Genomic DNA, 1153433 nt, shown 5'->3' with positions numbered 1-1153433 from the left:
TTGTCTTGGGAAGTCACCAGGCTTAGGACGGGGGAGTCAGCGCTCTGTGGGCTTGCTCAACTGCGAAGAAGGGGGATAGATCTGGGCCGCCCAATAGGTCCTTGAGCAGATATTCAGTTGCCAGTTCGAGCCGGCCCTTGAGCGTGTTCTCTGGGACCCCAATGATGCGTATATTGTTCCTTCGAGATTGTGATTAAAGTCATCACACTTGGCTTTGACTAGCTTCATGTCACAGGCTAAGGTGGTTACGGTGTCTTGCAGTGTCGCAATGCTGTCCTCATTAGCGCCGATCCTGGTTTCCGCCTCAGTGATCCTGGAGCCGTGTTGGTCTAGCTTGGATCTGAGCGACGCCACATTGCCATTGATGTCATCCAATTTTTCTTGAAAGGAGGTGAAGGTCTTGGCCATGGTTTCCATCATAGTTGCAAGGTCGGGGCCTGGGGGATCTCTCTGGACATCTGTGTCGCCCTGGTCGGTAGCAGACAGTCCTTGTTCAGGCCTGATGGTATCTTTCGCAAATTTGTCCATGACTCTGGTTTATTTGTGCAGCAGGATCTATTGGACACCTTGAATTTGGATGATTACCACAAGAAAGTGGGCAGGAACTGAACTCTCCCTGTGAACAATACAAATGTGGAGACCTAGGGTGTTGTGGCCTAGAGGGCGTTTTCTCCAGGCGCAGCAGCTCAGATCCGGTGTGGGGAAAGTTCTATATCTGAACCAGGGATGGAGCTAGATACGTGGTATGAAGAGCCAGCGTGATGTGAAGAGACTGGACGCTGTGCGCGCGTAGGCGGGAGCTGGTAGTCGCTGGGCAGTTATTTGACGCGCCCCCCCTATGGTCGCTGCAGAGCACCGTCCCATGTGAAGCTGCAGCAGGTTAAGCACAGACAGATGGTGCACGGCTAGGTAGCTGGATATGCAGTTGGTGGGCTAGGGACCCTCTAGTGGCGCCCCGGCCCAGCCCACCGTCATCCAGGCAAAGCTGGCAAGGGTGGGCATGCTGAAGGGGATGAGATAATGGCAGACTAGCCACAGAAGAACCCCCAACAGGGCTGTCCACTGAGTAAGCAGCGCACAGGGAACATAAGGCAAACTGGTACTGATGAGGAAGGGCAGTGCCTATGGGCTTCAGTGAAGATCCCCGGGGCCTGGCTAGTTCGGCGAATGTAGGACCATATGAATTTGTTGGGGCCAGGCAGGTTTAGGGATCACTCTAGTTCTAACCAGTGGGGAGCCAGAGGAAGGATGTATAGAACAAAATGAGGGGGCTCCAACCACATGTCAAATGCTTACACTCTAACCTTAATTGGAGTGTTTTACTGTGCTGTATCAGTTTATCATTTTCAATTAGTGCTTCAAAAGCAAGCTGAGTATCCAAGTAATAGGGTTATTTTACTCTGGATTTAGGTTTCATACACATATCCTGAGGCATTACTTTCGTGCTCAAAAAAGGCTGCTTTTATTCAGCAGGTCCAGTCCTCTGACTGGATTTACATCTAACATATTAATATTTCAACAAATGAACAGAGTATGGATAATGTAGTGTTTTACGCAGTGCTAGACCACATCACACCGTATAAATCAAGGGTGTGTTAGTACTGCTTTGTGAGGTAAGTATTACATCATATTGACATTTTTTTAAAAGAAATAACCAAAGGACAAAGTAACAGTATTTACACATATAAAGGCAGTGTTCTGCACAGCATTTGCAGTATTGTTATACACATATTCCCTTGTATTAATAGGTGGGGATGTGCTCATGCACATGCACTTTGTCTTCAGAAAAAGAAAAAGAAATGAGTAGGGGATGCAACCTAGTCTAATAGTTCTAGGTTAGCTGTAGAGCTGGAGCTAGTTAAAGTAGCCAGCTCTGAAGTGGGTTAAAAATATTTCCACGGAGTACCAAACCGCTGGTCTACGCCAGGGGGAGGAGTCCCCTATGGAGTTTGTGTGGGATGTTTTAGCAAAGTCTTATGCTTGAACCACAGGCGTTCGGCTCCTTGTTGAGAAAGCCTTCATCTGGGCCTCTGGGTTTGTTTCTCTGGAGGAAAACAAAGTAGGGAGGGGAGAAGGGGAGAGAAACATGAGACTTGGAGTTAGTCTCTTGCTGTTGTAATGTGTATTTGTAAAAAAACATATTTCTGCATTGCTGCGAGGCTATACAGTATTGAGGGTACTCTAAGAAACTTTTTTTCTTCTTGCCAGACCGTACACAATCTGGTTTTAAATGCTGGAAATAGTCAGGGACTGACCTGTTGATGATCTTCGGGTAAGAGTTGTGATAGTGGTTGCCCTTCTGCTTGTGGAAATAGTGTTAGGAGGCAGAACATTTGCAAGTTGGGGTGGTAAATAGTCGTCCTCTAATATTGGAGGCCCCTTGGGTGAGTTGTCGCGCTGGGTGGAAGAGGAAAAATTGGGTTTTACTCATTTCATTTTACTCTAGATTGCCCCAGAATAATATGGTGTTAAAAAAGGCTACATACCTATTGGGGGCTGAAATGGCAGCTGCCGTAGGTGTTGGTTGTGGGCAGAGAAAGGTAGCGTCCTCTACAAGGTTTAGGGAGAGCTGAGGCTATGCAGAGCTCCTGGTAGCAGATCTTGCTGATCTGTTTAAAAGAAAAGAGAGAAATAGAGAGAGCAGTTGGAGAGGGTTAAAGAAAAGAGTTATGTTTGGCATAGGTCAAAATGCCTATCATAGTCCATTGGACTGCCGGCATACACGTTTCTCTGCAGCTAGTGGCAGCTTACCTCAGGGTTGTCTGCTTTATTTCATGCTGATGGCCAGCATTGAAAAGGAAGCGCTGCTCCTTCTCTGGCATTCGTGTCCATATGAAGTGTGCTGTGTACTGGGACTCAGTGGGCATGCATGCAGAAGCAGTGTTGCTCCCGCCGGGCATGCGCACTGAGTATGTTCAGTAAGCGTGGTGGTTGCCATGGAGAGCCGACGCCACAGAGGACGCGTCAGTGTAGGCGCGGCATATACTGCAGGTCCCTCAGTGCTCCTGGGTGTCTGAGCACTAATGGGCATTGCCAAATGGGCACAGCCCGGCATCGTGTAATCAGGTGGGGTCAGGGGACCCCCACACATAGTAAAAACACCCGGGGCCACCATCAAGCCCAGATTTGCGGTGTGGAGGTAGGTGTGGGGGTGGGTCCTGGCATGGCTCTATAAATATGAGCCTGTGTGTTCGCACCGCCCTAGGTCCATGGGCATTGTTCTGTGAAGCCAGAAAACAAGCTGGTGTTCGGGGTAAAGAAGGGGGTGGAGACAGCTAACGTAGGAAGTGTATAATTTGTAGTAAAGAGACATGTTGCAGGTGCGGTCAAAGTGTGTCATGAGTTAGCCCTGCAAGGGTTGGTACTTGTGAAAAAGCCATATGATACAGACAGGGATATTGAGTAAACAATGAACCGCATATATACAGTATTCAGAGCTGGTTTGTATGTGGTTACTCCCTGGGAACATTTGCCTCATTAAGTCCTTGCGTGATGGTCTGGAGTTTGAAAACCCACCACGCTTCTTTGTGTTTTAATGCATTTTTTGTGTTGGTGTTACCATCCACTTTATCGATGACCCACCAGGTGAAGTCATCAGGTCCATGGTGGTATTCCAAGAAGTGGGACACTAGGGGTGTGGAAACAGAAAAATTGATATGAGGCCGGGAAGCCCAAAAGGAAACACACCAACACAGGTTACAAAGGACATACAAAGCGCTTTATTCAAAGGTACAACAATTACCAAGAGTCAATTGACATACGGATAGCTATTCGGCCCTCAGAGTAACAGAACGAACTATCAACGGTAGTTCGCTGTGTTAGTGTGAGAGACGGTACATTGGGATACTCGGGTTTTTATACTTTTTATCCAGCTCTGGCCAACCCCCTCGCGGGTTAACCATTCTTGGAACCAGGCCTAGGGTTCGTTGCCAGGTCAATCATACAATGTATGCATTTTGATCAGTTCCGCTGATACAGTTGTTCATTTACACATAGGTCAGGGATAGGACAAGGTCTCAGTTCGCGACCCCAACAAGTGGCCTGCGGGCATATTACTTATTCATGTGTGCGGAGGTCACAACGGCCAGAATCCCACTCGAAATGTCATTCGGCCTCCATTTTGTTGTTCAGGGTGACTTCCACACTACAAGAGAACCTAAAATGGTGGCTAAATCCAAGATGGCGATTTGCACAGTACATTAAGGTCAAGACCTTGCCGCGGAATCTATTTACACAATGTTTTAGACAACTTGGCATAGGCCAACATACATTCAAACAATGCGATAGGAGGTATAACATTATTTTGATTTCCACAGACCCTCCTTTTGGCCTATGCCAAGTGCTAAAGATCATTCCTAATACTTCTGAAAATAACTCCATGTATTAACATCCATAGATTCTGCATCATTGTCTGTAATGTCTATAGCCATGAGGTCGTTCATAAAAACCTCCTGTAACATGAATTCTTTAGATGATGTACCTGGGGTATATATTTTATGCCCTATTGCGCTCACTGCTTGAGCACAACAGCCCCCTATCATTCCACATATACTTGGGAGGCATTGAAAACAACAACAAAGAAATAACAGAATCCCTAAAATAACCAGAATAACAGAAAGCACCTTCCAACCCCAAGATCGCAAAGAATCCCAAAACCAAGTACTAAGGTTCCAGTCTCCTACAGGGATATGGACTTCAGAACTGAGAGTATGCAAGTTCTGAATTGCTTTAAAAATTGTTGGCGAGGAGTCTGGTATGAAAACACAACAAGCGGACCCCACTAATTTGCATACTCCACCTCGTTCTGCCAAGATGACATCTAATGCCATCCGATTTTGAAGTGCTACCAATCTTATTGCCTTTTGCTCTAAGGTCATATTGTAGAGTATGTCCGTGGTCCGGTTGATCGTTCTCTTCAGTACCCTTGCTGATCCCCTAATGTTCTCTGAGTTTGCTATTTGTCCCCAAAAGGGCACAACCGATTTAGCTATGTCCCCCAATACTTGCCCAGGGGTATCTCCGTTGTTGTCTCGCCGTGGGCGAGCCTTCGATATTCCTAAATAACAGGTTCCCTGCCAATCCTTGGGCAACCAGGGAAATGCTAAACTACCACAAACAAAATAAACAGGCCCCCCTACATACAGAGGCCTGTTTTCCCCAGTCAAATTTACAATGTTTTTACAAGCTTCAAAATCTCCCATTGGCCTAGTGCCATTTCTCTGTACACAGAAGGGAACTGAGTCAGGACTATGATTTACAGAATAAGAAGGAGGTACAGCATCCTTATTGCCTATCGGAGCCATTTTAAAGGAGATCAGAGTTTGAAAAGGAAGAGATAGTTTGTCAGACGGCCTAATAGAAGCGACGTTAGGTTTACTTCTATTTGCGAAAAGCGAGCACCCCAGGGGAGTCAATTCACGTTTCTCAAACTCATTTAAATTAGTTCCATCAAAGTTCCTTGAGATGCTATCATTCCATCGGCCAAAGAATAGTGCTCTAAGAGAGGCATAGCAAGAAGTCATTAAAGGTAGAGGATGTATATACCATCCTAGTCCCTTGTTCCCATGTTGCGGAAAATGAGTACAAATCCAACAATTACTCTTATTAAAAATGGCATGAGTAGCATTCATTACTATCATTAGAGTGTTATTATGATACTTCTGTCTATGTTGGGAGTCTCTAGGGGACAGAGTGTGAAGGTGTACAGAGGGAGTCAAAACAGTTGGTACGATCTAGGTCGGTAATAAAGGCTTCAAATGTTAGATTTCTTCGAAATACCAAAGTCCTACAGCAGCAGTTGCAAAAATAACAATAGTCATTATCAACACACAACAGTACGTTTTCGGGGCCCAGGCACATTGTTCATTGTTCGATTTGGTCACCCCCTTATCTAAAAGTCTGGTACGGGGAGCAGCGGTGAAGGTGGCAGGCATCGTAGTTTCTCGATCGACGGCCCCAATGTTCGTTGCTGGTCGCGTGATTTCTTAGTCCTTCCCAACCCTAGCCAGCAGAATCCCTTTTTTGCTAAAAAAAAAACTTTCTCATAACAAGACAATTTTCTAATCACTTCCTTTTCCAGATGCACGAAACTCGTGCCGTAGTTCTATTTCCTTGGTCGAAGGTTGTACCTGATGGTACCCAAATTTGTGTGGTCCGGAAGCAAGGTATCGTCACTTCCTGAGGGAAGCGACGTGTCGGTGGTGACGGAAGTCGCAGAGCTCGAAACAGTGTTTTCCGGAAGTGATTTTTCAAAAGAGTGCGGAGACGAAATGGACTGTTCCCCAAGCTCCTCAGGCTCAGAGAACTTCTCCGACGCACTCACAGCGCTGTTTGCTACTCCAAGATCAGAGACTGTAGCATCAGCGAGGGGTTCTGCTTCTTCTGTAACGTGTGGCGTCGGGTGAGGAAGTTTCTTGACGTGCGTCGTGTGAATCCAGTTCTTCTTTCCAGCCACCCGCACTGCTGTCCTGGTGACCAATAATACCTGATGGGGTCCCCGCCAGCGAGGCGCGAGACAGGAAGACCTCTCGTAGGCCTTCACGAGGACCCAACTTCCAGGCTGTATATAGTGTCCTGGGCCCGTGAACCGTACAGGTAAAGCAGCATGCACCTGGTGGTAGATGAAATACAGGTTTTTAGTTAACTGGTTACAGTAGTCTACAAGCCATACATTTTCCACCTCCCTCAGGGCTTTAGGTTTTGGGAGACCCCAAATGTTAGCCGGTCTCCCCATTACTACTTCAAATGGAGAAAGCCCGGTTCTAGTCTGAGGTGTGGTACGCATAGCTAATAACACAATAAGCAAAGCATCTGGCCATTTTAGTTTGGTATCAGCACATGTTTTTGCAAGCTTATTCTTTAAAATACCATTGTGTCTTTCTACCAACCCAGCACTTTGAGGATGCCTAGCTGAATGAAATCGTTTCTCAATACATAGGGCTGCACATTTTTGCAAAATTACTGCTGCGATAAAGTGAGGACCATTGTCCGACCAGATTATCCTCGGTAGCCCAAATCGAGGAAAGAATTCTTTTACCATAATCTTTGCAGTGGTCATGGCGGTAGCATCTTTGACGGGGAAAGCCTCCACCCATTTACTGAAGGCACAAATAATTACAAGAACATATTTTAGATTATTACATCGCTCCATTTCAATAAAATCAAAGTGTATAACCTCAAAGGGGACAGAAGGGGGCCCAAAACTTCCCCTTGGAGTCACTGTCCCCTTACCCACATTGTGCTGCAGGCAGATCATACAGTTCTGGACATGCCTCTTTGCAGTGTCCAGAATCTTGTCATTCACCCAGACCTGTTCTAACATTCTCGTGATCTGCTGGGCACAAACATGCGTAGGACCGTGTGCCATCGTAACCATTGCCAATACATAAGAATCAGGAAGCAACCATTTCCCTTCGGATGTATCCACCCAACACCCTTCGTCATCCAGTTTCCCCATTCCTTCAGCCCACTTTCTAGATTCTTCCATCGTGGCATCAGTCTGAATATCTCGCACAGACCCAATACCTTCATCCATTATGCAAACATCTCTCATTTCCCTCGAGGCATACATGTCCGTGCTAAGGTCTGTGGCCGTTTGTCTGGCTATCAAATCCGCAAAAGCGTTCCCTTTGCCCACATCATCTATGACCTTGCGATGTGCTGCACATTTCATGATCGCTAACCTTTTAGGGAGTGAGAGTGCCGAAAGTAATTGCACTATCAAGGGGCCATGCTGAATCTTGGTCCCATGTGAGGTCAGGAACCCTCTTTCCGACCAAAGTTTTCCAAAGTTGTGAGCCACCCCAAATGCGTACTGGCTATCAGTATATATATTTACTCTTCGCCCTTGGGAAAGTCCACAAGCTCGGGTCAACGCTATAATCTCTGCGGCCTGCGCGGAGTTATGCGAAATTCTCTTAGTTTCGACAACTTTGCTCAATGTAGTAACTGCGTAAGCAGCTGTAGATGTACCATTCGAAAGTTTGAAGCAGGAGCCATCACAAAACAGCTCCCTTCTGCATTGTCCAAAGGAGTATCTATGAGATCTATCCTGCCCTTCGTTTCTTGTTCGGTGGTATACAAGCAGTCATGTAATTCTTCGTCACCGCAAACAGTGTTTTGCGGGAAAGGTAAGAGTTCAGCCGGATTAAGAACACAACACCTCTTAATTTGAATATGAGGGGCAAACAGAATTAATTCATACCTTGTTAACCGGGATGAGGTTAGGTGTTGCGTTTGAGTTTTGTTCAATAGAATATCAACAGAGTGAGGTACCATCAAAATCAAATCATGGCCTAGGACCATTCCCTCACTCTGTTTTACAGACGCGGCAGCAGCAGCGACAGCGCGCAAACATCTTGGCAAAGCGCATGCGACAGGATCAAGGGCGGAGGAGTAGTAGCCGCACGGCCTATTCTTCCCTCCGTGTTCCTGTGTTAACACAGCCAAAGCACATCCATCACATTCATGCACAAACAACACAAAGGCCTTGTCATAATTTGGAGTACCCAGAACCGGTGCCGAACAAAGCGCGGTTTTGAGAAGCTCAAATGATCGTTGATGTTCCGATTCCCATGGCAGTGGCAGAGAAATGCCCTTCTTCGTCAAAGCCAACATCGGTTTTACCACTAGTGCGAAATTCGGGATCCACAACCTACAGTAGGAAGCCATACCTATCAGGGCTCTGACTTCTTTCTGTGTATTTGGAACAGACATGCCAGAAATGTGTTTTATTCTTTCAGGTGTCAATCTTCTCCCCTCCTTTGACAGGAGGTAGCCTAAGTAGGCAACCTCCTGACAACAATATTGACATTTTTTAAGCGAAGCTTTGTGACCATTTTTAGCTAGATGAACAAGCAACAGTATAGTGCCTTCTTTACAGGCATTCTCAGAATCTGCAGCCAAAAGCAAATCGTCAACATATTGAAGCAGCGTGCAAGTAGGTGGCAATTCAAGGGTGTCGAGCTGCTCTTTCAAGGCTCTACTATAAATACTGGGACTTTCAGTATACCCTTGAGGTGCCCTTGTAAATGTAAATGAGCGTCCCCCCAAGGTGAACGCAAACAGATATCTGCTTTCTTTATGTATAGGGATACTAAAGAAGGCGTTTTTCAGATCCACAACGCTGAAGTGCGTAGCCGTAGCAGGGATCATTGTTAATATCGTCGTCACATCAGGCACAATGGGAAATTGTGGGGCGACCACTCGGTTAATAGCACGAAGATCAATTATAAACCGGTACGGAATTGCATTGTCGCCTTTCTTATATATGGGTAAGATCGGACTGTTACACAAACTTCCAGTAATCTCCTCGATCACCCCACGATGTACAAAATCGGAGACAATGCATTTCAAAGCACGTTCGCCTTCGACTGATATTTTATACTGCGGGATGCGTGGCAGTTTCACCCCATGTTTCAGGACTATTTTAACGGGCTCAATCTGTAACACTCCGACATCATTGTCGTCCACCGCCCACAAACATTCCGGGACAATGCTGAACTCGGGAGGTAAAGGTCGAATCAAGAACTGAGAATTAGGAAGTTGCTGTGGTGAAACCGTTAGCCGTACTCCATCCGAAGAACAATGAATTACTGCATTCAATTTCTTTAACAAATTCAACCCCAGCAAATTCTCTCCACAGTTCGAAGTGAGAAGAAAGGGATAATGGTCCGTAAAGTGACCCAAAGAAACGGATACCGGTGCAGAAACCTGACAGACAGTTGGTACACCAGAAAACCCTACGGAAACATTTGTTTGCCCTGACAGTGGGATGTTTGGAACCCGAGAATGATCAATAGAGCACTTCTGTGCTCCAGTGTCAATCAAAAACTGGTGTTTCCTATTCCCTACTAATAATTCTACATAGGGGCCTTTCTGATTAACGGGAATAGGTGAAGGTTCCAAACCCTGCTTCGGGCAATCCTAATGAAATAGAGCCTCATCAGAAGGAAGCTCTTCGGAAAGGTAGGCTGCAGAAGGGTGATCAAATATGTTTCTTCAGTCCATACTCGAGACCTGATTTTCCCGTGAAAAAGGTTGCTGAGAATCTTGTAAAAGCTGACCTCTGTCAGGGCCCCCTGTTCCAGGGCGGCCCCTAGGTCGTCTACCCATACCCCCAAACGCACTGCTTGACCTCTGGCGAAGGACAGGGCACTGTGCTCGCCAATGACCTACTACACTACTGATCTCAAAAAGCAGGAATAACAAAGACTGTCTAACATGCGTCACAACATTCGGACCCGACACAACCAGAATACAGCAAACAATCAAAAAATTCAGGCTGCTCACACAACTGAGCCTTCCAGATGAACCTACTCCAAGGATGGTGCTGAAACGAGCCAAAAACTTAAAAGAACACCTGACCCATTCACGCCTCAAGAAGACGACGTGGTCCACCCTGTGGAACCTGAGGGACCTAACTGGCCACCATCCATGTGGGACCTGTGTGGCATGCAAGTTTACATTAAAAACTAAATCCTTCAAAATTGGCAACAAAGACTGGGTACTCAAGCATTTTTCTAACTGCAAAACGTGCAATGCCATTTATCTTATACAGTGCCCCTGTGGACTTAGATATATTGGCCAAACGCAAAGACCAGTTAACAAACGTATTAGCGAGCATCGCTCAAGGATTCAGTGCAAAGTACACAATACACCCCTGTGGAAATCAAAATAATTTTATACCTCCTATCTCATTGTTTGAATGTATGTTGGCCTACGCCAAGTTGTCTAAAACATTGTTAAGACAATGGTAATAAGCACATTGATTAATATTTACAGGACTCAGAGGAGCATTTCCTTTTGGAACATACTGACCTCTAGTTTGTGTCATACCTCCTCTGGGGTTTCTAATAATTTGCTGTAATAATACTTTGGTTTTCAAATCTCCCTTTCTCTTTTCAATTTTTTCCTTCTCATTATTAACACGGTTCTCATAATACTGATCCATGTGCAAAACCTCAGATTGAGTTTTTGCCTGCCAAGCGCTCTCAGAGGACATCATTTGTGACTGGATGTCAGGTAACAATCCACGTACAAATTTATCCACGAACAACCTCTTCCCCGACTCTGTACCTAAATCCTGTCCACTGAAGTCAGAAAATACCTGCTCGAATCTATTAAAAAATTCAGTGGCGCCTTCAGTTTTCCCTTGCATACAGGCCGTAAGCTTGTCCCAAATAATCCTTTTTTCTGGAATTATAGTTTTTAGTTTAGCGACAATCCTATCAGGTAAAGTAAGTATTACCTATGGTGGTTTCTCACCAGCTGGTCTTTCTCCATCAATTCTAATCATATTTGCCCACGTATCTCCCAGCCCCGGCACATCGTCTATTGTCCGAACCTGTTTCCATACATCTACGGGTAGGAGTACAGGGAATAACAAGTCAATGTCACTCAAGGTGAACACAGAGGACTGTAAAACGGACTCTATTTCTTTGTAAAACCCCGTCTGGTTTTTCCTAATATCGGGAACTGATTGTCTAATTGTGTTGTGTTCACTTCCTGTCGTGAAAACGGGACGTGAACGAATTGTGATACATAATGTGCAGGGATATCCACAGCGGGGGCACCAGTCGCCGCGTTGGCGGGGATCTCAACTTTTGGGACAAAGGTCGGAGGAACCTCTCTCATAGGCAACTGAGATATAGGTACCTCCGGCCTCTTACTAAGCAATAGAGCCAGGTCGAGCGCTAAGGCAGCTGTAGAAGTGTCGGGCGAAAAAACCCTTTTACAAATCCCCAATAATTCTATGGGGCAACTAACCCTCTTCCTTACACATTCCTCCTGCAGGTGCTGTGCCATCACCTGAATTACCTTTCTTTGAATTTCTGCTGTATATTGACTATACGTGTCATACACTTCGTCTGGCGGTATCGATGAATCCGAGATCCATCGAACTGCATCTTTAGTACAAATTCGTACTTCTTCAGGTGCCGATCTACGGCACGGAAGGAACCGTGTCTGTACATATATTCTATCGTCCTCATCATCCTCATCTCGTGATTTTTCAAAGTCTTTCCTAAACTCAAACAATCTCTCAACATGTCAATATACTTTCTGCTCTATGTCCCTCGAAAGTGCCAAAGCATTCAGATCTCTCACCCCTTGTGGAAGATCCGAATTTTGTAATCTACCCCACATCACACACAAATGAGTCCCCAAACCTTCGATAAAAACATTTTTCTCGGGAAAACTATTCAAATTAGATAATGTAGAAAAAACATTAGCTTGATCACCTTTCTCCATGCAATGCTTAGCCCATGCAAACATTTCCTGTTTCCTATCTGCAGAAACAGTACTACGAGTCACAATCTTTGACCCTGCACCTGGATCGACTTCAATCAATACGGGGCCACTCGGGAACTGTGGTATAGGTAAATTTAACAAAGGTGCAACTATCGGTGCAGGGGGAAGAGGGGGTGCGATAGGCGGAGGAACAACAACCAAAGGACTAGGAACAATAGGCTGTACAGGGGGAACAGGAATAACAACAGGAACAACAGCAGGAATGGGCAGAGCGCCCAAAACAGGAGCATACGGAGGTGGCGCTGAGGCATCGGGCCTGCGTTCATTTAATAATTTCTCAATAAATTCCTCAGAAACATGGAAATCTTTAGATGGATACATTTTCTGGACTCCGAGTGAAAAGGCTCTATCCATATTTTTAACTAATTCTGACTGCTTTTCTTTATCATATAATAATGCTTTTTCAGCGTTTGTTTTATGACGACGTGCATGTTTATCCCTACTTTTAAGCTGCTGTAATGCTTCTTTCTTCCAATTCTGTAACACATCAAAGGCTGCTGGTCTAGCCTTTTTCTTTAACAAAATCGATTCTAAGTATTCAATACGGGGGATCTCAAAACTACCGTTGATTGGCCACTGAAATTCGGAGGCATGTCTGGTCTGTCTGTGCCAAATATCATTAAATACTATACTTCCAATGCCATACTTACAGTACATAGTACACGCCGGCGACCCCTCCTGTGGTGCCAGGCGGCTAAATTCCAAGGATTGTCGATCGCTGCGGAACAGAGCCCTAAAGCAGCTAGACAATTTCCCAGGCATTTCACAAAAAATTGGTGTTACCTGGTTCAATAATTGTGTCTGCAGATACAATAAGCCAAATTTAAATTGTCAGGGTTAAATTAAGAGCCGGGTCACGACTGCACCTGACCAACCCTAAGGAGGACCGTACGGTTTACCAAAGAACTTACCTAACGAATTTTACCTTGTGTTTGGTGGTTTCGGCAAATCTGCCCTCCTCAAAATTGGACCCTCGTCAAGATGCCGTGTCAGACCACACGTCTATCGTCCAAGGATCGCATCGTGCAGCGCTGCCGAGGTATCGCGTCTCGATCGGTCGGGCCCGCAGAATCACACCGTCCGATCCCGGTTCGATAGTCTGCGTCAACCTTCAATGATCTGGCATCAATCTTGAGGGTCCCCATTCGGGCGCCAACTGTGGAAACAGAAAAATTGATATAAGGCCGGGAAGCCCAAAAGGAAACACACCAACACAGGTTACAAAGGACATACAAAGCGCTTTATTCAAGGGTACAACAATTACCAAAAGTCAATTGACATACGGATAGCTATTCGGCCCTCAGAGTAACAGAACAAACTATCAACGGTAGTTCGCCGTGTTAGTGTGAGAGACCGTACATTGGGATACTCAGGTTTTTATACTTTTTATCCAGCTCTGGCCAACTCCCTCGCAGGTTAACCATTCTTGGAACCAGGCCTAGGGTTCGTTGCCAGGTCAATCCCATAATGTATGAATTTTGATCAGTTCCGCTGATACAGTTGTTCATTTACACATAGGTCAGGGATAGCACAAGGTCTCAGTTCGTGACCCCAACAAGTGGCCTGCGGGCATATTACTTATTCATGTGTGCGGAGGTCACAACGGCCAGAATCCCACTCGAAATGTCATTCAGCCTCCATTTTGTTGTTCAGGGTGACTTCTACACTACAAGAGAACCTAAAATGGCGGCTAAATCCAAGATGGCGATTTGCACAATACATTAAGGTCAAGACCTTGCCGCGGAATCTATTTACACAATGTTTTAGACAACTTGGCGTAGGCCAACATACATTCAAACAATGAGATAGGAGGTATAAAATTATTTTGATTTCCACAGGGGTGTATTGTGTACTTTGCACTGAATCCTTGAGCGATGCTCGCTAATACGTTTGTTAACTGGTCTTTGCGTTTGGCCAATATATCTAAGTCCACAGGGGCACTGTATAAGATAAATGGCATTGCACGTTTTGCAGTTAGAAAAATGCTTGAGTACCCAGTCTTTGTTGCCAATTTTGAAGGATTTAGTTTTTAATGTAAACTTGCATGCCACACAGGTCCCACATGGATGGTGGCCAGTTAGGTCCCTCAGGTTCCACAGGGTGGACCACGTCGTCTTCTTGAGGCGTGAATGGGTCAGGTGTTCTTTTAAGTTTTTGGCTCGTTTCAGCACCATCCTTGGAGTAGGTTCATCTGGAAGGCTCAGTTGTGTGAGCAGCCTGAATTTTTTGATTGTTTGCTGTATTCTGGTTGTGTCGGGTCCGAATGTTGTGACGCATGTTAGACAGTCTTTGTTATTCCTGCTTTTTGAGATCAGTAGTGTCTCTCTTGTAGTATATAGTGCTCTTTTGTTGGTGTTCCTAATTAATTTTTTTGGGTACCCCTGGCTCGTAGTCTCACCTCTAGGTCAGCTGCATGTGATGTGTACTGATTGGTGTTCGTACAGTTTCTCCGTAACCTGAGAAATTGGCTATAGGGGAGGTTGTTTCTTATGTTTCTGTGATGGTTACTGATGTAGTGGAGAAGGGTATTCCGGTCCGTATCCTTCCTAAACAGGGTGCAGGATAGTTTGTCTCCCAGAGTTAGTATTTGTAGGTCTAAGAAGTTGATGTTATCACAGCTGTAGCTCATGCTAAATGTTATTTCCATTGTTATTTGATTGATCCATTCGTAAAATTCTTGGAGGAGTTCAGATTTGCCATGCCATATAAAGATGATGTCATCTATGTAGCGATACCAACTGCTGATGCAGTTCCTGAATGGGTTTTGAGTATAGAGTATGTATTTTTCTTCAAATTCAGACATGAAGAGTCCGGCCAGGCTGGGCGCAAAGGCAGCCCCCATGGCGGTACCGCAGGTTTGCATGAAGAAGTTGTCATCAAAAGAAAAATAGTTTTTTGTAAGTGCCAATTCCAGGAGTTTAACTATAAAGTTAACTGGGACGCGCTCCTGTGTCAGATGGTGGGTCAAATGGTTGCGGATACTTTCCAGAGCTGCCTCTTGGGGTATGTTGGTATATAGAGATGTTATGTCTAGGGTTACCAACAGATCCTTAGATTTGTCAAATGTTTGATTCTCAAAAAGCGTAATGGTGGACATGGTATCTTTTAGGTAAGTGCTAGTTGCTTGACTCAATGGTTTAAGAAAAAGTCAATAAATTGGCATAGCGGTTACAGGATGGATCCGCACTCTGATACAATTGGTCTACCCAGGGGGATAGTGGAGTTTTTATGGATCTTGGGGAGGGCGTAAAAGGCTGGAATCCGGCCCTTGGAGGTGTTTAGGAATGTCTCTTCCTTCTCAGAAATCCAACCCTGTTCGAGGGCATATCTCGTTATTTCTTGGATCTGGTTCTTGATTTCACTTGTAGGGTCTTTCTTAAGTTTTCTGTAGTTAGTTGTGTCATTGAGTAGGATTCCCACCATCTGTTTGTATTGTTGGGTGCTCTGAATCACAATCCCCCCACCTTTGTCAGCATTCTTGATGACAATATTGTTGTTGTTTTCCAAGTTCTTGAGGGCTTCACGCTCGCCATTGGATAGATTGTGGTGTAAGGTTTTAGAGTAATTCTGCAGTTTCCTGACCTCTTGGCGGATGCATTTTTCAAATGAGATCACCGTAGATGGTATGTTATTATCACTGGGGCTGAATGACGACTTCAAGTGTAGACCTGTGTCTTCTGTTTGATGCTCATAGTCTGAATCTTGAAAATGTATTTTGAGACGTATTAGTCTAAAGAAACTTTGTAGTTCTTTGTCCAGTTTGAACCAATCTGTGGATTGGTGGGGACATATGAATGTCCTTTAGACAAGATGGCTAGTTCCATTTTGGTAAGTGTAGTATCAGATTAAGTTGAAACCTGGTATTTCTTGATTTTGTCTAGTTGGTTCTACCTGCGGTTGCATCACCTCCCTCTGGTTGGTCTCCACATGGGGTACTGAAACATGGGCATTGGTGTGGGACCCCAGGGGTGGCCTCTGGGTCCCCCTTGCCCTAAAAAAGGTTGCGGTGGTATAGGGGGGGATATAGAACATTTCTGTTGTACATCTGTTGGCCATATATGTTGTTAGAAATATCGGTCCCAGAGCTCGCACCAGAGCTAGACGTATCGGAGAATGTGACCCATTTCCTTCTTTGTTTTTGTGTCGCAGCTTGGTTCTGCATTCTCTCTTTTTCTTTGATTTCCTTGTAGTCTGGGTTTAGGTAGGGGAATACTGTTTGCAGTTTAAAGTTCTTAATGTCTTTTGCCAGTTTCTTATGTTTTTTCTCAAGTGTTTCAGCAGTGAACTGGTCCATTGTATTATTGATTTCTTTCAATTGTTCCCTTGCATTGTCCACACTATCATTGGGCAGGAACTTTTTTACTTCTTTTTTTAGCTTTTCCTGAATCTTAGTGTGGATTCTTCTGGCAGTTGTTATTGTGAGGGCTATAAGATCGCTGCTACATTTTGTCGCAATTTCGCTAAACCCCAGTATGTATTCGGGGTCATCCAGGAAGAGAGCAGGTTAATTCTTTACTTGCAGACCCATTGGAACTAGCTTAACTCGCAAATATTCACAGAGAAAATGTACGTGTACTTCCGTACTGAAGCACTTATTTTTGAGTTTGAGTAGTTCATCCCTTGATGTAGTTGCTGCAATAAGTTGGTTGGCTCCTTGCATGTTAAACAAGGTGGGCCCAAGGATGATATCATTTATCTGATCTTCCGTAAAGCTTAATGGGTGTTCCATTTTGGATGTATAACAGCTGACCAGAGCCTGCAGCAGAGCTCTGGGACTGCTGACCGGAGTGATCCAGGTCTTACCGTGGAAATGCATATGGTGGCCGCTCCTCACACAGGCTCCGACAGCGCATCTGCAGTAATCCAACAAGTGGGCTCCCCCACCAGAGCCAGCGGATCCTGAGATGCCCAGCCGTGGGGCCAGCCCCCCCACACCCGGGGGAAGCAAGGGCGGGCGGTGGGCTCCCAGGCGCAGACCGGGGTGGGAGCCGCAGAAGGGGCCCACCACCGGCCCAGCAGGAGCTGGGCCTCCGGGGAGCACACAACACAGGCTGAAAGGAGCTTGGGGGCAGCCCGGAATGCGAAACCGGAGGAGGGGGATCCGGGCCCACGCTGCAATCCCTGTTCACATGTGGAGATGGGGGCTCAAAGATTGGGCCGTGCCCGGTGCAGGACCCCGGTGGGGGGCGGCCACCGATCCAAGCCACGGGTCGATTTGTTGAGTAGGCATGCTCCGGGCCAGTCCAGCGTAAGCGGGCCTACCCCGGCAGCCCGTCGGCGAGAAGTTCGTAAAGTCTGAGCCGGCCCCGGAGCAGATGGCAGGCCGCACCCAGCAACCCAGATGGAGATTGGGGGGGGACAGGCCGCCAAGCACAACAGCGCAGGTCCACCAGGGGGTGGGCCGACAATCGGACCGCAGCTGCAGATCAGAGGGTGGGTGACCCAGAGGAAGAGCATCGCCCCTGGCCGCAGGCAAGTAGCTTAGCTATCCCAGTACCACACAGTATCCTGGATGTCTCCAGTCCTTGAGGGCCTCCAGTGGCACAAGCGTACTGAAGCGTTAAGGCTGCCTGGTTCTGCCCAAATTTCAGTCGGCAGGTGACCAGTGTTGTTGCCTTCACGTATATCGGGTCTCAGGGCTGTAGAGTCTCAGGAGCCGCATCTACATACGGATCTTCGCTGGCTATGCACAGAGCTGTGAAGCTAAGCAGCCCTCTTGGGCTGCTCAACAGCGCCACCTCGTGGCACTTAATATCTCTATGCAGGAAATGTCTTTTTAGCTAAAAAATCAGACATACTCTTAAGTGTCCTTGCACAACACATAATTCGATCGGACGATAAGTTCGCAGAAAATTGGCATAAAGTTGCTATAAATGCCCTAGCCTATGCTGCTGTCTCACTGGAAACTTTCATTCAAAACCTAACTGAAGTTAAAACGAAGCTTTTCCAGTGGGATTCGTCTAGAAATCGATCCACATGTTTGCTATATAAAGATTTTGATGGTACAGTATTTGCACAAAGGAAATATAGTACTGCCGAACCATACTTGATAAAATGACCATCTCCGCAACATAGGACTGAATTCATGAGGCAGAAATTCAACTTATGGTCAAGTCAGGAAGCACTGTTGAGACGAAAAATTATTTCAGCACATGAAAATTTCTGTTGGCTCTGCAAGATTGTAACACAAACAGAGACGCTATGCTACCTATTAGTGCAAGGTACTGCCTTGTGTAATGAACGAATCAAGTTCTTGAAACCAGCTGTAAAGGATTATGTATATCTAATGCCTGGGAATCTATGGAGAATGATTATTAGTGGGTTGTCTATTCGCTTGAGAATGGGCGAACTATGTTTTTTTAAAGAATTTGAAAGAACTGGTGACTCAGGATATGCTAGCATCAGAATAACAAAGATGATACATTTTTCAGGATAATAGTTATGAAACTGAGCTTTGTTTGAATTCTTTCTTTTAATTTTTTTTCTAAGTTACTGTTTGACCTACCTTATTGCCTTGGCTTTTGCCTAGGTATTTTTATGTTGTAAATAGAAATGAAATGTACTAATTGTAATGAATTTTATGTTAAGTTTTGTATTCTTATGATAAATGATTGTAAAGTTGATTTATTTCAACTAATAACAATAAAAACAAAACAAGAAAAAAGAAATTGCCTTATTTTTAAGGCTTTCATTTTGAAAACTCCAGTGAATTTAGCAAAGAAGCTCTGCTTATTGTGAGATAAAGGTTCTACTGGGAGTCAGGTACCATATGTGCGGTTTTGTTCAATTTCTGCTCACATGAGGGTGTGCTGAGTCTTGCACATGTATGCAAATCAGGTGACGTTTGTGCGCACTGGGTTTTTCTGAATGTGTTAACTCAGAAAATCCAGCCTTAGATTTTGCATAGCTGCCATACATTGAAATGCTATTTTGAAGGGTGAAGACCAACACGACACCCCATAATTCAATCTTGCATCCCTGTTCTTGCTAGTCATGAGAAAAACCCTTAAACAACTCAGGTGCTCAACTCACTCACTTTCAGTTTTATGGAAAAGGAGTCACAAGGTGCCCGGAACATGATGTAACTAAATGTATAAGAGAAAGAAACCGAAGGGCACTCTCAGCTTAAGGCAGTGCTCTACCCTGTCTTTAGACAAAAGGAGTTGTGAGGGGCGTGGTATTTACAACAAAGGGTTCCCCCAGAGCCAATTCTTAGGGATGAAGGAGATGAAATTCCAACAACTTTCATTCCATGACATCTTTTTGAGGTAATTATCTTTTTGAGGTAATTACTTATTTAGTACTTAACATAATTTATATTATATTTCAATGGTTTTGTTTTTATCTCTGATGCATGCAGTGCCCTCTTCGGTATCCAGTGATTTTACCGAATATTTTTTATTCAAAGTATTTTTTGCTGAAACATTTTTACTGAACAAATACTGATTTGTTTTTAAATATATATGTGGGGGGTAAGGGGCTAAACAGGTGGGGAGGGAATTGGAGGGGGTTAAAAACACGGGGAAACAGGAGGCTTATGAGGGTGAGCCCCCAAACAAAAAACAAAAAAATCTGTATTTGTTTGGTAAAAAATGTTTTGGGAAAAAATACGGCAAATAAAAAAAAAGTTTTTGGTAAAATCACAGTGAACCGCCCCTTTCATGTTTTATGAAAATTATAATTACATCTTGCACGACATTAGTTGCAAGTGTTGTGATGTATTTCAACACCCAAAATAAATGAATTATCTGACATCATTTTACAGTAATAAGGTACCTCTCAAAACTTAACTATGTTTGTAAATGTTTTACATCTGTAATTGTCCTACCGCATCAACTAGAATCCTTTCACAAGTGTATTGTTATTTGTCTAAATTACTTTTGCAGTGCTACCTGTGGTTAGCGCACATCAGATGGCCACTGTCCCCAAAGCTCTGTGCCTTATTTCTGTTTTCTTATGAACAAAATGTAACAAAAATGACATTTGTAAGATTTAAAAAGAAAAAGATTTAGAAATGTAACTTTAGTAACTAATGAGTTAGGGAAAACAGTTACAAAAAAGTTGTTTAAAATGGGGAGCCTTATTTTTTAAAATAGATGAGCCTAAGGAATATGGAGACAATCTCCTGGGACCCTCCTGGAAGCCCACCCACCCCCATCGCCCAACGATGCCCTGTGACAACCTATTCTCATAGAACCTTTCTCAGTACTGCATTATTTTCAAAATGTGTTATTACATTTCAAACTATTCAACATATTCAGCAAAACAGAAACAGTGCTGGTGCTTCCGTGTTCCCCTTCCCGTTGAGTCCTTTTGGACTCCATGGGAATGGGGACATAGAGTTTCCGCCGCCTGACATCCTGGGCTGCCGGGACTTGTAATATCCCGGTGCCACCGGAATATCAGGTGACAGAAACAGTGTTACGAGGTCGGCGGCAACCCACCAGTAGCACTGGCAGGTTGACGCCAACCTCGTAATGAGGCCCATTGTCTTGCTAACAAGCAAATGTCCTCTGTAAAACCAAATGTAAATTTTACCTCTTTTTACTGTTGGTCACAATGGGCTAGATTTTCACAAACATGGTCATCTCAATGAGATGTGCACAGAAGTGTAGAGGAGGTCCCAAATATGGCCTGCACTCCAGCCACCCATGTCGAAATGCCAGAAGCATACTCGCCAAGATATGTGACATATAAGGAGCAAATGAACCAACAGAGAGCCACAGTGGGGCTCAGTCCAGTACCCATCAGGGGGACATGTATACCTATTGAAGCGTCAATAACCAGACAGCCGTGAGCTGCAAGCTACCCACTGAGACAACCATACCAGCAGCTGATACGAAATGAGGATTACTTTCAAACAGTCCCTGAAGAGACCAAGAGTGCCTTAATGGAGGGCAGATGGTGACAACAAATGAACACAAACAACAAACAAAAAACAGACACACAAGGACTAAAAACAAAGAGTAATGATGTAATGGACGTGTAAGAAGAAGTTATGTTGATACATAGAGACGTAAGGAAACGTAGCTGTGAAACAAGATGGAAGTCTTCAACCAGCTAACGCTTGTAAATAGGCTTAAAACGCAAGAAGCTAAGAAAAGTGAACTGCTTGCAATGCTTAGTAGAAGAATAGAGCGGCATGCGCCAACTATATATCTACCTCAATTAAAAAGCACACTATACTAGTGTGACTCCATTTTGTAAAAGCAGAATCAAGCCCAGGCGGCAAAGGGCTAGCAAGGCCAAGATTCATATTCCAGCCAAAGCCGAAGGGTAGAGCGGAATCGAAACACAGTAAGAAGCAGCTCAATGCCTAGGAATTTGAGGTTAACCTAAGGAAGGGAGGAGAGCTGCAGCCTCAGAGAATCGAAACTTCAGAGCATAACAGTCAGCCAGTCAAGGTCGAGATAAAGAGGTAGGTAAAGGTAAAGAGGCAGGTGGCGATGCTATGGAAGAATCAAATATGTGAATAACAGGAAAATGAAGTAGATTCACAGTGAACAGACACGCGACCAGCCCGGGGCAAGAGGTACCAACGTTTGATGTCACCCAGAACCCAGGAAGCCATAACTTTTCCTGATAAGAAGCTACAGTTTTGAGGCCATCCTCAGCCAACTAATTGACACATAGCCTAAAGGTTCTTATTGATGGAAGGGAGGCAGGGTGAATCGTGGGGCACTCCGCATCCGGGTGTCCATTCTGCATGCTGCTAATTAAAGTGAAGATTTATGTCTAGGGGTGTAACCCACCCAATCACAATGGACCAAATAATCTAGGGTCTTATAGCTGGTAGAACCAATAAGACGTCGTAGTTGTAGTGACGTCTATCATGAGTGATGTAGCGGGATGGGCATAGACGCCCACCCGATAAGATATATCCAATCCGCATGCTCTGTTACCATATACAGATATAGCACCTATACTTAAGTTACCTTTCCGATCAATAGAATTGCATGACAAACTTATGAGTTTTTCACGTAAACTCATGACGAATTTTGCCCATAAAAGTTGCTGTCTGAATGAAGAATTTGGGAGTTGAAGCGAGACAGGCGATCGCATCATTGATGATTACCATTTGTTTCCCTGTTTTTTGTACTCGTTATTAAACTGACTTCCCTTTGCCAAACTATTGAGTTGTCCTTTTTGAAGTGTGTGTTGGAGTAAGTGAATCCTGCACCCCCATTCCTCACATGGTACAGCTATCTTGTCTTACAGGTACTAGAGGGTGAGTTCTGACCTATGGGCCCATCAGAGGATGCTCCGCCCTCCAATACATTTGGTAGCGTGAGGATGGTTCGACCATCAACTATTGATTAGTTAATACTAAGACACCCATAGACCGATGGCACAAAGTAACTCTAGGCCTTCTGCAATATCGCAAGTCCTTCGCCATTCGACTGAGCAGACTGAGAAGCTTCCCGTGGACAATGATAGAAGTAAGTCCATCAAATCTGCAGTAGGTCTGAAGGAACCTGCCTTTCCAAGCATAACCCTTCTCATTCCCATGTGCAGCGGATCGGACGAAAAGACTGCAAGAGGCGGGAAAAGGAGGGGCAGTGATCCCAAAGTTCCAGAGAGGAAAAGATGCGAGCGGTGAGTGAAATAATAAACTCATTACTTTGGCAAATGTCTTGTAGGCATTAGAACAAGTAAGGGAAAGGTAACGGAGGGTGGTGGAGAAAAAAATAATAGTCAGAAGTAGAGAAGACTGTATATATATAAGGGGTTAATGACTCAAGTATAATAGATAAAAAGTTGGTTACCGGGAGGACACCCGAGATAAAAAGTTGGTTACTGGGGGGATACCCGAGATAAAAAGTAGGTTACCGGGAGGACACCCGAGAGGAAAAAGTAGAGGATACCGGGAGGGCACCCGAGAGAAAAAGTAAGAGGATTCGCCTTGTTCCTGTGCTTTAACACAGCGGTCAGAAGAAACGTGAACTCAGAGCCCACATAATAGGGGATGATTAGGCTACGGTGACAATTAAAGACGGCACTAATGGGGTTCGTTTAAACCCCATGTCGGCGTATTGATTAGAAGGCAGGTATATGTGTGTCCAGCTGGTGTCCGTCTAGTCTGTTAAATATCTGTCATATGTGTCTTGTTATATGTCAAATGTAAAAAACTGTATCATTGATTGTTTGAAATTAAGTTTGGGCTTTACGTGATTCCGTATCTAAGAGGGAATCGCCAATGAATTGATATTCTTGAATAAAGTGATGATATAGAACTTTGGCGGGAAAGGATGGATTGGAGCTTGCTTATTTGGTGCTCGCTCATACTGTTGAATGTGTGAAAAATTGCATAAAATAGTGTTGGTAACGAAAGTTTAGGATGGAAGAGGTTACCCCACTTGCCCATTTGTGCAAGCAGTTACCCAAGCACGCACTCAATCTTAAGAAGTACAGTGTGGTGTGGGTTAAGGGTACCGCCCACAAAATGTTTATGCCATGGCCACAGAACAGGTCTTTATCTAAAGTCGTCTTACAGCATATGACGCCTTATTTGCATGCCACATATACAGGCAAGAAACTAGAGAGACGTCTTGCTGTTCTAGAACTGTGGAAAATGTTTGAACAGCCAAAGGGGGAAGAGCCTCCTCCAGATTGGATACTAAACGTATGCACGGAGGGGGTGAGACACCTACCGCACCACCAGCCCCGTCTGAGCCAGAGATCGAGGGGAGTAAGTCAGAGGGACTCTACCCATTAAGAGAGCTTAAGGCAGCTATGGGGTATAGCAACCCCGTGTATGAGTCACCTACGTACAGTAGTGACAAAATCAAGGAGAAGGAGCAGGCAATTAATCTTACCTCCACAGTCCCGAGGGACAAGGAGAGATGCGACGAGGAGAGGAAAGACGAGGCACAGAGTTGTGAACCGCTCGTTAAAGAAAGAGCGAGAAAGAAATGAAAGGGAAGCGAAAGCAGAACTGATGAGATAGCATTTGCAAAAGACGAATGGATGGGAGGACAGATATTGCTGAAACTTGATGGTAAAGGAAGTGATGATATAAGGCTGAGAGAGAAGTCTGACGAGGCACAGAGAAGGGAAAATGAGAAGGAAAAGGAAATGAGGGATGAGAGAATAAAAAAGAAAGATAGGCTGAGGCGAGAACAGCTATATCGCAAAGAGCAAGGAAAACCGCTCAGTCGCAAACGATGTGTGGCCCATGCACAGTACAGACAGAACATGAAAAAGGTTGGAAGAAGAGCAAAGAGTATGTGAAAAGAGAATAAGGAGACGGGAAGATGAGGAAGTTAGAAGGGCAAATGAACATAGAAATGAGAGAAGAAAAGAAGAAGATAAGACTAGAGAAGAAGCGAGGAAGCGCAAGGAAGTCGATGGTGATATAGAACGCAAACGTAGACAGAGGGCACGGGATCTTGAATATTTGGAGCGGGAAGTTAAAAACCCAATCCTGTTGTAGAATGGGAAGACATCGAAGAGTCAAATGAGTCAATATCAGGCACGAATGGGGCAAACATTGAAGATGACTTCGACACCAGACGCATCGGGGAAACGATTGATAAAATATACGATGAAATGGGGCTGGAACAAATTTCCCAAGGGAGAAGGGAAGATGAGCGCTTGGAAAGCACTCAGCTTTATGACAATGAGGATGTCACCCGAAGTAGTGGGAGCAGGGGACTGTGCCTGGATAGGCTAGAAATCAGTAAGAATGAAGAAGATGCAAGGAGTTGCGTGAACTGGGAACAATTAGCGTCGGACTCCGGTGGGGAAACGGAGGACGGGACACACAAAGAAGGGAGACGACGCGAGAAGCGGCTCCCAAGGGACCAAGGGGTACGATGGTCAGAGACTAGCGAGTCCGCACCTAGGGCATTGGAGTTCACCGCGCAGCCTGGCCGACATGAGGGAATACCCCACGGTCAGAGAGGAGAGCCATCACCTGCCTATGTAGACAGATTGAGGACATTGCCAGGTAGACGGCAATGCGGGACTGCTACCCCAGCGATAGACAGCAGAGCTATGGGGAAAGAGAATGAAGAATGCTCATTTCAATTCCCGCTGCTAGAAAAGGGGGGTGCAAGACCACAATATACCCCATGGCCACACATGGATCGAGAGAACTTGAAAAACAAGCTTCCAATGCTGACTTCGGGAGCCGGGAAATGGATACATGAGTTAGAAAAAATGACAGGCGGTGTCACGTTGACTATAGGGTACATTAAAGGTCTCCTGATCGCCATACTGGGTGAGAGAGCAGCCATAATTAACACTACCCATGACGGAGCACCATTTAATAATTGTAGAGCAGCAGTGTGGAAAGCGCTACAAGTGCTGTACCCAGACACTTCCGATATGGGAGCTATAATGACTCAAAAAATGAAAGAATCAGAGGATCCTTTGATTTATATCCAGAATTTTCAAGACGTGTGGGTGTTCGAAACGCATGAATCTTGGACAAAATGTATCCCTGTATTCTACCATATATTGTGCTAAGGGTTGCCAGAACAGGTGCAGAAACAGCTCAAGAAATTGTTAGGAGTAGAAGCTAAACCGTGGGCTGAAATACAGTTGACAATTGCACACTACTGCAGATTGTTGCAAGAAAAGAACTGAAAAAAGGAGGCAACTCGTAAAGGTGAGGAAGCGAAGCTGGTGCAAAAGAAACTCTCAAAGTATCCTCTCGAGGGAGCCATGCTAACAAACCCAGCTGAGCCAAGTGCGCAACAAGTGACCAACCCATTGCAGAATAACCAGGGTAGCACAGGATTTTACCCGCGGGGTAGGGGTTTTAGAGGAAGATGATGGCAGAGTAATCAGGGAAGTTTTCAGAATAATCAAGGTGGCTTTCAGAACGTGCAGATGGGCAGTCCAGCTACGCCAGATGGACAGATGGCCCGACCACCGCCAGTGTGTTGGCTGTGTGGAATGACAGGACATGTGGCGCGCGTGTGCAGAAGCCAAGGCATGTGGCAAAATGGCCAAGGGATGGGAACAGGCATGGTGAATCAGCCTGCTGTCCCACAACAAGGCGGTGCACAGAATCATGCAGTGCAGCAGCAGGCGCCAGGCTTGCAGCAAGGTACGCCACAAGGGGTTCAACCCTCGAACATAGGGAATTTGCCACAGGGGCAATCCCAACAGGCACTGCCGCAAATGTCGCAGGGCACTAACTCCGGAGGGGGAGTTAACCCTGGGAATGGGGGAAATCCACAAGTATACAGTGGACCAAACCTATATATACAATAGGACAGCTCATGGGAAACGCTGATGTGTTCACAGAGGAGGGCATAGTATGCTCCACTCTGTGGTATGCTCCACTCCGGGAAATGCATTATTCCAATGTGTGCGAAATGATCAGAGCGTACTCCGGACGCACAGCCATGAGAGCTATACCATTAAAACCAAAGTCTTCGCATATGGCATGCATGTGCTTATGGCGGGATTGCCAGGCCTCGCAGATAGAACTATGAGAACCTCTGATGAGACCAAGAATACCTATGCATGAAGAAGGGGGACAAGTATTTCCCTTATCGATACATATTGCAGCAGTACGAGGGAAGGTAGTAATGGTCGAAGGGTACGACGATGAAGGCAGACAATGGTGTGCAGTTATCGCCATTGAAGAAGGGTACCGAGTGACTGATGTCACCGATGATGATCTGTTCGAAGAACACCCTGACTCAGCAGAGACTAGGGTGGAGGTGAGTCTCATATTTTGGGTCAAAATGATCAAACGAGAAGTGCTACTGAGAATGATGCTGACACTAATCCGCCCCACATACTTTGATGACGATATGGCCCAGGTACCGGTCTCGGTATGGACTACAGGACCCTATGACGTAGGCCTCCTGAAAGGAGCATGAGAAGTGAAAATGAAATTGAAACCAGGAGCAATTTTACCAAGGGCACGACAATATCCCATGTCCAGAGAAGCGGATGAAGCGATTGCGAAGACAATTTCTGCCATGATGGAGCAGGGCATCCTTGTGACCTCAGAATCACCCTGCAATACAGTGATTTACCCCGTCAAGAAATCAAAGGAAGGGTCGTGGCGTTTAATGGAAGATTTAAGAGCATTAAACAATTTTCTTGAAGCCGAATTCCCTATAGTCCCTAATCCATCTACGATCTTGTGTAACATACCGAATGAGGCGAAATACTTCACAGTGATTGATTTGAAAAATGCTTTTTTCTCAATCCCGCTGTACCGTGACTCACAAGATCTGATGTCCTTCATGTTCAGACAAATGTGCCAAAAAAGTATGAGATTGCTGCAGGGGTACTGTGAGTCCCCATCATTTTCAATAGAGTCTTGCAAATGGACCTAGGCAACATTACAGTAGACAGTGTTGTTTTGCAGTATGTAGATGACATTCTGATCTGCAGCACCACTGAAGAACAATGCAGGCGTGATTCTATCCAGCTTCTGACTATATTAGCTATATTAGAGAACGGACATAAGGTTGACAAAGAAAAGTTACAATATTGTCAACAAGAGGTGCTGTACATAGGCCAGCTAATCTCGCATGAGGGGAAAAAGGTCACCCCAGAAAGGGCTGAAGCTATCATGAACACGGCTAAACCGCTCACGATAAAACAAATGCAGAGCTTCCTAGACCTGTGCAACTATATTTAGGGCATGGGTCTTCGACTAAAGCTCATATACTAAGCCCTTGCTCCAGGCCCTGAAGAAGGGCCGAGCGACAAAAGAAAAAATTGAATGGACTGAAGCGATGGAAGAGGGGTTCACAGAGCTAAAGAGAGCAATTTGCGCAGCTCCAGTTCTCGAGATTCCTAATTATGCAGAGGAATTCTACCTGTTCTCGCAGACGAATGGCAATGTAATGACGGCAGTACTCGCTCAAAAAACCTTGTTGGGGTACAAGCCCCTGGAGTATTACAGTGGGAATCTGGACCCAGTAATGAGAGGCCAGTTCCCATGTGAACAAAGCTTAGCTGCCGTAGCGTTCGCCATAGAGATGGTGACAACCATTGTAATGGGATGCTCCATGACGTTATATGTTGAACACTCATTATTTGCCATATTAGAGAAACCAAAAGGTACATTGACATCTCAAAGGGCCTCTGCCTATGAGGTGATCATATCAAATCCATCAATCAAAATAGTTCGATGTAAAACAGTGAATCCAGCCACGTTCATAGCAGAGCCAGTCACTGAAGGAGAGCCGATACATGACTCTGCAAATTATGAGGAATTCTATGATGAAATCCCCAGGGTAAAGGAAAATGCCCTGTCAGGTGGTGAAATTGTGTTCATTGACGGTTCTTCAAGAATCAACCAAGAAGACGGACAAAGATATACGGGCGTTGCCGTAGTAAATCACATAGCAAACAGAGAATTTCAAGTACTCGTTAGTGCACGAATACCATCTCATTATTCAGCACAGGCTGCAGAATTATTGGCGTTGATACTCGCCATTGAGAATCATGCAGACCAGGAAATAACAGTGTACAGTGACTCTGCCTATGTGACGTCCACAGTGCACGCAGGAATAGTGCGTTGGAAGAGGAGGGGCTACCTCTGAGCGGACGGCACACCAGTGCAACACGCAGCCTTATTGGACAGGCTGATCAAGGCACTTCAGCTCCCAGTGGGCATAGTTGTCGAGAAATGCGCCGCCCATACTCACGGGACAGATTTTGTGTCACGTGGAAATCACGCAGCAGACACGGAAGCCAAGCGTATGGCATCAAAAAATGAGACAATCATGGTAGTAGAAGTGGCACGCACCCATGAGCGTATGATGATAGCTCGAGCCACACCAGAGGCTTATAGTAATATGGGGCAAACGCAATTGATGGAGCTACAAGGGGAGGCACCAGAGGACGAAAAGAACCTGTGGAAATCGCGAAGGTGTTCTTTGAACCCCTCGGACGGATTGTGGAGGCAAGACAGCACTGGTAAACCAGTGATGCCTGTAGCCCTACTAAAGATATCAATAGAACAATTACATTACCCGTTCCATATGACAAAAGAAAACCTAGCCGCAACTCTCGCAGAAGACTGGTTCATACCGAATTTAGCAGAGCAGGTTGCATTTTTTATAGTGAACTGCATAATCTGCCAGCAGTTCACAGCTGGGCACACATTAAAAGTAGTGAGAGGAGTCATCCCCCGGCCAAATGGTCCTTTTCAGCACTTGCATGTCGATTATGTGGACATGATTCAAGTATGTAACGGGTACAGGTAGTTAATTGTAGTGGTGTGTCCATTCTCCAGATGGATAGAAGCAGGTCCCTGTACACACCCAGACTCAACCTGTGCTGCCAAATTCCTGGTGAGGGAAGTATTCCCTAGATGGGGGGTGTGTGAGGTGATGAGATCAGATAATGGGGCTCATTTTGTAAATACAGTTTTTGAACAGATTAGTTTGTTGCTTGGTATAAAACAAGTTCTCGTCGGCGTATCATCCAGAGGGAAATGGTATATGCGAGAGGCTCAATGGCTTGTTAAAGGAAAGGATAGCCAAGTTGAAGCTTACTCTAAAAAAGGGATGGCTGCACTGTCTACCACTGGCATTGTATGCATTTCAGAACCAACCAGGCTCCGACCATCATCTCACGCCGCACGAGAAAGTCACGGGAAAGAGAATGAGGAACCCCCTTACCTCTCGAGAGCTAGATGTGATGCACAGTCTACCCGAGAGGTCCTGGGAACCGAGTTGTCGGAATATCTGAACTGCATGACATCGAGTCTCGCTGTCATTTCAGATCAACTGCAGCGACGATGAAAAGGGTGCAGTACAACACCAGACCCAGAGCGAGATGCTGAAACAGACACCGCTCAAGGGCTACGTGCACCAATCATCTTCCCTGGTGACACAGTACTGGTGAGAAATCACACAAAGAAAAGGTGGGACGAGCCGAGATTCAATGGCCCGTTCATCGTAGAAGACTGCACTCCCTCAGCCTTGAAACTGCAAGGCAGAAGAGCTTGGATTTTCCTAAATTACATTAAACCTTATATCGGTGAGATCCCTTTAGCTGCACCCCACCGTGAAGAACCTACAGACAACGGGGAAGAACCTCAGCACGTGCAGACGAGAGCTATGATGAGGAAGTAGGATGCATGAGCAGGAAAACCAAGACAAAGAACCCGGATACAAGTTGTGGCTTAAAACTGGACAGTTCCTCCACGCAAAGGCGGATAAGGACATAGGGAACACTCTGTGCATTCTAGTTGCAGGGTGAAGAAGAGAATCGCACATCTAAGCCACAACACACTAATGATACAAACTTTTCAATCACGCCATATCCAAGCATTATTAGTAAACGAGACGTTGATGAACTAAGAGCAAAAGTTAAGAACATCACACAGTCACCTGAATCAACCAACACCCAGACTTTGTTTTGCAGAACGTATGACATCCCCCATCAGGAATATCACCAGAGATGTGCTGTCCTGTTTTCAGTTAATACTAGAGACACATCCATTGCTTGTAGGGAGAGTTACCAGCATCACAGACTTTGTCCAAAATCCTGCCAACAAGAAGGTGATCTAGCAACTATTGACTGTTATCGCAGAAGCCTTCATTGTACTGCCTGAGTACCATAATATAGGCACAGATGCTTCTTCCACAGGTGATAATAGATTAACTCACTCATATGCTTTTCTTTCGCATCATAGAGGAGTTCCCAGGGCTCATCGGGAGAACCACGGATACCCTAACATTCATCAAAGATCCGAGAAACAATGAATACCTGAACCAAGTGTGGATCAAGCTAAATTACGTGATTGCAATCCACTCAGCAGGAAAGTGCAGAGACTGTTCTCGTCAAAAGAAAGGCCTGTGATTGGCAGATGCCTGTCACTGCTGGGTGGGTGAGTGGGTGGGGGGACATGAGTCGGGGCCTGCTGGCAGGTGCCTGTCACTGCTCGGTGGGTGAGTGGGTGGGGGACATGAGTCGGGGCCTGCTGGCAGGTGCATGTCACTGCTGGGTGGGTGAGTGGGTGGGGGGACATGATTCGGGGCCTGCTGGCAGGTACCCGTCACTGCTGGGTGGGTGAGTGTGTGGGGGGACATGAGTCGGGGCCTGCTGGCAGGTGCCTGTCACTGCGGGGTGGGTGGAGGTGCAGGGGGACATGTGTCGGTGCTCACTTGTGCATGGTGACATGTGGGCTGGCTGGGGGGCATGGCCAGGGTAGATAGGCTGCCTGTGGGGCATGGCCAGGGGTGCAGGGTAGTCCCCTGTGTTGTGGGCACCTGCAGGGCCTGGGGGGGAGAGGGCACATCTGGGAGGACACACACTGCCAATTCGCATTGGGGCACCCAAGGAATACACGTACCCCTCCCGCGGCAGCGAAAACGCATGTAAAACTCCCTGCACACCCCTCTGAATACACGTACCCCGCTCAGCCAAGGCCTATCGCATGTAAAACATCCCGCGCACCCCTGAAATACATGTACCCTGCTTGGCCAAGGCCTATCGTGTGTAAAACGTCCCGCGCACCCCCAGAATACACGTACCCCTCCCACGGCAGCGAAAACACGTGTAAAACTCCCCGCGCACCCCTCAGAATACATGTACCCCGCTCGTTCAAGGCCTATCGCATGTAAAATGTCCCGTGCACCCCCAGAATACACGTACCCCTCCTGCGGCAGCAAAAATGCATCTAAAACTCCCTTTGCAACCCTCAGAATACACATACTCCGCTCGGCCAAGGCCTATCGCGTGTAAAACATCCCGCGCACCCCCATAATACATGTACCCCTCCACGGGGAGTTTTACACGTGTTTTCGCTGCCGCGGGAGGGGTACATGTATTCTGGGGCGTGCGCAGGAAGTTTTAGACGCGTTTTCGTGGTTGGGGGGCTCTAGGCTGGTCCACTGGCCTTTACGCCATGTACTGGATTTGTGCGCTAGTCATGGCGCACGGGGCGTAACTGGCGCTGCTGCAGGGTCGCTGCACCACTCTGCACCACGGCTGCTTGTGGATGTTGAAATCCATGAATACGCTTTGCGCTGAAATGGGTTTTGGCGCACGCGGCTGGCGCAGACTGCCGCACGCGCACACTGTGCGCCAGCCACGTGTGCCACTTGTGTGCCTAATTCTATGAATTACCCCCTTAGTGTCTTTCTGTAGTTTGCTATGACTATATCTTTAAATATGTCTCTGCTGCATTTCCATGCTAGGGGTCTCTCAATCATGCTTGTCGGAGGGGCAGGCTTCATTTCCTGTATCGCTGTGGTGGAAGAAAGTTTTGTGTTTCTCTTCCTCTCCCCTTGTTTTCTCTCATAGAGCTCCTTTAACCACCACATGTGTACTGTCTGTCCAACGTGAGGCCACATCGTGGGCCTGGTGCTTGTAGGAACTGATGTGCTTGCTGCGATAGTCAATGTGGTTCTATTTTTCGGTTCCTCATGCAGTTTCTTCGCTCTAGCATCATGGGCCTCATTACAGGGTAGGCGGTAAACCATGGCGCTATTAGCGCCATGGTTCATGCCGGTAATTTACCGGTACCGCCTTGGAGGAAAGGGGAATTACCGCCCTATTCCAAGGTTGGGAAGGCGGTAATTCCTCCTTCCTCCATTGCCCTTCCCCATTCCCATTTTTGCCCCATAGGGCATAATGGGAATGGGGAAGGCGCTATTTACGGTACCGCAAATTGCAGTACCGTAATTAGCTCCGTGGTCCCTTTGCGGGTTGGATTTTTAACGCCTGCAAAATGCAGGCGTTAAATTCCCCAACCCGCAAAGGGACCTCGTAGTAAGGCGGTAAGGATTTACCGGTACCGGTAAAATACCGGTACCGGTAAACCCTTACCGCCTACCGTGTAATGTGGCCCATGGTCTATCAGCATTTGTGTCTTTGGAGTGAATTCTTATGTAGCTGTCTCTGTCTTCTTGAGTGCTTTGTTTATATCTTCTTTAGTTGGCCTTTTGCTTGCTTCCTCTTGGTCACATCCACTATTTTCTGGAACTGGTTGTTCGGTAGGCAGTCTCTTACTTTCTGTTGCCATCGTTCGAGGTTCTGTAGCCATTGACACTTGCCCTTGTTCGTGTACATTCAGTGTGTGTGTGTATGTGTAGTGGTCAGTGCTACATTTTCATTCATTCCGCGCTGACCCTGTCTCCAGCTTTTCTCTTCATTTGTTACCTCAAACGTGTATGAATCACTGTTAATTACATTTAATTTTAGCTTGTTTGCTCTACCATCAGCTTTTCTTGGAATTGGAATAACTATATAGGGTCTGGGTGCTTTCGTGGGATTCGGACGTACATTATCTGGTGGGTGCACTGAAATTGGAACGCTTCGTGCACCAATAAAGAATGCAGTTCTGATTGTTAATGACAGAAAAACAATAATAATAACTATACATATGCACATTATCGTTCGGTAAGACAATTTGCAGCATTTTCTTCCAGGGAAGTGGGGGCGGCCTTCCGCTTGTGGGAGGACTAGGCTACTGTCTGGGCCCCCATTTCAATCATATCAAAAGTTAAAGTTCTATAAAGATCTTTTCATTTATTCCATTATGGTCTTTCAGGAGGTCTAGGACGTAAAGTGTCTTGTGCTTCGTAAGAGTCCTCCCTCTCGAGGGTGACAATTGTCTCTGGTTGCGGGATGTAGTTCCCTTGCTAGACTATGGAAAAAGATTAGACTAGCCTCTTTCATTGAGCATATTCAAAATAAGTCAATTCCCAGTCCACCCCCGAATTTGCTTTAGTCCGGAAGAAATGCTGGAATCTTGTTTTAATGCGAAAAAAGGTGGGAAAATTGGTACCATTCAAAATCAAATCAAAATGGGGGTTAAATAACAATAAAAATCAATAAAATAAATAAAAAATAAAAACAAGTGATGTAGTTCTCTTCCCCGCTCTTCTCGATCTGTCCCGTGGCTGTAGGACGAAGAACTGTGCCTCTGTTCCCTCGATCTGTCCCACGGCGGAAAGTTTCACTGGAACTCTCGCTGAACGTTGGACAGCTCTACCTGGAGCATGATATTGTGGTGGAGTGTGCCCATATGTGCGACATTAGCTGGGTCTCTGAGGAAGGTGATGACATCAACATCTGCAGGCCTCCCCACCATTTCTGGATAGTCAGTGACTAGACGAAACAGGACATTATGTGCCAGGCAGCTGTCCTCGGGTGACAGGGACATTGTCTTGCTTTGCTATGGTCAGGGCGGAGTTCTCCGTGCGCAGGGCGTTGAGGCAGGCTGAGTTCCTCGAGGCAACTCTCAGGGAGTTCAAACAGGCCATGACTTGGGGCCAGGGGAGAGGCATCCCTGCTGGTGCATGGTGGTGCAGTCACAGGGTCAGGGACAGTGACATGCACATGCCCCTCCGCGGCGACCTGTGCTGCCTCCTGCCCCTGGTCTTGGACTGCACCACTTGCACCAGTTGTACCACCCTCACCAGGCCCCATGTGCAGCTCAGTAGCGGCCTCCTCCTCCTCTGTGTAGACCACCAACCTGGATGGCTCTGCACCATCTTCCGCCATCGTAAGCCCCTGTGGGGGCTCACCCAGCCCTTCCGCTGCAGCCGTAGTGGCAGATGCGGCACCAGTCCCCTCGCTCCCGGATGATGGTAATTCCTGGGAGGATGGCTGGGCCTTGCGTCGCCGGCCGGTGGAGGCATCCCCGTCGCTTTGCTCCACAGCACCGTCCCCGCCCTCTTCTTCACTCGACGCTGTGTAGAGGGAGACATAGAACACAAGCATCAGGGTACTGTACAATAGTCCCCTAGACAGCAAGCAATAGCACATGAGTGGCACTGTCATACGTCACTTCCATCCTGTCCCTCCACAAAACATGGGTCAATGCAGGCAACACACATGCAGAAACAGGCATGGCGCATGCAATCAACATTAGCATCCATGTAGAAGGGCCTCTATTGACATAAATGTTGTCTTCCAACTCATATGCATCATGGGTCATACTGATCCCATGCACACACATCACCGCAGGCTCATGCATATGGCCTCGTACACCACAGACACAGTGGATACAAGGATGACTAGAATGCATCAGTGAATCAACACATTGTCACGGACATGTGTCATGCATCCATGGCGTTTCAAAGTCACACACACGCTACTCAGACACACAGAGATGTATACCATACATGTCCATGACAGCAGCACCCATCTCTCACACCCCATCCATGTCCAAGAACAGAGACAGGCATGCATTCATGTGTGCATTCCGCATGCTGCTCCCCATGTTGCATTGTAACACATGCCCCATCCATGTGGTTCACGCATGACTGGTCTCACATGCAGCACCATGATGTCCCTGCACACACACATCCATACATGGCCTAGGTCACACATACAGGCAAGTAGCTGACTACCAGCACACTGCAACATGCCCTGATTCATGCAGCAATGCATGGCCACTTACTGCTCAACTCCAGACGGGTTTGCCTCTGAACGATCTGGACTTGGAGCGCTGGGCTTATGTGTTCCAGGACCCTCGTCTGGATGTTGATCAGGCACCCCTCTGCATCCTCTGCCTTCAAGAGGCAGCGGGCCTTGCTGAGGGTCCTGGCCCTGAAGTCCTCTCAGCGCTTCCGGACGTGTTTGATGTCATGGGTTGCCACCCCCTCCGCATTGATGGCAACCACTACGTCCTCCCAGATCCTCTCCCGTCCTTCCTTCGCACAATGGTGTGAAAAGGGCATCATAATGCCCCAGAACTTGCTCCACCAGGATACCAACTTCCTTATCGCTGAAGCTGGTAGCACTCTGCCTCTCTGGCTGTGGGTCACCAGTGGTCTCAGATGGTGTTTGCCCCAGACAAGCAACCCCCGAGGCAGGTGTGGGTGGGAAACTGGGTCCTGGGGCTGGGCTGTGGAGCGATGGTATACCAGTCGGGAGTCTTCTGTTCCAGCAGGGGTGGACACAGCAGCTGGACCCCTGCAGATGGCTGACGTGCAGGCACCAAATAGCAGGGCATGTCAGCGGCAGGCAGCAGCAGATGGCAAGTGGGAGCGTGCTCGGGGCTCTGGGGGGGCAGGAAAATGGCCTTCTGGGCAGGAGCGTGTTCTTCCGTGTGTTGTTGCGTGGCCAGCTTGATACGGAATGATTTGGCACGTGAAAAAACTGCACGTCACTGTGTAAACAAAGGAAAGGCCCTTAGCGCATAAGCATGTCTGTGACGTTACAGGCACAGGCGATTCCCTCGTGACGGGTGCATAGTGATTCAGCATGTGAAAAAACAGCATGTCCGCGTGTTAATGCGTGTAATCCGAGGAAAGGGCCTAAGCGCGTAAGTGACGTGATGCACGTGGGCGTTTCCCTCAGCATGGGTTAAAGGTGAGTGGGGCCAGCTGTTCGCTGTACGTGCCTTTTGTGGATACCAATGTGTGTGTTGCTACTTCGTGTTGTTTTGTGCGCCATCACAACTTCACAGCTATCAAGGACGCATCTCTTCTTTTGGCGGGGGTATTGGCCACGCATGTTTTACATTATCACGCTAGTCTGACGGTGAGACGCGCACGCTATTTTTCCCACTACGGGTGCCCCTGTGTATCGCATACCCATTTTTGAGGTCATAGTAGCCTGCGTGTCCCACGCATACGTGTTTTTTGTGTCCCTGGGTGCCACCGCGTACTGCGGGAGGTTAATTCCACACACGTGGGTTACCGGGGGTTGCGTGCATGGTTTTATTGCAGTTTTGGGGTGCCTGAGCGTTGCGTGATTGTCACTTTATCACAGGGGTCACATACAGCCTTGCAGGTGCAGGGGTGCTGTTAACATCTTATATCCCACCCCCTTCACCCCAATTGCCCAGGACAATTGTTGTGTACACCTCCCATTCGCACTACTCCATCTGTGCCGGCACTACTCCATCTGTGCCATGGCTGGGAGGCCACTAAAGGTGAGGGGCGCCTCAGTTGGGCGTACTCCACATGGCGGGCGTGGTCAGGGACATAGCCGGGGTGACCAGAGAGTAGGGGGACTCCAGGGTGTCCAGGGTGGCTGCAGAGGGGGAAGAGGCAGGGGTGCAGCAGCTCGGCACGATGTAGTGCCACGTGTTGGTGCAGTCATGCCACCACCCCTGCGGCTCCAGGAGATGCCGTTCTCGCATCTGACACTGGCGTCCATGTAACCCGGCAGTTTGTTTCATCGACTGCCACGGGCCCAAGGGTAGTGATAGCACCACCCAGGCTCAGGGTCTGCCAGCGCAAGCTGCGTTGGCACTTGAAGAGTCCATGGCAGAATCCCAGGTGGTCAGGAGGCATACCGTACGTGCATGCAGGGATGCCCTCACCGAGGCACGTGTCCCTGGGGCAGCAATGTCATCTGCTGCCCCGACCAGCTGGGTGTTGGCAAGTGCAGGGGCAGATGCAGCCGACCGCACCCCGGTTGTGAGTCTACCAACCAGGATAGCCACGGTCAATGACCCTGGCACAGCGGATGTTGCTGCGCAGGGCACCCAGCAGCCACTGACGCAAATCAGGGCCTCACTCCATGTTCCACCTGCCACTCCCTCGGCTCATTCCACAAGCGCCACTGCCCATACTGATCAGGTCGGCATTTGCCAGGCAGGGTCCGGACCAGCGTTCAAGAGGAGGAAGATTGCACCTGCAGTACAGGCTGGGACCCCAGACACAGCTACGGCCTCCGGCACGTCGAGGAAGAAGCCTTTCCGGAAGAAGAAACTAGACTTCCTCATGGACTACATGCAGGACCACAACCGTGACATGCTAGTGGGGCCGAATTTTGAAACTATGGCTGCCCATCGTGATACCCACTGGAAGCAAGTTGCGGAACGTGTGAGTGCATTCGGCCATGAGGTGCGCACGATGCAAGAGTGCAAAAAGCATTGGAATGACCTCAAACGCAGCGCTAAGGCGAAGCGTGCCTCAAATTACAACATGACTCTGGTGACTGTGGGCCGGCACCTGAGGAGGAAGACCTCACTACGCACGAGTCACTCGTTGCGGAGTTCATACCACCAGAATTGGTCGAAGGAGTGGGAGATGCAGGAATTTGATGCCCAGACCAGTGAGTGTTGTTGCATGTTTGTCGAGGCCATGTGTGTTTTACTTGTGTGATGTGTTATGCATGACTGGCACCACATGTCATGTGTACATGGTTCTCATGTGCAAGTCATGCAATGCTTCACTGATGCATGCCTGCTGTGCAGGATGGTGGGCATGTAGAGCAGACGGGGACTGTCCTCATCACCACACTTGCACCCTACTCACATGCTAGTCACCCGGATGCCCATCCGGTCCATGTTCCAGCTCACTGGCCCTTCTGCATGTAGCCTGGGGTGTCCTTCCTCTCAGCACTGGGACTATGCCATTGCATGATTGACGTGCATGTGTCCTCTGCCTGCATGTGGGTACTCCACGTAGGCATGCTCCCTTGCCCCTCCAACCCCCTGCACCCCAATTTCACCATTGCACTGTTGTACATCATTTTGCCGTGATGCAATGCCCTGTTCAACCCTCCTGTGTACATGCAAACTTCCACAAGCCAACCGGCCAGACACATGCAGCGGGGTACATCCTCTGTCCTTCATGCAGGCTGTCTCACTTGGACTGTGCAGATGGCAGATGCTCCGCAGGGACATCTGTGCCCATTCATCCTCCATGTGCATTCCATGCATGCCCATATGTGTCCTTGACTGGATGATCATTGTAGTATGTGTCCAGGGTGACCTACATTTCATGGCATTTCATCAGCCTTCCCATGCCCACTCTGGCTGAGACCTGCATCCCACACATGTTTAGGGTGTGACAGTCTGTGTGGGGCACAGGCCTCACCCTGTTTCAGGCCCACTGACTCTGTCCAACTGGTGTAGTGTCTTCTGCACACATGGCGGTACTACTGAGGGTTCATCATGTGTCCTGCTTACTGTCCCATCATCTGCTGTGTTGTCAGTTGACTCAGATGATGCAATTGATGCTAGTCAACACTGTCTGCCAATACACAGGTCTCTGGTCATCCTTTTGATACCATGCAAGCCATCCCTGCATTTCCACTTAGGGGGAGGGGTAGTTTGCTTGTAGCCATGCAACCCATTGCATGCACATTGCACATGATGCCTGAACTTGTCCTTGCACTGCCTTCACATATGTTGATGCACATCATGATGCACTTGTTCATGTAGATAGTGGGTAACGTACACATGTACTGCACTGCATCAACCCACTTCTGAGCCGTGTTACACCATTCTACATGCCTACTCACTGATGCCATGTCAAAGTGACCTTGCATGCATGGCAGGTTGTCAGTTGTGTCTGACATGTCTGCTTGACATGTTGGCTGTCTGTGATGTCTATGTGTGTGTGTGTTATGTGCTTCTGACATGTGTACTGATGTTATTTTTCGCCACTTTTCAGATGATGACGCAATGGAGCCAGAGGATGGTGTTGTCATGCCAGGCACAGGGTTGTTATCACAACAGCAACCCGGCACAAGTGGGGGTCTTGGGGTGGTAGACCATGAGAACCCACATGTGTTACAGACCATCTTGTCTATGGCTGGCAATGAGTCCAGCCCAGATGACCACTCTGACGTCCATGTCGAGTTGGATGTGCATCAGGTCCATTTGTCAGGGGTGAGTGATTCTGATGTGGATGCTCCTCTGTCCGCGACACCTGCACTGAGGGGCCAGACTGTGGTGGGACCTCCGCCTGTGGTGGATCGGGACACAGGGTGACCCTCCACATCAGTCACTCATGTGGCTGGGTCATCACATCGATGAGGGAATGTAGTCCTGCAGCCGTGGGCGGTGCCGAGCCAACAAGGACGGCCGGTCCTTGGGACCCGCAGGTGTCAAGCCCAGCGACGCGGTGGCCGTGCGCCACCGAGGTATAATGAGTGGGAGCAAGACATGACTGCCAATTCAGAATGCCAGGGGGCAGCAATGGAAAACATTGCTGTGAGCATTGCCCAATCCATGCTCCCCACTGCTAGGCAGGTGCTTCTCCAGCAGCGGGCAGCACAGTTCACGGCCCGCTCGCTCAGGCTGGCCATGGCGGCCTCGGACAGGGCACGCCAGGCTGAAATGTTGTCTTTGCATCAAGCAATTGCTGCTCACGCAGAGGCACACATGGAGGCCCTGAGGGCTGAGTATGAGTCCCTCAGATCCACTCTGGGTGTCCTTTTGATGTCCCAGAGGGTGCGGTCAGAGGAGAGGTTTGAGCAGCTTGAGCGTACCATCTCGGTTAAGCTATGTGCTTGCCGAGAGGTGCATCAGTTGTCCAGCCAGGCCACACAGGAAGAACTCCGTTTCACATGTGTTACCTTGCAAGAGGAAGCACATGTATCATGGGAGGTTCTGCATGCTAACCTATGTGTAATCGCCACACAGAACCAGGCTCACCCGTCCGGCAGACTTGCTGCCAACGAGGGGCAAGCTGCGCCTAGGCGTGGCTGGGCTCCTGGCCACTTCAACCTTTTCAGGAAGAGGCTGACTTGGACAACTAGATATCTCCCACACAGGTCGGGCTGTGCAGGCGTTGAGCCCATGGAGGTTTTTGTTTTGTCTCAACATCATTGCATGTGGGTGTTGAGGTGCACCCTGTACCTCTCCCCTCCTGGGTGTCCCTCTCCCCCGGGTCGTATGTGGCCATTTTTGATTTTTGATTTTAGTTTAGTTAGTTAATATTGACTATTTGATAGTTATTTTAATTAGGTTATGTAGGTTGTTCATTGTTAGTTTAATTAGTTAATATAGTTTAATATTGTTTGTCTATTGTGCATTCATGTGACAGTGTGGTGCTTCGTGGCTTTTGAAAGCATCCACTGTCTGTTCCAGCTAGGCCCTTGAAGCTTGTCTTGTGTATGTGTTTGCAGCTTGGGGTCCTGACTCACAAAGGCGACTCCTGCTTCCCTTATCCATGGGCTTGCTAGGATGGTTCGGTGTAACATACATTTACACAAGGGCTTTGGACTTTCGTCATAACTGTGGCCTGTCTGCTGCTGTGCTACTTGTGTTAACACCCCTAGTGGGGATTTGTAGCGTTTTATCCACCCCATGTCTGTTATCAATTTGGGTGAGTACGTGATTGATGTCTCTATTAATTGATGTGGATTGTGATGTATGTTATTTTCTTGCCTGTATATGTGCTTGATGGCCTTCATGCTGTAGACAGTAGCCTGCACCCTTGGCCTATCAAAGTCACACTGATGGTGGGAGGAGTTTGGATGTAGGTCTGTAACCTGACCCAGTGACAACCAGCATGAAGACACACACACACACAGGGAACTTTCAAGCCTTATTAATATCTTTTATTCCCTTTCTGCAGGAAAATGAGCCTCCACACTACCTTTGGCAGCAGACACAGGGGCGAGTAATCCTGATGACTGGCCACATTGGGTGCTGCCGACGTGTGCATGTGTGCGCAAGCAGAAGCATAGGGCTTGTGCTCAGACATCCGACAGAAGCAGACGTGTTTCCAGGAGCTCCAGGCAAGGTGAGCAGCACAAGGGCTCCCACCGCAGCCAACCTTCCACCAGGCCACTTGCACATGCATGCTAAGTATCACCAGTGCTGGGGAGTTTTGCCAGGCATTGTTGGAGAAGCGCACAGTACAGCTGACATGCGTTGAGGGCCAAATGCAAAGTGGCTTTACAAGTTGTCAGGGGCACACGAAGGGGCCATCGAACATATCCTCAAGTACCCCCTGCTCCAATGAAGCAGATTTATTAGGGCAGTAGCGTTCCTAGTCAGAAACTGATACAGCACACAGGGACACCCTGCGAGGCACAGACTTCTGTGCAGTGCATATCATTTGCATGTGCAAATTGCCACCTGCACTACCTATTGAAATCCGCGGCTACCAGAACACAACTTGTACTGAAGTTGCACCTCGCTATACGCGTGTAGCAGCTCACCCAGGTACCATTGTATCATGTGTGATTCTTGACGCATTGGTCTTCCATTTCCTACGCGCCCACATGCGCCTGCCTTACTGCATTGACAGTGTATGAACCATGGGCCAAGCTAACGTGTGGGTACAAAGCAGCAGACAGGAGTGATTGTTTGTGGAGGAGCCACTTACTTTGGGGCATGGATGGTGTTGTGTGTGTGTGTTGTTAACACACATTCAGATTAGTAACTCACGCTCTCTTTGCAGCATTGAACTGCTCCTGTTACCAGATCTGAGAGTGCTCAGGCAGGAGGCCAGCACTCACCCCAGAGATAAGTCTCTATTTGGCTTGCATTCGACTCATTTGTTACAATGTGCATGTCTCAGATTGAGTATGTGTTATTGTGAATCCGACTCCCTCTCCTGCCCCTCTTTCCGGTTGTCCTGCATACTAATGCCTGTCCAAACAACATATCCCTGACCCTCCTTCCCCGCCGGGGTCTCAGAGGCCTGTGTAAGTCTGACCTTGCAGTCACCCAGACCACAGAGGGGGTGGTTGGTTCGTGCCACTCCTTCGCCTGGACACCGGAGCTGTGACACTACCCATCCGTTGTTGCATCCTCATTGTATGTTATGTACCGTAAATGGTACCCTTCCTGTAGGACCATTGTTCAACTGTGTAACCTTGGTTGTTCTATCATTTATTTATTTATTTATTTTTAACATTTATAAAGCGCTCACACAGCCCGCAGGCATCGAGACGCTGTTACAAGAATTGTTTGTTTTTATTAGTTGCTAATTATGTTTTATTTTTTGTCTTAGTTACGTATTTATAACACGCTTCAACACCCAGAGGTTTCTAAGCGCGGACCCGGGGATCGAACCTGTGTTGCTTCGTGTCGTCTTGCTTCCAAGACACGCACGCTGCCGCTGAGCTATCCTCCCGGGACGATTTGTGCTTATACATGTGCTTTGACATTTCCTGCTACTTCAAGTCATCTACTGGAGACTCTTCTGGGTTTTTTGGTGCCTACAGGCTTTTTCCCTGGTTTGTGGTTTGGCTCCTTGGAGTTCTCTGCGATTTGGTATTTTTACCAGTCAAGGTGGCCTCTGAGGGGGCTGGACCCTATTTACACGCAAGCTGGAACATAGAGACCAAGGGTAGGGGGATCCCGTAGCCAAGTAGACTTGAAGGAAGAAGGCTACATACCCCAGACACAGTTGTTCCGAAGGTCACGGTGATATGTAAATGAGGGAGGGCCTTTTGCTGTTCGACAGTTGGCTTGGGCTACAGTGTTTTGGGCACTCTGACATTGTAATTGTGGGGTACTATGTACATGTTGTATTGGGCTGGTCAATGCCTGTTCCTGTGTGTTCTTTACTTTTCAGGTGTCAGGGGATTGGTGTGGTTTGACATGCTTGGGTGTTCACTTGGGCAATGTTCACATGTGATGTGTACAAGACACTGAGGGTCACTTTATTTCACATGCATATATTGAGTGCATGTCCCTAATGACACACACAGTTGCACAATGATCCACCACATGTACAACCACCCTTTGATGGCCACAGGTGCACACAGATTGCATTCTCGGGCCCGCTGTGTCCCTGCAGCACATGATCTATTACCATTTGTGTATCCTGTACATGCGTCATTTGGTTATTGATTTGATTTGTCATTTTCATGTGATGCTCAATGTGTATCTGCAACACAATGGCTGCTCAATGTGCTGTGTGCTGAGCAGTGTGTTGCAGGAGTAGGGATTTTGCCATGCCCAATGTGCATGTGAACAGGCATTCAGTGTTGTGTTCATGCTACGACTGGTGGAAAGCATTTGTGTCTGACTTTGTATGTGTCGGAGGTTGTTGGTCAGTCATTTCATCTGATTCCATGTCAGGCATCATTGTCTCATGCCAGTTTTCATTTATGACATGTCACTTCGTATCTTATTGGTCATGTGTTGGCCTTTTGCTATTGCATGCCATGTCATGGTGTGGCAGCAAGGGTGATGTGGGTTGGGAGGGTTTGGGTGACATACCAGGGATTGTGATGGCCTGTTTTGCGGGGGGTGTGATACACACCTTCCATGTGTTCCTTTTGGTCACACAGGATTGGTTATGTTTAAGTAGCTAGGGATGCACACACTGTAGCACTTCCGTGGCAACATTCTCAGGGTGGTAAGGTTGTGACAGTTGACTGTCTCTTTGTCATCATCGATTGTCACCTGGTATGTGCCAGGCCTGTGTGCACTCCGCAGGGGTGGGAGTTTAGGTGAAAAATGTGGCCACAAGCTGGGTCCGGGCTGCCTCGCCACGTGCCCTTTCCCCTCTCATGGGCAGCGCCTGTGCCTGTGGTTGGGGATGTGGGGGCACCACCATGTCCACCGGTATGTCCCGCCATGTTGCAAAATTGTGCAGGAAACATGCTGCCACAAAGATCCTGCACACTACTGGGGGTGCATATAGTAGCTGGCTGCCAGAGCGTTCAAGGGAGCGGAAGCGTGACTTGAGCACTCCGAATGTGCGCTCCGCTATGCCCCTGGTTGCAATATGGGCACCGTTGTATCTTACCTGGGGTGGTGTGGTGGGGTTCCGGATTGGCGTCATCATGTGGTTGCTCAGAGGGTAGGCACTGTCTCCTAGGGAGGTGATAATGTTTGTGATTATTGGGGTTTGTGTATTTGTCTGTGTGTGACATGCATGCATGTGCACAGGCATTTGTACTCACCTAGGAGCCATGTGTCGCTATGCTGCCCAGCTTCCAGGGCTCGGCTCAGGGCGGACATTCTGTATATGAAACTGTTATGGGTAGAGCCAGGGTAGTTTGCATAGACAGAGGTGATGATTCTCTTCTCATCGCATACGACCTGCACGTTGATGGAATGCCAGTGCTTGCGGTTTTGATAGATGTGCTCAGTGGCCCTAGGTGGACATAGGGCCACATGGGTGCAATCTATGGCACCAAGCACTTTGGGGAAATGTGCCACCCTGTAAAAGTCCAGGACCACAGCCTGCCTTTCTGCCGGTGTTCTAGGCATGTATATGTGCCTGCGGACTGAGGGGCGCGCAGTGATGATTGCCAACACCTGGTGTAGGCAGCGTGACTGCGTGGCCTGTGAGACCCCCCCACTATGGCAGTTGTCCGCTGAAATGACCCAGTGGCCAAAAAATGCAGGACATTGAGCACCTTCTCCAAGGGGCTCAATGCTTGGGAGCACAGGGTGGGTGATATAAGGTCATCTTCCCACTCCCTGACCAGGTCTAGGATGATACGGGGTGGAAACCTATACCTGCCATAGACCTGGTCATCAGGCATCCCAAAAAGGCTAGTCCGGGGAAAGAAAATGCGGGCCCTGGCTATTCTCCTCCTCCTGCAGTGTCCCACGATCAGTGCTGTGACAAATGGGGCATTCATCGTAGCTGGATATACGTGTTTGTTGTTTGTGCGCACTTTTATACTGTGTGCAGGGACACTTCCACCTGCCTTCGTGTGGAGGACCTGTTGACACCTATGCGCGTCTTTTTGCGTGTGCGGGTTTCCCATATTCAATTCCATGAATACGTGTTGTTCGCGTGCGTGTGGGCCTTCCGTGTATTTCCCTGCAGTACTTCCCCAGTTATACCTTCTTTTTCACGCGTTGTTCCCCATTCCACGTGTTACGCCCCGTGTCCCGCCCCCTTTTTGGTGTGTGCGCCGACGTTGTGCGTTTTCACTGTGCGAGTCGCGCACAGCGTTCGGGATGTTGCAATGACTTGTGCGCCCATGTGCGCCACACATGGATTTGGCGCACATCCTGGAGAAAACACGCGCAGGCCCTTCCTTGAATCGCAGGCATGCGTTTGCTTTTTCACGCTTGCGCCAACTTGCGCTAGATTTTCGGCGCACAGTTGTTCCATGAATCGGCCCCTAAGGATCAAGAGAAACCCACATGAAGACAAAAATGAACTAAACGATTACCTAGACAACACAGCACATCTAGGAAATAACATTTGATACCAACACATGAAGGAGGTCGGAAGAAGAAAAGCTGAAGGTGAATGCTTCGTCTGTGCACTTCTACCATACAGCATGGGAAAATCCAAGATCTTTGTGGCTGTAAAAATCGATGTCCCCACAGCACACTGTATGTCTCACATAGCAATGTGCAACACCAGAGGACAGTTCACGGGAAGAGATGCCTCACTGATATGGGCAACAGAAACAGCATACCCTGATGAAGATGACTATATCCAAGACATCAAGACAAGAAACAGAGCTCACACCAGGAATCACATGATCAGGTACGAAAAGCCTGAAGTGAAAGGATCAGGAACAAGTTGGGAAATAAACCCGAGACTGAACGTCCAAGGAAAGACTGCAGAAGAGGCCAACATTTGGAAAAACAGAGGCCAAATGCAGATCTGGGCAACAGTGGTTTCCCCAAACGGATGGGAAGAAGGAGTTGTAATCTGCCGAGCGTGGATGGTCCTTGGAGCCTGCAAGGAAGCAATAGAGAATTCACAGAGTTTATGCAAACCACTGTGGCCAGAATTGGTAAAGCTGCTGACATGGGTCAAAGACAGAAGAGGAGCCTTGCAAATAGTACCATTGGAAAACCCAAAACTGTGCTTCAGAAACAATGGCACAAGGAAGATGGGAGAGAATCAGAACTGCGGATGAATCTTCAAAGCCCCAGGAATGATGCAAGGAACCGCAGTAATTACGGACCATTACTGGGCTTGTGGATCCAAAGCATGCATAAGACTGCCGAAAAACTGGGGAGCATATGCACAATAGTGACGTCCACGTTCCTGAATTATTGATCCCAAAAAGTGACCTGAACATTGACAGTTTCCCGAAAGCAGATGCTCACCTAAGGAAGAGGAGGGCTGTGGAACTGGTATCCCGGATGAAAAGAGAGAATTACTTTTCTGCCAAATCAGAAGAAGCATTCCATGCAATCCCATACGAGCACAGGCTGTTTAGCCACACCTCAACAGTATTCACAACAATGCTCTTGCCGCACATCCAAATAGGAGTGAATGTTAAATGGTTGCAAATAACCAGATGGGAGTTATTGCAGACAATCAACACTACCATAAAAGGATTCAATACAATCAAAGAAGAGCTGAGGGTAATCTGATTGATGACCGCCCAGAACAGATATGTACTTGACATGATCACGGCATTGGATGGAAGTGTTTGCACAAAAATCGGAGAATCATGTTGCACGTTTATACCTTCACATGATGAAGAAAATGGAACCTTAACAGAAGCCATAAGTATGCTGGCAGATCTGCAGAATCAGATGATCAAGGAAACTGACGAAGTCGATGATGACAGCTGGTTTGGAACACTGTTTCTATGGGTCCCACAATGAATGGCAGACATATTCAAAATTCTGGGAGCCCTGCTAGTAATGATACTACTAGGATTTTGTGTCATCAAGATAATCGTAACACAATGCCAGAAAACTGCGAAGAAAGCCATTGGGATGAAAATTATGGTCAATGTCGAACCAGGATGGAAGCCCAGAGACCTAACAGATGAGGAAATAATAAACTTTGTGAAGGCCAGCGAATTTGCGCCAGAAGGAACAATGTTTGCATACCCCAGAAAACGAAGAAGGTATGAAGGGAAATGGATTTACTGTAGCCCAAATGGGCAATGCCAGCTAATGACTTGGAACAAAGACGAACACGTAAAAACAACAGGAAGTTTGAAAGGAGTGATAAAAATATGGACTCCAAAGATGCACACGTTCACAGCATCATGTACAAACCCAGATGATGAAGAATTAGATATGAAAGAACCAAGTAAGAATAATCTAATGGAAGAAGGAAAAGTGGTTGATGAACTGACCAGAGGGGTGTGTGTAGAGGAGGTCCCAAATATGGCCTGCACTCCAGCCACCCATGTCGAAATGCCAGAAGCATACTCGCCAAGATATGTGACATGTAAGGAGCAAATGAACCAACAGAGAGCCTCAGTCCAGTACCCATCAGGGGGACATGTATACCTATTAAAGCGTCAATAACCAGACAACCATGGGCTGCAAGGTACCCACTGAGACAACCATACCAGCAGCTGTTACGAAATGAGGATTACTTACAAACAGTCCCTGAAGAGAGCCAGAGAGCCTTAATGGAGGGCAGATGGTGACAACAAATGAACACAAACAACGAACGAAAAACTGACACACAAGGACTAAAAACAAAGAGTAACGATGAAATGGACGTGTAAGAAGAAACAATGTTGATACATAGAGACATAAGGAAATGTAGCTGTGAAACAAGATGGAAGTCTTCAACCCGCTAACGCTTGTAAATAGGCTTGAAACGCACAAAGCTAAGAAAACGGAACTGCTTGCAATGCTTAGTAGAAGAATACAGCTGCATGTGCCAACTATATATCTACCTCAATTAAAAAGCACACTATACAAGTGCGACTCAATTTTGTAAAAGCAGAATTAAGCCCAGGCGGCAAAGGGACAGCAAGGCCAAGATTCATATTCCAGCCAAAGCCAAAGGGTAGAGCGGAATCGAAACTCAGTAAGAAGCAGCTCAATGCCTAGGAATTCGAGGCCAACCTAAGGAAGGGAGGAGAGCTGCAGCCTCAGAGAATCGAAACTTCAGTGCATACCAGCCAGCCAGTGAAGGTCGAGATAAAGAAGCCCCGGGCAGGTGGCGATGCTATGGAAGAATCAAATATGCAAATAACAGGAAAATGAAGCAGATTCACAGTGAACAGACATGTGACCAGCCCAGGGCAAGCGGTACCAACGTCTGATTTCACCCAGAACCCAGGATGCCATAACTTTTCCTGATAAGAAGCTACAGTTTCGAGGCCATCCTCAGCTAACTAATTGACACATAGCCTAAAGGTACTGATTGATGGAAGGGAGGCAGGGTGAATCGTGGGGCACTCCGCATCTGGGTATCCATTCTGCATGCTGCTAATTAAAGTGGAGGTTTATGTCTAGGGGTGTAACCCACCCAATCACAATGGACCAAATAATCTAGGGTCTTATAGCTGGTAGAACCAATAAGACGTCGTAATTGTAGTGACGTCTATCACAAGTGATGTAGTGGGATGGGCATAGACGCCCACCCGATAAGAGCTATTCAATCCGCATGCTCTGTTACCATATATAGATATAGCACCTATACTTAAGTTACCTTTCCGACCAATAGAATTGTTTGACAAACTTATGAGTTTTGCACGTCAACTGATGACGAATTTTGCCCATAAAAGTTGCTGTCTGAATGAAGAATTTGGGAGTTGAAGCGAGACAGGCAATCGCATCATTGATGATTACCATTTGTTTCTCCGTTTTTTGTACTTGTCATTAAACTGACTTCCCTTTGCCAAACTATTGAGTTGTCCTTATTGAAGTGTGTGTTGGAGTAAGTGAATCCTGCACCCCCATTCCTCACATGGTGCAGCTATCTTGTCTTACAGGTACTAGAGGGTGAGTTCTGACCTATGGGCCCATCAAAAGAAGGTTCAGTGCACTGTGTCAAAAAAATGTGCATGACATCAGGTGCATTCTAAAAATGTACAACTAACCTTAAAAAACAGAGACACCGGGAAGCAGACTCCTGACTGCAACCACCATCAGAGAAGCATTATGAAGGCCTACACACACATCCAGTAGTATCTAGAGCACGCAGATGGTATCCAATAAAAATGAGGGTGGGGAAGAGAATGAGAAAGACTGCTGTGCCCAGAACAACATCCAGGATGGACTGGATGTGATGGTGGGAATCAGATTGAATTGCCAGTATTCAAACTGGGTGGTTCTATCGATTTGTTTCCTAGTATCCCATTTTGATGTAGACTGGAATTAAATGGAGGACCATAAACAGATTTTCTCAGTCTCTCAGTGCCTTTCCATACCATAAACACATCATCGATGTATTGATGCCGGCTCTGTAGGGACTTTTTACACTGTAGTTGGTTTGTAGTTCTAAATGATCCATGTACAGATTGGCAATATCTGGGGGTGAAGGTCGCCCCCATAATGGTTCTGTGTTTTTGATTATAATATTTCCCTTCACACAGGAAATCATTTTCTGCCAGTGCAATCCTAATGCACTCGAGTATGAATGTGGGGACATGATTAGGTGTTAGGATACGTTGGTCCTGGTATTCTTTCATTATATTCACACTGGCCATTTGTGGAATGCTTGTGTATAAGGCTGCTACATCCAGAGACACTAACTAGTCATCTCGACCAATATTGATTGTTGCCAGAATATTGATAATTTCTGATGATGTGTTTATGGTATGGAAAGGCACTGAGACTCAACTCCTGTCGTTCCTGTCCTGGCTGAACATTTAGGGGCCGATTCATGGAACAAACGTGCGCCGAAAAATTTTGCGCAAGCAGGCGCAAGCGCAAAAAAACAGGTGCACGCATGCAAATCATGGAAGTCCCTGCGCGTGTTTTCCTCGGGATGTGCGCCAAACCCGTGCATGGCGCACACGTCACTGCAACATCCCGAAAGGCGTGCGTGACGCGCACAGTGAAAGCGCACAACCTCGGCGCATACACCAGAAAGGGGGCGGAACACGGGGCGTAACGCGCGGAATGGGGAACAACGCGCGAAAATAAGGGCGTAACTGGGGATGTACTGCAGGGAAGCAGACAGAACGCCCACACGCACTCGAACCACACGTATTCATGGAATCGAATAGGGCAAAGCCACGCACAGCCAAAGACACGCACAAGCCGAAACACGTCCGCCACACGAAGGCAGGCGGTAGCGTCCCTGCGCATTACAAAAGTGGCAATATACAGCAATTGGGCCTGTGCGAGCGGGGCACGTGTATTTCGGGGGTGCGTGGGAAATTACACACGTGATTGAGCGGGGTACGTGTTTTTCGGGGTTGCGTGGGAAGTTACACACGCGATTGAGCGGGGTACGTGTATTTCGAGGTTGCGCGGGAAGTTACACATGCGATTGAGCGGGGTACGTGTATTTCGGGGTTGCGCGGGAAGTTACACACACGATTGAGCGGGGTACGTGTATTTCGGGGTTGCGCGGGAAGTTACACACGCGATTGAGCGGGGTACGTGTATTTCGGGGGTGTGCGGGAAGTTACACACGCGATTGAGTGGGGTAGGTGTATTTCAGGGGTGCGCGGGAAGTTACACACGCGATTGAGCGGGGTACGTGTATTTCGGGGGTGCGCGGGAAGTTACACACGCGATTGAGCGGGGTACTTGTATTTCGGGGGTGTGCGGGAAGTTACACACGCGATTGAGCGGGGTACGTGTATTTCAGTGGTGCGCGGGAAGTTTCACACGCGATACGCCTTGGGCCAGTGGGGTACCACTCACCGTCTGTGTGTAGAAGAACGCGTAGCCAACACCCACCCACTGTGAAGTAATAGCGTGTGAACCCCAACGCCTGGAAAACACCGCCCCCTCGGAAAGCACATACAGAGCAATGGAAATCCACGTGGGATCTCCAAGCCCTGCCAGGGCAACGCCCGTGCGCGATACGTCACAGACGCGCTTACGCGCTAAGGGCCTTTGGTCCAATGAAATCGCGTATGCGTGCAGACGCGCTTACGCGCTAAGGGCCTTTCCTCGAATTACACGCTGACGTGCAGAATTTTCACATGCCAGATCACTCCGTATCAAGCTGGCCACGCGTAAGCACATGGACGACCACGCTCCTGCCCAGAAGGCCGAATTACTGCCCCCCAGAACCCCGAGCACGCTCCCACCTGCCATCTGCTGCTGCCTGACTGCCTGCTGCCCACGTGCCCTGCCATTTGCTGCCTGCACATCAGCCAGGGGTGCTGTTGCTGTGACCACCCCTGCTGGAACCGAAGACTCCCGACTGGGATTCCATCGCTCCACAGCCCAGCCCCAGGACCCAGTTGCCCACCCACTCCTGCCTCTGGGGTTGTCATGTCGGGCACTGCAACATCTGGCACCACTGACTACCCCCGGCCAGAGAGGCAGAGGGGCACCAGCTTCAGTGCCAGGGAAGTTGGTGTCCTGGTGGAGCAAGTCCTGGGGCAGTATGATGCCCTCTTTGGAAGTTCCCACGCCAACAAGGAAGGACGGTCTCGGATCTGGACGGACATCGTGACTGCCATCAACGCGGAGGGGGTGGCAGTCCGCGGCTTCCAACATGTCAAGAAGCACTGGGAGGACTTCAGGTCCAGGACCCTGAACAAGGCCGGCGCCTCTTGAAGGCAGCGGATGCTAAGGGACGCCGCGGCCACTTGTCGGAAGATCAGATGAGGGTCCTGGAACGCATATCCCCAGCGCTCCACGTCCAGGTCCTTGAGAGGCAGACCCGTCTGGAGTCGAGCGGTAAGTGTACATGCATCGTGATTGTGAGCTGTGCGTGTGGTGATGTTTCAGTAGTGTGCAGGTTGCACATCTGTTTGTATGGGGTCGAGTATGGGTGGGGTAGTACAGGGCCGTGAGGCTAACACATGCGAGGGCTGTAATGTGTGAGACATGGATGGTGCTTGTGTGTGTAGGCTTGCATGCCAAATGCAGTTGTGTGGGCACACATGTTTGGATGAATGTGTATGTGAGTAGACATGTTCGTGATGTCACACATGTATGTTGTTTTCAGCTGCATGTATCAGCACTGTGTACATGTGCATTTGTGTGTATTTGACAAGGGTGCAACAGTGATGCAACATGGATGCATGTGACAGCGGGATGTGGAAGCCTGATTGGCAGATGTGACATGGATGCCCATCTGAACACTGCGACACTTGGCAGAGGTGTACACATGCATGCAAGTGTGGTGGTGTGTGTACATGTGTAGTGCACTTCCTGTGTTGCATGTGATGTCTGGCTCAGCTTTGCCTGCTCATGCTGTTGTATGTGTATGGATGGTGCTGGCAGTTGCGATATGGCTGTGGTATGGCTCATGTGTGCGAGTTGAAATGACATGTGTGTTGGGGATTGTGATGGCATGTCTGAGGTTTGCCAATGCCACTCATGTACAACTGTCATGTATGTATGTGTCCATTGTACAGTGCCCTAATGCCTGTGTTTTATTTCTCCCTGTCTGCAGCGTCAACTGATGAAGAGGGCGGAGAAGGTGCTGTGGAGCACAGCGGCGGAGATTCCACCGCCAGCCGGAGACGCAAGGCCCGGCTCCTCTCCCAGGTTGTGATCTCGTCGGTGAGTGAGGAGTCCGGTGCCGCGTCCCAGGCCGCAGCTGCCGGGGGGAGGTCCAAGAGGCGGAGGTTGGAGTTGGACTCCTCGGCAGCAGAAGGGGCAGCTGGGACCCCACAGGGCCCAACGGGGGAAGATGGCACGGAGTCATCCAGGTTGGTGGGGGGTTTGGTGGAGGAGGAGGCCGTGCAAGCAACAGAGACGGGGTCTGGAGGTGGGGATTCCACTGGTGCTAGTGGTGCAGTGCAGGACCAGGGACAGGAGGCAGCACAGGCCGCCGCAGAGGTGCCTGTGTGCAATCCTGTCCCTGATCCTGTCCCTGCATCATCTTGCACCAGCAGGGATGCCTACGTCCAGACCCGTTTTCAGGCAGGGGATGAGCTCACGACAACTGGCCTTCCTCTGCCTGCGGACGTGGCTATCTGGGTCCGGGTTGAGCCTGTCCTGACTGGTGTGGCGTTGCGTCAACGGGCCATGCGAGGTGACCTGCAGTCTTTTCATGAAGAGACTGCACGTCATCTCAAATGGCTCGTTGACCGTGTCGGCCTACTGGGACAGGTCACCCAGGCCGGATTCCTCCGTTTGATGGGGCTTGCTGCTACCCCCTCCTGAACTTAACCCCCTATGCGCCAGTCGTCCTCCGTGCCATCTTCCCACCCATCAGTCACCTGGGTGCCCTGTGGAGCTGCCTCTGACGGTGCGGCCAGGCTGGTGGAGGAGGCATCCCTGCCACAGTCGGGAGTCGGACGTCCAGCAGGGGTGGCCACATCAACGACTGCACCCCAGCCAGCGGAGGATGTGCAGGCAGCAGGAGGCAGTGCACGGGCAGAGGCACAGCAGCAGCAACGTGGTGGGAGCCATGAAGGCTCGGGGCCTTCGACATCGGAGGGGCAGGCATCGGCTGGAGGGCAGGAGGACCCAGGACAGAATGTGTCTTCCATGTGGCAGTGGTTGGGCCACGCCATAGATGAGGAGCGGCAGCGGGCGGAAGAGGCACGGCTCACGATGGTCAGGGCGGAGAACTCCATGCGGAGGGCCCTGAGGCGGGCCGAGTGCCTCGAGGCAATCTGCAGGGGGTTGGAGGTGGACACTTCGATGGCCCTGCAGACCCTCTGGGCCATGGAGGAGGACCACCTCCGTGACATTGAGCAGGAGTTCGATGATGCCCTGGCCCGGGACATCCCAAAGTGAGCCGTTAGACTAGCCCGCTGCCCTTGTACATAGTTCTGTAGTTAGTGTTAGGTTTCCTTTGGTTTTTCATTTTTTTTTGGACCTTTTGGACAATAGGCCATATTTTTGTATAGAGTTTTTTTTTATTAGGTAGTGTTGTTAGATAGGTTTCATTTCTTTTGTTGGGATCATGGACCCTGGCTTGTTCATCTGTACATAGTTCACTGTTGGATTTTCTTTTTATTTTACAATTTACCCATGGAGCAATGGCTTTCAATTATAATTTTCCATTGGATTTTCTTTTGTGGACTGTGACTTTGGACACCATTCCTTTGGATTATGATTTTTGGTTTTGCATTTTTTCACGGACATGCTTCTTTTTAATTTTTTACATTCCCATTTCTGTTTGTTTATTTTTGATTCAATTTATGTTTCCTTTAATACATATTTTGTGATCAAACTTCAATATGTAGTATCATCTCATTGGTTTCATGCATATCATGATATGGGTTTTGAGATTCACTGACACCCATTGGGTGTATGTGAGGGACATGTGTTCGTTTCCAAACTTGCAATTGGTGTTCTATCATGTTATTGCCATTTCTAAGTGGGTGGATGCAATACTCGGGTGGGTGTTTTGCATTTGGAGGCTGACCATAGGGACCAGGGATCTAGATTGTGATGACATGTTGGCTGGGGAACATGAGTTGGGGCCTGGTGGAGGGTGCACCACAGTGCCGGGGGGGGGGGTCCAGGGGAACATGAGTTGGGGACTGGTGGAGGGTGCACCACAGTGCTGGGGAGTGGGGATGATGGGAGACATGAGTTGGACATGAGTGGGGGCCTGCTGGCAGGTGCCCCACAGTGCTGGGGGTTGGGGGTGCAGGGGAACATGAGTTGGACATGAGTGGGGGCCTGCTGGCAGGTGCCCCACAGTGCTGGGGGGTGGGGGTGCATGGGAACATGAGTTGGGGCCTGGTGGAGGGTGCACCACAGTGCTGGGGGGTGGGGGTGCAGGGGAACATGAGTTGGGGCCTGGTGGAGGGTGCACCACAGTGCTGGGGGGTGGGGGTGATGGGAGACATGAGTGGGAGCCTGGTGGAGGGTGCACCACAGTGCTGGGGGTGGGGGTGCAGGGGAACATGAGTTGGGGGCTGGTGGAGGGTGCCCCACAGTGCTGGGGTGTGGGGGTGCAGGGGAACATGAGTTGGGGCCTGGTGGAGGGTGCACCACAGTGCTGGGGGGTGGGGGTGCAGGGGAACATGAGTTGGGGCCTGGTGGAGGGTGCACCACAGTGCTGGGGGGTGGGGGTGATGGGAGACAGGAGTTGGACATGAGTGGGGGCCTGCTGGCAGGTGCCCCACAGTGCTGGGGGGTGGGGGTGCAGGGGGACGAGTGGGGGTGCAGGCTAGTCCCCCGTGGTGTGGGCTGCCTGCAGGGGCCGTGGAGGTTGTGGAGCGAACACCTGGGAGGACTCACATGGCCAATTCACGTGTAGTACTCCACGGAACCCCTGAAATACACGTACCCTGCTGATGTCGCGTGTGAAACTTCCCGCGCACCCCAAGATACACGTAGCCAGGACATTCGCGTGTGGAACTTCCAGCGCACCCCTGGAATACACGTACCCTGCTGATATCGCGTATGACACTTCCCGCGCACGCCGAAATACACCTACCCAGGACATTCGCATGTGGAACTTCCAGTGCACCCCTGATATACACGTACCCTGCTGATATCGCGTGTGAAACTTCCCGCGCACCCCGAAATACACCTACCCAGGACATTCGCATGTGGAACTTCCCGCGCACCCCTGATATACACGTACCCTGCTGATATCGCGTGTGAAACTTCCCGCGCACCCCAAGAAACACGTAGCCAGGACATTTGCTTGTGGAACTTCCAGCGCACCCCAGTAATACACGTACCCTGCTGATATCGCGTGTGAAAGTTCCCGCGCACCCCAAGATACACGTAGCCAGGACATTCGCGTGTGGAACTTCCAGCGCACCCCTGGAATACACGTACCCTGCTGATTTCGCGTGTGAAATTTCCCGCGCACCCCAAGATACACTTAGCCAGGACATTCGCGTGTGGAACTTCCAGCACACCCCTGGAATACACGTACCCTGCTGATTTCGCATGTGAAACTTCCCGCGCACCCCGAAATACACATACCCAGGACATTCGCGTGTGGAACTTCCAGCGCACCCCTGGAATACACGTACCCTGCTGATATCGCGTGTGAAACTTCCCGCGCACCCCTGATGTACACGTACCCTGATGGAATCGCGTGTGGAACTTCCAGCGCACCCCTGAAATACACGTACCCAGCTGAAATGACGTGAGGTACTTCCCGCACACCCCAGTGATACACGTAGCCTGCTTGCCGTGCTGGTACAGGGTTAGCGCAGCCCTTTGCGCTGGATTGGGGATTTTGATGGCTTTTCCCTGCGCGAGAGGCGTTCTTGGGGGTGTAACTGGCGCTGCTGCAGGGTCGCTGCGCCACTGTGCGCCACGGCTGGTTTTGGTAGATGGAATCCATGAATACGCTGTGCGCAGAAATGGATTTTAGCGCACGCGGCTGGCGCAGGGATTCGCACGCGCACACTGTGCGCCAGCCGCGTGCGCCACTTGTGCGCTAAATTCTATGAATTATCCCCATAAGGTCAATATATCAAATTTACCATGGCATATGATCTGAATAACATGGCCTTTTTGGATCTCATGATTCAAGAATCAGCAGAACATACCCTAGGTAGCACATTGTTTAGTAAACCTACAAACAAAAATACTCTGCTTAATTATGATAGCTTTCACCCTTTAAGCTTAAGGAATAATCTACCTGTGAGTCAGTTCCTTTGAGTCTGGAGAAACTGTACCCGTACCTCTGAATTTAAAAGACACAGTAAAGACCTGAGCACACGCTCAAAACAACAATGGGTACTCTTCTAAAATAGTACATATGACACAGAAGCGGGTGCGCCACACTCTGAGAAACACGTGTTTAGTTCCAGATAAAAAACTAGTTTAGAAAAAATGACGTGTGTGACGCCTTTTAGGCCTATAAGTAACACTCTAAGAAGGACAATCCTGAAACATTGGAATATGGTACAAACAGCAGACTTCTGCCACACGAAGCCAAGATTTGGCTTTAAAAGACAGAAGAATTTAAAAGATGTACTGGTACAAACATATGAGAACTCGGAAAAGATAAGCACCACACAAACAACTCTATGAGAACTTCTTCCAGTAGTGGGCCATTTTAGATGTGGCAACTGTTCAGTATGCGGTCTGACAAAGAACATCAAATAATTAGATCTATACGGTCTCAAATGCTGCCTAAATGGTTTCAAAAACTGTAAGTCACAATGGCTTATTTATGGAATCAAATGCCCGGGCAGTCTTATCTATATCGGGAAAACAAAACGAGAAGTAAAACAATGAATATGTGAAAATTGATCATGTCCAAAAAACAGAGAGGATGAAAACCCCAGGGTGGCAAAATTTGGCCAATTTAAACACAACTATACGGAGATGTTTTGGTTTGTAATCTAAATCCACAAGGCACGCCCGCGAGGAGGGGACTGCGACATTATACTAAGAAAAACAGAACAAAAATGGATATTCAAATTAGACACGGTAAACCATGGCCAGCAGTATTGAGTGGGTTTTATTTATGAATTAGAAAGAGGCATCAGAAAAATGCACTGGAAATATATACATGAAACCATGCTGTACAAAGACATCTCCTATTGTGCACCATCTTCGGGGGTGTACCAGGACACAAGTGCTTTTTAGCTACACAAAATCACCCTATCACTAGTCGTTAGTCTGTCGGTTTTCTGTTTCCGTGATCCCTTTCTGCTCAATTGTGATCCAGTCAATTCTATGAGAGTGAAAAATATGTGATCACATTTAGGGAAATGATTAGAGTAGAATCAGAATACTGAACAACTTTTTCACCCCACAAAAAGCATATGTATTTTGTGTAACCTCGGGATGGGTGCCTATCGCCATGTTTTCACATAGGAACCACATTAGGTTGCATGTTTTGTTATGTCTGTTCAAAAAATGACTGCCATATGGGGACATATGTCAGACACAAGAAAGAGGACTTTGCGCAAAACGATACTCACATATTTAATGAGCGGCCATCACCCGGCGCAAGCACAGGATTGAAATGAAGACGAATATCGGAGGGCTTGAGCACCAGTAAACATAACGCCCATGGTCAGCGATTGAAAGTAATTACCAACTTTTGGGCTAACGAATACGCAGATAATAAATACAAATTTTGCACTACATGATTTCTCTAACGCGGATAGCAACCTATCGGTATTAAGAAAATGAGCTACAGGGCTGTATGTTCAACGCGCTAAAACACAGCACACTTTTGGTACTATTAACGCTCAAAGCTTGGTGAATCATTACCACTCGTTTTTGTTTCCTCTCTTCCACTAGTGTGACAATCAAGTAAGAAGTGGCACACACACTGGGGAATAACGTACAAGTACTTATCCAGCAGAGGCTCTCCCTCCTCAAGCTGTGTTCGAAGCACACAGGTCAGTGGCACACTGGCCAACAATGTTATTGCATGTACATAGTACTGTGCAGGAGAGTAGAGAACTTACTTTGCTCGTGGTATATTTGTCTACATGGAAAGAAAAATATGATGACTACGTATAAGTGTAAATAATTCCATAGTTCAGTCATATAACAAGTTGTTGAACAGTAATATAAGCCAAGTGGTTAGGCCATGTACTGAGTATGGCCTGTATCATTCTCAGAGAAGTTAACAAAACCTCAATTTCCTGTGCAATAGAAAGAAGATTCCAATGAAAATCCCAAACACACCTGGCACTAACATTAATGTTAGTAGAACCTGCACCTGTAATATACAATATATTTCTGTAGTCATAACATCATAGTTATAAAAAAAAAAAGCTTTAAAAAAAAGTAATGTAATGTTATATGTCTGTTGTATTTGGAGCAGCCATGAATAGTTGGGGTACCCAAGATTGAGTCCAACATCGAGCATGCTTACCGTCCTGATGAAGGCCCAACAAATAGCTGTCTGAGATCACCAGGAAAAAGCTTATCCTAGTAGAGGGGCCGAAACACATGTCAACAGATGACTAGAGAATGTACCTCTACCTAGCCACTACCCCCCCCTTTTCTACAGAGGACACTACAACATCAATGTCCTCATACCACTGAAATTGTATGTCTGTACAAAGTCACCCTAGGCCAACTATCTGACTAGGTCATCTTGTGTTATTTAACCTCCCGTGGTGGAGGGACAGACTATATATGTGGGAAATGTTTTTTTTCTTAATACAGATGACAAAAAAACCTATTTAGACCTGCTTGTAGAAAACAGTGTACCAGATATGTTTGAATTCACTGTGTACTAGCCCTTATGCACAAAAAGTTTTTTAGAATTTTTTTTGCTAATTACTGATGAGTTTGATGATATAATTATCGTGTATATTTTATGAGAGATACAAACAAAAATTAGTTTAGTAAAATAAAAAATAATTAAAGAATAAATACAAATTGTTGATGCAAATGATACTCTGGTGCCTAATGCTGTTTATTGACTAAGGGCCTCATTACCCGGTAGGCGGTGAATACCGGCACCGCCTTTGCGGAAAGGGGATTTACCGCCCCATTCCAAGGATGGAGGGGCGGTAAATCCCCCTTCCACCATTGCCCTTCCCCATTCCCATTTCTGCCCCATAGGGCTCTATGGGAATGGGGAAGGCGCTAATTACGGCACCGCAATTTTGCGGTGCTGTAATTAGCTCCGAGGTCCCTTAGCGGGTTGGATTTTAACGCCTGCAAAAAGCAGGCGTTAAATCCCCCAACCCGCAAAGGGACCTCGTAGTAAGGCGGTAAGGATTTACCGGTACCGGTATTTTACCTGTACCGGTAAATCCTTACCGCCATCCGTGTAATGAGGCCGTAAGCATTGAGATGAGCAGGGGTACAATCACAATTGATTTGACAGTGTAAGGGAGAAATAACCGATTTCCTTGCCTTATACAGTGTATTCCGGGTCTTCCCGGCTCGAGACCAGTCCGCTGTAAACAAAAAATTAGGGAAGTACCCATATTCTATATAGATGAATTTATTAAGTGGCACTACATTTTCTTGTAAAATCAAATATGGACCACATTATGTATTTGGCATTCATTTGGCAGTATTTCCACAGATTTATTGGTAGAATCGTTTACCATTACCGCCACTCAGCCCGGCAGTATTACTGGCAGATTACGAATGGTAGTAAGGCACTGTTAATCTGACTCCATTTGGATTGTTTCAGATTTATTGCAGATGATAATTCTGCTGTGGTAAATCTGCTGATTGTTGGCCTCAAAGTGGAGAATTTTCTTCTTGAAGCTTGCTGTAGATACATCTGTCACTTCATGGTCAAAACTTTGTATTCAATGGTGGAGTAAAACTGGAGTTAATTGTGTTACTGCCATATAATGTATAGGTGGGGTATCCAAGGTAGCCAAGGAATTCATGGTTAGTGGTGAGGCAGAGCTGAACCATGGTGCCTAACATTTCTCTAAGAGCCAAATGTGAATCGAGCTGACATGCATACCTCACCACCTGCCTCCCCATCGTCAAACACAAAACCTATACTGGTCCTTCTTTCTCCTCAACATTTGCAACAAAAACCCAATACCAGCCATCCACGTACCTGATTCCTACATCAACAACACATACTTGATGTTCTGCTTTCCTGTACTCATTTCAGGAACGCTATACATGGAATTCCAATAGTGAAATGAAATGATTTGTCCATGTTCACCCACTTTCTCTAAAATGAGATTTGATCTCAGTCTGCACTTTAGACACTTAACACTTCTCATCTGTAGCTGATATTAATGTATGCCAATATACATTTTTTTAACATTTTTAAAGAGCTAGAATAATGATCTGTTTCATAAAGATGAAGTGAAAGTGCACAAATCACAGTACAAACCAAAGTGAAAAATATATAAAACCTTTTATTAAGCAAAATTAGTGTTTCCATCTTTATTTTCAACACCCTGAATGGAAATCTGCATATACCAGAATGCAAAGTAATGTTGGCCTAAACAATCAATCTCCTGTGTTCTGCAACTGTTCATTCAAGTCTTGGACACACCAAAACAAACTGTATGGAAAGGTCAGCTATCTGTAGTAATTGTTTCACACAGATTTCGAGCTTGTTAATGGATACCTGCCGATATAGAGTGCATATTTTAAATGATCAATATTTGTATTAACTTTGAAGCATATGTTGTAGTTTAGTAAACTATATATAAGTGCAGCTTTTTGTGTAGTGCGCAATTAACATAACCACTTGTAAGTGATCCCAACTCCGGCAGCTAAAGGAAATATGACCCCTTTAAATAGAGTGATTTTCCAAGGATTTCATAGATTGGTGAAGTACGGAAGCCAGGTTAGTAGTATGGTGTAATACCATTCATCAAACGTTTCAGCTGACAGGTGGCCTGTCTCCTTTCCACGCCTCCAAACACCTATACATTTGATTGAACCCCAAAAAATGTAACTGACCCCAAAACATTTGTATATATATGTCATTAAAATTTGATAGAACCCCAATAATTTGTTTATATACATTTAAGAAGACTCCCCAAACATTTTAATATAAATTGTATATAAAATTGTCAAGAACCCCAAACATGTTGATATACATTTGATAAGAACCACAATAATATTTTCTATACATGTAAGAATAAAATTAAATATGTTGATATACTTTTTATATAAATGTTATATGAATTGGATAAGACTATCAATGGATTGGACATAAATAGGTAAATGCCTACGTGTGGTTCTAAGGCTATGACGCTATTAGGGGTGGATCTTACAACACGGATATAAAGCTCTTACTGTAGGCCTTGAAAACAAGTGCACTCTTCAGACTTTACGGGGCTAGCCAGCGTGGGGTCAAGGAAACTGTAATTACGAACAGCTACAGTTATGACGAGGCGAAAACAGCTCCTGGCTGCTCCGATGAGTCCAATGATAGTTATTCACCTTACTATCTTATGGGAGTATGCAAAAGCATTGATGCAATGGAGGACTCTGAGGACTTGATGGTACGCCGTGACCCCAGTGCTCAGTGAGAACATGTTTGCACTTTCTGTCGGCAGTGAGCTACCACTAATTGCCACTGTTACAGGTTGGTCTGTTGGAGATTTTATTAAAAATATTCAGGAGGAGTACGCCCCTAGCCAAGGCTAATTTGGGAATGGCTATCTTGGGTGATGACGTAGTTCTTACACATCCCCTACAATCACGTTCAAACCAAATGGAGCCTGAAGACAGTGGATATGAGTCTACAGGCACCTAGAATGATGCAGTTATGGTGAAAAAGAGTGACCCGAATTCACTGGGCCTTTCGGGAAAAACAAGCGGTCAGTGAGCCTGGATATCGGTCAGTGTGTCAACCAGTGGGTACATTTTTAAAGGAAGCGTTTGTATTTTGGAGGGGGGTGAGAACTAGCCGTAGTTAAAACCATGCGTTTCTGTTTGTTTTTGTCTGCAGCCAATAACTGATAAAAAGGACAGCAATTAGGAGAGCCAAGCTGTAGTAGACACTGTCAATATTTATTGTATTTGCTGTTGAAAGCAAATGAATACCCAGGGAATTGCGATAATAGCCTATGTAAGGAACGTATTTCGCTAATTAAGACTGATAGCGTTAAAGATGATGCAGATACATCAGTTGTGACCTGGGTTGATATCCTAGCTTTCAGTGCTTAACAGCTATAGTGGTGAAAACGTGTTTAAAACAACATGGTGTACCAGGCATAAAATTGACAATCCATAGCCGGATGCTCATGAATATTTGGAAATATCCATATCCTATACAGATAAACCATTACGTCAAATCTGCTACATGTTGAGCCCTAAAAGTCTTATAAAAAAGAGGCACCTAATGCAGCTGTTAACCCAGCTAAGGTTTGGGAAAGTAGCAGAACAAAATGTGTCTAAAACATTGTGGGCTATACAAGTGGCGAATAACCCTCTCTTGAAAATGAAGCAGTTTAGACGGGTGTGTCCATTGTGTGTTTTGAAGCATATTAAAGAAAACAGTTTGCAAGTGAGGGATGTGCTATATCTAAGCCAGTACAGCAGATACATGTGCATTGTGCCCTGTAACCTGATCTATGAAGATTGAGAATGTCGATAATGTACATGTATTTACATTTATTTGCAGGAAATAAAAAATGAACACCTGTTACAAAGTTGTCAAGTTAATGTGAAACCCGCCAGTGGATGTGTACAACAATTATTGTTGGCTTTACTTAAAGAGCATCTAAGCAGTATATCTCCAATGATGTTGAGTCATCTGGAAACACCACTGCAGCTGTACAGACATGAATGTAACAATGTTCTATGGATCACAAACATATGGTTCACCAGATGCCACCCTACAATTAACCCCTACTGGGAAAATCGATACAAAGGGAGTTTTGACGATTTATGGCCACCTGTGGGACCTATATTGAGACTGAAGGTGTACGACATGCAACATCATTTCCTAAGCACTAAAGGATGAGGATGAGGAGCTTTATGAATCTCTATCAGACACTGCTATATTGTGCATGTTTGCTTATCGATGCAGTGAAAGGAAGTGTGTAATGAAGTAACTGAGCATACTGTAGAACTTATAGCCCAACTGGTAACTGAAAAACAGCTGATAACCCTGCTATTTAATTTGAATAGAGATCTGATGGTGTAAATGTTAATAAAAATGTGTTGTCTATAAAACGTTGTTTTGTCTTAATGCCCAAAGGTTATGGGGTGAACATGTCCTGCGTAAATCAGTCCAAAATATATTACAATGAAGGGGGTTTTAGTAGTTATGGAGGTGTTGAAGGGTTGTATCATAGAGTAAGAACTGATGGTGAGAATGTGTCAAGGAGCTCTGCCAAGATGTGGCTTTCAGATGTGAAGTCCTATGTACCACACAAGTTGGTTCGAAAACATTTTAAACAGTGAATGATAGTGGTATCTTATATCCATCAACATTTGCGGGTGGATCTTATGGATATAAGCCAATTCCAGGGGAACAATGATGGTGTCTGCTATATTCTAGCCGAAACTGACGCCCTATCAAAATAAGCCTATGTTGATGCTTTAAAAGACAAGAAAGCTCTCACTGTAGCGGCAGCTTTAAAATGCATATTTGAAAGTGGGCAAGTACCAGTTAAACTACAGACAGAGGCCAACAAGGTGTTTCTAAATAAACCGCCACAGACCCTGCTAAAACAACACAAGGTGCACCATTTCATAAATTAAAGCTGCAAGTGTAGAATGTTTTATTCAAACTTTTAAAACATGGATCTGGTGTTTCTTCACAGCTCAAAACACACGTAGATATGTGGAAGTGTTACCCGCATTTATAAATGTGTTTATCACCCCATAAGTCCTTGGAGGTCTGGAAAACACTATATGCCAAAATACTTACTGAAAAGGAGACACAAACTCCACTTTAGAAATTCACCAGAAATCAATAACATGTGATATACTATAAATTCAACAAAGGTAGCAGGCCCCCCTCTCTCGGAAGAACAAGGCATGATAACCTGTTCAGTGGTTGTTAGCCACATTGAGAGTTCGCAGCCATCTGCTTTTCGCTCACTGTACCTTTCACAGATGGGAAATATCCATTTGCATATCAGTCTTTGTCCTGCCCACATGGGCAGTCCAGCTTCACCTCAAAGACTGAACAGGTTATCATGCCTTGTTCTTCTGAGAGAGGGGCGCCTGCTACCTTTGTTGAATTTGTTGAAGGAACTTGGGGTTGGTCACCCTATGTTACCTGGGGGCAACCAGGCGTGGACTCCCTGCTCACTTTGCTTAGAGAGGCTCAGCTTCACCTCACTGATGATGCCCAACAAGGCTGAAACACGTGTATGAGGTTACTGGTGGTACTCTTGTTCAGAGAGGAACTGCCATAGCATTTCGGTGCTGGACTGCCCATGTGGGCAGGACAAAGACTGATATGCAAATGCATATTTCCCATCTGTGAAAGGTACAGTGAGCAAAAAGCAGATGGCTGTGAACTCTCAATGCGGTTAACAACCACTGAACAGGTTATCATGCCTTGTTCTTCCAAGAGAGGGGCGCCTGCTACCTTTGTTGAAGGAACTCGGGGTTGGTCACCCTAGTTACCTGGGGGCAACCAGACGTGGACTCCCTGCTCCTGTGCTGAGAGAGGCTCAGCTTCACCTCACTGATGATGCCCAACAAGGCTGAAACACGTGTATGGGGTTGCTGGTGGTACTCTTGTTCAGAGAGGAATTGCCATAGCATTTCGGTGCTGGACTGCCCATGTGGGCAGGGCAAAGACTCATATGCAAATGGATATTTCCCATCTGTGAAAGGTACAGTGAGCAAAAAGGAGAATGGCTGCGAACTCTCAATGTGGTTAACAACCACTGAACAGGTTATCATGCCTTGTTCTTCCGAGAGAGGGGCGCCTGCTACCTTTGTTGAATTTGTTGAAGGAACTTGGGGTTGGTCACCCTAGGTTACCTGGGGGCAACCAGACGTGGACTCCCTGCTCACTGTGCTTAGAGAGGCTCAGTTTCACCTCACTGATGATGCCCAACAAGGCTGAAACACGTGTATGGGGTTGCTGGTGGTACTCTTGTTCAGAGAGGAATTGCCATAGCATTTCGGTGCTGGACTGCCCATGTGGGCGGGACAAAGACTGATATGCAAATGGATATTTCCCATCTGTGAAAGGTACAGTGAGCAAAAAGCAGATGGCTGCAAACTCTCAATGTGGTTAACAACCACTGAACAGGTTATCATGCCTTGTTCTTCCGAGAGAGGGGCGCCTGCTACCTTTGTTGAACGAACTTGGAGTTGGTCACCCTAGGTTACCTGGGGGCAACCAGACGTGGACTCCCTGCTCACTGTGCTTAGAGAGGCTCAGCTTCACCTCACTGGTGATGCCCAACAAGGCGGAAACATGTGTATGGGGTTGCTGGTGGTACTCTTGTTCAGAGAGGAACTGCCATAGCATTTCGGTGCTGGACTGCCCATGTGGGCAGGACAAAGACTGATATGCAAATGAATATTTCCCATCTGTGAAAGGTACAGTGAGCAAAAAGCAGATGGCTGCGAACTCTCAATGTGGTTACCAACCACTAAACAGGTTATCATGCCTTGTTCCTCCGAGAGAGGGGCGCCTGCTACCTTTGTTGAATGTGATATACTATAATATCTTAAATCACAATGTATTGATCTGTTACTAATTCATCCCCCTGTGCCATGGACAGCTCATTCTTTTATGTAGCATGTGAATGTGCAAAGCATGCTCTGCAGCAAAGTCCACTAGATAGCTTACGCTGTCCTCCAATTCTTTTACTGTCTGTCCAATTCTGACTGTTGTCCAGACTCTGCCAAAGTTGCACTAACCAGATAATCTGTCTTGTGTGCTTTCTTGTTGGTATTAACTATCTCAGGGGTTACTTTAATTAGTTCGGATTTATCAAATTCTTGAATTTTATTGAATTCCTAATGGAAGTTCTTTGTAAGGCAGAAAATATATGTAATGACAAGTTGCATATTTTTCTGGTTACTAAATAATGTACCTCTTAAGGGGCCATTATGAGTTTGATGGTAGTGGTAAAACATGCAGTGTTTGGAAATACAGCATGTTTTACCAATCTGCCATATTCTGAATTTCATGCTGAAACTCTCTTTTTCCGGTTGCTTTCGTGTTGAGGAAAAGTATTGAGGAAAATTCCTAACATAAAAGCATTAACCGATTCGATATCACCAAAATGGCAATAACACATACATAATACCTCATCTCCCCAATGGAGTCTTATGGACTCCAATGTGGGGAATAACAAAAGGGTTCATGTGGCTGGAAATTATGCGGACCCTTCTTGTTACCACCTGCTTACTTCATTCAGCCAATGTAATTCCATGTGGCCTTATTAAAGACAGTACTTCTGACAAACTCATAATTGCCCCCATATCAACTTGAGCTGTTATCATGGATTCAACTTCTATGATGAGCCAACTTAGAGACTCTTGAAAACTCTGGATCATACCATCATTTAAAAGCTCGGATTGACCTAAAATCACTGGGGTGTGGAATTTTCATTCTTATTTGCCCTTCTACTTGATCCACCTCCGTCCTTAGTGAGTCAATCCCAGAAACTCAATTTCAGATTTTGAGGCAAGCACTGATGTCAACTGAAGCCCCTCCTTGCTTTATTCTGCGCTATCATCTGTGGAGTTTCCCACCCGCCACTGTTTAGTCATAGTTTGTACCAGAGAGATTTGCCAAAGTCGGTGTCTACTATTGGTGAAATTGGTTCAGGTACACTCTTTAATGTTGCATATGTATTATTCCTCTGTACATGATTTCCCTTGTGATTCGGTTGAGAGAATTGACTCTGCCCATCCACCTGATAGATGCACCTTTCTATTGTTTTTCTGTCCCCTATGTCTACTACGGAAGGTTAGAAGCTTTCCTCAGGCTCCATAAAAATTACGCCAACAAGCCCACTATTAAAAGGCTTTTCTAATATTCTACAAGCAGATGACTGCCTCTGACCTGAGTGTGTATCTACTTTTGTAGCCTATTATTATTATTTTTTTTTGTTTAAGTGTTAAGGGTTTGTTTTAACCATAACACTTAAATAAATAAAAATAAAAAAAGACTACAAAAGTAGAGAAACGCTCAGGCAAGGGGTAGTCATCTGCTTGTAGAAGAGTTTAACATGTAAAGACATTTACGTAAGTAGAGTTAAACATTAGGGGCAAGGATTATATTTGTGGAAGAATTAACATTACAAATCCTTAACCTTTATTAAATTATTCAAGGCAAATCTACAATGCCTATGTAAACTTCCAAAGCATCTTGAGGTATGTCATTGACATTTAATACATACATTGCCTTTATTATTTTATTTTCATCATCCTCCTTTACATCCAAGGCTTCATTTTGTAATTTTGTATTTTTTGACCCAATGCATACTGTCTTCTGATTGGGCCAACAACACCATGGAGGGATCAGTAACGATGGGGGGAATGCTTTTATGTACACACGCCAGATTGCCTAAAACAAGGCATTTTCTCCACGGGTTCTAGCACCGACCTGGCTAATCCCAGTAGAAGCCTTTCATAAAGACTTGGCCAATTTATAGACATAAAAAGGCTGTAGGCCAGCTGATTCACAGTCACTAATGGTGCACCTAGCTCTTTTAACTAAATAAAGTCCACGGCCATGGCTTGAGCTTGGACTAAACCTGATTACGAGTATAGCAGTGTCATAAAACATATAGTATTTGTTAATACTGCGTGTTTTACCTCTCTGCAAAATTATAAGAGGTCTTTCTGCAACTCTTCCATTCCGTCTGCATTTCTGTGGCATTAATTACTACCACAGAAAAGCATGAACAGATTTGATATGACTGCATATGGATGTGATATGACCCTCCAAGTTATTGCATGCTTACTGGTTCTATTCCATACTGCCGGCTGCTGCACGATGCATAACGTGTGCACCACTCCTTTAATGCTGATCTCAACGCCCCGCCTGTACATTGACATCCACCTGCTTCACTCTGGTCTCCAACTGACTCACTTCATACTCATCGCCAGCATGCCACGTTTCATTTTCAGAGGGATTACTCCAAAATCCCACAGGCCACTGCGTTTCACTTTCATGGGGACTGCTGAACCACCCAACCCACTGTGTTTCCTTCTGCAATGTGCCACTAATCCCTAATACCATGCCCCCCACCCTCCATCACTCACCCCAACCCACAGAACACGTTTTCCCTTTGCCAACCTCATTACCCGTATCTCCTTGCCACACTATCACTGTCCGACATGTTGCCCTCTCCTCTTCTCTGCTGGCCTCATGCTGTGTGGACTGGGTGACTGCTGTGTATACTCACCTGCTCAGTGTGGGGCCTTACTTTACACTGTTTCTTGTGTAGTCTCGTTTGGGGTGTGTAAGGGATCAAGAGGAAGACTCGGACACAGCAACAGCTTCTGTGATGGTTAAAGACTTTTATTCTCAAGACAAAAGAGAGGTTTGGGGAAATCCTACATATCCCTATCTCTAGGAGGGTTTTCCCTGCCTCAACAAAACTAAGGATGGTCTGTGTCTAGATGTCTACTCACACACTAAACTTAATATAACGTGAAAAAGGGATGTCTTTCTTTCAAAGTTCCAAAACATAAAGTTGAAAAGGTGAAGAAAGAAATCCAGTAAAGTTCCACCAGGAAAGGGGGTCTCCCTTCCCCTAAATTTCTCCTGGTCTTTTAAACTGTCACTTATAACTTGCTTGTAAAGAAGCAACAACGTTCCACACTCTCAAGGGGGATGACTCTTCAACTGGGTTTTCTTCAGGTTTTAATATACTCCCAAGGGGGATAGCTATTCCCTTGAGTTTCTTCAGATATTCTTTTCTGATCTCTGATGCCCTTTTGTAAAGGGTATGTTCCTTCTCTTTCTGATTTGTACCACTTTACGCTTCCAAGAGGGATTTTCTGTCTCAATCTTTTACTTCATATACAGGGGGATTCTCTCCTCCCCTCCCCCACCTGGTTTACTTTCCTACCAGGGTTTTGAGTTCTTGCTACCTTGTTACTTCAACCAGTTTCTAATTCCCAAGTGGAACAGCTCTTCCCCTGAGTTTCTTCCAATCATGTAGTACTTTTAGTTTCTTGAATTTTAGACAGACATGTTCTCCCTTTTTTGACTTCAAATGTCCTTTTGTTAAAAGGGGTATGGTTCTTCCCTTTCAGACTTTTACTGTTCAAACGTTCGCAATTGGGGAACTCTCCCCTCATTTATTGTGCCTGTTATATACTCTCCTGCCAGGGTTTTGACTTTTTTCACACTTGGGTGCGGTTCGCAGACTCGCAGTATGTCTGGTTTACTCTCCTGCCAAGGCTTTTGTTTTCCTCACATGGGTGCGAGTCCCAGACTGCTTGCCTGGTTTACATTCCTGCCAGAGGTTTATCCATTCAAAATTCACTTGGTTTCATATCCCTGAAATTACATTCTTAATGTATTGAGTCCTCTATGCTCTTGGAACAGTATTACTTTCAGCACATGTGCCAGCTCCCTTCTATGGGCCAACTCGCCTGGGTAAGGATATATAGCATTCGCCTTAAAGCGTTCCAATGTCACTATCTCTATCTTTGGGCTTACCGGTATTCGTTGGCAGCTTCGATGTCCCTCACATTTCACTGTTTCCTTTGCCGCTTGCCTGGGGACTGGCAGCACGGCTTGTCCGCTCCATGCTTTCTGCTTTGCCTTCTCCTTTGTTCTGTAGCTCCTACTGTCTGTGTCAACAGTGCAGAGAATCCCTCTCTGCAAAACTTTCCTGCACTGTGTTTTCGTCAGCCTCCTTACTCCAGTCTGCAGCCTGCTCTCCTCTGGTATCCCAACTAGCATTAGGAGATGTGAATCTCTCCCCCTGCCCAGGTGTGCCATTTTTAAATGTCCCGGCACTTGTTAACAACCTCCAATGACTAGAATGCAGCATTGGTTTACCGCTTCTAGTAATCCTTCTTATTCTGTCCCTCTTCCTCATCTCTGTAGTATGAAAAGGGGATGGGGGGTCTAAGCAAGATTGGTGTTCAGAGCAACATGGAGATTTAACCACACTACAATATGCCATACATGTTTGGGGTTTGACCTAGTGTATTCACAATGCTTCCCCAAGAGTTGTTCTCCTCCATGTGGTCCTCCCACAGATAGCCACCCCCGGGGTCAGAGTCAGGTCTCTTCTACCTTTCCCTAGCTACATGAGGGGAGATTTCCCCCTGGAGAAGCAGTGACTACTTTGCTAGATTCGTCACATACCCTTCCCCTTAAAAAGGTAATTCCCCCCTGGGAAGTTGGACGTGAACTCTTGCTAATATCCCAGTCTCAAATGTCCTCGCTATATGTGAATTTTCCATCTTCCTATGAGTTTATAGGGGAATACTTAGTCAGGGAGTTAATCTGTCTCTTCTATCAGATTTCAAAAGTTTGGAAAATCTGTACCTATGATGGTGTCCTCCCGTAAACCAGGGTTGACTGCAGAGTTTATTTTCGCGGTCTGGCCCTGGATTTGAATAACCACAGGAGTCTTAAAATATACCCCCTGATCACCATGGACGCAAGTGACTCTTGCAGGATTCTTTGATCTTAGTTCATCCTTTTGCATTGCATTTGGCTTCAAGCCGGCCGACCCACTAAGGGCGTACAACAAGGGCACCACCTGTCTGTGCCTGTCCTAGACTCTATCTGTTCACAAGCATCAAGTAAGGAATAATTCCAGCTACCTCGCCCACACACTCTCTGTGTAGCTGAACTATGTTCATAAGCATAAGCACCTCTACGCCACCAGGAAATGTCTCAACAAACTGGCCCGTGCCACTTTGTTAACTACTACCCTGCAAACCGCCTATCATCCACAACTCTACTCACACCCAATCCACCTAGATACTCCCCGATACGCACTTGGTCGCTAATCAGCCGTACTCTTGGCCAGCACCTACAAACATTTATTATTAATGCCTATGTTCTTCAGGACCTTCAGTCACTGCTAATCACTGTCCCAGTGGCCTATGACCAAACGGTACATTTACTCATGTGCACGCACCCGCTCGCACTAGCAAATGTAAGCCTTACTCTCTTGTGCACGGCCCGTGTATTTCCATTTAGCTCTGTAAATGCGGGACTAGCCCATTTCACTTGATTTTAGCCCTGTAAATGCAGGACTAGCCAATTTCACTTGATTGTAGCCCTGTAGATGCAGGACTAGCCTGCCCATTTGATTTTAGCACTGTAAATGCAGGACTAGCCTACCCATTTGATTTTAGTCCTGTAAATGTGGGACTAGCCTACCCATTTGATTTTAGCCCTGTAAATGCAGCACTAGCCCATTTCATTCGATTTTAGCCCAGTAAATGCGGGACTAGCCCATTTCACTTGATTTGAATCATGCTAACGTGGGAGTAGCCTAGCCTTAACCCACAACCACACTATTGTTGAGGACTTAACTACACCAGCCACTATATCAATTTCCGTCTCTCCCCGTTGAATACTAAAATATCACAGCAATCAGAACTATGCTCACTAGCAAGTCCCGGTTGACCAATTCACGACTGCCACTATTCTGTACCCTTACAATAATGGACTGCCTCATTCTCATGCCTTGCACCTTGCATGATAGAAACTACAGGCTATGAGCAAGACTACCTCGGCTTCACAAGCCTAAAACGAATAGAATCAGGCTACATAACCTTCACCTTAATTATAACAACACCGCCTCAGATCAAGAACTTCTCTTACCAGATCTAGAAGCACTGCAAAAAATGCTAAACTGCACCACCACCTCCCAGTACACCTACACGAGAACCAAACACCCTAAACTTAGACCATCCCATCCCCAAGGGCAGAACAAGTTGACAACCATCTCAGGAGTGCTTATCAACGCTAGATCGCTTATAGCACACACTTCTGAAATTGCAGACATACTATCCACAAATGATCTAGACATTATGGCAGTTACTGAATCCTGGCTTCATGATGCATCAAGCCCTGCCCTCATGCTCGCTATTCCAGATAACTACCAGATACTGAGAGTAGACAGACCCAATGCCAGAGGAGGCGGCCCAGCTATCATAGCTAGAACAAATCTGGCAGTAAGACTAACCACGCGTCCCCAAATCAAATCCTGTGAAATACTGTTAGCCAAACTGCCTATCTCCAACGCTAACTATTCTTTTGATATATAGACCTCCAGGACCTATAGGCACCTTTGAGGAGAACTTATCAAGTCTCATTATCAACAACACTAAGGACACTACACAGCTTCTATTCCTAGGAGACTTCAACCTGCGCTTCAATGACCCTGAGGACAAACACGCCCAATCAGTTGAAGCCATCCTAATTGAACACGGCCTTACACAAAAAATTCTTGCTCCTACCCACACCAAAGGGAGAACACTAGATTGGGCTGCCCATTTAAACTGCACCATTACCATCACTGCAATAATACCACAACTATAGACCGACCACTACCTAATTAGCTTGCCTCCTCAATAGAGCCCCAAAAGCAGAAAAACAAAGACATGTCTCCCCCTCCCGACCAGAAGTAAAAAAGATATTTCAGCTGAAAAATGACTTCCTCACCTCCTCCCTGCCCTCATACCTCTCACTCATAACACTGAACCTAACGTGCTACTAGAGACTTTCAACAAAACTATGACTAAGGCTCTTGACACTATTGCACCAGTCAAACTACGCAAAAGTAAACAGATGGCCCGCCTCAACACCTGGTTGATCCCCCAGCTGAAAGAACTACAACTTAAAAAAAGAAAGCTCCAAGCTATATGGCAACACTCCCCCACAGACGAGAACAAAGCCCAACTAACTACCTTCTCCAATATGTACAAAAAAAAAATAATCCTCACTAAAAGGAACACCTTCAATGACAGAATCTCTAAGGCTAACTCCAACAACAAGGAGCTATTTACCATCCTCTGTGAAATGGAAACCCCCATTACACCTACAGGCAATGTCCCTAAAGACAAACAATGGTGTACGAGCATTCAAAATGCTTTATCTAACAAAATAGCCACTCTTCAAACTAAAATAGCCAACATAAAAACATCCCTGCTTTCCACCAAGACACAACCTACCCCACCTCCAGTAACACCTAGCATTGACACTTCCTTCAAATTCACTAGAATCTCTATACTAGAAACAGAAAAAGTCATATTATCTCTCAAGCCCTCTGTTGTCCAGCTAAAATAATTAAGGACACAGCTAAAGACTTAGCACCGCTTATCTCTAAATTAATTAATGCCTCCTTCAAGACAAGCACTGTACCAAACAATCTTAAATAATTCTGGGTTCTACCTCTACTGAAGAAACAAACACTAGATCCATCCATCCCCACTAACTATAGACCGATTACCACAGTCCCTTTCCTCCTGAAAATAATTGACAGAGTAGCCTATCTCCAAATTCAGAACCACCTTGAAGCTAACCACTTACTAGGCTCCTGCCAGTCCGGATTCAGACCACAACACGGTACGGATATGGCACTAATTGACCTAAAGACTCAAAGGATAAAGGTAAAACAGCTTTGCTGCTCCTCCTCGACCTATCGGCAGCCTTTGACTTGGTGGATCATGCAGTGTTATGCAAACACCTGGCGTCAGCTGCTCATTTCTTGAGTGATGTCATAGCCTGGGTTCAATACTTCCTAGCCAATCGCACGAAGATAGTGTTCCCCCCTTCAACATCTGCAGACCCAATCCAAATCACCTGTGGCGTTCCACAGGGATCATGTGTCTCACCTACAATATATAACATCTTTACTAAGCCACTCTTTGACAAATTGGACAGACTGGGTGTCAACTACACTAATTATGCAGATGATACCCAGATCCTCATACCCCTTTCAGGCAACTTTGGCAAAGACACAGCTCTGGTAAACAAGATAAACCTCCTCATTCAGGCATGGTTGGCATCTCATGGCTTCTGCCTGAATGACGACAAAACCGAGATCCTGATTCTGGGTTCTGACACTAATCTAAAAATACTTAGCCCCAGTTACTCTGCCTTCAACATTGAGGGCATTATAATTAAAGCACTAACCAAGGTAAAAACATTAGGATTTTACCTAGACTCTACCCTATCACTAAAAAAAAAGTCAGGGCTATGGCTTCATCAACTGCTTATACCTGCAAACTGATTAGGGCTTTCACCCTTCCTTTCCAAAGCCAGTTTAATCACACTCGCCAACACATTAATAATGTCCAAATTAGACTACTGTAACGCCTTATACACAGGAGTAAACAAATACATCTTAGATAAAAAGCAAATACTACAAAATAATGCCTTGAGAGCAGCTTTGTGCATACCCAGTAGAGAGCACATCCCTAACATTAGAGGAAACCAGCGCTGGTTAAAAATCAGCGACAGAATCCTTCTGAAAACTGTATTTCTTACTTTCAAGTGTCTAAACCATGCTACAACCCCATACCTCTCAGACAGAATGATCAGAAGAACTTCAACTCGTCCTACCAGATCATCTAATTCCCATTGCTTAGAAATTCCCAGATTAAAATTTTCCAAATCTAGAGGAGCTAGTTTGCCAGTAAAAGCAGCCCTATCCTGGAATGCACTCCCCCTAGACTTCAGAACTGAACAACCATACCTTAGATTCAGATGTAATCTGATAAACTGGCTTCGAAACAATGACAATTAAGACCGCCTGTTGTGTTCTACCCCTATGCACATTTGATGATTCCACTATGTTCATCTACTGTTCTAGACTATTGTACTATCCTGTTGACTACTGCACTTGCTTTGTATGTTATTCTCGACCCATTGCCAATACAGGTCTTCCGTTCACTGTGGTGGACTCATGGGATTTGAATGGACCTACATCACTAAAGAAACTATTTACAGTCTCTACTGGTTCCCCCTCTGAGACATTCCACTCTCCCCATTCTTCTTGAACTTGACTCTAAAATCTGTTCTTTCTTTGGGAGCGGAATATTTTTCTTCTCTACCTTCCTTTATTCCCTGTTCCTTTGTCCTTGATTTAAACCCTCCCTGGACTTTTACACTTTCTCTTTCTCCCAAATGAGAAGATAAGTGGGTGTCAACAAGAAGTACAGGCAGGGGTCTGGTTTGACCTAGTGTATTCACTATGCTTACCGGAGAGTTGTTCTCCCCATGTGGTCCTCCCGCATATACCCAACCCAGAGTTAAAGTCAGGTAGCTTCTGCCTTCTCCTGGCCACCTGAAAAGAGATTCCCCATCAGAGAAGTGTGATGACTTTGCTAGATTTGTCACAGGTGGTACATCGAATGTGATTTGAAGACCCTGCATGCTCTTACCACATGCAGTAACAGTAGGACCATTGACAGAATTTCCAGTGAAAATACCACAAACTCATAGTCACACCTTAAGACCCGGATTCATGGAATAATGTGCGTGTATAATCAGCAACTTGCATGTGAAACTGCGTGCCAAACACTGCTGTGCCAAACACTGCTTGTCGATTAATGGAACCGACTGTGCAGGGTTTCTCTGTGACTTTTGTGGAGTTTGACCAGGCTTAGCACGGCTCTGTGAGTGGCCGAGTGCCTTGTGCGAAACTCCACACAGGGGGTGGGCATGGCCTGCGTAGGGGCTGGAATATGGACAGAACACGCAAAATGGGGAAGAATAAGCCAGAAAGTGGGCGTTACGAGGGACGGACCACAGGCAGTCCATAGTACGCCCACAAATGCACATGACAAAGCATGTTCATGGATATGACTGCACAACCTCTCTCCTGTGAAAATCCCACACAGTACCCTCGAAATCTCTGCCACCCGGAAGCAGGTTTATGGACTTGCGCGAAGGAATCGCAACTTTGGAGGTGAGTTTGCCTAGTTAGATTTAGGGGTGCGTGCATGCAGACGGGGTTCTGATCGTACGTAGGGGTGAGCGTATGCAGCGTAGCAGGGTGAAGGGATTTTTTACGGGGGTTTGCACGCAGTTTGAGCAGGTATATACATGATTTTTTTGGTGAAACTGTACGCATGTCCTTGGGGTGCTGGTTAACGTTATAGGGGACCCCGCGCAGAGTATCCGAGATGCAGGCCCACTTGCGGGGGACCCCACGCACTGTTTGATGGGTGCGAGTATTTGCACTTGGGGTGCACGCAAAGCTGGATGTTTTTGCTTTGTGTGGGGGCGTCTTGGGGGCGTTCCGGGCGCGACTTGCGTATACGGTTACTTTACGCAGACAATTCCTTTAATACACAAGGGGCGCATTTTTTATTCTGCATGCAGGCTTGCACAGTTTTGTTCTCAGTGTGTGGCAATTGTGGGAGGAATGCACACTTTTCCGTGAAACGGACCCTAAGCGTCACTGTGTCTTCCTCATTCTATGTTTCATTCTCTATTCTCTCCTAATGGAACAATATTTTTTACATTTTATTCCTAACTCTATGCTAGAATAACATATTTATCGGGATACAATAGATCATTTTGAGTTTGGCATTAATGGTCATTCCAGGAGTACTTCCAAAATACAACTTGAATACTAACGATGCAGTCTAAATTTGCAGGATTGATGTGGAAAGGAAGATTGCCAAAAATTATAGTTTCTGGTCTTGAGGTGTTTAGGCACAGATAGTTGGCAGACATTCAGTTTTTGATTACATCAGAGCAGAGTGGAATATTTTGGGGATTTCGGTTATGAATCATCCACTGAATTTTAAGTTGGTTGTCATCAGAGCAGATATCAAAAGGGGTATTGAACTGATCGAAAAGTGTGCCAGAGGGTGTATGAAGGCATTGAAAAGCCAAGGGGACTGTGAAGATCCATGTGGAACGCCCCAGAGCTGAGGATTGGACAGACCCAGAGGGCCCTAATTTAATAGACTTCGCTTTGTAAGAGAAAACATATGATATCCAATTGAAGTAAATATCTTTTCTTGCCATATTAGTATTAGTATCATTATTATTATTATGGTATTTATTGAGTGCGTACCTAACTTTGGGAAGCAACAGTGCTCTTTATAAGTAGTAGGGGGAAGTACATGTTGAGGGAAACTTAATTCACACCCAGGAAAGACAGATTGAGGAATCCTAATCTGCCTTTCTGGGCTCCTTCATTGCCCACATGCAGAGGAAAAAAAAACCTGGAAAAAATGGCAGCCATCATAGAAATAGAAAAGTAACTACATCCCTTTTTGGATGATGGTGGCCATTATGAATGTGTTTTCTATGGCCACCGTCATCAGAAAAGGGACCTTTTCCCTTTTCCATGTTAATGACTGTGGCCATTCTTTAACATGAGCTAATCTCCCGTTAGACAAAAAAAAAACGATCCCCACCCCGTAAATTCCAGGGTGTGACTAGCTTTTTTTTTTGAGGATAAGGAGTACAGCTGGTTTTCTTGTGTCTATTTTCTCAAGTTGTGTTTCTTTGTCATATAGTAAGGTGGTCTCCATGCTTCTAGCTAGTCTAACATCCAATTGTTTGACGTGCATAATGGGAATTAGTTTGACTGGTTACTAATCTAAGGGGTGGTTAGCGATTGGCTGACAGCTTGCTGGAATGCATTTATCCAAGTTATTTTTAAGTAGTGGGATGATCAGTGTTAATGAACGATTTTGCACAAGGATGAATTACATTTTAAGTGAATATGAAATTGTGAGGATGTATGTTGGATAGTGAATAGGGGTAGATGGAAATATGAAAGAAAACACATCATGTGGCATTATTCCACCCATTTGTATATGCCTGGCAAGTTCACATTAATATGTTTGAATAACAGGAAAAATAACTTACTGTAAAAATAGGTAAACCGAGCATAGTCTGAAAAGGAAGGGATAAGGTTTATGATAATTTGGGTGCATGTTGAGCAAGACCAAATACATTTTGGATCCAGATTGCAGAAGAATTTAGAGCTTACATACAAGGGTGTCTTTGCTCAGAGTTTTTTTGTTGTCAGCGAATGTATTTAATTTTTTTGACCAACTCTAGCACAATAATAGTCTGGTATTATATTGTATGAAATGTCATAGTGGGTACCAATGGCTTCATTGTCACCTTCATTTGAGTAGCCTTGCATCGTGTAATGGTCTTGCTTTAAAGAACTAACAACACCTAATTGAAATAGGAAAAAGATGGAGTGCGTTAAGTCAAGAATTAGGGTCAACCATCTCCATAGTTATTTATTTATTGGAAATGTGTATGCCGCCTATACACAGGTGTTTTCATGCGCCATAAGACAAGATGGGCGGGGGGCATGGGAATCAAAAAAGTAGAACAAGAAAACGGTTATATTGGCCTTGTGGCAATCCCACCATTCAAGTGCATGAGAAGGTGGTAAGTGCAAGGGGGAGGGGATGGAGGGAGAAGTGCAGGATTGAGTTACCCCCAAGGGTGGCGGGTGGCAAGTGCTGTGTCGGACGAGGTGACATGTACCAGGGGATGGGGGGAAGGGAGGAAGAGTGTGGTGGACAGGGAGGACCAAGTTGGGCTAGTCTGGGAAAGGGGGCTTGAGGGCAAGTGCTGAGAAAGGATGCTGTGGGGACTGGTAGGGGGTGGTCTGGCCCTGTATGACTTTAAACGGACCCGGCCTCAGTTGCAGCGGCAGATAGAGAGTTAGCACAGGAGGTTGTGAGGGAAGGAAGAGTAAAGGAAAGTCTTGAGAGGTTTCCGGAACTTAAGAAGATCCAGCTCAAGTCTCAAGAGGGTAAGAGCGCCATTCCATAGAGACGAGCCAGCCGAGGAAAGGGGTCTACCTCCCACTCTCTGCTTGGAGAAAATTGGATCTGCAGAGAGTTGGAGCCAGAAGACTGAAGGACTCTGGCCAGGAGATATTTAGGGAGGGAAAGTTTGATTTAAAGAGGTCCCAGGTCCCAGGCAGCCTTGTGGATGATGCAAAGGTTCTTGAATTCGATCCTTGCGTTCCCCAGGAGCTATTGGAGAGTTTTTAGTGCTGGAGATATGCAGTCCTTGGGCCTGAGGCCAAGGATAAGTCTTGTAGTCCTATTCTGGATTAGTTGAAGAAGCAAAGGGAGCAAAGAGGCAGGTTGAGGAAGAGGCTGTTGCAGTAGTCTAGCCTAGAGAGAACCACAGCTCTGGAGATGTTGAGCTTCTGGGGCAAGGTAAGGAAAGGTAGAATGCCCCTGAGGAGATGCAACTGGAAATTGGACTACTTAGCAAGGTCCATGATGTGAGAAGAGAGAGAGAAGTCAAAGATGATACCAAGGTTTTTTGCCTCACAAGTGGGTGAGGGGAGAGGAACCAGGGAGACTAGCCAGCGAGAGGGGGGAAACAGGGAGCAGAATCCTAGAAAAGACTATGCCCAAGTTGGATTGAGAAAATTGTTGTAACTATAAGGAAAGAAGAATAACCTTTGAAATTGTAATTGCCGGAACATATTCTGTTTTCTTACAATATTTCACAATATAGCACATTCTAAAGGGCCTAACAAGGCATTAAAAATCACTAAATAGCAAAACAAAGTGTAGATGTCATAGCAAAGCAATAAAAGGGCATAACAAGGCAAAACAACATAGTCTAATTTCCACACTCGGACCACTGACCTCTGCAGACAGCACTAGTTTCACTTTCTCACTTTGCCACTATCAAGCCGGCTCAGGAGTACGCGAACATGGGTGATTACAACAGCATTGGGGAATACATGTAGCGCCTTAAACATATACGAAAATGGAAGCTGCAAAAGTCCTTAAAACATGAGCATGCAGCATGGGAGCAAGCAGCCATGCTTGCATACAACCGAAGGAAATCCTCTTATGAAGGCCTAACAAAACACAAGCAGCTATGCCTTAGTGAACCATAGCATATTCACCCTATAGTTCAATATAGCCCCATGCCATATTAATCACAGCTGCCTTTAGTATTATATAGGTAAGTATAGCATGTTGCAACCATAATAATAATGAATGCCAATAGCCTCTTAAATTGAACTGGGCACACAACACATGCAGGCCTCAACATCCAGTTAGGCAGTTTGCGAGGATGAAAATCCTCAACCCCCACAGCAGCAAACATTAACCAAACCTTTCCAAGGAAGCACGCACTCATCCCAACTGTTACTCTCCAGAGTACACAGTAAGATGCTACACAGTGATGGGCTAAAACTAAGAAGGCAAAGCAGTTCCCAGGCTTGACATGCGGTAGTGAGATCATAAGAAGAGCAACAAAAGAAATATGAGACCCCAGTGCAAGAAATGAAAGCCTGTCAAAATGTATTACAACACAGTTCATAAGCCCATATGAGCTGAGAAATAACTGATGGAAGTCAGAGTGACTAAGGAACAACACTGCCCTCTGTAGGATAAAGTGCCCCATTAAGGTTCCATCTGGTAAGGAAGAAGTTGTGCATAATACTGTTACACATGAAGTAAGATTGATGAGGAATCATGGATTAGGTTTCCAGAAACTGACACATAACCCTCACTGTATGTACATAATGGAAATAAAGTTACTTTCTTGAAGTCAGAAATTATACAATTGCACGCAACTATAAGAGTATACATATATAGACATATCCTTGTCATTGTAAGAGAATGAAACTCGCAAACAGCTAAGTTCCAACGTGAAAGGCCAGACACAGGCTAGATGAACTCATGAGAAACAGAGGTTTGGCAGCACTGATTCCAACGACAACTTGCAAAGTGTACAAGAGATAAATGGTTCATAAATGATGAGAACGGTAAAATGGTGCCAAACTGCTTAGGTCAATAGGATGGGGGTGCCAAGTTACAATTGAAAGGTCACACTGTTGCATTGGTTGAAATATACGTAATCATTCACTCCAATCATACTTTTTCTGAAGCAACTAATTTCAAGCTGCATGTAGCTGATACATGTTTCAAAATGAGCTAGCCAATTACAGTGCTTGAGAAAGGAGATGAGCTCAATGCTAATGAGTGAACTTTTTTTGATAATCAAAGTTAGTCATGTGGTTAGATTAATCCAATAGAATTATGAAAAGTATGGAAATGCTTATAGTGAAAACGATGCAGGTGAATCAGAAGCCTGGAAAATGCAAGTGACTCGTAACATTTGTTGTCTTTTCCTTTCTGTAAAATACTATAAAACCAGACTTTTTTTTAGAATGTAAACAAATTTCTGTTTAGATCCTTCCCTGCCTAGGCAGTTTAATCAATTTGTCTTCTTCTCATATCCCATGCATGAATTTTTTCTGTGGCTCTTGTGGATTGGTTTTTGTACTTGGATCGGGACTTACCAACAACCCCTTTCTTTCTTTCTCTCTCTCTCTTTGGGCCTCATTACGAGGTAGGCAGTAAGGGGTTAACAGCGCCACTAAAGCTGCCGGAGCCGTTAACCCCATACCGCCATATTACGAGGTCCCCTTGCGGTACCTGCTCTGGACGTCTGGTTTTACCAGACATTATTTGTGGGTCCCGTGAGGGGGTCAGCATGATAACAACGGGCCTGTCATTAACGGCCCATTATTAGCATGCTCCCCATTCCCATTGAGCCCTATTGGGTCTCAATGGGAATGGGGATGGTCCGGGTTCACTGAATGGGGAAATACCAGGCCCTCCAGGGTCGAAATGGCCCGGTATTTCCCCATTCAGGGAACCCAGACCCGGACCTCAGTTTGGAGGCAGCCATGCCCTTATTAAGGGCATTTTTATCCTGCCCTTGTGTGGCGCCCAGGCTCCGTAGGTTCCTCCCCGCTTTCCAGCACTTTCCAGGCACTTGTCCCTTCTTCCTTTTGTTCCTGTCTATTCTCTCCCTTTTTTCCATAATCCTTCCTGCCCGCCGGCTCCATGCTGTTTTTCGATTCCAGCGTGGTCCAGAGGACCCTGCAGTCTATTGTTTGTTTTCCTTTGCTCCGTTCTTTCTTTTCTTTTGTCTCTGTCGGCTGCAAGCCTCTCCGGCGAGGAATACTCTGGGCTGCCCTCTTCTGACATCCAGCTGCCAGAGACTCTCATTCCTTCTCCAAGCTTCTTTTCTTTCTTGTTTTCATTTTTGTTTCTGTGCATTTTCCTTGGAGTTCCTTTCGCCTCCTATTTCATTGCACACTTTTTCTATTTGGATTTCCTGCGTGGCTCCTCTTCAAGCTGCTCCTGTTATCAAGTTTGTTCTACTTTTGGAATCCTTCTGTGATAACACTACATCCTGGTCCAGTGACTTTGTTTGAACTCTGCAGCACCCATCTGACCAGACTCGAGTGCCATCTCACATCACGGGGGTTTTCTGCCACTGGCTTTTTCCCCATTCCAGGGCTGCACAGGGGGGATGCCATTCTTGTTGTGATCGTGCAATAATCTTCACTTTTCAACCTACTACTTATACCTCTGACTGCACCAGACTGGGATTCCTTATATCCAACACGGTGGGGAATGCCCTAGCCTGGGCTACTGCCCTAGTTACTTCGCAAACCCAGTCCTCCAAGATTACAATGCCTTTGTGGCTCTTCTCTGTCAAATATTCGGAAGACAAGAGATCTGTTTCTCAGTCGGTGAGTCACTTTTGAACTTCAAACAGGGTTCCATGGACCTAATGACTTATATATCATCCTTCAAATGTTTTGCCAATTAAATAGGCTGGCCAGAATCAGTTCAGTTCACTGTTTTCAGATGAAGATTAAACGAAGAACTGAAGGATGAGTTGGCCTGCATATCTCGTCCTTCATCTCTGGATTACCTGTTTGCCCTGGTGCTGCAAAATGACTATAGGCTGACTGAAAGAAGATCTGAAAGTTGAAAAGGCTGTAGTCCCTTTCTTCCGACACTAGGACACTGGTTGCTTTCCTCGGCCACCCAGAGTCGTTCTTCAGAAGAACCCATGCAAGTAGGAACCGCTAGAGGACCCTTGACCCCTACCGAATGACAGAGATGCAGAGACAAAAGCCTCCTCTTGTACTGGACCTCAGATATTCATTTACTATGAGACGGCCTGGGACTACCGCCTCGGAGACAGTGAATCGACATACCCCGGTCATAGGAGGAACCACTAACTAGGGTTCTTGAGAAGGTTCCAACGATGCTATCAATGAAGATTCATGCTTCATGGTGGTTCGCACAGTACTAAGATGAAACAACCAGCCTGGCAGAGAAGTATTGGCTTTGGTTGACAGCGGGGCAGCCGGTAACTTCCTCAACACTAATTGGGCTAAACAAGAAGGGGTGAAACTTATTTGCAAAAAAGAGGAACAGGACGTTGAAGGAGTGGACGGTCACCCTTTATGCTCAGGACCCATCAGTCAAATTACCAATTTGATCCAGGTTTCTATCAACAATCATCATGAGACCATAGCCTTTGATGTGATAAGAGCAGCTCATTTCCCCTTCATCCTAGGCATTCCTTGGCTGTGCAAGCACAACCCCTGCATCCATGGTTGCTCAACACCCTACAGTTTCAATCAGAATTTTGTATGAGGCAAAGCACAGTGTATTCTTTGTCAGAGTGTGTGGCTGTTTCATATTCTTCTCTCTCTACTGGAGTCAATTGTTCATCATCATTGTTCCAAGACTACGCCGATGTGTTTGAGGACAGAATCCCCAACGATTTACCACTCCACCATCCGGAGGATTGCTCCATTGACATCTTACCCAATGCCATTGTTCCGTTCGGGCGTATGTATTCTCTGACTATTCCAGAAAGAAGAACCCTAAATGATTACCTAGATCACTACCTAAAAAATTGACTCATCCGTCTGTTTAAATCACCTGCTGGAGCCTCACTGTTCTTTATCCTGCATTGATTTTCGAGGTCTTAACAAGTTGACAACAAGGGACGGGTACCCTATGCCGTTTATTAAGGACATTCTCGAAGCAGTCAAGGGGGCTGTTATCTTTAGCAAGCTTGATTTAAGGGGTGCGTATCATTTACTAAGGATAAAGGAGGGAGACGAATGGAAAACGGCATTCAGGGCTTCCTTCGGTCTATTTCAATACTTCTAATGCCCTTCGGTCTAGTTAACGCACCAGCCATTTTTCAACGGTTCATGAACCAGCAGTTTGGTGACCTGAAGTATTTATCGGTCATCGTCTATCTAGGCGATATCCTGGTGTTTTCCAACCACATCAGTCTTCATCAAGGGCACCTTACGGAGGCCTTGGACTGCCTGAGACGACACCAACTGCTAGCCAAGCCAGGTTCCAGAGAAGGGATACTTTCAAGATATCCATCAAGAATCCCTCTCCAGAAGTATTCGAGGTAAAGAAGATCGTTGACTCACGCTATTATAAGGGGAAACTACAATACCTGGTCAGATGGAAGGGCTATTCCCCCGCAGAAGATTCTTGGGAACCTGTCTCAAACACCCACGCTGCCAGATGTCTGTAGATTTTTCAACCACCTTCATCCGAGGAAGCTGGGGGTGTTCGCACCTGGAAGAGGGCATGCTGTCATAGGTGGTCATGTTTGTAAACCATGAATCCGGTGGAAGAGCCACCATTAGTTTCCCCATCACACTTCTCCGAGTGTGGTCTAATCTTTTGGCTCCCTTTTCCTCATATTCCATCTGGCCTCGTCCCCCTGCGCATTGCAACTGTAGTACTCTTTGCAGTATGCTCTCTTTCGCTCGTGTTGTTTCCTTAGCTGTTCTTCCATCTCCTACTACTGTAGTTGTTCCCCATTGCTCTTCCCTTCTACCTTCCTTGGCACCTGCTGGTGACTTTTCTCTTTGTCCATTCATTCCCTAGTTTCCTCTTTGATTTTGGCATTCACAGCTGCCGTTACTTTCTTTGCTTCTGTCAATTTTCAGACTACATTTTCCCATTTCTATCCTTCCCTTGCGAGGCGCTCAGGCATGGTAGGTTCCTCCCCCTTTTCCAGCACTGCCCCTTTGCTCTGCTCTTTCTTTTCTTTTGTCTCTGTTGGTTGCGAGCCTCACCAGCGAGGAATACTATGGGCTGCCCTCTTCTGACATCCAGCTGTCAGAGACTGTCATTCCTTCTCCAAGCTTCTTCTCTTTCTTGTTTGCATTTTCGTTTTGTGCATTTTCCTTGGAGTTCCTTTCGCCTCCTATTTCATTGCGCCCTTTTTCTATTTGGATTTCCCGCATGGCTCCTCTTCAAGCTGCTCTTGTTATTAAGTGTGTTCTACTTTTATAATCCTTCTGTGCCAACACTGCATCCTGCTCTAGTGACTTTGTTTGGACTCTGCAGCACACATCTGACCAGACCCGAGTGCCATCTCTCATCAGGGTTTTTTTCTGCTACTTTTTCCCCATTTCAGGGCTGCACTTGGGAGACACCGTTCGTGTTGGAATTGTGCAATAATCCCATGATGGTGGGGAATCCTTGGAATAGACCCTACCTCTTCAAAAAGAAGGGAGCCGTTGAGGAAACTACCAAAGAACTCTCTGTGTCAGAAGCCTCAACTAGTGGGAGTGACACAGAATCACAGGTGAGATCTGACACAAGTGACAGATTGCAACACCTGAAATGACCACAGCAGAGCAAGTAAACGAACTTCTGTCTGCAGTCTTAGGCTTATACATGGAATTTCAGGGGCTGAAGGCCGTGAACGCAGTCCTGCATCAGTTAGCTGCTACCAGAGAAGCACATCAAGCAGACCTTCAGCCGTTAGCCGTAGCTGCTGGAAAATTCGATGTTTCAGGTTAACCCAAGAGAGTGAAAGAATTCATAGACGCCTGCCTGTTCTACTTCACTTTTCGACCTACTACTTATGCCTCTGACCGCACCATAGTGGGATTCCTTATATCCAACATGGAGGGTTACTCCCCTAGTTACTTCTGCATCCAGTCCTCCAAGATTACAATGCCATGGTGGCGCTTCTTCGTCAAACATTCGGAAGACAAGAAATTGTTTTCTCAGCCTTCTTCAAATGTTTGGCCAACGAGTTAGGTTGGCTAGAATTGTTTCAGTTCACTGTTTCCAGACCTGGTTTACATGAAAAACTGAAGGATGAGTTGGCCCGCATATCTCCTCCGTCATCTCTGGATGACCTGTTTTCCCTGGTGCTGTAAATTGACTATAGGCTGACTGAAAGAAGATCTGAAAGAAGAAAAGGCTGTAGTCCCTCTCTTCTGACACCAGGACACCGGATGCCTTCCTCGGCCACCCAGGATTGTTCCTCAGAAGAACCCATGCAAGTGGGAACCACTAGAGGACCCTTGACTCCTACTAAATGACAGAGACGCAGACACAAAGGCTTCTGCCTGTTGTTCTGTCTTGATGGTCGTGCAGATATAAAATACCTTCGTCCCCAAGTACCACACGAGTAGAAGAAAAAACCACTACTCATGCAATCTTTGAGGCCACAGATGTAGAGTGTCATAGGCCTGGAACCAGGAACGGCGGAAGAACCCTCAACCACTGTAAGGAAGGAATGATGATTAAGCAATGACAATGGCGTTCTATGAGTAATAAAAGGACAGTACCAGGGACTTACCTAGTGGGAAAGGAGGAAGGTAATGAATAACAGGGTAGCAGGATAACCGGCAGCAGCAGCAGGCTGATGATGTCTTGTGGATACTCTGAAAAAACACCTGAGCAGGAGCAAAGCAAGAACGTGATATTTAACCAGTCCATAAAGCAGTCCGAGGTCGAGAATAAAGAGCGGCAGCCAAAGTCCAGGGAAAATCTAAATGCAGAATCAGTAAGCAATCCAAGGTCGGTTACCAGAACAACAGATGAGCAGTGTATCAAAATCCAAGGGCAATCCAAAAACAAATCCAAAAATGTTCCGTGGTCATGAAAGGAGCAAAAACAAGAGCAAACCAAGACGCTAAACAGTCCTCCAAGGAAGTAGCTGTGAAGCGAGGCTTCCGTGTTACCTTGATCCATTTGAATGTGAGGGTTATCACGTGAAGCGGGTCACGTGACCGCAAGCAGAGTGTTACGTGTCTCGTGTAGAGTGCAGTGATTGGTGTTGCTTTGCGTGCGTCCGTTGTTTCCGGGTCATGTGAGACCACTTCCTGATCACATGACATGACCGTCCCCGAATGCTCGCACGGCACCGCTGAGCATGGGGCGTTTCGCTGGCAGTTGCCATGGAAGCGCACTCACGGCTGGCCACGCCCGCGGAGACTCCCACAGCAACCCCGAACATCCGGAGTCTCGTGACCACGTGATCACGTCACGCCTCGCACGTCCGTGGGACACATCACGTGACTGCCTAACGAGTTTAAAAGCATCCTGACAACACGGGTGCAGCGCTTCACAGCTGATCTCTTGAGGATTGTTTAGCGCTTCTGATTTACCTTTTGATCACGGACTTTGCGACCTCGGACTGTTCAACGGACTTGTCTTGCCTGCTCCTTGGATTTCTGCCTCTTGGAGCCCCGCCTTGTTTCCCCGGCTCCTCGACCTTGGAACTCTCTCTTGAACTGCCTTTTGATTAACCCCTTTGAACCTTGAATCTTGGAAATTGTTTACGACTTCCTTTGCCTTGCTGGTCCATCACATCAGACCCAGGTGTGACTCACCCACGAACCGTGCAGAACGTCTCTTCTACCACCATCAGCAGACTGTTGCCCACGCCACGCTTAGGGTCCTACCTACAGCACACTTGGGTAAGCCTTGTTACTACTGATTGTTACCTGTACCATTCTCACTGCTCCTATTTAACCCTCACCCATTGCCTTACAGTGGTCAGGTGGTCCTTTCGACGTTCCTGCTACCTGATTGACGGCTCAACACACCTGTGGCCTCAAAGATTGCACAGGCAGTGTATCATTTCTGTCTGTGCGGTACTTGGGGACGGAGGTACAATAATCTGCACGACCATCAAGATCAGAACAGACTGTGAAGCCTTCCTGGTCGTCCAGATTATGGATACCTCCCCCGGGGACCCTGTGGCCGCTCTAATGCAAGCGGTTGTGGCCCTTAGGACCGACATGGCCGCAGCCACAACAGCCATCCACCATAGACTCGACGCCCTGCAGAGTACACGTGCCCCTTTACCCGCAGATGCCGAGTTCGGTGAGCTCAACCCCCCAGCTCCGCCTCCACCTCGCCCACAGCACCCACAGTCCCCACTCCAGTGGTCCTTCCAACCTCCTTTCCTCTTGCTGCCCCCGAGCGCTACCAGGGGGATCCCAGGAAGTATCGCACCTTCCTCAACCAGTGCAACCTTCACTTCTTGTGTAGACCCCAGCTCTTTCCCGACTCTGTTACCAAGGCAGCTTTCCTTCTTTCTCACCTATCGGGTGTAGCGGCCATTTGGGTGAACCCATTATTAGAGAGCGATCACCCTGCCCTGTACAATTTTGACCTACTAGTGACAGAGATGGCAAAGGTTTTTGACACCAGGTACAAGGTGCAATCTCGAGACCTGGAACTGCTTGAACTTACACAGGGAAAGCAAACACTGATTGATTACATCACCCGTTTCAACCAACTGGCTGCAGAGACCTCGTGGCCTGAAGAAAAGAAAGCCATAGTGTTCTACCGCGGTCTCTGTAGTCACATGAAAGATGCTCTTTCTGTGGTTCCAGCTCTTTCCTCCGTCTTCTCTGAACTAGTGGACCTGGCTCTACAGGTGGACGCTCGCAAATCCGAGCGTAGGGCGGAGACGGCTTTCTCCAACCGGGCACTCCCAGTCCCGCCCGTCTCTGCTCCGGAACCCATGCAAATCGGCGGGATCCGGAGTTCCATCACCCAGGCCGAGCTGGAGCATCGGAGAACCGATAACGCCTGTTTTTACTGTGGTACACTAGGGCACTACGTTAAGGAATGTCCCCGCTGCCCGAAGAATAAAGCATCGGGTTTTCAGAAGACTCGCCCCTAAGAATGGGAGTACGGGCGAGTCTTTCTCTGACCCCCACTGAACCCGTATTTGGTCCCATCAGACCGATTGCGGTCCAGGCCCAGCTGAAACCAACCAGCGATCTGGCACACTCAGTACAGATTGTGATTGACTCCAGGGCCACTGGCTGCTTCATTGATATCTCACTGGCTCACAGCCTCAACCTACCCTTGATCAAGAAGAAGTATCCGGAGCTGGTACAAGCAGTCGATGGCACCTCACTTGCCTCTGGTCCCATTGAGTCTCAAACCGCTCCCATGTTAGTGGTGATTCAGGGCACTCACCAAGAGACGCTAACGTTCGATCTCATCACCACTCTGCAGTTTGGTATCATTCTGGGCATCCCGTGGCTGAAACAGCACGACCCCTTGATTAACTTGGGCACTGGGCAGGTCACATTTGAATCCAAGGTCTGCCAGCACTTCTGTTTGATTGAGTCCACTACGGTTACATCCCCGGCCACCGTCCTTGGGGCCATGGCCTCCGCCAGCCTTGATGAGACAGACCCATCTGCGAACGTCCCACACACTGTGGGGGCCGTTATAGCAGGGATCCCCGCTATCTATCATGGATTCCTAGAGGTGTTTGACAAAGTCACGGCAGAGGGCCTACCACCACATCGACCCTATGATTTCCCCATTGATTTGGTTCCTGAGGCAACAATACCGAAGGGCAGGATATACTCCTTACCTCCATCGGAGGAGCTGGTACTCAAGGAATACATCCAACAGGCCCTACGCTTGGGTCACATACGACCCTCTTGCTCCCCGGGTGCCAGTCCGATCTTCTTCGTGCCTAAGAAGGAGGGTGACTTACGTCCCTGTATTGATTACAGACGGTTGAACGCCGTTACCGTTAAGAATCGGTATCCCTTACCCCTCATCCCCACGCTTCTAGACAGATTAACGAGGGCATCCATCTTCACTAAATTGGACCTTTGGGGGGCATACAACCTGGTTCGTATGCGTAGCGGAGACGAGTGGAAGACGGCGTTTTGTACTCGACAAGGGCTGTTCGAGTATACTGTAATGCGTTTCGGTCTCTGCAATGCCCCTGCTACGTTTCAACGCTTTGTCAACAAAGTGTTCTGCAACGTCTTAGACGTTTTCGTCGTGGCCTACCTAGACGACATATTGATATTCTCGTCCTCACTGGAGGAACACATAGGCCATGTCACAGAAGTACTAACTCGACTAAAAAAAGACTCCTTGTACGCCAAACCCGAGAAATGTGTGTTTCATACTAGAGAAGTGGAATTCCTAGGCTTTCTTATTACACCCGGAGGCCTATCCATGAACATGTCAAAAGTCCGTGCCATCACAGAATGGCCCGCCCCAACCAGCCTCAAACAGCTCCAATCGTTTCTTGGTTTTGCCAACTTTTATCGGCGATTTATTGCCGGTTTCTTGTCCATTGTCTCTCCACTGACTGCTATGACCAGTCCTTGGGTCCAGTTCTGCTGGACCTCTGAACACCAGCGTTCTTTTGAGACACTCAAAGCCAGATTCACCACAGCCCCTGTACTACAGCATCCCGACCCCGAACTCCTGTTTGTTTTGGAAGCCGATGCCTCTTCCTTTGCATTAGGTGCAGTGCTCTCCCAACCTTGTCCCTCCACGGGTCAGCTGCACCCCGTAGCATTTCACTCAAGAAAGTTCACACCTCCCGAGTCTCACTACACAGTCACCGAGAAGGAGTTACTGGCCATTAAGGATGTACATGCAAATTAACAAGGGAGGTCCTGGGAGTCCCTCTGCCAGACATTAGTCCTGGTTGCGAGAGACTTACCCAGAGTCTTTAGCTCACTATCTTTCACAGAGAAGAAATATCCTAAACATATCAGTCTTTGTCCTGCCCTGGGGCAGTCCAGCACCGAAATGCTAGGCAATTCTCCTCTGAACAAGAGTACCAGCAGCATCCCCAGACACGTGTTTCGGTCTTGTTGGACCTCATCAATAGGGAGGAGCTGTGCCTCTCTAAGAATGACTGGCAGAGGGACTCCCAGGACCCCCTTTGTTAATCTGCATATTTAAGTAACTTTGGGGACTCACCCTAAGTTACTAGGGGAATCCAGACGTGGACCCCTTGCTCACTATTCTTAGAGAGGCACAGATCCACCCTACTGATGAGGTCCAACCAGACCGAAACACGTGTCTGGGGTTTCTGTTGGTACTCTTGTTCAGAGGAGAATTGCCTAGCATTTCGGTGCTGGACTGCCCCAGGGCAGGACAAAGATTGATATGTTTGGGATATTTCTTCTTTGTGAAAGATAGTGAGCTAAAGACTCTGGGTAAGTCTCTCGTAACCAGGACTAATGTCTGGCAGAGGGACTCCCAGGACCCCCCTTGTTGATCTGCATATTTAAGTAAATTTAGGTCTCACTCTAAGTTACTAGGGGAATCCAGACGTGGACCCCTTGCTCACTATTCTTAGAGAGGCACAGATCCACCCTACTGATGAGGTCCAACCAGACCGAAACACGTGTCTGGGGTTTCTGTTGGTACTCTTGTTCAGAGGAGAATTGCTTAGCATTTCGGTGCTGGACTGCCCCAGGGCAGGACAAAGACTGATATGTTTGGGATATTTCTTCTTTGTGAAAGATAGTGAGCTAAAGACTCTGGGTAAGTCTCTCGTAACCAGTACTAATGTCTGGCAGAGGGACTCCCAGGACCCCCCTTGTTAATCTGCATTAAGGATGCACTACAGACCTGGAGACACCATCTCATTGGGGCCAAACACCAAACTGCGGTTTACACAGACCACAAAAACCTGCAAGACCTGGCCTCCCTTAAGTGCTTGAACAGCAGACAAGTGCGTTGGCACCTGTTTTTTGCCGCTTATGATTTCGTGGTAAAACACAGACCAGGGCTTTCACATGGTAAAGCCGATGCCCTATCCCGTTCGCCCCGGGGGGAATCTTTGCCCCTATACCCGGACACGCTTCTAAATGAAGGTCATGTCATATGCATGTGTACTCCTCCTCCCTCCATGCTAGCTCTCACCCGACAGTTTGTTTCACACCATCCACACGCACTAATGGAATGGGATTTGGTACTCCAGGAAGGATTGCCATTCATACAAGATAGGCTGTTCCTCCCCACTAGCGACGTACGTAACCAGGCACTTGCTTGGTCCCACGACGCGGCCATCAATGGGCACCCCGGACAGCATTGCACCTTGGAGTTACTGAAGCGATGGTGTTGGTGGCCATCGATGGGGCGCGACGTTCAACATTATGTAAACACCTGCTCCATCTGTTCACAGTGCAAAACACGCAGGGGTCGCCCCGTGGGTCTCCTTCAGCCCCTACCTATTCCTCCCAGACCATGGCATACGGTTTCTATGGACCTCATTACAGACTTGCCTGGTAGACAAGGGTACGACTCCATCTGGGTGTTCGTCGATTCCTACACGAAGAAGGCCCGTTTCGTTCCATGTCACGGGATACCATCAGCCCCTGCTCTGGCCCAGCTATTCTTAAAGTCGATCTTCTGTCTCTTTGGTCTTCCGCAGGTCATTGTATCCGACCACGGCTCGCAGTTTACATCTCGTTTTTGGCAGGCCCTTACCAAAATCCTTGCCATTGATGCCCGCTTCTCCTCAGCCTACCACCCGGAGAGCGATGGCCAAACTGAGAGGGTGAACCAGGCCCTCGAACAGTACCTGTGCTGCCTGACCCTTCAGTATCAGGATACATGGTTGAACCTGCTCCATTTGGCCAAATTCGCGTACAACAATGCCTGGCATTCATCCACTGGTTTCTCCCCTTTCTATTCACTCTATGGGCAACACCCTCGTTCTCTCCCTCTCCCCGATTTTGCTTCCTCATCCACTCCCGCCGCCAGTCTCTGTGCTCGCGATCTGCACTCGATCCATGCCCAGACACTGATCCATTTGCGGGAAGCCTAGACCTCTATGAAAACCAAGGCCGACAGGAAACGGGTAGCGGCCCCTGACTATCGGGTAGGTGACCGTGTTTGGCTATCGACTCGCCATTTGTGGATCCCTGGTTGCTGGAAGCTGCTGCCCCGATTTGTCGGTCCCTACAGGATTACCCATGTTCTGAACCCGGTAGCCCTATGGCTCTCTGTTCCCTCTACCTGGCATATTCACCCGGTGTTCCACACCTCCCTGCTCAAGCCATGTCTTGCTCCCACCCGGATGGTCCAGTCTCCTGCCCCTGTTTCTGTGTCCTCCCCGGATACGTTTGAGGTCAGTGCTATTCTGGGTTCTCGTCTCTGCAGGGGTCGCCTCCAGTATCTGGTTGACTGGTTGGGGTATGGCCCTGAAGAGCGCTCTTGGGTTCCCTCCCGGGACGTCCATGCCCCGTGTCTGGTTGCTCGCTTTCATCGGGATGGCCCGTCCAGCCCACAGGGTCGTGGGCCTTTGAGGGGGGGCTCTGTCACGTCTCCCGTGGCTCGCCCTACCAGGAATCACACGATCACACGCCCCGCACCACACCTACCCGTAAGAGCAGTCCCTGCACACAGCGGGAATCAGCAGTTCGCCCGGCGTGGGAGGACACCAGCCTGTAGCCCCGGCGTCTACCGTCCTTCGTTTCGCTGGCAGCTGCCATGGAAGCGCACTCACGGCTGGCCACGCCCACGGAGACTCCCACATCAACCCCGAACATCCGGCGTCTCATGACCACGTGATCACGTCACGCCTCGCGCGTCCGTGGGACGCATCACGTGACTGCCTAACGAGTTTAAAAGCATCCTGACAACACGGGTGCAGCGCTTCACAGCTGATCTCTTGAGGGTTGTTTAGCGCTTCTGGTTTACCTTTTGATCACGAACTTTGCGACCTCGGACTGTTCAACAGACTTGTCTTGCCTGCTCCTTGGATTTCTGCCTCTTGGATCCCCGCCTTGTTTCCCCGGCTCCTCGACCTTGGAACTGTCTCTTGGACTGCCTTTTGATTAACCCCTTTGAACCTTGAATCTTGGAACTTGTTTATGACTTCCTTTGCCTTGCTGGTCCATCACATCAGACCCAGGTGTGACTCACCCACGAACCGTGCAGAACGTCTCTTCTACCACCATCAGCAGACTGTTGCCCACGCCACGCTTAGGGTCCTACCTACAGCACACTTGGGTAAGCCTTGTTACTACTGATTGTTACCTGTACCATTCACACTGCTCCTATTTAACCCTCACCCATTGCCTTACAGTGGTCAGGGGGTCCTTCTGGCGTTCCTGCTACCTGATTGATGGCTCAACACACCTGTGGCCTCAAAGATTGCACAGGCAGTGTATCATTTCTGTCTGTGCGGTACTTGGGGACGAAGGTACAATAATCTGCACGACCATCAAGATCAGAACACTGTGTTCCAATAATACGCCAATGTGTTTGAGGACAGAATCCCCAACGATTTACCACACCACGATCCGGAGGATTGCTCCATTTACATATTACTCAATGCCATCGTTCTGTTCAGGTGTATGTATTCTCTGACTATTCCAGAAAGAAAAGCCCTATGTGATTACCTAGATCACAATCTACAAAATGGACACCTCTGTCCGTCTAAATCACCTGCTGGAGCCTCACTGTTCTTTATCCTAAAGAAAGACTCTCCAGAACTTAGGAACTGCATCAATTTTGGAGGTCTTAACAAGATAACAACAAGGGACCGGTACCCCATGCCGCTTATTAAGGACATTCTCAAAGCAGACCAGGAGGCTGTTATCTTTAGCAAGCTTGATCTAAGGGGTGCCTATCATTTACTAAGGATAAAGGAGGGAGACACATGGAAAACGGCATTCAGGACTTCTTTCAGTCTATTTGAATACTGTGCAATGCCCTTTGGTCTAGTTAATGCACCAGCCATTTTTTAACGGTTCATGGACCGGCAGTTTGCTGACCTGAAGTATTTATCGGTCATTGTCTATTTAGACGATATCCTGGTGTTTTCCAACTGCATAAAGACTTCATCAAGGGCACTTTACGGAGGTCTTGGACCGCCTGAACGGCACCAACTGCTAGCCAAGCCCGAGAAATGTCTCATTGCAGTTCCTTCAGTCCCTTATCTAGGGTTCATATTATCCGCCAAGGGAGTAGCGATGGATCCCAGGAATGTGACTTTGATTCTCGACTGGCCAGTACCATCCTCTGTAAAGGAAGTACAAGCGTTCCTGGGTCTATCAAACTTTTACCAGAGATTTATTGACCACTTCTCTGACCAAGTTCTCCCGATTAAAGCCTTGCTGAAAAAGAATGTTCCTTTTTTATAGGACTCCAAGGCAGATGAGACCTTCCAAGGGTTGAAATCGGTGTTCTGTTCTGCTCCCATACTAAAACAACCAGATCAGCAGTTACATTTTCTGCTGGAAACCGATGCCTCTGCACGATCCATAGGTGCGGTCCTCAAGCAAGAACATGAGGGACAGGAACACCCTGTCGCCTATTATTCTCGAACTCTGACTTCAAGAGAGGTCCATTACTCCCTCATTGAGAAGGAGTTGGTGGCCGTGAAACAAGCCTGGGCTGAATTGCTCCTACTACTGTAGTTTTCCCCCCCTGCCCTCCCCTTCTGCCTTCCTTGGCCCCTGCCGGTGACTTTTCTCTTTCGTCCATTCATTCCCTTGTTTCCTCTTTGATTTCGGCATTCGCCGCTGCCTTTGCTTTCTTTACTTCTGTCCACTTTCAGACCTCCTTTTCCTATTTCTATCCTTCCCTTGCGAGGCACCCATGATTGGTAGGTTCCTCCCCCTTTCCAGCTCCGCCGGGCACTTGCCCCTTCTTCCTTTTGTTCCTGCATATATTTGCTCTTTTTACCACAATCCTTCTTGCCCGCTTGCTCTGTGCTGCTTTCGATCCCAGTGTGGTCCAGAGGCTCCTGCAGTCTATCATTTGTTTCCCGTTGCTCCGCTCTGTCTTTTCTTTTGTCTCTGTTGACTGCAAGCCTCTCCGGCAAGCAATACTCTGGGCTGCCCTCTTCTGACATCCAGCTGCCAGAGACTCACGTTGCTTCTCCAAGCTTCTTCTCTTTCTTGTTTGCATTTTCGTTTCTGTTCATTTCCCTTGAGTTCCTTTCGCCTCCTATTTCATTGTGCCCTTTTTCTATTTGGATTTCCTGCGTGGCTCCACTTCAAGCTGCTCCTGTTATCCAGTGTGTTCTACTTCTGGAAACCTTCTGTGACAACACTACATCCTGCTCCAGTGTCTTTGTTTGGACTCTGCAGCACCCATCTGACCAGACTCGAGTGCCAACTCTCATCAGGTTTTTTTTCTGCCACTGGCTTTTTCCCCATTCCAGGGCTGCACTGGGGGGACGCTATTCTTTTGTGATTGTGCAATAATCCCACGACAGCGGTGAATCGTTGGAATAGACGCTACGTCTCCAAAACAAAGGGAGCCTTCAAGGAATCTACTGCAGAACTCTCTGCGTCAGACCGTCGACTAGGGGGAGCGACACGGAACTACAGGTGAGATCTGACACAAGGGACAGGAAGAGGCATCTGAGGAAGACCAGAAGAGGAGGCATCAAGGTGGCATGAAAGGAGTGACTCAGTTGATTAGATGGGAGCCAACAGTCAGGGCTCTGTCCCACAGATATGAGGAGACATGAGAGTGAAGAGAAGGAAGATCGGTGTGGGCAGTGCTCACATAGTGCCATGTCTTACGAGCTGGTCAGAGAACAGAGTCCAGCACCTCAGATCCAGACCAAGAACGGTCAAGATATGCCTGCCCAATCTGGCAGGACCAAGTGGCGACATCCCTCTTGGTGAGCATTTGGCCAGCAGGATGATGTTGGCTCAAGGCCTCAGTGAAATACTTGTACTGACTTGGACTGCTAAGGTACTGCGGAAAAAGTGGACACCAGCCTTGCCGGGGACACTTTAAACCTCTAAACCCAGAAAACAATGGCCAGAAGATGTGTTTCCTTGCTGACAGACTGTGAATGACACCAGAGAGAGACCTTGCAAGACTTTGAAAGATATTTTTTCTCTAATTTTGTAAGAGACTTTCATTCTGAACATTGCTTTGGAACATGCTTGAATTAGTTTGGGAAAAATAAAAGGAACAAGGCTGAACAACTAAGAAGGCTCTTGTAGGAGTTAGAACAGATGTAACCTTTACGGAGAGAATAATTCATATTTTGTTCAATTATCTTCCTTTGCATTATTGATCCCCTTAGCTGCTTGAATCCAGTTGTAGTAAGAATCCTTCAATAAATGCACATTCTTGAATTAAGTAATAATGCTGTAGTTCTGCGCGCTAGCCCAGCTGGTAACGGCCCGGGCCCAAGTTACAAGCCAGAGTGAAGCGAGGTCTGTAATGCCGGACCCTGTTATCGGATAGGTGTAGTTTGCAGAACGTGGAATTATTGCTATGAGCACCCCGAGGCAAACCCTTGAGGTGCTAATAGCAATAGAAAATACAAAAACAACTGTGCTGTTTCTTTCCCAGCAACGACCGGTGAGAGTCAGGCAGGGTTGCCATGGAAATAGAAGGCGGGGCTCAGCTCAGAGCCCTTTTCCATTTCCATGAATTTCAGCAGGAAACGAAGATGACGTTCAGCCCGGACAGAGGAAAGGAAAGAGGTGTGGGGGTGTTCAGTGGCTTCATTTGGGGGAAGAAGCCAGGGGAGGGGGGAAACCAGCAGCACCGGGTGGAGGGCGCTGCCGAGAGCACTTGGGTTGCTCAAAACCTGGGCTTGCATAGATAGATACAGCCCAGGTTTGGAGCAACCTGATTGACTCCCACCCACACCCGCTGAGGATACTAATAGAATGTCCATTGTTTGGTGTTGTTTTCCCATCTATCTTTGCTAAAAGTTTGAATGTATATATGTGCTTGTTTATGTGCCTTTTTTGAGTCTATGGGCCTCATTACACGGTAGGCGGTAAACCATGGTGCTATCATGGAGAAAAGGGGAATTATCACCCCATTCCAAGGTTGGCGGGTCGGTAATTCCCCCTTTCTCCATGGCCCTTCCCCATTCCCATTTTTGCCCCATAGGGCATAATGGGAATGGGGAAGGAGCTAATTACGGTACCGCAAATTGCGGTACCGTAATTAGCACCAAGGTCCCTTTGTGGGTCCCAACTTTAATGGCTGGTCTACACCAGCCGTTAAGGTTGGGTCCCGCAAAGGGACCTTGTAGTAAGGCGGTAAGGGTTAAGGGTCACCGGTACCCTTACCGGTGACCGTTAACCCCTACCGCCTTCCGTGTAATGAGGCCCTATGTGTTTGTGGAACAGAGAGGAGTTGGCACATGGAGGAGTCCTTGGGTTCAGGATGGCATAGGTCTTGAACACGTAGAAAGGGTGCCAGAGATGGACAGTCAATTAAATTTCAATTATGCATCAGGCATATTTTGTAAACTGGCTGCAGGGAAACTTGTTTCTGCATGGAACTGTCTTTTTAGAGTGGCAGTATTGGTATTATGGACAAAGCCAACCTGAGTGACTTCTTACATGATAATATTTTTATATTTTTGCAAAGCCAGCGTAGACATGTCTTTTTACAGTAGCATTACTGGCATTACTTGCCAAGCCAACATGAGTATGATTTGTGGCAATTATATCATTTATTGGCACAGCCAAAATGACTATGTCTTCCTAAAGTGGTACTATTGGCATTATGGGCAAATCTAAAATGAGTACCTTCTTACGTGGCAATACTGGCACAGCCAGCATGGACATATCTTCTTACAGTGGCAGTCATGTATGGTCAAACCATACATTAATGTGTTTTTGCATGGAACATCTGTCATATGTTAGCACAGACAGTGTGGGCATACATTTTTATAGTGACATTTCTGGCCAGTGTGTTCTTATGTGGCAATATTGTTTTATATTGACACAGCTAGTGTCTTCTTACAGTGGCATTGCTAGCATTATGGAAAAAGCAATTGTGACGAAATGACAACTGTTTTGCAAGAGTATAGGGATGACCAGTGACTTAACTGCCTTACAATTTAACAAATCAACAGTGTTTTCAATCGTAAAGGTAAAACAGGCACAGCCAAGAGATATACCTCCTGCACCTTTTGTTGTAATGTGGACTTAGGGAAGCACAACTCTTGGTAGGGGTGTAAATGTGAAACAGTCGTAACCCGAACAGTAATTCTTCCAAAATAACAGAATGTCCAATCAAGGTATACAAATTAATATACTTTCATAAAACAAATCAATCATGTCACTAACTATTAAAAACACTATCAAACCCACTCATGTAAACAAAGATTAAAAAAAATGCTGAATGCATATGTGTAGGTACTGGATACTTCAGCAGGGCGGAAAAAGGCAACAATTGCAATAATGACAGAAAAAGATGAAACAAGGGCTTTAACCAGTCACTAAGGCTCGATAAATTGACCAATGCGAACAGGGACTTTCCATACTACCCAATTCCAGTTCTTAGGCGGTTTCATGGGGTCGAACCAGGTTTTCAAATTAGATGCTTGCAGGTCAAAGGGGGCAAGTCACATTGATCCCAGGTAGCGAGCCAGAGGTGAGTCGGTTTCAAGGTGTGTTTCATGTGGTTCGAGTGTGGCGTCACGCAATGCAGGCAGATGGGTTATCAGGAGTGGTACAATGGGCCTCATTAGGACCCTGGCGCTAAGTGTTTAACGGCGTCGTAGAAGGCTGCAGCGCCGTTAAACACTTAGCGCCTTATTACGAGGTCCCTTTGCGGGACCCGACCTGAACGGCTGGTCTAGACCAGCCGTTAAAATAGGGACCCGCAAAGGGACCTTGGTGCTAAGTACGGTACCGCAATTTGCGGTACCGTACTTAGCGCCTTCCCCAGTCCCATTGAGCCCTATGGGGCAAAAATGGGAATGGGGAAGGGCCAATGTTCAATGGGGAATTACCGCCCCACCAACCTTGGAATGGGGTGGTAATTCCCCATTGAACATTGGCGGACCCGTTACGATACCGGCACTAACCATGATGCTAATAGCGCCATGGTTTAGCGCCAGTATCGTAATGAGGGTCAATGAGTATTATTGGTTTGGGTTCGATCAGAGACGCAATACTCCAGCGGTTCCAGTCAAGGATCAGTGCTTGTTACAAAGAGATGGCATTTCAAAATTGTCTGCACGTTGCAATGATGCTCAAGCTGGACATGTGATTAAAATGTATTTCAATTGGATTGAGCAAAGAAAACAGGGAACCTGGTTGCTTTGACTTCTCTGGATGCTTTGAGAGCCACTACAGTGGGCTCCAGGATAAGGTGATTAATTTTCATTCTCTGCTCTCCCAGCCGAGGGAGATTTTCTAGCAGAGTGGTAGGCCTTGGTTCTTGCCAAAGTCACCCCCAATATACCCTGGGGATGGGTAGGGAGCAGACCTCTGCACAGAGCACCTCTCTTCTCCTGTGGCAGAGGGCTTTGGAAAGGACTAATTTCCCAACAGGATCCAGGTGGATTCTTCCTGATGTCCTTGAAGGTCTAGCTGTGAATCAAATAAGGGATGGAAGATACACAGTTTTAAAGGTAGAAGGTCACATAGGATTTAATGATAGCAAGCCCGCTTTAAAAGGTGTGATCCCTGCCCCCATATTTCATACTGAGAGTGCCTTGTTCCACGGGAGGTGGAGGGGACAGGGAGGAAAGAAAAGCCTCTACCAAAGCAAGATGGTCAAACCCTTCCTCAAGCCCACTTGTGCTCCCTGCCTGCCCTAATTCTGCCCCTCATTCAACCTGCAGCTCCAAGGTCTCTCTGAAGTGCCACCCCTAGCGTGAGGCAGGTTTTGTCTGATTCAATAGAATGCATAGAGTCAGGCTGCCTGGAACCCACATAGCCTCTCATAGATAGTTGGAGCTCACAGGGTTGTCACTGCTATGAATCCAACTTGACGTTACTTTAATAATTATGTGAACTATCTTCCAGCATACCGAAACCTAGGTATGTCTTACATTTCAAGATTACCCGGCCATCAGGCGATAGTTTTTCATAATTATTATTGTATTTTGAATCAGAGGTGCTGACGTTAGTGCAGTCTCTGCTTGTATGAGCCTTATGCTGCAACAGCTGTCAAAAGGGCACATGTGTGCCACCAGAAAGGAGGTGATGCAGCACTGTCAGGAGACCAGTGCAGCGGGACACATGTGTACACTTTGCTTTTGTCATGAGGTTAAATGAAAGATTAAACTGATAAGCAGACCCCCCTTTCGGATATAGATTACCCACTTGATCATATGGTTAATGAAATTCACAACAGCAAGGGCTTTTAAAATATTTCTATTTGACAAGCCTTCACAACCAGTATGCATGTGTTCTTGTGTGGCACTATTGGCATGTATTGACAAAGCAAGCATAAAAATGTCTTCTCACAGTGACATTACATGCATTATTGCAAAGCAAACACGAGTTTGCTCTGAAGTGGCAACATGCCATATAATGGTACAATCAGCATGGTCTTTTCTTCTGAAAGTGGTATGATATGATATGGCATTTATAATGCGCCTATGCACAAGTGTTTCAAGGCGCGATAAACCAAGGTAGGGGCAACAGAGGGAAAACAGAGACAGCGATCTTACTTGGCCAGGTGACATTGAGATCGCGCAAGTGCAGGGGATGGTGGGAAGTGAAAAGTGCAGGGGGAAAGGGGAAGGGGGCAATGCAGTACATAGGATAACAGTAAAATTAATAAAGACAATAAATAAAAAGTGCAGCCAGCTGGTGGCAAGTGAAAGGGTAAGTGCAAACATCAGGTATCAAGTGCTGGTAGGGGGCTGTAGCGGTACTACATAAACAGTCCCCGAGTGCAAGGGTTGCCAGGGGGCAGTGCAGGTGTGCAGCTGGTGGGGAGAAGACATGGCCAGAGATCAGAGGGTAGCCAGGTAACCAGTGCAGTTTCAGTTTCAGCCAGGAGATCAGCTGGGGAGAGGAGGAGAGAAAGCAGAAGCAAAGAGGAAGGTCTTGAGGTTCTTCCGGCACCAGAGATGGTTCTCCTCAAGTTTCACAGAGGCAGGGAGGCTGTTCCAGAGGGAGGTCCCAGCAGAAGGAAGAAATCCACCATCAACTTGTTGCTTGGAGAAGCGACTGACCCTGAGGGAGTTGGAGGCGGATGTGCGAAGAGTTCGAGAAGGAAGATATTTAGCAAGAGAGAGTTGAAGGTATTGAGAGGAAGAGGGCCAAGAGAGGCCGGTCAGAGAGTGACAGGAAAGGAGGGAACAGGTGTGCCAATGAGGAGAATCTCAGTCTTACTGGCATTAAGGCAGAGATCATTGGTGGCACACCACTCCTGGATAGCAGACAGACAGGCAGAGATGAGAGAAGGAGAAGAGGTGGCAGAAGGGAGCCTGAAAATTAGTTGAGTGTCATCCGCATAGCACTGAAAGTTGGGTCAGAGAGTGGAAATGCAGTGGGCAAGAAGTGCCAGGTATTGGTTGAACAGCTAGGGAGAGAGGTTAGTCCCCTGGGGAACACCATAGGTAGAGATAGCGATAGAGAGAGGAACGAGGTCTGCCAAGCCAGGGCCTGATCAGTGATACTCAGGTTATCACGGAGACGGTTGAGCAGGAACATTAATGTCAGGCTGCATTAGGGGGACAGTTCAGGGTTTTCCAGCTTACACTATTAAGTGATTTACCTGTTTATTCAGTTAATGTGAAAACAAGTTGTGTGGCAATACAGCCGTTGCTCCTTCATAATGAACTGGCCATTTTAAACATATAGCAGCCAATTTGCAAACAAAAGGTAGTATGATAATGTGAGGTGAAAAATGCCCCTTATATGTGAATCTTGGATCTTCAACATGCAAATCCCTGGTTTCATTTTGGGTGCATGATAAAAACAAAACTGTATAGTGTTGAGTTAGTTGTATGGGGGTGGGTCTCAGCCAATCATGTGTCCACTTGATTGTTTTTTCAATTCTTGTATAGGATCTTCGATACATATTTACCTGTTTTTCAGATACTTTCCCTCATTATTGTCTCCTTTCAGTATTTCATAGAACTGTGATACAAAAGGTCTAATATTTAGCTGTCTGTACATCACTTTGTCTATAGAATCTTCTCTTATTGTATCATCACATTTTCCAAAACACGATCTTGGATGTAAGCATTGAAAAATTGTCAGTTCGAAATGTCTTTTCAATTTTTACACAACTTATCATCTGCCCACCTTTAAATATTTTGGCAATTTCATTCATCGATACTTTCAATTACTTCCATGCTTTGTCGTGTTTAAAAGCCCGAGGGAATAGTGGGATATTCCAAATAGGTGTATGCACACACTGAAACGTCTCTCATTATTGTAAATAAGCATGTTCTCTGATATATGGCTTGAAATCTTTAGGGTCTTGAATGTAACTTTACAAAAATATTTTGAGCTTCCGAATGTACTAACTTTCTCTTATGTGTGTTCTTGATCAAGTAAAGAGGTCCATGATTGACCTGCAGAGGGTGAATGGGCCAATGTACATGTATATCTCGTTTTATAAACCAGTTGTATTGACATTGTATATGGTATCAGCTCAGACAACATCAATGCAAAAGCAAAACGGGGGTACACGGAACCAATAGGGTCTCGAAACTAACCCTGCCCAACTCCCTCAGAACTCCTTACTCCCCACCCAGCAAACCCCACCCACTTCCCCTGCAGACACCAGATCCGACCCACCCTGTAACCTGGTACGTCCTCTACCCCTTTACACAATGTCACTGGAAAACAACAGGATTATTTCCCACATCTCATTTTCCCCATACTTTGCTATGTTGTTGCAGGCAATCCCTGCTCTTGTAGACAAGCCTTTCCATCTCCATGCACTCATGTACATCCCATTTTAAGGGCAACAATCTAATTAAACTCTTTTGGACAGTTTGGGTTGAATTTTTAGACTACTCAAAGTGGTGTCCCTGGGACTCAGAAATTCACTAGTCTTTGGGCATCATTGCAAGTGAGCCGGTCCGGTAACAATGCTGGAAAGAATGCTGGTATGATCGGCTCTGGAATTGTTACCGGACTGGCTCACTCCGAATCTGACGGCAGGAGCAGTGGACTACCAGCAGGCCTGACCAAGCCCTACCAGCATAGAAATCACTGAAGCACCGGCACTGTTAGCAACATTGCTGGTGCTTCAGTCTTCCCATTCCATGGCCATGGAATGTGAACTTACTGCCGTTGCTGGTGCCCATAATATCCCGGTAACATTGGGATATCGGGCACCGGTAGCGGTTAGGTCAGTCTGCCGGTAACCCGCCGGTAGCACCGGTGGGTTACTGGCAGACTCGTAATAAGGCCACCCAATTTATCTAATAATAATATAATATGTGATTATGGGTTGCTTTTTAGTTTTTTGATTATGGTATTTGTAATACTTTGAATGTACTGCTGTGATCTTGATGTATTGATTTTCACTTTGGCAATACATAAGAAGCATATCCGATCCCTAGACATTTCATTGTTTTTATCACCGAATCTTTGAAGGATTTAACATTTATTACAATGATCTCTGTATTTCTTTGATTATTTGTATAACTAGAAATCCTGGTGATCAGTGAAAATGGTACTAAAAGTGACAGTAAAGTTTTACAGCCATTTTTACATATCTGCAGGATTTTCCACAATTTGTCACGCAGAGTTGGGGAGCAAGATGGACTTTACATGTCAGCATTACTGTGAGCATATATTTTCAAGCTAGAGGTAATGCAATAGACTCCTGTGGAATCCACCTCACCTGGAATTATCATGTGGTAAAAGCAGGTGGATTCCGTAGGAATCCATTGAAAACGAGGAGGCATTTACCCTTTTACACAAACAATATGGCAAATTAAAGTAGAAAGGCGATTTCATCATCGGTTTATTATTTAAAATTGTATGGTGGGAAACTTTTGCACTTAAGTGCAAAGGGACATGTTTCCCTCTATGCAATTTAGGTTTTAAATGATAATGACTCCCATATAGTGTCCTCATTTTACAAAATAAGCACCTCTCGCAGAATACAAACACAGCCACAGGCCTAAGGATCTTCTCTTCTTCCCTCTTTTCTTGATCCCTCAACCCACCTGTTATTGAGGTATCTCCTTGATCTTCAAACTTCATTGAAGTTTCTCATTTTCTGTGAGATACCATAACTAGATACTAGGCCTTTTCAGTACTATACCATACTGAAATTCCAAGCAGCTGATACTCAAAGACATCATATTGAAGGCAGAGCAACCTCTCGTAGTAAACCTGTGTTGGATGAATTTTCTATAATTCTTCTGAACGACAATACCTTTTCACAGGTTAGGTTTCGATACATCTCTCAAAGACGTCACTTTTGTATGTGTAAACATTGAATGACAGTAGGATACCTGAAAGGGTTACGTGGTCTCTGGGACACTGTTATTGAACCGGGGTGCAGTAGACAAGAGGTTGTCCTATAGGAAGGTAGTTTTAGCAAACTGGTGTTCGTGGAATGTGATCTCACATTTTGGAGTTTACTGGCATGTAGAGTTTGTGCATGTATGCCACTGAGCCTCCCTCAGCCTGAAGCCCTTAATGTAGATACTAACTGCGTGAGGTTGATAGGGGAGCCAACATCTTTCTGTCCAAGGTCAATCAGTCCTGAAGAGGTGGGTTCAGGTCTGGTAGCTTTGTTGTACCTAATGCACTATTTTGGGTGGTGGAAATCAGCACAATTTTCACCTTCGTGAAGGTTAACCAAAAACAGATGACATGCCTGAAAAGGCCGATTGGGAGTCTTAATGCCCAGGTTGACTTCCTGGAGACATTCTTGTGGGAGGCTCCTTTTTGTGGAAGAGAAAATCCAGAAAAGCTCAACGGGGTGTGTAGAGGACATTCTTGTGCCCTGACCCATAGCAGCACCCAATTACCCGATGGACATCTTGACAAAGCATCCTTGGCACTGCTGTGAGAGAGGTGTTCTTTAGGCGAGGATATGGGTCATTTTGGGATATATCTACACCTGCAAAAGACTTCTACACTCCTTTCCATAACAGCTCAAATCCTTCCAGAGAAACTGTTTTATTTGCTGCTATGTGATGCGTGTTTGTCAGGTAGATCTCAGGATGTTCTGTTGCCCTCAGTAGCTTGTTTGAGGAATTGCTCATACGTTCGTGCAGTGTTTGTCTGACTCTGCATGAGTATTGCTAATAAAGAACTCATATATAACAACTTGGGCGAAGTCATATCCACCCATACATCAAATTATTATAAATCACTAAAATCGTGCTATATGGTACGTGGTACGATAAGAATGGAGGAAAATGAAAAAAATCATAAAGATGCCTTAGGTCAAATTAAACTGATTCCCGCGAAACTATACAAATGATGCATGCCAAATATAAGAAACTAATTAAATCAAAAGAAGAAGGTGAGATAAATAACATGTGGGGGACTCTTATTGAGACTTATGTATGTAATGACAGTAAACAGTTTTGGAAAACAATCTCAAGGGGCCTCAACCACTCTGACGGTTTGTCATTCATTCCGATTATACAACCGAGGAACTGCATAGAGGATTTCTCAATGATATATGTGTCCGAAAGCTCTACATGGGACCATGGCTAACTCTGGCACCTAACTCCCTCCCGCACCTAATCATCACAGGAAAAGAGGTAAAAAAAGCTTTGTTATCTCAGTCCAGAGGAAGGCTTCTGTACCGGACAAGCTCTTGGCTGATATTGTCATCTTGGAGCAACAATCTGGTCCCCTATTTTGACTTCATTCTTTAACGCCATGAATATTAAAAAAGAGAATGCATAAAGCTGGTGAAGCACAGAAATTATACCAATATTTGAAAAAGGGGACAATGCATCACCTGGCAATTGTTAGCCAACTTCATTGATAGATTCATTGGCCAAAATCTATGGTAAAGTCATTCTCGAGAGATTTGAGTATTGGGCTACTGATAACGAGGTGATATCAGTGTTGCAGGGATTTTTCTGCAGCTACCGTGGTACAACCAAGCAATTTTGTATTTTGTCCGCGTTACTCCAAAAGTTTGTGTTTACCAAAAAGTCTCTTGTATTTTGTATTTATTGATTTTAAAACTGCCAGTGTGGATAGATCTATCTTATAGGAAGTAATACATACATTAGGAAGTCCCCAGGATTTGATCAGTGTGGTTGTTACCCTGTATAGTAAGAACGTGGCATGGGTCTGGTATGGGCAGAGTGGGGAGTGTTCAGATAGCTTTGAAGTAAAGGGTGGAGTACAGCAAGGCTGTGTCCTTGCACCATTACTCCTTTCCCTCTACATCAATAGATTGCCTGAGCTTATTGAGAACTTGGACTGAGATGCGCCACTTATTGGGGGCAAGAGGTTCCCATTGCTTCTTTATGCCAATGATGTAGTACTTATAGTGAAGTCCCCAAACAACATGAAGAAGTCCCCAAACAACATGAAGAAGTCCCCAAACAACATGAAGAAGCAATTAGGAAAGATCTGGCAATTTTGTACAAAGTCCTCCCTCAGGGTAAATACTGCAAAAACGGTATCGATGGTCTGCAATTGTTCCAAAATTTTAAAATGTCATTTTTATCTCAATATTGACAAAATCCATCAAGTACCTTTTTTATTACATGCGAATCAGAATACATCAGAATTGTTCCTGGCACCAGCATATGGAGCGATAAAAACTACCAGTTATACAAAGAATAGGTGCATTGACTGCATTTTCAACAAGATTTGAAAATGGAGCGGTTTCTCTTTCACCTGTGCTAGATACCTACAGGGCTCGGGCAGGAGCCACAGTCCAGTATGGATCCGAGCTCTGGGGGCATCATGGATATGAGCCTCTGGCTATTTTATCAAGAAACCTTCCGAAAAATTTGTTATGCACCGACGGCCCCAATTTATAAGGAAATAGGGCTTTTTCCATTACATTATGAAACACAGCTGAGACCAATTATGTTCAGGCTGCACATTCATAGTGTGAACGAATTGACAGTGTTTGGGGACATCATTTGGGCTATGACATTAATCATGAAGAACGTATGTGGGATTGGCTGCACCACATATAAAGGCAACAAACACCTTTGGCATAGTGATGTTCAGCCATTCTGTTATGACATTTCTAACATTCAAAACACATATATAACGTATGGTCAGTGGGCCAGTGTATGTCAAAGGCACCTTTTACCCATGTCAGGGTAGATTATATTTACTTGAAGGATCATAGTACAATGGAATATCATCTAAACTGGATCAGTCATCCGTTTATAAGTGCTCCCTGCTTTTTAAATTCAAACTTAACGTATTACCCTTAGCTTTACGTACAGGCAAATGGCATTTAGGCCATAGCACTGGCTGCCTGTTATGTTTGACCGCAGCTGAATCTGAAGCACATTTTATATTATTCTGTCCAGCTTATGTCCGAGCCCGTTTGAAGAGGATCCTTCCGCCCATAAGAATTGTGGGTACAAGAACCACCTTCGGGGCTCTCCCCTTTTAAAATAACTCAGATACCCTATCTAGGGTGCAAGCTGCTGCTGGCTTCTTAGTTTCAGCTTGGTTCTGCAGGCATAAATATGTGACAGAGCTAACTCTGTAATGAATGGATTTCATTTATGAGTTGCCTTGGTTTTATTCTTATAATGAGCTTTTAGATTGTGTTAACATTTTAGAATTAATCTAAATGTTTTAGAATTTTTGTGTGGTTTTGATATATTATGTACAATGTGTTATGACAGTTTTTGCCGTATAAAGTTAACTGAACTGCATCTCTAATTGGTTGGAAATAGAGAGTAGATGTCTGTAGAAATGCCACGTCCAACTCTACATAAGTTCCTCAACCCTGGTTTTAGTTGCTGTCTGGAAGGTTGGGCTCTTCAGGGTCCAATCGGATGGTTATTGATGACACATCGCTCAACTGTCTTGTGTCACTGAAACATCCAGCGATTCTGATTGTATGGGAAATATGGAGGCAGGCATGTTCATAGCCCATGTAAGCACTCATCACTGCTGATGGCTCAGAAGGATATTGGATCTGAAGGACTCAGCCGTACATGCCTTTCTACATCCCTTCCCCCTTTGTGGCGTATCCCACGGATATCCTGCAGTATTTCGAATTGAAGTCCTCCCCCCATGCACTTTAAGTGTCAGATCAGACTGAACCCCTGTAATTTATCCAGGGAACCATGGGTATGGGCATGCTTCTGCTCGTGCAGGCACCTAAAGTGAAGGCACCTAATTACCTCCTATCCACTATCATTGAAGGTGAACATTGGAAGAGAGTACATGCTTATCAGCTCCCCAGCACAGATCTCAACCTTTTTTAGTCACAATGGTGGATGAAAACAGGTGATTTTGTTTTGGGCGTGTGACAGCCCATTGAAGTATTTGGACGGGTAAGGGGCTTGGGGAGTGAGTGAACCAATTCCATGGCGGGTGACACACACTCAGCAAAGGCATGTGAGGTGAGAGGTACGCAGAAGGTTCTAGCAGGCATGCACTACTCCTCAGACGAGGGTTTGTAAGACGAACAGACCAAGATATTGCAAGCGATGGGATGGTAATGAGGTTCAAAATTGATTTAATTTATGGCTAAATCAATAGGCTTCATTTTTTAAGCTAACCTCAACGAAGCTCAATACACTTGGTGCTGTCTCTTTTCATGGAGTTTCGCAGAAGCGAATTGTGTCTTCATGACATGTCCCCTGTTTTCCTCAGAAGACAACGTTTTGTGCTGTTTAAATGTTTGAAATCAGATGGAAAAGAAAGAACTGCTGCCAGCACTGCCTTTGCCCTTTAGCTGCACAATGTGTCTCCAAATGAATTTGCTGATTTCTTCGGCATCTCTACGCGGCTGGCCCATGTGGGTCATGCAGCTGGATGATATTGGTAGTTCTATTTTCAGAGCTAATGCCTTCAGGAGAGTTAGTGCCACTGATTCTTTTCCAGCTGCGGGAAGGTCGAAGGAAATGCTAAAAACAACTGACTGACCAAAGAAATCGACTTTTAAACATTTTATGTCAAGCCAATATAAAAAGCAGTTATTAGTATGGAGAATAATGTTTAAAGGTGCTTGATACAACCCGCCCACAGGTCAAGTGATGGAAGCTGCCAATGTTTTTAAAGATACGGGTGTGTGGATATGTGATATGCTTCCTGTTTTTATACCTAAAATATTCATGCCGTTGTTAGGATGCCTCGAGTGGTGGAGGTGGTCTCTTTGCAGTGAATCTTGGTAGCTTAGGGTCCCTGCAATTGTGTGTCAGCCTCCCCTCTGTCTGGGAGCCCAATGACAAGGATCCATCTTGTCCGTGACTCCCTGGAGTGGGGCTCATAGAAAGCTTCTCTGCCAGCCAGAGCAGTATGCAGGATCTCACCATGTTGAAGGACCCTTGCAGTTGTGTGCCAGCCTCACTCGTGTTTAGGAGCATGAGAAAAGGACTCATGTTTTCCCTAAGCCCCCGGATTGGGGCTCACAGCACCCTGAGAGCCAAGACAGCTGGGATCCTAGTGTTTTTAGCCATTGAACAGTTTGGAGCATGTTTCAAGAACTGTTCAGTGCATCTGAACCTGCAGGACCCTCTGTTGCTAAATTTTGCTCTGTCCTGATCTTCACACAGCACCAAGAAATCTAGTTTGGTGCTGTTGACCCACCAAGAACTGCAAAGAAGGTACTATTGACTGCTAACAGCCCTTAATCCATGGTTGAAACCAAGAAACCGGTTAGGTCACTTTGAACCCTTTTTGCTCACAAGTGCACATCCTTTTTCAGGAACCTTGTTGCTTTCGATTGCCTTTCACCCCAGATTCATTACCCAGAGTGCTGTATCTACTAACTTTGCTTATTTTGTGTCCTTTCCTGAGGGGTGGGTTTTGTGTAGTGTTGTTGTTGTTAGTTATTGTACATGGTATGTTTATTAAAGTGTATTTATTTTATAGAACCTTGTTTGGACATTACTTTATTTTGGACTGTTATACTTTGCTGTGTGGGTCGCTACTGAACCACAGTCACACCCATTTTAAGAGTATAGCCTTCCCTGAGCCCACATTGCCACAAAAGGAGATACATCTCTTCACTGTGCCTGTTTTACCTTTAAAAACGTGTTGGCTCTTGAATTGCATAAGTGTGAGGGCTAGCTGGCCGTTTTAGCCTCTAGTCATGCTTGTACTCCTTCAGGGTAGAAGTCAATTCATCACTGTCAGGCACACTACAGTGAAACTGCACCGGTCTGGCTGATGACCTTAATACAGTCACTTAGTGAACAAGCTCAGTGTCAGTCTGTGGGACATGCTTGAATTATCCGAAGATAGCTCAAAGTTGTAGAAAGGATGGCATTTACCTAATCTTTGCGTTCTAAATTATAATAAGAACATAATTTCTTTTAAAATAGCTCTTCATGCCAAATTCCTCTAGCTTCCAAATTCGGTAATACTATTACATAGTTTTTTGGTACACAATATATTGACCTTAGAAGAATGAAGGGCTGAGGGATCCAGGCTAGGATTTGACATAGTGAAGTGTGGGTTGGCCCCATGTCTGAGGGGAGTGCTAGCCTGTGAGCTGTCCACCTGCCATTCCAAGGCAGTGTAGCTGGTTAGTAGCTAGCACTTTATGATGGACAGTTATTTGCTTCATCTCTAGTGGTGGAAATGCTAAAACCTCATACAAATCGTGGTCTTCATTGTCTCAGTAATCCAATCATTTTAATGATGCTGGGCCTCTCCTGCCTGCTCCAGACTCACCTTTCTATATCTATCCCTTCTTTCCTCTTCTTTATCCTATCTCACACTCAAACTCTCACGCTAACGGTCTGACTGAAAAATAAACACACCAGGTTTGTGTCTAGTGCTCAATGCCACATTCCTACTGCTTGCAAGTGCTCTAAAATAGCTGTTGTTTCTGCCCAATTTAATAGTGCTCAATTTATAAACCTTGGAAGGAAGTAGGTATGAGGGATAACCAAGGATATCTAGCCCCAAATTTGACCTTAAATCTTTACCTGAGAAAATCAGTTGTACGATCTACTGTGTCGAAGTCTGAATCATTGTTTGTAACCTTAGGGCTTCTGCACGACTGAAACAACTACAGAGCTAATGATAGAAAAACGGCTTGGCATAGGAGAAAAGGGGCAGGGCAGGTCATTTCACGTTATTGGGACTGACGCCGAAAGTCTATTACACTGTAGATCAACCGTTTGCAACTTTTGTCACTCTGGGTGTTTTGGAATGCAACTCCCATCAGCAAAGTCAATGATGAGGGATCATTGAGTTTAGTCCAAATCATCTGTCAAGCCACAGTTTGGAAACTCCTGCTGTAGACCATGCTAAACTCCCCAGGGGCATAGAGCGAGAAATGTAGATGATGATTGAGAGTTGGCCTGGATTCCATACTTCTTTGCTGGTATTTGCCCGAGAGTCCAGCCTGGAAATGTCATCTGAACCACTTTCTCCCTTGTGGCATTCTATAGAGATCACTCCATTTATTTAACCTCTAGATGTTTCCTGTGGCCTCGTAGAGACATGTTTGATTTGTGGTGTTAATTATAAGCCAACGATACGCAGGTCAGTGTGCCCTTATCTGGGGACTCGGGAGACTGTAATGTAGTGGCAGAGTGTCTTGTGGTAGTGTTGCTCTGGATGCAGAACAGCTGGCTACATCTTAACTCTAATGTAACCAAAATCTTTCTGGGGTGAGCAGGCCAGAGCAATATTCTCTTTCAGTGGCCATCTTATTTTGACACATACCACTTTCTGATCTGATATCTTGCCTGTCAAACAGATACTCCCATGGGCTCGACCATTCCAACCACATTCTCCAAAAAACACCTGGCTGTTGCTGGGGGTATAGAATTACAAACTGCTCTGATCAGGCCATAGCCACTAAGGCACTATGAACCTCTTTCTTGTAGGCTATTTTCACTCTGGCTCATCAAGACTCTTACGCACAATACACACTAGTGTAACTCTCAAAGTGGGGTTACAAATGCACAGCAGGTGGGCAAAACCTTAAAGAGTTTCCTCCTGGTGAATGATAATGGGTTAAATGTATGCCTCTCACATGGGGCCTGTCTGAAATATTTCCTGTTCAAGACCTGGTGAAGTGAACTCAAACCCACATCCTTTACAATGTAGATAGATTGAATACTATTAAAATGGGTAATATTAACAGTTATTATAAGGGACTGCAGCCTTTTGGCGCTCCAGATGTTCTAGACTACAACTCCTATAAGCTATGTCAGCATAGTCCACAGTAGGAGAATATGGGGGTAAAAGTCCAAAATATCTGGAAATCTACAAGTTGCATTGGCTGTGAATCTAGAGGAAACCAGCATGAAGCACTATTTAAAAAAATGAAACATCAATTATTATTATCCCTCTGTGCAGTTACTTCTACTTCACGTTAAGGTGCAGACAAAGATGCAGAAAATGAATGATGTATTTCATAAGTAGCTAAAGCATCGAACTAACAAATCAGCGATATCGGAAATTAAACACAAGTACTATTTGAAGCAACATACTCAAATACCCAGATGGTGCAAACCTGCTAGATCAGTGATGCATGATTCCACTATTCTTTATTGTAGCATTGGAGGGATTAACAAATAATGCTATACATGTATGCACGGGATATACAAAAAGTGAAAACTGAACTGGTAATCAATGTAATGCTGTATGTTAAATGGCAAAATAGCAGTGGCCAATATAATTCCATTAGAGGTTTACAGATTTGGGGAGGATCATTTCAGGGATTGATTGTACTACTCAACCATGTACAAGAAAAGACAAGAAATATACTGTTAAAAATGATGTGATTGAATGTAATGTTTCTCATTAAAAAATATGGCTTTGTAGTGAAATATTCTATACATTAATGCAAAACGTTACAAGACTAAGAGGGTAATTCATAGAATTACGCAGAAAAGTGTCGCAAGCGGCTGGCGCAGAGTGTCCGCGTGCGATTGACTGCGCCAGGCACGTGCGATAAAACCGATTTCCGCGCACAGCGTATTCATGGATTTCATGCTCCCAAACCAGCCGTGGCGCAGAGTATCGCAGCGACCCTGCAGCAGCGCCAGTAACGCCCCCAAGAACGCCCTCGCGCAAGGAAAAGCCAGCAAAATCGCTAAATCATCGCAAAGGGCTGCGCTAACTCTGGACCAGTTTACAGGGCAGCCAAACAAGGAACGCAAAGCGGGTAACATGCATATCAGGGGTACACGTGAAGTCATACACGCGATTAGCCAGGGTACGTGTATTACAGGGGTACGCGGGAAGTTTAACACGCGATTGGCCAGGGCACGTGTATTACAGGGGTACGCGGGAAGTTTAACACGCGATTAGCCAGGGTAAGTGTATTATAGGGGTACACGTGAAGTCATACACGCGATTAGCCAGGGTACGTGTATTACATGGGTACGCGGGAAGTTTAACACGCGATTGGCCAGGGTACGTGTATTACAGGGGTACGCGGGAAGTTTAACACGCGATTAGCCAGGGTAAGTGTATTACAGGGGTACGCGGGAAGTTCAACACGCAATTAGCCAGGGTACGTGTATTACAGGGGTACGCGGGAAGTTTAACACGCGATTAGCCAGGGTAAGTGTATTACAGGGGTACGCGGGAAGTTCAACACGCAATTAGCCAGGGTACGTGTATTACAGGGGTACGCGGGAAGTTTAACACGCGATTGGCCAGGGTACGTGTATTACAGGGGTACGCGGGAAGTTTAACACGCGATTGGCCAGGGTACGTGTATTACAGGGGTACGCGGGAAGTTATACACGCGATTAGCCAGGGTACGTGTATTACAGGGGTACGCGGGAAGTTTAACACGCGATTGGCCAGGGTACGTGTATTACAGGGGTACGCGGGAAGTTATACACGCGATTAGCCAGGGTACGTGTATTACAGGGGTACGCGGGAAGTTTAACACGCGATTAGCCAGGGTAAGTGTATTACAGGGGTACGCGGGAAGTTCAACACGCAATTAGCCAGGGTACGTGTATTACAGGGGTACGCGGGAAGTTTAACACGCGATTGGCCAGGGTACGTGTATTACAGGGGTACGCGGGAAGTTTAACACGCGATTGGCCAGGGTACGTGTATTACAGGGGTACGCGGGAAGTTATACACGCGATTAGCCAGGGTACGTGTATTACAGGGGTACGCGGGAAGTTTAACACGCGATTGGCCAGGGTACGTGTATTACAGGGGTACGCGGGAAGTTATACACGCGATTAGCCAGGGTACGTGTATTACAGGGGTACGCGGGAAGTTTAACACGCGATTGGCCAGGGTACGTGTATTACAGGGGTACGCGGGAAGTTATACACGCGATTAGCCAGGGTACGTGTATTACAGGGGTACGCGGGAAGTTTAACACGCGATTAGGCTGGGTGGGTCCTCACAGGTGTTCCCTGTACACCCTCCACGGCCCCTGCAGGCAGCCTACAAAACAGGGGACTACCCTGCACACCTGCTCATGTCCCCCTGCACCCCCACCCCCCCAGCAGTGCAGGGGCAGCCTCCACCAGGCCCCCACTCATGTCTCCCACCACCCCCACCCTCCCGCCACCAGGGGCAGCCTCCACCAGGCCCCCACCCATGTCTCCCACCACCCCCCGCCACCAGGGGCACTCTCCACCAAGCCCCCACCCATGTCTCCCACCACCCCCACCAGTGCAGGGGCACCCTCCACCAGGCCCCCACCCATGTCTCCCAACACCCCCACCCACCAGCACTGTGGGGCACGTGGCCAGCAGGCAGTCAGGCAGCAGCAGATGGCAGGTGGGAGCGTGCTCAGGGCTCTGGGGGGGCAGTAATTTCGCCTCCTGGCCAGGAGCGTGGTCTCTCGTGTGTGAACGCGTGGACAGCCTGATAGGTAGTGAAATCCCACACGTCAGCAAAGGCCCTTAGCGCGTAAACCCGTCAACAGCATATGCGCGCCTATAGTCACCTGCACGTGCAGGAAATTGTTGCGTGACACGTCCCAGTGTCAAAGCGTGTGATTGGTGAAAATGGATGTACACGTAGAAGTGACAAAGCGTGTGATTGGTGAAAATGGATCTACACGCAGGAGTGACAAAGCGTGTGATTGGTGAACGTACACGCCGCGTAAGTGACGCTGTACGTGTGGGCCTGTATATAAGGTACATGTAGAACACCATTTCCTTGTACGTGCTTTTCGTGGAGAGCGAGTGGGTGAAATCTGTACTTCTTGTCGTTTCACACGCGATTTACTTCACGGCGTTTCCAGTTCGTATTCCCTGTTACCTCTGACAGCTTTTTCTCTTTTTTCTCTTTTACTGGTTTACCTGGGCCTGTTCCCTCAAACAGTGTCCCCTTCTACTGTTGTCCTGTCTTCTCAGACAGCGTACACATCTTCTTTTGGCGGGGGTTTAGCCAGCCAAACGCGCTCATTCTTCACGCTCTTTTACCTGGCAGACGGTGAGTCACGCACGTATCCAACTTCTGTGCTTGCCCCGTGTGTTGCCTACCCCTTCAGAGGTCATTCTAGGCTGCGTGTGACACGCATACGTTCATTCTTGTGTTACTGGGTGCCACAGCGTAGTGCAGGTTTTTCTTTCTGCACACGTGGTCTAGGAGGGGTTGCGTGCACGTCATCTCCCTTTTTTGGGCCTCCTGTGCGTTGCGTGACCCGTCATCTTTCCCCAGGGGTTACAATCAGGCGTGCTAGAGCACTAGGGTACAATTACCATCTGGTACCCAACCCCTTTGACCCCCAATTGCCCAGGACAATTGTCTACAGCCACTCCCATACGCACATTAATATCAGTGCCATGGCTGGGAGGCGAGGATTCCGTAAGGGTGGCAAAGGTGGAAGAGCCACAAGTGGTGGCCGTGGTGGATCCGGTAGGGGACGTGGTCGTAACTTGCAGGGTGAGCCTGTCCCCCCATGTGTGGAGGACCAGTCAAGGGCACCCATCATCCCCCCCCTCCCCCCCCCCCCTCCCGTTGAGGCTGAAGTGGCTGACACCATCCATGCTCAGCCCTTGTTGGACCAGCCCATTGTGGCACCAGACCTGGCTGACTCCATGGCTGACTTCCAGGTCAGCAGGGCTACGACACGTGCGCTGGTGCACGTTGATGCCATCATGCCACGTGGATCTGGGGCAGCAAGGTCATCTGCTGCACCAAGGAGGCAGGGCGGAGTGGCTGCAGGGGCAGCTGCGGCTCCATCCACCCCAGCCCTCACACACCCAGCCAGGACAGTGTCGGTCCTAGTCCATGCTGCTGACATTCCCCCTGACACCATCACACTCGAGCCAATGCCTGCACCAACTCCCATGCTGAGTGTGCAATCCCACACTCCTGATACAGAGTCCACCAGGGCTCCTGCCCCTAGTGTCCAGAGCGGCGCAGGACACTCAGGATCACCACCACCTTCCAAGCGGAAGAGGAAGAGTGCTCGTCCGGCACAGGCTGATGCCCCAGACACGGCTACACAGTCCGGCCCGTCCAGGAAGCCCAGCTTCACGGATGACGAACTGAATGCACTTGTCGAGTATGTGTCCGGACATGACAACGAGATGGTCATTGTTGCAGGATCCAAGACCACACCTGCACAACGCCAGGCACACTGGCAGACCGTTGCGGACATCGTAAGTGCCCTTGGAATCGTGAGGCGCACAGCCAATGATTGCTATAAGCGCTGGAATGACCTAAAGCGCAGGGCAAAGAGTAAGCTGGCCTCAAGTCATGCCGCAACTCTAGTGACTGGAGGTGGGTCTCCAGTAGTAGACATGGAACTCACTCCACATGAGTCAGTCGCTGGGACCTACGTCACGGAGGAACAGATCCAAGGCGTGGGAGATCTGGCTGATTACGAGGCATTGTCCGGTGAGTGCACATGCATGTGTGTGTCATACATGTGCATGGTGTGTGTGTGAGGGCTTCTGTTTGGGTGGCAGGAGAGAGTGTGTGCGCCTCAGTCGTATGGGTCAGCCATGTGCTTCATGCAATACTTCCTGCGCAGCTGCATTTGGCCATAGCAGTATCCCTTCTGCCAACAGTAGACATCTAGCACAACTGCACGCCAGTTGCCCTTGAAGTGTCACCTTGACACAACAGATTTGCTTATTTTTCACTGTTCATTCAGTCAGTTTGTTTGCATTCCACCACTTTCACTAGGCATGTCGCTGTCCACTAGTCACATGTCTGACATGGGTATGGTAAAGGGGAGTGACTTTGTTACCTGGATATCATTTGTACACACATGTCCCTGTGCAATTTGACCATTACAGACTGGCAGCTCCAGGTGAAAAATCTGACCTGTTAGAATCAGAAAAGCTATTACATGCGGGAACTGGACTGAATGAATAGGTGCTGCCCTCCTCTCCATCTTCACTCAATAGCAATGGTACATGCCATCTGTGTGATGGCATGTGTGTTTCACCTGCCAATCACAGGCCAATGTGTGATGCCACTGCCAGGCAGCATGCAGAAAATTTGTTCATCTTCCATCTTGGTGTCATCAATGTGTGCCGTTTGCCTGCACTTCATACGCAGTGTGGGTGCATGCATGGGAGGGTTTTAGTCATGTGGGACATGTCAATCAAGTACTGGTTCTCTTGCTTCTCAGCCCTCAATGTGTGCCATGGTGCTAATGCCTGTTTCCATTACTTTGTTTTCATGTCTTTGCAGGGGAAGACGCACCTGATACTGCTGGGGTTGTGGAGATGGTGCAGACCCAGGAGGTGTCCCAGGGCCGACCAACCACCAGTGAGGGACGTGGTGTGGTGGTGGGGGAGAACCCACAAGTGCTGCAGGTCGTGCTCTCAAGGGGTGTCTCTGGCTGCACCTCCCCCGAGCTGTACTCAGGTGTTGATTCGGATGAGACCTACGTGCCGTCGCTGGTGAGTGTTCCAGGGAGGGATTCTGTTCTGTCTCACCCACCTGCACCAGGGTCAGTACCCTCCATGGGGATGTCAGTGTTGGCAGCTACGCCTTCGGTGGTTACGGATGCAGGGTCACACTCCGCGACATCTGATCCTGTTCCTGGGCCAGCAGATCAGAGGGGGAATGCAGTCCTGCAGCCTCAGGCAGTGCCGGCACAGCAAGGCGCAGTTCGCCTTGCCCCAGACAGGTGTGGTGCCCGCCGACGTGGTGGCCGTACGCCACCTGGCAATACCGCATGGGAGCAATCCATTTACGGTATGGCTACCCAACAGGCTGCATCATCCGAGATGATGGCTCAGGCCATGGATAGGGTGGCCACTTCCATCGTCCCCCCAGAAAGGCTGATGGAGCGACTAGAGCAGGCAACTGACTCCATCTGCCAGTCACACAGGGAGGACATGTTGGGGTCCAACAGGGACAGGCGGGCGGCACTGGCGACTCTGCAGGAGGCCATCTCCATTGAGTCCCAGGGCCACAGGGAAGCCCTGAGGCAGGAGCTCCTACACCTCAGGACGACTCTTGTTGAGCTTGAGGCTTCAACACACCAAAGGACAGAACAGCAGCTGGAGCGTCTCACCCGTACGCTCTCAGCTGAGATGCAGGCAACGAGGGCGGAGGTCCGGGCATCCCGTGAGTTGTTGCATGGGGACCTCCGCACACTCATCCTCCAGAACCAGACCTACCACACCCGCATGCTTGCAGCCATGGAGGAGCAGACTAGGGCCTTACGTGGGCTGCCTCCCATAGTGCAACCACCTCCGGATGCAGCTGCACAGGGTGATAATAGCGACAGCAGTGACACTCCCACAATAGGGTAGCCGTGTGGGCCATGAGCCCATGGAGGTGTTTTATTTTCCCAGGATCCACGCAGGTGGGTTCTGGTGTGCATCCTGTCCTCGGACCTCCTGGGTGGCCTCCCCAACCCCCCCGGGCCCATCAATGGCCATTTTTGATTGTTTCTTATTTTTATTTTTATTTTGATTTCTTTTATTCCCAATTTTTTTGGGAGGATCTGTTGGATCCGATCTGTTGGCTCCGATCTGTTGGCTCCGATCTGTTGGCTCCGATCTGTTGGCTCCGATCTGTTGGCTCCGATCTGTTGGCTCCGATCTGTTGGCTTCCGTGGTTCCTGTGGGCATACGCTGCATTGTGGCTGGGCACATGCAGGCTTGTAATGTATTTGGTTCAGATGCTTGGGTTTGAGTCACACACACCCCTCCTGCTTCCCGTTTCCATGGGCTTGCAAAGGGTGTGCCCAAGTGACAGTGAATTACACAGTGACGTTGGACTCCCATGAGCTGTGTGGCCAGTCTGTAGTCAATACTGTGTATACATTCCTAGTGCATATTGCTGTTGTGTTGTACACTGCATGTTGCATTGATGTGTAACTCTTCTTCTGTGTCTACCTCCCAATTTGCAGGTCCCTTCCTCAAGTCCACACAAGGACCTCTAGTCTGGCGATGGGGACCATGTTGGCAGCAGTGCACCTACAACTCTACATGGCGCCAACACTGCACAGTTGGTAGTGGTGGGAGTGCAGGCATTTCCAGGTGGTGAGACTACTAATATGTTACATTTTTGATGTCATGTTAATGGTACTACGTGCTCAAGTATGTTGTTGGTCCGGCATTGCTGTGAGCATTTCAGGTGTTGCAGGTTTCTAATAGTGCCACTGTACATAGTGAGAGTGATGTCATGTTGTGGGGATTACTTTGTTTACCTGCAATTAGCATGACATGGCACGGTGTGTCGTGTGGCAGTGCTGGGGTTGGGTTGGCTGACATGGCACTGTCCTCTTGTTGCATTTTGCAAGTGGGTATTCATTTTAGCTGCTTCAATGTGTAACTTCACAAAACTGCATTGGTGGTGTCTGTGTGGGTAGGGATGCACACATTGTGACACTTCCAGGTGAACAATCTCAGGCTGACATGGAATTCCCGGTTCATTCTCCACACATTCAGGATCAGTGTCAGGTTGCGTCATCATTGATTGTCAGATGGAATGTGCCAGGGCAGTGTGCACTCCACAGGGGTGTGATTTCTATGTGAAGTAATTAGCCACTAGCTGTGTACGGGCTGCCTCCCCCCGTGCCCTTTCCCCTCCCATGCGCAGCGGCTGTGCATGTGGTTGGGGATGTGGGGCCACCACCATGTCCACGGCCAGGCCCCGGCGTGTTGCAACGTTGTGCAGGACACATGCTGCCACTATGATCCTGCACACTACTGGGGGAGCGTATAACAGCTGCCCGCCAGAACGGTCAAGGGAGCGAAAGCGTGACTTCAGCACTCCGAATGTGCGCTCCACTATGCCCCTGGTTGTAATGTGGGCTGTGTTACATCTTACCTGGGGTGGCGTGGTGGGGTTCCGAATTGGCGTCATCATGTGGGGGCTGAGAGGGTAGGCACTGTCCCCTGTGGAGGTGGGGATTGGTATCATTGGTGAGGTTGTGACCTTGCTCAGTATCCAACATGCATGCATGTGCAGTGGCATACATACTCACCAAGCAGCCATGTATCGCCATGCCGCCCAGCTTCTAGGTCCCGGCTTAGGGTGGACATTCGGTAAATGAAGCTGTCGTGGGTGGAGCCGGGATAGTTGGCATATACTGAGGTGATGATTCCCTTGGCATTACATGCTACCTGCACGTTGATGGAATGCCAGTGCTTGCGGTTCCTATAGATGTGCTCAGATGCCCTGGGGGGACGTAGAGCCACATGGGTGCAGTCGATGGCACCTAGCACTTTGGGGAATCGTGCCACTGCGTAAAAATCCAGGGCGGCAGCATGCCTTTCTGCAGGTGTTCTGGGCAGGTATATGTGCCTGCGGACTGATGGGCGTGCAGTCATGATGTTCAAGACCTGGTGTAGGCAGCGTGACTGGGTGGCCTGTGACACCCCACCCACTATGGCACTTGTCCGCTGAAATGATCCAGTGGCTAAGAAGTGCAGTACATTGAGGACCTTCTCCAGGGGGCTGAGTGCTTGGGAGCACAGGGTGGGTGATGTGAGGTCATCCTCCCACTCAGTCACCAGGTCCAGTATGATGTGTGGTGGAAACCTGTACCTCCCATACACCTGGTCATCAGGCATCCCGAAAAGGCTGGTTCTGGGTGTGAATATTCTGGCCCTGACTATCCTCCTCCTCCTCCTTTGGTAGCCCACTGCCACTGCTGCTAGGAACGGTATGTTCATCCTGGCGTCTGAGCTTGTTATTGTTAAAGTCCGCAATTTATGCTTAGCGCGTGTTCTAGGCGAGCGTGTGACCCGCGCAGCCCTGGAATCCTGTTCCCAGTCCAATAGCGTGTGGAAATTCACACGCACCACGGGATACAGCGTGTGACCCGAACAGCCCTGGAATCCTGTTCCCAGTCCAATAGCGTGTGGAAATTCACACGCACCACGGGATACAGCGTGTGACCCGCGCAGCCCTGGAATCCTGTTCCCAGTCCAATAGCGTGTGGAAATTCACACGCACCACGGGATACAGCGTGTGACCCGCGCAGCCCTGGAATCCTGTTCCCAGTCCAATAGCGTGTGGAAATTCACACGCACCACGGGATACAGCGTGTGACCCGCGCAGCCCTGGAATCCTGTTCCCAGTCCAATAGCGTGTGGAAATTCACACGCACCACGGGATACAGGTTCGCTGACGTACTTGCGTGTGTAAGTGGCCGCGCACCCATTAAATACACGTACATAGGCCAATCGCGTGTACGCGCACTTTTGTCCAATTACACGCGATGACACTCTGACGTGCAGTATCTCCACGTGTGCCCCGTCATCACGTCCTGAGTGGGGAACACCCGTGCGGGTCACGTCACAGACGCGCTTACGCGCTGAGGGACTCTGGTCCAATAGAATCGCGTATGCGTGCTGACGCGCTTACGCGCTAAGGGCCTTTCCTCGGATTTCACGCTGACGTGCAGGATTTTCACGTGCCAAATCACTCCGTATCAAGCTGGCCACGCGAAAACACACGGAAGCCCACGCTCCTGCCCAGAAGGCCGAGTTACTGCCCCCCAGTGCCCCGAGCAGCCTCCCACGTGCCATCTGCTGCTGCCTGCCTGCCTGCCTGCTGCCACCGTGCCCTGCCATTTGGTGCCTGCACATCAGCCATCTGCAGGGGTCCAGTTGCTGTGTCCACCCCTGCTGGAACTGAAGACTCCCGACTGGTATTACATCGCTCCACAGCCCAGCCCCAGGACCCAGTTGCCCACCCACACCTGCCTCTGGGGTTGCCATGTCGGGCACTTCCACATCTGGCACCAGTGGCAACCCCAGGCCAGAGGGGCAGAGGGGCACCAGCTTCACTGTCACCGAAGTTGGTGTCCTGGTGGAGCATGTCCTGGGGCAGTATGATGCCCTCTTTGGATCGTCCCGCGCCAGCAAGGAAGGACGGCAGAGGATCTGGGCCGACTGTGTGGTTGCCATCAACGCGGAGGGGGTGGCAACCCGCGACGTCCTGAAGATCAAGAAGCGCTGGGAGGACTTGAGGTCCAGGACCCTTGTGAAGGCCCGGCGCCTCGTGGAGGGGGGCCGGGGCCGCATGAGTACCATCCAGATGAGGGTCCTGGAACGCGTACGCCCAGCGCTCCACGCCCAGATCCTTGAGAGGGAGGCCCGTCTGGAGTTGAGCGGTAAGTGTCCATGCATTACTGTGTGAGACAGGGCATGTTGCGGTGTGCTGGTTCTATGATACTTGCCTGTATGTGTGCCATAGCCCATGTATGCATGTATGTGTGCAGGGACATCATGGTAATGCATGTGCGACCAGTGATGTGTGATGCACATGGTTGTTGCATGTGTTGATATGCCGCATGGGGAGCCCTAATCAGATTATGAACATGAGAGCATGCCAGTCTCTGTACCTGAACATGGGTGGGGGTGAGGGATGGGTGCTGATGCCAGGTACATATATGGTAGCCATGTCTGTGTGCCTGACCTGCGTGTCTGTGACTTGTGCATGCCATGGATGCATGACACATGTGTGTGACAATGCAGAGATTCAGTAAAGCAGCAAAATTACCCTTGTATCCGCTGTGTTTGGTGTGTTTGGGGCCAGATGGATGTGACTGAGGTGATGTGTGTGCATGTGATGGGCATGAGGCATGATGCATGTGAGTTACATTTCATTGAATGTTTCAAGAGTCCATTGGACATGCATGGAAATGTCCATGGCATGCACCATGCCTGTTACTGTGTGTGTTTTGCCTGGACTGGCCCATGTGTTGTGGAGGGACATGATGGAAGTGTACTTTGACAGTGGTGCTCATCTGCTATTGCTTCCTGTCTAGGGGACCATTGTACAGTGCCCTGATGCTTGTGTTCTTTGTCTCCCTCTACGCAGCGGCTAGTGAAGAAGAGGGCGGAGACGGCGCTGTGGAGCAAGGCGGCGGGGATGCCCCCACGGCTGCAGCGGAAGGGGTGGGTGAGCCCCCACAGGGGCCTGCTACGGTGGGAGACGGTGAGGAGCCATCCAGGTTGGTGGTTTGCACAGAGGAGGAGGAGGCCGCCACTGGGGCACACATGGGGCCTGGTGGGGGCATCCCTGCTGGTGCAAGTGGTGCAGTCCAGGGCCAGGGGCAGGAGGCAGCACAGGTCACCGTGGAGGGGCCTGTGCATGTCGCTGTCCCTGACCCTGTGAGTGCACCACCATGCACCAGCAGGGATGCCCCGTCCCAGGCCTGTCCGCAGGTAGAGGGGATGTCCATGTCACCTGACTCCCCTCCACCTGCGGACGTGGGAACCCCTGGCCGTGCGGAGAAGGTCCTGATTGGGGTCGCGTTGCGCACGGCTGCGATTCGTGATGCCGTGCGTGCTTCCCGGGAGGAGCACGCACGTCATCACGAAGTGCACCGTGCCGACGTGGCCCAATTGGGATCGGCCATGTTCGGGGGTTTCCTGCATGTGTTGGCCAATGTGGCGGCCCTCTCCTCCTCTGTGCAGGCTATCCACCAGTCGTTCTCCTTGCCGTCTTCCAGCCCAGATGCCACCAGGGCCCCCTGTGGACCTGCCCCGACCAATGCAGCCAGCTCGGTGGGGATCCCATCCCTGCCACAGTCGGGAGTCAGAGATCCAGCAGGGGTGGACACCAGAGCAACTGGACCCCAGCAGATGGAGGATGTGACGGCATCATCGGGCAGGGCACGTGCACGACGGCGTCGGTGGTTTCCATCAGCCTGGATGCCGTCGTGCTGGCACAGGCAGTTGCGTCGGAGGCAGCAGCAGGCTCAACGTGGGAGGCATCATGGCTCGGGGCCATCAACATCAGGGGTGCAGGCATCGGCCGGAGGGCAGGAGAACCCTGGAATGGGAGTGGCTTCCGTGTGGGAGAGGTTGTGCCAGCGGATAGGTGCGGAGCGGCAGCGGGCAGAGGAGGAACGGCTCACGATGGTCAGGGCGGAGGACTCCATGCGGAGGGCGCTGAGGCGGGCTGAGTGCCTCGAGGGTCTTCGCAGGGAGTTTGAGCTTGACACTGCGTTATCCCTGCGGGACCTCGGGGCCAGGGAACATGCCCGCCTCCAAGCCATTGACCAGGAGTTCGAGGATGCCCTGGCCCATGACGACAACCAGTGAGCCGTCCGAATAGCCCGCTGCCTTTGTATATAGTTGTATAGTTAGGGTTAGGTTTCCTTTGTTTTTTTGAATTTTTTTTTGGGTTGCGATTGGACAATGCACCACTTTTTTGTATATAGTTCCCTTTTTAGTTAGTAGTCAGTTAGGTTTAATTTGGTAGGGCTCATGGACCCAGGATTATCTTCTTGATTGGCTTATTTTAATTTTTCATAATTTTTTCTTGGACGTTCATCTTGTTTTGTTTGATTTGCTTTGTGTTTTTTCTTATTTGCTGTTCAATACATATTATTTTTTTAATCTTCAATGTGTCGTATCATCTCATTGCTTTCAGGCATGTCATGTTGGGTGTTTTGTCATTCACTTGCAGCCATTGTGTGTGACAGACATGTGTTAAATTGCATTATTTACATTGGGGGTGTAACATGTAATTGGCTTTGATATGTGGGTGGGTGAGATAGTTGGTTGGGCCTTTTGGCAGGGGAGGATGGGCATTACGGACATGATTGGGGAATGTTGGGACCCAGGTGCAGGGGGGCATGGATTGGACATGGGTAGGGGCCTGCTGGCAGGTGCCCCACAGTGCTGGGGGGTGGGGGTGGTGAGAGACATGAGTTGGACATGGGTGGGGGCCTGCTGGCAGGTGCCCCACAGTGCTGGGGGGTGGGGGTGGTGGGAGACATGAGTGGGGCCCTGGTGGAGGGTGACCCTGGTGGCTGGGGTTTGGGGGTGGTGGGAGACATGAGTTGGACATGGGTGGGGGCCTGCTGGCAGGTGCCCCACAGTGCTGGGGCGTGGGGGTGGTGGGAGACATGAGTGGGGCCCTGGTGGAGGGTGACCCTGGTGGCTGGGGTTTGGGGGTGGTGGGAGACATGAGTTGGACATGGGTGGGGGCCTGCTGGCAGGTGCCCCACAGTGCTGGGGGGTGGGGGTGGTGGGAGACATGAGTGGGGCCCTGGTGGAGGGTGACCCTGGTGGCTGGGGTTTGGGGGTGGTGGGAGACATGAGTTGGACATGGGTGGGGGCCTGCTGGCAGGTGCCCCACAGTGCTGGGGGGTGGGGGTGGTGGGAGACATGAGTGGGGCCCTGGTGGAGGGTGACCCTGGTGGCTGGGGTTTGGGGGTGGTGGGAGACATGAGTTGGACATGGGTGGGGGCCTGCTGGCAGGTGCCCCACAGTGCTGGGGGGTGGGGGTGGTGGGAGACATGAGTGGGGCCCTGGTGGAGGGTGACCCTGGTGGCTGGGGTTTGGGGGTGGTGGGAGACATGAGTTGGACATGGGTGGGGGCCTGCTGGCAGGTGCCCCACAGTGCTGGGGGGTGGGGGTGGTGGGAGACATGAGTGGGGCCCTGGTGGAGGGTGACCCTGGTGGCTGGGGTTTGGGGGTGGTGGGAGACATGAGTTGGACATGGGTGGGGGCCTGCTGGCAGGTGCCCCACAGTGCTGGGGGGTGGGGGTGGTGGGAGACATGAGTGGGGCCCTGGTGGAGGGTGACCCTGGTGGCTGGGGTTTGGGGGTGGTGGGAGACATGAGTTGGACATGGGTGGGGGCCTGCTGGCAGGTGCCCCACAGTGCTGGGGGGTGGGGGTGGTGGGAGACATGAGTGGGGCCCTGGTGGAGGGTGACCCTGGTGGCTGGGGTTTGGGGGTGGTGGGAGACATGAGTTGGACATGGGTGGGGGCCTGCTGGCAGGTGCCCCACAGTGCTGGGGGGTGGGGGTGGTGGGAGACATGAGTGGGGCCCTGGTGGAGGGTGACCCTGGTGGCTGGGGTTTGGGGGTGGTGGGAGACATGAGTTGGACATGGGTGGGGGCCTGCTGGCAGGTGCCCCACAGTGCTGGGGGGTGGGGGTGGTGGGAGACATGAGTGGGGCCCTGGTGGAGGGTGACCCTGGTGGCTGGGGTTTGGGGGTGGTGGGAGACATGAGTTGGACATGGGTGGGGGCCTGCTGGCAGGTGCCCCACAGTGCTGGGGGGTGGGGGTGCAAGGGGACATGTGTTGGTGTTCATTAGTTCAAGGAGACATGTGCCTTTGCTGGGGGGCATGCCCATGTTGGGTGGGCTGCCTGCGGGACATGACCAGGGATGCAGGGTAGTCCCCTGTGGTGTGGGCTGCCTGCAGGGGCCGTGGAGGGTGTACAGGGTACACCTGGGAGGAGCCACACTGTCAAATCACATGTGGAACTTCCCGCGCACCCCTGAAATACACGCGCCCAGGCTATTCGCGTGTGGAACTTCCCGCGCACCCCTGAAATACACGCGCCCAGGCTATTCGCGTGTGGAACTTCCCGCGCACCCCTCAAATTCACGCGCCCAGGCTATTCGCGTGTGGAACTTCCCGCGCACCCCTGAAATACACGCGCCTAGGCTATTCGCTTGTGGAACTTCCCGCGAACCCCTGAAATACACGCGCCCAGGCTATTCGCGTGTGGAACTTCCCGCGCACCCCTGAAATACACGCGCCCAGGCTATTCGCGCGTGGAACTTCCCGCGCGCCCCTCAAATTCACGCGCCCAGGCTATTCGCGTGTGGAACTTCCCGCGCACCCCTGAAATACACGCGCCCAGGCTATTCGCGTGTGGAACTTCCCGCGCACCCCTGAAATACACGCGCCCAGGCTATTCGCGTGTGGAACTTCCCGCGCACCCCTGAAATACACGCGGCCAGGCTATTCGCGTGTGGAACTTCCCGCGAACCCCTGAAATACACGCGGCCAGGCTATTCGCGTGTGGAACTTCCCGCGAACCCCTGAAATACACGCGCCCAGGCTATTCGCGTGTGGAACTTCCCGCGCACCCCTCAAATTCACGCGCCCAGGCTATTCGCGTGTGGAACTTCCCGCGCACCCCTGAAATACACGCGCCCAGGCTATTCGCGTGTGGAACTTCCCGCGCACCCCTGAAATACACGCGCCCAGGCTATTCGCGTGTGGAACTTCCCGCGAACCCCTGAAATACACGCGGCCAGGCTATTCGCGTGTGGAACTTCCCGCGAACCCCTGAAATACACGCGCCCAGGCTATTCGCGTGTGGAACTTCCCGCGCACCCCTCAAATTCACGCGCCCAGGCTGTTCGCGTGTGGAACTTCCCGCGCACCCCTGAAATACACGCGCCCAGGCCCGATCGCGTGTGGAACTTCACGCGAACCCCTGTAATACACGAAGCCCGCTCCCCCAGGCCCGATCGCGTGAGGAACTTCACGCGAACCCCTGTAATACACGTAGCCCGCTCCCCCAGGCCCGATCGCGTGAGGAACTTCACGCGAACCCCTGTTATACACGTAGCCCGCTCCCCCAGGCCCGATCGCGTGAGGAACTTCACGCGAACCCCTGTAATACACGAAGCCCGCTCCCCCAGGCCCGATCGCGTGTGGAACTTCACGCGAACCCCTGTAATACACGTAGCCCGCTCCCCCAGGCCCGATCGCGTGAATAACTTCACGCGAACCCCTGTGATGCACGTACCCTGCAAATCGCGTGTGACACTTCCCGCGCACCCCGGTATACATGCACACGTATTTTTTGTCAGCGGGTGTCCGTGTTTGTGGGTACCCCTTTGCACGTCATTTTTCCTGGAGGGCCACAGTATGGGACATTCATCATGGCAGTATATAGGTGCTATTTGTTGGCGCACCTTTTGGCGCACATTTCTTACAGCCGCAGAGACGCTACCGCCTCCTTTCTTGTGGCGGTCGTGTTTGTGCCTGTGCGCTGGTTTGAGCGTGCGCTTTTTTCCCCTATTCTATTCCATGAATACGTGTTGTAGGCGAGCGTGTGGGCGTTCCGCGCACTTGTGCCCTGTACTTCCCCCGTGACGCCCACGTTTTGGCAAGTTGTTCCCCATTCCGAGTGTTACGCCCGTGTTCCGCCTACTTTTATTGCGTGCGCCGCGCTATGTGCGATTTTCGCTGTGGCCTGTGCGATTTTCGCTGTGACCTGGCGCACGCTGTTAGATGGCCTGTGCGCTAACGTGCGCCGTGCACTTTTTATCGCACATCCGCTGGTTTTCTCGCGCACGGCCTTCCATGAATCGACGTGCGCTGCTTTTCGTGCGATTTTCGCACGTTCACTGCGATTTTCGCTATTCCACTGCGATTCGCACGTTTATGCCCACTTGCGCCGCGCTAATTATTCCATGAATCGGCCTGTAAGTGTTTAATAAAGAAATGGAATTAGCTAATGCCAACGAGTTTGGTATATTAATTAACAGAATGATGTATTATTTATGTGTTATGGTAAATAAAGATAATGCAAATAGCTTATTTTGTTACATGGGAGAGAATACCGCATGACAGTGTTTGTATTATTACCCTCGAGCTTTGAACTCTTGTTCACCTAAATTGTATGTATATGCCGGGTACAGCCTTCTAGAGAGCAGGAATGCAAAGACCCATCACATTCACTTTGATCTGATTTAATATCAGGCTTGTGTGGGAAATACAGAAAATAAACAACAATTAATTTCAAATCCAGGTTTTTCATGGTCCTTTTTTTAAGCTTACCAGAAGGTCTACTAGTTCAGTGTCTGGTGGATCGGTAAGTGCATTCTTAATAGCAGATCTCTCAAACAGGGCATTTACTACAACTCTGGCAGAGCAATTTGTTCCATTAAAGCAGCTTATTAAAATGATCACTTTATTTTACAGAATATCTGTCTCCGCAAATGGATTCAGTTGATAAAAATGGGTCAAGAGAAACACATAAGCACATGAAAGTCAAGCTATATTTTACACTAAAATGTTCCCCTCAAAAAATACATTTGAAAGGGATAAGTAGGAAATATATTATTGGCTTTATTTCTAGAACCATTTGTCCTATTTGAAAAATAAAAAAAAAAATAAATTCAGGGGAAATGGTCATCCAAGTGCATATAAAAAGGATACATTAAATGTATGAATTATTGATAAACGTGCTTGTGTCAATAACTCTGTTATGCAAACAGCCACACAAACATAAAGGATACCTCTGGATTCAGTATATCCTTGCAAATCTGAATATACAATTCTTATTAATTGCATTGGTCCATACAAGGAATTGTATGGGGAACACATATTTCAGTTCAATTTTGACTTCACATTCCTAAGAAGAGAGCTACCTAATAGCTAACACATCATCTAATGACAAGAATAATTAAATGGTTCAATTGAAGCAAAGAGGACAATGTGTGAATGCATCCTATCACAGCCTCAGTCCTATCGGAAAATGCTGATCTTGCATCAAATAATGCTGCATGGGTGAAGTTTCCTGCCTATTCAAACTCAAATGCATATGAAGAGAGGCGAGTTTTTGGGAAAGAATCAAAGGAGAAGAGCCTGCCCACAGGATAAAAGCAGATTTTGCTTCCAACTCAAAGTAGCTGATGGAAATTCTCTTTAAGAAGGCTTTTCTACAGGGAAATGAATGCAGTGGCCTTTTCCAAGACAGAACCACATTGCCTGAGAGGGATTTTGGGAGCAGGTAGACAGATTGAAAGGAAGTCCCTATCGGCCCTGGACTTTGGAAAGTAAAACCAGAAGAGAGTGCAACAATCACAGAGCATTTATGCAAATGTCCCAAGAATTAGTTACATATCATGTAGCAATTAAAACTATTTCGGAAGTACTCTGTTAAAAAGATATGTCACTGAAAGGGGGAATATAGTAAATGGCACATGTTCTTTATGACTGATTAACACAATTGAAACCCTGTGAAGTTTCACTTTCATAAGGCTTTTCCCCAGAAATTTCGGACAACTGGAGGCATTAGAAATCCTAAGTTGAAGTATGAAATGATAAGCTGTTTTGACTGACTCTAATCAGTAGGGTCATTGACATTTTTTCCCTAATTAACATATTTAATGGGGGTGTTGGGAAGGTGGGCCTGATTCCCAGAGAACAATGAGGGAATTCACATTACTAGCATTCCAAAAAGAAATAGAATTTTTCAAACCAAGCCTTTAGAATAATTCTAACCAAGTCAATCCGGCATGCTGAAACCAATAGAGTACCACAGTGAGTGTTCAACATTTTAGAGTTCAATTAGTTCTAGAATGAGAAAGTAATATGCTAAAACGGTAATGTTATCTGATTCCAACACTTGTCGACGGTTTCAGAGAAAACAAAGTGAATTGTTTGTTTCAAACCTTGTTCTAAGAATTATTTTTAGGCAAACAGCCAATGTCAATTTGTATATCTATATTGGAGTGGATTGTATTCTTTTGTCTAAAATAGTCATTCAGATATGCCTTTGTTCATATGACTGTTTTTGCATATTGTGAATGTAAACATAAGTGAGATAACAGCAAGAAGGTTGTGTTTTCTTTTCTATAGACAAGCTGCCTGCAATTATTTTGAATCTTGTGGGTGACTGTAAAAGTTAGGGGATCACCTTTCATTTCTTGATTTATTTGAAATAAAACAGAATATTCAGAATTAATACTTTCCATAGATAGAAGTGAATACAATATGGTATCCCAGTAGGAAATTATCTTGCAATCTTTCCACAAACATACACAAATTTGCAGTTTTTATAATATTGAACAATCTCTTTGATGAAAATGTATTTGCCAAAATACTAGTGAATCATATTGCTCTCTTAATTTCTATTTTGGTAGGCCAAGAAAACTGAATCTTTTTTGCAGGATAAGAAACCACACAACTTACATGATATATGGCCAGGCTTGTCGATGTGGCAGTTCTGAGACAAACCCAGCTTTGTTTGTGTACTTCCTCGATGCCAAAAAAGTAGCTGATTGGGTCAGCTAGGAATTTCGGCGAGGCACTTCACTGGATAAATAATTTCTCTAATACAGATACTTTGCACACAGTCAAAAGCTACAGTGATGGCTGGGCATTGTTTGACAAAACAGTTGGTGATGAGCAGGAAGCACTGTTTTTTGTGCTAAACATTGAGCAATTGATAACTTTAACCGTATCTCTAGGAGGTCATTCTCTATGATCAGTGGAATTGCACATGATAATGGATGGGCCGATGTTTGGATGTAGGATAAATGTCAATAAGACAACCTCAAACACTTGGAACCTAGAGGATTGCAAAGATAAAATTATACCACTGGAATTTTGACTCATTTATGTGGCAAAATCCCTTGTAAATATTTAATACTTACTGAGGTCAACTTTAAGAGAATTATATACAATTGTCAGAAGTAGAGACATAGCTCCCTACAAAGCTGAATCAATTTTGAAATAAATTATGATATTGGCAAAATCTGACATATATTAAGGGTACTCCCCATACACTTGATGAGAAAGGATTTGGATAAATCCAGAAACGCTGTAGTCTATCAGATCTTGGGCTAGTTCCTATGATAACATATCCCAGGTGTCTCTGCCAAACTAAAAAAAAAAAAAGCAGATTAGCATGGGTACTTCAAACCTGTACCCATCACTACCACAGGTTTTGCATCTGCCTTTACTACGGTCCAACTAATGAACCCCCAGCCCTATTCTTTCTTACAGAGCCAAGCACAGCGAGGCCACCTAATGCCAGACAGGCTCCATACAAGACCACTTACATTACACAATATTAGATCAATATAATTCTCTAATGACACCTTGCCTAATAGAGCGAGGACGAGATGCTTGGCCCTACGGAACCTTTGCATTTTGTAGTTGGGCAATTGTTAGTGGATCATTTTTAGATACCCACCTGCCCAAACAGCCAGACCATGTATCACAAAACACATATACAATTCAAAGTGCTGCTGCTAGTAACAGAATCTCTTAGTTGGAAAGGAATGGCAAAACACTTGGACTTTTTTTTAGCCACATAGGTTTACTGCAGTTCATGACAATCGGGCAACACTATACTGTAATGTAGACAGAGCTAGTAGCAAAGTAGCATGGCATGGGAGTTTACATATGGGCCCGCTATTGCAGAAGGGAATATTGCTTATGTTTATCGAATGTATGACTAGCTAGCAATTGTTCAAACAATCTTTTTATAATACATTTACATGTATAGGTGTACTCAAGCCATGTTGTGAGCAGCCAGACCCTTTTGAGTGTCTGAATTATTACAAAATAACTTGGTGTTAGAGAAGGTTTCCCTTACTTCTTACTAGAATAATAATAATAATTTAGAATTTATATAGTGCTACGAACCCTCAGGTATCTGAGCGCTGCTTATAATTACCCACAGTGTGTGGTGCTCATTTATCGACATCAGAAGGATGAATGGCTGAGTTTGGCCTTGCCGGAATTCAAACCTGCATCAGCTGGCTCTGCACAGATGTCAAAGCGGGCACTCTACTTGCTGTGCTATCAGACGCCTAATGAATAGAAAGTATTTTTAGAACAGATGAACAGTCAAACAGGCCAATAAGTGCTGCGGTGGCTACAGTAATTTACTTGTATGCCCTCCTAAGGGGTATTGAGATGTAGTTTATAGATATCTAAGCAAAATGTGTTGTACCCTTTTTTGAAAATACAGCCCTAAAGGATTCTGACAAGGCCATACTTGCCCCCTAAGCTACTTCGTCGGTTGTACTCAAATAATACATGGTATTACAGAATGATGGTATGCACTCTGTGAGCAGTCTGCAACTAAGGACCTTCTAGAGTGTGGACAAACTCAGAGGTCAAAGGCGAGGAAGTCTGCCTCACTGCTGAAGAAATCATACTAATAGGACTTAAAGACAAAAGATACTCTAACAAATTGCAGATACATTGTTATGGCTATTTTACATTCCACATCTTTTGATAGCTCGGAATGATGTGTTTGTTGTATCTATGTCGTGTTTCAAATCGTATCAGCCTGGTATTTATAAATTAATGTTGGAATAAAATGCATCACAGCAAAGGGGGTCATCCTAACAATTTAAGAGTTAGGGGAATTTAATTTGTTCCTACGAATGTCGTGAATTGAAGGCCTATTATTTTTAAGATATCATTTTAATTGATGTGTTCTGCTTTCGATTTGATTGTCTCATTTTTACAGCGACTATGGGAATACAATAATTTGGCAATCAATGAAAAAGGTGAAAAATAACATTTCTTTATTGAAGCATGGAAAATACAAAAAAAGAATGTGTGTCCAGCTGATTGAGCTTGGCCCTTTTCCACTTGGTGCAGCAGTGGCATTTCCATGTTCCAGTTCTCGGGTTGGTTGGAGAATCAAAACCAGGATGGGGGCATCACTGAGGATGGTCAGTCATGAGATTGATACAGGTGATAAAATCACAGGCGGTGTCTAAAAAATGTGGAAAGCCGTAATATTCAGTAGGGAGGAGTGGGAGATGCTGGAGGAGAGATGTAGTCAGGGTACGTGGGGTAAATCAGGGAGGTTGCCCCTCTGTAATATGGCTATCCCTCCTGCTTTTTTTAGAGCAGTTTTTTGTTTTACCCCAGAGGCAAATGCTTTCTTGTTGATTGGCGCAAAGTTGAAAGCAAGCAACGTTTAACTGATGAAGAATAAGTCTGGGCAGCGGTCAAATAGAAAGCTTTGGATGCAGTGGCAGGTTTTGGAGTGTGCACTGATTGTATTTATTTATTTATTTATTTATTTATTCATCTATTTATAATGCACCTTAGGCCCATAGCCAAATGGAGACGAGTACAAATACAAACAAACATAAAAACAAATCTCAGTAGGACCAATCTGCAACAAGATCAATTCAGGTGAAATAAAGTCTTCAAGGCTTTCTTAAAAGATAAAATAGAGTAATCCAGTTTTATGCATAAAGACAATCCATTCCAGAGGGACGGGGCAATTAAATCAAATGAGCATTTGCCAGCCCTTTCCAATTTAATCCGGGGCACTGACAACACATTTTCTGATTTTACCTAACAGTGGAGGGTGGGGGTGGTGGAGACATGAGTTGGACATGGGTGGGGGCCTGGTGGAGGCTGCCCCTGCACTGCTGGGGTGTGGGGGTGGTGGGGAACATGAGTTGGACATGGGTGGGGGCCTGGTGAAGGCTGCCCCTGCACTGCTGGGGGGTGTGGGTGATGGGTGGGGGCCTGGTGAAGGCTGCCCCTGCACTGCTGGGGGGTGTGGGTGATGGGAGACATGGGTGGGGGCCTGGTGGAGGCTGCCCCTACACTGCTGGGGGGTGGGGGTGTTGGGAGACATGGGTGGGGGCCTGGTGCAGGGTGCCCCTGGTGGCTGGGGGGTGGGGGTGGTGGGAGACATGAGTGGGGGCCTGGTGGAGGGTGCCCCTGCACTGCTGGGGGGTGGGGGTGGTGGGAGACATGAGTGGGGGCCTGGTGGAGGCTGCCCCTGCACTGCTGGGGTGTGGGGGTGGTGGGGAACATGAGTTGGACATGGGTGGGGGCCTGGTGAAGGCTGCCCCTGCACTGCTGGGGGGTGTGGGTGATGGGAGACATGGGTGGGGGCCTGGTGGAGGCTGCCCCTGCACTGCTGGGGGTGGGGGTGTTGGGAGACATGGGTGGGGGCCTGGTGGAGGGTGCCCCTGCACTGCTGGGGGGTGGGGGTGGTGGGGAACATGAGTTGGACATGGGTGGGGGCCTGGTGGAGGCTGCCCCTGCACTGCTGGGGGGTGAGGGTGGTGGGAGACATGGGTGGGGGCCTGGTGGAGGGTGCCCCTGCACTGCTGGGGGGTGGGGGTGGTGGGGAACATGAGTTGGACATGGGTGGGGGCCTGGTGAAGGCTGCCCCTGCACTGCTGGGGGGTGGGGGTGGTGGGAGACATGAGTGGGGGCCTGGTGGAGGGTGCCCCTGGTGGCTGGGGGGTGGGGGTGATAGGGGACATGAGTGGGGGCCTGGTGGAGGGTGCCCCTGCACTGCTGGGGGGTGGGGGTGGTGTGAGACATGAGTGGGGGCCTGGTGGAGGCTGCCCCTGCACTGCTGGGGGGTGGGGGTGTTGGGAGACATGGGTGGGGGCCTGGTGGAGGGTGCCCCTGCACTGCTGGGGGGTGGGGGTGGTGGGGAACATGAGTTGGACATGGGTGGGGGCCTGGTGGAGGCTGCCCCTGCACTGCTGGGGGGTGAGGGTGGTGGGAGACATGGGTGGGGGCCTGGTGGAGGGTGCCCCTGCACTGCTGGGGGGTGGGGGTGGTGGGGAACATGAGTTGGACATGGGTGGGGGCCTGCTGGCAGGTGCCCCACAGTGCTGGGGGGTGGGGGTGGTGGGGACATGAGTTGGACATGGGTGGGGGCCTGGTGGAGGGTGCCCCTGCACTGCTGGGGGGTGGGGGTGGTGGGAGACATGGGTGGGGGCCTGGTGGAGGGTGCCCCTGCACTGCTGGGGGGTGGGGGTGGTGGGAGACATGGGTGGGGGCCTGGTGGAGGGTGCCCCTGCACTGCTGGGGGTGGGGGTGGTGGGGAACATGAGTTGGACATGGGTGGGGGCCTGCTGGCAGGTGCCCCACAGTGCTGGGGGGTGGGGGTGGTGGGGAACATGAGTTGGACATGGGTGGGGGCCTGCTGGCAGGTGCCCCACAGTGCTGGAGGGTGGGGGTGGTGGGGACATGAGTTGGACATGGGTGGGGGCCTGGTGGAGGCTGCCCCTGCACTGCTGGGGGGTGGGGGTGTTGGGAGACATGGGTGGGGGCCTGGTGGAGGCTGCCCCTGCACTGCTGGGGGTGGGGGTGGTGGGGAACATGTGTTGGACATGGGTGGGGGCCTGGTGGAGGCTGCCCCAGCACTGCTGCAGGGTGGGGGTGATGGGAGACATGGGTGGGGGCCTGGTGGAGGCTGTCCCTGCACTGCTGAGGGGTGGGGTGGTGGGAGACATGGGTGGGGGCATGGTGGAGGGTGCCCCTGCACTGCTGGGGGGTGAGGGTGGTGGGGAACATGAGGTGGACATGGGTGGGGGCCTGGTGGAGGCTGCCCCTGCACTGCTGGGGTGTGGGGGTGGTGGGAGACATGGGTGGGGGCCTTGTGGAGGGTGCCCTTGCACTGCTGGGGGGTGGGGCTGGTGGGGAACATGAGTTGGACATGGGTGGGGGCCTGGTGGAGGGTGCCCCTGCACTGCTGGGGGGTGAGGGTGGTGGGAGACATGGGTGGGGGCCTGGTGGAGGGTGCCCCTGCACTGCTGGGGGGTGGGGGTGGTGGGGAACATGAGTTGGACATGGGTGTGGGGCCTGCTGGCAGGTGCCCCACAGTGCTGGGGGGTGGGGTTGGTGGGGACATGAATTGGACATGGGTGGGGGCCTGGTGTAGGGTGCCCCTGCACTGCTGGGGGGTGGGTGTGGGGGGAGATATGGGTGGGGGCCTGGTGGAGGGTGCCCCTGCACTGCTGGGGGGTGGGGGTGGTGGGAGACATGGGTGGGGGCCTGGTGGAGGGTGCCCCTGCACTGCTGGGGGGTGGGGGTGGTGGGGAACATGAGTTGGACATGGGTGGGGGCCTGCTGGCAGGTGCCCCACAGTGCTGGGGGGTGGGGGGGTGGGGGGGTGGGGAACATGAGTTGGACATGGATGGGGGTCTGCTGGCAGGTGCCCCTGCACTGCTGGGGGGTGGGGGTGGTGGGGAACATGAGTTGGACATGGCTGGGGGCCTGATGGAGGTTGCCCCTGCACTGCTGGGGGGTGGGGGTGATGGGAGACATGGGTGGGGGCCTGGTGGAGGCTGCCCCTGCACTGCTGGGGGGTGGGGGTGGTGGGAGACATGGGTGGGGGCCTGGTGGAGGGTGCCCCTGCACTGCTGGGGGGTGGGGGTGGTGGGGACATGAGTTGGACATGGGTTGGGGCCTGGTGGAGGGTGCCCCTGCACTGCTGGGGGGTCGGGGGGTGGAAGACATGGGTCGGGGCCTGGTGGAGGGTGCCCCTGCACTGCTGGGGGGTGGGGGTGGTGGGGAACATGAGTTGGACATGAGTGGGGGCCTGCTGCCAGGTGCCCCACAGTGCTGGGGGGTGGGGGTGGTGGGGACATGAGTTGGACATGGGTGGGGGCCTGGTGGAGGGTGCCCCTGCACTGCTGGGGGGTGGGGTGGTGGGAGACATGGGTGGGGGTCCGGTGGAGGGTGCCCCTGCACTGCTGGGGGTGGGGGTGGGGCTGGTGGGAGACATGGGTGGGGGCCTGGTGGAGGGTGCCCCTGCACTGCTGGGGGGTGGGGGTGGTGGGAGACATGGGTGGGGGCATGGTGGAGGGTGCCTCTGCACTGCTGGGGGGTGGGGGTTTTGGGGAACATGAGTTGGACATGGGTGGGGGCCTGCTGGCAGGTGCCCCACAGTGCTGGGGGTTGGGGGTGGTGGGGAACATGAGTTGGACATGGGTGGGGGCCTGCTGGCAGGTGGCCCACAGTGCTGGGGGGTGGGGGTGGTGGGGAACATGAGTTGGACATGGGTGGGGGCCTGCTGGCAGGTGCCCCACAGTGCTGGGGGTGGGGGTGGTGGGGACATGAGTTGGACATGGGTGGGGGCCTGGTGGAGGCTGCCCCTGCACTGCTGGGGGGTGGGGGTGGTGGGGAACATGAGTTGGACATGGATGGGGGCCTGGTGGGGGTTTCCCCTGCACTGCTGGGGGGTGGGGGTGATGGGAGACATGGGTGGGGGCCTGGTGGAGGCAGCCCCTGCACTGCTGGGGGGTGGGGGTGGTGGGAGACATGGGTGGGGGCCTGGTGGAGGGTGCCCCTGCACTGCTGGGGTGGGGGTGGTGGGGACATGAGTTGGACATGGGTTGGGGCCTGGTGGAGGGTGCCCCTGCACTGCTGAGGGGTGGTGGTGGTGGAAGACAAGGGTGGGGGCCTGGTGGAGGGTGCCCCTGCACTGCTGGGGGGTGGGGGTGGTGGGGAACATGAGTTGGACATGGGTGGGGGCCTGCTGGCAGGTGCCCCACAGTGCTGGGGTGTGGGGGTGGTGGGGACATGAGTTGGACATGGGTGGGGGCCTGGTGGAGGGTGCCCCTGCACTGCTGTTGGGTGGGGGTGGTGGGAGACATGGGTGGGGGCCGGTGGAGGGTGCCCCTGCACTGCTGGGGGTTGGGGGTGGTGGGAGACATGGGTGGGGGCCTGGTGGAGGCTGCTCCTGCACTGCTGGGGGTGGGGGTGGTGGGAGACATGGGTGGGGGCCTGGTGGAGGGTGCCCCTGCACTACTGGGGGGTGGGGGTGGTGGGAGACATGGGTGGGGGCCTGGTGGAGGGTGCCCCTGCACTGCTGGAGGGTGGGGGTGGTGGGGAACATGAGTTGGACATGGGTGGGGGCCTGCTGGCAGGTGCCCCACAGTGCTGGGGTGTGGGGGTGGTGGGGACATGAGTTGGACATGGGTGGGGGCCTGGTGGAGGGTGCCCCTGCACTGCTGTTGGGTGGGGGTGGTGGGAGACATGGGTGGGGGCCGGTGGAGGGTGCCCCTGCACTGCTGGGGGTTGGGGGTGGTGGGAGACATGGGTGGGGGCCTGGTGGAGGCTGCTCCTGCACTGCTGGGGGTGGGGGTGGTGGGAGACATGGGTGGGGGCCTGGTGGAGGGTGCCCCTGCACTGCTGGGGGGTGGGGGTGGTGGGAGACATGGGTGGGGGCCTGGTGGAGGGTGCCCCTGCACTGCTGGAGGGTGGGGGTGGTGGGGAACATGAGTTGGACATGGGTGGGGGCCTGCTGGCAGGTGCCCCACAGTGCTGGGGGTTGGGGGTGGTGGGGAACATGAGTTGGACATGGGTGGGGGCCTGCTGGCAGGTGCCCCACAGTGCTGGGGGGGGTGGGGGTGGTGGGGAACATGAGTTGGACATGGGTGGGGGCCTGCTGGCAGGTGCCCCACAGTGCTGGGGGGTGGGGGTGGTGGTGGGGAACATGAATTGGACATGGGTGGGGGCCTGCTGGCAGGTGCCCCACAGTGCCGGGGGGTGGGGTTGGTTGGGACATGAGTTGGACATGAATGGGGGCCTGGTGGAGGCTGCCCCTGCACTGCTGAGGGGTGGGGTGATGGGAGACATGGGTGGGGCCTGGTGGAGGCTGCTCCTGCACTGCTGGGGGGTGGGGGTGGTGGGAGACATGGGTGGGGGCCTGGTGGAGGCTGCCCCTGGTGGCTGGGGGTGCAGGGGGACATGCGTTGGTGGGCAGTAGTGCAAGTTGACATGTGGGTTGGCTGGAGGGCATGGCCACGGTGGATGGGGTGCCTGCAGGACATGTGCAGGGTAGGCCCCTGTGGTGTGAGCCACCTGCAGGGGCCGTGGAGGGTGTAGAGGGAACACCTGGGAGGACCCACACATGCAATTCACGTGGGGTGCTCCCCGCGCACCCCTGTAATACACGTACCCTGATGGAATCGCGTGTGATACTTTCCGCGCACCCCTGATATACACGTACCCTGCTGATATCGCGTGTGAAACTTCCCGCGCACCCCGAAATACATGTAGCCAGGAGATTCGCGTGTGTAACTTCCCGCGCACCCCTGATATACATGTACCCTGCTGACTTTGCGTGTGAAACTTACCACGCACCCCAAGATACACGTAGCCAGGAGATTCGCGTGTGTAATTTCCCGCGCACCCCTAAATACACGTTGCCAGGAGATTCGCGTGTGGAACTTCCCGCGCACCCCAAAATACACTTAGCCAGGACATTCGCGTGTGGAACTTCCCGCGCACCCCTGGAATACACGTACCCTGCTGACTTCGCGTGTGAAACTTCCCACGCACCCCAAGATACATGTAGCCAGGAGATTCACATGTGTAACTTCCCGCGCAACCCGAAATACACGTAGCCAGGAGATTCGCGTGTGGAACTTCCCGCGCACCCTGAAATACACGTAGCCAGGACATTCGAGTGTGGAACTTCCCGCGCACCCCCGGAATACACGTACCCTGCTGATATTGCATGTGAAACTTCCCGCGCACCCCGAAATACACGTAGCCTGGACATTTGCATGTGGAACTTCCCGCGCACCCCTGATATACACGTACCCTGCTGGATTCACGTGTGAAAATTCCAGCGCACCCCTGATGTACACGTACCTTGATGGAATCGCGTGTGGAACTTCAAGCGCACCCCTGTAATACACGTACCCTGCTGAAATCGCATGTGGAACTTCCCGCGCACCCCTGAAATACACGTACCCTGATGGAATCGCATGTGAAACTTCCCGCGCACCCCTGAAATGCACTTACCCAGCTGAAATGACGTGAGGTACTTCCCGCGCACCCCAGTGATACACGTAGCCCGCTTGCCGTGCTGGTACAGGGTTAGCGCAGCCCTTTGCGCTGGATTGGGGATTTTGATGGCTTTTCCCTGCCTGAGAGGCGTTCTTGGGGGCGTAACTGGCGCTGCTGCAGGATCGCTGCGCCACTGTGCGCCACGGCTGGTTTTGCTAGCTGGAATCCATGAATACGCTGTGCGCGGAAATGGGTTTTGGCGCACACGGCTGGCGCAGGGATTCGCACGCGCACACTGTGCGCCAGCCGCGTGCGCCACTTGTGCGCTGAATTCTATGAATTACCCCCTCAATGGTGAAGGAACGACAGAAATGACAGTGGGTGCTAAGGAAAATGCACGAATCAAGTGGCGGTAAGGAGCGGGGATATTGGGCGCAGCATGGGGTGGGAGTGAAGGTCAGGGGATAATGAGAGACCCCATCACTTGGCGGGTAGGTGCCATTACTTTATAGAAAAGGAAGTGAGCAGTGGTGTTGGCAAAGAGGGCGAGTCGCACTTTCCAAGCAGGAATGGGCTATAAAAAGGGAGAGTTTCACTAAAATGCCAAGGAAATAAGTCTTTGCAATGATATTTCCTTTTAAGGAGGCTACATGTATCATCAAAACAAGGGTTTAAGGGCGAATGTTAGGATTTTCTTTATACACTGAATGAAGTGGATTTTATCCAAACAGTGAAAAAGAAGCCAACAATTTGATAAGATAACATTATAGTAACAAAACACAGGGGTCTCTGTCCACTCGTTTAACATGTACTCTAATTACTCACTGACAAGATTTATTCCATTAGCATGGACATACCACCCACTCTGCTGTGATTCTGGTAATTGTGAGGGTTTCCCATTTATGACTGTTAGAGGTGCCTTAATGGTGCCTAATCCAATGACACAGAGAGAAGCTTCTTTGATGCCTGACATCTGGGAGCACTACCACCAGCTGTTCGGTGTTTGCCTATTGGCACATGGATATGCCAACCAAAGTACTCGTTGCAATCTTTTGTGTGTCTTTATGCTGTCCGATGACACACACACGCTCCCAGAAGGATAGTCATAATCCCTTTCCCATGTGTCTATCCATCGTCGTTCTTAGATTGGTCGTATGGACATAAGAATTGGGTTTTATTTTCCATTGGCCTAAACCTTTTCCGACTACATGTAAACAGGGACCTGGGCCTCTCTGCTCAGCACGCTGGTGTGATTCTGGCTTTGTTATGTCAGTGCTGCCCCTGAAGCACTATTCCCAGGAATCCACCGGGGGGATGTTTCTATGCCATGGGCAAAGATGTGACCATTCCTATTGGAGAAAGAATGAGGCAGCATCCTGGCTATTTTTCCACTTGGCAGTCATGGAGACAATGAGCATACACACCAATGCACATCAGTCCTGTCATTTTTAAGCCCTGCCAACAGAACCTACACTGGCCTGATACAATTTTGATGTGGCTGTCTAATGGCGTGGTCTTTACAGTCACCATGTCACAAACAAGCGTGGCTAATACTTAAAGGTTTACGAGCCACCAGAGTGTCTATGTCATACAATTATCAGACTTTAGATCAGAGGTGCAGACAGTTAAAATACCACCTCTGCCTGCCTGCAGGAACTTTGTGTCCCAAAGCTATGAAGGATGCACAAGTGACCTTTAATTCTGCTCTGCGACACAGCAGGGTTGGCACTGTAGATGTCAGAAGAAGAGTAAAATAAAGGCACATGTATGCAGTATAATTGTGACAAGGGATATTTTGAAAGGGGGTTCTGATAAGCAGAGCACCGTTTCAGTAACAAAGTTATCTGCACCATTTTATTTAATACAAATAAAAAAAAGCTTGGGATATCCTCCCCTTGCATAAGGCAATCAGTCATATTGATACCATTTAGGAAAGCGATATTAACAGGAGAGATTATAATGCACCTATACACAAGTGTTTCAAGGTGTGATGAGGCAAGGGAGGGGGAACAGAGGGAAGACAGACAACGATCATACTAGGCCAGGCATGGGAAGGGGGAAATTGGAAAGTGCGGGAGGCAGGGGGGGGGCAGTGCAGTACATGGGATAATAGAATAAATAAGCAATAAGTAAAAATACGGCCAGCAGGTGGCAAGTGCAAGGGTAAGTGCAGACATCGGGTGTCAAGAGCTGGTAGTATGACTGTAGGAATACAGAAACAGTCCCCAAGTGCGGGGGTTGCCATGAAGGCCGCGAAGGTGTGCGACTGACAGGGGAGGGGACCTGGGCCCAAGATCAGAAGGTGGCCAGGTTACCAGTGCAGTTTCAGCCAGGAAGTCAGCAGGGGAGAGGAGGAGACAATGCAGAAGCAAAGAGAAAGGTTTTGAGGTGGTTCCATAACCAGAGATGATTCTCCTCAAGTTTCAAGGACGCAGGGAGGCTGTTCCAGAGGGAGGCATCTGTATGCAGCCTTCTTTACGTTGGCCTGTAAGGAGCACGGCCTACAGACCACAAGCAATTAAATGAGGCTGTCTCGTAAACCTCTGGCATTTCTGAATTACCAGCAGAGCTAGGATAGAGTCAGGCACATGTCAAGTGTTACTTTGTGTGTAGTGCAGCATGCACCACTGCTGCCTGCGCTGAAGCCATTCTATGTGGGAGGGAGATTGGATTCTAGCTTTTCATGCTGTAACTTTCTGTGTGCCTGTGTTAGGTTTCTGCTTCCGCTGCCTGTGCTGTAACATGTCTCTGTGGAAGGGTGCTTCAGCTTTTAGTACTGCTGCCCGTGCAGTACGTGTTCTGAGGTAGTAAAGAAATCTTGGAGTGCTGCTGCTCATGTGGTCATATTGTTGGAATTGAAATAATATTATGCCTCCTGTCGCAGTAATTGAATGTGTATTGGCCTACGCCAAGTTGTCTAAAATATCATGTAAATAGACTCCGCGGCAAGGTCTTGACCTTAACGAAAAGTAATGTAAGTCGCCATCTTGGATTTAGCCGCCATTTTAGGTCCTCTTGTAAATGTGGAAGTCACCCTGAACATCAAAATGGAGGTTGAATGACATTCTGAGTGAGATTCTGGCCGTTGTGACCTCCGCACACACGAATAATTAATATGCCTGCAGGCCACTTGTCGGGGTCGCGAACTGAGACCTTGTCCTATTGCTGACCTATGTGTAAATGAACAACTATATCAGCGAAACTGATCAAAATGCATACATTATAGGATTGACCTGGCAAGGAACCCTAGGCCTGATCCCAAGAATGGTTAACCCGCGAGAGGGTTGGCCAAGGGCTGGACAAACCATATAAAAGACCCAAATATTCCAATGTACGGTCTCTCTACTAATGCATCGAACCTTCGTTGAAGTTCGTTACGTTACTCTGAGAGCCGAATAGCTATTTGTTTGTCAATTGACTTTGGTAACTGTTGTCGCTTTTAAATAAAGCACTTGTATGTCCTTTGTAACCTGTGTTGGTGTGTTTCCTTTGGGCTTCCGAGCCTCATATCTATTTTTATGTTTTCACAGTTGGCGCCCGAATAGGGACCCTCAAGATTGATGCCGGATCATTGAAGGTTGACGCAGACTATCAAACTGGGATCGGACGGTGTGATACTGCGGGCCCGACCGAACGAGACGCGATACCTCGGCAGCGCTGCACAATCCGATCCTTGGACAATAGTCGTGTGGTCTGACACGGCATCTTGACGAGGGTCCATCTTTTTGAGGCGGGCAGATTTGTCGAAACCACCAAACACAAGGTAAAATTCATTAGGTAAGTTCTTTGGTAAACCGTACGGTCCTCCTTAGGTTTGGTCAGGTGCAGTCGTGACCCGGCTCTTAATTTAACCCTGACAATTTGAATTTGGCGTATTGTATCTGCAGACAGAATTATTGACCAGATAACACCAATTTTTTGTGAAATGCCTTGGAAATTGTCTAGCTGCTTTAGGGCTCTGTTCCGCAGCGATCGACAATCTTTGGAATTTAGCCGTCCGGCACCACAGGAGGGGTCGCCGGCATGTACTATGTACTGTAAGTATGGCATTGGTAGTATAGTATTTAATGATATTTGGCACAGACAGACCAGACATGCCTCCGAATTTCAGTGGCCAATCAATGGCAGTTTTGAGATCCCCCGTATTGAATACCTAGAATCGGTCTTGCTAAAAAAGAAGGCTAGACCTGCAGCCTTTGATGTTTTACAGAATTGGAAAAAAGAAGCATTGCAGCAGCTTAAAAGTAGGGATAAACATGCACGCCGTCATAAAACAAATGCCGAAAAAGCGTTGTTATATGATAAAGAAAAGCATTCAGAATCAGTTAAAAATATGGATAGGGCTTTTTCACTCGGAATCCAGAAAATTTACCCCTCTAAAGATTTCCATGTTTCTGAAGAATTTATTGAAAAATTGTTAAACGAACGAATTTGTACCAAAGATGCGATTTGATGGATCTCGGATTCATCGATTCAGCCAGATGAAGTATATGACACGTATAGTCAGTATACAGTGGAAATGCAAAAAAAGGTAATTCAGGTAATGGTACAGTACCTGCAAGAAGAATGTGTGAGAAAGAAGGTTAGTTGCCCCATAGAGTTGTTGGGGATTTGTAAAAGGGCTTTTTTGCCCGACACTTCTTCGGCTGCCTTAGCGCTCGACCTGGCTCTGTTGCTTAGTAAGCGGCCGGAGGTACCTATATCTCAGTTGCCTATGAGAGAGGTTCCTCCGACCTTTGTCCCAAAGGTTGAGATTCCCGCTAACGCTGGAACTGGTGCACCCGCTGTGGATATCCCTGCGCATTATGTATCACAATTTGTTCACGTCCCGTTCTCACGACAGGAAGTGAACACTATTAGACAATCAGTTCCCGATATTAGGAAAAACCCGACAGGGTTTTACAAAGAGATAGAGTCCGTCTTGCAGTCCTCTGTGTTCACCTTAAGTGATATTGACTTGCTATTCCCTGTACTCCTACCCGTAGATGTATGGAAGCAGGTTCGGACAATAGACGATGTGCCAGGGAGATACATGGGCTAATATGATTAGGGTTGATGGGGAAAGACCAGCAGGTGAGAAACCTCCTCAGGTAATACTTACTTTGCCTGATAGAATTGTCGCAAAATTAAAAACTATAATTCCAGAGAAAAGAATTATTTGGGACAAGCTTACGGCCTGTGTTCAAGGGAAAACTGAAGGCGCCACCGAATTCTTTAACAGATTCGAGCAAGTATTTTCTGACTTCAGTGGGCAGGACTTGGGTACAGAGTCTGGGAAAAGGTTGTTTGTGGACAAATTTGTACGTGGATTATTGCCCGACATCCAATCACAGATTATGTCCTCTGAGAGCGCTTGGCAGGCAAAATCTCAATCTGAAGTTTTGCACATGGCTCAGTATTATGAGAAGAGTGTTAATAATGAGAAGGAGAAAATAGATAAGAGGAAAGGAGATTTGAAAACCAAAGTATTATTACAACAAATTGTTAGAAACCCCAGAGGAGGCACGACACAGACCAGAGGTCAGTATCTCCCAAAAGGAAATGCTCCTTTGGGATCTGTGAATATTAATCAATGTGCTTATTGCCGCCAGGGAGGTCATTGGCGAGCACAGTGCCCCGTCCTTCAACAAAGGACAAACAGTGCGTTTGGGAGTATGGGTAGACGACCTAGGGGCCGCCCTGGAGCAGGGGGCCCTGATAGAGGACAGTTTTTGCAAGATCCTCAGCAACCTTTTTCACGGGAAAATCAGACCTCGAGTGTGGACTCGAGGAACATATTTGATCACCCTTCTGCTGCCTACCTTTCTGAAGAGCTTCCTTCCGACGATACTCTATTTCATTAGGACTGCCCGAAGCATGGTTTGGAACCTTCACCTCTTCCCGTTAATCAGAGAGGCCCCTACGTTGAATTATTAGTGGGGAATAGGAAACACCAATTTTTGATAGACACTGGAGCACAGAAGTGCTCCATTGATCATTCTCGTGTTCCAAACATTCCACTGTCAGGGCAAACAAATGTTTCCGTAGGGTTTTCTGGTATACTAATTGTCTGTCCGGTTTCTTCACCGGTGTCTGTTTCTTTGGGTCCCTTTACGGACCATTGCCCTTTTCTTTTGACTTCGAACTGTGGAGAGAATTTGCTGGGGTTAAATTTGTTAAAGAAATTGAATGCAGTAATTCATTGTTCCTCTGATGGAGAACGGCTGACGGTTTCACCACAGCAACTTCCTAGTTCTCAGTTTCTGATTCGACCTTTGCCTCCTGAGCTTAGCATTGTCCCGGAATGTTTATGGGCAGTTGACAACAATGATGTCGGGGTACTACAGATTGAGCCCGTTAAAATAGTTTTGAAACATGGAGTTAAACTACCACGCATTCCACAGTATAAAATATCAGTTGAGGGCAAGCGTGCTTTGAAATGCATTGTCTCCGATTTTGTGCATCGTGGGTTGATTGAGGAGATTACAGGTAGTTTGTGTAACAGTCCGATTTTGCCTGTATATTAGAAAGGCGACAATGCAATCCCATACCGGTTCATAATTGATCTTCGTGCTATTAACAGAGTTGTCGCCCCACAATTTCCAATCGTGCCTGATTTAACGACGATATTGACAATGATCCCTGCTACGGCTACGCACTTCAGCGTTGTGGATTTAAAAAATGCTTTCTTTAGCATTCCTATACTTAAAGAAAGTAGATATTTGTTTGCTTTCACCTTGGGGGCACGTTCATTTACATTTACTAGGGCACCTCAAGGGTATACTGAAAGTCCAAGCATTTATAGTAGAGCTTTGAAAAAGCAGCTCGACACCCTTGAATTGCCACCTACTTGTACACTGCTTCAATATGTCAATGATTTGATTTTGACTGCAGACTCTGAAAGTGCTTGTAAATAAGGCACTGTACTGTTGCTTGTTCATCTAGCTAAAAATGGTCATAAAGCTTCGCTCAAAAAATTTCAATATTGTTGTCAGGAGGTCGCCTATTTAGGCTACCTCCTGTCAGAGGAGGGGAGAAGATTGACACCTGAAAGAATAAAACACATTTCTGGCATGTCTGTTCCAAATACACAGAAGGAAGTCAGAGCCTTAATAGGTATGGCTTCTCACTGTAGGTTGTGGATCCCAAACTTTTCACTAGTGATAAAACCGATGTTGGCTTTGACGAAGAAGGGCATTTCTCTGCCACTGCCATGGAAATCGGAACATCAACGATCATTTGAGCTTATCAAAACCGCGTTATGCTCTGCACCGGTTCTGGGTACTCCAAATTATGACAAGGCCTTTGTGTTGTTTGTGCATGAATGTGATGGATATGCTTTGGCTGTGTTAACACAGGAACACGGAGGGAAGAATAGGCCGTGCGGCTACTACTCCTCCGCCCTTGATCCTGTCGCATGCGCTTTGCCAAGATGTTTACGAGCTGTCGCTGCTGCTGCCGCGTCTGTAAAACAGAGTGAGGGAATGGTCCTAGGCCATGATTTGATTTTGATGGTACCTCACTCTGCAGATATCCTATTGAACAAAACCCAAACGCAACACCTCACCTCTGCACGGCTAACAAGGTATGAATTAATTCTGTTTGCCCCTCACATTCAAATTAAGAGTTGTTGTGTTCTTAATCCGGCTGAACTCTTACCTTTCCCGCAAAACACTGTTTGTGGTGACGAAGAATTACATGATTGCCTGTATACCACTGAACAAGAAACGAAGGGCAGGATAGATCTTATAGATACTCCTTTGGACAATGCAGAAGGGGAGCTGTTTTGTGATGGCTCCTGCTTCAAACTTTCAGATGGTACATCTACAGCTGCTTGCGCAGTTACTACGTTGAGTAAAGTTGTTGAAACTAAGAGAATTTCGTATAACTCCACGCAGGCCGCAGAGATTATAGCATTGACCCGAGCTTGTGAACTCTCCAAAGGGCGTATAGTAAATATATATACTGATAGCCAGTACGCCTTTGGGGTGGCTCACAACTTTGGGAGGCTCTGGTCGGAAAGAGGGTTCCTGCCCTCACATGGGAGCAAGATTCAGCATGGCCCCTTGATAGTTTTCACAATATGTGCTATCTCTGTCGAAGTCCAGGGCACAACAATATAGTATTGTGAAGCCAGCCTCCTAATAACTCTGTAGGCCTTCCAGAATGATCAAGGAGTTGCTGGACACTTCCAAGGCAAATGCCTACGGGTACCTGCACAGGACATCCACAAACACACACCCACACCGTGCGTGCGTGCAGAATCTATCTATCCCCCTCTCTCTTTCTCTCTCTCTCCCTCTCTCTCTCTGTTTCTCTCTCTATCTTTCCCTCTCTCTCTCTCTGTCTCTTTCTCTCTTTCCCGCTCTCTCTCTGTCTCTCTCCATCTATGCACTGTCAGGGAGCTACATTTGCAGCACTGTCTCCTCGCTCTGTTTCTCTCTCTATCTTTCCCTCTCTCTCTCTCTGTCTCTCTCTCTCTTTCCCACTCTCTCTCTGTCTCTCTCCATCTATGCACTGTCAGGGAGCTACATTTGCAGCGCTGTCTCCCCAGGACCACCTCCTACACCGGAAGGTTTGTGGATTTATAAAGATTCCCCCTGAACCATCTGCTCACCTCTTTGTGTCCATCTTTGCTCTGTGTATCCATGAGTATCCGCGTTGAAGTTCCATTTCGCTTCTCTCCTTTGCACATTCTCCTTTCTCCCTCCTCTTCTTTCACATCTTTCCTCTCTCGTTCTCCCTCCCTCTCACCTTCACACATCTTTTACTTTGGCTCTCCGTTTCCTTCCCTTCCCTGTTCTCTCTCACCCCTATACGTGTTGCTCTTTTTCTCTTCACTCCTTTCCTTCGTCCCCTTCTGCCTTTATATTTTCTCTCCTCCCCTTTCATTGTGCATGTTCCCTTAATCCTTCTGTAAACTGGGGTGCATGTCCCTCTACCTGTGCTGGTGGAGTGACATGCATCATTGCATCACGGTACTTCAGTGTATGTTGTGGAGTGGAAGAGCATACCAAGTATTTTACTACACCATATTTAAGCATGTTTGACTCTTTATTTCCCTCAGAAATATGGTGCTCCTTTGCGCTTTTACATCATTTTGGAGTGGGTGTTTCACAACCGACTGCTGCCAGCTAGATGCCTTTTACCACCATAGCAAATGACCACAACTAGGGAAAATATTGTCCTGGTGCAAAAATGCGTTGAGAAATATGTTTCCTTAAGTAGAGCAATGTTTACCCCAATGTTAATTGCACTTGCACCACTGCAAAGTTTCTGTAATACCGCTCCTACTATCCTTATTACAATTTCTTTCCTCTGCCCAGGCCGCATTTATCCCTTTGCTCTAGCAATCTGTCTTTTTAGTCAGTTATTCTCTCTTTCTCTGTGTTTTCGTCACATGTATGGTGTGACTGTTTTATCCTTCTGAGCATTGTACCTGCCAGCAGTGGTAGAAGTGTACGAAAAGAAGTAGTGGAGCTATGTTCCCTACTGGTCTGCCCCGCTCCCCACAAACCCCATCCCTGCGCCCCCTTCCACACACAATCCAAACCCCCAAACAAACACATCTACTATTTATGGGAATCACGAATGTGCAGTGCAGTGCACTGAAGTGCAAGCTCCAACTTCTTCCTACACTTTTCTTTTAAAACCGAACCATTCCAGGCGTTTTTTTTTTAAATATAAAAGTATAGGAACGGTGAAACTTAAAAATAAAAAGTATGGGAGCACCGCTCCCGACCGCTCTCGCCCACTTCGACCTCTGCCTGCCAGATGCCACACCTAGAGATCAGAGGGACTGGGAGCAAGGTATTTACACATGTGCCGGTCATGTAGTAAGAACATTGATGCACTTGTTGAGAGCCTGTGGTGGGACCCGGCTGAGATGTCTTCTTTTTTACACAGCTTGGAAATTCTAATATGATAGATGATGCTGCTGGAATGATGGACACTTGTCTGAAGTGGACCACCGATGCTGTCTGAGCAGCAGTGCTGGCGGCCCTTTTGCAGTAGATTGGGACCCGGCTGACCGGAAGGCAGAGATAGGACAGCACAGGGAGAGAGGCTTGAGGCCACTCCTGGGCTTCTCACACTATGGGGATACAGTAGGTCAGTGTGATGTACATCAGGGGCTGGTGCAATACAATAAGGCTTTCAATTTTGAGATGAGGAACGAATCGGGGATTAGTAGAGCACTAAAGTCCTTCATGTTTTTAATAAATGTGAAGTTTAAACCACTCAAATGCTGAGGACGTGGATGCCATATCATGATTGCTGCAGAAATTCCAGCCATAGCTAAATGTTTACAGTTTGGCAGTAAACATAAAATACTTCGAAATAAAACAAAGAAAACATTGAGGTGGTTAATATTAAACAGAGTCTCAGGTGTTGTGCATTCCGTTCTTGGTGCGGCTAAAAAATATGACTTCATGACTTTGATCTTGGGAGAAGTCACTGGTTTGGGTGACTTGTCATATTCGCAGGTGACCTGGTTCTATAGGGCCTCTATGATGGTAAATAAATGATCCTGCAGAATTGGAAATCTAGTGTATTCCCAATGTGGCTCCAGGAGATGTACACACAGAAAAGCAGACTGTTCGACCATATATAGAGCAGATTCCTTGAAGAGGATTTGGAGCGATTTATGACTAGCGTGTATCCAGAGAAGCACCAGAGAATACAATTAAGGTTTTTTTCCCTTTTCTTTTCCCTTTTACTAATCTCTCACCTCTTTTCTGTCTTTCTTCCACTTTCTTTCTTAGCTTTGTTGCGGTCAGACAGCACAGCGAGTTGCGCGCTCCTTCTGACATCTGTGCGCAGCCTGCTGGTGCAGGTTCAAATCGCAGAAGGGCCAGCTCAGCCTTTCACCCTTCCGTGGTCGATAAACCGAGTATCACGCAGTGGGATAATAATATCAACTGTTATTTCAGCACTTCAATACCTGTGGGTTTGTAGCGCTATCACAAACTAGATATATTTGAATGATGTCATTGTGTTCAAACCAAATATTCCAAATTCAAATAATTACAAAAGAAAACTATTAAACAGAGACATGCTATGCTGAAAGAGAAGGAAGGCTCTGTCAGTCACATGTAAGGTGTGCTTGCCTTCATCCTTCTGAAAGTGATAAATTAAATACCTTTCAGCTGGATGATATTAACAATCACCAACAGAAATGTTTGTTGTGGTCTGTACTACATAAATTACTTCTGGATCAGGCTCCCCTTTTCCGTTATGACTTTCCCCTGCAAAAATACCTTTGTGGGTTAATATGTTATAGCTCCTGCTGCAAAGATATGTGTTTAACCTACACATTACCTATTTGAATATAGAAATGGGGATTTTGCTTTCCATCCTTCTAACTGTGATACAAATGAATACCCTTTGTTTAAAACTGAGCAATAAAAGCACCAAGAGCTAATTCTGTTGGCCTGACCTCATCTGAACCTATCACCCTTAGGTTATGCTTAACTCTCTGCAGTAGACACATAACCCACTGAGTTATTTTGAAGGACTTAGTGCCTTTAACAACTAAAAATAGATCTACTTTCTAGCAATGTCCTCAAGGCAAGTCTGCCTTCGACACCAGGCACATAAAGAGCTGTTTATGTTTGGCATGAAGAGGTGCTGTATTTTTGGATGACCAGTGGGACACAACCTCGTGCTCAACATACATAGGTATTAGATTCAAACGAAACGAAAACCCTATTGGCTCTGGCAATGACTGCTTTGCATTTCTCTCTGCTGCTAAATTACTGATGGTGATGAGGTTTGTGTCCTGGATCGGCTGAGTTCTGTTCAGTGAACGCTTATAAGGCAATCCATGGAATTCCTCATGGATACCAGAAATAGCTCAGTGGTATACTGTAATGTCTTCCATTGCAATCAATGAGAAGAGAACTTAAGTTAAAGGGGAAAAACATGCCTTCCTTTGGGGACCATGTATGGCCAACCTAAAGATGTACAACACACGTTTTACCTTGAGGACACTAGGTCTTCCCTCCTAGAATATTGACACATTTTTTTTGTAATGAGTATATGTATGTATTACATTCAATTAAAAGGATCTCTTGTTATAACATATTATTCAAAATGCACTCTTTACTTCATATGTAGTGATGGACTAGGGCGGGTGGGTCGACCTTAGTTGGTCTTGACTACAGAAGGGTATTAGGTATTAATACAAATATAGTATTGTTGTATTCTATGTCGCTTGAAACGCTTAACACTTTAACCTTGAACAATGCCAATATATATACAATAGAAAATGTGGTGGGGGGTCGAAATGGGGTTCATTCCATTTTTTGTTTGATTGTCACTCTTTATTCTCGAAATTACTTGGACAAATGCTTACTATTTCAGTGTATAATATTCTCATGTTTCTTTGTTATTCATTGTTTAATAATGGTTACTGAAAAAAATCTTTTTAAAAAAGCATTGATCGCGCTGTCCGGTTTTCTGTCTTATATGACAACGCTTTATGAAACACCACAAAAAAAGAAAAAAGAAAAATCTTCCTGTCAGAAACAGACACATGACTCCCGCCTGATCACAAAACGCTTCCAACTTGTCTGATTTTGAAATGTGAATGTTTTTATGTTCCAGGTGTTGTCCTGTGTTTCAGTAACCCAGTACAGTTCACTCCCTTGTGAAACTAACGTGGAATGAAGCACCTTCAGCAGAGCCAGTGGTATTCAACTTCAGCACTAGCAGGTGCGGTGAATTGGGCGATGGCGACACACAAGCATGGTTTTGTGGCCAGTGGTGAAAGCCGCCCGAGCTGCATCTAAGACTCTGGGTGTTCAAACCTGAAAAAACATCATAATATTCGGAATTAATGATACATATATTCTGGAAGATAATTGGAGAAACAATTGCCCCATCCGAAAAGAGATGTGATATCCTAGTGGGTTTTTTCTTGGACTCAATTCACCCCATATTAATCCTCATCTGTTAGCAATCATTTCTTAATCAGGTATCCTTACACCTGGCTGTTTGGTTCACCATCATTCTCCATTTGGCTTTTTCTCTCATTTGTCTTTCTTGTCCAGCTTCTCTCATCTCTTGACCGTTTACCTCTCCCCATGTAGATATTTTCTCTCCATATCCCTTTCCTAGCACAGTGTATAACCATTCACCTGTAGATTAATTATATTTACCATTGATCAAAATCTTTCTAAACTTGCTTTCGGAGAACACCTTATATAAATACATATGACAAAAAAGTACATCAAGAACCACAAAAAAAGTAACATTAAAAATAAAAAATTAATCACCCAGATAAATGAAGCAACAAAACAAGCATACAACAGAATAGTGCATTCAAAGGTATAATCGCAACACATTTGCTGTGCTCAATTTTCCCTGACTTTGAAGCCGAAGCCACCTATTATTATAGTCTGCTGTTCAGAGCGCATAGGAAAGTGCAAGCAGTTGTGCCCTTTTCAGTCAGTAAGTATACTTTATTTCAGTGATTCCGCCATAAAGGTACAAGCACAAAAACGGAAATAAACAAATACAGCAATAATATATAAACAACAAGAAAATAAAATTGTACTACTGTGGAAAAAAACAAGGATACAATTCCAAGACTCAAATTAATATAAAACAGTTTGATCACAGCAGGATATTTAAGACTTGTTCTCTTGGTAAATTCTATCCTGACATGTGCATTAAAGGCCATGTGGAGGCGTTGAGTAGATACCATGAAGCCAGCCAACATTGCCTAATACCCAAGCTCCAAAGCAGAGGTAATACACATTTTTTGCTTCCAGTCACATAAAAAAGGACAGAAAAAAGGAAATGCAACAAATATTCAGGTAACTTAAAACAAAACATAAGCATGCTCCGATGTTATCTTCTTTCCATGTGGAAGTAGCCACGTTTAAATCCAGGCAATGAACTTGCGTTTGGTGAGTAGTGTATGTTGGTTGGCATAGGGGGACCAACGCAAACAAGGTTGGAACCACAAACGATATATAATAGCATCATGCACATTATTCATTGGATACAAGCACAGTAGATCAGACCTAATTATTGTAATAATAGATTGATTGATATATATATATTCAGGATGCATTTTAGAGAACATGATCAAGAATTAATTTAATAGTTCAGTCTTGAGATGTCTGATACACATAACAGATAAAGCCCGGTCACTAGGCCAAGGATCTTTGATTTGAAGTTGGGAAAGTTTGGGATTAGCTATTACGTCTAAAAGGAAAACAACGGGTGCCTCCCAAAATTGATCAGATACCTAAAAAAGACAGAGTTCTGTATGACTAAGAAAGTTTGGTGTATGCATGGGCAAAACCAATAGCATTTTGAAAATGACATTTGACTGCATCATTCCATTATTATTAGGAGCACCAAACTCCAGCTCCCTACAGCACCACTGTGTGGGCTTTGGCCTCATAGACCTTAAGTATTATGTAATAGGCTGAATATTTAAGCTGCAAAATTGATGTTCCATTTGACAAGATTGTTTACCAATATGCTTTTCCTTGGACAGTGGAGTCAGGAAGGTTGTGCAATAGACCAATCTCAGGGAATGTCTATGTGGTTACCTGTATTGTACTAATATTACCAATATGCTTAACATTTGACATGGATGCAGAATACCTCATTCCTAAATTCGCCTACTATAGGTATCCTTGCAACAGTTGTAAAGAAAGATTGAGTGAGATTTTTTTAGTTGAAAAGATCATAATTGCAGATTTGCTAGCATTCATAAATTGTCTTCTCTCAGTCATGTAGTTGCTGTACGTTATGCACTTTTCCTCAATTTGACAGTTAAAAATACTTGGAGACCCCACACAACTGCAGGGTCGGGAATTAGCTGTAGTCACAAAAAAGCACATTGGAATTGTGTAAATCCCTTGTGATTTATAAGAATCACCAGAGAAGAACAACATTTGTTTGTGTCCTTAGGGCACCGTAAAATAAGTTCATATCTGCGTCCTTGACATCTGAACAAAATGGACATTGGGCCTCATTCCGAGATTGGAGGTAGTCATGGCGCTATTTGTGCCATGACTGCCTCCAATAACGGGTCTGGCACCGGTCTTGTTCAGTGGGGACTTACCGGTGCAGTCCGACCCTGGTGGTACCGGTAAATCCCCATTGAACAAACCATTCCCATTCCCATTTGAGCCCCTATGGACTCAAATGGGAATGGGGAGGGCGCTAATAACGGGCTCGAGACTAGCAAGCCCGTTATTAGCGCCCTGGTCTCTTAGTGGGACCCGTAAGGGACGTGTGGTCTGACCACACATTCCTTACGGTTTCCTCCAAGGGACCTCGGAATCGGGCGGTAAGGGATTACCACACCGGTCTCCTTACCGGTGCCGGTATCCCTTACCGCCCGACTCGTAATGACCCCCATAGACATGGAATATCATTTTGGCCTTAGAATGGAGCCAAAACTTCCCCAATTGGTAAAAGCTCAAATTCCAGATGGGTTAGACATCTCCTGGCTTAAGACCTGGAAATCACTTCAGGTAATTCTCAGCGGAAATCGACAAATTGACGATAATGTGTTCTAAACGCATCGTTTTCATAGTTCAACTTCCACATTTATCGTACAAAATGCTGCCTTAGTAGTATTCCTATCTTTTTTCTGTCTACCTCCTGTCCTGTGGTGAGGAGAGCAAGGCTAATAATTGAATAGGGACAAACATTCTGTGTGTGTGGAGTCCCCTGGGAATCTTGGTGAAGAAGTGCCTGCTTGGGATGGCTACAAGGATAGCTCTGCAAGAGTCACTTTAGGATAACTCTGCACCGAAACCCCCAAAAGTATTGGTCTTAGCCTGGCTTCAGGGGAGGAGCCAGCCGCAGAATTTTGGGAGGGCTGTATGAAAGTTTTGAAAGCTAGCTGTGAGTTGGGACATGAACCCATTGTGCTGTAAACCTCCCTCCTCGCCATCAATTCCTCTGAGCTCAAGAGGCTGAATTACTATTACACCTTGCTTTGCCCCTTAATTGCATCTTTCATCCCAATTCAGAGGATATTTAGTTTCACAAATAGGAGCAAGTCATTGGAGGTGTGGACCATCTAAAAGCTTAGCCCAGCTGTTACGCCTTTGGCTTCATCATAGAGGGTACATTGATGTTGTTGTGGCACGCTTTTTCCCTTTGCCACTGTATGTTTGCTGGTGCTGCCAAGTAAATGATTGTTTAATCATAAATACTCTGCTCTCACCAGGTCAGAAATTTGACAGGCTCTTGCTGTAGTGCTCCGTTACGATCAGTGGCCCAGCCTGAGAGTCACAGCAGAGTTCGGCCTTCTGTCTGAAAACCTCTCAATGTTGGGGCGGGGGTCTAAGCCCTCAAAGCCAGGGGCTGGCACCACCCCTGCCTGGCTTCCTCACTGATATGAGCTTGTTGCAACGTATTGTGTGATGCCACGTTTGGTGAAGATTTTGATAACTCGAGGATTAGCTTAAGAAATTAGTTCTATACTTTCTGAATAATATCATAGGGCTTGTACCCCCACAGCTCTATCTGCAGAGACCAGTAACATGTGGCTTTGCAAAATAAATGCACAACATTGCCTCAATTGATTGACGACCTAAATAGTTGGAAGAGAGCAATATTACTCCATCCACCTCAATCATGGAGACAACCTTGATCCATGCATAGGCCACACCTCTCAGGTTCTCACTGAACTTAACATTTAGATATGCACATGCCTTCACAAGACCCAATATAACCCCCTTTAAAGTGAAGTTGCATGAAGAGTTTCTTTGGTCTTCAACTATTAAGACTTTGGTATTTGTTGTGTTTATGGTGTATTCTCCCTCACACATACATGTTATATTCTTGTTAATAAGACCTTGGAGGTCTTCAGGGACCCTGGCTAGTAAAACAAACCACCTCCACCCCACACAGAAGGATTATCCAACTGTTCCTCAATTAACTCCATCCCCAGCCAGATGTGTAGAAATGAAACATATGAATTCCAGAACACACCTCTGAGCTATGCCCATAAGAACATGAAAATAATGGGTGCATTTGTTGCCAATGCCAAAGTGGACACAAGCTTTGGTATCATATGCAGGAGCTTTTAAATGCTCAAAATGTGCAATGGGATCCATATAACATACAATATCTCCCGTAACCTCGGACCGTTGACCATGTCAAAAACTGATGAGAGATACATGAATGCCATGTAGACTGGGGTCATATAGAGGTAACATAACTTTTCAATTAGGAAATACAAATCAGTTATCTGTTCAATTGTCCCGAATCCCTCCGTAAAACTACTGTGTGAGTCGGTTAAGACGTTTTCCTCAAGGGATCTTGCACATTCTGTGTGAACCAAAACATTTGACATTTCATTGAGATGGGAAATAGAACAGCAAGGGTTAGGATAGTTCCTATCCCCCTTCTTGTAGAGTGGGATGATTAATGTACTGTGTCAACTAAGAGGAACCTCTTCTGTATACCAGATACAATTAAAGATTCTTGTGAGTATTGGAGCCCAGCAGTCTCGATTGACTTTTAAAAGGTCCACAAGTGCAGCATAATGGGGGCAAGCACTCTGGTGTGAGGCTAGATTGTAGAACTTTCCTAACATCTATTTATACAAATACAGTCCTAGACTTGCCATCATATGGGGGAGGGCTGGGGCCAAATTCTAAACTTAAGGAGGACTTGGGGCATGATCAGAGAGAATCCTGGGAGCAATAGACATCTTATCAATGAATGGCATGAGTTGGGGAGAAACCAAGATAAGGTCCATACGTGACGAAGAGCGGTGAACCTGGGAGAAGAAAGTAAAGTCAGGCTCCCCTGGATGCAACACTCTCCAAGTGTCCACTACCCCCAGGGACATGAAAAAATGGAGGCTACTCAAGGCAATCTTAAATTCCTTAGTGGAGGTGTCATGTGTTTTGTCTTTGATGGTGTCCAGGACTCTGTTAAAGTCACCCCCAAGAATAATCTGGCCCTCCAAAAAGGGGAGAGATGTAGCCTCCAGTTCTTTGAAGAATAGGATCTGTCCTTCGTTGGGTGCATAAATCGAGATTAGGGAGTACAACTGCCCAAACAACATACCTTTTATTGCAATGTATCAGCTTCCCGGCCCTCGTATAATATCCAGTTCCTCAAAGTGGATGTCTTTCGCCAGCAAGATCGCTGTTCCCCACGATTTAGTGCCACTAGAGGCCAGAAATGTATTAGGGAAGTCTCTAATCCGCAAGCGAATATAATCCACAGGAAGAAGAGGAGTCTCTTGCAGAAAGATTACTGACCCTTCTAGGTTCTTCAGCCTACACAAGACAGCCTTTCATTTCTCTGGGAAGTTCAATCAAGCCTTTCACGTTCAGTGACACAAAGCCCAAGTTCTGATGAGGTGATGAAGAGTCACTTGTAATATCTTCACCCATAGCGGGAGAGGGGGTGTGGGTTAGAAGAGATTCAATCGCCATCCTGAACCAAAGCTTCTCCGCCACCATGTTCCAACCGGGGTTTTAACTGAACCAATCAACTGAAACAAAAATTGAGCCAGAACAAAAAAACTGAAAACTGAAGGGCATACCGCCCCAACGATTCTCAGGTGACCTGTCACTTGAGGCTGGGGAAGTACTGCATGTTGCCCGTTGCCAATGCAAAATTACGTGGTGCTTCTTCGATGTTAGGGACAGGAACGGCTCTCATGCTGGGAAGCGTCCTTAGAGTGGAGGCCCTTGTTCAAGTCGGCAGCAGGAGCTTTCCTGTGTTGTGATCTTTTCGACCAAGCGGACCACTGCATTTTTGGCTTGCTGCTCTCACCATCTTCCGTGGTTTCAGGCAAGGAGCACTCCTCTCTATCAGGAGAAGAGGAACTCAGGATCCCTTCGACATCTTCCAAGCAAAAGATAGTACAAAGAGAGACCCTTTAAACCTAAACTGTGACGCAGTAGGAAACAACCAATTTTATTTTATGTTCCAATCCCGTAAAAATAGATTTAGTGGCTGTAGTGTTCTTCGTCTTTGGATTGTAGCAGAAGCAAGATCTTGAAAAATCGGTAGAGAGGAGCCTTGGAATGTAAGCCCATCTCGGGTGCGGCCCACTGCCATAATTTCTTCCTTGATCATGTTGTTAAACGGTATTTGTATAATACCGACTTGTTATGAATATTGGCCTAAGCCAATTCGCGTTGTACAGAAAACCGCGTTTGAAATGCGATTTCTGATCAACTTTGCCACCATTTTAACAACGATCCACCATTTTTATTTTAACTCTTGCCTTGTGTCCTAAAATGGTGGACTGTGTTTTCAACTACAGACAAGCTGAACGACCTTTGAGTTACGTCAACATTTAGGCTGACCGAGAGCAGACTGTTTGTTCTGTGCAAAGAAACCTTGTGACTCGTATGAACTGTAATCCAAGTGTTGTATGCGCTCACAAGCCTCATCCTCATCTAAACAACGGAACAATGTAGTTCAAACTCAAACCATGTGTTTTGGTTGTAATATATTGTGTTCTTTCTTGAAACTAGGTTTACTATGAGCCGGAGACCCAACACTGCCATTGTATCTTCATGGACAAGCAAACTTGTTAAATATGTTAAACAATATTGTTATATTTGTCATATGAACAGGGCACGAACCCTAGCATGTACATTTTTAGTTTGGAGAGGGGCTGGACAATGATTGGAAAAATGTATAAAAGAACCTGCATTAAGATGTCCAGCACTCTCACCCCTCACTGTGTCTGCTGGTGTTGGGAGACAGATAGCTATCTGTTTTGCTTTGAATCTGTACAGAAATAAAGATACTTGTATCTTTCGACCCGTGATTGGCGTATTTCATTTTATGGTACTATGCCTCGATATTTCTTTGGTCTTTCAGATAGTGCCCGAATAAGGACCCTCAAGATTGATTTCAGCTCGCTGGAAAGAAGGCGCGGCTGTCGGACCAGGATCGGAGAGTGAAAAAAGGGGGCCCCTTTGTATGAGACGCAACACCCGACAGTACTGCACAATCTGATTCCTGGATGGTGAGCAAGCGATTTGAGTCGGCTTCTTGACGAGGGTCCCCATAACAAGGCGGGCTCTTTGTCGAAATCGCCAACCACGAGGATCCTTTGTAATCCGATCGGACCTTCTTAGACTTTGACATCAGGTGAGTCGTGCCCCGATTCCTAAGAATCCTGATATTGGTTGAAGCTTTGCACTCGCGAGTACAAACGACGCCAGGTAACAGCAGTAATCTGACATGCCTGGGAAATTGTCTGCCTGTTTCAGGGGTTTATTCTGGAGAGACAGACAATCTTTGGGACGTGGCCAACCGGCGCCATTGTTGGCTCACTGGCTTGTTTAATGTACTGAAAGTACAGCCTCCATAGTATTGTATTTAACGATATTTGGCACAGACAATCTAGACATGCTTCCGAATTTCAGTGGCCAGTTCATGGTAGTTTTGAAATTGCCCGTATAGAGTACTTAGAGTCTATATTGTTGAAGAAAAAGGCTAGGCCTTCAGCATTTGATGTAATTAAGGATTGGAGAAAGGAAGCTATACAACAATTTAAGAGTAAAGAGAAACACGCACGTCGACATATGTCTAATACTAAAAAAGCATTATTGTATGATCAACAGAAACAGTCAGAATCCATTAGAAGTATGAATAGGGCTTTTCAACTTGGAGTACAGAAAATATATCCGTCTCAGGATTTTCATACTTCAGACGAGGTAATCGATAATCTATTGAATGAGCATAGGACTGTTGCCACTGCACCACCTCCTTATGTGACTCTCCCTGTTGTTTTACCTCTTCCCGCTGTAGTACCTCCTCCCGTTGTTGTTCCTTTTCCTCCCGTTGTTGCTCCTCCTCCAGTTGTAGCTCCTCTTCCTGTTGTTTCCCCTTCTGCATCCTCGCCCTTACCGACAGTTGCTGTTCCCTTAATTCTGTCTTTTCCGTCAGCGGTAGTGTCTCCACTGCCTATTGTAGAAGATTTGTCTGAACTTTCTTTTCCAAGTGGTTCTGCTCCACTAGTAACGATTGAAGGGGCGAGTGCTGATTCAAGAATAGTGACTCGTACTACAGTATCTAAAGCTAGAAAAAGAGAATTGTATGCATGGGCTGAGAAATATATAGAAGAAGATGAAAAATCTGCTGTCTTAACTCCGATTTCTGACCAAGAAAGTATTCCCGAACAGAATATTTTCATAGAGGGGATGGGAATGCATTTGGCTCATGTTTGGAGTGATTTGACAGACATGAATGTCCCACAGGGGTTGAGGGATTTGAATGTCCTAGCTCGCTCAAAGGACACTGCAGAGAAAGTACATGAGCATGTTGAGAGGATATTTGGGTTTAACGGAGTTAGATCGGTTACAGAATGATGAAATAGTTGGTAATAGATTGGAAGCCTCATATGTGCAGAAACAATTTCTTCCTTCATGTAAACCAATGAGTGAAGAGACGCGTATTTGCACAAGAGAGGCGCTTAGATGAATTTCAGATGTTTCAATTTCCCCCATTGAAGTATATGGCATGTTTAGTCAGTATGCTCCGGCAATGCAAAGGAAAGTGTTACAAGTAATGGTAGAGTACCCAAAGGATGAGTTTATGAAGAAAAAGGTTTGTGCTTTATAAGAGAGCATTTTCGCCTGATACTGCTTTGACTACTTTGTCACTCGATTTAGCCTTGTTGCTTAATGAACGTTGAGGATTGCCTACTTCTCAATTTCCAATGAGGGAGGTTCCTCTGACATTTGTTCCCAAAGTAGAAATTCCAGCTAATGCCGCAACAGGCGCATCAGCCACTACTATTGAAGCTCATTATGTCTCACAGTTTGCTCATGTCCCATTTTCTAGACAGAAAGTGAATACCATCAGACAGACGATTACAGATATTAGGAAAAATCCAACAGGATTTTATAAAGAAATTGAATCTGTCTTGCATTTGTCAGTTTTCATGCTGGGTGATATAGATTTGATGTTCCCTGTGGGACCTACCTGCTGATTTATGGAAACAGGTCAGAACTATAGATGGTCAGGCAGGACTGGGTGACACATGGGTTAACTTGGTACGGATAGATGAAGAAAGGAATGCTGGTGAGAAACCGCCACAGGTGATATTGTGTCACGCCGCCCAACCCGGGCTTGTTCCAGCCTACTTACCTGATGCGGCGTGCCACACCTTGGAGGGTTTACCCCCGCTTTCGCCTGGGGGGTACGGGGCGGTCCTGGGTACCGGTTGCTCCTGGATCTTCGGGACGCTTGGTCTCGCACGTACGCGGTCGGCCGCTCCGGTTCCCGCGCTCTTCCGGGTTCCCGGGGCGTGCCGTTCCGCGCATGCGCGGCCGACCCCTTCCCGCTTTCCGGGCTTGCGCGGTACACGATGCTCTCGGCTCCCGGCCGGTTTGCGGCCCAAGTCTCGCTTTGGGCCTCCCAGCACCTGGGAAACAGCACGGCTTGCGTTCCAAGCCTCCCGGGTGTGGGAGGCCCTACTTAAGGAGCCCGGCGGTTTGATCAAACCGCGTCTCAACGTGGTCTGACCGGATCGTTGTTTTGCTCCTGCCTTGACCTGAGTTCCGCTCTGTCCTGCCTGGTCTTTCCAGTCCCTTCTGTATAGACCTGCCCTTCCTTGCCCGGGTAGGGGGTCTCCCTGGTTCCCTTCTCCTTGCTCCCTTCCTGCTGGGGTGGTTCCCCCCTTCTCAGTTGTTCTCTGTTCTTCCTCTGGGTTCTTGGTCCTCCTTGGTTCCCTTGCCTTCCCGCCTTCCCTTGCATTCTGCTGCCTCCTGGATTCCTGCTCCTGGATTCGACTCGCAACTCTTCTTGCTCCAGTTGTCTGCAGAGAACTTCTAGCCAAAGACTATCAGGCTCCCCCTGTCAGTGCTTGCACTGTCCTGATGCCACATTTATCAGGGGTGAGCTAACCTGTGGCATCGGGAGCTGGTTCACCTCCAGTCCAGTATCCATTTGGACGGGAGTTGGGCTGGTTCCTTGTGTCACTCTCACATCACCACAGAACTTCTGGCATTCTGGCATCGTCTACTAAGCCAACTTCCGGACGAACAGGTACGCTGCGCCCTAGTGACGCCATCTTTAACATATTGAGACGCCAGGCTTCAGGCTCTTCGGAATCGAAGATGGATGAGGACACCAGTCTTCGTGATGAGATGCAGGCCTTACGTGCTGAGATGATTGCACTCCGCCAGGAGAACCAAACCCTACGCCAGATGGTAACCCAGAGCTCAAATGTTGTTCCTCCACCTGAGAGCGCTATGGCACACACCACTCCCATCAAGTTCGATGGAGACCCCAGACGTGTGGGGGAATTCTGCAACCATTGCCGGATACATTTCCTGTATCGTTCAGCCCACTTCAATAACGATAAAGCCAAGATTGGATATATTTTGGGCAATTTGTCTGGCAACGCTCTTGCTTGGGTGACACCGCTTGTGGTTTCTAGCAGTCCCATTCTCGGCGATTTTGTGGCCTTTGAAAAGGCATTTCTGAAAGTTTTTCAGTCCCCCAATCTGGCTTCAGCAGCACAGAACCAGTTAATGGATTTAAAACAAGCCAACACAGACATAATCTCTTATATAGGCCGTTTTCGCCAACTAGCAACTGATTCCCAATGGCCTGAGATAACACAGAAGACCTTGTTTCGCCGTGGGTTAAGAGAAGAGTACAAGGACGAGCTGTTACACATTCCTGAACACGAAGATCTACAGAAGCTCATTGAACAGGTGCTAAAGATTGATCAGAGATTTGCTGAGAGAAGAGGCGAAAGGCGCCGTTTTGAGAAATCGGACCTCAGACCTCCAATTCCGCCTGCTGGGACACCAGTGTCCTCGAACACCACTCAGGAACCTATGCAGCTAGGCGCCGTAAGGGACCCTTTGTCTGAGGAAGAAAAGAAGCGGAGGAGAAGCCAACGCCTATGTTTGTACTGCAGAGCCGCAGGTCATTTTCTGGGTACTTGTCCTCTACGACCAATCAAGAAAGGGGGAAACTAGGTGACCTGTCGTGCTCCGGAAAGGCCCCGACAGGTCTGATTAAACCACCAGTCCTTTCCTGCCCTGAATCTGTGTTTCCACCCATGTTGCCTGCAGTCCTAATGATTCTGAAGGTCAGTCTCAAGTGGCTGAATAAGACAGTCGAGATCCATGGGTTGTTGGATTGTGGGGCCTCTGGGAACTACATCGATGAGCGCTTTGCCATCAACAACGGCATACCATTGCTTACCAAAGAAGAAGCGATTCCAGTAGAAGTCATTGATGGAACCCCATTGGCTTCTGGCCCCATACGACTACATACTGTGGGTATGTTGTTACGCATCAAAGGACATGAAGAGAGAATCGCGCTGGATGTTATAAGGACACCTTCATATCAAGTGGTCTTGGGGCTACCTTGGCTTCAGCGACACAACCCCACAATAAACTGGGAGACATGTACTCTGGAGTTCACCTCCTCTTTTTGCCTTCAAGAATGCTCTAGCCCTAACACGTCCTCAGAGACGTCCGTCTCGACAGCCTTAGTCCCAGGTAGAGAATCATCTGGTTTGTGTTCCTTGTCTATGATACCGTCTGAATATGCTGACTTGATGTCAGTATTCTCCGAACCAAGGGACATCGCACTGCCGCCTCACAGGCCTTTTGACTGCTCCATAGACTTGATTTCCGGAGCCGTGATGCCACATGGAAAGGTGTATGCCCTCACCCAGTCTTAAAAACAGGTCCTCCGGGATTATCTCGATGATTGCATCAAGAAAGGATACATCGTTCCTTCCAAGTCACCTGCAGGTTTCCCATTGTTTTTTGTGAAGAAAAAGGAAGGCTCTTTACGGCCTTGTATTGACTACCGCCAACTGAACGACATCACCCTTAAAGACAGGTACCCGTTACCATTGATTCGGAATATCATGGAGTGCTTACGTTCAGCCAGGGTCTTTACTAAATTAGACCTCCGCGGAGGCTATCATCTCGTCAGAATCAAGGAGGGAGATGAATGGAAGACGGCTTTCAAGACACCTTTTGGGCACTATGAATACAGGGTAATGCCCTTCGGGCTGTGTAACGCCCCGGCTGTCTTCCAACGGTTTATGGACTATGTTTTCAGCGACTTAATTGGCATCTCTGTTTGGGTGTATTTAGATGACATCTTGATCTACTCCGACAACCAAGAGGAACACATCTCCCACGTTCGTGTAGTTCTCTAATGATTGTTTCAACATCATCTGTTTGCCAAGGCTGAGAAATGTTCCTTTCATCGGGATGAGATGGAATTCCTGGGATATGTAATCACTGGTACAGGAATTAGCATGGATTCCGGTAAGGTCCGTGCTATTCAGAACTGGAAACAACCACAGGACGTGAGTTCACTTCAGCGATTTCTGGGATTCGCAAAACTTTTATCGGCGTTTCATTCCGCAATTTTCACGTCTCACAGCTCCATTGACGCGTCTGACCAGTGTGAAGATACCCTACCTCTGGGATACTGAGGCATCAGTGGCGTTCGATGCCTTGAATTCTGCCTTCTGTACTGCACCTGTACTTTGTCACCCCAATGATGAGATGCCTTACATCGTCGAAGCAGATGCTTCCAGCTTTGCTGTTGGCGCAGTCCTGTTGCAGAAACATCCCTCTACGGGTGACGAACATCCTGTGGCCTATTACTCACGCAAACTCTCTCCTTGCGAACAGAACTACTCAGTCATAGAAAGAGAGCTATTGGCAATCAAGACAGCGTTTGAGGAATGGAGGCATCATTTGCTTGGTGGTCGCTTTTCAGTAGAAGTCCGCACCGACCACCGCAACCTGCAGTACTTGCGATCTTTGCAGTGTCATACCGCCCGTCAAGCTCGATGGGCCTTTTTTTTCTCCCACTACGATTTCAACATCACGTGCATTCCTAGTGCCCGGAACTTAAAAGCTGATGCTTTATCCCGCTCCTTGGAAAGAGAGGTGGAGGAGGTCAACCAACCCATTCCATTGATTTCCCCCAAGCACTTTCTTCTCACGATCTCTCCCCATTTGCAGAAGATCTTCCAAGAGACTCAGACAGACCCAGACCGCACCAATCTACTGAAACGTCCACAAATCACGGAACGTGAAGGTTTTCTTTTCTTCCTACACCGGTTGTACATAGCATCGAGATCTCTTCGCTTGGACATTCTCCATGGGTTCCATGATTCGCAAGTAAGAGGTCATCGTGGCATCAAGGCGACCCAGGAGATGATTGCCAGGCAGTTCTGGTGGCCGGGTTGGGCTAAGGAAACCAAACTATATGTGGAGAGCTGCCCAGTTTGCGCCCAGACCAAGACGCCCAGGAGAAGACCTTTGGGGTTGCTCAGACCCACTGAACTACCACCCTATCCCTGGCATATCATAGCCACTGATTTCATCGTCGAGCTTCCACCATCAGAGGGACACACCTGCATCATGGTAGTGGTGGATTGTTTCACTAAGTCTGCGCATTTCATTCCCTTTTCCAGGATTCCTACTTCCTCTCAAATGGCTTTGGCTTTTCTGCATCACATCTACCGTTTACATGGGTTACCAGAGAAGATCATTTCGGATCGTGGGTCTCAGTTCCTCTCCTCCTTTTGGCGTCAGTTGTGCAGCCACCTTGGAATACGCAGAGCTCTGAGTTCGGGTTATCACCCGCAAACTAATGGGCAGACTGAAAGAACGAATCAGACCTTGGAGCAATACTTACGTTGCTACACTAACGCCACCCAATCCAACTGGATGAAGTACCTGGATTTGGTGAAAGTTTCCTACAACAATGCAACCCATGCGGCCACTGGTGTCAGTCCTTATATTTGCTCTACCGGACAGCATCCTAAGCTGTTTCCCTTTTGTCCTGTGCCACCCAGTGCCGTCCCATCGGCTGACCAGATGATCCGCGTTATCCAGAAGCAGCATGATTTGGCTCGGAGTGCCCTGGCAGATGCTCAACAGTGCATGAGGGAGCAGGCTAACCGGGGAAGGACCATTGAACCCAGATTTCAGGTGGGAGATCAGGTTTGGTTGTCGTCCAAGAACTTACCTGTACGTAATCTACCCACTAAACTGGCACCTCGGATTTTTGGGCCTTTCAAGATTTCCAAGTGCATATCTGCAGTAGCTTTTCGATTGGTATTGCCCCAATCTTGACGGGTACACCCAGTCTTTCACGTTTCCCTGTTAAAACCCTTTGTGAAAGACACGTTTGGACGTTCCAGCCCATGTCCAGCCTCAATCCAGGTTCAGGGGGTTCCGGAATTCGAAGTGCAGGAGATATGTGACTCCCGGATTCGTCGAGGTGTGCTCCAGTTTCTGGTAGATTGGAAGGGTTATCCTGCTTGTGACCGTACCTGGGAACCGCACGGTTTCGTGCATGCACCTCGCCTTGTCCGTGACTTTTTTCTCCGGTTTCCTTGGAAGCCTGGGGCCCCGGGCCTTTCTGGGAGGGGGCATGGTGTCACGCCGCCCAACCCGGGCTTGTTCCAGCCCACTTACCTGATGCAGCGTGCCACGCCTTGGAGGGTTTACCCCCGCTTTCGCCTGGGGGATACGGGGCAGTCCTGGGTACCGGTTGCTCCTGGATCTTCGGGACGCTTGGTCTCGCACGTACGCGGTCGGCCGCTCCGGTTCCCGCGCTCTTCCGGGTTCCCGGGGAGTGCCGTTCCGTGCATGCGCGGCCGACCCCTTCCCGCTTTCCGCGCATGCGCGGTACACGATGCTCTCGGCTCCCGGCCGGTTTGCGGCCCAAGCCTCGCTTTGGGCCTCCCAGCACCTGGGAAACAGCACAGCTTGCGTTCCAAGCCTCCCGGGTGTGGGAGGCCCTACTTAAGGAGCCCGGCGGTTTGATCAAACCGCGTCTCAACGTGGTCTGACCGGATCGTTGTTTTGCTCCTGCCTTGACCTGAGTTCCGCTCTGTCCTGCCTGGTCTTTCCAGTCCCTTCTGTATAGACCTGCCCTTCCTTGCCCGGGTAGGGGGTCTCCCTGGTTCCCTTCTCCTTGCTCCCTTCCTGCTGGGGTGGTTCCCCCCTTCTCAGTTGTTCTCTGTTCTTCCTCTGGGTTCTTGGTCCTCCTTGGTTCCCTTGCCTTCCCGCCTTCCCTTGCATTCTGCTGCCTCCTGGATTCCTGCTCCTGGATTCGACTCGCAACTCTTCTTGCTCCAGTTGTCTGCAGAGAACTTCTAGCCAAAGACTATCAGGCTCCCCCTGTCAGTGCTTGCACTGTCCTGATGCCACATTTATCAGGGGTGAGCTAACCTGTGGCATCGGGAGCTGGTTCACCTCCAGTCCAGTATCCATTTGGACGGGAGTTGGGCTGGTTCCTTGTGTCACTCTCACATCACCACAGAACTTCTGGCATTCTGGCATCGTCTACTAAGCCAACTTCCGGACGAACAGGTACGCTGCGCCCTAGTGACGCCATCTTTAACAGATTGAGACGCCAGGCTTCAGGCTCTTCGGAATCGAAGATGGATGAGGACACCAGTCTTCGTGATGAGATGCAGGCCTTACGTGCTGAGATGATTGCACTCCGCCAGGAGAACCAAACCCTACGCCAGATGGTAACCCAGAGCTCAAATGTTGTTCCTCCACCTGAGAGCGCTATGGCACACACCACTCCCATCAAGTTCGATGGAGACCCCAGACGTGTGGGGGAATTCTGCAACCATTGCCGGATACATTTCCTGTATCGTTCAGCCCACTTCAATAACGATAAAGCCAAGATTGGATATATTTTGGGCAATTTGTCTGGCAACGCTCTTGCTTGGGTGACACCGCTTGTGGTTTCTAGCAGTCCCATTCTCGGCGATTTTGTGGCCTTTGAAAAGGCATTTCTGAAAGTTTTTCAGTCCCCCAATCTGGCTTCAGCAGCACAGAACCAGTTAATGGATTTAAAACAAGCCAACACAGACATAATCTCTTATATAGGCCGTTTTCGCCAACTAGCAACTGATTCCCAATGGCCTGAGATAACACAGAAGACCTTGTTTCGCCGTGGGTTAAGAGAAGAGTACAAGGACGAGCTGTTACACATTCCTGAACACGAAGATCTACAGAAGCTCATTGAACAGGTGCTAAAGATTGATCAGAGATTTGCTGAGAGAAGAGGCGAAAGGCGCCGTTTTGAGAAATCGGACCTCAGACCTCCAATTCCGCCTGCTGGGACACCAGTGTCCTCGAACACCACTCAGGAACCTATGCAGCTAGGCGCCGTAAGGGACCCTTTGTCTGAGGAAGAAAAGAAGCGGAGGAGAAGCCAACGCCTATGTTTGTACTGCAGAGCCGCAGGTCATTTTCTGGGTACTTGTCCTCTACGACCAATCAAGAAAGGGGGAAACTAGGTGACCTGTCGTGCTCCGGAAAGGCCCCGACAGGTCTGATTAAACCACCAGTCCTTTCCTGCCCTGAATCTGTGTTTCCACCCATGTTGCCTGCAGTCCTAATGATTCTGAAGGTCAGTCTCAAGTGGCTGAATAAGACAGTCGAGATCCATGGGTTGTTGGATTGTGGGGCCTCTGGGAACTACATCGATGAGCGCTTTGCCATCAACAACGGCATACCATTGCTTACCAAAGAAGAAGCGATTCCAGTAGAAGTCATTGATGGAACCCCATTGGCTTCTGGCCCCATACGACTACATACTGTGGGTATGTTGTTACGCATCAAAGGACATGAAGAGAGAATCGCGCTGGATGTTATAAGGACACCTTCATATCAAGTGGTCTTGGGGCTACCTTGGCTTCAGCGACACAACCCCACAATAAACTGGGAGACATGTACTCTGGAGTTCACCTCCTCTTTTTGCCTTCAAGAATGCTCTAGCCCTAACACGTCCTCAGAGACGTCCGTCTCGACAGCCTTAGTCCCAGGTAGAGAATCATCTGGTTTGTGTTCCTTGTCTATGATACCGTCTGAATATGCTGACTTGATGTCAGTATTCTCCGAACCAAGGGACATCGCACTGCCGCCTCACAGGCCTTTTGACTGCTCCATAGACTTGATTTCCGGAGCCGTGATGCCACATGGAAAGGTGTATGCCCTCACCCAGTCTTAAAAACAGGTCCTCCGGGATTATCTCGATGATTGCATCAAGAAAGGATACATCGTTCCTTCCAAGTCACCTGCAGGTTTCCCATTGTTTTTTGTGAAGAAAAAGGAAGGCTCTTTACGGCCTTGTATTGACTACCGCCAACTGAACGACATCACCCTTAAAGACAGGTACCCGTTACCATTGATTCGGAATATCATGGAGTGCTTACGTTCAGCCAGGGTCTTTACTAAATTAGACCTCCGCGGAGGCTATCATCTCGTCAGAATCAAGGAGGGAGATGAATGGAAGACGGCTTTCAAGACACCTTTTGGGCACTATGAATACAGGGTAATGCCCTTCGGGCTGTGTAACGCCCCGGCTGTCTTCCAACGGTTTATGGACTATGTTTTCAGCGACTTAATTGGCATCTCTGTTTGGGTGTATTTAGATGACATCTTGATCTACTCCGACAACCAAGAGGAACACATCTCCCACGTTCGTGTAGTTCTCTAATGATTGTTTCAACATCATCTGTTTGCCAAGGCTGAGAAATGTTCCTTTCATCGGGATGAGATGGAATTCCTGGGATATGTAATCACTGGTACAGGAATTAGCATGGATTCCGGTAAGGTCCGTGCTATTCAGAACTGGAAACAACCACAGGATGTGAGTTCACTTCAGCGATTTCTGGGATTCGCAAAACTTTTATCGGCGTTTCATTCCGCAATTTTCACGTCTCACAGCTCCATTGACGCGTCTGACCAGTGTGAAGATACCCTACCTCTGGGATACTGAGGCATCAGTGGCGTTCGATGCCTTGAATTCTGCCTTCTGTACTGCACCTGTACTTTGTCACCCCAATGATGAGATGCCTTACATCGTCGAAGCAGATGCTTCCAGCTTTGCTGTTGGCGCAGTCCTGTTGCAGAAACATCCCTCTACGGGTGACGAACATCCTGTGGCCTATTACTCACGCAAACTCTCTCCTTGCGAACAGAACTACTCAGTCATAGAAAGAGAGCTATTTGGCAATCAAGACAGCGTTTGAGGAATGGAGGCATCATTTGCTTGGTGGTCGCTTTTCAGTAGAAGTCCGCACCGACCACCGCAACCTGCAGTACTTGCGATCTTTGCAGTGTCATACCGCCCGTCAAGCTCGATGGGCCTTTTTTTTCTCCCACTACGATTTCAACATCACGTGCATTCCTAGTGCCCGGAACTTAAAAGCTGATGCTTTATCCCGCTCCTTGGAAAGAGAGGTGGAGGAGGTCAACCAACCCATTCCATTGATTTCCCCCAAGCACTTTCTTCTCACGATCTCTCCCCATTTGCAGAAGATCTTCCAAGAGACTCAGACAGACCCAGACCGCACCAATCTACTGAAACGTCCACAAATCACGGAACGTGAAGGTTTTCTTTTCTTCCTACACCGGTTGTACATAGCATCGAGATCTCTTCGCTTGGACATTCTCCATGGGTTCCATGATTCGCAAGTAAGAGGTCATCGTGGCATCAAGGCGACCCAGGAGATGATTGCCAGGCAGTTCTGGTGGCCGGGTTGGGCTAAGGAAACCAAACTATATGTGGAGAGCTGCCCAGTTTGCGCCCAGACCAAGACGCCCAGGAGAAGACCTTTGGGGTTGCTCAGACCCACTGAACTACCACCCTATCCCTGGCATATCATAGCCACTGATTTCATCGTCGAGCTTCCACCATCAGAGGGACACACCTGCATCATGGTAGTGGTGGATTGTTTCACTAAGTCTGCGCATTTCATTCCCTTTTCCAGGATTCCTACTTCCTCTCAAATGGCTTTGGCTTTTCTGCATCACATCTACCGTTTACATGGGTTACCAGAGAAGATCATTTCGGATCGTGGGTCTCAGTTCCTCTCCTCCTTTTGGCGTCAGTTGTGCAGCCACCTTGGAATACGCAGAGCTCTGAGTTCGGGTTATCACCCGCAAACTAATGGGCAGACTGAAAGAACGAATCAGACCTTGGAGCAATACTTACGTTGCTACACTAACGCCACCCAATCCAACTGGATGAAGTACCTGGATTTGGTGAAAGTTTCCTACAACAATGCAACCCATGCGGCCACTGGTGTCAGTCCTTATATTTGCTCTACCGGACAGCATCCTAAGCTGTTTCCCTTTTGTCCTGTGCCACCCAGTGCCGTCCCATCGGCTGACCAGATGATCCGCGTTATCCAGAAGCAGCATGATTTGGCTCGGAGTGCCCTGGCAGATGCTCAACAGTGCATGAGGGAGCAGGCTAACCGGGGAAGGACCATTGAACCCAGATTTCAGGTGGGAGATCAGGTTTGGTTGTCGTCCAAGAACTTACCTGTACGTAATCTACCCACTAAACTGGCACCTCGGATTTTTGGGCCTTTCAAGATTTCCAAGTGCATATCTGCAGTAGCTTTTCGATTGGTATTGCCCCAATCTTGACGGGTACACCCAGTCTTTCACGTTTCCCTGTTAAAACCCTTTGTGAAAGACACGTTTGGACGTTCCAGCCCATGTCCAGCCTCAATCCAGGTTCAGGGGGTTCCGGAATTCGAAGTGCAGGAGATATGTGACTCCCGGATTCGTCGAGGTGTGCTCCAGTTTCTGGTAGATTGGAAGGGTTATCCTGCTTGTGACCGTACCTGGGAACCGCACGGTTTCGTGCATGCACCTCGCCTTGTCCGTGACTTTTTTCTCCGGTTTCCTTGGAAGCCTGGGGCCCCGGGCCTTTCTGGGAGGGGGCATGGTGTCACGCCGCCCAACCCGGGCTTGTTCCAGCCCACTTACCTGATGCAGCGTGCCACGCCTTGGAGGGTTTACCCCCGCTTTCGCCTGGGGGATACGGGGCAGTCCTGGGTACCGGTTGCTCCTGGATCTTCGGGACGCTTGGTCTCGCACGTACGCGGTCGGCCGCTCCGGTTCCCGCGCTCTTCCGGGTTCCCGGGGAGTGCCGTTCCGTGCATGCGCGGCCGACCCCTTCCCGCTTTCCGCGCATGCGCGGTACACGATGCTCTCGGCTCCCGGCCGGTTTGCGGCCCAAGCCTCGCTTTGGGCCTCCCAGCACCTGGGAAACAGCACAGCTTGCGTTCCAAGCCTCCCGGGTGTGGGAGGCCCTACTTAAGGAGCCCGGCGGTTTGATCAAACCGCGTCTCAACGTGGTCTGACCGGATCGTTGTTTTGCTCCTGCCTTGACCTGAGTTCCGCTCTGTCCTGCCTGGTCTTTCCAGTCCCTTCTGTATAGACCTGCCCTTCCTTGCCCGGGTAGGGGGTCTCCCTGGTTCCCTTCTCCTTGCTCCCTTCCTGCTGGGGTGGTTCCCCCCTTTTCAGTTGTTCTCTGTTCTTCCTCTGGGTTCTTTGTCCTCCTTGGTTCCCTTGCCTTCCCGCCTTCCCTTGCATTCTGCTGCCTCCTGGATTCCTGCTCCTGGATTCGACTCGCAACTCTTCTTGCTCCAGTTGTCTGCAGAGAACTTCTAGCCAAAGACTATCAGGCTCCCCCTGTCAGTGCTTGCACTGTCCTGATGCCACATTTATCAGGGGTGAGCTAACCTGTGGCATCGGGAGCTGGTTCACCTCCAGTCCAGTATACATTTGGACGGGAGTTGGGCTGGTTCCTTGTGTCACTCTCACATCACCACAGAACTTCTGGCATCGTCTACTAAGCCAACTTCCGGACGAACAGGTACGCTGCGCCCTAGTGACGCCATCTTTAACATATTGACACTGCCAGACAGAATGGTAACTAAATTGAAACCTTTGGTTCCAGAGAGAAGAATAGTTTGGGACAAGCTTTCAGCTTGCATCAAGGGGAAATCTGAGGGCACTACCAAATTTTTTAATTGGTTCGAACAGATGTTTTCAGATTTCAGCGGTCAGGACTTAAGTACCGAGTCAGGAAAAAGGCTGTTTGTAGACACATTTGTGCGTGGATTGTTTCCTGATATACAATCACAAATTATGACTTCTTAAAGTCACAGTCTGAAGTATTGCATATGGCTCAGTATTCTGAGAATAGGGTTAATACTGAACAAGAGAAGATAGAAAAGAAGAAGGGAGACTTAAAGACAAAAGTTTTGTTGCAGCAAATAGTAAGAGGAACCAGAGGTGGGAATACACAGTTTAGAGGCTAATTTATACCACAGAGTAATGTGCAAATGGGTCCTGTACACATGAACCAATGTGCCTATTGCAGATAGGAAGGTCATTGGCGAGCACAATGCCCGATCCTTCAGCAGCGATCGAATAACACGTATGGTACCATGGGTAGACGATCCAGAGGCCGTCCTGGGATAGGGAGTCCTGGTAGGAGTCAGTTCGCTCAGAATCAACAGTCATTTTCACAGCATAGTCAGCAGCATAGTGTTAATAATGGGAACATTTTTGATAATCCTTCAACTGTTTATTTTTCTGTGGATCTTGCATGTGATGGTGTACTGTTCCGTTAGGACAGCCCAAAGCAGAGTCTGGAACCAGTACCTATTCCCCTTGATCAGAAAGGGCCCTATGTTGAGATGAAAGTGGGGAATAGGAAGCATCTATTTTTGATAGATACAGGAGCACAGAAGTGTTCCATTGATCAATCGCGGGTTCCAGATATTCCACTGTCAGGGCAGAACAACATTTCTGTAGGTTTCTCTGGTATGGCAGTGGTTAGTCCGGTTTCTTGGCTGGTACCGATTTCACTGGGACCATTCACCGATTCATGTCCATTTCTTTTGACGACGAATTGTGGCGAAAATTTGTTGGGGTTGAATCTGTTGAAAGAATTGAATGCTGTAATTTACTGTTCTCCGGATGGAGTGCATTTGACGATTTCACCTCAACAAACTTCTGTTTCACAATTCTTGACTAGGCCTTTACTGACTGAATTGGATAAGGTTCTGGCATGTTAATGGGCGGTTGATGATAATGACGTTGGGATTTTGCACATTGAGCCTGTTAAAACTGTGTTGAAACAAGGTGTTAAACTACCACGTATTCCACAGTATAAGATTTCAGTTGACGATGGACAAGCTTTAAAGAGTATATTTTCTGATTTTGTACATCAAGGAGTGATTGAGGAAATTGCAGGAAGTGTGTGTAATAGTGTGATTCTACCGGTGTATAAGAAAGGGGATAATGCAATTCCTGTCCGTTTGACTATTGATTTGCGCGCTATCAATAAAATTGTTACTCCACAGTTTCCGATTGTGCCAGATGTGACTACTATATTGACAATGATTCTGGCTTCAGCTACTCATTTTAGTGTTGTGGATCTAAAGAATGCTTTCTTTAGTATTCCTGTACATGTTGACAGTAGATATTTGTTTGTGTTCACCCTAGGGTGACGCTCGTTTACATTTACTCATGTGCCACAGGGGTACACTGAGAGTCCAAGCATTTATAGTAGAGCTTTGAAGGAACAGCTTGATACACTTGAGTTGCCTTACACCTGTACGTTGTTGCAGTATGTTGACGATCTTCTTTTAGCTGCAGATTCAGAAGTTGCCTGCAAGGAGGGCACCGTGTTGCTGCTTATACATCTAGCAGAAGATGGGCATAAGGCTTCATTCAAAAATGTTTCAATATTGTCGACAGGAGGTCACCTATTTAGGCGATTTCCTGTCAAAGGAGGGGAGAAGACTGATACCTGAACAGATACAAAGCATCTATATCATGTCTGTCCCAAATAGACAGAAAGAGGTCAGAGCCTTGATAGGCATGGCTTCATACTGTAGACAGTGGATCTCTAACTTCTCATTAATTATGAAACCAATATTGGCATTGACAAAGAAGGGCATTTCTTTGCCTTTACCGTGGAACATGGATTGCCAGAAAGCTTTTGATCTGCTCAAGGCTGCGTTGTGTTCAGCACTGGTTTTGGGCACACCAAATTACGACAAGGCCTTTATTTTGTATGTGCATGAATGTGATGGATGCACTTTGGCTGTGTTAACGCAGGAGCATGGGGGAAGGAATAGACCGTGCATTTATTTTTCCTCCACGCTTGACCCTGCTGCATGCGCTTTGCCGAGATGTTGAGAGCTGTTGCTGCTGCTGCTGCATCTGTAAAACAAAGTGAGGGTATGGTTCTGGGTCACTTCTTAACCGTGATGGTACCTCACTCTTTAGACGTTCTATTAAACAGAACTCAGATACAACATCTCACATCAGCACGACTAACAAGGTACGAGCTGATTCTATTTGCCCTGCATATCAAAATTAACTGATGTTGCTCATTAAATCCGGCAAAACTATTGCCTCTTGCGCATGAAATTGATTGCAGTGACAAAATATCTCATGACTGCCTCTATACCACAGAACAGGAGACTAAGGGCAGAATTGATCTAAGTGATACACTGTTAAAAGATCCACAAGGGGAGCTGTTTTTGATGGCTCCTGCTTCAAACTTCCGGATGGTACATCCACTGCTGCTTACGCAACCACTACATTAAGCACTATTGTGGAAACCAAAAGAATTACGCATAACTCCCCGCAGGCTGCAGAGATTATTGCATTGACTCGAGCTTGTGTACTTTCTGAAGGGCTTAGTGTGAATATATTTACAGACAGTCAGTATGCCTTTGGGGTGTTTCACAACTTCAGTCGATTATGGGCAGACAGGGGTTTCTTGACTTTGCATGGAACTAAGATACAACATGGTACTCTGATAGTTCGGCTACTTTCAGCACTTGCGATTCCTATTCATTTATCAATAATGAAGTGCACAGCACACTAGAAAGTAACAGAAGATGTGGGGAAAGGAAATGCTTTTGCTGACAGAATAGCCAAACAGACTGCCACCGATTTGTATTTCTAAATGTATATAACGAAAGAGGTCACTAACACTTGTGTGATAGATGTAGGAATTGGCTGCATCAAATAAATTCAGGCTGATGCCACGCCAGATGAACTTAAACAGTGGGCTGAGGGTTCAGCAAGTGTAGACGATGAAGGTTGACTCGAAATGGGGCATTGGCAGAATTATAAGTATGTGCTAGTAGTTATTTGCGCTTTCAGTAAATGGGTCTACGCTTTTCCTTTAAAAGATGCCACAGCAATGACGATGGCAAAAACCATGCTGAACGAATATTTTCCTAGGTTTGATTTGCTGAGAGTCATTTGGTCGGACAACGGGCCACATTTTATCGCTGCTGTTATCCTGCATATATGCGCGGGATTACAGATTGATAAACGGTTCCATTCACCCAGACATGCTCAGAGTGCTGGACTTGTAGAACGCCACAACGGTATATTAAAGAATAAGATCGCCAAAGTCTGTGCAAATAGCAATTTGAAATAGCCAAATGCCTTACCAATAGCTCTATTGTCCATGCAGATGACCGCAAAATCAAAGACAGGGCTTTCTCCTTATGAGATAATCATGGGCAGACCAGCCAATATTTGGAATGTACCTAAACCCAAGCTGCTAAAAGATGTAGAGCATTTGCTCCTTTCTGAGTACTGTGACCAGTTAACTCCAAACTTGTATTTGATTTATCAACAGGTGCGGGAAGCCCTCCCAGTAAAGTACGAGGGTCCAGGTCATCGACACCGACCTGGTGACTGGGTGCTCATAAAATCATTTGAAAGAGCCTCCTGTCTAGTACCTCACTGGAGAGGACCACACCAAGTCCTCTTGGCCACCCAGACCACTGTACGAGTGGAAGGGAAACAACACTGCATCCACGCAATGCACATCAAGAAGATTCCTTTTCCTCTGCCCCACGAAAAAGGGGAAGAGAAGGAGATTGTTCACTTTGATGCTCAGCACAAGCCTGTTTTGTCTACGGAAATCCTTCCTGAGCCTGTCGGGCATGGGGAGACTGCTGCTTTGCCTTTAAGTTCTTCTTTGGATCTTTCTTCACTGTTGAGCAATCTTGCTTCCACTTCATCACTTCCTTCAGGAAGCGACGACACTCTGTTCGCAGATCACACCGTACGTAGAGTCTTGAGGTACGATCTACATCCGAGACACCGGACTTAAAGCACAGCGGTGGCTGTGCACACAAGGAATCATCGTTGAGCCAGTCCCTTGTCACTCTTCTGCAGAAAAATAAATAAGAGGCCGGGACTGGCAAAGTTACCTCCAAGCCAGATAGGCCATGTGGTCAGGAGCCACCGACAGAGGAGTGCCTAATTGAGAGGCTTCTAAACGGACTCTGAGAAACAATGTCCTTTCCTAAAACCACTAGTGCGGAGCAAGCTATTGGTCTCATGGCTGATAAAGAATCTGTTCATCGAAGATCATGGTCCTTGAGGACCCGTTGTTTTTTAATCATAGTACTGGTCTGTTTAATAGTTATATTTATGCTTCGGTTCTGGTACATAGAAAAGATGCATCCACTTGATAAACTGTTACGCACTGAAATAATCTCCACTGTGCCTACACCTTTCGTGCATCTGCACACTCTTCCTCATCGAGACTCCCAACATAGACAGGGTTATCATAATAACACTCTCCTAATGATCATGAATGCGACCCATGCGATTCTGAATAGAACAAATTGCTGGGTGTGTTCACACTTGCCACAAAATGGGGAAAGCGGACTGTGCTGGTATATTCATCCTCCTCCTTTAACTACTGCATGCTATGTGTCGCTCAGGACATTATTCTTTGGTTGTTGGAATGATAGTATTTCTGGGAACTTCGATGGGACCAATCTAAATGAATTTGAAAAGCGAGTCTTAACACCTTTGGGATGTTCTCTCTTTGCAAATAGAAGCAAACTCAATGTTGCTTCTATTAGGACTTCTGATAGACTCTCTAGAGCTTTTCAGTCATTGATTTCCTTCAAGGTGGCTCCCGTTGACAACCGGGATGCCATGCCTCCTTCCTATACTATTAATCATAGCCCCAACCCTGTTTCTTTCTGTATACAAAGGGATGGTTCTCAGTCAATGGGTACATTTGAGGGTTGTATTAACATTGTGAATCTAACCAGTGAGGACAGACCTTTGTATGTAGGAGACCCCGTTTACTTTGTTTGTGGCAATGAGGCTTATCCTTGGTTACTAAGAGATTGGCAGGGTACTTGCTACTTGGGTATCTTGTTACCACGGGTATACGTGGCTACCACCATTGAAGTTTCTAGAGCTTGCCTAAGGCGAGATGAGAATAGTGACAAACCTTCACAAGTCATGCGTGATGTAGCTAAATCCTTTGTGCCATTTTGAGGACAGATAATTAATTCTGAGGAGATTAGAAGACTAGCAAGTGTACTGAAACAGACCATCAATAGGACCACTGATAGTACAACATGATGCTGGAGTAAAAGGCAATTAGATTAGTGGCCCTCCAAAATAGCATGGTGTTAGACGTCATCCTAGCTAAGCATGGTGGGGTATGTAAATTTGTGGGACCCACGTGTTGTGTTTTTGTACCTTACTCCTCCCCTACCATATTCAAGGCAATACAAAATCTACATAACTTGAGTACTGAAGTACATGTCCCTGAGGGAAACTGGAATCTTAGTGCTTGGTTCTGGGACTTAGTACGATCATGGGGTTTGAAACTCTTTGCAGTCCTAATGATAGTTCCTGGTGTTCTATTGTTTTGTTGTTGTTGTTGTGTACAATGTCTCCCTGCCATATGTTCGATGTTAGAGGGATGTTGTGCACAAACGATAGGTACACTAGGACCAAAGGTATATACACCCAAAGAAACTGCTAATGTTTTAGTAATGAAGGATATTACTATCAAGGAACTCATGGTGATTGATATTTCTGAAGAATGTGATTCAGGATGTACGGACATTGAGGCGTGGATTTTTGAATAAAGCTAATGTTTGAGTAATGCTCTTGGCTTAGGCCAAAAGGAGGGTTTGTTAAACTCTATTCGTGTAATACGTCTTGTTATGAATATATGACTAAGCCCATTCACATTGCACAGAAAACTGCATTTGAAAAGCTCCGATTTCTGATCAACTTCGCCGCCATTTTAAGAACCATCCGCCATTTTCATTGTAACTCTTGCTTTGTGTCCTAAAATGGTGGACTGTGTTTTCAACTACAGCCGAGCCGAACGACCTTTGAGTTACATCAACATTTAGGCTGATCGAGAGCAGACTGTTTGTTCTGTTCCAAGAAACCTTGTGACTCGTATGAACTGCAATCCAAGTGTTGTCTGTGCTCACAAGCCTCATCCTCATCTAAACAACAGAACAATGTAGAGCAAACTCAAACCGTGTGTTTTGGTTGTAATATATTGTGTTCTTTCTTGAAACTAGGCTTAATATGAGCCTGAGACCCAACACTGCCATTGTATCTTCATGGACAAGCAAACTTGTTAAATATGTTAAACAATATTGTTATATTTGTCATATGAACTGGGCACCAACCCTAGCGTGTAAATTATTAGTTTGGAAAGGGGCTGGGCAATGATTGGAAAAATTTATAAAAGAACCTGCATTAAGATATCCAACACTCTCACCCCTCACTGTGTCTGCTGTTACACACTGCGAGGTGTTGGGAGCCAGATAACTATCGGTTTTTCTTTGAATCTGTACAGATATAAAGATACTTGTATCTTTCAACCCGTGATTGGTGTATTTCATTTTGTGGTACTAAGCCTTGATATTTCTTTGGTCTTTCAATGTAGAAATTGACCCTTGTGATGATATCAGGGAAGGCGTCTGAAGTTGCACCTCTACGATGGCGCACTCTATCAATGCGATCAAGCAGGAGCATAGATTTGTTGAGATGCAGCAATAGGGTCTGAAAAAATCACTCACACATTCCCCCAAAACGTGGTCCGAGACCGATAAAGGCACGAATGTGCAGGTTGTTCCTACAGGTCCGGTTTTCCATATCCTCCGGCTTATGTTCTAACATGTCACTTCTCCTTTCTAAGCTCTGGATCTTTTGCTGCATGTCCGTCAATGTGGTTGAATGCTCCAGGACCTGGTCCTCCGTCTCCCCCACTCTTTGCTCCACTTCCACAACTCTCTGATCTAACCTCTCCAGTTTGGTGGACATCTTGGACATACAATTCCGGAACTCGGACTTGATATCCAGCATAAAGGCTTCAATATCTTCTTTGGTAGCAAGCTGGTCAGCAAGAAGCTCGGGGGTCTGAGATGGAGATTTCCCCGGATCTGCTTTCTTTCCTTTATCTGAAGGTGCCAGCATCGTTGAGATGTCTGCGTTCCTTTGCATTTTTGAGTGCTTGGACATTGTAGCTCCTACCAAAAAATCGGGGGGTCCTCCGCCTGGTCGATATCAAATCCAGATGTTCCTGTGCAGGCCACAGTAGATTACCACCAGCCAGGTATCACCCAGGAGAGTTCTCAGGAACCGCAGGCTGTAGGGTCTATCGCTATAATGGCAGAGGCCAACAGCAAATCCTCAGAAAACAAATAGTGCCAGCAGAGGAATTTGTGTTTGTCAGCCACCCCCCTCCCCATCGTCCCCCAGTATGAAGGCTGCAGAGTCCACTGTTAGTGGGACGGGAGAAGGAGTGGGGAAGAACGGAGACGTCCTTACTTCAGCTCCACAACTTTAGCCCAAGGAACACTTTCAGCAACAGCAAGCTTCATGGCACTCAGGTTTCTCCCAACTCTGGCCCAAGGTAGTGAGTGAGTATTGTTATGTCAGCTAGGCAGTCGGGCCGAGGAGGAGCCAGCACATGGTGCGGGGCATCTACCTTACCCAATACAGAACACAGCTCTTGGTAATGCCGCTGCGGGGGGGAGGGAAGCCGAGGCAGAGAAAAGGGGGGTGGGCTCTCTGCTCACCAAGGTCCACGTCCCCACAGCTGTAGATCGGGGGCCCCAATGTTGTATTATGCAGCTCCTTGCAGCCATGGGACGCCGTGGCTAGCCGGGTTGCATGAGCACCATTTTAGAATTCTGTGCTGCTCCGGTGCTCAGCCTTCACCCACTGCGACCACAACATCCATTTCGCTCCAGGCATCCCTCAGGCTCTCTCCCGCATGATTCCAGCCACGGAAGTGAAATCGGGGGAGAGAAGCGCCATAGAATCTCTGTTAATACGGGCAAGATGCGCAGGCCATCAGCAGAGCGTCCACATCGACGGTGCCGCTGGCCACACCCCGAGCTTGTATTTTTCTTTCAATGTTTTTTTTAGGGATAGCAAGGGAGACCACAGGGATAACAAGGGAGACCTAAGGGGTTGCAACTGTGACCCCTGGTGACTCCCAAATGACATCCCTGGGGCTCTCTCTTCATTGGGCTTGAAGGAACTCCCTATGTTGAGCTGGGTCTACCAATATATTGTTACAATTATAAGAAGTAGTCAAAAATGTATATTATTAGGTTTATTTAGAAATTAGAGAAAGTTTCCATGTTGTACTTTTTAAGTGCAAAAATATTAGCAGCCCAATCCCTATCAAGAGCCAATAAGCTAGCATCTCATAATGTTGTTATTTTTGTGGGACTTTTGAAAGATTTATAAGGAGATGCACAGTGATAAGTGGGAGAACGGCCTGATTTAATCTGAGTGGGACTAATGCAAAATTGCTGGAAAAATAATATTGCCCAGGAGACAAGAATTGAAGTTAACTAGGAATGTAGACAGAAGCTCGGATTTAGACAAGGAGAAGCAAATAAAGGGATTAATGCTGGAGGCCATTCCTGACTTAACCAGGAGAGGACTCTAACCAAGTCCTGATGTTTCCCCTGAGTATCCAGAAGCCTTGCTGACTTTCCTGAATGCAGAAACCCAGTATTGTCTTACATGTGGCTTATCAATTGCCTGCACAACGCATGTTGTATTGTTGTAAAACCATTTTACTTTTGTAACGTAAGTACCGCAACAAAGACAGACCATGGATAGGCCACCCATACTATTTGTAACACAAGTATCACTACAGTGACAGGCGATTGACAAGCCACCCAGAAACATGTAAACAATGATTATGATATCACGTTAGGACGCCTGAGAGGACGTCCTGCACTTGAATACTTTAGCAGCCATTTTGACACACACTCTCTCACGGATTTGATGCATAGCGTGGTGTGCTTCATGAATAGAGGTAAGACAATACTGATGCTATGAACCATAAATTAGATCTAGAACTGTAAATGGAATACTGATATCAGACCCATTGAAGTATTATAGATCTTATTGAACTGGATGAGAACACTACGTATCAGTTCACAGTTCCATTCACTATCCTTTTAACGGCCATAATTGGTAATACTGAAAGGATGAGGAAAACCTTATAATTTCAATATGGCTAAGTGACATTTTTGTCCAAAATACATGCATCCACTAGAAGATTTATCTGACTATTTTGGCCCTATGTCAAGCATCTATCGACCCTGAATATAGAAGCATTTTCATTTATATAAATCATGGTTTACAAGCAGATGATCTTTGAGGTTAAACCATTTTAAATCTGGTTCCTCCTAAATCTGGTATACTATATAGTAAAACTAACTAGATACATGTACACACAATGTCTACATAATGTAGTTGGCAGATCTTTGCATGACAAAGAATAGATTGCCAATTATCTCTAGAAGAGCGATCTGCCCATTTGAAGATCATAACATTACAGAATAATTACTCAGGTGATTTTACCCATATTAAAAGACACACGACTTATAGTGTAGACATATATGAGAACGGACATTTATTAGTGTCTTATTTACGTTGTAGATTCCATAAGAAAGTGGAAGTTAGAAGATTGATACTTACTTCTGAAATTGATGAAATGTGTTCCTGGTGAAGGGAATTGATTTCCCAAAACGTGTTGAGCCCCTCCAGTTTTTTCCCTTTGTTTTATTTGTGATTTGTCTATATATTGTTCCATTTATAATTTTAGAAAATATTGAGAATAAATATGATAGTCATTATTTTACAAGAAATTCCACATATGGTCAAATGCTTTCATTTGTGAAGATTGTTGTACCCAAATTGAGTATATTACAACTGTAAAACATTGAAATCATTGATTGACATTATTGTTAGTATACAAGGTGTGCAGGAAATGGGAGTGTCCACCAATTACGGACACTCTATTATCTGATATTACATATTAGCGACTTCCAGTGCCAAAGTTGCATTTTTCTACCTTGCACCTGTGAGTTGTTATGAAGAATCTTTAGTGATAAACATACATTTGCAATACATAATCAGTTATTGAGGTGTGGGTCCTCAGCATACCACTTTGATTTAATATCTTCCCATTATTGATTGGGTGTGCCGACAAAGTAGACCCCTAGCATTTTCTTACCAAATAATAATGTAATTAATTCCCTTCCAGTCAACTAACACTGGGGGACATTTTTGAAATTTGAAATCAACAATATGACTTTCAGTCTTAATTTTAAAAAGTAGTCTGTTGAAGTAATTGGGGATTCCTATTTCTCATTGCAAACCCCAAAATTCCCTAAAGCGAAGGGGCCATAATGATCAACTGAATGCCTGGGATTTGTGTCCTGGGACAGAACAGTGTCTTCCCAAAGCTAAACAGAGTGGAGTCACTCATTAAAAAGCCCACCTTCAATTGAAAGTGAGAAAGTGGCTCCTGGGAGAAGGGAGATTGTTCATCGCATAGTGGAAAAGGAAAAAAGGCTTCAAAATTTAAATGAAAATTATTTGATCTGAAAGTTGTGTTGTGCTATTGACTGCGAGCTTTGCTAAGAGTGCAGCGCCAGTCAATATTATTTTTACATGTGATTAAGTTAAACAAGACTGCTAGCATTTACAACTACACAGGGAGTTCAAAAAGACAGCACTGCATGCGTGAATTTGCTTGTGCAGATAGGAACGTATTGCATGTTATTTAAATTAAACTTCATGTGAAGTGCATTGTTGTATGATCCGGTTATGTTTCAAGGTGCTATATGTTATTAAAAGTAACCTCCTGCAAAGGTATTTGGACTGTACATTTTGTGGGGTTAAAGAGTCTGTGATCTGTGTTATCCTGAACCAATTCGTTTTTTCAATTTGTGTGAAAAGGGAAGTTTTAGGAAAGAAAAGCATTAGGGCTACAGAGTGAGGTGGCGTGATCTATGATTTTGTACCAATATTAATGTTCCTATTCATTAATAAATACACACACGTTCTTTCTACACTCTGGCCTGGCTCTTGGCTTATCTAGTGCTAAAGGGCGAGGGACCTACGTGGGCCTATATGAACCACAGACACGGCTTGATTGAACTACATCACAGGTATATTGGTGTGGTGCTTTTGATTGAGGGGGGAACTGAACTCCCTGAATGTATTGTGGTCCAAATATCTATCTATGCTTCCTGTGTTCCGGGCAGCTCCAGAAATGCCAGTCATCCTACGCCAGGTCTCGCGTGTGCCAATAACATGGGGCGATTAAAGGCGCCAACCAGTCAGGGGAGCATCTTCTTTGATCTCTCTTTGTTCCTGGTGTTCCCAACCCTCCCATTTACATCTTACTGCTTATTTCCACACCCTTGCATACACCAATAGCTGCCTAGTGCAAAGGATTGTAGTGTTTAAACACTTTTTTTCAGATTTTAGACTTCAGGGATTGTGTGCGGTGGTGTAGTCATTAATAATGTAGCTTTGTGACCTTTTTGGAGAATTCTGGCAAAGGTCCTGAAGCCCGAAGGAAGAAAATGTATCATTAGGAATGCTCTTCCCGTTTCACTGCAGCTCAGTGCTGGCAGGAAAGTTGCCATATGGGTGCTGACCTGCAAATGAAGGTACAGATGGGTGGACTGGGAGAAGCTATGGGCCCTATCGGCTTTCAGGCTTCACCCTGTTACCCAAGTCTGCTCTCTGTGGTGCTGGATGGCCAGAGGCTGCATTCCTGCAAAATGTTGGATGTGTTACTTAGAGTTCCAGGTGTTAGGGTTTGCTTTTGTTAGGTGCTCTGACACAGTTCATCCAAAACTTTGATTTCACTGCTTCACTGTTTCAGCAAGTAATGTTTGATCGTTGCAGTCTGGGTGAATGCAGTCAAATTGCCTCCCAAAGACACTTCACAGATGTCTCTGCCTTGTGTTTGCTTGTGCATGGCTGACCCAATATGTTTGAAGTAACTAGCTGGGTCTGTGGCTCAGTGGACCAATGCATCCGCTACAGGGGCCTGTTTTTGATCTCATGGTCACAGGTTCGAATCCCAGCAGGTTGACTTGGCCCTTCATCCTTATGATGTCTATAAAATGAGTACCATTACGTTTTGGTATCTGTTATCTGTCAATAGCACCAAGATGCCCCTCTGGGGGTGAACGTGGTCTCTGCAAATAGACCTGTTATGGTATTCGACTGCTATAGTTCTCTTCCTTAAAGTGTCACTTTTCACACTTCTCTATTTTTTTTTAAAGTCTTTTCCTCCAGTGAATGCTTGCGCCATCTCTTGTTCCCCCATCCGGTCCCAGCGTTCCCTCGTGAGTGAATGACTGAGTTAGTGGCTATGTGTGAGTAAATAAGCGAATTACTGGTCGGTGGGTAAGTAAATGAGTGCGTATTGTGTACATTGGTGGGGGGCACATCTTTCTCAATCTCGCAATCTTATATTATTGCTTCTGCATCTTCACCTCACCACTAATCACCCTTCTAAGTTTCGCGATTTCCTCGTCACGTGTCCACCCACGGCAACCTCATCTCGAATCCCTTGTATCCCTCTGTCTCACCCCTTCTCATGTTGCCTGCCTGTGGTTTCCGGTGGTATACGCTCTCGTTATCTCAGGTCTAGTTTACCACTATCCCATCCCTCTGTATGCGACGCACTCTCGCTCTTCCACCCGTCCCTGTCCAGTCTCGCCTTGGGTATCGTGCCATTTCTATGTTCATTACTGAATTCTGTTCTTCACTCTCGGCCATTGGGTTTCTCCCAAATGTCGCGAACCCTCGTTCTGTCCATTCCCGTTTGGTTTCCTCGCCTCCCTCGACTATCTCCCCCGTGCGTCGCACCTGCACTCTCCGTTCACGCACCCCTTCTTATCCTCCCGTTCACTCAGTCTCCCACTGACTCCCCCTCCACCCCCGAGACCTCGGCGCGCTCTGACGTCACGTGCGCTCCTCGCTGTTACCATAGCGACCCCATTCCCCAAGCCCTTCTCTCCTCTCTGCCGCCGAGTGGTCCAGCAGGCAGCATCCCCCAGCGCCAGGCTTTCCCAGCAGCCAGGGTGAATCAGCAGCCGTTTCCTGCCTCTGCCCCCTGCTTCTGTTGTTCTGTCCCAGCCCCCTCCTCTTGCCTAAGCTGGGTACCTGGACGCCCTCCGCCCATCACAGCTCCCTCTTCCGTCTTCGTTTGGGATGCGGTTGTCAGGTGCCACCTAGATCCGAGGCTGCTTCGGAGATTCTGCTGCTACTCCTGGCGGGCACGGAATGGTAGGTGTGGGCCTGCGGGCCGCCAGTGCCGCTCTCTGCCTTGAAACTGCATCTCCCCCAGGTCGGCTGATGGTTGCTGACCGGCAATACCGGGCTACGTTCAGGTGTCGGCCTCCACACCCTTCTCGTGTGTCTGTTTGTATGCGCACACCTGCCCATGTGGATGCGATCCCTTTGAGGTGTGCTTCGGCGTTTGGGTATTTGTGGATCTGTGGATCCGTCAGTGTGCTTTTATGTGTGTGATTGTTTATGTGTGCATATGCATCAATTTGTTGTATGAGCGTTGGGGGAGGGGAGGTCGGCTGCCGGTGCATCAGCCTCCCAGAATCCAGTAGTGCCACAGCTGGAAGGCTGCCTGTGCACGCACTGGCGCTGCAGAGAGGCTGCTGCTTGTTTTCCGGCTCACCGACGAGGAAGGCTGACCCTGCATTTTCAAGAAGGCAGCCGTGGTGCTTCCCCCCAGCACCAATTTGACTTTCCAGGTATTGGTTGGAAACGCAGCCCACGAAGATCACATAAAAACACACACACAAAGGTCTTAACGCACGACTAATGCCTACCCAGTAAAACATATACAACACACACAATGCCCCAGAACGTACAATAAGCCATCACACACGCATCTCAAATAGGCACACAGAGAAACGTGTACGAGTGCACATACACATGTAGAGCAACTGCAAATTAAAAAAAGAGCGATGGTCGGTGTTCCCCGTGCCACTGAATTGGGGGAGGGGAGCGGACTCCAGGGAACAGTGCGTGTTGCACGTAACGATAGCGCTGCAGACCACAACAAGATAGTCCTTTTGTGATGATGTCCCCAGTGAAAGGGACCTTTTCCTAACACTGACATAATTCACATTTATTTTTTAAAGGAAACAAAATAACGTATACGAGATTAGCATGTGCACCCTAGACATAAACAATGCACATTTCGCAACAACGCAAGTGCTGATTCCAATGTCATGTCGTGGTGCATGTGGTGCGGCATTGTCCCTTGCCACCATTCCACGTCCCTCCACACGTTTATTTTTTTCTCTTTTAAGAGAAAGCAGAAGAGGGGCCGGCTTTAGGGCCAGTTTCAATGGTCGCCTGTGCAAGAGTGAACCGTCTGTTTACAGTCACTACAGAGAGCACCCCGGCAGCAGCACGGCAGAGGTGAACCCGGGTCAGTTGCCACACTGCAGTGAGAAGTGCGACCCGGGGCGCGCGCCTCACCTACGGTAACATCTTGTCATAAAATGGAGGACCCACTCGGGCAGGTTTGCGTTTTACGTGTTTTTTGCAGGAGTCACTAAAGAAAAAAAGCGAGCGCCAAGCGTCGTAGCCTCCCCCAGCCCTGGATAGGAGCCCGGGACCCGCAGTGTGCTGTCTCAGGCTCGGTGCTGCTGGGGGCTGCGTTTGCTGCATAGGCTCTGGGGCTCGGCGTCTCCTGCTGCAGTGCTCTCTCGGATGCTCGCTCTGGCTCGCAGCACACAAAAGGCCCCGGAGTCAGCCGAGGCGCAGGGAGCGAAGGACGGTGACCCCCCCACGTCCCCATTCCACCTAAAGGCTGAGACCTGAATGGAGTCACTCAGCAGGTGAGTCATGCTGAGATGACAGGACTGCACACCTGCCGCGGTGACCATGTTTTCCCCTGCTAATCGGTTTATTGTGACACTCGTGTTTTCCTGCGTGTGCTCTTATGATTCTCGCGGAAGCTCTGCGGGAGAGCTCGAAAAATATGCATCATGATTGACGGTTGTTTGTTCATAAATGGTACTGGCGCGGTTCCACTTTGATTAGGCTTGCCAGCCCTTCTGCGCCATGAAATGTAGCCATGGCCACGTATGTGTTTCCGGGTAACACACCGAGTACCTCCCGGAGTGGCACACGGTGGATGCCTGGGAAGCTGTAGTCTAAAATTGCAGTAAACCCCGCCACCCTTTTCCGACCCCCCACCCAATCCACCCACTTGCTTCTCTATCTTAAGAGACCGTCTTGGTGTTTACCGAGCTCATCATGTAGTTAAGACACTTTGATATATTTGTGTAGTCCAGTTTTGGAAATGGAAAAAATAAGGATTACAAAGTGCAAATGCACACAAACATAAAAAAAAAAAAAAAAATAGCGTTTTCACGGGGGTGCGAGAAAGTCCCGGTCTGGTAGAGCTGCAGGTTGTCTGCTGTGAAAGCATCGTTTCAGGGTTTCTGTGCGAGTCCAGGCCATTAACTGCCAAACGTAAATACGACACAGCAGTGCCCCAAACCGCATTGTGTCTGGCACACAGGATGGGTTGATGGCAATTTCTGAGTACATCTAATGTTCTTCATGATATCAACATATCTGGCATATGGGTATTTGTTCCCCGCTTTGAAGGAAGGGTAACGGTTGGCCGCCTGACTGCCAATGTTTACCGTTGACGTATGCGCATTAATGCACACCTTGTTTTCCGTTCGGGTGCAACGTAGAGGCTCTCTTCGACTGATTGCTGATTCCAAACGGAGTTGGTGTTGTGCTGTTTTGAGTGGGTAAGCTTTGTCTCAAGCCCTCTCCATTAGACCGCCGACCCCAAAAAACAGACACACAACGCATTTTGATTCCATTGAACAATTATTTTGCTCCCCCACGGCAAAGGGCCCCCACGGGAATTCTAAGGTTGAAAAATTCTACAATGACCGTAGTGAGACTGCAGGCTGCCACTTTGGTTCGCTGCTGCATCAAGAAACGATCGCAGAGAGGTGAAGCAGGCCTCTTCCTGTGCACAGGGGCGGACTGGGCCACACGATTTTCTCGGGCACCAATGAAGTGGCCCACCGTTGCAAATGGCTATTGATTGATTCCTTTTGTGACACTGTTTGAATAGTAACCAAGGGGGAGTTTTTTGATAGTGTGATGCAAATTGTCCATTTTAAAGAACATTGAGCACAGTGTGTTTTTGTGCTGTTGCTGCTGTAGCTGGAGGTTCCTTTTTTCGTCGTGCTGGAAGGAGCTGAGTCTCTCTACGCTTTCTCCTAACAACGTGACTGTGATGTGGGGAATATCGACTTCCGGTATGCAGCGGGAGGTCGGGGAACCATTCATACGCCTGCCTGGTCCGTTCACACACGGAGCGAAATCATACGCGTGACTCACTAAGTAAATGCTCACGCCAGAATGCTGTCTTCCGCGCTAACTGTTATTCACGCCCACCTCACGTGACTCAGGTCTCCCCTTGCCCACATGACAGGGCCCACCGAAGTTACACCACATTCTTCCCAAACTTAGAATGCAGAATAATCATAACATTATTTACAAGTGTCTCTTACGGGTCTTCAGCTGTATTTGCATGTCAGTGGTAAACCCCTTGGAGTACATACTCGCAGAGTCGGGATGATGGGCGTGGTTTTTCTCAAAGCTGGCACTGTAAGTGTGTTCTCACGGGCGGTACAGATTCGGGGATGTTGGCGGTCCCCGGGTCTTGTTCCTGAGCTGTGTTAGGGTCAAAGTCATCATGCAGGGATGTGCCATCTTCCGCTCCCGTTGGCGCCTCAGGGGTCGCCGGGGGATCTTCACCGCCTGTCTCTGTTCCTGGTTGTTCCTTCCACAGTATTGCTGGAACGTTCCAGAAGTGAGACACGTTTCGTGTCACCACTTCGGTTCCTCGGGCGGCTGTCACCATTCTGTGGTTTGGTGCCCTCTACCATCCAGGGGCGGGACTCATATGTCAGTGTCATTTTCTTCTGAGGTACTCGGTTTTTCACTAAGACAGTGTCTCCGGGCTGTAGTTCCCTGTGTTGTGCGTGTCGTGCTTGGCTTTCCTTTTTGTTCCATATGGCTCGTCTCTCCTCGATGAGGGGTATGCCCGGGTCTGGGTTCGCCCAGCTTGGGTGCATGGGTAGTTCAGTTTGTATCAGCATTCTGAACATTAGTGCTGCTGGGCTCACACCGGTTGACGTATGCAGGGTTTGCCAATGCGCTTGCAGAAACCTGTACACTGCCGTCAAACATGGTTTGTGGTCTTTCGCGATTCGTATTGTCTTGCTCAGAGACCCCATGAAACGTTCTGCATCCCTGTTGGCTTGCAGCCAGCAAGGGGTGATCTTCATGTGCTTGATGCTTAGGTTGGTGAGAAATTGTTTAAGTTCTTGGCTGGTAAACAGTGGGCCGTTGTCACTCTTCTGTTTCTTGGGTATCCTGTGTATCGCGAATATCTTCTCGAGGGACATGATGTTTGTGTTTGTGGACTTGACATGCTCTACTTCGGGGTATGTACTGAACTCGTCGACTAGGACGAGGAGGTACCCCTCTCCGGCGATGGTATAAAAATCCATGCTCATGGACTCCCACCTTGTGTGACTCCTGGGTGCGCTGATGATGGGTTCAGGTGTCGTTAGTCGCCTCAAAGACTGGCATGCTGTGCAGGTTTCCACCAATTCTGTCACGCGTTGTTGCATGCGCAGCATCCACATTCTCGATTTTAAGTATGCTTGGGCCTATACTATGACCCGGTGCCCTCCGTGTGCTAGTTTCAGGGCTCATGCTTCCAAAGATTCTGGTAAAACGATTCTGTGTCCCTTCGGTATGATCCCTTCTTCTGACATCATGAGTTCATGGCGGTTGCCAAACAGTGCTTGAAGCTTTTCTTGGGCTGTTGTGGCACTTGGTGCGACAGCGGTTAGATAGTTCTTCCACTCACCAGAGTGAATGGCCTGGATGGTGCGTTGTAGGCAGATGTCTGTCTTTGTTTCATCCGCTATTTCTTGGAGTGTGAGGGCTCTTGGGCCTGCGCAGGTGACCACGTGGCAAACATGCTCCTCTGTCTGAACTGCATGTTGTTCTTTGCTTCTGGTAATGGGTCACGGGTGACAGGATAAATAATCTGCCGGATTGTCCACTCCGGCTCTGTATGCAACGTCAATGTTGAACGGTTGCAGTTGGAGCATCCACTTTTCTAGCCATGCTGGGGGGTGCGGTGCTCATCCCCTGAAGATAGGTATCAGAGGTTTGTGATCTATGAACACTTTTGCCGGTTGCCCTAGTAGGTGTACTCTGAAGAGGCAGCAGCCCCATAGGATTGCCAACACTTCCTTCTCAATATGTGCATAGTTCCGTTTCTGTCTTTGTTAATGCTCGGCTGGCGAATGCAATTGGGTAGATGCTGCCGTCTCTGTCTACTTGCATGAGGACTGCCCCGAGTCCTACTGGGCTGGCGTCTACCAGGAGTTCTGTGGTTTGGTCTGCGTTGAAACTATATTGCAAGTCTTTTATACGTTGGAACGCTTGCTAGTGCTGTTCTGTCCATTCCCTTGTTCTTTTTTTGTAAGCTCTCTCAGTGGCGCTGCCAGTGTGGCCAGATCAGGTATAAATCTCGCACAGTAAGTGGCCATACCCATGAAGCTTCTTACTACAGATCCTGACATGGGGGCTGTGGCCCATTTTATGTCACTTACTTTGACTGGGTCTGGTGATCCTCCGTCGGAGTTGAATACATAGCCAAAGAAATTTAATTAACTTCTGTTGAATTTGCATTTTTCTGCATGTAAGGTGAGGCCGGCTTCCTCTAGTCGTTGGAGGACAGCTGCTATTCGCTCGTGGTACTCGCATGTGGAGGTGCCGTACACCAGGATGTCATCACTGATGTTGGTGGTTCCGGCAAGCCCATGGAGTACTCGCCTGATTTCGTTCTGGAAGACTGCGCTGCGGATGATATGCCAAAATGTTGTCGTTAGTATCTCCCGAGGCCCAAGTGGGATGAAAACATTGTTATACATCTTGACTCTTTGGCAAGGGGTAGCTGGTGTTAGCCTGGCAGATCCAGCTTGCTGAAGACTTTGGCTCCCGTCAGGTCTACAATCAGTTTGTCGATGGTGGGCGTGACATGGAGTTCTCTTCCAATGTTCACATTAGGTAGCCTCATGTCAATGCATATTCTTACCGCATTGGGTTGTCGTGGTATTTGTGCGACTACCATCAGCGATACCCATGGGTAGGGCCAGATGTTTTCTTAATTATCCCCTGTCTTTCCAGCTTTTCCAGTTCCTGTTCCACTGCTTCTCTTATGTGGAAGGGGACTCGGCGGTGTCGCACGGCCTTGGGCTCTATCGTCGGATCTATGTGTAGTTTGATTGTTCTTCCGCTAGGCACCCTATTCATTGGAATACTTTGTGGTGTTTGGCCAGCAGGTCGTCTATTTCTGTCGAGTTGACACTGAACGCAAAGTGTATTAGGCGTAGCTTCTCTGCGGTGCGACAACCTAGCAGCGTTTCCAGTCCTGCATCTACTACGTAGATCCTTGCTCTGCATGTGGCTCCATTATGAGCCATGTCTGACCGGAACAATGGTAGGGGCTTTTTGCACCCATATGCAAACAGCTTCAACCGCTTGTTTTGGAGTGTCGGCTTCGATTCCAGATTGTTGTACGTGCATGACTTTCACCGTCACACCTGTGTCCATGACCAGTTTGGTGGGGCTTCCGTTTGACAGGTTGGTTCGTGATGGCCGCTTATGCTGCTTCAACTTTCGGCTGGTCTTTGTTCTGTTTAGCTTTACGGTAGAGATCATGTGCATTCGATGTTCCTTGCCTATTGTTTTCTTCCGCCTTTCTTTCCCCCGTTTCTCAGGAGACGCGCTTTCTTTGGAGTACTCTTCTGTCTCGCTGCTGCTGGGCATTCTCTGGTTATAAGCGATTGCTCTGGCTTTTCCTCTCCCTCTCTGTTGCCGGTCAGAGGTATGTTGTTGGCTGGAGTCGTTTGGGATGGTGGGGTTTAGACATACAGCTGTGAATTGGTCCATGCCTTTGCATTTTCGACATTTTACTCCCCATGCCGGGCACGGTTTGCCTCTGTGCCAGGGGTCACCACACCATTTCCAGGTGTCGTTCCGCCCTTGCGGGCATTCAAGTCTCATATTGTTAGGCCACTTTTCCTCCTTTCGCTGCATGTCTTGTCGGGCTCATATTGCTGATATTTCTTCCTCTTTATGTGGGCTGTCTAGGGGCAGGCGTTGTATGGAGGCTTCCATGACTGCTACTTGGTCATCTGTTCATTCGCAGAGTCTCCCAATTGCCAGTATGCGATCTAGCGGGATGCTCCTTTCTGACAGTATAGCTTGTCGTATGTTTCTCAGAAGACAGCCCATTTATGATTTGCAGACGGATCGCAAATTCCTCGTTGGGGAACTCACACTCGAACACTAGTTCTCTTAGCCGGGCGTGGAAGTCATCAATTGTCTCTTTCTCCCTCTGGCGGGTCATGCAGAAGTGAAACCTCACATAGCCTGGGTTCAGTTTGGGTTTGAATTTATTGGTGAGCGCAGGCTTGGCTATGTTGTATTCATCTGCTGTCCCTCTGTTAGGGATGTGTTGAACAAGACTAGCGCTGCGGTGCCAATTTTCCGTAGTAGGAGCGCATGTTTCTTCCTCTCTTCCATAATGTCTTTGGCTTCCAGGTGTAGCTCAAACTGCTGAAGCCATATGCCCCGTTTGAGGGCTACACCAGTGGTGTAGGGGTCAAATGGCTACATCAGGGTGGTCTGTGCAGTTTTCTGGCTCTCCGGCCTGAATACACTGTCCCTCCTTGCAGTGCTGCTGCTGATTCCTCTGGACGGACTGGCACGTAGGCTTGACATGGTGGCTTCTCACAACCCAGTGTTTGGCGTGGGCCTAATGCCTTGTTTTGTCTGTAGTTGTACGTGTGCCCACGTGGTATCTGGGGGGGGGCTCCCTTGTAGCCACCTGGGAGTTGTGGTGGAGGTGTTTCTTGGGCCTCCCCTGGGCTTTCTAGTGCTTTATGAGGGAATGCTGGCAAGGACTGTGGCAGCGCGGGGTGTTGAAAGGCAGTTGAAGGCCTCACTGGCATGTGCGTTGTTGATAGTGGGGCGCAGCTGGGCGGCGTGTTAGCCGTGTGAAAAAAGAATGTTACCGACAGGCATCAGAGCGGTGTGCAACTGGTGAGTGCGTTTTGCTGTTAGACGGGTCGGCAAGGTGTGCTGCATTGTGTCGGGTAGGCGGCAGAATGCAGGCAGTAGAACGGCACACAATGCATTTGTTGCGTTCTATTTTCATTCGCCTTTTCATAGTTCTTTTTCCTTTTTTTTGGGGGCACACGCGTGGTGTCGATCCTATCCTCGTCGCCTACGTGATGTGGGGTATATCAACCTGTGGTATGCAGAGGAAGGTCGGGGAACCATTCATATTCCCGCCCGGGCCTTTCACACACAGAGCAAAATCATACGTGTGACTCACTAGGTAAATGCTCGCACGAGAATGCTGTCTTCTGCGCTAACCTTTATTCATGCCCACCTCACGTGACTCAGGTCTACCCTTGCCCATGTGACTGGGCCCACCGTGGTTACACCATAGTGACCTGCTGCTTAAAACACCTGCACAGCGCGGAGCACACAGTGTGCGCCGTGTGTTATTGTTTTACTGTGGGCTGCGGGCAGCTGAATCCGGGTGTCGATCTCAAGAACAGTGAGTATACTGAGGCGGGTGCATTATCACGTTTCATGTTCTGATCGGTCTCCCGATTGTTCTATAAATCCCTCTTCTATCAACCTAGCTATTATAGTGGTGTTTGCTAAATAGGGGTGACTTTCGGCCAGTGAGCCTTTGAACCCCTTCAGAGTGCTTGTTTACTTTTCCAAACCAGATTGAATTGGGCCCCATTTGTGCACTGTCTCCGCCGCCCCTGCTTGTTTTTCTTGGATCTGAGGAGCAGCGTGAAAACTCTTCTGACTCCGTAATAAGTGGAGTTGGACGCTTCGGCAGCACTCCAGTACTCAATAAATTTACTGCTCCTTACCTCACCCGTCAAAGAGCTTTCATCTCTTGCTGTTGACAAACACGTGACTATGACTAATAATTCAGTGGAGAGGGGGATGGGCAGGAAAAGAAAGGATAACCTCAAGGCAACTGAGCTGATAAGCTCGTACTCTTTAAAGCACACAAAATGGAATTCGCTTGATTCCCATGACCCTTCCACCTCAGGGTTAATGAAAGAGTCCTTACCTCCATCACGATCTGCACTCCACAATTAGTGCCAATATTTGGCATCAATTTGATGTCCTCAGTTGAGATGAAAGTTACAAATCTGGGCCAAGAGAAAGACTTTTTCCAAAATATCCCACCTATTATTTCTGAACCACAAGACTCGGATTCAGACCCTGATCCGGATTCCTCTGTTACTTCCTACAAGTTCACGGTTGCACAGCAATGGAGGCTGTCACAGGCAATTAAGACTCTCGACCCCCCCCCCTTTGCAGGGTCTCCGATCTAATGATAACTGAGCTAAATCATGTCCTGAGCATGCTACTCTCTCTCTTCAAAAAGTTGCAGAGGGATCCACATGTACAGGCCAAAAAATGTGACCTAGTTTGGGGGACAGTTCAAAATCTTCCAGACTTGACCATGTTACAGATGCATCCAACGGGCGACCATGAGCCTCCTGATAAACCCCAGGTTGGTTGTACTACGGGAGATCCAATTAAAGAACAATCTACGTCGACTGGACAAGCCTTACATCAGGCCGAAGCTTTCAAGGCCAAAGACCCGGGTCAATGTGCAACACTCAGCAAAGCACAGAGCGCTGTTGTGTCAAAAGCAAAATGTTAGAGGAACATTTAATTAAAAAAAAAACAAGAACATGGAACCCACGAAAATTTCAAACTCCATCGCTAAAGCTTTTTTGAAGTCGTCTCTCCCTGTGGGGAGACCCTGATAATTAAACAGCCTTCTAACTCTGTGAACACTGCGACCCCAGTGGACCCTCTGTGTTTGGACTTGGCTGATTCTACTAGTGGAGCCTTGTGTGGAAATACTCCACTGGTAGCCATCGAGTCACACATGCCTGCTAAAGCGGGATTGCCCGTGCCCGGCTTAATAGACAATCAAAGTGCAACCTACCCCTGCCTTCTCCAGATGTCCTTCAGAGGGGACGTCAGTGAGTGTCACAAGACCACAAGTTGCTATTCGGCCATCCCGGCTTACTCCCAAACTCAGGTGGCCACTCTTACCCACCCACGGGCAGTGAGGTGTGGGGGATGGGCTCAGGGAAATCAGTTCAGTTCATTACTCAGGAAGGGGAAGGTTGAATAACTGCTCTATGCAGATCAAGTGGCTCAAACAGTTCTCTCCGCTGATTGAGAGTGGAGGGGAGGCAGCATGCAAGGAGCCTGCCCCCACTTGGATAGGTGGTGGCAAGCAAGGGTGGTGGAGACCAAAATTACACAGGTCGGCCCGACCTTATTGCCACCCTATTCTTCCCATCCTATACAAGGCAATGGGACAAAAGTATTCCATGCAGATAAGGGTCTCAATAAGCCAACTTACCTAAAATTGAGGATCTCTTGTGCAGCGTATGAAAAGAGATTATTTATTTTGAATCATAGTGGAATTCTAAAGTTACTCTCCCTGGTCCAAAGTCTGAGGGCTAGTTCATCAAGAGACATAGAGAGAATTGTATTCCCCAATAAAGGAAGAACAGATTTAGTTGTGCTAACATTAGTTCACAAATGGTATATGATTTGGTATTCAGTGAAATTGAACCGTCGTTACTTGGCTAGGATTTGAATGTTCTATTGATGTTAGTGGAAGGAGGGCAGTCCATCCTGAACACCGACTGGTATAACGGGGGGCAATCACCCGCGTTTCTCTGGCATGCTTATGGACAAATGGGCCTAGCATCAACCAGGCAGAAAGCAGGAGGGGAAGTGTTCAATCTAGATCCTAGGTATCGAAATTGGCATTCCAAAGCAGTACATGACTCAAATAACTCATGGTACAGTTGCGGGTACTGATACATTTAATGTTCTATCCTGGAACAGTTGTTGGCATACTCACTTATTTACAAACACAGAATTGGTAAAATTCCTTCATGTACATACTATCATTTATATCCAAGAAATTTGGTTAACAGAAACACCTGTAGTTGACAGATATGTTCCTTTTGCTTCCTCTGCCAATTGAAAGTGAGCGTCCCCCAACAAAGCATTTAAAACTCCCCAGTGAGAGTCAATAATGGACACACCCCAGATGGGAATGAGACCAAGACCAAGTGCGGGTGAAGTTAAAAGGTAAAAGTTTATCCAAACCAATATATGGCAAGCAGAGAAGTCTGCAAACCCTGAGAGTGCTCTGCCAAACATCAGCAAACCTTCACATTTTGTTACAAAACCACGTCACCTATGACGTGTGAGCTAAGGGATACATGAATCGATGAGATTGGGCAGTGGGGTTGGGGCACATATACATCCATAGGGGTGAAGCTCCGGGATTGGCTAGGCTTCTTGAGGTGTCATCGTGATGCTTGCAGGTCAGCTGAACTCGTCAGGGTGGAGCTCTGGTCAGAGGATAGTTGATTGATACATCTTGGACTATGCTAGCATTTGCCCTAGTGGCCACACATACTCATTCAGCATTCATTATAATTTATAATGCCCTGTAAATCCTACAAGTTGTTAATCTAACATCACAAGAGAAATAGCACACAACTTTGGGTGCTCTTATCTCATCATCATAAAAACACTATGCATTAAAGGGGCTGCTTCAGGAGTTCAGGTACTCTATCAGGGGCACATGTCTGGGATACCTCCATCATTCTGCTTTGTTAGATCTAGTGGGGGACATATTTATAGTATGTTAGTACAAGTGTAAATATACTGCCACCATGCTCAGTCGAGGTTGGGGTGAGCTTGGATACTATTTGGTCAGAGGGCATATAGCTGGTATATCAAAAAGGCAGTGGCATGGGAAGGCTTGTTACCTATATTTCTTTTAACCAAGGCCTCAGAGTGTGAAACATGTTTTATGGTGTTATTGTGGGTCTGGGAGCTTAGGGGAGGGTTGATACTTGGTGCAGGCTTAGCGGAGGGGTGAGAGGTTGCAGTTACAGCTTCACATTATTAATGGAATAAGGGCCTTTAGTTGTCAGCTCGACCTGAGGCAGGGAGGAAAGTGGGGGCTGAGCGTGCGGTGCTGCAGGAGAAGGGAGAGAGGGCCTTGTTGCTTCTAGCTCGTCTACGTTATAGGGTTACTTGCACATAATTTAACATGTGAGGTAGGATTAAGCCAGTGTAGTTACACGTACATCAAGCATTATGCAAGCTTATGAACATTGTATATATTATACGTTTACGTTTATCATGAGTACCATGTTACAAAATAACTTCTATCAACAACAGTCTTGTTAGCATCACATCATTCACAGGGCTATGGTTTCACATCCGGGCCCAGCCAGAGGGGGAAGATAAGTGGGGGCTGCTGTGTGCGCAGTGGTACCTGAGAAGGGTGAGAGGAGGAATGGCCCAGTAGCATGTTGGGCTGTATATTCTCTACGTTGTGAGGGACACACACAAAAAGCTTGCCTTCAAAATGAGGTGGAAACAGGTCAGTGTGTGCATTGGTACGTTCTGCTTATAATATGACTTGCGTAACACAATGCTCAGAGGGTAAACAAATGCTACAAAGGACACTCTATTGTACAGTCAGCACTCATTACATTAAAAACCATACATATTGCAACACTTAATTGTCTATTTGTAAACTTGTACATTTTTAGGAAATCATAGAGTATATATGGATATCATACATTGCTTTATGTATTGCGCAGCAACAGTAATCCTTGATTAGTAATGAAAGGCTCGAACATATATTTCATAACTTTGTGTGTGATATGGGATGGGTGAGGGCCATCTTATTTCAATATGTACAATCAATCTCATGGACGTGAAGCAAATTTATCGTCCCTTCAGATGGCTTAGCTGCATGGGTGAAACAGGGTGGCACACGGGCTTAGCATACATGTCTGGCACTTCAAACGCGGAACAGGGTTGGGGGTTATCCAGAGCATATATCATAAATGTGGGGGTCTGCGAGAGGACAGGACAAGTTTTATGGAAGCAGCTTGTTTTTCTCAGACCCCAGCTTCAGCCTGGTCATCTGCAGGTCAATGATGGACTGTGGAAGGGGCAAGATACAGTGTTTGTAATGTAGCTTGTTCGTGCCTATTCTCCTGTGAGAACAGGCCTGCAGCAGAGCCGCCAAGGGGAGGAGGGCGAGGGAAGCGCTGGGCTCGCTGTGCGCGGTCAGGAGGGGAGAGGGGCAGCCCTTCAGGCTGCTTGCGTTAATGAGGCCTAATTTTTTTTTTTTTTAAATGGAGTCTAAGTGTGTCACAAAATGGAGTTGGTACTATGCTACAGGATGAGCCGTGCAGCCCCATGTGTCGACCCGCAGCCATCCCGCATCCCGGGCCCCAGGTGCATAAATGGCTGTTGGGCGAGTCATAGGCTGCACGTTGGTGAGGAATGGAGGGGAGGGGGGATCCTAAAGACCCTTTCTTATAGGCCTTAGGGAAAGGCAATCCGGCGGGTTATATTGCAGGGTTGAGTATAGATAATATGGTCCTCGTGAATAAATGTTTACTAGGAATACAAATTAACATGTTGTAGGTTGGAAAAAAACACAAGTTGCTATTGTTGAACATTTACTGGCATTATAAATTGACTACCATCCAAGCTATCATTAAGGAGGTTGTTGACCGCACTTCAAATTGGCATGATAGTCCAGGGAGGGCTGTATTTTCTTGGTATGTGATTAAATTCTTTTTGTTTTTCTGAGTCAAACTCTTGTCCCGGGCCAGCCTGGCATCCCGCCCCCAGAAAAATTAAGCACGGAGAACGATAGCTCAAGTCCCAGAAATCATTTGGTCTTTTCTGTTTAAACAGCTCGGTGCAGGGAGACTTACAGTGCCAGATCACGTGGGCAAAGGGGTCGAAACAAGCGATTCTAGATTACCTTTATGTGGATGATCATCTGTTCAATAAGTGTCAAAGTCTTAGGGTCAAACACACTGAGCTCAGCGATCACAAAATGATCATCGCAGAGTTCCATTGGCCACTCAAAAGGGAAAAGGGGCCCTACCTCGCCCCTGTTTCTGTTAATCAAGGGTCCAATCGAATTTCATGGAAATCACACAAGGCCTCATTGGTGAATGGAAGAGCAGAGAGGCAATTGGCGTCCAGTACAATGGATTGGAAAATGCACACCTTTAACGTAAACTACTTCTATTACTTTTTGTCAAACCTTTTGGGTAACATTGATGAGAGAAGTAAGGTCACCTCTAGAAAACATCTCCATCAATTCTACCAGGGTGTGTGCGTGCATAATAGGGAGAGGAGGGCTAAAATAAGGGCAATCAAGAGTAATCCCCTTGCTGATTTACATTCACAGTTCGGGGAGATCAAAAAAGAAAAACAACACTATCGCCAATGGTGTAGACAGCATCAACGTATGCTTTTTCAGAATGAGCAGAATGCATGATGGACACCTTATGTCATACATCCTCCTCCTCTTTTTGGCATATTATAAATCATTTAGGCAGAACACAGAGTGATCTGCAGTTAAATTCCATTGACAAACAGCATTGGGTCTCATATTATCAATCTAAATTTGGGTCCATTCAGACTCTTGATTCCTCTTTCCCTCTTCCTTTGTACCTTAGAACTGATGAGTGGAAACGTACAATAAAATTTTATGAAATAGCTGAAATCATAAAGGGCAATAGCAATTCCAGGGCCCGTGGGCCTAACAAGCTTTTTGAAATTCGCTCTTTAAGAATGATCCAGCTACTTAGTCCACCATCCTGACTCTCTACTTCCGACAGATATTAAAAGATCAAATCTTGCCAATGAGCTGGCAAACTACCTATTTAATTCCGCTCTACAAGCGCAGCGATCGGAACAACCCATGTAATTACTGACGCATCTCAGTGCTGGATGCTGTTAGTAAAATCTTAACCTCAATGCTGCTTAAACATCTATTAGCTTGGTCCATTGAATCAGGCCGGATAAAAAAATGGCAGCTGGGCTTCTGCACAAGACATATTACGAACCTTAACAGCCTATTACTAAAATATGTCAAAGGCCTAGCTTTGAAGGGGTATGCCAGGGCCTCCTATGTCGTTAGTTTCAATCTCAGCTCAGAAGTTTGACTCAGTGAACAGGGGCCTCTTATGGAAGAAGTTGGCAGGGTGGAACATACCCATGGGCTTTCTTAGACCAATTATTGCTCTCCACAATCAGTCCAAAATTAGGATCAGACTAAACAGGAGGGGGGACATATCCTCACTTATTAATACCATTTCTGGAGACAGACAGGGGTGCATGTTGGCGCCTTGCTTATTTAATTTATACACTTCCGATGCGGCGGATAGCCTTGAGAAGGCTGCTTTTGTATCCCCTAGTTTGAATAACCAGTGGTTGACCTGGGTGTCATGCAGGGAGGATTTCCTCTTGTTCAACCTTACCACGCACGGTTACCCTGCGCGGTCTGCAGAAATTGATTGATGCTTTTGCCAATTACACCAAGGTAAATGATTTAACGATCAATTGCGCCAAGACTAAGGTTTTGACATTTTCAAAAAAAATGAAGCACTCTGGGCATGAATTGGAAGTAGAAGGTTATTTACCTGGGGTTCCGTTTTGAGTCTAAACCCACTAAGCAACTGTTCTTGGAAAATCTTGCCAATAAGACCATGGCCCTCGGCTCTCAATTGAAATAAATTGATGAGAAGTATGGAATGTTTTCAGTGCTTCCGGCACTCAAATTCTATCTTGGGATAATAGTGCCTAAACTTCTCTATGGAATCGAAATACAGGATATTGCTGTGTTGGATGGTCTCCGTAAGCTTGAGGCTTCCTTATGGAGGAAACTATTTCAAACCTCAAACTCTCTACCAGGGGTTATACTAAGATATGACCTGGGAATCCAGTCAATGATGGGAATCCAGTCAATTAGATCAAAGGGAACATGGAGTTTTATTAATCTTAAGATTCTTACTGCAGATGTTTCCTCACTCTCTGGAGATGTTTGGGCCTGTTTGTCTCGACGCCCTATAATAGCTCCATTTATGTTTCAAAAAGAATGCAAAGATTATCTATCATTGATGGGCTCCTCTCGTGAAGAATTAATAAATAGACCACAGCATACTGGCTGAAACCTTGGGATTCGGCCCAAACTGTTGATTTGGTACATTCACTTTCCTCTCTCGCCCATTTGAATGACGATTATAAGAGACCTGGTGTTGTGGTACCATTTCTATCTGTTTATGCATCAAGGTCGGCGAGGAATGAATTCTGCAGATTTAGATGGATCCTTTTGCATACCAGGGAGCTCTGTTGAGATATAAAATGATCAAAGCAGGGGATTCAAAATGCAGGTTTTGTGATGACGTTTTGATTGAAACATCAAGGCATTTATTAATGGAATGTCCTTTACTCAACACTGTTCGACACAAGTATTTCAGTACACAATTCATCAATGGTGTTAGCGCTGATGAACTGGAGGGGTGGAATAGATATTTGAGTGTTCATGTAACTTCTGATATAATTGTGGTGGTTGTTTTTTTTCGAGCCATTTATTTGGGTTAAATGTGGAATATTATTTGCTTTTAGAATTTGTATCAATTTTCTTTTTCTTTTCTTTTTCTCTTTCCCAAGAACAGTGAATTGTTTTTATATTTGGGCATTTTTATCAATTGTATTAATTGTATTGTATATGTGATTCTTCTTGTGAGTGGTTTGTATTTTTATTCTTCTTGAATGTGCCTTTTTTGTTAAAAGCTGCAAGTCAGTTAAATAACAATAAAAAAAAAATGTATATAGCAACACTGGTCAAAACCTCTTGCCGCAGGGTGAATTAACTCAACAAACTGGCCCAAATTGGTCAAAAAAGTGGCCCACTTTGACCAAAAAAACTGGCCCATGCCATCATTTTGAGTTTTTGATTTGGCCATGGGCCTATTGCCCTAAAGGCTAGTCCAAGCCTGTGCGCACAACAAAAACGCTCACACACGTTCACTCTAACTTATGCAAAATCAACCAAGCGCACACATCCCAACAAATATATCTAAACACACAATCAAAAAGCAAATGTAAACACACATTAACATAAGCTCACACAGACACACAAGCACACATTAGTTTTCACACACCCACACACACATCAGGTCTGGCTAATCTTGTTTGGGTGCCCATTTCAACATGATGGTTGGCGGTCCCCCTCGCTTAGAGCGGAAAACAGTCTGAGGCACCACACAGGTGCATATATTATAATGAAGCTGAAGAAATACAGTCAGGGTTAATAGCCGCCGATTATCACGAAATGGCGAGCCGGCATGGAGCTGAAATACTAAATGCCCACAGAATAGCTGTACATCCTTCTTTGTCAGCAAGGGACTGATGTGGAGGAACCAGTGTTAAAAGGTATACCCCAAGGGAAGTGACAGCTGGAAGGGCTCCAGTAAATACAGCTTTTAATGTTAGTCTGCAAAGCCCACAATTAAAGCGCCAGAACAAAAACAATACAGAAAGGAATACACTGCTGTTTTAAAAGACTAGTGATGACAACATGAGGGTGGGGGCACCCCTGAGGCTCAAGGCACCTTTCAACTGAACAGCTTGAAAGGCCCTCACGCTGTCCCTGTGTGCGCGCATACACACACACAGAGGAAACATGCAGACATTCAGGCATAGACAGCCAGGGACCTGCACACTATACAGACATAGAAACATGTCAAAAGCACACAGACACACACACGTAAACCCACATATTGATACATAAACAAACAAATGCACACACACTCTCTGATATAAAATGTCACAAACACACTTACATATTCCAAAAATACGCGCAGAGACAATCCATTAAGCACACATAAACCCACACATTCTAGAACACACACCGAAACTAGCCCCAACAACCAATACATAGGCTCACCCACACTCGTTAACGCGTGAATACAGCCACTATCTCTTACATACACACACGCGCACACATAGGAGTGTTTTGCACTGCCTCGCTGCAGTGCGCTAGCTGAGAATGTGATGGGTGGGCCAGTGTGAGAGACACACTAGAATCTTGTCAGTGAGCTCCCACCTCCCGCTCGCCACGCCCCCATCCACCTACTTCCTCCATCCCCTGCATTTACCAGCTTAGATATTGCTGCCATTGTATTCCATTTTGCTAGCAATTGGCAGACATTGCCTGTCCTTCCTTTCCGTGATAACTGGTCGGCCAGTTCGGGGTAGCGGGAGATAGCACAGGAATGGCTCCATGGCGGGGAAGATGACAACCCAGCACCTCTTTCTCGTGTTTTTGTACAGTCGCCGCTGACCGGCAGGCCCGGTCTTGCCCAATTAGCATGACAACCTTCGCAAGCAGCAGGGCCCTGTGTGCGACACCCCATGCATTAGACAGAGCAGGCGCGCCATTGAGTCACGGTGAATTGCTATCCCCCTTTCTTTGTCTATTTGTTTGGATGACAAGCACTTAATGTTGAGGGATACCCCATTAAACCTGTCCTTTTAGCTTTTTTTCCCCATGCGTGTGCTGTTTTTCTATGATACCAGCATGTGGCTGTTGGCATGGGAATTTTTAACCCTTTGTTCAAACATAACAGCACTGGTCTATGTGATCAGCCCTCCACATTCCACCCCTTCACCCCCCAAACCCACAACCCCTCTCGCTCCCAAGGAAGTGCAGTCTCCAACCCAGCTTGGCCCACGCAGGCGCAAGGCCTTCAAAATAGTGGATGCTGCACGAGGACCAAACCCCCAACGAGTTTGAACCCTTTGTGCACCAGTGCGTTGTTAAACCGTTTCAGTGCAAAGTTCACAGAACTGACGTTGATTGTCTTGTAGTTATGCTGCTTTTATGAATAATACGACACGTGTTTAATTCAGGTGACCATTGCATTTTCAACCAGCCTAGATGTATGTTTTCATTGTTATTTACCTACTTGAGGTGGCATCTTGTACAAATGTGCTGCAGTCTTACTGCAAAAAGCACTAGATTTTTAAAAAAAAGTTTTTTTTAATAACACTTTTTATTGACAATCAGCACCATGTGCCAACAAACAAACGTACCCTTCGCCACCTCCCACCCCCCGGTAGTACCCACTTTTAACATTGTGCAATGTCTATCGCACTGCGAATCGAGTGAGCAGTATTCAATGGGTCCGACATATTCACATTCTTAAGCTACGAGCATTGTCCGCGTTATTGTGGCAATATACCTACTTTACATCTGTGTCTTGGATACTCTTATCATTTCACGACATTGGTGCTGATACTGTCGGGGACTCTCCCCCAACGCGAGGCTGTCGAATCAGAAATTGCGTGTATGCATCCCACATGTTCCTGTCGTTGCACCGACCCCGGGTTAGTGACCCCCACCCGCTCTCCATATCGTTGCAGTACAAGATGTCAGCTCTCCATTGGGAGATATTGGGACTCCTCTTCCCCCCTTCCCCATAGCATTGCAACTCGTCTCTTAGCCAATATGAGGAGCAGCCCCACGAGTTTTCTCGTGTGCCTGGGGCTAAAAAGCACTAGTTACACGGGCCTAGCTCTTCCCATGCTGAATAAGGTGGCAAGGGAGGTAATCGCTGATGCAGACCCCTGGTGTCAGCAGCACAGTTAGGACTGTCAGGTTATGTGAAACTCACAGGGATATAGCTTCTACGGGAGGAAAGTTCTGGATCCACCAACACATTCATCAAAAATGTGTCTGCTTGTCCCTCTCTGACTTGTATCCAATGCCTGTAAACCTCTGTACCCCCTCTCTCCATGATGTGTACCCTTAAAAGTGTACCCTTCCAAATGCAACATGTTATTGTGCCCTTTTATTGTATCTCCTTGTTGTACAGTGGTCTGTTGCTTCACAGGTAGTGTTGTGCTCTATAAAACTCAGTATGGACACACCACACACATGCCTATCGGTCAATGCAACCTCGCCCCAATCCAACTGCTTCGGTTCTCCATCCCAGATCCACATAACCATTGCCATCACACCTGCAAACAAACAAAATGGCTGCTTACCCTGACTGTAATCACTGACTCCACTATACCAAGGCCCTGTTCACCACTGTATTGACATTCAGCTGGTTATAGCACTGCAACGCCTGCATTCAGCTCCTGCAGTTTCTTTTGTGTTATTTGTGATTCAGACTGTGAAGCACACTTACACTGTTCATCTAAAACATGGTGCTGACAACGACAACTGCACGAAACAAAGATACACATACATTTGTATATTGCCTGGTTAGAGAACCTAGAATGTGGCAGGTGGTGCAAAGAGTGAGACGTAGCAGGAGCTACAGGGGAGGTTCTGTGAACCGTTACCACATTTTTTTCACCGAATGCCTTTTCGACAAATTTTCCTTATTTTAACCACAAACAGTGGGGAGGGAGGAGACCTCCCACACTCACTTTCCACCCCACTTCCCTCCTTACTGTATCCCTTTCCCATACTTACTATCTGCAATTTCTTTCGAGGGGGAATAGGTGAAAATGCATCCGGCATAAGTGAGCCAGACCAAGCAGAATGCGTGGAGTGCCCATGAAATTCATAAGGATGTTCTCAGTCTGTGCAGCATCCTGGGCCAGGGCAGTTGGAGGGGCGGGGAGTTCTCAAGTTGGACCACATGGTTTTGTTTGCCTTTTTGAATTGAGCCAGGCAGTGGGCATATCTCAGGATAATAGCACTGATGGCATGCTAAACAGGGAAAGAACCGCAATTGCAAGCAAGTCCAAGGGAGTAGTCATTGGTACACAGGGGACCAGCTGTCCCAAGTGCAGAGGAAGCAGGAATGGTTATTTCCAAAAGGGTGGAAAGAGCACCAAGGAGGACAGGTGGTCGCCCCATTTAGTAATGACTGCTGTCTTCCTCAGGGTGTGTGTAGATTAGGCAGCAAAGTGGCATCGATTTAGACACTGCTAGCTGGTGGTGGCCGGCTGACTTGGTGCTCAAAGTAATACAAGGAAAGTTACAGTTCAGTGTTAAAATGAACACAGACGTAGGGAGAGGAGAAGGGAGAATAAAGTCAGGTAAAACAGATAGGGCACAAAAGAGGTTCGGTGCACTAAAAGAGGGTCAGTAGAGGACATGTGTGTTGGATTGATTCGCTCTTTACTACACTTTTGCCATCTCCAATGGCAGTGCAGTACATATTTTGGTTATGGTTCACTTGCTTTGTTTGATTAGAGAAATAATAATGATATTGATTCTTTATGTTAAATGTTCAATGTTAAAGGTATTTGTACCGCGCACCGTCACCAACGGAGTTGGTCTCCAGGTGCTCTGGTGGATCTGCAAACGAGAAGGTGGGGTTGGTTAGTAAGGTGAAGAGGGAGTAGGATAGTGAGAGGAGTGGTGTTCTTTATAGATAACACAACCATATTTTGTTTACGGTATTCCATGTTCCAGACTTGGATGTTGTATATTTAACACATTGTATAACGCCAACTTTCCGACCCTCAGAAATACAGCAATAGTGCTACAATTTATTTGGATTGTTATCTTTAAACATTCACCTTTTCCTTCACTGTATTTTGGTTGGTCCTCACTGGAAGGATAGCTCAGGGGCAACGCGTGTGTATTGGAAGCAAGACAACGCGGTGCAACACAGGTTTGCATCCTGATCCCACGCTTAGAAACCACTCGCTGGTGTTAAGCGCGTTATAAATGAACAATATAATAAATATGGCTGTAGGCACCTCACGTTTTTAAGCAGGTTCGGTACTTAAGGTCTTCCATTTCCTTCCCATTATTTTTCATTGGACTGTGAGGCAGATACAAGGGAACCGTAGAAGCAAATCTTGTTTCCTTTTGGGCCATGTTGTTTGCAGGGTCTGAGAACAATTGCGCTATGAGGGTGTCTTGCGTATTAGCATCATGTCTCCCAAGTCAGAGTATGGGAAGAACCCCCAAGGCAGGGTGCACACTATCTATGTGAGTGAGACGAGCTATTCCAGAGTGATGAAGAGGTTTAAGTCAGGATCCCCAGCCACCCAAAAACTATTCTAAGGGAGAGATGACGAAGGACTGAAATACTTCCAGGTTCACCACAGTGCCAGGGGCATTCGCCGTCAGCAGTATGAAACATATGTACGTGGTCATCAGAAAGGTGTGTGCCAAAAATAAACATTGGATGTGAAAGACAAACATGTTAATGCCACAGGTGTAATAGTACCTATCTGTTCAATCATGCTCCCAGGCTACACGTGGTGAACAGAACACCCCATATCTCTGCTGCAGCTGGGAATACCGATTCGGGATGGGGACTGTTTGAAAGAGGGGAAACTCAGAGGTGCATAGTCAGGCTTAATAATCACTCAGGAGAACAGAGCATTTTAAATGCGACTTATGGAGACCTCTAAATGGTGTGTGCATTGCCTGGAAAGAATAATAACAAAAAGTGGGCGTTGTCAACGTTGACTAGCAAAAGGACAGGTGTTAGGATTTATATCATGTTCCAATGTCAATGGAAGTTTGATTGTTTTGATAGTTAGTTGGTTTCTCTGATGTCCTTATGTGAGCTCCACACCTGGTGTTCAACCTAGAAACACACAGTGTCAGGCCGGTTAGGCTAGTCCATGAAGCATCCTGGTATGATAGCAAATGTGAAGCCCATTCAGCTGCATGGACCACCCATTCTAAATAATCCGATCGTAGCCGTGAGCAAGTGCTGCTCATGGCCAGGTTATGATATGACACGTTCTGCTTCGGAGACCAACACATTTTAATGCAAGTGTTCAAAAGAAGGGTGTTGATTGAAAAGACAATAAGAACTTCTGGAATTTGGTAGCCTGAGCTTCTCTGGTTCATCTGTTTAGCCATTATTGTATCATTTATAATTGTACTTGTTTTTTTATAACACGCTTAATACCGAAGCGGGTTCTAAGTGCAGACCCAGGATTTGAACCTGTGTTGCTCTGTGTCATCTTACATCCAAGACGAGCACGTATACTACCTGTAACCATCACCATCATGAGTGGAATTTCCTGGTTGTCCACTTTTCCAATGGTGAACAATGATCAACATACGATCATACACCGACCTGTGAATACAGCTTTGTATCACAACCTGGAATGTCTTCATGTTCCTTCAGGAAACCAAATAATTGCACACTTCTTACCTATTCATTGTTTTACGGTAACTCTTCTGCGACACTCCTGCAATCACCACCTTATCAACAACTAATGACCACTAGCCACTACTCTTATTGCACACCACCCAACTGTTACAAACTACGGTCTGCAAGAATCCCAGAAACGTGCGTCTTTCATTAGTAGACAGCCACCAGTGCTAAATATCCGTATCAGCGGCAGATATGTGCTCTACAAATATCAATAACTTTCTTCTGCCCAGTCAGAGTCAATGACTGACTCTAGTGCTCCGACGTGGGTGCTTAAGTGCCCAAGCCTTTTCTCTTAAATTAAATTGCATCAACAGTTGAGTAAAACAACACACATAATGTACAGGGTCCTGAGGTGGTACATGTTGATTTGCACGTGGAAGATCTTAAGATAGAGACACTGCCTCCAACTAACAGCACAGAATCTATCTTGGAATCAGTGGTGTCACCATGATTATGGTCAGGTGCCGTATTCGATCCACAAGAATGGTTACATGAACATTCCTGGTAATAATCAATAGATCTTCTCACCAGATTCAATGGGAAGGTATTCGGCAGACCCTTGTTATGCCGGTCTGATTGTGGAAGGGGAATTGATTGGGCCTTTGTGGAGTTGGCAGGCCTATCTGCTAAGCCCATCTATAGAATAAAATCGGTGATCTTAAAAATGAGAGCACTGGTCATGATTTGCTTGACTGAAAGGTTGCTTTAAAATTAAATGGTGCATTCCTTACTGTGCACGGATATTTTAAGTGTAGGAATGAGTTCACCCATGATTTCAATGTTGGCAGCCTTCCATGAAAATAAAATCACCCATGTGCATCTTTCTTTAAATTGTAACAGTTAATTGAGAGAGCACCCTCAACACGGGGAGTTCCTCCCCTCCCCACTCAAGGTGTCATGCAACAAACCATTTAACAGATTCTTTTCTTCAGCCCTACTTCAGACACATATAATGCCCCGTGGATCCCTCTCCCCAGAGCTAACTATGAGCCAAGAACCAGGCCGGATAATGGGAAATATATTGGTATTTTATTTAAATTAAAAGTAATAGAAATTAGCGCGAAAATGTCAAACACCACTTTATCCATACCACAACACAATCAACTTGTCTCAGCATAAATAAATCAAAAAAGGTAGTTGAAAAGAACACAATCACTATCTTAACTTTCTGCAAATTTCAGTTCAAGAAATAATTACACTGATCAGTAACGAAAGAAATTGTCATGTAGTGTTTCGCGATTTAGATTTTTTCTGCATGCTTAAAAGGCTAGAGTAGGATTTCAAGATTGGTACAAATACATATGGCAATTATGATTTCTCCCACACTTTTGGTTTAAAATAAAAACAGGGTGATTTAGCAGTTTGTTTTTCAGAGGCCCCCCTACTTGGATCTTTGTTGGGAAAGCCGGACAGAAATATTTGAATGATTTGGGGTATTTTGGATTTCAGACCCCCCCTCCACTGAAAGGCCTGTGTTGGGGAAGCTGGATAGAAAGGTTGGACTGATTTAAGAGCAAATACACCCCTCATCCTTAAAGAAGTTGGGGTCAGCAGGACAACACAGATTACCCAATTCATTTATAGATTATAGTTTTTAGCATACACTGGGAAGTGAACTTCGTTAATTTCGAATTTTGACAAAATTCACCCCTTAGTTTTCTGTCAAATGGGGAATTAATTAAATTAATATTATTAGTTAAAATAGGCTAAGTATCTACACAGTTTTCCCTCCCCCGTCCACTATAAAGAGAAAGGATTCAAGGCAAACAGACTCACCCACCTTTTGGTTTCCCAGGGCTCAGTTCTACTTACATAGAAAGCCTCTGTTTAAAGTTGAGGAGAGCCAGCTGCATCTCAGGACACTATGCAAAGATAGGGCAGGGGTCTGGTCACTCCACTCTCAAAGGTGGCCTCCCGCTCTCCACCATAGGACTCATTCAGCTTTGATGCCTTCCTAGAAATTGACAGCTCCACCTTGATACACTCTCAGCAACCTCCTCTGGTGTTTCCTTGCAGCTGTCAAAACTATGTAAGAAGAGAGTATCAACACTCTCCCCTGAATCACAGAAGCCAAATGGATTCGACCCTCCCACCATGGTTGGCACGGGTGCCTGATTTCACAAATCACAGGGAACCACGTGGCAGCCAATGGGGGGAAGAGGGATTAGGGAGCTGTTGCGGATAGGGAAGGGGAAGTTAGGAAAACCAGAAAGAGGTATAGGGGAAAATGTGATTGGATAGGTATGGGGAAGTAGCAGGAAAAAAACACATGTAACAAACCTTGCATTAGACCCATCCTGACCTGACTTGCCTTCTAAACCCTGTTCCACCCTGTACTCATTCAATCCCCATTCTCTAAACATGACAACGAAACACTGGATTTATGGCATGAACACATGGTGATACACGGAAGACACTGATGAAAACACTGACAAAGTAGTATGAAAACATATAAAGTGGTGTCTCCCCGATGAAAGTACTAACGCATGGCCCGTTGGGCAAAGCAAGCAGTGCATAACATATAACATAAACAACTCTGTAACTGGTAGCCTAGTTGGCTCTTGATTGTGCTCTGTGGGAGTGCTGCATGTCCTTTCATGCACCTCTACACAGCCTTAACCTGTGCAAGCCACTCCGTTCCCTGCTGCAGGACCCTTCCAACCCAACTCTGCTTGTTCATTTATCGAGTCCTAAAAGCCACCAGAAGTGCTTCCCTCTGGCAGACAGTTATAACCAAAACTCTGTTGTCCAAGGAATCACTGCTATTTTCCCCAACATATTGCTTGCATGACCCTTATTTCCTTTCAAACATGCATGCCACTTCGCTTAAGGTCCGGGAGCCCCAAGGGACTGCCCGGACCAGAAGATGAACAGCAATTCACTGGAGAAGTGTCATGTCACAGCTCCGGCTCGGAATGCTTCCTTCGGCGCCTGCACAACTCCAACCTTCTACTCCCCCTACACTGCCGCATCCTCCTGTGCAAACGCTCAATAAGCCGCACCTGAGCACAGGCGGCCAGCGTCAAAATAGTCCAAGGCTAATTATGCACAGCTGAAGAAACACGTGCATAATGACTACAGCACCGTCCCAATGCTGCAGGGAAATGTAGTTTCCTTTACTCCTGCTTCAGTCATCGGCATCTTCCATGCCCAACGCCTCCCCTTCTCCCTCAACCCCTAATCCTGACAGTACCTCCTCTCCCAAGGCCCTTGCCAGAACCTGGATTCTCAGGGTGAGGCATATGAAATTGTCACACCAATTCTGGGGCATGAACGGCTCCTGCCTGTTCCATGAACAGTTTTCTGGACCATAACTGGACCATTGAATTAAATACCACAAATCGCGTTGCTTTCCACAATCCGCTTCACCCCGTATTCCACTTGGCCTTCTTTCATAATAGCAGGTGGTCATTGCGTGATCATTCCTGATCTGCAGGGTTAAGCAAAGACACATGGACCACTGGATGTATCTTTAAAGTTTTGGGCAACCGTAATTTCATAGCCACAGGTGACACACTATGCAATCTCATAGGGCCCAATAAATCGAGGAGCAAACCTGTGTGGGCCTACCAGTGAAAGATTTCGAGTAGAAAACCATACCCTGTCCCCCACCTTATATTTTGGAGCCTCCTGTCGTCTCTTGTCGTCTCTTTTCGGCCTGTGTCTTATATGCCTCCTTAGCCTGTTCCAACTTCAACCATGTCTTCTGCCTGATGTCCAGAAGCAACTGCTTCCTCTCCTCTAGAACAGGAATCTGTTCAACCTCGGGCAAAATATTGGGTATCATGTTCTGTTTGTGACCATACAAACATTCATTTGGGGCCATACCAAGGCACGCATGTTCCATGTTATTGTATGTAAACTCTGCTAGCCACAAGGCTCTCACCCATGATTCCATACCATTCCCAAATAACATTGCAGATATTGTTCCAATGTCTAATTGACCCTTTCTGTCTGACCATCAGTTTGGAGGTGACAGCTCATAGACAGAGTATAATTGATTCCCAACATCCGGCAGTAGGCATGCCAAAATCTAGAGGTGAATTGTGGCCCTCGGTCCGAAACAATACTTTGAGGGAGCCCATACAACCAGACAATATGCTTTAAAAATAACTCTGCCAACTGACCAGCCCCCGGAATTCCTATGCAAGGAACAAAATGGGCTTGTTTAGAAAGGTAATTGACTATAACCCAAATTATGTCATACTGGTTGTCTGGTGGGAGATCGGTAATTAAATCCATGGGAATATGTGTCCAGAACCTCTCAGGTGTAGGTAAGGGCTGTAAACATACCCATCATTCTGGCATGATCCACCTCAATTTTCAAATTTCTGAATATAAGTGACAGTATATTTCCTCTAATCAGGCCACCAAAAGTACTTTCCAACATGCTCTGAATCTTTTTCTTACCCGAATGGCCTGCTAAATGGGACTTATGGCACCAATACAATGCCTTATCCTGCAATTCACAGGTGGGCAAAAATGATCGTCCTGCAAAATAAGGAAGACCATCCCGCACTGTCCTTAACGGGTGACTCCCTCCCCACCTTTGAACTCCTTTTGACTCATTCCATTACTCACCTGTCCTATGTATCACAACTTCATAATTATACTAGTGACTGTCCTAATATACATATTTTGTGATTCCGCTAATCGTGGGGAATTGGATAAGCCGGCCACCAGGTCCCTCATGTAGCATGGCCATGTGGCACTTTTCTGCCATTTCCACAAACAGCATAACAGTTATGAATGTGTAAGTTATTATCCATATCCCTAATTTTATTCTCCACCTGCTCACCAACTCTTACATTTGGTTCATGTTCAGAACAGCCAGAAACACATCTTAGATAGCCATTACAGTTCCTTGAGTCGCAGGTGGATGAATTGTATATCTCCAAAATTGCCTGAAAATTACATTGCAAATGGTGTAGGAATGAAATCAGTACAGCTTATGGTTGCTGAGAAAAAGGCCTACATTTTTAATTGTCCCTTTACATTAATTGTGAATCTTCACGTGGGACAAATGACCATTCTCCTGCCTTCCGGATATTTGTTTTCACTGAGTCAGCCTATACCCAGAGTTTTCTTTATCAGTCTCTTTGTTTTGCAAACTTGCTCTATGAAGTTGTTGCCCCCATTTTCACACATATTAGTCATGCTGCAGCCAAGGGGAACTTCTCCTGCAGTCAATGCCTTCAGAGTCAGCAGGTCTGTAGAACACTGAATTTCGACAGCTTTAGCAGGTAACTTTATTGTAGTTGGTAATTAGATGGGGATGTAAAATCCAAATTGGCAGAGGGGGAAGTGTCCCAAAGCCAGCAAAAGGGGTTTGTCTTGGGCTGACATGTTTCCATGAAAACAAAGAGGCTTTTCAAATGTCACTGGTGTTTTGTATAAGAAACAATATACATTTATTTTTGCCAACCCGCACATCATGTTTTTTCCCTGACATTTTTCTGTGAGCAGTGATACATTTCACATTTAAACTGCTTTTATTTGCTTACACCTATGCAAGCTGTTTTTTGTCACTGTTTAAAAATCTTGTTTTCCATGTGAAAGGGATCGTTGATAACTCCTTATTTTGTGAATTAAAAAGCTGCTTTTTCTTTGGTAATGACAGTTAGACCCCTTTCCCACATGGCTCTTTAGTTTTACATGAAGAAAAAACAAAGGCCAGGCCGTTTTTGTTTCGGTGTATAAAATCCTGCTGTTCATGTGAATGGGACTTCTGTTTGGGGCTTTTGAATGCACCCCACAAAATGGCATAATCTAGTAATCATCATTTCCTTTACTGCTTGACCATCAAGTTGATCTTTGCAATAGCTCCCATCTAGTGATCTAGAGCCATTTGGTGTTGGTTCTGGCCTGCATTCTGGTGAACCTGTAGGCCCTTTTAAGTGAAATAGCGCTTTATTGGATGGATGGGGGATGCAGAATGTACTCGTGCACCAATAATAAGCCCGACTCAGGAAGTTGGCAAAACTTTTACTATTTTAAAATCAATTCTCTAAAACAGGGAGTACAACGGACATCAAAGGACATCTCACAGCATAATCTTTCGATGCATTTCATAAAAAAAATCACACTTATACAGTAATAACTCATCATCTTCTTCGATGTCATACTACGTGGCAAACTAAGAAAACCTAAGTAGGATTGTGTTAGTACAACGTCGACCATCTAGGTATATTTTCCATGGGGGATAGGATCATGATTGTGCCCCTATAGTCAGGTGGGCAGCTATGCACCCCCCTAGTGCAAGTCATCTTCATTGTCATAAAATACATGATGTTTCATTGGGTCTCTAACTATAGGGCACTTTGCTACGTGGCCCTCTACAATTGGCTGGCACGCTTGTACCCTTTTGGAATATTCCACTCGCTTGCAGCACGCAAGCTGGTACCCCAGGTGCTGGTGGGTTGGACTTGACAATGACTCCCCACCAAATTAGCCCATCATCCATCATCACTCAAGCCGCCCGCCATTTGAATTGTCTTCGAACTTGGCCTTGCAAAGTATCACTGCTCCTGCGAATAGAAGGGAGTGTGAGCATGCCCTTATCTTCAAGTCTCGGCACTGAGACCGTGTTTGTGCTCCTTCTTTGCATTTAATACTGTTAAAATGAATAAAACTTGGCACGCATTGTCTTTCCATCGCACCTTAACAGGAGCTTGTCTCGCCGCTCATGTTCATTGTATCTTTCCATGATAGATAACCAGTTTATTTGCTGCCCCAACCCTTGACACTGGGCCAGAGAAGCCTTCTCAAATCTTCCTCCGTCATCAGCTGTTTTTATTCTACTGCGCCACACTTTCAGTCCTTCTGTTCATGGGGTCCTAGTTTGCTAAAACACAACATGGAACAACCAGATTTTATATAATGGCGGCATTGCCTGCAGTCTATTCACTACATATAGCCAGCCTTCATGAGTACTTAGTCTACTTGTGTTACAGCATCTGTACAATTATAAAACGGTTTGCATTTTATTCAGTGCTTTTTGCACATGTAATCTTCGTTCCGCACGTAAAGGAATACTTGATACTCTACTTCATCATCAGATTCTATACGGTCAATTTGCCTTCCTTTCTCGGCATCTCTTCTTGGTGCGCCATCTTTGCTTCATGAGATGTCACCGGGCTTCTCTTTCATTCATCTTCACACATCTTCAGGGATCTCTCTCAAGAGACTGCCAGCTCTTCGTGGATACATGAAGAACTGTTTTCTCAATGGATATCTTGTTTGAAAGCTTTTTGGGTTATGGCCATAATTATAGGTGTTGTGCTTGTTCCTGTTGTTTCCGGTTTCCAACATATAGGCAAAATACAGAAGGGACTTCCGGTAGACGCATTTGGCTCCTCCTGTACACTGGGGTCACCAATGCAAAGAACATCTCGGTTCTACTAAACAGTCTGTGCTCCGCTGGTATCGAGTCAATTGCGTCTTCAAATTGGGCGAGATGTAGTTACTTCTCTTCACTCTTGTCAGTTCTACTGACCTTTTCTTTCTCTGGTGTGCTTCCATTTTAGGGAACCCATCCATTTGTATGTCTTTCTGAGGCACTACTAATGTTGGTGTATTCTTTTGCAGCAGTGAGCATATTCCTCCCCAGTTTAGTGGTAGTTGCATGCACACTTTGGATCCACAGACCCAGTAGTGGTCCATTAGTACTGCTGTGCCAATTTTGCATGCCTGATATCTTCAATATTTGTTTGCATCCTTTGTTCTCTCCAACCTTCACTGGACCTTCATTCTGGAGGCATAAGGAAGCATTTTTTAGTGGTATAATTGGCATGGGACCTGCTTCATTCTTCACCCAGCTGGGCAGTTTTGCGCTTGCTACCCATTCTTTGAGAGAACTGTTGTTTTCCTTCTGCACTATTTCAACTGGAACTGCCATGAGGGCATGTGCTTTGCTTCCTACTATTCCCTCTTTCCATTCTTCTTCTGTGAATATTTTCCCATATATTAGCAACTTAGGTCTTTCCCAGCATCCTGGCATCCTTCCTATCTCCCTTGGTCCTGTCTTTGGGCATTGTAACTCCTTTTGTCTGACTATTCTGGTTTCCCTTTTGTTTGGTGCATCAGGGATGTACTCTGTTGTCTTGTCAGTGCTCCAATAGTCGCCTATCATTTATTGAGTCTTGATGTAGCTGTCTTCATATGGGATTGTCTTCTGAGACATCCATATTAGTGTAGCCGATTTCCCTTGAAATCGACCACTTGTGGTGCAGAGTGACAGATGCATAAGGCATTGTGCTCTGGCCGTTGGATTTTCTGTTGCTATGAATGTTCTAGAAGTGCTCATGGCATAGGGGATGAGCGAGGATACATAGAAAGCTCACCTTTGTTGTCTCTCTCCCCACCTTCATCATGTGCTTGTACCACACAATGTTAGATACATGGTCTGAATCAGTAAGGGAAGCATTTACATGTTCAAAATCTATATCTGCGCTTTGCCTGAGTCTTTTTACCTTTCTGGCAGCGCTACGCATTTGACCAGATATGGTTCCTGTGATGGCAGATATAGGGGTGGTGTTGGCAGGTACCAAAGCATATGCATCAGAAAAGACAATCTTTTGTAATGCAGTGAGGGTAGAGAGGTAGAGACAGCAGAAGGCAAACAATATCATCACAATGAATTTTGTGGCAGCTTCCGTGTTTTGTATTGCTGGATTTCTTTTATATTATCCAAAGAGTCCATTAAACCATTTGAAAAAGTATTTGGCATACATTATTATTGCTGTATTATGTTAGTCCAGCTCTGTGGTGGTAGTATTGTGCAAGTGCCGAAAGAAACAATCGTTCCCAAATGAACCTACTTTTCATACTATTAAGTAGTGCAATGACTGATGGACTACCTCGCGTTAACGCTGGATAAGTGTGTCCAACGTAAGGAAGCAAAGCATAAAAGAACACTTTAGACGAGATCATTTGCTCAGAGGTTGTGATGAACTTAGGAAAGTGCATCTTCAGAGCTGTGCAGGTATAAACATGATTTACCACAAATCAGTTCAACCTTCACGATGAATACCTAGTGTAAGGAAATACCAGTGTGCCAATTCTAGCTGTTCATTTTGCTCTTGCCTAGCTCTAGTCTGCGATATCATCTACATGAGTTGTAGTGTCTCTTCTCCTTATGGTTTTTCTTCTTGCATTCGATTGTCTACAAGCTGGGCAGAGGAGCTCTCACCTCTGCAGGACTTGAAGTTTCCAATATAGTTCCAGGCCTTTTTGCTAGCAAGCTTCACAGCATTGTCAATTGATTGATTCACTACAAAGGGGCTTATAGCACATGTGTGTACAATTCTGTAAGAGAACCTGGTCCTTTGGATATAGCAGAGGCTGTTGTAGCATTTCAGAGTCTGTTACTTGGGCATCATCTTCCTTATCCTTCTTCAACATCCCCTGCTGGGACAACTGGAGCTGTTGAGAGATAAAAGAAGCACTAGTCACCATTGAAGCAACATAGTCATGCATTTCATCACCTAGGACAGTAGAGGTGTTCTGGGCATCTGTCAGCGCTCGAGTAGGAGGAGCAATTGGGGGTACGTACAGCATCCTGTCACCACCTCATGAGAGGTTAAATGGTGGTCGGATCCAGGATGATTCGACTATTCAAACAAGGCTAAAGGCAGGTAATGGAGCCAACCCTTCTTCAGTGTTGCTTTTATTTTGGACATTTTTTCCTTGAGCCAGCCATTGAGACATTCACAAACCCTGTTTGCTTGTGGGTGATAAGCACAGGAAAATGTATGCCTAATGCCCAATAGGGTTGTGATGTGCTCAAATGTCTCATTTACAAAGTGGGGTCCATTGTCTGAATGCAGGACCTTGCACACCAACCATCGTGGGAACACCTCTCTGATGAGGAATTTCACTGCACTCTGGGCATTGAGTTGTGAACATGGACCAGCTTTGATCCATCGGAAAAATGGGCATACGACCAATATCATATAGCAGTATTGTTGGCATACTTGGATCTTTTCCACATAATCTACATGGAGTTGTTGGAAAGGCCCAGTAGGGTGCAGTATTGTTCCTCATGCTACGTATTGTATTTCTGACAAATCACACAAGAACTCAATGTGTGCAGCAAGAACATCCTTACTAAGGAGGGTGGGATAGTGCAGCTGCTTGAGCGCAATCTTCAGCAATGCTGTAGGGATCACTGGCTTTCCTGTGCTCTCCTGTCTCCACAGTGCATCCATAGGAGATATCGAGCACCCTCTCGTTATCCACAAATCTTGCTTCTCTGTTGGTGCTTGCTCTTGGAACTCTAACGGGCAAGGAATGATATCCTTCCTTCAATATCAAATTGCGCACATTCATTTGCGTGTTATATGGGGTATCAAACTACATTATTTATGTAAAATATGCTGTGCACTTTGCTGCTGTGTCTGCGGCATTGTTGCTGTGGGAGATTGCATCCCCCCCATTGTGTATGCCTGACACTTCACGACTGCTATTGGCAGATGGGAGGTGTTTTGCGTTTATGAGTCTAGGCAATAGGGGCATGTGCTGCACTGGTGACCTGTCAGCACGTCAATAGCCCCTCCTCTTCAAACGTGACAGTCCTGAATGTACTGTTGATGTCATATAGGTGGAGAAAGAGTACAAAGTGATCTCCTCCTCCTTGTGCACTTCTAATCCCATGATGAGAGGAACTAACTTTGCCCCTTTCGCTTAAAAATGTGAAGGCAATCTCATGCTTGCTACTATTTTGAATGTCCTATCAGATTTTATTTTTACCACTGCCATCCCAGTATGTCTTTGTCCTGTCATCTGGTCTATGCTTGAAGACCTGCCAATAAAGAGTACTTCTCCCACATTCTCTCCTACCCCAGGGATGTTGTCATAAGATGCCATATATGTTGCACAGTTTTGTACAAAGTCTCCCTCCTCTACTGGTTCCGCTATAAATGTTGCTGGATTTACAATCCTGCACCTTACTACCTTTATCACTGGATTAGAGAAAATCACCTCATATCCTGATGCTCTTTGTTTGGTCAGTGTGCTCTTGGGCTTTTCAAGAATGGTGAAAAGGGCATGCTCCACATATAATGTGGTACTGCAACCCATTGTCACACTTGCTGATTTCTCTACTGCAAATACAGCAGCAGCCAGTGCTTGTACTCAAGGATAGTGTTCTTCATCACTAGGTCTAATTGCCCGCTGTAATAAGCTATTGGCTTGTGCCCTAAGGTCGTTTTCTGTGTGAGCAACGCAGTCATCACCGCTCCATTGGAGTGAAACAATGAATAGAACTCTTCGCAATAATGGGGAGTCCCTAACACTGGGGCAGTACATATTGCCCCTTTAAGTTCCTCAAATGCTTCAGTCATCGCTTGTGTTTATGTCAGATTACCCTCCCCCTCTGGGCATCCCACAGCCTAATTAAAAAGGGTCTCGTGTATGTGCTGTAGTTAAACAACCAAGCTCTGCAGTAGTTACAGAGGCATAAGAATCCCTCACAGTCTGCACTGGTTGTGTTCTGAAGATCACTTCTGCTCTTTCTGGGGTTACCCTTCTGCCTTTCTGGGATATCACCTGTCTGATGTACAAGATTCGCTCTGACAATATTGCAGTTTTGCCTTGACTACCTTGTAACCACTTTCTGCTAACACAGTCAACTATCGAACAGAGTCCTCCCTGCACTGCTCTTCCTTTTTGCTACAAATCAAGATGTCATCTACGTACTGGACAATCGTGCCATCCATTTGTATGTTCCCTATGTCCTTCTGAAGCACCATATTGAATATGAAGGGTGACTCACAGTACCCTTGAGGAAGTCTTGTGTGCTTCCACTTAGTGTTTCTATATAGAAACAATGTCAAGTATTGTGACTCTTCATGAAGTGGGATATAAAAGAAATCATTCTCCAAATCTATCACTGTGAAGTGAGTTGCTTCTGGAGGAATGCTACATAATATTGTCACTGGGTTGGGAACTCATGGAAATTCTGCCTCGACAATGCTGTTCAAAGGATGCAGTTCTTGAATAAAATGCCATGATTCCCCTGTCACCTTTTTCACTGGGTTCACTGCTGTGTTACACTGTGATTCTGATGGTACCAACATACCCTGCTTTACTAATGCATAGTTTGTGTTAAAAAGGCCAGTGTCTGCCTTCCTGGACAAAGGATATTGGTTTGCTCTCTGTAAGATTGCTCCTGGATTGAGTTTGACCTTAACAGCTCCTACTATCTTCAACAAGCCCACATCATACGGGCCGGGCCATTGGTCCATAGGATGCTCTACACTTGTGCTAAATCTTCTTCAAGAAATAGTCATCTCGGAATAACTCTTCATCAGTCAAGTCAGTCAGTCTGTGTCCTTCTCTTACCACGATTACTGTTCTCCATGACCGTCCTGTGTAATACTACCCTTTCATCCCTTACTATAGCTACCTCCAACCCGTGTGTGGGAGCACCTGTCCTTCCGTCTCGTCAGAGGGGATCTCTGGCCTGAATTAAAACTTGTTAGGTAACTGGTGGCCAAAGAACGCCTGCGCAACTTGGGCTTCAGGCCCACTCTGAGATGCGTAGGAGATTGTACAAATCCGGAGATAAGGCTGGCAAGATCTTAGCCTGGCTGGAACGTAGAGATGCTGGCCAGCGGTATGTCAGAGAACTCAAGTCAGCGCAATCAGAAATTTTATACTCTGATCGCAATATTGCAGGAGGATTTGCTAACTAATATGCTGAATTATACAAAACCCCAAACTCACCCATCGACACGGCTGTGCTTAACAATGTCACGCTCCTGTGTATAAGTCCAACACAACAAACGCGTCTACATGCTGACATCACAGAAGATGAAGTGGTAGCAGCAATATCACAATTGCAGTCCGGGAAAACACTGGGACCCAAGGGGTTCCCAATTGATGTATGGAAGAGATTAGTAGGGTCCAAAATGGTCCTGCACCTGCTTAGTATGTTCTGAAATTACAAAGAGCTGGGGACTTTGTCCCTTGACTTACGCAAAGCCAACATAATTGTCATTCCGAAAACAGGTGAACCCCAGAGCTATGAAGTTCATATAGACCAATCTCTCTAATTAATAATGAAACAAAAATACTAGTAAAATCCTGGCAAACAGGCTACAGAAAGTAATATCCTCACTGGTCCACCCCGACCAGTGTGGATTTATGCCACAAAGGTCCACACATATGAACATCCGCAGACTATATCTCATACTTGAAAAGGCCACTACTCTGCAGGAATTCCTGGTGCTGTTGGCCATTGATTTTGAGAAGGCCTTTGACTCTGTCTTCTGGGAGGCCCTCTGGGTGATCATGTCGTGGATGGGATTTGGGGAGTCCTTTATGGCATGGGTTCGACTCCTGTATGAGTCCCCACCCACGGAGGTCAAGGTAAATGGATGGGCTTCGTGGGTCTTTCAGTTGGGGAGGGGAACACAACAGGGGTGCCCCCTATCTGCGCTACTCTTTGGCGTCATTATTGAACCCCTAGCCATAGTATTATGTCAAATGGACTCATGGAGGGACTTTGCTGGTCTGGGGGCATGGAGGACAAGGTCTCCCTGTACGCAGATGACCTCCTGGTATATCTAGGGGATCTGGCCCGCTCCTGTCCTGAAGTCACAAAGATGCTTGAACAATACGGGTCCTTTAGCGGACTGAGAGTGAATTGGAATAAATCCATCCTTTCTCTGATCAAAGGGGCAGCACAAGCAATCCCTGCACACTGCCCATATCGCATTGAACAAGAACAATTACGTTACCTGGGGATCTGCATTATGGCAAATCTCTCGGAATACGTAACCAAGAACCTACACCCAATCATAGAAAAGTTTACTGCGGATGCCCGCCATTGGGTACTGCTCCCACTGATGTTGCTAGGGAGAGCCGCTCTCTTTAAAATGCTTGCTTACCACACTTTTTATATATTCTCCAAAATGCCCCTCTGCGAATACCAGACCTTGAATTCAACAAGATAGACAGTACCCTCAGACAACTGCTTTGGGGCGGTGGAGACGCATGTATCGCACTACAGACATTACAATGCTCCATCTGGGAGGGTGGAATTGGTCAGCCGCACCTACATCCTATTACTGGGCTAGGTAGATGGCAGTGGTCAATGACATCCTGCACAGGGATGCAGAACTACCTCACATCCGAGCAAAAATCACTGCGATGCAAGGCATATCCCCGCTTATGTGTCTATACCAGAAACTTAAACCCCCCCTGTACTATGACAGCTCCTATTGTATTAATATGGAAAGACACCCATAAACATATTGACTGGGACAAAAAGGTTACTCTGGTCCAAACATTATGGAGTAACAGTAACCTGCCAGAATTGAACAAACTGCCAGCATGGTTGAGGTGGACAGTGACAGGGATAACTAAAATTGGTGATGTAATAAAAGAAGGTAAATTGATCTCCTTCAATGACCTGACTGAATGATACGGTCTCCTCAACACCGAACGTTATGTCTACTTCCAACTAACACATGCAATACACACACACACCTCCCCGCACTATCAAACATGTCAGAATGTACACCGATAGAAAGGAAAATAGTGGTAGAACGTATAGACAGCAAAGTCACCTCTGTTATGTACAATGTTATATCATCCTTTGCCACCCCTGAACTGATTAACTTAAAGCTTAAATGAGAGAGGGACGTTGGACAGATACAATCTGAAGACTGGCTAACTGCTCTAATGTACCCGAGAGAGAGTGCAATATCGGCTAAAATCCGACTGATACAACTCAAGATCCTGCACAGAGTGTATTACCCAAGAGTCACATTTTTCTGATGGAATCGTGCCACTGACCCAAATTGCCTACATTGCCTACATGAGGAGGGTACATGCCTTCACATCCTGTGGGCCTGCCCCCAAATTCAAGTCTATTGGCAGCAATGTTGTGACAAATTGACCGAGGTTTTGGGAGACACTGTCTCAAGAGACTCCAAATTGATGCTACTTGGCATCGAGGAAGAAAGGAACACAACACACTTCAAAAAATGATTCCTTTCCACAACCACAGGGCTAATAAAATGCAACAAAGCGAAGCTGTGGGGGTCCAGTACAACCCCGCTCTACTCACAATAGGTGGTGGACGTAAATATCTGCATGTTGATGGAGCAGCGCATATACACTGCCAGAGGATGCCCCGGGAAGGCAACAACGATTTGGCAGAGATGGGAGGATACAAGCTGAAACAAATTTGGAACATTGCCTTTGGGCCCAGCACACTATACAAATAAAGAAATAGAAATACAAGTGCACTGCACGAAGCAGCTGCACAGATTGAGGATATGAGGTGCTGACACATGCTACTGAAAGAAATGATTCAATGTTTATTTGTTTTACTATGTTGTGTTGAATGTGTAAGTTATATGATTCATGTCTTAAAACCAATAAAATGTTTTATCCCCAAAAACTTGTTAGGTATGCAGAGTAATTTACCTTGGATACCTGGAAGCCATGCTAGTAGTACTTCACTCCATATTGAAATAACTCTAATTTCACTGGTACCCCCCTCTGCACTGTCTGCCAACAAAAGGCTTGAATACATTCTTGTGCATTCATGTAGTGAATTCCTGGAGTCAAGCACACTAACTGCTGTTCTGTAAAGGAAATGGTCATGTTGAGTCGGCTCATCATGTCTCTCCCCATTATGTTAACTAGTGTCTGTCGGGAGTATTACAGTCGCATGGTAAGGTCATGTTCTCCGATAGAAATCGGCAGTTCATCATAAAGGAACCAAGTCTGTAGCCCCAGAGAATACCTGTGCATTTATGGCAATGCCTGACATTGGGTATGTTTCCTCCCTGACACAGGATCGTGTCACCCACATATCCACAAGAAAGGAGAATATCTTGTCACCTATGGTCACACCTACACGTGGTTCCTCGTCACGATGTAAGTCGTGACATAATTGGCTCCATGTGACTGCAGTCAGTAAACTTGCCCCATGGAATGCAGACTCGTCTCTTCTGTGATGTCATCAGGATATGGTCTAAATGGCTGTCTGAGTGAGTAGCGTCTCTCACACCTGCGATACATCATCAATGAAGGGGTTGAGGGGTCACAGGCGATGGACATCAGTCATTTCTCTGTTGACGGGCTTGGAGCCGGATAGGTGCAACGAGGGCAATGTTTAGGACCCCACTGTAATATAAATGTGACTTTTTTGACGCAGTAGTTTTGATGTTTGGACATCCTTTTCAAGATTCTAGGCAGTACAGATAGCTTTTTATGACCTATTGATAATTATGATCTCCGAGGCCGGTACAACCTGTGTAATTTAGATGTTTTAGATATACATCTAGCCAAAAAGGCTTTGTATAACACATAGACAATAACATTTACATAAAAAAAGATCATCAGTGCAGAAGTATAAAATACATATACACCACTAAAACACATAATTCAATACATTAAAATATCCACAATCTTTAGATAAAATACAACTATACAATAGATAAGATTAATATCATTACCTCTCATAAAAATCATCCATAAATCAATTGTTTTTGTCATATCAATTGCATTATTATAGGATTTAAAATATTTAGTTCTTAAGTCAAATAAACTTTCACAGGTCATTATCAAATGGTGTAGTGACTCAGAGACATCATTGCCACATAAACAACATTTTCTCGGTGCTCGTGCTATTCCTAATCTATCACCTTTCGTCTCAAGTGCCTCTGTCATATTGAATTTCATCAATAGATATGTGCGGAACGTACTGATAATCTGGTATGCTTTTATATACATCGGGGCATATTTTGGGTTAGAAACTCTATGTAATTTAGAAGGTATGTCAGCTGTCTCAAGCAGTTACATCGTTGTGACCTGGCCAGTAGCACTGCTGCCTGAATATGTAAAATCTGTTTTATCTGAGTCATATAGCATCGTCTAAATTCGAGCTAATGCTAAGTTGTGATATATGATTGTGACTGCATGTTATTGGCAGGGAAATACATTGACAATCTTAGCAATACCCTATCTGAATTTGTGAACATGAAAAATCGGACTGCTTAAAGGCACTTTGATACAAAGATTTTTTCCAGATGGTAGTTTATGTCGCTTGAACGCAACTGTATTGCAATCGATTTATGCTCAATTTTTCATCGTTAAAGAACACGCGTTTCAATCTTGGTGATTGCAAATGATCATCATTGCAAATGCAGTGCAATGTAGCATGTATTGAAAATACATATCTATATAAACATTTAAATTCACCAAAAACATAAGTGAAACTGGGTAAAAAATCATCGAAAACTATAAGAGACAAACAAGAAATCAAATGGTCAAATACAAACTTGTCAATTCTAAATCAAGACGTTTCTAAAACAAATAACAATCTAGTAGGTAAATCTCTACCTGTATGATGTAACATGAGCATGTAACGTACTTGAATTGCCAGGGTTGGTGGCCTAAGCGTCTGGCACCCTTCTAAAGTCGCTAGTTGGTAGGAATAATTAACCCCCTTGCTTGAATGCTGTGAAAAGGAATGTGTTGAGTGTCTTGTCAATAGTGGTTATAAACTGCCATTTTGGTGTTTTGCTGTTACGTAGCAACACGTCCAATTCTATGCATTTTCTGTTTATGGCTGTTTTCAATCTGCATTGTCTACTTACCATGTAACATTTCAGCGTATGTCTATGCATAACGATCATAAAGTCATACATTTTTTGCAGCACATTCAAATTGTTGATAGTCTAATGATAGTTATGCGCTACATATTTAAGCTTAATCTGTCAATGGTGTTTGTATTTCTGTACAGCAGAAGGTTACTGTCTGTCTGCTATCCATGGGTTACTATGTACAAACATGTATATTTGTCGCATTTTTGAGAACATTGGATAGAGGCACGCAGAGTTGTTGCTAGGTCTGGAAAAGATCCGGGGGTATGTTAATTCCGAGGACTGTCAGGACTCGGGGCTATCCTTTTGGTTGTAGCCCCTGTGCTTCTATCCGGGGCTACAACCAAATGACCCGGGACTATAGCTTCCCCCACCCCCCTATAGCCATGCCTCTGGAGGCACGTATCAACTGGTATTTTAAACCACAATAAGGTTTTGGGATTTTAATCGCTGTCTTCAGAATTTATCATAAAGTAACTAATTTTACAGTCTGGAAGAAAGCAACCGATCTGCTGGATCCAGATAGACATGATCACAAAGGATTTGCAGTGTAATAGACTTATATCACTTTCTGCTAACCACCAACTACTCATTCTGCATATTATTCTGGACTCTATCTAATACTGCTTCGTATCTTCACACTTTTCGAAATTACACGGTTGGGGCAGGAGAGTGGTGCTTTATTCTTCAATTCACCAATACATATTGGTATTTCTGTTTCAGTACATTGGTAGTCGATTTTAATCTGCTGATAGATATCGCTTCCTCTGGTCTCAGAATAAGTGTCTTATTGCCCCGTCTGGTTGTTAGATCCACTTGTTTTATTCCCCAAAAAATCTATGTGAGCTATAAACGCTTCTTGGCGAAATTCTTGCCAACTGTCTCCAAGGGAAAGCTGTGACCGCCGTTTTTGTTTCCTCTTACATGTTCTTGTCTCAAAACGTTTACATGTCTGATAGTTCTGCACAAATCGAACTTGGAGCAAATACATTGCATTATATAGGTTGTATAATTGGTTATTTATCACATGATAAGTGCGGACCCGGGGATCGAACCTGTGTTGCTCTGTATCGTCTTGCTTCCAAAGTGAGCAGATTGCCCCTGAGCTATCCTCCCAAGAGGATGCTGCTGTGCTTGTCGTTAAACAATTTAAGATTTGTCTGATGAAAAATGTTTTAGAATGCCCATACTGAAATGATATGCTTTGATTGTTAGCTAAATTACATACATTGCAAGCGCTGCATTTATAAAAAGCCATTTGTTAATGTTAATTCATTAGTTTGCGGAAAATAATACATATCCAGAAACACCACATCATTTTCATTTTTTCCCAGACGCAGAAGCCAAACCAGGGCACTCCCATCGCCCAATGTTCTTACACAGCATGTGCAGGAACGCCAATTACTGTAGCATGCGATGGGCTTGATTTGCAACAATGTTTGCAATGAATATTCTGCAGGGCTCTGCCATGATGGAGGAGTTTCTCACGCCGAAATGCATTGGCTTTAGAGCTCTCCCTTCGATGAGGCAACAGCTGCCCCCCCACACCCCCACTGTTGGATATTAAATCTTTACATTTTGCACTAAATACATTTTAGGACTCGTTAATTTGACACTTGATCTTCAATTTCAGCACATATTTTGAAGAGCTATAGAGAAAGGATATTTGTTTGCTTTCCTCTTCTACTATCCATTGGTAACCCTGCAAGGGGCACAGTCTGAGAGTGACTGGCTTTCCATCCAGTTACTCAGTTTTTCACTTTTTCATGTTAAAACATTTTTATAAATCATGCCCTATGTCTCCAAAGCCTGGGTCTGTAACCTGTGGCTCTCTAGGTATGTTGGACTACAGCTCCCATGATCCCTCCCAATTGACTATGCTGGGTAGGGCTGATGGGAGTTATAGTTCAAAACACATGGGGAGCGAAAGGTTGAAGACCCTTCTAGTTGGAGCACCATCCCTCCGACAGGTTTGATTGAAAAATGCTAGAGTTGTCTCTGCATGTAACATAGCCCTTCAGAGGTAGCTGCCCTCCAACCCATTTTAGTTTGGGCTGTTTGGTGGAGGTGTAAGCACTGTCTAAAAGCAAAAACAGTTGGCAGAGGAAGCGAAGATAGGAGAGAGATGGAATGTGAGGAGGGACAGAAAACCTATGGGTTTTGTGTGCATTTTTGCAAACACATTGACTTCCCATTGCCATGTTAGTCCCTATGTCCGTTGTCATCCGCATCTTGCTCCTTCTTGACCAAAACAATTGTCTCTCTGGATCTTTTTGAGTAATGCGTTTGCTTTTAAGGGGATGCCTATGTTATTTCTCAGCAATCTCCTGAAAGGAATGGTTCAGTTGCAGCTCTAAACAAGCTCTTTGTGTAAAAGAAATGTCTTACCCAAGTGTGCCTTCCACCATTTGATGTATAAGCAATACCTGTGTCATTGCATCTGTTCCTTGAACTGAATTCTGTAAAAGCAATCAATGGAAAAGCCAACAGTTCTTGCTCTTCTATAGGTAACAGATGGGCATTTGCCAGGCATGGCCATAATATGACCAGGTACTGACACTATTTGCAAACCTTTGCCATCTTATGGCCTGGTAGTACCATTATGGCTATGCTTAGCAAATGGCTGCTGCTTGCCTAAACAAAAGGCACAATTTTTTTATTTGCCATTGCCCATTTTGTAAGAGGGTGTTCCTTAACCAGGCAAGAGTTCCCTATGTGTAATTGACTTGCGGGTGGTACATTTGTGCCCATTCCCAAGGTAATCATTTTTTGAGAGGCACACTGTGGCACTTTGTGCCTGTGACCGTACACATGCTCCATGCACATGGTGCACATGGCGATTTATTTAATTACTTTATATTGTTATACACCCAGACCCAGCGGTATCACGGCGTAGGTTACAGTAGGCTTACTTTTCTGGTTACATTGTAGGGTCATACTATGAATGTTTACTTTTCTGGTTACAGGACACATGGATTGAAGGATGTTAGCTTTCCGGTTACAAGCTATGAATATTACAGTTCTGATTACAATGTGAGGTAATTAAAAACATTACAGTACATTTACTTTTCACAGGTATAGACATTACAGAGATTATGATCATGTTTGAGTATGTGTTATTGTAATTGTAAGACATGGCGGGAGGTGTGAGTCTAGTGTTCCTTAGGGGAGTAGTTAATTCGGTTCATTCGTACAAATTAAAAAGCCACGTTTTTAACATTTTCTTGAATTTCTGGTGGGACGGTTCAGTTCTAAGGTTGGTAGGGAGGGTGTTCCATAGTTTCGGGCCCAGAAGCGTAAAACTATGTCCTCCTGCCTGAGATCTCTGGTAACACGGAACTAGAAGTACTGGGGTGTTGCTGGATCTAGGGGCTCCGATGTTTATTTTGTGGATGATAGCATTCTTGAGGTAGGTGGGGGCTGTATTATTAAGGCACTAATGGGTGATGCAACGTTTTTTTGAAGGGAATTCTATCTTTGACGGGGAGCCAATGGGCCTCCCTTCTAATCTTAGAGGTATTGTCTGATTTTTTTATGCCTAGTGCAGCTCTCAGTGCTTTGTTTTGGAAGAGTTGGAGTTTAGCCACGTTGCTTTCAGAAGTACCTAGCATTAATATGTTGCAATAATCCAACTTGGACAAAATGAGAGCTCTGATACAGTTTTGGAGGGTCAAAAACCTTTGACTCAGTGCAATAAGCTTCAAAGTGTAGGGGGTTGCTGATGAAAGGGCGTTGATATGTTTGCTCAGTGTAAGGTTAGTGTCAAGGTGAACCCCAAACGTTTTGTCATGGTGGACAATGGGGATAGGTGTGCCATCGATGGTGATGAATTCATAGTCTTGCTGTAAATCTTTGATTTTATCCGGAGACCCCACTATGAGAATCTCTGTCTTTTCATCATTTAGACAGAGACTGTTATTTGCCACCCAATTTTGGATAATAGCATACGTTTTGTTGACTGTAATTGTGTCTTGCTCATGGTTGCTCATGATTGGTATTAGGATCTGCGTATCATCAGCAACATTCGTGTAGATGACACCCATGGCGTCAAGTGCTGCAAAAAGTAGCTTAGTGTAGGCATTATAGAAGGTGGGTGAGAGACAGGAGACTTGTGGCACTCCTATCAGGACTCGGATGGGGTCAGCTGCTTCCTTTCCGATGCTGACTCTGGAGGTGCGGTCAGATAAGAATGACTTGACCCAGAGTGTGGCTTCACAAAGAATCACATTGACCCTCTTGCATTTTGTGCTTACCTGAAATGGTTTGTGCAGGTGCATCCTGATTCACAAGAAAAGTCAAATCCTCGGCCAAGGAATTTGCATATGAGAAAGCAAATTGTTTTTTTTACTGAAAGTGGTCTCACTGAGTGGGGAAGTGAAAAACATTCATGGGAAAATGTTTTTCAATAAGTTGCATTTGTCAGCACAGCTTTGGGCAGTTCCCAAGTCTGACTAATGTCAAGGGGACACAGTGGCACGAGGTGGGCAAGGACCAAGGGGGCATGCATACATCCTGGATGGCGGACAACTGGCTATGCCTCAATAGTGAAAAAACTGAACTCCTGCTTATCCGTTCACCCACCACCTTGGGTAACCTTGGTCAGGATTACACCTCCTTCACTATTGATACCACACCCATCAAGGTATCCAGCAACGTCAAAACACTTGGTGTCTAAGACTCTGATCTCACCATGGACAGACAAGTGAATGCCATTGCCACCGCATCAGCCTACTACTCTAAAATCATCAACGCAGCCAGACCCTTCCTATCATGTCAGAACTGCCTTACCATTGCTAGGGCTATAATTGGATCCAGACTTGACTATTGCAATGCCCTCCTAACAGGGACCTCATGCAAAAACCTGGCCAAACTCCAATTGGCTCAAAACAACGCCCTTAGGGCGGCTACTGGAACTTCAAGGAAAGAGCACATCTCTGAAATAAGAAGGCAGGCTCAATGGCTCCCTGTCAAAGAGAGAATCATCTTCAAAACCCTCTCCCTCGCACATAAATGCCTTCATGATGTTGCTCCCCCATACCTTGTCCAAAGAAGTGTTAAGCATACCGCCACAAGACCTCTCAGGAAGGGGTATTCCAACATGATTCTCATGCCAAAGACCAAAAGAATCCGCGCAGGGGGATCTAGCTTCCCCACGATGGCTGCCTCCCACTGGAATGCCCCCCCACCTAAGAATGATTGAGTCTCACCAAGCTTTCCGCAAAGCAATCAAAACCAAACTCTTTATATGAATACATTCGAATGCTCTCTGCTGTAATTTTTGTACGTATACTGATGTACCTGTAACCAAGAGACCTCACAGTGGCATGTAAACCAACTTAACCTAAAACTCTGCTAAATATTCATGTAACAGCGCCTTGATGCCTCTGGGCTGCAAGTGCGCTATACAAATGCAAATAAACAAATACATGCCTAACCTCTGGAATTTTTCCGGGGACTCTGGAATTTTAGCTGTTTCTCAGGGTCTCCGGAAAAGACCCTGCAATCTCAGGAATTTTGTCAGTCTTTCCGGGTCCCGTCATATTCTCCACCTGATTGGCTGCCACCGGTAGCCAATTGGGTGGAGAAGTGGGTGGGACCCGGAAACGGCGCGAAATGTTCATGCCCATTCACTGCCTGTACCACTATATGAGGCCGCTGCTGGTGGACAGCAGTCAATCACTTTTTCTTTTTCAATGCGACCGCCGTAATAATGCTGCTTTCAATCCATGTCATTGGATTGAAAGCAGCATTATTTCGGCTGCGACACCGCCTTCATTTTGCTTACTAGCATTGAATGAATGCATGATTTTCATTGCTATTGTAAGCAAAATGAAGGCGGCACCGCCGCCAAAATAATGCTGCTTTCAATCCATGTCATTGGATTGAAAGCAGCATTATTTCTGCGGCGGCTTGCAAATATCGTGTGCTCGATTTGGAGCATCTGGTGGAGTTGAAATCCTGATCCCTGGGGCAAAAGAAATCTCCCGGCAATCTCTCACCTGCTCTCGGTCTGTCTGTTCTAGTTCCACTTTGGTTGCGGTCTCCCTGGGACTAGGCTCTCTTCACTGCTCCAAGCTCTGATGAGAGAAGAAGCACTAATCATTGGATTGAAAGCAACAACCGAGTTTACCTTTTTGATAGGTGGGCGGGGTGTGTGGGCAGAACCATGTGCAAATGGGTGGAGTCTCGTGTGGCTGTGGGCGGGGGATAGATCTCAGGAATTATGATTTTCGAATGTAGGCAGGTTATGGGGGCATGTGATGTGATCTATTTGTAAATCAAGATGCTCCACTGCGTTTGTAGGTGTGTCCTTCATTTGCATAGGGCATCCGTGGTCATTCCCCCATTCCATATGCAAATTGGGTGTTTGAGGAGGTGCAGCCCCCTAATGTCCATTCCGTTTTCTCCGCGCATGCAAAGAGGGCGTATACATGTTCCTTCTGTTAATCGGTCCAAGTTCATGCATCCAGAAGCCAAGTTACTTTGGGAGTGTGCATGCATTTACCCTCTCATAAAACGTGAACCGCCCCTCTCGTGTGCTAGACCTGCCTCCAAAACCCACTCCCGGTTGACCTCATTTGTGTGCAACTGCACGCATTTCCTATAGGTTTACATTCCATTACCCTGTGGCTTTGAGGGTACACATTTCTGCATAAGGGCAATGTGTGCATTTGCTCGAATTGCAGCCGCACCAGCGCACGTGGGATTTGTGATTGCACTACGGTTTTCTTTCTCTAACTGACATATGTTCATCATAACGCTCCCTCCATTAAATGCTCCCACCATAACATGCTTGCTGCCAATAACTGCTTTTTTTTCGAGCACCGCTGCTTTACCAGCAGGTCTGTCTGCAGCCCTACTGGGATTTATAGCCAGGCGCCATTTAAGCAGATTGCCTGCTTATTTATGCCTCGCCTGATCTTTCTGCAGGATAGGCCGGCTGAAAGGGGCGGTATTGATGTTGTCTGAGCACCAGCCTGATGTAAATGGCGGTGCGCGTGCACCCCGGTAAGCCGGTTAGTTGTGGACTGCGCACATCAAGGATTGCAGGGAGATACACATCTGCCTGTCTCCTACCGCTAACGGCCCTCTGCCTTCCCTTTACTTCGAAATCTACTCGAAAATCAAATGCAGTCCTATTTGTGCGGCATGTAAGGATGACATTTTATTTTAATTTTTAATTTTATTGAGCATTTGTTAGGCGATTATACAACAACATTGTGTTTCAAAGTGCCACAGTGGAAGTAGCAGTGCCTCAATTCTACGTTTTGTAACAATAATCCGTACAAGGTTTCATACGATTCCATTATAAAGTGCGCAACAGTCAGATGAGAGGGTGCCCTGGATTGTTTCACAGATTATAGGCTGAGTAGTGTGGGCTCGCTTTGCTCCTCTTACCAGATCCCTACCTAAGTAATAAATCACAGACAAATTATGTGTATGGAAAAGTTGTAGGCCCTAGGCATTTTATTTTCTTACAGAAAATACAACACAACAAAATAATTACACTGCCATATGCTTTTGGGCACCTTGTGTCCAGTCCCGAAATTGCCCCAGGCTCCTCCTGAGTCCTTGTTATCCCTGGGCCTTCGTTCCGGGGCACACGCCGCCTACGACATGTCTTGGAGCGTGTACCGAAAGAGTACTCGGCGTTCCTTCTTCTGTCTGCTCCTTCTTTTCTTGGACCGTGTACCGAAAGAGTACTCGGCGTTCTCACTTCTGCCTGCTCCTTCTTTTTTGGACCGTGTACCGAAAGAGTACTCGGCGTACCAGCTCCTGGCTGCACCCCTCTTCTTCCGTTATTATTGTAGGGTGGGTTGGGTGGCAAACGTTTTTCCTTCCCCTTATCCAGGCACCAAGAGCCTACCCGAGAGAGGTGAGCTCTTACCTGGTTTGTGCCGCCTCTCCTTTTCCTGGCTTACTTATACACCCCCGGCCTTTTGTTCCTTCTTGGGGGTAGCCGGGTTACCCCCCTGACCTCTTGCTGTTATATTTCACACCTTCCCAGGTGCTGTTTCCTGCCCTTTCCTGGGCTTTTGTTTCTTGTGGAGCCGTTCGGACGCCCCTCCCTACGCTTTCGCGCCGTTTTACCCCACCCCGCGCCTAAACTCCCAGACCCTCTATCGTCCCGCATTTCATGCGGCCCGGGGCCTGGGTCATAGGCTGAGTAGTGTGGGCTCGCTTTGCTCCTCTTACCAGATCCCTACCTAAGTAATAAATCACAGACAACTTATGTGTATGGAAAAGTTGTAGGCTGTAGGCATTTTATTTTCTTACAGAAAATTCAACACAAAAAAATAATTACTCTGCCATATGCTTTTGGGCACCTTGCGTCCAGTCCCGAAGTTGCCCAAGGCTCCTCCTGAATCCTTGTTATCCCTGGGCCTTCGTTCCTGGGCACATGCCGCCACACCTGAGCGGGTGTTCCTTACGCCCGCTCAGGTCTCCCCCAAAAGCACCTTAACTACAACCCCATTCTTGGAGTGCCCTAAAAATGTTGTTGAATAAAACCCCCATCCTTTTCCTTGATAGGTGCACCCCATCCTGGTGAAACTTGTCCGGATTGTTCCGGTGTAAGCCATGTCTTATGAAATGCAGCCCTGTGCTCTTGCAGTACTTTTCTACTGATTTATTTAGTTTCTTTCTGGCTATTTCGATTGCGTGCCTCTTCTGTGCCCCATACCAGACCCTTCTTGGTATTATTTATGACATAAAGATCTCGGTTTTTCACCAGCTGTGGGCTATGCTATGCAGCGACTCGCAAATGTTCCTTTGTAATTTACCCCTATTTGTGCTCACCAGGTCGTTCCCTCCGAGATGTATAACTAGGTACTCAGGGGGGGTCCCTGAAACCTATCAGGTCCGACAGCCTGTCGTGAATGTCCTTCCAGTGCATCCCCGGGAGGCCCCACCAGGATGTAATTGTGTTTCTGAAATGTAGTCCTTGCTTCTCTTCTTCCAACCACCTGCCTGCCCGGGTCACGAAAGAGTGCCCCACTATCCATGCCGATTTGTAGGGTCCGGCCTCTATGGAAACGGGGAAGATAAGTGTTATATCAGTTCCTCCCTTATGTATTTTTTAAAACATTGCGACTTCCATGCCCCAATTCTTCTCACACCCTTCGCTCCCAGGCCCCCCGCCCATGCAGAGGTCGCTGCTCCTATCCTGAAAGAGTGTGTCCCAAATTCAGCTGGATCCCATCCTGCTTTTGCCACCGCCTGTTTCAATACCGCCTGTAATAATAGCTGCCCGTCGACCTCTGGTCGAAGATCTAGGAAATCTTGGGTGATGCATTTGGGACAGTGTTCCTTCTCTCTGATGCAATTGAGGTCTATTGCTCTCCCCTTCCCCGTTTGGTCTGTTTTAGATTTCTTTAGCATTATAGACATCCCCTTGTTTCCCATACTAATGTCTTTCCTTGCCAGGCCGTCTCCTGCCACCGTATTACTGGCCACCAGTTCCCCTACCCTGAAAGCCCCATAGTATGCTAGCGCAAATGCTGCCCTGAACAGCGCGGTTTCGTACGTGCTGCTGAATGTGTCTCGCAGTACTTTTAACAGAATTATCAACTTCCCAAAATTTATCTGGTTTCTTCCCCTCTAATTTCGCCCATCCTCTCATAGCGTTGTCGGTTGGGTCCGGTATGCCCGCCACTTTTGTGGTATATGCCACCGCCGCTAGGTGCGCTGCTGCCCAGCTTTTCTTTTTCCCTTTGGCAAATGCCCCGTCGAGAAATTCAGAAATGTTTTCTGTTGAAATTTTTTCCACCTCTTTTACACCTGTTTCCACCAACACATCTTTTACATGCTTTTCGTACTGCTTGCCCGTTTTGTACGCTAGGGCGTTCCTGGTCAGCTTGTCAATGACCCTTTCCTTTCTCCGTTTTTCTCCCACTTCTTTTGAGTCGACCTTGTGGCCAACCGTGCTTTCCTTTCCAGTGCCTCCAACGGGACCCATGCCTTCCGCGGCGTGGGCGTTTTTTCCTTGTCGGCGTCCGGTCTCAGCTCCCTGAATTTTTCCCACTGAAAGCGAGAGATTACATCAGCCACCACATTTGCTTCTCCAGCGATATGCCTCGCCTTTATGCATGTATTCATTTTTAGGCTTTCCAGCGTGTTTGCCCTCATTAATTCCAACACTATTATGCATGACGCACTTCCTTTGTTTAACACGTGCACCACCGCCATGTTATCTGACCATACTGCCAACTCCTTGTTTCCTAGCTCTTCCCCCCCATGCGCATAACGCGACCCATATCAGGAAGAGCTCCAGCAGCGTTATGTTTTTTGTCCATTCCGCCACCTGCCATGTTTTTGGCCACTTGCCTGCACACCATTGTTTCCCCAGTATTGCGCCAGAACCAAGGCCACCTGCTGCATCGGTGAACAACACCCTTTTACCTTCCTCGTTCACCGGTGAGCGCCATATCACCGACCCATTGAAGTATTTCAGAAATTCTGCCCACACTTCCAGATCTCTCTTGATTCTTCCCCCTAGCCTGACTCTGTGGTGCCCCTTTGTAGTACCTCTCGTTTTCAGCTCAATACTTCTCTGGAACACCCTCCCCTGTGGTATGGCTCTTCCTGCAAAGTTTAGCTTTCCTGCTAGCGCTTGCAATTCTCTCACTGTCGCTTTGTTTCTTCCTTGTAATTCCTTTATTGTCTTCAGCAGATCCGTCACCTTGTCCTCCGGGATCCAACACCTTCCTTTGTTTGAGTCAATGTCTATTCCTAGGAATTGGATAATCTGCGTTGGGCCCATCGTTTTCTCCTGTGCCAGAGGAAAACCCCACTCGCTTGTTATTTCCTCTAATTTATCCAGGGTTGCCCTGCATAGCTTTGAGCCTTTGGGCCCAACGAATAAAAAATCGTCCAGGTAATGTACCATCATGGACTCCCTCATCTCTTCTGCCACCACCCATTGCAAAAATGAACTTACCCTCTCAAAATATGCGCATGAGATGGCGCACCCCATCGGGAGACATTTGTCGACGAAGTATTCTCCCTCCCAATGCATACATAACCATCTTTGCGATCTGCTGTTGACTGGCAACAGGCGGAATGCCGATTTAATGCCTGCTTTCGCCATCCATGCCCCTTTTCCCGCTTTCCTGGCCAATTCTACTGCCTCCTCGAAGTCTGAATATGATACTGTTGCATCGCTCTGGGCGATGCCGTCGTTCACCGTGGCCCCCGGGGGGTAGGATAGGTGGTGTATCAGCCTGTATTCCCCTTTGTCTTTTTTCGGCACCAGCCCCAGTGGAGAGCATATACATTCTTCGAATGGTAATGTCGTAAAGGGGCCCTCCACCCTCCCCAGTTCTACCTCTTTCCTGATCTTACTGGTCACTATATCTCTGTTCTCGGTTGCCGACTTTAGATTCCTAGGAATGTCTTGCGCTCCCTGCCCGGTAAATGGGATGTTAAAACCTTCTCTAAAGCCTTGTCTGATCTGGTCTGCCGTTTCTTGGTCTGGGTATTTCTGGAGCCACCTTTCCATCCTCTCGATTTTTACCGGCGTGGCCCCCTTCCCGCCCCAGTTCTTATTTCCGCGTCTCATCGCTTCTGCCGCTTGGAGCTGCGGCCCTTGTGCACTTGGCGCTGCTGTGGTCACCCTTACATCTCTCGCACTTGTGGCTGAACTTGCACTTCCATCCCCAGCTACAGGGTAACTCCTTTTCAAAACTCCTACATTGTCCTGGTTCTGCTCGTGTTGTCCCCGTGCTCCTGCTGCCCCCCCTGTGTTGTCGGGGGCAGGCTGCTCTGCCACCCTCTCTGTGACCCATAATTTCTGCTCCGAAAACTCTGGTCTCTATTTCTGTCATAGCTGGATTCGTACTTTCTGCTATTGTATCTATAATCCGCTTTGTAATCATTCTGCCAATACTGCCTTCTCTGCTGTCCCCCTGTGTTCTGCTCCTTGGAATCCCATTTCTCCTTTAGCACATTAAATATGTAGAGATTAAAGTTTTCTTCATCCCAACCCATATCCGGAAAGCAGTCCATCTCTTTTCTGAACTCGGGATCATACTCCAGCCATGCGTCACCTCCAAACGCTGCGTGTACCTTCAGCACCCTCTGTTGATACGCAACCAATACTACCCCATCTTCTGGGAATTTTTGTAATATAATTGTAGACATTATGGTGAAGGCCGACATCCAGTTGTCAAAATTCCTTTTTTAGTGAACTTTTCTCGTCCTCCTTCTTGTCCTCTAGGGCCACATTCATCCCCCTCTTTTGGCAATCTAACAATGTAAAGATATCGATCAATTCCTTCCTCCATATTTTTTCCTTTACTTTGTCATTTATGTACCAAGCCATCGCTTTCATTGACCTGCCCTGTGCATCTTTACCCATGGTTGGCCTGCCATATTTCGTCATGAGTGGGCCCCCATTTTCTGCCACTGCCACCGTCGGTGCTGCCCCCGGTGGTGTGTCCCCTGCCACTGTGTTTGGCCCTGCCGGTTCACCTTGTGGTGCCGGGATTATCGGTGCCTCTTGCGGCACCGGGACTACTGGTGCCCCTTGTGGTGCCGGGACCGGGGTTTCCCTGGGTTCAGCCCCTGCCCCCCCTGCCCCTCTCTGTTTTTCCCTGCTCACCACTCCTCTCCATTTTACCCAAGCCCTTAGATGATCCCTTTCTTCGTCATCACTGCTTGCTTCAGATGAGGAACTCCCCTGCTGCTCTTCCCTGGATCCCTTCCCCCTTCTGCTCTTCTTGCCATTAGTTCTGGGTGACTTACCTTAAACCGTGACACAATTTTATGATTTTATTTCCCACATTATTATTCACAGTACCTTTGTTTTTATCTTTTTTGTTTCTCTTGGTCGGTGCCTCTGTCTGTTCCTCTCATCTCTTTGACTCCGCTCTTCCCCTCTTCTGTCCTTGCGGTACCTCGTCTTCTCCTTCGATGCTGCTGGGATCTATGAACAGCAGAGGTGACGTTGCCTTCGCCCTTTCTTCTTTCTGCATTATCTCCAGCACCCATTGTGCCCCATATTCCTTCTCTGCCTTTCTCGCCCATTCTGAGAATTCTTGGGCCCTTTTTGCTCTTCCTTCTGTCATCCTTCTCGTCTGAATTCTGTCAGCCACGCATCTTGTTTGACCACGGCGAAGGTGCTTTGTTAGATCGCAGCTGGTACTTCTGGATCGCTCCTGCTCCGGCACCGCTGGGCGACTCGTAGCCACTGAGTTTAGAATGAAATCAAAGAGGTAGAAAAATGCGTGAGCCCGCAAGAGCAAACGTTTTTCCTTCCCCTTATCCAGGCACCAAGAGCCTACCCGAGAGAGGTGAGCTCTTACCTGGTTTGTGCCGCCTCTCCTTATCCTGGCTTACTTATACACCCCCGGCCTTTTATTCCTTCTTGGGGGCGACCGGGTTACCCCACTGACCCCTTGCTGTTATATTTCGCACCTTCCCAGGTGCTGTTTCCTGCCCTTTCCTGGGCTTTTGTTTCTTGTGGCGCCGTTCGGATGCCCTCCCTACGCTTTCGCGCCGTTTTCCCCCACCCCGTGCCTAAACTCTCAGACCCTCTATCGTCCCGCATTTCATGCGGCCCGGGGCCTGGATCATTCAGCCCAAGACTGCTGGGATACCTTTGCATTAGCGGGGGCCTCCAACCTTTGGCTCGCCACTCCCATGAACACTCCCCATTGGCTAGCCTGGCAGAAAGGCTGATGAGAGTAGTCCCAAACAGCTAGAGAGCCAACGGTTTCAGAACTCTGACTGAAAAAAGCAAGTGTAGAAAAAAGCAATAAAAACAAATAGAGCACAAAATGGGACAGGGGAATACAAAACGGTGATGAAATGGGGGCATTCGGGGTGTCACATTCTGAAAAAGAAAACATTAATGCGGAAATGAGACATCTGCAGCTTTGCAAAAAAGGTTGACAGGCTGAATGCTGACTGACACTTGTTGGCGCTCTACAAATCGTCCACATGAAATGAAGTAAAACAAACCATTCAGGGAAGATTTGTGTCAAGAAAATGGGACTGTACAGGGCAGCCTGCATCGGAATGTTGGAGAAAACGGTAGGAGGTAGCCTAATGGTGCACATGACGGGTAAACCGACCGGTAAAAAGAACAGAATGCTACCGTTTCAGGCGTACGTTTATTTAGGGAAAATCTTCCAATGATCAACATGTGTGGTCGTTTGAATTGCTGGGATTTTATTTGTGCCATCCGAATGTTAATACCTTTGGGGCAAGTGGACAATAATACAAAAACGCTACGAAAAGATTGGACATCTTCCAATTTAATGTCCATTAAGGAGACTAAATGCGGGGCTTGTTGGAAGACTTATACTGGCCTGGGTGAAAAGACATTTTGGAGACCCACCTCTCTTGCAGTGGCTTAAAAAAGGTAATACGAGCCACAGCAAGCCATCAGTATATCTAAAAAGGAAAAGTAACATAGTCTCCTTCCTGCTCTCCTACCACTGTCTAGTTCCAATTTCATCTGATTTGCTTCTCTCATCCCCCCACCCTCTCTCTCTTCCTCCTCCTCCTCAAATAGAGAAATAAATACAGCAAGGTAATAAGGGTTTTGCGAGTCATGATCTTTTTTATAATTGGTTATTTATTACGTGCTTAATACCCAGAGGTCTCTAAGCGTGGACCTGTGGATCGTACCTGTGTTGCTCCGCATCGTCTTGCTTCCAAGGCGAGCATGTTGCCCCTGAGCTATACTCCTAAGACCCTCTACTCACTGAGATCTGCCTGAAGTCATCGGAGAGCTCTTCTCAAAAGCTTAATGCACCATGGCACAAGCGTCTCAGATGGAAGGTTCCATTAAAAAGTACAGAGATGTGCTTCTTCATGGGCAAGGAATGCGAAGACACCCACATGAGGTGCAGGGAGTACTTAGGGTACCCTAGGTCTCAAAAGAAACGGATATACGAGGTCAAAGTACAACTTTGCCCATTTAATTCCACTTAAGGACATTTTAGAGAAATGTTGAGCAATAACCACCGAATTCATTCATATAAAACTTTGGGTTTGTCTACATTGTCCAAGGAATGTAATATGGTCACACCACAGGCACGTTGCCCACTAGACACTGCAGCAGCCTTGATAAAGCTAGCATTATGCGTGTTTTTACGGTGGCTTGGGTATGACCAAAGGCCATGCCACTGAACAGTGTTCACTGTACTTTGGATGTGCGTAGGGTGCCAGAGAACATGCCTCGTGCTCACTGCAGGTCTATTTGATCTCTCTGGGGCATCAGGTAGTTTCTCTTCTGGGAAGGCACTTAGGCTCAGAAGCACTGTGAGTGTGTTTAAAGTGCCTGGGCAACGGCAGCAGGCTATGCCATTGGGCACTGCTGGTGTGTTTGGGAGATGGTATAAGGTCATGCCCCAGGCACAGCGTCCTTTGGTGATGACCATGTCAGATAAGCACAAAGGTTGTGTTTATGGTGCCCGGATCATGGCAACCAGCATTACCCAGTGGGCATTGTGGGTGTGTTTGGTGTACCCAGAGGGTAATGTGGGTGGTTTCCAGGGACAGTCTCCAATCCCATTGAGCGCAGTGGTTAGGTTTGCTGTACCTGTGCCTTGGGCATGGTGTTCACTCTGCAAGATGTCCCAGGAGGATAGCTCAGCGGCAACGTGCTCGCCTTGGAAACAAGACGACGCCGAAGAAGCACAGGTTCATTCCCCGGGTCCGTGCTTAAAAACCTCCGGGTATTAAGCATGTTATAAGTACGCAACTAAGAGACATATTCCTGTAACAGCGCCTCGATGCCCCCAGGCTGTGTGAGCGCTTTCAAAAAATGCAAAAAAAGGTGGTGGCATTCTTGGTGTATTTGCGTAAAGCATTACAAAGACTAAATAATTCATTGTGAAACGACTTTGTTGCATACAGTTAACATTCACAAATAAAAAACGTTAAAAATTAATTGAAAAAGATTAGTTAAAATGGGTTCCACAGAAAAACCTATAATGCATAGAAAATCTCCAGATATGTGTAGCAAAGCAACTACAAACCACCCCAAATCATGCACTGTTCAAGATTTTGGACACAACCAGACAAATTACACCGTTCTCAAAGCGCATGAGAAAATAACACTAACAGTATTATCCCTGAATGCTTATCTTCAGTTTTGGTTTTGAGGGCCAACCCATAACACAACCCAAACAGACCATAAACAATAGTTTTAAAAACCTATTATCCTCTTGAATTGTCTCAATCTATGACGTGGTGGGTAGTGCATGGTGTGTTGGGTAAAATATAGCCCCTGAATGTCAGAAATAAACAGGCCAGGCCAGTATTTAAGAATGAAGCGGGCTGGTGCTATTCATTGGAAAATGCAGGCCATTCGAAAACACTTCTTTTTCCGACTTAAGACCTAGTGACATGGAAAGAAATGTGCCTATTTGAAATCTTCTAAAATGGACAAGTGCGCAAGTGGAGAAAGATACTTACTTTTCACAAATGAACTGACATTTAAATGCAAAGGCCCACTTGGAGTATTAAAGGGGACATCGGTTTCCCATGGTAAACAATGGCCTATATATGCGTGAACAATACTGAAGGGATACTCATGTCTTTTCAACTGTAATATTAAAGAAATACATTACACATGGACAGATTTAAAAATTGCAGCAGTGCACATGGGATGAAAAGAAATAGTTGCACATTTGGAAGTTAAAAAGGAGAAATAATGCCTTTTCAATTCAGAATAAAGTTGAAGGACAGATTGCAGTCATCAGGAAGAACGAGACTTAATGTCATCATATAAAATGACTGCATGGAAAAAGAAGGGCCTATTTCGTTTGGTGTAGATTTGAATATTGCTTCCTTATGTAACTATGGCCTGTCTGTGTGGATAGAGTGAACCTATTTCTGTTTATATAGTATGTAAAGAAAGATTGTATTTATGAACAATAGGCCCTAAATGTAATCCGAAATGCAACATGTTAAACATACATTGCCAATGGAAAGTGTTATTCCTTTAGGACACTGTAGGCAATTGGCTGATGTTGTTTTTCTCCACTGAGCTGCTGGGTATCTGGAATTTTGACCCCGACTTTGTGGGCTGGGTTCACCAAGGCAACAAGCCTGTAAGTTCTGTAAAAATATAAAGAAATACAAAGCCAGAGATCTAAACTCTGGGTGATGAAGATAAAGCCAACCAGCAGAAGCGACCTTAAGGTTAAATATTCACAAAAAAAGTGCATTAGCTCTGAACAAAGATCCTTTGAAAAGACCTTTGGCTAAAGACCCCAGGAGAAGAAGGTCTGTTTGTCAAGTTAAATGCTAAGATATAAAAAGAAGTACATTGAAATTATGGGAGTTGCTGATAACATGTTTTGCAGAAGTGACCTTTAAGGTCAGGCTCCAAATAAAAAGTGCATTAAGCTCCGAGCAAAGTCCCTTTGAAGCCAAGGAGAACAAGTTAACATAAACATGGCTAAACCAGAAGGCTGGTCACATATTTTGAGGGAAGTGGAAACTGTTTGGTTCTGATTTGAATGTGAAACTTAGGGTAATGTTATGCCCTGCCATTGATTAAACATTGAACACATGATCCACTAAGCTCAATGCAGGCTTACATTAAACAGAACAAAGAGCCCATTGGGACCCTGTAAAAATGAAATGTGTGTGATGTACACAAACTCAGTTATGGAAAGAATTATGATTCTGCCATTTTCATACACCTGAGAAATGGAAAGTTGGAAAAGGGATAGATCATGAGAGTAAGGTTTAAATTGGAAATGGTTCCCTTTTTAGCTATTTCAGTGCAGCAGCAAACCGCGAAAAATTATAGCTCCGCCCAGGAAGGGGGTGCTGAAATAAAATGAGTGTTGTCTGATTTCTAGAAAGTAAAAAGTAGAGGTAAAAAATACTTATATTTATGTGATTATCTGAAAGGCCAAGGGAGTTGTCGCCCTATGAGATTTTTCAGAACACAAAATGTAAAAATCCCTGTCATTTTGAAATAATGTATCTTTTCTCCTACCTCAGCCTACATCATACACCCCTCTTAATTCCTGGTCCTATCAGCAGCTGGGGTGTGGTGGGGGGAGTTGAAGGGAGCGAGCTATCCAATCCTGACCGTTGGAATTATGACAAGGTTGCAGTGTCTTCCGTGGTATAAGAGGGCAGGTTTGCATCAGAACAGGGCTGGTTTACTTTATTCCAAGAGATAGCCTGCTGCTGGACTGTAGCAAGTAACAACCAGCAGAGAGGAGAGAAGAGATACCAAGACCATCAGTGTAAACATTGTCTGGGAACCTGGGAAACCTATCTGAGAGAGGCCCGCCTGGAGTGACCTTGCTGTGGGAGAGGTCTGCTGTGAGCTGCCTACCAAAAGAGGGTCCTTAAAAGCTGGCAGGGGTCCTGAGCAAAGAGCAGAGAGCTCTCATGTAAGTAGATATCCCAAAGCCATCAATTGCATGAGGGTTATCTGCCTTTATCCCTTTCAATTAGTGGGTAAAGGGGGGGGGGTGAAACTGGGTAGGCCTTTCGTACAATGTATTAAATCTCATTAAGATTATTTCCCCATAGAAAACCACCACCTCTGTTGAAAGTGAATTGTGTTGGGAACAGCCAACTTCAGCCTTTTCATTAAATTGTGGGAAGGGGGAGACACTGTGTAGACTCTTAGCACGCTTGAGTAAAGTAAATCAATGAATTCCCATATAGAATATCACAGGATGAGTTTGAAACTAACAAAGTTCATGCCTAGTGTGTTAGAGCCGGTGTAGCCTATCAAGACCTAGTTGACGGTTTTCTGAAACCCCTGAATAATGAGCCCACTCACCCCAGTCAGATCCTTCTCTACAGAAGGGGAAGGGGGGGTCGTGAATCCCAACATAAGTAATCCAAAAAACACAGCCTTTCAAGTCAGTGTGGGTGGTGCAAAACAAAATGTCCCCATTCATCTAAAATCAGAATTACAAAGCATTGCATCCCATCTGTACGTGTGTTGAAAACAAAATGTCCCCTTTGTTCTCATTTTCTCTGTCCAGAATTTTCAGACATTGCTTCTCATTTGAATGTGTGTTGAAAAACAATTTCCCCTTAGAGTTCCTTTTCCTAACTGTGCTTTTCACCGTAAAGCCTAACAACATATTTTCCCATTGATGCCCTTGCCTCCAAAACCAGAAGCCCCAAAGCATTGCCTTTTCCTGTGAATGTGTTTTGGAAACTATTATTCCATTCTGTTGTGAATGTTTTTTATTGATTAAATTGAAAATAAATTTGTCGTAAATTGTGACTGCATGTTTGAAAATTGTACCTGTGTTGTTTTATTGTTGTGATGTTGGGCGTTGCCACAGTATTGGTGGCTGATATTGGCTGCTAGTCTTTGTTGTTAAACCTTAATTAAATAAATAAATATATATTCTTACTATGCACCGGCCTGGTTTCTAGTCCATTGGTTACACAGGGTATTTGTTGGGGTTTGTACGAAATGGGCTGGAGGACTCACCAAAGAGAATCTGAAAGAAATAGCACTTTATTGTGCACCACCCTGCTTGGGTGGGGGGGAAGGAACTCCCCGAGTTGAGTATGACCGCCTAATAATCTGCGACAGGTGGCTTGGTAAGTCATTGTTGCTTTGCTGACACTGGTACAGAAATTCAAAAAGGGAAAGCCAGGCGTTATACTACATTTTACATTGGGGATAGAAACTTGAATTCTTCTTAGGATCCACTAAGCCTGAAATTCATTTCTATACAAATATAGCAAAACACACCTCTGAGACAGAGAAAAAATCAAGACAGCAAGAAAGCCACTGGCTATGCTGTCTCGGCTGAGCACAAAATTACCTGTAGTTTTCAGCACATTTACACCAAGCTTCATTATGTTGTTTAAGCCATTGTAAAATACAGTACTACTAATACATTTTCTCATACTGAATTGCTGGCCCCATCACCATATTATTCACTAATGACATATATAGTTAGAACATATTAGTTATGTTATCTGGTATTTGTAATGCACCTACTGCCATTGGTATGTCCTCAAAGCGCTGTGGGGGTGATCGCCCTTCGGAAGAGCGTAGTCCGAGATGTGAGATGTGAAGAAAGGATTCTAAAATGCGTGTGTGCATTTTTAGCCTGCATGAATGTAGGTAGAGAGTAGCTAGGTCCCTAATAGCAGCCCATAGGTATCAGATAAGAGGGTGGGTGCCATGACAGAATGTCAGGGGAGTGGGAGAGTCATGGAGACTGATTATATGCATAGCTGGACCAATTTATTTTTGTGGGACTCAGCTGTATTTTGTTGGAAGTGGTGATGTGTGTTTGGGTGGGTGAAGTTGAGCAGTGTTTATTCCAGATGTTTGGGGGTGGGTGGCTATGCCCTGAGAGAGATACAGCTATGTTCTGTTGTGATGGAGTGTTAGACATTCCAGTGAAGCAAGGCTGACATCTAGTTAGATGAGGTCCTGCAAGTTTTATCATAAGGCCTGACTGAAATGCATTCCATGGGGGGCTAGAACCCACCTTGTCGTCTCATCAGGTGCCCTCTTACCCCTTTCGGAGTGGGTAATAGTTCACCCAGGAGACAGACTAAGTCTGTGACGATGCTGAAGGGAAAAGCCAGGTTTTGAGAGCCCTCCTGAAGGTGAGGTGATCCTCTATGTGGTGGATGGTAAATGGGATCGAGTTCCAGATGGAAGGTGCATGGACGTATAAAGAGGAGCCCCCTATAATGGTTGATTTTGCACATGGAACGACAAGGAGGATTGCTGTGCCTAATCTGAGTTTTTTTTTGTGGGCCTGTACATGTACATTTATGTTGCAGATATTCTGGTCCTGTGTTGTGGAGAGATCGGTGGGTGATGCACATTTCCTTGAAAGTGGATCATTGCCCAATCGGCAGCCAGTAAAGGACATGGAGGGTGGGTGTGATGTGTCCTCGAGGAGCTTTGCAGCAGTGTTTTGTACCTGTTAGGGCTTTCTTAGTTGTTGATGCGTGGGCCTCCAGGTATAGGGCGTTAGCATAGTCTAAGCGTGAGAGAACAATAGCAACGATCACTGAGACTCTGTGTGAGAAGGTTAGGTAGGGAAAAATGCAGCAGAGAATGTGCAAGTGTAGGTAGCAGCGTTTTGGCACAGAATTGATTTGATGTGATAGGGTGAGGTCTGCATCCATAATGAATCTGAGGTTTTTACTTTGGTGGGCCTAGAAAGAGCTGCCAGCCTCAGGGTGGGTTTGAGGAAGAGGGCAGTCTTTCCGCAGAGCACTCAGTTTTTCCTGGGTTGAGCAGAAGGTGGTTGGCAGTCATCAAGTGTTCAATTTTCAGAGAGGCAGGATGCGAGATCGCTGAGGTGGAGGATTTTAAAGACAATTTGGGTGTTGTCTATGTAGTTATAGCAAGATAGGCCCTAGGATTTTATGAGTGCGGGGAGGGAGCTCAGTTAGAGGTTAAAGAGCACAGAGGGGAGAGCGAAGGGCACCCTGTGGCACTCCGTGGGCAACAGGACATTGAGTCGAGGAGAAAGGAGACAAGTGTATTATTTGGGATCTGTTGGAAAGGAAGGAGGTTATCCACTTCAGAGCTTCATCCCTGATGCCGATAGAGTGGAGTCTGTCAGTGAGGGTGGGGTGGTCAATGGTGTCGAGGGCTGCTGAGAGTTCGAGTAGAATTAGGGCATCACAACCTCTGAGTCAGAGTATCTTTTAAGATCATCCCAGATGGAAAATATGAAATGGCGTCATTGTGAGTAGGCTGTTCAGTTTAGCTCTGAATCGCTTGTTTCAGCTGGGTCTGTCATTGGCCAGGACAAAGGGGTCGATTGAGGGCTTTTTTGTGCAGGGTCTTGATGTAGGAGGTCCATAATTCTGCTGGCAAGGTGCCTGAAATTAGAGATGTGTTAACAAGAGATCTTGTGATGTCATTGTTACCGGCGTAAGATAGGATTTGTTTTAGTAGAGTAGGGGGGCAAGGATCTCCAGGGGATTCTGAGGGGCAGCTGTTAGGTAGTAGTTTTAGAAATTCAGGTTGGCTGAGGGAAACGAACGAAGAGAAGAGCTGGAGTGGGTAAGGTGTTTCTGAATTCCTAGTCGAAATCCCATTTGAAGGCGGGGGAGCGATGCTATTTTAGTGACAATAGAGATGTTTCTTTCTAGGGCTATGTTGTGGAAGAGGTCTGAGAGGGAATCACAAAGTTTTTGGGTGTGGGTGGGAGGAGAGGCGATGCATTCTGGGGCATTGAATTCGGATATGAGCTTGTGGAGTTCCCTTTTGGGTTTTGAAGCGTTGGTGATTCTATTGCAGAAATAAGATTTTTTGGGCTTGTGTATTTCTGCCTGGTAAGCTTTGAGCTGGTCAGTGTAGGCTATTCTGTTTGACGGCGATGCACACCATCTGCATTCTAGGATGTGGCTGTGGGATTTGAGGGTTTTGAGAGATGAGGTGAACCATCTGGGAGAGAGGCCTTGACTGCTAGAGAAGGATCTGACTGGGGTGAGTGGGCTGAGTGCATCTGGCCTGAATGGAGGGGTGTGGAGATCAGGGAGGCAAGTAAGAAATCTGCCAGGTCAGGGTTCCTTTGACTTTTTTCCAAAGATGGGAGTGAAGATAATCATCTCATTACAAACATTTGGCAATATTATTAAGCACTTTACCAAGCCTCCTGCCGTTAAACTATCCCAGCAACTATCAAGTGACCTATTGCATTTTTCCATAGAGGAAGAACACATGATCAGAAATATAAAATGTCACATCAAACACTACAGCTACCCACATTCCCTGGACTTCCTTTAAAGTGGTAACAGAAGTGAAAATCAGAAACATTATAAGCAAATGGAAAGCATCCGGAGAAGTCAAACCCCTTGCCTGGCTAGCCTTAAAACAAACCTCTCGACTACCTTAGCTCTAGCCCTATACAAGGCTGCGCAATTCCTCTTAAAGCTCAGGTGTGCCATTATCTTCATGCCCCCATTTAAAATGCAAAGCCCGAGCCAACCGTTCTTGCCAAGTACAGGCCCATTGAGAACTTGCCAATCACAGCAGATATTCTACAATGGATTGTTGCCCTTCAGCGCCAAACACACACCAAATCTGATCTACTCTTCCATGACCAGCCGTCATGTTTTAGAGATGCGAGATGTACAAAGTCTACACCCTGTAGCATCTGCAAAGAGACCTTGTTATCATAAAACAGCAACTCCACAGGCTGCACAATATCACCAGATCTCTCAGACACGTATGACACAGTCCACCACACAAGCCTAATTCACAGGTCCCAAAGGTATGGCATTACAATGGCTCACATCTTTACTCTATGAACTACCCACATGTTAAATAAACACCCTCCCCTTCAGACGCCATGTACTGTAGCGATGTGGGGTCCCACATGTCCCAACCTATCTGCCAAGATATTTAAAGTGGCCCTTAGAAACCCTCATTGAATCTCTAATTATACCCTTTCAAATCTATGCTGATGGATTGTGTGCCCCCCTCACTCCCTCTCGCCTCCTGTGATGGATTGTGTGTCCCCTCCCATACCTCTGCAATGGATTGAGTGCTCCGTCCCACTCCCTCACCCCGTGATTTGATTGTGTTCCCCATTCCCACCCCCTCACCTCCTGTGATTTACTGTGTGTCCCCCTCCAACCCTCTCGCCCCCCGTGTTTGATTATGTGCCTTCCACCCCCTCGCCCCCATGATTAATTGTGTGCCCCCTCCCACCTCCTTTCCCCTCCATGATTGATTGTGTGCCCCCTCCTACCTCTCTTGCCCCCCTTGATGGATTGTGTGCCCCTCCCACTCCCTCACCCCCATGATGGATTGTGCGCCCCCTTCCTCACCCATGCCCCTGTGATGGATTGTGTGCCCCCCATGGCCCCCGTGATGGATTGTGTGTCCCCCTCCCACTCCCTCGCCCCTGTGATGGATTGTGTGCCCCCCTCACTCCCCCTCGCCCCCGTGATGGATTTTGTGTCCCCCTCTAACCCCCTTGCATCCCGTGATGGATTGTGCGCCCCCTCCCACATCCTTGCATCCTGTGATTGATTATGTGCCCCCTCGCCCTGTGTTGGATTGTGTGCCCTCCTCCCACCCCTTCAGCCCCTGTGATGGATTGTGTGCACCCCTCCCACCCCCTCGCCCCTTGTGATGGATTTTGCATCCCCTGTGATTGATTGTGTGCCCCCCTCTTATCCCCTCACCCCCTATGATGGATTGTGTACCCCACGCATCCTCGCCCCCGTGATTGATTGTGTGCCCCCTCCAACTCCCTCGCCCCCATGATTGATTGTGTGTCCCCTCCCATACCTCTGCAATGGATTGAGTGCTCCGTCCCACTCCCTCACCCCGTGATTTGATTGTGTTCCCCATTCCCACCCCCTCACCTCCTGTGATTTACTGTGTGTCCCCCTCCAACCCTCTCGCCCCCCGTGTTTGATTATGTGCCTTCCACCCCCTCGCCCCCATGATTAATTGTGGGCCCCCTCCCACCTCCTTTCCCCTCCATGATTGATTGTGTGCCCCCTCCTACCTCTCTTGCCCCCCTTGATGGATTGTGTGCCCCCTCCCACTCCCTCACCCCCATGATGGATTGTGCACCCCCTTCCTCACCCATGCCCCTGTGATGGATTGTGTGCCCCCTCCCACTCCCTCACCCCCATGATGGATTGTGCACCCCCTTCCTCACCCATGCCCCTGTGATGGATTGTGTACCCCACACATCCTCGCCCCCGTGATTGATTGTGTGCCCCCTCCAACTCCCTCGCCCCCATGTTTGATTGTGAGCCCCCTCCCTCTCCTTCACCTCTGTGATAGATTATGTGCCCCCTCCCTCCCCTCACCGCCCACAATCAATTGTGTGCCCCCCTCCCTCTCCCTCAAACCCCTTGATGGATTGTGTGCCCCCCTCCCTCCCCTTGCCCACAGAATCGATTGTGTGCCCCCCTCCAACCCCCTCACCCCTGTGATTGACTGTGTGAACCCCTCCCACCCCCTTGCCCCCATATTTGATTATGTGCCTCCCACCCCCTTGTACCCCGTGTTCATGTGTGGGCCCCCCTCCCACACCCTTGACCTCTGTGACGGACTGTTGCCGCCATTTCCCCCTTGATGGTTGTGTTGTCCCCTCCAGTGTCCCCTGATGGTGTGCTGTTACCCCCCGTCACCTTTCTCCCCTCTGGTTCTCCCATCTTGTGGGCTGTTACCACTTTCTCCCCCCTCCGCTCTTTAACACTTTGCCACTCATACTTGCCTCCTGACCTGTATGATAGTTGCCTGTCTGAGTCCCCCACCCCTATTTTTGTTCTTTCCTACCCCTCCCCACAAGCACTACTCTGAAAGGTCGTTCTTGCCTAGTATGTTGGTCATCTTTTTTGTCCTTCTCCTCCTGCCACACCCCTTATCCCTCCTCCCCTCCGCTCCTCATGATGGATTGTGTGCCCCCCTCCCACTCCCTAACCCCAAGTGATGGATTTTGTCCCCCTCCCTCCCCCTCACCCCCTGTGATGGATTGTGTGCCCCCTCCGACCCCCTCGCCCCATGCTGGATTGTTTTCCCCTTCCCACCCCCTCTCCCCGGTGATGGATTGTGTGAAACCCCTCCCACCTCCTCGCACCCTGTGATTGATTGTGTGCTTCTCCTCCCACCCCCTCGCCCCCGTGATGGATTGTGTGCCCCCCTCCTACTGCCTCACCCTCCATTATGGATTGTGTGCACCCCTCCCACCCACTCGTCCCTGTGATGGATTGTGTGCCCCCATGATTGATTGTGTGCCCCCCTCACCCTCTTTCCCATGATCGATTGTGTGCCCCCTCCCACCTCCTCTCCCCCCATGATTGATTGTGTGCCCCCTCCCTCCCTGTAATTGATTGTGTGCCCTCCTCCATTCCCCTCCCCCAGTGATGGATTGTGTGCCCCCTCCCACACCCTCGCCCCCCTGCAATGGATTGGATGCCCCCTCCCACGTCTCTCCCCCGTGATTGACTGTGTGTCCCCCTCCCACCCCTTACCCCCCGTGTTTGATTATGTGCCTCCCACCCCCTCGCACACTGTGATTGAGGCAGTAACTCAATTGCTGTCTGGCTTTGTAATGTGTAGCTGCCTGTCTTCCTATCCACTTGACCTCTCCTTGCCCCCTCCTGCCCTCTCCTCCTCCCCTCCCCACTTCTTGTTAAATTCCGGCACTACCTCTATTGCCGTCAGGCATAGTAATTGTAGCCACCTGTCTTTTTCGTCCACCTGCCGTCTCCTTCTCCCCACCCTTCCTCTCCCCTCCTCTTGTTAAATTCCGGCACTTACTCAATTGCTATCAGGCATAGTAATTGTAGCCGCCTGTCTTTCTCATCCACTTGCCCTCTCCTCCTCCCCTCCCTATCACTGTTTATTAGCACTTACTCTATCACGTGTCGCGTGTCCTTTTTGTGATAGCAGCTTGTTTGTCTCTCATGCCCTTCAGTCTTTGTCTACTCCTCCCACTTCCCCCCTCAATCACTATTCTGAATCGTCATCAGGCCAAGTATTTTAGTTCTTGTGTTTTTCCTCTCCTTCTCTCTCACTCCATACCCCCCGTTACCCCATGCACTAATTAATTTTCCAGCACTACATTAATTGTTGTCAAGCATAGTAATGTAACCGCTTGTTTTGTCTCATTCCCTCCACCACCCCCCCGATTCCATTTTTGTTCCTTGCCACAAATGTCGCTAGGCTGATTAACATAATTATTTTTTCACATTCTGAATTGTTTCAAGGACTTGTAAGAATGTAACTGTATTCTCCCATGTTTCCTCCCTCCTTGAAGCACTTTGAAACACACAGGGGGTCATTATGAGTAGGGCGGTAAGGGATACCGGGCACCGGTAAGGAGACCAGTGCAGGTAATCCCCTACCGCCCTATTCTGAGGTCCCTTGGAGGGAACCGTAAGGAACGTGTGGTCCGACCACACGTCCCTTACGGGTCCCTCTAAGGGACCAGGGCACTAATAACGGGCTTGCAAGTCGCCCTACCCACAACTACACCGGTGCCGGACCCGTTATTGGTGGCAGTCATGGCGCAAATAGCGCCATGACTACCACCAATCTCGTAATGACGCCCACTGTGTATAGGCGCTATAAAAATAAACAATCAATTCAATTTGATAGTTCCCAAATCATAAGGATCATTCAGAAGAATTAATTGAAGCCGAAAGCTTGACCAATAGCCCTGCATGCATTCAAGATTATATCTACATAACGGCTGTACATTGAAAGAACTAAGATCTGAATCTGTGGTCCAATAAAAACGACAGGCCTTTTTTCTGGTCATCATCTAAGGGAAGCCCCCCTCAGGTACCAAAAAAGTGAGGGAACTTGAAGTCGTCTTTAACTGTAACTATCATTTTCTCTCAAAGAACGAAAAATACGTGTCTTGCGTCATCTAGCTACATATGCTAATGATAATCCTCTTACTCCTTGACCTCACACATAAGATTGAAGTGGAGGATGCATTAGTATTATCTACATTGGACTACTGTAACAATCTCTGGATACCCAAAATGTCAATCCATGACACAACTGAATAGTGTATACCAGGGCTGTCCAACTCCAGGCTTTGAGGGCTGGAAACATGTCGGATTTTCAGGATACCCTTCATTAATATTCATGAGAGAAATAAGCATACAATGATTCTAAATGTATGCACATTTCTTCTCATTAATATTAATGAGGGCTATCCTGAAAACCTGTCAGTATTCCGGCCCTTGAGGCTTGGAGTTGGTCATCTTGGAGTCCGAAAACCTTACATTGGTTCCCAATTCAACAGAGAACAGAGGTTATGGTTCCCTTCATCACACACAGATGTTACTGGGTCAATGTCCCTAGAAGCTTGTTCATTTGTCTGAAGACACACAATTAACCATCTGTTCGATTGTGGCACATTTAATACAGATAATTAACCCTAAGAAACAGTCACATCACTATACTTATTTTTATTGATCAGTTCAATAGGGGCAAACCTAGCACAAAGTGAGCAACAAGGCACTGTACCACATTTATACAATGATACAAATAGAAGCACACAATGCATAATATGAAAAAAACACAGAAATGTAAAACGCATCCCATTAAACTAAAAAAAGGTTTCGTTTTTATCTAAAAACAGGTAGGTTTCCTATGCTTCCCAAAAGATAGGAGGAATTAATTAAAATGTAAGGCTACTAATAGGGAGCTTGAGAAATGCAGGGCATACTAGGTAAACCCCTATTTACATGTAATTTCATTCCTAGCCTTCAAAATCACCAATCGCAATACTTCACACTATGGGTAGAACCAAACCCACCAAATATCGGCAGCTTCTCTGCCAAATATACTGGTTCCCCCAAGTAAATTGCCTTGTGAATTACACAAGCAGCTTTAAAGAGGATACAGGCTGCCAAAGGGAACTAGTGCAGTTGGTGTAAACAGGGAGAATTGTGGTGAAACATTTGCCTCCCAGTGAACGGCTTTGCTGCTTCATGGATCCCAGTCCGCTAGGTCAGCGAGACTGCTTTACAAATACCCATTGGCAGAGCATTACTCCCATCGATGTGCGAGATGACCATAGTTTGAAAAATGAATCGAAATAGGTCTACTGGGATATAAGACATCCTTTTCCTTAGTAAGTGGAGTTGAAAATAAGTCAAGTGTGCTTTTTTTCAATCAATGGACTTAAAGGTTAATTGTGAATACAAATAAAACCCTAACGAATTTGCAAAAAAAGAGATTGCAGGAGTCAACGATTTTAATTCCATAGTGCTCATCAGTCTTGTATTCTATTTTTCCCCTTCCCTGAAGAAATCAGAAGAAATTCTGTCTTCTGGGAATTCAACTTCAAGGCAACCGATACCATCCAAGATTCAATACATCAGAGTCATTGCTTCAAATGGGGAACAACACTTTTAAATGTAACTGCACATCATCCACATATCAATGTATGGAGACCGCCCACTTCTCCAAAAGTCTTCCTAAAACTGATTGGCCAACCTATATAAGATTATTGGTTATTTATAACGTGCTTAATACCCAGAGGTTTCTAAGTGTGGACCCAGGGTTTGAACCTGTATTGCTCCATGTCGTCTTGCTCCTGAGCTATCCTCCTAGGGCACCATGTGCTCCATTTCTAGGAATTCAAAAACCTCCTTAAATTCTTCAAAGATCTAAGAAACACCCCTCCTCTTACCAGTGTTTCATCAAGGTTGTTGACAGCCCAAAGACTAAATCCTTTAAACCTTGCTCGATGACAACTGGAATTCATGCTGTACGCAGTCAAACCTGCCCCTCGCTTCCTTTGCCTACTTCGCTGGGCTGATGAATTGCCTCTTCCCCTCCAGTGCCTTGGAATACATCCTAACTCATGCAGCACTGTCCAAAAAAAAAAAAAAAAATGTCTGAATTAATTATTAAATCATTATTAATTCAAATTGAAATGGAGACATAGGGATAGAAAGACAGAAACCTGGATAGCGGGGTAGCTCTATAGATGGATACAGGCAAACGGATAGGAAAGGGGAGAGTGATAGGGATGTTTTGATGAACGGATGGAGAGAGTGTGAGAGAGGGAAGTTCAAAGAAATTAATGGTTTGGACAGAGAGAATGGAGATAGAGGGAGAAAGCTGAAGGTAAGAGAGACAAAGACACCCATCAAAAAAACAAGAACTTCTACTGCAGTTCGTCCAAGCTCCGCCCACAATGTTGGTGACTCTGTTGACTAGAGTCTTTCTATATGTAAGAAAAAAGGCACAGAACAATGAAGGCCATATTACAAGACTGGCAGTAGTGTTAAAACATCTGGTATTTCTCAAAAACGGATGTTTTTCCACCTGTCAATTTCAGTGTTTCATAAATAAGAGCCTTAAATTCTACCTGCTTTCATCCACACCAAATCATTACCACATTTGATATTACCACATGCAATATTACCAACTGCAGTCATATGGCATTCCCCAATGGAGACCAGGCCAACTCCAAAATGGTAAATAATGAATAACTGAGACCCTTCCTGTTACCGAATGGTTACAGCATTTGTAACAGTAAACAAGTTTGGCGGTATTACCTCAGATAATGAGGCCCTAATCTTGGGCACGAGCACTGGGATTAGAAGATCTAAATGGACATTTTTCTTTACCAATTGCAATCGGTAGACACATGATTTGTTTTTGGCAGCAACATTATTTAATTATGTGACATTGCGTCAAAACGTGACGTGAACACTCATTACAAATCTTTGATGCGAGGAAAAAGTGAGATTAGCTGTTATTATTACCCAACTTTATGCTACTGAATGTATTGACCTCAGAAGGATAAAGGGCTGAGTCGGCCTTATCAGTATTCAAGCATGTGAAGTGCAGGCTTCATACATGTCAGAGGCAAGCACTTTACCCCTGTGCAATAGACTGTTTCTTTGAGGCGAAGCTTGATTCCGAAGCCTTGGGATGTCCTGTAAACAGTGCAGATAATTGGGGTACACTGCCCCTGTATGCCCTAATCTTGAAGGCCTTTAACCTACCTTAGGCGTGGGGTGACTCTACCAGATCTCTGTTCAATCTGTCAGCGTGATCGGTCTGAGAGAGCCTATCACTCTACTGTCTTCAAATCAACCCCATGATAGGTAGCTCCTTTCGGGCTGATGGAAAGGAGGCACCCAGAAAGTGTCTTATTCCTGACACTCTAATATTGTCAATTTTGAAAGTGAGGGAGCATTTTACTAAAACAAATTAAATAAAGAGCATATTTTGGGGGGAAATTGTAGATTTGTAGCAACCTGGCTTCAGAAAAATCAAATAAAACCAAAAAACAGAATGTGTTGCATTGTGCTGGAAGATCACTTTGGTCTCTAGCACCCACCCTTTAGTAGCTATCGGGCACATACATAAAATTGTATGAGCTTTCTAAAGCCTACAGACTTCCTAATCAAATGTGGATTCCATTTCCCCAAGAAGCCTGCTGGGACCTCGGAAGCTTACGTATTCCACCATTTTAGCATATTTATTTCAGTATGTCCAGTACATGGTATCACAAGGTTGATTTCAGATGAAAGTCTTTGAGTCTGCCATTGCTCATTTTGCAGCCTCGGCGGCCTCCTTCACGTTGGTCTCTTCGCCATTGCTCCTGTTATTTCACCCATCAAACGTCTTAATTTGTCAGCAAGTGAACACTCAATCATAGTAAGACAACCGGGAGCTGGATTTGTGTGACTTTAAAACATTGTGTGTAGCAAGGCATCAGAGCTCTCTTTGCACATTGCATTGCCCTTTAGGTGCAAGAGGCAGCTGTTAGGGTTGCGTCCATTGCCCCAAGCCCAAAAATGGTGTCAGTGAATGATATCACCTTTAGTGGCATCGGTGTGCCGTGACAATCTGCAAATAACGAGGCTTTGAGATATTTCACACTCGTATTAAGGAGCAGAAGGTGTGTGCATGCACAATTCCATTTCAGGCGTGGTAATTCCAGTGTCTTTTACACATGGCGGGCCTGGACAGACACGTCACAGAGCACTCAAGGTGCAGCTCAGATACGCTGTGCCCCGGGTGTAACTACCATTGAATAGTTCATTAGACCTGGTACCAGGCGCTCATAGGATGGTGGCTGCCGCTATTGTTGGAACACAGACTTAATGACAGCGTTGCGTGTGGCTTCCGGAGGATTTAATTAGCAGCACTGTCTTTCGCGAGATATTTAGAGAATCGCCCACAGCAATTCATTAATTCATTGAATGAAGCTGAGCACTCCCACAGCATATATAGCAGTAACAAAAAAGCTAACTGTGCTTTTCGGTTCTATGTTCTATTTCATCGCCCCGATACCGCGCAAACTGAAGTGCTAATCCAATTGCAGTGACGTTATTGAAAACACTTGTGTACGGGCACAATGTAAATAAAATATCATTTAATTTCATTATTTGTTGACATATCTGTTGTAGGGAGCATGTACATATATATACATGTAGTTATGTCATGTAACTGACATTTGTATGGTGCATAACTGTGGGTGGCAAGGTCCTACAGTGCTTTGTGAGCCCTGTAGTCCTTGACTCTACCATCAAAGGCTCTGAAAGTTCACAGAGAAACTTCCTGGTTGCCAGGAAGTTGGGTGCAGTGGGATCTATGTTGGAGGAAGTCTGCTGTTGTGCATGGTGCTTTATAGTTTATTACAAACTTTTAGAATGTTACACTTTTTCAAGACATTCACAGTTATTCTTCCTCTTTTTCTAATTTCTGGTTCAGTGATATTCTCGTTGAACTTTTGTGTTCACTTCTCTAGTTTCTTGGTCATCTGTTCCAGAAATAACATAAGGGCAAATATCAGTTTGTTATCTCATCCCTCGAAAATCGCGCACCACCATTCTTCACTATTCCAAATGAGTCTTTTTTCAATCTCTGCTCCAAAGTATGTTGTTCTTTCTAATTGTAAACCATAGTAATAAAGCACCAGCTGCTTCAAGTTTTCTACAGCAACATTACACATATCATCTTTTTTTTGCTTCCCTTTTCTTCGGTTTAGTATCTCTCTTGTTTCAAATAAGTTTAATCTAAACTTTAAATACAGATGTCTTACTAGTTTTGACTGATGTTTTTCAAGATTTCTGGCAGTTCCTTATATACCTTTGCTCTGGTGGTACTAAATTCATGCTTCTGTGATTCCTTCTTCGCTCTACTGTTGCAATCCAGTCTGTTCCCCACAATTTATTTTTCACAGAGTTCGGGTTGTTACATAACGTGTCTTTGTTGGTGTTGAGCTCTTCGAGAATATCTTCACATGCTTTTTCCCATTCCCCCAGTGTTGTGTTTTTTTTTATCTGCCAGCCCTTTGTTCAGTATCTTAAACTGCAGAAGGCTGTCAACTCCGATCACCTTCCTATATAGACATAATGTATTCCATATTACTCGTGCGTTCATTGATATCCGATTCAGCTCATATCTAATGCAGGCTGTTGGTGTTCCGTTTGGAAGATTTAGAATTTTTTTCCAAAATAAATTCTCGCATGACTCCCACGTTGTGTGGGGACAGCCTAGCACAGCTTCTGCTCCGAATATCAGTGCAGGCACGACTTTCAATCGGTAAAACTCGATAACCGGGTTTAGGGAAAATTTCCCGTATTTTTTGCCTATTACATGTCAGCTGTTTACATTTCAATTTCTTTAGTCTTATCTTGGGATCATCATTGATGCTTGAAGTTTCAAGATATCTTGTCTATGTGACAGTTCTAAGTTGTTCTTGTCCAAGTTTCCATTGGTATTTTTTTTTCGTTGTTTTTTTGTTATTGTTGTTTTTTACTTCCTTGTAAGTGTCTTAGTTCTAGAGTGTTTATTTCCAAACCATTGTTCGTAATGTAGTTTTGTCGTGCTGTTAATTTTCACTGCAAACCCACTGGGGTTTGGTCAAGCAGCACAAGATCGTCTGTGTATAGCATCCAGTGCAACTCGTTTCCATTAAATTGAGGAGAGAAAGAATGGGTCTCAGTCAGTGCATCTCCGATGTCTGTAATAAAGAAGTTAAACAGAGTGGCCCCCAAGGGGCATCCCTGCTTAACTCCTCTTTCAGTTTTAATGGGATCCAACAGTGTTCCGTGTGGGTACAAACATACGTTAACCTCAGCGTTAGAATACAGTTCTTTTATTGCCTGTACTAGACCTGTCAAGGAGTTCCCCCCTTCTCACCTGGGTCTGTTCTTTGCTGGAGTCCTTGGTCGCTGCCTTCTTGCGGGAGGACCTGGTTTTGAACAAGGCTGCCCGAGTCTCTTCCGACTCCAGAGTGCGTTCAGTTTCCGGGACGTGGATCCAGGAATCCGGGGAACTAGGAAAGGGGCAACTAGCACACAAGTCCAGGAAATAGGAGGAAAGGAAGGAGAAAGGAACGGGTAGATAGACAGGTACAAGGAAACAATACCGCGAGCTACGGAACACACGTCGGATCGCTACTTTGCAATAGCATTGAGACGCGCAGAGCCGTGGAAGGCGTGGTCTATTAATAGAATACGTTACATCCAGCGCGTGAAGCGAGAAAGGGGTTTCACGCTGGACGACCATGTTGGGAGTATTATGGAGTGCACGCCCCGTTGTGACAAGGACCAGGAAGTCCAAAAGGGACGTGTTCTGTAGTTCAATACAAGACCCATTGGGCATTTCTGTTTTATCATCTTTTTCCATAATAGGTCTCGGTCAACTGAGTCAAAGGCGTGGGCTAGGTCCACAATTGCCAAGTAGACCTTCTTCTTTTTCCTTATTGTGTCCATCTTTAGTATGTTTAGCATAAGGAAATGCAGCCCACAGCCCACTCCCTTTACGAACCCTGTTTGTCTGTTGTCGAATGAGCCTGACTGGTTGATCCACGATGTTAATCTCTGTTGGAGTAGAGTTGCAAAGATGTTTCGTACAACATCCAAAAGCGCAATTGGCCTGTAATTCTTAGCATTAGATCTTATAACTTTTTAAAATATAGGTACTATTATTGCGCTTTTCCAAGATGTTGGTATTGTTCGTTCATTCAAAATGAATTGGAACACGATGTCGCAAAACTCGGTCCATTCCTCCGGATTTTGTTTCAACATATAGTTTTTCAGCCTATCAGGTCCTGGTGCTTTTGAGGAGTTAACATGTTTTATGTTCTCCCGGATAGCCTCCCCTGTGATTTCAATATCTCATGAATTCAAAGTTTTTTGTTTTTGCCCTGTTATTGGATTTTGGCTTTTATACAGGTTCATGTAGTGGTTTTTGCATTGTGTTTCAGTAACCATATTACAGGTTAATGCTCCTTGCGTTATTTCCATTTTGTTTATTATTGACCAGAAGTTGTGTGAATTTTTTCCTGTCATTCTTTTTTGCATGGTTTCCGCGTCTCTTTGCTGCATAACTGATTTTTAATCTAGTTTGTGTATTTCATTTGCAATTTTTTTCTGCAGTTGATCTTTTCTGCCTGCGGTAAGTACTTGAGCTTTCTGATGTTCTGTCGGAGTTCTCTTTTTTTTCGTAGGCTTTCCACTTCAAAGGTGTGGCGGTTTTTATGTTTGTCCTTGCTTGATGTTTGTCTTGATTCTTGATATTGTTCTAATATTGGGACATAATCTACTAACTCCTTGCCTTTAATTGGCGCAGTGTTACTCAACTCCCTTGTTAACTTAATTATTTTATTGCTATTAAGTCGCAATTTGGTCCGATTAGGTTCCACTTCAAAATTATGTGACCACATTTCTTTTTCTGATGTATATTGGAGTTTGAGGTCAATTTTTATTAGGTTATGATCATTCTGGTTCATGTTTAGTACTTCCATGTAAGTAGTCTAACACGGATTGTTGTTTATTACCTTTCCACATTGCTTTTGCCGGGATGTCACCTCTGATGTTCCTGTTCAGCATTATCAGGTCTCTTGTTTTCATCTCGTCAAGCCATTGTAATTTGATGTTGTCTCTGTTTGTACTTTTTACTCCTGGTTTCGTTTTTACATTTTGTATTTGTATGCATTCCAAGTTTAAATCCCCCCAAATTATTATTTCTGGGTTCTTTTCGTTGAGTATTATACTGTCGATTATTTCACACAACTTGTCAAGCAAGTTTCATGTACCTGTGACTTTATTTTGCCAGTATATTTTAACAATATTCAGTCTCTGTTTGATTTTATTCTGTTTCTCTGTTGTTTCAATTTCTACTGTTTGAATATATGGAGTTGGATTGCAGGCTTTCTAAATACACAGGCCACTCTTCTTTTTGACTAAAATATTTAGCCCAGACATTGGCCGGCCGTTTTGCCTTTTTACTGCTGGATTAATGGCAACTTTATGATTCGGAACACATGGCATATTTGTCAGCCATGTTTCTTGAATGCAGAGGATATCTATGTCCCTTAATTCAATTGCTGGACTTTGAAACAGATGTGCATGGCCTCTTGTGTTCCAAGATCCAATTTGTGTGGATTTTTGGTCCAATGTCGTTGGTCGTTAGCTTGTTTTGCTTGTGTGTAAGGCACCCGCAATCCAACTCCAATTTTCTCCTTCTTGTTTGTCCTCCATAATTTTCGCTCTATGGTTTTTTGTGCTCTCGAATTCCTTACAACATGGTATTGTTATTTTTATTTTTTTCATTTGGTTTATTGAGCACGATTAATTTTCTCTAGTCAGCTTATTCTGAGATATAACTTCTGGAGCAGGCATCCACTTTCTTTTTTACGTCTGCTGCTGCAACCTATACATTTCTGTTTGTTTTGGAAATATTGTTGTTTCAGAAGCCCTTTGCAACATGCTTGTTATTGGTGTTTTATTGCTTTTTTCTAAGATGACCATTGTCACATCAAAGCCTGAATGGTTTAGGTCCTCCAATCCATCTAGTATCATTTCTTTCATATATCTGGAATGGATGTGAAGTAAAACTCTGTCAATTTGTGACTCTTTAACAAATTGAACAGTTTTGAAGTCTCTTGAGTTGTTCTATCCTAGTGGTGGAATATGTTGGAATAGGTGGAATACGTTGTTCCTGTTGAGTATTAATCCATCATCCTCAGTATCAATTCTTTCAAGCAAAAGGCAATAGTTAGATTCCACATTTTGTGTACGTAATTATTCTTTTTCTTTATTCGCCCTTATTTTTGGGCTCCCCTTTTTCCATTTCACCTCTTTTTCCTGATAACTCAACCACTTTCTCTTGTTTTGACTTTGCAGTAAATTCCTTACTACATTCTTTGAGTCAGGTCTTACTGATGTAAGCGGTCGATCATTATTTTGAAAAAACGACTTTGTCCCTCTCGCTCTTTCTTCATTTGTTACTAACGCTTCTCTTTTTTCTTCTATTGTCTGGAACTGGATGCTCCTATCCTGTGGGACTTCCCTGTTTTGGTCTCTTCCTTTCAACTCAGGGGAAGCAATTATTACACGTAGGGCCTCATTACGACTCCGGCGGTAACCTGCCGGTTTTTCCGGCTCGGTTACCGCTGGACTCGTTTTACCATTCTGTCTCCGTGATTCCCGGAATTACCAGGGCATTACAACCCCGGTGACCCGGGAATTCCGGAGGCAGAATTCGGTAAATCCCCATTCCCATTGAGTCCCATAGGACTCAATGGGAATTGGGACCATGGAAACACCGGCACCATCTCGTGATGGGGCTGGTGTTTCAACGTCCGCCTGCAGGCGGGCGGTGTTAAACCCGCCAGGTCAGACATGGCAGGAAGGACACCTCCGCCTGCAGGACTCGAGATCACCCGGTATGGAAACAACAGTGGCAGCAGGTTTACCGCCACTGTTATTTCCATACTGGGTGACTCGTAATGAGGCCCATAGTCTTTTAGGTGGTTGTTTAATTTTTATTGGGGTTGTATCTTCTTTTGTTGGCTCCTGCTCAACTTCAGGGTCGCTATAGATAGTTATCTTTTTCCATTCGGGCCTTCATCTTCCCAGTCACTTAACACATCGTCCGTTTTGTTGGTTTGAGGTTCATCAGTTCCTCCATTATTTGATCATCTTCCTTAGCGTTGTTTTCTGTCATTCTGATTTCCAGTTTATCTTGCTTCCCGTTATTTTTAGCTTGCTTCTGAAGTTCATGTACTTCTTTTATATTGTTATCCTTTAGGTAGTGCTGTTGTATGCACAGTCACATTCAATGCCTTCATGTTCCTCAAACATGTCCTTGTGCTGTTCGAATTTATATGTTTAACTGCAAGTAGATTCTTTGTTTTTCTCTTACATTTGCCTTTTTTTTAATTTGTCCCTCTTTTTTTCCTGTTACATCACTCTTTTATTTTTTCAAAAATAGAGTATGTTTCCTTATGTTTTCCATTGTTTTCACTGTCCTGATCATGTTCTTGTCCATTCTCTGCTGTCTGGTTAGCTTCAGGGTTCTGAGATTGACCTTGGGCGTTAGCAGATGTCGAGGGTTCGTTCAACAGGTCAATTTCTGAGAAGTTTAGTTCGATGTTTAGGGTTTGTTTATTAACTTTGTCGTTATTTGGCCCTTTTGTTCAGTTTTTGTGGGCATTTTCTTTGTTCAAGCTCATTTGTGGACAGTTGCTTTCCTCTTCATTGTGTGCTTCTCCATGTAATTCGAACTGGGTGTCAGTTGAGTTGTGAACTTCAGTTGTCCTGTACTGCATCTGCCTTTGGACTACATTTGTTCTGTCTTTTGCTGTCCCTTGGTCAAAATTTGATTCCCGCTTACTTCTCTCAAGATGGACTTTCTTTAGAATCGGAAGTGCTTCTCTGGCCACCTCGGCCACCAGTTTCTTATCATCTACATTGTTCTTTAGATGCTCTTTTAACAGTGATGTTGATAGTTCCAATTTTTGGAGATCAGTGTGCATTTGAATTTTCATTTCCTTCAGTTCAAGCTCCAAGCTCATCATCTTGGAGTTCATTTATGCAATCAAGGTGTTTTGGTCCTTGTAATTTTCATTGAACTGTTCATAAATCTTTGTGAATGGAGCTACTGCTATTGTTATTGCGGAGGCTATGTTGGGTCTTAGTTCAAAACATATAGTTTCAACTATCTCCCTCACTTGTTTGCTCTCATGTCTTTGTCTTACAGGTCTTTGTATTTTTGGGTATGCCCTTTTCGCTATATATGAGTCAGTTGAAGATTCATCGGACGATGAGATCGTGACCATTCTCAGTTTACATGTGACTTTACTTTTTTCAGGTCTCTTTTGTTGAATTGATGGTGCTTCAGAAGCATCGTTTGCATTTTCATGACATCTTTTTTGTGAACGTACAATTTCGGGGGACAAACTCGAATCAATCCGTCTTCGTTTTTTTGGCAGTTTAAATTGAGTGTGTAATTCGTCAGTACTTCGTTCTTCTAAGTAGTGAAGTTCCTTTGAGTCCCTGTTTGTTTTGTCTTTGCTGATGACTTTGTCCAACACAATGTTTGTACGAGTTTCTTTGTCGTCACATTTATCAATTTTTTCATTGAGAGAGACCAAGTCTCTCAATAATTGGTCACATGATTATCCAAGATTGTAGGGAGCCGTGCAGGGGTCACATCTTTATAATCATTCTGATTATGTTCTATAGCTCCTTGCTGTGTTTTGTTTAAAGATGCTGACTGATTGGACCATTCTTCCACGGCAAATACATCATCGTCTATCTCCCACAGTAATTGTTGATGTTGCAGTGATGCAGCATTCAGTGTCCTGTTTGCTTCTTTTGCTTTTATTTGGCCAGCAGTATAGTACACAGACAAACAGGGCACCTGAGCTATTGTGTGGTTCAGGGTGCAATGGGCTGATTGTTCGTGCTTGTAGCTGACATTAAATCATTTTGCAACAGCGGGGGCAGGGGGGACAAATAGTCTGCTTGGTTTGAGCAAGAATTATGACCTTCATCATGGACTTTTTCTGTTATACAAGTTTTGCTGTTTCGCACGCAACGCCACGCAAGAAAACGCAGCATAGGCGGGTTTTGAATGTTGCGCTGCTTTAAGATGTCTCTTACAAGCCCATCATTAAGGGGTCCCGTTCTGTCACATGGCTTGTATTGTAGATAGCCTAATTGATTCGCTTTGGGTCCTCCCTCTGCTTCAGCCCCACCACCGTCTCCCTAAAAGCACACAGCGCTATCCGCGGCAAAACGTCCGCGTTGGGTAGGAGCAGGTTTTCAGGATTATTGATGGTGCACTCCTTATCGGCCTTAGTTGTCATTTTAGCTATGTTTAGACCACATGTAGGTGTACTTATAACTACGTGCAAGCCTGCCTGTGAAAGCTGCGTGGGCTCCCATGCAGTTGCGTGTGTCTTGTGAGGTTTTTTGTGACCGGAGCACCCCAGCCCCTACTCCTCTCCAATCACACACTGTACATCAAGATTCTGAAGATGCAATTTCGTACTTACGTTAGCCCCCTGCCAAAGGCTGCCAAGACTTCCCATGTCTGTTAGACCCACAGCTACGGCTGCCGCGGATTTGCATCTGCAGATCTGCAGTCGGGTATGAGGCAGTGGAGCTGGTGGAGCCGGGCGGGGCGGCAATGTTTTCATAATCTGACTGTCAGGTGTTGGTAGTTTGTTTGTAGTGGGCTCCATGGCTCTCCCACTCTCCCGCTCGCCACGAACACCACAAACACTCTGCTTGCTCCGTGACACTCCATGTCCGGGTGAGGCTTATGAGTGATTGGCTCCTCCTTCTAGCAGCGGGCAGGAAAAAAACACTCAACTCCTCCAGTGAAAGCACAATTTAGCAGATGAGAAGTACAGCTTCCACAAACACTCTGCTCACACCGCCATGCATGGTGCTTTGCAATGTGCCATCGAGCATTGTACATACTGTGGTACTGCAGTTAGTGCCATATCGCTTTACAAAAGAAGGAAATAAATCCTACACTAGTTGTGTGGTTGCAAGAGTGCTTTGAACAGCTGTGACCCATTCCAGAAGGTGTGTCTTTTTAGGGTGGGAATTAACTTTAGTTCCATTTCCTGTTTTGAATTGATCAAGTACTATTTTGCTGTGTGGTGGGCAGTTATACTACCTACTGCATCACTAGGCTGCTGCGTGCATGGACGAGTAAGGTGTTATTTGCAGACGCTTCAGCTCACACAAGCTGCTGACTCATAGATGAGCTGTTGCATGGTGGCATGGGATATCTTCAGTGTTAGAAATGTCTGGCATGCTGCATGGCCGCCCACACAGATGCATGGGCAATGTTCCTGTGCACATTGGTGCTGCGTCAAATGCATGTGCTAGTAGCTGGTTGAAGGGTGGAGAAAAAAATAGGGTACATGAAGTTTGTGTATCCATGGTGTGTTGAAGTCACCCCTGAGAACGTCCCTGGTGCTCTAGAGATTTGTGAATGGGAAGTGGGAAGGATCATTTGAGTCTAGAGTGTTGCTGTTGATCTTAGGCTAATGGTGCCAACTGGGCTAAGGTATGAAGAATGACACTGCGGGCGTTATTGGTTGTTATTTGCTATTTGGCAGCAGATTGAAAAGCAAACTTTTAAGTGCTTTCCCAAAAGGAAAGTTGACTTCTATGCTGCGCTTACACCTTGGAACAGAGTTTAAAGGTTTGCTTAATGCACAGAAAAATAAGTTACCCCCCTGAAAGCAGGCACTGTGCAGCGATGAGCAGCACTGGAGCAGGGCAAGCATTTGGGCCCGCATTGCGCGAGGGTGGTCTTTAGTAACAGAGGGCCTGAGCCGTGAAATTCCTGATGGGGAGGGGGATGAGAGGGGGAATGCTGTAAAACTGATTTGATGAGAATATAGATTTGGGGTGAAGTGGTCTCTGGGGCCCAGTTGCCATCACAATATGGCCAGCGTGTTTTCAACATTCTGGGCTCTATGTTTAAAGAACAGCAAAGCTCCATCAAAAATCCATTGTGTATAATCAAGACAGTCGAGAAGTAATTGAATGGCCCGTTTGGATGGAAAGCTCTGCCTTAGTGTTTTGGGATGAAAGGAGAGCGCTTTCAGTACTGGTTGCAGTTGGGAATTGACAGCTTAGTTTGCAGGAAGGGATGCACCAAGAAGTTTTGTCACCTCCGAACAAAGAGATTGGGATACTAGATAAGGTGGCCATGGTAGGTTGTCAGGTTGACAAGAGGCGTTAGATGTAGCATAGGATGGTTGAGCGTCACCTAGTAATCCATTTCAGCAAGGAATCTACCCAAACTTTCAGAGTCGGAAGGGTTTGATAATTTGATTTTTGGGATTAAGCATCATCTGCCTCTTTGAAGAAATAAACCAGAGTGTTCCAAAGAGTTACATTAGTATTGAACGGCAGGGGTGAGAGAGGGACGCGATGGGAATCCAGAAAGGGAGATGAAAGAAGCGAATGAACAAAGGAGGTGGAGAAACTATTTTGGAACTACAGAGAAGAAAAACGAACATCTTCAGGGTGTGTCTTGGACAGCCAAGGATGGGGTGGTCTACAGTGTTAAAGGTGGCACCGGAGAGGTGTGGGTCGGAATGCAGCTTTGGAAGGACTTAGTACCACTCACAGTGTGGATAAATGAAAAGGGGGTTCAAGAAGTGAGGTCAAAGAAGGATCTTGATTGCTGGGGATACTCTGAGATTTGCGTTGTGGAAAGATGCAGTGGGTTAGGAGAGAAAGGGGGAATGGAAAGGTCATATAGTGAGGGAGACGATGCATAGGAAAAGGTGAGAAGTGGAAGAGGGTGCAGTTTTTGGTGGTATGAGGGAGTGAGAGAAAAGAGTGAGGGTAGTGCTAAGAAGATGGAGAGTGGAGTTATAATTAGTGAAGAGGTTTCTAAGCGCGAACATGGGATTCAAACTTGTGTTGCTCTGCATCTTCTTGCTTCCAAGACGAGTGCGTTGCCACTGAGCTATACTACCAGTTATGTGGTGTCCGACTAACCGTTGTGTAAGGTTGATGAATTGGAGGAGAGGTGAAGTACACGGATGACAGAGCCCGTGGCATGTAGGTGCACATCTGCGCATGATGCAAGTATTTTGAAAGATAAATTTACAAGTAGGTAGATGTAACATTGCACAGACACTTCTAGTAAATAGGAAATCAGATGTTACCTGATGTGTAATTCCAGACTCTCGTATCAAAATTAGGTAACCCCACGTGTGGCATAATACAGACTCAATATGAAAGTTAGGAATTTAAGAAACTATCGAAGAAATGGCAACTCTTTTAGAGAAGTAAATATCAAGTATACCAAGATGCAGATCTGCACCAACTCACTTAGGATTGGAATATCATGCATATGCATCTGCATAGTTACGCAGCCTCCTATTGAAAGCAGAATATCAGATACGTCCAGATGGGTGTAGAGATTGCATTTAAATATCATGCGGCATAAAGCCACAACCAACTCAACAACACTTGGATGTGGAGATCGCGTGCAGAGAAGAGATGAGGACAGGATTCTGGGGCAGAAGTGAAAGGGGCAGATTCCACCCTTGGGATTCTCACCACCTGGCGAATGCACATATCTCTACTCCCTTTTTCACCCGCTAGCGGGTGGTGTCCAAGATGGGCTGTATTTGGTTTATATGCTGATGCTCTCCAATCAGGCCAATCAAGTGGCCAGAAAGCGCCTGAGCTCCTGATTGGCTAGGATACATATCATCCTAACCAATTATGCCACATGAAGGATTTTGACCTCAGCATTGTCGAAAATGTTAGTGTTCTTTACAACACCCACTTGCTTCAATGATTGAACAAATTGCACCCATGCGGAAAAGCGGAGTGGGAGGACGTTGAGAACCAGAATTCCATAACACAGTCTCAGTTGGCAGATTCCCCATATATACCACATCTCTTTCTTTAGTAGTGATGCAGCTATTTCTCCTAGCCTGGTACAGAGTTTCTAATAGGTTAACTATTGTTGACTAGTGTTCTTACTAATTGAATGTATTATAGTTGAGAGGTCCTGAAGACCTTTTAATTAATCCATGCTTGGCTAAATTGCCTAAGGTTGTTTCTGCTTCGAATGCAATAGGGAGACGAGGTGTGGTGCTGTGGTTGGGGGAATCTCGGCAGTGGTTCCTAGACTTTGGAACCCATGCCCTTTGTGATTTAGGTCCTCGACGGTCAGAAATTCCCGTTTTGCATATATAAGGCGAGGGCTTCGACACCGGTCCTATAGCCCGACCAGGACGTTAGAGGGAAAAGGGACTGACCCGGCGCCGACACGCGAGCTTTGACGGTCCTGCTGGGAACTCTAATGTGTGCCGTCCCATCCTCGAGGCATAGAAGTTATGGCACGTTAACAGAAAAATAAGATGGTAAAGTGACTTTCAGTGTGGGCGTATGAGGTGCTGAGTGGCTCCTCTCTACAACAAATCCAACTCAGCAATGACCATGCAAAGCTGCCTCTGCTGAAACCACCACTCACTAGGTAAGGAAGCTTACTTTCACTACACGACCATCGCTGGAGTCTTTTCACTACATGACAATGCTGGAGGCTTCGGTGCTGGTGAGATGTTTGTACAGACTGGTGAATCTGCGGACATCTTCAAAATCTAGGGTATGCCATGCCGAGACTTGTGAGATATTGTGGTAAATCCTTCCTGTACTGGGGAAGTGGGCACAGTACCCAAAACTGCTTGCATTATGACACCCGCAAACTAACTCAGGAGAATGTTAATGTCTGCCGTAGACTAAGGCCTTTGCCAAATGCCCCATGCTTGTCACATGTTAGTGGTGCCGACTCAAGGCTGTACCCTTCGCGGGAACGAGGAACCATGTGGAAACTGCAAGCACAATACAGTGCAATTAACATTTTCAAAAAATAAGGTGCTCATGAAATATATTTCTCTTAAACTGTGATACATTAGAATTGTATTTAAGTTGTAAATCCTCAGCGCACCCAACAATGGCATTTTGCAAGCTTAACTGCGATAAAAAGGAGTGGCGATCAATGCCTTGAAGTGCAGGTGCAAGCAGTAGCAACGTATCTGACATACCTGTTCCCAAGTGGTGGAGTGTGCAATGTGTCAGCTCAGGGAAAGGCTAGGGTGGGGTAAAGTGGTCCCCAAGTTACCAGAGGCTGGCATTTTGCCCCAGCAAAGAGAGGTATCTGTGTACTCTGAAATTATTTGGCGATATGCTTCAGTTTTGGCAGGAACTGGAAGCAGGCAATGGTTGGGGAGATGCATCATCCTCTGCTTAAGTCTACTCAGAATAAGTTGACAATGTGGAAAGTGGGAGAGAGTATAGTGTTGGCCAATTGGTCTTCAATCTCCTGTTGCTGGCATCACTGCATGTTCTCGTTGGGTAACACTAAACCCTTTAGCAGGAGGGGTGTCTGAGTTTCTTTATTCTCTGCTCTCTGGGATGCTCTTTTGCTGGCACTTGTTAGGTTTGGTTAAGTCTTTTTTTTTATTTGTTAGATTAATGATCTCCTAATTCACAATACTAGCTGGTAACTAGAATGTCTGCCAGGCACAGGGTTCCAAGGGAGACAAAAAATGTTCTTACACAACACTGCATATCTGTCTCGTCTCGGGAGGATAGCTCAAGGGCAACATGCTCGCCTTAGAAGCAAGATGATGCGGAGCAACACAGGTTCGATCCCCGGGACCGCGCTTAGGTTATTAAGCATGTTATAAATAAGCTATCATATCATATCATAACATATCTCATTCAGTCATGGAAACCGGTCAAGGGTGATCTTGATTTGCCGGGATTTCATTCTTCAGTGTTCTGGATGGCACCCTAGGCTTCCTGCAAAGTCATAAGATAAGGGATGGCTATTTTAGTGGAACTGTCCTTCAGGATTAGAGAGATTTCAACCCAGGCTATGCTCATTGTAGTGCAATGGATTTATTGGTGCCAACACAGTGCCATGTTTTCTGGGATGTGGAGTGAGGGAGTGGGATCAGAGCTTTCCTATATAGGAACACCTCCAGTTTCATACCGTTCCAGGTCCTGAACAATGTTTGCAGAGTCTTGATGTATTTTGGGAGTGGTGCGGCATGGGTGAAAATGGTGAATGGCCATAGTGAGGTGTGAGAAGTAGGGTTCAGACAGTGGTAATATGTTTTTATTATTGAAAACTCCTTCCAAATTGTGTCAAACTGCGTGTTGGTTTTATTGCTTATTGTTTGAGGGGCAGGGTGCCCAGGTTCACTGAGAGAGACCTGTGGGAGGTGTAGGTGGTTTACCAACAGGCGATCGACCCCATGCGCCAGCTTGTCTTGGAATGAGGAGTTGTATAAGAGTGTTCTGCAGAAGATGACGAGGAAGCTCAGATTGGAATTGTGCGATGTATGAGAATAGGAGGAATGGTTTGCAACCCGGAATGTATCTGTTGGAGATATTGATGAATGAATAGAATCGTTGTGCACCAGTGAGACTTCTCCTCCTCTCGCACCGGTTCTGTGAGCATGTTTAATCTCAAGGGGTGGCCTCAGAGACAACTACCAGTAATTGTCTCCAAGCCAATAGTCTGCGATGAATAGGAGATACATTTTGCCTTTGAGCAAATGTTGTTATCACTCTTGAAATCAGAGTATACTGTGCCAATCAAGGTCCTCCATGTAGGCATAGACAACTTGTTACTCCACCTCTATTATAACTCAATAGCTGACTAAATGTGATTTGATTATTTACATTCAAAACAAACTAGAAAACAAGTTAAACAGCAGCAAAGGTCCTCACAAAACCAGTTACAATGAAAGTTTCCCATCACCAGGAAGTTGCTGTGGCATATCAGAATAACGCCCACACTGGGAAGGCACTAATGTGAAATGAAGAAGCTCACAATGCCCCCCAATTCCCTCATTAGGTTAGTCTGCTTCTGACTGCACTTGCATAGTTTATCAAGAAACAGTCATTAATATATTGTATGTAAAACAGACTGAAAAGAGAAAGGGAGATTTGCCAGCAGCCGGAACCTTGTAGAGAACATGTACATATTATTTCAGCTGCATAGCACTTAACACGTTGGTATCTAAACTCTATTCCTACTGTGAAGCAACTGTGTTTTGGTACCAGTGCAAAGGGCACTATCCTTCGGGCGGCCTCATTGTGCAAGTTATAAGAGCCGAACTCTCATATCAGAGATAATTAGAATGTGACAGAACTGGTTGGCTGAGAGAAAGGAGGTCTAACATCTCAAGAGTGCGAAGGAGATGTGTCAAGGGTGATCATCACTGAAGCAAGGCCCAGACCCGGTGAACATAGAGGAGGGAGTCTCACTTTCTAGAGTGGCCACGCAGGACAGAGGAATTAAGTAAGATATTAACAATGAACCACCAAGAAGAATTTTAAAAGGCTTGAGATTTCGAGTTCTGTCTGATTGATAAAAATGGGAGATAAGATAGCTTGCTGGTTAGGAGGTTAGATTGCACTTTGATGCACATGTTCCCTCTCTTTGTCAAATTCCGGTCCAGTCTTTCCCACCTACTGGTATGATTTGCAAAGGTTAATGATGTTTTGTTTATTTGCATTCAATAAATATACGAAAGGTGTCATGGAACAGTCACGAAAGGTCAGAGAATGGGGCAGCAGAACCTATGGAGTTTGTGAAATGGGTTTTTTAAATTATAGTTCTGAACCACAACACTGGATTAATTAAAATAAAAAGTAACTGCAAATGATATGCAATCTGTTTTGCCAATGAAAAAATGTTACTACTTACTGTCTAGCACAACCTGCACACGTAGATACAGTGCTTCTCTTTGCCACCCCTGATATTACATTCTACAAAAATGTAAGTTAATGGAAATGAGTCAATAATATCGGCACCTGGGATATACATGAAAAAGAAAACATTGCTCTAGAGATAGAGGTGGGTGGGTAACAACAGAGACTTAAAAATGGGACCCTAACAGAAGGGTTTGCGGTATGTATTATAAAGGATAAATTACCCCAAATTGAAATAATGAAGGCGTTGAAAGTTACCATTGAGTCCCCTGCCCTTATAAGGTTTATCAAAACCACAGCACTCTGCCTTTATATAATCTTCATGGAACTCCTTAATGACTTGCATCATATGGACTAGATGCAATTATGTGCTCTACGTTCTCTGTACATAAAAAACCCTCCTTACTTTTTCCTGATTCGCAACCTCAAGCTCCTTTCGAGATGGACGACGTAAAACCGTAATCGTAGCGTCTTCTTGCAACATGAGAGCATCTGGCTACTATTGTAATTAACTCCCCGCGATTAATGGAGCTCATCGAGTGCTATACGTGTCACTGTAGGGAAATCTCAAATGAAGATGTACACAATGATAATAAAGTGTAAAATGCAAATTGGATTTATGAATGTGCTTTCTGGTCTTATGCACATACTCTCACGGGAGTAACATGAATAACTAAAAGTGTGTGATGTTATGATTATTTATTGTAGAATGCATATTTGTATGTCTGGTATAATTCAAAGAAGTAAATTGGCCTCTTATTATTGGGAAGATCCAGTGTGACGCGTTTATACGCTATGCGCCTTATTTCATGGCTAAAGTTATTCTCTATCTCATCACCACTCGCTTAGTTATATACACTAGGAAATAAGGTCCATATGTGATGTATGCATTAAATGGTTTTATCCCATCAACTACACTGCAACAAATCTTCAAATTCTCCCAATGTCTCCATGTGAGTTGGATGGTCCATATCGTTCTTTGGGATACTTCCTATTTCAACCCACGCTGAAGGACAAGATATCTGTTTGGACTTCTTGAGTCGCAGTTCGATCAAGCCGAGGAGTTGCATTTGTCATGGCAATGACTGTGATTAATGCTGATTTCAGCTGTGCCTGGATCTCAGCTAAACCTAGCGCCTACATCTTTAGTTCAATTCGCTTTGTGGCGGTCATGGGTTTAGCTGTCTTTTAGGTTTTTTATGGCCATCTTTTTGCTCGCTGCACAGAGATGTGGAGCTTGGTTAGTCAGGCGTCACAGTGATTTGTATATCAATAACAATACACTGGTGTTACTTGAGGGGCATGTGGGCAGATCCGATGTGTAATCCCCATGTATTTTCGGGATGGCTGGAGAACACTTTCATTTCAAGTGTTGCATTGCCTTCCCTGCTGATGGATGCTGGGAGCTGACATTCCCTAGCTCCCAGTAAATCCAGGGTGAGCTTACTGTTACATGGCAGGTGCAAGCAAGCAATCAAAACACTGTGTTTTCGGCACTGAATGATGAGTGGCCAGTTTATCCGAAGGCACAAAAGGATCGCCCCATAAACACAATTCATCTGAGGAGAGTAGGGCAGATATAGCGAAAATAAGCAAATAATACAGACACAAAATGGCACCGGACAGAAATTTGCAAGTTGAAGAAATGAAATGCATGTCCATTCCAAAGCCATCGATAAAAAAAAGCTCCCCAGTTTTGTTGGCTTGTCATTTGTTATCATAACCATCTGGGTATTGCAGCCCTCAAGCAACTATAACGAGTCAAGAATATTAGATCTATGCGTGATTGTGACTGCTTTTCTCCATTTTATTGCTGTGTTATTTTGCAATCTGGGAACTGAAAAAACATTATAAAAGCTATTAGCGAAAAATAAATGTCTGTCTTCTCAACTGAGCATGTGTCTTGTAGCTGTTAGAACCAGGTGTCCACCTGCCACGGTATTTGCATTGCCTGACCATTCTTTTTGTACTGACTGTTTGTATATAGCACTTACATCACCAGTCAGAGGCTTCAGAGATGTCCCATTTCAATAAATCATGGTAAGGAAGGGAACTATGTAGGTGAAGATAGCAGGATATCGTTCTGGTCACTGCGTGGACTTGCAGAATGAGTCAGAAATCCGTGCCAGGAATATCACTATGTTGGGGGCAGCGCTGAGCAGCCATGTGAGATGGCGGCAAAGTAGACGAGCTGCACACACAGTCGTGATATTGTTTTCTATGATCCTTCTTCCTTCTACATTGATGTGCCCCGGAGTGGAACCAGACTCCGGTCCCCGCCCCCTGCTGCTGCTGCATTTGGACAAATGGATCCCAACAGGTGTTGAGGGCAGCGATTTGAGTGTGAGGGTGCCATGGCTAGGGTGGCTTTGCTCAATCTGCACCGCCAAGTAACAGCGTGCCATGCGGGTGGAGTGTCAGACACCAGCTCCGGAATATACGAGTGGCATCTGTGTCGTTTGGGGGCATCACAGGCACCATTGAAAGCCTTCTGGTGAGGTGGGCTACGTCGCCCAGGTCCTGTGCTTTGATGGCTTGTTCATCGAATTGGATGCCAATCTGTTGGATTTCAGTATCTCAGGATACATCTTCGTTCCCTGAAAACAGCGAGGCGAGTACGCAGGGGTGGGGTGCATAGTGCTGCTGTTATTTCTCCTGGCCCACTTGCAGGAAACGAGTTCTGTTAACCTCATTATTGTCCTCACCGCCTTACGCCCCATATACTGGAACAATCTGTCTTATATATTGACTTGACTACTATCTTTCTCATTTACTGCTCATACAACAACTGTATACAGCTGCAGTATTGCACAGCACGGAAGACTGATCACATTACGATATTGCTGTGGCTGAATAGGCTTTAGTTATTGCTGCTGTGGTGGGGACTTGACTGTGATCATGAGCTGCAAAATTAAAGTGCATTCAGTGTCTGCATTGAGTCTGATCTGCTGCGCACGACACTGTCTTTGGAATGATAGGCCCTCTGCATGGACGTGGTCTTCTGCCTGCCGGGACTGATGTTATTCAGGTCCTCTGGCTCTATATCCAGGTTAGGGTCATCCTCTGCAGTCTACTCCTGATATAAATACACTTGCCGGCAGCATATCTGGACTGGGACGTTACCTGGGAAAGCGATATCCTGCAAATCTTGTGCCAGTACACGTACCGTGGCAAGAAAGTCAAATGTTCCCAAGAAGCAAGCAAAGCTGGATGCATTTACTAGGCGGTTGCCCGCTGTATGGATATGAAAGGAAGGGTGCCTCCCCTGGCATACCACCTGCTCATGGGGACTCTCTTGATTCTATAGTGACTATGATGATAAAACTTCCATAGAGTATTGGCAAAGTTGATCAGAAGTTGGATACTCTAATTTCTAAAGTTGTAACCCCTAATACCAAAATAGAGCAGCTCTGCACTGGAACGGGAGAGCCTACACAGAGGATTAACGATTCTGAAACTACTAAACAGCACCTGGAATCTGAGGTATCCTTAATACGGCAGAATGCCATTGCTATCAGGGCCAAGAATGAAGATTTAGAGAACAGATCAAGGCGCAACTATATTCAGATGATCAGACGGCCTGAATCCACCGAAACTGGCTCGTTAGAGGTGTTCCTTTGAAAACCCCTATCTTCTCATACCACTTCCAGAGTGCATATAGGTCCCTGGGCATGCGACCTGCTCCTGGCTTGCCACCCCAAACCATCATAGCTACAGTGTTAAATTATAGACACTAGATCTTATTTTTAAATCTGCCCCCTGTAGGGGACCTACAATTCCAATCTTTGAAACTGCTCATCTTTCCAGATTTTAATCCATCTGTACAGTCTTTAAGGAAAAACTTTGTTGGTGTGAGTAAAACCTTATGTGACCTCAATGTGTAATACTGCATGTTATTTCTGGAAAAGTTAACAGTTCTGTATTGCAGCACAGCTATCTTTATTACCACTAACATTGAGAAATCTAGCTCTGGCGGCTTGTAGATGGGGCGCCTTTGAACAGCAATGGTGCTCTTTATACAGTGATGTTTATTTAGTCCTTGATGAAGCTGTTATGCATTATAATGTTCTGCATAACTGCAATGTTATCCTGATAAGTGTTGTTGCATAAGCTGGGACCTCGTTATGTACACCTGTGGACCCTATTGTGTTTTCGTCCATAGTATCGACAGGGGGTCTTGCCTATCGTTGGGGTTTGGGAATTCTCTGTCAGTTGGGTTCACACCATTGTGGATGGGGATGGGTGGACCGGATGTGGGGATATCCTTTGTTCTTTATTTTCTGAATATGGCATATGGCAGCAGTGTGATTGGTTTTACAATTATTTGGAGGAGGTATTATCCCACAAACTCTTCTGTGTGGTTTCAAACGCCTTCATTATGTCCTACTATAATATTTTTATTTTAAAGCCAGTGTTAAAAGTTAACTGTATATCACGGAATGTTTGTGGAGTAAATCATCCTATTAATGCTTGCAAGATTCTGGCATACTTGAATCGCTGCACAGTCTCCATAACAATAACTGAAAAAAGCCCACCTCTGATTCAAATCATGAATACTTAACTTCACTTGGGGGAACAAACAGGTTTTTTTTAAATGTGGTTTCTCTATTCATGAGCTGTGCATCCAGGACCAGGATTTGCTTCTGAGTGTGGCAGCGTCTTTGCTAATGGAAAACATGTGATAGTTGCTGGAAACCTTACATGTTTAAATATGTTTTTTGTACATCGATATTCACCAAAATATGATTCCATAGACCTCTTTGATCTGCTATTTGCTAAACCTCGTGAGTTTGTGGGAGACAAAATGCTCACAGGTGGAGACTTCCACGTCACATTGAGCGTCCAACTGAATAGGTCCTCAATGACCTAATACATTACTCCTTAATCTACTCGAGCCATTGAGAACTCCATATGGACAAATAAGCCTCAGGCAAACTATGGCACAAACCTCATGACAGTGAGCGGAGTTACACCTATTGCTGTTTTCTCAGTAACTCCTGTTCTAGACTGGACTTTTGCTTAGGGTCCTTCTAGGATGGTGGTTGATTGGTAATGGCAGAAAAGAACGAGAAAAAAATCACGTTTTGTTCACATTCGGCATGGTAGAAAACTTGGAAACCCATAATCAGGTGTCCTCCCTCTGCACTAGTCCGGCATCATGGGGTTGAGGGTTGCGGGGGTGTACCCCGCTTACATTACATGAAAAGCAGTGGACATTTGGAAAATAAACACATTCACCATTTTTGTAATGCAAAGCTTTCGACTTCGCAGTATTCCGCGACGTTGTTTTCAGCAATGTGATTTTCACGTAGATCCGGTCGATTGCAGGGCCTTACCTTGCACTCTTTCAGACCATTCCTCTGTCACACTCATGCAGCGAAAGTAGATGCCCAATGCTTTGTGACATTGTCTTTGTAAGTTATTTGTCATTATTTACTATATTTGCAATTATAAAATTTTTGATCAATTCAAGACGTATATCTTTTCTTGTATTTTGTGACCACTATTGAGCACAGAACAATTCTTGATGAATTCCAAAGAATTAGGACATACAATTAAGTTGTCGGGTAGTGTGGTTTTCATTTTCTCTTTTGTTCTAGACAATGCCTGGATTAGTCATTGGCAGATGAAACCTAATTCCCTTGTTCATCTTGCCAGTGTTTATTCGCTGTCCCAACACATAGCTGTTGTCTTTACGTCCCATATTGTGTCAGTCTCGAGCACCACCGGTATGCAGTAATATAATTGCGGAAAAAATATCACTTTTACGAAAAATTGCGGCACAAATGCTGTGGTTTGACCCGGTAAAGGTGTACCTCATTATACCATTTAAGGGGAGCGTGGGTTGCGTTGGTGTCCCCCGCCCCCCTTAAATGGTATAATGGGTCTTGAAGTTGCAGGGGTGTCCCCTGCATCCTTTACATGGATTGCGGCAGCAAAACCACTGCTTTTTCACTGCGATTATTTTGTAAACAGCAATGTTTGCCGCCATTTTAACACATGTTTCCAGCACCACCTGGCTTCATTTGAGGGTTCTGTATATCTAAGGAGTCTGGCCTATAGAAATCTATATGCAGAGCAGACTCACGTGAATACTCCCTGCTAGAGTTTGAGGATGGATACAGCTCAGTGACATCTAAAGCCTTAGTTCTCTAGGTTTGTGGCCTGCCAATCTGCTGAAGGCGACCACAGTGGTAGACTACTGTTGTGGTTGATTACTACTGAGCGAGGTCATACAGAAATTGATACTATCGTTATTGTGACAGGTCACATTACTAATACCGGAGGGGATTAGCCAAGTATTTGTAGATTAGTCTTCTGCTTTATACTCCACTATGGTGCAAGTGACTACCTCGCAGGTTAAATCATATGTTGATCATGCCTAACTGATGTGGCTTGATGACAATCAACGTAGTTCATTAAATGTATCCATGATTACTGAGGAAATAGTGCTATTGTAGAATTATATCTGGCCAGGCCCCCTACCCATGACGGGTTAACCACTGAAGTCTTAAAAAAATGTGGGAAACATTTAGTTTTTGAGTGTCCTGGAATAATACCAGGAAACTACAGAAAAAAATAAATTGCCTCCTTCCTCACATGAAGTGCTGATAACAGAGCTCCTTAAACCAAGTAAGGACAGGATAAACTGTAGAGCGTATCAGCCTCTGTCAGTGTTGAACTTGGGTAATAGAAATTGTGCCAAGATATTAGTTCATAGACTACTCCCACTATTACCATCTATCGTCTTAGGGATCACACAGGCTTCATCCAGGGAAGATCCACTACAGCCAATTTGCTGAAACTCTTTTCCTTACTGGCCTCAATTAATCTTGAGGCAACTGCAGCAGTGATCCTCTAGATCCTGCAAAAGTGTTTGACCGCTTGGAATGGAGTTTCATCCTCATGGTTCTGAAATACGTACTTTCTGGCCCCTGTAACTCTGTGTTACACCATTCCAGTGTCCAGAGTTTCTAAGAATGGTGTGGTAGGAAAACCCTTTTCGCTATCCAGAGGTGCTAAACGGGCATGTCCCTTTTCCACTAGTCTTTTTGCTTTGGCGATTGAGCCTTTGTCCTCTATAGTACGTGAGTATCTTCTCCATAGGCGAACATTATTTTATAACCAAACTATTCTGATTTCATTGTATGCTGATAATCGCTTGCCCTTTGTAAAGTGCCCCACAACAAACTTATCCATATTAATTGAGGAAGTACAAGGAGAAAGTGATTGTTCCAGGAGAGAGGAGTGGTGAGAGGGTTAGAGAGGGGAAGGTCAGAGGAGGTGAGAACATCCAGAGTGTGCCCTGCAGAGTGAGTCGGGCCAGAGGGGAAAGAGAGCGAGAGTCACAGAGGTCATGGAAGAGTCCAGAGGAGGGACAGGAGGCATCCAGGTGCATGTTGAGGTCTCCAAGGTTGAGGAGATGAGTGGTCGAGGTTAGGAGGGAGGAGGAGAGGTCCGCCCACTCAGAGAGGAAGGAGGTGATCTGAACAGGTGGCCGGTAGATAGTGCTCAATGTGAGAGAGTGGCCAGGAGAGAGAGAGCCTACAGACCAGGCATTCAAAGGAGGAGTAGGCCTGCAAAGGAATGATAGATGCAGGAATACGCTCAGGGAAGATCAAGGCTATACCGCCACCGGTGCGGCGGGCTCTGGGTGTGGAGAGGATCTTGTAGCCTTTGGGGAGGAGAATGCAAAAACTCGTGACAGAGCTGGCTGTGAACCAAGTCTCGGTGAGACCAAGGACATCAAGGTCGAGTTCTTCCAGGAGACGGCAGATGTCAGAGGAGTGTTTGACAGCTGAGCAAGAGTTAAGAGTGACGAGGTGGAGAAGGTTGCCATCCTTGAAAGACTTCCAGGAAGGGGTACAAATCAGGGTTCCTCCCTGCGGAAGTGTAGGAGGAGCCTGAAGGAGCGCAGAAGAGGGAAGAGAGGGCAGGGTAGCCAAGGAGGAGGAGGAGGGTGCCAGAGAAGTGGCAGAGGGTGTCAAGGATGTGAAGAAGGGAGAGAAGGGATCACAGAAGCTGAAAGGAAATTGATAAGGCATGGGAAAGGTCTGTCAAAGAGGAGGAGGTTGGCCTGAGGGCCTTGGACCAAGATGGTGCCATTCAGGTAAACATTAAGGATGACCTTAGAGTAGTGGAAGGAGGCAAGGAGGGCCTCCCATGAGGTGCCCCCATTAATGGGAGAGGGGGAATAAGGTGAGAGCACAGAGACCATATGAGGAGTCCATAGGTCTGGTGAAGGAACGACAAAGAGGATGTCAGTGAGGATCTGTCTGTAGGAAGCGCTGGTGTAGGTATGAGCGATAGGGGGGCCTGGGTTGGAGACCAGGATATCCTTTTTGAACTTCTTCCTACCAGACTTAGTGAGATGGGAAGGGTAGTCAATAGAGAAACAGTTTGAAAAGATAGGGGAGACAAAGAGCACCATAATTGAAGTGGAGGGGTAGTGGGGAAATGAGGGAAGAAAGGAGGGGGATGGAGACACAGGGCGGTGCAAGCAGAGACAAAGATCTAGGGAAGGAAAGCACAGCAGGTAAAACACAGTGGTCACTGGGTGCAGCACAATTCGAAATGAGGCAGGCAGATGAAAGCAGTGGTCACTGGGCACAGCACAGTTTGAAATGGGGCAGGCAGATTAAAAGCACTGGTCACTGGACACAGACCAATTCGAAATGGGGCAGGCAGATAAAAAGCAGTGGTCACTGGGCACAGCACAATTCGAAATGAGGCAGGCAGATAGATGAAAGCAGTGGTCACTGGGCACAGCACAATTTGAAATGAGGCAGGCAGATAAAAAGCAGTGGTCACTGGGCACAGCACAATTCAAAATGAGGCATGCAGATGAAAGCAGCGGCCACTGGGCACAGCACAATTCGAAATGAGGCAGGCAAATGAAAGCAGTGGTCACTGGGCACAGCACAATTCAAAATGGGGCCGGCAGATAAAAAGCAGTGGTCACTGGGCACAACACAATTCGAAATGAGACAGACAGATGAAAGCAGTGGTCACTGGGCATAGCACAATTCGAAATGAGGCAGGCAGATGAAAGCAGCGGTCACTGGGTAGAGCACAATTCAAAATGGGGTAGGCAGATAAAAAAGCAGTGGTCAATGGGCACAGCACAATTCAAAATGGGACAGGCATATAAAAAGCAGTGGTCACTGGGCACAGCACAATTCGAAAGTAGAAGGAACAATGCAGAAGGAAGAGGGAGCAGTCAGAGGTGTTGGAGGTGAGGTTGCGACTAACCCACAAGGAAGTGGAAAGTTACTAAGAGTTCTGCATGCATTGGTGCGTGCAGGATCAGGTCTCTTTCCAGGACACACTGTAGGGGGGGCCCAGGCTATCCAAATAGCAGGCAGGGAGCAGACAGGGGCCTTACAAGTTGTCCTGAGTGGGGGCCTGCGTTCGTCTGCTGGCTCATGTGATTAGTGGGGGTAAAAAGACCAGTGGCCAATCCCAGCAGAGATGGTGTTAGTGCCAGGCACTCCATTGCCTGGACAACTATGTGGCCATGATGGAAGGTCCCAATAAGGATCATGAATGTGGGGCTCAGCTTCTGGCAATGCACATGAGCTTTCAGTGCAAGCACCATGGGAAATGTCCAGACCACAAAAGGAGCTGCAATGAAATTACCTCCAGAGCGTAGAGCGCTCCAATTACCCCTTGTGCACAGCAAAGACAGCAGCTGATTTAGATGGCAACGTCAGGCAGGGCTTACCTTGTGCCTGGTGCTCGCTCCGCAGTCTGTGCCTTGAGGGAGAGGCAGCTGCAGTGTGCCCCAGAGGATGGCGCTGATGGAATGGAATGGCACGGATGATATGGCATTCATAAAGCACCTGTACACACGTGTTTCTAGGTGGGTGGGACCCATAGAGGGTGGCCAGAGGGTGGGAGGGAAGGTGTGAAATGGGGTCCTGATGAGAAGGATCTCAGTCTTACTGGCATTAAGGCAGAAATCATTAGAAGCATTCCATGACTGAATAGAAGTTAGACAGTCAGGAATGAGAGAGGAGGAAGGCGAGGCGGTAGAAGGAATCTTGAAGGAGAGCTGCATGTCATTTGCATAAGTGCAGTCAAAATATGACCCTTGTTAGGTGCCATTCACCTCTACTGCACATGTGTTTCCTTTATTAAAATATAATCTTCCACGCTGCAACGCCACTTTTCTAATTTGTTAATGGCTAAAGGATACTTCCGCAAATTAGAAAAGTGTCAGTCTTCATAGAAATGCCTGCAGTGCCACTGGAGCACATGTTTCTCCTACCGACACAGAGCTCGAGACTAATCTATTTGTATCCTCCTTTGTTCCCTTCATAGGGTTTTATAAAGCCAGTATCCATGCGGTAAAATCGAATTCATTAGCATCTCAAATGTTCTCTGTGTGCATTCGACTGTGTGAGTTATTGCAAGTTCTATAAAAATGCATTCATTATACTTCTGTTCCTGCTATTGAATTCTCTTTTTCTCTGGGCAAATCGTGTAATTTAATAGTTTGTTAAACAACTAGATAAAATTCCCTTTGCATTAATTCCAAAGCCCATCATTCCCCTTCCCCTGCTTGTTCTATTCATTCCCGAACGTGCCCAGTTTGGAACTCTTTTACTTCTGTTTCTCATTCTATTTTCTCTTGTTTTCTCTCTTCTGTGAAGTCTATATCATATTTCCCTGAACCCATTTCCTCCGAGCTCATTGTATCAATCGCTGATACTACTTCTCCTTCTTGGCTTCCTTTGATACATTCTTCTTTCAGTCCAGGCTTTTTTCCTGATGCTCTAAAAATTGCCAAATGCTGTCCTTTTTACAAAAAGAGGCCTCAATCTTTTGGACAAAGCAAATTACTGTCCCATCACAGTTTTACCTTGAATGGTAAAATCTTGTATGTTCCTTGGATCGACTTGTCAGCCACCTCTAACTAGCCACTGCTGGGTTTGTAATGGGACTATCAGTCTGGATTGTAACCTTGGTGTAGTGTCACGGCTGTTACCCTACAGCTGATGTATAATGCTTTGCATAGAGGGGCCTGCCTACCTGTGCTGTTCGATCAGTTTGCAGTGTTTGACATGGTTGACCATAAGGTTTTGTTAAACATCTTATACTGCTGGAATGGTGTGACTGGGACAGCCCTCTCCTGGTTTGCCTCCTTTCGACATAATCTGTTTGTACAAGGGGGCTTGGCCAACCCAGTCTCCTTGCCCATGTGGTGTGGGGTTACTTGGGGAGTCCTTCTGTTTCCATGTTGTTTATTATCTTCTTGGAATTCTGGGAAGGTTTAGTGCGCTGCTTGGATCTTGTGGCGCAATAGTACACCGATGACACCCATGTCTATATCAGGTTGCCCTCTTCTGCTGACATCCACCAGCCACTGGACTGTCTCGGTGCCTTCAAGGACTGGATGTCTTCTTTCTCCTTAACATGTAACCTTCTTTTTCCACTACACTTTTCCAGGAATGGTTGTCTCCCTTCTCCCCTTTTGGAATTCGTGCTATCCTGGTGTCCTCTTTCAAGTGTCTCAGTTTCCCTCTTGTTTGTAATCTACATTTGAAATGTTTTTTTTTCTCTTAATCGCAGTCCTGTTTTTTCAGTTGACTCTTCCTAGGAGGATCAAAGCTCTTAAGGCCCTTGTTCTATCTTGGGTGGGCGGGGGTAATGCCATTACTAGAATTTGCCAGAACCACCTTTAGTCTATTTCAAACCTGTATTACACTCTGCAGCCCATCGTATTTGAGGCACTTGTAAATGTGAGCAGATAACTCTGATTTGGATTTCTCTTCATTGGCCCCCCAATAAGTTTCATGCACAATTCAAGATCTGCTACATTGCGTATGTAAGACTATGGTTCTGGGCCAGCCTGCTTACCTGGCTGCCAAGGTGTCCTTCTCCAGACAGGAGTTTGGACATCCTCACATTAAACAGACTTGCCATTTTCTCCAAGCTGTGTCTGCAGCAGCACCTCATGCTTAGAACTCTCTACCACCTTCCATTCATTGTCCTCCTTCTTTCCTAACCTTTCAAAGAGATCTTACTACTCACTAATTTTCCGTAGCTTATCCTCGATAATTTGTTTCATTGTTATGTTTCTTCTTTCCTTGATCATTGTTGCAGATTTGTATTGTAAAGTGCACTCTTACCTTCAACTCTGGTTCTGCTTTATACATCTGATACATTTTGCATTAGTGTCCTGCAGCCGACAGTCGAAAATCCAGCTCTTATATAAGCACATAATTAGTATTCAAAGATGCGATGTAATTGAATAATACTGAACTTCTTGACACCAAGTTCCAATTTTTGGCCAGCACACGCGCCACACTCTTCCACACACTCCCCCTTCTCAAACACTTACTTATGCCAATCATTCTGACAACCCAAGCATGTGCTCGAACCTGGATCTCGGTCTGAACATCCAGAACATTGCTGTTCTCAAAGCAGCCTCCATAGGCACGAGAGACACACATTTCTTTCAACCCCTTTGACATAAATGAAAAGGAGTATGGTGATCTGGACACTGCTAAGCGGGTGTACTCCAACAAGATCTGGACTAACAATGCAGAATACAAACAACATGATCTCCAAAAGAACCTCCATGACACTGAAAGATTGATTTCAGGAGTCAGAAAAGGGGAACTCTCTGGATGAGAGTCCCCAGGTTTTGGGAGGCTCTCGATTCATTGCTAGGAACTGGATCACACTTCCTGCTCTTCGTGATAGACCGAACACCTGTTCTCCTCTTGCTTATCTGCTTATAGAAGTATTGGTTGTTCTTTTTCACATTCCTAGATTGCACATTAATTGCAGGAGCATTGTTCAATCTGCAGCTCAATTTCACATTACTAAAATTTGCAAATTTTCCCATGGAGTCTTAGACAGTGGAAACACAGTTGATTGTTTAAGGAGGGAATTATAGTAAATTAGAACATATGAAAACTCATCTTAGTCCAGCCAATGAGAAGTCATGATTTGCACCATCATCATTGTCTATTGTACAGCTCATGCCTCCAAACATGTCTTTGCTGCTGGCTTTTCATATGTACTTGATCCCTTCCAAAGGAACACAACAATGGGGTCTTCTGTCTCTGACAGCGCAATGTTGTCAGCGAGTCGCTGCCTGTCACGCTAAGTGTGGTCCAATGTTCAGTCAGAATCGTCAGAACAGGTGGTCACACTTGGCACAGCTTCACTTCTGATTATTTGTTGTAACATATATCACAGCAACGACTTGCCGCCAGTCCCACCAATGTCCTCAGAAAAGTCTATCCATTATTTATGCTTTTCAGTGCTTTATTCAATTCAATTCAATTATTTTTTTTATGACGCGCCTAATACCATACCTGAGTTCAGTTTCAAAGCAGGGATCCGGGATTCAAACTTCTGTTGCTCTGCATGGTCTTGCTTTGAAGACCAGCGTTGCCCCTGTGCTATCCTACATTTAGGATATTGTGTTAGAAGGACTGAAGCTCCTGCTGACCTTACAATCTCAATAATGGGGAAGCCATGGGTTTTCCTGCATTTCACACATCTTCACTCTCAGGGCACGGCCACTGGGCTGCATTCCTGTGTAGGAGGAGGGATATACTGTGACTCAGTGGAGGGTTGTGTATAAACAAAAAGTGGGCTGACCAACGTGTGTAGACTGTGTATCTGCTTTCAATCCATGTCAGTGAGTAACTTGGCAGTGGCGTGTGGACGGCACCATAAGCAAGAGGGTGCTTTCCACCTATACTTAATTTGATGCTAGCCTTTGAACTGGTTGGGTCAGCCAATGTGTTTGTGGCTATAAGTAAGGGGGGTTCTGGGAGTTTCTCTCTACCGGCCTATATCCCTGGTTTGAGTCTCAACCAGTGTCTTTAGCTCACCATCCTTTCACAGGCTAGAAATGTCCACTGCATATCAGTCTTTGTCCTGCCCAAAGGCAGTCCAGCACCAAAATGCCAAGCAATTCGCTTCTAAATAAGAGAACCAACAGCAACCCCAGACACATGTTCTGGCCTTGTTGGGCCTCGGCAGTGAAGTGGAGCAGTACCTCTTTAAGAACAGTGAGCTAGGGTCCCACGTCTGGATTACCTAATAACTTACGGTGAAAACCCAAAGCTACTTAATATGCATAAGTAGGGGGATGCTGGGAGGTTCTCTCTACTGACCTTTATCCCTGGGTTGAGTTTCAACCAGAGTCTTTAGCTCACCATTCATTTGCATATGGGTTTTCCCCTTCTGTAATGGCTTGGTGGGCTGAAAAACTATGGTCTGGAGGGTTGCCCACAACATGCTCGTGGTTATGATTAATTCAAAACCTTCCAGGCATCACCTTTTTTTTCTGCTGAGGGTGGCGGCCATTTTACCATTCTGTGGGACAGGAATATAATTGTGGCGCTTCAGTTTGGCTGGTGTGCAGTCGTAATTACTGAAGGGGATGAGTGTGTGCAGTGCTTTTGGCACATAAAGTTAAAAGAGCAGTGGGGAATGTTGTTGGGAGGACGACCATTGCATTTTATAAGACCTACAATCATTGCACTTAAATATTAGAGGTATATCGGAGTCTGCAGTAAGTCTCTTTTGTAAGGAAAATTTAGAAACGTTAAAGCATCTAATGATTAATGCACATGATTCCAAATGAGAAGGATAGAATTGCTCAATATTTTTTTAACAGGATGTTGGCTGGCTCAACTCCGATTAGTTTTGGCATTATATTTTAAGAGGGTAGCCCACCTTGATATCAATTAGAGTGATTACTTTTTTTAAGTTGATGAAATTGAATGATATGATGTTTTAAACTGATGTTATTGTTGTAATCTAATTTACGAATGATATTTAATTAATTTGTTAAACACATTTCCTTTTATTATTGTATATGTTTTGTAATAAGCCTATGAACTAAAAACATTAAAACATACAGTTACACTGTTCATAGGTTGATGGCACGAGCATAGTGCAGACATTCTTGGCAGTCTAGGTTTGGTTAATAGGCACCAGAAAGGATTCATGAATATTGGGTCTTGTCAGGCTACATTACTGATTAAAGCATAAATGCGAAGCAGAGCCGGAGATCTGCAAATTAAGGTGGGTGACAAACCCCTGCACTTTGCAAAGCACTTAGCACAGCGCTGCACGGCGGGCTTCTTATTTCATCAAATGCGAAATGTGCAAGTACATTGGTTGAAAATTAGACTTTAGATTGTGCCGCGTATTGGCACACATATATTGTGGACATTAACACAGTTCGCTATTGGTTATCATTGTTTTTTAAATAATATATATTTTGAAGATTGACATGAGCGGCTTTACTCAGCTGTGTTCTAGTGATTCAAAACTGGGTAGGATGGCACACAGAGGGAAGGGCACTCTTATGCAGCAAAGGTTATGGATGTTGGTGGGCTAGTGGTAAATACCATGCCATACAATTAATAAGTTAATCAGAGCAATCTTCCTTCATGAACGCACAAGTATAGTATACATTTAATGCAGTGATACCAGCCCCTCAGATCTGAAAATGTGGCAGTTGCTTCTCAATATAAGAACAGGCCCAAGCTGACCAGAAAGAGTGGACACCCATAACCAGTTTCTGGTAGGCGGAGCCCACATTATGTTTGTTTAATAAAAAGACAGGCTATAATGGAGGCTATAAAGGAGGAGTGGATTAGGTTTTCGGAGCATTAAACACTACACTGAAATTAAAAAAGTATGTGCCTGGTGTTATTTTTTAGTGATGGTGGGACGTGTTTATGTGCAGAGGAAAGCAGTCAAATAGTCTGTACTTTAACTGCTATCACTGGCTGTATCTTATGTTATAAGTAGCGCTTATAGAGTTTGCGTAGACTGCAGCAGCGGCTTCTTGGAGCTACTGCAACGCTGCATACATTATCACCTACATTGCCATGCAGCAAGGAGGACATATTCACAACATCATTTATGACCGGCTGAATTTGCAATGTAGTCTGGGGCTCTGAGCTTCTTCCTAAATTGCTTGTTTATAAACCCCTGCGTTACACCAGGGTACACAGTGCTATAGTGTACACTGCAGATGAAGACGTGTTATGTTTGCTTTACTGTATTAAACGTGATACTGAGGACAGGGCCCAAAATGTTATTTTGCAAGTTAGCATGGCTGTAGCAAGTGAATAATAATATAGTCAATGCTTGCCATAGGTGGAAACCAAAAGAGGCCCTCGAAAGAATGTTCAAAGTGGCCCCATATTGTACATTTTCAACAAGCCCAACCCTTTTCCGATGACAACATTTGGAAATAAAATAGGTCACCACACAGAAGAGGCCCAGGGTGAAGGGGCCTACCGGGAAATCTCCAGAGTTCCCTGTGGTCCAGTCCACCCGTGATGCTTACCTCTGTAAATAACGATTAGAGACGGGCAATCGAATACATTAAAGGGATGAAAGTATTCAGATATTCGCTTCAGCTGCTTCTCTGGGAAAAAGATCGATCGACAGCGTTTGGGTTTGTCAGGTACTTCTTCAGTCACAGGACGGCATGAAAACCTTTTGAGGGGCCTTCAAGGCTGAGTAGACCACTTCTTTAATGGGTACACTATTCACTAGGACCCTGAAGCCTCATCCAGTATTTTAAAGGCAACATTTATTACTAGTTCTTCAGGAGGTTAAGGGTGGTAATAAAGCCTTTCTGCATGTGGTTGGAACGGGGGTAACGGTCCGGCAGCCCAAATTTCGCTCAGGCCATTAACGCAGGCTCCGGCCTTTACCCCCGTTCCAGCACTTGGAACGGGCACTTATTGCTATTAGCACACCGGGCTACCAAAGTGGTAACCTTGGGTGCTAAAAAACAAAGTATATACCTTCATTCAACGGGACACGCATGGCGTCGCGTTGAAACAAGGAAAATACTTTTCCAAGATGGCCACCATGGAAAGGGAAGCGGGGCTCCGCAAAGGAGCCCCGCTTTCCTTTCCATGCCGGCCTGCTGCAGTGGAGAGGCAGGAGTGGTGGCAGCACTCGCCGACGCACAAATAAGGTTAAGTGGGTGGTGGGAAGGGGGACAAATAAAACGGGACGGAGGGTGGCGGAAGATGGTGGCGGGGGAGCCAGCCATCAGGTGGGATGGAACGTGGGCTTGCACCGGCAGTTCAAGTCCGCGTTCCTAGCCACCAGATTGGCTGGCTCCCCCCTGCCAGGGTGCTAATGAAGAATATTTCTTATATCTGGTCCTATGGGTATGAGATCGACTTACTGCAGTCTTTTTCCTGTTGCGCTCGCTTTGTGGCCCGCAGGTGCAGTGTTTGTTTTATCACCTGCTTCTGCCCACGTCACATATTTGTTATGTTTTTTGCTCCCACTGTTCTCCTCCTAACATGGAGGATACCCTGTAACCCCCCCACCTTACTCACCCCTCTCACCACAGGAAAGCACTGTTTCTAGCACTTTTGTCACCTAACAGTCTTCTGGCCCAAGCACTTTGTCCCTTACTAGTTCCAATGACTATGTGGGAAGTCTGCAAAAAGAATACCGCTGTTTTGATTATAATATTAGGGATCCTGAAGGAAAATGCTTGTCCTAATTTCTGTACAGCAATGGGGGTAACAGTCCCCATATTGTTTTAATGCCTTTCTCAGTCTTACTGTAACATTTCTATGACGCATATCTTTAATTGTGTTATCAATTTTACAAAGGGTGTGTGTGGGTGGTGCCAAATGTGGCGCCTTTGTGTTGCTCTGCGTGCATACAGGTCTGCCCGTCTTTGTGCCAAATATTAAAACAGTGAGCTTGGTCTCATGTCTCACTGCAGGGGGCCTTGCACAGAGTGACATTTCTGTGCACTATGTCTGCTTTTTGTGTGCCTGATATGCATGGTTTAGTGTTGGCTGGACATGCCATTATGAAACGATCGTAGTGCTGAAGTATTTGTTCAGTAGTTTCCAACTGTGTAGCTGATGCATTATGTAGTGCCTTGGCTGTTGTCACGGTGTGCTCATGTGATATGTGTTGTGGGTTCACACGCTTCGCTAATCATTATGATTTCGTGGGCTTGTGTGTGGCTGTTGCTGCTAGGTGTTTGCTTTTGGTGCTTTTGGTTTGCCTGAAGGTTTTCTTTTTCCAATGTTGTGCCTTCCTCGCTAGCCTTGAGGAAGGATATCTCCGATAAACAGTACTCCGTATTTTCCTGTGGGCTCTGCACCATTTTGTACTATCAATAAGTCACCTGCAGCGAACAGAAGGAATGGGCCTACGAACTTGATGTCATCAACAAAACCATGCCCACAAAAAGGTGGTCTTGCATAGAGGAAAACAAAATGCATAAATCTTGGCCAATGAAAACTCAACAAACTCATTGTTCTGCACATCATGCTTTTGTCCTGTGTTGTCCGTCTAGTTCCTTCAAAGAAGATTTCAAATTGTTCCTACCAATAGTTACTTAGGCCAATTTCTTTCAATTTCTTTCAAGACCCAGCACCAATAGCATAAAACAAACTTAAACTGAAACATTCAGAAGGCACAATACAGTTGGTGGTTGATTCCTATATCTTTTGTGGGTCATATTAACTTAATAAGAATGACTGTCTTCCAAAAGTTCCTCGATTAGTTTTGAGCTATTCTATTTTACTGATTAAGCATACATGTAAAGAAGGTAAAAGCTCTTCTTTCCTTGTTTTGGGGCCTGGAATAAACATGCTCTAGCCTTCGAAAAGTTCCAAAAAGGGGACTAGAAGCAATTTATGCTCTTTCGCATTTACAAATCGGTAACTGGACAACCCAGTTTAGCCGTATTACATTCTTGATTGATCATAATAGTATATCCCATTTGCCCATATCTATGCTTCATCATGCACTTTGCACTTCTGGATGAACTAAATTCAATGATCTGAAAAACCTAAGATTGAAGGGTACACAATCCATGATGCACCAGCGGTTTGCCAGCCACAAACAGAAGCAGGTCCAGCATTCACTTTTCTGTGGTTCAATATCTCATTTCCGGAGATATTTTCTGACAAACTAAACTTTGGGAAAGAGCTAGTCTCTACCATCTTGTGCTTTTTTTTTAGCAATAATGATGACATATACTTGTTTGAGCAATTACGACATCTGTATATTTTGGAAGAGCATATCCTTTTTAATACATATAGGTCCAGGAACGTTTCCTAGCACATCTTCTAGGTTTAGGTTAATTTATAATAGCTAAAGGGCATGTGTTCACCTGTAGGTATCTGGGCACTAGAGACAGCTCAGGCAAACAATGGGAGTCGGATGTCAGAAATTAGGCACTCCATCAGATTATGGAAAGATGTTAAGAAAAGCCATGCTTTCACCAGTTTGGGGAAAAGAGCAGACCACTACAGATTATAATATTGAAAGGGAGGGAGTTCCACAACTTTGCCTCAAGATAACAGAAACTATGACCACCCAAACCAAGATATTTCAGGTGCCTTGAAAGGATCCACGAATTGAAATGGGGGTTTATCAAGTGAATTCTTCCTCTAGAAAAGATGGACTTGTCTATGTACGGCACAATGGACAATTCACAGTGCTGCACACTTAATATGATGCTCTGTAGGATGCCAGTGAATGCCGTATACAAATGCTGGGATGCAATGAAATGTCCCCATTGGAAAAATAAAAAATGAGTGGCAGCATTTTGAATGTTATATCTGACTTGGGCAACCCACAATAGACTGAATTACACACGTCTACACGTGAGATTACGACTATAAGGCCAGAATTGCAGTGCAGTTTAACTGGATGATAGTGTTACTGGCTGTGGTACTATTACCAAACATTACTATCGACTCAATGGAAATGATCTGAATCAATCCGACCCTGGTATTAAGTACTGGGGTAATCTTTTTGAGGGTATGGCCGTTCAGAGTAATGCTTAAAAGTGTGTCTGTTTGTCCCGTATTCACTATCCTGAGTATATATGTGTTCCTTCATTGTAATGTATTTTATATATAGATACTACTATAACCCATACAAATTGAATAAAAGAAAAAGGATGGGATAAACTGAGCTGCCATAGGTACGGGTACAAGATGGCCGACTCTCTGTGACTTAAACTGGAATTGTAGTGTATGTACGACTTTCAGGTTATATAGAGCACTGACAATTAAAGCTGAAACTTTCTATGTAATAATTAGTATACTGAGATGCTGGGAAGAAGAGAATTTTGACAAAAGGCTTATGAATTTACATTTTAAAACTGTTATTGCAAGTTTATTGACAGCTAAAATTGTGGAGAATGGTGACACACCCAGAGACGAGGATTGGTACGATGAATTATCGGATAACATTTTTTATCGGATAACATTTTTTACTGAACTACGAAACCCAGCTAATCATCAGAATTGTAGGTTAACGGGAAAGATGAAGGGGGCTTTTTAGAACTTGCTAAAGGAATAAGCAGTGTAAAAATAATGTTTGCTGTGAATGCATATATCACCATATTGGCACACTCATTATAAAATAATTAAAAGAATAAATAAAACCAGGACGACAAGGTTGGTCTTACATTGACACAACAGAAATACAGATATACAGATAACACCTTTTTAGAAAGATCACAGGTAAACCGGTCATCATTCTCCATATCCTACTAATTATTCTGCCTTGTCTGTCTATCCCCCTTAAGGAAGATTTCGAATTCTTTCCAATGATAGTTACTTTGGTCATTTATATAGGCTTAAGCAAAGTATCTTGGAGTTTGTACACGTTCTCTGGCTAGTGACTCCAACTTTCATTAGCACCCTCCGGGTGGGAGCCAGCCAATCAGAAGGCTGGAAATGCAGACTGATACACCCGATCTAGCCCGTGTTCCAAGCCGCCTGATGTTCGGCTCCAATGCTTTCCCTCTTCCCCCCACCCTCCGGTCCATTTCTTTTTCTTTTTCTTTTGGTAATCCCAACTCCCCTCCCAAGCCTCAATTACCTGATTTGGCAGTGGCGCTGCCTGCCGCCACAGCTCCCCTGCTTCTTCCTTTTCCAGCCGCCATGGTAATAGAAAAGGGACTCCATACAGAGCCTTGCCTTCTGCTACCATGGCAGCCATCTTGGCAAAGCTTTTTAATTTATTGAACAGGACACACGCGGTGTCCCATTCAAAGAATGACAATTTTAACGATCTAATGGCGTTCTTCACCCGTTCCACGGGCCATATCAGGGATAACATCCCAGCAGGCCCGGCCTTAGGGGGGGACGAGCCGGGTGACCGCCCGGGATGCCATGCCCCCTAGGGCGCTATTAGCCCCCGCCACGCCAGCTCTGGGAAGTCTTTCAATGGCTCCCCGAGCTGGCGTAGATGGAGAAGGCGCGGTAGTCGGGCATATTCAATGACAATCGGGTGCTCAGCACCCCATTGTCACCAAATGCGCCCCTCCGCCGCGGCGCCTTCAACAGCAAAAAGCGCCATTACCCCCCACCAGGCCAGTTCAGGGCAGTCCTTCAAGGGCTCCCCCGAGCTGGCATAGTGTCAGAAGGCGTATCAGGCGCCTCATTATTTTTAAATGAGCCTGCGGCCGCAGAGCTCATCTAATAACAACAGGGTGCTGATGCGCCCTATTCAAATAATTACCTGTAAAAAAAAAACTAAAAAAAAAGTGCCACTTCCTGGCCTCACCCCCTTTTGACCAGGGGCGCGCGGGGGAAGGGGAGGCGCCAATTCGCCCAGGGCGCTGGGACCGCAAAGGCCGGCCCTGCATCCCAGTGCCCCGGTTAACCACCCTTGCTTTGCTCGGGGTGTTAACTCAGGCTGCTGGGACATTACCACTGTGGAATGGGTTAAGAACGCCGTATTGGTTATGAATTAGGCAAATATTCTGTATGGCAAGGTTGGATGACCCAACATTTTAACACTTTATTCAAGAAAGTCTATGTAAATAACATAGGATTTGTGGCTTACTGGCGGGTAGAGTGTAGACTATGTCACAGCTCTTCAATGCAACATTGTGATGACATGTGAAACATCCGTGCTTGTAATTTGAGAATTCGGTGAGCCTAGCCAGTCAACATTCTGCACGCTTGAACGGTATGTTTTTTAAAAACATAAACATAGAGTGGGCTCTTAGCTCAGCGTAGTGTTCTGAATCAAGTCGTCTTTCTTGGCTCACTTTCAGGTGACTGGTGAAATCAAATGAAGTTCCCTCAGCCGTTCATTGTGCATTTCCTGAACGTTAAAAATACCAGATGAAGAAATGGAAAGCCGCAGACACACGACCTTGCACTTGCATGGCCGACATTTCCGTTTCCGTGGCAACGGTGGTTGATGCCGCTCGCCCCTCTCTGTTAGCCAAGTGGTTGTTATATCCGCCCTACGTCCCGCAGCGCGGTGACGTAGGGCATGTTAATAAAAGCCCCGCCCCCTGAGTGGGAGGCAGTTCCGGGCAAAGCTGAGCCAGCGTGTGTGTGTGTTTCTTTGCGCTCCCCTGCCAAGGCCGCGCCCAGGCCATGCGGCCTTCTTGGACCGGAGCCAGCCCCTCGTGCTGGGCCTCCGGCACAACGCAGGACATAACAATGGCGACGAGGAAGTGAGCGAGCATCCACGCGCTCCGGAGACCACACGGTCGCTCCGTATAAATTTTTGGACACCCGGTGGGGGCCTCACGACCACGTGACCCCCACCCCCCAAAAAAAAAAAAAAAAAAAAAAAATTTTTTTTTTTTTCTCTTTTCATCCCCCTTTTCCACACCTCATCCTCGCAGGGTGAAAAGAAAAAAAAAAAAAAGAGTTTTTTTTTCACGTGTCGTCCCAGGCACCACCAGCACGTCGTCTCCTGCACCAATCCATCGGAGCACATGTGCCGGTAGGACGCTGCATCACCACAGGGCACGCACGAACCTGAAAGGTAGACACTCGGCGACTGAGCGCACGCATCACCATGGCGACTGGGCTATCTACCCCTGGACCTTCCACACCGTCCAGAATGGCGGCAAACCTGTCCATGGCGTCACCACCGCCTCGCACGCAGGGAAGTTCGTCGACGTTGATCCAACCATTCGACCCATTCACGGACCCATCGTCCAGTGGGCCCAGATGGCAGCTATGGCTACAGAAGTTCGAGATGGCCATGGAATGTAATGGAATAGGTCACCACACAGAAGAGGCCCAGGGTGAAGGGGCCTACCGGGAAATCTCCAGAGTTCCCTGTGGTCCAGTCCACCCGTGATGCTTACCTCTGTAAATAACGATTAGAGACGGGCAATCGAATACATTAAAGGGATGAAAGTATTCAGATATTCGCTTCAGCTGCTTCTCTGGGAAAAAGATCGATCGACAGCGTTTGGGTTTGTCAGGTACTTCTTCAGTCACAGGACGGCATGAAAACCTTTTGAGGGGCCTTCAAGGCTGAGTAGACCACTTCTTTAATGGGTACACTATTCACTAGGACCCTGAAGCCTCATCCAGTATTTTAAAGGCAACATTTATTACTAGTTCTTCAGGAGGTTAAGGGTGGTAATAAAGCCTTTCTGCATGTGGTTGGAACGGGGGTAACGGTCCGGCAGCCCAAATTTCGCTCAGGCCATTAACGCAGGCTCCGGCCTTTACCCCCGTTCCAGCACTTGGAACGGGCACTTATTGCTATTAGCACACCGGGCTACCAAAGTGGTAACCTTGGGTGCTAAAAAACAAAGTATATACCTTCATTCAACGGGACACGCATGGCGTCGCGTTGAAACAAGGAAAATACTTTTCCAAGATGGCCACCATGGAAAGGGAAGCGGGGCTCCGCAAAGGAGCCCCGCTTTCCTTTCCATGCCGGCCTGCTGCAGTGGAGAGGCAGGAGTGGTGGCAGCACTCGCCGACGCAGAAATAAGGTTAAGTGGGTGGTGGGAAGGGGGACAAATAAAACGGGACGGAGGGTGGCGGAAGATGGTGGCGGGGGAGCCAGCCATCAGGTGGGATGGAACGTGGGCTTGCACCGGCAGTTCAAGTCCGCGTTCCTAGCCACCAGATTGGCTGGCTCCCCCCTGCCAGGGTGCTAATGAAGAATATTTCTTATATCTGGTCCTATGGGTATGAGATCGACTTACTGCAGTCTTTTTCCTGTTGCGCTCGCTTTGTGGCCCGCAGGTGCAGTGTTTGTTTTATCACCTGCTTCTGCCCACGTCACATATTTGTTATGTTTTTTGCTCCCACTGTTCTCCTCCTAACATGGAGGATACCCTGTAACCCCCCCACCTTACTCACCCCTCTCACCACAGGAAAGCACTGTTTCTAGCACTTTTGTCACCTAACAGTCTTCTGGCCCAAGCACTTTGTCCCTTACTAGTTCCAATGACTATGTGGGAAGTCTGCAAAAAGAATACCGCTGTTTTGATTATAATATTAGGGATCCTGAAGGAAAATGCTTGTCCTAATTTCTGTACAGCAATGGGGGTAACAGTCCCCATATTGTTTTAATGCCTTTCTCAGTCTTACTGTAACATTTCTATGACGCATATCTTTAATTGTGTTATCAATTTTACAAAGGGTGTGTGTGGGTGGTGCCAAATGTGGCGCCTTTGTGTTGCTCTGCGTGCATACAGGTCTGCCCGTCTTTGTGCCAAATATTAAAACAGTGAGCTTGGTCTCATGTCTCACTGCAGGGGGCCTTGCACAGAGTGACATTTCTGTGCACTATGTCTGCTTTTTGTGTGCCTGATATGCATGGTTTAGTGTTGGCTGGACATGCCATTATGAAACGATCGTAGTGCTGAAGTATTTGTTCAGTAGTTTCCAACTGTGTAGCTGATGCATTATGTAGTGCCTTGGCTGTTGTCACGGTGTGCTCATGTGATATGTGTTGTGGGTTCACACGCTTCGCTAATCATTATGATTTCGTGGGCTTGTGTGTGGCTGTTGCTGCTAGGTGTTTGCTTTTGGTGCTTTTGGTTTGCCTGAAGGTTTTCTTTTTCCAATGTTGTGCCTTCCTCGCTAGCCTTGAGGAAGGATATCTCCGATAAACAGTACTCCGTATTTTCCTGTGGGCTCTGCACCATTTTGTACTATCAATAAGTCACCTGCAGCGAACAGAAGGAATGGGCCTACGAACTTGATGTCATCAACAAAACCATGCCCACAAAAAGGTGGTCTTGCATAGAGGAAAACAAAATGCATAAATCTTGGCCAATGAAAACTCAACAAACTCATTGTTCTGCACATCATGCTTTTGTCCTGTGTTGTCCGTCTAGTTCCTTCAAAGAAGATTTCAAATTGTTCCTACCAATAGTTACTTAGGCCAATTTCTTTCAATTTCTTTCAAGACCCAGCACCAATAGCATAAAACAAACTTAAACTGAAACATTCAGAAGGCACAATACAGTTGGTGGTTGATTCCTATATCTTTTGTGGGTCATATTAACTTAATAAGAATGACTGTCTTCCAAAAGTTCCTCGATTAGTTTTGAGCTATTCTATTTTACTGATTAAGCATACATGTAAAGAAGGTAAAAGCTCTTCTTTCCTTGTTTTGGGGCCTGGAATAAACATGCTCTAGCCTTCGAAAAGTTCCAAAAAGGGGACTAGAAGCAATTTATGCTCTTTCGCATTTACAAATCGGTAACTGGACAACCCAGTTTAGCCGTATTACATTCTTGATTGATCATAATAGTATATCCCATTTGCCCATATCTATGCTTCATCATGCACTTTGCACTTCTGGATGAACTAAATTCAATGATCTGAAAAACCTAAGATTGAAGGGTACACAATCCATGATGCACCAGCGGTTTGCCAGCCACAAACAGAAGCAGGTCCAGCATTCACTTTTCTGTGGTTCAATATCTCATTTCCGGAGATATTTTCTGACAAACTAAACTTTGGGAAAGAGCTAGTCTCTACCATCTTGTGCTTTTTTTTTAGCAATAATGATGACATATACTTGTTTGAGCAATTACGACATCTGTATATTTTGGAAGAGCATATCCTTTTTAATACATATAGGTCCAGGAACGTTTCCTAGCACATCTTCTAGGTTTAGGTTAATTTATAATAGCTAAAGGGCATGTGTTCACCTGTAGGTATCTGGGCACTAGAGACAGCTCAGGCAAACAATGGGAGTCGGATGTCAGAAATTAGGCACTCCATCAGATTATGGAAAGATGTTAAGAAAAGCCATGCTTTCACCAGTTTGGGGAAAAGAGCAGACCACTACAGATTATAATATTGAAAGGGAGGGAGTTCCACAACTTTGCCTCAAGATAACAGAAACTATGACCACCCAAACCAAGATATTTCAGGTGCCTTGAAAGGATCCACGAATTGAAATGGGGGTTTATCAAGTGAATTCTTCCTCTAGAAAAGATGGACTTGTCTATGTACGGCACAATGGACAATTCACAGTGCTGCACACTTAATATGATGCTCTGTAGGATGCCAGTGAATGCCGTATACAAATGCTGGGATGCAATGAAATGTCCCCATTGGAAAAATAAAAAATGAGTGGCAGCATTTTGAATGTTATATCTGACTTGGGCAACCCACAATAGACTGAATTACACACGTCTACACGTGAGATTACGACTATAAGGCCAGAATTGCAGTGCAGTTTAACTGGATGATAGTGTTACTGGCTGTGGTACTATTACCAAACATTACTATCGACTCAATGGAAATGATCTGAATCAATCCGACCCTGGTATTAAGTACTGGGGTAATCTTTTTGAGGGTATGGCCGTTCAGAGTAATGCTTAAAAGTGTGTCTGTTTGTCCCGTATTCACTATCCTGAGTATATATGTGTTCCTTCATTGTAATGTATTTTATATATAGATACTACTATAACCCATACAAATTGAATAAAAGAAAAAGGATGGGATAAACTGAGCTGCCATAGGTACGGGTACAAGATGGCCGACTCTCTGTGACTTAAACTGGAATTGTAGTGTATGTACGACTTTCAGGTTATATAGAGCACTGACAATTAAAGCTGAAACTTTCTATGTAATAATTAGTATACTGAGATGCTGGGAAGAAGAGAATTTTGACAAAAGGCTTATGAATTTACATTTTAAAACTGTTATTGCAAGTTTATTGACAGCTAAAATTGTGGAGAATGGTGACACACCCAGAGACGAGGATTGGTACGATGAATTATCGGATAACATTTTTTATCGGATAACATTTTTTACTGAACTACGAAACCCAGCTAATCATCAGAATTGTAGGTTAACGGGAAAGATGAAGGGGGCTTTTTAGAACTTGCTAAAGGAATAAGCAGTGTAAAAATAATGTTTGCTGTGAATGCATATATCACCATATTGGCACACTCATTATAAAATAATTAAAAGAATAAATAAAACCAGGACGACAAGGTTGGTCTTACATTGACACAACAGAAATACAGATATACAGATAACACCTTTTTAGAAAGATCACAGGTAAACCGGTCATCATTCTCCATATCCTACTAATTATTCTGCCTTGTCTGTCTATCCCCCTTAAGGAAGATTTCGAATTCTTTCCAATGATAGTTACTTTGGTCATTTATATAGGCTTAAGCAAAGTATCTTGGAGTTTGTACACGTTCTCTGGCTAGTGACTCCAACTTTCATTAGCACCCTCCGGGTGGGAGCCAGCCAATCAGAAGGCTGGAAATGCAGACTGATACACCCGATCTAGCCCGTGTTCCAAGCCGCCTGATGTTCGGCTCCAATGCTTTCCCTCTTCCCCCCACCCTCCGGTCCATTTCTTTTTCTTTTTCTTTTGGTAATCCCAACTCCCCTCCCAAGCCTCAATTACCTGATTTGGCAGTGGCGCTGCCTGCCGCCACAGCTCCCCTGCTTCTTCCTTTTCCAGCCGCCATGGTAATAGAAAAGGGACTCCATACAGAGCCTTGCCTTCTGCTACCATGGCAGCCATCTTGGCAAAGCTTTTTAATTTATTGAACAGGACACACGCGGTGTCCCATTCAAAGAATGACAATTTTAACGATCTAATGGCGTTCTTCACCCGTTCCACGGGCCATATCAGGGATAACATCCCAGCAGGCCCGGCCTTAGGGGGGGACGAGCCGGGTGACCGCCCGGGATGCCATGCCCCCTAGGGCGCTATTAGCCCCCGCCACGCCAGCTCTGGGAAGTCTTTCAATGGCTCCCCGAGCTGGCGTAGATGGAGAAGGCGCGGTAGTCGGGCATATTCAATGACAATCGGGTGCTCAGCACCCCATTGTCACCAAATGCGCCCCTCCGCCGCGGCGCCTTCAACAGCAAAAAGCGCCATTACCCCCCACCAGGCCAGTTCAGGGCAGTCCTTCAAGGGCTCCCCCGAGCTGGCATAGTGTCAGAAGGCGTATCAGGCGCCTCATTATTTTTAAATGAGCCTGCGGCCGCAGAGCTCATCTAATAACAACAGGGTGCTGATGCGCCCTATTCAAATAATTACCTGTAAAAAAAAAACTAAAAAAAAAGTGCCACTTCCTGGCCTCACCCCCTTTTGACCAGGGGCGCGCGGGGGAAGGGGAGGCGCCAATTCGCCCAGGGCGCTGGGACCGCAAAGGCCGGCCCTGCATCCCAGTGCCCCGGTTAACCACCCTTGCTTTGCTCGGGGTGTTAACTCAGGCTGCTGGGACATTACCACTGTGGAATGGGTTAAGAACGCCGTATTGGTTATGAATTAGGCAAATATTCTGTATGGCAAGGTTGGATGACCCAACATTTTAACACTTTATTCAAGAAAGTCTATGTAAATAACATAGGATTTGTGGCTTACTGGCGGGTAGAGTGTAGACTATGTCACAGCTCTTCAATGCAACATTGTGATGACATGTGAAACATCCGTGCTTGTAATTTGAGAATTCGGTGAGCCTAGCCAGTCAACATTCTGCACGCTTGAACGGTATGTTTTTTAAAAACATAAACATAGAGTGGGCTCTTAGCTCAGCGTAGTGTTCTGAATCAAGTCGTCTTTCTTGGCTCACTTTCAGGTGACTGGTGAAATCAAATGAAGTTCCCTCAGCCGTTCATTGTGCATTTCCTGAACGTTAAAAATACCAGATGAAGAAATGGAAAGCCGCAGACACACGACCTTGCACTTGCATGGCCGACATTTCCGTTTCCGTGGCAACGGTGGTTGATGCCGCTCGCCCCTCTCTGTTAGCCAAGTGGTTGTTATATCCGCCCTACGTCCCGCAGCGCGGTGACGTAGGGCATGTTAATAAAAGCCCCGCCCCCTGAGTGGGAGGCAGTTCCGGGCGAAGCTGAGCCAGCGTGTGTGTGTGTTTCTTTGCGCTCCCCTGCCAAGGCCGCGCCCAGGCCATGCGGCCTTCTTGGACCGGAGCCAGCCCCTCGTGCTGGGCCTCCGGCACAACGCAGGACATAACAATGGCGACGAGGAAGTGAGCGAGCATCCACGCGCTCCGGAGACCACACGGTCGCTCCGTATAAATTTTTGGACACCCGGTGGGGGCCTCACGACCACGTGACCCCCACCCCCCAAAAAAAAAAAAAAAAAAAAAAAAATTTTTTTTTTTTTTCTCTTTTCATCCCCCTTTTCCACACCTCATCCTCGCAGGGTGAAAAGAAAAAAAAAAAAAAGAGTTTTTTTTTCACGTGTCGTCCCAGGCACCACCAGCACGTCGTCTCCTGCACCAATCCATCGGAGCACATGTGCCGGTAGGACGCTGCATCACCACAGGGCACGCACGAACCTGAAAGGTAGACACTCGGCGACTGAGCGCACGCATCACCATGGCGACTGGGCTATCTACCCCTGGACCTTCCACACCGTCCAGAATGGCGGCAAACCTGTCCATGGCGTCACCACCGCCTCGCACGCAGGGAAGTTCGTCGACGTTGATCCAACCATTCGACCCATTCACGGACCCATCGTCCAGTGGGCCCAGATGGCAGCTATGGCTACAGAAGTTCGAGATGGCCATGGAATGTAAGGACGTCACGTCATCCAGAAAAATGAAGGCTCATCTACTCCTTAGTGTGGGCGACGAGGTGCTGCGCATCTTTAACTCCCTGGAGGTGGACGACGGCCAAGATGCATACCAGAGCGCGAAGGACGCTCTGACAGCACATTTTCTCCCGCAATTGAATCCAGACTATGAAACCTTCATCTTCTGCACGACCATCCAGGCCACCGACGAGACCCTCGACGCCTACCACACGAGGCTGAGGAAGCTGGCCATGTCGTGTGAGTTTACGAACACTGAAAGGGAGATTAGGAGGCAAATCATAAATGGAATTCACTCGGAGAAGCTGAGGCGTCTCGTGCTCAGTGAGAAGGGTATCCCTCTACAGCGCATCCTGGAACTGGGCCGACAAAGGGAGCTTGCCCACTCCAGGGCCGCAAACATGGAAGTGACCCTACAAAAACTCCAGCCGTCACTGTCCACAGCATTGGTGGCTCAAATCTCGGACAGACAATCAACGAGGAGCGAATATGGCAGCGGTTACACCCAGAACAGGTGGCAGCCTCGAGCACCAGGACCAACTGAATGTGGATGGTGTGGTGGCCAAAGGCACGGAAGGCGAAATTGCCCGGCGCAAGGCACCACGTGTGGAGCATGTGGCCGGAAGGATCACTACGCGAAAGTGTGCAGATCCGTGAGTACGCCGTTGCAGCCCCCACAAGGATCCCAGGAGAAAGGGTCATCGAAGAAAAAGAAACAAGCCAGCGCGAGGAGGGTAGCGGTAGTCAACTCCTCGACGGAAGAAGAAGGAGATGATCTCTCAGCCCTACGACAAACAGCAGGCACGGAGAACGAAGGAAAGGGCCGAAAGGTATACTTAGTATCGACACTAAACCAAGGGCCAGCCCAGTCGAAAAGAACCGCCAGGCGACGAAAATGCATGGTCAACATACAAGGCCAGGACATACAAATGACCATCGACACGGGGGCGTCGGTAAACGTCATGCCAACCACCGTTTTCCGAACCCTCGCTCCACGACCCGAGCTAAAATCCACAGACACTCGACTATTTGCCTACGGCAGTCGAAAACCTCTACCAGTCATCGGGAGGTTCCGCACCACGCTTGAGCATGGTGAACAGAAGCTGTGGTCGAAGATCTACGTCGTCAAGGCGGGAATTGAAAGCCTGTTGAGCGGAGATGCGGCTGAAGACCTGGGCGTGGTAAAATTCATATGCCACGTTGACGACACATCCGAGGTCGAGAACTTTCTCAGGCAGCACCCCATGCTACAGAGGGGGATAGGCTGTCTCAAAGGAAAGACCATCAAACTACATATTGATCAGTCAGTGCAACCACGCGCAGTAAGACACCGACGGACACCTTTCCACATGAGGGAACAAGTCGAGAAGGAGTTAAGGTCACTCGAAGCCGCCGGTATTATCGAAGAAGTCACGGGACCAACACCGTGGGTTTCCCCGATGGTGGTCACCCGGAAGCCCAAACAGCCAGGGAAAGTTCGGATCTGCATTGACATGCGCCTGCCCAATGCAGCCATAAAGAGAGAGCGACACATAACGCCGACAATCGATGAAATCATCACTGACCTCACGGGATCGTGTGTGTTCTCGAAGGTGGACCTAAAGGCGGGGTACCACCAGCTGAAGCTACACAGAGAATCGCGCTACATCACCACGTTCTCAACCCATTTGGGCCTGAGGAGGTACAAGCGCCTGAGTTTCGGCATATCGTCGGCCGCGGAGGTTTTTCAACAAACCATCCAGGAGGTCATCAGAGGCATACCAGGGGTACTGAACGTGAGCGATGACATCCTGATACATGCACCGGACATCAAGGAACACATCGTGAGACTGAAAGCACTACTGGGCAGGTTGGAAAGCGCCGGACTCACAATCCATCGAGAAAAGTGCGAATTCCTAAAACCAGAAATTACGTTTTTTGGATACCGGTTCGACCGCACCGGCATATCGCCTGATCCCCAGAAAGTGGCGGACATACAAGCTGCCAGCCCCCCCATGACTCCCACCGAGGTGCGCAGTTTCCTGGGTATGGCCACCTACTGTGGCAGATTCATTCGGAACTTAGCAACACTATCCGAACCACTGAGGGAGCTAACAAAGGCCAGCACCAAGTGGGACTGGGGACCCGAATGCCAGGAGGCATTTGAGAACATAAAAGACTCCCTGTCAACGGACACCAGGATGGCCTACTACGACACGGACCTCCCGACAGAACTATTTGTGGATGCCAGCCCAGTCGGACTCGGAGCAATCTTGATGCAGGTCACGAAAGAGGGTACAAAAAGGTTGATTGCTTATGCATCCAGGGCACTCACTGCAACGGAACAAAGGTACTCCCACATAGAGAAGGAGGCAATTGCCGTTCTATGGGGATGTCGACATTTCCACATGTACCTATATGGGCGCAAGTTCACGGCGATCACCGACCACAAGCCCCTGCTACCAATCTTCATTGGGTCATCGGCACACCCACCAGCCAGAATCACCAAGTGGCTGCTACACCTCCAGCAATATGATTTCGAACTTGTCTACCAACCGGGCAGCGGCAACCCCGCGGATTTCCTGTCGAGACACCCACGACCAGCCACCCAGCAGGAAGTGTTAGTCGCCGAAGAAACGGAGGAGCACATCTGTCAAGTGGTCCACACCATGAGGCCCAGAGCGATAAACATCGAGGACATTACGACAGAAACCCAGAATGACCCATGTTGCGATCTGGTAAAGGATGCCATCTTGTCAGGCAACTGGAAAGACTTCATGTCGCATACACGCAATAGAACCGAGGGGGCCAAGGCGTTCCTAGCAGGCATGTTCACGGTTCGACAAGACCTCTCGATCACTGAGGGAGGGCTCCTGCTAAGGGGTGACCACATCATCATACCCCCAAGGCTGCAAGACAGGATAGTTGCCCTAGCGCATGAAGGACACCAAGGGCTTGCAAGGACAAAGGCACGGATCCGACACAGGGTTTGGTTCCCTCACATTGACGATCGAGTGGAGGACTTAGTGAACACATGTCTACCCTGCCAAATAACGAGTGGACCCCCTGAACCAGAACCGATCCTATCGGCCGAGCGTGGCCGGGCACGATGGGAAGCGATCAGCATTGACTTTTGCAAAATCAGAGAGGGGCTACATCTACTGGTGGCAATCGATGACCACTCACGATATCCAGAGGTCGAGATACTGGAGTCCACCGCCGCGGAAGTGGTCATCCCGGTGATAGAAAAGATGTTTGCCACCCATGGTCTGCCCACGACCATTAAGAGTGACAATGGACCCCCATTCACAGGGGAGGAATTCAGGTCATACCTACAGGAACTGGTTATCAAATACCACCATATCATGCCAAGGTGGCCGCAAGCTAATGGGGACGTCGAGCGTTTCATGAGAACTATCAACAAGGTACTCCGAGTATCTAAGGCAAACGGCAGCCCATGGAGGATCGACCTGTTCCGTTTCCTAAGGAACTATCGTGTCACCCCCCACAGCACCACGGGCATACCACCCGCTGACCTTATGTTCGGAACTGTCATCAACTCGTCGATTCCCCATCATCCAAGCAGAACCCCTGACGACATCGACCATGCACGTGTGGAAACGAGGAGAACACGTGCCAATGCTCACATGAGCGCCAAGAGAAGAGCAAGGCCCTCGAACCACAGAGTGGGCGACCAAGTCATCATGTTGCGAAACCCCACAAAATCCAAGATGGACACCAGGTATGACGAACTGCCATGGACTATCAGCAACCGGCGTGGGACCATGATAACGGTCACACGGGGAGGTCGGGAAGTAACAAGGAACGCCTCCTGGTTCAAGCCCGTGCCCCAGCACCTCTGGACGGATGGCGAAGGGCACCACGACGACAACGAGCAACAAAGCAGCGACGTGCCGGCGCAAGACCCCCAGGAAGGATCTGCGGGGGATTGCAGCTGGCAATCACCGAGACTACCCAGCAGTGAGGACACATGTACTGAAGGTGAGCAGACTGACGAGCCGAGCGTGGACAGCCCCCAAGCGAAGCGGTACAGCCTGAGAAAGGCCACGAGGCCGCCTGCGAGGCTGAATGACTATGTATGCTAATTTCCCCAGCAGTGGCAGAAGTGTTATAGTTGAGCATGCGGTTTACGTTTATGTTGTTTAGGTCATGTTGAAATAAAGGAGGAATGTTATATCCGCCCTACGTCCCGCAGCGCGGTGACGTAGGGCATGTTAATAAAAGCCCCGCCCCCTGAGTGGGAGGCAGTTCCGGGCGAAGCTGAGCCAGCGTGTGTGTGTGTTTCTTTGCGCTCCCCTGCCAAGGCCGCGCCCAGGCCATGCGGCCTTCTTGGACCGGAGCCAGCCCCTCGTGCTGGGCCTCCGGCACAACGCAGGACATAACAGTGGTGTTGGCAGGAACGAAAATGTGTGGTTGCCAAGCGCCCCGCTACGGCGGCCTTTCCAGGTCCAAGCGGTTGCTGCGCACCTTGCATAGCGATTCTGCTGCGGATGCTGGGCGCAGTTGCACTCATGACTAGGCAATGAATCAGAGTCGGGCAAGTGGCAAGCGCAAAGAGTTATTTATGCAGCAAGATTATTTTTTCATTAGAACTAATTTGTTTACGCACCCCGACTGTCTTCAGTAATTTCCTCCGCAGTTGTACATTTCTGCCACAGCGCCGGATAACCCCAAGTGATGAACTGCGATATGATTAGCTGCGCGTTTTCACACGCGTTTGGCATGTTCTGGGATCTCTGAAGAGCTATTATCCCGGAATGAAGCTCCGCGGACAGACACTTGTGCTAAACAGGGAAGAAAAAAAAAGGCACGGGTCTTAGTAGGCTTTACATCTTTTGCGGCCATTTTCTCTCCCTTGATCACGTGAGAGGGGGCTTCCTGCTGCTGGGAAGAGATGTGGTGTTATACCGAAAAAGATGATCTAAAAAGGGTGCTTTCAAAGCAACTTGGTTGTAAACAGTGCATGCTCAAATCAGCGCGGTGCATTGTGCACAGGGAAAACAACGTGACGGGTTTGGGAAGCAAGAATCGTAGGGGCGCGGGGGTCTCCCCGCTATATACATTTTGAGTATGAGCTTCTTTTTAATGCACTATTTCGATGATCTCCTGTTTAAGTTGGGTGATTGCCAAACCGGAACTGGAAGATGCTCAGTTTCCTAGGCTTTCCTGGTGTTGCTGCCTGATACTTCTGTTTGGCCGTTGCCAACACCTAAACCAGCCCCTCCCCTTCTCGCTGCAGACAGCTGCATGTGTGAGACGGCCAAAGCTAGGGAGAAAGGTGCATGCAGACAGCTCACGCTCCCCGTTTATGATGCAGCCGTTGGGGTGCCTGTGTGGAAACCTGAGCCATAGCAGTCTCAGTTTATCCTTGACAGATGACGCACTCATTGAGGACGCTGGACTCTCCCTTCCTCGCGCCTCCCCTTTGCTTTCCTCTGTACATAAATACATATTTCAGGGACAGAGTGCTCGTCCGGGCCTGACCAGCTCCTCGGCGTGCTCCTGTCAGCGAGTCCCCGGCTCAGCTGCTAATCCAATGACAGAGCGATTGGCAAATATCCAGGAAATTGCCTTTGTTGGAAAGATACTCATCTTTTAGAGACAGGCGAATGGGTCATCTGTGTGTTGCGCTCATCCTCATAGATTGATTTGATTTTAAAAAAAAAAATCAATTTCAATAACTTCCCCTCTTGTCTTGTAGAACAGGAGAGACCTAATGGTACAAAAAGCATGGCGCGAGCAGGATAGGCCGGGATGCATTTACAAGCCTGCACACCTGCGATGTAGTGCAATTGGGAACAATAAAAAGGTGTTTTGAGTTTATGACTTGCAGATAAATCATGAAGTACATATAACAATAATGTTCGATTTCCCTATGTAGCCGTACCTGACATTACCTGATATTCGCACCCTGTGAGGTAAGCTCGTAACGCGGGCTATAACTACCGATAAGCATGTGTTCTGAGCCGCCTCAGTGCTCCTCTTCCTCGCTGCACCCCCTTCCTCTTGCCCTCTCTTCCTTCCATTTATCTTCCCTCACCACCAAAAAATCTTACCTTGTGGCCCTACTTCTTGCTACATTTCTCGAGTCTGTTTCTTTGTTGAGGACGTCATGGTCATCAACATGTAAAACGGACTTGAGAAACCATGAGCGGCTGCGGGACGCTAGGTAAGATTTCTTTTTTCCTTTTCTTTAAATATGAACTACATGGTTGCTAACAATAATATAACTCTCTGGAGCGGGCCGACCGCTGTCAGTAGTGGCACTGCTGCCTGCGTTAAGAGACCCTCGCTTCACTCGGGCCCTTAGCATGGGAGGCAGAGTGTTACATCGCATCATTGACCTACATTAAGATACATATGGGCCTCACATCAGATGTTTACATTCAGGGGTGGACTGGCCCATAGGGGACTCTGGAGATTTCCCGGTGGGTGGGCCTCTGCACCCTGAGCCTCTTATGTGTGGTATTTTCAAATTTTACCATAGGAAAACAGTTGGGCTTGCTGAAAATGTGTAAGATGGGGCCACCCTCGAAAATTATTTCCAGGGCCTCTTTTGCTTCCCAGTCCACCCCTGTTTACATTCCTCTAAGGGGTAAGTGCAAGCTGAAGAAGCTCTAACTGCCAGGCGTGAGCGGCCATAGAATGCATTGTCCGAGCTCCTCCCAAGGCAAAGAAGAACTTTGAGGTGGCTGGAGTACAATGTCATACAGTGGCCATTTCTGCTGGCTGCAAGTCCTTTTTTCCGCCTTCCCTCAATGAAGATTCAAATCCTTATAGATCATAACTGACATATTTCCCCCCTCTCCTAACTCATTCACTTTTTTCAACCGCTGAGTCGCTGTCGTTTTACATGATAGTGCTTGGGAATAACCTCCAAAGGACATTAAGTACTTCATAAGGAACATATATAATAAAAGCGTTATGCTGCTTTCTTTTCCTATCCTCTGACCACCTTCTCTTTCTCACAGTTACCAGGCCACCTTACTTCTCTACATAACGCTCTTTTCTTGGTCTACAGAGCGTTGCAGTAGCGTCAGGATGCATAATGTGGTATCATTTCACACATTCTTGCTTTCCCTCTCTCTCTTCTACACCAGTAGCACTTTGAACTAGCCTTTTGGCAGCAGTAAGCCCTGCATCAGAAACCTTGCTTACAAAAGGGAAAAGTCTGAGGTCCTGGTTATTGTTTTGCAAAAGCTTTCACCCATCCCAGAAAGTAATGGAGACATTGTAAGTCTGGCAACAACGCTGATTAAAAAATGGCCCAAAATTGATTGAAAGCAATAAGATTCCCTCAACCTAAATTCACACCGTTTTGGACCAGTCGGCCCCTCAAACTGTAGACCAAGCAGACCACCAGGGCATCTGCAGCAGTCGAGCTATCCAGGCAGGTCTTCCTTGCATGCCCGGGCCGTACATTTGGTGATAACGGTATCACTTTCTGGAAAACAATACCAGAAATGTCCAAGGGTGCTGCACCTTTGAGTAAGGTTCCTTCACGGTGAGACCCATGGGGTCCCCCTGATTTTTCAGGCAGCTTGACACTGCTGCACCAGCCTGAGATTGAAGCAACAAGGTCAGTATTAGGATTTTGGTTGCATTGAATTTGAGGAGGGGGCCGATTTTTGCAATATTAAGCAGATTAATCCTGGAGGCTGTAGAGGTAGATTATCAATAAACATATGAGGGGACTAGGGGTGGGTTTTTGGCACCCTGTACATAATCCCAAACGTACTTTCACACGTAACATGTACAGGTGTGGTCAACTACTTTTTCGTCATGTGTTTTTTCCAAAGTCTATTTGACCCTCCATCCAAACTGACTGAGTCCATTTACACATTTCTATGTGTCTCATTGTTGTTTTTTTATACTAGTTGAGAAATATGGTCACCCTCTCTCTGTCCCCTCACCCTAGATAGGTGGAACACCACTGGCACCTCGGGGCAGAAACCATCCGGAGGGCTCAGCCAGTTTGCTTGGAGGCCCAAATAGAGTTTCTATAAAAAAGGATGACGAAAGGGAAATAGTTCACCAGACCTGTACATGTTATGTGTGTAGCGGTAGATCTGTAAAGAGGCAGAGGATAAGGTTGCTTTAAAAAAAAAAAACCAAGTTTCTGTGCCTCAGGGGAGAGGGATAGCAATGCAGAGGGAAAAGAGATAGATGAAGTAGATGAAGGTGTGTCGTTGCGTTCTGGATGGTGGATGGGTTTGCTGTTGGAGGAGTTAGGCACAAGACAAAGATGTGCCAGCCAGTGCAGATTTGGCGAAGTACAGGCAGAGAAACAATCAGAAAGAGCATAAGTGAAAGAAGGAAAGGACAAGAAGATGTGTGTATTATCCACAAAGCGGTGGTGGGAGAACCAAAAGGAGACAAGTTGACTGAGAAAGGAGGTGTACAGGGTGAATAGTGGCGGCAGAGGGTGGAGCCTAAGGGGACAACATTCGGGAGGGAGGTTTGTCATACGTGGCCATGTTCCGTGAGATGGAGTAAGTCTGGTGGGTAATATAGGAGGTTTCGGAACAAGAGAGCAGTGGCTCTCTGTACCAAAGGCAGCCGAGAGGTCAAGACGGATTAGGACTTGGGATAGTTTGCAGGGGTGAGCCGAGGTCAGGACGTTAGAGATGTTGGTTATGGTTGACGCTGTAGATTGAAGAATGACAGCTGCAAAATTCAGGCATAACTAAGGGACCCTGTCATGTATTTATTTATTTAATCTATTTATTTGCATTTGTATAGCGCAACATATCACAGACAAGAAAAGATGCAATGTACTCTTGGTGAGCAGAGGCAAGAGCCTGACTATAGAAATGAGCAGCACAGGCATAATTTGTTGACTGTGAAATCATGCACTGTGCAAGATGCTGACAGAACTCACACAATAGAGCAAAGCCACGTCTAAATGGCAACACCATGTCAGATAAGCCCCATGGCTCTTTTAGAAGGACCATAAACCATAGTTCAAGCATACCATGGAACACTGCATAGAGAGCCAGACTAAAAGACATCAAAAGACTTTTGCAGTAGGTGGGAATGAGCAGGTGCTTGCGATTGCCTATATTCTGCTAAGAGTCCTTAGCATGCTGTGCTGCACATTATTTTATATCCGGGAGCAGGTACGCTCTTACAATCCCGAAATCTCTCCAGGTACAGACACATGTAGTCATCTTGTGCAGCATTTTAAGGTCAGCAGCCAAGAAGACACATTGGTGCTCTACACTTTCACCCTAATCCAAGTCAAGGTGGCAGCCTACAGTGATGTCCAAACAGGGGTGAGCCGCACTACCGAGGACAATGACAAGCTGCTCCAAGGGATCGTTCCCACCCAGGAAGGTAGTCCCTGTATCTTACCAGAGGAGAAATATTCATTTGTGTATCATTCTGGCCAGTCCAGCCCTGGGATGCTTGGCAATCCCCCTTTGAACAGGTGTACCAACAACAAGCCCAAACCTGTGTTTCTGCTTGTTGGGTCTCATCAGTAAGGTGTGCTTGTAGTGCTGTGTTTCTCTAGGCACGAAGAGCAAGTGGTCAACATCTGAATTACCCATACAAACTTCTTATGAAACCCCAACCCTTTCAAAATGTGCCGAAAATGTAAAAGCCGCTCTATTGAGACTGACGAATGCCCAATCACGCCTTCTATGGTATGGCACAGTCATGTTTTACCTCACAGTGCCCACAAAGTGGTTTTTGCTCTGCCCGTGGCCTGAATTCTTCCTGTATCAGGCTGGCTGCCGTTTGGCCAGAATGCTTGCCACAGGCACTGATTGGCCACGCCAAGAATAAGATATTCAGATTATAGCTTGTATGGACACCAAACAACTTGAGCCCTGAAGAAGCGCGCCTACCAGTATGAAACGCATTGAAGGTTTTCCTTTCTGATTAAATCCCAATCTCACAATGTGGAATTGCTGCGATACGTTCACTGTCATTACCTTAGTATGCGTAATGTTATGATTGCTTACTAGAAGAGGGAGCAGGGTATGCTTTCCTTTCCTTTCCTCGTTTCTTGTAGCCAATAGCAGCTCGCTTAAATAGCACCCGGCGGCATTATCATATTCCTCATGTCAATGATAGGCCTACGACTCTACATGTTGCGACATCCCTCTATAATAGAGTGTGATATGCTTGCAGCTATTTTCTCAATTTTAATGAATCTTTCCACATCTCAGCTGGCATATAATTCAATTCTTGGTCCATCAATGATTGCCTTTCCCTTCCTTGTAAGCGAGTGTCTTTCTGTTTTATTTGTATTCGGTAGGCGCTCACTGAATCCTTCTCCCAAAGCAGTCGAGGTCCTGGCTCCATTCAGCCCGCCGTGCCATCAATTATGCGTAATCCGCTGTGTGTGGAGATGAAGTCTGGCTTTATAGGAAGGAAATCGATGAATCTGAATATACTGACCTCACTGGCTGCCGTTCGTCAACCGCATTGGCGAAAAACCATGCATCGAATGCAGCCAAACCCGAATCTCGCTCTTGGCACCGACTGAACCCGATTACTACTCTTTGTCGCCATTGTTTGGAATAGAGTAGAATAAGGGACACTTAGAGCATGGCAAGGGACACCGTTTTGCCGAATACTCACTTATGGAACTAAGCAGTGAATGCTGTTTGATTTCATTACCAGTGATAATGCTGGCCGCCATTCAACGCATTGGACCAAGTGAAATGAAATGAGATGATATTTTATTTATATCGCGCTCGTACACAAGTGTTTCAGAGTGCAACCAGGCAAAAGAGAGGTGAACAAAAAAAAAGAAAACAGCGATCTTACTAGGCCCAGTGACACGTAACAAAGCGCAAGTGCATGGAAAAGGGAAAGGGGGGAAAGTGCATGGAAGTCGGAAGTGGAAAGTGTGGAATAGTGGCTAGGCCTCTGTGCTCTGCAAGAGCAGGGATTTGCCAATCAGATGATGCTAAATTGAACATGTGCTATCTCAAGTTCCTGGGATTTATACCTAACTCCGCTTCTATTTGCATGGTCTCCTGGCGCCCTGGCAGATCTGAAGGAGCGTGGGTGGGGTTGGGTTAGTGGGGAGTAAGACAATGCAAGATAACTTTGTTGTTGTGTTGTTGTGTGCAAACCAGAAGTAACCTGAGCTCTGCAGGTTTATTAGTTGCTCTGTTTTTGAAAACATAGGACCATTGGTGCCTTAATAGGAGCCTTGTGAGTCTGTGATGTTAGGATGCCTTTGCAAGGGCTATGGAATGTATGCTGGTTGTGGAGGTGTAGAGTTATGTTACTTGATGTATATTGAGAGGGATGTTAATTTTCCATGTGTGGGTGGTCTAGTTGTTATACACATTGTGTGTTGTGATGTAGCATTTACTCCTCTTTGTGCAGGGACCCGCCAATGGATATCTCAATGGGCAGGTTGGTGAGGTGCACAGATCATCTTGTGGCTGCATAGAGTACATTTTAACATGTCATATACATGCATGAACAAGTTCCAACACAGCAGAACAACCTAGACTTTTTGCTGCACTTGTGCCACTTGCTTCTGCGGACAGCTCCCATTTCACTTTCCCCTGTGTCCGTTTCTCTCTCTCTCTCTCTCTCTCTCTCTCTCTCTCTCTCTCTCTCTCTCTCTCTCTCTCTCTCCCTCTCTCTCTCTCTCTTTCTCTTTCTATCTTCTCTCTCTCTCTCTCTTCTCTCTCTCTCTCTCTCTCTCTCTCTCTCTCTCTCTTTCTCTCTCTCTCTCTCTCTCTCTTCTCTCTTTCTCTCTCTCTCTTCTCTCTCTCTCTCTCACCTCTCTCTCTCTCTCTCTCTCTCTCTCTCTACTGTGTGCAACAAGGATCTGGGAATTGTGGGAATTGGCAGGTGGCAGTATATGGACGCCACTCATTGCAAAATAATTCGGATTTGTTGATCTTTTTCTGGTGTGATGTAAAACATGACTGCGAAGCATATGCCACTAGGCCCAGATGCCCCTGGCCATGATCTACCAGGGACGTGCAACCTTTGGCTCTCCAGATGTTCTGAACTGCAACTCTCAACTGCCCTAACCAGCACAATTCATTTTGAGGGATCATGGGAGCTGTAGTCCAAGTCATATAGGGAGCTCGAGTTTGCAAACCTGAGGGCACTCCATGGATCCAGTGCTTGGATGGTAGTGTCTCTAATATGTGCCACCAGGCAAGTGATTCAAAGAAACCTACGGCTGCACTAGTGGCCTCTGACATCACATTAACCGTGGAGCCCTTCTACGGGGACTGGCAACTCCGGGCCTTCCTGCACCGCTGACTTGATAGCAAGCTCGTCAATGCTCCTACTCGCCCACCAATAATCACAGCTTTCAGCTTGCAGGACCTAGTGTGCCTAAATCCCATGAGCACTGCTAAATCAATGGTAGAGCATTGCCCAGTAACAATGCAAAAGAAATGCAACAGGCAAGCCCGCCAGTTACCAAATGGCCAACGCAGCGACCGATCGCAGTGGAAGTGGCGCCTTGCACCTGTAGAGCTGCAAGTTGTGTTTCCTGCAAGCTGTCACAGGTTCCATGGAGTGCCGCTTCATCCTTAATTAAGTCGTTTGCATGAATCCCACCCCGTGCCGAACGTGGCATTCATGCACATATAGTCCGCAGACTCTGCTTTGCGCAAATTAGCACGGTGCATATCTCTGACGGCTCTTCAATGCCATTAAGATGAAGCTCACCTGCTGAAGAACCTTTGCTTATAGGGCGCACTTTTGTTCAGCCTTTGAATAATACATATTTCTATCACTGCGCTACTATATTTTTATGCACCAATTATTGGAAACCCAGACGGCCGAGACACAGAAGCATTTGCTGCTACCCGAGGCCAGCTCTTTTCTCTGCTTGTCCACCGATAGAACCTCCAGAAGGGACTCATTTCTGCCAGCAAGTGGACACTGCCTTTTAGTTTGTGATCTTATTTCATACAAGCGATCATGAAAACTGTTATAATTTCACTAGCGTTTGTACAATGAAATATAATATGTAATATGTTTGGAGGTCACTCTTACTATTGAGGAAGACGTGGGTGTGCTGACAGTTTGCAGTTGTTAAGAGGATAGGAAACGCGTTAGCAACTTGCCTTTTGACAACCATACAACGACAAACTACCCAATCTCCATCATGCAGCCCACTCCTGGTGTCACCCCCCCCAACTAAAGGGGGTCTCTGCTGATGCATTCGCATGGGGGGAAGCCTTACTGATAAAGCAGGTACCCCAAAAGAAGTAAGGTCATTGTGATAGTGAAGAACGGTAAATCAGGAGTTTGCCCTGGAGAGTTAGGGCCGAATTCACAGAGCGTTTTTCAATGGGGTTGCACCATTATAAAACGCTTCTGTGAATCAGACGCTTAGGGCCTCATTTCAAGTGTGCTGGTCTGGGAAAAATCCCAGAACAAATGCTGGTAATTCGGCTCTGGCAATTTTTCCAGACCGGCACACTTCTAGTTTGCCACGCAGGCCTGACATGCTTGTAGATCAGGCCCCTCCTGGCAAATAATTGCTGGAATCACCGGAACCGGTAATACCGGTGCCGGTGATTCCAGCAATCTCATCCCATGGATTCCTATCAGACTCCATGGGAATGGGAATTTACCAGTTCTCCACCGCCCGTAATATCCCGGTAATACCAGGATATCGAGTGGCAGAGACGCTAAGGCAGGTTTGCCAGTATCATGCCAGAATTACCGGCGATATTCTGGCCAACCTATAATGTGGGCATCATTCTTCTAAAGAGGGGGGCAGGAGCCAACTCCAATACTTTTTTAAAAGAACAATTAGAAAAGGACAGATTACTATTTAATGACAAACATTGGATAATTAATCTGGCTCTCTTCTTTTATCAGTGTAGGTGCTATAAGGTTCTCAGGAACTGTGGCACGTTTCAGTATTGGCAATATTGAAAATAATGAGCTTGGGGGGTACTTTGCGCTCTAACTCCTTATATGAGGTTTTTATATCACCACACTCGTGGTTTGTAGTTTAATTTTGTCATTTGGCAACCTCAAAGGTAAAAATCTTAAATCAACGTACAAATATGCTCCTGTATTATCATACAAACATGTTTTAATTGCATGTATAAACAAAAAAAATAAAGAAATATACAGTGATATCATGTATAAGTCAAACTTATGACTTCAAGATAATTTGGATATCAATAATATGGAATTTAAAAACATTTCATCACAACTGTGTTCATGTGTAAAATTTACACTGTATCACGCCACGCCAACACCTGTTTCAACCTGAACAAGGTCATCATCATGGCGTAAAACCAGCTATATAGCTTCAACCATTAAACTTAAATAGTTTTGATGTAGCTTTTAAACTGCAACTGAAACTGAAAGGGGGGGGCAAAGACTAGTGGACAGAGAAACAACAAAAACAAAACAACACAAAAAAGACAAAACAAAGAAAACATTGTTAGATATGTGTGGGCTACAGTGGCAACGAACTTAAATCTTTTTATACACAACATATGTCAGGGCACTGGATTGGTCAAAAAAGCTTGTGCAAATATCATTCCCTGTAAGTCATACTCCATCTAATTAAACTGCTGAGACAGAAGCAAACTGTAAATCATTAAGTTGGACAGATATTGCTACGATGTATAAGTTTTGCACTCAGAGACCAGCAGAAAACAACCATGTGCAAGGGTAAGAAACCATTCAGTACCTTTAAGTGCAGTGACTTGTAGTCTTGCATGTTGCTGTTTTGGTGAAAATAGTGACGAAGAAGGTGATTGTTCCTTCACCTTTGGATATAGAGCCTGTTTGTCTCGACTCGTGTAATACCGAGTCTTTGAATTACATGCACTGTAATAAAGTGAGCACATAATGCAGCAATTACTTGGGGGAGTTTGATATGTAGTGTATATTAACTACAAATGCCTCCGATACTCTTTAGTCACTTGGTAGGTATCTGCTATTGATTTTACCTGATTCACGTTAGCCGTACTGAGAAATGAATGGGACCTCCTATTTGAGTGTAGCAGGATTGTTGAAGTGTCTTCTTAAAATTCAGGCCGTAATCTAAAAATTAATATGGGAAGGGGAGTGACTCCTGGTCTGCTTGTGCTGAACCCACTGTACCCGATTTAAGGCATTAAATTACTCTCAGTGTTACTGGCTGTGGTGCGAGCTTACCGGCAAGATCCTGATATGGAACGCATAATGGCGGGCACCGTCGGGCCGAACGGTTGCATCGGCAGAGAAGCTTAGTTGCTATAGTAACGGGAGTGAGTTCCTAGTCAGGTGACTCATCACGTGTCAACTGTTGCTAGGATACCATACTGATTCCGGAAATGTTTTGGAACAAAGTGGTCACGATGAGTTGAGTTATTTTTCACTAACGATGTATGCAAGCTGTATTTATACAAACGTTTAGGGACAAATAGTTACGTCGAGTTGAATAATTTTGCAATAGCGATGGGTACGAGCATGAGGCATCGTATTATTTGTGCCTGTACACCTGCTATTTTAACACCATAAGGTTGTTAAACGGCATACTACTTTTTTATGTCACTCGGCCTCTATGTACTGGGAGCTGAATGGATTCTATGGATTCTATTTTAAATAATATTGGTGTTGGCATACCTTTAATGCACATACCCGAAGCGGTGGTCTCTGTGTGAAACTTATGGGCATGTGGAACCATTCTAAGTCATTTCGATATAGTCATCATTACACCACTAATATTCACATTTTGAATATGCAGCAATTAGATATGCTAAAAGGTCATGCTGAGTTGACTGCAATTTGAGCCTATAATTTCTATTTTACATACATTGAATAATTAGAAACTGTTAAAGCGTGCAGCGTTTGAGAAAAGTCCTTTTCTGATTATAGAAAGACATTAAGTTCATGCTCCTGGTTTAAACCAAGTGATAAACAACGTAGTTTACATATTATTCTGGCTTCCTGTTGTTGTAGCATCAACTCCCTTTCACCACCTCTCTGATGTGGTTTGATCTTTTGTAGACCAATGTATTTGATATGTTTGGCGCTGTCCATTTGGTGATGTTTCTGCCAATGGGAGGCTGGTGGTAATCTGATATCTTGACTGCTGAGATTATTCAAATGTTCACAAATTCGAAAACGTACTTCACGGATAGTGCTTCCTGTATATACTTTCTTGCAAACACACTGAATACCATATATGACATATTTTGAGCGACTGTTGATAAAGTCTTTGATTTTGATTTTAAGCCCTCCATGGAACTGAAAATCTTCCATGGATAACATTGAAAACTACTGTGTGAAGAAATCATGGAGCAGTACAGCTTATTGTGTTGCACTGTTCCTAAGGTTAATGAAACTCATCCACCCCAAACATCATAGTGGTTTACACAGGGCTTAAACGAAAGTGGATAATAAAGAAGTGGTGTGATCATACTTGCTGGGGAAACTAAAGGAGACGTCCAGGGGGCCTGCATCACGGTGGCGGCAGGCGGGATGGGGGGGGGAAGGCTGATTCCTTAGATTGCATAGAAGTGCTACTCTGTTAATTGCAGCTAGCCCACTACCTACCTAGTACCGACCGACTTAGAGAACTGCAAAACCAGTATGTGCCAAATACTATATCCTATGGGCAGAAGTAGGCTAATGACGTGGAATACATGGATGGAGACACACCCGTCCAATACAATTTGAACCAATAGTGGTTTATCTTGGACTCAGAGAATACGGGAAAGAGGTCTGTGTGGAATGTTATGAAATATCAATCTATATTCATATGATTTAATAAAATGCTTGGCCAGCACAAGTGATTGCTTACTGGTAAAGGGGGATGTTCTTTAAAAAATGTGTAGGGCAACAGTTTTTAAGATATATCGATTTGTGAGAAAAAGCATGGCAAAGGAAGCAGCAGAGAAAATGTTTGGGGATACTTTCTTAGGACAACCACAAGGCATCAGTTGAAATAGTTAACCTTGAAAATGAACAATTAATCGCCCAATTCCTTCGCGCCCTTCATGGCCCCTGAGATCTCATTGCAAAACCCTTAACCACACTTGTCTATAAAATATGACAGCTTCTTATTTTCCTAATTGTAACTTTCACTGTCAAATATTGTCAAATAATGTGCATTGCTCTCCAGCACCATATGCCTTAACCAGGTTACAGAAAACAAGATAAATAAATAAAACAGGCAAATTCATTAAATATTTGATTTTATTTGAATGTATAAAGTGCTACGATTCGCCCACAAAGGCACCAAGGCGCTAGTTGAAACTCAAAAGGTGATCAAAGTGATAATGATAGGGCAGTGTAGCCTGTCAGCTCAAAAGCTATGCTTTAATGATTTTTAAAATACTTTATTTAGGATTTTATGGATATAATTGAATTGTAACACTTTCCCCTAGCATCAATAGCACGAATACATTTGGGAAATGTGTTGTTTTCAACGAGCAATTCGGTGGCTTAAGGATACTTTTAATAAATCCCTTAAATAAAAATAAGTATAAAAACATTCATCTATTTGCAGACGATGAACTTCCTATTTGACAGACAGCATTAAGGCCCTGATTCATGGAATTATTTGCAAAATGGGGATTTGCGTGCCATTCTCCCTGTTTTATACGCAAATAATTCCATGAATCAAGGCCTATATGTCCAATGATTATTTTCTGGAAGTAGACTATTTGTCTTTACTTGAATCTGACAATCACAGTCCACATTACACCTGCACCCACCCCATGAACCGCCATCTTTTTTTCTACCATGGACCCCAGGAATCACCATGCTCTGACCCCCTGCAATCCCAAACCCCTTCCTCCTCACATCAGACATTACTTACCAACGCTGTTTCTCTTTGCTACCTCCCTTTGTCATCAACCTCCTCTGTTCTTCATGTGCCACAATGGAAATTGGGGATGGCCATAGAGCAAACTCGCTTCACTATTTCCAATTTGGTCATCTTGGTTTTAGTTTTTTTAAGGGTATTCAGCGCAAGAGGTACGAACAATGTCAATTTCCCTTAAACAAATATCAATTTTATTCAGCGTTTTTACGGTTAAGTTATAAAAATACAGTTCATACAGAAAAGATACAAATGTAAAATATTCACAGTTAATAAAAAAGTAGGAATATAGTATACGCTATTTACAACATAATGGGGAATAGAGCAGGGAATTACAGTACAGGGGGGTATGAACAAATATGTGCCATTAGCACCGTGTTAAAGGTCCCACAGGGATGATTTGTTCTGCAATTATGGCCCTAAGCACTTAGTGAAGTCCCTTGTTTTGCAGGCCATCACCAGCTGGCAACGCTCTCTGCATTGCCTTTAATGGTGTACTGCACGCATTTATTTGGAAACCGTTGATTCATGCACTTCCTGATATATGATGCTGGATATTGCCTTCAATTTACCTGCTGCACTTTTTCCCAATTCCATGCAAATTCTGTATAAACATGCGGTGGTGGTTGTGAGCAATTGCCATCTGGCAAGGGTGTAGAAGCCCTGGCTTTTTACATTTTTTATTAGTTAATACAATGATGTGGGAATCTGCTAATCAGATTCCCCTTTTATAAAATGCATGCAAAAAGCCTAGTGTATACCTGCATCCTGCTGCAGTGGCCTGATCTACAGTCGCACAGAGTAGGTTCAGAGCTCACAGGTGCCCATTTGACAGCTGCGAGTGACAGCCAGGTCTCAGCAGTGTAGGGGCTGCATTTAAGATATGAACCTCTGTTCCAAAAATGACATAACTATGAGAATGCTATCTTGGTGGCAAGTTAAACTGTAAATATAAGCCATATCTGAATCTGAATTTAAGGTATGGTGGCTAGCATCTCTCATATTGATCCAATGCACACCAATTTGATAACATATGTATCAGCCCTGTGGGTCTCAGCTCTGCTGTGGAGGGGTTATGTGGATTCCCCCCAGCCAGGCGTTCTTTGCTGCTGCCAGCAAGATTGTTGCGCTAAGGGTTCCTTCTCCTTATTCCTTTTTGAGGGCAGGAAACACACTCCCCAGAGAGACACCCACTCCATAGGATGTTGCCCTGGTAACAGAAATCAAATGGCACACTCATTCACAAAGGAAGTAGCCTCACACTAGGGTGCTGCATACCAACATGACCTTTGATTCTTTGGGTCCGCCCTTTCTCTTCTCAATAGAATCAAAGGGTAGACAGAAGGAGCTCCTTGGAGCTGAAGGAAGGGTTCACCCTATTCTTTCACTGTACCTCTATTTTTCCTTCCTGTCTCCTCCATTTCCTGTAGCACAAAGCACATTGTATGCATTGTCAGAAGGCAAGGTCCACTTGTTCCAAGGACAGGGAATGGATACTAAATGAGGCTTGTTTTTGTCCAATCACCTAAAATCTTTGTCTTCAAAAGAAGGTGTCTCCTACTCCTTCTTTGATTCACTCTTCAACTAAAACCTGAGGAAGAATGTATTGGACCTGTGTTGGAGAAGCAGTCCTTCCCAAAGCCCTTCACTGGAGTTGAACACTGAGTGGTCACGGCAGAGGCAGGCTCTGCTCCCTAACCATCCCCATGGCACATTGAGGGTGCCCTGCTGCCGGAGCAATACCTGCCACTCTGCCAGCAACAATGGTACCCAGAACCTCACTGTGCCTAAGGACCCCTGCAGTTGTGGGCGAGCTTTACCTCTGCGTGGGAGCCCAAGAACAAGGACTAAATCTAACCCTTGAGTCCCTGGATTGGAACTCACAGCCACTCATGTGAGAGTCAAGACAATCAGGATCTTTGTTATTTCATTGTCGAACTAAGTCAAACTGTGATTCATGCTTGTTTGACCCAGGTGGACCTGCATGACCCTGGCATTCGCCTGATCTATGAACTGTTGTGTTGTACCTTTTGAACCAGTCCGCAGCCGTAACGCTGAGCGCATTGTTGCCTCTGATCGAACAAGAAGCCATTGCTGCTCCAGCACCATTCAAACTGCTTTTTGTTGCCAGTCTTTATCGACAGTCAACCAGTACCTGGTGCACTCATCGAACTGCAACCTTTGAACAATGCACCGAACTGCCTGCCTTGAACTAGAGTCACCAGCATATTTGTTGTCAAAATGACCTGGTGGCCCTCACGATCCACACTCGATTGAGCATCTCTTTGAACCAGAGAGAGTTTCAGTTCGATTCCATTGCGTCACCTGGCCAGCCTGTCACCCGCTTGGCACAAACTAACCGCTCATTGCTGAACATCATTCCAAACCCCTGGAAACATTGCATCACACATCCACCAGACCCAGTATTTACCGAACAACTAGAACCGGCTCCACGAGTCATCAGGATCACAGTTTCGAGCCATCACTGGACCTCGATTTGAATGGCTGCAGTGTGACACAATGACCCTAAACAGCGGTTAACACATCTCGAGATTGACCCGATCGTCGAAACGACCCTAGTGAGCCAGCCAAACTGCTTCGCTCAAACGCTGCCATCAAACTACCATTTTGTATTAGCTCTACGCTGTTTGATGTTTGGTATTGCTTGACCGGCTTGCACAGCACCATGAAGCCAGATTCAATGCTATTGAACAGCCAAGAACTGCAAAAAGGTATTATTGACTTTTAACTGCCTCCTTTGTCACATTTTCAACCCCAGAGACTGGTTAGGCCACCTTCAATCCCTTATTGTAGCAGAACATATAATATTTTCAAACATTGCGGTCATTACTTGCCTTTTCACCCCTGATGAACCTCTGATCCATTAGCCAGAGTGTCTGTCCTTACATATTCTGGGTTCTTTCCTCAGGGGTGGGTTTTGTGTAGTGTTTTTCTATTTAGTTATTTCTGCAGATGGTTTGTTTAATTAAATTATATATATTTGTACAGAACCTTGATTGGACATTCCCTTTATTTTTGGATTGTTCTGATTTTGTTATTTGGGTTGCTAATGAATCACATTCACACCCCTGTTGAGAGTATAGCCTTCCCTCGGTCCATGTAACCAAGGAGGTATATTTTTTAACTGTGCCTGTTGCCGGTTCTGCCTTTATGATTGGGATCACTCTTGTTTTGCAGCTGTTTGAGGGATGAGTAGGCCTACTCGCCACTACTCGCCCTTCTACTCATGCAGGGCAGAAGTCAATTTGTCACATTGGTGAACCTTGCCTGCCTACCTTTTGGATTGTATCCTTGATTAGTTGCTTTTTGGTGAGGAGCTATGGAGTATTTGTCTTGCACTTATTTTCTTTGGCTGCAAAACCTGATAATATGTATTAAAAGATTCAGTGATTCAAAGCAGAACCGTACTGGAAGGACTTTGAGAAGAGGAGCTGGCTGTTGCCAAAGCATCAACTTTTAGAAAGCAAATTTGAAATGCAAGCTTTGTTCAAAATGAGGTATACTTTTGACTTCACCGACTCCATTCTTACGGAAGAGTTATTCCTTCGTAGATGCAGCAAATTGGATGGGTTGCCTTATGTAATGAGATGAGATGAGCTCTCCTATATGTATTATCCTGTTATTTGAAAATCACATACACTGTGGCTCTTTTTAAATCAGTATTTGTTATCACAACACCTACTGCATAGCTTTCAACAAAAACTGCAGTAAACCTACACCAATACATTCTCATCATACACAAAGAGAAAAGAATTAGAAGCAAAGAAAAGCTGAGAATGACTGCCATGTGCAGGCATTCTGCCAATTTCTCTTTGCATGGTGACCAGAGCTTTTGTGCATGAGACCTTAAACAAGCTGGAAAACCTGATCTTGTCCATAGGGGTAAAACAGAGAGGTGATGGCTGGAAGGTTACGAATTTGTCTTAAACCTCTGGCGATTTCTCAGGGCTCTCCAGATCATCAATATTCACCATATATATATGCAAATCAGGCTTTGTCCCAGTCCAGCCCGAACGTCTAGGTCACATCCCTTCTACGTGAGACCACAAGCATCCCCAGACATGTTTCGGCCTCATTGGGAATCATCAGTGAAGAGTAGCAGGCACAGGACTCACGTCTGGGCATACCCGTCCCACTTGGAGTGACAATGCAAAAAAAGGGAAGATGGCTGTAAGGTTTAGAATTAATGTTAAACCTCTAGTGATTGCTCTAGATAACTCTCCAGACCATCGTTCTTCACCTGCCAAGCCATTACAGAAAGAGGAAAGACTATATGCAAAGGGGGAGTCCAGCCTGAACAGCTAGGCCACATCCCTTCATGAGACCATGTACATCACTCGCCGTGCCCTCCACAACACCAGACCTGAATTTCTCCAGGATAAACTCACGCTAACAACCCACCAGGAACCTGAGATCTGGCTCTGCTCTTCTCATTATCCCCCAATGCAACTCCACCAGATTGGGAGGATTCTCTTTCTCCATCCAAGTGCTGGCCATCTGGAACCCACTTCCTCCCCCCATCCGATGCATTGATAACCACCTCTCATTTAGAAAGGCCCTCAAAACTTGGCTATTCCCTACTACAACCTGAAATTCTCCTCCCCATCTCATTTCCATCACTGTTGCCTCGTCCACAAGTACCAGCCTTGGACTTATCGAAACATCAGGAAGTCATTTTTGCAGCTTATGCTGGTCATTTCCACAGTGGCACGCCCTACTAAACTCAACTCCCAGTCCATTCATTGCACGCAATTACACATAAGCTACAGGCCTCTTTCGTTCTGACTGGTGCCCTCTGGTCACCAGTATACAACATCCAACGGTCTGATGGTATCTTGTACCATACCATTGAACGTTTTCAGGACAGCCGGTCAGAACATAAAATATGCACTGGGGTCCCGTCCTTGCACCCGCCCTGGCTGCACACCTAGAGGATCCATGCTGGCACCCCTTTTCACATGAAATAGCCAAGGGAAATGCTGAAAGCACTCAGAATTTTTCATTAGATGAACAGCTGGGGGCTAGGAAATGTGGTGCGCCTAGTTGGATGTAGGGGTTAGGAAATGTGATACACTTCAATGTATTGCTGGGGGTAGGAAATATGTCACACCCCTATGGATGTTGGGCCTAGGAAAAGTGATGAACATAGATGAATTTTTGGAGTAGGAAATGCAAAGCATTTAGATGGATTTTGGGGGTAGGAAATGTGACGCACTGGGATGGATTGTTGGTGGTAGGAAATGTGACGCACTTGGATGTATTGTTGGGGGAAGGGAAATGTGGTGCACTTAGATGGACGCTGGGGGTAGGAAGTGTGATACACTCGATGGATTTAGGGGGGTAGGAATGGTGTGACTCTCTTACGCTGGCCTGTCCATTTGCGTAGATGTTTTATTAGGATGTCCCCAGCAATCTGAGGACCTTGGGAAGAATCAGCCCAATGCCCCTGAATTCCTTTGAGGCCAGACTGCTTATTACACAAGGAAAATGTATGACAATTGGAACTCCTGTGCTCATAAAACCAGTCAGGTTAGCTTGTCACTGCTGCAGGGCCTTGGTACTGGACCTGTCAATTCTTGATACATGCTCTCATAATACCTGCAAGGACAGCCATGGGGTTGTACCTCGATATGTGGGTAACCAGACGTTGCAACTAGAAGAAAAAAATGCAGGTTAACACAGATGACACACTGTTTCAGCTAGCCCATGATGCTCAAAAATACTTGTTGGTAATCCCCCACCCCCTTTGCGCTTATTATTGCTTAAGTTAGCCTTTGCGACGTACAGTGGTTGTATGCAGGCATCCTTAATATTGCACTTATTAGACTCATTCAGTCAGCATCTGTAGAACCTAGAAGAAATGTAGTAAGACTATGATGGTAACCTATCAATTGCGCTCAAAGATTCCCATTATGCCAGTTTCTATGGCAGCTTGTCTGTCCGGCCTAGAAGAACCTCTAGGGCATCAAGTCTATTGCACTTGGTAGAGCCTGTCCGTAGTTCATAGAAAAGCCTACGAAGCTAGCTGGCTTGTTATTCCCCACAGACGATCGGATGACACAGCAACATCAAAGATAAGCTCCCTCTGAGTTTAAGGTATGTATAAACACACCACTACGGTGGACATCTGCCGCAGGCACGGCTATCCATCCATGCACTTTAGAATGCAGTTACGACTATGACAAATTCGGTCTAACTGGTCACATAACCGCTTGCACTGAAACCAGTCTTACCTCAACACCTCTGCCATAAGAATACAGCAGCAACCTCAGACAAATTCAGTCTAGCTGGGTACATATAAAGTCTCCTGCACTAGTGCTCTGTAGTGACCACCCTCAGTCCCCGTCCACATGCCTAGCCTCTTTGGGTTGGTTATGGAGCCTAGCCAGCCCTCCTAAATCCTCATCTTGGCCAAATGGACACACACATCTTAACCCACCTCTTAGAACTTTCCCATACCTGGCCTTCGGTCCCCAAGGGCATTTCTACCATAAAGCGCTTTGAAGCCATACAAATGGGAAAATGCGCCATATGAAAAACGAATACAATATGTGGGGCAGCCACTTGACAAACATCTTTATTTTTAGGAGGTAGCTGACAATAACAACGCAGGTGTCAAAGTGAGACTGTAATAAATGTACTGTAACACCACGGCCTCAGATCTACTGTACTGTAGCACACCAGGCACCCGGATGCATAGACGAATATGCAATCTGCAAATCATCTTCCTCCTTTTGTCAATAACAATGATGCCACACTGATAACAAGAGTATTTGGTAATTAAGTGCATATCTCAACCTAATCTAACCTGTTACATTAGCAGAATATACACATAATATACTATTTCTATGTTTAACTTAAACATTTAAATTTACTTGCAACGTGCCCAGATACCTCCGGGTTTGGTGCGCGATATAAATCAATAAGCAAACAAACAAGCAAACATACAGGGTAGAATTGACTAGCATTTCGGTGCTGGACTGCCCCTGGGCAGGACAAAGACTGATATGCAGGAATATTTCTTCTCGGTGAAAGGGACAGTGAGTTAAAGACTTGGTTGACACTCTCCTTGGGGCCAGACACCGAAGAACAGGTCAATGGGCTGTGTTCGTGCCGGTAGAGAGACTCCCAGAACCCCCTTTGTTAAACATACGAACAGCATGCCTGATGGTGGTGGGCATGAGTCTAGATTTGGCGAAAGCCCTCCCCCATCCCTTGTGCACATATTTATGGACATTTCGAATTTGAAAGACATCCTTTTATTGCCCTGCAGTGTAACCACGCCATTGCTCTGCTGTATGCCGAAGTGGAGACTGGATGACAATGCTGGCAAAAACTCTTCTTAGAAAGAGCTTGTGTGCCAAAGAAAACATGGTGGACATCGATCAACACTTCATCCTCATATATGCCATCGATAAGTCTCTCTGACATGCATGGCTTAAATCATTTTTCTCAGAGCATGAAATCAGGAGCTCTTCAAAGCCATGTGTCAGCTGTCAGGAGGCCGAAGCACCAAGGCAAATTATGCAGGTTCCAATTCACTTACCTCGATCGACAGACTTGAAATGGGGAAAACTACTGAAATTGGGCTGTCCCAATGAGTTATGGTATTTTATCCTTTTTTTTCTCCTAATAGGCGGCAAGTGTTCTTATCCAATTTATCACTAGGCTACCCACTGATCATATCCCTTCTAAGTCATTTATCAGTGAGATTTAACTCTTCCCTTTAATGATATGATAGTTGTATGCAATAGTAGTCGTTCACTGTAAACAAAAATTCACCATTACAATAGCCATAGTATAAACCATAGCACATACTTCTCAGAGTAGGTAAAACAGTTTCCACGGAGCAATGCATGTACACATTTCTGCAAAGCATCCGTATTCAACATTTCTTATCAAGCAGCCATTTGTAATTTTGGTTTTCATGCCCTATCTAGTGATCACTGTCTGTGTCAACCATTTTCTCTTGTTTCTATCATTAGGCCAGGACCCATGCCATCTCTCTGTACTCTTTTTAATATATTAAAACTGATCAGTAGATGTCAATGTATTGCATTGTTTGCAATGTTCCTGACATATACTACACAAAAAAACCTAAATGATTTGAACACTATGCACTCCCTATTCAATTGTATGCATTATATATAGATGTAAGTTAGTGTTTAATGTTTAAAATTAAGTCAATTTGAGTGTAATTTGAGGTGCAGAGGAGAGAAAGACAACTTTGACATCTAGGTTGTACCACATATATGAACAAAGAAAACTTCCCAATTAGGGAACTCACGTCCCCTGCACACTATCCATTGTCTGGATAACCAGACTAGTAATTTAGGGTATAGTTGTATGAGTAAGGTTACCCAGACAACGTATATTACAAAAAATACATGGACATTGTGGGGGCGATATGACGCAGTATAAAAGCCAATTAACGAAATATGGGGCATGTTTTTGGACTCTAATGTGTAAGAGGTTAATTCATGTTAGCACAGCTTATATTATGTTTGGGAATGGGGAAGGAGATTTACCCGGAAGGCCAATGTTAATTATTTGTCAATGGTTTGTGTATCTTTGTAACAATGTACATTTGTACAATGTAAGTACAAAAATAAAAATAAAAATGAAAGCCAATTATCACAACATAAAATAAAATAACATAATGTACTGGTATATATGCAGACTACTTCAAAAATACTTACGAGTGGTGAAATATGTAATTTAACCAACCAACATAACATAATGTCCTCCTTCCATCACACTTAATCCTTCCTCCTTGTCTTTTGCTCCACTCACCATCTCCCTTCTCTTTCCTGCCGTTTTTTATCCATACTCAGGTCTGTTTATCTTGCAGGTTGTCCTCACCTGGGAGTGCAAATCAGCCTCTAAACGTCAAACATACTTTTTAAGCACATGACATCAAACTTCCAGATGAAAGTGGTCTGGTGAAGTCTGGTGAATGAAGGGATACGTTAAGGGTCTCAGAAGGCAGAACATCCCTTCCTGTGCTCCCTCTTCAACTGTGCTGCCAGAGGTCACTCCCAAGTGTCGGGCGGACAAAGGGTTATGAAGGGAGTGTCAGGGGGAAACAGCCATCAAATGAAGACTAAACAGTAGTATCCATTTTTGTGTACAATATTGTCAGTCAGTTGATTATTAAGTAGTTGAGGATTCCAGGAAAAATTTAGTTTTCAGTGCTAAACTAAAGCCTAGGTGGTTTTCTTCAAGTTTGAATTCAGTTGGCAGAGTGCAGGCGTGTGTGTCCAGTGCCACCTGGCTACTTAGCAGTTTTTCTTGAATGGTTCTAGGAATAGGCTGCCACTTGTGAATGGTCTGTGATGTCCATGCAGTAAATACCACTTGATGTGTGTAGCAAGGATTTAGGGCCTTTCTTTAGAAGTCCAATTGTTGACTCTTCATTGGGGCACATTGTTGCTGAGGTGCAGTACATGCAAGAGGTTCCGTAACTGTCCAGCTATCAAGATATGGTTGGGCAAGAATGTGTCTGTTGAGCAGTCCATGATCACAGGTTGAAAATGAAGATGAGGTCAAATGTGTTTCTATCTTTGTGGTTGGACCCAAGAATCCTTGCTTGGAGCTCAATCTGGACATGGTGCTTAGAGCGGCCTGGTCTGACTTGTTTATGTTACTCTCAACCAATTTTTGCTATCTCCCCACCAATATTAGTAGCATGTTAGAGAGGATTTGGAGGTCGACTGCCAAGTCCAACCATTCTTTGAGGAAAATGTATTTGTGGCTACGTGAGTGAGAGGCAACCACTTTAGTATTACAAATGCAGCCACTCCACCTGCTTTACTTGTGACATGTTTGCAATGGGTTCAGAAGGAGTTAGGACACAGTCAATATGGAGTTTTCTGAGAATCAGGTCTCTGTGAATCTGCAAAGGCAATGTTGACTTCTGCAATATTGCATATTTTTGAATGTTTTTGTTAGTATCGAACTGGGGATGATTAGGTCGAAGTTAGGAAGCTAAGCATGAGTGGGCTTTTCTGATAATGAGTAGGTAGGGTCATTCCTTGGTGTTTTTTATGAGCTGCTGGTATTACTGAGGCTGGGACCTTTGAAGGTGCTTCAGAGCCATGTGACGAGTCCTCTTGCTGATGGCCAAAATGCAATGGTTGCTAGTTTATCTATGAAGGGGTGAGCGGCCCAGTTTGGTTCATTGGGGTGGTTGTGTATCATAAGGCGGAATGCTGCTCTTCACATTGTTCATCAGGTGTTGTTGGTGGTGGCTGGACAGAGGTAGGTGGTGATTCCTATTCTCTAGTGCAGTTGGATTTTAGTGATCACGGACTCTGATGTATGTGGGTGGTTCTTCAAGAATATAAGGCAGTTGCTTCTCCTTTCTAGAGAGAGCACCATCTTTATGTGGTATGGATTCTTTGTGTGTAACGTTGTGATACAAGCAGAACTGTGTATGTTCCTGTGAGCGAAGATTTGGTTCGCACACTTATTCTTTCTGTATTAAGGATTTTGCATGAGAATATAAATGATATGTATTCTGTGATTGCTTGGGCTCAGCGATTTAGTTAATTCAGAGGAAGTCTGTCTTGCACATTCACGATTTCAGACATGGTTAGTATGCTATCAGGAGCATAGATTTTGAATCTTTACTTGTGCAGTTTCGCGGGTCATGTGTCTAGTCTAGTGTACATTATCTTATGGCTGTGTGGAGCCCCTCCTGCTTAAGGTGGTTGCACATTGTATTGTTCGCTGCAGAGGGCCTGCAGTGTTTTGATGTGAGGAGGAGGTGGATCTGTAGGCTGAAGGTAGTAGTGTGTGTGGCCTTCAGTTCTGTATCTTCAACTGAGGAAAACATGCTGTTGACCATTCTGCCCTCCGTTTGGTTGTCCTGCTGAGCTACTTTCACAGGTAATTTCATTCAGCTGTACTTGATTAAGCATGTAGAGTCTATCACCGTGTGCAGATGCCAGGGATGTCATTTCACCAAAGTACCAGGGGTAGCGGAAGTGACATGACATGACCCTTGACCTCTGATGACATCACAGGAAGTGATGTCATTTGAACCTACCTCGAAGTAACATCACAGGAAGCGATGGACCATGACCGTTTACCCCTTGACAAAACAGGAAGTGGCATCATATAGCATTGTTTCTAAGTGCATGTAAAATAGTAGGCTGTAGTCGGATGTAGGTTTAGCAATTTTAAGATTTATTGCGGTGTTAACTTAAACAACAGCTCTCCTTGTGCACATCAAACAGTATTAGTTTTTATGAGGTTTGGTTTCTGTGAAAGGGTTAATGCAGTCCAGAGTTCAAAAGAAGCTCCACTTGGCTTCTCGCATCTTTAAAAGGGAAAATAAAAGTCAACTTAATTCTTTTTCTCCACGGACTGACTCACCCTCTGTTCACTGGGTTAAGAAAACAAAAAAAAGACAAAAATCCACATGGAGGCACAGTCCTTGATTAATGGTTGACGACTGGTGCTTCTCCTCAGCGAGTCCGCCTCTGATAGGGATCTCCCCTGTGCCTCTCACTGAGCCTTCTAGTACACCCAGTCACAATCACCTTTCCATTCCTCTCTGGTCTCAGGCTCGGCTTGCAGCTGTAATCAGAAAACACCTGGTGAGCTCTCTGTTGCTACATTTAAGCCCCTCTCTGCTCCTCCCCTCCCTTCAGTCTCCAGCCAGTTTTCCCTCCCATTCCCCACACCTGCAGGGCGTTTTCTTTCCTCAGTCCACCCAGTTTCATGCACTGTTTGACCCCACCCTGGATGTCTCTGGGGCCACCGATCTACATGCGGGCTGACTGCATTATACCAGTGCCAATCTCTGGTACACCTATTTCCATGCTGTATGATTGGGTTGTACCTATGCCGTTTTCTTTTTTTAATTCTGTCTCTGCCCCCTCCTTGTTTTCGTTTCTCGTGGTGGTTTCTGGGACATGTAGTTTTCTTTTGATTTGCTGTGTAAACCTTTTGTTGGCTGGGTCTCATTACTAGAATAGGATCCTCCCTTGATTCTGTTGCCTCTTTGACCACCTCACAGTGCACTACGAAAAATATGGTTACAATATTACTGTAACGTGATATACATTTCATACAAGAATGGATCACCATATGTTTCGGCAGAAAAATACATGCTATAACTGCAACCTCCGAAAAGCAAAATACATAGTGCGAAATGGATGATTATTCTACTCTAAATGCTTTTTGGAGGATTTTATCTGCATTGTGAATTTGAGGTGTTTAAGAACAGACTAAATCAGTGACTCACCCCTGAAGTGTGCCTGAAATATACATTTAACGAGTCTAGCACTTATTGTAGAAAATTCCAGAAAGACAAATAGCTCAAATAGCCATATGGCATTGGCCACAGCTCAGGAGCTTCAATTTGTAAAAAGAAAAAAAACGTTTTTGGGGAATTCTATAAGGGGTAGCAAGGGAGACCTCACTCAGGGGTCCCTGTCAACCCCTAAATGACGTACCTGGCAGATGCTGTTCTGGGAGCTGGAAGTGTGGGCCATTGGAGGTGTTTTCCTCCTAGTTTCATTTGGCAATTACAGTGCGACCACTCTCCTGCCAAGACGCTGATAAGTCGGACCCTTGGCGATCTGCTAGTCATGAGGTTATTGCTAGGGGGCTGTTTTAAGTGGCATAGACTTTTTCACAGGGGTGACGATGGGCCATTTAAGGTGCCTGGAGCTCCACATGACCTACTGGGATGAGCATGGGATGCTGGTAGTGCGAAGAACTTTATGGGGTCTGATAGAGAATGCACAGACCCCGGGCGCAGCTTCAATGTGAGACCTAAGGTGAAATATGTATATAAGTCATTAACTGAAATGGCTTATTCTACTTTCACATTTCAGGAGTAAAGCTTTCTTTTCAAGTCTTTTTAAACTGATCATAACTTTGCTGGTGTTTGGGCACTCACAAGACTTTTAGACTACACGGCACCCATGAACGCCCCAGCTACGGAGACACGCAGTCTCGGCAGCACAAAAGCCACGGAAGGGTAAGGTGCGAACAGTCATCGCACCCTTCCTCCAAACGGCAAGGTGCTAAGCGCCATAAGGAAACAACTATCAGGCAGGGCCCAGGTTCAAAGATCTGCCCCCACCGGGGGGTCAGACAGTCGGCTATCTGGCCGGGGGGCTGCGACAACAGCGGCCCCCACCACATACACAACAAAGACCAAGGGCCTCCCTGGGTCCTATAAATGAGAGCAGCATGCTCAGAGTAAACACAATCTGTTTGTGGACTCTGAACGGGGACCCAAGCAAACAGGAGGTTCACTGTTTACTCAGTGTCTTCCAAATCTTCTTGCTTCTTTAGCAATTCTTGAAGTTCGCTGTACATTGCAGTGTCTTTTTTCCTTCCTGAACATTGTACTGTTCAAACCAATTGCAATGCAGTTTTAACAAAGGAAGAAACGGCAACCGAACGGCCAGCGCGGACGCTGTCAGCTTCAACATTTTCGGCATAGATCGAAAAGCGAGCGGCGAGCGTGTCCAATCCACAGCAAACAAAGACGCGTGCTGTGAAATCATCCACAAAACCAATGCGAACGAAGGAGAAGCGACACTCGAACAGCACGGCGCGGACGGTTTTCCGATTCAACACTTTACAGCAGGCATCGAAAAACATGGGGCCCAAACGGAAAACACGGGCACCCCCAACACCGGCGCAGAAGCCCAAATCACCACAATTGCTAGCAGCCATTGAAGCGGCAGAGCACTACGGATGGGAATGGGTTAGAGAAAACATGTACGGCCTACCCAGGGAAGGAATTACCAGCCCACCCAGCCAGGAGGAGGTTCCTGCACCATTGAAAAGGAGAAAAATATCAGAAGACGCCAGAAAAGGTACCAAAAAAGTGTCAAAATGATGCGAGAATATAGCGGAATTACAGCAACTAATGGTAGAAATAAGGGGGAAACAGACACCGCCCGCAAGGGAACCTGGGGCCACAAACCCCCCCCATCACAATACAACCTACTATAACGGTTGTCAATCCACCCGTAACACTACCTAAAGCAACTCCGCCACAACAAGTACAGCAGTTGCCAATAGCGGCCACAGCTATAAATGCAACAGCCTCCACAACTTCAGCAACTGATCCAACAGGTGCCCTAAAAGCATGGACAACGCCAGGCGCAGACAACACAGGCGCAACAGGGACACCCGGCAGCAATACAACTGACATTATATCAATCTGTAATGCGCAAGTAGAACAAAAAATGAAATCTTTCCAAACAGAAATATTAAATAGATACAAAAGATGCCTGTCATGGAACATTGATATCACAATCAAAGAAACCATATGGGCCAAAGAGTTTATAGAAATCTTTTCCCCAATAGAAGCACATCGCAAAGGGAAAGACGCTTTTAGAGATCCCAAAATAATAGAAGAGAAAGCTATTGCCAGGAACGCACAGGTCGAACAAAACTGGGACAACTGGTTACAGGCCTTTGCCATACTAGCAACAATATATGAAGAAAAATTTGCCATGGATGGTAGGTTGATCTGGGCATACGTTGATAAGATAAGGGAAGTAAAAGTAACACAGAAGGGGAAGACATGGCTTGCATACGACATCAGATTTAGGAGGAGCATGTTAGAAAGACTGCCCATTGAGTGGGATGAAGTCCAGAACAATTTATACACCCTCAACGCCGAACCTCCCCAGGAAGAAGATACCATGCATTCTTCTTCCAAAAATAGGAAAAATGCGCAAGTAAGCAAATCCCATGACAACGATAGATCCAAAAAAGGGGAACAGCCCTTTCGGAGGAACCAGCCTGGGGCGGCTAAAAATAATGCTTACAGACAGAACAAACAGCAGGCTGTCAAATCCAACATCCCATGCAAACATTTTGGGAAAAACCAGTGTACATGGGGCAAAGAATGCTGGTACAAACACGCCTGCACAAACTGCAAAGGCGACCATGCAACAAGCAATTGCACCAGACTACCAGCCAAGAAAGAATGATACCCCAATTTTAGAACCAGGGCGAACGCCCATCAACCCGGGCAATTGTAGGGACGCTCTAACCAGCTACCCAGACACAGAAACCAGCAGGATAATATCGCAGGGTTTCACCAAAGGGTTTTCTATCCCATTTAAGGGCACTGGGTCACAAAACATCCCGATGAACCTAAAGGCAGCCAGGGACAACCCCCATATAATAGAAATCAAAATCAAGAAAGAACTGCAACTGGGCAGGGTAGCAGGTTCCTGGGGTGCCATGCCTCTAAAGGACTATTTAATATCTCCACTAGGCCTGGTCCCCAAAAAAGAACCAGGAAAAATGAGACTAATCCATCATCTTTCCTACCCAAAAGGCTAGTCTCTAAACAATGACATCCCACACACTGAATCCGCTGTAACTTACACGCATTTCCAAGAGGCGGTAAGGCTCATACAGGAGTGCGGCATAAACGCCTTGATGGCTAAACTGGACATCGAATCTGCTTTCAGACTCTTGCCCGTCCACCCAGAGTCACAACAGTGGCTAGGTTTTACTTTTAACAACAAATTCTACGTAGATAGATGCCTTCCCATGGGGTGCGCAGTATCCTGCACACTATTTGAGCAATTCAGTTCCTTTTTTCATTGGGCTTTCCTAAAGCAGAGACCAGGGACAAAAATAGTGCATTACCTAGACGATTTCATGGTCATAGGGTCACCAAACTCCGAGGAATGCGGCCAGGCTTTAACAAAACTGGAGCACATGGCCACTCAATAGGGAATTCCCCTAGCGGGAGAAAAAACCACCAAACCAGACACAAACATAACCTTTCTGGGCATCGAAATAGACTCGGCAAAGGGGCTCTGCAGAATCCCCGAAACAAAAATATCAGAACTCCTGGCTAAAATCCAAAATCTGATAAAGAGAGAAAAGGGGACTGTAAAGGAAATACAATCCTTAGCAGGCAGCCTCAATTTTGCATCCAAAATAATACCTCAACGGAGGATATTTTCCAAAAGCCTGGAGTTCAAAATCAATCACTCACCAAACCACACTTGCATATCCGGCTAGGCAGAGAGGTGAAACAGGACCTGGAAACATGGGGAAAATTCCTCAGAGATTTCAACGGGTCTTTACTTTGGCGAACGCCTTTAAATACCCAGTCAAACAGGGTCCTATACACTGACGCAGCTGGGAGCAAGGGGTTTGGAGCCATACTAGACTCCGAATGGGTGGCAGGACACTGGCCCAATTCACGGCAAACAGCAGGGTGGACAAGAAACATCACCTTACTAGAAATATTCCCCATCTGGCTAACATTACACATCTGGGGCAGGCGATTAGCGAATATGGAACTTTTGATTTGGTGCGACAACATGGCTGTAGTGGGCTCCATAAACAGAAGGTCTATGAAATGACCTTTAGTACTAAAAGTATTACGAGCCATTACAACAGTCACACTACAAGTAAACGTTGTACTCAAAGCGAAGCACATTTCAGGGGCAAATAATAACATTGCTGATGCCTTATCTCGCTTCCAGTGGACAAGATTCTGAGAGCTAGCGCCGCAACGCCCAAGAACAGATGACGCCAATACCAGCAGAATGCTGGGCAATAATGGGAAGACAAGAATAACGGCATCAACGCCAACGCCAGAGAGCACAGGCCGGGATGCCCAACGAAAGCCAGATACCTCTAAAACTTGTGCCAACAACACATTGGCATCAACGCCAGCACCAGAGAGTGCAGGCCGGGATGACCAATACAAAGCAGGCACCTCTAAAAGGGGTGCCAGCAACACATTGGCATCAACGCCAGCACCAGAGAGCCCAGGCCGGGATGCCCAACAAGAATCAGGCACAACAACAATAGGTGCCAACAACCTCACAGGCTTCCTAACAGAGATGGCAGAGAGGGCGGTGGCAAGCACCACAGCAACACAGTACAGTAAGTGTTTGCAAACAGTATTCAAAGCCACAGGTTTAAACCACGTAGAACTAATAACGATTAAAGATATAGAAGTATTCTTAAAATGGGCCCGGGAACAAGGTTTCAAAAGGGATTGGGCTAAAAGACACCTGGTGGCAATCTCATACTTTACGAAAATTCGGGGCGATTCAGACCCCACCCAGAACACACTCATTTCTTATGCAATGAAGGGATGGGGCAGATTGGAGGGGCCGCAAGTGGACACCCGCCGACCCCTTGATTTCACCAAACTGGTACAGATAGCAAGCCATTTGGAAGCCATATGTTGGCACCCTTACGAGATAATGTTATTTAAAACAGCCTTTTTCCTAGCCTACTTCGGGGCTTTCCGGGTAGGAGAACTCATCGCTTCCAGCACCAAGGCCACAAACGGCCTGGGCGTCATGGAGATCAGGGTGAGACAGGAGAGTGTTAATATAGAAATGCAGCAGTCGAAAACGGGTGCAAAAAGAACCATCAATATTTGTTGCATCGATGAGGCAACAAACTGCCCGGTGTGCATCACCAACCTCTATTACGCACAACGACCTAAAGTGGGGGGGAGTTTTTTAATCCACAAGGATGCATCGGCCCTAAGCCGCTACCAATTTAAAGGAGCGCTGATGAAAGCAATCAGCAGAGCAGGGTGGGATCCCGAACATTTCGGCACTCATTCCTTCAGGATAGGTTACGCCACCGCTGCATGGCAAGGAGGTTTAGCACCGCAACTACTAAAAAACATAGGGGGATGGAAGTCAGACTGTTATAAAAGATATATCAGACCGCAACCGATATAGCCATCCGCCCTAATAATATTGTCTTGCTTTTCCCTCCCTCCCACCACCACAGAAACAACAGGCGAATTTAGGACCACACTCCGATCAGCATGGATAGTTGGCCACTCATTCGTTTTCAGGACAGGCAGATGGGCAGAAGAGACTAAAGATGGGCCACCTTTCAGAAATACCATTACATCATGGTGGGGATACAGAGGCCTACGTTGGGCGGACGTCCACGAAACATTAGCGGAACTGGTGGCATACAGGGACCCACCAGAATTCCTGATTATACATCTAGGGGGCAACGACCTAGTCAACACAGCTAGACGCACCCTATGCGAAGAAATGTGCTCCTCCCTAGCAGGCATTTCGCACAACTGGAGGGGTACCGAAATATATTTCTCAGCCATCTTACCAAGAAAGAAATGGCTAGGGGCCAACTGCTACAAATCTATAGACATATCCAGAAGAAAACTGAACAGGACTATAGAGAGATTCTGTATGATTAGAGCACTGGGTTTCATAAAACACCCAGCCATTACACTAGGCAACCCAGACCTTTTTCTCGACGCTGGCACCCATCTGTCCAGCCAGGGCATGGAGCATTTTTTTCGGGAAATCAATACAACTCTTGCTCACAGGGGCTGTCTCTAGGGCATACTCTTGGGGTAACACGGCCAGCCGGGAACCTGCCCGTGTGTGGCGGCACGGGTCCGAGGGGGTAACCTCAGGACCCGCTGCCCAAAAGTATGATACCATCATGATATGTGATATTGTTATTGTCATAACCCATATCTGTACAATAAAATCCTACAGCCTTTTTATTGCCAACACTTGAAACAATTTTGTGAGCCTATCATTACGGGTGAGGGTTTGGGGTTCGGCCATTACTAATGCATGCATATATGTTCAGCAGTTATGGGCAATGCTGCATGGGCATCCCACAAGCGAGGCAGGGTAACTGCTGTTACCATCGGCAGCTGGGAGAGGGGCAGCCCCAACCCACCGCACCTGCTCCTTTCCTTCCCCCCAGCTACGGAGACACGCAGTCCCGGCACCACAAAAGCCACGGAAGGTTAAGGTGCGAACAGTCATCGCACCCTTCCTCCAAACAGCAAGGTGCTAAGCGCCATAAGGAAACAACCATCAGGCAGGGCCCAGGTTCAAAGATCTGCCCCCACCGGGGGGTCAGACAGTCGGCTATGCGGCCTGGGGCTGCGACAACAGCGGCCCCCACCACATACACAACAAAGACCCAGGGCCTCCCTGGGTCCTATAAATGAGAGCAGCATGCTCAGGGTAAACACAATCTGTTTGTGGACCCTGAACGGGGACCCAAGCAAACAGGAGGTTCACTGTTTACTCAGTGTCTTCCAAATCTTCTTGCTTCTTTACCACAGAACCCACCCACCCTACAAAAGGGGAGAAGAACAAAAAGAAGTACAAGGCACTGTACGGTGGCCACAACAAGTCGTGGGACACAAGAAGGCGGCATGGGTCCGATGGGGTAACCTCAGGACCCGGTGACCAAAAGTATGATACCATCATGATATGTGATATTGTTATTTTCATAACCCATATCTGTACAATAAAATCCTACGGCCTTTTTATTGCCAATACTTGAAACAAGTTGTGAGCCTATCATTACGGGTGAGGGTTTGGGGTTCGGCCATTACTAATGCATGCATATGGGTTCAGCAGTTACGGCCCTTCCAGCTTTGGCTGTAACAGGAGTTATTTGCCCTCGAAAACGTTTTAGGCCCTCACGTGTGGATCCTGCCTACAACTCGTGATGAAAGCCACATTTTGGTGGCAGGCTACAAAAAAATATGATCTATGGAATTGGAGAATAGTTTACTGTAGTTCTACCTTTTGCCCTTTCCACACAATCCTTTTGATATATTAAAAGCTCATTAGGCCGAATTTCATGGTGGCTTGCCATCTGAGATTAGAGTGCAACTGTTCCTTGTTACCTCTTGGAACCAATCCACATGAAGAGTATAGTGGAACAGGTCAAAGGCATTAAGGTTTGCTACAGATCTCTGCTCTGAGGAGCATCTTCAAATACACTGCTGTATCATATGGCTAAAATTGTAGATGGATGCCTTTGTAAACACTGGTATCAGTAGTGACAAGATGGCTGATGCAGTATGAATCCGGTATCTGTGGCTCCTGGGTCATTGTCTCCTTACCTTTGTTTCGGCACAGGATGGACACTTTGCATCAGTTCGAGAACTCAGAACCGAGGCTAAGCAAAGGCCACCTACTTTCTTAAAATGGCTTCCTTGTGTGGCTGCCTCAGTAACGTTCTGCTTCTGGAGCGGTTTACACACCCTGGAGCAGGCTGCTCGGCAGCTTGCCAATCGTGTCTTGTCTTGAGTTCGGGCAAATTGTGGGGGAGGAACAGAAGCACAGTCTGTGTTCCATTGTTGGATGCTCCAAAGATGTAGGTGCCTTTGCTCTTCCCTGTGGTGACATTTGACACATTGACACATACATTATAGCTGGCAGGGAATTAATCCCTGTGTCTATTAACGTAAAGACCTGTACCAGGAAGAATCTAGGGAGCAACGGTGGAGAGCAGCGGAATCAGTAGGGTCGCCAAACTCCATGCCCAGCCCTTCTCAGCCCTTCTATCTTCTTATACCCTTTGACTGGCCGCATCTCTTCCTCAGATGTCAAGTGCTATGTCTCTGATACTGATTTAGGAAAGACAAGACTGGTTTCAGCAAAGGTGTCTTTGCCTGCGCTTGTGCTATTTGACCAGTCTTCTATTACATGCTTGCCATTTGACGATCGTGCACAGTTGAATTTATTTGTGGAAACTAATCAGGGTTTGATGAGCTATTCAGTTGCGGTGAATAGAGAAAAGGCCTTCATGTGAGGATTAATTACTTGATACTAATTAGTTGATGAATGCACTCTGTGGGGAGAGTTAAAAGATACAAATTTGAAGTTACTAGAACACGCCCATTCTATGGGAACAGCTTCTTCTGACTAAGGCTACGAAAGAGGAGGTTTAAATAGAAGTTGTATGGAAGCAATCCCAAGTTTATAGAGACATATATACCTGGCAAGTGAATGTGTTGATAAATTCCTGGCAAAGTGTCTGAAAGCTCCCAATCTATAAAGATAGCCAATAGCAATTACAATATCTGGGTAAGAATTTGCAAACAGCTCTAGTGAGGTATCGCAGATGATGTCAAAGATCTATGTAATTAAGCAGAGACTCGACGGCTCACCTTGAACTTCAGCGTCTGGCGCTGGGCCAATTAGGGCTATTAGCTCAGCCAGTTGAGGCACACGGAGAGCTTAACGCTATTTCTCTCCCGCCCAGAGAAAACATGGCATGGCCAGATGGCATTCCTGGGGAGGTCTTCCAGATATTTAGACCATATTGGGCTCTGTAGTTAGATTGCAACAACTTTGATTACAACTCCTAAAGCGGGTAACAATCCATTGTTGGTGTCCTCCTACTGTCCGATCCCTCTAGTTAATGCAGAGTGAAGTGTATGCAAAACATCTGCATTGTTGTTAGCAAGGTAAGCTTAAGGATCATTCACAAGGATAACCATGACCTCAAGCCTACCAGGAGCATTACCAAGCACGCACATCTGGTTCAGATTATTAATAAAGTCACTACAAGGGGAGGAGTTCCCGAGCTCACTTATACCTTCCTCGATGCAGAAAAGGCTGGGCGGGGGATTCCTTTGCGCTGGGGGTGAAAGATGCGGGGTTCCTGGTGGTCTGCCCCATCTCTCCATTGCTGTTTTAAATCTTTAGGGAGCCATTTCTTCTAGTGCTTGAAGAGGAAGGGAGTGAGATGGATCATTTCTATGGATAATATAGACGTGGTTAATCTGGCCTCGTATCTAGACAATATTGGCATAATCACCTTTGACCCATTTCAATCAGATCCTGAGATATTTTGCTGTGACTAGGAATTTGGGTCAGTGTCTGGCAACCGAATTAATGCTAATACATGGAAATCTTTGGTATGGAAATGCTGGGCTATCTCAGTCCTCAGGTGACTAAGGTAAAACAGTAAGAGGTGACCTTCTAGGAGCACGTGACAGTGACTGGAATGGAAAATATTGAGCATATCCTGCAGGAAGTGCAGGTCCTATGTCGAAGTAGCAAAACCTTCCTATCCTAGTGACGAGAAGGATAATCTAGTCAGATTGTTTTTACTCCAACAGTTGTTATACTTATTTTGAGCCTTGTCCTTTCACTTAAGCCCCAAGTGGCTGGCATGCATTAATTAAAAAATGTCCACATTTATGTGGGTAAGAAATTGCCCCGACATAACAAGACTTGTCTGTGCCTTGAATGGCAAAATGGAGAATGTTCACTTGCCTACTTGCAATGATATAATTGGACTGCATTGACTTCTCATTTTATAGCATTTCGATGGACTTGCAGCCAGCTGTCTTCCTGTATAGTAATATTGTAAAAGGAGCTATGTTGGGAGGGGGGGTTTACATTTGGAAACCCAAAGAACATTAAAAAGTTAGGTTAAAGTCTTTCAAAACTCATGGCTGGATATTAGCTGCCTTAATTACATTGTTATGTCCATCTTTGGGATGATCCGACCCTCAGCGCAATTTTGCCTGATGCCCTAAGGGCAATTTGCACTGAAGGGATCCATTTTAGTTTTGATCAACTAGTTCATCGTTTTGATACTCCGCAGTGAAAAATCCTTTTTCATTCTTTCAGATAAGGCATTTTATGCACTAATGAAACATTCCTTTTCTCGAACAGTGTAGGGTAAGGGCTCAATCTCACATTTGCACCCTGGACGGGGGAGCCAGCCAATCAGGTGGCTAGGAATGTGGGCTGAAATTACAAGTGAAAGCCTGCGTTCTATGCCGTCTGATGACCAGCTCCCCCACCCGCCATCTCGCTCCCACTGACCCTGTTTTTTAAAATCCCTCCCCAATTTTATTTACCTGTCAGCTGCAGTGGTGAGTCTCACGGCCGCAGCTGCTGCTGCACCGGTCTCCACTCTGGCTGCCATGGAAATGGAAGAGGGGTACCATGCTGAGCCCGCCCTCCTATTCCATGGTGGCCATGTTGGTACAGTATTTTCTCTCAGTGAACGAGACGCTTCGCTCGGGCGCTTACCTTGGGGGGGTGGGCCGTTACCCACAGGGTGGTCCTGCCACCTCGGGGTATATCGCCTCAATAGTATCAGCTGATCCCTGTTAACCAATTTATTGGTAGTAATAAAATGTATGAAAAAACTGAACTCAATCTCATGATACATCAGGTAGGTTGGTATTTCCTCTCTTCTGTGCCAACGCCTGAAAATGCAGATCTAGTCAAGCTCAACGACACCCCTGACTGTCTGGACACCTCAGACTGATTAATAGCCGCCTTTCATATACAAGACTTACCTGACTATACACAGTTACATCTATCCTGTTTTTATCATTTCGAAGATCACATTCGTTTATAGTATGATGATTTCAGTAGTAAACTTCAACTGAAAGCTATAAAGTCCTGACAAGTTTTGCGAGACAGTAGGTGGAAAAGAGAAATGTTATTGGGAAAATAACTGTTTCCCTCATACGGAAGTGAGGACCATTTTAATGTAAAAGGTTACAAAGCAAATCCATTGTAAACTGTTTCAAATAGCAAAGAAAGTAGGAGATGTCTGGTGAATTTTTGAAAGTGAGGGCACATGGCATTTTCCCCGAACTGAGCCATGGAGTGGTGTTTGCGTGTGAGGGTGTGCGCTCATCACATGAACCTTTTTAAATTGAAATGGTGCTTTTTGAAGCACACATTTTCTCAAACTTCGATAAAAAAAGCCATACAATTTACATTCCATCCTTCATGGGAACACATGAAAAATCCCAATAGCTGTCAGGTCACCAACAATTATTTTTGCAAAAGATTGTCAAGCTGGTTCTGCCCAAAGAAAAATATTGACGTTTTTCAAAGCTATACAATTTCATGCTGCATGTGCCAAAACCTGATCACCTAAGCACAGTTCACCAGGGCTTCCCCACTTTGATACCAACATTGCCCAAAAAAGAGCACTGGACCATAGGCCTTTAATATAGAATTTCATGCAACCACTTCCCGTACAACATATTTCAGCACTGCCCTGTAAAATGTACTCTCATTTTCTGCTGCTTGTTGCTCTCATTAAAACAGACAGACAGACAGACAGACACACACACACACTAAAACCTATATGGTAGTGTTTCGTCCTCTTTCTTCCCAGATGGTCTCCTATCTTGGTGGCAGGTGGCAAAATGCGACAGTGAACTTCCTTTAGCCCCTAACCAAATCACAATGGGTGTGGGGTTCTTACCCCAGCACCAACTACTGTAAACTATCCACCTCATCTGCGATTACTATTATGTTGACATCTGCAACTCAATATTTATTTTAGCCTTCCCTTCTGCAAACTCCCGAGTACCCTTTGCAGGGTGGCATTCTGTCATGCTAAGTTGTTAAACATTTTTAGGTGGAATCTATCCGCCGATTTCAGCAACAATCATATCCTTTTCTACGGTGCAGACGCACTTTCGTAATCCTGTAATAGGCTACCACAACTAACTGCAGGACACCTGCGTATTGAAGCAGAGACACAGTGGTGGTTGCAAATGGGTAAATGCAAATGGCGGCAGTGTGTAGAGATTGTTCATATCTATTAATGCAACTGAAGGTGTATTGGAATTCACTGAAGAATGCCATCAGTCATAGTGGGCAAACATGCCACATTGTCTTCAAAGTGCATGGCCCTTTCCACAATTCAGATAGTGGCTTACCCGCAAACAATGCCTGTGGCTACTGTGAACCAAGTGACAGACCTGTGCTAGTCTGGTAGTAGCGCAGTATGCTGGGGTTACTCTGTGGGGTCTCAGTGAGCTCTTCTGCACCGTGCAACGTATCGACAGCACCTGCTGAACTGCTTCATAGCATGATAAGTGAAGGGTACACTGACTAGACAGACGCGTTCTCTTTGAGTTTGCGTCTATATGTTTCAAATGTGACTCCCATTTGTAATGCCCGAACATGATGTGAAGTCCTAAAGCACACATGTCTGTGTGAGTACACCTTCTGTCTCGAGGTGTGATAAGGAATAACATCACTCTTAACCAGACATAAAGGGAACTGAGTGTTCATAGGTGAGCAAACACTGCCCAATGAACGCATCTCTAAGAAAATAACCGTACCTGAAATCACACCTGCACAGTCGATGATGACAGTCAAGACTTCTCTTCTAAATTTCTGGGACCTACCCCACACAAGCACATTAACACGATATACCTATTCAGGAATTAACTACTTAAAAAACACATATATAACACATTACTTAAAAAAGATCAAAGTTTACTGTGCACTATGAACATGTTGTCATTAGAAATGCTGTGTCCCTGAAGAAGGCAGAAGGGTAGAAGTGTTTTTTTACACATCCTTTAAACCCACCGTAGCTTTGACAATGTCCAGAAGAGTTCAGGAATACTGATTTAAGACTTTGAGCATCTTCTTCATTAATCAAGCTCCTGTTTCACTTCCTCCCACTCAACCCCATCACCCTCCTTTGTTCATGTAAAACCTACTTGCCAACCCGGTAATACAGTAGTCCAATGCCCTCAATGCTTAGCAGTGAACTGATGTTATATTACTAGACGGTTTGCAACAAGACTAATCTGCCACAGTGTGGCAATGTAGCAATGAAAGCACTGAATGCCATTCGGTAGCTCATTGCTGCACTAACTTGGGCTTCTGGTAGCGTGTAGTCTGAGATGGCGTACAGGACGAAAGAGTAGTTACAACATTACGAGCCAAACCTACAGCTGGTCGGTATTTTTGAGCAAATAGCTGTAGGCACAATGATGTGTGGGATGAGCTGCCCTCTCTGAGTCTAAATATGTGGCCAGTGGAGCAGAAGTGGAGGCAGAGGTGGTTTGCCTGTTGCCTGGAAGTCTTTCTACAGTGCTAATCTCTGGAGCTGGGCTTGCATATGTGAGCATGACACCTGGATTCTGATTAAAAGCCCTAAATCTGCACGCAGGGTGGTGTGGAAGTGGAGGCAGGGGTGGTCTGCCTGTTGCCTGGAAGTCTTTCTACAGTGCTAATCTCTGGAGCTGGGCTTGCATATGTGAGCATCACACCTCGATTTTGATTAAAAGCCCTAACTCTGCACGCAGGGTGGTGTGGAAGTGGAGGCAGGGGTGGTCTGCCTGTTGCCTTGGAAGTCTTTCTACAGTGCTAATCTCTGGAGCTGGGCTTGCATATGTGAGCATCACACCTGGACTTTGATTAAAAGCCCTAAATCTGCACGCATGGTGGTGTGGAAGTGGAGGCAGAGGTGGTCTGCCTGTTGCCTGGAAGTCTTTCTGCAGTGCTAATCTCTGGAGCTGGGCTTGCATATGTGAGCATCACACCTGGATTTTGATTAAAAGCCCTAAATCTGCACGCAGGGTGGTGTGGAAGTGGAGGCAGAGGTGGTCTGCCTGTTGCCTGGAAGTCTTTCTACAGTGCTAATCTCTGGAGCTGGGCTTGCATATGTGAGCATCACACCTGGATTCTGATTAAAAGCCCTAAATCTGCACGCAGGGTGGTGTGGAAGTGGAGGCAGAGGTGGTCTGCATGTTGCCTGGAAGTCTTTCTACAGTGCTAATCTCTGGAGCTGGGCTTGCATATGTGAGCATCACACCTGGATTTTGATTAAAAGCCCTAAATCTGCACGCAGGGTGGTGTGGAAGTGGAGGCAGAGGTGGTGTGCCTGTTGCCTGGAAGTCTTTCTACATTGCTAATCTCTGGTGCTGGGCTTGCATATGTGAGCATCACACCTGGATTCTGATTAAAAGCCCTAATTCTGCACGCAGGGTGGTGTGGAAGTTGAGGCAGAGGTGGTCTGCCTGTTGCCTGGAAGTCTTTCTGCAGTGCTAATCTCTGCAGCTGGGCTTGCATATGTGAGCATCACACCTGGAATTTGATTTAAAGCCCTAAATCTGCACGCATGGCGGTGTGGACGTGGAGGCAGAGGTGGTCTGCCTGTTGCCTGGAAGTCTTTCTGCAGTGCTAATCTCTGGAGCTGGGCTTGCATATGTGAGCATCACATCTGGATTTTCATTAAACGCCCTAAATCTGCCCGCAGGGTGGTGTGGAAGTGGAGGCAGAGGTGGTCTGCCTGTTGCCTGGAAGTCTTTCTGCAGTGCTAATCTCTGGAGCTGGGCTTGCAAATGTGAGCATCACACCTGGATTTTGATTAAAAGCCCTAAATCTGCACGCAGGGTGGTGTGGAAGTAGAGGGTAGAGTAGGTGGTCTGCTTGTTGCCTGTAAGTCTTTCTGCAGTGTTAATCTCTGGATCTGGGCTTGTGAGCATCACACCTGGATTTTGATTAAAAGCCCTAAATCTGCACGCAGGGTGGTGTGGAAGTGGAGGCAGAGGTGGTCTGCTTGTTGCCTGTAAGTCTTTCTGCAGTGCTAATCTCTGGAGCTGGGCTTGCATATGTGAGCATCACACCTGGATTTTGATAAAAAAACCCTAAATCTGCACGCAGGGTGGTGTGGAAGTGGAGGGAGAGGTGGTCTGCCTGTTGCCTGGAAGTCTTTCTGCAGTGCTAATCTCTGGAGCTGGGCTTGCATATGTGAGCATCAGACCTGGATTTTGTTTAAAAGCCCCAAATCCGCGGGGAAGTGGAGGAAGAAGTGGTCTGCTGTGGTCAGCTGTGGAAATGGTGGAGTGGTAGGAATTGATAAGGATATTGAAAGCGGTTCTCCCTCTATTGTATAGACTGCTTATCAAGTAATATCATTAGTGGGGCAGGGTCTGTTAATCTAGTTGCACAGGCAGTACAGTTAGAACTTTGCTGGGGGAATTTGTTATCTCTTGAACAGCAAAGCACGACTTTGAAAAGGCGCAATTATTAAAGACTGTTTCCTGCTAAATGAGTTGCTATTCCCTGGAAGGCAAATCAGGGGCACAGCGCCAGACTGGTTCCGCAGAAACAGACACGCTTAAAAGCACCTCATATGCAGAACGCAAGGGGAAAAGTGGGTCCTGCTCCTGAAAATATAAATTTGATTTCAAAGGAAAATATTTCTGCCCCCCACTATCTACTATGGACACCTCTTTTTTATATGCAGTGGAAGCAACTGGGAGCGTAATCTTCAGGATTTGGAAAAAGACGTTGAAGAAGCATTTCTGACGGTGCAACAAGAGCTCTTTCATGCTCTCAGTCCTTGTTTGTGACAGTTTTGCTGAAATCTGATTATTTTGAGGATCATCTCTCACTTCTACCTCTACCAGATTCCCCACTGGATGCTTTTATAAGATCCTCTTTGGGGATGTTTTTAAATGAAGCCGCTAACACACACCGGGCACTGCTTTACATGCCTACATTTTATATTGTCTCATTTGACAGCAAAATCCTATGAGTGTATATCAGTGGAATTTCAGTAACAGTGAGTTACTCTTAATTCAATGGCTGCTAAATTAGCATTTTTGGAAGGATTCATCTTTGGTTTCATTAAACAATCTATGCAAAAAAAACTATCCCTGTCCCTATGACGCCAATGCCCTCTTCAATGCCACCTTCACGGGAGCAGATGGGTTTACTACCTTCAAAGTCAAATATGTTAGGAGATATAGGGGATGGGGAATCATGCCTTAAGTGGATATGGTGATTCCCCACCATCTAAAGGCCACTTTTATGGCCCTTGTCTGGACTTGTAAATTAATTCTAGCAACATCTCGTGGTGAGCATCAGGACCCTCCTGTACCTTGCTGGAGTACAGGAGAAGGCTGAAGCCTACTTTCTTTGTTCACTGTGGAGCCTCTGCTCCTCTTCAAGATGGCCGCATGCTGACTCCTGACACTAAGCCGGCCTCCCTGCAACACTCTTCTGTCTCCTGGCTGCTCTATGGCAGCTCCTGCAGGCGTCTGATTGGATGGAGGCTACACAAAAGAGAAATCAACCTTCTAAGCACCTTATAAGGCACGTTTTTAAGGCCCTTGTCTGGTCTTGTGACTTCATTCTAGCAATATCATGTGGTGAGCATCAGGTCCCTCCTGTACTTCAATGGAGTACAGGAGGAGACTGATGCCTACTTTCTTAATTCACTGTGAATGACAAAGTTCATCTCCTACTTTCTATCTAACTTTCTGCTGCATCACGGCACACGATGTGCACTGAATTCCACCTTCCTTGCCATCTGGATTGACTTACTTTATCGCGGTTCATGCTGCGCACCGAACTTTACCTTCCTTTGCCATCTGGACTGACTTACTTTATCACGGCCCAGGCTGTGCACCGAACTCTACCTTCCGGCAATTACAATGTGACTCTCTTGCAGCCTTGCTGTGTACTGCACCCTATCTACCACATCATTGGATTTACTTGTGCTCTGTTGCTTTTTCTTACCTGTGCTTTATCTGTTCTAGTCCCTTGCATTGCAGGGTGAGAACTTCCTTACTGACTCATTTCCTTACCTGCATATTTGATGTTGCCTCCTCCTCATGTGTTGAGGCTTTTCCATTTCTGCACCCCCTTTTTGAAGCATACCTTTCCTTTGCTCCTAACTGTGCCCATGTACTAATTGTAAAGTCTTTCTCCTCCCTCATTGTTGCATTCCTCTGCCTCATTTTGTACACCTCCTCCTCCTTTCCGCCCTTTTTGTGCATGCTCAGCACTTGCATAATCCAATTTGCATTAATTACTTCTCTGCCTTCCCGGTGAAGCCCCTCAGTCTCTGTGGCGTAGCTTTTCCAGGCTACAAACTCTCTTACCTGCCTCTACTCAATTGCATGACTGTTTTTGCTCATCATGCAGTTCACCTACTTGTTCCTGCACTTAATTTGTTTTTCTGTTGTACCTCTCACCGATCACATATCTTTTTTGTTTAAGCACTTTGATATTCCGAATCGTTTTATGACCTAGTCAGAACGCTATTGTTTTGTCCTTTTTCCTTCCACCTTACCCTCCCCCCAGCCTCCTCTTCTCTTCTGTGTTAACTCAGCAGCACTTGCACATTCCGAATGTTTCAGGACCTTTAAAAAAATGTTTTGGTTATTTTTATCCCTTCTCCCCCACCCTATCTTGATGCGCAGTGAAACACAATTCTGCAGTATAGTGTGCATAACAAATGACCAATAAATACATTTTTTTTAAATCACCTACAAAGAGACTCGCGTTTTATGATTCAGGACACACAAGTAGAGGCTGGCTGTCGCGGGAAAGCAAGTGTCTCGTGTGAGTCTTACAAATGCATGACAAAAGTATTCATACAACTCTCGGCTAAAGATAAAATCTAGTAATGAAATCAAAATATATATATATACAAAGTTTGCCAAAGCGCACACGGCAAAGTTCACAGAAATTTTTGAGAACTCTTGCTGCAAGAAAAGAAAATTAACCAGAACCAATACTGCAGGTCTGAACATAATCAGGCACCCTCAACCTTAAAAAAGCAGGCAGGAGCTTTGCAGTCCCCTCCTAGGATGGAAAAAAGTTAAAAGGTTAAAAGTAAAACTATGAACAATCCTGCACCTATAAGCAAGGGTTCCATCAAGTTCTTTCTGAAGCCGATTCCTGAAATTTCAGAGGAATTGAATTGAGTGATCATTCAGTTTATTCAGATACAATCTACGAGCAGGAACCGCTGGAAATGATTACATCCCCCATTCCATCTGTTGCCATTGTCACTGCCCCGAGGTGGAAGGAACGTGTTCAAATTCCACGGGCCTTAAAACCACATAGCTCTCAACCTTTCATGGCCCTTGGGCGGGTGAAAACGCACGATTTTATATTTAGTGGGTGAAAGCACATTGATTCCTATGAGCGTGTAGGGAGCTTGGCGTGTTAGAGAGCTGCCAAAGTGACGGGTTATACCCACTAAAAGCGTGTGAGTTGAGAGGTAGGAAACCATTGGTGCTGATTTTTCTTCCACGCTCTCTTCCCCAGCCAGTGCCTGAGGCCCTTGCTGGCAAGTCAGGTATTAGCCTGCAAGCTGAAACTCAACTTAGCCACATGGATAATGATACTGGAATAGGGGGGGGGGGCAACAAGGAAGCTGGTAAAAAATGACAACGACTTTGTCCCTGCAGCCCTCCCTGAAAGTTAGGGAGAGCAATTCATCAGTAGGGCAGGCTCAGACTGGGCATCCGAAAGAGAGCTTGCCAGCTCGCCCAATAGATACTGTATTTGCGGGAGATCATATTATATATTTGGAGCGCATCCTTGTAGATGGTGAGGCTTTTCCATTGAACCAACATCAGATTCTATCACTATTCTCAGAAATACCAAATTTCCGCTTTATTACAACTAAGGATAAAGCACAAGTGGAATTTATCCTCGAGCATAGATTAGATTTGGTAAAACTTTATTTTAATTCCTGCGTGATCAGAAATGTAATCTTAGTGGAAACCGAAGTTCTGCTGACTTTTTATTATGATGCAATGTGTTCTGTAAATATATAACCTTTCATTGCCAGATCCATTTTGGGTAGGCCACCATTCTCATCCTCTGATTCAACACAAAGGCACCCTAGGATTATAAGTGCTAATACTGGTGAATCAGTGAGCCAGTGAACAATCAAAGCCCATCACTTCTAACAAAGGTCTGATGTATGATATGATATTTTATTTATAGCGCGCCTATACACAATTGTTTCAAGGCGCCACGAGGCAAGGAAGGGGATTAAAGGGGGACAAGACAACAATCTTACTAGACCAAGTGACATTGAGAACGTGCAAGTGCAGGGGAGAGAGAAGCAGAAAAGTGCAAGGGGAGGAGGAGAAGTGTGAGACATAGGATCAAGACATAGAAAAATAAGTGCGGTCAGGAGGTGGCAGTTCAGGGGTTAAGTACGGACAACAGGTGTTGGATAAGTGCAATTAGGGGGACTGTAGGGTTGCAGATACAGTCCTAAGTGAAGGGTTGCCAGAGGCAGTGCAGGTGCGCAACTGCGAGGGCAGGGGCCTGAGTCCGTGGTTCAGAGGCTAGCCAGGTAACCAGTGCAGTATCAGATGGGAGATCGGCAGGGGAGTGGAAGATAGAAGGCAGAATCAAAGAGGAAAGTCTTGAGCTGCTACCAGAACTGGAGATGGTTCTGCTCATGTTTTTTAGTGGCAGGGAGGCTGTTCCAGAGGGAGGTGCCGGCCAAAGAGAGAGATCTGCCACCAACCTGTTGCTTAGAAAAGCGACTGACCCTCAGGGAGTTGGAGGTGGAGGAGCGAAGAGCTGGAGAAGGAAGATATTTCTGAAGAGAGAGCTGGAGATATTTTGGTCCAAGGCTCCAGAAGGCCTTGTGGATGATGCATGGGGTCTTGAATTTGATCCTTGCAGCCACTCTGAGCCAATGGAGAGATTTCAGTGCTGGAAAGGTACGATCCCTGGGCGTGAGGCCAAGGACAAGTCTTGCAGTCCTGTTCTGGATGAGTTGCAGAGGATGGAGAGTAGAGGCAAGTAGATTTAAAAAGAGGCTGTTACAGTAGTCAAGCCTGGAGGTAACCAGAGCCCTGGAGACAATGAGCTTCAGGGGAAGGGAGAGCAAAGGATGAATACTTCTGAGGAGGTGCATTTGGTAATTTGACTTCTTAGAGACGTTGGAAATGTGAGGAGAGAAGGAGAGTGTGGAGTTGAAGATCATCCGAGGTTCTTAGCTTCACAGGTGGGAACAGGGAGAGGGCCAAGGGAGGCTGGCCAGAGAGTGGCAGAAAAAAGGGGTGCAGGTGTGGTGATGAGGAGTATCTCTATCCTACTTGCATTCAGGCAGAGACCATTGGCGGCACACCACTCTTGGATTGCAGATAGGCAGTCTGGGATGAGAGAAAGAGAAGAGGCAGCAGAGGGGTGCCTGAAGGCGAGCTGGGTGCCATCCGCATAACACTGGAAGTTGGAGCAGAGGGCAGCAAGGTGGTGGGCGAGAGGTGCCAGGTATTGGTTGAACAACCAGGGAGAAAGGTTTGACCCATGGGGAACACCACAGGTGGAGAAAGAGATAGAGGAGAGGAAGGACCCAAGTTGGACCTGGGAGGGTCAGTCAGAGGGGAATGAAGTCAGCCAGGCCACAGCCTGATCACTGATACGCAGGTTATCACGGAGCCGGTTTAGCAGGATGGCATATATGATGTATGATTGGCCACTGATTCTTAATTCACTGCTCAAAAGGTGTTCTTCGAGGGAGCATCAGTGTTGAAAACAGTGTTTGTCCTTGGACTCTAGTAACTGTCGAGGCCACGCAAATTTGACATCAAGGTTTTAATCTATTAACCGTTATTCATTAATTTTCTTGGAAGAAACTTGGCTGGGGGATCCTCCGTTGCTGGATGGTTTCACTTACTGCTCGATTGAAGCAAGACAAGAAGCAAGGCAAGATGTTAGAGGTCAACCGTATGGAGGTTTGTTGAGTGTATTAAAAAAATACTTGGGTTATACAATGTCTCAATTACAAAAATATAGGGATGATCTATAGATGGTTAAATTAGCATAGATTGATAGCAGCTCCTTTTTGCCATGCTTCTGCTTAATTTATATTTCAACCCAAAATTTGCGAATCCTGCACTGTTTTTGGGGACCCTTTCAGATTTATTATTAAGGGAAACGGTCGAGGATTGCTATAGTATAATAATTATACTTGTGGATTTTAACAGCGAATGCCTCGACCCCAGTTACTATTTACATAGTGATCGAGCAAATACTCTATTAACAGCAAGGGTAAGGGGGCTAATTCAGGGAACAAATTAGGTCATGGGATCTGGCACTTGTGAATGGTAACATGGGTGGGGATGTACCACCAACATTTACAAGGTCTAATGTGTGTTCTAATTCATCCTCAGACTATATTTATTTATCAAAAGACTTACATTTTTTCTGCTTTAACTTTGAGGTGCTGGATTGCCTATCAAGCAACCATTGTTTGTTGTCATTAGATGTGCTTATAGAGGCACAATGTTCTGTTGAGAAACTCTTGTGTATGCTACTGGAAGTCTTCCCAAGAAATCATGTCTTAACTTGGAGACCATCAATCGCTAGATTTGTTAATCATGCAATCCTTATTTGTGACTCTACACAGAAATATTTACTTATGTGTCCTCTTTATTATGACCAAGTAGTTCAAAGACTGTTGAAGAATGTGATTACTAAAATATTGTGTGAGCTGTCTTTAAAGAACGGTCTATATAAACACACATTTGACAATATGGTTGCGGTGAAAATCTGCAAATTCCAAAATCAGAATAGAAGCTTAAAGAGAAATGATCCAAACTATAAAAGAGTATTACATTCCTTGAACCAAAGATAAGGGCCATTGGGCCTTTAAGCAGACAGCAGATGCGGAAGCAATGCTTAAAAGTGTCTCCAATCGAGACATGCGCTCATTTTGGTAACTTATTAAGGCCCCTGAAATGCAAACATGTCTTCAACTTGAACCAATTCAGGCAAATGTTTGGGAGGATCATTTCTCTAAGATCTACTGGTTGGTTGAGGCTAAGTATGTGAGAATGAATAGTACTCAGATATGGTCAGACTGTCTTCAGATAGACTTCATTTCTATACAACAGTGCATTATTAAAATTAAAATATCTAATGCCCCTGCCCTGATAGCTTGGTGAATTCCACACTTAAATCTAATGTACAACTGTGGACTGCGATTTTGTGGGGTCTATTTAATAACATTCTGTCATTGAATTCCTTGCCAACGTCTTGGAATGGTGCTTTGATTGCACTGATCTACAAACGTGGTGACAGAATGATTCCTAGCAACTATCGACCGGTATCTCTTCTGGACTCCTTGAGTAAAATCTTCGGTGTCCAGTCAAAGGATCGAATACAAAAGGTTTGAATGCAATAGGTGAGAGTCAATAGGATCGAAAACAATTTTTTTTTTTTTAAAAACAAAAATAATTTCGAACCTTTTGTTTTCGGTCCTTTTGACTCGATGTCACGGGATGACACCTAGGAAGGGTTTGGGGTAGTTGTGCAGAAGTAAGTTGAACAGATAAGTACACACACAGCTGAAAGCAATGAGAACGAAGAGTAGACAAGTGTAGCAAGGAATAAGGTACAACAGAATGGATTCCCTCTAGGGGTGTATGCAGATATGGGAAAAGAGTATTCCACGGACCTTAGGAAAAACTCTAGCCTTCTGCACAGTTTGCTATAACAGAGGCCCACGCTGTTTGCTCATGGCTAGGAATAAGAGTTATGGGTGTCTGTAACGTAGAAACGAGACAAGGGAAGGGGCAGAGGTTTCCTGACGGAAACCAACAGACAAGCTCTGTACGAAAGGGTCTACAAACAGTACAAGAGAAGATACTAACAGACAAACCCAGGAAAAGGAAGTTGATAGCAAACTAGCAGAAGGAAATGAAGGGAAAGTTGTATAACAGGATTGGAAAGCAGAGGACGGTAGAGAACAAGGTTGAGAGCTCAGAGGAGCAGGGCTGTAAGGTAGGGAGCCCGGAGGGAAAGGGCTTAGGGCAGTGGAGTAAAGCAGGCTGCACTGCAAGGAGCCCAGAAGGGCCGGCAGCAAGGAGTGAGCCCTGGGGGCCAGGGCCGCTGACCGTAGAAGGCTGCAGAGGACTGTAGAGGGCTGCTAGGCTGAGAACCCAGCAGACAAAGGTAGGTAGCAAGCAGCGGAGCGTGATCGGCTGCAAGGTAGGAAGCCCCGAGTATAAGGGCTGTTGGCAGCGGAGAGAAGCAGGCTGCGTGGCAAGGAGCCAGAAGGACCGGGCAGCAAGCAGTAAGCTCAGAGGAGCAGGGTCGATGACAGTAGCAGGCTGCAGAGGACTGTAGAGGGCTGCTAGGTTGGAAGTCCAGCGGACGAAGGCTGTAGGTTGAAGGCAGCGGAGCGTGATCGGCTGCAAGGCAGAAGCCTGGAAGACAATGGCAGAAGGTAGCAGCTGAACATGATCGGCTGCCAGGCAGAAGCCCGGAGGGGCAAAGGCGGAGGCTGGAAAGCACCAGAGCGTGATCGCCTGCAATGTAGAGAGCCCGGCAGGGCACTGGAGGAGGCTGGAAAGCAGCAGAGCGTGATCGGCTGCAATGTAGAGAGCCCGGCAGGGCACTGGAGGAGGCTGGAAAGCAGCAGAGCATGATCGGCTGCAAAGCAGAGAGCCCGGCAGGGCAATGGATCCAAAACCAGAGTAAGAAGGAACCGCATACAAAGATCCGTAGCTCGAAGCAAAAAAGTGCCGGAAGGACTCTTAATGCAAGAGACTGAGCCCCTGCAGGCAGCAGCTTTTATACCGCCCAGCCCAGCAGAGAGGCAGGCTAATTGGTCGCACCTGGATCAGCACACCTGCAAACAATCGGCCTCCTCCCTCTCTGTTCCTGAGCTGGTGGAAGCAGAGCAAATCCCTAGGGCTTCTGGGGTTTGTAGTTCCGAAGATGACGAATAGAAATGGCCAGGAATAGATGGTTATAGCCAAGTGCATTGTGGTAAGTGTAGTTTGTTGGGAAAAATAGAAAAGCACCAAAGTCTCGCAAATGGAAAATAAGGTCCATATTGATCGCCAATGTATGCGCCCATGGCGCAAGCATGACACTCGAGCCTTTTGTCATTCGATCCTTTTGATTCGATACTTTGACCTATAACCAAATCTGCCTGGATGTTTGCCAATCAGGTGTTAGATGTGGAGCTGGCACTACATTAAATTGTCTTGCCTTACATTTGTTACACACGTGTCTTCATGATTGGGTCTTTTGGCTTAAAGGATGTATATATATATATCCTGAAACTTGTAAATGGGCTCTAGGCTAGATGCACAGCCAACCACAGTCAGGCACCCAGGAGGGGATTAAGCATTCTTGTGAATTATGGGGATGGCATAGAACGTGGGAGTACAGAGTTCTGAATAATTTAAAAATGCAAATTCATCTGCGGTAATCCATTGCCTATCCACCCCATATTGTGTGATTTCCAAGATCTCCTGCCTGATCTCAGGGGTAGGATCTTTGCTCAAGGTGGTATAGCTCTTGATGTCATTTATGAGTTCCATAACAATGTTATTATATTGTCTGGTATGAAAAACCACAACGCTGCCACCCTTGTCAGCGGGCTTGATAATCATCTGTGGATTAGAAGACATGGGCCCTCATTACAACACCGGTGCTAAACCATGGCGCTATTAGCACCATGGTTGCTGCCGGTATTGTAACGAGTCTGCCATGGTGAAATGGGGAAGTACCACCCCATTCCAAGGTTGTCGGGGCGGTACTTCCCCATTTCACCATGGCCCTTCCCAATTCCCATTTTTGCCCTATAGGGCATAATGGGAATGGGGAAGGCGGTAATTACGGTACTGCAAACTGCGGTACCGTAATTAGCACCAAGGTCCCTTTGCGGGTCCATTCCTTAACGGCTGGTAAAACCAGCCGTTAAAGTGGGAACCCGCAAAGGGACCTCGTAATCAGGCGCGAAGGGATTACCGGTACCGGTACCCTTACCGGTAGCGGTAATCCCTTAGCGCCAGGGTCGTAATGAGGCCCCATCTTAAAGGGGAAGTGCACTCAAAAATGTTATTGTCCCAAAGTTCCTATGTAAAATTTTGAGCAAATGAGGCTCGAAGTGTTTACATGGGGGCATCCATTTTGTGATTTGAAGCAGCCTCCTCTGTGAATGTTAAGCTTGGCTCTGGCGGCAATAATCAAGCAGCAAAAGCCCCCTACTGGGAGCTTTTGCTTAGTGCAGCCAGAGCAGAGCTTAACACGGAGAGGAGGTTGCCGTCACTTACATTTTACATTTTCTGTGCGCCCCAAACCTAGGGAAGCACAGAAAACATAAAATGAAAGGCAGAGGAATTATAAATTCTTTGCCGGCTTCCGGCAGAGAATTCATAATTTCTGTGACTTTCTTTTCTACTTTCCCATGCTCGGGAAACTAAAAAAGAAAGTCACAGCAATTATGAATACTCTGCCGGATGCCGGCAAAGTATTCATAATTGCCTGGACTCGCCCACAAGAAAAGGTGCTGCAATTAAAAATACAACAAGGTTGTATTTATGATTGCAGTGGCTTTTGCTTTGAGTCTCCCAGGCTTCCCTCGGCCCCTGGTAGCCCGGGATTCTCAAAGCAATTTTAAATACAACACGGTTGTGGTGCAGTAAAATTTGGCGGTGCAGTAAAAATGCAGTGGTAATAGTGTTACCGGTGAATGACCGCACCGCCCAACGGAAAGTTGGAGGATTCACCTCCATCTCTGAGCTGGTGGTAATTCTGCTGACTTTCTGCCCATTTTCAGCACAAATACCATGCCGGAATTACCACTGGAGTTATTGCCACGAAAAAGCCCCATTCAGTCCAATAGACTCCAAACAAATGGGGGTTTACACTGCCACTGCCACTTGTAATCCAGCAGTAATACCGCCGGACCAAGTGGCAATAACAGTAATTGCGTTGGGCAGTATTCTGGCAGATTTACCGCTGGGACACCGTCCAACTCGTAATTAACCCCAAATTTTAAGTTGTGTTGGTGGCAATTATACTCCTGACAGGTTACAAATAGGTAGTTTTACCACTATAATCTGATTAATAATTTCCAAAAATGGATAAATAGCAGATTTATTGCTAGTATGTACTCAGAGCACCAATATGCAAGCAGTGGCTAGAAAATATAAATCCCAAAGTTATTTATGTAAGGATTAACTACAAACGACATGGCAACAAGGCATTCTACATCACAAGAAATGCATTCTGAGATACATGTGAAGAAAAGAGGCAAGCAGAGTTAGATCTAGCAACTGCGTATCCATGAATTGATCGAAAGTTGGAAAGGACAAGAGGATCATCGTATTGGACAGTGGAAGAGAACAGAATGTTCTTGAGAAAAACAAAAGCGGAATATTTAAGATAAAGGTTAATGTACAAAGAAAAGGAAGGGCTCTGACTAGTGTGTTATGTCATTTGCTGTCGAGCACAACTATTCAAGGATTGTATGAAACTGGTGACTCCGTTTTATTCCCTGTTTATATTGGATGATCTTGCATTCCTACAATATTTTGAAATTAACATTTAAATGAACATCAAAAACACTATAAAAAGTTACTGTATGGAATAACTTGGTATTTATATAGTGCATTTGCCAAAGCCCTGTACATTGAAAATTGTCTATGCAATTAGCACCCAGGAGGTGATGTCTGATGGACCCTCCGCCAATCCGGAAGCATGGAATTAGAACATTGGCTCATGATATTGCCCATCTTCCGAGCCCTCCGAACAGTGGGGTGCCACAATCTTGCCTAAAAGGGCTCCGCCCTCCAGTTGCCCCCACCCTCGTCACATTCCCTCATCATCTGTGCCCCCACAACCTTTTCCTCAAACCCCTCGCTTAATCCAATTATGTCATGTTATGTTAATAGGCTTTTATACTGCACACAATCTCTTACTGTCAGGGCACCTTCTCCTGAACAGCTGCACTTGCCAACCTTTTCCTTCCAAATACCAATAGCTGTCATTGAATGCGAGAAGGGAATTAGAGTAGTTCCCTTTTCCTTTTTTTCACATCAGCCATTTTCTCTTGTAGTTGTTTTGACTTATAAAATGGCTGCCACGCCATTTCACAAATATAAAAAAATATTCGTACTTTATACAGAATGCTGGTGCGCTAATAGATATAACTCCAGTGTTGGGCAGACTGATAATAGCCCACATATTGGGGGTTTTTGATTGATTAATGTTATACCACACAAATGAAAGGCTCAGTTGGCCTTGCTGGGATTGAAACCTGTAACAGCAGATTACAAGGAGATGTGAGCAGCGAGCACTGTGCTATATAATGCTTGGATATTTTGTAGAAGTCTGGCGAATCTGTGATTTTCAAAACAACAATATCAACCTAAATTTGCTACATTATTACCCCCACCGTTCATTCAAAACAATGTTCAATACCTTAATGGAATAACTTTGTTTTCCTGCAGGAGACAATAACGTTTTCACAGGACATCTGAACACTGAAGAATTTGACAACGAAGATTGCAAACTACGTCTGCATGTACCAGCAGTGCACACTATACCATCCATCTCAAGAAGTTGCGTCCAAATTTAGTAAGTGCCAGTTTGGGCAAGACCAGAAAACCTCATGATATAATGCACGTTGAAAGTCTGGCTGTTGTATTTGGATTCTGAACTCTCACATGACATCAAAGCGAGCATTCCGTTATTGAAACAAAGAATGCTCTTTTCTCAAATTTGTTGGGTGTTTTTGTACACCTTTTCTATCAAATTTCATGTAGACTATCCCAGTGTCTCAGACAGTAACGAGAGTTGGATCACGACTGGGTTTTTTGAGAGGAATGTTGCTCTAATTTTTGCTTGCCAGTTACATGTTTGTGCATCAAAACAATGATATTTTACATAAATAGTTCAATTACGTTCATGTAGATTTTCTTGTCAAAACATAATAAGTTAAACAATGTCTATTATAAGGGGACTTCAGGGCTACACTGTATGTATTACTGGGCCCATAACTGCATATAACATTATAATATATGTTCTATTGTGCACTCTTACAAATGGTGCGATAGTGGGTGGCTTCATTGACATCATCTTCGAAGTGCGCACCATAAATCCATATTTATGTGTGGTGTTTGTGTAGAGACAACTCACTGCTCAAAAGACTAATTCAGTGTGCATCAGCAAGAGGCACATTGAAAAGGGGTAGAAGTTAGAAGAGGATAGAACACTATGATGAAGAAATTGGTCTTCAAAATATCGATTGATCAGGATTTAAATGGGGGATTCACTTGTCGATTGTTCCGATGGCAATCTTCAGAAACTCTAGGGAAGTAAGCTATACATGTGTGCCTCTGCTTGTGGGCACACTTGATAGTTGTAAAGCAGAATTTGGGAGGGACTGGGGTGCTATAATTGATGAATGTTAGCTAAGCAGGGGCTTGACCATGAACCCGTTTGTACACCAGTCAGTTGACATTGAAATGAGATCGTTCTCAGTTCAGTAGCCATCAAGCCCATTTGAGAAGGCGCTGTATATGGTGTTTCTTGGCCTTTTCAATATAGAGTAAGCAGTAGTAGTCTGGACAGCTTAGCCTTTGGACTACCGACGATGGGCAGACCTGAATGTATCGTATCGAAATATTCCCCTACAGGGAATATAAAAAGAGAGATGTATAATATTTTTAGGAATTTCAATTTTCTGAAAACAGTGGGTGAAAGCTCTGGTAACTGTAGTGATACAAATGGACTGCCATCAAAGGTTCCACAAGAAGAATAAAGGAGGAGAATTAGGAGTCAGGGGCCAGTAGGATCTTATTAAGTGAGAAGTCCTGATAATACAGTTTCTTCTGCAGCTTATCTGTGATGGATTTGAGGCAATCATCAGCCTTGCACAGATCACCCCTACAACAATACAGTCTGAAATAGTTTTCAGATTCGTCAGGACACAGGTACCAGTGCTGAATCGAAAGGCCATCCACCTGTCCAATGGGACCCTCCTAAAAAGAAGTGTCCTAGTGTAGTAGCCAGAAGGTGGTCTAAAAGAAAAAAAGGAACCAATGTGGAGTCAGGTTTCCAACTCTGACACTATGAGACAGCCTGTGGAAGAAGCTGGAGGCCAGGGCCAGATTTTAGCTACCGCATCCCGGATTCTCAGCGATCCTCAAAAACACTGATTACTGTGGATTTAGTTCTTCCCGGAGTGGGGGCTGGGGGAGCGAGCGTCAGAATCCAAGCTGGAGATCATTCAGGATGTAATGAGATTACAATACGAGGCTTAACTATAATGTGATGATATTTTATTGAAAGAATATTGCCTGTCACAAAATATTAGCAGTGGTCCTGTCATTTTCTGCGTTGTGGGAGTTTACAACACAGGAGCTATTATTTTATTTTTAGATATAAATAGACTGTTTCCCATGGACAATTAGGATTTGATGATTGATTTGCTGTCTGTCAATAGGAACATGAAATACCTTTGATGTGACCAGAGCAGCACAGGGCATGTTTTTCAGTGAGGAAAACCCATGTTTGTGAAGGGGATACATGTTTCGGCAGCATCCAGTAAGGGAAGTTACACGATTTAGGGTTATTTTGTGTGCAAAGCTTTGCACATTTGTTGCAGATTATTTGACAATGAGAATATATGGACTCTAATATTTGTTTGGAGGTGCTCTCTATATCATGGTTGTGAATAACTCTATATGGCTGTTTTCACTCATATTTCCATACGCGGTGTCTAAACTGGTGTTTTGCTACTGCAGGCAGATATTTATAGATATAAAAATAAATACCCCCATAAATAATACTGTCCTCTCCTTTAATCAGGGAGGCCTGGGCGGTCAAACTAGAGCACTTCTCCCATACTTAGTGTAGAATGAAAGGATGGGGTAAAATAGCAACTTTATTTAATCCATATTTAGTTTAGGATCATTCAAAAGCCAGCACAGCATCAGAGCATTTTGAACATGCACTTTTATTTGTCAACGCTGAGTCACGTGCACGCTGCAGCTGGTCTATTCACTCCATTTAAAGTGACAAATGCACAAAACAGTCAATATTAAAGTGACGAATACAGGTCAAATTCAACCAATGAACAAACCATTCTCATGTAAACACTGCTGTTTAGCATAACATGATCTCATTCAATACTATTCATATTCTAATGCTCCAAAGTTGCACATTATGTCCTATGAATAACATTGACAATACACTGAAATAAAACTAAGTAATCATTCAAGGAGACTGATTGGTGTACTGTGAACCAATAGTGATAATCAGCAACTATCTTCCAGAGCAGGCGAGCCCATATTGGCCATGTTTTAAGTTAAACATCATGGAAGTAACACAAACACATTATAATCTTTAGTTATAATCATATAATAATATATCATACTTTATTTCAGCTTTGCAGCTTAAAAAGTTGATCATACAAACACAAAACATACAAAAATACAAACAAATACATATATGTAGCCAGTGAAGAAAGACCCATAACATTTCAGATATCCTTATCATAGATCAGTCATAAACTCATACAAACAGGGTTCAGTTCTCCCAATAAAACAGCAACTACATATGCCTAACATATGATACAACATGAGCTGATAAAAGGACTGAGTCTAATTAAAGTGCACATGCTTTTTTGATGCGCTAAAAGAGCTTGGACCGCTTGATTTCTAGTTTTACAAGTCTATCAAACTAATGTCATCTTCTTGTAATGTACAGTTATAACTGATGATGTTATTACTAGTACTTCTGATCTATCAACATTTCAATGTTGGTAAAGTCCATCATTCATCCTCAGGACTAGATTTTCAACAAACCTCTAGTGTTATAGTCTGATTGACATTTCACAGGTGCAAATCGCAGTTGCATCAGCCCATTTACCTGAAACCAGAATCCTACACCCTGTTATAATATTATTATTATTATTATTGTTATTATTATTATTTATTTATTTGTATAAATTAATTACACTTTTACAAACTTTCAATTAGCAAATTCAAATACATTTTACGCAAAAAAGGAACATCAATAATTATATAATCTTATAATAAACTTATAATATTATCCAAAAATGTAAAGGGACACATCCCATATAACCATGATAATCAACTCTACTCAAATATCACAGCAGAGACTGCAAGCGTTACTAGTGTATTAAGAACCCAGAAAGCATGTATGTTCCTCATCAGGATTCAGGCATTCATCTTGTTTTTGCAATTGAGGCATAACATCCAACAGCATTCATCTCTGTGGAGCTGTAACAAATAAATACAACGTATTTGCATATTAGGTTTAAAATCATGATATTCAGAATTAATCACTGTCAACTTGCAACCTGCTCCATATGGAAGGGGACTTAAAATTCAACCAAATCAAATGTATGATGCACTTAAATGCCCTTGAACTGCCCAGGTGGTGGTTCGGGATATTACACTAAGCAGGTAAAACAGGATCGCTCTTTTTAAGATTGTGTTTAACATGAAAGTGAAAAACCCTAATCCCATTTGAATCGGCTTCTTAGGGCGTGTGATCCCCCCTTCTCTTGTTTTCAGCACTTTTTAGATTGCCTTCATTGATTAACTTAATAATGTCCTCTTTATATCCACTTTTTTGTCATGTAGTTTAGTTTAATATAAAGCTAGCTATGGGGTAGGTGAGTATTAATATTGTTTACTTCGACCTATGATAATACCTCAAGTGCTTTTTCCTTGAGTATGCATTCATTGAATGTGTTTCCTTCAGTCTATTTTTTCTCAAATTGTTATACTTCACAATAGTAAACTATTTCCCTGGACTATTTTTTGGGCAGACATTTGTTTTCTTAAAGCTGTCTTTTCAGAGCTTTTATTAAAATGAATGTTCACACCCAGACCAGATTCTTTTTAACATATGGTCACCCTCACATCCGCCATCCTAATCCTAATTCCCATTTCTTGTTGCCTTTGCCGATTTGCTCCCCAGGGCTACACTCTGCTCTAGTTGTGTATCTTCTTAGTGACCCCTCCCCTAACTGTTCACTTTAACTCTCTCTTCACCCTAAAACTATTCCTGTCCATTCACCTAATCTTGAACCACAAACTAATGCTAAGACTTAAATTCTCCTTATCCCTAAAGCTAGACTTGACCCTATTCCTAAAATGTTCTCTAGCCCTATACATTAACCTTAACCAATTCCTCACTCTAACACTTACTCGAATGTCTAATCCAAGCTTACACGCTACTTACATCCGTATACTCATAGAAAAGTGCACTATGCAAACACAAACGTTGTGGAAATCTAAGGAAGGCATTCAGTGAATGTACTAATCGTGGACAAATATTCTAGAAAATGACTAGAACCCATTTTCTTCAAACACAACCGAAACAATTTCATTTTTTAAACTTAATTATATGATAGTTTTACCTAGCATGGAGCCTTTCCAAGTAGGTAACGCAGAATCTTACAAAGTTATACATTGCGCAAACTACCAAATATGCACAATCCATCAATTTGATAACTTTTACAAATACATTAAGATCAACGTTTAGTTATTTGGAACAGGAACCTTTTAAAAATTTCACTAAACAATTTGACACACTGTGAAAACACTATATGGAAGATTACACAATACATTAAATACAAACTTAGAATGCAATGTTTTCTTTTTGACTGCTTTCTTTTTCTTTAATTTCCACAATACTGTTGGAAGATAAGTCAGTTTCTACAATGTGTGTGAGTGTCTCTGAAGCGTGATCATGATCAAGGCATTGTTGGCAACGTGCGTTGGGTGCGTAGAAGATCAAAAAGCGCTCACTCTAAAAGTTAATTATGGATGGAAAGCAGAGCTGGGAGTGTCCGGATACATTTGCCTCTATTGAAAGACTAGTAGCAATATTGCATATGCCCTGGCTAGGAAATGGACTGTGGCTGTTGGAGTCTAAGTAGTTTAGCGCCTTTTGCATTAGCAGAGGGGGTGCTCCCTCAGGCCGATTCAGCTAAACAGATTTCAGCCTTCAGGCACCTGCCAATAGAGGTTATTAGCAGAGGGCGTATTCGAAGTGGCAAAATCTATACCAGGGAGCAAGAAAACAATTATTTTACCATACACTGTCAACCAAAGTGAAAATAATGACCAATTGACCAATGCCCTGGTAATCACTTTGTTATTAGTGGGCCATCAGGAGGAACTCAGATACAATCATAGACTGCCTCTGACTAGAAAAGTGATTTTTTACAATTTGTAATTTAATCAAATTGATTATTTCTTACAGTATCATTATAGTCCACACTCAATTAATCACGTCTTGTTCATGTTTAAAGTATACATTAACTAGTATACTTGCTACAGTGACACGCAGTGGTGGTACTTCATGTGTACATAGTGTAATGGAAAACAGAGGACATCAAGGAATGCGGGCAAATAAACCATGCACAGTCAACAGGTTATTGACAAGAATGCTCCTCTTCTTCAATGTAACAGTTTCCCCCAGGCTGACTTGCATCCTATATAGTACCAACTTTGATAATATGTGAGAGGGGTGTGGGACCACAAGAGGACAGCCTTTGTAAAATGGAAGAGAGACTAGAAGTACCTAGCTGTGATTCCTGCTGCTCCTACCTGCAATCTGTGAAGGCTCATTACCAGGGGCAGGCAGTACACCTCCTTCTATTCACGGGACCCTCTGGGTGCTGCTGAAAAGTATTCCATTGGTGAGACACACCAAAAAACCATTTGCATTATGGAAAAAAATGTTTTACTTTGCATTTGCAAGTAATCTAATTATATTTAGATTATTTGCAAATACAAGGACTGGTATGTTCCTAATACACTGAACAACACTGTCTATGGAACAGGGCCGGCAACATGCATTCATGGATACCCTGTGAAAAGTAGTAGGGAGACCTGTCCTGACACCACTGGTTTCATCTCCTTCCATGGTTGCTGGGAAGTCTTGTCACCTCTCCCTCTTCCTGCCTGTCTCAGGCTGGGGACAGAGTCAGGTACTGACACTAACCCTTACCTGCTCCACAATAGGAAAGTGGAGGGGTTGGGGGAGGTCCCTAACCTGCTGTGTGGATATGGAGCTGGAGGAAGTTTCTGCAGGGGGGAGAAGATGTCATTATTGCATGAGGCCCATGTAGGCTTTTAACATAAACAAGTGTCTATATGTATGTGCATGCTTTTGTGAATTTGCATAGGTGGTAGAGTCTGCGTGACTGAGAGCGAATATGTGAATATGTACAATATGTAGTATGTGTGTGTGTGTTTGTGTGCATATCTATGGGTATGCATGAATGATTGCACTCTGCAACCTCTCCTCTCTGTCTACCTTTGAGTGGTCCCACTTCAGAGATTTTGGTTGATTGAAGACTGTATGAATGTTGATTCCTTTCTTACAGTGACATGGCATTCTTTACTGTCGTTATGGACAAGGTCAACATGATGAATGTTCTTACGTGGTCATACAGGCCTACGTTGGTGCAGCAAAATGGCCATGTTTTCCTACAGTGGAACAGCATATTTTTACTTGCATTATGGGCAAAGTCAACATGATGAATGTTCTTAGCACAGTGGACAGCATGGAAATATTTTTTTACAATGGCATGACATTTTTAGTGTATTTATGGCAAAGCTAACATAATGAATGTTCTTAGGTGTGCATACTGGCCTACATTGTTGTAACCATCATCAAAATGATTCTAACAGTGGCATGGCCTTCTTCGCTGGCATTATGGGTAAAGGCAGCATGAGTGTTCTTACATGTGCAAAGTTGCTTAAATTGGTGCAGTTAATTTAGACCTATTTTCTTGCTGTGGCATGACATTTTTTACTTACAAAGTACGGGCACAGCCAAAACGAGTGTTCGGGCATACTGGCTTACAGCGGTGCAGCCAGTAAGGACATTATTTCAGTGACATGGAATTTTGAATGACATTATGGTGTAGGCCAACATGTTGCGTGCTCTTACGTGGACTTGGCGCAGCAAGAATTGACATGTTTTCTTACATTGGCATGCCAAAGTTTGCTGACGTTATGGGAAAAGCCAACATAAATGTTCTTAAATGTGTCTACTGGCCTACATTAATGTTGCAGTATGGACACATTTTTTGACTGTGGCATGGCATTTTTACTGGCAATATGGTCGAAGCCAGAACTATGAGGGTTCATAGGTGCACATACTGCCCTATATTTGTGCAGCAAGTATTTACCTTTTTTCTGGCATTATGGGCAACACCAACATTCTGAGTGCTCTTACCTGTGTATACTGGCCTACATTGGTGTTGCCAGTGTGGACATGTACTGTTACAGTGGACTGGCATTTTTGTACTGGAATTATGGGCAATGCCGATATGCAAAGCTGTATGTAATTAAGTGGGGATTTGTGGCATATATTGGCATGGCTAACATGGACAGGTTTTCTTATAGTATCATCACTGGTATTGAAAGCAGCCATGAAAAGAGGGAAGGTGAAAACAATCAGCCTCAGACTCCTCACCCCACCAAAAAGCAGTATCCCTAAGGCAAGACCAACAAATCCTCTGCAAGCAGCCCTTCTCATATATATATATATATAGAAAATGAGGCTGGGAAGCAGGTTGCAAAGATATAAGATGGACTAACGGAGGTCATTACAAGGAGTGATGGGGCATGCCATTAGGTGAAGGCAGGCTGGTCAATAGTTGCGTGTGTATTATTCTCTCCACCTTACTATTAGAAGAAAGTCCAAGTGTGCATGCTTCCACCATAGCCTATCATGTTGGATGATAAGAGCTTCGTTTTGAGTTGGTAGGTAATGTTAACAAGGTTGTATTTGACAAATGCCACCGGTGTTACTCCTTCACCATTCAAGAGGCATTACCAGTGGTATTCCCCGGGTACACCCGTGGTATTCCCAGGGACCCCCACTGGCAGTACTGCATAATTACCAGGACCTTTTCTACTGTGGTGGTGGCAAACTTTGAATTGGGCAGACATTCAGGAATACTGCTGCACATTGGTAATAACCTCTAGAGATATTCCTGCTAAAACTTCCACCCTTGGTCTGTGTTCAAAAAGGGAGGATGTGGGCGAAAGATTTTAACTAATGATAGAACCTCCATTGACATATTAGAGAGCGATTGTTCAGTCAATTTGCAAAATAATTGCTATTGTCACCAGAAATCTCTCTCATTCCTCGTCGTAGCATCCCCTACGTACGGACACCAACAATCGTGTGAACTAGTGCATAATGGCACCTGGATGTGAGACCAGGTGAGTCTGCAAATGTAGATCAAACTGGGAGAGTATTGCCCTGTGTGCTGCCCTGCGATTGCCATGTCCCAGTAAAAGTAATGTATTTTCTAATTGCTTTTTCTAGCAGCCAAATCTGTCCATCATCTCTTTGCCATGAGGGAGAGATATTTGTTTTGCACCCAGTATGAGCTGAAGTACTTCTGTATGCCTGGGAAATCCTCTGCCATTGCGCCTGTTTTATTTTATTATTTATTTTATTCTGGGATTTTATTGAGAGCAAACCTAGCTTCGGGGAGAAAAGGGCACTTCACATAGGTAGGGGATAAAGGCGTACATTAGATGGTTATGGGGGACCTGTCTTTGCTGGCATGTATTGTCCCTAGTCCTCAGGGTGAGAGGGGAGTTCACACTTCCAGATCATAAAGTCAGCATTCTCTCTACAAGGTATTACATTGGAGATGAGTTGTGTACCTGGTTTAGGAGAGACACATGCAACAGGGTAAAAGGCGATTATTTGGCCACAGAAGGGTCACAGAGGCTGCAGGAGTAGTGCGGGCACCGGTAATTCGGTTAAGGAGGTCTTTGTACTGTAGGAAAAGTTAATCACACATTCAAAAGGAAACACACTGGAGCCAGTATTTTCTGTATCGCTGTCACGCCAGAGAGGGAGATGAAACCTTTTAATTGGCTGGGTATCGAGTATTTCGGCACTACATGTTGATATATTAGTGTGCGTGTGTGCTAGGGTGCAGAGGTATAGAAAAGAAAAGAAAAGAAAAGAAAAGAAAAGGGCTCCTGGCTTGGCCTTGACCTACCCAGGTAGGAAAATATACAGAGAAATGGTCGGGTGACTGAACTTATGTAGACTCATAAAAATGACCTACAAAAAGAAAACCATTGCTCTAGGTGGAAGTAGGAACAATTTAGCTTTTTGCCCAATTATTTTAATGCATAACATGTCATTTTCAAAGTTGTTTTTTTAGAGCAGAACACAAATTAATAACAAAACAATATCTGTGAACAATGCATTGGTTCTCTGTCCAGTCAAATTAGCTGGCTCTGAGTACAAATGAACATGTATAATCCATTACAGAATTTAGGGATTTTGGTGAACAAATAACATGTGAACATAGTACATAACAGTACAGAATGTAAAGTGTTGACACTACAAACTGGGGAAAAAAGGGGTGTCTGAGGTTGCAGAGGTGACATCTGCCGCATTGCTGAGACTCCACCATATTCGTCCCCAACCCGGTATTGAAAACACAAAATCACCAAGTGTTCGCGGCGTGATGATGCAATGTCACTCAGTCACAGTCTTTGTAAGTAGTTGGTATTTCCTTCTGGCTTTTCATAGGCTAGCGTAATGTGACAAGTTGTCTGATAGCTGCACTCTCATCATCTCTGGGATTGACCTCTGATTGGCCCATTCAGGCAATGACAGTCAAGGAAGGCTCGTTATACATGTGTTCTCCTAAGACATTACGGGCTTCACTTGTAGGGTGGTCTTTTACAGAGGCTTGCTGATCGTCTATCGGTGCTTATTTAATGTTACTTGAAGTGATATATGTTGCACGTTACACGGGAGGTCCATTGTCTTCCAGTGACCACTGTTCCTTGCTTAGCCACTATTATGAACAGGGTTGAATCAAACAGCATGTTGTACTTGCTGGCGACCTTGCTGTATTTCAGAAGCACTTGGTCCCCTATGGACACAATCAGTTCTCTGGCGTGCTGGCACGTGCTTTCTCTCGCACTTGGCCTGCACAGTTTTTTACAGTACCTCTGCATTCTCGCAGAGAGATGAAAACCATGAGGGATGGGTGAGGATGATGGTTCTTGGCGACTGACCCAGAAAACAGTAGCGGGGATGGCATCAGCTGCGACATGGCGGGGCGGTGAACTTATCGATGGAGGAACTGGTAGAGCACCCTTTCCACATCCGCCTGTTGATGTCTGCGATTCTCCGGGAATGATGTGATCATTGCACCTGCATATTTCTAGTAACTGGTGAAGCTAATTTCCTTGGAAGGGGTTCCCTTGCAGTATGAATAGGGTGGGTAGCATTAGTGGTGCGTAGCATTTGTCTGAAATTGGGGGAGCAGCAATTGTCCATGTGGAGTTCACAATCTTGACTTTGGGTTGTCTGGATAATTCGCCGTTTGCCACAAGCAGGGTGTGGCCGATGGGTAGAGAACAGAAAGCGACGCAGAAGCACTGTTGCAACTCCGAGCCATGTTCCATGGATGTAATGGGGCCTGGCCTGCTCGGGGGCCGCAGCCTGGCACGTTTTGTTCCACTGCTTGTTATAGACTGGGAAACAAGGTCTTTTGCCTTATTCAAGCTTTTGTCTTGTTGAGATCTTGATGCCAGACGAGGTCACCTGACTGAATCTCTTGGCACATTTACATGGCATGACCAGGCACAAGTTGCCCGGTGACCGGCTCTCTGGTGTGGCCGCTAGTTCTGATCACATCATGAAGAGGATTTGGAGGGTGCTGCGCCTCTCCTCTGTGTGATGGCTATTACTATTAAAAAGATCTGCCATGTGCATGTAGTGACCACATTTCCAATGCACACAATGCCCTCATGGTTTTCCAATCGTTGTACTGCATCTTCCAGAGAGTGTTTTAGGAGTGCCATCTTCTACCACACTTCTGACATAGTGTCCCAGTCAACGGGCCGCTCTTGGATGTCTGGAGAGAACGTCTGCAGGGCAGTGGTCGAAGTGTACAGAAAGAAGTAGTGGAACTATGTTCCCTGCTGGCCTGCACCCACTCTCCACAAACCCCATGGCAGGCTCCCTCCCACACACAATACAATCCCCCAAACACTTGCACCTGCTGTTTAATGGAACGTTCAGTGCAGTGCACTGAAATTGCAAGCTGCAATGTCTTCCTACACTTTTATTTTAAAACTAAACCATTCCGGAACTGTTTCTTTTTAAAATAAAAGTATAGGAGCTGTAAAACGTAATTTAAAAAAGTAGAGGAGCACCGCTCCCGACCGCTCCCCCTCACTTCGACCACTGCTGCAGGGTTTCCAGCACAAGGCCTCATTTGTACTCTTAACACTGAAGTGTTCACTTTTCAATGCATGGTTCGGGAACGGGTGGGAATCCTTTGAAGACTGTCAGTGGACCCTTGTGATCAGTGATTACTCTGAACGGGAGGCTGTATACATGCATGTGGAAATGTCTGCAACGGCTTTGCTCTGAACTTGCAAATATCTTGGCTCCAGTGGTATCAAGGCACTGCTGGCATAAGCAATGGGAAGGCCTGTTCCATCCGTACTCAGCTGTGTGAGGACGATCCAACGCCATGTGGGCTAACGTCACCTAAGAGCTCAGTCAGTTTATTAGGATGAAAATAAGTCCTGGTAGTTTCATTGTCAGGGACATCCTTAGTCACTTGCAATGGTTCTTGCTGGCTTCGGTCACGTGACCATGTTTCAGATGCCTGAGACCTCTGAGTGGGAGGAGCAGTATAGGTGGTAAAGTTTGGTATAAATATGCCGCAGTAGTTTTACCTTTCCAAAGAAACTGCATACTTTGGTTCTAAGAAGGAGCAGTAGATTTGATGTCTGCGACTTATTTCGGGCCAGCAAATATGACATGCATTTTGAATATGTAACAAAAGAACTATGGTTGTTTTTTGATGACTTTGCACTTCTTTATGTGTAGCATGGGGCATTGCTCACAGAGGCATTGCCACATGTGGTGCTCTGTGATGGAATATGCAAATATGAGTATGTCATCATTGACATTTAACCTCCCCAGGATACTTTCGAACACCTCTTGACTGGTGTACAAAAATACTTCTGTGAATGAGGAGTCCCCGAAACTTAGTCTCGTGTATCAATGCCATCCAACCAAGGACGAGAAGGTGGTAATATGCAAATAATCTTCATACAACAGATGTTGATGATAACTGGCATTGGTATGCAGTTTTGTAAAATGCTGGCGCCTTGGATCTTCACTATGGTTTCATCAATGGCAGAAAGCTGACTGTAGATTCTGACCTGATCAGGTTGCCTGGGTTTTCTTGCAATCTCGATTGGCAAAAGCCATGGAGTTGGACCCTGGAGTCTCTCAATAACGCCAACTTTCTCAAGCTTGTGTAGCTTGTAGCCCACTTCTTGGTGTCGCGCCCTCTATTGGTGACCAAGGGAGCAATGGCCTTCCTTGTTCAAGGAAAGAAGGGGCATAGGAAATGGAAGTGATGCAGTACGCTTATGCCAGGCTACAAGCTGGAGGTAAATCTGCCACCTTTCTGACAAATTTCAGCAGAATTGCTGCAGCGGCTTTACCATCGTAATAATTCTGCCGAAATCCCCTATGGAGTCCTATAGAATCCAATGAAATGGGGATTAACACTGCCACAACCATTTGTAATCTGGCGGTAATACCGCCAGACCAGGCAGCAGTAACGGTAATTCAATTTAGTGGTATCTCAGAAGATTTACAGCTGAGATACCACAACACTTAGTATGAGGCCCCTTGCTCTCTATTTGGCAGTCGCATGGCAAAAGCGATTAAGATTTATATCAGTCAATCTGCAGTAGGAGTGATTTATATTGCTGATGTCTTTAGTTTATCCTGTGATTCCTTTGGCAAGGGATGGTCAAGTGTCTATAGGGGGAAAACCATAGGAACCAGTGAGCGGTTCTAAAATACCTGTCACCTGAAAAAATCACCTGAATACAAAAATGAAACTCTCCTGGATTAGCTCTTACAGGGGATTCAGCAGCTATGGTATTATGAACAAATTCTTCATTGTATTGGATTTCTCTGAGATGTAGAACCGAATTGTGAGTTGATATTAGAAAATATCACCCATTGTACAGAGTCACATGGTCATCTCTGAGACGATACCGTGCCATTTTATATATTTGTATCTGCATTTGGCACTTTATAATGAGAATTCATGAATGTGTTTGTGTTTTATATGCTTTGATTTATGGTGACGATTGATAATTGTGGTTTTATTTATTTAATGTATATGTTTTATGGCATTGCCGAAATAAAGTAAATGTAATGCATGTGTGGTCCTTGCTTTTTTGTGCGCACCGAGGCACAAGCAATTAGCATTCGGGACTTGCTAAAAAACTAGTTTCCATTTGGAGACAGAGTCCAAATGCTAACGATGAGTGTTATTTAATGGTGTGTTATTCATATAGCGCTTATGGATGAGCCCTTTACATAGAAGATATGTACATACAGTATCACCCAACCAAAGTCGGTATTCAATTATCGACATCGGAAGGATGCAGATCAAAGCAGCTGGCACTCATACCGCTGAGCTGTCTTACCAGCTGGGATCCAGCTTGAGGTGGATCTGGGTATCATCAGAATCAACTTGATACATGATGCTGTTGAATGGGATGATGCTGGGCAGTGGGCTATGCAGATATTCAAGATGACTATAACAATACCTTTGAAGACAGAGCTGGAGAAATCTACACTGTGATCCTGCACTATTGTGTTGGAATGCCATTTCTCAAGCAACATAGGGCCTCATTACGAGTCCGGCGGTTACCGAGGCGGTAAAACCGCATGGTTACCGCCAGACTCGTATTACCATTCTGCCTCCGTGTTTCCCGGAATTACCGGGGCATTACAACCCCAGTTTTCTGGGAATCACGGAGGCGGAATGGTGTTAATCCCCATTCCCATTGAGTCCTATCGGACCCAATGGGAATGGGGATCATGGAAACACCGGCAGCATCTCGTAATGCTGCCGCTGTTTCCTCGTCCGCCTGCAGGCGGGCGGTGTTAAACCCGCCAGGTCAAACCTGGCAGGAATATCACCTCCCGCCTGCAGGAATCGGGATCAGGCGGTCCGGAAACAACGGTGGCAGCGGGTTTACCGCCACCGTTATTTCCAGACCGCCTGATTTGTAATGAGGCCCATAGTCTAGATGTGTACGCTTTTTAAAATACAACTCTAAATACCTGCAGTTCTAACCTGCTGCATGATACCCACAGCCATTTCAGATTTAGGGAAATTGCTGATGCCTACCCCTTTTACAAGAGATTTTCCAGAGCCGTCAGACTAGCTGCACTCTTTTAGGGGGTGCAGTAGACTATGGGCATATTTCAGAAAAGTATCACCTGATAACATGGCCTGTGCCAAAGTGGTGCTGAGCTCATTTGCTTCCTGTATTTGGTGCACCATTGTCCTCAAAGCCCCGCTGAGACTTGTGCAAAGTCTTCTTCAAAGAGTTCCACGACATGAAGCTTTTAGCTTATATGTGAGAGGGAACCTTGTCCTTCCATTTGGTCTCTTGTGCCTTCTATGAGAGGCATCAAATATAGTAGATGCACTTCTGCTTTTTAGATGTTTTTCATTTGTTATTTGTATTGCACTTAATGCCGGATGGCTCCAGATTTTAAGACCTGGACGGAGGATCGAACCCATGTGGCATAGCATCATATTGTTTCCAATGCAAGTGTGTTGCCCCCGTCTGAACCGCCCCACCTGTGTAGGCACTCCTGGTTGTTGATGAGGCTCACCTCTGTGGGAGAGCCATGCACAATGCAAGAAGTTGCATGAGGGCCATAGGAACTGTAGATACAGATCTGCATTTTCTATGAACACTCTTGAAACATGTAGACACCCCTCTCTTTTTACTGATGTGACATTCTCACGTTTTAGGTACATTTTTGAATGTTTTTTATACCAGCATAACACTGATTGTTTTTGCTAAGCATACTTCAAAGCTCCAATCACAAAGATGTCATACTCTGCCAGACTGGTGACATCTAATGAAGGTGCAAGGCTTTGTGGTTGTCTGCATCCTTGAGAGTTGTCTGCCCTGTCTGGGTTGATAGAGCTGTGCATAAAATGGAACAGTCCTATTAGACAAAAACAATTATCTGGAGCAAGAACATGCGTTTGAGCTACATTGGTCAGTGGCTCTAAACGTCCAGGGATAGCTACTGGGTGACGCTGTGGCACGTGTGGCTTCTTAACTGATGTGGCCTACTCTACTCTTCCCAATGAGACTCAGTAGCTCTGACCTGTGGTTGCTCTTCCAGGGATAGCTACTGGGTGAGGCCGTGGCACGTGTGGCTTCTTAACTGACGTGGCCTACTCTACTCATCCCAATGAGACTCAGTAGCTCTGACCTGTGTTTGCTCTTCCAGGGATAGCTACTAGGTGACGCCGTGGCACGTGTGGCTTCTTAACTGATGCGGCCTACTCTACTCTTCCCAAAGAGACTCAGTAGCTCTGACCTGTGGTTGCTCTTCCAGGGATAGCTACTGGGTGAGGCCCTGGCACGTGTGGCTTCTTAACTGACGTGGCCTACTCTACTCATCCCAATGAGACTCAGTAGCTCTGACCTGTGGTTGCTCTCCCAGGGATAGCTACTGGGCGAGGCCGTGACACGTGTGGCTTCTTAGCTTACGTGGCCTACTCTACTCTTCCCAATGAGACTCAGTAGCTCTGACCTGTGGTTGCTCTTCCAGGGATAGCTACTGGGTGAGGCCGTGGCACGTGTGGCTTCTTAACTGAAGTGGCCTACTCTACTCTTCCCAATGAGACTCAGTAGCTCTGACCTGTGGTTGCTCTCCCAGGGATAGCTACTGGGCGAGGCCGTGACACGTGTGGCTTCTTAGCTTACGTGGCCTACTCTACTCTTCCCAATGAGACTCAGTAGCTCTGACCTGTGGTTGCTCTTCCAGGGATAGCTACTGGGTGAGGCCGTGGCACGTGTGGCTTCTTAACTGACGTGGCCTACTCTACTCATCCCAATGAGACTCAGTAGCTCTGACCTGTGTTTGCTCTTCCAGGGATAGCTACTAGGTGACGCCGTGGCACGTGTGGCTTCTTAACTGAAGTGGCCTACTCTACTCTTCCCAATGAGACTCAGTAGCTCTGACCTGTGGTTGCTCTCCCAGGGATAGCTACTGGGCGAGGCCGTGACACGTGTGGCTTCTTAGCTTACGTGGCCTACTCTACTCTTTCCAATGAGACTCAGTAGCTCTGACCTGTGGTTGCTCTCCCAGGGATAGCTACTGGGTGACGCTGTGGCATGTGTGGCTTCTTAGCATACGTGGCCTACTCTACTCTTCCCAATGAGACTCAGTAGCTCTGACCTGTGTTTGCTCTTCCAGGGATAGCTACTAGGTGACGCCTTGGCACGTGTGGCTTCTTAACTGAAGTGGCCTACTCTACTCTTCCCAATGAGACTCAGTAGCTCTGACCTGTGGTTGCTCTCCCAGGGATAGCTACTGGGCGAGGCTGTGACACGTGTGGCTTCTTAACTGATGCGGCCTACTCTACTCTTCCCAATGAGACTCAGTAGCTCTGACCTGTGGTTGCTCTTCCAGGGATAGCTACTGGGTGACGCCGTGGCACGTGTGGCTTCCTAAATGATGTGGCCTACTCTACTCTTCCCAATGAGACTCAGTAGCTCTGACCTGTGGTTGCTCTTCCAGGTATAGCTACTAGGTGACGTCGTGGCACATGTGGCTTCTTAACTGACGTGGCCTACTCTACTCTTCCCTATGAGACTCAGTAGCTCTGACCTGTGGTTGCTCTTCCAGGGATAGCTACTGTCTGGGTTGTTAGAAGAGACGGCCTTTTCCACTCATCCCAAAAAACAGTGTTTAGAAATTAAACAAGTGTTTCATCTTGCTGGAAGGCTTGTGAGAAATTGGTGATCGGGCTCTGTTACGTAGGCCAATCATTAAAAAGTCTCCATTTGTTTATTTTCTGTTGAGGAAAAGTTCGCTATTAAAGGGATGCTGTGTTATCTGTGTGAGCACTGACAAAAATGGCAGTGAGCTGGGCGTCATCAAGTCTCATCGTTGCCACACCCTCATCACCGATGCTTCTGCCATTAATATCAACTACCAAGAGTCCTTCTACCCTCACCACCTTGCTTGACAGCCAAGTGAGAGTCAAGAAACGTCGTGCTGTTGTTGCAGTCGTTGCAAATGCGCCTTAGAATGGCAACATGCACTAATCAAGCATTTTTTCCAGCAAGTATTATTTTTGGAATTAGACACAGAAATGGGCCTGCCGAATTGAGTCACGCTGGATCCAGAACCGATGCAAACGTCTTTTAGATTGCACACGAGGGTGAGGGATTGTAAGGGACTGAAGCCCACCTCCCTAATTTGGGTTGATTATCGGACTGCTTAGCAAGACAATATTGAAGGGAAACAGTGCTCTCTCCCAACTGCGGCTGGCACAAGGCCTACAGGTCTTAACAAAACTGTACAGTGGATTTTAAAAAGCCCTAACAAGGCGCATTGCGATTTTTAATAAATATCAGTTATTAAAATTACCGAGGCTGAACAAGCTGCCCATTCTCATTTGGGTTGGCTTGCGCTAAACGGCACTCAATTTGAGGCAGTGATGAGGGTCCACTTCCGTTTCTAAGCAGTCAAACAGCAAAGAAGAATTTGTAGCAGTAGCATTGCCACCTCCCGCCATTTTGAAAGCTTGTTTTCAGCGAACATTTTCCCAAGTTGGGACAGCCTCGTGTGATCAAGACAGATACACACCACACAGTGCTGACAGGAATATCCTAGAGAGAGGGTCCTAATACAAGAGGGTTGTATGGAATTGGATTCGGATTCACTGAGTGGATTTTCTGTCCAGTAAATAAGCGCACCAGTATGGCATAAGAAAAGCGTGCTGCAGAATAATTGTACGTTTTTTCATTAGAGACAGTTTTGCAATAGTGTTCAACTTTGGTCACTTGAAAAGGTGCCTTTGAAAGAGGTGCAGAAGAAAGAACCAGCTTTGCGTGATGGCCCTATTTTCCCTAGCAACATCCCACAACATCTTTTGGCTATCTACAGTCTCGGGAGGATAGCTCAGGGGCAATGTGCTCGCCTGGGAAGCAAGACGACATGGAGCAACACAGGTTTGATCGCCGGGTCTGTGCTTAGAAACCTCTGGGTATTAAGCGCATTATAAATAACCTATCATATAATATCATATATCCTGGGCCTGTTGTCTGAGAGGTTCCTGTGCAGCACCTGTGTTTTTGCGCTGACGCAGTGCATCCTTCCACATGCAAGCCCCCACAAGGAGGCAACTGGATCCTCAGTGCTCACTGGGAGACCGAGATCAAGAGAGGAGGTCTGAGTGCTTCACATAGAAGCACAGATGCCTTTCCCTCCCACCCTGCAACACACACGCACACACACGCACAGAGCCAAGGCAGCCAGGTCAGAGGAAGAAGCTGCAGAGGTTAGAGATTAGACCACTTCAGATACCTAGGGAAAAAACACTTTCAGGCTGATTCATGGAATTATTTGTGCCGAAAAACGGGAATTTGTGCGCCATTCTGCCCGCAAATCACTGTTTAACAAATGGGGATTTGCGGGCAGAATGGCTCACAAATCCCAGTTTTTCAGCGCAAATAATTCCATGAATCAGCCCCTTTGTGATTCACGGGGCGCTGATCTGCACAGATGAAATACACAATTTAAAGGACACCAACAGGAATCCATACAGCTCTCCAGACACGTGCATATAGACACAGCTTGCAGTATTTTGCATTGTTGTGCTTGTTAGCCAGCATGAGAACGAACAATGGACACAGCTACTTCTCCATACAGTGTGGGAGAGGGGCGGGCCGAGTGACAGGACAACAACACAACATGAAAGAGTTGCTGTTAAACATGGGTTGTAGGGATCTGACCAGGTAACCCTAGGAGACACAATTCTTATTAAAATATTTGTGTCAGCCAGTGGTGCTATTGCACCAGTAGAATCCAAAACTCAAGTTAACATGCCTGGCTCATGTAAATTCATGGGCTCCATCAGCCGTGACAGTGGACAACTGCTGATATCAGGCGATCAGCAGCTCTGAAAATATAGCGGATGGCCTAAAAGTGCCCTTCAGATATTCTTAGCAAGGAACATTGTTAGTTTCCCCCATTCAAATAGTTTACATACCCACAAAGAGGCCGCACATCACACATGTGTCTGCATTGACTCAATGCACGTTCACTTGAGCCAGACTGACTTTGCCTTTGTGTGCCTATACGGTCGATTATGCCAGGTTATGCCTTAGTGAAGAGTTTGACCTGACTATGCCCACGTTTCAGCTACTCATCATTGCCTCTATGTTTGAATCCGTCTGGCGGCATCTGTGCCCAGGGGTCCTTCATTTTTCCAATGCATGTGTCCAGTGCAATGCAGTTTGCATCACGTGATAATCTACGATGCTAAATAACCTAATTCAGTGCCATGCAATATTCTGCACGGGTGTTTAGGCCATTGTGCTGTTGGAAGCACTGACATGTAATGAGTCAAGGCTCATGGCCGACCTGTGACAGAGTGAGGCTCTGGATGAGGTGTGCCTTTGTCACTCTTGCTTTGTTCAACTTCTTTTTTATTTCTGCCCTCCGAGTCCCTGCACATCCTGTGCCCACAACACTAGAGGCCAGATTATCTAACATTTGCATAGGTGTTTAAAATGGAACAAAATGTGGTCGCAGTTTTGGAGCAAACAAGTTTCGTCCCAATCCATGTTAAGTAAATAGGTTTGCACCAGGTTAAAAATAAATCAAACTTTTTTTTTTACTATTTGTTGCATAGCATGAAAAATATCTGTGTACTGTGGTTGCTGCAAAACATACAATAACCTTTTGCTATGCAGCAAACATAGTAACCTTTTTAAGTCTGCTTAATTCTTTCCCGTTTTAACTATGTTTAAATACTGCAGACTGGTGCAAACCTGTTTGCTCTATTCCCTATTATACAAGCAACAACATTGTGCTAAATTAATTTGTTCAATTTTTTTCACAAGGGCAAAGTTTAGGGTAGTATTTGGCTACGTCCTCATCTTGGACGACGCAGAGCAACACATGTTCGAATCCCGGGTCTTCACTCAGAAACCTCTTTGGTATAAAGCGTGTTATAAAAAACAATTATAATAGATAATCTGGTCCATTGTGGTCAGCTGGAATCCATGTCCCTGAATTAGTTCTGGGGTTTGGTCAGCGATAGTCCTTTATTGGTGCAAGTGATACCAATATGCAGATCAGTGTGACGTGTTGTCCTCTCATTTACCCATTGGTCGCTTCCTAGTGTGGCGTTGGATGGTGCAGCCTGGCTGTCCAGGTCGCACCAAGAACGGAGACACATGCTCTGCTGCTGGGTTGAACGCACTGCCTCCGTTCCCCGGGATGCTACCCATTGTGCCGCCATTTTCAGCCAACTGACAACATCCCACCTATTTTGCCTTGATTCAGAAAGCTGTGCGATGGCGACCACCAAGGGAATGTAAAAGCATGCACAAGGTATCACGTTGACAGAGCACATGCTTGTGAAGTGCATACCGCTTGCAGGATGGTCTTTTTTTTATTACGCAGTGTCTTTTTAGTCAGCGCACTTGCCGGGCCTCTATGAGCCAGTCATGGATATGTCGCAGAAGCATCGGACGAGCCGTAAATGGGAGCTGGCGTTTTCTTCAGCCCGTGTTTGGGGACCGATTTGTTCTGGGAAAGGTCCAGGTCTGCAGCACTGCATCGCGTGCGGATGCTAGTATTCCTCAGGACCAGTGACTGGTCACGTGATGCATTGCGGATGGCTCTGCAGCATGCTATCACCCATAGCCTGAGAGCTCCCCTAGAAAAACTGGGGTGTAAACACCTATCCGGAGATTGATCCCTCGCTTGCCAATATTTCTAAACATATCTGCGGGACAGGCATTTTTTCCCGTCCCCTTTCAAACAAATATTCCATACAGCCTTAGATGAAGAAACTCAGCGAGAAAACATGTGACCGGTGTCTTGCAACTGCTAATATCATCATCTTCGTATTTGTTACTGGGAAATATACTTCCATCAAAGTACATTAAAATGATCATATACCATTTCAACAGCAAACATGAAGACAAGTATACTGTGCATTCCAAAAGATGATCTCCCCATGAAAGTCAACTTCCTCCGCGCCCAGCACAAGCGTATTTTTGATTGATTTCACCCCTGCCGCAAGTTGACACTAGCACCCGTGCGTATGAGCATTTTGGATGAGGGAGAGACCGTTTGCTTCACAGATTCAAAGCGAGAGAGAAGTTAGTAACGGTGCCGGTGCTCCAGTGAAAATATCTGCTGATAGGAGCCTGAGCTACCGACAGGTCAGGGCTTCCAGCAGTTCACTGCCCCTGCTGGCAGACTTGTAGTTTGACAGTCTGGAAAAGGTGCTGACAATCATTGTTATCAGCACTTTTTTCTGTACCAGCAAACTTGTAATGAGGACCATGTACCTTATTCTATTCTCTGGTCACCTCTTTGAGAAGCATTGGCAGTATCATATTTTTTACTCCGCTACCCCATTATATATTATATGCTGTTGTTCAGAGGTGACTCCAGTGTGTAGAAGTAGATGGACCCTTTAGACCGCATCCTTCGACATACTACTCAAAAACAAAATCCAGGTAGTCTGAGGCCATTTCTATGAAACCTAATTTACTCTCTACTAACCCTTCCAGCGATTCTTCTGTCATTTCCAAGCCTGTAAACTTGTCTTTCGAATATTTTTATGATCTCATCTTTTCAAAGTTCAAGCAATAAAAACATCATGGAGTGTCATAATTTTTCTTTATGAAGATCATGTTCACTTTTGTGAAGTTTTAATATTGACACCAAAGTACTGTCTGAGCTTTCGCCGGAAAGATCTTCAAAGTACAGAACACAGGATAATGTGAGGGAATGAGGGAGGCAAACAGAGGAAGGAAGGAAGGAAGGAAGGAAGGAAGGAAGGAAGGAAGGAAGGAAGGAAGGAAGGAAGGAAGGAAGGAAGGAAGGAAGGAAGGAAGGAAGGAAGGAAGGAAGGAAGGAAGGAAGGAAGGAAGGAAGGAAGGAAGGAAGGGAAGGAAGGAATGAGGCAGGGAAGGAAAGAAGGAAGGAAGGAAGGAAGAAAGAGGGAGGGAGGAAGGTGGAAGGGAGAAAGGTAGGGAGGAAGAGGGAGAGATAGAGGGAGAAAGGGAGAGAGGGAGGTAGAAGGAAGAAGGTGAGGAAGGAAGGAGGAAGGGAGGAAGGAAAAGAGGTAAGGATGAAGGGAGAAGGATCAGGAAGAAAGGAAGGGAGGAAGAGGGAGAGAGAGAATAAAGGGAGAGAGGAGAGAGAAAGAAGGGAAGGAGGAAGAAAGAAACAAAGGAAGGAAGAAAGGAAGGCAGGAAGGGAAGTAGGTTGGAAGGACGAAGGAAGGAAGGAAGGACAAGAGGGAAGGAGAAAGGGAGAACGAGAAGGGAAAATGGGAGGTAGGTTGAGGGAGAGATAGATAGGGGAAGGAAGGAAGGAAGGAAGGAAGGAAGGAAGGAAGGAAGGAAGGAAGGAAGGTAGGTAGAGGGAGGGAAGGAAAGGGTGAGGAAGTTTAGAAGGAAGGGAGGAAGAGAGAAGGGGAGGAAAGAAGGGGTTAAGGAAGGATAGTAGGAAGGAGACAAAAAGGAAGAGGAAGGAAGAAGTAAGGAAGACTAGGAGGGAGAAAGAGAAGGAAGGGAGAGAAGGGGAAGAGAGAGGGAAGAAGGGAGTAAGGAGAAGAGAGACACGAATGAAAGAAGAAAGGAAAAGAGGTAGGGAGGAAAGGAGGAAGAAATGGGGAAGAAAGGAAGGGAGGGCGGTAGGTAGGAAGGGAAAAAGGAAGGATGGATGGGTGGATGGATATATGAGAATGAATGAGGGAGGGGAACAGTGGAGGGGAGGGAGGAAGCAAGGAGAATAGAGAAATTAAGGAAGAAAGAAGGAAGGAAGAAAGGGAGGAACAAAGGAAGGAAAGAAGGGAAGAAGGAGAGAGAAAGGGAGGATGGATGGATGGATAGATGAGAGGGAATGAGGGAGGGTGACAGTGAAAGGAAGGAAGGAAGCAAAGGAAGGGAACAGAAGGGATGGGATGGGAGGGGATGAAGGGAGGGAGGGAGGGGGAAGGAAGGATGGATGGAGGGATTGATGGATAGATGAGAGGGAATGAGGTAGGGCAACAGTGGAAGGAAGGAGGGAAAGGAGGTGGGAAGGGAGGAAGGAAGTAAGGAAGGAAGGAAGGGTAAGAGTGAGAGATAGAGGGGAAGGAAGGAAGGAAGGAGGGAGGGAAGGAAGGAAGGAAGGAAGGAAAACAGAGGGAGGAAGGGGAAAGGAAGGAAGGAAGGGAGGAAGGGAGGGAGGAAAGAAAAGAGCTAAGGAGGAAGGGAGAAAGACATGGAAGAAAGGAGGGGGGAAGAGGGAGAGAGGGAAATACAGGGAGAGCGGGAGGCAGAAAGAAGGGAGGGGAAAAGAAAGAAACAAAGGAAGGAAGAAAGGAAGGTAGGAACGGAAAAGGGAAGGAAGGATGGATGGGTGGATGGATATATGAGAATGAATGAGGTAGGGCAACAGTGGAGGGGAGGGAGGAAGCAAGGGGAAGAGAGAAATTAAGGAAGAAAGAAAGAAGGAGGAAAGGAAGGAACGAAGGAAGGAAGGAAGGAAGGAAGGGAAGAAGGAGAGAGAAAGGGAGGATGGATGGACGGATAGATGAGAGGGAATGATAAGGGTGACAGTGAAAGGAAGGAAGGAAGGAAGGAAGGAAGGAAGGAAGGAAGGAAGCAAAGGAAGGGAACAGAAGGGATGGGAGGGGAAGGGAGGAAGGGAGGGAGAGGGGAAGGATGGATGGATGGATAGATGAGCGGGAATGGGGGAGGGCAACAGTGGAAGGAAGGAGGGAAGAGTGGTGGGAAGGGAGGAAGGAAGCAAGGAAGGATGGAAGGGAGGAAGAAAGGAAGGAAGGAAGGAAGGAAGGAAGGAAGGAAGGAAGGAAGGAAGGAAGGAGGAAGGGGGAAAGGGAGAAAGGAAGGGAGGAATAGGGAGAGATAGAGGGAGAACGGGAGAGAGGGAGGAAGAAGGAAGGAGGTGAGAAAGGAAGGAAGGGAGAAAGACAGGGAAGAAAGGAGGGGAGGAAGAGGGAGAGAGGGAAATACAGGGAGAGAGGGAGAAAGGACGGAGGGAGAAAGAAAGAAACAAAGGCAGGAAAGAAGGAAGGCAGGAAGGTAGGAAGGAAATTCTGGGCCAGTTTGCACCTAGACTCAATGTTTTGGGTGCATTAAAGGAAATAGAATGGAGAAAGGAAGGGAGAGATAGAGTGGGGAAGGAAGGAAGAAGGGAAGGAAGGAAGGAAGGAAGGAAGGAAGGAAGGAAGGAAGGAAGGAAGGAAGGAAGGAAGGAAGGAAGGAAGGGGGAAGGAGAGAGAAAGGGAGGATGGAACGACAGATAGATGAGATGGAATGAGGGAGGGTGGCAGTGAAAGGAAGGAAGGAAGGAAGGACGCAAAGGAAAGGAAGGAAAAAGAAGGGATGGGAGGGGAAGGGAAGGGAGGAAGGGAGGGGGAGAGGGGAAGGAAGGATGGATGGATGGACTGATTAGAGGGAATGAGGGAGAGCGAGAGTGGAAGAAAGGAAGGAAGGGGGATGGGGAAGGCAGGTAGAGAGGAAATGAGAAATGGAGGCAGTAAGGGAAGGAGAATGGGAGGAAGGAAGGAAGGAAGGAAGGAAGGAAGGAAGGAAGGAAGGAAGGAAGGAAGGAAGGAAGGAAGGAAGGAAGGAAGGAAGGGAAGGGAAGGAGGGAGAGAGAGATAGGTGAATGGATGCAGGGATGGATAGAAAAGGAATTAAGGAGGGAGAGTGAGGAAGAAAGGGAGAGAAGGGGGAGAGAAGAAGGAAAACAGGAAGGAAGGAAGGAAGGAAGGAAGGAAGGAAGGAAGGAAGGAAGGAAGGAAGGAAGGGAGGAAGGGGAAGGGAGGAAGGGAGGGAAGAAGGAAGGAAGGAATGGAAGGTGGGAGGGAGGGTGGAAGGGAGGAAGGAAGGTAGGAAGAGGGAGAGATAGAGGGAGAAAGGGAGATAGGAAGGAAGGGAGTGAAAGAGGAAGGGAGGATGGATGGATGAATGGATTTATGAGAGGGAATGAGGGAGAGCGAGAGTGGAAGAAAGGAAGGAAGGGAGGGAGGGAGGGAGAAAGGTAGGGGGGAAATGAGAAATGGAGGGAGGGACGGAGAATGGGAGAAGGAAGGAAGGGAAGGAGGGAGAGAGAGATAGGTGGGTGGATGCAGGGATGGATATAAAATGAATTAAGGAGGGAGAGGGAGGAAGAAAGGGAGAGAAGGGAGAGAGAAGAAGGAAGACAGGAAGGAAGGAAGGAAGGAAGGAAGGAAAGAAGGAAGGAAGGAAGGAGGAAGGAAGGAAGGAAGGAAGGAAGGAAGGAAGGAAGGAAGGAAGGAAGGAAGGAAGGGAGGGAGGGAGGGAAGAAGGGAGGGACGGTGGGAAGGATGGAGGAAGGGAGGGAGGGAAGAAGGAAGGAAGGAAGGAAGGAAAGAAAGAAGAGAAGACGATGGAGGGAGATAGAGAGAGGAAGGAAGGAAATAATTTAAGAAGGAGGGAGAGCAAGAAGGAGAAATGAAGAAAGAAAGAAAGAAAGAAAGAAAGAAAGAAAGAAAGAAAGAAAGAAAGAAAGAAAGAAAGAAAGAAAGAAAGAAAGAAAGAAAGAAAGGATAATTGAGATGGAATAGAGAGGGCGTGAGAGGAAGGAATGAAGAAAGGAAAGCAGGAAGGATGGAAGGAAGGAAAGAAGGACGGAATGGGAATGGTGGAAGGGAGGAAGGGAGAAAGGGAAGCAGGTATGGATTAACATGGAAGGAGATGAAAGGAAGCAGAAATAGAAGGAGAGAGGAAGGAAAGAAGGAAGGGAAGGAGGGAGAGAGAGATAGGTGGATGGATGCAGGGATGGATAGAATAGGAATTAAGGAGGGAGAGTGAGGAAGAAAGGGAGAGAGGGGGGAGAAGAAGGAAAACAGGAAGGAAGGAAGGAAGGAAGGAAGGAAGGATGGAAGGAAGGAAGGAAGGAAGGAAGGAAGGGAGGGAGGGAGGAAGGGGGAGGAAGGGAGGGAAGAAGGAAGGAAGGAATGTAAGGTGGGGGGGCGGTGGAAGGGAGGAAGGAAGGTAGGAAGAGGGAGAGATAGAGGGAGAAAGGGAGATAGGAAAGAAGGAAGTGAAAGAGGAAGGAAGGATGGATGGATGAATGGACTTATGAGAGGGAATGAGGGAGAGTGAGAGTGGAAGAAAGGAAGAAAGGGAGGGAGTGAGGAAGACAGATAGGGAGGAAATGAGAAATGGAGGGAGGAAGGGAAGGAGAATGGGAGAAGGAAGGAAGGAAGGGAAGGAGGGAGAGAGATAGGTGGATGGATGCAGGGATGGATAGAAAAGGAATTAAGGAGAGAGAGTGAGGAAGAAAGGGAGAGAAGGGAGAGAGAAGAAGGAAGACAGGAAGAAAGGAAGGAAGGAAGGATGGAAGGAAGGAAGGAAGGAAGGAAGGAAGGAAGGAAGGAAGGAAGGAAGGAAGGAAGGAAGGGAGGGACAGAGGGAGGGAGGGAGGGACGGAGGGAAGAAGGAAGGAAGGAAGGAAGGAAGGAAGGAAGGAAGGAAGGAAGGAAAGAAGGAAAGAAGGAAAGAAGGAAAGAAGGAAAGAAGAGAAGACGATGGAGGGAGATAGAGAGAGGAAGGAAGGAAATCATTTAAGAAGGAAGAGAAGGAGGGAGAGCGTGAAGGAGAAATGAAGGAAGGAGGGAAGAAAGAAAGAAAGAAAGAAAGAAAGAAAGAAAGAAAGAAAGAAAGAAAGAAAGAAAGAAAGAAAGAAAGAAAGAAAGAAAGAGTGAGAAAGGGTAAAAGCAAGGAAGAATTAATGGATAATTGAGAGGGAATAGGGAGGGTGTGAGAGGAAGGAATGAAGAAAGGAAAGAAGGAAGGATGGAAGGAAGGAAGGAAAGAAGAACGGAATGGGAATGGTGGAAGGGAGGAAGGGAGAAAGGAAAGCAGGTAGGGATTAACATGGAAGGAGATGAAAGGAAGCAGAAATAGAAGGAGGGAGGAAGGAAGGAAGGAATCTCGGTAGGAAGGAAGGAGTTAAAGAAGGAAAGAAAGAATAGTGTGTGGTGGGCTGACAGGGAGGGCAAGAGTGAGGAGGGAAGGGCTGAGGGAGAAAGGAAGTAAGGGAGAGATGATGAATGGGTTAAATGGGTTAGATGAAGGTAGGAAAGGTGGAAAGGTAGAAAGAAGAATGGGACGAAAGAACAGGAAGCAAGGAGGGAGGAAGCAAGTAAAGAAGCAAATATGAAAGGAGGGATGGAGTTAGTGAGCTAGGAAAGAACGAAGCAAAAAGAGGTGATTAAGACATGAAGGAAGGAGGGAAAGAATGAGAAAGCAATGCAGTAAGGAAGTTAAGGAGATATTAAGAATGGATGGGAGGAAGGAAGAGAAAGTGCGAGAAAAGCTGGTGTTAAGGTAGTTTGTGTGGGAGGAAGTTAGGATGAAAGAGAGGGAGGGAGAGAGAGAGGGAAGGAGGTAGGGGGAAAGAAGACAAGCACTTGATTGTGTATCATGTGTGAATGTAGGGGTACTAAACGGGCTGTTCTAGTGCACTGTTGCTGGGCAGCAGGGGAGGGCAACCTTTGCTGCTACCAGCCAACATTAATAGGTCCTGTTTCCCTTGTTTAAGGTATTTAGCAACTATTCGAGCTGTCGGACTGCATACCGTTTTTTCCTTCTCTACCAAGAAGGGCATGTCTATTAATGTACGTTTTCACCAAACCTTCATTTGGTTGTAACCCGCCAGTGAATCTGTAATACAGTTATCTGCTTTTCCTTTCCTGTGTTCATGTATTTCTTAAGCAATAGGCACCACTTCAGGTAATGCCCCAGGGCCCATAGTTACAGGCCCTGAGGCACTACCTGAAGTGGTAATAGAGCGAGAGGCCTATTGCTATTAGTACCCCAGCCCATAAACCGGGGTACTGAAAGAAAAATGTAAACGTAATGGCTGCCGGGGAAGGGAAAACCAAGTCATTTTTTTCCCTTTCCATGGCGGCCATTGAAAAAAATAGAAAAAAGTAAAAAAAATTGGCCGCCTTGGAAACAGGAGAAGTAATTACACGTAGTCCCTTCTCTATTTCTGTGGAAGCCATAAAAAAGTTTTTAAAAAATGTCTGCCATGTAAAGGAAAGAAGGTACTACGTGTAGTCTCTTCTTCCTTTCCATTATGACCTATGGCAGATCGGGAGCGGACGCACTGGGGACACAAATGTTCCCAGCATGTCTTTTACCGAAATGGACAGAAAAGAAGGTGAGTGGGAGTGGGAGGGCAGGGTAGGGAATTCTGTGGATGGGGGTGGGGGAAGGGGAGATGGCGGCCGCAAGACCTGAGGAGGCTCAGGGTGTCAGGATTACCATCCGGTAACGCCCGTGTTCTGAGCCTCGCCCATTGGCTGTAAGGGCTCCACATCCCCCTTGCTGGGTACTAATCTCACATAATGACCAAGTAATGCGTCCGCCCCTTTCCTATGCAGGGAGGTTCTGCTTTAGATTTATAACTTCCCGAGGAATGGGTCTGTGTGGTTTTGAAAGATATGAAGGTATCTGCTCTCCAAGACCTTGTCTGCTTTTTGTTGCTTTTTTACACAGCAAGGTGCACAGCAGATCTAAGCACTAGATGCACTCTAATACACCGCGAAGTAATTGAACCATTAAGCACTTTACTCCTGGGATAAGCAGCCATTTCACAGGAAACTTTTTTTTCTCAAATACCAGTTAATGCATATTCATAATTTCTCGTAAACACTCTTAATAGTCACCGGTCTTTTATGCAAACGGTGTTCTTGAATATTCATCAGTTCTCATAAGTGTTTTAATCATTTCATAATACCCAGCCACATTAATTTCTTGCACATATTAGGCTAATGATATTATTCATTGCAAAAAGTAACTACATAAAAATGACATAAAAAAGCTTAATGCCAAAGGCAAAAGGCAAAACATTAATGCTGGGTCCCCCATGAAAACCTAAAGGCATCTGCCCTGGCATTCTTTCCCTCGCTCTCTGCCTTTTGATACTGCTTGCTCAGTTAATTTTGCTGACTGCTGCTTGGGCCGGCAATTCCTTTTATTGTATACACTTTTTGATCCATCCATTTATTAACTATAATGATTTATTAACCGGAACCTTTCATTGCCATTAATGATACCTTTCTGGATAAGAAAATGACAGATAACACAGATTCTACATTGAATAGTGTTGATAAATAGAGCCACAGTCCAGGCATCTATGTTATCTGGACCTTTAGATCTGTTTCCTGGCTTTCCACTGTCCAGATAATACAAATCCTGTTATCTGGCATATTTTCATATCTGGCACCCTTTATTCTCGGCAAGGGTTTCCTGTGCTTCTTATTGTTTTGGATATCGTGCCTCTTATGCTTGTAACAGTCTTCATTAAATGCTATTTTGCCGAACATGAATGCTAAAGAAATCACTTTGCATCAGAACGTTTATTCGTCGGAATGAGGCAAAAACTGCCAATAATTTGAAACCCATAAATAACATTCTAGACGAATTCCTAAGTTCTAATATCTGGTTTCGTTCATTTGTATAATGTTTGTTTTAAACTCTACCTCTTCAGAGGATTGGGTCCTTACCTTGGTATTACGTTCAATGTTTGACAGGAAACAAAAGGGACAAGCAACAGCGAGACTGCTAACGCTCAATGGGCCTGATTCATGGAAGTGTTTTATAATGGCGCAATCCCATAGGAAAACGTTGCACGAATCAGGAATCTGTTCAAATGTTGACATGGAAAAACATTTTTAATTCCACATGATATGAAACAGATAAGTGCAAGAAAACGGAAGAAGAGGAATATTAGGAAACAGAACATAAAGAAAGAAAATATTGTTTAAAGAGGAAGAAAGTGAAGAATAAAGATATGTTAAGAAGATGGAAAGGTGTAATTATGGTCCCCGAAGTAAATCAAGAAAAGAAAAATTCAATGAAAACATAAAACGAGATGCTCAAGAGTCAACTTTTGGAAGTTGATCTTTTTCTTCGAACAATGATGAGTGCAGGGAATCTCATTAAAGCTAGTCTCAGGTTTTAAAACGCGTCCTTTTGTGATTAAACCTTTACATCGCTCCATCATAAGCCGAGATCTGTATGAATATAGTGGATTTGCTATAATTGTAGGCCTACCCCCACAAACAAAGCAGCAGATGGAATGCACCTTCCACCACTGGCTATACCGGTACTAGTGACCTATTGCATGCCCCCCCAATCAATGACCACTAGGTCCTATTGTTACAGCAAGGAACTCCAAGTGTCATGGTGAATGTAAAGGACTGTCTGCTTGGTTTCTAGGATTTCAGTTATACCAATTTTCCCCATCTCATGGTGCAAACAATTCACTGCATTGGCTCATGGCGAGCATACACGGGGTGAAACATAAACCTTCCCGCGTGTAAGTCAAGTGTTATGTAAAAATGGCATCTCCCGCATCACTTCGGAAGTCAACAGTGGTGCTCTGAGTGTGCACACATATGTTCAACCCTCAAAATACCTCCAAATAGGACCTGGTAAACCGCAGCACCCCTGCAATGCCTTGAAGCGAGATGGCAGATCACAGTCAACAGCTCCAGCGGGCAGCTGATGGTTGGACCTCCTCACAGATTTCTACAAATATGCAATGTTGTATTTTTAAATCTAGGATTTAACACCCATTGGCTTTCAATAGTTTGAATTACTTGGACTATTAGAACCATTGCGGACACCAGGGCCTTTCAACATATTCATCTGAAACGGGCCCCTTCATCTTCGGTGGAGGGCTGCGACACTGACAAAGGAAGCTTAAGAACCTTTCTTAAGTAGTTTTTAGGGATTCAGCACCCTACTGGCTGCCTTGATTTGTTCTGCTGTGCAGAGCCTAATGAGCATTCCCTAGAGAAAATGTACGCCCTGCATGCCCCAGGACTAGGATTTTGTCCCAAGATCCAGCCACAATCAATGAATTTTTGATGCTCACATATGCAGTCAGATTTTCCCAGCTGAAGACAAGGGGGCCCGCGAGACATCATTTTGAAAGAACTATGTGGAGAGTAAGAGGAGCTCCCCATTCTATGTATGAGGTGGCCGAGCCACAGGGGACTGTCAAGTTGTTACCTTATTAGCCTCCCAGTGAGTGGATAGAGTGGCATTTCTTGTTCTCATCACCCCCTCTGAGAAGCAGTATTTACAATTCTGCATGGTGGACTCTTCTATTGAAATAGGACTACAAGTCCCATCAGCTCAGGACTTCGATGGAGATAGACTGCAAAGTGATGTATTCCCTGAACCATGAGTGTTCAGCAGAACAAGCATGCCTGCATATTCGGATGGAAAAAGAATGTCAGCCCCATTGTGTGGTCAGGGAAAAATACCATGGCAGCTTTCCTTGCGTACGCCGACATCTGTGGATCACCACAGAACTACAAACAAGCATGCCAGTGATTCCAAAAGTATCAGTGCAGAAAGGGCCAATAAAATGACCGAAGATGCATCAAGCATGGGAAAGACCAATTCTGGGCCAGTTTGCACCTAGACTCAATGTGTTGGGTGCATTAAAGTGCAAAGGGAGACCAGTAAGGGGGTCAAGTCGGGATGAGCAGAAACAGGGAGACCTCTATTTGAACCGAGGTAGCCCATCTTCTAGCAAATACAAGGCAGAAGTGCCACTATTAAGACCACTGCTGGGCAGGATGTGGTATCCACAGTATGGTGTTGCCACAGATAGCAACGTGAGACAGAATGCAGGAGAACCCTGCCCTCCCAAGAGAAGCTTGATCAAGACTAAAACATGAGAAGCAGAGAGCACAGGCAGAAAGGTGAAAATATCAAATACCTGACAAGGGCCCAGATTGATGGGGGAGAAATACTTTGAGACAAGAGACTGTGGAGAGGTATATGTGCGGAGAAGACAAAGACCATGGAGAGGTCTATGTACTGAAAAGAAGAATACCAGAGACCAGGGAGCGGTCTAGATAAGAGACCATTGAGAGGTCTATTTACTGAAAACAAGAATACCAGAGACCAGGGAGCGGTCTAGAGAAGAGACCATTGAGAGGTCTATGTACTGAAAAGAAGAATACCAGAGACCTGGGAGTGGTCTAGAGAAGAGACCATTGAGAAGTCTATTTACTGAAAAGAAGAATACCAGAGACAAGGGAGCGGTCTAGAGAAGAGACCATTGAGAGGTCTATTTACTGAAAAGAAGAATACCAGAGACCAGGGAGCTGTCTACAGAAGGAACCAGGAGACTAAGAGGATGATCTCAATCCAACCAAAAGTATCAAGAAGACCCTAGAGTGGATAAGATTCCCCAGGGCGCTAACAAGGTAATCCCTTGATGTGTTTGTTTGTATAATAGTTCATTTGTGTTGGAAGAGTAAGTTTAGCCAAGAGGCGAAACAAATTGATAGAACTAGATTTGGACTTTTTTGCTTACCATCACGTTAGGACTTTGGTTATTCTAAGAGAAATATTTGGAACTTGTTCTGTTGGACAAACTCCACACCCAGATGTGCAGGGAGCACCTGTAGAACCATATTTTGTGTTGTTCCGCCCTTGACCCTGCCTTACAGGTCTCCACTTTATTATTTTTAGGTGTTTCCCCATGTTTATACCAGTGATTTCCGAACCCCAACTTAAAACAAAAAATCTAATTAACCTACAACCTGGCCTCCTTTGTATTATTGCACACTCTTCCTACAGCCCCCGTCATCTTCAGCATTGGCTATAGTATAAGCATGTTTAAAGGTTTCAAAACACAGATGAATGACTGATCAAAGAGGCATGGTTAGATGCCCCATCTTCCTGAGGGGAACATGAGGTTCCCTGTGGGGTGCCCTGAACATTCAACCCGACCGATGGTACTGAACCGCAGAGCCCTGTAACCTTTGAACAATAGCTTGTGCAGGTGCTTTCTTCTTTACCCAGATCAGCACAAAAGCCTCTAATTAATGTAGACTGCTCCCCGTTGACGTGAACCTTAAAACATCTATACAGTCCAACAATACAAGAATACCACATCTGCCAAACCAAATTGCTTACTGATACCATTGTATTTGCTGGGGTGATCTCTTTCCAACTGTTTCAAAAAGACTGCACAATTGATGAACTAAAAAAGTGCAATTAGAAAGGGATTATCTTTCGGTTGTAGGAAGCTGTTTTGTAATATTTTCTTTATCAATGTTCTGGTTTTATCATGTACTATTGGTTTTTATACATTTTATTTGATTTTTGTACAGTTCTCTGGGACACATGTTGCCATGTTGGCGCTTTATAAAAGTTGAAAATAAATACATTAATTAATTAAGACTTTAAACAAAAATTATTGAAATAAACCACATTGTCATTTTGTCAAATGCACTTTTGTGAGTTCTGCTTTTGTGATTCATTATAGTGAAAAAACCTTTGTTGTGCACAAGTGTTCGGTGCCTGAAACAGTGCATAAGTAAGATGGATAATTGGATAACACAAATTTCAAATGAAAACATAGATATATTCAAATTACAACATTACATTGCAAGTTGGGCAATATACGTTATGTTGAATTCTAAATCAGACTGATAAGCCATTTCTTACTGTGGTATGGCATTATTTTACTGAGCATCTATGGTAAAGTAAGCATGACAATTGTTATTGTGTGGCTATAGGAATTTAGGTACATCCATTCTGTTCATGAAGCATAACGTGACTGTACTCGTATTTTGGTGTACCCGGTCTACATCTAGCCATTTCTTACTGTGTTGCTACATTTTTTACTGTACAAATATGATACATCATGCATGCTGAGCGTTATTGTGTGGCTAGATTGGCATTTTGGTGCAGTCAGTCTAACCTTGTCTTACAGTAGTATGAATTCTTTTTACTGGGCATCTATGATAAAGAAAGCATCATAAGTGTTATTATGTGGCTAGACAGCCATTTTGGTGCAGCCGGTCTAGCCATTTCTTACTGTTGTGTAACATTGTTTACTATACATCTATGATAAACCAAGCATGATGAGCATTTTTGTGTGGCTGGATTAGCATTTTCATGCAGCCAGTCTAGCCACGTCTTACTGTGGCATGAATTTCTTTGCTGGACATCTGTGATAATGCAATCATGATAAGTGCAATTATGTGTAAGGACTCACATTTTGGTGCAGCCAGTTTGGACACATTTTGATATTGTGGCATGGCCTTTTTATTTGCAAAGCCAACAGGAGTGTGTTTTATGTGGTGATACTGTCACATAATGGCAGAACCGGTGGCGTGGTCATGTTTTCTTATAATATCATTACTGGCATTATGCGCAAAGCAAACGTGTGTTTTCATATGGGACAAAGTATAAACAAATGTGCTATGTATCTATATAGTAGATACGTATGTCAAAGACTGAATTATATATAGATTCTTAATGTATCATTTTATCAAACAAATTTAGAAAATTATGACTTAATTCCTACACATGATGCACACTCAAATCAATCCAGTTCCGTTATTGTCAAATATCGTAACTTATTTTGAAACATACAGTTCTCCATTTCTTGTTAATTATAGAATATGATCTTGAAATTGAATAATGCATGACATTATTGTTTTTCTTAATGAAAATTGAAACGTCTGTATATTTGCAAAATTCTGCCTGCCAGCACGTGTTTCGACCATAGGTCTTTTCCAAGGCAATATGGTCAATTTGCAGTCGCTGGATGGGTAATTTGCAGACAGTATCGAAGAACAGCTATTTTGCTAGTTGCTTTTCATTATATCTTTCTTCACATTAATTAGTAAATATGGTGTGCTCTTAAATGGGAATACTGGCACATATTGGTACTGCCAGCATGAAAATGTTTGGGCATATCCAGCGTGAAAAGGGTTTATACTGGTGTTTATAGTGGGCAGTGGCATCATGAACATGCATGGGGAAATGATCCTGTGCACTGTTGGTGACTTGCATCTGTTGCTTTTTTTCATGAGGTACCTTACAAAACCAATTGCAAACTGTCTGGCTTTTTACTCAATTTTTCACTTAAAGTGCACTGTAAAGTGCACCATTTTAAGCCATTATTCAAAACATTTTTTTGGGGAGGACCCCCTCGTCTCCAAACCCACACTGGCTTTGTTTGGGCTCCCGTGCTGTGCTCGGTCGCTTTGGCATATTTGTGGTAAATATTTGCACATCACCAATTAAAAAATGTACCACCGTCTACTAGAAATGACCGTTTAGTGTGGATATTCAAAGAGTTCTCAGTGTTACATAATAGTTTTTATTTTTTATCACATGTGCTTTCATATGATAAAAATAAAAAAAAAACTATTATGAAACACAATATTGCATAAATACATTCCTTGTGAAATGCTGAGTAGAACCATAATGGAGCCAGTGGTTTTTGAATTAGTAGCTGCCATTACCTTTTCAGTCACCTTGTTCTTTCCGTTGCTTGCTACAGGCACTTTGCTGAGTCAGCATACATCCTTGCACAGGCCCGCTAGATTCCCCCTCAGAGAGGGCATCATTCTCACTAGTGTTCCTGGGCACATCAGATCTCCGATCACTGATTGATCCTGCTTCACATCTCCACCCGCCAGTGAGGGGCGCTCCTCTTGTGTTTTTGGCAAAGGCAGCTTTTGTCATGCCATATTGAATTAATAGGCTTTAATGGGAAAGCATAGTTAATAGTGACACACACACACATCTATTCACAATCTTTCACAAATATGCAAATGTTACGGCTTGTGACAAGGTCATGGCAATGTAGTGAACTGATTGACTGGAATATCTTGTAGCACCTCATTCATTTCACACTAATGTATGCATTGTGCATCTCGAAGGTTTTATACAGCGCTGAACACGAAGAGCTGAGCAACAATGGGTACAGTAATATGAAACATTAGTTGCAATTAGCAGGATATAGTAGTAAGGGTACAATGAGAATGATATGGAGAGAAAAGGTACAGCTTTTTACCGGCAGGGGATACAGGTTACAGAGGTAACAGTGGGCCCATTCAGGATCTGAGAGGTTCCATAGATTATCGTCCCAACAGATATTCTTTGAAGGGTTGTGCCTTCAGTCGTTTTTGAAATTGCAAGAGGGGTTCATTCAGGCGCCAAGTGTAATGCTGTTGCATATTCTTAGTGTTCTGTTGAAGAAAGCGTGTTTCCTGGTCTTTTGCTTTTCACACGTCTTGGCTTGGGTTTTAGCGATGTCCAGCCTTCTGGTGTTGTGTTGGCGTTCATGATGCAGGATAACCAATATAAAATGGCCACCACTAAATCGCAGATGGCATGAATCTTTTTAATCTGTCATCTATGTTAGATAAGGGCATGGTCCAAATGGCATGAAACACAGCGTTCAGAGCAATGGTGAACATATGCCGGCACCACAAGATCAATGGTAAGCCCAGCAGGGAGACACCAAGAGACAGTGGGCCACCTGAGCACTGGAAAAGGGCAATAAGTCACTGCATGCGGGGTGCATGAAGGAGCTGTATAGAAACGTGGGAATTTCCAGCACAGTGCATGGAATCGGCTCGCGTTACCACACGTGGTGAATAACCACAGAAGAGAGAGCACACAGCTATAATTTGGCTGTATGTTGCCACAAAAACGACCTTTCTTTTGATTAAATCTATGAAATTGAAAATAAATGTACAATTATGGGCTTTTTTATTTTTTATTAATGTCTCATGGTCGAATAAATCAACCTTTAACATATTCACTCAACAATACATGTTCAATCATACAAAAAGACAACTCAATGTATCAATGAAGAAGACCTCACAAGTAGGATAATAAGAAATTAAAAACCATCCTTCCTATATCTAACACAAGATCATTTGCATTAAAATAGCATTGGCATTAAAATGTCTTCAAGATATCATTGTCGCTTCAGCAGACCAATTCTTTCTAAAAATTTCAAAACCTCCAAATATAAAAAACGTTCAAAACCTGAGGTCAACCTGTCCCAAAAGACCTCAGTATTAAGCAACTCGATCTTGTTCACAAAACGACCCAAAAATAATATGAGTTTTCGGAAGGGCAGGCCTAACTATCATAATATGCTTTAATGCCTGTTTCGTCTTTAAGAAAGGGCAAACATGAACATGTCCATTCACTTTCCTGTTACTCATCAAGTATAGCACATACCTCATTAGTATACAGTAGGTTCATGTAAAATATTTGAAATTGTGTTCGTCAGAAGTCATTAGGAAATCTGCATAGATATCTGGGTGGTGTTCCAAGTGGTTTGTCAATTTTTGGAAAAAGAGCGATACAGGCTGTAACTTTGCATTTCTTTGATAGAAACAGACCAATCCAATCCCAGAGCTGATTTTCTTATCCATGCCGTATTTCCAGATGTCATCCAGGATTTGGCCACAATTATTCTGAACTGGTTCTACCACATCTTTACATTTTGACAGAGATGGCACTTTACCTCCTATCACGGCCGCTGTAATATCCACAAATAGTGACCAAGCCAGGGGCGACATTACCTTCCCAAACAGTGGCAGAGTCCTCTAGACTAACCATGCCCGGAGCGAGACAAGGCCTAGCTCAAAGTGAGAGTAGCCGTGGAAAGACCAGGGGGAATGTTTAGAACTTTCTTTCAGAGTCGTCAGAGTCGTCCTTCAAAGCAATCCCAATCTAATTCACAGGCCTGAGTTAGTACCTCCATGCCATAAAGTACTGCTGGTATCATGTTTGCTTTATAAAAAGCAAATAACTGCTTAATAGAAAGTCTGCAGAATTTAAACAAAATTGTACACAGTTGATAGGATAGTTTGTCGATCTTGCCTTGAATGTTGGTCTAAATTGCAAGTTGTGAAGGTTGAGCAGTGATCTCTAATCCTGAATGTAAGACTTTTCTAAGACAAATTACTTCAAGTGAATCTAAGAACCATCTAAATCCATGGCAACTTAACACTTTTTTTGAGAAACAGATAATGTGCGACTTTTAGGCATTAATAACAACATCGTTGGCAGTCACATAAGATTCCAAGGTGTTCAAAGCCGCTGGAGGCCTATCGATGTTATATCCATAAGAACAACATCGTCGGCATAGTCCAACCAGCAAATCTCCTGCCCACCAATCTCTGGGCTGATGCACGCAGCTTTTGTCAAAGCCTCCCAAATATCTGCCAGGTAATGATTGAGCCAACATACATCCCTGCCATAGTCCACGACAGGTGTTAATCGGGGCTGACAGGCTACCCTGCCCATCCAATCTAATCTAGACCATTGTGTTGTCCTGTAAATGCTTAATAACGGTGAACAGTGGCAGCAGAATTCCAACTGTTTCCGTTCCTGCCATAGCAGACTTCCATTGATAGTATTGAAGTCCTTAGAAAAGTCAATTAAGGCTGCATACAACATCCTTTATTCCATGCAGAGGCCCTCAGGCTACCAATCACAAGGCCATTTAGACTTGTGGAGATTCCCTTTCCAAGAAACCAATTGATATTTCTGTAACACTCCCATTCTCAATGCCCAGACCTCCAACTCTACTAAAACCATAGCTAGTATTGCGATCAGCCTGCAGTTGGACGGACTGGATTATGGGCCACATAATAGAGTGAGCCACAAACAATTAATGGAACATACGAAACAGGGGGCATGAGCTTCGGCATATAGAGTACACAGACTGCACACACGTTTGGTAAGTGGCATAAATAGGAAATGAAACCATTTATGAAGACATTGTGCCTGTGGGGAAAACTGGAAAGGAATTTTCTACATTTGTTGCAGATAACAAAAGGATGAGATGGGACACAAAGGGATCCCGAAAACATTCAGTTGAAAATCTGTTTAGATTGAAAGAATAATAAGGCAATATATTAATTTAAAAAAGGTGTGAAAATATTCTTATGCAAGAATGATACATTGGTAATAACACATTAGGTTTGCTAAAAATGTCTAAAAGGTTATTTGCTAGCTTTACTAACTAAATTGGATAGACATTTTATAACACAACCATGCTAGGGAATCATAAACACTCTTTGTTTGTATCTCTCACTGGTGCTATAACATAGGAACACACTCATTGGAGACGTTCTAACCTTACTGTCCTGATGCGGGCCGACACATTCATGGAATGAGCACATGACCAGAAAGAGGGTGAAACACACTGTGTTGACAATATTTTCTTATGACAATGCCCTAGAGCATTGGCAACGTGTTAGTGATTCACACTCCAGAGAGTACATATCGAATAAATAGGTTGTTAGAAGAGAGTAAATCTTATAAACCCCCCAAAACAACCAGTTAAAGTTTACTCTATAGACATTTCTTTTGTTTGTCATGTTTCCCGTGTCAATTGTTATTTTTGTGAACTATTGTTTGTAGATGTTAACACTATGTAGGGGTCATTATTTTTGAGCTTTGTTTCATCATTCACTATACCGAGAATGTGATGATATCAAATTGTTTTAAAATGTGTTATGGATTGAAATGTGTGACACAATGAGTGTTATATGTATGCATTACTGCTTGACTCCAAGCAAAGATTTTGATAAATGTCTAAAAATAAATATAATATTGTTTTCAAAAAAGCTACACAGTAAGGTAGAGTATACGCTAGTAATATTACTAATTGTCTATCCAAGAGAATCCTGATAATTTAGTATTGAATGAGCTAATGCAGGCTATCTTGAAGGTGAAGGAGGCCTGAGAAGCGTCTAGTGTCCAACCCTCACTGTCTGGGCAATATGCTTGTACTTCCTCAATCTTTTAATGATATTGACCGGCTGCGTGCAAGATGAACTTCAGGGGGTAGATTTCCACTGGGGATACTGGAAGGACGGGCATGGCTAGCATCCTGATGAAGGGACCAGTCCTTTGATAACAGTCCTGATGTCAACTTCACGGAGGGGTGCCTCGAGCTTCCAGAGGTGCCAGAGTTGGTACTGTGTGATTTTGCTCATTTGTGTTGCAGTAGTCTTGAAGGAGATATTGCAGTCGAGGCAGAATGCATATTACTCAGGGGAAAGGGGAAAGTCTGTCTTGTCTTATCGTCTGAAAGGGAATAATGAGGCAGACCTCACTGGTTTCGCTTAATCCCACCAAGTGCAGTGCAGAGGGCAGACTAGCTTATCGAGGCCAGACAGACCCACTGATAAGTTGTGTACCAGCAACGTTCACTCACTAAAAATAGGCAATTCCTCCCAACAAAGACGCTTAGGGGTAATAATATGATATGATATGATATGGCATTTGTAACGCGCCTATACACAAGTGTTTCAAGGCGCGAGGCTATTATAATAATAGGAAACAAGAGAGACATAGTAGCCTGCCCCCTGCTTCCAACACACAACTGCACATGTCAGGATCAGTGGTACCAGAGCAGCAGGAGATCTAACATGATCACAGCCTGAATTGAGAAGGATCTTTAAGGCAAAACACACCTTCCAGTTTGAATGAATTTCTAGGTGCAAAGACGTATGAATTTCAAAAAGATATATAATATATATTTAAAATATATTTTTACTCACCACCATTGGGAATTCGATTTTTTTTACAGCATAATAAATAATTATACTCTCAACAGAACAATTAAGCAATAAGCCCCGAGCTGCGGGGGCATTACCAAGTCAGGCAAACCCATGGGGCCCATACTTAGAGGCCAAAGGGAAGCAAGGGCCTTAATAAAGGACCCGGGCTTTACCGGACTCAGTAATACCCCGTGGCGATGGGCTTATTGCTATTAGTACACCGACCCGCAAGACCGGGGTACTAAAAGCATTGTTTTTCTGTTCCAAAATGCTGCCAGGGAAGGGAAAACGGAGACTGTTTTCCCTTTCAATGGTGGCTATTCAAAATCAATGTAAAAAAGTAAACAAAGAAAATGGCCACCATGGAAATGGTGAAGGGACTACATCTAGTCTCTCTTCCCTTTTCATAAGTGGCCATTACAAAAATCGTAAAAATGTAAAAAAATTTAAATTGTTGCCATGGAAAGGAAGAAGGGACTACACGTAGACCCTTCTTCCTTTCCATGACAGCCTGTCGGTGATTGGGAGCGGACGCACTTGGGACGGAATTGTTCACAGCGCATTCACTCCTGAAAAAGGACCCAAAAGAAGGTAAGTGGGGTTGTGAGGGCGGATAGGGTATTCTTTGGATGGGGGAAGTGGGAGGGAGAAAACACTTACCTGAATCCAAGGTGGGGGAGTATGGCAGCCTCCAGCCGTGTGGTGGCTTGGAGCAGGGATTACCCCTCTCCGAGCCTCCTCATTGGCTGAGGGGCTGCCACACCCCCCGCTGGGGATATGAAGGATTCAAGGGTTTCAAGGTCGGGTAAAGTCTGGCGAGGGCCAATCAGATTGCATGTAACAATCTGATTATCTCTCACTGGGTACTAATAGGGAGTAGGAACCTCCCACTTCAATATCTTACTTGGATGAAGGATGAAATGTAAGAAGTTGAGGGGGGTTTGGAGTAACATTTTATAGAGCACTTGCTACTGAGGTTTAGTAGAAGCACACAAAGCAGATATTACTATTACCCAAATTAACGCTACTCAATCAATCTTCAAAAAGGATGAAAGAGTTCTAGCAAGATTCAAATCTACAATCTGCAGGGTGAAGACAGATCATACAAGAGCTCAACTCACTGAGCTTCTTGAGCATTACATGCAAGGCTTTTATATATTGTCACGACAGAAGCCAACAATTAACTGGGCTTGTAAACTAAACGTACCTTATACGCTCTACATAAATCTCTCCCAGCAGCTTTGAACGGACATCACACTCAGTCGACGCTTGTAGCATTACTGACCATTAAGGTAGTCACAAATATAGCTCTCTACCTCAGAGTACATGGCTCAGCTCAGGGTGTGTATAGGTAAATAATACTCCCTTTTCATTGTTAAATACTCCAGATAGTAGAGACACAAGTCTTTAGCTGAACACAAAAATGAGTCAAACCAAATAAAAGGTGGGACTTTTTTTAAGCCTAGACACACCAACAAGCAGAAGAAATTTGGAACATGTATCCCAGAGATTATGTGCAGAAAGTTTGTTTCAGATACCAGCATTCTTTAAGTGAATTCCTTCAAGTAATTTTTCTAGAGCCAATTTGAATGCTTATACCAGGATGAGGGGATCACTTGCCATGATAACCTTAACTGCGGTATTCAGGGTGCCCAGACATTGAACTCCTATCATGCACAGCACATGAGATATCTATCTATACTGTTACACTTCCAGAAAGCAGGGAAAGACTAGGTCAAGCAAAATTGCCAATAAATTTATTTAAGTCAGAACTGGTGACCTGGATCTCTTTTTTTTAACCAATTTTACACACAATGGGTGTAAGGAGACCCCCAACCCCCATATTGGAGGGAGACCTTGATCATCTCAATCTTCAAAGAAATAGTCGGGAACCTGGGAAAATGAACCTATTATTCTTATCAATTATTATGAGAGGTATAGGGGAATTAGTAAGGGGGGTTCTGGAAGTTTCTCTCTACTGGCCTATATCTCGGGTTTGAGTCTAAACCAGAGTCTTTAGCTCACCATCCTTTCACAGAAGAGAAATGTCCACTACATATCAGTCTTTGTCCTGCCCAAGGGCAGTCCAGCACCGAAATGCCAGGCAATTCTCTTCTGATCAAGAGTACCAACAGCAACCCCAGACACGTGTTTCGGCCTGGTTGGGCCTCATCAGTGAGTTGGAGCTGTGCCTCTCTAAAAATAGTGAGCAAGTGTTCCACGTCTGGAGTACCGTAGTAACTTAGGGTGAAAACCCAAAGCTGCCTTAATATGCATAAGTAAGGGGGGTTCTCGTAGTTTCTCTCTACCGGCCTATATCCCGTGTTTGAGTCTCAACCAGAGTCTTTAGCTCATCATCCTTTCACAGAAGAGAAATTTCCACTACATATCAGTCTTTGTGCTGCTAAAGGTGCAACCCAAGAAAAAAAAAAGCTACACATCAAGTTCTTTCTGCACTCATGTTTTAATTACATGCAACGTTTAGTGATTTTCATGAGGAAAATATGTACTCCCAATAGGAAAATAAACGTTATATCAAGGGTGCGACATTCTTCCATACGAGCATTTAATTAAACTGATTGTGCAGCTTTCAGAGTGAAACCCTGTCGTGTTTTGCGCAGTAGTTCCCCGAAAAACGTCAGAGCACAGAAGTCTTCAGAAAACAAGCTATAACCAACGAGTTCAAGAATTAGAGGGGACTTCCATTGCCCGAGGCCAGGCGCAGTCATTCTTCGCTGACGGACCACAGCGGTTCACACAGGATGGCGGAGTTACTGCCATTTCAGCCTACTTAACGTGTGTTCAGACTATTTCAGCTGCCATCTTTGAAGGTTACGTTCGTCAGGCTCAACGGCTCTCTGGAAAGGCCCTGAGGGCTGTCGACCTGTTGGCTAAGCACTGACGACACCAAGACGAGCTCATATAAAACAATCCACTCTAAAGAAATGTAAACCTGCAACTTCCGAAAGTGGCAAGTAATTCTAAAACAATCGGCAGCAAACACCATTCTCCCGAGAACAACCAATCAATATTTCAATCTCAGGCTCGATTGAGGCAGAGAACACTTTCGTTTTTTAATGTGTTGTAAATTCGCATTTTCAAGGTCACCTTTTCGTGACGAGCTAAAATAGGTTCACGTACAATGACAGCAGTGCAGAGTTGTTCCTTACAAAGGTGTGCTGCTCTACGCAGCTATGTGCACTCATATAACCAAAGCACACAATACCCACTATATAAATAGACCAGAAGCCTATGACACCAGGCTCTATCACATTCTTTCACACTATGAAACTGTTAACATCAGTGGCAAACCCTGGATCAGTGTAACAACCCATCTGCTCTACAATGTCATGCTGACCAGCTTTTAAAAATAACATGGCAACTAACATAAAGGCAGGACTAACTCTTGAAAGGGGCTGTCAAGGCACTACACTTCAGTAGGTTTATGTGTGGTGGAATAAACACATATTATAATTAATTTATCACAAACGACCAACTATTTTAATTAGTAAAATACAGCATTTTTTCTGTGTGGCATGGTGCATTCCTGACTGCCAGATATGAAGACCTGCTACCAAAAACCAGGACCACTGCATTTTCCAATGGAAAAATAATCTTGAGAAAGGGGTACACAGCACCCAATTCCGGGACCGTTCTGGCAAAACCAGGAAGTCTGTTCACCCTATAAAATGTACCTAAACCATGGGATGGTTGCTGGCCATGGCAACACATATGCTATCATATGGTGCACTCTCAAACAGTGCCATATTAAAGAATTTTGAGGCACTAGCACAGATAACTTCGAGGCCCACCCTCTAACTAAAGAAGTGAATGGATTCAGAATCTCTGGTCATGCAATAAGCATATCGTCATTATCGTTATTGGAAGCAGAATAATAAACAAGTGGCATTTCAAAGACATTAGCAGTTTAGGACTGGGGCAGTGCTTAATTCGAGTGTAAAGGTGGGTGGACTGCATCTGCCCACTTTCTTTTTCAAAGAGCGGACGCTGTCCCCCCCTGTGTGTTTTAAAGGAATTTAAAAAGAAATAATAATATGTTGTTCTCACTTTTCTAAAAAGTGCAGCGGCTGGGATTAGAACCCTGGTCACAGCGCTGTAATGCCAATGATTTACCCATACAGTTACAAGAATAATTTTGTACAAACTGATCAAATGTTTCTATTTTACAAGGAACTTTTTTGTTGATATCAATCTAGCATACCCCCACGACCAGTCGATTTAGTTTTGAATGTGTCGCATTGGTGGATAAGAGCAACCAGAGACCATGATTTTCTCAACTCTGTTGAAACAATTTATGAAAAAGTGTGTTCCTTCCACATTTTACTGTGCCACAATTTGTGTAGAAAAGAATAGAGTTCCAATCTAATGGTTATCCAAATTGATTTATTAATTGCCCTCTGTGATAACAAGTGTTTCAGCACTTAAACCTGTGCCTTTTTCAAATCAGATCTGGTCCTTTGCTTGGTTCCACGGGTCATCTGCATAGTTGCAGTGCAAATTGAAGTCCCAGGGTTAATCCCTCCTTGAGTAATATCTCTAGTGCATCCTGCGTCGGGTGTGTGATTGACATTCTACTACACATACATGTTTTGTTACCAATATTTATATATATACGGGGTACACCTTTTATATGTATCCAGAAATTATATTAGACATCTGTTCAACAAATTCTTTTTTGTTGGGGATACTTTCTTTAGCTGGGCAAAACAAATTGAAATAAAAACGATATCTCTCAGTGATATCACTTGCCATTGTGTAATTCTGAGTCCCTCCCACCTGGACCAGGGTATTTGTGTTGTAGCATAGGAGCAGGGTACTTTCCACCAATAGCAGCCAGATGAAATGTGTACCAGCCATGGTATAAATGCAGGACCCAGATCCATTAATTCATTTATCTCATCTAATAGCAGCTTTGAGAATATCTTTGAGCACACATCGGTCATAGCTAGCAACCTGTAGTTCGATGGGTTATCCCTTGCCCCCTTCTTGAACATCGGAATTAGAATAGAGGCTTTCCAACTTGTGCGCACAATTCCTGTTTCTAGTATAGAGGTAAAGATGTTGCCCAATGTTTTTGACCACATAGCCGAAACATATGTGGGATGGTTGGGGAGGAAAAACTAGAAGTGGTACAATCTATTACATATTTGGGTATGGTGGTGAATAAAAACAACAATGAGCAAGTTCACTGTAAAATGGTGCCATTAAAAGTTAAGAGGTTAGCAGATCGGGGAGTCGCTCTTCATAGGAGATACAGGTCCTTTTCATTACTCCCAGTAATAACCTTTTATAAACAAAAAAATTAATCCAAATTCGTACCTACAGTGCTGAGTCACTTTTGAGCTTAACTTGGAAAGTATGGGGGATATTGGAGGGCTATTTTTGGAGGAAGGTATTGCGATTACCGAATTCGCTCTCCGTGGTTTGTATCTGTATGGAGCTAGGAATCCAATCAATGGAGTCAATTGTAGCCTGAAAAAGTATTTCCCTTCTTAGAAAGTGCCTCCTGGTGGATAATACACTCCTTTTTGACATTTTGAGAAACAAGGACCAGTTACCCTTGGATGGGAGGTTTGCGATCTGGAAGGCTCACTGTACGACACATTTGGAGCAGTGTGATATCCCTTTAGATATGATTATTGCAAATCCATTAGAAGCAACAACAAAAAAGACTGCAAGAAAGGGATTGGATAACAACGCAGGATGCTTATGCCAAAAACAAACTTGCATTCAAATTCTTCCAGGTAGGGAGAAGTTTAAATATTATTCCTTCTTACCTCCAAAAATTCCATTCAGCCTACTATCGAGAAATATTCATGAGATGTCGCCTTTACATTGTTCCCACTAGAGAAGTTCAATTATCCCGGTGGATGCTATTGGAAGTTAACTCATTTTGTAGGTTCTGTGGGGAAAGTGGGGGCCCAGAAACATTATTTCAGTTACTGAGTCTTTGTAGTGCTTTACGGGATGTTTGCACACACCATTTGGAAACAATGATTGAAACAATAAATTCCTTACCACCCATTGAATAGTGGGAGATGTTTTTAATTGGTGAAAAATTAAGTATGGTTCTATCCACACTGAAATTCATTGAATGTATTTTTAAGGAATGATTGGAGAAATCTAACTGATACATGCTTCCATTCCGATTTATCTTCTTTGAGGAAGATTTGGTTTTTGATGTTTAAGTAATTGATGTTTGAATTGTGAGTATGCTCTCACCGTTTATTAAATTGGGATTTTTGGAGGCTATTATATGGTTGGAGGAATTAAATGTAAATTGTAAAGGTTTTTTTTTTGTTTGTTCAAAAACAATCCAAAAAAAGTATTGAATAACTCTGGGAGTACTTTCCTGAAGTCTTATCCAATTTCTGAAAACTCCCATGCATATGTTATGATGAGTTCCACAACAATCGTAGAGGCCAAATTTACCGTTGCCCAATTAGATTCCTGTATCATGGACAGATCTCAATCAGGGCAATATATTTGCTAGTTATCATCTTTAAATCCGAGATTTGGTGAATACGTTCCAGTGTGTTTTTCCTATTTAGAAAGGGGCTACAAGTAGTGGCATAATTATCGAAAATCTTGATGACGGTTGTATTCATTTCTGTACGAATGAATATATCCTTCAGAAAGTTATGCCATACAATTTTATTTTCAGGGATGATTATTTCCTGTGCATCCGCTAACAAGCCTCTCTCATCCCCTATGTTGACTTGTTCAACATTCTCTTGCATACTGTTAACCTAATTTCTTGCTTACTGGTATACAGGTAGGACTTTATCCTTGATCTCTCAGGGCACTAGCTTTTTTGCTAACCAGGTTTCTAACGGGTCCTGCTTTTTGACTGTGCTATGATTCTGTTATCTTTTAATTTTCATAGATTGGCTATTTTATCATTATTTATCAATTGAAAGATCTTGGCAGTTTCCACAACTCTTATTTTATTTGATGAGGTGCAGCAAGACCAGAGTCTTTTTTGATTCTGTCTTGTTTTTGTTTATTGTATTTAGATGTTTCAGTTTTTGTTTATATTTCTTACTCGGACGATGAGCACTACTTCCCTCTCAATCTCCGGGGGCTCCGCCATGCTCATAGCATTATCCTATTGCTGCAGAATTTCGACCCCCTCCTCATCATGTACATTTAGAATTGAATCATCCACCTTGACCTGGCCCCTCTCTTGGACAAAAGTAGGCCAGTGAATTGCCTCTTGATTAATATGGGGTGAACTACACACTGCATTTACCTCGTTACTATAACCATTAGAATCACCCAAGGCCACATCCACCAACAAAGTTAAACCCTCTTTCATTTTCCTTTGTTCCTTAAACATGGAATTACATATTGTAAATAGCGCTTTATGTATTTTAAGATGTTCATGTCCATGTATAATCTCCTCCTCTGAGGAGTCTGAAGATGGGTAGGATCCATTCTGGTTAAATGAAGGGGGGTAAACTCTGTTAGCAATACTAGTGAGATCAGGTGATTTTTCCAAATTGGTTGACTGAATCATGTTATCCGTTGCACACCCATTGACAGTTATGTCTTTCAGTGGCATTCTTCTATTGTTTTATCTCTTAGGTTCATCACCATATTCGAAAGAGAATTATTGTCAGTTGGTCTGCTTCAGATATTTCTGTCAAAATTAGGCATGTTACTCGTACTGGTCCCTTGCTGTTCAATTTCAGAGGTAGATTGTTTATTTACTGGCTTTAAGAATATGTTTTTTTTTTTCCTGGGCCTTGTTCAGTGCTCCCCTGATGTCCCACGCTGAATCAATAACCCCCAGCTAAGCCCCCTTGGTTGTTAATTTGTGACAAGTTTTCGCTTTTATTTAAATATTTTTTCCCTTTTGCTCAGTTGTAACTCGTGTTCATCTACAATCAGATCTAACCACACTTCGTAGCTGGTATTTTTGTGTGTGAATTGCTGGCATAATCTGTTAGTGTTCTGAGTGCGCTCTACGATTCGCTGCCCAATCCACTATTTTATGTTAAGAATATGAATATATTTATATTACAAAATCGTGCTTTTAAGCTAATGTTGCTGTTCCGTATCTATTATACCTTCTTAGGTAGCCGGAGGTACAAGGCGTACATTCCACTCACCTTACATATTTCTTTTAAATGTTGGAACATAAACAGCAACGGTCCCGTGCAACACGTGCAACAGGTTTCAGATGAAGCCCCACCTTAAAATTCAGCCACCACACGATGGCGCAACAAATGCTAAAAGCCCACAAAGATATTTAACTGGATTAGGTACATGCTCACCTTCCTGCTACCAAACAATATTTCCATTGACGCCCCATACTTACACACTCTGCCACCACGCCAAACAGCACTCGTTAGTGCACTCCTTGTTGCGCGCCACGAGCCACAACTTTTTGGCGATCGGGTGCATCACCAAAGTTTAAACGTTTTTTTCCTTTTAAAATGTCCACTATGTCCAGTATTCGTTTTTCATGTAATGTATCCAAGTATGAGGAACACGGTCTCCAGGCAAGCACCAGCCAAACAGCACTCGTTGGTGCACTCGTAGCTAGCGCGAGATAGTGCATGTACTGTGGCAAGCCAGAAGAAGGACTCGGAACAGCAGACATGTGCATGAAGTTTATCAACCTCAGTCCGAGTAAAGGCAGAGTCCACCTTGCCAACATTTGGTACTGTAATCGGACATATGAAGGAAGGGCTCTGTAACAAGTGCTTAACACGCTGAGCTATCTTCAGAATAATAGTGCTATTTCTACTTTGGTCTTGCAAGCGTAACATATATTATCCACAAAAACGTAAAATGGATACAGAAGTTGTACTAGTGTAAATACACAACGAGCACAGGATTACAATGAACGGAATGTACTTGTGTACTTGTCAACATCAGCCTGGTAGCAGGTTTATAGCCTCACCAGCACCTATAAACTATCAATACATGTGTAATGTATTGTTCTTAAATAAATGGCAAATACTTCTTTGCATCAGGCAGCTTTCTAGGGGCCCCCACGAAGGTCAGGGCCCTGGGCACAAGCACCTTTAGCATGTCCATACAGACACCTCTGCTCTGAAGCATCCTGAAGGTGTGCACATTCGTTTGCATGAAATAACTTAACTTTTATGTTAGCCAGTTATAGCACAGGGCATCCTGTTACATAAATGATGAATGATGCAAAGTCGAGATGCAGGTACCATTTTCCTATTACAGAAGTGGCCACCAATATCCTACTGTGAAATCAAACGAACTACTGCACATTCTGCCATGGTGCATATGTTAAGCACTACTCAAATACGCTAGGGCAGGGGTCTGCAAAGTGTTACTCTCCAGATGCTTTGGGCTATCACTCCTCTGAACCTTAACATTGGTTATGCTGGCGAGGGCTGATGGGAGTTGCAGTCCCAAACATGGGCAGTTTCAAAGGTGGCAAACCTCTGCACAAGGCACAAGACAGAGATCCCTTTCTTATAGGGAAAACGGAAATCATCCCAGTTGCTGTAAGTACATTTGCATTACACACAATATAAGCTAGGGATAAAAACTGGGCAATGCCAACAATTTTTAGTTAAAACATCCCCAGAGTGGCCTAAGTGCAGCAACATGGCCAGGGGCCTTTGCTTAGTGGGGGAGGGGATGGAATGACTGCGCCCCTTTCCGGCTCCTGGGGATGCTCAGTAGTAGCTGAGGGAATGCCTCTGCTGCTCTTATGGAAATCCCCTCTTTGCCCTGGCCTAAGAATGTGTGGAACTCACAGAAGATCTTGCGACCTAAAGATTATGGTATCTGGACCTGGAAGAGTATTAGAGATAATTGTGAGCGTTTCCCATAGGACATCCTAAGGCCCAGTAAAAAGGGACCCATCCATAATGAAGGATCTACAGCATTCTCCGTCCCAACGATTCCTAGTAGTACAGATGGCGACCATCTCATCAGCGCAAGGACCTAAAGGGTCAATCCTTATTTGAAGCAGGGAATACAATGCAACACGTTTATGTTAACATAGATCTTCCTGGAAAATAAAGAAATTGAAAATAAGTGGGATGCTCTATTAATTCTCAAATTATGGTTTTGCTAATTCATCACAGACCGACCATAGTCACATTGACTTGTGAAAAGACATGAAAGGGGGCAAGGAGAGCACAAGCGTTAGACAAAGAAACGAAAGAACTGGGGGGGGGGAATACTGTAGATCAAAGGCCCTCAGAATGCACTCCCTACCAGGCCCGAACCCAAAGTATGAGTTCTTCTAGACTCATCCTCTCAGGGCTATTTCATACACTCTCTTCTGTCCACTCACTAACTCCCCCTCTGCCATAGCTAACTCTACTTAGTATTCGCAGTCACGTGCGACTCCTGATAAAATGGTTGGATTGGTAATACTCGCCAGTATGTTCGCACCTGGGAAACAGGTATGGTCTGTATACCGTAGTGGGCAATAGAATGCATCTGTTTATCTTGAGAGGGCTCCTCACAAATATCGAATTGAAGGTCTATGGGCCTCATTACACGGATGGCGGTAAGGGATTACCGGTACCAGTAAGGGTACCGGTAATCCCTTACCGCCTTACTACGAGGTCCCTTCGCGGGTCCCTACCTTAACGGCTGGTTTTACCAGCCGTTAAGGATGGGACCCGCAAACGGACCTTGGAGGTAATTACGGTACCGCAATTTGCGGTACCATAATTACCGCCTTCCCCATTCCCATTGAGCCCTATGGGGGCAAAAATGGGAATGGGGAATTGCCAATGGTGAATGGGGAATTACCGCCCCCACACACCTTGGAATGGGGCGGTAATTCCGCCATTCACCATGGCGGACTCGGTAAAATACCGGCGGCAACCATGGCGCTAATAGCGACATGGTTACCGCCTTCCGTGTAATGAGGCCCTATGTGCCCATGTACCCATCTGCAGCTAGGGAGGGGGGCGACCTGGCCATTCTAGAGGTGCTTCTGGTGGTGCTGGGGGTCACTATCTCAGGAACTCTGGACTAAACCCAGTGGCTTTTGGAGGAGACACTTTTGATCAATTCCCACAAGTGGATTAATTTCCACACGTACATACCATGGCCAGTAGGGTATCCAGCACGGCAGGATTTTGGGGGACAGGCCTTTTTGCAATAGGAAAATCGGGTTCGCCCAATGTGACGCCACTGATGGGAGCGAGAGTTAACCAATCATCTTCTTGGCCTTCCAACAATACTACAACACCACTACAGTCTGGAGCAGTGGCAGCTGGTTAATATGTACAGTGACGGTGTGTACATGTTTTCCTGGAATTGCCCTAGGGAGCACACCTGAGCTAATCCATTAAGGTTTTGGACTTTTCTTTCTTTAAGAAACTTTAAAATAATGAGTTGCAATCCTGCATTTTGCAGCCTGGATTTCAGAAAAGGATGGGTAAGAATCACTGAAATGTAAACTTAGTTCTGCAGGACAACCAACACATGAACTCCAGCAGTTGCCTGGCCAAGAACAGTACACAGGAGCATTTTGCAACATGTGCTGACGTTGGCTGTCACCAAAGAAAAACCACGAGGCCTTTCTCAACAATGTATGCCAGCATTGACAGACTTCCGAGTCTGCCCAAATCAGATCATGATGTCTGTCACTGTTCCATTCTGGTTGTGGCCAAAGAAATTAATGAGGGGGGACTCAACAACATATGACCATGCTGCCCGTCCCCTCCTCAAATCAAAACCAGCAGTACCTATGTGCCTGAAACAAACACACACACACAAACACGCCCGCGCGCATGCAAACAAACTCATTTTTTTAAACATACCCTTTTTCCTCTGTAGGAGCCAAAAAGCCGGGAATGGATCATTATTTCGAGCCTGGCATAGGAAAACATAGGCTCTCCTAAACGGTCTATAGATGTTACTAGGTCCACGACTCAGACAGCCTAGAAGAGCCTTTACGATACACCCACCTGCTTGCATGCAACTATGCTCGAAGGTGTGCTTCTTCTCGGGGTGCATAATGCACACATTTGCCCATCAAGCAATCAGCTGTAATGCTTAATAATATCTGCAACCTTTGAGGGGCATGCGCCACCGCTACATAGTTTGCCATGACTGCTGCAGCCATTAATTAGAATATCAAATCATAAAATATCATATCATATACACTTAAGCACAAAGCTCCACGGTAGATGTCATTATTACCTGGTAATGGCACGGGGTACATGTTCGCCTGAGCCTTAATGAGCTCCTCCATGCAATTACCAGGTGGTGATGCCACCCACAATGGAGGTTACAGCTACTACTACCAATACCATTTAAAAAATAAAATACAAAAAATGCTTGAGATTCAAAAAGGGAAAAGAAAACTACTACCTTTTCTTGGTGTCCATTGCAAGAGGGTGGGACAGGCAGGCAGCCTGGAAGAGTAGTGTCAGAAGAGGAGTAGCCGTGAGAGCTGGAGGAGGTAAATTAATGGCGATGAGGTGAAAAGTGATGGGGCGGGGTGCCAGGCAGCTGATTTCAGGGCCCAGGAGGAAAGACGGCCTCTTCACACTGCCCAGCAGGCTCGGAAGGCAGGCTGATACCATACAGTAAGGTCCTCATTCCGATCACCGAGAATGGCAGCGAGCCTCATCAACGTCACCTCCAGGATGCTACCACCCACTATAGACACATTGAGTGAACAAAGGTGGCCTAAAGGGGAGAACTGCTTCGACATGTCCAGATTTCACTGTAGGGCCTGTGCCAGAGCAAGCTGCCCACATCTGGCCCCATTGCTCAGTACACCATTGGTCACTGCATATAAGGAATGGTTAATGAGGCGATGCGCTTGGATCTGAGCCTGGTCATCCTCACCAAGTGCATAGTGGCTCACGTGATAGTCTAGAGTGCCCAGGGAATCAAACATGACACGTGTACTGCTGCGCATGAGTGCGACTCTGCAAATATGTACCCGGATCCCCCATTTCAATTGTGTTAAAACAAATATTGTCCCCTTAAACACAATCCCAAAGGTGATACTTCCGTCCACAGCAGCTGGATGCTGTCCCGTAGCTTTCATATTTCATAGGGAGTCGTAGCATCCATTTCTGATAGGAAGCGTCAACACACTGGCCATGCTTAGCTGCCCACTTGCAATGCTCAGGATCCTTTGAGAATCAGTAACTTGTCCATTGTACACCAGCAGCTCACATCTGCCATGGGCAAGCCTGTAATGCATAGATTTGTGGATCTGCCCCCGCAGGCTATGCCTTTAGAGGATCAGTTAATGTTGAGAAGAGCGACGGCGTATCTCGGACATATCTCGGCATCATTAATTTTACCTCAGAACATGATGGTAATCGAGTTTCAGAAAAGCAGAAACCAATTTAGCTAGTTGCATAAATCACTGTGGCATGTTTTGAAGCTGCTGCTCAAAACCCTCCTGTTAGCTCCATTCTGCAACACTGATACATGCGCTAGAGATTCGCATATCCTCGGCTGTATCCTGCATCAAAATTGCCATACAATGTCCAGCACCCTGAGCAGATACCGTCTTACAAGTTAATAGATGCTGAAGGCTTTTCTCTTGTATCACCAGATGTCATCGTACCTCAAGGGAGCAAGGTTAGCTCTACACGAAACACGGAGTAGAGTAGTCGCGCATGTGCCTGCATCTTCAGGCGCTTAAGCGAGTGAGAAGCCAGATTGGGCTGGTCACTGTTGAAGGCCAATGTAAAGGCCTTCAACAGTGACCAGCACTCCTGGTCACTTAACAGTGACCAGCACTCCTAAGTACTTTGGTCATCAGATGAGCTGAAACCAAGGACTCTGTGGGCAGTCAGCTCTTTGCATATGTCAATTTGCTCATACAAAGCAGATCCTTATTTTTGAAACTGAGGTGGACTCAGCCTCAACAGGACTCTGGAAGAGCGACTTAGAATCAGCACACACATAGTAATGTGAACTGTTTTACACCAAGCCCTCGGCTCATTTCTGCGTTGATTGCACTGGCTCCCGGTGCATAGCCGTATTGAGTTTAAGACCCCTTGCATTACTCATCAGGCCTTTTATCAGTTAGGCGGGGAGTATTTCCAAACAGAGCTTATTTCCAACACTCCCTTAAGGTGTCTTCATTCAGTGTTTCAGAAATATTTGATGGTCCCCCGTTTTCGAAGAACCCGAGTGGGTGGCCGAGCCTTTTTCACCCGCGTGCCTTGCATGTGGAACGCTCTACCAAACTATTTGCAAAACATTGATGATCAGCTGGCTTTACAGAAAGCCCTAAAAAACATATCATTTTGAGTTCCTGTTCTGTTCGAGAGTTTTCAGGGTGGAACTCCCTTATGGGGTTTCTTAGCACCTAGATGCCTTTTGGCCATAGTTCTGCGCTTTACAAATGTTATCACATTACATTACATTACATGTCTTCATCCTATTCTGCTCTAGCCACTAGCAGGGATTGCACTCTTGTTAAATACAAGAGGCTCCACAACTCAGATTAGCACTTTACTCCAACAAATTCACCCACTTGCATTCTAGTCCAGGCACAGAGGTTCTCAAGGGAGAGTTTAACGTAAGGAGGCAAACATGGGCGATGTCCACCCATCCGGTGGTCCTGCAGGATTCCAAGTGGGGTAGTGTCACCCTATCCTGCATGTATTTGCCTGTTATCCCTGCCTGCCCTGCAAGGGTGTCACACTGGCCCTTCCATCTTGAAGACAGGATGATCATTTTGAAATAAGATAACTCAAAGGCTGGTGAGGACAACCGTCAGCAAAGTGTTAGTGTTTGCCTACACCAGGGGTCTGAAACCTGCCACTCTCCAGATTCGGAATAAGTAAAACTTCTATGATTGTTCACCATTGATTACGCAGGCTAGGGCTGATAGGAGTTGTAGTTCAAAACATATGGAGAGCGAAAGGTTGCACATTCCCTGGCCTGCACTATATAACCCAGATTGCTAGGCTTGCAGCAGAATGCAAAGATGTTCCTCAGGATGCTTCAGCTGTGTAATCTTCCAGCTTGCATTTTCTTTGATGCTGGAAATATTGTGTCTTGACTTTTGAATGGAGGCTTTGCTTTGTAAATGAATGTGAATATGAACTTTATGTTAATGTTATTAGCCTTTGCTTAAAATTGCTGAAATATCTTTTCAATGATTTGCAGAACCTATGGGACTAATTCCATTGAAGTGCTGTAGAAATGCAGCATGACATGTCTGGCCATGACTGAGCGTCTTTGTGAGAAGATGTGACATAGACTTCAGGATGTCATTTAGGATGATGCCTAGAGACCAGCTGATTTAATTGCAGCTCGTAGTGATGGGGCAAGTCTTTCCACCCGGCTTGAGTCACCAAATCTTCAAGTGCATGTAGACTGAAAGGTCACAGGGGGTATGAAAGAGAGAGAGAGAGAGAGAGAGAGAGAGAGAGTCCCGGGAGGATATCTCACTGGCACCGTGCCCGCCTGCGAAGCAAGACTACTCCCCGGGTCCGCACTTAGAAACCTCTGGGTATTTAAGCGCGTTATAAATATTCAACTAAGACAACAACAACAACAACAAAACTTTCTGTAACAGCACCTCGATGCCCCCGGGCTGTATGAGCGCTTTAAAAATGCAAATAAAATAAATAAAAAGAAAGACAGAAGAGGGAAACAGAGAGAGACAGAGGCAGACTGTCCAGGAGAGCTGCTCAGAGGAATATGTGTGAACAGAGGAAGATGCGGCCAGGTGTATAGCTCAAAAGGTAATTTCTTGCCTCTGATTCAGAAGTTCAAATCCCATGGGAGAGACCATGCCTCAGGGATCGATGAACAGAGTACCCTTCAGATGGACAATATTGACTCCTCGTAATAATCATATTGATAATAATAGGTTGTGTTCTTATGTGGTGCTTCATACAGGATGACAGTATTTAGAAGTGGAAGGAAGCTGGCATGAAGTGCTGTATGAGAGCCAATTCAATATTAAAGAACGAGGGAGTACAGAAAGAGAACAGAAAATAAGGATGAGAGTTGAGGCTCAGTAACAAAGAGGCATGTTTGTAAGTGTAGACATCATTACATCATTTTACTACTTGCCTGTTGGTTTATCAGCCATTTCTATCTCCTTCCCGATTATGAGTGTTAAGTAACTCCTACGCATATTAGTGTTTGCGATATTTTTTGGTAAAGGAATGCAGGTAAAGGTATGTTCTTAAATCATGCAGGCATTCTGACAGACATAATCTGCTGGTATAAGAATTCCCATTGCATCGTCTATGGCACAGTCATTCTAATGGTCATTCTATCTTCTATCACAGGATGTGTATGATGGATGCGCGCCTTAGCATGCAACACTCCCAGTGCGGTTCACCTTGTGATTTGCTTGTGCAGACATCATGTACAATCAACCATTGCCTTTCTAAAGAGAGGTGTGCAGTAGCACCTGAAGCATTCCAAGTGCCGAATGGGATACCAAATAAATGATCTCAGGCCCAAATAACCAGACAGACTCAAAGAATATGGCAAAATACTACTTTATTATCAATTCAATAAAGTACGGAAACCTGGCAAACAAACGGATTGTAGTGTACATACTCTCAGTGCATTTAATTTACACAAAAGGCTTTATACCTCAAAGTATATCAGCTATGACGTCATCCCACGTGGCAAACAGTAAAAACCTATCGGGTGGAGGTATTCGTTAAGGGAACATATATACCTATAGTTCATATAAGTGTTAATATCATCATTGGTTGCCCCATATCTGGTAGGCACGCCTTGAACAACCTCTAACTGCATAAAATACAGATAGTAGCATAAAACCAGCAGGAGATATGCTGCTGCAGCAATGTATGGTCCACCATTACTTAGACCCACATGATTGGTTGTCACTCTCTTCCAACCTTGGACATTTGGCTCATTAGCAGCAAGTAAGCAAAGAAACCCAGGTGCAGGGGAACAACGTCAGACAACTGTCTTTTTTAGCCAATTAGCCTACCACCTCTTATCAGTTAGGCCCTAAACCAAGGCTTCCTCTTTGTAGTTGACCTTGCTGGCCGTTCTCTTCCTCAGAACTTTAAAGGGAGTGAAGGTACATTGCTATCTTCGTCTGGAGATTTATGAATAGGCCTTTCCTTCTTGGCTTACACCACATGTGAGGAGACCATGATTTTGTCCATTCTGTCCTTATATTTAATGCTATTTAATTCAATTATATTGAGTGCTAATACTCCTCTTGGCCTCTGGAGACTTGGTTGCTCAGTCCTGCATGTCCTTTCTGCATCTTTCATTGTTTAATATGTGGCAGTCATAATTATTCTCTCCTTTTCTTAATCTGAAAGAAATATGTCTTACGTACGTGGCTTATCCTCTTTGACTCCGTTCGTTCCTTGCAATTGCTTCTTGCTGTGGCATCCTTGATCCTGAGCAAGCAAATACTCTTTGTTCTTGCACAAATCTGTATTCCAGCATGTGTCAGCTCTGCAGCCTTGGTCTCTCGCCTCGAGATTTCTTGCTTACTATTATACGATGCTGACATCCATTTTATCAACATGGCTGCTTTCCTCATGTTATATATTTCCTACTTTAGCAAGCTTTTATGTTGTCTTGTTTACCTTGCATTTCTGCGTATATGCATATACTACATCTCTTGTTACACATCTTCTAAGTGTATATGGTTTTCTTCATATTCACATATATGTTTACTTTGTTACTTCAGTTACATCTTCATTCTTTTGATATCCATACATCAGGTTTAGTGCGCCCACATATCTGCTCTCTTTTCTGGGGTCACTTCTCCTCGGTCAGACTTTACTTATAGTTCTTCTATATCCAGAGGTGTCTGCAGGCTCTTGTCTATCACCTCAGTCCGAGGGTACATCCGATATGGTTGTCTAAATGCATAACACCTCTCACGCCTTTGGTGTGGTATTGGGATGATACCAGGTGTCATGCACAGTGCTCTCTTACTTAATATGATGGAGGTGAGGGAGTGGGCTCTATAGATGACGTGTACATCTGCCTCTCTACACAGGGAAAAGTCATTAGAGGATGGTTGTGGAGGCTTTGGCTCACCAGGTGTTTTGGACTACAACTCCCGCCAGCATTAGCAAGTATAGCCAGTGGTAAGGGATCATGGGATTCATAGTTGAAGACATCTGGAGAGTTGCAAGTTGCAGATGCCAGAAGTAGAGGAATCATTTGGCATCTTTATCATAAGGGAGAATGAAAGAGTCCTGCTAAACTCGAATTGTGTTGGGAATTCCTAGCTCAAGTGTACTCAGATTCTGTACACCTCGAAAGATGGTTCTGATTGTTTGTGGTAAAGTGTTCCACAGTTGTGGACCTGGACTAATTGAAGCTATGCATTGGTCTGTTTTACTTAAATCTGAGGATGATGACCAACATGGCCAAGGAGGAAGGAATGCAATACACAGAGTAGTGTGTATAAGCTGAGTATAGTAGCCATGGAAGAGTGGCCTAAGTCATATAAAATGGTCTTGAAGTCTGCCATCAGTCTACAGGCAACCAGTGTAATGATCAAATCTCTGGGGAAACATGGGTGAAATTCTCCAACATCAATTATATGCGAGCTGCATAGTTCTGAACTTTCTAGAGGGAATTGAAATGGTACATCTGCCAGGGCAACCCAGGATTCCTTCTTTGTGATGGAGCATAGCCCTCATGCAATTGAGAGAAGCTCCACACGTTAATGTACCAGTGGATGATCTTTAATGGCAGACTCAGATTTATACAGGGGTCCTTCAGTTTCATACCGCAATACTGCTGCACTGCTTCTACTGCAGGTGGTGCCATTTTGGCTGATCATTGCTCCAGGTACGCCAGGTGCTAATGCCATCGTTGTTAATGGTGGTACATAGACTATCCAACTTGGGATTTTCAGCAACCACAGTTGGACTGATACACTATAGGCTTTCCATTTGATGGGGGGGGGGGATTAATCTGAGTTTCTTCTCCAACACTTTAAACATTATATATAAATGCAGGCGACCCCCAGCCCATGGGCAGCTCGGGGAAATAAAATATATACAGAAAATTAGTATCCAGGGTAACCGATGCACCTGTCCTGCTGTCTATGCCATGAATGTGCCTTATAGGAATTATTGTATTAATAAACATATTTCAAGAATTAGACATTTGAATTCTTCCCATAGACACCAAGTTTCTGTATATATTCTGATGCTTTGAACGGTCATGAGCTATTTTGTTCAAAATGTATTTGGCCTTTCTCTGATAGTAGGCCGGCAGTATTTGGCCTTTCTCTGATAGTAGGCCGGCAGTATTTGGCCTTTCTCTGATAGTAGGCCGGCAGTGGACTCTCTTCTCTCCTTGACAGGGCTTTGCTTTGATGGTGATTGCCGACTAGGATTGATTCAATGAGCGATCTGTTTGAAGCAAGAAAGGCCCTGCACAGCTGAATAAAGGTTATTTTGAGTGCAAAGGGTGCTAGGGACATCAGGCTAGATCATGACAGGAAAGGTCAGAACACGTATGCTGTTGCACTTGAGACTCAAGCTCATCTCCTTGTGGAACAGGTAGATAGAAGTGGGGGAAAGACAATAGGTATGTAAATACCACTATAATCCTATATTTCTGCACCCTTGGAATATGCGTTGTGCTCCTGCACAGTTCACCCCTCTCCCCCCAATATAAGGAATGGCTCATTCTAATATTTGGAAGAAGACATGTTGATAATTAAGTTAGCACATATACATTGTTTCACTTTTCAAATGATTCCTGACTAACATAGGCATTTCTGAAATGTATTTTCGTGTCTCAGAAATTTGAAAAAAGATCAGGTCGAAAGTGGAGTGGGAATTTGAATATATGATAGGATAAGCACAATGAATTCAGTCTTCGAACTCTACAAATGCTCTTTGTATTCGTTGGGGATGTTTCAATGCAATATTTTACAACAGATTTAGGAACGTTTCAATATACAACAAGAGCTGACGACTGAGATATTATGTGTCTTCTTTTAAGAACTGCGTGGGAGTGAATGACATGTACTATAGAGCTGTAGGACTTGAACGCTTGCTGTCATGAAGGCTGCCGCAATGATGTTTTAATTTGTATGAAATAATTATTTAGTATCAATCCTGTTTTGATAGATATTTATCCAACTGAAATATGTTAAATACATTATTTATTTGTTAAGCATTGTGGTGTGTAAATAATTTTTATTGATGAGACACAATTTGGGGAATCCTTCAGTATAACCACTATATCTGCCAATGTTTTGTGTGCCCGTCAGCAACTGCCGCAACATGGTTACTGCCACTCCTGCTGGTATGCTTCTTGCGTCAGTAATTGAATGTTTGTTAATGTCCGATAGTGACCAGAAATAGGTAACTGGATCTATGTGAATTCCTTTCAATTTGCATCCATTAAGCCATCCGTCCTCCGCATATCTAGTCTAAATGTAGCATTGATGTCAGCATCTGGGATCTTCGTCTCCACTGTTACTCTACTGTTCATTTGTGCAGAGTAGAAACTCTATAAACATGCAATGTCTTACAGGATTCTAGCAATATCCTCTCGAGAGTGCGATTGGAGCAGGAATGCAGCATAATGCCGGATATGCCTAGTGCAAGCTCCTTTTAGCCAAAGGTCTTCAGAGCCGTGGTAAATGTATTGGTTTAACCGAAAGCCTGGTATGTTTATGACACTGTGTAAAGCTACAAATATTACCCCGGGTGAATCCAATGCTATCGTTTTCAAGCATTGCAATATTGATTTGTATGATGTATAATTAATGCGGAGTATGAGCCTGGAAAAGGCAGAGGCCATTGCAAATAGTGATTATCCCTTGCCATGTTTGCAAAGGCTATTTATACCAACAGCACTGAAACCGGATGTAGGCCTCTGTACCGAGTTACCATGTAATTGAAAGGGCATGATTAGGAATGAATGAACAAGGTTTCTGTAGCTACTCCAAGGACACCTGACAATGCATTGCAGCGATTGATGTAAAGGTCTCTGCCATCCTTTTCACCAACATGTATGACCCATCGCAGCAGGAGTATTGACTTTTGGTTTTCCTGCCAGGTGACGGGGGGCAGGGGGCGATCAGCGGCAAAAAAAGGTTCTATTTCAACATATAGGGACTTTCACGGAACTGGCCTTTCCTGGGTGGAGGGGGGAGCTGGGCCCAAACCCCCCACGTACTCAGGAATTTAGGCGCCAGTGCCAGCCCATGCCTAGCCTATTCAATGTATAATGTGCATTTCTTAATGCTGTATATCAAAATATGAATTGAAAAAGAATAATTGAAGACATTGGTAGGGGCCCATTTAATCTGATGAAACATACACAACAATGCTTGTGTTTGTGATTGTTTATTTAAGGTTGAACAGGCGCAATCATAAATGCAAGATTTCAACATGTCGTCAAGTAAATCAGTAACGTGCACTTCACTGCTCACTTTTCTTTTCAGTACTTCGTGAAGTAATACTCCCCCCGCCCCGACCTTCGCTCTCCCCTATTATGGCAGGTGGGTCAATACTCAAACTTTAAGCTATGTCATGGGCAATCCATTTTTATTAAATAGACGATGAATTAACGTTTTCCAGCTAAGCATACACATGCCAAAGCATGCATGTGTTACGCATCAACCTATTCGTCACTGCAGAATTCTCCATAGCTCAACGCCCCCGATCCACTGCCTTCAAGGAATCCAGCAGGCCTGTGCACTCTGCCATGGTTTCGCCAGTGCCACAAGAGTGTGGTTCAAAGCGAACAGCGCTTTGGGGACTGTGTTCATTGTGTGCTATTTATTTTACTTCTTGAGGGAGCAAGGCCTTTCCCCTGGAACACAAATCAAACAACATAAATTGGAGCAATCTTTCATCTGGTGCCTTAAATTAGTGGGCATGGCAGTGTGCAAGTGGGGAGCTGATTTTGGGGAAAACATGGTGCAAAGACTTGGAGCAGGGCAACCCAATAGTGTTAATTCATGGGGACTTGGTATGTACAGAGTGCCATATGCAGGTGATTATGCTACAGGGAACTGAGAGAGGGAGTGTAATGCACAAGTAAATGGAGGGGCTCCTTCTCAGCATGGGAGGTGGTCATTTAGTGATGATCTAAAGGAGTGTATTTAGTTATTTATTTATTTATTTATTCATTCATTTATTTATTTATTTGGGTGCATTTGTAAGGCAATTTATACAGTAGAATTGTGTTTCAAAGCACCACCGGGCTAATGGGAAGGGAACAGGGGAAATAATAACGATGGCAAAAAAGTAAATATACAGTTGTGGTCCTCCTAGGCCTTGTGGCATTCGGACGTGCCGTGCATTGAGGAGAAGTGCAGGGGATGGAGATGGAAGGGGGAGCAGAGGAGTGGACAAGTGCTGGAGGAGGGCCCGTTAGGGACGTGCTATGGGCATCCCAGGAGGAGAACCACAGGCTAAGTGCTAGCACAGGTGACTCTCAGTGGTGGGATGTGGAGCTACCAAGGAAGGACCCGCAAAGGTAGCGCAGTGTGGCGGTCGGGGGGTGCTGGTATTGACTGGGAGAGCAGCCTGGGATCCTGTGATGTTCATGAGGATCCGGTCACAGCGGCAGTGGGGTGATTAGCAGGAATGGGAGAGAGGGAACGAGGTAGAGAAGAGTAGAGTTTTGTGCAGTTTCCGGGAATTTAAAGAGGTCCGGCTCAAATCTGAGTGGGGCAGGGAGGCTGTTCCAGAAGGAGGCACCAGCTGAGGAGAGAGACCTGCCCCCACTCTCTGTTGGAGAAGCGTTTAACAGTCATAGATTGGAGTTAGAGGAGCATAGGGCTCCAGCAGGGGAGTATTTAGTGAGGGAAAGTTGGAGATAGCATGGTCCCAGGCCCTATAGGGCCTTGTGGATGAGGCAGAGGGTCTTGAATTTGATCTTTGCAACCACCGGGCGCCAGTGGAGAGTGGTGGATTTAACATAGGACTTGGAAACTTTGGTGGTGTGGTTCAAGGAGGGAAATTGATCAAAATTGAGAAGAAGCCCTGGTTGGTGGGTGAATTAATAGATTAGGAAGGGGGCTATGGTGCGGAAGTTGCACAGAGAAGAGTAGTGGGCGATGATGTCTTCCAGGTAGAAGTGTGCACGCCCAAGCGTTGATTTAAAAACCAGCAGTAAGAATTTGAAGAGAGAATGGTTTGCCATGGAAAGCGGTTTATAGTGATAGCACTGAATGCAAAAGCTTCGAATGCAAAAGCATCGAAAAAATACATTTTTTTCAAAAAAACAGTTTTAATGGGGGGGTCCCCCCAACCCCGTTTTTTATACTCCTTAAAACCCATTATAATAAAAATAAAACCTTTACCTTTAAAACAATGTATTTTTTCGATGCTTTTGCATTCGACGGAATCCCTGGATACCATGGGAAGTTATCTAGCATGGAGCCAGTGCCAGGAAGTAGGAGAAGAGTAGGGAAGATTGAAGAAGGTACAGCTGACAAAGTGGAGTATTTTGTCAAGTGGGCGAAAGGGGGCCCGGAGGAAACTGGTACCATAGTCAAGGAGACTAAGTACCAAAACTAGAATGTAGGTTTGGGTAAAGTAGTAGCTGAGGAGAGGGCAGATTTACCAGTGAATAAGCAGTGCATGTTGAGGTGACTGTCAACAAGATTCCCAAGGTTGCATGTCATGGAGAAGGGGAGAGCATATTACAGGGAAATGATATGAGGCATTGGAGGGTGGGAGGTAGACCACTTTGGTCTCAGGCAACAACGTTCCAGATAGTGACGGATTGCTGAGAGAGCAGTGTCAATATGTGCAGAGAGGTCAGAACCAAGAGTAGGGAAGGGGAAGAAGATCGGTGTGTCATCAGCAAATAGTTTGTAAAGGAATATGAAAGGGGAGATGAGTCTATTGATGGAGGAGGCATTGATGGTGAAGAGCAAAATTCTCATTTAGTAATTACAAATTGCCGCCATTCACTGGCTTCTACACAAACATGTTAAAAAAAAACTTGACTACACAAATTGCATACAACACGTAAGGTACATAGAGGAGTGAAATTAATAGAAGTAAAAGATACACAAGGTTTGAGAACAATGCACAAAAGGAGGTCCGGCACTTTTCCTTTCCTCTCCTTCCCAAAGAAGCTCACTGTCTCCCAAGCTCTGGTTCTCTCTAGGTTGGACTATTGTAACAGCCTCTTTCTAAATCTAACGAGCCGGGGGTAGATCTCTGTCTTCGGCCGGGGCCTCCCTCTGGAACAGCCTCCCTGCCACTCTAAAACTTGAGGAGAACCATCTCCGGTTCTGGAAGCACCTCAAGACCTTCCTCTTTGCATCTGGCTTTGCCCCCCCACTCACTTGCTGATCTGCTCTCTCTTGGCACTGTGCACCTGGCCACCCTCTATCCCCTGGGCCCAAGTACCTGCTCACCCTGCCATCCTCCTGCACTGCACCCTGGCCACTTCTTGCACTGGGATCTGTATCTGTACCCATACAGTCCCCCATCCCCCATTTTCTTCTTTTTATGCACTTATCAGACTTACCCAGTTCTGCTGCTGTAAACACAGCACTTGCCACTTGCTGGCTGCACTACCCCTGTTTATTGCTACATTATATATTTTATTTGTATTTATTATTATTTATCTGTTTATCCTCTGCTCTGCACTTTCCACTCTCCCCCATCCATGCTCTTTTCCTCTTTCCCTTTCCCTTTCCCATGCACTTGCACAATCTCAATGTCACTGGGCCTAGTAAGATGGTTGTTATGTTCTCCCCTGTTCCCCTCCCTTGCCTTGTCGCGCTCTGAAACACTTGTGTACGAGCACGATACAAACAGAATATCATATCATATCATAAGTACTGAAAATCAAATCAAATCAATGTCGTAAACATTTCAATGGGGTTCTTTCTCATCAATGTTGTAAACAATTCCTCTTGATTCAAAATTTAAATTGTGATTGCCCAAATGGTGGCAACCACCAAGGTTCTAATGTTGTTGCCATCAATTAGTTCCAAATGGTACAACTTAAACAGAAATAAAATCATATGCTGTAGGTACTGTCATATATAATTGGGGCCAAGCATGGGGCCTTGGGGTACACCAACAACAAGGGAGGAAATTCAGGGTAGAGATACATGAATTCCAAGAGATGTAGAAGAAACAATGGGAAAGGTAGGAGGAAATACACTCCCAAGTGATATCCTGGATTCCAAGGTCAGCAAGAGACTGGCCCCACCACTTCAACTGTGGCCAAGAGGTCCAGAAGGATTAGGATAGAGGGAGTTTACAATATTGACCCAAGATCATAATATTGGTGACATGTGGGGATCGGGGGGTGTTAAATTGAAAGATAGCAGCAGAATCTGGATGGAAGAGGGTCAACGAGGTCCAGGTTTCTGGAGATTTTGTTAAAGTTGTGTCGCTCAAGGGTGGGGATGAAGGGAAACAGGCGGTTAGCTTGCTGGATTACTGGGGTCAGACAAAGGCTTGTGCCATTACATGTTGGTTTTGAAGAGGCACGGAGGGGTGATGCAGGGTTACGGGTGAGGGATGGACAGAGTGTTGGAATGAGAGGAATAGTGATATTTGTAGGGGGAGCAGAGAGCCAGGTGAAAGTCAGCAAAGGCCTGTTGGATAGAGGAGGCCTGGGGAGTGACACAGGGGAGAAAGGAAGACCTGGCTTCAGGTAGGTAGGGGACAAGGATTTAGGTTTGAATTTTCATTTGGAGATTGCTGAATTGGGAGAAGAACAGTAATGCCAAAGTTGAGGATAGAGTGGTAAGAGGGGGGGAGGTCAAATGGTATGGTATTGTTTATTTGTAAATCACCTATACACAAAGCAAGTGTTTCAAAACGCTGTAGTAGGGAGGGAAGAAGGGGAAAAAACAACTGTCATTCAGATCCCTTGAAGTTCTGAACAACTAGATGTGAGATTGTGAGATTAGCTGTGGAAAGTGAGGAGGTGAGTAAGACAAATTCAGTAGTTCACTCAGGAGTGAGTGGGTAGATTTTTACATGTGTTTGAGGAGTGGTCAGAGAGGAGGGAGTTGAGTTCTTATTGGTGGGTGTGGAAGATTTTGGGGAGGTTGAAGTCACCCATGTGTGGCACAAGCCTTTGGTGGGAATGGACTGGGTGTTAGTCTGAGCAGTGCACAATGGTGGCGCAACTGATGGTTGCTTAGCTTACCATAACTGGCGCATTTCAGGTGGTTTTCGGTTTTACTTGTAACCATAACGTCCCTTTAACAACTTTTTTCACTGAATTTCATAGGTTATTAGTAGAGCAACTTATAAGCCATATAAAAATGTTGAGGCCCCCCTCTAATTTTTCCCCTCTTGACAAAATCCCATCAACCTTTGCAAAAACATTCATATCAAGATCTAAAATCTGTTTACAAACTTTTGTGCAGATTTGTCAAATGGCACACATGCATAAGCTTTACAATATTTTGGGACCCCCCGGTAATTTTGTTCCCACTCGACAAAACAGCACCTGAGCACCATTCAAAATCAGGTTTAGAATAAAATTCCAAAATATAATGCAGTTTCATTGAGTGGCACCAAAGCTATAAGCCATACAGAAACTGTTTTTCACCACCCCTGTAATGCAAAAATAAGCATATATGCCCCTTACTGTCTCAGATGTCCGTGTACACCACAGGAATGTCCGGGCTGTTTGCGGACATCGGTGAAGAAAAACACAGTCGGACCAAACAAGATATCACACATTTTTTTTGTACCTACTTTTTGACCCTTTTAAAAAATGACTTTACGGATTTACACCAAATTGACAAAAGCATGATTTCAGGATGAAGCGACCGCTTCTGCTGGGAATTTGGTGAAAAACCGTCCAGCGGTTTGGGCTGTAGGCGTGAGCAAAAACATGTTCCATTGCGTCTATGGGAAAAAAAATACACATGTTGGGTCCCCCCTACAACTGTACCCGCCCACCCCCTGACAAAACCTCACCGAACTCCACAGAAACAATCTGATGGGGCCATGTACTTTTTTGCTAAGTTTTGTGAGGATTCATCCAGGGGGGCGAAGTTATAAGCCATCCAAAAATTGCTTTTCCTAAGGGTTGAGAAACTTTATCATAACTACAGGGCCGCAAGCCTGCAGGCCCTGTAATATATAGTAGGAAAGTCCATTTGAGCCAAGTCACACATTCCACAACACCACCTTGTAGCCATCGCTGGAACTTCACCTCCGGTTCTGAGCCACAACAGCAAGGCATTGTGACTGTGCAAATTAGCTCAAACACAAACCCTTTTCTCCAGGGAATTGTCTTGCTTTAAGAAGGCAGTGCTACTTTATACATAGCTTAAGCAGCCCAAGGCAGATATTGGTAAAGCTACCAAGACAGCTACATACTTGATTTCACCCTTATTAGGGATAATCAGTGCAGAATAGTCCTAATAGCCTTGTGGTTGGAGCATGTGGCCATGTGTTCAAAACACCACGAAAGTTATGCTGGGTTTAAAAAGGTTTGAAAGCAAACCTTTCACCTGAAATATGAGTAGGTCATTCCATTTGAGCCAGGTCACACATTTCACAACGCCACCTTGTGGCTATTGCTTGAACTTCACCACCAGTTCCGAGCCACAACAGCAAAGCATTGTGGGTATGCAAATTAGCTCAACTGCAAACCTTTTTCTGCAGGAAGTTGCCTTTGTCTAAGAGGGCGCTGCTACTTTATACATGGCTTAATCAACCCAAGACAGGCATTTGCAAGGCTGCCAGGACAACTACATACCTGGCTTCCCCCTTATTAGGGATCATCAGTGCAGTATAGTCCTGACAGCCTTTTGGTTGGAGCATTTGGCCATGTTTCCAAAACAGCAAGAAAGTTAGGATGGGTTTAAAGGGTATGAAAAAAAACCTTTCACCTGAAATGTGAAAGTAGGAAAGTCTATTTGAGCCAAGTCACACGTTTTTCAAACCTTTTTAAACCCACCATAACTTTCAATGACATTTGTGATGTCATCTTTGATGTCCTGGGTATTAGTCTTAGCAGTGCATGGTGGTGGCGCGAGTTATGGTTGCTGTGCTTACCATAACTGGTGAATTTCAAGGGTTTTTCAGTTTTACTTGTAACCATAACATCCCTTTAACAAAGTTTCTTCACTGAATTGCATAGGTTTTTGTTAGTGCAACTTAACCATAATGTCCTTAACCATGCCATGTGCTAGTGCCTTGAAATGTGCAAAAGGGATGAGGTGAATATGAAGTTACAGTGGTTTTTAGAAAAGGATAGGAAGATTAGAATAGACAAAGGATAGCAGAGGAGGTGGTCTGGCTTTATTAGGTGTGTGGAAAGAGATACGCTTTGAGGCTTCTGCGGACGCTGTTGATGGAATGTGCAGTACAGATGTAGAATGGAAGAGTGTTCCAGGCTCCGGGTGCTCATTGGGTGAAGAGGTTTATGTGCAGGTTAGCTTGCGGAGTGCAATGTGTAGGAGATTTCCGTTTGCTTGTCTGGTGTTTGTGTGGGTTATAGGTTTCAATTTGCTGTGAAATGATGATGTTTCTGTAGAGGAATGGCTCTATATAAAATGCAGAATTCTTTGAAAGCAATTCTCTGGTGTCTGGTGGGGCCAGTGGACCAGGGAGTGAGCTGGGGTGATGTGTGAGTGTTTGAACAGGTGTACAATAAGTCCTGCTGCTGAGGTTTGTATGGCATGCAGGGGTGCGTGTGTTTTGCTGGAGAGTCTAGTGAGGATCGCATTTTCGTAGTCCAGCTTGGAGAGAACTAGTGCCTGGACTGCAGTACATAAGTCTTCAGGGAAATGGATGTGTCTTATCTTGCATAGGGGTGATAGCTGTAGCCTACATTATTTGGTGATGTCAGCTATTTGACCTGTGAAGGAAAGGTAGGGTGAATGGTGATACCTAGGGCCCTGACTGGTGCAGAAAGTGATATGTGGGTGTTGTCAGTGGTGAGTTCCTTGATCCAGGGTTCAGTTTGAATTTGTTTATGGGTGGCCAGATATGGTGGTATCCTGTTTTTGATCCGTTTAATTGTGGGTCCCATCCAAGTGGTGATGGTAGAGGGACAGTTTCTGACGGTGCAGAGTTATGAGCTGGGAGAGATTTGCAAGTATATTTATGTGTCGTCTGCATAATGAGGAAAGTGGATGTTGTGGTTGCTAAGAGTCTGTCAGGGGGATTCAACATACAATTTTAACAGTAACGAAGATAGGGGAGATCCTTGTGCTACTCCTTGTTTTACTGGGGTGGGATTTGATTGATGGGGCCCATGGAGACGAAGTGAGTCATGCCAATGAGAAAGGAAGGTGGTAAATCAGTAGAGGGCAGTGTCTGAGAGTTTCATCTTGTGAAATAGGATGTTTAGGGGGTGCATGTGGTTGAGGGTGCCGAAAGCTGGGCTGGGGTCGAAGAGGACTAGAAAGGCTGCCTGTTCTTTGTCGTCAGTGATTCTGTGGAGGGAATCCAGGATTTTAAGTGTTGTTGTGCCCAGGGCAGAAACAAAACCTGATTTGGAGGGGTTGAGAAGATTATTTCTTGCGAGGAGCTCTTGCAGTTGGTGTTATGTTTACTCTGGAGGTAGTATGTAGATGAAGCAAGCTTCTTTATTCATAATCTTCAAGTAAGGTGTCATCTGGTACATCAATTATAGGAGATATGAAGGAAACATGGACACATCAGGGAGCAGGAGGAGAGGGCAGTTCCAAACAAGGGAACAGCATATCCTAACAGTTGCCTTGTGATAAAGCGTTCCGTAGTTCAGGCAAAGTATGGTAGGACTGAGATGGGCTGGTAGTTTTCGGGGAGCGTGGGGTCAAAGGATCATTACGTGAGGAGGGGGAGATTTATGCTGCTCTGAGGGGATTGTGCCATGTGAGAGACAGGAGTTGATGGTCGCAGTGTGGAGCCCAGGGTCTTGAGGTAGTTAGATTTGACCTGCGTCTTCTCGAAAGTGTGCTGGTTTTGTTTTGGCTGTGCGGGTAATGAGGGTTTTTGGTTCTATGCACAAACATGGACAAATGATACAATGAAAGAGCCTCAAAATATAGAGGAGCATCCGGAATTCACCCGTACAATTACAGGTATACAGATTAACGTGATCCTAAATACAATTCCTCTGAAATCAAATAAAGTGACAGAAAAGGTACCTGATTGTAATAATTGCATTAGACAACATGCAGCGTCATGCAACCCTCTCACTTTTAATCACCCAAAGTTGACACCACCCATATTGAGACAATAGCTCCTCTGAATTATCAGCTGTCTCCTGGGTCTGCTGCAGCCTAACGTTAATTGCACTTTAATGTATTCAAGTACACACACACACAAAGATGTAGCAGAGCTGTTCTAAGCACCGTGAAATAGCTGATAATTGCTGGTGCAGTGTATTATAGGGCCTTGGGCATGGGCATGAGTTGCTGGTTTCCCGTGGAGAGTATTTTTTGTTGGATTCAGAATCCAAGGATGTCTGGCCTAATTCCAGCTCAGGGAAAAAGATGTAATCAAGTGCCAAGGTTGGTAAAATTGCAATGAGAACCTTTTCCAGCCTTCTATAACCCTTGCATTTGTCCATTTGTACCCATAGCCAATAAGCCAATAAGCCATCTTTTTGCTAATTCTTCCGTTTCCTTCTTTACCCCTTTAGAAATGAGCAGGAATGAGACAGTTCTTCAAAATGGCAAACTTGGCCGCAGATTTATTTTCACAACAAAAAGAATCACTGCACACATTAGTGAAAATCAGTCTGAAAGTGTGGCGCCTGCTCCATGTCCAACACCTGCTTCCCCCTATTCATTTGCACCAAGTCCGTAGTAGGCCCAACTCTCCCCAGCCTTTGTGCCTGAGCCCCGCCTGCCCTTGCAGGTGTTCATGGGCGAGGAGAGGGCCGTTTGCTCAGGGGAAGCTGAGCCCTTGTTGTTACCACCAGCCTCCCAAGAGGCGCTGGTCCGAGAAGACCCTTCTGGCTTCCTCATGGCTCATTCGGAGTTTGTCTCTTGTGTTTGGTCACCCAAACACCGCCATACCACCACCTGGCCATCCTGCGATGACAACGACCAGGCCTCGTCCAACTTTCATTCCTTTGTAGGGTGGGTAGGTGGAAAACGAAATCCTTCTCTCCTCCGCGAAGGGCGTCCCACTGCAGGGGCTGGATGCTACCTGGTGTAAGACGCCCGCCTATTATAAAGGGGTTACCACACCCCCTTTCCTTTGTTCGCCCTTCGCAGGCTTTGGTAATTTTGGTGCTCGTTTCTCGCCTGTGCCCTCCCCCTTACCCAGGGGGGAGGGGAGGTAGAGCAGGACCCTGCTAGGGTTATCGGACCGCCTCCTCCATCATCTGGTTTTTCTCAGTCGACAGCTTCATAACACTTGCATTTGTCCATTTGTACCCATAGCCAATAAGCCATCTTTTTGCTCATTCTTCCATTTCCTTCTTTCCCCTTTAGAAATGAGCAGGAATGAGACAGTTCTTCAAAATGGCAAACTTGGCCACAGATTTATTTTCACAACAAAAAGAATGACTGCACACATTAGTGAAATTCAGTCTGAAAGTGTGGCGCCTGCTCCGTGTCCAACACCTGCTTCGCCCTATTCCTTTGCACCAAGTTCATAGTAGGCCCAACTCTCCCCACCCTTTGTGCCTGATGCCCGCCTGCACTTGCAGGTGTTTGTGGGCGAGAAGAGCGCCGTTTCCTCGGGGGACGTTGAGCCCTTGTTGTTACCACCAGACACCCCTGCCATTTGGCTCCCAAGAGGTGGTGGTCCGAGAAGAGTGAAGACCCTTTCGGCTTCCTCATGGCTCATTCGGAGTCTGTCTCTTGCGTTTAGTCGCCCAAACACTGCCACGTCACGGGTGGGTTACCGTCCACCGTGGCTCCCCTTTCCTTTCGCTTCCTTCCTACAATTCCAAGAGTTTCGTACACAAATTCCAATAAAAGAGCTCCATCCCCAATGCTGATAAATGAACTCCATCTTTTAGATAATATTCGGGGGATTTTAAGTTGATCAGGCCATGTCTGATATGTTGGAAGCCTCTGTCCCTACAGAATTTAGAAAGGGCGCAATTCAACTTCTTCCTCGACCTTTCTACTGCTGTGTGGTTCTCTGCTCCCCTCCATTCTGGCATGGGAATTATCTCCGACCACACGATCTCCATCTCTCCCAGCTGCGCTGATATTTCCTGTAACAAGAGCATCATGTCTTTCTAAAAGCCCCCCTCTCCAAGCTAGTCAGGTCATTCCCCCCCAAGTGGATGACCAACAATTCGGGCTTCTGCTGCTTACCCAGCAACCTGTGGATAAGCCTTCGCAGCTGCGCCCATTTCATCCCTGGCACCCCGTGCCACCATATCTGGTACTCGCCGGCCGTTAGCTCCTCCTGCTGCGGTGTCCAGCTTGCCCTGGCCCTTGAATGAAACAAATGACCCCCCACCCAAACGGAGCACCTCTTCCTCCTCTGCGAAGCTGGTAATGGAGAGGAGACGAGAAGGAGGCATGTTACTTTACATTTTATCTGGCCTGATGTATCTTTTAAAACACCCAGAAGACCACCTCCCTGTTTGCTTGATATCCTCGGCCACTAGTCTGCCAGACGCTGCAGAGGTGGCCACCCCGATCCTGAACGAATGTGTCCCGAACTGCCCATCCATCAACCCCATGTTTTCTAGAGCCAGGTCCATTACCTTCCTGAACTGGAAGCGGCTCAAGGCGGACCCATCCCTATGCAACAGTAGTGGAACCCCCCCGGTCAGACAGGGGCCTTTGCTGAAGGTAGTTGGCCACGGCCACCACTGGGCAGACTAAGATCCCCTGGATTGCCTGAAGTGTCACCACCACCCCTTTTCCCTTCTGATCGGTCTTTGACCTGCGTACGTAAATGATCACCTGTGTGCTAGAAACCTGGACATTCCGCAAACGCAAGACACCAGACCCCTTGCCCTCCTTGTTCTCAGGGACTAGCTCGCTCACCCTGAAGGCCCCAAAGAATGCTACTTTGAAGGCTGCTGTGAATAACACCCACTCCCTGTCACTACTGCATACCGCCTTCAGACATTTAAATAAACCATGTAGTTTCACCATGTCGATGGGTCGCCTCTCATCAGGCTTCTTCACTGTTTGTTTGGCCCAACCTCTCATGGCCATTGCGATGTAATGTTCTTTGGTGGGGTCACTTTCACCCGTAGTTTAGTATAATGGGCTATCGCTGCCAAGTGATATGTCATCCAGGCTCTGGTTTTTCCCATCCGCCAGCACCAGCCCACAAAGGCCCGTACCGGTAACTCTCTCTGCCCTCTGGCAGAATGTCCCTTTGAAATGCTATGAACCGTTCCCAGCAAGCCTCTTTTCTGTGCCTGGCGCCAGGGCTGTATCTATCAGGGAACTTAGGTCACCCCAATCATCCCCCACCACTGCTCCTTGAACGGGGACATCACCTTCCTTGCTTCTGGATAGTTGCCTCGAAACTTCTCCCACTGTAAACGAGATAGAGAATCAGCTGCAGTGTTTTTTACGCCGGGGATATGCCGTGCCCTGACCTCGATGTTTAACGCCAGTAGGCTCTTTGTGAGTTCCTTGAGCAATTTCAACACCCTTACATTGTTGGATGACCCCAGATTGATGATTTGCACCACCGCCAGATTGTCTGACCACAAGGACACCTTTTTGTTCTCCAGCTGCGCACACCACAGTTTTAACGCTACCGCAATGGGAAACAACTCCAGAAGCGTGATATCCTTTGTGATTCCCTTCCGATGCCAATCTGGGGGCTATGTTTTACTGCACCACCTGTCCCCTAAGATTGCCCCAAAACCGTGGGACCCCGAAGAGTCGGTAAAAAGCTTGAGCCTTTTGCTGCTGGCCCATTCTCCCCTCCAAAGCAGCACCCCATTGAATTCCTCCAAAAATGTCTCCCACAATGGAGATCCTCTTTTACCTCGGACCCCAACCGGACATGTTGTGAAGCATGCTGCAGTCCCACTGTTTTCAGTTCTATGCCTCTGGCAAAAACTCTCCCCACGGGTATTACTCTCCCAGCGAAATTGAGGTTACCTGCCAGCGACTGCAACTCCTGCAAGGTTGCTTTGCTCTTACCCTTCAACACCCTGATGTTCTCCTTCAATCTCTGCACCTTGTCTTTTGGGAGCCTGCATTCACCTTTAACTGAGTCTATTTCAATCCCCAAAAATGCCAATGTTGTGGCTGGGCCTACCGTTTTCCCCTCTGCTAGTGGGACCCCCATGGTCCCCATCAAGCCCTGAAATAAAGCCATGAGCGCCGTGCACTCTTCGGTCCCCCCTTTACCAATGAACAAAAAATCGTCAAGATAATGCAAGACCCCGCCCTTCCGCACTTTTTCCCTTAATGTAAACTCGAGAAAGGTGCTGAATGCTTCAAAGTATGAACATGAAATGGCACAACCCATTGGTAGACATTTGTCATAGAAATACTTGTCCTCAACCATGAACCTCAACAAGTGATGGCTCTCCTTGTGAATCGGCAGCAGCCTGAAGGCTGACTCTATGTCTGATTTTCCTGTTAAGGCCTCCTTTCCTGCAGCTCTCACCATCTGTATCACATCCTCCAGGGAGGCATACTGAACCCTACACAACTCTTCTGGTATGCCATCATTCACAGATTGTCCCTCTGGGAAGGAGAGGTGGTGGATCAAACGGTACTGGCCCTCCTCCTTTTTGGGCACTAGCCCTAAAGGTAACCAAACAAAATTCTCCATAGGGGGGGAGAGAATGGGCCAACAACTCTACCCAGATTGATTTCTTTCTCAACTTTCCATGCCACTACCTCCGGCATTTCAACCTCCGACCGGAGGTTGGAGGCTTTCCTGCCACACACATTACTTGTACAAGGGATCTTGAAACCCCACCTGAACCCTTCCCATAGCAATTTCACATCAACATTGTTGTGATACCTATTAAGAGAAGGAGTCATGGTGCAAAGATTAAATGGCGTCGGTAAAACTGTTGTAATCACATTCTTGCATCTCACTGGTTTCACAAGCTGACTCACGCATGACAGTTCCTCAATCTCACTTTGACTTTTCTTTTGGCTTGGCCCTGCTCTTATGTTTCGCCTCGCCTGCAGAGGAGCTGCGCGCCCTTGGGCTGCCCCCTTTCAGGTGCCCGAATCGGCATGTTTTACCAAAGGGGCAATCCCCTTCTGCAAACCTCCAGCAGTCTGCTCGCTCCCCCTGGTAGCTGGACCGATTGCCCCAGGAGGGGGGCCCACGGAAGGACCCGCTATATCGCTGCGAATAACCTCCTCTACCTCTCCAAACCTGCAACTTCTCCCCTTGTTGCTTGTCCCCAGACTCTCTTGCAGGAACCATTTTATAAATGTACCCTCCGACATCCACCTCATCCCAAGACATAGCGGGCCACACTTGCATTTTTACCCTAAATTCTCGGTCATAATCCAGCCATCCTTCCGCGCCATTAGGTATAGATCATGGATATATTGCTCGTAAGCCACCATTGCCAATGCATCATGCAGAAATTTTTCTAGCATCAGAGACATGTACATTCTAAATGCTTTAAGACAATTGTGAATAGTGGGTTCAACCTTAGACCTCTCCCTTTCCCTTTTCTCTTTCTACTTTTCTGACAGGTCTTTCAAACCCTCCCCCAAAGGTACAATCCACAGTAAGAGTAAGTCAAAGATGTCAACAAACTCCTTTCTCCACAGTTTCTCCTTAGTGACCCAGTGGATGTGCCACGCTAGTGAGTTCACTGCTGCTCGCACTGGTGCAAACCCCGTCATTGGTCTTCCATACTGGGTTACATGCCCCCAAACTCCTCCCGCCCCCAAGTTGGGTGGGTCCACTGGGGTTGGCTGGACCTGGCTCTGCCCGCTGACATTGTGAACCCCGGGCCCCTGTCCCCACCATGCCTGCCCTTGCTGTGTTCCAGTTGGAGAGATCATATGAGACAGTTGACTACTCCCCGCCCCGGCCAGTACTCGGCAAACCGACTGACTGAAAACTGACTGGCGGAATCACCCCCACCTGGGGTACCTGACCAGTCCCCCCCCATGGGAGAAAAGGCATGATAAATTACTCTCCCAGGTCCCCCTGAGCCCTGGTTCATTACCTGTTGATTTAGCATTCCATTATCATGTACCACATTTCTCATCATACTGTCATTAGCACATAACGTTTGACCATGTCCACTCTTTCCCCATCCCTGCATGCACTCCATGAACATACCTTTCACCATCTCAAGGGATGTGGGTCCATCCGCAGCTACTTCCACCGTTCTGGTTACAGGAGTGCTGGGAGTCCTGCCATGGTTCCCTGGAGCCTCAGCAGGTATAGGTGTCGGTAAGGCAGCATCCTCCTGCGCCCTCCCTTTCCCTCTTGGTTTTTTGCTGGCGTTGGACTGTTCCTTGTTCACCTTGGCCTTTGCAGTCATGTTCCTTTTTCTCTTTTTCGTCTGGACCTCTTCTTCCTCGTGGTCCTCCTCTTCGCCTTCACCCCGTATTTCAACCTCTGCCAGTGCCCCCTCGCTGGCACTGTCCTGAAACATTAGCGGTGAGCCCCCTCCTTGGCTGGCCCAGGTGTATCCCGTCCTGTTTGGACCACCATTGTGTTCATCCAATCGGGCCCATGCGTTGCTACAGCCAATCTTGTTATCTCCAGGAAGCCCTCCAGCTCCATCCCTCTGTACGCTGTGCAACCTTGCTTGTTGCTTGGCTGCTGATCCTATCTTATCAGCCCCTTATCCCAAAGTCACAGCTCCTGCCGGTGCTTCCCAGGTGCCTGGCGCCTTTTTTACGTGTGTAGTGCAAGTTCTGACCACATTCTGCAGTACGGAAGGATTCTAACCCTTGCTGCGTCTCTTCCAATAATCCTCGGTTCCCCTCAAGCAGCCCGCACAACTTGCACCCAATCCCCCGATTTGGGCTTCTGCCCACGCGTGCCCGTCCTTCACAAAGTTTCAGCAATGTTTTCGCCCCTAGGCAGCCCGGGTTAAATCACCCACAACAGTTTTAAACAGTATTTCGCCCCCTTTTCGGGCCTAGTTTGTTCAGGTAAGTGGTGCGTGCTCCTTGTGCCCTTCACTGCTCCTTACCCGCGCGCCAGCCTTCTTCTGCCTTGTCGGTCGGCGCTGCTCCTCTCTCTCTGCTTCTGCCTCTCCTTCCACGACGCCCCTTTTAGCCTCCCCGGCCACGCCGCACTCGGGCTCTGCTGCTGGGGCGCTGACTTTGGGATTCCCAGCCGCTGCTTCCGGATGTAGCCACCTGCTCCGCCCCGGTTCCGGCACCTCCTTCTCTCCTTGGCAGCACCCGAAGGCGCTGCTACTGGTGCGTTCCTTCCTGATCCAAGCACTGCACAGCGGGGGTCCCAGGTTACCACAAGCAGACTTGCTAGCACAGGTTCCTGCACCTCCTCCTCTCCTGGGCAGCTCGGCTCCGGCGCCCTTAACGAGCCACGTCTGCACCGCGGAGGTCAAGTTCACTGCAGGTAGAGTTGCTCGATCGGGCTCCTGCACCTCCTTCTCTCCTGGGCAGCACTCTCTCCTGGGCAGCACTTCGCGACGAAAACCGAAGAACCAGCAATGAAATCCACAAACGAAATCCTTCTCTCCTCCACGACGGGCGTCCTACTGCAGGGGCTAGATGCTACCTGGTGTAAGACGCCCGCCCATTGTAAAGGGGTTACCACGCCCCCTTTCCTTTGTTCGCCCTTCGCAGGCTTTGGTAATTTTGGTGCTTGTTTCTTTCCTGCGCCCTCCCTCTTAACCAGGGGAAGGGAAGGTAGAGGAGGACCCTGCTAGGGTTATCGAGCCGCCTCCTCCATCATCTGGTTTTTCTCCGTCGGCAGCTTCATAAACTGTCAACATCTTTTTGTATGGAGTTGGGTCTAGTATTCCCACCCCACTGCCCAGCCTCTGGTTTTGTTTGATGGTCAGTTCCTGGCAATGTGTTGGTCCATGGAAAGGCTCTATGTAAATGCTCTGGTGTTCAGCTTTTTAAGTACTTATGCAGAATTCACTTGAATTCGTGGCCGAGAAACAAAGGCATAAAACGCTGGTCAGTTGCATTACAGGAGTGTAGGTCTTTGAGCTGTAGAGATACGATACACGCAGGTGCTACATATTTAGCTTATGCCTGCCTCAAGAGAGCCACATTTTTGTGAATGGGGGCATAAGGTATTTTACTGCTGTAGCTACGCGGTCATGAATCTTTCCATTGTTTTATTATTTAATGATGCTGTGTAATGTTTTATTATAAGTGTATGTTTTATGTTATCCATGGCTTCATGTTTTATGACATCAATTGAAACAAAGCTAAAGGAACAAATAAATGCTCTTCACTCACTCAATCTCGCACCCACTCACTGCCTCATTACGCCACACCCACATTCAGCCTTTCATTCCTGGACTCCCTCGGAAATGGATGAAACAATATGGGCCTTATCGAGGGAACCCACAGCCAGCGAGAGGGGTGCCTACGGAATCAGGGAATATTTGTCGGACTTCACGATAATTACCTGTTGCCAAATGCGTAGTGAATCGAGGTGCTCGGAAATCCACCTGCCATTAAGGAGTAGCAGCCACACGCCTGACGCGCATCTATGCACCGACTGTTAAGCACACCTGCTCCCTACAACTTGTACACTCATTGAGCAAATGGAACACATCACAATAAGTAACAGCAGTAAAAACCCAATACCCAAACTCTGCCTCACCCAATGAACTCCACATGACAGGAATGCAGAGTACAGAAAAGTGAACATGTGCCGGCACCAATGGAGCGTTGCAAGAACATGCACTGACATTTCAAGAGAATGATGCACGTCTTAGAAACACAAGAACAATGGGAGCAGACGCAATCAAAATGCAGACGCACATAACTTTAACGGCGTGCGAGTCCCGCTCCCCTAATGTGACAAACAATGGCATTAGTCCAGGAATCGCCTCGTCTAGGGCAAGGTACAAGGAACCACATGCATGAGTGAACGGCGCCACCCAGTGTGTGATCCCCACCAACCCCAACCAGTAGAAATGCAACATCCGTCACACTGGCCCAACCAGTGCACAGCTGATGCCACCATGCCACCATGCCACCTCTCGGAACACGCACGCTGCATTATGAGCCGAACCAGAGGGGTTTGACCCAGTAGCTTCTTGGAGCACTTTTACACTTGGGTTGCAACAGGAAGGTGGCACATACGTGCAAAAAGTACTCCAACACACATCGCTGACAGCTAATGCATACAAAGACAAGTGCTAAATAATAACCCTTTACAAACTCTCCAGAAAATCATACACAGTGACAGAACACACACAAGGAGAACCTGGGCCGAACTTACTTGCTCATCTAACTGTCCAATTATGCATCTGGCTCTGCGCACATGGCCACAAGAGACGCTTCGGACATCTGCCTCTGTTTCCTCGAACTTGACAACATGGAATAGTGGGTGCCCTGACTAGACCCTGGCTAGCGCTGGCCGGGGAAACACCGTGCCTATGTGCATCGTCCAGTATCCTCCCCCTGTTCAGGCACCACCGCTTAACACATCTGTCTTCAATCAGATGACTTGGTGCTATGGGGCGGTAGACTAGGCACCACCCACCTGCATCCGTTCTACTCACCTCTTTGTGCCCAATGTGCTCTCAAGTGGCCCTGTAAAGTGGGAGGGGCCTCATGCATCACATCCGACATCTAATGTGATGCATGCAGATTGACTTTCAGATGCCCATTTGGCATGTGTAGTGATTTGTGGCAAGGTCGATCCAGACCAGCTGGGTTAATATCCACAATGATCTGCGTGCTGGACTCCGATGCTACAAAAGGTGGCCTCTCACCCCAACATCTCAGGGGGCATGATTAGCTCCAAGGCCCCAATATCGAGCTTCCCTCAAAAACAAGAGAACCAATTGGTGACTGCTATGCATGCATTACATTCCTCACATCTTGAAACAGGCTTTTCCTCTGTAATGGCAAGAGATGTGACAGGACCAGTTTTTGGTTGCCATTTTCAGTTTTTTTCTGTGTCATTACATCCCGAAATTCTCAATATACCCTTTTCTGTTCTGCCGTGTTCTGCTATGCTACCACCCCACTCTAAAGCCAGTGTGACATGGTTTATGCAAACAACTTGTTTTCCATGTAATGTACGCCAGAGAATGTCCACATTACCCATTATCCACCTCTTGCCTCTGGCAATGCACTGTCCCCTCACAGCTTCACCATCACCATCATTGCCACCACTCCAAATGGCTATATTGCTTAAATCCGCCGTTTCCTAGAATTCCTGGCTTGCCACCCTCACAAGAGGGGGGTTGTCCAGCAATTTTGCCACCGTCAGCCTGACCTGGTCTATGCCCATGATCCAGTAAAGTACATAACACTATGGCAGACTCCTCTGCCAGTTCCTAATAACTGCACAGGAGTCCTCATAGGAGCAACCAGGCCAAGGATCCTCAGCCCCTAGGACACATATTACATGATGCTGAGGCTGCGATGCCATTGGTTGATCCAGTGCTGTTTTTAGGATATACAAATGAGACATAGCTTCCTCCTCGCCCACCATACCTCCAGCGACTGGGGAGCGATGAGCAGAAGGCCCCAAATTGGTCTAATGAAGAGAGAAAGGAGACTTGCCAATGCCTGCCACAGCAATACAAGCAATGCTTCACTTCTGAATCATCAGACTCATCCGATAGAAACATTTGCGTTAAGGCATTCTCTCAGCCATCCTTTACCCTCGCTGCCAGATGTATGACAGATGCAGCAGGCAAGATAATGGCAAGACCTGGAAGGGTCCCAGATAAGGATGTGTGAGGTAGTTCCTGCACATGACCATGTGTAAAGCAACGGCATGGCTACGTCTACTTTGTTGATCATAGCTGACTGAGCAAGGATACGGCATGTCATGGAGACGGCACGGCAACGCATGAAGTGCATGATTGCCTGCGTGCCTGATTGTGCTAAAGCCCATCCTTTTTCTCTCCACATGCCACCTCACATGGCTCTCTGTTGGTTGTAATGAGAGGCTTTCCAGTGCACTTGCATTTGGTTGACGTACAATCCCAGTTAGATGACATTCAGTAGCATTTACCTATCCATAGGTGTTATGAGCTTCACTCTGCAGACCTGTTCCCAGGTGGGTCCCCTGCTGATGTCTTCCCACTCGGTTTACTCTCTCTTACTCTAATCATCCAACCCACATGGATGAAACTATGTCTGCCCATTATGTGTCATCCATGTGGTGGTGTAGATGTATGTTAAATGTCTGTAAGACATCAAAGTAAGGCACTCCATGGATGATTACTGGTCAGGAATTTAACATATCCAACTCTGGCACCACTCAGTGTCAACACTACCCTAAATCATTCAGGCATTATTTCCGCTATTAATTAAATAGAGACGGTTGTAAGTATGGGATTTTGATGTCCAGGCATTTCAAAATGTCACACTTACAACCGCCTCTATTTCATTAATAGCAGAAATAACTGTTTCAATGAACTGATGGTGTTGAAGGTGACAGTGGTTCTGGCCCTACATCTGTGATCATTTCATTTAATTTCAATCAATTTCCATTGCACGTGCCGCAGGCAGCATTCCGGTTTGGCCTTTCATACATGGGGAATAGTGGGCATTTTTTGGGAGATGGAACAGGTAAGAGGCTGAAAGTGTACCTCCTGCAAAAAAAAAAAAAAAATGGGAATACCACCAGCATACAAATGAAATGAGGGTCAGAGGTTTAGGTGGTGGTTGTAGGGAGCATTAAGAGAGTGGAGAGTACACCCTGCAAAAAAGAAAAAGAGATGTGAATACTGCTACTTTTATTTGCGTTCAAAATTAAAAAGGCAACATTATGACAAAGAACCATTTGATTACCATGGCTATACATTAACCTAAGCTTTTAAACGCCCTTTCCTTTGCTGTGGATTTCAGCTGATGTCGCTGATCCCATCATGTATATAACACCAGCAGGGCAGGTGTCGCAGACACGTCAAGGCACACCAGTTGCATACATAGCATGTATGCCACCCGTAAGCATCGCCTATGCACTTCCAGAATGATTAACTTCAGGTATGGGGTCACCAAGGACATCATCAAATACTTCACTTCTCACATTACATATGACATCACCTCAACTTCCTGAAAGGGAACTTCAGTCTAATGTCAGTCTGTTTAAAAAAATAACCGAAACTGCATCCTACATCTCTTCCAGTCAGCAGAAGGCGGCATCTCGATAGGTCCATCTCACATTTAGTTCAAGCTAATTCATTGTATGTGTCATTAGCTGCAAAGGACAGACTGTTGCTCTGCTTGCTTGATGTCTCACCATGCTTACAATATTGACAGTAATCTTCTGTCTCTTGCACCCCTTCAAGACACTGCCAGAGGAACACTTGGGAACACTAACCTGAAGAGTGGAGAGGCAGTAGAGTGTTCTCTGCTCTTGAAAGCCGCTGGATCCACATCTGTCAAGTACTTAAAGGGCAAACATATAATCAGGAGTTGTAGCAGGGCTCCTGCAGCGAGCCAGTGCAGATGCCTTAGCATGGCAGAGACAGACCCCCCTTTTTTCAAAGCAAAGATCAATGACCATTGCCAGAATTTGGGCCTGATCTGCTTGGAATCCTGAATCCAGACGACAGATTGATGGAATAACCCTGTTTGGGATTATTAAAGCATTTGCTCTTTAGGAGACGCTATATTTCTGAACAGCGTGCTGCTAATTCGGAGGAGGTAGCAAAGTAAGTTCTGGAAAATGAAGCTGGTCTGGGAATTCCTCCCCAGAATGTCTTTGGGCAAGACTCCCAGAACCTGACAGCAAACTTTGTGGATCAGGCAAGCCAATCCCCAGGAAGCAGAGCCACGAAGATGCTGAGGTCTCAGAAGAAGCTCATGCGTTTTGGCACAATGGAGGAGTAAGTCACCGATGGCTGAGCATTCCTCAAGCACTCAGAGACAACCTAGTGTAGGGATCACCTTTCCTTTGCATCGTGGACATAGGGATTCATATGTGGGTCGCCCATGTTAGTGAAGTCGTAGGCAAGGTCTCGGATGGGGAATGTGTGTGATCGTCTTCCTTTAGATCATGGGTGCCCTCAAGGGCTGCAAACAGGCTGGGTGTTCCAGATATCAAACCTGAATATTCATTAGATAGGTCTGCATGCAAGGGACCCACATGGGGCATCAGGTGTCCAGTCATTTGGTCGACAGACAAATGGTCGACGCAATTTGGTCGAAAGACAAATGGTCGAATTTATTTTTTATTTCTATATATATTTTTCAGGTTTTCGTTTAGGAAAAAAAGGGTTTTTTAGCAAAAAAAGGGGGACCCCCCCCAAAAAAAAAAAGTGAAAATACAAAAACAAAAAAAATTCGACCATTTGTCTTTCGACCAAATTGCGTCGACCATTTGTCCTGTCGACCATTTATTTTCGACCAAATGACCTGTAACCGGGGCATCATGTTCATATTCAGTGGTTATCCTGACAGCATGGGAGGTTTGTTAGGGACAGGGCCGAAGGGGTGCACCACTGACTTTAATAGTAAACAGGAAGGGGATTTGAAGGATTCAGATGCCTAGTCCTCAGCCACAGCCACAATTATTTTAAAATGCCTCTCTAGCGACCTGCACATGAAAGGTGTAAACAAGTATGCATGCAAAAGAAATATATCACTAGTAATTAAATACATGTGTGTACATGTTTGGGTTCACAAGCAGAAGAGAGTGTGCAAATGTGCATACATATGTTGGCAGGTAAGCCTCTGTGAGAAATAGAGAGGCAGGGACAGACAGAGAGAGAGAGCGAGAGAGAGAGAGAGAGAGAGAGGGAGAGAAAGAGAGGGAGGGAGAGAGGGAGAGGGAGAGAGAGAGAGAGAGAGAGAGAGAGAGAGAGAGAGAATTGGAGTGAACGAGGAAAGAGAAAGAAAGAATGAGAGGGATAGAAGCTGGTCATTGACTTGTTGGATTTACAGAGCGATAGATGCTTGTGTTTCTCGGCCCCTACAGGTTGTGCCCTGGCTTATGCTTTTGCTTCGGCTGTGCGTCCCTGCACATTTGGTCCATTGTATTTCTCCTTACCATCATCACAATCCACATTACTATGCACATGCTATGTAAATTCCAGGCAAGCACACAGCATCAAGACGTGTTGTCAACCGTCCATACATCAGTAGCCTACGGTATGCCTTGCAGCCATAAGCCATTTGTCATTAAGCACTTGGTAGCCAGGATGTGCAACCTCTTTCTAGCGCCCAAGGTTAAAGGAGGTAATGGATGCCCCTATGCTCCAACGACATGTTGGTAAGTCACGAGTCCTCGAGCAATTAATAGCAGCCAACCCACTTCCAAGGACATTGACAGCTGATTAGATCCTACAGAGGAAGCGCGCCTCCAGTCTATTTACTAATATTGTGACTGCAAACAGCATCATGTGAAGGGCATGCTTTCACAAAGCGCATTCTTTGAAGATGCGCAGTCTCACGCAGGACGTAATGAGCTGTGGATTATTTTCTTTTCGACTTTCTCTGAGAAACACATTTCTCTTTATTGTTGATTTATTCTCCGGCAGCTTCTGACAACAAAGCAGGTCTCGATTCTTTTGAAATCCAAATTCTCAATTAGAAATGTCTTTGTCATGGGATTTGCGAGTTGGAAGATGAATTCACGCACAAGGTGAAGGACTCGGGATGCTCCATGCGCCAGAATGTGAAAAACATTTACTAGAGAAGTTAATGGTGTAACTAATGGAGAGAGACAGAGAAAGAGACAGGTAGCAGCTACAAAGACACTATATATATATATACATATATATATATATATATACATATGTTTTCAGCCTACTCCCATTCATCTTCCCATAAAGACATGATTTGCGTCATGGTTTGGTTCCATAACGGAAACCATTGTTTCTGAAATCAGACTGACTTCAAAAAGAAATTCTTTCTTTTTGAAGTCCGAGGATCCCCCACCCCCAACAGGGCAAGGATGCCCCCAGCTTGTCTGCTCTCGGGGAGACTGAGGCCTACCATGCCTGAAGAGGAGTTCCTCGGAGCAACACACGCTCTGGCTTTTTACCCGATTTATGTCACAACAAGTGCTGTATAATGCACCATTTTTAACCATTATTCAAACATTCTTTTGGGGGGCCCCTCCCTGGTAGAGGCTCTTAGCTACGCGTGGCCACTCTGGTATATTTGTGGGAAATGTTTATGCCCCTTCAATTACAAAATTCATCAGCCGCCACTGAGAGAGGGATCTATGGGTGAATGGGTATGGATGAGTGCATGCAAGCTTGGGGCCCATGCAAGGGGCATTGGGATATGGATTTGTTTTTACCAGTTTAACAGGCATTTTTGGGCAAAGTCAACTTGATGAATGGTACTAAATGGAGGGGCATGTGTGGTGGGGGATTTATAGCATGTAGAGACATCTTTCCTTATTGTAGGATTGCATGTTTTACTGGGGTTGAGGGCAAATTCCACTTGAAGAGTATCCGTACATGGTGGTGCAGGAGTTGGGCAGGCATTTGTGCAGCCAGCAGTAACATGCTTTCTTCCTGTGGTATCACATTGTTTCATCCCCAGGTGTTTTTTCGATGTTTTTACAAAAAAAGAATATCGAGAAAACTCATTGAAATATATAGGGGTAAAGGGTTAAAAGGGGTGGATAGGTGTTAATGGGTTGATCATGTAGGGAAGGGTCCCCCAAAGTATATTTTAAAAAAATCAACACATTTTTTTAAATTACTTCTTTGAAAAAACACATGTCAGTAAATGACAACGAACCCTTCCAGTGGCAGGAGATTTTCACTGGCATTAACAGCAAAGCCAACAAGAGAATGTTTGCATATGAGGATGCAGACAGAGCCAGCATGAACATGTTTTCTTATTGTATCATTATTTTGCATAAAAATACTTGCCGCGCACAGAGTTGGCTGGTAGATTTGGTTGCCCAAGGCAGGCACAACCCCCTTGTTTCTACACTAGGTAAAACATTTAAAATGTGATTAAAACGCAGATTTATATCTTTCTCCTAGTGCAGTGTGAAGCGTACACCAGAAGTAGCACTATCATTGTGCGTATTGCGCATGGGTGCTGGTCCAGGCAGGCCTGGGTTGTGGCAAGACCTGTGCTTTGTTGCCGAGCCTTGGGGGGAGGTACCTTAGCAGGGCACTCAGGGGCGCCCTCACATTTTGCGCTACACTACTCAGAGAACGTGATGGTGGATTAGGGGCAGCAGGTGAGAGTTGAGAGAGATTGGAAAGCAGCAAAAATACAGAAATGGGATGGAGTCATAGATCGTGAAAACAGTACAGCAGGAGAGCGAGAATGAAAAATAAAATGTAAAGTAAGCATAAGTAAGAAAACTAAACCTATGCATAAAGAGAGAATGCAATCTGTCGAGAATGCGGATTTGGGGACAAAAAAATGCTGCCTTGCAAGGCCTTATTGAAGTTAATCTCGTCATACAGTGTCAAGGTCCCATCACCCACTACCCATCCGGTGCTCACAATACGCTCAGGGCCCCACCCCCTACCACTCATATCTGAAATGTTTAAGCACCTGAGCCGAGTAGATTCTGAACGTTTCGGTTGTGTATGTCTGACTGGAGTTTAATGGCAGACCCATTCCGTGATGAACATCACAAACTCTGCAAGCCATTGCAAAAATAAATAATGGCTCTTATTCGCAGGGTAAAATAAATGCTGTACGCGCTTAAAATGGAAGCCACAAGCTAGCTCCCTGAGCATTGTGGGGTTCTTACAGAGCAGCTACATTGTCGCACGTGAACCCCCACCGTGCATGCCTTTCAGATCTGCAAAGGCGAAGCCATGAAGACAAGACTTTGGAATAATATGCAACATGACAACGCCTAGTGGAAGAGGGTCAGGTGTTCAGCTTTTCAATGAATACAACTATTCTGACGTCAATACAGCAGGTTGGGGTGCAGGAACTGTTTGCAAACCCAGACATTCGTTTGTCACCTGCTCTATAGCACTTGCTCGGACTTGACCTTTTGGGGAATGCATCATATATTCACCAGTAGGGGTACCATTGATAACCCCAATAGGTTCCCATTCCCTATGTCCTCTCAATAGTTTTAGTGGTGATTGACAACCCAACGATTCTAGGCTGGAATGCAGAGGTTCCTTAAGCAAACAAAATGCGTGTTATCATATGGTTGGAACGTTTAACTAGCAGTTCCCAAGCAGTGATAAGCAGTTATCTGCTGCATGCAGTTCATTTATTCTCTTAAGTACTGCGTTAATAGATTAGAACATGTTCACTGACTTTCTAATTTACATGTTTAGTGCCCTATACGTCACTCGATTAGGATTAGTAAATGCTTGAATAATTAGTGCTTAAGAAATGCCTTTCATTTTGACTAGTTGTGAGACCCGGCTCTACCCCTGATCGAAGAATTCTGTCTATTCCTACAGGAAACAGGGCAGGGCGGACACTCCCAATTCTTACATCAAGGCTGAGGGATGCCAACAGTAACTTAGTGGGCTTTCCAAAGAGCAATTGTCTGGAGAGCTGGTGTGCCTTCTCAGAGCCCTGACCGCCTGTGAAGAAGCACGCATTTAAATTCAAAGGGTCCTTAGCGTTTGGTGAAAGTTGCTATGCCACTGCACGCGCAAAAGAAGGGTCTTTATCAATAGCATGACAGGAGTTTTCAACTCACAGAAATAAGACCATTGAAGTGTGGGAGGCCTGCTGCAGATCAGGCATAGGCGTGCACTAGAGACCAGCGGCTGTCGTATGCCCACTGTTCCATGTGATGAAGTCCCACATTGGATGGTGGGTGTTAGGGGGATCCTGTAGGCCAGGGGCCATAACTCACTCTGTGATACAGGCCATGGGGATCCCCAGGCTCCCTATCCATCATTAGCCAAAGAGATACACTCATGGACAATACACATAGTGGCTCCTAAACTAAGGCATCCAAAGGCCCCTAAGTGTGATAAGACCCCACACTCTTGTTTACAAATACATTAACAGGTTTTGACCATGGACACCCAGGAAGAGCAAAACAAACCATGTAGGAAGAAAGTGAGCATGGCATCCAGGGGTATGTGCAGACCAGTAGTGGAAGGGTCTTCTCCCTTGCAACTGAATGTAAATGTCAGCTTGATACGGACATTTACTAGATCTGAAACACTACCAGTCCCCATCAAACTATTTAGTTCAGTTCAAATTCTAAAAGAGAAATGCTTTTCCTAAAATTCTAAACCATTTCAGGGACCTGCCCACGTGGTGGCAATCATGAGTCCTCGTGGATAGACTTCATGACTCTCAACAAATGTTTTTTTTAAAGGAAGCATCTGACATAATTCTCTGCATTTGCAAGCACCTGTGAGCCTTGATCACTTGGATTCACAGGAGCAGTGGTGAGCAGAGAAACATCACACCTATCACTGAATCATAACAAGGATCCATAGTGTTGTGGGGCAAATGGAATCCAAGATGGCAGACCACCTTAGTGTAGGCTTGGTCTGTGTAGCCACGTTCTGGTGTAGAAGGAACATTGACATGGGTTGTAATGTTATCACAAGTGAACCAATCCCCACTCCTAGGTGGGTGCAAGGGCCAGCTGAAGTCAGTTTCCCATTCACTGATCACGAGTCTGCTGGTCTACAAAGGTCCACAGTTCACAAATTGGGTGTGGGAGTCAGCATTTGGAGGCATAGGGCATTGGAGATTATGTGGTGGTGCAGCCAGGATGAAGGACGTGTTAAAGAAGTGACTGAGAAGAACGAGGAGAAGGGATGGTGCAGGAAGAGAGGAGTAGAGTGTGGGAGGAGAAAATAGGTCCTTACAGGGAGGTGGAGGAAGTAACATCTAAAGAAGAAGAGTTGGGTGAGAAGACAAGGAGAGAGGAAGAGGGAGACAAGATCAGTCATCCAGGAGAGGAGAAGGAAGCAGCATCTAACATAGTGGAGGTGAGCGAGAATACAAGGAGGAGAAAGGAGAAGAAGGCAACCAGATGCAACAGATAAGTGACAGGTTTGATAAAGACCACAATCATTGAGTCTTTTAGGAGTTCCAATGATAACCTGCACGAACCTCAGAATGTTTATATTTAGAAAATTAAAACATTCCTAAGTGGCATAGATCTCCCTAACTTAGAAAAAAAGGCAGGGCAATTTTAAATTCCAAAATCAATTTCAAAGAAGTTTCCTAAGCCATTAAAACACAAAAACTGAGCAAGTGCCCTTGCCTGGATGTGATAATGAAACATTTCTTCAAATAATTCTCTCCAACTGTTGCCTGTAGGATGTTTTACCTGGGTGATATCTAATTCAGTGGAAGTATCCACCCACCCCAAACCAGGGATGCACAATTCTCCTTTATTTAATACAGTTCTTTTTATGAATCTGGGAACCCCAATTTAATAGAATTAATTCCCCATAGCTTTCCTCCCCTTTTGGCGCAAGAGACACACAGGGTTACACACAAGGTCTATTTATCAAAAAAACAGAAATAATGAAATCAGATTAAAGATAAATACATTGTTTCAAAGGGAAATGATGAGAAATAATCAACACACTAGTCACTTCAGTTTTCAATGCTACAGTTATGGAACTCGTGACTTTAGTAACCCATACTTCCCCACAGGTATCTATGCATTTAATTCACCCTAAGTATGCAGGCACCATAGATTAAGGAGGAATTTTTCATTTGTACAAAACAAGAAATTGGTTAAAATGTCCCTGCCTATACTCTATACTCTCGCTACTTCCCCTTAATTAATAACACCACCCCCTTACTCGATAGACAGGTCAGAATGTCAACAGCATTTTAACTCAATTGCAACAAACTACTGGACCCGCGGGTATGCGAATGGCATGTAGGCAAGAAAATGTATGCTCAGCAGTATTTTGGAAACATTCCCTTCAGACATGTTTCTATTCAATTACTGTGTAAAATGTACCTCTCTCCTTTTCAATGGGCACCTTGGACAGCGTAAAGAAATGGACAGCAAATAATCACCCTCTCCCTTTTATCTTGAGAAACCCTATATCAATATCAACGTTCTGCTTGATGATATACCAAGGAATTACTTCAATTATCTTCTTTTTCTAGGTATGCACACAGTAAGATGACATTTCTGACCGCTGTTAATAGTTCTCCTGTGCTAGATGTCATTTACAGAGAAAAGGTTGAGGTGAATCTTACTGTATGCATACCATGGGACCCAATGTATCAAATATATCTTCTGAGATGTTCTCTAACTTCTCGACACACACAATCAATTGATATATGTTCCCACCCCTCAGTACTAACAAAGAACAGTGCCAGGATTTATTAGATAGAGATCTTATACCCAATATGAGTCATCTATGATGTCATTCTACGTGGCAAATTATAAAAGCTATTGAGGAAAGCGATTGGTTAAGGGAAAATATCTACATATAGAACATATGCAAATTAGTACATTATTGGCTATCACTTATCTGTAGGGCACACCTTGAATACCTCTGAATATGTATAGTACTGTTTATAGTGGACAAAACTGCAGTGGATTGGTATATGAAACATTGAATGTTGAGTTGTCCCTCAAACTCACTGATTGGTCGGCATGCTATCCCAACCTTGGACTTTCGGCTCTTTAGCAGCACGTACATTAAATGAAACCTAGGTGTTTGGAGTTTGAATCCCGTCAAACTACTCCCTGTTTTCCCAATTAGTCCATCATCTCTCATCGGTCGGCCGTAACCCAAAGTCTTCCATCTGTAGTTGACCTTGTAGCCTTCTCGCTTTCCTGGAACATTCAATGGAGCGTGAGCACACCACTATCTTCGTCTGAGGCTCTAATGAATAGCCATTGTTTTCAACTTCTGGGTCACGTGTGAAGAGACCACAAATGTGGCAATTTCAGCCTTCTATTTACTGCTATATGATTCAATTATGCAGGGTTTTGTTACTGCACTTTGCCTCTAGACACTTGCACAGACTTCATACACTTTTAATTGTCCAATACTTTGGCAGTTGCAGATGTTTTCTTCTCCTTTAATCTAAGAGAAATGTGCCCTTCATTCATAGTTTATCTTGGTTAACTCCCCCTGTGCCTTTCAATTATTCCTTAAAATAGCATCCTTGATCCTTTACCAACATGGCCTTCCTGATGTTCTGCACAGAGAACTTTCCAGCCTCTCCTGATTCTGTCACCCTGGTCTGTCTCTGAGGTAGCTTGGATGAATTCGACATGAGCCAGCGTCCATTTTCCTATCATGGCCATCCATGCCACATTATATATTTCTCTATAGCAACCCTCTATATGTTTCCTTTCTACCTTGAGTTACTGCGTATTTACAGTTATTGACCATAAGTTATTTCATCTTCTTTGTATTCACGATTAATTTAGCCGTAGGTACGTATTTCGCTTGGTGCTTCAGTTACATTATCACTCGTAAGTATATTCATATCGTTTCAACATAGGTTTATATATCTTCTTCATGACATCACTCTGCTCTCGTCAGAATTCACTTTAATGCTCCATGATGTCCACAGGTGCATGCTGACATCCTTCCACACTTTCAGTGTGTGGGTACATTCTGTATGGCTGTCTGAGTGCATAACGTCTCTCACACACTCGATGCGGTATAGAAACAGTACAGGTGTCCCATTTACTGCGCTTATTCTACTGTTCCAGTATGGTGGCAGTGAGGGTGATAGAGCTAGGGTAGATGCATCCACCTTCTCCTCTACAGTAGTACCTTCTGCATCCCATTTCCCTCCCATTTAATATGATGTAACTCCCAGTATGGCCCGATGGCAAAGTGTATAAAGATATTACAACCCAGTGAAATTTTGGATTTTTGGGTGCAAAAAAAAAGAAGGCAGTCTTCCGGGAGTGTTTGCTGAGAACTAATGAGCTCCCAGAAAACCATAGAAGCATGAATCCTAAATGGGTCAGTAGAGGAGTGCCAGGCCACTCCCCTGGGTTATAATAGTCTTCAGATAAGGAATGAACTCAGGCTTTATTACTTCTATGCACTTTAGTAACCAGTACCACGGTTACTTGACTGGTTGCTGAGTGGTTTGACGGTCCTGAGTTTGTCGTCCTGAAGAGGATGAGAAACGGATGCAATCCTCCGAGATTTGGAGCTCTCGCCTGCAGGCTGCGTAGCGATTTTTTGTGAATGGCGTATTAGCTCATTGAGCTATTGTACCTGCTTGTCTGACATCTGATTGCAGTCTTCTGACGTCTAATTGCATGATTAGAGCACATGTGCCGCTTTAGGCCTTGGATAATTGGAATAGATATGTCCATTCGGTATGGACATTGTTTTGCTGGCTGCATAATTGTCACATTCTCGTATTGCAGAATCCATATTGCTGTTATAAAAAAAAATACGCATATTAAAAAAACTACGTTGAATCCTTCTCATGGCTGCAGGGAAAGCTGCTTTCCTCCCTCCACGATTGAAAGCTTAGAAAGGTGTAATGTGTGCATTGCATTGTGCGCTGGGCCCCCGAGCACATTAGTTCTGCTTCTGTTGTTGCTTAACAGGACAGAGCTATTGTGCATTGGCCATTTCACTTCGCCTGGAAGCGACATGAGGTTTAGGATTGAAGGCGTCTGATTTTAAAATGCCTGACGACTTCTCAGGGTATTTCTGAATGAAAACAAGAGTGTGTCGTATTTGCAGCTCAAACTGCGGTTCTTAAAAACGCCTAAAAGCGCATTCGCAATGTTTTTAAATATTCTGAATCCAATGCCGCTATTCAGACTCTGCACAACCATGTTATTTTTATTAGTTTGGGGTTTTGTAACACACTACAGGCAGTGGTAGAAGTGTACTGAAAAAAATTAGTTGAACTGTGGTCTCGGAAGAGAAGACGGTAGGTGGAAGCACAGTGCAACGTGTGACAAGGTGTTGCAGCCGGGGCATTACAATAGTCTAAGTGACTAGTAATTAAGGCTCCTATCACAACTTCACACTGGCACAGGGACATGAATGGACACATCCTCTATATAGAATGGTGGATATGGTCGTAAAAAGTTGAGGGATGGTAAACAGAAAAAAAATTAGTGGAACACAGCTCCCGACCGTTCCCGCTCACTTCGATGGCTGGCTACAGGTATATGCTGATGCATCAGAGTGCTAAATGCAAAATGAGAAATAAAATGTCACCAACTGAAAATGTCAAGTGTATGAATTCTAGAGTCTACGAGCAGAGGGCTTCTGCGCTGCTTTCTCTGCCGAGATTACGCATTGATATGGCAGTCTAGCAATGCCATCCATGTGTACTGGTAAAGGGAAGATTTGTCGCTTTAGAACAATAGCTGCAAGTCAACAAAAGTTTCTACAGATTGGATGTTAAATTTTCTTTTTATCAGTTTTTAGTACTTTAAATATTAGTAGTTGTCATGTTCAAGCTTGAACACAAAAGGTAATTGGCAAGTAAAGGTATAATTACATGAAACAAGACAACATTCAAAATGGACCGAAAATACACCCAGAGGAGCTAACATTGTCCTGCCTTTCCGACAGCTGGGTACACAACGTGGGGATAAACATTTACTGCTTGTGTCAAAATATTTCTGGTCGTGCCCTTTTAGAATTTCTGTGGCAGATGTACGCACCGTGCACCACAACTGACCCCTGTTTTGGGATTTTGCATATGTTAAGACCAGCCAATATTCGGTGCAATCATTTCAATCAGTGTTGGCTGGTATTCGATTTTGCAATGGAGTAATGCAAGGTTCTGCAACCTTTGACTGGTCATGAGTTTTGGACTGCAACTCCCATCAGCCCCAGGCAACATAGTCAATGTTGAGGGATCATGCGAGTTGCAGACTGAACTATTAGGGAAGCTGCATATTGCAGACCTGTGGGATAAAACAGGTACACACATTGTTAATACACTTAACAGCAACTATATTTGCACAACTGGTGGGGTAACCCAAAGAAGCAGGATGTGACACTGCATTTTTACCTTCTTCACCAGTGGCAACAATTGCCAATAACCAAAGGCTTTATGCCTACCGCCCAATCAAGTATGAGGGCTATGGATTTTTCATTGTGTTGGATCCAATGTTTTGCCTAGAGGCTGAACACTCAATGCTCAGAACCGATTTCCAAGCATCTGAAGCGCTTTCTTCTTCAAAAAGTAGCAGAGTAAGTTTAGGAACCATCCACATGACCGGCCCCTCAGATCTGATCTCTTTGCTGTGGATGGCAGTTTTGATAGAACCACCCTTCTGCATAATTTAAGAGTGTCAGCACTGTCACAATGCTCTGCTATGCTCCCCTTTGTAGGGATAGTAGACCACTGGTAATGTAGTCACTAGACAAGGACAGGTAGGGATTAGTTTCGATCTCTTGGAAAGGTCCGAGATTATCCCCATTTTATATTGAGAATGGTCCTGTATAGATGCCCCAATCCTATTGCTTTATTATGAATAAGAAGAGTGCTTGAGTTTACTGAAATGCACACATACCAAATTTTAAGTATATTTATTTATTATGTGACACAATTCAAAGTCATTTATACAAAACAACACATTCACCCTATTCCTGGGGATCTACAGATCCTCTGATTACAATAGTACTAAACCCTGTCCCACACATGTTTCAGAACCTTGTGCTTCTATTATCACTGTTGCGTAAATGTTGATCAAATTTCATCCAATAAAGACTGAGTTTTGATTTTTAAATTATCAATTCAAGTGAACCAAGAACAATAAAGAAATGTAAAAAAATGATTACTAAATTATATCTTGACCAGCTCCCATTGTGTATGTACCATGTCAAGGTGAGAGGTGAGTTCCCAGACGATTATTCTCTGTGATTGTTGGATAGGTTCAATTCCTACTGTTTTGACTGGTTCAGGAATTGAAGAAAATGCCACCTGAAGCCAATCTTGGCCCAGAAATAGTATAAGGAGGCTGTCAGGGTTCTCGTGACATTAAGGTCGCAATCAAACCTCCAAAATTTGGCGTTTTCTATGCATTAGATCTAAGATTAGATCTGTAGGTCTTGCTAGACATTTGGTTTTGATTATTTGCACTTTATACATTTCAGCACTTTATGTCAGTTGAAGGTTTTAATTTATGTCAACTTTTGCTCTTTTGTATTGTAATTGTAATAAGGAAATTGCACCTTTCTTATAGGGCAACGCACATCATCATAACCTAGAATAACCATATGCATTATTTTCCAAACTAAGGTTATCATTCCAAGATGCATAGTCTGTTAAACACCTATTGAATTATTTTAAACCACTCCTATGAAGGAGCACAGATCTTTACATTTAACAAATGCCAGTGATAACAGCCTTGTATGATGGAATGAATCGCTAAATACATAATGCACATTAGGCTTGGTGCTTATTTCACTTGTCATAACACTGAAGCTGACATAAATATGTGTAACCATCAACTACATATACTCATTACGGCAGACGTAGGATTTGAACGCCAGGCTAAAATAGCTTCAACATCTGCCCTTCCATGGGAATCCCAGTGATGTCTTGCTTCTTATTTCAGAGAATTTTGAGGTGGAGGGCTGGATCTCTCAGTGTGAGCCTGAAAACAATAATGAATAAAATGCAAAATACATTCTATATACAAAATAGTTTTTTAAAAAAAGGAGAAATTCCACTTAAATTAAAAGTTAACACACTTAGCCACGAATGATAACAAATGAGACTCAACCTTTGCCTCAATGGGTTAAGCATCATTCCTCACATTAAGGGATAATACTAACAATTGAGTTGTGATAGAGTGCTAGTTCAAATCATATGCAATAAAGTGCTAATGTGCAATTACAATAAAGCGCTAATCCAATTAAGAATCTACTCCTGCCTATTGTAACCGAATTATTACGGAAGTTCAGTCTGGACAACTTTCATTAAAGTCATTCTCCTCCTCCATTCCTGGTAAAGATAATTTGCCACCCAATGGAGTATCAGTAGGTCATTACACATATAGCACATTGCCATAGCTTGTTGGGTGGTTGTGACCGATCTAATCAGGAATATAGGTTTCAAGTATTGTGTGCATATATGCAAGTATTCTGGACATATAAGCACCAAATGCACAATATCATCAATGTTCCCTATGCAAAATGGGTACTTTTCCGCGCTACCAGACTGCCACCTCTGGCAGAAAACTGCCACTGGAAAAAAATGCTGAAGCGTAATTTTTTATGTGAAATTCTCATTTATTTTGGATGAACTATATCCAAAGACGCCTCATGACCTAATTTTAGTTTTATTTCCCAATATTTCACAAGCCCATCTGAACCTCTCACTTGTTCCAACATTTCACCCTCCATCGTTTCATGTACTGCACCTTTGATAGCATATTTGAGACTGCTGCAACAGTGTTGCAACAGCATTGCAACATTCTCGAAACCCCAGACTGCAGAGCGCTGCTTAGATGTGCAAAACCCCAGGTAACATACGCCCCCCTCTTGGGATGGTGCATCCTCCTGGGCTTCTCTAAATCTGAGCAGCCTGGGCGAGGCCCACATCCTGATCCAATAAAACAACATGTTGGTTTCCGGGAACACAGGGAAATGTGGGGCATTCACAGGCAAGCCTAAACTATCCTTAATGACTGTGTTCTCTGTAGCCGCAATTATTTATATTTCATCCAAGTCACACACAGCACACAGATGCACTCAGAAGCCTCTGCTGAAAGTTCACCTCCAATTCAGAGCCCGAAGGGGAATGCATTGAGGCGTGAATTGGCTCAGAATGGTAATTCTTTTTTCACATTTCAGGTTGAAGGGGTTTCTTTCAAGCCTTTTGAACCTACCATAACTTTTCTGGTTTTTGCTCAATGCTCCAGCCACAAGGGTTCAGAATGCATGGCACTGATGATTCCTAATTAGGATGAAACGACTACGCCGTTGTCTGAATTCTAGAGAGCCGTACGTCTTGGGTGGATGCATTCTATGTATAAAGTAGAACTGCCATATAGAGAAAGACACCCACCTGGAGCAAAGGCTTACATTTTAGCTCATTTGTTAACTCACAATGCATTGCTCTTCTGGCATTGAACTGGGACGTGAACTTCCAGTGATGGCCACTCGCTGGCGCTTGGTGTGACTTGGCTGAAATGGCTAATTCTGCTTTCCATTTCCGAAGAAGGACGTTTTTTTTTAAAGCCTGTTATACAAACCATTTGGCAATTTCTGAGAAGTATCATATTATTTTGATATTTATTAAATGATTGATGTATTTGATACATTAGGCCTCGTCACAAGTTGGGTGATATCCCGGGCTAATAGTGTTACTGCCACCCGGTCCAGATCAAGGGTTGGGCAGTAATGGGTATTCTCCATTGGGTCCATTGGGGTATTTTCGGCAATGCTGCCGGACTCGTGATTGGGCGGACTCTTAAATGCTGGTCGGAAGTGGACCTCTGGTGTCAGTTGTGCCGGGCAAGATTGGCATCCCAGCGGGGAGGAGCCTCTGCTTGTTGGCAGCTGGGAAGATCTGAAATGAATCATTGCAATAAGACAAGAGTGCTCCATTAACTCTGTATCAAGACTCTACAGTCTTCCTCTACAAAACTGCTGTGCCACGGCTGAACTAAGATTGCAGTCACTCTAAATAATGTGCACTTAAGCACTGTGCTGCAAATGAATGGAATACTTAGATGCCCAGTGAGCTAATCTGCAGCCACAAGTCATGCACTAGCTTCCCTTTGCTCTTCTGCAATGCTTGAGTGCATGAGCCAAAGCAAAGGAAGGCATGAGGAATGCAAAAGATTGGGGCCGTTCAATATTGAGCTGATCTCATCAATAACGGGGGCAACGTCACATGGTGAGACAGTGTTCAAATGTTTGTACTTGTGAGAACAGATGCTTTTCAAGAGTTTTGCAAATAAGCAGACCAGAGGCCCCAGTATTTGCACTAACGTAAACATTGCCCTAGTGCAAAAAAGAGTTGGAAGACTATTTTTTGTAGTAGGGCAATTTTTGCCCTGGTGCTAACCCCACGCATAAGTGTCCTTGCACTGGTACAACGTTTCTGTCATCTAGCCCGTATTGGCTTTGGCGAAAGCCTAGTGAAGATGTTTGGGGATATTTTGAATGACCTATATTTCAGGGAGTCGAAGGACTCGCAACTTGTCTTGTAAATTTCTTGTATTTCAGGAAGTCGGAGGTCCCACAACGTTTCTGGAAATTCATCTGGAATAGTTCAAGCTTTTACCCGGAGTCAACACTTACAGCCTTGTGAGGAAGGGCAGGATTCTTCCATCTCCCACAAGTCCCATAACGTGCCTCATTGACCTACAATGGCCAGGCAGGATAGTGGGGCTTTTACAATTCTTGGGGTGCTTTGAAAGGGAGGAAAGCCATGGGGTGCAGTGGTGGCGGGCAGTGGGTTTTAGGAATAATGTGGGGATGGGGCTTGCTGGTTCATTACCCTAAAAAGGACCCATGAATATCTGCGGGTCACCAAACCTTTGAATGTGGGACCAACAGATATTGCTGGCCTCTTTTCGTGGTGCTGGCCGAAGATTAATTTTCAGCTTCTCTCCCGTGTTTGCTTTCTTGGCACAGCAGCTAAGAGGTGGTTAGGGGAGCATGGATTAACTCTAGCAGTTTTTGGGGTGGTGCGGTAGGTGAAGTGATTGTGTGTATTCAGCTAACCATGCTTCTTTTTTGGAATTTTTTAAACATATCCAAGAGTCAAAAGGTGTTAATGAGGAGCACTGGCCGAACAGTGGACAACTAAAACTTTGTAATTGTAATTGGTTATTTATAAGGTGCTTAATAACCTGAGTTTTCTAAGCTCGGACCCAGGGATCGAACCTGTATTAGTCCACTTCGTCTTGTTTCCAATGCATGTGCGATGCCCCTGAGCTATCCTCCTGAGACTGTAACAAATTGTGTTCCTTATGATCCAATCGGAAGCCTGTAATGATGGAAGCTTAAAGGGGTGGTGAACACAAGGCATCCCACATAGGTATGACATTATTAGCCATTACAGCATGCCGGCAGCAAAGAGAAACCTGGGTCTACTGTTTTTCCACCACTTAAGTTTCCACAGCCATTGCGTCGCAAAACTGTGGCATCATTTCAACCACCCCGTCTGTGCGTATAGGGACATCATATGAAGGTGTTAGGTGTTGCATCTGCACGCATTCTTAATGTCCCCTTTTTGGTGTACCTCTGTGTGTAGGTGGCTTTTGTTCTCCATCAAGCAACATCTAAGCATAGCTGCAACCATTTCTCCTTTCAACAAAACTATACTCAACTCTCTTAAGACTGGAACGTGAATGAGAATGAAACCTAAACAGCGCTGGCATCCCCAAAGTGCACTAGGATAAACCGAGAGTGCAGGGAGGGGGCGGTCACAAAGTGCTGAACCTTTTCAGTTGTGAGTTTGATGCAGTCATCAAGATGGAAGAGAACAGCGATCTTGTTTGTACATGCTGGTTCCCTTTAAGTGAAAACCATCCCGGATCATGGTTAGCAAACGTTTATAGAAGCAAAACTGAAGGGAGATGACTGGAAGGTTTTGAATTGATCACAACTAACGGCATAGTTCTGGGCAACCCTCCCGACCATTGCTTTTCAGCCTGACAACCAGGGTCGGATTGGCCCCTAGGCCTTTTGGCCCATGACCGGGCCGAAATCATCCCTGGGGAGTGGGGGCCGGTTTCTGGCCATGCCTGTGCCAGTTTGGGAAAAAGAAATTGAAAAAAAGATATTTTTTTTTCACTTTTTTTCTTTTTCTTTCAAAAAGCCTTCTTAGGTCGATAAATAAGTACCAACATAGGTTGGATGATATTGTATACATATTTGTTCTATAAAAAAGAGCTTAAGTGTAAGTGCTATACAATAACATCTTATCATTTGGCCTTGGACGTCTGCTTGCATTCACAGTAATTTAGTGTACTTAGAAACAATGCTATTTGATGACACTTCCTGTTTTGTCAAGGGGTGAAAGGTCGTGTTTCATCGCTTCCCGGGATGTCACTTTGGGGTGGGGGTCAAATGACATCACTTCTGGTGATGTCATCAGGGGTCAAGGGTCGTGAGGCGAGGGGAGGCCACTTTTCTTGAGGCCAGGGGTGGGTCACTTCTTTTTTTTTGGGTGACCGGGCCTATTTCTTGTCCCAGTCCGACCCTGCTGACAACCCATACAGTAGCAGAAACACCATATGAAAATTAAGGTGCAGTATAGCTTGAACTGTTACGTCACTTTACCTTAAACACGAGATTTCAAGCAACACCAGAACCGTTTAAGCCTGATGGGGCATAATCAGTAAGGTGTAGTAGCATGGATCAGAGAACCAATACAGACTTGCGCATCCAAAACAACAATTTGGGGTAGGCATGGTATGAGCCTTCACCTGGAGATGGAAGAAATCCTAGATGTCAGTGTTTTTCACATCCTGTAGCCAATGTGAGAATCTCAGAGAAGAATGCTGCCATAACTACCCTATACAATTATTAACAGGGTACAATGCATCAGAAGAAATCTCAAGATCCTCTTAACCCCATAGCCCTCAAACAAAAAGGCCCCAGCTAATCTGTTGCCCCATTTAGCAGCAGCATCGTAAGCGTGAACCCATGTAAAGGTATACAACTATGTGGGTTTTAGTACACAACCACTGCATTCTTTATTTAATGAAAACAATCGGATACATGCATTTTGGAGCCTGTTCCTAATATAGACACGTCATAATGTCCCACTCTTGCAGTATTATTGGGTGTGGGACAGGACTTGTCAGCCACCTCAATAGCCACATTCGGTCTGGTTTTCAGAATAGCCAGAAAATATGCAACCAATGTCCACTGAAAGTAATTATCTGACACACTTCACATACATATTCATTAAGGTTAGCCTGCAAGTTGTTTTGGATTTTAGAAAGGGGTGCGTGAGTAGATCTAGACCTGTAGCCTGGCAACTTGTGAAACATGGATTCACAAACACACTAGTGTACATTTGTATACATGCCTCTAGTAGAACCAACAGCAGACTTGTAAATCTGCGATGAGAAGTCAAGATGAAAGTCGAGGATGCAACCCTGTGTCAGCCCTGCTAAATTTCATCCTACCCATTTCACCAATATTCCCTGTAGGGTTCTTACTCCAAAAGCTCAATATGGCCACACATTATGACGTGTACCATAAGCTCTCAAGGGCATGGGGTTACACCATGTACCATTACAATGTCCCTGGCTGCTAGCCTCATGTGGCTTACTTTGAGAAGTCACCCCCCGAATGGTGACATACTTTGGATCAATGTCTGGGAGCCCAGCTGTACTTAGAAGAAGGGCCTACATGCCCCCTCCCTTGCCACAATCCTGACAAGGGACCTTCAGCCAGACATTGCTCTTAGAAGATGTGTTTGGGACACTCGTGTGGCTGCATATGGTCATGACAGGAATATCTGAGATTTACAGAAGGAACAGTGAGCCCAAAGCAGCTCTAGCCACTGTGACCGAGACATCAGAGTAAATTCACTTGATGCATTGTGGCCCTTTCCAACCGCCCTCAGAGGTTCCCAGTCATGTGTGGGACATGTGCCATTGCCTTGTTTGTGTAAGGATGAAGGTTTTGCCCCGAGACTGGGCTGAAGAAGCCCTGCTGGAGAAATGGCAGAATGTTCTGGAACCTCATGACAGGAAAGCTCTACCCGGCACATTGGGAAACCAAACGCCTTGCCTCCCACTGCGGGAACAGGACTAGTGCTCATCTCTCTTGCTTAATGGGGGCCACCCAGGAGGACGTTTTCACAGCTGGCACCTCCACTACTCTTCAGAGCTATCTCCCCCTGTGAGCATCTCCTTAGAATCTCTCAGAGTGAACGAGTAGATGCATTGGCTTCAGTCATACATCCAACTCCAAGCTGGGACATTTGGCAATGCCCAATGGTTTATTGGTGCATTGCTATAGTGGTATTTCCTTAATTATTTCCATCCCTGAAAGGTACTGGTGTCACTGCCTATAGGCAGGGTGCACTCCAGTGGCTTTGGAGTACTTCACGGGATGATGACATGGATTCATCTTACAGGGTGAAGGCCCTAATGGATTTCTGGAATGAATGCATGTGTTCACTATGTATACCTGTGGCATTTTGAATGTACTTGAGTAAACCTGACTATACGCCTATGCACAATTCACCTGATTGCACTACATATTTGAAAGTAGCCCCGTTATGTTTGGAGAATCCTTTCCTCGTTTATCAATCTATTGAACAAAACATGTTTTATATATGCTGCATTTTAATTCTTTGGAAACGTTGATTCAGAGATAATAGTGACGTGTTGCAATTATACAAACAAATGAGCGCACATAGAGCAGTTGCACTGCACTGACAGTGCCATCTGCGTGTTCTTTGCAAGTGGCCAAAGAACGATGGATAATGTTATTTGTAGCGGCGCAATGGCACATGAGCTTCTAAACTGTGTATTTTGTTTAATTTATTTATTGAGGCAACAGTGTTTTAAAACCAGAAAATCCTACGCTAAAACACCAGTATATGGGACAATTCTGCCACAGGTGACTTGCATGAGGGTGAATGACAATACAGTGAGTGACTAAACCCTTCAGTTTTTGGCATACGAAGATGCATGCACCTGAGGCGCGGCAACACACACATCAGGTAGTAGTCCACAATGTCTGGATAAATGCATGTTCCAGAAAGCAGTCAGGGTTTGGGACCAAGGGGTCGTGGAGGGGAAGAGTTGCGGAGTACAGTTATGAGCACTCTTTCAAGGCCAGGAGGTGGGGCTTCAGTTCAGATTCAAAAGAGTGGATGGTGGTGGTGTCCTTGATGACGCAGTTAGTGTGTTCCAGTGAAGTGAATCCAGGAGGGAAAGGAGTGGAAATGAGCGCATGAACAGGGTGGATGTGGAAGAGGCTACCCAATAAAGAGGGGTTGGGCAACAATGGAGAAACTCAGAGAGAGGGTGTGAAAGGTGGCAGAGAATTCTAGAAGGATAAGGATACAGGAGAGTTTGCGATGGTGAGCTGAGGTCGGAATATTGAAGGTATGAGTGAGGGCTGTTTCAGTGGAGTGACAGCTATAGAAACCAGAGTGGAGAGGGTCACAGAGGTTGTTAGTGTTGAGGTAGGTGGAAATCCTTTTGAAGATAAGCCTTTCTAGGATTTTAGACAAGTGAGGAAGGAGCAATACACACCAATAGTGATAGTTTCTGGGTATGTAAGGACATCAAAAGGCTTTTGAAGGACTGGTAGGGCACGACCTACTTTGAAGCAAGAAGGAAAGAAAGATCTAAAACACATACGAGAGTTTGGAAAGGGAGGAGGGGTAGCACAGATGATAGATAAAAGTTCCCTGATTGTTTTGGGAGCAGTTTGGTAAGTAGGCGCACATGAATGGTTGACAGTCTGGCTGAGGGACTCCCAGGACCCCCCTTGTTAATTTAGTCCAGGAGGAGGGACAATTCAGTGAGCAAGGATGGGGATAAGGAGCATAGGTAGTTAGTGTTGGGGGTTAAGGGAGAAGGGGAGAAAAAACAGGGGGGTAAGGTGTAAATAGTAGTCAGGATTCCCTGAACTGTAGTGATCGTGAAAGGGACGCACTGTGAAAAGTCTTTAGCAGAAAGTGTAGAAGCGATAGCATGAGCGTGTGGAGGAGCTAGCATAGTTTGGAGCGTAGAGTAGATTTTTCAGGAGTGATGTCTTATTAGATCAGTAAAGTCAAATGATTTGGAAGAGTTGGGGCTTCAGTGAAGGAAAGATTGTTTTTCCTGTCGCTGAGGAGAAGAGGGGGGGGGCATGCAAAGCAAAAACAGCCAGAACAGCTACCTTTGTGTGCTCCTCCGAGTGCAAATACACACACCCTTAAAAAAGTACTTGGGGGGCCCCAACAAGCAAGCCTGCGCACGGTCCCCCGTAACTGTTCCTGGCACCACAACAACATGCGTAAGACTTATCGTAACTCGAGCAAAACTCAGAAAATCTGTGTGTGAACCCTGCAAACCATGCCTGCACCCTGCTACACTGCATATGGGCACCCCTAAATCCGACACCTGATGTTACTCATGTGTAGTGAAACCTATGCGCAAGTATCTGTATGCCTGACTTTGGGTGGCGGATACTATGAATGCTTTGCATGGCCATTTCCCTGCAGAGAGGTTGCGCACTTGGATTCATTAATACGTATTGTTGTAATTGTAATGGGGTATTTATGATGGGCTTAATGCCCAGAGGTTTCTAAGCGCGGACCTGGGGTAATTGTCACAATTTTAGTACTACCTGGATTGTCTAAGGTTTCATGGAAGTGCTTGGTTCACACCTAAATGAGAATCTGAAGCAAAGCTTCAAGTTAGATATTTGATTTACAAAATGTCCCCTCACCCATCTGCTTTGGGGATTCAGATTTGAGGTTATCTTGGTTACCCAGCAGACCTGGCTTGGGGCAATTTTATCATCACCATCTTTGGGGGCAAATAAAATGCTGCTTTCTGTACTGACTGGGATGGCAACTGCACACCCATCCTTGGGCAAACATTCTGGCACCATTGTCATTACATGAAATGGTATGCAATTCTTTCTCTCAATCGTGCTTTTCTTTTTGATCTTGTGTGAAATATTTATGAGTGATTATTCAAATGATAAAAGAAATACTAAAGGTCAACTGGAGAGACCCAAAAGGCCTGAGGATGGGGCAGGGGGTGTTCCAGTTCTGTGAGGCTGGAGTGTCAATTCACAGCACCCTAACATGTTAATAAACTACAGGTGCAGTCTATTGGATCCACACATGAGCATTACAAGCCAAACATTGCTCCTTGGTGTCAATTATGTATTCTGAGTTGCTAGAAAGGTATTCAGTAAGGGTCATTCAAAAAATATGCAACTAAATTGCTATGTTTGGACACCTTTTGCAGGACTTAATTTTTTCCAGAAGGGGAAAAGTATTGGAGTGCCTAATGGTGACCCTATACACTCTGAGAATCCAGGATCAAAGTTACAATGAGATTGCTGGAGATATAGGGATGTATAGTGGATGCTTCTGGACTGAGCCTGCGGCTATGTCCAGCAGAGTAAACATCTCTGTGGACATACTGACATACCAGCTACAACCATTTTCCTGCTTGAAACTATCAGTGATGCCACAATCCCTGAATATTCAATGTACTACTCTATGTGTTAGATAGGGGACATAGGTCACTTCTAATATGGAGTGATTGTTTTCAATACTGTCGATCCCTGCTTGCTCTTTTTTGTGGCAATGCCCTGGTCTCAGATGTAGGGAAGCCCTTGGTGTTAATAATGCTGGTTGGTGGCCTGGAAGGACCTCCCCTTCCCATGATGAACAACGTCTAGCGTAAATCGACCCCTGGCCACCTCAACATGGTGAGTGGGGATAGCTCAGGGGAAACACATTTGTCTTGGAACCAAGACAACACAGCGCAACACAGGTTCAAATCTCGATCCCGCGATTAGAAACCAATCCCTGATTGTAAGCATTTTATAAATGAACCATTATAATAATTATAATGATACTCTGTTCCTGTCCAGCACTGCCACTATGTAACTGAAGTAACATGTCAAATACATCTAACTTTGAAAATAAAATTTTATAATTAACTCTTCTTTTTCTTTTTTCTTTGATTTGTCCTCTGTTTATTAGAACTGTTAAATAGGAAATGTGTAAAATGGTGCTTGACTACTCGCTGGAAATATGTTAGTTTTATTATTTTGTAAAGATCTAATTTTGATCAAAACAAATAAAAAAAATAAAAAAAATAAAATAAAATTGGTTATTGGTATAGTATTGCTCATGTTTCTGAAGAACCCTCCAGACAGGAGTTTTAGGCAGATGTGGTTGATCCATTCTGCAATTTTCCCATTAATGTGGACGACAGTCCCAATGTGACCTCATAGGATCATCCCATTACAGTTAGGAACTGGTTAGATTTCCATCTGGCTAGTGAGAGTAATATTGCTCCAGGTGCTACTCTGTAGGCGAACACACTGGGAGAAGCACCATGTGACTAGGCACATCATGAATGCATTACGGAGCCAGCGTTAACACCAACTGACCTCAAGCAGTTTATGTTTATATTTGATTGGAACTAATAGGTTTATAATTTATAATTTTTATCACTATTCATTTATAGCAAGCTTAATACCAGGAGGGGTTTCTAAGCATTGGATCTGGATTCAAACCTGTGTTGCACTGTTGTCTTTCTTCCTAGACAAACACGTTGCCCCTGAGCTATCCTTCCTCCTCCAAACACATTCAACATATTCACAATCAATAACTCTAGTGTAGACAATCAGACTTTAAAAAATCACATATGCTGATAATCAGTTGAGGTTTGTTGGTATTCATTCGGTCATACTTGCCCAATTATACGTTTCACATCAGTAGGACTATTTTATCAAATGTTTGCTAGGTATGTATATTTTCTGGTCTATTGTAAATACATTCATATGTGTCGAGGTTCTTTGTTGATTTCCATTGACATCTGGTTATTATATCTAACACTATGCGCATGTACTGTTTTATCACCAATGACATCTACTGTGATAATATTCCTTTTTTGTCTTGTACAATCCTAGGGATCAATTCTATCACTTGAGCATGAAAGCTAAATGCGTAGTGATGTTGTTGGTGTTCGGGATTCCACTGCCACTGTCCCTGGAATCCATTCCTTGTGTCTTCCCTGTTAGGACTTAACGTTGATGGATCAGCAGGTAGGCTGTGTAGGCCTTTGAGGAGTTCACATCTTCTGGATTGAATACCCTATACAAGGATAGATTCGATTAAAACTGAGGAATAATGGTTTATACCAACTATAATTCCACAACTCGTTGTTAGATTGTCCATGTGTGTTGCTCTGCTATTTCTAGCACAGTATTCTATTCACACTCCAGAGTGGGTTGTGTAGATTGCTTTTAAAATCTAATTTTCTAAGCTGCCATTTTGTTGTCCTTTAAAATGGATTATTCCACAGCACTGCCATACAATGTAAGTGTATATTGATTTTTTTGCTCCGGCTTTCTTCCTAACTGTTTTTCTTGAACTTTTCATGAAATCCAGTACAGCCTTTACTCACCGTTAAAGGACCAGCTGTCAATTTCATAAACTTAGCTTTTTAGGCGACTGTGTATGTTTTGGAGGTGCGAAAAAGGTTCATTTGTATTTCATTTGTATTTCTTATTTAAACACGTTTTCCTCCCTTTCTGCAATGATCATATGCCACTGCTCCGAGTGGCAGTGCATGAACTCTCCATCCTTGTATCCTTCCATGGCAGTTTTCCTGCTTTATTACTTGAATCCCACCTTTGATGAATGCTAGAGATTTGGCTGTAACCAGGTCCAATGTTTCACTGAGTTTAAAAAAAAAATGTTTGTGACAATCCATGGCCCTGATACCGAGTTTGGTAGTATCCCGCTGGTAATTCTGGCGGGATGCTACCAAAACGGAATTAGCATTCCCGCCGCCTGATATCCCGGTATTATCAGAGTGTTACGGGCAGCGAGAATGTCGGTAACTCCCCATTGTCTCGGGAGGATAGCTCAGTGGCAAGACGACACAGAGCAACACAGGTTCGATCCCCAGGTCCGTGCTTAGAAACCTCTGGTATTTGTGAAAAACCTGCACAATGCTGTTGACAAACTTAGCTTTGAGCCTTATATTGGATCACCAAGGTCACCACATCGAACCGACAGAATTCAACTCAGTAGGCTGGAACATCGCATCACTCGTTGACAGGAACCAGTAGTTACCAAAGTCTTGAACTGACTCGACCTCTGAACTGAGCGATCCAAACTGCATGACCCGAACACTGCACTCAACCACATGGAGAGATCCCGCTTTGAACTGGTTAGATGCCAGCTGACAACTTTGAACTGACCCTTTTGGGGCCCTAGAGTCTGGCTAAATCCCTTTTAGACCTGGTTCACTAAGAACCTGTCCATTTTGAATTACCTATTTCATTTTCTGCCTGTTTTCTCACTGCTGTAAACATGGAGTGCTTTACCCTAGCATTTGACATTTCTATAATTGGGCCTCATTACGACTCAGGCGGTAAGGGTTTTACGGCGGCGTAAACAGCGCCGACCCTTACCGCCTGAGTACGAGGTCCCTTAGCGCCATGGCGGATTTAACACCTGCTTTTAGCAGGTGTTAAAATCCATGGCGCTAAGGGACCATGAAGTTAATTACGCCACCGTAATTTACGGTGGCGTAATTAACGCCTTCCCCACTCCCATTATGCCCTATGGGGCAAAAATGGGAATGGGGAAGGGTAAATGGGGATTGGGGACTTACCGCCCCGCCAAACTCGGAATGGGGCGGTAAGTCCGCCAACCACCATGGCGTAAACGTAGTTTACGCCATGGTGGTAAAGTCACGGCCCAGGCGGTAACTTACCGCCTGGGTCGTAATGAGGCCCATTGTCCTTTGTAGGCCTGGGTTTTTGCAGTGTTTTTAATAGTTATGTGTACCTTGATGTGTTTAAAAGGCATATACTTTTACAGAACCCCGGATGAACATTCATTTTATTTTGGACTGTTTTACTGTTGTGCTGTTTTCGGTTGCTAATGGATCACATTCACACCCCTTGCAGAGTATAGCCTTCCCTTGGCCTTTGTTACCACAAACGGCGAAGGAGATATGTCTCTTAGCTGTGCTTGTTTTACCTTTATTAGTGGGATCACTATTTGTTTGTTGAAGTGTGGGAGCAGAGTAGGGGGTTTGGCCACTACTAATTCATATACCCCTGCAAAGCAGAAGTCATTTCATCACAAGTGTATTTTTGCAGTGCACATTTGCACAGTTCCATGAATCAGGGTTTGTGTCGGCAGGGCACAGACACTTTTCAGCAGTGCAAAGTCACTCTGAACCGTGCAAAAAATGCCATGAATCAGGCCCTTAGAGAGCATTTGAGGAATTTGTGCATATGTCCTTGAAGTATCTGCATGGAGGGGGGTCACCGGTAACAACATAGTTGACACTTTTGAGGGTATGTATAATTTAGTTACATGTGAGAATATCCTTACAAAGTGTGAGGTGCAGTTACACCAGCATCTAGTACACGAAAATATTACAGACTGTAGGGAGCTTGCAAATGTGGCCAACAGGTATGTGAGCACTCGAGTTCTAAAGAAGCCACAGGGACCTCCATCTAAACCAGATGACAAGGTACACAATAAAATCAGACCAAATGAGGTTAAGGACAAATGGTTGCACCCTCCTTCTAAGAAAGGACCCCAATACTTTGAAATTGCACCTACAGGTACTATCCGCTCCTACAGCAAGAGGAAATGAGGGCACCCTGTGCACTGGGCCACACACATTTTCAGCCACACAGGGCTACCTCTTGTGTGAAGACCGGAAACATATGAAGGAAGATCTTGCCTGCAAGCTGGCTATAGTTAATGCTACCATGGAGGAGGAGAAGATAGTTAGCAATGGCATCATAGGTGATGAATTCCCACTAGTCCAGTGCCTGGCCAAATGTACCCTAGTATCTCTGAGCAGGAAAGCTACTGGGTCTCCAACGGTGGCCATGGTTCTACTAATACTGAGGTATTTTTGTATTATGTATTTATAAATGGGAAAACAAATTGGTGCAGGAGGATCAGATCATCCCTGGTCCTTTCACACTAGTTAGGGAGTTTGATGGCCTTACTCAAAGCTCACAGCCTACCGTGGAGTTCTGCTGGAGAGGTGAAACCTTTCAACTTTGCGTCGCTGTCAAGGATGCAATTCTGGTGGACTGTCTGTTATGGAAAGACCTGCCTGATGACAAAATATTTGCCTTGGTCACTAGATCTAGGGCCATGGAAGCAGCACGGGAAGCAGCACTTGTAGCCATTGTCCCAGAGATGCTTCCAACTGGAGATAGTGAGAGAACAGCATTGCCGGTACTGTCCTGTTCAGATCCAGAGTCCACACAGGCACTTAGTCCTGCTGGAGCATCCTAGATGCCACTAAGGCACCTACTGCGGTGACACAAGTCTCTGTGATCTCAGGATTGCCTACAGGTATAGAACTCCAACCTGGGATGGAGGACATAGGGCCTCATTACAATAGTGGCAGCCATGGTATGAACGGTGCCGGTAAGGCACTGGCACGTTCATACTGGGCCGCCACATTACAAGTTCTGCTTGCGGGTTCCTGACAGCCCGCCATGTCTTACCTGGCGGGCTGTGCGGTACCCGCGAGCAGAACTCGTGATTGCACCGGCACTGTTATCAATGGTGCCGGTGCAAACATGCTCCCAGCCCCCATTCTGCCCTATTGTGCAGAATGGGGATCGGGAGCCCGGCATTACGGCCTCCCGCGAATGGGCAGTTACCGGCCCCTTCATTTCATAATGGGCCGGTTATTGCCCAATCGCGGGAGGCAGTGCCGTAGCGAGCATGACAGAGATTGGTTGTGGGCCAATGTTTAAAGAGTAAGCGGGCTGTGCCTGTATTGGCAGGATCGGTGTAGCCCTTTAGTCCCTTTCAAGGACTGGCTGCGTAGCAGTACAAGGTGGCAGTACCCCAACTACCTCAAAATCACATAATTTTATACATGGAGTTAGTACTGCAGAAACCCGCACTGCCCAATAATAGTTAACACAATCAAAAAATCTATTAAGTTGTCCGCTGGGGTATTTGGATGATCAGCCAAATCGTGTTTCAACCCTCCGGTCATTCTCAAGGCTATATGTTGCTGAATGATATGCCCAATTGTTGTAGTCTTAAAATCTGCTCATATCGGGCTCTGCTGTTTAGCAGATTAGTTGGGTATTCTAGTCATGGCTAGGTTTCATTAAAGAGAATGACAGTCTACGGGATAGCTCCCGCGTGCTGCATCAGGTCTAGCTGGGGGCATGTGAATGATTTCGATCTGGCAAATGTTTGAACGCCTTGTTTAAAACAAAAAATAATTAAAGGATGCAGCTAATTCTAGCTCAGAAATGGTGGTCTGGTAATCAGACCCTTAATTTTTCAGAAAACTCCATGGCAAAAGCATTGTGTCCACCTGTGCCTTGTTCCATCAGTATCCTGACCTGCAGCGTCTGCACTCGAGTGGCACAGAGTTGTTTCGGAGGTCACATGTGCCATCTCTTAATACCTGAGAACAATCCCCAACTATGGAAGGGAACTGGGGATAACTATGTAAACACAGAAAACAAATTCGCACCAGGAATGATTTGATAAACCCTAATTTTTCATGGGCTGCTAATAATGTGCATGGCCTATCACTCATGAAGAATATTGCTGAGCAACCTTCTTGATCACCCCAATTATCAAGATGACAACAAAACAAGGAAAACGCATGTTTCATCAAACTAATTGGATGACGATCAATGAATCAATCACTTGACATAATATTGCAAAATATATTTTTATAATCTAGTATAGAATTCACATAAATGGTACAATCTGCAAAATGTTAGATCAAATGAAATAAAGAAAAAATACCTTAATAATACAACATACAGCAAACCACAAACCGCGTATATGGCACATAACATCAATTGGTGAAGGAAACATAACATAGGCATGAAATAAATAGCTCCCTAAATGTCATATAAGTGGGCTCAAACAAGGGTCACTATTTACATATAACAGATAACTATTACTCCTAATCTGGTGGAGACCTATGACAAAAGGTTCTAAGGAAGGTTTACAATCATAGGCAAGATTTGGCCTCATTGGGCATCATCAGTGAGGAGTAACTTCTCAAGCTATGTGCCGAGGTGACAGCAAAGTCACTAAAGCACATAGGCTGAATTTACAGTGTGCACCTCAGTTCCCAAACTACATGATTATAAGACATTTTCTGCCTGATCATGTTTAATCTTCAAACATAAACTATACCTTAGTTTTGGGTATGCTGGCTGGTATTTCATACAATCAGTAAAGCCACACCTGATTCGTATGATACTTGTGTCAACACTGTGCCCCAGACCAGATATGGACAGGCTGTGTGTATTCCCCCTAGACTGGCTACCTCGGCTGCACCCACCTGTACCATAGCAAGTGGGGCTGCTTCTCTTTGTGAGGTTAGGTAACACCCCTCTCCAACAAGACAGCCCCTCAGCAGGAGCTATCATGGGAAACAGGAGTACAAGGGCACACCCCACACAAGAGGATTAGGCTCACACCACAGTTGTAGGTCTGAGAAAGGGGCATGGCTAGGGGAGCTCATCACAATTGGGGAAATATTCCTCTATCTTGCTTCTCTACCTTTCCATTCTTCCTGGCTTCTCCACTTCCTTTAGCACAACGCACTTTGGGGATGATGCAAGAAGGCAAGGACCACTTGTCACATGGATAGAGTTTGAAACCCTTAAAGGAGGCTTGCTTTTGTGCAATTAGCAGTGGTATTTTGCCTACAAAAGAGGGACCCTCCCACTAATTCTTGGACCATCCAATACTTAAGAAAGTATTTGTTTGGACCTCTTTTGGGAGACTATTTTTGAAAAATTCTCAGCAATTGCGTTGAAAGGTCACTGGCAAGCACTCCTGTGGAACATTGAGTATAACTCTTGGTGATGAACTGTACCTGCCACTCTGCACCAAACCTCCCTAGGATGTGAGAGCAGAACTTGAAAGGAATCACTCTGTCATTGAGCCCCCATAGTGGATCTCACAGCATTTGGGGGCAGAACAGCCAGGATCCATGTTCTACTGCATTGAACCCGTTGAGTCACTTTTGAATCGTCTACACTGCATCGAACCAGAGGGCTCAATGCTGTCAAACCACCAGACATTGTATTACGGTACATTGAACAGACCTTGTCCCCATGTTCCATCCATTGGGGCCCTTGAGACTGGATAAGTCCCTTTTGCACCTTTTTCCAATGAGAAGATATCCTTTTTGAATTCCTTATTGTATTTCTTGCCTGTTTGTCCTCCCTTCTGAAACCCGAATACTGCACCAGTACATTCTGCCTTTCTCAGAAAATGCAGAAGAGCTTCTTTTGCATCAAAGAAGTGCCCTCATTAGTCAAAATTCACATTTGACCACTTAGGAGAAAATTCAGCAAGTGAGAGGAGACCTCTGCTGAGGTTTGTGTACAAAATTAGGGCTATAAAAGGCTATGTCCAATCTAGTTCGATGTTTTTCACACTCAGAGGTTTGGTATCAAGAAATGCCATTGCCAACTTTCTACTAAAACACCTTGTTAACGTGTCATTAACTACTCAATACTGAAATTCTGATTTAATATCCTCAGGTTAATGATTACTTGAGTGCTCAGGGGGACCCACAAGTATTGTACACCAATATTAGATTGATATTTATTCAAACTTTTAAACCATGGGGGACTACAAACCCAGTAAAGTTACATTTGTCAAGTAGGACTTCTCTGTATTTGGACAAGTGTGATCTTTACCCAAATCTTTACCCATTCTATAATCGGTTTTAAAATGGCACTGAATGTAATACTTTATAACCTGAGTATTTGGAGAAGGCAAATGATAGCTGTCTGCTTTGGGATGGCATGAAAACCTTTGAGAAAAGATTACACATTGGTGGATAATTATCCCAGTTTATCAAAAAATCACAATTCTTCACTAAAAAGGGTGGCCATGTAGGATTGCCTTCTATATACTTCTAAAGACATGGAGCTACAGTCCTTGTCTTAAAATTAACTCACTTTTCTCTATGTGAGCCTTCTACAGCCCTGTTTCAGTAATCAGGTGTCAAGTTAGGTAATAGTGGAGACTCTTTCAATTTACAGTTTTCCTACTTGTAAGTTGACGTTTTGCTGCCATTGATGATAGCATGACATGCATTCCATTTTTATCATGTTAATAGGGATAGCCTTTAGTACACAGATCTCCTGGAATCTGTTTAGCTGTTTCCCCAGGCCTTATTGGGGTTTTTGCAATGCTGCATCCTCAGTGGACAATAACATACTGATCTTTCCCCTCCTATCCTTATGGCATCTGCCTCTAACCTTGATAGGTCTACATAAAAGTCATCCATATTCAACTTGAAGAGGGTTGGCACTGTAATGGTGCACATCATTTTCATCAGGAATGGCTTAGACACTTTGCCACCCAGAACCAACATACTAACGCCTGATTATGTTGCATTGTTATCTTATATAATGTTTCGTTACAGGGTTTTATACCACCCACCTCTGATATTTTCATGGTCTTGAGGCACTCTGGCAGATATGAAAGGGATTGTGGTGGGTGTGGTTAGTGAGGGAAGAGTGAAAATGCAAGATAACTTTGTTGTTGAGTTGATGCGTGCATCCCGGAAGTTCCCTGACCCCTGTCCACATGTGGGTTACTAAGGGTTCTGTGTCAGGAGCATAGATGAAATCTTGAGGGCCAATAGCTTTAGTTCAGGTTGTTGCAAGATTACTGGAACCAATAAAACTCTCCACAATCTCTCTGTCATACACAATTCTCTAATATACAAACAAGAGATTAAATGCGTTCTGGTGAGGAATGACAAACTTCGGAAACAGTAAATATAACCTGAACACTTGATCCTTGCATTCCTATTTTGGTCTGAATTCATGACTGCAGGTGAGATATTTGAGAGTCTTTGAACAAACCACTTTTCTATTTGTGTTTCAAAATCCTTCCCGGAGAGATGTTCCAACCAATCTACAAGTGAGATGGGATGAAGGTTACTAGGCACATCATTGTCACCATTTTTATGCACAGTGATAATTTTGGCCCCATACCATTAATGCAGCAGAGTATTACTTTTGATTAATTGTGTTAAAGAAGTGGCTCAGGTAAGGAATACACATTTGAGCTTTATTTGAAGTAGGCTCATATGAGTGTAAAGGGTCAAGTGGCCTTCTCTGCCCTCTGAGAGCTCATATGATTTCAAATCTACCCCACTGAGAAATGCAGAAAGTCATTAGGGGAGAGAACTACAGTTTCATCCCTAATTTCCTTTTGTGGTGGGCTACATGTCCAAGGAAAAACAAATTCAAGAAGTGGGAATGCCAGGATGCTACCGTTCTATAGGCTTCTTGATTGGGCTTTGTACCAGCCACACATGAAAGTACTATATGCTCAAAAAGCTGATGACTGGATGAATGCAAGGATTTCTTAAGCAGTTCCCAACTGTGTTCTTCCACCTCCCCTTTCATTTTAATGAGTGTTTTTGGACACTGTGCAAGCTTTGAATCAGAACATGGCCGTCCCTTCCCAAATCTCTAGGGGCTTCTACTAAGGATATCATAGCTGCAAAGCATTCACATTTAAATCCAGATGTACCCTCATCAGAAAACAGGCACTGGATTGTCCAAATGTGAACTAAATATGTGCAACAAAGCATTTTAAGTCAGGTTCATTTCGTATGACTAGAGCTGTGCAAATTAGGGAAAGGCAGAGGTAACACAAGTGGGTTATGATTACTCTCGGTGACTTAGCATTCGGCACATTTCTAGCTAGCTATGTTCAATAAAATATTGTCAAAATGGCTTCTTCTTTAATAAAGAAGTGGGCTTTGCCAGGACATACTCTTGGTGATGTCCATTGCAAGCTCATAACCCTGCTTGGTGAACGTAATCAGCAGACCAGAGGATGTTGAGGCCAAGCGGGGAAACACTGAAGGAACAAACCTACCATGCATTGTCCTCCTCCTTAGAAATCTCGATGCAAGCTTAAATTGGTTCATATTGAACAATAAGGTCGCTTGCTACAATCTTAACAATAGACCACCAAGAATGAGCCAATTTTCCATGAGAATCTAAAGGCTTCTCTAATTCCGAAAGTTTCAGAGGTACTATGTTAGATTGTAGGAGCAGATTATTAATATTGCTTGGAAAAATTGTCTTAAACCCTTGCTATGTGACAATTAGATTTTGGATGTGATAAAACTCCAGCAACCCATGTGTGTTGCCGCCTAATAGCCACCAAGCACCAACAGGGTATCTTCGAGCACCATTATTTGCTGAAATGTGATAACTCATAAAAATCTCCCTGAATAATTTTTCAAGGGTTCAGTCTCCCAAAGACACATTATCTGTGACTCTACCAAAAGAAAGGTCAATTCAGGGTCATGCTTCTTAGAACAGAGCCGAAAATAATTCAAGGAATGATCCTTTAGCATCGCTTTTGCCCCTATTGAGTTCATGGAAAGTGCTGGTCATGCGATTTGGGTAGCCATTATTGGGGGCCTTGGCCGTCAGTCTATCCTGCCATTAAAGAGTATAATCACACACCCCTCCCGATTAACATGAGTTGTTTCTGCAACTCCAACATGATAACCAAAACTGACTTTGTTCCTAATGTGGCCATATCCTGTCAACTGAATATTGCGGCCAGGAAGTGCTAACAATCTAAATGTGAATGGCAGCAGCTCCTCTGCTTGTGATGTGTATAACCGTAATAATGTATTAGTAGAGTTGACTGGTACAGCTTAATCTCCACAATATCACAGCATGTAAAAGAACACCCCTCTCTTTCATGGCAGAATCAGTGGGTGCACTTATTTTAGAGAGCATCCCCTGGGTTCATCCATCATGTCCATATGCCATTTACAGGCAAAACCATGTCATAGTCGAGCAAGAGACTACTCCCCTTAAGCTTGTGGTTTAACCTGTTGTGTGTGTAGTGGCAGTGGTTCAGAGGAAGGCTATCTAGCAGTCACTGATTTCTATTTGTAATTCTCTGAAGAACAGGAATGACCATTTTAGTCAGAAATGACTTACAATAGCACATTTATAGATAATGGAGCATTCCCAGGAAGTGTGCCTGTGCAATATCACAAAGATATGACCACAAGTGGTCAGCCAGTATATAAGAATGTGAAGAAAGTGGAACATAGAACAGGGATGAAACAAAAAATAGGTCACTTACACAGATAGCATTAGACCATGAGGGCCAGTGCTACAGACTAAAGAGGAGTACTGCACAGATGTAATACAAACATTATAGTGCACAACTGGAGGGAGTGGTGGGATCAGGTAGGGAGGATAGGTGAAAGGGTGCAAGGAACACCCTCATTTACTAACATGTTGAAGTTTAAGATGAGCTTGGGCGAGGCGCGCAGTCGCGCTGGCTTTGATTATGATGGGCTACGAGTTCCAATGCAGCAGGGTGAAAGAGTGGAAGCAAGAGGCACACGGGCTGGGAACGTGAGGTTGAGTGCAGAAGACGAGTGGAGGGTACAAGATGGTCAGTAGACAGGGATACAGTCAGGCAGGTACTGAAGAGCAGGAGCTTTGATAGCTTTACAGTGTAGGGGAAGGAACTTGAAAAGGGAGTTGTTGTATATGTGGAGCAAACCAGCATTGTGCCGCTAGGTAGAATTAGGGGAGGATTTGGGAAGGTTGTAAATTGTTTGAGTAGCAAAGTTGAGGACTTTGTCTAGAGGTAGGAAGTAGTAGAGTAGAAGGCCAAGGAGTAGACATGAGCAGTATTCGAGGTTGGTGAGCACGAGGGTGGAGATTAGAGTTTACATAGAGTGATGAGTAAGAAATTGATGTTTTTTCCAAATGTTGGAAAGGTTAATACAAGCAGAAGAGGGAGTGGTAATTATGAACTTGTTGGGGTGGTGAGGAAGGGTCCCCATGATTATGAGGGGTTTATGTTGTGTGCACCGTATTGATTACTGGGGGTGGAGGCCGACTGAGCACAATGTTGCAATTTTGTATATATTGAGTGTTGGTAATTATGGATGGGATATGTTACTTTTAGAGTTACTGTTTGTCTAGAACGTATACATATTAGCTTGCATGCGCGCAGAAAGTCAAAATGTTACAACCACCAAATGTAACATAAACACGATTTACACATGGGGAATTCATGAATCTCAGTATAGTGAGCTTTTTCAAAGTACAGTAGATGGGGCTGTTTGTAAAGTGAACTTTGACAGTTGAGAAACTGATTCTGTGAGGCAGCAGAGGTTAGGGGATGGGTGATTAAGTAACTTCACAAGCTTCACGGTCAGCTCAGCTGCAGAAACTGCCCATGGGTTTTATGGTCTGATGAATATTGCAGGCGGTAGAGGTAATCTCCTGATGCATGGGAGCGTGAAAGAAGGGGTTTCGCTAGTTTTTGTGGCTGGCAGTAAAACAAGGGGTGAGTCAAGGAACAAGGCTATCTAATGGGAAAACCAGGAGTTTCAATTGTATTTTCAGATGTACTATGGGCAATAAATTGGCAGCTATTTAGATTAGAAATTTCCAATGAAACTAGTGACCTGGGGAATGAGATAGTATCGCTAACTCAAAGAGAAATTATTTACCCAGCCTTCCTTAAATCACTTGAAATATTTGCGCGGACCACGTGTAATTAAATATTAAAGTTAAAAGGGCTTAGGCCAGTTATTGCTAATAATTAATTATGTTTGCATACACATTTTACACTGAATGATGATGTCATAACCCGCCACACAAATCCAAACAAGAGGTGTGTTCTAAACATGAAATGAAGATGATAGTTAACATAAGGGCTACCAATGAAAATGTAGGAATTGAAGAAAGATGGCATTTCTTTGAAGAGGGCTTTGTCCAATCACATGTGGGGGTGGATTGTAATGAAGGATCTGGGAGTGTTTTAGCTGTTGCAAAATGTATATAAGATGTCAACTGATGTGGTTTGTTGACACTTGGGTTAGTTTGGCCCTACAACACCATCTAAATGTTCCTTGGATAATTGTACAATAAACTTGCTTTATGTACAAAATGTGCACTCGTTCTTCAAGCCCACCCCTACAAACCAGTGCAGTTGGAGTTGCAATCAAAGAGGACTGTAAGGTTGTGAGCTTTGGGTGAGGGAGAAAGAATATCAGGGAGATGGAGATAGCAGAGGGAAGGGAAGGGATGGTGTTGCGAGCCAAAGAGTTCATTATGAGCCAATGGAGAGCCATCCAGTGATGGATCACAGTAAAATAGTTAATTCGCCCTAAAATGGCTTGGGTGAAAGAGGGAAAGGAGAACACGTTTTCTGTATTGTCAGCAAAGAGATGGTAGTGAAAGACAGAGGACAATTGATGTCTTCCTATGGCAGTGGCATAGGGTGAAGAGCTTGGATCCAAGAAGAACTGATCCTTAGGCTGGTGCCAAATGGGAGAGGGATTCAGAGGTTTGTGAGTTCCAGGAGAGTTTTAAGGGTGGCCTGCCAGGTAGGAGGCAATCCAGGCCAGAGCTGACTTGTGGACCCCAAGGTTCAGCTGAGTGACAGAAGATGCGAGTGGTTGACAATAGTACTGCTCTATTGGATATTGAACTAGAGCTGCTTTGCATGCTAGATCTGGGCGAGCATCACTCTTCTCATCTGATGCACCCCCATACATTCTGCCCTTCTGAAAGGTACTTAAACATACATATCATTTCCTGCTAAAGAGCTCTGCTAGCACTCTATGCTGCTGCTCTGGAAACAAAGTCACTGCCCTCCTCATCCACTGTGCACATGTTCTCAGAACTCGCCCACCGACCAAAGCTATGTGCACAACCCTGAATTGGTCTACATCTTCATATAGTACCCAACATACTTACATACAAATTTGTAAGTGCTTTACCAATTATGTTTTGTATCGAGGTGATCTTTTTTACTGCAATATCTATTTTGAAGGATCTGTACAGTCAGGCTGCAAACAATTTACCGCATGCAGAAATACCAGCTACTGTAGAACGATAGAGAACTTTCTCATTTATTCCCATTACATTTGGCCGCAGAAGGAGTGCTGATTATAGATGCACAACACAGCTGTGGAAGCTGCAGCTCTAAGCAGTTACATTTTGGAACAGTTAAAGGCAAATTATCTTGAGACATGCTTTAATGTGATAGGCGAGGGCTCATATATCAAATTGCCGCACAGAAAATATGCACTGATCCACTAGAGTGCCTGGAGACCGTGCACATGGCAGCGGATCACGCTATAAATCCCAATAACATAACATAGGGAATGCACATGGAGATTTACAATACACAGTTTCCGAGGCGGTGCTACTAGGCTCACCGGGGAGGCAGTAAATGGCATTGAATATGGAATGAAAACAGAAAAAAAGAAATATTGTACGAGATGGCAACACCCTGCCATATTACATCAGCAATTCTATTGGTAGTTTTCTTTTTAGCATACAATCCATGAACTTGTAACTAACTGCTAGAGGTGATATTTTATTTTCTATCACACATTTTCTTAATGAAATATTTACTAACACAACCTGTAGCCTTCACCAGGTCTGGTGCCTGTAGCCGCTGCCTCACAGGTTGACACTTTGAACCTCATATAATCAGAACCAACCCAAAATATTTGATCAACATCTGTATTCAACTGAAAGTACCCCAGTCCCTGGTGTCAGCACTCTGCCATGGGCGGTTAACTGGAACAGAAACAATGATGTCTATGTTAAGGTATTTTTATAATGCTCAGAAGGCCTTGAAGGCAAACAAGTGCTGGACTCAGCGAGGGATAACAAATTGGGTTTATGAACTGCAGGAATATGAACTATCTAGCAAATACATCTGTCTTAAGATGTTTTTTTAAAATGATAATAAGTTAGGCTGAGGCTGTAAGGTGATAGGAAGTTGTCCAGGTAAGGGTGTCTTGGGCAGCAGAGGATGCCATTTTCAGGGTAGAATTGCATTGGGATAATTGCTTGGCTCCTGGATGATCCTGGTCATTCGGAGATTAATGAGCATTCTGGTAAAGTGTTCTGTGAGTTCAAGAAGTCACTTTACGTACAATGTGTGCTTGAATTGGCAGCCAGTGTAATGTGTGATGTACTGCGGTTACATTATCAAAAGGGGAGCATTAACCACTGTTCAAGCAATGCTGAAGGGCTTGAAATGCAGAGATTGATGGTGTGGTGCACCCCATATAGAGGGCAATAGATGGATACATCTTTGAACCTGTAATGGCTCTGGCCAGCTGGGTCCGGTGGTGATCCTCGAGGAAAGGGCGAATCTTCTTATACAATCTGATATACTATGTAGTCGATGCTATAATGGAGTTAACATGGGGAGTCATATTGAGACAAGAGTTAAAGTTATCTCCTGGCGGTTTTACTTTGATTACATGTCCTCCCTATCACAGTATTTCAAACTGGTGTAATTTACTCTGGCCTGCGATCAATGATTGACATTTTGACTAGAGGGTTAGCTTGTGTTATCCTCTGTCCGTTGTTGTTTTGTGATGTGGCACACAAATGTGTCCTACGCATTAAGGTCACTGTTGAACTTGGTGGGTACATTTTTGATAAGAAGAAATAATACTCCTAGCTGTCAGACTCCAGAGAGTTGGCATATTTTGTTAGATGCTTTTCAGAATGTCCTGTACAACCTATGACTCTTTGGTCAATATATAGGGAACACTGGGTTGCGAAAGGAATTTCTTGATCCCATTGTCAGAAAGATTTTCTTGGAGATGAACATCACTCACTGGCCCCACATGCAAAATAGGGCATTTATTGACACCACTTTGTTTTAAAGCGCACGAGCCACCACCAAAAAAGTGGGATTCATACTTTTGGAAAAAGATGAATTTCCTACCAGTTTCTAGCTCGCGAGTGGGATGGTTGGATTCAAAGAGGTGCGGATCTCAGTCTGTGTCTGAAACTTCAGTTGTAGAGATGGCATTTGCTTTATTAAAATAAAAGAAGTTTTAAATGAAGAAGTAAAAAATACCAAGAAATTCTAACAAATACTATGAGCCTCATTTTTCATGTGATTTTATTTGCATGCAGGGGACCACCAACGTTAGCACTTTCATTCTGAGGGGTACCCTGCATGCATTTTTAAAAATTCACAAGATGGAGGGGGAGAAGGAAAGAGTAAAGTGAGACAAACTCACTTGTAAGCTCCCATTTTCCTCTCAAGGTTGTGAACAAGTAAAAGCTGCCTGCAATGAATGCTTTCGACGTGCATTTAATTTCTTACATAGTAGTATGGGGAAACCCGGATCCCACACACCAGCTCATTTTAGCACTCGATAGGCACGGTATTCAGAGTAATTCCTCCACAGAGGCAGGCAGGTACCCTTGTACCACAAGCAGCCCCCCAAGCCTTTTCCACCCTCCTCCACCCCCTCATACTGCACCTACTGCTCCTCCTGCTTTTTTGTTTTGATTTGTTTTATGATGTTTTATTAAATATTAAAGTTGCATTCTTTTTGCACCTTTTGGGTAGACTTAAAAATAAGCAGAAAGACCAAACACATTTCGAACTCATAGCCATGCTATATTTACTACGTGCACACAACACCCAAAATACCGCATGAGATAACCACGGGGGCAAGGGGAGTCAGTAAGAAGAGACAGTATTTAAAATACTACATGTTTTTACTTTTACTGCTTGGCTCATTATTAGGGCCTATGTTAGAAAAGCAGAACCACTTTATCCTAAGTATGCCCTTACTCTAGGAAACAAGGTGTGCGCACTGCCTCTGTTTTAATCCTCATGTAGCATTTCTTTTCAAACATTAACGACCATTCAATTAATTTATTTATTTAATAGTTTTTTTTTTTTATAACGCACCTAATACCTTACCTGAGTTTGGCTTCTAAGTGTGGCTCCAGGATTTGAGCCTTCCAAGACCAGCGCATTGCCCCTGTGCTGTCCTCAATAGATTAGAAATCTACAGACCCTTTATAGTGGTGTAGGAATTCTAATCCGTGCTTTATGGCTTACTCTTGCAAGCCTATGGCTTGCTGAGCAGGATTGTATCCTTCAGGGTTTTAGCAGTGGCGTAACACAAAATGTGGGGGCCCCCCTGCGAGCCATGCTGAGGGGGCCCCCCAACTCGGCAACAAATCATGGGTTGCGCCCCACTCTGGGCCGGCCTAGACTGTCACGCTTGCACAACACGCATGAACGTGCTGCTGAAGGGGTATGCCGCACACTGCACTAGGAAAAAGATATAAATATGTGTTTTAATGCAATATACAGCACACTTTCTGAGATAAATTGGCTATAAAGCCAGAGTGTTTGCAATTGTTTTGTAGGGTAACACAATCCAATACATGCAAGTCACGAACAGTGCACAGGAACATTAATGCTTCCAACTGGCTGCACAATGTAGACCAGTGTAAACACGTAATAACATTATAGTACAGAATGCTAGGCCACATTTAGACATACCTAGACTGTTTTCAGCAAAATGCCAGTCAAAGCAATAACACTCATCAAGAAGAGAGCACACAATAAAGCATGTGTCTCCATGGCCTCGAACAACACGGCCAAACTCTTTAAAATCTGCAAGGAACTGGTCAATCCTGTTGTGGTCTATACCTCTTCTGTTCCCTCCCATGCCCTCTGTACAGCTCTGGCCTCTCATTTCTCTGCTAAATCTCAAGACATTCTGTCCTCTATGTCCTCTTCCTCTCTCGGCCCATTTTGGCCATCTCTTCTCTCCTCCTCCTTTTTCCTCTTTCTCTCTGACAACACCTGACGAGGTTTCTAGACAAGTCCGATCTATGAAAGTGTCGTCCAAACAGGTGCTCCGCTGCTCCTCCAGAACCATCAAAGCCCATATTGACACCCTCACTCCAGCCTTGGCTGATTTCTGTAATCACTCTTTCGCCACTGCAATGTTCCCCTCTCCCTTTGAGCACTCCCTTGTGCACCCACTCCTCAAGAAGCAGTCTGCTGATCCTACCTGCTGGAAAACTATCGCTCAATCTCCACCTTTCCTGAGCAAACTCTTGGAAAAGCTTGCCATCTCCCAGCTTACTCCCCACACTGAATCTGTTGGTTGTCTCCATGACCATCAGTCTGGCTTCAGAGCTGCCAGAGGCATGGAAACTGCACTCCTTAACACCTGTGCTGCTCTCTAACTTTGATTCCAGCATTCCTTCTATTCTCATCCTTCATCTTTCCTCTGCTTTCGACAGGGTCAACATCGCCATCCTGATCAATCGACTCTGTGAGAACCTGGGCATCACAGATCAGACCCTAGAGTGACTGACCTACTTCCACTTGGACCGCCACTCCACTCCCAGGTCGATCGTGGTCCCGTTCTCTCCGCCACCTCTCTCTACCTGTGGCATTCCCCAGGGCTCTATCCTCTCACGCTGGTTTTTCAACCTCTACTTGGCCACTTTGGCCTCCCTGATCTCTACCTTATCCTCTAACTTTCAGTGTTGTGCGGATGACTCAGCTTTCCTTCAGGCTCCCCTCATCCTCCTCTCCTCTCTTGCTCATTCCTGACTGTCTATCCACGATTCAGGATTGGTGCGCCTCCAACAATCTCTGCCTTAATGCCAGTATGACAGAGATCCTTCTCATTGGGACCCTTGCCACTGTGTTTCCTCTCTCACTATAGCAGACCACCTTTGGCCCTCTTCCTTTGCCTTCCTGCGAGGCAAAAAACCTTGGTGTCATCTACAACGCCACACTCTCTTGCTCTCCTAACATCTCGGACATCACCAAGAAGTCCCACTACCAGCTGCTCCTCCTCAAAGGGACTCTTCCCTTTCTCACTCTCCACCAGAAGCTCACTGTCTCTAAGCTGGACTACTGCAACAGCCACTTTCTCAATCTGTCTTCCTGTAGTCTCCGTCATCTGCAAATAATCCAGAACAGGACTGCAAGACTTAGCCTTGGCCTCAAGCCCTGGGATTGTATTTCTCCAGCCCTGAAATCTCTCCACTGGCTGTAAGGATCAAGTTCAAGAACCTTTGCATTGCCCACAAGGCTTTCTGGGGCCAGTGCCAACACTAAATCCAATGCTCTCTTCCAAAATACCTTCTTTCTCTAACCCTTCACTCAGCTACCTCCAACTCTCTAAGGCTTAGACATTTCTCCAGGCAGAGAGTGGGGGTAGACCTCTCTCCTCTGCTGGTGCCTCCAACTGGAATGGCCTCCCTGCCCCTCTCAAACTTGAGGCGGACAACCTGAAGTTTCGGAAGCAGCTAAAAGCTTTCCTCTTCTCTGCTGCTTTCGCTCTCTCTCCCCCCCTGCTGACCTACCTGACCTACCTGTCTGCTGTACCGACTGGCTGCTTGGCTACCCTCAGAGTCTCTCTGAGTCCAGGCTCTTTCTTGATTGGTCACCCTTGCACTGCCTCCGGGCCTACCATGCACTTAGGGGCTGTAACTGTAACCCTGCAGTCCATTGTTCTCCTTGCACAACCAATAGCTGCTCTGCCGTGGCTGCACTTACTGAGAGCATTGCTGCCCTGTTTTCCCCTCCCCTCTCATTTGCACTTCCCTGCTCCCTTTTCCCTTGCACTTCTCGTTCTCACAATGACACAAGGCCTAGAGAGATTGTTTGTCTTGTCCTCCCTCTTTCATCCCTCCCTTGTGTACACTTGTGTACAGGCGCATTATAAATGACTTGAATCACATCATATCATTTTATCACAGATGCCCAAAAAAATATACAATGCCGCAGTAAGAAATGGCTAGACTGGCAGCACCCAAATGCCAATCTAGCCAGGTAATTAAAGTTAGCAAGACTACTTTATCAGAAATGTCCAGTTAAAAGAAAGTCATACCAAACTGAGGAATGACTAGACTGGCTAAATCAAAATGCCTCTCTAGCCACTAATACCACATATCATGCCTGCTTAGCCTGGACATGGACAACCAATCATGATTTATCACACAATCCTGCCCCCCACACATCCACTCTCCCTCCCACCCACCACCCCAACCTCCACAATCAGCTCCTTGGCCCAGAATTACCTCTGCGTCCCTCTTCCTTGTCCCAGAGCTTTCGTATGAGGCTCCTTGCCTCATAGGTAAGTACTGGGATGAGGAACAGTGGGACTAGGAGTGATGAAGATTACAGGTAGCTAAATCAGGCATTACCTCCATGTACCTCTACCTCTTCCCAGTACTTTTGTATGAGGCAGAGTGCCTCAAACACACGTACCGCCTCGTATATAAGTACTGGGACGAGGAAGAATAGGGCTAGGAGTAAGCAAGGCATTAAACACAAGTAGTAGCGCAACACCATTGAGTTGACTGGGCTTCAGCACTACCCCCCCTGACATTTTGGGCTATATTGACTCAACTTGGCTAACCTTTAGAGCAGTTGCCAGACCGAACAGGACACAGATTTTAAACGGCACCTGGTTTTTGCTGTTAACAAGAACCCAGCAATTACCAAAGTAAAGCATTTCACTGTTAGTACCTGCATTCAAATGCCACATTGTTTAGGCGATTGAAATCGTGATGTGGGTTTAGTACTTGCATGCCAGGGGAGTGATTGGAAGGGTAGAGAGGGAACAGGAGACTTATAGGAGAGAGTTAACTGCTTGTAACATTGAATCTGCACTAGAATAGTCTCATTAAAATGCGTAAATAATTTGGATGCGCCCACACAAATAAGTTTCCCCCTCCCCACCGCATGTGAAGTTAGCGCCTCTCCCAACATTTGAAGGGTTAGCCCCCCGAAATGAAGGTTTTCTTGTGCCCCTGTACACAAGCACACACACCATTCACCTTATACACACCCAGTCATCCACACATTTAAGTGTGCACCCTTTCACCATACACTCACACAGGTAGCCACCTATACATTTATGTGTGCACCCTTTCACCATGCAGGCACACCCCCACAGCCACCCATACATTTAAGTGTGCACCCTTTCACCATACACACACAGGCAGCCGGCTATACATTTGAGTGTGCACCCTTTCACCATAGACTCATACACGCACACCTCATGGAGTTGAGGGGGGGCCCTATTACTTAAAAAAGAAATTGGGGCTCATTACGGGTCCAGCGGTAACCGTGCCGGAGCTACCGGCGGGTTGCCGCCAGACCCATAAAAAATTACTATGGCCTGACTTCCCGGTGCCACCGTGCTATTTCAAGTCCGGCGGCTGGGAAATCAGGTGCCGGTAATTTCGTTAAACCCCAGACTCCACGGGAATGGGGACACAGAAGCACCTGCACCATTGTTAACGGTGCCGGTGCTTCCGTGACAGGTCTGCCTACCGTGGCTGCTGTGCCTGGCAGGGTCAGACCTGTCGGGCACGGCAGCCCCACCAGGCAGACCTGTAATATGCCGGTCCGGAAACAACAGTGCCTGTAAGCTTACCAGCACCGTTGTTTCCGGACCGGCATGGTCAGAATGAGCCCCATTGTTTCTTTTTTAAGTCACTATAACTTCATTAAGAAATTATTTCAGTTAAGGACCGAACCATAATCAAAATAATTTCTTTATGATGGCTGAGTGGCTTCAAAAACAAACAATTTCTTTTTGAAGGCATAGGGTTCGAAACCCCCCCCCCCACCCCACCCCATGACATGGAGGACTCCAGCCTAGGGTCTTCCATGTCACAGGGTACGGGGTACCCTCCCGCCTCTCTCAGAGATGGACTGGGGCTTCTGCTCTTGTCATCGTTTGCTTTTGGATGCTAAAACCTTCCTGTACTGGACCATGAACGCCCCACACTCGCGAAATCTCATAATTATTTCTAGATGGGGATATAGGAGAGGGATATGTATTGCATCCTTACACTTTTTTAACTTTTATCTTTATCCCAGTTGTCAAGGCCTTGCTATTGCATACTCTGTGATGTGCTATTATCCCCTCTTACCAAACCTTTTATGACATCTCAGCAATGGTGCAACAGGCTGAAAGAATTACTGATCTCCCTCATTGATTATGTGGATGAGGGAGAAGGGAGGGGAGATATCGATTAGACGTATCAATATCAGATATTCTGTTTTTGGAAGCCAGGACCTTGATCTAAGATCATCTGTTGTCTGTCAGAATCTCTCTGGATCATGATCCTGTAGTCGGCAGTGTATTTGCATTTCAAACATTGCTTAACTATGAGTACTTTTGTCCTGGATGTTGAAGCCTGCTCCTTGCAGATTCTCCCGAAGGGTTACATAAATAGCTCAGACTGTGTGAATATTCCCCTCCCCTACTACCTGAGGGTTGTAGTTCTCTTCATAGCAAATCTGAGATTCCAAATTCATTGTTTGTGCATTACTTGTGTGTTTTAGGCCAGCACATGTTTCGTATTCTAGGAGCTTTGTCAGGGCCAACTGATGCTTATTGAATGCGTTTTAAAGAAACGTTTGGTACATGGTGAGTCCTTAATCCGTTTGTTTCAGCCAATTTACAATATTTGGGATAAATCATTGGTCCTAAGATCAGTTTTCGTACTGGGCCAATACATGTATCATTTTTCTCTTTGGTGGGTGGCCCACTATAACTGAGAACAGTTTTGTTTTCGATAAAATATATTCAGGCTTTTGTCATGAACCACTGATTTCGGCCCTTCTGGACTTCGTGGTCCATGATGCACCGCAACATCAGGTCGGTGATTCTCCCAACATGGCCGACATCACAGAAACGCTGCTCTCTAGTGTTTACAGGCAACGTGCTGCTTCCTAGAAAATAGACATGCCCCCGCAGCTCTGAGCGTCTCAACGCTACTGTTCCGAGTTGTTTGGCGAGTGTATTGTTTCTGTTTATCAGTGCTATTTTCCAGTTACCTCCCTTTTCCTCCTTCCTGGAATCCCCTTCTTTTTCCTACCTTGCTTCTGCCAGGCCATTCTCCCTTTCATCCTGGACTCCGTCTTGTGCTCGGTGCTGCGGGCTCCCCGGCACCCTCTGAGCATTGGACACCTGTTCCCCTTCCTTCCTGGATTCCGCCGCCGTAATCTTCCTGGATACTGAACGCAACTCTGCTTAAGGCAGTCGATACTCCTCACACTGGAACCCAAAGACTTACATCCTTTCCTGTACAAGACCCGATCAGTGAAGACTGCAATCAAGGACAAACAGGTGAGAAAGTGGGAAAGGTGTGACAGCTCTTTGCCTATCAACAGGGTTTGGTGGCCAGTTTACCCGACTGTTTAGTGTTCATTCTTCAGCACATGAGTTGTCTTTATCTTCCATTCATTATGTGCACTGATATATGACACATATGGCATTCCAAAATCATCATACTCTAAATGGTGATGTGAAGAATATGTTATCATTGTATATACACATACAGCATAGAAACACTGTCAGTCAATATGTACTAAATTTCAAATTAGCAGGGAGACTATAAATGTTTGCTCCTGTTACTAGGTTTGTATACAATGAGATACTCCTCTGGCCATTAATACAATTCAGTTATAGATGAATACACTCTATTGTCATCTTACTTCATAGGACATTTCACAACACACCACAAATACAAACACACAATAAGAACAAGGAATTGTTACTTTACAGGTCCAAAATACATTGTTTATATACAGTCCATTATCATGTCGACCTAGCCCAACATGTTTCAATCCCTTGGGTTGTTGTGAGATCTTCCTCAGAGGCATAGCCAATAGATAGTTTGTGGCAACAAATAACCTTAGAAGTGACAAACCATAGGGAAAAATATTATTTTTTACTATCAGTACACTGCATCTTTTAATAAAGAGAAAGACAAAAATATTCCTCGCGCGTGCCTCAAAAAAATAGGCAATATTCGTAAAATTGTTGAGGAGAGTTCTTGTCCCAAAATATGCCCTTAAGCAGGTTTGGACATAGTGGGGACACAAACTACCTAATATATCAATTTATCTTTGATCCACTAACTCAGTTCTCTGAAAAAGCTAAGAAATAATTTTATGAAAATGAAACAAATAAAAAATCTCACCTGAGGGAAGATTTTACTATCTGTACTTAGTGTGAAATAAACACATGAAAAATCGATAAAACATCAAGAATGATGCAATCTTCGGTTCAAAAACAGCTTTCTTAAATCCTCCTTGAACACTGCATGGAAGAATTGGCTGCTCAAATCTTGCTTTATTGAAGATGCTGGCTTTTTTTATCATTGCTTGGCCGTGTTTACTGCAACTAGACCGGTAAGAACCTAATGACATACAATCTTTCTGGGTGCCATATTGGTGGAATGGTCATCAAGTCACAATTAACATGTAGCATTAACACCTTCATGGTGTTAATGCTACACGTAGTCCCTTCTCTCCTGTCAATGGTGGACTTTTTTGTTTACTTTTTTTAATGGGCGCCATGGAAAGAGAGAAGGCACTACACATAGTCCCTTCTTCCGTTTCATTGGCGGGCATTTATTTGTTTTCTTTTTTCAATGGCCGCCATAAAAAGGAAAAACTGACTTTTGTTTCCCTACGCCGACGGCCAATTTGTAAAAAAAAGTTTTCCTGTTCCGGTATGCCAGAGCGTTTTCAGAACAGAAACAGAACTGCTTTTAGTACCCCGGTCTTCGCTCGGGCCGGTAACTATGGGCCCGGGGCATTGCCTGAAGTGGTAATGCCCGCCCCCCCTGCTCGTGGCTCATTGCTTAAATAAATTTGTTCAATTTTTTGTTTTTGGGGAGGTTATCTTCCATGGCCAGATCATGGATCCCTATTGCATTTTGCCAGTTTGCTGCCATTGTTTGTGCTCATACTATTGCATTAACATTAGTGCAGATGTAATTTGCCCTAGTGCTAATGAACTTGTGCATGCACAAATGCAGTTTGCGCAAAAGCAAGGATGCATTTGTGCTCTGTGACTTTTTGATGACTGCTTTGCAAATAACTCAGGAGCAGGTTCTGCTCAATCCTCATTTGGATGACTTCATTTTGAAAATGGGTTATTTACTATAGCAGGGCTGGTCGTGATTCTGACAGCACCATCCATCATTGTGTAGGGCAAATAGTTGCTCATAATGCTTTTACGCAGCCTTAGAGCAAATTAATTTACATTAAAAGTCATGCAAATTTCTATTTTTCCCCTACGGGAATATGACTTGGTTCAAAATAGGATATGTACAGCACGACGCACTAGCAAGTACTCTACTGCTGTTTGGGTGGAAAACTCACAAGCTAAGCGGTGGGCCTCTTACTTGGGTCTAGCCTGCACTTGAATTCTGCTGAGAGGCCAACTCATCCCTTCATTCTTCTAAGGTCAATACATCGAGTACCATTAAATGTGTTAAGCATAATACCTGTTGTTACAGCGCTTAGAAGTGGGAGAAATCATGATTGAAGCACCATATATGATTACACATTCTTATCATTATTATTATTTAAAGGTAGCCATGCTGCTATAATGACTAATTAGTAGTTATAGATATACCACAGAAAGTACATTTTCTCTTGCCACTTGAGTATTGATTTTATTTTTGAGTGCAGACTCAGAGGAGAAAAGGAGCTCTCTGTGTACCTAGCGAAAGGGGTTCTGGGCCGTGAGGGCATATACATTATGGGCATTATACTCATACATTATGCATTCGGATCACTATACATAACCAAGAGATCTATTCATTATCCTTTGGCTCATGGTGCGATGGGTATATGGGTGAGGGGGGCAGGAGGCCTGCCAGGAAGGGCCATCACTGCAGAGTGGATATTCAGCCTGAGCCATCAATCACGCGGGAGGGGCAGGCAGGGGGCTTGAGGATGAATGTGGGAGTTACTGTGAGACAACTTAATTGTACTGATTGAGGCAAATTTCATTTTGTAACCTACTTCTTACTCTGCCAGAAACAGCATACCCCTGCCAAGCAAATGTCTGCCTCAGGTCTTTGGAACTGAATTGAATTGGCATTGATTCAAAATGTTGCACGCAGTAATCCCCGCTGCCCATGTTGTGTTATATTGCATTTTTTGCCTCCTTTCACAGCAGGTTTCTATTCGTCAAACAAAACGATTTGATGTTGTTTTCCTTGCAGTTCCAAGCTCGCCCCACATTTTAAGTGTAATAGCAATGTTATTTTAGGTACTTAAATTGATCAGGCCCCAGCGTTAACATGTCATTCATTCAAGAGTTTCTAAAAATGCATTTATTCATGCACTGTAAACTTTTAATGTCAGTGTATTCTTTATATTTTGTTTAGTAATCAGCCATCAGATACATGATTTGCATGCCGGCCAGCGCAGGAGGTGACAGAGGTTCAAAGGTGAAATCCTGTTAGTCAATAAGGCAGTCAATACTTGATATGATACGATATGATTGATTATTTATAACGCGCTTAATACCCAGAGGTTTCTAAGCACGGACCCGGGAATCGAACCTGTGTTGCTCAGTGTCGTCTTGCTTCCAAGGCGAGCATGTTGCTCCTGAGCTATCCTCCCGCGGTGTTGTAAAACTCTGGGAGCCCCTCTGCTGACAATGAACACAGGCAAAACAAAATTTGGTGAATTGGTTCCCACTCAGGGGGTCTACAGCCTCGTTTTAGCTCACTACACCTTTCACAAAGGAGAAATATTAATTTGCATATCAGTCTGGTCCCCCCCACAAGGGCAGTCCAGTCCGAAAATCAAGGCAATCCTCTGCTGAAGAAGAGTACCAACAGCAACCCCACACACGCTTCACCTCAGTGATGCTGGACCGCCTTTGTGGACGAGGCCAGAATTTGGAGGCAAAATGCGGTTGTATGTAATGCAAGTTTAAGACAATTTAGATGAAAATGCAGCCGTTAGGGAATTCACATGGAAATGAGAAACCATACTGATTTAAGCAAACTATGCCTTATTTTCATATGCTATAGTCGGTGAGACCCCATTTTGAATTAGATATGTGCTTGCTGTCTGAATGGAAACTCGAAACTTGTCTGACTGAAGCTGTGTTTTACGTCCAGACTAGCTTACTGCAGCCTAAGAACAACTTTAAGTAACCTCACGTTTTGTGCCAGGAACATGTTTATGCATCTGATTAAATGCCTATAAACAACTAATTACAAAAAGTGTATGCCTTAATTGAATAATGAACGCAAGCCTGCACTGTTATCTCTTTTAAATGGCAGGAGTAACCTTCAAAGACCAGGGCTTGTCCATCTTCACATAGAGGGACGATAATTATACTAATTGGAAGGTGTAAAATACTCCCTAATGAAGTCATAATATTTTCTGCTGGATGTTATATGGCTTTTGAATAGCAGCTACTGCCATTGGTATGGCCTCGAAGTGCTGTGGGGATGAACGCCCTTCGGAGGACCGTAGTCCGAGGTGTGAGATGTGAAGGAAGGAGCTCTAAATCTGTGTGTGCATTTTTTGCTGGCAGGAAGGTAGGTTGGGAGTGGCTCGATCTATAATGGCAGCATTTGATGCATTAGAATAAATGTGTTGAGAAGTCTATATAATTTGGTGTATGGGGCTGGGGTTAACTCCGTGTCAGAAATGTTTGTAGATTGTATGTTGTCTGTTGCTGTGTTTGTCCTGCACTGCTACTATTACGTCTTTACCAAACTAACTTCAACCAAGACAGGAGGTCAGAGTTTGAATTTCGCTACAAGACTGATTTGCACATGTACATTTCTCTTCTGTGAAAGGTAAAGTGAGATAAAATGTGGTTGTAGACCGCCCTGAGTGGGAAGCATTCCAGAGAACCAGTTATTTGGCAATGTTCGTTTTGAGTGGAGGGTCTCCCATATTTCTGCAAATTGTAAAAAACTTGGCAGTTAACCCTATATAACTGGAGGGAATCTAGACATGCTCTATTTGTTTAGAAATACTTTGTTGCACCTCATGGATGATGCCCAGCAAGGCAGAAACACATGTCTGGGGTTGCTGATGGTCAGCGACGTTGCTAGGGAGGCTGAGGGGGCTATAGCCTGGGTCTTTTGGTTGTAGCAGCGGATAGAAGCTTAGGGTCTACATCCAAAAACCTAGCTAGCCCTTAGTCCCGATAGTCCCAAAATTATCGTAGCCTTAGATCATTTCCAGACCTATGTATGGGGTTGCTGTTGGTACTCTTGTTCAGAGAGGAATTGCCATAGCATTTCGGTGGTGGACTGCCCATGTGGGCGGGACAAAGACTGATATGCAAATGGATATTTCCCATCTGTGAAAGGTACAGTGAGCAAAAAGCAGATGGCTGCAAAATCTCAATGTGGTTAACAATCACTGAACAGGTTATCATGCCTTGTTCTTCTGAGAGAGGGGCGCCTGCTACCTTTGTTGAATTCTTTGAAGGAACTTGGGGTTGGTCACCCTAGGTTACCTGGGGGCAACCAGACGTGGACTCCCTGCTCACTGTGCTTAGAGAGGCTCAGCTTCACCTCACTGATGATGCCCAACCAGGCTGAAACATTGTATGGGGTTGCTGTTGGTACTCTTGTTCAGAGAGGAATTGCCATAGCATTTCGGTGCTGGACTGCCCATGTGGGCGGGACAAAGACTGATATGCAAAAGGATAGTTCCCATCTGTGAAAGGTACAGTGAGCAAAAGCAGATGGCTGCAAACTCTCAATGTGGTTAACAACCACTGAACAGGTTATCATGCCGTGTTCTTCCGAGAGAGGGGCGCCTGCTACCTTTGTTGAATTCTTTGAAGGAACTTGGGGTTGGTCACCCTAGGTTACCTGGGGGAAACCAGACGTGGACTCCCTGCTCACTGTGCTTAGAGAGGCTCAGCTTCACCTCACTGATGATGCCCAACAAGGCTGAAACACTTGTATGGGGTTGCTGTTGGGTCTCTTATTCAGAGAGGAATTGCCATAGCATTTCGGTGCTGGACTGCCCATGTGGGTGGGACAAAGACTGATATGCAAAAGGATATTTCCCATCTGTGAAAGGTACAGTGAGCAAAAAGCAGATGGCTGCAAACTCTCAATGTGGTTAACAACCACTGGACAGGTTATCATGCCTTGTTCTTCTGAGAGAGGGACACCTGCTACCTTTGTTGAATCATTTCCAGACCTAGCAACAGCCCTGCTGATGGTACCCTTGTTCTGGGGAGAATTGCCAGGCATTTCAGAGCTGGCCCCCTCTTGTGGGTGGTACCAGTTAATTTTTCTCTTCTCTGAAAGGTACTGTGAGCTTAAATGTGATTGTAGACTCTCCTAAGTGGGAACCATCCCTTAAAACATGTTATTTGATTATGTTGATTCTCAGCATAAGTTTCACATACTTTTGCAAATACTTAAATATGTTTTGCAATCTTGGGTGTTCATCACATTATGTGGATGCCACGTTCATGCCCACCTTGGAGAGGATGCCAAAGTGGATAACCAGGCTCTTAATTGCTGAGCTGTACCCCAGCAGTTTCGCAAGCTACGGTGTGCCAGCTTGACTGCAAGGGCACGCTCTGCATTATCTACAAGCTCCCATTTTCTTCAAATAGGCAAGACTGGACCACTTTAGAATAAGTCGCTTGGGTTTGTGCGGCGGAAGTGTGCATCCTCTCACACATCCTAAACATACACAGCGAGCAAAGCTGGATGGGGCAGTTATCGTGACTAAAATAGGCCAAAGCTTCATACTTCACCCTCTCACTGAGCTGTTCACAAACACCTGACACCAGATTGCATACATTTTGTACCGGTGCGAGTGCACTTTTTCACGGTAAAGGCAATAGGGCAAATATAGCTTTCTGTGCAAAACATATTTTCTTGCAATGCATTGTTGCCCCAGGCCAATGTTTTGCCCTAGTAGCAATACGAAACGGTATTAGCACTAGGGAAAGCTTTGCCCTGGTGTAAAAATGCATTGAAATAATATGTTTTTGCACCAGTGCGATTGTTTCCCTAGTTCTAATACAGTGTGTGCATAAAGACCATCTTCTAACTCTGAATGCCATAAAAATGCACTGAAATGCTAACCATCAACCGGTTAAGTGCCACTGTTTCTTCCTACTACTCTTTTACCCTCAAGCGTGAGTGGACAGGAATTTCAATCTGGACCCCAGTTCTTTGTTCTTACATCACCCATTTTTTTCAATGAATTTTTTCTGACCGTTTTTCCCAAAAAACTCAATGAAAATTAGTATTTCTAACTTTTGGGGTTCCCTGCAAGCACCCCCTACCTTATTATTTACTACCTATTCCCCACGCCCCTAGCCCTTATATCTCCTACCCCTCCCGCCCCATATTTTTCAATGAGTTTTTTTGGCACAAAACTTTGAAAATAATGAATTAAAAATAAAATAAAAAATAAAACAGGTGATATCCCAACATCATACTTGATCCCCATTGTAAGAAGTCAGACTAGTGCCAGAGAGTGCGGATCAGCAGCCACAGGATTATCTCTCAAGGGTCACGTGGGCTTTGTGCTTTCCACCAACATGCATAACATACAACACAATTCCAAACAAAAGGCACAGTCATGGTATGTATACAGTAACACAATATTTATTAAGACAGGAACCTAATTGAAAGCAGCATAAGACGTTTAGGAGATGTCGACCAACACACCATCTAACAAATACGGCACAAAAATATTCAACTTCATATGGGTCGTACAGTCAGAACTGGTTTGGCGTCGTGCACCGCCGGGGAAATTACGGCAACTGTATCCTGACCGAATCTAAGGACAATTATTTATATACTGCATTAAAAATGCTACTTTACAGAGACACCATCATACAAACAAGAAACAACACATCCCGATGTCACGGTGGCGGATACTTAGGATATTTATGATACTTAGGGTCAGGAGTCCTAGAAAGCCTTCAGGTTGCGAGGAAAATAAATAGGAGTGTGTAGCAAAAATTCCCTTGAGAAAATGAGACACGATAAAAGGAAAGCTAAGACTGTCCTTACCAGCACCTACTGGCAATAATGGAATCTAGGGATATTTGAAGAGCTGTCGTCCCTAGAAGACCTAATATGATGCGTACATTAAAGTCACCAGCACACATGAACTTATAATGATGACACTCCTTAGAAGGAATGAGGAATCCCACCTGAATCAGTTGTATCCAACAAGGTAAGGGTGTTGGTAGATGGGGGATTACAGGCTTGTATGAGATTTGTCTGAAAAGATTTTATCGAAGTAGATTTCATCTAATTGTTTTTATTACTTTTTGATTTTGTCACAAATATATGCAGGGGAGTCCCCCTGCGGCCTCCCCTTTAACACCCCTAGATTCATTATTACCCTAAACCCACCCGCCACATATATGTGGTGCAAAATCCGATCAAAATGATTAGATGAATTTTACTTCCATGGAATCTGCTGCAACCAAAACTCGCCTTACCGGATGTAGGTGCCAGTAGGGTAAGGACCTCGGTTGTTGAGCTATTAGCTCTCCGATAACACTGACAGTAGGGATAACTTTCTTAGACATAAAGAAAATGAAGAACTACGACCTCTCTGCTTCAAGATCTGGCAAGCAGGATAGGGGACCTCCAGTAAGCCCCCTGTTGATGGGATTGAATTAAGCTTGGTGGGCACAGATTGGCTCTGCCATGCGGTCAATTGTAGTTTGTCACAACTTGCTTTCATAAACCCCAGCCCAGTCTCCAGTTTCCCCCAGTGCTCTCTGAGGGTTTTCTTAGAGGTCCTTGCCACAGGGGCTGTCCTGGCCTTTGTCAAGAGACACTCAGAATCACTCCAGATTAGAGTGTAGGGTGAGTGCATGGCAGAAGCATGGGGTGACCATCATAAGGTGCTGTCAGGCCAGGAGTAGCACCTGGAAGATGGATAAAGGAATAAGACCTATGTGTCAAGGGACACAGTCAGTTTGGGTAAGATTCCTGAGGGCAAATGCTTGCCACTTTGCCTGCACACGGATCTCTGCATATCACCCAAGAGACTCCTCAGTAAGCATGGGTGAACCAGTTCTGGCAAAACTCGAATTCCGATGAGATTTATCATGTCAAACTCTTCAAACTTCAAAGGCAGTTTTTAGCAAAAGAGATTCGAGCTGATTGAACACTTGAAAATGTTAAACAAGGGCTGAAGCGTTCTGGTGCACTCAGAACAACCAAGCAATGTCGGGCTAGTTACAAGCAGGTGTTCGGTACGCTATATGCAAGGAGACATCTTCACGCTTCATGTAGAGTTTCTTTAAGGTTTGTTACAGACAAAATAAGGCTCTCAGAAAATGTTCATGAAAAGATATTTTTGCAATTCATTGGGCTAACTGCCAACACTAGACACATGCTTGATTTAGCCTTCTTACTGTCTTTTGCAAAGTAAAAGTCAAAATAGTGTTGTAACCAAACAATCATGGGTAGATTGTGAAGCAAACAGAGAAAAGAAAACGAAGCCCTGGATACAGAAGGTTTGCACTGACCTGTGAACAGCATCCAGCTTCGTAGCGCTACAATCTTTGCGGCGCGAGGGGACCTGCAAAGATTACCGAGACAGTCATGCAAATGCACCGCTAATGGAGTTGTGTGCTGCACATATTGCGGAACAGCACTACTGTAATATGACCACAAAAATCCTCCCATAACACTATTCCTGAGTTAGGACTTTAGATACCAGGGGTAAAGCTTGAGACTAACGACCTCTTTGAAAATATGACTCCAGAACGGTTACAAGTCAAAAATTAACATTTTCTCTTGTGTGCCTTTTTTGCATACAACATTACTTGTGCTATATCACTATAATCTTACTTTCTACTACCCTTGGGTAAGGAAGCTCGGTGGGCTAGCACGCAAGTTGTAGACATATGTGCGCTCTCTGTTGATAACTGGTTTCAATAATGGCATAGATGGCTCAGCCTTCTACTCTTCTGGAGCCAATAAAGCAAGAACGACTAGGATGGGAAATAGCTTTCAATATAGTGCCAAAAAGCAATATCATTTGTGGTTTGCACATTCCAAGTACAAATGGAATTGTTTCTTAGCAGAGCAAAATGAGAAATTTCGGAACTCAGTGGTAAATATACCTTCAATTTAAGAAGGGTAAAAGGCAGAGTCATTCCTACCTGCATTTAAACCTGTGGTGTGCAGGTCGCACAAAGATGTCTGCAGGAGGTCTGGTACCCCACTGAACTATCTAACATTGATTTGCACCATATCCATATTAACCTACCTTTTATCTGCGCAGTTGGTGGTGGCACCTTGTGTATCCCATTCGATGAGACTTTGTAATTTGCCTGGCAAGTTGAATGCAGTAAAAATATCGGCTTGGAACTATGATTTGTGCTTCTGTCCTTTGCACTAAGGTCACTTTTCCCTTGAGGAGTTGCCATGAATCTTATTTTCTGTGACACTTAGGGGTTTGGGCGCTGTCAATAAATGCAATAAATAAATAAATAAATAAATTGGGATGGCGAATCCCCTACACTGCAGTGTTTAAGTCCGGCGGTGGACCATGGTGCTACTAGCACCATGGTCCATGCCGGATTCCGCCATGGTGGATGGCGGAATTACCGCCCCATTCCAAGGTGAGTGGGGCGGTAATTCCCCATTCACCATTTGCCCTTCCCCATTCCCATTTTTGCCCCATAGGGCATAATGGGGATGGGGAAGGCGCTAATTACGGCACCGTAAATTACGTTGCCGTAATTATCACCAAGGTCGCTTAGCGCCTTGGACTTTAACGCCTGCAAAAAGTAGGCGTTAAAGTGTGAATCAGGCGTTAAGGGTTAACGGCGCCGACGGCGCCGTTAAACCCTTAACGCCTGACTTGTAATGAAGGCCACAGTGTTGACCGAGGGAACACGGAACAGGCATCCCATTATTATATCTTCATGTTAGATTATAGCGGTATGTATGAGACAGGCTTTAGGGCAGTGGTCTGCTACCCGAGGCTCCCCAGATGTTTTGGGCTATGACTTTCATGATTCCTCACCATTGACTATGCTGGCCAGGTCTGATGGAAGTTGCACTTCAAATTATCTAGGGAGCCAAAGGAGTTTTTGAATGTTGCTCTTAATTAACACCACAAGTGGCACCTCAGTTTAGTTTATTTGTGGGGGTGGTACCACCCGTAACCCTCTTGCTTGTCCCTACTTCCCTCAGCTGCATTCAAAAGCTGGCATTGGGACGGTTTCCAACTCTATTCAACGGAGGTGCAGACACCTGCATGACAGCGAGGAATGTTTTAGCTTCAGAAAGTCATTGCTGGCATTTAGTCATTCAGAGAAGAATTATCACAGTATTCCAGGTTGAGGTCAGAGAGAAGCCAAGGCTTTGACTTGCACTTGCCAATCAATGTTTAGGGTGGCTTTCCTTCAGTCAGCCATACAACTTTGTCGGTCATGGCGGTAACACTGCCCCCCCTGAGCAAAGCTGCCATTAGAAATGAATAATCATTCTCCATTGTGAGTTCTCCCCACATGAGAACATTTTGTGTATTGCATTATGTATCCCCTATCAGTCTTTTAAAACCTGACCAGCATCGTGTGTACGACTTGCCATGTGAAAGAACAAAGACTGATCAACAAGGATGAACGAGATGCCACTACCACCTATACAGGTCGCCTGCACGCATAAAACAGTGCAAATAGAGGAAACAAATGCCCTTTTCATATTGTTCTGCAATTCAGCAAGAATTTCTAGATTTCCTGTGTGGGGGCGGGTGGGGTGGGGGCCGTAGGGACAGGTTGCCCTGTTGCAGCCACAGCTGAGTTTCTGAAAAAGAGATTGACAAGCAAATGAAAGCAATTGAATCCTTGGTTCAGTCATGGCTTCTAAGCCAACATCCTATGGAAGCTGGGACTTGTAAGGCAACTCTACCAGCCTCAGCATTAATGCTATCCTTAATAAAGAACTAGGAATTGATAAAAGTGTGCCTGGCGACTTGAGGTAGATAGCAACTATGAGGGTGAGTATAGATCATTGGTCTACAACCAGATTTGTTGAGCCACTACTTCCATCAGCCCTAGCCAGCATAGTTAATGGTCTGGGACCATGGGCGTCTTAGTTCAATTTACCTGGAGAGCCACAGGTTACATAAGTTAACGGTATGTGACATTTCTTCTGACGGTGTACTACTTTCACCTTTGTTGAAGTAAATCAAGTCTAACTTCCCTAAATAGGGGTGTGCTCATGTGCCACCGCTTCACGTTGCACAAACGTTAAAATCCTAGAATATCATGAATACACATACAAAGGTGCATAGGGATTGCATGCAAGCCCAGGTAAAAGCTGAACTGCAGCCAGTGCCGTTTGATAAACCAGGAGAACACACAGCCTTCACACAGCAATGGCAATGAAATCCATGATAGCAGCCTGAGATTTTATCACCTCCACTGCCTGGACCAAGTGATTAGAAGTCATTGAGGCACAATGCTGATGATTAAGAAGGACTCAGGGACCAGTGGGTGAATGAGACATGTCAGAATATGCCAGTCAGCCCTGAGTTGGCATATATGGCCCGCTCTAGTCTTGGCGATGATTTGTGGGGCATTACTGGCCAAGTATGCACCCCCAACGAGGGGGCGATAGCTATTCGCACCCCAGAGCTTGCCCTGCTGCATATAGGTATTTTTGTTTTTGGGAGATCTATCTATCTGTGTTCTTGTATTGCACCACTAAGGCCTCAGGGCGCACACAGGAGAAAAAAGAGACAGAAAACATAGAATAGGAAGAGGACAAAAATGGTGGAAGCAAGCCAAACTCTACAAGAAAAACGAGGAGTCATAAGATGTTATAGGACAGACATGATGAAGGTAGTGTTGGTAGCAAGAGGAGAAGAAGCTTTACCCATGACCTAGATCAAAATCGAAGGTTTTCAGTTGTTTCTTAAAAGCAGTTACTGAGCTGAAATTAGCCAGATGTTTTGGCATGGAATTCCATAGGGTAGGAGGACAGGAATTGAAACTGGCTCCCCCAAACCCCTTCAACATAGACATGGGTTGGATCAGAGAGATATTATCGTTAGATCGTAATTAACGACCAGCAGGTTTCTTTTTTAACCTGGTCTTAAGGTATGATGGGTCCTTACCATGCAAACATTTATGCACAATGGATAGCCCCTTGTGATGCAGCCGTTGTTGGACAGGCAGCCAGTGCAGACTGCGTCTTGCTTCAGAAACATGCATATTGTGCTGAAGTCCAAACACAGCTCACACTGCGCTGTTCTGTATCTCCTGCAATGGTCTAAGATTTGCCTGAGATGTACCAATCAGAATACTGTTACAGTAATCCAGCTTGCAGTTCACAATTGCAGCCACTGTCAGTACAAAATTTTCTCTGGACAGATAGGGACGAATCTGCCATAGGAGTTGGATGTAAAAGTACCATGAACACTTAAGGTAATTGGTCTGCCGAGTGAAAGACAGCTGGGGGTCAAAGAAGACCCCAAGAGTTTTTACGTTTTTTGATATGTGAATAACATGCTGACCAATCAGAAAGTTATCATATTTCACATCTAGTTTCTTTAGCCGCTGCTGAGTGCCCAAAATGAGAAACTCAGTTTTGGCATTATTGAGGGCCAAAGAATTCAGAGCCATCCAATTCTGAATTTCCATAAAGATGTAATTGATACGCTGAAGATCTTTTTGATACTAGCCCGTAGGTTTGATGACAATCTGCGTATCGTCGACATAATTGGCAAAATATATGCCCATGGGCGACATGAGAGCACAGAGAAGACATGAGTATATATTAAAGAGAAGGGGTGACAAACACGACCCCTGAGGGACACCACATAGTAGGGTAGAGGCAATAGAAAAGGCATTGGGCCTCATTCGAGTAGGGCGGTAAGGGTTAACGGTGACCGGTAACGAGACCAGTGCTGTTAAACCCTTACTGCTCTACTACGAGTTCCCTTTGCGGGTCCGTCCTTAACGCCTGCTTTTAGCAAAGCGACGCCGGGGTCAATAACGCTACCGGAATTTACGGTACTGTTATTGCCGCCTTCCCATTGAGTCCTATGGGGGCTCAAATGGGAATGGGGAATGGCCCTGGTGAATGGGGAATTACCGGTCCCACCAACCTCGGAATGGACCGGTAATTACTCCATTCACCAGGCTGGAGTTTGGACGAGTTCGGAGGCAGCCATGCCGCAAATAGCGGCGTGGTTACCTCCGAACTCGGAATGAGGCCCATTGTCTTTAGTTACTCTCATATTTCGTGGGCCTAGGAAAGATTTGAACCAGGTCGTTGCTTCTTTGGTACATTTTCCAACTGACATTCACCTGTCAGCCAAGAGTTGATGATCACCAAGATCAACGAGATGGGCTGTGCATGTTTTTTACACAATAGCAACCTCCTGAAAAAAAAAGAAAGATGGCGCTGCCATTTCCATTTCTATGGCGACGGCCACGGGCGACAGGAACATCAGGATCAAAGCACAAAGCTCCAGTCCAGCAGGTAAGTGGGGAGAGAGGGCGTGGAAAACGGGTATGTTTTGTTTTGGGGGTTTGGAATGAAGATTTGGGAGATGGGGAGCAACAGGGAGTAGCACCCTTTTCCTTCCCTCAATCAAGATGGTGCCACAAAGGAAAGGGCCTCGGGTGGCTGGAAAGAGAGGGTGGTATACAGTGTATTCTCGCCCGTTCTTCCAGCCACCTGATTGTGCCTTTCCCTGGGTGAGACTAGGCCATGATGCTGTCTATAAAGTGGATGAAGCAGAGCGGTAGAAGCTGTGGAGACTTGGAAGATGCAAAAGTGAGTTTTCTGAAGCTTGGTGAAGAGATGGCCTAAAGCGTGCTGTGACTAGGAGAAGCTCTGATCTTGGTTATCGGGAACCAGGTGGCAGACTGTGCCAGAGACTGAAAGGGGTTCTGAGCCACAGAGGTCAAGGCAGGAAGACAGCAGAGAATCCAGGTGATAGCTTTCCCGAAGGAGTCAGGGACCAGGGACGCACCTCCTGCGAAAGCTGGATTTATATGACTGATATTTAGACATTCGAGTGGTCTGCTGGGACAAGCCGAATAAACCACTGACATGGGAAAGATAGGGATTAAATGAGAAGAGGTACGAGGTCAAGGCCACTTAGAAACAAGATCATTGAGATAAGAGTTCTCAAGTGGGTCTGATGCTGCATTCTGGGAATGTTGTACCAAAGTATTCATTAAAAGGGGGCAATAAAGACTGTGAGAGCAGGAAAACACTGGCAATGAATTCTGGGAATTTTTGTTCAAGTGCTCAAGAGTCTAATAAACATTGTGATTGAAGGAGAGGAGCACTATCATCTGGCAATTGTTGTTAAAAGATCCATTTGATTAATCAAGAATATCAGGGAAGGAGAGATCAGAAATGGACACCTGGCAATTGCTGGTCAAATGCCAAAGTGTTTAGAAAACTCAGACGGTGAATCATGTGGCTTGCTGTTCCAAGTACAAAAAGGTCTATTAAAGACTGCGATTATTTTTAGTTTGTGTCATTATTGTAGATATGATATAATGGAAGTATACAAATCATTATTGTTGACGTCATTTATTATTGTCAGTTTTCGGAACAATGATTTGTGATAAATACTCAATATATGTATGTTAGATATTGTAAACATAAAGGATGTTGATATAATAATGAGTTCTGTGTTTTGAGAATGTAGCCACATTTAACTTGGCCAAGAGCCAAGAACGTTAATCATTCATGGATGCACACACCTAGCCATCCTTTCTAATAATTTGAAACATTCTGATTATCAATGAAAGTGTCCCCACAGTCACTGAGTTATCTATAAATCAGTAACCACAAATCCTGAGTCATCAGTGATTTGGAATTCACCCAACAGGGAGCTCACTCTACTATATCACTGAAGAGTGATGGATGGTAGGTTTTGAATCACTAATAACCTTTAGCATTGCTCTGGGCGACTCTCCAACCCATCGATTTTTCAGCCTGCTATGCCATTAAAATAAGACTTGGTACTGCTCCAAAGGAGGGGTAAGAACTCCATCTACTAGGTCAGATCATTTCTGCTGAAGACCGTCAGCAACCCCTGACAGGATCCATTGCTGGGCCTACCCCTCCCAACACAGGCTGACATATACAACACTATAGCATGATGGATAGAGAGTTGTGAATCAATCCTTCCCACTGGCAATGCTTTGGCCAATGCTTCAAGCCATTATTTTCAGTTTGCCTTGCTATAATAAAAGGGGAAATACCATATGCAAATCAGGCTTGTTCCCACCTCAAAGGGGGTAGTGCAACCCACCCTGCTAGGTTACATATCTTCGGAAAAGAGCTAGGTTACATCTCTTCGCAAGAGACCACATGCAGCCACAGTAATGTTTCAGGCTCATTGGCATCATCAGGGCTGCGTTGCCTGGGGTTGTAGACAAAGCTTGCTAGAGCCATATCTGGGCATACCCACTCCACTACGGGTACTTTTTTACAGCTTTCAAGAGTGATGGATAAAGGTTTTGAATCTATCATAAGCCCTGACAGTGCTCTGGGCAAGCCTCCCAACATTGTTTTTCAGGCTAGCATGCCAGCATAGAAGGTTCCTACAGCAGCCCTAAGGGCTCAAGGAGGTCAGAGTGGAGCCCATTCCCCCTTTATACAATCATGCCATGTGTTCCTAAGACCCTTTTATGAGGTGGGTGCTAATTGTCAAAAACAGTACCAAAGCAAAGAGCACATTAAATAGGGAAATAGGAAATATGAATATGTGAGCAGAGAACGCATGGGAAGTTTAATAGCCTATTGACAAATGATATGGGCTGAGATGCAGTAGAATCATTAACTGAATTCATAAACATGCACAGGTATCTGAAGGATAACAAGGACTAGTGGCATTAGGGCAGTAGCCTATTGATTCGCAAACCATTCTTAAGATTCCAGAGACATTCTGAAAGTAGCATGGATGTTGCCCATCTGTTGGTGGAGTTAATGGTTTTGGCTCACAGAACTATTTGATGAAATGTAATGTAATTGTCATTTGAAAAGCGTCTTTTATCATTGCTATGGTCTAAATGCACTGTAGGCTGAACTCTCTTGGTGGACAGAAGTCCAGGTGTGGGACATTGCTCAGAAGGTTACAGAATGCCTTTGTGCATTTAGGGTTGGCCAAGTCCCTGTTAGTCGCCCATGCCAAGCAGGCATGTGGATGTGTAGAGAGGTAGTCTGGAGAGTATGCAAGCAGACATTTTGTGTGAAGCTAGACCGAATTTGTATCATGGGGGATAGTTGCGTTCTAATGGCAGAAGTGTTGTGTAGTGTGTCTTAGATTAGTGCATGTGGTGGGAGAGTGCTGAGAGTTGGTCTGGAGAGTATCTGAGAGCAGGAGAGACATTATGTGTGCAGCTAAACCGGATTTTTATCATGGGGATAGCTGCGTTCTAATGGCACAGGCGTTGTGTAGTGTGTTTTAGAGTACTGCATGTGGTGGGAGAGTGCTGAGAGTTGGTCTGGAGAGTATCTGAGAGCAGGAGAGACATTATGTATGCAGCTAGTCCGGATTTTACGGTGGGGGATAGCTGCGTTCTAATGGCACAGGTGTTGTGTATTGTGTCTTAGAGTACTGCATGTGGTGGGAGAGTGCTGAGAGTTGGTCTGGAGAGTATCTGAGAGCAGGAGAGACATTATGTGTGCAGCTAGACCAGATTTCTATCATGGGGGATAGCTGCGTTCTAATGGCACAGGTGTTGTGTAGTGTGTCTTAGAGTACTACATGTGGTGGGAGAGTGCTGAGAGTTGGTCTGCAAGGTATCTGAGAGCAGGAGAGCCAGTATGTATGCAGCTAGTCCAGATTTTACGGTGGGGGATAGCTGCGTTCTAATGGCTGAGGTGTTGTGTAGTGTGTCTTAGAGTACTGCATGTGGTGGGAGAGTGCTGAGAGTTGGTCTGCAGAGTATCTGAGAGCAGGAGAGGCATTATGTATGCAGCTAATCCGGATTTTATCATGGGAGACAGCTGCATTCTAATGGCAGAGCTGTTGTCCAGTGTCTTAGAGTACTGCATGTGGTGGGAGAGTGCTGAGAGTTGGTCTGGAGAGTATCTGAGAGCAGGAGAGACATTATGTATGCAGCTAGTCCGGATTTTATGGTGGGGGATAGCTGCGTTCTAATGGCACAGGTGTTGTGTAGTGTGTCCTAGAGTACTGCATGTGGTGGGAGAGTGCTGAGAGTTGGTCTGGAGAGTATCTGAGAGCAGGAGAGGCATTATGTGTGCAGCTAATCCGGATTTTATCATGGGAGACAGCTGCATTCTAATGGCAGAGCTGTTGTCCAGTGTCTTAGAGTACTGCATGTGGTGGGAGAGTGCTGAGAGTTGGTCTGGAGAGTATCTGAGAGCAGGAGAGACATTATGTATGCAGCTAGTCCGGATTTTATGGTGGGGGATAGCTGCGTTCTAATGGCACAGGTGTTGTCTAGTGTGTCTTAGAGTAGTGCATGTGGTGGTGGAGTGCTGAGTGTTGGTCTGGAAAGTATTTGAGAGCCGGAAACTAATTTGCTAAGACACCAGAATGAGTTTGAAATTAAAGGGTGTAATTCAAAACACGTAATCAATCACTCCAGACGCAATCAACGAGTTGGAAAGCTTCTATTTGTTGTACATGTTTGAAAAATGGACCATTACAAGTGCTTACCCACCTCAATCCAATTATAAACAATTACAACGTACCATTAAATAGGGTAATAGCTACTCGTATGACCTTTAGAAACAAGAGCAGTCTGACATGAACTGCTGTATAAAAATCTAGCTATTATTATTAGTATTATTATTATTATTATTATTATTATTATTATAATTTTATAATTATTCCCTATGACCGGAAGCATTGTCTCCATTGTAAATAAAGCGCCACAACAAAACTTCCCCCGAACTTGCAAAGCACATCTCTTCCAGAATGAAAATACAATTTATTTTTGTGTGTAGCTTTTTGATTTATGGAAGCTCAATGGGAGAACACAAACCCAGCTCTTTAGAGTGGTTGGCAGCTTAAAAGAGCAGTGAAAATCAATGTAGCAGTGAATCAACACAAGTCAATGTATCAACACAGATCTGCCATGAACCTGCCACCTGAGGCCATGAGTCATTCATGACTCGGTATGCCAACTGCCCTGCCCATTCAGGAATAATCCTGCACATGCTCTCGCCCATCCAAACATCCGAATGCCCTCACCTTGGTGATCGATGCGTGCTCTTAGCTTTGGGGACCTGGACTTAACGCGAAACACTATAGCGCCGAGAAGGTATCAAGTCTGCTGGGCTGGGGCCAAGTGCAAAACTAAGCAAGTACAGCATCGTGGCCCAGACAAAACCGGGGAATGTACTAGCCAATGAGTGCCATTATCTGTGTGTGCCTGCATGTGTGTGCCTGCACGTGTGTGATAGTAAGGGAGGTAAGAAGAGAGGAAATAATTGCAGAATTAATCCGGCCTACACGTTTTGGTATGTAGTCCCTAACATCACATAGAGGTTGTTTAAAAGCACTACAAGGGAATAATGGAAAAGGGTATCAGAGGAGGTATGCAGTGCATACTCCCCATGCATAAACCAGTTTATAAACTACGAAGCCCATCAAGACATCTGCAGGCATACGCCGCCCATTGTTTAGTCTGTTTGCACCTATTCCAGCGCATTTATAAGTAAGGCATGCAAACACTGTGTCTCATCATTAGGCCTGAAGATAGATGCCCCAGCTCATCTTTCACGATGGAGGATCACGCACCAGCTCATCAATGAATCTGCATGCAAACTCGTCACCCCATCACTGAATCTTCTTCCACAGCCATGGGTCATCCATCAGACTACATGAACACTCCCCGGTCAAACCATTATTCTAAACGAAGCTACACCAGAGGATCTATGGTTCTACACAAAAAAGCCAAACCCCATTCATAATTCCTTATGTGCTCCCACCGGGACACACTCATCATTTTTCATGCACGCCTCACACCTCATTTCTGATCTTGAATACATACACCTCATTTCACCCAGGAACCTGCTTGCACGCGCCACCGCATACCCACACAGCTCACGTCATAAATAAAGATGCATCCAACAAGAGGACATCCATTCAGGACCTTCCTTTGTTCCTTTCCTCAGACCACATGCCCACTCACAAGTCTTCATTCCGATCACTAATGAGTGAAATCTTAGAAATAAAATGAAAACTAAAGAATGACAGACTGAGAAGGAGGTGTCAGGGGGAGAAATTAGGACATCCTATAAAATGGGTCCATTTGACAATATCCATGTTTCTTCACCCTCTCTTCTTTCATCCTTTCCACTCACCAGTCCTGTTCCTGTTCTTAATGGCGCATTCTTTTTCACTCATCACACATTAGAATAAAGTACTAATGCGCGTGCGCTTGCGCGTTCTCAATGTCACTGGGCCTAGTAAGAACGTTGTTTTTGTTCTCCCTTGTTCCCCTCCCTTGCCTCGTCACGCTCTGAAACACTTGTATGAGCGTGATACAAATAAAATATCAATATCAACTAGAGAAATGCTACAAACCTCACAGTTTCCCGAAAGCTGTGACACATATGTCGATCACTGAAAGTAATTTGCCTTAATATCAGTGTTTTTGAAGTATATCATTGCAACACTATTTACAGTTGATGCTCATTAGAATAAAGTCAAATAAGTCAGGAAGATCAGCATGAAGTAGGACTGCAGAAGAGAAAGGAGGCTGTCCTACCATGAACCTCAAAGTCACCATTTTAAGACATCCTAGTTTCTCCTTCTCACTCCCCACCCCATTCCTTAGTCAACCTCCCCACTCTCGAGTCTTCATTCTTATTCATACAGCCTCACACCTAAGTTGGAATGGGAAAACAGTCAGAAGAATGAAGACTCATGAGTGAGGAGGATTAGCCAGTAGTGGGGAAGAGATGCAGAAGGTCAAATGAGGATTTCCTGAATTGGATGCTGTACACAGGTCTTGGTTAATCCATTAGTTAATATGTGCACGGTGCATTCACAAATCTGTATGCACAACAGTGACTCATCCCTGAAACTATACCCTTACACCCTGGCTCTTCCAAGCATCTGTGCCGAGTCACCAGAGTAGTGGGAACCCCCCAGAGCCCAACGGTGTAAGGGATCAGTGTCCAGGGGCCCCTTCAGCACTCTGCATTTATATTTCTTTCTAAAGACAGAATGCTGAACATTTCCCTTAAACAAATAAAAGGGGCTGTATACTTGCAAATGTTGCTTAGATATCAAGATGCTGCCTGCCTGCACGCATGCATGACCTGACTAGTTTTGGAGGACCACTTTGCCACACATCTGTCAATGCCCCACCGGACCTCAATACCCAAAAGCAGCATCAGTGCAATGTGTGAGCCAACTTCATCGTAAGTTGCATTTTAACAAATAAAGTGTTTGTATGTGTGGAATGTTTGTTTGAATGTATACGTGTGTGTGAGGTTTGGAATACATGTTCCCATCCAGGTTTATGTATTTGTGTGAGTGAGTCTGTATGGCTGACTGACTTTGTGTGTGCTGCGCTGACTGACTGTGTGAAAGAGTGATCAAGCCCTTTGTTGGGTGTGCTCAGGGTGAATGGGACTTGAACAGGATTTACAGTGACCATTATTGACATTGATTATGTATACGCTTCCTGCAAGGGATTTACAATTAATGCAATTTATAGTGGCTGCAGCTTCATGAAAGGAATTTGCAGTGCTCATTACTGGCACAGGTGTTGATTTTAGCTTCATGAAAGTGATTTACATTGACCATTACTGTCATATATTGAGAAAGCAGCTTAATATAAGTGATTTACAGTAGCCATTAGTAAAATAGATAGTGGCTGCAGCTTAGAGAAGATGTTTTACCCTGACAATTACTGACATAGATTGTAGACTCAGCTTTATAAAAAATATTTATGGTATTGGCTAATCTGGCAGAAATTGTGAACGCATCTTGATGCATGCGATTTACATTAGTGTCCATATTGGCATCATTTTGGCCACAGCTTCATGAAACTGGTTTAAAGCAGTGCCAATCCTGGCATAGACCATGGCTGCAGCTTTATGAAAGTGATTTACAGTAGTGACCATTCTGGCATAGATTGCTGCTACAGCTTCCTCAACGTACCATGCTGTTATAGACTGTGGCCACATCTTCATGAACGTCAATTACAGTAGTGATCATACTGGCATTGATTGTCATCACAGATTCATGAAAGTGATTTATGGTCACCATACTACCATAAACTGTATCCAAAGCTTCATGAAAGTGATGTACAGTAGTGACCTTAGTGGCAAATATTGAGGCCACAACTTAATGAAAGTGATTTTCAATGGCATTACTGCCATGAATTGTGACTGCAGCTTCATGAAAGTGATTTACAGTTGAAAATGCTGGCATGTAACTTGGGCAAAATTACATGACTATGGGCCTCATTACGAGTTGGGCGGAAAGGGATACCAGGCACCGGTAAGGACACCAGTGCTGGTAATCCCTTTGCGCCCTATTCCGAGTTCCCTTAGTGGGTCCCTTCCTTAACGCCTGGTTTTACCTATGGGGGCTCAAATGGGAATGGGGAATGGCTTTTTAAATGAGGACTTACCGGTCCCACAAAGGTCGGAATAGACAGGTAAAACCCCATTGAACGAGGGCGGACTCGGTACCGGTATTGGAGGTAGTCATGACGCTAATAGCGCCATGATTACCCCCAAACTCGGACTGGTGCCCAGTGACTTGTAATGGCAATGCTGGTGTATGTTTTGGACATTAAGAAAATGTTGTAAAATGTTTGTGTGTGCTGTTGGAGCAATTACATCTATTACATTTTTTTCATGTTTTGCCCGTTAGAACCAAATTGCATGGCTTTTTTCCCATTTTCCTCAACATATGTGCTGTAAAATGCATCCATTAAAAACTTTATTTTAAATGATTTTTGAGGGAAGGGCCCCTCCCCTTAAACCCTTTCCTACATTACCTAGCGATTCCACACTACGCTTGGTCGTTCGCACTAATTTGTGGGATGTGTTATTGCCCCCCACTAAATCTACTCACCTGTGACTTGTGACCTGGAAACGTTTCCAATGCCAGTGTCCCCTAAGGAGCCACCCACCCTATCTCCTCCAAAAGAGGTCTGCACCCTAGCATGCACATACTAATACTAGTGGCCAGGCACAGAGGAGGTGATTGGTTCCTTTGGCCAACAGGCGGCAGGCACCACCCTCTTATTTCTACACTAAGTGAAAGATGTAAGGTTCGATTAAACAACATTCATCTTTCAAGTAGTGCAGTGTGTGGCGTACCGCTGCAGCAGCATGATCATCATTTCCATTGTGCATGCGCTCGCATTTTTAGTGGCCCTGGCCATCCCTGAAGTCTGTGGCACAGCCTGTGCTTCTTTGAGGAGCTTGGATGTAGGGCCCCTCAGCATGGCTCGGTGGGGCCCGCATTTCATATTACATCACTGTGCCTAAGAAGCTCATCTATGAATGTTCTTGTGCACAGACTTTCCAGTCCGGCATCTGACCATTTTGCCCCACAGCTTATCCATAAATCTGACTGCACCCATATTGGTCCCTCCATGAATTTATAGGGACAAGCCCAAGCGCATCCTTGATCCTGTGTCCCCATGTGATGGCTCACACTAGAACCAGCAGGCAGACACCAGGCTTGTTCTTCATGCTCTTCTCACATGGCTCAGACCATACTTGAATCTGCATTCAGGCAACCTGATTGACATTTGATTCTGATTGTACATGCCCCAATTGACATGCCGCGGGGCACCCTGCAGCCTGCATTACTACCCGTAGGCTTATTTGTTATTCTGCATGTGTGCACTTGACTGTTCAGTACATTTAAAATGCATGACCACCAGCTCCTCCACAAATCTGCATTCATACACACACTAGTTCATTTAAAAACCCATTTGATCTGAAAGCTCGTGCATGATGAGTCTGAACTAACTCACCAGGGATAACGCTGGCTTACTGACCATTAGAGTAGCTCTTTAATCAGAGAATGATCTGGAATATTAACTGACTCTGCAGAGGCACCTGCGCATTCCACAAAGTCTAGAGAGTGTGCAGTTTACATGCAGGCTGCGCACAGGTTCACTTGAGCCGCAGGAGTTCTAGATAATGTCTCTTTTTACAGAGCGCTTCTTGGCCAATTCCTCCCACTTCTAAGCACTGTAATAAGAGGTGTTATCACGTTCAGAAAATATGCATCTTACAGTCAGAGAATTCCGGGTTTCTACGTGCTCTCTGCGCGTGGATACCTCTGCGCATAAGTGATTGTGCAGGAACGCTCTCCCCACGCCCATTTTCCTCTCTCCGCTCCGTTCCCTACTTTCCGTGGGGTACCTTTCAAATTACCCCGCTGCTCTCCCTATCCACAGGGCACCACCTGATCCCCTTTCCCCACCATTTTCCATTTCGTTCACACGCTGGTCTTGCCTGCCGCATTCTCCCTCATCAGATCTTCTCTTCTCTTCTGTCCCCTCTTTACCTCTCTGGGGAACACCCACAGAACTCCCCAGCTCCCCCACCTAGGATGTTCTTATGCCTAACCAGAGGACTTTATCTAGACATCAAACCTATGTCTAAATATCTATGGGTTTCGACAATTGGTGTTTCGGCCCTATATGCCGGAGTCCACTCATCCGTGGTGACTCCTGGATCAATAAAAGGGCCTTCCTCAGGACACTGAGATGTTATTTGTGAAGAGGAGTGACTTTTGTGCACTTCAAATTTAGGGATCTTTCAGACCAAACACAATCTGTGAATAGAAATACAATGAGACTTTTTAATGGGAATTCTGATTTGTTGCTTCTTTTATGCTGGCCATCTGGAAGAAACTGGAGTGTTTAGAGGCCTCACATGAAAGTTGTGTGCCAGTGAGATAGCTAAGGGTTTGCTACTTAGATCGCTGAGTGAGCTGCAGGTAAGAGGTTGGAATTTCAAATCTAGCAGCAATGGTTCAGCCTTCCGGCATCAAAATTTGACAAAATGAGTATTGGTTTAGTTCAGGTCATAATGTCTGTAAAAAATACTCTACACAGAAAGAGAAAGAGGCAGATAGAGGGATAAGAGTTATTGTGATGAAATTAGCATGATCTATTTTGATGACTAGATATTAAGCGTCGAAGCTGAAAGCTGAGTGACTGCCAAGATAACCACAAGATGGCATTACTGTGGCATTACAGGCCAGGGCTGCAACATGTGTTTCAGGCCCGAATTGAAGCCAATGCATTGATGAGCTCTGAGTTATCCACGACCATTACTATAAGCATTGATGAGGAATGTTGGGAGAGAACCATCTACCTTGTAGCAGTGTCTAAGACCCTCTGCTGACCCATTATTTACAAATGGGTCACCAACAGTCCTATGTTATATAGGAGCATAAAACACAACTTTGCAGCCAAATAAAAGTGTGATTGGGGTTTACTTACAGTGATTGAACAGTTATTAGTAATTATTATTGAAAAAAGAAATAAAGAAATTAAAAAAACAGTTTTATTTAAGCAATAATGCTGGACCTTGCAGACTTTCATAGGTGATAATGAGCCATGTACCAAATTAAAGGCATGAGCGCAGTGAGAGCCTTTAGCAGGGTCCAGGGCGCTACCAGGGCCTGTGAAAGGCAGCAGGGGAGGAGCCACTGGAATTAGCCAGCAGTCGAAGTGTACGCAAAGAGGTAGTGGAACTATGTTCCCTGCTGGCCTGTACCGCTCCCCACAAGCCTCATCACCACGCCCCCTTCCACGCGCCATACAAGGCCCTAAACAAATGCACCAGCTGCTTAAGGGAACATTCAGTGCAGTGCACTGAGGTGCAAGTTTCAACTTCTTCCTACGCTGTTATTTTAAAACGAAACCAATGGCTTATTTTTAAAATAAATGTATAGGGACAGTAAAGCGCAATTTAAAAAAAGTACAGGAGGACCCCTCCAAACCGCTCCCGTCCACTTCGAACAGTGGAATTTGAACCAAGCATAGGATCCCCCATGCTAGCGGGCATTCTTCTGTGGGTATGGAACAGTGTGCAAGGTGTGCACGTACTGTTTCTTTTCCTCGGAAAACAAACTGCAATCAAAGATGGCCGTCATGGAAATCGAAAAGGGAACTCCTCGAAATCGCTTTTCCTTTTGCAGGTGTGACTTGGGAAAAGGGGAGCTGAGAGCATGGAGTGTAAGGTAAGGAGGGAGATTGGGAGTAGACATGTTGGGGGGTGAGGTAATGTGGGCCTGACTGGGTTGCATTTGGAGAGCATTGTCTGGCTACAGTGCACCCCCAGATGCTATTTTTTGATAAATAAGCATGGTCAACAGCATTTCCAATATTTTAATACATGTGTAAATGTACACATCAGTGGATTTATGGTTGGCTTTTATTAGCATTAGCATAGAGCCCTAAATCTCACATTTGGTTTTCAAATTGCTTCAAAAGAAATCAAAAGTTTTGCACCGCATCTTTAAATGGCAAATTCAAAAAAATAACAATAAAATGTGCATCAAGAAGTACCTCCACCTCCACATCCTAGCCTGTCCGAGAAAGCTGAAATATCACTAACCCAATAGAAATGTTTTCCTACAAAAAGAATGTCAAGGCATGTTCATGGCACGTTGCATGTGTTAATGCACCTATGATCTATTTGCACATTGTGCCATCTGGTTCTTAGCTTCTCAGCCTATCACTGTGTGAACTCAGATCATATATTACTCTATGGTTGGTCCAACACATCTTTCCATTTCAGGCACAGTTATTATGGGGTAGACAGCTGGGGTACATTCAAACCAACAAAACAAAGAAATCCATTAACCAAATGTGCTACACCCTCAAATTATACAGGTTGCCTCTAATATTCAATGCAAAGGAACTACACAATTCTTAATCAGTTTGCGAAACCTAGTATCTTTTTACTGGCATGCCACAGACACGTGTTCCGACCCATAGACACAGGTCATCCTCAGGGCTTTAATATACCATACATCCAATATCTATCTCATGAACATACAACATACAATAATATGTTAGAATAAGGAAAAAACATATTTCATACATTACCACAACATTTGTGATCCAATTTTACAGTTACATCCATCACAGTTGGCCTAACACAAATGATATGCCAATTCCCAGTAGATGCAGCTAGAAAAGGTAGAAAGAGAAGACAAAAAAATGATATAACATATGCCCTGATATATTAAAAGCAACCCACCGACACCAATCACCTTTGTTCACCATGAGAAACCTGCACCAGTTGCAATCCAATTATAAAGTGCTTGATGCGTGCTTTTAGTGTGATCACATTGTGGTGCCTTTCCCAATGAAACCATTCTGTGCAAACAATAAGAATACTCTCATGCTTATAGTGAAACCAAAGTTGTTAATCAGAATTACCGTTCCAAAAATCAAACGGACCTTCATATCGTCATAACACCTAGTATCTATACAAATGCTCACTAACTTCATGGACTGGTAGTCCTGTAGACAAATATAAATAAATTGACACTCTTATCACCCCATCATCCTTAATATAGTACTGGACCAAAATTAAAAAATTATTACCTCAACACACTTTATCAATCCTCTTTAACCTTCTTTGTATGGTTAGATATACATATACATAGCTTTAAAGAAAGTGTCACTAAACTCTACCACTACTTCCACCAAAAGAGTAACACCAACAACACCTACAATTGAACCTATTACCCAATTCCACTTCTCCAAAGTCTCTATTAAAGAGGTTGAGAAAGTCATACTAGGCCTTAAACCTTCTAATTGTAAGGGTGACCAATGTCCAGCACAATTGATTAAGGACACCGCGAGGGAACTAGCACTGTTCATCACTAAACATATTAATGCATCCTTCACATCCGGTACCATGCCTAGAAACCTGAAGGAATCCTGGGTACTCCCACTCCTCAAGAAGCAGACTCTAGACCCCTCTATACCGACAAATTACAGGCCCATTACTACTGTACCATTCCTACTGAAAATTCTGGACAAGGTTGCATATATTCAAATTCAGAACTTCTTAGAACTTAATCAACTTTAAGGCTCCCGCCAATCTGGTTTCCGACCATTACATGAAACTGAAACAGCAGTCGTTGACCTTAAAGGCCAAATAGATAAACTATGGGATAATGGAAAACCCACATTACTCCTACTGCTCTACCTGTTGGCGGCCTTTGACTTGGTGGATCACAATGTCCTATGTAGCCAGTTAAATACAGCTGCCCATTTCTCTAGCGAGGCAATAGCGTGGTTAAAATCATTCCTTAGTGACCAAATTAGAAGGGTCTTTTCTCCTTCTGCTGCCGCAGACCCCATCCCTAATACCTGCGGGGTGCCCCATGGTTCGTGTGCTTCCCCAACACTGTATAATATATTCACCAAGCCCTTGTTTGATGATTTGGACCATCTGGATATCACCTACACTAATTACACTGATGATACCCAGATCCTCCTACCACTCACAGGGGACTATAGCAAGGATTTAGCACTGGTGAATAGAATTTACAGCATCGTTCAGGCATGGATGGATACTCAGGACCTCTGCCTCAACAACGACAAAACAGAGCTGTTTATCTTGGGAATCACAACTCTTCTCACCAAACTTGGCAAGGAATATTCTTCCTTCATTATTGATGGGAACCTTATTAAATTCGCCAAAGAGGTTAAAACTCTAGGATTCTACCTAGACGCTACCTTATCATTCACCAAACAGGTAAACACCCTAGCCTCCTTCACAGCTTACACATGTAAGCTAATTAGAGTTGGCAAACAATTCCTTTCCTCCAACAGCTGCCTGATATTAGCCAGAGTCCTTATACATTCCAAATTAGACTAGTGTAATGCCCTTTATATCGGAACAACTAAACGCATTCTTAAGAAAATACAGACTATCCAAAATAATGCCCTTAGTGCGGCACTCAGTATCTCTAAAAGAGGACATATCTCTGAAACAAGAAGGATGCACAAGTGGCTATGTACCCTAGAGAAAATCAAACTTAAATCTATGTCCCTCATTCACAAATGTCTAAACAATAAAGCTCCATGATATCTAATAGAAAGATTCTCCTGGAAAAATTCAACTAGACCTACAAGACTAGCGAACTCCAATTGCCTCCAAGTGCCTCACTGTCACAACTGTCGCAATAAGTATCGGAGCCGTCCATCTCACTTCCATCCTCCGACTCCTCACCTGATGAACTGGAATCCATGGTGTATCTGAGGACTTCTCGGTATTGATAGAGGCTCGATGCAGAATCCCTTCCGCGGTGTGAAGCCACAGCGGCCATAGGTGAACTGTGGCCACTGCGGCCCCGTCACCGAAGGTGGATGAAGAGGGGAAAACACCAATGGTAAAAAACCTCTTTGATGAGGTTGACGTGCTGGTGGTTGGCTCAGTGAAATCCTGAATCCTGGAGCAGTCCGGACCAGCCAAACATAGAGTTCCCCGAAGGGTCAGGGCACCGGAAAATCAGTACAAAGAGCATGGAGAATGAAAGGGAACAATGGTTTGCAAGAGAGAGCCTGGACGGAAAGCGGATGTAAAAAAGGAGTCCGAGTCCAGAGAGAGAGCAGCGTGTAAGGAGCCACATTGCTAGACAGGAACAAAATTAGACCGGGAAGGAAAGGGAACTCAGAGGGGAGAGAGAGATAGCAGAAGAATCACTAGCGTATAGCAACCAGGTAAGCAAAGCGATAGCTCAGACGTTGCAATGCGCCAGCAGCCGGGGAAACGCGGAAGTAATACTTCCCCGCTACGAGCGACATCACCACGTGGAAAAACGTGAGAAAGACTAGACCGCCACCTATGCAAAGGCAAGAAAGCTTGTGGCAATCTAATGGCCACTCCAACCGAACCGCCACCACAGCCTCCATGCGGTCGGGCGCATGACAGTATGACCCCGTCTGAAGGAAACACCCCCTGGCTTGCCCGGATGAAAGGCGTGAAACCCCCAGAGTAGCCTCGGGGCATAAATGTGGGCCAAAAGTTCCAAGGAATCTTCCGATCTGGGATACCCTTTCCAGCCAGTAATACTTCCCTGCTACGAGCGACATCACCACGTGGAAAAACGTGAGAAAGACTAGACCGCCACCTATGCAAAGGCAAGAAAACGTGTGGCAATCAAATGGCCACTCCAACGGAACTGCCACCACAGCCTCCATGCGGTCGGGCGCATGACAGTATGACCCCGTCTGAAGGAAACACCCCCTGGCTTGCCCGGATGAAAGGCGTGAAACCCCCAGAGTAGCCTCGGGGCATGAATGTGGGCCAAAAGTTCCCAGGAATCTTCCGATCTGGGATACCCTTTCCAGCCAATCAAATACTCCAGTCTCCCTTTGTGGTATCTAGAGTTGAAAATATGGGCAACCTCGTATTTATCACTTTCTGGGGTGGCCCGAAGATGTGCAAGGTTCGATGTGGAGTGTCCATGAGATTGAAAGAAAGGCTTGAGTAGAGAAGCATGAAACACCAGATGGACGCGTTTGAGATTAGGAAGAAGATGTAGTTTATGAGAGACAGGATTGATCTTAGCTAGGATGGTAAATGGGCCCAAATATCTGGGAGAAAGCTTAGAAAGACGGGCCCACCGAGGGAGGTATTTGGTGGATAACCATACTTTTGAACCAACCTTCCAATCCGGACCCTGCTGACGGTGTACATCTGCTTGTTTCTTGTTGTATTGGGCCGTATCTCTGAGACTGGAAGAAGCAGTGGAATGGGCTTCTTGGATTGTAGTAAGCACAGAATCAATGGCTGGTAGTTGGGATTGTGTATGTCACACAGGGAGAATGCTTCTTGGGTGAAACCTGTAGGTTCTGTAAAAGGGAGACATTCTGATGGCAGAGTGTCTGGCGTTATTATAAGCAAATTCTGAGGTAGGTATAAGCGCCACCCAATTATCTTGTTGCTGATTGCAGAAGCATCGAAGGTCTGGCCGTTTGTCTGTGGATGGAAACCAGAAGAGAGTGCTCTTTCTATGCCCAGATGGTGGCACATCGCCTTCCAAAACCTAGAAGTGTACTGTGTACCTCGATCAGTGATAACTTTTTCCCGAAGTCCGTGTAGACGGAAGATGTCTCGAAGAAAGACCTGTGACATTTCCTCAGCTCATGGTATCTTGGGTAATGGGGAGAAATGCGCAATCTTGGAAAAAAGTGTCTACTGTCACCATGATACAGGTGCATGAATTTGAAGGAGGTAAATTGACTATAAAGTCAGTAGTGACAATGCCCCAAGGACGTGTAGGAATGGTTGACTGTTCTAGCAGTCCTATGGGTTTGCCGGAATGATACTTAGCTTGGGCACATACTGAGCATTTCCGAACATATTCTGTCACATCTTTGCGCATCTGAAACCAAAAATATGAACGCTGGACAAGGTCTAGTGTTCCCGATACTCCTCGGTGACCGGCAGTACAAGCGTCGTGACAGAGACGGATCACCTTCTTACGGAGTTCGTCCGTGGGTAAGTAGAGCTGCTGACCTCTAAGCCAAAGTCCATCCTTCTTTTTGAAATCCTTAGTTGTGAATGGTTGTTTGCTTTCCGCAGCCTGTCTTACTTGCTGTAAGAATGTGTTCATGGTTGCAATGCAAATCCGATCAGGGAACATTTGCTCTGGGTCAGAAGTAGGGGTCTTACCGGCATCCTTCCTAGACAGACCATCAGCCAAAACGTTCTGGCTTCCTGGGTGGTAGGTGATGCAGAAGTCATATTGGGCAAAGAAGTGAGCCCACCGCGCTTGTCGCGAGTTTATGCATTCCATCAATTCAAGGTCTTTAAGATTTTTATGATCGGTCCGAATGGTAAAGGGGTGAGCCCCTCCTTGGAGTAGGTGTCTCCAGGTCTCACAAGCCTGATTCATAGCCAGCAGTTCTCTCTCCAGTACGGAATAATTTTTAGGACTAGGGGTTAATGTCCTCGAGAGATAGGCGATGGGATGTTCTATGCCTTCGAATGTTTGGAGAAGAACCGCCCCAATGGCCGCTGCGGAGGCATCTGTCTCAACTATGAAGGGTTGAGATTGAATTGGATGTCGGAGAATCGGGGCAGAACAAAATAGAGTCTTGAGATGGTGGAAACTCTCTTCGGCCTCACAGGTCCATTGGAATGGAGAAGAACTCTTCTTCAGGAGAGAAGTGATGGGGAGGACTGCATCAGAGAAATTTTGAGTGAACCTACGATAGTAGTTAGCCAAACCCAGGAATCTTTGGACCTCTGTTACAGAGCTTGGTGAGGGCCATTCCAATATGGCAGCCACCTTCCGTTCGTCCATGGAAACCCCTTCATGAGATAAAATGTATCCCAAATAGGGTATGGAGTCAACGCCAAAGACATACTTTTTGAGATTGGCATGTAGATGATTCTCTTGGAGTCGATGAAGTACTTCGGAGACATGAAGAGTATGTTGCCTTGGATCTTTGGAGAATATAAGTATGTCATCCAAGTAAATGATGACGGAGACAAACATTAAGTCAGAGAACAGGCGGTCCATGAACCTTTGGAAGACTGCTGGCACCTTGACTAAACCAAAGTGCATCACCCGATATTTATATAGACCAAAAGGGGTGCGAAAAGCAGTCTTCCATTCATCCCCTTTTCGAATACGGAGGAGATGATACGCACTCCGTAGATCGTGTTTAGTGAAAATCTTGGCTCCTTGTACTGCTTCAAGGATGTTCGATATGAGTGGCATCGGGTATCTATCCCATATAGTGACCTTGTTCAGTCCACGGAAATCGATACATGGTCTAAGTTCAGTGGAGTCTCGCTTAAGAATGAAGAATAGAGGGGCCCCTGCGGGGGACGTTGAAGGCTGTACCAATCCATTTTGTAGATTACTATCCAGATACAACCGAAGGGCCTGTCTTTCAGAATTAGAAAGTGAGAACATGCGCCCAAATGGTACCAAAGCTCCGGGAACCAGATCGATGGCGCAGTCCTCCGGTCTGTGAGGAGGTAGCTCCAATGTAGTCTGATCATTGAAGCCCTGTTGATATTTGATGTACTCTGTCGTGTAGGGAGTGGATACCTACGGAAAGAGCTGAGGTCGAGTTGGTGGCTTGAATATTAACAGTGCACGAGTGCAGGCTACACTGTTTCTTGCAGTATTCTGACTCGAAGGCTAATAAGTTGTTGGTCCAATCAATCTGGGGGTTATGGCGGCAAAGCCAAGAGATTCCAAGGATAACGGGGAAGTGTGCAGCCCTTATGATATCAAACACAATCTTCTCCGAGTGTTGAAAGATCTTGAGATGTAAATTCTCGGTCGAATGTGTAATGGGCCCAGAAGATAATGGGGTACCATCGACCCCTTCCACCTTCTGATCTTCTAGCTTTTCAATCCGCTTTATTCCCATCTTAGTTGCCCAGTGTACATCCACGAAATTTCCGGCTGCCCCACAATATAGTAGAGCCAAAGCCTCCACCCAATTGCCATCGATCTGGAGTTGAACCATAATCACCATCAAGCGGGAATCTTCGGTGCTGTTTTGTGTAGGAGAAAAAACCCATAGAGAAATATAGGGATGAGAAGAATATTTGGTTCCTTGGTAGTTTGTCCCTATCAACTCCGAGGATGATCGTTTCCCGACCGCCGTGATGCTAGTTCCTCACATTTATTAATAGAGTGTTTCTCTGATGCACAATAAGGGCACAATCCTCTTTATCGGCTGCATCGCCATTCTTCACTGGTAAGTGGGCCTCGGGTCATTCCGATCTGCATAGGTGTTCATCTTTTGGGAGGGTGGAGGAAGAGGGAAGGACTTTTGGTAGAGAACCACCAAAATATGACCGGTTCTTGTACCTGCATCGTTCGTTCTTTTGTTCAGCCAGTCGGTGTTCTATTTGAAGAACGGCGGAGAGTAGTTCTGCAAGAGTAGGGGGTCTCGGCATTCGAATGAGCTCATCTTTGATGTGCTCCTTCAGACCCTTTCTGAGGATAGCATACTGAGCTCTTTCTGGCCAGCCTGCCTGAGCCCCTAAAGTTTTGAAATTGGAGATGTAAGTCAGCACATCCATAGAACCCTGATGCACATCCAAAATCTCTTCACATGCGGAGTAGCTGGTCTTGGGATGTTCGAAGGTCTGTCTGATTAGGGTGCAAAATTCCTTGTATTCGTGGAGCTCAGGATCCTCTCCTATCGCTAGTGGAGTGACCCAAGACAAAGCATTGCCCACCATATTCGAGACCATAAAACCTACCGTAGCTTTGCTAGTTGTAAAAAAGGATAGGTCTGTACGTGAAGTAAAGCTTACAGGAGTCGAGAAATTCTTTCACTTTCTTGGAGGACCCGTCAAACTTTCCGGATGATAATGGCATGGAGGGCAATTCCGGACTCTGCGGGTTCTCTCTTCTGACCATAAGTTGTTTGAGGACAACATTTTCAGCCTTTAAGGTCTGGACTTCTTGGGAGATTTGTTGTAGTGTTTGGTTTTCCACTTTCAAGGTTTGTACCTCTTGAGAAAGTTTCTGTATAGCCCCGACAAGCTCTTAGATTTGTTCTGGAGTAGCCATGGTTGGGCGTTGCAAACTGTCACAACTGTCGCAATAAGTATCGGAGCCGTCCGTCCCACTTCCCTCCTCCGACTCCTCACCTGACGAACTGGAATCCGTGGTGTATCTGAGGACTTCTCGGTATTGATAGAGGCTCTATGCAGAATCCCTTCCGCGATGTGAAGCCACAGTGGCCACCGGTGAACTGTCGCCACTGCAGCCCCGTCACCGAAGGTGGGTGAAGAGGGGAAAAAGCCAATGGCAAAAAAAATCTTTGCTGAGGTTGACGTGCTGGTGGTCGGCTCAGTGAAATCCTGAAGCCTGGAGCAGTCCGGACCAGTCAGACATAGAGAGCCCCAAAGGGTCAGGGCACCAGAAAATCTGTACAAAGAGCAGGGAGAATGAAAGGGAACAATGGTTTGCAAGAGAGAGCCTGGACTGAAAGCAGACGTAAAAAAGGAGTCCGAGTCCAGAGAGAGAGCAGCGTGCAAAGAGCCACATTGCTAGACAGGAACAAAATTAGACTGGGAAGAAAAGGGAACTCCGAGGGGAGAGAGCGATAGCAGAAGAATCACTAGCGTATAGCAACCAGGTAAGCAAAGCGATAGCTCAGACATTGCAACGCGCCGGCAGCCGGGGAAACGCGGAAGTAATAATTCCCCGCTACGAGCAACATCACCACGTGGAAAAACGTGAGAAAGACTAGACCGCCACCTATGCAAAGGCATGAAAACGTGTGACAATCTAAAGGGCACTCCAACGGAACTGCCGCCACAGCCTCCATGCGGTCGGGCGCATGACACTCGCTTTAAACTAGCCACCATCGGGGGCACCAGTTTCCCAGTCAAAGCAGCCCAACTTTGGAACTCACTACCCATTACACTTATATTGGACCAAACCATCACCAGATTTAGTCTTAATCTGATCACATGGCTCCTAGAAAATGATGTTAAGTGAACCTCTAAACTGTAAATTACCTATCCTGTAAATAACTGCACACCTTCTGGTATATTGATGATCTATTTATTCCCCACCACTGTATAGCTGCTACATTGCTCCTGTAGGTATCTTTTTAGTGATGTCTTTTAGTGATTGTCCCCAGACTGTTTCCCCTTTACCTTGTATCCAATGTTACTAATATATCCTATGTACTAAGCTGTATGACTTCTTACTTTTGCCTGCGCCCTGATACTTTTGGGTCTGGTGCATATAATAAACATTAAACAAACAAACATGCATCACTTTCAGTCTCCTCTTTCTTATCATAGAATTACCAGTGAACACCCTAAGAAATGGACCAAAGTGCATATTACCATAGTAAACAGATCTTATCACCATACTGATAATAATGCATATGCCACGATTCTGTCAAGATCAAAAAGTACTGTAAACAAACCGTTACCTCTATAGTGATGTTAAACACACGCATTTCCAAACCTTCTAGGAAATCAACTCAATACCTAAAAAATAACAATTTCAAATGCTGCCAAATCCAAATTAGTTAATGTCTAGAATCTTATCCTGATCTAGATGGTAAAGGGAAACCTGCACTTACAAGCTGCTGCAGGCTTTCCACCTCCAGATTGCTCCTTAGTATAAATTGTGGCAAACCGCATCAAGAACAAGTATCACGGCAGTCTGCTAGTGTTTCTTTGGGGTTGCTGGTTTGCATCTCGGTGAAACGCCATGGCGTGATGCCGTCATGGTGTCATTGACCTAACATGTGCCACAAATTCAGCGCATCACTTAAATAAACAAAAATGAGCTTATCCTTAAAGCAAGAATTCATAAATAATACTTTCTCAATGAGTCTAAACCAATTATTCCCAATTAATGGCGAATTGCCATAGTTATTTTAGATGATTCGTGCATCGGCAATACAACTTGAAACACTACACAGGATTTACTCCTCCCAATCCAATTCCTAATGTATCTTGGTGTCTACCAGAAACTACTCAACATAAAAATGTATAGAAAATGTCCCCTACAGAGTTAAAATATCATATTGCATAGACTTTTCCTCGCAAATCTAATCCTTCAGAAGATATAGGGCACTGTCTGTTGGGAAATCTTCCAAAAAACATGTATCCCTTAAATAATTAGTTTGTCATATAGTTAATGCTTCCTATGCAACAAACCACTCAAATTCTCCCATATTAAATTGGATTGTACTATTTAAACTCTGGCAAGTTCCCCAGTGGTGTAGGCATGTGCCTGGTGGCTACCTGACGCAATTCTACTTCGACATAACAATCCTTTTTGTATAACACATTATCAATTGCACCGGTATATCTTTATGCACCTGTTATTTGATTCTGAAAGCAGACATCATTCTACATTGACACTTTCAACCTGCTCTATTAACCAATCCGTTATACTATCATAGTTCACAATCATGCCAATAACTTATAATAAACTCCATCTCCTACCCTGTTACCTCAACATTCAATGATTTTCAATTACCTGAACATTTTTTGTCAGAAAACACAGAACCCTAAATACACATCATATTTCTCACATTCAAATGAAGCAGTGATAATGAGATGAATAATGCAGGGCCCCAAGTGCACATCACAGTCTTCATAATCCTCATATCCAGAACGGGACAATAACCTGAGATACATACCACAAGAAATAACTAATTTCATGGTCACTGTTAAGCCCTTGTGTCACTGTTCTGTGTTTGCAAATACGTTTTGCCTCTGCCCTCTTAAGTGCCCTTTCTCTGTTTCCCCCTTAAACCAAGTCCAGTGCTTGTGCCAGCATCCTATGCAATACAAACCTAAAGCAGATAAGATGGAGGAGAAGGCTGGAGCTTGAGCAGAAATGATTTAAAAACGGGGGAGAGGCAGGGGATTTTAGGGGGGATTGGAAGGGAATGCTGGGGGCACTGCAGAGTGGCCAAACAAAACCATGCTCTAGGGGGTTCCTATAGAGTTCAGAGTACTTTGACTTTTGCACTCAAGATTATTGCGTGCACCTTCTGGCATTGGAACTCAGCCTTAGTCATCATGCTTAAAAGGCAGATCACCGGAAATGCCGTACATGAATTAACAGAGCCATTTAACGGTTAGAGCTAGAAAGTTGTCTGCGATTTACTATAATTGTCTAAGTTTGTCAACTGTGGCCTGCCGCAATGTCTACATGTCCCTGCTCGCTGACTGCTCCTGTTTGAGTTGGCTGTTCTCATGATGCGCTCTGGAACTTTGTCCAGAAGGAGGAACAAAAGCGCTAAGTGCCTCTGGCAAAGTGATTCCAATTCACAATCGAAGGAGCAAAGCAAAACATCAGAGCTTGCTAGAGTGGATGGATGTCTTTCCCAAGCAAGAATTTTTAGTATCGTCTGATACCTTAGCTGTAGCGTATCTACGTCGGGGGCCCGGGGAGGGGGCATATTGCCCCCAAACAGTGCTCCACAGAGCCGAAAACTGGGACACCTTGGAGCAGACCGGAACATTTTTCCCAACTGTTGTATCATCTTGAGGGCCTTGCTGCTGGGAGAAAGTGTCCTTCTATGCATTCACTGCTGTCCTAAGTGGCAGTTTTCCCATGTCTTTGTTTATAGAAGGGCCCTGCTAATGGGCAACATTTTAACGCAATGGATGCCGCCGCCCTATCCCATTTCAAGCCTTTGCCGAAGGTACCTGCGGTTTCGCAGCCATGAGTGTTTAGTCAATTGGCAAAGCAATGGGACATTTCCAAATGAAAGCGATCCCTCTACCCACCAGCCACCTACCAGATATGTCTGCTACCCAGATAATTAAAGTGAGTAATGCAATAGAGCTCCTTTTAAAGAGTAGATATATACAGTTTAATGAAATAGCCTGTTTTCCAATGTATTTTGTGAAATAACTAGTGTCTAGCTTTTAGACTTCTAACAAAGAAATATTGTATGTTTAAACGTTTTTTTGCATGTGTGTTTTTTGTGAATGCGTTTGTGTACATATGTGTACACATGTGCCTGTCTGAGTTAAAGGTTCAGTTTGTGGGCAATGCATGTGGCATGATGCAGGATTGGGGTCAGTATGGGCATATTTAACATCAGACTGCAGGATTTGATTTGGGCACTACAAGCATGAAAGTTGGGCAAGGGAAGCAGATATTGTTGGGACAGGCCCATCTTTTGGGTCCTAGCTGGAATATATTGTGAATACAGCCTCATTACTTTCTTCGGACACAAAAGGCACGAAAGGGAGACAGACCTTATTTGGGGATAACTTGCTTAAAAGTGGGGGAATGCTAGCATGTATTAGAGAGGGAGCCCTCCTGATTTTATTTCAGGGACCGACAGCATCTCCACATGTTACAACATGTTCCTTTGTACTGTTGGTGACCTGGCATCTGTTCGAGTGTTTGATGTGTTGTGTAAATTCTACACTGTAGCCCATTTATTTGGACATTTCTGCTGTGAGATGCACGATTTCAACCCATTGTTTTAATTAAACAGTGGGGGTCATTACAAGTTTGCCGGTCCGGGAACTACGGTACCGGTAAGCTTGCCAGTACCGTAGTTCCCGGACCGGCAAACTATGAGTTCTGCTCGTGGGTGCCATTACGGCCGCCAGGTCTGACCTGGCTCCCGTACCGGCATCGCGAGCAGAGCATGTCGGATGCACCGGCACCATTCTGAATGCTGCCGGTGCACCCGACCTCCCCATTCCCATTGAGCCCTAGCTCAATGGGAATGGGGAGCATTTCATTCCTGCGACCCGCGAATGGACAATTACTGGGTCCGGCAGTGCCGTAATGACCTGGTAATCGCCCATTCACAGGTGCAGGAATTTCTTTGGCGATTTTACCGGCAAGACTACCGCCAAACTTATAATGAGGCCCAATGTGTAAGGGGCCAAAACCTCACTGGTTTAGTTCACGTGCGCACAATAGGTTGAATTCAGGAACATTATTGGTACCCACCCCTTCATTTTACAAATCAACCAGTTCCAACTGCTCTAGATGTAGTGGCTTAGCTGCAGTGGGCATGGACGCCCATTAAGATGGGTATTAGGTCTTGATACCTTCTTTGACCACACATTCGAAGAACCCGGTTTCTCAGATTAAAAAACACAGGCCATTTTCCATAATTCTCCCGCCTGGAGATGAGGATATACTATTATGTGCGGGGATACGGGAAGAGAGTGATAATGCGCATTCACATGTGGAAACAAAAATGTGGACATGTCCGTATTTGCAGCAGTGCAAATACCTTGCAAATATATTTTCACTGACACTAATTGCATTGCACTGGCACGAACGTGTCTTGCTGTTGTTCAAGCTGGAGTTGAGCATGCACAGTGTGTTCCTTTTGCACTTGTCTCTTATATGGAATGTGTGATTTTACCACAGGTTGACACTCCCATGGTTTTGCCACTGGTTGGCACTCCCACCCGAAAACACCTAAAATGCTGTGCCCCCCTACTTGTTTCACCTAGCCAGGAATATGCCTTGCAGGGTGGCACGGCAGTTGCCAGATTCTATTCCAGAAATGAAATGACACAAGGTATTTTTTGTGAAAGAGCAGGGGGGAAAGGAAAGCTTTGCGTTGATGTTATTAAGCAACCCCGAGCCACCGCGGTGCTGCGCGTGGCTGCGGTGACTCATCCATCACCGCGGCGTTCTCGTGCGTCTCATGCGTCGTGCTGCCATTTGGAAAAGAGTGTGCATTGGGATTCGTCAATCGTTAAATATTCATTTTGCAGCAGACATGAATAGCATTGATAGATTCCAAGTTCCTTTTATGTTTGTGCACAAATTGCCTTCTATTTCCAGTCATGCTGAGAAAGTAATTGCCAACTCTCTTATGTGTTTTCTAAAATGTATACAGAAAATAACACACTCCAGTATGTTGCATACCACACTCTTAGGGACATAGGATTGTGTGTCTATATGCATCCCGAAAAAGGTGGGGTGATTTTGCCCTGCCGACCTATAGATACATCTTAATTCTGGAGCGTGGGAAGTAAGTTATGTGCTCTCCTGTCACGCCAGAGCCCTTTCTATGTCATTCTGTCAAAAGATTTTGAACCATTGGAACTGGTGTCCCTTGGTTCGACAGCGGCATCCGCGACAAGTACATTTCTCGGCTTCCTTGTCCTCTACTGGGATTGTAGTTGTGTGTAACAGCGAAGCTGTAACTTCCCCCGATCCTTTTCACAGCTTTTGCAAACGCGGGGCTGATTAACAAAGTGATTTTCAATGGGAGTGTACACAGTACATTCCATAATAGCATGATCTTACAGAATCGTCTGGCTACAACGAATTTCCTAATCCTATATTTTTTTCAAGCTAGTTAATTATGTGTCTTTGTAAGGCATCAAATATTGGCCTGAGGACCAAGCAAAAGGTTGAATTCATTCCCTTAAAGCTTTACATAGAAGACAAATGTCAGAAAACAGAGGATCGATCCCACGCGGTTGGTTGTTGATAGTCCAAATAGTTTTCAGAAACATGGCCTGTTTCCACATAATGATACATTTACTAACATCTAAAGTTGGTATGCTTAGCAGTTTTTTTAAGCGTTCCCTTAAAGTGCTTAAGCCAAGGGAGAGATATACTCTCAGGCTGGCTCATCACATCCAAAAGTGCTTCTTCGTAAATTCAATGTCGACTGCAGTTTTACCTAGAAGGGTACGGTTTCAACACTATCCTTGATTCTAAGTCAATCCAATGAAATTCATAATGACGTTCTTCATTAGAAGTTGATAAAAGGAGACCTAAACTTTGCTTTAGGAATGTACTTTGCTCTTCATCAACAGACTTCCATTTCCCTTCCCCTAAGTTTCTGCACTATATAGAGAGGCTTGCAGAGATGACATCTCATAGACTTTCAGTGTGGGGCTAACCCCCAGTTCAGCTTCACTGCATTATATTAGAATATTATTGCAGGAGTCCATTTGCATCCTCCAGCCTCCCTGGCTAAAGCAAACCCCATGATAATCATGATATGTGCCTTCCTCTAAGCCAGTGGTCTGGCTCTCCAAATGTGTTGCACTGCAACTCGCATCAGCCCAAGGCAGCATCACCAATGGTGAGGGATCATAGGAGTGATGCATAGTCCAAACCATTTGGAGATCCACAGGTTTCAACTAAAGGATAACCATTCAAATGAATATGAACCTTCTTTGCCATAATCGACCCTAACCTTAGTTTTATCTTGGTTAATTTCAAGTCACTTTTTTTCCGAGCATAGACCTATGAAGAAGTTCAATTGTTTATTCAATCTAATAAATGTTTCTAATATCGACACAGCACCATCTGCAACAAGCAAATAAAAGATGCATGTCTAACATGCTTCTCGACAGTGAAGTTTGATGTGTTCTTGCCGCCCAACTCCACCGAACAGAGTATTGGTTATTCGTATATAATATCATAATGGCTTTTAACAGCTGCATACGGACGTCTTTTTCAAACATCAGCTCCCATAGTATATTCCACGGAACACTGTCAAAAACAGCTCTAAATCGACAAAAGCTATATATATATATATATTTAGGGGAAATATTTCTGATCCAATAAATATGCTTTGAAATGTTAAAGCTTTAAAAACTAAATGTGAGTTAACATAGTTTTTAAACATGAAATAGCCTTGCATTTAAAATTAGTATGAATACCTATGGTATTACATTTGGGCCCTACAACTACTTTAAACTGTCACATGTATGTATGTATTTATGTATGTGTTTTATGTAGCATGACTCTTGCTGGGTAACAACTTAATGCTGTACAAGGGACACATGCAGGCAGTTATAAGTAAGAGTTCGTGGATAGGAGAGGAGCTGGGATGGAAAGGTGGAGCAATGGAGGGGGAGCCTGACATGAACACATCAGCCCTCATGCTACTGGACATATCAGCTGCCTTTGATACGATCAAACACACAACATTAATCAAGAGACTGGAATAATCAGTATTCAAATCTCTACACTACGTTGGCTCAAATCCTTCCTCAATGACAGAACCAAAAGAACCAATCTACCACTGTTTAATCGAACACAAAAACATCACCAGTGGCATACCATAAAAATCAATCCTCTCCCCACTTCTATTCAACATTTACTTGTCCTTTATGAAGTTCATACAAACTCATGGACCAACATCCACAACTACGCAGATAACACCCAGCTATTTTTCAAGATATAACAAGGACCCTGACAATGCCCTCAACAAATGCATCACCAATATATGTAAAAACCTGGATGGCAAACAACAACCTTAAACTAAACCCAATCAAAACAGACATACTGATAACCCCAGAAGACCCCACAGGACAATCAAACACAGACATCTGTCATCTGTCCCCCTGTGCAAGGGTACCCAAACAGAGTTGTCTCCAGTGATACAATATCTGGAAATTCTCCTGGGCACTGGGCGCACTCTGGAACCATCTATGACTAATAAGAGGGATCCTCCCCTACCCCAATTTTCCACATATAAACCATGTTATAATTTCCTTGGTGTGTCAAGAATAGACTATGGAAATAGTATGTACCTAAGAATGCCCTAGCACCTCACCAAAAAAATTACAACACATCAAATAAAATACAGCGACAAGACACCCCAGCCCTGAGAAGTCTACATTGGCTACCATTAAAGAATGTATAAACCTGTAAGCCCTCTGCATTGCCCATAAATCTCTACAGGGACAAAAGCAAAAATCACCCAATATCAATCCAGAAGAACATTAATATACAGTACCAACCTCCAAATATAAACTAGACACTACAAAAAAACAAAACTCAGGAACTGCCTTCTCTTTTCTCATCACCAAACTATGTATTTCGGTCCCAAAGGACATCAGGACTAACTAACAATTGGAAGGAAGTCAATGTTCTGCCCTGCTGGCTAATGGCACGGGTTAACTGCATAGGAGACCTACTAGTGGATGGCACATGGGTCACGTATGATGCTCTGCAAAACAAATACGATATGGATGACTGCGTATATAGTCAATACAGATTGATGAAAAATACCACCACAAATGGTTATATAGGAGGAGATGTGGGGAAGTCCTCATAGAGATGAAGGTTGGAGAGCATGTGGTATCATCAGTGTACCCATTACCCCGGGAGTCTTACAGAGGGGATACTAACATGCTAAGTAAATGATCCCAGGTACTAGATCATGCATTATCTGAAGGCAAATTGTGCATGATATGTGAAAATATCAAACTGACATCTTTGAAGTGGCGGATAAAGCGGGCCAAGTCAAGCAACTAAACAGAGTCTTTTGGACTCAGATGCATGCTTGGGATGCAAGCAGGCTCACAGATAGAAGAAATCCTGTTCCCACAAAACTGTTGGCTGTTTAGGGCTGCGCTTACAGCTAAAACATCATATTAAGGAGCTGGAAAACAGTGAAACCACCTACTAAAGTCTAATGGGTGGCTGCCTTCTACAGACTTTAATTGACTTAGCAGGTATTGTGGATGATGAGCAAGAAAATGAAACTTTTTGAAGATATAAGGTCACGCTTTCTCTTCAGTGAACTGTAATCATGTTATTGGACAGGGTAGTGGATGGGGATTGGAGCATATTCTATATGGATGCTGATGTAGATATTGGTACCATACTATTTCGATGTAAAAGAAAATGTGTTTTTAAAAAAGGCTATCAGGACGCGGGAAGACTCAGAATCTTTAGAAAATAGCAGAAAATGTGGCTATTCAACTCGCCAAGATAAAAACAGACCAACAACAACTACTAAACGGCCATCTTTACAAGCAGGTCTCTTAAAAAGTATTCAATGCCCAAACCTCATCCACAAAAGACACTGAAACTCTAACTGAGAATAAAGGAAACACGAGATCAATGCCCTGCAATACAAAAGAAACAATAACATAGCTGCACAATATCTAGAGACTACTCAAAATGTGACTAACCATTTTCCTTTTCTATACTACATTCTCCCCACCTCACACTCCCAGTACATGCTGAGATGTGCTAGCAAATCACCCTGGTAAAACACCAAAACCTCACATCACTCTCCAGCCAAGTCGCAAACCCTTGGCCTCCTACACCAAACAAAAGAAAAACTGGATGCGGTCCACCCAGAAACAATAAGAACTGTACAAAACAAAGCACATCCAGAAAGCTCACACACACAGATGCCAGTTACTCCTGCTTCTTCATGCATCAACAGACGAGCACTACATCTCTCTTATCTCTCTCTCCCTCACTAACCAACCCATGCTACTTTACCTTACAGAGCTACGAGAGCACCTGGAGACCATGGAAATGGCAGCAGTATGTGGTATAAATCAACCTAACATAACATACAATAGCAGCATGTTGATTTTCACCTTAATAAGGTTATGGTGGTTTCAGCCTTTCCATATTTTTTGAGACAATGCTTAGCAATCAAATAAATCAGGGGTGGGAAACACATTACCTCTGTTAGGCATCCACAAATCTCTCAGTATACGCCTGTAGGTGTCACTAAGCTTTAAAAGGGTCTTTGAATGTACCCCTCGGACCCCACATGTTTTAAGGAGCTCGAACCCCTGCTTGAATTTTAGGCTGGGGTTTGTAACTCAAATTTAATTTTTTTAAGTTGTCTGGATGCATCCAAAACCAGTTCCTGTACTTCTAAGAAATGTTTGAGGCCATTTCCATTCTCCTCTCATCCCTGTCACTCAGATTTTCTGTTTGGTTCCCCACAAAAGAGAAACATGTTTTCTTGCTTGCCGCCTGGGCTTTTTGTTCCCTCACACACGAATGGGTGTAACTCTGAACTTAGTGCCTGTAGTTTTCGGTCTCTCACCCAAAAATGATAAGATTATTACCTTCTGCTTCCTCATAGAACAATCTATGATTTACTGCTGGATCCTGGACAAATCACGCAGCATCCCCGTTCTCCTCAGCCCTTTACTGCTCTCACTTTTGGTAAATACTTCTCGTGTTTCCGGCTTCATGAGCCAGCTACCTATATAGGGGATCTGGCCAGGGCTGGCGGTAGGAAGAACGCTGAGCTGCCCTTCCACTCCCCACTGCCACAAGACCATAGCAATACAGGAAGAATGAATCATGTTTCCTTCAATCTCTGCTTAGCCCTTGTTTCTGGCAAGAAATGTTCTGCTCCCTCACAAACAATTCAGGTCTCTCTCTCTCTCTCTCTCTCTCTCTCTCTCTCTCTCTCTCTCTCTCTCTCTCGCTCTCTCGCTCTCACACATTCTGCTCCTTCATTCAAATATCATGTGCCACTCTCAGTGATTGTGTGTTTTTCCACAGAATATCTAGGGACAATCTCTGTGAGTTTGTCTTGGCACCTGATCTTTGTGACCTAGTCCTGCCTTCCACAAAAATCACATGTCACTTTCGGTAACATTGTGTTGCTTGCCGAAAATAACAAGTTTCAATCTCAGTGGGTTTGTCTTCTCTCCTGCACACATGGTAGTCACTCTTTGTAACTGTGGTGTCGCCCACTAAAGACAAGCAACACTGGCTAATTGTGTCTTCTCTGCCGCAAAACTCACCTTAAAGTAATAAGATGCTACCCTTTGATTTCCTGCTCCCTTCTGGACCCTCATTAACTCATATTTTCCCTAACAATCCCAAAACCTACTTTACAGTCATAATATCAGGGTTATTCATTATAACCTATTTTAAATGTATTCCTATATCTCAAGTCTCTACCCTGGAAGAGACTTTGATATAGAGCTCACTAACTCCAGCCTCCTGCCTCGCCGGTCACCTACACAAAATAATACTGAGCCTCCAATTGAGGGAATGGGCCTCATTACGAGTAAACCGCCTGGTTACCGCCGGACTCGTATTACCATTCCGTCTCCGTGATTCCCGGAATTACTGGGGCATTACAACCCCAGTTTTCCGGGAATCATGGAGGCGGAATGGTGTTAATCCCCATTCCCATTGAGTCCTATGGGACTCAATGGGAATGGGGATCATGGAAACACTGGCAGCATCTCGTAATGCTGCCGGTGTTTCCTCGTCCACCTGCAGGCGGGCAGTGTTAAACCCGCCTGCTCAAACCTGGCGGGAACATCACCTCCCGCCTGCAGGAGTCGGGATCAGGCGGTCCGGAAACAACCGTGGCGGCAGGTTTACCGCCACCGTTATTTCCGGACCGCCTGATTTGTAATGAGGCCCAATGTATAGAGATGTTAAGTCAAACCTACACAAACCCTTTTTTTCAAACCTCAAGAATTGTTTAAGAAATTGAACTATATTGAATGCATGACTTTTCTGAATATTCTTGTTTTGTGGCTTGAAGACCATTCAAGCTACGTCTTGTTTACGCGAGAGTGTTATAAAGCACACCATGCATCATCAGAGTTGCTCCAGCGCTCTCTTTCAAGCTCTGCTTAATGGTATGGACAGGTGTTGTCATTCCATACCGCAATATAGTTAAGCGATCACCGCCTTTTGTGGACATAATTTGGATGGTTTTTTGATAATATGTGAAAAACCTTCTGAATATTGTCTTTTACAATGACATCGCCTACAATAGCTCCTCCAAAAAAGGATATTGAGACAATGGAAATAGGTTAAAAGTTAAACGAATAAACATTTGGATAGCGCAGAATGATAGAGGGGTAAAGAAGAGTGGGCTTGGGGTCGGGGAGCAATTACCCGTAAACAAAAAAAGAAAAAGAAAACATTACAAAAGAAATTACTTGATTGGGTCTGCTTTATTACCACAGTTCCACGTTGAACCAGTTTGGTGCAACAGGAGCAGGCGTAAGATCAAAGAAAGGAGCATCCCAGTTTGGTGGAGGGATTATCCTATTGCTATTCTATTCCTGTGTGAAAAGAGGTTGTTATAGTCTTTGTTGAACATGTTATTACTGTCTTGTTTTCTAAGAAAGATGCCCCACTCACATTGTTCATAAAAGTGTAATACAAAACAGGAGCACACAGTTTGGGGTAGTTACTGGAGATATTTTCTCTAAATTTTGAAACATTTGTAGCACCTTCAGCATTACAATTAAAATGTATCTTTCATTTGACTTCTAGGTATTTATGAGCCGACATTTCTTGTACAATTGCAGTGAACCTACCCTGGATGTGAAGATTGCCTTTTGTCAGGTGTGTGTTCCATACAGGTACAACAAGGTACAGTATATCCTTGGACTTCATTTTTGCTTCAATTTGCTTGTGCTTCTGCTTGGCAAAAAAATCAATGCAATCGAGATGAATACTTTTGAGTGATGACACACACACACACACTCCCCCTCCCCCCTCACCCTTCCCCCTGCCCCCTCCCCGAAGAAGAGGTTTAGTCAGGGCTGGTATTAGACCAGATTCCACCCCAGGGGGAATGCATCCTTGGGGCCCCAACCCCAAAAATGATAACAACAATTGCATGTTACAAATGTTGTAAATAGGGCAATCAAATAACTAGATGAAAATGCAATACAAAATGCATACATGAGATAATAGGTGACAGTCTTAGAATGTTACCTGGATTATGTTTTCAAAAAGTAGCTTCCCTTGACTTTGCCCTTTTAAATGGAAGCACGGCATCAGAAAGATTCAGAGAATGGCCAATGTCATTTTCCATTGATGGATTAGCCAGCTATGTCAGGCTCTCATTGGCCATTGTTGATACGAGGTACATTTTAATGAGCTTCACTTTGGCAAAGCTGCGCTCACCACTTGCATCTGTGATGGGCAATATGTATGCATGGATTTGTCATGATTCATTTCTATAAAAAGGGTATTGTTAAAGCCAGGCATAAGGACATATTTCCACCAATTAGACATGAGAAGATATGTGCTTAAGTGTAGAAGTTGCATACTGCTCTCAAATGCCAGTTTCCCCACAAAGTGTTTGATTCTGGACACATGATTTTATCTGCCAACATTAGAAGAGCCTAGAAGTTATTCAGTTCACGCTGCACCATGCATGCCAACATTATCCATTCTATCAGGGAGATGCTAGTCCAGTCCTGGACTTTTAGTGCTGGATTTATAATGGGGACAATTAGGACTTCAAGTCCCAGAATGCAAAGTTAAACCAGGACTGGGCTATCATCTCTTGAATGGAATAGATATGTTGGCATGCATGGTGTATGCTATTTTGTTTAAAAAAAGGCTTATTCATGGTTTTTTGTTTTATGTATATGCCAATGGCCAAGGCGTTGCTAAGGGGGTGAGCGGTGAGGGGGTTATGGCTCTGGGTCTTTTGATTGTAGCCCCGGATAGAAGCACAGGGGCTACAACCAAAAGGCTAGCTAGCCCGGACTCTTGACAGTCCTAACATTAGCACAGCCTTGTTCTTTTTCAGACATAACAATACCCCTGTCAGTAGAAATGCACATCAGAAAGTTATGTGCTTCTTGGTTTACTGGTGACATCTTGCATGCAATGCGACTGACTTCCACTGTTGCCTCTAGTATCAAATAATTAGGTCACTCACTGTAAGATAAAATTCTGTGATGTCAATACATATGGAAAATGGGGCATCTTGAATGTCCTTTGCCACACAGCACCTGACAATACCTAGAACCATCCCTGTGTATTTCAGTAACAGCCAAGCAATGCTTAAAAGCCACATTTATTTCCATTCCATGTACTACAAACTATCTGAGACCAAAATGACTGCGCTTTCAGTGTGTCAAGTGCACAACAGGACACTGACCATAAAGAAAAGTTCATTAGTTAGTGCGGGTTTTATATTACAGACAGCAGAAAGTGTCACTGAGGTAACTCCTCTCCGCTCTCTCGGCAAAGGTGACAGACTTTATTTTTGTAGTGCCAACAATATTACCTAAATACCCTGATTGTGTGTGATGGGTTGCAATGTTACATTTCCATTGGACTGAATAACCACATTGCACCAAACAACAGTAATTTCTGACCCGTCTGTGAGTTTATTTCAGGTTAAAAGCAGCAAGCATTTTACCCCATTTGGCATATCACAAGGCACAAATGCATTTTTGGAAATGCTAAAAGCATTTTGTGAAATTTTAATTTTCAATGTACAAAATGTCCTGTGAGCAAAAGAAAATGTCTGACATGTCCATGCCTGTGTGGTGCTCAGTGAAGGTCCTCTTCAATTAACCACCGCCCCTTCCCTTATAATTACAGAGACTCTTCCTGGCTGTGGTTTATACAAGAAAAGCCGAGTACCTTAAGTATGTACGCTATCCTGGTAAATATTAACAAAGGGTGTTGTGGGTGGGGGCAGGGCAGACCACAGCCTCCAAACCATTTCACAAGCTGGCAACATTTCTCTTATCTACATGTAAAACACCAATATATACATATTTCAGAGGCTTGTGGAATCTGCTTAGATCACATGCTGTGCATAGGCCGACATCTAGTGGAAGCTGTGGAGTATTACAGTTTGTTTTTCGAAACTCGAAAAGGGGCGTCGAACTAGGGCGTGCCAGTAATACTATCCCTAGTGTGACGTCCACTGTACCCATGATCCCTCACGTGTGTAGGACTCTCACATTGTATTTTTAGACATGAGGTAGCATGAGGAGTAGCGTGAGTACAGAGTATCCAAACTGGCATGTCACCTGCTCCAACGGCAAAACAACTTCCCATTCACTCTAAGAAAAGGGCCCACATCCAGGCACGAGTCTCTGGCGCATCCAACAACTTGGCTGAACTCTTTAAAGTCTGCAAGGAACTAGCCAACCCTTCCGCAGTCTCCTCCTCACCAGGGCCCTCATCAGCTCACTGGCCACACACTTCACTGCAAAAACTCAGGACACTCTGAGCACCCTTGCATCCCTCTCAATCTCCCCTTTCCCCTCCCCCTGCCTCCTATGGCTTCCCATCCCCCCCTCTACCTCTCTCTCCTCCTTCTCTCCTATCACACCTGATGACATCACCAGAGTTGTCTGCTCTATGAAGGTCTCCTCCGAGCAGGTATCTCCCCTGTTCCTCCAGACCCATAAGAATGATATTGGCTCTCTCGTCCCTGTACTTGCTGTTTTTTTACAACCACTCTTTGGCTATTGGATCTTCTCCTCCTCCCTCAAGCGCTCCCTTATGCACCCGCTCCTGAAAAAACCTTCTGCAGACCCATCTTGTCCAGCCACTTACCGCCCCATATCTATCACCCCCTTCCTTGGGAAACTCTTGGAGAAGCTGACCTTCTCCTAACTGACCTAGCACACTGAACTGGGGTTGCCTACACAACCATAAATCGGGATTCTGAGCATCCAGAGGCATGTAAACTGCTCTTCTGAACACTTGTGAGGAACTGCTCACATCTCTTGACTCCAACTCTCGAGCTGTTCTCATTCTACTTGACCTCTCCTTTGCATTTGATACGGTCAACCACTCCATCCTCATAAAAAGGCTCCACAATACCCAAGGTATCTTGGAGCAGGCACTGGACTAGCTGACCCCCTTCCTCGATGACCATCTGTCACAGGTTATTCTGGGCTCTTTCTCCTCTCTCATCTCTATCTCCACCTGCGGCGTCCACCAGGGCTCCAACCTTTCTCAATGGCTTTTTAACACCTACCTTGCTCAGCTTGCACACCTCATTTCCACCTTCTTCCCCAACTTCCAGTGTTATGCAGATGACACACAACTCTTCTTCAATATTCCCTCTAATCCTCTCCTTACTTTCTCCATCATTCCTGACTGCCTATCTGCCATCCAATCCTGGTGTACTTCCAATGATTTCTGCCTCAATGCCAGCAAGACTGAGATCCTTCCTATTGGGATCACTGCTCCCTCTTTCTGCTCCTCACTCTGGCCATCTTCTATGGGCTCTCCCCCTTCTCCTTCATCTGGGGCCAGAAACCTTGGAGTCATCTTCAACTCCTCTTTCTCCTCCTACCTCACATTCAGGACCTTGCCAAAAAGGCCCACTTTCAACTCCACCTCCTCAAAGGAATTCTTCCTTTCCACACTTTCCGCCGAGAAGCCCAATGTCTCTAGACCACTGGTTCCCTCAAAGGCTAGACTACTGCAATAGCCTCTTCCTTAATCCACCCTCTTCCTCTCTACGACCCCTCCAGCTAATCCAGAATAGGGCTGCAAGACTTGTCCTTGGCCTCAAGCCCAGAGGCCACATTTCTCCAGCCATGAAATCTCTCCACTGGCTCCCGGTTGCTGCAAGGGTCAAATTCAAACCCCTCTGTATCATCCATAAGGCTGTCTAGGGCCAGGGACCATGCTATCTTCAACTAGCTCTCTATACTCTCCCTCCAAATTTTTATGTTCCTCCGGCACCAACTCTCTGTTTGTCAAACGCTTCACCAAACAGCTAGCTGGTGGCCGATCTCTTTCCTCGCAGGCTCCCTCCTATGCAACAACCTCCCCCTACCTCTTTGCCTTGAGTGGGATCTCCTCAAATTCTAGATAGCTCCACAAGACCTTCCTTTTCACCTCCTCCTTCCTTTCGTCCTTCTTTTGCCCTTTAAACCCCACAGTTGCTGAGATTGGTGTCCAGGGCCTTTATGTGTCCTCCTGGGTCCTGGCCTCACACACCCAATTGCCTATAGCATCTGCCCGCTCCCAGCACTTTCCTTGTCACCCACTGGCCTGCACTTTTTTATTGGCAGCTGACCACTCTCTCCAAATCACTTAACAGCTGCTTACTTCCTAGCACTTTCCTCTTGTACACCTAGCACTTATCCCCACTTCTGCATCTGACTCTCTCTCTCTGCACTTGCATGTTCCGAATGCTCACAATGCCTAGTAGGTCCGCCTCTATCCTTCATTGTTGTATTTGCGTCTCTTTCCCATCTTCACTCCCTGTTGCCCTGTGGCTGCTTTAAAACACAATTATGTGTGGATGCTTGGCGTATAAGCGCCTTACAAATTCCCAGAGGAAAACCATAAATGCATCGCCGAGAAATGTGCAATGTGTGCATGCTAGTAAAGGGCCTGTGGATCACCTCCAATGCTCATGCGCAATTTGCTAATGTGTAAATATGGGACTAGGTGGAAAGGGGGGGATGGAACACGGAACCAAAACATATATGTGAACTGGGAATGGTGCATCAAGTGGCCATGGAAAGGCAGTGAAACTGGGCAAAACAACAAAACCAATAGCAAATGTGTTGATTTACAAAAGACGCAAATGCTTTGCCCTAGTTCTGAATGGTCTGTCTTAACGTTCACCTTTTCCAACCTCGCTCTAGACCGAATGTTCACATGGGCAAGTTTTCCGGGGCTACTTTTTGCCATTAGAAGACCTCTTCCCATCCTATAACCGTTCTCCTTTTATGGTGGTGGGATGAACATATTACTACTCAATGCAATCTGTCCATACACGTAAGGAGGGTTAGTAGTAGAGGGCAGGAACAAATCCGAGAGGCCTGTATGCACGAAGCACAGCATTCTTACCTGTCTGATAAATGAGGTTTGCCGACATCCTTCAAGGGGAGGAGGTAAACCGAGAGCCTGGTTTTGCTCACTCGCATCTCCATGCTCCTCCCTCACTAAATGTTCTCGCGGTGAGTGAATGCGCTGTTCTTCCTGAACTTGTCCCCTCCACTCCCCACTGGTGCCTGCAGGGGCCTGGGTCAGACATGAAAGCGGGAAGCCTAGGTGGGGGTCTGGGGGGGAAGCCTAGGTAGGGGTCGGGGCACTGGGGATTGTGGTACCACAGCATTCTACCATATTTCCAGTGCCGTGATACTTACCAGCACCGTGATTTGGGGCGCTGTCAATAAATAAATAAATAAATACTCATAACATTACTTGAATGGATTACTCAATGTGGAGTTTCACATCAAATTATGCAAATGTCACACAATTTATGCAAATTGCGTCAAGGAATCTCTCTGACATTAACCGCCTGGAGCAAGCAATGCACACAATACAGAACTACTTCAAGAACCACTTCTTTAAATGGACACGAACTGGTGTCCCCACCAGGTCCTGTTTACATTTCTAAGAAATCCTCCAGCAATTGGCTCAACTGTTGAGCATCACTAAGGGATATAGGACATGTTCATTCATCACTATATTGACCATGCACTACTCAAGAGTCCATCAATGGCGGTGTGGGACACCCTGAGCACATGGCCATTCTCATGGCCATTGTGATTGACGAGATGGCCAGATTTGACTAATATGCGGAAACATTGCTAGCGCTAGTTTAATGAATGCTGGGCAATTCTAACACTTTCCCAAAACGCAGGTCTTTTTTTTTTGTGTGCAGCTTTTTCAGTTCTTAGCGCTGCAATTCTCACGACTCATGTGCGAGGTCTGATTGATACCTGATTATAGGACCCCGAGGCAACATTATCAAGCGCCTGTGCATGCATGCATGCATATTGTGCAATTGCATTACGGCTAGAGCAAACTACTTTGCATAGAATGTGCACTATCGACAGTGAAATTGCGCATGTTCAAATTGCATTTGTGCTTGCACATGTTTGGTAATTGGACCAATGGATGTGATGGAAAGGCTGTGGCATTATTTGATATTTAATTGGGACAGTAATAGGCAGCACACTGCCTCATTTCTGTTTCTTAGCATAATTAGAATGGATAGAGTTAGATACAAAGATTTGTCCAGAATCATTTTGTCTTTCTATTTGTTCAAGCGCTGAAGTGAAAATGAAAACCCATGCCTCCCGGTTCTAAAACTCACCTCTTTTGCTGCTGTGTAATAGAAAAGAGGGTCTTTAGAGACCCATCTGTGCATTATTGTATGTGGGAACACACATTAAGTTAAGCAGGAGATAAAAGCAGCTCCTGGGTATCAACATTAACCAGTCACCAAGAGCTGCCACTGGGAAACAAGCAGCTGGTAAATAGCGTTCTTCAAACCTAACTCCCACATAAGATTCTAACATGTCCCTTTGTCCATTATTTAGGACCCTTGTTGCTTTCAAATGTTGATTAGATGTGTCCTGTTTATTTTTAGATTGTCCGTAATGCACAGAGTTAAATTTACATATCTGCGTTCATTCAGAGTACGTTGGTCTGGGGAGCTAAAAATAGCGCCTGGTAGCTACTGGTAGCAAGCTAACCAGGCTCTTGTAAACAACAAGCAGGAGCTAAATAGCTCCCAGTTCCCCTCAATTTCGAACCCTGGCGTGAGAAGCAGAGTGAGCAACATGTGGTAATCAGTGGTGAAAAAAAGTCCATCACTTAAAAAAAAAAAAAACTCCCCGATTTGGCACAGTGCATTTATATTGTAGTCCATTACAAAAAAAGGTAGTGATCCCACACACAGAGCCTCGTAGACACAACAAGTATGCCCCTCCTATACCCTTTGTATCAACCAAAGAGGACTTATCATTCCAAAGAGCAAGCTTGCCCATCATCTCTTCACTATCATTCCAAAGAGCAAGCTTGCCCATCATCTCTTCACTATCATTCCAAAGAGCAAGCTTGCCCATCATCTCTTCACTATCATTCCAAAGAGCAAGCTTGCCCATCATCTCTTCACAAATGTGGATTGGTTAGTGCGTACAAACTCGTAGATCCTTTGGTTAATTGGTTAATTTAAATGATCTCACCCCAATACCATTATCTCCCAATAGTCGATTTCGTAAATACATAAAGATTTAAAGTAATCAAATAGCCTTGTTAGATGTTAGAAATAATTCCCAAATCTTCAGAACCATTGACTGTCAGACTAAACACAGCTTATCCCCAACATGGCAAACACAGTCATCTCCACTCTGTGCTCACATCACACTGTGAGAGGGTGTGAGCAGGGGCCCGACGAGTTAGGTAGTAGGCAAGGTAACCCACACATAGCGCTGTTAGTCCCCCTTCAGCTGAAAAGTAGAATACCTATGTCAAATAGAGGAGGAAAACTAACTTATATGAGCTCCTGCAAGACCCTAACACATCCGAATTCGTTTTTTCTCACTTAAACCAACCTACCAGGGAAGTCGATTCACTGAAATGCTAAAGGTAGCGGATGTGGCATCACCCACCTGATGACATCACAGGAAGTGAAGCCACATCACCTTTGACCTGGATGACATCAGTTTGTCTTTCACCCTTGTGACATCACTGAAGTGATATCACTGAAAGTGTCTTGCTGGCTTAAATAAAGTACATACACGTATATCATTTTTTAAATACCAAATAGGTACTAAAGCAGACAAGAATATATTAAATACCAACCTCAGTTTAACAAGGGGCTGCCTTCATATTCCATGGATAATATGATGATAAGACAGGGTTAGACACAAAAGACTCAACATTGGGAATGTTGGAGTCTTATTAACTTGAACTACTACTGTTTAGTAGACCATACTTGGAACGTACACAATCACAAGATAAACTAACCATTTTTGTATTCTTTTCTTTTATTTTACGTGCACTTAGTTAAGCAACAATTACATAAAAGTTGAAAACATGTCATAAAAAAGTGTTAATGGAATCTAACAAACTTTAATAACATACTCCATAACTGCATACAAAGATAGGAATGAATACAAAGCAATTCATCAGAGAAGTACTTCTACATTTGAAAAATATTCTTACAAAAGTGTAATAAGGCTAAAATGAAAGAAACTTCTTCGCCTGTCCTCAAACGAGCCAAAAATGCACTGTTTCCAAAAATTCCACATTACACACAAATCTACTAAAAATGATCAATCCAGAGTTGCTGTAATTTCGGGCATACGATATACATAGGTGAAAGAGAGTTTCTAAAACATGATATTTATTGCAAAAACAACATTTACGGTCTACGCTCCCACCCCCGGTTGTAGCTCGCTGGACCTCTTGTGTAGGATATAGGTTTAATCTAAAATACGTAGAAGACTTTCTTGCATGTCTAGCAAAATGGCATTTACTCCGATAGCAATTTGTTTTTTCGTACTTGGTCATAACTCCTCTGCCATTCCCTTAGAAGTATTATTTCTTTAATTAATGTACAGAAGTGTAACAGCGGGTGAGAGAGTGCAAGTAACATAATGAAAAATGACATGCTAACTCGTGATCACTTAAAACACACTATTCCCACTCTCCACTCTTAATGATCAGTTTTATTTGAATAAGAAGTGTGTATGTATGGCCCGCAAATACAAGGAGGTCATTCTCAATTTGGCTTTGATCACTTGAATGGGGATAGAATGGAGAAGATGTAAATTACTTTTCAAAATGTAACCTTCCATCCTAAAGTTTGTATCTCGTACAACAACGCTGTTGTGTTTGCATAGCTTAATCAATGGAAGATATTAGAACCCTCCATACCTACGGTTAAATCTTAAGAAGAAACACACTAATAGAGCAATATGTATATCCTGATCAAGGTAGAAACGCTAATCCCTGGTACTTAAAACTATGTACGTCCTCCAAATAATGATCAACCATATACCAGACATCACTTTTTTCAGTGATAGAGGTTTTGGGGATTTCAAACAAATGGCTTTTCCTTATTTGTAATGACACTGTGACCCATGGTGTCTACGCAGATTGCGTTAATGTCTCTTTTCTCTTTAAGGCCATTTGGAGTTCCCTCAATTAGCAGGAGATCATCAGTGTACGACAACCATATGAAATTAGCAGCCCCAATTCTAGCAGGAAAAGTATGAACTTATTTAAATGCATTTCCAATATTTGCTGGATATAGATTTAAACGAAGCAGGGCCAGGATGCATGAAGATGTTATCCAAAAGGAGAATTATAGTTGCTTTATTTTCTCCATCGTAAATTGAAGTCTACAAGTATCAGAATACTAATTAAATAATTAAATACACCCACTAATATAAAGTTGATCTGCTTATAGTCATTGTTTGACACATACTTGCAGATTGTTATTCATTATGCAAAGGAGAACATTTTAAATTGTCGAAAATAGCAAACTGGTTTTGTGACAAATAAGCATACCTTTAATAAGTGTCCACTAGGGTGCACTACATGTTTTCATTATATTTATTAAATTCAGTAGACTGGTTACTAATTATTTCAGGTGCCCTGGGTACTTACACCTCTTGCTACAGATAAATCAAATGAAACCATCATAAATCATCAGCATCACTGGTGAGTTACCCGGTCACTCCTATTGAGGTAATAATACCTCTTCACGAATTCTTTTAACTTTTGAACAAATAGAACTTGAATAGAGTAAAGTCACAAGAGTAAAAAGGTACAAATCAACAATTCTTCTAAAATATAATGCTATCCTATTTTTTATAAGTTTGTTACTACAACATAAACAGTCTCATAATCACTTATCAAACGAAAGAGAACAGAATTTACATTGTTAAATGCGTTCAACAACTTAATATTCACACACTGTGTCTAGAAGATATTGCATAGACATCGGTTCAGCTAACAATTCTGTCTTCAATGAGAGCAATGTAACATCAACAATAGAGGGTTCCCGTATTCACACCACACTACGCGTTTGTGTCTCTGAGATGCCCTTGAGAAAATCGTTCAGAAATCATTTGCACATAAACATCTCAGAGATGCTTCAGAAATCTATAGATTTGCTCCAGATTTAGTCTTTGAATTAGGTCGAATGTAGCAAGTGAAAATCAGAAATGCTCACCAGTATCTCTGATTTGCTCCAGTGCAAACCTTTGACAATCAGGCCCTATATAGTCAAGTTTATCAACATCAAAGAGGTAAGGCTAGGTCTGCCTTGATGGGATTTGGAAGTATCATCTGGCGTTTGAACGTAGATCTTAGTAGCAAGTGATTGACGCACTGATCTATCTTTTGAAACATTGTGGGGAGCAATATTCATTTAAAATTTGGTTATTACACCTGATAAATGTATTCCTCAAAGAAAGGTGAAATCACACCATTAGCTGTATAACGGTGAGCGTTCATTCTTTATATACTACAGAGAACACAGAATGGGGTTTATTGATCAATTCTGACCTTAGTTATCAATAAAAGCCAGACAGAAGCTCCGTGCCTCTGTAGCACACTTTACAATATCATAACGTGTTATTAAGTTTCATGAAAAAATAGCACGTTTTTTCTTTGTAACAGGCAGCCATGTGGGGGACACCTCCAGGGTTTTAAGTGTGTTCACTTAGCAGCAAACTGCAATCACTATTCCAATTAATTCACGAACGGCAGCTTCCCACCGTACACACCCCACCTCTGCTTTATTTATTGTAGCCGGTTGGGCTCTAGAGAATATAGGGTGTGCCTTGTCCCTCAGGCCACACAATATTTATGTTCCTGCACTGTCTCATTAGTACTTTATCTGGTTATGTGTGAGTCATCTGATACCCTTGGCTTAATAATAGTACTAATTATCTGCATAGATCTACACACTAACCATGTACAACCACCCAACTCTGGTATTAAGAGAGAAACACTAAATAACGAGACGTCATTGATAGGATCTACTGTACTGAGAATTATTCGGAGGATATACATTATTGCTCGGCACCTGAAATCATTATAGGGGGGACTTCAAGGTTGGCAAATGGGCATAAATTGAATAGAAAGAGGATTTGGCTTGCAATGAGTAAGTGTAAGTGAAAGGGTGCTAGCACGATTAAAGGTTATAGCAGGGAAAGGCATGAACGTTGTTAGTGGATGGATACAATTAGATATCCCTGCAGCTAACACTTTTTTGGCAAGGAAATGGATCCTCCCAGAAGGGATAGGATACTGGTTCTGACCTCAAAGTAGTGTCATGGATTGAGAGTAGTTATTATCCTGTAAACCGCTTTCCAACCCCCTATATCAGATATGTAGCCCAAACCAAATAACATGAGATAGTCTCAGCATCATGGAATGCATATAAGATAAAGCTGACTCCTTTTAGAGAAGCCATTTGGTGGTTTAATGTGTATTTTATTTTTTAATGTGGCAAGTTGTGTACGCAGGAAGGTATCCATGGAGTCCATCCTACTGAAGCAGGAGCACACTGTACCTTTGGCAAAATTAGACCATTCATAACATGTTACTCCAAGGACTTCCAGGTAATTTTTGCTAGATCTGTTGCACTTGCTAAATGCCTGCCTGAAGCTAAGCTACATTTATTGATCAAATTAAATAACCAAGCTTACTCTGACGACCAATCAGTTAAGGTAGCAAGCAGAGAACACTGGGAGTTGAAAGTATAAAACAACTCCCAAAACATTACTTCCTAAAAATGTCACATGAACCAGGAAACATTTCTAAGAACAATTTTATATCAAACCATCCCTCATACATAATAAAAGTTTCACAGACATACACACATAGGTTATAAATAAAATCCTCATTATTACAGTTCATGATGCAAAATATAGCCTCTTGGTAGGTTCTAATCTCAGCCGTTGTACATTATAGTTCCCACAGATCAATAGAAAATGGCCCAGGTCCTCTTCGGGTCCCATTTCACAATGACACTTTGCAGACATCATGCCCTTTTCCAAGTCTTACAGGCATTTGAAGGTAGTACATTAAGTCTGATCATCATCATACATCTCTGGCATTCGTGTGATTTATTCTTACAAACTTCACCTCTGACCTCGAGGGACAGTCGGGTATCCTTGTACAGAGAAGGTAAAGTACACACCTCTTCCCTATCTACTTCTTTGTCATGACAGATGGCTTGGTTCATTAACTCGTTTTTTATTTTTACAAAGTCCTGGGCAGTCTGATCGTGCAATATTTTATGACCCCACAGTTAGAAGAGCACATCCCTCATTTTACCAAACATATTTTCTCCTAGCATCAGAGCAGGCCATCTCCCCAGTGCATGCACTGTATTAGGATTCTTCAAAGCCAACATATGTGGCTTTAAAAAGAAAGTTGCCATTCTAAGGTTTTGCCAGCGTGGCTATATTTGGCACCCCCAGTTCCAACCCAATTGCATTTTTACGTGCACCCGGGAGAAAAGCCTGTTAGTTTCTTAAGAAGTTTATTCTGAGCCACCCCCATCTGAACACAATTGACAAACCCCCAAATCTCACTCCGATATAGGAGCATTGACCCAACTTTGGCTCTGTAGACTTGTAGGCATTTGGTTGGTATCCAGCCCCTGTATTTGTGGTCGAACCTCAACAGGCAAGCCGTTGTTGGCTCAGCTTTGCAGCTACTGAATTAATATGCGGGGCCCAGCTTCCAGACTTATCGAAGGTGAGCCCCAAATAGCATAACGAGCTTCCCACTTCAGTTCTTTCCCCCAATAAATTCCAAGCATATTTATTCGCACCTTTCCCAAAAACCAGAATTTTTGTTTTCCCAATAAGAAGCTTATATTCTATCTGCATATTCTATCTGCATAATATCTGCATATTCTCAACTCCATTGGAGCCCTCCTGGTGTAAGATCCAGTAATGCAGTATCATCTGCAAACAAAAGCAAACCATATGACACCTTTTGAAATACTTGGGGGACTATTCTTGACCCACTTTGTTTGGGGCTAAAATCTGAGAGGAAAAGAATAAATAAAAGTGCGGTCAGCGAGCATCCTTATTTAACCCCTCTATTAGTACTAGATTTCTGGGTAAAACTTCCCTTCAAGGAGCAATAAACTGCAGCATGGGTTTCCGAATAGCAGGCTTGAATAAGATTCAGGAGGCTTCTAGGGACCTTGAGAGTATCTAGATTCCTCCAAAGGATGTTCTTGTCTACGGAATCAAAAGCCTTTTACATGGCCAGGAACACACATACAGTGTATCCCCGCTAATCCTACAGTATTTCCCAATAAAAACATTCAATATAAAACATGGGTCTATAGTGGACACAATCCTTCCTGAACCCAGCTTGGGATGCACTCAAAACATTATTACTCTCGGCCCATTCCTCTAGCCTATACATTTAACATTTACTAAAAAGCATATTGAATAAAGATATTAGGTGGCAACAATTGGATTCGGAAGTTAAACCTTTCTTGAAAATAGGGATAGGGATTTGTAACCCTTGTAAATGCTTACACCAGGAGAGCACTCAGATTTACTGGAAGGTTAGTAAGTGCCCTGTTTTGAAGAAGACCTAAGCACGGTCGAAAGACGTGTCAACGCAAGGGCAACAAATATAATAAAGAAGATTATGCACACATTTCCTTGAAGTACCATTGACTTTCTATCTGCTAACCAGCTCTACTGTCTCCATAAGGGACGCGCGCCACACTCCGGTCCTCAACCATAACTATGTACCCAAGATTAAGGTTTGGATATACCTTATAGTACCGAGAGAAGGCGCAAGTCCACCAATGTGAGTTTAGTGAGCGCAGAGTGAGCAGCAATACCCCACACATTCTTGAAAATAATTTCAGCTTAAACTTGTGACCCAATTACTCCAATTTCATGGGTAGGACAATTTGTGCATATGTAAAACAATAGTTAAGATACCTGCCTGAGAAAACTTAAAACTTACAAACTTGAAAATACCAACATGTAAAGTTGTAAAGAAGCTTCTCACAAGAAAATAAGTGTAACGGGGGATAATCACCAACAAATTCTACATTAAGACAACTGATGATGTAACCTTAACTCACTCTACATTTGATCAATGTTGTTTTTTTTGTCGCTGATGTTTTGAAGTGCTAATGTGTTTGCCTATTATTTCATGTTTTATTTCAAGTGTGTGTGTTCTATATGGTTATGTTTATTATTAGAATGTTACATTTTTCATTGAATAGTTTATTTGTGTGAGGTATTGGTGTGTATATATTTATATATACATTATATTTATATATTTATATATAATTCGAATTGTATGATAGTTTGGGGTTTGTTGTTATTGGTCAACTTTACCAAGATGGTTAACTAAAGGGATGTACTACTAGTAATGTATGATTTTTTGTAATGGAGGGTGTTTGAATGTGAATGATATAAAACGTTAACAGATTAACTATACAGTTGGGTAAAAAAAAATCTCTTCAATATGTTGTGTCACATTTTATAGGGTGAGTTGAAGAAGCCATTGTTGCTGATTTTACAGTAGATTAGTACTTTATTTTCTTGTGAGAATTTTATATGAACGCCAGCATTGGGATTTCAACATTTGTAGATTAAACATTGTATAGTTAGTATCATTAACTGTTTTTTTTTTTTTTTTTAATTTTATTATTTTTTTTAAAGGAAAAGCTTTCGTACTGACTCTGTTTTCTTGAAGTAGTGTTTTATACTGACTGCACACACGTTAAAACATGTCCCGGACACTTTTTGACACAGGTTCCAGGGGAAGATCTTAGAAGCTTTGCTCAGTCGTTTGTATTTATGACACAACCATTCATCTTTTGTTATAGGTAATGTTGCTTAGGCCATTGTGGGATATGTGTATGTGCTGGGACGTTTGAGCAGTGTTCATTACACAACTGTAAATGTTTCTTAATAGTATCTGTCTATCTGTAGGCCTTTTCTATCTATCTGTCTGTATCTATCTATCTATCTATCTATCTATCTATCTATCTATCTATCTATCTATCTCTCTATCTATCTATCTATCTATCTTTCTATCTATTATATGCTTGTGCTTGATCATAGTATTACACATTATGGGTCTTCTTCATTATCATTTCCCTAATTTTGCTGTAATAATAAATGTAATGAGTGTATGCTTTATTATATAGTTGTGCCTGCTGGCAATATTGCAACTTACAAGTGTTCTGTTTAATTCTATGCCTGTGCTTGATCACAATATTACAAATTATGAGTCTTCTGCTTATGCCTGTGATCAGAATGTTGCACATTACAACTATTCTATGCATAGGGTGACCAGATTTCCAAAACGAAAAACCGGGACGACCAACAGCATAAAAGATGGACTACCCCATCGCAGCCCACTCATTACCGCTCCTCCCCCAACACGCCCTCACAACCACCACCCAATCATATTTCCAGCACTTATCCTTTCTATAAACTGTATATGATCTCATTTGTGCAGTTTGGTCTGTGAATCTTGTCATGTTAATTCAAAACAGGCGTTTGCTCTAATTGATATAACATAGCTTGCTGCACAATCATTTCCAAGCAAGTCTCTATGGCACAGTCAGTAAGTGTTGTGACTTGTAGGTGAGAGTTTGGGGATTCGAGCCAATCCTCCAACATCAAAATTCTCAAAGTGTTGTGAAAAAAAATTGCAATTTTAATGACTATAGCCACCCATCCCTGCAAACCCTGGATGGGGTTTCTAAAATGAAAAAACTCCCGGGACCCCGGGACGGAGGGTGATTTCCCCAGACAGTCCCGGGAAAACTGGAACGTCAGGTCACCCTATCTATGCAGGAGAAAATATGAATTCTTTTTTTTTACAACAGTTGTGCCCATTTAGAATTGGACAAACCTTTCTTTAGGCCTTTCTATGTTTGAGTCAGCATGAGGATGAACATGGCAATGAGGGACCAGGATGGGGATGGGTGCAGTGATGAGGATCCAGGATGTGGTTCTGGCAATAATGAGGGACTGGGATGAGAATGTGCACTGTAATGTTAATGAAGTACCGAGATGAGGATTTACATGCTAATGGTAATGAGGGACCAGGAAGAGGATGGCAAGGTAATGACAATGAGTAATTGGGAAGAGCATGTATGTGCAAATGTTCATGAGGGACTGTGACTAGGATGAGGTAGATGATCTTAGGAGAGACTCTGACAATTATGAGGGTAAAGGTAATCAAGTTTGGTAACAAGGAAGTGAAATGATGGGGTAAGGATTTATGAGGGACTGTGATAAGAATGAGTGTTTCTAGGTAGAGGTAATGAGGAACTGTGACAAGGATGAGGGAAAGTGGGTTAAGAATAATGCAGGACTGCGATGAGGATGAGTGGAGGGATGCCAGGGCAAGGGTAATGAAAAACTGTGATGAGGATGAAGATTGCCAGTGTAAGGATGATGAAGGACCATGATGAGGAAGGAGGGATGGCAGGGGTAGTAAGAGACTGTGATGAGTATGAGGATTTGAGGGTAAGGGCAATAAGGGACTGTGGTAAAGATGAAGGATGCTGGGTTAAGGGTAATGAGGGACTGCAAAGAGACTTTGTAGGTTAATGAAGGATTGATTCGAAAAGCTTGTCGAAAGATTACCCTCCCAGGATGACTCAGCGAGGCAGACCCTACACGGCTCCTCAGGATTCTCCATCGGAATTACCTATCAGGACTCCTTAGCATAGGATAAACTAGCATATAAAACATTACTATGGTCAAATGCAACACAGGTCTTCTAGCTTTCCCCCGGACCAATTGTTTTCGGTTGAGCCCAGACAATACCACTCTATTTCCAATTGCAAGCAATGGCTCTTTCGTGCTCTGAAAGACCTGTGTACGAGCGTGATATAAATAAAATAAATAGAATGTCATATCTTATTTAACCATCCCGGATAAATAAAAGGTTCTCACCCCGGTTTTAGCAAGTTGAGGGAAAGGGGGTGTGTGAAGAGTCTGGATATATCAGGGTTTTCGGCCAGGCAGTGCATGTCAGCAATTGTGTAATCTCTACAATACTGTGAAGTGCCCATTCAGTTCTCACAGACTAACAGGAGACCTGTAAACAGAATTGGTAACCTAGCATTATTTTGTGTTAAGGAGCAATTTGTATTACCAGTATATGAAAAATATATACTTGAAAATAAATGAATATTCACAGTGCTTCCTAATTTACATTTATATTTACATTTATTTGTACACCTATGACATTTAGAGTAGAGACATTTCATATGTAACCTTGCACCGTCTTCTTTCTCTAACAATGATTAGCAATACATTCAATCCAGCAAGCAGCCCATCTGCCTCTCAAGTCTTTCATCCAGATATTAGACGCCATAATAAAGGGCCTCGACCGAGTATGACTGCGGAAATACCCCGTAATCGTGTACTGTTACCTCCACTCATTTTGGAAGTACATCAGCGAAATTACTAGTGTTTCGGTGGAGGTGTAGGTTCCCATTTTAGAGCCCCTTGGGACTCCATAAAGGGTGCAAAGCACTTACAGTGGGCATTCATTCCTCCCATGTTGAATCTTGCATTTAGTGGAGGCGAAGAAGTAGGAAATCGCCAGACCAGGGTTCAAGGTTTTTCCTCTAACTCCTCTCCAATATCGTGCTGTGGCAGGGTGGTAAAAGCGGGGACAATTCTGTTACCACCACTTTTTTTACCACAACACCAATCTTGTAATGAGGCCTAGAGACTTTATTAAAACAAAAAACTGCAAAAGTTATGCTCAGTTCTTTTGCATTCCCCTCATAGGTTTGCTGATCACGCTCAATGCAATCCGTGCTCATTGTTATTAATGAGGCTCCTTCATGTCCTGCTGAGAAACCAAAAAAACACAGGCCATTAGAGGACCTTGCCAATTTAAGCCATTTGCCTCAAGCAAAGACAAAGTACTCTCTGTAAAACTTAGAGACACAATGTATACAGTCACATTTAGTAAAAATGTAATCACGTGGTGCTGTGATTGCAAATTCATACTTTCAGTGCTTCTAAATGTGAGTGCTGGCTCCAAACCCAGGTAGCTCATAGGTTAACAAGCACATGCAAAGCCAATTGGTCAGGCAAAGTCAATGTATAGGTACTACATTCTGGAAGCCCCACATTTGCAAGATGCGTATTATTGCAGACTAGCCTTCGCAATTAATTCCAAAAGCTTTCACTTCATAAAGTCTGTGAGAGTTTCGCGCTCACTGTTTGTTCTACAGCCTTATTTTTGCGTTTATATTTTTGGCCATCCTATTTCATACACGCTCCACAAATCAGGCAGCTCCCATTTTCTTACCTATGAATATCAGTATTCTGATTAGACAGCTTCTGCTTTCTTCATCTAAATCATGTAATATTTGCAAAATGGTTGGGATGCATGGATGGACAATGTTTCTCAAATTAACGTGGTCACCCTAAGTTTGACATTTCTCAAAAATAGTTCAATGTGGTAAACCATAAAACATATTAGGGGGAGGAATTGGTTAGTGGAACATGTCTACTTATAGAATGTATACGGGTTAGTACTTCATTGGCTGTTTGTTATCTGTAAGACACAGCTCGAATTACCTCTAAACACGTATAGTACTGATTATAGTGAACAAAATGGCAGCGGATTGGTCTATGCAACATTGTATAGCAGGGTGCCCCATAGACCCACTGATTGGTTGGCATTCTTACCCAACCTTGGACTTTCGCTCGGCTAGCAGCACGTAAGGAAACCAAAACCAGGTGCTTGAATTGCATCAGATTACTCCCTACTTTCCCAATTAGTCCATCATCTCTCATCAGTCCGGCCATGAGCCAAAGTTTCCCATCTGTAGTTGACCTCGAAGCCTGTTCTCTATTCTAGGACATTCAAGGAGGGAAAGCACACCACTATCTTCATCTCAGATTTAATGAATAGTCCTATTTTTTTTACTTCTGAGTCACATGTGAAAAGACCACAAATGTGTCAATTACAGCCTCTTATTTACTGCTATTTAATTATACTGGGTGTCATTGCTCCTCTTGGTCCCCAGAGACTTGCTCACTCTACCTTGTATAGACTTTATCACTTTTAATTGTCAAATTCTTGGCTCTTCCAGGTGTTTTTCTCCTCTTTTAATCTAAGAGAAATATGTCTCGTCAATGGCTTATCCATCTGTCTCCCTTCGTGCTTTGCAGCTATTTCTTAAAAATAGCAGCCTTGATCATATGCCAACATAGACTCCTCTTTGTTATGCACACAAAGCTCTTTCTTCCAGTGTCACCTGACTCTGCAACCCTGATCTGTTTCTGAGGTAGATGAATTAAATATTTACATGAGCCGGCATCCATTTTCCAACTTTGGCCATCCTTGCCACATTATATATACCTCTAAAGCAAGCCTATACGTATCTTTTCTACATTCAGTTACTGCATATTTACCTTTATGGGTCACCAAGTTACGTTGTCTTCTTTTGCACTCATGATTACTTTATCATTTCGGACATGTTTCTCTCATCGCTTCAGTTACATCGTTACTCATCAGTATTTTCATATTATTTCAGTATGTTCTTTCATAGCTTCTTTATGACAACACTCTATCTACATTAAATTTCACTCAGCGCTCCATGATGTCCAATGGTGAATGCTGACATCTTTCCATGTGGCATCCTTCCACACTTCCACCCCATAGTCAGACTTTAGCAGGCCACCAACTCTTCTTCCCCATCTCATGTCAGGGTACTCTCCAGTGCCCTTCCTTATTCAACTCTTGCACGTACCTACCTAATCTTCTAACCAACAGTAACAATACTGACAAATACCTCTGAACAACTAAACACATCTACCCCTTCCAAATCAAATATATGTATATACACCTAATAACACATTCATATTAATTTATTTGTATTCTGTCTGTTGGTTTACAAAAGCCTTTACACTGATACATAATACAAGTTATAATATAATTAACTAATTATACAATTAATACCAAATATGCAATATTAACACACGTGTACATGTGATGTATATACATATGGCTAATACACATGAATATTATACAATCTTGATGAAATAACTAAAAATTCATTCCACATATAAAAATACCACTAAAAGCTATTTGAATAAACCCGTTCTGGCCCCTTTTCAAGCAAAAGTTTATAGCATGCTTTTATACAATTGCAGAGGCTACATTGATTTTGTGGGTTTTCACCACTAAAAAACTGCACTATAATGCCTCCTCATCAATTATCTGCATGTCCAGATATAATTGGCCTAAAAATGGCTTACACACATCCAATGCGCCTTTACAAAATAGGAATAGATGTTTCCAATTTTCAATTGTATCTGAGGTCTTAAATATGCTACATACCCTTTAATTTCTCGTGATTCCCTTTCTGGGCTCCCATACGTCCACAGTGCAAGCACTGTGGACCTGTGACTTTATCTGCCATAACCTCGTTTCTGACTGACATTTAGGCCCACTTCAGAAACTGCTGCGGTCCCCTCTGCACAATTATTCCCATGTCCTCAGGGGCTGCCACAGTCACTGTAGCACTCCCAATGGCACATAGATTTTCTTTGGTGGCCCACATGTCCCTGGGGGGCTGCCAGTATCACCACCATGCCAGTGGTGCTTTGTTTCTTCTGGTGGCATCCCCATTCCCATGGCTGCGCCACCATAATTCACTGCCATATTCCGGCATGCAACTGCCATAGTCCTCCCTCTTCATCTCTGCACCTGTGCAGGACTGGAGGAAAGTTTAGCTCTCTGGTTCGTTTTCCACAGCTAGATTCTTCACCCAGGCCACAAGGGAATGGTGCTATGGAACTTTTGCTTCATTGCCAAGCCCGACGTGGCGGGGTGGGCTTCCTTCTCCTCCCCATCTTCATCGCCTGTGCTGCTCTGGAAGATGAAGAACAGTAGGGCTTACCTTCTGGACCGGTACTGTCTGGCCCTGTGGCAGGGCATCATACGGGCATAGCCAGATTGTCTAGTTCAGGCCTCGTTGCACACGCACACGTGGAGGGCGAGGTGGCTTTGGTTTTCACCAAGGAGCACTCCACATACGCTCTCCGGGGCTTTGATGATGGGCCCACCAGGTCTCCCTCCAGGAGTTCAGACAGCATAAATGAACCAGTGGGTGATCGGGCTGCTCTGGGTACAGAGACCGAGCCTCCGGCCGTTGCTGGGTTGCACCTGGTATAGTTCCTGAAGATTTGATGAGTTATGCAAGAAACACATCAAAACAATGCAAGACAAAATGGATTCATGGTCCATACTAAAGGTGATATTAAACTAGTAAGGATGCAATAACAGAATGCCTCTAAGGGGTAAAATGTATGAATAAAAAATACAAAAATACAAAACGACTCAATCTTTTTATTTTAAAGATCTTTTTTGCCTTCAGTAAAATGCTCATAAATGGGCCCATGAAAGTTTATAGGAGGGTGTACAGGAATGTGTTTACTCACTTCTATGCATTTAGTCATTGTGATCAATTTCAAAGACCTGATGGGCCTGCTATGGGACCTGGGAAGCTATAGGTTGGTGTAGGGACATCTGGCAAAAGACACCTTAGATCTTTGAAGAATTCTGAGACATTAGTAGTAGGTTTGGACAATTGTGAGACTTAAATTATGTTGCAAATCCTCAGTTCATCTCAATTAAATCATGTTAACACAAACCTGAAGTGATTAAAAAGCTCCACATGGAAGACAATACTCTCAGAGGTTAAAGCTGATGATGTGGCAACTGGATCAGCATCAAAGTGTTCCCCCAGTTGGTACCCTCACAAAAACGCTGTCTCCAGCAAAGTTCACCTTATTGACTGTAGGTGACAGGTGATGCCTGAAGGGGATTCTACACCTTCAATTGGCCTGTCGATTACTGGCTGAACCAGGATATGCAGCACTGGTGAGAGACTATCTAAGAGAGATCATAGTTGTTTGGAATTTCCCAGGCAGCTTAAGACGTCCCCCGCCCTCCTGTCCCACTGAACCTCAGTTCCAGAAAGCAGAGCTGTGATTCCACAGGCACAAAGGAATTCAGGAAGAAATGGCTTAGAATATACAAGACTATATCAAGTGTGTACCAGATTGGGTGGTAAGGGGCATGGCTTGGTAATACCAGGTGTATAAGGCAGTGACACATTAAGTCTTACAGAGGTAGATGGGAAAAATAGTAGTGCTGCTAAAGAACTAAACAAAGAAGTAACATAGGGCCTAATCAGAAGAGGAGATTATTAAAGGCTGGTGAAGGAGACAGTTATTGTGTTTGTTATGTACCATTGAAGTTGTTGTTAGAATACTGAGATTGTTCCAATGTGAAACACACAGAAATTATTACATGCGATTGTGAATTAAGAAAATGCCAATAAAGACATTTAAAAATAAAATTAAAGGCTGGTGAAAATAGAAAAAGGGTGAGATCGAGTAAGGAGTGAAGCAAAGGAAGAGCATGATCGTGAAACCACCATTGAGCAAATGGTAGCGTGTTTGCTCCGTGAGCATCACCTGCCTGGAACCTATATGGAGATCAAAAGCACAGTGCAGTAATTTACTATTATAGAGTTCACTCAGACTCTGCGTGCGAGAAGTGGAGAAAAGTGTTCTCAGCATGTGAAATCGTATGCAGCCCCCACGATCTGGATGGTTTGGCACCCTTGGAATGGCACTAAAACTATTTAAGAGAAGCTAGACAAAAAGACTCCAGAAACCCAGAAAGGCAGAAAGCAAGACACATAACAGTCCTCAAGGGAAACACGTGACCAGGATTAACAACTCAGTAGTTTGAAATTGAGAACTGGCATCACGGGAAACAAATAAGGAACAAGGCAAGAATGCACACGCTGATCATAGAGAACTGTGATAAAAAGGCTAGACAAACTTGGAGGACTGGGACAGAAGCTAGAACTGACAGACATCTGATAGCTATGGAGGCGGTAATGGACTGAGGGAAGGGTGTACATATGTTACAAATCAACCAAAGGAAGTAAAAGTGTTACACGTTGAATGTGCACAGAAGGAGAAACACAGCACCACTCAAGAAGAGGCCATTGCCTGGCGCATAACAAGGAGCTGTAGTAAACCAACAGAGACAGGTTGTGGATGCAAACAGGAGTTGGAGACAAACAGGAACATTCTGGGGTGTTGTGTGCAGGGGTACACAAACGACATGCAGGGCATGTACAAAAGAAATGTTCATAAACATGAGCAGTCTGTGAGTGTTCAGATGAGCGCTACACAACTGGAACAAACCAGAACAAAACATGAGCAGAACTGAAGTACAACCACAAAGCAGGAAACTGCCTGGGAAGCTTGATGAAGTGTGACATAGGTTCAACAGAGAGTGGAAGGAGTTGTCATAATAATGTTTTCAGCCGCACAGCCATTGGGCATATAGGCATGCATTCGTATTTGTACTTGTATTTATTTATTTATATGGCGTGCCTGGCCTGGGGGCATCTGGGCGCATTTCTTCAGGTTACATGTTACAAAGCAAACAGAAAACCTTAGAGGCCTTACATAATCAAGTCTACTTACAGGGTATATACAAAGTATTTACACAGGTAAAGGTCAGGTCAAAGCCAGTACAAATTACAGAGAAATTATACAGGGTATTTATACAATAATTTCAGAGTGAAAGGTCGAGGCGGCCGGGCCAGCTGACCCAGCCAGTCAAGTAAATAGCAAGCAGTAAGTTATTACCTGCAATGGAACAGAAGTGTGCCTTGCGAATCCTGCGCAAGGAGCCCCGTTTTGGCTTTACTTTTGAACGAGTGGTAAGAGGGTTCAGATCTGAGTGAGTTGGGGAGTGAATTCCATAATTTGGAGGCAAGGACCGGATAGCAAGACACCCCTGCTTTCTGAAGCTTGAACCTTGGCTGTGCAAGACAGCGTGCTTGGGCAGATCTCAAAGTGCGGATGGAGGTATAAGGTGTGAAACGGTTCTCCAAATATTCTGGTTAGCCAGACATTTGTGCGTGAGTGCTAGAGTTTCGAAGGAGATACTTTGGGAGACCGAGAGCCAGTGTAAGCTACGTTTGGTATCAGAGATATGCTTTTTCCTAGGGATATTTAAAGCTGCCTTGATGGCATTATTCTGGGTTGCCTGTAACTTGTTGAGATTCCTTTGACTAGTCTCAAGGTAAAGGGCATTGCAGTAGTTACTTTTAGACATGACAAGGGTTCTAGCAGGAATGATGCAGTTGGAGGGGGTAAGGAAAGGTCGACATGCTGTAATAAGTTTGCATGTGTAAGCAGAAGCCGAAACAACAGAGTTGGTTTGTCTCGTGAGAGAGAGGGTTGAATCCCCCTTAAAACAGTGACACATACACATGAACTCTCAGAACTGCTCTAATGTGTGAGTGACTCTGCCAGGGATGAAGCCAGCACGTTGATTCATGACTCTCTTTGCACTTTATAGTTCTGTTCATTCTTTCATACCAAATAAAGTTGCTCTCTGTGTAGGTAATGGTTCACGTGACAACCGTTTTAGCAAAAGAGGAGAAATTGCATGATTCTCAAAGACTCAGCAAACATTTGAATAGGAACGCACATTTCATGTGTGACAGGCCAATTTATTCCTTTTTTAACTTTTATTATAGAACCTTCAAATCATAAGTGTCACTCATAATGAACAAAACATGCATGGATGGTAAACATTTAAAAAACAAATCTATACGTGCCACGCTGCAGGTCTCTAGGACTAGTAATTAACATTATTACACCCTCATTATCTATCTCTTACTCATGCGTGCAAAACACTGGAGAAGGCACTCTATGTTCATTAGGTTTTCAAGTGTGCCACCCCCCACTGCAGTCAAAAGATGGCTCTGGCTCTGACCCTGGGATAGAAATGCTGAAGTGTGAGTCTATATGCAAAGCACCCATGTGTGCTGCTCACTGTTGCTCTTCCTGCACAGGACGTGGGTCTCCTTCATTCAGTATTATGTGCTTGCCCAGTAAATGATGCATGCAACCTGCATCGCAAAAGCCTAAGCGGCCCATCCCACGCTGCGTGCCTGTATATTCATGACTGCTCTATAGGCCACAGTGGCCTTTGTGCTAAATATGGCTGCCGAAAGGTTGAAAATAACAGCTACAAAAAAATAGAGTGCAAAGAGTAATGATCAGTAGGTATACTTAACATTGACTACTGATATGATAAGTCATTTATAACGCACCTGCACACAAGTGAATACTGTACACCCCACATTTGAAATGAGAGGATATCAATGCAATTCATTTCTAATGATTTGTTTTCTTCTGCAAAGAGTGAGGCTTGTTGACTCCAACAGGCTGACACCTCTTCTGGGTGTCAAGTGATAATATTTGCTACAAAACCATTGCCTACTATGATATTGAGGTACACATGTTGATAAATGAGAAGTGAAATAATATTGAATGTGTTAAATGTCCGTAGAACATCCAAAAGAAATGGTGTCAGGATGGAGGTGAGAGGACTCCATCTGGCAGATGGAAGTTACAACGTTATCTAGATTTGTTTTTCGAGTTCCATTCTGAAATCACCAGCAAATGCAGCACAGGCCATTCAATACTGGAGGATCGACGGTGCTAGATCTCACTAATCCCCCCACCATAGAAATACATTCACTAGGAGTCCCCTTATACATGGCCAGATTGACCTCTGTGTCAGGAGCCCTTCTGTTCCACTAAATTAGAGATGCCACAAGTGAACATGACCCGTCTGTGGCAGTGCATAACTTTTTTAAATAAAGGCATACTTTTCCTTCGAGGCGCTAACATAAAGGGCGCCCATTCAGTTCCAATGTCTTTCTTTATTGGATAACATTCCGTTTTCACTAAAATTCCAAAATCTTAAAAGAAACGCATTCATAAAACATCACATGATAAATTATAATCTACAATTTAGCCAAAAACAACTTTAAGAAACCTTCAAAACATTCAAAGGCCACACTAAAAAAAATATAAACAATTTGAGCATTACAGTATTTGAAATGGGGAAGAGTCTCAAAATCACATCTTTACATGCTACCAGTCCTGCTACGCCATTACCTTTAGGCCTTTTGTCTCAACTCCAGTTTGCTCCCCTGGAGTAAAGCTCACCAGGTATAATTAGTGGATAGAATTACTGACAAGGTAAACTCATACTCAAAACCCCAGGTTCAAAGACCATCTCAAGGCTGAGGAGCATGTTCTCCATTTTAACCAACAGCATAACCTAAACTGTAAAGATAATGGCCCTACAAAATTCTGCATCATTTGGAAAAATGTTGACGCAGATCTTGTTTACCCATTTAAATATTGCAAAAACTCTAATAGTTCTGCCATTAAGCCAAAAAAATACCCTCTTTCTTAGCCCTAGCCAAGATTCCCACAGGAGATTCCTGTCTTTGGCACAAATGGTTAATGAGATGAAGTGAACACCGGGAGATTATAAGAGCTCAACACTTGAGATACATGCTTCTGAAGAATACATCATCAGACGCCCAGGAAAGAGCATGAGTGGACCACCACAGGGGCATTTAGCACATTGACTACACTTTTCCCTGTATTAGTAAGGTGCTCATCAAACAGATATGGTCTGCTCTTGGTTTTAATATTACAGGTACTCTTTGGGAGGAAGACTACAATTTACTGTACTCCCCAGAAGGAAGGGATTGGTTTGAGATTGCCAAGCTCTGGAAAGCCCCAGGTGTCATGATTTCTCTATTCCTGCCATTCAACTACAGAAGGAAAGCCTGGGCTAGATTGGATAGAAGTGTGAGGTGTGGTACCATTGCAGCTAATGCCCTGCAATCTTTGGGGTGTTTGGGGGGAATGATTAATTCATGGAAGGTGCCAAAGTTGTTCTAAAGATACAAGAAGGGCAGAAAGAGGATTGCAGAAGAGTTTGTATCAATCTCCCTATTAAGCATTATTTGTAAAATAATGAAGACATTATAGTGGGGAAATTTCAATATCGTCTTGAATATAAGAATATAAAAATGGATGCGCATAGGGGATTCAGGTAGGGGTCGCGACAAAGCAGCAGTGCTTATGGTTATTTCTATTTCCCGTTAAATAGATTAAGATGGAAAGAGAGAAGTTATATATGGGGTTTGTGGATATACACCCGGCCTTCGATTCTAAAGACAAAAACTTCCTCTGGGAATCTTTGGACGGGGTCGAGAATGATGGTCTATTTTTTTGGCCTGATGGCAAAACTGCTGGAGATTCTTTCCTTATCTTCAATTGTAAAGAAGGACTGCAGCTTATCCTCTTCATTCTTAACATCTTTCTGAGTATTGAATACTGAGAGTAGGGGCCAGCATCAATAAGAGTAGTTGAAATCCGGTCCCCCCTTTTTCCCGTTGCAGATGACACCATATAGTTGGGGCAAGTATAAACCAGGCTTCTCAGCCATCTAATGTCCTTTAATGCTTGCTGAAAGTCAAAACGCCTGTAATAAAGACGACCAAAAAACAAAGGTCATGGTTTCAAGGTCCTGGAAACAGTTTCAATGTGGGCTATTCATTGGTGGGGAGGCATGCCATTTGACTGTGGTGCCCTTGGCCGAAAGTCCTGGTCCAATCAAGTGAAAACGAGTATTATCCTGTTAAGTATAGTCACAAAACTAGCAGTAAAAGTGATGAAGGAGATAATGACTTAAAGGTGGAGGATAAAGTAACACAACAAAAATGTATATATGCGGGACACAAACAACGATGGCTGTATTTAAAGGCTTATCCAGAAGGGATTCATCATATCTGACGCAATATGTTCCAAGCAGCATCAACATGAAGAAGAACAAGGGTGTCAGATCCCCAATGGAGTTTAAATTATTATGCTGTTGTGTGTATTCTTGAGAGCTGTCTATCTTTTATTGAGAGTGCCATGTGTAAAAAAGATCCTCCCTGAAAGACAAAGACATTTGTTCCAAATAGAAAAAAGCTTGCCTATCAACAAATTTGCATACACGCAATTTTTTTATTTTATTTTTTTTTATTTAGTTCATTACGAACTTTTAAAAATAAATGAATTTAAGAATACATTTCAAGCTAAGGCCTTCAACTTCAATTAACAATAGAAGGAAAAAGAGAAAAAAAAAAAAAAGAACAGAACAGGGGAGAAGCAGAACAACATTAAAACCGTAACACAAGGTGAGCGAAAACAACTTATTAAAAACAACTCGCATGTAGGATAAATCAATTGACATCAGATTATATCCTGTACGACCCATACTGACATTAAATTAGTGACTCAATTGTTCGAGAGACTCTATAGAGATAGAATGTATTCCTTCTAGTTGTTCTGATATCTATATATGCTACGTGACAGGTGACTGTATCATTTGCAGTTCCAATTTCTCTAGAAAAAATGTTAAAGCAATAACAAGTTTGAGGTCTGAGCCTACAGAGAACACATTCCACCAATCTTCACCATCCAAGGTCGGCCTCTTGTGAATTTCAAGACCCAGGAAAGCCGTTCTTAGACCTTTTAGATTTTCACAAAAGAGGACTAGATGTTTCAGCGTTTCTTTCTTTTTTTTACAGAATCTACAATCCTCCGCGGCGTCTTTGACTTCACTTTGTATCTTTAAGATTGTTTTGGTTTTGTACAGGTTCATCCGAAATTTAAGATAGTAAAATCTTCTTTTGAAGCATGGGAATAATTGGAGGTATTTTGGCAAGGTGTTATAAGCCCTTTCTTCCGTTGCATTTTCATTCATGCATCTGTGTGTTGCTCTTTTGTCTTGATTTTCACACCAATCTTGCTCCCACAGTTTTTTTTTAACAGCATCCGGGTTCTGTAGAAGTGTAACTTGATCAGTTTGTAGCTGGGTAAGAATGTACCTGCAAGATTGTTTCCACATTTGCAGAACAGATGCTTTAGATGATCCATCATCCCTTCGTAGGATTCTATATTGTGGTAAGTCATCTGCTCCCAAGACCTTCCTGTAGATTGACAGCATGTTCCACATTACCTTTGCATTGATTGAGGTTAATCCAAGTTCGTAACGAATACAAGCCGTCGGTGTCCCCCTCGGCAATGATAGTACCTTTCCCCAGAAGGAATTCTCACACCAAGACCAAGTCTCTGCTGGACATCCAAACATAGCTTGTACACCAAAGATCAAGGCCGGAATGACCTTTAAGTTGTAAAATGCGATGACCGGTTTCAAGGTGAACTTCCCGTACTTTTTATTTAGTACGACTCCTTGTGCTGTTAATGAGTTACATTTCCGCCGGATTTTCTTGATCATATTTGCATCCTGTATACTGGAATTTATGGTTACACCGAGATATTGGATTTCCTTTACAAGGAGTATAGGTTGATTCTCCAATTTCCAGTTGAATTTTCCTTTGTTATTTGCTCCAACTAGATTTTGCAATATCAATACCTCGGATTTAGTTGGATTTATCTCAAGACCATTTGCATCAGTATACTCTTTAAGAGCTAGTAATTTCCTCTGTAACCCAATCGGAGTGAGGTCCATGAGCACAATGTCGTCAGCATATAAAATGTAATCAATTTTTGTTCCATTCAATTTTGGTGCGAAGGATCTGACTGTTTCGAAAGCCCTTCCAATATCTGAGATAAAGGCATTGAACAAGGTTGCACCAAGGGGACAGCCCTGCTTGACTCCTCGTGATGTTTTAATTTGATCAGTTAGCGAACCTTGTGCGTCTAGTCTAACTGTAATGGTGGTATCGGTATATAGTTGTTTAATCGCAGCAAGCAAACTCCAGGGACAACCCCATTTGCTAAGTTTGGACCATAATAGCTCTCGATCAATTCCGTCAAAGGCATGCGCCAGGTCCACAAAGGCCATATAAACTTTTGATTTTGTTCGAATCGCCTCCATTTTCATTAGATTGATGATCATGATATTCAGCCCACAACCAACTCCTTTTGAGAAGCCAGTTTGGCGATGGTCGGCTAGACCTGCAGCCTTTATCCACTGTGTCAATTTTACTAATAGTTGGGTTGCAAAGATCTTTCCAACAACGTCCATGAGGGCGATAGGTCTATAATTTTTCGGATCTGTTCGCAATCCTTTCTTGAAAATGGGAATAATAATGGCTCTTTTCCATGATGTAGGGATTCTTTTTTCTTCAATGATGTTTTTGAATAAGGTAAAACAGAACTCAGCCCATGCATCAGGATGTAGTTTTAAAGAGTAATTTGTGAGGCCATCAGGGCCGGGGGCTCTGGATGAACTTAGCCGTTTAATGTTATCAAGAATGTCCTCCTTCTCAATAGTGAACTCCCATGCTTCAGATGGCTTTGGATCTGCATAGTGGCTATCCGTATTTTTGGTGAATAGGTTTGTAAAGTGTTCAAACCATGTCCCTTCGTTCACCATATTAATCTGAATAGCGTGTTGCGGTGTAGCCAAGTTGTTTATCACATCCCAGAACATCCGTCCATTATTGCTACCAAGAATTAGGAGCATTTTTTCAGCATCATTCTGTAACATCATATTCTTATGTGTTAGTAGCCAGTTTTTATATATTTTCTGCAGCTCTTTTTTATCGTAGAGATAGTTTGCGTCACAATGTATTTGCAGCCTCCTAATTTCTTGCCTCAATTCACGTTTTTTGGCCACTACCTTTTGGTCATGGACATGTAGCCTCTTAAAGTTATTTAGTCTGTTGTTACCAGAAGTTTCAGTAAAGGCCTGTAGTAAGGTTAGATATTCAATTTGATCTAGGTTTGTTATTGGATCCCTTGTTAGTGCTTTTGTCATTGAGGTAATCTGATGTTCTTTTACTCTTAACCGATTTCTGCCTGGAGTACTAGTGACTTCTTGACTCCATGTTTCTTGTGAATTCTTTTTTAAACATCGGAGCGTAATTCTTACCAAGTCGTGATAACTGTTTTGCATATTAATTACCTTCAGTGATTCGGTGTCAGCGATGAAATTTTCTGAGACATAGAAGTAGTCGAGAATTGATTCCGAATTGGTATTTCTCCATGTCGCCTTTGGAGGTATGTCACCATTCGTACAGCCGTTTAGCATTATCATGCATCTTACTTCCATCTCCTCTTCCCATGCTTGGATTAGACTAACTTTTTTTTGTTGAGGCCTCAACCATGGCGTCGCTGTTTGTCTTAGCGCTTTCTGAATTTTGAGAAATTCCATGTTGAGGTTGCCGCACAGTATAATTCTAGCATTATCTTCCTTTGACAGAATAGAATCAAGCAGGTCCCCTATTGCATCAAGGTACTCCCATTCGTCAGAGGCTTCATGTTGCCAATATAGGTTTATTATATGGAATGATTCTTTAGTCGAAAGGTTCCAGTTTATGGCAACGTTCACATATTGGATATAAGGGGTCACATTTGAGCTCTTCAATATTCGAAGACCTAGATTCTGTTTTACGAGTGTTAAAAGCCCTGCCATTGGTCTTCCTTTTGGCTGTCTAATCGCTGAATTCCAGGCGATTTCATAACCTTCCACAACTGGTTCGTTCAGAAGCCATGTTTCTTGCAGGCAGATAATATGTAGAGATTCGAGGCCCCCCAAACTGTTGTTAAACAGGTGCACGAAACCTCTTGTGTTCCATACACCAACCTGTAAGGACGAAGATGTAATTTCTTGCTGGCATTATTGATACACTTTGGAATGTAAGGACTTGGCTACCCAATTCCAACAGGTTTCATCCACTTTACACTCAGACTTGTTCACAGTCGAACTTTGTGAGTAATTTTCATTCTCGGTACAATCAAATGTGATTTTAATTTGTTTTTTATATTGACTAGTGTCTCCGTCTTCTCAGGACACGTCAGGTTTTTTTTCAAATTCCCTAGCGTTTAAGTTTTTTTTCAGGGTTTGAGGAGATTTAGTAAGTCTTTGGTCCTTAAGTTCTGCAGATTTTTTAGAAATTTCGGGTTTAATGATTTTAGCTTTAGAATGGGGAAACTCCCCCCACGGCTCTGATATCACAAAACCTAGGTCATCAAGGTCCAATGAGTGCTCAACGATTACATCTCTAATTGCACGAGAATAAATGTGCAGTAGCACACGGTCAGTAGTGTCTTCATGAATGAATTCGACCGTTTTGATGTCATTAGTTGTTACAGAACGAAGTCGAGGAAGATGATTCAGGAGGTGGAGCACGTTATATCTGTTTAGAATCAGGCCATCGTTCGATGAGAACTTTCTCTCCAAGAGAATGCAAAAATTAGATTTTATATCCTGCTTTTTTTTCGTCAACGATTTTTGTTTATCGAACGATACTCTTTTGTCATTTCTCCAGGAGTCTTGTGACTCTTCATGACGTGTTTGATCCTGTTCCTTCGTTGATAGTATCGATTTCATACTCACTTCTTTTTCAGGACGTAATTCTCGCGTAATTGTTTTTACATTTTGTTGTTTAATCTGGACGCAGGCAGATTTCTCATTGAAATGTAGGTTTCCTGGTGGCCATCTTTCGTCTAGGGTCATACGCCTTTTTGTTGTATGTGCTATGTCATCAAATGTCTGAGACTGCATTGCACGTTTTTCTCTTTTTTCAGGTGTCTCTTCGATTGTACATATTCTTGATGATTTTATTTTATCAGGTGGACTACTTTGATCTTCGTTACTGGTAGGCGACCCTGTCAACAGATTTTGTTCACTTGCGCTTTCTTGAATAAGTACCAAGTCATCATCAGTTGATTCATAAGTTGATAAATTGGCAAGTTCTTCTATCATTCGCTTGTCGTCCTCGTCGTCACATTCATGTACCGGAACTTGGGTTTCTTCAATCATCTCCGCTCCTCTTAATTTAGTTGACTGAATTCTCTGCTCAGGGATCTTATCTGTTGATGGTGATTTATTTGAATCCGTTTGGATTGTCACATTCAAGGATTTGATGTTTCTTAGAAAATTATTCACGTTTTTATTGTTTGCTTTCCTTTTATTTGGCATGGTTTTTGATTTTTTGATCTGTTTTGTGGTAATTGTTTTGATTGCACCTTCTTTGAATGAGCTTTCTCTTCTCGTTTTATCAAAAATGGCAAATGTTTCGTTTTTCTCGGTGTGTTCTTGCATTTGTTGCTGATTGCTGTTATCATCAGGTGCTGTCGTTCCCGTTTGGAGCTCGAGACTTACGACGGCACCAGACACAATCGGGTCAATCGGATCCTCGATCACTTCAAGATCAATAACGTTCACCTCTGATAGCGTCACTATTGGGTTTACAAGAATATTTGCCTTGCTGTTTACAACCTCGACACATGACAGCTCAGTGTTAACTGGTGCTGCAAGAATTGGATCAATTTCTTGGGCTATTTCCACTCTTGGACTCATTTGTGTTTTGTAGTTTTGTGGTCGATGGATAGTATTTCTTTTTTCCACGTTACCCAAAGTGACTCCATCCACGGCACGTAGCACACAATTTTCTTCATTTGTCGTTTGTTGATTTTTTAAAATCAGTATTGCCTCCTTTGCTAGTTCAGCTAAGAGGCGTTTATCATCAGCACTATTTTTTAATTGCTCTTTTATTTGCTCAACAAAGGCATCATTGTTACTGGTGTTATTTACTATTTGGTTTTTCATTAATTTCTGCTCAGAATCCATGTTTATTAATTTTGCGTTTACAGATCCCAGGAGCGAGATTTGATCTTTTAGACTTTCACTCAGATGCTCATAGAGTTTTATCAGTGGGGCGACTGTAATTGTTAGCGCAGAGATGATATTAGGTCTCAACTGATTTATCACTTGTTCGACCAAATCAAAGCATTCAGTTTGTAGGCCGCTTCTTTCATTTGGGGTCTTTAGTCTATTTTTGCTATGAGTTGGAAGTCTCCGTTTATAAGGGCCTTTTGGCAAGCTTTTATACTCTGAGTCGGAAGAGGAATCATCACTTGAATCAATTGAGTCAGATGGTGTAGAAATCGATTTCAAGTTTCTTTGTATTTTCTGCTCAATGACTCTACTATGTGTGGAGCATTGTTTTCTTTGAGTGCAATCACCTACTTTTGATCGCTTCTGTGAGCAGGGAATGGGTGCTGCGCTTGACGTTACTCTTCGCCTTTTATTGGGGCGATAAATATTTTGTTGCAAGCTTCGAGGCACTGCTCTTATGTCCTCTAAATTATCACAACTTACACTGTCACTTTCTTTATGACATACGGGGTCTTTTGTGTTTACAACATGACCATTTATTTGTTTTTCGATCTTCGTGGATGGTGAAGGAGTCATCTTTGCATTTAGAGTTTTGAGGTCTTTGAGTAGCTTGTCTGCCAGGAATAGCGAATTTCGCCTTTCTTGCCGTATTTCACTTTGGGGGTTATGATCTGGAAGCACGGCCTCCTGAGACGGATGATCTGGTTCCACTATAAAAAGATCAGGCTCAGGATTCCAGCTATCGTATGTAGGGTTTTCAGTTCGAGAAATCCTCGGTGAGCCAATTGAGTCATCGTTTTTAGGCCAAGAATCAGTGACTCCAGTAACTTGGTTCAGGTTCACTAAACTTAGACAATTTTCTCGCAGAGATAGATTAACCTTTTTATTTTTTTCTGGATTAGTTGTGTTCTTGTCTTTGTTGCCTTTCTGGATGACTCTCCAGGCTAACACTCTAAGTGAAGGAGGGGGAGCGGTGAGTGGCTTGGACAACATCTTGTATAGGTCATTAATGTCATTACTGGCAATCGCTCGGTCGAGTTTGACAGATGGGGCGAGATGTGTACACAATGTCGTTTGCGCAGTTATTGCAGTGTTTACATTCCATATGTGCTCATAATGGGTATCATCACAATTGTCGGTCAGGAGGTTAAGGGCCTCACCAGGGTGTGGCATTTGTCTCTCCACACCCTCGGCCTTCCCGACATACGACAACGCCGAGCTGTCTCGGAGTGCTACAGATGCGCACGCGCACCAACACCTGCCGGGTTCTCCCGAGCCTCCACGGGTCCGCCCACGACAGTTCGCCGACGACGGCGCTGAAGCCGTGCCAGCGGGCAGAGCAAGCGGAGGACCAGCCGGTCCACGAACGGCGTCTCCTACAGGGGGCACGGACAAAGGTACGGTAAGACGGGGGGGGTGGGTACGAGTGCATTATTATCCACAATTAGAGATTCCGAAACGGACAAGTGACGTCCTCTGCCGGACTCAGGCTGAGAGTCAGCATAACTCTTCGAGGAGCCAGCTTGCCGTTGGGATACCGGCTCGCTAACACAGTCACGCACATTTTGAGTGTTAATCAAGTTTTCAACATGAAAAGTAGAAGCTGCCCCCTCCCCTCCACCAGCATATTCACGTACCGTTTGATCAATGGAATCTCTGGAATCTATTACATCGGCACAATGATCCGCTGCTGCTGATAGTGTTGTATGACTGAGTGTGTAGCAGTCTGATTGAGCGGGGGCAGAATGGAGCCTCCGTAACCTTGCTCTAGAGACAGGGGTCCGCAGGCTAATGCAGGGTGTGTACTGCTTTGCCAGGTCCATTGCTGAAAAATTCGAGGGTACGAAAGTGCACCGGACTCTCACCGAACTCTCCCGAACACTCCCAAACACTCCGCGACGCTCCGCATGGAAGTGAGGTTTTTATCACAGTGCTCCTCCTTTCACAAGTAGAGGTAGTAGAGTTACTGCACCACAATCCTGCAGAGGGTCAGCCACATAGAACACTCCCAAACACTCCGCGTGGAAGTGAAGTTTTTATCACAGTGCTCCTCCTTTCACAAGTAGAGGTAGTAGAGTTACTGCACCACAATCCTGCAGAGGGTCAGCCACATAGAACACTCCCAAACACTCTGCGACGCTCCTCGTGGAAGTGAGGTTTTTATCACAGTGCTCCTCCTTTCACAAGTAGAGGTAGTAGAGTTACTGCACCACAATCCTGCAGAGGGTCAGCCACATAGAACACTCCCAAACACTTTGCGACGCTCCGCGTGGAAGTGAGGTTTTTATCACAGTGCTCCTCCTTTCACAAGTAGAGGTAGTAGAGTTACTGCACCACAATCCTGCAGAGGGTCAGCCACATAGAACACTCCCAAACACTCCGCGACGCTCCGCGTGGAAATGAGGTTTTTATCACAGTGCTCCTCCTTTCACAAGTAGAGGTAGTAGAGTTACTGCACCACAATCCTGCAGAGGGTCAGCCACATAGAACACTCCCAATACACACAATGCCTTTTTTATTGCTCAGTGGTTCGGAGCTGCATGTGCATTTCCAAGGATGGCTACTTGGTAGTCCTGAGATCTGTGTGTGTATTGGGTGAAAAGACCTATTGTGTGCTCACATTTCAGGTAGAAGTTTTTTTTTCCAAGCATTTTCTTAAACCATCATACATTTCACAGGGTTTTGCAATCCTGCCCCAGTGCACACTTCTGAAGATAAACTCAAATTACGGATAATTGTTGTTGGTTCTTTCGTTTCCGGTAATCTTGTTTGTGTTGAAAGAAGCTATTTTTAAAATGTCACTGCTTTGTGGGATACAAACATTGTTCTCAAACTGAGAAAATATCCCTGCTTTTCAGCTAATGCCTATATCCCCATTGGATAGTTCAGTGTTTCTGGCCTTGATTTGGATGTCCCGGTATGGTTACTGGGTGGTGCTATGTTATGTGCGCCTGTTGGTTGATTCACATTTTAGATTAAAGGGTTTTTTTAAAGTATTTTTTTTAACATGCCCTAATGCTCCAATCATGGGAACATCAGAGTACTCCAAAGTAAATATCCACAATGGATATATCCACATGTCCATGCGGACATGCTCTGGGGCTCTATGTGTCCTTTTCAGCTGTCTACAATCCTTTCATACATTTGTTTTGCTCAGTGGTCCTGATCTATAGGTGAATTTCCAGGGATGAGTGGGTAGTGCTGTGGTATGTGTGGTAATTGCCTGAAATGGCCTATTGTATGCTCACATTTCAGGTAGAAGATATTGTTCAAGCATTGTTAAACCTACCATAACATTGACAGTGTTTGATATATGTGTTCAATTGCTCCACTCAGATGGTTGTCAGAAAGATTCACACAATCTTAAATCAGAGTGAAATGTCTATTTGATTGCCATCTCTAAAAGCTGTTTACCTTTGCTGAATAACGCCTTTTATAAAATATCACTGCTCTATAAGGCAATGTTGCTTTTTTCAAGCAGAGCAAACCGCTTGCTTTTTAAGCTGCTTTGCATACCCACAGTGCATGTTTCAATGATTTTGAACTTGCGGTGACTTTCCGTACATGGATACTGGGAGGCGCTGCAGCAATTATACCTATTGGCTGAAATGACATATACAACTAGGCCAAAATATGGACGATCCATAAAGGAAAGATCATGTCTGGAAAACCTTTATTGGCTCTAGAAAGAGTAGGTCATGAGGGGGGTATAAACCTGCATGTTGTATATTTCAATGTGAAGCCTGGGACTGTGTGGTATCAATACTGTGAGGGTCCAACAACATTCAAGCACTGCAAACCGAACAGGGGTGACCAAAGTCTCTACCCTACCAGTAGGGTAAACTGATTTACCTCCATAACAGTGGCTGAGGAACATGTTTAGCCTGTAATTAATAGAGTGTGAGCAATGCTAACGTTGAGCAGCCTGATCTTGACTCCTGATGAATTTTTAACTGGAATAGTATTGGGTTTCCTGCACATTGGGCACTACGGATTTAGCATGCTGTTGTGCTTCGTGCCACTGTGGTGCTGGTGCAGGCAAAGGTTGGCCCTTATGCCACATCAGTAATATGGGGCTCAAGACCAATCATGTCCTTGCCATCACAACAATCAGGGGGAGGACAACGCTAGGGCTAAAAGTATGCTCAGAGTGACCGGGTTAAAATGAATCAGTTCATAGTTGTCTCCAAATGTTTTCACTATTTCAGGGTTACTAGAGAGAGTAGTGTTAACTACACTTGATTAATGCACATTATACTGAGATGCAAAGTAATAGGTGATCACCCTAACTCAATTGTCTAGACAATTTATTAGGTGAGCTGCAAGATGGCCGGGGGTTAGTAGTTTAGCTAAAGGAATTACTGAGGAACAGATGATGGATCAATATAAGGAGAAGATGTACAGAAATTCACTCTACAAATCTCAAGCTGGGTTAGGACACCCAATTAGGTGGGGATTCGAATGCAGGTTTCACTGAGTTTAGCCAGTAACTATTAAACTGCTGCACCCAGGCAGGTTCCCCCTCCTGGCCTAGTTTTAGGGTGGTCTCACACAGTACAACTGCCTACTACTTCATTTCAATTACTAGGTATCGGCATCAGTTCCAAGACAAAGATAGTAAACCATGATTGGGGGTATGGGATCAAGACACTCTTATCCTCACCACGCGATGTGCTGATGGGCTGGAGCTGGAAAAGGACAGATTATGGGATATAGTTTCCAATATTGGCATATTTTTAAAGAGTTAAAAAAAACTGGAGAATTTTCTCTCCTTGATATCCTCATAAAAATATCTGAACCCATAGCATGTGATTATTACATCAGTGCAAGACTTCTCAAATGTCTATGCTTTGGAAGTCACATAACAATTAAAAAATAAAACAGATTGAAATAAGGGTTAGGCGATTTGCAAATAAAAGGGAAACATGGGGGCACTTTGAATTTTGAGCGCATCCAATGACAAACAGGCCTGCTGCCTGCTCAAAAGGCAAAACAGATTCTCAGTCCTGTCCAAGAAGTGAGTCCACATCTAAGCCCCCATCTCTGGCGCCTCTAACAACACGGCCAAACTCTTTAAAATCTGCAGGGAGCTGGCCAATCCTTCTGCATTCTCTACCTGTTCCCTCCCAGGCCCGCTGCATGGCTTTGGCTTCTCACTTCATTAAAACCCAGGACATCCTGTGCTCAGTTTCATCATCCTCCCCACTCTACCTCCCTCAGCCGCCTTTTGACTGCTTCTCCCACTCATCCTCCTTTCTCGTATTTGTCTCTGACAACACCTGAAGATGTTTCTAGACAAGTTTGATCTATGAAAGTGTCGTCCAAAACAGGTGCTCCCCTGCTCCTCCAGAACCATCAAGGACCACATTGACACCATTGCTCCAGCCTTGGCTGATTTCCTCAAGCACTGAATTGTTCAGCCCCTTCTTAAAAAACCTTCTGCCAACCCTACCTGCCCGTCAAACTATTACCCAATCTCTATCACTCCTTTCCTGGGCAAACCCCTGGAAAAGCTGGCCATCTCCCAGCTTACTTTACACACAGAATCTGTTGGTTTTCTCCATGACCATTAGTCTGGCTTTAGAGCAGCCAGAGGCATGGAAACTGCTCTCCTAAACACCCGTGAAGATCTGCTCTCTAATCTTGATTCCAGCCTTCCTTCTGTCCTCATCCTTCTGGAAGTTTGCTCGGTCCAAGACAGGTTGACTGCCTTCCTCCCAGTTCCAACTGGGGTCCTTTCTCTCCGCCACCTCTCTCTCTCCACATGTGGTGTTCTCCAGGGCTGAAACCTCTCCCCGAAGGCTCTTAAATGTCTACTTGGCCCCTGTGGCCCACCTGATCACTACCTTCTCCTCTAATTTTCAGTGTTATGCAGATGACACGTCTCTTTCAGGCACCCTTCAGCCTCCTCTCCTCTCTCACTCATTCCTGACTGTATATCCAAAGTTCAGGATTGGTACACCTCCAATGATCTCTGCCTTAATGCCAGCACGACAGATCATTCTCATTGGGACCCCTGCTCCCACATTCCCTCTCCCTCTCTCTCTCTCTCTCTCTCTCTCTGGTCCCCCTCCTTGGGACCTCTTCCCTCACCTTCCTGTGATGCAAAAAACCTTGGAGTCATCTTTGATTTCACTCTCTCCTTCCCTCCTCACATGATGGACCTTACCAACAAGGTCCACTACCAGCTGCACCACCTCAGAGGTATTCTTCCTTTTCTTACTTTCTCCCAGTTCACTGTCTCCAGAGCCCTGGATCTCTGTAGGCTGGGCTATTGCAACAGCCTCTTTCTCAATCTGCCTTCCTCTTCTCTCCACCCTCTGCAATTAATCCAGAACAGGACTTCAAGACTTAGCCTTGCCCTCAAGCCCAGGGACCATATTTCTCCAGCCCTGAAATCTCTCCTCTGGCTCCCGGTGGCTGTAAGGATCAATTTCAAGACCCTCTGCATCATCCGCAAGTCTTTCTGGGGCTGGGGCCTACACTACATCCAACTTTTTCTTCTAAAATACCTTCCTGGGCCCATTGCTCAGCTACCTCCAAATCCCTCAGGGTTAGACACTTCTCCAGGCAGAGAGTGGGGTTAGATCTCTTTTCTCTGCAGGTGTCACCCTCTGAAATGGCCTCCCTGCCCCTCTCAAGTCCCAGAAACTGCTCAAGACCTTCCTTTTCTCTTCTGCTTGCTCTCTCTCTCTCTCTCCTTCTCTCTCGCTCTCTCTCTCTCTCCCCTGCTGACCTGCCCTATCTGCTGCGCTGATTGAGTGTCTGGCTACCCCCTGAGTCTCACTGGGTACCATGCTCCTCCATGATCAGTCTTCCCTGCACTGCCTTCGGGCCTACCGCACACTTAGGAGTTGTAACTGTAACCTCTGCAGCCCCCTGCCTCCTAGCACTTCCACAGAGCCCAGCTGCCCTGGGCGCACTCACTATGAGCAGTGCTCCCCTAATTGTACTTCCCCTTTCCCTGGCAGTTCCCCCTCTCCCTTCTCCTGCACTTCCTTGCTTCGGCACTTGCACGATCTGAATGACACAAGGCCTAGTAAGATCGTTTGTCTTGTCCTCCATCTGTCACGCCTAGAAACACTTGTGTACAGGTGCATTATAAATGACATATCATATCCATTTTACCAAAATACATATATGTATATATTTTTTTTTTAGATGTTTCTCTACTACCATGCAAAGACCTTCAGAAGGGACAGCTATGTAATGACATGGATCTTTCTGGAAGTTATGATAGTGGGTACCCCAAAACTCATTCTCATATCGCTCCCGTAGAGGACATCTTCAGGACCATAAAACGGTTAGTGAACAGGCCAGGGCAGCTAAAGAATGTAGCAAGGGGTTTCAAACCCTTTCGTCTACTCAGGCAATCGGTGCTGGAGGGTTGTAAGACAAGTCTAACAGCTTTATAAACCTGAGAGATACAACTCTGAAAGAGTCAGGTGATGACATGTGCGTTTTACTCTCATCACGGGTCATCCGTGTGGTACACGGTGGGATATAGAAATTGCTTGATAAAGCTTTTAACTTAAAATGTGAGCATCACACAGGCCATTTCAGACACTAAGCAAACAAGCCACAGCGCCACTAAGGCGCTGTAACCGAAAATTCACCTCCAGTTCCCAAAACACTGAGTTATACACTGCATTGGTGCACATTGACTGAAAAGCAAGCGTTTTAGCGCCCATTGAGAAACGTGTTTTTTTTTTTCCGTAGGGCCGGACTAGTTAATACATCTCATTATTAACCCAAGAAAAATCATTGTCAAGAAGACTACTAAAAAACATATAGTATACCAACCATATTTAATATCGTCAGTACAGTATGCCATCATAATTATTTAAGCATTGGGGCATGGCTATCAAATACCATTAAAGTTATGGGGGATAAAAACATTCTTGAATAGAAAATATAACTGAAATGTGAGCGTAGAATATGCCATTTCAGCCAATAAGCACACAGAAAGCTACTAGGTAGCCATCCCCGGTAATCCATCTCTAACTCGGAACCACTAGGCAATATAAGTGTGTTGTGGGTATGCAAATCAGCTGCCAGGAAGCATGGTTTGTCCCATTCGAGGGAAGCGTCTCTGTCTTTTAGGGCAGTGCTATTTTATAAATAGCTTTATCAATTGAGGACAGAAAGCTCTCAGGGTTACAGCGATCACATATTCATTCCACCCTTATAGGAGGGGATCTTCGGCCTGACATCCTTTTTCTTCTTCTTTTCCTTGACATTTCTTGGGGTGCATTCCAGCAGCTATGCCCTGGAGGATAAGCCTTCAGATACAGTCTTCACTGTTGCTCCCGTATATATTTGAACAATGCCTTTTCTTCTTTTGTTACTTTATCATCCATCTTTAAGACATCAATGTCGTTCATCGCTCTGATATCTGGTTTCAAACATTTTTGTATGAATTGAACTCTTTGGCCCCTGCTGATAGTCCATGAGCCAGTGATACACTCTCATACCTCCGGCAAAGCGTGCATTTTCCAACCGCACGGAAAACAATTCTTTCTCAAGGTGCTGTTGAGTCTTCTATGGCCTGTTCGTAATCTATGTATTGTTGCATCCTGTTGCTTAGTTCATCACCCCATTCAGCTTTGACACAAACAGCTGCTTTCGGTAATGTCTTCCTTTAAGGAGGTGTAGTTCATTTTCACTTAGCTTTAGGTAGGTTAAATATTTTGTGATTGGAGCATTGGGGCATATTCCTCAAGCCTCATCAAAGATACGGTGGCTTTAAAATGCGGGTAAAAACCCAATTAAACTAACATGTTAGAGCAGGCTTGGCTATTTTACCCAACAAGCACATGCCACATCACCACACACTAATTATCCTTGGAAGTTTACCTCCGTTTGAAAACCACTGAACTATGCAAATTAGCTGAAAGAAAAGTATTTAACTCAGTTTGAGAAAAGTAGCATTACCTCATAGGGTCATATGTGTTGTACTCGTAGCTTTATCAACCCAAGACAGGCAGCTGTCAAGAATAGTACCAACACAAGTAAACCTTCAATCTCATAGTGTATCCTCAGTGTGCTTCAATCTGGCAGTCTTCTGATTGGAGCATTGGGGCCTATGGATCAACCACCATATAACGTGTAGTAGGTTAAACACAAGTGTCTGGTAAATAAAAAGTCTTCTACTTGAATTGTAGTAGAATAGTCCAACTAAACCAACAAAAACTGGTCGAAGAAGCCTTTTTTTTAAAATGTTTTATTATTATTTTTTTTTGCAATATTTATTGCTATAGTAGTGCACCTATTTGTGTCTCGGCGTGTTTCTGAGACACCATTTTTTGTTTTTCAATCATTATAGACCTGGTAGCAAAGGTCTAATAGGTAGGCACCGAGAACTAGTTAATTATTAATTCAATTGTGTGATATAATTATTTTGAACATGTGGGATACAAGTGCACCCCTACAACCTTTCCTTGCTCGAAGAAGCCTTTTACCCAACGAGAACACAGCACCCAGGAGTCATCTCTGGAAGTCCACCTTCAGTTTAGAACTGCTGCCCATTTTGTTATGCAAATCAGCTGGCAGGCAAATATGCTTGATCAATTTGAGACATTATCCTTGATCTGACTGGGTTGTGATATGTTATGCATAGCTTTCTTACACCAAGGACAGAGAAAAACTACACATGAAGACACCTTCGTATGCATTGCATCCTCATGAAAGACCATCATTGTGATGAAGCTTGACATCCTTGCAATCGGAATATTGGGGCATGTTTGTCAAACCCCATCAAAATAATGGTGGGTTTAAAACATTCTTGAAAAAAAAACTACCAAAATCTTGGAGAAGAACCCTTTTACCCAACAAGAACACATACCACAGCACAACAAAGTAGTCACCCCCAGAATTTCACCTCAAGTCCCCAACCACTGAGAAATGCATTGTGGGTATCCAACTTTACTTAAAAAGAAAGCAACGTCATTGTCTTATAGTGCAATGCTATTTTGTATGTAGCTGTTTCAATCCAAATAAAACAGCTTTTGGGTATACAAACAGACACGTGCATACTTCCCTCTTACTGGAAGCCATCATTGCAGTGCAATCTGACCTCCTTATGATTGGAGCATTGGGGTATGTTTAGCAAACATCATCAAAGTCATGGTGAGCTTAAAAATGTTTGAAAATAGACAATCTGTACAACAACCACCCATGAACAAGTGCAGCAGAGCAGCCATCCATCGGAGTTCACCTTCAGTTCAATATTACTGAGCAATGCATTGTGGATATAAACCTTGGCTGAAAAGCAATAATTGTGGCTTAATTTGAGAAGGTCATTACTATTGTATACTAAGCTGCATCAATCCAATTCATACAGCTCTCAAGAATGCAGTCAACCACATATACATTTCAGCTTCTTTAGTGATCATCGGTGTGATGTAATCTGACATACTTAATAGTTGGGAGGATGGTTCAGGGGCAACCTATACTGTAAACTAGACAATACAGAGCAGCATAAGTTTGATACCCAGTCACATGCTAAGTGGCGGCTGAAATCTGCCATGAGGAGGCATATAAAAAACAAAACATTTTTATTTTTTATTTTAAAAGGTCACTTATCAACCAAGATTTAACCTTTCTTGAAATTACCACCTTTTATTCAGCATATAATAAAACAACATATATTATGCAAAGCAAAAAACAACATTGAATGCAACAACCTTCTTTCTTTCTTTCTTTCTTTCTTTCTTTCTTTCTTTCTTTCTTTCTTTCTTTCTTTCTTTCTTTCTTTCTTTCTTTCTTTCTTTCTTTCTTTCTTTCAATTATCGGAGGCGTGGGCGGACCCACGCAGGCGCTTCCCATCCTAAAGGATGATGTGCACCAGATCCACCAATCATTACTTAGCTTACATAAACTCACAACTCCTCCCACCGCCCCGTCTGCCTCACAAAATCCAACATCACACTGCTCCTCCTCCTGCCTCTCACCCCGTCACCTCCCAGCAAAGTCCTCCCACTCAGCTCAGCCACACCTAGCGTAGTCAACCGAACCCTCATCAATTCTCTCTCTTCAATATCTCTCACACCTAAGCAAAAAATGTCCCACAGTCTCAGGCACCCCACACACCGCACAGTCCCTCGACTCACGCTTCCCCACTCAAAACAGACAGTCATTCAGCCCCACATCCCCTATCCTCAACCGATTCAGCATCACCTCCTCCCCCTCCTCCATTCCAGACTCCCCGCATCCACCTTCACCGACACTTTTCCATGAACACCAAACATCCACCTGCCCTTCACCCCCCTCACCCACCTCTCCTGCCACTTATCCATGACCCGTCTCACCATCACAGCCTTCACCTCATCCACACTCAAAGGCAACTTCACATCAACTTCTCCCCTCCTCATACCCTCACCCGCCGCCAGATCCACCAACTCATTACCCAAAATGCCACTGTGACTGGGGACCCACACCAACTCCAAATCCATTCCTCCACGCACCCACTGATCAATCTTCCTCCTGATATCCAAAATCACATCCTTCCTATCAACATCCCCTGCCATAATCGCCTGCAACCCACTCAATGAATCCGAGAACACCACCAACTTCTCATACCCCAACTCGCACACCCTATCAATCGCCAATGCAATCGCCACCAACTCAGCCGTACAAATAGACACATCATTCGTGTGGTTGGGGTATTGGGGCAAATTCATTAAACACCATCAATGTTATCGCAGCTTTAAACAATTCCCAAAACATTCCTTCTACCTGAAATGGAAGACTAGAATAGGCCATTTCATCCAACAAGCACACATGCAACAGTGCCACCCAATAACACATCCTTGGAAAGTCATATATTGTTCCGAAAAACGATGCAATGCATTGTGGGTATGCAAATTAGCTGAAAAACAAGCTTTTCAGCTCATCTGGGGAAAGTATATTCATCTTCCAATGCACTGCTGTTTTTTATTTATAGCTTTATCAACCGAGTACAGAGCACTCTTAAGAATACATAGTTCACTCTCATTGGGGACAAAAAGTGTGAGCCGTCTCAAATCATTGTGATTCCAGCATTGGGTATATTTACCAAACATAACCACCCAGGGAGGGGGAGCCTGCCAATCAGGTTGCTCATATCGCATGCTGAATCCCACGACAGAAGCCTGCATTCTGGGCAACCTGAAGCCTGCTCCCATGCCCATCCCCTCTGGTCTCTTCCCATGCCCTATTCCACTTTACTAATTCCTTTGCCGTCTACAATCCATGTCCTCACTGGCCACTATGGACATGGAAGAAAGCTCTGCATGAAGCCCCGCCTTCCATTTCCAGGGTGGGCATCTTTGGTAAGCAGTATGTTTAAATGAACTGGATTGTTAAAATGACCCTGAAATTATATATACATTGGGTGGTCTTTAGTATCAGGTGGGACAAAAGCATGAACGTCATCTGGGGGCTGCTAGAGGTAGCAAACACTACCACTGGTTTCCTTCTTGATACCTGGAAGTTCATTTGCTACTCCTGGTCCATAGAGCCTAGAAGCTAAAAAGCATGCAGTTCAAAGTAGAACTAAACAGTGTGATCTAAAATCTGTTTTTTTAAACAACACATACATTGCGTGAAATGCTAAATGCTATAACATGGTGCTTTGTTACCATTGTGATTTTCAAGAAAACTCATATGCTCACACTTCTTGGATTTGAAGCAGGATTCATGGAATTTTCTGCACAGAAGATCAAGACTTTGCGTGCCATTCTGTGCTCAAAACCCTCTTTGTCAATTCATGGAATTGTCTGTGTGGGACTTTGACAGGACTTGCGGGGAGTTCATGCAGGTCTGGCACACCTCCGCGCACAGTCGAGTGCCTTGTGGAAATAAGTGTACAGACACTTGCACATAGGAATCACAGTGCAGAGATTAGATTGCATGTTGGGTTTAGGGGTGCGTGCATGCAGTCAGGGTTTCAATCAAATTTAGGGGGGGTGTGTAAGCAGTGTAGCGTGGTGCAGGCACGGTTTACGGGGGTCGCACGGATATTTACCGGGAAATTACATCTTTTATGATGAATGGTACGCATGATGTGTGGGTGCTGGAAATAGTTACGAGGGACCCTATGCCGTGTTGCCGGGGTGCTGGCTTGATTGCGGGAGGCCCCACGGAGGATTGCAGGGGTGAATGAGTAGTTGCCCGAGGACCATGCACAGGTAGGTATTAGTGGCTGTATTTGCTTTGCGGGGGGACGTGTCAGGGGCATTCCGCCCGTGATTTGTGCATAGCGTTACTTTGCGGGACATTCCACGAATACTCAGAGCGCGCGCAAAATCCTCTGTGTGCACGGATTCGCAAAGCAGTTCTCGCTGCGCAAACATTGTGGAATCTATACACACTTTTCCATGAATCGGGGTCTACATCTCTAGGAATGTGACTTTTCTCCTCAGCATTCTTTTTTGGATTTAAGATGATGATGGGTTGACATGTATTCTAATACATTAGGTTAACACAAAGTACACCAATTAAACGACATCACTATTAATGTACTACTCTCTGTGGAATCAGGAACTTGCTTTAACAGTATGAACAAAGAAATATCCGGTTGTCTAAGATCTACTTTATTTTTGGATCCTAGTGCGTGCCATGGTGCTTTTATAAAAAGGAAACATTATGTGCCATAATACATACAAAGAGAAATCAAGGAATGGATACATTTTTCATACCTGACATGGAACAACTTGGGGTGGCTGGGACTTATTCATATTAAATACTGATTTAGTAAGGGTGTATTTCCAAGAAAACAAAGTTGTTTTTTAAAAGTCAACAATAGCAAATATTCAATATAAATTCTTAAACATAATGAACTAGGTTACATATAAAACAGTCCTTTGAGGAAACAGTACAGCTTCCCACTGCATTAGGGGGGATTGTTCAAAGAGTTGAGTACTCAACTCATAGATATGTGAACAGCCTACATTTGCATTACAGATATCATTAAATTGGATTCTAATGACACCTATTATTGTAGTGCTTAGAAATACCAGTACACTATTATGCAGTGCTACATAGAAAACTGTGCTATGTTTTGTGTGATCTAAGGTCTATGACATATGACAACTTTGTGGCACAATTATTGGCTGAGAAACCATGCCCAAACAAGCCTTCAACATCCTGGCAATGAAGCATAGCCTCTTAAGGTAAGCGGGAGGTTGCGGATCAGCTCAGAATGTAACTGTGCCAAGGAAGCAGACAGGGTATACGCTAGCGGCACATGGGAGGCTGTACCTTGCACATGATGGCTGTGTCACTGGCCTGTGATGCTCTTAATGGCAGTGCCCATTTATATTAGATTGTACTGATATATGGAGACAGTACCACAGACCTCGATTCGGGGTCTAAATGGTGGTTATAAAAGGCTGTCCTTGGGGATTCCAGGCTGAGAAGGATCCATCCGCAAGTCTGGCCATTTTTACCCGTCTGTCAGAACCACACAGAGATCCTTATGGATGCAATGGAAAAGACATCATCCGAGCTACTCTTAAAATAAACCAAGATGGTGGCTTTTTTGTTCCGTTTTTCCAGTTCCAATGCATCGGTCTAGTTCTTTCCAAGATGGTGACCGCCACCTACCTGAATCTATTTAGTGCCTTCAGAACATCGGGTAGGTGCGTCGCTACTTTGCTCCCTTGGGTGCTATTTCGCTACGCTCCTTGAATCACCTCTTTCACCCTTCCAACCTTTGCCATCTCTGTATTATTTCCTTTTTACCTCCTCGCAGTCCAACCACTCTGAGCATACCTTGCCTTCCTTCTCCTTCCACAGCTTTTAGCCGGTGCCTTCCCGTTCCTGTCCAGCTTTCTCCCCTCCTTGTTGCTGACTGCAGCCGCTTCGGAATTCTACTCACGGAAGGATTTCCATCTTACCTTCAGCTTCGCGGATACAGTATTTGGATACAGCTGTGGCATCTGTACGGTGGGTTTTCTTCCACTGAGGGTTTCCCCTGGATGCCGCCCTCCGGTCACTGAGAGCCCAATCAGTGGTCTCTTTCGTGACTTGGGGGAGACATACCTATTTCTTCAAACGAAATTCTGCAACCTCAACCCTGTGTGAAGCTACGTGAGTAAAACTTTAAGATACTATCTATAGTGGTGATACCATCCCTCTCCTGGTCCCTTTCGGGGATCCCCTCTCCACTTTGCTCCCCTCCACAGCTTGGCACTCCTCCATACCCTCAACTCGCTCCCGCCCCACCAACCCCCTACCTGGTGCTTCCTTCTGGCAGTCTGGGCACTGTGACCCCAGAGCCGTGACGCACATCACATTGAGCTTTTGAGTGCAACTTTTTTTGCCTCAGGCCTATGTGGTTGCGGTACCTAGACCGTAAACGCTGACCTATGATGCTTTATACGTTATGCCACAGGCATATCATTATTGCACTAGCAGCAGGACCCTACACCAGAGGGGTTTTTGTAGAGTGCACATTCATCGCTACTGGGGTATCGTTGGTGCTAAAGAGAGACAAGAGATAGTGTTACCCAGCACAATAGTACTCATTTTAACAGCTTTGGTAGGATAAATGGCTGGGTGGACTACAGGGATTTGAACCTGTGACCAGGAGATCAAACATAGATCTCTGTAGGGGATGCATTAGTCCACTCAGTCGCAGATCCAGCTTAAGGACCTAATCATTCTATTTTTTAAACCCAAGAAGAAGATTTTTGTTATTGAATTAATTTACACTTACTTTAGGCATTTCACATCAGCAATGCCACTTTTCCCTGGGGTTATTAAGATTAAAGGTCATGAAACAGCGCTTCCTATGATACCATAGATGTCCAAGATCATTTGATATCATGTCCTGTGATGTAATTAGGGGATGATGTCCCTTCCACTACACCTGACATTTTGGTGAAATTACATCTCTGGTCAGGAGATGAGTTTAAAAGGTGGGCTTGCTGGGTTACAGAGTCTGAGTGCCAGTGTTTGTGGTTGGGCGACCATTGGTTGATGATTTATTGTTTATTATAGAGCAAAAGTGGTTGGCTAAGAGTGGAATTACAGTTTTATTTTTCAACACACGGGGCAGTATAGTTCAAGGGAGGAACATGAAAAACAATAGTCCCACCCTCATACCTATTACAAAATCTAGAATTTGAATTCCTCGGTCACAGGCACTGACACAGATTGGCGCTAGAGTGCCTGTCCCACATACTACATCAATGCGTTCCACGGCAATGAGGAACAGGGGGGCCCTTCTTGGCAGGCCCTGGTTTCTCTTCTCAAGTCAACTATAAAGCTTGGCTGCCGTGTATCCATCGCTGCGTCACAAGGCCCAGATACAGAATTGACTGCTATCCAAAACCAATGCTTCAGGCCATGAAGTGATTTATACTTAAAGACAGAGTTGCTCTTCCCGACTTCTATAGTTTATGAGTCATCAGCAGAATATAAAGATGTAATCACTCTAGAGTACATACATGTTTGGTGGCCTTTACACTTGCAATTGTCTTAAAAGTACATTCACTGCACCTTCGTTCTCCACTAGTTATAACGCAATAATATATATATACGTATTGTTTCACACACGTACAAGCACCGAAGCTATTTATTTGACGGGATTATTATTTTTTGTGCTTCTTTTTCAGCTTCATTTCTCTATAAATATCTCAATTTTCAGGTCATGCTTTTAGATATGCGTATCCGGCTTGTATGCCCCGCTGCTCTCCCCAGTAATGCGTCTCTCACACACAATGATTTTAATTGCAATAGAAACGGCCGTGGCAATCGCGAACATTCTTTACCCAAATGACAGCGGCAATGAGGACTTTTTTTTATACACTGATGTAATTGATTTTCAGTCGCTCTCTGATTACAAATAACTGTTGCCGAATCTAGTTTGGTGGCCGGTTGCTTCTGCGCCAGGATTTACGGTGCCACTACCAGCAGCTGTGCTAATAAAACACGATCGACTAAAGCAGGAAGTTCTCAGAGCCATTCACAGGTGTATGGACATATGTAGTATTTTCTGTTCAATCCTTATACGTAGACATTCATCCGTTTCATCTCGCGAGCACTGCTCAAAAGCAATTAATCTGTTCAACAGGAGAGCACATCATTTCTGTTGTTCTAGAACTGTGGCCAGGTGCCATGCATTTGTCTGGTGGCAACCAATTGGTCAACGTAAAACGAGCATTTGTCCAGACTGATTGGTGCACAATGTTGTCTTTGAACTGATGACTGGATGCAAATGTGATATTTGCAATCAGCAGGTATTGCAAATGTTTTTTTTTTTTAAACTTCTAAGCGCCAGCGCATAATGACATGCTATTGGTGCGAAATTGCCCACTGCTTTTGCAAAATTGATCTTTATTGCTGAAATGTGTGTGTATATATATATATTCAATTAAAAAACTTTAGTTAATGAGCAGTTGAGGTAAGAAGTTGAGGTAAGAAACGTATCGCTACAAAACACCTGAAATTCAATGCATTGGGGAAGTTAACTCAGTGCGTTCCCATTGATCTGACCTATAATACTATATCCAAAATAATGCCATTTTCTATGGCATTGTGAATCTCTTCTCTTCTAATAAATATATCCTCTTTGGCTTTGCAATGGGAACGCACTAAGTTAAGCCAGTACTGAGTTTCCCAATGCGTTGAATTTATATATATATATATATATATATATATATATATATATATACATATATATATATATTACAGGGTGGCAGTCGGAGCCCTATAAGTTAAGGTGACTCAGACTGCCATTGGAACCTCAAAATATTCTATTGTTAATAACTTTTGATTTGATTAACGGATTTGGCTAAAATCTAGAAGTTGGTTAGGGATGCATGCCCCCTAAGCCCCGCAGACTTCAAAGTATTCTAAAGATTCAGTAAAAAATTAAAAAGTTATTAAGAAGACAAAAAATAATATTCCAAAGTTGCGGCCTACTTCCCATTTATTTCCCGTAGACAAACAAGGTATGTTTTTGCCGGATAGCACAGCCCAAACCGCTGGATGGATTTGAACCAGGTCTTAAACAACATGGGCACAAAGCTGTAAAACATGCCAATGTTTACGCATGATCTGTCGTATATGCTGGGAAGTGCTGCCAAAAGTGAGAATAAGTCGAGTCTCACTATTACCCGTTTCTGGAAGTGGCAGGACTTTAGTTATTAGAAGTGAGGCGCGTTCTTGGTCCCTAGCTTTATGATAAGCTCTCTCAAGTATTTTTTTGGGATATCCACGCTGTTTAAATTTCATGGCCATACGTGCACACTCGGCATCAAATGTCTACAACCTAGATCAGTTTCTTCTAATGCGAATGAATTCGCCATATGGTATGCTCCATTTGAGGGAGGTGGGATGGTTGCTTTTGGCATGTAACGGTATATTCGAACTCGTCGGCTTCCTATAAAGTTCTGTGACGAGTTCATCCTGAGCCACTTTAACAAGAATATCCAGATAGACGATAGCAGTCTTGTTATGGCTCACCGTAAATTGAAAATTTAATTCATTAATGTTCAGTTTTTTGACGAACTCTAGCCACTCTATGCTGGTTCCATCCCAAATGATGAAAAAATTGTCTATATACCGTAACCAGAGTATTATTTTGGCTGTGTCACAATTATTCTCTGGCCTCCACACAACAAACTTTTCCCACCATCCCATAAACAAGTTAGCATAGGAAGGGGCAACTGTGGTCCCCATGGCAGTGCCTTGTAGCTGTACATAGAATTCTCTGTTGAACAGAAAGCAGTTATTAGTCAGACGGAGTTGGACCATATCTAGTATCATTTGGCTGTGTGATAAAAAGTTCATGGAGCTTGTATTTAACAAATATTCACATGCCCGCAGGCCGTCTTTGTGCTTGATGGAGGTATATAAGGACACCACATCTAAGGTGGTGAGCAAGTATGTGGGTTCCCAAGTAATGCCATCAATTTTATTCAAAAAGTCCTTGGTGTCTCTCAGGTAAGATGGAAGTGCAGTCACAAAAGACACCAGAGTCTCATCTACAAATTTAGAGGTGTTCTCATATATTGCCCCACAGAGTGTCACAAACTAACCAATACCACTAACAATTTCCTTCTCTGCATACACCTCTCAAACTCCAAACCAAACACAACCACAAACCTCGAGCGCATGGTTAAATTTCTCTCTGATTGTGAATTCAATGCTGTCTCAAATACATAGATGATGATGGCAAAAGTGCAACGTATCATAAAGTGCTAAAACAGTGCATGAATGCTGAAAGAAAGTGCAGAGTGCCAACTACAAGTATCTTGACTGAACCTATACATTGCATATCCCAAAATATCTTGTTTTGCATAGTTTCGACGAGTATGTATATCAAGTTCAATCTAAGAACTGATATTCATCTTCCTCAGGACACAAACACCGCAAACCAATGTTTAACAATCTATATACAAAAATATGTATAGAGTTGGATTCATATCCAGCCTTGTTCTTGTTTGAATATTCAATTGACTATCATCTTTAATCAATTTCGAGCCACATATTCTGCAATAAAAGTGAAAATATAAAAGATGCAATTACAAAACTGACCGAGCCTGCAACCCAAGACCACCATATTGATTTCAATATTATAAATTTCAAGGTACAAATCAAAACATTGACTTTGTTACATCCACTATGGGTATGGAGATCAAGCGCTTCATTCTGCCACCCCAACAATGGACAGATAATGGATAATTTATCTGCGTAGACATAATAAAGGAACTGGGATTAGAACTATCCCTAGTTGACTGCAGGAACCCTAGAGCTCCCTTGCCATATCAAGAACGTGCTCAACAAAGGACATAGAACATAAAATGTATCTGCCTTTTAGCGCCAGGTCAAAGCAAATCTGGCTGTAATATTAAGCCTTGTTGTGGTAAGAAGAAGAAGTCACGTCTATTAATGAAGTCTCAAAAGAGGGCGCCTAACGCCCTGCTAGCAAACATATGTTAATGTTAATGTTAATGTTAAAGGTCATTTGTACAGCGCACTATCACCACCGGAGTGGTCCCCTGGCGCTCTGGCGGCTCTGGAAGAGGGAGGGACGGTGGGTTAGTGGGTGGAGGCTGGAAAAGTGCAAGATTGCAGTGATGTGCTGTTGGCAGCCTCAGCCCGGTGGTTCCGTCGGCTGGGCCTGGGGTGTATGCGGCCGGTAGTCGTTGTGTGCTGATGTGCGAGTCTATGTGTTTTTTTGTTTTGTTGTTGCAGTGTAGTGAAGTTCGTGCGGTTTGCTGCGCTCGAGGTTTGTGGTTGTGTTTGGTTTGGAGTTTGAGAGGTGTATGCAGAGAAGGAAATTGTTAGTGGTATTGGTTAGTTTGTATCTCTATCCTGGACTGAACCGGTTGGGCTTGTGTAATCTTACACAACGGGATGCCTGTACACCCTGAGCCTCAGGAGGTACGTGCCCGTTTTTGCATTCGAGGCCATTTGAGGATTTAGCTGTCCCCTCCGCCTGCTCCCTTAATAACCTTGCATTCTCCTCACCCCCTCCACATGACTAGCGCAGCTGCTAGTGTCCATACTTCCGTTTGTGTGGTGATTGGTGGTATCTTGTCCGTTCCACAGCCCTGTGGTACCTAGTTGTGGCTGTACGGGCAGTGGGGGATGGTAAGGGTTGGCTGGAGTCGTTGCCTCCGTTTCTCTGGGTCTCGCGGGTGGACCCCTGTGTCCAGCGTCAGCCCTACTGGTGCTCAGGGTACTTCTGTCGGATTCTAGGGGTTTGTCAATGTCCTTTTTTGATGAGTCGTTTGTCTTATTGTTGTTTCGGTTTTAGTCTCTGGTGTTGAAGAGGCAGGTTTTTAGTAATTTTCTGAATTTAAGGTGATCTTTGGTGTTCCTTATTACTTTTGGGATGTTGTTCCAGGTTTTCGCGGCTAAGTGGTAGAAAGCGGTGCCTCCGAGTTTCTTCTTGATGTAAGGTTTTTGTTCCAGTCGGATTTCGTTGGTTGACCTGAGCGGTCTCGTTGGCTTGTAGATTGTTATTTTTTTTTGTAGGAATTCTGCTCCTTGTCCGCTGATTGCCCTGTGCGTTATGCACATTGTTTTGAAGATGATACGCGTTTTACTGGGAGCCAGTGTAGTGTTTTTAGAGCCGGGGTGATGTGGTCTCTTCTGGATAGTTTGAGGAGTAGTCTGGCTGCAGTGTTTTGGATCCGTTGTAGCTTCTTCAGTAGGTATTCCGGTATACAGAGGTAGAGGCTGTTTGCATAGTCGATACTTGACATGATGAGGCCGACGATGGTGAGTGTTTTGTGTGTGAAGGAGAGGAAAGGTAGTATTTTTCTTGCCGTGTGGAGGAGGAAGAAGCATTTCTTGACTGTTGCGTTTATTTGCGGTTCTAAGGTTAGGGTGTTGTCCATCAGGACTCCCAGATTTTTTACTACCTTAGATGGTGATGGTGTAGATCCCATTTCCGTTGGCCATGGGATGGCGGTTTCCTTCTCTTGGTCTTTGGATATGACCATGATTTTGGTTTTTCCTGGGTTGATGTTCAGGTTGTTGGCGTTCATCCAGTTGAAGACTTCTTTTAGACAGTCGGTTAAGTTTGAATGATCGGCTTGGGTGTCTTCGATCTTGTAGATGATTTGAGTGTCGTCTGCGTAGTTGTAGCATTTGATGTTGTGTTTCTTGAAGATTCTGATTACTAGGGTTTGGTAGATGTTGAAGTACAGTGGTGATAGTGAGGATCCTTGTGGTACTCCACAGTCGTTGACTCGTGGGGTGGATTTGAAGGGTTTGATCCAGACGGTTTCAGTTCTGTCTGCTAAGAATGATTTAGTCCAGCGTAGCGCTGTGTCTGTTATGCCTATGTCTTCTAGTCTTTTGGTTAGGGTGTCATGGCTAACTGTGTCGAAGGCTGCGGAGAGGTCGAGCAGGATAAGGGCAGATGTTGTGTTGGAGTCTGCGTTTGTTTTTAGGTCATCCCAGATGGATAGTAGTGCTGTTTCTGTACCTCTTGTGTGTCTGAAGCCAACTTGAGCTTGGTCTAGCAGGAGGTGTTCTTCAACGCATTCTTGGGTTAGTTTGTATACGTAGGTTTCGAGGAGTTTGGCCGGGTAGGGGATGTTGGAGATTGGTCTGTAGTTGGAGAGGTCATCTACGTCCCCGCTTGTGTTTCTTAGAAGTGGTTTGATGTAAGCCGATTTGAAGATCCTTGGTACTGTTCCTGTTGCCAGTGATAGATTTAGAAGGTTTCTGAAGTATTCTGCTGGTGTTCCTTGTCCAAGGATTGATTTGTAGATGTCCGGGGGGCAGGAACCCATCGGTGAGCCCGCTTTCTTGTTGTGTTTTATCAGCATTGCGAATGCCTCTGCTGATATTTCAGGGTAGTTATTGAGTTTGTGCTGCAGTTCTGATTTAGGTTCGTTTGGTTGTAAGTCGCTGCTGGTTGGTCTCTGTTGGATGGTTTGTCGGATGTCATTGATTTTCTTTTTGAAGTGGACTGCAAGGTTGTTGCATAGTTTCTCCGAGGGGGTTAGGGTGTTGCCACAGCCTGGTGGGTTTCTCATTTCTTTAATGATACGGAACATTTCTTTTTGTGTGTTGGTGGCATTTTGCCTTTTGAATTTCCTTCTTGTATGCGCGAGTGTGCTTCTGGAACATTGTTTTTTGTCTGTATTGTAATCTTTCCTCCATTCCATTTCCATCTTTTTGTTTTCTTTTTTCATGGTGCTTAGTAGTGGGGTAAACCATTTTGCTATTGCTCTCTTTTTTGATGGTGTGAATGGTTTTTCTGGGGCCATCTTGTCAATTGTATCTGCAATCCATTTGTGTAGTATCTCAGCTTTCCCGTCTAGGTCAGCTAGCTCTAGTTCTGTTGTTGAGGGCTTGGTTAACTCCAGTTGTTCGAATAGGTTGCCTTTTTGACGTCTTTCCAGTTTCTTTTTGTGGTGGCTGTGAGTTTGGGAGGTTGGATGTAGACTTGAGTAGGCAGAGTGATTACGAATGGGATGATGAGGTGGTCACTCCACAGTATTTGTATCGGCGGTGCCATGGTGATGAGTTTTTCCTCTGCGAATATTGCGTCCAAGGTGTGTCCTGCCGAGTGAGTTGCCCCTTTTACTAGTTGTCGTAGTTTCATGGTGGCGAGTTGTTCAATCAGTGAGTTTTGGGAGTTGGCATGACTGTCTTCGAACCAGATGTTGAAGTCCCCCAGTATGATTAGGTGTTCGTGGTTGATGGCTATGTTGGTTATGGCTTCTATGAAGTTATCGACGAAGGATGCATCATAAGTTGGGGGTCTGTACACCAGGATGAATGTGATGTTGGTTTTTGGGCTAGCTGTTAGGTGTATGACCATCGACTCGCAGTTGGGGATGTTGAGTGGTTCGTCTGTTCTTATTTTCAGCTGCTCTTTAAATGCTATTGCGATGCCTCCTCCTTTTTTGTTTTTCCTGTTTATTTGAAGGCATTTAAGGTTTGCTGGAAGGCAGCTTTGGAGTGTAATTTTGTAGTTGTCGTCCAGCCAAGTTTCTGTGATGAAGAGGATGTCGATGCCGTTGTCGTCGAGTAGGTCGAAGATCTCTGTAGAGTGTTTTGACATGGATCTTGCATTTATTAGATTGCAGTGGAGTTTAGAGGTGAAGCTTGGTTTGCCTTTTTTTGTTAGGGTCGTTTTCTGATCTTGTTCAGGAGCAGGTTTCAGGTTGTCGGTGTTCTCGAGTAGTTCTTCTAGGTTTAGTCTAGGGTTTTTGTTTTCGTCTGGTTTGTCTTCCAGGGGACATGGTTGTGGGTTGGGGGTTCTTCTTGCTTTGGTAATGTATGGTGTTATTGCTTCAGTTGTGTGCTTGTTGTATCTGGTGGGGTTTGTCCTTCTTCGTGATGTTGGTAGGTTGTTCAGTGTAGAGGCATAGAGGCAAATAATACTCGACCGAAAGGCTGAAGTACCCAGTGTTCAGCCTCGAGGACAAAGCGGTCGAACTGTGTTGGTACTAATGGCAAAATTCCAAACGGCTAGTGCCAGAGGCAAACGTAGTTAGGTTAATGTGTCTGCGTTAACAAAGTGAATGCAGAGGGCTACAGTAAACATAGTGCACACGAGCAAACCACTCACCTTTTCAATAATCGGAGACAGCAGTACAAGGCTGGAAAATGTTCTCTGGCATTCCAAGTGACGTGGGATCGAGGCTGCTCCAAACCGAGTGTTTTAAACAGAGCTGACGAGCTTCCGCTCAACTAAGTTTGTGAGCAGAGGGCATGAACATAGAAACAGGACTGGAACTTCTCAAGGGGTTTTAAACCAAAAAAGGAAATTTCATTAAAAACATTTGTGACATGGTACACAAGCCCTATCGAAAACTCTCACCAAGTCAAAATTCTCTCAGTTAACATACCTATGCAACGTTGCTATCTTAATTATAACATTTATAATACCATATGTGACATTACAATTAACAAATCTATGTGATCACTGCGCTGCCCGTAATTGAGCTGACAAAAATGTTGACTGCAATTACGGCGCAGTGCAGTGATCAGATAGATCACTTCTGCCTGCCTGCGACTGCCCCGGCCCGCAATTCCTCACTCCCACTTACCTTTCCTGCAGCGCACTCCTGTGTGTGCCACCAACATCCTTGTACCCCTGCAGCGTCAGCTCCTCCCGCTTACATGGGGCTGTGCTGATGCCACAGGGTCCTCTTTTTAATATCTTATCTCCCACTTACCGTAAAGGTAAGCAGGGGAAACCCCCGCAACCCCCATCTGCTTGGGCGCAGTAATGGGGGTCAGCATTTTTGTTCCACGCTCTGTCGCAGTTGTAGTAATGTTGCCACAATCGTGGCGACATTATGATACGATTCTTAATTAACATTACCTATGGCATCATTAACAACATCTTTTTTTTTGCCATCAACAACTCCATCATGGGTGACAAGAAATATAACATCACTTTGCACAGGCACATGTACCTCACAGCGCTTCAAGGCCATAAGAATTGCAGTAGGCACTATACAAATGTCATATAACATAACATAACGTTTTGGTCACGGCCCTCAAGGATCCAAGGATAGGCGTTCAGAGGCATGAGGAGAGACTCTAAGCGGGTGCAGATTATAGTCCCCATTCCTGTGTTTTAAGAGGAACTAGACACTTCCTTACATTAGGGCCGGCCAGGAAATATGAGGGGAAGGTTTGTGCTTCATGGCAGGCTTGCCATGCCAGTATCGCATCGTTGTAAAGTGCAACAGGACTGCTTAACATTCACTTTGCGCTGCAACGTTTATGCCGCATCATCTTGGGCCTGATTAACACCGCGTTTTTCAATGGGGTTGCGCTATTGTAAACGCTTTTGTAAATCCGGCGCCCTGTTTAAAAGTATCGAGGACCGCCAACTGCATGCAATTGTTTTTGCAGGAGACGCTACCAAAAAAGTGGCTAACCATTTTGCCACTGTGCGCGTGTCTTCTTTACATGTTTAGAAAGCGATACGTTTCTTGTGACGGAGGACTGGTCAGTCCTCTGGGCCGTAATCATCGTGCCTTTCTTTTGCGTGACCCTCAGCGGTTCCGGTGCAAACGTGGCATCCTCCTTGCACTGTTTCGGTTGCCGCAGCCACACTTGGTCTCCCAGTTCCACGTTCGACTCCTGTGCCTTTCTTTTGTGATCCGCCGCGTCCTTCATTTTGGCTTTGGCGATGTCATCCTTGTTTTTGGCCTCTTGTTCCAGAGGCGTGGCTTCAGCGGCGCGGGCGTCTTCTGGCAGTCGTGTCTGTACTGGCCTGCGGAACATCAGGTCAGCGGGGCAGACGCCCGTGGTGCTGTGGGGAGTGTGGCGATAGTCCCTGAGAAACTGATACAGTGCTTGCTCAAAAGGTTTGTGGAGGATGGTCGCTATTTGCAGGGTTCTCTTGATGTTGGCCATGAACCTCTCGACCATTCCATTGGCCTGAGGCCAACGCGGAGTTATCTTCCGATGCTGGAAGCCCATATACTTTGCGAAGTTTTCGAAGTCTGTGCTCATGAATGGCGCTCCATTATCAGATTTTATGATCCTGGGTATTCCATATGTGGACAGCATGCGGTCTAGTGCCGGAATAACGCTGGTTGCTGCTGTGCTGTCCACGATCTGTGCGTCCGGGAATCGGGAGTGTTCATCTATTAGCACTAGCACATATGTGCCATTTCTTAGGGGTCCAAAGAAGTCCACCGCCAGTTCTTCCCATACATTTCTCGGTAGTGGCGACATGTGGAGTGGGTTTGGGTGCGGAGGCGGTGCTACCTGTGCGCACGTTGTGCATTGCCCTATGATTTCCTCAACCATCGAGTCCAGTTTGGGGAACCACACTTTTTCCCTCAGTAGTCTCTTGGTGGCCACCACTCCCCGGTGACTTTCGTGTGCTACTTGGATCGTTCTGGTGCGTAGCGATTTCGGGAGGAGCACTTTGCACCCTTTGAGTATTACTTGATTGTCGACGATGGAGAGTTCGTCCCGGACCTGGTCTATCAGTTTGACGTCTGCTCGGACCTCTTCCGACTCGTGCTGTGCCTGTTGACGCATGTGCGCCCTTCTATCCTCTTGTATGCAATGTCGCACGATGCGTAGAGCCGGATCTTGTTCCGAGTGTGCAATGATGTCTGCCCACCCGACTGGTAGTGGTTGTAAGTGATGGACTACGTAGTTAAGATATTCGTCAGCGATGGATGGGTGTGGTGTGGCCGGGCCGGTCGAGTGGCGTGATAGATAATCCGCTGGATTGTCTTCTTTTCCAGGCCGGTGCTTGATGACGAGTTTGTAGTCCTGCAGTCGTAGGCCCCATCTGGCTATTCTGGGCGGCATCCGTGATTTGGGGTCTCCATATATAGTGATCAGTGCCTGGTGGTCGGTGATGATGGTGAATTCCTTGCCATACACAAACAGATGAAAATATTTGCATGCCCACACCACCGCCAGGCTCTCCTTTTCCGCTTGGGAGTAGGCTTGTTCTGTCGGGGTTAAGCTCCTGCTGGCGTATGCGACCACATATATGTTTGCCGGTTCCAGCGGGTCAACTTGCGTTAGTATGGCGCCCAGACCCACGGGGCTGGCGTCCACTATCACCTCGCTGTGCCTTTTGGCGTCATAGTACGCCATGTCCTCTGCCTTGGAAATGGCATCCCGTATCGCCTCGAATGCCTTCTGACAGTCCGTGGACCAAGTGTAAGGTTGATCCTTGCGCGTTAGGAGGCGCAGCGGGTTACTGATGGTTGCGTAGTCCTTTAGGTATCTGGAGCAGTAGCTGGCCAGTCCTAAGAAGGAACGAAGTTCCGTCGTGTTCGTCGGGGGTGCGGCTGAGTTGAGTGCCGCCACTTTCTCCGGGTCTGGTCGCATCACTTTGTCGGAGAATATATGTGGCCGAAAAATCGTAGGGAGCCTTTACCGAACTCGCATTTGGCTTTGTTGAGCGTTAGTCCTGCCTCTTGTAGTGCAGCGCACACTCTGTGGAGAGCAGTGTCGTGCTCTTCTTGGGTCTTTCCAAATACGAGGACGTCGTCGGAGTAATTTAGGCAGTTGGGCACGTGCCTGATGACTCTGTGTATTTCCTCCTGGAAAATTTCTGCTGCAGAGGATACGACGGGAACGATGGGGGACACCCATGGAGTGGGTCCTGAGACCGGTTCGATGACGTTGAGTTTGATTAGTTTGTCCAGCTCCTCTTCAACCTGGTGTTGTATATTTATCGGAATGCCCCTATAGTGCTGGGCGACGGGTGGTATTTTTGGGTATATGTGCAGCTGTACCTTGCGGTGCTTTAGTTTTCCTAGGCCTTTGAATAGGTTGGGGAATGTTTGCTCGATGGCATCCGGTCTGGCAAAGTATTTATGGGCCATTAGCTGATACAGGATGTGCACCAAACCCATCTCGACGGCAGTCTTGAAACTGAGAATGCACCCGCTGTTGGCTTCCGTCTTCAGGATGTGTAGCGTGATTTTTGCGGCATGCGATTTATGCACGCACCATGCTGATATTGTTCCTTTGCATGGCAGCGGGGTCGTGGCGCCGTAGGGGTATATGTCCACTGACGCCTTCCGAATCTTTGGGGGGCTGGGGAGTGAGTTATACGCCTGTTCGCTTATTATGTTAACAGTTGCCCCCGTGTCTATGAGGAATTCTAACGGTGTGTTGTTGACTTGAAGCTGGAGCGTTGGGCTGTGCTGGGCGGCTGTGGCGTTGTTGAGAGCCCACACATACCCTTTTTTTTGTTGATCATCCTCTGATGACTGGGATTCACTGCCTGATGGGGATCTCATCTCAATGTATCGGACGAACCTTCTTCTTTGCGAACGCCTCGAACCGTCCGAAGGCCTTCTGTCGTCTCTGGTGTAGGCGCTCCTTCGTGGTTTTTCTTCTCTCCTGGGTCCCGGCTGGTCTTCATCTCCTCTGCCTGCTGGTGGGCTATGTCTCGAGCTTCTCCTTCTCTCTTGTTGTCTCATTCTGCTGGGTCCCTGTCCCGGTGGATTTTTGCATACGGCTCTGTAGTGGTCCATACCGCCACATGCGGCGCACTTTTGTCCAATTGCAGGGCAGTCGCCCGCGTGCGGATACTTGAATCCGCATCTGTAGCACGTGGCGTCCGTTCCTTTCCCACTCGGTGAGGGCGCCGTGTATAGCTTGTTGATGGTCTCAGCAGTCGGTGGCGGGTGTTGAATGGTGACTTTGCCTAGACTGTCGAGTTGCGACTCAACTGCTGCTTCCATCCTGGCCAGTGCAAGGATCTCCTCCAGGGACCTTTGTTTCTGGAGAAGCTGTTTCCTGAATGGCTGTGAGATGCAGCCAGCTATGACTTGAGATCTTAGCGCCTCGTCGTTGGAGTACTTGTGGAACTCACAGTATTTTAGCTTGATGCGTAGGCGCATCACAAAATTGTCGAGGGACTCTCCTTTCTCCTGTCGCGTAGTGTGGAAGACGTGGCGCTCATAGTCAATATTTGTATGGGGCGTGACCCGGGGCGCTCAGTCCTTTTCTGTATTCTGATAGCTTCCCATGTAGTTCCGCATAGGTGACCGTGTCTACGTTCATCAGTTCGCCTGCGATGTCCCTGACAGCGGGGCCTACTGTCATGAAGAGGGTGTTTTTTAGCATTGCATTGTCTGTCAGACCTATTGCCCCCGTGTAGAATTTGAAATCCCTGAGCCATATGACCCATCTGGGGCCTAGGTTAGATGTGTCTCTCACATCAAAGGGGCCCGGTAGTGGTAAGTTGTGGGCGGCGGTACCTGAAGCTGGTGCCTGTTGATTGCCATTGTTCGCTGCTCCGGATCCATCTGACGAGGAGGCTACGGGGCTTGCTGGGCCCGACATGTTCGCTGAGACGGTGGCGCCGTGTGGCAATGTGCGGCCTCTTTTCTGGCTCTGGCTTGCCGTTGTGTCCCTCACGGACTGGTGCGTGTGCTTGACCTTTTAGTTTGGGCCTTGGGGCCCTCCTCAGGGCCTCCCGATCGCTGGTTGAAGTGGGGGAGGGGGGGCAGGACCCTGGCAGCTTGCCCCCTGGCACGCGTGCTCCCTTGCAGGCGCAGCCGCGACCTGGAGGGGGGGGCAGGACCCTGGCAACTTGCCCCCTGGCACGCGTGCTCCCTTGCAAGCGCAGCCGCGACCTCTCCCCCGCGGCTCCACTTGCTGCGGCCGCTCGTGTTTGTGGCCTCTCCCCGCGGCTCCGCTTGCTGCGGCCGCTTGTGTTCGCAGCCTCTCAGCAGGATATGGGAGGTGCGCTGACGCGCCACGCCGCTCGACCGCAGACCTCTGCGGTACTCCTGAGTGGCGGCGTTGCTCCGATGCGCGGGGTCCCTGGGTTGCGAGTGGGTACGGCGTACCCCTCATCGCCAAATGTGGGGGTTTTACGCGGGTCCCCGAACCGCGTAATAAGTCACACGGGAGGAGCCGGGGAACAATGCGCCTTCCTTTATTCCCCGTTCAAGTTACACTGCCCCCTTTCCTGTCCCTCCCCCTCCCTAGCCCAACGTCACTTCCCTTGCCGGGAACTAAGACCGCAACGGCGGTCTGCCCACACAACGATGTGGGCGGGCTACATAGCCCTAACTAACAATCCGACAGCATCATGGTTTCAAAATGTCAAAACGGTTAGTTCCAATTAACTGTAAGACCAAAAGATCAATCCATATTACGTTCATACTACAAATAAAAATACGCATTGTGGCAAGTGTTGATACGTTTGTTTCATTGTTTACCCAACCTTAGACGCATATTGGGCAAATGTTTGTGGACACAACTATGAGACTTCATGTTACTGAGGTAGCCGTCGTTTTATTTTTCCACAAATGGGGTGCGTAGGTAAACTGAATTTAGAGAGCATCTCAAAGTGTAATGGGCAGAGCTAAAAGGAGTGTGGTGTAAAGTAGGACAGACAACACTTGGCTATTTTTGGCTCTCCCCCACTTCACAATGTACTATAGTTGAAATAAAGCAAAATTAGTCCCATTCTCCGAATGAATGGCAGACAGTTTCAGGCGATGGGCCAAGGCCATGCGCTGCAGTCCAAGAGAGCTTCTTAGTTCTGTGGAGGAATATTACTGTGAATGGGTACAGAGTACCTGTCACCTGGGAAACGGACAGGACATGCCGTCTCGGAGATGTTTTCACCCTCAGGTTATTTCCACCCTGTCAAGGAAGTGATATGCCGTCTCAGTCCCTTCCCGCGCTCGACCCCGGTCCTTGAACTGCAGCGAGATCAGGTGTGCGCGCATCTGTGAGTGAAAGCAAACGGAAGGACTGAGCGCCCCGGGTCAGTCACCATCCTTCACATGCCGTTCCCTCGGCAGCAGCCGAGCTCTGCAGGAGCCCACCTTGTCAGGTCAAAGGCATTTTTCAGTATATTAATCTTCACAGGTTTTATGAAACATGAAGATCATTACTGAAATACGCCATTCATAACACTTGTTCTGAAAATCTGTTGATTGGACGGATAACGCAGTTTTTCAGAATTAAGGAAAGATGGTCAATAAACTAACCTATAAGACTGCCGCTGATACAATAGGGCTATTTTAGGCAGCTACCCTGGGCGCCACCAGCTGAAGAGCTCCAAGGGTTGACAGCTAAACCTTACACATATGACATATCAAATCTGGCCCCAAAGTAAACCAGTTGGTGCACCCATTTTGCACCTTGCTGTAGCAGCATAAAGCAGTGCCCAAGCCCAGAGAATCTATACTTTTGAAAATGGTGCATGGTTCAACGGTAAACCTTATTACACTTTATAATTTTCATTTCAACAATAGATCATGTCACACTGGACTCGATTGTGAACAAAATGGCCGCTCCAATGACATGCCCATGCCAAGAGAATGCATGAATATGTTACTGTTTATAAAAAGATAACACACAAAACCCAAATATTACAAGTATTTCAGTTCAAAACATAAAAGAGCAAAGTGAAAATGTGATTGTGCCTGTCAAAGATCAGTTATTGTATTTGTTCATTTATTTAGGTATTTTATAACACGCTAAATTGTAGAAGTAAAATAGCTTCATAGAGCGGTTGGAATGGAAGAAAGGTATTCATGGAGCTTCTTAGCAAGTACAGGAGTCCGTAGAAATGATCTCTCTATTCTAGTCAATGAATGTTCGAAGGGCTACCCAAGGCTATCACAATGCGTAGATTCGGAACAATGAACAGATTTAGTAGGACCAGGCCGGTTTTAAAAGTTTAAACATTACTTGAATACGAGGTTTTAATCCTAAAAAGGAGTAGGTAAGACGTTTCATGAATTTTCACTAGTACACTATTCCAGAGTTTTGCAGCCTGTACCAGACTAGATCTTCCAAAATCCCTACTTCTCTGGAACCTCGGGATAACACTCTTTGCTGCTTTATGGATGGTTGCAGGCTAAGAATTATACTCCATGAAAAGAGTTCCTTTTATTAGTAAAGAGCTACTCTATAAAGCGTTTAGCGAGCAAATGCAAAGAATTTAAACATAATTCTGATACCGATAGGGATCCGACGAAGCTTCCTAAGAATTGGGGAAATGCGGTTGCGTCTATGAACGTTTGCCACTATGCACGCAACATATTTGACAGATCCTGCATATAATTTGTTACAAAAATTATGACGGGGGAGGGTAAAAACGACAAGGGAGCAGGCTAGGCCATACCAGTAACTGAGCCCGAGGCTGTTTTCCAGATCCTGAAAAAGGGGCGTGGACAAGTGAGAGGAGTGTAAGTAGGAGGAGAGGGCAGATTAGGGGATCTAAGTAACTGACCCCTGGGTCTACTTTCTGGGTCCTGATATGAGGTGGGGGAAATAATAGGAGGGTAAGTAGGAAGAGGGGGCATATCAGGGGATGTTACTAGTGATCCAGGGCTGTTTTTCTGGTCTTAAAAAAACGGGGGAGAAAGAAAGACGAGAGTAAGGAAGAGAAAGCCGATAAGGGGACGCACATAGGAAAGACCAAAGCCACTTTCCAGTTTGTGACAACAGGGGAGAAATGTAGAGGAGGATGAGTAGGAGGGAGCAGGTATGGTGACAAAAGTAACTGAGCTCAGAGAGCAGCATAAGGAGAAGGATAGCTGGTCAGGGCATGGTAGTAGCTATGCCCGGGGCTTCATTGTGTATTCCAACAAGGTAGCGGGAAATGGAGAGGAAGGTATGGCCAAGGAGGGAGCAGGTCCAGGGATGTTAGTAGCGCAGTCCAAAGACAGCTTTCCGGATCCTGACAAGAGGCTTGTTAGTAAGGAGGAAATAGGATAACAGGTGGGAAAGTCCAAAATGAGGTAAAACGAGAGGAATCGTAGGCATGGTTGTCACACATAGGGGTTGCAACAGAAACATTGCATTTTCAGGCCAACCAATACATTTAGGCTTCCGGGTGAGAGTATTTTAATTGCTGTTGGGAGCCACTGAATTGCAGTGGGTCATGTTCAATGTATCATGCTTGACCATGGCTATGATAGGATGGGTGGAATCAGCAAGGTCTCCCAGTAAAGGTAAACCTTGATCCGCGGCGTGAATCAGATGTGCACCTGATGAAGAGTACTCACTGGTTGTTGTTGCTGCCGGTAGGATGTGCCAAGGTTTGAAGCTGCATGGAGTCTGGCAGTGGGCAAGAGAGGACAAATAAGCAGATAGGAAAACAAGAAGGACGATTCCCGACTGCCCTTTGTGGGCCACCAAGATGGGACCGCTCTGAACGGAAAGGCAAAGATGAAGTGAGGCCTGGTCATGTAGGTTGCATCCTCCAATGGGGAGGGGATGATGAGACAAGCTGCGCAGCATCCCAGGGATACTGCAGGAGCTGGTTTCCAGACAGATTGGGTAGCCTGAGTCCCAGTTGTTCACGTGGCAGCATCCGCCCCAGGAGGGAAAAGGGGCACAGCTTTCTGGCTCAAAGGGTCATTCCAGCTTTGCTGCTCTTGGACATGAGTAGTCCGATCACATGGACTATCTATGTAATATGTGTGATCCTGTAATGTTGGAGAGGATGATGGGGTGGCACTGGGAGCTTCCTGGGCATGCGGCAGGACCCGGGCACACTCAAATGGGGTAGCCTGAGGCCCGATGGTGCACAGCTCTGAATCTAGGCGTGAAAAGAGGCACAGATGTTGGGCACAGATGGTATTGTTCTCATATTAGACCCGTTTTCGGTGTCATGCACAAACCAGTTGCCAATTAGATGAATAGATTTCATGCAAGATATAATTAGTATTAACTTACACGCACCTTTCTAGAGAACACTGAAGGGAACTATTGGATATTGGTGAATATGCAGGATGCATGGCATGGGACGCAATGCATTGTGTAGAAAACCTGAGTTCTAATCATGTTGACTCAGCCCTTCATCTGTCTGAGGTTGATAAAGTGAGAAACACGCATTTAACTGTTCGGTATACTGCATGCCACTCTGCACACAATCCAACATTTTAAAATGCTCTGTGTGACTGTAATAACCCAACTTACCAATCAGGACTGTGTGCTCATACAGCAGAATCACCAAACACACAATTTAGGGAGTCAGATTATCTAACGTTTGCACCAGTACTAAAAGTGAGTACATTCATTTATCACCCATTTTCCCGCTTAGATAACATGGATTGGATCAAACAGATTTTGTTGCAATCCATATTGGACCTCATTACAAGTTCAGCAGCACATTAAATGCTTGACAGGAATTCCAATACAGCCACTGGTTTCGGTGGTAATGTAATTACCGCTCTTTTTACCCCACTGCTGAATTCTGAGATTGGAGGTGAAGTGGAGGATTTAACACCTGTTTCTAGGTAGTGGAATATCCTTAGTTTTACATCCATAAATTGCTGGATTTACTGCATCATGAGTCCCACTTGCAGTCAATCCGATGCAATCCCTATGGCGGCCTATAGACTCCAGCAATATCACCAATTGTATCCAGTACTACTGCCATAGTGCCACTTATATCCTGCAGTAAATCTGTGGGACTGAGTGGCTGTAACAGTAAACACGTTTGGCAGTAATTCCAATCAATTATGCCCTTATCGCAAAATAATTGCCGTAAGGCACAAATTAACAAACCGTTTTTTGTATTATCTTTGCTGAGTAACATAGAAAGAAATGCTTTACTGCTTGCCTTTATACGTTATGCTGTCTGTTTTTGGTTGATAACGCTATGCGTAAGACAACGCTGCCCTATAAGACAAAGACATATTTCTGTCGCTAAAAGCATGCATTATACCTAATTTACATACCCACATTACATGGCTCAGTAGTTTTGAATGGCATCCAGTCATTTTATTGCAAACAAAACAGAGTGGTACATAACAGAGCGGATAAAAAGAGAGAAAACCATAAAAAAAGATTAAATAAATATATGAAGGGTAGTTGGGTAAGGGCTTAAAATGGCTCGGGATGGGGTTTGGGTGGCTGTAAAAGGGTGGAAATGCGTGTTTCCATAGTAATGCCAAGCATTAAGCAGCCCTCATCTAGGTATCTTTCTTTCCATTGAGATCTCTCAGGTAGTGTACGCGCATGTGTTCCTTTCTAGCTCAGGTAGTGTACGCCCATGTGTCCCTTTCTAGCTCAGGTTGTGTACGCGCATGTGTTCCTTTCTAGCTCAGGTAGTGTATGCCCATGTGTTCCTTTCTAGCTCAGGTTGTGTACGCGCATGTGTTCCTTTCTAGCTCAGGTTGTGTACGCGCATGTGTTCCTTTCTAGCTCAGGTAGTGTACGCCCATGTGTTCCTTTCTTGCTCAGGTTGTGTACACCCATGTGTTCCTTTCTAGCTCAGGTTGTGTACGCGCATGTGTTCCTTTCTAGCTCAGGTAGTGTACGTGCATGTGTTCCTTTCTAGCTCAGGTAGTGTACGCTCATGTGTTCCTTTCTAGCTCAGGTTGTGTACGCGCATGTGTTCCTTTCTAGCTCAGGTAGTGTACGCCCATGTGTTCCTTTCTAGCTCAGGTTGTGTACGCGCATGTGTTCCTTTCTAGCTCAGGTAGTGTACGCCCATGTGTTCCTTTCTAGCTCAGGTTGTGTACGCGCATGTGTTCCTTTCTAGCTCAGGTAGTGTACGCCCATGTGTTCCTTTCTAGCTCAGGTTGTGTACGTGCATGTGTTCCTTTCTAGCTCAGGTAGTGTACGCACATGTGTTCCTTTCTAGCTCAGGTAGTGTACGCACATGTGTTCCTTTCTAGCTCAGGTTGTGTACGTGCATGTGTTCCTTTCTAGGTCTGCTGAATTGCACTGAGCATTTAAAAGAGCTACTTTCTGATACCGTGTGCACTTTTTCATTGCCACGCTGAGTCTGTGTCTTTCCATGTCTTCATGTTTACAGGGATTCGGGAAACAAGTGGATGTGTCATATATCGCCAGACATTACAACATGAGCAAAAGCAAAGTTGACAACCAGTTCTACAGCGTGGAAGTAGGCGATTCGACCTTCACAGTCCTCAAGCGCTACCAGAACCTGAAGCCTATTGGCTCGGGCGCTCAGGGTATAGTTTGGTGAGTGTGTTTTACTTTCTACGGACATGAGCACTAATTGAATGTTTGCCTCTGCTTCACCCGAGCTCCACAGGATAAGTTAATTTCTCCTGCATAGTTAAGGTGTGGAATAACTAACTGCCAGATCATTTAAGACATTTCAGGATATTCGGAATTTTACAGAAGCATTCTCTTTGACATGTTGTATAATTTGCTTGGAGTGTACGATGCACATAGCTGACATTATATATTTATTTTTAATTCAATGTTTTGATCTATTGTGATTTCCGAGAATAGTAACATTGGCTGATGCACCATACAGTCAATTCCTGTTTATAAACAACAGAGACGTGGTACTCCAATGTGCTATAATTATCAGCCTAACTTTTCCATTATGATAGCATATCATTCATATCCAAAGGAAGCTGAACATCCCTGTTGTGTTGTGGGATAGTGTGGCCGTTACACACAGTACGCAAACAGAAAACGTCCACAGCGAAACACAGAAGCCAAGGCATGTACGTCTTAGCACGTACATCCCAATCTCCTATTCCCATGTACCCTCAAAGCATCTATTCATCCTGATCTAAGAAGCCCATGTACCCTAAATGGATCGCTCTATACCAACCTGCCAAGCAAATGTACCAAATGTACCCACAAAGGATCTGTCCATCCACACCTGCCAAGCAAATGTACCCTCAAAGATTCTGTCCATCCCGACCAGCCAAGCAAATGCACCCTCATAGGATCTGTACACCCAGACCTGCCAAGCAAATGTACCCTCAAAGGATCTTTCCATCCAGACCTGCCAAGCAAATGTACCCACAAAGGATCTGTCCATCCAGGCCTGCCAAGCAAATGTACCCTCAAAGGATCTGTGCATCCCAATCTACTACATCTATTTTCTCAGTATGGGGTATGAAATAAAGCCAAGGTGCCTTTCTACCTGCATGTTTTGAAGAGTGTGTGTAGTAATAAAAACATGATTGAGCTTCATGCAGAACCATCTAAAAAAAAAAAAAAACGAAGAGCCAGTAGTGTGCTATGTGGCTTGTGGAACATCCCCGCTCACATTATTAGATCATGTAGACGTGTGGGCACTTTGTTGAAGAACCTTTTAACGTCTTAGGTTCAATTCTAAAAGTCCTTGGAACTGCTACTATTTATTCTTTGACCAACCCCTTTGATAGTGCTGCCTTTTGATTTATATGCTTTTAATGTATCATTTGTCCATAATTGTTTGTGATTGGATTGTCACTATTGCCTTGAAACAGGTTTGAGTAGTAGAGCTTTGTACTTAATGTTTACTACTACTAATTCTATATGTATACCTGAGGAGGATAATGTGTTGTGTCACCCCTTCCTAGGAAGTGGAGCTCCCCTGAAACATATTTAAAGGGTCTCTCTTATTTCCAGCCTCCCAGGGATCCCTGAACTCGTGCCATACATACTCCATCTATATGTTCGGAAGATGGGTTTGTGTTCTTTACAGAGAAGGAAGGGGGGGGGTGTATTACCCTGTCCAACAGGGGTCTCCAAGACTGGTCCTCAATAGCCGAATGCATTCCCTGTTTTCAGGCTAGCTACAAAAACACAGTTGAATACAGTGAATCTAAATGCGATTTATATACATAGGAACCGATAAGCAAAGAAGTTACTACTGACCTAAACCCATAGACGGCTTTGATTCACAAAGAGGTTAGTTTGAGTAACTCAGACTGACTCCGGAGTAACTGCTAAAAATGTACCTGCAGAAGATGGGAAGAAGAGTGCACCTGCCCTATGAGAGCATGACACCCAGCCACTGCTCCTAAGCCAGAGATTCACAAACTAAATTCTTAATCAAATAGTAAGGCTCCCTCCCGGTTTACGTCAGGAGTAAATCAGAATGACTTGTTATAACTTGTCCTAATACCTGGTGTAGCCTGGGCTCTCAAGGAGTAAACAGAGATTTTATAAATAGTTTAGAGGGTAGCACTAACTCACGTCCATAGAGCAGGAGAGGGAAGGTATTTACTTACCCATAAGGCTGGGGGAAAAAGTTCAGTTGCTGTTACAGGCGAGGGTGTCATTACATGGCAGGTGAGTGCACTGGGAACTAGGATCACTTCATAGGAAGCACCTTCTCTGTGAGTGCTTTCAAGTGAGATTGAATGAGTTTGTGCTGGGACCTGTTATTAGCGGGGGCTTTAGAAATGATACTAGGGGTTCATAAGGGATGTTACTTATCATGGTGTTTTGGGGACACAACAGAATGTTTGTATTTGCTTTCGTTGACTCATGACTTGGAACAGTGCATATTTTTCCTTTCTATTTTACCATTAGAAAACTGCTCTGATTCCATCAATTGGATATCAATAAACTTGATGGACCGCGTGCCCTACAGCAAGACACTTTTAGGCATTGCCCATATGCCTACCTATAATCGGTGCCCTTTCCATCTGGTCCCTTAGCAATGTCCACTTTTGGAATCCCATCCAGTAGATTCAGTGGGGAAACGATATTTCTGTGTTCCAAGGTCTCTTAAATGCCTTTTAGTTTAGTCTCCTGCTCCACCTCCTCTCCATGGCCTCCCGAGCAAGGGGCTTTAATATTATTTTTTGTATGCATACCTTTCTAAGAAGCTAGATTATGTATTTCTTTCCCTAAATGAGAAATGTTTTTTTTCCCAAATGTAGCCACTGTAATGTTTATAATATCTTATTACCCAGCAACCAAAATCAGTAATCAAATCGAGCTCTCATGGCCAGCTGTGCATCTTCTGATGCTTGAATGGTGATGTTATTATATCTGTTTTGCACTCGCGTACAAGGCTTTCATAAATTCACTATTTTTAGGAGCAATCATTACATTTACTTTTCCTCCAAGCACCATACAGCATACAGTCATCCACAAAGTATTGGAGGCCTTACATTAAAAAAAACTCACACCCCACTTCAGTGTCCAATATAGCCCAGTTTACTTACAACTAGGGGTTGGCAATGTGGTTCTTGCACCGGGACTTGCGTGTTTGACTTTTGTATTAGGATGTAGCAACATCACCCCGCACCTTCCTTTTGCACTTATCGCTATTTGCGTCAGGGCAGCAATCACTTTTCTTGCATCTTATTCCCTAAACAGGGGATCCTAAGAGCACACCCTGGTCTGTGTTGGGATTGAAGATCCCATTCCTAATCAGCCTCAGATGCTGAGAATAATGATTCCCATTGAATCCTTTCCCGCGTGCTTCCTGACATTGTGTGTTGAATTTGTTCGACAATCTTCCGAGTCATTTGCAGTTTTAGGAACATTTCTGCATTTCAAAAAAACACTATTCCACAAAGATGAGTTAAATGTGGTTTGGAATAAATCCGTTCATTCCCCCGGTTAATACACAAGGTCTACACCGATCAGGCAAATTGATAATATAACCTAGTGACTGGACCTACTGACCAAACACAACTAGGCGTTGAAGGCCAAGAGGGGTCATTATCCGGCGTAATGGCCCACCCTAAATGATTGCTTGAGGCAAAGCTGGTGGAGATACTTTGTCAAGGGCCTAACCGATAATGATCCCTCCTGAGAGATAGAAGACTATTAGCACTTGGAATTGCACAACTAAAAAGGAAAACAAATATTTGTGTTGTGAAGAGAAAGAAGCACATACAAGTAACTTGGAATGTTGATATAGTGGCACTAGTATCAATAAACTGTACAGATTGTGTGCTTCATTGCCGTTTGTTAGTTTGGGCAATTGAGCCCAAGCTCCTTTCTGCCTTCACACAGCTGCAGACATATGTTTGTGTGATGCTTTTTAGGTTGTTTGCTACTCAAGTCAGAATGTTTGGAAGGAGGTCTATGTAACAAAGAACGAAGGTGACACAGGAGCACACCAAATGTAATCTATAGGTCTTTCCTGAATTCATGGATGATAGTGGGGTGCAGGGGAGTGTACTGCTACTAGACTGACACTAGGTTGCAACAGTCTGAAGAACAAGAGGAAACGGTGTCACGGGGCTGTGGAACACTTGCCTCCCCTGCACACTGAAAGGTTTTGTCAAACGACAAACAATCATTAGTTGATCATTTTTATGAGTAAAACATCAAGTACTTTAGAAAATCAAATGCTTAGTGATTGGGCCCCCCACTTGTTCTATATATATTGAAGTAAGTCACATCAGGATTGTCACTTAAATTTTATTCTGAATTATATTGCATCCATGTTTACAAAATAAGAATTTTTCAATTTACATGAATTTCATAAATCAACAAACTGTAAACAAACAATGTAAGTTGTAGCCTCATACATTTCTGCAATGATCAATACCTCTTGTCCACTGTCTTTTTGGTACGGTACAAAGTACAAAGAATGACAAAAAATACAACAAATTGAGCTCAACGCATTTCGGGACTCTAGTTCCCTTCTTCAGGAGCAACAATTAAAGCTTAGAAAATATTCATAATCTGTTATGATTTTCTAATTAAAGAGATAGTAGAGAAATTTCGTATTAGTGAAAATGCTTTCTCTTAATAGAGTCATGGTCCCTTGCTGGAGTATTTGGTAGAGGCTAGGTTGATTTGAGGTCAATTATTCATATTCATGAAGTAGTCTGCAAGATTAACGATGGTGTACGTACCGTTATAGGCTTCAATGCATAGTTTGAATCAACTAAAGTAGTGTCCATATTCTATCTTCCTACCTGTTCGATGGCTGTAGAACTTCATGTTTCACTGGGTCAGACTAGCGCTTTACTACTGGCGCGTCTTCTGTCGCATTCAAGATTCGAGGCCTGCTGGGTCACAGGATCTGTGTGGTAGGTAATGTATTGTATCTATCAAGATCTTCCATTGTCATTCTCATTAGAAAATCAATAATTAAATGTGGGCATATTAAGGTCAGCTCACCTTTAGGGTAATTCTTCCTTATCTGGCAGCAGTCGTAAATATGTTCATATAATCTATCGGTTCTACTGGTCCCACTCTCTCTTCAAATTCTGCACAATAAAATGATAAAAAGCATTTTCTAATATACTTCCCTAACTCCACTTAAGATTATTGATGTATAATTCCCCTTAACTGGTCTGCTCACCTCTGTTGGTAAAGCGTCACTTCGGGCCGAGCTAGTGCTGTGTAGGTAAAGTATTAATGTCCGTGCAGATGGTGTCTCTCTCTCTCTGCTGCCGCTGTGTTAAATGTGGGATCTGCACATATTTGACAACACACAGCATGTAAGTGGGCAGCCGTGTGTGGCAGATGTATTTTTCTGACATCACTTTCTTAAATGAACACCTGCTAGGTACTAAGGAGACTCACCTCTCTCTTTACGAGCTGCCAGAGCCGAAGCGTTCCTCGAGTAATGGCGATTTGTGTGTGTGTGGCTTCTCCTTGTTACTATGGGGAATTTGTGACGTGTAGGTATGCCCGCGTGGTGACATCACATGTAAACAAGTGACATCACCACGCGGCGGCCGCAGTCCGAGAACTGGAACGGTGGTAAATAATATCAAAGACCATGCTGATTTGTCTTTCTGATTAGATTGTCTAAGTGCGCGGTGCACCCATGATCACAATCTGATTGACTCATATTCTCATGCAATTTCAACTAGTTCAGTTAATTACTACATATTACAATATCTGTCAATACCCATCTACCCTGGTGCTTCCTTGCTTCACACAACAATGTCCCTCCACGGCATCCTTTTCTCCACACATCTCGGACGTCTCGAAAAACTCAAACCACCAACTTCACCTCTTCAGGGGTATTCTTCCTTTCCTATCCTTTTCCCAGACACTCACTGCCTCTAGAGCGCTGGTTCTCTCTAGGCTGGACTACTGCAACAGCTTCTTTCTAAATCTGCCTGCCTCTACTCTCCTCCCCTCTGCAACTTATCCAGAACAGGACTGCGAGACTTGTCCTTGGCCTCAAGCCCAGGGATCGTGCCTCTCCTGCCCTGAAATCTCTTCATTGGCTCCCAGTGGCTGCAAGGATTAAGTTCGAGCACCTCTGCATTGTCCACAAGGCCTTCTGGGGCCTGGGTCTACAATACCTTCAACTCTCCCTCTGGGAATACCTTCCTACTCGAGCTCTTTGCTCCTCTACCTCCAACACCCTCAGGGTCAGTCGCTTCTCCAAGCAACGAGTTGGTGGTAGATCTCTTTCTTCGGCCAGGGCCTCACTCTGGAACAGCCTCCCTGCCTCTTTGAAACTCGAGGAGAACCATCTTCGGTTCCGGAAGCACCCCAAGACCTTCCTCTTTGCCTCTGCCTTCTCTCTTCCTCTCCCCTGCTGATCTCTGTCTCTTTCTGAACTGGGCTCCTGGCTATCCTCTGTATTCAGGCCCAGGTCCTTGCACACCCATCTCCATACCCGCACTGCCTCCTGGCAACCCTTACACTTGGATCTGTATCTGCAACCCTACAGTCCCCTTACCTGCACTAGACACCCTTGGTCTGCCCTTAATTATTGCACTCTCCACCTGATGTCCGCATTACCTTTTATTGTTATTTTTGCACGTGTTCAGCACTTTCCACTCCTCCCCTGCCCATTGCACTTTCTCCCCTCCCTCTCCGCTGCACTTGTGTGTTCTCAATGCCACTGTGCCTAGTATGATCGTTGTTTTTTTCTTCCCTTGTACCCCTCCCTTGTCTCGTTGCGCCCTGAAACCCTTGTGTATGGGCACCATATTAATAAAATATCATATCATATCATGTCATATCATAGCAGGCCGTGAGCCTCACCACCCATGCCTCCACATGCCATTGGCCCACTGAGCACCTTTCCCTCATCACCTCTGGCCAACCCCACAGTAAATTCTGAGAAATTTAAATTACTATTTTATCAACACAACTTGGTAAAACTTTGCATTGGCACATTGGAATTTGACAAGGGGCACGAGGCCTATGTACCTAATTTGGATTGTCCACACGAAGCTTTGAGTAGAACCATAGTCTGGCATGATTCGGGGAAAGGTTCTGTTGAAGCCATAGCTCAGCCGTCTGGGCAGGTCCTTCACAGTGTACTTAGACTGGTGCACGGTAGTGTGTTGTGTGTGGCATGATTTTGAGATTAGTAGGGTCGCCGAAGCAAAGGATGCAGACCAATCAAGGGCAATGAAAAATATGAGAAAGCAGAGAGGTTAACGATAGCGTATCAAGAGGAGCAGGTGTGAGCACAGGACAGTTGGGCTTGCATGCCAGCCACGTTTACACACTGGTCGTTGTTTGGGGCAGCAATGGAAGTGGAACAGTTGGGATAATGGGACGTGAAGTGTGTGAGGCAGTCCTGTATCCCTGGCAGTGCATAATACATGGTAGGTGGACATTGGGCAGTGGAGGATGTGTTTGAGTCAGACGAGGGAAACAGTTAAAGATGGTCTCTACGGATTTGAAGTTGGATGTGGGCACTCTTCTGGCTTGACTGGACCACCACCTGCAGAAAGGCTATCATGACGGTTAAGTTAAAACTGAAGCCTTACTTTGTCTACATTCTTACATGGAAGGTCGGGCAGGCATCAGTGAGTGGCGTTCATTGGTTTTTGACGTTCTCCCGTTTTGGACTTTCACCCCTTTTCCTTAACATAACACAGCATATTGTCCATCTAATTGCATATTTTGGTTTCAGTTTTTAGAACTATACACATGGCCTGCAGATCTTGCCTGAACCTCAAAAGGGTGACCATTGGAGGCCTGGAGAGTGAGAAGTATATTTACTATATTCCCTCCTTGGGGTTGCAAGGCCTCAGAAAGCCCCTTTTTCTCCAAACTGAGCCGGCGTTAACGGCTCATGGCAACATATGTTGCGGTTAGGAGAGGGCCCAAGTTTCCTCTTGCTGTTCGCACTGGCAATGGACCTATGTGTCATGCCCGCGCCGCTGGCACACGCATGGGCAACCATCATGGACTACTTGGTACTCATTTATCCTCCTAATACTCCTTGAACAACTCCTTTTCACGCCTTGTTTTTTTATTTCCATTTGCTCAACTTTGGTTCTTTCTTATTTTATTCAATTAACTACATTTACCATAATGCACCTGGCTACAATCCTCAATTCCTGGCTATTCTCATTCATCGTTATTGGGACCACAATCCCCAGAAGCCCTAGTGGCCAGTGCTGCTTCCACCTGCTCAGGACCAGAGAGGGAGGAGGCAGATTGTCATCAGGTGTGCTGCCCCAGGTGCTGTCAATTAGCCTGCCTCAGAACAGGGCTGTATATAAGCAGCTGCCTGCAGGAGCACAGTGTCTTGCATCTTGAGATCTCCCCGCTCCTGTTTGCCTTGACCCGCTACTTTGTATGCTGTTCCTGTTGCTGCTTTATCCTGTTTTGATCCAGTGCCCTTTCCGGGCTCCCTGCCTTGCAGCCGATCACGCTCCGCTGCCTTCTACCTACAGCCCTTGTCCTCTGGGCTTCCTGCCTTGCAGCCTACTACAGTCCCCTGCAGCCCTCTACAGCCAGCGGCCCTGCTCCTCTGGGCTCACTCCTTGCTGCCCTGCTCTTCTGGGCTCCTTGCCTTGCAGCCTGCCTCACTCTGGCTGCCTACAGTCCTTGTCCTCTGGGCTTCCTGCCCTGCAGCCTGCCTCACTCCGGCTGCCTACAGTCCTTGTCCTCTGGGCTCACTGCCCTACAGCCTGTAACCCTCTGCTGTCTCCAAGCCCTTGTCCTCTGGGCTCCCTACCTTGCAGCCTGCACCTCTTCGCTGCCTACAGCCCTTGTCCTCTGGGCTCCCTACCTTGCAGCCTGCACCTCTTCGCTGCCTACAGCCCTTGTCCTCTGGGCTCCTTCCTTGCAGCCTGCTCCCTCCGCTGCCTACAGCCCATGCCCTCTGGACTCCCTGCCTTGCGGCTTGCTACACTCCTCTGCAGTACAGCTTGTTTACTTTTAGCTGCCTACAGCCCTGCTCCTCTGGGCTCCCTACCTCGCGGCCCTAATCTTTTGGGCTCCGTCTGTCGCCTCCTACTAATCTCTCTCTGTCCTGTTTCTTCTGGACTCCCTGCCTTGCAGCCTACTACAGTCCTCCGCAGTCCACTACAGTTTGCCTGCACCTAGTCCCACTCTTGACTGCAGACCTGCTTCCTACTTTGCAGCCCTTCTGTTTTCCTGACTGCTGCTCCTTTGTTCTCTTCCTTGAGTCCTCTGTACTCCACCTTTGGTTATCTACTTCAGTCTAACTGCCTTTCCTTCATTTCCTTCTGCTAGATTGCTCATTGACTTCCTTTTCGCTATATATATGTGTTCTTGTCTTCTCATGTGTCTTATGTAATCCCTTTGTACAGAGCTTGCCTGTTGGTTTCCGGCAGGTAACCTCTGCCCCTTCCCTTGTCGCGTTTTCAGTGTTACAGACACCCACTGCTGTTGTTCCCAGCCATGAGCATACAGCGTGGGCCTCTGTTATAGCAATCTTTGCAGAAGGCTGGAGTTTCCTAAGGTTCGTGGAACACTCTTTCCCATTTCAGCATACACCCCAAGAGGGAATCCAGTTTGTTTGTACCTTTGTATCTTTTGCCCCTTTTGGCTCACAGCTACAGTTTCCTACTCTTCTTTCTTGTTTAACTCCCTGCTGTGTGTGCTTATCTGCTACCTTACTTCGGCACAGCCACCCAAAATCTACCTGGGTACCCTGTGCCACTCTTGACAGAGTGCCATTCCTGATACTATGTCCAAGTGTACACAATTATTTCGTGCAGGGTAATCAATGCAGACCATAGGAGAACCAGCCAATACCGGGCCAAGGGGTGAGGCTTCAACAGTTGGAGGACACTTCACTGTTCTGTTTCTTTCAAACTTAAGGGGACGTAACCTCGTAACCTCTAGTCTGACCAGAAAATTATGTCTGCCAATTAACACAAGGCAAGACGTCTACCAGGACACTGCCCATGCGTGGCAAGTGCTTTAAGTGGTCACAAGGCAGCCTGTGGTGCACAGAACACCTGCATAAGAAAATAGGTGTCTTGATGACATTACTTCCTGATTTTACTGGACTGTGATTAATGCATGGTTGTGCCCCAAAATATTAATACCTTTAAGTAGGAGGACCTCAATGTTTCCCAATGGATATTAGGACATGTGAATAGGTGTCCTAAGGACTCTTAAAGGGTCAATACTGTATCTGTAGGTGTGCTAACCAGCATTCAAGTTAGGATTCTTTTGCATATATGCCTCCCAAGTAGTGCAGGTCAAATTAGTTTGAGAGTCTTCTGAACTGTCCAAATATCAGGCGGTTTGAGACTCGCCAACATTTTTTGAGAACTTTTATGGAGATACACCTCCAACATATTAAGGTCATCAAGGGGTTAAAAATGGGTGTGCTTGGAGGGAGGACAAGCTGTTGCCATTATCCACTATTTGTACTAACATGTCCCACTGACCTGGCAGGCCTGAGAAGGGTAGCAGGGTTTGTTCAACCTTCGTCTATTTCTAGTGCTCTTCTGTTGGAAGGAGAAAACACATGTATATCATTCTTGTGGTGCTGAAAGGAGTTCATCTGATCTGAAGCAGTGGAGGATGAGGAGGACCTTTTTGGGCTGGGGCTAGAGGACTGGGTTGCACCCTTAAAAATGACTAGCTAATTGTCATGGTCACTGAACATTTCAACCAATGAGCTGCAAATATTGGTTGGTTCCTTTTGAGGAAATGATCCTGGCCTTACTCTGTCTCGGTTAGCCCTAAGCCTCCATTCAGAAGGTAGAATAATGGTAGAATAAGGTGACCTATCTGCTGATGAGTTTAAAGGTCAGAGTTCATGTGATGTTTGCCTTGTGTTCTCTCCACTGTTTATCACTCACCATTGTTTATCACTGTACGCTGTTAATCACTCTTCTTTGTTTATCACTCTGCACTTTTTATCAGTTTGGGAGTAGGTTAGGGTTAAGGCTTTCCATGTGCATCAGGCCTTCTACAAACCAGTTCAAATATAGAGAAATTGCCCTGAAAACTACATATAGCTATCACTCATTCCCCACTCCACCATGCTCCAAACGTGAATGCATGTATGCAGTGACGGAGTTGGTAAATATTTCCCACAAATATGTGAAGCGACCAAGCTTAGCGAAGGAACCTGAACCAAACAAGGGGTGTTCAGGGAGGTATGTCTCCTGAAAACATTTTTTGAATAATGGGTTAAAATAGTGCATTATACAGCACACTTTCTGTGAAAAGGTGGGTTGAAAAGTCAGCTTGAAACATATGCCATTATAAAAAACATTGTCATGCTGGCTGTCCCCATATATTTCCAATATTCCTATATGAAACCATACTCCTGTTTGCTTTAAACATAGTGGACGTAATGATACTATAAGAAAACATGTCAAAGCTGGGTCTGCCAATATGTGCCAGTATCCCATATATGGCAATAAAGGTTGAACTCTGTTCCCTCCCTCCCCTTGATCTCCTGCCTGACCGGAAACTTAGCTTCTTCCCCTGACTACCGCTGCTTAGCCTGATTGTTTTTTGTGCGCTCTGAGGCCCATGGACGTGCAGCGCTTTACAAAAATTAAAAATAAATAAATCCCCACATAAGAACATACTCCTGTTAGCTTTGCCATTAAAAAGTCATGCCAACATAAGGAAAGGGTTGAAAACGATCCTTTTTGAGTAATCCATCCCCCGATCTGATTCCCCATTGTCCCCTGGCACTTCTTTCTCTCACTCTTTACTTTTCTGCGCCCTGATGCGCGTGGGCTCCGGTGCATTACAAATGAACAAACAAAAAACAGAAAAATAACATAATTAAGAAAGCATACCTGAACTGGCTGCACCAGTGTGGGTCAGTCTAGAAACATAATAACACTTATCATGCTTGCTTTACCCTTGATGTCCAGTAAATACCGCCATGGCACAGCAAGAAAAAATAGCCAGACTGGCTGTTCCTAGGTATGCCAATATAGCCACTTAAAACACTTTACATGTTTGCTTTACCATTTATGCTGGATAATAAAATGCCATGACACAGTAAGAATGTACAGCCAGACTGGCTGCACCAAAATATACCAGTCTAGTCCTGTAATATAATTTATCCAGTTTATTTTTTATAGTTATGCAGTAAAAGAAATGGCATGCCCCAGTAAGTATAGCTTCCCACACTCCCTGCCCAAATCTGTGACCAGTGCCTGGCACAATGCAAAAAACGCAAGCACAGACATATTCAAACAACATTTACTTGCTTATTCATACACACATTCACTCATGATTCACTCCCTTATTCACACACACATTCACACAGCGTACACGTGTTCCTTCACACATACATCATTACACCATGCATTCACACATCCAAATGCCCACCTACTCATACAAAATACACTCACTCTTTCACACACGCATACATACGCACAAACAGTAATACTTGTTTTTTTTTCTTACCTTCAGCCGGGGTCCGGACTCCCCTCCTCACCCTCACAACACCTCATTGAAGACCCTGTGGCTCTGCTGGCAAGAATAGGAACCTTAGAGTGCTTCCTCGTTCCTGCACATGTGCAGAGGAGCTAAAGCGCTGCCTGCTTAACTTCCCAGGCCGTCTGAATCCGCTATGAGGCACAGAAGCACCTCCATGCACACTAAGAACTGCAATTCACGAGCCTGCACCCATAATGGGCCATCTAAGGATGGAGAAGGAAAGCTCCCCCGACATTGCATGGCTGATTGTTTATACATGTTGGGGAACCCAAACTGACTACAGGAAACCATTATTCCTATTGACAGTTAAAGTCACCCTAGGAGTGCTCCCTCAGCTGTAGCAAGCAGCTGTGGGATCACTCATTGTTTACACTGGGCTGGTGTTGCTCACCCAGAATTTGTGTGGGCACTGGCAGTTCGTTGCTCTGATGGCCATTATGGACAAACTGCCCTTAATGTATGTATATGAATATATATATACATGAAATGCTTGCATAAAACATGAGCAATATTAAAATGTCCTCTTGATACGAGAGTCAGAGGTTAAAGCACTGATTAATACATTCATTTTACTACATGTCTTCATTGTTGTTCTAAAGAGATTGAAAATGGCCATGGAAAATATATGTTTATATGTTTTCAGGCCCTCTACCCAGTGACCTAGTCCCTGGTATAGTGGGTGTGAAGTTAAGGTGCCTTTGCCTAAATTGTCTGCCGAATTTCATGGGTTTTGTTGCATTCAATTTTCACCTTAATGCCTCTGCATCTGACATTTTGTCCCTGAATTTCTAAGGTTTGTTACAATGTATTGCTCACCTTACCATCCCGCCAACTAAAGTTTTTTCCCTGAATTTCAAAGGTGTTGTTACAATGTATAGATCAACTTAACGTTCCAATGAATTTCAAGGGTTTTCTATGCAAAGATTTGTGTACGGGTAATTTGCCATGGCCAGTGGGCCGTGTCCACTGTACGTGTTCCCCCAATATGTTGCTTTTGGACCCACAAGGTGGCCACGGCCTTTGGCCATAACCACTATACATGTCTTTCGATCCTACTAGCCAGGACATTTGGCCCTGGCAGGTGAGCACGGCCTTTGTTCATACCCACTGCATATTTTAAAATCCTAACTGGCCAGTGACTTTGGTCAGTGGCCACAGCCTTCAGCCATATCCACTGTACATGTTACCCCAATATGTTTCTTTTGGACCCACTAGGTGGCCACTACCTTTGACTGTGACCACTATACATGTCTTTCGGGCCCTCTAGCCCTCAGGGGCTTTGGCCTGGCCAGTGAGCATAGCCTCTGGCCATGTCATTGTATATTTGAAAACACTACCGGGCCAGTAGCCATGACCTTTGACCTTGTCCACTGTTCATGTTCCCCCAATATGTTTCTTTTGGACCTACTCGATGGCTGCGGCCTTTGGCCATGCCCACTGTATATTTTAAAACACAACCAGTCCACTAGCCTTCAGCTGTGTCCACTGTACATGTCCTACGATATGTACATGTTCCTCTGATATGTTTGTTTTGGACCCACTAGTTGACCACTGTACATGGTTTTTGGGCCCAGTAGCCAGGGCCTTCAGCTCTGGCCAGTGAGCACGACCTTTGGCCATGCCCACTGTATATTTTTAAACACTACCAGGCCAGTAACCATGACCTTCAGCCGTGTACACTGTACATGTTCCCCGATATGTTTCTTTTGGACCCACTATAAATGTCTCTCAGGATTACTAGCCAGATTTCCCCAGTATTCCCCCGATAATGTTTGAAAATCCAAAACTCTCCCCTTTCCTCCCAGGCAGTCACCAGGTGCCCCTCTTCTCTTCCCATTGTCCTGCCACTTCCTTGGATTGCTTATTTCCTCCCTGGCCCTATCCTGGACATTACCTCCTATCACTGTTTGATTTGTGTGGCACAGTTTTGTTCTCCAAGGTGGAAGGCTGATATATATATAAAGGTTTAAATGAAAAGCGGGGCACCCCCATGTCTAATTCAAATATTTTAAGGCCGATATAAAGGTTTTAAGGAGCAGCCCCACCCTTCTCTATTGATGGATTTATAGATTTAACCCAAACAGGTCAAGACATTTAAGACGATGCTTTGTGTCCAAGTTGTTTCTTATTTGGTCCAAATCTGCCTGCGGCTTTAGAGCTACGGCTGTTCAAATACTGCCCTTTTTCTCTATGGAAAAATGAATGGGCCGAAAACTGTGACCTGTGGTTTTTTTAAAATAATGTTTTCATTGTATAACGGGTTGTTCCTAAAAATTGCAGTTATGGGAGAGCGGGGGTGCTTGACAAACATTGTTTTTTTAAATTTCCTCCAAATCCATCAAGCAAGTAAAAAGTTATTAGTAATAGAATTCTGGGAGAAAATGGCTGCCTTTACATTTTATAAATGCCTTGCAGCCTCTCTGCTGCAAAGCACCATGGGAGATATAGCTATTTTTGGGGGAGAAAGGGACACCCCTTTCTGCATCAAATATTTTAAAAAGTCTTCAACAGAATAACCCCAAACCAAAAAAGGATTGTGAGTCAACGCTTCGCACCCAAGTTGTTACAAACCTGGTCCAAATCTGTCCAGCAGGTTTGGCTGCACGGCTGAGCAAAAACTGACCTTTTTATCTATGGGAAAATGAATGGGTAGTAGGTTGAACATGCTTTTGGGCTGAAAACTGTGAAACTGTGGAATTTTGTTCTCTTAATAACTTTTCTATTTTTGAATAGATCTTTCACAAAAATTTGTATGAAGGACTCAATATTACTATTTACAAGCTATGAGATCACATGTGTGACTAAGAAATGTATCCCAGTATCGAGTGGTAATTACAGGCACCACAATGTGTATGCTTAAGAGGTGTGACCATGGTGGGCTTGAATATAACACCCAGGAGGGATACCTTATTATTTTATTATTATTATCAATTTACCAACAGCATTGTTTTAGAAAAATGCGTTATGATACCGTGTTTATAGACAGATTTAGCATGTTTGACTAAATGATTGGCACAGGTGCTATATGATGTAGGCTTAAGAGATGCAACCCAGGTAGTGCTTGAACATGGCCACCGGGAGGGATTCCTCGTTACTTTATGCACAATGATCTCAACCCAAAGCATTGTTCTAGGAAACTTTACGAGGATACTGTGGTATTAGGCAGATTCAGCACATCATTGCATGCACACCAGTGTGAATTGGGTACACTATATCTGGTATATGTGAAGTTTAGATATGTCTACAGCTTGGTTTGTGACCGATTACATGGATAAAGTGTGCTTAGCGGGTGTGTGAAGCTTTGGTCATTAGTACCCACTAGTTTGAATATAGTGCATGTGCCTCCACGATATGGTTCCATGTGTTAACAGATTAAGTAGATCTCCTATATGATCTCTGTGCACATACACTTTAGTGCACTGGATACATTCTATTCAGAGTAACCTGCTGTTCGTCTATGTACAGGACAATGTAACTGTAACATAGTTGTCCAACAGGAGACACAGTAAGATATTTACTTTTTATTTTAGAGTAGTTATTTTATAGATCCTATATCTTCACAAACTACCCATATATACAGTGCCTGGTTCTGGTTAACATTTTGGATATAAGAGGACTGCGGCTTGTAGGGCCCCATCTTCTGGATACAATTACACAACTTGCTTTGTTTAAAAAACACCCGGTTGATGCACGTTTTCCCGTACAGAATGTTTACACAGTCTTCGCGGGATGCAGGGCGATTGTGACGTCATGACGAGCTCACACGTGTGATGTCACATAGCCTGCAAAAACAGCATTACACAGGTAGGTTCCGACCACGCTAGGAGCAAGGGCTCATGCTCCGAGTCCATGCACTAGTCATGAACACTACTTTATAAGTTAAGGTAAGTAAGGTTTAGGCCTTTTAGAATGTTGCAACCGATATTCCTTTACATAAAGAACCTTCTATTATGCAACTGACCATCTTTTATACACTTGTTTTTTCTCTTCTCTATGATGAGATATTCACTTCTATAAGAACAGAGCATGTCCACTAACTGCATATAGGTTACATGAATTACTCACTTGTGTGGCCTTAATGCACTTTTTCTGGTTGGAACGCCCTCTATGACAGTAGTCAATGTACTGGAAAATTCGAAAGAGTTTAGATTAGGAATTTTTCCGGTCTAGGACTTGGGTGGCTGGCTAGACTTGACTAAGCAGGCCAAAGAGAGGCCAGGCATGTGAGTGGGCACTGCTGGTGGTTTGCAATAGATTGCTATTGTTGGCAGAGTCGATGAGTGGCCAGTTATTTATTTTTATTTTTTTTTGGTAGCAAAACATTATGTTTGCACCTTTACAAAGTTAATATCTCTGTATACATTACATAATTTCTTAAAATGCATTTATCAAAAAACATATATTTATTTTCCAATTTCCATGATTTCTTAAAATGCATTTATCAAAAAACATATATTTTTTTTCCAATTTACAATATAAAAAGATGTACTTATTTTACAACCTATGTGTTAAGTACAATCCATTAAACATGTGAATCCATCCAAAACTAAGAACAGAAGCATCAATATAGGCACCAATATACTCACCAATCTGAAATTTGTTTAAAAAGCAACATTTCAGCTATTCGGGCAGTCTCTCTTGTACTGCCAAAATATAAGGTCGTTCGTGAGATGACAACCTTCTGTAACTCAACTCATACATCTGTGGTAACTTTATTCATGTACATTGATTTGTTTAAGGGCAGTAAGACTTTCTCGATCTTATTGACAAGTCTCACTGTTGCAAGTATAATAGCATTTGACTGACCCCACATACAACGTAACCAGACCAGATGACGCTTGTTGGTCGAATATGAAGTCAAGAAGGGTCCCAAGCAGCAAGACCTATCAAGTTCAAATTTTGAACAGTACATAAACAGATGTTCCAAGGATTCACGTTCTCCACTCTTGGAGCAAAACCGACAGCAATCCCACAGCCCTAGTTCCCTATAACCTGACCAACTACCAATGCGAGAACCAGTATGAACAAGGTCCAACCGAAACCTCATATATGTCCTTCTTGCATGGAGGTCGGGAAAACACAAAAGATAGGGCAAACGGGGCAAAACAGCTTGTCGGAATTTCGCATACGAGGGAAACGATGAGTAACCAGAGATTAGATCCGCATTACTTGCCCATGCATTCTCTAGGAAACGAGTTTTAGCCTTGCGTGGACAGTCAATTAAATCCTGTTGTGTCATGTTCATAGAATTTAAGATTTTCAACATGCGCAATTTGAATTCACAAATAGAGGCGGGATGTTCCTTGATCAGCAATAAGCCAAGGTCTTCGTACAGGGAGTTGGCAGGAGGAGAGATCATTTTATAAAAGGAATTTAACAACCGCCAATTATGTTTCTCTGCCAAAGAATAGAGTCCTAATTCATGGATGAGAATTGGATTAGGCAGATAGCCTGGAAGACCAAGTACCCTTTTCCAGATCTTACCTTGAAGGGAATTAAGTAACGGACTCAGATTCACTAGGCAAATATCTAAGGCATAGAGTAGAATGGGCTCTATTTTCATAGTGTAATAGTCGAGAAGAGGAAGAAACGAAAATCTACAGTACCTCGCAGAGATGATCCTCATTTGAGCAGTTATTTGATCTACCTTGGAGGCCAGCACAAGGCGCCACCTGCTGACAGAAGTGCCATTTGACATTGAGTACCCCAAATAGGTGATTTCTTCCTTCCTCATAATTTGATGTGTGTTCACGACATACTTAAATGTCATGTTTTTCTTTTTAGGTGCAAAAATTCTGATGTGTGATTTAGCTGAATTGATGGTTAAGTTATTCAGGTTACAGTATTCGTAAAAGATGTTCAGTTTGTTTTGTAAGCCAAATGGAACCTTGTCAAATAGAATGACGTTGTCAGCAAATGCCAGCCAATGGAGACGTAACTTGCCTAGATTTACCGCAAAGGTGTTTGTTCCCTCCCATATCTGCTCTAGGTCGGCGAGATACAGATTAAAGAATATCGCTGCGAGGTTGCAGCCTTGTTTGACACCAATTCTTGTCGGGATGCTGTCAGACAGCAAGCCTGCCGGGTTGATACACACCCTATATGAGGTGTTCTGGTGGAGCGCTGCTATGATCGCAACCAACTCGTGGGGGATGCCATATGACAGCATCTTCTGCCAGAGTCTATTTCTCAATACACTATCAAACGCCGCTGATAGGTCTAAGGATGCCATATAGATCGTCTCATTAGTGGAGGCATGTGATGTTGACAATAGATGGGCAAGAATTGATGCGTTTAGCTGCGTGCCCATAGCTCTACGAAAGCCGACCTGCATTTTGGAAAGAATCTTAGCAGTATTGACATATGATTCCAATTCACACAGGAGCAACCGTGCGAAGATCTTGGCAGAGATGTCAATTAAGGCTATTGGCCTAAAGTTTGCCGGTTAAGGCTCCCTTTTTGTGGATTGGAATTACAATTGCAGAGAGCCAGGAAGGAGGAATTTTCCCAGATTGGTAAATATACTGGTACCAGGGGAGCAGATAGCTGGCCCAGAAATGAGGGTCGTCCTTGTAGACACAGGGCGGAAGCCCATCAGGACCCGCCGCCTTAGAGAACTTCATGGCTGCAATTGCCCAGATGATGTCTTTGTTTTCCCAAGGGCAAACAGACGGAAGTTCCAAATGCAGAGACACAGACTCTATCGTTTTATGTATTTCTGCCAATTTGTATTTCATGAGGAAGAAGGACTTCCATTCCGTACCCGAAATGGATGCCACCATACGATTGTCAGCCTTGCCCAAGGGGTTTCTTAGAATTGCCCATTGGTCCCTAACATTTCTTTTGCATAGTAGTTCAACCATATGTTGATTTGCAAGATTATAAGCAGCAAATCGCAAAAGCTTCATCTTGCGCTTAAAACAGGCCGTTATGAAGTTTTGTTCCTTTTGAAGATTTACCACACTCAACAGCGATCCTCGTAGGGACCGCATATCGATGTTTTTTTGTCTTTTTAAGTTCGCCACCTCTGTCCAATGTGGACAAACAGTTTTTAGAGACTTGTTTACACTTCCTTCTTTAGAAAGGCACACCAGATGCATACGAGTCATCTTCAGATTTAAGTTGATGATTCTCTCCCTATGCCATGATGCCAGGGACTTGTCACAAGGTACAGCCAGGTTGCGATTTACACGGAACGCCATTTTGCGACAGATTATGGGGTTCCATCTGACCGATAAGGTATGTCTGTCACATTCAAGCAAGGCTAGGGTTTCCAATTTTTTGTATGCTTCGTGCCTCAAGTGTAGATAGGTAGTCAACATCCGATGGTCACTCAATCCCACGTTGACAATGCAGATGGGCTCGAGTAGGCCTGAACATGTGGTTGAGGCAAACACATAGTCAATAAGGGATGATGAAGTACCACGATGCCAAGATGTTGTAGGTGACTCAACAGAGAGTTGGATGGGGTAGATGCCCCATGCTTCAAGGAAGGAGGACCAACGTTCACCTCTAGCCTGGGCTTGGCGAACATAAAGGGAGGCCTGGTTGTCAAGTCGATCAATGCCTTCTATTTCCAAGCACGAATTTAAATCACCCCCAATTATGATTTCATGATTGGGACTATGGAGAGCCACATTGCCCAAAATTTGGTTGAGCTCTTCCAGGGACGAATCCAATGAGACTTGATTTGGGTTCCAGTATATCTACATCAAAAATAAAGGAGAAATGTTGATGTTATCAAAGCTTAACTCGACCAAAATGTAAGAGTCTGATTTTCCAGAGTGCGTGAGGCCACCTTAAGCGTATTGCTAATAAGTATGGCAATACCTCCGGACGGACTTCCCAAACAAGAGCGTCCCAAACGTGAGTGGCCAGTTATACCAAATTTCTTTTCGTTGGTAGTCGCTAGTGGCAAAGGTGTTGAGGTAAATCAAGTGTTTCAGTGTGGATCGCTGTATGTGGTGCTAGATCAGAAAGCATAGCCATAACTGCATTCTACGGTGCATGGATGCTTGGCCGTTCCTGCAGCCTGTGTCCACAGATGTGGTGTAAGGTATATGTGCCTTAGTCTTCCAGGTTATACGTACCGTAGTATTCAGAGTTGTTTTGCTGGAGCGATCTTTGTCCAGTGCGGATGGCGTGGTCTTGTTATTCATGGTCTCTCTAGTGTAAGGGTCTGAGCATGCGGTGAGTGTGGGTGGGTTTATTGTGGTGTTCCTCAGCAAGGGCTACTGGCTTCCCTGGTCTATTTGTCTCATTATTCGTGGTCTCTCTTGTGCAAGGAGTGAGCGCGGGTGAGTTTATTGCGGTGTGCCACAGCAAAGGCTGCTGGCTCCACTGGTGTATTTGTCAGGTAGGAATGTTGTTGTGCATGGGTTGACAGTGTATCAGGTGAGCCGCTGCGAAAGCTGCCGGCCACTGTGTTGTAATTGGTGTAAAGGGATGTTGGGTTCGGCAGAGAAGTTTCGAGGAACAAGGGTTCAGGGGGATATTGGTAAAAGCCAGGATCTTAGGGCCTTTCTGAATTTCAGGTTGTTTTCAGTGTTGCAAATGTGTAGTGGTAGGGAGTTCCAGATTATTGGCGCTTGGGCAGAGAATGAGGAAGTGCCCAGCCTGGAGGAGTTGTGAAGTGGGTTCACTGGGCGAAATTATGTTTCGGATTCTTTGGAGTTTCCTTAGTTGAGGCAGTTTGCGTTGTCTAGGCGGGACGGGATAATGGAGTTGATGGGGATGGGTGAGGTCTGGGAAAATATGCCTGAGAATCCGTTGATGGAAGAAGCAGGTTTTGGATACGATAGTGGTGTGATCGGTAAGCGATAGGGCTGAGTCAACTGTGCAACCAAGGTTTTTTAACACGTTAGAGATTGCCGCTGCTTGTCCCAGTGGTTTGGGCAACGGGATCGGTTGGGGAGGAGGGCTGTTTTCACGCAGACTAGGATTTCAGTTTTCCCAAGGTTGAGGATGAGGTGGTTGGTCGTCATACAGTGGTAAATTTCCGAGAGGCATGACAACAGGTGCGGACTGCCAGAGCCTTGGGATTTTGAGGATGATCTGGGTGACAATAACAATACGACTGTCAAAACAGGTCGAAATCAGTCTGGGATTGATGAATGTCTTTGAGCGATGGGTTGCAAGTATTTTAATAAATAGAGTGGGCACGGCCAAAGGCCGAAGGCCATGGCTAGCGGTCTGGTAGTGTTTTACAATGGACAGTGAGCCAGTGGCCCAGACAAATCTGTGGAAAACAAAACCCTTGAAATTCACTGAAAAAAAAAAATTGTTAATGATCAGTAAAGGTAAGTAATGTATTGTAACAAAACCCTTGAAATTCAACATTTTGGGAAACTAAGAACCGGTTTAACTCTGCCCAGGAGTGCAGTGTAGGCAGTCCCAATACAGCTGCCCTGAAAGGAAGTTCATATTTCAGTCTACTCCATTCTGACATCCATTTTGCATGAGCCGCTGTGCTTGGCCAGAAATGATGATCATCTTACCAAGACATCTCACATCTGCCCTCATTTACTGGAAGGGCTCTGACCAGGCGTAGGCTCCACGACCCCTAAACACAAATCATGCGCTGACGCCTGCCTCCAACCACCCCTGTTCTGCAGCCGCACAATCTCTACACAACCTTCTCTGAAATTCGTCTGGTTTTTGTAAGTCTGGCTAATAACGATGCAGAAGTGCCATTGAGGAGATAGACGAAAACAGAACGCAATCTATCAGCTAAAATTCACATTATTAATAGCATAGTCTGCTGTGCAGTGAGTTGTGATGCACTGCCTCCATAGGTCAGACATCCTGTTTTGGACATGCTAGTAAAGGTACACCAATAATTGATGTATTGTGTTTTTGTTTTTTTTATTGTGGTTAATATAAGCCCCAACCCATTATCATTTCAATAAAGTGTCAACATTACAAGAAAACTTCTCAGATAAGCACCCGGCATGATCAGTGTTTGACTTCTGTGTAAATAAACGAGCATTTCCTTGCAACAACAAACCTCCTGACACGCGCATTCCCACCTCGTAAACACCAAACTGTTCCCATAGAATGTCTTCCAACGGTTGAGTTAAGAACAATCAAACACACGCAAAATATCATCAAACAGTGTTCGAAAAAATGCAGCCGCAGCGTTTTTTTTACAGGGAACAGAAACAGAGAACATTATTCTTTCGCGTCGTTGTGTACCAGATAACAAAAGATCCTTTTATTCTCACATGATATGGCAGACATCTGTTCTTTTCTGGTTGTGGAAACTTGGCTGCAACTTGTCACTCCAGTCTGCAATCAAAGGTGTTTACGGTAATGAAGTATGTGTTAAAAGGTTGCTTTGAAATCCTCAATCCACCCAGATAACTTCAGACTCTCTGAGGTGTATATTTGTGTCCAGTTTAAGCTTTCTTTTGACCTAACAATTAAAAGTGAAAAAAGACCCTGGACATTAAGAACAAAAACTACTGCACAAAATGGCGGTCAGAAAGGTCAAAGAAACCTTCTAGACGATTGGCTTTAAACAGACAACAAACCAGATCAATAAGGTGATGTATGAACTTTGCTGAGATAGCAGAACCAGAAGGAAACGGTTAGCCTCCTATTGCTTAACCGGGACACTGTGAAGACCACCTTACAGTCTTAGAATCGAAGACTGAGAGAATGTTTACATCTATAAAGAGCAATCGAGCGACATCCACAAAGGTATCCACCTACCGCCACACTCTCTCATTCCGTGATTCCTACTCGCCATTCACAGTGAGGGCAGTTGGATTGTCCCTACCCTTGTTTCTTGAGTCTGGTGCCCTTTTCTGCTTCTCATCCTGGCATACTCTACTTGAGGAAGACTCCTTTTGCCAGGATCCAAGACTGCTGCATTTTAGGCCACGGCAGTTGCAGAGTGCAGACTGGAAGCCACCAAGCCAAAGCACCAGAGATTCCACCAGGAGGAAGACCACTTGGTTTGGTCAAAAAAGCTGGTTGGATCATTGTACTCCTATTTCTAAATCCAGGAACCTGCACTGTATGCCAGCACCCCTTGCTCCACTTCCTCTTCAATGATTCGCGAGGGTCTCATGCCTGGAAGACCAACTCTACTTCCTCTTTCCTCCTTCTACCACTGCGGCTTTCGGGATGCCTCTTAAAGCCCTGGCCGTGTGCTCGTACTTCCTCCCGGCCTCCTCTTTTTCCTGTTAGGCATATGGTATGACCAATATTGCTCTCTTCCTTTTAGCAGCCCTCCTTGGCTGCCTTTAGTGTCTTCCTTCTTCTCCATTGTTTCTCCTCTCTCGTCTTGAAGCTGCCCTCTACCTACTTCACTTTTTCTTCTTCTCCTGTCTGGCTCTTTCCCCCCTTGTTGGTACGCCTCAATCTCTTGTTTTTTTCTCCTCTGATTAAGTTCTGCTATGTGACTTGTCTTCCCCTGCCCCTCAATTGTTATCTTCCGTTCAATCATCGCCTCCTACTCAATCATACCTTCCTTCTCTTCAACTTCCTTTCATCAGCCTCACCACACCATTACTGGTCAGAGCATAACTTAGCCACGCATCATAAATAAATAAATAACCCATTACATTCTGCATGTTGTAAATAAATCACTGTGGATCAGTTTGTAAGTAAAGAACTGCGGATAAAACACTCTCTCACTCAGCTTTTAAATAATTCAATCACGACTAAATCACCTTTGTTCCATAAATAAATCACCTAAGAGAAAGGGGGGAGTGGTACATACACTGTAAGTTCCTGGCTGCTTTGCATAAAATCAAAGAGCATTTTGGGAACATAAGAATGGACACAGATTTTTTTATATTTTAAAAATATGTATGGTTGTGATTTAAGCACGAAAGACACCTGAGCATGTAATGTACACCGGACTACTGCTCACTTAATGTGTCACAATGCTCACCCTAACAGTAAAATGTCTGAAAACCATGAAGCATTTGGTCATGTTAGGTGTTCTGCTGTGAGGCGTGGGCTAGGCTGACTTGTCGTTTTTCTGAACGAGTGCCTTGTAGAGCTTATAAACGGATGCAGACCGCTATAAGGTCGTGGGGGAGCGAGGGAGGACCATCAGTGTTTTGGCCTTTTCATGAATATATTATAAAAATAGACATACACAAATGACCTGTAAAATAATTCTATACTTAGTTTCAGTGAGAACCCAAACATGAACACTAATTTCATTTATAATAATATTGTGCTCTTACATAGCGCTTCATGTCAGCCGCTTATATGCGCTGTAATACGAGCTGTTATTATTACCCCAATGTTAATGATACTTTACACATTGATCCCGGGAAGATGATAGGCCAAGTCAGCGCATTTCTACGTTAAAATAAAGTAAATAAAAGAACAAAGCCAAAAATAACAAATTTGATTTAGTCGAATTTCCTCCCCAACATTTTTTTTTAATTGCGTGGGTTGTCCCCCTTCACCCTCCCCACATCCCCCACCTTAATTTTTACCCTTACCCCATGCCCCATCTATTTATTTAAAAAATGGACAAAGATCCTGCCAACAGTGGATTCAATAAATGTGTTATTTTTATTTTCGTCCTAGTTCTTTTTGTTTTTCCTTTTTTGGGGGACACCGTCAGCACTGCCATGGGTGTGACACACGGGAAGCGCAGGCTGCTTTCATGTCAGAGGCTTTCACTTGTCTTGTCCCATGCAGATGCCCACCAAGTTATTCCCTGGTGCTAGCCGGTTAGTATTATTTACCAGTGCAGCTAAATGGGAAAACATGTAGACATTCAGTTGTTACTCTGAAAACCTGGCAGGATTGTAATGCTTGGGGCCGGACGGAGTGGCGCACCACACAAACAGGGACTCTATCTCAACCGTGAAAGCTGTTAGCTTCTGCTCGCCCATTTTACCCTTAGGCTCCAGAGTAGTTTTGCAAGTGGTGCGGATGAACACGTCAGGAGCAGTAGCCGAGGCAGCTTTCAGTGCCTGGGGGAGGGGGGGGGAGATAATAGGGCTCCAGCAGGAGGCCCACCTGCCCCCCCCTCTCCGCGGACCCCATACCCCGGGCTCCGCGACTGGTCAGCAGAGCACATAATTGGGAATTATTGGTGATTACACATTGGCTGGACGATCTGAAACACCATCCCACTCTCCTGTATTAACTCGTACTCCATACAAAGCTCAAGCATTTCTCCCTAAACCCTCTTAACCATGTGGCTCCTGCACTATTTCTGCTTCCGAGAATAACGTTTCTACGCCAGCAACAAGGCCTGTGCAACATAAGCGTCACAGCCATTCCTTTGGTCCGTCATCTTAAATAGTCTCAAGAGAAGCCCAGCCACAAAACGTACTTGCCCCCCTGATTGGGAGCATTGCATGCGCAGCTGAGTGAAACACGTCAAGCAATATGTTCGACAGGGTTCTGAAGACTGTTTACTTGGAGTTACTCCACAAAAACCAGATACGAATTGTAGAGCTGCGAAGCCGCGCGTCCAGAAATTCACCGCGTGCTGTAAACAATGTTTGATCCTAATCCTTGTCGACATTATTGCCTGCCCTCATTTTATGATCCTGCCTAGAGGACCGGATAAAGGAACTCGGTTTTCCGCTTCTGTGCCCTCTGCCACCATCTCATTGGCAAAAGATGCTTAATTTAGCGTAGGCCTTTATCATGATTACAGGCAATACTGAGTGCCGTCTTGGGACTGCGTTTTCAATCACGCACCCTATAAATGTGCATTCGGTGGCAGTTGCAATCACCGTTCTGTTCCACGGGATGAACTCGACGCCCGACGTTACAAGGGTGAGGCACCTTAGCTGTACCTTTGAGGATATCTGCGGCCATAATACTGTTTGTTCATTGCCGGATTCCCAATCTTTATGGCAGCTCTTTAATTCCCAGTGGGATTTACCGCAGATGGCTTCAATTAATAGCTCACTTTCCAGTTAGCCTCTTCTTATTGAAAACAATCATTCCTACCAGGGCTCTGGGCGCTTCCCCCCACTTTCATAGAGTGACTATACATCTTCCTGACACTCTGCTGTCTCCACAATTTGATGTTTAACAGTTTAAATCAAAATATCTATGTCCCAGGGTCTATATATCTAATGAATGTAATTATCATAATGTTAATCATGGCTGTTAAACTTGTTCAGGAGTATCAGAGCCCTCATTCCAGACCACGGGTGAAACGCCTATTAGGGCAACAAAGTTGCTGAAAAAAGGATGTGTCCTCCCAAGGCCAATGCATGTAGCCCCTGGGCTCTGAGGATGTGACATCATTTTGACAAGTTGCAAATTTTACCTATATGTTCCCCTGCAGTAAGTCATTTTACATAGGAATTCTGCAACATACCTGTGATAGCATTGAAGATACTTGAAGATCTTAAAAGTCAGTGTTACCCTTCCATAGCGACAATTTGCCCCGGATACCTAACCAGTGCGCAAAAAAACCAAAACATTCCAAAACAGTTGTTTTATTTGGAATGCAAACAGAAATCAACGGTAGGGGAAAGGAGTGGCGTGGCGGGGCATTCGCAGAGGCAAGCAAAGTGGAGATACACGTAGTGAAGTAACATCGAACAAGGCGGCCAGAAGAAGGGGTACTTGACAGGGATGGACAGATAAGTCAGGGCACCAGCAGCAAGGTGGAGAGGGACCACGAGGAAATCCATTCCACATAGGGGAGTTGCAGGCACAGCGGGGTAGAGATGAGTGGAGCAGAGGGGCACAAGGGAGCGATTGGGGGCAGAAGGGAGATACCTCTATGGATACCATGGAGGTGGGGAATGGCAGAGGGTGCCTGGAAATTCCTGGTTGTTCCCCCAGATTTAGCATTGTACCAAGATTGGTGGGAAGTTTGCACTGTGGAAAAGCACTGACAATCAATGGCATGCTATTGTGACAAGAAGCCTATCACGATCCTGATGGCCTGTTAGATTGTGCACTGTTCACATCACAAAAATAAGTGCGAAGAAAAGATTATGACATGGCCACATACAACTCTTATAACATATTAAAACTTACATAAACATTGGTGGGGACCTGTGGTCCCCAATCACAGTCCTCAAGAGCTGCAACCATATCATGTTACCAGTACACCCCAAAGCAATTTAAATAACTCCCATCTAGACTCCCTGTAATCAAGTGATTGTGTGTGGTTATCCCAAAAACATGGAATGGATTTCTCGCTGGACAACCAGTCTTGGTGAAAACTGATCTAGGCCTAGTGTGCCCCTGCCTTCTCCGCAAGAGCATATCCACTACCATCTCCCACCTTCTCACGACTGTGCCTGCATTTATAGCCGCTTAGTATCTCCCAGCCCTAAAATCTGCATATTGGTCTTTACTCCTGTCGTTAGGAGCCTCCATGGTGGCTTGCTTCATTTTGACTATGTTTTGTTGTTCCATAATCCCCCTTGCCGGGTCTTGAGAGAAGCCTACTGTCCTGATTCACAAGGAGGTTGCTTTGCATAACTTTGACTTACCCATGAGTTACCACCAGAGAGGGGTATTCCTCTATAGCAAGTACCAGAGAATGCAACAAAGCAGAGGGGTATTCCTCTATACTAGGGCCAGAGAATGCAACAAAGCAGAGGGGTATTCCTCTATAGCTAGGGCCAGAGAATGCAACAAAGGCAGAGGGGTATTCCTCTAGGGCCAGAGAATGCAACAAAGGCAGAGGGGTATTCCTCTATAGCTAGGGCCAGAGAATGCAACAAAGGCAGAGGGGTATTCCTCTATAGCTAGGGCCAGAGAATGCAACAAAGGCAGAGGGGTATTCCTCTATAGCTAGGGCCAGAGAATGCAACAAAGGCAGAGGGGTATTCCTCTATAGCTAGGGCCAAAGAATGCAACAAAGGCAGAGGGGTATTCCTCTATAGCTAGGGCCAGAGAATGCAACAAAGGCAGAGGGGTATTCTTCTGTAGCTAGGGCCAGAGAATGCAACAAAGGCAGAGGGGTATTCCTCTATAGCTAGGGCCAGAGAATGCAACAAAGGCAGAGGGGTATTCCTCTATAGCTAGGGCCAGAGAATGCAACAAAGGCAGAGGGGTATTCCTCTATAGCTAGGGCCAGAGAATGCAACAAAGGCAGAGGGGTATTCCTGTATAGCTAGGGCCAGAGAATGCAACAAAGGCAGAGGGGTATTCCTCTGTAGCTTGGGCCAGAGAATGCAACAAAGGCAGAGGGGTATTCCTCTGTAGCTAGGACCAGAGAATGCAACAAAGGCAGAGGGGTATTCCTCTGTAGCTAGGGCCAGAGAATGCAACAAAGGCAGAGGGTTATTCCTCTGTAGCTAGGGCCAGAGAATGCAACAAAGGCAGAGGGGTATTCCTCTGTAGCTAGGGCCAGAGAATGCAACAAAGGCAGAGGGGTATTCCTCTATAGCTAGGGCCAGAGAATGCAACAAAGGCAGAGGGGTATTCCTCTATAGCTAAGGTCAGAGAATGCAACAAAGGCAGAGGGTATTCCTCTATAGCTAGGGCCAGAGAATGCAACAAAGGCAGAGGGGTATTCCTCTATAGCTAGGGCCAGAGAATGCAACAAAGGCAGAGGGGTATTCCGCTATAGCTAGGGCCAGAGAATGCAACAAAGGCAGAGGGGTATTCCTCTATAGCTAGGGCCAGAGAATGCAACAAAGGCAGAGGGGTATTCCTCTATAGCTTGGGCCAGAGAATGCAACAAAGGCAGAGGGGTATTCCTCTATAGCTAGGGCCAGAGAATGCAACAAAGGCAGAGGGGTATTCCTCTGTAGCTAGGACCAGAGAATGCAACAAAGGCAGAGGGGTATTCCTCTGTAGCTAGGGCCAGAGAATGCAACAAAGGCAGAGGGTTATTCCTCTGTAGCTATTACCAGAGAATGCAACAAAGGCAGAGGGGTATTCCTCTGTAGCTAGGGCCAGAGAATGCAACAAAGGCAGAGGGGTATTCTTCTGTAGCTAGGGCCAGAGAATGCAACAAAGGCAGAGGGGTATTCCTCTGTAGCTAAGGCCAGAGAATGCAACAAAGGCAGAGGGGTATTCCTCTGTAGCTAGGGCCAGAGAATGCAACACAGGAAGAGGGGTATTCCTCTATAGCTAGGGCCAGAGAATGCAACACAGGCAGAGGGGTATTCCTCTATAGCTAGGGCCAGAGAATGCAACACAGGCAGAGGGGTATTCCTCTATAGCTAGGGCCAGAGAATGCAACACAGGCAGAGGGGTATTCCTCTATAGCTAGGGCCAGAGAATGCAACAAAGGCAGAGGGGTATTCCTCTATAGCTAGGGCCAGAGAATGCAACAAAGGCAGAGGGGTATTCCTCTATAGCTATGGCCAGAGAATGCAACAAAGGCAGAGGGGTATTCCTCTATAGCTAGGGCCAGAGAATGCAACAAAGGCAGAGGGGTATTCCTCTATAGCTAGGGCCAGAGAATGCAACAAAGGCAGAGGGGTATTCCTCTATAGCTAGGGCCAGAGAATGCTACAAAGGCAGAGGGGTATTCCTCTATAGCTAGGGCCAGAGAATGCAACAAAGGCAGAGGGGTATTCCTCTGTAGCTAGGGCCAGAGAATGCAACAAAGGCAGAGGGGTATTCCTCTGTAGCTAGGGCCAGAGAATGCAACAAAGGCAGAGGGGTATTCCTCTGTAGCTAGGGCCAGAGAATGCAACAAAGGCAGAGGGGTATTCCTCAATAGCTAGGGCCAGAGAATGCAACAAAGGCAGAGGGGTATTCCTCTATAGCTAGGGCCAGAGAATGCAACAAAGGCAGAGGGGTTTTCCCACAAAGGCAGTTTCTGGTTTTAGTTTTTGCAACAAAGCACCACTGCAGAATGTATTTGGATTTGTACTCGATGTAGCAGTTTCATGCAGGTTTTGACTACCTCTTTCACAGCGTTGCACTGTTGAAATGTTAATTGGATCACTGCACTAAGGCTGCTTTAGACAATTGTAGAACCAAGCCTTCATACAATTATTTCCGCTCGAGGCACAATTGTATAGTAAAAGGGTGCAGTTTTCTTTTTTCTCTGTCTGCAGCTGCCTGAATATGGACACACGCTTTATACGGCGAACTTGAAAAATGCATCAAAAACACATTTTTACTTGTAATGTGGGAGTGGAATAGGCCATTTTCGTAAACAAGCAACGTGTGCTACAGTGCCACCTAGAAGCCGCCACTAGAAATTTACGTGTGAATTATATCAGCAGCAGTGCATTTTGGGTACGCAACAGATCTGTGAAGTATGCTATTTTAGCCCTTGGGGAGAGAATTGTTACTATTTCAGGGCAATCACAACACAGCACCTAACTCGAAGTACTGATATCATTCATTAACTCCTGCCCTTGATTTAGTGGTGCCTATCCATACACCCTGCTCCCATATACAAAACATTTCTGAAAATTAATTTCAATTTGTATTAGTAGCATAATACAAAACATTACTCAATATAGCAAATATCCAAAGAAATACACACATTACAAACTGCTACAAAAAAGGTTTTTGTGGGGGTTAGTACGTGACACAATAATGTGCTCGGTACAAACTCATTTCTTGAGCTCCGTTAACACATTGTACTGGTAGAGATCGCCCACAGACACTTTTTATATATTACAACTGTTGCTCCCAAGAGTCTCATCACATATTGATGCACAGTTCAAAAATCTGCGGAAAATTCTCCAGCACCACCGTACATCAAGCACTCTTCTGGCATCAAGATCCAACCTATGGTCTAGTAATGACCACACTGTACAGCAAAAGTTCTTCTATCTGTCAACACATCTGTGTTCCAGCCCATAATATTTGAGGTCTCCCATATTGATACAGCGGCCCGTTACTGTTACAAACCAAGCCAGGTAGTAGTAATGCAGAGCAACAGCGGCATAGAATGGAACAAAGGCTAATGAAAAGGTTTGATACATTGAAGAAGGGGCTCAATGTAAGTATAGAATGGGATTCCCTCTTGTAAAAAAGACTTGTATTTGTGAGTCAACAAGCCACATTCGATATCATTTGGATATCATGTAAATATCCTGTGTGTTTTACTGACTGCAGCCATTATCACTTGCAAGAATTAGCTTTCGAGTATTAAACATACAATGTGTAGAGAAACAGGTTAAGAATGAGTGGTTTATTGTGGGTAAAAAAGCAGATGGCAGACAGACTCACCTGGATAAATACATCACGCAGCCTAGAGGCGGATTTAATACACGGAATAAGAATTGGTGAAGGAGTTACAGAGCATCGGGTATGGCCATGTTGACTGGAGTTCAACAAGGAGAATAGCACAGGGGCAACGTGCTGGTCTTGGAAGCAAGGCCACGCAGAGCAACAGAGGTTTGAATCCCGGATCTGCTCTTAGAAACCAAACTCAGGTATGGTATTAGGCACATTATAAAAAAATAATTAATTAAATAAATAAGGTGTCTTTCAATGAATGAGGAGAAAAGTTGAGTTAACACGCTAGTGGTGCAAGGAGAGTTGGTGTATGTAATGTGCTGCCGCTGCGCACACTGTCCGGAGAAACAACAGCGATGGCGGCAGAGCACTGCTGTCTGTGTACAGCGGCACGTGGGCATAGAGGCGAGAATGCAAAGGCTGACCCTGAGGTAAGGGATAGGGTGGAGGCTCTTCATGGTATGTCTGTGAGAACAGATACTCTGTTCATTAGGACTACACAAACCTGACGAGCAGTGGAGCGGGTCGCATGACTGAATTTAGTCTCATGTTGTTTAGATAGAGCCGGAAGTGCTTTAGATTGTGCAAAGGCAGACTATCATCTGTATTTTAGCGCGAAGGACACATGAATTATTAGCGAGCATGGTCAGCCAAGTGAAATAAAATGAGAAAAAAATCTAAGTGGGAAAACCTTGTCCCCAGTTTGAATGACCCAATGTAGAATTAGTAATTGTAATGCATAATGACAATATTCTAAATAATAAGGTGGTGTTTTTTCAGAACACTTATTAAAATCGCTGAAAAGAAAAACAGAAAAATTATTCATGAACAATTGACATGGTTGAAAGGGGATACAATCCTTTTTTGGTTCCACTGAGAGGTCTTAAGTATGTGATATTTCTGCACCTGGTGATGGTATCATTATGGTGAATATATTGAGAGGAATTTATACATACCCCAATTTGATTAGTTTTTTAGGCAAAATTCTTTATAGAATGGTAGATGATTTTTAAAGGCATTCAACTTACCAAGAAAACAAGAGAATACTAGGGGTTCAATACTGTGTGGTAGTCCTAATGAAGGCTCAATTGGAATAAAGGGGCTCCTGTATCAATATCTGAGACCTTTAACATTATGGGCCAAAACACAGATGGGCAGACAGATATAAGAGCGTTCATTGTACAGGGCTCTGTCACAAGTCTCTCCCCTTCTCACCTGTTTCTGTTGTGTACTTGCGACCTTCTGGGATTTCTTCTTCTTTACGGTCCGGTATTTGTATAGACCCGAACGCCGCTCTTCGGCGTCCAGCGTGAGAGTAGCGGTTCAGTTTCCAGGAGCGTTCACAAAGTCCAGGGATATTCCAGGAAGTAATTAAGGTACGCTTGGAGGCACGGAGGACCATGACTCGAGCGCGGAAGGTTTTCTGGGAGAGTGAAGGGAACAGGAGGGGATTCAAGGAACTGGGTACAAGGAATCAAGCGAGAGCCCCGATCTAACTCCGGCTAAGCACGTCCGACTACAGGTACCGGTAGTGTTGAGACGCGCAGAGCCGCGGGGGCGTGTCTCTTTTGTAGGATGAGCAGCGTGGAACGCATAGACTGATCCAGAGCATTCCGCTCCAGGCGGCCATGTTGGAAGGATAACTGCATGCAAACCCCTACGAGTCAGGGACCAGGAGGTCCAGAAAGGACGTAGACGATGGTTCATGACAGTATGTCTCCTCTAGAAACCAGCTCCTCCGGGTTTGCCCGGATGGATCAGAAGAAATCATCGAACCGATATGGGAGCATTCATGTTTGACACGGGTTCCCAGGTACGCTCACTAGAAGGGTACCCTTTCCACTCAACCAGATATTGCAGTTGACCACGTCGATATCTTGAGTCACAAATCCTGGAAACCTCGTATTCCAGTTGATCATTTACAATAACAGGGGTAGATCTAGGAGCTGTTTGGGATGACTGAATGTATGGTTTTAACAGAGAAGTGTGAAAGACTGGATGGATTATTTTCCAAGATTCAGGTAACCAAAGTCGAAAGGCCACTGGGTTGATAGATTTCTTGTATGGAAAAGGGACCGTAGTATCTGAGAGCCAGTTTATTGCGGCACAGGTGTCGAGGAAGGAGCTTCGAGGATAACCAAACTTTATCTCCTACTGAATAGGAAGGTCCAGGTCTTCTTTTAGAGTCAGCATAACGTTTGACATCTTCTCGGGCCCGTTCTAGATGTTCCGTAACCTTCTTATGTACTGTGATGAGGTTTTCGATCCAGGAGTCTACTGCAGGTACTGGAGTAGGATGTGGGAGTACAGAGTGTAGGACAGGTGGATGGAATCCTTGACTACAGAAGAAAGGACTGGTCTTGATAGCTGAATGATCTGAACTGTTATAGGCGAATTCAGCCATAGGTATTAGTAGTGACCAATAGTCCTGAACTTTGGTGGCAAAACATCGTAGATATTGTTCGAGAGTCTGGTTCACACGCTCCGTGGCTCCATTGGTTTGTGGATGGTAGCCAGAGGAGAAGGCACGTTGTATTCCCAGAATTCAACATACTTGTTTCCAAAACTGAGATATGTACTGAGGTCCTCGGTCTGAAATGATCTTGGAAGGCAACCCATGAAGTCGGAATATGTGTTCCAGGAAAATTCCGGCAAGGTCTGATGAGCAAGGTAGTTTGGATTAGGGTGTAAAATGAGCCATATGAGTAAACAAATCAATAGTGACCATGATTGTTGTATAGCCTCTAGAGGGTGGTAATTCCACAATAAAATCAGTGGCAATGAATTCCCAGGGTCTTGTTGCTATTGCTGGTTGGAGTAGGAGTCCGGCTGGTTTCTTATTATCGTTTGTTCTGATTGCAAACTGCGCATGTTTGGACATGGATCCTAATATCATCCTTCATCTTGGGCCACCAAAACTGTCTTTGTACTAGATGGAGGGTGTTGGTTATCCCATGATGTCCCGAATGTAAGGTATCATGACATAGACTTGTGATCCTTTGTCTTAGTCCAGGAGTGGGAATGACTAAGCGATTATCTTTGAATAGATACCCGTCCTTAGCTGTGAGATTCCATCTGTTATTTCACTTGCGCTCCTTCCAGAGGTCCGAAAGTTGAGTGCTTGGGCAACAAAGATCATGTGAGGAAACATCTTTGGAAAGGTCCGATCCTCAGAGTTTTCATAGTCCAGACGTCTGGAAAGGGTATCGGCAATTATGTTTTGTGATCCAGGGACATGATGGATGTGGAACTGATCCTAGGCAAAGAAGAAGGCCCAAGGGGCCTGACGACTGTTCCTACACTCCAAAGATTGTAGAACTTGAAGATTTCGATGGTCCATACGGATCTGGACTGGATGCCCAGCTCCCAGGAGTAGATGCCGCCATTCTGTGAAGGCTTGGCGGATGGCTAGCAGTTCCTTTTCCAAGACGGAATAATGAGTCTCACTGGGCGTCAGGGTTCGTGAAAGGTAAGCAATGGGGTGTTCCAATTTGTCCTCAAATTCCTGTTTTAGTACTGCTCCTAAGGCGTAATTGGATGCATCCGTCTCCACTAGGAATGGCTGGTTAATATCAGGTTGAGCCAGGATGGGGGCTTGGGTAAACTCTGTCTTTAATCGTTGGAATGCCTTGTCTTGATCTGTAGACCAGAGAAATGGAGCATCTTTCTTCAAGAGAGCAATGATCGGTTGAACAATTTCAGAGAAGGACGGTATGAACTTTCGGTAAAAATTGGCAAGTCCCAGGAAAGATTGAATCTGTTTCACGGATGTGGGAGCCGGCCAAGATAGTATGGCCTTTACCTTTGAAGGATCCATTCCAATTCCTTCTGGACTAAGGACAAATCCTAGGTAATGAACAGAAGTGATGTGAAACAGACATTTCTCGGGTTTAGCTAGGAGTTTGTGTTCACGTAATCATTGTAAAACTGCCTTAACATGCTCTTCATGCCTTAGAAGGTCCTTGGAGTAGATCAAGATGTCATCCAGGTAGACGATAACGAAGAGGAATAGCATGTCCGAGAACACCCTATCCATGAAACGTTGAAAAACTGCTGGGGCATTAGCAAGTCCAAAGGGCATGACCAGATATTCAAAATGGCGAAGGGAGTTCTAAAGGCTGTTTTCCATTCGTCCCTTCCTTTATACGAATGAGATAGTAAGCTCCCCTTAGGTCTAATTTTGTGAAGATTACTGCACCTCTGACTGCTTCCAGGATCTCCGAGATGAGGGGTAGAGGATAACGGTCCTTGAGAGTGCACTGATTTAGACCACGGTAGTCCAGACACGGTCTGAGTTCTTTGGTATCTTTCTTTGGAACGAAGAGCAATGAAGAACCCGCTGGAGATTTGGACGGGCGTATGGTGCCATTTTCCAGGTCAGTATCCAGGTATTCTCGGAGAGTCTTCTTTTCAGGTTCAGATAATATAAACATTCTGCTGAAAGGAATCACAGCTGTGGGTTTGGTATCGATGGCACAATCCTCTGGCCTGTGAGGAGGGAGAGCTTGAACTATTGCGGTCGAAAAACATCAGAAAAGGCTTGGTAGGCCCTGGGAATCTGGATGATGTTAGAAACGGTGAGTGGACTTTGTTGGTTCGCTTGAAAGTCTCTAGAAGGCTTTGGTAAGGTATCCAGGGATAGGCAGAGAGCCATAAAATATTCAGGTCCAAGAAACAGTGAGCCAGCTGCCCAGTTGATGTAAGGATTGTGCCTCTGCAGCCAGGGCATTCCAAGAACCATCGGAAAATGGGCTGATTTAATGAGGTCAAATTTGATTCTCTCTTGATGGTGATTGATAGAAAGTAGAATCTCTTTAGTCTGAAGGGTAATGGGTCCTGAGGAAAGAGGCCTTCCATCAATTGCCTCTACTGGTTGCATTGTAACTTGGCTTTGATGTGGAATGTTATGAGCAGTGACCCAATCTTGATCTAGAAATACGCCCATAGCTCTGCAGTCAACCTATGCCAGGATGGGGTAGGATTCTGTCTTGGAAGGCGATAGTAGGGCCTGAAGAACCACAAGGTTATTTTGTCCAGGAGAATTCAAGGATGGAATTGATGTGGAGCAAACATCTCTCTCCCGACACTGTGCTCCATCTAGGATCGGGAGCTGGCATTTCCCGAACGCTCTGGAGGAGCAATGGGACATTCTCTCACAAGATGTTTATCGGAGGCGCAGTACATGCACAGACCAGTATGGATTTGTCGCATCCTTTCTTGAGGGGTAATGGGTCCACGAAAGGCTCCTAGTTGCATAGGTTCTGGGTCCGGGGTAGAAGGGACAGTAGACTCTGCTCTTTGGGCATGTTCCGCGATGGTCTTTTGGAAACTTGCCTTAGACTTCCTCTTCTCCACTCTTCTTTCCTGGATTCGGAAATCTATCTGTAAGGATAGATCCATAAGAGCCTGGAAGGAGCTTGGGCGGGCCTAGCGAGCTCATCTTTTATTTCTTCATTCAGCCCCCTTCGGAAGAGTGTAAAACTAACTTCTGGAGACCAGTCTGCTTCTTTCACAAGTTGTTTGAAACGAGTAACATATGTGAGCAAATCCTGGGACCCTTTTTGAAACTCGAGTAGTCTCTCCTGAGCACTATACACCTGCTCTCGGCGATCAAACATTTCCTTAAGGGCTCTCGTAAAACCATCATAGTCATCCAGGAGTACGTCGCTTGTACTGACTAGGGGGGGTTGCCCAAGTCAATGCATTTCCAGTGAGGTGTGAGAGCATAAAACCCACCTTTGCTCTAGGAGTGAAGAAGTAATAGGGCTTGAAAGTGAAGTGAAGTAAACACCAATCAAGGAAGGCACGGAGAGTCTAGGAAGAACCGTCATACTTGTCCACTATTCCTCCCAATACTACATTTTCTTTGGTTGCGGAATCACATGATAGAACTAGCAGTTTTAATGCTGCGTTCTCTGCCTTAAGGTTCTGTACCTCCGTTGTTGATTCCTGCATGCCTCGCATGAGGTCTTGAACGGCGGCTTCCATCCCTGAATCTGTATCGTTTTTAAGGCGTCTCAATCTGTCACAAGTCTCTCCCCTTCTCACCTGTTTCTGTTGTGTACTTGCGACCTTCTGGGATTTCTTCTTCTTTACGGTCCGGGATTTGTATAGACCTGAACGCCGCTCTTCGGCGTCCAGCGTGAGAGTAGCGGTTCAGTTTCCAGGAGCGTTCACAAAGTCCAGGGATATTCCAGGAAGTAATTAAGGTATGCTCGGAGGCACGGAGGACCGTGACTCGAGCGCGTAAGGTTTTCCGGGAGATTGGAGAGTGAAGGGAACCGGAGGGGATTCAAGGAACTGGGAACAAGGAATCAAGCGAGAGCCCCGATCGAACTCCGGCTAAGCATGTCCGACTACAGGTAGCGGTAGCGTTGAGACACGCAGAGCCGCGGGAGCGTGTCTCTTTTGTAGGATGAACAGCGTGGAACGCATAGACTGATCCAGAGCATTCTGTTCTGGGCGGCCATGTTGGAAGGATAACTGCATGCAAACCCCTGCGAGTCAGGGACCAGGAGGTCCAGAAAGGACGTAGACGATGGTTCATGACAGGCGGTGATTAATAGACTATAGGTTGGAGTTGATGCATGAACACAACTTGATGTACTGTGGTGTCGAAGCGTTTTCCGCAGATGTTTGAACTGTGCATCAATATGTGATAACAAGAGAGTGGTGGGAGCAACAGTTCTAATGTATACTGTGGGGTGCATTTAAAGGGCCCAAACAGAAGTACATTTTACAGGAACAGCAGTCATTTAAACACTGCAACCAAAAACGGCTTGGCTTTTGCTTTTATTTTCACATGAGTGGCCAGAATTTCAACATTGCAACAAAAACGGCCTGGCTTTTGCTTTTATTTTCACATGAGTGGCCAGAATTTCAACACTGCAACAAAAACGGGCTGGCTTTTGCTTTTATTTCACATGTGTGATTAGCATTTCAACACTGCAACAAAAACGGCCTGGCTTTTGCTTTTATTTCAAATGAGTGGCAAGAATTTAGACACTGCCACAAAAACAGCCCGTTTTTTTCTTTTTGTTCTTGTAAAATTAAAGAACCATGGGCAAAGAGGCCTACCTGTCCTTATCAATGGACCGGTAGTAATGTAATTCACACAAGAAGGAGAAATCCAAGAATCCTGTGACATGGAAAACAGGATTTTTAAACATTAAAAGCAAAAATGACCTGCTTAGGTGTTTGCAAATAAAAACGGCTTTAAAAAGCCACAATGGAAAAATATATCACTGCTCACAGGAAAATGTCAGGAAAGCAAAACCTGATGTGGGGGTGACCAAAGCCAATGTATAGTATGTTTTACCAACAAAACTCCTGCAAACATGTGAAGAGACAGTTACTTCATGAAAAACCTGGTATGGCTGAATTCTAAACTTCACAATGAAATTCCCTACTTCCAGCTGGATGTTACAACTCCCATCTAATGACACCCTGCAATAGAATCTGCTGCTGCAGGTGTTGAAAGCCCACTGTTCCCCAGACTGGCTGGCACTGGACGCAGTTAAAGAAACAGACTTCAAAAGAGCCCACACCACTTCAAAGAGACATAAAAAATCTCTGGTCACAGGTGAGACAAGGAAGACAGATGGCCGTGGGGGATGAAGCGGCCCTCCCACATGTTGAACAAACACTCCCAGTTTATATTAAAAGACTCTGTTTGTTTTAGGCATTTTGCGCAGCCATCAGACTGAGGATTGATCTAATTATTATGCCATTGTTCATGTAATTTCCAGGCGGATTTGGGCATATAAATTGCATTTACCTGGGATTATGGGAACTGTACTAGCCAGTTAGACTAGGTTTCTGGCTGATCTGGACATGTGACAAATGTAAAAAGTGGGTGAAAAGATGGAACATTAAATTGGGAATTCGCCTGATGACTTACATATTCATAACTGTTGTACATTTAATGAAAATGACAAAAATGTGACACATGGTCATACTAAATCATATGGATTCGGCGGTAGGCTTATCTAATTCCCCATGGTCAGCTCAAACAGAATATATGTTTTATATGGCAGTGGCTAGTACATTTATGAAGTTATGATACATATCTAGGTTTTGCCAAAAAGTGGAAATGAGAACAAAGGATGGTAATGAAGGGGAAAAGACAGATGGTACTCCAAAATCCCTAAACCAATCCTGACTGGGGGCGGAGAGAAAGAGAGAAACTGTCCAATCCTGGTGGCAGGGATTATTGAAGGGTACTTCCCCTAGATTATAAAATTAGTGATGTTATTTCTGTTATATAAGGGTGACTGCACTAGGACCCAGGACACATACACACCAGAGAAGACAGAAAGAGGAGGACACAGAGAAGCTCTGCTGGCTGCTGAAACTTACCATATTTGACAGTGCAGTGACCAGACCCTTGCCCTTTCTTTCCAGAGTGTCCAGAGATCCAATTGGCTTTCCTGAATCTTAAACCAAGGCTTGCTCTGTAAGTAGCAATAACCTCAGCCCTAAATGACATAAACGCTTCATTTTTGCAGCAGTGCATCCAATTTTCCCATTGAAAACCCAAATTGCCCATGTAGTTCAGTAATCTCCCCATAGAAGAATCTCTTGTTTGCCTGTGTATGTTAGCATATCTCCTTTGAAAAAACCCTAATTTGACTGTGTAAATCCTTAGTATTTTTGTAGTAAATCAATTAATTCCCCTATTGAATTTCATGGATTGGGATTGTTGAAATTCAAAACCAACCATCCTTGCCTAGTGTTTTTATTTAATTGTTATATTCATTAAAGTGTTGCCTCAAAATAATTATTCCAATTGGGAGCTGAAAACTGAGTTTGTCCCTGTGTCTAAATTATGCCCTGCTAAGCAAATGCTCATTTGCCTGTGTCATTCCTATTTGCATCTGCTCTATTAAACTCACACCATTGTTCCCACTGTGAGTAACCTATTTGCCCAAAGCCTACCTGTTAGTTGCCGCTGTCATTTTAACTAAAAAGCGATTTTCCTGTGTGCCTTTCTCATTGTTGAAAGTGTGTGTGTCATTTTCAAGCCCCAGTAAAATTAAGGTGATTCCCATTTTTGTTTTTCTAAAAATTTCTTTTCATCCTAAAGAAGCATGTTTCCTAGAGTATTCCCCTTCCTCTATTCAATTCTGAGTGTGGATTTATTTTGAGTAGCATTTCCTTCATTTTTCATTGCTCAGAGCTTGCTTGTCACTTCAAAGCCCCAGCAAAATTAGTGTGATTTGTCTTTTTGTTTTTCTAAAAATTTATTTAAACCTTTGAAAATGGGTTGTTCATGGTTTATATCTCTTCCCCTACTGTACCCTGATGACTGATTTTGAATTGCATTCCTTTTGTTTTTTTTAATTTTCTTTCTCATGTGTTGCCTGTATTAAAAATCAAATGTCCTATGTGTGCTAGCTAGTCTGTTTTGAAGCCCTATTTGCCTTCTAGTGTAAGCAGACCGAAGTACCCTTGTGTGCTGTCCCATAGCCGTAGTAATGAATCCTTGAAAACCCATTTTTCCATTGTTGCAGGGGGAGTGCTTAACTGTTGGTGCTATCACTTTGTGGTAAATTGTTATTTTTCTGTTCTGCCATTAAAAAAAGGAAGTAACTGGGATAGTATATATTAACATGGTTGTTTTGTAGAGATTATTGCATTTTGTGTTGCCACAACATTGGTGGCTGTGAACTGGAATGCTTTTCCTTTTTCATTAAATAATAAATTAATAAATATATTATTGATACACACTGGCCTGGTTCCTAGTCCATTGTGACACAGGGTGTTCGTGGCAGTTGGGTGCGAGACCGGTTAGAGGCCTACTCAAAAAGAATCTGTAGTATATTAAAAATAAAAAGTGTTTTATTGTGCGCCAGATCCATTGTAGTGGAAGGAGTTCCCTAGCTGGCATGTGCCGTGTAATAAACCGTGACAATACAAAGTGTCTGTGGTAGATCTCAATCAGTAAAATGCAATAACAATGAAGCTCAGGAAATGTGTTTGTACTGAGCATCAGCACATTATTGTCTCACACACTAACCCCCACAAAAGCCTGTTTTGTAGCAGTTTCAAATGTGTGTGTTTCTTTAGATATTGACTATATTGAGTAGATTTGTATATTGTTATTAATAAAATTTGAAACACATTCTCAGAAATGTTGTGTATATGGGAGTAGGGTGTATGGATAGGCACAATTAAATCAAGAGCAGGAGTTAATTAGTGGCATCAGTACTTCCAGTTAGGTGCTGTGTTGTGATAGTTATCAGGTCTCAGTGTAGGGAGTACTGGGCTGGGCCCCATTCTTTGAGACTATCGTATAGGGCATGTGAGACAGGCATGGTATCAAGAGACGACACAGACAAGTGAAACACAGTTTGAAAACAGGATGGTGTAATGCCTAACTCGCTCTAATTCTAAGATGGGAATGTTAACTAACAGTCTCGGGAGGATCTCTCAAGGGCAACGTGCTCGCCTTGGAAGTGAGACGACACGCAGCAACACAGGTTCGATCCCCGGGTCTGCTTTTAGAAACCTCTGGGTATTTACCACGTTATAAATATCCAATCATATCATATCAATGGAAAGAAAACTAAGAGAAGCCTAATTCTGTCAGTCCAAAACAAAATACTGTCTGTGTCAAAACCTATGCTTGTCCTCACTTCTACAGAATAATAGGGTGAATGGGATTTAACCAAATCAGTAGTGTGCAAAGTAAAGTTAATGTGACAATGGAGCCTTTCTACAGCTCCCTTCCCCAAGGTTAAGGCACTCATGATTATAAATGTCCACAAGTCTCTCATGTTTCACTTGGCAAAGAAATGTTCACTTGGCAAAAAGTTCACTTTGCTGTACCTTTTCCTGGTAAGTTATTTAGTCTTCTCTGGGTCTCCTTCACGTGAACCCAGAAGCTCTTTGAATCATGCAGCTCCTTGCTTTCAGTTGGACTCCCCTGGTCATGGCACGGTTGGTTCATCTATTATAGTTTGCGCTACCAGGTGCCTTATCCTTAATAGAGTTCTCAGTTCCTTGTAATGGGGTCTCTGCAGCCAATCTGGATCAATCTCCTGCCTGGTGGCCATCCCAATGCTTTCCCAACACTCTTAGCTTATTCTGTGGTCTCTACGGCCAGTGTGGATTAATCACCCACCGGATGGCCACTCCAATGCTTATTCTGGTGTCTCTGCAGCCAGCCTGGACCAATCTCCCACCTGGTGGCCACCCCAATGCTTTACCAACACTCTTTGCTTATTCTGGGGTCTCTGCGGCCAGTCTGGATCAATCTCCCACTTGGTGGCCACCCCAATGCTTTTCCAACACACTATGTTTTTTTTCCAACAATTTTCTATCAGTTTTGGGGATTTTGCTCCCACCTAATTTCTCGCACAGCTCCCCCTTTGTAGGATCTATATTTCACTCACGTTTCATCTCTGGGCACAGCTCTCTGCAGATACTTACTTTTTGGTATCCAGTGATTTAACTAATGAAACACAGAGAATGACTATAATAATGACACAATAATAACAAACAAATGTTGCATTTTTAATAAAAAAAATACATGGGGTTGGGTAAGGGGTTAAAACGGGTGGGGAGGGCAAAGGGGTGGGTTAAAAAGCATAGGGAAACAGGGGATTTGGGGGCCCAAATAAAGGTTTTGTTGTAAAATCATTCTCTGTAATTTAATTTGTAAAACCTTACTCTTTGCTTACACAGAGTCAATGTAAGTGTCTGGGGGTGGAATCAACGCTACATCTGTGGAGATTAATCTTCTTTCCCCAGGAGGGATCACTTTGTCCCTACTGCTGCAAATGTCAAACCCAATAGACCCTGTGGTGGCTACTGAGGGACCTTAGGCTCTAACACTTAATCTTTCATATTTTAGGGTCCCCCAACCTGTTTCAGTTGAGCTGCATCCCACATCTGACACCATATGTGAGACACGCTGAATATATTGCACTCTGCACAACCCTGTTTGGATAGTTTGAAGATAATTCACTAGACCTTTTTGATTAAAAATTAACTCTGATACAGGTGCAGAGGAGAGAGGACTGCCCTGACAGGTCAGTGAATATACATGTGGTTTTGTGAGTTGCCAAAATGGGGAACTCCCATCCCCTGCATACTATCTTAGGCTAAACGCCAAATCATTTCATCTATGCAATTCTCTTATGCATACTCATCAATTAATGTTAGAATTTAAAGACAGAAACAGTAATTTGTTACTAGTAGAAAATAGCTTTTTAAGTATTTAAAGTAAACCAAAGTATTGACCCATTCAGTAATATTGGTTTGTACAAATCAGATATTTTTAATTCACAATGTAGGGTTGCAGGGGTTTATCGCAAGTTGTTTCGAGAGAATCTCTCTTCATAAGGGGAAGTTTTCATATACTGTAGTCTAGAAACAATGCAGAAAAACACATTTTAAATACTTTTCCATCTTACAACAGAAATATAATGTTATTGCAAAATATTGTTTACATCTTGTGAAATAGGTAATCTTATACCAAATACTGCTTGCTTTCCAGATTCCTCCGAAATATACAATTATGAAGATTTTCTGCTCATTCTTTTGCATAGTTGTCCTTCCCGATGTAAATATAATAATAACATAAATAAGAGGAGTAAAGTACACTTAATGGACCGTGATAGATGTGAGTAGTGCAAGATTCTTATTAGCTCTATCTCACCTGCCTCTTGTGCTTGATGGAGTACTCGCATTCACTACAGTGTCCGCAAGTATCTCCTTTGAAAACAGATTCCCTGCTAAGTCAAATATGCTCCATATGATATCTAAAATCCAACCTTATGGTCAGTCATGATATAGAAGTTCACTCACCAAACTATGGGTCTGTGTAATAACTGGTGATCAAATAGCTATCTTCTTAGTGGTTCCTTGCATAATGTGACTCTTCTGTTCTAGAAATGAATAAACCTGAGTCTATTAGATGCTTTGTGATATTATCATTATTCACTCTAATCAATCTCCGAAGTAGGATACACTCTAAATACATAACATTTAGTAAAAGGTTGTCCACTCACCTCATACGGAGGTTCAATTGTGTATATCTGGTAAATAAAGCACGCTGTATCCCTCAATAGTCAAAAGATGATTTCCAAATGTGTCTGAGAATAAATATACTACATTTTAGTGCAGAGTTCTCTTCAATGTGGAGCTAAAATAAAACATCAATTATGAACTTACTTTTTTACTCGAAATAGATGGGATCTCAAGTGTTGCTGTCTCCGTGTTCGATAGGACTAGCTCACGCTCTGACAAAATGGCAACTATTTATATTGGCGTGCCTAATCGCAGTGACATCATCGCGTAATGACGCTGATGACATTACACATGTAAATAAACCACTTTTTTCTGTTAATTTCTTTATTGTTCTATTGCACGAGGTCTCAAAATCCCCACTTTCTCTTCATATTTTAGACAATCTTAAAAGGATATTGAGTGCTTATTAGATAGTACCAAGATTACATCTATAGTATGGTGTGATAAATGCAGTCAGTTATTTAGATCGAATTCGCAGTCTGATCTCATCTATTCATAATCTTTGTTTCGAAAACATGGCTATTTCTAATAAATCTGTGTAATGTCTCCCTCTTATATGCAACCATATGTATTGCCCCTGAATGGATGCCTAGTGTCATGTCAAAACATGATAATGCATCTTGACCCATATATGACCCATATGACCAGTGTCCATATGACCCACTAAGTTGGGTCTTTGCCTGGTCTTGCTTGCGGGGCGGTGTTATGAAACTGTTCTCTAAAGTGTGAGCTTGGTGGTGATTTTGGTTAAGATTGAATGTCAAACAGTCTATTGTATACAGAAATCAAGGCTTAGGACCCATTCCTTGTTGTTCAACAAATATCTCAATCAAATAATACAATTCTTGGTCTTAATATAGTACCCCAATCATGCAATACATTTTCTTCACTCTTATCAGGTAACCTATTTCAAGTCCCAGCTTTATACTGCCTCTTAAGAGTGTACATTCTAATGTCAGGGTATGTGAATGTATGTACATTTTTCATTTCCTTGATGTGGATCTCCCTTATCCTACTCTGTAGAGTGCACAATCTAAGGTAATCCTGCAATAAGTAATTCAATGAATCACATAGTCATAATGCTCCTGGTTAGTTATGGGGTTTCCCAAATGTCTGAAGGTGAATATTCTAGACAGGGACATGATTGAAATTGTTTTGCAGAATTCCGCAAGTAACACAATGTTCATTAAAAAGGTCCTAAATAAAAGTCTTTGTTCATCCATAGTGGGGCTGTTGCATCCAATTGATGAATCCAAAATGGCTCTCTTTGAGGCAATTATTTATTAATGTCTCCTCCCCAAGACAGAGAATTTAAGATCTCTAGAACTACAAGTTGCATTTGCGCTACTGTATGTCTGTTGTAATGGAATTGTCTGTATACCAGTGACTTGTTATTTTCCGTCCTGATGTTTGGTTTGTATTATCTCCATTTTAGCTTCACTTTGAGGGCAGTTTGGCCTACATAAAATTTGCTGTATGGGCATTTTATGGCATGGATTGCATTCTTGCTAGCACATGTTGCAAAGTCTCTGAGCATTATTTTTGTGCCTGTGTTTGTATGTCTGATGTGGTCTCTCCTGAGAATATTCAAATAGTGTTGACAGTGTAGGCATGGAAAAATGCCTGGTTTCAGTTTCTGTAACTGTGCACAGGTTTCTTCTGTTTTTCTGCTATAATCATTGTATCTCTGATGTTCCTGCCTCTTTTTTAGGCTATCATCGGGGGGTCAGGAAACAGCTTTTGCAGTGTTGGGTAAACTTTGACCAAATTCCAATTCTTCTTTATAACAGTTGCCTCTTGGTAACTCTCAGCTGAATATTTCAGTGTGTGAATTAGCTTGTTGGTTTCCTTTTTGGACCTGGTCTCAATAGGTCTTTCCTTTGATGTGCTTCTGCCCTGGATACAGCAGCATTCCAAATTTCTGGTGGGTGTGTCCGTTCCCAGAATCTCTCTGCCATTAGATCATATTCTCTTTGTAGTGTCTCAGTGTTGGATGTTCTACAACAGAAAGAAAACTAAGGGAAGTCTAAGTCTATCAGTCCAAAAATAATACTGTCCGTGTCAAAACCTTTGCTTGTTCTCACCTCTACAGGGTATAGGGTGAGTGGGATTTGGCCAACTCAGTAGTGTTCGAAGTAAAGTTAATGTGGCAATGGAGCCTTTCTGCCGCTCCTTTACCCAAGTTTAAGGCACTCATCTTTATAAAGTTCCACAAGTCTCTCAGGTTTCACTTGGCAAAGGTAAATTCTCTGGGTTTCCTTTCTATGAATCCAGACACCCTTTAGAGCATGCAGCTCCTTGCTTCCAATTAGCCTTCATTGGTGGGGGCTCAGTTGCTAGACCGCATGGTTCACCTATTACATGTTGCGCAAACAGGTGTCTTATCCTTAATAGAGTTCTCTTTTCCTTGTATTCTGGTATATACTGCAGTCACCCTGAATCAATCTCCCATCTGGTGCCCACCCCAATGCTTTTCCAACACTCATTGCTTATTCTGAGGTCTCTGCAGCCAGCCAGGATCAATCTCCTGCCTGGTGGCCAGCCCAATGCTTTTCCAACACTCTTTGCTTATTCTGGGGTCTCTTCAGCCAGCCTGGATCAATCTCCCACCTGTTGCCCACCCCAATGCTTTTCCAACATACTGGTTGCTGTCAACACTTTTCTATCAGTTTTGAGAATGTTGCTCCCACCTCATTTTTCACAGAGTTCCCCTTTTTTAGGATCTCTATTTCGCTCACTTTTCATCTCTACGCACAGCTCTCTTTTTTGCAGATACTTACTTTTTGGTATCCAGTGATTTTAACAAATAAAAAACAAAGGTCTTTTGATGAAACAATAATAACAAAAAATATTGAATTCTTTATAAAAATATATATGGGGGAGGGTAAGGAGTTAAAACGGATGGAGAGAGGGTTGGGTGGGATTAAAAGCATAGGGAAACAGGGGACTTTCAGGGCCCAAATAAAGGTTTTGTTGTAAAATCAGTCTTTGTCATTTAACTTGGTGAAATCACAAAGAAACGTACTCTTTGCTTACACAGAGTCATTTGCGAATGTGTCATCATACACGTGACCACTCTGCCACTATGTATCCTTGTAATTCCATTTGTCAATTTCACCCAACACGTTTCCAGTCTTACGAGTTCGCACTGCAATGTTGTATTTTGCTCGCTCACTTCAATACACCCAGCTCCCTTCTTTGGACGTCTCTTCTTTGCTGGAAACAGGGTCATTAGCCACGCTTTTCCTGGATGCTTCCTCATATAGACACTCAGAGTTTTAGCAACCCTGTTTCTTCCAGCTGGTCCTGGGCAGACACGGCTTCTCAGCTCTCCTCCCAATTTGCTCTCTTTGTCGATTGCTAGTATTTCTTTTATACTCTCATCAAGACTTATTAAGCTGCAGGTGGGCATGGTTGATTTCAATTGCCTGCCTGGCCTTGTTAGTGGGACATGACCTATGAAGATGTTGATGCCCCTCTATTTTCATCTTATTTGTCCCAGTATCATAATGGTGTTTCTCATAGGAAATCTGTACTCCTCTTGATTTTCTCTCCTTCATCACAGTACTTGAATGATACTTGGGAAAAGGAAGACTGCGGGGGTCATTACGAGGTTGGAGGTAGCCATGGCGCTATTAGTCCCATGGCTACCCCCTTACCGCATACTGGGTACGGGTTCCCTGAATGGGGAATTACCGGGCCATTCCAACCTTGGAGGACCCGGTATTTCCCTATTCAGGGAACCCATCCCCATTCGAGCCCCCATAGGGCTCAATGAGAATGGGGACCATGCTAACAATGGGCCCATTAATAACGGGCCAGTTGTTAGCATGCTGGTCCTTTAGCGGCTCCCACTAAGGGCACCTGGTAAAACCAGCCACCCTTAGCGGGATCTGCTAAAGGACCTTGTAATGCAGTGGTAAGGGGTTAACAGCACCGGCACCTTTACCGGCGCCGTTAACCACTTACCTCCAACCTCGTCATGACCCACTGTGTGTCTTAATGCATTCTATGTAGGCTGAGGGGGTGTTGGGTAGGTCACTGTCAGGGAAGGGAGGATACTATGGGCCTCATTACACGGTAGGCGGTGAGCCATGGCGCTATTAGCGCCATGGCTCATGCCGGTAAAATACCGGCACCGCCTTGGCGGTAAGGGGATTTACCGCCCCATCCCAAGGCTGGAGGGGCGGTAAATCCCCCTTCCGCCATTGGCCTTCCCCATTCCCATTTCTGCCCCATAGGGCTCAATGGGAATGGGGAAGGCGCTAATTACGGCACCGCAATTTAGCGGTGCCGTAATTAGCTCCGAGGTCCCTTAGCGGGTTGGTATTTAACGCCTACCGTGTAATGAGGCCCTATGTCTCTGGTCTAGGGATGTTCTTAGGATAGGAAACTGGTGTTGTTTCTTTCACTCTGGCACCCTCAGTAAATGAGGTTAACAGGATAGGAAAAGATTGGTTCTCACAGTAGTTTATGATATTAGAGGGACGGGAGAATAAGCCTGGGTTAAAGTTAGAAAAAGGGGTTTTACATTCTCTTGCTTTCCTCCGAGTGTGAGTGTTTGACGGAAGATCTTGGAGTAGGGTAGGACATGCGTGATGATATCCTATGACAGTATAGGGGAGATGGGATAGATCGGAATTAGGAAAAGAGGGATGCCTGTGACAAAGCAGCTTCCAGGGCACAGCTGATTCAGGGATGAATATCGACTTCTAAACCATCAAGCAACCCCGCATCTCTAGTACACCGGAAGGGATCCGAACAGATTGGAATACAAGTGAATTATAAGACCCCCTTGTCCAATTTGGGTAACATGGATGGTAGGCTTATCTCCACAAGTTTGTGGTTCGCTGATTAGTTTGAAAACAGCAAAAATACAATTATTACCCAAGGATTAAAGGGACTGTCCAGTCAAGGTTGTATGCAAATATCTACTTTATTATTACTACAACAGACAGTTGTAGATACTAGAAATAAGAACCACCCTGTAAAGGCACAAAGATGTCAGACAGTTTCTCAAAGGAAAGGGATGCACTCAGGATACTAAAAGGAGGGTAGTTGGTAAAGTAATCAGTCTTAAGGTTGAAGGTTATTCTCAGGAGGATAGCTCAGGGGCAATGTGCTTGCCTTGGAAGCAAGATGACACAGAGCAACACAGGTTCGATCCCCGGTTCTGCGCTTAGAAACCTCTGGGTATTACGCATGTTATAATTAACCTATCATATCATATATTTGGTTCAAGCACCAAGGGGGCAAAGGGTCATAACTGTGTCTAGGGGCCTTCAGATAAGGGGGGCACAATGTCCCAGGTGCTGAAGAAGTTCTTAGTGCTTGACAGCGTCGAGGCGGTTCCAGAGTGCTTTGCAGCCCTTGAGACAGAGTATGGCATGAGACAGCCGCGGGTACCAGGTGGCAAGGCAGTTCAACAAGCGAGGCTGTACAGACATCTGCAGGCTGGTCAGTGCAGCAGCTTGGGGCCAAGAACTGTTGTCTCTATGCTGGTTGGCGTAACTGGAATGCTGGTCGAGGCGGCTCAGACAGCTCTGGTGACTGCGGCGTGACAACAGTCAGCAGTGCAGCGAGATGCAGTTCGAGGACTCGGCTGTCTCAAAAATATCCTTAAAAGATGAATGCTCATTGATGCTTGTGTGGCACTTCTCCAAGCTTCTTCGCAGGGCTTGTTTCGTCTTTTTTAAGTCGGACAGCCCAAAGCTCAGGAGAGTGTTTGCACTCAATGGCCTTGTCCTTAGTTCAGACACTCTCCAGCACTTCCCACCTAGGAAGCTTGCTGGCAGAACCTAGCAGGGCACACTGTGTGCTGGCTGGGTACCGGTTCTGGAGCTGCTGGATGCGTCCTCTGAGTCTGGTATCTTCTGGTGTTCCCTGGGAGATGTTTAGGGGAGGGGTCTTGCTTCGCTCTTAACTCCTGGCTTTCCTTCACTGGTGGAAAGGGTAAGGTAGACTGTACCTTCAGTCTAGGTCCAAATGAGTCCTTCTTCTTACTCCTTTCAAAGTCGTCGGATGATCTGCTAAGTGAGGGGTACAGCTCTCTTTTAAAGCCAAATGGACCCCAGTGATTGGTGCATGTTAAGCCTACCTTAATGAACCAATCCTGGGTCCCCACCAACAATCTTCTGTTATGCATGAGGTCAGGACCAGAGTGCTTTGCAACAGGAAAGGTAAGGGGTGACAACATATACCTATGCTCCACCCATCTTCCTGTCTGTTGTAGATCAAAGTGTCTCTCTGGTTCACTGAGCCTTCTGTGACTCTTGATTAAAGTGCAGGTCTCCCTTAAAGTTTGTGCTGATAGCAGACTTCCTGTCTCCCTTAAAGCACATACTTCTCCCCTCTGAAAGGGGTCTACCCTGCAGGGATGCTTACGGTAACTGATGGACCCAGGCATGCCATTTACTGCCTTTCATACAGAGGGGTGAGAACTAGCTTCAAGTTGACACATTGCATACCAAAGGGGTGTTAGCCCTGCTTTCCTGTTGTCTGTCCAGCAACCAAGCCCTTTCCAGGCTTGCCTCAATTATCTCTCATTAGTATGCACTGCTACCAGCCGAACTAAACAATAGAAAGCAGATCCATGGAGCCTTTGATATTTTAATTAGGCTGCCCCTGGCCGGAGGAAGGTGTGCCTTCCCCCTTCTTGAGATGCTTTCATGTACCCATGGCTGTCACATTCCAGCTGAACATGACAGGGCAAGAGGCGCATGTAGGCTGTGGCCTCCCGAGTACACGTGACTATGCGTTTCATGCGGTGAGCATAGAAAATGTGTGCGGAATGGCCTCACACATTTTCAGAGGTTGATCTCCCATCATTCATTTTCATTATCAAAAAGTCCCAGGGGAACACACACTCCCCATGCCAGATCTCATCTTCGGGCATCCATATTCCACGCTTCAAAGACCCTCCGTCCCAGTAGCACACCTTCCCAGCCTCACTCCCGTGGTCGGAATCTAGCAGTCTTTGTTATCTGAGGGGGTCTTAAGCAGGTCAAATGTGAAAACACCCTCAGATTTTTCACAGTCAGCAAGAACTACTCAATACATAGTGTTATCAGACCAAGACCCATGTCATAAAGGGTCGCCCCTAATTGGGTACTGTCAGTGTTGTGCAGATGAGCATTCTTTGTGACTGGGGCCTTGTTGCATGTTAACCAAACATCATCAATTACACGCTTGGTTTAAAAAATGCAAGCAAGGTCCCCTTTTACCTGTAATGTAAGAGTAAAATATGGTATTTCCGTTAACAAGCCACACGTGTCACATTTACCTTCCAGTTGCCACTATTGGAAGGTCACCTCTGCATCATAGCCACAGAACAGTGGATTATGGGTATACAAATTATCTGAAAAGATTTTTTAGCTCCACATGATATAATGATCATTGTCAAGTAGGACAGCCAGTGCTGTTTTACCCTAATACATTATCTATCAGATGGGTCCCCAAGCCCACTCATTGAGTCAAAACCACACCAAGATTTCAGGATAGGTAATGACTATTTAAATAAATTCCCATTTCGGTTAATTGGGCCTCATTAAGAGTTTCTGGGTACCGGTATAGGGAAACTGCACTTACCGTCCCTGTCGCCCAATTTCCCAGTATTACCGGAGGTGGAGTGCCAGTAAGCTCCTATTCCCATGGAGTCCCATAGGGCTCCGTTGGATGGGAATGTTGAAAATACCAGCACCAGTATTACAGGTGCCGGTATTTGCAGCATTTCTTAATAATAATAATAATTTGCATTTATATAGCACTACGAACCCTCAGGCATCTGAGCGCCGCTTATTGTTACCCACGGTGTGTGGTGCTCATTTATCAATCTCAGAAGGATGAACGGCTGAGTTTGGCCCTGCCGGGATTCAAACCTGTGTCAACAGGCTCTGCATGGACGTCAAAGCTAGAGCTCTACACGCTGTGCTATCTGACCGGCTTCTATGCTGGTAGGGCCTAATCTACCAGCTTTTCATGCCTGTTGGGAGATTAATGGCCCCTACCATCAATCTTGAAGTGCGCCGGTATGGAAAAAAATGCCAGAGCTAGAATTACCAAAAAAAAAAAGCAAAAACAAAGAGGTGATGGCTGGAAGGTTTAGAATTAATCTTAACCACTGGCAATGCTCTGGGCAACACTCCAGACCACCGTTCATCGCCTGCCAAGCCATTACAAAAGGGAAAGACCGTATGCAAATCAGGCTTGGCCCCACCCCAAAAGACGCAGTCCAGCCCGAACTGTTAGGCCACATCCCTTCTGCACGAGACCACAAGCATCCCCAAACATGTTTCGCCCTTTTTGGGGCTCATCAGTGAGGAGTAGCTTGGGTCTCTAGGCCCAGCAGGCACAGGACCCACGTCTGGGCATACCCGTCCCACTCAGGGTGACATAGCAAAAACAAAGAGGTGATGGCTGGAAGGTTTAGAATTAATCTTAACCACTGGCAATGCTCTGGGCAACCCTCCAGACCACCGTTCTTCGCCTGCCAAGCCATTACAAAAGGGAAAGACCGTATGCAAATCAGGCTTGGTCCCACCCCAAAAGAGGCAGTCCAGCCCGAACTGCTAGGCCACATCCCTTCTGCACGAGACCACAAGCATCCCCAAACATGTTTCGCCCTTGTTGGGGCTCATCAGTGAGGAGTAGCTTGGGTCTCTAGGCCCAGCAGGCACGGGACCCACGTCTGGGCATACCCGTCACACTCGGGGTGACATAGCAAAAACAAAGAGGAGATGGCTGGAAGGTTTAGAATTAATCTTAACCACTGGCAATGCTCTGGGCAACACTCCAGACCACCGTTCATCGCCTGCCAAGCCATTACAAAAGGGAAAGACCGTATGCAAATCAGGCTTGGCCCCACCCCAAAAGACGCAGTCCAGCCCGAACTGTTAGGCCACATCCCTTCTGCACGAGACCACAAGCATCCCCAAACATGTTTCGCCCTTGTTGGGGCTCATCAGTGAGGAGTAGCTTGGGTCTCTAGGCCCAGCAGGCACAGGACCCACGTCTGGGCATACCCGTCCCACTCAGGGTGACATAGCAAAAACAAAGAGGTGATGGCTGGAAGGTTTAGAATTAATCCTAACCACTGACAATGCTCTGGGCAACCCTCCAGACCACCGTTCTTCACCTGCCAAGCCATTACAAAAGGGAAAGACTGTATGCAAATCAGGCTTGGCCCCACCCCAAAAGAGGCAGTCCAGCCCGAACTGCTAGGCCACATCCCTTCTGCACGAGACCACAAGCATCCCCAAACATGTTTCGCCCTTGTTGGGGCTCATCAGTGAGGAGTAGCTTGGGTCTCTGGGCCCAGTAGGCACGGGACCCAAGTCTGGGCATACCCGTCCCACTCGGGGTGACATAGCAAAAACAAAGAGGTTATGGCTGGAAGGTTTAGAATTAATCTTAACCACTGGCAATGCTCTGGGCAACCCTCCAGACCACTGTTCTTTGCCTGCCAAGCCATTACAAAAGGGAAAGACCGTATGCAAATCAGGCTTGGCCCCACCCCAAAAGAGGCAGTCCAGCCCGAACTGCTAGGCCACATCCCTTCTGCACGAGACCACAAGCATCCCCAAACATGTTTCGCCCTTGTTGGGGCTCATCAGTGAGGAGTAGCTTGGGTCTCTAGGCCCAGCAGGCACGGGACCCACGTCTGGGCATACCCGTCACACTCGGGGTGACATAGCAAAAACAAAGAGGAGATGGCTGGAAGGTTTAGAATTAATCTTAACCACTGGCAATGCTCTGGGCAACCCTCCAGACCACCGTTCATCGCCTGCCAAGCCATTACAAAAGGGAAAGACCGTATGCAAATCAGGCTTGGCCCCACCCCAAAAGACGCAGTCCAGCCCGAACTGTTAGGCCACATCCCTTCTGCACGAGACCACAAGCATCCCCAAACATGTTTCGCCCTTGTTGGGGCTCATCAGTGAGGAGTAGCTTGGGTCTCTAGGCCCAGCAGGCACAGGACCCACGTCTGGGCATACCCGTCCCACTCAGGGTGACATAGCAAAAACAAAGAGGTGATGGCTGGAAGGTTTAGAATTAATCCTAACCACTGGCAATGCTCTGGGCAACCCTCCAGACCACCGTTCTTCACCTGCCAAGCCATTACAAAAGGGAAAGACTGTATGCAAATCAGGCTTGGCCCCACCCCAAAAGAGGCAGTCCAGCCCGAACTGCTAGGCCACATCCCTTCTGCACGAGACCACAAGCATCCCCAAACATGTTTCGCCCTTGTTGGGGCTCATCAGTGAGGAGTAGCTTGGGTCTCTGGGCCCAGTAGGCACGGGACCCAAGTCTGGGCATACCCGTCCCACTCGGGGTGACATAGCAAAAACAAAGAGGTTATGGCTGGAAGGTTTAGAATTCATCTTAACCACTGGCAATGCTCTGGGCAACCCTCCAGACCACTGTTCTTTGCCTGCCAAGCCATTACAAAAGGGAAAGACCGTATGCAAATCAGGCTTGGCCCCACCCCAAAAGAGGCTGCCCAGCCTGAACTGCTAGGCCACATCCCTTCTGCACGAGACCACAAGCAACCCCAAACATGTTTCGCCCTTGTTGGAGCTCATCAGCGAGGAGTAGCTTGGGTCTCTAGGCCCAGCAGGCACGGGACCCACGTCTGGGCATACCCGTCCCACTCGGGGTGACATAGCAAAAACAAAGAGGTGATGGCTGGAAGGTTTAGAATTAATCTTAACCACTGGCAATGCTCTGGGCAACCCTCCAGACCACCGTTCTTTGCCTGCCAAGCCATTACAAAAGGGAAAGACCGTATGCAAATCAGGCTTGGCCCCACCCCAAAAGAGGCAGTCCAGCCCAAACTGTTAGGCCACATCCCTTCTGCACGAGACAACAAGCATCCCCAAACATGTTTCGCCCTTGTTGGGGCTCATCAGTGAGGAGTAGCTTGGGTCTCTAGGCAAAGCAGGCACGGGACCCACGTCTGGGCATACCCGTCCCACTCGGGATGACATAGCAAAAACAAAGAGGTGATGGCTGGAAGGTTTAGAATTAATCTTAACCACTGGCAATGCTCTGGGCAACCCTCCAGACCACCGTTCTTCGCCTGCCAAGCCATTACAAAAGGGAAAGACTGTATGCAAATCAGGCTTGGCCCCACCCCAAAAGAGGCAGTCCAGCCCGAACTGCTAGGCCACATCCCTTCTGCACGAGACCACAAGGATCCCCAAACATGTTTCGCCCTTGTTGGGGCTCATCAGTGAGGAGTAGCTTGGGTCTCTAGGCCCAGCAGGCACGGGAATTGAGCTAGAATTACCAGCATTTTTTGCAGACCGGCTTACACTTGTAATGAGCCCCATTGTATTCAAACATACTTTCAGTCGAAAAGTATGTCTATTCATAAAAGAAAGTTCAGTGGTCACTAGAAAACAAAGAATCTTCATAATCCTTTCCCACTTTTAGCTACTCCTGAATCCTCTGAACCTTTTCTTCAAATGAGAGAGGAAGTATTTCACCAACAGTATGGTTTCCATTAAGCTCCATCTTCTTCATGCCCTGTGACGTAGGAGCCTGGACACGAACTGTAAGGGAAGAGGCATTCGTGGGAGAAGGCGTAAGGGGTTCATGTTGGACAACATTTGAACAGAGCATGGATGCAGAAAATGTATGTGCCTAGGAACACGGGAAAGGAAATGTATCTTTGTATCATGCCAATGTTAGTATAGGTATTGCCAAAATGAATGCCTCTGAAGAGAAACAGTGGAAAGTGGCAAGGGTGGACTGGGAACCCAAAATGGCAGACGAAATATTTTTCAAAGAGGACCCATGTTACACCCTGTCAACAAGCTGAACCCTCTAAGTAAAATTTGACGTTCTTGTACAATAACATTTGGAAAATGCTCAAAATAATACATTCGAAAGCACATTTGTCCTTACATAACAAACAATGGCATATAACACTTGTTGAGAGTGAAGAGCCATTTACTGGATGCTTCATAACAAAATCTTTACACAAGAGGCCCAAGATCCAGAGGCACACCCAGAAATATCCAGATATTCCTGTGGGCCAGTCCTGCACTGGGAGGAGGGAGAGGGTGAGACACAGGGAATGGATGTATAATGACATCAACCGCAGGTGATATTGGGCGAATAATATGAGTGGGGTGCTTAACTCGAAAGAAAGACATGGTTATAGATAGAAAAGATATAAAGAAAGCGGTCAGATAGCACAGCAAGTAGAGCGCTCGCTTTGACATCCGTGCAGAGCCTGCTGACGCAGGTTTGAATGCCAGCAGGGCTAAACTCAGCCTTTCATCTTTCCGAGGTCGATAAATAAGCACCACACACCGTGGGTAATAAGCAGCGCTCAGATGATTGAAGGTTTCTTAGCGCTATATAAATGCAAATTATTATTATTAAATAACTTGTTAAAAATCCTAAATAGGAAAGACGAGTACGAGAAAATGATAACTATTTAAATGTACAAGATTTATTCCATATTGTTACACATGTCCTATGCACCTAACAATATAGAACACTATGTGAATGGTGGACTACTAAGCACAATGTGCACACAATTCAACCAGAGGTGCTGTGAATGTTATACTACCTTGCCTCAGAATGTGGCTAGCACATAAACCGCTGCATCCAAGTACAGAGGTTGCCTGCACTAACCTTCCCATGACATCATACTGCATAGGTCACGGTGGAAGAACTGTAAGGTTGCAGCATTGACTGGGAGGATAATTCACAAGTTAAGCACTGACGTCTGACATTGTGCAAGCTTGCACGTTGAAAGTTCGAATCATGGAAGCGCCAACTCAACCCTTTATTCTACCGAGGTCAATTAAATTCTATAATAATAACAGCTGTGATGACAGCTCTTCGAAGAAGGATGACTCTGGGATGAAAGGTTATATGAAAACCTTATATTATTATTGTCACATTTTGGGGAATCATTATTGACAAACCAGGCTTGTTCTTTGTTATTTGAAGGGGATCTGTTAGATACAGCACTAAACCTTTCTTTATCCTATCGTGGAAATGACTTCTAGCTTACTTAAGTACTGGCAGAGGTTTTTGTTTTTGCTTTGTCACCCCGAGTGGGATGAGTATGTCCAGGCCTGGGTCCTGTGCCTACTCGGCCTAAAGACCCAAGCTACTCCTCACTGATGATGCCCAATGAGGATGAAACATTTCTAGGGATGTGTGTGGTCTCGTGTAGAAGGTATGTGACCTAGCAGTTGGGGCCGGTCAGCCCCTTTGGGGCTGGAACCAAGCTTGATTTGCATATGGTCTTCCCCCTTTATGTAATAGTTTGGCAGGTGAAGAACACTGGTCTGCAGGGTTGCCCAGAGTAATTGTGAGAGGCTTAAGATTAATTCTAAACCATCTAGCCATCCCCTCTTTGTTTTTGCGTTGTCACCCCTAGTGGGACAGGTATGCACAGTCGTCAATTCCGTGCCTGCCGCCCTTTCTGTAATGACTTGGCAGTCGAAAATTGTTGTTCCGGGGGGTTGCCCAGAGCAATTGACAGAGGTTTAAAATTAATTCTAAACCATCCAGCCATCACATCTTTGCTTTTGCGAGTGTTCATGCACCATTATCAATCATTCCAAATGGTCACCTTGACACGCATGTTTACATGAGCATTCACAGGATTCCGGGCAATGGGCCACAATTACTGAATGTCATAAGTACCTTCCATTGGGTAAAATGGAAGCAATTGTGCTCAAATGGGTGTAAATCAGAGATGCGGGTGAGGGGCATCTCTAATAGCCATGTCTACCAGTGGGGCAACAAATCAAGGTGTAAATCGTTTTTTTTTTTTTTTTTTTAAATAATTGAGGCAACATGGAGAGTAACCACAGCAGAAGGACGTGGCCACTGACCACTGCTGGTTAGTTACTAGGCAGAGGGGGATCAGTCATGGATCAAGCCCATGGCCAGTGGGCCTCTGTCTTTTTTAATAATTGGGGCAAAATGTACTGTGGCCCTGGCCAAACGAAGGCCACGACCAGTGGGGCTGTGGTAAAAATATAGCATATTGTGTGAAACTCATACAAACTGCTGATTGCAAAATAGATGGAGCAGTGCTTACTGGCAAAGTGGCGGTAGCAAGAAAGAAATTAAGCGCAGAAGCGCGGAACGTGACAGTCAGTCCTGGCAAAAGCCATTAGAAATTATACGTCAGAGCCTAGCGATTAGAGAGAGGATGTAGAGAAATCATGATGTCACTTACAGCAGTCATGGGGAGTAATGAAGTTAGAAGAGTCTCACTGACAGGTAGCAAGATGTTGTGGAAGTATAGACACAAAGGGTAAGCAAAAGGAAAAAAAAGGAAAAATGGAAAAAACTTGCAACTAATGGTAAGAAGATAACCAGGGCATCAGAAGGCCAAGTACAAAATAAGGAATGTGAAGAGAGTACCTTGGGTCTTGGATATAAGAAGGGGGTGGAAGGGAAATAATCAGTCATGAAGTCAAAAACACACAACAGAATACACTTGGACTAAGTGGAAAACAACACCTCAATGGACAACTAGACAAGACAGAAAAGTCAGAAAAGACCCCAAAACAAATAATAAAAGGTCCACAATCGGAAGGAATTAACACTGAGATACAAACATTACTTTACAGTTGATATCTCTAGGGTGGATTCTGAGTTAAGATGGTCATCACTTGCCACAACCGCTGAATTTCATGGTTTTTGTTGCAATAAATCGTATCATCTTATCTCTGTATTAACTCAGGTTTGTTCACTCAATAAACAAGCCCTCACACTGTTTAATGAAACATTGAAGCCAAAGACACCCACTGCAGCAATGCCCAAAAATGACAGTGAGATCGGCCTGCTAAAAGAATTAGAAAAATTGCAACGCACGGAAGTGAGTAAGTGGTCGGAAGAACATAAGCCGAAAAATTACATAGAAGTTGGCAGAATACCACGAGGTTTGAAGATCCTAATAATTCCATCATTTGAAGAACAGGATCCACTTATGTTAGAAGAATGGAGTGATGCCAAAAATGGATGTTCAAAAACGTTCCTACTTTTGCTCATCAAATATACATGCAGTGACCGTTCTGCACTGTTAGAAAAAATAACAGAAGTGGAAGAGAAACTGAAACTATTAACAGAAACAGAGGAGGGGAGAAAGCTAAAGAGTACAACGGAGAAGAACTTAACAGAATACGAGGAAGAAATCAAACAAAGGAAAAAAAGAAAGTTTCTACGGGACAAGGAAGACTACGAAACAGGGAGAGTGTATATTTTTGCAAGAAGGTTTGATCAATTAAGACAAGCATCCCTCAACAAACCACCACCAGCCACAGAAGAAGCAACAGCAAGCACGAGTGAAACCTCCTCATTATCAGAATCAGATTTGATGGGGAGTGATATAGAGGAACCACAGATGTGTTTACATTTTTTAGACGAAATGCGCTTGCTGCTCCAAGATGGCAAAAAGAACAAACAAAAAAGAGGTGGAAATGCAAATCGGGGCAGTGGGAGAGGCGGCCCAAACAGGTGAGGAGGGGACAAAGGAACAGGAGGTTCCTTGAACAATATCCCGACCAGATCTCTGTGCTCTGGCAAATGAGTGGGGCTAACGAATCAAATGAAGGTATCTTCAAGATAATCAATCTGTCAAACCATAGCCTAACCGCTACCCAATATAAAGTACTAGGTTTGGGTATCAATTTATGTCCAAATGCTAAAAACAATTATGTAGGGACTAGAATAGATCTGGATCATTTCATCCGAAAGGTATGACTCAAGAAATTCTTTGCAACTAATAGTTGGTACCAACGTAAAAAGGAGGTACAAACAGGAAGAACAGAAATCAAAATAAGAGAATTGGACATATTGTCGGACCTTATGGAACTTGAAAAAGGCACAGACATGGGAGGAGGAACTCAGCCCATCGATTTTACAGAAGTCGGAATCAACACAGATTGGAGAGCAAAAAGTAGTTTGAAATTGAAATCTAGATTGAATCCAACCACCAATATTGCAAGTAACATAGAAGTGTTTCAAAGTCTAGTAATTGAGGACCTAAATAGTTTACGCAGAAGAACAAAAAATCAAATACCCAAAGATAATTTAACATTCAATGAGAGACTACCCCTAAAAGAACTCCAGGAGTTGAAGAACTGTATAATAAAACCCTCCGATAAAGGGCGCAATATAGTCTTACTCAACAGAAACAAGTATATCAAGGAGGTGTACAAACAACTCAATGATGCAAGCTGCTATATGAGATTAAAGACCAATCCCATGAAAGAATTAGAACAGACGGTGAAAGTATTCCTGGACAAATGGGAACAAAAGGGCATCATATCTGAAGAGACCTCCACATTCTTGTGGACTAGTCATGCCATAATACCCACCATATACTTTTTAATGAAAGTTCACAAAAATCTAAAGAAACCACCTGGGAGACCCATACTCTGCCTCATAGGGTCGCCATTGGAAAATGTGTCCTAATACACAGATGAGGTACTGTTTCCCTTTGTTTCTGCACTTCCTTCATACATAAAAGATACCACAGACTTTTTGGGCAAAATTGAAGACATCCCCTTGGAAGCGGAATACTTAATAGAAACGATGGATGACGTTTCCTTATATACATCCATCGGACATGAGGATGGCAAAGGAGCATGCTTACACTATCTGAACACTAAATCATTGAATTACATGGAACATACCAAAATGGTGATGGAAATTATCGATCTATGCTAAACTAATAATGTCTTCCTCTTTAATGATGAGTACTTTAAACAGGTGCAAGGGACTGCGATGGGCACAACTTTTGCACCCTCGTATGCAAACCTCATGATGGGAGCATGGGAGGAACTAGTGGTCTGGGCAGACATGAACCAGGAATTCACACAGAATGTTGTTTTGTGGCTCAGATACATTGATGATCTGTTCATTATCTGGAAGGGGACTGCAAAGGGCTGGCTGGAGTATGTCAAACAATTGAACCAAAATTCCAAAGATTTAAGATTCACAAAAACTCACAGCAGGAGACTAATCACCTTCCTTGATGTGAATGTAAGAATAGTCGACGAACAAATTATGTGCGAACTGAATAGGAAGAAGATCGGCTCAAACACACCACTACATGCGTTCAGTGGACACCCTAAAAGTCTGATTTGGAATGTCCTCTATAGTGAATTTGTGAGACTAAGAAGGAATAACACCACCTTAAGATCATACGACAAAGAGAGCAAGATCACGGCTGCAGGTTTCCAACTACAGATGTATCCCAAAAGAGTCATTGACAGAGCTTTTCTGAAAGCAAGACAACTAGAAAGACATACCTTACTAACCAGTTGTCACAAGAAAGGGGAAGTAGAGGGAGCAAAAAAACAACATAAGAGTTATCCTTACGTTCGACAGACAAGCAAAAACAATCAGACACATTCTGCAAAAACATTGGAATATTCTATTAGCAGACCCTGACTTGGCGAAAAGCCTAAAAATCCACCCACAAATAAGTATTAGAAGAAATAGATCTTTCAAAGACATCCTGGTCTAGAGTTTTATGGCCAAAGAAGAAGAAAAGACACAAACAAACTGGTTGACCACGAAAAAGAAGGGGTTTCATAAATGCACACAGTGCAATATTTGCAAGTATGTGACCAGTTGTGAAGCATTTACACACCCGGTGACAGGACAGACAGTTGCAATTTCACAATGGATTACATGTGAAACCGATCACGTGGTATATGCTCTCAACTGTGCCTGCCAGAAATGGTATATTGGCAGTACCAAGTGTAAATTAAAAATGTGTATATAACAGAACGTGCGTTCTATTCTTCACAACAATGCAAATTATCGAATGGTGAAACACTTCTCTGATTGTCACAAAAAGAACATAGACAGTTTCAGATTCTTTGGGATACATAAAATTGAAATGGGCCCAAGGGGAGGAGATAAGGAGAAACAGTTAAGACAAAAAGAAACCCGCTGTATTCTCAATTTTGAAAGCAAACAACCCAATGGACATAACATCGATGAGGAGCTATATACTTTTTTGGGGTGCTAGAAAACTTCTGTGGTCCCCCAGAGATAGTCAACTGTGAGAAAAAATGTGCTATAAACAACTATGGTCCTTGGTCAAATATTGGAAGAGTAGATTCCCCAATGCACGTTGAACGCTTTCCAGCACCCCGTAATAATGGCTGCATATACAATTCGTGACTATGGTCAATTGCAATTGGACGATTGCATGCAATGTTTTAATTAATGATTTTATTTGGTTTTTAAGGTGATTGTTTCTATTGCACTTTTGTTAATGAAGAAAATTGAACAAAATTCTCATGAGGGAAAGATGGAATAAGGTGATACAAAAGGAGGTTGTAAGTCCCATGCAATTTTGAATGGTGGTTAGGTTAATTGGTGTTGAGGCAATGAGAAAAAGACATTGTTATACTGGGTTGCATATAGGAAGATGAGGTGCATGATGGATTTGTAGATGAAGTCACAGCAGAAACCTTGAGAATTATGATCTGCACCATGCATTTCATTGGTATTTTTAAATTGAATAGGCTGCTATTAAAGTTGGCATTTTGTATCTATTGGAATACGCTGCTAGAGCACTAAACACTTTAATGAGGCACTTTATGCAAGCATTTGTGAAGGTTTTGAGATGACAATATCAACTATGCTCTGCACTAGGCACTTTATGCCCTACCAAAAATGCTGCTATTAAAGTTGGCACTTTGTACCTATTGAAATATGCTGCTAGAACACTAAGCACTTTAACGAGGCATTTGATGAAAGTATTTGTGTTGGTTTCTAGATGACAATATGAATTATGCTCTGCACTATGCTCCTTATGCCCTATCGAATATGCCGCTAATGCATCAGGCACCTGTGACTCATTCGTAGCTCTGCACTAGACACTTTATGCCCTACTGAAAATGCTGCTATTAAAGTTGGCACTTTGTACTTATTGAAATATGGTGCTAGAACACTAAGCACTTTAACGAGGTATTTGATGCAAGTATTTGTGATGGTTTCTAGATGACAATGTGAATTATGCTCTGCACTATGCACCTTATGCCCTATCGAATATGCCGCTAATGCATCAGGCACCTGTGACTCATTCGATTATGCTGTTTGATTCTAGTATCTGAGACAGGTTTTGAAGACTGTGTTAGTGATTTTCTGCACTATGCACTTTATTCCTTGGTGAATATGCTGCTACTGCACCTGGCACCTTAGATTGAACTAAGTACCAAGTACGCAGCCAGAGCACCTAGCACCCTTACTGAGGGTCTCTATATGTAATGTTCCCAAATTACTAGACATTAGAATTAGGCATTTTTTAGGAACATGCGCATATGCCTTTTTCCTAGCAAGGCGCTCTGACACTTGCACACAATATGCCGGATGAATAACTATTTGTTAAGAAAATGCTGGGTCTACTTTGTACTAAAACACGGAATAGATCTTGCATTTTCAAAATGCACACCATTTGGTCAGCATTAAAACTGGCATTGCAGCTGGACATCTGATACACAGATAGGAATTGCATAAAAATCAAGTCTGGTAAGCAATCATTCACATTCCAAATGCAAAGGCATACTAGGCTAAGATGGCCGAAATGTAATCTGGATTTTGGAGCAAATAGGGCAAACTAGTCATTTTACCATTGTTACACCTAAACTCTTTCCACTGCCTTTCCCTCGTGTTTTTAAATGGGTGTTTGACAATGAGACAAACTGTTGTGAGCAAACGGCGAGTTGGCCGCGGAACACGTGAACGTCTCAGCAAGACAGAGTGCTGCACTTGGGAGGACCTATGTACTTTGGTCTTTTTGTTAAAACGGATTTCCATGTTTTGTAAAACTACAATTTTCCCTGGATAAAGCATAAAGGAAGACATTTCGGAAAACAGATGTGTGGACCTGGCATCATTTCTTCAAATTGGTTTGGTTTGCCTAATTGCTGTGGAGAGGTTTGGCAATCGTTACTCTGTAGTTATGGTTAATTTGCGCTCACCATAGTAAGGGAACTTTTTTGGGCAGCTTATAACTTTTGCGCCGTTTGGTGAATCCACATGAAACTTGTCCAAAAAAAAGATGCAGACCAGCCTCAGAATTGTTTGGGAAAGTTGCATGCAATTTTGTCAAGTGGGGCAAAGTTGTTGGTCGGCCCCAGCCTTTGTGAAATCCTGAATGACTTGCATCAAAAAAACATTTGTGCTGTGTCTACAGCACAAATCGCTGGATGGATTTTCACCCAAACTTGCACAAGGAGCACCTAGTCTCAACCACATGCATTAATGCATTTGATGTTAATCTGTCCAGTTTATTTTTTAATTACCTAAAAGTAGGTGACAATCTGGCTACTGGCCATGGCCACCACTGACCGGCTGCTAGGCCCAATGTCTACTCTGGGTTACATGGTGAGGTCTGTATCATGGCTGAAGCCAATGCTCCATTGATTTTGGCCACTGGACATGGCTTCAAACCATGGTCTGCGGTTCCATTATAGGGGTAGAGTGTCCACTGGGTCAGTCCTCAGGCCAAGCCAATGTCTACTGTGGGTTGCTTTGTAAATTAAATAATTTACAAATTAATTTTGAAATTTAGTCCATCGGAAACATATCTCTGCTTTTTTTAGTATGTACCTCGAAGTTCCCATGTGAGTAGGGATTATCTGCCCTGTTGTGCATACCAACACACATGATATCAGAGATGACATCACAAATGGCATCATTAATGGCATCCCTGTTGGCAAACCTCAGAATGCCCTCTTTCAATGTCCTTCCAAGTTTAACTTTAATTGTCTATCCTTTCAACTCTATCCTTATTATTGCACCCATTTACTGGAGCCCATTGCTGTACAACACTCCTTTTTTCACAGAAAGGTTAACGCTATCTAAAAACCATCAGATACACATGCATAAATACATGCTTCTGTTAACCAGACATTCAGTCTGTAAAGTTAAAACATTACAATTCGCCCTGGCACTCATCAGTCACCTTAAGAAGACAGTAGGAGAGGGTTGGAGGGGAACTCCACAGCACTTCTTGCATGTGTAGTCTAGCTTGGATCATTTTAAACCATGGCCTTGCCATCACTGAACCCATTTCACTCTATGATTTACTGTTGTAGAATAGCCCAAGAAATAACTTTTTCGCCCCCTATCCATTCACCCAGGCATTTTTTATTATGCTCCCATTTTGTTTCAATTTGATATCTTGCCCTAGGGAATATGCTGGGGAAATAATACTGCTAGGCCAGGAAAAGCTAGAGAGAGATGAGGCAGTCATTTTTCTTCCTTTAGGAAAGAACCCCACAGTGTACCGTTTGTGTGAGGAATCATTTTGTTTCTCTGCATTTCAGAGTTGAAAGGAATAAACGAAAGGTGAGGGGAGCGTGGCGTGCCGCTTGGGAACAATCACTCTGCCGCTTTTCAAATCTTGGCCGAGCCGCTACGTTGACACGATTACTGTATTTTCCATGGAGACCCACTTCCAATGCATCACATTTTCATCCATGCATCTTGTTCCATGTTTGCCTGTATTTTTTCTACTGAGATGAATGTGGAGCCCCTGCAGGACGTGCAAGGGGAAAATAAATCCTTAGAAAACGATAACTCTCCAGTGATTGAAGTGAGCGGGGACCGTCGGGAGCGGTGTTCCACTACTTTTATTTTTTTTTGTTTACCATTCCTCTACTTTTTACGACCATATCCACCATTCTATAGAAGATTTTTCCATTCATGATCCTGTGCACGTGTAAAGTTGTAATAGGAGCCTTAGACTATTGGAATGACCATGCCGCAACACTTGTCACACGTTGCACTGTGCTTCGACCTACCATCTCCCCTGCCGAGACCACAGTTCCACTAGTTTTTTTGGTACACTTCTACCACTTCAACACTCTCATTTTGTTTGAAATGAAACTCCTGTTTTAAGTCATCATCTATTACCCAGGGTCCAGTACAAGAGGCAGGGAAAAGCTAAATGAGCAAACATGCACTTGAGCCTGCAGGACGGTGACTGAACATTTTCGGTGATCAATTCTTGCTGCATCCAGACACTCTTCCAATCCCCAAACTACAACCTAAAACTGTCTTGCTAGTGTTACTTTGATCTTTCCCCCTCACTCAAATGGACCAGGATACATCTCTATTAACCACGTATTCCATGTTTCTGAATTCCCCACCTGGAATGCTTACCTTCAATGATTAGCCTGTACCTTGATAATCTGTTTTAGAGCCATTATAGATTAGGCAGTGTTTCTTTCTACAGCCATATCCAATTACTCATTGGTTCTATGTTCTCACTGTTCTTTTCCATCAGAATGTGTTGATGAACGTTCTTCCATAACTAACTGAAATCTTATCGCAAAGGTAACCATGCCTCGGACTGAGGAGAAAGTACGGAAATATTTTGAGGAGGGAGATATGAAAACCTACACAAGATCCACAAGCGGTTACTGTGGCCCCCAGTACCGTTTTGGTCAGACCATCAACCAAATATGGTTTAACAATGATGACTAGTCTTGGTCACAAACAGTAACTGCAGATGTCGAGGACAGGTTTTCCACAACATTTTTGGACAAAGGTTCTGGAACATCAAGTGAGTGACTGAGTGGGTGAATTTATAATGCACAGATATCACACCAGACATATCTCAAAAGGTAAAGGGCAACCAGGCGGGCATGACAGAGCGATGGAAGACACAACCCTGACAAGCAGCAGGTACTGCATTGGAACCTGCCCAGGCTAACGTGTAACATGTTAGGAGGAATAGATAAGGGGCATCTTGCGCTGCTTAGCCTTCCTGATCCTAGTCAGGCATTTGATGCAGTTGAACCTTATATACTACTTAATCCGCTGACTGGGATGACACTATTTTTACTAGAATTTCTGAAGTGTGTTAGTCTATTCCTGAACAAAATCTTTAACTTGGTTCAGATAGGCCCTTTCACCTCTGCTAAAATGGCACTCCTGTGGTATCACACATGGTTCACTTTTTATTACGAGACGCATTTCGGACCTCTCGCTTATCTCATAGCCATTATTGTATTCTCTCATTTCAGTCAGTCTTGATTAACCCCAACATCTGTTTGTTGATCAATAGCAGAGAAAACTATTTGGTAAGTGCAATAACCGTGACCCCCAAACAATGCACAGGGATAAGATGGCTTTAGCTACAGGCATACACATTGTTTGACCAACAGGTCATGGATAATGCATCAATACAGTAATTGGAAAGGCATGGGTGTGGCATATAGTTCTCTACTTCTTTTATCCATCCATTATCTATGACTTGCCGGTAAGATATTTAGGAGTGGTTTTGGACAGAAATATGCCCAGAACCTTTATCTGAAATAGAAATGGAGTGATAGAAGCTTTTTTGCAGGAGTTTTACTTCAAATGAACCCTGACTTTGATGATTCAATCTTTCAGAGCTCTGGCAGATAACTGATGCATTGGCTCGGTCAATATGCTAAAACCTGAGACCTGCAAAAAAGACAACTGATAGCTCCATAGTGCAAAGTGCATGATTATTCACACCATTATCATCTGTTCACGATCAGGATCAGCATGTATGAGGACTTGAGGGATTGGGACAAAATCAATACTGCTCCAGAGGAGTACAGGCCGGAGAAGGGGCCACATCGCCACCTCAGCCCCCACACTAATACTAAACCAGCAGCGATCCCAATCATAAAGGTAAAACGGACAATGCCCGATGGGTATACTGCCTTTGCCTTGTGTGGTAACATGGGCCAAGGGCAGGCTATGTTGTCAGGAGTGGTGTGAAGTCATAACAGTAGCAAGCCAAAAAGCAATAGTACCACGAATCCTAAATAAAAGAATGTTGACTCAGGGCCCTACAAAATATATAATGGTATGATATGATATGATATTTTATTTATAGCTCGCCCATACGCAAGTGTTTCAAGACGCGGCGAGGCAAGGGAGGGAACAAGGGAGGACAAGACAACGATTTTACTAGGCCCAGTGTCATCGCGCAAGTGCAGGGGAAAGGGAAGGGGTAAAGTACGAGGGTCAGCATAGGAGTGGAAAGTGCTGAACATGGGATCAAAACAAGTAGTGCGGCCAACAATGGCAAGTGCAAGGGCTAAGCGCAGACAACGGGTTTCTGTTAAGTGCAGGGAAGGGGACTGTAGGGTTGCAGATACAGACCCAGGTGCAAGGGTTGCCATGAGGCAGTTCGGGTATGCAGCTGGGTGGGTAGGCACCTAGGCCCGAAATTCAGAGGATAGCCAGGTGCCCAGTGCAGTAACAGTTATAATAATAATATTTGCATTCATATAGTGCTACAAACCCTCGGGAATCTGAGCGCTGCTTATTAATACCCAAGGTGTGTGGAGATAATTTATCAACCTCAGAAGGATGAAAGGTTGAGTTCGGCCCTACTGGGTTTTGAACCTGCATCAGCAGGCTTTGCAGGATGTCAAAGTGAGCTCTCTACTCGCTGTGCTATCTGACCGGCAGTTATATACTTTAACTTTAATTAAACAGTCAACAATGTAAATGCATAACTAGAAAACTCAGGCTAAGCCCTGCCACTGAACGAGAACACAGAAAATGAAGAACTTGTATAGAATAGCACACTTGTAGAATAGTACACTCTTGGTACTTCAGCAGACGTGACCAGGCAAGTAATTGCAGCAATGCCAATGTTAAAAAAAAACAAAAAACAATAAAAGGCATGAACATGTATCTTATACTTACTATGGTTCCAAACGTGGATCAGAGGGACATGACCACTTGACAGTACCTTGTTCCTGATCTTCAGTGGTTCTGCAGTGTCGAACTGGGCTTTGCAGTGCTTTCCTTGTGGTCGAATTGAGCTTGAGATATTTTGAGTCACTTAGTTTAAGGTGGCAAGTCTGTGTCGATCTGGCACTGAGACAGGGCTCTGTGGGTTTGAGTGGGCATTTGGTGCAGTGTGGTTAGACGGGTCCAACAGGTTTTGCTAATAGTCGAGTCAGTTCAAGATGATGTTAGCACTCTGTCGAGTCCATGCAAGACACAATGGCTTCCAGCAGTTTGAGTCAATGTTTCAGTTGTGTCGCGATAAGGTTCTGTTGTTTTGATGGAGTGCTAGCAGATGCAGTGTGTCTAAGACTTCCACAGTGCCAGCGTTTGAGCCGAGGTGGTGAAGAGAGCTACTGGTGTGAAGTGGTTTAGAGCCACTTCAAAGATGCAGGCAAGCAGTTTGAAGATGTAAGAGTGCCAAGAACAGCATCATAGGTTCTGGTGGCTTGAAAAGCACAAACAAGTTTTCAATGAAGTTCAAACGTATGCAAATAGGATTCCAGCTGCTTTTCTGCTTCTGGTTCTGGGAGTCTCAATCCAGGGGCTCCATGGCAAGGTAAGGCCCTTTGTTCTGAACTCCCACTCCAGGGAGCTTGGCTGGCACCTGTAAGGGATCCATCCCCTACAGTAAGTATCCTGGTTCCTGTGCAGATGGCTTTGGTCCAACAGCAGTCACCCGCACTGTTCCCTGGGAATTGTTAGAGAGAAAAGCTCTCCCCTGCCTTGCATGACTTTTATCTTCTCCTGACTATTGGATGATCTTGGAGTGGACTGCACTCTCAAAAAAGGTGTTATGAATTCCTCGTGTCTTTTTGTGAAGTTTTGCAATAAATCAAGGAATGAGTGGACTACCCCTTCCTTATCAAGGCATATTGTCACTAGAGATTGGACAAAAGCAAGCGCACAATTAGGGGTCCAATCCTTGTCACTGTAACAAGTGAGCCTTGCCTTCTTGTTTCATACCCTGAGTGCCTTGTTGCACAGGAGATGGAGGGGACAGGAAGGAACGAGAGCCTCACAGTGAAGCAAGTGGTGCTGTATGCAAGGGCTTCCTCCCTGATGTTCCAGTTCTCCAAATACTTTGCATCCCATGTTGATGGTTGGTGGCCCAGTGGCTGATTGCTGATCCCCTTGCACCAGTGGTTTGTGCGTTGCTGGGTTGTAACCCGCCTGTTATATGGTGAAGGAGGAGAGGGAGAGGGAGGGGAGGGAGGGGATGGTGCGACTGGCAACCATAGTGAATAAAAGTCCACTCACAGCCAGAACTTCCTTGAATGGTGTACCTGAATGCCAAGAGAAGGTCTGGCACAATACAATGTGCATTCAGAAGGAGAAATCCAGTGACCATATTGATGTTGTATATATTTTTTTGGAATTGTTTACCAGAGCCTAATGATTCTAACAGTAAGGTAGTGGTACTGGACATTACCAGAACTATGCAATATACATAATTCAGATCAGGAATTTAAAAATAATGATTCCAGGGACATCGTTTCACCAAAGTGTCAGGAGTAGCGGAAGTGACATCACACGACTCTTGACCTCTGATGGCATCACAGGAAGTGATGCCATTTTACACCCACCTGGAAGTGACATCACAGGAAGCGATGGAACACGACCTTTTACACCTTGACAAAACAGGAAATGGCATCACGTTGCATTATTCCGAAGTACTCTGAAAAATATGGTTACAATATCACTGAAATGAGATATACATTGAATGGATCGTTCCCTATGCATCATTAATATCAGTGAAAGGCTGAGTTGGCCTTGCCAGGATTCGAACCTGCAAGCTGCAGATCACACACACATTGCAGCAGCGACTGCTCAACGCACTGAGCTATCTTAAAGGCTATAGCTGTTTTACTGGCTATACTAAAATGAGCAATTACGTGTCTGAATGTTCCCAAACTCAGAAATTACATTCTGTAGTGGATACCATTGAACTGGTAACTGAGATTTAACAGCAGACCTGTTAATCTGCAGGTCTGGTGCAAAGTTAGCCACATGTCAAGCCTATGTGGATCTACTTTTCAGGCCTCAGAGGTTGGCAAAATAGATACCATTGGGATGGTTCATAACTGTGTATTAAAGAATTTAGAGTAGCGCAGGGAAAGCAGCGTACTCACACGGCATCCTGTACTTTGGGCACTTGTTACCTCATACATTCAAATAAACATCCTGAACAGCATGCAAGGGAGATAGGAAAGAAAGACACATTACAACAACACATTAATTGTGACACATTGAAATTAAGGGCCACTTTATGTGCTATGGTCAAACATTTCTACACTGTAGACAAGGTTTTAGGCACAAGGATGTTGTCAAGTGACCGAGGACACCAAGATGGAATGTCTTGTGATGATCGTAACAGAGACACTGGCATAAAAAAAACATGTTATAGCTGCAACTTGCGAAAAGCGAAATGAATAATCCGAAATGGATGCTTATTCTAGTCTAAATGCTTTTTGGAAGTTTTTGTCTGCATTGCCAATTTGAGGTGTTTCAGAACAGACTAAATCAGTGACTCGGCCCCTGAAGTGTGCCTGAAATAAACATTTAATGAGTTTAGCAATTATTGTATAGAATTCCAGAAAAAACGAATTATTTGTTATTCCTATTCGTTCTTATTTAGGGTCACTGCTCAAAGTGTTACACTTATGGAACCCCCTGTTTTTTAAAAGGCCTGAACAAGAAATTGTACAGGCATGTTTATCTGTCAAAATGTGGGTATTATTTGTGTTCACCAGTGCACAACACTTGTGCAGAATAGATCTCGTGGAGAGGGCGTTTACATCAAAGGACCCTGCATTATTGGGTATGGCTTGACCTGATGACTCTCTGTTGCGAACTCAGTTTACGATGGCTGTGAATGACTCACGAGTGCCGTCGTAGAGGCTCCACGTAGATATTCTGGATGCAACCTTAGAGGCGACGCAGCAAGTGGTAACTTGGGTTTCCTCTGTGGAGAGTAATTCGACCTTTAGTGAGGCCTTTACGGTCACTCTCCATGGTGTATTTTTTGCCGCTGCAGAAGATACATGGATTGGAAGGATCCAGGCATAGAAAGTGGTAATTAACTCAAGCATTAGGGGTAGGGGGACGTGTGAGCTGGAATGCAACCTTTCTGATGCATCTGGACCACTGGAGGACTTTGGCTATAACACACACTTATTCCCTTGATCGATTCTCACTACCCACCCATCCCATTTACGCTCACTCCAGGTCCCTTCCACATACATAGGGAAAGTGATGGACAGGATCAACCAGGCGTCTTGCATGTACAGACATGATCCATAGACTATTCCTGATAATTGATCAGACCAGGGACACAGATTTACCACATGCTGTGACCAGTTTGGACTTGCAGAGGGGGTGGAACAGCAAAGACTGCCATGGCATGATGGAGACACTCACACTATTTGCAATGAAACCTGAGTATCTGAAATGGGAAACGTTTTTAATCCTTAATCCTTAGGCCAGGGTTAAATCCAATTAAACAGTATCTAGCATGTGGTGATCAGATGGGGAGCCAGGCATTGTGGTCTTCTGTCACTCTTATTTACGCTTGCGGTTTGACTAGTGTCCATGGCTTGTTACTGCACATCATTTCACTGTTTGCAGTTGACAGCATATTGTACGTAAACCAATCTTTGCGATCCACACACACCATTTTCCACCATATTGGAAGTAGTTCAGGTGTTTAAGCCTGGGCTAAGGGCAGCAACTATATGGTGTAAAATGTATGCTGTTTCAGTTGACATTCATGTGGTGGGGCTACATGACTTACATGTGTCGGATCTGGGAACCCGTTCTGACACTTGGGTATGCAGACCAGTGCACGGGTATGATAGATGTACATGGCAACATTATTTAAGGGCTTCTGGAGGTCTGAGGGGCACTAGTTGTGGTTCCCAAAGTCGCTTATAGGAAGGTTGTCACTAACTAAATGACTAATGTACTGGGAGACTTGCATATTGTCCCCAGCATACCCATGCCACTACCAAGCCCAGTTCCTGGGAATCTACATGTGTTGCTAATGCACATCCTATGGTTTGACGGTTGTCCCATAATATGACTAATTTACTACACTGACGCTGTCATATCAGTTTGGAGGTATAGGCACCCCGATTTTGTAGCTTTGTACACAGCATCTCTGTAAGAGTTTTTGGTGTAAGAGCATTTGGCTTAAGAGCATGAGTCATAAGTGTGTGTGTCGTAAGCGTGTGTTGTAAGTGCATGTATTGTGAGAGTGTGTTCTATGAGTATGTGTGGGGTAAGGCGTATTAGTATTTGGTCTTTATGTTTCTGTTATGTGATTGTATGACATATAAGTAAATCATATGAAATGTAGACGCCCTATGCTTCCCATGTACATATGGAAACTCACATTAAAGTAACATCTTTCTCCTATCTGCTTCCTTAACAGCCCCTCTGACAGCCTCCTCATTCCTGGCCCTTTCCTCTTTGCCAAACGGCAGTCCCTCTCTCAAGATGTAGTTGTAGCAATTACATACCAGGATGGAGCACATCTGCCCAGGTTAAAAAACTACCCGCAGGACCCCACCACCGCACACAAAAGAACAGAAGAACCAACACAAGGATAAATACAACACAATAATGAACTTGCTGAACAACAAAACACACCAAATGGTAAACACAGTTAGACATACACAAAAAAACCTAAAACCATACCTACCGAAACTGCTGAATGCAACATATCTTGCGCACACTGTGCATACGACACAAGTCAAAGAATTAGGATTGTACTCACAAACACTTTGCAATCATTCGAACCTACTGCCCCCCCATCTTTTTGAATACTCAAAAATACTGAAAGCTACAATCCACATACCCGTGGCAGCCACTTATCTCTGTGGTGAATCACTCACTTCCATACAGAGGCATATTACCCTCTCTGACAATTATGGGTACAAATCACACTTACCCATGCTGCACTCTCATCCGGATGAACCAAGGCACATGGAAAGCATTATACTTAATCCAGGGCATGTACCCTATGGCTAACAATGCACTCATCACAATTGTCTGAACAATGAAATACACAGACAATGAGCCACTTCTGCCTTTTCCTCTATAGCTAGTCTTTTTTAGTATTCGTTTTAAGCAGAAAACTATATGAAGACTATTCAGCGTGCTGAATAGTAGTCAATTACTAATAGAATACTAAACAAATGCTTGTTTCTAGTCTTTTACTCTTCATTTCGTATTGAATACTCCATTACCACTATTGACCACTACTGAGAGGACAAAAAAAAAAGATGAAAATAAGATCTTCCATTTCGGTGAGGGTGAAAGAATATATGATATATCAACAACAAAAAGGTGATTCTTGTAGATCATCTTTCTTCTGATCAGAGGTGCTGCCATGGGGGCTGAGGGGGCTATAGCCCCTGGTCTTTTGGTTGTAGCCCTGGATTGAATCTCAGGAGCTACACCCAAAAGGCTAGCTAGCCCCCTGTGAAAACAAAATCAAAATATCGAGGCTGAGTACCCCAAAAGGAAATACACTGAACACGGGTTACAAAGGAACATACGAAGATCTTTAATTTATACTGAATCAGTTACAAAGAACAAAGCAAAATCAGATAGCTATCGACCCTCAGTGCAACACAGCGAACTCCAGCGTGGTTCGGTGTATTCAGTGAGAGACGCTGTACATTAGAATTCGTTGCTCTTTTATACTATTTGCAAACACGATGTCCAACCCTACTTCGGGTTAATATTCCTCTAATACATTACTGATCTAGGGTTCATGCTGAGTTCGCATATCCACATGTAACTAGTTTGCCTTTAATACATACGTCAACAAGCGTACACGGCAACTGTGTATTCTGGGATTCCTCATACAAGTCTTCTCAATCATTAATACAATGTAGTTAAACAAGTGTTCTCAGTTCAGTATTTGAATACATTGTTCATATGCTCGCGGATTAGTTTCATTGACGCAAGTAATCCTTTACACACAGGTCAACGAAAGACAAGGTCTCAGTTCATGGCCCAAACAAGTGGCCTGCAGGCAAGTTACATATTAACTACACACAGAGGTCAAGACGGCCATGTTGTATTTCGGAATGACATCGTCCACCATTTTAACTCACAGGGTGACTTTACAGAGCGAACCTAAAATGGCGGATCAACCTAAAATGCCGGCTTACATTGATTCTAAGGTCAGGACCTTGCAACACGGATTTCTTCGCAAGTAGCTTACGAGCAGCTTGGCGTAGGCCAATATACACATATTCATTGCAATAGGAGGCACGATATAATTTCCTGTTTGACAAACCCTCATTTTGGCCTATGCCAAGTGCTAAACTACTTCGGATCTCCTTGCAAATAACCCCATGCATCATCGTCCATGCACCCTGAATCACTGTCAGAAATATCTATTGCCATCAGATCATTCATTAAAATTTAATTGAACACGTATTCCTTGGAGGTTTTATCCGGGGCATACACTTTATGTCCTATCATACCTATCGCTTGTGCGCAACATCCCCCTAGCAACTAACATATACTAGGTAGACACTGAATACAACAACAAAGGAACAACAGAATTCCCAAAATAATCAGTAAGACCGAAAGTACCTTCCAAACCCAAGATCGCAAGAAGTCCCAGAACCAAGCGCTAAGATCCCAAATTCCCTCTGGAACATGCACTTCTGAACTAAGGACGTGCAGATGCTGTATTGCCTTGAAGATAGTTGGGGAGGAATCTGGACGAAAACACAGCAAGCAGACCCCACTAATTTACACACTCCACCACATTCTGCCAGAATGACATCTAATGCCATCCGGCTCTGAATCGCTACTAATCTTATCGCTTTCTGTTCTAATGTCATATTATAGAGTATGTCCGTGGTCCGGTTGATGGTTCTCTGCAGTACTCTCGCTAGTCTTCTGATATCCTCGGAATTCACTATTTTCCCCCAAAATGGCACAACTGATTTTGCTATATCTTCCAAAATTTATTGCTGGAGTGTCACCGTTCTCGTCCCGCCGTGGACGAGCCTTTGAAACATCTATTGTACTAGCTATAAATACCCCAGGTAAGAGGATCCCTAAATAACAGGTTCCCTGCCAATCCCTGGCCAACCATGGAAATGCTACATTGCCGCAAACAAAGTAGACAGGTTCACCTACATACAAAGGTCTGTCTTCCTCAGTCAAATTTGCAACGTTGGCACAACCTTTAAAATCTCCCATTGACTGAGTACCATTCCTCTGTATGCAAAAAGAACATGAATCGGGGCTATGGTTAACAGTGTAAGAAGGAGGCATGGCATCCTTATTGCCTATCAGAGCCATCTTAAAGGAAATCAAGGATTGGAAAGGACGAGACAGTCTATCAGAAGGCCTAATAGAAGCAACGTTGGGTTTACTCCTATTTGCGAAAAGCGAGCATCCCAGGGGAGTCAAAAAACGTTTCTCAAAACTATTCAAATTAGCGCCATCAAAGTTCCCCAAGATGCTATTGTTCCAACGGCCAAAGAACAGTGCTCTAAGAGAAGCATAACAAGCAGTTGTCAAAGGTAAAGGATGAATATACCAACCTAGCCCCTTATCCCTGTGTTGCGGTAAATGTGAGCAGACCCAACAGTTAGACTTATTAAAAATGGCATGCGTAGTATTCATGATAAGTAGCAGAGTGTTATTGTGGTACCTTTGTCTATGCTGGGAGTCCCTAGGGGAGAGAGTATGCAAATGTACAAAGGGAGTAGGAAAAGTAGGTACATTTTCAGTCGGTAACTAAAGGATAAGTTTCCTCAAGGTACCATAAGCCTAAGACAGTGGCTATTATAAAACCAAATATCATTATAAAGACACAGCAATACGTTTTCGGGGCCCAGGTAGATTGTCCATTGTCCCGGTTGGTCACACAATCATTTACAAGTCCCATACGAGCAGTAGCGGTGGCAGGCATTGTAGTCTTCAAACGGAAACCCCCAATGTTCGTTGCTGGCGACCTCCCGGCCGCGCGACTTCTTAGTCCTTCCACAACCCTAGCCAACAGAATCCCCTTTCTCAAATTTGGACAAAAACAAGCCCTCGATGATCCATTCCTTCTTCGAATGCACAGCCGAACCGTGCCGTAAGTCTATCAGATGCACAGCAAAACCATGCCGTAAGTCTATTTTCTTGGACGCAGATTGTACCTTGCTTTTCCCGGTACTGATTGATCCAGAAACAATGTGTTGTCACTTCCCGTTGGAAGCAACATATCAGAGACAAGTGAAGATGCCAAATTTGAAACAGCAGTTTCCGGAGGCCACATTTTTAGTGTGGAGACGAAATGGCTGGTTTCCCAAGGCTCACGGCTCAGAAAGATTCTCCAATACACTCTCAGCACTATTTACTGCTTTGGGATCATTGGTTTCAGCGTTAGCGAGGGGTTTTGTTTCTTCTCTATCGTGTGGCACTGGGTGAGGAAGTTTCTTGACGTCCGACGCGTGGATCCAATTCTTTCTTCCAGAAACCTGCACCGCGGTTTGCGTGACCAACAGGACCTGGAATGGGTCCCGCGATGCGAGGTGCAAGGCAGGAAGAACGCTCAAATGCCTTGATGAGCACCCAGCTTCCAGGCCGTATGCTGTGTCCCGGGCCCTCGTATCGCACAGGTAAAGCCTCTCGCACCTGGTGATCAATCAAATACAGGTTTTTAGTCAACTGGCTACAATAATCTGAAAGTAATACATTTTCAACATTCCTCAAATATCTTCATTTAGGAAGGTTCCAGATATTGGCAGGTCTCCCCATCACCACCTCAAATGGAGAGAGCCCAGTCTTAGTTTGAGGGTTTGTACGCATGGATAATAACACAATCGGTAAGGCGTCCGGCCATTTTAATTTAGTGACAGCACACGTCTTAGCGAGCTTGTTCTTGATGATACCATTGTGTCTTTCTAATAGTCCGGCGCTCTGAGCGTGTCTGGCCGAATGGAACCGTTTGTCGATCTGTAATGCCGCACATATCTGCAGAATTACAGCAGCGACAAAATGTGGACCGTTGTCCGACCAGATGGCTCTTGGTTGCCCGAACCGTGGCAAGTACTCTTTTGACATGGTTTTCACAGTAGTCATGCCTGTAGCATCTTTGACAGGGAAAGCCTCAACCCATTTACTAAAAGCACAGATGACCACTAATACATACTTCATATTATTACGGCGTTCCATTTCAATAAAATCAAAGTGGATGACTTCAAAGGGGACAGAGGGTGGCCCAAAACTTCCCCTTGGAGTTGCTGTCCCCTTTCAAAAATTGTTTTGTAGGCAAATCATGCAATCCTGAACATAGCGTTGGCCAGTTTTTCGAAATTTTGTCATTTAGCCAAACTATCTCTAACATTTTCGTTACTTTCTGGGCACATACATGCGTAGGACCATGGGCCATGATGACCATCATTATTACATACGCGTCAGGGAGTAGCCATTTCCCTTCAACTATTTCCACCCAACACCCGTCATCATCAAGTTTCCCCAAACCCTCAGCACACCTCTTGGATTCTTCTAACGTGGCATCGGCTTGGATATCCCGTACAGACCCAACACCTTTGTCCATTGCATAAGCATTTACAGTCTCCCTTGAAACATAAATCTGCGTACGGAGATCGGTAGCAGTTTGTCTAGCTATCTGATCAGCGAAAGCATTCCCTTTTCCTATGTTATCTGTAATCTTTCAATGTGCTGCACATTTCATAACGGCTAACTGAATAGGGAGCGCAAGCGCTGAGAGCAGTTGTACTATTAGGGAGCCATGTTGGATCTTAGTGCCATGTGAAGTTGAGAACCCTCTCTCTGACCAAAGTCTCCCAAAGTTGTGAACCACCCCAAAGGCATACTGACTATCAGTATATATGTTTACTGTAAGCCCTTCGGAAAGTTCACAAGCTCGGGTCAATGCTATAATCTATCCAACCTGCGCAGAGTTATGCATGATTCTCTTGGTTTCCACGACCGTGCTTAATGTGATTATTGCATAAGCAGGTGTTGATGTACCATCCGGAAGTTTGAAGCAGGAGCCATCACAAAATAGCTCTCCTTGAGGATTATTCAAAGGAGTGTCTTTCAAATAAATTCTACCCTTTGTCTCTTGTTCGGTAGTACACAGACAGTCATGTGACTCTTCATCGCCGCAAGTAGTATCTTGCGGGAAAGGTAGGAGTTCAGCCGGATTAAGAACACAACACCTCTTAATTTGGATGTGAGGAGCAAACAAGATCAATTCATATCTCGTCAACCATGCGGAAGTGAGGTGTTGCGTGTGGGTTCGGTTCAGTAGAACATCTACAGAGTGAGGCACCATCATGGTTAGATCATGGCTTAGGACCATTCCCTCACTCTGTTTTACAGACGCAGCAGCGACAGCTCTCAAACATCTTGGCAAAGCGCATGCTACAGGATCAAGGGTGGAAAAAAAGTAACCGCACGGCCTATTATTCCCTCCATGTTCCTGCGTTAATACAGCCAAAGCACATCCATCACATTCATGCACAAACAACATAAAGGCCTTTTCATAGTTTGGTGTGCCCAAAACTGGCGCAGAACATAATGCAGTCTTGAGCAAAGCAAACGATTTCTGGTGTTCCGCGTTCCATGGCAATGGTGAAGAAATGCCCTTCTTTGTCAAAGCCAACATCGGTTTGATCACTAGTGAAAAATTCGGGATCCACAACCTACAGTAAGAAGCCATACCTATCAAGGCTCTAACTTCCTTCTGTGTATTTGGGACAGACATGCCAGAAATGTGTTTTATACGTTCAGGTGTCAATCTTCTTCCCTCCTTGACAGGAGATAGCCTAGATAGGCGACCTCCTGGCAACAATATTGAAACTTTTTAAGCAAAGCTTTGTGTCCATGTTTAGCCAGGTGTATAAGTAATAACACAGTACACTTCTTACAAGCGCTCTCAGAATCAGCAGCCAAAAGCAAGTCATGAACATACTGAAGCAGGGTACAAGTAGAGGGCAATTCAAGGGCATCAAGCTGTTCTTTCAAAGCCCTACTATAGATGCTAGGACTCTCTGTTTACCCTTGAGGTGCACGAGTAAATGTGAACGAGCGTCCCCATAAGGTGAACGCGAACAAGTATCTACTATCCTTGTGTATAGGAATACTAAAGAAAGCATTCTTTAGATCCACAACACTAAAGTAAGTAGCTGTAGCTGGAATCATGGTTAATATTGTCGTCACATCAGGCACAATTGGAAATTGCAGAGCAACGACTTCATTAATGGCACGTGAATCAATTATGAAACGGAATGGAATTTAATTATCGCCTTTCTTGTACACGGGTAAAATCGGACTATTGCACAAAGTTCCTGAAATTTCCTCAATAACCCTGCGATGCACAAAATCAGAAACAATTCATTTCAAAGCTCGCTCGCCCTCAACTGAAATATTATACTGGGGAATGCGTGGCAGCGCAATCCCATGTTTCAAAACTATCTTAACAGGCTCAATCTGTAAAACACCAACATCGTTGTCGTCAACTGCCCATAAGCTCTCTGGTACATCAATGAATTCTGGCGGCAAAGGTCTAGTCAAGAATTGCGTGACAGAAAATTGCTGTGGTGAAATCGTCAAACGCACTCCATCAGAAGAACAATAAATCACTGCATTTAATTCTTTTAACAGGTTCAACACCAGCAAATTCTCTCCACAATTCGAAGTCAACAGAAATGGACAGTGGTCTTAAAGGGACCCAAAGAAATAGGTACCAGCGAAGAAACTGGACAAACAAGTGGCGTGCCAGAAAATCCTACAGAAACATTGGTTTGCCCTGACACTGGAATGTTTGGAACCCGAGAATGATCAATGGAACACTTCTGTGCTCCAGTATCTATCAAAAACTGATGTTTCCTATTTCCCACCACCATTTCAACGTAGGGACCTTTCTGATTGACGGGAATAGGTGTAGGTTCCAAACCCTGCTTCGGGCAATCCTAACGAAACAGAAGATCATCAAAAGGAAGCTCTTCAGATAAATATGCAGCAGAAGGATGATCAAATATATTCCTAGTATCCGCACTTGAAGTCTGATTATCCTGTGAAAAAGGTTGCTGAGGATCCTGTGCAAACTGACCTCTACCAGGGCCCCCTACACCCGGGTGACCTCTGGATCATCTACCCATATTCCTAAATGTGTTATTTGACCTCTGTCGAAGGATGGGGCATTGTGCACGCCAATGACCCTCTTGTCGACAATAGGCACACTGGTTAATGTTCACAGGACCCAAGGGCACATTCCCTTGTGGAACATACTGACCTCTAATCTGCGAACTACCCCCTCTGGGGCCTCTAACAATTTGCTGTTAATAATACTTTAGTCTTTAAATCACCTTTTCATTTTTCAACTCTATCTTTTTCATTACTGACACGATTCTCGTAGTACTGAACCATATGCAGTACTTCTGATTAGGACTTCGCCTGCCAAGCACTCTCAGAAGACATCATTTGTGACTGGATGTCAGGCAGCAATCCACGCACAAATTTGTCCACAAATAACCTTTTCCCAGACTCTCTGCCTAAGTCTTGTACGCTGAAATCTGAGAATACCTGTTCGAACCGATTAAAGAACTCAGTAGCACCCTCAGACTTACCTTGGACACAGGCCTTAAGTTTGTCCCAAATAATTCTTTTCCCAGGGATTATGGTTTTTAATTTTGCAATGATTCTATCAGGCAAAGTTAGTATCACCTGGGGCGGTCTTTCACCAGCTGGCCTTTCTCCATCGAATATAGTTATATTCGCCCATGTATCTCCCAACCCTGGCACGTCTTCTATAGTCCTAACTTGTTTCCACAAATCTACGGGCAGGAGTACAGGAAATAATAAATCAATATCACCTAAGGTGAACACCGAGGACTGCAAGACGGACTCTATTTCTTTATAGAATCCTGTCGGATTTTTCCTAATATCAGGAATAGATTGTCTAATAGTATTCACTTCTTGTCTTGAGAACGGGACGTGAACAAACTCTGATATATAATGTGCAGGAATGTTTACAGCAACTATACCCTGTGCAGCATCGGCCGCAATCTCAACCTTCGGGACAAATGTCATGAGGAAGCTCTCTCATAGGCAACTGAGAAGTAGGTGACTCTGAACGCTTACTAAGCAACAGAGCTAAGTCGAGCGCTAAAGCAGTCGAAGAAGTGTCAAGTGAAAAAGCTCTCTTATAAATACTCAATAACTCTGTGGGACAACTAATCTTTCTTTTTACACAATCATCCTGTAGGTACTCTATCATTACCTGTATCACTTTCCTCTGCATTTCTGGCATATACTGACTATATGTGTCATATACCTCAACTGGAGTTATTGACATATCTGAAATCCATCTAAGCGCGACCTTCATACAAATTTGTGCTTCCTCAGATATCAATGTTCGACAGGGAAGGAACCGTTTCTGTACATACATACTTTCCCCCTCGTCATCCTCATTCTGTAACCTTTCCAACTCCTTTCTATACTCAAATAACCTCTCGACATGCTCATTTACTTTCTCCACAGTGTCTCTTAAAAAACGCTAAAGTATTTAAATCCCTTAACCCTTGCGGGAGATCTGTTTTATTTAATTTGCCCCACATCACACATAAATGAATCCCTAAACCTTCAATACAAACATTTTTCTCAGGAAAATTATCCATATTATAAAGTGTGGCAAAAACATAAGCTTGATCGACCCTCTCCATACAATGCTTAGCCCATGCAATCAACTCACGTTTCTTCTCTGGTGGTACAGTATTGCGAGTGACAACCTTCGACCCCGCACCTTGATCGACTACAATCGGCACAAGACCACTTGGAAGAGGGGGAGCAGGCAAATTCAATGGAGGTACTGTTACTGGTGCAATAGGAAGGGGTGGAGGAACAGTAACTGGAGGAAGAGGAACATTAGGAGGAGCAGGAACAACAGGAACAGCAGGTAGAGCAGAAATAGCAGCAGGAAGAGGCAAAGCAGCAGGAAGAGGAACATACAGAGGTGGCGCAGAGGCACCAGGCCTTCGTTCATTTAACAATTTGTCAATGAATTCATCGGAAACATGAAGATCTTTGGAAGGATAGATTTTCTGAATTCCAAGTGAGAAAGCCCTATCCATATTCCTAGTCGATTCAGAATGTTTATCTTGGTCATACAATAATGCTTTTTCGGCGTCCGTCTTATGACGGCACGCATGTTTCTCTCTACTCTTAAATCGCTGCAACGCGTCTTTTTTCCAGTTCTGCAAAACATCAAATGCTGCAGGTCTAGCCTTTTTCTTTAATAGAATTGACTCTAAATACTCAATATGAGGGATTTCAAAACTACCATTGATTGGCCACTGAAGTTCCGAGGCATGTCTGGTTTGTCTGTGCCAAATATAGTTAAACACTATACTTCCAATGCCATGCTTACATTACATAGTACACCTCCTGTGGTGCCGGACGGCTAAATTCCAAAGATTGTCTATCACTGCGGAATAACACCCTGAAGCAGGTAGACAATTTCCCAGGCATATCAAATTATTGGTGTTACCTGGTCAATAATTGTGTCTGCAGATACAATACGCCAAAATCAAATTATCAGGATTATCGGGTCACGTCTCACCTGTTCGATTTCTTAAGGAGGTCCGATCGGATTTCAAAGAATCTTACCTAACTAATCTTACCTTGTGTGTGGTGATTTCGGCAAATCTGCTCGCCTCGATAAGTGGACCCTCGTCAAGATGCCGTTCTCGGACCACAAGCTAATTGTCCAGGGATCGGGTCGTGCAGCGCTGCTGAGGTGTCGCGTCTCATTCAGTGGGGCCCCTTTTTGTCACACCGTCCGATCCCGGTCCGATAGCGAGGGTCAACCTTCGATAATCCGGCATCAATCTTGAGGGTCCCTATTCGGGCGCCAATTGTGAAAACAAAATCAAAATATCGAAGCTGAGTACCCCAAAAGGAAATACACTGAACACGGTTTACAATGGAACATACAAAGATCTTTAATTTATACTGAATCAGTTACAAAGAACAAATCAAAATCAGATAGCTATCGGCCCACAGTGCAACACAGCGAACTCCAGCGTGGTTCGGTGTATTCAGTGAGAGACGCTGTACATTACAATTCGTTGCTCTTTTATACTATTTGCGAACACGATGTCCAACCCTACTTCGGGTTAATATTCCTCTAATACATTACTGATCTAGGGTTCATGCCGAGTTTGCATATCCACATGTAACTAGTTTGCCTTTAATACATACGTCAACAAGCCTACACGGCAACTGTGTATTCTGGGATTCCTCATACAAGTCTTCTCAAACATTAATACAATGTAGTTAAACAAGTGTTCTCAGTTCAGTATTTGAATACATTGTTCTTAACATATGCTCGCGGATTAGTTTCATTGACGTGAGTAATCCTTTACACACAGGTCAACAAAGGACAAGGTCTCAGTTCACGACCCCAACAAGTGGCCTGCAGGCAAGTTACATATTAATTACACACAGAGGTCAAGCTGGCCATGTTGTATTTCGGAATGACATTGTCCACCATTTTAACTCACAGGGTGACTTTACAGAGTGAACCTAAAATGGCAGATCGACCTAAAATGGCGGCTTACATTGATTCTAAGGTCAGGACCTTGCAACACGGATTTCTTCTCAAGTACCTTACGAGCAGCTTGGCGTAGGCCAATATACACATATTCGTTGCAATAGGAGGCACAATATAATTTCCTGTTTGACACCCCAATCCCGACAGTTCCGACATCAGCTTAGCCCTGTGTCTTTTCCAGACCTTGCAACACCCCTGCCTCTGATCAAATCTTATTGTAACCACTTTCTCTAATCCTCATAAAATCTAACATACAAATCTAACTGTACCTATGCATTTAGACAGAAACAGAATAAATACACCAAGGCTCAACAATGTGTCTAACTAGTACTACTTTCAGTGGAACAGCTCTTATTCTAAGCCCCCCAGAAGTCCTGCTTGAACGCATTTGTCCAAACTCTAAATTGCCCGATATTCTGGAAATTCATAGACGCACTGAACGTTTGCAATTTTCTGGCTGGAAATAGTGAAGTGCGACGTCTCAGCGTGGTAGGCAAGGCTGACCTACCCCACAGGAATCTAAACCCTCCTGCACTTACCTGGTGAGTCTGCTCTGCTGAGTGAGTTATATCACCACCTTTTTTCTGCCTTTGTTGTTGTGGTCCTTGCTACACGGCCTGGTTATGGTGACTGCAATGTTGTTAAACACTTGCATATCTTCTTGCCACTCGTGTGCGTTCACATGCGTGAACAGGAAGGTAGTTGATTGTATCATTATCTATTGGCATGCATGGTGTTGCTTGCCATTTCGTCACCTGATTTTAGATCAGGATGTGCCCCGTGACCTAACATATTATATATACCTTTGAGTTTGGTGTCAATATTTCATCATTAAAAACGATCATGCGGCCTACTGCCTCCAATATAGATTCCCATTCGTATACCTAACTCTTGGTCTTGATGACATGGATGGACCTCCGTAAGCCTGCAAATTTTGGGACACCCTCCTGCCTTCCTCTTTTGAGGCCTCCATCCTGCCTGTTGCGTTAACTTGCGTGTCGTAGTTTGTAGCAATGGGAAATAACTTCCTCTGAATCAAAAGTTTGTAATCGGCAAATGCTATGTCTAATGTTGACTTGGTACCATTTGGACCACTCCACGTCAAAGCGCTATCTGATTTACTCTTGTGACACTGCTTGAACTGTAAGAGGACATGATTCTAGTCACAATATTGGAATTTTATGCCACCACCCAAATGTTTGTAGGACTCCTGTATCATGTGGATTTAGACCAAGCCTGGCATAAATTCTGAATGTTGTTTTGTGGCCTTTATTTATTTATTTACTTGTTTTTAATCGGAAATGAAATTAACGATTTTTACAAGAACCCTTCTTCTTCTACCGATGCGCCAAAGCGCTTTTGACAGTTATTTTTGTGGCCTTTGCTACGGTCGTCTTGGGTGTGTTGCTAGCGACTGTGGATGGCGGGAAGTGGCCCAGTTGCAGGAAAGACATCTAGAATAGTGGAAAAGGTATGGCAAACGTAAGCTGGGGGATCTGGAGTATTGATGATGGGCCAGGGAATTAATGATCTTCTAGGTCATAGAAGTATGTATCTGCTGCCAAGTAGGGTAGCCCTCAGAAATTTCAGAGGATCTTACGCTCCCTCCTCCATCATAAAACCATTTCTTAGAACACTTCTTCATGATTACAATATATATCGACACTGACTATTTGTGCCTCAAACCCAAGGTCCTATGCACTCTCAGTGCATTCAAAGCCTCTCATTGTGTGCTATTAAACACACTTAAATGCTTCCAATTATGCCACTGTGCTTCCAAAAAGTAACTGCGTGGGTTGAATGGAAGAAGCAGACGCTATTTGAAGTCGAGCGGTTAACGTCATCCGCTTTAAGGAGGAACACGTGTTGTATTCCCTTAGGGTGAATAACCCTCTCTCTCTGAAAAACTGCAGTTACAAAAGACGTCATTGGTGCAGGTCCTAACAACGGGGCACCACTATTTTGGTATAATTGATGAAAAAAAACCCTGTTCATTTTTTCATTATCAGAGTTTGATTGCCTCATTGCAAGATGGCAGCTCCTTCGGTTAGATCCCGAACCACAGCGCAGTATCTGATGTTACCACCCAGAGCTGTCAAATGCAGTACTTTTTCTGTTGCTTTTGACAGATGGCATGTGACAGCAAATCCTGGAGCGACGACAGGGCCAGGAACATTTGTAATTGCACTTCATTACTTTCAGACTTTATCAGGTTGCAGCAGTTAGCAGCCAGGGGAGGTTATTAGTGTTAAAACAAAGCACTGCGCCATTATCTTTTTCAGAGTCCCAGATGAACTGAAAGAGACACCATTTTGTTTTGATGGGGAGAAGCAGTAAAACTTGTCTATGGTAAGTTGAATTCAGGTCCTATGGGGGACCCCACAGACTAGTCAAAGCAACGCCTCTGCGCCATGAATGTGGACTTGTCAAGCTCCCTAAGTGCACGAGGCTACACACTTCTTTTCAACATTTGATTGCAGAACTTGCTGCAATGCCGTTTCTAGATTTCCCTTTTGTATAACTTTGTTTTGTAGTCTCCAGTAGCTTACAACGCAAAGTTGTTAGCCTTCTCATCAAATCTTTGGTTTTAAATTGAAACCCATAGTGGCACGGAGCAGCTCGAAATGGATGTCTGTGCTCGCCGCATCCAGGGATTCAATGCACACGGCCAGGGTCGGAATGGCCCCTCAGGCTGGGCCGAAATCGTCACTGAGGAGTGGGGGCCGGTTTCTGGCCATGCATAAGCTGGTTTGGAAAAAGAAAAGAAAAAGAAATGCTAATTTTTTTTTCTTCAAAAAGCCTTTCATCCTTCTTAGGTCGATAAATAAGTACCAACACAGGTTGGGTGATATTGTATGCACATTTGTTCAATAAAAAAGAGCTTAAGCGTAAGTGCTATACAATAACATATCATTTGGCCTTGGACTTCTGCTTGGCTTCCCAGTAATTTAGTGTACTTAGGAACAATGCTATTTGATGCCACTTCCTGTTTTGTCAAGGGGTGAAAGGTCGTGTTTCATTGCTTCCCGGTATGTCACTTTGGGGTTGGGTCAAATGACATCACTTCCGCGTGATGTCATCACAGGTCAAGGGCCGAGAGGCGAGGGGTGGGTCACTTTTTTGAGGCGAGGGGTGGGCCACTTTTTTTTGGGTGACCGGGCCCTATTTCTTTTCCCAGTCCGACGGTGCACACGTCAGTGTTAACAGAAGCGGGTCCCACATTGCTGGTTGTTCTGTGAAGGTGGTGAGAGGTGTTGGGGCCAGGAAGTTTGGGCCAGCTGACTGTGGGGTGTCTGATTTGCGTATGGTTGACTCCCCCGTTGCCCCTCCCCTCTTGTCCCCTCCGTTGCCCCCACACTCTGTAAGGACACAGTGGAGCATAAAAAGGTAATGGAATGCACACCAGAAACCAAGTACCACGTTGCACGCTGTCCCATCATTATGGGCCACATCATTTAAACAGACAGGTGAAGTCAAGATAAGAAGGAAAGACATTGCAGTGGTACACACAAAGCAAAACAATTTTCATATTTCAATGCTCGGAAATTTCATAAAATGACTCCACTTTCTGGTGAGTGCCAAAACGTTATCAATTGAAAGCACTCCCATTTGGGAACACATCGGCTCAGCAAATTTAAACAAAGGTGTTATGGGTTGTGGATTGGCATTAATGTACCGATACTTCAAAGACTCAATGAGCATTGTCTTTTCATTGGTGCTTGGTCTCGTGACTCATTTACATTTTTTGCAGTTTTGTACACCTTAATGTTTTCTCTATTTCGAAATGGGAAGGCTACCGTCCCATCCAGTTTCATCCAACTTTTTTCTACCCGTTGTTTTAAGTGTGTTTTTACCAATTCCGTCCAACAAAGAGGTGCAACGAAACCACCTGCACATATTTGGCTGAGGGAAACGTGGCAACGTTTGGAATACCCAGGTGGAAATAACAATGTAAGGTTTTGAGTGTAATACAAGTAGAGTTCAGGGAGTCAATGACCCCAGCAGCATTGAGGGCTACTGTCCACGCTGCACTCCTTTGGCTGTCATTAATACATAACAATAAAAACAGAACATTGCATGAAGAATAAGGGTAAAACAATTGTATAATGCAAAACAAACACAAGAAAGAAAAAGGGAGATAAAAGAATGTATACATATGTCATTAGTAACTTGCACTGCTTGGCTGCCGCGACCCGATGGTTATGTTGCCTTATTTTGGTGACTATGCCAATTACAAAAATGTTTTTATTGTACCTTATTAATAAAGAGACGCATTTCCAAATCAAATGGTAGGCAATGTGCCTATTCCGCATACCAATTACTGGAATGAAAAGTAACTGTTTAGACTCAGCCTCTACATATCAACCAACTGTTATTACAGTTCAACTATAAAGAAGGAATTTATTAAAATATTCAGAAGACAATAATGTATCCTTATATAGTTGCCAGTCCTACCTCTCACGCTTCGCAGTTGCGGGAAGATCTGAATGGTAAAAGCCAAATAGAGCATGACGTAAATTCAAACGTGTTTCCCAAAGATAAGAAGCATAGCAACATATTGATTGATTGATTGATTGATTGATTTATTTATAGAGCGCTTTACACCAAGGCGCTGTACAATGGAACAACAAAATACAGAGTAATAACAAAAAAATAACAATGTGAGCAAAGTGGCAACTTGAATCATTCAACAACAAAACAGTGCAAAGAGCAATTGACTGAGAGGGGGGAGAAGTGGAGTGCGAACAGGAGAGTGAAGGGAGGGGAGGGGAAGGATTGCGTGAGAGTAGAAGGAAGGGAGATAGAGTGTAAGATAGAAAAGGGAAGGTGGAAAGGGAGGGGAGGGATTAGAAGAGGGGAAAGACGGGGGGAGTAGAGAGGGCAGGGGGGGCTTCAAGGTGGGGAATGGAGGAGGAAGGATTTAAGGGAAGTGTGAAATGAGATGAGGGTAGTGGAAGAGCGGATTGAGAGGGGGAGAGAGTTCCAATGCAGAAGAGCAAGAAGTTGGAAAGAGCGGAACCGGGAGGAAGCGCAAGGGGAAGGAGGTACAGAGAGCAGGAAGTGGTCAGCAGAACGAAGGGAGGGAGAGGGGGAGTAGAAGGAGAGAAGGGAGGAGAGATAAGGAGGGGCAAGACCATGAAGGGATTTGAAAACAAGGCAGAGAAAGTGGAATTTTAGTTGTAGGTGGAAAGGTAGCCAGCCTAGTCGAGAGAGTGAAGAGGAAATTGAGTCATGGGAGGTAAGGAGACAGAGGGTTCAAATGGCAGAGTGGTAAATAGATTTGAGAGGGGTAAGCTGAGATGAGGGAAGACCGAAAATTATAGAGGAACAGTAGAAGAATATACGTCCAAAGCGACAAAGGCACATTAGTATTCGCTATGCCCACATCCCATGTAACATGAATAACTTTGATCCTTTATACTGTTTGCAAGATTCAGGGTTGATAACTTTAAAGCGTTCAACAGATAGAACAGTAAGCACTATGCTAAAGAGCAGACAGTCTGTCAATGCCAATTAATATGTTGTGGTCATCCCATCTTGACACGCTGAATTGGAAATGCATTTGCATATCCAGATCTCAGGGACCATAAATAAAGAATCTTACCTGCACTGATTGTAAATTCAAAGTTAGTTTCCTAGAGCGCTCGCCCTGCATATGAGCGCGGGAGTATCTATATAGAAATAGTAAAGGGACTGGTCCATGCTTAGTGTTACATTCAACAAGTCCCAGGCGGGCCGCCATATTGGGTGAGTAAAGGTGTCCATTCACATTAAATTTGTGTATCCCGTGAAATATACAATGGGTGCCACGATGTAATTGCAATTACAATTGCAGAATACGTGTCATCCTTAAAAATTAATATATTGTAGTCTGCATGATTCACATGTTACTACTCTGCGAGTGGCGTCCCATAGAAAGATATTTGTTGATCTAAATAGTTTGAATGAGTTACAAGCAGCTCCCCAGTAGGGGTTCAAAGGGGTACCACTGCAACACAAACTCGTGAGTCATAACGAAGAAAGTGGGCAAGAGCACTAATTTAAAAATGGCCAACGTTATCATAGCGCCACAATTGGGTGAAAAGCAATTAAATATAATTGAGATGAAAGCGGCAGCTTAACTAATCTCGTCGTGTTGCCAAAGCAAACAAATAAAGCTGGACAAAGCACAGCATTTTATAAAAATTATTATATACAACCTGAGGGGTCAGGGAACATTTTTCTTGAAGGGCCGGGGTGCGACTCCGCCACCCCTCTAAGCAACACTTCAGGAGCTTACTCCCATCTGCACACCCTTATAGTCCTCCATTTTCTCCCCATTTTCTCACGCTAGAGTTTTTCCACATGTGGCAGGACTGCCGTGGTTCATGCAAACTCTCCCCGACTGATCCTCCAATGACCCAATCCTCTCTGCTATGTGGACAGATTCTGGGAGCTTTGTGCCTGATGGCATAATTTGAAGTGGCATAATAAATTGGTGAAACTTTCTTTCATACACCTGACACCCAGGCCTCATTGGTCATTCCATTTGGACTGACCCAAAAAAAGGAACTAATGCCATCCAAGTGCTCATAAACCTACCTATGCATCGGCATGAATGCAAGTCTAACAACTAGTGCAGCAAAATAGGTTCATGCAACAAATTAAATGAATAATTTAATATAACGCAAAAAATCAATTATTTATGCCCAAGCAAGAAAGAAATTCTGTCCAGGAAGTTCCTGGAATTTAGCACTATATGTTCCACAAATGGCAAAAAGTATTTTCTGCTTTTATTGCCAAAACACTATGTACCCGTTAGCCATCGACTGCCATATAATTTGACAAGCACTTGCTGATAGGTAACATTTGTGAATGGCTCTTCTTCAGCAAGGCTTTAGTATAGATAACTTTTGTGAATGTATCCACTTGTGAGATAATGCAGGTTTGACTTCATGCTATGTAACTATTGTGAATTAGCCTCCAACTACCATGTAATGTGAGCAAGGTTTGGTAGTTGTTGTATCTTGCAGTGCTGGATGGATAGAAGCAAACTCGTCTGGATGACATGATGTCAGAGAGAGTCTTGACAGAGATGTGAGAGTGTTGTAGTTGGAGATATGTAACCATGGGTGGTGGGAGCCAGTGGGTTCCTCTCTGTAACTTCAGTGTAACTGGATTAAAGGCCTTACTTATAACATCCCTGAATTGGCTGATATTTCATTGCAGTAATAGATATTGCAAATTGCATGTACACTTCATAGCATAGATTGCATTGGTTGTAAGGTATTCCGGTCAGTCAGTCAAACAAGTTTATTCGGTTGTATAAAGCAACCATTAAACGACAAATAAACACAATTATTACACTGATTCATATTACAAAATCTTAAAATTATACTTCCATAAAAATAGAATCATGGAACATTGCCATCAACAGCATACAAATACATTTAGCACCTGGACGGTAGCCTCATCATGAACTACGTTAAGAGATATTTTGGTGATGATTCATACATAAACAGTACATAATACTTTAACCCATTACGTGTGCTATAAAATTTTTCTTACAGACCCTCACCACCTTGCAGTTTCAGAATACGGTTTCTAAAATACATTGCTCTTTTCAGGAACGTCAAAAGAGCCCATGCGGTGTGAACTGATTCGGCGCTCAAGAGGAACACAAGAGCAGCCCAGTGTGTGCGGATCATCGATTTCTTAAGGACAGGAATAAGGGACACTTTACGTATGCCTGCATACCCAATACAGAAGAATAGCAAATGTGAGAGATCCTCTCTACCGTGTCCACAAACCGGGCACCCCGCTGAGTTGGGAAAACCCTTCCATTTATAAGTGTTGCCTTGCAGCCGAAGGCAATCGAACCGTGCCCTCGTAATCAGCCATCTGTCCTTTTTTAGCGTACTCCAAAGCAGGTAAGGTTGGATACCAGTTAGACAGCTAATGCTTGAGTGAAATTCACCATTACTATGGCCACGTTCTTGCAAAATTCTTTTACTTGCTATGAATTCACCCAGCATGGATTTGTAGACGGACCCCTCACTTTTGGACAAAATAATATCTGGTGGAAAAAGGGCGCCTAAATTTACTTCACCCAGAATTGAAAAGACATATGCTAGCCAGGGAATTTTTTTCCAGCCACATTTACCTAGCACAGTACGAATAATAGTATGGCACAAGGAAGCATGCTCATTAGCCCACAGCCGGACCCAAAATAAAAGAGGGGCCAACGCCCACTGATCTTCCCAAAGCTCCACACCCAACTCCCTATGGACAGCTATTCCAGATACACTGGACGGGAGCCCAAGCAGATTTTTAAAGAAATTGCTCTCCTTACGCTGGATTTCCGCTGCATTCTGGAAACCCCAGATAGCTGCACCATACAAAGTAGAAGCCGCAGTTTGGGTGCTATAAATCTTAAGGATCACATCCAAAGGCCGGCCCCTACACTTCAACATAAATCTAAAGATTCCACCAATCTGTTGACTCATCTTAACAGATTGTTTGGCCACGTGATCTTTACCATTTAAGGCCTCTGAGAAACAGATCCCAAGGTAATCAAACGTCTTAACTCTGGGGATGATTTCATCTGCGCATAGCATCGGTTTCATGGGCACAGAACGTTTTCTGCCAACGCACGCCATTACTGCAGATTTCTTAGAGTTAATTTTTAACCCCAAATTATCCATGAACCTTGAGTAAGCATTAATCAATATCTGTAGGGCCCTAGGTGTTCTTGCAAGAAGGACAGTGTCATCAGCATAGGCCAATACTGGGAACCCCCTTCCTCCCAAAACTAGAAAATCCGCCAATACTCCAGACAAATCCTGTGAAAGGCCATTAATGTAGAGGCAGAAGCAGATGGGGGCCAGTACACAACCCTGCCTCACACCACACCCCACCTGAAAGCAAGCCGTATTCCAATATGTGCCCCACTGCCACTGGAGTAAGGGACCGCTTTCCAATGTATACCTCTGTGGATATATTTATTGTTATTGGTTTTTTATAACAGACTTACTACCTGGATTCAGTTTCTAAGCGCGATTCCAGGATTCAAACCTCTGTTGCTCTGCTTCCAAGACCAGCACGTTGCCCCTGTGCTATCCTGTGCTTTGTTTACTTTGGGTCACTACGACAGCCAAGCCCACTGCGCCTGCATCTGGAAGGAGTCCATAGTGCTATGCTTGGGCCAAGCATGATACAGGGCTGATAATGACAACTAGTAAGATATCTCAGGGTATTGTGCAGTTATTGCACAAGGGCAACTTGTAGGTAGGCTGCATGCCGGGCACAGATATGAATTCTATCAAGATCCATTGAGTCCTACACACGTCTGTGTTTGACTAAAAAGGAACCAGTAGGTTCGTTAAAAAATAGCATTGCTAAGTCCATAAAAGCAGTGCAGTGTGGAATACAAATGGCATCAATGATTACAGTCATTGGAATATCAAGAGCATCATGGCAGAGTCCTGGGCAGAAGCCTGGCTGCAGTTACTGTGTTGGGTCATAATGGGTTTGCTGACATTTCAATATTTGTATTCTTGCATTTGATGTTATCACTTCCTGGTGGATGTAAACCTAAGGTGGTGCTGGCTGATGCAGAGAAGATAACCTCACCATTCAATATGCTTCAGTCCGTTGGGGTGTTTTTCTCCTCCCACATGACAAACACTGGGCACAGCTGACTATATTATCACTTCCAATGGGGAAACATAACTGTCAACCTGTTGCCTTTCAACACAGGTTCCTCCACGTCAGCCACTTGCTTACAAAGAAGTATTCACTGCAACTCAGCGGGCATTCAGTGTTTCAGCTCCCTGCTGAGTAACAATGAATCCTTCTTTGTAAGTAAGTGGCTGACAGCTGACTGCTGGATTGCCTGTCTCGTGATAATTGGCGGCTATTAACCTTATCTTTATCTCCCTTACAATGTATGCCTCCCAAGGGTGCCTCACACAGCTTTCCATTCCAAGCAAAAGGAGGGAGCGGTGGGCGGGGGCAGGGGGCCGGAGGGGGGTGGCATACATCATAATTGAGATGAAGATATGGTTAATTTCCACTCTAAAAGAGGTGCTCACTTTTGTCTGGTATGCCTGAATCCAGCAATGGTCCCAGGCAAACTACCTATGTAATGAAATGCAGCCGACTGCTTGAAGTGGGCCGTAATTCATTACAAAAGTAAGCACTCCCGGGCTGCATACTGTGGGATGGAAGGCCGCATTTGGCCCGCGGGCCGTATGTTGAGCACCACAGCCCCAAGGATCCTCCATGAAGTTCTAAAAGTTTGTGGTACTCCAAGCACATTTAGGTTTTTACAGGTTTCCACAAACTGCTCCAGTCACCCCTACTCCTTTTCTTTACATTTCAACTAAGTATGGCTAAGTGGATCTTAGTTTAATGGTAAAACGGTTTGGTTCTTATTAAACATTGGTGTGACATAAGCCTAGGTTTTTCCTATAAAAATCAGTCTTGTCACGCACAGCTTTCGGGATCATCGATAATCTGCATGTGGAGCACTTAAGTAGTCTAGCGATTCGCAGTATACTACTAGCTTTAGTCCCTTTACACTACCGACTGCACAAACAAACAAATACATGAATGGCTTGCTGGGCCTGATGCTTCCAGGGCTGTGTTTCAGAAACCCAGTGTTACACATTCATGATTTGCCCTTCACAGCCATAAACAGAGATAATGCGGTGGTAACAGAGTTACCGCCACATTACTGCTGCATTACCACACCACCCAACTATGGTTTGCTGGAGGTAAATCTGCCACCTTACTGCCAAAATGCAGCCATTTCAGTGGAATTACCACATGTGGTAATTTTGGCCTAACACTTGTAATCTGGCAGTAATTCCACCAGACCAAGTCGTGGTAACGGTAAAACAGTTTGGTGGTATTCTGGCTGTATATCAACCAGAATACTGCCAAACTCATAATGAGGCCCTTGTCTTTTATTAAGATTGGGTGTCAAAAAAAGGCAATTTGCATATCACTAGCCACTGTGGTGAGCAACAGCTCTGAAGAACAACTGAATGCAGCAGATAACAATTCAAACACCCAAACTCTGTCCTTTCTGTGCCAGACCTGACTTTCTCTGTTTCCAACTTTAACATGAAATTTAAAAAAACAGAACAAACTAAAATGGGACAAAACGATCTCCTGTTTATCCCAAACATACATTTCCCTTTCAAACACCATGAAATACAGTCAAAGTGATCGCATGAGAAAGAAACCAAAAAACCTCTTTCCTGCACGCATGTGACAAACATGCATCGTCCATATACTCTAGCATGATTGTTTAGTGACCGTTCTGTAAATTAAGTCTCTCTTTCAGTAGAAATATCACTGCCCGAGAAAGGAGTCCATATGGTCTTTCAAAATACCAGCCACTACTATGATTTAGCCTAGTAAAGTTATCGGCTCACATTTCATTGAATGCTTCGTTGAAGGGATTACCGCGCGCGGTGGCAGGAAAGCGTAGGGTATTCCCTGGCACTGAAACTACCATCCAAGGCCAGTGCAGGGATTTACACCTCACCTGGCAAAGTGCCTTTTATCGCTCCCACCATTACAATAGAGGCAACATTGATGTTCTTTCTTCAAACATAGTGCCTCCTGATAGCACTTTTCTGGTGGCACCTTTGGCAGCTGCTTAGATTCACCATAGTGCAGAAAAAGCGGCTTCTATCATATTTACGATACATGATTTTCAGCAATTGCACATGACCTTTTCGTTTGTTGCATTGTTTGAGCTCATTGCTTGTTGTTGCCTTTTACTGTACTCTTACTCCTGTTTCCGCCTCACTTTGCGGTTTCTTGTTCCCTGGGGGGGGCGAGTAAATGCATTAATCGATGAGCATGCCAGCCTTCTACGCCAATACACACACCCCTTGCCTTCAGTCGTTCAGTTTTTGTAGGGACGCACAGCAACACGCAGGAATTGTGGCCAGCTGGAGTGGAAAAGAACAGCAATACGGCCTTGCCCCAGGGGTACCGTGATTTTGAAGCTTGAAAGCCTGCTCAGGCCCAGCTGGGATCCCGGGTTGGCTAAAATAAACCCTCCAAGGCGTTTGTGTTTCTGTTTTTTAATCGCTTTGGTTTTAATGGGCAGGACACATCAAGCAGACGGCTGGGCTGCGTGCTGTGACGCTTAAAGGAAGCGTCCCCTGGGGAATCATTGACCTGCAAAAAGAAAGTGAACAGGCCAAGCAGAAGGGCTCCATAAATGAGTATTAGGAAGATCCACCGGAGGACATGTTCATATGAAAAAGCAGCAAAATGGCGACCTGTACCCCAACTCTTTCTTCCACAATAACCCCTGCATTTGTCCATTTGCCCTCATTGCCAATTAGCCCTCTTTTGCTCGTTCCTTCACTGCACCTTGTTTCCCCGCAAGCAATGAATTGGCATGAGACAGTATTTTCAAATGGCAAAATTGGCCACAGTTTTATTTCCATAACAACATAATTATTGTACACATTTTGTGAACTCCAGTCTGTAAGTGTGGCGCTTGCTCCGTGTCGGGCCTCACCTGCTTCCCCCTATACCTTTACCTATAGTTTCCATCCTAGGCCCCCAACTCCCCCCTACCCTTTGTGCCTGAGCCTATCCTGCCCATGCAGGTTTCCGTGGGTGGGGAGAGCGTTGTTTCTTTTTTGGGGGAAGCTGAGCCTTAGTTGTTACCACCAGACGCCCCCGCCATTAGGCCCCCAAGAGGCGCTGGTCTGGAAGAGCGAAGACCCATTCCGATTTCCTTCTGGCTCATCTGGAGTCTATCATTTGTGCTTGGTCGCCCAAACACCGCCTTACACCATCCTGACCGTCCTGCGACAGCGACGTCCAGGTGTCATCCTCCTTCCCTGCCCTTTCGTGGGTGGGTGGGTCTCAAACAAAATCCTTCCTCACGGCACGGCATGTCTGCAGGGTCCTACTGCAGGAGCTGGATGTCTCTGCTGTAGGACCCTGCTGGTTATAAAGGGGCTCGCCCACCCCTTTCTTTTGTTTTGCCCTTCGCGGGCTTTGGGGTGTTTTGGCGCCGTTCATCCCGTAACCCTCCACTTTCCCAGGGAGAGGGGAACAAGTTGGGAAAGGACCCTGCAGCGGTTACCAGGCTGACTCCACCATTTTCTTTGTGTCTTTTCTGTCGACAGTGGCATAACCCCTGCATTTGTCCATTTGCCCTCATTGCCAATTAGCCCTCTTTCACTCGTTCCTTCGCTGCACCGTGTTTCCTCGCAAGCAATGAATTGGCATGAGACAGTATTTTCATATGGCAAACTTGGCTGCAGTTTTATTTCCATAACAACAGAATTATTGTACACATGTTGTGAACTCCAGTCTGTAAGTGTGGCGCTTGCTCTGTGTCGGACCTCACCTGCTTCTCCCTATACCTTTGTATAGTTTCCATCGTAGGCCCCCAACTCCCCCCCCACCCTTTGTGCCTGAGCCTATCCTGCCCATGCAGGTGTCCGTGGGTGGGGATAGCGTTGTTTCTTTTTTGGGGGAAGCTGAGCCTTAATTGTTACCACCAGACGCCCCCGCCGTTAGGCCCCCAAGAGGCGCTGGTCCAGAAGAGCGAAGACCCATTCCGGTTTCCTTATGGCTCATCTGGAGTCTATCATTTGTGCTTGGTCGCCCAAACACCGCCACGCCACTAGGTGGGTTACCGCCTTCCGTGGCTCCCCTTCTCTTGTCTCCTTTTTACAGCTCCAGCAATTTGGTACATATGTTCCAGAAAAAGAGTTCCATTCCCATTGCCGATAGGTGCACCACATCCTTCAGAAAGTATTCGGGGGTTTTCCCGTTGATCAGGCCATGTCTGATTTGATGGAGGCCTCTGCCCCAGCAGAATTTCGCCACGGCCCCATTCAGCTTTTTCCTCGATTTTTCGAGCGCTGAGTGCCCCTCTCCATTCCGCCCTGGGAATCATTTCTGACCACACGATCTCCGTTTCACCCAGCTGTGCTGAGATCTTCTGAAAAGAGAGCGTTATGTCCTTCAACAAAACCCCCCTCCCCAGGCTGGTCAAATCATTCCCGCCCAAGTGGATTACCAGCACCTCAAGCTTCTGCTGTTTACTCAGCAATTTTCTCAGCAGCCCCTGTAGCTGTGCCCATTTCATCCCTGGCACCCCGTGCTACTCAATTCGGAACTTGCCGGCTGTCAGCTCTTTCTGCTGTTGAGTCCAGCTTGCCTTGGCCCTTGAGACAAACGAGTGCCCCACTACCCACACGGTGCACTTCCTCTTTCTTTGAAATGCTGGTAAACGAGAAGTGGAGGGAACGGCATGTTTGAATCAAATGTTTTCCGGTCTGATATATCTTTTGAAACACCCCGAAGACCACCACCCCAACTTCATGATGTCCTCAGCCCCCAATCCCGCGGCTGCTGCGGAGGTGGCGCCCCTATCCGGAACGAATGGGTCCCAAACCGGCCCTCCGTTAAACCTATCTTTATCAGGGCCTGTTCCATCACCTTTTTGAACTGGAAGCGGCTTACTGTGGAACCGTCCCTATGCAAGAGCCATGGTGCCCCCGCCTCTGATGGTTGCCGCTGTTGGAGAAAGTTGGCCACCGCTGCCACCGGGCACACTCTGCTTTTTTGGATGGCTTGCAGCGTTAGTGCCACCACCTTCCCCTTCTGATCGGTCTGTGACCTCCGAACATAAATGACAACCTGGGTGCTGCTGACTTGCACGTCCATCAACCGTAAAAACCCTTTCCCATTGCCCCTTTCATTCTCCGGCACCAGCTTGCCCCAAAGAATGCCACCGGAAAGGCCGCCATGAATAATACCCTCTCTGCTTCGCCATTACACACTGGCCCTCATTACAACACCGGCGCTAAACCATGGCGCTATTAGCACCATGGTTGGTGCCGATGTTGTAACGAGTCCACCATGGTGAAATGGGGAAATCCCGCCCCATTCCAAGGTTGGCGGGGCGGTATTTCCCCATTTCACCATGGCCCTTCCCCATTCCCATTTTTGCCCTATAGGGCTCAATGGGAATGGGGAAGGTGGCAATTACGGTACCGCAAATTGCGGTACTGTAATTGCCTGCGAGATCCCTTTGCGGGTCCCTACTTTAACAAGTGAACTAGGGGAGCCCATAGAACTACCAGCAGTGTCAGTGTCGGACTTCACAACAGTCTGTTTTTAAATTAAATGTTACTGCCGCTGTCGACGGAAAAGACACAAAGAAAATGGAGGAGGCAGCCTGGTAACCGCTGCAGGGTCCTCTCCCAACTTGTTCCCCTCCCCCTGGGAAAGGGGATGGTACGGGGGCGGAATGGCGCCAAAACACCCCAAAAGCCCGTGAAGGGGCCGAGCATGATGCCCTTTTTTTCCAGGAATGTGGTGATGTACCCTGTCGCCGGTTCCTTAAAGGGAACACACCACACTCTGAATTTTTCATAACTGTTTCAAACAACACACAAACAACCTTATAACATTTCTGTTGAACAACTGTCAAAACACCTTTTCCACCCTAGTTCTCAAACGTCAACCTCATAGTCCTGGAGGTAGATAGGGCGGCAACTGGATTCCCTCAAGGCATACCTTCTTTCCACTCCTGGCACCCGGACACCATCACTCTTGCATTATCCATGCCCTCTTCCAACAACTCGATATTTGGGACAAGGCACTCGCCTTGCGGTCCATATTTCTCTCTACACTCCTCTGGCAATCCCGCCAGTTTTCGGGAGAAACTGGAGTTCCTCATAACAAGTTCATGCCCTTCCAACACCGTTATCATGGACCCTTTCACATCTACCACTTTGAATGGACGAGTCTCATGTGGGAGGTCCAATTTTCTGCCAGGGAGACTAGTGCACACTCCCAATTCATCCCCCACAACTAGTGGGTAGTCACAGAGACCCCTCCTGCTACTCTCCACTTCATTTGCCATCCTGTGTTGCTCAAAGACCACTTGATTATCGATCACTCCTGGGCTGCGGGGCACAGGATCCGGGAAAAGTGCTTGCGGGCATCTCTGGAACAACACCTCTGCCTGGGGCATCCTGCGGAGCAATGTGGGGTGGTGCGATATTCCAGCAGAAATTGGTACAATGCTTTCCTGTCGCACATGCCTTGCCCCATGAGCAATTCAAAAGAATTTGTTCAGGTTCCGTATGGGTCTTTCAGCCTCCGAATTGGCTCACAGCCAGAAACAATTAATTTTTCTGGTGGTGAATACCACAGGTCTGTAGGAACTCTGAAAATCCTTTGCTCTGAAACAGGGTATCTTGTCAGAGCACACTTCTGCTAGCAACCCAAGAGTCACAATGATCTTCTCCCTTATTGGGATGACTTCTGAGAGAGATGCAAATGCCACAAACTCTACCTAAGGATACCTGTACCATAGGTCGACTATGACAAGAAAATGGGTGTCTCGGCTTGTGGACCCAAAATCCAAGTGCACAATTTCCCAAGGCTCAGAACTTCTGTTCATAGAATCAATGCGTGGTTCCTTTCTATAGGAGCTGCTTCTTGACACCAAACACATGCCTTGACAAAATCATCCACTGTGCCTTCTATGCCAGGGAATCATACCCTCAGCCTAAGACACACTTTTGTCTTAGATGTTCCTTGGTGTCCATGGTGTCCATAGTGAGCCAGCTCTATCACTCTAGTTATAAGCTTAGTGGGGTCCACCATCTTGGACCGTCGACGCACTATGCCATCAGTGGTGAATGTAAGTTTGTTCCTTATCACCATCTCTGTTCTTGCAGCAGTCATGCCTCGCACAAATGCTTCTACTGTTTTGCAAGCACACTTTTCCAGTCTCCTCTTGTGACTGCCTCTTTCAATATTTGGAAGCATTCATGCTCACCCTAATTGGCTTTCAGAATAAAACATCCATCAGGATATAAGTTCTTTTGTGGAGACAGGAAGAGACAGACCTGTGCCTTTCCTGGAATCCTAAAGTGGCTCTGATTCTCTTCTCACAAGTGGGTGTGAAATTCATTCATCCACTCGCCCACTGCTTGTGGCTGATATTCGATTTCTGGAATTTTTAATATGGGCCTGGCACTGTCAGTTCAATTGCTACATTTTTTGTCAAAATCTGTTTCTTGCATAATTGTTTCCTTTTTTAAGTATGGGCAAATTCCCTCAAAAGTGACCCGCAGAACTTCAGGCATCACGGAGACAAACTTGTGACCCAACAAATGGCGTTAGTCGTTTTGCTTAGTGTGAACAAGCCCCCTGCCTCATAAGAGGTACCTAATATCCCACCACTCCCACACTTTAGCCCTCTTAGAGTCCCCTAGAACTCATAAAACCAAAGGTGATGGCTGTGCCCTGGCTAGCAGAGAGATCCACGAGGACTAGTGGATGAGACACCTTCTGGTTTCTCAACTACACTTCCCCTATGCAATGTAGCCGCATCAGTTTCACAGGGAAACTGGGAAAGGAAATCGACGTTCCACAGTGAAACAGTAGGGTTGCAGGTCTAAGAATCATCGCATGACTCGAGGGGTAGAATCCTTTTGCTGGCTTATCCATACTAAAGGTGAGTGGTCTGTGACAAGAGTAAACTTCTTTTCTAAAAGATAGTATCTTAGATGTGTGATTGCCCATTTGATGGTAAGGGCCTCTAACTCCAACACTGAGTAGTTCTTTACACAAGGGAAGAGTTTTCGATGGTGAATAGGATAGGGCATTCTAATCCATCACCGATTTGTGATAAGACTGGTCCTAACACTGTGAGAGAGGCCTCAGTTTGTAACACAAACTCCTTTGAAAAGTCTACCACCTTGGATTGGGTTCTGGCACAAAGTCTGTTTTAAGTTGGAACAGATATCATCCTCCTCAGTCCAATGAATCCTCTGGAGTTCAGCGTTCTTGAATTTGTTACTTATCCTAGCTGTTTTATCTGAGAAATTAGGAATAAACCTACGGTAATAACCAATCAATCCAAGTAATGCCCTGAGGTTTCTCTTGGTTTTAGATGTTGGGTTATCTATGGCGCCTTTCACTTTTTCTCGTTTGGGCTGGACACTATCATTCCCTACAAGAAGCCAAGGTGTTTCATGAGTGATTGGTCCAGATTACATTTAGATGGTTTGGCAGTTAGGCCGGCTTCCCTGAGAGTTATCATAATACTAAAGAGATTAAAAAGATGGTCTTCCCAAGTCTTAATGTAAATTATTATGGTGTCAATATAAGCCCCACAGAAATTGGAGTAGGACTGGAATATCCTGTACATAAGCTGTTGGAAAGTGGCTGGAGCTTTATGCAGGCCAAAAGGGAGGACTTTAAACTGGAATAGTGCCATGGGAGTCGTGAAAGCTGTATTTTCCGTATAAGCTCCATGCACAGGGACCTGCCAATATCCTTGTTAAATCTAGGGTCAATAGAAAGATGGCATTTCCAAGTTTATCTAGTAACTCATCAATGCGCGGCATAGGGTAGGCATCAAAGTCAGAGATGGCGTTAACCTGTCTGATGTCTATGCAAAACCTCCAAGAATGATCAGGTTTTGTTATTAATACAATAGGGGAGGACCACGGGCTGGAAAAAGGCTGGATAATATTCGCCGTCAGTATTTTATTCACTTCCTCTACCACAATTTGTTTTTGGGCTTCTGGAAGTTTATAGGGTTTTCTCTGGTATAATGATAAGTACCATGTACTCGTCCTGTTTTTTCACAGAATACATCGGTGAATGCCATGACCAGGTCGTTTAAATCTTCTTGCTTCTCTCTAGGTAGTTCTTGGTGAATAAGCTGTGAGTTGTCTATTTCCTCCAGGATCAAGCAAGACAATATCGTAGGTTGAGGCAACGGAAGGATTTTCTTTCCACTCCTTTAAGAGATTTACATGGAAAGGTTTTTTTTTTGCTTCTTAGCAGGTTGGGCTATTTTATAGGTAGATGTCTCTGTTTGCTCTAGTACCTCATATGGCCCAAGCCACTGTGAGACAAGTTTATTGTCTGAGGTAGGTAAGAGGACTAATACCTTTTGTCCTACTGAAAGGGATCTCAAATGTACCTTCTTGTGATAGGTGGACTTCTGTTGGGCTTGAGCTTTTTCCATGTGAGTGTAGAATAGATTTCAAACGAGTTTCATACGATCTCGCAATTGGCTAGCTGTATATGAGAGGGGAATAGGTGCCTCTTCTCTCTCTTCCCAGGTCTCCCGGAGCATGTCTAAGACGTCTCTTGGTACTCTACCATAAAGTAATTCAAAAGGAGAGAATCTGGTGGATGCCTTAGGGGTGTTTCTTACTGCAAGTAGGGCCCAGGGGATCATGTGATCCCAGTCCTTCCCATCCTTATCTATCAATTTTCTCAAAAACATCTTTAGGGTTTTGTTGAATCTCTCTACCAACCCGTCCATTTGGTGGTTGTAAACGGATGTTCTTAAGGTGGAAATGTGTAGTAATTCCTTCTTCACCCAGGAATTTGCTCATAAAATTGGATTCCTGTTCTGTTAGAATTTCCTTGGGGAAACCAACGCTAGAAAAGAATGACAATAGGTGTTTTAAGATTTTCTGGGTCATATTGTTCCACATGGGGAACGCCTCCTCAGAGTATCGGGTAGCGAAATCAACGGTTACGAGAGCATATTTATTACCCAGTCTAGAGGTTTCCAATGGTCCAATGATATCGATCCCAATTTTGGAGAAAGGGACCTCTATTATTGGAAAGGGGTTTAGAGGGTCAGGTAAGGGAATATATGCACTGGTTCTCTGGCATATTTCAAATGTCTGAATGAAGTTCTTTATGTTAGCATGGATACCTGGCCAGTAAAATTTCCCACTAATGTGAGCTTGGGTTTTAGATTGTCCTAAGTGTCCCCCTGTCTAATGAGATTGTGCAATCTCTAGCATGATCTTGCAATGGGTTTTGGGGATTACTAACTGAGTTTTACTTATGCCTTCTCTTGAGGTTTCCTTTCTATATAGTAATCCCTGTTTCAGGAAGAAAAAGGGACTCCCCTTTTCTAGTCCTTCTCCCTCAAGTATCACTTGTAAGAAAGCCTCTGCGAGTGCTGGAACATATTGCTGGGTGAAGGCTAGACCGGGAAGGATGGTAGGTTCTTCTTCCTGCTTTGCCTCAGTGATAGATGGTTCATCAGCCTCTCCAGAGTCTAAGCTACCTTTCTCAATTTCTTCTGGCACACTTTCTTCCTTAAAACTGGGGAACTAGATCCTTTTCAAGGATTGCCTGAGCAATTTGTCCCTACAATATATTTCAAATGGAGTTTTGCCATTGTTCTCTAGGAGAAGCTTTATGTCTCCAATCTTATATAACAACCCACAGGAGGTATTAGCACTAAGCCTGTGGGAATCATCCACCTTTTCACTGGAGGGACAGTAGCTTTTCTGCTGCTACAAATATCAAAGCCTATGGATTCTTTCATAGTGGTAGAGGGATCTGAGGCTCTGTGATTACGTTTCTGGAATTTTAGGGTCCCCAATTGGTCTCAATTGAGTCACATCCCACTGCTGACAACACCTTTAAGGAAGACACGGTATCAAATAGTGAAAACAGACACAAGTGATCACAGTTCAAGGGTGTTTATTAAACTTCAATGGGTTGGAATAACGCATATCTAACCCTAAATCTAAGGATGGGAGCAAGCTACGACCATCAAATAATAATAACACATTCCTAGTGGAGTCTCTGTCAAGGGCTTAAACTAATAAACCTATTACCAAGCCTTACTTCTAAATTTAAATGGTGTGGGAAAACGATGTATGTAAAAGAAAAGTGTTCAAGAAACAACATGTCAATATAGATAAGCAGTTGGCTTGCATTCCCCGCGTTTTCAGCACAGTACACGGTGACACACTTGAGCTGTGCACACATTGTGGCTTCTCTTCCATGAGGATGCAGTCGAAATAAGGGTATCTGGGCCTTCTGCACCAAAGTCTCTCTTCCAATAAAGTCTCTTGTTGCAGAGTGCCTGGTGTAACAAACAAGTATCAAAGTTTCCTTCTCATCAGGATTTTCACATTCACAAATTCTCTGGTGTACTGTTCACCACGGGTCTCCCTCAGTCAGGCTCAGACCACTTTAAGCACAAGTCCACAATTGGTCTCCCTCAATCAGGCTCAGACCACGGTCTCCCTCAGTCGGGTTCAGACCAATTTAATCTTGTTTTCTTTTGTTCTCAAACTTTGAAGGCTTTCGACTGTGTGATGGATTTTTCTTAAACCATGGTTGGACCACTTCGATTAATTATATTCATCACTTTCCCTTTCAGCACTTTTTGTTTCTGCCACTTCTTGGCCGGGTTCTTAATACAGAGAGCTTTGATTGAGCACACCTGTGGTGCTGGACCACTTTGTTACTTTATCTCGTACCTTCTCTGATTCGCATTAGAGTTCAAACAACCATCAGCAATTGAGTTTTAATCGCGTCTTTCATCACACACGTTAATATTCTTTGTTCTTGCACTCTTCATACAATGTTGTCACTTGTACGCTTGACTTCTTCACAGACCGGTCTCCCCAACTCACCGGCTGTGTTGATTTCTCTGGCGCTGCTTTGATCCTGGAGCAAAGGACAGTACCACAGTGGGTGCAGCTACTCCCCGACTCGACTAGTCATGCAGGAGGGCCCTGGATATCTCTGACACACAATGCAGAATTCTTCAATCTGGTTTCCTGGCCACATGCATTTCAATCTGAAGGTTTCTGTAAAGTAACAGATTCTCACGGGAAACGTCAAGTGTATCTACCTCCTTGCTTTCCCTTCTCAGTTTGCTGCCTTTCTCCCCTTGTTCAGCTGCCATCGAGAAAGCGCTATTCCTTCATGTGCTTTGCCTCGCTCAGAGTGTGCTCTCGTGCTCCGCCTTTTATCCATGTGGGGAAGATTAATGGAAGTTAGGTGTGAGTTGTTAACAGTAATTGCCTGACTTTGCCTGACCATAGTATTAGGACATGTCAAGTGTAATGCTCGGTTGTCAGTCTGTTTTCTCCCAGAGTGGGCTGTCGTTGTAAAAGTGTTCATATAGGGAAAGGGGGGTGGAGTAAAGTTCCTAAGTACCCTTCCTGGTAGGATGTGGTAAAGGTGTTACAGGGGAGGGGATTCCACTCCCACTCCCTGAAGACCCTTTGACCCAGGTGATACTCTCATACTGGTCCACCACTGGGGACTAGAGGGTGAGACAACTTCTGGATTCTCACAGTGCCCCCAACATGGGGACAGCACTGGAACCTTTGGTAGTGAAAAATTGAGTTTCCCCCTTAAATTTAGTACAATTCATGCTACATGGCCCTGGGCGTGTGAACGCCCCCGAGATCCCACCCTCTGGCACCTCACTTGAGTCCCTTTTTCCACATGGATGGTTAGACGCAGATATTTTTAAGCTTTGTGAATGCTTCCTGTTCGTGTTTTTTTTATCTTCTTCACCTCCCTTCATTGCCCTACCTCCCCCAGTGCATGTCAGCTGCAGGAGGCTTCACGAGATGTGCATCCTGTGATCACTCGTTCCCATCCTCGGACCCCCATGTGCTATTTTTTGATTGCCTGGTGCCCAACCACCGCTGGGACACATGCACGGCTTGCAGCGCTCTCAGTCACTGGGCCTTTGAAGAACCTTCTTTTCCGCTGGAGGGAGATCTTCTATTCTTCTCCTTCCTGTCATCTTCAAGAGTTTGTCGCCAGGACCCCCTGTCAAGACAAGGTAGGCTCTTTGTTTAGCAAGGACCATGAGCACAGAGACTTCTTCAAAGGGGTTTCCACTGGGAAAGGGGCCTTGGATTCTTGTTCTGGCAGACCCGAGGACGTTAAGACTACCAGCTCCCAAGCCAACGGGCCCAACGGATCTTCCAGGTGTTACGTCGACATGCTGGCAAGGCTACCAGCTCCCAAACCAAGGGGTCCAAGAGCTCTTACGGGTGATCCACGGAGGGATGATCCAGTTTGTCCTCCTCTTCTGCACCAGCGTGCAAAGGATCGTAGTGTTCTGAGTCCCAACAGTCAGCTTGAAGCCTGATCCAAAACTACTACCAGCTCCATAGCTGAGGGTGCCAAGCCTACCGGAGCCACCCCCGAGGTTGTTGTGCAGGGTGATTCGACTACCAGCCAGTGGGCTGAGGGCTCAGTGACTACTGGCGCCATCTCTGAGGTCGACGCTCCTGCTTCAGGTTCTAGGGCCAAGGAATGCTGTCCATGTCTGAGCCAGTACATGGTGCTGGGCCTGCTTGCCCTCCCTCCTAGGGCGTGGCACCAGGCCCAAAGATGACAGACCAGCATGCAGCAGGGCCTGTGAGGCCAGCGACCAATTTGGATTCGGATTCAGGGCCCTTTTCCCGGGTCCTTCGCCTGCAGAGTGGGCCCTGCAAGAAGGTTCCAGTCCCCTTCCCTCAGAAAGTGGTGGCAGACCTTATGGTACAGGTGATGGCCTCTGCAGGGTTACATCTACCCCTCTCAGTCTTACGGTGACATGCCCCAGGTGCCTAAACGCTTCAATCAGGAAAGGAGGCCCAGGGGAGCTGAGGGCAACGCCATTCACAATCCGGTGGTGCGCGAGAATCACTTCTTCAAGCACTTCCACCTCTTCATGCGCTCCCCACCTTCACTGTGAATTGCCATTGATGAGTGAGCCATGCATATTTCAGCAAAGGGAACAGGTGGGCATTAGACAAAAGCAGGGCACAAAGCACAGTAGAGTAGAAGAGAGTAGCTGCATGCAGTCTTGGGCAGAGATATGGGACACGGCAGTGGTGGCCTAAGGCCCTACAGAAGGGATGAGGTGTGGTGGATATCAGGCAGTGCTATAACACAAATGAACTGAAAGGAATAGGGGAGTGCCTCATTGTCCTCTGCATGTCAAACATGGCATTAACTTTCTCTTGATTCCATCCTCATAAAAGAGATGGGAGTCGCCCAGTACACTGATTCTGCTGTGAGCAATATTTATATGTACCTAAAAGATATTTTAAAATGATGCTTAAAAAATGGTGGTACTCTGCATCCCCATCTATTACCTGGTGAGCATGAATGTTTTTTTTTAAATGTATCCCTCTAAATAATCCTTTTTAGGGTTTTATGGTTTGATTGGTATCTGAAAGTAGGTCAGTGCATCAAGAAAGGAAACAGGCACATTCATCCACAGTTTTGTGAAGTGAATGAGCAGAGGCGCAGCTCTCCATCAGGAAAGAATCTTTGAATATTATATATGGGAATGCTTAAAAGCGACACTTCGTGGGGCTATTCCGATAGGCATTCAGAAGGGGAATAGATGTTGTATTGTCTAGTTTTATTCCCATATTCTATAGGGTGATGTCTTTTTGATGCAGCAGTCATGAGCACTGTGCATTTAGTTGAATTGGATCTAAGTGGTGTGCACTGAAGTGGTAGTAAGTGGAGGAGGATCGCGGCTGGACACCGCTCACCAGCGGGCTTTCATCTGTTTCATCGCGCGCTCAGTGCAGATGTCAATGTGCATTCTTTAATGTTGATTTCAATGCTGAAGCCACAGGCTGTACATACATCTGCTCTTATTACTGGCTACATCCCAGGGCAAAGGTTTGTCGGATAGGAGTATGAAAAACACTTACTGGAATAATTCAGGATTACAAATTCACCACAAGGAAGTTAGATTGAATTAGAGAATTTAAGAAAAAAATACAAATAGATTGATTTCATGCATGCAAGACAAAGCAAGTGAGAAGCTCGAACAACTCGCCAAAAACGTGTCTTTGGGCAGAGGAACAATTGAGATGATGTTTTCATGTCAATGTTTATGCACTTTTAATCTGTTAATACATGGTGCACACATCCTATACTATTTGTGCATATAAATCCATTTCAATTACAAACACATTGCCTCAATAGGAATGTTTTACACCAAATTGGCAACCTGCACCTGACGCAAAATGGAGCCGGCCAGTCTGAGCTGTTCTTCTTCTTGTGGAGTCTTCCTCCTTCAATGCTGGATGATTAATGACGTCAAATTCCTTTCCTGACAATTTGCAATGGGAATATTTTGTGTGCATTAAGCATGGAGGTCTGTGACTGTCTGTCCTCTAACAACAAATCCTAGATACTGAGGAGGTAGCCCCCACACGTCCTCAGACAGTACCCTGAAAATGAGTTACACCCTTCCCCATGGCAGTCAAACTAACAGACCACTCCCCTCTACGATCCGGACAACCAGCAAAATCCCTCTTTGCACGCCGTCACTGAGGTGAACCATGAAGCCGTGGGTGTGCCGAGTATGCGTGCACACGGTGTCTTTGCGTGCAGTTCACAGCATGCAGTCCCTACCCACAGTGTGTTAATTCATCTTTATTTGGAGACTTCCCCACTCCCTGCTAGCATAATTGGCCTCTGATTTGATTTGTGTTGCTGTAACTAATGATTCGTGTTATCTTCTGGCACAGTTCTTTTAAAAATCTTCTGCTGCAAGTGGTGTTCTGTTCTTTTATATGGCACCTTGGGATTTAGGTTCTCGTAGAGTACATTGCTCTGCACAGTGACAGTGCTGCCTGGCATCGCCTGGTAGGATTACAGCACCCTGCCACAAAGTAGAATGACGCGGCTGCCTGGTGTGAAGCACGTAGGGCGGGGGATTTATTTCCAGGATCTATTGTTGTCAATGACAGTGGGATTCAGACCCCGACAGACAACAAAAGGTCGAATCCCTTTCATTCTTCTGAGGTCTGTACATTGGGTGCCCTTAAATTGGGTAATAATAACAACTTTTATCATAGCGCTTAGAAGCAGAAGGAATCCGCCATTAAGTGCTACAAACAAATGCAAATTATTATTATTTTCCTGAGACTCATGAATATTTAACTGCTTGCATTCTAAGGCTTGTGTCAAACATCAGGAGCCGGCAGGGTTTGGAGATGCCATGTTTGCATGGGTAGACTGATTAGCCCCTCCCCCCATTCCAACCTTTCCATTGGAAAGTGGATGCTCAGATGGTGAATGAGACCAACGAGGTGCAAACGTCGCTCAATGTGGTGAACTTGGGCCAGTTACCCATCCTTGAAATATACCCCCTAAAAATCAGTGTCAACATTAGGCTCCCATTGATGGTATGAGCCTGGATATGGCAAATTATGTGGCACCAAAAAAATGTGTTTAATTATTATTGCCTTATTTCTTTATTTATTGCGCAAATAGTTAAAAACAAACTTTAGGCAATTCCTCAACATAACATTATCAGAAAAGAAATGTCCTAAAATCAATAAAACAACATTTCCTAGAACCAACAAACAGTATTAAAAGAAAAAAAACGAAAAAGTATTTCATTCAAACAAGTATTGCAATGCGCAACGAAATTGCATGTGCGTTTAAAGTCCAAAACTGAAAAGAATACACAGCCAGACATTCATCAGATGAATTTTGGAAACATGTCCACTCTTAAAGACGGTAAGGATATACAAAAGGTGACCAGGTGACAAAATGTTTTCACTTCAGCTTTACAGTACCTACACACACGATCGCCTCTAGGTTCATTCCTCCTCGCCCCCATTACTTCTCTAGTTGCACACAGGTTCATGCCGAATCTTAAGAAGGCACATCTAAAGGTCCTAGAGGGATTTTTCCATAGGCAAGAAGGCAAGAGATTACATGCTTTTATATCCAGACGGAAGTGGTAATAAAGCCGATACTGGATCATACGTGATCTATTCTCAATCCAATCATGCTCGTACATATTTTGTTTCACACTAGTAGGAGAAGCTAACAACTTCCTCTCACAGGAGTCCACTGATGTAAGAATTTCCCTTCAATTAAAGGTCCACCCCCTACAGCTTTACAAGCACCAATCTTACTTAGATAAGAGACCATCCTGAATATTGTCAACATCCTGAATATTGTCGCGACTAGAGGTGCCAGCACTTTATAGTACAGTTGCGTACATTTCCAGGATCTACAAGCTTCGAGAGATAGAATCTCTAACTCATGGCATATAATACAAATAGGCACGCACCGCGGCAGGCCCAAAACCCCAAACCAAATAAGTGATTCAATTTGATCCCATTTCATATCCGCCAAGCAAGTCTCGGCCCGTACATTATCTTGGGTAGTATTTTGTCTGTATAATCAAATCAGATGTGTGAGCGAGAATTGACCATATCTGCGATCGAAAATTCTCGTTTGGGCAACTACAACCTTTACCCCAGTGCGCCACTCATTAAAGACTTCCATCTTAGCCAGGGAAGACTGAAACAATACCCCTAAGTATCTAACATTCTTAACAATCTCAATGGTTCTTTTATTTAAATGAAAACTGAACTTAGTGCGATTTCCACCTCTGGATCGGACCGATCTCATGATTAGAATTTCTGTTTTCTCCATGGTTACAGTTAGATCCAGGGCTAACAATTATGTATCAATGTCCCCCAAAGCCCACTGCAGGCCAACTGCAGCTTTGTCACAAACCATATGACTTTGATTTAGGGGAATACCAACACTAGTTCCACCCAATTGGTGCAAAATGTTGTTACACTGGTTGGTTACTGAAAGCATTGTTTTTTCATTGAAAAGTGAACGCAAGCGTGATATTAAATTTCATATAATCCTTTTCATGATGCAATGTAGAACTCATTTCATAAAAATAAGCCAGAGTCTGTGCACAGAATTATTATTAGATCAGCAAAACAACTCTGAGTACCTGAAAGTTGCGTTATGATGATCTATATTTTGAAATCAGAAACATACTATGTTCGTTCTAAATTCCCATAGTATTGTGGGCTCCGTCCACGCCAGCAGTTAAGTGTTAACAGAAGGAAGGCCTTTGAATTTCTCTCTCACATAATTAGTTCCAGGGATCTCCTTATCTGCTCCTCAAAAGCTGCAACCCCACCAGAATTTCAGAATAACCATTAACTATGCAAATAGCCCCTATTGAGATTCACAGTAGTCACATGTAATTTATCGGGATATCCTGAAAGCCTAGTGGATTTTTCTCTCAAGAGTTGGACCCGAGTTAGTCACATCAATCCGAAGTATGGCCCTGTTTTAAAAAAGGTTCCAGATGAAGGTTGGGCAAACACGCCCATGAGCCAGCCATTGATCAGGTGTGCCGTTCCGGTGACTGCTGTGGATTGCTCCCCTGCTGCGGCCAGCTAGGCCTGCATGTATAGACTTGAGGGAAAGAGTGCTGCCAGCAGGGATTGTCTGACTCTAAGACATCACTGCTGCTTGCAGGGTTTGTTTAATCTGTGCCCGGTCCACGCTACAAGCTACCTGTGATTTCCCAGACAAGGAAAGGCCATTTGGGACATCCAACCTTAAAATATGATCTGATCAAATTTCTCAAAAACAGAACTTCTTCAGGGAATAAATAGTTCCCCCATGGATACTCCAGAGCAGCTGCCCAACACCAGTCAAATATTAGCAACAGCTACCAAGGTTTCTCCCTGTCACACCATTTCTATGCAGACCTTTGGACCTGCACTGTTAATGACACAACACTTTGGTGGCGGAATTAATTTAGCTTTGGTGAGGTTCATTTTGGCCTTGACACACCCTTACTAATATGTGTCTCTCTTAAAATGCATTAACTGTGTTTTCCCACTGACATATACACAGTTATACATAAGCAAGAGGTCTTGCCTCTAAATATGTACCATGTGACAGTCTGGGACGCTGCCAATAGCTGGGCATTGGTAAAGAGGGAATAATTATAATGCATGACCGTGTTGTCCATAGCCCAGCTGCCTCTCAGTGACAGAAGGTAGACCAACCTGGTTTCCTAAAGCTATTAGAGGTGCTAAATTGACTCCTTTCAAGAAAGATGTGAATGGTAAAGCATGATTTTGCAAGGAAGAAACAGCTCCAGTGCTGTCTGCACATAATGGACACAAGGTTTCTAACATAGAGGTCGGGAGATGCATGTGAACTTGGGGTGGGCTTCAATGGGGTGCTTTATGGCCTAGAAACAAATTAGTCTTAGTAGGCACCAACATGGACCCACTTCAGGGATGTCTTGCACCAGGGCGAGCAGTACTTCAGAAGACCACAAAGGATCCTGAGTCAAGCAACTGGGCTGGATGTTAAGGTCAGAATAGTTAATGTACAATAAAGGGGCCAGCTCGGGGCAAATATGGGAATGCCTGGTTAGGAGATGGTTATGAGGACATTACATAGGCAGGAGCCATTCAAATAGAACAGGCGTCAAGGAAGAAGAAGCAGGTGACATGGGGGACAAAGAGAGTAGACATGTCAGATAGGCTTATAAGCAGCAACAACAATACATTGAGATGTCACAGTAAGCTACTGTCCAGAGCAGGTCACAGAGTCAGACCAAGAATCAAAGGTAATTTGAGCCCTGAAGCAAGCATGGTCCAATATGAGCAGTCAAGCATCAGGACTCTTAGCGGCTATTGAGTAGGAACCTACACATATGGTCAAGGAAGTATATAGCAGACAACATGTTCTTTCTTGAGGTATAAACCGCTGTTCCTCTGGGAATGTCCCTCATCCATGTTAACTGTAACTTCTACGAAATATTGTTCTCGAAGGTTCAATCAGTCTTCTGTTAGCTGTTAGCACCCTCATGGTGCACCACAACCAATTATATTGCTCAGAATATATGTTGTATCGGATGCTATACAAGCATTGCACCTCTACCAACCACTCCCCAGAAGCTTCACTTTAAAACAAATAGATGCAAAATTAAACTCTTTCACCTGCCATGTCACCGGTCTACTTTCCACTGAACCATTACCTCCACATATGTGGCTGTCGTGAAAAAAAGCTCTTTTTAATGATTCATTTGCTTTATTCATGGCAGGTACCTGTTTTGTAGTTGTTTTATGTTGTATTAGTAAAGAGGTTTGCGCTTCCCAACTGGATCAGATTACCAAAACAAAACTCCACGAGCTAATGGCGATAATGGATGCCTCATTGGGCCGACCTGGCTTGTACCAGCTCTGTGCAAATCCTCTTTAAGTGCATTTGCTGGAATTGGTTCCTTAGCTAGGGCTGGTGGGTCAGTGACAACCAGATGCTCCATTGAGGTATTTATTATCACTTATTTAGCAGCGTGCTCCTCTGTGCCAGCCAATCAGTGTATTCGAAATGCACTCTGTATATGTCAGTAGATGCCATGTGCTGCGCTGGCTTAGGAAGTGATTCATGGAAATGTGTGCAGAAATCCTGCAGGGGCAGCGCGCCGAGGACACTGTGCGTGCCTGCGCGCAGAATGAAAAATGCATGCCCCGTTAATTAATGGAATTTATTGCGCAAAGTAACCGTAATCGCAAGTCGTGGCCGGAACGCCCCTGAAACGTGCACAAGCAAACCAGAAACAGCCAGAACAGCTACCTTTGCACGCTCCCCCGGGAGCGAGTATGTGCAACCTCAAAACAGTACGTGGGGTCCCCCGCAAGCAGGCCTTTGTGCCAGTATGGAAACAGATAGGGGGGGGTCAAACTCTTTTGAGCAGCCCCCCCCACTGTTTCTATTTCAGCCATCTTACTCTCACTTTTTTCACTTTTCAGTGAATGGGTTTTCGCTCTATGTGCACCCATTACATGACACTATTATAACAATTAAAAAATGATGATACTACCTCAGCCCTAGGGTCACAAAAGATGGACATTTACAACAATCTTGTACATTCAAGCGACCCACCACCCACACCACCACACACGAATGATGTGGTGAACCACTAAGGAATGTTCTATATGCATATGAGTTAAGGAGGAAGACAGTGCCTGGGGGAAGCGGTAGAGGGGGTTATCCTCCATGAGGTTGTAAAGCTCTCTGGGGATCACAGCGCAGCCAGGGGCCTTTGGCAGATAAACCACATATGTTAAATTGTGTGGCCAGCAGAAGTCAAAGAAGTTCACCCTCAGGCGCCTGCTGATGGTGGAGTCGCTGAAAGAATCAGCGCTCACTGGAGATCTTTCTCTGCATGGGGTGAGGGTGCTTCACTGCACAAGCGGCATGGGGTCACTTAGGGAGATTCGTGATGAAACAGGGAGCTCTATGTATATTCTACTATCTAATTATGATATTTAGAACATGCATATAACATTAAATGATGTGGGCCACCTAACGTATGCCTCATTAGGGATTTACATGTTGATAACTGGAAAGCCTTTACATCGCCTGTATACCGAAACAGAGAGTGAATCAGACGGAAAGAAGGAACTCAAGAAGATTGAAAATAAAATAAAGAATACGTGTGTATAATTGAGGCATTGTGGCCCACAGAAACTTTCCAGTAATTCAGTCTGAGAATGTTCTACTCAATCAGCACTCATCGTAAGCACAGTTCCTTTAGTTGCTATTGTATGAAAGGGTTGGGCAAAGAACTGTAGCCATTGTGTAGAAAAGAAAAAAAAACGTTTAGTTGCATCGTGTTCATCTTAGACAGTCCTTGTAAGAAAAGTAGTCAAGGTTTGGCTACTTTGTCTGCAGGTTTTAAGGCAGTATAGTCCTATATAAGAAGATATGCAACCACACTGCGCAATCACAAAGGTAATTTGTATTAAAAAAGCTGAGATGAATATAGCCTAAAATGGCTGACTGCCAACTCTTCCGAACACAAGTAGATCCTGATGCTATGGCATTCTTCTGATGCTATGGCATTCTTCGAGACAAATCTGGTGGAATGGACTTTGGATCAAGACCTGAACCTAGCCAATATTCCATCACTCGATGGACCAAAGAGAATGCATTTCAGTTCTTAAGATCCCAGATCATAGCTATCTGGAATCGAAAAATTACCAGTGCCATCAGTGAAAGGACATTCATTAAAATGTAGATTTCACATTATAAATTGATGGTTCAGAAAGTAAAGGCAACATGGCGGAACTTCCTTACCTAGATTGAGAGGCCCATTGAAATGCACATCACTACTCTAGGAAACATATTTGCAGGATAATTCATGGAATAAATGTGTGCCGAAAAGGGGAGCGCAAGCGTGAAAATCTCAGCGCAGGCGTGCCAAAGCCGCGCACGCAGAAAATGTGGGCGTTACGGTGGAAGTATGGGAGGTAAATGCTCGCAACGCCCACATGCGTGCTAACAACACGTATTCATGGACATCGAACAGGGGAAACCCGTGCGCCAAAAAAGACACGCTAATCCGGAAACATGTACGCCAGCAGGAAGTAGGCGTAAACGGCCCCGCGCAGCATACAAGTGCACGCAAACAACAAACAAGCACACACGCTACAATGAATATACTGTTCCTCGCAGCCGTGTTCGTGGGACACCGCAGGAGGAGGATAGCCAGGCCCCGCATTTGGGATGCCTGATGACCAGATCTATGGGAGGTACAGGGTTCCACCACTAATAATCCCAGAACTGTTCAGGGAGTGGGAGGATGACCTCACATCACCCATCCTGTGCTCCCATGCACTGAGCCCCTTCGAAAAGTTGCTCAATGTACTGCACTTCTTGACAACTGAGTCATTTCAGTAGACAAGTGCTACAGTTGGGGTGTCTCACAGGCCACGCAGTCACGCTGCCTACACTAGGTGTTGGCGATCATGACTGCACGCCCCTCAGTCCGCAGGCACATATACATGCCCAGAACACCTGCAGAAAGGCAGGCCGTCGTCCAGGACTTTTACGGGGTGGCACACTTCCCCAAAGTGCTAGGTGCCATTGATTGCACCCATGTGGCTCTACGTCCTCCCAGGGCCACTGAGCACATCTATCGAAACCGCAAGCACTGGCATTCCATCAATGTGCAGGTTGTATGTGATGAAAAGGGAATCATCACCTCAGTATATGCCAACTATCCGGGGTCCAGCCATGATAGTTTCATATTCCGAATGTCACCCGTAAACCGGGACCTGGAAGCTGGGAGGCATGGCGACACATGGCTAATTGGTGAGTATAAATGCCTCTGCACATGCATGCATGTCAGACACTGAGAAATGGGAAAGCCCCACTAATGACAACCATTATCACCTCCCCAGGGGACACAGTGTCTACGCTCTGAGCACCTACACGATGACGCCAATACGGAACCCCACAACACCACCCGAGGTAAGATACAACACAACCCATATTGCAACCCGGGGCATAGTGGAGCACACATTTCTGAGTGCTGAAGTCACGCTTTCGCTCCCTTGACTGTTGTGGTTAGCAGCTGGTATATGTGCCCCCAGTAGTGTTCAGGATCATAGCGGCAGCATGTGTCCTGCACAGCGTTAAAACCCGGCGGGGCGTGCCGGTGGACATGGTGGTGCACCCACATCCCCAACCACATGCACGGCCGCTGCGCATTGGAGGTGAAAGGGCACATGGTGAGGGAGCCCGTACCCAGCTTGTCGAAGATTTCTTCACCTAAAATTCCACCCCTGTGGAGTGCACACAGGCCTGGCACATACCAGCTGACAATTTATGATGATGACAAAAGGGACAGTCAACTATCACAACCATACCACCCTGAGATTGTTTACCTGGAAGTGCTACATTGTGTGCATCCTTAGCTACTTAAACACACCCAATGCTGTGTCAATAAAAGGCACACATTCATGCAGCATGAAGGACTACCCCTTGCAAAACACTACAATCAAATAGTGGCATGTCACCCAACCCCTCCCTAACCCCATCTCAGCTACCCAACACACCATGGCATGGCATGCGATGTGAAAGCAACCAAATGAATGCACATCACATGACACAAGTGTCACAAAGTGTACCGTCCCAAATGGAAACAGGCCACGGACAATTGCCTCTCACTAATAAAAAAAAAGCACACATGAACAAATACTTACCAGCAAGACAAAACATCAGTACAGGATCCAACAGTGGCAACATGTGACAGTAAAAAATGAAAGTAGTTCAAGTGTCACAACCTGACAAAGGCAGCACATTGACCCCTTTCAACTGCAGTGTGTTGCTGGTAGGCAAATGTGGCAGTGTACGGCATACAACATGAACTGCATCTGCAATGGAGACGGGCTCGTTAAGACATGAAGAAGCTACATGTATATATGCAAAAAGTCCTGTATGTAAAACCATATACAAATCCACCATGCAGTGGAGAGTTGAACAACAATCCCCACTAGGGATGTATACACAGTTTGGACTACAGACTGCCCACACAACTTATGGGAGCCCAATACCTCTGTGTAAGTTACTGTTACTTGGTCGCACCCTTTGCGAGCCCATGGAAAGGGGAAGCAGGAGGGGTGTGTGTGTCAGGAACCCAAGTTTCTAACCTAAAGACAGGACAAGCCTGCATGGGCCCAGATGGAAAATACAAAGTGGATGCCTACGTGAGCCACACAAAGCAACACACTGTAACATGAATTCACAATCTGAAAGAAAATGGTTATGAACAAAAAAGTAAATGCAAATTAAATAAAGAAAAAGAAAAAGTAAATGTAAAGTAAACCAAATAAATCAAATATGAAAAGTAAAAATCAGAATCCAAATGAAATAAAAATAAATGTATGACAACTAAAATAACAAATTTAAAATTAAAATATAATGGACATAATAAATAGAAAAAAGAAGATGAAATAAAGATAACAAATGAATCAAATACCAATTCAATTTTGCAATTTGGAATGAAATATGAAAAAACCAAAAGAAAAAATAAATCAAAATCAAAATCAAAAATGGCCATGTGTGGACCAGGGAGGGGCACCCAGGTGGGAGGAGGTACAGGGTGCACCCCAACACCCACATGCGTGGATGTTGAGAAAAACAAACTTAATAAACCCTCCATGGGCTCATGGCCTGCACGGCTACCCTACAGTGGGAGAACTGCCGTCATTGTCATCACCCTCTGGTGGTACATCAGAAGGTGCGCGTGATATGGGAGGTAGACCACACCCTGGCATGCTCCTCCATGGCAGCAAGCATGCAGGTCTGAAAGGTTTGGTTCTGCAGGATGATGGCACGGAGGTCCCCATGCAGCACCTCACGGGTAGCACGTATTTCTGCCTGCAAGGCCTCACGTGATGCCCAGATCTCCTCACGGGTTGCCTGGAGCTCAGCTGAGAGTGTGGGTGTTAGCTGCTCCAGCTGCTGTTCTGACCTTGTACTCTGGGACACCTCAAGTTCACCCAGAGTATCTCTGAGGGACCTGTGTTCTAACCTCAGGGCACCCCTGTGGGCCTGTGACTCTGCAGATATGGCTGTGCGCAGAGTCTCCAGTCCAGCCCGTCGGTCCCTGTTGGTTGCCAACATGTGCTCCCTGTGTGAGCGGCACATGGACTCTGTTGCCTGCTGCTGGAGCTCCACCTGACTTTCAGGGGGGAGAATGGAAGTGGCCACCCTATCCACGGCCTGAGCCATCATCTCACATGATGCCCCCTGTTGTGCTGAAATAGTGTACATGGAGTTCTCCCACACAGTATTGCCTGGTGGCGCATGGCCAACACGTTGGAGGGCACCACACCTGTTTGGGGCAAGGTGATGTGCACCTTGCTGTGCTGGCAGTGCTTGAGGCTGCAGGACTGCATTCCTCCTTTGATCTGCTGGCCCAGGAACAGGAGCAAATATTGTGGAGTGTGACCCTGCATCCGTAACCGCCACAGGCTGACTTTCCAACACTGAATGCCCCATAGAGGGGTCTACCCTCAGTGCAGGTGGGTTGGACAGAACAGCACCCCTGCCAGAAACACTCACCTGCGACGGGACATATGTCTCAATGTCAGATTCAGCACCAGATTCATAGAGGTCTCCGGAGGTGTACCCAGAGACACCCGTGGACAGGATGGTCTGTAGGAGTAATGGATTTTCACCCACCACCACCCCACATCCTCCACTGGTGCCTGGTTGTGGCTGTGATTACTCCTGCCTCTGAGCCATCTCCTCCTCCTCAACAGCATCTAGTGCCTCATCACCTGCAAAAAAAATAAAAGAAAAGTAATGAAAACAGGCATGAGCAGCATAGCCCACACACATAGGCATGACGAGGTAGACATTGAATACATAAATGACACATGTCACACATGACAATAACTTTGGCATGCATGCACTGGCAATGAAGTGGAAGGGGAGCCAAAAAGCAGACACTGAGGACTCCAACATGGAAAAGCAACACATGTGCTTCATGCTGCAGCAAAGCCAGTGTTCACTAATGCAGTGATGGGAGGCACATGGATACATCAATGGTTGGTCACTTGGACATGACAGAAGGCAATTGTCATGTTGAACATTCAAAAAGGGCCCCGAAGTGATTGTGTGCAGGGCATGTGTAGGTGCACAATACTTAATCAGCCTGATTGATGAAATCATTCCCATAATAAGTAAAGAAATGTGGGGTGTAATCCATGTCTGAAGTATGTTAAATTTGGGGCACAACGGCACAAAATTGTGTGTTAAACATGCAAAGGATTCAATCAATCAGGCAGAATGAACAGTAAAACAGTATGAACAATGTTGTGGCATGATGGCAGTTTATGGGCAAGTGCAGTAATCATGTGGAAATTGTTAACTGCGGCCAGAAGGGATACTGTAAAACCCAAACCCAAGGCCAGGGGATGTATTCGAGGCACCACTTGGCTGACCCATAGCAGTCATGACTACACAGCCTCACCTGGCATTCAATCAGAACACATCACCCGAGCAACATACACATGGTTTGCACACACATGCATGGCTACTCACCGGACATTGCCTCAAGATCTGGTAGGTCTCCCACGCCTTGGATCTGATTCTCTGTGATGAAGCCTCCAGCAATAGACTCATGTTCTGTGAGCACTTCCTCCTCTGGTGGAGACCCACTGCCAGTCACCAGAGTAGAGGCATGATTGGAAGCTAGCTTGTTCTTTGCTCTGCGTTTGAGGTCATTCCACCGCTTAGAGCAATCATCAGCTGTGCGCTTCACAAATCCAAGGGAACTAATCTGGTCTGCGATGCACTGCCAGTGGGCCCTACGGTGACCAGTCGTAGTCTTGCACCCTGCAGTCACCAGAATTTGGCAGCCATGGGCCGACACGTAGCCCACAAGTGCGTGTAGTTCCACATCATTGAAATTACGCTTCCTTGACGTGCCGGAGGGGGGAGCCGTGTCTGGGGTCCCAGCCTGTACCGCAAGAGCACTCTTCTTCCTCTTGAGAGGTGGTGCAGACCCTGAGTGGCTTACGCCGCTCTGGTTGGTAGGAGCTGAAGCGTAGGTGGACTGGGCACTGGAAGTAGCCAAAAGCACGATGATCAAAGGTCTCACTGCAGGCATTGGCTGCCGGGTGATGTTGGCAGGACCAACCTCGGTATGATGGACTTGGACCAACACTGTCCCGGCTGGGTGACTCAGTGCTGGGTGTATTGAGCTGCAGCTGCCCCTGCAGCCCCCTCACCCTGGCTACTTGGGGCAGCAGATGACATTGCTGCCCCAGATCCACGTGGCCTGGTGACAGCAACTTTCACCACCACACGTGGCTTTGATTTGGTGACACAGAAGTCAGCTTGGGAGTCATCCTGTGCAGGTCCCGTCGACAATATGGGCTGGGTTAAGAAGGCCTGAGCTGGGATGGTACCAGCTGCATCTCCCCGACCCATTGGGGGGGCATAGGTGTCCCTGATTGGTCCTCCACACGCTGGCCTCTTGGGCCACCCTGCACATCCTGGCCAAGTCCCCTACCACGGACACCTCTTGTAGGTCGGCCACCTTTGCCTCCCTTACCACTTGGTCACCTTCCAACCATGGCACTGATGTTCTTGTGCGAATGGGAGGTGAAATAAACAATTGTCCTGTGCAATTGGGGTGAAAGGGGCAGGGTACTAGATGGAATACGTACCCTAGCTCTAGCAAGGCTGTCTGTGACCCCTAGGGGAAGATGACGGGTCACGCAACTCTCAGGCACCCCAAAAACAAAATTGTATGTGCACATGACCCCTGGTAGCCCACGTGTGTGGAATAAAGAACCTGCACTATGCTGTGGCACCCAGAAACACAAAACTGAGCGTACGCGTGGTACACGCAGGCTACAATGACCTCTGAATGGGAACGCGACACACGTGAGCAACCACAGTTGAAAAATACATGCGTGACTCACAGTCTGCCTGGAAAAAGAACGTGAAAAACACACATGTGTGCGCGTTGGCAACACCCCCGCCAAAAGCAGAATTGAACACTGTCTGAGTATACAAGGAGTACGAACTGGAACCGTTGTGAAGTAATCGCGTGTGAACCGACAAGAAGTACAAGAATCACCCGCTCGCTCTCCACAAAAAGCACGTACAAGAAAATGGCATCCTACGCGTACCTTTTAACCCAGCCCACACGTGCAACGTCACTTACGCATGTACGCGCTAAGGGCCTTTCCTCCAATTACATGCAGTGACACCCGGACGTGCAGTTTTTGCACGTGTACAATAAACATGCACCTGCGTGGAGGGAAATGCCCACGTGCATTACATCACAGACGCGCTTACGCGCTAAGGGCCTTTCCTTGAATTACACGCTGACGTGCAGTTTTTTCACGTTCCAAATCACTCCGTATCAAGCTGGCCACGCGACAACACATGGAAGACCACGCTCCTGCCCAGAAGGCCATTTTCCTGCCCCCCAGAGCCCCGAGCACACGCCCACCTGCCATCTGCTGCTGCCTGCCTGCCTGCTGGCCATGTGCCCTGCTATTTGGTGTCTGCATGTCAGCAGTCTGCAGGGGTCCAGTTGCTGTGACCACCCCTGCTGGAACAGAATACACCCGACTGGTATTCCATCGCTCCACAGCCCAGCCCCAGAACCCAGTTGCCCACCCACACCTGCCTCGGGGGTTGCCATGTCTGACACAACACCATCTGGCACCAGTGGCAACCCCCCAGCAGAGAGGCAGAGGGCTGCCAGCTTCACTGCCAATGAAGTTGGCATCCTGATGGAGCAAGTCCTGGGGCATTATGATGCCCTCTTTGGAAGTTCATGCGCCGACAATGAAGGACGGAAGAGGATCTGGAAGGACATCGTGGCTGCCATCCAAATGTAGGGGGTGGCATCCCGCGACATGCAACGCGTCTGGAAGCGCTGTGAGGATTTCAGGTCCAGGACCCTCAGCAAGGCCCGGCGCCTTTTGAAGGCAAAGCATGCAGAGGGGTGCCGTGTCCGCCTTACCAACATCCAGATGACGGTCCTGGAACGCATACACCCAGCACTCCACCTCCAGGTCCTTCAGAGGCAGACCCGTCCGGAGTCGAGCAGTAAGTTTCCATGCGTACTGATTGGATGCAGTGCATGTTGAGGTGTGCCAGGAGGTTGCAGGTTGGACATATGTCTTGAAAGGCCCTTGTATGGATGTGTATGTACAGGGACATCAGCCTGCCGCATGTGAGTCCAGTCATGTGTGAGGCACATCAATAGTGTATGTGTTCAAATGCATGGTGCCCAAATGCATGTGTGGGTGCACACATGTTTAGATTTCTGTGTATGTACTGTGGCATGGTTGTGGTGTGACACAGGGATGCTGGTTCAACCTTCATGTATGCGCACAATGTACGTGTGTGTGTGTATTTGACATGTGTGCCACTGTAATACACCATGGATGTATGTGACACCGACATGTAGGAGGCTGATTGGCAGATGTGACATGGATGCCGATGATTTCACTGCGACAGGTGGTGGAGATGTACAGATGCATGTATGTTTGGTGGCGTGTGTGCATGTGTTCACCACTCCCCGTGTCGCATGTGACGTCAGGCTAACCTTCGGATGCTCATGCTGTTGTATGTGTATGGATGGTGCTGCTTGCTGCAACATTCCTGTTAATTTGCGCATGTGTGTGGGTTCAAATGATATGTGTGTTGGGGAATGTGATGCCATGTGTGAAGTTTGACACTGCCACTCATGTGCAACTGTCATGTGTGTATCAGACCATTGTACAGTGCCCTGATGCCTGTGTTATATCTCTCCCTATCTGCAGCATCAACTGATGAAGAGGGCGGAGACGGTGCTGTGGAGCACAGGATCCCACCGCCAGCCGGAGATGCAAGGCCCAGCTCCCCTCCCATGTTGTCATCTCGCCGGGGAGTGAGGAGTCTGCTGCCACGTCCGCGGCTGCAGCTGCTGAGGGTAAGTCCAAGAGGCGGAGGCGGAGGTCGGAGGTGGACTCCTCGGCAGCAAAAGGGGCAGCTGAGACCCCACAAGGGCCTATGGAGGAAGATGGCACGGAGTCATCCAGGTTGGTGGGGGGTTTGGTTGAGGAGGAGGCTGTGGAAAGCCCACGCTTGGGGTCTTGAGGGGAGGATTCCACTGGTGCTAGTGGTGCAGTCCAGGGGCAGGGATAGGAGGCAGCAGAGGCGGCTGTGAAGGTGCCTGTGTGTAATCCTGTCCAGGATCCTGTGACTGCATCATCCCGCACAAGCAGGGATGCCTTCGTCCAGACCCGTTTTCAGGGAGGGGATGCGCAAACAACAACTGGCCTTCCTCTCCCTGCAGACGTGGCAATCCGGGACCGTGTTGAGCCTGTCCTGGCTGGGGTGGCGTTGCGTCAACATGGCATTCGGGATGACGTGCAGGGTTCTCGTGAGGACACTGCACGTTATTTCGGATGCCTTGTTGACTACGTCGACCTACTAGGATGGGTCACCATTGCTGGGTTTGTCTGTGTGCTGGACCTTCTACCAACCCCCTCCTCAACTGAACCCCCTATGCGCCAGTCGTCCTCCGTGCCATCTTCCTGGCCAAGTATCACCTGGTCACGCTGTGGAGCTGCCCCTGATCCAGCGGCCAGGCTGGTGGAGGACACATCCCTGCCACAGTCGGGAGTCGGAGGTCCAGCAGGGGTGGCCACCACATCAATTGGTCCCCAGCAGGAGGAGGACGTGCAGGCATCAACATGCAGGGCACATGCATGGCAGCAGAAGGCTCAAGGTGGGAGCGATGATGGCTCGGGGCCATCAACATCAGAGGGGCAGGCATCGGCCGGAGGGCAGGAGGACCCTGGATTGGGAATGTCTTCCGTGTGGCAGTGGTTATGCCGGCAAATAGATGCGGAGCGGCGGCGGGCGGAAGAGGCACGTCTCACTATGGTCAGGGCGGAGAACTCCATGCGCAGGGTGTTGAAGCAGGCTGAGTGCCTCAAGGAAATTCGCAGGGAGTTGGAGGTGGACATGGCTTTATCCCTGTGAGACCTCGGGCCAGGGAAGAGGCCTGCCTCCGGGACGTTGAAGAGGAGTTCGATGATAACCTGGCCCGGGACATCAACAAGTGAGCCGTTGGACTTGCCCGCCGCCTTTGTAAATAGTTCTGTAGGTGTAAGTTTCCTTTTTTTTTTTTTCCATGGACTATGCACTGCCTTTCTGTATATAGTTATTTATTAGGTAGGCTATTTGGTAGGTTTGCTTTGGATTGTTGGGCTCATGGATCCTGGATTTTTACATTGTATATAGTTCTGGACTGGATTTGACTTCATTGATTTTTTTTTACCATGGAGCAATGGTTTTCTTATTTTTTAAACTTTGGATTTGGTTTAAGCTTTGGAGCCATTTTAATTTGGATTTAATTGGATTCAGCATTCACATTTTTTCATTCATTTTGGACATCCAGGCTTTTGTTTATTATTTATTTTCTTGCGTGATTTTTTTTAATTCCCTCAATTTTGTATATAATACATTTTTATTTCATACTTCATTTGCGTGGTATTCTCTCATTGGTTTCGTGCATGTCACGATGTGGGTTTTCTCATTCACGTGCCCCCATTGTGTGTGTCTGATGGACATGTATTGATGTGCATGCTTGTCATTTGAGATCTATCATGACATGGGGATTTCAATATGGAGAGGATGGAATGCTTGGTTGGGTGTTTGGACTGGGGTGGCATGGGGTGGGATTTGGGTGGCCATAAGGGCCATGAGTGTGGATCGTGATGACGTGTTGGGTGGGGGGACATGAGTTGGGGCCTGCTGGCAGGTGCCCGTCACTGGGGGTGGGGGACATGAGTCGGGGCTTGCTGGCAGGTGCCCGTCAATACGGGTGGGGGGACATGAGTCTGGGCCTGCTGGCAGATGCCCGTCACTGGGGGTGGGGTGATGGGACATGAGTCGGAGCCTGCTGGCAGGTGCCCGTCAATGGTGGGTGGGTGGATGGGTGGGGGGACATGATTCAGGGCCTGCTGGCAGGTGCCCGTCAATGGTGGGTAGGTGGGGGACATGAGTTGGGGCTCACAAGTGCGCTCACAAGTGCATGGTGTCATGTGGGCTGCCTGCAGAGCATGGTGAGGGTTGTAGGGTAGTCCCCTGCGGTGTGAGCTGCCTCAGGGCATGGGGAGGGGGGTAACGGCACACCCGGGAGGGCCCACGATGCCAAATTGCGTGTAAAACTTCCTGCGCACCCCCGAAATACACGTACCCCGCTCACCCAAGGTCTGTCGCGTGTGAAACTCCACGTGTCTCCCCGAAATATACGAAATACACGTACCCCGCTCTCGCCAGGACTATCGCGTGTGAAACTTCCCGCATACCCCCCCAAATACACGTACCCCACTTGTCCAAGGCCTATCACGTGTGAAACTCCCCGCGTACCCCCCAAATACAAGTACCCCGCTCGCACAAGACCTATCGCATGTGAAACTCCCCACGTACCCCTATATACACATATCCCGCTCTCGCCTGGAGTATCGCGTGTGAAACTTCCCGCGTACCCCCCAAATACACGTACCCCGCTCTCGCCTGGAGTATCACATGTGAAACTTCCCACGCACCACCGAAATACACGTACCCCGCCCGCACAAGGCCTATCACGTGTAAAACTTCCCGGAAACCCCCGAAATACACGTTCCCCACTCGCCCAAGGCCTATCGCGTAAGAAACTTCCTGCGCACCCCCGAAATACACGCAGGCACCCCATCCACCCTGGGCATGCCCCACAGGCATCCCACTCACCCTCTCCATGACCCGCAGGCAGCCCATCCACACTGGGCATGCCCCACAGGCAGCCCACGCCACAGGGGGGTGCTTTTTCCATGCAATGTACGTGGCGCGAGCGGGATACGTGTATTCCGAGGGGTGCGCCAGTACATTTTCACGCTTTTGGCTGCTGTGAGCCGATTACGTGTAGTATTTTCACGCGATTACAGTGCACCGGCCCTGTAAGCTGGTGCAGGGTTAGCGTGGCCCTTTGCGCTGCATTGGGGATTAAAATGCCTTTTCCTTGTGCAAGTGGTGTTATTTGGGGTGTAACTGGTGCTTGTGGATGTTCTCTGCGCCAGCGCTCAAAATGGCTTGGAAATTCCATTAATACGCAGTGTGCCAGAATGCTGTTTAGCGCACACGGCAGGCGCACGCTGGCACGCGCTCCCTCTCTGCGCTGCTCGCGTGTGCTGCCACAGCGCTGAAATATATGAATTACCCCCTTAATTTCATCCTTAACGATTTTTCAGTTGGTAACGAGATTGAAAGTGGTATTCAAGTGTGCTTTGTGTTGATTGCGCTAACAGCAATGAATGTTGCCTTAAGTGTAAACCCCACACGTTGTGCTTTGTTCATTCTAACGCTGCTGCTTATTTCTTGCAGTGCTGCATATGATGCTGTCCTGGACAGAAATGTGGCCATTAAGAAGCTTAGCAGACCGTTCCAGAATCAAACGCATGCCAAGCGGGCATACAGGGAGCTGGTTCTCATGAAGTGCGTGAATCACAAAAATGTAAGTCAAGGATTTAACCGAAAATAAAATGGCGCCCGCACTGTGTTAAACTTGTATTGCCATTCTCATGCTGCTAGCTTTATTACTGGCTGCACACAGTGCCTGAAATATCTATGTGGGATAAGAAGCACAGCTGCTGTCTAGAAATGGCTGCCGTTTCCATTTTACTGCGTAATTGCAGGTACAATGGTTCAGTAACGCACCATTCACCGATAGATGAGGCTTAAATCATGCCATTTGCAGAAGGCCCAACGTGCTTAGTACCTGCAAATTTAAAAGTATACATATCAACAGAGCGTTTGTGGGTTGATCCTAAAATGTTGATTGTGCTTTGGAAGGTCCTGGGAGTTGTTTAGCATTAATGTTAAACCGTTTTCATGACTGGCCACCTATAAGATGAAACTATTCCATCACAGTATTGCTAGGAGGGAGATGAGATTTGAGGAGGGACACACAGCTTGTGGGTGTTGTTTGATTATTTACCCACCCATTGACTGTTGGTGGCCATACGAATCCTACGATCATTCTCACCGCTTCCTGCCCACCCGCTCTCAAAAACACATCCCCCTTATATCTCTTTAAGCTATCTTTATCAAGCAGTAACATAAGACGTGGTGCTGTATGTGCCTGTCAATATTATTTCAAAACAGTGCTTTGAGAGCTAATGGTTTAATCGTAGCAGTAAATGTGCTACCGTTGTGTAATACACGTGTCTTAACCTAGTGTCCATTTGGCCGCTTGATTTATAAGCAAAATCAGGTGTGTGCATGGGTTGCTGTGCTAGATACCTCTCTATGGAGAAAGTCAGCATAGAACAGAAGATGGAATGTTCTTCGGGGCTGACACGCTGACACCTCTGAACTAACAGGAGCCAGGTATGGGGCCCTTGCTCTGGCTCTGGGGTGGTGGGATGGCTGGTATGGGGCTTACAATCTTGATGGTGGGAGGTAGGATGCCAGGAATAGGACTTGCACACTGGATGGTGGGGGGCAGAATGTCAGCTATTGGGTTTGTTCTCTAGGTGGTGGGGGCAGGGTGGCAGGTATGGGGCATGTGCTCTGGGTGGTGGGGTGGCAGAATGCCATGTATGGGGCTGGTTTACTGGGTGCTGGAGTGGGCACAATTTCAGGAATGGGGCTTGCAATCTTCAAGGTGCGGGCAAGATGCCATTAATAGAGCTTGTTTTCTGGGTGGTGAGCAGGATACCAGGTATGGGACTTGCAGTCATGCTGGTGGGGGGCAGAATGCTAGGTATAGAGCTTGTTTTCCGGGTGGTGGGCAAGATGCCACATATGGGACTTGGTGGTGGGGACAGATTCCAGGTTTCCAGCTTGTTTTCAGGGTGGTGGGCAGACAAGATGCTGGATATGGAGCTTGTGCTCTGGGTGGTGGAGGGGCAGGATGAAAGGTATGGGGCTTGTGCTCTTGGTTGTGGCGGGGACAAAATGCCAGGTATGGGGCTTGCAATCTTGGTGCTGAGGGCAGGATAGCAGGTATAGAGCATGATTTCTGGGTAGTGGGCACACAGGATGCCGGGTAGGGAGCTTGTGCTGTGGTGTGGGGAGGGGCAGGATGCGAGGTATGGAGCTTGTACTCAGAATGGTGAGGAAAAGCAAGCTAAGTATAGGGCTTGACATCTTGGTGTTGGAGGCATGATGCCCAGTATAGGGCTTGTGCACTGGCTGGTGGGGGGCCAGGATGCCAGTTATGGGGCTTGTGCTCTGGGTGGTGTGGGCTAGATGCCAGGTATGGGGCCTGTGCTCTGGGTGGTGCAGGACAAGATGCCAGGTATGAGGCATGCGATCTTGGTGTTGGGGGACAGGATGCTAGGTATACAGCTTTTACTCTGGGTTGTGGGGGACAAGATCACAGGTATGGAGCTTGCAATCCTGTTTGGCAGGATGCCAGGTGTAGGGCTTGTGATCTAGGTCTTGGTGGCGTTGGGTCATTTGAGTTTGGACCTGTGGTGCTCTACCTTACATATGGTGACTCTACCAAACATGGCATGATTGGGGCATTTGAAGCTGCACTTGGCATAATATTGCAGCTGTGCAAGGCTATACATCACATATGTCAACTGACCAGGCATATGATGGCATTATTAGTGGATTTGCACTTACATCAGAAAATGTCATATTGGGGCAAGGTTGGACAAGGATGGCTTGACATTGATGGAACTGCCATTATGTTGACTCTTATTAAGTTGAGTTCTTTGGAACTGGCAAGGCTATGCTTAACTGGCAGCCTGGCCCATTGCTCTGAACATTGCAGTTGTCAAGAGAACAATGGTGTATTTAAACATGTCCCCTGGCAGATTAGCAAGTCCATGTAATAGAGCAAAACGATTCACCCTGAATTGACAGCACCCTGCATCATTTGGCCAACACTAGTGTATACTTTGAAGTAACCTGGCATTTTGGTGGTAACATCTTGCAACTAATTCTGTTATATTCTGGCACCAAACTCCGTGTTGTGCACTGCATGATATCCTGGCACAATATTCAAACTGGTGTCATTTATACTGACCCAGGATGCATAATTGGCATTGTGCTTAAAGTTGATCCCCTGCCATTAGAAGTATTCAAATATTTATTTTATCTTACAGTATTGCTTGTAAATGCCTTTTCATCTAACTTTCCACAAACATTGTGCTGTAGAAATGCAACATTTTTACCTCCCCGGGTTCACTTTGGGCTCCTCCGCCCATGTCAATTTAAGACAAACATTCACATCGTCCATTTTTAGGTGCCCCCCCCCTACTTTTTCCTGTGGCCCCTTCCGTGCCCCCCTACTTCTGATTCCTGGAGACGCAACTGCTCACATAAAGGTGGCACATTGCATCAACTGAAAACCAAAATTAATCTCATGCACTTGAAAAGGCATTCAACCTAATATGTATTGTGACAACAAATAAACACAATGGTTCAGGTGTCTCTCTTGCAGCATTAGGCCAGCAGGAGTATAGTTATCACGCCCGAGCCACTACAGCCTATAAATACACTGCTGGAGCCTATCACCTGCACATGGGTACTTTCTGGATTTGGCAGTGCACCACAGCTCACTTTGCAGCGAACTGATATGTGCAGAAGCACATCATACGGTGTGAGGGAAAAGCACAGCCTCGGATACAGCAGGAGGGGGATTAGGATGCTGACACCGGACACCCCTAAGCCATTACAGTAGATTCTCACAGACCTGAAACCGATAGCACTGTTCCACTGAACCAGAAACAGCATCAGGTTGTAATCGGATGTAATTCCAAGTGCAATCAGCCAGTGCAAATAAGTATCCCCTCTCCTAAAGCCGATGCCATTGCTGCATTCATGTGCTCCAGGTGCATTTCATCACTGTCATTATGTTGCAGGTAATGCCCCAGTCTGCCATCTCTGTGGTTCTGGGCCAGGTGCACAAAGCAAACATATAACTATCACTTACCTCAGACTAAGGGTCGCCAGAACACACAAAACAGAAGTCCAGTTTGTCACATTTGTTGTGACACAACAGTTTGTGTTGGCAGAATTCCTGAAAGACATAGGGGATTCAGCTAAAACTTAAAAGTGGTTATTGAACTAAAATGTGTGTAGATGTTGCACTTACAATTGTGCTAGGGCCTACCTAATGGGCCACCTGCTCCCCTCAGAAATCCCTAATCTAACACACAGTCATGTATTGCCAAGCTCGGTTCTTGACTCAAAACTCTCAGGGAGATAGGAACCAGCGTGTTTCTTGTATTCTCAGTCCCATGGATATCTACACGTTTTTTCCTTGGCTTCTCCGTCCCAGTTGTAAACCACGTTGCATAGTTCTTTAAGAACTCCCACAAGTATCTCCCCTTGCTTAGGCAGTGATACTCTCCCCCGCTGTTAACCATAGGTCGTCCTACTGAAGTAAGGTTTGCAACCATCAAAAGGTTTTCATGATTTCTTCATGGTTTTCTGGCTTCTGCTAGAGTCTGAGATGCAGCCATCAGTAGCCTTGCGACTATCTTCCATCCTTTAGTCCTGGACTCATTCAATCTCAGAGATTAAGTTGTCATGAGGCTGAGTTGGATCAATGAGAAGAGCCCACAGAAATTAGGTTTCAGCAGCTTGGGTTTATTGCAATGATTTCCAGAAGGAGACCAAATCAAAAGGCTAGAAAAGTAACTTAACCAGTTGGTTTTCCGGACCGTAACACGGGTCTCTGGGGTTGCAAGCGCCTCCAGTGTAGGTCTGATCATGCCTTTGTCACTTACAGTCTTGAAGGATTGAATGTCCCCACACTTCTTTCATGGCTTCTGTTGCTTGCAGCGACATGTACTTAAAGACTTCTCCTTGGATCCTGCAACATTCCCTTCTTCAGCTGTCACAGTCCCACAAATGCCCAATTCCACAAACTGGTTGATGGCAATGGGTGGAGCAGAATTTGGCAGAACAAAGCCCAGAGCTATTGAAATAGAAAGAACAATCAGGGCTTTCCTACAGTCTAAACTCTTACTCTTTCACCACCTCATTTTCTCTGGGTGATTTCACTAGTTCCCTATCACCCATCTTCGACTACCTTCCAGATGAATCACAATGATCTCATGACTAAAGGAACCATCTCTTTCTCTCTATTCCTTCATACTCCACCTCTCTCTTTCTTCCAACTCTTCTCTCACTTCGACCTCCTTCAGGTCTTACTACATCCTTGTTCGCCTATGTGTTCACTCACAACCCTCAGCTAGTGTGTCTCCCCCTCTTCATCCCCCGCAACATCTTGATCAACAAATTCTTCTTTTTCTGACTCCTTCCATCTGGTTTATCACCTTCTCTCGTCCTCAGGCTTATTCATTGATATCCTTCTAATCCTCCTATCACCCACCTTCCTCTGGACTTCCTCTGAAGTTCCTTCTTCCACCTTCAATTTCTTCTCCACATCCATCTCAATAATTTTTACTGCACTGGCACTATCTTGGTTCAGGGTCCTCAACACAACCTTCTTCTCTTTGACCGGCGCCTGCCATCCCTCATTAACTTCCTTGCCACACCTGTTGCTCCACAATCCACTCTTTCCGCCCCACCCCCTCTGACTGGTTTACCACACCCGTGTACCCCTATGCGGTACACCTTCAAAGGCAGAGATCTCCTTCATCTAGCGACACTTAATGCTTGCTCAGCCAACAAACATTGCGCCAACATCTGCCTCCTTCTTGAAGACGTTGACGTTGACATATTCGCTCTTAATGAGATGTGGTTCAATGCCAGCTCAGTCACTGATGTAGACTCCCTTCTCCCCGATGGCTACAAGATAATTTCCAAGCCCCACCCTAACTGTGCTGGCGGTGGGGTTGCTTTAATTTTCCCTGAGTGAGTCCCTTCTTCCCTTATACCTGCCCAGCCTTACTCCTCCTTTGAGATCCTGGTGTGCAAGTTTGTCTTCTCTCCCTCCTCCTCTCTGACCATTGCCACTAACTACAGGCCCCTTGGCTCTACCACCCTTTTCCTCTCTGAATGGGCCGATTTCTGCTCCTCTCTCCTCTCAACCACCTCTAAACTCATTCTCTTGGGCCATTCCAACACCCATCTGGACTCTTCCATCACTGCATTCACTATCTTCCATGATTTCTGCACATCGCTCTCCCTCTTCATAATCCCTTCTGATCCAATGCGCTCGACTGGACACACTCTTGATGCCATTATGCACTCTGATCTTTAACTCTGCTCCCCACTGGTCACCCCTCTCTCCTGGTCGGATCACTTTCTCCTCTCCTCCCACCCGGGTCCCTTCAGCCCTCTGACCGCACCGCCCGAGCTCTGCCAACCTCGTTTACGAACATCCATCGGATGAAATGAGTGTTAGCTGCTGCCTTCGCTTTCACTTCCATCCCCCCTCTCTGCCCACCACAGACTCTACCTCTGACCCTGTTCTCAGCAACCTCCAACTGGCCATTACTAACACTCTGGACATTCTTGCCCCAGTCATGAGGATCCAACTGAAACCGCCTCTAAGCAAAACATCTGGTATGAAGCGCATGTGCAGAGCGGCGGATCGGAAGTGCCAGTTCTCTGGCTCACACTCTGACAAACTGGCCTATCGCCTGCTCCAAAGACAATATAGACTTTCCATTCGTAACCAAGAAAAGGGCCCACATCCAGGCATGAGTCTCTGGTGCATCCAACAACTCGGCAGAACCCTCTAAAATCTGCAGAGAACTAGCTAATCCATCTGCAGTCTCCCCCTCACCACTCCCCTCTCAAGCCCTCTGCAATGTATTGGCCACACACTTCACTACTAAAACTCAGGACATCCTGAGCACCCTTGCGTCCCTCTCCTGACCCCTCCCCCACTCCCTTGCCATCTATGGCCTCCCATTCGCCTTCCTCCTCTCTTTCCTCCTTCTCCCCTGTCACACCTGATGAGGTCCCCATAGTTGTCCACTCCATGAAGGTCTCCTCCAGACAGGTTTCCTCCTGCCCTTCCAGAACCATTAAGGACAGCATTGGCTCTCTTGCCCCGGCACTTTCTGATTTCTGCAACCACTCCTTTGCCACTGATTATTTACCCTCCTCCCTCAAGCACTCTCTTGTGCGCCCTCACCTAAAAAAAACCTTCAGCAAACCCAACCTGCCCATCCAACTACCACCCTATCTCTATCACCCAACTCTTGGAGAAACTGGCCTTCCCCCAACTTACTTAACATACAGAATTTGTTGGTGGTCTCCACAACCATCAATCTGGATTCTGAGCATCCAGAGGCACGGAAACTGCTCTTCTGAACAAACGTGAAGAACTGCTCTAACGCTCCAGCTGTCTTCATTCTACTTGATCTCTCCTATACAGCTTCTCAATGAAGGGGACCCTTGCTCCAATTCGTTTACCAGCATCATTTTCCCATGCACCTTTATCCGCTTGACTTTAGGATGGTCCAATGGAAGGGGCCAGGCCTCTATAAGAATGGCAGACCGATTAGTTTCTATGTGGGTTTAAGGAGCCATCAAGCAAAACATGGAGAAGGATGGCGAAGGAAGAGGCAGGACCAAGGCAAGAGGCAGTTGTGCTGTTGGTGGCATAGGAAGACATGCTGGCAGGATCATGGTGCCACCTGAATTTGCTGGCTATAGTGCCATCTTGGTAGGATCCAGTTCCTGGTTCTCCTATCCCATAAGCATAGGGCCCCAGTTATGAGCTTCACAGGGTCATTCAAAGGTGTGCTTGACAGTCATGCCATTTAGGATCAATCAGCAGGTCCTGTCATTTGGATACGATGCCCTACAAGTTCTGCAGGACTACACAATGGAACCTCCAATTTCTCCCCTAAAACAGAGTGGACTTCAGAACGTCTACCGATTCATTCTAGCTTTGCACTTTGAAAACTGGATTCCTCAAGGATATTCTGCCACTCTTCCTTCCTCAAAAAATCCACTCAACCTTCAGGCTACAAGCATCATACCACCAGTTAGGACTATGGCACTCACCATCAGCTCTCATCAACACCACAATGTTCTCATTTGCTTCTCCCTCTACATCACTTATGAACAACCACACCTCTGCTATTAAGTAACAGACCTTTCATCATGAGGGTGTGGATGTAGAGCTGAGTTTCACAATGCAGAACTACCTTACATTGCATCACATCACATTGTGAGACTTTCGTTTTTACCTTTGATCACTAACCCTGTGTGAACTGTGAGTACTAGCAGGTGTTGTGTGTACAAGTGTCATGTAAATGGGCGCTGTAAGAGTTGTACATTTTCGAATGGCTTCATCAGAACTGCTGCATGGCTCACCAGATGACATGTCAGTGCTCGTTTTCTGGAACTAATCTTTGATTTATAGTTCTGGATTTCAAATGGATGAATCCAGGTGTACAGGTCCCAGAATGTGGACATGTGAATATGGACTGGAATGCCATCTTCCAAGTGGTAAAGGGCATGTTGACCTGTATTAGTCGGAGGTGTGTTTTTAACACTGATAGAGAGAAGGGATCCCGCACCAACCACCCACCTCCAAATGCCCTCCAGGCCACCATGGTCCAGTCTACTAGCTAAAGTATCTTCCTAGGGATGTAATACCCCAGGTGGCACATACCCCTTCCAGCGGCCTTCGCCTCTTCTTCTTCCTCCCACCACTTATGGATGTCTTTGATGGTCCTGAGTCAGAGTGGCCTGTGAACACCATATCATAATTAGCTGCCACACCTGGGGATTTTTGCAAAACTGTTTTTATGCTCTAGGCACTGAACAGATTGCGATGGTGAACTCCTGCTCACTAAACGTGATCTTTCTCAAGTGATCCTTACTTCTGGACTCACTCTACTCCTCTTTATTGACATCTTTGCTGAATGGCTCGTGGAAAGCTGTGATAAAGGATGAACTGAGCTTTGCAAAATGGCGGCCAGAGCAGCTTCTGCCTTCAAGCCGTGATGACAGTATTGTCTGCAAGTCGACCAGTGGAAACACTCTTTTTTTTTTTTATCAAAGTCCACTAGTGTTGAGAAACATTCTGAATTTATCTCCAGCTGTAACATTATTTTGATTACTATTACCAACAGAATGGCGGTAAAATGTAATTGTGCCAGACTACTCGAATTATAACTAATGGCAGTGGGACTAACACTGAGTATGCAATGAATCCAAAATCTAATGGATGTTGGAATACGGCCTAGGTCATCTGCCAACAGAACCATTATCTCCCCTGCCATTCCCTTCCCCCTTTTCATTCCCACCTCTGCTCCCAATCTGTTTGCCCTTCATGTAGCGCATCACCAACTTTCAATAAAATAAATGATGAGGCCATATCGTTTGAGTGACAGGAAATTGCTTACCTTATTTTATTTCTATTGTTTGCCTAATGACTTTAATTTGGGTTCTACGTACAATACTGTATGTTAGTAGGCGGTGCATGAGGAAATTCACTGGGGCTTTGTCTCTTTGCTACCTCTCAGCTGTTCTCGATACTCCTCCAGAACAGTAATTAAATTAATGCGGTTCTACATCTTTTATAACTAACCTGCCATGAGGATTTCCGGATGCTGACTGAAGCCATATTTCATCTGCAATGGACATGCAGTTTAAATGTGACCTATAGACCTACATTCATGTTTTTTACCTGCTCTCTCTCTCGCCCTCTTTCTCCCATCACAGATCATCAGTTTACTAAACGTCTTCACACCACAGAAATCTCTAGAGGAGTTTCAGGATGTGTAAGTAACCCACATGTTAATTAAGTTGTCTCTTTGTGTTATATAATATGAAGCCATTTTATCATAGAATGTTGCGGACCAGCCACGAGTGAGCAGGACATTAATTATAGCGTGGCAATGTACTAAGAAAATGGTGTTTCATGGTACAGGTTATACATTCATCTGCTCTTAAAGGGATGATTTAATTGATTCCACTGGTGTATGAAATCAAACATAGCTTCCAAAGCGAAAATAAATTGAGAAATTGCATTACGTGTGGATGGTGTATGCTGTGACATTGGATGGACGCTAACTAACCCCATCTGACCACACATGGCCAAATCATTGCAGATGAAGTGTTATGATTGTAGATCTGCTGAAATAGGTGCCCGAGGATGTAGCATTGTGTCAAAAATGAGTTAGAAAATGTAGAACTATTTTCTACTATTGGTTCCTTTTAACTTTTTATTATTATCTGCAATAAACAATCATGGGATGCAAAGTAAAGGGAAGACGACCCAGTACAGTCACTAATTACGCCATCTTTAATGATACATATGTATCCGTTAGATCCCAACTTTCAAGGAATCTTCTCTCTCTACCATTAGCAGCAAATCTACTTTTCTCAATTACGTGTCTGCATTAATTCTACTTACCTGCCAATAGGCGGGCTGATCCACTAATACCCAGTGCCTTGTGACTTGCAGCGTCTGTGCTGCTATAGCAACAGAGGTGATTTGTAGTGGAAATATCAGGTTTTACGTCACCAAGCCACCTGAGATCAGATATAGGTCTTGGTTGTTCTGCAATCTTTGTGACAATAGAATCCTCCCCAAATCTCTGTAAGACTGGACATGTTACAAACATGGGATCGAGCCATACACACCTCTCTCCTCCGGGCAGTACAAATAGCATGAATCACTCATTCAAAGATACCTGTGGTGTGTAATACAAACGAAACAGTTCACGACAGGGCTGAATTGTATATTTCATAGACCTCACCTCTCTGTGCATCTTTCACTACCAACTCCTGGGTCCACCTTTCAGCATCGTCCTTACAATCACTGCCAAGGTGCTGGTTGAGCTCTGCATATACGTTTGGAATACTAAGAAAGTGAGATTTATATTCAGCAATCCAGAGGATTCCAAGAGTTTTGAGGATATCTTTGCTATGTGAAACAGTCCTGTGCTTGGAGGTATTTATTATGACCCTTGGGGATGTTCACATCACTCCAACATTGGGCAATCGGTGGCCTTTAGGAGCTGTTATATCCCATAATTTCTCATATAACCCATAGAATATCCCCATGTTATTGACCACCAACATCCTTGAATATTGTCTGGTCGCCATTGGGCCCTCTGCCCTGCTATATTGGGCTGCTCATTCTTCTCTCTGCTTCCTTCATTGCTCCTCACCCTCTGCGCCTTCCCCATTGCAGTCTCTTATTGTGTCCACCCAGCCCGCTCCTCCTTAGGGCAACATCCATTGTGCCTTTTGTGGAATCCTTTATTCCAAACTCCTGCTTCCTTATGTATGTATAGTATGATTATTCATTATGTGAACAATGTTTTGGATTTCAACTCCCATGATCCGTTCAATATTCTAACAAGGGCTAATACATATGTGTGGCCACCTAATGAATAGCCATACATTTTAAGTGGGGTTTGATAACTGTGGCTCTCATAATTGACTATGTTGGCTAGGCTTGGTGGGAGTTGTAGTCCTACACCTCTGGAAAGCAAAAGGCTGCAGACCTAGGAGTGGCACCGGTCATACAAGCTTTAACAACCCCGCCATTGGGAAACACAGGGACTTATAGACCCGTATACCTTGTTAAACACCCTTATTATTATTTTTATTATCATGGTATTTATTGAGCACAGACCTAGCTTCAGATAGCAACAGATCACTTTACAATCATAGGGTGAAGAACTTAGCGAGGGAAGGAGATAAACAAGGGAGCAGGCAGCTAACACCAAGGGAGGGGGAGGGCGGGCAATTTGTCATCAAATGATCTAAAAGCAACCAAGGGAGGAAACAGGGGTGGGGGCAGATCACCCAGTCTCAGGTAGGGTGGGGAGTGTAAGTATAAAGTAATGTTTACAAATATAGGGAGGTGTGCCAGCATTTGCCATCAGCATTCCAATGAGAGGCTTCATATATTGGATTATTTTTTCATCTGGGATATTACCTAATAGTTGGCCGGCTATTCAATCCTAAAACTTAGAGGCACAGCAAACTGAGTTTTATGCAGATGACTTACTAATTGTCTGGACACTTTTTAATCAGCAATATCTTCAAGAACCTCCAAGGAATGTGATTAAAACCCTGGTGGTCATCAAGCAAGACCATCGCCATAGGTGGCTTTTGAACTTAACAGATATAAACAAGACAGATAGTGGTCCTGATATGTTAGGTAGGGCCCCCTTTCTCTGGAACAACCTTCCTTCAAGTTTGAGGAGTCACTCCTCTCTTGCATCGTTCAAGAAGGAACTGAAGACATATTTATTTGTCTGATTTTGGGAACATAAGGATGTTTCCAAATAGGGGATAGTGGATTAACCTGCTGAGGGGTCTTATGATCTTTCATCTCTAAGCCTGCCCTCTTTTGTGCTATATGTCTTTTTGTTTGTCAGCGCCTTTATGCCTAAGGGTCAATAGTGTGCTTAACAAATGTAATGTAATAATGTAATGTAAAACTATAGTTCTCCCTCTTATACATCTGTTCTGCTAATACCATGTCTGTAAACCAATGCTCCTCTCTATTCTATTTCCTAAGCATTTACTATGCACATTGGCATCATCGAATATTAAAGAGATTGGCCAAGAGAGGCACATTCACGTTCTAGGTTATTTTTACATTATAATACATGATAGTCACTATTGTGGTCTTTAATGTTTTATATAGTTCTCCTCTTAACCTGTCCTTTCCTGCAGCTTTCTGGTCTGAGCAACAATGCTTTATCAACTTCTTCCATGGCAAAGGGAGAGTGGAGATATTCATTGTGAAATTCGCATTGCTTTTCCAGAGAAGTCGTGTGAAGATATTTCTCCTCTGGCTGCACCATACTCCTTTACATCCTTCAGATAAGCTTGCATATAGAGCTGGCTTAATTAAGAAAGAGTATCTCCATCACCATAGAAATCTCTCTCATGCATATTATTTATGCAGCAGATCTTATGAATTACCTTGGCTTCTCTAACCTGGACAGCCAGTAAATTACTTATATAATTGCCATGTCTGCTTGTTTTCCAATGATTTAAGGAAGAAATTGTATGCATCTTCTGACCTCTGACCTTTAGCCCATCACTTTTGAACATTTAGTTTAGCGAGGATTGGTGCTGCATCATCTCACTTGGTCTTGGCTACCAAGGCATGGCCAATTTGTAGATAATGAACTTGTGGACTTGTGGTTTTAACCTCCTTCTCCCTTCTTTTGGTATGTGGTCCTGTAGTGTAGCTAAGAACGAGTATGCTTAGGGCAACATTCAGTGTCTTCCAACTCATACCTGTGATGCTGACAGGTTTTTTAACTGAGCACAGGCATGCACACAATTCTTTGTCAGCGAGAAAGGTCTGATTACACACCACCTTCATTTTGATTTTGTCTAAATTGCAACATTTGTATAACTGTTGAGTGATCAAACAGCGATTTAGGTCCAATATCTTCATTGCTTAAATTCCTTCATGGTTGAGCTGCCATAAAAAAGGCCTTTGCTAAAACACTAAAAAGTGAGGGAATGAGTGTAACATATCCTCCCTAATGTTACCATATCAATGTACCCTTCTTTTGCTGAGTCCAAAGATCTTTGGTATACATTAAATCAACATTCTTACTCATGTCGTTATTAATCTATATCTAAAATTAGAAATGAACCCTTAAGGTCCTTTTAATTGAGGTAACACATCATATGTAGGATGGAATGGAGAATAACTCTCACACTAAACAATAAGACCCACTGAGAAATCTGGCTAACGGTCTCTATGTTATTCTCAATTATCTAAAATAGGGAGTACAACGGACATCAATGGACATCGCACAGAATGAGCTTGACACATTTGATAAAAATCAACACTTTTATAGCAAAAACTCGTCATACGTGACGTCATACTACGTGGCAACCTAAAAAAATCTACATGGGATTGTGATAGGCTTAAGGGGAACATCGAATTTTACTTTCTATAAGGGATTGGATTGTGATTGGACCTCTATGTTCAGGTGGGCAACTCATGCCCTCCTTTTGTGCAAGTCATCTTCAACAGTTATTAGAAACATGGTACACTATTGGCTCTCAAACTACAAGGCCTTTCATCATGTGGCCTCCTACAATTGGTTGGCACGCTTGTACCCTTCTGCAACATTCGATTCTATAGCAGTATGTAAACTGGTACCCCAGGTGCTTGTGGTCGAACTTGACTGTACCTTACCACCCAATTGGCCCCATCTCTCTCATTGCTCATGCCGTCTGCCATTCAGATTGCCTTTTAACCTGGCCTTGTAGTTGCTTCTCGTCTCTGGGGATATAAGGGAGTGTGAGCATATTCTTATCAATGTTCAGGTCTGCATGCCCACTTCTATTTTCATCCTGGACTCACGTAATCAGAGACTGAATCGACCCATTTTATAGCAGTTAATTGTCTTGAATAAAGGAACTTGGCATCTATGGTGTTCTCTCTTTGCAACTTAACAAGTGATACCTCAGCATTCTCACATTTGCTGTTCTTCAAGGACTGATAACCAGTTTTGGCTGCCTTAACATTTGACACCAGGCCAATCAGATTTCCTTTGGTCCATCTTCAAGCTTTGGCTTATTTCTTTCCTGCGACACACACAGCTATCAATCCTCCTTTCTCCATGGGTTGAGCTTACCAAAACTATGACATTGAATGTCCAGAATTCTATATACCTGTATATACTAGCGGCACTGCAGTCTATAGCCAGACTTTACGATTAGTTAGTCTACTTGCGTTACGGCATCTGTACAGTTATAAAATGACTTGTCATTTCTTCAGTGCTTATCACACTTGCAATCTTCATTCCGAACTTGAACATCTTCTTAATTCTTTACTTTGCCATCAGATTCCATAAGATTGATACCTTTTCTTCTTCGGTCATTCTTCTCAGTGTGTCACGCTCATTTCTTGTGACATCACCAGCCTCTCCTTTTTACATTTTCAGACTTCTTCAGGGTTTTCCCTCAGGAGACCATCATCTCTTCGGGGATACATCATATAAGGCTTTCTCAGTGGATACCTTGTCTCAAAAGCTCTTCATGTAATAGGCACCATTACTAGAGTTGCACATGTCGCAATTTCCGGTTGCCAACATATAGGCAAAATAGGGCCGTCTTCCTGTATAGGAATTCAACTGCTCCTCTACAGAAGTATCAAAGTTAGGCATATGATAGCAACAGACTTTCAATACTTCTCCAATTGTCAAGTTTTAATGTCAGACCACCAAATAATGTCACTGTTAGATCCATATTCTGCGCAGTCTGCCAATTCCACCATACCACTGACTACCTGGACTCGAACCTGGGTTCTGCAGAGGTCACCCCAAAGAAAGAGCGCTTACATCAATACTCCTTTACGGTGGTTCACCACTGCCGTCTGACATCTATACTCATTATCCTTGTTCTCTCATTTGCATTTTACATAGTTAACCATTGCTTCCTCCTTTCTTAAAACTATCCACCTCTTATATTTCTGGGAAACATCTTCACTTGGTTGGCTCCCTACCTGTCCTATTTCTCCTTTTTATTTGCTAGAACATCAGCCTTCATCCACCCACCCAGAAGAGGGCATGCACGAATCAGCCCTTGCTTCTATTCTCTTCACACTGTTCAAATTCTCTTCAATTTCATTTCCCCTGTAGATTCTAATATCATCTATTTGCTGGTAATGCTCAACTCTTCATCCCCTTCCTCTCTGTCACCTACGAGCAGCCCTCTCACATCACTAACTGTATATGTAATATCTATCTCTGGATGGTTCTGCTTTGCTTCATTCTCAACACACTTAAAAAGGAAGTGATATTTATCTCAGGCTCCAATTCTATGCCCCTTATCCATTTTTTCTATAATCTTTCATTTGACTCCCTTAAACCATTCACATAAATTTGCAATCTAGGTGTTCTCTTTGAGCGGGATCTGAAGTGACAGCACATCATCCCCTCCAAAGCCACAGCTGCCAAGCATACCCTTCTAAATATGGGATTTCCACTCATCCTCTTACTCGGCTTGATGAGGTGTTGACCTTTGCTACCCATGCTCTCTACAACCTCCTACAACCCTTGCTCACATTTGTGTACCAGCCTTGCAGAGGTTGACTATTCAAGCAAAATCACTTCTTGTTCAAAATCCTTCATGTGTTTACATACACTGTGAGAAACCTGAAGGTGTCTCCCTGACTAGTCGTCAAGGATCTGTCATCCAGGTGGCCAAGGCACGGCCATCGCTATTGGATCCAGTTCCTGGGGGTGGGCAAGTGAGCGAGGACCACCTGGATGGGGTTCCTCGGGGAGTGGGAGTGGGACACTGACGGGTGAGATGTGGTATTTCCATTCTTATAACAACTTTTCCCCATCCTACAACGTAGGCTATTCAAACACTCTACCCCTCCTTTTCCGCCACACAAACACTTTCACACACCATGAAAAACAATGGACTAACACCAGAGCCATGTACCTCACATGTCTCAACGCAAGGGTCAGGCAAAGTCAGGCAATATAACACACACCTGATGGCCCTTTCCCTTCCCCACAGCGATAAAAGGTGGAGCACTAGAGCACACGATGAGCAAGGCAGACCGCATGACGAGATAGCTATCCAAGCATGGCAGTTCAGGAAGAAGATAAAGGCAGCAGGAATTGGGAGGGTGACAAGGAGAGAAGCAACCTTGCCCTTTCTGACCCAGACCACAAAGCCTCTGTAGAAGGAAACATAAGACCGCAAACAACAGACAGCGTATTTGCAGCAGATGTCAACGGTACACGGAGCATACATATGCTGATAAGCAGGACCGAGAGAGAAACCTGTTACTGTGGTACTATCCTTGACTCCAGATACAAGAAAGCCAAGCGGTTCATCCTAGCTGGTGAGTCCAGGGGAGAGCCGATAAGATACCAAACTACGTGGAACGAAAGTTGCAAAGTGGAAAATTAAGGAATGTTCAAAGAACTGTTAAGATTAAGGGGGAAAAACTTCTGCAGAGGAGTCCGGCTCTCTCTTGGGTGCTCACACAAGAGACTCTGGTTGATCCTGCATTTGTTGAAACTACCGAATTCGAGAAGGCCTTGGGAGAGCCGCAAGGAAATGTTCAAAGTGGTCATACAGGGGACTAGCAAAATCCTCTATGCATTCGAAAGTCTTTGACCGACAAACCATTGGAAAGCTAAGGGAGATGAATCCCGCTTAGTGAGAAAAGAGAAAGAACATTGTGATGACAAGAGTGAATCCGACGGATGGATGTCCATATTGCATTGTTTAAAAGACATTAAAACTTGTGAATGTAACAGTTGAGATTGTTTGGAAAAAGCCGTAATGGAACCGACGGAGGGAGGCTAACATTTGAGAGGGGTCTGAGCCCATAAGAGGGGAATCCAGGGGTGGAAATTCATCACTCAAAGACAAGTGAATGCCGTAGTGAACCCTACGGAGGGAGGCAAACATGAGAAGGCTGTTAGAGCTTCCTTGGTGCTGGGAGCATGTAATGAACAGCCCTGAGCTGCCTGTTGCTCAAAAAGAGTTCACTTGAAGTGGACTTACCATTCTATTGCCTAAAGTAATCCGGTGATTGGAAGGCACTTTGTTTGAAGTCTGGCTTCCATAGCGACCAGTATTTTATTTATTTACATTTTTGTACCGCGCCACATGCCCGTGGGCCTCATGGCACACATGAAACAGGACAATACAGACTACAAGCAAAAGAATCACGACCAGGAATGAGCAAGAGAGAAGAGTAGCACATTAGCCAGGACTAATATTGAAGAGGTGAGTCTTGATGGCTTTTTTGAATGAGGAACAGTCCTTAGTAAGACGAATGGAGTTCCAGAGAAGAGATGCCTGAACATCAAAACTTGTACAGCCAAAACGCACCAGTTTGAATCTTGGTTGGATGAATGCGGGTGCTGCAGATGACTGAAGATTTCTGGTGGGTATCTTACTCCTGTTACAGTCAGATAAATAGGTCAGACATGACAAGGACAGGCATTTACGAGCCAGTATTAGGATTTTGTGTGTGATCCTTTGTTTCACGGGGAGCCAATGTAGGGCTCATCTGAACATGGAGACATGAGTACGACGAAAAAGATCAAACGTTGTGCGTACTGCTTTATTTTGCGTGACTTAAAGGGCTTGAGTGTTAAGAGCGGTGGTGCCGGCCAACAGACTGTTGCAATAATCAAGCCTGGAATTGATTAAGGCAGTTGAGCAGAGTGCAATTTTCAGTGGTGATAAAGGGAAGAATGTAGTGAATACGTTTGGTGATAAAGCCACATGTAGCCCGGATGTAGGATGCATAAGGCTTCATGGATAATTCCTCATCGAAAAAATTACTCCTAACGTATTGACCTTCTTGGAGACTGGGAAAATATGACCCGCAATCAAAAAACTTGAGTAATCAGATGTAAGCTTACATCGATCAGCTTTGGTGGCTATGATCATAAGTTCAGTCTTCGTACAATTGAAGGCCAGAGAGTTATAGGCCATCCAATTCTCTATGGCGTTATAGATGGTATTAAGGGCCCAGGGGTCCAGCTTGTAATGCCCGCTGAGTTGGAGAACAACCTGGGTATCATCAGCGTAGTTGGTTTATTGGACTCCCAGGCTGTTCAACAAATCCAGCAGAGGTCGGATATAGATATTGAATAGAAGCGGGGACAGACATGAGACCTGGGGAATGCCACAATTTTGTAAAATGGGAGACAAGTGTTCATTCCCGATGCAAATCCGTACAGTACGTGGTCCCAATAATGAGGCGATCCAGTTGGATGCTAAGGTCAAACAATTGACGACCTCTCTGAGCCTGGTCACAAGTAGTCCATAATCGACAAGATCGAAGGCTACAGAGAGGTCCAAGAGCATCAGCAGTGGAGGATGAACTTTGTCTGACATGCCAGCCAGATTGGACTTAAGGTCAAGCATGGCAGTCTCTGTACCATGCTGTGCTCAATAGCCAGACTGTCGTGTACCTAGGATTTTACATTCTTCAACATGGGCCTGGAGTTGAATATATGCCAGTTTATCTAGGATTTGAATATAGCAGGTAATTTGGTTATGGGCCTATAGTTATCTGTAATTAGCAGGTCTAGGTTGTCTTTTTTGCAACAGTGGTGTTACCCAGGCAGTTTTAAGGGAAGATGGAACAATGCCCTCATCAAAGGAGAAGTTAATAAGCTTAGTAAGCCAGGGAATGAGTAAATCAAGAGAGTCTTTTAAGATGTTAGTGGGACAATCATCTCCTGGGCTTTAAGGCCATGTACAACCTTCCACACTTCTCCCTCCTGTCTAAAGGAAAAAGATGGAGTGTAGTTAACATCATCAGTGGATATGTTGGATGTATGTTCTGATAAAACAGGATCATGAGAATTGAGAATGTTTTTGATGTTTTCCTTATGGGCTGCAATTTTAGACGTGACGATATTATGGACTTCTTATTAAGAACACGATTGGTAGATGGGGAATCTTCGAATTCAGCTAGAATTTTGAAAAGTTCACCAACATTCGACTGAGCATTGATTATTCTTTTGCTGTAGTAGGTGGCTTTAGTATTTGCATCTTGGAGGTTGAAAGGTGTTTCTCTTATAGCCGCGTGCCACTGGGCGTGGCTGCTGGTTTTGATCTTTACCACATGTACTATTGCATGTGCAGGTCGAAACATGTATCTCTATTAATTAGGACATTGCGCCCAAACACTAAAATGAGTTGTTATTCATTGTGCACACAAGTGTGGGTATGATCATCATAAAAAGAGACACATTCAATCTAATCTAGGCCTTTTAAATCAGTTTTCACCTACCCCTGTGTAATGGTCTTTGATGGATACAAGCAATTTAGTATTTAGATATCGATATGGAGGCTCCATTGATTAATGGCGACAGTAAAGCTAGTAGATGTACAAAGGGAAAGATATCTGCATTATTTCATACCGCAAAGGCTGAGAGATACTCTATCCCTGTGTCCCTAGTCAAGAAGGGAGGGGCTAACAAAGGTGTTAATCACTGATTGTTGCCTGCCCAATCATTCCAGGGTCTCAGAACATCTTTTTATGATAAACATGTAGAGACATATCTAGGATGGCAGATTTATGTTCGCCTACAACAATGGATATAACTTTTGTTTATATAGAAGATGATCTGATTCCCATCATCTGACAGATTAATTATACGTACAAATACTCCTGTAACTCCTCAGTGGAAAGGGTATTCTTTAACCAATCTGTGGCTAGTGCCATCTAAAACCCTAACTTTCCTCCTTTGCAACTAGTAACAGATCATGTTCTCCCTGCACTAAGAGCTCTGCACTTAGTTCTGGGGTCAATAATACAACAATTTGAACAAGTGTCAGCTGAGGTTTCACGACACTCAGCGAGCATTGAGTCAATGAAAGTTACATGTAATTCTTTACTGATGGCCAGAGTTAAAAAAGATATTACTGATAACGAAGATGGTGAACCATTCTGGTATGCTAATCAAAAGCATCAGGTTGATGTGGCAAGTATAGCAGAAAGTAGAGGCCATAACAATAACACAGACTCTAGCAAATATCCCTGCACCTTCTCCCCTTGGCCTCTAATAAAAACATACTACCCCACAAACTAATCCCAGCAAAGGTCCAATTGAGATAGAATTAAACAAAAACACTTCTAGGGAAAGACTAACTATTACTAGAAAGCAACATAAAAACAAAGTAAACAGAAAGTCATGTCCATCAGATGGTAAAGCCAAGGTCATTTGGAAGGCAACTATGGAAGGTAAATATGCCCCAAGAGAAGATGACTCAGTCGAGGCACATTATGGCACAACTAAATGGGAGCACGAAGAACATACCTCTCTGTACAGATCTCAGGACAATGTGGTCAGACAAGGCTAAAGTGAATAGGGTGAGCAAACCTACTCAACGTAATGCTGAGCATAGCATGATCAGTATGGCTCAAGAATTAAATACATTGGTTTCTGTCCACAGTCACAAATTCAGGGTGATATGGCCAGAGGGTGTTCAGATTCCACCGTGGACTAGAGCCTTGCTTCAGCTCCAACCCAGATATATTAAAGGTGAAATCAATTGTCACCCTACTTTGTCATTCTGTGGCCCGCATGTGCAAGTAATGTACCTAATGTGAACTTTGACTTAGCTCAGTCTTCTTCCATGCTGACTTCCTGTAGGTAGGAAAACTAACTGGGCCTCATTCCGGGTTTGGAGCTAACCATGGAGTAATTAGCTCCATGGTTGCCTCCGAAACCGTCCCAAATCCGGCATGGTGAATGGAGTAATTACCGGTCCATTCCAGGGTTGGAGGGACCGGTAATTCCCCATTCACCTTTTGCCCTTCCCCATTCCCATTTCTGCCCCCATAGGGCTCAATGGGAATGGGGAAGGAGGTAATTACGGCACCGTAAATTACGGTACCATAATTACCTCTGAAGTACCTTTGCGGGTCCTGTACTGCTAAAAGCAGGAGGTAAGGAAGGACCTGCAAAGGGACATCGGAATACGGAGCTAAGGGATTACCGGCATCGGCACCCTTACCGGTGCCGGTAATTCCTTACCTCCAACCTCGGAATGACCCCCACTGACTTTTAAGTCTAACTCTTGACTGTTACCATGGGGGACATACTGAAGGATTCTGAGAGAATCTCTTTGAATAGGAGTTACATGTTACAGATATTTATCACATACTTGAATCGCAAGTCATACCATCACAGGACTTTCATCAGGTAGAGGTTCCAGACCCTGGTAATATTTTGAATTCTGGAATTCATCTCAAAACTAGATATGTGATGCATTTGCTTTCATACTTGTATTTGTAATTTATTGTATTTTATATAGCGCCTTAAGCCAAAGCGCTTCACATTATTACAGGGTACAGTACAGAAATCATGATAAATAAATCAGAACATCAATTCTTACTGGTAGCAGGCAATCAGGGGCAATAAAGAAGATGAGTTTTAAAAGAAAGACGAAAGAGAGAATAGTCAGTGATAGAGCGGATATAGAGTGGGAGAGCATTCCAGTGTAAACGAGCGAGAAGCTGAAAAGAACAGAACCGGGACTGAGCCCATGGAGGACGAGGGAGGCTCAGTCTAAAGAGAGAAGAAGAGCAAAGAGAACTAGATGTTCAGGAACCAGGAACCTCTCCATACTTTCTGTTCATGTTGTGCAGAAGCCGGAGAACTGTCATAGGATCCTGTCCTGATAGTGGCAGGGCAGCTGCTGGACCGGGGCTGCAGGGAAGGATTTAAAAAAAAAATGTATGTGTACGTGGCTGCAAGGAATGAGTATATGGTGTTTGTTTGCACACAGTAAGGAAAGAGTTGTGTTGTGTGGTTGTGTGTGTAAATGAGAGAGTGAATGTTGTGGGTGCACAGGTGAAAGAGTTATAAATTATGTCAATGTGTATGGGTGTGCAAGTGAATGTGTTTGAAGGCTGAATTAATTAGTGTGATTGGTTGCATGCACACTGGGGAGCGGGCCTTTGATTTGTGGGGTAGTTGTGCATTTTTACCTGACATCAAGGTTTTTACCTGGCAAACAAGATAAGTGTTGTTATGTGGCTAGACTGGCCTGCTTTGCTTCAGCCAGTCTGGTTAGGTTTTCTGACTACAGGATGATATTTTCTTCTGTACATCATGGCTGCAGCAAACATGGCAAATGTTGTTACGTGGCTAGAATGGCCTGCATTGCTGCAGCCAGTCTGGGTATGTTGTATGGATTTGACATGGCATTTCTTTCTGGGTATCAAGCTTAATTCAAACATGATAACTGTTGTTATGTAGTTAGACTAACCTACATTGTTGCAGCCAGTCTGGCTACCTTTTCATACTGTGGCATGTCGTTTGTAACAGAGCATCAAGGTTAAAGTAGAAGTGTTAAGTGTTGTTAAATGGATGGACTGGCCTACGTTGATGCTCTGGTGTGGCATTTTTTAGTGGGCAACAAGGTTAAAGCAAATATGATAAGTGTTGTTATATAGCCAGACTGGCTTACATTGCTGCAGCCAGCCTGGTTATATTTTCTTACTGTGACATGCCATTTTTTTTACTGGGCATCAAGGTTAAACCGAACGTGTTAAGTGTTGTTATGTGGCTAGACTGGCTTACATTGCTGCAGCCAGTCTGGTTGCATTGTCTTCCTGTGGCATGGCATTTTTTAGTGGGCATCCTGGATAAAGTAAATATGATAAGTATTATAGTGTGGCTAGACTGGCCTATGTTTCTGAAGCCTGTATGTTTATATTTTCTTATTGTGGCATGACATCTTTTAATGGTTAGTAAAGCAAGTATTATTAGTAATGTTATGTGGCTAGGCAGGCCTACGTTGCTGCTGCCAGTCTGGTTGCATTTTCTTACTGTGCCATGGCATTTTGTAACTGGGTATTAAGTGTCAAATAAATATGGCCAGTGTGGTTATGTGGCTAGACTGTACTAGGTTGCTGAAGCTAGGCTGGTTACATTTTCTTACTCTGGAGTGGCATTTTATGCTGGCCAACAAGATTAAAGCAAACGCGATTAGTATTGTTACATGGCAAGAATGGCCTTCATGGTTGCAGCTAATCCGGATATGTTTCTAACAATGGCATGGTATTTTTTACTTGCAAAGCCAAGAGGTGTTTGTTCTGGTATGATAGCGCTGTCATGTATTGGGGCAGTCTGCATGGACATGCAAGGACACAGCCAGCATGAAAATGTTTTTTATATTCACATATATTGTGGATAATGGCATCATAAAAATGAGTTGGAAAATGTTCCCGTGCACTGTTGCCGACTTGCATTAATTTGAGGTTTTCATGTATTACTCTATGAAATCGAATGCAAGCTTTTTCACCCAATTTTTCCTAGAAAGTATGCTGTTAAATGCTGTAACATTTGTTCTCATGGGTAGAACTCCCCTGATCCCCGCCTGATTCAGGCTCCCTCACTGGGCTCAGTCATTTGTGCATTTTAGTGGGAAATATTTACACCCCTCCAATTAAAAAATTCACCAGTCACCACTGACTGTAGATGCATTTTCTTCATCACACGCTTGCCAGTCTGCTAGCAATTGGGTCCCAGTACAATACACACGCCTTCCTAATCTACACTTGACAGGCTCACCAATGTGTCGAAGATTTATATAATAACCGGGTCATCTGAAGGTAAGCACGTTCTTCATTCCACATTTGTATCATTCTGTAAAAGTGGGCTACAATAACAGTACAGTCCCCATCACTTGTGAACTGGATCAGCTATAGGTCAATATGTAGTTATATGCATTTATTTTGGGGTGCTGTAGTTGGCTAGATTGATATGTGAGCTCTCTTTGAAGTCAGGAGGGGGAGATGGACACCACACCAGCAGTAGGAAGGACGCTTGCTTGGTTCGAGCAGACCTATGTGAATAAAGGAATATGCGAGCGATGAAAGGCGACTCGTGATGGGGTAGTGAGACTGCAATGCATTGGTGCTCCACATGGGGGCAGTACAGAAATTGTGTATATGTGACGAGTCCCACACAATTTCTAATGCATCATGCCACTATTACAACACACAGTTACACATTGAGCATGCACAGTGTATGATATGGACACTTTAGAATCCTGATGATATTACAACAAACCTTTATAGGCTAATGCACATAATGTAATGGGGTGTTTGTGCATTCAAAGCTAAGCTATGACCGCATTCTGTTGCATAACGATGGGCACATGTGAATTGAACTGGTATGGAAGTATGCTGTTACTAATTATTGAACATTTCAGGTATGATATGGGCATTCTACTTTTATCATGCTCTCAAGTGTAAAATGTGCTCCTGGCATTTGTTTCATTTCGTTTTATTTTTATATTGCCCCCTTTGGTGTGTGTACTGTTATCTTTAAATGTTATTACGATGTGGAACACAGCGGTCGTACAATGGTATACACTTATCGCCATAATCTATGAAACGCCCATCAGTATGGAAAACTTTGAATATATTCTTTGAGTTCTGATGAAGCCCCGTAGATGTGAAACATGTGGTGACTAATGTAAACATAAACACAGTGACTGAAAGAATGTGGCCTGTGGGACTGTGCACCTAAATGAAATGCTGTAAGTACTTTCTCCATGAACTGCTCAGGTAAATATCCCATTGCCGAGGACTGACAAGACATTCCTGTTAGGATCTTCCACAGCCACTTTCTCTAAACTGACAGTGCAAAAAGCTGCATTTCCCTCCAGAGGCGTAGATAGGGTAGGTCCTGAGCGGACAAGGGCCAAACAGAATGTGTAAATGCCCACTCAGCAGTGCTGTGTGAGCATTTACAGATGTTAATGTCACTGCGGGAGGCCCAACTACTTTAGCTTCACACACCACTTGTTAGCCAATCGTCGCTACGCTTCTGTTTCCCTCACAAGCAGCGCCAACAGTGGGAAAAGAGTGCACTATTGCTGTGCTCTACTGACCCCTCCTACCTCTGCATCCCTCCGCCGTTCAGAACTAGGGGCTCGAAGGGGCCATGGAAGTGTAGGGAGTCTGTACCAAATCTTCACTGTCTTTGCCCACCCCCGCCGCCTCATTGCTTCCACAGTAATTGGAGGCCGGCAGGGTGCTCTCATGATCTGGCCCAGCATGCTCCTGGGCACCACTGCCATAGCGAGTTAGAACAGGGAGAAAGGTGGGGACAGGGGAACAGTAGGGAGGCAAAGTGTTTATGATCTTTTAGGCTCTGGGAGACCTTGAAGGCCACAGGAAAGCAAGACTCAGGGAGCACGTGCCTTGTAATGTGTGGACTTGTGTGCTGCTTGCTCTGGGAGCCACTCGCCTCTCCCAGTGATGGCCACCGAATCATGCAAAACGACCACATTATTACCACTATCGGATCTCTCTGAGATCTGTGATCCAGCACTTCGACAATGGCTTAACGGTGTTTGCATTAAAAAGGGGTGAACATAGCGAAAATGGATTCCAAAGGAAAGGGACACATGATATCTTACCTTCCTCAGCAGGCCATGTGGTGTGAGTGACCTTGCTGTCTGCAGAGAGGGGTAGGTGGAGTGAGTTAGTGATTGGCCATATTTACAAATGAGCTTCGGTGGGCTTTCAGTTCCCTATAGAGAAAGTCGTAGAATCTCACAGCTCTGCTACATCTCGTTGCTTCTTGCATGTGAACCTATTGGCACTCCATATGTAGGGTATGGCCTTTTACAGCTGCCTTGCAGTGTGCACGAATGAAAGCGGGGTTTCCGCTTCCTTGGGACTCAAGAGACACTAAAGAAAGCCTTTCCCCCACTAATGAAGCTCTGTGAGTCCAGCTTTGGGATACTCATGCATAGGGGCAATTCCAAAACAATCCGCAAAGAGCCAACCACACATGCTGTTGCAATGCTGAAATTAAGCGGGCACAAAAGACATTGGCACATCTCAGAAACGCACAGAGTTGATTGTTGGCCCAAACATGTACATTCGTTGATATTTTCAGTCTGAAGTCTCTTCCCCTTTTCAGCTACGAATTATGGCCACCAGTGTTGAATTTTGGAGAAGTTTCATTGGATGTTCTGTGTGACAGCGCACAATAATGTTGCCGCGCATTGGCTGGCCTGAGATAATGAAAAAGGGCCCACAATGACATCTATAGCACACCCTCACTCATGAATTATTGGGCACGTTGCAGAAAACCTGCATTTTCTCACTGACTTTTCCTGGTGTCTCATCACTGAGGAGTCTTCGCCTAAAGCCAACACCAAATGCTGTACCTCTGATCGCAAGTCTTCTGAAATGCCAGCTATGAATACGCCATAACATGAAACACGTGATCTGCTTGCAGGTATCTGGTGATGGAGTTGATGGACGCCAACCTGTGCCAGGTGATTCAGATGGAGCTGGATCATGAACGAATGTCTTACTTGTTGTACCAAATGCTGTGTGGTATAAAGCACCTTCACTCAGCCGGAATCATTCATAGGGTGAGTACAGTTTACACATTACTCTGTTTGCTTGGGGTCTGACACCTTCAACATGTGTGTTTAATCATCTAATAAGTGAAACAACGTTTTTCCCACCGCTTATCCTGTATGTTTTAAGTGCTTTAGAAAATCTTATTTTTCTATACTGATCTTACTTTCCTCTGTATGTTACTCACTTTCGGTGCATGTTGTTTAAACTAAAGCATAGGTTATTTAGGAATTATAGTATTCTGTATAGTGTCAACATATCCCCTTTCAGCCAATTAGTAGTGCCCTCTCCTCCAGATGGTGGCACTGTAACAGCGATGCTATGCCCATAGATGTTGAAGGTACAGCACATAGTCACAAATGAAGTAGAGCAGGGGTTTTATGTTAAGGTTCACTCTGAGCCCTCAAATGAAATGGGGGAGGGAGGGTGTCTAGGGACTGGTCCCTGATGGAGGGAGGGTGGTCCTGGATGAAATAGTTTAGCGAGACAATTCCTTCTTGAATATGGCAGCTTTTCATTTCTTCTTGGAATTTGTGAGACTGAGCATGATTGATAGGCAGGGTGATATCCAGCGAGGTCCAGAGGTCGTGCACAATAGCCGTGAACCATCTCCCATTGAGTGCCCGCCGAAAGATGTATATTTACATGTCCTATATTGGGAAAAGTAAGTTCTGTGCCCACACCCCTCACATGACCCCCAGGCAAAACTTTGATTTTTTTCATCTGCATACTGGGCACCTGGGCAGGCAGGAACTTAAACGGTAAATAGATATTCTTTCATGTTTAATCAGAAAGAAAGTTACTCGGTGGGCAGAGCAAAAGTATCTCAATCTGAGCGGCCTCTGAGAGCTTTAGTGGGGGACTGGCTCTATGCATACAGCTCCAGGACATTCCAAAGACGTTCATCGCCACACTCCAGACCTGAATGGAACAGTCTACTTCACAGGAAGTCAGTCGAGTAATGTTGGGGCCGGTGTTATGTGATTACTTTTCCTCAGATTGAGCTTGAGCCCAGCTGATTTATTCTGGATTGTTTGCATTTATTATATATTTTTTGAGAGCACCTGTATAGTCTCTCTTGCAATAATCTGGACGGGCGTGCACCACAGTGCTGGTATTTACTGCTTGATGTAGGGGAAGGGGTATCCATCTGTTGAATAATATCAGTTGCGGAATAGTGTTTTTAACAATAATGTGGATCTGAAGATTGAAAGCAAGGTCTGAATTGGCCGCAACTCCAGGTTTTGTTTACTTGCTTTACGGGGGTACAGCTTCTCACTGGGGTTGGTGATTCCTGGCCGAGATCCCAAAAACAATGAAGTATGAGGCCTCTCCTTCATCAGCCCCTGAACGGGCCTCAAGCCTTCTCTGAGGACTCTGAAATGCATCTATTAATTTTAGGGCAGGCACTGCTGTGTGCTCTCTGCATACCTTTGGAACTGCATTTGATGCTGAGATATTTCCTCTACCACAGAAGAGTAGTCTCTGGCAGTCTTGGGGCCTCATTATAACCCTGGCGCTCCCGGATTGAAGGGGGCCGGTACGGGAGCGGCCCCCTTCAATCCGGGAGCGCCGATTACAAGCTTCCCATCGCGGGACCCGGATCGCACGCCTGGTAAAACCAAGTGTGCTTTGCGGGTCACGCTAGGGGAAGAGGGAGGCAATAACGGGCCAGATGGGAATGGGGATGGGTTCCTGCAAGGAGGACTTTCCGGGTCCTCCTATCTCGGAGTAACCCGGTACGTCCCCATTGCAGGAACCCGGTAATGGAGCCTGGAATGGAGGCAGCCAATGAGCTAATAGCTCCATGGCTACCTCCATTCTCGTAATGAGGCCCTTGGTGTGTTTCTATAATAAGTGAGTTTCTATAATAACTTTCAATTATTGAGTAGGGATTTGAGTAGGAATTATAAAGAGCACAGGGTGTGATGTCCTGACCCATATCGTTAACCTATCCCGAAGGATCTTGTGCTCCACAAAATAATAAGCCATGGATAGATATGAAAGGGTCCAACACCTGGGATGTTCACTCATTGCTGGTTCAATGACTCTTTTGGGAGTATTTCGGGAGTGTCTGTTGTATAGCAGACATTCATTTCTTCAATATGCTGATTTTGCCTTTAAATATTCTGCTAATGTACAGGAGGTCTGAAAGGAGGCTATACTTAGCAAAGGCTTAGGGCCCATTGAGGGTTTCTCCATGAGAGGAATTGTTACCTGGTGACTAGTTATTGCCTCTTTGAATGATTAGAATATCACAATGTCATGTAAGACTTCATTCTGCATTCATCCCGCCTCTAATCCCTCTCACAAAAGTGTTATTGTTGCCCATTTGATGGCACTGCTCGAAGGACGATGGGCTAAATTGGCACTGCCGGGATTGAAACCTGTGAATGCAGCTTGCTCTCATACATCACAAAGTGAGTGCTGAATTTTCCTCACTATCCTACTGGCGTACACCCTTATTATGCATGTTGTAGAAAAATGTTTGGTAAAGACCTTGAAACTATTCCACTTTCCAAGAGGTTGTGACATTATCAAGGTTAAGCTGTGATATCTGAAGCCAGTAAGTTGATTTGGTCATTAATAAAAGACAATCATCAAAGCTCATTAGAAAGGTTTTATTGTACCCAAGGATGGAAGAACTTGCGCTTGGGCTTGGTACCCAGGGCTGAGTGATGTCATCTGGACCACAACATGGGGAGGGGTTGAAGGAGGATCTATTGAGGTTTCTGGTTTTCCCCAGATTGCATTACAGATTTTCTATAGTAAAGGGCTACTACCGGCTATGTCAGTGATATAGACAGAGTACATGGTAGCCTGCTATATTATTTTATTTGGACAACCCGCATCTGTGTGCAGATGATCATAGCAGCATACTTTGGAGGTTTAGCGATGCAGCAGCATTGAGTATAATTTGATTTTGCCTTTATTTTTTTCTGAAAATTTAGCAAAGAGTCCAATTGCTGCAGTTCCAAGGCAGCATCTGATTCCACAGTACATGGCCAAGAACCAATAATCCTCTCCCACTTCCCCCATGGTATTGCAGTGAGAACCAGGGATTTCTTACAGGTAGAGGTTGGATAAATGTAGAGGTAGTTGGAGGTGAAAGGAGCAGAGCTCCTCATTGAGGTAGACCAGAAGCAAACCATGAAGACACCGAAAGGTTAAAGAAATGATCTTAATATTAATGACATACTGCTAACCAGTGAAGATCTGCGTGAAAACTGGATTGGCAGGATCTGTCAAAAAATCCCAAAATTAGCTGTACAGCTGCATTCTGGATTTTCTGTAGCTGCAATATAAATTGATTGGGAAGGCCCACATGCAATGCATTTGCACAATCAAATTGGGAATTGATGAGGGTCCCACAATTCCAGCATGATCTTCTTTCAGAATTAATGAAAGAGCCTTCTTAAGCAACTAAAGCCCACACCACACAGAGGTGTTTAACTTTAGGAACACAAGAGGTATCTACGCTAAAAAGTACGGGTAGGGGAGGAAGAGGAAGAAGAAGAAGGTTAGTAATGAAGTGTTTTGGCAGACCTACTATGTTTATCATAAGACATGACAGAGAGTAGGCCTTCTCCTATTTCCATTGTGTCAGCTGAGAAAGTGAGGGGAGGAGTTTTAAAAGAATTCTGAACTATCCCGACTAGGCTTCCCGTTCAGTTCAGGATGTTACATTAACATTCAAATGCTGAACTTCCAAAAGGGGACTGCAATCCCGTCACGGGACTGTAAACATTTTAAAAAAAATATGGACATTCATGGTTAAGCCAAATCCTTCTGTGAGAAAAATGCGAGATCAGCAGCCCAAAATAACTTGCTAATACTTGCTAATTCTCCTGATTTCTGAATGGATTTGCAAATATTAATGTGTTTATATCTGGGTAATGCACAACATACAAGCACAGATTAGCTCTGAGCATTCTCTTATGTGACTTGAGCTGATAACATGCATTATTCCCCAACCACCTACAGGAATCAGACCACATTGCAGTCAGGCATTTTTATAAGATAAACAATGAAAGCATTGATCATAACCTCGTCATCACCTACAAAAAACCTCTGTGAGAGGCCGACAACCTACTCAGAGACATAGATCCTGATGTGAAACAACGGCATCACAGAAGGACCCAAACTAAAAATCAAATGGTGTTCCAAGGAGTTGGCTGAGCTAGAAAGAACAAGTCACAACTTGGAACTCCAACTGCTAAGATCTGGGTCTAATTTGGACAAAAAACATCTACAAAAGATACAAATAAGTTTTACGTAAGTCTGCAATGAGGGAAATGCCTTAATTTTCTGGCTGAATCAGGAAAGCTTTGACCCTAACGTATGTGTCTATCAATATCGTCAAAGAATACTCTCCAATCCATGCGTCATTGGAAAAACATTGAAAGCTTCTAGTGCACGTTGTGACGATCTATGGCTTTTTGGCAACACCAAGATTGCAAAAATCAGAGCCTGTTCCTTGCCAGAAAATTCTTTCTACCTGCCTCCAATAAACTGTTTTGTAATGAGAGGTTTCACCCTTCAAACCCATGGCAATTGAAGAGGTCTTCATGAACACCCATAAGCATCCATAAAACGATTCTTTCCATCAACTTACTTATATATCACTGACTTTAAATGTCTCTCTGTCGAAGTTCATAGTTCCCAACACAATCAAAAATGGCATCATTGCTTCTCCACTCAAGAAACTGACAGTGGTCCCTAAGGTCTTGGAGACCTTTCAGCTGCTCTTCAACTTCCCTTTCCCAGATGCATTGATGGGAATGGAAGTACCAAGCCAATGGCAGGAGTACTTGGAACTCAACCTCCTCCTGGACGACTGACAATCAAGTTTCAGATCTAGCAGGAGAGCATAGGGTGATCTGACAGAAATGTGAGTAGAACGCCTCACCTCCCCTGATGAGGATGAGCAAGTAGTAGCACTACTCATGAAGATGGTGGTTGCCTATGATATAGGTGATCAGATAATCCTCCCCAAAAGGCTCAGACAATGGACATTAATAGCATGCAAAGCCTTATATTGGATCCAGAAAATCAGTGTCAACAAGTCACATTGAGTCTTGCTGTATTGTCATCATGCAAGGTAACTTGCGGTGTACCCCGGAGATCCTCTTAGTATCCTCTATTTAACACATATTGCACCTGCCTACACAGATCCTTGGAAATGTATGTAGATGCCACACAAATCATCTTCCAATTGGAAAGTATCCCAGGGTCTAATAATTTCAAATCAGATTGCAAGAATTTTATTTATCATTGTATGAAAGAGCAATGCATTTGATGAAAAGGAAATAAAACTGAGATCCTCCTATTTGGAACGGCCACATCCAAACTGCCACTGCTCAGTTGGTCTGTAAGCCTAGTGTCAAACCCGCCACAGCACAGCAAGTTAAGGACCTTGGTTGAGGGTGTGGGGGGGGGGGGTCATATTTGATTAAACATTAAAGGGAAAGCAGAAAGGTGGGAGGGATGGGAAGAAAGTAGTCTGATTAGAAAGGGGGGGGTGAAAGTGTATGTGACAGGGCAGCCCGAATCAAACCAGAGCAATAACAAGACACTATCCCAAATCCAATTTGAGCACTAACCATTGGCAAGAGAAGGGTCAGTTAGGAAGTCCCTGAGGGAGCCTTAGATAGAAAATGCCAAATGACCATTAGGGCTGCATGATCAGAACAAGGCAGAACCTTCTAGACAGTATGGGCCAACATTATGTATCTACTAACCCGGGGCCAGGAATGCCTGGGATTGGGTCGAAGGTCAAACCAAGATGAGAAAAGTTGGGATGGCCCTAGGGCCCACAAAGAAGAAAGTACAACACCCTTGAACCTAAATCAAGATAAGGTAGCAGGTGCAAATCAGAGATGATCACGAACATCTCCTGATTTACTCCAGTGCAAATTCTTTGCGAACCAAGCCCATTGTCTTTGAATTTCACCTTTGAAACTGTTTCCTTCTCGGCTCCAAACTTTTCAAATGCTGCAGTGAGCTTGTGCTCAACAGAGAGTTATACATTCTGACCTAAGCCTGCTCATGATGCACTGATTATTGGAACTGTTAGTATGTGTGTGTGATGAATTTCCATCTGGCAGGGGTGTGAAGGCCCTGTCTTTTTGGTTTTTATTAAATAATATAATGATGCAGATAATTCCATTTCAGGAAGGGAAATCTACTGTTAGGATTTCCCTTTCATAAAACTCCAATGTTGAAAAGACTGCTGTCTCAGTAACCTGATGGCAGCACCTGCCCTACAGTGGCACAGAGCAGGTTCAGATCCCAGGTTCCTTCTTAACAGCTGCAATGACAGCCAAGCATTTAAGGTATGCACAATTGTTCCAAAAAATGCAAAACTCTGAGGATTCTCTTCTGGTGGTACATTAAGCTGTACAAATAAAACACATCTGAGTTGGGGTAAGGTGGCCAGCATCTGTCATAGTTATCCAAGCTACATTAAATGAATATCACTCATGTGTCTTCCTTGTGGGCCCAGTTCAGCTATGGAAGGGTTGTGTGTATTAACTCCAGACAAGGATTCCACTGGAAGAAAAGTAGCATTAGGGGATTGCATCTCTTTGTTTGCTTGTAAGGGCAGGTGACACCCTTTCCCCAGGGATAGCCACTACACAAGAAGCTAGCCTGGGAACAGGAATCAAAGGGCATAACCATTCAATATGGGCTGGGTCTGATTGTATTGAGAAGGAAAGGGGATGGGATTAGTGTAGCCAGGGAGACATCTGTACATTGTTTCCTTCTTTCCCTCTCTCTCCTTCCTGTCCCCTCTACTTCCTCTAGATCAAAGCACTTTGGGTGTGATGTCAGAAGGTCAAGGTCCACTAATTTGAAGAACAGGAATTGGACCTGTAAGGCAGACTAGATTTAGTCCAATCACTTTTGGGTTTTTGTCATTAAATGAAGGGGTCTCCCACCACTTCTTTAAATCATCCCTAGAATCCAACCCTGTAAAAAGATTTTGCTGGACCCAGCTAAGAGAGCCGTCCTTTATAAAGTCCTCCAGTTGCGAGGTGAAGGCAGGTGTTTCAAGGAAGAGGTGAGCTCTGCCCCCTAACCATCGTCAGGGACCGTTGGGGTGAACTCTGCTACTGGACTCAGACCTGCATCTCTACCACCGGATATTTCCCCCAGAAGCTTGCTGTCTCCAGAGCTCTGGTTCTCTCTAGGCTGACCTATTGCAACAGCCTCTTTCTAAATTTGCCTGCTTCTACTCTCCGCCCTCTGCAACTCATCCGGAACTCGACTAAGAGACTTGTCCTTGGCCTCAAGCCCAGGGATCGTATCTCTCCAGGACTGAAATCTCTGCACTGGCTCCCAGTGGTTGCGAGAATTAAGTTCAAAACCCTCTGCATCATCCACAAGGCCTTCAGGGTCAGTCGCTTCTCCAAGCAATGAGTTGGTGGTAGATCTCTTTCTTCGGCTGGTGCCTCCCTCTGGAACATTCTCCTGCCTCCCTTAAACTTGAGGAGAACCATCTCCGGTTCCGGAAGCACCTCAACACCTTTCTCTTTGCTTCTGCTTTTTTGCCTCCTCTCCTCTGCTCTGCTGACCTCCTGGCTGTAACTGGAGCTGCACTGGCTTCCTGGACGCCCTCTGATCTCGGCTCAGGTCCATCCTCTGCCGGCGTCACACACCTTCACTGCCCGCCTGGCAATCCCTGCATTTGGGGACTGTTCTGTATCCCCACAGTCCCCTACCAGCCCTTGACACCTGCTGTGTCACCTGATTTCTGCACTTACCCATGCACTTGCCATGACACCTGTTGTCTGCACTTACCCGTGCACTTGCCACTTGCTGGCCGTTACTTACTTATTGTTAACTATTCCCATGTGCTGCACTGTCCCTTGACCCTCTCCCACGCACTTGCGTGATCAGAATGATACCTGACCTAGTAGAATCATTGTCTGTCCTCTCTTTGTTCCCCTCCCTCGCTGCCTCGCGCCTTTAAACACCTGTGTATAGGCGCGTTATAAATGTCATATCATATCATATCATACCCTGTTACCTAGGATTACACTGGGTTGCAGGACCCCTGAAAGTGTGTGCCAGCATCCCTCATGTTTGGGAGCTTGGGGAAAGTGCTAACCTGGACCCTTGAGACCCTGGAGTGGGACTCAAAGCTCCTAGAAGCCTGGACAGCCATGATCCCTGTGTTTACAATGGTGGGCCACTGCTAGCCATAATTTTAGCATCTTCGACACAGAACCAACCTCTAGGACCCTTCAAAGCTGCCTTCAGAGCTCATCATTCTCTGAACCGCTATTTGCCCCTCAATTCCGTTCGCCGCTGAAGCATGTTGTTGCCTCTGCTCAAACCAATGAAATACAGCTGCCTCGCATTTCTCAAGTCACCGCTCCGAGCACCCAGATGGTATCGTGGGGAGCTAATGGCAATAATCACTATAGTGGCACTTGGTACCTGGATGGCAATGTTCAGTTTCAGCACTGAGACCTTTTAACACAAATGGCAAACGTTTACCACAGTTTACAGGCTAATATTGAAAAATTATTCGTCTTTTTATTCAGGTTAGGTGAGGAATTCTACAGCCATTTGGCCAAGCAAGGTGTGGAGAGAAGTGGCCCACATATTAAATAATATAACAGACTTATAACACCGCGGAGGCACTGACTCTACAGTGGTGCTCGGTCAGATTCTGGTTTAATGCCATGTGACCAGCAAGAAAAAAAAGAAATGTCTGAATGTCAATTCATATACTCTGGCCTCATGCGACAACCTGGGTGAAAGAGTATACTGGCTCCTTAATATCGCAGCCAGCACAGACGTCTAGGAGGTGATAGACCACTAACTGACACTCATTAAGCAGACCTAGGAGAATGTTTTGCACTTTATATAGTGCATTCTCAATACATGATATGATAGGTTATTTATAAGGCACTTAATACCGAAAGGCTTCTAAGCGCAGACCCGGGGATTAAACCTGTGGTGCTCCGTGTCATTATGTTTCCAAGGCGAGCAAGCTGCTCCTGAGCTATCCTTCCAAGACAACCAATGGGCCTTATGCTTTTCCTTACATTCCTATAACTGGGGTTTAATGTGGCTCACTTTCCTAGATCTTTATAGCAAATGGAATATAAGCAATATATCTGTAATGTATGGGCTACTTTTAATTAAGTGACGTCTCATTTCAAAACGGAAGATGCTAAATCGTTTTATTGAATAAGATCTGAGATCAAGGAACACGCAGTTACATAAATTAGATAATCTTTCTGGTGGTAATAGTTGGCCATTTTTATCAAGCAGCTGGGAGAAAGGTTTCAGCCTATTTATTGTTTCTTCTTCATATATAAGAGTGAAAACTGAAACACACAATGGTCCCTTTATTATTGGAATCTCATGTAAAGGGGTGGGTTGACACCAAACAGGATATTCGACAGTCGATGAAAAGAACTGAACCGTCACATTCCTAAAATTGGGGGCGCTCACAGTAACAAGCCTAAGGATGTAAAATTGAGCTTAATATAGTAGGTTTCAATGCCTTTAGAACATACAAGTTATTTATATCTATGTGAAGCAGATGGAATCCTGGTGAATCACTCAGCTTTTATTTATTTATTTGATTTTTTTTTATATATTGCTTTTACTTAAATCGTTTTATAAGAAATAAAAGGTTGGTACAACATAAATGCAATTGTGAAACAGGCACAATGATAGATTACAAGCAAAATAGGTCAATTTACGATGGAAAGGTTTGAGACAGTGAATGTTGCTTTATGCACTTCTTGAAGATAAACAATGCAGGGAAAGACATATTTCCAAGGGAGAGCATCCCATAATTTGGGTGCAAGAATTCAAAAGGACGGAAAATGTGAAGGGGTGCAAGACAGATAAGGAACAAAAAGAAAAATATGAGCAGCAGAAGAAAGAGAAGGTTGCTATAATGAAATGAGTTCTGGCAGATAATTAGGTGCAAGAGAATGAAAACACTTAAAAACAAGACACAGACATTTGAACTGAAACGAGCAGAAATAGGAAGCTACTGAAGTTGGACTAAGTAAGGAGACATAGGGCCTCATTACATGGTAGGCGGTAAGAGTTTACCGGTACCGGTATTTAACCGGTACCGGTAAACACTTACCACCTTACTACGAGGTCCCTTTGCGGGTAGGGGAATTTAACGCCTGCTTTTTGCTGCCGTTAAAAACCAACCCGCAAAGGGAACAGGGAGCTAATTACGGTACTGCAATTTGCGGTGCTGTAATTAGCACCTTCCCCATTCCCATTATGCCCTATGAGGCAAAAATGGGAATGGGGAAGGGCAATGGGGGAAGGGGGAATTACCGCCCCACCAACCTTGGAATAGGGCGGTAATTCCCCTTTCCACCAAGGCGGTGCCAGTATTTTACCGGCATGGACCAAGGTGCTGATAGCACCTTGGTCCACCGCCATCCGTGTAATGAGGCCCATAGTCACTGAATAACACAAGTTAAATATGATGGAAATAGAAGAATATTAAATGAACGAAAAGGATAAGTGCATAAATCGGTAGTCAAACATATGAAGAATAACAGTAGTTCATCCAAGAGGAGAAAGTGTTAAGATGACACATTTATCGAATATTAAACTACTAAAAATTATAACTGCGTACTATAGAAAAGATTTGGCCATGAAAGGAGAGAACAGAAACAAAAGTAGAGCCAAGATTATGTATGTGGTCAGAAAGTGGAAGAGAACGATGTGGAAAAGAAACAAATTAGAGGGGTGCCAGGTTAGAAGCAGAAAAGAGTAGCATTTGTGTCTTTTTAGGGTTCAGTTTAAGAAAATTAGCTGACATCCAAGATTCACTGATAGGAAGACAGGATGAAAGCTGATGTTGTAATGAATCAGTAAAGGACAGAAAGGAAAATAGGATTTGAGTATCATCAGCATATATATGGACATGAAACTCAAACTGGATGACCAGGGCCCCCAAGGGAGGTGTGCATAAAGTAAAAAGACAGGGACCACATGCCGGACACCAAAAACAATGAGACAGAGATGAGGATAAAGAACCATGCCAGGAAACTGAAAATAAGCAAGCCTGGCGATAGGAAGAAGACGAATCTAACACTAGGCCAGAAATACCAAAAGAAGTCCCTTTTCCAATAATAAGGAAATGATCGACAGTGTCAAAGGCAGCACAGAGATCCAATAAAACCAGGATAGAAGACAGCTAATGATGATGAGCCTCATCAAGAAAACTTGACGGTTATGAGAGTGGTCTCAGTGGAAAAGCCTGGATTAAAGCCAGACTGATAAAGGGGATAGAAGGGAATGAACATGAAGGTAGGAGGAAAGTTGAAGATGAACAATTCTTTCTAGGATTTTAGGCATCGTATAAAACTATGAGCTCTTTCAGGTCGATGAGTGATGAGACGCTCTAGAGGTTCGAGTCAAGCACAGTGATACAAAGCACTGGTGTTTTTCGTTGCTTGGTTCGAAGACACACAAGTTCTAAGCCATCTGCAAGGTGCACTGGTGCTCAAGCTGGCCGTTGCAGGGCTGCTGGGGAGCTGTAGCATTGAATCAGTTTGACAGATGCAAGCATCGGTTCCCAATTCGAAGGTGTGTGACAAACACATCTCCACAGGTTCTGGTGGTTTGAAAGCATGAAACGTGATTCAAATTTGGTTCAAAGTGGTTTGCGCAGTGAACACAGGAGTCCTGGCTGCTCTGGATGATATGATATGGTATTTGTAACTTGTAACGCGCCTATACACAGGTGTTTCAAGGCGCGATGCCATGAGACCCACTGTAGGGGACTCCAGATCAAGGTGAGTTTTTTTCAGTCTGTGCTCTCCCAACCTACAGAGTTGTCTAACAGAACTTGATCTTCAGCAAAGTCACCCACAATGTTCCTTAGGGGTGGGTAGGGAGAAGAGCGTTCCTCTGCCTTGGAAAACCCTTCTCTCCACCTCTGGCAGAGGGCTTTGGAGGGGACTGCTCTCGCAACATGGTTCAGATTAATTTTAGCTGATTTGCTTGAAGGTCCAAATGTGCATCAAAGAAGAAGTGGTAGGCCCTCACTTCTAGAGGAGAAAGGTTACAATGGGTGGGAGGAAAACAAGTGTGTTTTAAGGGTTGCAATCCGACTTTCAGACAAGTGTCCTTTGCCTCCTGATGTCATAATCACAGTTTCTTTTTCTGAAAGAAGTAGACTGGACAGAAAGGAAAGTGAATCCCACGGAAATGCCAGATGGAGGAACACTCCCTCAAGCCCCCTTGTGCCCTCTGGCTGCCCTACTTTGCCCCCTCTCAGGAAGTGCCTATTTGAAGCCAGACCCCCAGGAGATCTCAGATCCTCCCAGAGAGTCAACAGAGGCCGGCATTTTGCCTTTTGTGTCATTAACTGGAATGCACAGAGTCAGGCTGAGTGGAATCCACATAGCTTCCCATAGCTGGTCTGCGCTCACCGGGTTGACAGAGGTATGAGTCCAATTTGATGGGGAATTAATAATTATGTTTCTATTAGTCATTATACTGAAATCAATACAGCCTATTCTCATAGTTTATCCTGCCACCAGGCTGATATATCCCCGATGATCATATTTTAAGTCAGAGGTGTTGAGGATAATGTAGCCTCTCTCTGCAGGAGTCTTGAGAACCTTTGAAACAAGGGGGAAGGCGTCCTGCCACTTCCTTTAAGGGCTCTTTACCTATGTGTTTTGGTAAAGGCTAAATTGTTTCGCATGCTAAATATGGCAGTGGCTTTTCTATTTAGCTAACTGTCATGGGTATTCTAAAAGACGAGCAAAAAAAGCCCTTAGAGAGTGCATTGTAGCATTTTTTATTTTGCTAGTGGGTGCACAACATATTTTATGCATTTAAATTTTTCGAGAAATTTGGTTATTTCTTAATATGCATTTTAGATCAAAATACATTCATCTTATTTTTGAAATGCATTAGAAAAACGAAGGTGACAAACATAGTTGTAACAAAAGTTTAACAAATACAAAAAGTCTAACAAATATAGTGAACAGAACCACCATTAATAATGTTTTTTTGTCTTGAATGGATAATATGTGCAAGACAGCATGGTGTCTGTGAGCTCTTGAATAGACAGGTCCCTTACATTATTAATGGTGGTTCTGTTCACTATATTATTTAGACTTTTTGTATTTGTTAAACTTTTGTTACAACTATGTTTGTCACCTTCTTTTTTCTAATGCATTTCCAAAATAAAATGAATGTATTTTGATCTAAGATGCATATTATGAAATATCCAAATTTCTTGAAATATTTAAATGCATAAAATATGTTGTGCACCCACTAGCACTAGCAAAATAACAAATGCTACAATGCACTCTCTAAAGGCTTTTTTTGCTTGTCTTTTAGAATACCCATGACAGTTAGCTAAATAGAAAAGCCCCTGCCATATTTAGCACGCAAAACAATTTAGCCTTTACCAAAACACATAGGTAAAGAGCCCTAAAAGGAAGTGGCAGGACGCCTTCCCCCTTGTTTCAAGTATTATCAGCTGCCAAGTCCTTCCACTTGTTCATGAGCTTACCCTCCAGTTATATAGGAGTCTTGAGAACCAGCAGCTGTCAGAAGGGAGTGAAAATATGACATTTGCACCTGCTCTGTGTCACTGAGAGCAGGTGCTGCAGCTCTTTCAGGAGACTGGTGCAGGGGGCGTAAGTGGACACAACGCTTTTCATAAAAAGGGTGTCCGGTTAGCAGACCACCCTTTCTGGGATTGATTACCAGCTCCTTCTTATGATTAATAAAAATTAAAATTAAAACTAGGGCTTCTAAACCCTTGCCAGATGGCAATATTTTACAACTATCCATTGCACTTCTGGACATGATAGTAAAATATTTGTCAGCTTCATCCTGAGCACTCCCAGGGAAATCTTCCAAAGAGCTCCTTGAACCCCAGAGTCACTGTTTGGAGGTGCTACGCTGGGAATGCTTTAGGTGATGACATTTTGCACCAACAATGTAACACTAGGGCAAGTTCTGTGCAAGACTTTGGCAAGTTGGTTGGTGGTCTCGTACACAAATGTAACACTAGTAACTTGAGCTGGTCAAGTGGCACAGCCAGTAGAGTAGAGCGCTCGCTTTGACATCAGTGCAGAGCCCACTAGCAGGTTCGAATCCCAGCGGGGCCAAACTCAGCCTTTCATCCTTCCAAGGTAGATAAATGAGCGCCACACACCGTGGGTAATAATAAGCAGCGCTCAGATACCTGAGGGTTCGTAGCGCTATATAAATGTCAAATTATTATTATTATTAATAACCCAAGCGGCATTGAGCTAAACTCTCTAATTCAGAACTCATCACATTTCCCCAGTGAGCTTATCATTATATCTGACATCAATAAATGCAAGATATCAGGATAGTCAAAATTATGCTAATATGGACAGATTGTTTTGAGAAATTTAACTATCCTGCACATGCTGAGCATATATGATTCAAAAGTGCATACTTACTGTTGAAAGAAACACATATACATGCACAATTAATTTCCTTTGCTATTAGTTTGGATGAAGCTAGTCAGATGGCAAACTGAAGGAAAGTTAAATTGGCAGCACAGGTCTGCTGTAGTTCTGGAAATTATCATCATGTTATCCAATAAGGGGGCAGGGGACTGCATATACTCCTTAAGTGCCGAGCCATTATGCAAGTCTATGCAAAAAGGATGTCCTCGGTACTTCAACACCTATTCCAGAATGCAGCTCGTTGCCATGTCCCAGATGATCTATCAATGTTCCTTAAAGCATTGGCGGCACATTTCTTCTGCAGCAGGCATGTTGACCAAATTATGCTATTCTCTCAATGACCATCTGATGATCACTGATGCTAAATTGGCTGCCCCCCCCCCTTCCCAGGGTGCTAATGGTAATGCAATTTGATAGACTCCTTCTTGTCAGGTAATTGGCTCCTTCTTGTCAGGTAATTGGTTGTTATTGTCTGCTTTGTCGTACTCTGCTTAAATGCCACCTCTGTTTGTATATAATTAAGAGGTAGTCTATAGCACACGATTATCTGGGAAGCAATAAAGCTCTTTGCAAAATATACGAGATGCTCAGTTGCGGGTAGACTAAAATACCATTTGCTATGTTTGAGGAAATCAGAAAGCTCTGACTGAGTTTCATAAATGTTCAGAGAGAATTTGCAACCACAAGGGGTGAAATGAATTGCAGCTCTCAAGTACCCGAAAGTGGAGGTTCTTATCTTCTTGAATTTCATGGCCTCCCATCTGCTTTGAAATAATGTCAGTATCCCACGAGCCTATCATTGAAGCCCCCTCATGGTTCTCGGCATTCACGTCACTTAGCTGTAAGACAGCACATGGTTGACAACTGCGTTTTGCACATCATTTGAATCATTTCAGATAATGGAAAAGTAACATGGGGTTGCGGAAGGTGTTGCACTTCTTGATCTTGAAGGCAGCTATCCACCACGAAAAATGCGGTCTAGCTTCACACATACAGAGTGCACACATGCACAAGTTATTGCTCTGTCTCAACTGACCTGGACACCGGTCCCCGAGGGCGGTCAACCTACAGCGCGTTGAGACCATACCAATGGTGAAAGACACTACCCAAATGCCCACTAACATAGCATAACATACTAAGGTGGGCCATTTTGCTCAGCGCAATGTGTAAAAAGCATGCGTTAAACCTTGTTATTTTGATGGATTTGTATGGCAGAGCAGGTTCACCATTCATAATCTCTGATTCCACCACTCCCATCTGCTTCAACATACAAATGCATCTCTGCCCCAAGGGACATTGATAGGGGTGGTGATTCTATGGATTCCGATGCAAAAAGCAGGTGGATTCCATGGGATCAATGTAACTGCCTTCCACCATGCAGAACAAACAATCAGATTTGCAAAGAATTAATTTCATGCAGGGAGATGTGTCTGCATCGGATTCCATCTGTCAATTTACAGGAAATTTGAAATTGACCCCCTACATTTTAATGCCATGCTGATTTTTGCCTACTTTGATCTCTTTGCAGGATTTAAAACCAAGCAACATAGTGGTGAAGTCCGACTGCACGTTGAAGATTCTTGATTTCGGACTGGCCAGGACTGCGGGGACCAGCTTCATGATGACACCCTACGTGGTGACACGCTACTACAGAGCGCCAGAGGTCATCCTCGGAATGGGATACAAGGAGAACGGTAGGAATGTGCCTGGGTAGCCAGTAAAGGGTACCTGCTGGACATTCACTGTGACGTCAGAACATGTACGTAAGAAAGGCATGTCTACAAGAATCGAGAGCAATGCATTTGCAGTAATAATTGCATAAGACATGGAGGTTGGAAGGAATTTCCCTGCAGAACATCAGGCTGTTGCGATGCAAGAAGGCCAGGCCATTTAGTTTCAGAAAGATGGGTGCCTATGTAATGAGCTGATATTCAGGGAAAGGAGTATAGCTGATGGGCAGCACACTCGTCTTGGGAACAAGGCGATGCCATGCAACATTGGCAGTCTGGCACTAAGAAACTTGAGGAGTCTCACATTAAACATGGTATAAATCGCCAGTTATATCACAGTGGGCAATACATAATAGGGTATTTATTACTGCAATGAAGTGTGAACTAGGCTGAACACTGATAATTGTTCTTCGTTCCATTGGAGCAAACTCTGTAGGGCAAAATGATTTAATTATGTTTGCCTTTCTGATAAACAAGGGACAGGATCACCAAAGCTCCAGGTGGACTGAACATATTCACACTTTTTTGGGCGTGTCTATGGGCCTCATTATGAGTATGCCGGTCCGGTAACAATGGTGCCAGTAAGCTACCGGCACCGTTGTTACCGGACCGGCATATTCCGAGTTCTGCCACCTGACGGGCGGAAAGGCACCCGCTCGCACACTTTGACGTATGCACCGGCACTGTTGCACACAATGCGGGTGCATCTGTCCTCCACATTCCCATTGAGTTCTATAAAGTCCACATGATTTTTTTTTCCTGTGCCTGGCTGCACAGACCACTGGAAAAAAAAGACAACTCTGCCGGCAGCCTGCCATTTTTTCCGGCATGGCTACCGCCGGAGTTGTAATCAGGCCCTATGTGCAGAATGGGATCGGACAGACTCAATGAATATGGCAAAGTACTACTTTATTATCAGTTCAATAAAATAGGGCAATCTGGCGAACAACTGATTGTAGTCCACACACTCACAAAGCAGATTGGTTACACAAAGGCTTTATACCTCAATATGCTTCAGCGATGATGTCATCGGGTTTAGGGATTGGTTAGGGGAACATATCTACTTATACAGTCTATAAGTGTTAGTTACTTTATTGGCTGCACCGCTCTGGTATGCACATCCCTATGTACAATAGTGATTATAACAGTATAACAGTAGCAGATTGACTCATGCAACATCGTATTCTCATCATTGCATAGGCCCTCAGAATAGGTTGGCATCCTATCCCAACCTCGGACACTCGGCTCACTAGCAGCACGTAAGCAAAACAAAACCCAGGTGAAGAGAATAACATCAGACTGCTACCAACTCGCCCAATTAGTCTACCATCTCTCGTCAGCCAAGCCTTCAGCCAAGGCCTCTTCTTTGTAGTTGACATTGCGGGCTGTTCTCTTCTCTGGGACCTTTAAGGGAGTATAGGTACACCACTATCTTCATCCTGAGCTTAATTAATAGGCCTTGTTTTTGAGCTCTGAATCACATGTGAGCAGACCACGATTGTGTCCATTTCGACCTCTTATTTAGTGCTATTTAATTCAATTAAGCTGGGTGTCATTACTCCTCTTGGCCTCTGGAGACTTGGTTGCTCTACATCACATAGGCCTTTCTGCATCTTTTATTGTGAATACTTAGCACTCATAAATGTTCCATCATTTACTTAATCTAAGAGAAATATGTGCTGCGTACGCTGCTTATCCTCGTGACTTCCCCTTCTACCCTTCAGTAGTTGCTCGATGTAGCATCCTTGATCTCCGGCCATCAGTGATTCTTTGTTCATGCATGAATTTGTGTTTCCAGCCTCTGACAGCTGTGCAGCTCAGGTCTCTCTCCTTCAAACTCTTTGCTTACTATCATTGAAAGCCGGCGTCCATCTTTTCAACATGGCCACTTCAGCTGTGTTATGTTTTCTACTGCAGCAAGCTTCTATGTGGCTCATCTACCTTGCATTTCTGCATATATACACTCACTTCTCATCTGGTTACTTTTCTTCTTTGTATATTTGGTTTCTTCTTTCTTGTACATATGTTTACTCTTGTTTCTTCAATTATATCTTCATTCTTAAGTATTCCTATATCCTTTCAGTGCATCATTGTATCTTCTCCTTATGCCATCACTTTGCACCTATCAGATCTCCTTTGCAACTCCTCGCTATTCACTGGTGCCTGCAAATCTCCTGCTACACCTCAGTACGAAGGTGCATTCAATATGGTTGTCTGAGTGCATAACGTCTCTCATACATTCGATGCAGTATTGGGATGATACTTGGTGTCACACACAGTGTCTTCTTGTTATTCATCCAGTATAATGGAGGTGAGGGGGCAGCGTCAATCAGTAATCTACACGTCTGCTCCTCTACAGCATGATCCCAAAGCAAAACCAAATAGATGATGGCTTGAAGTTTAGAATAAATCACTGTCTAGCAGAGGTTTGGGCAACCATCCAGACCACCGTCCTTTAGCCTGCCAAGCCATTACAGAAAGGGGAGTGACCATATGCAACTCAGGCTAAGAACCACCCCAAAAGGAGCTGCCCAGCCCAAACTGCTCCATCTGAAGTGCTGCCCATTGCTATGCCAGTGGTTATGATGAATTCTAAAGCTTCCAGCCATCACCTCTTTTGTTTTGCTATACCATAATGCTATGCATCCAGTTGGTGTTGTGCATTTCCTCGGTCAGCATCATGAAAGGAATTGAGCTGGCGCAGTCAGGTCAGCATGATCTCTCAGCTCCTAGCACACAATTCTACAGAGGAAGAAAGAAGCACATCCATGTCTTAGTGTTCCCGTTCTACCGTGCGGGTAGGTATACTTTTACAAAATCATAAGGTTAGTTGCAGGGTGGCAGAGAAGCCTCTGTGCTCCATCCATTGCAAGTTGGGCCAGTGCGACACCGTACTGCACCTCCGGGGAGGTAGAATGCAAGCAACTTCTCGGTTTAAAACAGCAAGCGATGCATGCCATGCACTGTGGACTTCCCCATCGCTTGCACACTGGTTACACATTAAACCCTCAAGAAACATTTGGATTCATGTTTTGTCATAAAAATTATAAACCTCGGGTCTTCAGCCAAAACACAGCGTGTTCCACTGATTAAACGATAGGCCGCACCTGCCTCTAATCACAAAATGCGTAGGAGAGTCAGTTGTGCACAAAAGGTGTACTATATTCATGGGCTGCTGTAGGTGCCGTCAGAGTGGCACGCGGGCTGTCTTTACGAGGCTGGCATGAGAAGATCAGACGCGCAGGCAAGCAAGCAGGTTCCTTTCTCATGCCTCACCAGAGGCGTAGACAGTGAAGGGTCTGAGCGGGTATGGCCCACCCAAAATCTGTAAATGCCCTCTCAGCGGTACTGTGTGGGCATTTATAGATGTTAATGTCACTGTGGCGGGGCGGGTTCAGTTACTTTAGCTTCAGGACCCACTTGATAGACAATCCTAGCTACGCCTCTGTGCCTCACATGTATTTGGCCATCCCATTCATGGCTTTCTTTGTTTGCTGCACCACGCGTCCTCTCTGGTTTTCCACCATATATAATATATGCAAGCCCGCAAAGCAAACTGCAGTCACGCTGCGGGAGGATGACATACTCCTAACAGCTGGCATTTCTCTGATGGTGTTTAAGAGGAAATCTTTGATTCACACTGTACCACAGAAAAATGGACAGAGACAAACACACGTGGCGGGTACAGTTGCTAGTTTTGTTTATAAGTATTACTGTTGAACGCAGATTTGCAACCAACAAATAACGTACAAATGACGTTTAAGTGTTTAAACAAGGGTTGGCTTTGAAGCACCATAGTTTTTAGTATGCTTGGGCGGAAAGTGAGGATATTTTGGTGTGATACACTTCCCTGCCAGGTAGAGAGAGAGAGAGAGAGAGAGCGAGAGGGAGAGAGAGAAAACAAGTCAGGTGGGGGCAGAGCCAAAAAGCGATAGGGGGCTGGACAAAGAGAAAAACAGTGAAAGTGTTAGAGGGAGAAAGGGAGACACTGTGTCCGTGCAAAAAGGGAAAGAGAAAAGGAGAAAGCGAATGAGAGAGATGGAGAAAGGAGGGAAAGAATGGGAGGTTGCCCAGGGGAGTTGCTAGGTCTGGAAAAGACCCGGGGCTAAGCTGATGTCGGAACTGTTGGGTCTGGGGGCTAGCTAGTCTTTTGGCTGTAGCTCCTGAGATTCTATCCGGGGGCTACAACCAAAAGATCAGGGGCTATAGCCCCCTTGGTCCCCCCTATCAACGCCCCTGCTCAACTCTGTAGCTGTTCCAATCAGTTTACATCGCAGCCAGGCATCAGTCTTGAGTCACATTCTGCAATGGCTGTAGCTGGAATCCAGGAAGTGAAAAATAACGATAGCCCTCACCTGTGATACACGTATAAAACGTACACCACTTAAATTTCATAGCAGCTCCTTCAAACTGGTAAATTTAAACCCCCATAAAGTATAAAAAACCAAAAATTCCCTCAAATGGTTATGCATACATTTTTTGTACAGCTTGATGAAACACCCCTCTGGTAAAGTCCCTCAATGTGTATTTATCAATGCAAACTGAGCAAGCTGCAGAATCTTTTTAAACAAAATGCCAGTTATGGTTTCACAAGCAACTATAACTTTGCTACCGCCATCGTAAAAACAACCACAACTCATCCACCACCATGCACTGCTCATGACGTCTCCTGTTGTGCTTATTTCCTTGGAAATCATTTTGTCAAATTCATCTTTACAGACCATAGGTCTTATTGTGTGTTAGCACTCACAGCTGACTTAAAGGGACCTTCACTGATTTGGGGCCCTGCTTTCTTTGTTTATGAATTTGCATTCTTCATATTCTGTATGAAGTAGGGGTGTACCGAATACTGAAATTGCACTTTGGCCGAATATCGACGTATGGCTCAAGTATTTGGCTGAAGCCAAAAGTAGAGACGAATAGTTTGCTATGGGGGAAAGTGTGGTGCCTGCCACCATTGCTACAAAATACATTTTGATATACTGCTTGAGGAACGTTATGGAAATGCGGCTGCACATTGATTATTAAACTGCCCCATTCCATAAAATGCAGTCTATTAAAAATTAATATATTTCTGGAGGCACGTTATTGGAATGACTTTTGAACATCAGTGAAGGTGCCGTTTACATAACATGCTTTTGCCTGAGGCACATTATGTAAATGCCCCTTCACTGGTTTGCCGATTGCTGGGCCTGGCTCAGAGCTGGGGGTAAACACGCTGGAAAAATGCCAATTTTCGGTGCAATTAATGCCAGCGGTATTATCGCATGGTAATTGCGCAGAAAATTTCCCATTAGGTCCAATGGATGCAATGGAGAATGGGGAGTCACGTTAAGTGCCCAACCCGTGATCCGACGATAATACCGCTGGATGGGTGGGCGCTAATGCAAATAAAGTCGGGCGGTATCCCAGTCGGATACCTCCCAACTCGTGATGAGGCCCAGTGTCACCAAAGGAAATCCTTGGAGATCCTGCGTGAGAAATATATATTGTGCACACCAGAGAATATGCTGTTTACATAACATACCACTGCTGATTATGTGAATGCCACCTTCATTGGTGTGCTGATTGCATACTGTATTTTGCTCACAGTGTGTGTACAAAGGAAATCCTTGAAGACTCTCTGTGAGCAAAATATTTTCTGCACACCAGGGAACATGGCATTTACATAACATGCTACTGCTAGAAGCACGTTATGTAAATGCCACCTTCAGTGGTGTGCTGATTTCTGAATGTATTTTGATCATGAAGCATCTCCAAAGGAAATCCTTGGAGTCTCTCTGTGAGCAAAATACATTCTTCACACCACTAAAGGTGGTGTGCAGAATTTATTTTGTTCACAAAGGAAATCCAAGAATTTCATTTAGAAACACCCTGTGAGCAAAACACTGTCAGAAAAATACTGCTGGGGGAAGGAAGGCTGCAGCAGCCAATAATCTCTTTGCTTATTGGCTGCTGCAATGGCACGCTTCATGGTGTGTCAAATGTATTTTGCTCATATAGGCTGACTCGGTGAGCAAAATACATTTTGCACACCAGTGAGGGTGGCATTTGCGGCAGCTAATAAGCAAATAGCTTATTGGCTTCTGTAGCTTTCCCCAGCAGTGTTTTGCTCACAGAGCATCTCCAAAGGCTATGTGAGAAAATTGTGCTGGCAAAATACTGCCATTGGAAGGCTTCAGCAGCCAATAAGGTTTTTGCTTATTAGCTGCTGCAAATGCTGCCCTTGCTGGAGTGCCCTGCAGCAGCCAATAAACAAATAGCGTATTGGCTACTGCAGCCTTCCCTCGGCAGCTCCACTCTCTATGATTGGCTATCATCTCTCAAACAGAGATAAGATAGCTAATCTTAGAAAGTACTTATTGAGTTAGTGTTCCGGAAAGTAGTCGGCTGAAGCTGAATTGCTGGATTTCAGCCAAACTTTGGCCAAATACTCAGCGAAGCCAAAGTTCGGTCCACCCCTAGTATGTAGGGTGGGTACGTGCATGTATTATGTATTGGCATATGTTACATCATGAGCAGTGCATGCCGGTTTGTGTGGGTAATGCTATTTTGCAATGGCAGTTGTGTATTTATGGTTGCTTAAGAAACCATGAGTGACTGATTTTTATTATTTTTTATGTTTTGTGTTGCAACCGTAACTTCCCTTTAACAAAGCTTTTGCACTGAATTTTTATGTTTTTAAGACATTTAACTTGAACACAATGTTCCTTTAATCTAAGTTATTTTCACTTAACATACACTATTTGTAAACTGAGTCTTTTTTTATTTATATAGAATATGTTTGTATTGAAGAGTCAAACATTAGGATTTCTTTCCCTTTTTGAATTTGTGTCTGCCCTCGGTCGGCCAGATCCCATGAAATGTCATCGGCTTAGAATGATGTCAAGCCATCAGATTGCCTCTCTTTCAGAAAGTAAACGTCTTGCCCTTTTCCGGATCCACAGGCCTGAGGCCGGGCCCACCCATAAGAGGAGCTGTGGATTGATACTCAGATAAACATGGAGGTTGCTAAAACCTTGCGTGGGGATCCGCGGAGTGTTCCAGCAAACCCAGATAATGCTTATTATTTTTTTACTACATTTGGGCAGACTGAAATAACGGGATGGATTTGTCCCATATTTGTGGAAGCACACTTTCAGGAACAGATGCTCTCCCTTCACGAAGTTTAGCAGAAATACATCGAGTAGTTTGGGCTGTAGGTCAGAGCAAACTTTTGTCTCTGGGAAATGAAAGGGGAAACATGTTTTGGGATCCCCTTATATCTTTTCTTCTGTCCTAGATGAAATCTCACTGCACTTTCCAAAAATGTTCAGTGTTGGATTCACGTTTGTTATACGATGTTAGATATCTCTTAAAAATGATCTGCCTACAGGAAGTCCTACTAACATATAACTATGGAGATGCTCTCGTCTGTGGTTACTGTTAAATTGGACTCTCCATAGCAGGAGACATTTGTTCGTCACTTACAACTTTTGAGTCATTAGAGAACCTTTGAGAAACTTTCCAAAAATATAGACATGGTTATGAAGTTTTTGGGAACATTTGTGAGGTTCCAAAAGAAACCGAGACTTACATTTCCCATGCAATGTGTCTTGGCCAATGTTTACTCCCACATATAGCCCAAACAAATTGGCAGAATTGTACCAAACCGTAACGATGATTTTGCCTCTGGTCCGACTCACAATCTGTTTGTAGTTTGGTGCATATTGATCCAGCAACTCATTTTAAATTGAGTTAAAAGTGAACGAAAACCTATTAAAGATATCTAGTTTGCCTTAACTGTTCATGGACCGACATGGCCACTTCCAGGGCTCTGATGGACCACTTGAGGATTGCTGGACTGCAAAAAGTCAGTGAATATTATTAAGAGGTAGCCAGAAAAGCCAGTTGAAAAAACGTTTAGGACTTCAAAATGTTTTCAAAATGGCTGCAATTGTTATTCACAAATACGATGCAGGCTCTTTAGATGACTGCGTTGCAAAATATTTTACGAATTGCAAATTGCGTCCCCCTTTGCTGTTTTTCGACCCAAGGCAAGGTCAGTGGGGTATAAGAAGGCACTGCGTCCCACAAAATGGCAAAAGTCTTTGTTTTCTTAGGGCTTGTTGACCTGGCGTGTGGCTCTGCAGGACAGCCCATGGGTCTCGAGGTCCAGAGCTGGAACCTGCGTCCAGGGGCATCAGTCGGGGACACCGCACTGCCCATTCACTGGACAAGTCTGCCTGACATGCCCAAGTGTCCAATTGGGTGGCTTCGGGTACCTGGGGCAGAGCTGGTGGCCACAAACTGGCCAGATACTTCACTAGGCATAGCCACAGACCATGCCCCATGGATCCACTAGGAATATCAGAGTAGCAATGGTCAGGAATACAAACACTCCCGTAGGCATAGTGGCCACTAGGTATGGCCACAGGCCAAGTCAATGGGCTAACACGGTGGCTCAGTGGTGTCACTGTGCATGGTTGTGTAGTCCATGCCCGGAGAGCCCATCAGGTGGCTCAGAGGTGTCGTTAGCATTGCTGGGCACATACCACGGGCAGGGTGGCTACTAGGTATGTCCAAAAGCCATGTGCAGAGGGTGCTGTACAGATATGATAGTGTATATCATTTAACAAAATATAGAAATTCAGTTAAAACGTGATGTTTACCTAAAAGATATTTATTGATAAAAATCTGTTAAGTGGAACTTGTGGTTGCAGTGCAAAACAATAAACCCCACAAATTCAAAAATGATGGTTCATCAAGCAATCATAACTTAACCACCAACATGCACCATTTATGACACCACTTGTGTCCACACAAATGACAGCATGTAGACACAGTTTCTATAGGACACCTCTCTTTTATTTTTCTCTTTTGTTCTTTCCCGTTAACATTTGCTTATTTTTGCTTTCTCCCTTCTTTTCATTCTATCTTTTATTGTTTTTCTCATTCTTTGTTCATTCACCGAGTCTTTTGATCCTTCCTTCTTCATACGCGCCTTTCTTTACCTTTCTTTCATTGCCATTTCTTTTGCTTCGCGCAATCTGTCCTTTGGTCTTTTTTCTGATTTTTCCATTTGCACTTTCTTGCCTTTTCTCTTCCTTTCGTTCTTTCTGTATTTTGCCCTTTCTTTTGAACTTTCTTTCAAGCATTCTCTTTGTATCTTTTGTCTTTCATTTGCTCTATCTTTCACTTCTTCTTTTGTGCTGTTTCTTTATTTCTTCCTTTCTTTCTTTTTTTCTCTCTCTCCACTCTTTATTTCATTTTCTTTTTCTGTCTTGATTTCGCTTTTTTTAAGCTCCTTCGTTTCCTCTTTCTCTCACTCTCCCACTTTTTCTTTCATTTCTTCTGCTGGGGCCTCCCTCTCGAACAGCCTCTCTGAAACTTGAGCAGAGCCATCTCCGGTTCCGGAAGCACCTCAAGACCTTCCTCTTTGCTTCGGCTTTCTCTCCTCCTCTGCCCTGCTGATCTCCTGGCTGTATCTGAAACTGCACTGGTTACTTGGCTACCCTCTGATCTCGGGCCCAGGTCCCCTCCCCACCAGTTGCACACCTGCGCTGCCCCCTGGCAACCCTTGCACTCGGACTGTTTCTGTATCCCTACAACCCCTACTAGCACTTGACACCTGATGTCTGCACCTATTCTTGCCCTTGCCACCAGCTGTGTACTGTACTGCCTGCTCCCCCTTCCCCCTGCACTTCTCCCCTGCCCCCTTCCCCTGCACCTGCGCAATCTCAATGTCACCTGGCCTAGTAGGATCATTGTTTCTGCCTTCCCTCGGATTGCCCTCCCTTTGCCTCGTCGCGGCTTGAAACACTTGTGTATAGGCGCGTTAAAAATGCCATATCATATCATATCATTTGGCATTTCTTTCTTGTTTTTGTTTTTTCTTTCTTGCTTTCAATCCTTTTTTGCTGTTTCTTCTTTCTTATTTCATTATTTTGCTTTACTTTCTTTCAGCCATCCATTGAGATAAGTTGCCCCGTAACTTAGCCACTGCTATAACTTATTTCTTTCGTTTGCTCTTTTTGATGACCTCCCTTCACTCTTTCTGTTGTACTTTCTTTTGCTCTCTCCTTTCTTTCATTCTTCTCTACTTTTGTTTCTTTGTTTCTTTCTTATCGTATGTACACTCTTTCTTTCGATCTCTCTTTCTTTCTTGCATTGACTTTTTTGTAAGCTCTTTTGTTTGCTTTTTCTCTCACTCTCATTCTTATTCTTTCATTTGACATTTCTTTCTTTTTTAGTTTTTTTCTTGCTTTCAATCCTTTTTTGCTTTTTCTTCTTCCTTTTTTCATTATTTCGCTTTACTTTCTTTCAGCCTTTATTTTGTTCTCAATTTCTTCCATTCCTTTTCACTGTTTATTTTGCTCCTTCTTTTATTTCTGTTCTTTGTTTCTTTGTTTCTTTATTTCTCGCTCTTTGCTAATTTTTGCTCTTTATTTTAACTTCCACTATTCCTTGTTCTCCCCTTCTTTTTCTCAATCTCCATGTATTTCCCCTTTTCATTCACACTGTAAAAACCTTCTTTACTATGAACCTTTTCCTACAGCCTAAGTGGACCAATGCATGATCTTTCTATTTTTTTGGAGTTGAATCAGTCCTCATCTGAACCACCACACACCACCCTCACTGCCTATCCGGAACTGTTGTCAGAAAAGAGTGAAAAACGATAGAAAGAAAGAAAAGAAAGTACATAAAAGAAAGACCAAATGAAAGCGTGAAAGAAAGAGCAAAAGAAAGTAAGAAAGAAACAAAGAAAGAAACAAAGAAAAATGAACAAAGCTGAGATTTGAAGAATGTGTTTTCTGCATACAATTCCATTATTGACATTTTGTGACAGAAGCCCACTGCCCTAAGTTTTGTTTTGAAAACAAAAGAGGGAGTGAGAAAGACTATCTGTAAAATGGCTCCCATTAGAAACCACATGGAGCGCTGTGGATATATTTGTAAAAGTCTATTTCTCATCTATGATGTGCCACTGGTGGTCGATTTAATGTTTTTAAACAATAGTTATGCTTGGGGGGGGGCCTTTAAGGTAAAGCAAGACAGATCACATGCCACCCACTAGCTATCAGCTCTCCGTCTCTGATTCTCTCTCTCTCTCTCTCTCTCTCTCTCTCTCTTTACTCTCAAAAGAGAGAACAAATAGTCAATTCCAAGGACAATCCGTCCTAGCTGGCAGTTTAGGCAGAAAACTATTGTTAATGTACTGTTGGTCAGGATATTGTAACAGAGAGCACACTTTCCACAAACATTGCAGGGTCGACCTGTGGCTGCACATCTTGGATAGCTGCACATTGTCCTTTGTGGGATCCATGTTGGCTGATGGGTGCAACTCATCGTGTGTAGATTACACATGGTGTGAACTTTGCCTGTTCATGATTAGTGCTCATTGATGGGTGCTCGTGGTTTATCACTGGCTCATAGCAAATGAAACCCCTGGTTTTCCAACCTTGCGACAGGCATGTTTTAAAGTGTACGTGAAATATGTCAAATGAAAAAGTGCGCATGACCATACATGTCAAAAATGTGCGCAACCCTCAGCTAATACCAGAGGCACAGACATACATGGAAAATAAACACTATTGGAAGTTAGCGTGACACACATGATATAAGCAGAGCAAGCACAAGCATCTTATATGTTAATATCCACAACAGCCATTTAACTTTCATCCACATTTTGGTTTAACATTTTCAGGGGCCTCATTACCGAAAATGTGTGGTATCGCAAATACATTTTGTGCATGAGGAAATTGTGTTTGTGCATTCAGAATTGCATTAACACAGGTGCTAATTCACTCTGCCCTACTGCAATTGTACATGCACACCCACCATGTATGCTACTGCAGATCGACGGTACCAAGGCCCCTTGTATTCACCTTGACCTGTTCAGTCCTCTTTGTTTGGCCACTAAACCTGTTGAATCATTATAGTGCTTCCTACACTGCACATCTCTGGTAACACCTTACATGAGTTGATCCACGAGGAGTGGAATCATGCATCATTTTCCTTCCAGAAAATGGAAGTAATCATCAGCGGCACCTTGGAGAATGGCAAGTGACAATAGGTTAATATGCAAATTAGCCCCCAAAAGGAGCCCTCAAATTGGGGGCTGCCATATCAGAATGAATCGCTGCCACTTTGCAGCAACTATTACAAAGTCACAATAATAAATTGACGACCAGAACCATGTCTGAAACACAGAGTTGCATTTTGTCACTGCCCTACACAGTAGACCAAAAAACTGAAAGCACAATATCTCTCTGGGTCTGAACACAAAAGAGAAAGTCCACAAAAAACGATGAACCTCATTAATGCATACATCGGATTCAAGGAGTTAAGAATGGCACAACAGTGTTATTGGCTACTTGTTTACAACAAAGCAACAGTTAAGCCAATGTAAACCAATCCTCATTTACAAACCATCGTGAAATCAACAGACCTGGAAGGACAATTGATTACTACATCCGTTCTGTATTCTCGCTGATTCCTATCTCTGAAAGTGGTCTTTGGTTGGTCAGCAAATGTACATATGTAGCATCTCCCACATTTGTGAAACCTACAGTTCTGCTGGTTAGGCAACTGTTACCCTTTTAACTCTGTACTGACCCACTTTTAAAGGGGCTTGATGACACAATATTACCTATCGTGAGCAAGGTTTAAGAAGAAATTGGAGGATGTTTTGTTAATACTGATGCCAACTCGGGATCTCCACATAGAAGTGGCCAAAATTTGGCAAAGATATTAGAGATGTCACAGTGTTGATTATTAAATCTGGTGATAAATATAATCTTAGTGTTTGGTCCAGATGTAAATATAGAATTTTGACAACTTGAGAAGACCGCGGCCCAAAACTTCAAAACTGAAAAAAATAATGCCACCAGTAACAACGGTGAACGCCAAGTCAGACGACAGCACACCCTAGAAGACAGTAAACATAACCAAGACGGATGAAGTATGAGCTACAACATAGATCGTCCGATCAGACGCCAGTATGCATCAGAATACAGCCTAAATCTCTCAGACTCTACAGAACTGAGCAATATCTCATAACCATTAATCAATACATCAAACAGCTGGACCCTGTGCTCATGGAATACACGGGGAAACTCCCACTTGTTTAACGACCCATCACCCGAATTCGACTCATATCAGATCATCTGTTTTCAAGAAACATGGCTTTCAAACACTCCATGCTGTGACAGCTTTCTAGCCTTCCTAAAGCCAGCTCCGACAAGAACCAAAGGAAGACCCACATCAGGTCTACTAACGTTAATCAAGATTGACCCCACATGGCCAATACTGCACAGAACAAACATCAACCCGTGGATACAAAATACAGTCATAAAAATAGTGACAAAGAAAGCCCTAGATCCTACAATAACGACATCCAAACAAGAAAGAAAAATTGCAATCATGAATCTGTACTGGAATCCAGTGGCAATCAACAACGAAGCATTCTTGGACGCTGTCTTACTAACAGTTGACAACCTCATTCTTAAACATACAAGAATTGATTTCATACTATGTGGCGACCTAAACCTACATCTATGGCAACAAGACGGACAACCAACTCCTAACAAAAAACTAACAATTTGTGCAACAAAATGGATTAAAGAAACCGGCATCCGCAATCTACTATCCATTGATTATCCTAAAGACGAAACAGGCAAGCCTCTTTCCACCTGGTCCGGAGGCAAATCATCTGGCATAATTGATTACATTTATCTTTCCTAAGAGCTGCAGTACAAACTACAAGCATAATCGCAACAACAAAGAGCGACCATAACCAACTTGTCGTACATGGACAAGAAATGCCGCGCCAACCTCAGCCCAATTGTCCTACCCCGCTAGAAGTCTGCACACAGCTGGGAAAAAATGTGCATAACCCAACAAGTAACAAGTTCACTGACAAGACAATTTATCCAAACTACCCTACCTGACGACCAGAAATTAAATTACGGATGGCTACTCCAACCTTACTACAAACCAACCAAACAGAATACTGCACAGACTCATCAACATTCATACAGCAAGGAGTTAGTTGAAAGAAAAAGGGCACTGAGGAACACAGTGCGGCAATTGATGAAAAAAAAAGACAAGGAATCCTTCGTCAAAATAAAAGCGGCCAAACAAACCTACAGAAACTGGATCAAAACGCACAACATGATGCAATTACAAGCAGATGCAGAAGCAGTCTTACAAACTTACAAAACACACAATCTTCGAGACCTATGGAATCTTCTGAACAACAATGCAGTGGACCAGCAAAAACTGACAGGAAATGTGACTGAAGATCGATGGATTGAACACTACACAAAAATATATAAAGCCCGATCATCAGAAACTGGAAAAAATCCACAAAAACAAAACATAAAGTGGACAGTAAACTGCACCTATCAGGACATTTTCGAGATGATCCAAAAATTCGTGCTCCAGGCCCTGACGGAACATCGAACGCAATGATAAAGAAATATCCGCACTCATGGTCCAACCTCATGAGGAACATCATCACGCTCATTAACAAGCTTAACCAGATAACAACATCATGGAAAACTGCAACCATCGTTCTTATCCATAAACAAGGTCCGAAGGACGATCTGACAAACTTCCACCCAATTGCGATACTGGATCCATTAGGAAAGCTGTTCGCATCGATTCTTCTGAAAAAACTTAATCAGTGGGCAACTGACACAAAGCGCTTCGCAATAAGACAAACTGGTTTCACCCCAAATGTCGGGACAAACATCAACTTACTATCGCTAAATCTGATAAAACATGATACAATCCACAGCAAAACAAAAATATACAAAAATCATGCAACTGTCCAGACCGACCAATAACAACGGGAAACAACTAAAAATCCATCTAAATGACAACCCCCTCGAAAAAGTGAGAAGTGACAACATTCAAATACTTCGGCATCCACATAAACCAATCCAAATCCGAAAAAGGGTGGACTGGAACAACGGACTCAATCTCTAGCAAGATAAGGCTGTATGATCCAGCGCAAATTCGGCAAATACTCTTTCAAACCAATAACAACATACTACAAGCAAAAGGTGATTCCGACAATAGTCTATGGAACAGAAGCCATGATACATGCAACGGACTACAGGTGGACAAAGCTGGAAGCCCTCTTTTGGCGTAAGATCCTACAGCTGCCACCTTCTTTTCCAATGCCTAGAATCAGACACGAAATAGCACTACAGTCCATCAGTTCAATTGTCCTATGGAAACAACTAGACCTATACCGCAAGCTCCTCACAGATGAGAAAACACCAGCAATACAAATCTTGAAGTTCCACGACGGAGCAATGAACAACACAATCCCCGCTCAATGGAAAAACAATTTGGATCAACTCATGCAAACAGAAGAAATTTCACATGAAATGCTTATGATGCGACCTCAACACGCAAAAACAAAAATAATGGAAAATGACTGGATAAAAACCCTTGAAGAAAAAACAAAATACTCCCTCAACCTATAATGCGACACAGACATTCGATCCATTAACGAACTACCAGCCTACCTGACCATCTTTCCTGATGCCAAAATCCGTGCAACACATCTGAAAGTCCGAACAAATACCTTACCCACACGCTTCTATCTAGCTAAAACCAGACAAATTGCTCCAACAGAACATTTCTGCCGCTTCTGTTTAGACACCCAAGAATCTGAAACACTGTTCCACCTACTAATGGAATGCAACGACCTTTCAGAACAAAGATCTAGATTCGGTATCTATTATAAAATCGGAGAGCAAACAATGGAGACAGAAGAAAGATGGATGGAGATGCTCAACGGCAAATCGCAAAAACTGATCTTAACATAGCCAATTTCTACAAGAAATTCTAGGTCTTGGTAAACCTGTAATAAGTTGAAAAGAAACCTTGGAAAACCGGAGACAAATGAAAAGTTTAAAAATTAAACTATAACATTTAAAAAATATATATATATAGAAATAGAACCAATGATAATCTAATTGTATACACTCTAGAGACTAAGCACAGATGCTCTTTCTTTTTCTATCAACCATAAGCAAAGCCTGTGACAAAAGTTAACTGGAATATCCTCTCTGAGGAAAATCTTTAATGCTACACCCTTTAGTTTTCTCATGTTCGTCTGAGAGGAACAATTGTGTTTACGATGGATTAACTGACTGTGCTGGATTCTATTGATAAGAGTGCAAATGTGTGCACTCTTGTGTAGTAAAACAGCAATCCTGCAACCAGACTTTCTGAATACAGCTATCTCCAAGCATCCTTTGTCAACATATATCATTAGATCTAAAACATCCTTAGGCGACCAACTGTAGCTCAGACTCAATTCAGCATTTGCATTGCAATCATTAAACTAGGTGGGGTAAGACTTCGACTCGTTTAAGGCACCATCTCAGATCAAGAAAAGATTATCTATATGTCTGAGCCAGAGGACCGCATGTGAGCAAAGATGTGAAATGCTCTCGGGCCAGGCGTGCGTCCTCTTCCTCCACCTCATGAAGAGGTTGGCATACGAGAGCCCACACCTGGTGCCTATAGCAGTTCCCTGTAGATGTTGATAGTAGTCTCCATCAAGCGGGAAGTCATTATGTTTTAAAATAAAATCAATCATGGCCAGCAGCATATTATTCTGATTCATCTGATAATCTGGGTATATTGTTCTGTCTCACCGGAGGGATGTGTTGTCTACTGCGTAGAGCAGTGATGCAATGTGGCCCTGTGTTTACTGTTAGACAGGATGTTGCCTCAGCTGAAAAATGACAGTCTTCCAGTCATTATTCCTCTCATGTTGCTTTGCAACAGTTGCTGCAGAGTAGCAAAGATGCATCCTAAAATGCCACCCCAACTCCCTACCGGAATGTATTTATTGTTTTATTTATTGTGCATTTGTAAGGCACTTATACATCAAGAAAATTGTGTTTCAGAGCACCCACAGGGCAACAAGGAGGGGACATGGGAATGAAGAACAAATACACCAATGAAAGATAGAAGCGGACCTACTAGGCCTTGTGAGCATTCAGAACGTGCAAGTGCAGAGAGAGAGAAGGGGTGAGGGAGTGGGGGGGGGTTAAGTGCTAGGTGTATCAAAAGGGAAATGCTAGGGAGTGAGCAGCTGTAAGTGTCTAGGAGGAGCGGTCAGATGCCAATAAATAAGTACAGGCCTGTGGTGACATATGTACGTGGGTTCCAAGGCAAAGTGCTGGAAAGGGTGGAGGCTGTAGACACTTGAGTGTGGGAGGCCAGGACCCGCGAGGATACATAAGGGCCCTGGTCACCAATATTAGAAACTGTGGGATTTAACAGAGGAGGGTGGAAGGGAAGGAGGAGGGGTAAAGAAAGGTCTAGAGGAGTTTCCGAATTGGAGGAGAGCCGGCTCAAGACAAAGAGGAAGGATGAGGCTATTCCATAGGAGGGAGCCTGCTGAGGAAAGAAATCAGCCACCAGCTCGCTGTTTAGCAAAGCACTAAACACACAGAGTTGGTGCTGAGGAACATAATGATCTGGAGGGAGAGTATTTAGTGAGAGCACGTTGTAGATAGCGTGGTCTCCGGACCCAGTAAGCCTTGTGGATGATGCAGAGGGCTTTGAATTTGATCCTTGCAGCAACCAGGAGACAATGGACAGTTTTTAGGGCCGGAGAGTTGCGGTCCCTGGGCTTGAGGCCAAGGATATGTTTTTCAGCCCTATTCTGGATTAGCTGGAGGGTTCGTAGAGAAGAAGAGGGTAGATTAAGGAAAACGCTATTGCAGCAGTCTAGCCTTCGAGAGAACCAGAGCTCTAGATACATCGAGCTTCTGGGGGAAAGTGAGGAAAGGAAGAATTATTTTGAGGAGGTGGAGTTGAAAGTGGGACTTCTTGGCACGGCCCTAATTGTGAGGCATGAAGGAAAGAGAGGGTTCCATTTGAGGGTTCTTTTAACAGGCTAAGTTACAAAACTAAATTGCATCCAAGATGCCAATGAAATGATGAATACTTCAATGTTTTGAAAATAAATGATGCAGGATACCACACCTTTAAAACACTAATACAAATATAACTAATTGTATCTGTGTGTGTTGAAAATGTTTCTCTTGTACAATTGCATATTAACCTCAGTATCAGAATAAGCCTGAGAGATCCGAGCAGGGCCGGTTCACAAATAAATCAATGTTCGAGGGCTGGCAAGAACCTCACATGCAGAGGGCAACCAAATGTGTCATGTTGGCACTAAAATCATCAACTATGGCCTCATTGCAAGGGAGTACGGGACCAAATTGTCACTTTGACGGGGGTGGCATGAAAAATCTGCACCGGCCCTGGCTCCCAGAGCACCTCTGAATCAAAAGTATAGTAGTCTAGAATAATCCCAATGAAAACTGTCATTCTTGCTAACCCAACTTTTCCCTTTTCAAATGTTTTAACACTCTCGCTGCTTTTTCATTGTCTCAGCAGAAGGGTGCTGGTCATCCTGTGGCTGTCCGAGCTACCTGTTATTTCTCGCATGCTGTAGGAATGAACTGTATAGTTACTGAAACTTTGCTTTCTCCCCCACCTCTTCATTTTCCCATTCTGGCTGCTGTAGTGGACATTTGGTCTGTGGGATGCATAATGGGAGAGATGGTGCGCCACAAAATCCTGTTTCCAGGAAGGGACTGTATCCTTGTGCCATTTGCTGCTGCTGTGTTGTCTGACGTGTTTCCTTCCTTGAGAATAGTGGGCCCTCACGTAGCAATCACAAAAGAGGCGGGGTAGGGGCGGGCTGCACCTGCATCCCAAGACCTCAAGGAACTCCTGAATGTTATTTGACTCAAAGACACAAAACATGTGAAAAGCATTGAACCTCTGGTTTTCATGTGCCAGAATCTGTGATGGGGTGTCATAGGATATTTGTACGAACTAACGCAAAATGGTGTGCAATAGAATGCAGCTGATAAAATGTTGGCAGCGGTATTCCCTTGACGCGATAATAGTGGTAGATAGAGGGCTATATAGGGTGGCGAGCAGGTGGCAATAATGGGGGTACAGGGGGTATCCCCCTGTGGAAAAGGGGGAATGCTGCTACCAAAAATGTAACTGGCGCCATTCTATTGTTGACTATTTCTCATAGAACAAGGTTATCGCTGTTATTCAGAGCCAGTCCGAAGCTGCAGAATAATATACAGAAGCATTCAGATTTGGTTTTCAGATTTCTGCTGGAAAAGAGGTGCACCGTACAGGGGAAAACTGCAAATCTAGGGACACTGTGTTGAACATGTACATTAATTTATTTGTTTTCAGTTTGCTGTCAAACATATCAAAACATACGACACTAAACTACATTCACTCAATTGCTTTTTCGTTATTTCTTAAGGTTTAGAAATCATCTAAAATATGAATTTCCCCCTCATGCATATGTCGCCTCAGTATTTATGTGTGCATTGATAGCAGGGTTTTCGTCGCCCTGATGCACATCTCCCTGACCCCCGCTGTGTTCATATCCCAACCCTTTCCCCTGACACGTGTCCCCAAGGCATGCCCTTTTGGTGTCTGTTGCCCGAGCATGCGCACAAGTCCAAAAGAACAGTCTCGGAAGCATCCTCTAACTCTAGTGGAGAGCCTATGCTCAGAGACCGCCACTTCCCACTACTCAATACGCGGTGGTTCGCTTCCCAGGCCAGCATGCGCCTCACCTGAGTTGTGAATGCCTCCATCTGTGCCGGTCCCGCCACTTGCCTACATTGTTTGGTGCTGTCCACCTGCCCGCTCTAATTATTCCTCCTTACTTGTCGATGCTTCTGCAATCTTTTCCTCCACTCCAAGCGCCATCGTTCATTGTGATATTCTTTGACACAGTCAGTGGAAAGATCTTAATATTTAAATTGGAATGTACTAGTGTACCTGCATGCACTACTGTATGAAGACCCACAACATAGTGAGTAGCTACTTACTTCTTACCAATACCTTTCTTTCTCGGTATTCTTCCTTGCAAATGCACACAACCCGTGTGCAGCATTAAATAACGATCCTGCTAATGCCCCACAATCCCATACAATATACCAGTAAGCTTCATTTACGGCATCCCATGGTCTATATACTTTGATCGGGTCTCGTATGTTTCCGTCTGTTTTAACGAGAAGCAGCTATGTTCTTTATAGGGCACTGCACGGCAAGTACAATACTGATTTATATGACATTCCTTGTAAACGGTAAATAATAGTGCACATAACTACCCAGTTAGACTAGTGTTGCTCTTCAGAGGCTGCAACTTCATAGTAGGTTTTTGTCATTGTCATTCCATTGGCCTAGAGCCGTGGAGAATATTGATCAAAAAGAAACTCAGGTACAACAATGTAACAACCGTACCAAGGATTCTTGTTTTAATATCAATGATAATATAGTCCACACTGAAGACCCATTTCATAATATCTATTCCATGGCAAATACGTTCTACCGTTTTAACATCTTTCAGTGATCATGTGTCAGATTACGAGTATGATAAATAATCATCCTGATTCCAGAGTTGTATGGTACCCATGAAGGTTGTGCACATCACAAGTTCAAAACATAACACAGTATTGCTTCAGATTTACTCCATTTTAAAATATCATTCCGCTCTAAGTGTTCTTGCCTGTGAACTCTTCAAAATTAATACCATGTTCGTACATCGAAGTTGAGTTCTGCCACATTGGGTCTCGCTCAGGCAATATGCACAAATGCACAACTTGCTGTAGCTGCAGTGGTGTCCTGGAGTACTCCTCGTCTCGTCGAGGAAGTGTGGTAGTCCCTCTACAATATCTACTAAAGTGGTAGTGTGTGGTATAGAGTGTATCAAAATGCTGATCCAGGGCATACAGGATCAAATGTGTGCCTTCATAGACATAGTAGACAGACTAATGTGGTTTTGTGCTTGGTTGTGGTGAACAACTGCAGAAAGTTGAGTCTTTCCTTTGCTTTTGTTAGAATATGTGTTAGCATATGATATGTGTTATGATATAATAACATTTGACTGACCATATCACACTCTTCTTAGCAGGTTATTTGGCCAGAATGTTGCTACATCCCCTTAATTTGAGGACATCTATCTACCTTATCAGCGGTTATCTGCTTGTCAATTTCTTCTCTCTTGATGAGCACTTTTGCAAATTCTCTTCTTCCATTGTTAGTGTTGTTTCCGTGCAGGTCTCCATTGTATGTTTGTAGTTCTAGAATACACAAGGGCATTGCCAATTTGTTCAGATAACTCTTGAAAAGATAACAGTTTAAAAATAATTCCCTACAATATGTTAATGTGATTAGGTGATCACTGAATACCGTTACCTTTAATGGAACTTGTGCATATCAACCCAGTAGTCATTGACATCACCAAGAGCGTGAAGTGAAACATAAGACACATGTTTTCTTGAGAGAGAGCGTATGGGTGTCCACGATTCTTTCTTCTACTATTCTAGCCTATGCCTATTGCTGTGCCAAGTTTAACAAGTTACAATGCTTTGCGCTAGGTTTTTTTGCCCAAAGTATCGGTAAAGTCTGGCATCAGATTCTTTGGAGATTATTGTCTGAAACCCTGCAGTCTCTAACAGTGAGCTATCAATTAGCTACGAAGCGGCAGCTAATCTACCCTCAGTCGTTTAACATGTTGTTGTGAGGAGAGCTGAAAGTCATTTTGTCAAAAAATAGAGACTAGCGTATTATTTGAACTACGTCGGGCTCGTTCTTTACTTAGGTGCTACACTACTGGGTACTTGAGACGGGCTCTCATTGGTATTGTCCCGTAATGTTCATTTGGAGGAGAATCCATGATTTGTTTATAGTATAGTAAACATAGACAAGTTATCTGTTTCTTCTAATTCTAAGTTCAGTTTGCTTGTATCATGTTAGCCAGGGGTAGACAAAAGTGTTGATCCAAAAGAAAACAAGTCGATACCTTAATTAGGCTAACAACATTATTTATTTGCAAGATTGTGTGGTCTTTGACAACTTCCTCGTGCAAATATGAAATGACGCATTTGAAAAACATTCAACTTGAAATAACCCCTCCAGCGATTCTTTATTTCCATATCAGTGCCTGGCTTTGAACCTGATTATGCAGCTTGTTCAGATAGGCAGGCAATATAGATGTTGAAATATTTCACACATTGCAGTCTTTACGGTTTGAGTGGTGCAATGTGTTAATTGGGGCAGGCGGTGACTGGAACTAAAGAGAAGGGAACAGAGAAAATAAATACAGAGCCCTACCTGCTAGAGTGCTCTCAGGATGGCAGGAGTGGATAGGACAGTGTGGGTCATGGTGCATGCAGTCCTGTAGAAGCTTTTTACATGTTAGACAGGTACCTTTGCAAGGTCAGTGTTGGCAAAATCACCCACATATCAGGCTTGTGCCTCTAGAAAATCAGTAGGGTGCAGGCATACCCACTCATGTGTTAGACCTTTTGACTAGTGAAGTCTGGTATGGTAAGTTTGTGTCAAATACCAAATCGGGATTTTGTTTTATTGCAATCATTACAAAAGTGTGGGGTCTGACATAAGACAGGGGCCCGACATGAGACGGGAGCCCTCACATGTCTTTGGGAAGCCTTTGAGGGTGGGGCTTTTTAGGGCTGATAGGAATGGTCCGGCAATGAGCCATTGCCTTCAGAAAGCTGGTGGGTTTGTGCATTGTCAGTCTGATGCCAGTAAAGGGCGTTTTCGAAAAATGTATTGAAAGTGTTGTGTCGATATTTTGTGATCTCTTTATGTCTGTGGGAAGAGAAAGTTTTTAGTTGGGGCAGTGACCTCTGAAATCACATGGCTGTTCAATGCACTTGTCAGTATATGGCTTTGTCAGACCTGAAATAATCCCATAGTAGAGACATTTTACGATCATCCAGGTTATTAATTTCTTCTGAAAATTGCTCACCAACTGGGTCGCCTTTTGTCTATCGTTTGATACTCTGATGGTGGAGGTTGGTATGCTTATGTAGTTGTTGTTGTCCAATTTTCCCTCAATGCCTCCACTACCCGGGCATTTCATGCACATAATCACATATACCATGTCGTTGTATACAGATGTAAAATGCTCCATAGTTTGCAATTCTGCCCTGTGTGGGGTATCTTGATTGTATCTAAAATATTAATATGTTGATAGGTGAGGCATCTCTTGTTTTTTCATAGTATGGTTCCATTTCTTGTGCTATTTGTATGTAGTGTTACAGATGTCACAGAAATAACTCAGAGACTTTGAGACAGTTCAAGGTGTTTTATTTATTTTGTGGGACTTCGGGCTGCCTCTCTCGCTCTAGTCTTGCCACAACCTTTGCCCCTAACCAGGTGCCTGGAACCCCCATTTGTATTACATTTCCTAAACATGGTTCACTAAATGCAGGCTATCTAAATCCCTAAGGGACTTCCTAACGCTTCCTACTCTATCCAAGGATTAGTCTTCTAATGGGGATTTGGATAGTGCCGTTGCCCTCACTCTGTTGGATTCAGCCTAGTTGAGTCACGCCCCTCACCTCTTCTCTTCTACTCTTGCTACCACTCCCCTCTGGCTTATTCTTCCCACCGGTTCTCCATCCCTCAGATGTATTTGTATTTGTATTTATTTTATTTATAAAGCGCAGCCAGGCCCAGGGGCATACGGGCGCATAAGTTAGATCTGGTTACAGTTGCAATTGAAAGCAGTCAATAAGGGTTACGTTACATTGCAGTTACAGGTGGGTACAAACTTAGTCATGCAAATGCATATATACATAGTGTAGTATAAGTACATTAATTACAAAAGTGTGCCAGTGACAGTCGATCATGCTGGGATCAGGCGGTTAGGCTGTCATAGAGTCCATGTTGTGAAGCCAACACTTCGTGTTATGTTTTAATAGGTTAAATGAAGGTTCTGCTCGCAAAAGCGCAGGTATTGTGTTCCATAATTTAGAGGCTTGTACAGGGAAGCTAGCACCACCTGAGTTATGAAGTTTAAATCTCGGTATGGACATAGTGTTAGCTTGTCCTGCTCTAAGTGGTCTTGAAGAAGTGTGAGGTGTAAGTTGGTTGGTGAGGTAGGCTGGTGCAAGGTTGGCCCTGGCTTTATGTGTAAGGGCCAGAGTTTTAAGGGATATTCTGTGCTTGACTGGAAGCCAACGTAGTTTGCGTCTGGTCTCCGAGATGTGCATCTTTTTGGGGATGTTGAGGGCAGCTCTGATGGCATTATTTTGAATTACTTGCATTTTGTTGATATTTTTGTAGCTAGTGCCTAAGTAAAGGGCATTACAATAGTCTATCTTGGATAGGACTAATGCTCTAGCAAGAGTAATGCAATTGGGTGAGGAGATGAACGGCCTACATGCAGTGATCAGCTTGCAGGTGTAAGCGGCTGATGATGCTACTGCATTAATTTGTTTGGAGAAGGATAAGGTGGCATCGATGTAAACCCCAAGGGTTTTGGTGTTATTTGACACGGGGATGAGATTGCCATCTATGGTGAAGGATTTAAATGCAGGATTGAGATTTTTGAGTTTGGCGTGAGTGCCAAGGATGATCAACTCGGTTTTTTCGTCATTGAGACAGAGTCCATGATGTGCCATCCATGCTTGAATTACTGAGTAGATTTCATTAAGGGTTTTGCTGTCTGTTTCATAGTTCCCCGAGATAGGAATGAGTATCTGGGTGTCGTCCGCGTAATTGGTATACGTGACACCCAGATAGTCAAGGATATCAAAGAGGGGCTTTGTGAATATATTATAGAGTGTCGGGGACACGCAAGAGCCTTGCGGGACTCCACAGGGTACTGGTGAAGGTTCAGCAGAATCAGTGGGAGAGAAGACCCTCATGGTTCTGTTCGCCAAGAAGGAACTGATCCAGGCTGCGGCTGCGTCTGAGAAGTGTGCTGCAGTTTTCAAGTGGTGACAGAGTGTTTGATGGTTGACCAGGTCAAAAGCTGCTGACAGATCAAGCAATAAGAGGAGTGCAAGTTTACCATTGTCTTTCAGGATTTGGATCTGGGTAGTGAGATCTATTAATGCAGTTTCCGTACCGTGTCTCTGTCGGAAACCTGACTGCCTAAGTCCTAGGAGATTGTTTGATTCTAAGTAGGCCTGTATTTGTAAATAGGCTGCTCTATCCAGTATTTTTAATAAGAAAGGTACAGTTGTTATCGGTCTATAGTTAGACGGGTTGGCTGGATCAAGAGTAGGTTTTTTAAGGAGTGGGATGACCCACGCATCTTTTAGGTTATCAGGCACTACTCCAGTTTTGAAGGAGGCATTGATGAGGTTGGTTATGAATGGTGCCAGGTCGTGCGCAGCAGCTTTGATGATCGGGGCAGGGCAGGCATCACCTTGGCAATTTGAAGGTTTAAGTTTCCTGATGATGTTTTCTACTTCCCAGATTTAGAGGGGTGAGAAGCTGAAAGGTTTACAAGTTGACTTAAAGGTAGGTGATTTGTTAGGTAATTGTTTGTAGTCCGGGTCAGCAAGTAGCAGGGATTTTTTTGCGTTGATTTTAGATTGTAGGCGAGCTATTTTATCTAATAAAGCCTTCTGAATATTACTACACCATAATGCATCTGTAACACATTTGTCTATGGGGGCAATGAGGGATTCTAGTTCTTTCAAAATCTTAAAGAGTTCCTTTGTGTTGGATTCCGCTTGTGTAATACTTTTGTTATATGTGTCCTTTTTAGCAATAAAGATGGCTTCTTTGTAACTAGAGGAGGCTAGGGTTAGCTCAGTCTTATTGGATGCTGTGGGATGTTTTTTCCAATGTGACTCTACGGTTCTCTTAGCTTTGCGTAATTCTCTTAGCTGCGGCGTGAACCAAGTGTTAAGGTGACGCTGTGGTTTGGGTTTCCATAATTTTAGGGGGGCAATGGTGTTTAGTGCTTTAAGTATAGCCTGGTTGTAGATATCCACTGAGACTGTGGGGTCAGCCTCTGAGTTGATATTGTTCAGGATGGGGAGTAGTATGGGTAAGAGTTTGTCAGGTGTAATATCTTTCTTATTTCTCGTGCTGGTGGCTGGGGCGATGATAGGCGCCAGGTGAGGTGTATTGGCTTTGATAGAGAAGGTTATTATGTGATGATCCGACCAAATGCATGGGTCATTGGATAGAAGGTCAATAGAGCAATTGAGGTGAGTGATCCAGTCCAGTGTTCTGCCTTTGAAATGAGTGGGCTCGTGAATAATGTGCGTGTGACCCAAATCCGATAAGGTGTTAGCTAGGTCATGGGCGTTAGTGTTCTTAGGGTCGTTAAAACCAAGATTAAAGTCCCCAAGTAAGATCGTTTGAGAGTTGGGTTTGGTATCTGTGGTTATGAGTGATGCAATGTCCTCTATAAAGGAGGAGATGGGACCTGGTGGTCGGTAAATAAGGTGCAAAGATGCCGTGTGGTTAGGTGATAGAGGTAGCTTAATAGAGAAGGATTCAGCAGAGGGGATTTGAGCGTCCTGGATGACTTTGATGTCGAATGTATTTCTGAATATGATGGCGAGTCCACCTCCCTTCGTTTGAGTGGTGTTTCTGTCACATCTAATAATAGCTTAATCATTAGGTATAGCAAGGGCCAGAGATGGACCGGAGGCAGCATTAAGCCAAGTTTCCGTGACTGCGAGGAGATCGAGCTTTTCGTGAGATATAAAGTCAGAGATGTCGAGAGCATGGGCAGGAAGAGACCTAGCATTCACCAAAGCTGCTTTAATGAGTTTGTCTTTTTGGGAAGATTTTTCAGGTGGTACAGGTAGGTCGTGCAAATGGGTATGGGCTAACTTGACTGAGTCAGTGGTCGAATTGGCAGGGTTGTGGTCAGTATGCAAATGTTTCATGCTGCGGGCTCTTAATCTAAAGTTTCTGGTTAAGATGCTAGGGTGGAAAGAGCATGGAGAGGTAGGTAGGCTAGTTTTAGAATTCAATCTAATGTTTCTATTAGAAATGCTAGGGTGGTGGAAGCATGGAAAGGTAGGTGGGCTAGTTTGAGAATTCAATCTAATGTTTCTATTAGAAATGCTAGGGTGGTGGGAGCATGGAAAGGTAGGTGGGCTAGTTCTAGAATTCAATCTAGTGTTTCTAATAGCCGTAGTACAAGGTTGGTTAGGTGTTGGTCTGGTAGCAAAGTGGCGTATCCAGAGTGCTGGATCATCCAAATACGGGTTAGCAGGTGTCATGGTGCTAGGCCACGAGGTGAGGGTGGTGGTTAACATGAGTGTGCAGGTGTAAGTGTCTTGACTAGGAAATGGATTAGGTTGACTAGTCCAACGTCTAGTGTAGATATACAGTAGGTGGATGAGAGTAGATAGGCACCAATACATGATGTGGGCAGTGTTGCTAGTAAGCAGGGGTTGCAAATGTGGTCTATTGGCGACCATAGGCACAACACAAATCAATCAAATGTGGTCTGTAGGCGACCATAGGGCACAACACTAATCAATCAAATGTAGTTTGTAGGCGACCATAAGGCACAACACAAATCAATCAAATGTGGTCTGTAGGCGACCATAAGGCACAACACAAATCAATCAAATGTGGTCTGTAGGCGACCATAAGGCACAACACAAATCAATCAAATGTGGTCTTGTAGGCGACCATAAGACACAACACAAATCAATCAAATGTGGTCTGTAGGCGACCATAAGGCACAACACTAATCAATCAAATGTAGTTTGTAGGCGACCATAAGGCACAACACAAATCAATCAAATGTGGTCTGTAGGCGACCATAAGGCACAACACAAATCAATCAAATGTGGTCTGTAGGCGACCATAAGGCACAACACTAATCAATCAAATGTAGTTTGTAGGCGACCATAAGGCACAACACTAATCAATCAAATGTAGTTTGTAGGCGACCATAAGGCACAACACCTGATGCAGTGTGGCAGCATCTAAGTACAGAATAGTACATAAGCTGAAGAGGAGTTAGGCATCGCCTGGGTTCGGGTAGGACACTTAAGCTAATAATGCAGAAGGGCAGCAACTGAGTTCCGAGTCGTGCCTAAAGCTACAAAGCTAAAGTGTATTCTAAAGGTAGTAAGCCTAGAGTCTAATGACTATAGATATAGGGTCTAATGGCACCACTGGCTGATCCATGTGGTGTGACAATAGTTGCTTGATAATTCTTAGCAACAATATAATACAGCATACTATGTAGACATCACATTGATCAGGTGTGGGTAGGTCACGCTCCTTTAGCAAATACACATCGGCAGGTAGGTTTTGTCTGATTTAAGAGCAGTGAGTACATTCACACATTGTCATCACACTAGAGTTGTGCACATGCATACAAGTCATGTGTCTATCAGGTAAAGTTTAGCATTATGAGCAAATGGATTGTTCATGAAAGTATGCGGCATAATATTTCTTTTTCAAGCATGCGCTTTACACAAATAGACTTAAAAGCGATCGGCAGTAACGTGGCAGGGTATAACAATGCTAGATTTTGTAGGCCGTGCAGTTCCTAGCAGGCAGCTTACCGGCGGTGGGGAGCGGCGCGCAGAGTTAGTGTTGTGTCGATCATTGGTACGTGTGGGAGGTGCGACAGTAGTATAAGGCATCCAGGCAGTGTAGGAGGTAGTTTAAGCAGGTCTGCCACCTGGCATAATCAGGTCGCCTAGTCCTGGCGTCCCGGGGCGAACAGGGGTAGAACAGGGCCTTTTTCCTTGGGCCTTCTTCCTGGTACCGGCTTCCGCCTACCGGTGCACAAGATTGGTATATGAGCAAGCTGGTTGCTCAGCAACTAACGGCAGCCTCGTTTTCGTGCCGTGTTGCGGCCACCATTTTGGGATCAGGCAGGGTCTTGGGACAAAATGGTGGATCTCCTGTGCCGGAGTGTGCAAATGCACAGATAAAGCTCTGGGAGGCGACGGGGCTCAGCATTCAGGTGCAGCTGGGTACAAGGAGGCTAGATAGCCATGATTTAGCCTCACCAGATGATTTGATGCCGTAGATGGTAGATGTGTGATGGTCAGGCATCGCAGGCTTGCTCTGCAGGAGTGGAACACTACGGTGAGACGTCGTCGTGAGGGGCAAGGAAGGGCTCCAGCCCTCTCACCCTTCTGTGAGCGGATAAATGAGGCTCACAGGGTAGAACAGGGCCTTATTCCTTGGGCCTTCTTCCTGGTACAGGCTTCCGCCTACCGGTGCACAGGATTGGTGTATGAGCAAGCTGGTTGCTCAGCAACTAACGGCAGCCTCGTTTTCGTGCCGTGTTGCGGCCACCATTTTGGGATCAGGCAGGGTCTTGGGACAAAATGGTGGATCTCCTGTGCCAGAGTGTGCAAATGCACAGATAACGCTCTGGGAGGCGACGGGGCTCAGCATTCAGGTGCAGCTGGGTACAAGGAGGCTAGATAGCCATGATTTAGCCTCACCAGATGATTTGATGCCGTAGATGGTAGATGTGTGATGGTCAGGCATCGCAGGCCTGCTCTGCAGGAGTGGAACACTACGGTGAGACGTCGTCGTGAGGGGCAGGGAAGGGCTCCAGCCCTCTCACCCTTCTGTGTTACTCCCGTAGATCTCACCTCCAGCCTTGGATGTTAAATCTTCTCCTACTCCTCTACTTCTCCTCTCCACTACTAGTCTCCCTCTTCCCACTTCCAATATCTCCCTACTTTCACTACTACTCTCCCTCCACCACTAAAACTCTCCCCCACTACAATTCATCTCAAACTACTACTACTCTCCTCACACCATAACCACTCTCCTGACACCACCACAACCCTCCTCCCACCCCTACTACTCTCCTCCCACCCACCACTCATACTCTCCTAAAACCATGCTTACTCTCCTCACTCCAAAACCTCTGCCCCACACAACTACTACTCAGACACCCTCCTTTCACCCATTCAATTAAAATGTAATCCTTGCTCTATCCTTCTCTACTCACTCATCCCACAAACACACACATTCACATTGAAGAAGCACTGACACGCCTAAGCCAACACCTCACCTGCTCCACAATTGTCCTCCACAATCTGCTGTTCCCTCCTTCCTCTTGCTGGTATCTTGGCAGTCACCCACCATCATCTTTAACCTCACCCGAAAATCCCACCTTTTCTGTTCCCATTCCTTGTTTAAGTGTTCCTCCTGTGAGGTTTGGCCACCTTTAATTAACCAATCTGGCCCTTTCTCCCTTCCCGGGGCATGTATATGCAGGGAAAAATATTGAAAAAGGGGCTAATCACTGTCCACTTTCTCTGCGCGGGTTGGATGGTTAATGAACTTGTCTGCCTAGAGAGTCCAATGAACCAGTTCATGTTTGGGGCACGTTCCCATGTATGTTTGGGAAAATGTAGACCCTCTTTGTCTGGTCTAGGGGACCTTTGATTGAGGGTGCAAACTTTCTGGCTAACTTCCCTTTACTCGCAATGCGGGTTTCTGCACAGCTACAGTGGGTGCCTCTCTCGCTGGTAGGTGTGCTATAGGGATCAGGTCTCTGGGGGGCTGTGGCTCTTCTTTCCATCTCTTCCTTCCTGTTTGGAGCTTAGGGCTCTGATCTTATTTCTCTTAATTGGCCTTCTTCTTTGTTTTTTCTCGGCATCACTCTGGGGCTTCCTGAATGTAAAAACAAAAACTGGACAGTACCTGAACTACGAGTGAAGGCCGGAGATAATGGTCTGCAAACTAGCATACTGAGAGACAGGAATTAGGGCCCCTCTCTGGTAACACCATTCCTTTCAAGGGAAGGCTTGACTTTGGGTTCCTCCCTGTTTCTCCCACTCCCCTTAAACAGGGGTTCCTTTACCCTTTTGAAAAGGCACAATACTGGACCTTGTCATAGTAGATCACAGCACTGGATTTTATCTAGCGGAAACTGCTCTACAACCACATAAGTGCATGAGTTAGTGAGTCAACACAGTTGCTGACAAAGACACTGCAATTCAATGATTCAAAGTAAACTTTATTATTACCATACTCAGTGGGAGTAGTTCTGATTTATTACATCGAATCTGAGCATAGTTAGGTATAATACAACAGAGTATTACTTCCTAAGAAAGATCAAGTCTTCCATCCCTTCCAACCTCTTTTGTTCTGCTGTACAGGACTTGGTTTTATTAGACATTGATGGAGGTGACGCTATTTTGACGGGAGTCGCTAAATTTGATTTGCTACCTCTGAGATAATGCGGCTCACCCGGTAACGGGAAAAAGAAATTTGGATTCACATCTCACCAGCCTTTGCTGAATTACACAGGCTTCCGTTCAAAGAGATAATGTGCTTTAAATTGAGGTATATTGCATACAAAGTAGTTGTTCTACTTAAATTGTCATATTTAGGAAATACATTTAAAATGGCCAGTGCAACTCACTCTGTACGGAACAAATCAGAACTTTGTCTTGAAATCCCCAAAGTCTCTAATGCAAAGACATCCAAACAAGCATTTCTGGTTGGCGTCCCCATATTCCCGATTTTTCTGACATTGGGTAATAGGTTTGCCACCTCCTCCTCACTGATTTTTCATAAAAAGTGAAAACCTATTTGTTTCCTTAAGTGTCTATTAAATTTTTGGGATTGCTGACTTCGCGATACTGATCCAATTCGTCTGTGCTGTGCTCTGTTGCGTTTGGGGGGGTCCTGGTGCATTATAAAATCTTGTAAATAAATAAAATAAAGATTAAATAATGCAAATTTACATCATATCTCATGAAAAACAGAGCAATGAAATCCTTATAAATATGGTTTAAGAATCGCAGTGCATTTAACAGATCAACAATGCATGTATACTTCCTTTAATGCTGTTTGCTAGCGAACAAGCAAACTTTTAGCAAACGACTTTCGATTCTAATTATAACTGATATGACTGATTGAACCACTTGCACAACTCATTTCTAAACAATTACTGAATAAGAAAACATAATTTGTTACTGAACAGACGTTAACTCTTAAATGAGATTAATATTGGCTGGAACCACAAGTCTCGTCTGTTTTTGTCGTCACTTAGAGAGTGAACTCAGACTGTCGCAGGAGACTCCATTTGTTGAAGATTTAGTTAAACTAGCTTTAGCAGATACAAAATAATGTCTCCTATGCTGGAAAGCTTTAGCCCTGCATGAATAGTAAGTAAGCAAAGACTGTTATCCTGCTTGCGTAGCCTGTGGAAGAGTCTATTCCTTAAATAGTATCAGGGAATGTTATTTTGTTTGTAAATGTTCACTGCAATTTTCATGTGATTGCTATTAATCAGACTATCTGACACTTTGAACAGCAGTAAATTGGGGTTTATCGCACTATCCAGGCCATTGTCCAGCTGCCATGAACAGCAAACCAGATATGCACAGATGTTTTTGCATTAATGGCTCTGAATAATAATCTAACAGTTACTGCTTTGACATAATATACGTGAACTAGGACATTTAGTGTTCCAATTTGGAACCCGGTTTGAACTTATTTCTTGTAAAACTTGGAATTTGCCACGGACCTCTGTTTCTCTCTCCCATCCTTTCATCCTCAATGGTGTAGGAAAATTAGCATCTGTTGAGCTCACTATTCCCTCTCTGTTATCTGTTGAAAAGCCCTGTGAGCATTCATTAGCAAAACCAAGTGGTTCGTCTAATTCAATGTTCTCATTGGTTCATTCTAGCGTCTCAGGTCCATGGTTTTTGCTACTAAATGGGTCTTTGTTCTTTATTCCTTTTCTTTCTGTTTTTTCACTCCCCCAATCCTTTCTTGCTTCCCCATCTCCCACGTTTTCTTTCACATGAATGACAAATCGTATATCCACTTCTGCTTGACGATAGCCAGATACAGAGCACTGATTTGCCACAATTTACGGCTATTCATTATAATTAACACACATTTTGACTACCTACACATTTCACTGAGTTGAGCACCATACATTTTACAGCTCGGTGTCCCCTACCATGTCATGCTTCTAAACCAACAACCCTCGCTTCAAATGATTACATTAAAATATTATGTTTTAACATTACTCAGTCTTAATTATTTAATGAAAGCAGGTACATTGATAACAGCTGAATTAGCTGCCTGCCAACAATTCACCAATATGAGGTTCACATTTATAACCATATTTTAATTATAGTTCCAAAGATAAATATAATTCCTTAGCAGAACATGCCAGAATAATGAACAATAATCATAATATTCCTTTCAATCTGCATATTCTTAATCTGAGATGTTTAAAGTGTCTACTGGTATGAATCATACACTGAATAATAACAGCCAGGCGGATACTGCTGTGAGCCTTAAGACCTTCAGACCTCACAGTGCATTCTCTGTGTTCCCCCTCAATCTCAAAAGAACTGTTCGCCATCCTACGAGAACTAGAGAACCTGGTCAGTCCCAACACGATCACTCAATCAGACAAAGATTGGTGTACTACCATTCATAATGCTCTTACCAACAAGGTCAACCTACTTAATTAACAGAATGAATGCCCAAAAAATCCAATTTTCCTCCATATCGCCCGCCCCCCACCACCTCCAACCCCCATCCTGCCCCTGATATCATAACCTTCTCCTTCGTCCAAGTTTCAGAAGAGCACGTACTTAAGTCTATTTTAGCCCTCAATCTGTCAAACTGCAAGGGGGACGCCTGTACACCTCACATTGTAAAACTATGTCCCCCTACAATCGCTCCAATCATTACCGACTTTGTGAATGCATCCTTTAAGACCAGCATTGTTCCTAGCTGCATCAAGTCTGCCTGAATCACCCCTCTACTAAAAAACCGACACTTGATCCTGCCATACCCACTAACTACTGCCCTATCACCACAGTACCCTTCCTGCTCAAAATCCTCAACTGTGTTGCTTACACCCAAGTCCAATGCTTCCTAAAAGCTAATCTTCTTCTTGGCCCAAGACAATCAGTTTTCTGGTCAAACCACAGCACTAAAATCACCCTCCCAGACCTTAAAGTATAGTTAGACAGTATCCGAGATGCAGGGAATCTGGCCATTCTCCTCCTTGAACTGTCTGTCGCTTTTGACTTGGTTGACCAGGACATGCTCTTCCAACACCTGGGTTCTCACTACCTCTTCTCCTCTGACGCCATTGCCTGGGTTAAATCCTTCCTTGGAGAAAGCACCTCAAGGATTGGTATCCTTACATTTTATCCCCACCAAAAATATTGCCGTATATATGGTCATCTGGAACACCAATGGGGGATCATTTGTGGGAGCAGGGGTTATAGGGGTGTCCCCCACACATTTAAAAATAATGCTGTGGTTGCCGGGGGGGGGGTCCTGCGCAGGGTCCATGGGCCTCATTACGACCCAGGTGGTAAGTTACCGCCTGGGCCGTGACTTTACCACCATGGCGTAAACTACGTTTACGCCATGGTGGTTGGCGGACTTACCGCCCCATTCCGACCTAGGCGGGGCGGTAAGTCCCCAATCCCCATTTACCCTTCCCCATTCCCATTTTTGCCCCATAGGGCATAATGGGAGTGGGGAAGGCGTTAATTACGCCACCGTAAATTACGGTGGCGTAATTAACTCCATGGTCCCTTAGCGCCATGGATTTTAACACCTGCTAAAAGCAGGTGTTAAAAGCGCCATGGCGCTAAGGGACCTCGTAATTGGCGGTAAGGGGTCGGCGCAGCTAACGCTGGCGTTAACCCCTTACCGCCAGGGTCGTAATGAGGCCCCATGTCTCTATATTGCTGCAAAAATATGGCGATACATTTGTATTGCAATATTTTTCCGGGGATATTAACACATGGAACCCAAGGATCTGTATTGGAAATTCAGCAGCCCACAAAATCCCAGCACCACCATGAGTCGCCCAAGGCTCTTGACTGTCTCCCACCCTTTACAACTCCTATACCAACCCTCTGTTTGACATCTTGGACTCTCACGATATCACATACACTAACTTTGCTGACGATACTCAAATACTCATCCCCATCTCCGGCAACTATCTTTAGCACTCCATCATCATCAGTAAGATATATGCCACCATTCAAAACTTGATGGTCTCCCACAATCTCTGTCTTAATGATGATTAGACGGAACTTCTGATTGTGGGCTCTCCCTTCCACCTCAGAAAGCTTTTGCATTCCTTTTCTGCTATTTCCATTGATGGCACCTCCATCCCTGTCCTCAAACAAGTGAAAGCACTGGGGGTCTACCTGAATGCTGAACTTAACATGTCCAAACACATCAATGCTCAGCTAAATCTACTGCATACACATTAAATCTCATCCCCATGAGCAGACAATTCCTTTCTCCACCCAACTGTCTCATCCTGGCTAGAGCTCTCATCATCAGCAAACTTGACTATTGCAATGTCTTCCTCATGGGCACTTCAACAAACCTATCTAAACTGCAACTCCACCAGAATAAAGCCCCCCGTGCAGTCCTCAGCCTGCGCCGTTCTGATTACATTGCAGCCTCCAGACGCAAAGCCCATTGGCTTCCCATTAAAGCTTGCATTGAGTTTAATACTCTGACTGTGGCACATAGGTGTATTTACAATGTTGCCGCTTCCTACCTGAACAAGAGCATCTCATTGAAACACCCTGCACATACTCTCTGCTCCTCGCACAGCACTGTGCTTGCTACTCCAAGATTTTAAAAAATCCAGAGCTGGTGGCACTAGCTTTACTGTTGCTGCTCCCACACACTGGAACTCTCTTCCTCCTCGAATCTGAGTTGAAACCTCCTATGCCACCTTCAAGAAACTTACCAAAACTTGGTTCTTGAACAATTATGTTTAATGACTCTGTCTCCTGCTCCTCTTCCTGTATGATTGTGAAATGTCTTTTTCCACTGTTTCTTTGTACAAACACTGTGATACCTCTGAGTCTGGGTGTTACAAAAATGTTATAAATAAATAAATAAATAAATAAATAAATACATAAACTTCATTCATGACTGAACATGCTGGCAGTGTCTTCTCAATACAAGAGGCATCCACACATGCTCCCTCAAGTTGGGTAGGAAAAATGGCCTCAAGACCCACACATTTAAGACAAAGGACACCCCGCTATGTGAAGACTGCTTCGACACTAGACCTCTTACTGCAAAACCTCTCTGTTTGATGCTCCATTATCGATTTTTAATGTGGTTCATTTGTAAACTATGACCTTAATATTTAATACCCAGGATTTGTATGAGATGCACTTGCCTTAGAAGTGCTTCCCTGAAGTTAAGTCTGTGTAATTGTGGTTCCTACCCTGCACCAATACATGTTCAAGATAGCATCTCATTAAGCCTTGGGATGCCTAGACAAGTATGCATTGTAAATTAGGTACTAGGTGTAATGAATGGCTTAATGACACTGCGTTTTGTGATCCTACAATTACATGTATCATTGATATTAATCACCAAGCAAGATTAATGTGCATTCTGCAACTTCTTTGTATATGTTGCTGATAATTCAACGTATTGCTTTCAGGTCACCCAAGTTTTCTTTCATTGTGCTATTTAAGATGGCTTATTGACACACATGATCCGATTCCTCATCATCGTTCCTGTTCATACATGCTGCTTAACTTTATTTGCTTTATAATCACCCATCTTATTCACCTATTTATTATTTGCTCTTAACATAGTTTACACATATATGCAGCATTGCAACTCAAAACAGACACAGGTGTGATATAAAATTACGCAGTGGTTTAGCATGGCTTCCAGCTTTCAACATCTCTATGCTATGAATGCAATAGTTAGTGTTATACTTCATGGGACTCATTTGCACAACCAGATCCTAATTAATTTGACTGAAGTTGAAAACAGGCCTCAGGCCTCATTGACACAATATTGCTTGTGATTAACGCTTGGGAGGTGATCTCTGGAGGTATCCCAGCGAAAGAAAGGACACAGCCATATTTCCTCCTGGGCGAATGGCTCTCTCCCAGTTCACTGCCACGGTCACACTTGCACCATCCCTACCCCACTACCACCATTACCTGCTGATTCTACTGCGAATCCGTGCTTGGTGCTCTCTCATCCAGCTTCAGGCAATCCTCCCAAGTGCTCCACTGACAACCATGGAAAGAGAGAAGGGACTAGGACTAGTTCCCATATACCTTTTTCAATGTCGGCCATTTTCTGTTCTAGTATTTTGTCAAACTTGTTGAATGACTGCAGACAGCATGCCGGGTTGCTAATAGCTAAAACTCTCTCGGTGGGTGGCATTACCGTATGGTAATGGTGCTGTGACACTCATTAGGAACTTGGGCCCCGGGCCAATACAAACAGTAATGCTTCCCATCTCAGAGTTATAGCTGAATTATATTCTTGGATAGGAACACCCTGCACAATCATACCGAAATGTGCACGGCTAGGTTTGGGTTGCTCAATTCCTCTGAGGCCATTCTGAGCAATTACTTCATGCAATGCACTGGAAGGGAAAATGTCATACTTCATGAGAAGGTGACTACCTGTGTGTGCAAAAACTGATTTTCACCAGTAAGTGAGTAACTAAATGAATTACTTTTCATTTACATTGACCAGGAAACTATACCAACACTTGTGAAGCAAGAAAAACAATACTGTTGTTGAATTTGAGTAGTCCTTTATTTTTGACCACATTCCTTTTTTCCCCACTTTATGTACTTTGTCAATCAGGCCAAGATTTTGTTCTGTATAAAAGCTCACATGGGTCTCATTTTCAAATATCTTCACTGTAAAAAAATGTGAAGATGCTGCAAACATCTATCCCATTTGAACCTGGTTTTTATACATGATTCACAAATCTTAAACATTGAGCCAATATGGTGATGCCTGGATCATCTATGAGATGCTCGCTTGCAAATGTGATTCACAAAGATTTGCTCAAGGGTATATCAGAGATGCTCCAGAGATCTCCAGATTTGCTCAAGGGCATAACAGAGATGCTCTAGAGATCTCCAGATTTGCTCCAGGGCATATCAGAGATGTTCTAGAGATCTCCAGATCTGCTCCAGGGCATATCAGAGGTGCCCTAAAGTTCTCCAGATCTGCTCCAGAGCATATCAGAGATGCCCTAGAGATCTCCAGATTTGCTCCAGGGCATATCAGAGAAGCTCTAGAGATCTCCATATTTGCTCCAGGTTTGGGCGTTTTGCATTAGCTATAAGGCATCAGTTGATAGGCTGAGATGCTCAGAGCCCTATCCTGATTGTCTCTTGTCAACATCATTGTGAATAAGTCTCAGGATGTTTGGTTTTTAGGTTAAAACATTGTATTGCAAACTTCTTAACAAATTAGTAGACACGTCGTTGACACTTTTTTCCCATTCCCTGTTCAAATGACACATGACCCAGGGCGCATTTACTTGTACACCTCAATGTACAAAATGTATTGTGTGCACCTAATGACTTCCACCGAGCCAGCAAAAATGCTGCATGTGCAGGCCAGTGAAATCCTGCAGTCTCACCGTGCTTTAAGGGAGCAACAATCATGCGTTTAGCTTTTACCGCGCTGGAATGAGGCTGTGTGTATGACTTTAGCCTTAATTGTAGCATACTATATCAGTATGAAACTCACTGAAGGCAAGCCTTTTCTGTATTAAATGCATAGAGGAGTTCACATAAACATTAAAACATAGTTAATATTTTAAGCTGGAAAGGTAGGGCAAGCACAACACACTTGCCTTGTGGCCCGGACCGAACAATGCCATGCATCATGGGTTTGATAACACGGTTGCATCACCCCAGACCTCCATCCACCCTCTTCCCATCTTGATGAATTGAGTGCCACATTGTGGGTAATAATGATGGTAATAAGTAACATTAATATCCAGATAAATCTGAAACTGGATTCCTGATGATAGTGCTAGTATTTGAAAAAGAATTATTCGGAGCAATGAGGATACTTTGCGTAATACATGCAATAGAAATACATGGGGCGATATCACTATATCAGTCCCTCGCAGCTCTGGTCTTAAATGATTTCCAATTTCAATCCATTAGATGTAAAGGCCTTATGTATGCTTAATGACCGTCGCTGTGTTGCGTCCTCCACGTTTGGTTGGGTTGATACCAGGCAATGAAAGACTTGCTTGCTGACACACCAGAAGGCATTCTAATTATTGTCCCAAAACTAAAGGTTATACTCAATTGAAAGGTGATTCTCCCTTGTCCGTTTTTAAATCGACACCCACCACTAAGACCAAACTCTAGTTCGAACAGACATCACTAATAGCAACACCCAGAAGACTCCGGCAGTAGCTACCATCCTCTCCACCGGGCAGTCTTTCTTCATAGACACGTAGAGGTTGATGGACAAGTGCTTTGACAGCGGGGAGGCTAATAATGCAGGGCTCTTTATGCACCATTGTCAAAAATGTGCAGGGTCACACACACCAAAATGGCACGGTGGGAATCAATGACCTGAAGATAGCACTTACCAATCAATGTCAATGAATGAAAAGTATTTATGCAAAATTTGAGGTGACACAGGTGATGGTGTTTTGTGAAAGCCAACAAACTGCCTACATTTTGCTGTATTTGCAGTCAAACCCATGCAGCACATGCTGGATTTCACCAGATAATAGGATTTAGAGACTTCTAATTAGGAGAAGGATGAGCCTTCGTTTGGAGGTGCTACAGTTATGCTCCCAGGCAGTGAACACAGATGAGCGCAATGCACAGAAAGAGATGAAACCAATCCCTGCGACAACAAATGCACAACCAGCTCATCACAAATTGGTGTGCAGTCTCAAGGCTCATGTATAGAGCTTTGTATTGCATCCCACAAGCTGTAGTGGCATCCTGTTCCATCTCTCTCATATCACACCCCAGCTTGCAGCAGATTGCAACAATAACTATATTTTGTAGGGAATCTAGCCAGCCGTAACAAAACTGTGACTCTGTGATCTTTGTACTGGATAGTTAGTACTATCTTCCTGTGTTTTTTGTTTGTTGTATTTCTGTGATCATGTTTACCTTCATTTCATTTTTCATTTTCAGTTGACTTGTGGTCAGTGGGGTGCATCATGGGAGAAATGATTAAAGGTGCTGTTTTGTTTCCTGGCACTGACCGTATCCTTCCTAGCAACCATTGGCCAACCGTCGAGCGACGTGGTCATTTGATTTCAACAGTTGTGCTCCTGTACCATCTTGATGCATAGGTTCTCCCAGTTTGCAGACTTAACGTCATCAGTTACTAGGGCAAGCCCCCCATTTAAAATGTGCCTTGCAGCATGCATCGCACAACCTATGTTTGTCTCCTAGTAGGAGTCCTAGCTGGAGAACACCGTGAGTATTATCAACGTCATTAGAGTTGTCCGTGCCGCAAATAGATTGCTATACATGGTTTGTTCTCTACTGCTTCCTGGTTCTTTCTATATCACAGTCTACTTCAATTTTGTATTCGAATGAGACTTAATATGTTGTAACATGCCAAAATATCAGCGTACATATATCCCTATTGTGGCAGGATGTTTGAGAAATCTATGTGTTCGGTAGATTTGCATGCAAAGATGGATGCGGTGCAAAGATTTTGCAGTCTTCTTGGAGAAACCATCACTATGAATAGGCCATCTAAAGAGTGATGATATCATTAAAGCAGATCTCTGCAATGCTGCAGTGCACTAAAAATGATATCCAGCCCCATCCTAGTAGAGGTTTTCGTAATAAGATTGAAAGATGTCTTCTTGTACTTTGCCGCACACATCTAAGGCAACGGGAAATCATTTGAAGTGCTCCGCTGCCGTTCTGAATTTTATCCAGGCTCTAAACTTAATATGCTGTGTGATTCACCGGGGCCTCCACCTTGTTTAATGCACAGCTAAATAATGCAATGAAATGGACACTGAGCAGGAGTAGCTGCACTCCCAGCTCCGAATCCAGCAGTGTCGTGTGTGCGGATAGTCTTCGCTCGAGTTCTCCCCCTGCATCATGATAAGCAGTGCTGCCATGCAAGTACCCTGGAATATATCGGCCAGGTCCCACTGTATCATATGGACAGGCTATGTTGCTCCATATTGCTTTGTTGTCCCCCAGAGCTGTTTGCCAAATTCACTGCTGCTCCGCGTGAGCTAATTGTCCTTATGAGGTTCAGTGACAGGGTTTGTTCAGCGGGATGTCAGAATTGAATGAGAGACAGCTTAAATCTGCACACATACTAAGGATGCTAAACTAATTAATGGAAATCAACTGGACTAGGTCTTTGCAAGAAATATCCTGACCTCAGTGCCATTCACCTCCCCACTTCCATGTCTGATAACCACCTGGACTCTGATGAAGGGCAAGACCTCCTTCGATATTCCGTGCCTTCGATATTCCGTGCCTTGCATAGTAATGCCTTAACAGGCTCTACACCATACTTTCTACAAGAAGAGGTGCCATGATACTGACCAAACAAAGCCCGACATACCACACAGGCCACCCGACTACTAAACCGGAAACAGGCAGATGATATAAGATGTAATCTTGCCTCACAGCTAAAATATCCCCACAAAAGTCACACGACTTGCTTGTGCCCAATTTAATGTCCTTCAGGGCAAAACTCAAAAGCCATCAGTTTTAACAAGACCCACTGCTGTAATATGCCAAAGAAGAAGTTAAGCTACATAAAGAACACTCCATAAAATAAAGGAACATGCACGTATATACTCACCCAACTTTTCAAGCATTAATAGGACCAACGCGAGTTGCTTGTGATATATTGTGAGTGATTTAGCCGGCATCAGTTTGCAGGCTCTACTACCAGCTGTTGGTCACTTTGGGTTAGTTGTGCACAGCGCTTTAGACAACCATTACGCACTGCTAGCCTTTACTGAACCCTGCACACTCACCACTGGATTGGATGCAGGGGTATCCCCTATTTGTTTGACAAAATGTACCTCAAGCATAACAAAACTATGGCCTGCAAGGTGCCTTACTCAATGCGTTTAAAAGAAAAGCAGTAACTGACCCATTTCTAAAAGAAAATCCATGTCTGACATTCCTGATCCAACCAGTGAAAGACCTCTGTCCTTTCAATTGTGTTAACCCCTCCACTGCTGAGAATGTGTATGTCACATTCATGTCAATGCATTCTCAGGGCTACCATATTTATCTTTATTTGCACTTTGTGCTGCAGTAGGGTAACGAGGTAGAAAGGGAGAGAGCTCATAGAGTTGCTTGGGTGACTTCTGACTGAAATACAGTATCCTACCTAGTATGAAGTGACTTTTCCTCTAACCCAGATTTGCTCACCAAAATCCTATAGACCTTCTTAGGAACACGCACTGCACAAAAAGGCAAAATACCATGACCATGCAAGCATGGGAAAGTACAATGATACAGCAATATATAGAAACCAAAACCTACAAGGTATTTCCCCCAAATGTAGACACGCTTATCCTACCGTAGAGAACAGAGAGCGGGTTTTACTTAAACTCGTGTGAGGGTTTGCCCCCTTTGAGGCATTATCTGCACCTCAAGGAAAACGGGGCAAAGCCTCTGAATTGCCTGTGTCGTCACCTTTGTCAAGAATCTATCGTACATGTTTTTTTATTGTGTGTCACATTCAAGATACCTGCCTGGTCAGATGGATGCAATCCTTGGTAGCACCCAAAGGGGATTGGTATATGGGGGGTCAGCAGCCATACAATGTTTAAGTACAGATCGTTTATCTATGGAATACATGGTAGCGACATATACATTGAGGGCATCGTGGAAAAGATTACAATTCCTCAAAGAAGTACTATAACTAGCAGGCCGAATTATATTGTAATCTTTGCAAACTCATTGCTTTGACTATCCAACCAATCATGTCATAAAGTTGTTAATTAGAGTTTATGACTGTAAAGGCTTAGCCCAAATAGGATAGGTCATTCCTTCCTCAGTCAAAATGTAATTAATTAATTAAGTAAGTAATTAAGTTAAGTAACTGCCTATCTGCTAGCACTTTATCGACATGTACTGGGGAGTGATATTTAGAACCTTTTAAACATTGTAGTTGTGTATATGACAATGTTGTTGTACTTTTTTGTTGACTGCTATAAGTCTGTATGTATGACGAAGTAAAGTGTAAGATGTACAGGTTGTAATGGATAATATGTGAAATACAATGTATTGGTTGGGTGATTGACTGACAGCACTCCTCCCGCCATTGTGATTTCATTGGGGCAAACTGTAGCCTGGCAGTGGGAGAGCCCTTTGTAAATCTATTGTTTGCTGGTTAGTGCCAGTTGGTGTTTGACCAAAGGCTGGGTTTTGAGACCTATCTCTGATCTATCCGGTATTATCATGTGCTTAGTGTTCAAGCAGGGAGATGGTGCTCTAGTGGTCCTCTTGGACTTTGGTATGGGACTTCGGGGAGTTGATAACCCCACATTTCCAAGCAGGTTACTTGGTGAAGCAGTGTGTCCATTCTGGCATGGCTTTTTGCATGTCTTTTCTCACAGACAGACAACCTGTAAGAAACCCTGCCTACAACATTGTCTTGTCATGTGGCACAGAGGACTTCCCTTGCAATGTTATTTTCAGTAGACATGTACAACCGTTGCTGCCTGTCACCAACTCATTATGCATAACAGTTATATCTTACAGTTACTCAATTTGTAACACCCACATACGTATGGGTGGCGTATTGTATGAACTCTGGAAAAACGGATGTTTCACTTGCTTTGGGGCTTGCTCTGAAGATTTTGTTTAAGATCCATAACGAGGAACAACTTGCAAGTTCTTTTCAACCAAAGATAGGAATGTGCCTGAACGTTACCGCGACATAGGCATCATAATGGCAAGCTGCATATTTTTTCAGTCACACATCAGGAAATGTTCTGCCTTTAAGCTGCTGGGCGATATGGACCCTGTTTGATAGAACTGTTGCGAACACAGGGACTTCATAATGCAGCGTCCCTGTATTCTTGCCTCCAGAAGAACTACAAATTGAGATGCTATGCCTTCGATCTTAGAAAAAGAGACCATATTCCTCAGAGACACTGATTGGCTGCCTCCTGGCTCGTAGTAGGGAGAGGCTTCAATAGAGCTTGCCTCGTGCATTGGGATTCCTCAGAATGCGGCTACATTGTGTGACTGATACATGCATGTGCCATGTGTGCGCCCGTTCACTTTATTTAGCAGGACAAACATCTTCTTAATAAGCATAAAAAGTGTAGACTTACTGCTTAATGCAAGAGAAGGCCGACTGCTGCAGCCTCAAGGTCTGGAACACTTTGCCAGATACAGGACAGCTGGAAGATCACGAACAGAAGTAACAACCCTGAAGGCTCTGCTCATTCCAAATCTGGCAAAAGTACCAACTCACTCAATCAAAACCACTGAGCAAACCACTCTATTGAGGCGATATGCCCCAAGGAGGCGGGACGACCCTGTATGTAACGGCCCGGCGGCCAAATTAAGGGTGCCTTAACGAGGGTGGCGGTGGCGGTGGCGGTGGCGTTACCGAAAGGGTCGTCACGCCACTGAGGGCAATATCGATGTTGGCACACATGTAGTTCCCTACACACATGCTAGTAGTGTCTCTTCAAATAAATAAATAAACATACCTTTATTCTGCGGCCCAGCACTTCCACGTGCTGCTGTCGGCAAGCCCATTTTCCATGTTGATGACTGTGAAGTCATCAACAGGAAAATGGCCTGAGCTGACAGCTGCACTGCATGACGCTGTGCCACGTAAGAAAGGTACGTTTATTTACTTTTTCATTTATTTATTTTTTTAAAAGACTCCATTAGCACAAGTGTAGGAAACTACATGGGTGCTAACTGGTGAAGGGGGAGCGGAGGAGGGAACAGGGCGCTGGCCACCCAGGCTACTCAGAATGTCGGCTTGCACTAGAGCATGCAGCCTGCGTTCTGAGCATCCTGATGGACAGCACCCCTCCCAGGGTGCTAATGGTTAGTATATTGCTCTCTTAAGTTTCAGCTTTTGTTTCACGGTGCTCTGCTGCCATTGGCGTGGCCTCCGGGCACTCTGGTGGATGTGACATAGAGTGGGAATGGGTTTTGTTAGCGAGTGTTACAGATTATTATGTTTTCTTCTAATTTTCCCATCAACATCAATGGGGCTGCTGGCATATCTGCTGAATGATATGGAACGCAGGGAGACTTTTTGGGGAATGGGGTATTTTATTAACCCCACTCCCCCTTTCAACTCTAATCATTTGGAGTGAAGCAATGCGTCAATAAGGCTGCTAATACATGGGCACTTTTGTCCCCCATTTTAAAAGTGTGTTTGAGGTACTAGCCGTCTTATGGCGAGTACGGCTGAGAAACATTCTTTCCCCTTTATTTTCTTTTAAGTGTTTTTACACACTTTCTTGTGCAACACTGGCAGGATGATGGCGCTGTTATTTCTTTGTACGATTTTTGGGGGCACTACTGTGCCCCCATATGTCTGCTATGAAGTGGGCATTGTACCGCAATGGTGGTTCTAAGTGCCTGCACCTCATGTTCCAAACCCTCTATTCATGGCTCTGCCCTCCAGGGTGGGCTAAGAAACCACCATAGACGGTCATGCATCTTCCTGGCCTTGCTGCAAGAGGCTTGAGTACATCTTTTTTCTTATTGAGGTTCAGGCCCCAGTCATATGAGTGGGCCTGCGAAAAGCTCACATTCTCCTAGAAGGGCCAATACCAGCCCTTGGTAAATGGTGGCCTTCCAATCCGATGACCGGCTCGCATGACCGGGCGGTGGCAATCCTACTGCGCCAAGCAAGGCTGCGACTCTCCGACTTATTGCTGCTCCATGATGAAGAATAAACTGCCATTAGCTGTCTATCCACAACATACACATGTTGTGAAGAAAGATCGGAGCTAGTGAGAGGAAGGCCTAGCACAATACTGTATATTCATTTAATATATTTCTCTATTCTTGTATATGATATTAAAACTGAGACGAGTATCTTCGATATGCATGGTACGGACGAGTTGGGCGCAATATAGATTGATTTATGGGATATGTTTCTTTTCTTGTGTTTATGAGTAGATCCAAACTTGAAAATGTAATACAATATAAAAATGTTTTATAAGGAAATCACTGTATTTTATTCGAAACTCTGTGTCTGCTGAGCCAGAGTTGTTTTTCTATGTATTTAGTTGGGTGTTTATTGTGGGAACTTTGTTTATAAAAGCCATGTTGATGTTTGCTATCCCTATAAAATAGAGCGTACCCACTTTTTAAAAATATTATAGACCTGTAAAAGGTGCCTCCCTCCTGTCGCCTTGTGGTTAGTCCCGCTTTACTCTCTGCAGTCTTCCAGTGTTCCGAGGAGTTGCAAAGCTTTTGTCCTCCTTTGCTGGCATCTCATGCAGCCCTGGGTCTGTCATTCTCACAGGCACCTTGGTTGTGGGACCAAGACCTTGTCACTCTGCTGCTTCTGCTTGCTGCCAAGAAGAATGGGCTTTCTGGAGCCTCAGTCCACCTGTCCTGCTTGCTCGTGCCTGCCCACTCTTTGTGGGGCAGGCACTGCTGCTTTTTGTGGCTGAGTTGTTCTGGGGACCCTCCACATTGTGGGAGTTGGCACAGCGGTCTTCCTGCAGCTTCACCACAGGTTCAGCCAGGATCCATTGTATAGGCCGCTGACGGTGACCAGAACGGCTGTAGCCACCTATCAAAGTTCTCGCCTGAAGTATTCCGTGAACCTGCCCCCCAAGCCACCAACTTCAAAACTAATGGTGTAAGCGGTTTTCCTCAATGGCTGTTACTTACCTCAGGGTTGTTGTTTGACTTGGATGGTATTCAAAGGGCTGGGCTGTTCATCTGGTCCTCCACCCATTGTCATGAATTACTGTGGGCATAAAGCTACCAGTATATGGATTCTGGTGGTGAAACCTGAGCCTGGGTATCCTGTTTGGTTCTCTCCTGGATGACTAGGATAGGTAGCTGCCCTTTCCTTTTACAGGAATATCTAAATGTGTATATCATACCCATATTTACTATACAAAGGGGTGACTAGTGACTGCAGACCTGTTTAACTCTATGGTAGAGATTTGAGTGGCTCTGAAAACTCCATAAAAGTACTTAAACCCTAAGTATTTACCATGAACGTTGTTGGGCATTATTCGTAAGGCATAGCTTAGTGCAAACCTACAACTTATAAGGTCGATGATATGTAGACGAATACCTATTTTCCACACTTCACCTACTTTAGCATTGTTGGCTTTAAACTGTGTTGAATCTAAAGTGTGATGGTTGACCCTGCTGGGTAACAAATTTTGATTATATGTATGCCAATGTTGCATATGCCTACCTATGTGGTGCTTGGAGCATAAGACAGCTGTGTATTCAACATATAAGTATATTTAAGATAATCACTTGTGTGGGGAATCCATTGCTTAATTGTCTGTGTATTTGTAAGGTACCTTACAGCAAGCCTCCTAGTCTGTGCCTTATTGTTCAGCCTCATTACCAAGTGTGTGTTAGGTTAGACTTTATTTTGAACCTTTCCTGGTCCTCTAAAATGTTTTTCCCAGAACCCAACTCTTATAGTGTTTCTGAAAAACCCTCCTAACAGTGGCGACAGAGGGTAAATGCACTTTGCTGTTGTGTTGGTGAATTTAATTCAGAACAACCCAGCTACTGTTTGTGGCTTTGCCCCTAGCTGGTTAATTTCAAGAGCAGTTGCGGTAGCTGTATGATTGTGTTTCTGTGGCGCGAGAATGGGATGGACTGGCCAGAGAGATATACCTTGGTTGGAGAGGTGTGATGTTTGATGTCTGTGTGAATTGTGCTCAGGTGATGTATGTGTGTGGCTTATTTGGTATGCCTAGTGTGTATGGGAGCAAACAATTTCAGCAGGTTATTGTGTGGAGTAGTCAGTGGATGCCTTGATGTGCCTTTGGAGCATCCATCTGGTGTGGGCGTGCCAACTTCCTTACAGCGATGCACCTAGGGTAGTGTAATTTATGAGAAGAAATTCAAAGGCCAGAACTCCATATTGGACTGAGGTTCCTAGCATAGAGCAGCATGCACGCCTGGTCCTAAACAACTTTGAGACAGATAGGGAAACACATACGGTTGCAGGGGGCAGTGGTAAAGACTTCACCATTGATTGAGTGACATCTCTTCAAGGGAAAGCCTCATAGGGACATCTAGGAGTAGAATTGTAGTTGGGCACCTTGGAGCAAAATCACAGTGAAGCACAATTACAGTGTAGCAGACAGGAGCAAAATCAGGGAGATGCCTAGGAGCACAATCATATTGGGCCACCTAAGAGCAGTATAGTTTAATTTAGGTCATAGAATGGTGATCAGCCTAGTGAGGGGCACAAACAAAAATAATCTCATATAATAAGCCATAGCATGACACAGTAAGTCATAAACAAGTTACGCAAACAACAGGATCAATAGTCATAGCAAAGCATGAAAAGATCTAGCAAGGCAATCCTCCCATTTCACATTCTCACTTTGCCTTTGCCAAACCCTTTCTCTATCGCTTGTACAAATAGATGTAATGCACATTATGCGCCACAAGGGTAAGGACATTGGAAGATGAGGGAGATTAGGGGAGAAGGCTCACTTGGGACTCCACTTATTACACTAAGGGTTATGGGAGGCATGAACCTTTTCATTCAGAGGAAGCTACTGGAAATATGAAAAGCAGAGACACTCATTACATCTTCCTTAATATTGTATTTGTTTACTTATTTATTTTATTTATGTACAGGAGCAACAATGCTCTTTTGATCACAAAAGAATGTACAGTAGACAAGAAGTCACATTTGACAGGGAGCAGGGAGCTTCTTACAATGGGGTGTGTTTGAGGGGCATTCTGACCAGGTTGTGGAGGACAGTAAATGGAACAGTCACCACGGACAATACATAGGTCGACATACATAGATTAAGGGCAACCAACATTAAAAATGTTTAAGTGCAGGGAGGTGGTACAGCTAGCTGTGCTCAGGATGTAACCATAATGGGTGAACTGCTAGAATGAAGGCATAGGAAGTGGGAGACAGATGCATGTTAGAGGCAAGGGAAAAATGTTAGCTAGCAGGCAGGTGAGAGGTAGGTTAAGAGGGTAACTCAGAGGCAAGGAGGTAGGCTTTTAGTTTGGTTTAGAATAAATACGGGTGAACTGTTTTTTGGGATATCTGGGGAAGAGAATTCCATGCAAGTGGAGCAAGATGTGAGAAAGAGTGGAAGCGAGAGACAGCACAGGGAGGGCGAGGAGCCACAAGGGTAGTCGAAGAGACAGAGTGGAGATTACGAGAAGGCATATAGAGTTGGATAGAGGAGAATAGATACAGTTGTGCCTTACTGTGGATAGGTTTGTAAACCTAGAGAAGAAATCTAAATCTGGACCTGTTTCTCATCATCAGCCATCCAGCCTGCTGATGGTACGAGTGCTCAGGATGTAACCATAATGGGTGAACTGCTAGAATGAAGGCATAGGAAGTGGGAGACAGATGCATGTTAGAGGCAAGGGAAAAATGTTAGCTAGCAGGCAGGTGAGAGGTAGGTTAAGAGGGTAACTCAGAGGCAAGGAGGTAGGCTTTTAGTTTGGTTTAGAATAAATACGGGTGAACTGTTTTTTGGGATATCTGGGGAAGAGAATTCCATGCAAGTGGAGCAAGATGTGAGAAAGAGTGGAAGCGAGAGACAGCACAGGGAGGGCGAGGAGCCACAAGGGTAGTCGAAGAGACAGAGTGGAGATTACGAGAAGGCATATAGAGTTGGATAGAGAAGAATAGATACAGTTGTGCCTTACTGTGGATAGGTTTGTAAACCTAGAGAAGAAATCTAAATCTGGACCTGTTTCTCATCATCAGCCATCCAGCCTGCTGATGGTACGAGGAAGACGGTGTGAAGTGAGGGTGTTCAAATAGAGTCCTGGTAGCGAAGTTAATAATCTTGTCAAGAGGAAACAAAGCATAGTTGGGAAGACCAAAGAGGAGGCTGGCACAGTAGTTCAGTTCATAGGAGACACAAGTGATAAGAGAGGTTTGGTGGTGTTGAAAGGAAGGAGGTGTCTGATTTTCCTAATATTTAGGAGGTTGAGGAGAGCTGCTGTTTCAGTTTTGGAGATGAAAGTAGAGAAGGTGTGAGAGGAGTCATAGATGACACTGAGGTTTCTAGCTTAAGAAGGGTAGGGGATAGTGTCACGTGGGAACTGGATAGGCAGAGGAAGAGATGAGAGAGAGCTTTTGGCAGGGAAGAAGAGTACCTCTGTTTTGGTAGAGTTTATCATCAGAGAGTGCAAAGCCATCCAATATTTAATGGCAGAGAGACAGTTTGAAGTTTTGATAGAGAGATCAGAGGAGCGTTCAGGAAACGAGAAGAAAATGTGGGTGTTGTCCGTGAAGAGTTGGTACGAGAACCAAGGAGGACATTAGTGCACCAAGAGCAGAAGTGTAGAGTGTAAAGAGGAGTGGGCCCAAGAAAGAGCCTTGTGGGACACCAACAGTTAGAGTAGTGAGTGGAGAGGTGTTTCTGCTCCAGGAGACAGAGAATTGGCGAGGTGCAAGGTAGGATTCAATCCAGGCAAAGGCTTGATCGCAATTCGTAAGAACATTAGAGTATTAAGGAGAACAGAGTGATCTACAGTGTCAACAGCAGCAGACAGGTCAAGGAGAATTAGGATAGAGGATAGGTTTCAGTGATTAGCAGAGGCGATGAAGTTGAACACATTCATGAAAGCAGTTTCAGTGGAGTGACATGGGTGGTAACCTGCTTGTAGGGGGTCTCAAAGGTTGTGGATGTCTAAATAATTGGTAAGACAGTTGTACACAACCCCTTTGAGCACTTTAGAGTAGTGCAGAAGGAGAGACACATGGTAAAAGTTAGCCTGTAGGTTTGTGTCAGCACCTTGCTTTTTTAGGAGAGGGATGACTGAGGCTGTTTTGAAAACAGAGGAAAAGCAAGAGGAGTCAAAGGACAGGTTGAAGAGTTCAGCGAGGTGAGAGGGCAGTATAGGGGCAATAGTCTTGCCTAGCTGAGGACTAAAAGGATCTGATGGGGCATAAGAGGGGTTAGCCTTCTTCAATAGAGATTGCACTCATCAGTATTAGTGGGAGATGGAGGCAGAGGATGATGGTAGAGTAGGGGGAGTGTAAAATGTAGTAGGAGGGAGAGTGAGGATGGTCAGGAGAGATTCTCTAATTTTGGTAATTTATGCAGCAAGGTATTCAGCAAGGTCATTAGATGTGAGAGTGGAGTTGATAGTCATAGACATAGGAGGAGTGAGGAGTGAGTTTAGGGTGCCATGTAGCTGGCAAGGATGGTTGGAGTGAGAGTTAACAGTGAATAGGTAGAATTCACGTTTAGCTCTATCAAGAGTGGACTTGAGAGAGTTCAAGGCAGAGAGGTAGAGTTGCAGGTCCTCATGGGAGTGGTTACGCTTCCATTTGCACAGCAGCTGATGCATGTCTGTGCAAAGAGAGCATATCAATGGGGTGACCCATAGTTGAGGATGCTGACACTTAGAGGTGAAAAGTAAGCAGTGGGAAGCGAGAGGAGAATGAGTCATATAGTAAGGATTGGAAGCTGGAGAAGGCAGTGTTGGTCGAATGGGTATCAGGTGTGAAGGGGAAGAGTGAGAACTATTGATCAGATAAAGAGGGAATGCTAGAAGGTTTAAATTTCCTTTTAGTAATAGGTGAATCAAGTGGTGAGGAGAGGTCAGAGGGTGGAAAGGAGATGGTGGTGGAAAGAAGTGAGTGATCAGACATGGATCATGTGAAAGTAGTATTAGTGGCTGAGAGAGAGGTGGAGATGAATAGGAGATCCAAAGAATTATCCCCTATGTGGATAGGTAGGTTATGGATAGAGTGGAGAGCATGGTCACTAAGAAAAGACTGACGTTCAGATTTCTGAGAAGTGTTTGGAGAGGGAAGGTTAAAGTCACCTAAGAGAATGGGTTGATGTTTAGTGGAAAGAGAATCAAGGAGTTGCCTGAGGTCATCAGATAATGGTCCAGTGGAACCAGGAGGGCGATAGATGCAGATGATGTGAACCAACCGATTGAGGCAGAGCAATAGTAGAGATGGTGAATTCAAAAGAGGTAGGAGAGGACGTGGAGATTTGTGGTGCATTCATGGTGAGAAGAGAGTAGATGCCTGATGCCTCCAACTCTGTCAGTCAGTCGAGGAGAGTGAACAAAGGGTAGTTTGGAGTAGTGGAGGGATGCCGGAGTGGCAGTGTCAGACGGAGAAATTCAGGTTTCAGTGATAGCAAGAAGGCCTAGGGGAGGAAAGCTGGAGTGAAAGTAGGCAGTGATTTGTTGCATACAGACTCAGAGTCTCAGAGGAAGAGAGACAAGGTGGATAGGTGTTAGGGGAGGTATGGTTAGCTTGTCAGCTTTGTTAGTCGGAAGGAGGTCGAAGATAAATCGAGTAGTGGGTGTTCTGAGTTGAGAGTTTTATAATAGGGATAGGAAAGGAGGAAGTTGTAGCTTGATTGGAGAAAGTGTAGGGAGAGGTGAGTAAGAGGAGCAGAAGCAGGAGCAGGAGTGAGTACATTATAGGTTAGTAGAACAGTTTGGTTTGACTGTTGATTTGGAAGCTGAGAGCAGTCTCAAACCTCACTCTAACTTGTTCAGGTACTGTGCTTAGATAGGCCTGCTCTAACTTTTTCCCAAAAGGCAAAAAATGACATTTGTCAACCCTTTGCCAAGCTATTGAGTCAAGGGCCAGAATCCCTGAGCATTTCTAGATGTCTAACCCAGCATCATCAACAGGCCTTAGAATCCCCCGTATGTGTTCACACTGCTTTCTAACCGAATCAGACATTTTGGGTCTAAGTGACTAAAAAATAAATAATTCTCAAAACTCCATTAAGTGCTATTGTAAACCAATGATACAATTTAGTGACACTGTGCAATAATAATTCTTGGATCACACAGTAACAGGATTGGTTTATTGTGAATGGGTGAAATGTGTTCTGAAACATATAATTCAACTCGTGTTTGCCCTGAAAAAGACATTTTTATGGTTGAAACACGCGCTGGCTGTTGAGAGATGGGTGTTAATAAATGTATACACCTTACTTTAGGAAAAGACTGATTTGAATAAGTACATTTGCTCTAGAGAAAGAGAGTGTGCTCAACAGGAGTCTGGATTTACTTTGTTTTACTGTTCTCTCTTAAGCTCCTGTCACATCAGATGACACCAAAGGACACTGAAACTGTGTTTGTGGACCTGGTGGAAGACATGTGATGGGCTTTATCCAAGCTCACCCTCAGTGTCTACACCTCCTCAGACTGATCTCCTTGCCTCCCATTGCTTTACGCTCAGTGACCCTGACCTAGGAAGTGCCCCAGTGTTCATCACTGTTTGCTGTTCTTTTCTCTTTTTACGGAAGTCTATTGACAGCACTAATAGTATCAATCAGGTGTCTTTATCACACCTTTGACGACGTTATCCATATTCTTCTTATGATGGATGAGATCATTGCATTATAAGGACATTGGAAGGGCCCTGTCACCTCTCTTTCATGAGCTTTTCATTTTGGACTGAGCCCATCTCAAAAAACCATGGGCCAGAACCTGTGAATACTCACCGTTTTGATCTCTTTGGCCAATGGTTATTCAATGCTTCACAACTGGCTATAGTTTTGCTCATTTGCTTAGCCATTTGCCAGTTAGAGCACATTTAGACTTTTGCAACCCACCTAGGCTTTGGCAGAAGCAATTTGGAACATATCTTTCTATTCCTAGTCTGATGGTCCCAATTAGAGATGGGGACAGGTTGAAGTGCTATAAAGTACCTGCAAGGTATTCTATGCCACTGCTCCTTCTTCTTCTTCTTCTTCTTCTTCTTCTTCTTCTTCTTCTTCTTCTTCTTCTTCTTCTTCTTCTTCTTCTTCTTCTTCTTCTTCTTCTTCTTCTTCTTCTTCTTCTCCTTCTTCTTCTTCTTCTACTTCTTCTTCATATATGCCCTTACCTGTCATCACTTACCACACGTAAAAGATGCTGCAATGCATTGCACTGCATTTTAACATACAAGCATCTGCAAATTATGTGGATTTGTGGTTAGCTGTTCTTCTAAGGGATTGAGGGGAGGACAGTCAGCCTGTCTCATCATAGTCTCAAATGCAGTGATAAGTAGCCTATTCAATTGTAATGCTGCACTCAATAAATTTAATAACCTAACCAAACACATATGCATCACTATTTTAGATTCATTTGACATAATTTCACAATACATCATGCATTTAAAGAACAGAGGGATAGGTGACATGTCCCATGAAGCAGGGTATTGCACGCTGTTGTGGAAAATGCATAATCATAGAGAGACACGTGTCTGTTACTTTACCCTGTCAATTTTGAGTGAAATTTCCAGTTCTGAAATTACAAAGTGTGCATTGTACTGCTGGAATCAGTCACAACTTGGTTTGAAGCCAAATCTCCTTATTGCACGGAAGCTAATTTAATATTAGGACTAAAATCCTATCTTGAGAAGCACACTTTTTCCATACGTTTATTTTTTATTATGCCTTAACCATAATCTTACAGTTACCACAATTTATTTGAGAAATGTCACTATTTGTACAAAATGAAAAACAATTGCAAATGGTAATACTCAGAGTATGAAATGCTCCTTCAAGGTCTGTTATCCCAGCACGGCAGGGAATTTTCTGTGGTTCTGCATAAAGTGCAGGGTTCCACCGCATACCACTCCCACAGTACAGAGGAAGAAATGCCCATACTGCTGCAGCTATTCCATCAAGGTGTACTGGGTGCGATGCCACACATATGTTTATATTTTGTAGTCCTGTGCATGCATAACCAAGCAATTGAATGCATAACTGTTAGATGTTTGCATTTTAATGTGGCTGTAACCGCTGTGGGTTTATTTACAGTTATGCATAACATGGTGTGTTTACATTCACTCCAGATGGTTCAGCACACTTGTGCTGGGTTTGTAATGTATCGTTAATCCTGTCTCCAGGGGAACCTGTTAACATTCTAAGTTCTGTGCATGGCTTAAGAAGGGCTCTGCTGCTACGTGAGCGACTGTTAGTGGAGCTGTTGGAGCAGGAGGGTCTCTTTTTTATATGAAATAAATACTTCAGAAACTCACCTTGTTTCAGGTGTGGTTGAAGACTTAACAATAATCTTAATGTACATGTATGTATAAGACTTAAGTATACGGGTGCTCTAGATGTGGAACCAACCATGCTCAGCACTATTTAATTGTGTTTTGAGGGGCGGGGCAAGGTCACAGGTTTTTGTTGCGGTGAAGCCTGGATACCTCGCATTCGTTTTTGGAAGAAGAAATCGATTTTCTACGCAGTTTTCTTGCGTTTTGTGCTATGTGCAAGAAGTTTTTGTTTATTTTGTCTTTTCGTTTTTACAGTGTGGGCTCTTGGTCCCAGTTAAGGTCAGCCAATGCGTGTTTCGACCCATAGGTCCTTTTCAAGGCTGATACATGTTTAAAATTACACACTTATAATCACATTTTGTGTGTTTGTGTGACATTTGTGACATGGAATATGTGAAATGGCACAAGGTGCATGGTGTTTAGTGACATAAGCAAGGTCATAGCAAAAAACGTTATTTTACATATATAATGATGACACGTAATTGGGAGGAAGGAGAGGGAGAGAATGGGAGAGTGGCAAGGTTAGCAATTGGTCTAAAAGTCGGTCAAGCATGTTATTGTGGTGGAGGTTTTAGTCCTCTTATCTATGAAATATGGTTCCTAGCCCCATGTGGGGACCGTGGTGGTGTGCTGCAATTAGTTCTGTCATTACAGCTTGGCTCTTGTTGGGCCCTGTAATATAAGGGTGCAAGTCTTTAGTCTGGTGGCGATCCTACTGGTGAACTGGAGCGGGTTGGAGAAATGGGGGTGGGGGTTATTTTCCCACTAGTGCCCATCCCCTGTTTTAGCTTGTGGTCCCTAGTGGGTCGTCCCAGAGGTGTGGGCTGGCTGTGCCATGCAATGTGCAGAGGTTGGTTCCATATGGGCTGCTGGTCCCTGGCCCTTTTTCAGTGCCTGGGTCTCTAGTTGCAAGGTAAACTGGTTGGTTTCTATAACCTGTGAATGAGGTCCTCATATTCCTGGTGCTCCGTGTTGGTGGCGACCATGCAGCAGTTTTCTATATATAGGCGTTGTTGGCGGGGTTGCACCCAGTGAGGGTCAGATTATCGTGAGGTGGTACTATGCAGCGTTGGATTTGTGTGGGCGTTGTTGGCAGGATTGTGCCCAGTGAGGGTCAGAGTTTCGTTATGCTTACCCATCTTGGTAGTGGATCTCTATGGATCATCTCTGGGCAGGCGGTGGTGTCGGTGAAGTTCAGCCTTGATTGGTAGATCTAAAAATAAGCGATTTGTGCTATTACAGTTCTAGGGCGCGATGTGCCATCTAATCGGGGGTTGGGTGGCTTACCTGTGTTGCGGTTGCTTGCAGCGTAATTGCGTCCTACTTCTGCGGTTGCTGTAGCCTCAGTGCCATGTAAGTTTAAGTAGGTCGTGAACGGGGAGTCGCTGTCCCTCGGCACATGCACAAAATGTGTGTCGCGTTGATGTGTTATGGACCTGAGCGCATGCGCATCCTGGCGTTGCCAGTGTGCATTGTGGGAAGTGTGGTCTGAAGAGACATACCCACTGGTGTTAGGGTACTGGGATTTGTGAAGTTAAGGTCAGGGGGCCTAGTAAGTGGGATTGGGCATCGTCTCAACGGATCGCTAAGTAGCGGTCTGGGTCCCTGGTTGTGGTTTGTGAAAAAGAAGAAGAAAGTCTGTGGATCTCTTTGATAGAGATGGCCTCAGGAGAATTATATATAAGCCCTATATTGGGGATGGAGTCAATTGTGTCTTATTCTTGGTCATGTCTAGTTATGGCAAGTCTGTGGGCAGTACAGTCTGGCCAGGGTGGTCACATGTTGCGTGGCACGTGAGTTGGATCACCTTGCTAAGTCTTAATAGCTGATCTATTGGTGGGGCAAGGATTTGTGAAGTTAAGGTCAAGGGGCTTAGTAAGTGGGATTGGGCATGGTCTCAATGGATCACTAAGCAGCGGTCCGGGTCCCTGGTTGTGGTTTGTGAAAAAGAAAGTCTGTGGATCTCTTTAATAGAGATGGCCTCAGGAGAATTTTATATACGCCCTATATTGGGGAAGGAGTCAATTGTGTCTTATTCTTGGTCATGTCTAGTTGTGGCAAGTATGTATGTGGTACAGTCTGGCGGAGGTGGTCACATGTTGCATTGCAGGCAAGTTGGATCACCCTGCTAAGTCTTGATAGCTGATCTGTTAGTGGGGCAAGGATGGGGAAAGTCGGTGGGAGGAAGAGAGGTAGCAGTTGTGAAAAGTGAGTATTACAGAAAAACATTGTAATCATGATCACTGTTCAAGCCATTTTTTACACATTTTTTACACATCTGTACACATCTGTAGCAGCAAATGATTTTTGCTTCTTCTTGTCGTAATTTTAGCATCCTGTTGCCTCCTCTTGTTCCCATCTTCACTGATCGGAGTCCGATAAACCGTATCTGGCTCTTGTCCTCCATTTAGTGGTATTTCTGCCAATGGCTGGCCAGGGGCAGTTTAGGGTCCTGTGAATGGATACTGTTCAAGTGTTCCCTTATTCTGACAAAGACCTCCCGGATGGTGCTCCCTATATATATTTTGTCACATACACATATCAGAGCATAGATCACATATTTTGTTCTGCAGTTCAAATGTTCAGTGATTTTAAACTCTTATGGCTGCACTAATTCTTTTTTCTCTTTTGAATTTGGTGTGTATCTAATATAGCATTTGATTGCGAGATGTTAGATCTGTCACCAAAACACTGACTTCCATATGTCGCCTCTTATTGTCTCCTTTTTCTTTGTGTAAAACCTGTAAAACCTGTGAATTCTTTCTTACAGAAACAGGCAAATTAACCACACCTGACTCCCTTTGATGATGTAGTTTCATTTCCCTACTAGTAGCCCCTCATAGAGGGTAAGCAAATTCATTAATGCCTTCTTTCACTAGAGAAAAGTATACCTTTTCCGTACCAAGGTCAATAATTTAGCACGCGGGGTGGGGCGTGCCAACGCACCCTGATGCATCAGTGCATGCGACAGATTCACGAGCAGCGGCGGCTCACATCTGCTCTTTTGGCCACAATTAACATATTGCTCTGCCGAAAGGAAATACTCGTATTCACTTGTTAGGGTAATTTCGGGGCTGGCAGGGCACTCCCAAAGAGGTCGAGGTCCACACAAGGAGCAAACGTTTCGGCAGTTTATTAGTACTCCAGGCAAATCACACATATTCTGGCTCGCAGGCCAGTTTTGTAGACAAATGATGTTGCTATTTGCGTCACTCAGCAGCGAGTTCCGTCCCTGAACCTAATGCCACACAGGATTGACTCCATGAGTGGTAGGTCCAGTATGGGGACATATAGTGCGCAATATTAGTGGAGGCCGCTGGGTAAGGTGGTGTGCTTGCATCATCCCTAAAAAATGTTACTCTGAAAGTGTTACATTAGCCATCCCGGAGATTGGCTGGTGATTCCTCCCACCTGCCCCTAGCGCCCAGTGTTCTGATTGGACAGGCCCCGGGCTACCAAGCCTGGGACAAACTTTGTTCCCAACCCGCAAGACACCTGGTCATGCATAATGTGTACCACCATTGTGTGACTATGTGACAATGAGTAACAATGGTGGGGGTATACTACTGCCATGAGAGCGTTCCAGTCCCAGTGTATAACATTGCTGACATGTTGCGATTTGTTGCAAGCTCAGTCTTAGGCATGAGGCAGTTGTGCTTTCCCAGCCTGTAGTTCTTGGCATCATATCAGCTTTGGCCGAGTCACGTGTGAGACCACCGTGTGTGAGGCTGAATTACTTCCATTTGTTTTTTATTTTGCATGGGTCAGTCCCTGCTGGGGCTGATATCACCTTGGCTCGGTGTGTGTGGAATGTCACTTGCAACATTTTGGCCTTGGCTGCTGTTGCGTCTGCCATGGCGATTCTGCTTGCACAGCATCTCGCTGCTTGAAGTTTCTGCGAGATGATCTTGGCTTGCTGGATTTTCCTAAGGCCTACTCTGGCTCTGAATAGGTGTTCTGCATAATGTCCATAGGTTAAAAAATGAGACATGGTCGGCCAGGTCCCTCGAGTGCTCCTGTCCGTCCACAGGGTTAATAGCAAGTAGCATCTGCAAGCATGTGCACAATCTCTTCTGGCATCCTGCGTTTCTGCGGTGCAGGCAGTATGTATATGTTACCGTCCACTATCTCATAGAACTGTATGCATGTATCCTTTGTGTAGGTTGGTGTGTGAATGTCCCCAATGTGCAGAGTGCACGTGTGCTTCCTGTCTAATGTAGCTATGTCGTCATGACATCTCTAATGACATGCAGCATGGTGTTTGTGGTGTTGTAAGTCAATTCTGTCCATGTAGTCATCTCCAGCTTGGTCTTGCCTCTCCTCGCACACTTTGGGTAGGGTCCGTACCACTTCTGGGTTGTATGGTCGGCTGGCTGGGTATCTTTCGTGGTGCATGCCGATGGTGGGAGCAGTGGGGATCGGTGCGAACTCATACGGTCGGTGGTCATTTTGTCGTGGATACTTCTTCTGGTTGGGCGTTCCATCAGGAGGGAAGGTATGTTTGGGTTTTCCCTCTTCACCTTGTTGACAGTTTGAGGGGTACTAAAATCCCTGTGGATTTGTGATGCCTCAACTTTTGCTTCTCAGTTATGATTAGTAGGTCATATACCTCTGTAAAGCGCTCTGTTGCTTCTCGTAGCGAGGTCCGCGCTCAATAAATACCATAATAATGATAATAATAAAAGTAATAATAATAATATTATATGTCTTAGGCCAAACCAGTGATTTTTGGATAGAGGTGGTAATGCTAATGCAGCTCCCCTTCCCATACAGTGTTGCGCTTGCTTTTTTCACAGATACCCACCAATATATTTTCTGAAATAAATTCTGTTCTCGCCTTCCTCTTTCTCACCCGCTGCCTCCCTTTCAATCGTGCTTTCCTGACTCCTCTGTACCATGCATGTTCTTGGTTTGCTCCCCTTACCCATTCCATGCTTCTCCCCGCCTCCTTCTTACCCCCATCCCCTCTCACTGCTTCCCATCTTAACCTTTACAGAGTATCAACCCCTGCTCCACTCCCCCCTACCTCCCTCGTCGCCCTGCACCACCCTCTTCCTGCCTTCATGCCTGCCTGCCTCCCTTCTTCCCCACCACCCCGTCCAGCGCTGCTGCCTGTGTGAAGTGGTCTTACCTCTCTGCGGCCGGTTCTCTCATTGGTCCCTCTACGGCGCTGTTGTGCTTCACTCATCCATGTCCTCCGCGTGCTGGTGGAGGACCTTAGGAGACTTCAGTAACACCCTCCACCAGTCCCTTTTCTCTTTCTGGCACAGCGATGTTGTTTTGGACTTAGCAGGTAGGAGGTCACCTGCTCATTGTCAGGAACATGTCCTTGAGTGCTAATTCGGGAAAGAGTCTCTGTATTTTCGGATTTCACAAAATGTTGTGCGGTCTCATCTCGGATGACAGGTCAATGAGCGAAGTGCTAGCCACAGACAATAGGCCAGCCTGTAGTTTGCAAGTACACAACCCAGCATTGACGAGTCAGCCCCTCATCCTTCCAAAAGTGATCAATGAAGTGGCTTTGAAATAAAACCTATTTCATCTCCAAACAAATGCTAACGGTCTGTGCTGCAGTGATTGCATCTTCTTTTGTGACCCAAGAGACTAGTAAGCAAGCCATTATTGACATGCATTTTAGAAAAGCTCATATTCCATTGCCAAACATTACAGACTAATGTTATTGCTGGAAACAAATTCTAAGTTTCTATCTGACGTTTTACAGGGGTGTCCCTTAGTATGGGGTGTAAACTAAAAAAGAAGTTATCACCAGTGAAGTTTCAATTTCCATTCAGGTAAAAGTACAGGTGATCCATGTCTAAATTTGTATTTGATTATTGCACAGAGTTTATTGACAGTGTTCCAACTTACCTTGCATTAGTGGATCCGCAAATGGCATTTGAACAAATACAGCTTTCAAAGATTTTGGTCTCAAAGGAGTTAGATGAGGGTACAATTTGTTGTTTTATTGCCATTCATAAAAATAATATGTAGCGAATAAGAATCAGTAAAGGGCTGTCCAACTCTGGTCCTCGAGGGCTGACATCCTGATGGGTTTTCAGGATATCCCTCATTAATATGCCAAGGTTGGTGGGGCGGTAAATCCCCCTTCCGCCATTGCCCTTCCCCATTTCTGCCCCATAGGGCTCTATGGGAATGGGGAAGGCGCTAATTACAGCACCGCAATTTTGCAGTGCCGTAATTAGCTCCGAGGTCCCTTAGCGGGTTGGTTTTTAACGCCTGCAAAAAGCAGGCGTTAAAGCACCAACCCGCTAAGGGACCTCGTAGTAAGGCGGTAATGGTTAACGGTCACCGTTTCCATTAACGGTGGCCGTTAACCATTACCGCATTCCGTGTAATGAGGCCCATTGTCTTTCTTTATTAGTAATAAGTCTTGTACCTTTATCAAATTCATTTTTTGTTCTGTTTTGGGGAATTCTGTCCTATGCTTTGGCAAAAGCACTATATAAATACCAATAAACTATACATACCAATAAAATACATCTATTCTGCCTTTTTCCCCATCTCTCATGTGCCCCTAGGCCCTCTTTAGTTTTCCGCTTCCCCATTGAGCCCAAACTGTGTCATGTCACTTTGTTTAAAAATGGTATACTACAGTTTTAGAAAAAGCTTGGATAGTCACAAAAACATATTTGAATGCCGGTGCACTCTCGAAAAACCCTAGTAGAACGCAAATTCCTTTTATTTTGTCCTCAATGCAAGCCTCAGCAAATGCACTCACAGTTATGATTCAAACGGGAACATATATAAGCATCCAGAGTAGCTAACGTCCTGATCATTCCCCGTTCCTCAAAAACATACGGCACTGCTATAGAACCAACATGAGTCAATTTCATCCCATTTACATTTTGCAAGCCTTCATCTGAGCCCGCACCTTCTCCCAACCAGCACAGGATATATGCAGCAACAGGTGTGGTGTGACTAACTTACGTACACAGTGCATGGGGACTTGGTTCTGCATCCACTGCATCTTCAGGACTTCTTTCTTCTAAGCCCCAACATAGAGTACCCTTCATTAGGTCAACTGGGTGAGAGCGATGGCTCTAGTGAACTCTCTTGGTAGCGGAGGATGAACCCTTGGTAGCATCATCATTTGGAAGTTGGAACTCTTCACAGTGTTTGTGATCTGGAAAGTGAAGGAGAGGTCATGTGTGCGAGGCACAACAGTGGAGGAACTCTCAGAAACAGGTTTTTGCATTATCCTTTGATTGATGTGTTGGCTCCCTCAAACAAATACGGATCAACAGAAACACGGCATGCGCGCTTCTTTTGCAGATATGGCGACTCGTCCGCCTGTCGAAAAGATGGATTCAAAATCTGACCGGGGAATGTTAATTGTAGCCAATAAAAATAGGACACAAGTTGAAAAATTGACAGCCTAGCAGTTTCAGACACACAAAGGAATGCCTTACCACCTAACAAGTCTCAGAATGCCGATGAAGTCAATTCTACTCAGGTCACCCGAGATCTCGGTTTCAGCTTTTGCGAGTCCTGTTCATGACATGTCCACAAGTCAAAAGTTCACCACACTTGCACACTTTGGCACAAAATATCCCATGTCACCACCGAATGGGTGTATGTGATTGATAATATGTGACATAAAACACAAGTGATGTTGTGAGTAAAGGTATGCGGTAATTAAAACACATTCAGTAATAGGAAAGAGCATACTAGTGAAAACTGAATTGTATAATGGAACAAACAACAAAGTCGTGGGGTAGAACTGTCTAAGGATGCATGCGTGTGTGCGCGTGTTAACATCCCGAGTTAAAATATTGTTATGCAGATCATATATTTTAGGGAGATGTATGTAGGTTACATAGTACTTAACATACATCTCCAGAACCCACAATGCAAAGAGTAGAAAGTGGGACATTAGATGGTAACGTGGTCAAACACATGAACTGTGTTTGCTATTCTAGTGGGGCTTGCTTACTTCCTTGCTAGCAGGCTTTGTGTGTAAATTGGCGTCTCACAATTATGGAAAAGTATCAACCATCCAACAAGTCCTTACATTTCACTCTGGGTCCTCACAACTAGAGTAAAACAGGTCTCTACTTCATCTTTGGGAATCCTCGTGAAGTACTCACAAGCACTGTGTGTGTGTGTGTGTGTGCGTGTGTGGGTGTGTGTGTGTATGTGATCAAACCGATAAGCCTATACAACTCTTATTTTCGACTCTTAAAATTTCATTGCCATTTAATCAATTTCTTCATGTATCCTTTACTGTATTTATTGTGCTTTCCTCTAATTAAATTGGTTGGGCTCCATTTCCCGAACTGCCACTGAAAGAAGGTAAAACAAAATGGAAGACTGCGATTGCAGCACTGTAGGTTTAGTTGCTCAAGCACAGGAGAGAATTGCCGAAATAGCACATCAATACTTTGGTAACACTACTTGGGTGCACAAGGCCATCAAAACGTCAGACCATTTTCAAAAGGATCTCATTGTGATGTATGCTCATTGTGTTCTTTTATCACCATCCAAAGCCTTTCATCTTTATGCAGGTCTGTTTATCTTGTGTGTTCTTGTTTATACCAGCATGCAACAAAGAACTGTGCATCTATAAATAATAATTGTCATATCTATTGAAAAGCAAAAAAATAATACAGCTCGACAGGTGGCTTGAAATCCAGTACATATTTAATGAGAATCTGTCATAAAAGGTATGCCACTCAAAGCTCTGAAAACCAGTATAGGATGTATTGCTTATGAGTGGGAGCGAAAGGTTTGGTTGGAAGACATAGGTGACAGTGATGGGAAAGAAACAGGAAGATTGACATTGGAACTGGTCAATGTCACTGCTTAAGGCGCTTCACCTGCTTATGTTCCCACGTCTTCGGCTCAGGCTCTAAAGTTGTTTGTGGGCCAAATAAGTAGTCTGATGACCCTGGGGAGACACGTGTGCAGGCCTTTAACTTGGTCTTCAGGGCTCATAACCCCTGTTATGATGCTCGGGCAGGGTCTATAATTATTGACCGAGTCTGAGGTCCGTAATGCCACTATAATGTATTGCCTCAGTGAACCTTTTCCAGAAAGCCTTATCACCGTGAGAGCCATTCGCAGCATAGCACATCCTTCGGCCAAAAAGGAAACATCCACATTGCAGAAGAGGAAAGATTCCAAGAGTGTAATTTTGGATGTGTTAAAAAAAAACATGTTTTTTTGTCTTCTTCCAAAATCCTAGTTTGAAATGCAGATCGTTTTCAGATTGCATGGCGGCCAATGGTTTCCTGGCGACTGCACACTGTGCCCGGCTTGAGTCGCCGGCTTTAGTTTTCCCTCTAGAAGCAGGGAAATATGGGCCTGCATACATAATAGGGCCCTGTGTATGCCATAGCAGCGTCCTGGTGGCAAAGCTCCTTGGTTTCAATTTTCTGCGGCTCAGCAGTTTTACAGCGCTTTTCATCAGGAAGGCAATGTGTTCTCCTTCTGGAGATTTCATTAGAAATTCAATTTACAAAGAGCAGCCTGATTTTGAACAGGTCTTCTGCACGGCTGTAACCGATTGCTTCTCCGTCCTTTCCCCGTACACACTCCGCTGTTCACTTATTAAAAAGAAATCACCGCCAGGCGTTCTCTTAATACCTTCCGTGGGGTTTGAGGCAGGAGTAATCCCTCTGAAATCCACCATTAGCAGCAGTTTTTTGTTTAGGGGCCAGAGCCTAATTGATGTCAAGTTCCCCTTAAATATGAAATGTGCTTCCAAAAGTGTCCATTGTGCTCAGGCGCCTTCTGCTGTCCCCTGCCTGCGCTGGGCGTGGAAAGAGAATTTGCTCTCTCTTGCAGGATTTAATTTCTTGCACATACGGAGCCACCATGGGTATCTCCAGGACACATGTGCGCGTCTTCTTCAGCTTGCCTTGGCAAGCACCTTCTGCAATCCGGTGGCCTGCCTAGGGGACACATGAAGCCCTGTGTTGGACAATGGGTCCAGTGTCTCAATAGTGTCCAGACATTAATGTATGTATGTATGTATGTATTTATTTTTTGTATAGCGCCGATAGCCCGTGGGCATCAGGGCGCTTAGGCAAACAACGAAAAACAAAACAATACAATAGGAACGTCTGCGCTAAGCCATGAGGTGGTCATAATCCCCCGTATCCCAGTTCATCATCTCAAAAGATGAGTCTTCAACCCTTTCCTAAAAACAGTAAGGTTGGTAACGGTTCTGAGTGTTTCTGGAACACTGTTCCACAAGCTGGGGGCCTGCACCAAAAAGGAACTGCCCAGCCCAGATTTCAATTTAAACTTGGGGACGATCAACAGACATTTACCCTTTGAACGAAGATTCCTACTGGGGGTATGAAGCACTAAGCCCTTTTTCAGATACTCAGGAGCAGAGCCGTACAGGCATTTATGCACCAGGCAGAGAGCTTTGAATTTAATACGCTCCTCCACTCTGAGCCAATGCAAGGCTATTCTCTCTGCAGTAACATGATCTCTTTTCTTCAGATTTTTTACCAGCCTAACCGCGTTGTTCTGAAGCACCTGACAACTAGAAACATCCTTAGAGGAGGCCCCTAATAACAGGGCATTGCCATAGTCAAGCCTTGATAGTATAATGGCCCTGGCTACGGTGGCCATATTACCCTCATTAAGAAACGGCTTAATGGCTTTCATGAGCCTTAAGTAATATGCCGTATTTTTTTGTAGGTAGCTAGTCTGGGCATGAGAATCCACCTGTGAGTTGACCATTATTCCCACGGTCTTCACTTTCTGGACCACCTGGATAGTGGCATTCTTGATTTTAAATGATTTATACTCAGCCCCCAAGTTCGCTAGCTGATGACTTGATCCAAACAGCATCAGCTCGGTTTTAGAGTCATTCAGACACATCCAGTTTGTCTGCATCCAATCGTCGATTATCTTATAAACCCTGGCTATTATTTCACTGTCTGAATCATAGTGGCTGCCACCCAGTTCCAGAATGAGTTGGGTGTTGTCTGCGTAATTAGTAAACGACACCCCCGCATTCACCAGTAGACTGCACAATGTGCGCATGTATATGTTAAACAACATGGGGGACAGACTGGCCCCTTGTGGGACTCCGAATAAGATGTCATACGGATCGGAAAAACTACTGCCCCAATGTACTCTTGCTTGGCGATCCGAGAGGAAAGACAAGAGCCAATCAATGGCTCCTTCCGAGCAACCCACATTCTCTCTAAGCGCCTTGATAAGAAGGCGATGATCCACCAGATCGAATGCGGCGCTTAGATCCAAAAGCATAAGTACTCCCAACTTGCTTTTATCCATTAAGCTGAGCATCTGGTTCTGCAGGTCCAGCATGGCAGTTTCCGTACTATGGGATGCTCTAAATCCAGATTGTTGTTGATGCAGGATCTCCTCATTCTCAACAAACTGCTGCAGTTGTTGTGTAGCTACCTTGTCCAATAACTTAAGAACAAAGTTCGAATTAGTTATTGGACGGAGATTCCCAGGGTCTTTGGGATCCAGACCTGCTTTTTTAACTAGAGGGGTAATAGTAACTTTCTTAAGATCTCTAGGCACTATGCCCTCTTGAAAAGATGAGTTCACTATTCTCTGTAGAATAGGAGCGAAGATGTCTTTATGTTGTAGAATGATGTTTGGAGGCAGGATATTTTCTACACAACTGGTTGGCTTCATGTTATTCAGTACCTCTAACATCTCTGACTCTGAGATGGAGCTAAATTTAAAAGACTGCTCTCTGGCAGAATTATCTGTTACTAAAGGGCAGGTGTCTAGATTAGCAGAGGATCTAGCTTTGATAATATTCTGTCTGGCTTTTTCTGTTTTTGCTTGAAAGGCATTTAAAACAATATTACAATCCTCCTCAGATGGCGTAAATGGAGGGGTGAGAGAGTCAGGCTTAACACTGTGATATTCATCTGGATCCTGGACCCGCATCTTTCCTAGTGAAAATTCGATGGTAACGTAGTCTATGTTCTTGTTTGTGACTTCATGTCTCGGGAGGATAGCTCATCGGCAACATGCTCGCCTTGGAAGCAAGACGAAACGGAGAAACACAGGTTCGATACCCGGGTCCGTGCTTAGAAACCTCTGGGTATTAAGCACGTTATAAATAACGTATCATATCATTCATTCCACACTAGTCTGGGAAGTTTGTGTGCCCTGATGATTTGTGTTTTACTGAGGAAAAATGTACTGCCGCTAGAAGTGATTGGAACTCTATTCCCTTGATTGTCACTGCATCCATAGCAGGTGATTGCGAGAATATTGTGTGCGATGATGGATCCAGCATCCCACAAGAATACATTCACCGCCTAGTTTTGCAATATAACATCTTAGTTTGTCACTGCATAAAGTCTATGCTATTCCAACGATACAGCGTGTGTTGATGGATCCAGTTGCGCAGTGTAAATTCTCTGCCGACTCAGGCGATTAGAATTATAACGCTTAGCTACTCACAGCATCATTCCATTCCATTGCAGAAATATTGCGTGTGCTGATGGATTCAATCCCCTGCCATCTCAAGTGATCCGAAATGTAATCGCGTAGTTTGTAAATGCGCATACTCTATGCTATTCCGTCAATATTGTGTCTGTTGATGAATTCAGTCATCCGCAGTGTCATTTCACTGCCAACCCAAGATATTGGAATTCTTAACTCTTTGTACGTCACTGGATTCATGCTGTGCTACTTTGCATGTGGCCTGGTTGAAATGTGATTGTTTACTTCAAGGTGCCACAATGTTTCAGTGTGTCCTTCCGCATGGACGGTACTAGCTCTTGCCAACCTATTCATGCATGCGGCTTCCTGCTGGGCTGTCAAAACACATCTTGTTGCTGTGTGTGGACTGGGCACATGCTCAATACCGGAACTGTACTAGCTGGCTGATTGACAGAGTTGTTAATGTACATGCCACACCCTCAGCTCCTTGATCGCTGCTTTAACCAATCAGAATCATAGCTCTGAGAGCAGAGAGAGTTAGATAGGGTGCCTATGCTGAACGCAACTATCGCATACAGCATCGCAACAAGTCACTGATGATCAGGGAAAGTTGGGTCCCAAGTCGATGAGGTAACGCACTCTAATTTGTAAGTTATAGTTCTGCCTATACCTATACGTTTCTGAAAATACGACCTCACCTGGAGAACCAGATGTTGCTGCTGCCCCATGCATCCGGTTGGCCACTTTATAATCAGCAACCAATGATATCTGTCGATATGCTCCTCACATGCAACTGCAGGCTGTGGTCATGCCTTTTGTTTATGAAGGCAAGGCCCAGAATCAACATGATGACCCACCCCTAAATATGTAATTTTAGAAAGATAGGCATTTCACATTTTCAAACCCATGATATGGTAATTTGCACTACCTTGTTTTGTGTGGCTTACATAAGAAACCACTGGCGCGTACACTCAGGAACCTCCTGTTATGGAATCATGCCTGTGGCATATGGATGGCGTAGTCCACTGGTGTGGCCATGCAGGAAGGGAATACAGCATTTTCTCTGCCACCCTGGATCCCTGGTATTTAGAGGGTGGCAATAGACGATAGGAGAGTGTGGCAGGTAGATTGCCTTTGTGCCCTTCGTGCCCCCCCTCCCCGTGCTGCTGGCCCATGAGGACAGCACTAGGGGAGTGAAATGGACAGGCTATACCCAATGTAAAGATGTGGCCGTGCACCTGCCCACAGTAAGGTTCATTTCACATGAGTGAAATAGTCTGATAAGGGTAGCTGCACTCAAAGTGTGTACTTTTTTTCAGCCATCAGCTTCAAAAGTTAAACTTATATAGGCTTCGTCTGCAGTACCGATATTTAATTGTCAAGGCTATTTCTGGTTTAATACCCCTCCCGATTATGCTTCGTGAAGGCAGAAAGAAGGAGGCTTCACTAGGCAAATATAACTTTCCCTGATAAAATCCTCGACGCACCGACCGTGAACATTGATGGTGACCTGCTACATTACATAACAAGAGCACCCCGTTACTTAGAGTAACAACAAGACGCTCCGATTAGGTTCCCCGTGTCCCGTGTGCGCCATTCCCCTAAAACTGCATCGGCATCTTAGAACTTAGTCACATAGAACTCTTCTTCCCCGTGTCGTCTTTGCTACCTTCTGTGCCTTCAATAAATCCTGCATTAATGACTACAATCATTTCATAAACTAGGGGAATGCGCTAACACAATAAAATGAGCCTTATTGAACTTGTAGATTTTTAAAAATCATGGAAATGCAAACAGACCCAGCGTGAGGAAAATGACTGCATTAAACAAACGCACAATAAAATCTGGTCAAACCAACGGGAGCTTAGTCTTTCGACACCGAGCATAGTGGAGTGCATTCTCCAAGGACCTTCTTGATCATTGACATGGAAAGGGAGGAACTATTCAGACATCGCGGCATTTAAACACCTGTAAACACATGGTCCTTCCTACTATACGGGCGACTGGTTGCAATGAAGTTGGTTTTGTCTTTAAAGTGATGTAATCACTGAAATCAATTATTTAACGGTGGCAAGGGCAGGAGGCCCGCATACCCTCCAATTGTACTGATTTACCCAGGACACTTTGTCATTTTCAGGCAGTGTACCAGGGTTGTTTTAGTCATATTTCTGTTCTGGTTTAGACCGGTTGCGCTAAGTCTCACCGCTATCCCTCATTTAAATTTTTCAATTTCTTTTAAAAAGTGTGGTGCGCCAGGAATATTCAGTGTGTCATACATGCTGGCTCCTCGTTGTTCCCAAGCAGCCAAGTTGTGAGGAGCAAGTGACAGGTGCCGCCTGGCGTGCCCCCCAAACCCTCCAAATGGACCGATCTACCCCGCATACTACCTAATTTTCAGGCAGTGTAAGAAAATTCTTTTAGGCAGATTCGTGTATTGGTTTTCACCGGTTGTGACAAGTTTCACCGGTATTCCCCAAATTGTTCGAACACAATTGTTCGAATTACCTAATTGACCAAAAGTCGAGGGTCCGAATTGACCTTTGCACAATTGACCGCATAATATATATATATATATATATATATATATATATATATATATATATATATATATATATTGGTTTGGTTATATATATATATATGTATATATATATATATTTATATATATATAATGGGGCTTACGGGGGGTTTCATATATGTAACAATTGACCTTCACAATTCGGTCAATTGTGCAAAGGTTAATTGTAATTCGAACAATTGTAGTTCAAACAATTCGTATACATCCGTTTCACCACTACTCCCATTTAATTTGTATTTTTTTAAAAGTGCACTCGCGCCAGGTGTATTGGGCACAGGGTCGGTGCTGCCGCCCAGAGTTGCCAAACAGGAGGTGACATGCATCACACTGCCACTGCCTGAATTAGTTCCCACAGTGTCTGCGGCCTGCTTCATTCACCATGCTCGCAGAAGATAGAGCAGACCTACAGGCAAGTAAACCAAAGAGGTGTTTACTGTATGTGTGTATGCATGTTTGTATTTAATGCATACTAGGTATTTGTGTATGTGTGCATGTAAGAGTTTTGAATGAGACTGCACCGTGCATTAAGTATGTGTATGTATCAGAGTTTATGTATGCGCGTGGGTCTGACGGAGTGTGTGGTTTTCTGCCTGGGTATCTGTGTGTGGCTTGATTGCAATGAATATATTGCGTGCATGTTTTTGCTTGTTTGGCCAGAGGAGTGTCAAGTAACAATTGTGGATGATTAGTTTGTGCAAGGCATTTATAGTGACCATTACTGTCATCGATATTGTGGCCACAGCTTGAATCATGCAAGTATTTTACAGTGACCATCATAATTGCAAAGATAGATTGTGGTTTCACAAAAGTATTTACAGTGACCATTACTTTCATAGATTGTGGCCATAGCTTCATGAATTTGATGTACAGTGACCATGCTTGTGGCTGCAGCTTCATGAAGTGGTTTTCAGTTATCATTGCTGGCCTAGATTGGGATCTGTGCATCCTGAAAGTAATGTACAGTGACCATTGCTGGCATGAAGAGGTTATGAGAGCAGCTTTATGAAGTCATCATTTTTTACATTTTTTTATGATGCATTTAGTTTCGTGTTAATCAAAACTTTAAGCACATTTATACAAAAGAATCGTTACCAAAGTAAAAACATTGCAGAAAAGAAAAAAAATAAATCAAAATAAACACTTTAAAAGAACACTTTTATAGCAGCAAAAAGGAACAAACCTAAATGCGTTCCCTTCACCCTTCTTAAATGTTCTATAATATGTTAAAAGCTAGAGAAACGGTAATACATGAACATTTCATATGCGTCCGTCATTCATAGGTTCTACCTGAATGCAATTGATATACTACAAAACCTCCCTCCATATGTCTAATACAGCTGATCTGACAACCACTGATGTTCCTCCATATATGTTCGACCAAATTTGTTCACCTGAGCAGTTCTCTATATTGAAACCATTCTGCCATATGCTTTTACATATTGTTGTCTCATTATTTTACAACTTGTTAATATGTGTCGGCATGATTCAATCTTTTCATGACACATCCTACATAATCTTTCTAGGTAAGGGATTTTGGACCAAGAACCAATCAATTCTATTGTAGGCAGTACATTCAAGCGCATCCACAAGACAAAGCGCTTGAGGTCTGTTCCACTTAACTTTGCCAAATAGGGAGCCAATGTATGGCTATTCCATCCTTGTCTGGCAAACTCATAATAAGAAGGTTTTCCATGTCGGTTATCCACATTTCTACTTAAATCCCAAGCTCTGCTTTCGTCTTAATGTAACCTCGTAATTAGGATTTTTCTCGAATACATCCGTATCTAGATTGTCCAAATAAGGTGAGGGCAGACCTTTTCCATTCAGTCAGAAACCTGTTTTATGTGAGTTTCCCATGTTTTTCCCATTAAGAGGAGCAAGTAATTAGATTATTGATTGCTACTTAAACATTTAGCATATAATAAGGTTTTTTGGATATACCACAGCATACGCAATGATGTCACACCGTACTCCAGGCGTAATTCCTCGACTGGTACTGTTTTTGGTACGTTAATAACTGATCTTAAGATTTTTCCATCAAGTTGATCAAACCAGTTATTTTGTTTTAAATTCAGTAGGACCATCCCGTACAGTATTGTAGGTATAATACTTGCCCTGTATATCTCAATCAACCCTTCTATGTTGTTGCCTCCACGATATACAGTATGATATTTTATTGCCATCCATTTTCTACATACTTTTTCCGACACCTTGTCGTAGTGAAACTTCACACTTGGATTGGCAGTAATGTAAAAACCTAAATAGTATTACTCTGTGACTCTAGCCAATGATACTTTGTACACCAGATGAAGTATGAAGTTTTCAATACCAATGTTTTTTTTTACTAAGACGCATTGTTTTAGTTTCGGCAATGTCTCATTATTGGTCATTGCCTTGTTTTCCGCATATTTTACCAAAGAATGTATCGATCTTTGTAAAGCTATTTGCATCCTGTAAAAAATAATGATATCATCGGCGCAGGCTAGTCACGCAATATGTACGCTATTTCTCCTTGGTGGGACGTTTTTAGCTTGCTGAAACACTACATTCATGTCTGCCGTAAATAAATTGTAAAGTATTGGCCCCAACACACAACTCTGTTTCAGGCTGCTGTTGGTGTCTTGGTAATCTCTACAGTGACCTGCACAGTTTAGCCTTATTGTGGTGGATGTGTTTGTGTGTAATGTCTGTATGTAGACCTTTACTGGCATAGATACATTGCGGCTTCTGCTTTATGAAATTATTTGCAGTGCTACTACTTGCATAGGTTATGGCTGTAGCTTCATGGCAGTCATTTAAAGTGACTGTGACTACATGGCCAGGTTGTGGCTGCAGCCTGATGCAAGTGGTTTACAGTGGGCATTGCTGGCATAGATAGGTTGTGGCCACAGGCTCTTGCAAGTTATTTACACTGTACCATTCCTGGCATAGATTGTGGCCAGCCTCTCATACAAATGTTTGAGAACTCTCCTGTGTAATGTTGGTGACATGGCATTTAATGCGTTACCTTCAAATGTAAATTGTATGGCTTTTTACCCCATTTTACTCAAGATGTTTGCTATAAAATGCACCACTTCTACACATTATTATTTAGAAAATGTTCTTAGGGGAGAAGCCCTCCTGACCCCAACATACATTTAGTCATCTCGAATGAAAATATTAAACAAAGGTCAAACCAGCGTTAACTCAAAAGGACATAATACAACCGCTGAAACCTCGAATGAAAATATTCATCGGCCATGATTGACATGATGTGTGTGATGTAAATCGGCATTCTAAAACATTAATTGCAAAGTGTAGTTTTTGTAATCTGCCATCAGCCTAACACCCCAAAGAATATTGGGCCTCATTCCGAGTGTGGTGGTAATTCATCATAAAGTCAGTTGAATTACCATGACAATCAGTTACCGTTACTGCCATTTGGTGCTGTGGGTTTACCAAGGGATTAAAAGTGGTGGTGGGGTGGTGTAATTCCCCATTGTTAGAGTGTATTAGGGTCCAGGGGGATTTTTTGCAGATTTACCACCAGCAGAATAACTGCACGGTAAATCCACTAATGTTTGGAGACAAAGGGCCTCATTACACGGTAGGCGGTGGACCAAGGTGCTTTTAGCACCTTGGTCCATGCCGGTAAAATACCGGCACCGCCTTGCAGGAAAGGGGAATTACCGCCCTATTTCAAGGGTGGCGGGGTGGTAATTCCCCCTTCCCCCATTGCCCTTCCCCATTCCCATTTTTGCCCCATAGGGCATATTGGGAATGGGGAAGGTGCTAATTACGGTACTGAAAATTGCGGTACCGTAATTAGCACCCTGGTAAAAAGCAGGTGTTAAAATACCAACCCGCAAAGGGACCTGGTAGTAAGGCGGTAAGGGTTAACGGTCACCGGTACCATTACCAGTGACCGTTAACCCTTACCGCCTTCCGTGTAATGAGGCCCAAAGTGTAGGATTTACCTTTACTTCCCAAAATCGGTAGATTTACTGTGCAGTAATTCCGCTGGTGGTAAATCCACCCAAAATTATAATTCGGCAGCAGTACATCTGTTGCCACCATTTTTTCCTGCGCTCCCGAACTTGAAATGTGGCCCATATTGTGAACATTCAGCATGTCATGTTGGACATGTTCCTGCTAGAATAAATACAACTCAATGGCCCTCATTCCAACCCAGGCGTTAAGGGTTTAACGGCAGCATCGGCGCCGTTAACCCTTAACGCCTGCTTTTAGCAGGCGTTAAGTACCCAGGCGCTAAGCATCCTTGGCGCTAATTACGGCACCGTAATTTACAGTGCCGTAATTAGCGCCTTCCCCACTCCCAATATGCCCTATGGGGCAAAAATGGGAATGGGGAAGGGTAAATGGGGATTGGGGATTTACCGCCCCACTCACCTTGGAATGGGGCGGTAAATCCGCCATCCACCATGGTGTAAACGGAGAATGAGGGCCAATGTAATGCCCTGCACCGTTCCTTGAAATTAGGTCTGTATTCTCACAAATAAGCAAATATTATTACAAGTCTTAGAAGTATCAAGCCCAATAACGAAAAGTCAATAGTGGAGGATAGGTTGCGTGCTTACGATTCTAAAGAAAAAACAATGATATAGGTATTATGCAGGAAAGCAACCTGACTAAGTAAGAAGGATATATTCTACTGAACAAGCGGATGAGTCACTCTCTCATTTGTTAGTTTTTATCAAACATGAGGGGTGCGGCTCCATCGCTTGTAAAAACCTATAAGGGATCATTATGCACACCCTTATTGACACAGGTCGGGACATTATTTTGGTTTAGATAAGAATTGAAAAATTATTGTTTCTTCCACAAATTCTCTAGAGCACTAGTAATAACGGGTGGTTTCTCTCAAGGTTATTTTTACTGTGGGTATTCATCTTTGCTTCATCCTTTTAATTAGTGGCTTCCACAGGATGATGTCCCAAAAAAAAGCATTTGTATTATGCGGGGCCTCTGATGTCAAGTCTAATAGTCCATGCCACACATTTCTCCATATCGGCCATGGAGGAAGGGGGAATTACCGCCCTGCCAACCTTGTAATGGGGTGGTAATTCCCCCTTTCTCCATGGCGGAGTCGGTAAATTACCGGCATGGACCATGGTGCTATTTGCACCATGGTTTTCCGCCTGGGTCGTAATGAGGCCCCACGTGTCCTATTCCTCGCCACTTAATCTGGCAAATCAGCAAATGTCAAAAGGATGCGGATTGACACAAGATTTCCCCTCCATTAAAGTTCATGATCATTAAAATCATTCTTCTGGAAAAAAAGATCCTAAAACGCTGAAGCCTTTACAACAATTTGACATACTGGTGGTGGGTGTCAATTGGCAAATGCAGGTTGTGGCCACATACTTAGAGTCAGAGGGCCTCATTAGGACCCTGGCGGTAGCCGTGTCCTTATTAAGGGCACGGCTGCCGCCTGTAATGAAATTTTACCGGGTCCATGGAATGGGCAATTACCGGGTCATGCCGACCTTGGTGGACCTGGTAATTGCCCATTCCATGGACCTGGTAAAAATTAATCCCCATACCCATTTGAAACCCATAGGGCTCAATGGGAATGGGGATGATGCTACCAACGGGCCCGTTAATGATGGCCCCGTTGTTAGCATGCTGGTCCCCTCGCGGGACCCGCAAAGGACGCCTGGTCAGATCAGATGTCCAGAGCGGGTTCCGCAAGGGAATCTCTTTATAGGGTGGAATGGGTTTAACGGCACCGACACCTTTAACGGCGCCATTAAACCCATTCTGCCAGGGTCATAATGAGGCCCAGTATCTGTGAGGGCTTTGCTCAGCATGGTGCTGCAGTGTTAGAAGTCTGTCACTTCCCCTTCTCTGAGAGGGTCTTTGGAGGTTCAGTGAAGCATATGGTCGCAAGCACATAGATGGTCCCCATCCTGTGTCCTCATTCAGGATGCAAGTGGCCAAATGCCTATATTGTTAAAAATGCATATTTCCTGACTTTTCTTTGGCATCGTATTTTTATTTATAGTTTATTTTATGGGTTAAAGCATAGACCTAGCTTTAGGGCAGTGGAATCCTCGACATGGTGTGAGCAGCCAGAGTTTGGGCTGTCGTCTTTTAACAACAGTGTAGTACCAGGAGTTGTGTTCTGTATGTCAGTCTGGGCATCAATCAGGATTAGGTCAGAAATTGTAGAAAAAGCCACGTTTTAAGAGTTTTTTGCAGGTTAGTTGTGATTTGTGCCTATTGGTTGATTTGCTGCGCAAGGAGTGTGTGCCACCAGATATGTGGAGCTTAGCCACCAGGTGCGCTGGTGTGAAACTCGTGACAGCTTTGTAGATGATACATGCAGTCTTGAAATTTCTCCTCACTTGGAGAGGAAGCCAGTGTAGTTTGCGTAGGATGGGGGTGATTTGTCCAACTTCTTTGAACCCATAATGAGGCATGCTGCAGCGTGGTGAACTGCTTTTAGCAGAATTAGCTGAGCGGATGGGAGCCCGGGCAGGAGGGTGTTTCCCCATTGATGCGCGAGATAACAAGGGCACTGCTGTGGGATGAAGGGTTTGGTTTTGCGAAGGGTGGGGATTTGAAGTCAGGACTTGTGGGCTTTCTTGGCAATGTCCTTCATTATTTACAAACGAGGTCTTGATGATGGAGAAGGCACAATAAGCCGGTTTCGTAGATAGCAAAGGCAGATAAAGGAAGTTAGCAGCAGGAGCCACTGCTTCCTGGATCAGCCCCCGGCCTCCATGCAAGCTGTGATGTGGGAGGTTTTGGAGGAAGTCAGGCAGACACTGTAAGCAACATCATCTTCTTCTGCTACATGAAGTGCAAGTGAAGGCAACTGAAAAGAGTCTGTGGCAGGAGCTGCTACTTGCAGGTCTGCCCACTGCCCCTGTGTGAACTGTGATGGGGAGGCATTGGAGGAAGCTGGGAGGATAATGTAAGGTGCACAATCTCCTTCTGCTGTGCTAATTGTAACCAAAGACAGGTCAAGGCAGTCAATGACACCTCTGCAGGGTGCATTAAAGAGCAAGGTACTCCTGTACGGCCTAATTCTAGCCTGTTATGCTGTAGGATTGTCTTTTATGATAGAGTCCGCTGGTAATAGCCTGTCACCCTGCATTCGTTTGGGCTTTTTCTTAGTCTTTCTTATGAGATTGCTTCAATCAGGAAATCAAATCAAAAGAAATGCTGAAAGTTCACTCACCAGGGACATGGCTCTGAGGGCCAGTTCTGAGCAGCTAAATAAAGTGTTGATGAGGCTTGAGAGTATTGGGAGAGGTTTATCACAAAACACTATTATTGGCAACATCATCGCCCCAGAGTGCCACATAGTGTGGGCACTTCACTGTACCCTAGCCCACACCTGCTGAGGGACAGCAGACTGTGTGACTCACCTACAATTCCTGCCTTCAGCAAATCAGCTGCTAGGGCTTCTCAATTGCCTTCAACCTGTGCTCTGTCTAACCATAAACATAGCTGGGAAAAGTCAAACAAGGCTTTCTCAACAGCAGAATTTTATTAAAGATAGGCTAATACCCCACAAGAGGTTTGAGCAAAATATTGAAGATAATCCAGAAAAGGCTAAAAACACAGCTGCAGTTGGAAATCTTAAGCTAAATTCACTTTCCAACTCTATGCTAAAGAAAACTCCTAAATGTACAGATGTTCTTTTAAAGAATCAGGTTTCATATGGGAACACATTAGATGTACCATGTGCTGCTTCTCTCTATGTGGTGGTTCTAGTTCAAGTCCTTCGCCTTTTGGATACCCACCAAGAAGATGCTCTATCATTATTTAAAGCGATTACACAGGGGTGCAATGCACATATTACCAGCAGCTTCAACAACCGTCATCACCTCCTTATGTCGAGAAGGGTCGCCTGGATAAGTTCTTTGTTTAAACAGCTGCAAGGCAACTGTATTGTTGCTAATGTTCACTACACAGAAACTAGGGACTATTTATTAAGTTCAATTGTGATGAATGATTCACCTATTAGAGGGAAATATCTATAGTACCCTAGAATTCAACTTCAAAGAAAGAAGTGTTTTCAAATGAGGGTTCAACCTATGAGAGATTTGTATCAGATCTCACTAAGTAATCTTTTTGCCCCTATAGCCTCTTTGGGGGATCCTTATTGACTTTGGTAATCTGTTTCTCAAATTGATAGGGCTGGTACATCTTTGAGAGCTCAGCCTGCTCTGGAATATTTTAGAGATGAAAAGTGTCCATACTCTCCTTCTTTAATGGACTCTGTTGATTGTACTTCATTATGGTGTCGTTCTTGGAACATAGCTGGAGTGAGGAATAAATAGGGGAACAAAGGCACTCTACCCTTCTAGAGGACATTTGGAATTGTGTGCCTGCAGGAAACTCGGGATATTGATATGCCTCATTTAGATGGTTTCGATGTTTTTAATTTTGTGGCACATCTAAAAATAATAGGATATGTAATTCTGGCAGTCTAGTTGTGTTACTAGCCTATAATTTACCCTGGTTCCTTGATAAATATTTGATTACGAATACGTTCAAATGCTATGTATGAAAAGTAATTATTTCCTGATGATGTTGTTGGTTAATTGTTAAATACCTCCAATTAAGTTTGATACTGCAGAGTTTATAACACTCCTAAAACCTCCATTTGTGGTTTAATTCTGCTTATCAAATGGTTATCCTTGAAGATTTACATTTTAAACTAGGTCACTTTATGATTGAAAACCTCAACAACGACTAATACTTTTGATATTCCAGCTCAACTTATGGTTGAACAAAGGACAGATGCTAATGCTTACTTTTTTCTGCCTAGTAAATGACTTTGGGTCAAGATCACTGAATGGTCGAAGTTCTACTGAACATTCCATGTCAAATTTCCTACCATGTCTCTCGGCCTTTCTACAACAAACTATTGTGTTTCCTTGAAATACTGGGCAAACATGACATCTTTTGAAATTGATCCAAGGGTAGAAAGTGGTCATTCTGCTTTAACTACTTCTGTGTTTTTTATTGATTTTGCGATCAAAGGTTTTGACAACCCCCCGTCCTTAAGAGTTAATGCTTAATATGAAAAATCAATATTTAAAATAGGAAACTATTGATAAGAATGTGATGGTTAAAACAATATTATCATACTAATATATTGGATATTGAACAATGCTTAGCAGAAAACAATGTAATGCGAATGTTTTATTGGCTTTTGTAAATGTTTTATTGGGTATTCAAGGCCTGCTTTCAAGAGAAATATAAAATACTTACTATCATAAAAAGATGAATAACCCATGGCTCAATAAGAACTGTGGCCATTTGACACATTCTTTGCTTACAGCCATGAAAGATAATGAGTGGAATTGAAGTTTGGGTCTCCATGAAAACCAAATTGCTATTAACATGGATTTCATAGAAATATGCTTGGGCTCCCATCAAGCAACCTCTCAACCCCCCTATTCAAGGAGGTACATTTGTGCAGCATTAGCATCATTCCTAACAGGAGATTGGAGTTGTATTGGGCAAGGATCTGGAGCTTCCCAGAGTTGCGAAACTACAGATATGCCCTGGAAGCTACAAAAGCGCAGGAATGGGTGAAACAAACCTACCATGGTGCCAACATGTGAAAAAGCTATGCCGTGAGATCAAGCACAAGGAATCTGGGGATATTCCTAACTTGTCCAATGCTGCATTGAAAAACACAATTAAAAAGCAGTATTTGACATTGAGGATGCAAAGGCACTCTCTAAGATATAGACGTCCAGATTATTGAGTTCCTACTGGCAAACTAAAATAAGCACAGGCTATGAAAACTACCTGGATTACGTAAAGCCGAGATTTGTTTGGCCATTGTATATTACATTTAGGATTGGGATACTGCTAGCACAGGGGTGGCATAGATGAGACCCTGCAAACGCAGACATATGTTATTATTGTAAAGATACAGTGGAGGATGAAATCCATTTGCTGCTAATTTGCACAGTACGCTTACAATGATGAAGCTTGTACTTGAGACATCACTTCATTAATCCTGAGGTGGGCTTCATCGCAGAGGCATTGACCTTGTGTATGAAGATATGGTATAAATGGTAGCACCTTTTTTATATAGCGCTTGGTTAAGAAGACAGCACCTATTAAATCTAGTGACTTAAACATAATGCAAAAAGATCAGAACCGATTATTAAACTACAAAACCGATGGCCTTAAAGGCATGGACTGCCTTTTATGGTACTGACTCTCATTATTGAAACCTTTGGAATTTGTATTTGCAGTTGGAACTATTGCGTGTGTTTTCATTGCCAGACCCGTGTGTTTCATGCTGTATTTTATATACTGTATTGTTATGGAAGTAACTGAAAGTGAGATTGAGTGTTGCCTATTTTGATGACTAATGCATTGTATCACAGAACTGTTGTGATTTTATGTGTATACTTACCTGTAACTTATTGTCTAAATGGTAAATTAACTGAACAGAACTGCATTTGATAAGGGTCTTAAGAGTAAACTATAAATCAAAGCTGGAAGTCAAGCAGAGGGAACGGATCCAGCCGGTATGGGACGATATACTGGAGGCTGCATTGAAAAGCAACTCCAAACATTTTTTGAAACTGATAATTTATTGCTTAGCGGACAATAACATAAAACAATCTGAAGCTGGTGTTTCTGAAAATGACTGGGTCAGACATTACTTCTCTTTATATAATAATTTTGATCAACCAATTGAGAATTCACTTTAGTATAAGGGATCAATTGAACATGACTGAGTGTCTACCTAATTCTCATCGGTGTTATTTACTTCAGACAAGGTTAAAAAAAACAATGCATAATATGAAATACAATAAAATCCCAGGGAAAGATGGCCTCCCTATTGATACTTTTAAGTATAGCCCTCATATTTGGTGTTCTTTACTTATAAAAGCATTAAACAGAATGATATTGACCAAATCCATCACACACTCGTGAAATACAGCAATAATTGATCCTATAAATACAAATTATGGCAGGAGCTCACTTATTATTAATTATCTCCCATTTTCGCTGCCTTTATGGATGTTAGCTAGGCTTCTGACTCTCGTCAACTTTGAATCAAATTGACATTCCACAAGATGTATTGTATATTTTGAAGGCCCTATATAATTCAAATAGTGGGACTGTCAGGTTACTTAAAGCCAGTATTCTTTCAAGAGATTTTCCAGTTACCTCCCGGTTAAGACAAGGCTGGGTTTTAGATCCTCTGCTATTTAGATTGTACACTAATAGTTTATATACATTTTTTGTTCATTTGAAATTAGATACTCCAATGGTTAACGGGATCTCCCACCCAAACCTTATGTTATGCAAACCTAGTTTTAATTGAACTGACTTGTGGGCTCTACAGTAACTGATTTCTGTTTTGTACACATTGTATGTGAAAGTTAGATTTAAAGGCTAATTCTAAGAACGCTTTTTAGCCTGGGATCTACTTGATATAGTTGTACTGTTTTTAAATCAGATTTTGAACCAATTCAAATTGTTAATTAATTTAGTTACCTGGGGTTTATAACTGCTCCTAGTTTGGAAGGGAAGCATATTGTAAAGACTGATGTAATAATGTCCCAATTAGGTGGTATATCCTGTTATTGTACATATTTAAAATCTCAACAGGTGGATATGACCTTAAAGTTTATCATTTTTAAATGAAGTCTTTTAGTACTTATGCAGCAGAATTGTTTGACTATTGTAATGAAAAGCTCCTTTATATTCTGAAGAATATATTTTTAGGATTTTGGACTTCCCTTATCGGCCCCAAACGATGCCGCACACGGCCAGTTGGGTATCTTATATCTGGAGGATATGATCAAAATTCCACTAATCTCACAATTTCTAAAAGCCAATGTAAAGAAAAAGGCTACCCTTTCATTGGTTATCCTAAAAGACATGTGGGGGCCTTCCAGCTGATGTTCTAATCAGTGGGTAAAGAACATATGCTTGGATTTAGCCAAGGTGCATTTGATGGTTATATGGGAGACTTTTATCCTTAAATACAGATCAGCTTCAGCTATATTCCAATTCCTTAAAATTATGGTATGAGTCGCATAGAGGGTTCATGGATTTGGAATGAACCTCAGAGGACTTCCCATTGAAAGGGTTGGTGGAACCTTATTTGTCATATTCAACTTATCTAAGGGACTTCTGTTTGATCACTACGTTTATATTTAACCTTCTTCCCCTAAACACTGTGAGGCAGAAGTGGCACAGCGACAATGCAGGGAGTCACTCTTGTCCGTTCCGCTTAACCTTGCAGGAAATCTGTCTTCATTGCCTTTCCTTTTGCCGTATATTTAATGGCATTCGACATCAGACTATTCTATTAACGAATTTTAAAGGATTTGCACCATGTACTCTGTATTATTGCTATTTAGTCATGGTTGATTCTACATGTGTTTCATGGGCGTTATGTTGTTTGTTAACAAGGTCTTTTAAGGCAGAGACCGTTTTTACTACCCTAATATGTTTAATACTTCATTGTAACGGTTTGTTTAGTTCAGTATTATTCAATAGAAATGTAATACTTATGGATTTTGTAACTTGTTAAAATAAAAAACGAATACATGTTTACGAATGAATGACTGCACATATTTTGATTATGGCCCAGAATGTCTTGTGTTTTGGGTCAGGTTGTGTGTTGCCACTCAGTGTCAAGCTGTTTGTTTGCACCAGGTCCGTAGGTTATTCTCTAATTGTTACCCCACTGCAGTGTGCTGGTGTTTAACTTTGTTGTTTTGCACTATTACTAGAGAAGCTATATTCTGCTCTTTCAGCACGACCTCAGTAGGTTGTGTTGCTGTTGTGATCTCCTGTGAAAGTAAACTATTACAAGACATGACCAAATATTCCCCCTCAGTAAGTGATGCAGACCTTCATAACTGTCTCTAAGGAAGACAGCAACAGAACGGGAACAAAGCAAAGCACACACACACATATATCTTCTGCCTCTGCAGAAGCAAACCTTGACTTTGGACCTGTGGCATCCTGGGAGCAAAGACATGGATCAGGGGGGCATCCTGGGAGCGTAGACATGCATCAGGGGTAGAAGTATGCTTCACTTACGCACAGACAGTTCCACTAGCGCAAGTGAAGTGCAATAATGAGATGGCACGTGAGCAGATGCAGCCCCAACACGTACACAGACACGCTCATTACACCCCTGCTGCAAAGGCCTGCAGACCAAAGCGTTCGAATAAAGCATGTAGTTGTTGGAGTGTGAAAAATCAGAATATATTAAATGTTGCTAAACTAAGTTTCAATTGTGTGGTTGGTTTACATTCCCAAAGTGCAGCAATGATGCCCCACAGTCATATTTAGTCTGCCAGCATCCCCTTTATTGAGTTGCATGCAGGGCTGTCTATAGTAAAAATGGCCCCTTGGAGTGATAGCGCAAACCATTTGCTAGAAGGTAAATCTTGCCTGGCAGAGGAGAATGCCACTGATGCAAGTCAAGTCAACTAAGTATTTCCTAAGGTCCCCATTCTGGGGAAATACCAGGCCAGGGCTTGCACTGTGATTCTGATCAGCATTTATTGTTTGATATGAACCTATATCTTTTGAATATCTCTTCACATGAGATGTAGACGCCACGGATCGGGAGCATCCGGGGAATCAGCCCCAGGGCTGTCACCAGGCCAGGTCAAATGATATAGTATTCCTTTCTCAATATCTCCAGCAACCTAAAAGCCAGAAAGCTATAACATAGGCTGGCCCTTGATTTTTGACTTACTAAACAATTATTTAATCTGCCTCACTCATACATGAGATGACCTTTAATGGAAATTGGTCTTCTCTAGCCCAAAGCTGAAAGTTTGTGGAGCTCAATGTACGGGACCCTGAAAGAAAAGAGCATGGGGTTTGTCCTTAATGGCCAGATGGATAAGCAGGCCGAAATCCTAAAGTGTCTTAAGCACCTGAGTGTCGCTATGAGGCTAGGCGGCTCCCTACAGGCACACCTGGATGTGCGTCTCATTCAGAGGGGAGAGCCAATCAGTTTGGAAATCAGTGCTGTGAGGCTGGGGTAGCTCCTGGCCTGGGGAGTGAGCAAGAGTGTTGCTCATATATAAGGATTCTTTGTGTGAGTAGTGAATGGTGGCAGCAGATACAGATGTAAGCTGCACAGAGCGAGACAGGAAGCAGGGCTGTGATAGCAAAATTCAGCCTTTTAATTTCCGATTATTGTTCGAATTTATTTAATTTGTATAGCGCGCACAAACCCTCAGGCATCAAGGCGCTTATGGCGAATGAATTATTGTCTGCAGATGAATAGCTATTTTACTTCTGGTACTGTTTAAAAGGTGGGGGAGATTAGCCAAAGGAGTCTGATTGACAAAATTCCCTGGTAAAAGTGTTTTGTGCAGCAGAGCGGGGTATGTGGGGCTTGGGCGTGACAACACCCCAAAAGAGTCTAATCTCATAATTTTGCTGCAGCATTGTATTCAAGTGCATCGCTTCTTGTTGAGTACATACATGAAAAGTTCCATTGTGCCAAGTTCTACTGGAGTGTAGCCGCCCAACTTATAAAGGTCAACTCACCCCGGCTGTTTTGAAGGGTGTTGCTAAATTAGGGTATATTATTTACAACATTTTGCTGGTTAGGGAAAGGGTGGGGTTGAAGACGGCTGGATGGGGCAGTGAAGCATGCAGGGAAATGGCTGTGATGAGTCGATCTCCTATGATTTGTACCAGTTCCCTCCCGGAGTGGCAACTCTGTTTGTTGGAGTTGGTCTGAGATGCTGAGGTTTGGTATTGACTATAAAGGTACAATGATAGTGTGGTAAACTGTATGCCCCTGCTATGAAAGGATCGAAGAGCAGTGGCGGCTGTTGAATTTTTACAATGTAGGACTTAAATATTTCCCTTTAATGATCATGAGGGACTGCAAATGGTGAGGGAGACCAAGCACAGTAAAGGGGAGTTCTTGGGGTTTCCCCCTGGCAGGTTTTCTTTTAAAAATAGGTTACAATGTTGCATGTTCATTACTGTTAATGTTGCAGTGAAAAATTGGGCAAAAAGCAATACAATTTACATTCAGAGGATAACATCTAAAAAATCCAATAGTTGCCAGGTCACTGACCATTTAGAGAAGCATTTTCCAACATGCCCACGATATATGCCCGCATTTCCATGGTAAAAACCCACTCCTGTTGGCTTTGTAAGAACACACCCAGGATGGACTGGCCCAATAAGAGTAATACTGCCTCTGTAGGAATCCACTCAGCATCGCCTAGTGATGCCAATAGTGTCCCTGTAAGAACGCACTCATGGCGGCTTTTCCGAGTAAGGCCTGTGCTGCCACTGCGAGTACACGCCCATGATTGCTTTCTCCCGTAGTGCTGGTACTGCCGCTGGAAGAACACACTCATCTTGAACTTGCCAAATTATGCCAGTACATCCCCTGTAAGAACAGAATAGCGATCACCTTGCCAAATTTTTCCGTTTTTGCCCCTGTAAGGACACACTTGTGATAACTGTGTCCAAAAATGGCATGGTTTGCCCTTATATGAAGAAACATGTGGTCGCTTTGGCCAAAAAGGCTACTATATATGGCCCTTTAAGAACACACTTGAGATGGCTTTGCCAGTTATTTCCAGTATTTGACCCTCTAAGACACTCATGATGCCTTTCCCCATACATTCCAATATAGGCCCTTGTAAGAACATGCATGCAATATCTTTGCTTTGCACAAAAATATCAGTATTTGCCCATGGGAGAACACACTTTTGATGGATTTTCCCAAAGGTTCAGTATTTGGCCTGGGTGAACACATGTAATGTTATTGGCCAAAAATGTCAGGATACCAGTAGTTGCGCCCTAGGAAAATGCACTCATGATGGCATTGCCCATAAATGCCAACATTTTCCCGGGGGGAAAACACACTTGTGATCGCTTTGCCATTAAATGCCAGTATTTGCCTCTGGAAGAGCACACTTGTGATGGTTTTGCCCTAAAGTGCCAGTATTTACTCACGTGGGAAGATAGCTATGATGGAGAAGACCCTTGTGATGGTTTGCCCAAATATTCTAGTACTTGCCAGTGCACACACGTGTGATGGTGTTACCCAAAAAGAAAATATTTGCCACTGCAAGAAGTATTTCGAATTTTCTTTGCCCTAGGATACAAGTTTTTATTTCCCCAGTCAATAACACACTTACGATAGTTTTTCCCAACACCACAGCTCCACACACACACACGCACACACACATGCACACACACACTCCTCTGTACACGAGTTCAACTCAGATGTATGCAAATACTCTTTAACACAACACTCACCACACAGTCATTTTTTTAAAACAACTTTCCTGTGTTTGGTGATGACTTGTGCTGCGCCTGGCCCCTCAATTCGCTCCTCATCCAGCAGGAAGCAGGGAAGAAGGTTTATTGACACCTCCCATCCAGTGTCCCACCTCCAGCACAACCCATAGAAAGACATGTGAAGAGCATCAGAATTAGACCCCCAGCTCCATGCTGCTGTCTGCTGGCAGAAGGGACAGAAGCCTGGCAGGCCTCCAGTTTGGACATCCTCTCCATCATAGGCGCCAAGCTGGATTACTGTAACAGCCTTCATCTGGGCACAAACAAACATCAAAACAATATCCTCCAAAGGCCACAAAATATGTCTGTGAGTATTGTTTACAACAGCAGCCAGCGAGATCATATAACCCCGCTATGTGGGAAACCTCATTGGCTCCTGATTCAGGCCAGAATAAACTTTCAGACTTTAACATTGAGCCACAAATTCCTGTACGGCTTGGCCCCTTCTTATATGAAACAAGGGTTAGCTTGGTACAACTCGGCAAGACCGCTGTGATCAGAATAGTGTCTGTCGATCCACGTTCCTTGTGTCCGGAAACCCAGCGCGTTTGGGAGATCTGGCACGATGGCGGGAAGCAAATTGTGGAATAGGCTGGAAGCAAATTGTGGAATAGGCTGCCTAGCGATATCAACAAAAATCTCAGATCTGCAACGATTTAGAAAGAGTCTGAAAACTCATCTGTTTGAGGGTTAGTGGTTATTGCGCCACTTCTACACTTCAGTGTATATTGAGATTCCTCGCCTTGACATCCTCTCTGGTTTGGGCCTTTCCTATAAGGGCTGTCATGCCATAGTCACCTAACCACTCCATTAAATGCCAATGTAAAAGGGTGTTTGCCTGGCTTTTGTCACTGCAGACATCAGCAATCATTCGGTCATGCAAAACCCTACAAAAATGCAGCACTGAACATAACAGAATGAGTGTCCGCCAGTGCACCATGGGGGGTTGCACCAACCGCCACTTGTGATGAATGATGTTAAAGGATTTTGGATTCGGTTCTGCATTTAGACACCACTTTGTATTGCCATTCATATATTGAAAGTGTCAAGTGAAATTCATGTATCAGTGCGAACAAAAGATGTGATATCTTGAAGGTTTAGAATTAATCTTATCCTCTGGCTTGGCTCTTGGCAACCCTCCAGACATCGGTCTTCAGCCTGCCAAGCCATTACAGACAGGGGAGACCATAGGCCATAGGCAAATCAGGCTTGGTCCAACCCCAATAGTGGTAGTGCAGCCTGAGCTGCTAGATCGCCACCCGTCTGGACAGGACCGCAAGCAACCCCAGACATGTTGGGCCTAGAGACCTCCCGCTTCACCGTCCCCGGTTACTTACTGCAAGTCGTGTTGTTAAGTGATTAAGAGAGAACCCTTTGCTATGGGTCATTGAACTCAAAATATGTATGTGCTGTAGATTATGAAAAATATCAACGCAAAGATGAAGTTGGAAAACATTTTGTTTAATGGGTACACTCATTTGATTAGTTCCAGCACATTAATTCTCTCTCCTGTGTCTTCCATGTAAAGGCGGGGTGCAGATTGCCCATGATGCAGGTTGCTCTTGATCAATGCCTCTCCCCAGTGCACCCACAGTGCTTGGAGGTAGTGCAGGTGAGTTTTCCGGGTTCATCCTCTGCTATTGGGCATTCCCTCATTTGCATAAGGCATGATCCATGCAACTGAGGCAGTGCCCAACTTTAAAGCGTACCTGCAAATTTGCCGGGTATGCATTTGGTATTACAGAAGGGGCCGTGCTGCTGGGTGTGTGATTTATTTGGAGTTTTATAAAGCATGACATGAATACAGTCATGGTACAGAGGCCCCCTCGCCACTCGAACAGCGGGGGGTGGACATTCGTAAATCTGCCCCAAATTCTGTATCGTGCACATACATACATTATTTGAGGTTTGCTCCAGAAGATGGACAGTCAGAAGGGCAAGGATGGATTATTCTACCACATACATTATAAAGTCATGTACATACACGGAGGAACTCTTGAACATCTGTGACACTTAATGTCATACTTATCATTTTTGGGGTGCTGGTACAGCTCAACATTGAAGAGATAAATGAAACTAGATGCAATTTAATGTATGCATTTTTGCTTTCCATGAACGCAGCATCGGCCCACTGGCACAGAATGTTTGCAGTGTTATCTTTACAGTGCCTTTCCGGATATATATAATAATTGGGGAAATATTCACATGTCTTAGGTCTTTCCCTTTTCTCTTTCGTTGATCTTATAATTTTCTAAATGTTTGTAACAGTATTATGGCGAATTTTAAATCTAAATACTGGTGAAACATATAAGAAAACTAGATAGTTACCTGTTTTTCTTTTACTTACGAATAGGCAATATTTTTGTAGAGGCCTGTATACCCCAGACACCTCAGGTACTTGTTCAAAGTTGCGTTATTCAAGTTGCCAGGTCGCAGGTTCAGCTCCAGGATAACTCATAGGCTGGACACACTGAGTACACCAGCGCATCCAGCTCCCAGGCACCAATTGATTATTACATATTTGTACCCGGTGAGGGTTAATGAGCTTGTTACAAGCAAGCTCATTGGCCCTTGCCCAGGTCATACCTCACCGAGAAGGCTTTGAAGCCTCTGCTTCTCCCCCGCCTCATCCCGGAGTGAGCACCATGGAAAGGGAGAAGGGACTACAGATAGTCCCTTCTCCCCAATGGCTATTTTTTTCTCAATTCGAGAAATGGTCGCAGCACCGTTTGTTAACTCGAGAAAAATTGCTATCAGTACCCCGATACAACGTGCCGGGGTACTAATGGCATTAAAGCCCCGTGGCTCCGTTAAAGCCCTCACTTTGCTCAGGCTTCTAACTATGGCCCTGGGGGCATTACTCAACTGTTAATGCCCCCCTACGTGAGTCATATTGCCTTAATATTCACCCATGCAAAACTCAACATTCCACTAAGGTCCATGCAGGCCTAACTTACATTCCAGCTGCATTCATTCATGGGATGCACCACCACCCTGTTTATACACAAAACATAGGATGACTGACATGGCAAGATGAAATCTATAGTATAGTAACACATTAGGACAATGACATCGTTTATACCTACACTAGTCTACTCCTCAGATGAAAACCCACTCAGCTAGTGAAGCATAACATTGAATAGAATCACATCAGTCAGAGGAGGGCAACATTCGATAGAATGAGCGTGGGCAACACATGCAGTGGATTTATACCAATCTGAAGGCCTGTGCCCTTCATCCAGCTAGTGACACATGGACTGGAATGGAATTACATATTTAACCACCACTCACACTTGCAATCATTTAGAAGTTGAACTGTATTTTCCCTGGAATGACAACTCATACCTTGAATTTTCGGGAATGACATTACTTCTTTCTTCTAAAAAGACATGCAGCTAAAGCAACAGAGGTGGGAATGGAACGACATCGTTAAACACCACTCACACCTGAACATCCCTTGAATGGGATGGAATTACATTTTTCTTTCACAAACACGATTAATCTTCAGCATACCCTCCTCATCACCAACATTCCGAAGTCTGTTGACAAAAACTCAGGAGCCTCAGGTACCTTCTACATGTTGACTCCGTCCGGTGGCCAGGTTACAGATTAATAGGGCTATCTGACACGCCAGGCACATCATCTCAAACATCTTCAGGCGGCACCAACTGACCCTGTTGCACACATTCACAGGATGCAACATTTTGCAACACCCACATTAGGCAGGAGCAGGAGGCTGGAGGCATCCATTAATAATAAATAATAATAATAATAATAAACTTAATAATAATTAACTTTGGATACGCTTGATGATAGAGTGGAACCTCTCAAATGCACTTTAGATCAATTGAACCAGAGTTCTATCACGTTTGTGGGAAAACCAGGAATATCCACACGTATTGATGCTTACTGGTATTGCCCTGACTGCGTATCAATCTGCATTCTCACATAATTGCCTAACATATTGAAGTTGAATATATATTAATTGAAGGTGACTGCATGAGTAATATCTGTCATTTTCACAAAGCATTGTTCGATTGCGTAAGCCTCCAAAATTACCACAGCTTTGGTATATGAAACAATTGGTTGGTAAACAACAGGCACTTTCATATGAAATATCTTCTGAAGACTGTCAGTTGAGATTTTATCCACGGTCTGTCATGCCAAGAATTGTGTAAAATCAAAGTTTAACTGTTCTTTGAGTTATGTTCTTGTCATCACGTGACAATGAAATCGTGCTGCTTCTGAAACACCAATGCCCAATACTGCATGTTTGCATTCAGCTGGCCATCGCCATTTTGAAAGAAAGCACAACATTGCCATTAAACCAGTAACATTTGCCTCAGTGCCTGGTATATTTTGAAGATATGCTCGTACTGTTGAAGATTAACCTGATCCAAATGTGCAAGTCGCTTCAGCATCAGTTCTTTTTTCGTTGTTGTTACAAAAGTGCGTTATAGAGAATAAAAGGTATAATGTTGAAATCTTTTTGTGTAACAGTCAATCATCTGCATTCAAGGGTAGTAGGCATTAAGCACAAAGTTGGGAGACAAAGTGTGGGCACTACATGTCGTTGGTTTCTCCTTGACTCCTCCGCGACCCCAGATATTGACCAATGGAACAAGGTGATTGAGCAGCTTGGAACGCCCTGCCCAGAGTTCATGAAGAAATTGCAGCCCACCGTGAGGAATTATGTGGAGAATCGACCCAAATACGCCGGTTTGACTTTCCCCAAGCTATTTCCAGACTCCCTCTTTCCAGCAGATTCAGAGCACAATAAACTCAAAGGTGAGTTGCAGCATGATTTTTGATACTATAATTATAATTGTTCTTTTATAATGCGCTTAATACCAGATATCAGTTTCTAAGCGCAAGAAGTATTGTTTATCCTATAGAAAAATAGCAATGTGTGAAGGACAAAAAACTTAACGAGATTGTAGGGTCATAACAATATCTTTCTTGGTGCCCTTTTAAAATAGTAATATCATATTACATTTAAGTTGTAATTTGTCTGCAAAGTATCTTCTATTTGTAAACTATCCATTGATGTATTATTTTCAAGTTGTATGCTGCATCCACTGTGCACAGATTCCCATTTCATCGGCCTGATGCTGGCACATCAAAACATACTTCAATGGATTACATTCTCCCACAGATTCCACATCTTGATAGATAGCTATCCACCGTCAGCTGCACAGAATTGTTTTCATATGGGGTGTATTGCTGCTTGATATGGTAGATGACGGCTCTCTCGTATATGGCCGCACCATTCTTTGACCGGACTTGACTTTCAGCATCATCTAAAAGGATGCACTATGACCCCATACTCTTGATTTAGATCTCATTGAATAACTGCATCAATATGTCGGGGCTTAAACTGTCTGGGTTCAAATCTTGCCAGGACTGCAGCTCCAAAATGTCCCTCACGGACCCGCACACAATTTGTGTGAGGTGCCTTGGGGTAGGGCATAACAACAGGCAATGTCGTTCCTGCCTTTCAATAAACCAGAAAGCAGTAAGGGAACGCTGAGCGAAACTGGCGCTCGCCAGCTCACCGTCTAAATCCCGACCTAATCGCTCCTCCGCTCATCGGAACATGATACTGAGGATCCGACGCCTGACAAACATCGAGTGATGTCGCCATAAGAAACAATTGCACTTTCAGAATGAATTGCACCGCTGCTCATCTTCGTCGTCGCACAAGAAACTGTGCCAACTGGAGTGGGAGCTGCTGGAAGAAATGCGATCCCTTCTGCTGAACTGCTGAAGGGAGCGGTGGAGGAGGTTCCAGCCAAGGAGTTGGTCTCAGGCTGGTACTCCCAATACTATCTGGTTCCCAAGAAAAGGGATGGCCTCTGTCCCATCCTGGACCTCAGAATATTGAATAAGTGCACGAGGAAGGACACATTCAGGATAGTTAACGTTGACGGAAATTCTCCAGGGTCTATAGTTCCAAGACTGGCTAGTGTCGCTGGACCTTCAAGGACACCTATTTTCATGTTCCAATCCACAGGAAGCACAGGCGGTTCCTGAGATTTGGATTTGTCATTGGGGACTGTAAGGAATCAAGAGTAAGAGTCAGAAACAATGGGATGTTAAGTGTTTGTTATAGACTTTCGATCCAGACGTGGACCCCTTGCTCACTGTTCTTAGAGAGGTGCAGCTTCACCTCACTGATGATGCCCAACAAGGCTTAAACACGTGTATGGGGTTGCTGTTAGTACTCTTTTCAGAGGAGAATTGCCTAGTATTTCGGTGCTGGACTACCCCTGGGCAGGACAAAGACTGATATGCGGGGACATTTCTTCTCTGTGAAAGGGACAGTGAGCTAAAGACTTGGTAGAGTCTCTCCCGGGGGTTATTCACCCAAGAATATGTCATTGGGCTGTGTTCGTGCTGATAGAGAGATTCCCAGACCCTCCTCTTGTTTTGCATAAATTAACTTTGGGTCTCATCCTAAGTTAAAAGGGCAATCCAGACATGGACCCCTTGCTCACTGTTCTTAGAGAGGCGCAGTTTCACCTCACTGATGATGCCCAACAAGGCTGAAACACATGTATGGGGTTGCTGTGGTACTCTTGTTCAGAGGAGAATTGCCTAGTATTTCGGTGCTGGACTGCCCCTGGGCAGGACAAAGACTGATATGCAGGGAAATGTCTTCTCTGTGAAAGGGACAGTGAGCTAAAGACTTGGTAGACTCTCTCCCAGGGGTTACTCGCCCAAGAAGAGGTCATTGGGCTGTGTTTGTGCTGGTAGAGAGATTCCTAGACCCCCCTCCTGTTTTGTATAAATTAACTTTGGGTCTCACCCTAAGTTAAAAGGGCAATCCAGACGTGGACCCCTTGCTCACTGTTCTTAGAGAGGCGCAGCTTCACCTCACTGATGATGCCCAACAAGGCTGAAACACGTGTATGGGGTTGCTATAGGTACTCTTTTTCAGAGGAGAATTGCCTAGTATTTCAGTGCTGGACTGCCCCTGGGCAAGACAAAGACTGATATGCAGGGACATTTCTTCTCTGTGAAAGGGACAGTGAGCTAAAGACTTGGCAGAGTCTCTCCCAGGTGTTACTCACCCAAGAACAGGCAATTGGGCTGTGTTTGTGCTGGTAGAGAGATTCCCAGACACCCCTCTTGTTTTGCATAAATTAACTTTGGGTCTCACCCTAAGTTAAAAGGGCAATCCAGACGTGGACCCCTTGCTCGCGCAGCTTCACCTCACTGATGATGCCCAACAAGGCTGAAACACGTGTATGGGGTTGCTGTGGTACTCTTGTTCAAAGGAGAATTGTCTAGTATTTCGGTGCTGGACTGCCCCTGGGTAGGACAAAGACTGATATGCAGGGAAATTTCTTCTCTGTGAAAGGGACAGTGAGCTAAAGACTTGGTAGAGTCTCTCCCAGGGGTTACTCACCCAGGAACAGGTCATTGGGCTGTGTTCGTGCTGGTAGAGAGATTCCCAGACCCCCTCTTGTTTTGCATAAATTAACTTTGGCTCTCACCCTAAGTTAAAAGGGCAATCCAGACGTGGACCCCTTGCTCACTGTTCTTAGAGAGGCGCAGCTTCACCTCACTGATGATGCCCAACAAGGCTGAAACACGGGTATGGGGTTGCTGTGCTACTCTTGTTCAGAGGAGAATTGCCTAGTATTTCGGTGCTGGACTGCCCCTGGGCAGGACAAAGACTGATATGCAGGGAAATGTCTTCTCTGTGAAAGGGACAGAGAGCTAAAGACTTGGTAGAGTCTCTCCCAGGGGTTACTCACCCAAGAACAGGTCATTGGGCTGTGTTCGTGCTGGTAGAGAGATTCCCAGACCCCCCTCTTGTTTTGCATAAATTAACTTTCGGTCTCACCCTAAATTAAAAGGGCAATCCAGACGTGGACCCCTTGCTCACTGTTCTTAGAGAGGCACAGCTTCACCTCACTGATGATGCCCAACAAGGCTGAAACATGTGTATGGGGTTTCTGTGGTACTATTGTTCAAAGGAGAATTGCCTAGTATTTCGGTGCTGGACTGCCCCTGGGCAGGACAAAGACTGATATGCAGGGAAATGTCTTCTCTGTGAAAGGGACAGTGAGCCAAAGACTTGGTAGAGTCTCTCCCAGGAGTTACTCACCCAAGAACAGGTCATTGGGCTGTGTTTGTGCTGGTAGAGAGATTCCCAGACCCCCCTCTTGTTTTATATAGGTATGCATCTATACCATCAGAAATTATGGTTACTAGGTTATTTCGACCGAGCATTGTCTTATCCTTCTGGAGTTGGTCTTTTCACATGTGGTCTTCCCGCAGATAGCCACCCCCAGTTTCAAAGGTCAGGGAGCTTCTGCCGTTCCCTGGCCATGCAAGAGGAGCATCCCTCCAGAGGATTAGTGACGAGGTAGCTAGATTCAACACAGGGTGCACATAACCAATTCAAAGTTCTCGCTTTTGGCTTGACCTCCACTCCATGGCCTTTAGCAAGCTGATGGAAGTAGTAGCAGCCCACCTCAAGAAAGCTGGCATCTTTGTGTTTCCATACCTGGATGATTGGCCGATCCAATCACGGCCAGCCAAACAGGTTTTGAAGCACCTCGAGGACACCTGTTGACGGCTGCATGACTTTGGTTTCTCCTTGAACTTGAAGAAATCCCACACATCACCAGCACAGAAGCTCCAGTTCATCGGAGCAGTCTTGGACATCCAGGAAGGGAAGGCTTTCCCTCCCGAGGAGAGAGTCACCAACGTGAAATAGAGGATCAGTATTTTCCAGACTTCCAGCAGTTTGCCAGCATTGGTGTTCATGTGCCTTCTTGGCCTCATGGCATCCTGTATTTTCCTAGTGCTATAGGTGAGACTCCACATGAGAGCCCTTCTGTGGCTTCTCCGGGGTTAGTGGTCACAATACTATGGCCAGATGTCGGATGTACCTCAGGTCTAATGGTCGGTGGTGAATTACCTGACTTGGTGGAGCGACAGACAAGCATGTTGGTGGGAGAACCCTTCTGGGCAGCATGGCAGGAAGAGCAGGTGGACACAGGCCCCTTGCTGAAGGCTGGGGAGCCCGTTGCAGCTTGCTCCAGATCAGCAGCCATTGGTCTTAGGAGGACGCAATCTGCTGGAGCCGCGAGTAATCAGATACCTCAAAAAGGAGGGAGGTATCAGGTCACTACCTCTGTGCAGAAAGGCCATGCAGCTATGGTTCTGGATGTTAGTGAACAAGATCTCAGTCTAAGCAGCTCATCTGGCACGGGTGGGGAATTGGTTGGCAGATGCTCTGAGCAGGCAGAGCTCTGTCTCCCATGAGTGAGAGCTATGCCCAGAGGTCACGGCAGAGATATTCACCAAGTGAGGCATCCCAAATGTCAATCCGTTTGTGAAAGTGGGCAACACAAAGTGCAAGCAGTTCTGTTTGAGGACATTTCCCCTCCAGGGGCAAATGGGGGACACCTTTCTAGTGGAATGGGTCTTTGACCTTCATTATGCATTCCCTCCGATAGCAGTCATCCCTTAGTTTCTCAGGAAGTTGCTTAGATTCAGGGCTCCTCTGATCCTGATTGCCCGGACTAGGTGAGGAGGACCGGGTACCCGGATCTCCTGAATTTGGCCTTAGGCCCACATCTCCGGCTTTCTTGGAGGCTGGACCTCTTGTCTCCATCGGGAGCCAATGTGCTTCACCTGAACCGAAACCCTCTCAACCTGCATGATTGGCTCTTGAGAGGCTGAGGTACGATGACTGGGACCTCAAAGAAGAGGTATTAGAGGTGCTGTTGGCTGCCACCAGACCTTCCACTAGGTCCCTATATCATATATGCATGCAGATGGAGAAGGTTGTTGACCTGGTGCAAGGCGAAACGAGTGGACCCCAGATTGAGCCCCACTTCATCAGTGATGGAGTCTTTGTTGGCCCTGGCCAAATCGGGACTGCAAGTGGGCACTGTGAAGGGGTATCTGGTGTCTCTGTCCATTTTTAAGACAATGCCCAAACAAGGCTCCTTCTTTGCCGTTGTGGTGGTGGCACAATTTTTAAAGGTTAGTGTTCATTTCTTGCGTCCTTTGTCTTTTGTGGTCCCAGTATGGGATTTGAAGTTTAGTCCTGACTTTTCTGATGGTGGTTCCATTTGAGCCATTGCATTTGGCTTCCATCAAACTTGTCACATTGGAAACAGTCTACTTGGTGGCAATCACATCTGCTAAAAGAGTTAGCAAATTGCAGGCACTACCTAGTAATGTCCCCTTCCTGGGGTATTTCAAGGAGATGGTCTCCCTGATTATGCATCCCAAAAAGTGGTGTATGAATTTCATCCAGCCAGAGTATAGATCTTCCAGCATTTTACCCCTGCTTTATCCTTCTAAGGCCAAGGAGAGGCTCCACATGTTGGATCCCAAAAGGGTGCAGAGTTTTACCTGGTCAGGAGGACCTCCTTCTGGAAAGATGACCAGTTGTTTGTCACCTTCTCACAATCCATTTTGAGCGTGTATTCACTAAGCAAACTATCTCATGATGGATGGTCCTGTGCATTTTTAAATGTTATCAGTCTGAAGCTAAGGAGGTCCGAGCAGGGCGTGCGTCCCACTCTACCACAGGTGTTGCCACTTCCTTTGCTCTTCTGGGGGATTGCCAGTCCGAGACATTTGTCACACAAAAATGTGGTCCTCCTTACACACATTTGCCAAGCATTTCGACTTGGACTTTGCCCGTGGGGCAGATTTGCTCTTTGGTAGGGCGGTCCTCCAGAGCTTCTTGGTTTAACTTCCAACCATCCTCCAGCATGGCTGCTGTTTTGCGAGTCTATCAAGATGAGGAATCTGTTTGAGAATGCAATCCATTGAAGAAGAAATTACTTATCAGTAATTTTCTTTCTGTGGTTTCTTCTTCAACAGATTCCTCATCACCCTTCCAGCCTACCCTGCTTGGAAGTCCATGGACCAATGTCCTAGTAGCATTCTGCTGTTGTATTTCTGTGTGGGACGACATGAGGAGTAGAGTGATGCATTTTGGGGGAGCTGCAATTTGCTGGCTATACCACCCTGTTTTTTATGGTTTTATCTACAAGCTTGATATGTGGAAAAATGAGGTACGCAAGCAATTGTGGTTTGCTATTATTATTCTTGTTTCAATGAATTTCCCCTTTACAATATGTTGCCTCTCACAGGCTGAGTCCGGGGGCGGGAGGGTAACTGTGGGAGCATAGTGCATTGTTTTCTACAACGCTTGAAGTCGCGTCCGATCGATAATGGCATGGCCATGTATGAGGGCACTACACCCCCTGTGGAAAGATTTTCAGAGCAGCTGGTGTTGGATAGCTATCTATCAAGATGAGGAATCTGTGAGAGAAGAATCCATAGACAGAACATTACTGGTAAGTCATTTCTCCTGCTCTTGATCACGCCTGAAAGAATTACATAACAAGTGACCCGGATCACTCAAATCTTTTTGGTATGATTTGTCCTATCTCATGAGTGTACAAGAGGTTTTTGGTGTGATTGAATCCCAATTCGATCTTGAAGTGGGTTTCTGGGTTTCTCACTTTGATTTGCACTCCAATCATATGCCTCCAATATCAGGTGGAATCTGGGCCTTAAATGCCAGGTTTGTTCACCAATCAGAGCCCTCACATCTCCTAAAATAAGTTTGAGAGTCTTTCAAAGTTTCAGGAACTTTATGAGCAGTGTGGGAATTGTGGTGATTGTGTGTAGTTTGTTGTTGTGTAGTTTGCTTTTTGCAGAATTTTTGTTTTCTGCTTCTGGGTGCTTTGTCTGCTTAGTGTTTTTCAGCATTTTGGTACTTGTCACCTGTTAAATAAATAAAAGACATCTCTACTATTTTCTCTTGTCCCTTTTACATTGTGTTCCCCTGATACAACTTAGAAATTCAGAACATGTTTCCTGATGTTGTTTAATTTCCCAAAAAACCTAAGAAACACCCAACAAGTTGTTTCCCCAGTGCCTGTGTGCTATTGTTGTCTAACCTATAGAATACTGTAGTGTCGTTTTGTTTGTCTCTTCCTCTCTCGGCGTTGTTCTCTGATTGTTTTATCTCTATTGTCCTGATCTTGAAATTGTCTGACCTATTAGAAGGGGAACTGCCTGCTTCTGGTGCTGGGAAGGAAGACACTGGGAGGAGTTTAGTAGCAGCAGTGTTTCTCCTTGGAGGAAGATTCCCTCATGAATGATGAGGAGGATGGCCATCTTTTTCTTTTTGTTGGCGCTGGTTACCTTGCATAGGCCACACTACATTGCCAAGCTTCAGAGTCAGAAAGGGAGACTGAGGCAGTATTGGTGAGATCAGGAGAAAAATCAGTGGAAGTGGAGGTAGGGCCATGGGAGGAAGGGTCTCAGATGGAGGTTCTCCTAGACACAGGGCCTGTGGGCAAGAAGGAGGGCACGCAAGTACTGCACTAAAAGGAAAGAGACATGCTATTCATGCAGCAGTAGAGGACTGTTGCTGAAATCACCCTTGAGGACAGGACTGGGAGGGGGCCATTTCAGAACAGGGTGTGGTCTTCACCTAGCAGGGGAAGGGTGCGGAAGAGCGGGAGATCCTTGATGAGGAGCCTAAGGTAGAGGGTCATCCTGTGGGGGTGCTGGAGCAGCAGGTGGACCAACTTGAGCTGGAGGAGGTGGAGAAGGAGGACAAGGGGGTAGTGGAGGAGGAGCCTCACCCGATATGTGCCATTGCAAAGGGAGCAAGGCAGGTACAGAAGTCCCTCTCCTAGGTAGCAAAGATGTTTCCCTTGTGTTCTGACCTACTACTGGGAAGGACTGTGAAGGGTGATGGTTACAAGGGCTTCTGCATGATTGAGGGCTGTGGTTAGAAAATTAGCCACTGGCAGGTAAAGAAGGACCATGACGGTGATGTTGACCATTTTTAACCACCATTGCTGGTGGTACCAAGAAATGTACTGGCCAAATTAGCCCCTGCCACCACTGACACCATCCTTGATCTGGATGAAACCACAGCCCCAGTGTGGTGAGGATGGGGGTCCTCGTACTTTCCAGGGCAGGGTACAGCAGGGAAATCCACCCACCCACTCAGCCTGCCATATCAGAACCAGTGGCACAAGTGACTGTGGGAAACAACATAACCCTGTTGCTGGCACTGTCCCAACAGGCAGTTTGAGGCAGAATGCCACTGCCAGTGCCTACATTTGGGCAATATCTCCAGGACAGGGTAATGAGGCATGCAAGCATCTACTGCTTACATTGCCTTTGGCTTCTCAGACAGGAGGAACTGAACTCCATGCCAATTGATGCTGCATCGGAATGATGTTTGCTCTAGCATCGTCCTTTGCTCCTGTAGGTTGCTGTGCAGGGGGAATGAATGAGGGAGTCCGGAGGGAGTGTCTGTCCTCTCAAGGAGACTCCCCACCTATGAGATTGGAAGTGGCTTTGTGGGGAGTTCATGAACATTTGGAGTGCTGCACTTGCTGGCAGAGCTTGTGAAACATAATGGGTGTCTTGATTCAGTTGGAGTGCCCATTACATTAGGGAATGGCATATCTCTGTGAAATAGCCATTAGGGGTTTGCTGCACTTTGTGGGAGTGTCCGACAACTTTAGATGGTGTTTTGCTCTGTGGTAGAGCCTGTTAACTTAAGTGGGTGGCAGTGCTCTGAGGAAGAATCCAGGAACATTTATAAGTGCCAATTGCAATTATGACAACAGTAGGAATCAAACACAAAACTGGTACAAAAGGAAATGGCATGTTGTCATCAGCAATTCAGCATCTGATAAAGTCCTTTCATTTACTACTAAAGCATTTTCCAAACACATTCACCACTGACCCAGCACTCATGCACGTCTCCAAAATTCTCTCTAATGTTCAGTACAGCAAACTCTCGTGAATACTAATTCTTTTAGCCCTCTCTACTGCTTTTAACACCATCAACTGCTCCTCTCTCCTCCTCACTCACCAGAACCTTGAGTACTGCAAATCTCCTCTAGCCTTAACTGCCTCCTAATTGGAAGGTCGATCTTTGAAATCTCCTGGAACTTGCAGACCTCTGACCCCACCATTGGACCTGTGGTCACACCGTTGGACCTCTGCTTTTTACCTTCCATAATTTTGCCATTGGTGGATTTATCACATCCTTTGGCTTTCACTCTTTTCCCTCCTTCATCCCAGCCACCTCGGAACTTAGTACCAACTGTCTCATTACAATCCATCTCTAGATGGATCTCCGCTGCCTCATGTTGAAATATTCCCACTTGACCTTTTTGCTTCCCTACTCAAGGTTTGCAACTTTGCGGTCCTCTTGGGTAGCAACTTCAGACTGCAACAATCCATCACAACTAATGTCCCTGCTGCTCGTATTAACCAAATCTATGTGTGGAAAATTCATCCATATCTTGCTCACTTTGCTATCATACAAGGTAAAGGAGGTATATCTTTTGGGCTGTGCATTGTTCAACTTTATTCTTGGGATCACTGCTGCTTTAGGAGTAGTGGGCTGAGTAGGTGGTTTAGCCACTACTCATCCATGTACTCCTCCAGAACAATAGTCATTTTGCCACTCTGGTGGGCGGTAGTGGGATTTGAAACAGACTCTCCTACAGCTTAGTCATCCAAAATAAAATACTGTGTTTTTAATGCTAGAAATACTCTGTGGCATATTTTTGATTCTGTACAATGGATGTAGACATGAGCTCAGTGAGGGTATTGAAATCCGGGAACTTTTATGGGGCCTTTCATGTGAGCAGATTCCCTCACTTCAGTAAAGTTACTAGTTCTCAAAGTAGCACTGTCCTGTAAGAAAGACAATTTTCTGGATTAAAAGGCATGCATTTCGGCTAATTTACACAACCACAATGCTTTGCTGATGAAACTCCAGTGATGCTTACTTGGTTGCGCTGTAGCATGTGTGACTTGGCTCAAACAGATTATTCTATATGTACCATATTATGTTAACTAAGGGTAGAATAAAGTTTTGTTTCAAAAGAAAACAATCAGTAGATACCTTAATTAGACCCACTGATGGATCAACTTTAAAGATCAAGGTTTAACTGTGTTCAATGATCTGAGAGTATAGAGAGAAGGGCTTTAATTTATTGAAGTGCATCGTGTGTCGCCCTTAACTACTGATCATGCCACTGGAGCTGTTCATCCTCCAAATGGATGCCTCATGAATATGTCTGGGGGCAGTACTTTTACAGGCAAGGAATGGTAGAGAGGAGCAGGTGGACATGTAATCCCTAACTCCCTCCCCCTCACCTCCATCATACTGAAACAGTAGGAGAAGAGTCATATGTGGGACACGAGGTATGATCCCAATACCGCATTGAGTGTATGAAAGATGATATGCACTCAGACAACCATAGGGAATGTAACCTCACACTGGGAGGGAGGAAGGATGTCAGCACACACCATTGGATATCATACAGCTATAAGTGAAATCTGACAAGAGCAGAGCGACGTCATAGGGGAGAGATACTGAGACTCACTGAAATGATATGCAAATACTCAAAAAATAAAGATGTAACTGAAGTAAGAAGAGAAACACGTAATTGAATATGAAGAAATCGTATATGCAAAGTAGATACAGTAAACTGCTGATTAATACATGCATATACACATAAACGCAAGAGAGATGAGACATGTAGAAGCTTGCTGCAGAGGAAAGTATAACATGGCTAGAGTGGTCATGATGGAAAGATGGACGATGGACTCGTAATAAAGCCATTCATGCTATCTCAGAGACAGACCAAGGCTGCAGAGTCAGGCGTCGCTGGAAAAACAACTTTGTGTGAGGAAAAAAGAGGAGTCTAATGGCTTGGGATCAAGGATGTTATTTCAAGGAATAATTGCAAGGCACACGGGGAGTCTAAAGGATAAGCCATGTACGTAAGACAAATTTCTCTTAGATTAAGAAAAGGAGAACACATCTGCAGGAGCCAACTATTAGACAATTAAAGATGTAGAAAACCACCTATGTAAGATGGGGTGGGCAAGTGTCCAGAGGCCAAGAAGTGTAATGCCATCCAGCACATTTGAATCAAATAGCAGTAAATAGAAGGTTGAGATGGACAAATGTGTTGTCTCCTCACACGTGATTCAAAAATTGAAAACAAGGACTATTCATTAAGCCCATACGTAGATAATAGTGTGCCTGCACTCCCTTGTATGTCCTATAAAAAATAAAAGAGAGAGCAGGCTTTGAAGTTAACTACAAAGGAGAAGAATTGGCTTGGGGCCTGACCAATCAAAGACGATGGACTAACTGGGAAAGTGGGAATTAGTATGACGTTGCGTGTGGCACCTGAGTTTCGTTTTGCTTACGTGATGCTAATGAGCCAAAAGTCCAAGGTTGCCAACCAATCAGAGGGTCTATGTAGCAACATGCTGTACAATCTTCCAAAGACCAACCCGCTGCCATTTGTTCTGCTAAATTCAGCATTATACGTATTAAGTGGTAGTTTGAGGCGTGCCCACCAGATAAGGTGCAGCCAATTAAGTTATTAACACTTATGTGTACTATAGGTACATATGTCCCCCGAACGAATCCATCCCTTCAATAGCTTTTAGTTTGTCACATAGGATGATGTCATAAATGATGCACATCGAGGTATAAAACCAATTTATAATCACATGTGGGGATGAGTGTGTGAATTACTCCCTATTATTCACCAGATTGGCATACTTTATTTTATGCTGATAATAAAGCAATACCTTGCCATATTGTTTGCGTCTTCACAGTTATTTGGGTCAGTGATCATTATTTGTAATTCCATCTAGCAGATGAGACGCTTTAAGGTGCTAGAGCACAATGGGGTCAGCCATCCAATAGTACTCCACCCCAGTAAGAAAACCTATGTTACCAGAACTTTTGAATATCTGGCTATTAGGTGGGCAGTAGAAGCACTTAAATAATATCTCACAGGATTACCCTTTAACCTTTGATCATGCCCATCTCACATAGTTATCCAGGGCCTTGGAAACTAACTAGATGGTGACGGGGTGGTTCATTGTCCTCTGACTCTACACATTTTTGGTAGTCGATCAGGACACAAAGCATCAGACCAGTGTGGACTACCTTAGCAGGTACCAACTTGATGAACTAGGGGGACACTTAAAACAGGCTGGCTATGTGATGAAGTCCAGTGCCTGGTTCAGGGGACGACCAATGTGGTGAATCAGGGGTCCGTGTGCCACCCTGAGTAAGTGGAAGTAGGTTGCAAGGGTGGTCTTGGGAGGATCCCGTGGTCACCCCCCCTTTGTCTCTGTCACATGGCAGGGGACAATCACTTTACTGCACCATAGGCTGCTCTTGGGAGCTTAGAACTTTCCCACCATACTACCACACTAAGGCATCCCAAATCCCCTGGTGAGATTCTGCACAGTAACACTAGTAGTTCCCCTTCCCGACTGAGAGAGCCTAAATCTCTCCCTGCCAAAGAATAATGTGAGTCCGTTAAAGGCTTACCTGAGGGGTGTGGAGGGAGGGAGGAAGATGGCTGGGTGGGAGAGCGACCTTCACAATGCTTGGAGCATGGGCTGGGATCGTGGATGCCGTGCCTTTCTCTTGCGGCCAGTGTGTGCCACCGATGGCATCCTGTGATGCCTTACAATCTGTTGCTGCGTGGCCTCTGCCTCTGGTGTGGTCTCCGCTAGTGTTGTTATGCTGACTGCATTCCTCACCCTTCTTCTGGTTCCGACTCTCCCACTGGCTCCTGCTGCCGGCAGCTGTTTGGCATTCTCTTGAGGCTCAAACACCCCCAATGTTTGAGGTAAGGAGGATATGGGAGGGGATCTGCCCTCACAAAGCACTTCATGGGGTGTTGGGTGTTGTGCTCCATCCCACCTTGAAAGGGCGGTGAAACCGGCCCTATCACAGAATATTCACATCATATTATGAATCAACTTCTAATACTTTACAGATATTAGTATGATTTAATGATACAGCTGTTTTTGCTTTAAAATAATTAATAGACACCTTTGTAAGAGTATAAGATATTCATGTTGTCATCCTCTATTCATGAGCTAATCGGAAAACTTCGTTATGACTAATTGATAGCATGGACAGTGAATTATGAAATTCTCTTACTGGGCTCCTAATTAAAGTTTGTTAATGTCATTAATAATTAAATTCAGGCAAATATTATTTATCAATAATTGCCTTACAAATGACCTTTCTTTTTTCACATTCACACTGGCCTAAATTACTGGCATGCAGACAGAGTTGTTTTTGTTTTTGTAATCTGTTATATAAACCCCAAGGCCACCTTATTTTTTAAACTGGTATTGATTTAATTTAACTTCAGTTCATTACCCTTCTGACTTTTGTCTCCCCAGTGGCCCTGGCTGCCAGGAATGTAATCGTTCACAATGGAAATTAGGCTGTATATACACATCCATAAGCAAAACTAGACATTTGTTACACACACACACACACTGAAATTCAAGGAAAGAACGTAAGTTGCAGGCACGTAAACTTTGCGCCCCACTTGCACAGCCTATGACTACACTGATGACATTACAAATCACATCACTGATGCCATCACTGGTGACAACACTAATTACATTGTATATAACTGATTACATCAAAAATGGAATTAGACATAACATCATATATAAATTAGCTAATGACAACTTTGATTACGTAAAAACTATTTAAGCCATGGACCTGGCCATTGCAAAAGCTGGGGTGACTGGCCAGCACCAAAGGCCATAGCTAGTGGTCGGTAAGTGTTCAAAAATACCAATGTGCATGGTTAAAAGGCATACCGAGTAGCCCATCACTGTTTTTAAATATACAGTGGGCAACGTTGAAAGCTGTAGCCAGTGGCCATGGCTAAAGGCCATAGCTAGTGCCCATTAATATGTTACAATATACAGTCAGCACAGCCAAAGACCATGGCCCCTGGCTAGTATTGTGTTGAAGGCCATGGCTAGTGGTTGGATAGTGTTGTATAATGCACAGTGGGCATGGCCGAAAGCCATCACACATTGCATTCTATTATTTAAAAAATAAACAGTACACATGGCCAAAACATGTACAAACTGCTCAAGGTCAAAGGCCATGGCTAGTGGCCCAATTATATGTAAGAACATAGTGGGCACAGCCAAAGATTGCGATCACTGGTTAGTATTGTGCTAAAGTCCATTGCTAGTGCCTGACCAGTGTATATAATATACCGTGGACACTGTTAATAGCTGTATCCACTGGTAAAGGCCAGAATCTTTGGTTGTTATCCTGTTAGTGTTTTAAAATATTCAGTGCACATGGGTGAAGATTGTGACCACTGTCCATAAATGAAGGCCATTACTAGTACATATTCATGAGTTAAAATATATTTGGCCATGCACACTGACCATGGCTGAGGGTCATGGTTGATGTCAATTACAGTTGTAATGTAATTAGTGATGTCATCAGTGACGTGATCTGTGATGACATCATTGTGGTCATAGGCTGCAGAAATGGGGCGCAAGGTTAACGGGGCTTTAGCTGACTTTCAGGGGTTTTGTTGCGTTAAGTTCTCACCTTAACATCCCTGCAAAAAAAGTTACTTCCTTGAATTTCAAAGTTTCTTTTTAAAATGTATTGCTCACCTTAACGTGCCTGCAACTAAAGTTTGTTCCTTGAATTTCAAGGGTTTTGTTAGTCCAAACATAATTGACATTAACAATACAGACAATTGGGATAATGAAAATGATGTATCATGTGTAAAAAGTAAAATAAAAAGCAATTGTGCACCCATATTCCCCCAAATAACCCTATTCTTAAAAATGTTTCTTTCCATAATAATTTAACTTTTCAAAGTGTTTACAATGATATGCACTGTTTACAGATAGAAACATATTAAATTGTAACAGTGACTGTATACAAAGAATACACTCAATATTTCCTCAAACAATGTTTTACAACACAACTGTCCGCATACATATGTACATAGGTTTTTTAAAACAAATAGTTTTATAGCCGCGTCTACAGAGGTGGTTTACCCATGATATGGCAGCAGCTGCATCAATAGAAGGCCCAAAGGGTTTGGAAGTTCCATTGACGCAACAACATGGCTTAGCGCCTCTTGCTCTGGCCCAATCACATTGTGACATCCTATGTTGCATAGCTGCATCAACAAATGAGACAATGGCACACTGAGATGCATTGACACGACTACGCCCATGCCATTGCGCGACATTCACATGTGCAAAATCCTATATTGCGTTCTTGCGTCAACAAATGAGCCAATGGCACACAGAGAAACATTGACGCAACTACGTTGACGTTGTCGCGCAACATCTGCGTGTGCAAAATCAACCAATAGCCGTCGATTTACATCGGCGTGGCTATGCATCCACATCAGTCACCCTACAGCCAATTATATTATGTGCTGCAGCTTCGCGCATACACTTCTTTGTTAGTTTCATTCAAAGACTAACCAATCGCACACCCAGATTCATTGACGTGACTATGCCTACACCGTATCATGACATCCGTGTGTACAATACCGTCCAATCAGCAGGAGCAGCAGTCTGTAGCTGTAAATAATCATCACACCCACAAAAAAGAAGTTTACATTAATCATTGCTTTCTGTACTTGCTAGTGAAAATGTTTCTGAGTAACTGCAAGCACTTTTGACACTTTACACCTTAATTTCTTCATCCTTTCTACTCAGTTTTACCCTAATCCTATTTTCATTTGTCTTGTGATTTGTTCAGTTTGTCTATTTTTTGTTTGACTTTTTAAAAAAACTTTTTCATTTTCTTTTTTTCTGTTGTCATTTTGATTATTTTACATATTTCTCCCTGGTTGGACATTCCAACATGTCCAACCATGAGAGTATCAGCAGTGATCATGATGTTATTGTTTGCGTTCCAAATCCATCACCATCGAGAAAGAAGGCAACTGGAATGATAACTACTGTAGACAGTTGGCTCATCTTTCAAGTAAAACACACTGTTCCTAAAAAGAGGCACAGAAGGTACTTTACAGAATCTGCAACAAAACTCTATGCTGTGAGCCTTCCAATGTTCCTTCTCAAAGCCTGGGATCATCTAGTGCGAGTCCACTTGGATGATGTTGATGATGAGTGTCGAAAAGCACACAAACATCATAAAAGAAAAATGCCTGGGTCCCATTCCTTGCATCAACAGACAGCAGCACCACCTGCAGCACCATCATCCACCAGTGCAACAACATCACCAACTGGAAATGAAGCCTCAACTTCATCAGTAGTGTCAAATGCACAGACTCTTTTTTTATCAACTCCCAATCTTTCCATGATACACGTCATGTGTAAAAAATGCCTCAAATGGGTAGTTGATGGAGATGCCACAATTGAGCAAAGTCAGAAGAAAATCGCTGAACATCAGATAACCTGTCATGCTTACTTTTATTTAAAGTGGCAATTATTTTCCCCCTTCTTTTCTAAATATATATTTTTGAAATACAAAAAAAATATGTTGCTTTATATTTTTATTCCCGTTGTTATATGTTTCACCCTTATGTGCTTTCTTCCCCTCTTCCATCCCCTCTTTCCATGCCCCACAAAGTCACTTTATTTTATGCAGTTACTGGAGTCAAAATCCTCCAATGTTTTGTTTGTAGCCGTGGTTACACTGCTAACAGTTGAAGCCGTTTAGCTACGAATAGAAGCACCCCAGTCGTTGCTCGATTTAGCCACATTAGCAACATCCTGCAATTCATTGGCTGAAGCTGTAGCCGCAACTATCAAAAATAATATAAAACAATCTATACAACTCAAATAACGTAACAAATACCTTTATTCCATATTAGTAACTCTGAAATAAAAATGAAATGTAGTTTATAACAAAATAAAAACAAAATAATGTATGTTTTTTTGCATAATGGTACCAGGTGAATGCTGATTGTATTCCCAGTACACAACCATTACCAGTTTGTATTCATTAATCATACTATAGAGGACAAGAAACTTCCTGTTGGAGAGAAAAACAACTCTCTTAAGTTTATTTTACTATAATTATATATACATATACAAATGATACACTATCTCACTTTCTGCAAGTATATGTATATAATAGCATGTAACATAAACATTTAAATAATGAAATAAAATAAACATTGTAACAAGAAAACACCCTTCAGAAAATCACACTTTCAAAACTAAGAGTTGCTACAATACAGTATAGGAAAGCAATTCACTATTATCACTTAAATTATACTAACCATTTAGGTAACTACGCACTGGGTTTTGAATGAGCAAATTCTAAAAGGATTTGCCCACAACATCAACAGTTCGTACACCAATAAAGCCATTTCACTACAATGAAGATATGTTAACATACTGTACAAACATTATTCAATATAAATGATGACAAATTCACAGATTCATTTATGCAACCTTAACCACGAAACCAAGACATCCAACCTAACTATGTCTTCAGTTTTATGAATAAAGAAATGAAGACATGCCAACAGTGTAACATTATTTTTAGTATTAATCTTTCTAAAGCATAGTCATGTCTATATTTCACATAATAGGTAGATAATAAAAATGTGTGTGTAAACATATTAACGCTCAGCAGACTACACTAGTACCCTAACAAATGTCATATCCATACTTCTTATAACATCTGTGTGTGTCCTTTGTTTGGCCACCTACACACATGAGAAGTAGATAATGACATTTTGTAATGCACATCATATTTAAATTTCTTAAAAACTAGAATTCTTATTTAAACTTCTATTGGCACTGATAGTTGTATGCAGTGTGTAATACATTTCTTTTCTACATAAATATGCATTCTAAATTATAAAAATGATATCTACATTGTCATTTAATAACTTCTTTCATAATTTGGTGTGCGTCCTTTTGTGGCTACCTACACACCTAAGACGCTGAAGACTATTTTCTTGAACCTACCATACAAAATAGAAAAGCATGCAGTTTTATGAATGGATAAATTGCACAACCTTTCTGAAAACTTGACACTGCATATAGAAGTGATGTATACATTTAACACACTAACCCTTTAGTAAGGTATTTGAATGTTTTATTTCGTTTAGAATACTTTTTTAAAAACACATTGTGTGCATACTTATTTTCACCACCTATACATATAATAAGTAAACATAGTATACCTAAATTGTTCCCTAAAACTCTTATCAGTAGTTAACATTTTATTTATTTTTCAAACATTGCACTATATGGTTTTTGTATCTATTTATTTGTTTGATATGTAAACAGTCATGCCTTTCTACACTCCCTCACACTGAAAATAATGTAAATGGAACCATTCATATAACCTAGCACATATAGGGAACATTTGTACATGTTAAAATATATAGTGTTTTAAATAATAAAACAGAAGTAGAAGATCGCAGAATGCTATGTTCTCTTTTAGTTTACATACTGTTAGGAATATTACCTCTATATGTATGTAGTACTATTTTTAAAGTACATCCTAGTAACAATCCATCTCCTACTTTATATAAAGCACTTATTACTCTATTCTTCCATTTCAAACTTTTATTTTGCATGTTTATATTCACAATGCATATTACACATATATTTCAAAACGTTGGTTCTAACAACATTAAGTAAGCATTCTTTAAACCCTTTGGAAATGTAGCTTGGTGTGTGACCATAGAGCCATTACAAACAAACCAATCTACTTCTGTACACACCCATGTTGTGAAATGTCCACATTCAATGTATGCCCCGTCATGAAAAATAATTGTACATGTTTTAAAAGTTTTCTTACTAACAGATCTGGATTAGAATAACCTTTCTTACATTGTGGACAAATATGAGTCCAATTGTAACTAAATCCTACGTACCTATCTACACTAACAGTTTACTTCACTAATAAATCAAAGACAGTCATTAAAGGTGCTTGACTATCTTCCTGTGCATTTTGAGAAAATGTTTTGTTGATTTCAATATGCAACAGCTACTACATTTCGGATTGACATTGCCAAATGTAAACCGTGTGGTTTTCATCTACAGATATTTTAAGAAATGAAAGTCCCACACATAGCTGCTTCTCTGCTGTGGAAGCTATTTCTTGCATCAATGGTGCCATTTGAAACAACATACACAAAGCTGGATTTCAATAGCATTCAGCTCCTGTTTCATTACTAAATCTGCAATAAGAGTATGTTATCGTTGAACAACTCTCCAACTCTGTTCAATTCTGTTGTTTTTTGTCTTACAAAGACTGATATCATTTGAATGTGCTCTGACTGATGCCTTATGTTTCCAGGATGAGTGCTTCACAGGTACAGGTATAAGGTTCAAGTGAGGAGCATACAATACACGTGACCTATTATATTCTTCAATACAAAAAATGTCAGCTGTCACTTTTCTTTAATCAAAGTTTATTAAAAATAAACTTTCGATATTATTCACACATGACAAAGTTACATATGACATTCCTTCTTTACACACTGTAGGACCAATGTCAATAAGTACTGCTACTAAATTCAACCCTTGTGATTTATGAAGTTACTACATAAGCACAGCACATTGGAAACTGTGCTCTTTTCACAAAGGTATCCTTAAAAAGCATGAAACGTGCAGAGGTCCGAGAAATCATATGAGTTCCTTCTACACAATCAAACTTAACTTCAACATGTTCAATATTTGTACTGTGTGGAACATTGTGAAATGCAATAATTCGTCCCATGGCTCCATTGACTAGACCAATTCCTACATTTAAGTTCCTCTTTGACATTACTCGTGCATTGATGCACAGTTTTAAAACTCCTTCCAGACCTGCTGTTTTAGAAATTGAATTCTCTAGTTGACCTAATCAAGCTTTTGCTCTCTTATTCAACTCTAAAGGCATAACATGAACATCTAAAACATCACAGAATGTTATCTCCACAATATTTTGCTTCTCTGACAGTAGCATTGTAGAGTTAAACTTGTTGCACTCTGCAAGTGTGCACATCAAGCAACACAATAAATATTTCTTTCTTTAAGTTTCAACATGACATCAGACGGACTGCAATCTGCATGAAACATGTTCGAAATCAATATTCCCTTTAAGACTGCTTTAATATTTTCCTCAAGAATACCTATACACATCTTATTAAGCATTTCTGCATACTGTAAGTCTGCAGATTACCTTATATTAATCTTAAACTCCTGAAATTCAAAAATATTCCAAAAGTTAAAATGTCCAATACTACCTATACTTTTTTGACTATACTTAGATTGCAGCATTTTGAAAATGGGTTGACCTTTGTAAGAAAGCAATGGTGCAATGGTATCAACAGTAAGAAAGACACAAGTGACCACAGTTCAAGGGTGTTTCTTGAACTTCAAAAAGGGTTTGATAAATGCCTATATAATCATAAATCTACAGATGGGAGCAAGCTATGACCATCATATAATAGTAACACAGTCCTAGTGGTGTACTGTCAAAATGTAAGGGCCTATACTAATTAACCTATTACCAATCTTTACCTCTAAATACAAATACTGTGGGAAACAGTGTTACAAAAAAGAAAGAAGTGTTCACAAAATGATACGTCAGGATGTTCAGGCCACTGGCCTCCGTTCACTGCGTATTCAGCACGGGACAAGGCGGTACACTCGAGCTTAGCACAGTGTCTGACTTCTCTAAAACAAGGTTACTGTTCAATCATTAGCATCAGGGCCTTCCGTACCCAATTCGCTTTGCCTTTCAAAGTCTCTTCTTTTCAGATGGCCTGATGTGACAAACAAACAAGTTTTTTTCCGCTTTCAGATTTTCACAAGTACTCAATTTCTTAGGTGATTCACTATTCACCTTGCATCCCCCTCAGCTGGGCTCAGATTCTTTTAACACAATCTTTGCAGATTATTCATGTATCCAATTTCTCGGTGATTCTCTGTTGACCCCGGATCTCACTCAGCCAGGCTCAGATCCCTTTTCCAACACAATATTCAATTAGTCTCCCTCTGCAGGGCTTGGACCAATTTCAATCTGATGTAATTCACTACTTACCTTGTATCTCCCTCAGCCAGGCTTAGATCCTTTTAACACCAACTTGCTTTAACTAAACCACTTAGTTGATCTCCCTCTGCCGGGCTCGGACCAATGTCATCTACTTCATCATCAACTTTCTTTTTGCTATTACTATCGAAGACTTTCAAATGTGAACTTGGTTTTAGCTTGACCCGTTGCAGGACCACTTTGATTTCACAATTCCTTATCAATCTTTAGCATTTGCCACCATTCAGTTGGAAACCTAACAGAGACTTTCGAATGAGCACATAAGTGTTGCCAGACCACTCTGTTCAAGGTATCGTATCATGTTTTCAAAGTTCAATCACTCATTTGTTGTTTAATTTTGTTCACGTCGCTTGCCACGTACACTTCATACACTGTTCTCTTCAGCTTTCACTATACAATGTTGCAGCTTGCAACCTTGGCTTCAACACAGACCGGTCTGGTATCAGTCTCACCAACTCACTGGCTGTGCTGACTTCACTGGTGCTGCTTTGTTGTAGGAGCAAATGACAGTACCACAGGAGCAACTGATTTTCCCCGCCTTGACTATCGATGCGGGAGAGCCCTGGGTACCTCTGACACACAAGGCAGGATTCTTCAGCCTTGATTCCTGGTCTTTCTTTTGAAACGGTCAAGGGCACATACCTCCTTCCGTTCTCCTTCAGTTTTGCCATTTTCACCGTGTATTAAAGTGCCTTTTTGGAACGGCTACATCCTCATGTGCTTTGCCTTGCTCAGATTGTGCTCTTGTGCAATGTTCCCTCTAAGCTGTGCGCATGTGCACTTGCCCTGCTTCCTTCTGTGTGCCGCTCAGAAGATTTTTAGCAGCGAACACAGACATTTCTCACCCATTCAAAAAGATTTAATAAGGCACAAGCCACAGCAATTACCTGAAATGTTATTACTCTTAAAATAAGCAGCTATTCTTGATATTCTGCTAATTTGCATTACACTGCTATGCACCTAAAATCCCTAACAGCAAAATACAACACAAGAGGTTAAAAACTAATATGAAAAACTGGCTCCAGGAGCAGAAGAATCTAACCAATATTATACCTGCTCACATTAACCAAAACATTTCCCTCCCCACCCATGACTCCTAAACCTGACTCTACCACACTTTTACGTTATGACTAACTTCTGCCCGAGAGTACATTAAGATACTACCGGACAACCTTGACTCTTACTCTCTTGGCTCTGAGAAAGGTTAGCAGATGTGTACCTACATCCACTTGTTTTATGTTTGTTGCAACATGAATAATGTTCACGTGCCAGAATTTCTGTTATTCATTTTGCCTTACCAAAAGCGTCACCTACACTATATAATCTAACTACCAGCTCAAATATCAGATACTGACTGTTAGTAAGCAGGCTACATGGATGTGTAACCAAGTCTCATACTTTCTCTTCTTTGTACATATGTAACGCTAGTGCTTTGATGCAGCCCACTTGTAAGTTAACACATTATGAAACTCAAATATGAATTTGCCCTCTAAAGATTGTGAAAAGACAAATGTGATGTTCAGCGTCTCCTACTTTAGCATTACTAACATTACCCTATAAGTGGATATCAACATTGCATTATCATTTACTTAGCCTAGAAGGAAATGAGTATGGACTATGCCTGGGATTACTCGTCCATAGAGTATCAGGGCACTGGATATTCAGACAGGAGAATGCTTTTCACACAATCTGCATTGTTTCCAAGTGTTCAGAGCTCCTTTGGGCATCGACCTTCACATGTTATATGGTATCTCACTTCTATAGAAAATCACTGAGCACTTGTTTAATCCTACACAATGATATACAGGTGGAGTATGTTGCAAACAATCTTGTATGCACTGCAAAAGAATTGTGTACATGCAGAGTCATGGCATTCTTAAAATGCACATCATATGTTGAGGCATTTAAATATGCCTTGCTTGCAAAGTATTGTGGGTCTGAAAATATCCCAGTGAGTGTTTACTGCTAAAATCCCTGACTTTTTACAGTGCTCTATCAACTAGAACTGGAGGCAAGCACAGGGGCCGGGGAAGGGTATGGGTGGAAGCATCATTCCTTGCGGGTGACGAACACAGCAGCACATTTCAAAGACCAAGTCAGACGTTTCAGCAGTACACTGAAGGAAATGTGTTGTGTGTTTGATAAAGGATAGGAAATTCTAGTACCCAGCTAGACAACAGCACCTTATTTTTCTTTCTATGCTCAACTGCTGAGGTCTTCTCAATATAACTATGTGTTCTGTGTGTGCAGTCTCTAGCAGCCCCCAGCATCCTATTTAACGGATCACAAAGAATTACAGAAGAGAGATCCATAGTTATAGAAGAAGGCACTACATCATTTGTATCTCTGATGAATTGATGCAATTAACTTAAAAGTCATATGTGTGATGTTCTTCAACATGGCTCCATAATAAACCTCAGTAAGGCTCTTGTTTAATTTTATCTAGGCTGTGGTGTGAAAGGGTGGGTAAAACTATGCACTGTAATATGTGCCCTGTCATTTAACTTCCTATGTCAGGGGTACAAGCACGGCTGTAATCAGATTTTGCTCCCTACTTGGAGTTAAATGATTGTTCAGGGAGTAAAAAAGTAATTAGCTTTGCCAATAGGGTTACTTTCTGCTTATAAAAAGATGTTCTTTCCCCATAAAATTCTTTTTGAGATTAGGCATTAATATTAGAATTCCTTCCTTCCTATGCCACTGCTCTACTGGTCACTAATTCGAAAACATATCAGTGGAACTTTGTGGGTTCAAGCAATGATATGTTCATTGTTTCTCATTTTTGTCAGGCACATTTTCCTTTTTTAGGGAGTAAAAATGCATGGTGCATATGTCTCTTAGCTCTAAGGCTGGTGTTATCACTACCCACAGGAGAACGTAATGTGGATAGTAAGCAGGGGCACAGGAATTTTGGATCATCATATTCTAAGGTGCTTTTGGATCATCATATTCTAAGGTGCAGTTATTCCGATGCAATTATCATCCTTACACAAATTATTAGAAGCATGTTCTCCTGACCCTTGAATTACTTCATTAAAGTGGCACTTGAACTCATTTCAGCATGTTTTTGACACATTGATTTTAATTGCCATTAATCCATTGGCAAATGTATTCTGTGTGAGTTTCTTAACAGCCACATCAGTTATGACAAGAGATATTTGAGGGCCACAAACATCAGGGACGTGGTTCGCAGCAGTAACAGGCTGACAAGCTAGCCTATTCAAGGAGTGGAACCCACCTACCCCAACCCACCACCAAGAGCCAGCCTACCTAATGGTCAATGAACAATAACGCACCAGCCTTGACAAAGACCCCTTGGGTCGAAACACGTGTCGGCTGACCAAGATATTATTGCATCAAGAATAAAATTCCCTTTTAAAAAAAATATCGGAATACAAAGAAACATTTCTTTAAGAATAAATATTGTTTGCGCGAGATATCTGGGAACACAACTAAGAGATATTTGTGTTTTGTAATACAAATGACTGATTTTCCAGTGGCATAAAACATACTGAGCCTCATTAAGACTTGGGGCGATATCCCACCATAAATCTGCCAGAATACTGCCAAACTAATTACTGTTACCACCACTTGGTCCAGAGGAATTTCCGCCAGATTACAACTGCTGGTGGCAGTGTAATTCCCCATTCATATTGCGTCCATATTGAGTCCATGGGACTAAATGTGGCTTTTTGGCAGAATTACCGCAGCAGAAATTCTGATGATTTCGGTGTTGTGTTGCAGGATTTACCTCCAGGATATTCCTGCAGGCAAATCTTCCACTCCAAGACCGAAATTGTAATTTGGCATAGTGGTAAAGTTGGCAGCAATGGAGTTACTGGCAACTTTACCACTTACCACCAAACTCGTAATGAGGCCAAAAATTTTCTCTGTGCAGAAATACATGTACATGAGTTTTCTGTTTACTAACATATGACACATTTTATTTTAGCCCATGTGTTTGGAAAAAGTATTGTAAGACTTTTAAAGAATTGCAGTGGCTGGGAAGAGGAAATTCCTTTCCAAACTCTCTTCTGCGACGGTAGCTCACAAAGTGGCTTACCTCATTAGTCAGTTGCGCACATGGAAAATAATGTGTGCACAACCGCCAACCGGTTCCGTACATAAAGAAAAATAATTAGAGGGAACATTGCTCTCGTGCTCAGTCTTTTATCCGTGTGGGGAAGTGTAATGGAAGTCAGGTGTGTGTAATGGTAAGTAATTGCCTGTCCCTGCCGGACGATTGTATTGGGATGTCAGGTATACGGCTCGGGTGTTAGTCCGTTGTCTGTCATAGTGAGCTGTCCATGAGGAAGTGTTCATGTTGGGAAAGGGGGGTTGAGTCCCTAAGTATCCTACCTGGTAGGATGGGGTTAAGATGTTACAGGGAAGGGATACAGCGTCTCACCATCTGGTGTCCCACTCCCACTCCCCAAAGCCCCCTCACCCAGGTGATCCTCCCGCACTGGTCAACCCAGAGGAACTGTATCCAAAAGCAGTGGCCGTGTCTTGGCCACCTGGATGACAGATCCCTGGGGCCTAGCGGGTGAGACACTTCAGGTTTCTCACACCTTTCACAGGAGTTAATTGTAACAAGTCTCCAAAAACAAGTACATGTTTACCTCCAAACAAAACGTTGTAGTCAGTCTTCAAAACCTCTTGCATTAGCAAGTGAATGAAAGTTAGCATCAAGTAAACACCGTACTTATTTCATCTACAATCAAGGTATTTAATTTTCTAAGAACTTTTAATACTTATTGTGCTGCACTTGATACACGTTTTTGATGCTCTAGTATCTTGTCATGCTCCACTGGTAGCATCAACAGGCGATGTAAAGTAATACCTCCCACATTTAATGCTGCTAAACCTGTTGGAGCAGTAACAATGCATCACAATGACAAATCTGTTTCATTTGGATCATAGCTCTTATTGCATGAATTGAAAACGATCTAGCTGTTCCTGCTTGTCCACTAACATACAATAATACAGGTTTATATTGCACACAAGAACATTCATGTTTGTCATGCTGTAAACCATATGAGAACCTTTGTTTAGTTTTATAATAAACTTCCTTTTGCTCTACATTAACTTTACTAACAATTTCATCACAATTAACATCTGATAATTTAGTTTGTTGCATTGCACTTTCTACTTCACCCATGGCAATCTCAACATCAGTTTGAATAATTTGCTCACCAAGCATATTTTGACTTCCTACTTCAGAATCTTGACTTCCCTCAGGAGTCTCTTTTGCCAATTCAGCTGTCAAAAGTTCTTATTGACCTAGTTCTTTCTCCAGTAACTTCAAGTAGTGTTCAAATTCTGGATAATTAATGAAGCTTTTTTTGACAAAAAACTTTTCAAAACTTTTAAGCAAATCACTCTCTGCATGCCAGGTGAAGAACAACTGCAAAAGACAAAAATAAAATAATTAATTTTCTCTGAAATTTGCCAAGACAGTTTATTTATTTATTTAAATTTTGGGTAGGACACTCCATGCCCGAAGGCCTCAGAGCGCAGCAGGAAAGAGCAAGAATGAATTAGCAGAGACAAATATCAGACCAAGTGTGAGAAGTCATTAGCCGGCTGCATTATAAGTTAATTATAGGCATTCATATGATTAATAAGACTTGCCTTTTCATGTCTCACTAGACAACCACTACATCCATGTATATATACCATCCTCTGTCACTGTTTGCTTCAACATTTCGATATGAGTAGCATTGTGCTACTTCATCTAAACAAAGATCCTTCAGCTTTTCAGATCAATTGGCATAATATGTATCAATCAAATTATTTTTGAAAATGTCTGCACTGTGAGGTACTGCTTCAGCTAACTGCTCAATTTAACTCGAAGGCTTCAATACCCAATGTTTAGTAGTAGCAGGTCCAAGACTTAACCAAACTACATTAATGCTATGTACATATAGAGGCAAACTAGTGAGTCGATCTGCAACTTCGTAACTACCACACTCGCTACATTAAAGCATCTTCAAACCAAAGCTTAGAAGTTTCTCACTAGGACTTTTATCTGCTGATAAATCTGCCCATACTTCAGCTGCATTGCTCGTTTCAGCTTTTGTCATGTATGCTGTAACATAACGAGCAACAGCTGTTGAATCATCAGCAATAAACTGTACTCAGTATTCACATTCCTTAGCTGAGCAATGACAGGATTGTATTCATTAATGGATTGGCATTCCTTTCTTCTTTTTAAATGCTACTTCTTGTTAGCTTACCAGTAACATGGTGTCAAACAGATGACATTAAACTATCCACTCAGCCAACTGGTGTCACAGGCCTTGGAAAGCCAAATCTGCACTGAGTGTACTACTTGTCTTTACTTTTGTATTTTCTCTGACAGTACTTTCCACATGAGTGCTTTTGAAATATTTCCACCTTGTTCCAAAGATCATCATTCACGTGCTGAGCTGGAATGGAACAAGTAACATATTTTTGAATGAACTCCATCACACAGCCATCACTTTCCTTACCAAACTCAGGAGCATCTTTGATCCACAGCTGCATATGTATATGTGGAGCCCACGCGCCTGGTACTTTTTCCTCCAAAAGAAATGTTCCACAGTACCTAATGGACCATTTTCTTTATTCTGTATAAAGTGTAACTTGGCTAAAAATGTGATACACTTACATGATCTATAGAAAACAATTCTCCTGGTGTCATGTGTTCTATATTTTCTTTCTGTAGTCAAAGTCACAAACCAAGTTGGAGATCCCAAGTTTCTGATCATGCATCTAACCTCAGAATGTCTCCTATACCAATATTCTTTACCTCCTCTCATTGTAGCAAGAATATTCGAATATTCTGAAATGTACCCTCTAAAGCTTAATTTTTTTCTTCCACCTGTTGCAGCATCTCACATACAGAAAGATTTTGAAATCTAGTTCCATTCTGAAGTATGTGAGCAACAGCATAACATAATGTTGAAAATTCACTTTCATACAATGAGTGAAAAATATATTCAACATTGGTGCAGAATCGTGAATCTTCAGAATACATTCTTGTACAAAGATATTCTGAAGCAGAGATTTGCACCTTCCGATCATCCAATCTCCCTTCACTACCAGTTGTAAATAGCATTGAGAAACAACAGGCTTCTAATGTCTTTTCCCAGTTACTGACTGGTGCACCTTTCATTGCTTTCATTTGATACCATTCTAACCTGTCGCCCATGACTTCACATGAGGGAAGAGGATGAATAGTGTAACGTTCATACAAACTATCCCCTTCTGCAACAGATATATTCTGAAAGTGACCTTCACTGCTTTTGTTGTTTCACTCAATATCAGGCAGAGACAACCCTGGTACAGTCAGACTGCCTTTGTATAAATCATTTTGCTCCAATAGAAATGCCAATGCGTTTTTCACTTTTCTAATATCTATAAACTGTTGCCAAATGCTCTTATCTTTAGGGGCAACACCATTTACTAAATCAAACAAAGAATCCGCAATGTCACGCTTCACTCTTAGAGTGTTCACATTGTCTTTCAAATTGAGAGGTACATACACAACTTTGCCTCTCACACCTTGCACTAATGAATTCTTAGGCAGATTGGACATCTTTGTTTGCAATCTAACAATAAGTTTGTATGGATGAACAGTTTTCAATGCAACCACTTCAAACATGTTCAATACCTGAAGCACAGAATGCATATCAGGCACTGCCATGTCATTCAAAACACTTCTTTGAGTATTACCTAGTTAATTATTAAACCCAACACAGTGTATACAAACACAAAGTGGCTCTATTGTGTCAAATTGTTCTTCTACAAAGTAATACAGATACAGTTATGTCCAAACATCTCCTACGGTGTGTTTAATTTTCTCCTCAATCTACACGGGTTGCACTTTAGACCTATAAAAAGTGCTTCGACAAGATACGCAAACAATGTCAGGTCTTTCAGTACAAGACAACTCAAACATTGCAATACTTATTTTATACTGTTGAAGAATCTGATCTATTGAAAACATAGGATCATCATTGCCACTTCCTGTAAGTGTTTCATCCACATACACATACTGTTTTAAATGCATCATATTTATCATTTACATTATAGAAATTAAACTTTCCACAGTCCCAGCCAAAATTAGTTGATTTAAAATTGCAAGAGACATACTTGGTGTTTTGCACTCATATAGTTTAACTACAAGGTATCTAATTTTAGTATGATGTGCAACTAGCATCTGTATATGATGCAACTGACTCTTACATCTGCTTTTATCAAGACAAGCTAAAGAATGCCCCATAAATCCTGTTATTTCTCGAACTTCAGCCATCTATTCTTTGTAGCAACTTGATCTGTCTTTGAACATTTATCATTTGTGTGAAAAACATGCAAACATCTATTTAACACTTTACAATCAAATGTATTGATATTGCACACACAATCCTTCTTTGACTTTATTTTTGACTGACCTACACTTTCCATTTCTGTATTATCACACCGTACAACTTCTTCTTTTTTAGAAATCACACCATTTCGGACTTCATTGCTACATCCACTCTCATCAATAGATAGGGGAACATTATTTCCTTGAATGTAACTGTCCTCATTAAAAAATCTTTCCATATGAGAAGTGTGTTTCCACTCTCCAACCTAACACATCGCAATAGTTGTCACACATAAGTACATCAACTGTTTCTGTATTTGTATAGAATGGTGTAGTTACCTTAAGTAATTTCTTAAGTTTATTCAATACGAAAATGAACCATTTTCTTTTTATATCAAATGCCTTCTTAATTATTACTTCTACTTTTTTCTTTTGCAACACAACTCTTTACCACATATCTAGATTTTGGTTTCACACTTCTACAAAGATTTGTAAAAACTCTAGAGTGATACATTTTCCTATATATCTTTATTATGTTTCAATTTGATAGCACGTTTGCTATATTTTCTCCTAGAAATCTTTCGTTTTTTACTAGCTATAAACACATTTGATACATTTTTTCTTTTTTTCCTTCATGAAAACATTCTCGGTGCCATGATTATATTCTGTTGGCACATCTTCTATTTAAAATTGCACATTTTCATAAAAGTATTATCGATAATAGGTATTGTATTACCTACAGGATTTGTATCTACAGATTTAACAAAATTACTTTAGAAATGTACTTTCCTGCAGATGATCCTTTCTTAGGCTCGTTGTTGCTTTCTTGATGGCATCTTACAAAAAAGCTGTATAAAAATAAATTGGGATGGGAAAGGTCAAGTATTGTATTTCTTCATATTTTCAATATATAATATAACTTCCATGCAAAGGCTGACAGGAAGAGACTGGGTTTAACAGATCGCCAGCCTAGGCTCAGTGAAGGCTGCGGGACATAAAAACCTGTGGCCACCGGTCAGCCCAGACGTAATAGTTATTCGCAACTTGGAATCTGCCTGAGATGCAAATACTTTTCTTTTTTTTATTCCTGACAGGAGATGTGTTCACGTGGAGCACATCACTCATAAAAAAAAAAGAATAATTCCCACCGCCATTTAAATCAAAAAGAGACGAGGTCCCTTTTTTGTATGATAACGACCATGAAAAAACCTGCTCCAAATTGGCTGCGGTGATTCGAAAAGGGACCTTCAAACTAATCATTACTACTGTACTCAACCAATCATATCAGCATGTACATCCTCCCTCTACTACCCAACCCTACTATCACTAAACTTTGAATGGCCAAGTGCCCTGGACTTCTACCTACTAAACCTAATCAATAATACAGTAATCCCATATTACTATGCATTTCTTAAGTAATACCTCACATACTCTAACCATAACATCAGAGTACAATTCCCAAACAACTTCTAAATAGGGGAAATGGTCACTGGTAAAAGGTAGACAACAATTGCTGTAATTACTTCATTCACATTCATAAAGATGTTCCAAAATAACATGTAGCACATCTTTCCATTCATATACCAACCAACTATTCATTCATCTCTGTGGGGTCCTCAATGCATAAGTAACGTGATAAGACAACATAGCTCCAAGATAATGTACTGCCTCTTAGTTGCTCCACCCAGCTCCAATTTGCACACCATAGAAGCATCTACTTAACAACTGTAGGCCAACTCCAGGCACACACCATTCAGTATACTGCTAGTCACATAAGTGAGCCCTGCCACACCCTTGCTTCTCCTACCACCCATTTAATTAGTCCCCCTTAGTCATCATCATAAAAAAACATGCAAAATGAACCACCTCACCTTTTTCCACCTATTTCAGCATAATAAGCCAATGCATTGACCCACTACCCTGCCTTTCACCTACAAACAATCACTGCTACTGTTACTCAACAAAGCATATCACCATGAATATCATGAATATCCTCCTTCCACTTCACAGCCCCACTCTCACTAGAGTTTGAATGGTCAAGTCTTTTAGGAAGCCACATAAATCTACTAATCAGTAATACTGTTACCCCATACTACTATACATTTCTTAAATAATACCTCACATACCCTACACAAAACGTCACAGTACAATACCAAAACAACTTCTAAATAGAAGAACTGTTCACTGTAAACAACTTGACAAATATTACCATAATTTCTTCATTCACATTCATAAAGGTGTTGCAAAATAATATGTAACATATCTTTGCTTTCATATACCAACAAACTAATCATTCATCCCTGGTGTGTCATAAAGTAACACGATAAGACTTAGTTCCTACACCAAGCACTAGTTTTCACACCTTACATGCCTCTATTTAACAACTGTGGGACAACTCCAGGCACACACCATTTAGTATACTCCTGGTCACATAACGTGGCCTTGCAACACCCTTGCTTCTCCCAACATCCACTTAATTACTCCTCTGTAGCCATCATCTTCAAAAAAACATACAAAGTGAACCACGACACCTGTTTCCACCTATTTAAGTATCATAAGCCAATGGCCTGACCGAATATGTGCCTTTCACCCACAAAAATTATTACTACTGCTACTCAACAAAACATATCAGCAGTATGTCCTCTCTTCACTGCCCATCCTATCCAAGTGCCCTGGTCAGCGCCAGAAAGCTATCTTAGCAAACCTCATCAATAATACTGTTTCCCCATCCCACTATGCACCGCCATTCATTTTACATCTTCTTATGTCAGTGAATTGCGTAACAACATATTGCATTACATTGCATGAAACCTTAATAGAATCCTGCCCTTCCAAAGCACACCTTTTCCAAGCAAATTGTGAAACTGCCAAATATAGTTGTTATTATATATTTGGGTCATCTTTGACTCCACTCTTTCCTTCTCTCCTCATATCTCTGACATATCTAAGAAGTCACACTACCAGCTGCACCTCCTCAGAGGTATTCTTCCTTTTCTCTCCTTCCCCCAGAAGCTCACAGTCCCCAGAGCTCTGGTTCTCTCTATGCTGGACTACTGCAACAGCCTCTTTCTAAATCTGCCTGATTCTACTCTCCGCCCTCTGCAACTCATCCAGAACAGGATCAAGCCCCGGGATTGTATCTCTCCAGGACTGAAATCTCTGCACTGGCTTCCAGTGTCTGCGAGGATTAAGTTAAAAACCCTCTGCATTGTCCACAAGTCCTTCTGGGGCCCGGGGCCTCAATACCTCCAACTCTCTCTTCCTAAATATCTTCCTTCTTGAGCTCTTCACTCAACCGCCTCCAACTCCCTCAGGGTCAGTCGCTTCTCCAAGCAACGAGTTGGTGGTAGATCTCTTTCTTCGACTGGGGACTCCCTCTGGAACAGCCTCCCTGCCTTCCTGAAACGTGAGGAGAACCATCTCCGGTTCCGTAACCACCTCAAGACCTTCCTCTTTGCTTCTGCTTTCTCTACCCTCTCCCCTGCACTGCCTCCCGGGCAACCCCTGCACTTGGGGGCTGTTTTTTGCATCCCTACAGTCCCACCATCTCTTGACACTTGATGTCTGCACTTACCCCTGCACTTGCCACTAGCTGGCCTCACTTTTACCTATTGTTTATTTATTTTATTTACTCTTTACTGTTGATCTTATGCATTGCACTGTCCCCTTCCCCTCCTCCCCCGCACTTTCCCTTTCCCACTTCCCCTGCACTTGCGCGATCTCAATGTCACCTGGCCTAGTAAGATCGTTCTCTTTATCTTCCCTCTGTTCCCTCCTCCCTTGCCTCGTCACGCCTTGAAATACTTGTGTATAGGCACGTTATAAATGCCATATCATATTATGTCATATCATATTATTTCTAAAAGACTAGCAAGTTCCCATTCGCAAGGTGCACTGCCTGATAAACCTTCTTAATTTTAAAGCCACATTCAAACACTTCCACAAAATGAACATTATAGGGTCATAGAAAAACAGCTTACTATCCAACTACAAAGCACACGCGACCACATTATTGGTCAAGGGTAGAGTTTTACTCCTTGGTTTGGTTCACACTAGGGTTTCTTATACACCCACATTCATATCACATCTTCCAATGTCAATGACAAACAACCTTTATTATGAGATATATTGTTGACACACATAAGCATTGCATAACATGTCATACAGCTTCATCACTCTCCTACTTTTAAACTTGACTAAATCAGACACCTAAACATACTTAATTTATCTTAGAAATGCAACAATTCACAATGTACATGCAATATATAAAAACACATTATCACTCACCTTCAGCTGCTCCAATTAATGAATAGATCTTCACATAGCCAAACGCAGAACATGTGGACCCTCTGAATTCTGGAACCAGAATGTGAAAATTTCACCAAAAGGTCACTTTCATAGCTTTCATAAATCAATGGCACAAAAAGAGAACTGTAAAAAGCAAACAAGTAAAATGCCCAACACATTTTTATAACAACTCATATCAATCAATAAACCCCACACAATACTTCCAAAGAATAATATATACAACATTTACACACTATATAAAAAAACAGTTTCCCCCCTAATTTGCCAATTTACATAACCACGGCTATAACCCTGATTACATGACGAAAACCCACTTATAGTATGGTTACACATACATTTTTCAAATGTGCTGGAAAACATATATTACAAAGGTTTCACAATCAATTCACAGTAGCCTTCAGGTAAGAACATCCAAATAGAAACACATGTAAAAATCTGTGCTGAAGCATCCATGATATAATAGGATCACTGCACCAAAATTAAGACAGGTATAACCGCGGGTACAACCAACTGGTTCATACCCGTGGCTACCAAAGCCCTCTACAAAGGACAATGTACGATTGAAGCATTCATAGCCGTGGATCAAGTTAACAGCTAGTAGTCGCAGCTACCCGTAACATTTTTACAGATTCAAAAAGACATATTGACAAGGTGTATCAATTGAAGTAACGAACGGAAGAATGATAGGGGCTAATGACTAAGGCCTCATATATGCGTTCCTTAACAATCTTGTTCATCATATTATACATTTACACCTATCAAAACACTCCTACACCCTTCATAGCCAATCCAATTGTTATGCTGTTCATCCATTGAAATAAAAGTTACAAAAAAGATACTCATTCATCCAATTTGGTGTTAAAGGTGCATGGAGAGGTCTTTTATAAAACAATTTTTTAAAAAAGCGCTTAAACAGATTAAATAAAGATGAACAGCACATAGAATCTATTCACCTTGTTATACCACCATGCCCTGCAATTAACTCCCTCTATGTGCAATATTTGAGTCGGCATGTGGAAACTTTAGAGAATATTACACGCAATCAATACCGACGGAGATGTGTCTCAGGTTTTAACCGGGGCTTGTTGATAGCAGTAGTTTAGATTAGGACAGATGTAGAAAGGCAATTGTTAAATATAGAAGAAGGTGGATGATTTTTATGAAAACATTTACTCATGTTTTTAAGTGTAATAAGTGCTGATAATAGTATATGGATTTATTTTTATGATTGTTTTAGGGTAATGAATTTATAACATTGTATTGAGTTGTACTGTATGGTAATTTCTAAAGTATTGTATTGTTATACTGATGGATGGTATTAATGTTGATATTGAGTTAATATATAGTACTGTGATGAATTTGTCTTTTTCTTCCTTTTGATACATTTGGGTAAATGTTTATATGAACTATATACTCAATAAAATGCTTAACATCCTGGTCTGTGTATATGGTCATTGGCAGACCACAAGTCTTCTCTCTGAGGTAATTGGCGTCCAATTGGCTTCTGCTCTTCATATCTACCTAATTTCTATGATATATTACTGTGGGAACATGTGACACCAAAAGAGCATGTACAGATTGCCACTTAACACCTTTTGCCCTTGGAGCATCATTGGTGAACCTACAAACAGTTCAATAATGTATGTCTCACTTCCTATAAGCTGAACAATACCTTTTTTATACATCTTCCCATTCCTTCGGACACACTGTCAAAGAATGTGTAGTTCCAACAGGATATAACCACACGAACACTTGAGACAAACAAAAAACACATTTCCAAAATACTATGTAACACAATTCACCCCTGGTGCACCACAGGGAACCTACAAACAGTAAATGATAGATGCCTCAATGTTTACAAGCTCACAAATCCATTTTTATACTTCATCCTGTAGCAGTAGAAACATTCTTGTGGGATTTTGAGTTCCTGTGGGATATTCGAAAGGGAACTTGTAACACAAAAACGTACACATAAGACCATTTAACCATGAAGCACCATACAGGAACCTGCACACTGTAAAATAACAAATGTTTCACATTACAAACTTATTTTTTTCTTTACACTTCTTCCTGGTCAAGCGGAAATACTCTTGTGGAATCTGTATTTCCTGCATGATCTTACAACGGGTGCATGTGACACAAAACAAGAATTTTAGATATGTACTTAATTGCACAAACCCTTGAAACATGTTAATGGATCATAGAAACAGTAACCGGAATATGATCTTATTTTTTTAAAGCTCACAGTTTAGTTTTTATATATACTTTTTCCCATTCCCGCAGAAATACTGTTGCTGGATTTCTCTCGATCGCATGGTCCACGGGAACATGTGAGAAAAAAACCTGTTTAAATATGTACACTTGAAACTGCTCAACCATACAACACCATAGGGGAAACTACAAACAATAAAGTGACTGATATTTAATTTTTACAGAACTCACAAATTCTTTCTTATGGTATTTTCCCCAATTTAAATGATACACTCCTATCGAAATTGATTAAAATGCCCAAATACCATGAGATAACCAACTGCAGTCCTATTGGTTCTACATTCATTCACATGAGAAGTTGTGAGGCGTCCCGTGAGAAGCATTTGCAGACTTCACTGCTCACTGCTTTTGTTTCTAGTGGCTGGTGTAGTGCTTGGTACACCACAATCCATTTTTACAAAGAATAGTGTGCATCTTCATTTTATCCTTTTCTTCCCTTCTTGTTTTAAGTGCCGTTGTCTATTGTCCTGCTATTTCTTTCTGGGTTTAATCCCACAAACCTCACATATTCACCATGTTGGAACACAATGATGGTTACAGGACACATAGGGAGGTGTCATCTGATAAAGACTCAGCATCAGACACTGGTGTGCAGCAGGTTGAAGTATCGGAGGACGATACCATCACCTGGGTGCCCAATGCCAGCCAAACAAATAATAAGGCAATGTCATCCAGGCTACACAAAGTGGTAGAAGGTGGATGATGCACCTACTGCCAGCAAATCCTCAGATGAGGTGCAGCTCAACTTTACTTAGAAACATGGGAATGTCTTCCCTTATTGAGCACCTCACCTGCTGCTATTGTGACGAGTCGAACTAGGACTACCAGGACACACATTGGAGCCACTGGCAGGTTCACATTGCATCTTAGTAATCTTGAAGGAATCCCGGTTGCACTAATTAAGCAAATGACAAAGTGGTGTCTCTATCTGTTACCGGGGTGGTATACCTATGGTATTAATTGTTAGGATAGAGACTGGCGTCTGATAGACCAAGGGGCTCAAAGACACTATAATGATCTTGAGGCTTTGGCTAAAATCTATTTAATTTTCACAAAATAATTTATAAAAACATATACACACAATGCATGAATTGTGCAAATACAAGACAATAATGATAAATATCATATATTTGATCAATGAATACTGGTGAAGGAAGGAGATGTATAAACACTGAAGGTTGTCAATTTGAAGCAAATACTGATAGCCCGCTCTTTTTCAATGGCAAATCGACTTTAACATGGTTTCTTTTAAACCTCTAGTTTGTCTTAGTCTTCTTGTATCAATACAGAAGATTAATGTCTCAACATGTTTCTGTTCTTTTATCTCTTTAGTAGTGAACATTCAGCAGGAGCTATCACCATCCAGTAGTTTTTGTCGCAATACTAAGGTGAATATTTCGTGGACTCTTGGTCTGTCAGGGTTAAAACATACAAAAAATAGTGTGAGCTCTAAATGCTATCAATCTATTTCGTTTCATAACCAGAACCTTGAACCTAAATTACAGGTGAATTACCTGGAGCGGTTCTGTGGGGGCGAACAATACTGTTGGTTATTGTTATGAAGACTTATCAGTAGACTTGCTTCTGGAAATCTGTGGAAAAAGCATAATATTAATGCTTTTAGGTCGCAGTCCAACTGGTGTTCTACCCAGTATCTGTTGCTGCTCAATTAGAGACCTAATGCTCTAGAGGGGCATTGTTGGCATGACCCAACTGGTGGGGAAGTTTTATATATTTATCCCGTTGGTCCAGTATTCCAGTTTTTTCAGGTTTTCAATTTCTTGATATCGGTTCTGTAATAGAGTGCAGAGAGATGGAATATATCTGCATGCTTGTGTTATTGTTAAAAAAAAATCAACAAGGCGCATACTATATGTCAGTTAGTGTAACTAACCTTGCGCTCTCCCTTGTGTGACTCAGAGGTTTCTTGTTATCGAGTAATTTTTCATATGGTTTGCCGTAGGGTTGTTGTTTTTATGTGCTTTCGGTCTTCAAACCAAGCCCTGTCCGGTTACAGAAAGTATGGATTATACGTTTTTGCAGCAAGCTACTGTAGTTTGAGCGTGTGTATGTCACTGTGTTGTTAGATTGTTCACTGTACCTGGGTCTGTGGGTTTTTACTCGTGTTTCTCTAGTTCTTCATACTGTACTGTATGAGCCGTTCGTCTAGTTATTTCTTTTTCGTATTTTTGATCTGCTACTCTAGGGGTCGAAGGGTGAACCTTGTGGTGCTATAGTTCAACTGTTCCTAGCGTATTGCAATGCAAACACGTCTGGTTACCATAGTGATATAGGTTCTATAGCTACTGGCGGTTGTAAGCATTGCACCATCTTGTCATGGTGCTTATCTTCCTTAGTAGTAACTATTGGATTTATTTACATTGGTGCATGATGCCTCTTTTGTGTGTTTTTTAAACCAAAATCATTATATTATGATTCCTCGTATGTAGTTACCAAATTTAGTAAGGTACATTTTTCGGTCTCTACTGTGGGGAGATGGTGTAGTTGGTCTGGTTGCTGTTATTAGATGTGTGTGCTAGTGAGGCTTATTAAATCGCTGGTGCTGCATGCTTCCTGTGGTTTCTCTCAAAAATCATCAATCATCAAAACCCACTGGACGCTGGGTCATATAGTGGATGGCAAAGGTGCCAATGAATTTCTGATTCTGTGCCATTCAATGGCTTTGTTGAGGACTTTAGAGTCACTTTGCATTCTGAAAATCATTGCTTGTTCTTTCTTAAACAGTTTGTCTTCTTTTTGATGATTTCCTTTTATGACCTGTAGTATATTTATTTATTTATTACATTTATAAAATGCCCAGACCCTGAGGTATCACGGCATAGTTACAGTCAAATCAGGTACATTAATAATGCTACTCTATCCAATGAAGAAGTACTGTTTTGGTTACATTTCTACAAAAATATACAGTTATATACATTTGTATACAGTGAGGATATAGAGATAGTCTGGGAGAAGGGAGACTGGGTTGTGTTAAAACTGGTTAAATAACCTTGTTTTGAGCAATTTTTTAAAGTGTGGGACAGAGATTTCCTTCTTGATGTTGATGGGTAGGGCGTTCCAGTGCTTAGGGGTGAGAACTTTGAAACTGCTACCCCCTGCTTTTTCTCTCTTGTATCGTGGGATTTTGAGGTTGTCACTGTTGTTGCATACAAGGAGTCTGGTCTGGGTTTTCTTAGTGATTGTGTTGAGGAGGTATTTAGGGGCTTTGAGGGTAATGCATTTATGGGTGATGCTAAGGGTTTTGAAAAGTATTCTCGCTTTTATGGGCAGCCAGTGATGTTGCCTCCTAATGTTGGATATATGATCAGATTTTTTCATGCCCAGTGCTGCATAGAGGGCTTTGTTCTGCATGAGTTGGAGTTTGGATAGGTTAGTGTTGGACGCTCCTAGGAACAGGATTTTGCAGTAATCGAGCTTTGAGAGAATGAGTGCTCGTGCTAGAGTGATGCAGTTTTCTGGTGTCAGGAATTTGCAACTGAGAGATATGAGCTTTGCTGTGTAGATGGTGGATGAGGCTAAGGTGTTTACTTGCTTAGACATGGTTAGAGTCGCATCGAGGTACACCCCAAGTGTTTTAACTTGTTTGATAACTGGTATTGTGGTGCTGTCAATGATGAACGTGAAGTCCTTGTGGCTATGGTTCTTCAGTATAACGTGTTTTACCATAGGTGCTTGGTCTATTCTGTTTTTAAATGTAAAACCAACAGATGTCCACACACTTCTGGCACTCTCCCGTCTCCTGCACACCCAAAGAGTTATTGTGTAAACAATCAATATATTGGCTACTTTAATAATTTTCAAAAAGATCACTTATAGAGCAATTTAGGGTAAAATGTTGAAATTTACTTCAGTTATATACATGCTTTCTGTACATACGTTAAGTCCTATTTCATTTATCATAGGGTACAAATATAGGTTCTGATTCAAATTCTAATAATTCATAGATATATACAAAAAATCAGTTGGGCCACATTTCCAATTTCCAATGGTTTGCTTAAGGTGAACAATTATACTCATCAGATTCCTAATACATGTCAAGAAAAGTTCACAAATCACATGTAATTTGGAAAATCCTAATGTGTAACACTCTAGGCGTTTCGGGGGTTATACTCCCCGTCTTCAGGAGTTGTTCACCCTCTTCTCTCTTGGCTTGATAAATCTACAATGTATAATTAATAATAACATTTTAGTATCATTTGGATCATTAACCTGTCATGATCTGTTAATCAACTCGTAATTAACTAGTAATAATCACCTGGGTGTCCAATTCTTCTAATCTGTAAATTCTTCAATTTGAATCAATCTCTACTTGTCTTATATTGACCAGTTCCTTTGTTCTGGGCTGTTGGGTAGCCTAATATCAATCACATAGGTCTAATGTAAAAAATGTGTATACTAAGCGCACAAACCTTATTAAAAGACTAATTGTATTAAAGAAGTGAGGAGTCACAATGTGCTCAGAATTGATCACTACAACTCAGAGAAAGCACACAGAAAACTGTGATAAATAGTTATAAATTTCCATCTTATGCTGTATGGGAATTTATCTCTGTGTCTGGATGTCCCAAAACAAATTTTTGGGTCCTAGTCCATCAATGATTGTCACTAGTCCTAGAAATTCTTGATTGGCACGATAGGTCCACAATTAGTGTGGAGCTGAACTAGATCCTCAGGTCCATCTGAGTAAAAAAGTAAATAAAGTTTGCTTAGAGTTCTGAGGTCTGATCCTGTGCTGTATAATCAAGTCCAGATACTCTTAATATCTAACAAAAGGTGAATGAAAATGTTCTTACACTTTTCACAGTTGGTATTGAATCACTGGTTAGTGTTGTGAGACCCCGGCTTGGTTCCCAGTAGTCTAGCCCGTAGCTCAAGGCGGTATACCTGTGGGAGCATACCTCAAAATTATGGATATATTCTGCAAATGTGAGATGCTACTAGTTCATCTGATATATATGGCTATAACATTCCCCTGTAGGTCGCAACATCTTACCTCCTAGTCAGAGACTAACTCGCGATCCGCAGCGATAAGAAGCTGCGTCTCAAGGTGGCCACTATTTTTATTGTGACGTCATTGCGCCATCTCACACAATGGTGCGATGATGTCACAGTGTTGTTACATTGCATTGTCTGGATGTCACTGCCTACCATGTCGAGCCCGATTCATGATGATGATTTCAAAGTCTGTTGATTAGAATGGTGTGTACCATTCATTCATGTAGCTTTAGTGTTAATGACAAAACTAATGGATCCAAGGTTATATTTAAAAAATAATCAGAAAACTACACAGGAACTATGTGTAAAAAAAGGGGGGCAACTGCAATCCCACTGTGTATGCAAGAAATCTAATACTCTACACCTTGAATGGGGTTTCAAGATAGCAAGTCAGTATAATCATCCTGGTGGTATCTATATCCAGTCTTGTATAATGGGGGTGAGTCCCCAAAGAGTTGATCCACCTCATTGTATGGTGTCAGCAGCCCCTGGTTCACATATCCAGAGAAACAGGTGAATATTGTCAGTGTTTAATGGAGAGATATTCATATATATCAATATATAGCAGTGCGTGCTCTGGATATTTGTTTACAGTTAGAAGTTATAAAAATGGGTTCACCCAAGTGCTTATTCCTTCAGAATCATCCTCACAGTCTTGTCTGTTTCTTGTCTGTTTATATACGTATTTAGGGAATTAATGCCAAACCAATATCATCCATCATACATCCCATTTTGGCATTCAAATTGTACCATTAATCAGGACTAGGGCAGGTGTATAAATTCTATCCTCCTCCGGGTTAGAAGAGTAATTTGTCGATTTAATTATTTACAAAAAAGAACTTAAACTATACTCTTCGTTCATTCCACTCGGTGTCAGACTGTTTAATCTTTCTATCCAAAAGATTTCACGTTGGCTCATGTGGCTGGCATGATTTCCACCGCTTAGAGATTTTTTTACTGTTTGAAGTAGTACCACTTTCAATTGTGCAATGTTGTGTCTATTTTGGGAAAAAGTGTCTAGCCACAGGTGAGTGTTCATTATTAGTCGTCATGTTGCTCTTATGCTCATTCCAGCATTCCTTTGCCTTCCTGTTAGTTTGTCCGACGTAAGAAATGCCACATGGACAACTAAGTCCATAGATAACAGACTTTGTGTTGCATGTTGCATAATCTCATAGTGGAATCTGTTTGCCATTCTGTGCTGTTCTGTGGATGCCATACATAGCTCCCCTTCATAATGTTATTGCAGTTGCAAAAGTTTAGACATGAAAAGGTACCGTTTTTTTTCTTCCTTACGGTTAATTGTCTGTCCATCTGTGGTCTTTCCGCCTTGATCAGTTGGTCCTTAAAATTGCGTCCTCTCTTGTATGCAATTATGGGAGGTTTAGGAAATAGTTTTTTCAATTGTGGGTCTAATTCAATAAGTCTGCAATTCTTTTTTATCATCCTTGTTATATGGTGACTCTATTCTGTTTTTAAGGCAGCTACGATGTTTGATTATCCCTTTTTTAATTTTTCTGTTGGTTTTTCCTATGTAAGGCAGGCCACATAGACATTTAATGAGGTATACCACATGGTCCGTATTGCAGTTGGAAAAACATTTTTGCTGCCATTTTGTATTTGTGCCTATATCTATTGCTTTGCTTCTGTTGGTGAGTTTGCATACCCGGCAATCGCCACATGGGTAGTGTCCAACGGTGGCATTCATGCCCCAATGTGAAGTAATGCTGGGTGCATCTGTAGGTCTAGTTTTCAATTTGCTGCTACTTACTCTGTTTCCAGTGGAGGTACTTTGTTTTGCAGGCAAAGATTGGTGGTTCAATTTGAGTTTTGGCAGTCTGGATAGATTTCCAGTGTTTTTGTATAATATTTCGGATTATCAAACTTTGATTTGTGAAGGTATTGACACAGACCATTCCTCCTTCATTTTGTGTTTCCCTTTTCTTTTCAGTAGTGCATCTCTGTTATTATTATATGCTTGTGTTGCTGCTTTTTTCACACTTTTTTTGGGTAACCTCTTTTTCTCAGTTTAGTCTTAAAAATTGTCCAAATGGCAAGTTATCTTTCAGGTGTTTAACGTGGTGACTTTTGTAGTTTTTTTTTTTAAACATATTTTTATTAAGAGAGCAGGTTTACAGCACAACAGAGCAGATAGACATCATAGCACAATTTGAATTTCTTAAAGCACACATAGGCATAAGCATTGGGTGAGGGAGCGGCAAGTGCAAAGGGAAAATAAAACAATTAGCATCACGGTGAGGGTGTGGGCGTAGCTTCTGTATCTGAGCCCAAATCATACAGGTAAAGGCGCAACAGGGTCCAAATGTCTTTAGGGTGGCAAGAAGACGGGACTGATAGTACAAAGAGTTCCTCATCGTCGTTTACCATACAAAAATCTTTTAAGAAATTGGCCCTGGTCGGGGCAGCCGCAGACTTCCAACACTTAAGAATACAACGCTTGGCAACAATACATGAAATATTAAACAACCGTCTTGTGGTCTCCTTCACTTTACCAATGTCACCAAATACGTATTTTAGAGGAGAAAGAGTCGCCGGGATCGATGTTATGTCTTCAAGAAACTCTGCAACCTCCTCCCAGAATCCCACAATCAGTGGGTATGACCAATACATATGATAAGGCCCTGCATCTGAGGCAGCGCATTTGGGGCAGGCACCTGTGCTATTGTCCACGAATGTAGCCAATCTGGCAGGGGAATAATGGAGTTGGTTTAAGATTTTAAATTGAATTAATCGGAGCCCAGAATTCATAGAAACAGATCGGGTAAGCTGACAGTAGCAGGCCCAACGGGTATCATCTATCTGGGTGCCCACATCCTGTTCCCAGATCTCTTTCATCGTGTTACGTGAAGGGGAGTGGGTTTGCACTAGAGAATATAGCATCGAGACCCCCTTGCAGTGGCTGTTTGTGGACACTATTGCACTGATGCATTCATGTGCTCGGGGTTCTAGCGGAAATGTTGGCCATCTCGTCGCAAACACAGTTCTCATTCGATAGTATTGAAAACGTTTAAGCTGGCCTCCCCCCGCCGTTCCGATGAAATCTGTGAGGTCACAAAACTTGCCATCTGGGAACATGTCCCCCAACCTGAAAAGCCCATCAGGGTCCCAGGACCGCTGAAGGGCCTGATCAAATGTGGGGGAAATACCGGAGAATTTCCACAGGAGGACTTCCGGGTCTTATGGGCAGTCCAGACCCATTCTCTCATACAGCCTGGCCCAAGCGTGAGTGGTCGTGTAAACCGGGTCAAAAGGACAGATGTCCCCGTACCTAGGATGAAGAAGGACTGAGCGTATGTCATTGGGGCGGACAGAGTGTTTTTCAATTAATATGTGTGGGGCTGTGTCCTCAGTGTCAAACCAATATTTTGATAAATTGTGCTTGCACACACAAGTAATAGAGCTCAAAGTCTGGAGCAGCGATACCACCCTGTACAAAGGGCTCAACCATCTTATCTCACCCCATCCTGGCTGTCTTCCCGTTCCAAATAAACGATGAGGCAAGTGATTTGAGTTTCGAGAAAAAGGGCCTACCGGGCCAGATCGGAATATTATTGAAATAATATAGGAGTTTGGGGAGGACAACCATCTTGAGTAGCGCCACTCTGCCATATAAGAACAGTGGAAGGTTAGCCCATAACTGGAACTTGGCCAAAAGGCTTAGCAACAATTCCCCATGATTATGTGTGTACAGCAGTTGTTTATCTCTAGCAACCATGATCCCCAACTAACAAACCCTAGTGGGAGCAGGTCTGAACCCCTCTATCCCAGTAAGGTCACCCGTACCGCTAGTCAGGGGAAATATTTCAGACTTTGGTACGTTGATCCTATATCCCGAGTATTCTGAAAACTCATGTATGTCTGACATGATGTGTTGTACATTCTCCCCTGGGTCATGGACGTAAAGCAGGGTGTCATCAGCGTATAGCGATATAATCTGAGGAGGACCAGTCATTCGGAGACCCCTGTGTGAGTGGTTCTGACGTATAAATTCGCCATTGGTTCTATGGTAAGCGCAACAATTATAGGTGAAAAGGGACAGCCCTGCCTGGTCCCCCTGTGAAGAAGGAATGTTGGGGTTAGGGTGGTGTTGGTTAAGACCTTAGCAGTCGGCTGCGTGTATAGTAGCCGTACACAGTTAATGTAATACTGACCGAAACCAAACCGCTCTAGCACCAAGAAGAGATACATCCAGGATACAGAATGAAAAGTCTTCTCGGCATCTAATGCTACCACGGCTGCCTTAGCATCTGGGTCTATTTGCGCCATTACATTAAATAGGCGTCGCAAGTTGAGAGCCGTAGATCGGCTGGTATGAAGCCAGCCTGGTCCGGGTGGACAAGGATCGGCATATATGGCAGGAGTCTGGTGGCCAATATTTTAGCGAAAATGTTCGCATCAGTATTTATCAAGGACAGGGGTCTATATGACACCATGTCTTGTGGCGGTCTACGGGGTTTCAAAAGGACCGTAATGATCGCCTCACGCATCGATTCCGAAGAACCCCATGGCTCATTGCCTCATCCCACACCTTTAACAGTAGCGGGGCCAATTCACCTCGGAATTCTTTATACAGTTCCGCACTCAGGCAGTCTGAGCCAGGGGCGCGGCCGCTTGATAGGGATTTGATGGCTTCTGTAATCTCTTCGAAAGTGATAGGCCTGTCCAGTATACCGCGGGTCTGAGTGGTTAGTGTAGGCAGGTCAAGATTGTCTAAATATCGGAACATGTCCTCTTTGGTTTTTTTATCATGATTGGAGTAGAGAGAGTAGTACAACTCAGTAAAGGCGGAGTTAATATCACAGTCTCTATTAACCGTTACTCCCGCCGGTGTTTGTATGCTTGGGATCGGGATGTGGTGTCTATCTGTTCTAAGCATATTGGCCGGGAATTTCCCGGCCTTGTTGCTCTCCCGTACTGTCGGGCTTTGGCCAGAGCGCCCATGTAAAGGACTTCTCTATTGGCCAGCTTGTGAAATTCTTTTAGGGTAGTGTGAATTTGCGACAGGGTTTCCTTGTCCTGCGTGACACTATATTCGGTTTGTAGCAAGTCTATTTTAGTCTCGGCAATGCCCAGTTCACTTCTTACTAATTTCAACATACCCGTGGACTTACCAAGGATAGCTCCCCGAACCCAGGCCTTAAATGCATCCCACAGGGTGGCATAAGTGGTAACCTTGACCTTGTTTACTTCCAGAAATTCCGCGATCTCCGTATGCAGTGATTCACAAATGTTGGGGTCCCTAAGGATCGCGGAGGGTATTCTCCACCTTCTCGCTGGTGGGGAAACATCATTTAAGTTAATGTCGAGTGTTACCGGTGAGTGATCTGAAAGGGTACGGGGATGTATTTCACAACTAGAGACCGCCCCGGCCAGGGAATGACTGATAAGCCAATAGTCTATGCGCGAGAGGGAATCGTGCACCGACGAATAAAATGTAAATTCCTTCATACATGGGTGTAGTGTACCCCAGGTGTCTATCATGCCCAACTGTTCCATTAGCTGTTTCACAACAAGTGCGGCTTTGGAGTGGCTTCTGGAGTTGGTCGAGGAACTATCTAGGGATGGATCCAATATTATGTTAAAATCACCACCCCAGATTATTTGTGCCCCCCCGATGTAGGCAGCATATCGAGTATTGTGCAATAGAACTGTGGGTCGTCCACATTAGGTCCATATGTGTTGATCAGAATTATTTGGGACCCCGCTGATTCCCCCCCACACCAGGGCATATCTACCATGCTGGTCTATTTTGCTAGATTGATATTTGAAGCACAGCTTGTGGTGTATGAGCTTCAACACTCCCCTGGATTGTGTTGAATATTCTGTATAATATCTATGGGGGCCCCACTGTGACACGAATTTAGTGTTGACATGCCCAAGTGCATGTGTCTCTTGTATAAACAGGATGTGGGGGTTATGGCGTGTGATATATGCTGCGATCTTCCTTGCCTTTACCAGGTTATTTAACCCCCTGATATTCCAGGAGAGCAGCTTAATATTTAAGCCCCTGTTAGCCTGTGTCATATTCGAACCTGATAGTCTTCTGTCCATAACCTTGCCCCTGTCGCAAGAGGTATGGAAGTCCTGCTGCAAAACCGCTCTCTGGTTTTAACTTTACAACTACTAGGAACAATAACTCCCCAAACAGGCCCGGTATTTTGCCAGGCATAACCATGACCCTCTCTTCCCCCCAATCCCCACCTGCATCATCAACCCCAACCAGATGATGTATCCCTTGAGCCATAACCTGGGAAAAAACTCCTTGGGGTGTGAGCTGTACTCACATGGCCGCCATCCCAGGGAACCATCACGGCTCTACTTCAACAAGTAACAACAATCAGGGCCGCCTCGCCCCCTTTGGTTTAAAGCGATATATCAGTGTAGCAAGAACAAAAATGGTCAACCTGCGGGGTCATCCAGCTCTCCCGTGCCCTGAGGCGGTAAATTCTGGTTTATGGCCCGATCCCGGGCCGGTAAGGGGATAGAGGCTTCGATTTACGACATGGCTTCAGTAGGATTTTCAAAGAAGTGAGCCCGACCCCCATGCTGTATCCCCATTTTCACTGGGAAGACGAGCGAGTAGGGTACCTGACAGAGTCTCAAGTGTTTCTTAACAGGTTCATAGGATCTTCTCAGTGTCTGTACATTAGTGGAAAAGTCTGGGTGTATGTGTATCCTGTTATTCTCGTGAAACAAGGTGCCCTTTTCCCTGGAAATCTGCAGGATAGCGTTTCTGTCCCTATAGTTGAGGAGGCGGGCTATTATCGTGCGAGGTGGTGCTCCAGGTCTAGGCGGAGGTGCCAAAGTGCGATGAGCATGCTCCACAAGGAAGTGGTCCGAGAAGGAGTCTGGGCCAAGGAGGTCTTTCAGGAGGGCTTCCACTTGGCGTTCCATAGACCCCTTACCAAAGGTTTCAGCCACCCCAACCAGACGGATGTTGTTCCTCCCGGAACGGGATTCAAGGTCTTCGCACTTATCTAGGGTTTTCCAGAGGTCGCCCTTTAGCTGGGCAATGTCGCGGCCGTGCTGTGTTATCGAATCTTCATTGATGCCAAGCCTATTTTCGGCCTCAGTGATACGTGTGCTTTCTTTGTCCACCCTCACCTTCAGGGAGCTACTTGTTGCCCCAATGACGTCTAGTTTGGTGTTCACCGCCAGGAAGCCGTTTTGAACCATTGCCATTAGTCAGTCCACTCTCTCATTCATCGGGAGACCCGATTGACTGTCCGTTTGCTTCAATGGAGGCGTGGTAGACCCGCTGAGCTGGGTGCTGGCGTAGGAATCCATTGGGCCCGTTTTTTTGGAGCGCACTCCCTTCTGCTCGTGGCGGCCCATATGGTGAGTCGAGTGGCCTGTGTCCTCCCACGTCTCCCGGCACACTTGTGGCAGTCCTTTATGATTCCTCTATGCAGGGCTTATAGTGTGGATGGACCCTACTATCAAGCGTCCCTGTAGTACAGCACGTGGGTATAGAGCGCTGGAGGGTGTCAGGTGCAATCCAAGAGTGATGAGGGTGCAGGGGTTATGCCGATGTCCGATTTTAAAAGGGGTGATATTTGGTGTCCTCCGCAGTGAAGGATGTCGGGTTCGTGGTATTCAGATGAGAACCCGCTTCTCAAGGTCAGTTGGTGTGCACGGATTTCAATGGTGTGCCGTGTGCAGCAACCCAGCTCGAGCCACAGGATCAGTGTAGCAATATGGGGTCCCCAGCCAACTGTAGTGGGGCTGCCCCCAATGCCGTGTTCCAGACACAGGTGGCCGTGTGTAGTCACTGGCAGGGTGCCCCACCGATCATGCCGAGATGGCCGAGGGCCGCGCCACCCGCCTGTTGCGCCGTATGTGCGGGGTATCCGGCTGCGCCACAGATATTTCCTTAATGGATTAGGTGTGGGGTGACCGCCTTTGCACAGTGTCCTCAGCCGCCACCCCTCCTTGCCGCAGGTGCGTTACCAATGGGGGTCACATAAAATTAAAGTTTTCCTTTCCTCAGCTTTATTTTGTTATTTTGTTATACGTTTCCGCCTCTGTGTGTGTTGTCCTCCGTGTGCTTACTTGTTTTTACGCATCGGAGGAACTCTTCCAGAGCAGTTAATGGCGAGGGCCGGGCGCCCGCCAGCCCGACGCCCGCCAAGGATGGCTACACAGCAGGGTCGGCGGTCGTAGTGTGTGTTGGACCGCTGCCTTCGCGGTTCAGCGGCCCGCCTCCGCTCCTCGTGGCCGCCGATGGGGTCACCTTGGGCCGTCGCACCTCGGCCGCCGAAGCCGCACCCTGCACCCGAAAAGTGCCTCCCCGAGCGGGACGAGCTATCTAGCGGTCCCACCGCTCATTCAGGTCCTCCGGGGACCAGGTGCACAAGCGACCCGAGGCTGCACCGCACAGCCCCCTCCACGGGGATCAGCCGGAGCGCGGCCCACCTCGTGTCACGGCCCCTCCCCCAGTGGCCCAGAGGGAGAATCCACCAGAGCTTGCGGGCGGCCCGTGTCTCCGCCACAGCCCGCAGGATCTTCCGGACGGCCCCACTCCGGTGTAGTCTGTCGCAGCAGCCTCAAAGTTTCACAGCCTGCGCCCGCTATCAAGCACCACTTATCGCTGCGCTTTCCTTTCTCCGTGAGCGGCCCTGAAGGAGGATCTGTATGATAAAGGATTCATGCGAGCCGGAGTTCCAGGACTAGGTGGCCATCTTAGCCGTGCGCAACTGCGCCCCCCTTGACTTTTGTAGTTTAACAGGGAATTCTTGTCTGTTGGTTTGTGATATGGTTTCACCTCTAGTGTACGATTTTCATGATAAATAGTCAAGTCCAGAAAGATGGTGGATTGTGTATTCAAGGTCATTGTAAGTTTGAGATGTGGATTCTGCCTATTCAGCCATGTGAAAAACTCGTAGGTTCTTTCCTCTGTTACCCCCCAGATGATGAGAATATCATCTATGTATCTTGTCCATATGTTTTATATTCTCTTTGAAGGGTTTTTCTTTGGTGTAGATTTTGCTCTTTTCTAATCTTTCGACATATAGATTCATTAAACTTGGAGCCATGGTCACTCCAATAGCGTTACCTTCGACTTCTTGGAAGAATTGTCCTTGGAATTCGAAGTAGTTCTTTTTTAGTGCTAGTTCTATTCACGCCATGATGTGGGTACTGGATCTATATCCATTCTGTTTCTGTTGAGGATTAGTTCTTCCGCTGTGTCTAGGGTTGCATCATGTGGGATTTTGGTGTATAGCGAAATGATGTTGAGGTCCATCAGTAGCGAGGAGTCGGGGTTGACTTCTAGTTTTTCGATTATGTTGATGGCATTTGTCGTGTCTTTAAGGTAAGATTTCATAAGTTTGACATGTCCCCTCAAGTTGTGATTGCCAAATGTATACAGACGTTCTAGAACTGAGTTTATGCCTGAAACTATTGTCATGATTTTTCTATACACCAACATCCCTTAATATCTTTTGAACTATTGAAAGAAGTTGCCCCAAATGTTGAAATATGATGAGGCCCGTGCAAGACGTTTTCTTTGAGAAATTGCAGACATAAATGTCAATTGTTATTAGCAATAGAATGTTCACAAAAGTCAATGGTTCATAGGTTTTACCTTAACTGGAGGGCAAATACCATATGGGCATACAGAGGTTGAATGATATATTTCTAAAATAGTTATATAACTGGCATCTCAGTCGTTCCATTTTTAAAACGACATGATGGCTTGATTCTTCAGATTAGTAGAGTATATCTTTGTACAGCAATGATCAGCGCCAGGTTAGATTTGATTGCTACAGTGCCTGCTAAAGTCACATCTACTGTACACCCAGCTAATCCTCTTCTGCAAAGCTTCCCACAAACGCTCTTAAAATGAACAGTAGATTCTCTGGAATTAGGATGTTTTTTGCAAAAAACATAAAGCACCCTGTAAACAATACTGACCAGCAGCCCATCTAATGAAAGTGATTAACTCTAATTTCTTCAGATTTAAAAAAAGTCCCACTGCATAAGTCTTATAAAACATTTCATATCTATGTATTACAGAGATGAACATCCCTCCCTTTTTGTAAATTTGCATTGCAGAAATAGACTGCACACCACAAATGATGTGAGAAAATATGGAAGGGAACAGCAGCATCATTATAATTGTTCTTTGATAACGTGCTTAATACCAGAGATTGGTTGCTAAGCACGGGATTGGGATTGAAACCTTTGTTACGCTGCATTGTTTTGCTTCCAAGCCAAATGCGTTCCCCTCAAGCTATCCCCCTACACCATACTCCACATCTGGTAAAAGTGAAATGTAAATAACACGTGGATGGTGCTGCCCCTTGCCATACATTGCCGTCTCCCCTAAATGGCCTAAAATTGAAAGAAGGCATGGGGTTACGAGCATGAGGTTGACTTCTGCAACACTGAAAATACACCATCCATAATAGATGTGTACTCAATAGAGCCTACTTCACTTATTTTACAATTACTATTGACTTTATGGGGAAATGTTTCAACAGAGGCATTAGGAAGTGCTGCCACAGCTAAAATGGTCTGCACATTTCTTCTGGATCCAATTCGCTTTTCCCAGTGTCGAGATTGCAGCGCAGGGATATTAAAGGCTCGGCCATTTCTCAGTTTTATGCACCTTGTTGTACTCAGGCCGCGCAATTGCATTTCTGGCAGCAACCTCTGGTCACCTTTTTGACAGTCACTGAATCCTATCCACTTAATTAAAGGTGATCTAGGGTCTAAACCCTGCACCCACTCACGTTTAATGGCACAGAGCTATGCAGAAAATGCATACGGCAACATTACAGGTGTGTGGATTTGTATATACCGTCTAATACAAATTTGAGTTTAAAATCACATTTTTCTACTCAAATTGCTATTTACTCTGTAAAAAAGAATTCTAAAATTGTGTTTCCAACATGAAAATAATAATCACCCTGCATACACATTCAACACTCTATTCAAGTGTAAAATTGCACTCAAATGACCATTTACTCACTAAACAGGACTGCAGCGCTGAGTTTCCAACCTGATGATAATAATAATAATAATCAGACTGCATAAACCCATACAAACCACCAGAAATGTATCCAATGTTACTGGAAAGCGATAATACTATTGTTTTAATGGGGGTCAGCAAACACTCCTCCTTGAATCGGTGTAACCCAATGCACAGCTCATACAGCTTGCAAGGTTTATAGTAAGGAGATAGAGGGGCTGCCACACCCCTCTCATACTGCTCAAGAGCAGTGTGGCAACCCTGTGGATACCCGGCTCCACTCAGTTTTGTTGCCTCTATGATATTACCAAAGGTGCTGTGGATCTGGGCGGGCGGATTGCGGGCAGGGATTCTGCACCCAGCATCCATGATCTCCTCCTCCTTAGCCAGTCTATCAGATGCACAGATGCCAAGGAGGGGGTTTGCTCAGGGGGCACACTTGAACACTGCACCCTCTCCTGTCTCGGGCTGTGCATGTGAATGACCAGAGATGCTGTACTGCCAGTCAGCACTGTAGATGGGCAAGTGGAGCGACAATACTGAGTAAAGTCAAGGACACTGTACTCCACTCCCATTCACAGTGCTGGTTTATGGGAGAACAAACAGTATCTCTTCAGGGTTGGTAGGAACAGGTTAAATGTGAATAGGAATCGGTGGGCATGATGTGCATTGAGTGGGCATCAATCAGGAGCACACATAGGGTTAAAATAGTAGCATGAGACAAAGTGATATGAAGACAAAATCAGGAGAACTGGTCTTAGAGGACAGGAATTTATGATAATGTGGTTGTGTTATTATGTTGATTGCAAGATTTAAGAAATCGTGAATTATTTTATGTATGTTAAGATAATGGTGTTGAAGATACTCAGTAAAGGGTTGACCAGCACACAGTAAAAATGCTGGTAATAATGTTCAGCAGCACATTTACTGGACGGGCCAACTACACCTTTGCTGGTAGGGGTGATGAATTTACCTCCAGCTAAGAGCTGGAGGTAAAACTGACTTCTACCGGCAAATAAATGCTTGTATTATTGGTACGGTAATTCCATTGCTGGTAATTGCAGCAAAATCCCTCATGGAGTCCATGGAAATGGGGATTTACCATGAATACCGGCACTTGTAATCTGCCAGTATTACCAGTAGACAACTGCTGGTTACAGTATTTCGGTTGTCCGGTATCCCAGCGGTTTTACTCCTGGGATACTGGCAAACCCGTTATGAGGCCCAATATGGCTGAAACTCATCCCAGCGCTACTCTTCTTGAGATCAGTTGGGAATTTGCACATATTTTATATCAAAGTCAATCCCAGAAAGACAACGTTGCCATAGTCCACCGTACACCAAGGAATGGCCTAAAGATGGCTGACAAGGCCTCCTCAGGCTTCTGGAAAATGCCAAAACATGTCACATCTGCCAGGTTAAGCAAGACTTGTGTTTTTCATTGCATCAAGGCAGGCTTCAATAGTATATGTATCTTTGTATGGCTAATAAAGAATTCTGGTACTGGTACCATATCCAGAGTGTTGCTATATATTCCTGAATGCACATCAATGCACAAACATTGTTCTTGCGCATCATGAGATCAAAAAAAGCATCACTTTTAACATCAGTATCCATTTGCCTCTTGAGAGAGTAGCCGTAGGGACGTGTGCAGTAAATGAATTCTTTACTTTCTCCTGACGTCATAGTTACCCCTCAGCTAACCCTGGGTGTTGGCATTTTTAGAGAGCAGGTCTCTCCTCCAGCCTAAATGTACAGTGATATTAAATTCAAAGTGTGCAATCCCAGTGTAGATGCTACACTGCAGCCCCAGATGGTTAGCTCAAGAGCAATGCGCTCTCCTTGGCAACGGGATGATGCTGTGCGACTTGTGCTTAAACCCTGAGTTTGGTTAAGCCTTTTATCCTTCTGAGGTCAATACATTGAGTAAAATGAGCGGATAATTATGGCACCGCTTGAAACACCACTTAGAAGCAATCTGTTTGCATGAAGCGCTATATAAATCACCAAATGATTTGCATTGCTATCCCCTCTCTTCCGTTCAGTATTGATGGCTCATACCTTGCTCGGTACCCGCCTACAGGTCTTCCCCACCCTCTTCTAAATAACCCTAGTGCCTGTTTTATCCTGTTTTTCCAAATTAAAGAGACACCCAATTAATAATATAAACACTGATTAGTACCGACTCTACTTCTTCAAATCTGTTTCTTTAATTGCGGTAGTAGCATCCGCGTGAGTTTAATCACCTGTTGGCATTATCTCGCTCTCAAGTGTTCTGCCGGTGACTATTGTGTCGTGCAATAATAAATACTGTGGACTCTAGTGGGGCACATATTTCTTCAGCTCTTCTGTTTCTTGGAATAATAAGAGATGAAAAAGCATAATAATCACCAATGCACTGCAAAATGTATGTAGCAGAAAATGTCCATGGACCTACCTTGTTAGTCGCAGAGAGCATATTCATTGGATGGAGTTTCACTGCTGAGCCATCAATCTTTCTATAATCCTGTGTTCCTGTGTGGCTCAAGGCAGCCATTTTAGCATGCACCGTCCAGAATATCGCCTTTTTGGTACAATCCCAAAGAGATAAATGTGGCTGCGCTGAGTGGCTTCGAACAATCCAACAAAGCATGTTGTCTGAGTTTCAATAGGTCTAAAATGTGGTCCTTTAAGCATATATTGTTATGTAACTTCGGACCACACGCTGGCCTAACCCTTAGTGCACCATCTTGGTATCTCTCTTGCCCACATGCTTACAACCAGCAACAGGTTATCCAGCAGTCACCACATTGCTCTGGAGTGGCGACATGGAGATACGTTTAGTGCTCTACAAAATGGCCACAAATAATAATAAATAATAAAGTGCAACGAAAACAGTACCACGTAATGTCTGATCATTTTGTTGTAGAGTACATCAATTCCTAAACACATAACTGATGAGTTTTTGAATTTTAAGTTGTTCTTGGGTCATTTCTGAGGCGTGCTCCTTAGAGCTCTGCAGCGTCCAGTAAGTTTAAATTTAATTCCATGATCTGCTTAAGTGGCTGAGGGGTGGGTAACTTTGCTTTTGTTATCCACTGGGCGAAATCTGTATTCCCTATTTAGGAAGAAGGAATAGCAGATAAGGCACAAAAGGAAACATTGTTTACAAATGATATGTTTTTTTCTATGTTTAGTGATTTTTCGGTATTTCTACTCTATAGCAAATTGTATATTTTCTCTTGTTTGTATGTTTCTTTAAATTCACCAAGTTTTAGCTAATTGATTCTCCCTCCCCCAAAACTGCTTCTTGTTGGTGTTGCTTCTATGTAAAATAATGTTTGGGCAGTACTTCCCCCAAAGCAAAATGGAGTAGAAACATGGCAGATATGTTTGAAGACAATTCTCCTAGCCACTCTGCAGCTTGGAAATGGAAGACGCCGGCATGTGGAAGATGATCTCACAGATGTCATCAGAGGGCAGTTACTATTTTTAGGCCATTCGACATAGCGTCATCTAGCTCCAAGGAGCGGCGTTGCGTTTTACGGAGGAGATCGCTGTGGCAGGAGCAGCTTGAACATGTGGTACGGATTAGCATAGGGGTGGCGCTTGGTTGAGACCGGATAACAGAAACCAGAATGTAATTGGGGTAGCAGCTGGGAATATCTAAATTGAACAATACTTCCTCAATAGACTGTATAGTTGTTGTTTTTGATATTAACATAAAACATATTTACAATTTAGCCACATGTAAAGAGATATGACGTAAATAACGTGATCTTTGGTTAAATGGTGAAGCTAGGATGAGAACATAGATCTGGAAATTCCAAAGGCAGCCGTGCAGCTTCTAGACTACATCGTCTGCCTCCTTTGTTTATGGCAAATTTAAAAAAGGAGCTGTATGTTACTTCTGGTCTATAGGGGAATGCGAGGATCAAGAAAGGGCAGAATTAGGCTTAAATATAAACACCCTCCCATGGTCCCCATACAAAATACAGACCTTCTGACACCAACACACCCTACTTGGTACCCTCTGGCTGTCTTCCCTATGAATAGTGTACTGCTGCCTCATACCTAGGTTTGCATCTTATATTCCATCCATGCATACAAACATGTCAAATTTCTGACTGCATCTCCTCAGAGGTACTCTGCCTTTCCTCTCCTTCCCCCAGAAGCTCATGGTATCCCAAGCACTGGTTCTCTCTAGCTTGGACTATTGTAACAGCCTCTTTCTAAATCTACCTGCCTCTACTCTCCGCCCTCTGCAACTAATCCAGAACAGGACTGCAATACTTGTCCTTGGCCTCAAGCCCTGGGATCGAATCTCCCCAGCTCTGAAATATCTCCCCTGGCTCCCAGTGGATGCAAGGATTACATTCAAAACCCTCTGCATTGTCCACAAGGCTTTCTGGGGCCTGGGTCCAAAATACCTTCAGCTATCCCTCTGCAAATACCTCCCCTCTCGAGCTCTTCGCTCCTCTACCTCCAACTCCCTCAGGGTCAGTCGTTTTCAAAGAAACGAGCTGGGGGTAGTTCTCTGTCTTCGGCTTAGGCCTCCCTCTGGAACAGCCTCACTGCCACTCTAAAAATGAGGAGAACCATCTCCGGTTCCGGAAGCACCTCAAGACCATCCTCTTTCTTCTGCCTTCGCTCCCCCTCTCCCCTGCTGATCTGTTCTCTCTCGGCACTGTGCACCTGGCCACCCTCTGTCCTTCGGGCCCAGGTACCTGCTCACCCTGCCACCCTCCCGCACTGCCTCCGGGCCACCCCTTGCACTGGGGTCTGTATCTGTACCCATACAGCCCCCCCTTTTTCTTCCTGCACTTATCAGACCTACCCTGTCTGCTGCCTTAAACCTAGCACTTGCAAATTGCTGGCTGCTTTACCACTGTTTGTTGCCTTTATTATTTATTTATTGTTATTTATCTGTTTCTCCTCTGCTTCACACTTTCCACTTCTCCCTCCTTCAATGCACTTTTCCCCTCCCCCTCTCCCATGCACTTGCGCGTTCTCAATGTCACAGGGCCTAGTAAAATCGCTGTTTTGTTCTCCCCTGTGTAAGAGGATTCAATTCAACACTACAGCTAAGTCAACGCCTAGTCTATAATACTGAATGAAAACCCTTATTGATATATCTTTATGTCCAGTTCATGCGTTCTGGATGACTACCCCTATATAACACCCCCCTCTTGGAATCCTCCTGACCCCACTGAGCCAAGAAGTAGTTCTGTTTTGCAAGTTAAAGGTTTATTTGAGAATTTAATTAATGTATATATATATCACGCTTTATAATAAATTAATAGTTGAACATCACACTTAATCTGATCAGTAATCAATAATGGATAGTCTGGCCCTAGCACACTTCTTTATAATCAATGATGAGTGGTTATAGGATGGATAAGATAGCAACAATACTTTTATGGTTTCAAAGGGATGCAATGTGGAATGAAATGCAGTACAGAAAATAACTTGATAGGATTTCAGCAAAAGACAATGTAATCACTTTCTTGGACAATTCACCCCTCCTTTTATGCAATGCAAGGAAATGGAAGGAAGGCACACAGTTCTCAGAAATGCAATCAAATGTGATTCAGTTCACCCCAGCAAGCTTAGACTACAGAAGTTTGAAACACAGGCCCAAAATGCTTTTATATGTGCTGGCAATGAAGTGAAAAATATGCTAAAATGCTTTTAATTCCCTCTAGAGGTTCAGGGTGAGTGGTATCTAGTTAATATTAGTCCAGGCTCACTCTTGCCATGATTCAGGAATGATTGGCAGGTTAAACAAATTTTTTCTTTAACGGAAGGCAAGCAGCAGCAGATTTTTACACGTGGAGAAACTTGCAAATCGCGGCAAAATGTCAAATTGCGGCAGATTTTTCCGTGTGCGCCAGGCGCGATTACAGAGGAACTACAAGGACTATCAATATCGTTTTGGGGTCCTAGGACAGCCTAGGATCTCAGCTTCCAGATGAAAGTTACTGCAAGTCTCTAAGACAAACGGTCGCGGAGATATGAGCGATTTAGTAAAGGTCGTTTTTCAGATTTGAAATTTTAAAGTTCAAAGTGACAAGTGACAGCTAGCAACTGGAAAATGACAGGTGACAGTTAGGAGGCAGTTCTACTTAGATTAAAATAGATTGAATTATATTATTTTAACTAAGAGATTGGTTCTGCACAGTTGTACTAGGTACTCACAATATATTTTAAAAATAGAATGGGCCTCGCCACGGATCTGGTCAGGTTTTGGACTGGACTCCGGTTCAGCTCTCTGGTTCTGCTGACAGCGGTCTGGGTCAGCTCTACTCTGCTGGTCTGGTCTGGGTCTCTGAAGGTGGATAGATTGAAGTCTCTATGTTGGCTCTCTGGAGGTTTGATGGAGGTAAAGTATGGATTTTTCCGACAGAGCGTCCCGCAGCAGATGGAAATGAATGTCCCTATCTGCCCTGTCTGTCTGCTTTTATCTGTTTTTAAAATGGGTGTGTGTGCAGCATCACTAGACCCTACCCCTCTACACTTGCCATTGGCCCAATTCTCCCCTCTCCCATGATTGGGGAAGGAACTGTGAGTCAGAGTGATGCTGTAGGTTTTATGGGTCAGAGGATCCTCCCCTGTCAAATTGCACACAATCTATATTTGATTAAAAAAAAACATATTTGCACAGGTACACATTTGTTTAAAATTACACGCACCCATCACATATCACAGGAGGTATACCCTGTCCAAATCTGCTCTTCCTGGGGGCTTGCATTCAGAAATGGCAACATTTGCACTTTTTAACTGATTTTGCAATTTCGGACATTAACCCAAATTTACACACATGTGCGCAAGGAGTATGGACATTAGTTGATGAAGTGTCAGATTTTTCACATGCACACATTTTGAGTAATATCCTCTTTTCCGCTAAAACCCCCCTGAACATACCACCGGGTCCTAACACGTCTTAAAATGTGGGCAGAAAAATCACAAGAATTATGGTATCATTTAAATAATTTTCACAAGTCCGTACTATGAGTTATTCATCTTTTTCTAAAACCCTATTCTGGCTACGGGGTGTGTCTTTTCAGGTCACATGGTACAGAAACCAGTCTTTCCAGTTTCTGCCAAGCTCAGAGACCCTGCCCCTCCCAGCTTCTGCCAAGAGGAAGCTGTTTTACGACATCTGCAACAAACCATCTGCCTGGGTGAAGGGGGTTGCATTGTTCAGAGCTCCTGTATTCTGTGGGGGCTCCCCTTAATTCAATTATCAGAGAGATGGCATATCCTTAGTGTGGCCAGCAGGAAACAGCCAGGCCTGGGAAGTTACTTGTGAATCAAGTTTCACTCCTGATGGGGGTAGTTGCCAGGCAAAATTGGAATCTCTTTAAGCCAGTTTTTAGCCACATGTCATTTCTGTTCCCCAGTTTTCTGCATTCAAATAACTAACAATTTTTTACATATGCAGCTAGAATGCTGATTCTAAGTTTAAAACTATGACATTTAAACAATTGCAGCCTATGTGACACTCAAAAGTAGGTCACTCATTTATTTTAAACATTTGGATTTTTAATGTCTGTAGTTCAGTTAAACTTAAAACTGCTGACTCCATAGCTCAGCCAGTTTGGTTATAAGCACAGTTCTGGGCTCTTCATCTTCCCAGATTTTTGTAGGCACACAAAATTTCCTTCTGCCAAATGTCTGCTGGTGTTCAGTGAACATTTTGCATATGTGCAATGTTTAAAATGGGCATTTGAAGCTTGCATTCAGGGAAACCAGGGTGGTTTTTGAAGCGCTGTTTTGAGCTAACCGGCGCTACTGTTTCTCCTTTGGCAACCCATTTTGGTGTGCGCACAACTGCGCAGCTCTCCCGGATTCTGGGATGAAATGATGGGCGGCGACAGCGCATCCCCATCTTTACCCACTCCAATGATTTATTTTTGTTCTGGGGTAAAATGATGGGCAGCAACAGCTTAATCCCCACATTTACCCCGTCTAATGATTCCACATGGGTCAAAACCCTCCACAAACCCCCCTGCCCGACTGCGCTTTGACTTGAGTCGAGGGGGAGTCGGTTGCAAGGGAGGTTTTGAACCCTGGCGCTGGTATGTCCACATTATCTTCTTCCAATTCTGTAGATGGCACAGTTCAGCATCTTCCTCTCCATCCGGTCGGATCGATCAGTTCTTCTTGCCGGTCCTGATGGGAATATTGGGCGGTACCCTGGGCCCCCTTGCGTCATCCTCCCAGTCTCCGGATCATCCTCCTTGGCCGGTCTCCAGGTTTTCTTTCTCCTAGGACGACAAAGGAAGAGCGGCAATACCTACTCATAGACGTCTTTCCACCACTGTTAAGATAGTGGGACAGCATATGCATTTCATCATAACGAAACATTACATTCTTATTTTGAAAAAAAAAACAGTATAACTAAGAGACAGTTTCATGCAAATCACACTATTTTAGAGACTAGATGTGGTATGTTTTATGGTTGGAACTGAATTAGTCTGAGACAGTACCCGCTAGGATTCCAGAGGATTCCTCCAGTTGTTGCAGAGTGTGCCTGGGATGGCAACATTTCAACTGGTTTATGTGGACCCACTTGTCTTCCCCCGCTGCCAAAGGACCTTTGGGGATGTGGATTTTGTAGGCCACCGGGGAGATTTTGTCTATAATCTCAAAGGGTCCCTTCCATGTAGGCAAAAATGTTCGCTGTTTTGCCTGGTTTCTTTGGAAGTTGTATAGATAGACCTGGTCCCTCACCTGATATTCCTTCCTGGAAGTTTTCAGGTCATAGTGGGTCTTCATGCTATCAGCTGATCTTTCTAGATTCCGCTGAGCATAAGCAAAAGCATGTTGAAGGTGTTTCCTTAAATTCTCCACATACTCATGAGTTGTGGAGGCATTTATCAGTGTCTGCTCTTGGGTCCTGTAGAGCAAATGCTGAGGAAGCACCATCTTGCGTCCAGTCATCAACTCAAATGGTGACATTTTGGTTGCAGATGAAGGGGTAGATCTGATGGCCATTAGGACCAGAGGTAATCGGATATCCCAACTTGGCCCAGAATCTGCCACAAACTTCTTTAATATGCTCACGATGGTTCGGTTATATCTCTCTACTGCCCCAGAAGAAGCTGGCCTGTAAGCAATATGTAACTTCCTTTTGACCCCCAGTATCTCCCACATCTTTGTCATCACTTCACTGGTGAAGTGGCTACCTCTGTCTGACTCAATCCTTTGAGGTAGACCAAAACGGGAAAAGATGTGGTTAATCATCAAGGCAGCTGCAGTTTCTGCCTTGCAATTTGGGGCTGGGAGACATTCCACCCACTTGGTAAACAAGCATGTCACAGTCAACATGTACTTATTCCCCCTAGACGAGCGAATCACAGGGCCTACAAAGTCGATTTGCAAATCTGACCATGGCAGTGTCATCCCCCGCTTTTGGAGAGGCGCGCGGTGTGTGAGGGACGTCGGCTGAAATTGTGCACACACAAGACACCCCTTCAAGTATTGGTCGAGGTCCTGCCCCATGTGTGGCCAGTATGCAACCTCTCTTAAGATTTCCAATGTTGTGTGAAACCCCCTATGACCGGCGGTGGCCGCATCATGGGCGTGACTTAACATCAGGCTTCGGAATGAGGTAGGAACCACCCACTGATCGTGGCCAGCTTTGGATTCCCTTACCAGCAAACCGTCTTGGATTCGGAACATTTTTGGACATTTCATCAACACTCTTAGGTCCTCTTTCCCAATGTAATCGGTATCCGTCAGGGGAAAGTTCTCAGGGTCCTCAATGTGCTGGTAAAATTTACCAATTATTGGATCCCCCTTCTGAGCTGTAATTAAATCAGCATCAGGGGTCTCCTTGCTCCATTGGGCAGTTGACAGATCATGGTGAGCATTTGTCTGGGACCTAGTGATAGCAGTGACCTGGATTTCCCCCAACAGGGACTCAATCTCAATTAGATCCCCTTGGATGGCCCCGGTTTTGGCCAGCTGATCAGCTAAGTCATTTCCAGTTTTGTCTGGTCCCTCTACTTTGGAATGACCCTTGATCTTTTTCCAATAGATGGTCATCTCATTCGAGGTGACCAGATCATCAATGTTTTGGATCAACTTCCCATGTTTCAAGGGTTTGTTGTTAGCACATAACATGCCTCTGGTTTTCCAATTAACCAGGTGCTCCACGAACCCGTTCCGTACATAATCCGAATCTGTGATTATGACCAGTTCGTGGAGTTGATGCTGGACAGCAGTGAGGATGGCCTGATGCACAGCCATCAATTCTGCCACCTGACTACTTCGGGGACCAATTTTGTATCCAGCGGAGGGTTCGGGGGACTCATTCACCCATGCATTCCCTACGCCAGCCACCAGTTCTTTCTCCCCGTCGTTGTCAACATGGTAAGAGCATCCATCCACATAGACAGTGGGCATTCCCTCACACTTGTCCTCTTCAAAGACTTTGTGTGGGGAATTAAGGTATGCCTCCATGTTGTCCTTGATTTTTAGACTTTCGTCCTCGAGACAGTTTTCTCTGGCACAATCATGCAAGTCAGCCAGACCTTGCGCGAGGGGACTCTTCTTGTTTTGGCCATATCTGACCTCCACAGGAAAGCCTTGCATTGACAGAATCCAGGAAGTAATTCGGGAATTACTCACATTTCCGGCCCGGATTCTGTCACTTTGGAGATACTGCAGAGGCTGGTGTGGAGTCTCCACTATGATGTGTTCCCCCTGGATAAACGGGCGGTAATTCTTGAATGCCCACACCGTTGCCAGGAGTGCCTTCTCACAATCGTTGAATTTTTCCTCCACAGAGGATAAAGTTTTGCTCGCATAGGAGATTACTTTATTGACCTTGTCATGCTTTTGGTATAATACTGCCGTCAAGCACATATTAGAGAACCCCATCTCCAGGAAGAACTCCTTGTTTCTGACAGGGTAAGCTAGGCAAGGCGCTTGTGAGAGGCTTCTTTTGAGTTGTTTTACTGCCTCAGCTTGTTCTGGACCCCATTCCCACTTGACCCCCCCTTCAGGAGATGAATCAGGGGTCTGGTGATCTCTGCGTAGCCCTCAATGAACTTTCTGCTGTAATTAGTCAGTCCAAGGAGGCTCCTTAGTTCCCGCAGAGTTGTGGGGTCTTTCAGTTTCTGAAGTGCTTCCACTTTCTTTTCCTGGGGACAGAGACCCTGAGGAGTAATCTCATGCCCCAAGAAATTAACACGGGTTCTACACCACTGTGCTTTCTGAAAGGAAAGTTTTGCTCCGGCGGCCGCAACTGCGTCAGAACATAACGGATCTCCGCTATGTGTTCCTCCACAGATGAACTTTTGATGAGGACATCATCTACGTAAGCCAGGTTACCCCTCGCACCCAGGTCGGGCATGGCCTTATGTAGGAAAATGTTGAATTCATTGCCGGAGTTGAGGTATCCGAAGGGAGTCCGGGTCCATGTGTACTGCTGGCCCCCAAAGGTAAAAGCCAGTTTGTATTGGTCCTCCCTGCTGACAGGCACGGTCCAGTATCCATTGGTCAGGTCTATTGCAGTGAATACCTGTGACCCCTGGATCTGGGCCAGCCCTTGGTCAATGTAGGGCAGAGGCCATCGGGAAGTATGGACCCGTTTGTTGAGCTCCCTAAGGTCGGCGCAGAGTCTCCACTGGCCATTTGGCTTCAATATTCCCAGCACCGGATTATTGAAGGTGCTGTGGACTGGACGGATTATTCCCCGGGACTCAAGGTTCTTAATTATTTCAGTAAGGGACTCCATGGATGCGAGAGGCAAGCGATATTGCTTCACAAACACTGGAGTCATGCCAGGGTCCGTGGGGATTGTTGTTGTGTGGATGTCAGTGCGACCACAGTCATATGAGTCTACCGCAAAGAGATCTTGGAAATCCAAGAAAACTTGTTTCAACTTTTGCTTTTGTTCCAGAGTCACACAGGCATCAGCTAGGTTGACTCTCTCTTCCACCATCTGCCTGAAGCCTGGAAAGACTTCTGGTTTGGCTATTTCAGCGGCCTCCTCCAGCTGGGTGGAGAAGTCCCTGGTCAGAGTGCTGATTTGGACTGGAGGCTTCAGGTGGGAAAGGCAGCCCTCATGGACCTGGAAAATCACCTCATCCCTCCTGAAGTCACAAGTCACATCTTCCTTACCATAAGGGCAAGAAGTGTACACCAGGAAGTTCCCCCCATGCCGGGTAAAAATCCTGTCTGGTGTTGTATTGTCATCACTGTCACTGTCAAAGCAGTCCTTGGGGATTGGCCCTAACAGTTCATTACCTAAATCTATGGAAAAATGTCGGTCATCAACCGCCATTCCAATAATGGTGCCTGCGGCTAGAGTAATACTCTTTAAGTCGCTGTTATCCACCTCTATTGGAATGGTGTCATGTTCTATGTTGACTAATGGAGTTGGGTTTACCCCCAACCCTTGCTGTTGGAGAGAAGCATTTAGATGTATGTAAGCATCAGGGTTTTTCAAATGTTGTCCCCTTTTAACTTTCACTTCCAGGGAGAATTGTCGGGTCCTTTCTGGGATGGTGACTTCCTCTTTAACCTGAATTTCAACCACATAAGGTAGCAATTGAGCTGACTTAAATGCTTTTTCTGGATCATCAAAGCCCATGGGATTATCCGCTAATCGGGACCAAGCTTTGAAGTTTATTAGGTCCAAACTAATGGCAAAGCGATTGAGAATGTCACTGCCTAAGTAAAAGGCGGCAGTGACGTCTCGCATGACCCAACAATTATGGACTATGCTCTTGTTGCCAATGGAGATTTTGAGCATACACCTGCTTGGCAGGAGATGTTTGGAATTAGGCGCTTCCAGGTCCATTTCCCATTTGTCTATCAGTTTGAATGTGGGAATGGCTGGATCTTTTGGGAGTTGGCGGAACATGGCTTCGCTGATGAAGCTCTTACCGTTGTTCACACACACTCGAGTGAGAACAGAGTCCTTCCCATCATTTAATTGGACAGGGATGAACAACTGCTCTCCAATTTGCTGAATATCAGCCAGGCTCTGAGCTGATTTCACATATTTCTGGACTATAGGAGTGGGAGTTTCTGATTGTGGATTACTAAAGAATTTCAGGGTGTTTCCTTCCAGCGTGGAGTACCACTTTAGACTGGAAGGAAGGTTGATTTTCAGAAATAGAGAGGACCCCCCATCACCAGTCTATTGTCCTACTGCTATTACTGTCACGTCTGGAATTTGGTTATTCTGGAAGTGAAATTCTACTTGGTCAGATTTTTGTTCAACCATGTGCAGGTGCCGTTTAAACTAACATGGTTGACACTCTGTTTTAATTTTATGGGTCGGCTAGTCTGGGTCCAGAGGACCTTGTTTACACAATCTATTAAGGGTGACAACCTCCTCAGGAGGTCATTCCCCAGTAAACAAGGGGTGCCCTCTGGAGTCACTACTATGACCGGGTGTTTCAACTTGTGTCGCCCAATTTTAATGTCCAAATCTGCCGTCCCCTCGACGGGAATTTCCTTCCCGTCAAAGTTCTGGAGTTGTCCAGGAAGAGAGGTGAGAGGAATTTGGTAATTCTCTCCCCTTCCTGCATTCAGTTCGTCAAAGGCCCTTCTGGACAGAAGGGTAGCTTGAGATCCAGTGTCCACCAGTGGCAAAATTGTACCCTGCCCCTGTACTTGTACCGGGGCATAGTATCTTCCCTCCTTCTCCTCAAGGGGGCACAGATAATGCACATTTTTGGACAACTGGTGGGCTAATTTTCTGGTTTTGGACATGGCGAGAGAAGAGATTTGGCCAGAATTCTGTGGAGAGTCTTGGGAATCTGAAAGAAAAAGTTGGCAACTGGAGATCAGAGCCATTGTGGGTTCCCCTGGTTCCAGTTCTGGGCCGCCCCCCCCCTTTTTGGAGGCAGTCCCCAGGATGGGTTTGAACCAGGGGATTTTCTTGCTGTTGGTTCTGGGATGAGATGGTGGGCGGCGGTAGCTCAGTCTCCACATCTCCCCAGTCTGGATTTGCCTCCCTAGGGACCCATTTTTCTTTGGGAGGAGTTGCCCCATCTCTGAAGGAGAAGATCCTTTTCCCAGGATCCTCTGAGGATCCCTCTCCCTCAAATTGGAAGATCTGTACCTCCTCCTCAAACTGAGTCTGTTTGGGTCTTTTGTTTCTCCTACCCCCCCTCTGCTCCTTGGGAGGCAGGCTTTCAGGGGCAAGAGATTTTGTTTCCGGTTCCTGGTTTTCCAGGGGCTGTTTAGAAGTGAGGAAGGAAGCTTCCTCCAAGGCTTTACACCCCCCTTCCCCTTGTGCCTCCTCCCTGGGAACCGGTGAGTTATCGGGGTGCTGCCCCGTCATTGTTCTGGAGCACCAGGTCCAGAGTTGGGTGCGTTCTGCGCCGGCATGCCGATCTGAGGGTTCTGCTGAGCCCTCAGTATGTGACCCAGATCCCGCGCCATGTTTTGAACCTGGCGCTCTAACTGGGAGACCCGCTCAGGCTGATACGGGGCCCTGTTTTCTCCCCTGGGCTGATCTCGGGAAGGGTAGCTATCCCTTCTTTGGTAGTACCCCTGGTTGGGAAGATTTGGGTACCCCTCCACCCTTGGCCTCTCCTCTCCGGATTAGGTTGTCTGGGCTCAGGGAATTGGGGAAAGAAGGATGGATGATTTTGGGGTTGGAAGTTGGGTGGATACCTGGGGAAGAAGTTCTGCCCAGGGTTTGGTAAATTTCTGCCCTCCTGTGGAAAGTTTGGAGGGAAGTTCCCTGGGTTCGGTGCTCGGTTGGATCCCCCCCCTTGGGCTGGGGGAGTCCACACGTAACCCAGGATTGGACTGTTACCTTTGTAGCGAGGATTTACATAGTCAGGAGAGCGAGGGACCCCATTGGGGGGACTACCTCTTTCACTCCCTGCCTGTGACTGTCCCGAGGGATTTCTGGGTTTAGGATTATTAGGTGCAGGTAGGTTTTTAGGCCCCCCCATCTCCAAATCCAAAACGGGGGTGACCTTTACCTCTGCCACCTTGGCAGCAGCAGGGGTGCTGTTGGCTTTGGGGTTTTTCTGGGCATTACTTTTGCTATCTACCGGTTTCTGCACCTCATAGATCCGGGTAGCCTGTTCAATGACCCAGTCTAAAGATCTTTTCTCGTGAAAATCCCTCACGAGCTGGGTCATTATGTATTTGGGCAAGGCATGAAAACATTTATTAATGAATTCTCTACTGTCTGTGCGCACCCTTCTGGTGGTCTGCGCAAAAGCACGTTTCAGTTCTTGCACAAATTCTTGTGGGGCCTGATCCTCCCCACATTGCAAATTGTAGGCTGCCTTGCGAGCCTCTTGAGGATTTCTGTGAACAGAAAAATGTTTCAAGATGGCCGCCTTATAGGTGGACCATCTTAAATGATTTTGATCCTCCAGCCCCGCAAAGAAACTGGAGTATTCCGGGGAGAAGGTCCACTTTACATATTGAATACAGCTTTGGCTGTCCTTCAAATGGAAAGTCTCCATCATTTGCTCAAACAACTCTAAGTGCTCCCAAACAGAATACTTAGCGTTCTTATGGTAAGGCGTGATGACGCTCCTGATCGCCTTAATCTGCTTTAAGGGGTCCTTAAGCAAGGCCCTTTTTGCCTTACTGGCCCTTTTGGTTCGGGTAACCCTGGTCCATTCATCTTCTGACTCAGAGGCACTGCTCCCAGAGGTTCCCGTCAGATCTTCCAGGTTTTCCCGGATTCTGCGAGCCTGGGAATGGCTGGCAGAATGTGGGGACCTGGTCTCCTGTTTCCTGTGGTGCTCAGAGGAGTCTTCAGATCCCTCCTTGTGGCCAGGATTTGCTGGGTACCCCCCCCACTGACCTAACTGGGCAGAGGTTTTCAGAATGCCCTTAATGGTCCTACTCTCCTGGGGTTCCCCACTAAATTGCACTGTGCTTGGGTGCCCATACCCGGATGCCCGCCCCTCCATACCTGGGTGGTACTGGCCTATGAGCCCCATACTTTTGTCTGGATAGTAGTCTGCCATCCCTGTGGCCCGGTGCTCATGTGCGCCAGGGAACATGGGGGTGGCAGAGTCCAGGGACTGAGAGGTATGAGGGCCTCTGGTACTAGGGCTCCTGAGGTTATGCTCCGGAGCTTCCCTTTCCCAGCGAACCTCATCTCTATCCGCCCCTGCTCCCTGTTGCAATGCAAGAGCCTGCATTTGTGCCTTCAGTTCCTCAGTTAAGGCCTTACTAGACTCTATCAGTCTCTCCTGCATCGCTACCTGTTGCTGGAGCCTATCATTGTGCTGGCAGAGAGGCTCATTCTCTCTCTGTGTTTCCTGATTGGTCCTGGAGCACTGGGCCAGTCTTTGCTGCAGGAGGGTTACCTCCTGAGCTGTGTCCCTATTGGCCTGTTCCTTTCTTGCCAGAGCATCCTCCACCCTCCTGGTGTGCTCTAGCAAGTCCTGGTGTTCTTTTTGGAGGTCACCTAGTCCCTGGTGGGCCAGGTGATTTTCTTCCATTTTTCTTCTTAAGTGGCAGACTTCCTGGCCTAAGGTGTCCCTTTCCTGACTAAGAGCCTGCATTTGTGCCACCAGGTCGTCCCTCTGCCTTTGAAAGGCACCAGCTTTCTGGCGTTCTTCATCAAACTCTGCCTGGGTATCCAGGTCTTTCAAAATCAGCTTGTTGCTCTCTGCCTTCACTCTATCTAGGTGACTTTGCAGGGTGGCTACCTGCTCCGTGCATGCCCTGTTAAAGTCTATTTGTTGCTCCAGCTTTTTCTGGCTCTGCAGTAGGGAGTCCAAACCGTCTTGGCGTTCCTTCTGCAAAGCCAGAATTCTGGCATCCTGGTCTGTCTTTTCCTGTTGCAGGATGTCCATATCCTTCTTTATTTTAATGATGTGCTGTCTACTCTCATTTTCTGACTCCTGGCTCCCCTGCAACCTCTGCTCAGAAGAGACCAGGTCAGATTGGACCTTCTCTAACGCCATCTGTCGCTTATTCGCCAGATCTTGGCTTTCAGTACATTTATCCTGCATGTCTCCCATATATAGGTACAGGTATGCGGCTATCCTAACCATCTTGTCTTGTTCATCCTTAGCTTTAGGAGCCATGTATAGTTCACTCAGGGCCACATGTAGGGGACCCTGATCTCCCCATATATCTGACCCTGTTTCAGTGACCTGTTGCGTGATGGCCTGCAACCAGACCATGCGGTCCTGGTGAGTCCACTCACCTCTCACAAATAACTCATGTAAGAAGTGCTCTCTGGCTATTTTCATGTCTACTAAGGTCGTCATTCTAGAGATTGGTCTCTGTCCTGACTTACAGAAATTAGTATTTTATTTTTGCAAAACAGACCTTTTCCTTAGAGCGTTCCTTTGAGGAGTGCTTTACAGCGTAACACAGCGTGTGATCCGACCGGATATGTGTATCTGGTCAGCTGGCACGCTGTATTAATCTGCACAAGTGATAAATCTAATCCAAACGTCCGGCACGAGCCCCCAATTTGTAAGAGGATTCAATTCAACACTACAGCTAAGTCAACGCCTAGTCTATAATACTGAATGAAAACCCTTATTGATATATCTTTATGTCCAGTTCATGCGTTCTGGATGACTACCCCTATATAACACCCCTCTCTTGGAATCCTCCTGACCCCACTGAGCCAAGAAGTAGTTCTGTTTTGCAAGTTAAAGGTTTATTTGAGAATTTAAACAATGTATATATATATCACGCTTTATAATAAATTAATAATTGAACATCACACTTAATCTGATCACTAATCAATAATGGATAGTCTGGCACTAGCACACTTCTTTATAATCAATGATGAGTGGTTATAGGATGGATAAGATAGCAACAATACTTTTATTGTTTCAAAGGGATGCAATGTGGAATGAAATGCAGTACAGAAAATAACTTGATAGGATTTCAGCAAAAGACAATGTAATCACTTTCTTGGACAATTCACCCCCCCCTTTTATGCAATGCAGGGAAATGGAAGGAAGGCACACAGTTCTCAGAAATGCAATCAAATGTGATTCAGTTCACCCCAGCAAGCTTAGACTACAGAAGTTTGAAACACAGGCCCAAAATGCTTTTATATGTGCTGGCAATGAAGTGAAAAATATGCTAAAATGCTTTTAATTCCCTCTAGAGGTTCAGGGTGAGTGGTATCTAGTTAATATTAGTCCAGGCTCACTCTTGCCATGATTCAGGAATGATTGGCAGGTTAAACACATTTTTTCTTTAACGGAAGGCAAGCAGCAGCAGATTTTTACACGTGGAGAAACTTGCAAATCGCAGAAAAATGTCAAATCGCGGCAGATTTTTCCGAGTGCGCCGGGCGCGATTACAGAGGAACTACAAGGACTATCAATATCTTCTTGGGGTCCTAGGACAGCCTAGGATCTCAGCTTCCAGATGAAAGTTACTGCAAGTCTCTAAGACAAACGGTCGTGGAGATATGAGCGATTTAGTAAAGGTCGTTTTTCAGATTTGAAATTTTAAAGTTCAAAGTGACAAGTGACAGCTAGCAACTGGAAAATGACAGGTGACAGTTAGGAGGCAGTTCTACTTAGATTAAAATAGATTGAATTATATTATTTTAACTAAGAGATTGGTTCTGCACAGTTGTACTAGGTACTCACAATATATTTTAAAAATAGAATGGGTCTCGCCACGGATCTGGTCAGGTTTTGGACTGGACTCCGGTTCAGCTCTCTGGTTCTGCTGACAGCGGTCTGGGTCAGCTCTACTCTGCTGGTCTGGTCTGGGTCTCTGAAGGTGGATAGATTGAAGTCTCTATGTTGGCTCTCTGGAGGTTTGATGGAGGTAAAGTATGGATTTTTCCGACAGAGCGTCCCGCAGCAGATGGAAATGAATGTCCCTATCTGTCCTGTCTGTCTGCTTTTATCTGTTTTTAAAATGGGTGTGTGTGCAGCATCACTAGACCCTACCCCTCTACACTTGCCATTGGCCCAATTCTCCCCTCTCCCATGATTGGGGAAGGAACTGTGAGTCAGAGTGATGCTGTAGGTTTTATGGGTCAGAGGATCCTCCCCTGTCAAATTGCACACAATCTATATTTGATAAAAAAAAACATATTTGCACAGGTACACATTTGTTTAAAATTACACGCAACCATCACATATCACAGGAGGTATACCCTGTCCAAATCTGCTCTTCCTGGGGGCTTGCATTCAGAAATGGCAACATTTGCACTTTTTAACTGATTTTGCAATTTCGGACATTAACCCAAATTTACACACATGTGCGCAAGGAGTATGGACATTAGTTGATGAAGTGTCAGATTTTTCACATGCACACATTTTGAGTAATATCCTCTTTTCCGCTAAAACCCCCCTGAACATACCACCGGGTCCTAACACGTCTTAAAATGTGGGCAGAAAAATCACAAGAATTATGGTATCATTTAAATAATTTTCACAAGTCCGTACTATGAGTTATTCATCTTTTTCTAAAACCATATTCTGACTACGGGGTGTGTCTTTTCAGGTCACATGGTACAGAAACCAGTCTTTCCAGTTTCTGCCAAGCTCAGAGACCCTGCCCCTCCCAGCTTCTGCCAAGAGGAAGCTGTTTTACGACATCTGCAATAAACCATCTGCCTGGGTGAAGGGGGTTGCATTGTTCAGAGCTCCTGTATTCTGTGGGGGCTCCCCTTAATTCAATTATCAGAGAGATGGCATATCCTTAGTGTGGCCAGCAGGAAACAGCCAGGCCTGGGAAGTTACTTGTGAATCAAGTTTCACTCCTGATGGGGGTAGTTGCCAGGCAAAATTGGAATCTCTTTGAGCCAGTTTTTAGCCACATGTCATTTCTGTTCCCCAGTTTTCTGCATTCAAATAACTAACAATTTTTTACATATGCAGCTAGAATGCTGATTCTAAGTTTAAAACTATGACATTTAAACAATTGCAGCCTATGTGACACTCAAAAGTAGGTCACTCATTTATTTTAAACATTTGGATTTTTAATGTCTGTAGTTCAGTTAAACTTAAAACTGCTGACTCCATATCTCAGCCAGTTTGGTTATAAGCACAGTTCTGGGCTCTTCATCTTCCCAGATTTTTGTAGGCACACAAAATTTCCTTCTGCCAAATGTCTGCTGGTGTTCAGTGAACATTTTGCATATGTGCAATGTTTAAAATGGGCATTTGAAGCTTGCATTCAGGGAAACCAGGGTGGTTTTTGAAGCGCTGTTTTGAGCTAACCGGCGCTACTGTTTCTCCTTTGGCAACCCATTTTGGTGTGCGCACAACTGCGCAGCTCTCCTGGATTCTGGGATGAAATGATGGGCGGCGACAGCGCATCCCCATCTTTACCCACTCCAATGATTTATTTTTGTTCTGGGGTAAAATGATGGGCAGCGACAGCTTAATCCCCACATTTACCCCGTCTAATGATTCCACATGGGTCAAAACCCTCCACACCTGTTCCCATCCCTTGCTTTGTCGCGCTCTGAAACACTTGTGTACGAGCGCGATAGAAATAAAATATCAATCAATCAATCATACATACACAAACATGATGTGTAGATGTAAGCAGAAGATCACAAGTAGCACATCAATCTTCAACACATGCATGGGGACAAAGCAGTCCAGGTCAGGGACAACTTCCCAATTTTATGAAATCTTTTGCAGATGGGGTGGATTTTCACCCATATAAAATGGCGATATTTGTTTTGACCCAATGGTAGCTGTTTTTCATGACAGGAACTCGCTCGTGCTTTGTTGCCAAAACACGGTCAAGGATTCTCAACTTGGACCAGACACCAAAATAGCAACCAAAAAATTAAATCATTGTATAAAGCAAATGTGAAAGGAAACAGGGGGGATTATCTGTTGCCCCACCTCAACCAAGACATTTAAAGATCCCCATGGCCAAAGTGCCAACTTGATCAGAAAAGACGTGCTCAAAGTGCAACACGCTGAAGATTCTCTTTAACTATGCAAGTGGTTCCAGATTACATTTCTGATCAATGTACAAACTGTGATATCACAAGCATTGTTTGGATATTGTTGTGTTGCCCGCTTAACTGCACTTACGTATGAAGGACTCTAATGAAAAAGCAACGCATTAACCTGTGTGTCGCTTGTTTTTGTCACTTGCTTGCTTTAGCCAGCCAAGCCCGGGATCTTTTATCAAAGATGCTGGTGATTGACCCAGCAAAGCGAATATCTGTCGATGAAGCCTTGCAGCACCCATACATCAATGTCTGGTATGACCCTGCAGAAGTTGAAGCGGTAAGCAATTGTCATTTTATTTCTTTACACCTCAAGAATGAAACACATGATTATTACACTTTTCAATGTTGGGTAGTCCCTGATGTTGCAACGGGGATTTCTCTGGACGCCTTCCTAATTAATACAAGATTTTACTCTTGGCAAATGACTTGCCCCCATATAAAAATACAGTGTACCTGAGTCACACAGAATTGCACTGGAGCCAATCAGGAGATGTCCTTGAGTGTCTCTGATTTGCACCTACTACCTATACCTGATTCACAAAGCTTGGAATTGGAGCAAATCTGTTAGTGCCGGAAGCCTCTCCTAGCTGTTCTTTCCCATATCTGTGTGAAATGCATTTGCACATGAGCATCTCAGAGATCCTTCAGTAAATCACCAGAGGTACTTCCAGTTTATGCTTTGGGAATCAGGTATCAGTGAGCAAGCAGACATCTGAGATGCTCAGAGGCATCTCTGCATGGGCCCCAGTGCAAAGCTTTGTGAATGTGGTCCAACATGTAGGTGCACTAAACACACCTGATAACACAGAGAGAAGCACATGTGCCCCAAATATATGTGATGTATGTTCTAGAATGGATTGGTTGTCAGAACTATAAAGGCTGCACCACTAAGGTAGCTAATTGGCTTTTCGGAACTGCTGTGCAGGGATGAGGGCCCACAACCTAGTGCCCGACAGTAAATATTGAAAAAGGAGTATCCCTGTATATGAGTACTTTATCACAATGAAGATATAGCAGGAATTTAGTACACAGAGTTGTATTACCGATATCATACAAAAACATGTCATTTTTGTTACAAAATAAGTTGTACAATCCTAGGAGTATTCCCTTTGTAAATATTTAATCTTGGTTTGCCCCCCACCCCCGGGCTTTGTCAAGGCAATTCTAATGATCATTTTTAAACTTATATAGGTCGAAATTTCACTCTGTGTGGGCTTCATTAGTATTCTTAGAAAATATGGATTCTTGTTCCTTCTACTTCAATGTTAATAGGTGGCCACAACGCCTTCTCTGGTGTAGCCAATCTAGTAGTCAAGTTTTCTGCTGTTAGGCAAATGCTCCTTGTGCATTTATCTCCTCTTTTGGTTGTAATCTTGTATACAGCGGGTTCAGTTCCCCCTTACTCACAGCAATTTGCTATGTTATGTTATGTATTTTATTTTAGGTTGCTTGGGTGTAAGGTAAACAACTTGCACACGCACAAACAGGTGAGGGGATGCACAGAATGAGCAGTGAAAGGGGGTAACACAGAGAGGTCCCCTCATTAGAAGTCCCCCGAAGGAGTGATCAAAGATAGATATTACAAATGAGGTTACCACTGTGGGGAACTCATTGTGGCAACAGTAAAGACAGACACAAGTTATCGCAGTTCAAGGGTGTTTATTGAACAATGAATGCTGTATTGCGGTTGGAAAAATGCCTAATCTAACCCTAAATCTAAGATGAGAACAAGCATTAACCATCAAAAAAAATAAAGCAGTCCTAGTGGTGTCCTGTCAAATAATAAGGTCCTATACTGAGAAACATATTGCCAAACCTTACAACTAATTCAAAAAAAGGGTGTGGGATAATTTTCAAGAAAAGAAAGGAGCGTTCTTAAACAATATGTCAGGATGCGGTAGCTTAGGTCTCCCTTCCCCATGTTTTGCACATATGGTAAAATGGGAGCTTGGAGCACAGTAAAGCCTCAGACTTCTCCAGCACGAGACAACAGTTCCAACCAATCAAATGAACAGTCTAGTTTCCACGGGCTTCGGGTGACGACTTTCTACCTGGGATTCCCCTCCTCTGGACACAAATCACTTTAAAGTTCCTTTATAATATCAGGACCCGAGACAGCCATTTTCTCTCGCTTTCAAGGGCCTGTCAGGTTCCAAAATAAAGTTCAGACCAAAAGGTTCCTTCAACAAATGAAATTTTGTTAGGGTGATAATGTTTCACCCTGGGGTCCCCCTCTTCTGGGTGCTGACTCTTCACTTATAGTGTTCCTTAATTTACATATAATTTCTCTTCTCAATGAAGTTTGGATGATAACTTCACCCCACGATCTCCCTCGGTCGGGTTCAGACCCTTCTTGACTGCCAATACTTGGGTGAGGGCTTCACCCCTGGATCTCCTTCGTTCAGGCTCGGAACGTTCTCACATTTTAATGTATTTTTAATCAGTTCATAGTGGGCATCCCTCAGTTGGGTTCACGGTTTTGACAACACACTGTTCCTTGGGACTTTAGACTTGCCCCCTCTTCATCAGCATCCCTCAGTCGGGTTCACTTGTGCTAACTTCATATTCACTTTACTTTCAAGTGTTGCAGGATTCACATCCCTTACTTTTTCTCAATGCAAGATTCACAACCCTTGCGTGCTTTCTCTCAATGCAGGATTCACTTCCCTTGCTCTCACACAGTTTCTAGATCAAAGTCTTTCGATTGTACAGGGATTTTACAAGACCGCCTGTGTGACCACTTAGACCCATCTTGGCGGATCTCCTATGGCTTTCTGGTTTCTGTAGTTTTCATTCACACAGGGATCGACCAAAGTCTCTCGAGATAGCCGGTTCTCTCTGCAGCTGTCTCCCCTCTACACTTCACAGTTCTTTTGAATTTAGTGCATTTTGCCACTTTGTGTCTTTCATCCACCACAAGCCGGACTCTTATCGGCTCTCCGCTCAATTCACAGCCTGTGATGAACCGATTGGCTCTCTTCATAACTGGAGTCAAGGCCGGTACCACAGTAGCAGGAATATCCCTTGCTCCCGCTTCTCAGCGTCGACATGCTCTGTGTACCTTTGATATCTGTTGCAGCACACTCAGGCTATTGTCCTTGGTCTTACGATTCCCTCTGCAGACGTTTCGGAGGTCTGCATCGAAAAGGGCAAGGTTGTGTCTATCCTTGTCAGCCTCTCGATATTTGCTGCCTTTCTCCACCTCTTGAACTGCCAGACCTGCCAGGGAAAGGGAAAGGACTGTCAGCTGTGTGTGATTCTGATCAATTGCCTGACTGTGCCTGACCCTCGGGTTGGGACATGTCGGCTAAATAGGTTTAACATTAGTCTTTTTACATTGCAAGGAAGTGTTTGGGTTGAAACTGGAAGGTGGTAGAGTGCTTGTGTATCCTATGTGATATGCGTGGTAAAAGATGTTATAGGAAATTATATCTTTCTCTGTAGGGTTTTTGATAAACTAAGAAGGGTGAGATTGGTAGGTTTTGTGAAGCAACCGGAAATGACTGGGATTATTATTATGAAATAAACATGGGGTTTGTGGGGACGATAGTGTTTTTCAGAGCAGGTTGCGAGTGCGGGAAATAATATTTAAATGGTTGGGAAGGAGGATGACTGGGAGTGTTCGGGTATGTAACAGAAATACTGGGATTCTGGGAAATGTAGTTTCCCACGGCACTGGGGTTTGTATTCTTAAAGGGTTTACCATAGGTGGGTGGTTTGTTGGCTTTGGATGAGGGGGATTTATTGGAGGAAGGGGGGGTGGATTTGGAGCAGCCTACAACAGCTTCATAGACTTCCCCTTCTCACCTTCCTCCCTGGTATAATGCAACGTCTCTCCCAAGCTATTTTCCCAAGCTCAACACTGGGTTTCCCCATCCAAGTGATCCCCTCTCTCTCTCACTATCCTAGAGTTGGCGTTTGTGGGCATCGGTTCTCTCCAGGCCACCTGAATAAGGGAGTCTCGAGGCTGGCCGGGGAGAATACCCTCAGGTTTCTCACAACACCCACATAAAATAAAATCCGACATGTGGTTTTCAAGATTAGCAATATACGAAAAAGACGGCTTTGCTAGAATGCCATTTGCCCTAGGCTATCCCTGTTTCGACCAAGTACAAGTTAGAAAATATAATCCGAAATGGATACATTCTCTGCAGATGCATTCAGCAACCTTATCCCTCTGTCAAGAAAAAAGATCATATCATTTTCACCCTGAAATCTCTGAATTTTCATAAAGTAAACTCTTGATTGATCCCATCTGCAGCATCAAATGCATGTGTTAGATGAATCAGGACAAAGTTCTCTTTTTAAGAACGGGGGGCATTTCCGTGAACTCCATGGGCAAGAATAACTTTGAGAATCGCTAAAAAAAGAACCTTGTGTGGACAGGCCAAACTTCTGCTTGACAAATCTTGCAACACAATATTGTATCTTCATGATTAAGGACTGTATTGGCCATTGGATAGTTTCCACCTTTTTCCTGCCATGTTTTTCCAAAGGACATTACTTCAGTCTTGAAGATACAGTGCCATGCCACCAATAAAGAGGCAACTATAACAAGCTCTTACTTTAATGTACCGTTATTTGAAGGTCTGACATTGAAGGAGAATCACAGAAGGTGAAACAATCAAATATTGAAATAATGCTTTAAATCAGTTACCACGCAAGAACTGTGTGTTGTGTGACATCACTGTCCAAACTGCCTATGGAAAAGTAATACACAGACATTTGGGGTCCGCAATATTTGGTTCTCCAGACAGTTTGGAATACATTAGCACTATCTGGCATGGTCAATGACAAGGGACCATGAGAGTTGTGATCCAAAACATCTGGTAAGCCACAGGTTGCAGAGCTTTGACATAGGTGATCGATGGCATACCTACACAACCATGTATGGAGGTAACACATTGTACTGGCCATGATATGTCACATGCCATTGAATAGAGTGGCTTAAATGGCACGTCTGACAATGTGCTCTTGGCCTCAATTGTCTACACTTTCTGTTCTCCCATGTAACATTTACTATAGAAAATGAAAACAAAGTTAAACAAAAACCAAAACAAGCATACCATGCAGAAATACACAGCACATGACCAGTAATGTGAGCATTAAATACAGGTTTGGTACATTAAACAGCCTGGTGCATGCAGCAGCATTTAGAGTATGGGCACAAGGAAAGGAATGAAAGATCCAGAGAACAGATCTAATCTCCCTACACAGTGCTAATGGGCCTTTCTCTTAAGAAAGACCCACATAGTTTGTTTACCCTGTCACCCCTTTCTCAGTCTAAGTGTTGGGTGCGTCTCAGACCCCTGAGCTTTTAGAGATTTTGCACTTGTGTAAAACGAATTTCAAATGTGCCACACAAATATCAAAAATGCCACTAAAAGGTGTAAATGTATAGTTGTATGCATATGCTTCTCCTTGTGATTTATCTGATAGATAAATATATGTCAATTTTTCCGATTGCTTGTACCCACAGCACTAGTGCCCCAAGACATGAGCGTCATTTAAATGTAGCAACTCCCTCTTTAAGAGCTTATTTACAATCAAGAGAGCTCAATAAAACTTGTGTAAGCTGATCAGCTACTTATGCCTATTATAATTAACAATGCCGCAAAAATCCATCAAAAGGAAAATAGTCCATGTCTGTACTGATAGCTAAGTTCTATTCTGCCAGTGCCTAGTTAATGAGGACAGGCTGCAGAAAGTGGCGGAATCAGTACTCCTCATTGTATTTCTGCCTGTTTGATTGATGCAGAATCACTTAATTGTTGAATACCCTGCCAATGTTGATGCCATTTGTGTCAGAAAAGTGAGTTTCTTGCCAGTTTGCTGTTCACAAAACTCAAGAGGGATGGCACATAGACGACATTTTACATGACCTGGTTTAATCGTTACTCTTTCCAGTGTGCAAAGCAAAAGCTAATTTATTTTCATGCAAATTTGATCCCCATTGAATATGCAGTAGAAACAGTAGGTGATTATAGGTGTAAAACACCCATCTGAATAATCAATGCCTAAACTTGGGTCAAGTAACATTTTCAGGCCGATTCATGTAATTCCTCACAAAAGTGTCGCACGCGGCTGGCGCACAGCGTGCCCGTGCGAATGTCTGCGCCAGCCGCGTGCGATAAAATCAATTTCCGCGCACAGCGTATTCATGGATTCTCGCCTCCAAAAGCAGACGTGGCGCAGAGTGGCGCAGCGAGCCTGCAGCAGCGCCAGTTACGCCCCCAAGAACGCCTTCGCGCAAGGAAAAGCCATCAAGATCGCAAAACCATCGCCAAGGGCTGCGCCAACCCTGGACCAGTTCACTGGACTGGTAAACAGCAAACGCAAAGCGGGGAACGTGTATTATGGGTTTCGGGAACACGCAATCGGGCCTGGGGGAGCGTGTGCCTGTATTTCAGGGGTGCGTGAGAAGTTCCACACGCGAATGGGCTGGGTACGTGTATTTCAGGGGTGCGCGAGAAGTCTCACACGCGATCGGGCCTGGGGGAGCGTGTGCGTGTATTCCAGGGGTGCGTGAGAAGTTTCACACGCGATTGGGCTGGGTGCGGGTATTTCAGGGGTGCGCGAGAAGTTTTACACGCGATTGGGCTGGGTGCGGGTATTTCGTGGGATACCGCAGGAGGAGGAGGAGGATAGTCAGGGCCAGAATTTTTACACCCAGAACCAGCCTGATGACCATGTGTATGGGAGGTACAGGTTTCCACCTCACATAATACTTGACCTGGTCAGTGAGTGGGAGGATGACCTCACATCAACCATCCTGTGCTCCCAAGCACTCAGCCCCCTGGAGAAGGTCCTCAATGTACTGCACTTCTTGGCCACTGGATCATTTCAGGGGACAAGTGCCATAGTGGGGGGGTGTCACAGGCCACGCAGTCACGCTGCCTACACCAGGTCTTGGCCATCATCACTGCACGCCCATCAGTCCACAGGCACATATACCTGCCCAAAACACCTGCAGAAAGGCAGGCTGTCGCCCAGGATTACTACAGGGTGGCACAATTCCCCAAAGTGCTAGGTGCCATTGATTGCACCCATGTGGCTCTACGTGCCCCCAGGGCAACTGAGCACATCTATCGAAACCGCAAGCACTGGCATTCCATCAACGTCCAGGTAGTATGTGATGCCAAGGGAATCATCACCTCAGTATACGCCAACTATCCAGGCTCCACCCACGACAGTTTCATCTACAGAATGTCTACCCTAAACCGGGACATAGAAGCTGGGCGGCATGGTGATACATGGCTGCTCGGTGAGTATTAATGCCACTGCGCATGCATGCATGTCAGATACTGAGTAATGTCACAACCCCACTAATGATACCCATCACCACCTCCCCAGGGGACAGTGCCTACCCTCTCAGCACCCACATGATGACGCCAATTCGGAACCCCACCACGCCACCCCAGGTAAGATACAACACAGCCCACATTGCAACCCGGGGCATTGTGGAGCGCAGATTCGGAGTGCTCAAGTCACGCTTCCGCTCCCTTGACCGTTCTGGCGGGCAGCTGTTATACGCTCCCCCAGTAGTGTGCAGGATCATAGTGGCAGCATGTGTCCTGCACAACATTGCAACACGCCGGGGCCTGGCCGTAGACATGGTGGTGCACCCACATCCCCAACCACATGCATGCCCGCTGCGCATGGGAGGGGAAAGGGCACGGGGTGAGGCAGCCCGTACGCAGCTCGTGGCTAATTACTTCACATAAAATCACACCCCTGTGGAGTGCACACAGCCCTGGCACATACCAGCTGACAATCAATGATGATTGTAACTGACAATTATGATGTGTCAATGGACAGTCAACTGTCACAACCATACCAGCCTGAGATTGTACATCTGGAAGTGTTCCATTGTGTGCTTCCCTACCTACACAAACACCACCAATGCTGTGTTCAAAAGACACACTTCTATGCTGCTAAAACCATGACCCCCTTGCAAGATACAACATGACAACAGTGCCATGTCACCCAACCCCTGCCCAGCACCTCCACCCAACACACCATGGCATGACATGCCATGTGAGAGCAAACAAAGTCATCCCCAAACATGACACATGTCACAAAGTACAGTGTCCCTAATGGAAACTGGCCACACACAATATGCCCACATAAATGTAGAAATAACAACACACATGACCAAATACTTACCACAATACAATCGACATAGCATAAACATGACAGTACTAAGGTAAAGGATACGTAGTCTTACAACATGAGAATGCCAGCACATCCACCACCTTCAACTGTACAGTGTTGTTGCCACGCACATCTGGAAGTCCACTGCTCACAACATGAACTCCATCTCCAAAGTGGACGGCCTTGTGAAGACATGAGGAATGAACCTGCAAATTAGGAGGGAGACATGGATGCACAAGCACACATCAGCATACACCATGCAGTGCACAATACAACAACAATATGCTCTAGGAATGTATACACAGCATTGACTACAGACTGCCCACACATGTCGTGGGAGTCCAACGTCACTGTGTAAGTCACTGTCACTTGGGCACACCCTTTGCAAGCCCATGGAAACGGGAATCAGGAGGGGTGTGTGTCTCACGAGCCCAAGCATCTAACCCAAACTCAGGACAAGCCTGCATGTGCCCAGCCAGAATACAGTGGATGCCCACGGGAGCCACACAAGGCAACACACTGCAACAAAAAAATCAAAAATGGCCATGTGTGGGCCAGGGTGGGTCGGGGAGGCCACCCAGGAGGTCCGAGGACAGGGTGCCCACCAACAGCCACCTGTGTGAATGTTGGGAAAAAAAAACACCTCCATGGGCTCATGGCCTGCACGGCTACTAAATCGTGAGAGATTCACTGCTGGATTCGCTCTCCTCAACCTCTGCTGCTGCTGCCACAGGAGGTGGTGGTGCTATGGGAGGCAGCCCACGCAAAGCCCTAGTTTGGTCCTCCATGGCAGCAAGCATGCGGGTGTGGAAGGCCTCGTTCTGGAGGGATATGGTGCGGAGATCCCCATGCAACACCCGACGTGTTGCCCGGACCTCCGCCCGAGTTGCCCGGGCCTCCGCCCGAGTTGCCTGCATCTCTGCTGAGAGCGTACGGGTGACGCGCTCCAGCAGCTGTTCCGTCCTGGTGACAGTGGAAGCCTTATGGTCCACAAGAGTCTGCCTGAGGTGCCGGACCTCTCCCCTCAGGGCTTCCCTCTGTCCCTGGGCATCTAGAGAAATTGATTCCCTCAGATTGTCCAGGGCCGCCTGTCTGTCCCTGTTGGACGCCAACATGTCCTCCCTGACTGATTGGCAAATGGAGTCTGTTGCCTGCTGTAGTAGCACCATCTGCCTTTCTGGGGGGACCATGGAAGTGGCCACCCTCTCCATGGCTTGAGCAATCATTTCTGATGATGCTGCCTGTTGGTTGGCCATACCGTATATGGATTGCTCCCATGCGGTATTGCCCGGTGGCAGACGGCCACCGCTTTGGCGGGCACCACACCTGTCTGGGGCAAGGCGAGCTGCACCTTGCTGTGTCGGCACTGCCTGAGGCTGCAGGACTGTATTTCCCCTCTGATCTGCTGGCCCAGGAACAGGATCAGATGTTGCAGAGTGTGGCCCTGCATCCGTAACCACCACAGGCGCACCTACCAACACTGACATCCCCATAGTGGGCTCTACCCCTGGTGCAGGTGGGTCTGACATAACAGTATCCCTTCCATGAACACATACCTGCGAATCCACATAGGTCTCATCCGAATCAACACCGAAAAAGAGTTCTGGGGAGGTGCGGCCAGGGACACACCTGGACAGTATGGCCTGCAGCAAGAGAGGGTTCTCCCCCACCACCAAACCACGTCCCCCACTGGTGCCTGGTCGTGCTTCAGATCCCTCCTGGGTCTGCACCATCTCCTCACCCTCAACAGCATCAAGTGCGTCATCCTCTGCAAAAACATGAAAGACAAAAAATGGAAACAGGCATTAGCACCATGGCACGCAATTAGGCCAGACAAGCTACAGTACCAGTACTTGATTTACACATGTCCCACATGACTATAACCCTCCCATGCATGCACTGTCCATGAGTTGGAAGGGGAGGAAAATGTCAGACACTGATGACACCAAGATGGAAGAGCAACACATTAGCTGCATGCTGGCTAGCAGTGCCATCACACATTGGCCTGGGAGTGGCATGTCCAATACACATACATGACACATGCCATCACACAGATGGCATGTACCATAGGCATGTCATATATGTGACAATAGGGCAGAGTGATGCGCAGTAGAACCGGGTGAATTTCAACAATCAGCCTGAATGAACACAGCTAAATACGGAACATTGTTGTTGCAAGATACCACTTCAAGGGCAACTGGCACAATGTAGTGCAAAATGCCTACTGTGGGCAGAAGGGATACTGTAATACCCAAATCCCGGTGCGCCGAATGCATTGGATGAAGCACATGGGTGGCCCAAAACACTCAGGCACACACACCCTGACCTGGCACTCAACCAGAACCCCTACCACAAACAACATACACATGGATCACACACACATGCATGTGCACTCACCGGACAATGCCTCGTAATCTGGCAGTTCTCCCACACCTTGGATCTGCTCCTCTGTGACGTAGGTCCCAGCAACATGCTCATGTAGAGTGAGTTCAATGTCCTCTTGTGGAGACCCACCTCCAGTCACCAGAGTTGCGGCATGACTTGAGGCCAGATTTTTCTTTGCCCTGCGCTTAAGGTCGTTCCAGCGCTTGTAGCACTCAACAGCTGTGCACCTCACAAACCCAAGGGCACTTATGCTGTCCGCAATGGACTGCCAGTGTGCCTGACGTCGAGCAGGTGTGAACCTAAACCCTGAAGTGACCAACATTACGGCGTCATGTTCGGACACATACTGCACAAGTGCATCCAGTTCGGCATCATTGAAGCTAGGCTTCCTTCGCGTGCCGGACCGTGTAGCCATGTCGGGGTCATCAGCCTGTACTGGACGAGCACTCTTCCTCTTTCTTTTTGTGGGTGGTGGGGATCCGGAGTGCCCTACGCCGCTCTGGACACTAGAGGCAGGAGCACCAGTGGACTGTGTAGTAGTAGTGTGCGATGGCACACTGACCACATGACTTTCTGCAGGCATTAGCTGAAGTGTGATGATGGCAGGGGGAACCTCAGTCTGATGTACCGGGACCAACACTGTCCTAGCTGGGAGAGTCAGAGCTGGGGTGGACAGAGCTGCAGCTGCCCCTGCAGCCTCCCCATCCCGCCAACTCGGGGAAGCAGATGACATGGCTGCCCCTGTACCACGTGGCGTGGACTTGGCGACCTGGAAGTCAGCCTGGGAGTCACCCTGTGCTAGGTCAGGTGCCACAACGGACCGGTCCAACAAGGGCTGAGCAGGGATGGTGTCAGCCACGTTTCCCTCAACCATGGGGGGGGGATGTGTGTCCCTGACTGGTCCTCCACACGTGGGGGGCTAGCGGTAGTCTGCAAATCCTGGCCACGTCCCCTACTGCGCCCAACATGCCCACCTCTTGAGGCTCGGCCACCTTTGCCACCCTTACCGCTTGCTCACCTCCCAGCCATGGCACTGATGGAGTTGTGCGTATGGGAGTTGCAGTAGACAATTGTCCTGGGCAATTGGGGGTCAAAGGGGTAGGGTACTAGATGGAATTCGTACCCAAGTGCTCTAGCAAGGCTGTATGGAACCCCTGGGGAAAGATGACGGGTCACGCAATGCACAGGCACAACTAAAACAGAAAATGACGTGCTCGCGACCCCTCGTAGAACACGTGCGTGGGAAAAGGAACCCGCACTACGCTGTGGCACCCAGAAACACAAAAATGAACATATGTGTGTCACACGCAGCCTACAATGACCTCTGAAGGGGTACGCTACACACGGGGCTAGCACAGTTGGTAAATACGTGCGCGACTCACCGTCTTCCTGGGAAAAGAGCATGAAAAATACGCGCGTGTGCGCGTTGGCAACACCCCCACCAAAAGAAGATTTGTACACTGTCTGAGGAGACAGGACAAAAGGAGAAGTCAACGCTGTTTGAGGAAACAGGTCGAAGAGAAAATCAGAAAAACACTGACAGAGGTAACAGGGAGTACGAACTAGAAACGCTGTGAAGTAAATCGCGTGTGAACCGACATGAAGTACAGATTTCACCCACTCGCTCTCCATGAGAAGCACGTACAAGGAAATGACGTATTACACGTACCTTTTAAACCGCACCACATGTCCAACGTCACTTCCGCGTATACGCACTGAGGCCCTGTCCTCCAATTACGCGAGCTGACACTCGGACGTGCAGTTTTTGGTCTTGTAACATTCCCCCGGGTACAGGGAAACACCCGCGCGTGTCACAACACAGACGCACCTGCGCTGTCAGGGCCTTTGGTCCAATGGAATCGCGTACACAGGCCAATCGCGTGTGGAACTTCTCGCGCACCCCTGAAATACACGCGCCCAGGCCAATCGCGTGTAGGACTTCTTGCGCACCTCTGAAATACACGCGCCCAGGCCAATCGTGTGTGGAACTTCTCGCGCACCCCTAAAATACACGCACATGCCCCCCCAGGCCCGATCGGGTGTGGAACTTCTCGCGCACCCCTGAAATACACGCACACGCTCCCCCAGGCCCCATCACGTGTGAAACTTCTCACGCACCTCTGAAATACACGCGCCCAGGCCAATCGCGTGTGGAACTTCTTGCGCACCTCTGGAATACACGCGTCCAGGCCAATCGCGTGTGAAACTTCTCGTGCACCTCTGAAATACACGCGCCCAGGCCAATCGCGTGTGGAACTTCTCGTGCACCTCTGAAATACATTCGCCCAGGCCAATCTCGTGTGAAACTTCTCGTGCACCTCTGAAATACACGCCCCCAGGCCCGATCGCGTGTGGAACTTCTCGCGCACCATTGAAATACACGCGCCCAGGCCAATCGCGTGTGAAATTTCTCGTGCACCTCTGAAATACACGCGCCCAGGCCAATCGCGTGTGGAACTTCTCGCGCACCCCTGAAATACACGCACACGCTCCCCCAGGCCCGATCGCGTGTGGAACTTCTTGCGCACCCGTGAAATACACGCACACGCTCCCCCAGGCCCGATCGCGTGTGAAACTTCTCGCGCACCTCTGAAATACACGCGCCCAGGCCAATCGCATGTGAAACTTCTCGCGCACCTCTGAAATACACGCACATGCTCCCCCAGGCCCGATCGCGTGTGGACCTTCTCACGCACCCCAGAAATACACGCTCCCAGGCCAATCACGTGTGAAACTTCTCGCGCACCTCTGAAATACACACGCCCAGGCCAATCGCGTGTGGAACTTCTCGCGCACCCCTGAAATACACGCACACGCTCCCCCAGGCCCGATCGCGTGTGGAACTTCTCGCGCACCTCTGAAATACACGCACACGCTCCCCCAGGCCTGATCGTGTGTGGTACTTCTCGCGCACCCCTGAAATACACGCACCCAGCACAATTGCGTGTAGAACTTTGGCGCACATTTTTTTCCTGCGCAGGGACGCTACCGCCTGATTTCGTGTGGCAGACATGTATGGGCCTGTGCGCGTCTTTGGCCGTGCGCTGTTTTTCCCTATTCCATTCCATGAATACGTGTTGTAGGCGAGCGTGTGGGCGTTCCGCGCACTTGCCTCCTGTACTTCCCCCGTGATGGCCACATTTTCACGAGTTGTTCCCTATTCTGCGTGTAACGCCCGTGTTAGGCCTACTTTTGTTATGTGTGCCGCGCTATGTGCGAATTCGCTGTGGCCTTATCGCACGGCGTTCGATGACCTGTGCGCCAGCGTGCGCCGCACACTTTTTCAGTGCACATCCCACATTTTGCGCATGCACGGACTTCCATGAATAGATGTGCGCTGTTTTCTATGCGATAATCGCACTTGCACTGCGATTTTCGCTATTTCACTGCGATTCGCACATTTTTGCACGCGTGCGCCTTTTTTTCAGCGCACATTCATTCCATGAATCGGCCTGTTTGTCTGCAGTTCTAAATGTCAAATTTGCTAATGCCATTTAATCACCCATTTTTCCACTGAGGTAAAATATTATTAATATATGATTAGATACAAAGTGCAAACTTCTTATTGAAACAATAGGAATATTCACAATTCAGGGATAGGTATATCTCAATATTTACTGATAGGGACTGAGGGTTTCACCAGAATGATAGGTCCCAATTCTGCATCTGAAGTGTGTAAACACTTCAGTTCCACATTGCATAGAGTTGGCAGTAGAGGTTTGAATACACTTAGCATGATTCACGATGATTAGCACAGGAAACAATCAAGGGATTCCGGCGGGGGGTGGTGGGAGGGTGGCAGCTCTGATTTGAAAATCTTCCCTTTTATCTCATTCACAATCAATCTTCTCTGAACTTGCACTTGAGCAAATCTTTCTGAATCACATTTGCAAGTGAGCATCTGAGTGATGCGTCAAGCCTCTCCAGGTGTGGGTTTTGTGGATCATGTATAGGGTACTATGTACCAATCAGATACACTAACCTGCTTGTCTTTGTGAATAAGCACCAAAGTTATGTCCTTTTATACTATTATGTGTTTGATATTTCTCTAGAAGCTGTTTTCTAATGGAATAGAATGTCCTGGTTCATGTCTACCACGGGTTAAAGAAAAACACCCAAGATATTGTCCTTTAACATACAAAGAAGCTCCCTGAAATAATACTGATGCACCAGCTGTGTAGTGCGCTCTTTTGACTTATTGGCAGCAGTCCTGACATGTCTGGCTTCAAGTCCGATGGATGGTTTCCACAGTTTTATGGTATAGAATTCTGGAGCAGTCAATAACTGTGGCAAATTGGCCGCCTAATTTTCGGTGGTACATTTATTTCCTTTTCATAAAATAGTGCTTTCTTGTGTCACTTGAAAACAAATACTTCGCAATGAGGTGGGTTCAGTATGTCCATTTGATTGACATGCTGCATGACAGCTACTCTCATGGTACAGATTCTTTGAACTGAATGATTTGGCAGCAGCACTGGGCGAGATTAGCCATGTCGTGATCTTGGTTCTGATATAACCACTAACTAGTATCAAGGTTAATTTAATTCACTCAAAAGTCAATTTGCCATATATTGGTCAAAACAGTGCTTTGCATGAGGGTAGCAGCAATCCAGTTTTGCCTTACTTTTTTGTGTTGACAAATCACAAAAGCAAATCAGTCCTTAATTAACCAATATGCCCCGAGCGGCAGGGGCATTACCGAGTCAGGTAATGCCCCGGGCCCATAGAAGGACCCTGGGCATTACCGCTGCGAGGGGCATATTGATATTAGTACCCCGGCCCGCAAGATCTCGGTACTAAAAGCATTTTTGTCTGCCACCAAATGCTGTGGCTTTTCGGGACAAAAAACAAAGAAACAAACTGATAAAGAAAATGGCCACCGGGAAAGGGAAAATTTAGTACTAATAAAAATGATTCAATCTCATTCACAAATTGATTGTTTACAAGAAGCAACCCATTCAAGGAAATGCAACTGATTCTTCTTAAACATGATACATGTTCTGTACAACTAAATGATTTGAAGTGAATTGATTTGCCAAAAAGGAAACAGTCATTATTCATTTCTAATGTTGTTTTTTTGCTGCTTAATCTTCAGTTTTACTCTGCTGTATGTAAACAAGATGTACGTCCATATGAGCATCAATGTAGCTTGTATCCATTCCATTTGCTTCTTTCACTACCTTTTCCTGCTTGAGGGAAACTCTATTAGTATGAAACCTCTTTCATTGTTAAATAGACAAATGTTAATATTACCCAGTGACCCATTCTGAACACACAACTTTTAATTGCAGTTGGATGAAAACATTTATAATGAAATATGTGTCTCTCAATGCAGATTATTTCAAATGTTTTCAAATGTGTCCGCGTTACGAAATGACTACTCTGCAGGGGTATAAGGATGAGTTGCGGCTAAACCACCTACTCAACCATCACACTACTGCGAACCAACAGTCATCCAAATCATAAAGGAGAAACAAGCACAGCCAAGAAATAAATCTCCACCTTTTGTAGTAACGTGGGCCGAGGGCCGGCTATGCTCTTAAGAGGTCTGTGAATGTGATCACAGTAGCAACCAAACAGCACTAGTCCAACAGTCCAAAATAAAGGAATGCCCAATCAAGATTCAATACACAATATATATATATACTTTAATTAAACACAACAATATGCAATAATAACTGTCTAGAAAACCACTTAAAAAAAAATCCACTCCGAGGAAAGAACACAGAATATGCAAACGGAAGAAGATGTAAGCACTCTGGTTAATGTAGCAGAGGAGGAAGGCAAGAAGCTTCAAACAATGGCACCAAAAGGTATTTGTCTTGATGGGAAAGGTGCAAATGGGTAGCTTAGAAGTCATTAGGATCCGGAATTGGACTAAGGGGGCTGGGGCCTCTCAACACTATCTTAGTCAGTTCTTGGACAGTTCAGCTGCATCAAACCAGACTTCAGGATGGTGTCTTTGTGGGTCAAACCCAGTTTGGAGGTGTTGATCCAAGCACCAACATGGTGTTTATTTGGTTCAAGTGGAGCACCATGTGTTTCGAAGGTGGCATTCTAGTGATGCAATCTGGCCAGGGTCAGCCCGACAATCGAGCATGGGTTGATGCAAATATGTTGCTTGTTCAATGCTTCGTTTGAGATGTGGCGGTTCAAAGTCGTGCACAAAGCACCTTCAAAACAGTCCAATGAATGCAGCAACAGTGGTTCAAAGAAGGTTTGAAGAAGTGCCAAAAACAGCACTACAGGTCCTACTGGTTCAAAGGCATTCAAAAGCAGTCGACTCTTGTTTCAAGATGGTTCAAAATTGTAGAAGGCAGGAATCCAGTTCCCGTACTTCCTCTGGTGCCGTGAGTCAAAATCAAGGGGTTCAAGGACAAGATTAGTCCTTCTTCTCTCCCACCCAGGGAAGGCGAGCTGGTACCTGCAGGAGGCCTTCACCTGCGGTGAGGAGTCTGGATACCAGTGAAGCAGGTAGAGAGTGCATGTCTTGGTACAACAGCTGTTCACCCCAAATTTTCCCTGGAGATGGGGAGGGGGCAGAGCCTGTCCCCTTCCATTACCTTGGAACACCTGTCTTCTGCTATGACAGCGGCTTTGAAAAGGACTGCTCCCCCAACAGTGTCCAAACAAATTATTCTGTTTTTCTAGATAGGTCCAAATCAATCAAAGAAGGAGTGGTAAACTGCCTTTCTTACAAAGGCAAAAGGCCACAGAGGAATGGGTACACAGAAGCCTGCTTTGAGAGGTGTAATCCTTGTCAAGGTGATAAGTGACAATTGCCTTCAAGAATCATATGCAAAGTGCTTTACTCTGCAGGAAGTGGAGGGGGCAGGAAGGAAAGGAGAAGCCCACAGGAAACTAAGATAGAGGAACCCTTCCTCCATTTTCTTTTGCCCTGTATGACTTACAAATCTTGCCCCATCCTAAACCTACAGCTTCAAATGCCTTTTGGTAAGCAACATGGTGCAAGACTGGACTTGTGTTTAGTTTGTGTCTCTTTCAAGCTTGGTTCTCAGGACTCCCCTGCTGAGCATTTCCTGGGCTGAGAGTGCTATTACCCATCCTCTCAAAGGATCAAAGAGTGTCAACTCCCCTGCCTAATGTTCTTTTGGTTGCAGCAGAGACAGGCAATCTGAAGAGGATATGCACACTCTGGCCATAGCTGGCTGAGCTCACAGTATTGACATGAGTATGATAGAAATCAGACGTGGCTTTAATAACTATGTGAACTATCAGCCACCATACCAAAACCCAGGTATGCCTTATTGTGATCGATTATGCATCCCCTAGGCAATAGTTTATCATATAAAGAGCCACATCCCCCCATGAGGTGAGGGTGCACCATTTTGTATATTTTTACCTATTGTGACATTTTGCCCATCTTCATGCATGAAACAAACCCCGTACCATGAGGTGAGGCTGCACCAGTATGCATACATACACACTGTAACCATATGTGTAATCCTGCACTTTGAACTGCACTTTCTTTAACTAGCGCCTAGATGCCTATGGGCTTTGTGCGCTGAAATAAATGAAAACATTTATCAAAATAAAGAAATAAAATAAATAAGTACTATGGTTTTGGATCAGAAGTGCAGTCAGAGAGGGCACCTGTAACCTTTTGAACCTGACCTGTGCACTGAAGAGCAGGAGTTTCATATCAGGACAGTGATGCAGCAGGGCGCATGGATCCTTCTGAAATGGGGGGCATGTTCAGCAGACCACCCTTTCTGTGATGGTGTTACCTGCATGATTTTTTTAATACAAATAAAAAAGCTACGGCTTCCACAGCGTTAGTAGATGGCAATTCCTTAAAGGTAAAGATCCGTTTAGAAGAGGGAAGATGCACATCTGTTGGTCACATTGCCAGACACCGCTCAACAGAGCCCAGGCTGATGTGATTGGAACTTCAAGTGCAGCCTTCAGATCAGTGCATCCCTCCACACTGTGTGATGTGCAGCTGCCATTTGAGTCAGTGAACGACAAATTCAATTTGTACATGTTAATACCTTTACCTTCAGATAGGTATTCAGTGAACAGGCTCGGGGGCTTGCGATTGATTTATACCCAGCAGCTTTAAGAATTTAAAAGGCTTAGGGGCTTCTCGTAGTTATAAATGAATGAAAGCAGAATGGGACATTTATTGTCAAATCTCTTTCACTCTTTGTTCCTCAGTTACCAAACTTAAGAAAAATAAGACCAATTTCAGACCGAGTGAAATGAAGTAATAAATGCATGGGAATTTACTGCTTAATTTTCACATTGTGATGGTTGATCAAAGTCACATTCACTCTAATCTGCCCTAACCTTGTATCCTGTGGATGCAAAGGGCTTCATTCTGTAAATTCACATGGACGTTTATCAGACTATGTCAATCTGAGGGCTGAATGAAGATCTTAGAATGGCAAATGTTTGCATTGTCTTTGCAGCACAATGCTCCCCTCCCCTGACCTATAAACAGAAGGGGATTTGAAAAGGGTGGAAAAGAAAAGGGATATTCTACTCTGTGAAAAAATTCACAATCTGAGTTGTTGTCTTCCAATGTAATATGGCCTTACAACATCATTTTTGCATTACTATTATTATTATTAATAATAATAATAATAATAATATTATTATTAGGGCACTTATTGAGCAGGGACCTACCTTCGGTAAGCTACGAAGTGCTTTACAATCATAGGGTGAAGAATACAGTGAGGGAAGCAGAGAAAAAGGAAGCGGGAAGGTAACAGCGGAGGGTGAAGGAGGGCAATTGGCAGCCAGGGATCTACAAGCAGCCAGGGGGGAGAAAGCGGGGAGCAGATCACTGAGTCGCAGGGAGGGTGGGGAGTGCAGGGTGTGTGGACCTAGGTGTTAAGGAAGGATCCATTCCTTGAAGAGGAAGGTCTTGAGCTCTTTCCGGAACTGTAGAAGTTGCATCCTGCTATACCACTAACAATTAATTTTGGCAGTGCGGTGTATCTTCTCCACAGGCCACTTTGTCACTGCCATATGCCAAAAGCTTTGCAGTGTATAGTAGTATCCGAATGTACCTAAATATTCTGATGTTCATTTAAGGTTTGGGGAAATGTCAGGAAATGGGGCAGGCATAAAGAAGGCTGAAGGAAAGAGAAGAAATGCCATCTGTGCCCAGCTGTGCTTTCATAAATTGTGCATCATCCGCTAGTGTGCCTGGGTATTCTGTGATTATGCCCCTCTTTGCCTTTCGCAATAAACTCAAGTGTCGTGTTCTTAAAAGTGGTACAATTTGACCCACACTTCCAAGAAATTGTGTTGAACAGCAGCACCTTTTTAGCAAATGGTACTAAATAGCCCCACGTTCATAACATCTCACAACTTCTGTTCATGTAGTGCCAAACTCCACGGGTGCCTCAATCTTCTGCCTCCATTAAGGCGTAAACCACAGCAGACATTGACTTCTCCCTGGAATAGTCCCACAAAAGCTTGCGTATATGGCGCACTTAAGAGTGATACCGAAAAAGCCAACGCTACTCCCTCAGATTGCATTCGCACGGTTCCAATGTGCAATGCACGCACTTCTAAACCTACCCCTGAAACATCGTGCTGCATGCAATTGCAAAAATATGAACACGTGTAGAGTTTTTTTTTAAAGTGCATGCTCACTACTCCCCCACAATAAGTTATACTACCAGTTACAGGATAAACCTTAATGGCCACCGTAGAATATTTAGCATCATTCTTTCTCAGTTTTTGAAGGATTGGCCAGCAATAAGAGGAGAATGGAGAGGTCAGTGCCCCAATGCCTGGCACCCTGGATGATGATGTAAGTGGCCTAGGTGTCTCACCAGTGCAGCACAGGAAAACTCTATTCAGTCCGGCCATTTTTCACAAATATTAGGGTGAAGAGGGTACTGTGTGAGGGGCGCAACTTTCCCCAGCTGCTTCATCTATCAATGCCAAAGCGCTACCATGGCCTGCTGTTGGAATGCCCATGTATGGCCAAGGTTTTATTGAGGTGCACAGCTCTGGTAGCAAGGAGCATGAATGCAGGCAAAGTGCTGAGAGGATGCTGGAGACTCACTGGGAACTGTTTTTATGCCCACTTGGAACAGCAACTTCATCTGAAGCCCATATCACTCAGTCTGGGTGAACCTTCTCAAAAATGATCCGCAGGCTCTTGCAAATCTCTAAGTGAGATGTTGTGTATGTTCACAGTCTGCCCTAACCTGCCTGAATCGCCCTAAATTACCTTAAATAGCCATACAGCTTTAGGGAAGATCAGGCAAGTTTGGGCTGATTATTTGGAAAACACATTCAGAAAGTAACTTCAATGGCTGATGGAAGGAAGATAAAGGTAGGCGGGGAGGGGTAAGTCTGCATAGGGGAGGTATGCAGGAGGAAATAGTCCTGTGAATCTATGAATGTTCCAAATCGAACAGCTAATACACGTTACAGTAAGATATCTCAGTAGGTTAATGACCTACTGCAGATGTTTATCCTGCAGGTCAGGTAGGAATCTAGGAAAGGACAGCTCACGTTGATAAAAGTAGGTTGAGGCGAGCAATTGTAGCATTTCATCTCAGACCAGCGGAGCCAGGCTTGTGGGGGACTGCTTTCCATCATTCAGAGGTCAATACACTGAGTATTATTGAGGTGTATAACATTGACCGTAAGGAATGTATAGCTGACTGGACCTCTGAAAAGCCCATAGAGCTGAGGAAGAGTCACTGATGCATGAGGTTTCATTCTGCTGAGTTGGTTTCCATGACGACCACTCAGGCTAATGTTTGTATTGTAGGGAAAGTCCATGGCTGCAGGACAATAACCTCAGAAATGCCAATAGGGTTGAGGAAGAGTCATTCTCATGTCAAGCATTCGTGACGCAGACTTTATTTCCTCTGGCATTGCTTTCTTGAATATCAGTCAGTGCAATGTTCTGAGCACTGCTCCTTGGAAAGAAAGAGAGCATATCTCTACAGTGGGGCTGCCGCTTGTCAAATCTGTTTTGGGTGATGGGCTTTATTCACAAAAGGCAGGAACATGTGTGCACCAAAGACTCACTCATTAAGACGTCCTTTGTCATCCCGTATGCAGGTTTATGCAAAAACGGAGGCATTTCTGCACATTTTAATGAAATCTCTAATTCGCAAGTGGTATGAACCGATCTCGCAAGCGGAAATAGACATTTTTTTGTCCTTTTTACACTGTCACCAGAAGGGTCCCAATAAGCTCCTGTCAGGGTGAAATGTGCTCCCAGCACCCACACACCTTCTGTCCATTATTCGTTTGTGTTAAATTGTGTTGTTTCGACACCCGGTTTTTAAAAAAAGATGATTTTTTTGTAAGCTGAAAACAAAGAGTGAATTTTGATTTCTATGTTAGAGAAACACCCAGGTGGAAGACATTATTTGTCCAGGTGCACTGTTTTTTTTAGCATTCCGACAGGAAAAATTCTGACCTTTTCCAGTCACTGTACATTTGTTTTGCTTTGAGCATGTGCTGGCAGAAAAGGGTATGACCTCTTCAACCCAATATTTAAAGGGTACAACGTCCTTTCATTGCAAGATGTTTTTCATAGGTTTTTTTACAGTGAATTTTTCATTGAAAAAAACTCATTCGATTTTTTAGGGGGGTTAGAATAATATATATTTGGGGTGTGGGTGTTCAGAAACATATACAAAATAAAATAATACATGTGGGTAGGGGGCTTAGGGGGACCCCCAAAAATAAAAAATACAAATTCAATGAGTTTTTTCATTGAAAAATGAGCAGTAAAAAACCCAGTGAAAAAACAACCCGCAATAAAATTACATATAACCTGTATAAGCATCTTTCTTCAGCTTTGAAATTGCATGAGCTTAACCCAAATCTGTCACCCAAACTCTTACAAGTTCGTCTGAACCCTGAATCACCTAAGTAGAGTGAACATTTGGGTGAATTTTGCAAAAAATGATCCACCAGGGTTTAGTCATCAGCTGTGGCGTGTGGAGGAGCCTGCTAGATGGGAACTCAGACCTGGCTAATAGAATCGTCCTCACCAGCATGATCAGCGTCTTCACTTTGGCTTTTCCAGCTATGCCGATAGAGCCCCTAAACTTGGCAGGACATGCCAGAATTTCATCTGGAGTTGGATGAAATGAGATGTGGCAAATTGAGGACTTTGAGAATGCACCTGAACTGTATGAGACGACACTCAACAGTATTATCTAGTTAGGCAAGGTTGTATGTAGTAACCCTGGGAGACTACACCAGCCTTGTCCTCTTGGCAATAGGCAACCCAACCTTTGGTATAAGTCTGTACTACACAAGTTGGTAGAGTGACTGAGCAGCCAGACGTATCTCAAGAGGGGTCAATGTGAGCTGTACAGGTGTAATATAGAAATTCACTTATACTCAAGGTTTCTTATTAAAATAATTACTTATTCATTTAACAGTCAGTTTTAAAATAAGACTTCTTTAGAAAGGGACAATAGGCAATGATAAAATACTCTTCAAAAATACACTCCTTCAATTTCGGTTAGGTAAGTAGATACCCTTTCAGGATATGTCACGCACACTTCCTACACCCTGCAGTGACGTCAATTGCTAGGACACTCTGGACATTGATATATGACTTTAACACTTAATGCAATACTGAGGTTGTGGCAAAAAAGGTATAGTGTAGGGAAGGAAACAAAGGTTAACAAGCTTCTCAAACAGGTAAGCACTTTTCAATCCCCCAATGAAATATAGGTTAACCCTTTCCCAGCTATACAGCTATACAAGTAAGTATGGATTACTTTTTTGGAGGGACAGATCAACACAAAGTCAGAGGGAACTGAGGCACTTCTTGAAGATAGCACAAAAGTCTTGCACAATGTTAAAGAGAGTTTTGTTGTAAAAAGAAATCACTGTTGGGCCACAAGCTGGGAGGCTTGTGAGGGGCAAAGATGCAAGCAACTCTACAAAGGGCAGTAAATGCAGGTCTCCAGCAAGAGCAAGCAAGCTACACACAACAAGAGGTAAGTACCCCTAGTTACACAAGTTTGAATAAAAAGGTTCCTTCGGATCCTGTTGTAGTCCTGCAGATCCTGTTGTTCCTGGGCCTCAGTGGTGGGAACAAGAGGGAGGACATCTGGGGACTCCTGCACTATGGTTTGGTGCTCGGTGGCAGCAATGGGCACACTCCAGATCAGCGGCACTTCGCGGTTTCAGCTACTCGCAAATAGCACCACCACGGTTCTTGGACACCCTGTGAACTTTCCTTGCTTCTGGGGTCCAGCACTATGATGAGGTGGCTCAGGCTTAGTTAGTCTTGCTTTGAGGGTGGCTGGAGGATCTTCCTGGAGCTCGGGTCTGGCTTAAAGGCAATGCACTCATCCGGGTGTTCCTGTCCCCTGGAACTCGGTTCCTGCAGCAGTAAAGAAGTACTGACAGCAGAGAGAGGGGTTCCAGGTGAGTTTGTCTTGGGGCTGACTGGTCCCACCAACCCAAGGGGAGAAGTTGTCCTTTACGGGTTTCTCTAGTTGATTGGAAATTCAGAGCTTTAGCACTGCAGCAGGGCTTCACCCGGCAAACCAACGGTCCAGGAGGGTGCAGAAAGCTTCTCTTCCAGATTCTTCTTTGGTTCCTTTGTCCAGTGGTCGACTCTGCCTTCCTTGCAAAAGACCTCACCTTTTATGCAAGTTTCTCCCATTCATTCACAGCCTAGCTATCGCTCACACAGCAGGGTGACTCAGTGGAGTAAGTTTGCTGAAAATGTTGGGGGGGACATGACATCTGAAGAAAAAGTGCCCCAGCCAAATGAATGGGGACAAAATGTTGTGCCATGAAAGTTGGGGGGGACAAACACCCTGTCCCCCCTTAAAATTACGCCCATGGGGTGACTGTCCTGCAAGGATAGCCAGACAGCCAATCACCTTTGGGTGCATTCCTGTAACCAAGGGGACTAAGCACAAGCAGTTTCGGGAACCTCCCTCACTTTCTGCCCTGCCAGACACGCTTGAGCCATAGGCAGGTTTCAGCAGTGAATCCCACCAAAGACAAAATGAACAAAGGGACCAAACCTGGTTTGGCACGCAGAGTAAATCTCAGGAAGGACCTTTCCAACATGAAATAGCGAAAAAAAGAAGACACAGGCCATTTTGAAAAAATGGGCACCCATGGGTACAATACTGCAGCTGAGGATTCAGCCTACGGTAAAAATGCACAATAGTCGGAAAATTAAACCACTGCCACCAGCCATTATTTGTAGAAAGGGTACGATAAAAAATGTTACACCCGAAGGTAGAAAAAGGGGATAGTAAGTAACCCCTCCAGCACTCTATGTAAGATAGTGTGTGCTGGGTCTACAGAGAGAAAAAGGTAAGTAAGTAAAGTCAATTTCCCTTTACTACTCTTGGAAACAGTAGTTTATACAAGAGAAAGTATTTAAACCTTGTAGAAATCCAAAGGACTTCTCTGTGACACTGCACTGAGGGTGCTATGTGTCCCAATGCAAAAAGATGATGCCTATGGAGTATGTCAGACACCAAAACAAAAAGAAACACAGAGTCAAATAACAAAAAATACATGAGAAAGTGAGAAAAAGGGCTTACTCACTCCAGGATAAAAATTAAAAGTCCTAAAGTCCAGCAAAAGAGCTGGGGGTCTCTAAGGTACAAGAGAATTAACACAGAAATGAGAATTCTCCCTGACACCGGGTCCAGTTGGATTGCTCTGGTCTGTCTGTCAATCATGCTTTTTGTTGTTTATTACTCTGCTCGGCCTAATTATTGCTGTTTTTCTTGCATCATGCTGCCCTTTTTTACACTTTCTTGTGCATCGCTTACATTGTTAAGATGTTCCTAAGACATGAACATTTGTATTCTAGGGAAAAAAAATGAATTTCTTCATTTAGAAACAAACACAACACTACCATCAACACAGAAAATCCATACAAGACTAGGGGCCCGATTCATGGAATTGCATGAAAAATCAGGCCTTTGTGTGCCAAAGTGCATGCAAAATCCTGTTTGTCGATCCATGGATTCGACTGCACAGCACTTTGTCATACTTTGTAGGGATTTCGCGCATGCTCGGCACGTCATTACGAGAGGCCAAGTGCCTTGCACAAGACTCCACACAGAGAGTGGGCATGGCTTGCACAGAGGACAGGGTAGGGGGTGGAACACAGAAAAGGACAAAGAACAAGGCAAAAAGTGAGCATTATGAGGGACAGCACGCAAGAAATCTATCGCATGCCCACTATTGAGTGGAAAGATACGCATTAATGGATCAGAGCGCGCAACCTCTTGGAGGGGAGATGGCCATTCAAAGCCCTCATACTATCCACCACCTGAAGGCAGGTGTACAGACACTTGTGCACAGGATTCACAGCACAGGAGTAAGATTGGGTGTCGGAGTTAGGGGTGCATGCAAACAGCTGTGGATCCAATCTGAATTAGGGGTGCATGTACGCAGAGTAGTGGGGTGCAGCAAAGGTTTACAGGGTTTCATACACAGATTTGCAGAGTTTCAGGCGAGTTACGATACATCATACACATGTTGTTGTGGTGCCTGTAACAGTTACACACAGTGTCCCCAAGATGCAGGCCTGCTTGCAGGGGAACCCACGCACTGTTTGAAGGAAGCGTGTATTCACGCATCGAGGGAGCATGCAAAGGTAGCTGTTCTGCCTGTTTTTGCTTTGCATGGGGGCGTGTCGAGAGCGTTTCAGCCGTGACTTGCGTATACGGTTACTTTGCACAGACTTCCATGAATACGCAGAGCGCACATTCGTCATTCTGCACGCAGGTGCGCAGTCTTTGCATGATAAATGAGCACTTTTACATGAATCAGGCCCAAAATGTATCAAACTCACACCTCTCTCGACAGCACCAGCTTTCAGCTGGCACCCACTGTCATAACACTGACAGACAGATTCATCACAAAAAGCTGGCTATCTCCCAGTGCCAAAAGCAACATTTTAGAACTGGTGTTAGAGAAGTCCACCGGACAGTACACAAAATAGGGTAGTATGGTGTTGACCCGTGCAAATGTCAACAAATCACTCTGCGTGCCATGGTTCTCGTCACCCTGTTATTCCTGGTCAATGCTGCAATGCCATCTGCACACTGTTCTGCTAGAGACCGTTGGCTCAAGGAACACATTCCTCATGCCATTCCTGGTCTCCATATCTGCTACCACCATGGAATAGAAATGGATTCCTTCCAGTCTGATGCATACTCCATGCCTGGAGTTCCGCTTGCCTCATTCTGCGTCAGTAAATTTGAACCATTGGGATCACAATCACGAATGACGGCTTTGCATCTCTGGACGGATCCACAAACTCGCTCCCGAAGATAACATATAAAGTGACATAATGACCCAAATAGCCGTGCTCAGGACTCGCACAATACAATCCTGTACAATGTCACATCTGCCAAACCTTAATAAAAGCTAGCAGCAAAACACCACACACCTGAAGGATTCTAAAAGAAATCACACATGGGTTCCAAGTCACCTGGTTTCGTAAAAGGACCTCTCATGTCCTTGACAACTCAATAAAAACAAAAAACAAAAAACGAGTGTGCTTTCTCAAACTCTCCTGGTGGAAAATCCGAGACATAAACGGCTGTCCACAAGGGGCAGTGGGGTACATATACCCCTGTCTAAACCATTTACTCTCTAAATTAAAGGAAACATAAATGATGCCGAGGAGAATGGAACTAAAGAAAATGGTCTGGAGAATCACCACTCAGCAATGACCACTGCACATTTGAAATATTCTGCCTGGGGCAGGAAATGACAGGTTAATCCTGGTGATTCCCAAATCCTGGTGTCTCTTGCACCCTCGGCAGAAAATGTACTTTGCTCACAGCCCTAAGCACCTTGGCGCAGACCGTGATCAGGAAGAATGGCTGCCATGTGCAAACAGGACGGCCAGCACTCCAAGCAATGCACACCAATTCGGCGCCCAGATGCCGCTTCTCCTGTCCGGAATTAGCACAATACAAATACAAAACCAAAAAACTAACTCGGACTGTTTTTTTCATTCACCCTATTAAAATATTAAAATCTGCAGGTAGAGGGGCTGGCAATTTCCTTGATGCTAGAAAATGTGTGGATCCGATTTCCAACGGCAATGGTCTGGAGGCAGATGAAAATGCAGAGCGCTTGCCTTGCATGTTTATCACCTGCGCCATTTACTAGATGGTATTTAGAGAAGTTCCGCACCAGCCAGGACAAATTCAAAAAATGTCAGGAATGTTGCAAGAGAGTCACAGTTTAAGACTTTCAATTTACACGTCTTCTGAGACACTGGGTGGCCCAGTTGTGCTCTGAAGTAGCCAGGGTGCCGAACCATTCAGTACCCCCTCTTGCCTTGTCAACCCCTCGAAGTATTTACATTGGGTGTCTTTGTTTTATTTATTCAACATCTTTTTTTTAAGTCGACATCTTTTATAGAGTATATGCCTAAATGAATAGAGAGCAGTATCCACTTGCATGAATGCATTTGCAAATCCATTAAACCAATACTTACATGCATACATTAACTTTTCCCTTATGACTGTTAAAATACGAGGTACACAAAGGTACACAAAAGATCAACAATGAATCTTGCCAATTCACCAGTTTTTTTCTCAGTACTTTCTGCAGGGACGCAGATTTGTCAGAATCGTACCCAATCATTCACAGTGCTGCTATGCTGGTACTCCTTCAGCCCAGGAGCCATCGTTTCCTGATCAGAGGGAAATCCATTCGGCACCCGGGTATATGGAATTCAGTTCAATGAGGAGGTTTACAGATCGCCAAAGGATTCCCCATGGCTCGTACTTTTTCAACAGAGTTGTAGAATTTACATGTTCAAGCGCTTTAGTGAGATGTACAAAATCAATACAGCATACTTTGGCCTTCTGCAGCACCTTTTTGCTCCAAGAATCTTGACGACATGTTTGTCGACACTAACAATCTTTTCGCTCCTGGGAGCGGTGCAGAATTCAACTGGTTTGCCCCCGTATTTACACATAAGCCGCTTCTGAAGTGTTTGGATGGATAAGAATTGTGCCTGCGAATTGACTGTTGGCCCATGGGTTAGTGCAGGAGTACCTTGTTTTCGGTTGCATGCTTGAGACTGATGACGTCAATCTCCAACAGTGGGAGACGGCCAAACTTTGGAACTCTGCACTCCCAGTGTTCCGGAGAGCATCTGCTGATGCGTAGTGGAAGAAGTAACGAGTGGAGCGGTGAGGTTCGGGTAAAGAACCCGCTCTGGCGGAACAAACGTGACGGCGTCACGTGGTGTAATCCAGAAGCATTTGGCCGTTAATCGGAATGGGAACTCTGGCAGAGTGAAGAGGCTGCTCCGCTAAGGATAGAGAGTGAAGAGGCTGCTCCGCTTAGGATAGTGAGTCGTTCAGAAGCAACCGATGTGCAATGTTGCGATTGGTGAAGGGATGCTGCCTCTCCCAGCGAGGTGTATAGTAGCAGCAAATGTTTAAATGGAGCAACGTTGTGGCACTGCGGTTTTGAATTGTATTTTTTTTATATATCAATTGTATAAACCCGGAGTCGAAGCTCAGCGTGGTCAGTGTATACAGTGAGGCGACATGTGGGAAGTGTGTCTCATTTACGGGGAAAGGATCTATTAGCCAGGGTACGGCGTGGGACATTCCATTGTGACAGTGACTGGACATTATGTTCCATTAGAGAATGCACAATTGGGACTGCACAACGGTTTTTTTTCTTTCTTGGTGAGCATTTAGATGAATACAATCAAACTATGGAATGTGCTGGTTTGGTATTTATGAATATTTTGCTTGCAGGAATTCTAACGGGGATATGTTTTGGGATATGGTTGACATGTGTGCGAGAATGGTTGATTAAAGCAATGGGCATGGAACGGCTATGGACTCTTAGGTTTCCTAAATGTGTTGGTCTTGCTTGTTTTTTTTTTATTACAGCAAGATATATGGTTATGCAGTTTCATTGTTTTAAAATGCATATATTTTCAATTTGACTATGCTGAATGTATATTATATGCTATTATTTGCATGGGATGGTGAGAGTGAGAACTCGATAAATGATAGCATTCACTGTGAGCGTGGTATGTTTGTGGCTGTCTGTTTGGGTAGGGTAAGTAGTACTGCTGTATGGTGTGAAGACTATTTTGGGTGGTGTGCTGGGAAGGGCAATGTGTGGTGCGTTTTGCCTAGCACTGTGGTTCCTGGTGGTGGTGTTATCCTGATTATGATATTTGTTTTGGTTGTACTTATGGAGTTGAGGTAACTTTTGGTGAAGCTATAACAGCCATGTGTTGTAGTTCTTGGTGAAGCTATAACAGCCATGTGTTTTAGAGGGAGGTAGCGCCTCTGCTCTATTAGTATGGGGTGGTTAAGTCTTTCTGAGGCGTAGGAGGCTTCTGGGGGGAGATAGCGTCTCCGTCTGTGGTATATTGTGTTTTTCTCATCACCTCTGCTCTAATAGTATGGGGTGGTTACGTTTTTCTGAGGTGTAGGAGGCTTTGCGGGAGGTAGCCCCTTCGCTTGTGGCATAATGTGTTCATCTCGTCACTGGGGACAAGATGTATCTGGACATAATAGTGGGGTGTATGGCTGGGGGCGCCTGGCAAAGACCCATTGGGATGGAGTGTGGTGGAGTTCTAAGGTGATGAGACATGATTTTTAATATTATTTGTGGAGTTGATTCTGGATCCTGTTTTTGTATAATTGGTTCAATGTCCCGACTTGTGTGAGGTTGTCATCTGAGCATTGGAGTGTTTTGTTAACCAGTACTTGTAGATGGTATTAAGAATGACTGGCCAGCGTTCTTAATTAGTTTGGTGGGTCTGCACAGCTTGGTCTGGTGATATGTGCTCTGTCTGCGGAGTCAATTTTTGTTTTTTTGTGAGTGGTAGTGAGATGTGTTTCCACTGTGTGTGTCGCCCCTTTGGTGTGATGATCTGGTTGATTTTTGGGAGGCTTGAGGCCGATTCTGCTCTAGAGTGGCAGTCTAGAGGCTCGCCGGAGCTCCAGGTTGGACCCCGCAGTATTAGAGGCAGGGCGGGTGGAAGGTGGTGAAGAAGCTTTGGGGTGGTGTCAGAATGTAGTTGAGTGTGCCTTGGATCTGGGAAGGTTTGGTCCTGGGGTGAGAGGCCAACGTCTGTTTGTGGCGGGAACAGACAGAGGGGGTATTGTTGATTTTGTGAGGGGTTTTCAGAAGAATGTAGGTTGTTTTGGTTTGTTGCACTGATGGTGGGGATATTGCTGTGGAAGTGTTGGTCTGAGTGTGGCATGTCATGTGTAAATGTGTTTGGTAAAGGAGGGAGGTGTGTTGTGTAGTGCCTGTCTGTGATGTGCCTTGTGTATGTGTGGTTGGGTAAAGGAGGGAGGTGTGTTGTGTAGTGCCTGTCTGCGATGTCGTGTAGGTGGTGATGTTACGTGGAGTGTTGATGAGTGAATGATGGAATGTTCGGTGTGAGGGTTCTTAGAGGTGGCAGTTACATCTGGCCTGCCTGGGTGATGGGAGCCGGTGTTGTCCTCGCAATTGCCCTGTGTATATCTTGTATGTCTTATAAGGAAACTGTAACCAAGAAGCTGGAAATAAACATAGCATGTCAACATAAGAGGGCTGGGAGCAGCATCTTTTGAGAAACCTATAGCTCCATCTCATGCAGAAGGATTTTCACAAATAGTTTACCAACTTGGTTAAGTAATGCAATGGTTCAGTAATTGTACGTCAGGCAGCACCTCCCTGTTTTATGGATAAAGACCAGTAAATATCCCTCCGGATGTCTGTGACATTCTGACATCTAGGCGGTTACGTCGTCCAACTATTGGGTAGAGCATCAAAGGCACATGGAATAATCATCAATGTTGGGACTAACCCTATAGTTGTCTCAAGTGCACTTGGGCCTAATTATTGTTGCTGAAGTTTCTATTGCACCTGTTATGTGTATAGTCAGGATATATTCTGTCACTTGTATAGTGAGGCTCTGCTCCCGCCCCAAAGAATATCAAACATGAAAAGTGTTTGGCCTATACCCAAGAGATTGTGTTTATCCTCTCACCCTCTATTGGACGATAATTAGAAAATCACATATGCAACAGTTTATGTTCCTTATAAGTCAAGGTTTTAATATTTGTGTCATTATAGTATTATGCAAAGTTCTCAGCCAACTTCAAGCCTAACAGAACTGGGTTTTAACATTTGTGTCAATACAGTAATTTGCAAAATTCTCTGCCAACTTTCAGCCGACACGTGTTTCAACCTCTGGTCTTTATCAAGGCTTACAAATGCCACAAAGCCAGCTGACAAAGTTCCTATGTATTTCTCTGTTGACCGAGTAAAGCATTCAAGAAATGTCCTAAATATCAATGAAATTCATTTTCATCAGCATGTAAACCTATCTTCTAGGATCCATCAATTAACTGTGCACATTAGTTACGATAATTCTTTAGTCCCTGAATCCAAATATATGTATCCCTCCAGAGATTTCAACAAATCAAATCAACAAAGATTGATTGATTCGTGGATTGACACGAATGTTGAAACCTAGTTCTGTAAGGCTGGAAGTCCATTCGCCCACAGCATCCACCCTCCTCCTGCACTTGCCTTTGGGCACCAACCAGTCTGGGATATCTTACATGCCTGCACTTTTTGTATTGGCTGGTGACCCCTCTTCCACCAAGTGGTCACTGCCTGGCACTTGCCTGTTTCCTGTGCAACTGGTAAAAACTGGCTCTCTGGCCCTTCCCTCGCTGTGGAACCTCTAGCACTTACCCCCTGTCCCTTCTCTCTCTCTCTCTCTACACTTGCACGCTCCGAATGTTCACAAGGCCTAGTAGGACCGCTTTCGTATTTTACTCATCACTGTTATCATATTCCATTGTCTTGCTGTTCCCTTGTTCCCTTCCCTTTGCATATGTGAATTTCTAATTATCGACCAATAGAGTGTGAGAGGATAATCGCAATCACTTGGCTATAGGCCAAACACTTTTCACATTGAATAATCATCCTGGGACCGACTGTGACTATTGATGGTTTTCACAGTTCTATTTCTACTTGGAGGACACAAGTTTCTATATGGATATGTATGCTCTTACTCACCTTTCACTACCCTCTTCATGCTTTCTAGCCTGTCCTCTCCTACACCTCTCCTCCCTCTCTCTTCGCCTTTTATGTCACAGCACTTCCCTCCTACTTCTCCTTATCTTGCCTGCCCCTCCTCCTTTATTCTTTGTCACAGCACTTGCATTATCTGAAATGTCATCAGGCCTAGTACGATAGTCTTGTTCTGTGTTCTGTCTGTGCCTTTCTGTGTCTGTACATTATAACACGTATTGCACTTGCCCATTCTGAATGACTAAAGGCCTAGTAAGAATGTTCTTTGATTACATTTAACCCTTGATCCCTCCCCTGCCTTGAAGCGCTTTGATACACTGTTTCTTGTGTATAGGTGCTATACAAATAACCAATAAAATGAAAATAAATAAATGGGGTGAAGTAATTGGTAGTGTTTCATTGGTACTGTGCCAGATCCCTAGAGGGGTCTGTTTAGCATTCACCTATCTTTACTACAGTTATCATCTACATATAACCCTTAGGGCAGATCAGCAATCACCACAACTTCCTATAGTACTGCTCCAGATTTTACACACACATCTCAACCGGTGTATGTTTAAAGCCACCGTCGATCACAGACTCTGGAAAATAGCCTGTCAATTACGACCCAGGCGCTAAGTACGCCAACTTTACCACCATGGTGTAAACTACGTTTACACCATGGTGGATGGCGGATTTACCGCCCCATTCCAAGGTGAGTGGGGCGGTAAATCCCCATTTCCCATTTTCCCTTCCCCATTCCCATTTTTGCCCCATAGGGCATAATGGGAGTGGGGAAGGCGCTAATTACGCCACCGTAAATTACGGTGGCGTAATTAGCATCATGGCGGGTTAGCGCCATGGATTTTAACGGCTGCTAAAAGCAGCCGTTAAAATCAGAATCAGGCGTTAAGGGTTAACGACGGCGTTAACCCTTAACGCCTGGGTCGTAATGAGGCCCAAAGAGAAACGATGACCTGTGCAACAGCATCCCTTTCATGACACCTTGGAAAAAGTCACCATATATTACATCAAATCCAAACGCTTAGGGCTCACCTTGATTCAGCAAAGACACACAACATATAGATCATATAAGTGATTCTATCCTCATAACGCGTGTGCCCTTAAATCCAACACTTGATACGCTTCATGCACCTGGGTGACAAATGTGCAGTAGTGGGAAGCACCATAAAATCTAACGTCCTCTATCTCTGTAAAAATGAGTACTTAATCAAACCCTTGCACTTCATTATCTTAACTCTGAAAATATTCCATTAGCCACAGGTAAGCACCCAGGTCTCCTTCAAGACCCATGCCTTCTTCACAAAGGTTTCCATACAAAAGTTGGAATCTACGTTGCTTGATGGCAGGTGGATTTCTTCATGGTAGGCTTTCCTTCGAGTAATAGGGCAGGTTTGCTACTAAAGTAATCCAAATGCCAGAGGGTTAGCCTACCTTTTAGTTGGTTGATGATTGCCTATGTCTCCCTGGAGGTTAGCTCACACCGCTGCTTTTCTGTCAGGTGTATATGGTTAGCTGCAGCATCCCTTGTTCCATATCAACCAAACAAAGACTTCCATTATGTTGCCGCTCTGCTTAGGCCTGCACACTGGATTGCTGTGCCTTGATTTCTAGCTACATGGAAAGACATTTTGTCAGTGTTTCTATTTTTGATGATCTGCTGTTTGTCTGTATCTTCATGCCTGATTTGCTGGTTTGCTTCTGGCTCTCTGGTTAATTCCCTTCCTTCTATGGAGTGATTTCTGGGGACTTTCATATGCTGTTGCCCTTGTTGGCAGCCTTGACTATCTCTAGCCACCTTCTGGCATTACTGTCAAGGATTGCTTCTGGGCTGTCCATCTTCAGTGAGGATATGGCACCCCTGGTCGGCCTCCCATCTGTTTGTGTGTTTTCCCAAACTCCATGCCTTTGATGTTTCGTATTTCCATTGATATGATAGGTTATTTTATTTATATGATATGATATGATATGATATGGCATTTATAACACTCCTATACACAAGTGTCTCAAAGTGAGACGAGGCAAGAGAGTGGGAACAGAGGGAAGCCAGAGACAACGATCTTATTAGGCCAGGTGACATTGAGAATGGCGAAGTGCAGGGGAGGGGAGAAAGGGTTAGTGCAGGTAGGGGGAGGGGGCAGTGCAATACATAGGATCAATAGAAAAGAAAAGAAAAACAGTAGGTAAAGGTGCAGCCAGCTATATGATATGATGATATGATAGGTTATTTAGAACGTGCTTAATACCCAGCGGTTTCTAACTCCGACAGAGCAAAGGAAATGCTTCCTGGGATCAGGCCCTTCATACATAGACCCCTTAATGGAAGTAGCCAATACCATGACTTTAGCAGGTGAACATTAGATGAGTCAATCCGTGTAGAAGGTGTATCGGTTTCGAACATTTCCAAGAAAGAAAGTGATTTTATTCCTCCACCATGTTAAGTTAGGATGAGTGCTGTTTGTTTAATGAAAAGAAACATTTGATGAAATCCTCTATGTCTCGCACTATAGTAAGTCTTTCGGGCTTATGGGTTTTCCAATGGCTGTCATGCAGCAGGATCACTTCCACCTTAAAGACGTCTCTCCAATGTGTAACAACGTCATCTGCGTTCAGAGTGAGGTATTCCTTGCAATGTGGAGGCACTATGAAACCAGCTTTCAAGGTAAATGGAACAAATGACACAAAGCTGTAAAAGTACTTGAAAAACAAAACTTTCAGTAAAGTAAAGCACCAGGTATTTCCTATATAGGAAATAGTAAATCAGTGATGTGATCTCTGAGGTCGTCATTGTGGTCATTGTGGTCATAGGCTGTGCAACAGGGGGCACAACGTTAAGGTGGCTTTAGACAAATTTCAGGAGTTTTGTTGCTTTTAGTTCTCACCTTATCGTCTCTGCACCAAAGGTTTTTAAGGGGGTTAAGCAGAAATACAACTGGATCAGGCAATTTGTTTAAACAGTGTGTTGGGTTACCCCATGCAACCTAAGGATGATGATTTGTTGTTAGTTCTACTTGGCCCAATCAGAGGTAACTAGTTTTTAATATATGTATGTGTTTATTGAGTTTATATAGCACTTTAAGCCAAAGCGCTTTACAGTATAACAACAGGTACAATAATGAGAGAAGCATATTAACAAACATGAAACAAATCATTGGAACAATAAGTAGAACAATTTACTTAAAGGAGGGGGGAGTGGGGGAAGGGGAGGGGAGATGGGGTAGATGGTGGGGGTTACAATGTCTGTTTTGAGGTCAGGGGAGTGGGAGGAAGGGGGAAGAGGGAAGGGAGAGGGGAAGGGAAGCGGGGTGCTCTGGTGACCCCCAACACCCCTAAGTGGTTTCAGTGTCCAATTTGAGGTCATGGGGGGAGGGGAAAAGAGGGAGGGGAAGGGGGCCAGGGGTTAGAAGGGGAGAGAGGTAGGGAAGGAGAGTCAGGGGGAGTGAAGAAGAAGGGCTTTCAGGGAGGAGCGGAAGGGTGAGTAGGTAGGGGTAGAGCGGATGGAGAGCGGTAGGGAATTCCAGTGGAGGGGGGCCAAGAGTTGGAAAAAGCTAAAGCGTGAGGAGGCACATAGTTGCTATGGTTGAGCATGCGCTGCTATGTCCTGCATTTATCTCAGCTCCTCGTTTCAGAAATGTCAAACCCTTTCACTCTCCTGTATTATTGTGAAAACATGGAAGGAAAGAGGGCAGAGCATGGCCATTCACCATGCTCTTCCCTTCCTTAATCCCATATTCTCTGAGGAACAATGGTGGTAGAACATAAAAATACAAACCAATCTCAAAAGGAAAATAACAATATGTCTGAATAAAAACCCTGGGAGAAAGAGTGGAATAGTAAATGGCACGGGCAAAACAATACTCATAATTGTTATATAAATAAAGCACAGGACCATCAGTGGTCCCCCGCACATTGCCAAAAATGCATAGCTGTCAAGTTTCCCAGTTCCATGTGCGACATCTGGAGCCAGCCCTGGTTTCTCACATTGTATGCCCAAACTTACAATGGGAAAATGGAAACCCCAAGTGACAGCATGCAGTGGGAAAAATTGTAACTTGCTCGATGTGTCACGCATGCATGGAACTTGGACATTCGGCAGCTCAAGTCATGTGTCTGCAGGTCGCTTCAGACTGGATCATGACGTTTCAGCTCACTCCACTCCCTCTGGCTTGCAGTTGCTGCCCGTCTCATCTTCTCTCTGTTACTGAAATGGCCTTCTGCAGCTCTGCTATGCCATGCACTAAACCAACGTCCAACTTTTTTTGTCTGTGTTCTATACACTTGGGACCCACCACATCTCTATTGTGCAGGTTCTTGATCAATCCATAATTTTCTGCCTATAAGGGTGTACTTGTGCGCACTTGGCCTTTCTTTTTGAGGAGAGGCAAGGGTCGGATTCCCCTCTGGCTGCAGGCACCCCTGTGAACCCCATGTCTTTCATCTTTCATTTATGTACGTATTCAAACTCTGCCCCTTCTGGAGCAATTTCGTGGGTCTGTCTATATTGCTCTGAGCACAGCAAAGCCAAAAACTGTGGTAACATGATCATGATATTCTGACCCAGTCCCTCTTCAAACCCAGAGGTTTGCACCCCAAAATATCTCTCCTACTATTTTTTCACCTAAAAAATAGTCTTTAGAGCATAGAAATAAATGAGGGCTAAATTAGTCTTCCAAATTACACATTTTTACCATATTTGGGATATGCCAAACTTCCAATTCGTTAAGAGATTCGGAGTAAACTAATTTGGGTAGGCAGATTCTCCTGGGTATGTATACATATTATAGATCGGAGTTCAAAGGACATCCTTTCTTGTTTTGGCTCAAATCCATCCAGTGTGTTTTTTTTTCTTAATCTGGCACAGAGCAGGTGCCCCTGTTGCCAAAAAGTTATTCATATCTCCCATGATTCATTGCTGTGGCAAAGCTTTTTCAGATCTGAAAGTCAGCCATTACGCAAATCGCAAATCACGTTCAGAGTCAGCATTGCAAAGTGTGCTAAATTGATATAAAGCGTGACTATTAGGAAGATTTGCGGACCTGGAACATGTAGAAAGTGTTATAAAGGATGATTGGTAAGGTTTGGGGCTTGTGGATAGCGTATTTCTTTTCTGAGCGTTTTGCTGATATCAAGAAGCAGTGCAAACAGGAAAAAGTAAATACTTGAAAACTATGAAACATTGAGATGTGGTAATCACTGTGGTTGCTGATTAGGGGAAGATCAGTATTTCAAGTTAATTTAAGATTATTTAAAAAAAAAATATATATATATATATTTAAAAAAGAAAATGCTTTTTAAAGTACTGGAAGGTGTGACAAACCTTGTTGTATGATGGCGCTCGTGGTTGGTTGTTTATCCAAAGGTTGTAGCCTTTAATTACTTGAGTTGATAGGTTTTTGAAATGAAGGAGAATTGACTCCTTACTTGGTGTCATCAATAGGGGTTTATTGTGGTAACACACATAATTCACAGGTCTCGCAGGTTAAGCCAGGTGAAGGTGAAACAAAAGCCAACACGCGTTTCGAACATAGTCTTTATCAAGGCACCTCTCCCTGCCTGTCTACGTTGCCTCCCTTTTGGCACATACCACTGGACAACAACCAGCAAAATATCACAGGTAAGATGCCTCAAATGTTGGTGGAGGACATTGTGAGGGAGGCAATATATCTTGTAGATTCAGAGTACCAGTAGGCTCAACCCTTCCAGTACAACAAACTCTGGGCGGCCATCCTGCCAAAGGTTAATGTAGTGACAACCACCCCATGCAGGGTGGCTGTGGCATGGTGGAGTAAGGAGTTAGACAAAGGGGTGGCATGTTTCAACAAAGTTTTATTGAAGAAATAAATAAAATAACCTGCCTTTCCCAATCTCCAAAGGGTGATTCCTACCTAAACGCATATCAATGCAGGTGCTCGTTGTCAGTATGTTTGTCCAAATGAAAAGTGTCCACCCTCTGTCCAAAAACCTACTGTAACCCTACTAATGCACAAAAGGATTGAGCATCCCAAATTAAAATAGTCCCAGGAGAATGACTCCCTTCTCCTGGTGAACTGGTTCAGTCTTTATCTCTTTTCCAACATTGTTTTGCTCTGGCTTCTTATTAAAAAAAGGGAGTAAGGCCAGAAGAATGATTCCCGTTTCCTGACGCACCTTGCACAGCCTTGAGGGCTGCCTTGGGAGATTGTTTGGCAACAGTCCTAAAAAGTCTCTTCACTTCTTCCCAAGGGCTCCTGAAATCTTGCTTTACAGACTCAGCAATACTTTGCTGTCATATGACGTTCTGAAGATTGCCTCCAGGCAGCTCTTGGTGTCTATTACCTTCATTAATCCTACTTGGATTATCACTGAGATGAGGGAGCCTGACACTTGGTTCTCTGGGTGTCACGACTGCGACAAGAGAGATTACTCCTGAGGTTCTCTTGACTCTTGGTTCCCTGAGTATCACTACTGTGATGAGGGAGATTACTCCTCAGGTTCTCTTAACTCTTGGTTCTCTGGGTATCACTCTTGATGCTTGAGCTGCCCCAACTCCTACCAGGTCTTCCACTGTTCCCTTTACACGTAGTGTGTCAGAACTGCACTGCTGTTTCTTCCTAGGGTTATCGACTGCCTTGTGTTCCTTCAGCACTTCCCGCTTTCTTCACTCCGCTCCCAGCTTTATTCTTGCGGCTCATTGGAGACTTAGGCCACACAGCTCTGGTGCAGTTGCAGGACCACACGGTGTACCTCCCTGAGATCACGCCACTGCTTGCTTCTTTTCCTCTCTTCCACTGGTCAGGAACTTGGCTTTCACTGCAGCGCTCTGCCGACAATTCCTGGATGTCCCTGGCACTGTGGATCTGCATTCTCACAGCTTTGCGTTCCCAGGTTCGCACTCCCTGGGCTGGGCTGGCTTCATGTAAGCTGCTCTCTCTCTCTTTCCCAGTCCTTTCTCACTCTTTATTTTCTGTGGTTCGATCCTCCTCAGCATTAAGTCAAAGTCCCTCTTTACAGCTGTTGAGATCATTTTCATGTCTCCTTTGGGCCAACTCTTCACAGTACTATTCTAAGGCAACCTGTAATTATTCGGCTGGTTTCTTTGGCTCTTTGTTGCCTGGGTCATATTAATTCAGGAATCAAAGAACGAAGAGACATTACCATAACAGACAGTAATACTATCAGTAATTTGTAACCAGGACTTGGTCCCAAGTGAAAAGGGTATAGGAGTTCCTTCTCGGAACAAGAGTCCTTATCCCCATGAGGGGAGTCTCTCCCTGTGTGGCCCCACTTTCCACCAGCCTTAGGGGGACAATTGGGTAGCGACCTCACCTCCCTAGCCTAACAGGGAATGGCCCCCCTGGGGAGAAGTAACGAGACCACATGAATCAACACAGTGGTCCAGAGTCAGAAACGCAGGGAGGACCTGAGGCTTGTCCATTAGATGTTTTTTAAGCACTACAGGGAGTACCTTGCCACATGGGGTAGCTCACAACTGCCACCTCTGGTGATGAGGCTGTCATAGGAGAATGTGCTGACCATAACTCAACACATACTACCACCATCTAGCTGCAGGCCTCCCTCAGAAAAAGAACACAGAAGAACATCTGTGGTACCAGGACAACACTATATTCACCTCAACGGTCATTGTGACGGTGGTTCCACCTCTCATGCAGCAGCTGAGGGCTGAGGATATCCTGACGGTGGTGGGCCCCATGGGGAGACAACAACAATCAAGTGTATCCAACTCTTCTGTAGCCATATAAGATGGTTTCTGCTCCTCTGGGGGCAAAAGGACATCTCCCAACCCAATAATAAGCACCCACTGTCCCCATCCCACACCCTCCACCCCTCACTCGAGCCCTCATGGTGGATAGAGTACTAGCAGACCTTGTTGTAATACAGACATCGAGGCAGACCAGCCACTGGTAGAAGAGAACATGTGGAAACATGTGGATGTTTGTTCTTCATTGAGGCCAACTAAGGGAGATGTCTAACAGCTCCTGTAGGCCAGGTAGCAAACCAATTGCTGGAGGATGTTTGAGGGGAAATACAGGCAAGATACATTTCCAGAGACCCATGCTCAGTTTAGGGAGGATGCTTTGCTTGCTCAATAGCAGGCTACTCTGGCTGCTACAGCAGCTGTATCTGCAGAGGCCTATACTGAGGCCAGGGAGGATTCTCAACTGGCCTCTGAGCAGGTATCTGCTCCAGCATCTGCAAACTGCATCAGCAGCATCTTATTCTTGGGCTTAAAGGGGATGCTTGCCTGGCCCTAGAGCAGGCTTCCTGTCACAACCAGGCTTCATGTAATGCTGCCTGTGACAGAGCAGCATTGTGACAACTGTTCCACAGCAAAAGTTCCCTTTGCCACCTGATGGTGGAAGCACACCAATGCCCAGTTTCAGATGACCTTGACTCGACTGCCTACCCACCAAGAAAAGGCCCTTTGCCAAGTTCATGTGGGGAGTGAGTCCACCATTCGCTGCCCCTTCTCTGTCCCTTCTAGCAACCCTTCTACTGCCTCATCTGTATGGCATTCCCCCATCCTTTTTTTTCATCCAATTTTCTCACCCTAGGTAAGTTGACAAATCTTTATATTTTCCCCTTGCCTTCTGTGATTAAAGATGTGCTGCACTTCACTGATGATGCTTTGGGAGTGTGGTCTCTTTCTTAGAGCAGGCATGGACCTGTTAGTCCTTTCCATCTTTAGATGTCTCCTGGTGGACGTTTCAATGGTTGTGTCATCTCCTGCTGCAGGATTTCAATGGGTTTTACCCGTTTGGATTCCCCTGGGAATCGCCAAAGCCTTAGGTTATTCCTCTTCAATGAAGTTTCTTGTTCAGACGGTCTTAAGTGACCAGTAACTGATAGAGAAGTTGCACTTTGGATCCAACTAAGGTTCTCTGCCCTTCATGCCAAATCTGTCTCTGCTTCAGATATGTAATTTTCCCATTAAGCATACTCTGAGCTAGCTCCAACATACCCTCTTTCACCCCTGCTATATCTTGTGTCAACTGTGCTATCATTTCAGGAAGTCTTTCTCCTCTTCCTTTCTCAATTTAAACTGCTTTTGGGATCCCTCCTACCTTTTGTCTTCTTGGCAGGACATGACTTCTTGGGGGTTGCCTGCTTTCTAGGAGGATCTCGGTGGTGAGGAAATTCACAAAATCCAATGGGTGGAAGGGTAATCTAGCAACAAACCACTGATGTCCAGAAATAGTCGTCCAAGGTGGTCAGGAGATCATACACTATGCTGCCATTTCATCATGAACTCAGTTATGGAATCCCTTACCAACATTTCCTAAAAATACAAAGTCATACTACAAAAACATATTCTTTGAAGAAGTGTTCAGACTTAATAGACCTTTCAAAAGAAGACATTGGAAGCAGACAGGGCAGGATGACACTCCTAATTTAACCTTTCCAGTGCACAGGACTTTGGTGCAAATGGCAATTCACGTGGCACAGCACAGCCCTCCACAAGCCACTCTGCACACTCTGGACCTCATCACGAGTTGGGCGGTATCCCCGTAGAGATACCGCCCAACTTTATTTGGGTTAGCGCCCACCCGTCTGACGGTATTACTACCAGATCACCCGTTGGGCACTAAACATTACTCCCCATTCCTCAATGGGTCCATTGGGGAATTGTTGGTGCAATTATTCAGCCGGCGGTAATAGTGCAGAAAATTGCCATTTTCCCGGCGCGTTTACCCCCAGCTCTGAGTAGGAGACAAACAAGCCGGACTTGACATTGGGCGGAGTGGTACATTTATTTATTTAATTTATATAGCGCACATACAACCCTGAGGCATTGAGGCACTGTTTCAGGTACGTCAAATAGTGGAGTTGTGTCATACAATCAATGTGAGTCATGTAACAGGCATGTAATAGGTGCATTTACAAAATAGTAACACAGTTGCATTACATTATCATACAATCAATTTGAGGCATGTAACAAGCATGTAATAGGTGCATTTACACATTAGTAACATGGTTGCATTACATATAGTACAATGTCATACATGTTAACATGCATTTTGGTGGTGTTGTGGGCTTATTTCATCTGGAGTTGCTGTTTAAGTGAAGAGCAGTGTTTTAAGAGCTTATACGAAAAATCCAATATGATCTCTCAGCAATCAAGGAGGGAGGGAGGTCATTCCAGAGTTTCTCTGCAAGTTAGGGGAAACTTGAGCATCCAGCTTTGCATCTCTTTACTTTGGAGATGATGAATCGATCATTGTATGGGGTGCTAGTAGGTTTTATGGAGGGAACTTTAGTGATTTTTTGTGTGAGGTAGGGCGGTGCTGAGTTGGATAGGCACTTGTGGGCAATGGAGAGTGTTTTAAAAGTGATACGCTCCCGGATGGGGAGCTAAATCGCTTCTCTCCTGGCTTTGGAGATGTGTTCTTTTTTTGGGATATTAAGGGATGCTCGCAGGGCGTTGTTTTGTATGACTTGGAGTTTATGGATGTTTCCTGCGGATGTGCCTGTGAATAAGGCATTGCAGAAATCGATCTTAGAGACAATGATAGCATGGGCAATGGTAAGGCAGTTGTTTTTGGAGAGGAAGGGTCTGGTGGCATTGAAGACCTTGGTGGCATAAGCTGCTGAGGAGGAGTTTACTTGTCTGGTCATGGTGCGAGGCATCAAGATAGATTCCTAGAGTCTTAACCGTGGTTGAGACGGGGGATTGAGCAGCTGTCTATCTGGAAGGCAGTGTAGTGAGTGTTGAGGGACTTGAGGGCATTAAGGGTGCCGACAATTAAGATGTCTGTTTTGTTGCTATTAAGACAAAGATGATTTGCTGCCATCCAGTCCTGAATTGTAGAATAGATATTGTTGAGGTTGTTCGAGTCATCTGTATGGTTGCCTGAGAGGGGGATCAAGATTTGGGTCTCGTCAGCGTAGTTGGTCTAAGCTATGCCGAGGGAGTCCAAGATATTGAAGAGTGGCCTTGTAAAAATATTGTATAGGGTTTGAGTGATGCAAGAGCCTTGGGGCAATCAACAAGTAATGGGGAGGGAGAGGCGTTAGCAATCGCTGAGAAGACCCTTGTGACCCTTCTTTCCAGGAAGGATGTGACCCAGGCAGTGGCTTGAGGGGAGAAATTGGCGTGTGTGGTGAAGTGGTGACAGAGGATTTGGTGGTTGACCAGGTCAAATGTGCTGGATAAGTCTAGGAGGAGGAGTAAGGCAGAGTTGCCTTCATCCCTGATTACATCTAGCTGATTTTCTAAATCCAAGAGAACAGATTCAGTGCTGTACCATGGGCGTAAGCCAGATTGTCGCATCCCAAGGATTTTGTTGTCCTCTAGGAACTGGTGAACTTGCAGGTAGGCTGCCCAGTCCAGGATTTTTAGTAGGAAGGGGACGGTGGTGATTGGCCTGTAGGTGGTTGGGATGGCTGGGTCAAGGGATTTTTTTTTAGGAGACGGAGGATTAGGAGAGGGAGCACCCAAGCTTCTTTGAGGCTAGCTGGAATGACGCTTTTGGCGAAGGATGCATTTATGAAGGCTGTGATAAAAGGGGCTAGCAGGTCGGCATAGTCATTAACGAGAGATGCAGGACATATGTCGCGATTTCATTTTGAGGGTTTCAAGCTTTTGATCAATTTTAGACCTTTGCTTTTGGAGAGGTCTCTGAAAAACAACTGATTGGTGGAGGGCGGGGTCGGAGGCAACTGTTGCTTATGGTTTTGGGGTCATTATTGAAGTTAGCCCGTTGTGCAAGGATTTTCAAATTCAATGTGTCCATTTTGCCTAGTAGTGCTGCTTGGATATCGGAGTACCAAGTAGCATATTTAGTGATGGTCATCGGGGGAGGGACAGGATATTCAAGTTCTCTAAATATAGTAAAGATTTCTTTTGCATCTGAATTAGAATTGTTGATTCTGCAATTGAATGAGTTTGATGTAGCTGCAACAGTGGCAGATTTGTACTGTTTGGCTACTTTGTAGAACTCAATTGTCAGAGTAATGGTGCGATTCTTTAATGATGCTTGCTGGGCTTGTTGTTTCTAATTGTGTAGTGCCAGACGGTGTAAGACGTGCGTGGAATTGGTGTGGAAGGCAACACTTAAATGACATTGGTTATAAGAGATTTGTGATGGAGTGAAGGAGAGTGACTGAGACTGACAGATTCTGGGGCCTGCCACATGATGTGAGCCACGGAGAAGGTATTTGGTGGATCCCCAAGAGCCCTTCTAGTCTCCCCTAATCCCTATGCATCATACCACATTGCCACCCCAGCAGGCAACAGGCCTATTGTGACCCAGGAGATATGTTTTGTCGGAGTTTTCGAGGAATTTCCCATCAGGCAATATTACAGTTGAAATTGTTGCAGCGACAAGAGACATACAGATCCCGAGTTCAGCATAAAGTTTGCAAGCATTGCAGTACATATAGCTAGTCTGCTGCTCCCCTTCAACTCATTCCTCAAAAATACTCGAGAGCCAGAATCTGGACTAGCTGAAAGAGAGGGGACGCAGAGTGAAGCACAGGCTGGAGTCTACAGGAAAGCAGATGTTCATGGACATGAAAAATGCACAGCTCAAGTGCACTGTTATGAAGCTGAGAGGGATCAATACCAGACCGATATACAATAGGATGGATACTGGTTTATTGAGGGTAGTTACAACATTGTGCCAAATGAAATAAGCACCTTAATTCCACTTCCCTGATCTTTGGGGAATTCCCCTTGAGTTATAATACTGCTGCGGATCCACAATGGGCGCTTTCTTAGACAATATTAAGTAAAACAAAAATAATAAATAGGATAGTATCACCTTAAGTTCATGAAACACATTTCTGTGTTTCATAACCATCAACCCATGGTTATCTTATCATTTCTCGGATGACTTAAATTAAATTGTCAATGTCTAGTCTTTAAATCTCTTCATAATCTTGCATCTATTTACCTTTCCCCGCTGGATTCTTCGTTCTCAGTCACAATTTCTTCTTGTAGTCTCTTGTCCTCCTTGCACTAGTTCTCGTTCGTTTACTTTGCTAGCTCCTTTTCATTGGAATTCTCTCCCACTTTCTCTCTGTTCAATCTATTCTTACTCTTTATTTCGTTCCTCACTGAAGACCTATTTATTGCAAACTGATATACAAGGCTGATTGTTGTTCTATTCTTGCCCGCATCTTCATTTTACTGTACTGTTTTTATGAACCTATGCTATGGATAAAAGCACTTTATAAATCCCAAAAAAATACAAAGTACACTCAGAGTTCTAGAGGGGTGTTTGGGTGTCCCCGGCATTTCTTCTTGACATTTTTACACAAGTCGGCCCATCTAGGAAATCAAAACTTAACACTCAAATGTATCCGCTTTGGGACTCCTGTTCTATCATTTCCCAGCACGTACAGCTTATGTGCACCTAATGGAAATGCTGTTAGAGCAGGGTAGTGAAGACTGGAGGGGTGACATTTCACCACACGATAGGGGGGCTTGCATTGCATGTAGGATGCAGAGTGACACTCACATAAAAAGACAAATTGTGCTTGCTGGTGAGAAATGTGAGGGTGACCTAACACATGGTCAACTTAGTGATAATGAGAAAAATGGGGACCCCCTTGAACCTAGGAACAAATGTGTGTGTGTGTGTGTGTGTGTGTGTGTGTGTGTGTGTGTGTGTGTGTGTGTGTGTGTGTGTGTGTGTGTCTGTTTGCGCGTGCGTGTGTGTCTACAAAACATACAACTGTTAAAATGCAGCATATATTTATTATCCTTTTTTTACACAGGTGTTCAATAACATATTTACATTATTTATCAAAATGATGTGTTTCATTTTTATCATCTTTAGATATAGTTGATCTATTTGTATACCATACTAAAATGTTGCAAAATGTCCCCTGCCAATAGAAAATACTTCTTGAATATATATGCACTATACAGAACTTATATGGAACCCTAGAAAGGCCGTAGTGTGTGCTATTAATAACCATTATGTGAAAACTGTGCTACATTGACATGTTTCATTCTTTAGTTGATTAGGAATTTCTTCAGGATACATCTAATTTGTATCCGTTACTGTGCTACCATATCGTATGTGGTGTGGGGTCTATTTCTATTTTACGCCCTTAGTTGTACAGTTTTCTGGTAACTGATAAAGGTCAGCCTTTCCGATTTTCCAGCCCAGAATAATTTAATTACCAAATCTGTGGGGGTACATAAGCCTGGCAGACATTCTCAAAAGATATCTGCATGCTCCAGGAAATCTCCTAGTGAGGTTTGGGTAGGTTTGCGGGTTCCTGCAGATATTTCCTCCAGCACGAATCTGCCTGAATCTTTTGTAAGAGACATGCATCTTCATGGAAGTTAAGGGGAAATTCTGTGCCAGGCTCAGAATAATTCTGTCTAAAAAATAAAAAAAACACAAAACAACTTAAAAGGCTTTAGAAAAGAAGAGAGAAGTTAAGAGAAAAGAAAGAGTTGGATGAGGCTGGGTGGGGTGGGGTCCGGAAGAGAAAATTGAGTCCTTGGCATCTGTGTATGTTGCCCAAGTTAAACAGAAAATTAAGCCCTGCAATAAGCTTCTCAGTAGATTAATGAACCTGCGGCAGATAACTGTGTGTAACTTGCAATTGTCACATTTGAATCTGTGTTCATTCTTCTGAAATTAATCAAATGAGCAAAGTTAAAATGGGAACTGTAAGTGTTCATGTGTGACCAACAGATTAAGTCACATGCCAATCACACCTGGGTCTGCTTTTCATCATTCAGAGGTCAACACATTGTATACTACTGAGATTTGTAACATTACAAAACATTGAAATCCTAACAGCATGGTCCTTTGAAAAGCCTATCGGGCTGGGTAAGAGTTAAGGGGGAAGATCGCTCAGCAATGTTATTGTCCCAATCGATTGGACATGTATTTTCAATCATACTGCGATCGATCTTAAAAACAATTCCTATGCACCTTACCTCAGTGTTTCTCACATTCACACAAGCAAAAACAATAGGTAGGGTGCTGCCATCTTGTGCTAATCTTTTCCGTTGATCCATCGCCCTAACTTCAGGTGCCCTCACAGCAGTAATTCAGGCCACCTGTCCCTCTAGCTGACATCACTAGTCCAAATGATATGCTCCACCTTTTCATGATGCTCATGGGCAGCATAGCCAAACGTACCGTCATCAACCACGCCATAACATTACATAGCACAGAACCAGGAAGATAAACACATACAGCACATACATTTTGTTTATTTTTACAAAAAGGAGAAAACACATATATTTTGACATAATGCTCAAAAGAGAAGATTATGTCCACAAAAACATGTATTTATTTATTTATTCACATTTTTAAAGCGCACATCAGCCCGGAGGCAACGTGGCACTGTTACAGTGGAAAGTCATTGATAACATTGCCAATAGAAGTTATAGCTAGCAAACATTGCATGCTTCACATTTATTTATAAATTCATCATGTAATGCCGATATGATTAATCCCCTTTTTTCAGTTCTTTCATGTATTTAACGCCCTTTACGTTGCATCATTGATGTTTCTTCGATGCACATGGTGTTCCATTAGTCATAAGATCGGAGTCGTTTCACTTTCAAATGCTGCTCTTTTACATCTGCTCATTTTCACATGATAAACGCTAACAGTTTGTTCCTTATTACTGCTACCTCTAAAGGACGGATTTGACCCAGCTGATCATCCCACATAATGGTTATCAAAGAAGCGCTGTTGATGATTTTCATACAATTTTGATTGAAGAATGCTCACATGGAAGCTGGAAAGCATGGCATGTGCAGAATGGTTAAACATAGCTATGTAAATCAGAAAATAAAAACATATTTCAGCAGCCAGTTTGCAATAGAATATAAACAGTAAATAAATTCGTTAACTAACGATGTATGTTATAATTTCACTTACTTTTTTGTCTAATCGAACATTCGTCCATCACATAGTTAGTCATCAAGCACACAGCACACACGCATTCTTCAAGTGCCTACATCATTTCATGATTTTCGATTCTTTTTATGTGGCGGTGATCAACTGCTTCGAATGACAGATCTCACATATAGAAACAAAATTGTATTATGTCCACTTTCAATACAGTGAATCTTATCAATTTTATTTGAATATTTGAAACATTGTGTCCTTCAAACTGTTAGTATGGTTCATTTAAGGACAAATATCTATGAGACCCGTCATTCAGTGCTCTAAGGCAGCCAGGGGTTGGTTTCGTTTTTGTGATAAACTGCCTTAAAAACGACCGACAAGTCAAGACGTTGCTGCAAACATGTGGTTCAGAAAACTAAGTACAATAAAAGGCATAAACTGGCACTGGGTAGCAGACGGGTAGATTCCGAACAATGCTGCAACAGTGTGGTTGCGGTGCAGGTCAGTCTGCCCATATAGTTCAAAATGGGCGAATTGGTGATTGTATAAAGGCTTTTCCACCTCTGACTCAATACAATGACTTCTGAAACTATGTCCATCGGTTACATTATTTGACCCTTGGGACTCTGCAACTGATTGCAATATTACTCAATGCACCTACTTCCCAACACCTGAAAATAATGTATTGCTGTTAGCTCCGGGGTATCTCTGTGCTACAAGATAAGGAGATTGATACCACCTTCTCGATCATCATACACTCATTCATTGCCCAAAGCATACCCCTCCAAGTCTCCTGTAGAACTACCAACCTTCCTTACTAAGTCCAGTGATCAAAGTGAGCCAGAACGGTCGGGAGCGGTGTTCCACTAATTTAATTTTTTTCTGTTTACCATTCCTCTACTTTTTACGACCATATTCATCATTCTTTTCATGTCCTTGTGCGAGTTTAAAGTTGAAATCGGAGCCTTAGTTGCTAGTCACTTAAACTATTACAATGCCCCAACCGCAATATCTCGTTACATGTTGCCCTATGCTTCCGCCTACTCTCTCCCTTGCCGAGACTATAGTTCCACTACTTCTTTCAGTACACTTCTACCACTGACTAAGTCCTTGTTTCACCCTTACTTCATTTGTTTGCTAACTACATTTCAGGTATTTGTTTTATGCCTCTTACAAGAATACCTGCATGTCCGACCTACCTCCCTGCTACATACTGTTACGGCACCCCTTGCCACTGACTACGCTGGCCGCCTATCCCCACCATTCCACCGCTCCCAGTGAGAGTCCATCGCTATCCAGCTGACACACAGCTTTATCTGCACTCGCTGCAGCTGCCTAACTAGTGGACTTCAAACCTCAGATGATACCACCTATAGTACTCTCTCCCGCTGGCTCTATCATTAAGGACCTTACTAACTACCTTAATTGCTACTCTGGTCAAATAAATGCAAGTATCACACCTCTATTGTGCTTTTGAATCACTCTCCTTTGACACTTTCACCTATCAATGCAATTTGTATTCTTTAACTGCATATTTCAATGCTCAGCCTTCCTTACCCAGTGCTTTGGCCCAATTACCCTTACAAATGATACCGGTCATGCTCACTTGCGCACTTGTAGCAGCCCCCTGTACCATGAGGCAAGACTGGCTCAGATTATGTGCTCACACTATATAGGTATCCTATGTGTTTATGCTTATCTCAAGTAGCCACCCGCACCACGAGGTGAGGCTTTGCAAGACTGTGTACTCATACTAGTTGTGTGTAAGGCCTGTGTGAACACCTGAAGAAGCCCCCCACACCATGAGTTGAGGCTTTCCAGATTATGTTAACACAGTCTACTATTAGAAGAGTGGTTGGGGACCCTTCACAACCGCGCTGGGTACTTCAATGTGTTTAGATTAGTTTATATTCTCTATTGATGAGTCAGAGGCTTTGTTGAATAATGTGTAACAGAAGTATTTATTAGTGTAGTCAACCCATGTTTCGACCCTCAGGGGTATTTCTCAAGGCAGTGTGAGAAGATGGTGTGTAGATTCTGCTAGGAGTTCGGGGGAGAAGCAATTGTGTAGTGGAAAGTACACAGAATTGATGAGAGGAGGCATGAAAGGTTCTGGTAGGAAACCCTGGCGGCCGGGCTGTGTTCAGTGGGGCACTGCCCCCAGAGATACCAGCACACACAGTAGGGTATGCTCTAAATCATCAATCATGCGCAATAGTCGCACACCTCTAGTGCTCCCAACACATACAGCCTATTATGCTGTAACCATGTCAACAGGTTCTCGCGCTTTGTTTTTTACTGTACTCTGCACTTGCTGTAACCAGCACGTTGATGCCCATGGCTTTGCGCGCTGCTATAAATGTCCTGATAAAGAAATAACTACCTATTCGCTATTCACCTGCAGTGTGGAATAAAGATGCACAAACCCATTTCACAAATCATATGGAGCATATAGAGATGGGTGGGGAAAGGGGTGATTTCCTGCACAGTGGGAGTGGGAGTGGGCATCCATAGTGTGATGAAGATCAGCAAAGGCCACAGGAACTTGTTCAGAATGCACATCTGCAAAGTATGCATTTGGATGACCAATTCTGTCACCCTATATTTAAATGTGGCCTAACAAATTTGCCCATACGCCTTTGGTACATTGCAATCAGAATGTGCGCACGCATCTGTGATGCCATCTTTTTCATCATTTTGCTTGGTCCTTTACTAAATGTTTTAGTTTGGAAGAAAAAAGCTCCTTCATTTCGTGCAGAACAAAAACATAACTATTGTTGGTGAGACTTATTCCCTCTATATCCCCATATCCATGGATGACATCCCACGCGGGCACCACTGCTTCCATGAATTCAAATTTGCAACAAAGTTTAAAACAAAGTGCCATACGTCAGTGCAATAATTGTCAAGTACATTCAGGGCCAGATTCATGGAATTTTTAGAACGGTGTAAAGTCACTTTGCACTGTGCTAAAAATGCCATGAATTGGGCTCTCAGTGTCTTTAGCTCAGTTGTTCGCGGTGCCGTCTCCATAGCTGCTATTACTATCAAGTGCACAACCACAACTTGTTCTCATATCTTGCATTGCATGAATGGTAAATAAATGTGATCTACCATGTACATGTAAGCCAGGTCAACGGAGGGTGGATAGTTACATGCAAATGGTCAATGGGCAATGTGGACAAATGAAGTGGGGATACAATGTCCAAACATTATTGTCGCTACGACATCTGCCAGGTAAGAATTCTTGAGCAATATGAACCACACAACTGATGGTTATTCTTGCATCAATCCTTGTTCTGTAGACAAGATACATTTTAAAAATGTTAACATTACATCTTGCATCTATTGATTGTAAATATTCAATTATGTGATTGCGTTATTTTCAGTTGATATTTTATTAGTCATAATGAACATGTTACTGAGATTTTTTAGAAATAATTTGAGAATCAAAAAGCATATCTATTTACAATTTAAATCAAAAAATACTTTTCTAATATTTTCAAAGAAAGGCATAAACTTAAAATAATCGCATTGAAATGTAATGTTTTAATGTCTATATGTTAATTACATAGATGAAAAGAAATATAAATAAAGGAAATGTAAAATTAAATTATTAATGCACATCTAACAAGATTACATCACCAGAAATAAATTAATGAAATCTAATTATTGAACATTAACATTGCAAGTGTTATACTATTACATTATTTGCACAATCAACGTAGTGTCCAAACATTGGGCAAAAGATGGAAACTTGCTTGGTGATGAGAGCTTCAAATCCAGGGGCAATGAACTGGCTTTGGAATCACGTAGAGCAACAGAGGTTTGAATCCCAGATCCATGCTTAGAAGCCAAACTTAAGTATGGTATTAGTTGCCTTCTAAAAAAAAAACAATTGAATAAATAAATAAATAAGATCTGGAGGTCACCATTTCAAAAAGTTCAGGTTTTGGAGGACAAACCCCTTTTGCAATGTTATGTGGCATAGACAGGACCCTGGGAACAAATTCTGGAGCGATTCCATGCATATGCATAGCCAGCACAGTCAATGTCAGATCGGTCACAAATTCAAAATCCATCTGCTGGAATATTGTCTTGGCCACCCACTGTTTGCTTCTTTTTGTAAATGTCATGTTGTAACAAAGCATCCAGAAAGTTCCAGCAGTTTCTGCGTGTTCCCTAGAAGTATTCTCATTGTGTGCAAGTACAGCCAGTCTTGTTCTGGCCTCAATAACGTCTATGCCGAAATGCAACCATTTACGCCTGTACTTTAGGCACATATTATGGAACACCTCCAAATTTCCAGTCTGGCAGAATTCAGTGAGTCCCTTCATGTCTCTTGAAAGCATTTTGTCAACCACAATGTTCTCAAGTGCTGTGTGAGGAGGGGAACCTGACATCAACCACTTTTTCGGATGCTCGTTGTACGTACTCAAATGTCCATGTCCACATTCGTGGAAATGTTCGTTTTCTCCTCAAGAGTGAATGTTTGAACAGTGGTGCAGCATTGAACACAATATTTCAAGCAGAATTTCTAGAGATCCATCACAAAAATTTGAGATCCACCAAAGATGGTTGCTGATGCACTGTGACCACTTTACAATGTTTTCTATACCCATTTTTTCTTACCAATTGCTGTCATTTGTTTAGAAATCATTGATGCTGTATGTGTGGGGACTGCTCTTGCATGCCCTTTGCTATTCCAACGGGCCTGTCAGTGATCTTTATGGATTCCACTGGATCCGAGAAGTTCAATAGATTTAATGAAACTTTATTTCTCCATGGCAACAGACGATGTACAATAAGACACTTTCACAATGACGAAACTCACTATTTTTTTTCGTTCCATGTCTTGTGTTAAGTACAGTATTTAGCGGACAATCCCAGACTGTCACACTGTCCTTCACCAGCAAGCCTTACAATTTTGCCAGAGAGTGTACTGTCAATTGATATCTGTTTGAGTTTCCTGTCCTGGCTAATAGCAGTGAACAAGAAATCCTTCTGATATTTGTAATACTGGGTTTTAGCAAGGAACTCAAGTCCCACTAACTGAAAGAAACCTGAAATTTTACTGAACATTGATCTGCTGAAAAACAAAGCGGATGAACAAAGTACATTCCCATCAGGCACTTTTCCAAGCATCGGCTGTGCTGACCATGAAAATGTGTTATGATGGTTTACACAGAAAGCCTTTATCTTCATCTTGGTGCCTTTCACTAAGTAGTGAAGGCTTTCTGCTTGGAAAAGTGCCTGATGGGAATGTAGGAATCAAATCGATGACCTGAGGGACATAGGTAAGCCGGCTCTCCTCCTTCTTCTAGACCTCTTAGCGGCTTTTGACCTGGTTGATCATAAAAAACACTATGTCATCACCTGTCATCCACGGCCAACTTCTCCCCAAAGGCCTGTCAATGGATATCATCTTTCCTCAAAGGAAGAGTGATGAAGGTGTTCTCGGATTCCTCTAGTGCCAACCCCAGTCCAATCAAATGTGGTGTCCCACAAGGTTTCTGCATAGCCCCGACTCTCCACAACCTCTTCACCAGGCCACTATTCAAAATACTTGACGCCATGGGCATCTTATATACCAAATATGCATATGACACCGAGGTGCTCATACATCTGACCGGTGAGTATCCCTCTGACATGTAGACCCTCAACCTCATCTACTCCACAATTCAATCTTGGATGGTTGAAAACTGGCTTTGTCTCAACAGTGAAAAAGAACTCTTGCTAATTGGATCCACAGCCACGCTGGGCAAATTGGACAAGCAGTACTGATCATTCACAATAGACAACATACCTATCACTGTGTCTCAAGTAATCAAGGCACTCGGCGTACATAGAGAGGCATTTTAATGCCATCACGTCCTCAGCAGCTTATCATTCTAAACTAATCAATGCAGTTAGGCCATTCTTATCACGAGAGAACAAGGGCCATCATTGGATCTAGGCTTGACTACTGCAATGTCCTTTTTGTTGGAACATCCCAAAAAAACCTGTCTAAATTGCAGCTGGCTCAGAATAACGCTCTAAGGGCCGCAACTGGTATCTCACGTAGGGATCACATCTCTGGTGTCAGAAGCCAAGTGCACTGGTTACCTGTCAAAGAAAGGATTGTTTTTAAAACACTGGATCTCACACAAACATGTCTTGTGGCTCCAGCTTCACAACCATGGCAGCGACATACTGGAACACCCTCCCAGCCCAAATCAGATTGATCAAATCTCATGCCGCCTTCCGTAAGGCATTAAAAAAACTAGCCTCTTTGTATGACGGCCTCCCCTTTCAACCTGTTTTTGTGCTTTGTGCCCACTGTTGTTCTCATATCATGTACTGTACCGTGAAATGCAACCTGAGCTGGGTCTACAAACTCTCTTTAACTAAGCAGCTGCATCAAACTGGGGCACTCACCTGTAACCCTGAAGCAAGCCTACTTTCATCTTCTTACAGCGTCTCATTGCCCATGGGTTGTAGTGCGCTATACAAATCCAAAATAAATAAATAAAGTACAATTCACCAATGGCTCCCCAAGTAATCTCCTATGCAATTTATAATGACATTTAATTATTTGTAAAACATTGAAAAACTATAGGGTCAATTGTTGTAATACAATTTGTACATTCTTATCAAGATAAAGTCAAACACTGTATACGTGTGATGTTTTAAATATATATATTTTAAATTGTACCCAATAACCTTCCGAGATGTCACATGGAGTGAATGTGAGCAAATGTGAGTCTGCAGTCAATGGGTCTGGGCTGGCCATGTGGACAATGGTCCACCATGCAAAAGAACCCTTTGAGGTGTACATGGTGTTTGGCACCTTGAGCATTCCTATCCACAAAGTCCCCTCGTGAACGCATGGATACAGGTGCGGACTGCCATTGATACCAGAGGGAGATGGTTGTGGATGAGGCGAGCGCAATTGTCTCGGAACAATATTGAAAGGGACACATACATATGTTGATTGCAGGGACGGGGTCTTCAAAGGGAAGTCTGCCGGCACCGGGTCTGCGGTGGTCAAATGGACACTGGTCCACCATGTGAAAGATCCCTTTGAGGTGTACATAGTGTTTGACACCTTGAGCGTTCCCCTACACTTAGCCCCCTTGCGAGTGCAGGGCTACAGCTGCAAACTGCCACTGATAGCGGAAGGGTGGATGTGGATGAGGTGAGCGTAATATCCCACTAAACTTGTTATAGCACTCCAATCTTTCATGAGCCTCTTAGATGGTTGTACGTGTTCACTTACTGAAAAATTCAAACAACTATTCATATTAACTCATTTTTAATTTGTTTTATTTAGTTTGCTAATGTTGATGGCACTCGCAAACTACAAATTGTACTGATGCGGTCGAAGTGCTGTCTGTAAAAATCCTTTGTATTGTCCGGAGTCACTGAAGAATTTCTCACAAATGGCTCAAACCACAAAGGAAGGTAGTACTCATCAAACACGGAATCCCAGTCTTCCATGAATCCACCGTGTAAACGCATCATAGGCCACAAGCCTTTACCACCTTTGTGAGAGATATAGAAATAGTTTACTTGAATGAACCAAATAATTGCATTTATTTTGTTTGCACTACCTTTTAAAATGTAAGGCATTCTTATGCATTAAAGGTATCATCTCGTACAAAGTACTGACAGTACTTGTGATTTCAATCAGGGATCAATAAGAAATGTGACCTCCCATTCCAGCAAAAACAGTTTGGGATATAGGGATATATTGGTTTTAACTTCCAAGTGAAAGAAAGTAAATTTTTCAGACGATAAATTAATGATGAATACTTTTGTTTGAGATTAGAAAGAGAAATGTATTCAATTTACAATAAAAGTCTTTCATCAGTGATCCATCGAAGTTATAATGATGTAGGGGAACAACATATAGTGTCAGCCATCTTGGTTGTCAAACACACAACATATATAGAGTAAACATACTCGTTACTTGGATTACGAGGGAAAACTGTAGCTCAAAGTTTGTGCATAAGGACCATCATCATTCGCAACAGAGATCCGTAGTCGTGGTGTGTCTTTTTTGGATATGTAGGCCAAGCAGCCAGAGTTTTCCCTGCAATAGCAGTTTTCCAACACCGTTGGCATAACCTCACAATGATGGCAGCTACAACTGGTGGAAACGTCTTACATGCGACTGGGTTCAGGCTCCAGTGATAGATTGTCACGACTTTCATCCGATTTCCCACTGTTTCGTCTTCTTTCTCTTTCAATCATTTCCTCTTCTGAATATTCAGACTCATACTGGCAGGGCTGAATTGTTGTCATATTTCAATGCAACCATAACTCATCTCCCCTGCTATAGCTGCTCATAACATCCACATGATATGACTCATGACATCACAGATGACATCCCAATCGCATTCATAAACTGTAAATAATTGTGTAGAGAGCATGTTTTTCATGTGCATTAGCTCTTGGTCAGTTTAATGTTAAGACAGCGATTGTGAGGAGGTCCAGTGCCAATTGTGGTGCTCATAGGCAGCATTGTCCAGAGTGTTTTAAAATCTTTGCATCAAGGTACTAAACTCCTCCCACAGAGTGTGGCTCTTGTGCTTACTCTCCTTTCCTCAGCAACAATTCAGTAGTCCATTTTTAAAAAGAAAGCCATGCCATGTGTACAAATGTGTCCTGTGAATGTAGTCTTATATTTAATCACAATTAGTTTGATAGGAATGATGTTGAAAGATAATTGAAGGTGTGGGTATGATATGATATTTTATTTATAGCGCGCTCGTACACAAGTGTTTCAGAGCAGAGTGTTTCATGTGTGGGGAGATGAGTAGCTTCATGTGTTTGGAATGAGGGAACAGGCATGGAAAATGTGATCTACCTAACCATTGCATGCCCTTCTGTGATCAGGTCTCTGTGCGTTCAGGCGTAAGTGGTATTGTTTTAGGGTTCTCCTGAATCTGATGACTGGAGGTGCTTCAGCCAATGCTTATCAACCATTGGCTATTCCATGCCATCATTGTTCTACCTTGTCAGTAGGATTCAAACCATTTATGAGTCAGTCCATACCTCGCCCGCAAGAAGAGCCATTAAGACCAAATCACTAGTCCATGGCCCTCATTACAACCCAGGCGGTAAGTGTTTAACGGCGCCGTAAAGAGCGTTGGCGCCGTTAAACACTTACTGCCTGATTACAAGGTCCCTTAGCGGGATGGTGACTTTAACGCCTGCTTTTTGCAGGCATTAAAAACCAACCCGCTAAGGGACCTTGGCGATTATTACGGCAACCGTAATTTACGGTGCCGTAATTATCGCCTTCCCCATTCCCATTATGCCCTATGGGGCAAAAATGGGAATGGTGAAGGGGCCATTGGTGAATGGGGAATTACCGCCCCACTCACCTTGTAATGGGGCGGTAATTCCGCCATCCACCATGGCGGAATCGTAACCTTAGCGGCATGGACCATGGTGCTAATAGCGGCATGGACCATGGTGCTAATAGCACCATGGACCTCCGCCAAGGTTGTAATGAGGGCCCATGTCACCTTTACATGGCGCAAAGGCAGCTCCAAAATGTTTTGCCTCAGCCAGAAAGGCAGAAGTCCATTTGAACTGCTTAACAATGTCCCAAATGGTGAGCTGAGAATTCAGGTCGTTTTCACCATGTGCAGAGATGTGTGCAATATGTGTTCTTGCCCATCCACTCCATACTTCACTAAGGGCCTCATTACGACCCAGGCGTAAAAAGATGGTGCTAATAGCACCATGGTCCATGCCGGTAACTTACTGACTCTGCCATGGAGAAAGGGGGAATTACCACCCCATTACAAGGTTGGCGGGGCGGTAATTCCCCCTTCCTCCATGGCCCTTCTCCATTCCCATTTTTGCCCGATAGGGCTCAATGGGAATGGGGAATGCGCTAAGTACGGTACCACAAATTGCAGTACCGTAGTTAGCACCAAGGTTCCTTTGCGGGTCCCTACATTAACGGCTGGTGTAGACCAGCTGTTAAGGTCGGGTCCTGCAAAGCGACCTCGTAATCAGGTGCTAATGGGTTAACGGCGCCGCAACCTTTTATGGCACCGTTAACCCATTAGTGCCAGGGTTGTAATGAGGCCCTAAGCCTTTATTAGACTTCATTTTCTGGCGGCCTGTGTCACGGCGAGGAACAGCACAAGTCTTGACAAGGAGAGACATAAGGTTCCACGCTCTTTATTATTTTCCCATCAAAGGTTGGATTACTGCCTACAGGACCTTTAGGGTGACCCATAAAGCAGAACAGTGGAGTATGTAACATCTATCAGTGTCAGGATGGATGGGCTCAGATGTCTAGCCCTGGGTCTGACCTAAGAGAACCCATTGTCCTGATTCGTGTCTAAAGCCTAGTCCCTGTCTGGTAAAGAAACACATTGCGAGATTGCCGCCCCTGCTGGCTAATTCTCACGTCACTCAGTCATTGAGTGTTTTTAGTTTCTAGATGTATCCTTTGGTTGCGTTTTTCTTCTGATAAAATGCTTGGTTCAATCCAGGGCTCAGACATATTAACCCTCTGTCCACAGGCTGCCTTGCCAGACTCTGGCAATGTAGATGCAGTGAAAGCCTACCAAAGAAGAATGTGTGACGTCCTCACACATACAACACATTCATTACTACAGGATTTCCCCCACCCCTTTTTGGGGTGGGACCGAGCCTGATTTGCATATGGTCTTCCTCCTTTTGTAATGGCTTGGCAGGATGAAGAACAATGGTCTGGAGGGTTGCCCAGAGCAATGCCGGTGGTGAAGATTAATTCTAAACCTTCAAGCCATAACCTCTTTTGTTTTGCTGTAGTTTCCCCTGCCAGGTTCCTTTTTAGAGTGAAAGTATTATGACCTACTGTCAAGGCATGTGATTCTGTGTTTGCGCCCACTACAGGCTCTGGTCTGCTTTGTTTTCCTATGTGCATGGCCTGGCCCCTGGGGGCGAGCCCACTGTAGGCTCCAATAAGGCATCTTCTCCGTGTGCCCTCTCGCTCATGCTCGCTTTGGGCTTTAAACCCCAGCAGGATTACTGGCATTTCCTTCTCCTTCAAGGCTCTTTAGCACCTGACATTATTATAATATGCGCTGGTGTTTCTTTATCTCAATGTTTGAATTGGCATAATTAACAGCAATTACGTGGGCCGAGGGCTAAAGTGCAGCAGCCACCATCTTGGGGACTAGCAGGTTCTGTCGGAACAGCCCTGGGTTGGGTTTCCCTGTTGCTACATGTTCACTGACCTCTTTCTTTGTATTTATTCTATTTTATTTGAATTTTTCTTCAGTGCTGGCACTACCCAGAGGGTCTTAGAGCTCTTCACAAGGTCTTTGTTTTGCTTTGACCATGAGCATCCTGATTCTTTGGGCATTATCAAAGTAGCGAGCCTGAGTGAACTATCTTCCTCACCCACTCCTCAGGTCTAGCCTCGCGTGAGCCAGCCTGTGATCCTCTGGCTCCTCTGACAAACGTTTTGATTTAATTAGGGGTGGACTGGGAACCCAAAGAGTCCCAGAAAATGACTTTCAAAATAGTCCTGCATTGTGCGAGAAAGCCTGCCTATGTAAGTAGTGTTTGGAGGGATCTCCCAGAAGACATTTTGGAAAACATGGGTCCAAATAGTGATTTTCAAAGCATTGTTGCCGGTTATAGGGATTAAGAACTAGTTCAAGATAATTAAAAAAACGGAAACATTGCATTTGCTAAGAGTAAAGAATTACATACTGAAAGCTTTACAATACATTCTTTACTTGAAAGGGTTGTTGAGGATGAGGAGAGATAGAAGAAAGAGGTGAGGTACACAAGACAGATGATAAGAGGAACTGAAAACCTCAGTACCCACAAAAAAGGATCTCAGGGTGCGGAGGCCACAGGGCTAGCTCAGTGTTCTCTGTAGGCCAGCCCAACCCTGGATTGAATGCTCGTGTGCTATTGCAGCCTCCAAACTTCCTGAAGACTTAGTGTTCACCGATCCTCCACAATGGAGTGAGGCTCTGGGGAAGCCCTATATATAAACCGCCAGATGTCTCATTGCCAAGCGGGAGACTTTCCCTGTCTCCACAAGCTTTGGATCCAGCTCTTTCTGCACCCCACAAATCACTTTGTCACAACTTTTGAGTTGCTCCCAATATTATACTCAGACTTCCAATTTTGACTTGAAATGGAAAATACGTTTAAACATTAAAGCGATCATAAAACACTGCGTATAAATCTGCATTGCCCATTTTTTTTTGTTCAGAGAGCGCTTTTTCAGTCGACTTCTCCAGTAGAAAAAAAAATCTTAAAACATCTTACCCGGAATTACTGGCTGCCACAGTGTTTTTAACAGTGTCAAATAAATGGTTGTTCGATTGTTGTCCTGTATTCTATGTCTTCATCAAATTCATTGCAACAACTGAGGTGGACAAGTAGCTTCCTTTACAATCTTAGTTGCAATAAATGTTACACCCGGTGGCGGTCGCAGGAACTGCACTGACTTTTTACATTCTGCCAGAGATAAATGTCAATTTGTTTGGAAGTGATTTATTGCACGTGCCTGTTTTCGTATGTAAGTCACTAGCTATGTCCATTTTCCTTCCTTCCTCAGGAGCCTGTGAGGGAGAGATGGAATGGACAGCCAATCAAAACACAGAATAATGAAAAGGTTACATTCTACTTTTTGCAAATCTTTCTTGAAGTATGTAGTGTTTTGCGGTATATGGGGGTTCCTTGACTGCAAGAAAGGGCAGGGGCCTGCATGGTCATGCTGATGGCACAACCACTGAGATCCTGCGTATCCCGGATGCGGTGCCAGGTCAGAACTGTAAGCTGGCCACTCGTGTGTTTGTCAGTCTTCTGCTATAGTTCACTGAAAACCCAGTCAAAACATGCCACAATGAGGACCTTTGAAAGAACACAGTTACACAATTTGTTTTAAAAAATAAAAAGGTTAACAATGCAATAGGCGCCCTAGAACAACGCCACGTGAATGAACAATGGGAGAGTACATGTATGTATATAGTATGTTTCAAGAAAAGGTAAAGCTGGATGTAGTTCATGTGTACATTATTCTGCAAATCATACTTAACAGGAAAGGGTGCAGCTGTACTAACATTGTTTTTGGACATAAACATGTAAAACTCGTTTAGATATAGACTGTTGGCTCTGCCATCATATGATAGCTAAGGCTCTATACGCTTCCCAGTATTGCCCAATATTTCCAGTTAGTGTGTAGTGGTCCAGGTACATGTTTTTAATGCGGACTCCTTTATCTCTGCACCGCCCCAAATACCCTGGTATGGCCTCAAATGTTTAGCTAGCTCATATGACCAGCTACAGGATCCTGCGCCCAGGCACAGCCTATTATTCCTAGATGAAGATTGTATGTGCCAGCTATGGCCAGCTGGATTGCCAAAGGAAAGACAATACTTGGCCAAGCACAGACATGTAATCCGTGGAAAGGATTCATGTACACATACTAACTACCTCACATGCCCGGCTATAACCCTATACTCCCATGGCAGCACCATCTGCTATGTTTAGTGTCATATGTTCTGCTTAAGTACCATCTCAATGGTCAGTCCAGGCACAGTTCATTTTGGGAGTAGACTCTAATGAGCTGTTTCAGCCTTGTATTTTATCCTGCACCCTCATATGCCTAAGTACATGCTCATAAGGCCAGATGAAATGTAGTCTGATATGCCAAGGTATAGCCACCACATGCTGTGTACAACCTCATATCTACATTCGGTGAACTTTTAACAGGTGCATCATCATGCAGTATGTATTACCTTACATGTACTTGCACTAGCATCAGGTGCCACCTGCAAACCCCACATGCCGAGAATCTGCAATTATATATTATGTTCAGAATTACATGCCAAGGTACTGCATGTATATGCCAATGGCAGCCTCCTATGGTTAGGCATGCATATTATATCATCATCCTTTCGTTTTGTTGTTTGATCCGGTAACTGCCCCCGGTCTATGTTCCCACATTACCCCTGCCTCGCTGTTTCTACCTCATCCAGTCCACTAATGCTTCTTGTAAAGGGACCTTACCCAGAGACACAGTTACTGTGTACTCTGTATGTCATTTGTGTTGAAAATGACACCACGGCTCTTTAAAAAATACAAAATACTTATTCTTTATTGGGAATTATCCACAGAGAGCACAGCGACAAATACAGCATATACAAACAAGATTACATGTGTAGGCTTTTGAGTAAAATATAAAGCAAACTACCATTCATCACTTCCAATTACAATTCATAAGTTATTACAATTTGATTAAAATAAATGGATTTTCCTTTACAAATTCAAGTTTTCATTTTTTTTATTTCCCCACTTATACATCAGGCATTAAAAAGAAAAGGTGATGTAGCAAATCTGACTTGGAAAATTTCCTTTGAGCCACATTCTGCACACCCCATTTTTTCATAAACAGAGAAAAGCCATCACCTTCTCGAGAGATCATGATAAGTGCAGTTTGGCCACAAACAGCCAACCCCATGGCATTGACTTATACCATCCACTTCTTTTGAACAGCACCTGCAGTGAACGCAGTCTAACCCTCAGTTACAATTGTAACACATCTCTGGGTTCCAAATAATGAAAGTACTGCTCTTTAGTGGATACACCTTCATGTTCAAATTCCATATAGCCATAGAACATGTACTAATGAGGCACAATTCTCCCCACCCCCATACACTACAGCATTGTTTCTTTGCCGTAAGGACCATAAACCTAGTGTCCTTGTGTTGTTAAAAATGGTGCCAATCTAACTTGCGGAAACAGGGTTTTGCTGACACCATGCACAGAATGTTTGTGCCATTTTCCAAGATGTCCCCATCGGCAAGAGTATTCGTGAATGGGAATCTAATAGATCTGGCTAAGTGCGAGCCCAAGGAAGGAAGGCTTATCATGTGGCCAACTAGATATTAAAAACGGCTAGATCTGTTCTATCAAAGATGTAGTGACAGGAAGACTCAAAGGGGATATGGAAAACATCAATTCAATCACTGAGAGGATTGACAAATTGTTATAGACTCGTAAATTGGCGCCATTCAAGGCAGCTGAGAGGGCTTTGGCACAATAAATCTCAAGGGTTGGTGACAAAAAAAACTCAAAGCTACCATCAAATTTGAGGATAGTGTTGAAATTACGATGCACAGATAACCTGCTTTTGCCCAGAGTAAATTACAGACAAACTATAGCACTTAACTCTTCCAGGGCCATGTCTTTGAGGATGGCAATCAGTCCACAGCTCGTCTGATAACCCAAAATATTGTTTTTTGGGACATTTATGATAAACCAGGAAATCTTTTTCATGTTTTGGGATTAATATTCAGTTTGGGCCAAAAGCACTCCATCCGCTGCTTAGAGAAGGACAGGTGTTGATCTTTCCCCTAACTGGGATAGCTAACGCACAGCTGGAACAGTTACTGTCCAGAGCATTGAGACTCTCTTCCCTAACACCTCTGAGAGGCCCTTCATCTTCACCAAATGCTCAGATATCTGAAGTTCTGCTCTTCACCCAGGCTTTCTATTAACCGGTAATATCTTCCTCATGATTTCTTCTTCATAAGGGCCTAAAGTCCTCATTGTGGGGTGTGTGCCTTGCAAACTCTCAAGACAAATAAAAGCAAAGATATAATATTGATACTTAGCCATTCCTTCCTAACCTCCGGCTCAGTGAGTTATCATTGTCAAAGTCTCCAGGGAGCTGCATGGATTCTTTACCTGTGCATTCCTTGGAGAGCGATGTCTACGGCAGATTGCAGTTTACTAAATAAAATGCGACCGTCAGGTTGCCAAACAATAAATACAATTTGCCCTTTTTTGTTGAACATTTGTGGCTAATATAAGACAGTTCCTATCTTATCGTGAAAGGCTACCTTGGCAAGCCACAAAGAACCTCTCTGATCCGGCCATCAATATTTTGTATCTAGGAATCCCTGGTCTAGAACCTTAGTGGGCACATATATTACAGAGATAGGCATTTAATTGCTAGGGATGATACAGCAGGACTGGAAAAGGGATTGCTGTGCATGATGAATCTGGGACTGTACAGGTTTCTAACACAGTATTAGGCAGACCCTGCAGTAAAGGAACGCCAATAAGGGGATGTTGACTATATAATGCCTAGCAGTGAATACAGTCAGGACTGGGCTCCTTGTACTTTTGCATTCATTCCTCTGCATGCTACAGCTTTAGTTATATCTCTTAGTGGAATGGGGGAACAATCAAACAATAACTGGTTGCCACATAAACCCCCTCAAAGGGTTCTCCATAAATGTTGCTCTTTTGCAGCAAATTATTAGAAAAACTTGATGCAACATGAGGCTGATTGATCACAGGAAAGTGTGAAAACCAATCTGCTTCCCTATCATTTGGTTCCATTGCAAGTGACAGCTTAACTAAACCCCAGTTATCCCACTCCAAGATGGATATTATCTGCACTGGCAGGTGCCTGCTTATGATCCCTCCATGGCAATTCATTTATTTCCACAAATTAGATTCTTGTACTATAGCCTAGCAGAACCCTTTCCTTAGGATCCAGGTGTGAACTCTGTGTGCTGGATTAGATCAGAGCAGTTGCATTCTGCGGAGGAAGGATAGCTCAGGGGCAACGCATTTGTCTTGGAAGCAAGACAACCCAGTGCAACACAGGTTTGAATCCCATTCCCGCGCTTAGAAACAACTCGTTGGTATTAAGTGCATTATAAAATAACTATTATATAATTACATATTCGGTACAGTCCTCATCTCAGCAGGGTTAACAAACCCACCACAGTATTAATCAACTACACCTAGATATGTGTTACAATCATCTAACACCCTTTCCAGTTTAGACACTACATCCTAGAAATATTGCAGATGGGTCTCTTGTTTGTCAAACTCGAACCATTTCAATTCTATAGAACTATTGGTGCTTGCAATATTATAATTGTCCTGTATGTCATTAACTAAGAGGGACCTTGAATACCACCAAAGGATGAGAACAATGGTCATGGTCACTTTCAGTTTGCCTAATCACTATAAAACCTACAACTGACTATCAAGTTTCATATTAATAATGATGTTGGGTATGCCTTCCATCGGCAGCCATTAGCAACTATTTCCATTTTCAAGTGCTGCATCTTCCTGCAGGGCCATCAGATCAGATGATCAATGAGGCATATCATTCCATCTCAGAAAGTGTAGTTTGCTAATCAGACCCACTTTCAGAAAGTTCCATGCCAAAAGCATAGGGTTAATCACTTTCCTGATCTGCAGCTCCTGCTCTTCTGTGTCCAAAAGCAGTTTCAGAGTTCGAAAATGCCCTACTTGACAGCTCCTATGACAGAAAAGTCACTGCAGTGCAGAGGGTGCATTTAAATCTTGAATCATTATGATAAACTACCACTTGGTGGCAGAGTAACCTTGCAATATGAGCAAAGCTTTCGTTTTGGTATGGTAGCTGATTGTTTGCAAAATTATGAAAGCATTGGATGATCTGCATTATACCCATGTCAACAATGTGAGACCATGCCAGCTTTGGAAGCGCTTTGTGTGTTCTAGTCAGACGACCTGTCTATACTCAGCCAGCAGGACAATGAGCAGGAAGACTGAGCCTCTATTTTATCATCAATTATCACCCCTCTCCAGCCAAGCGACTGACCTGCAGGATATTACTGGGAGCTGAGTGTGAAAGGGCACACCGTAAGCTAAATGGCCAGCCTCACACCAGCGCATTGCATACCAAAGAACCTTTGAAGCTGCATGCTTAGGAATGGAGAAGGATCAGACAGACAGAGCAGGAACATATGGAGGAAGGGTACCTCCGTCTTGGTTTTCTATGGGTTTCTCTTTCCTTCTCTCCCTTTCTGCACAGCAAATAACTTTGGGTATGATACAAGAAGGCAAGAGCTATGTGTTATCCTATGTGGATTGGACCTCTTTAAACAGCCTTTCTTCTATCCAATCCCATGTGGTGTGGTGCCTTTATAAGGAAGGTGTCCCCCACTTCTTCGATTCACTTTTGCACCTTCAATGACATCAGAAAGAATTCATCTGGACCCTGTTGGAAGCGCTGCCCTCTTCAAATCCCTCTGCCAGAAGTGAAGACAGGTTCTCCAAGGCAGAGGCCAGCCCTGATCACTACCATCCCCAAGGCTAATTGTAAGTTAAGTGTTGTTGGAGCAAGACCAGCCTCTCTGCCAACTGCATTGGTACCCAGACCACTCACTGGAGGTGAAGGACTTCTGCAGGTGCAAGCTGGCCTCCCCCAGGTTGGGTGTGAAGAGAAAATGAACCAATCTTGTCCCTTGATTGAGATTCACGTGACCAGAGGTATCAAAGCAGCTGGGTTCCTGCGTTCTACAGCTTCGGCCATCATGGAACCATGATTCAACCATGTTCAAATGCTTTCAAACTATCAAGACCAACGGTGCTGCCTTTGGCACTTCTTTGGAATTCTTTGAACCAATGCTGCTGCATCATCTAACTGGCTTGGTGCAGCATCACATCAAGCAGTGCACATAACCTGTTTGGCTCAACAACCAACTTGCCACTGTGGACGACTTAAAGCCGCTGCCTCTTTGAACCATCAGTATCCCAGCTTCGTACCGCCAGACCTTGACTTTAACCACTGAAAGAATAATGTCACTCGACCACCCAACCCAGCTATTGCCAACCTCTTGACCCAACTCGACCTTTGAACCTACCGTGTTGAGCCCTCTGAACTGCATGGCTCAAACGCTGACTTCCAACTGCAATGAGCTACCACATCGAACCGACTAGACGCCCACTCGCCCCTTGATCCAGGACAGCTTGCAGCCCGGAAAGCTGGTTTGACTCACAAAGACAGCATCTTGAAGCAGCCTGGTTCGACCATGTTGAACCATCAAGAACTGACAAAGGAACTGTTGAGAAGCCCATCCCCAATGCCCTGCTCTTGGTACCCCATAGACTGATAAACTACCCATTTGAACCTTTTTCATCAAGGCATGTCCTATTTCTGGAACATTGTTGCTAATTTCTTGCCTTTCACCCCTGCAACATTACCCAGCATGCTTGCATCATTTACACTATGCATATTCTGTGTTGTTTCCACAGAGGTGGATTATTGTGTTTTAGTGTAGTTATTGCATATAGTGCATTTAAAATATATATATTTGTATAGAACATTGATTGGGCATTCCTTTAATTTGGACTGTTGTACGTATTGCTGTTTGGGTTGCTACTGCCATCAGATTCACACCCCTCTTAACAGTATAGCTTCTCTCGGCCCTGGTTACCATAAAAGGCGAAGAAGGTATATCTATTGACTCCGCCTGTTTCACCTTTATCATTGGGATCAAAGCACAAAGATCTGGTCCAGCTGGTACGTGGGGAGGCAAGGGGTTGGGGAAATGGTGCAGACTGTCTTTGGGGCTGAGGGAGGGTGGGCACATGGGGGGGGGGTGACAGGGAGAGGCTCCCTGTTGCCACCCCACAATTAAGATGGCACCACCTGGGGAGGGCTCTCGGGTGGCTGGAAAATGCGGGCGGTACACACAGTGTTCATGCCTGCTTTTCCAGACACCTGATTGGCTGTGTGTCCTTCCCTGGGTGCGGATGTAGCCTTTACCTCCACACATTCTTCCCCCACTGCATCTCTTCCTCACTCCCTGTGTTTGCAGCATCTATTTCTACCTTTTCCGCCCTCTTAACTTCCCCCTTGTTCATGGTTTTCCCTCCAGCAGACTCATGCCTGAGTATTCATGGCGGTGGTGCAGTACACCACTCCACGGACAAGCCTAAGTGCTTGGAAACGAATGCAGTGGTTATTTGGCAAGTATAGCATAGCACAACCTACATGAACAAACACGAACAACTTGCACAGATAGACAACTTGTGATCTCACACTTGAATCTCCACATTCCCTGAATAGCACTGTCAGTAGTTGGTCTCTTTGGGGCATTTGCATTCTTTGAAGTTTGGCTGAAATTTGCGCTGGCAGGTATTCATCAACTGGTGTAATGTAAAGCAGTTGACCAGAATAGAATTGGGACCTTATTACTGAACAAAACATTGTGTCAGTGCAGTGCAATTTTTGCGGTAGTAAAAAATTGCTCCATTTCATGAATACATCAAAACAATTCATGTTTCCTTTGGCAGGTCTTTCGGTAATGGAGGTCCATATCTCATCAAAATTAGCATGTGGACCTCACCACCTACACCCCATGCAATTCCCTTGCACTTGCCCTTCCGGCCTCCCCCTTAGCACTTGCCAGCCCCTTTTGCCCTTCCTTCCTCCCTCCTGCTTCACCCCCTGCCCCCCTTCACTTGTACTTCCCTTATCACCCTAGCACTTCGCACTCGCGCAGACTGGCACCCCCCCCTCTCCCGCGCACTTCTTGTTACTGCACTTGCACTCTCCGAATGTCACAAGGCCTAGTAGGACCATTTTTGTTATCTTTCTCCTCTGTCCCTCACCCCTTTTGTCTTGTGGCGCTTTGAAATACTATTTGTTGTACATGCGCCTTACAAATAAGCAATACAATTAAAATAAATAAATGGCCTTTTCTTTGCCTTGTATTCATGGCCATACAGACACTTTTTAAAATACCATGCTCTCTTCTCCTATTGACATAACAAGTGCGTTTAACTAATTGCATTGAATAATAGCAGAAACCACAACATGGGCATACCTACCCAGGTGAGATTATAGTGTAACATTCCGAAAGACTATCTGACCACATATGATGCCAGTATATGTGAACAGGTGGCACATATCATGACCAGCATTAGTTGTAGTTGTTTGTTAAGGAACCTTAACTAGTAAAAATGCAGCCCCGCCTTGCAGTGGAAAGGTGTCTGAACCCTAGGCTCTTGTTGACAGTATGGCATGTGTAGATTTGCTGTAGAATTGAGCGGGTTAGTTTACAACTGAATTCCATACAGAGTATCTAATCAACACCACCGCACCATGAGGGCAATTGAAAATCCACAGGTAGGTACTTTGCGATGCAGTAGAGTGTTCTGAAAGGGCCATGGGAGCAGAAATGCAACATGCATCATGTGTCGATGGACTTTCGGGATTTAATTAGTCTGACCGAGGCACAATGTGACCTCTGGGATCTAATGTGCTCTAGGTCTTGCTGCTGCATTGGGAATGCAGCCGATTACACCGCACAGCTTCATATGAACACGCTAATCCCATAAATCATTGAAATGGCCGACTCCGAGATCCACAATCGCATGAATCAAAATGGCAGACCACTTCAAGATTGAGGAAAGGATTCAATTTGTGTGATATGCAAATGATACAATAAGGCTCTTGGCCGAGTGTTGTTATAAATGTGCAGTGAGTTCACATGGAATATTTTTTGTTAAGGTGGCACTCTGTAAATGTGTGTGGCACATGTGCTTCTGGCATACAAGAAGAACCCAATATCGCAGTTGAACATATTGTTTGACTTTGGAAATAAGAAAACAGAGGGAGATAATGTTGCTGTCCACGTACGAATGAGAATGTGAAGGGTTATTTGTGCATGCACAATCACGCATTGTCTGAGAAGTACCGCTACAGAAGGATTGATCCTGTATGCTTCATAAGGTACATAAAGGTTATATGACCACAGCTGCCAAACTACTTCTAGTCCGCTGCCAGTAATTCCGTCACTTCATGAGATGTGGGAAGCTACCAGTATGAAATTGTTCGAAGACCAAATAGAGCATTTGGTTAATGCTGAGAGAGCAGGAAACAAGATGGCTGGCAGTATATAGAATTTGAGAGGATCACTAATATTGCTGTTTTCCACCCTTTCGGCTATCAGTAACATCAAAAAACAATCATTCTAAGCCCAGACAGTGAAACACATCTCCTTGTGGAAACTTAAAATTACAGTTACAATTTCACGTTGTGCACCACACAACCCTGTGTGCTTCTTTTAACTCACTGAGCAGGCCTCACAGACCAGAAATTCTCAAGCAAGGAGAGAGGTCATAGACAAAACTACATGGCATCCTTTCTACTACTCTCCCAATGTCCCTCCGTCCCTAGCTTCCCAAAGTGTCCTTCTTCCCCACCGTAAATACACACACAAATCTAGAGTTCCGTCTACTGTCCACTCTCCACCCTCCCCTTCCATCAGGAGTCCCCGCCATGTCCTTTCCATTATGCAGCTGCCGGAGCAACCAACAGCTCAGCAGCGGCTCGGCTTCCTCAGTCTTGGAGGAAGCAGAAGCGTGCTGCACGCCGCTCCATCACAGTGACAAAGATGCTGCCATATGTAGATGAGGTGCCCTGCTTCAGTTGGGTCTCCACACACCTGAGGGATGCAAGGGATTTCAGTAGGTGGAGGCTGCACCTAAGCAACAGGCCGCGTCCACCTCCCTCGCATCTGTGGCAACCCAGGAGATGCAGGCCAAGAGATGCCAGACTCAGGTCTGTGGAAAGCACACGAAAAGGGGAGGAAGCAGCCACGCTTCCATCACATCTGGTGCATTTGTATAGACATAGTTGGGAGGGGCCTTCCATCTTTCAGTTGGAGGTAGGGCCGGACCACTGAATGCTGCTGTGTCATCACTGCAGTGTCCAATCATGTTGGCTCTTGACTGATGTGATGTCACACCTGCGAAAAACGTACTTTCCACAAACATACTGGACCTCATTACGAGTATGGAGGCCCAGTATGGCTGCCTCCATACCGGGTTCCAGCTCTGGGTTCTGTGAATGAGGAATTACAGGGTCATTCCAACCTTGGAGGACCCGGTAATTCCTCATTCACAAAACCAATCCCCATTCGAGTCCCTATAGGGCTCAATGGGAATAGGAATGGAGCTAATAACGGGCCCGCTAATAGCTCTTTGGTCCCCTCGCGGACCCGGAAAGGGCTTATGGTTTTACCAGGTGTCTGTTCGGGATCCCGCTAGGGGACCTCGTAATGAGGCATCCCGTAACGAACGGTGCCGGTCCCGTACCAGCACCCTTCATAACGGGAGCGCCAGCCTCGTAATGAGGCCTACTGTGTACAATGACTTCCATTCCAATCTGTGAATGAATGGTTAGTTGGGGTGCAAACACAGCTTGAATCCTTGTTAAGTCATTTCGTCAGTGTTCTGAGTGTGTAGTTGGAGGCAACGAAGTAAAGATTAATCTGGGTGCTCTGGAACCAATTGACAAAAAATATGTGGCCAGCAACAACTTGTGGCTGCCACAATGTTCACCTGCACTTATGCAGAAGTGCACATGGGCAGGACATCACAGTCAATTTCTGGTGTGCAGTTGTCAATTTGTGCATGTAGCACATTGTGCGCAGATCATATTGCGAGTCAGAAAAAAGAGCAAGTCCCTAGCCAGTGAACTTGTTCCTGAGAAAATCACGAGCGAAAGAAACTATTGCATTGCCACGTGCATTGGTAAAAGTGGTGTCATACAGTATGGGAAGTGAAATGCTTTAGGAATTATTACTAAAAAAGGCCGTCATTGTACATTTCCCTCAGTTCCACAGATGGCAAATGCCGGACTGGAACGTCCATCTTGCGGCATGGGATCAAAGGATCAGTGATGTGTGCTGGGTTTGCGAATCGCCAGGCTCTACGCTTGTGCGTGGGCTGTATCTCTGCATTACCACTCGTTGGCCTCTAATGTGGCCACTCCCATTTTGCTTATGCAAATTGCAGTAATTGGCAGTGCATTCCCTTCCCAGCCTGCAAGTTGCATATCTGCTTGCGTCCATTCGATACACATGCAGTCCTGTGCGTACATATGCTGCACAAGCACATCCATGCAAATTGTTCTGTGTCCCTTATGAATCGTCTGTACTTTGCATGTGTGCACATTTGTGTTCTTTCAACTGCAACTTCATTTGCATATGCAAAGTAACTTTGTGAAACAGAACCTGTACACCAACATTGTTAACATAAAAGAAGATGGGTACGTCTTTCTGTACTATGGTATGCTGCAATGCCAAAAATATTTAAGGGCACTAAATGTACTTGGACACCACCCCTGATAGCCATGACATTAATGAATAATAATAATTTAGCACAATGAACCCTCAGGTATCTGAGCGCTGCTTATTATTACCCACAGTGTGTGTTGCTCATTTATCGACCTCAGAAGGATGAAAGGCTGAGTTTGGCCCCGCTGGGATTCGAACCTGCATTAGCAGGCTCTGCATGGATGTCAAAGCAAGGGCTCTACTCACTGTGCCACTTGACCGAATGTTTCTGTGGCAAGGAATGGGTATTGATCTAAGCTGTGCAATGTAGATACCCTAATGCTAAGGGTAGTCGAAGGTTCCTTATTATTTATTTTTTATTTATTGTGCATTTGTAACACACTTATACATCAATAAATTGTGTTTCAAAGCACCCACCAATGTTCTCCCCGCCAATGCAGAGTACGACGGACACGGGCAGCAACATTTTCTGACAGCCACAAGTAACACCCTTTTCTCTCTGCACTGAATTCCATTAAATATCAACACTGCTGACATATTTTCTTATATGTGATTGAATTCTAGAATATGTCCTTTTCCAACAAACGAGAGTGGTATTTGTGGCCCTTAAAACATCCCTCGTGCCTGGAGCTCTTCCGTTTGTTCAGTCATGACTTATTCAAATGTGGTTTGATTAGTACTCACACTGAAGCTAATGTTCTTAAAGATTGTGCTTCCATAGGTGGTCACACTTCACTGCATGTCATATGCTTCTAAACTACAGGAATGCGAAGGATTCTCTGAGGGCCAGATTTACAAAAGCGTTTTACAATGGCATGATCCCATTGAAAAACGCTTTGTTAATCAGGCCTTCTGCGTTTTCGTGAGGGTTTCTGAAATAAATAAAAAAATATCCTATGAACAATGTGATTACAAAAGACTGTCATTGCTTGGAAACATAGTTGGCTACATTTGGCAAAGAAAATAGTATTGTTCCTCATTTTGGAATTGTCTTCCACTACCGGTCTTGTAATCAGAGAGCTCATAAAAGCATCATACAAAGGAATTCACAGAAGAAATCTCTATCGAAGGTCAGGGATATCCATTCACATTTAAGAGAGGTATACCAGACCCTTAAATACCAGTGACTTATCATTCCATCTCTGATATCCCATTGCTAGCAAATCTTCTGAATGAAATTGCCAGCAAGCAGACACGCCACTATCTTGGAAAGCTTGTAGCAGATAAGAGTGCCAACTCACTGAGGGCCTGATTCACAGAGCGTTTTCTTAGGGCGTATGTTAACTCCCGTTCTAGCCTTGGCATGCACTGGCCTTCCAAGACTCCTTGGCGTCCTTGATTCTCTAGATTCAATCCATGCTGCCTTTCTTTGCCCGCCTTCCTACTTTAGAAATGGGTATGCCTGCCTTTACCAATGACATTACATGTTTTCCCCACATCACAGGAAATGTGATAAAGAACTTCCTTATGTTAAATGTAATCACACTAGTTATCAGGAATAAGGAGTGGGTGAATTCCTAATGTCTTCTTGTAAATTGCAACAAGAATTGCATACTCCTTTTACCCAAAAAATACGATCTCACTAAACACAAAGGCTTTCTCTTCTTTCCAAAGTTAAAATCTTGAGGATACTTTCCGTTTCTATTGGAAGTATGGCCTCCCATTTGACTCAAGTGGCAAGAATAAAGCCAAGTAAACTTACAACTGCAATAGAAAAACCTTGAAACATTCCTTCTGAGGGGCAAAGAACAGTCATTACTGTGTTCACTCATTCTGACGAAAATAAATATAACAGAAACCCACCAATTTATTTATTTATTTTAATTTATAAAGCGCGCAAACAGCCCAGAGGCAGCCCAGAGGTATCGAGGCGTTGTTACAGGTAATGAACTTAGTTACATGAGGCATAAATTAGGCATTTACAGGTAATGAACTTACTTACATGAGGCTGAAATCAGGCCTTTTACAGGTAATGAACTTACTTACGTGAGGCATACATCAGGCATTTTGCAGGTAATTAAACTAGTTACATGAGGCATATATCAGGCATTTGAAGTATCATTTGTCGAGACTTTAGATGCATTGTAGAACAATTTCATATCCGCAGTCAAGGTAGACCTAGTGAGAACAATGTGTGCGTATGGTCCAGTATTTAGGTGAATATTAGTGTCTTGATGGCTTTTACGGAAGGCTGTGTGGGAGGTTTCTGCTCTTAGGGGCGGCGGAAGGGCACTCCATTGTACGGCTGCTACGAATGGGAAGCTGGTGTTGCCTGCTCTGGCTTGTTTGATTTTGGGTACGGTGAGCATGTTAGCATACAGTGTTCTGGTTGGTCTGGAGGATGTAGATCTCTGTATTCTTTGGGTCAGATATAGGGGAGCTGTTTGATTGACACATTTGTGGGTCAGGGACAGAGTTTTAAAGAGGATACGTTCTTTAATGGGCAACCAATGGGCCTGTTTCCTGACAGCAGAACTTTTGTCCCTTCTTGGGATGCCAGTGGCTGCGCAGATTGCACTGTTTTGGATCGTTTGGAGCTTTTTCATGTTTTGTACTGACGTGCCTACAAAGAGGGCATTGCAGTAGTCGAGCCTCGACCCTGTTATGGCTCTGGCGATGTTGAGACAGTTATCTTTGGACAAGAAGGGTCTGGCTGCATTGAATAGCTTGGCATTGTAGGCCACGTCAGACGCAATGGCGTTGACTTGCCTGGATATAGAGAGGTTTCAGACTAGGTAGACTCTGAGGGTTTTTACTGTTTCGTAGACTGTGATTTTGATGTTGTCGATCGTGAAATGGAGGTATTTATTGTCAAATTTCGCTAATGTTTCTGTGGAACCAATCAAGAGGAGCTCCGTCTTGTCACTGTTGAGGCACAGCCCGTTCATGGCCATCCAAGCTGGTTTACCTGAGTCTCGAACGTCATCCATTTGTTTTTTTAAGTAGGGCTGTTTCTGTTCCGTGCCTGTTGCGAAACCCAGACTGACGAAGAACAAGGAGGTTGTAGGCCTCGATGAATGGTAGGCAGCTTTGTCCAGAATTCTCAGCAGGAAGGGGGCAGTAGTTATAGGCCTATAGTTTCTGGGGGAAGTGGGGTTGAGTGTGGGTTTCTTAAAAAGGGGGCCCACACATGCTTTTTTGAGGCAAACTGGGACCAGTTCGGTCTTGAAGGAAGAATTAACAAATGCTGTAAGGGAGGGGGTGAGAGTGTTGGCACATTCTTTGATGATGGCAGTCGGGCAGATGTCTCCTTTGCAGCTAGAGGGTTTGATGGAGTTCATGATGGTGATGATATCCTGATCCTGGATTATTTTGAAGGAGAACATGGAGGTTGGGCCGCTGGTTTGGGGCGGTTCAGGAAGTGAGGAGTGTGTCAAGGATTGTTGGGTGATTTGAATTTTGGTGTGCAGGGTGTATCATTTGTTGAGCATGGCTGTTTGAATCCCATCGCACCAGGCCTCATCTTTGTTGATAGCTTGGCGTGGGATGGAGGGTGTCTCCAATTCACTGAAGATAGAGAAGATCCCTTTAGTGTCTGATATGGCCTCGGAAATGATGCTATTAAATGAGGTTGCTTTGGCTTGCATGATAGCTTTCTTGCAGTCTTTAGAAAGGTTTTGGAATTCTAGTTTGGCTCCGTCAGACTGGCTAGATTGCCAGAGGGACAGTGCAGTGCGTGTCTTGGAGCGGAGTTCTAGCAGTTCAGCTGTGAACAACGCGCTGGAGTGTCAAGTGGGTTTGGCTTTGCGAGAAGTGAAAGGGGCAATGGTGTCCACATCTAATTTGGTTTGTGGTGTTGTAGGATTCGGCAAGTACATCTCAGCGATTGGAGAAGGGGGCCTGAAGTCTGGCCCTAGCAGTTGAGTATGGAGCCTGTTAGGAGTGAGCCTCCGCGCGCTTCTGGTGGTGGCTGGCGGCAAGGGTATTGCAGGCTGTTGCACTTTCTTAGGGGTAGCAATGTCGAAGTGGATGACATGGTGGTTGGTCCGCAGGGTGGGGGAATTGGCTTTAATGGTGAGTGGGCAGTTGAGCTTGCTTTTCTTCCCCAAATTGTCAGAATTCAATATGAATAAAATCATGGTAAGGAAGGGTCAACAAAAGGCAGAAAAAGAAAAGAGAAAAGGAAGACAGACGTGGATAAAAGAACAGAAATGGCAGGGGAGAGTAGAAGGGCCACTGTGTTTGCGGCCGGGGGTGTCTCCCTATCACCAAAAAACACATAATTAATTATAAAAACACAGGGTTTTGGAAAATGTCAATTTGGCCAGTTTATCTTAGAGGGTGTTTGTCATTATCATAAGTAGGGAAATTATTTGGGCCAAAGTCGACAATAGCAATATAGTATATTGGGGCTTGCCACTTCATGAGAGCCAGAATTCAGCTGCTACACCCAATGCAAAACGATCACAATACGTCTTCAAATTGTTGCAAGCTTTAATGGCTGCCTTCCCCAGATGAGGTAACATAAAACCCATATGATGTTGAGAAAATCCTTTATATAAACACTAATACATCATCTAAAGCATATCAATACTCATGCCACAAGTTGTGATCTGTGATCCTTAACAGAGTACCTTCTCACCATCCACAGCTTAAGACCCGTCAACACAGGACCCTTCGTGGGCCTGAGCCCTAGAAAAGGGAATGTATAGGGCTCACTATGAGCGCTGAATTAAACATCCTGCCATTTTGGAAAAACATAAGAAACATGTATTACAAATGCTATGTTACGTAGGTTTGATATTGTGCCCATCACCACAGTAGTTGTCTTGCGGAGCCGGTCCTCGACCAGATAGTGGTGTATTGTACTCCTAACCTTGGCCAACCAGACCTTGGTCTTTGGAGGAAAGGAAGAGCGACAAGATGAGATGGGAAAGGTGGGAGCGAAGATAGGAAAACATACTAACATTTTGCAGGATATGCATGGATGGAGGCAAATGGTGTTTTATTGTGGTAGTAAGGGGCATGTGTAGTATTCATCAGTGAATCAAACAGAACTCTGATCAGAATGAACGAGGTAAAATATTTCATGATAACAAGCAGCTTCCAAATATGCAATTTCTGTTACTTGGTGGTACATACGTAGTCAATGCATTGTTGTGTGCTTTGCCCAAAATGTGCTAAGGCTTACACCTGGAGCATCAAGACTTGAACACTATTTAGTGTTTTAGGCATCTCCTGCCAACCCTCAGGAAAATTAATCTGTGACTGGCAAGTCAACTGTCTGAAGGCACAGAGTGAAGGATTTGCTGTGTAAAAAGGCAAATGCAGAGACAGCTGTGGAAAAGAAGGAATCGGGATGAAGAGGTGAAATCATCCTTCCAATGGTCATCCATGCATAGCTCCCCTGTGAGAGAAGGGGGTGAGCTGGCACGAGGAGCATAGTGGAGAGTATCATCTTATATCAGCCTTTTATATTTGAACAGGAGAGATTTGCAAAGTCCTTTGGCACAATGGCAACATCAGTTGCTCCGACGACTACTACCTGTGAGATAATAATCAAAAATACGGCTCATGTCGTCATGGGTGAATTGTAATACATTGAAAGGACACCTCTACACTGTGTAATCAACGTATGGGATGTAGCACGAATGGCATATGGCAATGAACTATATAAAAACATTGAGCGGCCAAAGTACAGAACCACACCCTAATTTTACCCCAATTTTGCAAGGGCGACTGCTAAAGATAATATGATATATTTTTCTATTGATATCGAGCTCGTACACAAGTGTTTCAGAGTTGAAGAAATGAGTTGAATCATTTGGAGTCATAGGGCCTGATTTACAAAGTGTTTTTCACCTCAATTGTGCCATTGTAAAACAGTTTTGTAAATCAGGCCCTTAATGTCTTAACAGGGTGATTTAAAAGTTATGATTTGGAGTCATTGGCCATCATTCTAAGCTTACCGGCAGCTTTGTTTTCGGACCAGCAAACTACAGGTCTGACCCTAATGGGCACAGTGGTCATGGCAGGCAAAGCTGTCATGGAAGCAAAGGCACTGTGAATAACGGTGCCGGCGCTTCCGTGTCCCCATACCCATAGAGTCCCATTCTCATAAGATGGTGAAAGTAACTTTGTTTGTTTTTAAGAACATTGACTAAACGTGTGCTTAACTGTGGATGCAGGAATTGTGAATCTACCAGATTAAGGTCCCTATAATTATCACTACTTTGCTCTTTCCATGCATTGCACATTGCTTGAGGGTACACATGTAATGTATGTCAAATGCATGGTTGAGGCTTGCATGAACTTAATATTTAAGTGTTATTTTATCACTATCATATATTTTTGAGATTGATGTTTTAATCTGATGCCCTGGAGCCCTGCCTAACTCCAGGTATGCCACAAGCCTCCATCAGATGATAATCGGAATTCGGAGCGCGAGTGTGCCATTTTTCGGCAATTCGCGGCGGTTTATTTATTAATATATCCGCGCCGCTCCTGATTGCCCAGTGGCCCACTTCCACATAGGATTTGCCCCATTCTGCACTTGGAGTGCATCCAGCCACCATTGGGAGACACGAGGTCTGCCCCACTCAAAGATGGCCGACCGTCACTGCCACAACACTCCACTCAGCCCCACAGCCCTACAAGCATCGTGATTGGCTCCTCTCCCCTACTTGGGAGCCAACCACAAGCCGGCAGGCTTGGAGCCGGCCCACCACGAAGGCACCCACAAAGGCACTGTGCCTGTCTCCAGCCTGTCTACACCGTCGAGCCTAGAGCCAGGACCCCTTGCCGTCCAACTACAGGGTAAGCATACTGCCCCCCTCCTCCACAATCCACCCCTGACCCTTGAGCTAGAGTCCTGAACTGTTCCCAGCCATCACGGACATGCACCTCCCAACTTTGCTACGTCCAAGGTCCCACCTGCACCGTTGTGCCCTCGAACTGCAACAAAAAAAAAAAAAAACTATTCCAATGCATAATCTGTAGCCAACTAACCATGCACTGGCCATGCATTGCAGTATGCTGTCACTTGATAATAGCATCTGCACCACGGTCGCCCAGAGACCATTGTATTACTGTGTAGTGCCCTACAGACCACTGTGATATTGTGTAGTGCCTTATGGTCGCCCAGAGACCATTGTATTACTGTGTAGTGCCCTACAGACCACTGTGATATTGTGTAGTGCCTTATGGTCGCCCAGAGACCATTGTATTACTGTGTAGTGCCCTATAGACCACTGTGATATTGTGTAGTGCCTTATGGTCGCCCAGAGACCATTGTATTACTGTGTAGTGCCCTACAGACCACTGTGATATTGTGTAGTGCCTTATGGTCGCCCAGAGACCATTGTATTACTGTGTAGTGCCCTACAGACCACTGTGATATTGTGTAGTGCCTTATGGTCGCCCAGAGACCATTGTATTACTGTGTAGTGCCCTATAGACCACTGTGATATTGTGTAGTGCCTTATGGTCGCCCAGAGACCATTGTATTACTGTGTAGTGCCCTACAGACCACTGTGATATTGTGTAGTGCCTTATGGTCGCCCAGAGACCATTGTATTACTGTGTAGTGCCCTATAGACCACTGTGATATTGTGCATGTGTAGTGCCTCATGGTCGCCCAGAGACCACTGTGATATTGTGTTGCGTCTTAGGGTCGCTTGAGACTTTACTCGCTAACTTATCTCAACATGTACAGCTGCCACACACTGTACCTCTTCACAGGTATAGTCTACACCTTACTGACTAGTACTACTGACTACCCCGTGCCCTCAGGGCAACCCAACAGCCACTCCATGGATCTCAGACACACCACCACACACGCCACTCCTCCCGAGATCTTACTCAGACAGTACAGACTTAGAACACGCACACCCCCTCTAGCTCTCCTCTCCACACCTATGCAGGTTACACCTAGAAACTCACGCCTAGGCTCTCGCACTCACGCCAAGACCTGCTGCCCACCATACACCACAACCCGCAAGCACCGTATCAGGTCCCCTAAGCTCGCTCCAACCCCACACAACCAATGTGAAGTCAGACATCACTCGAATAACAAGCCTACTCACACTACCAAAAACCGTACCCCCAGTACCAACCTCAAGCCACCACTACCAAATAAGCTCCAACACCTTAAATGTGCTCTATTAAATGTACGCTCACTCAATGCCCACGCCTTAGAAGTCAATGACATCATCACCAACCAAGACCTAGACATATTAGCCATAACAGAAACATGGCTGCACCCTGCCTCTGGCCCGACTATCAGTTTAGCTGTACCATCAGGTTACACGATCCTAAGACAAGACAGATCAGCTAAAATGGGAGGTGGAGTCGCACTAATCTTTAAAGACACCCTAGCCTTAAGACAGACTCCTACCACAGGGGAAGACCTCATTGACATCCTCTCAGCCAAACTCACCCTCTCCCCCAAAGACACAGTAAACATTCATGTCATATACAGACCCCCAGGACCCACCAATAACTTTAAAGGCATAGTCAACCATCTTCTTGGAAAAAACATTAAACAAACTTCCAAAACATTGTTTTTAGGAGACCTTAACCTTGGATATAATGATAAACTAGACAAAGAAGCCATCACCCTCACCAGAAACCTCACAGATCTAGGATTCACACAGATAGTCACTGCCCCGACCCACAACAAAGGCCGTATCCTAGACTGGGTAGCTGATCACAACTGTGGCTCCACCCTCAGCTCTAACACAGCCCTTCCATGGACTGATCACAACTGCCTTCAATTCTGCATTCCCATAACCTCCTACTCCACTCCTCTTATACCAGCACCGGCCATGCTAGCCAGAAGTGCAAAAAAACTTACAGCAGAAAATATACGTCCCCTTCTCAACATCCCTTGCCTAGCGCCACCGTTCTCCTCTGACCCCAGCATACTAGCAGAGATCCTCAAAGACACACTCACCCATGCCATCAACACCGCAGCCCCTCTTGAAAACAAAAAAGAAAAAAAATCATTTCACTCCAACTCATGGTTCACGGAGGACTTATCAAATCTACGCCAATGCAAGCGCCAAGCCCTCAAAACATGGCAGGCCAATCCATGTGACGCCACCAAAGTAGACTTTCTCAGTATCGCTAAAAAATACAAACATGCCATATTCCAGGCGAAATCAGAAACCTACAATAAACGTATTTTGGAAGCCAACTCCCACTCAAAAGAGCTTTTCACCATCTTTAAAGAGCTCACCATCCCCCCAATTTGCACAGATGAGATTGTTAAGGATGAGACCTGGTGTAACAGCATTCAAACAGCAATGTTAAATAAAATGGACCTTCTTCAAAATAAAATAGCAGAACACTCTAAGGCACTGCACGCCCAACAAACCCTCTCCGTCAATAACACCAAAGACGAGCACACCTCCAAATTCGATTTCTCCCCAATCACCGAGTCAGACACTCTCCACATCCTCAAACAGCTCAAACCATCTCGATGCAAAGGAGATATATGCCCCCCTAATATCATCAAAGAATGTGCCACTCCCCTCGCACCAATCATCACAGCATTCATTAACGCCTCATTCAAGACTGGCAAAGTCCCTGACAGCCTTAAAGAGGCATGGGTGCGCCCACTCTTAAAGAAACCAACCCTGGACCCTGCTCAACCTAACAATTATCGGCCTATTACTACCGTTCCATTTCTCTTAAAAATCCTAGATAAAGCTGCACATATGCAGATACAGGCCTACCTAGAAAACAACTCTGTCCTAGGCAAAAGGCAGTCTGGATTCCGCAAAGGTCATGGCACTGAAACCGCCCTACTAGATCTTAAAAATCAAATTACCCTCATCCTAGACAAAGGCAAGCCGGCCCTTCTGCTCCTCCTAGACCTCTCAGCGGCATTTGATCTAGTCGACCACGCCATCCTCTCCAACCATCTCACACAGGCCGCACATTTCTCTAAACAAGCCACAAACTGGATCACCTCCTTCCTCGAAGGTAGAGTGATGAAAGTGTATTCCAATACAGCCAACGCAGAGCCTACCACCATCAGGTATGGAGTCCCTCAGGGCTCATGTACGGCTCCTACCCTCTATAATCTTTTCACCAAACCTCTCTTTGATAAACTGGACGCACTTGGGATCACATACACCAACTACGCTGACGATACCCAAGTACTCCTCCCGCTCACAGGACTCTACCACCAGGACGCAGCCACTCTCCAGAATATATACGCAACCATCCAAGCATGGATGGCCACAAACGGTCTATGTCTTAACGGAGACAAGACCGAAATCCTCATCCTCGGCCAAAAACCCACTCTCACAAACCTCGACCCCCTCTTCACCAACTTCTGCATTGACAATTGTGTCATCCCAGTTCTACCTTCGGTTAAAACACTAGGAGTCCACATTGACGCATCACTCTCCATGGAAAAGCAAGTCAACTCCATTGTCTCTGCTTCCGCCCTGAGTACCAAGCTCATCAATGCAATCAAACCATTCCTAACTAAAGATAACTGCCTATCCATTGCCAGAGCCACCATTGGAGCCAAACTAGATTACTGTAATGCGCTACTGGCGGGCACCTCCAACTCCAATCTCAATAAACTTCAAATAACACAAAATAATGCACTAAGAGCAGCCCTCAATATACCTAAAAGAGACCACATCGCGAAAGCCAGAAGGGAAGCACATGGGCTACCTGTTAAAGAGCGCATTACATTCAAAATACTTACCACCGCACACAAATGTATTAACCTGACTGCACCTTCATACCTGTCCGACACGCTAGTTAGATCTCACACCAATAGGCCAATGAGACAATGCCACACTAACCAACTTAGGGTCCCACGCATCAAGCGAGCTAAAGCAGGTGGAATAAGCTTCCCCTACATCGCACCTAAACTATGGAACGCATTACCTAGCACGCTCAGAGCAGAAACCTCTCTCACCACCTTCCGAAAAAAACTGAAAACCACCTTGTTCAACTAATTCCCCCAACATGTGTATGCTCACCCTCTCCTCTCTTCTCCTCCTCACCTATAGCTATACACCTATAGCTACTACTTTTCTCTTGCAACTAAGTTATGACCTCTATGTATGTATCACAAGTCATGTTCATATCTGTAAACTTTTCTATTGCAACTAAGTTATGACTTCTCGGTATGTATAACAAGTCATGTTCATATCTGTAACCAGCGCCACGATGCCCTATGGGCTGCCTGTGCGCTTAACAAATGCGAATAAATAAATAAATAAATAAATAATAATAAAATTACACAGCCGCTTTCTTTGCATAAGCAGGAGTTAGTTTACAGGTGTTCCATGTCTCAATTTGGTAATCTGGATTCTGCACCGGGCATGGACCCCTAATCCCCCAACCCCTGAACGTACGCAGAAGTTCTGGTCAGGTCAACCCAACGAAATACCCAACATCCTTGTCACCCCTTATACATGTTGGAATTATCTGTCATTATTTTCCCATTCTATTGTAAACATTGTCTCTATGCACGACCCCCTTCTGATCTCCTGTGTATTACCCCTGTTGTCTCACATTCTTGCATTGCCTGACATGCACGCTATCTCCCACTCCCTTCTTCTCAAAACAATACACCACCATTCCCCAAATAAGGACTTCACCCTTTATTGCTGCATGTACCCGTGTTTACCCTACAGATATTTAGCACAACACACGTACCTCTTGGTCCCCTCCTTACACTTATTACTTCCCTCTCCCCTTTAGTCCAATACTACCTCTACCCACTTCCAGCCCTTGCCCTGCAAAACCTTCCGCACCTCGAGGTGCTCAACCCATTATACCCATCCAATACTCTGTCCGTGATCTTGCTCTTCAGTACCTGTCAGACGCTACCTCAGTTTGCTCACCATCTTGTTCCCTCCAACCTCCTCTGCACTCAACCTCACTATCTGATGCCCTGTCTGTGCCTCCTCTCATTTCCGCTCACTTTCTCCCCACTTTCCCCGCTCCACTGGAACCCAGCTGCCCATAACAATCAAAGTCAGCCATTCTGCGGATGCCTTGAAAGCTCAACTTAAACCACACTTACTTGCTAAAAAGGGAGTTCCTCCTATCCTCGGCCCATACTCCCTACGTCACTCCACCACTGCCTCCAGTGACACTTAATAATGTAATTTGATGTTTATATATTACTCGTCTTTAGTTTGAAGCACTTGTCCCCTTAGATTAATGTTACCTTTATAAGTCACCTGTTTTTGTCTATACATTTTGTTTCTGTTTGTAGTGTTTTTTCTCCAGTATAGTTCCCAGTTGTTTACCTCCTCATAAACTGGATCACTACTTGTTATAATATTTGTGCTATTGTGCAGGCACCATCTGTAGGAAAGCCTCTACCATCACTAAATGTGTTATTGTAAGTCATTTCTGTTAGAAATTGACATTCCATACAAAAACTGTTATTACAAATATACATAAACTTTGCTGGGGCCTAACGTGGGCTATGGGTGTGAAATGCTCCACTCAGTGAAGGAGTGTCCTCCTAAGTTCTAGCATCTCATCATGGAGTTTGTAGTCAGATGTGAACCATTTTAAAATGTGCAGATCAGAAAGTGTTGCAACAACAATACATCAAATATTATTTTGCCCGCACACATATTATTTTATTTCACACATATGCCGTATGACTTATAGCATCAAGTGACACGACAACTTTCATAGATGGCCGTTAATTTAGGGTTAACTAAAAGTAATAAAAAAAATACATCCAAACTTCATGGAAGCTAATAAATTTCAAAGGTTTCCCCCCTTCTCACCTGTCTATGTTGCCTGATGTCCTCTTTAGGTGGTGTCTTCTTTCGTATGGTTCGGGACTTAAATAAGCCCGCTCGGCCGTCCTCGGCTTCCAGATTACGTTCAGCTTCGATGTCCAGGATCACAGGAAACTCTGGGAATATTCAAGAAGGAGTAGGGGGGCAAGCGGAAGCGACGCAGGGATTCCGGGAAGTTAGGAAAGAGGGAAGAAGTCGGGAGAAGGGATTCCATGGGCCAAGGGATAGCAAGTAGCACTAGAGAAGGTTCAGAGCACACGTCCGATCACAGCTAGTAGCAGCGTTGAGACGCGCGGGCCGCGGGGGTGTGACTTCTTTATAGAGGACGCTGCGTAGAACGTGAAGACTGGCGAGCAGCGTTCTGATCTTGCCGCCATGTTGGTAGTATTATGGAGTGTAAGGCCCAACGTGTCAGGGACCAGGAGGCCCAGAAGGGGCGAGTTTGATGGTTCATGACAATAAAGGCGCCTGATGCCTGTAAATGTTTGGTTCCTTGAAAGCCCCAGAAAAAAATGTGTTATCTGCCTATCTGCCAGATAATAGAACTGGCAAGGAAAGATTTAGAGCATCAAACAGGATATAGAGGGCCTCAATAGTATCTTCTTCTGGCTTTCTATACAGAAATATCAATTAAATACAAGGTGTGCTGCTATAAAGCAGCATTAGAAGCAAGCTTTCTCTTCTGGCTTGCTTTGATCCTGGAAATAATTGTTTATTAGCTTCTAACTGTAAAAGGTATATGCCAATCATCTTGAAGCACACATATGTTTTGTCAATCATTGTATTCTGGAGAGATAGGGACATATTTAGGAAATTCCACAATTTTTTTAACGGTGGTGTTCTTATTCAAAATGCAATGGAAATAATGTGTTCTGGTTTGGAGCAATACATTTTCTGTAAAACTAACAAAATGTTTTAAAGTTTCTCAGATATGATATGATACGATATTTTATTTATAGCACACCCATACACAAGTGTTTCAAGGCACGACGTTGCAAGGGAGGGGCACAAGGGAGGACAGAACAACCATATTTCTAGGCCCAGTGACATTGAGAGCGTGCAAGTGCAGGGGAGAGGGAAGGGGGAAAGTGCAAGGGGCAGGGGAGGAGTGGAAAGTGCTGAACACATGATCAAAAATAACCGGTAGAGCGGTCAGCAGGTGGCAAGTGCAAGGATTAAGCGCAGACAACAGGTGTCGAATAAGTGCAGGTAAGGGGACTGTAGGGTTGCAGGTACAGACCCAAGTGCAAGGGTTGCCATGAAGCAATGCGGGTATGCAGCTGGGTGGGCAGGGATCTAGGCCAAAATTCAGAGGGCAGCGAGGAGCCCAGTGCAGTAACAGAGATCAGCAAGGGAGAGGAAGAGAGAAGGCGGAAGCAAAGAGGGAGGTTTTGAGGTGCTTCCGGAACCAAAGATGGTTCTTCTCTGGTTTCAGAGAGACAGGGAGGCTGTTCCAGAGGGAGGAGCCAGCCAAAGAAAGAGATCAGAAGCAACTGACCCTGAGGGAGTTGGAGGAGTGATGAGCTCGGGTAGGAAGGTATTTCGGAAGGGAGAGTTGAAGGTATTGTGGACCCAGGTCCCAGAATGCCTTGTGGACAATGCATAGGGTCTTGAACTTAATCCTTGCAGCCACTGGGAGCCAATGAAGAGATTTCAGGGCTGCAGACATACAATCCCTGGGCTTGAGGCCAAGGACAAGTCTTGCAGTCCTGTTCTGGGTGAGTTCCAGAGGGCGGAGAGTAGTAACATGCAAATTTAGAAAGAGGCTTTTGCAGTAGTCCAGCCTAGAGCGAACCAGAGCTCTAGAGACAGTGAGATGCTGGGGGAAGGAGAGGAAAGGAAGAATACCTCTGAGAGGGTGCAGTTGGTAGTTTGACCTCTTAGAGACATCGGAGATGTGCGAAGAAAAGGAAAGCGTATATTCGAAGATGACCGCGAGGTACTTAGCCTTACAGGTGGGAGCAGAAAGAGGGCCAAGGAAGGCCAGCCATAAAGTGACAGGAAAGGAAGGTGCAGGAGTGCCAATGAGGGGGATCTCTGTCTTACTGGCATTAAGGCAGAGGTCGTTGGTGGCACACCTCTCGTGGATAGCAGACAGTCAGAGTTGAGAGAGGGAGAAGAGGTGGCAGAGGGCAGCCTGAAATCAAGCTGAGTGTCATACGCATAGCACTGAAAGTTGGAGCAGAGAGCAGCAATGCTGTGTCTGAGGGGTGCCAAGTATTGGTTGAAAAGACTGGGAGAGAGTTTAGACCCCTGGGCAATCCACAAGTAGACAGTGAGATAGAGCAAAGAAAGGACCCACGTTGGTCCTGGGAGGGTCGGTTGGAGAGGAAAGAGGTTCGACAGGCCAGGGCCTGATCAGTGATACCTAAGTTATCACGGAGGCTGTTGAGCAGGATGGCATGGTTGACCATGTCAAAGGCAGAAGAGAGATCGAGTAAGATGAGGACAGAGGGGAGATTAGAATCAAGGTTGGAGAGCAGCGGTTCTTTACGGATGTTCAGGAGAGCAGTTTCCGTCCATCTGGCTGCTCTGACGACAGACTGATGGTCATGGAGACAACCAACAGAGTCAGTGTGGAGGTTAAGCTGGGAGATGGCCAGCTTTTCTAGGAGTTTGCCCAGGAACGGAGTGATAGAGATCGTGCGATAGTTACCCAGGCAGGAGGGGTCCACTGTGGGTTTCTTGAGAAGAGGGTGCGCAATAGAGTGCTTCAGGGGGTAGGGGAAGGTGCCAGTGGTGAAGGAGTGGTTGCAGAAGTCAGCCAAGGCAGGAGTGAGGGTGTCAATGTGTGTAGGTATGTCAGATATGATTGTAAAGCCAATATTAAATGAATGCAAAGTTTCTGAACTTTTGTTTTGGGCCAAAAACATTTTGCTATAACACTTTAATTTTGGCTTGAAACACAGCATCTTTGCTTATCACTTTAGAAGACATTGGGCCTCATTACGACCCTGGCGGACAGCCGTGCCTGTAACACAGGCACAGCAGCCGCCAGAATCGTTTTTTTTCCAGCGCCCTGGAATGGGCACTTACCGGGGTATTACAACCCTGGCGGACCCGGTAATTGCCCATTCAAGGGCACCAGAAAAAATTCTTCCCCATTCCCAATTCCCATTGATGCCCAAAAGGCTCAATGGGAATGGGAAGCCGCAGGCACTGGCACCATTCGTGAATGGTGCCGGTGCATGCGGCATGCTGTGCTTGCGGGTGCTGCTCTGCCTGCCAGCTCCGACCTGGTGGGCAGAAAGGCACCTGCAAGCACAACTCGTAGTTTGCTGGTCCAGGAACTATGATACCAGCAAGCTTACCAGTACCATAGTTCCCAGACCAGCAAACTTGTTATGAGGCCCATTGTCTAATGGTTCCGAAATGAAGCAATGAAATGACAGCAATCCACAAAGACTGAAATGTATTTTACAAAATAATTGTCCATATTTTCCTTTCAAAATTACCAAAAACAAAGCTAAACCAAAATAAAATCTGAAATTGCAATAGCACTATTTCACTTTTTCAATTACTAGGCCCAATGGACGCTGTAAAATATGGTGTTTAAGCTAAACAAGACTTTTTGAAAAATAACTGGGAGCACTGTTTTTGAGAATGAAGCCTTACATACTGCTAAATTTTTAAAGTTATTTAAATTTGTTGTATATATGTTTAATATAAAAATCTTTAGACGATAAATTTTTTTCAGAACTAATTGAGACTTTGACAAGTGGAAAAAGTCGTCATTTACACCACCACCATCTTATATCAGAAGTACTTATTCACGACTCACAAAAGTATGTCTGGAGGCATGCACTGCGTAAAGTTAAAAACTGTTCTTTTTCTTGTGTCTGACATGGCATAAGTGTAGGTATGTCAGTATTAGTTTATGCCATATGAGAACAGTGAGAGGGGTGTAAGTTACATGTTTTGTGCTTCATTTTCAACATATGTTTATTTTCTGACAAAAGTAATTTACACCTTTTTTTTTGGTAATACCATTATCAGGCGAATTAAATGACCAGTTGTAACATTTTCTTGTGAGTTGTTGTAACTTTCAGCTGAAAATAGAATCAAAATTAAATGAAATGTACTTTCCTTACACCTCCCATTCAATGCTTTTTATTTTACACATTGTATGTGGCGTTGCAAATAATATCATGCAGGCCATCACTGACAACATTACATATAACATTCCACATAACATCATACATGACATGGGATCATTGATGACACCACTTGTGCAAAATTGTTAAACCATACATATATTGCATTAAAACATACAATTACATTTGTGAACAACAGTGACTAGTTTACCCTTTGGAAGATTTGTCAAAAAATCACGTAATGAAGATGTGACTATTCATTGTGCGTCAGCCATCACCTAGAATAATGGCCTGGCAGTCTGACTTAGCACACACAAAGTTAGTATTGTTGGTTAATTGCAGTCATTCGTTCTATGTTATAGAAAAGGAAACATCTCACTCACTAAGTTAAATCCTTTAGAGTGCCCAGCATCCCATTCTCCCAAGTGTAAGTGTGAACAATCTGTGGTATCATTCCATTTAACTACTTATTTTAATTATTTCTCCTCCATTCAGGCAGAATTGAAAACATCAGCTGTAAAAAACTTCTGCTGCTGAAAAAACATTTAAAACATCAATTCAGACAAGAACATTACAACTTTGCAGTAAAACTCACTTCAGCTGAGTATTGTGACAATTAGCGTAAAAAAAATTACGAATGGCATTTTTTTCTAGTACTTAGCGTCATACAACAGTATTTTATTTAATGCTTAAAAATCATATTTGAATCAGAAACATATACTTGTATGCAATAATTATACAACTCCATTTTTAAGCAAATGGCATGTTTATTTCTTATAGTACATAGACGTCACACTAGCCCTTCCATCTTATATACCATCTCATGCTAACACTCAACATAGTCACATTGATCATTAAGTAGGTAAAACTGTGGCCAATCTGTTTTTGTTGCAAATATAAAAATATACATTATTTTATGCATGCTTCAAAATTGAAAATATATGGCAGACAAAATACAAATAAATCTGAAATCTAGGTGCTAGCCCCAGTGTTTCAGACTCTCCGTTGCTTGGTACAAAGACTGTAGTTTTGTTTGAGAGCTTTCTGAGATGGATGGCCCCCTCTGCATCTCTCTCTCCTACCTCTGCAATGGGTAAAGTGCAGTGCAGGCCTGGCGATTTTCGGACCATTCCCTGAATTGCAGTGCCAGAAATGGAAATGCTCCTGTAACTTGCAGGGATGGGGAGTCTGTCCAATAGCTTTTGACTTTTCAGAGAGATTATCATTCTTACAGAATACACAGACTAATTGCTAATTGACTAACTATCTATGAGAGTAAATTGGATCAGATAACTATTAATCTGATTGGTTGAGACATCAATCTTTGGGTTCTTAAGTGGTTCATGATCTGCAGAAGTGAATAGGAAGACGTATAACATGCCACATGAAGGGGGATTCAAGCAGTTGTACTGCTGTATCTTTTTGCAGCTTAAGCCCTTTACTCCATGCACCATGCATGCTTGGAGCTCTGCATTCTTTTGCTGGGAGCAGTGCCTTCATAGGCGGGTGACTTTGTGATCCCCTCCCCCCTTTTGTTTTGACCTCGAACAAGGTAACTGTGAAAGGTTGTATGCAGAAAGATTACTCAGCACTGTGAGGAGAAACCATGGCTCAAAAGATAGACAGTACCTCTCTGATTTGTAGGGGGGTGGTATAACCACCGATCAAGGGTGGATAAAAGGAACACAAAGTTGCAGCAGAACTGGCATCTCATTAATGACAATCAAACACATTACAAGGATGGTATGGGAAAGGAGGGCGCCCCGTAGAATACTGACAAAGAAATAGGCACAATGAACAAAAATAGGTTCAACTTGAAGAGTTTCTAAAAATAAACCAGAAAGTTCCTTCATTCAAAGTTCTCACAAATCAAATTATTTCTCAACTAAAAACCAATAAAACCAACATTTTCATTTGCGAAACAGAGGTGGGTATCTAAAAAACAAAATGATTGCTAGTAATGGAGACCAGCCCCTATTGGAACTATTGGAATAAAACAGTACGAAAATTCAGGAACAGGTCCTACGAATTGAACAAAGTGATATTACGCCATAATCTAATGACATTGTTTTGTACGCCCAACTGTTTGCAATTAGTAATCCATTTGACTCGCTCTTATCTTCTTCCCCACTAGGATCATCCTGCCAGGAGTAATGTCAAGGTAAAAAGGGCTTTGTTGATGACTGTTGTAAATGTTAATCTGTAGCCGCTAGTGACAGATGTGCCACAATGAGACGTAAGAGTTGAGAGCGGGCCAATCAAACACTCAGTTCAGACACCAGAGGGCAGTTACTGTGCAGAGATGGTCCTCCTCGGAACTCAAAATTCTCATAGTCAATCATGAAGAATGAGTCAGCTGGAGAAAGTACGCAAATAGTGCGCGTACCTTCAATACCCAATGTAATGTTCCGTGTGGCAACTTGGTTTCCATCCCCTACAGATAAACCTTTCTTATTCTGCCCAGATAATATTGTATGAGGAGTGAACCTCTACTTAGGGTTTCATTTCAGTGGGTGCACCATGTTTTGTCCTCTGAGAGAAAAATCAAAGCAATTGAAAATAGTATGTGGTGACTATCAGATATATGCTGGAGGCTCAATATCAAATTGAGCTAATGGAGTACACATGTGTCACAAAAGAAGTCATGGCACCAGTGATGAATTCTATTGTTTGGATATGAGCATCTCAGAGCTTGGACAATCCTCAGTGTTACAACTATGGCTAGGCTTTTAAATCCATCACTATAATGACTGGCATCCTTTGCCCCAAATCATAAGGTTTACCAGAAGTGATGCCACTTATCCTTTGGCCCCTTAGTGACTTTACAAGAAGTGGAATCACATGGTTTTTCTCTCAATACCATCAGAATGTGATCCTTACTAAAGCACTCTGGATGAAAGCAATGCAACCTTTTAACCTATAGCTCATGCCTGCACAGCGTGAGGTGGAAGGCGTGCCTCACATTCTGTTGCTGCCACTCCAGTTAATTTGGTTCTGAGTGAGAAGTTGCATGCACAGGGATGGATTGACTGTAAGGCACCTGTAGTCAGCCACAGCATGCATATCTGTTGGTTGTATGCCCGACTACTAGATATGCGTAGGTCCCAGCATCGACATGCCATGATCTCAATGTCTTTGCTGGTTCTGGTGACAGTAGGATTAGTTTGCACATGCAGTTGCATGTCTGCCTCTGGACATGCTGGAGACTCGAGGTTGGGTCACCGGGCTAATGGTCTCACAAGCTATTACCAAGGCGTATGGTTGGCTGTATTGTTGCCCGCGACACTTTCTGATTACCCAGCCTGATGTGTACCCTCACCACTACTCAATTGAAATATGGACATGGATCATCTAATTCATATTTCAACATGCTCATATTTATACAAGGTTAAAACAAATCATTGTTTAATTAGGTTTTGCATTACAATCATCTCTTCATCTGAAGATGAGAAGAATATACATTCCTTAGTGCTGGGCAGAAGAATGCTCCACACTCCTTCTCATTGACAACAGGAACAGTAATTGTCAAAACAGTGAGAACAACTGTCTAGTTAACAGCTTTTCTGTACCCATGACAAAAACCTGAGTAAATGATACATACACTTTGCATCTCTATTTGAAGTCAAAGACTTAACACTTAATACTTATTGCTTTCTCTGTTTCCATGTAACCCTTGACCCCCAACCCCTTTGTCAGTACCTTGCTTGCTCTCACTTTTTGAACCCTTCTCTGTTTCTTGCTCTTTTTCTATGTGCATTCCTCTTTTCCTATTTCCCTTGTCCTCCCTGGAGTCTGATTGCCATAAATAGATTGAAATCTAATCATGGTGCTTAACAATGGTCCATTTTGTACATGCCTTTTTTTTGTCAGATTTTACTTGTCTGTTTTAAGTTCATCAGCTTATGAGGGTACAGCTGTCATCAGGGTTTTGTGGGCTTTTTACTTTCCTCTGGCTTGAAATACGACATTTCCAATAATAGTCAGAGTCTCTAGCAGGGACGTTCAATGCATCAATGATAAGTCATTGCCATCAGGGGATGAATTGTCCATCACTACGTACCTTTTATCGGTCTTCCAGCCTTAAGTCCAGCTCTTATATTATGTACATTGACGTCCAAGAATGATCTTTGACACTACATAAAACGTGTGGAAACATCGTCAGGCATAACATTATTGATGGCATCCTATAAGCTACTATTGATTTTGTAGCAGTACCTGGTAGAAGGAACAGCATCACAATGATTGTGCAACACTATCTTGGACAGGGAACATCACTGCAAATGTCAGTTGTTCCTATTTAACAAACAATGTAAAGTCTCTATAAGTGGATTTTTTCATTGGCTGCTAAGGTTCTTAGAGAATGCAAATATGTTAATATGTTTACATTACAAAGGTTTAATAACTGGTATTATAGATAGATAGAGACACTAATTCTACTGAAAAAGTCATATTGCGCCCTGAATTGTTGAACATATAACTAGTGCTTAGTGGGACTATCCAACAGTGTGAATTTGAAAACCTGCTACTGCATGGTAATTAAACAAAAGAGAAAATGTCCTACCGAGGCACACATGGGCACTATGTGACCATAGATATTAGCATTATGTTTGTCTGTAATATAAACACCACTATGGTAATACAATTTTCTTTTTTTTGCAGCCTCATGAAATTGCCCTTCGCATTTTTTAAATTGTGTCATTTTTAATCATGGCACTCACAAAATTCTCCCAGGAAAAATGAATCGAACATATTGTTTTCATGGTAAAAAATAGTTTTCACCCATTAAAATGGCATTCTTCTGTAAAAGTTACTTCCTGTGATCTTTGAAACCTACAATAAGTGGATCACTAAAATAGGGATGTTCCACTAATTCTGGTAGGACATTCTTCTGCAATAAGTTAATTTGAAGGCATTTTCAAAGAATAAAAGGAATAATGTTTGATTGGTATACAATCAGTTAAACATGGAAAGGAATGTAGATTCAATATTTTTCTGATTTTCTTGCAGAAAATATGCCAACACTGGTTTTGTAAAACAATATAACGTCTGCATTTTCTTTCCAGTTAAAGCTGAGAAAAACTGAACAATATTATTAGAATATTGTATTTATATGATAAAATAAATCCTTATAACTTTTTTCAACTGTTAGGAAAAAAGCTAGTTAAAATTCAATAAATTAGAAATAATGTGCAAACTCAAAATTTTCAAAATGAAAAATTCTAAACTCCCACGTAACATGGTTAATATTGTTCTCTTATTTATAAGCAAACAACAGTAGTAAAGAGTTTTTCAGTTATTTTTCTCACAAAATATTCCCAAATTTAATTTACACTGAATAGGATCCTCATTGTCTCCTGGGTACATTTATTTTGAATCAAAATAGCAAAACATACTAATTGATTTAATTCTGAATTTTAACTGGGGACATGCGGCACCCTAACATTTTTCTTACTTGTACAGCTTTTGAATATCTTTAAAAAAAGGTTTCTTTTGTTGTATTTCTAAACAAAAATGTAAAAATCGTAGTTAATTTATTTGGTAATGTTTACCTTTTTTAAGGGGTAAACAAATTTGACACATTTTTAAGAATTATAAGAGTGTTTTTTTAATTGTACAACAATGCTTGCTTTGCTCATTTTCTGATCAGAATAAATTCTATGTAGCATTGTATGTTGTCCATATTGTACAGGGAAAACAACATGGCAACATTTTTAATAGTTGAAAACATAATTGTGACTTTTCTGCTAATTTGAAAACAATGCTACTATTGATGGCTCTCTGTAAAAATGAGTGATACATCTTAAGTAATTTGTATTTTCTGATTTCGTTTGTAAAACAATCTTGTGTCATAATTATTTTCCATGCCATAGCTAAAATAGGAGGAACATGATGAAAATTAAAGTCACAATAGACACACAGGTCATGATTTATAAAGTGTTTTTTCAATGAGAAAACCCCAAAGAAAAATGATTTGTAAATAAAGCCCACAGATATTTGCTGTCTGACATTCCAAGAGGATTGGTGCCAATTTGGTTAAGCTGACAGTGTAAATTACACTAATTATGATGGCAAAAGTGATTTTATTAAACAACGTTTTCCAACAAATCACTCAACAATTGAAATTATATTCAGAAGATTGATAGGATTGCAACTGTTTAAACCTGACATTAATTTTAAAATGGTTGGTTGCCTTTTGGCGAAGTTATTTTTAACCCAAAATTGCAATAGAAAAAAAGGGTGTCATTCCCTGCATTTGATAGGCAAAAGGTGACAATTTAAAAACGACAACACTCATGCATTGGGCATTTTCTGTATGTTGGAACGCATTTGGTAATTATTCACCATTTTCTTGAAATTTGGCACAGTTATGTGCCTTTATTTTGGCATTAGAGGTACATTTATCAAACATTTTAAATAAAAAAATACAAATACAAAAATTAAAAAGATACAAATTAAGGATCCCAGCAAATAATGCTTAATAATTTGAATACATATGTTACAACTAACATAGTTGTAAAACAATTCAATGTAGTGAAGTAACTAGAGTAAAAAAAAATGTCATTTTCCACCAGAAAACAGGCAAAGAAATGATGAAAATCCTGCAGTGCGTCTGACCTTGTCCTGCTCATGGAACTCTGTTCTACATGCAGCAGATTAATCCACACTGATAAGGCCAACTACTACCTAAACACAATAGCTAAGGCCAACAATGAAAGCAGAGCCCTCTTCAAAGTCATCATGCACTGCGTCAATCCTCTGCCCAACCCACCCGTAGCACACGCCATCAAGAAATCCACCATCAACTCTTTCATCATCAACAAGATCAACATGATCCGCCAACACATTGACACCAACGCCATAACTGACAGTGCATTACACATCCTGGACAACCTTCAAGACACTAACTATGAAAGACCTCTCTGCCACATTAGCATCCCTCAAGGCCACATAATATGCAGAAGACATCTTCCCTGCCTCCGTCCTCAAGACCCTTTCAACTAAAGCACTCCTCCATTACCTGACAATCGTTAACAGCTCCCTAACTCAAGGCACCTTCCCCTCAACCCTCAAGACAAGACACATCCTCCCGCTTCTTAAGAAACCATCATTAGACCCTGACAATCTCAGCAACTACCGCCCCATCGCCCACCTTCCCTTCCTATGGAAGGTCCTTGAGAAAGGAGTAGCCACACAACTCCAACACATTCACAAATATGCAGATGACATGCAGATCTACCTCAGAAAATACTCCAGCAAAGACATCCAAAGGCTAAAGCCCTGCCTCACATTGATCAAGTCCTATATGTCCAGTGCTTACCTGAAGCTCAACCCCCACAAGCCCTAAAGAGTGAATTCCTACTGCTGACCAACAGCATCGAAAATCTTGAAATCCAGACCTGGCGCTCTGCTATGAACCTCGAGTGATTCACACGCCACCTGGCCACCTGTTCCAAGTCCCTTGGGCTCAACATCAACAGCACTTCACATTCAAACAGCACATAGCAAGGAAGACACAGATGTAAACGGCCTGGTACCAACTTTCTCTCCTGTGGAAAATCAAGTCCTTCATCCCAGAAAACAACTTTGGATCCGCTGTCCAAGCCTTGATTGTGGCAATGCCCTTCTGGAAGCCTTTCCGGTGACCACCCTGGCAGCCCAGAAATGTGTCCTGCATGCTGCAGCAAGACTAATTAAAGGACTCTGCAAATTCCACCACATCACCCCGACCATCATCAAACTGCACTGGCTCCCACTTTAAGCCTGTACCATCTTGAAATTCTATTGATTCATCTACAAGGCTGTCATCCAACCCTCACTGAGAAACTCAGCCTCTCCGGAGGCCTGCGATCCACCAGAAGTAAGGAAATATGCAGACTTGAATTATGACAGTGCAGGAAGGAAAGAACCGGAAGTCACGCCTTCTCTCTCTACACTAGAAGATTCTGCAACCTCCTATCATCAACATTAGACTTGCCCCATCAAATCTACAGTCCCGGAAAGAGCTCAAGATCTTCTTCTTCAATTAATGGCTCTTCCTTAACACCTAGGTCCACACACCCTGCACTCCCCACCCTCCCTGCGACTCAGTGATCTGCTCCCTGCTGTCTCCCTCTGGCTGCTTGTAGATCCCTTGCTGTCAATTGCTCACCGTTGCACTCCCCTGATAGATGCCCGCTGCTTTTTTTCTCTGCTTCCCTCACTGTGTTCTTCCCCATATTATTGTAAATGCTCTGTTGCTTCCCTAAGCTGGTTTGCACTCAATAAATACCCTAATAATAATAATAATAATAAAAATAATAATAATAATAATAATAATAATAATAATAATAAAATACAAATGGTTTTGAAACAATCATTTTATTGTAGTCATTTAAACTAATGCGTATACTTTTACAAACATATTTGTGATTTACGTATTTTGTAACTTTTTAACCACTTGTCCCATCGATAGTGAAATTTATAAACGTTATCAGGAGATAAGAAATAGTGTTCAATATGTGGTGCAAAGGTTTGGAATTGGTTTGGAATTAATGTTATGAAGTGTTAACAACCAATCCCACCATTTTGCAGCAATTATTTTATTCATATTTCTTTCCAACCATTGTATTTATGACATTTAGATACACACTGCTTTAAATAGACAAACACACTTTTTCTGAGTTTTGTCCAAAAACGGTTTATGTCAAAAAGAAATATCATATTTTGCCAATTTCCCTTAAAATATTAACTTCTTCAGCCTGATCTTTCATGTTTTTACAATGTCTTTAAAAAGGTTGTAATCAGCGTTTGGGCCAGTCTTTATTTGAGGCAATGATGCCGGTCGAAGCCACCTTTTCTTACGTATCAGAGGCTTTAAGTCAACCATGCCTCAGACTCAACACCATCAGATGAAGACAATATATACACATTAATCAAATACATTTTTAAATTCCACACACAGGACCTTTGCACATAGCTGATAATATTCAACTCGGGATGTCTACTGATCACTGCGACTCAACACTTAATGGACTGATGTTGCGTGCATTCAACTGAAATATTGAAATCTACCCCTTCAAAAAAATCAGTAAACAACGCATATCATGATTTATAACATACATTTGGACTGGCTAAAAGACTGTTTGACATACTTTTATATAACTGTGCAAATAGTTTGTTTTTAATATATGCACTAAATTAAAAAAAAAATATATATATATATATATATATATATATATATATATATATATATAAATGTTTATATATCAGGTGCTATAGAATTCACAGAGCGTCTGTAGCATAAACATGATTCATTCTACCTGAAAAAGCCATAGGATTTAACTGTGTAATAGCTCATTGCATTTTTAGCATTAACTACATCTTCCAGAGAAAAACATGTTACTCTTTTTGTCAGTTACACATCCAAAGTGGAAAAAGGAGCATTAATTGAACTTGTGAACAAATTCTGTTTTTGTGTAACTCAACTACACCGGAACGACTTCCCTTAAATCCATAAGTAGGTCTTCTCTGACAGCATTCTTCCTTAAATCTCTGTTTCCTTAGCCCCATGGGGAAGCAGGGGGTTGGGGGGTGGGGGACATGCTGAAGCTGTTTTGTGAATCTGGCATAATTTGTGGTAGCTGCAATTACACATTTCTCTGTCCATAAATAGATTTAGGATTTAGGAAGAGATTTAGGACCGCAAAAAGCTATGTGTATGGCCCCATAATGTCCCATTCCCGACACATCAATTCCCAGTCATTCGCAGTCATTAACTAATTCATAATCAGATTCACGTATTTATTTATTCCCTCAAATAATGACTCCTATCCGCCAAAGGGATATAAACCTCTCTTTTATACTTTGCATAAATACAGTTCCTTTTAACTTAAAAAAGGTTCCCTCCTTTTATTTGAACACAAATATCATTGCAGATTGTTCAAATAGTTCATAATCAAGTGCAATTTATTGTATATGAATAAAACATGACATTACAATTGTTTCATGAGCAAATGCCAGGCACGTTATCGATTTTTTTATTTATTTATTTGTTTGATAACCCCACTGATTCAGAGACATCACAATGACATGGAAATAGCGGAGCTGCATGAATGTGATAAGGAGGACCAGGGTGATGATATGTTGTTCTGAGTACAGTAGCTGTTGGTTGCTGGTCATTCATCCTTCTTGTGTTTTCGTTGGTATTTTTGACGTAACATTCCATTGTTCTATTGATATTTCAGATAACAAAAGTCCTATGCCTTACGCAGTGGGTTGGGATAGAAGTCCAATGTGTAAATGCGCATTGTAGAAAGGTTGAAACAGTTCCATTCTCCTTATCAATGTTTTTTTTACTCAGCAGCCCCCTCCCCAGATTTACGACAAGCAGCTGGATGAAAGAGAACATACGATTGAAGAATGGAAAGGTAAGAGCCTTGCCTAGGGCGCTAGCGCAGTACAGGCCTGTATTATATATTACTGTTCACTTCTGAATGTATTCTGAAACAGCTGGCCATTGTGCACAGTGGTTAGGCTATCTAGTCTTGAATGGTTTTGTTTTAGGGTCGCTGGAGTTCCTGGATTTTGCTGCTTATTTAATACTGCTAAAATATACACATATAGTATGCATTCCTCGACTCATTCCACCTCTGCATATTTTTGTACTATTTCAGATCTATGTTACATATCACATATCTCAGAGTTTTCAAAGATTGTTTTCTGACAATTATAGCTAACAAGCCTTTTTTATACCTAGAAAATATTTTCACACAGTTGTTCAGGAACTAGCGCCGGGCCATATTGATGCATGAAAATAACCTCTTGACAATCTACTGATTCATCTAAAGGGTCAAACATGTATTAGGGTATACATATGAGACAGAACAGGAATCAAGATTTCCAGCAGTTGGCATGAAGAGTTCATGTAATGCAGAGGCCTTTCTTTTGCGATCAGTATTATTTCGAAACATTTATACTGGTTATTTAAATAGTTTGGACGCAATAATCTTCTCCATATTTCCCTTTAAGGGGAATACAACTCTATTCAATATTTCTCATGTAATGTAGACTATAGTTTTCACAGGTCAAGAACTCTATCAATCCCTGCAAATCTGAAAATTGGTTTGTCTTTTCAAAAGGACAGGCCAGGTGGGATCATCAACAGCTCCAAAGCATCTCTGCCAAATAATCTGTGATTCCAGTCTGTCTCTTGCTTTCAAAATTCCTCTCAGACAATATGGTTCTGTCTTGTGAAAGGATTCTGCATTTGTCTTTCTCTATAAAACACCTTCTTAAGGAACATTTCCACCAGCTACATAAAGATTTGACCCAAATCAGCACTGTTTCTGTCTAGCAAGCTACCTTCATCCAGAGATTTCCCAAGGACTTTCTGGACTTCCTTTGTATTTGACCTTAAATACTTGATAAACTCCACCCCAGCAGCATTGTTTGATGCAGCAATTTCTAATTGGGGGAGGTCTACGATAGGTTCTCTTAAGATACTGATAGTCCCAATTATCATTCCCTTAATTTTGATTGGTCCGCTGTAATTTGCAATGCGGCAAGGGAATGCATTTCTCTACCCCCTCCAGAATTATCACTGAATTGGAACAAAATGACTCTTCCATTTTCTAACCGAAGTATAATTCAGTATCTGTTAACATCCTTCAAGTTGTAGTAGCTTATATGGTTAGAATTATTACAATGTGTGAATTCATTAATAATTCACACATTTTAGTAGATCATATTACTAAGCAGGTGATGCAGAGCTGTTTTGTGAATTCAACTCTATTTTTATGTTTTTTATTTTTATCCTGTAAAGAGCTAAACAATTATAGCTGATAATATGGTTTTATTGGTTGGTACTTTTTAAATCGGACTTTTTAAATCAAACCCATTTACTTTGTTTTCAAAAGCTGTGCATTGCATGTTTATTGGCGTTCCTCATTAACAGAGAAATGTTCGGAATAAATATTCTGAGCCCACAAGACATGAAGAAGACATATAATAGATATTTGCTTATTGCTCCCTCTTAAGTCAAATGTTCATGATTGATGTGGAGAACTGGTTGTTTAAAACCGCGTTACTAAAGGAACAGTCCTATGATTTGTGACACTGTCTGCTTCATAAATAATGCAGCTTCATGAAAACCCAACTTTTGGAATGTAATGGCTTGGATTTCATGTGTTCTCAATACCAGGATATATGCTTTTAATTCTTACAGCTGTGCTGTTCAGCAAGGCTAATTGATTAATTACTGATTAATGGTGGGTCTGTTTTACCAAAAAGCGGACCTCTCGATCTCTTATTTTGAAAACTGAGATCTGAATAAACACAGTTCGGATTTACAAGATTCGAGGTGCATGGACACTTTAAAATGAGATGCATGCAGAAAACAATGGCCATGCTATCATTTTCACTTAGTAAGAACTTTATTGTGCCTGCCCTTTCATCACATTTAACTGAATCTGCATAATAGATATTGCACATGGACTTGTCATCTGGCAGAATACTAGAAAACACTTTATGGGTCATTTGTGTAACATAGCTGCACAAATAAACACTCTCTGATTCAGACAACTAACATTTGCTAAGAGAAAGACATTTGATTTGTGACATTTTAACATGATAAGGATGAAATATCATGCACAGTGCACTGTAGTAGGGAACACTCTTTACATGTAATACATTTGACACACACATTTCTCCCCTCAACAGACTGCAGTGTCATTCAACTATGGCAAAATCACAAAATTAATGTAGACATATAATAAAACAGCCAGAGAAGGTACCGTGAGACTTGGAGGAAGCACTGCCAAGGTGGAATGTTAGCCTAGGAAGACACCTAGCATTGATGAAGAGTGTTGGGATGCAAACAGCAGGCTTTGAAATAGTGGTTCAGGCCCCAACCAGATACATTGCTTACAATAGCCTGCTAACATGCCAATCTTACAATGGAGGTTTGATTTTACAACTCTGCATAGAAATAAATCTTTATATCAGGGGAAATCTTCAGTGAAATATTCTTCGAAAATGTTGAAAGTATTCATGTCCAGTGTAGTACTATATGAATAACATACAATAAAGAGAGGCAACAATAATGTGAGCCCCCAAAGTAGCTAATTCTATTAGCACTTCCTTAACAGAAAGGTGAGTTATAAACTGTTCCAGCGATTCTGAATAGTCAACATCTTTTTCCTTACAATTGGGCATTCCATTTCCCTCCCAAAAACAATACAACAGTTATAAGAGATGTTCCTATCTCTCACTATCTCCCAACATTTTCAAATATATAAACATGATCAGTTGCGTAATTTAATGTCCCCACTTCATGGCAATTGATCTTAGCTTCACTAGACCTGATAAGCCATATCAGTACCCGGCACGCGCTGCGCACCGGGAATATGTGTGGATTGGCTCTTTTCCGAGCCATACCATACAGTATTCCCGTGTATGTTAGTGCGTGCTGGGTACTCTGTTCCAGGTGAGGGGCGTGGCAGCCCCTTAGCCAACGAGAATGCTCGAAACGTAGCAATCCCTGCTCCGAGCCTCCCCATTTCTGGAGGCTGCCTTCATGCCCCGCCGGGGACTCAGGTAAGTTTTTTTTTTCCTCCACCCCCGTCCCTCGCAAACTATCCCCTTCCCACCCTCCTAACCCCACTTACCTTCTTCTCTTTGGAGTGAACGTGCTGGAAACACTTCTGTTCCCAGCGCATCCGTTCCCGATGTCTGCCATGGAAAGGGAAAATGGACTACGTTTTCTCTTTCCAGGCGCCATTTTTTTCAACGCGGCAGCGTTTCAAAACAGAAAACAATTCCATTAGTACCCCAGTCTAACGGGCTGGGGTACTAATGGCTATAAAACCGTCAGCGGTGGGCCAATACCGCCCACGATAATGACCCCGGGGCTTCGTTAAGGCCCTCGCTACTCTCAGGCCTGTAACTACGGCCCCAGTGGCATTACCTGGGGTGGTATTGACCTGCCGCCTCAGGTCTTTTTGCCACAATATTGATGAAAGCATATGTATGAGTGGACACTCCATAACAAGATGGTTAGTGGTCCTGCATATTGTAATTGATATGATCGCTCATTTGTTGTTCCAATAACAAATCACCCAAGCCAGTGAGACAACGAAATCAGTAGAAGAGATTGTAGAAAGTGGTGGTTATAGATATAGATCCCTGTAAATATCCAATATGAAGAGATAATCCAAAAAACAATTGATGCCAAATGGTTGCAACAGAAGCAACAAGACTTTAAATTATCTTGAAGGCCACGACAGAGGAAGACTTACCAGATTGTATACGGTTCTATCAGATGTACATGTTGCAAACCTGGGAGGAATAGAGTTCTGTGGAATATAAGGAGGGTTATAATTTCATGTAGCAGAGGCAAAGGTAGAGATGCCAGGAAGAGGCAAGAAGCTAGAGCAGAGGTGTGTTTGCGCAGGGAAGATTCTTTTTTTCAAAAGCATGCCCACCACATCAAATGTGTCCCTTTTCTTGCTATGCTGAGAAACATAACATATTGGATTCCAAATGAATCAGAGTTATTCATTACAATTTAAAAGTAAATTGGCCAACACAGGCTATGATAATCAACCACTTTGATCTTGATTTTCACCTGGACACTAACTGCATCCAAATTCCCTTTCAATCGCCGAAAGGATTGGGGTGACACAGCACTGTAGCTAAATGCAATACACCTACAGATGCAACGTATTTGGATTTTCATTAATGCATCTATGAAGGCTGTCTTTTTGTTTGATTCTATTTGCACTCAATCAGCCCCCTTCTGCCCAGCTTAGCTTTTGCAATTTTATTGACACTGGTCCTGGACACTTTGTACTGCTTTCAAAGTTATGAAATCTCAAATGACTCTTAGGTTCTGGTTTGCCACTTTTGTAACGCTATTTTTTGGTAATCAAGAGTTCTTTCAATATTCTTTTCGTAATACAGATATTTTCGATTATGTCTCAATCCACTGCACTAATGATCATCTCAAAATGTCTAATGCACTAGAGAGTGTTGAGATGCGTCTAAATCCATAACTAAGTAACACAGGTTCCATAACTATGAATATAAAAATGTGGATTTTGTTTTCTTTTTTGTTGCTTATAATTCATTTTGTGTGATATTATTATGATATTAAGACTTTTACAGGTTGAAATAATTCATCAGATGTATTTGCAAACAACATGTTCCTATGGGGCAAACTCGTTTGAATTGATCCATGAGGAAGATTGGGTCTGTAAAGGCTCACTTAAAAACCCCTACTGAGTCTGCCTTTTAGGCATTTCACTGTTCTCGTGAGGATAGCTCAGGGGCAATGCGCTCCCCTTTGAAGAAAGATGATGCAGAGCAACACAGGTTCGATTCCTGTGTCTGCACTTAGAAACCTCTTGGTGTTGAGTGCATTATAAATAGACAATTCTAATTCAAAGTGGTTTAAAGTGTATTTGAATCATGTAAGCCATCAATCCAGTCAAGCACGTTTAGTCTAGGGCTTAAAACATATATTCTATGCAGTTGACTTATATAGTGCGTTTCTTGCCGGGAAGCAGCATAGTGATGTCCAAGCAGGGTATGAGTACAAAGAAGAAGGGAGGGCGGGGTGTAAAAGTTAAGGAAGCAACTTTGTTTAAATCCTATCATCAGTCACTTTAGTGTTACCGGAAAAGCAGGGTCTTCAGTTCCTTCCTGACCTGTAGAGGGTAGGGCGCCATGTACATTTTTGTAGGTCTGGCCTTCCAGAGTGCAGGGAAGTAGCCGCTGAATGCTTGATTTGTAACCTTCTTCTTGCACTGCTTGGATTCTAATCTGGCATGCCTATGCTCCAAGTGTTCCATTGGCCTTATAAAATAGTGAGTTTTTAAGCCAGGAACTGTGTGTCTCGGACATACAGGTTTTCTTTGATTTCTTGAAAGTGATGTGGGTTTGCAGGACTAACGAGCACACTTCCTTGGATGTGGAAAGGATATGGAAAAGTATCAAATATATGGGCTACTGCATGCTGGACAGCTTTCAGCAGTACCACGATTTCAGCTGGACACCTGAAAAGAGGGTGTTGCCATGACTTTGTTGATCAAGCAAAAATTCTTGAGAGACAGTTCTGAAGTTTGATTTAAGGTTGAAGGTCTTCAATCTGTGGAGGAGTAAGATCTGTTCCCGGGCTGTGTATGTCTTCATTGAGATGTGTGTTCTGAAGGTGAGGCAACAGGTAATTGTCAATATGAGGTACTAAGCGCTGGCAGTGATTTTGGGAGGATAGCTCAGGGGCAACGTGCTCGCCTTGGAAGCAAAGCAACACGGAGAAACAGAGGTTCAATCCCCAGAGTCCGCACTTAGAAACCTCTGGGTATTAAGCACATTATAAATAACCTATCATATCATTTATGACATTCAGTTCCATCCCTGTTCGCCATCCATAAACTTATCTGCAATTGGTGATGTCTTCAAGGAATATGAACACCATGTTGGTTGAGTTGAATTTCAGGTAGTCACTCAACCTTCAGGTTTGAAAGAAGTAGAGGCAGTGCTCCAGCCACTCAGTGTCATCAGTACAGTTCTCTTTCAAATACAGCACGTTGTTATCGATATTCTAGTGCATTATGATGTTGGTGTCAGAAAGGGATGATACAGAGATATAGATAACTCAGGAGGGGGTGCACTTTGTGTGGCATTCGCACATTACTATGCAACCTTGTGATGTCTAGGTGCCAATCTTTTCAACAGCCTGCACTGAGGATTAATTGACGCAGTTTCTGAGGCTGGACTGTTCATCTTGAAGCATTCTCGATTGGATGATCTATAAATGTAGTTGGGGAGTGCGGTCTGTTAATGGTCTCTATCCCCCCTTCCTGGAAGCCAGATGCACTTAAGCCTGTGTCAGAAGTGTGATGTGCAGAACATTGGGCTTCCGGGTTAGCAGCCTTGAGAGTTTGGAAGGAGGCAGTGGGGCCACTTCAGGTTAAGTGGTGGAGGCAGGTGGAGTTTGTCAGCAGGCCAAGGACAAGACAAGAGGGCATAAACAAAAGATGGACCTTTTGGGGGCAGCATTCATGGACTGCCTTCCGCAAACCTGGCCTTTTGTTCCCGGCTTCGACCGGGTGGTCTTGTCAATGATATTTCCAATGAAATGTAGGCAAATGATGGATCAATAGCTTTCTAGGCCATTAGGGGTGAATGTTGGTGTCTTTTTGGGAGGGGAGAATCTGGTCAGATTTCAGTGCATTGGGGAAGGAGTTTTGAGTGAACGAGGCATTGATAATATTTTACAGAGGAATCTCTCTTTGGTGATGTTCTTCAAGATGGAGGCTGGGATAGTGTCAACCTCGTAGGCATAATCTTGAAACTGTGAGGATGTTAGTGAGATCTCCCTACATTATTGTTATACCTATCCTCAGGTTTTGCATATTACAGCTCTAGGAGTTTGATTAACAGCAAGGTGAGGGGGCGGCCTGAAGATGGGCATAGTATATCTGCACAGTGTTCCCAAACTGGCCCAAACCAACTGGAATCCAGGGATGCACTCAAAAACGAATGTACAAACTGTCTCTGCACTGTATCTGCCATTCATTCATAACCCAGGAGGCCATCTTAAATTGAATCAGACTCTACCCGGGGAGAGCGGTTGCGACTTTCTCAAAATAGAATTCATGGATCAAAGAGTGGCCAATAGCACCCTGGGCATCAACTTTCAAACATCCAATAGTATGATTGTAATTAGCCCCTACTCCCATTACAATATGGCGTATCTCTTTGAAACCAGGCCCCATACTTTTGTGATATCTGGCACTAATGCAACACCACTGGGGATAATGACCGAGAGCAATTGTAATTGGCCTGGGGCACGTGGAACCTAAATCAATCTTTAACTGAGCAATGGGCCGGAAGTCAAGCTGTGCAACACTGTGATTAATGGAAACACCAAATAATTGTATGGAAGGACATTGATTATTTATGTATTTGTTTATTCATGTGTTCATTTATATAGTGCACCTAACCCTGGGGTATCTGGGTATGGTAATTCGATTGTAATCTATGTGTGTTGGTATGTAATTTTATGGCCCTATCACCGAAACAAAGTTAATAACTGACTGTCTGTTACGTATTCCAATAATACAGAAAACAACAGATGTCCACAGTCCTGTGGAACTCTCTCATCCCCTGCACACCCGATTTGTATTGTATCAACAAACAATTTGTAATTGATTAAATTAATTGCTTCAAATTCCAAAAAAACATTTGTACTCAAAACTTTTTTGTAAATTAGATCAGGTATTTTTACTGCATAAAATGTTCATCAATCTCTTACTTTACAAGATACGTAATTTATTCATTTTGCAATAGTTTTCACCCCGAATATTTCACCAAACATATGTGTGTTTTCTCACAATTGAGTAGACAATTTCAAGACTTGAATATGGTGTGATCTTGCATTCGGCAATAACTCTACAAGTGCTCAATCTTTGTCCTGTGTCTCTACGTGTTTCGGGGTATACTCAACCCCTTCTTCAGGAGTTGTCTACTCTCTTCTTGATTTTAAAGTTCCAATCTACAGTAAATAATCACAGTATGAGTTACTCTGGATTTAATTAACATAATTTCATTTTGTATGTCATGATTCTAGATCTCATAATCACCTGTGTTCCATCCTGTTTAGGGAGATCCTTTCCAGGGTTTTCTTATGTGAGCTTAAAAAATGCTTCCTACAAAAATCAAAATGGTATGTATGTGAAATCGCTCCTCTACTTTCCAAAGAAATTGTAATTAATAACATCCCAATTGAGGATCTTAAAACCCACCAATTAACATATACATGAGTTACCTGATTGGTGTGTCAGAAAATCCAACGTTTCCAATCAGGAATATCCTCTCTCGTTAGGCTCCTCCGTTTAATGTCCAAATAATGAAGCCTTGTTGGTTGTAGCTAGCGATTATTATAATCTATATAACTTGGTCGTTGATGGTATAAGTCCATCTCGTGTCTCTCCAGTGTCTCCTAAAACAGGAAACTATGTGTCATGATATTTTGCCCTTTATAAATTGTCTGTCCTACTGACTCTTGGATCTACAATGGTTCAGGGTTATTACCTTAATGAGACTTCTAGTAGTAACTTCAAATGGAGTGTATTCAGTATCAAGAGATGTCCTTCCCAAGTTGATTCTGTAGAATAATATGGAAAAAACTCTGTGTCACCAAACTATTTTTAATGTCTAGTTTCTGATGTCGAGACTATATGTCTCTGCTAAGAGCCCTCTCATGTTAGTACTTCCTGTGCCTGTCTATTGTCTCCTATTGTTCTGATAAGGAAACTATGGGCCTCATTATAAAGCTGGCGCTCCCGTAATGAAGGGGGCCGGTACGGGACCGGCCCCCTTCATTCCGGGAGCGCCGATTACGAGTTTCCCATCACAGGACCCGGATCGCATGCCTGGTTCCAGGCGTGCAATCCGGGTCCCGCAAGGGGAAGAGGGAGGCAATAACGGGCCAGATGTAATCTGTCCGTTATTACCTCCCTCCCCATTCCCATTGAGCCCTATGGGGGCTCAAATGGGAATGGGGATGGGTTCCATGCCAGGAGGAATTACTGGGACCTCCTATGTCGGAGTAACCCGGTAAGTCCCCATTGCAGGAACCCAGTAATGGAGCCCGGAACGGAGGCAGCCATGGAGCTAATAGCTCCATGGCTACCTCCATTCTCGTAATGAGGCCCAATGTGTTAAGGAACTATGCCCTTTTAGTCATTTTGCAATGGGTTAAATATGCTCAGTGGTCATTCATGGTTCTCCATAGGTTAAAGGTTCTACCTTTAATGGAGTTTCTGTTACGAACTCCAGCTGGGATGTGTTCAATTTCTAGGAACTTGCCACTATACTTACTTAAATGGAGTTTGAACTCTGGATGGAATGTGTTCAGTTTCTATGATCAAGCCCAAGGATGTCCTTCCCAATTAAATGTTGTAAAAACTTAGTGGCATTACACCACTTCTAATGCCTAGTTTCAGGTATGTGTGTCTATTAAAAGCCTCCGATTTGTTAGTGGCTCCATAGTTAATTGTCTAATTATAAAGAGAGAAGGGAGAATGTCCCCCTTCTTTTTTATTCCATTCTTACCTTCTTCTTCCTGCTATTTCCAAAATGGATCCCTCTGATGGTTCTGTTGAGAAAAACGAGGCAGCAGGAGAAAAACGAGGCACCCTGAGTCAACTACTCCAAAGACTTTATGTTTTCCAATAATGACATGTTGGGATAATGGAGGCATCAGTGATGGGTGGGTGCACATCAATGTTGCACAGAAACTTAATGATTTTGTCAGTGAATAACTCGTTGTTTTACATTTATTAGTCAATGCAGTTGCTGTGGGAACTGGTAGGGGGTGATGCTGTGCTCATCAACATCTGCTCTTGTTGGAGGCTTCTGTTTGTGATTGTCTTTGCTGTGATTATGAGATCCGAGAGTGGTGGGATTCTTCTGTTGCTAAGATTTCCTCCAACGCTGTTCTCATTTGGTATGGTTTATTTGCTGTTGGTGAGTTCTGACATATAACAAGGTCTGTAGCTGCTTTGTTTTGTTGGTTTGGTTTTAGCAGTGGGCACATGTTGGCATTATTAGTGAGTTTGCATTTTAGTTTGTGAAGCAGGATACTGATATGAGAAGAGGGTTGGAAGTGGATAACAGCGTAATGGGGTCTTTATTACCAAGCATCCAAAGGGACAATGTTTGATAGAGCAACAGAATTGGTTGAATTCTGGTGGCCATAATGGGTGCTCACTACCCAGTAAAAATAGAAAGTCATGGTCTGTCCAGTATAAATGTAAAGGGTGTATCCAGTTAGCATTTTGGGAGCCACTAATTCCAGGTCGAGAGTGTTGCCTCTGATGTGGATAGGACCAATAGCGATTATAAATGTTAGTGGTTTCTAAGCATGGGAACGGGATTCACACCTGTGTTGCGCTGTGTTGTCATGCTTCCAAGAAAAATGTGTTGCCCCTGAGCTATCCTCCCTCTCCAATATGTTTGATATTGAAAGTGTCTACTAGATCAAAGAGATCACATTTTGTTTCTTGGATGGTGAGATTCCTGATAGTTTGAGGTCGCTGAGTGAGATTTTGATTGATAGAATGGTTGACTGCTGCTTTAGTGCTGAGGTTGATGATTATGATGGAGGGGTTGACTGCTGCTTTAGTGCTGAGGTTTATGGTTATGATGGAGTGATCGACTGCTGCTTTAGTGCTGAGGTTTATGGTTATGATGGAGGGGTTGACTGCTGCTTTAGTGCTGAGGTTTATGGGTATGATGGAGTGGTTGACTGCTGCTTTAGTGCTGAGGTTGAGGATTATGATTAAGTGGTTGACTGCTGCTTTAGTGCTGAGGTTGATGATTATGATGGAGTGGTTGACTGCAGCTTTAGTGCTGAGGTTGATGATTATGATGGAATGGTTGACTGCTGCTTTAGTGCTGAGGTTGATGATTTTGATGGAATGGTTGACTGCTGCTTTAGTGCTGAGGTTGATGATTATGATGGAGGGGTTGACTGCTGCTTTAGTGCTGAGGTTTATGGTTATGATGGAGGGGTTGACTGCTGCTTTAGTGCTGAGGTTTATGGTTATGATGGAGTGATCGACTGCTGCTTTAGTGCTGAGGTTTATGGTTAGGATGGAGGGGTTGACTGCTGCTTTAGTGCTGAGGTTTATGGTTATGATGGAGTGGTTGACCGCTGCTTTAGTGCTGAGGTTGATGATTATGATGAAGTGGTTGACTGCTGCTTTAGTGCTGAGGTTGATGATTATGATGGAGTGGTTGACTGCAGCTTTAGTGCTGAGGTTGATGATTATGATGGAGTGGTTGACTGCTGCTTTAGTGCTGAGGTTGATGATTTTGATGGAATGGTTGACTGCTGCTTTAGTGCTGAGGTTGATTTTTTTGAGGAAGGCATTATTGATTGATAAGACCGCTTCCTTCCGAAGAAAACATATCACTAGTAGCAAAACAAAATAATTCCAGGCAGATTTCCGTGTTGATTAATTTTTCCTGATTATTGACTTCATTATTTCCGGATTTCCTGTGCAATGAAGCACTATAGGAAATGAAGAAATGTAAACATTCTCAAGTGGAGGTGGGATCCAGGCATCCTGAAAACACTATTTGAGCACTGGAAGCATACCTCCTGCTGAAAGGCAGTTCCTCATTGATAGATCTAGCACTGGTACAGGAATTGAGCTGCAGGAAAACGGAAAGGTTCTGTTTTGCTTCTTGTTTCTGTTAAATAAATTGTAAGCCTGAAGTTCAAAGGAAAGGTTGTGGGAGTGGATTAGCACAGAACGATCTGAGTTTCTGACTCATCAAGGCTATTTAGGGGGCTAGATTGACGAATGCTATTGTGAATGTGATAAGTTTGTCAGAGGGGAGACGGAAGGAGGAGTATTGTGCATACAAATTAATCTTTGTCATTCAGAGATTCAAACCATTAGACAAACCACGTCATAATAGGACTATTTATGGCGTAAAAGACAAAGTCATTAAAAAGTCTGTTTTGCTAATTTGATTTGAAAAGATTATAATTGGGAATGTCTCAAAATCTCTGTGGTTTGATGAGTGAACATCAGTTGATTGTCATGATGTGTTTGTCTTTTCATTAACAATTGCATTCATGTTCTTTCTACCACCCTGAACCACACTATCATGTGTTAAGCTTGCTTTGGCATTTGGATGAAATGTCACTGGCTGGCTGGAAGCTAGGGAGGTTGGCCTACTTTATGGGAAGCTGTCTTTTTCCATTTCCTTCCCACTCTCCCCGTCCCTTCTTCATCTATGTCTTAGCTCTTCCCCCTCCCTTCTTCATCTATGTCTTAGCTCTTGCACTATCTGAAATGTCGTCAGGCCAAGTACGATAGTTAATTTCCCATCCTTACTGTTCATGACCTGTAGGAATGTCATTGTATGTTCCCTTGTTCCCTCCCTTGTCTTGAAGCGCTTTGAAACACATTGTGTATAGGCGCTATATAAATAGTCTCAGACTATCATACTGTTACCTCATGTGACCCTCGGGCCCAGAAAACCAGTGTCACTGGATTAACGGTCTGAATGAAACAAGGGTGGAGATACTTATGGGGTTCATTTTTTCTCTCAAGCTGTTCCGTCAACCCGCAGGCAAAGTATTTTACTCTGCACACCTTCTCTTAGGTTGCAGGGTGTAAGCTTATGTTAATTAGGAGCCACTTGCGTTACAATGCACAGTTTTGGTGCAGTTGACACACCACTGTTACTGCATAGACAACTGTGCCACTTGCACAAGTCGTTTATGCATTGTGTGCAATCTTGTTGCTGTACACACTTGTCTTACTCCATAGAGGGTTATACATGTAAAGACACACTTGTATTACTGTACAAAAGTAGTACACGTTAGCTTTCATTTTGCCCTAATGCGGAGCAAAAGGCAATAGGATCATGTCAAACAGGTGGCAAAGGTCTGAAGAGGTTTCCAGAAGGGGGTACACTGAAAGAAAACTCGGGCATCCTTCCACCATCTTCTTCACTGCAGTCAGGGGGATTCAGAAGGCAGACTAAGAACAGCCCTTTCCTGTAAATGGGTGTCATATAGTAGTTCAATTGGGGCAGGCAGCTGGTGGAAAGGTGGTGGTAGGGCCTGTGAAATGACTGTGCTTCGAATCTGGTGAAAATTGATTTACGATTCTTCACCGCTCTGTGTGATACGGCATGATAACTATGCTTGTGGTTTCACACCACTGTGGAAAGAATGACTTGCCTTCGTTCACGCGGGCCTTGGCGAATATGCATGCTCAGCAGCTGACGAATGCATCTTTCCCACCATGCCTCTCCTTCAATAACGGTCCTCACCTCCCACATCCACCTCTGCTATGCCCCATTGCAATGGCACCCGGTGTATGCATGCCCCGGTGCCTATGGACCACCAGGGATCCAGAGTCAGGCCGGCACACTTCTCAAGAACGCTCTAACACTTCCATAAAATATGGGCACTGTGCCCCCCAAGAAATTCACAAGATGACTCCTCCTCTCTATTGATTTTCCCGCTGTGAGCGGCGAAACTAGAGGTCTCCCTATGCACACATTTCCTGTTCACATTTGACAGCTTTGCCACCTTGCCGGCTATACCCTAAGGTTAACCGATAAGAAATGTTTGAGGTGTGGCATATTTCTGGGCCGGCGTTTGCGTGGTCCTTTCATTGGAAGCTGTCGGTCTTCCTCTAGAATTTTCACACAGTAAGTACTCTTCCCGATCTGGCTTAATATAAGGCGGGTCTTCTGCATTCCCAAGGATCATTTAAATGCATTATAAAGCTTAGGTCCCTTTAACACAAAGGCTTCGCTTGAACGCTTTTTTTCCCCTTCAGATGTCACAAAATGTGGTTGCGTGAAGGGTTCTGGTCAAGTGTGTTGACAGGCCAGTTTCTATGGGTAGCTTCGGTTCAAGAATGCCTTGTGCAGACTAAGACTGCAGATAATATTCAGAATTGCATCCATGGAACCAGCATAAGGCAGTGGAGGGTCTTTAACCAGGGATGAATGTAGTCCTGTCTATTCAGGTTGTGGGCCAATCTAGCTGCGTATACTGTATCGCTCTGAAGCCTCCGTCAGGTATTTTTGGAGGCGATAGTAGAATCGGTTGCAACCGTTTAGTGGCTTTCTTGTAAGGGAGGCATGTTTGGAGAAGGGTGGCTCCTTCGACCACTGCGTTGACTTGCGAGAGAATGTGAGTTGTCAATCAAATGTAACTCAGTGCCTGGCCTCTACTTTGTATCCTGGATTCATCACAGTGATGTGTGCCAATCAGAAAGAGACTCTGATGCCAAATTCACTTCAACAATGAGTTGCCAATTTGTCTCTGGCCAACTTTCGCTCAACCCAAGTGGGGAGATGTGGTTAAACCGCTGGGTGATACTGTTTTTTTGTACCCATTTACCAGAAAAATGGATTCTGCATAATGGTGAGGGTTCAGTTTGTGAAGGCAATTAGTTGGGCCAGTGGGTGAAAGTACTTTATAAAGGATCTACATGATCACCTCCTATCGCAAAATATCACGCCCGATAACAGGGAGTTACAGAAAACCGCCCGATAACAGGGAGTTACAGAAAACCGAAAGCATAAATGCGCACAATTCGGCCAGTAAACAAGTCACTTCAGATTTAAAAAGCATGCATGCGTGCCCTATCTCCCCACCCATGTATGCGGAGACAGCCCAGTAACTCCCATCGCCTAACTATCCTTCCCCCCACTTAGCCTCTCTAATGAGCGGCACTCTCGCAGGCCACTCTCCGTCTCGTTCTATCTCCTAGAAAGTGAACGCCGGGTTACTGTTGGTCGTCCTAAACTGCCTATACATTCACAAGGCCCGATTCATGGAATATTTGCCCAGTTCAAAGTGAATTTGCACTGCTGAAAAGTGACTTTGCACTGTCGACACAAATCCTGATTCAATGAATCGTGCAAGGGGCACTTTTGCTGTGCAAAGTCCGGGCAAAGTCATTTTGAGCTGCAAAAATTACTATGCACTGATTTTGCCCTGACTTTGCAATGCAAAAATATACTGTGCAAGGTTCCATGAATCAGGGTTTGTGTCGGCAGTGGAACGTCACTTTTCAGCAGTGCAAATTCAATTTGAACCGTGCAAAGTATTCCATGAATCTGGCCCACACGGTTTTAAGTGTACAGCCAGCCGAGTCTGCGGACAAGCAAGCGTGATGGACTGTGTAACCAACACAACACCCTGCATGGTAAGGAATAGTAGCATTTTAGAATCACAGCATTTTGGTAACCGTATGATTTGCAGTAAAATGGGGATATGAGTAATATTAGGGGGTAGAGCTGAGAGAGGATCAATGGACATGATTTGGCGTATAGAAAGTTTGATGACTTGATTTCGTTGTCCTGTTTCTTCAGCTCTTCCATTTTCATTGGTTTGTATACAGACACAGACAAGTGTTTTGCCAGTGAATTAAAGGGGAAATGGTGATAGAAGGTTATCGATGTATCATGTCAGGTGTGCATTGCTTTGCAGATGATGGTGGATAGCATTGCGGGTGTTTTGAGGACTTCACGATTTGTTAATTCACAGAACCGTTTTCTGTGAGTTTCTCAAAGAGATTAGAGTGGTGCCATCTTATTCAGAGCATTTGGTCCACAGTCTTTAGGCTGGTGTGTTCCAGATTACAGTTCTTATGGGTCGCTTTCTTTACTTGTTTTAATCTGTACATTATGTGTGATCAAGTCCAGGCTACCTATCATGTGTCAGTAAATAGGGGTGATTAGGGGGTGCAGCTTCCTAGTGGGTTCATTGTTGCGATATATGTGTTATAAAATTAGCTCGTATTCAAGTTCTTGGACTCTCTCATTGGTTTGGAAAACTGCATAAGAGTCGACTGAATGAAAATAAAATGGAAACATCTGTTTTTTCAAACACAAATGTGATTACTCTGGTTCTTTGGTGTTCGACCGATCACCTATGTGACTCCAGAGGCTATTTTGACAACGGAAAGAGAGTCCAGACAATACCTAGCCGAGCATGGCTATATGCCCTTATATGCTCCCAAGCAGATGGCGTTGAAAGAATGCTATTAATGTTGTCCTAACGGTAGTCATTGACACTTGAAGAGTTATGACATTTGTGTGCTTGCATTCAACGTATGAGGCAGCTCATGTGAACTCTCAACTCGTTTTGGGAAAATACGTTCCATCTTCAGGAGAGGAATAAAAACGCTAAATAATGCTACATATGGCACCCAACTTATATTTTTTCTTTTATAACATGATTAATACCAGTATTTGAACCTGTGTTGCTATGTGTTGTTTTGCTTTCAAGACAAACGTGTTGCCCCTGAGACAGGGGCGTTGCTAGGGGGGCGCTAAGGGGGCTATAGCCCCTGATCTTTTGGTTGTAGCCCCGGATAGAATCTCAGGAGCTACAGCCAAAAGACTAGCTAGCCCCCAGTCCCAACAGTTCCGACATCAGCGTAGCCCCGGGTCTTTTCCAGACCTAGCAACTCCCCTGCCCTGAGATATCTTCCCGGCCTTATACATGCATGAAACAACAGATAAACCAGCTCAATCCTCTCCTGCATCAGTACACAATCACGCCACAGAACACAGCAGCCCGCTCCCATACCAAATAGTTCAAACAATGAAACCATTAGTCAATCTTTTTTCTAATATTTGTGCGGTAAGGTTCAAGCATTGTTACTTTCTAGTCTTCTAAGCGCAAAATGGAAACATTAGACACTCAACATAGTTTTTGTTAACTTATTAATAAAATGTTAACCAATGCACAATGACAGATTCTTACCCCGTGCACCTGTCAAGTCTACACATTTCTGGAACAAAGGAAACCGATAGAAGCAATTTCATAAACGAAATGGGTATATGTAACATACATCTGAAATGTTTCAAAATGTGCTATGCTCTCAACAGTGGCGTAACACAAGATGTGGGGGCCCCCCTGCGAGCCATGCTAAGGGGGCCCCCAACTAAGCAACAAATCAAGAGTCGTCGCACACTCTGGGCCGGCCTAGATTATCACACTTGCACAATACGTACAAACGTGCTGCTGAACGGATATGCCGCACACTGCACTAGGAGAAAGATAGAAATATGTATTTTAATATAACATACAGCACACTGTCTGAGAAAAATTGGCTAAAAAGCCAGAGTGTTTGCAACTGTTTTGTAGGGTAACACCATTCCAATAGATGCAAGTCACCAACAGTGCACAGGAACATTAATTCTTTGCTATTAAAAATTCCATGCCACAATGAAAACATGTCCAACTGGCTGCACAATGTAGACCAGTGTAGACATGTAATAACAATATAGTAAAGCTTTCTGTGACAGAAATAATTTCTTTATAAATGCAAAGTGAATTCAAAAAGAAAAAACAAAGATTTTTTTTGCAAAAACATGTTTTTTTTTCTACAAGTCCTGGGAGGGCCCCCCACACGTGCTGGCGGGGCCCCCCACACCGCAGGGCCTACGGGGGCCCCTGTTACGCCAGTGGTTCTCAATTATGATTGGTAAGAGCAGCATCTGGCAGTCCATTATGCATTAGATGAAACAAAGCCCACTTAGTTTGTCAATCCAAAATGTCTCTCTTTATGAGGGCCTTTGCTGAATGTTGCCTCCTCTTTGAGTTGACTTGATCACCTCCAAAATTGAAACTTAAATCGACTATATATCATTGGTATGATCTCAAAGTGCTGGTAGGTTGAACACCCGCGGGGACCGCAGTCCAGGTCAGTAGAGAGAAAAAGTGTTGTGGGGTGCGTGGGAGCACCCCACAACACAGCACAACACAGCATGTGTGCAGCTGATGTAATTGCCTGATGGTAGCTGCATCCTAGCGTTAGGTGTGGTGGTGGAGATATCAGTTGAATTTGTACAGTCTGGTGGGTGGACACCCGGACTGGGTTCTGGCTGCGTTAGGCCTGTAGGACGATTATGTGTGCAGCTAGCCGGTTTGTCATGGGGTATAGATGCATTTTATTAGAGTGATGAGGTGTTCATGGGGTAGTGTTCGTATGTGAACAGCTAGGCCGAATTTATCGACGGGTATAGCTGTACTCTAGTTGAGTGATGGTGTATAGTAGAGAGTGAGCGTAGTGATATGATATGACATGATCCCTTTCTAACTTTCAAAGAGTTGATTGAACCACAATTTTGCTGTGCTCTTTATGACATCCGTACACCTTTTGTGTTCTGGGATGTACACCCACAGGATGTGTTTTCCCAATAGTGGGATCGCCTGTGCTAATGCTTCCAGAAACAATGTGAAGCCAGGAACTCCTTAAGGAAAAAGTCATCATAGATTGTGGCGCGATATATCACTGCTGCCACTAGGGACATTTTCTTGGCAGACCTAACAGTGACCGACGAAGCATTCAAATCCCTTGGAGGTGGCAACAGGGATATCAATGCAGGGCAATTAATTGAGCTTTGGCGCCTCCAGGCTGGCATTCCTGGCCATTAGGAACCTGCAAAGTCTGACCTAATGGACCCAAGTGAAGAGATGGCCATTAAGGAGGGTTAAGAGGACTGATGGTTTCTATTGAAATGTGTCCCTCCGATTCCAGGGCATGATTAAGAAAAAACAAAAAAAAGGCAAATAATGCAGGGGTAACAGAAGGGAAAACTGAAAACAGGAGCTGCTGAGTGCCCACAGCTCTAGTTTGACATGGCTTCGGCATACCAAAGAGAATCGCGTTGGAGAAAGTGGGCAGTTGCGATGAATTGTCAGAAGCAGAGAAGCGAGAGTAGCCAACAATGAGAGCTGTGAGAACTGCACTGGCCAAATCGAAGCAGAGGAAGCATGTGCACCACAGTGCCGATATAGGGAGCACCAGATCAGTGAAGAACTGGTGAGTGTACTGAGGAGCGGGGCAAAGGAAATAGATTGTGGACAGTTCAGATGGACACAGAAGCTCTTGGCACCCAATATGGAGGGATACCAAGCAGTGGAGCCAGCAGGTAGCAACGAAGGAAGGCAAGTTTGCAAGGAGGCAGAGAGAGAGAGAGATAGAACAGCGGAAGTGCAGAGAACCTTTTGCTTGGTCTCCATGGGCAGGAATGAGCAGGATTGAGAAATTCAAAGCAAATACAGTGGATTGGTTCCCAGAATATAACAGAAATCCCCATTCCTGATTGGCCCAGCCAATCAGACTCTTTTAAAGAGGGTGCACATTTGAGAAATGAGTATGAATACTCACACCCTCTCAATATTTCCCTATTTTTCAAGATGATATTGTAACCAGGCTGCAGTAGGATATCCATAAATAAGATTGGGATGCATCCAAACCAGGTTCCTGTAAGGCAGAGGTCTTCAAACTGTGGGGGTTGGAGGAAATGGGCAGGGGCGGCTCACATGGTCGGACTGGGCCATAAAACTGCCTCAGGCACCAATGAAAAAGTGGCCCGCTGTTACAAATGGATATTCATTCCTTTATTCACAGACTGTTTGAATAGTACCCAAAGGGGTGTTTTTTCGTTAAAATGTAAGCAAATTGTGATACTTAAAGAATACTTAGTCCGCAACAATGGTCAAAACTTCTAGCTGCATAGTGAAGTAACTCATCAAACTGGCCCACATTGGCCAAAAAAGTGGCCCATTTGACTGGCCTACACTAGCATTTTGCATTTTTGGTACGGGTATCGCCCGATTGCCCTAAAGGCCAGTCTGAGCCTGGCTGCTCATCCATACTGGGCAGGTGGGCGTCCACACAGTGTAAGATCTAGTAACTATCAGCTGGTCTCATTAATCATGTCATGAGAGTCAATAATATAGTTATTGGCAGAGTGGGAATTGAGCAACCGAATTTGTAAGGAAGGGGTCATTTTGGAGAGTGTCTTGATTTGATGGTGTATCTGCATCTTCATTTTGAACAATTAAGTGCCTTTCTCTGTTGCTCTGGGATGGTTTTGGTGTTGGGTCGTATTCCCTGCAGAAGGATGTGTGGCCTGGCCTTGTGGGGGGTCACTCAGTTTGGGCGTTAGGTATCAGGGGTCTATCACTGTGTGGATATGGTGAAATGGCAACCCAGATCAGCAAAATAATCTAAAACCTGTGTATAGTCTTGTCCATCATCTAGGCTTTCCATCTTTGGTTGTGGTTTGTGCGCCCCGTCTTCCAGGTGATTATCAGCATTTGGGAAGCTAGTTTATTTGATGTTTATTCCTCTGATAGCTTTGCATGACAGAGTTCTTTGTGTGTGGTCTGGGAGTTGATCAAACTCCTGCAGGCTGTCGCTGCATGTCTCCTCCTTACCATAGGGAGGTCTGCAAGGGACTTAATTGATGCAGTCACAGCTGATTCACTTGCTTAAGACCTGGGCCAGGTTTCAGGTCTGCATGAAGCATGAACCCCTGGGAGTGTTGCGTGTCCTTCAGCGTTGGCTCTTTCATTATCTGGTCTCTGGCCAGGACATGAAGTGCTGAGAATGTCAGACAATCCCACCTGCATCAGTAGCAATTCTAGTCAGGGACATTTTCGATAGAGTTACATTGCTGAATGGTCCTAGTCTGACCTAAACCCAAAGAAACGTCTTTTTGACATGGGCGCATTATGGTGGCTGTTTGTTATGGTCCTTTTATATTGAAAATGTTACAATCTATAATCCCAAAAGGGCAATTAATCCAGTACCCTAGTACGCCATGAATGTAGACAGGAACAGATGCCCCAGTAAACTTCATATAAGAATATGCCTATGGATTTTAAGACTATTTCTTATAGTAATTTCTTTTTGCTGTGCCCTTTTGAGAAATACTCTGTTTAATAGAAGAAAAAAAAATATGTTGACCCTTGTTAAGCACCCCTAAAAATGCTATTTCTCAGCATGTCAGGAACATGAAATGAGGACCCTTCATGTGTTAGACCAATCTTTCAAGATGTTTCTTCTTAATTGCAGATGTGGATGGTGATTATTGTAGGTGTACAACATGAATTCATTAATTCCCCAATTAAAATCGCCTAGTACAAACGTTTCTGGAATCGATGTGTCATGGAAAATCAAGGAACGGGAGACGCACATTGCTCCCACAAATGGTCCTATCTCGTAGTGTAATCAAAAGCTCAAACAGAGTTGCACGCGCAGTTTCGACTGTAGCTGAAAAATGCCAACAACAACGAATCTAGCTCAGGATCTATGGATTGCTGTACAGTTTGGAGAGCAAAACATTGCTAGTGAGAGTTTAACAAGTCATCAAGTAAACATTAGTATTAATGATCGCAATGTAAGATGGTGGAGTGCCCAAGATCGACATTTTCGAAGTTATACCAAGGTGTTGTTGTAACAGCCAGGACTTATATTATTTCCCAAATTGAAGGAGACTTGGAACAGCCTGGATTGCCACTGGGGTGGAGTTCCAGAGGTCTGGAGCATAGCATGAGACGGACTGTACCTCCCTTCTCCAACCTTTCTTCTGGTCTGTGCCCTATGTGTGTCATTGCACCCTCAGAGTTCTCAGGACTCTACTTTTGGCAAGTGCATATCACGTGAATTATTTGCTGGTAACCTGAACGGGACCAATGTTCCACAGGCTGTCTACCTCTCAGGAAAATAATGCTATTGTTTTACAAGGGCACATTGCTCCACACATGAAAAACCACCAGATTTTTGTTTCTTGAATTGGGAGCAAATCATGTTGCTAAAAATTTAAAATGACAAGGTGGTGTTTCTTTCTTCGTTCTCATATTCCATGATCCATGTGGTGCCACTATTTACTGATAAGTGTTTCTGTCTGTGGAATGGTTTGAAATGTGCTGTGCACTTGTTATTTTAGTAGTGTGATTGTCCGATTGGCACCTTGGTTACCCAGACCCTTTGTTGGTATTGCGCAGCATGTTTCATTTCCTGGTGAAATTTGGGGCAGGTGAAACACTATTATGAAGTACAAAGTAACCTTTCAAATGTGGTATTTTTAACTTGTGAAAGATATCACCTGTTTTTATGAGACAGACATAGAAAAATATAAGACTATGTAGCTCTAGAGCTTATAGTGCCTGTAGATCTGTTATCAGGGCAACCCGATGATTGGTCAGCTCAAAGGAGGAAAAGGCATTGCAGTGGATTCAGACAGAATGTATGTTATGTGCAGTAGACAATTATACTGGCCACGGATTGGGACACTGGTATCCTGGTACGTGTGTACATTAGGATCAGGGAACTGCCCTAAACCCTTGCTCATTTGCCAAAGAAGGAAATAACAAGCACGCAAGAAGAACACCCTATAATTCTGATAAATATAGTCGATGAAATGTATGACAACTGGTTAATGATCCAACTTTGAGATTGAGTTCTTGAAACAGGATCCTGGTAGCTTCAGCTGGCTTTCCTGATGGACAAGCAAAAAGAGATGGTTGTTTTGCAATGGAAAACATAGGGGTCAAATAATGTGGTCAGCATATAAGGCTTTTCTGGATTTCTAACCTTCCTTTAACATCAGTGAGAGGGACTGACTCTGAGGACTTCTGGATAACCCAGGGCCCCTCTTCCGTTTTATAAGGTGCACTGCCCCATCTGCAGTATGATAAGGTAGCCCTGCGTGATGGGGCGATGCAGTTGAAGTATGCACAAGATACATGCAACTAACCGGGTAAGATAGGATTCCCAATTGACTGTGTTTTACTTATTATGTACCTGGGAGCTTTAAAAATAATATTTTAAGGGCTGTGGGTCTGCCCTTAACTTAAATAATCAGAAGGTGAACAACCCGGCATATGCTGATTATCTGGCCCCTTCTTGATTTCACCTGGAGAGGGCTACAGCAAACGCTCAATGCAACCTGTAAATGCCTGTACACAAATGGTTAAGCTGTCAGATCACACCGGGATAGTACAGTTTGGAAAGGGACATGTACAATTTCCAAAGCTGGATTACAGAGGCATAGCCAGGATTGTCTAACAAGTGGGGCGTGGGACCAGCAGCTAATCTAGTTGGGTCCACCGTAGTGACAGTAACATCTGTAAATGCCCACACACCGCTGCTGAGTGGGTATTTACAGATTTGGGTGAGCCTTGCCCGCTCAGACCCTTCCCTCTCTACGCCTCGGCTGGACTATAAGCGACCCACCCCCTGTGCCATCATACCTGAATTCTCTTTCTTTGAGAATGCAAAACGGAAGGACCTGAACAACAGCAGTTAACTCCATTCCATAATTTATCCCACGCTGAGGGTGAGGTCTTAAACACCCTTGAGAGTGACACTCACATTGTCAGAAAGTCAGCAGATAAAGGGGTTCCCATAGTGATATTGGATGATAGTGTTACCCGCCACCTCATTTACAGGAGGAGTTACCTGCCAGTCAGACAAGAACCTGCTGAAGACAGCCCCTTCACCATTTGACCTGTCATTGAAGAAGCACCAGCTGAGAAATACATCTCGCACAAGGAAGGGGACATTTCTGGTGGTAATATTTCTACATACCCCTGCTTTCTATGCCCTCCCAAAGATACGATGAGGGAGACTGATGGGATAGGTTCTATGCATGCACCCTTATCATGATACTTGGATTTCCTTTTAAGAGAACCTGTAGTCAAGATGGAGTATTACATAAAAGAACCTGCCTTTTGGCCTCTGGTTCTCAGTGATAATGAACACAATCCAACCCATACATTACTGGTGACACTTAATGTTAAAGCTCTATATACCAGTATACCCCAAAATAAATGCTACTGGTGTTAGGAGACGAACTGGAACGTAGGTCAAACTTCTTAAAAATACTAACATCTTTTCAGAAGAGATAGCTTATAAAGATGTTTTTTCTTCTCACGGGCCAATTTTATAATTAAATAAGAGGCACTGCTATGAGTGCCACGTGTGCACCAAGCCTCGCAAATCTATTTATTGACCATTTTGAGAAAAGATATATGGGTCTCATCACGTGTTTGGCAGTGTGATAAAAATGCGGTGGTAATAGTGTTACCGGGACATTATCGCACCACGCAACTATGAGTTGGGCGTAAAGATGTAGGAGTCCCCTCCAGCTCTGAGCTGGAGGTAAATCCACTGACATGCCACCCATTCTCAGTGCAATTACCAGAGCGGAATTACTACTGCAGGAATTGCACCGAAAATGCCCCATTGAGTCCAATGGACTCCAAAAAAAGGGGGACTTAAACCGCCCCCGCCACTCATAACCCAGCGGTAATACTGCCAGACCAAATGGCAGTAACGATAATTGAATTAGGCGGTGTGCTGGTGGATTTACCACCAGGATACCGCCTGACTCATGATGAGGCCCATAGCCTGAAATCAATCTCTTTGATGAGAACATAACAAAAGCACTAGAAATATATACAATATATTGCTCTTCTGGCAAGGAAGAGAAACTGAACTTCCTCCTTTCCATCAATGGTAAAACAGAAAGATTCACAGCTGAAATTTACAGGGATACACAATCAGCATCAGGGCCATGTTCTTGATGTACTAACATTAGTTCATGGTTGAAAGGCTAGTAACTACAGTAGTCATGAAAACGACTGATTGAAATTCACTGCTCCAATGTGGAAGTTATCGCCCACGGCACATGCTGTCCATTTTTCCAATTTCTTCCCTTCAGAAGATATGGCTCCACAATACCAGAATATGATAAACAAAGCAAAACACTCAGTAACAGATCTATTGATTTTGCTAGGATTAAGACAATCGGGCTTCCGACCCAAACACGGCACAGCGACAGCCCTGATTGATCTCAAGCCACAAATGGACAATCTCAAAGGCAAACTAGCCCTTCTCCTCCTCGACCTCTCTGCCGCTTTCCATTTGGTAAACCACAATATTCTCTGCAAACATCTAACCTCAGCAGCCAAATTCTCCGACAAGGCCAACGCCTAGATCCAGTCCTTTCTGAACAATTGATCCATGAGGGTCTTTGCTCCCATGGCAACTGCTGATCCAGCCCCTGACACTTGCGGCGTCCCCCAGGGCTCCTGTGTTCCTCCCACATTATATAATGTGTTTATGAAACCTCTATTCGACATACTGGACCATTTGGGAGTCATCTACACTAATTACGCTGATGACAGTCAAATACTCATCTCACTAACAGGCGACTATTCCACTTACAACTCCGTACTCAACAACATTTACTCCATTATCCAAGAATGGATGGCCAAATACGGACTCTGCCTCAATGACGACAAGACTGAGCTTCTTCTTCTAGGCTCCCAATCCAGACTCAACAACCTCGACAAACTTCACCAGACATTCACCATTGACGGTAACAACATCCCGGTCTCCAACAGTGTTAAAACTCTGGGGATTTATCTTGATTCCTCCCTCACACTGACTAGACAAATCAATGCCATCTCCTCCGTCACTGCTTACACATGTAAGCTCATCAATGCCAGTAGACCTTACCTCTCGACCCCTAACTGTACTACGCTAGCCAGAGCACTAGTACTTTCAAAAGTCGACTACTGTATCCCTCTATACTTGGGCACCAGCCAAAAGAACATCAACAAGCTCCAAATTATCCAAAATAACACACTAAGATCAGCATTGAACGTACCCAAACACGAGCACATCTCTAACGCTAGGCACTCCACTCAATGGCTATCCATACCTCAAAGAATCGAATACAAAACTCTCTCTCTCACACACAAGTGTCTATTTAACCAAGCGCCTAGATACCTTTTGGACAACTTTACACTCCACACCTCATCTCGCCTAACCAGATCAGCCCAAACACAGATCTTAAATATCCCCAGATTTAAGCTCCAAAAAGCAGGCGGTACAAGCTTCACTGTGCTCGCCTCAAAACATTGGAACTCCCTTCCCACCAATCTCAGAGCTGAACCTTCCTTTCACCACTTCAGACGCGGAGCCAAAGCATGGCTACTTGCCAAAGAAGTCTAAAACGCCAGATCATCACCAACGCCTCAACCCCACAAATGCTTATATTCAACCTTGTGCAACTGCCTGTATATATCTTTGATGTCTATACAAATATGTCTATACGAGAAACTGATTGTACAATGTCCTTATTACTGTAATGCCTGTTTTGTACCATTGTGTGCAACTATGTAACCTTGCTAAGCGCCTGGATGCCCCAGGGCCAGGCGGCGCTATACAAATAATAAACTAAACTAAGCTATTGAAAGAGAATAACCTGTATTGAATATTGGTCAAGAGGGTTAGGAAAAGGGCCAGAAATATCTCAATAGACATTATCCTAGTATATCATCCTAAATATGACACAGTGGATGCCAACACATGTATCCTGACCTACTTGCCAATGGCAAACAAAATCTTGAAAGCAGTGGTCCTCAAATGACACATACTGAATGTAAGTGAAAGAACTCTAAGGAAACCACATTTTGCAAACTGAAGAAACTTCTTAAAGTTAGATTGGTACACACATTGACACTAAAAATTCCAATTCAATCGCAGGCTCGACTCTTGAACAGTGAGCCACTCTCAGTTCATAACCTGTGTTGACAAAGTACTTTAAATCCGTTTATCTGGGCCTTAGAACTCAATGGCACAAAGAAGAACTTACAATGTGCAACTTGACAAATGTTGTATATCTAATTAGGGGCTCCTGTAGAAAATGACACATACGACTGATATGTTATCCTCATTCGCATATCCTTATTATTTTTTTAAATGTATGCATCACTAGTCCACTACTATAGATAAAGCTGACACAGGCCAGAGGATATGAGCTTTAGACCACATTCAGACACCAACTATAGGAGGGAACAAAGAGTCCTGGATACTTAAACAAGAGCAACCTTGGGTGTTCCACCTTGCCACATAAACTATGGGGCTTAATGAGTAATGCCATCATTTATTTGGCATTCACGTTTTCAAGGTTATCAATATGCATAACATAGCACCCAGTACCTCAATAATATGTAATCCAAGATTTATCCTTGTGGAATAGTGAGATATAGATGAGCAAGTGGCACTGCATTACATTTCAAAATCTGAAACCCTTCTTCCAGTCTAGATAGAGTGTGAAACAAACCAACCACATTAGCAGAACATGAGCATTGTTTGGTCTCTTGAAATGTGTTGATATACATCATAAATATGATGCAAACCGTGAGGAATATTGTCCAGGGATATGAACCACCCCAATTAACCATCTATCGATTAACACCATATACATGCCAGGCAACAATCCAAGATGGACAGATAACTATTGTCCTTGGAACATGGCACACCACATGCTGCTCTATCAACAGGTGAAGTTTTTAAGCTTTTCTCATGCCAGAGGCAAGTAAAAACACTGGCATCTCCAATGCACCACAAACCACAATATTGGAGGAAGGGACAGTGTTGACGGGAAGTATAGGAAACGTTAGATACCAAATGATCCAAATAGCATACTGATTTAACAGGCTTGGTTTGATAAAGCCTATAAAGTTGCCATGACAAATCTGCTCTATCTATTGAAAACAGTGAACACAACACGGGTGGAGCTTGTACAGACAAGAGCCATATTTAAAAGCACAATTAGGAGATGGAAACAAGATCTAGTCCAACTGGCATGGGAAGAACTGGAAGCAGCCAGCAAGGAAAATGACTTTAAAAAGTTCTTGAAAGCTGTTAATAGCAGTCTAGTATATAAACAACAACTATCTGGGCTAGAAGTTACTATCCCAGATAATATTTGGGTGGAACATTTTAGAAATGTAAGCAAAGAGCAGGTTGCTGGTCTAGGAGTCATCACCTATGAAACATTAGGGGTCTGTGATCATTCTACATTATGATTTACGTTTAATTAAGTATTAAAGGTTATTTTGTCTACTAAACTAAAGAGATTCCCTGGCACTGACGGGATAACCGCAGACTATTATCAAGACACTGTGAAAATCTGGGGTCCCATTTAAACAGTCTTGTTCAATGCAATTATGAAGTCCGAAATAATCCCTGTAGAACGGTCAAGAGCAATTATCATCCCATTATTTAAGAAAGGGTGTAGGAAAATTCCTCAATCCTAGCAAGTATTCTCTTTACTAAATTTAAGTTTTGGCTTGTTTGGAAGAGGACTACTTAACATGATGGAGGTTTGGGTTACTGAACAAACCATTCTTGTGATGATTCAATTGGTGTTTAGACCATTAATGGGAACTATGGAACAGGGCTGAGTTTATACATGATTACAGCCCATTCTCTATACATAACAAAAGACCCCATATATCTGGCTTTTATGGACCTTAGCACCACTTTCGATAAAGATAAACGTAGTAAACTATTGCAGTTGCTTAGGTCCTACGATTGCCCAGCTGATGTGATGTACTTAACAATAATGATGCATGCATTAGATCTGACAATGGGGCCACTGCACACCCTGGTTCCCTATTCAATCAGGGGTTAGACAGGGGTGTGTACTGGCCCTCACTGTTGCTTTTCTTGTACATCAATAACTTTCAATATGCATTGGTGGAGTGCAAGGTAGATCTGCCTAAAATTGGAGGTATGGTGATTCCGGCATTAGTTTCTGCCGATGACACCGTGCTTATCGGTCATTCTCCTAGAGCCTTGCACATCTTAGTAAACTGATTTGCTAGTTTTATTGGTTAACTAGATTTGCAAGTGAACTCAAAAAAATCAGCTGTAATGGCGTACTTCAGAGAAAGTAGAAAAATTAAATTTGATACCATCTTGTGTGATGCAAAATCAAGCCAGCAGGTCACATTTTTGGATTAGCTCAGGATTCGTTTTCCAGAAGGCTTTTCGGCAGAGGCCAACTCCACAAAGCAATTGGCACTCATGAGACAATCAATTGGGGGAATATTCAGTTTTATTAAACGGCACAAGCAGCAACGACTCAATATTATCAAATCCTTGTATAAAGCTCGAACATTGGGGGCAGTTAACTATGGAGCAGCAATTTGGGGCTTTGCCGAACAGGATGGAATCGAAAGGGAAGAAAATCTACTTCTAAATAAGCTTTTGGCCTTTCCATGTTGAGGTCCAAATTTTACTGCCCATAAAGAAATTTGTCAAAGATCTATTGAGGACGAATTGGCCTCAGAACCCACCCTTTTGTGGCTCATAGTTTCGGCAAATACAAATGCTGAACTGACTCAATCCATCTTGTCAGACCTGCGGCTAAACGGGGATTGGAGGCTATTAAGTGGTTCTCCAGCATCTGCAAGATATTGGGAAACATCAATGCCTTCCATTACTTTGATATGCCATACTTATTGGCTAGCAAGACAGGCAGTGAACTCAAAAAAAGTCTTAAGAGTTGGATCATGGAGGACAGAGAACGGCAGGAGATTGTTAAGCCGGCAAACAGACAATTCATGATTATTGCTAGTGAAGAAATTAAATATTACCTGACATGGACAAACAGTAAACCTCAAAGAGCCAGTTTTGCGTGAGAGTTGCTAGGAGAAAATCTAAGTACAAGATCAGGTCTTTATATTGAGGCAAGATGCCCTATGGTGTCAAGTAGACTTAGAAGACATGCCACAGTTTTTTTTCTGTCCTGGATGTGTTCAACTGAGGAAAGAGTTATTGGTCACATTATTCAAAGAAAATAGATTTGTACGCTATCGCCCAGTTCTGTTTTTTTTCTGTTAAATGTATCAACTCCATAAATGGCCTGGGAAGTTTCTTTGTACATAATAAGTGCTTGGGAACTATGGTAAAAGCAAGGGAAACAAGGCGATTATTTGGTCACGGATCATAATGGGCTTTAAACTTCTTCCCCTGTTGACCGTATAAGCATTAAATGATTGTAGCTCACAACTAATTCTGAGCAGTAATGTATTTTAAGAAATCTTTTTAACCTCTATGCTGTCTTATGTTATCACACTTTTAAATACATTTGGATAAATGATGATATAATTGAATATTTTATATATATCAATATCAAGGGGCTGATTCGTGGAATTATTTGCGCCGAAAAACGGGAATTTGTGTGCCATTCTGCCTGCAAATCCCCATTTCTTAAACAGTGATTTGCGGCCAGAATGGCGCACAAACCCCCGTTTTTCTACGTAAATAATTCCATGAATCAGCCCCTTAATCTGTTCGTGTCCAACCTGAACTAGATTGTATTTAAAGCTGTACATTATGTGTTTACAGTTTGTATGTGATTGAATGTTGACTTTTTATGGATACTGCTATCCGAAATAAAGAATTTTACTACTCCCACTACTAATTTGACAAGAAGTTATAACGTTCAGGATGGTAAGAAGAAGGTTAAAGGTATCTAGATGTAGGGGAGAACAAGACCATCCTGACACAGAGAATGTAAAAACACAACAGTAAAAGAGAGGGTATCCAAAATTATTGATTGTTTTTTGTTTTATTGAAACTTTATTAAGTCTTACCTTCTTTTGGAACTCATTGTGAATAATCATAATATCTCCTGAATGTTAAGCAATACCAGCCTTAGATAGTGTGCACGGGACGTGAGTATCCTTTACCTTTAGGCACAGGACATGACTCTGTCCCTTTTCCAGAATACTTAGCATGTTTACTCTCTTCCTTACAACTGAAAGAACCCCCTTACAGGAGATCTCTGCTTATCGGGTTTGCCTACCCTGTCTCCATAACTATGAAGTAGCATTTTTACTATTGAGTCAAATAGTCAACACCACACATAATGCAGGGCAGGCTTTGAAGTGAGTGCTTTATACTCCTCCTCATGTGGCTGACTCTCTCAAAGTCCTCAACTGTTGAGGAGAAGTTGTCCTCTTTCTGTGATGCTTTCCCTTTTCCCTTCTTCTTGAATATGGCCTTATCTCGGAGCCGGTCCTTGAAGAGATAGGGCCTGTCCTCTCCAGCCACCACCACGGCTACCAGTGTTACCCAAACGGAGCTTGGTGTGGCAGGCTGAGAGGACAGGTCCAAAAATCCAGAGGGAAAAGCACAAAGGCACAAAAACCCCCTTGTAGATGGTATCTGGGCTGAGCAGCAAATCTGGCGTGTAGGATAACAACAATTGAAGCGTCAAGTGTGCAGTTGATGAATTAATGCAGTTCACTGAAGGGATACTAGTGAATCCCAGAGTAGGAGTGATCCACAGCAATGACAAAGAAGGCCAGGTAACTGGAGGTGAGGAAAATTCCTCCGTAAGGAATAACAACTTAGGGCGAGCAGGAAGCGAGTAGCAAGGAAATGAGGAAAAGGAAACTGAGAGGAGGGGCGTCCAACTAGGAGAGTGGATGACGCAGCAAGAGGAAAAACCAGGGCTGGAGAATTAGAGTAGCGCAAAGCCACCAGATAGGAGCTCTAGGGGAACAGAAGGAAAGAAGGAACCAACAAGTGGCTTAGCGTCTTAACCTGGGAACGAGCAGCAAGGGTTGAAACGCGTCTTGCTCCTGAAGCGAGACCCTTAAATGCCTTCCTACGCATTGACGGCAGCCATTTTGTGGGACAACTAGACCGTAGCTCGTAGCTACGTGACGGCACTACGTGTGTGAGACCAAGACAGCGGGAGAAAGTGTTCCGGGAGCCCGGCGTCATCGTTGCCATTACGACCATCTCCGAGCTGTGACAGCCTCTTGTATTGATGTCTACATAGTGTGTCCTACTAGTACACAGAATCACCTTTTTGTTTTTCAAAACACAGAAGCCCAAATGTTAAAGGGGCAAATGCAAATAATATGTCAAATGCATCACACTATACAGATGAGTAATCTATGAACTGGTTAGAATATGTGTTGCCTTAGTCCTGATGAAAGCTGCAAATCCTGAGTCCAGCTGAAACCAGTTAACATATATACATCACGCAGAGATATCAATGTTGTTGATGATATTCAGTTCTGAAATAAAGTTTTCATATATTGTTGTATTATTGTGGGTGCTGTCACAAGTCGAGAAAAGCAACATTTAAGGACACCATCCTGTTCCCTATTGCCTTTTTATTTGTTCTGTCATTTTGGCCTGAGTTATTCCATCAATGCGCACATGCGTAGGGTGATTGGAATACTGCTACATGTTCTACCTTTTCTTTAAAAAGGGCCACTTCAAGCCATTAAGGCAGGCTGATTATGTAGGCACTTGTTTGTAGATGACACACCCGCACACTTTTCGAGGGACCTCCACTACAGTTAGAGCTCTATTTTCACTGGCAAAAGTATTGCACTTAGTGTGTAGCAGGCTATTGTTATTGTGAGGGATAAGCAGCCAACCCATAAAGAGGATTAACGAGTGTCTTTATCTGTGTGTGTGTGAGTGTGTGTTTGGGTGAGGGGTGCAGGAGTGCATAGTGCGGAAATCGTGCCATATCACAATATAATGTCCATGATTTCCTGCATGGTGTAGTACACTGCAAAGTTGTGCTGATTTTAGTATTGCTGCCAGTGGGCCAAGAGCCATTCCTCCTGCAAACTGTAACAAGATTAGGTCTCCAAATATTGCGTCGGCAGAAGAGCTCATCGCTGTTACACACAATGGAGCCTGGCTTTGCGGCCCACAACTAATTTGATTTTACGATGCAAAATTAAGTTTGGACTGAACATGGGATATCATTAGCACAGGGAAGTGAAAAATTGGAGAATGATTAAGATGCAATAGAGTGTTAGAAATCATGTCTATAAAAGAAACCTTTTATAGTGCTTATCCTTAGTCAATAGTTATAATTATCTGGAAAACAATATGCCATAGGTTCATGATTTGATGTTAGGATGATTCTTTCCTTGATTTCTACTCAGAAAGTAGTCCACATTTAACAAAGGAAGAGGACAGGTACTGGATCCTGGCAACAGATATTGAAGTAGTGCAAGCTCTCTTGCTTCATCCCTGAGCAATTTAGTAAGCAGGCATGCTTCGGCCTGAAGATTCACGTGTACGCCCTGTTCGCATTTAGGGCACAATGGTAGCTGATCAACTCTGTTGCCAAGGTGGCAGATGTTGATCATCTCTTCTAATGCGAGCATGTGCTGGCTACCATCTCAATCGCAAGGAGAGATGCCACCTCCAGCGGAGATGCTGCTTGATGCTATCGCCTTGAAGAAGGAAGCAGTCATGGGTCCGAGACACAAAGCATTTATTTCCTAACTGAGCAGAGTCTGACAAGGCTCCAATATTCAACCCCTGTAAAGTAAGAAGGGTGAGAGTTTAGCAAAAGTAAGATTACTGCTAAAGAACCTGCAACAAGAAAATTATATCCAGACTAGCAACAATAATTAAGACAAAAGTGATTATGCTTTGCAAAACTGGTGAGATCGATTTTTTGGGAGTTAATACAAATATTGATCCTCTAATTCATGTAATTATTATTTGTTTAGGACAGTGGAAACGTCGACTCTTGGTTCTAGATCCTCGGAGTAGAGTTAGAGAGGGACAAGAGAGGTTACTCTGTAAAGAGTGTCTTCATGAAAAGCCAAGTGTACCTGGGATAGAGATATTCAGAAGGGGGAAACCACTACAGGAAGCCATGTCCTTCGACCTAAGCTGCATAGTGACTGGAAGGTTATAGGAATGTTGCAAGGGTATGACGATTGAGTACATTTAAATGTTCTTTATAACCAACAGGTGATGCTCCTTTTTCAAAGCCCAGTGAGTAACACAAAGGCACTTAAAATAAATCCCTTTGCAACAAGGTGGTACCAAAGGGAATCCAGCACCTGGGTGATATTCCTATGCACCCAAAATGTCAACAGGAAGTGGGCCATGGGGTTCTGGATTATCAGCATGTAAATTCAGGGACAGAAGAATGTTAAAGTATGGGAATTTTGCAATAGTTAAGGTTGAAAGAAATGCTAGTGTTGAACCCTGTGGCATTCAGAAATATAGGTTAAACAATTTTAGCATCAATATCTCTAACAGATGACCCGATAATCAGGAGCAGTAAAGAGATTGGTTTTGAAGCAGAAATCGTGCTTTTTCATCTTGCAAGTGGGGATTAGTGGTGGGGTTTGTGGCGCAGCGCCCAGAAGGAGTTGTTTCAATGGTCAATACAAAGAGTGTGGATGTGTTCTTCCATATGCGTCTCCGCTGTGCTTTCCTCCTCTGCCTTGGAAAAGCACCACATTTTAGGCCTTCCCGAGACTTTCAGACAGGCGTAACATAGAATCAACCCCAGATTAGCACCTGCTAATGAAGATTGGTAAATGCTGCCTGCAAAGTGTACGTTGCAAAAGGCATTTATTTTTGTTTTAATGATGAGAGTAGATGTTAAGAGTAAAGGTTATTCCACCTAGTTTAACCCTCCAGTTTTGCACTATGCTTTATAATTTTTTTACATTACATGAAGAAGAGCCACCAGTACATACATTGGGAGTGCCCTGCGTGTCATTGCTCGTTCATCGAGGTGGATGTGGGAGTAGTAGAGAGAAGAATGTCCTCATGTTTGAAGAGGGTTTTCCTTGTATGTTTGTAGAAATAGAAATTGAATGCAAAAGATCTGCCAACCTGCTGAGGGGAGAGGTGAATGTTGAAAAGAAGGAGACATGGTGACGGCCATTGTGCAAAGCAACACGTTATTGCATCAGGAGTTGTCATTTGGAGGAGTATAGAGACTTTTATGCCTCTGTTAGATAGGAAGGTGGATATCCAAGTTAAAGCTGAGCAGTGGTAGAAGTGTAAGAAAAGAAGTAGTGGAACGATGCTCCTTTCTAGCCTGCCTCGCTCTTCACAAACCCCATTGCCTTGCACCCTCCCACACACAATACAAACCCCCAAACACATTTGCCTGCTGTTTAAGGGAACGTTCAGTGCAGTGCACTGATTGTGCAAGTTACAACTTCTTCCTACACTGTTATTTTAAAACGAAACCGTTGCGGAACGGTTATTTTTAAAAATAAAAGTATAGGAGCTGTAAAACGTGATTAAAAAAATTAGAGGAGCACCGCTCCCATCCGCTCCCGCTCACTTCGACCACTGAAGCTAAGACATATACGCTCGATGATTTACAATGTGAGAAGTGGTTAAGATGGGCAACTGTGTTGAACTTTGAGAGAAGTCAAGCAAGGTCGGGGCATGATGCCACTGTTGCTTGCAAGTCTTCTCTGGTTTTCCAATATTGAGAGGAGATTCAATACGGGCAGACCCGCCAGCTGGTTGCCATCTAGCAATTCATGTTTCTAAGTTATTAAGCAGGGAATTCTCACTCTGATCAAAGCTGGCATGTATATCATTCTAGGTCTACGCTGTTGTTTTGATGCAGGATCCATTCCTTTGCATCGGATTTGGAGTAGTGTGACCACAATTAGCAATATACCGTGATGGATATCGGAGTTTGTCCACCTGTCGAATAATGACATGAAGAATCATTTGCCTCAGCACAGAACATCTCATTGTTTATTCGATTTGGCCAACTTCGATTCTGGGAAAACTATCACCCTATCTCTATCACCCCTTTCCTGGGCAAACTCCTGGAGAAGTTGTCTATTTCCCAAATTACTTTCCACACTAAATCTGTTGGCTGCTTCCTTTACCACCAGTCTGACTTCAGAGCATCCAAAGGCACAAAAACTGCTCTTCTGAACACCTGTGGAAATCTGCTCTCAAATCTTGATTCTAACTCTCCCTCTGTCCTCGTCCTACTCAACCTCTCCTCTGCCTTCAATACGGTGAACCACAACACCCTGATTGCATTTCTCTGTGATACCCTGGGTATCACTGATCAGACCCTGGCGTGGGTAGCCTCATTTCTCTCTGACCGTCAAACCCAGGTGTAACTGGGGTCTTTCCTCTCCCATATCATGCTCTCTACTTGCGGTGTCCCCCAGGGATTTATCCTATCCCCCTAGTTTTTCAATGGTTACATAGACCCCCTGGCCCGTATGATAGCTGCCTTCACCTCCAACTTTCAGTGTTACGCGGATGACCTGCAGCTCTCCTTCAGACTACCCTCGGCCTCTTTCTCACTCATACCTGACTGTCTGCAATTCAGTCATAGTGTGCTGCAAACAACTTCTGCATCAATGCCAGTAAGACAGGGATTGTCCTCATTGGGACCCCTGCTCCTGCCTTCCCTCTTTCTCTCTGGCTGGCCTCCCTTGGCCCTGCGCCTCTACCTACCAATGAGGCAAAAAACCTGGGGGTCATCTTCGACTCCACTCTCTCCTCCTCTCACATCTCAGACAACTCTAAAAAGTCCCACTACCAACTGCCCCTTCGCAGAGGTACTCTACCCTTTCTCACCTTCCCCCAGAGTCTCGCCATCTCCAGAGCCCTGGTCCTCTCTAGGCAGGACTACTGCATCAGCCTCTTTCTCAACCAGTCCTCTTCTGCCCTCCGTCCTCTTCAACTCATCCAGAACAGAAACATAAGACTTACCCTTGGCCTCAAGCCCAGGGACAGCATCTATACGGCGGTGAAATCCTGTTACTGGCTCCCCTTGGCAGCAAGGATTAAGTTGAAGACCCTTTGCATTGTCCTCAAGGCTTTCTGGGGCCTGGGCCCACTCTATCTGTAACGCTCTCTTCCTAAATACTCACCTTTCCGAGCCCTCTGCTCGTCTTCCTCCAATTCTCTGTGGGTGAGCCTCTTCTCCAATCAGAGACTTGGGGGGAGATCTTTATCCTCTGCAGGTACCGCCCTCTGAAACAGCCTCCCTGCCTCTCTCAATCTTGAGCCGGATCTCCTTAAATTCCGGAAACTCCTCAAGACTTCCATCTCCGCCTCCTCTTTCTCTCTCCCCCTCCCCTGCTCTCTCGCTCTCTCTTCTCTACTTCTGCTCAGTTTCACTGACTGGCTGCCTGGTGTACCTTCAGAGCTTCACAGGTCTGAAGCTTTCCTCGCCAGTCTCCTGCACTTGCCCCCGGGCCTTGCACTTGCCACAGCACTACTGCACTTTGGTTACGACCCATGAGAGTGGCATCTCTCTGCACTTAACCCATGTTCTGATGGCACTGGGCGCACTTGTCCATATTGCCCCTCCCCACACATTTCCTTTTGTGTTCACTTGTATAATCTGAATGTACCATGCCTAGTAAGATCGTTTGTCTTGTCTTCCCTATGTCTTCCCCTCCCATGTATGGTTGCGCTGTGATACACTTGTGTATAAGCGCATAATAAATAAACAATCAATCAATCAATCAACTCGTTCATGTCCAAGAGCCAAACAGGGGAATTTTAAACCAAATTCGTTACACACACACACACACACACACACACACACACATTTAAAAATGAATGATGCTGTGACAAAAGGAATTCAATTAATGAAATGAAAGCACAACAGATCAATTATTTCAAAAAATCTATAAATGTGCAACTTGTTTGTCAAAATCCATTGCCAATACCCTCGGCATGCAGCATGGGGAACTGGTGGATTTGTAGAATGTGGGCCTTGATTGGAACTTTCAAAATGTGCCCAGGCATATTGTCCATTGTGTTTCCTTTCTCCAATCTATGGGCCTCATTACACGGATGGCGGTAAGGGTTTAAATAAATCCTTACCGCCTTACTACGAGGTCCCTTTGCGGGTTGGGGAATTTAACGCCTGCTTTTTGCAGGCGTTAAAAACCAACCCGCAAAGGGACCCATGGAGCTAATTACGGTACCGCAATTTGCGGTACCGTAATTAGCGCCTTCCCCATTCCCATTATGCCCTATGGGGCAAAAATGGGAATGGGAAAGGGCAATGGTGGAAGGGGGAATTACTGCCCCGCCAACCTTGGAATGGGGCGGTAATTCCCCTTTCCACCAAGGCGGTGCCGGTAAATTACCGGCATGAGCCATGGCGCTAATAGCGCCATGGTTTACCGCCTACTGTGTAATGAGGCCCTATATCTTTTACATCCCATGGGAGAGGGTCATTCTACTGCACGCTCATTTCTGTGATTGATGTCCTGCAAATAAACACAGGGGTCAAGGGTGTATCCTTTGTACAGTTTTGTTTCCTGACCCCTAAAATACTTTCCTGAAATATTCTAGGAGGGGTATAATTGTATATTATAAACTCCCACTATTGCACATTTGGGTAAAGTGTTTGATTTGAATGCGGGTGCATTTCTTGGGAAATGTCGCCCCCTGGTTGCTCTGTCCGAGGCGACTTTATCACTGGACATCCAGGTAGCAACATCAAAGGAATTTAAAGTAGCCAGGGCGAGCCCCAGACTCAGCCCTACTCCCTCCAGTGAAATCTGATGAAGTCTTATTTGCTATTCATTTCTAATTGACACATGCACCCACTTAAGGGTTGCGTTCCCAACTATCCCACGTGGAAGTTTTGTCAGTAGCAATTTCAGGATTTATATTACACTCCATATCAAAATCTTCCAATTTCTAGGCACTGTAATAATAGGTGTCATCATGATGACCCACCTGGATGACTAACTAGTGGCACACGAAGGGCTGAGTCAGCCTGACAGGGGTACCACACTCATATTGCACAGCCCTGCCTTTTCCCACGCTGTTGGAGTTGCGCTTGCACTACGCAGCTGTTTCAGTAGCGTACGCTTATTTATTTATTTATTTATGTAGGATGCACCACAAACCAATTTGCTTCTTCTTGCAACAAGCTGGAGGACTTTCAAAAGAAACTTAAGTTTTACTGTATTTTTTGTATTTTGGAAATTGTACAAAGCTAATGGCAGGGTGACTGCTTCAAAAAAATGTTGGGGGGAGGTCGGGCGAGGAGCAAAGTGAGAGGAACATTCCTTTTAACCATTTAGCCCCCTCGTGACACTATGGTCTCTGACGCGGCACGGACAAGTGCAGCCAAACATTTAGCGGAATCGGAAAACCTGCCTCACATTACAACCGAGGCGGCCCTGAAGTTACCCTTCCAGCATCATAATCATTGTTACTCATCCATACCAAGTTACCGTTTGATGTTTGTTCACATTCAAATCCAGTGTGCTAAACACTAGAGCATTGAAAATACTGGCACGACGGTCATTCACAACACTGTTTTTTTCCCAAAGTTTTTTGCAGACATTTTCTTTCTCCAAAAAACGAATCAAAAAGTATAGGGAGTTGTAGGTAAGGCCATATATGGGGTGGGGGTTCAGGAATAATGTAAAATTAATATGGGAGGGGAGGGTAGGGTGGCACCTGACCAAAATAAAAAAAAAAATACATTTTCGATTCGTTTTTTGGAGGAAAAAGAAATTCGAGAAAAAACCTATGTAATGAAACACTGTTGATGAATGAACAAAGAACCGAAATCCCATTGAAAAACGCTTTGTAAATCAGGCCCTTAGAGTAGCTTGCTATCTTTAGGATATCTACCACCAGTTTGCAGCCTGTATTGATGTGGGGTGCAATTCACTCTTTGCTTTCTCTTTTAACATTTACATCTGTTTAGATTTACGTTGTAGCCTTTGACATGTTTGCTGGCTAGACTTATCAAATGTCTCCTTTTACGTTTCTAATAAACCTTCCACGTGTTACTCGACTCACCCTGCACAGACTTCGTGGCTTCCATTACCCGAGATAGCCCATGATACCAGAACTGTGATCGGTTTTGTTTGGTTCAGAAAACGCGACAATTCCATGACAACCTAATGGCTTCAATACTCACTCTTCTCCATTTTCTTGTCTCCTTTTGGCAGAACTGATCTACAAAGAGGTTATGAACTTTGAAGAAAGGACAAAGAATGGCGTAGTGAAAGGACAGCCCTCTCCTTCAGGTACTGGTAGTACAAAGCTTTACTTTCGGAGGGTAAACCAGTAACACGTGACCTGGGCCACAGGCGAATGCCTGCACGTGACATAACCACTTAAAATCCTGCTGACTGAGTGGGCAAGACGAAGAATGTTTTAAAAACACAGACTTCTGATGTGAGCATGGCAGTAGCGGTACAAACCTTTAGTGTTGTAAATACCTCCCGCCTGTGAAATACCACCCGATTACGAGTAGGGACAGATGGGATGTTTACATGATGGGGTACATCGATGGACCTGCAAATAGTGCATATCTCCCTTCATCAGGACTTTCCATGCACCCCGTGCATAGAGATGTAATGCAGGGCTAACTCATTCGGTACTAGTTTTCAATTAGCAGCATAGTGGCAATTTGTGTTATGTCTTAATCCAGGGCATGGGCCAAACCATTTTTCATTGCCACCCTCAAGCCTTAAAATCAAGCCTCTAGTGCATTGTGTTTCTCTACGGAAATAAGAAATACACAACAAAATACCCAAGCACTCTATATAAACTCAAAACGCCTCAAATTAGAAAGTAAATGCAGAAAATGATTAACTCGTTTTGAAATTGCCATCTTATTCTGTATTTGCGAAAGAATGTATTTTGTCCTGTCAGTAAGCACTTCGTGCCTGTAGAGGGCAGTGTGCACTAGACAATGCTACATCTTTCAAAATGGCACTGAGTTGAAATCTAATCCCATTAATTACTGTGTTGCAATTTAAAGTCGACTCAACGAAAACTATGATTTTAAAATAAATGGCTTCAATGTTATGCAAATGTAGAAATGTAGTGGAGGAAAAACTCTGGCAACATGGCGGACGTGTTCCCAGAGAGCTCTGACACATTCCAGGGAACGTGCAACCCAAAGGGAGGCTGTGGATGTTTTATTCTGTTGGTCCTGTGTGTTTGGGGGCTCCTCACCCGTCACAGCACGCCCAAGATGACGCAGAATGTCGGTCGTGTCGCAGGTCTCAGGGTTTCGGAGCAGACAGACGCTGAAGTATTTCAGAATTCGAGAAGTGGCGGCTTGCCCGCGCTGGTTGGGGTTGACACTTAATGTTATTCCAACGTGGAGCGAGAGGTGGTCGACTTCAGTGACGCTGGAGTGCAAATGTGTGCGTATTTCCTTTGTGGACTAGCATCACTTGGAAATCTCGACGTAAAAACGTATTGAGCATCGTAAGCAAAACAAAAAAGTGATACTTTTTTTCAAACCCATTCAGCGGAAGGTGAGACATGGGAGAAGTTAACGGGGACCAGGGACAGGGACTTGACCAAGGGAGAAACTCTGTTGATAGCCGCCATTAAAGATCTGGAAAGATCCTCACACGATGTGGGAGCCAAACAGTCCACCCTGAATTCTGGATTCGAAACCCTACGGTCACAGGTTTCCTGCAATGAAGCTCATATCACGGTGCTCCAGGGAACTGTCGGGCAACTCGGCTGCTGTATGGGAGCTCATGACTGTCGGGCAACTCGAGTGCTGTATGGGAGCTCATGACTGTCGGGCAACTCGAGTGCTGTATGGGAGCTCATGACTGTCGGGCAACTCGAGTGCTGTATGGGAGCTCATGACTGTCGGGCAACTCGAGTGCTGTATGGGAGCTCATGACTGTCGGGCAACTCGAGTGCTGTATGGGAGCTCATGACTGTCGGGCAACTCGAGTGCTGTATGGGAGCTCATGATATTTGGAATTGGAGACTGAAGTGGACTTTAGGTATTGCATGAATGCATCCATAGAGTGAAGGATTCAATATTACCTGTGGAAAATAAGGCAAGGGCAGAGGCCCTGAGGATTGCGTGCTTCCACCAGTTGCACAGTGATGAGACTTTAGGGGTAGCAATTCACTCTTTTTAGAGACTTAGATACAGCAGAACTGCTGGGCAGTGAACAAGGGGCAGTTGTGGTGGTGAAAGTGGTGCTCCTTCCGACCTAAGGCCTTGATGGGATGACAGGGCAGGGCAGGGTCCTGGCGGAACTGAGGCGCCCAATAACAGAGAGAAAGAGAACTAGTTCTTCGGATGTGACACAACAGAAAAAAGAGGTTTCATTTAAAGGGGCCAACATTCAGGTGTTTCCTGATCTATCAAGGGAGACCTAGGGCCTCATTACGACTTTGGAGGTAGCCATGGCGCTATTGGCGCCATGGCTGCCTCCAAAACCAGGTCCGGTTTCCCTGAATGGGGAATTACCGGGCCATTCTGAGTTTGGAGGGCCCGGTAATTCCTCCTACTGGGAACCCGGGCCCAGACCTTCCTCATTCCCATTTGAGCCCCCATAGGGCTCAATGGGAATGGGTGCGGGAGCTAACAACGGGCCGATTACGACCGGCCCGTTGTTAGCTCCCTGGTCCCCTCCCGGGACCCGCTATGGACGCCTGGTAAGACCAGACGTCCACATCGTGTCCCGCGAGGGGAGCTCGTAATATTGCGGAATGGTGTTAACGGGTCCGCCTCCATTAGCGGCACCTGTTAACCCATTCCGCAATACTTATAATGAGGCCCCTAGCCTAATTGAGAAGAACTGGCAAAGAACGGGAAAGAGTTGAATCAGTTGGGATTAGAAGTGGTAGCGGAGTGACCGGCTGAACTGAGGGCGTGGGAGGGGAAAGCACAGTTTCATAAACAAGGCGACGCAGCCCAGTTGTTACTTGAAAATCCACATTCTAGGTTGTCTGGGCGGAGGGATGAGGTGGTCTGAAAGCGGTAGTTAAGCACCCTCCTATTTACGGATACGGCATAGTTGATGCCATTGGCAGGAATTCCCAATGAAGGGATGTTTGGGATGGAAGTTCATGGGGTTTAATGCTGTAGTGCCTCGATCACGCAATACGTACGTTTCAATCACACTCACAGCAAAGATTTTCAAAAGGGCAAACACAAATGTAAATTCCATTTTTCGTAGCGCTCCTTCGAGGCAGAGAAGACACTCTGATGCACACAATCCTCTCACAGCTCTCCACTGGCACATGGACATGAAAGGTCCCTGGAACAAGATCGGGAAAGATAATGGCTTGCCTCGACACCCTTAACACCTGAGAGTACAGAGGAGCAGGGCCAGATCAGCGCACCCGTGCCACAGGACATGCCGGAAGCCCTGTTTAGTGTGTGAGGAGCCTGCGTTCTTAGGGATCCCATTAAAAAACACAGCAGCCCGGCATACACGCTCCTCATTACAGGGATTCTGGTACATTCTTGCCAGTCGCATCAGCATGATTTCATATATAACGTGCAGCTATATTTGAATTCACCATGAGCACTAGAATCAGCTGCCACACACATCATTAATGTTGGGATCACTGTGGGGTAAGAGATGTCGCTGCGAGCATAGACCACCAACATCTTAAATATCCCACAGGCTTGGAAAACGGCTCAGGCTGACACTCACAGCCGAAATGCTAGTGACGCAGGAGTATAATGTTCCGAAAAGCCTAGGTGTCGGCATAATAACAGGGTCTTGAGTGCATTCAAGCAAAGGTGATACACACTAGGATGCACACCAGTCACATCCTCAACACCGCCCACAGTGCAGCACCACGACAGGCAAGCTGAGATCAAAACCAGCCTAAGTAAAATGCTGTAATCAGGCACAGGCAGCACAGAAGAAAGCAATCCAGGCACAGGCAGTACAGAAGAAAGCAATCCAGGCACAGGCAGCACTGCACATAGCAATCCAGGCACAGGCAGCAGAGTAGCTGCACTAAGAGGCTGGCCGGCATCGCAGGGAAAAATATCTTTGTGTAGGGGCAGTGGTAGCCACTCGGCCGTCCCCCAGCACAACATCAGGTCCATTCATCATGAAGGTTAAGTAAAAGGAAGCTGAGGACTCAAGAGATCAAATCTACAGTTACATGGCTTTAGGGTCACTTTCCAGGAGAAGTGGATTGGAAAAATATGGCCGTAAAAGTGTTTACCAACATTTTTCCCCATCTGCCTCATTTTGGTAAATTTGTAAGGCGGAATTGGAGTCCAGGGCAGACATACCATGCCACCGTCCTTTTCCCACTTCCTGCTCTGCCTTACAAATGCGAATGCCTAACCAGCATCATGTTTGCTCAGGCTTGGATTAATGCATGCACTCCTGAGAGCCTTCACTTAAAGTTTTATACCTTGTCTTTAAATGAATTCATGGCCTTGCCCCTATTTACTTGAAATCTAGGTTTGTAAGTCATCGGCCTACCCGTACACTGCGATCGATGGACAAAGGCCTGTTGGGGGTTCCCACTTCTAGAACTACTACCTGGGGTGACAGACATGTTTCTGTTGCAGGCTTTCGAGCCTGGAATTCCCTTCCATTACATCTACGGCAGATACATTCTTTAATTATCTTTCATAAACATCTGAAAACATATTTGTTTGCGTATTTCTCTGAGTCACTTGGCATAGTTAAGAGTTGTTAGCTCATTACAAAACCATCAGCGCCTAGATGCAGTTCTCCGCCAACTTCTCTTGTGGGATATGCTCATTATAAATTAAAACAAATAAAATCTATTAAATCCTCCTGAAATTACCACATGGTAAAAGCATGAAGATTCCATAGGAATATTACCACCTGGAAAATCGTTAATTGTAATTTATACTTTTCCAACAATATGGTGGAAAAGTGAAGAGCAAAGCAATTTTACACAGTGGATACAAAATGTATGTGTACCTAGCTTTTTTCAGATTGACCGATTTTATCTAAAAAGTACACTTAATGAGGATTTTTCAACCACGTTTCCCATGAATGATGGCCTGCTGGTGAGACCTCTGTTATGAAAGCTTGCAAAGTCCATCCTCAGGATTTACGAGCTTGTGCGGATATTTATTCCAACCCTTTTTTTATAAGGGATAAACATATGGGGGGGGGGGGTAATCTACCCATATGCTTGGCATGAGTTCAGGTGCGCTAGTGGCCCACACCAAACACACAGAGGTCAGAAATGGCCCTTGTTCCGCGGCCATTCACTGGTGCAAATCGGAAGTTAGAGAAAGTGGAACAAGAAACACGACCCTTGCGGAAAGGGGTTTACGCCGGCGTAAACCATGGCGCACCTTTCCGCCTGACTACGAGTTCCCGTAGCGTCATGGTGATTTTTACGCCTGCTTTTTGCAGGCGGAAAAATCCATGGCGCTACGGGACTTGTTGTTAATTACGCCACCGTAATTTACGGTGGCGTAATTAACGCCTTCCCCACTCCCATTATACCCTATGGGGCAAAAATGGGAATGGGGAAGGGTAAATGGAGATTGGGGACTTACCGCCCCGCCAAGGTCGGAATGGGGCGGTAAGTCCGCCAACCACCATGGCGGAGTTGGCAGCTTAGCGCCATGGACCATGGTGCAAATTGCACCATGGTTCTCCGCCAGGGTCGTAATGAGGGCCAGGGAGTGTCCAGAGATCAGGTAACACTTCCCTTTCTGAATAATGGAGGCCCATTTGAGACACCACATCGAGGCCACCATAACATACATCTGCAAATATTGATTTTACATTTTAGGGCATGAGGATTCTTGTGTGTTTGTAAATGCACCCCAAGCACATTCTGCCTGATTCACAGAGATTTGCACTGTAGCAAATCAGCACTGCCCGTGAACATCTCCAGTATATAGCTACTACCTTCCAGCTGACTCACAAAAGCTGAAACCGGAGCAAATCTGGCATCTCTGGGATGCTCACATGCAAATGTGAATCACAAACATTTGCTCAAGGGCATCTCAGAGAGTCTCCAGGCATGTCTAGATTTGATACAGTTTTAGGCTTTAAGAATAAGGTATAAGGTAGCAGGAGCAAATCAGAAAGGCTCTATGAGTTTTTGCTGTTTTTGTTTGTTAAATGCAGCTATGGTGATTCTTTTTCCCCATGAGTTTACCACTTTTTTTAATCAAAAAGCGACGGGGGAAGACCCCCCTTGCTCCAATCCATACTTACTATCCATAGTTTTCAGGTAAAAAAATGGTAAAAAATGTGGCCCAAGAAAAATGCCTGCAAAATTGCAGTAGTTAAAACTGGGGTACCATTCAGAAATGCTCAGAGGCTTCTCTGGCATACACCATAGCAAATCTTTGACAGTAAAAATCCAATGTTGTGCAAATGTTTGTTTCATTTAGTGCAGAGGTTCTTTGAGTTAGAAAAGTATTTGTTCTTCTTTAGTGTTTTAGGACAGTGAGTGTTACCATTTAAGTAGAACAGCAAGACTGTAAACAGGTTCCTTATGAACCCTGTCCCCTCGCACTCATCACCCACAGTATATTGTTCACAAATGACCTGATAATTATTGCTCTGATTACTTACTGGTAATCTTCATTACTCTTCCTCGTCACAGTACTAACCTCTGCATTACTCTTCCTCGTCACAATACTAACCTCTGCAGCCCCACCATCACTCCAGGAACCCTCTTTCACTTTCTATTCTTTGCTGCATAATATCACCTCCATACCCACAAACCCCACTTCTCAATGACCAATCCAGAGCATGGGACCCTCCCTGCACGGAGGGAAAAGAGGATTGTTAGGACTGTGACGAGGAAGAGTAGGACTAGGTTTAATTAATATTGCCGGTAAGTAATCAGAGCATTACCTCATCATCTTTCTTCCTCATCCCAGTACTTACCTCTGAGATATGCCAAAGCACAGCCAATGGGGAGAGGTGCCAATGAGACACAGAGACACAGAAGTGCTAACACAACATGCCACTTTACTCCCTAGAGAATCACATGCCAACAGACAAAACGCCAACCCCAAAAGATACATCCCTTGGGTGACACACATTCTGCCTGTAATGGTTGATAAACATGCTATGGCCCACCCAGGTAGCAGCCGTACAAATCTTCCGCAGGGAAACCCCTTGGGCATCAGCCCAGGAAGCCACCATTCTCCTTGAGGAACGATCCTGGACATGTGCAGGCACATTGAATCCAGCAGACACATAGGCCATGGAGATGACAGTCCAGATCCAATGGCTGATGGCACCACTGAGGTCTTCTGCCCCGCCGAGCAGTGCCAAAACATGACAGGCAGGCTATCAGTCCAATGGAACTGTTCCATCTGAGAAAAAGGTATTCCAGCACAGCCTGCAGAACATTAATGGAGTGCCAAGCCACCTAGTCAGGAATTTTGGGATTCTGGAAAAAAGCAGGAAGAACCTAATCCTGAGACATTTGAAACCAAGACACCACCCTAGGGAGAAATGTGTGGTCACAGCACAAAACTATGAATCAGGGTCAACCTGCAGAAAAGAAGGGCGACACAACAAACCCCCCACCTCCCTCAGATGTCGGGCAGATGTGATAGCAATGTGGAAGGCCGTCTTGAGAGTGATGTGCCCGATGTCGATTTCTACAAATGGTTCAAAGGGAGGACCATGAAGGAACCTCAAAACCAGAGGAACATCCCATGGAAGAAGACCCTTGAAGGAAACTTCCCAACAAAACATCCTCTTCAATACGGCCCTCAGAGTCTATTTTTAGGATCTTAATGGATGCCCACTGGGAGCGAAGAGTGGACACAGCCAGCCCCTTGTCAAACCCGTCCTGGAGAAACTAGAGAACAGAAAGTACCCCACCCTGAAGGGAGAGGTGTGAGGAATTCGACCATCCACATGGTGGGTGTGTGCTTGCCTGGGCTTTTTTTGAAATTTTAAATGAAATTGAATGATGGTAGATCAACCTCGTAAAAATGTGTGGGGCTAATCTGCACACATTTTCCTATGCTCACTGCACAACATACACATAGACCCGTGTACTCTGGGTGGACACAGGCTACAGGTGCAGTCCCCCCTGTCATATTTAGTTGGGATCTGACAGGTGGGTTACATGATGCATCTCAGAAGGGAGGCCATGGCCAGCCTAATTAACTATCAAAGGCTCAATGGATCCACCCTGTCCGTTTGTTTACCCTCTGCAGATGGTGACATCGATTAACATAGTTAACATACTAATAGAGTATAATTCAAACAGGCCCACATGCGGCTTGGCTGCAGAGGTTTAACAAAAGACAGGAAAACCCCAACAACCTTTGATATGCACTGTGTCAACCTGAAGCCAGGCCCTGCCTTTCAGTATCAAGGGGAGTGACCTGTCATGTCTAGGACTATGTGTTTACAGTAGTCATCCCCGCAGGGGGACCCCATTCAGAAGGTACGAGTATGTGGTTTGGCAGCGACTGAAAATCTGGTCTTGCTGCAGCTTCAAGGGAGAGCTGCCACTTTAATCAGTAACCACAGAGAGCTCCATTATCTACGGAGACCCTTTGATCTGCAACAAACAGGAAGATGGGTGGGACTTAGCATTACATGTTTTCACCCCTTTACCTTTTCTGTTGCAAAGCACTTTGGTTATGACCTCATGCATACAGGAGATTGTGGGGGGCAGTATTTGTTCATTATGGTATGCTTAGCCTAGAACAATCACTGTGGCCTATTTGTCTTTCAAAAAGGGCTGAGCCCCTATTTTGGAAAGATCATCTAAAGACTTTCCAAGGAGTAACAAGAAGAACTCAGCATTGGACCCTGGCTGAAGGTACAGTCTGCCTTACAGCTTCCGGCAGTGAACGAAAGCCAGGACCTCCAAGAGGGAAGCAAGATCCCTCCTCTAAGCATCTGCCACAGATACTTAATCCAGATGACCCTCCAGCAGCTGCAGAACCGGTACCCAGCTAGCACACAGCATGCCCTGCTAGGCTTTGTAGCAACCTTCCTAGGTGGGAAGTGCCAGAGACTCTCTGAACCAAACCCAGGACAAGGCAGTTTCCTACAACACTCTCTGCAGCTTCAGGCTGTCTGCCTTAAAGGACAACACAAGCCCAGTGAAGAAGCTAGAAGGAATGCATCAACAAGCATCCACCGTCGAGCCTCTCAAGCTGCAACCGACTGCACCGCTGACTGTTGTTCTGCCGCAGTCGCTCACGCCGTCGAAGACACCTCAACCAGTGCTTCAACCCACCGACCAGCACTGACACAACAATGTCTTACCCTGAGTCCCTGTGTAGGCCAGCCTGAACATTGTTGCAGGAGGTGCAAAGCACCCTGAAACCGATTCAACCCTGTCAAGCACCAAGAACTTCTACAAGCACAAGGTACATTGAGGTTCTGTCCCCCTGGTCCTTCTCTGAAGGATCCTAGTGGCATTTTACGGCCCATTGCTCCCTTTGTGCGGAAACAAAGTATCCTTGAACTATTGTGATTAATTACGGTTTACCCTTGTGTCAGTATCCAGAGTGCATCCCTTTTCGTTCTTGAAATTGTCTGTCCTCTGCCTTCCTTTACTGGGTGGGTTGTATTTTGTAGTGTGCTAGAAATGTCTGTTGAATAATAATGAAGTAGATATGTGTATACAACCTTGACTGGACAGTCCCTTTTATCATTAGGTAATAATTGTATTTTTTCTGTGTTGCAACTAACCAATGATCCACGACCTTGTGGAGATACGCCTGCTGTTACACCCATGTTATCAAAATTACCAAAATTGGACAAGGAGGTTTATAATGTGCTTCTGTTTCCAATCTGTTCAGATCCCTTCTGGTGTACTAGAGGTATGGGGCTGATTGATGGTTTTGAAACCGATATTCATCCCTGGACCACTGGTGCCCCGGAAGTTGATTTGTCACAGGAGGATCCCGCACCATCCACACCAATCCAGAAAATGCTGCAATGTCTGTCATAGGTCCTCAATGTAGAAGAGCGTCTAGCCCGGAGGATAGAATCGACCACTGGACCCAAAACCCCATAGAAGTCCACCTAGGCCACGCAAGACCCAAACTGCCTATTGAATCCACTAGACCTCACACCCAGACTGGCCTGTAGAAGGAAAGGCCACTTTGGAATCAACCAAGGCTCCCGACAAAGGTGCTCCCGAAGGTAGGGCAACAAACCCCATCAAGGCCGGAATGGAGCCACCAAGAGAACCGTTGCCCAGCATCCACTGATCTGCTGCACCATGCAGGGAAGAAGAGAGAGGGGAGGAAAGGCATAGAGGAGACCCCGAGGCCACTAGAGATGCAGGGTGTCCACCCCTTAGGATCCCACTGTTTGAAACCGTGAGCAGATTAGGGGAACCTTTGCCGATGCCTGTGAGGCAAAGAGAAACACAACCAGACACCCTTAACCTGCTGCAGACCTCTGCAAAGACCCTGTCTGATAGGACCAGATCCAGGGTTGAGAGGACATTCCGGTTGAAGGGATCTGCTAAAATGTTATCCACGCTCTGATATGGGTAGCCTCCAGAGACACCAGATGTTGCTCCCCCCAGGCAGCTATCTGAGAAGCCAGGGAATTCAAGGAGCAACCCGAACCCCCTTGCTGGTTTACATAAAGCAAGGCTGACATGTTGTCTCTCCTGACCTGACCACCACTACGCGGCCCTCCAGGGATTCCCCAGAAAATAATAGGGCCCATTGAATGGCACACAGCTCCTTCAAGTTGAGCGATGAAGCTCCTCTGAAGCCCACAATCCTTCCACCGAGTGGGCACCCAGAGTGGCACTCCACCCCCTCCCACAGGCATCAGTAGTAAGAGTGGTACTCATGGGCTGAACCAGGCCCACCCCCACCAGGACATTTTGGAGCTGTAACCACCATAGAAGATCCACCTTCAGGACGGGAGAGACCGAGACAGATGCTTCGTACTCCTGAGAAGCTGGAAGCCAGTGGGCCAGAAGATAGGAGACCAGGGGACACTGATGGAGGCGGGCCCACAGGACCAGAAAAAAACAGGAGGCCATGCGCCCCTGCAGTAAAGACAGGCAAACCTGAGCCTTCTGCTCCTGGGGGACCCTGATGAGAACAGAATGAAGCATCCAGACCCTCTTCAGAGGTAAGAAGACCCTTCCCACCCTGGTGCAAAACCCGAACCATATGAAAACCAAATCCTGAGAGGGCCTTAGGTGGGACTTTTGCCAGTTGATCACAAAACCACAGTCTTGCAGAGCCTGACAGACCAGACGTAGCTGCACCAGGACTGTCTTCCGCTGGGCTGCTTTGACCAGCCAGTCATCCAGATAGGGAAAAGTTCAACACCCTGCAGGTGGAGATGAGCCACCAGTGGAGCCACCAATTTGGTGAATACATTGGGGGCTGACCACAACCCAAAGGGGAGAATCTGGAACTGAAAATGCTAAACCCCCACAGCAAACCGGAAGAAATGGACCAGGGAGAGGAGCAGCACCACATGGTAATAAACGCCCTTGAGGAATGGGAAGCTAACCAATCCCCTTTCTGAGCCAGCAGGAGAATGTTTTGCAGATTCTCCATTTTGACTCCCTCATTACTTACGAAAAACAGTCCAAGCACTTGAGATTGAGGATGAGGCAGAATTTCTCAGATGGTTTCATAACCAGAAAAACCCCAGAGTAAAATCCCTGATTCTTTTGAGCCCAAGGGACTGGCACGATAGCGTTCTTCAGAAACAACTCTGACATTACCAACTTCTTGGGCTTAGAGCGAGGAAGAGACTTCTTGACCAAGCAGGGCTGAGCCAAGGGAGACAGGAAGTCCACTTGATACCCATCCTTGACAGTTCAAAGAGCCAAGGCATCGGAGCACCCCCAGGCCCACACCAGCAGAAAGGTGCCAGAGACGACCGTCCCGCCGGAACCATCAGGGCTTCTACACCGGACGCGAAAGCCGAGAAGAGTGAAGAGGAGCAGGCCCCCCCCCTCCATGTTTTCCTAAAGTAATGGGCCCTGGATCCCAGAAAAGCAGGAGCCACCCTGGCATATCCCTTCTCGGAAGCAGAGGAAGGCTTCCACCACAACTTGTCTGCATGTTTGTCAGCACAGAAAACCTTGCAAACTTTGACCTCCAATGAATCTCCAAAAGGTTTAGCACCCTCAAATGAATGTTTATGAGATGCCATCTTCTGTGGACCCTCATTCTTGCAATCCCAAAGATGCACATGCCTTCTAGATGAAATACCGGCACTTATAGCCATGGCTGAGCCACGTACACCATCATAGGTTATGAGATGCCATCTTCTGTGGACCCTCATTCTTGCAGTCTTAAAGATGCACATGCCTTCTAGATGAAATACCGGTACTTAGAGCCATGGCTGAGCCACGTACACCATCATAGGCTAGGTCCAATAACAACACGACCGGTCGGAGCATATCAGAGAGGAAAGGAGCACATGTTGCTTTCCAGACACACCAACTCATCTTTTTATTTTTTGCATACTTCCAATTTTTGGAGTGAAACACACTTATATTTTTCATCTGTTTGCTACTTCCTCCCTCTTATCCCTTGTTACATGCAAGTCAAGTGATATATATAAAACAAAGTTGTGTTTGTTTGTAGGTTTGTATGTGGTGTTGATCATGAGACGTAGCTCCTCATGAACGGTGAGGTCCGGTGTCATGATTTGTGCATGGAATATTCTTTATGTCATTCCCAAATGAATGCAACTATTTCTCGCTTGATAGGTCATCCCGTTCCCGAGATAAAGAACTTTTATTGATTGTTCGGCATTACTTTTTCTGTTGTTCTTTGCACCTTCTACGGGTCATTTGTAGAAAATGCTCATTATCGCGCTGTCTGTGCTGAACTTGTCTTGCAATTTTTTTGTTTTCTCATTTTTTAAGAAGATGGTGAGCATGTCTTTCTTTTCATGAATTTATTTTGCAATAAACTCAATACATGTAAATTTCACTAATTAATTGAACACCAATTACATCTAAATTAAATTCTCACATGAATATCATATTTGTATGCTTACTCTGATTATTTGTAGTGTGTGTTTAGCAGTGACAATGGCTACCACTGCTAACAACACTGCAAAGATAATGAAAATGTGGTGTTCAATTAATTAGTGTAATTAACATGTATCACGTTTTACCTTTGTGGCAAACAACAATATGTTTTCATCTTTTTCAGTGGAATATGAAAATAAATCTGAGAATGGACATCCCGGGTGAAGCTGGGTACTTACGCTGGTGGGCTAATAATACTCTGCCTCTTCCTTTCTCAAATACTCACATTTGTGTATTGGGAAAGGTTGGCGCATAGGAAAACCCTTTCATAAACTTCCTCCTAATGGTTTCTGATTCTTAAATACTAGAGAGGGGCAAAGCTCTTCTAAAACATGAGTAGTAGATATGCAGCAGCCAGTTAGAGTCACCAGATTTCCGAAACAAAGAAACGGCTTGGCCAGTGCCATAAAAGAAGGACTACCCACTCACAGCAAACCCCCAACCCTTCATCACCCCATCAAACCACCCCCCTCCACCCTATCCCTCCCCAATATTTGCAGCAGTGCTCCGGCTCCTATAAACAGTGTACTTTTTACTCTGGATACATGCTTATTAATACCAAAAGAGCTTTTGCTTTGATACATGTTGCAAGCCTTGCTGTTGATTTATTTACCAGTTGGTGTCTGTGGCACAAGCCATTCATTCGGGGGACTGGTACCTATAAGGTTGAGCGTTCAAGACTGACCTGCCATGGTAAAATTCTGTGTGCATTTTAATGTATACTTGCTGTATAATTGTTGTTGACCTGCCCTTTCCACAAATAAATATGGACTGGTAGCCCCATTTTTCTCCTGCATAAAAAAAAAACTGTCAGGAAGGGGGGCGAAAGGTCCAATTGCACCACTGTCTCAGCAAAACCGGGACATCTGTTCACCCTGAGCCACTTGGGCATTTCTGCTTCTCGTTCCCTCGCAACAGGGATCCATCTTTGCAGCAGAGCCACTGGAGTGACCAGATGGGATATGGGAACAGCAGAGTCTAAAGATCGATGATTAGGCACATATCTTCTGGCAGGGAGTTACATCACTTTGCCACCTTCGCAGGCCTTTTATTCCAATTTCATTTTTTTCTCTATTGCACGCTGTTTGAACAATCCACAGAAAGTGTTAACCATACTTTTTGTTTGCCTCCATGCAGGGCGGGTGCACAGATTTGTGCAACCTCAAGCGAAGTGCCATTGCGTCACCTTCGGTAAATCTCTTCCTTGCAATGGTGTCCGAATAACTATAGCCTTATAGTCTTGGGGAAGGGTCATTATTGTGTGATAATGACTTGCCTTGTGTCATAATTTGGGGAAGTGTCATTATCCGGAGGAATAAGGACCCCTCCAGAGGTCTACAAGGCTATTAGCGCATAGTGGTAATAGCAATGCATGTTTTGGAGATTTTGTGGTAAAGTAAAAACGTTACTTTAATAGTGAGAATAGCAAGCAAACATGCAAATATGTTTTATTTAGTAGTATTTAAATCAGGTTTCTTCATAAGTTAAGCATTTAAATTGCAAACTTTGTGATACTAGAACAGGTTTAACTTGAGCATGCATTAGGTGTCATGGAAAAGTAAACGATTTCGCTGACAGAAAATGAAAGCATTTTAGCATGATTTAGCTTTCTCTTTGTTGTGTTTAATAGGATGCTGCCACAAAAAGAAATCTTCCCAAAGAAGAAGTGTCTTGTTGAAAAGGTCTTTCCGGCAAATTGCATTTGAGTTACACTGTATTGCTTTTGAACACAGTATGTTTTGAATGCAGACGATAGCAACAGATATTGACTGCACTCTGAACATTCCGATTGGCTGACAGGAGGTCAGTAACAAGTATCAAGTGCCACAATGCCCTCGGGCTGTTGTGCGCTATATGAATACGAATAAAACAAACAATCTCCATGTGCTAAAATATTTTAGTGCCAACACTGCCCCGTTTATAAGCCCTACTGGTGGCCCCACAGGCAGCTTCTCGGATCTGTCTAATTGTAGGACCTGAGCTAAGCTCTAGGTACAATACTGTTTACTGTGCCGTGTTTACGCATCAGCTCATTAACATTTGCCGGTGTATTTCCAGTAACATTTTAGATTAAATTAATCAAGCTTGTTTGGCGTAGGAAGTAAAGTTAGCACGCAATCGCAACCTGACCCACTATCTGTAAGTAATTCTGGTGACCTTTGGATGGGGGCTACAAGGGTTTGTCACTTCCCTAGCTACTTGTTTACATGAGCTCACTGAAGATGTGACCAATGCGTTTTCAAAACCATTGCCTATCTCTCATTCTGTTCCCTATATCGCCACAAGAGGGCGCAAAATGATAAGGTACGCAATGTTCATTTATTATACAGATGTTAGCGATAGTATCGGGGATTGTATCTACTTTTGATAAAAGGCAAGATACATATCTTTCCAAAAATCCAGCAAAACACATACATTCCCCGTGCCAATTGCATGTTCGGTAGAGGTTGCTTGAGCACTTCTTTTCTGTAGGAGAAACCTTAAGCGTTTTGTTAGAAATTGTAAATTCAGACCTCCTATGCTCATGTCTCTGAGAACGCTGATAGAGTAGGAAGATTTCCTTCAGTCTGTAGAAGTGCTGCATTGCACTGAAGAGCACATGCCATGCTTCTTCTCCTCCTGCCTTTACAGGGCATGAACCAGACCAGCCTACAATTAAAAAAGAAAATCCAGCAGATGCATGCCACCGGATGCCGCGCCCGCATGCACCTAAGACCACGCCCACATGCCTGTCAACAGCCCCGCCCACATGGCTAAACAAAAAAGCAAACACAACAGTATGATGTCAGAAAAGGGGGTGGGATTTGCAGCTGTATTTTCTATCCACCACACCTCCATGTGCTTGGCCACTAGCAATGTTTGTAGTCAATCGCATGAAGGTGTGGGAGGGGTTTCTTGCACTCTGTTAGGGAGAATTCTCTTATAAGGCTAATTTCCCAAACCTAGTGAGTCCCCCAGCAGCTTTGCTGGATTTTTGGGGTTTGTTTTTTTCTCCTGCTAAGAGTGAGACTCTTTTTCTCCCACTCTTAGGCCTGATTTGAGGTGTGTCTTTGACTTAGTATGTGCTTATGGGCTATGGGGTCTTTTACTCCATAGGGTATCATCTGTTTTGGTAGATGTGTTACACAGCACCCTCAGTGCAGTAACACAGGGGTGTCATAGTGACCCCCAAACATAGACTCCATACCCTGGGACTGACTACTGTCTCCCAGGGCATGTAAAGTCACCATTGGCTTTATTAGTCCAAAATTGTGAACAGAACCAGTACAAACCATCATATTGTGGAAGTACTGGAAGGGGTTAATTAGATTACCCCTGGGTCTGTTTCCAAGGGGGCACTGTCCAGTCCCCCCTTGTCGAGTTTCTGGCTGGTGGCAGTGGTTACCATGCCAAATATTCCACCAGAATATTTCCTATGGGATTTTCCCATTCATTTTAAAACGCACCACTTTTTTGGTGCATTGTAAAGATACCGCCGGTTTATTTAATTAATATAAAATCACCGGTTGGGTCTTTTTGCCAGAACTCTTTTGCAAAATGGCATACGTGTCCGTCTCTGTAACTCCAACCAAGATCGGGCCCTTTGTTCCACTTTTTGGCGGGCTTCTCCACAGAAGCCCTCCAACTGGTGCCACTCTGTCTGGGATTCACAGGATGTGTGGGTGGGGGAATTGGCACCCTGGACTGCGTTGCCTTAGCAACCCAAGTCACACTCTGTCTTGATTGGCCCAGTGGTGAGCCACACGGCTCACTACTTAGCATGTATGAGTGACAGCTAGGCTGTTGAATGGGGGGTTTTCTGCATAAAAGCAGGGCTTTTGGGACTAGAACTTCAGAAGTCACCACAGGACCTAAGAAATCCGAAGAGGGGAGAAGCTGAGCCATCTGAAAACGACAACACCACCGGTGGAGCCCTGCTGCAACAACCTCACCACTTCCCCGAAGACAAGAGAGGATCTTCTGCTGCAAGAGTCTTCTCCCTCGGAGCTGGTGGTGACAACCAGTTCGACATTCGCCTTCCAGGATGCCCCTTGGATGAATTGCCAGTGCCAAGCATCCCGGCGGCCAGATAGCCAAGCTTCAGTCCACTGGGAGGAGCGCACCTTTTAACTGAACGAACTCCGCGGCTGGTTTCATCCCTGGGCAGTGCAATGACTCCAAGTTTCCTCCTCGACGAGATCTTCCCTTCCCCTGGTTGAAACCACGAACTGCACCCGCTGCCAGGAACAACTGCCACCGCTGGAGCTTCCTCACTTTTAAAGGTACTATGTTCCGCCTGGCCTCCCTTTCTTCGCATCGCTAAAGGTGACCCTTAAATCTTTGGCTTTCCAACTGGGTTGGCCCCCAGACCTTCTAACTTTATCTTTTGCATCGAACCAACCTCTTTTGAACATTTCTGCAAAGACTTGAGTGCATTTTTAAACTGTGTGATCTTGGGCACATTTTGCCTTGTTCCATTTAAAGTGGCCCTGGCCTATGAACTTTGGCTCTACAGTAGACTCTGCCTTCACCAACTTGCTGTGGTCTTAGAAAAGTGTTGGGAACTGTTTATTTTCATGACCTGTCTTTTTCTCTCCCTCTAACTTAATTATTGGAGTGCCATCTAAGTTAAGCACTTGCATCTGTTTTTACAACTAGTGGTGTTTTAACCTAGGCTTGTCTAATAATTATTAAGGGAGGTGTGTATACTTTATCTGACTGTGTTTGAACTTGCTTTGATTTAGAGTGCTTAGTGTATTTCCTAAAGTGTGATTTAAATAAATAATTATAACATTTTGATACCAAGCTCTGGTCAGTGTTTGTTTGCTCCACTGTGTTTTTGGCCCTATTGTGTATCCTCTGTATACTGCCCTACTCATCTTGAGAGAAGTCTGACTGCTCAGCCACAGCTGCCAGGTAAATCTGGGTGGTGCAGACTGCTACCAATTGGGTTTACTGCTTACTCCTGTAGTCTTAATCTTTTTGCAGTGTTCCCCAAGGGAACTGCACAGGATTCTACCTAACACCCTCTCGGCTAAACCCAGAGACTAGGCAGGTCTGACTGGAACCCTCATAGGACGGTCTCCTGTGCTCTATTGAGGCATTACTGCATGGGAGGGGAGTAGTCTGGGGGTGGGGTGTGGTGGGGGGTGAGGGAGCGGGTAGTAGATTTATGTTTTTAGGGCAAATGGAGAGCGTCAAGGCGTATTGGGAGTCAAGAGAAGTGAAAGGGGGAAATGGAGCGATGGGGCGCGGCTAAAGGTAGCGTCATGGTAGTCAAATGCAAAGCTTCTAAAAAAGTTACAAAAACAGCTATAATAAAATAATGCCCTACTTTGTAGGTAACGCTTGAAAAGTGAACAAATCACACATTATTTTAACCAGACCATTTATTATTCATAGAAATATGTTATTTACATGATAATTGCATAACACCTATAGCCTTTGTTATGGCCTTGAAGCACTCTGGGGTGAGTGGCCCTTTGGCAGACCCTAATCTGAACAGATCATTAATTGCACTTTAGTGGTATTTTAAAGTTTAAGCGACTGTTGGAAGAGAGGCACCACCACATGGAGACCCTCGTCCATTTCCTCGAAGGCCATTTTAGGTGAGCATTAGTTTGAATGAACAGGACGCTGCAAACGCACGAACTATTCCTTCAAATGATTACATTGCTGTCAGCACGCAGGATTTAAAACCTGAGGTGCTAATAGCAAAAATATCCTCACCGGCAGGCTTGATGGGTGGAAATGGCACTAGTCCTATCGTTATGGCCCTGATGAGGCTGTTACCACTCGATCCAGCCCATCAGCTTGCATCCTATTGCTTAATTGTAGCCTGAGCTACCTTTGCAGGCTCTGTTTATTAGACTGGGTGAAAGGCGGGGGTGGATGTGGGACATAAAGGGTAGTTAGAGTGAGAAGGGGCAGGTGTCTGTCTTTATAAATGCATTGACTGTCTGGCACCCTTCTGTTATGTTTCATCCTTTGTATGCACAATGCTAATTGCTGCAATAAGGGAACATCACAGGACTGAGGGGTAGGGAGGGAATCTTTCAAATTGCAATCCAACAACGTGAACACCATTGCACTGAAAGATTGGCACAGAGGGACACCCCATTCAGCCAACAAGCCAAGGTGGAGCCAGGATTTCCGGTGTACAACAGAAATTAAGGTGCTCCAAAATGTACTCACAGGCAAGATAAATAGTTGTACACTTAGCAAACCTTTAATTGATAATATTAGAGAAGGGATGTGTGCCAGAAATGCATATTTGCCAAATTTGCAAACTGCCTGAAAAATAAGCAAAATTGGCTAAGTGTTTACCCTTTCTGGAAGGTCATTTCAATACTACACCAAACCACCAACACAGTATTCTCAAAGCGCAGAGGCATGTCTGGTTATGCAAAACATTCAAGGACACTGAGCACTGTCTTTGGCCCTGCTATTGGCAGGCCTTTAAGCCTTTCACAGTGCCATGTTTCCATTGTGGACCTAGGCATTTTGAAACCAGGCCCATAGAACATGGTGGACAAAGTAATTCTACTTACCTTCCTAGGCCCCCAAGCAGCCACAAACAGCCATGCGAAATAGACATGAAAACTGTGAGGAAATATGAGCACTTTTAAATTAGGTTGGGTTCTGAATCAATGCTCCTTCTTGGAGAAAGTGGTTTGTGTGGACTGAAAAACCTGGTCGACTATGTGGATCGTTTAGCAAACACGCTTTCAGAGGGCTCAGCCCTTATTTTGCGAACGGGTTTTTAGATTTAATCACTGTGCTGTTTATTTTCTCAGCACAGGTGCAGCAGTGAACAGCAGTGAGAGCCTCCCCCCATCCTCATCCGTCAATGACATCTCCTCCATGTCCACTGATCAAACCCTGGCGTCGGACACCGACAGCAGCCTGGAAGCATCCGCGGGTCCCCTCGGATGCTGCAGGTGACTAGCCGCCTGCCTGCGAAACCCGGCCTTCTTCAGGAGATAACTGCGCAAATCCAGATCTAGAGACCAACAGCACGCAACCTGCAAAGGAGCAACACACAATGCGACGAGAAAGTTCGAAGTCCCTTTCAGCCTGCTTCTCTACTGATTTATGTAATGCAGCTAAGCGCAAAATGTATATTTAACTAACATTTGCTCTGCTTTGTTCTTCTTCCAATGATGCTTACTGCGAAGAATAAGGTAGCGAAAAAAGCGCCTCGTTCCACAAGGGGCACACTAATGGCTGCCAACCCAGCAAAGTGAAACCATTCGTTCTCATCGCGACATGACAAGGTGTGCAGTAGCCTCTCAGACGGTGGTGTGCGTGTGTCTATCTCCCTGCCTCTGAAGCGGCTGCAGCTCATGTATGGATGTGTCACTGTCTGCTTGCCTGGCCCGCTGGAAGGAGATAGGCACACACACATAAACACGCATGTACCATAGATGTAAACATACTAACACACATGTAGATTATAGTACACATGACTGTACAGCATACACTATATGTATATATATATCGTATATAGTACAACAGGAGGCCAATGGTGAGTGGAAGGTGTGAATGCAGCTGTATTATAATGCCAGGTAATTTATTCATTGCTTAGTTTATTTATTTATTTATGTATTTATTGTTTTCTCTATACAAATCTTTGTAGAAAATATATTTTAAAAGAGAATTTCACAGGGACACACCGCTCTGTCAGACACTTAGGAGCCGATTCAGAAAGAGGTTACTCGGACTTCCCTTGGACTTAAAGCTGAAGAGGTCTATTTGAATCATTCGCGAAGAAGCTCGTACTTGGACTTACTCCTGACTGTATCGCTGAGATGCAGTAACTCAGCGGTAAGAGCGAGTTCCTGCTACTGACTTCTTTGAGAGTGGAGTAGGCCCTCCAGGTTTAACGTTGGTGTAAATCAGACATATTCTTAGTACATCTCTGTTATTCGACACCGTAAAGATGTACAACTTAGATTTAGGACAGTCGTGAAAAACGATTAGTGCAGCAACTGCACATGGGAAATCTGGAACGCGTCATTGAGAGGAAATATCACAGCAGCTGATTCAATTCCAGTGAAATGATTTTGTTTTTTAGAAGATCAGTCGAAGCCTATATTTTTAGTTGAAACCCCTGTAAGGCTGGCCCTAGCCTTTCAATTCTACGGTGTTATATGTGCAGAGTGCAGTTTGCGTGAAGAGATCGGGAACCGCCGCTGAGAAGTCTGTGGAATTTACTGATAGGCCAGGTCCACTTCCTCATCTTCCATGAGGTTTTCCAAGGAGCAGCTCTGGAGAGGCACAGGATATCTTACAATCGCTTGGCACATCTGCGGGAGCCATTCCTTGAGTGACCCTTGGCTCCCACACATTTTAGAGGCAATCTCCATAAATGTTGCCCATAGGACTTCACCTTCATCAAATATGCCCTGCGTGTTTCAAAAGCTGCTTATATCACATCTTAGCACACAGGTCCAAACCATTAAAGAATTGCGCTGAAACCTTGAGTACCTGACCCAATGTAAGCAGCTTGAGATGCCCAAACGCCGCATCCACATATACGAGCTACGGGATATGTGGATTTCCGGTCGTGTTCCGCTCTGGAAGTGACATTCCTGTTTTTCTTCTGTGAAAACAGTATTATGAATTCCAGGGTGCACCGCGCACGTAATATGGATATGCATCACCAGCTGTTTGTGAGTTCCTAAAGTCTACTAGCAGGACACCTTGGAGCTGGCGATCAGGCCGGGGAGTGCCTTGCAAGCCCCGGCACCTAAACACATCGGCTCCAGAAATGGATCCTTGCCATGCACTGAATTACACCCTGAATAGTATGGGTTCTGGAATTCAAACTATATGTCCCGTGCTTTCATCGAAGAACAAGAATGTAAAAAAGATCTGCCAGCATAGAATATTTGACTAGAGAGACTCTTTAAGGAAAGGTCCATCGAACATGAGACATGGCAAAATGCCAGCCTATTGGTCAATCGTAGACCTTCCTTTGTGGTACGTTTATATGAGTGTCTCCTATGCTGCAGATAATAGCCATACATGGATCCGTGGGGCTCATGGTGAATAGGGTCAGTAGGACCCCACTCATTGGTTCCAATGCCATTATTGGAAGCACGGTTGAGAAGCGTTCAATGTATTACAACTGTTGGGAGACAGTGTAACATAATATTAAAGAAAGCATCCCCTGAACAGCCAGACCCCTGATTCAGGGTTTAAAGCAATGCAAAGCAGGACAATTAATCTCAGGTGTGGCTAATGCCATTCCCAGCTGAGCGACACCTATTAGGAATGAAGATCGGTAGGCCAAGCTCGGCCCTTTGGAAAGGAGACTTGTAATGGCGGCTGCTGCATGCCTTGGTTTTCTTCGTTTTGTGGGTGCTTCTATGTCAGAGGGTCTCCTTTACAGGACGCTCCCCCGCCATCTCTCAGTTGCCACACACAGTGACCCCTCTGGATACTGAGTCATGCTGGAATCTGAGAGATGCTCCCATGTGAAGCTAAGTGCTCTAGTGCAGGGCAGGTCACTGCTGCGCTGAGACATGGCTGACTTGTTACCTCTGAACCTTCCTGAGGCATCATTGCTCATCATCAGACTGATCCTTCTGCCCTGTAAGCCTCATCTGTTGCATATGAGGCTTGTAATGTGCAATAGACCAGTCTAATGTGCCTGACTGCTCCAGCTTACATGGTGCCAGGAGGGCCTGTTCTGAATGATGACGTTTGTGTCTTGGACAAGAGCTTCTACCATAGGTTCAAGGTCATTGAAACACTGGCATGCCCACTCACGAGTAGCACACTGCGGTCTAAGTAAAACACAAAGATACGAAAACAAGCACAAAATACAGTGGTTACCATGTTCTAAACCATTTTATTGTATGTTTGCTGCTTCTCTAAAAGATTTGCAGTACTTCAGATTTCAATGAGCCCCGCCTCCATATCTATCTACTGCCACTGTTTTAGGAGACATTGTCATTGTCAAAGGGATCCTCTTTTACTTTCCAAGTGAGATTAGCAACACCGTGGTATGAGCCAATCAGAGTCAAGAGGGCGTGTCAGTGCATCATCAGCAAATCTAGGATGAGCCCATGGGTAAAAACATACACAAAGGGTCTAATTCACAGAATGGTGCAAAATATATTGTTGCGGCGCAAAGTCCCTTTGCACTGCAAAAGTACTCTTTGCACCGTGCTGAAAGGGCCTAATTGAAATAAAAGCTCTAAGTAGCGCATATTTAGGGCTTTTTTGTGAATTAGGCTAATTTAACATGGTGCAAACAGTACTTTTGCAGTGCAGAGTGACTTTGCTCCGCAAAATACACTTTGCACCGCTCTGTCAATTAGTCCTGGTTCTACGTGTTTGTTGGCAGTGCACCGCGCTAAACGTTCCATGAATTAACCCCAAAGATTCCTGGAGAGACCAGAAGAGAAGCCAGCAAGAGGAACAAACACATGAATCAGTCCAGTGCCTTGGGAGCGCACTTGCCAAGCAATGTTTCCAAATGGAGACATGACATTTCTTCTTTTAACCTTATTTAGATTATTCTGTTTTTACCTGACAAGTAACTACAGCTACTTTTCCAAAAAGCTGAGTTGCAGCAGTATATATTCTAGCAATAATTATGCTTCAGGAATGTCCACTTTGGATGCCTTCTGAGAGCACATATTGAACATGGCTATTTGAACAGTACGTCATTGCTAATTTAGCAACACCCACTATTCGGAGGCCATACTATGTCGATAGCAATATTCAGCAGCGTAACCTTCAACCAGTTTACAGAGCATGCCAATGCTTGTGGAAACACATACAGGGAAATGGCAAAGCATTGCAGGGGACGTACTGGCAAGCTGTGGCGGAAGGGCACGTGACTGCTACGGAGCAGTTCATTCTACAGTGCGCTTGGAGGTCTTCTTACAAAATAACTTTGCTGTCCAACCTATGTATTGGGCAGACCCATCTTGATCATACTCTAACGTTAGCTGTACGGGAACTCATTGTGTAGAGGGAACTCAAATCGCTGCTCCTTTTTGGTCAAAGAATTGACAAGGGAAATCCCCTTCCATTGTACTAATCCATGACAGACCATTGAGGAAACAAACCAGCACTACACCATCAAAACAATCCTCATTTATTTTGGGTATATGATAGCAATAAACATTTCCGTTCTTTGATAATGGACAGAAAGTTGCCCTTGACGGGACGCTGTCTTGGCCAACCAATGTTTAAGGCGTTAGACCCTTGTTTAAAGAGCTCTTTATACTCTCACTATACTCTACAAAGGTAATGTTTCTATCATTGCATTTTCCTGAGGGACTCTTCAGAGAATACACCGCAAAGCCTCCCACTGGAGTCATGGAAGCAAGACACAACCACGCCCACAAACATAACAAACTAAAGCTTCATTGCGTCAAAGCTTTGCAAGGACACCAAGTGTTTGGACATCCTTAATTCCTTTTACTATCTTGAAGAAACACCCCTTGGAGCTCAAGCGCATTGAAAATAAGCGAGGAAGTTTGAGGACTAACAAACACACCAATATTATTTTGGACATGTTCACCCACAGATGGGTGCATCATTCTCTCAGATTAGTGATGTAGTGCCTTATTTAACTGTTAAGGGGGTCAAACGTGCCATTTACGCATAGGGTGAATGTACACATGATATATTTCTTTATTCATGCCTTTCTTCAGTGAACTGCACCTACAATCAGGTGTGCGTGTTATTTAAGCATGTGCCATTATGATCCCCCCCCATATATTAATATGTTCTATTACTATAACAGGTACCTGGCATAATAACCTGATAATATTTTAGAAATTCCATCCAGCCCTGAAGAAGCTAGGGCCAATGGTTCTAGCCAAGTGCTTCATTATGAGACTCTGTGATTTGAGGATATTGAAGAATCAGGATTACCTATTTGCTGCCACGTAAAGATCCATCTATAGTAATCAGTACAGAAAATGAATAGCATAGATTTGTTGTGTCTGGAGAGAATGCAAAAGAGTCAATGGGCCTCATTACGAGGTTGCTATGGTGCTATTAGCACCGTGGCTAACCCCTTACCGCATTCCGGGTCTGAGTTCTCAGAATAGGGACTTACCGGGTCATTCCAACCTTGGAGGACCCGGTAAGTCCCCATTCTGAGAACCATTCCACATTCCCATTCGTGCCCCCATAGGGCTCAATGGGAATGGGGATGGAGCTAAGGGACCTTGTAACGCGGCAGTAAGGGGTTAACGGCAACGGCATCCTTACCGTTGTCGTTAACCCCTTACCGCCAACGTCGTAATGATGCCCAATGTCAGGGTATTGAATAAAGACAAGGGGCCTCATTATGTGGTAGGCGGTAGCCATGGCGCTATTAGTGCCATGGCTACCCCCTTACCGCATTCCAGGGTCTCGAAATAGGGACTTACCGGGTCATTCCAACCTTGGAGGACCGGGTAAGTCGCCATTCCGGGAACCATTCCCCATTCCCATTCAAGCCCCCATAGGGCTCAATGGGAATGGGGATGGAGCTAATAACGGTACCGCAATTTGCTCTACCGTTATTAGCTCTGAAGTCCCTTAAAAGGTCCCTTCCATAATGCCTGGGAAAACCAGGCGTTAAGGAAGGGACCCGCTTAGGGACCTCGGAATAGGGTGGTAAAGGATTACCGGCACCAGTGCCCTTACCAGTGCTGGTAATCCCTTACCGCCTACCGCGTAAGGAGGCCAAGATCTTGGCAATATTGTTGGTCATGAAAAAGCAGCGGATACTATTCCGAGCTGCACTTGGACCAGCTGAGGCAAACCCATGGTGTTAACAGCCGCTCTGAGAGTCAACCAAAGCTACACTTCTTTGCCAACACCCAATCCTTTTTGATGTTTACATACTTTGCAGATCAAGTTAGAAAACACCAGACTGGGATCAGCACATGGGTGTTTGCATGACAGACTGCATGCATGGGGTTAGTAGAACTTAAGCATTATTTACGGTTTCATCCAGCATTGTCCAATGGAGACCTTTTCATGAGGGTCACAAACATGTGGTTGTTGTTTGTTTGTGTTGCTAATGCCCCTGAAGAATGTTTCCTCAATCCCCATGTTTATGGGTCTACTGTTTCAACCTCTTCAATATATTCTTTGGATTACATTCATCAGGGTTCCAAGTAACCCAAGAACTGTTTTGTCCAGTGGGTTTATCTCACCTTCAAGATGTTTGTCTTTGAATTTTTATTTAGAATTCTGCAATTCCTTACACCCCTAAAAATGTGCAAAATTGACGACACAGATGATGCACTTGGGTGGTAGAAAAATAAGTGCTGTAAGAACAGGCAGTGATGCCCTAGCACGGTATGACTTACATCGTATACAGCTGTCCTGCCATCCATCCATTGTCTAATGGTTTGAGAAGGAACGTACTGTATGTTTGTGCTGAAGCTGAATTAGGTGGAAAAATATTTGTTTTTGTTTCATTGACTGTAACCAGTCGTGAAATATGCCCCGGTAGTGATAAAAAAATAAGAAACATCCAACTCGGTCGATATATACTCAATGTCATTGCCAAGGAACCTAATTGTAAAGTTAGCCTTAACCTTTATTTTTAAAGTCTAGAAAGATTACATACAGGTGTCCACAAAACAACCATAACCATGTGAAAGGATAGTGCTTCAAAAAGGTTGCATCTTAAGATTTTATTGGTCTGCTCTTTGGGACACGTACTGGAGTCTTTAAATGGATGGCTTCAACAATTTTTCCAATTTCAAGGATATCCTGTGCTTCAACTAAATATTTGAATACAATGTTCTCGGATCCTTAGAAGGTCATCTTCATTCGGAAGCGGGAGAAACGGCAATGCTATCTCATTTGATAGTGAATCTAAACTTCAATTGTTCCCCCTGCCTCCCACTTTGTACCAATACATGATACATGACTTAAGAACCAAAATAGATTTGGCATTTGATTGTCTGTAAATTAGAAAGTGACACAGACAGGGACATTATTAATTTATGTTTGAACACATTGAAATTGACCTCACACAAGATCTGCATGATTCATTGTAAATTGAAGGCTAAGTTCAGCTGCCAAAATCTTTTCTTTTTGAAGAATACACACATTTCTTGAAGTGAGTACGAGCAAAGGGTTGTCAAACTAAGAACAAAAAGTGAATGTATAAATGCTGGAAACAGTCAAATAGAAGTATTTTTGTTAGTGTTTGGTGTAATGAATCCCTGGTGGCTCAGACAATCTCTTTTCCTTTCTTCCACGGGAAGGAGAAGTAAGTTCTCAATTTTCACTTAGTTTTATTTACATTTTTATTGCAATAATTCAACATGTTTTTAACTCATTTGTACTTTTTGTTGCAACAAAAAAAAAGAGACTGATCACTAAACAAGTTGAAAGATAAAGACAAAAATCACTGAACTGGATCATTTTGTTCATGTTCGCATGACTCTTTTTAGAGAGTCCAATTTAAGTCCATATTGATTATTTAATTCAAATTATATGAGCAAGAAGCTTTATCATGATTGTAAAGTACATCTTTGATAACCCTTTAAGATGGCCATCTGTGATTTGTGGAAATATCTTGATGGCATACCAGACACACCACTCTGGAGGCTTAAGCCTGAATGGGTATGCTGCTTGTCCATGTAACTGGTCAATAATGCAACCGGTGGAGGCTGCTGTTTTGTAGCTCTTCATGTACATAGAAGATCCCTTGTATTTATACAACTGATCGAGTTGGACATATGGCCAGTACAAGATAAACACCAATGAAACCTCCTGAGCAATCAATAATACAGTGGCTCTTCACCTTGCCATGTCAGTACTATAATCAGATGGGCGTTGCACCTGCCTTTTGTTCTGCATGATCGAACTACAATCCTATGTTAGCCATTGCCCAGGCCACAAAGTACCAGCATCGACAAGTCTACAGAAAAGACATGCAAGGACCATTGATGGCCAAGATGGAAAGAGCCATTAATGTCTGTATTTATCATAAGGTATCTTTGTGATGATCATCCTTTCAGAGTGGGTGAACCTAAACTGTGACATTTGATAAGGAATTGAACATATTTTTGTATAGTTTAATTGTACGTATGGTTTCCCACTTATTTTTACTAGTTCGTGTGGGCTATGAATCATCGAAATGTTCAAGTCATCATTGAGCTGGCACATTGTTATAAAGATTTGCTTGCAATTGTTTAGTGGCTAGGTCAGAAAGTTCTACATCAGTGGTCTGCAACCTTTGTCTTTACAGATGTTTTGGAGAATGACTCCCATGATCCCTAACCGTTGACTATAATGGTTGTGTTTCATACAAGTTGTAATCCCCAATGTTTGGAGAGCAACAATTGCAGTCTCCTGTTCCATGTGTTGGAGAAGAATACTTTTCTCAAAGAATAGCTTCACGCAGGAACTTTCCAGCAGAAATTAAATCCTACGAGTCATGCATTTTGATCAAGCCATATCCCAACCAGGCACCCTTTCAGCTTGTGCATGGAATTTCACAGTACAATACTTCTAACTGAGTGACTTATTGAGGCTTCAAAAAGATCAATCTTTCCTAAATTTGACCCACAGTAAGGGAAGTTACTACATGCATTGATCATTCCATACAACTGAGAAGTCATGAAAAAGTTAAATTGCTAATTTGTTACAATCTTTTTTGATTGTAACATTAAAGAACACAACTAAGCTCATTGTATAGAGCCATAACCGAGAAAAGTAGATGCATTGATATACAAGTACATGGTTAATGAGTAACCAAATGTGTTTTTTCCCTGATCTTTGTATCTACATCATTGGTGGTTTTAGCTCCATCTGCCGACAACCACTCCCGCCTCTGGAACCATACACTTAACCTGATGGCCAACTCAAGAGCCTGGGATCAAAGGCAGATGCCATTGTGTTGAAGTTGCATGAGGATGGCACTGGCTAAAATGGCCAAATGGCAGCAAAGAAAGCACTCCTGTTTATCTCAGAGTTTGTTCTGGGTGATTAGATGAACCAACTGTTTAGCAGCCTTCTTATGTTCATGGAGAGGCAAGTTTGGAAAACCAGACCTGGCAGTGTGGGGGGGAGAAGGGGTTTGTAAATCTCCTCCTCCCCTTGAACCAGCTTTATTTATTCACATATTTTAGGGAGATGATGTGTTTTGCTGCAGTATTGTTGATTTTGTCAAAGAAAACACAAATGTATTAAGTACGGGGTAACTCATTTGGGATTTTTTTACTTCACTGAAATTTCACAGCAGAAAAAACAGAAAAGTACATAGAGCAACACAGTGCTTCAGGAAATCTGCACTGTCGATGAAATCTGGCACTATTATAATTGTAGTCACAGATCCTGACTGTCCTGTTATATAGCTGAGCAATATTTTATTAGGATACAGAAACTCCTGTTAAATGCTTCACTTTCATCCATTTGATTCATGGATTGTTTGCGCCAAAAAAAATGGGATGCGTGCGCCATTCTGCCCGCAAATCCCCATTAGTTAAAGAGGGATTTGCGGGCAGAATGGCGTACAAATCCCGTTTTTTTTGGCGCAAATAATCCATGAATCAGGCCCTTTGTCTGCAGGATATGTTAACATTTATTTTTATTAACAATTTGCCCAGAATTCATTTGATTTGGGTCAGGGCTTGCTCTTCGTTTGATTCTGCTTACGGCCTGCTTCCCTTTAGTTTAAAGATTAGTTTTGCTGCTCTTAACCCCATTCCTGTCATGGTTCTCATACTCCCTACAGAGGCAAAATTCCTCTCCCTGCTTGCAAATACTACAGAATGGTCTAGATTTTGTGGAGGAGCTGTGCCCATAGGGGCCTTAATAAAGGCCACATGTGACTGAGATAAGGACAAATAAGCAATAGTTGGTTCTACAGAGGGAGTTGTTGATCTCCCAATCATATCAATCTTCCAAACAGCAGCGTTGACAAAAAACTTCAAAATGGCTACCATTTTGCAGTCAAAGAATTGTGAATGGCAAGAAAATTGTACATTACAGTCTATTTTTATATCCATCTCCCACATATGGCTTGAGCCAATGTTCGCGCTTGGAACCCTATTAGATAAACTGAGATTTTGTTATCCCCAGGTCGCACACTGTGTACACTGAACGGATTATAAACTTTTATCAATTCCATTCATTTCCAATTGTCCCAGGAGGTGCCTTTATGCAAGTGCCATGAAAAGTCACTAACTGCCCCAAGAAGATTGAGGCCTACTGCCCTCCATAACAGGGCTGCGGAAATATCCCAGAAAGTGGTTGCTGAACCAAATCTGTTATAAAAAATAAAGGCAAAGCTAGAGGAGAACAAAGGCAAAGTGACACCACAGAGCTCTGTAATCAGTATAGCATCCCTTATAACAAAAGAAAAGTAGCACACAGCAGAAGGAAAATTGGCTCCTCTTATTGCATCTTCTTGAGGAGGAGCACATAAAAGGAAAGTAACCAGTTTGTACCCAAATTTTATGTCTGAAATTTGAGCGCAGATCTGATTGGCTAGTATGATCATTCAAATATTGATTGAATATCTCATAAACGTAGCTTCCGCTTTGTTGCTCTATGCAAGAATATGATTTTCTGCTTGGGAGTTCCAATAAGAAAAGAATCGCATGGTGTATCTTTGGTGTTGTATTAATTCCGAATTGAAAAATCATACGATTGGGAAGAATGAGTCCTTGGGGCCTGCAACTGATAAATTAGCAAGCAATTACACACTCTAGTCCAACACACATTTGATGTTGATCCACAAGTTCAAGGTTCAATCCATGCAGATGCCATTGCTAGCTCCGATTGATAGCAAATCGATAGGGTGTGGCCTTTGCAAAGAATGTCTTCGATTTTGATAAGTGCCTTCACGTTAAACAAATTATTCTCTGTTTCTGTTTGAAAATTGTAGCACTGAAGAGGGAGGTGGGGAACGAAACCCGCTGCCCGCTGCATGCTAGGAACGGCAGTAGGTTAGCCTGTACATTGTGGATGCCGCTCGCGCGCGTATGTCTCTGGGGTAGTCAGTCAAAACAAGTTGGGTTCCACCACCATCCTCCTTCTTGCCGACATTCTTGAACAGAATCATGCATGGTAGACCCGGGACACTTATATATTATGTGTCTCATTGGGCATTATTTACATGTGCATTTGTCCTTCTGAAAACCCAACTGGTTTGTATTGTTCGGTGGATAGACAGTACCAGCCGTTATTTTAGCTACACCTTTTGAGGTATGCATCAATGAGTGCGTGTGTATATTCCGCACATGGGCCCTTTAAACGTTCGGCCCAGCGAGTGGGCGGAGCTAGAAATGTCTTCTAAAGTCGACGCTAGATAGGAAGCAGAATTCTCATACCAGTAAAAGGGAATAGTCCTGTCAAGGGGCGTGTGGGTGTCATAAAGACTTGCCAACGTGTATTCTGTGACATCTGCATTCCTCTTTTCAGTAAAGCAGATTTCCACACATCTAAAGGACTTGCTTCGTAGCGTAGGATTAACCGTGGATCTCAATAACGGTGGACATCCCATTTTAGAGCGTAGAATTAATCGTGGACCTCTGCGAAAACCACTACTCAGAAAATGCAGTGGTACTACAAAAAGAAGTGCCTATGATGTTTTGGGAGCATCCTTGCTATAGGTTTAACAGCAGTCTCCCTAAGGACTTTCTAGTCTAACTAGTGTACACCTCTGGGACGCATGTTGCAGGCAAAGTACACACACCGTGTGGAGACCTCCGAGGATGGCTGTGGTGGATTATCAAGCGCACTGGTAGGGAGGCGGTGAGGCAGATTGCTTGCATTGTAAAATGCCCCAACAACATTAATAGACGTTTCTTACCTAGATCTAAAGGGCAGGCAGTAACTTCCAATAGAATCACCAATACAACGTGACACTGGGGCAAATGTCATTCTGCACGTTATTAGCACTCGCAGTGGGGGGAAAAATATATTCTTTCGATGCATTTTGCACCAGAGCAAAGTTTGCCCTAATGCGTTGTATATGAGCAATAAGGCCAACACTTCTCTGGTGCAAAAACGCATTTAAAGCAAAGCATTACAGTAGAGCAATGTTTGCCCTGGTTCTAGTACCTGAAAAGATTCCACTTGGGACAAGGCAAAGTTTCTGTAATAGACCTCTGGATTTGCACTCCCTTATGCCAGAATCTTCACACTGGCGTAACGGCAATTGTGCACAGTATTCGCACAAGGGAAAATTGCTCCCGTACAGAAACGTATTCATTCAGAGCATCCTTGTGCCAGGCAAGGTGTGTGGGAAGGGTGAGTTTGATTTTAAGGACAACAAAATGTTGTACCCCAAAAGGGGTGTTCTCACATTAGGCTTCCTTCACACCACAACCCCACTCCTACGGTCACTGCCTCAGAGAGAGGCGTGTGGAACACGCTTCGTGAAAGCAACCTGGCCTCAGCTCTTTGCCCCATAGTCCAGTGCCATTCCCATGCATGCACAGAACCGGTTGTCCAAGAAGCACTTTGGTGTAGACTATTTCACCAGTGGGATCTGATGAAATTAGTCTGAAATGCTGCAACATGTAGCCAAGCGTGGTCTGCGCAGCGAACGATCCAAGTTCCACGATTGACCGCTCACTGATTCTGCAACCCATGGAACCCTGGGCTTCACTATTGCCATTCTGTTGCCTTCAGTTGTGTGTTAGCCTCTATGCATTAAAGTGTGAAAAATGCCTTTTTTCCTAAACGCAGCTCAAATGTGGCTGTTTTTGACCAATTGCATTACTTTTCTCAAACCTTATCAGAGAGATACCCATATTTTTTGTGAAACGTTTACCCCGTTCGCTGCGACTCAATGTAGCTGAAGCCGTTGAAGACGCTGCTCTTGGGAATCCAGAACTAAGTCCCAGAGATAAGGCAGTCAAGCTAACAGAACTTCATGAGGCAGGGAGCACATCTCCTTGAAGAGTTGAAAAGATCGAAATCCCACAGGTGCTTTACATCCTGGAGCCGCGCCCCAGAAATCACCATAGCTACGTTTGTCAAACACAGTTGTGTGATGATGACCTGAACTCCATTTTGGAAGTGAACAATTTTCTTTTGCCTCTCGCTGACTGCTTTGAATGCCGCTGCAGGTAGCCACATTCATTGAACAGATGGCACAATCCCAAGCTACCCGCATCAAACATACCTTTCTCTACGCTCAGTTAACCGGGCTACGCCTCACCACCATTACCATACACGCAGACAATTAAGGTTGAGGAGCTCCGCTCTCAACCTGGGAATGTACATTTTTCAGGGCAACAGGGTTTGAAATAATACCTGGCAGGACATTCAGAAATAAGTCATGCAGGTAAACATGCACTTTCCAAGGTAGAGCATAAATCCATCCCATTCTCAGCAAAGACAGTGGATCAGAGCATCCAAGCGACACCATACATCATGCATTGCGTTCTCCTCATTGACTCATTCATGAATGTTAAATAAGAGTAGAGTTGGTGAAGAGACAAGGGGGTCTTGTTTTGGTGGCAAAACCAAATCGCAGCGGCTAAACAAATGCAATGCCAGTGCTATTAGGGCAGACATTTTAAAATAGGAAAAAATCCTACCAACTTCATAAGCAAAAGTTTGTAAACTGCTCCTCTTCAGGAGTTTGAATTATAGAGGAGGGGGAGGATTTTCAACTGCTTAGATTAGTTGTAATAATCTTTGTGTAAAAAATTAAAAATATTATGACATTATTTCAAGATCGAATGGTCTTTTTTATGTACTGTTTGTGAATCATTTTGTTTCCGGTCAAAGAATAAGACACATTGCCGGTTCCTCTGAAGACAGTGCTTTGTAAAAATGACAGTTCTTTTCCCATCACTCGAAAGGTCTGCACTTTTATGACAAAATATAATCAGGTCAGAATGTGAGAAGAAGCTTAAGAATCTCCCACCCTGAACTTATTATGTTTTAATAAAAACAGGAAAAAAATCCCTGATCAAAACAAAGAAAAACCAACCGATCAGAAAGAAAAAAAATAAGGCACTCAAGATTTTAAAAGTACTGTGTATGAATAAATACTATATGTATGTGATTGAAAATAAAAAAAGAAATATTTGGAATGAGACTCGGACAGTGTGTTTGTGTATGTTTCCTGAATAATCTGTTTTATTGTCTGCAAAATCATCCTCATACATTCACCAATTTCCTTCCATCACCGGCCGGCGAGGACTCTTAAGAAGCAGAGATAACGGAAGTCATGTTTTGAGCATAACCAATCTTGATTTATCTTCAAAAGGGCTTCCCTGAAAAGCAACTGTAGCTACTAGGAGGATATGAACCCCAGCCTACAATGTTTATGTAAATGAGCATGTGTCCTTCTCCTCCTCATAACGGCTTCAAATATGAGACTGGGCTGATATGAAGTACGCGCATCTACACCTCCGTCATTTGCTTATTGGAGCTGTATTATTGAAAGGTTTTGATCACACATTATAAGCACTTGCACCTTGAGAGGTGATCACTCCAACATAAGCAAGCAGGGTGCCCTACTCAACCTAAAAGGCAAGTAGGCACCTTGCAGGGCACCTTACAATGATCTTTGCCAGAAGCTATGCTGTGTAATGGGGGTTATGGAGGGCAGGGCCCTCCCATTAAATATAAAATGGTGACTTCACAACCAAAATAAAAGTCTGTGAAAACACATAGGACCTCATTATAATGTGGGCAGTGCAGTAAAATGTGGCGATAATACAATTTACACAGCATTACTGCACCGCCCAACTATGAGTTTGGGGTTAAGGTGGAGGAAAAAACTCCAGCAAGAAGCTGCAGGTATTTCTGCCGCGTTGCCACCCAAAATTAGCCAACTTGGTGTTATTACCGCTAGCAGAATTATCAGCAGCGGTAATACCATCAAAATCCCCCATGGAGTCCTATGGACTCCAATTTATGGGGATTAACATCACCTACCTTCACTTGTAATCTGGCAGTAATACCGCCAAATCAAGTGGTGGTAACAGTAATGTAGTTTGGTGGTACCTCGGTGGATTTACTGTGGAGATACCACCTACCTTATAATGAGGCTGATAGAAACTTAAACAATATGATTGTGTTACCAATGTAACCAAATGTGCTTATTCCTTTCCCTTTTTCCTGATAGTCCTATTGATTCTTTTTTACAAGTTGTTAAGATGGATCTCCAAAATCAGCCTGTGTGGGAGGATTTTGGAAGGCCACCATATTAAGTTGAACAAGGAAGACACAGAGAGGTTAGCCAAACCCAATCAGGTGAGGTAGTAGAGTGGCAAGGCTTAGGCCCTCATTAAGAGTGAGCCAGTCCGGAAATAAGGTGCCGATAACAACATTACTAGCACCTTTTCCAGACCTGCTCCCTCCGAGTCTGCCGCTAGGGGCAGTGAACTCCTGGCAGATAAATCACTGAAGCACCAGCACCGTTACGGCGTCGGTGCTTCAGTGTTCACGTTTTCATGGAGTCCTATGGGAGGGACTCCACGGAAATGGGAACTTATAGTTCCGCCGCCGCCAGTAATATCCTGGTATTACCGGGATAATGGGTGGTGGAAATGGTAAGCAGAGGTTGCCGGTAGGCCACCAGTACTACCGGCGGACAACTGGCGACCTCATAATGATATGATATGATAAGTCATGTTAATGTGCCTGTACACAAGTGTTTCTAGGCAAGACAAAACAAGTGAGGGAAGACAGAGGGAAAACAAAACAAACGATCTTACTAGCCCATGTGTCATTCAGATTGTGCAAGTGTGATACACAAAAGTGCAAGGGGGAGGGCGAGGGGAAGTGCCAGGGGGACAGAAAGGGGAAGTGCAGTAAGAGCAGCAATGCTCTGAGTAAGTGCCGCCAGGGCAGTGCAGCTCTGGATAAGTGCAAGGAGGAAGGGTACTGTAGGGTTCTAAATACAGCCCCTAGGTGTGCAGTAGGCCTGGAATCAGTTCGGGGGCTACTGGTCAAGTGGGAGCCTGGAACCAGTGAGACTCTGAGGGTACCCAGGCAACAAGTCAGCACAGGATACCGTTTGGTGAGCAGGGGAGAGAGAAAGCAAAGGTGAAAAGGAAGGTCTTGAGCTGCTTCCGGAACTTCATGTGGTCCGGTTTAGGTTTGAGAGGGGCAGGGAGCCCATTCCAGAGGGAGGCACCTGCAGAGGAGAGAGACCTACCCACTACTCTCTGCCTGGAGAAGTGCCTGACCCTCACAGAATTGGAGGTGGCTGAGCAAAGGGCTCGAGAAAGAAGGTGAGGGCCTAATCTCAGGAAGGGTGTAAAGTAGTTTAGAGCTTCAATGAGTTCACACAGAGCAACAACAGTAATTAAAGTTAGACAATAAGTATGGAAAAAAACATTATTTATTAGGCCTTTAGTTTACACAATAAGCAGATGGGATTACTAGGCAAATATTATCATACAAAAGCCTTATGGAATAGATGTATACATTCACTCTTAGGAGAGATAGATTAGCATCTGATACAATAACCAAGGCAACCCAAGTAAGTAACTCAGATGCATAAGGATATAAATAACTCTTAGAATCAACACAAAACCGCTTCCCTACATTTTATAAAGCCTAAACCTAAAATGGATTGGGTCCTTGTGCACACAGGTCACCAGTTCCAAAGCAAATATTTATTCAATTATGTTTATGTATAGACAAGTAGTGCCAGTGGTTATGATTATTAAGGGTTTCCAAAGGTAAGTAAAAGTTCAAGTAAAGTTAGGTAATAACTCAACTCAATCCAACCCACTAGGGTAAGCCTAGGTAAGGATCCTTATAACGGATTCTTCCAGAGACAACTGTAGGTGTTCTCGAATACATTGGGGACAACATTGGGCCTCATTATGACCTTGCCGGTCCAGAAACAAGGCTGCCGGTAAGCTTACCGGCAGCCTTGTTTCCGTACCGGCAAATTACAAGTTTGCCTGCCAGGGCTGCTGCGCCCAACAGGTCTGACCCTGCCTGGCACAGCGGCCCTGGTAGGCAGATTCTTCATGGAAGTGCCAGCACCATTAGCAACGGTACCAACCCTTCCGTCATCCCACTCCCATAGAGTCCTATGGGACTGTATGGGAATGGGGAGTTATGAAATCCAGCACATGAATTCCTGCGCCAGTGTGACTTGTAATGTCACGATGGCACTGCGAAGTCAGGTGCCAGTAAAATGTTGCGAGTCTGGCGGCAACCCGCCAGTAGCACTGGCAGGGTTACAGCCAGACTCGTAATGAGGCCAATTGTCTGTGCTTGGTCAAGTCAAGGAAGGTCCAGGGTCAAGGGTACAGAGGTCACTTTCGGCATAAGGATTTAGTTTCGGACAGACATGGCATTCACAGTTCAGTTCCAGATGTCTTCCAATACAAGACCCAAATGAGTAAAGATGGTGACTTCTTTGGAGCAGACCACCTCAGGACACCTTACTGGATTGAAGAAGAAATGTTGCAACTGGAGTCCTTGAGGCAGAGAACACAAGAGCAAACCCAGCAAAGCTTCCCCTCGAGTGAGATGGCTGAAAATGTGGGAACATGCGACTAATGGCACAAGCTGAAGATCTGAAATGTTCTAAGACTCAGCTCAGAACAGCGACAGCTGCAGCAAGGTAGCCTAGGAGAGAGATGGTCAGTCCACTGGTTGCTTCAGGGACACTTCTGAAGGCTCATCAGGCACGGATCCTCGAGCAGTGGTCATCAAGACTGGTTGTTCCCACCAGTCCAGGGGTCAAAGCACCAATGAAGGCCGTCTTGAGATTAGGACGAAGGAGCATGGTTCAACTGGGACAACACTGAAGCTACTACTGGTAGGCTTCCCTTCAGCATAGAAGTCTTGGTTCCAATGATGATCTGCTGAACAGTCACAGGAGTCCTCTTTATCTCCAAGATTTAGGCTGGAAGCAATCCCAAGCCCACCAATGATACGGATCTGCACCATTCAAACAGCCGGTCCCAGCCCCCTTCTCTGGCACACACATAACACCACTAATCCTGCAAAGGCCACAGCTTTCTCCATGAAAGGGATTTCCGTATAAGGTATTTCCTGATATGGGAAGGCATGAAAAAGGCCAAAGAACAATACGGCAAAAGAACAAGCAGAAATCCTTGTGACACTGCCATTTTACGGTGCTAGCCATCATTAGGAGTCATTTGCAGTAAACGTGCAAAGGTAAAATAATACTAAAATGGTAAAATGTCACAGCTGTCGCCAGCTTGTGTTAGTCACATTTTAAAAGTAACCAAAAAGCCATTTTATAAAAAAAAGATACAAGGATACAAAATATCCTAACCGTACTTCACTGTAAGGTGATGTGTACAATTGTAACAGAACAAGAATTCAAAAAGAGGCACTTCACGGGTTTGCTGGTACAGGCAAACTTGCCTTACCGTAACCGGTGCACAAAAAATCCTGGTATTACCAGGATAGTACAGGTGCCAGCAACAGTGTTAAGGCCATTCCATCAGTCCATAGCACTCCATAGAATGGGTGTGCCGCAATCACCACACCAATTGTATCGGTGTGATGAATCAAATTCCGAGGCACCAGTGGTGCAGGGATGGATATCAGTTTCTAAACCATCAATCAGCCCCACACCTCTAGTACATCAGAAAAGATCCAAACAGATTGGAACACAAGCCAATTATAAACCTCTTTGTCCAATTTTGGTAACTTGGATGGAAAGGCAGGCTTTCTCTGCAAGGTCGTGGATCTTTGGTTAGTTGCAACACATAGAAAATACAATTATTACCAAATGATAAAAGGGACTGTCCAGTCAAGGTTGTATAAAAATATTGAGTTTATTATTACTACAACTGACAGTTCTAGCACACTACGAAATACAACTCAACCTGTAAAGGAACACAGAGGACAGACAGTTTCATGAAGGAAAGGGATGCACTCTGGATACTGACAGGAGGGTTGGTAAATTAATCAGTCTTAATGTTCAAGGTTATTTGCTTTCAGCACCAAGGGGCAAAGGGTCGTAAATGTCTCTAGGGGCCTTTGGAGAAGGACCATGGGGGCACAACCACAATGCACCTGGTGTTAATAGGTTGTTGATGCTTGACGGTGCTGAGGTGGTTCCAGGTTGTTTTGCATCTCCTAAAACAGAGTTCCAGGTGGAAGACAGCTGCGGGTACTCGGCAGCAGGCAGTTCGGCAAGAAAGGATGGACGGACAGCTGCAGGGTGGCCTACACCATGGCTCTTGGCCAAGAATCATTGTCTCTGTGTTGTTGGCACATTGGGAACACTGGTTGAGGCGTCTCAGATGGCTCTGGTGACTGCGGCGTGACATCAGTCAGCGGTGCAGCTAGTAGCGGTTCGAGGACTTGACTGTCTCGAAAATGTCCTTAAAAGATGGATGCTGGTTAATGCATGTGTGGCACTACTCCTAGCTTCTTCTCATGGCTTGTGTCATCCTTTCAAAATGGACGGAGAGTTTTTGAAGGCAACAGCCTTGTCCTTAGTTCAGATGCTCTCCGGCACATCCCACCTAGGAAGCTTGCTGGCAGAACCTAGCAGGGCAGGCTGTGTTCTGGCTGGGTACCGGTTCTGGAGCTGCTGAATGGATCTTCTGAGTCTGGTATCTCCCTCTGTTCCCTGGGAGATGTTTAGGGAAGGGATCTTGCTTTCCTCTTGGAACTCCAGGCCTTCCTTCACTGGTGGAAGATGTAAGGTAGACTGTAATGTCAGCCCGGGTCCAAATGAGTCCTTCTTCCTACTCCTTTCAAATTCATTGGGCCTCATTACGACCCTGGCGGAGAACCATGGTGCAATTTGCACCATGGTCCATGGCGCAGAGCTGCCAACTCCGCCATGGGGGTTGGCGGACTTACCGCCCCATTCCGACCTTGGCGGGGCGGTAAGTCCCCAATCCCCATTTACCCTTCCCCATTCCCATTTTTGCCCCATAGGGTATAATGGGAGTGGGGAAGGCGTTAATTACGCCACTGTAATTTACGGTGGCGTAATTAACGACAAGTCCCGTAGCGCCATGGATTTTTCCGCCTGCAAAAAGCAGGCGTAAAAATCACCATGGCGCTACGGGATCTCGTAGTCGGGCGGAGAGGTACACCATGGGTTACGCCGGCGTAAACCCCTTTCCGCCAGGGTCGTAATGAGGCCCATTGTATGATCTGCTAAGTGAGGGGTTCATCCCTCTTTTAAAGCCAAATGGGCCCCAGTGATTGGTGCAGACTAAGACTACCTTAAGGAACCAATCTTGGGTCCCCATCAACAATCTTCTGTTATGCATGAGGTCAGGACGAGTGCTCTGCAACATGAAAGTTAAGGGGTGACAACATATACCTAAGTCCCACCCATCTTCCTGTCTCTTGTGAATCAAAGTGTCTCTCTGGTTAACTGAGCCCTCTGTGACTCTTGATTAAAGTGCAGGTCTCCCTTGAAGTTTGTGACGAAAGAAGACTTCCTGTCTCCCTCAAATCACATACTTCTCCCCTCTGAAAGGGGTCCACTCTGCAGGAGTACCTATGGTAACTGATGGACCCAGACATGTTAGTCACAGCCTTTAATACAGTGGGGTGGGAACTAGCTTCAAGGTGACACATTGCATACCAAAGGAGTGTTAGCCCCACTTTCCTGTTGTCTGTCTGACAACCAAGCCCCATTCAGTTTTTCCTCAATTATCTCTCATTAGTATGCACTTTCACCAACTGAACTAAACAATGGGAAAGCAGATCCATAGAGCCTTTGATATTTTAATTAGGCTGCCCATGGCCAGAGGAAGGTGTGCCTTCCCCCTTCTTGAGATGGTTTAAGGTACCCGCGGCTGTCACATTCCATCTGAACATGACAGGAGAGGATGGCGCCTGTACATGTCACTATGCGTTTCTTGGGGTGAGCAGAGAAAATGTGTGCGGAATGGCCTCCCACATTTTCGAAGGTTGATTTCCCATCATTTATTTCCATTATCAAAAAATAAAAAAATAAAACAGGCAAGCGCAGACTCTGTGTGCGGATGGTCGAATTCCTCACAGGCCCCCCAGCCTCAACATGTGAACTACCACCCTACTGAGGGTCTGGTTCGTCATCAAGTTGAAAGTACCGGCTGAAGCCCTATGCATTTCCATGCTGGAAGCCTGGCTTGTGCTGGATCTCCATATCCAACCCTGTAGGGATATGGCCCAACACAAAAGCTTAGGGTTCTCCCCTTGCATAGCAATTATCCATCGCAGAGGCCTGTGGTCCATCTGGACTGTAACTTGAGACCCAAAGATGTAGGGTTTCAGCTTCTTTATAGCCCACACGACCGCATACACCTCTTTTTCTATGACAGCCCAGTTCCTTTCCCTTTTTTCAACCGCCTGCTAATGTAGGCAACATGTTGCTCTACCCCTTCAGAGTTCAGCTGTGCTAACACTGCTGCAATTCCAAAATCACATGCTTTTGTCTGGATAATGAATTCCTGAGCATAGTCTGACACTTTCAGAATGGGGTCCCCGAAGAATCCATCCTTTAAATCCTGAAAGGAGCTTTGAAAGGCGGGGGTCCGAATTACCTTCCTTGGCATCTTCTTGGACGTTACATCATTCAGCGGCATGGCAATGGTCCCAAACCCTCTGCTGAACGACCGGTAGTACCCAGTGAGACCTAGAAAGGCTCTCACCTGCGTCTGTGTGGTGGGGATGTCTCAATGCTTCACAGTCTGTACCTTTCCTTTGAGAGGTTGTTTCTTACCTCCATCGGCCAGGTGGCCTAGGTAAGTCACGGTACCCTGCGCTATCTGACACTTCGTGCCATTGATAGTCAAGCCTGCATTTTGCAGCACCTAAAGCACTTGTTTCAGGTGAGATACATGATCCTCCCAGGTGTGGCTGAACACAACAATGTCATCTAAATAGGCGACACTGAAGTTTTTCAGTCCAGAAAAAGACCTGGTTGACCATCCTCTGAAAAGTTAAAGGGGCATTCCTCAATCCAAAGGGCATCACAGTGAAATGATAATGTCCTTCCGGTGTTGAGAATGCCGACCTCTCTCTCTCGCTCGATCTGTCAAGCCGACCTGCCAATACCCCGCAGTGAGGTCAAAAGTACTCATGTACTTGGCAGCGCCAAGCTTGTCAATGAGCTCATCTGCCCGAGGAATGGGGTGAGCACCTGTCTTCATGACAGAATTGAGCCCCCGGTAGTCCACAAATAAACAAACTTCAACTTTGCCACCACTGGTCTTTTTAGCGACCAGTACCACTGGGATAGCCCAGGGGCTGTTGGATGGCTCTATCACTCCTTGGGACAACATATTGGAGTCGTCCTCCTTGATGGTTTCCCTGATCTTATTGGACATCCGGTGAATCCTACTCTTCACCACTTACTGCCTCCAGTGTCCACATCATGGGTGCACCAATCTGCGCGACCTGGAGTCAGAGAAAATAGACCTGCAAACTATCCCAGTAAACAGCGACAGTCTGTCTATTGCTGTACTGACAGGTCTGTTGCAAGGTTGACACCTTCAACTGACCCATCGGTGGCTTCTGTCTGCAAGAGGTCTGGGAGGGGATTGGTCTCCTCCTCAGTCTCTATGTCATTAATGCCATGACCAAGTCATCCCGGCTATAATGGGGTTTTGGCCAGTAGACGTGAAAGGCCCTGCACATCTGTTTAGGTCCTTTCACGTCAATGAGATAATTCACCTCACTGACCTTTTCCAGCACACAGTAAGGCCCGGTCCACTTGTCCTGAAGGGCACTGGGTTTGACAAGCTCCATAATCCATACCCACTGGCCTGGAGACTAGAATGTCACTGTGGCCTTCTGGTCCTGCCAGTGATTCATCAGCTCCTAACTGGTCTTCGGATTCTTTGTCGCCTGTTCCATGTACTTTGCCATTCTAGACCGAAGGCTGAGTACATAGTACACCACATCTCGTGTAGGGGATGAGGGTTTGCTTTCCCATCCCTCCTTCACAAGACTGAGGGGACCTCATACAGGGTGTCCGAACAGAAGCTCAAAGGGGCTAAACCCTACTCCATTCTGTGGCACCCCCCTGTAGGCAAACAGAAGGCATGGCAGGAGAATACTCAATTTTCTCCTCAGGTGCTGTTACAAGACACATATCATGCCTTTCAGGGTCTTATTGAACCGCTCAACAAGCCCATTGGTTTGTGGATGGAAGGAGGTAGAGAACCGGTAGGTGACTCCACACTCTTCCCCCATAGCCTTCACTTATGCTGATAGGAAGTTTGATCCCCTGTCAGAAACGACTTCCTTGGGGAATTCAACATGGGAGAATATCCAATCAGAGCCTTCGCAACCACGGGGGCTTTTATGCTCCTCAGAGGAATAGCCTCAGGGTATCTTGTGGCGTGATCTACCACCACCAAGATATATCTGTTCCCTGAGCTTGTTTGAGGATCCAAAGGACCCACAACATCCATGCCTATTCTCTCAAAAGGCCGCCCAAACACAGGTAGTGGAATTAAGGGGGCCTTTGTGGCACCACCTGACTGGCCAGAAACTTGACAAGTTGTACTGCGACCAGTAAAAGTGTCCAGACAACTGGTCCGATGTCTTAGTCACTCCTGAGTAATGGATAGGGATGCAGAATAACTCTGACACAAAATAATTGAACCGACTCAGGAAGATGGCAAAGTTTACTATTTTACTGTTTTAAAGTTTACTGTTTTAATATCAATTGTCTAAAACTGGGAGTTACAACAGACATCAACAGACATTCACTTGAGCTCACAGTAAATTTCACATAAAAACGCATTTATGTACTAACAATTTGTCATTGGTGACTTCATTCTATGTGGCAAATGACAAAAACCTACAAAGGGTTGTGATAGACTCAAGGGGAACATCTAAGTGACTACTTATGCCTACCTCTAAAACATGTCATCTTCAACACTATTAACTACACGGTATGTCATTGGCTCTCAAACTATAAGACTCTTCATTATACGGCCCTCTACAATTGGTTGGCACGATCATGCCATGTCTGGAACATTCGGTTCACTTAGCAGTACGTAAGCTCATGCCCAGGTGCCAGGAGGTGGATTTGACTTTACCTCCTCACCCAATTAGCCCAACGTCTCTCATCACCCATGCCTTCTGCCATGAAGATTGTCTTTGAACTTGGCCTTGCCCCAGGGAATATAATGGAGTGCAAGTACGCACTATTGCTGTTCTAGGACTCCAAGCTCAACTCTATTTCCATCCTTGGCTCACATGACAGGAGACAACAATTTGGTCTATTTTACAGCATTTAAATGTCTGAAAAAAAAAACCTGGCATCGTGGTGTTCTTTAGTCGCCCCTTAACAAGGGATAATTCAGCTTCTCACATTCACTGCCTTTGAGAATATATAACCGGCCTTGGCTGCCTCAGCTTAGAAACCAGGCCAACAGTCCTGCCATTCATATCCACCATCTCAGCTTATTCATGATGTAACACAGTTCTCAGCCTTTCCTCTCCATGGCTTACTAAATTCATTGCACCGATGTCCAGCTTGTATATAATGGCGGCTTTGCCTACAGTCTATTCACTACGTATTGCCAGCTTCTAAGATTACTTAATCTACTTGCGTTGCTGCAGCTGTACAGTTATTGAACGGCTTGCATTTTCTGCAGTGCGTCACACAAGTGCAATCTTCTCTTCGCATATGAAAGTTTACTGGATTCTTAACTTCGTCATCAGCTTCTATAAGATCTATACATTTTCTTCAGCCAGTATTCTCCGGGCGTCACGCTTGTCTCTCGTGACGCCAGCAGCTTCTCTTTCACTCGTTCCCATATTCCTTCAGGGAGTTCCTCCCTCAGATTATCGTCTCTTCGGGAATACATTTAATAGGGTTTTCTCAGTGGGTAGCTTCTATGAAATATTCACCGTTGTATGGTCACAACTGCTGGTGTCAAGCATGGCACGATGTCAGGATTCCAACAAACAGAAGGTAGGGGCAGGACTTCCTGCAGAGGCATGAAACTGCTCCTCTACATTCCCCACTCTGGTCGAGTCCTCGACCACCTCCTAAATTTTCTCTGCATCTTGATATTTTCTCTTGAAGAAGTGCTTCTTTCGAGTCCAGATCTTCATCACCCCTCTCAGGGTGCCGACTGATTTAACATGTTCATCCACACTCCAGGTCATGTAGTTGCATTGTCCATTCGGATTACAATAAACCCATCATCCCACGTACTTCTTATGATTTTTGGATACAGGAACTTTGTTCCTTCAGGTGCTACGATGCTGGCCTCTATATATTTTGTGAAATCTTCCTCTGTCAATTCCTCGGGTCCAAACCCTGATTCGACATCGATCTTGATCTTCATTCCTACTCGCTCTTTGTTGTTTTCATGCACTGCGTAATTACTATCCTGATCACACAGAATCCAAATATTAAAATCACTAATAGTGCTCCAAGAAGCATGAAGATTTTTGCCATCCACTGCGGAATCCATAAGAATATGGAAGCAAACCAAGTGTCATCTGTTACGTCCTCTGTCTCGTCTTCCATCTGGTTATGCAAGTTCATTAACAGCGTTATGGACTCTGTGAAGGTCCCATTCTCGTCATCGTGAGAAGGTTGAACTTGCAACATGATGGCCCGATTTTGGCGCAAACTCCTCCTTCCATCGCTGTGATCATGTCAAGGACATATCTGTTCTGAAGGGTCATTAGTCGTATAGCCCTTAGCTTTTCCTTGATTGGATTGAATCCCTTTATGGTGGTGTTGATTGTCTGCAGGACCTCCCATCTGGTAATTTGCAGCCATTTGGCATTGGCCATCATCTGGATCCCAGGCATGAAGATAGTCCTAAATATTGAAGCAATCTTGCTGAACAACCTCTGCTTATAAGGAATGGACTCATATGCTTCCCTTGACTTGGCTGAGAAATAATTATCTCTTCTCGTTTGATTGAGAAATTCAAGCGATCTTCTCCTTCTCAAATGGGCATTCACTTTTGGAAATTCTCCAATGCTCAGATCACTCTGAGGAATCACTAACACTGGAACATGGATGAGCACCAAGGAACATGTTCCTCCCCAATCCCTGGGCAGATTCATGTAGGCCCTAGGCCAACAAGCCCAATATTGATCGATCAGGGCGGCTGTCCCTGCTCCTATACTGGAAATGTCAACTTTAGTTTTGCAGCCTTTTTTTATCTACCACATGATTATTTCCATGTATTCGGAATCATAATGTCGCATTTGCCAATGGGATCTCAACCATTGGAACCGATTAATCTTCTGCCCTTGTCAGTAGTTTGGCATGCTGAGCCCATGACTTCAAACATCCGTTGTTCACTCTCTGCACCTCTTGCATATATTCTGACTTTAGTAGAAGAGCTGTGCAGGACATCCGTCCTTCTTCCCATCCCTTCTTGGATTTCACCCGTCCATAGACTAAAACTTGAGTTTGTTTCCAATATCCAGGCCATCCAGCTACTTGTGTTCTATCAGTGCAGTTCATTTTCTTCATCTCTTCAATGACTACCTCTTCCTGTCCTGTCTTATTCGCCAATGGGATAACAACCATTTAACTCGATTCATCTACTACCTATGTCAGTAGTTTGGCATGCTGAGCCCATGACTTCAAACATCAGTCGTTCACTCTCTGCACCTCTTGTACATATCCTGACTTTAGTAGATGAGCTGTGCAGGACATCAGTCCTTCTTCCAATCCCTTCTTGGATTTCACCCGTCCATAGACTAAGACTTGAGTTTGTTCCCAACATCCAGGCCATCCAGCTACTTCTGTTCTATCAGTGCAGTTCATTCTCTTCATCTCTTTAATGACTACCTCTTCCTGTCCTGTTGCAGGATACATAACCATCTTGCTCTTCCATTCAGTTCCCTTTTCCATCTGTGTAGTCTTGATATAATCATCCTGGTATGGAAACAACCATGTCGACCTCCATCGCAAAATGGCCCAACTTCCCTGGAATTATGCTCTGATCTTCCATGCTACAAGATGAACGAGACACCTGGAATTGTGTTCTGGAACTTCACTGAATATGAAAGTTTGTACTGTATTCATGGCATAGGGTATGAGAGCGCAGGCATAGCAACTCTCCTTAGACATTCTCTCTCCCACCTTTCTGATGTTCTGATACTGCATGTTATTACCCAAGTGTGCTGCTTTGTCTAGATAGGTATGTATCCCCTCATTATCCTCCTCGCACTTCTCTTATGTCTCACAAAGTCAGTGTTTGTATAATATTTATGAAGCAAATCAAAAACAGTTCTCACAGTGGTGAGAACCATAGGAGCCTCTACCTCAGTCGAAGTAAGGAAATCAAAGCAATTCCCATAGTGGGCGGAATCATAGAGGCCTCTGCCTCAGTGGGAGTACTAGTAGGATAGAGACTGTGAAAAAAGAAGGAATAGAAAGACAAAGAGTGTAATCGTGCAGGCATATAGTATGAACCAAAACATTGGCATCCACCTTTTGCACCATCTTGGTACTCGTTGCACTGGTTCATTCTCTAGCACCGCGCCAGCTTCCATATTTCTCATCTTTAGTACATTTATTAAATTGCTTTACACCTGTAACTGTAAAATTATCAATTATAGCAATGAGAAGCCGTCTAATCACAGGGCCATTTTTAGGATCCTGTAAAAAAGTGCGAATAACAACATCTCTTCTGAAAAGAGCAGCATAAGCGTGAAGTATCAATACAAAAACAGCAATCAGAAGCTGATGCACATCACTATCAGTAAGTACCATAGGGTTAACTGCTTAGAACAGGTATGTACCACTAAATGAATACTGATATTTTTTTCCAATTTCTAATCAAGAACTTCTGTGTAGGCATAACTTGCTTCATTGTGATTCTAAAGTAAATTTTTGGCCTACTAAAATTCTCAGCAAGTCCTTACACTCCTGCTAAAATATCTATGAGGAGTGTCCTCTGAATTCTAGTCCAAGCTAAATCTGTATCATTCACAAGTCGCTGCTTTGTCATCCTTCTTCTTCGTCATTGATCGTGTCTGCACACGCTGACATTCTTCTTCTTGTCTTGCTTTTGGATCAGCATTCACACCTTTGTCAGCTTCTACATCGCCCAAGTGAAGACAAGTGTGTCTTCCTTGGACATTTACATGTGAAGGGATTATATTTTCAGTGCAAAAGGGGCCATTAAGACATGGCTCATGCCACTTTCTAGTAAAGGCTTTGATCAGGATAAGGGCACCAACATATAACTTAGGTGCTGATAATAGTTCAATTGTGTTAGTTTTTTGAATTATCTTCATCTGTGTTCCGAGACCCACCCCCCTGGTGCTTGACTTGACCAGAAATGGGAGTGATGCTAGAGGTCATACATGACAAATAATCATGCAATTCTTCACCTAAAGTTTTAGCTACATTCTGGTCATCACTTCTACTCCTAGACAGGGTTGTAAGAGTCGTTCTCATGTGCCGCCCTGTCCCTTGCTCGTGAGGGGTGAGGTGATGGTCTGATCCTGGCTGATTCTGAAGGACATATAAATCTAAGGGTAGGCAATATAGCCATCCCTTCTTCAAAGTAAATTTAATCTTGGCAATCCTTTCTTTAAGGAGGCTGTTGAGTCTCTCACATATTCATTTCACTTGCGGGTGATAAGCAGAAGAAAACTTGTGTTTTATATTCAGTAGAAGTCCTATTTCTTCAAATAACTCATTAACAAAATCTGTCCCATTGTTGGATCTTAGCACTTAACACACACACCACCTCGAAGAACTTTACGCACTAAAAACTTTGCTGCGCAAGTGGCATCAAGGTGCGTACACAGACCTGCCTCAATCCACTTAAAAAAGGGACACACCACCACTAACCTGTATCCATTACATTCTTGCATCTTTTCGACATACTCGATATGTAAATGCTGAAACAGACCATTCAGTCGAGGTATTACCCATCTAATTGTTCTCATTGTATGCCAAGCAGTAAACTTTCGAGACACAATGCAGTTTACCATAAAGAATGCAATGTGCTCCAACAAATTCAGAATGAACCAGTCTTTCGCAATCATAGAAGCAAGACTCTCCCTAGTTATATGTGCGGGTTAATGCAGCTGTTTAAGCGTGACCTTTAATAACGCTACTGGCATCACCTGCTTTCCAGTGCCACAACTGCCCAGTGGTAATCACTGGAAACTCTCCTGTCCCGTGGACAGAGCACCATCACATCCAATTTGACCTGGACACATCTAAAGCGCCCCCCAACCCCACCATCCCTCTTCCCGCAGCTCTCGCCAGAAGCTCCCGCTTACTAACTGTAGAAAGGATAACGCCCTTCCTTGAGGTACCGGCTCTCCAAGCCCCCTTTTCAACTGACCCTGACACCCTTGTCAACGCTTTCAAACTGACAATCACCATGCGGTTGACGCCGTCGCCCCTCTCACTCTCAGAAAAATTAAGAAAGCCAAGCATACCAACGCATTGTTCTCCCAAGAGCTTCTTCAGCTTTGCTCCAAGAAGCGAGCTTCCCTCTCAGCCTGGAGAAATAAACCAAACGACGCTACCAAATCCACCTTTAAGACTATCTCTAAGGACTACAAAACAGCTATTATCTTCACTAAAGCTAACTCCTTCAACAATAGGATTGCCAACGCCAAATCTAGTACCAAAGAAATCTTCACCATCTTCAGGGAACTTGAAACTCCGTCCACCCCACCATCCACCATCCAGAAAGATGAAAAATGGTGTAATGACATCCAATCCGCCATGTTTAATAAACTAAATACCCTGAAAACTAAAATTCAGACACACCAAAAAGCTATGACCCTCCTAATCGCCAACCAGAATACTAACACCAACAAAGAGACCAAAGCCCACTCCTGTCCGCCTTTCGACTTCAAAGACATCACTGAATCTGAGGTCATCACGCTCCTAAAAACCATCAAACCATCTAACTGTAAAGGTGACGTATGCCCTGCACAGCTAGTCAAAGACTGCGGTCCTACCCTGGCCCCCTTCCTTACAGCCTTCATAAATGCATCCTTTCAGTCTGGCCATGTTCCAACTGATCTTAAGGAAGCCTGGGTCTGTCCGCTCCTCAAAAAGCCCTCACTTGACCCATCAGTACCAGGGAACTACAGGCCCATCACTACTATCCCCTTTCTATTGAAAGTTCTGGACAAAGCGGCCTACCATCAAGTCCAAAAATTCCTCGAAGAGCACCGCCTTCTCGGCCTTCAGCAGTCTGGTTTTAGACCTCATCACGGGACGGAAACAGCTCTACTTGACCTGAAAAATCAAATGGATGACATTCGTGACGCAGGCAAACCAGCGCTCCTGCTCCTCCTCGATCTATCAGCAGCATTCGACCTCGTCTATCACAACACACTCTGCCACCATCTCTCTATAGCAGCCAACTTCTCCCCAAAAGCATGCGCATGGATCACCTCATTCCTACAGGAAAGGGCCATGAAAGTCTTCTCGGACTCAGCATGCGCATCTCCTAGCCACATCAATTGTGGGGTGCCCCAGGACTCCTGCATAGCACCCACCCTCTACAACCTGTTCACACGGCCTCTCTGCAATCTCATTGATTCAATGGGCATCTCATACACGAATTATGCAGATGACACCCAAGTGCTCATCCCGCTTACAGGTGACTATGAGCTGGACAAGAACACCCTCAATTCCATCTACACCATCATCCAAGTTTGGATGGCAGACAACTGGCTTTCTCTCAATAGCGAGAAGACCAAGCTTTTACTTATTGGGTCACCAACCATTCTAGGCAACCTTGACAAACAATACACCTCTTTTATCATCGACAACATACCGATTGCGGTATCCCAAACAGTCAAGACTCTAGGAGTCTACCTCGACTCTAATCTCACCATGGACAGGCATGTTAATGCCATAGCCTCATCATCGGCATACTACTCCAAACTCATCTATGCAGCAAGACCCTTCCTATCCTCACAAAATGGCCTCACTATTGCTAGGGCCATCATAGGATCCAGGTTGGACTACTGCAACGCACTCCTTGGTGGGACCTCCGGTAAAAACATCGCTAAGCTCCAGCTTGCCCAGAACAACGCCCTCAGGGCCACTACAGGTGTTCCCAGGAAATATCACATTTCTGACCTTAGGCGGCAGGTCCACTAGCTGCCCATTAGGTAGAGGATCATCTTTAAAATCCTCTCCCTGACCCATAAATGCCTCCATGACCTTGCTCCCCCCTACCTTGCCCAGAGAATTTCACGACCCACCTCGGCCAGGCCCACCAGATCTGCCTACACCAACCTGATTTCTACCCCCAAGACTTGGGGGGATTGATTCTCACCTAGCCTTCCGCAAAGCCTTAAAAACTAGGCTGTTTGTCTAAACCTAGCTGCCTTTATATCTACAGGCAGACAGGCAGACGAACGTCATTTGTAACTATGCTCCGCTCCTCTCTCTGTAACTAAGTACCCTATGTTTTCTACGTTTACATAATCTTTCTGCTTACGCCTTCATGTAATAGCGCCTCGATGTCTATGGGCTGCAGTGCGCTCTACAAATGTAAAAAATAAAATAAAATAAAAATAATCTTGTCAACATAATGCTTCCATGGGGGATTAAGAAGACCTCCCTTTGTTTCTATAATTCCTGCCTGTCCTGTGGTGCACTCCCTTGAATCTCCATTAGTTGGGTTATCAATAATTTATTAAACCCTTCTTGTATCAACATGGTTGTAACTACTTTCTATTTAATACTCCCAGTATCAAAACTCGAAATATCTGGAGAATATGCGACCCTTTTGGCTTCTTCATCTGCGGCTTTGTTCCTGCAAGAGATAAATTCTGTTAGCTTAGTGTGAGCTGTGCATTTATCGACTGCTATGGCCACTGGGAGTTGTAGTGCCTTAATAAGCCTGTCCAGAAGGCTGCGTGCTGCATTGCAGTGCTGTCTGCACAGAAGTAGCCCCTCCTTTTCAAATGTGCTAATCCTACATGTAAGGTAGACATCACGTAGGCGGAGTCACTGTACATCGTCACCTCATGCCTTTTGTGTTTCTCGAGTGCGACAATAAGCGCTACTAATTCTGCTGCTTGTGCTGAAAAGTGAGACAGTAGTCTTGCACTTGCTGCAACTTCAAATTCTGCATTTAATGTATGCCTCACCACTGCTGTGCCTGAATGCCTTTCCCCACTAGTATGATCAATTTTCACAGAACCATCAACAAAGAGGATTGCCCCTCCAGCTGAAGCATTTTCCTTTACTCAGGGTATATCATCATAAAATTCAACATAATTAGTACAGTCATGCACATGATCGCCTTCTTTTACTGGCTCAGCTATAAATGTGGCAGGATTCACTATTTTACATTTTACAATCTTAATCGTCGGATTAGAAATCATTACCTCATAAGCTGAAGCTCTTTGGGATGTCAATGTGCCTTTGGGTTTCTCTAAAATGGCAAATAGAGCACTCTCCACACAAAGGGTCATAGGTCAGCCCATCACAATACTTGTAGAATTCTCAATTGCAAACGCTGCAGCTGCCAATGACTGTTCCCAAGGGAAGTATCCTCTTGTAACTGGGTCTAAAATTCCACTACGATATGGTCAAGGTGTGTACCCCAGTGAGGTTCTCTGTGTAAGCACTGCTGTCATGACTGTCCCATTTGTGTGCAAAAACAAATTAAATTCCTCAGCATAATGGGGAATTCCTAAAACAGGGATTGTACACATTCTTTTTTCAACACCCTTCATCGATTTCCTCAATCCCTTCTATTTTTACTTTATCCACTTGTGCTTTCTTTAAAGCTTGCAACAGGGCTCTCGTATATGAACTGTAACCAAACACCCAAGCTCTAACATAGCTGCATAACCACAGAAAATGTTGCATCTGTTTCACTGTATTTGGCTTTGCGGTTTTTATAATCGTCTCAGCTCTATGAGGTGTCACCTTGTTTCCTTCATGCAAAATCAACTGCCCAATGTATAACACCTCTTCTTGGCAGTTTTGTAACTTCGCCTTGTCTACCTTATATCCATTGTCTTCTAGAATAGTCCTCACGGTCATCATAGTCATCAACTGAATATAATCTTGACAGCACTCATCTTCCGTGGTGCTACAAATTAAAATGTCATCGACGTATTCTATCACCACACTCTTAAGATCAATATTGCCTAAATCCATCTATAGGTCTCTATGAAAGATCAATGGGGACTCACAGTATCCCTGGGGCAAACAAGGATGTTTCAGTCGAGTTTGGCAGAATGTAAAGGAAGTCAAGTCTTGCGAATCCTTGTGAAACGGAATCGAGAAAAATGCATTTTTCATCCGATCACTGTGAAATATTGAGCTTCCCCTGGGATTCTGCATAGTATCGTTGCCGGATTAGGAATTAGGGAAACTATGCATCGACAATCTGGATAATCAGGCTCATATCTTGTATAAATCTCCAGGACCCTCCTTTAGATGTTTTGATTGTATACACTGTGGTGTTACACAATGATTCTGGTGGCACCAGAATCCCTTGTTTCATCAGTGCCGAGATAGTCTGAAATATACCCTCATCAGCCTCTCAAGACATGTGGTAGTGTCTTGCTCGAGGTAAAATCGCTCCTGGCTTCAGCTTCATTTTAACTTCCCCTATTCCCTTTAATAAACCTAAGTCATAAGGGCCTGTTGTCCAAAGGACACTTGGCACCTTCTCCAAGTCTTCCTTAAAATGTGGTGGACACTGCCGAATCATCGCCATTTTCTATTTTCTATCCTTATACAGTATTTGATGCTCATAAAGAACACCAGTTCATCGTCTGTTTGATCTTCCCTAAACTTGTAGTCATCAGTTATGTCAGTTAATCTGTATTCTTCCTCAAGAGTTATTACTGTTCTCCATTGTCTACCCTCATCATCTACTCCTTCGAGCATTGCCATTTCCTTTCGTACCATGGCTGCTTCTAATTCTATAGGGATAGTACCCCCTCTTCGTCCATGGGTATTGCTAGTCTAAACAAAAACTCATCAGGTATCCTCACAATTCTTCCCAGCAAGCCAGGTAGCCATGTCAATAGGATGCCCACTCCATGTAGAAAAATCTCTGGATCTACTGGAATGCCTCGCAGAGCCACTTGCCCTGTGAATGCCAGTATATATTTGCCCACATTTATATAGGCCCTCATTACGACCCTGGCGGAAAGGGGTTTACGCCGGCGTAACCCATGGCGTACCTTTCCGCCCGACTACGAGTTCCCGTAGCGCCATGGTGATTTTTACGCCTGCTTTTTGCAGGCGGAAAAATCCATGGCGCTACGGGACTTGTCGTTAATTACGCCACCGTAATTTACGGTCGTGTAATTAACGCCTTCCCCACTCCCTTTATACCCTATGGGGCAAAAATGGGAATGGGGAAGGGTAAATGGGGATTGGGGACTTACCGCCCCGCCAAGGTCGGAATGGGGCGGTAAATCCGCCAACCCCCATGGCGGAGTTGGCAGCTCTGCGCCATGGACCATGGTGCAAATTGCACCATGGTTCTCCGCCAGGGTCGTAATGAGGCCCATAGTCTGTTGCAGGAGTGGAACACAGTATTCCTTGATCAGTGAATGAAATCGAAATGTTACTTTTTGTCATTAAATTAAATCTCTCCCCAGGATATTAACCGGTGTCTGTCGTGAATATAAAAAAGGAACAGACATGTTACACTCTCCTATAGAGACTGGCAGTTCATCAGTAAAAGGAACTGGACTTGTAACTCCAGAGAACCCTTCAGCATTCATGTAAATCCCCGTCATTGGATATTTTCCCTCTCGTATACATGAATGAGTAGCTTGAGTGTCTACTAGAAAAGAAAAAGATTAGCCTCCTATCGTCACATCAACCCTTGGTTCCTGGGTTTGAAATCTGCTGTGTCTACATGGGGGCTTGTTGCAACTGCCCTTGTGGTGGATTCATTTGCACTCGCTCTTGTTGCTGTACCTGCTGCACTCGCAGCGCTTGTGTCTGATACAATGTTTGATCTTGGGCGTATCCTTTCCTAGTTTGTGTGCTGTATGGCGGAGGGTAAGCTGTCCCCTTTCTTGGAAATTGCCCATTTTGTACATTCCCTTGGCTCCAACATACACATGCAATGTGCCCTGTCATCCCACAAGTCCAACATACTGGGGGTGCCTGTCTGACAAGTCCCCCTTGGTTAAATCCTCCCTGACTAATCTGATACTCATTCTGTCTATTCTTAAACCCACGTTGATTATTTTGGAACCGTCTTCCTCTTCCTCTACAGCCCATACCTCTGCCTCGTGGCATGTTATGTTATCAGTTCTTGTAAAGCGCATGGTCGCCCAAAAGGCATCATGGCGCTGGGAGAGAGGTAAGCAGCCTCATAATAATTAAAATAGGAACATTTTGACCTGTCTTCCGAACTCCAAATAATTAGGAGTTTTCTTTATGATAAGTGGAAGATTATTCCACAGAACTGCTGCAACAATAGAGAAGGCCCAGCCGCCAACCCGGTCTCTGTTGTGCTTTTGAACAACCAATTGTTCGGAGGTGGCAGAGCGCAGATGACGAGTGGGGCACTAATGCATGAACTTAGCTTGAAGGTATTCTGCACCCTGACCATGAATGGCCGGGTGTACAATGCACAAGGTCTTAAATTTAACCCTTTGAGCCACAGGGAGCCAATGCAGGTTCTGTAATACGGGGGAGATGTGCGCTCCAAAAGGGGAGCCAGTGGCGACCCTAGCTGCCAGATTTTGCAATCGCTGCAACCGTTTAATCAGGCCCTTAGGTTGGGCCAGGTACGAGTTGCAATAATCTATATGTGATAAAACCATAGCAGCAACCTCAGGAGGGTGTAGCGAGGCCGGGATCAGAGGTAATACTCTTCTAAAAATCTTCAACTGAAAATGACCAGCCTGACAGACTGCAGAGACTTGTTGGTCCATAGACAAGGATGCGGATAAAACCACATCCAAGTTTTTCGCTTTCTTAACTGGAGTCGGTAAGGGCCCCAGGGAGGGAGGCCAGAAGGAGGACACCCAGAGTGTAAGATCAGGAGGATAGCCCACCACCATCACCTCTGTCTTGTCCCCATTCAGTTTGAGCCCATTGTGGTTCATCCAATCTCCAACTGCAGTCAGGCAGCCCCACAGGCACAACGACACCTCAGCCTGATCCAGGTCTAATCTGATCAGTATCTGGTTGTCGTCGGCATAGGAGTAATATCTGATGCTGAAGGAGCGGATAAGACACACCAGGGCCCATACATAGATATTAAACAGAATAGGCAACATGAAGGAGCCTTGGGGCACTCCACTCTGAGGTGACAAGGAGCAAAAAGAAAAGGAGGCATAGAGAGGGTCTGAGTACGATCTGCAAGGAAGAAACTGAACCAGGCAAGTACCTGTCCAGATATGCCAAACTGGGAGACACGAGACAGCAAGATGGAGTGGTTGACAGTGTTGAATGCCGCTGACAGATCTAACTAAATCAAGGCACCCACTCCACCTGCATCCACTAGTCTGGTCATATCGTCCAGCACGGTGACCAAGACACTCTCCGTGCCAGGACCAGGACGGAACCCAGACTGGACAGGGTCTAGGAAATTAGAAGATTCTAGAAAGGTAGATAGAAGCGGGGTCACCAGTGATTCCAAAAGTTTAGCCAAGAAAGGGAGGAGCGAGACAGGCCAGAAGTTAGATGGAACAGTCGAGTTCAAAGTAGGTTTTTTCAGAAGGGGGTTCACCTTGGCAGACTTCAACTCCCGAGGGACGGATCCTGTTTGAAGCGCTTCGTTAATTGCTTTGGTAATTTCTGATAGCAAATCAGGGGCAATGTCTTTCATGACCAGTAAAAGGAGGGGCATGAATGAACAATGATGGGATCGCAAATAACGGGGAGCGGAATGGAGTTATCAGTAGGTCCAGACCTTTTCACTGCCTGTGCGATTGTTTGTCTAATAGCATTGATCTTAGAAATAAAAAAATGAGATAAAGTATCACAAAGCTCCTGAGATTGTGTGACAATAGGGGTGAGCCTCTCTACAGAGGTGAAATCTTTAACCACAGCGAAAAGGGCCCTAGGCTGAAAGAGAGAGGACTCGATGTTGGTAGTAAAATGTGCCATTTTGGCAGCTTTAATTTTGGCTGAATAAGCAGTGTGCTTTGCATTGGATTTTAAGAGCCGATCATATGATCTACGCCATTTGCGTTCTGACTGGCGTAGTTTAAGGCGTTCTTCTTTCAGGAGTTTAGTGAACCATGGTTCAGGGGGCAGTCTGCAGGGTTGAATCAGCTTCAAGAAGGGCTTCGGACATCGAAGACCGTGACACCACTGACTCATGGCTACATTTGGCTTGAATCAAAGTGGCCAGGTCTGAGGTGTCCACAGCGCACCAAGAGCGCTGCCAGATTTTCTCTGTAGGAATTTTAACGGGTATGCCAATAGTTTCCAGTCTGCAAGAGATCAGGAAATGGTCAGACCAAGAGATAGGCTCAATTAACTCGAGTGTGAGAAGAGATTTATGCGCAAATAGCAAATCCAATATGTAGCCCTGTTTGTGAGTAGGGTTGTCAACATGTTGGTGAAGTTGAAGATACACCATGCTTTCAGTAAATAAATCAAGAACAGGGGTCCTGGAGGGCCATATTTTAGATTAAAGTCCCCCAGAAGCACCAGATGAGTATACTGAATTTGTAAATTAGCTAAAAGGTCAGGGAATTTCTCAAGAAAGCTGCTTTGGGAGAGGGCCGGAGAGCGGTATATAAGCAGGAAGTGGCAGACGTCAATAGATTGACTCACACACCGAAATAATATGGCTTCCATCGGAATGGGATGGGAGCAGTTTATTTGAGTAATCGTAACCTCTTCCCTGAATATAACAGCAATACCCCCTCCAATCTGAGGCGGATTGCGGTCAACATGCAGGATGCAATATCCAGGGGGGATAGCTGGAAGAAGGTGGGGGCCTGAGCTGGCCTGGAGCCATGTCTCTGTAAGACACAGCATAGTAGGGCCTCGGTCCTCCAGCAGAATACAGAGTTCATCGGCATGAGCTGGGAGAGAGCGAGTATTTAACAGGAGAACAGAAAAATGCTCAGGTGTTTTTCTCGCAGGAAGTATTGGGCCGACATTGATAAATCTAGAAAGGTTCTCGACCCAGCCTGTGGGAAAAACGGTGGCCATTGGTGCTAAATTGGCCAGAGCAGCTCTGCTCCAGATAATACTGTGGCAGCCCTCCCAGGCCACGACACGGATGGGCACAGACGGGCTCGCCTTAAGCGCACCTTCGGCATGCTGCAGGCATGCCCGCTGCGCCTGTCCGCTGCACCTTGGATGCGGAAGGCACATAAATGCCGATGGAGAAGGGGAGGGGGAGCTAAGCCCACCCCCTACAAGAAGTAGAAAGGGGACTGCACAAGCAGAAACCCCAAACACATGAGCGTGGACAAAACAGTTAAAACACAAACGTAATGCAGCTAAAGCAATTCACAGTATTGTATGCCCCTAAGAAGTGCTGGCATAGGTAATAAAAGAGGCTTTAAAATGACAGACTCGTAAGATCCGTCTCACCTCTCCACACAAGTGTTGCAAAGAGCGGCACTAAATACCGATGGAGAAGGGGAGGGGGAGCTAAGCCCTCCCCCTACAAGAAGTAGAAAGTGGACTGCACAGGCAGAAACCCCAAACACATGAGCGTGGACAAAACAGTTAAAACACAAACCTAATGCAGCTAAAGCAATTCCCAGTATTGCATGCTCCTAAGCAGTGTTGGCATAGGTAATAAAAGAGGTTTCAAAATGACACGAAAAATGGCATGAAACCATATTCACCTTGATCCATCAGGCGCTGATTATTCACCTGCGATGTACCCATTGCTTTCTGCATTCCCAATCCTTCTGCGCTTGTCCATACCACCCCTTCTATGGCACATTGGGACCATTTTTTCTGAACTAATTTGGCTTCCTCGATTTTCCTAGTCTCATCTTTCTTCCTATTGTTCTCTTGTAACAACCGACAGTGATGCACTATCGTCAACTGTATCTCAGCCCATGGTTTCGCTTCCATTCCCAATTGTTTCTTCATTTAGCTTTGTACTGACTCAGGCAACCCCTGACATAAAATGTGGTAAAATAATACCACAGTTCTTTCCCACGGCTCGCGAGTTTCAAGTTGCCATTTTTCTTGAATATCCTGAATGTAAGCAATAGGGTCTTCATCTGCCTTCATCTTTCGTGTCATAATTGCCTGCCACCATATCTGATGTATCAGGATACTATACCCTGAGAGCCCTCCACACATCTGCGCGACAATTATTAAATGGTGCTCCGTCATGCGCTATGTTTTGTGCTGTCACACTTGAATACCCTCCTCCATATGTGTCCCAGGGACACCTAAGACCTGGCCTCACCCAGGACATGTCAATTACTGTTGGAGGCATTAATGGGGCATGTCTACTTTCAGGGTCGAGCTCACCTTTGCACATTGCAGACCATCTGCATGTATGCTGTTAATTGTGTACTTCAATCACAATGCAAAGTCAATTTGTGTGATATGAACAGGCCGCTCTTGAGGTGAACAGTAACAGGACCCCATTCGTCCCCCCATACAGGTGATGCCGGCTATCCCCTGAAGAGGTGGCTCCTCACCCTGTACAGAACCCACAGAACAGGCACGAAGAGGAATACAATCGTGCACATGCCCGTACCCGCATTGTGATCGAGCAGACTTTTGGCCTTTTGAAGACACGGTTTAGGTGCATTAGCAGGTCTGGTGGCGCTCTGTTGTATGTGTCATGATCTCTGCTTCCAAAAGGTCAGGGTTTTCCCAACTCCCTTGGAAGCAGATCCATAACCCAGGTTCCGAGTGCCAACCAGTCCCAATTGGGACCTTTTGGACCCAGTCCTGGCGCCAGTGGCACCAGGCTCATAAATATGCCCAGTCCCAGCGCTGGAAGCGCCGGGCTCATAATGCTTGGGTGGATTTACCTGCAGCAGACCATGCTGCTTACTTACCTGCAAGTTGAGCCTCTGATCCTCTTCTGTTTGGAACTACTTTTCCTGTTGGGTGGGGCAGGAGCCACTCCCTAGATTCAGAACACTGGAACTCTTCTGGAAAGCAGGAACTCTTTTCTTACCTAGGCGTGGCTGTGGAAGGAGACACCCAAGCACTACAGGAGGCTATTTAAACCACACCCGATGGATGAATCTTGCTTTGCGTTATTCTGCATCCTCAGCAGCAGAACGCTCATCGTGTCTTCTGCATCTGATCCTGGGCCTAAGGAAAAAGGCTTACCATCCTGAATCCAGTCTTCAGCAACACCTATAAAGACAAGAAAGAACAGGTTAGAATTACGGTCTTCAGTGACAGCTCTTCACTTACCTGGTCCATCGGCTGTCACCAACGCCTCGCGCTGCATTCCGGCATCTGAAAGACAAAGGCTTACCTACTCTTCGTGCGCTCCGGAGGTCTTCACACTGCATTCTGGCATCTGAAAGACAAAAGCTTACCAACTCTTCGCACGCTCCGGAGGCCTTCGGCGCTGCATCCCGCATCTGAAAGACAAAACAAGGTGCGTTTAAAGACATTGGGGAACTTTAATACTCACGTGCCATTACTCCTTTCCACCTCTAACCCAGTGGGTATTCCGGCACCCTGCAGCCGCTCCGAACTTGTACCTGCAAAATAAAAAGATAGTTAGAGCGCATCGTGAAGCAGGCAACAAGCGCTTACTTACGTGCTTCCAGGCGCTTCTATTCATCACACGGGCTCCATCTTCAACTCACTTCAGCCCGTCATCCGCCATCGCCGGAACCCTGCAAAACAAGAGACATCATTACTAAAGACTTTAAAGACATTAGAATTACTCGAAACTTACCGTTCGTGCAGTAAACGACGGACAGTAGTCCTCTGAAGTCAAGAGGCCTGCTCCCCTTATCCAGTGAAGAAACTGGTTACAGCACCCTGCCCCGAGGCAGATGGAGAGCACAGCGTTCACTTACCTAAGGTGAGAGCGTTAACCTTTGGGGTTCTACAGGAGAAGAGAAAGGGAAGAAGAGAGAGACATTCAATAACCCAGTTCCTTAATCCCATATTTTCTATCTGCAGACATCTTACCCTTCGAGTCAGACATACAGTGCACAGAGGTCCAGCCCAAAGAGCCAGCCATGTGTTACACATCACCTTTGAAGATACGGTATACGCCCAGTCAAGACTGGCGCCTCTACGGGAATCAGGTGAGCGTTACAGAACGCAAAGCCTACCACAAAACTCCCGTCCAGGCGCTATGGAAACCTCGGATACCGACCAGCTAGCCCAGTTACTTGGGGAACTAAGGGCAGAAGTGCATGCAGCCCGTCAGGAAACGAACGCTCTAAGAAGGGAACTGATTATTTCCAAGGAGCGAACAGATGATCTCGCTAGACAATTGCTACAGTCACAAGCCGGACAGACCCCGTTACCCGCATCTGGGGGAAATCTTCCTTCTACATCCTCTATGAATCCAGTGCAGATCAACCTACCTGGGAATGTACCTCTGGCTCCGCCCGAACGATTTTCTGGTGACCCAAAGAGGTTTGCAGTATTTATCAATCAGTGCCGGTTGCATTTCTTATGCCGGCCAGCAGCCTTTCCAACTGATCAAGCTAAAGTAGCTTTCGTGCTTTCGTACCTTAGTGGCAATGCGGCAGACTGGTCGATCCCTCTAGTAAATCAAGATGATCTGGTCCTCCATGATTTTCAAGCTTTTCAGCTCAGTATGGAAAAACTGTTCGCAAGACATTCACAGGGGCAGGCCTTGGACAATGAGCTTCTTTCGTTGCGACAAGGTAATCAAGACCTTTTGGCTTATATTGCGTCTTTCAACAGACTGATAGTGAAAACTCAATGGCCTGAGGACAAAAGGATTACGCTGTTTTATAGAGGTCTACGTGGAGAGCTCAAAGATGTGTTAGCCCAAGTAGTGAATCCCCCACAAGATTGTTCGGACTATATAGACTTAGTCGTTCAAATAGATCACAGACTGCAGAACAGGAAGGCCGATCGTTCCAAGTTTGATGCTCGAGTATTTTCCAAACCGCCAACTCCTTCCAAAGGAGTAGACTCCGGGGAACCCATGCAAATAGGGGGTCTGAAAGGTCCTCTAACACAAAAGGAGCGGGAAAGGAGAAAACAGTTGCAATTATGCCTCTATTGCGGAAACTCAGGGCACTTTCTTCGAGACTGTCCGGTGAAACCTGCCAAGAAGGCAGTAGGAGCTGCAGTTACCAAAGTTACAAACTCTGAGCAGGGAAACGACCTCGCCCGACAAGAATAGAGGTCCTCTTGCCGAGCGTGAAAACCAGTTCTGTGACCTCGCATTTCGTGATACCTATGGTCCTCATTAGCCCTGATAATCCGGATCGATTACATGCAATTGAAGCTTACGTCGACAGCGGTGCCATCGGCAATTATGTGGATCATGAAATGGTTTTGAGGATGAGTCTAACTCTTTGTCCCAAGGCTGTAAAGGACGTCATTACTACGGTGGATGGTACGGAGATAGCCTCCGGGCCAGTAACGCATACCACTCAAGAGGTGACGCTAGTAAGTCAAGATGGACACGATGAGAAGATCGTGTTCGATGTGATCAAGGCCCCTCAGTTTCAGATTATTCTAGGAATACCTTGGTTAGAGAAACACAATCCTCTGATCGATTGGCGAGCAAGAACGGTCCAGTTTCCAGAATGTGTCTCTACTTGTCACCCTCCACCTGGTGTTGCACTGGCAGCAATTTCTTCAGAGACTCCCCAGTTACCTCCCGAATACCTAGAATACCAAGATGTTTTCCGGAAGGATCAGGCTAACTCTCTACCTCCTCATAGGTCTTATGACTGCCAGATAGACCTGATACCTGGATCTACTCCTCCTTGTAGTAGAATGTATGCCCTCACCGAGCCTGAGAACCTTCACCTTCGACAATACCTGGATCAATACCTGGCAAATGGGTTTATTCGTCCTTCCAAGTCCCCTGCTTCTTCAGCTTTGTTCTTCGTTCCAAAAAAGGAAGGAGACCTTAGAACTTGTATAGATTATCGCTCCCTGAACCAGATCACCGTTAAGAATAGATATCCGTTACCTTTGATCCCTGAACTCCTGGACCAAGTCAGAAAAGCATGCATATATACAAAGCTGGATCTTAGAGGAGCTTACCACTTGGTACGAGTAAAAGAGGGCGATGAATGGAAGACGGCCTTCCGCACCAAGTATGGGCTATTTGAATATCAGGTCATGCCCTTCGGACTTTGCAATGCCCCGGCCGCCTTTCAATATTTTATGAACAATGTCCTCAGAGAGCTCATAGATGTGTGTGTTGTTGTTTACATTGACGACATCCTCGTTTATTCTTCATCGGAATCTGAACATAGGAAACACGTGAAAATGGTCCTTGACAGATTGCGTCAACACAAACTTTTCGCTAAGTTGGAAAAATGTGTTTTCAACGTGACTGAAGTTGAATTCTTGGGATTCATATTATCACCTGGCGGAGTGCGTATGGATTCAAAGAAGGTCGATGCAGTTCTCAAATGTCCATCACCATCCTCCGTAAAAGGTGTGCAAAGCATGTTAGGCTTCGCTAACTTTTACCGCAGGTTTATCCCCGAATTCTCTCGAATAGTCCAGCCCATCACTGCCTTGTTAAAGAAAAACAAACGTTTTGAATGGTCTACCGAGGCGGAACAAGCTTTCCAGGAGTTGAAGACTAAATTTATCTCTGCACCAATCTTAAAACACCCTCGCCCCGAACTCCCCTACATCGTGGAAACTGATGCTTCAAGCCTTGCCATGGGGGCAGTTCTATCACAAAAGGACCCGGTAACCAATCAGTTGCATCCCGTGGCATTTTGGTCCCGCAAATTCTCGCCTCCTGAAATCAATTACACGATTACTGACAAGGAACTTCTGGCTATCAAGTCTGCCTTTAAGGCTTGGCGGCATTATCTGCTGGGGGCCCGACACACCGTTACTGTGATTACGGATCACCGAAACCTGTAATATTTGAAAACCGCAAAAGCCCAATCCTCTAGACAACTCAGTTGGGCATTATTCTTTGCCGAGTTTGACTTCATAATTACCTATCGACCTGGTACAAAGAACGGTAAAGCTGATGCCCTTTCTCGGATGGGAGTGGAAGAACACTTGATCAACCCTAAACCTGTACCAATCATTCCCGAACAAAGAATTCTGGGTGTAATCGCCACAGAATCCATAGAGGAAGTTAAGGATAAAGCCAGGCAACTTGTAACTCCAGCAGACATACAGAATTGGCATCTTCAGGGAAAGGACTTTGCAGTAAAGGACAACTTATTGTATTTCCAAGAACGATTATACCTACCCAGCACAGATTTACAGAAAAAAGTAATCTCTTGTTATCACGATTCTTTAATGGAAGGACTTCCCGGTATGGCCAAGACCTCAGAAAAGATCAAGCGCTACTTCTGGTGGCCGTCTTGGAAAAAAGATATCAGAGACTTTATAATGTCCTGTGGAGTATGCGCCCAAAACAAGAGTCAAAAGGAAAGACCAGCAGGCCTCTTACGCCCTATTGACATCCCACCTCGCCCTTGGCATACGCTTTCTATGGACTTCTTCACCGATCTACCTCCATGCTCCGGATACAATACGATTCTAGTAATCGTGGACTTATTCTCCAAGATGGCGCATTTCATTCCGCTCAAAGGCTTGCCAACAGCAGCAACTCTGGCCCGAGAATTTCTCGAGAACATCGTCCGACTGCACGGTTTTCCTTCGGTTCTAATTTCGGATCGAGGTAGTCAATTTATTTCTCATTTTTGGCGAAGTTGCTGTCGGTCGGCTCAAATTGATGTGAGACTATCGACCAGTCACCACCCTCAGACCGACGGACAAACCGAGAGGACCAATCAAACTCTGGAACAGTATTTACGCTGCATGCTGCAACAAACTGAAAAAACTTGGAAAGACATCCTTTGGATAGCCGAATATGCCTACAATAACTCTGTCCATTCGGGAACTGGGAAAACCCCGTTTTTTCTTTTGTACGGCAGTCACCCTCGAACCTCGGAGTTGGATCCCCTCCAAGATCTTGAAACACCAGCAGTAGACTACCTGCATTCTACAATCACCCAAGCCTTTAAGGAAGCTGTTTCTCACCTTCAAAGGGCTAAAGAACAATACAAGAAAGGAGCAGATCAACATCGGAAGGAAGCCCCTCAATATCAAGTAGGGGATCAAGTCTGGTTATCCACCAAATATCTACCTCTAAAAGGGCCACGCACATTCAACCCAAGATACCTTGGTCCCTATTCCATCACTACCATAGTAAACCCAGTAGCGGTCAAGTTGGACTTGCCCCCGCACATGAAGATACATCCGGTCTTCCACGTCTCTCTATTAAAACCTGTGCAACCTCAAACCCGACTAACTAAATCTCCAAAACCTATCCTAGTTGATGGAGAACTCGAGTTTGAAGTCAAAAGCATTCTGGACTCCAAGATCTCCAAATCTAAACTATTTTACCTAATTGACTGGAAAGGCTACGGCCCCCAAGAGAGATCCTGGGAACCTGCTGAATATGTCCACGCTCCTCGCCTAATCAAAAGATTTCACCAAACATTTCCTGACAAGCCAAAACCCCCGGAGAAGCCCGGTTTGGGAGGGGCCTTGAGGGGGGGTACTGTCATGATCTCTGCTTCCAAAAGGTCAGGGTTTTCCCAACTCCCTTGGAAGCAGATCCATAACCCAGGTTCCGAGTGCCAACCAGTCCCAATTGGGACCTTTTGGACCCTGTCCTGGCGCCAGTGGCACCAGGCTCATAAATATGCCCAGTCCCAGCGCTGGAAGCGCCGGGCTCATAATGCTTGGGTGGATTTACCTGCAGCAGACCATGCTGCTTACTTACCTGCCAGTTGAGCCTCTGATCCTCTTCTGTTTGGAACTACTTTTCCTGTTGGGTGGGGCAGGAGCCACTCCCTAGATTCAGAACACTGGAACTCTTCTGGAAAGCAGGAACTCTTTTCTTACCTAGGGGTGGCTGTGGAAGGAGGGACCTAAGCACTACAGGAGGCTATTTAAACCACACCCGATGGATGAATCTTGCTTTGCGTTATTCTGCATCCTCTGCAGCAGAACGCTCATCGTGTCTTCTGCATCTGATCCTGGGCCTAAGGAAAAAGGCTTACCATCCTGAATCCAGTCTTCAGCAACACCTATAAAGACAAGAAAGAACAGGTTAGAATTACGGTCTTCAGTGACAGCTCTTCACTTACCTGGTCCATCGGCTGTCACCAACGCCTCGCGCTGCATTCCGGCATCTGAAAGACAAAGGCTTACCTACTCTTTGTGCGCTCCGGAGGTCTTCACACTGCATTCCGGCATCTGAAAGACAAAAGCTTACCAACTCTTCGCACGCTCAGGAGGCCTTCGGCGCTGCATCCCGCATCTGAAAGACAAAACAAGGTGCGTTTAAAGACATTGGGGAACTTTAATACTCACGTGCCATTACTCCTTTCCACCTCTAACCCAGTGGGTATTCCGGCACCCTGCAGCCGCTCCGAACTTGTACCTGCAAAATAAAAAGACAGTTAGAGCGCATCGTGAAGCAGGCAACAAGCGCTTACTTACGTGCTTCCAGGCGCTTCTATTCATCACACGGGCTCCATCTTCAACTCACTTCAGCCCGTCATCCGCCATCGCCGGAACCCTGCAAAACAAGAGACATCATTACTAAAGACTTTAAAGACATTAGAATTACTCGAAACTTACCGTTCGTGCAGTAAACGACGGACAGCAGTCCTCTGAAGTCAAGAGGCCTGCTCCCCTTATCCAGTGAAGAAACTGGTTACAGCACCCTGCCCCGAGGCAGATGGAGAGCACAGCGTTCACTTACCTAAGGTGAGAGCGTTAACCTTTGGGGTTCTACAGGAGAAGAGAAAGGGAAGAAGAGAGAGACATTCAATAACCCAGTTCCTTAATCCCATATTTTCTATCTGCAGACATCTTACCCTTCGAGTCAGACATACAGTGCACAGAGGTCCAGCCCAAAGAGCCAGCCGTGTGTTACACATCACCTTTGAAGATACGGTATACGCCCAGTCAAGACCGGCGCCTCTACAGGAATCAGGTGAGCGTTACAGTATGGCCATGAAAAGGTGGCCAAGATCACCATGGCATGTGTCATGCTGCACAATATGTGTATCAGACGGAATGTGCCACTGCCCCCTGACGTTGAAATAGAAGCACCTGATGAGGATGATGATGGTGATGAGGACGGAGGTGAAGGGGATGCAGGTCATGCAAGAGAGGATTGCCAGGAGGGACGTGCTGTGAGACAGCATCTGATCAACCAAATATTCTGAGTAACATGGTTTCGTACTGTCACATGGATATGGGTAGTAATGCACTGGTGTCTGTTTGGAAGCGCACAATGGACCATGGCGTCAATAAAGTACACATACACAATGAAGAAGTCCAAGCCTGTGTTTTGTTCAAACACCAGTGTATTAAGGAACGTAAAGAAGAAAATGTGCATGTCCCCAAACTTCCCACCACCCTTCCCCCCAACCCCCACAACAGTCCCATAACACCCTTCCCCCCACCCCCAACAGTCCCATAACACCCTTCCCCTCACCCCCCACAACAGTCCCATAACACCCTTCCCGCCACCCCCACAACAGTCCCATAACACCCTTCCCCTCGCCCCCCACAACAGTTCCACATGTGTCTGCCACAATGTTTCCCTCCAGCCATGCACACGGAGGCTTCAGCATGCACTCCCTATTAGCCATTGCCAACACCAGCATTGGGAGGCTGCGTAGACGTGCGCCTGGTGGTGCGTGAGGAGCGGCGGAGGGGGCTTGTCTGCCTCGAACTGGTGGATGAGGATGTGGCAGACTGTCCTGGTGGTGTTGGTGGTGGGAATTGGCGGTCAAATGCGTCCGCTATTTGTTTGAGAACCTCCCTGACTCGGATGATCTCCCCAAACAGCCTGTCTGTACATACCTCCATTCCCTCCCTGGAGTGCCTTGCTGTCTCCGTAATCTCTGCCCTGAGACGGGCAGCCTCCTCCACATGCTGCCCAACCACCACAGTTATTTCTTGTTGCCGCTGGCTGATGCTGGCTAGGTCGAGGGCAGTGTTGGGTTCTGGTGGTGTGGCTGCTGTGGCCTGTGATGGTACCAGGTCAACAGATGAAGCCACCGGGGGGCTACTGAAAGCTCCCATGTTCTCATCGCCAGTGACATTGCACCCAGGTGTGTGCTGTGGTGGTGGCTCAGGAGTTCCGGGGGGTTGGGGTGTGCATCTCCATGTGGAAGTCGGTTGGGTCCTCCACATCTGATAATGGGGCAGTGGCTGCCGCCTCTCCTGCAGAACTAGCTGGAGCTGAGGGTGGGCCCTCTGTGGCTGGGATTGGTGGTGGTGGGTTAACCTTCGGAGGTGGGGCAGTTGTTGGTGGTGTGGCAACTTGTGTCTTGGAAGTGGCGCTCCACCGATGTTTCGCACTCTGCATCTGGACCCTTCTGCCTTTGCCCCTTGATGTTGTGGGGGTGTCCTGTGTGTCCAAAGCCCTTTGTTTCTTATGCGCAGGGGGTGCCTGTGATGCATTGCCAGCATCCTCAGTGTCTGTATGTGAGCCTGTCGGGGACAAGAAGGGGGATGTCATTGGTTAAGCTTCGATGTACTTAATGCAGTATACTTCAATAATGCAGTTGTGGCCATTTTGACTACATTGTAAAGGATGCAGATGATGTGTCAGTTCAGTGGCTCATCCATGCATGGTTGTGTGTGGCACTTGTCTCTGGTGATGTGTGCATGTGTGTGTTTGGGTCTGACACTGACATGGCCAGGGTGTGATGCATGTGTGGATGTTTGGCCATCCATGAGGTGATTCTGGGCTCACATTTGGGGGGACCAGTAGATTCACATTGCATGCTTTCATGTGTACACTCACCTCCATCTGAAGTGGTTTCCACGCCATGCTCCATCGTGCCGACTCCCTCTATGCATTCCACTCCAGTGAGGTTGGCGCATGTCTCCTCCCATTCTTTAAGTTTTATAGGCGACCCAGGTCCACCTGCTGTGGCAATGTTGTGGTTTTCGGCAAGGATGCTTCTCACCCGGAGTCTCAGGTCATCCCACCTCTTTCGGCACTCACGCACATTGCGGGTGGTGGTGCCCACAGCACTGACTTTCAATGCAACCTCAGCCCAGATTGCCTTTTTTTTCATGAGTGTCTCCTGCCGCATGTCGCTGGCAAAGACCAGGGCGGCATTGTCAGCTAGGGTCTGGGTCAGCATTATTAGCTCCTCTGAGGTAAATTTTTCTTTCCGCTGCCGGTCGGTGGTTTTTTTCAATGCCTTGGGCATGTTGAGGGTATCCCTGATGATTTCCAACTGCAAGCTACTCCAAACAGGTCCAGGGGGCAGAGGATGGCAATGGATTGTGTTTTTAAAGATGGCCGCCGTGCTCTTTCCTGTTCCTGTGCGATGACGCTATTTCCGGTTCCGCAATTTAACGGTCACCGCTAATAGCGGTGACCGCTATTTGCATGCAGTGTGAGGGCGGAGGTGCTATCTGCACTTTCGTCGAAGCCGGTAAGAGACTTTTGGGGGGTCTTTAGCGGCATGGCGGTAGGGTCATTACCGGCATGGCGCTATGCTTGTGTCCGCGTACTCGTAATGGTACGCTATTAGCGCCCTCTTGCGAGGGCGGACACGTTAAGAGCGCCA

The 1153433-nt window shown here is 44.7% G+C and overlaps 1 protein-coding gene across 15 annotated transcripts; it reads left to right on the top strand.

Moving 5' to 3' along the window:
- The first annotated feature begins 188942 nt into the window (after positions 1-188942).
- MAPK10 (mitogen-activated protein kinase 10) lies at positions 188943-1117914 on the top strand. Of its 15 annotated transcripts, none has more exons than XM_069630418.1 (16): positions 188949-189260; positions 363993-364119; positions 540663-540761; positions 610177-610346; positions 738577-738706; positions 747811-747869; positions 764850-764988; positions 780974-781139; positions 820946-821017; positions 871870-872052; positions 945166-945290; positions 1005998-1006054; positions 1036289-1036315; positions 1044494-1044560; positions 1084076-1084153; positions 1103671-1117914. In XM_069630418.1, exons 3-16 carry the CDS (start codon positions 540669-540671, stop codon positions 1103811-1103813), a joined length of 1509 nt encoding a protein of 502 aa, XP_069486519.1. In that variant the 5' UTR covers positions 188949-189260; positions 363993-364119; positions 540663-540668; the 3' UTR covers positions 1103814-1117914. The 15 variants fall into 15 exon arrangements, with proteins under 15 accessions (XP_069486530.1, XP_069486519.1, XP_069486528.1 ...); XM_069630420.1 differs by lacking the exon at positions 820946-821017 and adding an exon at positions 799729-799800 and having other exon boundaries at positions 188953-189260; positions 540663-540734; XM_069630419.1 differs by lacking the exon at positions 820946-821017 and adding an exon at positions 799729-799800 and having other exon boundaries at positions 188953-189260; positions 1044497-1044560.
- Positions 1117915-1153433: the final 35519 nt, after the last annotated feature.

The sequence above is a fragment of the Ambystoma mexicanum genome, chromosome 6q (assembly GCF_040938575.1).
Source record: "Ambystoma mexicanum isolate Mex_15411 chromosome 6q, UKY_AmexF1_1, whole genome shotgun sequence".
NCBI classification, from domain to species: domain Eukaryota; kingdom Metazoa; phylum Chordata; class Amphibia; order Caudata; family Ambystomatidae; genus Ambystoma; species Ambystoma mexicanum.
Note: the sequence above shows the minus strand (reverse complement) of the source record. Positions and strands in the feature narration are given on the sequence as shown.

Coding starts and splice junctions, on each gene's coding strand:
- MAPK10 (XM_069630418.1), top strand. CDS start 540,669: ATGAGCCGACATTTCTTGTACAATTGCAGTGAACCTACCCTGGATGTG. Junction 738,707..747,810: donor AGTGCGTGAATCACAAAAAT/GTAAGTCAAGGA, acceptor CTCCCATCACAG/ATCATCAGTTTACTAAACGT. Junction 781,140..820,945: donor AATGGGATACAAGGAGAACG/GTAGGAATGTGC, acceptor TTTCATTTTCAG/TTGACTTGTGGTCAGTGGGG.